Source organism: Bufo bufo, chromosome 5, assembly GCF_905171765.1.
Source record: "Bufo bufo chromosome 5, aBufBuf1.1, whole genome shotgun sequence".
NCBI classification, from domain to species: Eukaryota; Metazoa; Chordata; class Amphibia; order Anura; family Bufonidae; genus Bufo; species Bufo bufo.
The window spans coordinates 488,284,749-489,438,181 of NC_053393.1; the positions used below are offsets into that span (position 1 = coordinate 488,284,749).

At 42.8% G+C, this 1,153,433-nt stretch overlaps 1 protein-coding gene and 1 long non-coding RNA gene across 2 annotated transcripts; one reads left to right on the plus strand and one right to left on the minus strand.

Annotated features, from left to right (window-relative positions):
- Positions 1-186,798: 186,798 nt before the first annotated feature.
- Positions 186,799-948,126, minus strand: ADARB2 (adenosine deaminase RNA specific B2 (inactive)). Its single transcript, XM_040434228.1, has 11 exons — positions 948,089-948,126; positions 764,755-764,790; positions 575,544-575,630; positions 523,777-524,687; positions 385,873-385,984; positions 312,346-312,514; positions 304,334-304,485; positions 285,373-285,541; positions 255,034-255,215; positions 208,893-209,071; positions 186,799-187,117 (listed from the first exon to the last, which is right to left on the minus strand). The coding sequence occupies exons 3-11, from the start codon at positions 575,617-575,619 to the stop codon at positions 186,941-186,943; spliced, it is 2,127 nt and encodes a 708-aa protein (XP_040290162.1). The 5' UTR covers positions 575,620-575,630; positions 764,755-764,790; positions 948,089-948,126; the 3' UTR covers positions 186,799-186,940.
- A 152,033-nt stretch (positions 948,127-1,100,159) lies between these two features.
- Positions 1,100,160-1,101,517, plus strand: LOC121001681. The gene is made up of 3 exons (XR_005779108.1): positions 1,100,160-1,100,307; positions 1,100,935-1,101,117; positions 1,101,203-1,101,517. It is a non-coding gene; the product is annotated as an uncharacterized LOC121001681 (long non-coding RNA).
- The last annotated feature ends 51,916 nt before the right edge of the window (positions 1,101,518-1,153,433 follow it).

The following is a 1,153,433-nucleotide window of genomic DNA, read 5'->3' on the forward strand; positions in this document are numbered from 1 at the left end:
GCCTGTGGAGGGGCCATAGAAGAGAAACTGCCCGGGTAAAGGGGCTGACCCACTTGTTGCATGGGGCCGTGGTGAGGTCCATACTGGGGTTGAGGGTGATATGAAGGCCCTTGAAATGTTTGGCCCGCACCCTCAAAGGCTCCTGCCCTTTGCTGCTGGCCAGCATTTTCTATTTCCACCTTCATGGCATTAATCTTTGCCAGAATGTCCCCATGGTTGGGGAGGGCAAACATCTTGATTACGACCGCTAATGAAGCAAGGCACTCATGATGCTCCAAAGGAGTGACGTGCTTCATTAGCGGCCCTAATCCACGGATGATTTTGTCCTCCACACCATCACTCCTCCTCTGGGCAAGAAACTCGATGAGCCGGGCGTTAATCAGTTCACGACTCTCTTGCCCAGAGGTAGAGGGAGGGACTTGTCGCCGACGTCTTGGCTGTGGCTGTCCAATCCGGGGTGAACTGGCCAGTGGTAGGGGGGCCTCGGCCTGTGTGGAGTCCTCTGGGTCCTCAGCCGGCGGTGGAGCAGGACTTCTTTGTGGGGTGAAAACCGCAGGGGTTTCACTCCCCGACGTGTCCGAATCGGGGGACGGATCCAGACTGTCCACAGTACTGTATTTGAAAGAAAAACAATGAACCATTATTTAATTTGATTGTAACATTTTTAAAAATACATCAAGTATATCATTGTAATAAAACAGCTGCGTGAATTAAATATATATACGGTGTGGCAGCATACATCATAGATTTGCTTTTACACAAAGAATACCAGCTTCTATGGGAAAATGGGAAATCACATTTGGATTGCCTTAAAAAACTATTGATGGGCTAAGTCTTGGAAAGGCAGAATGTTACTGTAATGGCAAAACAGTGTTTGCGCTTTGGAGCTGTCCAGCCCCAGAAGAGGATTCCTCATTCAAGGACCAAACCCAGTGCTGAAATTCAGTCCTGGTCGTCTGTATGTGTCCCGCTACCACCATCCAAAGTTTCACGTTGTAATTTGTACGTAGTATCACAACTTCCAATGAAAAACAACATGTACCAGGACACACTTGACCAGGGTGAGAGTAGTAGTTTGATTCCTGCTGGTCAAGCGTCGTTTGAACTACATTATTTACCTTTTTCCAAGGAGCTGGTTTGGGACATTTTATATGACCAATGTAAGTAATCCATGAAGGGGTTTGGTGCACTAACATTTAAGCTATATAACTAACATTGGAAATCCCTATAGGGAAACCATTTCTTAAACATGCCCAAGTTAGATAATAGGTCTCAATGGTCCAAATCTCACGTTGGCCCACGAATTACATCCAAAAAACACTAGTCATGGCTCCCAGTAAAAAGTGTGGGTTTCGGAAAGCTTTACAAACTATTGCTGTGTGACAGGGAGCCGCAAAACCCAATGATCTACAGTATGAGGAAATAATGCGTGCAGTGCGCAAGTGTCATCTCCATTCTCTCTTCTGGTTTGAATTGCAAACATCTATGTTCCACGAGGGCCAATAAATGGCTTCGACACATCCACAAACAGAGAGGGGAGGCGACATCTGCACACTTCACGTGTCGTCGCATCATACACAGCTCAAAAGCGGTCGCCCCTGGTTTGACTCCACCACCAAAATGAGGTTGCCATCCAACACCAGGCATGTCCAAACTGTTGCCCACCAGCTGATGGCCAACTCCAACTCCATGCAGGACTGGGTAGCTTCTAGCTATTCGGCCATGCTGGGAGTTTCAGAACACCACTGTATCCATTAGTTTATTGGCCACTTTTGCTAGTCCAAATTGAAAGGAAAGTGTGAAAATTGTAAACATTTTAAAGAATACATTAATAATACTTACGTCCTCAATTCCATTACTGGCCGCAGAAACTGCAACTGGGCAGTATAAATGTAGGGCCGTTTCCGGGAGCTTCCCTCACCACTCCGGCCTTTGTTGGCCATCTCCCTCCGGAATTGGTCCCGGCAACTCGCCCAGCGTGTTTTGGTTTGTTTGACTGTTTTGAAATGACATAATACACATTTGTGAGCACCAAAAAGTAGAAAGGGGAAAAAAAGATGTCGGGTTGAAAAGCCATGTACAGGCCATTATGCCCAACGAGTCTGGACCACCAAATAAATACTATTTCACCGCAGGGAAATTAAAACTACATCTTTTGGCCACACAGGGGGCAAGGACAGGCCAACTACATTACTATCACTTACCTAATTGGGCCCGCTCTCGACTATCCGCTTTGGACCATTCGCTTCGGCGCATGGTCCGTGCCACTTGCTCCCATGAAGCATCCTTTTTTATGCGGTCACTATATGCGTCTTGCCTGCTGTCCCATAACTCTGGCCTCTCCTGTACCAGGGTTATTAGTTTATCCACATTCCAGCGTGGCATGGCGGATGAATTTTGGAGCAGATGAAATGCCACCCTCACCACACACAACCTGTTTACCACAGATTGCAGGAAATTAGCATATCCTGTGACCTTCAACTTCCTGATTTTTTTATTTTTTTTATTTATTGCCACAAGTTTTGCCAGACAATTTGGCCATGCCAGAAGATTAAATAAAACGGGCGCGGACGCGGCCGCGGCCGCGGATGTCAAACGGGTGTGCAACCGCGTTTTTCACGGCCCCATTGACTTGAATGGGGCCGCGAACCGTTAGCCGTGAAAAAAATAGGACAGGTTATATTTTTTGACGGCCTGGAAAGACGGGTCACGGGCGCGGGTGACAAAACGGTGCAGTAGCCGAGTTTTCGACGGACCCATTGAAAGTCAATGGGATCGCAGAAAAACACGTTCAACGGGCCAACGGCCAAGGGTGCACACAACGTTCGTGTGCAGGAGGCCTTAATGTGTAAATTTGCTAAAAGTATGAGCCCAAGATTAAGAATAACAATAACGTACAAAAAGTTCAGCATTCCCACACAAAATGTAATCTACAGTAAACCAGGTATACATGGGTAAATGCCGACTGTAGCAAGCATATCGAAATGTAAGATATGTCACAAGGGTACAACAAGAGAGCAACGGGGTATAATAGGATAAAAAAGTGGTATTAGAGAGACAAAGATGTCCCAACGCATTTCCTTGGCTTGCGCCAAATCATCAGGGGACCAATATATCAAATGATGTTACAAGGTTGAAATCAATGATACTATAATCGATATAAAGCAGTGATCAATCGCTTAACAAAATTACTTAGCTGTCCAATAAGTTCCAAAGTATAGGTTAGCCATAGAGCTTTAACACAGGTCCTGCATATGGCAGTCCATGAAATGGACTTCCGCGTGTCGGCAGCAGCAATTTGAGCGCTGGACATGGTCGCTATTAAATACCGCGCCGGTCCGCTCCTTATCCGCCCCCTTTTACATGACCGGTCACGTGTGCAGTCACCTGACACTATATCTCACGTGATTGGAGGAGCGCGTCAGTGACAAAGAGACATGCCCACTGCAGTGGCGTCCCGCGTGATCAGAGGAGCACGTGACTAGCACAGAGGCACGACCCACTGTAGTGATGTAAACAGATGGGCGGATACACTGGGCGGAGATGTGGGAAGCGATTGAGCTCTACTCACTCCCTCTAACATCCCGCCCTATTTTTTACAAATGCATTTCGTGCCGAACAGAAGCCAGTGACTTCTCAAGGCACAAAGGTTTCAGGAGGCGATAGGCAGATACTAGATTCAAGCACAGATACAGAGTAAATCTTTAAAAAATGTAGCACTAAGCGACTCAAATAGCTCAAATGCTGCAAAAGAATGTAAATATACAAAATAAATGCAACATTGTACAAGATTGTGTGGAACACAGATATACAAAAGACAAGTGTCAAAGTTTACTCTAAATACATATAGAATGTGTCGGCAGATAAGAACCATTTGGCCCATCTAGTCTGCCCAATAGTCATATGCCCTATCAGATGTATACAGATGCATCAGTAGATGCATATTTTATTCTAGGGCACGTGATGCAAGAAATACAGATTGAGAGAATATATAGATAAAATATATGGATAAAAGAGACCCCACGGTGTATATTCCAGATAGAGGGGACTTGAAAGGGGGAGAATGGATTAAATGAAACAACCAAATAGTGGGCGTGCCTCTGTGCTCCTTTGATCACGCGGGACGCCACTGCAGTGGGCATGTCTCTTTGTCACTGACGCGCTCATCCGATCACGTGGGATATAGTGTCAGGTGACTGCACACGTGATCGGTCATGTAAAAGGGGGCGGATAAGGAGCGGACCGGCGAGGTATTTAAAAGCGACCATGTCCAGCGCTCAAATTGCTGCTGCCACACGCGGAAGGCCATTTCATGGACTGCCATATGCAGGACCTGTGTTAAAGCTCTACGGCTGACCTATACTTTGGAACTTATTGGACAGCTAAGGGTGGGTTCACACTAGCGTTATGGAGTCCTTTATGGCTTTCCGTTATAACAGGGTTATAACGGAACATAACGGAATCCATAAGACGGAAGGACGGATCCGTTTTGCTGCCCATAGACTTGCATTATGATGGAATGCAAAACGGATGCCTTTAAAAGGCATTCCGTTTGCTCTCTGCCCTAATAGAAGTCTATGGGAATCAAAACGGATCCGTCTGGTTCCCATTATGCAAGACGGAAAACAAAGTCCTGTCGACAGGACTTTGTTTTCCGTCTTGCATAACGGGACCCAGACGGATCTATTATGTTTCCCCATAGATTTCTATTAGGACGAAGCAAAACTGAATGCCTCTTAAAGGCTTCCGTTTTGCATTCCATCCTATGGATTCCGTTATGTTCTGTTATAACCCTGTTATAACGGAAAGCTATAATGGACTCCATAACGCAAGTGTGAACCCACCCTAAGTAATTTTGTTAAATGATTAATCACCGCTTTATATTGATTATAACAGGGGTCGGCAACCCCCGGCACGTGTGCCCGGCATGGCACGCGAGTCTGTCTCTGTGAGCGGCTGTCAATTTCGCCCCATAAGACGCACTTTTTCTTCCCCCAAAATGGGGGAGAAATGCCCCTGCGTCTTATGGGGCGAATGCTTGCCGTTTTACATCGCAAGCTGCGATGTAGGAGCGAGCGGGGACTCGGGGAGGGACTGGGAGGAGGATCTGGGGGCTGGCAATAGCGGCGGGGCGGTGCAGTCAGTGTAGTATAGCCCCACCCCGCCGCTCCGGTATACTAATATAAGATGTCATATTCATTTATTGGTTATTAAACATGCCCCCTCAGTCCTATTACTACCTTACATCCTAATCGCATCTGTAGAATTCAGGCAGGCCAGGCGGGCGGCAGCGTAACTCTTGTCATGTGCCTGAAGCAGGCCTGAATTCTACAGAAGCGATTAGGTCCTAATTAGGATGTAAGGTAGTAATAGGACTGAGGGGGCATGTTTAATAACCAATAAATGAATATAACATCTTATATTTGTATACTGGCGACGGGGGGGGGGGGGGAGGCGGGGGCGATCTGTGGATGGCACAGTTATGGGCTGGGGGGGGTCTGTGGATGTCACTGTTATGGGCTGGGGGGGTCTGTGGATGTCACTGTTATGGGCTGGGGGGGGTCTGTGGATGGCACTGTTATGGGCTGGGAGGGGGTCTGTGGATGGCACTGTTATGGGCTGGGGGGTCTGTGGATGGCACATATATAACAGTGCCACCCACAGATCCCACAGATCCCCCCAGCCCATAACAGTGCCATCCGCAGATCCCCCCCTGTAACAGTGCCAGCCACAGATCCCCCCCCTGTAACAGTGCCAGCCACAGATCCCCCTGTAACAGTGTCCGTCATCCACAGATCCCCCCCATAACAGTGTCCGTCATCCACAGATCCCCCCATAACAGTGTCCGTCATCCACAGATCCCCCCCATAACAGTGACCGTCATCCACAGATCCCCCCATAACAGTGTCTGTCATCCACAGATCCCCCCCATAACAGTGTCCGTCATCCAGATCCCCCCATAACAGTGTCTGTCATCCACAGATCCCCCCATAACAGTGACCGTCATCCACAGATCCCCCCATAACAGTGTCTGTCATCCACAGATCCCCCCCATAACAGTGTCCGTCATCCACAGATCCCCCCATAACAGTGTCCGTCATCCACAGATTCCCCCATAACAGTGTCTGTCATCCACAGATCCCCCCATAACAGTGACCGTCATCCACAGATCCCCCCATAACAGTGTCTGTCATCCACAGATCCCCCCCATAACAGTGTCCGTCATCCACAGATCCCCCCATAACAGTGTCTGTCATCCACAGATCCCCCATAACAGTGACCGTCATCCACAGATCCCCCCATAACAGTGTCTGTCATCCACAGATCCCCCCCATAACAGTGTCCGTCATCCACAGATCCCCCCATAACAGTGTCCGTCATCCACAGATCCCCCCATAACAGTGACCGTCATCCACAGATCCCCCCATAACAGTGTCCGTCATCCACAAATCCCCCCATAACAGTGTCCGTCATCCACAGATCCCCCCCATAACAGTGTCTGTCATCCACAGATCCCCCCCATAACAGTGACCGTCATCCACTGATCCCCCCATAACAGTGTCTGTCATCCACAGATCCCCCCCATAACAGTGTCCGTCATCCACAGATCCCCCCATAACAGTGTCTGTCATCCACAGATCCCCCCCATAACAGTGTCCGTCATCCACAGATCCCCCCCATAACAGTGTCCGTCATCCACAGATCCCCCCATAACAGTGTCTGTCATCCACAGATCCCCCCATAACAGTGACCGTCATCCACAGATCCCCCCATAACAGTGTTAGCCATCCACAGACCACCATTAGTTCCAAACCCACCAAACACACAGCACACCTTTTGGTTAAAAATATTTTTTCTTATTTTCCTCAGCGGTCTTCCCGATCTCCCGCCTGCAGTGCCTGGCGGTTCCCTCGTACAGCAGCAGAAATTGTTCCCTGCCCAGTTTCATCAGGAGCCAGAGCGCAGTGGAGAGAGCTGAAGGATCACCCTGCAGGTTTACGGTATGTGCCCCATGCTTTCTGCCTGCTGTCTGTATGCTGCCCAATTTTACTTTATGTGTTCCATGCTGTATGTATGTTGCCAAGTTTTACTTTATGTGCCCCATGCTGTGTGTATGCTGCCCAGGATTACCCAATGTGCCCCATGCTGTCTGTATGCTGCCCAGGATTACCCAATGTGCCCCATGCGGTCTGTATGCTGCCCAGGATTACTTAATGTGGCCCATGCTCTCCGTATACTGCTCAGGAATACTGTATGTGGCCCATGCTCTCTGTATACAGCCAATGTTGGTCCTCAAACCTGCACACACGCAGATCCCCACAAATGCACTGCAGTATCTTGATCCACAAATAGCTTTGATTTTATTCCTGTCCTAATATATAGGACCGGAATAAAATCAATGCTATTTGTGGCTGATACAGCTGTGCACTTGTATGAGTCTGCATGCCAGGGGAGACTTCTGCTACAATACTTGTTTTCTTTTTCATTTCAAAATTGGGGCTGTTGCAGCCTGAAGTATGTGGATTGGTGTTGGTCTGCCACTCATTGCTGCTAATCTGAGGTCTGCTGTGCATTGGTGGTGTTCTGAGGTCTCCTGTGTATTGCTGCTGGTCTGAGGTCTGGTAAAAGGTTTGAGGCTGACGTGAGGTCTTTTGGTGATGCTGTAGGCCTGTTAGAAATTATTTTCTGTAAGTAATAATTATTTTGTATTTCTTCCAGTCTACCAGAAGAAAATACCTGCCAGTAACCTACAGTCAGAAGTTTACAGCTTGAACGCCTACAGCCCACACGCCTCCGGTCTTTTGTCTCAGCTCTCCATCAGGTAAGTAAAAACCCTGTGTTTTATGAAGGTGCAGTGTTTAGGGCTGATCTGAGGTCTTTTTGTAATGTGGAATAGAATTTCTCACTGCCTTAAAGGAGAACTATGAGGTGAGTGCTTTTCACTCACCTCATAGTTCTAGCCGACCTGTGACAATGAGACTGTCACAGGTCGGCTCAGTAGATCGGGAGGTGAGCTAACACATGCACATAGCTGTAGCTCGCGTTAAACTGAGCTTAGGGTGACAGGAGGAAGTCTCCCCTGGCATGCAGACTCATACAAGTGCACAGCTGTATCAGCCACAAATAGCATTGATTTTATTCCGGTCCTATATATTAGGACAGGAATAAAATCAAAGCTATTTGTGCATCAAGATACTGCAGTGCATTTGTGGGGATCTGCGTGTGTGCAGGTTTGAGGACCAACATTGGCTGTATACAGAGAGCATGGGCCACATAAAGCAATTCCTAATCTTTTCCTAACTCTTTCAGGCTCCGGAAGTCCTGACATAACCAGCTAGCCAGAACCTTAATACAGTACAAAAATGGCAGCCAAGTGCAGCTGCAGCATACGGGTAGGTTACCCGACACTGCTAGTTTGTACTGTGTATTTCCCTTTAAGCCAGTTAGGCCTGGTGCAGGCAATCTTTATTCCAGCCAGCAGAGGGAGCCCCCAGTTCAATAGAAAATAGGCTAGGGCCTAGCCTAGGAAGTTCAGAAGTTTCTAGAGTCAGTGCTGAGAGAGACAGAGGCAAGTCCAGAAAAGCAAGAGGTACTAAAGACAACAGAGGAGGTACTTGATAATTATAAAACCAAGGATATACGCCAGAGCTAGGGCATCGGGCCTTGGAGAAGAGTTTCTATGTTCCAGGATCAGTCAGGAATAGAGTGCAAGCCGCCTGTACTGCAAGTCCTGTGTTTAACACTCTGAAGTCACCTTGCTATATATCTATTGCCTGCATCAAATGTACTGCAACCAACTGTCTGCAAAGGAACTGCGCTTCCATCTATGTCCATGTATGATGACTACTAAAGTTTGAGTTCTGTTTTAACATCACGTGGTTCCTCAGTTATTCCTGCTATCAGCAAACGGCGTGCCACCGTTTAATTGGCACTGGCGTCACGAACATTACTTATCATCACCTGCCCTTGCAGAGAGTCAGCTGTCTCAGGTTAGTGTCACAATTGCACTACAACACCCAGGGACATTTCTACACCTAACTTGAGTACGCTGCACCTCTCTTTTGGCGTCACGAACAGGATGCGCACGCTTTCTAGTGCAAGAAGCGTGAACTTTGTGCCTTATACAGTTGCCCTGTGACCAAAGTGACATATTGCCTGTTTTATTAAAGTGGACTTTGGGGACTGAAAAACATACCAAAAGTGTCCCTAAAACCTCCAAAAAGCGCTGTGCAGTGTTGCGCTATCAAGAGGAAAGAAATCGCCACATCGGAGTGTGATTTTATGGACTTTTTACAACCCTGCTTGCTGTCAGGGAATGGTGACCAAGATGGCCACCGGCCGCCTGGAGTAAAGTTTCCCGCGCTGCTGAGGACCTTCGTGGGTGGATCCCTTCAAAGACACAGAAAATCCCGCCCCTCGTCATCATCGCACCGCCGCGGCCCGTTTTCTTCTACGTCACCGCGTACTCAAGACGTCCGGGATCTCTCGAGACTTGGCCTGCGCAAGCCCGGCGATACCGGTAAGAACTTATAACCGGAGGGAAGGGGATTGTTCCGGCCCCTTTAGTCACCAGCGGCCACATCTCAATAGACTAACATGTCAGAACCGGGAGAGCTTGCAGCTCCTAATCATCCCATTGCCCCCAGCATGATGCCCTTTACCATGCCTTACTATTTCGGGGCCCCATGGTTTCCCCGCTACAGAGGAGAGACCCATACCCTGAGAGACTTTAAAGAAAAGTTGCTGGCATTATTCAAACTGTACCCCATAAATGCCGAGCAGCAAATGGAAATCCTGCTAGTGCAGCTGGAGGGAGCTGCCCGCAGGGAGGTATTATCCTGGCCTGCTACTGAGCGGAGTACTCTAGAACAGATATTCACCCGCCTCAGGGCCACTTTTGAAACCAGGACTGCCTCAGAGATAAAGATGCACTTCTTTGGCAAGAAACAGAAGCCCGGTGAGTCCCTCCGTGACTATGCCCTATCACTTCAGGAGGCTTTAGGGGCTGTAATTCAGATAGATCCCAAAGAGGCTGATAATCAGGACCAGACCTTGAGGGAACAATTTATCAACGGGGTGTCTAGTGAGCAAATAAGGACCCAGTTAAAGATGCTGTCCGCCCAGCACCCTAACAGTACCTTTCTGGACTTTAAAGAACTGGCTATAAAAATTCTGGGGTCAGCAGTATCTCCGGAGTTGAGCACCCTACCTGAATCACCAGCCTGCAGGCCAAAACCGCTTATCACTAACCAAGCTCAGGCCGGTCAAGCTGTTCAAGCTTCAGCTACCGATACTATCGCCATGCTGACAGAGCAAGTAAAGCACCTCACTAAAAGTCTAGAGAGAGTGTGCAGAAAAATAGAGGAATGGGAAAAACCCATAATGTCAGAAGAAGAGTTCCTGTCACCTCTTAGGCCGTTCCCACCTCCATACCAAGAGACTCACCCCAGGGATCCTGGGAGGCGTAATAGAGGTCGCAAGAGGCCCGTGTGTACATACTGCAAAAAGCTGGGACACACAGAATCCACGTGCTGGCAGTTAAACGGGCAACCCCTGAGGCTGAGGACCACCCCTCGGGAGGTAGAACACTAGGTCCAGAGGATCCAAATTGGATGCCACGGTATGTAGGATCCCATCCTAAAATCAACATAGAGATCAACGGGGTCTCCTTTGAAGCCCTATTAGATACTGGGTCTCAGGTCACTACCATTCAGCTGCCTGCATTTGAAAAGTTCTGGGACACCGACCAATTAACCCAGCCGCCTGAATCCTGGGTAGAGATTATCGCCAGCAATGGCAAACCAGTAAAGATTCACGGATACTGGGAACCCACCCTGCAGGTGGGAGAAGTAACCTTGCCTCAACAGGGGGTGATAGTAGTACAGGCCGGCGACAGAGGAGGACATCCTGTCATTCTAGGCACTAATGTCTTCAAAAACTATTATTCAGAAATACTTGCCGTATTACATCAGACTTTGACCACTGCTTCCTCTGCATCCAAGAGGGTAATTCAAAAGACTATTACTGTGTTAAGTGCCCAGCAGAGGTTTGCTAATGGGAAAGGAGAAATTTGTACTGCCAGGATTAGTGATATTAAGCCTGTGACTTTGCCTCCTAATTCTCAAACTCTTTTATGGTGTCGTGCTGTCCTGGGAGTCCAAGGCCGAGATTATCCAGCCCTGGTGGAACCAATCCAGATGGAGGATTACCCTTATGTGAGAGCTGCCAAGTGCCTGGTGAACGTCTCCCAAGGTAAAGTACCTGTCCGTCTGATTAACCTGAGTGATCATCCTGTTGCGCTTACTAAGCATTGCCGTGTTGCCCAGCTGTCCCAGGTGTCCTTCCAAGACATCATTCGTCTTCCAGTGACAGAAAAGCCGCCAGCTGCAGTCAGCGGATGTTCGCCGGTGACCCAGCCACAAGTGCCCTGGTGGGAAGAGCTCCATGTAGGGGACGAGACTACCCTCCAATATCAACAAGAAGGGATTCTACAGCTTGTCAAGGAGCACCACCAGGCCTTCAGTAAGCATGCTACTGACTATGGAGAGGTTAGTGCCATACAACACACCATACCTACTGGCTCTCACCCTCCTATCAAGGAGAGATACAGACCCTTACCGCCTACTTCATATCAGACTGTAAAAGAAATGATCCAAGAGATGAAAGACTCTAATGTAATCCGGGACAGCCGTAGTCCGTGGGCTGCACCCCTGGTCCTTGTAAAGAAAAAGGATGGTGGTATCCGTTTCTGTGTGGATTATAGAAAAATTAACCAAATAACCCACAAGGATGCATACCCACTGCCCCGCATTGAGGAGTCACTAACTGCTCTGGGCTCCTCTGCCTATTTCTCCACCTTGGACTTGACCAGTGGCTACTGGCAAGTACCCATGGCCCCTGCAGATAGGGAAAAGACTGCTTTCACCACTCCCATGGGCCTGTATGAATTCAATTGTATGCCGTTCGGGCTATGTAATGCCCCAGGAACTTTCCAGAGACTAATGGAGCGGTGTTTGGGTCACAAAAACTTCGAAACAGTGCTGCTGTATCTAGATGACGTCATTGTGTACTCAAAAACATATGAAGACCATCTGAAACATTTGGCAGAAGTATTTGAAATCCTTATCAAATATGGCTTGAAGGTAAAGCCATCCAAGTGTCACCTGCTCAAACCTGCAGTAAGATACCTGGGGCATGTGATAAGCGGAGAGGGCGTGCAACCTGACCCTGATAAGTTAGCGGCTGTCCGTAATTGGCCGGTTCCTACTACTGTCAAGGAAGTGAGGGGTTTCCTTGGTTTTGCAGGCTACTATAGACGGTTTATCCCCCATTTTGCTCAAATAGCTGATCCTATCCAGGAACTCTTGAGGGGGCAACCCAAGAAAAGTCCTAGAACTCCTGTGCCCATTGAGTGGAATGAGGAAAGAGAGATAGCGTTCCAATTGCTAAAAAGGAAACTGACCGAGCCTCCTGTGTTAGGTTATCCAGATTATAGCAAGCCTTTCCATCTTTATACCGATGCTAGCAAGCGAGGCCTGGGAGCTGTGTTAGCCCAAATCCAAGAGGGAAAAGAAAGAGTGATAGCTTATGCAAGCCGCTCCCTGAAAGGAGCTGAGAAAAATGACCAGAATTATAGTTCCTTCAAACTAGAGTTCCTGGCCTTAGTGTGGGCAGTGACGGAAAAATTCAAAGATTATCTAGCCGCCACCCCGTTCATTGCATTCACTGACAATAACCCTCTGGCACATCTAAATACAGCTAAATTAGGGACCTTGGAGCAGAGATGGGCCTCTCGCCTCGCCAACTATGATTTCTCTGTAAAATATCGTGCTGGACGTACTAATGATAATGCTGATGCTTTATCCAGGCTTCCCACAGAGACAGCTCCTGATGATGTGCGAGATGCTTGGGAAGATGTAGAGATGCCGGCTTTCTATAACAAATTTGCTCAACAGGATCAGGCTCGAGCTACCAATGACAGAGCTGCAGTTCCTTCACCCTCCAGTAGGCCTGATCCTAAAGAAGAAAGGTGGGTGAAACTACAGTCTGAAAGTAGAGTGCTGGGTGAGTTGTTGGACTTCATTACTAGTGGCAGAACCCCTGAGAGGATTCGGCGTAAGAGTGCAGATCCTGAGCTCATCAAACTGTGGAGACAGCGCCATCAACTCTTCATACAAAAGGGCCTATTGCTACGGAGAAGCCTAGACCCAGTGTCCAACGAGAGAGTACACCAGATTCTCATACCCCGACGAGATGCAGGTATGGTGTTGGAGATGTACCACAATCAATCCGGTCACTTTGGGGTCCAAAAGACTGAGGCTACTATCCGCCAGCGGTTTTACTGGGTGGGCATGAGAGAAGACATGAAGAAGTGGTGTCGGGAGTGTGTAGCCTGTGCCTTAAAACGAAGTGAGCACCATGATCAGAGGGCACCACTGAGACCCATTGTAAGTACTCGTCCTCTTGAACTTGTCGCCATCGACCATGTGAAACTGGAGCCTAGTCGCTCAGGGTATACTTATGCCATGACTATTATTGACCATTTCACTAAGTTTGTTGTAGCGGTGCCTGTGAGAGACCAGACAGCCAAGACTACAGCCGAACTGTTCTGGAAGCACTTCCTCCTGCCCTACGGATGTCCAGAAAAGATCCTCACCGATCAAGGACCTGCTTTTGAGTCCCATCTGTTCCATGAACTGTGCCGCTTACACAACTGTAAGAAGATCCGGACAACGGCCTACCATCCTCAAGGTAATGGATTATGTGAAAAAATGAATCAGACCTTGATAGAGATGCTGAGGGCCGTACCTCCTGAAACCAGAGGAGATTGGCCTAATCTGTTGCCACAGCTCATGTTCCCATACAATCATACCATACATTGTTCCACCGGGTATACCCCCTTTTATTTGATGTTTGGGCGCCAAGGGACATTGCCTGCTGATCATTCATTGGACATACACGTACCTGATTGCATTAACCCATTACCTAACACCGACTGGGTTGCTGAACATCAAAGGCGATTGAATACAGCCAAAGCCATTGTTCAGGAACGTATGGACTATGCTAGGGACCGACAGCAGAGAGACTATGATCAAGCAGCCCATGCAGAACCCTTGACAATAGGGGCTGTGGTATGGTTAAAAAATAACCGCCGTACCAGTAAACTGGACAGTAAATGGGAGCGAAGTCCCTATGTTGTCACTGCAATCCCAAATGTTGGAACTCACACTTATGAGATCACCCGGGAAGGCAAGGGATCCCAAATTGTACACCGAAACCGGTTAAAGCTCTGCCTGACACCAGAACCTAGTGCCGAGAGTTCTGGAGCTGAATCCCCTGTGTCAGAGTCATCAATACCGCCCGAGGATCCTATGCAGGCTGTCAGTAATCTGAGGTATGACGCTGATCCCATGCATTGGCTTCTGACACCATGGTTGAACTTGCTGGTGCCTGCTCCGGCACCTACTGTATCTTCACCTCCAGAAGAGCCGGTTCAAGATGCCCCGGATCCAGTTTCCCCTCTAGTGGATCTAGTTGTTCCTGTTGCTCCTCTCTCTTCTACCTCATTGCTAAGGGAGGAGGAGACCCCTGTGTTGAGAAGGTCCACCCGGATGACCAGGGGACGTCCGCCAGTCCGTTTAGGGGACTTTGACTATACTGGTGGTGTCTCCTCCCGAGCAGTTGCTACTGGTAATACCTTGCTTGACATTTGTGCACAAGAATGGACTCCCCCACGTGAGCCCTTGCCTGTGATACACCCACAGGAAACCCCTGGGTAGTGCCGTTATTATACTGCCACCAAAGAAAGATGGACTAACCTGGTTCACCCTAAGTCCGCTGTGCCAGGTCAGCGGCCGTGCCTAAGAAGCAAGAAGACGCCCCTTTCCCTTGCGTCATTTATTCATGAAGTTACCAATGTTATGTTTTTCTGTGTGAAACAATTATTTATTATATTTATAATGAATGCTTATGTTATGTACCATGTTATGCCGGTTCAGGAAGGTGTGTGTGAGTACGAGGCCTTACTCACGTTAAAGTCTGGGGGTGTGCAGCATACGGGTAGGTTACCCGACACTGCTAGTTTGTACTGTGTATTTCCCTTTAAGCCAGTTAGGCCTGGTGCAGGCAATCTTTATTCCAGCCAGCAGAGGGAGCCCCCAGTTCAATATAAATAGGCTAGGGCCTAGCCTAGGAAGTTCAGAAGTTTCTAGAGTCAGTGCTGAGAGAGACAGAGGCAAGTCCAGAAAAGCAAGAGGTACTAAAGACAACAGAGGAGGTACTTGATAATTATAAAACCAAGGATATACGCCAGAGCTAGGGCATCGGGCCTTGGAGAAGAGTTTCTATGTTCCAGGATCAGTCAGGAATAGAGTGCAAGCCGCCTGTACTGCAAGTCCTGTGTTTAACACTCTGAAGTCACCTTGCTATATATCTATTGCCGGCATCAAATGTACTGCAACCAACTGTCTGCAAAGGAACTGCGCTTCCATCTATGTCCATGTATGATGACTACTAAAGTTTGAGTTCTGTTTTAACATCACGTGGTTCCTCAGTTATTCCTGCTATCAGCAAACGGCGTGCCACCGTTTAATTGGCACTGGCGTCACGAACATTACTTATCATCACCTGCCCTTGCAGAGAGTCAGCTGTCTCAGGTTAGTGTCACAATTGCACTACAACACCCAGGGACATTTCTACACCTAACTTGAGTACGCTGCACAGCAGTCGTTCTTTTCAAACTGCGTGGACAAATGACTTTGGTTTTGTTAAGAGAGGAGATCGAGCCATATGTTCTCTATGTTTTGAACATGTTGTGTGCCGAACATCGAGTGTGCGGCGTCACTTTGAAACAAAGCATGAGAAAAAGTTCAAAGATGAAGCAGACAGAGCAGAAAGTATCAGGAGAGCTGTGGCAAAATATGAAAAGCAAAGTGTTTTGTTTAAAGGCCTAAGCAACACTAGAACTCTGGCTACACAAGCCAGCTTTAAACTTTCTGAATGTATTGCCAAACATGGAAAACCATTTACAGATGGAGAGTACTTGAAAGATACCTTCCTAAGCAGTGCAGACATTTTATTTGATGGGTTACCAAACAAAGAGACAATTATTTCAAGAATTAAAGATTTGCCAGCTTCAGCAAGAACTGTAGAACGAAGGATTTCACTAATGGCAGAAAATATCTGTTCCCAGCAATCTGATGGACTGACAGATGCACCGGTGTTCAGTGTGGCTGTGGATGAAAGTGTTGACATCAATGACATCCCACGGTTAGCTGTTGTTGCACGATACTGTGGTGGAAACAGAATGCGAGAGGAACTCTTCTGCCTTAGGCCCATGTATGACACTACAAGAGGAGAAGATGTGGCAAGAGCATTTACTGACCATTTTAACAAAAAAAATATAGACATGAAGAAAATCTTTGCCATCACAACAGATGATGCCCCTTCTATGGTGGGGAAGCAAAAGGGGTTTGTGAGTTTAATTGAAAGTCAGATCGGTCACCCAGTCATGAAATTTCATTGCATTATTCACCAAGAAAATTTATGTGCCAAAATATCTCATTCTGATTTGAGTGCTGTTATGAACACAGTAGTTAAAATTGTTAACTATCTTATTGCTCGCTCATCATTAATACACCGACAGTTTCGAACACTACTGGAGGAAATGGAGAGTGTTTATAAAGATTTGCCTCTACATTGCCCTGTAAGATGGCTCAGTGGCGGGAAGGTTTTGGAGCGGTTTGTGGAGTGTTTTGATGCGATCCACACATTTTTAAAAGAGAAGGGTTTGCACTACCCAGAGCTAGAGGATGAGCAATGGCTAGTAAAACTTATGTTTTTGACAGATATTACAAGACATCTCAACACACTCAATCGGCAATTACAAGGCGCAGGACAAACTGTGTTAGCTTTGTTTGATGCATGGAAGGCATTTCTGGAGAAAATTAAAGTATTCTCTCGTGATATTCAAACTGGAAGCTTTCGTTATTTCAGCCACTTAAAGAGTTTATCGTCACGACAAGCTGTCAATCCTGATGCCATCATTCAGTACGTTGAAGGACTTGAGCTTGAATTCTCCACCAGGTTTAGGGACTTTGAGCAAAATGGCCCATTGTTTTCATTTTTGATTCATCCTGAACATTTTGAAGAGAAAGACCTGTCTTTACCTCATTTTAAATGGATGGGGATTGATGAGTTTGAAATGCAGCATATTGAGTTTAAAACCTCTTTGCTGTGGACATGTAAATTCACAGAGCTCCGCAAAAAACTTGAAAACCCTGACACTGACCAAGCAGCATCCATTGTGGCTTGTTGGGAGAGTTTACCAGAAAAATTTGTATGTTTAAAAAAGGTGGCCTTTGCATTAATCTCTGCATTTGGATCCACATATATGTGCGAACAGATTTTTTCTCACATGAAGACAGTGTTAAGTCCATCTCGAAGCCGACTCACAACTGATAATTCGGAGGCGTGTGTGCAGCTGAAAGTAACATCCTACAGGCCAGACATAGCACAACTGAGCCGTGAAATACAAGCACAGGGATCACACTAAAACTGTAAGTCCTGATTACTTTTCAGCACATGTAAAAATGAACATGTTTTGTGTGTGCACCAGTTATTCAATTTTTTCACTTATAGCTGTGCTGCTAATGGCAAGGTAAACACCTTTAATTATTTAGTGAGTTTAACTTACTATTAGCAGTACAACTATGTACTTGTACTGTATAAAAAGTATAAAAATGAAAATCTAACTAACACTATGGAGCGCTGTTGTTCACTGGCACCCGGTTGTCTGATGGTTTCAAAAATGGCACTCGGTGTGTAAAAGGTTGCTGACCCCTGGATTATAATATCATTGATTTCAACCTTGTAACATCATTTGGTATATTGGTCCCCTGATGATTTGGCGCAAGCCAAGGAAACGCGTTTGGACATCTTTGTTACAGCTGTTTATATTTTCCTTCTTTCCCTTTCCTGATATACTGTATCTTGACGAAGCTGTGCAGTCACTGTCCTGTCTGGAGCAGAGAGAGATAGGGACATTGAGTGAGAGGAGTTTGAGGTTATTTATGGAAGAAGATATAGGGTCATAGACCCAGTACCTTGTCTCTCTAATACCACTTTTCTATCTTATTATACCCCGTTGCTCTCTTCTTGTATCCTTGTGACATATCTTACATTTTGATATGCTTGCTACAGTCGGCATTTTCCCATGTATACCTGGTTTACTGTAGGTTACATCTTGTGTGGGAAGGCTCAACTTTTGTAGGTTATTGTTATTCTTAATCTTGGGCTCATACTTTTAGCAAATTTATACATTAAATGTTAAGTTTTTATGTCGGTTACCTATCCTATGTGAACTGGACTGGGGGGGGGGGGTGCAGCGGAAAAGGTGGTAGCAGTGGAAAAGGAGGAGTTAGAGATCTCAGAGTAGGCAGCAACAGTGGGGACTACCCTACTTGGGCTGATCTGGGTACTGTCGTCAGACCGCTGGGTGGCGGCCGTTGCTACCTCCTCTTCCTCATCCGATGACAAGAATGGCTGCGCATCGGTAAGGTCTGGGAATGGATGGGAAAATAATTCCTCTGACTCGAGTGTGTGTTTGGGGGTGCACACAGCAGAAAGTGAGGAGGGTGCTGATACAGAGGATGAGGAGGGTGCAGAAGCGGAAGGCTGAGTGAGCCACTCAACCAACTCTGGTGCGTCCTTTGATAAAATCGCATGCACCTTCTCCAACTTCCCACTTAGGCTGCGGCCTGGTGCTCCTGCCCGACCCCTACCACCCCTGTGAAATGGCCTGCCTTTTCCTCTGCCTGTCATTTTCAAAATGACCCTTTGACAAAGTCCCTATAGAAGAGCAGTATTTGTGGAAGCAGGTATATAGAACCCCATAATGATTATTTAATGGAAGCAGGTATATCAAACACCTTAATCATTTTTTAGGGGGGCAACTGGTATATCACACCAGTTGCAATTAGTATTTCCAATAGTGTTTGACTCTCTGTATAGCTGCGGTATCACTGCAGAACCGCACACAACTGCTGCACAATACAAATTCACTATATAGAAATTATATTATAGGTATATCACACCCCTGCCTCAATCAGTTTTTTTGGCGTGCAACTGGTATATCACACCAGTTTCAATTAGTTGTTCCAATAGCGTTTGTCCCTCTGTATAGCTGCGCTATCTCAGCAGAACCGCACACAACTGCTGCACAATACAAATGCACTATATAGAAATTATATTATAGGCATATCACACCCCTGCCTCAATCAATTCTTTTTGGGGGTAACTGGTATATCACACTAGTTGCAATTAGTTATTCCAATAGCATTTGTCCCTCTATCTAGCTGCTGTATCGCAGCAGAACTGCACACAACTGCTGCACAATACAAATGCACTATAATATACTTTCTATGTTAGAAAGTATATTATAAGTATATCGCACCCCTCTGTGTATCACACCTATCGATAGCATACCTATAACAGTCCTTAAAAGGACTTTTGTGGCCCTATTAGCTAGCGTTTGGTGTCCCTAATAGTCTGTCCCTGCTCCACACAGCAACCTCTCCCTACACTGGCAAAAGACTGAATGTAAAATGGCGGCCAGATCTGGTTTATTTATAGGGTAGGGGGTGTGTCAATGTGCTGAAACGTCTTAATTGGCTGTCCTGTCCCACCTGATGGATGTGTCATGGGCCAAAGTTTGGCGCAATGCAAAATAATATGGCGCCGGCGGACATCGCTATATGTTTGCATGTTCGGCAAATCACGAATGAGCAAAGTTCGCCGCTAAACGACTGCCGGGCGAACCACAAGGACATCTCTAGTCAGCAGCACATCCCTGTTGACATAGGGTGATGTGCTGGCAAGAAATAAAATGTTGTGCCACATAAGTCATCGGATTACCTTCCCGTGTAAATGGACCTTAAAACCTATATTACACCTCAAGATTTTGTAGCGATGACGATAGACAATTGAATTGTTTGCGAGACATTAGCGATCATCACAATTGTCGTTAGATGTTACCGGAAAAAAAAATCGCTGTGTACTCGTTAGACGTTTACTTGCTAGGTCTAGAATGGAGGTGTGCTACACCTAAAAGTTTCAAACTGCATCTCCTATGAAGTCATCAACGAGCGGCAAACGTCTTATTAGAAATACAGATATGTGAGCGATTAGAGATATTTTTTTTAACATGCTGAAAGATCACGATCACCGAGAATCATTTAAAACTATTAGATTTAGCGATTATGGCTCGATTCCGAACAATATAAATAATGTAGTTTCAATATGGTGGCTCACTCCAAACGTTTTATGGAAACAGGTGCTACTAACCCAAATTAGAGGGACACCCACCCTTTAGTCAGATATATACAATTAAATAAAGTAATGGGTGAGCACACTAACCTGGACTTATGTTATGTAAAATTTTATTAAATCAATAAGTTTAACACGTGTATAGGTTTATAAAATGGATAAAACATTAAAATATTATAATCAATGAAGGTGCAATATCTGGTAGCGCTAGCAATGTATAACACAAAGTCCGGACACTACAGTGTGATAAATACTGCCACCGTAATAGTTGATAAACACAATGCTCAAGCTAGCATAGATGATGCCAGATTTCTAGTAGGTATAAATGTGGATTGCTGTCCCATATATAACAGTCCGTTGAGGAACAGGTGAATAGCCGGGATATCACTAAAACAGTGTTTGGATCATCAGTGGTGAAGGGAAGGCTAATTCCCGAAACGCGTCTGGTCGGGTCGGACACCTGTAAAGAGCACTTCCGCAATCATAAGCGTGGCCACGCTATGAAAATTGAAATTGCAAGATAAAGGAAACAATACTGGAATGAGAATTCACAGACTGAAATAAGAATTCACAGACCAAAGGACGTCTTCCTTTGTTTCACGCCGGAAGAGTAAAAGGTACGGACGAATCAAGTCCCGCTTCAATTCCCGCGATAGTTCGGGACAGCCAGCTAGAGGAGTACGGAGCGTGACGCCAGTATCACCTCGCGCCGCCCGACCCTCGTTTGGACACTAAGGAAGGTAAGAGCCATTCCTCCTTATAATATACTGATCATCCATGAGATTTGAAAATACCGTCAACGGCCACTAAAACTGTGACCTTTTTAGAGACTCAAACTCTGCTATATTTGTGTTACGTCGAAGGATCCAAACACTGTTTTAGTGATATCCCGGCTATTCACCTGTTCCTCAACGGACTGTTATATATGGGACAGCAATCCACATTTATACCTACTAGAAATCTGGCATCATCTATGCTAGCTTGAGCATTGTGTTTATCAACTATTACGGTGGCAGTATTTATCACACTGTAGTGTCCGGACTTTGTGTTATACATTACTAGCGCTACCAGATATTGCACCTTCATTGATTATAATATTTTAATGTTTTATCTATTTTATAAACCTATACAAGTGATTTAATAAAATTTTACATAACATAAGTCCAGGTTAGTGTGCTCACCCATTACTTTATTTAAATATAAATAATGTACTTACGGTTTTCGCGTGGTGTAATAGGGCCTTAAAGGCTATGTACACCTTTCAAAGGCAATTTTTGTTTCTGATTGCATTTTAACAAATTTTTAGCTAAAAATCTTATTTTTAATTGGCTTTTATTAACCACTTCACATCCGCTCATAGGATATAAGCGTCCTATGGCTGAATGTTTATCGCTGAATGGACGTTCTGGAAAGTCCAATTAGAGATGGCAGCTGCACGCTTATTGCTCAGCTGCCGAGTGTGGGGTCAGCTGTCAGTGGCAGCAGGGCAACCCAGAGAGCAGGCAGGGACAGTTCCCAGGTGTACCTGCCTTCTAGATCGCTGTATACACAGGTCATGTGACCGCCGGGGCCGGGGAATGCAGGAGCTGTCGGGTCTTCCATAGACCTCGATCAGCCCTGCACTGAGGCTGTACAGCATTGTATTCTGCTGTACAGCCTCTCTCGTGGCTGTATTTCCCCTTTAACTGGGTCTACTATGTCAGCCCGTTACAGGAGAAATCAATAGTGAAAAAAAAATAAAAAATGTGAAGTTAAATGTCCCCCAGAGACATTGTATGACCTTAAGGGGGATGCAAATTGTAAAATAAAAAAAATAAAAATAAAGTGTTTAAAAAAAAAAAAAAAGGTTTCACATGTAAAAAAAAAATTCCCCAATTAAGTAATTAAAAAACATTTTGAAAATAGAAAAAATATATAAATAAATTAGACATATTTGGTAATGCCGTGTCCGTAATGACCGGCTCTATAAATACATGACATGATCCACCCCGTCCGATAAACACCATAAAAAAATAAAATAAAAACTGTCAAAAAAGCCATTTTTGTCACCTTACGTCACAAAAAGTGCAACTCCAAAAATGCATGTGTCCCACAAAATGGTACCAGTAAAACCGTCACCTCATCTTACAAAAAATTAGCCCCTACATAAGAAAATCGCTCAAAAAAAAAATATATAGCTCTCAGAACATGGAGACATTAAAACATCATTTTTTTGTTTAAAAAATGCTATTATTGTGTTAAAGTAAAATAAATAAAAAAGTATACATGTTAGGTATCGCCGTGTCCGTAGAAACCTCTGAGGTACCCCTCAGGTGAACACAGTAAAAAATTAAAACTGTGCCAAAAAAGCAATTTTTTGTCACCTTGAATCGCAAAAATTGCAACACCAAGCGATCAAAAAGGCGTATGCCCCCCAAAATAGTACCAATCAAACCATCACCTCATTCCGCAAAATATGAAACCCTACCTAAGACAATTGGTAAAAAAAAAACAACTATGACTCTCAGACAATAGAGACACTAAAATAATTTAAAAAAAAGGCTTCAAAACTGCTATTACTGTGTTACAGTGAAATAAAATAAAAAAGTAGACATATTAGGTATCGCCGCATCCTTAACAACCAGCTCTATAAAAATATCACATAACCCAACCCCTCAGCTGAACACCGTAAAAAAATAAAAAAACTGGGCCAAAAAAGCCATTTTGTGTCACCTAACATCACATAAAGTGCAAGACCAAGCGATAAAAAAGGCCTATGCCCCCCAAAATAGTACCAATCAAACAGTCACCTCATCCTGCACAAAATGAGATCCTAAATAGGACAATTGGTCAAAAAACAAAAAAGCTATGGCTCTGGCTATGGTCCAAAAATGCTATTAATGTGTAAAACTTAAATAAATAATAAAAAGTATACATATTAGGTATTGCCACATGCGTAACGATCTGCTCTATACAAAATTTCACATGATCTAACCCCTCAGGTGAATGCTGTAAAAATAAATAAATAAAAACTTTGCTAAAACAACCAATTTTTTGGTCAACTTGCCCCATAAAGTGTAATAATGAATGAACAAAAAATCATATGTACCCAAAAATGGTACCAATAAAAATGTCAACTCTTCCTGCAAAAAATGAGCTCTGCACAATACAATTGGCAGAAAATAAATAAATATGGCGTTCAGAAAATGGAGACACAAAAACATAATTTGTTTTTCAAAAATGCTTTATTATGTAAAACTGAAACAAACAAACAAAGTAGACATATTTGATATCATTGCATCCGTAACAACCTGCTCTATAAAAATAGCACATGATCTACCCTGTCAGATGAATGTTGTAAAAAAATAAAAACAGTGCCAAGACAACTATTTTTTGGTTACCTTGCCTCACAAAAAACGTAATATAGAGCAATTAAAAATCATATGTACCTCAAAATAGTACCAATAAAACTGGCATCTTATCCCCTAGTTTCCAAAATGGGGTAACTTTTTGGGAGTTTCTACTGGAAGGGTGCATCAGGGGGGCTTCAAATGGGACATGGCATCTAAAAACCAGTTCAGCAAAATCTGCCTTCCAAAAACCATATGGCGCTTCTTTTCTTCTGCACCCTGCCGTGTGCCCTTACATGACAAAAGTCAACTTTTCCCATTTTTTCATACAAAGTTGTCATTTTAGAGAGATATTTCTCTCACCCAGCATGCGTATATGTAAAAAGACACCCCAAAACACATTGCCCAACTTCTCCTGAGTACGGCGATATCACATGTGTGACACTTTTTTGCAGCCTAGGTGTGCAAAGGGGCCCAAATTCTAAAGAGCACCTTTAGGATTTCACAGGGCATTTTTTACGCATTTGGATTCCAAATTACTTCTCACGCTTTAGGTCCCCTAAAATGCCAGGGCAGTATAAATACCCCACAAGTGACCCCATTTTGGAAAGAAGACACCCCAAGGTATTCTGTGAGGGGCATGGCAAGTTCCTAGAATTTTTTTTTTTTTGGCACAAGTTAGCGGAAAATGATTTTTTATTTTTATTTTTTCCTTACAAAGTCTCATATTCCACTAACTTGTGACAAAAAATAAAATTTTACATGAACTCACCATACCCCTCACGGAATACCTTGGGGTGTCTTCTTTCCAAAATGGGGTCACTTGTTGGGTATTTATACTGCCCTGGCATTTTAGGGGCCCTAAAGCGTGAGAAGAGGTCTGGAATCCAAATGTGTAAAAAATGCCCTGTGAAATCGTAAAGATACTTTTTGGAATTTGGGCCCCTTTACGCACCTAGGCTGCAAAAAAGTGTCACACATGTGGTATCGCCATACTTAGGAGAAGTAGGGCAATGTGTTTTGCAGTGTATTCTTACATATACCCATACTGTGTGAGATAAATATCTCTGTAAAAGACTTTTCCCATTTTTCTATACAAAGTTGTCATTTTACAGAGATATTTCTCTCACCCAGCATGGGTATATGTAAAAAGACACCCCAAAACACATTGCCCTACTTCTGCTAAGTACGGCGATACCACATGTGACACTTTTTTGCAGCCTAGGTGCACAAAGGGGCCCAAATTCCAATGAGAATCTTTTAGGAGGGCATTTGGATTCCAGACTTCTTCTCACGCTTTAGGGCCCCTAAAATGCCAGGGCAGTATAAATACCTTACATGTGACTCCATTTTGGAAAGAAGACACCCCAAGGTATTCCGTGAGGTGCATGGCGAGTTCATCTAAGTTTTTTTTTTTTGGCACAAGTTAGCGGAAATAGATTTTTTTTTTTCTCACAAAGTCTCCCTTTCCGCTAACTTGTGCCAAAAAGTTAAATCTTTCATGGACTCAATATGCCCCTCAGCAAATACCTTGGGGTGTCTACTTTCCGAAATGTGTTTACTGTTCTGGCATTTTGGGCGGGGCTAACTTGTGAGCAACCCTGTAAAGCCTAAAGGTACTCGTTGGACTTTTGGCCCCTTTACGCACCTAGGCTGCAAAAAAGTGTCACACATGTGGTATCACCGTACTCAGTAGAAGTAGGGCAATGTGTTTTGGGGTGTATTTTTACATATACCCATGCTGGGTGAGAGGAATATCTCTGTAAATTGACAACTTTGTATAAAAAAAATTAAAAAGTTGTCATTTACAGAGATATTTCTCACACACAGTATGGGTATATGTAAAAATACACCCCAAAACCCTACTTCTCCTGAGTACGGCGATACCACATGTGTGACACTTTTTTGCAGCCTAGGTGCGCAAAGGGGCCCAAATTCCAATGAGAATCTTTACGATTTCACAGGGCATTTTTTACGCATTTGGATTCCAAACTACTTCTCACGCTTTAGGTCCCCTAAAATGCCGGGGCAGTATAAATACCCCACAAGTGACCCCATTTTTGAAAGAAGACATCCCAAGGTATTCCGTGAGGGGCATGGAGAGTTCCTAGAATATTTTTTTTTTGGCACAAGTTAGCGGAAAATGATTTATTTATTTTTTATTTTATTTTTTTCTCTTACAAAGTCTCATATTCCACTAACTTGTGACAAAAAATAAAATTTTACATGAACTCGCCATGCCCCTCACGAAATACCTTGGGGTGTCTTCTTTCCAAAATGGGGTCACATGTGGGGTATTTATACTGCCCTGGCATTTTAGGGGCCCTAAAGCATGAGAAGAAGTCTGGAATATTAATGTCTAAAAAATTTTACGCATTTGGATTCCGTGAGGGGTATGGTGAGTTCATGTGAGATTTTATTTTTTGTCACAAGTTAGTGGAATATGAGACTTTGTAAGAAAAAACAAAAAAAACAAACAAAAAAATAAATCAATTTCCGCTAACTTGTGACAAAAAAAAAAAATCTTCTATGAACTCGCCATGCCTCTCAAAAGTGATCTTTTTATAGCGCCACAGCGATTTTACAGTGTTTTTGCAGTGATCAGAAAAAAAAATATTCTGTCACTGCGGTGGGGCGGACTGAACGCAAGTGTGCGCACAAGATCAGGCCTGATTGGACGAACACTGTGTTTTTTGTAGAGCCTATAGAACATGTCCTATTCTTGTCCGCAATTGCGGACAAGAAAAGGCATTTTCTATATAGTTCTGGCAATGTGCGGATCCGCAAAATGCGGAAAGCATATTGCCGGTGTCCGTGGATCCGCTGATCCGCAAAACACATACGGACGTCTGAATGGAGCCTTACAGGGGGGTGATCAATGACAGGGGGATGATCACCCCATATAGACTCCCTGATCACCCCCCTGTCATTGATCACCCCCCTGTAAGGCTCCATTCAGACATCCGAATGTGTTTTGCGGATCCGCGGATCCGATCTGTAATAAGGGGTTAATAAGTGACAGGGGGGAGTGTAGTGTAGTGGTGTTTGGTGCTACTTTACAGAGCTGCCTGTGTCCTCTGGTGGTCGATCCAAGCACAAGGGACCACCAGAGGACCAGGTAGCAGGTATATTAGATGCTGTTAACCAAACAGCGTCTAATATACCTTTCAGGGGTTAATAAAATCGCATCTACAGCCTGCCAGCGAATGATCGCCGCTGGCAGGCTGTAGATCAGCTCATTTACCTTCCGATCCTGTGAACGCGCGCTCCTGTGTGCGCGCGTTCACAGGAAATCTCGCATCTCGCGAGATGACGTGCCGACGCGTTAAGGAGGAATGAATCGACCGCCTCCGGAACGCAATCCTGCGTTAGGCGGTCCGGAGGCGGTTAAAAAGTGGGTTTTGGAAATTTTCTTAAAAATTTTAAAAATTGCTTCTAAAATTCTAAGCCTTTTAACGTCCTAAAAAAATCTAATGAAATTTTCAAAATGATGCCAACATAAAGCAGACATATGGGGAATGATGATTTTATGATGATGATGATGATGATTTTACTATCTGTCTTAAATGTAGAGAAAATCAAATTTAGAAAATTGTGAATTTTTCCAAATGTTTGCTAAATTTTTGATTATTTTATAAATAAAGGTGAAATATATCAACTCAAATTTACCACTGTCATGAAGTACAATGTGTCACGAGAAAACAATCTCAGAATGGCTTGGATAAGTAAAAGTGTTTCAAAGTTATTACCACATAAAGTGACAAATGTCAGATTTGCAAAATTAGGCTCTGTCAGGAAGGAGGTAAATGGCCCGGATGTGAAGTGGTTAAAAATATTGAGCCATTCTGTCGAAAAAGGGTTAACTGTGACTGGTACTTTCACTTTCACTTTGTGCTGGTAATCTAATAAATCTTATCTATAAACTACTGAGAGGTCATAAACACTTATTTATTTATTTATAAGGTAAGAACTGAGCTATAATGACTGGATGTAATGTCAGAGAGCAGAGATAAGGACCCCATCAGCTCCCCAACTGACAGTACAGATGGAAATTCCACAGGCTGCTACAGTATCTCAGCTATATACACAAAAAAGAATTCCATATTATTAATAAAGACCTATTGAAAAAATGATTTTTAGCTCAAAATAAGTACAATGCAATAATAAAAAAAATTGCCTGCAAAGATGTACGTAGCCTTTAAGACTGGTGCACATTATTATGCAATTAAGCTTTATTTTCTTTAGACTGGGCAACCACTTTAGCAAGAGAGACTCTGCATGCATTCTGCAACGTCAAAGCTTTGTGGCTATGTCATTTTCATTATGCATGAGCTATACCACTATCTTCATTAGCATTGCTATATACTGTCATTTATTTTACAAGAACTGAAGTACTCAATTTTTGCCTCATAATGGAAGGTGTTAAATGGTTAAAAAGTCACATGGACACAGATTCCAGCAGGACAAAAATAAAGCCCGTTTGATGAAATTAATTAGGTCACCATTTCAATATGCTAATGCATTTTTCACAATTACATGTAATTAGCTGGGTCTGCCTTATGGGTAATTGCGGAATCCAAGAGATATTTTTACTTTTTTTTAGGACAGAGCATTATTTGACAGGAAACCTAGGTTATCTTTCCCCTATATGAAAAGCGAAGAACCTTAAAGGGGTTGTGACGTATCAATAGGATATGACATGGCTGAGAGGTACGGGACCCACTGACACGGTATCGTAACCTCTTCTACCCAAGGTCAGTTTTCACCTTCCTGCCCAGGCAAATCTGACATATGTCACTTTATGTGGTAATAACTTTGGAAGAGTTTTACTTAACTAACCGATTCTGAGATGTTTTATGGTAACACATTATATTTCATGTTAGGGCTCTTTCACACTTGCGTTGTTGTGTTCCGGCATAGAGTTCCGTCGTCGGGGCTCTATGCCGGAAGAATCCTGATCAGGATTATCCCCATGCATTCTGAATGGAGACAAATCCGTTCAGGATGCATCAGGATGTCTTCAGTTCCGGAACGGAACGTTTTTTGGCCGGAGAAAATACCACAGCATGCTGCGCTTTTTGCTCCGGTCAAAAATCCTGAACACTTGCCGCAAGGCTAGATCCGGAATTAATGCCCATTGAAAGGCATTAATCCGGATTCGGCCTTAAGCTAAACGTCGTTTCGGCGCATTACCGGATCCGACGTTTAGATTTTTCTGAATGGTTACCATGGCTGCCGGGACGCTAAAGTCCTGGTTGCCATGGTAAAGTGTAGTGGGGAGCGGGGGAGCAGTATACTTACCGTCCGTGCGACTCCCGGGGCTCTTCAGAGTGACGTCAGGGCGCCCCACGCGCATGGATGACGTGTCGCATGGATCACGTCATCCATGCGCATGGGGCGCTCCGACGTCATTCTGGAGCGTCCCGGGAGCCGCACGGACGGTAAGTATACTGCTCCCCCGCTCCCCACTACTACTATGGCAGCCAGGACTTTAATAGCGTCCTGGGTGCCATAGTAACACTGAACGCATTTTGAAGACGGATCCGTCTTCAAATGCTTTCAGTTCACTTGCGGTGTTACGGATCCGGCGGGCACTTCCGGCAAATGGAGTGCACGACGGATCCGGACAACGCAAGTGTGAAAGAGCCCTAAGCTGTAAATTTGGGTCAATATTTTTTTCTTTATTTATAAATAAATTCAGAATTTAAAAATTTTAATCTCTCTACTTTTAAGACTGATAGTAGTACCTCATAAAATAGTTATAAATCAACATTTCCCATATGTCTACCTTATGTTGGCATCATTTTGCAAATATATATATGTGTTATGATCTTAGTCATTAATTCATAACAATATACCATACCTACAATAAAATAGAAATAGAAAGTATATAAAATGTAAAATACACAATATCTCTGTCTGTTGTGGAATATCGCGGTCTGTTAAAATTAATGATTTCAGATATATATCAAAAAATATCTCTAAAACATATCTAAAAATGTATCTAAAAATTCTCATATATCCATATAAACGCTGAAACTTTGTTCCTAACGCTTCAGAGTCTCAATCGTATATTATACTATTGGGAGGACAGTTCTCAGTCTTATGCGGTATATCCGTGAGTGTAAGTGTTCAATAGTACTCACTATTTGAAGTCCGGCTTGTACGTATCAGCCTGTGGTGGCGTCCCACCACAGGTCAGTACACTCACCCGGCTTCCTTGTGACAGTATGGAATATCTTCCGATGCTTGGTGTCCGCAGTATCGTTACGGTAGTTGAAAACCTGCTCACAACTTACTGCTGTGCGCCCGACGTGTAGCTGGCGTCCTGTGTCTTACTAGCGTTCCATGTGATCAGGGCGTCAGAGGAATCTTTACTTGTTAGTTAGTTCAAGGTTCCTGTGAGGAGTCAGGGGTGATATCAGTTACCGTCTATGCGGTTATGTCCGTAACTCTGCGTGTTGATCAGCTGATCTTTCCGATATGATGAGGTGTCTTTTTCAATATAAGGATCCCATCCGCTATACGCGTTTCAAGGTCTCTGACCTCTTCCTCAGTAGCTGGTTATGAGATCCTACATTGCTTCCTTATATACCCTGACGGGTTACACCTCTTTTACTTAATTAAGGCTCATTTCAAAATCTGGTTTGGAATGAGGTAATTTTGGAATCATTCCTTGTACTCTTAAACTGGGATATTCAGCATTTTTTCTCCTTAACTTTAAATATACTACTTATTCCTTTTACATCCTAATATCGACATTAAACAGACCTGATTGGGATGCATTGTATATTTCTATAATAAAAAAATATTTTATAATCCCAAAAATTTTTTCAACTAAAAATTTTTTTTCAATACATTTTTCGTAAGATTATTCCACACCAATAAACATTTCTATAAAATTATTGTAAGATTATTAAAAATCGATAAGAATTCTATACAATTTTTATAAGATCATTAATTTACGTCTCTCTTCTGTATATAGTACTAAAATCTACTAAAATAATAATTTAGTTAAAATTGGTCTGAATTCATCTGTAATTCATATTCATAGTGATGTATAGGAGGTGGGGGCCCCCAGCGAAGGAGAGATCGGGGTGCTGATATTACAGCTAAAACACCGATGTCTCATCCGCCAGGGGCACCCACCCCTTGATCTACAGGAAACCGAATATTTCAAAATCTGCATTAAGACCCTCAGGTAACAAGGTATTAAAATCATATATACGTCTCGCCTCCTGTCTTGACATATTGGAGATGTGATCACCTCCCCTCCAATGTATATCTATTTTTTCAAATGCCATAAACTTTAATAGGGAGGGGTCCTGATTGTGGTGATATTTAAAATGCTTGGACAATGAATGCTTCTCATATCCTGTTCTGATCTTAGTCATATGTTCTGCAATCCTGACTTTTAGTAACCTTTTCGTTCGCCCTATATATTGTTTTTTGCAGGGGCATTCGATTATGTACAGGACATTTGATGTGTTGCATGATAGGAATGTGTCAATTACATACGAAAATGAGTTAGATGTGGAAGAAATTATACTTGTCTTTTTCGGAAATTTAGTATTTTTGCAATTACTGCAAGTATTACACCTGTAAAATCCCTTTAGGTTGAAATAATTTTTTTCAGTATTGTTCTTTTTATTTTTTATAGTCGGTGCTACTTTAAGGGCCAGATTAGGTGCTTTTGTATATACTATTTGTGGACCATTAGTTAAATATGGTCCTATTAGTTTGTCATTTGTGATATGATGCCAGTGATTTTGAATAATGGCTTCAATCTTCCTATATTGTACACTATAGGGTAAGACAATCCTAATTGGATCCCCTATTTTGGGGTCAGTTTCTATTCTGGTCCCTGTCTTTTCTTCAAAGAATATTTTTCTATCCATGTTTTTCACTTCCACTAAGGCTTTCTCGACCTGTTGTAAGGGATATTTTTTTGTCAAGAACTGTTCCTTCATGGATATGGCTTCTTTAATGTAGTCCTCTTCCTTTGTACAGTTACGCCGTAACCTCCTAAATTGTCCCTTAGGGATATTCAGCAGCCATCTTGGTAGATGGCAGCTTGTGTAGAGAATATAGCTATTTTTAGCTATCTCTTTTTGATACGTTTGACAAATTAATTTTTCATCTTCTACCATAATAGTCAGATCCAAAAATTCTATTTGTTTTTTATGAACCTTTGAACTGAATTTTATATTATTTTCATTCTGGTTTATGTGGTCCAGAAATGACACTAGATGTTCCTCCGTTCCCTGCCAGATGAAGATCACATCATCAATGAACCTTCGCCAGAGCACCAGGTCCGTCCCCAGTGTGGGTGCTATATATTGTTCCTCCCATTGTGCCATAAACAAATTGGCATAACTGGGGGGCGAACCTGGTGCCCATGGCGGTGCCCATCATCTGGAGAAAGAAATCAGAATCATATACAAAATAATTATGGTTAAGAATGTGTTGTACCCCTTTCACTATGTATTCTACTTGGTCCGGTAGATATTCCCCATATGACGTCAATTGTTGTGTTAAAGCCTCTAATCCCTGATCATGTTTTATTATGGTGTATAGGGAATTGACATCAAGGGTTCCAAGAATCCAATTTGGTTCATATTTAAGATTTTCAATTATCTGAACTATCTGTGTAGTATCCCTAATGTAGGCAAATGTCTTCCTTACTACTGGTTGCAATAATCTATCTAGGTACTGGGACAAGTTTGATGTATATGATCCTATACCGGAGATGATGGGTCTCCCCGGAGGGTCCAGTGGGTTTTTGTGAACCTTTGGTATAGTGTAGAAAACAGGTGTACGTTTGGGCGTGCCCATAATAAATTTAGATTCTTGTACATTTAAGAATCCTTTCACTAGGCCTTGTTCTACATATACTTCCAAAGATTCCACAAATCCTATCATTGGATCTTTTTGTAATTTTAAATATGTTTCTTTATCTTCTAGTTGTCTTCTACATTCCGTATCATATTTGCATGTGTCTAAAATCACAATCCTTTATCAGCTGGGCGTATACTTATATTATCATTTTGTTGCAATTGTTTAATTGCATGAATTTCGTGGGGTTTACATTATTGAATCTTCTTGGTTCCTTTTTAATTTTCCTTATATCCGCCTCCACATTTTTCTTAAATGTGATGATATCCTGTCCCATTTCATATCTTGGGTATGCTTTACTTTTTGCTTTGAGATCCGTATGTACATATATCCCTTGTGTTGCCTCTGTTGTAATTATAGGGTTCTTCAAAAAATATTTTTTTAAACATAATTTACGTACAAACTTTTCTATCCCTATATAAGTGTCAAATTTACTTAATGGTGCCGTGGGTGCAAATTTCAATCCTTTATTTAACAGTGCGTGTTGTGCCTTAGTTAAAGTGACTGAACTTAAATTTATTATGGAGTTATCCTCCTGTACTAGTGTCTCCTGTAATTTGTCCTTTCCCTTCCTTCTCTTACCTCTTCGTGTCTTCTGATTTCTAAATTTTGATTGTGCTGGTGTTTGTGGTGATTCCCTACATAAGTCTCCCTGCTGTTGTGAGATGCATATTGATTTCTCGTTTGATGTGCTCTCTGGGGATATTGGTTCTGATTGTTCACCATGAATATGAATTACAGATGAATTCAGACCAATTTTAACTAAATTATTATTTTAGTAGATTTTAGTACTATATACAGAATAGAGACGTAAATTAATGATCTTATAACAATTGTATAGAATACTTATCGATTTTTAATAATCTTACAATCATTTTATAGAAATGTTTATTGGTGTGGAATAATCTTACGAAAAATGTATTGAAAATTTTTTTTTCGTTTAATTTTTTTTTTAGATTATTAAATATTTTTTTATTATAAAAATATACAATGCATCCCAATCAAGTCTGTTTAATGTCGATATTAGGATGTAAAAGGAATAAGTAGTATATTTAAAGTTAAGGAGAAAAAATGCTGAATATCCCAGTTTAAGAGTACAAGGAATGATTCCAAAATTACCTCAGATTTTGAAATGAGCCTTAATTAAGTAAAAGAGGTGTAACCCGTCAGGGTATATAAGGAAGCAATGGAGGATCTCATAACCAGCTACTGAGGAAGAGGTCAGAGACCTTGAAACGCGTATAGCGGATGGGATCCTTATATTGAAAAAGACACGTCATCATATCGGAAAGATCAGCTGATCAACACGCAGACTTACGGACATAACCGCATAGACGGTAACTGATATCACCCCTGACTGCTCACAGGAACCTTGAACTAACTAACAAGTAAAGATTCCTCTGACGCCCTGATCACATGGAACGCTAGTAAGACGCAGGACGCCAGCTACACGTCGGGCGCACTGCAGTAAGTTGTGAGCAGGTTTTCAACTACCGTAACGATACTGCGGACACCAAGCATCGGAAGATATTCCATACTGTCATAAGGAAGCCGGGTGAGTGTACTGACCTGTGGTGGGACGCCACCACAGGCTGATACGTACAAGCCGGACTTCAAATAGTGAGTACTATTGAACACTTACACTCACGGATATACCGCATAAGACTGAGAACTGTCCTCCCCAATAGTATAATATACGATTGAGACTCTGAAGCGTTAGGAACAAAGTTTCAGCGTTTATATGGATATATGAGAATTTTTAGATACATTTTTAGATATGTTTTAGAGATATTTTTTGATATATATCTGAAATCATTAATTTTAACAGACCGCGATATTCCACAACAGACAGAGATATTGTGTATTTTACATTTTATATACTGTCTATTTCTATTTTATTGTAGGTATGGTATATTGTTATGAATTAATGACTGTTTAATAAATGAGTTACAATAAACTAGACCTGATGTATAGCGACAGATATTGAGTGCCCACTATAACACATATATATATATTTCTAAATTCCCTATTGTGGTCAGGGTGAACCACACCTTAGTTAGAGCACCTGCCCTGGCAATCAGAAGGGTGAGCCACTATAAATTTATACTATTTATCATTTTGCAAATGTCATTTTTTTTCCAAAACCATTTTTTTTTTAAAGACTATTCACGGACAATTGATACTAAAGAGATGTAACGTCTGTCTGATGAATATAATCACGGATAGGGAAAAAAGACACTACAACTGCAACTTTATTAGGTATGCACTTAAACACTAAGAGAAGGGGGGGAATCAAATCCCTATTAAAAGACTCCCTACCAGCGATAGAGAAAACAGCCACTGTGTGCAGAGGACTTTGATAAATAGGTCTTGAACTACCAAGGTGGACACAGTGTAATAGTTGTGAGTAACTACTTATTGCTGCCGCATGTTTTTTTTTAAATGTGTATTGACCTGGTTATTGATTATAAGCACTGAGCACAGGGTGTATATTGTGAGTAAAACATCCACTACAAGTCCCAGTGACATCAAGACAACAACCAGGTAAACAGCGCACGAGGCAATAGTAGAAATCCACCAGGGACCCCAACATAAACTAGGGGATTTAACACGTTACCCTGTACGTGGAAAAAATGGAGAGAACCGAAAACATCTGTATAGTGATTGATCTACAGTGCAGACCAAAAGTTTGGACACACCTTCTCATTCAAAGAGTTTTCTTTATTTTCATGACTATGAAGGCATCAAAACTATGAATTAACACGTGTGGAATTATATACATAACAAACAAGTGTGAAACAACTGAAAATATGTCATATTCTAGGTTCTTCAAAATAGCCACCTTTTGCTTTGATTACTGCTTTGCACACTCTTGGCATTCTCTTGATGAGCTTCAAGAGGTAGTCCCCTGAAATGGTCTTCCAACAGTCTTGAAGGAGTTCCCAGAGATGTGTCACGGGGTTCCGAAGGTGCACTCGGTCCCCCATTGCCCGCAGAACTGTTGCTTAGCTTTTGGAATGAGTTTCTGTGTTTGACCTCATTCCCAGGGCGGCTTTACTAGCTGGGTGGCTCCTTGCTCCTAAGTCCTGCCTTGAGCGCCGAGCTGATCACTCGGTGCTCGACTGGTTGGTCTGTCGGTCATGTGACGCTGGCCACGTCACATGACCCTCACTCCCCACTATAAATACAGGCAGCCTGCTGGCTACAGGTTGCCTGTTAATTTCTAGGTTCCTGGTATTTGTTGGACTGCTGAATACTTACCTGATCCTGTTCCTTGACCATCCTTTTGCCTGATCCTCCTGTACTGCGCATCCGTCCTGGTATTGTGACCTCGGCTCCCACCTGACTACTCTCTTAGGACTCCTCTTGTACTTCTCTGCTCTCCTGGTATTTATGACCCCGGCTTCTCCTGACAATTCTCTGCTTGCTCCATTTGTACTTTGCAGCTTTCCTGGTATTGACTCGGTCCGTTCACGTCCTGTTGTTTGTCTGTCTGTCATCCCTGCACTTACTCCAAGTTAGGGATTGCCGTCCAGTTGTCCCCTGTCATTAGGACTCGCGAGGCAAGTAGGCAGGGCCAGGGGTAAGGGTGGAGCGCAGTGGTCACTTCCCTCCCCCCTGTGTGTGTGTGTACGCGACCGTTACAGATTAACAGGCCCAATAACCACTGTATTATGAATCCTCTGGTGACCCTGACTGACTATGTCTCTAATCTGACGCAGATGGTGCAGGAGTTAGGGGAAAAACTCAGCTCTTTTGAGTTAGGGCAAGGCTCTTCCACTCCTCAGGCCTCCAGTCCGCATTTTGAGCCCCAGATTAAGCTCCCAAAAACCTTTTCTGGAGACCGGAAGAAGTTTCTCTCTTTTAAGGAGAGTTGTAAACTTTACTTCCGTTTGCGCCCCGTGTCCTCTGGCCCCGAGAGTCAACGCGTGGGCATTATCATTTCCCGATTACAGGGTGATCCCCAGGACTGGGCGTTCTCTTTACCTGCTGGCGCCAGTTGTTTATATTCTGTGGAGGGGTTCTTTCAGGCCCAAGGTACCCTCTATGATGAACCAGACAGGGCTCTAGTAGCCGAGACGGCTCTAAAGGCACTGGTTCAGGGCAATTTACCAGCGGAGGATTATTGCACCCAATTCAGAAGGTGGTGTGTCCCCTCAGGATGGAACGAACCAGCCCTGAAGAGTCAGTTCAGGTCAGGTCTGTCTGATAAATTAAAGGATCTTCTGGTCAGTTATCAACTTCCAGAGACCTTAGAGGAGATGATGACCCTTGTTGTCCGACTTGACCGACGGGTTAGAGAGAGACGACAGGAACAACAGTTCTCTTCCCAGATGGTGGTCCAGCCAGAGGCCTATCCCAGAGACAATGCTGAGGTCTCCACCGAGGAACCCATGCAGGTTGGCATGACCCAAGGGAATCTTCGCCGCAGACGTGAAGAATGCTTTTACTGTGGAGATTCTGACCATTGGATCAACCAGTGTCCTAAGAAGGTCCTCTCTGTCAAGTCTCCTAAGGCAAGGCAACCTAAAGACCAGGTACACCCTGAATTTTCTAAATGTAAGCTTTCGGTACCCATTACGATTTCTCTGGGAGTAGATAAATGGGCGGGTAAGGCCTTTATTGATTCTGGCTCAGCGGCTAGCTTTATTGACTCTGAGTATGCTGTTAGATTGGGTATTCCTATGTTTGCCTTACCAACTCCTATCCATGTCATGGCTATTGATGCTACTCCTCTTATTGGTGGTACGGTGAGCTTATGTACCTCTGAGATTTCTCTAACCGTGGGTGTGTGCCACTCAGAGAGATGTTCGCTTCTAGTCCTGGAGAACCTACCTGCTAAGGTGGTATTAGGGTTGCCTTGGCTCCGACTACATAACCCCACTATAGATTGGTCCAATGGGGAGTTGGTGAGATGGGGGCCTAAGTGTGACTCGTGCCTGTCCGTGGTACAGGCTGGGGTCTCAGTAAAGTCTGATACTTTACCCTCTGTTGTTAGAGAATATTCTGATGTATTCTCATCACCAACCCCAGAGGTTCTACCCCCCCATAGACCTTATGATTGTACCATAGAGCTAGTAGAGGGGGCCAAGTTTCCTAAAGGACGAATTTATAATCTTTCTATGCCCGAACACAAGGCCATGGAAGATTATATTAAGGAGAGCCTTGGTAAAGGGCATATTAGACCTTCTGTCTCTCCTATGGGGGCGGGGTTTTTCTTCGTTAAGAAAAAAGATGGTGGTCTTAGGCCATGTATCGATTACCGGAGATTAAATAAAATCACTGTCCAGAATAGATACTCCCTCCCATTGATTCCGGATTTATTTAACCAGGTCCTGGAAGCAAACTGGTTTTCCAAAATTGACCTGAAAGGGGCATACAATCTAATCCGAATCAAGGAGGGAGACGAATGGAAGACGGCGTTCAATACTCCGGTAGGACACTTTGAATATCAGGTGATGCCTTTTGGACTCAGCAATGCCCCAGCTGTGTTCCAAAACTTCATGAATGACATTCTTAGGGAATTCTTGGGTAAATTTGTTATTGTCTATCTTGACGACATTTTGATATTCTCTCCTGACTTCGAATCCCCGTCAAGCCAGATGGGCTCTGTTTTTTACTCGTTTTGATTTTTCCATCACGTTCAGGCCGGGAAGTAAAAATGTGAAGGCGGACGCATTATCTCGGAGCTTCCAGGCTTTTCAACCTACTGAGGTACCACCTGAATCCATCCTACCAGCAAAAATCTTCTTAGCAGCTCTTACCCAGGATATCTCGGCTCGCATTAGGTCGGAACAACATCTGGCACCGGTATCCACCCCAACAGATAAGTTGTTTGTTCCCGTACAATTTCGTCTCCAGCTGTTGGGTGAGTGTCACAATTCTGCCTTTTGTGGACATCCGGGTGTTGAGGGCACTAAGGATCTGGTTTCTAGATCTTATTGGTGGCCCACTCTAACTAGGGATGTCAAGTCCTATGTGTCAGCCTGTGAGGTTTGTGCCAGGTCCAAGACACCTAGGACTCGCCCTGCTGGTAACCTACGACCCCTACCCATTCCCAGTAGACCCTGGTCCCATATCTCGATGGACTTTATAACTGACCTACCGCTGGCGGAGGGTAAGACTGTAGTGTGGGTAGTGGTGGATAGGTTTAGCAAGATGGTCCATTTCATTCCCCTGTCTAAACTCCCAAATGCCAAAACCCTGGCGTCTATTTTTGTGAAAGAAATTGTTCGATTGCATGGTATCCCGGAAAATATTGTTTCGGACAGGGGTGTGCAGTTTGTGTCCAAATTCTGGAGAGCCTTCTGTCAAAGATGTAAAATTTTGTTGTCTTTTTCTTCCGCCTACCATCCTGAGAGTAATGGGCAGACTGAACGCCTTAATCAGTCTGTGGAACAATTCCTGAGGTTGTATGTTGCTGATGACCAGCAATTATGGGTCAAATTCCTTCCATTGGCTGAATTTGCTCTGAATAACCGTGTCAATTCTTCTGCTGGGGTCTCCCCTTTCTTTTGTAACCATGGTTTTCATCCCCGTTTTCATTCTGGGTCGTCCGTCTCCTCCTCTAACCCTGAAGCTGATAAACTCTCCTCCGAACTGTGCACAGTTTGGGCCCGGGTTCAATCGAACCTAGAAAAGGCTCAATGTTCTCAAAAACTCAAGGCCGATAGGAGACGTTCAAGGGGGGTAAACTTTCAGGTTGGGGATAAAGTATGGTTGTCCTCCAAGAATCTATCTCTCAAGGTAACTTCTAAAAAATTTGCTCCTCGTTTTATTGGACCATATAAGATCACGGAAGTGATTAACCCGGTATCTTTTAGGTTGGAGCTGCCTGAGTCATTCCACATTCATAATGTGTTCCATAAATCTCTGCTTAAAAAATATTTTGAACCGGTAGTACCATCAAAAGCCTCGCCTCCGCCAGTTCTTGTTAATGATGCTGTCGAGTATGTGGTGTCTAAAATAGTGGATGTCAGGAAGGTGCGTAATTCCTTGCAGTACCTGATTCACTGGAAGGGGTATGGACCTGAAGAGAGATCTTGGGTACCTGCCAGGGAGGTTCATGCTCCTAGACTTGTTCGTAAATTTAATTTAGAACACCCTGAAAAGCCATCGCCTGAAGTCTTGGGTCATGTGGCCCCTCGTAAAAGGGGGGGTACTGTCACGGGGTTCCGAAGGTGCACTCGGTCCCCCATTGCCCGCAGAACTGTTGCTTAGCTTTTGGAATGAGGTTCTGTGTTTGACCTCATTCCCAGGGCGGCTTTACTAGCTGGGTGGCTCCTTGCTCCTAAGTCTGCCTTGAGCGCCGAGCTGATCACTCGATGCTCGACTGGTTGGTCTGTCGGTCATGTGACGCTGGCCACGTCACATGACCCTCACTCCCCACTATAAATGCAGGCAGCCTGCTGGCTACAGGTTGCCTGTTAATTTCTAGGTTCCTGGTATTTGTTGGACTGCTGAATACTTACCTGATCCTGTTCCTTGACCATCCTTTTGCCTGATCCTCCTGTACTGCGCATCCGTCCTGGTATTGTGACCTCGGCTCCCACCTGACTACTCTCTTAGGACTCCTCTTGTACTTCTCTGCTCTCCTGGTATTTATGACCCCGGCTTCTCCTGACAATTCTCTGCTTGCTCCATTTGTACTTTGCAGCTTTCCTGGTATTGACTCGGTCCGTTCACGTCCTGTTGTTTGTCTGTCTGTCATCCCTGCACTTACTCCAAGTTATGGATTGCCGTCCAGTTGTCCCCTGTCATTAGGACTCGCGAGGCAAGTAGGCAGGGCCAGGGGTAAGGGGGGAGCGCAGTGGTCACTTCCCTCCCCCCTGTGTGTGTGTGTACGCGACCGTTACAAAATGCTTAGCACTTGTTGGCCCTTTTGCCTTCACTCTGCGGTCCAGCTCACCCCAAACCATCTCGATTGGGTTCAGGTCCGGTGACTGTGGAGGCCAGGTCATCTGGCGCAGCACCCCATCACTCTCCTTCATGGTCAAATAGCCCTTACTTTCAAAATTTTCCCAATTTTTCGGCTGACTGACTGACCTTCATTTCTTAAAGTAATAATGGCCACTCATTTTTCTTTACTTAGCTGCTTTTTTCTTGCCATAATACAAATTCTAACAGTCTATTCAGTAGGACTATCAGCTGTGTATCCACCTGACTTCTCAACGCAACTGATGGTCCCAACCCCATTTATAAGGCAAGAAATCCCACTTATTAAACCTGACAGGGCACACCTGTGAAGTAAAAACCATTTCAGGGGACTACCTCTTGAAGCTCATCAAGAGAATGCCAAGAGTGTGCAAAGCAGTAATCAAAGCAAAAGGTGGCTACTTTGAAGAACCTAGAATATGACATATTTTCAGTTGTTTCACACTTGTTTGTTATGTATATAATTCCACATGTGTTAATTCATAGTTTTGATGCCTTCAGTGTGAATCTACAATTTTCATAGTCATGAAAATAAAGAAAACTCTTTGAATGAAAAGGTGTGTCCAAACTTTTGGTCTGAAGGGAAACTACTCCTCACTACTAATTGCACTCTGGAGCTATATCAATAGCTCAGCTTCAACATAAAGCAGGGCATGTACGCTCAACGCATTTCTTCTGATAAGAGTCATCAGGAGCTATTGAGACGGCATAAAAATACATTAATTCACTGAGCTTCAGCTGTCCCACCAGCGTGGTGACAGCCTCTGGTGCTAGTTTGACCATGAAGCGGCGGCCAAACATGCTTGATTATAAGTGAGAGGTTCCTCCCTCTAGATGACGTGGAATTAGCAAACGGATGAATCGCTGGCCGCCTATCAGCTCCTGCCAGCGCACTCGCAATAACAGGCATGACACGTGACTCAAACACAGGGGGACATAAACGGGATACTGGCTGTAGTAAAAAGGGGTGTACACTATATAGAACCATCCGATGGCACAGTTGGGAATGATGGTGTACACCAACCGTGTATAGATGAATCATGTGACTAATGATGTGGGAAAATAATGGCAGAGGAGGAAAAAAGATGCCTAAGGCATATATCATATTAAAGTCAGAGGGACCATAAGATGATATTTTATATTATGTAAGCTGTCCAGGGGGCACAATGTCACACGCATTACATGTGAATGGATCGTCTCTTCTGACCAGCATGTGACAAGTAAAAAGACGAGCTAATAGCTCATACGAAGAATGACAGGCCGCAAAAATAAGACAAGTGGGCACTCCAGTCAGTCAATAAAGCTGACATATGAAATGTGGTCATTGAGTCCATGAGGCCGCAATGTCCCCATTTTAAAGGTCCATTGGGCCTCCTTCTGTAGGACTCCTTGATCCTACCACCTAAATCCCCTTAAATTGCATGGCCCGTATGTCGCCTGAGTGTCGGATATTGACATGAGAGGCAACCGGAGTATCAGTATTTCTATGGATGTCGTTGAGGTGCTCCACTATACAACGTCGGAACTAGTGTATCGTCTTCCCTACATATTCGACACCGCAGGTACATGTGATCAAATGTACCAGCCCAGAAGATCTGCAATTGATAAAAGTACGGATATTGTATGATTTGGTAGTAACTGTAGTCACTGCAGAATGTAGACCCGGGCTTAATGGAGTCACACGCAATACAACTGCCACCGCAAAATGTCCCTTTAAGGGAATTATCCAACCAAGTCGATGGTGTGGATGTCTGGAAAAAACTGTGGCAGAGGCGATCCTTGAGGTTACGACCCCTACGGTATGTAATCGCGGGGGTAGAACTGACACAATTCCCGACGTCGGGATCCATCTGTAGAATCCCCCAGTGCTTGCGGAGGATCTCCCATATCGAACCATTTGCCACATCAAATATGTCAATCAGCTGAACCTGTCCCTGAGCACTCTCCCTCTCACGAGGATTAAGAACGAGGATTAAGAAGTGATTCACGGGCACAAAATAGTGAGTGTTGGTAGGCTAAGGAGTCTTCTACTAGGGATTAGATTTTTTCCACCCTCCTCTCAGTGTTTTAGTGCATATCTAATAAAGTTGCAGTTTTAGCGTCTTTTTTCCCTATCAGTGATTATATTCATCAGACAGATGTTACATCTCCTTAGTATCAATTGTCCGTAAATAGTCAATGCTTTATTTTTGTTCATTTGTGGCATGGCAGGGTTCCTTGCAGGCCCGATAAATAGGGATTCCTAGGACAGCGAAGCAAGCTTGGTGTTCTCTGAAGGCAATCTTCCCGCTACAGAATATACAGTGGCTATCAATGGGACCTTAAAAAATTTGACTCGGGCTTATAAAAAAAATATTAGGGGATGGTGGGAGATACAGACCCTCAATACATATCTGAAAAATAGGATTGTGCTGAAAGGTCTTAGGATCCTACTATTCCCTAATTACACGCCTGAGGCCCCCTGAATTCATTAAGAAGTGGGAAACAACATCCATAGAGTCGTCTCTCTGACTTATGGGTTTATTGATAGAGGAGGAGAAATCCCTCTTTGAAAAGAGTACTACAGTCCTGCAAGAGTTGATTGAGTCAGCAGAAAAGTTCTCAATTCATGCTGAGTTTCAACGAAAGGAACAGCGATTAGAACAGAAATATAGTATAACCAGAAGTATAACCACAACGACGGCACCAAACACCTATTTGTGATTTAGAGCAGTTAGAGGTAATAGTTTCACCTCCTCAATTACTTGTCAAGTGGGAACAAGAAATAACGAATAGTTCATTAAAACTAATGTCCCTCCTGTTGGAGGAGGTGCAGCCAGCCAGTAGCGCAGGGGCAACACGTGATGTGCACGGTGGACCGATGAGGGGCCAAGTAATAACACACAGTTCATCAGTTTACTCACGATTAGCAGAAAGCCTCCATGGGCTGGCAGCACAGTGTTGAGGTGGACAGCACGAAATCCTCCGGGGCACGCTCTGTGGTAGGGAAGCATCATCCAAGATGGTGGTTGAGGTGCCCTTGATGTTAGGGGTGCTTAGGGTGCTTGTTGCGGCTGAATCCCTTGATGGTATTTGTCGTGACGCCAGTACCGTTAATGGTGGTACAACCAATTGTGGTAATAATGATGAGGTAGACAGTGGTAAGGTACAACTCACAACTTTTTCTGAAGTTGAATTTGGTTACAGCAGTACAGAATACAGTCTCTTGTTGGTATAAGAGTTAATCTGCAAATCCACTGTTTATAGGCTTTCTTAGGCCTTGATTCAGGCTGAGGTTATGGAGTACCTTATTCCTGTTGATATGCTCAGTCCTATACCTTGTCCTTTCCCTGCAAGCTGAATATTGGGACAAGTAGCTAATCTGTTTCCCAGAATTATGGTGTGGCTGCCAGAAGCTATATGTCCTCCACCATGCGCAAAGGTGTCTGTGGCCCTAAATAATGGCTATTATCACCGATTAATCTTTCTGATGCTTGTTTCTCTTCCAGGGAGGCAAACTCTCTCCTACTGGTCAGGGATGAAAGTATACAGGGAGTGCAGAATTATTAGGCAAATGAGTATTTTGACCACATCATCCTCTTTATGCATGTCGTCTTACTCCAAGCTGTATAGGCTCGAAAGGCTACTACCAATTAAGCATATTAGGAGATGTGCATCTCTGTAATGAGAAGGGGTGTGGTCTAATGACATCAACACCCTATATTAGGTGTGCATAATTATTAGGCAACTTCCTTTCCTTTGGCAAAATGGGTCAAAAGAAGGACTTGACAGGCTCAGAAAAGTCAAAAATAGTGAGATATCTTGCAGAGGGATGCAGCACTCTTAAAATTGCAAAGCTTCTGAAGCGTGATCATCGAACAATCAAGCGTTTCATTCAAAATAGTCAACAGGGTCGCAAGAAGCGTGTGGAAAAACCAAGGCGCAAAATAACTGCCCATGAACTGAGAAAAGTCAAGCGTGCAGCTGCCAAGATGCCACTTGCCACCAGTTTGGCCATATTTCAGAGCTAAGAAGACAGGTTGGCATTAGCAGGAGGTGCTTCAAACCCACATGCAGTTGTGCATATATATAGGGGAGCAAATCCTGCACTTGTGGCCCGTTGCTAATGGCAATCCCCAGCAAAATGCATACAATGGAGGATGCCCGCGGCGAACCACAAGTACCACAATAGGCATCCTACACAAGGTAACAAGTGCGGATGTAATAATTAATATAACAATATAACAAAACAATAACAAACACAGGTGCACTCTGCAGTATCACTGAATCCTCAAACAGATTTTAAAATTGAGAGATTAGTCAACATGTCCTACGGTGTAGAACATGTCTAAGCCCGGACACCGCGACAAGGTTTCTCAAGTAGCCCGGGACCCTACACTGGGACCCTACACTCTCCTACCTGAGCCGTATGGGCGATACCAGGAGCCAGTGGGCAAATTACAGGAGCATAAGGCCGACTCACAAACAACTCACCAGTTACCTCCAGCATGTGGCCATGCTTGCAATGGGAGGAGGGAGGAGTCTGTGAGTCCCACTCAAGACTTGCTGATATGTCCCAGGCCTCACAGGTGCACCTAAATGTGACCTGTAGATGGAAAACAGGCACATTTAAATAGGAGTTTATACACCTCCAGGAATCTATTTATACAAACTAAGAAGACAGGTTGGCATTAGCAGGAGGTGCTTCAAACCCACATGCAGTTGTGCATATATATAGGGGAGCAAATCCTGCACTTGTGGCCCGTTGCTAATGGCAATCCCCAGCAAAATGCATACAATGGAGGATGCCCGCGGCGAACCACAAGTACCACAATAGACATCCTACACAAGGTAACAAGTGCGGATGTAATAATTAATATAACAATATAACAAAACAATAACAAACACAGGTGCACTCTGCAGTATCACTGAATCCTCAAACAGATTTTAAAATTGAGAGATTAGTCAACATGTCCTACGGTGTAGAACATGTCTAAGCCCGGACACCGCGACAAGGTTTCTCAAGTAGGTTTCTCCCCGGGCTACTTGAGAAACCTTGTCGCGGTGTCCGGGCTTAGACATGTTCTACACCGTAGGACATGTTGACTAATCTCTCAATTTTAAAATCTGTTTGAGGATTCAGTGATACTGCAGAGTGCACCTGTGTTTGTTATTGTTTTGTTATATTGTTATATTAATTATTACATCCGCACTTGTTACCTTGTGTAGGATGTCTATTGTGGTACTTGTGGTTCGCCGCGGGCATCCTCCATTGTATGCATTTTGCTGGGGATTGCCATTAGCAACGGGCCACAAGTGCAGGATTTGCTCCCCTATATATATGCACAACTGCATGTGGGTTTGAAGCACCTCCTGCTAATGCCAACCTGTCTTCTTAGTTTGTATATATAGATTCCTGGAGGTGTATAAACTCCTATTTAAATGTGCCTGTTTTCCATCTACAGGTCACATTTAGGTGCACCTGTGAGGCCTGGGACATATCAGCAAGTCTTGAGTGGGACTCACAGACTCCTCCCTCCTCCCATTGCAAGCATGGCCACATGCTGGAGGTAACTGGTGAGTTGTTTGTGAGTCGGCCTTATGCTCCTGTAATTTGCCCACTGGCTCCTGGTATCGCCCATACGGCTCAGGTAGGAGAGTGTAGGGTCCCGGGCTACTTGAGAAACCTTGTCGCGGTGTCCGGGCTTAGACATGTTCATATTTCAGAGCTGCAACATCACTGGAGTGCCCAAAAGCACAAGGTGTGCAATACTCAGAGACATGGCCAAGGTAAGAAAGGCTGAAAGACGACCACCACTGAACAAGACACACAAGCTGAAACGTCAAGACTGGGCCAAGAAATATCTCAAGACTGATTTTTCTAAGGTTTTATGGACTGATGAAATGAGAGTGAGTCTTGATGGGCCAGATGGATGGGCCCGTGGCTGGATTGGTAAAGGGCAGAGAGCTTCAGTCCGACTCAGACACCAGCAAGGTCGAGGTGGAGTACTGGTTTGGGCTGGTATCATCAAAGATGAGCTTGTGGGGCCTTTTCGGGTTGAGGATGGAGTCAAGCTCAACTCCCAGTCCTACTGCTAGTTTCTGGAAGACACCTTCTTCAAGCAGTGGTACAGGAAGAAGTCTGCATCCTTCAAGAAAAACATGATTTTCATGCAGGACAATGCTCCATCACACGCGTCCAAGTACTCCACAGCGTGGCTGGCAAGAAAGGGTATAAAAGAAGAAAATCTAATGACATGGCCTCCTTGTTCACCTGATCTGAACCCCATTGAGAACCTGTGGTCCATCATCAAATGTGAGATTTACAAGGAGGGAAAACAGTACACCTCTCTGAACAGTGTCTGGGAGGCTGTGGTTGCTGCTGCACGCAATGTTGATGGTGAACAGATCAAAACACTGACAGAATCCATGGATGGCAGGCTTTTGAGTGTCCTTGCAAAGAAAGGTGGCTATATTGGTCACTGATTTGTTTTTGTTTTGTTTTTGAATGTCAGAAATATATATTTGTGAATGTTGAGATGTTATATTGGTTTCACTGGTAAAAATAAATAATTTAAATGGATATATCTTTGTTTTTTGTTAAGTTGCCTAATAATTATGCACAGTAATAGTCACCTGCACACACAGATATCCCCCTAAAATAGCTAAAACTAAAAACAAACTAAAAACTACTTCCAAAAATATTCAGCTTTGATATTAATGAGTTTTTTGGGTTCATTAAGAACATGGTTGTTGTTCAATAATAAAATTAATCCTCAAAAATACAACTTGCCTAATAATTCTGCACTCCCTGTATAGTCCGGCCACAGAAGGAAAACGCTCTTCTGCGCCTCACACCTTGGTACTACCACATAGCAAAGTTGGCTCCACTCACTAATCTGTGGTGTGAAGTCTTCACTCTGCATTCTCATCTCCGTTTTCAATTTGAATCCTCTTCCCAATCTGCTAATCTATCTCACTAGGCCTGCCTTAGGTATTTATAGGACCTAAGTGTTATCCCCATCTAGTGGTGGGATGTATAAATTACACCTAATCTGCCTGGTAACAGGGATTTTGCAGATAAATTAGTACAAAGTCACATAATACAGCATAATACAATTTTTAGGGTAAAAAGTGCTTTTAAGCAGTGCCCACACACATGTAGTGGGACGCTGCATACCCCCATGGTAAAATATAAGTCGCCCTTGACGTTGGTAATGTCTGAAGCTGTGGATCTCTAAGCCGTGTTCTGAAATACACCAAATACACACCACCAAATATGCACATGTGAACATAGACATTGCAATGTATTATCATGACTCTTCAATAACCTCCTGTGAATAAAGGGTTATGCACAAAAATACATTCTAGGCAAATATATAAAATATATCACATACACTCTTTTATTTTTCATGGTAAATGTGTTACGGCCAAAAATGGTTATTAAAGAATGATCTCACATAAGGGGAGTAAAGTCCATGATATGGTTCAGAAGACAGAGTCCATACCTAAAATAGGGTATAAAACATGTATAAAACGATTTTTTTTTTAAAGTGCAAAAACTTTTGTAAAAAGTATAAGCACAGAAAAGTCTTTCTGGGTAGTATACTTTACTTGCATTAACCTAGTCCCTTGATAACCTGAAAATGGGGTAAAAAGGGTTTAAACAGGATAAAACACACGAGTAAAGTGCAAAACTTTCTGGATTCAGGTGGAGTCCTTGCAAATAGAACATAGAGAGGGGCTCAAAATTAAAACAATAAGAGAAGTCCTCTCAAACAAATGGCAGCTCCTGCTCCATGTAAGTGATTGTTGAACGGCCTACTTAATTGTAGGGATCAGAACACGATGACACATCTGTCGGAATTGGGCTTCCAGAATCCCATGAATCAGGGGAAGATCCTTCTTGCTGTCCCACCATCATTCTCTGTTTAGGTGTGGATGGAAAGTTAAGTTCCTGCTTCACTTTTTCAAAAATAGGGGGCTGTTCTTTTTTTATATTGCAAGCCAGCCCAACTGCAGGGTCACTCCTGGTCACAGAATTTAATTCCTCAGGTGGATTTTTCAGTGCTGAAGAGTCTGCTGATTCCTCTCCATAATGCGGGATAGCAAATCCCTGTTGCTGCTGTACAGCTAGTTGTTGGAATAGCATTTCACAGTCCTCTGTAGCTGTAGTTAGGTTTTGTGACTCGGGCCTTCTCCTTCTAACTAGGGATGAGCGAACCCGAACTGTATAGTTCGGGTTCGTACCGAATTTTGGGGTGTCCGTGACACGGACCCGAACCCGAACATTTTTGTAAAAGTCCGGGTTCGGTGTTCGGCGCTTTCTTGGCGCTTTTTGAAAGGCTGCAAAGCAGCCAATCAACAAGCGTCATACTACTTGCCCCAAGAGGCCATCACAGCCTTGCCTACTATTGGCATGGCTGTGATTGGCCAGTGCAGCATGTGACCCAGCCTCTATATAAGCTTGGGTCACGTAGCGCTGCACGTCACTCTGCTGATTCAAGCATAGGGAGAGGTTGCTGCTGCGACGTTAGGGCGAGATTAGGCAGATTAACTCCTCCAAAAGACTTCATTCTGTGATCGATCTCCAGCTGTGGATCATTGAAGTGCTAATATCGAATTGCTCACTTTTTTTTAGGCTGCCCAGAGCGTTTTTATCTCACTTTTTTCTGGGGTGATCGGCGGCCATTTTGTGGCTTGTGGTGCGCCAGCACAAGCTACCACCAAGTGCTTTTAACCATCAATAGTGTGGTTATTTTTTGCTATATCCTACATCAGCTGCAGGCTGAGCCTGTGTCACCGAAGTGCATTTAACCATCAACAGTGTGGTTATTTTTTGGCCATATATTACATCAGGTGCAGGCTGAGCCTGTGTCACCCAAGTGCATTTAACCATCAACAGTGTGGTTAATTTTTGGCCATATACTACATCAGGTGCAGGCTGAGCCTGTGTCACCCAAGTGCATTTAACCATCAACAGTGTGGTTAATTTTTGGCCATATACTACATCAGGTGAAGGCTGAGCCTGTGTCACCCAAGTGCATTTAACCATCAATAGTGTGGTTATTTTTTGGACATATACTACATCAGGGGCAAGTTGAGCCTGTCACCCAGCACCTAAAAAATAGACCTGACATTTATATTCCTCCAAATCAGTACTGTTTTAGCTGGTCAAGTTATTTGTAGTGACCGTAAAAGCACAGTTTTTGTTCTGGGTTGAAAAACTATTTCCAAATTTGCCATTCTCAAAAAAGGTAGTTTATGCTATATCAGGCCTACTTTAAATCTATCCCAAAAAGGATATCTTAGATTCAAGGTGCTGATAGTGTCATTCAGAAAAACTTAACACACACGCTACCGTGCAGATACAAGTCTAATTCTGTGATTAACGGTATATCTGTCACACAGCGCAAAAAAAATAGGCCTCACATTTCTATTCAACCAAATCTGTACTGTTTTAGCTGGTCAAATTATTTGTAGTGACCGTAAAAGCACAGTTTTTGTTCTGGGTTGAAAAACTATTCCCAAATTTGAAAAATACAAATGTGATAGCACTCTACATCCAGCAATTTGCCTCCATGCTGGATGAGGCATTGGTGTACATTTTGGCCAAAGCGTAGTAAGCCACTCACCACGTCAAGGTCGCCTCTATTTGAGTGGTCCCTAACTCTAGTTCCTACCTGTTCATGGGCCATGACAGCCACACAAAATCCAGGGAATGCAGGTCAGCGTGCACGCCAAGCACACTCTGCTTTTAACCCCGTCCGGTGCCATTACAGCTTTTATCGGATCCAGGGATGCAAGTACCAACATGCACGCTGAGCCCACCATATACTTCTCCTGGAGCCAAATGGCTACTGGTAGGTTCTATATAAGCAGACTCAGTTTTATACTGACTTTAAAACCAGCCTCCAGGACAGATTGACTGGTCAGATGTGCAATGACTCCAAGGAGATCGCCACGCCTCCAATATATACTGCAAAGAAAAAATGTGGGGAATTGGGTCAGCGCAACCTGTATGTGGTGCACATCACTATGGCGAAATACATATACAAACGAAAAATACAAATGTGATAGCACTCTACATCCCAAATTTGCCATTCTCAAAATAAATAGTTTATGCTATATCAGGCCTACTTTAAATCTATCCCAAAAAGGATATCTTAGATTCAAGGTGCTGATAGTGTCATTCAGAAAAACTTAACACACACGCTACCGTGCAGATACAAGTCTAATTCTGTGATTAAAGGTATATCTGTCACACAGCGCGAAAAAAATAGGCCTCACATTTCTATTCAACCAAATCTGTACTGTTTTAGCTGGTCAAATTATTTGTAGTGACCGTAAAAGCACAGTTTTTGTTCTGGGTTGAAAAACTATTCCCAAATTTGCCATTCTCAAAATAGGTAGTTTCTGCTATATCAGTCCTACTTTAAATCTATCCCAAAAAGGATATCTTAGATTCAAGGTGCTGATAGTGTCATTCAGAAAAACTTAACACACACGCTACTGTGCAGATACAAGTCTAATTCTGTGATTAAACGTATACCTGTCACACAGCGCAAAAAAAATAGGCCTCACATTTCTATTCAACCAAATCTGTACTGTTTTAGCTGGTCAAATTATTTGTAGTGACCGTAAAAGCACAGTTTTTGTTCTGGGTTGAAAAACTATTCCCAAATTTGCCATTTTCAAAATTGTGGTGAACGGGAACAATGAGGAAAACATCTAATAAGGGACGCGGACGTGGACGTGGACATGGTCGTGGTGGTGTTAGTGGACCCTCTGGTGCTGGGAGAGGACGTGGCCGTTCTGCCACAGCCACACGTCCTAGTGTACCAACTACCTCAGGTCCCAGTAGCCGCCAGAATTTACAGGGATATTTGGTGGGGCCCAATGCCGTTCTAAGGATGGTAAGGCCTGAGCAGGTACAGGCATTAGTCAATTTGGTGGCCGACAGTGCATCCAGCACGTTCACATTATCTCCCACCCAGTCTTCTGCAGAAAGCGCACAGATGGCGCATGAAAACCAAGCCCATCAGTCTGTCACATCACCCCCATGCATATCAGGGAAACTGTCTGAGCCTCAAGTTATGCAGCAGTCTCTTATGCTGTTTGAAGACTCTGCTGCCAGGGTTTCCCAAGGGCATCCACCTAGCCCTTCCCCAGGGGTGGAAGAGATAGAATGCACTAACGCACAACCACTTATGTTTCCTGATGATGAGGACATGGGAATACCACCTCAGCACGTCTCTGATGATGACGAAACACAGGTGCCAACTGCTGCGTCTTTCTGCAGTGTGCATACTGAACAGGAGGTCAGGGATAAAGACTGGGTGGAAGACGATGCAGGGGACGATGAGGTCCTAGACCCCACATGGAATGAAGGTCGTGCCACTGACTTTCAGAGTTCGGAGAAAGAGGCAGTGGTGAGACCGAGCCAACAGCGTAGCAAAAGAGGGAGCAGTGGGCAAAAGCAGAACACCCGCCGCCAAGAGACTCCGCCTGCTACTGACCGCTGCCATCTGGGACCGAGCACCCCAAAGGCAGCTTCAAGGAGTTCCCTGGCATGGCACTTCTTTAAACAATGTGCTGACGACAAGACCCGAGTGGTTTGCACGCTGTGCCATCAGAGCCTGAAGCGAGGCATTAACGTTCTGAACCTTAGCACAACCTGCATGACCAGGCACCTGCATGCAAAGCATGAACTGCAGTGGAGTAAACACCTTAAAAACAAAGAAGTCACTCAGGCTCCCCCTGCTACCTCTTCTGCTGCTGCCGCCTCGGCCTCTTCTGCTGCTGCCGCCGCCTCGGCCTCTTCCTCCGCCTCTGGAGGAACGTTGGCACCTGCCGCCCAGCAAACATGGGATGTACCACCAACACCACCACCTGCGTCACCAAGCATCTCAACCATGTCACACGGCAGCGTTCAGCTCTCCATCTCTCAAACATTTGAGAGAAAGCGTAAATTCCCACCTAGCCACCCTCGATCCCTGGCCCTGAATGCCAGCATTTCTAAACTACTGGCCTATGAAATGCTGTCATTTAGGCTGGTGGACACAGACAGCTTCAAACAGCTCATGTCGCTTGCTGTCCCACAGTATGTTGTTCCCAGCCGGCACTACTTCTCCAAGAGAGCCGTGCCTTCCCTGCACAACCAAGTGTCCGATAAAATCAAGTGTGCACTGCGCAACGCCATCTGTGGCAAGGTCCACCTAACCACAGATACGTGGACCAGTAAGCACGGCCAGGGACGCTATATCTCCCTAACTGCACACTGGGTAAATGTAGTGGCGGCTGGGCCCCAGGCGGAGAGCTGTTTGGCGCACGTCCTTCCGCCGCCAAGGATCGCAGGGCAACATTCTTTGCCTCCTGTTGCCTCCTCCTCCTACTCAGCTTCCTCCTCCTCTTCTTCCACCTGCTCATCCAGTCAGCCACACACCTTCACCACCAACTTCAGCACAGCCCGGGGTAAACGTCAGCAGGCCGTTCTGAAACTCATATGTTTGGGGGACAGGCCCCACACCGCACAGGAGTTTCTGGCGGGGTATAGAACAACAGACCGACGAGTGGTTGCTGCCGGTGAGCCTCAAGCCCGGCCTGGTAGTATGCGATAATGGGCGAAATCTCGTTGCAGCTCTGGGACTAGCCGGTTTGACGCACATCCCTTGCCTGGCGCATGTGCTGAATTTGGTGGTGCAGAAGTTCATTCGCAACTACCCCGACATGTCAGAGCTGCTGCATAAAGTGCGGGCCGTCTGTTCGCGCTTCCGGCGTTCACACCCTGCTGCTGCACGCCTGTCTGCGCTACAGCGTAACTTTGGCCTTCCCGCTCACCGCCTCATATGCGATGTGCCCACCAGGTGGAACTCCACCTTGCACATGCTGGACAGACTGTGCGAGCAGCAGCAGGCCATAGTTGAGTTTCAGCTGCTGCACGCACGGGTCAGTCGCACTGCGGAACAGCACCACTTCACCACCAATGACTGGGCCTCCATGCGAGACCTGTGTGCCCTGTTGCGCTGTTTCGAGTACTCCACCAACATGGCCAGTGGCGATGACGCCGTTATCAGCGTTACAATATCACTTCTATGTCTCCTTGAGAAAACTCTTAGGGCGATGATGGAAGAGGAGGTGGCCCAGGAGGAAGAGGAGGAAGAGGGATCATTTTTAGCACTTTCAGGCCAGTCTCTTCGAAGTGACTCAGAGGGAGGTTTTTTGCAACACCAGAGGCCAGGTACAAATGTGGCCAGACAGGGCCCACTACTGGAGGACGAGGAGGACGAGGATGAGGAGGATGAGGATGAAGCATGTTCATAGCGGGGTGGCACCCAAAGCAGCTCGGGACCATCACTGGTGCGTGGCTGGGGGGAAACACAGGACGATGACGATACGCCTCCCACAGAGGACAGCTTGGCACACATGAGCGACTACATGCTGCAGTGCCTGCGCAACGACAGCAGAGTTGCCCACATTTTAACGTGTGCGGACTACTGGGTTGCCACCCTGCTGGATCCCCGGTACAAAGACAATGTGCCCACCTTACTTCCTACACTGGAGCGTGATAGGAAGATGCGCGAGTACAAGCGCACGTTGGTAGACGCGCTACTGAGAGCATTCCCAAATGTCACAGGGGAACCAGTGGAAGCCCAAGGCGAAGGCAGAGGAGGAGCAAAAGGTCGCCAACGCAGCTGTGTCACGGCCAGCTCCTCTGAGGGCAGGGTTAGCATGGCAGAGATGTGGAAAAGTTTTGTCACCACGCCACAGCTAACTGCACCACCACCTGATACGGAACGTGTTAGCAGGAGGCAACATTTCACTAACATGGTGGAACAGTACCTGTGCACACCCCTCCACGTACTGACTGATGGTTCGGCCCCATTCAACTTCTGGGTCTCCAAATTGTCCACGTGGCCAGAGCTAGCCTTTTATGCCTTGGAGGTGCTGGCCTGCCCGGCGGCCAGCGTTTTGTCTGAACATGTATTCAGCACGGCAGGGGGCGTCATTACAGACAAACGCAGCCGCCTGTCTACAGCCAATGTGGACAAGCTGACGTTCATAAAAATGAACCAGGCATGGATCCTACAGGACCTGTCCATCCCTTGTGCAGATTAGACATTAATTACCTCCCCTTAACAATATATTATTGTACTCCAGGGCACTTCCTCATTCAATCCTATTTTTATTTTCATTTTACCATTATATCGCGGGGCAACCCAAAGTTGAATGAACCTCTCCTCTGTCTGGGTGCCGGGGCCTAAATATGTGACAGTGGCCTGTTCCAGTGGTGGGTGACGTGAAGCCTGATTCTCTGCTATGACATGAAGACTGATTCTCTGCTGACATGAAGCCTGAATCTCTGTTACGGGACCTCTCTCCCCTGCCTGGGTGCCTGGGCCTAAATATGTGACAGTGGCCTGTTCCAGTGGTGGGTGACGTGAAGCCTGATTCTCTGCTATGACATGAAGACTGATTCTGTGCTGACATGAAGCCTGAATCTCTGTTACGGGACCTCTCTCCTCTGCCTGGGTGCCTGGGCCTAAATATGTTACAGTGGCCTGTTCCAGTGGTGGGTGACGTTAAGCCTGATTCTCTGCTATGACATGAAGACTGATTCTCTGCTGACATGAAGCCAGATTCTCTGTTATGGGACCTCTCTCCTCTGTCTGGGTGCCGGGGCCTAAATATGTGACAGTGGCCTGTTCCAGTGGTGGGTGACGTGAAGCCTGATTCTCTGCTATGACATGAAGACTGATTCTGTGCTGACATGAAGCCTGAATCTCTGTTACGGGACCTCTCTCCTCTGTCTGGGTGCCGGGGCCTAAATATGTGACAGTGGCCTGTTCCAGTGGTGGGTGACGTGAAGCCTGATTCTCTGCTATGACATGAAGACTGATTCTCTGCTGACATGAAGCCAGATTCTCTGTTACGGGACCTCTCTCCTCTGTCTGGGTGCCGGGGCCTAAATATGTGACAGTGGCCTGTTCCAGTGGTGGGTGACGTGAAGCCTGATTCCCTGCTATGACATGAAGACTGATTCTGTGCTGACATGAAGCCAGATTCTCTGTTACGGGACCTCTCTCCTCTGTCTGGGTCCCGGGGCCTAAATATGTGACAGTGGCCTGTTCCAGTGGTGGGTGACGTGAAGCCTGATTCTCTGCTATGACATGAAGACTGATTCTGTGCTGACATGAAGCCTGAATCTCTGTTACGCGACCTCTCTCCTTTGTCTGGGTGCCGGGGCCTAAATATGTGACAGTGGCCTGTTCCTGTGGTGGGTGACGTGAAGCCTGATTCTCTGCTATGACATGAAGACTGATTCTGTGCTGACATGAAGCCTGAATCTTTGTTACGGGACCTCTCTCCTCTGCCTGGGTGCCTGGGCCTAAATATGTGACAGTGGCCTGTTCCAGTGGTGGGTGACGGGAAGCCTGATTCTCTGCTATGACATGAAGACTGATTCTGTGCTGACATGAAGCCTGAATCTCTGTTACGGGACCTCTCTCCTCTGCCTGGGTGCCTGGGCCTAAATGTGTGACAGTGGCCTGTTCCTGTGGTGGGTGACGTGAAGCCTGATTCTCTGCTATGACATGAAGACTGATTCTCTGCTGACATGAAGCCTGAATCTCTGTTACGGGACCTCTCTCCTCTGTCTGGGTGCCGGGGCCTAAATATGTGACAGTGGCCTGTTCCAGTGGTGGGTGACGTGAAGCCTGATTCTCTGCTATGACATGAAGACTGATTCTGTGCTGACATGAAGCCTGAATCTCTGTTACGGGACCTCTCTCCTCTGCCTGGGTGCCTGGGCCTAAATGTGGGACAGTGGCCTGTTCCAGTGGTTGGTGGGTGACGTGAAGCCTGATTCTCTGCTATGACATGAAGACTGATTCTGTGCTGACATGAAGCCTGAATCTCTGTTACGGGACCTCTCTCCTCTGCCTGGGTGCCGGGGCCTAAATATGTGACAGTGGCCTGTTCCAGTGGTGGGTGACGTGAAGCCTGATTCTCTGCTATGACATGAAGACTGATTCTCTGCTGACATGAAGCCTGAATCTCTGTTACGGGACCTCTCTCCTTTGCCTGGGTGCCGGGGCCTAAATGTGTGACAGTGGCCTCTTCCAGTGGTGGGTGACGTGAAGCCTGATTCTCTGCCATGACATGAAGACTGATTCTGTGCTGACATGAAGCCTGAATCTCTGTTACGGGACCTCTCTCCTCTGTCTGGGTGTCGGGGTCTAAATATGTGACAGTGGCCTGTTCCAGTGGTGGGTGACGTGAAGCCTGATTCTCTGCTATGACATGAAGACTGATTCTCTGCTGACATGAAGCCTGAATCTCTGTTACGGGACCTCTCTCCTCTGTCTGGGTGCCGGGGCCTAAATATGTGACAGTGGCCTGTTCCTGTGGTGGGTGACGTGAAGCCTGATTCTCTGCTATGACATGAAGACTGATTCTGTGCTGACATGAAGCCAGATTCTCTGTTACGGGACCTCTCTCCTCTGTCTGGGTCCCGGGGCCTAAATATGTGACAGTGGCTTGCACCAGTGGTGGGTGACGTGAAGCCTGATTCTCTGCTATGACATGAAGACTGATTCTCTGCTGACATGAAGCCAGATTCTCTGCTATGGCATGACGAGACTGATTCTCTGCTGACGTGAAGCCCGATTCTCTGCTATGGGACCTCTGTCCAATTGATATTGGTTAATTTTTTTAAATTTTTTATTTTTTTTAAATTAATTTCCCTATCCACATTTGTTTGCAGGGGATTTACCTACATGTTTCTGCCTTTTGCAGCCCTCTAGCTCTTTCCTGGGCTGTTTTACAGCCTTTTTAGTGCCGAAAAGTTCGGGTCCCCATTGACTTCAATGGGGTTCGGGACGAAGTTCGGGTCGGGTTCGGATCCCGAACCCGAACATTTCCGGGAAGTTCGGCCGAACTTCTCGAACCCGAACATCCAGGTGTTCGCTCAACTCTACTTCTAACCCTTTCCCTTTGAGGTTTAGGTTTAATGTCAGGATCTCTGGTAACAATAGTGGGTTGCCAGAGAATATTGGTACCTGAAAAACCAGTGGCGTATTGGTTCTGAGTAGTAGGTGGCACATATTTTGCAGCAGGCCGCACGGGGGAGGTAGAAAGTTCCTGTTCTGGATCTTCCTCAGACTCAGAGTCTTTATCAAGCTCCTGGGTCTCCGTGGGTTGTCCTGGCCGACGTACTGCTGTGGCATAGGGTCCACGTGTACCCTCTCCAGGGGTGAACTCGACCACCTCATTTACATATAGTCTGTGTAGCCAAGGGGGAAGCTCTTTTCTCTTCACAGATCGGCGATTAACATAGTAATCACGATTAGTCGCCATATCGCGGATGAATCCAAATCCCCGCTGTTTACAAAAGTCCAACACTCTGCCCAGTTTTCGTACTGGTATCGGGAAATCTTCTACCGGTGCCTCCAGTAACTTACGAGTTAGTCCCTCGTTATATTTTTTTGCAGGCATGGGTGCGCGGAAGTCGAGCAGACTTTATCTCTGCGGACAACTTAGCCCAAAGTGCTTTCTGTTCCGTGGTGTGCCACTCTATGGCGGGGGCATTATCAACCAGACCGGACCTTTCGGCAAACTCTGGGAGCTGGTGTCGCGGCATCGCGACTGCATGCTGACCTGCACTGCTTTCCACAGATTCAGGGCTGCGGTCCTCTCCACGTTCCATCCAGTGACGGTCCCATAACTCCTGCACACAAACCTGTAGTTCCGGAGTAATATGCGTAGGGGTCCAAGTCGGAGCGGCAACCGGGTTCCGTCCGGATTCAATCTCAAGTGCAAAGCTCTCTTGTTTTTCCGCCATGCTGCTCCGGCAATTCACTCCTCTCTCCATACAGCAATCAGCGTCTCTCCTTCTAACATGCGCATGCACGTCACGCTCTTCTTGAGTACTAGGCCCACCTCCCAGGTCTGTTTGAATGACAGGAGTGGCGCAACCATTATCCACCATACGAGGGGCGGTCTCAGCGAATCGGGTGTTCGGAACAACACTGGTTAGTACTTCAATTGGGTTTGGTGGTTTGATGACACACAATAATTGAGCAGTCTTTTGGGTATGAAGATATTCATAGGTGGCAGTGCTTTTGTCCCAACAACCAATAGGTGGGCACATCGATATTCCACACATAGTTCCACCCATTTTGTTTTTATGGTAGAACTCTTCATAAGGCAAAGGAGGAGGTGCTGCGTTTGCATACAGGGTTCAGCCTCTCAAAAACAACACAGTAAAGGTAGGATGGGCTTGACCAGACAGTTTGCATAAGTGGGCGGCACTACGTTTTCCTGCTCTTCAGGGGGTGTCGCTAATTTGTCCACAGTGATGGCGCAGTATATATTTTTTCAAACAAGAGCTCAGGTGGCCATCTTAAGTGCATAGACACAGTCTATTCAATGACAGCAAGACGTTTTAGTGACACACAAATGTCGGATTTTCTCACTTTTAACACTTAGATTTTTATGCTGGGGACTAGTATAGCACTTCCATACACTTTCCAAGCAATTTAAACAGTTCTGTAGCCCAAAACAGTGCACAACAAGCAAAAGTCTCTCAATAAAGCAAAGGGGTTTATTCACATGCGACAGTCTCTCAAATATGGCGCAGGGGTTAATATCCTGTTCGTGACGCCAAGAAAAGATATGCAGCCAGCCAGTAGCGCAGGGGCAACACATGAGGTGCACGGTGGACCGATGAGGGGCCAAGTAATAACACACAGTTCATCAGTTTACTCACAGTTAGCAGAAAGCCTCCCTGGGCTGGCAGCACAGTGTTGAGGTGGACAGCACAAAATCCTCCGGGGCACGCTCTGTGGTAGGGAAGCATCAGCCAAGATGGTGGTTGAGGTGCCCTTGATGTTAGGGGTGCTTAGGGTGCTTGTTGTGGCTGAGTCCCTTGATGGTATTTGTCTTGACACCAGTACCGTTAATGGTGGTACAACCAATTGTGGTAATAATGATGAGGTAGACATTAAAATTTGTCCCATTGCGAGTCAAAGCCCCTTAGAAGTTTTGAAACTGACAACACAATTGTAATTAAGTCATCGGACAAAGGCGGCAACCTAGTTATTCTAGACCATTTGCAATATCAGAGAATGTGTCTAGACTTATTGAAAGATAGAATAAGTTATAGGACCCTCCCTAGTGACCCCTCCACGTTGTTTCAGACACAATTAAAAGCTATCCTCCAGGAAGGTCTGGAGAAAAGTGTGATCAACAAGACCGAATTTTCATTCCTTCTGCCTAAATCTCCACAGCTGGGAACTTTTTATTGTCTCCCAAAAGTGCATAAGGGACTACATGCCCTTAAGGGTTGACTTATTGTATCAGGTGTAAATTCCCTTACACATCATTGCGGCGTGTATTTGGATAAAGTTTTGAGGGACTTTGTGATGTCTCTGCCGTCGTATACGAGAGACACTATGGACTTCTTACGGAAGATCGAGGCGATTTCCATAGACTCTAATTCTTTTCTCGCCAGCATAGATGTAGAGTCTCTCTATACATCTATACCCCATGATAGAGGCCTCGTAGCTACGGCACATTATTTAATGACCATAGGCACCCATTGTGAGAATCACAATCAATTCATTATACGTCTTTTAGAGTACACCCTCACTCATAACTTCTTTTTGTTTAATGGACTGTTTTACCACCAGCTCAGGGGGACAGCAATGGGGAGTCCCTGTGCTCTGACATATGCTAGCCTCCTCCTGGGCTGGTGGGAAGATAAGTACGTCTTTCCAGGTCATCAAGTCTGGTGGAGCGATAAGATCCCCTTTTGGACGCGCTACATTGATGACATCTTTCTCATCTGGGGGGGACCAAAGTAGAGTTTCACTACTTCATCACCTCACTTAATAGCAATGACATAGGCCTCAGTTTTATATATGAAATACAATCTAATGTGATCACTTTTCTGGATGTGGAAGAGAGACTTGCTTCTGGGAGTCTATCCACTTCGGTGTTTCGAAAAACCACAGCTACAAATAGTATATTACACTGGAGTAGTCATCATCCTGTTAAAAAAGGTATCCCGAAGGGACAATACCTTTGCGTACGTAGAAATTGCTCTAACAATGAGAGGTTCTATTGTGAATCAAAAAAACTTGAAAATAGACTTTCCCAAAGAGGCTGCCCTACTTCAACCTTAAGAGAAGCCTTTCATGTAGCAGAAAGAAGTAGAAGGAGTGATCTCCTTATACCCAGGATAAAAAAAACTGATGACCTGATTCGTCTGATTGGGACATTTGACGTTGCTAATAAAGAAGTCGTAAATATCTTAAAAAGTTACTGGCCGATCCTGTCGATGGATAAAGATCTTTCGAAAGTCATAGTTCCTTTTCCACAGATTACTTATCGAAAGGGCAGAAGCCTGAAAGACCGGTTAGTACACAAAAAAGGAAGGCACTTGGCTTGATAGAAAGCCGGTGGGAGTCTTCAGGTGTGGCACCTGTAAGGCCTGTAATTTCATAAAGACATCAAAAACCGTGACGTGTTCGGCCAAAAATTATATCCACACAATTAAAGATTTTATTAATTGCAAGACGAGGGGAGTCGTATACATATGCCAGTGTACTTGTCCGAGAGATTATATTGGGAAGACATTTAGAGAATTTAGACGTAGAATATGTGAACATGTCAATGATGTTGTGAAAAGTAAGGACACCCCGATTGCGAACCATGTTAACCAACACCATGGGGGAAACCTCAATTCCATTTCGTTTTCAGGCTTGGAGACTGTTCCATTGTCTAGAGGAGGTGACTGGGATCGGAAGATCCTTCAAAAGGAAAGTGAGTGGATTTATCGCTTCTGATCCCAGTCACCAATTGGTCTCAATGAGAGACTCACTTTCACGTGTTTCATTTGAGATGGCTCTCCTATTTCAATGGGCTTAGCTTTCAGTAATTTTTTGTCAGTGTCCGTCTTTTGGCCTAAATTGGTACGAGAAGTACCGCTTGTTATGGGTTGCTACCTCTTAGATCTGGGTCCTCATTATCGAATAATTGGCGACTGATTCTCTCCATTATAATTTGGAGCGTCCATCGCCAATTCAATATTACATCACCATTATCTCGTTAGTTTTCTCCCTCCCTTTCAATAAATCTTAGCTAATGACCTGTTATTTAGTCTGGGAATGTTTCATATGCCTGTTTCCATCATGGTCCACTGATGTATCTAGTAAATAGAAGCGCTGTGCCTGCATTTTTATTGTATATCCTCGTCAGGTCTCCAGCTTCTTTACTTCCGCATTTTCGGAGCGATGCGTTCCACATGTGCGCTCCAAATCCCGGAAGTCACAAGTGTGCACTCCATCTATGCATTCCACACACCGGAAGTGCGCCTCTTGGCATCTGGAAATGATACTTGGCGCCTGCGTTTAAATTTCAGAGCGCTGGCGCTGGTCACTAGCTAGCAGAGCTCCCCATATCATCAATGGGTCGGGTCATGTGAGATCGCTGCCTAGTAAGTATGGCTTTATAGACGTACTGAATATCAATTTATCAGAATATGTTGGTGATTGTTTGCCTGTCTCAATGTATCATTTTTCAGCTCTTCACATAGACTGGCACTTCCATCCTACCTCTCACATGACTTCAAAGAAGCTAAGTACCTTTCTTTTCTGTACATCTATGATATTATCCCTACTTGAATATTTAGCTAATTAATTACCCCCTGATGAACCGCGTGCTGCAGAAGAAACGCGTTGGAGTCGCTAAGAAATATCTTTTGGTAGCGTGAGCATTATATATCGCTATGCTGGGTATCCATTTGTACGTAGGGTTTTATAGGGTTTAGTCTAGGGCCTAGGCACGGGGACAGGGTGCCTCCACCATTATGAGGCATCCCTGGGCAGAGTCCTTTTAAGGGACGGGTAGGGACAGACTTTTTCAACCACCCAGCCCATTATAGAGTGTCTCCCCCAGAGAACATACCTATAGCCTTACTACCCGGTTTGCGTATCTGACATATTGTTATTGTTATTTTTAGGTGAGTGTAACACTATATATCAATAGGTATATCCTATTACCCCAATTTGACTATTAAAGGTAATTTTAGAAGCACGTAATTTTCTCCTTTCACTTATGCTAAATTAACTAGTACGTATCCAAAATCTGTGATATAAATTTTTTATTCTTAATAGTAGAAATACTATGAGGTCTAGCTGATAAATAACAGCTACTTCTTTTAGTCCACCAATATACCTACAAGTGGTATGTAAGTGTAATATTGGAAAATACGTCATAGGGTCATAAAGCCTAAAATCATCATAAAATCGTCAAAACATCCTTGAGGAGGGGGATGTAGATAACCATAATTGAATGAATTACGAGACCCAAAAAGAAGACTTACTTCACCAGGGAGGTGTTTTGCGGGATGAAGCTCAAGACACCCGCAAAAACTAACCTCCCTCGCCTGGATCGCCTGTAGAATCTTAGGAAGAAACGGCAGTTCCACAATGGGTGCTTCTTGTTAATCCCTTTAATAATAAATTCAGGTCTGGCTCAACGTGTTTCAGGGTCGTATTGGTCCCCCTTCATCAGGATCAAACATAGAGCAATAATATACAACAGACAATATATAGTATTGTGGGGATCCGCTCTGGTAGGCAGTGGTAGCGAGTGCAGTATAGAGGCATCACAGACCGGTCTTAGTGTAAAACACAATGCTTTGTTTATTCACACGGTGCATATTTGTGAAAGACGGTGCAGTTCACAGGGAGGGTGGTCACACACAGCAAAATAATAGTTCAAACACAGCAAGTCCCTGCTGCAGGCTGCTTGAGGCCTGTTTCAGTCACATAAAGCAAAGTCTATTTAAAGCCAGGAATAATGTCACCTTTTCTCCTTGGGGAAGTAAGTCCATGGGTCCGGCTCCTAGCCACAGGACATGGATCCCTCCTGGATTCAGCTGCGGGTCCCTGCACACTCCTTTACAGGCCTCAGCACGCAGCCCAGCTCACCTCCACTCCTCACTCTCACAGCCAGAGAACACAGAAGCTCCACACTGAGAACCACACCCTTGTTGCTGGTCAGGTTTTAACCCTTCCCTGCAAAACCTGGCCTGGACCGTGGGGAGACAGGCACCCGCCCGCATATCTGCCTGCTCCCAATAAGAGCCGGCCCGGATCCGTTGTTAACAGCGTAACCGCTGCAAAATGCACTTTTCCGGCTCTTACTCCAGCGGGGCCAGGACCCCCGCTGGCACGTACCTCCCGTTTACCACCACCCCAGGTACTCTCCTACATATCCCCCCCTTTGTTCAATCCTGAAGGGTTGCACACCCTGTTCAATCCTGAGCGGTTGGACACACGTACAACAGTGTGCCCGGGACAGGGCATCGGCATTCCCCTGTAAGCGGCCTGCCCTGTGTTCGACACTGAACTTAAAATTCTGGAGGGATAAGAACCACCTGGTGACCCGGGCACTCCCCTCCTTGGCCCGGCTCATCCACTGAAGAGGGGAATGGTCGGTCACCAGACGGAACCTTCTCCCTAACAGATAGTACCTAAGGGACTCGAGGGCCCACTTAATGGCCAGGCATTCTCTCTCTATCACGCTGTACCTGGTTTCCGCTGGGGTGAGTTTGCGACTCAGGAAGACAACAGGGTGTTCCTCCCCACTGATTTCCTGAGAGAGTACTGCCCCTAGGCCCACTCCAGAGGCGTCCGTCTGAACGACAAATTCCCGTGTGAAGTCTGATGTCACCAAAACCGAGGACCCACACAGAGCCGACTTCAAACGGGAGAACGCCTCTTCCGCCTGCTCATCCCAGCGGACCATCACAGTCTTCCTCCCCTTTAAAAGTCTTGTCAATGGGGCCGCTACTGTGGCAAAGTTGGGGATAAAGCGCCTGTAATATCCTATCATCCCTAGGAACGAACGTACTTGCTTGGTGGTAAGAGGTCTGGGCCAGCTCTTGATCGCCTCAACCTTGTCTACCTGGGGTTTGACAACTCCCCGCCCAATCACGTATCCCAGGTACCGGACCTCCTCGAACCCGATCAAACATTTTTTTGGGTTGGCCGTCAGTCCGGCTTTTCTAAGTGAATCGACTACGGCCTGTACCTTGGGCAGGTGACTCTCCCAGTCCTGGCTAAACACGATGATGTCATCTAGATAAGCCGAAGCATATGGATGATGGGGCCGTAGTATGACGTCCATCAATCGCTGGAAGGTGGCTGGAGCGCCATGCAGGCCAAAGGGCAAAACTTGGTACTGAAATAACCCCTCGGGGGTGACAAAGGCAGTCTTCTCCTTTGCCGCCTCCGTGAGAGGCACCTGCCAATATCCTTTTGTGAGGTTGAGGACCGAGAAATAGCGAGCTTTCCCTAGCCGTTCTATGAGCTCGTCTACCCGGGGCATGGGGTAGGCATCGAATTTCGACACTTCGTTGAGCTTTCTAAAGTCATTGCAGAAGCGCAGAGTACTGTCAGGTTTTGGGATGAGGACTATGGGGCTGGCCCACTCGCTCCTTGACTCCTCAATCACCCCTAACCTCAACATCGACCTTACTTCTTCTGAAATGGCCTGTCGCCGGGCCTCCGGTACACGATACGGCTTTAACCGTACCCTGACGTGGGGCTCGGTGACGATGTCATGTCGGACTACCGAAGTTCGACCAGGAAGCTCAGAGAACACGTCCCTATTTCGACTCACCAACTCTTTGGCTTCCTGAGCTTGTTTGGTCGACAGACCACCCGCTATCTTTACCGTGGAGGTGCCCTCCGGGACCTCGGGTGGAGCTGGGATCTTCCCCGCAGACAAGACAGTGCTTGGGCCGTCCCCAATGAGACACTCCCTATCTCTCCACGATTTCAGTAAATTTACATGATATACCTGTTCTGGCTTCCGCCGGCCTGGCTGGGATATCTTGTAATTCACTGGCCCTACCTTCTCTTTCACCTCGTAGGGACCTTGCCACCGTGCCAAAAACTTACTGTCAATGGTGGGGACTAGCACCAGTACCCGGTCACCCGGGTTAAATGTCCGGACCTGGGCACTCCGGTTGTATACCCGGCTCTGTGCCAGTTGGGCGGCCTCCATGTGTTCCCGGACGATTGGTAGGACTGTCTCGATACGGTCCTGCATCTTTTCTATATGCTCTATAATACTCTTGTGTGGGGTGGGCTGTTGCTCCCACGCCTCTTTAGCGATGTCCAGCAACCCTCTTGGCCGTCGACCGTACAATAGCTCGAAGGGCGAGAATCCCGTAGAGGCCTGGGGCACTTCTCGCACTGCGAACAATACGTACGGCAGCAACAAGTCCCAATCCTTTCCGTCTTTGGCTACGGTTCTTTTAAGCATAGTTTTTAGGGTTTTGTTAAAGCGCTCCACTAGTCCGTCGGTTTGAGGATGGTATACGGACGTGTGTAACCGTTTAACCCCTAAAAGCTTGCAGAGCTCCCTCGTCACCTTAGACATGAAGGGTGTCCCCTGGTCGGTCAGGATCTCTTTTGGAATCCCCACTCTTGCGAACATGCCCATGAGTTCTTTAGCTATGAGCTTAGCTGAAGTATGACGTAGTGGGATCGCTTCAGGATATCTGGTGGCATAGTCTAAGACCACCAAGATATGCTGGTGCCCTCTGGCCGACTTGTTTATGGGGCCTACCAGATCCATCCCTATTCTTTCGAAGGGGACCTCAATGATGGGCATGGGTACTAGGGGACTGCGATAGTGGGGTTGGGGGCTCGTCATCTGACACACTGGACAGGATTGGCAAAACCTTTTGACCTCCTCATAAACCCCGGGCCAATAGAACCTTTGCAGAATCCGCTCTTGGGTTTTTTTTACGCCCAAGTGTCCTCCCAGCACGTGGGAGTGGGCCAAGTCCAGTACCACACGGCGGTATGGCTGGGGTACCACCAGCTGCTCCACTACCTCGTGCTGCACTTTGTCCACCCTATACAGCAGGTCCTGGTTAAAAGCTAAATTGGGAAACACCGAGTCGGCCCCTGGGTGCTGAGCCACCCCATTTACCACTGTCACCCCTTCCCTCGCCCGCAATAATGTCGGATCCTGGAGCTGGGCGGTCCCGAACGTGTCACGGGATACCTCCAGGTCCGGGATGGACGGGGTTTCCACGGATTCGCCTGCCAACACCTCTAGGGGAAACCTATCGGGATGACACTCTACAGGTGATGTGGTGACCCCTACGGCTGGTATCCCCGCATCGGGACCCTCGGGCACTGGGCCAGATTGTCGTCTGTCCCTAAGGGAAGGCATATCGCTCTTCCATAGAGTCCAGAATAAAGGAAAATCCCTTCCCAGTATGGCGGCATAAGGGATTTGGCGTCCCACTCCGACGACATGCTGCACCTCTTTTCCCAACACGGACATGGTAACCCTGGCAGTGGGGTACTCCCGGCGATCCCCATGGATACAGACAATGGACAGGGTTTGCTTCTCTGGGAGTGTCTCAGACACTAAGGACTCATGCACTAGGGTTACCAGGCTCCAAGAGTCCAGCAAAGCATTAATCGGATGCCCATCGATCAAGACTTGGCACAGAGGTGGCATATCGGCGTCCGGCCAGGCATCTGCGGTACATACAGGCCGGGCAAAGAAAGAGGACCGGCGAGCGAACCCGCAGTCCATGGGTTCAGGTGTTTGAGGACAGTTCGCTGCCCTATGTCCCAGGCCGTGGCAGTGCCAACATTGAATCCCCGTGGTCCCTCCCCGGTCTCTCTTCCCTGGAGTAGGACTAGCCTTCCCCCCCCTTTGTGGTTGGGTCCCTTTTTCCGGATCCCTAGCCTGTGAGGGAGCCTGACGGGATTCCCGTGCCTGCGTTGAGTCCCGCACTAAGTCCTGGGTCGCCACATACCTCTCGACTAGGCTTACTACCTGATCCAGGTTGCCGGGGTCTCCCTGACCAACCCAGCGCTGTATGGCCCTTGGCAGGGTCCGCACCAAACGATCGACCACCACCCGTTCCACCATCTGCGAGGGGCTCAATGTCTCAGGCTGCAGCCATTTTTTTACTAGGTGTAACAGGTCATAGGCCTGGGACCGAGCAGGCCGGGACTCAGAGAAGGCCCACTGGTAGACTCGATGTGCACGCACATAGGTATTAACCCCAAGACGAGCCAACACCTCCCCCTTCAGCCTCTTATAGCTCTTGGCTTCCTCCTGACTGAGGTCGAAGTAGGCCTTTTGTGCGTCTCCCACTAAAAATGGTGCTACTACTTCGGCCCACTGTTCTGCAGGTAACCTTTCCTGTTCCGCAGTGCGTTCGAAGACCATCAGGAACGCCTCGATATCATCCTCGGGGCCCATCTTTCTTAACGCTGAGCGCACCTTATCCCGGGCAGCAGGTAGGACTGCGGTTCCCCCTGGGACGGCTTGGTGTTGTAACACACGCATGGATTCCTGCATAATCGCCAGTTGCTGGGCCAGAAGACTATTTAACTGCCGCTGGTCTCTCAGGGCTTCCTCATGTCTCCGAGTAGCCTCCTCATTACTTTGCACCAAGTGTCTAATGGCTTCCTCCATCTTATCTGGAGCCACAAAACTTGCCGGCTTAATATATGACGTACAGTTCAAACAACACAATTTTTCGGCCTCACTGCTGTTTGCCCGCTGAAGCCACCAATTGTGGGGATCCGCTCTGGTAGGCAGTGGTAGCGAGTGCAGTATAGAGGCATCACAGACCGGTCTTAGTGTAAAACACAATGCTTTGTTTATTCACACGGTGCATATTTGTGAAAGACGGTGCAGTTCACAGGGAGGGTGGTCACACACAGCAAAATAATAGTTCAAACACAGCAAGTCCCTGCTGCAGGCTGCTTGAGGCCTGTTTCAGTCACATAAAGCAAAGTCTATTTAAAGCCAGGAGTAATGTCACCTTTTCTCCTTGGGGAAGTAAGTCCATGGGTCCGGCTCCTAGCCACAGGACATGGATTCCTCCTGGATTCAGCTGCGGGTCCCTGCACACTCCTTTACAGGCCTCAGCACGCAGCCCAGCTCACCTCCACTCCTCACTCTCACAGCCAGAGAACACAGAAGCTCCACACTGAGAACCACACCCTTGTTGCTGGTCAGGTTTTAACCCTTCCCTGCAAAACCTGGCCTGGACCGTGGGGAGACAGGCACCCGCCCGCATATCTGCCTGCTCCCAATAAGAGCCGGCCCGGATCCGTTGTTAACAGCGTAACCGCTGCAAAATGCACTTTTCCGGCTCTTACTCCAGCGGGGCCAGGACCCCCGCTGGCACGTACCTCCCGTTTACCACCACCCCAGGTACTCTCCTACAGTATATATAGAAAAAGAGAAAATACGCCCAAACATGTGGCACATGACGTCACTTCCGGTTCCGGTCATACAGGAAGTGGTGCATTCCACTGTGGAACGCACTCATTTCATAAATGTATTGGCAAATAGTGTTGATCACGAATATTCGAATTGCAAATTTTAATCGCGAATATCGGCACTTCGAGAATTCGCAAATATTTAGAATATCGCTAAATATATTCGTAATTGCGAATATTTTATGCAAATTTTAATGCGAATTTTCGCAATCGAGAAAATAATGCCTGGAGATCATGAATTCACGAATTCTCAAAAATATGGCGAATATTCGCCCAAATATTTGCGAAATATTGCGAATACGAATATTGCCCCTGCCGCTCATCACTATTGGCAAAGTATTTCATTAGACAAACATACAAAAAGCATAAAAAATATATTCTATAATGAAAAGCCTCCATAGGGCCTATTTGATCCGGTTAGTGGGGGAAGGAGACTGAGATCGGCGCAGTTTCCCGGAATCTGCGGTACCAGAAGTGTCCGGACCCGGTGGAATGCATTGGTGGAACTCATAGAGTCCAGGAAGGACGCCAGGGTTCCAGTGCGCAGGTGTGGAGCGCATCAATGGAACGCAAGTGTGCTCCTGTCCATGCTGGTCTCGGAGATGGAGCGATTAACCCTTTAGTGTATGGAACAAGTTATTTTCTCACCATGTGTATGATGAAAAAAAGGGGAGCATAATGTAAAATAAACATATGGATCTTAACTTATCATAAAAAAGGCCAGAATATTAGCTTCTTATATTTGATTCTATAGAATATATAGATGAGAAAATAAAAATAAAAAATAATAATAATAATAATAATATATATATATATATATATATATATATATATATATATACATAGTTGTATGGCAGATGAAAGAAAATAAAAGCGTAAGGACATTTTTGCAATGAAAAAGGTATCAGTGATATAAAAAATAATCAGGAGTAAAATGGTATCAAAACATGCCAATAAATCAATAGATAAAGCAATAAAAAAGGGGGGGATTTTGAACCTTTTGTAGCGGCGCTGTAAACAGGAGAATGTGTGCCAGGTGATATTATTAAAAGAAGGATTTTTATTCTATGATCAACGCGTTTCGAGGACGTACAGCCCTCTTTATCAGGACAATAGTAGCATACGTGTTCAGTACTTGATAAATGTTGAACATTGGGCGTGGAAGAAAAGGGGACGTATTATATCCAGGTTTGGTGATATTATTCATATATAGGTGATTTAAATATTGGAACAAGTTGGAGCTGGAAAAAGCTGTTTTCTTGATTGTTAATATCTGCCTGATCATTGCATGTTTGGCATAGTATCTGCTAATGAGATGGAGTTGAGGGTCTTTTAAATTATCGGTTTCGATTGATTTCGGTTCCAGTGCCTCTTTGTGTTCCAATTTTATGGTTCTTTTTATGTACTCTATTTTATTCGGTCCACTGGCGCTGATCTTTATTGTGTGCTGCGGTATCACAAAATTACTGCAACACTTGCTGCTTCAAGGGAACTATAATCAAATAATGATATACACAATACTGCGCACTACCTCACCCGTACTGCGCACTACCTCCCTGGCTCTGCTAGGACGGGATAACCACTCAATATCAATGTTTTAAATCAAGATTACCTTGTTATTGATTTTCGTTCTGTGGCTTCCTCTTTATTCCTTTTGCAGATTTTCTTTACAGGATCTACTGTGGGTTCGGTGTCTGTTTGTTGGAGCATGCCCCGGCCGGTGGCGTAGCTCCGTTCTTGGGTTGCTCGTGCTCACATGGAGCTACCTAGTGATGTCACTTGTACAAGCTATGGATCACCGTGAGTAACAAAATCCAATGCGTTTCAAATAACGTTGTTCTTCATCAAGGAATCCCATTGGCACTACCGACACCCCTTCTTTTATAGACCTGTACTACTTTCTTGCATTAACTCTTACTCTGCCGCACTCCTTTTCACTGATGCATACTGTTAAATATGTTGCTCCCCGACTTTTCTTTATTCAAATGCAAACAGCTCTATCTCCACATTTAAGCCTTTTGGTACCATTTTATCCATATTAAAGATCCATTTTGTTTCAGCTTTAGACATGCTTTTAATGTAATCCCCCCTCGTGCATCCATTTTTACTATTTCTAATCTGCAAAACATAGATCCCTCAAATTTCCCTAGGTAGCCCCATGTGAGCACGAGCAACCGAAGAATGGAGCTACGCCACCGGCCGGGGCGTGCTCCAACTTACAGACACCGAACCCACAGTAGATCCTATAAAAAAAACTGCAATAGGAGTAAAGAGGAAGCTGGAGAACGAAAATCAATAACAAGGTAATCTTGATTTAAAACATTGATATGGAGTGATTATCCCGTTCATTGGGGTTATACTTGAGGCTGAAGGCTGGACCCCATTCGTTGGTATTGAGGTTTTCAATAAAGAATGTCAGTGCCTCCACATTACCCTCCCAGATGAATAAGATGTCGTCAATATAACAGCAAAATAATTATATATTCGGATGGGAGAGTTAAACCATGGTGTTCTTCGAAAAATTCCATGAAAAGATTAGCATATGATGGGGCGAATTTGGTACCCATTGCAGTACCCTTATTCTGAATGTAAAAAACCCTGTTAAATGTGAAGTAGTTGTGATGTAAGATAAAATCTATTGCACTCAAAATTAATTATTTCTGAGAGTCTGGCATGCTTGGATCGGTTCCAAGGAAGTGTTTGACAGCTAGAAGGCCCAATTCATGCTGGATGTTACTATACAGGGAAGTGACAGCTAGGGTGACCCAAATGTATTCACTGTGCCATTGAAATTAGTCTAATAGGTTAATTAGGTGGACGGTGTCATTCAGGTGGGATGGTATCAGTTGAACATACTTCTGAAGAAATCTGTTGACATAGGCCGAAAGATTTGATGTGAGGGAATCGATACCAGATATAATGGGTCACCCGGGAGGATTAGTGAGGGATTTATGTATTTTGGGTAGAAAGTAGAAGTGTGCTACTGAAGTGTGGAGAGGAATTGTTTTTCTTTTTTATTAATTACACCCGATGTAAAGCCAGAGTCTACCAGTCAGGGATTTTTTTTTAAAGTCCTGTAGGGTCATTGTCGAGGACCCTATAAAATTCAAGGTCTGATAAAATCCTATTGGATTCGGCTAGGTAATAGTCGTAGTCCATAATGACGATTCCACCGCCTTTATCTGCATTCTTTATGACTATTTTCTTGTTGTTTTTAAAATTATTAAGAGCCTTTTCCTCACAAGAACTGAGATTGCTGAATTTAGAGGAGGTTTTTCCACGATCTGAAGCGGGATGTGTCTTAAAATCATCAAGTAACATATTGTAGTAACTCTCAAGGTGTGGGCCCCTACTCTCTAGGGGACAAAATGTGGACCCTTTTTTTAGATTGGACAGTATGGGAATATGATTGTCTATAGGAAGAGTTGTGTTCATGTCATGGTCTTCCATAATTTCAGGTAGAATATTGGTTGCTCTTTTGAGCGTCTCGTTGTTAATGTGTATCAAGGAGATGCCTTCTTTATGTGGGTTGGCAGGGGTGAGTTCTTTTATGGTGAAATGTCATTTTAGGGTAAGTTTGCGGATGTACTGGTTCCGATCAACAAAAAGTTCGAAGGTATCAGGTTCATTGGTTGGGCAACAGGAAAGGCCTTTACTAAGTAGTATTATTTTATCTGGATTTAAATTGTATTTGGAAAGGTTGAATATACCCTTTTCCCTTTCTTCCTCAATGGAAGTTTTTGAAGAGATATTTTTATCTCTACTGTGCATATGGTTTAATTGGGTACAAGTTTGGGGGGGAGATGTCTGTTTCGATTGCTACTTTTTTAAGGGTTTTGGTTTTGTCTTTTTCTTCCCCCTCTACATCCTGTAAGTCGTTTTTTTGTCTTTTTCGTGAGGAGGATATGAGGGTGAAGAAGTGTGTAATTTTTAGATTCTGTTGGTTGGGAGGAGATTTCCCTAATGGTTAGCTTATCAGACTGAAGAAGCGACTGAGAAGTTGAATACTGGACAGAATTTTTCTGGTTGGGAGTGTGGGATTCTGAAGAGTGGTGGTGGGTGACAGTTTTCCTAAAAAAGGACTGTCTGACAGGTTTGGTGGTAAAGCGAAAAAAATCTGAATCTCTGAATGAGTAGTTGAAGAAGAATGGGTAGACAGATTGAGGGTGGAATTTAATTGGATGTTCTCAGGTTCAGTTGTGACAGTTGAGGGACTGGTACAGGAATTGTTGATGATGTGGGGTGTTAAAAATAACTGGTTCCTCGGGAAATTTCTCTTTTTGGATGGGGGGACTGGTCTATTGAGATCCAAGTGGAAATTTTAGGGTGTTCTCAGTTAGGGATGAGCTGGATTTCTTATTGTAGAATGTCCTGGTATAGGTGCCTCTTGGGGCAGGTGATGTATTTGAAACCCTAGGGGACAAGGAGAAGGATGATGGCAATGTACTGATCCTTTCGGATGTATTATGGGATTTTCTTTGGTTGAAAGTTGGTTCTGAAGGGTGAAAATACACTGCCCAGCATAAGGAAAGAAAACACGCACAATACCTACGAGACATCACCGACTTTAGGCAAGGGCGGTTATTTGATTACAGGGCCAGGCCTGTCAATGGCGTTGAAGCAGAAACTGAGCCCTCTTCATCAGAAGGGGATACCGATACGGAATTCTCACGCAGTAGTAGGGTACAATCACAGCCCCCGACCATCTAGGGGACAGAATAGAGGTAAGCTACGCAGAGGTAGAGGTGCTCAGTCTAGGGTGAATTTTTTAGGCCAGGACCTCCTCTATTGACATATCTGTTGCGAGAGAGGAAGGACCAGTAAATATGTGTTTGTCTAACCCCCTTCCCGGTGTGTCTACAGTAGATGAGTTGCAAGTGATTAATCTGTCACATAGGACATTATCTGATGGTGAGATTAGCCTTCTTCAGAAAGGCCTTTCATTTGTTCCTACTCATTCCTTTGACCTGTTCACATGGTGCAAGGATCTGAATCTGTTCATCAGGAACCTAAAATGGAAGAAATTCTTTGCTCACCATGAGAAACGTCAATGTGAAATATTGGCTGTTGACTTACCTGATCTGGAGGATGTGCGTAACCTTGTCGATCTCCTCTCTGAGGTTGAAAGGACCCCCGGTGAAGGCCCCTTTACTTCCATGAAGAAATGCTCCCACCTTAACCCCTCTATAAATGACATCACCCATCTAGATGTATTCTTGAGGGTAGTGACTGATGAATTAGTACAACTTGAGGGACAAAGGTGGGGTACTAACAAATTTACAGGGAGCGGGAGCTTGAGGGCCTTCTGTCTCTTGAGGGAGATGACACTATCATCATAAAACCTGCTGATAAGGGGAAGGGGGATATTGTTCTATTAGATCAGGAACAATATGTCAAGATGTGTACAGACATTCTTAACAACAAGGACTGTTACAATATTCTCCCCTCTAATCCAACAGAGCAGTATCTTAAAGATCTTAAGCGGATTTTGAGCTCAACCTTTGAGGTACATGTCATCAGTAAAGCTGAGTTCGAGATGCTTTTACCCAGTCTTCCCCAGATGGCATGCTTTTACAGTCTGCCCAAGGTGCATAAGGGCCAACATCCCCTGAAGGGCAAACCTATTGTATCAGACACCAACAGCCTCGCCCAACAAATTAGCACTTATGTCGGCATCATCCTGCGTCCTTTTGTGCTGGCTTTACCCTGGTACGTGAGGGATTCGATGGAAATTGTTAATAAAATGGATGGCCTCCACATCGATGACAGCACTCTTCTAGCTAGTCTCGATGTGGAGGCCCTCTATAGTTCCATACCCCACGTTGAAGGTTACAAGTCTGTACAGTATTTTTTACAAGAGCGAGGGAGTGAATTTTCCTTGCATAATGAATTTGTTGTCAGACTGCTTGATTTCATGTTACATCATAACGTCTACCTGTTCAATTGGCGCGTCTACCACGAGCTCAGGGGGATGGCATGGGTAGTCCATGTGCGCAGTCCTATGTCAACCTGTACCTGGGCTGGTGGGAGAGGGAGACAGTTTTTGGAGATGAGGTGATTGCCTGGTCAGATCACATCGCGATGTGGGTACGGTATATCGACGATGTGCTGATATTCTGGAATGGAACAGTACAAGAGTTCAATAAATTCGGGAAGTCCCTTAATATAAACAACTACGGCCTGTTCTTCACCTTGGAAATCAACCCTAGCAAGATCACGTTTCTTGATTTGACGATTATGAAAGCGGAAGATGGGACGATACATACAAGCTTGTACCGTAAGAATACGGCAACAAACACATTACTACACTGAGAGAGTTGCCACCCATATCCGCTGAAAAAGGGAATACTGAAGGGGCAATTCCTTTGGATGCGTGGGAACTGCTCATCCCTTTCAGACTTCCAGGCTAAAGCTGACTAGTAGATTTATTAAAAGGCTATCTATGTAAGGTACTTTCTTCAGCCTACCAACACTCGCTATTTTGTGCCCGTGAATCACTTCTTTATCCTCGTGAGAGGGAGAGTGATCAGGGACAGGTTCGGCTAATTGCCACATTTGATGTGGCAAATGGTCCGATACGGGAGATCCTCCGCAAGCACTGGGGGATTCTACAGATGGATCCAGACATCGGGAATTGTGTCAGTTCTACCCCCGCGATTACATATCGTAGGGGTCGCAACCACAAGGATCGCCTCTTGTTGTGCTTTTTCATAAGTGTAAACAGTTATATCTACTTATTTTAGTTATAATGGGTATTCATTGCCTTTAAGAGCAATGTTGATTTATATTCACTGTTTTGTATGGATTTTCATGTAGGCCAAAGTAGGTCCATGAGAAGATTACTGTGCTGTTCAAAAGCTAGTGTTATAGTAACAATATATTATACATTTAGAAAGTTAGAAGATACACCGCACCTGCAGATTCTGAGGCTTCATTGTTTTTCATATCTGAACATGAATTTCGCAGTGTGAGAATTGTCTAGATGTTCCTCAAAGTATACATTCATGTATCAAAGTTTGTTCCTCAGCCCTGAGACAAGGCCTCTAGACGTCAGAGGTGTAGTAGTGAAAATATCAGGCATGTATGAGTTAACCCTTAATGGTATGGTGCCTATTGCTTAGACAACAGTGCCACCTAGATATGAGCAGTTAATACTACATCAGTAGCAAAAGTGCATTCTGGGTAGTATTATGACGTCATGATCCTTATCAATGCACACACCCATCCAACAATGATTGGAAGTTCCAAACTCGGAGGGCGTGTTCATCTGATAAGTTTTGGGTTAAGAAACCAGTTACCAGAAGAAAAAAAAATAAAAAGAGGGGAGAAAACAAACAAACAAACAAAGAAACATTTGGATTATAGATCTCTGGAGAATCATTGGGATTATCGGGAAAAACTCTTGAGAGCTGGCTGCCCCAAGACTCTGCACATCACTTGACCCTTGGGTAATGTATATTTTTGTTTTATGTAGTATTGATCTAAATTAATTGGCTTGATACTTAATCAGATACCCGCTCATTTGCGGACGTGTAACATTTGTTGCCACATCAGTATTCTCTCTTGTTTCAGTTACGATGCATATAACTGAATAAAGGGGATAATATTGGAGAAACTCTCTGTTGGGAATCTTAATATTCTCTAGTTTGATATCAAGCCAATAATTTATAAGTTTTGTTGCAATACTACGATTATCTGAGTTTGGTCATCATCAATTTTTTTTTTGGCGGAGCAAGGGCTCGTATCTGTCATCTTCTTGATTGAGTTTTCCGCATAATCCATTGATTGTATTTTCTAACAAATTTAAAGCTGTATTGCATAATATTCTTGTGTTGGTTGAGTATTGTTTTGTTGGCATCATATAGTGGTGAATTCTGGGTACTGCATATCATTGTATATTATTGAAATTTGTTGATTCAGTTTTGATTGTATTGTAAACTATTGTATAATAAACCATTTATATTTTTGCATAGACGCTTGTACCCTGTTTTACTGATTGCACAAAATAATCAGGTTCTTGATCGAACTCGTTTTGAGATGATTATGTCCATCTCACGGATCAATATCGTTCTTTTGATCCGCTAATTTTTTTTTTCTTTACATAAAGCATTTGCTTTATATACCCGACATAAAATGGAGGCCCCAGCGAGATCGAGTTAATTCTTTGATTATTTGTGCTAATAGTAAACAGTTCCATACCTTTCTTGGCTAACCAGATTATTCATAAATCTGTGTATAACTTTATTGCAAGAAAATGAGTACAGCCGGTAGTGAAGCCGGTAGTGATGCTGCAACAGGAAATTGTCCATCTAGCCCGGAGCAGTTAATCCAGAACGTTGTTGAATATGTAAATTCACATTTAAATTTGGATCATGATGTGGCTGCATGGATAAATGAGTTGCAGGCAGAAGCCAAGAGAGAATGTGTGGATGTATGGACGCCACTTGGCACAGTCAGGAGACAACTAACTTATCTTAATGTGCTTAAAAATGCTGCAAGTAAAAACCAACACCTCTTAAAGATGTTGCCATCAATTTTGTATGCATTATTAGAGGTCAGCATTCTCTCAGAGAGTAGACATGTGCATATAACGAAAGTGCAAGCATATGTTTCCCATATGGAAGAAAGATTAGAATCTGCAAAGGCATTGATCGAGGATTTAAAATGCGAGCTCGATCACAGCCATGCTGCCTATCACAAATTAAAAAGTGAGGCAGAGGATCTACACATCCGTTATAGGAGTCTGCAGCAAACAAATGAACTAAGCCAAACTGTAGCTAATGTTCAAAGTGATCTGTCTGATCATGAGGGATCTCCAGACCCTCCAATTCTCACACCCCAAAATGTAGATATGTCATCATCACATGCTCTTAAAGCGCAATCCATCCAAGACCCTAAGCCACCCGAGGGTGATGGCATGATTAAACAGGAGGCCTTAAACCAATTAAATCAGGCGTTTCAAGCTGTAACCGCCTTACTAGGCGCTAGCGACGCAAAAGGGCACAGAAGTGCCCCTCCACGTCCTCCTTCAGAGAGGAATGTTAGGGTTAAGTCACCTGTGCCAAGAGGGTCTGATGGAAGTGAGCGGAGCGTGAGTGATTGTGACAGTGATGTGGGAAAGAGTGTGATCCATTCCCTACCACGCAGGCATAAGATTGCCCATCAGGGGGATGAGAGTTTCAGACGACCAACATATGCTGAGGTGGTCTCTAGAAAGAAAAACACTCAGTGTTCAGAAAAGGATCAGAACTCCTCGAGTATCATTAAGTTTCTAAATGTCACTGTGCCCAAATTCTCTGCTGAAATTGCCAATCACTTAGAACTGTACCAGTCGACCATGGATTCTTTAAAATTGTATTCTGATGCGGACAGGATCAGATTCCTACCATGGGCATTTGATGGTAAATATCGCCACTACTTTATTTCATTTAGGGAGAGGGGAATTCTGGATTGGCAGGATGTTTTGCATGAGGTCAAATTAGAATTTGGCCCTTACCGTACTGTAACTGCTGCAAAACGTGATATCTATAAACTCACATGTAGACCCAATCAGAGTCCCCGGGAATTCCTCCCCATCCTTAAAAATGCCTATGGGTTGGCGTATAGATCCCCAAACTGGGAGTCTGAGGAGTTCAAACAGCTGTTTTATGATGCAATGCCCATGCAAATTAAGCTTAGCTTGGCTAGAGATCTTGATCTCCAAGCCCCCTTGGACAAGTTGGTGACGGCTGCCACCTCACTGTATAACATCAGTGAATGCCATGCTACAGGTGAGAGGAGATATAAAAAGTCCCCAGAACAAAGCGTAGCAGAAGCTAAGGTAAACCCTGGTTTCAAATTTGAAACGCAGCCACGTAAGTACCCTCTGTCTACAGGACCTGTCCAACAAACCCAGCAACAACAGGTAGGACCCAAGCAAGCAAGACCTCAGAGCCCCAAGGGGCCAGAGGGGGATAACTCCAGTGCTGGGAGGTCTAACTACCGTGCCCAATATTACAATAGAGGTCCCCAAGGATACAGGCGCTGGAACAACAGGCCCAGACAACAGAAGGAAAATAGGCCTGAATCCCCTACCTCACCTAGAGGTCGGTCACCCACTTCTAATAAGGGAACACCAGAAGTCCAAATTGTGCGCAAACCAAACAATCGTTTGGATCATTTGGCAGATCAAGTAGCCAAATTACAGAATATCATTAGTAAAATGTCCCTGGTGTCAACTGGAAAACAGCCTGAGTCTTTTTTAGGGGTAACTGCAGGACCCAGCTCAGCCCCATAATGCAGGCAGGGCGGGGTCAGAGCCCAGGCCGGTGCAAGGCTACTGAGATGGTTGTAACAGAATCTAATGTGATTTCTAATCCTACTTTGCCTTGCAGTGTTCTTGACCCTAAAATTGAGGCCAAGGAGGAGATGTCTAACATGTTGTCTATATTACAGTCTAATCATGATGATTCCTGCACTAATGTGTCTTCTCCAGTGAGTGATCCTATCCTCTCAGCGTCAACCTGTGAGCTGCCGTCTGTAAGCTGTGATGTGATCCAGTGTTCCCCAAAGGTGGGGGCTGCTGCTGCCGCCGCGAGCAGCAGGAATTCCAAGAATTCACCAGAGGTCGCGACGCTGCAAAAAGGTCAAATCCTTAACAAATGTCAAATAAGTGATCACCCTAATTTTTTATGTGATTTGTTTCAGATCAAAGGCCAATATTTTCTTGATTCCTATCTCCAAGATGAACTTATTGGGCCAATCAGGGGTTTACTTGACACAGGATCACAAGCCACTATATTGTCATATAGTTATTTCCAACAGGTATTGGAGGTGACAGCAAAGAAGCCGAAACTGAAATCGTTTGATGGCTCTTTGATAAGTGTTGGCGGAGACGCTTTGCAGGTAAAAGGTACATCATGGTTAAAATTTAAAATTGGCAAGAAGATAATTAGACATCCCACACTGATTGTGGACCTTCCCTATGATCGGCTGATCATAGGAATCAACCTCCTGAGAAGATTGAGTTCCATAGTAGAATTCATCAATGAAGCCGTCTGGACTCAGGTGAAGGCACCCATTGCCTATGAGTACTCTTGCAATGCACAATCCCAACGTAATTGTCATGTGATTGAGGAAAGGTTTAACTCTGTTGAAGTGCATTTTAGGAACAATCAAACACCGGATGTCACGATCCTGAGAAATGGTGAGCCCGAGGAAGCCGTCAACGGTGCCGCACATACCATAACCATCCAGAAGGACAGAATTGAAAAGGTAACCCTGGATGGGGATGCATTAACTATTTCTCTTAAAGGGAGAAGTTACGAAGTCTCGGACCTGACCAGGCATACTCAATCCATGGTACGGATTGAGAAGGTTAATGATAACTTATTGATTCCCGTACAGGTAAACAATATGGCCCGGGTGAAATACGCCAAGTTGGATCTGAAATCCGAAGCCAGTTACATAAGCCTGAGTCTCTTGAAACAGATTGCTAATCCTAAAATGATTAAAGTTTCCTCTCCACAGGACCATTGGGTTCATGATCCGGATGGAGATTCACAGAGTCATAATGTGATTGCAAGATGTCTTTTGAATATTTCCATAGGAGATAAAACCACAGAACATTTATTCATTGTGTTGAATGAACCACGGTACCAGATGTACATAGGTAATGACCTTCTACACCGATTTTCCGTGCAGATTGATATAGTCAACAATACTCTATGGTCCAGATTACCTGGAAACCCGGAGGGATTCCAGAATGAAGACCAAGCCTTGAGATGGGGACAACAGATGCCCTATTTCGTGAGTATCGTGGTTGCAGATGAGGTTAAAATCCCTGAAGGATGTAAACCATTTCTTCTTCCCATTCAAATAAAGAAGGGACAAAGACTGAAGAATGCACATGCTTTGATCTGTTTGTCCAACCGGATGCAGCAACTCGGCCTGAAGGTAAAGCCGACTCCTATGGTAAACATTCATCAGGATCCATTGCATATGGTAATTCATAACATGGCTCCCCATAGTATATCTCTACAAAAAGACACTATAATTGGTCTGGCTATGGATTCGGAGTATTACACTTTTGGTTTCCAAAATGATGTCATTGGACTTATTCCTGATGAATACCTGACAGAAGAACAGGTAGTGGAACAACATTTTTCCTCAACACCTGAGGGGTTGTTTAATATCCATTCTGTTTATCCTTTCAGCTCTGAAGAAGGTACATGCCACATTGAAGAATCATCATTGATTTTCAACCATGAGATCGATGAAAAGGAGTACGAGTCGTGCCAACAAGGAAAGGATAAGGTACACAATACTCAAAACGATTTAACTAGTGAGCTTGAAGAAGCTTACGAGTTAAGTCAACCTGAAATCTTTCCAGAATTTCAGGAACGGGTGGAAGAGCAAATCTCTGTGGCTGACGCATGTTCCGAGGAGTCGGAGCATCAACAACTAAAGAGGCTGTTCGCCGAATTCCAGGACATGTTTGCTAAGGATTCTTACGACTGTGGGGAAACTGACCTACACGTTGCAAGAATCCAAACGGATCCCAATGCACCCCCTGTATATGTTAAACAGTACCGACTTCCGCTGGCGGCATATGAGTCACTATCGGAAATCGTCCAAAACTTGGAGAAGCGGGGGATCATCCGTCCAGTGCACAGCTCGTTCAACCATCCTGTGCTTGGGATTCTCAAACCCAATGGTCAATTCCGTCTCTGTTCGGACCTAAGGCAGTTAAACAAACGTGTATACATGTCCGGATGGCCCGTGCCGTATATTGACCAGAGTTTGGCGCAAATACAGGGATCCAAAATTTTCACTGCTCTGGATTGTGCGCAAGGATATTGGACAATTAAAGTGGACGAGAGGGATCAATACAAACTGGCCTTTACGTTTGGAAAGCAAAAATATGCATGGACCCGATTACCTTTCGGGTACATAAATGCGTGTCATGAGTTTGCTGTGTTCATGCATAAGGCAATGCCTGATGCCACTGAATGAGGTACCTTATCCTACGTGGATGACATCCTAATCAAAAGCACAACTTTTGAGGAACATATTGCGGAACTGAGGCATGTACTAACCCAACTAAGAAACGCTGGTGTAAAACTTTCTTTACAGAAGGCTCAATGGTGTCGTACCAAAGTAAATTTTTTAGGTCACGAAATCACTGCCGATGGAATTGACCCACAGAAGAAGAAAGTGGAAGCAGTGATCAACACAAAGTCACCTACAAATACCAAGGAGTTGAGATCCTTCCTGGGCATGATGAACTATTCACGTAAGTTCATAGATAACTATGCTGAGATTACAAAACCTCTTTTGCAGTTGCTGAAGAAAGGAGTAAAATAGGAGTGGAGTGAGCGTCAGGAGCAAGCTGTGAATGAACTCAAAACCAGACTTATCCAGGCCCCATGCCTTGCCTATCCAGAAGGTGGAAAACCCTTTTACATTGAAACAGGCTTCACCGACAAAAGCGTGAGTGCAGTCCTTTTCCAAAAACAGGACAACCTGAACAAGATCATCGCCTATGCCAGCAAGTCCTTGTCACCGGTTGAGGTAAAATTCAATGACTGTGAAAAAGCATTACTGTCGACTGTGTGGGCTTTGCAATATTTCAGGAGTTTTATCCAGGGCGAAAAGATCATTGTGGAAACTGCACACCAACCCCTGCAATATTTGCAGAGTAATAGAATCAAGGATGGGAATTTATCAAACAGCAGGATAACCGCCTGGACGATGTCCTTAATGGGATGGCCATTGGAAATCAGGTACAAACAAAATAATAAGAATCCAGTTGCTCAAGGATTAGCCGAACTGCATGATTGTTCCAATTCAGGACATAAAGGTGAACCGCCACAAAATGATTTCCTGGAAGAACAATCTGCATCTCCATACAAGTCTTATGAAGAAGAATACTGCAAATCCTTACCATGTGTATATGTTGATGGCTGTTCTTTCCATACCGATGTAGAAACTGAACGCAAATTGGTTGCAGGTATCGGAATCGTATGGAATAACACATTCCCAGACATGTCCGTCGGATATAAAATTGGTTCCAAAAGTAGCCAGTTCGCGGAGCTCACAGCTGTGTATAAAGCTATACAAATGGCTATTGATTCTGGTCTTAAAGAGTTTGTTATAATCACAGATTCTAATTATGTTCGCAGTAGCTTCGTGGAGTACTTCCCTGGATGGAAAAGGTCTAATATGGCAAGAAGTAACAATAAGCCTGTTAAGCATGGTAAAATGTTTTGTAAGATCGACGACATGGTTACCACCCATGGTCTCACCATTTACTGGAAGAAGGTAAGAGGTCACTCAAAATCTCCAGGTACAGATAGAAGAGGGAAATGATTTGGCAGATTCCCTCGCTAAACAAGCAGCCATTAATGGAGAAGTCTTGGACGTTGATAACCTCATGGGAACTATCCAAGTGGATGCAATGACAAGAAGACAGGCCCAAAAGGAAACCGAAGCCAATGTGGCACAATGGGGCCAAGATTCCCCTAGTGAGTATCTCATCGCGAGTCAAAAGGGGGATCCAGTCATTGGTATGTTTTACAAACACATTGAAGATCCGCAGAATTGTCCCGTAACTATGGAAGACTGTGCAGGCAAAGAAGAGTTACGAATTTTGATGAAGGGTAAGTCCCAATTCTAGTTACAGGATGGATTGTTGGTAAGAACCTCGAAGAATGGTATCTCACAATGGGTGGTACCCACAGCATACCGAGGTTTGATGTTACAACACGCCCATGACGCCCCAACGGCTGCGTTCCGGAGGTGGCAGCGCTGCGCACAGTCACGCATATACGCGTCATCTCGCGAGATGCGAGATTTCGCTCAAAGCCGGCCCGCGCATGCGCATCGCGGGCCGGCAAAAGTTAAAGAACAAGTTCGTCACCAGCCTGCCAGCAACGATCATTGGCTAGCAGGCTGGCGATTTTCAAAAAATCCAATCACAAGTCATATAACAGATCATATTAGTAAATATGATCTGTTATATGGCTTCTCTGCTCCTCTGCTGGTCCTTTTCGTCGGTTGGATCCAGCAGAGGAGCAGACTGAACTGTGAGGACACCAAACACTTCACTGTAGCCCCAGATCACCCCCCTGCACCCCAATTAACCCTTTGATCACCCCTTTGATCGCCCCTGTCAATCACTAGTGAAAGGAAAAAAAGTGATCAGTGTAAACTGTCACTTTTTTTTTTTCTTTCACTAGTATTGGCTGTTAGGTTTTAGGGATAGTTTAGGCCCCTTGGTTAGGTAGTTTAGCGTGAGTTAGCGCCCAGCCCACCGCACCGCAGTCACTTATTCGCTGTTCAGCGTATCGCTAATCAGCATTTGTACTTTTATAGTATCTGTAAGTGATCAAAACTGATCACGGTCAGATCTATAATAGTGTTAGTGTCACCTTAGCTCGCCCTCCACCCAAAACGCAGTGTTTGCCCGATCAGGCCTGATCGGTCGCCCACACGTGCGTTCACCCACGCCCGCCCCACCGCAGTGACAAAAAATATATATTTTTTTGATCGCTGCACATTCATTTTACACGCACTGCGGCGATAAAAAAATCAGTTTTGATATTTTTTATCAACCGCAGCGGCCTCCGGTACTTCGCTAGCCTCCCCTTTGTAAGACTGGCTTGCTTTTTTTCTTGGGTAGTCTCAGGGAATACCCCTAAATTTTGTAGTCCAAAATGTCAAACAGGGAGTATTCTTATGAAGAGGCCTACAGGATTCTGACCCAGTCGGATGAGGAGTGGGAACCCTCATCTGACGAATCTAGCGGGTCAGAATATGAACCTGTGGAAAGCAGTGGCTCTCTGACCCAAAGTTCGGACGAGGAGGTGGAGGTCCCTGATAGCACCAGGCGTACCAGGCCCCGTGTCGCTAGACCACAGGTTATGCAGGATCCGCTTCAAGAGCAGCAGAGTGGGGCTGTCGCTGCCGGATCACGTGGTGAGGCATACACCAGCAGCGCAGCCCTCCCTGGACCTAGTACCAGCACTGCCGTACAACATGGTGACGTGGCGAGCACCAGAAGGGCAGTTGAAGCTGGTACGGTGGCACGTGCAGTAGTTACGCCGTCGCAGCCACCGCACAGACAGGCCCGTAGAGCCCCTAGAATCCCTGAGGTGCTGGCAAACCCTGATTGGCAGTCACCAACTTCAGCCGCACCATTAGTTCCCCCTTTCACCGCCCAGTCTGGAGTTCGGGTTGAGACAGCTCAAATCGGTTCGGCCCTGGGATTTTTTGAGCTGTTCTTGACTGCGGAGCTCTTGGACTTAGTCGTGGCAGAGACAAACCGGTATGCCACACAATTTATATCCGCCAACCCGGGAAGCTTTTATGCCCAGCCTTTCCGGTGGAAACCAGTCCAAGTTTCCGAAATAAAAAATTTTTTGGGCCTTCTCCTCAACATGGGTCTAACTAAAAAGCATGAATTGCGGTCATATTGGTCCACGAACCCGATTCATCACATGCCCATGTTCTCTGCTGCTATGTCCAGGGCACGATTTGAGGCCATCCTCCGTTTCCTGCATTTTAGCGACAACACCACCTCCCGTCCCAGAGGCCACCCAGCTTTTGACCGGCTCCACAAAATTCGGCCCCTCATAGACCATTTCAACCAGAAATTTGCAGATTTGTATACCCCCGAGCAAAACATCTGCGTAGACGAGTCCCTAATACATTTTACCGGGCGCCTTGGCTTCAAACAATACATCCCAAGCAAGCGTGCCCGGTATGGGGTCAAATTGTATAAGCTCTGTGAAAGGGCCACAGGCTATACCCACAAATTTCGGATCTACGAGGGAAAAGATCAGACCCTGGAGCCGGTCGGTTGCCCTGACTACCTGGGGAGCAGTGGGAAGACAGTCTGGGACTTGGTGTCACCCTTATTCGGCAAGGGGTACCATCTTTATGTGGACAATTTTTACACAAGTGTGGCCCTCTTTAGGCATTTGTTTCTAGAACGGATTTGCGCCTGTGGCACCGGCGAACTAGTCGCGTGGGCTTCCCCCAACGGCTCGTTACCACCCGTCTTGCAAGGGGGGAGAGGGCTGCCTTGTGTAACGAAGAACTGCTCGCGGTGAAATGGAGAGACAAGCGTGACGTTTACATGCTCTCCTCCATTCACGCAGACACGACAATCCAAATTGAGCGAGCAACCCGTGTCATTGAAAAGCCCCTCTGTGTCCATGACTATAATGCGCTCATGGGAGGGGTGGACTTCAATGACCAGATGTTGTCTCCGTATTTAGTTTCCCGCAGAACCAGACGCTGGTATAAGAAGGTGTCTGTATATTTAATTCAATTGGCGCTGTATAATAGTTTTGTTCTCTACAGTAAGGCTGGGAGAACAGGATCCTTCCTCAAATTCCAGGAAGAGATCATCGAGAACCTCCTGTATCCAGGAGGTTCCGTGGCCCCATCCACCAGTGTAGTTAGCCGTCTACACGAGCGACATTTCCCCAGTGTCGTTCCTGGTACCTCAACCCAACCGTCACCCCGAAAAAGATGTCGTGTCTGTAGCAGGAGTGGAATAAGGCGTGACACCCGCTATTTCTGTCCTGACTGTCCTGACCACCCTGCCCTATGCTTTCGTGAGTGTTTCCGGAAGTACCACACACAGGTACACCTAGCATAGGGATTGCATCTCACAGGACAGGCACACAGGGCTATTAGGGCCCTTTTACTCACAGCTGCTGCAAACCTCTCCTTTCACCTGGGATAAAGTGCATAACGTACTTCGCCACATCTTTGGGCGATTTGCGCTTTGCACATTGTCCCATGGGGAAGGAGAGGTTTGTTCTATAAAGGTAAAAAAAACTAAACAAAAAAAAAAAATACCGGTAAGTAAAAAAGTTAACGTTCAGTTAAAAAAGTTAAAAAAAAGTTTAATATGTTCTGTTCAAAAGTTAATAAATTTATTGCGTTGCGGCCTGGTTTTTTCTTTTTTGTTTTGTTTTTTTTACCTTCCAGGTGGACCAACCGATCGACTAGCTGCAGCACTGATGTGCATTCGGACAGAAGCATTGCGCTGCTGTCAGATTACACGCAAGTCGGTGTATGCGGCGCTGCAAGACGAGATTTCTCCTCTGCAGTAAAAGATACGTTTGCCGAGGCATATGAGCTGAGGAGGTGGCGGTGTTCATATACTTTGGCAAACACTTTGTATATATAAAAAAAAAAAATCCCGGCAATGATTTATTCATCCACATCGATTGATGTAAATGGAGAAATCTGGTTTGCCAGGGCATACGAGCTAAGTGGGTATGGATGTTGGGCGGAGCTCCTATGTCCTGGCAGATGCCTTTCCCCTCCTTTTTCTTTTTTTGGCAGAGATTTTTTCATCCACATTGATCGATGCGAATGAAGAAATCTGTTCATTTTTTTCTTTCAGCCCAGAGGCTGAACGGAAAAAAAAAATCTCATTACCTGTATGCTCAATATAAGGAGAATAGCAGAAACTCCTAATGCTGGGCATACATGTAATGATTGCGGAGACCCTCAAATGCCAGGGCAGTACAAACACCCCACAAATAACACCATTTTGGAAAGAAGACACCCCAAGGTATTCGCTGAGGGGCATATTGAATCCATGAAAGATTGAAATTTTTGTCCCAAGTTAGCGGAAAGGGAGACTTTGTGAGAAAAATAAAAAAAAAATCTCCGTATTCAGGAGAAGTTGGGGAATGTGTTTTGGGGTGTCATTTTACATATACCTATGCTGGGTGAGAGAAATATCTTGGCAAAAGACAACTTTTCCCATTTTTTTATACAAAGTTGGCATTTGACCAAGATATTTATCTCACCCAGCATGGGTATATGTAAAAAGACACCCCAAAACACATTCCCCAACTTCTCCTGAATACAGAGATACCAGATGTGTGACACTTTTTTGCAGCCTAGGTGGGCAAAGGGGCCCATATTCCAAAGAGCACCTTTCGGATTTCACTGGTCATTTTTTACAGAATTTGATTTCAAACTCCTTACCACACATTTGGGCCCCTAGAATGCCAGGGCAGTATAACTACCCCACAAGTGACCCCATTTTGGAAAGAAGAGACCCCAAGGTATTTCGTGATGGGCATAGTGAGTTCATAGAACTTTTTATTTTTTGTCACAAGTTAGTGGAATATGAGACTTTGTAAGAAAAAAATAAAATAAAAAAATCATCATTTTCCGCTAACTTGTGACAAAAAATAAAAAGTTCGATGAACTCACTATGCCCATCAGCGAATACCTTAGGGTGTCTACTTTCCGAAATGGGGTCATTTGTGGGGTGTTTGTACTGTCTGGCCATTGTAGAATCTCAGGAAACATGACAGGTGCTCAGAAAGTCAGAGCTGCTTTTTTTTTATCAAAGACATGTAGAACAATAAATTTAGAGCAAAATTTATATATGGATCTCGTTTTTTTGCAAAATTTTACAACTGAAAGTGAAAAATGTCATTTTTTTGCAAAAAAAATCGTTTAAATTTCGATTAATAACAAAAAAAGTTAAAATGTCAGCAGCAATGAAATACCACCAAATGAAAGCTCTATTAGTGAGAAGAAAAGGAGGTAAAATTTATTTGGGTGTTAAGTTGCATGACCGAGCAATAAACGGTGAAAGTAGTGTAGGTCAGAAGTGTAAAAAGTGGCCTGGTCTTTCAGGGTGTTTAAGCCCTAGGGGCTGAGGTGGGTAAGATCGACGACATGGTTACCACCAATGGTCTCACCATTTACTGGAAGAAGGTAAGAGGTCACTCAAAATCTCCAGGTACAGATAGAAGAGGGGAATGATTTGGCAGATTCCCTCGCTAAACAAGCAGCCATTAATGGAGAAGTCTTGGACGTTGATAACCTCATGGGAACTATCCAAGTGGATGCAATGACAAGAAGACAGGCCCAAAAGGAAACCGAAGCCAATGTGGCACAATGGGGCCAAGATTCCCCTAGTCAGTATCTCATCGCGAGTCAAAAGGGGGATCCAGTCATTGGTATGTTTTACAAACACATTGAAGATCCGCAGAATTGTCCCGTAACTATGGAAGACTGTGCAGGCAAAGAAGAGTTACGAATTTTGATGAAGGGTAAGTCCCAATTCTAGTTACAGGATGGATTGTTGGTAAGAACCTCGAAGAATGGTATCTCACAATGGGTGGTACCCACAGCATACCGAGGTTTGATGTTACAACACGCCCATGACGCCCCAACGGCTGCGTTCCGGAGGTGGCAGCGCTGCGCACAGTCACGCATATACGCGTCATCTCGCGAGATGCGAGATTTCGCTCAAAGCCGGCCCGCGCATGCGCATCGCGGGCCGGCAAAAGTTAAAGAACAAGTTCGTCACCAGCCTGCCAGCAACGATCATTGGCTGGCAGGCTGGCGATTTTCAAAAAATCCAATCACAAGTCATATAACAGATCATATTAGTAAATATGATCTGTTATATGGCTTCTCTGCTCCTCTGCTGGTCCTTTTCGTCGGTTGGATCCAGCAGAGGAGCAGACTGAACTGTGAGGACACCAAACACTTCACTGTAGCCCCAGATCACCCCCCTGCACCCCAATTAACCCTTTGATCACCCCTTTGATCGCCCCTGTCAATCACTAGTGAAAGGAAAAAAAGTGATCAGTGTAAACTGTCACTTTTTTTTTTTCTTTCACTAGTATTGGCTGTTAGGTTTTAGGGATAGTTTAGGCCCCTTGGTTAGGTAGTTTAGCGTGAGTTAGCGCCCAGCCCACCGCACCGCAGTCACTTATTCGCTGTTCAGCGTATCGCTAATCAGCATTTGTACTTTTATAGTATCTGTAAGTGATCAAAACTGATCACGGTCAGATCTATAATAGTGTTAGTGTCACCTTAGCTCGCCCTCCACCCAAAATGCAGTGTTTGCCCGATCAGGCCTGATCGGTCGCCCACACGTGCGTTCACCCACGCCCGCCCCACCGCAGTGACAAAAAATATATATTTTTTTGATCGCTGCACATTCATTTTACACGCACTGCGGCGATAAAAAAATCAGTTTTGATATTTTTTATCAACCGCAGCGGCCTCCGGTACTTCGCTAGCCTCCCCTTTGTAAGACTGGCTTGCTTTTTTTCTTGGGTAGTCTCAGGGAATACCCCTAAATTTAGTAGTCCAAAATGTCAAACAGGGAGTATTCTTATGAAGAGGCCTACAGGATTCTGACCCAGTCGGATGAGGAGTGGGAACCCTCATCTGACGAATCTAGCGGGTCAGAATATGAACCTGTGGAAAGCAGTGGCTCTCTGACCCAAAGTTCGGACGAGGAGGTGGAGGTCCCTGATAGCACCAGGCGTACCAGGCCCCGTGTCGCTAGACCACAGGTTATGCAGGATCCGCTTCAAGAGCAGCAGAGTGGGGCTGTCGCTGCCGGATCACGTGGTGAGGCATACACCAGCAGCGCAGCCCTCCCTGGACCTAGTACCAGCACTGCCGTACAACATGGTGACGTGGCGAGCACCAGAAGGGCAGTTGAAGCTGGTACGGTGGCACGTGCACTAGTTACCCCGTCGCAGCCACCGCACAGACAGGCCCGTAGAGCCCCTAGAATCCCTGAGGTGCTGGCAAACCCTGATTGGCAGTCACCAACTTCAGCCGCACCATTAGTTCCCCCTTCACCGCCCAGTCTGGAGTTCGGGTGAGACGGCTCAAATCGGTTCGGCCCTGGGATTTTTTGAGCTGTTCTTGACTGCGGAGCTCTTGGACTTAGTCGTGGCAGAGACAAACCGGTATGCCACACAATTTATATCCGCCAACCCGGGAAGCTTTTATGCCCAGCCTTTCCGGTGGAAACCAGTCCAAGTTTCCGAAATAAAAAAATTTTTGGGCCTTCTCCTCAACATGGGTCTAACTAAAAAGCATGAATTGCGGTCATATTGGTCCACGAACCCGATTCATCACATGCCCATGTTCTCTGCTGCTATGTCCAGGGCACGATTTGAGGCCATCCTCCGTTTCCTGCATTTTAGCGACAACACCACCTCCCGTCCCAGAGGCCACCCAGCTTTGACCGGCTCCACAAAATTCGGCCCTCATAGACCATTTCAACCAGAAATTTGCAGATTGTATACCCCGAGCAAACATCTGCGTAGACGAGTCCCTAATACATTTTTACCCGGGCGCCTTGGCTTCAAACAATACATCCAAGCAAGCGTGCCCGGTATGGGGTCAAATTGTATAAGCTCTGTGATAGGGCCACAGGCTATACCCACAAATTTCGGGTCTACGAGGGGAAAAGATCAGACCCTGGAGCCGGTCGGTTGCCCTGACTACCTGGGGAGCAGTGGGAAGACAGTCTGGGACTTGGTGTCACCCTTATTCGGCAAGGGGTACCATCTTTATGTGGACAATTTTTACACAAGGCAGGCCCTCTTTAGGCATTTGTTTCTAGAACGGATTTGCGCCTGTGGCACCGGCGAACTAGTCGCGTGGGCTTCCCCCAACGGCTCGTTACCACCCGTCTTGCAAGGGGGGAGAGGGCTGCCTTGTGTAACGAAGAACTGCTCGCGGTGAAATGGAGAGACAAGCGTGACGTTTACATGCTCTCCTCCATTCACGCAGACACGACAACAGATTGAGCGAGCAACCCGTGTCATTGAAAAGCCCCTCTGTGTCCATGACTATAATGCGCTCATGGGAGGGGTGGACTTCAATGACCAGATGTTTGTCTCCGTATTTAGTTTCCCGCAGAACCAGACGCTGGTATAAGAAGGTGTCTGTATATTTAATTCAATTGGCGCTGTATAATAGTTTTGTTCTCTACAGTAAGGCTGGGAGAACAGGATCCTTCCTCAAATTCCAGGAAGAGATCATCGAGAACCTCCTGTATCCAGGAGGTTCCGTGGCCCCATCCACCAGTGTAGTTAGCCGTCTACACGAGCGACATTTCCCAGGTCGTTCCTGGTACCTCAACCCAACCGTCACCCCGAAAAAGATGTCGTGTCTGTAGCAGGAGTGGAATAAGGCGTGACACCCGCTATTTCTGTCCTGACTGTCCTGACCACCCTGCCTATGCTTTCGTGAGTGTTTCCGGAAGTACCACACACAGGTACACCTAGCATAGGGATTGCATCTCACAGGACAGGCACACAGGGCTATTAGGGCCCTTTTACTCACAGCTGCTGCAAACCTCTCCTTTCACCTGGGATAAAGTGCATAACGTACTTCGCCACATCTTTGGGCGATTTGCGCTTTGCACATTGTCCCATGGGGAAGGAGAGGTTTGTTCTATAAAGGTAAAAAAAACTAAACAAAAAAAAAAAAATACCGGTAAGTAAAAAAGTTAACGTTCAGTTAAAAAAGTTAAAAAAAAGTTTATATGTTCTGTTCAAAAGTTAATAAATTTATTGCGTTGCGGCCTGGTTTTTTCTTTTTTGTTTTGTTTTTTTTTACCTTCCAGGTGGACCAACCGATCGACTAGCTGCAGCACTGATGTGCATTCGGACAGAAGCATTGCGCTGCTGTCAGATTACACGCAAGTCGGTGTATGCGGCGCTGCAAGACGAGATTTCTCCTCTGCAGTAAAAGATACGTTTGCCGAGGCATATGAGCTGAGGAGGTGGCGGTGTTCATATACTTTGGCAAACACTTTGTATATATAAAAAAAAAAAATCCCGGCAATGATTTATTCATCCCATCGATTGATGTAAATGGAGAAATCTGGTTTGCCAGGGCATACGAGCTAAGTGGGTATGGATGTTGGGCGGAGCTCCTATGTCCTGGCAGATGCCTTTCCCTCCTTTTTCTTTTTTTGGCAGAGATTTTTTCATCCACATTGATCGATGCGAATGAAGAAATCTGTTCATTTTTTTCTTTCAGCCCAGAGGCTGAACGGAAAAAAAAAAATCTCATTACCTGTATCTCAATATAAGGAGAATAGCAGAAACTCCTAATGCTGGGCATACATGTAATGATTGCGGAGACCCTCAAATGCCAGGGCAGTACAAACACCCCACAAATAACACCATTTGGAAAGAAGACACCCCAAGGTATTCGCTGAGGGGCATATTGAATCCATGAAAGATTGAAATTTTTGTCCCAAGTTAGCGGAAAGGGAGACTTTGTGAGAAAAATAAAAAAAAAATCTCCGTATTCAGGAGAAGTTGGGGAATGTGTTTTGGGGTGTCATTTTACATATACCTATGCTGGGTGAGAGAAATATCTTGGCAAAAGACAACTTTTCCCATTTTTTTATACAAAGTTGGCATTTGACCAAGATATTTATCTCACCCAGCATGGGTATAGTAAAAAGACACCCCAAAACACATTCCCCAACTTCTCCTGAATACAGAGATACCAGATGTGTGACACTTTTTTGCAGCCTAGGTGGGCCAAAGGGGCCCATATTCCAAAGAGCACCTTTCGGATTTTCACTGGTCATTTTTTACAGAATTTGATTTCAAACTCCTTACCACACATTTGGGCCCCTAGAATGCCAGGGCAGTATAACTACCCCACAAGTGACCCCATTTGGAAAGAAGAGACCCAAGGTATTTCGTGATGGGCATAGTGAGTTCATAGAACTTTTTATTTTTTTGTCACAAGTTAGTGGAATATGAGACTTTGTAAGAAAAAAAATAAAATAAAAAAATCATCATTTCCGCTAACTTGTGACAAAAAATAAAAAGTTCGATGAACTCACTATGCCCATCAGCGAATACCTTAGGGTGTCTACTTTCCGAAATGGGGTCATTTGTGGGTGGTTTGTACTGTCTGGCCATTGTAGAATCTCAGGAAACATGACAGGTGCTCAGAAAGTCAGAGCTGCTTTTTTTTTATCAAAGACATGTAGAACAATAAATTTAGAGCAAAATTTATATATGGATCTCGTTTTTTTTGCAAAATTTTACAACTGAAAGTGAAAAATGTCATTTTTTTGCAAAAAAATCGTTAAATTTCGATTAATAACAAAAAAAGTAAAAATGTCAGCAGCAATGAAATACCACCAAATGAAAGCTCTATTAGTGAGAAGAAAAGGAGGTAAAATTTATTTGGGTGTTAAGTTGCATGACCGAGCAATAAACGGTGAAAGTAGTGTAGGTCAGAGTGTAAAAAGTGGGCCTGGTCTTTCAGGGTGTTTAAGCCCTAGGGGCTGAGGTGGGTAAGATCGACGACATGGTTACCACCAATGGTCTCACCATTTACTGGAAGAAGGTAAGAGGTCACTCAAAATCTCCAGGTACAGATAGAAGAGGGGAATGATTTGGCAGATTCCCTCGCTAAACAAGCAGCCATTAATGGAGAAGTCTTGGACGTTGATGACCTCATGGGAACTACCCAGTGGATGCAATGACAAGAAGACAGGCCCAAAAGGAAACCGAAGCCAATGTGGCACAATGGGGCCAAGATTCCCCTAGTGAGTATCTCATCGCGAGTCAAAAGGGGGATCCAGTCATTGGTATGTTTTACAAACACATTGAAGATCGCAGAATTGTCCCGTAACTATGGAAGACTGTGCAGGCAAAGAAGAGTTACGAATTTTGATGAAGGGTAAGTCCCAATTCTCGTTACAGGATGGATGTTGGTAAGAACCTCGAAGAATGGTATCTCACAATGGGGTGGTACCCACAGCATACCGAGGTTTGATGTTACAACACGCCCATGACGCCCCAACGGCTGGGCATCGAGGTGAGAAGTTAACGTATGAATTACTACGGGATTACGCTTATTGGCCTCATATGTTACAAGACGTTTCCCACATATTGTCAAGGATGTTTAATATGCCCTCAATTCCAGCGCAAGCACCCACTCATCGGGCACCGCTGATGAAAAGGGGGATGTCCATGCCATGGTCAGACATCCAGATTGACTTATTGGACCAGTAACAACTTCATCAAAAGGCAACAGATATATGTTTAACCGTGACTTGTCTATTCACAAAATGGGTAGAATGTTTGCCTTGCAAGACTTGCAGTTCAAGTGTGTGTGCGTCTCTACTCATTAAACCATGTGTTTTCCAGGTTCGGTCTTCCCCAACGCATAGAGTCCGATCGCGGAAGTCATTTCACTAGTGAGGTGATGACAAAAACGTGGAGATACTGGGAGGTAAAAAGGAAGCTACATATAGCTTACCGGCCAGCCCTAGTGGTGGAGTGGAACGCTGCAACCAAACAATTGTCAACATTCTAAAGAAATTTGTCAATGAATCGGTAAGGACTTTCGGATGTAAAGTTGCCTCTGGTTCTCATGGCATCAGAGCCATCCAAGCGCAGCAACCAAACTTCTCCCTTCGAATTATCACAGGGAAGGAAGATGGTGTTTACCCCAGCATTTACTCTACCGACAACAGACCAAAATTTGATAATGCTTCAACAGCCCATCAATACATAGAGAATCTACGGTAAGCACCTTCAGCATGCTTTTGCATTTGCCCAGAAGAATCTGGAGAAAGCAGCCGTAAGCGCCAAAACCTACTATGACTGAAGACTACTCAAAAGTAGTACCAAATTTCCGATCAGGTTTACCTCTATAACTTCGCCCGGGAATCAGGTGAAGGAAAAGAAGTTCCTGCCTTCCTGAAGTGACCCTATGTCGTCATTGACAAATTGTCACCTGTGGTCTACAAGATCAAAATTCCTAAGGGGGATGAATTTATAGAGAAATGGGTGCATATTAATCAATTACGTGTTTGTCATCCTAGGTCACACTTCGCCAGAATGGAAGGATTGCCGGATGATGAAGAGTAAAGAGATATTAAGGGTTCCAGCTAAAGACGGAAACCCAGGATTGGTATAGTATGAACATACAAATGTACTACCTATCCTCATGTATTTTCCTCTGTAACTAATTATCTCTTGACTCACTTTTGTATCGAGAACTTGCTCTGTCCAAGAAAAGAAACGATGCCAAATCAAAGATGTATGGTCATATTAACTCTTTTCTTGCAGGAGTGATAAAAAGTGGAAGATGTATGTACTTATATTTGTCATACAATATATTTCAGGCGCAGATGGCATCGAGTGTTGTTGCCGTTATCTACATCATCCTGATCTTGGGGAAGGAGTTCCAGGCTGAGCCGATTGCGGTACCAGGCCCTTCATCTGGATCATGCTACAGGATACCACGGGATTCCTCTTGACGAATAAGAGGATTCTATCCAAAAGATCTACGTCAGTTGGATCCACGTGTCTTCGTCGAAAGACAGTTCAACATTTCCGAGATTTCGTCTCCGGAGATAAAGATTTGGTATCAAATGCACATCGGCTATTCCCAAGAAAGGATTACAACAGATCCTGAACAGACAGAAAAACCATGACTAGAGAACAGTTTTCAACAAGTCGACGACCAAAGCGGTTCATTTCTGCGATTACAGCCGCCATAATCTTTGCCGTAGTGGGCACTGTCATTGCCACCGGTGTATCAGCTGTTAATTCCATCTCTATTAAGACATTGGAACTTGAGATTGGTTCACTGAAAAGGAACCTAATGAGTAATTCATGCAGAGATGGAGAATCAGAAAAAACATTTATCGGACTTATATTCCGTTGTAGAGGATACTGTCGTTACCATCAACTTACACTCAAAATTATTGACTCATTCAATAAATCTTCATGAGAGTCACGAACAGTTTAAACAAGAACTAATGTCTCTGAAGAATCCGAATGAAAAGCCCTTTGTGACATTCCAATGTAGTCCAACTTCTCTATTGGATTACATTGTAATGAACGGGGATTTGTTGTGCTTTTTCATAAGTGTAAACAGTTATATCTACTTATTTTAGTTATAATGGGTATTCATTGCCTTTAAGAGCAATGTTGATTTATATTCACTGTTTTGTATTGATTTTCATGTAGGCCAAAGTAAGTCCATGAGAAGATTACTGTGCTGTTCAAAAGCTAGTGTTATAGTAACAATATATTATACATTTAGAAAGTTAGAAGATACACCGCACCTGCAGATTCTGAGGCTTCATTGTTTTTCATATCTGAACATGAATTTCGCAGTGTGAGAATTGTCTAGATGTTCCTCAAAGTATACATTCATGTGGTATAAAAGTTATCCACGTACAAGTGGAGATATAGCTATAAATCATTAAAACTGCACAAAGCTCCAGGCCCAGATGGCTTTTCGGGGACTATTATAAATCCTTTAAAGTAGCTGTTACCATACATTACGCGGCTTTTTAATACATTTCTACTCCCGGGGTGCTATACCCAAAGAGATGTTATGTGCTATTATCACAACAACCCCTAAACCAGGGAAACCTCATGATACTCCAGCAAATTCCGACCCATATCTTTATTAAATAATGACTTAAAATATTCTCTAAACTACTGGCTCTGAGGTTACAGCCCCTTCTTCCTAAATTGGTGTCCACTGACCAAGTTGGTTTTATCCCTGGCCGCCAATGTAGGGATGGAACTCGTAGAGTAATTGATCTGCTCCAAATAGCGGATACCTCCGGTGCACCCACAATATTTATATCGCTTGACGCTGAAAAGCTTTCGTTAGGTGCACTAGGGTTTCTGACGGAGGTGTTAAATCATTTTGGGGTTCCGGGGACCTATTCTATCGCTATCTTAAATCTAATATTCCCTGCCATCAGCTCGAGTTTTAGCATCTGGCTTTTATTCCAAAAGCTTTGATATAACGAACGGTACCAGACAAGGCTGCCCGTTGTCACCGTTGGTTTTTGCGCTAGTGATGGAACCCCTGGCAGAAAGAATCCGGTTGGACCCAGGTATTTTGGGTATACATGTGGGTAATGCATCACATAAAATAGGATTGTACGCGGATGATGTCCTGTTATCACTTACGAATCCAGAGATATCTCTCCCAAACGTCATGGAAGTCTTAAAAGAATATGCACAAGCCTCTTTCTATAAACTTAATGTTACAAAATCGCATATTCTCCCATTTGCGATCCAAGAACCTCTCAAAAGGGAGCTTCTGGAGAGGGCTCCATTTCAGTGGGCAGAAGAGGGCATAGTTTACCTGGGCATATTACTAACACCTCGTATACTAAATTTGGTGAGGAGCAATTTTGATTCCCTGAGAAAAGAATTACTAACAGATTATGCTGAGTATTCTAAGTTGTTTATGTCATGGCTGGCCAGAATTAATGCGGTCAAAATGATGATTCTACCTAAGATCCTCTATAAACTTAGATGTATCCCTCTTATCATTCCTCAAAAAATATTAAAATTGTTGCAGTCGGATCTTATAAAATTTATATGGGGTAACAAAACATCTAGAGTGGACCGACGAGCCCTATACCCAAAACTGAGAGAAGGGGGTCTTGGAGTCCCGGACCTCATTCGTTATTACAAGGCGAACCTCATTGAGCAGACTAAAGAGTGGTGGGCGCCTTCCTCGCTACAGAGATGGCATGAATTAGAATCCACCTACACAAAACGGGGTTCTCTTCCAGGCTTTCTTGCCGCCCTTTCCCTGGAAGCGCCTAAATCTTCACCCCCTCTCTTGACTATGCAAGCGGCAGTTTGGACCTGGTCCAATTATATAGAGAAAGGGTTGCTTTTCTCACCTAAGAGATCTGAGATTCCACTGGTTGCGCTTACGTATGGGGTTCCCGATCTCTCCTTAGAGAAATGGGAGGAAGCAGGTATCATATATTTAGATCAGTTGTATGAAGGTGACATATGAAAACATTTGAGACCTTGCACCAAAATATGGTTATACCTAATACTTGTTTCTATCAATACCTACAAGTTAGGCATATGCTGCAAAGACCGAGACCTCCTATTGTTTCATTGAATAAAATTACCCCTTTTGGTAAATATTTTATTAGTACGACAGGTCAGGGGAAAGGTCTAGCTACTGCATATCATGCACTTGACCCTACTCTAGAAACAAAATTGAACTTTATGGTGAAATGGCAAGAAGAATTTGAGAGCTCTTGGTCGGTCGAGGAGTGGAGGGATGCTTTCCACTGGACGATAGCTACTGCCAAATGCATTAATCACATTGAACAAAATAGGAAAATACAACTTAGATGGTACTTGACTCCAGCCCGTATAGCACACATGGATCCTGAATATAGTTCAAACTGTTGGAGGAATTGTGGGGAGAAGGGAAGCTTATCACATATGTGGTGGTCGTGCCCTATTATTCTCCCTTTTTGGAGGAAGATCTTTGACCTTATCTCGACAGTGGCGGGCTTCCGGATCCCCCTTGACCCTCCATTAGCTGTGCTGTCCATCGGAATAGGAGTTTTACCTCACTACCATAGACCGGTTGTGATGGGCATTCTCTCGGCTGCAAGGAAGCTTATCGCGACCTCCTGGAAGATGCCCATTACTCCTCAGGTATCTGATGTGATCTCACTAGTTAACCAGTATATGCAACATGAATATATATATGCAGACTCTCACTCGGAACGCCTAAGGGCTCACAAAAGGTGGGAATTGTGGAACTCTTGCCCGTTCGCAGTTAAGATTCATTCTATAGCTCTGTAGTGACTGATGAGGTGGTATACATATATGGTGGGAGAGAGCGGTGGACGGAGGACGGCGGATGGATAAAGGTGTAAGGTAAACACATATGGGGGCACGCTAAAGTATAGAATAAATTATATCTTAGAAATGGATCACAAGTTCTGGATTCAATTTATTACTTTTGTTCTTGGAATGACTATGTTACAATCTGTTGTATATGTCACTATTATGCTTTGCATATATTATGTAGCATCACAATATGAATGCCAAAGTTGTACTATGCAAATCTTAACATTGTTCTGGCTTATGCAAGTGACATATTTACTGTCTGATTTTCTTATGCTGAAAAATCAATAAAACTTGAAAGTTTAAAAAAGTATACATTCATGTATCAAAGTTTGTTCCTCGGCCCTGAGACAAGGCCTCTAGACGTCAGAGGTGTAGTAGTGAAAATATCAGGCATGTATGAGTTAACCCTTAATGGTATGGTGCCTATTGCTTAGACAACAGTGCCACCTAGATATGAGCAGTTAATACTACATCAGTAGCAAAAGTGCATTCTGGGTAGTATTATGACGTCATGATCCTTATCAATGCACACACCCATCCAACAATGATTGGAAGTTCCAAACTCGGAGGCCGTGTTCATCTGATAAGTTTTGGGTTAAGAAACCAGTTACCAGAAGAAAAAAAAATAAAAAGAGCGGAGAAAACAAACAAACAAACAAAGAAACATTTGGATTATAGATCTCTGGAGAATCATTGGGATTATCGGGAAAAACTCTTGAGAGCTGGCTGCCCCAAGACTCTGCACATCACTTGACCCTGGAATCCTCCCTCCAGCACGGACGTGTGCGCTGGCAGGAACTGATAGGCTCCCCTGTCCAGCGATTCGTCCATTTGCTAATTCCATGTCATCTAGAGGGAGGAACTTCTCACTTATAATCAAGCATGTTCGGCTGCCACTGCATGGCCGAACTAGGGCCGGAGGCTGTCACCACGCTCGTGAGCGAATTAATGTATTTTTATGCCGTCTCAATAGCTCCTGATGACTCTTATCAGAAGAAATGCGTTGCGCGTACATGCCCTGCTTTATGTTCAAGCTGAGCTATTGATATAGCTCCAGAGTGCAATTAGTAGTGAGGAGTAGTTTCCCTTCATCTGTTATATAGATCAATCACAATACAGATGTTTTGGGTTCTCTCCATTTTTTCCACGTACAGGGTAAGGTGTTAAACCCCCTAGTTTATGTTGGGGTCCCTGGTGGATTTCAACTATTGCCTCGTGCGCTTACTACGTGAGTTCAGCCTCAGGTGTATGTAATCACTCACACACCTTTTACTTCTGCTTCCCCGTTACATAGGGGGGAATATGGGATGCCTGTAGTGAAGCTGGTCTGTTTACCTTCTTGTTGTCTTGTTGTCACTGCGACTTGTAGTTTCACTCACAATATACACCCTGTGCTCAGTGCTTATCATCAATAATCAGGTCAATACACATAAACCTCCCCCATGCGGCAGCAATAAGTGGGTAGTTACTCACAATTATTACACTGTGTCCACCTTGGTGGTTCAAGACCTAATTATCAAAGTCCTCTGCACACAGTGGCTGTTTTCTTTACCGCTGGTAGTGAGTCTTTTAAAAGGGATTTGTTTTTCCCCCCTCCTCTTAGCTTTTTTTTAAAGCACCAATTCAGTTATAAAGTCATTTTGAGGGATTTACGTAATAGAAGCCATCCATAAATGAGCCTATTTTAGGAACTACACCCCTAAAATTATTCAAAACTGATGTTACAAACTGTGTTAACCCTTGAAGTGTTCTACAAGAGTTAAAGGAAAATAGAGATGTAATTTATGTTTATTACCCTGATTATGAAGTTTACAGAAAAACTCCATATGTGGTCATAAACTGCTCTATGGGCACATGGCAATGGTCAGAAGGAAAGGAGCGCTATATGGTTTTTGGAGGGCAGATTTTGCTGAATTCTTTTTTGGGCCTGTGTTGTATTTGAGACTCTGAGGTACTTCTACAGTGGAAATATTTTGTATACTAAACCCTTCAAGTAAGGGGTGTACTGAGCACTTTGACCCCACTGGTGTTTTACGGAATTTAGAAACACTTGTGAAAATGAAAAATTTTATTTCTTCTAACAAAATGTTGCTTTAGCCCCAAATTTTTCCTTTTCACAAGCGGTAACAGGAGAAAAAGCACCCATTTGTTACCCATTTTCTCCTGAATATAGCAACATCCCATATGTAAAATAAAAGCACAAAGTTTCTGTATAGGAAATAGGTCCACTCAAGCGCTGCAGATCCCAAGACAATGTGGGTAAAAGTCTGTTAGTTAAAGTGATAGGAGAAAGGATTGCGCTGCAAGAGAGGATTCTTATAAATGTTCCTATTATTTTCTCTTTCTTACATTCGGAAAAATTTTCAGTTAGATGGACCACATTCAATCATAGATTTTCAACAGATGCATGGAAACCTAAAATGCAGTGAAAAAAACGCACTATGGTGTAGTATCTTCAGACACCTATCGCATCAGATGTATGCGATATACTCACAAGGATCACTTGTAATGCGCATAGAGAGAGACCGGTGTGTCTTCAGTCAAGGAGCTCAGGTTGTAGGGCAGGTCAGGACCAGAAGCCGTCAATTCAGAAGATCTTTGTCTGAACTAGGATCCTACCAGGAGAGCGTCACTCCAAGATATCACCCGTCTCACACTTCCATAAGGCTCAAAAAAAGAAGGAAGGCGCAAAGATGGTGAAGTACGTACCAGTGGTTGCAATTGAAAAGGGTTTATTGTACTTACAAAAAACACAGGAATAAAATCATATTAAAAACAATGTATGCTGCCCGACCCGGGTTTCGCCATAATGCTTCGTCTGGGGCGTTAATTGCTGAGTGGAGACAGCTGAATTTAAGTTCACACAAGGTACCTCCCTTCTGGTGTGCTGCACCGTGACGTCTCAACATATTTTAACATATTTTAAAACATTTCATTGTAATACATAAAAAGGGGGTGGGAAAAGGAAAAGAAAAAAGAAAAAAATTACCAGGTTCAAACTACACATATATAAAATCAGACTTCAACATAAGAACCCAATGACAGGAATATAGCAGTTGCAAAACCTATAATCCTATCTTTTTAGAATTTTTTTTTTCTTTGGTACTCAAACTATACAGGTATTAACATCACATTCTATATTCAACCCCTAAGGTTGAATTGTATTAAGCAGATACATCCACTCTACCTCCCTCCTATTTAAAATTGCGACAAAATCTCCTCCACGTACTGGATTGTGGACTATCTCGATCCCAGTAAAACGCAGACCCCTAGGATTTTTTTCATGATGGATTTTAGAATGCAAAGAGACACTGTGTGACTCGAGTCCCTTTTTTATATTGCAGATGTGTTCCTGAACTCGAGTCTTGAGACTCCGTGTGGTCCTACCCACGTATTGGAGGCCACAAGGGCACTCCAATAGATAGATAACACCCACATGGTTATAGGAGATGTTACCTTTTATTTTAAAGATAGCTCCATCTCTTTTATTAGATTGTATAGTTTCCACAGACAAAGCTCGATCTTTTTGGATGCGGTTTCTGCAGGGTATACAGAAACTTCACCAAGTGAATTTGCTCTTATTTGTTATCATGCGTTTTTTATTATTTAAAGGGTTTCTATCACTTTGTTTCACCTATTTAGCTTTCAGACACTAGCGATCCGCTAGTGTCTGCTTTATCTAACCATCCTAATATAAGAGCTTATTGTCCTGCCGTTTAGCTAAAAAAATAACTTATATAGATATGCAAATGAGCCTCTAGGTGCTATGGGGGCGTGATTAGCACCTAGAGGCTCCGTCTACCTTAACAAACTGCCGCCGCCCAGCGCGTCCCTCCAGCCCGCCCATCTCCAGCTGAAGCGATCCTCTCCGTGCGCGTCTCTGTTCTGCGCATGCGCAGTGAATGTCTGATCGCTTCCCTGCTCAGACATCTCCACTGCGCCTGTTCCTCGGAGCACTATGACGTCATCGGCGCAGGCGCAGTGGAGATGTCTGAGCAGGGAAGCGATCAGACATTCACTGCGCATGCGCCGAATACGAGGAGCATCGCATTCCGGAGGAGATGGGCGGGCTGGAGGGACGCGCTGGGCGGCGGCAGTTTGTTAAGGTAGACGGAGCCTCTAGGTGCTAATCACGCCCCCATAGCACCTAGAGGCTCATTTGCATATCTATATAAGTTATTTTTTTAGCTAAACGGCAGGACAATAAGCTCTTATATTAGGATGGTTAGATAAAGCAGACACTAGCGGATCGCTAGTGTCTGAAAGCTAAATAGGTGAAACGAAGTGATAGAAACCCTTTAAATTACTTGTAAATTGTGGACTGGTACTCTGTATGTGTGGCTTCAAATGAATACACAATAATTATAGTGATCACACTCAAATTTAATAAATGAAAAACAATCGTAATGACACTATAAAACTATTAAAAATTTTCAATTGCAACCACTGGTACGTACTTCACCATCTTTGCGCCTTCCTTCCTTTTTTGAGCCTTATGGAAATGTGAGACGGGTGATATCTTGGAGTGACGCTCTCCTGGTAGGATCCTAGTTCAGACAAAGATCTTCTGAATTGACAGCTTCTGGTCCTGACCTGCCCTACAACCTGAGCTCCTTGACTGAAGACACACCGGTCTCTCTCTATGCGCATTACTAGTGATCCTTGTGAGTATATCGCATACATCTGATGCGATAGGTGTCTGAAGATACTACACCATAGTGCGTTTTTTTCACTGCATTTTAGGTTTCCATGCATCTGTTGAAAATCTATGATTGAATGTGGTCCATCTAACTGAAGATTTTTCCGAATGTAAGAAAGAGAAAAAAATAGGAACATTTATAAGAATCCTCTCTTGCAGCGCAATCCTTTCTCCTATCACAACATCCCATATGTGTTTGTAAACTGCTGTAGGGGCACACCACAAAACTCAGAAGGGAAGGAGTGCAATATGGCTTTTGCAGCACAGATTTTGATGGATTGGTTTACTGGCACCATGTTGGTATTGAGCAGTATTTGGGGTACCAGAACAGCTATTTTCTGACAACCGTACATTTTTTGTCCATATGAGGACTTTTTTGCAAGATGAGTTTCCATAATCATTGGTTCTATTTTGGGGCACATACAACCTTTAGATCATTTTTTATTTCACTCTTTGGGTTTTGTTTTTGCAGCATACACTGTGCAGGAAGAATTACATTATGTTTATTTTGCTGGTCAGTACGATAACAGAGCTACCAAGTTGATATATTTTTCTTACATTTTCCCATTTTTACGCAAAGCATTTTTATAAAGAAAAATCATGTTTTTGCATTGATATTTTCTGAAAGCCATAATTTTTTTGTCTTTTTTGGACAATTGTCTTATGTTGGGGCTAATTTTTTGTGGGATGATGTGACATTTTCATTGATACCTTTTTGGGGTACATATGACTTTTTGATCACTTGATATTACGCATTTTGTAAGGTGAAAATTACCTTTCTGGCACTGTTTTTATTTTTTCATTTATTTTTACAGTTTTCACCTTACAAGGTAGATGTTTTTTTTTTTGCTTGGAACCTTTATTTTTTATGTAAAAAACTTTTTTTTTTACCTTTTTTTACTTTTTATTTTTGTTCCCATAATAGGACTTTAACTATTGGAGGTCTTATACATGTGCATCATAATGCATTGCCTGTCAGTGTATTACACTGACATCGTGCCTATGAGACCATTTCTGGGGTTGGATTTTATAGGCTTCCTGTTCCATGTAAAATGCCCTCAAAAGACAAGGGGGCACTGCCTCCGACTGGAGAAGAAAAAGTTCAGTCTCCAGAATCGTCAAAGCTTCTTTACTGTAAGATCTGTGAATCTGTGGAATAGATTTCCTCAGGACATGGTCACAGAAGGAACAGTGGACAGTTTTAAAAAAGGTTTAGATGAATTCTTAAAAGTAAACAACATTAATGCTTTTGAAAAGGTGTAGAAATCTGAGTCTCACTTTCTTCTGGGATTCGCGTCCCCACCTATCCCTTGGTTAAACTTGATGGACGTATGTCTTTTTTTAACCATATAAACTATGTAAGAGGACAAGCCCCGATGCCTGTGAAAGGCATTGGGCTATCTTCCCAGCCCTCGGGTCCCCCGACCCAATGTGGACTGAGAGGGTGCCGGTGCTCTCCGCAACCCCATACATGCCACAGACAGCGCTGACCACAGCATAGAAGGAGGTAATGCGCTGGCATCGATGTATTCACTGATGCCGGCGTATACAGCAGGGACCCCTGCTGCTGACCGAGTGGGCACAGCTCCTGCACCTGTTTGATCAGAAGGCCGCAAGTCATGTCTCGCAGCGCCGTACATGTACTGTGCTGGTTGGGAAGGGGTTAAAGGGTCACTGAGTTTTTAGAAATCTTTTGATATGTGAGTTTTGAGAGTGGGAGTCAAAGTTTATGGCCCTATTACAATTCCATTTCCTGCAGTGTGGGGAGAGAGAGAGATTAATATGTGAGTGCCTCACTCTCCTTGTTCTAGCAACTGGTGGCAGTCTCACGCTTCAGACCCTGCAGTGTCACGTGGTACTTGTCAGGTGTCCTGCGTGACACGCATAAATATCCCGCCTGTGGAAAGCAAAACTGCCGTCACCAAGATACCGGCCATAATGCAAGGCACTGCTAGCGCTCCACGGAGTCATGTGACACGTGACACGCATCAACTTCCTGTCCATGGAACGCAAGCTGCCGAGATGTGCATTCTTGATATTAGTACAGCCAAAAAGCAGATGATAGGCGCTTGTGCATTCCAGATATAACGGACGCCTATTTATCCCTATAAGAGAATATTAAGAGAAAAAGGATATTATAAAAAGGGGATATTATAAAATAGATATTATAGAAAAGACATGTGAATACTGGTACAGTAATAGTTGAGTGCTCCCTAGTTTGGGGTAACTAAGTAAGAAATTATATGCTGAACACCAGCACAACAATGGTAATATATTAACCCCATATGATGTATATCTGAGGGCTATCCTAGGACCATAGGGACCACCAGATACATGGTTAGTATTCCCCTGGGAGAAAATTAACAGTACCCACATGTGTAATATACAAACCGGATTCCAAAAAAGTTGGGACACTATACAAATCGTGAATAAAAACTGAATGCAATGATGTGGAGGTGCCAACTTCTAATATTTTATTCAGAATAGAACATAAATCATGTAACAAAAGTTTAAACTGAGAAAATTTACCATTTTAAGGGAAAAATATGTTGAATCAGAATTTCATGGTGTCAACAAATCCCCAAAAAGTTGGGACAAGGCCATTTTCATAACTGTGTGGCATCTCCCCTTCTTCTTACAACACTCAACAGACGTCTGGGGACCGAGGAGACCAGTTTCTCAAGTTTAGAAATAGGAATGCTCTCCCATTCTTGTCTAATACAGGCCTCTAACTGTTCAATCGTCTTGGGCCTTCTTTGTTGCACCTTCCTCTTTATGATGCGCCAAATGTTCTCTATAGGTGAAAGATCTGGACTGCAGACTGCCCATTTCAGTACCCAGATCCTTCTCCTACGCAGCCATGATGTTGTGATTGATGCAGAATGTGGTCTGGCATTATCTTGTTGAAAAAGGCAGGGTCTTCCCTGAAAGAGATGACGTCTGGATGGGAGCATATGTTGTTCTAGAACCTAAATATATTTTTCTGCATTGATGGTGCCTTTCCAGACATGCAAGCTGCCCATGCCACACGCACTCATGCAACCCCATACCATCAGAGATGCAGGCTTCTGAACTGAGCGTTGATAACAACTTGGGTTGTCCTTGTCCTCTTTGGTCCGGATGACATGGCGTCCCAGATTTCCAAAAAGAACTTCGAATCGTGACTCGTCTGACCACAGAACAGTCTTCCATTTTGCCACACTCCATTTTAAATGATCCCTGGCCCAGTGAAAACGCCTGAGCTTGTGGATCTTGCTTAGAAATGGCTTCTTCTTTGCACTGTAGAGTTTCAGCTGGCAACGGCGGATGGCATGGTGGATTGTGTTCACTGACAATGGTTTCTGGAAGTATTCCTGAGCCCATTCTGTGATTTCCTTTACAGTAGCATTCCTGTTTGTGGTGCAGTGTCGTTTAAGGGCCCGGAGATCACGGGCATCCAGTATGGTTTTACGGCCTTGACCCTTACGCACAGAGATTGTTCCAGATTCTCTGAATCTTCGGATGATGTTATGCACAGTTGATGATGATAGATGCAAAGTCTTTGCAATTTTTCGCTGGGTAACACCTTTCTGATATTGCTCCACTATCTTTCTGCGCAACATTGTGGGAATTGGTGATCCTCTACCCATCTTGGCTTCTGAGAGACACTGCCACTCTGAGAAGCTCTTTTTATACCCAATCATGTTGCCAATTGACCAAATTAGTGTTAATTGGTCTTCCAGCTCTTCGTTATGCTCAAATTTACTTTTTCCAGCCTCTTATTGCTACTTGTCCCAACTTTTTGGGGATTTGTTGACACCGTGAAATTTTGAATCAAAGTATTTTTCCTTTAAAATGATACATTTACTCAGATTAAACGTTTTATCTGTCATCTACATTCTATTACAAATAAAATATTGACATTTTCCATCTCCACATCATTGCATTCAGTTTTTATTCACAATTTGTTTAGTGTCCCGGTTTGTAATAAATCCCCAATCTGACTAGGGGCAAAACTATCCTGTCAAGGGAACCATGCATAACAACAGGGTATGAACTAGATATTTAAAAAATATCTAGTTACAAGGTGTTACATTGCTGTCACGGCGGACAGGATATAAGATACATAAATAAAGCTGGGGATAAGGTCACCTCCTAGCTAATCCCTAACTGCTCTCCCTATTCTGCTTTGCCCACATTCAGACCTTGAAGATAGGAATAATGTGTCCTCGTGCCTGGGCTGAGAATACCCTAGAATCCCTGAGATGGTGAAAGGGGAAAAAGGGACAGCCTGCTCCATCAGAACCAGGAGGGGACAGACAACACACAAAAGCCTAGACAGCAAACCAAAGAAATAAGAAACCAACTTATCTTATCTGAGCCGGAAAAGCCAATCCTTCACTCCTTACTTCCACAGACTGACTAAAGCTATAACCCACACGGCACCCTGGGAATGAAAGTAATTTAAGCCAATGTCCCCAACCAGAGCACCTGAAGGAAGGCGGATCTAGCACGACTCCAAAACAAAACAAATGATTAGACACGTGCTGACAGACCTCCGCACATCGTCTGAGCAGGGCATGACAGTACCCCCCCTTCTACGGGTGACCTCCGGACACCCCGGACCAACCTTATCCGGGTGGGATCTGTGAAAAGCCCTAACCAGTCGGCTGGCACTGACATCCGGCACCGGAACCCACATCCTCTCCTCAGGGCCGTATCCCCTCCAGTGTACCAGGTACTGAAGGGAACCCTGAAGAACTCTAGAGTCAAGAACCCTGGAGATCTCGAACTCTAAATTTTCATCGACCAGAACAGGAGGAGGGGGCAATGGCGATGGTTCCACCGGTCTCACATATTTTTTCAATAAAGACCTGTGGAATACATCATGGATCCTCCAAGTCTGCGGAAGATCCAGCCGAAACGCTACTGGATTGATCACCGCAGATATTTTGTACGGACCAATAAATCTTGGACCCAGTTTCCAAGATGGCACTCTCAGTTTAATATTTTTAGTGGACAACCACACCAGATCACCCACACACAGGTCCGGACCAGTCACACGTCTCTTGTCAGCCATTCGCTTATACCTCTCACCCATCGTCTCCAAATTCACTTGGATCCTCTGCCAGATAGAAGACAAGGCAGAAGAAAATCTCTCCTCCTCTGGCATCCCAGAGGAACTAGTCCCAGAAAAGGTACCAAACTGAGGATGAAAACCATATGCGCCAAAAAATGGCGACTTACCCGTGGACTCCTGCCTACGGTTATTCAAAGCAAACTCTGCTAGGGACAAGAATGATAACCAGTCCTCCTGATTCTCAGCCACAAAGCACCTCAAGTAGGTCTCCAGGTTTTGATTAGTACGCTCTGTCTGTCCATTCGACTGCGGATGAAAAGCCGAAGAGAACAAAAGTTGAATGCCAAGCTGAGAGCAGAACGCCCTCCAAAACCTGGAGACAAACTGCGTGCCCCTATCAGAAACCACATCCGAAGGAATACCATGCAATTTCACAATATTATCAACATAAATCTGCGCAAGAGTCTTGGCATTAGGCAGACTAGTTAACGATATAAAGTGAGCCATCTTGCTAAAACGATCAACTACCACCAAAATTACTGTTTTCCCGGAGGAACTCGGCAGATCCGTAATAAAGTCCATAGACAAGTGCGTCCAAGGACGAGACAGAATAGACAAAGGAAGGAGTGAACCAGCCGGTCGAGTATGAGCAACCTTAGATTGTGCACAGGTTTCACAAGCTGCCACGTAATCCTCAATGCTCTTACGTAACCCGGGCCGCCAGAACCTCCGGGACACAAGGTCACAGGTGGACTTACCACCAGGATGTCCAGCAAGGACAGTATCGTGATGTTCCTTGAATACCTTGTATCGCAATTCTTCAGGAACAAACAACCTCCCTGGGGGACAAGAACCAGGAGCCCCCTCCTGGGCTCCCAACACCTCCATCTCCAATTCGGGGTACAGAACGGAGACCACCACCCCATCAGCCAGAATCGGGAAGGATCCTCTGAATCACATCCCCCAGGAAAACTGCGAGACAACGCATCTGCCTTGATGTTTTTAACCCCCGGGCGAAAAGTAACCACAAAATTGAACCTGGTAAAAAACAGTGACCATCTGGCCTGTCTAGGGTTCAGACGCTTGGCAGATTGCAGGTAAGCCAAATTCTTATGATCCGTATATACAGTAACGGGGTGAGAGCCCCCTCCAACCAGTGACGCCATTCCTCAAAGGCCAACTTGATGGCCAGCAATTCTCTATCTCCCACATCATAATTCTTCTCGGCGACCGAGAGCTTCTTGGAAAAAAAAGCACACAGGACCCACTTGCCAGGAGATGAACCATGTGACAGCACCGCTTCAACCCCCACTTCTGACGCATCAACCTCCACCACGAATGGCTGAGACACATCGGGCTGCACCAGAATGGGAGCAGACGCAAAACACTCCTTAATAGTCGAAAAGGCCTGCAATGCCTCATCCGACCAGACAGAGACGTCGGCGCCCTTCTTTGTCATATCAGTCAGAGGTCTTACAATGGTAGAATAGTTTAAAAAAAAAATTCTATAATAATTTGTAAACATCAAAAACCGCATCAAAGCTTTCTGATTCTCTGGTCGGTTCCATTCCAGAACCGCCCGGACCTTTTCGGGGTCCATACGAAAACCAGAGTCAGAAAGCAGATATCCCAAAAACGGAAGCTCCTGCACAGAAAACACACATTTCTCCGATTTGGCATATAATTTATTCTCCCGAAGGATCGTCAAAACCTGTCTCACATGATCCTGATGGGTCTTTAGATCATGAGAGTAAATAAAAATGTCATCCAAGTAAACTACCACGAACCTCCCCACCAAATGATGAAAAATGTCATTGACGAATCGCTGAAATACCGCTGGCGCGTTCGTCAACCCAAAAGGCATAACCAGATTCTCAAAATGACCCTTGTGCGTATTGAAGGCCGTTTTCCACTCATCCCCTTCCTTGATTCTGATCAGATTGTAGGCCCCTCTCAAATCCAACTTGGAGAACACCTTGACACCAACAATCTGATCAAAAAGGTCGGAGATCAAAGGAAGGGGATACGAATCCCGGACCGTAACATGGTTCAATTCCCGGAAATCCAAACAAGGTCTCAGCGATCCATCCTTTTTCTTTACAAAGAAAAAAACCTACTGCCACCAGAGACTTAGATGGCCTAATATGACCTTTTGCCAAACTCTCGGCGATATACTTCCGCATGACCTCTCTTTCGGGTTGAGAAAGATTGTAAAGCCGAGACTTTGGCAACTTAGCCCCAGGGATGAGATTAACTGGACAATCATAGTCACGATGAGGGGGCAATTCATGAGCCCCACCCTCCGAAAAGACATCCTTAAAATCTGAGAGATACTGAGGTAGAACCGTAGTGGACACACCAGAGATAGATGTGCCAAGACAATTATCTGAACAAAATTCACTCCAACCTATGATTTGTCTTGCTTGCCAATCTATAATTGGGTTATGTTTTGTCAACCACGGTAACCCTAAGACTATAGGAGCGGGCAAATCCTTCATGACAAAAGAAGACATAATCTCAACATGTGAATCACCCACCCTTAACTGAATACCATGAGCAATATGAGTGAGACTCCTTTGAGAAAGAGGGGAAGAATCTATTGCAAACACCGGAATCTCTCTTTCTAAAGTGCAAGTACTTAGACCCAGATTTTGAAGAAAAAGAAAGTCAATAAGGTTTACCCCAGCACCACAGTCAATGAATACATCAACAAAAAATGTTCTTGAGTCTAGCGCCACCATAGCTGGAAGGAGAAAATGAGTATTACAGGGAGCTTGCATACCTGCTTGCTCCACCACTCTGTTCACGCTACCAACAGTCAGGACGGTTTTCTTTTTCTCTTTCTTATCATCATGCGGTTTAACAAAAGGACAAGCAAAAATAAAATGACCACTTTTCCCACAGTAGTAACATAGTTTATGCAATCTCCTAAAGTCTCTACTACCAGAACGGAAAGATATCTGACCCAGCTGCATGGGTTCCTCCCCTACCCCAGAGCTATACGTAATATCACCCTGGGAAGCAGGTGAGATGAAGCCACTCACAGAAGGGATCCCTTGCGCGGAGGGAGCCTTACACCTCTCTCTGATATGTCTATCTAACCGTACTGCCAAAGACATAGCATTCTCTAAAGTATCCGGGTACTCATGAAAAGCCAGGGCATCTTTCAACCTCTCAGATAACCCTTGACAAAACTGACTACGTAACGCGGGGTCATTCCTCTGTAGCCCATCTCCTAAACTCAACGCAGTAAACCTCTGCAGTATGTTCACCCTGTAATAAATTACGCAATTTTGATTCCGCCATCGAGATCTGATCTGGGTCAACGTAAATTAATCCCAGGGCTTTGAAAAATTCTTCCACCGACCGGAGGGCCAGAGAACCAGGCGGCAGAGAAAAGGCCCAGGATTGCGCTTCCCCTTTAAGCAGAGAAATGATTATACCAACCCTCTGACTTTCATCACCTGACGAAGATGGACGCAGCCGAAAATACAATTTGCATGACTCTTTAAAGCGGATAAAATCATCCGCACCCCCTGTAAATCTCTCAGGAAGAGCGACTTCAGGCTCCCCACAAATTTGACCTGCACCTGATGCCAGAGCATTCTGACACCGTGTGACCGAACTACGCAGATCCGCAACCTCTAGGGATAACCCCTGCATGCGGTCAACTAGCGCATTAATTGACGTCATCACAAAACCGCAGAGTAATGGCAGTCAAAGTATGGCGGGTTATAATGTCACGGCTGACAGGATATAAGATACATAAATAACAAAACAAGTTTTCTAGGGAGCTAATCCCTAACTGCTTTCCCTATTCTGCTTTGCCCATATTCAGACCTTGAAGATAGGAATAATGTGTCCTCGTGCCTGGGCCGAGAATACCCTAGAATCCCTGAGATGGTGAAAGGGGAAAAAGGGACAGCCTGCTCCCTCAGAACCAGGAGGGGACAGACGACACACAAAAGCCTAGACAGCAAACGAAAGAAATAAGAAACCAACTTATCTTATTTGAGCCGGAAAAGCCAATCCTTCACTCCTTACTTCCACAAACTGACTGAAGCTATAACCCGCACGGCACCCTGGGAATGAAAGTAATTTAAGCCAATGACCCCACCCAGAGCACCTGAAGGATCTAGCACGACTCCAAAACAAAACAAATGATTAGACCTCTGCACATCGTCTGAGCAGGGCATGACAATTGCCTTAGCGGGTGATCACACAGAGGCAAGGCGAAAAAAATCTAGGCGAGAAAGGCAGAATGTGTATCTCCATTTATGACAATTGGTCAAAACAAAAATAAAAAAGGAAAGAGGAAGAATAGCTTCCTCAATATAAGATAAACATATTTCGGATGCTTCCCACATCCAGGACACAGTGTAGGGGTATAAAGTCACTGAGGAGGGGCCTACCAGACAAAAGACTCCAAGGGTGATCAAGGATGGTCTCAGTCTTATAAGAAGCAGCCAAATGTAAGCCTCTCGTTCAAACCGAGAGGGGAAAACGATATATCAGTTCGCTTTCTTTTTGCAAAATTTTCCGATCCCAGTCCTCCCCCTCTCAGGGACAGAGGTACTACCTCAAGCACAGAAAACTTGAGGCATCTCGGTTGTCCATTATGGACTTCCAATACATGGGATGCCACCGGAGTGACGTTTTTCTTCAGAACATCATTGATGTGCTCACAAACCCTTCTACATAGCTCTCTAATAGTTTTCCCGATGTAGTCCATTGGGCACGGGCATTGGCAAATATATACAGCTCCCTTGCTTCTACAGTTGATGAAGTCCCTTATCACTATGACCTGCCCTGTGGCTGAACTCAAGATGGTCTTAGAAGAGGAGATAAACTCACAGGCTTTGCACGACTCACACCTGAACATACCGTTGGGCTTTCGATCTAACCATGTCTCTGATGTCTTGGGTGGTACTATGGACCAACCTGTCCCTCAGGCTTCTACCTTTTCGATATGTTATACTAGGATGGTCTGTTACAACTTCCGAGAGGTCTGAATCCATGGACAAGATTGGCCAATATCTCATAAGGATATCCCTTACCTGCAGATTTGCTGCATCAAACATGGAAATCAACCTAATTGGGGATTGGCCATTACTATCCCTCCGTCGCGGGACCAGTAGGTTGTCACGAGTTTGTTCTTGTGCATGTTTAAAGGCATCCGCCAGGACCGGTTTGGGGTAACCCCTATCGCGAAACCTTTTCATCAATTTATTGGCCTCCCAATAGAATGTCTCATTCTCTGAGCAATTCCTCTGTACCCGGAGGTATTGTCCTTTATGAATGCCCCTTTTCTGTGGTGTGGGGTAGTGAATATTCCAGTGAAGAATAGAGTTGGTAGCTGTTTCTTTGCGGAAAATAGTTGACTTAAGCCTGTCACCATATTTGTATATCCTCACATTCAAGAAAGTTATGGTCTCCTGTTGTAACTCAAAGGTGAATTTCATGCCTATTCTGTTGTCATTAAGTTCCTGGACAAGTTCAATAAACTCTTCTCTCCCTCATTTCCAGATAATGAACATGTCATCTATGTAACGTGTCCAAAACAATATTTTATCTTCCCACCAGACAGGGTGGTCCGGAAACACAATCGTATCCTCCCACCAGCCCAGGAAGAGATTGTCATAAGTGGGAGCACAGGGGCTCCCCATAGCTGTCCCCCTGAGCTGGTGGTAGAATCGTGCGTTAAAAAGGAAGAAATTATGGGTCAAGGTGAACCATGAAGGTATTATGTTTTCCACAGTGTACCCCTCTAGATAATGACTCTATGTCAATATCTGGCTAGGAGGCAGTGAGGATCTATACTGATGGTCTCTATTTTATTGAGTAGGTCCATGGTGTCTCTCGTATAAGATGGTAACAACGTCACAAATGGTTGGAGGACTCTATCGAGATATACACCACAGTTCTGAATAAGGGAACCCACCCCTGAGACAATCGGGCGCCCTTTCAAAGGAGATGTCCCCTTATGGACTTTGGGGATTCCATAAAAGGTTGCTATGCAGGGGTTTTTTGACCATAAAAAAATTATACTTGGCTGTGCTGATCACTCGATTATTAAGGCCTTCAATCAGAATGCTCTTAAGGTCTTAGAGAAAGTTGTCCGTAGGGTCTGATGGTAAAACCCTATAGCCATCTTTATCTTTCAATAAATCAAGACACATATGTTGATATTGTGCATGCTTCAGCACAACCAAATTAACACACTTGTCCACAGGCTTGATTATTATGCAGTCATCTGTCTCCAGTTTTTTCAGGGCATCCATTTCTTCTTTAGAGAGATTGAATTCCCAGGACGAATCTTTCCTAGGCCTTCCAACTCCCTTGTTACTAGCTGAAGGAGAATGTCAATCCCAGACTATACTTTGGATAGGCCATCGACATCAGATCAATGGGGTTCGAGTCTCGGCAACCCAGCTGATCAATGTTTACTTTGGTCTGCAGCAATGTTACATTCGCTTGACTCCCACCAAACTAATAATGATGACCTATCCGCCATCAAGATTGTGATCTCAAATGACCCTCGTAAATCCATATAATTTTAGAACACATCATATATATATATATATATATATATATATATAAACATCATATATGTACTGTATGTCATAATTACAGTAAAGCACAGCCTATAAATACACAAATATTGCGACATCATCACAAAAAGCCTAAGAATAAACATGCTATTGTGGCATTGAATGAATGCTCACACACACAAACACTGTAATATTATATCATCACAACAGAAGACTTCCTGTGGTGCACATCTGGTGGGTTTAGTCTGACATACTCATGCACATTAAGCTGGCCGTACATTTGGGATAAAGAATGATACCACCAACTTAACTGCATGACCAGTGAGTTCGTTTTTTTTTCTTCTAAAAACAGGATACCTGGTGTATGAGCACATAGGCAAGTAATTGGCTGAATTCAGTTGATTATGCCATCGACATGCACTTTCGGATGATGAACAGCCAAAGTTTTCCAGCACGTCAGATTGCATTTTCAGCAGACAAGAGTTTGTTGTTGAACGCTTCTTCGCACTAGTTTTTCAAACAACGGCTAGAAAGGCCAAAATCTGCCTTTCTGGCCGACTTTAATCTCGTGTTTGGCCATAACTCCATTACGGACCCTCAAAACTTAACTTTTAATATACATCAAATAAAAGAACGCCCTATAGACGAACAACAGAATATACACAGGCAATAACATAACCCTCGAACAAATGGGCATGTGACATCCACTAGGTACACCCAATAGTGGAATGTATTGATATCTGGATAAAGCTGCGATTGATTAGGGTAGTAACAGGGACACAGAAATATAATAGGTGGTCCAATAGGTGACTAGGGACAGGGAAGACTGCAATACTCTCCCTATGTCTGCCCTAGCTAGGCCTCTGCCCAGGGACAATCCCTGATGGTGGGATCTCCCTGTCCTCGTACCTGCCCTGTCTGGCACTAAATTAGCCCTGGATAGAGACAGATCCCCTGGAGGGTAATAAATAGATGAGTTAGTACAAGTAGGAAAGGAGGTAACAATGTACCTATCCCTTAGTCATCATAATTAATGTAATGACCCCAGTTGATATAAAAAAAATCCCAACGCGTTTCCCCCTTCAAGGGTTCCTCAGGGGGTTGGTAATAGCTGAATATATATCAAGAGAGTAGCTCAATACATAAATGGCTGGGTACATATAGAAGAAATCTGAGTACATGAGAGTCATAAAGACAGGGCGCTTAATCCACGGATAAAGGATAGTAGCTGAATACACATAGCTCATGACAATCACATACTTAATCTGGAAATCATAACTGAAAGAGTTCAGAACTGATACTATTCCAAAAGGATTATAAAATATAGGCAGACTTTATGATGAATGCTGGGTACATCAAGAGAGGGAGCTGGTTGCATTACATCTTTCCCATAATAATGGGAAGAAGATACAACCTATAAGATAAACAGACCCACCTCAATACACATGCTCACAATTGTATTAGACAGAATAGAGAGCCATAAAACAAGCCCTTTTACTCACAGGTACCGACTGCCTCCTGACAGATAGATACTGCAGCAGTAAGACATGTCGGTACTCGCACACTTTAAATATCGGCGCATTGGTGCACTAGCTGATTGCGAGGAGGCGCTTCCCGTCCTGGGATAGCACGCCGTGGTTTTACTTCCGGTCCCCTGGAACGCATGCGTCACTTCATGTACAGCTTATCGCATGCGCTCCGGGGCAGCCGGAGTACGCGCCGCCCTATACTAATCCCCCAGACAGGCGAGGGTAACAATGGATGGAGCCCCCCACACATGTAGAATGTGAAAGATAAATTCTGCTTGATAAACGGGGGGGAGAAGCGCAGTTGATGGGGGGCCCCTTGAGATGGGGCCAACCACCCACTGCGTCCTCCCCCCTCACAGTCTGACTCAGGCATAGTGAAGGGAGGATAGTGAGAATCATGATAACTATTGATAACTGCTCCCTTCAAAACGAGAACGAGGGGAGGGGGGCGCTTTTCACCCTCAAAAGAAAAAAAGAGCTTGACACCAAGCAAAGTCACTATAGTGGGAAAGGCACACGTGCCAGTTGTAGAATACCTGGAATTTGCACATAGATGAAGGCAATCAGGTTACAATTTAAGGGGGCCTCAGATGATTGACACCCTAAGATGAAAACCTATGAATGCTTCATGCATTTATGACCAGTCTAGATTGTCATTAATAAACAGAACTAGAGGTATTTTTTTCTCCCAAGAGAAAAGGATGACCCAAAACCGAAGTGAAAGCCTAGAACTAGGTAATAGACTATATGAAGCATGTGAAAGTAAGCCTTTCATTAAGGTCGGAGGGTGCCTGTGATTTACATCTATCTATCTATCCATTCGGCCTCTCTCTGGAGAATTTTCTTGTCCCAGTCTCCCTTTCTGGGGGAGACGGGGACAAGCTCCAGAGCTGAAAATTTTAAGGTTTGAGGATTTCCTCCATGACATTCATTGACATGCATAGCAACAGATGTAACATTTTTCTTCCTGACATCATTCACGTGCTCACAGATCCTTCTTCTAAATTACCTGAAGGTCTTCCCAATGTAGTCCTTGGGGCAGGGATACTGGCATATGTAAATGCTCCTACAATTAATAAAGTCACGGATGGTATAAGTAATATTGGTTACAGAGCAAGTAATGGTTTTGGACACAGAAATAAAAGGACAGGCTTTACAGGACCCACATCTAAATACCCCCAGAGGACGACGGTCTAGCCACATCCCAGATGGCGTCGGAGGGATGTAGTGGCTGTGTATCAGTCGGTCCCTGAGGCTCCTGCCCCTGCGGTATGTTACACTCGGAAAAGAAGAGACACTTCTTGCCACAGTAGGGTCCATCTGCAAAATTGGCCAATATTTTCCAAAAATCGTTTTTACTTCAACATTAGCCACATCGAAAGTTGATATGAGGCGAGTCAGCGATTGTTCGCCCTCAATTGATTTTTTGGGAGAAAGTAAGGTCTCTCTATTCGTGGCCAATGCCTGTTGGAACGTCTGTCTTAAGATGGTCTTCGGGTAGCCCCTATCCACTAATCGATTATATATATTTTTTGATTCCGTATGGAAATCATTCATGCTGGAGCAGTTCCTGCGTACCCATAGATACTGGCATCTCAGGATCCCTTTTTTTCTGTGGGACAGGGTGGCGGCTTTCCCAGTGCAGAATTGCATTAGCTGCTGTGGGTTTTCTAAAGATGGTAGTCATAAGTCTGTCCCCCTGTTTCTTGACCTTCACATCGAGGAAATTGATCTGTTCAGTATGAATCTCATACGTGAATTTCAGGCCAATTTCATTTTTATTCAGAGTATCCACAAACCTGATAAACTCGTCCTTGTTACCACTCCAAAGCACAAAAACATCATCAATATACCTTGTCCAGAAGGTTATCTTTTCATTCCACCATGTTCTGTGGCCCCCCCCTCTCGAACTATGACCACATAGACATCTTTCAACATTTGGTAACGTCAGAACTCGAGAATCTCAAAGTTCCCACTTCTCGCCGTAGAAATCTGTCTAGTCTTGAATTAAGAGCTCTGAGAACATTAGAAAATAATAGATCTATAGTTATTAAACCATCAGACAAAGGTGGAAACCTTGTCATTATGGATCATGAAAACTATTGTAAAATGTGCCTGGACCTACTGAAGGATCGAAATGGCTATCAGATACTACCACAAGATCCTACGGATCTCTTTCAGGGGGAACCTAGGTCTATACTGAAATCTGGTCTTGAGAAGAGGGTTATTAGTGAGGCAGAACATGAATTTATCCACTACACCGCTATCCACTACACGGTGTTTATACTTCCATTATAAGGACACCAGAACTATCTTTTTCTTTATTTGTACCCAGTGATTTATCATGTGTTTGGCCACCTTAAGGAACAGAAAAATAAAGATATGAAGGTAGGGCACTCATCTTGTAGCTGCAAAATCCAATGTATCATGTAATCCACTTATGTGATGTTTTGCCTTTTTGAATCTTTACCTCTCTAACTTTAACTAGTATTGTACATGGTGATGTTAGACTTGTGTGCAGCTCCTTGACCATAGAAACCCATTTTATGAAGCGTTGAATGCACAGTTCTTCTACTGACATAATTCCAGAGGTAGTTTTCTGTAATGAGTGAAGCTTTCTTTGCTCTGCTCTACTGTAGATTAGTCTGTCACTTTATGGCTGAACTGCTATCAAATGGGGCAGATCAGAAGATTGTGGCATCAGTGTAATTCCATTCCAGTGGCATGATTAAAGTCACTGAGCTCTTCACTAACACACTACTACTACTACCAATGTTTGTCTACGGAGATTGCACGGCTGTGGACTTGATTTTATGGGCCTGTTGGTTTTTCCTTTGTACTTGATTTCACACTGAGATGATATTCTTCATATCATACTTAAATATTTTGGACTGTGCGGGGACTCATGCCTGTAATTGCCTTTGAAAAGTGATTAGTATCTAGTGATTTACCGAAAATGCATACACAGGGGAACTGTGCAAGTCTCAGGATTGGAAAAGTCAGCTGGACAGGAGAACTTAATTAGATTTCCCCCTGCCTGCTATCAGCATAGAAGTGATCCATTATTTTGTGAGGTTACTTTATTATGTTAATATCCTCTCTCAATCATGATTTGTCTGAGCTTATTTGCACTTAATTGCTACGGTGCTGTTGTGAGTTTCAGCTTGTAACATGAGCACTAATTGCGTCAGTTAATCAGTCCAATTTAGCCCAATCAGACCAGACTCATCTTGATGTAGGTGTTGTGAGGCCAGTTAAGTAGCACAAAAAATTAAGTAAGCCCCTTGGAAAAGTGCAGAATTGGGTAAAAAAATAAATAAAACAAGCCTTACTCATCTCACCGATCCCCTGTCACTGCTTCCTGGGTCCCCTGGTGATCCCATGTTGCTGTTTCCCAGGTCTCAATGTCTCAATCCAATATGGCAATGAATGGCTGCATGTTGTTATAGCAGGTCTCTGCTATCTTCTAATGTGTTTATGCTGGATTTTTACATAGTTAGGGCTTATAGAGGCGTGGCTGCTTGTGGAAAAAAGAAGGATGGAGGGTTGTCGATCTTTGTAAATACAAACTGGTGTAAGATGGAAATTTTTAATGTGAAAAGTCGCCATCGTTGTGGAAATATCGAGATGTTGGCTGTGGGATTATGACCTTATTATTTACCAAGAGAAATTCATTTCGTCTGGTGTGACAATCAATAGTCCGGAGAACTGTTAGATGGTAGACTATGGACGTTGAGAAAAAATTGCAATTTTGTTGACTACGGATTGGGAGCGCTTAGTGGGGGGGGGAGGGGGGGGTTATACATAAGTCTGTTTGTTGATGTAGTTACCAAGTATACTATTTTCTGTGTTGAAAATATTGTTTCAACGAAGCTGGTGAAATGCTTTCCCAACAACAATCCCTGGATTACTAAGGATCTAAAGGTGGTTTAAAATAAAATTAAGCAGGTGCACGAGTTGAAGGTTCAGCTCAGGAAGAATAAGAAGGAGAATGGTAGAAAATTAAAGTCTAAGTTGTTGAAGTATATTACAGGAGCATACTCAGGATGAAGGATGAAGGATGTTACTGGTTTTAAAGTTAAGAAAGAAGTGGTGATCTAAGATTGGCAAATGTTTTCAATAACTATTTTAATTGATTTCATAATTTAGATGTGCATCAGAGGATTAGTTTCTGTCAGTGCAGTGGCCAGGTTTGGAATGGCACCAGCGCTGCGCTGGGTCCCCCGACAACATTAAGCTGAAACCATGTGTTGATGCCCTCTGGCAATGGCAAATAAGTCTAAAACATTAGGGTTTGCAGTAAACCAGTGTGCTTCTTTACTGGAGGAGCTCAAATGAAAAACAATACAGACAAGGCACTGAGCTGGCTTCTCCAGTCTCCTCCCAGGTAGAAGAAGGTTCTTTGCTGAGGAAAGGCCTGAGATAGCTGTCCTTCTCTCTCACTCAGAAGGCTGGTACCTTGGCTTCAGGGCTGGTGGTCCAGGGTCTGTGGCTCAGTCGTCTAGCTGGCTCCCTGGTTACTGGGCTGGGGTGACCCAGGATCTGTGGCACAGTATTCCTGTCTCAGCATCTTCTTCTAGTCATTCATACAGTGTGAAAGAATATCTTCTACTAAACACTATCCCTATCTGCAGACAACTAAAGGCTCTAACTGCTCTCATTTTATACAGTTTCTAACTGAATTAGAACCTTCTAGTGGGAGGGCTGGAGTGAAGAAGCACAGCCAAAACAGAAACAATGTTACAATTTTTAGTCTGTCATAGAGTTTCAATGTATCTATTCAGTGTATGTCTTTGGGAATGACTAAGCAGTTTTTCCAGACATAAACAAATCTTTAGACATAAATAACAACGATTATCCAGACAGTCAGAAGGTCAGTGTGTCTATTTTCCTTCCAAAACTTTGCATAGGTAGAAAGTCATAAAATGTCTCAGTATTAGCTGGCTGTGCATTAATCCTTTCAACAGTGCATTGCAGCTAAGGTATAATAACAGTGCAAATGAACAGGATAAATCACAGTGCAAGTTAACCCTTCAAAGTGCAATAAAGTAGTTAGTTAATGGCTCTCAACTTTTGAAAAGCACAAAGAAGGACAATATGTGCAGCATGCATAGCTCCTCTGAAAGCATAACTATACACACCCAATCCCACCCAGGCCCCTTACTGCCCTCAAATATTAATTGATCCACCTTTATGCCGCCACACAGTAGTCATGGCCACATTGTGCTCCTTTCATAGCAGTTATGCCATTGTGCCAGACTTCTCTTTTAACTCTAGGGGCTGTACAGATTACAGCCCATACGATTGAGGGTACATACCTGCCACTGATGATGCCATACAGTAAGTCTGATGGAATATGATGACAGATCATGAATGTATCTACATCTCACAGAGGCTTCACTAGATTGTAGACCAAGTTACACTTTTTAAACCTCAAGCTACAGGTTTCAAGAACTATTTCTGTTTGTATTGAAAGACAAAATTTGTTATATAGATCAGATATTGGGCACAAATTGCCATATGTTGTACTAATAATGCAAGGAAAACGACAGATTGAGGTTGGCTTCTACTTTTTCAGATATAGAAAGAATGACTTAAAAATTGTCTGCATTTATGTATTTATAGACTGTACTGTGATATGTGCTTATGCATACTGCTATTTATATATTTGTAGGCTATTTCAGTCTGAAATATATACACTTCATTCAAACAGACTTGTTAATGTACAGTGGATGTCAGGTTTCTGTGATGTAAAAAAATGAGACAAAGATAAATCATTTCAGAACTTTTTCCACCTTTAATGTGACCTATAAACTGTACAACTCAATTGAAAAACAAACTGAAATCTTTTAGGTGGAGGGAAGAAAAAATATAAAAATAAAATAATATGGTTGCATAAGTAGCACACCCTTAAACTAATACTTTGTTGAAGCACCTTTTGATTTTATTACAGCACTCAGTCTTTTTGGGTATGAGTCTATCAGCATGGCACATTTTGACTTGGCAAGATTTGCCCACTCTTCTTTGCAAAAACATTCCAAATCTGTCAGATTGCGAGAGCATCTCCTGTGCACAGCCCTCTTCAGATCACCCCACAGATTTTCAATCGGATTCAGGTCTGGGCTCTGGCTGGGCCATTCCAAAACTTTAATCTTCTTCTGGTGAAGCCATTCCTTTGTTGATTTGGATGCATGCTTTGGGTCGTTGTCATGCTGAAAGATGAAGTTCCTCTTTATGTTCAGCTTTCTAGCAGAAGCCTGAAGGTTTTGTGCCAATATTAACTGGCATTTGGAACTGTTCATAATTCCCTCTAGCTTAACTAAGGCCTCAGTTCCAGCTGAAGAAAAACAGCCCCTTGGCATGATGCTGCCACCACCATGCTTCACTGTGGGTATGGTGATCTTTTGGTGATGTGCAGTGTTGTTTTTGCACTAAACATATCTTTTGGAATTATGGCCAAAAAGTTTAACCTTGGTTTCATCAGACCATAACACCTTTTCCCACATGCTTTTGGGAGACTTCAGATTTGTTTTTGCAAAATGTAGCCTGGCTTGGATGTTTTTCTTCGTAAGAAAAGGCTTTCGTCTTGCCACTCTACCCCATAGCCCAGACATATGAAGAATATGGGAGATTGTTGTCACATGTACCACACAGCCAGTACTTGCGAGATATTCCTGCAGCTCCTTTAATGTTTCTATAGGCCTCTTGGTAGCCTCCCAGACCAGTTTTCTTCTCGTCTTTTCATCAATTTTGGAGAAACGTCCACTTCTTGGTAATGTCACTGTTGTGCCATATTTTCTCCACTTGATGATGACTGTCTTCACTGTGTTCCATGGTATATCTATTGCCTTAGAAATTCTTTTGTACCCTTCTCCTGACTGATTCCTTTTAACAATGAGATCCCTCTGATGCTTTGGAAACTCTCTGTGGACAATGGCTTTTGCTGTGGGATGTGACTAAGAAAATGTCAGGAAAGACCAACTAGAGCAGCTGAACTTTATTTGGGGTTAATCAGAGGCACTTTAAATCATGGCAAGTGTATGCTGACTCCTATTTAACATGATTTTGAATGTGATTGCTTAATTCTGAACACAGCTACATCCATAGTTATAAGAGGGTGTGCACGCTTATGCAACCACATTATTTTAGTTATTTTTTGTTTTCTTCCCTCCACCTAAAAGATTTCAGTTTGATTTTCAATTGAGTGGTACAGTTTATAGGTCACATTAAAGGTAAAAAAAGTTCTAAAATTATTTATCTTTGTCTCATTTTTTTACAGCACAGAAACCTGACATTTTAACAGGGGTGTGTAGACTTTTTATATCCACTGTACAGGGAGTGCAGAATTATTAGGCAAGTTGTATTTTTGAGGATTAATTTTATTATTGAACAACAACCATGTTCTCAATGAACCCAAAAAACTCATTAATATCAAAGCTGAATATTTTTGGAAGTAGTTTTTAGTTTGTTTTTAGTTTTAGCTATTTTAGGGGGATATCTGTGTGTGCAGGTGACTATTACTGTGCATAATTATTAGGCAACTTAACAAAAAACAAATATATACCCATTTCAATTATTTATTTTTACCAGTGAAACCAAAATAACATCTCAACATTCACAAATATACATTTCTGACATTCAAAAACAAAACAAAAACAAATCAGTGACCAATATAGCCACCTTTCTTTGCAAGGACACTCAAAAGCCTGCCATCCATGGATTCTGTCAGTGTTTTGATCTGTTCACCATCAACATTGCGTGCAGCAACAACCACAGCCTCCCAGACACTGTTCAGAGAGGTGTACTGTTTTCCCTCCTTGTAAATCTCACATTTGATGATGGACCACAGGTTCTCAATGGGGTTCAGATCAGGTGAACAAGGAGGCCATGTCATTAGATTTTCTTCTTTTATACCCTTTCTTGCCAGCCACGCTGTGGAGTACTTGGACGCGTGTGATGGAGCATTGTCCTGCATGAAAATCAGGTTTTTCTTGAAGGATGCAGACTTCTTCCTGTACCACTGCTTGAAGAAGGTGTCTTCCAGAAACTGGCAGTAGGACTGGGAGTTGAGCTTGACTCCATCCTCAACCCGAAAAGGCCCCACAAGCTCATCTTTGATGATACCAGCCCAAACCAGTACTCCACCTCCACCTTGCTGGCGTCTGAGTCGGACTGGAGCTCTCTGCCCTTTACCAATCCAGCCACGGGCCCATCCATCTGGCCCATCAAGACTCACTCTCATTTCATCAGTCCATAAAACCTTAGAAAAATCAGTCTTGACGTTTCAGCTTGTGTGTCCTGTTCAGTGGTGGTCGTCTTTCAGCCTTTCTTACCTTGGCCATGTCTCTGAGTATTGCACACCTTGTGCTTTTGGGCACTCCAGTGATGTTGCAGCTCTGAAATATGGCCAAACTGGTGGCAAGTGGCATCTTGGCAGCTGCACGCTTGACTTTTCTCAGTTCATGGGCAGTTATTTTGCGCCTTGGTTTTTCCACACGCTTCTTGCGACCCTGTTGACTATTTTGAATGAAACGCTTGATTGTTCGATGATCACGCTTCAGAAGCTTTGCAATTTTAAGAGTGCTGCATCCCTCTGCAAGATATCTCACTATTTTTGACTTTTCTGAGCCTGTCAAGTCCTTCTTTTGACCCATTTTGCCAAAGGAAAGGAAGTTGCCTAATAATTATGCACACCTAATATAGGGTGTTGATGTCATTAGACCACTCCCCTTCTCATTACAGAGATGCACATCACCTAATATGCTTAATTGGTAGTAGGCTTTCGAGCCTATACAGCTTGGAGTAAGACAACATGCATAAAGAGGATGATGTGGTCAAAATACTCATTTGCCTAATAATTCTGCACGCAGTGTATGTAGGCCAAGTTCACACTATCATCAGAATGCTATACCATATTTTTACCACTAGTGAATGGCGGTATGTTGGCTATGGGCTCCCTCTTGCCTTGCGTTAGCATCCGAATATTTGGCGTAACATTGAAAATCATACATCTTACTCTACTTGTCTATTGACCAGTTAGGAACATGTTTTGCTACTTCTCTTGCAGATATGGAACTGTTTTAAAGGGGTTGTCAAAGTAAATTTTATTGATGACTAGAGATGAGCGAATCGAAGTTGACAAATGGAATTCGATCCAAATTTCAGGAAAAATTCGATTCGCACCGAAGCCGAATTTCTTCGAGCTTCGTGGTAACCAATCGCATTTTTTCCTAAAATGGCTGCTGCATGTTTTAGGACATGAAGCAAATAACTCTGGGAACGAGGGATCACCCACAATGCCATGCATGCAGCCAATCAGCAACCAGACAGCCCTGTGATGTCACAGCCCTATAAATAGCCTCAGCTATCTTGGATTCTGCCATTTTCCAGTGTACTTAGTGCAGGGAGAGAAGTCAGCAGACGCAAGGGACAGTGCTAGGAAAGACTTCATTGTGCTGAAAAATTGATTTGGAAGTTCAGGTAAAGATTATTCAAGGTGTAGGGAAAGGATAGGGAGGCATCATCTACACTATAAAAGGAGAACAGGGTGCAATAGGAGAGTGTACAGCCTGGGTAATAGGAGCGATTCTATTACACCTTGATGCACTAATTGGGGATCCAAATTGCAGTTATACTGCTGCTTTTAGGTTGTTTGCACTATATGATACATCAGTAATTCCAGCAAACCTTGCTTGTTATTGGGGTGCAAGTTCTGTGTGATGCAGCCATTTACTGGGTGTATTAATAGGAAAGATACGTACGTCCTATTAGCCATTCTGGGATAAATTGTGATTGTTATATTTCTTTTTTGTTGGGTGTATTAATAGGAAAAAGAATACGTCTTAATTGCCGTTCTGCGGTGAAGTTACATTGTACTACAACCATTTACGGGGTCTATTGAAAGGAAATAAACGTACGTCCTATATATTAGGCCTTTATGCGGTGAATTGTGATTGTTATATTTTTTTTCTGGGGGGGGGGGGGGCGTTATTAAGCTGAAAAAACCTATGTCTTAATTGCCATTCTGCAGTGAAGTTAATTTGTACTACAGCCACTTATGTGGTGTATTAAAAGGAAATATATATACATCCTTTTAGCTGTTCTGCGGTGAATTGTGATTGCTATATTGATTTTTCTGTAGTGTATTAATAGGAAAAAGAATACGTTGAACTACAGCTTTTTTTGGTGTGTATTATTTTAATTAAATTCTTTTAATATACAGTATGTCAGACAGACAGGTGACAGGCCCTTCAAAGGGAACGGGCAGTGGCTAAAATGTTTCTGTCGCAGGCAGAAGTAGCAGCAGAAGAAGGGGGGTCGCAGCAGGAGTCGCAGAAAGAGGCCTGAGCTCCCGGTGTCATCTAGCAGTCGTGTCTTGACCAGCAAGTCAGCGGTGCTTGAATGGTTGACTCGGTCTTCAACTTTGTCGCAAGTGACATCAGACACCCCCAGCCAAGAGTCGGTGGGTTCCTCTGACATGATGCTTAGATGGCATGGCCCGGGAACAGGCCCTGTGCCCCCAAATAAACTCAACCTGCCTCTGTCATTTTCTGTTCCCTCAGCGCGAGAAGTATTATATGCCGTAGGCTCGGCTCCACTTTCAGCGAGGACGAGCTACTAGAGGACAGTCAGCAGCTTCTGTCCAGCCAAGATCTGGAGGAGACATCTGCCACTTACTCCAGTAGGTGGGCAAGTAGTGATTATAAGAATCGCGTGGGAGCAGGTGTTGTGAGTGATCAGAATCCTGGCCCTGAGACCGTTGAGAGGGACATCAGTGACGTGCAGATAGTAGCGGATGATGATAATGAAGCCAATCGCACTTGGGAGCCAGGTGAAGAAGGGGCTTCATCATCATCATCATCATCATCATAATCATCAGGAGAAGAGGGTGGCAGCTTGCGCACGAGGCAGTGGCTGAGCCAGCAGGGTGGTAGCATGGCAGGGTGGTAGCCTAACTGCCCGGAAAGTAGCGGTGCAGAGGTTCACAGAGGCAGCGGTAGCAGGCAGTCAGTGCAGAGTGTTGGAAAGAAAGCAGTCAGCGCACAGTGTTGGAAAGAAAATAGCATACTCGGCATAGGCCGCCAGAGGAGGTGACCATGACCATTTGCCGAATTTGTGGGTAGAAGGTAAAGCATGGCCAGTGTGCCAATGTTGGCACCACCGCCCTGCGTCAACAGATGCAGAGTCACCATAAAGTGGCCCGGGAGAACCGTGGCTCTGATGTGGTTGTCCAGCCTGCCGAAGAAATCGCTGCTTCACCCAGTGGCACGCATCCAAATTCATCCAGTCAAGGCTCCACCACCTCAGATGAAGAGAGCTGTCTGTCCTTCTCATCATCTGCTGGTCCTAAAACTCCTGGTCATCCTACTCTTTGTCAGTCATTTCATCAGCCATCAATCACCGAAGCGATTGCTAGAGATGGCCTTGCGGTTCGCCCTGCGGTTGTTTCGCTGCAAACTTTGCACGCATATGCGAACATATGGCGATGTCCACCGGCGTCATATTCTTTTGCATTGCGCCGAACTTTGACCCATGACAAATTCATCAGGTGGGACAGGACAGCCAATTGAGACGTTTCGGCACATGGACACCCCCACCCTATAACAGAACCCGATCTGGCAGCCATTTTACATTCTGTGTTTTGCCAGTGTAGGGAGAGGTTGCTTTGTGGAGCAGGGACAGGCTGTTAGGGACACCAAACGCTAGCTAATTGGGCCCAGAAGTCTTTTTAAGGACTGTTATAGGTGTGCTATCGATAGGTGTGATATACTGAGTGGTGTGTTATACTTATATCATACTTTCTAAAATAGAAAGTATATTATAGTGCATAATAGAGGGACAAGCGCTATTTGAACAACTATTTGCAACAGGTGTGATATAACTGTTGCTCCCAAAAAAACGGATTGATGGGTGTGATATACCTGCTTCCACAAAATACTGATTGACGGCTGCGATATACCTGTTGCCCCAAATAAACAGAGTGGTATGATATAACTGTTGTGGCAAAAAAAATAATTGAGTGGTGTGATATACCTGCTTCCACAAAATAGTGATTAAGGGGTTCGATATACCTGTTTCCATCAAATATTGATTGAGCACTGCGATATCCCTGCTTCTACAAAATACTGATTAAGGGGTTTTATATGCCTGCTACCACAAAATACTAATTGAGGGGTGCGATATACCTGCTTCTACAAAATACTGATTAAGGGGTTTGATATACCTGCTGCCACAAATTACAGATTGAGAGGTGCAATATACCTGCTGCCACCAAATATTGATTCAGGTGTTCTATATACCTGTTTCCACAAAATACTGATTGAGGGGTTCTATATACCTGCTTCCACAAAATACTGATTGAGGGGTGCAGTATAACTGCTTCCACAAAATACAGATTGAGGGGTGCGATATGCCTGCTTCCACAAAATACGGATTAAGAAGTTTGATATACCTGCACCCCACAAAATATAGATTGAGGGGTGCGATATACCTGCTTCCACCAAATATTGATTCAGGTGTTCTATATACCTGCTTCTACAAAATACTGATTAAGGGGTTCTATATACCTGCTTCCCCAAAATACTGATTGAGGGGTGCGATATACCTGCTTTCACCAAATATTGATTGAGGGGTTCTATATACCTGTTTCCACAAATTACTGATTGAGCGGTTCTATATACCTGCTTCTGCATAATACTGATTGAAGGGTGCGATATACCTGCTTCCACAAAATACTGATTAAGGGGTTTGATATACCTGCTACCACAATATACAGATTGAGGGGTGCGATATACCTGCTTCTTTAAATATTGATTCACGTGTTCTATATACCTTTTTACCAAAAATACTGATTGAGGGGTGCGATATACCTGTTTCCACAAAATACTGATTGAGGGATGTGATATACCTGCTTCTACAAAATACTGATTATGGGGTTCTATATACCTGCTTCCACAAAATACTGATTATGGGGTACGATTTAACTGCTTTCAGAATATACTGATTAAGGGGTTTGATATACCTGCTTCCAAAAAATACTGATTGAGGGGTGTGATATACCTGCTTCCACCAAATTTTGATTAAGGCCTGCGATACACCGGTTTCCACAAAATACTGATTGAGGGGTGCGATATATCAATATTTCACCAAATATTGATTCAGGGGTTCTATATACCTGTTTCCACAAATTACTGATTGAGGGGTGCGATATACCTGCTTCTACAAAATACTGATTGAGGGGTTCTATATACCTGCTTCCTCATAATACTGATTGAAGGGTGCGATATACCTGCTTCCACCAAATATTGAATCAGGTGTTCTATATACCTGTTTCCACAAAATATTGATTGAAGGGTGCGATATACCTGCTTCTACAAAATACTGATTAAGGGGTTCTATATACCTGCTTCCACAAAATGCTGATTGACGGGTGCAATATACCTGCACCCTCCAAATATTAAGGCCTGCGATACACCGACTTCCACAAAATACTGATTGAGGGGTGTGATATACCTGCTTTCACCAAATATTGATTCAGGGGTTCTATATACCTGTTTCCACAAAATACTGATTAAAGGGTTTGATATACCTGCTTCCACAAAATACAGATTGTGGGGTGCGATATACCTGCTTCCACAAAATGCTGATTAAGAGGTTTGATAAACCTGCTTCTACAAAATACTGATTGAGGGGTGCAATAAACCTTCTTCCACCAAATATTGATTCAGGGGTTCTATATACCTGTTTCCACAAAATATGATTGAGGGATGCAATATTTCTGCTTCCACAAAAATCTGATTAAGGGGTTTGATATACCAACTTCCACAATATACAGATTGAGGGGTGCGGTATACCTGCTTTCATAAAATACTGATTAAGGGGTTTGATATACCTGCTTCCACAAAATACTGATTGAGGGGTGCGATATACCTACTTCTACAAAATACTGATCATGGGGTTCTATATACCTGCTTCCACAAAATACTGATTGAGGGGTGCGATATAACTGCTTTCAGGAAATACTGATTAAGGGGTTTGATATACCTGCTTCCACAAAATACTGATTGTGGGGTGTGAAATACCTGCTTCCACCAAATATTGATTCAGGTGTTCTATAAACCTGTTTCCACAAAATATTGATTGAAGGGTGCGATAGTCCTGCTTCTACAAAATACTGATTAAGGGGTTCTATATTCCTGCTTCCACAAAATACTGATTGAGGGGTACGATATACCTGCTTTCACCAAATATTGATTGAGGGGTTCTATATACCTGTTTCCACAAATTACTGATTGAGGGGTGCAATATACCTGCTTCTCAGATTACTGATTGAGCGGTTCTATATACCTGCTTCTGCATAATACTGATTGAAGGGTGCGATATACCTGCTTCCACAAAATACAGATTAAGGGGTTTGATATACCTGCTACCACAAAATACAGATTGAGGGGTGTGATATACCTGCTTCCACCAAATATTGATTCACGTGTTCTATATACCTTTTTCCCCAAAATACTGATTGAGGGGTGCGATATACCTGTGTCCACAAAATACTGATTGAGGGGTGTAATATACCTGCTTCTACAAAATACTGATTATGGGGTTCTATATACCTGCTTCCACAAAATACTGATTGAGGGGTACGATTTAACTGCTTTCAGAATATACAGATTAAGGGTTTGCTATACCTGCTTCCACAAAATACAGATTGAGGTGTGCGATATACCTGCTTCCACCAAATATTAATTCAGATGTTCTATATACCTTTTTCCACAAAATACTGATTGAGGGGTGTGATATACCAGCTTCCACCAAATACTGATTGAGGCCTGCGATATAACTGCTTCCACAAATACTGCTACTCTCTAGGGATTTTGGCACAGGGTCATTTTGAAAATGACAGGCAGAGGAAGAGGCAGACAATTCCGCAGGGGTGGTAGGGGTCGGGTAGGTTCACCAGGCCGGAGCCTAAGTGGGAAGTTGGAGAAGGTGAGTGCGATTATGTTAAAGGACGCACCAGAGTTGGTTGAGTGGCTCACTCAGCCTTCCGCTTCTGCACCCTCCTTATCCTGTACATCTGCACCCTTCTCACTCTCTGCTGTGTGCACCCTCAAAGACACCACCACCACCACGATAGCCCCTCCATTCCCAGACCTTACCGATGCTCAGCCATTCTTGGCATCGGATGATGAAGAGGAGGTAGCAACGGCCGCCACCCAGCAGTCTGACGACAGTACCCAGATCAGCCCAAGGAGGGAGGTCCCCGCTGTTGCTGCCTACTCCGAGATCTCAAATGTCAGTGGTGGTGAAGGTGACGTGTCGATGTACGTCACATGGGTATCCACAAGAGAGGAAGAGAAGGGAAGTTCAGAGCGAGAGACGGAGCAGCAGATAGAGAGGAGAAGGAGGAACAGCAGGCAGAAATCGTAGTGCACAGGAGGCAAAAAGCAGACTGCAAATGTATATGGATCGAGCCATCCACCATGCACGGTCACATCTTGGGCTCCCAGGACGCCAGCACATGGCTCCGCAGTGTGGGCTTTTTTTATATTGTCAGCTACTGAAAATAGTGTTGCCATCTGCAGCCTGTGCTGTCAGCGCATAAGTCGTGGTAAGCCCAACACTCACCTATGGACGATCGCTTTAAGAAGGCACCTGGCCTCCCATCACCCAGCCCAGTGGAAGTAACGCCGTCAGAACCCACAAAGCCACACTCCCGGCGCTCCACGTCCTGCTTCTTCTCCTCTCCTCCCATTTGTCCTTCACTCCACCTTCCACCGTGCCGTTGTCGCGTTCATCTGGCAGAAGGCAGGCTTCTGTGGCCCAATTGTTCGAGCATAAAAAGTTGATGACGCCGGATAACCCTTTTGCCAAAGGCTAACCGCTAACTACTGCTATATAAACTCGTGTACTCGGATGCTTTTAGAAAATTTGTGGCCATTGGCACACCACAATGGAAGGTCCCCGGAAGGAAATATTTCTCCCAGAAAGGCATCCCAGAGCTATATGGCCATGTTCAGCTGCAATTGAATATATCTCTGGCACACAGTGTCGGTGCCAAGATACATCTGACCACAGACACATGGTCTAACAAACATAGGCAGGGAAGGTACATAACTTTTACTGCCCACTGGGTGAACCTTCTGACAGCCGTCAAGCAAGCAACCCGTGGCACCCATGTGGATTTGGTGTTACTGCCATGGATTGCATGCAGGCCTGCCTCTTCTTCTCTTCCTTCTACTCCTTCCTCCATCTCCTCTTCAGCCGATTCTTCCTTTTCCACGGCTACCGCCTCTTACGCTGCTGCACCCCCCAAGCTTCCTAGAATCTATTCGACGTGCCAGGTGAGACGTTGCCATGCTGTGCTGCTGCTGTTGTGCCTGGAAGCCAAGAGCCACACCGGTCCTGCACTTTGCGGTCACAGGCCGGTCAGTGGCTATCCCTGCTCAATTTGACAGTTGGTAAAATGGTGTGCAACAAGGGTGCCAATCTGCTGAGCACGCTGAAACAGGGCAAAATGACACACGTGCCGGGCATTGCACACTACCACGTCGTGCAGCGATTCATTGCCAAATACCCCAGGGTCCAGGACGTCTTGCGGCAGGCTAGGAAAATCTCTGGCTATTTTAGAAGATCTTACACGGCCATGGCTCGCCTTGCTGACGTTCAGTGGCGACAACGTCTGATTTGTGACAGCCCGACGTGCTGGAACTCCACCTTGTATATGCTTGATAGGCTGCTACAGCAGCAACGTGCTGTTAACGACTACCTGTACGAACTCTGCAGCAGGACAAGTTCTGGGGAGCTTGGTTTCTTTTCACTGCGCCAATGGCTACTTATGCGCGATGCATGCAGACTTCTGCAGCCATTTGATGAGATCATCAAACTGGTCAGTCGCAGCCAGGGCACCATTAGTGACATCGTACCTTACGCCTTCTTTCTGCAGCGTGCATTGCATCGTGTCATTGATCAAGCCGTCAAGGAGCAGGAACTGGAAGATGAGAAAGTCTCAATGCTGAATGAATTCCCATGAGGGTACTACTTCATCTGAGACAAGTCAGCAGGAGTCTGAAGAGGAATCAGAAGAAGATGGTGGCAGGGGGAATGAGGAGGAGCAAGAAGAGCAGGCTTTGAGGGGGACTTTAAACTTTTCGGGGATCCCTGGTGTTGTCCGTGGCTGGGGGCAGGAGACCTGGGCGATGAGCAGGAGCCAGTGCGCTCCACCGCTTCGCTTTTAATTTGGTGCAAATGGGGGCCTTCATGCTCCAGTGTTTGAAGAAGGACCCCCGTATAAAAAGCAAGGACAAGTACTGGGTGGCAACGTACTTAGACCCCCGATACAAACACAAAATGGCGGACATGTTACCAGAATCACAGAGGGCTGTCAGAATGCAGCATTTACAGGCCTTGCTGCGAGAGATGCAGCATTATGCTGTTGCGGGCGCTGGCAGAGGAATTTCCACCCACAGCGAAACAGGTGCGGGTACCAATCTTACTGCGTGCCATGGTCTTACCTGCTTGCTGCTCTCCTTCGTTTGACATGTGCTGGCGGCCATCTTGGGTCCTGGGTTTCTTGTAGCCTTCCACCCTGCGGCTCCTCCTTCCCCTGGGAGGAGCTGGATGCCTAGCTCATATATATAGGAGGTCTGTGGCTTCAGTTCCTTGCTTGGTCCTCTTGTGTTCACATGCTTCTAAGACTGCTGCTGCTTCTGGTTCCTGATCCTGGCTTCGTCTGACTACCCTGCTGGTTCCTGATCCTGGCTTCGTCTGACTACCCTGCTGGTTCCTGATCCTGGCTTCGTCTGACTACCCTGCTGGTTCCTGATCCTGGCTTCGTCTGACTACCCTTCTGGTTCCTGACCTCTGGCTTCGCAAAGACTCTGCTCGGTTTCACCATCCGTTTGGACTTTTGCTTTACAGCTTTATTTTCAATAAAGCCTTCTTATTTTCACTTATCTCTTGTTGTACGTCTGGTTCATGGTTCCGTGACATTAGGACCAAGCCATGAATTCTGACGGTACAGGGCCATCCTCGCTACCCACGCTGGTTGCCAGACTTGATCAGCAGGATCACCTGTTGGGTCGGTTCGCTGTGGCGTTGCAAACCCTGCTTGAACGCACGGCTCATTTCGCTCCCGTTGCCGATGGGTCGGTTGTCGCTCCTGGGCTCGCTCCTACTGCCGCTCCGGTTGTTGCGCCAGAGTCTACCCCGACACCTGTTGTTGCGCCTGCGGTGTTTCGGGGTATGACCGGTTCTGCCCCTCTTCCACAGCGCTTTGGGGGAGAGCCAACTCAGTGCCGAGGTTTCCTTAACCAGGTGGGCATTTATTTCGAGTTGCTGCCACATGCCTTTCCTACTGAGAGATCAAAGGTGGGCTTCTTGATCTCGCTGCTCTCGGACAAGGCCTTGGCCTGGGCCAGCCCTTTATGGGAGAACAACAATCCGGTGGTTGCCGAGTTTTCCGGTTTTGTTGCTTCTCTTCGGAAGGTATTCGATGTGCCGGCTCGTGCTGCCTCTGCTGCGAAGCTCCTTATGTCCATCAGACAGGGTTCACGATCCGTAGCTGAATACGCCATTGAGTTTCGTACCCTGGCAGCAGAGGTGGGCTGGAATAATGAGGCTCTGGTCGCTGCTTTCTCTCATGGTCTCTCGGATGCCTTGAAGGATGAGGTTGCAGCTAAGGACCTACCAGTTGAGCTCGAGTCTCTTATTTCTTTCCTGATTTTGATTGACACCAGACTCAGGGAGAGACCTTCCTTTAAGGAGAACCTGCGGAGGTCTTCTAACAGGTTGGTGCCTACGTTTGCTGTCCCACCCGTGCCTCCCTCTCCTCCCACGCCTCCTGGGGATGACTTGTCTGGGGGTGAACCCATGCAGCTGGGGTTTGCTCGCCTGTCCGAGGGGGAGAGGGCACTCCGGAGACGCGAGGGCCGATGCATGTACTGTGGTCTCGGTGGGCATTTTCGGTTGGCATGTCCGAACCGTCCGGGAAACGCTCGTACCCTGAGATCCTGTCGGGGGCAGATCTTGGGTGGAGTCTCCTCGTCCCCGGTTTCCCGTGTTGACAAACCACTGATCACTGTTGTCCTCTCCTGGGTCGGGGGCTCGGTGACGACCCAGGCGTTGGTGGACTCTGGTGCTGGTGGTTTGTTCATTGATAGTGTGTTCGCTGCCGCCAATTCCATTCCTCTGCAGGCTCGAGGTTCCCCACTGGCTCTTGAGGCGATAGACGGCAGACCCCTTCTGCCGCCACACGTGACTCATGAGACCCTTCCAGTGGGGATAGCCATTGGTGCCGTTCACAGAGAGTCGGTCTGCCTCCAGGTTATTTCGTCTCCACACTACTCGGTGGTCTTGGGGTACCCCTGGCTCCAGAAGCATAATCCGACTTTCGATTGGAGATCGGTCGAGATCCTCTCGTGGTCACCGCAGTGTGGGGCTAGTTGCATCCATGGGTCTGTCAAGTTGCTGTGTACTTCCTCGGACTCTCTATTGCCTCCTGAATACGAGGAGTACCGGGATGTATTCGATAAGGTGCGCGCGGTTGCCCTACCTCCGCACCGCCCATACGATTGTGCCATAGAGTTACAATCTGGTGCCGTTCCTCCTCGTGGCAAAGTCTATCCACTGTCGGTAGCGGAGAATGAGGCCATGGAGGAGTACGTGAGGGAGGCGCTTTCACGCGGACACATTCGCAAATCTTCGTCCCCGGCAGGGGCTGGATTTTTCTTTGTGAAAAAGAAGGGCGGTGAGTTGAGGCCTTGCATCGATTACAGGGGTCTCAATCGCATCACGATCAAGAACGCTTACCCGATACCCTTGATTTCCGAGCTGTTCGATCGCCTTAAAGGGGCCACGGTCTTTACCAAACTCGACCTGAGGGCGGCATATAACCTGGTAAGGATCAAGGCGGGCGATGAGTGGAAGACCGCGTTTAACACCAGGACCGGTCATTACGAATCCTTGGTTATGCCCTTTGGGTTGTGCAATGCGCCCGCAGTCTTTCAGGAATTCATCAACGATGTTTTCCGTGACCTGTTGCAGCAGTGTGTGGTAGTCTATTTGGATGACATCTTGGTATATTCTGAATCCATGGAGGCCCACATTCTGGATGTCAGACGAGTGTTGCAACGGTTACGAGAGAACAAGCTGTTCGGTAAGCTTGAGAAATGTGAATTTCACCGATCCCAGGTAACCTTCTTAGGTTACATCATTTCCGCTGAGGGGTTCTCCATGGATCCTGAGAGGTTTCGGCTGTCTTACAGTGGCCCCAGCCCAGTGGTCTTCGTTCCCTGCAGCGCTTTTTGGGCTTCGCCAATTATTATCGGAAGTTCATCAGGGACTTTTCCATGCTGGCCAAGCCTCTCACGGATCTGACCAGGAAGGGCAGTAATTCCCAGGTCTGGCCGCTCGAGGCCATCCGAGCTTTTGAGGCCCTAAAGTCCGCCTTTGTGTCGGCTCCGATTCTGTCGCATCCCAACCCTGGGTTGCCCTTTGTCCTCGAGGTGGACGCGTCTGAGACGCGTCCTTCTGTCTCAGCGTAGAACACCAGAGGGTCCTCTGCTTCCTTGTGGGTTTTACTCCCGGAAACTGTCTTCCGCGGAGTGCAACTATCAGATTGGTGACAGGGAGTTATTGGCCATCGTGCAGGCCCTTAAAGAATGGAGGCACTTGCTCGAGGGTTCGGTGGTTCCGGTTCTCATCCTGACGGACCACAAGAATCTGACCTACCTTTCTGAGGCCAAGAGATTGACACCACGTCAGGCCAGATGGGCTCTGTTCTTGTCACGTTTTAATTACGTGGTCTCCTACCTACCCGGTTCCAAGAACATCAGGGCGGATGCCTTATCACGGCAGTACTCCGAGCTGTCCAGGGAGGAGTCGATTCCGACTTCGGTCATACCTCCGAATCAGATCCTGGCCGCCATTCGCACCAGCCTGACCTCTCCCCTGGGTGAGCAGATTTTGGCGGCTCAATCTGGTGCTCCCTCTGGGAGACCCAACGGCAGATGTTTTGTGCCTGAGGAGTTGCGCACTCGGTTGTTGCGAACCTACCATAACTCCAAGACCGCGGGGCATCCTGGAAAGAATCAGCTGTCCTGGGCTGTTTCACGTCTGTTCTGGTGGCCTTCCCTACGTTCCGACATCGCCGCATATGTAGCGGCATGCTCCGTTTGTGCCCAGAGTAAGTCCCCTCGGCACCTTCCGTTGGGCCTTCTGCAACCCATAGCCACCGGGGAGCGCCCATGGTCACACCTGGGGATGGATTTCATTGTGGACCTCCCTGCATCCCGAGGCCATACGGTCATTCTCATGATTGTGGATCGGTTTTCCAAAATGTGCCACTGTGTTCCTCTCAAGAAGTTACCCTCTGCACAAGAGTTGGCCACGATTTTTGCCAGGGAGGTCTTCCGGTTGCACGGTTTGCCTAAGGAGATTGTGTCGGATCGGGGGAGTCAGTTTGTGTCCAGGTTCTGGCGCGCCTTTTGCTCCCAGTTGGGGATTCATCTCTCCTTCTCCTCGGCCTACCACCCTCAGTCCAATGGGGCCGCAGAACGATCCAATCAGGCCTTGGAGCAATTCCTTCGTTGCTATGTCTCCGATCACCAAGACAATTGGGTTGACCTCCTGCCTTGGGCTGAGTTTGCCAGGAACACGGCGGTGAACTCTTCCTCTGGGACGTCTCCCTTCATGGCCAATTATGGGTTCCAACCTGCCGTGTTACCGGAGGTATTCTCTCCCCAGGATATTCCGGCTGTGGAGGATCACCTTTCCGTCCTACGTGCTTCTTGGGTACAGATCCAGAAGTCCCTTGAGGTCTCTGCGCAGCGCCAGAGATTCCAGGCTGATCGCAGACGAGCGCCTGCTCCTTCCTACCAGGTCGGAGACCGTGTATGGTTGTCCACCCGCAACCTCAACCTTCGAGTGCCCACTCCCAAGCTGGCGCCTCGCTTTGTTGGTCCCTTCCGAGTGCTTCGCAGGGTAAACCCGGTAGCCTATGCCCTTGCGCTTCCTCCTGGCATGCGAATCTCCAACGTGTTTCATGTCTCCCTGTTGAAGCCACTGGTGTGTAATCGTTTCACTTCCTCGGTTCCTCGGCCTCGTCCGGTCCAAGTGGGCAATCGTGAGGAATATGAGGTGAGCAATATCCTGGACTCACGCCTGGTCCGCGGTCGGTTGCAGTTTTTGGTCCATTGGCGTGGTTATGGTCCAGAGGAGCGTTCCTGGGTTCCCTCCGCAGATGTCCATGCTCCTGCCTTGCTCCGAGCCTTCCACGCACGCTTCCCTCAGAAACCGTTTTGTGCTCCGCGGAGGAGGGGCCCTTGAGGGGGAGGTACTGTCATGGTCTTACCTGCTTGCTGCTCTCCTTCGTTTGACATGTGCTGGCGGCCATCTTGGGTCCTGGGTTTCTTGTAGCCTTCCACCCTGCGGCTCCTCCTTCCCCTGGGAGGAGCTGGATGCCTAGCTCATATATATAGGAGGTCTGTGGCTTCAGTTCCTTGCTTGGTCCTCTTGTGTTCACATGCTTCTAAGACTGCTGCTGCTTCTGGTTCCTGATCCTGGCTTCGTCTGACTACCCTGCTGGTTCCTGATCCTGGCTTCGTCTGACTACCCTGCTGGTTCCTGATCCTGGCTTCGTCTGACTACCCTGCTGGTTCCTGATCCTGGCTTCGTCTGACTACCCTTCTGGTTCCTGACCTCTGGCTTCGCAAAGACTCTGCTCGGTTTCACCATCCGTTTGGACTTTTGCTTTACAGCTTTATTTTCAATAAAGCCTTCTTATTTTCACTTATCTCTTGTTGTACGTCTGGTTCATGGTTCCGTGACATTGCGCCTGCAAGAAGAGGGCGGTTTGAAGATGTGTTGGTCACTTCGGATATGAGATCATTCTTGCAGCCAACCCATCAAGAGCCGTCCTCCGGATCCAGCCTCAGGGAATGCCTAGACCGACAGGCGTCCGACTTCATCGGGTTAAAGGCCGATGTGGACGCTCTGAGAAGCGAGGAACCTCTGGACTACTGGGTGTGCAGGCTTGACCTGTGGCTAGAGCTGGCACAATTTGCCATGGCACTCTTGGCTTGCCCCTCGTCGAGTGTCCTGTCCTAAAGGATCTTCAGCGCTACAGGGGGGATAGTGACCAATAAGTGCACTCGCCTAGCTCATGACAGTGTGGACTACCTCACATTTCAAAAAATGAATGAGGCATGGTTCTCTGAGGAGTTCAACACCTGTGACGACCACGAGTAATTGAATTTCCTCATGCCAGCCCACACATATCCGCCACCACCCAGAACAAAGAATGACCCTTGTCTTACTGTATGTATATACAGCGGCATAAAAGGCCTTTTCTGTTAGGTGAATGCCTAATTTTTGGAGCCTGTATTGGCCTACAGTAAAATTGTTATCCACTGACCGTCTAATATACCTCCAGCCACATAATCACCTGTTCTTTTCTGTCAGGTGAATGCCTAACTTTTGGGGCCTATACTCCACTGGCCTACAGTAAAAATTGTTATTCAGTGACCGCCTAATGTACCTCCAGCCACATAATCACTTGTTCTTTTCTGTCCGGTGAATGCCTAATGTTTGGGGCCTATACTCCACTGGCCTACAGTAAAATTGTTATCCACTGACTGCCTAATATACCTCCAGCCACATAATCACTTGTTCTTTTCTGTCAGATGAATGCCTAATGTTTGGGGCCTGTACTCCACTGGCCTGCAGTAAAATTGTTATCCACTGACCGCCTAATATACCTCCAGCCACATAATCACTTGTTCTTTTCTGTCAGGTGAATGCCTAATTTTTGGGGCCCTGTACTGGCCTACAGTAAAATTGTTATCCACTGACCGTCTAATATACCTTCAGCCACATAATCACTTGTTCTTTTCTGTCCGGTGAATGCCTAATGTTTGGGGCCTGTACTCCACTGGCCTACAGTAAAATTGTTATCCACTGTCCGCCTGATATACCTCCAGCCACATAATCACTTGTTCTTTTCTGTCAGGTGAATGCCTAATTTTTGAAGCCTGTACTCCCGTGGCCTAAAATAAAAATTTCTGGGCTTCAGCAGGGCACATTTTTGACAGTTTCCCTTTAAGATGCATAAAAATGGCCCCTGATTAAAATACATATTTTTGGGGGAATTTTTGCCATTGATCCCCCTCTTGTATGTCACTGTCCCTGTTGTGGGACTGTTTGTGCACTTCTAGTAAGTATTTGGTAGCTGCAAATATGACCTGAAGGTTTTTCAGGTTCGCCTGCCATTAAAATGAATGGGGCCAGCCGCGAACGCGCGGTTCGCGAACATTTGATCGCGACCGTGCGTTTGTGAAACGTCCCGGCCGATGCTCGTCCATCACAAATTCTATACAGCCATTTGGGCGCTGCCTATGTGCGCCATCACCCATCCTCACGCAGGTATGACTGTGGGGGCCCTCTGCGCTGCCATGGCTGCTGAAAGGGGAGTGGGGGGGCAGGAGCAGTACCAGCTACATCAGCAGCAACTTAAGTCTAGAGTCGCTGATGAGCAGTTTTCTTTTCTTGCCTACTTAAGAAACTACTCACCAGACGCAGTAGCAGCTAAACATAGAGCAGAACCTGAACCAGTAGGTTGCGGCATACTTGGAGTGTACCCTGCCACCCCACATCGAAGATGGACTACTGGGCAGCTAAACTCGATTTGTGGCCGCAACTGGCAGAGTTTTCCCTGGACAAGCTTTCCTGCCCGGCCAGCAGTGTGGCATCAGAGCAGGTGTTTAGTGCGGCGGGGGCCATTGTTCTCCCAAGGAGAACTTGCTTGTCCACCCAAAATGTGGAGAAACTGACCTTTGTGAACATGAATCAGGCGTGGATAAGCCAGGATTTTCAAACACCAGTGCCTGATGCATCAGACTAGATAAACCATGGTGCCACACCTAAATTTGTAAAAAAAAAACAGTTTCTTCTGGCTTCCTGCTTCAGCTACTCTTCTGATGCTGCCACCCACCTGATCCCACAACTGATGCCAGGTGCTCCCACTGCCACCCACCATCTTCAGCTGTACTGGTATTGTCTCCCACCTCCCCACTCTGTCGCTGGGCCACTCTGTGTTCTCCTCATGCTGCTGCCACCTCACCACTATGTCACTGTGTCACTCTGTGGTCTCCTCATGCTGCTGCCACCTCACCACTCTGTCACTGGGCCACTGTGTAGTCTTATCATGCTGCTGCCACCTCACCACTCTGTCACTGGGCCACTCTGTGGTCTTGTCATGCTGCTGCCACCTCACCACTATGTCACTTTGCCACTCTGTGGTCTCCTCATGCTGCTGCCACCTCACCACTCTGTCACTGGGCCACTCTGTGATCTCCTCATGCTGCTGACACCTCAACACTCCGTCATTGGGCCACTCTGTGGACTTCTCATGCTGTTACCATCCTCCCCACTTCATGACTGGGCTATTTTGCATTTTTGGCCTGGTTGACATAATCATTTATTTGACCCTTCTTTTGATCTGTCAGAAGGAAGGAAAAATTTGTTGCACAATGGATCCTGTTTATGTAGCAGCTATACGGCCTGTATGACATGGTCCCTATTTTGCATCAGAATTGGCTTAAGATTTTGTAGCCAAAAGCAGAAGTGGGTACAAAACACAGAAGACATGCAAATATTCCATTCACGTGTCATCTCTGTTTTGGATCCACTCCTGTTTTTTTTGGCTTTAGCAATACTGATGGATTACTGACCAAATACTGACCGCGTGAACGCGGATGCTCAACAGACGGGATCTGTTATATATATTTTTTTGTTCTGACGGATCAGAGGAAGGGCAAAATAATCAGTGACGTCAACACAAATGTACTGCTGACACCCTCTCCACCCTGTCAGGGGGGCTCTACTTGTATAAGCGTTTAATAGAACAGGTTCTGTAGAAATCTATGTGGAATCTGCTGATGACGGTGTAAAAGGAGTGCGCTCTTTCACGCTATAGTAGGATCTTGGGCCTCTGCACATTTTTTTATACCTGGCGCTAACTTTGACCTGTAAGGCTGAGTTCACACTTGAGTTATTTGGTCAGTTTTGGCCCCATAACTGCCCAAATAAGTGAAGTGTGCAGTGATTCTAAGAGACATGCCTGTCACCTGCGTGTCATACTGACTCACAGTATTGTTTCACTACCACAGCAGACTCCATATGTGTGTTTCTGCAAAGCACCGTGTTCTACACCACTATACAGGCTCTCTGCAGTCAGGAAACAGCTGTTTTTTTATACACAATTCCCCACCAATAAATTTGGATCGAATCGAATCTTTTTGGAAAATTTGGTGAACCAACCGAATCGAATGTTGGAGAAATTCGCTCATCTCTATTGATTACCTATCCTCAGGATAGGTCATCAATATCACTTGAATAGGAATGAGCCGCCACATTAGTGAATTGGATGACTTCTTGTAATTACCCCTCTCACCCACCCAGTTGGTTCCTCCACTGATCATAAAAAACAAGGGTCCTGAGCCCAGGCCATTCCTACTCACTGCATGGTTGCAGCAAGGAAGATTTTGAATGCAGTGGAAGTTGAGCATGCACACTTGTTGTACATCCAAAGTCTATAGGACTGACAATGACAGCCAGGCACTTCACTCATCTGTCTCTGCTAGTTGCATAGACTTTGAATGTAGCAGCAACATCCATGCTCGACCTCCATTACAGTCAATCTCACTGCAGTGGTTATGTGTGTTTCAGTGATAGTCCTATATTACCAGTATTTTATGAGCTAACTTGTGTTTTCAAGTTCGGCATACAAGGTTTAGGTTTGGGTTATTCCAGAATTTCTTATGGATTCCGTTACCATGGACCATAACTTATGATCAGCGGTAGTGGAATCCATAACATAATTCTCAGATAACCCGAACCCAAACCTTGTACGCCGAACTTGAAAACAGAAGTTCGCTCAACACTAATTACCAGTCCTGTGGATAGGTGAAATTTCAATTGTGGGAAAACCCTTTGAAGCATTTATACTGTTCTTTCATCTACTAGGCAGGAACTAACAGCTAACAGGAGTCTGTCAGTAGTTATGACCATGCTAAACTGCTGTCAGCACTAGGTTGTGCTTTGGGAATCCATTACATACATTCTTTTTTGGAGGTTTTATTATCAGAAAAAGTGTGAATATGAATTGTTATTCTGCCCGATTCTGCTCCAGAGGTGGAGCTTCACCATTAAGTGCTCTCTGCTCCCTGCATTAAGTTGCTTCACAGCCCCTCCTCTCTGCTATGAGTGACAGCTCTAGTTCTTTCCTGGTCGGGTGCTATAGCTGTCACTCAGAGCACAGGGGAGGGGCTGTTAAGCAGCTCAGTACAAAGAGCACTTTACGGTGACTCCCTGCTCTGGACACTTGCAGGAGCAGATTATAGCAGAATAAAACATTATAGTCTCACTACTGCTGATAATAAATGTTCCACAAAATGTATGTTTGTACTATTCTCTACAGCCTCTACCTGCAAAGCTGCTGACAGATTCTCTTTAAAAATTTCAATTTAAAATTGTTTTCTTATCAGATGAGGATATGTAGCTGCATAAAATCCCTTTTAAGTAGACTTGAATAACTGATAACTTAACTTCTTGTAAATGTGTTTTATGAATATTCACACTCCTTCTGAATAACGTAATAACTTTATATTGCAGAACCTTTCAATTTCACTCACACAGACATAAAATAAGGCAATATATGACATCTGTTGTAAACTGCGTGAGCAGTGAAATTGTCACATCTTACACCTTAGTTGCTTGCTTTTCTAGGCTGTAAGGATTGAACGATCTCACTAATTAAATACATCATATCTGCACTTTTTCCTTTTGCACCAATTTAGCTTCAATTTGTTTAAGATTCCTAATAAAAACAGATATCACAGTATCAGCTAATGAGTATCACAATATCAGCTTGTGTCTACTGAAACCTAGACATTGGCATACCTTTGAATCTCCTGGGGCCTGGAGTAACAACTATATCCATATGACATAAACTCTATAGAAAATAGTTTTTATATACATGATAACAATAAAATATTAAAATAAATTGCTGTTTTACCTACTTTTTGTGCCATTGGTTTTAAGTATGCCAGGAATGGTCTTTTAGTATTAATGTGAAAGAGGTTTAAAGAAATTGGAGTTTACAGTAGTTGCATGCTTGAAAATGGCGCAGTAACTTACCTGGACTTAGCAAGATTAGAGTGTACCTAAACTTTCAGGTAGCTTTTCAGAATAAGCTGCTATATGTGTATATATTAGCTGTGTCTGGCCATTATATGACTTGAATCTGTAATTTTTTAGCAGTTTTCCTATTTGCATTCTGTGTCTCTAATTCTCAGTTGTCCTTGAGCTGGTTGGTGGAGGTTAGCTGCCCCATATAGAAAAAACTTGGAAATTCTGTTTCATAATTTACTCACTCACAGAGAAGCATCATACATGATCTGATAGAGAAGTACTGAGCAGTATAGATGTGACTAAAGCACTTGGGTTAAGATATAACACATACTATTATCTGCTGAATAATTCCTTTGTTATATCTGTCTGTCTCTCTATGCATGATATACAGATGATGTCATCTGATCCTTCAGTGATCAGGCAGCCCATAATTTTAGAGAATTTAGAAAAGGAAGGGGGTGGCAGCTGATACGATATATAACAATTTTTTTTAATGTTCGCCTGTACTGTTGATTTATTCAAATTTGTGTTAAAGTACTAAGTATAGTACAAATAGTATTATTAGTATGGTATAGTACTAATAGTAAGAATTGACTATTTAAGCTTGAAAAACAGTTTACTCAGGTTGAGGCAACAAGCATTAGGCTAAAGTTTCTCAGAACGGGCATGAACTCTTTAATTACACACACATAGATGTGAGAGACAGAGCTTTGCTGTTATAAGTAGCAACAGAACAGTCTCTGTATACAATTTGGTAAATATATCTACAGGAGGTAGCCTACAGTAACAGAATAATCTCTATACTCCTCAGATGGTTGCCACTGGTGAGCTGGACAGTCTCATCATACTCTGGGTATTTGTACCCTGAAATTTCCCTTAGGAACAGAACAGACTCATTCCACTCTGTGCGTGTACTCACAACAGGCATACAGGCCATAGAAGTCTCTTTACTCAGGCATCTGTGCATCTCATAGTACACATAGGGACACTTTTCACAGTCCATATTACACAGTGAGGGTGGTTGCAGGGCCTAGCTGACTGGGTCACAATCTCTGGTCCCCACTGTCTCCAGCACATTTGGTTTGGGCCCACCATGTTACAATATTTAGGCTGGAAGTGGTCCGGAACCACTTATGTTATCCAAAAAGGTCTCTTCTCTAGGGCAAGAACTCATGCTCCGCCAATGGCAGCAGTCCACAGTAGGTCCATGGCATAGGCAGCAGTCTATTACCCACCTGTTGAATGCCAGAGTCTCTAAATCCTGTATTAGTAGAAATGGAAGGCCACAGCAGCATATCCAACGGGTTCTTCTTTATTGTCGAAAGTTTCACAGCATAGTGTACAGAAAAGTAGCAACGTTTCGGCTAAGTATAGCCTTTGTCAAGCATATGTTACAAATGTGACTACCAACATATAAATCAAAAAAATAGCTCCTCCCACAATCATGACTGCCCAATCAATAGTAAGATCGGTTGACACACCTACATAAAGTCAAATCACATTGAGGCTATATCTAACTAACCAGCTGTTTCAAATGGACATATGCGAGTAGAACACATTCACCTGTATGGAGGGATCAAGAGTAGGCATCGGCATGGCGTCTGGCGTTCCAATGTTGAAAGTGCGCATGTCCATGTACGTCATCAAACTGCGACCGGCTCACATCATTCGGCCGCGACCACATGTGACGTAGCCAAGTAACGCGAGGCTAAGGAGGCAACGTGGCAACCAATCGGATGTGCCCGCACCACCGACGTCACGCTTCGGCGTGCAGGGCATGTGATCGAGAAAAAATCCAATGGACCATCACATAGCCATAATGCTTTATATCGCGTCATGCAGCTTATACTGAAATACCGCCATGCCGATGTGTAGCCACGATCCTCCATTAGGCGATCTTAATCAAATCACAAAAAAAACGGGTATAGATATATAGCAAAATATATTGCGTACACTATCAAAAGTCATCATGTTGTGAATCATCTCATTTAAATGGGCAAATATATAGGTGTGCAATCACTACTGGACAGTTGCTATTAAAGTGATATATTCAAATTATAGTGATAAAATATAAAAACATATATTACATAACAGATGAGATTTTAGCTGATTCCTGCCACATTGAACTCAAGATTGAGTCCAAATGGTTGTAGGGACCTCAGCGTATAAATCCGTTAGAGCTCTTTTTTTTTCAGTATGGCATCCTTATCTCCCCCTCTACGTAGGAAACCCACGCTGTCTATCACCCTGAAGCGTAGTTGGTTCACAGAGTGTCCGGCTTCAACAAAATGCTTGGCTACAGGCTTATCCATGTTTTTCTTGCGAATCATGCTCTTATGTTTATTAATCCGTTCACAGATTTCCATGGTAGTCTCCCCTACATAAGTGAGGCTACAGGGGCACTGAATGGCATATATTACGTCACATGATCTACAGGTGTAATAGCCATTTATTTTATACTTTTTACCACTATAGGGGTGAAAGAAATGGTCCCCTTTGAGGACATTACCACAATTGCAGCAAGACAAACATGGATAAGTGCCATTCTTACGTGGAGCAAGCAATTTTTGTACAATCCTAGATTGGTCACCAACATCGTTTTTTACCAATCTATCACGTAGGCTAGGGTTCCTCCTGTATGCCATCATCGGCGGGGACTTGAATTCTTCTATCTCTGGCAACCCCCTTTGGAGTATATGCCATTCCTTCCTGAGGACGTGCGCTATGTCACCACTGTCCCGGCCGAAGATGGAGACAAAAGGAACCCTAGCCAAGGATCTAGCTTTAGTGGATTTCTGAAGCACAGAGCCTCTGTCAATCAATGTCACTCTATGTTTAGTCCTATTGAGTTGTGTCTTAGGGTAGCCACGTTCAATGAAGCGATTACACATGGCATCAACCCTCTGAGTACATATATGGTCATCAGAAACAATTCTTCTGACCCTTAATAGTTGACTCCAAGGTATGGAGTCAAGCATTTTACGGGGGTGATAGCTATCATGCATGAGAAGGGTATTTCTATCGGTGGGTTTCTGATAGAGGTCCGTAGCAATTTGACCCTCCATCACATACACCCGTACATCCAGGAATTGCAATTCACTAGTTGAGGATGTCACTGTGAACTGCAATCCTGGTACACCCGCATTCAAATGTGAGTGGAAATATTCCAACTCATTTATGGTACCAGTCCAAATCATGAAGATGTCGTCGATGTAGCGCCACCAATATAGGACCCTCCCATAAAATGGGGAATGGTACACCAGCCTGTCCTCGACCTCGGCCATGAAGATGTTAGCATAGGTCGGGGCCATATTAGACCCCATGGCCACACCCCGCTGTTGCTGATAGAAGGTGTCCCCGAAGAGGAAATAACTCCTCCTCAGGACCACCTCCAAGAGGCAGAGGACAAACCGGCACACCCCGGAGAGTCCCATGTCGGCCAGGGCCACATCGACGACACCAAGCCCATATGTATGATCAATAGATGTATATAGGGACACGACATCAAAGCCAACCAATAAAAATTGGGCAGGTAGTTGTAGCTCATGTAGCTTAGATAAGAAGTGTCCAGTGTCCTTGATATAGGATGGGGCAGAGGTTGCCCAGACCTGCAATAATCTTTCGAGAAAAATAGACAATGGGTTAAACACCGAGTCCCTACCAGAAACAATAGGTCGGCCCGGTGGATCCTTTAACCTTTTATGTATCTTGGGAAGTATGTATAGCATCGGGGTAAATCCTGTATTACACAGGCTGATTGAGCCAGCAAATATCGGAAGTGAAGCGTTCCCTCCTGGAAATCGCCTGCTAGCTAGTGGAGGAGACCTCTGCTATTACATGCAGCCGTCTCCTCCACAGCTCGTGGAGGATGATCGCAATGCCATCACTCGTCCCCACGCTGTCTAGCAGTTTGCCAGCAGCAGATCCTAATTAGACAGCATGATCTGCTGCCAGCTTAAAAATCGCGTTTGATTGTTCCTCACGCAATCGGTGGTAGTATTACCCTGCAAGATGATCACTAATGCCAAAAAATCGGCAGGTGTAATACAATCTTAGCACTCTCAGAAGACCCAGCTCCAACCATAGATCCTCATGCCTGATAACTAACTAGTGGCAGGTGCGCCTTGGCTCAGCAGACCTTTACCATATCCACAATAACTGACTACGACATAAAGTCTCCTTCTTACTGAGTATTAGCGGCAACCAGAGATGTACCCTTGAGGCTAGAAATGCCTCTACTACTTGGCCTTCCATTCATTTTAATCAAGAAGAATTCATGGACAATCATGTTGAGGCAAAAACAGTTACAAATTTAGTAAAAATGGGCAGTTTTACATACAAATTTAGAATTTACTAGAACAGCTGAGGCACCGTGTCGGTGGTACATCCGTGAAGAAGTCCGTAAAGGATCTGTTGTCCATGATTTACAATCCGTGTCTCCTTTGTGTATAACGGACAAAGTATTTTTTTCTGCTGCTTTTAATAATCATGTGTATGTAAATTAATTATAAAGGCCCTCCTTAATTGAATTGTTGACGAATCCCGTTATCGAATAATCGGCCGATTCGTTGCTATGTGGACGGGAGCGGGCGGTCAGGCACTATGCCTGCGGGTCCTTAACCGGCAGTATCTTTTACTTGAACTTTAAATCAGTGCATCTTTATTACCTTACAATGAAGCTCCGGTAACAGGCAGAGCGGGCGGCGGCATAACGTCCCTTACTCACGTGACGCGCCTGCTCCGCCTGCTTCATTCATAAAGTAGGCGGAGCAGGCACGTCACTTGAGAGTTGTGACACCGCCGCCCGCTCTGCCTGTTACTGGAGCTTCATTGTATTTGTAAGGTAATAAAGATCATAGCGCTGATTTCAAGTTCAAGTAAAAGTAACTGCCAGTTAAGTAATACTCTTTAGATATTATACTGCTGTGAGCGGCGGGGCCGGTGTATTGGCAGACACTGTTATGGGGGAGATCTGTGGAAGATACCTATAGCATAAGATGCTATATAGTGTCATCCATAGATCCCCCATAGCAGTGTCATCCACAGATCCCCCTCCCATAACAGTGCCAACCACAGATCCTCCTCCCCATAACAGTGCACAGATCCACCTCTCCCCTAAACAGTGCCATCTACAGATCACCCTCCCCATAACAGTGCCATCCACAGATCCCCCTCCATAACAGTGCCATCCACAGATCCCCTTCCCCATAATACAGTGACATTCACAGATCCCATCCCATAACAGTACCACTGTCATCCACAGATCCCCCTCCCCATAGCAGTGCACAGATCCCCCTCCCCATAACAGTGCCATCCACAGATCCCCTCCATTACAGTGCCATCCACAGATCCCCCATAACAGTGCCATCCACAGATCCCATAACAGCGCCATCCATAGATCCCCCCATAATAGTGTCATCCACAGATCCCCCATAACAAGTGTGTCATCCACAGGATCCCCCATAACAGCTCCATCCACAGATCCCCCATAACAGTGCCATCCACAGATCCCCCATAATAGTGTCATCCACAGATCCCCCATAACAGTGTCATCCACAGATCCCCCATAACAGTGTCATCCACAGATGCCCCATAACAGTGTGTCATCCACAGATCCCCTCCATAACAGTGTAATCCCCAGATCCCCCATAACAGTGTCATCCACTTTTGAACATAATTTTTCAAGTAATATCATATAAACCCCCTTTTTTGTAATTTTGGTGTTTTTCCCCAATTAATCGATTAATTGATGAAATTATCGACAACTAATCGATTATTCAAATAATCGTTAGCTGCAGACCTAGTGGAGTCCCGACCAAGTTTTTACCTCCAGTAGAAGAGGAGGTAATCCCAACTAAGACTGGGCCCCCTCTTGCCCTGGGCCCCATAGCAGTCACCTGGTCTGCCGCTATGGCAGTTACACCCCTGGCTTCAACACCTGTGTCCTCATCTGACATATTCTGATACTACTTTCCGACGGTGCATTAGTGGTGAGGAACGTCTACTTGTGACCTTGCGGTTAGTGTGAAATCATGTTTGTTTGTGTGTGTACCTGTGCTTTTCCATATTATTATTTTTTTATTGCCAAATGTTTATTTATATAGTTTGCCTACTCGTACATAAATGATTGGTTTTTAACATGGGTGGGATATATATATTATTTTAAAAAAAATATTCTTACAGAATATTTTCTTGTTGTTTTTTTCATTTATAGACTTTTGGCAACAGGAATTTCCTTTGCCTCACTTAATTTTGAATTGCTTGGCAAGTCAACTATTGAAGCAGTTATAGAGGAGACATGTCTACATATATGGGACAACATGAGGCGCAATTCCCCAACTGTATCGGTGCTTTGGACGGCAAGCGCCTTTGTGTGAAGAAGCCGCCAAACTCAGGGTCCCTGTACTACAAGTACAAGCAGTACTTTTTGGTTGTAGTTACATAGTTACATAGTTAATACAGTTGAAAAAAGACATAAGTCCTTCAAGTTCAACCAAGGGATAGGTGGGGATGTGAATGCCAGAAGGAAATGAAATTAAGATTTCTACACATTTTCATAAGCATTAATGTTGTTTACTTTTAAGAATTCATCTAAACCAGTGATGCCCAACCTACGGCCAGCGGGCCAAATGCGGCCCGCGAAGCCGTGTCATGCAGCCCGCGCAGTAACAGGACTTTATCAGCACAGGGCGCGCTGCGAACGGCACAGGCCTGTGCATGCACTCTCCCCACCCAGCGCCGCCTCCTAGCTAATTTATTCACTGCACTTGCCTCTGTGAAATTGAAGAGAAGCGCCGTAATCTCGCACAGGCGCACTGGCCTCTGCAAGTGCGCCTGTGCGAGATTACGGCACTTCTTTTCAATTATACAGAGGCAAGTGCAGTGAATAAATTAGCTAGGAAGCTGCACTGGGTGGGGAGGAGATCTGTGAAAGACACTGAGGGGGGGATATCTGTGGATGACACTGAGGGGGAGGGATATCTGTGGATGACACTGAGGGGGGGATATCTGTGGATGACACTGAGGGGGGATATCTGTGGATGACACTGAGTGGGGGATATCTGTGGATGACACTGAGGGGGGATATCTGTGGATGACACTGAGGGGGGGATATCTGTGGATGACACTGAGGGGGGATATCTGTGGATGACACTGAGGGAGGGATATCTGTGGATGACACTGAGTGGGGATATCTGTGGATGACACTGAGGGGGGATCTGTGGATGACACTGAGGGGGGGATCTGTGGATGACACTGAGGGAGGATCTGTGGATGACCACTGAGGGGGATCTGTGGATGACACTGAGGGGGGATCTGTGGATGACACTGAGGGGGATCTGTGGATGACACTGAGGGGGGATCTGTGGATGACACTGAGGGGGGATCTGTGGATGACACTTAGGGGGATCTAGGGAGGGGTGTGGGGATATTGGGTGGGAGGCCCAGTCATTTATAGCTACGCCCTTGATTGGTAAGATTGGGCGGGCACTGGAGCGATAGAGCGCCCTGCTGTAGGAGCAGCCGGTGGGAGATAAAAGGAGGAGGGGCCAGCTTCTGGTGGTGTCGGGCACACGGCGCAAGCATGGCGGTGGAGGATCTGACTGAAGCCTAAAGACCAGACAGACCTGCAGTAGAAGGTGACAGCGCAGTATGTGATGTATACATGTGTGTAATGTATGTAGTGCAGTGTGTGATCATCATCACATACTGCACTACATACATTACACACATGTATACATCACATGCCCCCTCACAGTAATAATGCCAAGATATGTGCCTTCTTCACAGTAGTAATGCTCACGCATGCCCCCCTCACAGTAGGTTATGCCAAGATATGTGCCCCCTCACAGTAATAATGCCAAGATATGTGCCCGCTTCACAGACGTAATGCTCACACATGCCCCTCACAGTAGTTATGCCCAGATATGTGCCCCCTCATAGTAATAATGCCAAGATATGTACCCTCTTCACAGATGTAATGCTCACACATGCCCCCTCACAGTAGTTATGGCCAGATATGTGCCCCCTCACAGTTATGCCCAGATATGTGCCCCCTCACAGTAGTTATGCCAGATATGTGCCCTCTTCACAGTAGTAATGCTCACTCGTGCCCCCTCACAGTAGTTATGCCCTGATATGTGCCCTCTTCACAGTAGTTATGCCCTGATATGTGCCCTCCTCACAGTAGTTATACCCTGATATGTGCCCCCTCACAGTAGTTATGCCCAGATATGTGCCCCCTCACAGTAGTTATCTAGATATGTGCCCTCTTCACAGTAGTTATGCCCTGATATGTGCCCTCCTCACAGTAATTATACCCTGATATGTGCCCCCTCACAGTAGTTATGCCCAGATATGTGCCCCCACACAGTAGTTATGCCAGATATGTGCCCTCTTCACAGTAGTAATGCTCACACGTGCCCCCTCACAGTGTTTGCATTTCTTTCTGGCAAAGCTACCTGGTTCCGGCCCGCAAAATTTATACCAAGTCTAGTGCGGCCCTCAGACGAAAAATGGTTTGGCACCACTGATCTAAACCCTTTTTAAAACTGTCCAGTTCCTGCTGTGACCACGTCCTGAGGAAGTCTATTCCACAGATTCACAGTTCTTACAGTAAAAAAGCTTTGACGCATCTGCAGACTGAACTTTTTCTTCTCCAGTCAGGGGCAGTGTCCCTTTGTCTTTTGAGGGCATTTTACATGGTACATCTTTACACCATATTTTTTGCATGGCCCATTTATATATTTGTATAGGTTAATCATGTCCCCCCTTAGACGTCTCTTCTCAAGACTAAATAAATTTAATTATTTTAATCTTTTTTTCATAACTAAGACCCTCCATGCCCCTTATCAGTTTAGTCGCTCTCCTCTGTACTTTTTTCCAGCTGCAGAGCATCCTTTCTATGGACTGGTGGCCAGAATTGAACTGCATATTCCAGATGAGGCCGCACCAATGCTTTGTAAAGCGGTAATATTACATCCCTGCCCCGCAAGTCCATGCCTTGTTTAATGCATGACAATATTCTGGTGGCATTAGAAGCAGTGGATTGACATTGTATGCTGTTATTCAATCTATGATCTACAAGGACACCCAAATCTTTCTCTATAAGTGACTCCCCCAGCTTGTAGTTTATGAGCATCTTCCATAGACTGTACAGTACTACACAGCTTAGTCTCATCTGCAAAAATAGAAATGATGCTATTAATCCTGTCCTCAATATCATTAATTAATAAATTAAATAATAGAGAACCCAGCACTGAAACTTGGGGTACACCACTTATAACCCGAACCATTCTGAATAGGAATAATTGACCACAACCTCAATCCAATTACAAACTATACTTTACTAGACCTTACTTTACCTATTAAACATCTTTGAGGGACAGTATCAAAAGCTTTAGCAAAATCCAGAAACACTATTGTACATCCACAGCCACCCCTCTGTCCAGGCTGCTACTCACCTCCTCATAAAAACAAATCAGGTTAGTTTGACATTTTCTGTCCTGACATTTAGTTTGACATTTACTCCTGTATATAGTCGGCATTTTTCCGACTACAGAAGTTAAACTGGCTGTAACCACTGTACGGGCACACGGTAGGGCATAGAGGGAAAGGAGCGCCGTGTGGTTTTTGGAAGGCAGATTTTGATGGGCATTTTTTTGGGCACCATGTCCCATTTGAAGCCCCTCTGATGCACCCCTAGAGTAGAAACTCCATAAAAGTGACCCCATCTAAGAAACTACACCCCTCAAAGTATTAAAAACTTTGTTAACCCTTTAGGGGGGTTTCAGAATTAAAAAATTTTGGCAAATTTTCCATTTTAATCCATTTTTTCCAGTAACAAAGCAAGGGTTAACAGCCAAACAAAACTCAATATTTATTACCCTGATTCTGTAGTTTGTAGAAACACCCCATATGTGGTCATAAACTACTGTACGGGCACACAGTAGGGCGTAGAGGGAAAGGTGTGCCGTGTGGTTTTTGGAAGGCAGATTTTGCTGGACTGGTTTATTTACACCATGTCCCATTTGAAGCCCGCCTGATGCACCCCTAGAGTAGAAACTCCATAAAAGTGACCCTATTATGGAAACTATGGAATAAGGTGGCAGTTTTGTTGGGACTATTTTTAGGGTACATATGATTTTTGGTTTCTAGAAATTCTGAAATTTCATCTCAATTTGCCCTAAACTGTTGAACACCTAAAGGGTTAATAAAGTTTGTAAAATAAGTTTTGAATACCTTGAAGGGTGTAGTTTCTTAGATGGGGTCACTTTTATGGAATTTCTTTTCTAGGGGTGCATCAGGGGTTCTTCAAATGGGACATGGTGCCCAAAAAAAAGGCCATCAAAATCTGCCTTCCAGAAACCATACGGCGTTCCTTTCCTCCTGCGCCCTGCCTTTTGGTCATACAGTAGTTTACAACCACATATGGGGTGTTTTTGTATACTGCAGAATCAGCATAATAAATGTTAAGTTTTGTTTGGCTGTTAACCCTTGCTTTGCTACAGGAAAAAAACGGATTGAAATTGAAAATTTGCCCAAAAATAGCTATTTTGGCACTGTTTTTTTTTTTTTGACTGTGTTCATCTGAGGGGTTAGGTTTTATAGAGCATATTCTTACAGACGCGGTGATACCTAATATGTCTACTTTTTATTTATTTATTTAGGTTTTATACTATATTATCCTTTTATAAACAAAAAATATTTTGTATCTCCATAGTCTGAGTCAGTTTTTTTTTTTTTTTTTGCCAATTATCTTAGGTAGAGGCTCATTTTTTGCGGGATGAGAGGACGGTTTTATTGGCACAATTTTGGCGGGCATATGACTTTTTGGTCGCTTGCTATTACACTTTTTGTGATGTAAGGTGACAAAAAAATACCTTTTTTGGCACGGTTTATATTTAATTTTTTTGACCGTGTTTATCTGAGGGGTTAGGGCATGGGGTATTTTTATAGAGCAGATTCTTATGGATGCGGCGATACCTAATATGTCAAATTTTTGTTTTAGTGTCTCAAGTCTGAGAACCATATTTTTTTTTCCGATTGTCAGTGGCTAAATTGGGGAATAGAAATTTAGTACTCCATGGAAGTGTGGTACTCCCTGAAGCAACCAATAATGCAGAGGCCCGGATGATCTGGGCACGTGTCACACTGAGTGGTGGTGTCCTTCAGTATCCCCCTCCTGTGACACACTCTGCACTTTTTTTGGGACCATCCCATCTTTCCAGTGTGGGGGACAACACCTGGAAAGTGTTGGCAGGGACAATCAGGGAGCCTCCAGTTCCAGAAGTACTCCGGCCTGCTCTTTCCCGGTCAGAAAAGATCAGGGGCTTGAGGACTGCCTCATAGAACTGCAGGAATTTCCCTGTGTTGCCAGCGCTCCGGGACAGCACAAAAGAGTTGTACAAGGCAACCTGTACCAAGTAGACCGCAACTTTTTTGTACCATGCCCGGGTTTTGCGCATGGCATTATATGGCTTGAGGACTTGATCAGAGAGATCAACTCCTCCCATATACCGATTGTAGTCGACGATACAATCGGGCTTGAGGACCGTTGCCGCGGTACATCGCACAGGGACAAGGGTGATGCCGTTACTGTTTATTGTGGACGGTACAAGGACATCCCTCTTGTCCTTATATCTGACCAGCAACAGGTTCCCACTGGTAAGGGCACGGGTCTCACCCCTGGGGATAGGGGGTGGGTAGGGAGGCCGGGTTGATTTTTACGCACGGTCGTGGATCTGGCTGTGAGGGACTGGAACAAGGGGATACTAGTATAAAAGTTATCCACGTACAGGTGGTAACCTTTATCTAGCAGTGGGTGCATAAGGTCCCACACAAGTTTCCCGCTAACACCCAGAGTGGGGGGACATTCTGGGGGTTGAATACGGGAATCTCGCCCCTCGTACACACGAAACTTGTAAGTGTACCCTAAGGTACTCTCACAAAGTTTTTACAGCTTCACGCCATACCTCGCCCACTTAGAGGGAACATACTGGAGGAAAAGGAGTCTCCCCTTGAAAGCAATGAGAGACTCATCAACCGCAACCTCCCTTCCAGGTACATAGGCCTCCAAAAATTTGGCCCCAAAGTTATCGATGACGGCCTGATTTTGTACAGGCAGTCATAGGCAGGATCACCTTTGGGGGGACATGCTGAATTATCTGCATAATGCAGGCATTTCCGGATGGCCTCAAACCGGGTGTGATGGCCGTACTGTAAAGTGGGGTCTGGTAGAGGACGTCCCCACTCCAGTAATGCCTGACACTAGGTTTTTTGACTAGGCCCATGTGCAGCACGAGGCCCCAAAACGTCCTCATCTCGGCTGCACTGACCGGAGTCCAGCCACTGGCCCTAGCCAAAAAGGAGCCCGGGTGTTGAGCAATGAACTGAAGGGTGTACAGGTTAGTTTGCTCCAACATCAGGTTCACAAAGTGGTCACTGAAAAAAATACTAAAATAGTCATATTCAGTGGCCAACAAAATCAGGAATCACAGGCTTAAAATGCTCTGGGGTACACCAGACAAGTTCACCGGTAGGGGGCTCAGATGGAAAAACTGGTGGGCCGGAAAACTAGTAGGAGCCCCAGAGCTTCTCGCACTAGTGTGGGCCACAGGGTCCCTAGCATGGCGGTCCCCTTGCTCCCCCTGGCGGCGTCTCCGCCGCCTTGGGGGCTCATCATCATCGCCAGATGATGATGAGGACACGGATGACAAAAGGAAAGTGGGGTCATTCTCGTCCTCACTGGGGCTCTCGGAGTCGGAGGCAAGCAGGGCGTATGCCTCCTCGGCTGAGAACGTCTGGCGGGCCATAGGGGAGTGTGTGTGCATGCATGGAAAACTTTATTTAGTGTGCGTGTGTGTGGGGGACGAGTGTTCACGGACTTTGCCCTACACCTAACATAAAAAAAGAAAATAACAAAAGAAAATTAGAAAATCCCAAAAAGTGTAAAAAAAAAAGATTTAAAAGCGCTGATCAGCGGTACAAAGCTGATCAGCGGTGGGGTGGGTGATGCGCTAACAGTGGCCGGACGCTAAGAGTGCCGGCCACAGTCAGCGTATGCCCAAAAAATGCAAAAAAAAAGCAAAAAAAAAACTTGCGCCCCAAGAAAAATTGTGTGTGGGGGGGGAGGGCAGGCAATCTGCAGCACCCCTGGGGGGTCTAGGGTCACAAATCTGAGTGCTGTGGACCCCAGACACCTGATCTGGTGCTACACCACAGTAAAAAAAACTTTTCTTTTTTCCCCTAACTCTCCCTCACTATCCCTGCCTTTGGCATTGACCCAAGGTGCCTGCTCAATGATTTGAGCAGGCACCTTGTTCCGATCACCGCCTGTATGCCCTGTGTCCATAACAGGTTAAACTCTGGTTCTTTAAACTCCACTTATTCAGAAGCCCACTTAGTACAGCAAGCCCAGTGAGAGTGAGCTCAGGATGAGTTCAGTGGTGCAATTAATAGTACCTGGGAGCACAAACCACTCCCCTTAACCAGGTAAACAGCAGAGAGAAAAAAAATGGGTTTAAATGTCAGTACCAAAATGCAAGCACTTAACTCACAAGGACCTTTGCTATAAACTATATGCAGCTATTTGCAATCACTCCCACAAAATCACACTTAGCACCAGCACTCCGGTTCTTTAAACTCCACTTATTCTAAAGCCCACTTAGTATAGCAAGCCCACTGAGAGCAGTACTGTTGGCTCTGGCTGGAACAAATTATTGCTTTGTAATTGTGGATATCGGGCCTATGGAAGCGCTGTGCATGTTCACATCTTTAGCGGCAACTACTGAGCAATGTCCTTGCCCTGCCTGAACCATGCCTACTCCGTGGATCTGCAGGTCCACCTGCCTCTTATATAATTGTAGCATATGGTCTTTCAAACCATGTGTTGCGTCCTTTTGCTTGGCATGGTTTGAATACAAAAAGACATGTTTTCAATTATCATGGATGAATACAATGAAAAGCTCACCTGTTTCAAAGTTGGATTGATAAAAATTTAAAAATATATAAAATAAATCTACAAAATATTGTTGAGCATCTGCACCTATCTGGTGCCTACAGATAAAAAGAGGTTATAATGAATAATAATGGACAGGTGCTCTAAACATATATTTCTAATATGTAATTTAATTAAAATAAAAACCCATTAATGTGTTTTGCGTTGTTTTTATTTTTCATTATTATTTTGCTTCACACATGCACGACGTTACGTTGAATGCACCTTTGGAATCCTATCTTCAAAATGAAGGATACTTTTGTCAGCTATGCAAATGACTCCAAGGAAAGTGCAGGATGTAATGAAAGCATGTGTAATTTTGCACAACTTCTCACGTCAGTCTGATGCATCCCTTGATGTGGAACCTACTTTGCTGCCTTCTTCAATTCCTTCAATCCGCTCTTTAGCTACAAGAGCTTCAACATCCAGAATAAGTATTTGTGAACAATTTGCAGACTATTTTGGTTCACCACTGGGAGCGGTTATTGGCAATACGAAAGTATCTCTATGGGCCGTTTAATTTTTTAGTTCTGTATTTGTAGCAGGCTGCCAGTATCTTTTTGTTCAACCTCTGTTGGCTCATTCTGAGTGGCTTGACCAATTTCCTCACAACTCTCTTCTTCTTCAGACTGTATCTTAGGTACACCACACCATGTAAAGTTAGGCAATATGACACACACCATTAGAAGGGTAAGGCTACTTTTACATTTGCGTTGTTGTTTTCTGGTATTGAGATCCGTCAGAGGATCTCAAAAGGAGAAAAACGTTTGATCTCTTTGATCCTCATGCATTTTGAATGGAAAGACATCATCATCAGGATGTCTTCCGTTCTGGTAGCATTCCGTTTTGTAACCAGACAGAAAACCGCTGCAAGCTGCAGTTTTGTATCCGGTCATAAAAACGAAAAACAACTGATCCGGCACCAAAAACAATGTAAGTTAAAGGTGACGGATCTGTCACCCGTTGACTTTCAATGTATTTAGTGCCGGATCCTTTTTTTTTTTTTTTTTTACACAACCGCATCCTAACGGGACAGATGCATCTTGATGTGCAAAATCTAAATGGATCAGTTTAATTCTAGTATAGAGATCCTCTGCCGGATCTCAATACAGGAATTAACAATGCAAGTGTGAAACTATACAGTGGTCTCCATATGTTTTTCAGAAAAAGAAGTTAGTTTGTGAATATACTGTTTATGGTGGTTTCTTAGAGGCACAAGAACCACTTCGCTGCAGATTCATTTCCCTTCGGAAAAATATCACGGCATGTGCGCCATCACGTTTTGACTTCTTCAACTGAAATTACAAAAAATAGACTCAAAAACACAAACAGTAAAGCGACATACAGTAACGTGTCCATTGATGTGTCTACCAAATTTCTAAACCAATAGGTTATATAGTAGATGTATAAGCAACACCAACATGCTCCAAAGTGTAAAAAAAAAAAACATGCGTACCATCACAGAACTCTGTGGGGAAAAACTGAACATCTGTTGAAAATCAGACAATTATTGAGAAAATGAGGTATAATTTATATTCAGAGCCACTGGACTGTAAGACACTACCCAGGTTGACATCACTGAATACATCATTACATCTTTCCCCAGGCTCTTTAGCTGACAATGTTTTTTTTATTGCTGTTGTAGTGAAGTAGAGAGGAAATGACCATCACACTGAGGGCGTAGCATAGGGTTCTACCATATTAAACATGTCATGTTACCCTGAATGTGTAATCAGTTGCCGATAATGAAAAAAAAAAAAAGAAAAATATCATTGTCAGAGCTCTGGACTTCTGCAACCTTAGGGCTCTTTCACACTTACGTTGTCCGGATCCGGCGTGTACTCCATTTGCCGGAATTACACGCCGGATCCGGAAAAACGCAAGTGAACTGAAAGCATTTGAAGACGGATCCGTCTTCAAAATGCGTTCAGTGTTACTATGGCAGCCAGGACGCTATTAAAGTCCTGGCTGCCATAGTAGTAGTGGGGAGCGGGGGAGCAGTATACTTACAGTCCGTGCGGCTCCCGGGGCGCTCCAGAATGACGTCAGAGCGCCCTATGTGCATGGATGACGTGATCCATGTGATCACGTCATCCATGCGCGTGGGGCGCCCTGACGTCACTCTGGAGCACCCGGGGAGCCGCACGGACGGTAAGTATACTGCTCCCCCGCTCCCCACTACACTTTACCATGGCTGCCAGGACTTTAGCGTCTTGGCAGCCATGGTAACCATTCAGAAACAGCTAAATGCGCCGAAACGACGTTTAGCTTAAGGCCGGATCCGGATTAATGCCTTTCAATGGGCATTAATTCCGGATCCGGCCTTGCGGCAAGTGTTCAGGATTTTTGGCCGGAGCAAAAAGCGCAGCATGCTGCAGTATTTTCTCCGGCCAAAAAACGTTCCGGTCCGGAACTGAAGACATCCTGATGCATCCTGAACGGATTTCTCTCCATTCAGAATGCATTAGGATAAAACTGATCAGGATTCTTCCGGCATAGAGCCCCGACGACAGAACTCTATGCTGGAAGAAAAGAACGCAAGTGTGAAAGAGCCCTTACTTATACACTCACCTAAAGAATTATTAGGAACACCTGTTCTATTTCTCAATAATGCAATTATCTAGTCAACCAATCACATGGCAGTTGCTTCAATGCATTTAGGGGTGTGCTCCTGCTCAAGACAATCTCCTGAACTCCAAACTGAATGTCAGAATGGGAAAGAAAGGTGATTTAAGCAATTTTGAGCGTGGCATGGTTGTTGGTGCCAGACGGGCCGGTCTGAGTATTTCACAATCTGCTCAGTTACTGGGATTTTCACGCACAACCATTTCTAGGGTTTACAAAGAATGGTGTGAAAAGGGAAAAGCATCCAGTATGCGGCAGTTCTATGGGCAAAAATGCCTTGTGGATGCTAGAGGTCAGAGGAGAATGGGCCGACTGATTCAAGCTGATAGAAGAGCAACGTTGACTGAAATAACCACTCGTTACAACCGAGGTATGCAGCAAAGCATTTGTGAAGCCACAACACGCACAACCTTGAGGCGGATGGGCTACAACAGCAGAAGACCCCACCGGTTACCACTCATCTCCACTACAAATAGGAAAAAGAGGCTACAATTTGCACGAGCTCACCAAAATTGGACTGTTGAAGACTGGAAAAATGTTGCCTGGTCTGATGAGTCTCGATTTCTGTTGAGACATTCAAATGGTCCGAATTTGGCGTAAACAGAATGAGAACATGTATCCATCCTCTGATGGCTACTTCCAGCAGGATAATGCATCATGTCACAAAGCTCGAATAATTTTAAATTGGTTACTTGAACATGACAATGAGTTCTCTGTACTAAAATGGCCCCCACAGTCACCAGATCTCAACCCAATACAGCATCTTTGGGATGTGGTGGAACGGGAGCTTCGTGCCCTGGATGTGCATCCCTCAAATCTCCATCAACTGCAAGATGCTATCCTATCAATATGGGCCAACATTTCTACAGGGAGTGCAGAATTATTAGGCAAGTTGTATTTTTGAGGATTAATTTTATTATTGAACAACAACCATGTTCTCAATGAACCCAAAAAACTCATTAATATCAAAGCTGAATATTTTTGGAAGTAGTTTTTAGTTTGTTTTTAGTTTTAGATATTTTAGGGGGATATCTGTGTGTGCAGGTGACTATTACTGTGCATAATTATTAGGCAACTTAACAAAAAACAAATATATACCCATTTCAATTATTTATTTTTACCAGTGAAACCAATATAACATCTCAACCCTCACAAATATACATTTCTGACATTCAAAAACAAAACAAAAACAGATCAGTGACCAATATAGCCACCTTTCTTTGCAAGGACACTCAAAAGCCTGCCATCCATGGATTCTGTCAGTGTTTTGATCTGTTCACCATCAACATTGCGTGCAGCAGCAACCACAGCCTCCCAGACACTGTTCAGAGAGGTGTACTGTTTTCCCTCCTTGTAAATCTCACATTTGATGATGGACCACAGGTTCTCAATGGGGTTCAGATCAGGTGAACAAGGAGGCCATGTCATTAGATTTTCTTCTTTTATACCCTTTCTTGCCAGCCACGCTGTGGAGTACTTGGACGCGTGTGATGGAGCATTGTCCTGCATGAAAATCATGTTTTTCTTGAAGGATGCAGACTTCTTTCTGTACCACTGCTTGAAGAAGGTGTCTTCCAGAAACTGGCAGTAGGACTGGGAGTTGAGCTTGACTCCCTCCTCAACCCGAAAAGGCCCCACAAGCTCATCTTTGATGATACCAGCCCAAACCAGTACTCCACCTCCACCTTGCTGGCGTCTGAGTCGGACTGGAGCTCTCTGCCCTTTACCAATCCAGCCACGGGCCCATCCATCTGGCCCATCAAGACTCACTCTCATTTCATCAGTCCATAAAACCTTAGAAAAATCAGTCTTGAGATATTTCTTGGCCCAGTCTTGACGTTTCAGCTTGTGTGTCTTGTTCAGTGGTGGTCGTCTTTCAGCCTTTCTTACCTTGGCCATGTCTCTGAGTATTGCACACCTTGTGCTTTTGGGCACTCCAGTGATGTTGCTGCTCTGGAATATGGCCAAACTGGTGGCAAGTGGCATCTTGGCAGCTGCACGCTTGACTTTTCTCAGTTCATGGGCAGTTATTTTGCGCCTTGGTTTTTCCACACGCTTCTTGCGACCCTGTTGACTATTTTGAATGAAACGCTTGATTGTTCGATGATCGCGCTTCAGAAGCTTTGCAATTTTAAGAGTGCTGCATCCCTCTGCAAGATATCTCACTATTTTTGACTTTTCTGAGCCTGTCAAGTCCTTCTTTTGACCCATTTTGCCAAAGGAAAGGAAGTTGCCTAATAATTATGCACACCTAATATAGGGTGTTGATGTCATTAGACCACACCCCTTCTCATTACAGAGATGCACATCACCTAATATGCTTAATTGGTAGTAGGCTTTCGAGCCTATACAGCTTGGAGTAAAACAACATGCATAAAGAGGATGATGTGGTCAAAATACTCATTTGCCTAATAATTCTGCACGCAGTGTAAAGAATGCTATCAGCACCTTGTTGAATCAATGCCACGTAGAATTAAGGCAGTTCTGAAGGCAAAAGGGGGTCCAACACCGTATTAGTATGGTGTTCCTAATAATTCTTTAGGTGAGTGTAAGTATTTGACAGTGACAAGAACACAGTTTTGGTACACACACAGCTCTGCTATAGACACACAAACAGCTTTAAAACAGACAGATACGGCTTGCAAAAACACATTTTGTTCCATTACATATACACAGATCTGCTAAACACATACGGTACATACCATACACACTCACAGACCTTCCAGGTGTCCCTCTTTTGGACCCAAGCCCCTCTGTCCCTCTTTTCTTCTTAAAGGTCCCTCTTTTTGATCTGAGGTATAGATTTGCATTGTTACATTTACAATATTCATCCAGAAAGTGTTGGTTTGATGCTTCTCTGTATATTAGAGCCCACATATATTATTTCATTACTTGTGCAATTTGGATTTTAGAAATTTCTATATTCAAATTAATTTAGTGTTATTGTGCGCCAAGAAAACTATTGAAGTGTATAAATATACAGGAAATATGAACTTTTTTCCTGTATATTTTTCTGTATAAGTGTCCCTCTCCGACTTTCCAAAAATATGGAAGGTATGCACTCACACACTTGGCTATGACTTTATACCTGCTCATATTGAGGACATTACCAAAGGTCCTTAAGCTGTCTCTGGTGGGATTATCTACATTCACTAATAAGTAGGACCTTCCAGCACCCATTCACATACCATTTCATTCTGACTGCTCTCCAGCCTGGTGGCTTTGTCAATTATCTAGCAAAGTGCAGTATACGCCCTGTGCTTGGTCATCACGGTCAGCATGGATGTCCCACAGCTCTGGGCGGTCTTCAACTAAAGAAATTAACATTTCCACATTGATCCTTGGCATGGTGACAGATGATCTTTGCAAATGAACAACAATGTTTGCATAGTTCCTAATCCAATAACACATGTGATCTGTTAGATCTAATAACACATGTAATCAACCCTCCGTTAAAAACGGACAGAAAGCGAATGACATTTGTATGGCGTACGTGATCTTCACAGGCCCATAGACTTACAAGGGCAGGTTTTGTCTGGGACACGGATCAAAGTAGGACATGCTTCCGTTTGCATGGAAGTTAAAATATCACAGAAATGTGAACACACCATAGATTTCTTATGTGTCAGCCACATAAAATGCTGACAGCATATGTTCGTAAAAAATGGAAATGTGAACGAGGCCTCAGTGGAATACAGTTATTTCAGCTGTATTTTTATCAGTTTATCAGTCTAACGCTATAAATATATTTCTTTCATTGTTTCCTTCTAAAACTCTTTGCCGTTGGAACTGAACTGATTATGAAAACACCTGTGGAATCTTGGACCATAAATTTCAGAAAAATGTGTAAGATTCACCACCGGAGTACTCTTTTAACACAGCAGGGTTGGAGTTTTAGCTCCCGTTTTGGTAGTAACCGTTTTATAAAGTGTAATTTAACCTAATAATCCACTTTGATTGAATCGCAGCACACTGTGCACAGACCGGAATATGCATTACTCTGCTTTTTGATGTCTTCTTTTCCTTTCCTAATCTTGTCCTAGTTAATATTATGTGGTTTAATGTAATTAAGTATTAAAAATAAATTTGTGTTTGGTCTTGAAATAGGAAAGCTCAATCCTCGCTGTTTTGTTCTCCCAAATCACAGAGCTCCTGCAATGTTCTGATAGGTAGATTCACATGTAAGTTACGCGGTTCGACGATACCTGGCTTTTATGTTTTGTCATGCTAAGCAGCAGATAACCTCATCTGAACTCATAGTACAAACTCCTTTACTTCAAGCAGGAAATGGATTTTCTGAGTTTGGATTCTTTGTAAATCATGTATTAAACTTCTAAGGAAAAAAGTGATTCTCCCCTTTAAAGGCTATGGACACCTTCGGGGGTAATTTTTTTCTATGATTGCATTTTGGACTAAACATTTAGTTTTTTATTAAAAATATTGAGCCGTTCTGTCAAAAAGGGTTAACTGTTTTTCTAACTGTGTGACTGGTACTTTCACTTTGTGCTGGTCATCTAATAAACCTTTTCTCTAAGGGCTATATTAGACCTGGGCCAGAAGACCATCACTAATGAGCATTTGTAGGAACGCTCGTTAGCGAGGACCTACCTGTGTAATACAGCCCTAAGTGCCTCTGATTAGCTAATACATTAGCCAATTATTAGCTGAGAAAACGCTTATTCGGGCAATCACAATTTTTATGCATGCAAAAAAATTATTGTTTGCCAACGGTGGATCATGCTGTCTAATCACACTCTAATGATTCTGTATGGGGACGAACTATGGCATTTGGGATTGCTTCTCCCCATACTGTGGAGCAGATCGCTGATTGTCATAGCTGACGAGCAAGCAATTTTCGGGAAGGAATGCATTTTTCCCAACAATCGTCAGTAACAGGTCAAAAACAGTAAGATAAGAATTCAGGTCAGAGATCAGAGATAAGGAGCCGTCAGATGAGTTGCATGATGGAACAGAGTGAAAATTCAGAGCCTGCTACTAGAGGAACTCAAGTCTGCACAGAGACAGGGGTTCAAAATATTTAATGAAGACCAACAGAAAAACTGATTGATGGCTCAAAATTATTACAATGAAATCTAAAAAAATAATATAGCCTTTACGTTTTCCTCCACCATGTCATTGACACCTAAAATATCATTGGCGGGAAACCCAATAATTCAGAACTTATTTTCAAGCTATTGATCCAGAAGAAGGCTAAAATCTTTTCTAAAAGGGATAAATAAAACTCCCCAACTCCATGTCAAGTGCAGATGGCAGATGCAGTGGGGGGAATTCATCATGAGGATAATATTTTAAGTCAGTTTTGCTTGAGTGTGCGTTGGGGTATGTTGAGTCAAATTTATCAAATGTCTCATGTTAAATTTGGCACATCATTCAACTTAGCACTTTTGTATACACATGGTACTCCATATTTTTACTCCACCCTCCTAGTTAAACAAGTTTGTGACTTTCTTTGCGACAAAGTTGCAGTGAAAATCTGGAGTGAATTCAATTAACATAGCTAACCACACCCACTTTCTGACCCACTTTTGAAAATTCAAGTGAATAGTTTAAGAATTGCAAATTATTTTTTGTATAAAAAAAGCCCAAAATGTGCAGGGTTTGATACATTGCCCCCTTTGTATTTGAATGGAGGAGGCTGAGTGATGTCCAGTCACATGACCCTCCATCAGCAGCCGTTTTATGGAGGGAACCTTCATGAAGGTAGCATAGAAGACTTGCCAAACATGAGGAAATGGCTAGAAAACAGCACTGAAAATTTATAAAGAGCAAACCTTCTTTTGGTGATCACAGTATTTATGTAGCATTAAAAATACTTGGTTATTGGACAGTACATCACTCTATATCAGGGGTGCACAACCTTTTCTGGTTGGGGGCCACATTGTCAACCTGAACCAATTCCAAGGGCCGAAAATAAACTTTAAAGGGGTATTACCAAGTGAAATACTATATTTAAGGCATATTGAACATACAGTATATATTATAAATGTCTAGTTACACTTCCAGGACTCCCATCTAATGGGACAATACATTAAAGATTCATTTGAGCAGCCACAAGACATAGACATACAGGTCTGCTACCAGGTGGTTGGGGGCCACATAGAATGGTATTGAGGGGGGCCGCAGATTGTGCACCCCTGCTCTATATAGTCGGCTGCACTTTCTATATACCCTGCAAAATAGTCTAGCGTAAACGATTTTTTAGTCCATGGAGAATGTATTTTACTTTCTAGTCCAAATCCAGTGACTCAGTGCTAAAGGTTAATTGTTTGAAAAAAGTTACATTTGATTTAATGCTAAAACCACATATATCTCTATGCATGTAATATTCTGATAGCCCACAGCAGATGTACAATAAGGATGCTGTTAAATTACAGTCTCTTGTAAGGCACCCAGAAATGATCTTGTTTGTGACGATAATTTTATGCCATATGCCTACAGGAGGGGAGAGGATAGGAGAGGTAGTAATAGCAAATAATGGAGGTTGTAGTTACTCTGACGATTGCAATGATGAGAAGGGCACCCCTTTTTTTCTTCAGGGCTGACTTACTCCCTAAATGCACATATAAGGTTAGTTTCACATCTGTGGCAAAAAGATCTGGCTGCCTGATCCGGCAGACATGCAGCATGCAGCTGTTTGTGTCCGGCCGATTCTCCGCATTTTTAATGGAATGAGCCCAGATCTCTGCTGGACCCCATTATACTTAAAGGGGTTGTCTCACTTCAGCAAGTGGCATTTATTATGTAGAGGAAGTTAATACAAGGCATTTACTAATGTATTGTTATTATCTACAGTGCCTTTTAAAAGTATTCATACCCCATTCCATATTTTTTCACGTTACACCCACAAACCTACATTCTGAACATCTGCCTGTGCATAATGTTCAGAATGATAGGCAGAGGCGCATAAAGGAGTTCAACATATGGCTTGGTAAATGGTGTCAAGAGCAAGGATTTGGCTTTGTTTATCATGATAGCTCTACTTGGAATAGAAAGGAACTGTACAAAAAAGATGGTTTGCATCTTTCTCTCAAAGGAACAAATGTACTTACTGAACAACTCCAAGAATTTGCGAAAGAGTATTTAAACTAGGAAGGGGGGGCAAAAGAGTGAAAATAAAAGAGTCCAATTGCCCCCCGAAACAATGCCAGAACAGGTCAGAAGCACAGAGGTTAAGAAATGATAAGCTCAGAGTCCTGTCTACAAATGCTCGCAGTTTAGGTAAAAAAATCAATGAACTTGGGTCAATAATGGCATCTGAGAATGTAGATTTAGTGGCTGTTACGGAGACATGGTTTAATAAAAGAAATGACTGGGACATAACCATACCAGGGTACTCTTTATACAGAAGAGACAGAGAAGGCAAGAAAGGAGGAGGAGTGGCCCTGTATGTGAAAGATAGCATTAAATCTAACCTAATACAAGTTGGTGAGGCCAACATAGAGTCAGTTTGGGTTACGTTGCAGTTTGCTAACCATGCAGTAACTCGTGTAGGTGTGATATATAGACCACCTGGTCAAGTTAAAGAACTAGATGATCTACTAGTTGAAGAAATAGCTAAAATGACAATGAAAGGAGAAGTTATCATTATGGGAGATTTCAATCTTCCAGATATAAACTGGAAAACCAAAATAGCAAGTTCTACCAGGAGTACAGATATTCTAAATTCCCTACTGGGGTTATCTCTACAACAAGTGGTTGAGGAGCCAACCCGGAGGGAGGTCATATTGGATTTGGTATTCACAAACGGGGATTCGGTATATGATGTCATTGTAGGCGAAACCTTGGGATCTAGTGATCACCAGTCAGTGTGGTTTAATATAAGAACTGTGAAAGAGTCCCACCACACAAAAACAAAAGTTTTAGATTTTAGAAAAACAGACTTTTCAAAAATGAAATTAGTCATAAATGAGTCCTTATCAGACTGGAACGGATTACATGGAGTCCAGGAGAAATGGGACTACTTAAAAGGTGCATTATTGAAGGCAACAGAAAATTGCATTAGACTTGTCAGTAAAAGCAAAAAAAGGAGGAGACCACTGTGGTACTCAGCAGAAGTGGCCCAAATCATTAAAAATAAAAAGCTAGCATTTTGTAATTATAAAAAAAACCAGAGCAATGAAGATAAGGAAATCTACAAGATTAGGCAGAGAGAGGCCAAGCAAGTTATAAGAACTTCTAAGGCGCAGGCAGAAGAAAAACTAGCTCAGTCTATGAAAAAAGGGGATAAGACATTCTTCAGATATATAAATGAAAAAAGGAAATTAAAACAAGGAATAACTAAATTAAAAACAAAGGACGGAAGGTATGTAGAAGAGAATAAAGGGCTAGCCGACTGCCTTAATGAATACTTCTGTTCAGTTTTTACAAAAGAAAAAGGAGAAGGACCTCCACTAAAAAGAATGACTAATAAATCGTTTGATGCATGTATCTTTACAGAGGAAGATGTTCTAAGTTTGCTGTCTAAGGTGAAGACAAATAAGTCACAGGGGCCTGATGAGATACACCCAAAATTATTAAAAGAGCTTAGTGGTGAGCTGGCAAAACCGTTAACAGATTTATTTAACCAATCATTAGTAACAGGAGTCGTCCCGGAAGATTGGAAATTGGCAAATGTCGTGCCCATTCACAAGAAAGGTAGTAGGGAGGAATCGAGCAACTATAGACCAGTGAGTCTGACATCAATAGTAGGCAAATTAATGGAAACCCTATTAAAGGATAGGATTGTGGAACATCTAAAATCCCATGGATTGCAAGATGAAAAACAACATGGGTTTACTTCAGGGAGATCATGTCAAACAAATCTTATAGATTTTTTTGACTGGGTGAATAAAATAATAGACGGTGGAGGTGCAGTAGACATCGCATATCTAGATTTTAGTAAGGCTTTTGACACTGTCCCACATAGAAGACTTATCAATAAACTGCAGTCATTGAGCATGGACTCCTATATTGTTGAGTGGATTAGGCAGTGGCTGAGTGACAGACAGCAGAGGGTTGTAGTCAATGGAGAACATTCAAAACAAGGTCATGTTACCAGTGGGGTTCCACAGGGATCTGTACTGGGACCGATTTTGTTTAATATCTTCATAAGTGATATTGCAAAAGGCCTCGCTGGTAAGGTTTGTCTTTTTGCTGATGACACAAAGATATGTAACAGGGTTGATGTTCCTGGAGGGAAACGCCAAATGGAAAAGGATTTAGGAAAACTTGAAGAATGGTCAGAACTCTGGAAACTGAAATTTAATGTGGATAAGTGCAAGATAATGCACCTGGGGCGTAAAAACCCAAGGGCAGAATATAGAATATTTGACACAGTCTTGACCTCAGTATCTGAGGAAAGGGATTTAGGAGTAATTATTTCAGAAGACTTAAAGGTGGGAAGACAATGTAATAGAGCAGCACGAAATGCCAGCAGAATGCTTGGATGTATAGGGAGAGGTATAAGCAGTAGAAAGAGTGAAGTGCTTATGCCGCTGTACAGAACACTGGTGAGACCTCACTTGGAGTATTGTGCTCAGTACTGGAGGCCATATCTCCAGAAGGATATAGATACTCTAGAGAGAGTTCAGAGAAGAGCTACTAAACTAATACATGGATTGCAGGATAAAACTTACCAGGAAAGGTTAAAGGACCTTAATATGTATAGCTTGGAAGAAAGAAGAGACAGAGGGGATATGATAGAAACTTTTAAATACATAAAGGGAATCAACTCGGTAAAGGAAGAGAGCATATTTAAAAGAAGAAAAACTACCACAAGAGGACACAGTTTTAAATTAGAGGGGCAAAGGTTTAAAAGTAATATAAGGAAGTATTACTTTACTGAGAGAGTAGTGGATGCATGGAATAGCCTTCCTGCAGAAGTGGTAGCTGCAAATACAGTGAAGGGGTTTAAGCATGCATGGGATAGGCATAAGGCCATCCTTCATATAAGATAGGGCCGGGGGCTATCCATAGTATTCAGTATATTGGGCAGACTAGATGGGCCAAATGGTTCTTATCTGCCGACACATTCTATGTTTCTATGTCTATGTTTCTATTTTATTGGGATTTTATGTGACCAACACAGAGTAGCAAAAATGTGTGGAGTGAAAAAAAAAGATACATAGTTTTGAAAATGTATAATAAATAAAAATCTGGAAAGTGTGATGTGCATTTGTATTCAGCCCACTGTACTCTGATACCGCTTCAGAAGTCACCTAAATAGTAAATCGAGTCCACCTGTGTGCAATTTATAACTACAGTTGTTCTGTGAAGGCCTCAGAGGTTTGTTACAGAACATTAATGATCAAACAGCATCATGAAAGCGAAGGAACATGCCAGATAGGTCAGAGATAAAGTTTTGGGGAAGTACAAAGCAGGGTTAGGTTATAAAAAAATATCCCAAGCTTTGAACATCTCATGGAGCACCGTGAAAATAGAAGGAAATCTGAAAATAGAAGGAGTATGGCTCAAATGCAAGCCTACCAAGACGTGGTCGTCCATCTATAATGACAGCCCAGGCAAGGAGAGCAACAATACCCATGGTCACTGTGGAGCAGCTGCAGAGATCCACAGCTCAGGTGGGAGAATCTGACAACTATTAGTCGTTTACTCCTCAAATCTGGCCTTTATGAAAGAAAGCAAGCCATAAGAAGTCCCATTTGCAGTTCGCTACAAGCCATGTAGGGGACACAGCAAAATGTCGAAGAAGGTGCTCTGGTCAGATGACACCAAAGTTAAACTTTTTGGCCAAAGTGCAAAACGCTATATGTGATAGAAAACTAACACTGCACATTACCCTGAACACACTATCTCCAACGTGAAACATGGTGATGGCAGCATCATGCTGTGGGAATGTTTTCTTTCAGCAGGGACAGGGAAGCTGGTTAGAGTTGATTGTAAGATGGATGGAGTTAAATACAGGGAAATCCTGGAGGAAAACCTGGTAGAGGCTGCAAAAGACTTGAGACTGGGGCGGAGGTTCACCTTCCAGCAGGACAACGATCCTAAACATCCAGCCACAGCTACAATGGAATGGTTTAGATCAAGGCATATGCATGTGCTAGAATGGCCCAGTCAAAGTCCAGACCTAAATCCCATTGAGAATCCGTGGAAAGACTTGAAAATTACTGTCACAGATGCTCTCCATCCAATCTGACTGAGCTTTAGTGTCAAGCTTCGGTGTGGGAGGGAAACACCACACTGAGCATAGGAGGGAAGGGGAAAACAGGGAATCAGGCGTGAGAACTAGGGAAGGAAGATGGACACCTTCTAGTGAAAACCTTAACCAAAATCCTCACTACCAGTATGAACAGACCCCAAAGGTAGGTGAGTTTATACGCAGGAATACCTAGAGTCCTATCTAGCCCTATAAGACCCTGGTACTAATGGCAGGGACCAGACTACCCGTTCCTCCAAAAGGAAGGACAAATAGGAGTCTACTTCAGGTCTAATATAAACAATAGGGAAATGCAACACACAGAACTCAAACAAAATACAAAAGGGAAAGGAAAGACTTAACTTCAACGAGGCTATGGAAGCACCAGGAACTCAGCTGATACCCAACCACAAACAATCCACAGGCACAGAAGCTATAAACCACACAGCATCGTGGGAGAAGCAACTATAAATAAATGAGGTTAAATAACCACATAAGCAACATCTGGAGGCAAGGGGTGTGGCCATTACCAGAAACAACACAGACATCTAGTGATCCACAAGGAAAACCTGTCATATCAAACCACGTGTTGCCAGTCTCACAGATCTCCTGCCACTCACTGTCGCCGGGACGTCCGTATGTCTCGGTACATCAGTGACATTTAGCTATTCAGCAAAGAAGAATGGGCAAACATTTCAGTCTCTAAATGTGCAGAGCTGTTAAGAGACATACCTCAAAAGACCTGCAGCTGGAATTGCAGCAAAAGGTGGTCCTACAAAGTATTGACTCAGGGGGGCTGAACTCAAATGCACCTCACACTTTCCATATTTTTATTTATTAAAATTTTGAAAAGCATATATAATTTTCTTTTCACTTCACACATACTGGCTACGTTGTGTTAGTCTATCACATCCCATAAAAACACATTTAGGTTTGTGGGTATAACATGAATAAATGTGGAAAAGGGGTATGAATACTTTTTCAAGGCACTGTAAATTTCTTCCTTTGCTGGTTTGATTAATTTTTCTATCACATTATACACGGCTCATTTCCAGGGGTTACGACTACCCTGCAGTCAGTCAGCACAGGCCATGCTTGCACACTACAGGAAAACGCACCAACACATGGGTGCTCCCATGGTCCTAACCACTAGACAGGCCGGCTATAGTGTGCAAGCACGACCACCACTGATGGATTTCAGAGTGATCAGAACCATGGAAACGAGCAGTGTATAGTGTGATAAAATTTTTTATCCAGGCAGCAAAGGAAGCAATATGGAGAATCACAATACATTAGTAAGTGCCTTGTATTAACTTCCTCTACATAATAAATGCTATTTGCTGAAGTGAGACAACCCCTTTAATGGGAACTGTTTTTAACACCTATTTCTCAGAAAGGCATAAGTGAAAAAACAGCTGACCGTCAGTGCTGTGTCAATGTAGCCTCAGTAAATTGAGGGCATTTAAGCTCTGCTGCATGAACAAACAAAACGGCCTAGGAAAGGTCACTTCAGGGTGGCACAGCTAATTAGGCGAAGTGAGGCGAGCACCTTAGGTGGCGCGACACCACAGACAAATGGGAGCAGTGGCAGGGCCATGGGATATGAGTGCTTCTATTGTGGAAGCTCTATTGTGGAAGCTCACATCTCTCTATATCCAACTGTATCACCGTCCTCAGTTGAATGCTGCGGCAGGGCACAGGAGAGATGTCTCCGTGCCCCGTTCCCTCGGAAGCCAGCACAGGTGGCACGATGATGTCATCATCATTGTGCTGTCTGGGCCAGGCAGCATACAGCGTTGTACACAGGCCGGAAGAGGCCTGCACTGCATCGCTGACTGCTGCATGGAAGTAAATATTTTTTATTTAATTTTTGCACCATGCTGTTGGGCCACTGTGGGGAGGGGGGGGAGCACATATCATGGGGGGTACTATGGGGACATTAGCTAAACTACTAAGAGGGGGTATGTTTTACTGGCATACAAGGCGGCATTGGGACACAATATAAGGGGGCATTAGGAGGAAGTATATTTTTTGTGCTAGCACACAGAAGGGGGGCATTTTTTGTACAGGTACGCATTATGGGGGCACTATGGGGACATCGGCTCTACTGGAGGCACTAAGAGATAGTATTTTTTGTACTGGCACACAATATAAGAGGTCTTTTTTTTACAGGCACACATTTTAAGGGGGTATTTTGTGAACTGACACACATTATAAGGGGGAATTTTTTGCATTGGCACACTTTATAAGTGGGTATTTTATGCACTCGCATTCATTATAAGGGAGCATTTTTGTATTGGCACACATAAGGGGACTTTTTTGTACTAATTTAGATTATAAGGGGGGCTTTTTTTTGTACTTGCCCACATTATAAGGGGGTATTTTTTGTACTGGTGCACATTAGGGGGCATTTTTCTATTGTCACACATTATAAGGAGAATTATTATTAATGGGGGGGGGGGCACTATACTGAGCTTTATTACTACTGTGGGACTAACGGGAACGTGATTACTAGTATGGGCACTATGGGGGAATTATTACTTCTAGGGCACAGTGGGGAACATATTACTATTGGGGACACTGTAGGGGCAATATTATTACTAAGTGCACTCTGCCAGAGAATTATTACTATTGGTGGGAGTTTTGGGAGCACTATTACTGTGATGGTACCTGGCACATTATCAACTTAGCACAATTATTTTTGGGGGACACTGTTTATAGTACTCTTACTTTTGGGGACATTATTTGCTGGGCACAGTTATTTTTTAGGTCACTGAGTGCAAATAATTATTGAAGGGGCACTATCTGTGTGGTACTTGTATTTTCAAGGGGACTGTCTCAGCAGTATTGTATTGGGGAGCACAGCAGACACAGTATTAGGGGTGACAGGATGGGGTGTTCAGAAGATAAAAGGATGATGGAAAAGTAGGAAACTAAGATGTGAAAAAAATCTGCAGAGACTAGACATGGCTGAAAGAAATCATCATCTCAGTCTGGACTGAACAGAGAAGTTGAGGAAAGAGAACACCTACTGTACATCAGAGGAGACATCACTGGATGTAAGAAGTACTGTATGTGGCACTGTATTACCGGGTATGTTTTATAGTGCTCTATGTAATCTAAGGCTACTTTCACACTCGCGTTTGGTGCGGATCCGTCATGGATCTGCACAAACGCATCTGTTCAGAACGGATCCGTTTGTATTATCTTTAACATAGCCAAAACGGATCCGTCTTGAACACCATGAAAGTCAAGGGGGAACGGATTTGTTTTCTATTGTGCCAGATTGTGTCAGTGAAAATGGATCCGTCCCCAATGACTTACATTGTGTGTCAGGACGGATCCGTTTGGCTCAGTTTTGTCAGACGTACACCAAAACGCTGCTAGGAGCGTTTTGGTGTCTGCCTCCAAAGCGGAATGGAGGCCGAAAGGAGCCAAACTGATGCATTCTGAGCGAATCCTTATCCATTCAGAATGCATTAAGGGCAAAACTGATCCATTTTGGACCGCTTGGGAGAGCCCTGAACGGATCTCAAAAACGGAAACCAAAACGCCAGTGTGAAAGTTGCCTTAGGAGGAAAGAGGATAGGCTGAGAATTTAGCATGGAGGGTCGCCGTTTTGAATTTCACCACAGGCAGCAGAAAGGTTAGACACACCCCTGGTTGGACCCATTTCTGGCGGGGACACTACAAATTTTTCTCTGAAAATTAGGGTTAATCCTTGGAAATTTGGGACTATTGGCAACTATAGTGGAAGATGTCATATAAAAATGCACATAAACAGAATTTAGCAATTTCTTCGTTCACCGTTATTTTTATTTACTGAACAGAAACATTCACTTACTGTATAAGAAACCAGAGTCATTTACTGGGACAAGCAGCAAATCTACCTTTCATAAATTCAATGTATTTATTTATTTTATACAAATCTTACAAATTTACATTAGATTATACAGTATTGCCATGAAATCATGCGTTCTTTTTGTACATATTTTGTGGTCAGTATGGACCTAAACTAATAATTGTACATAAGGCTCAAGTGACCCATATATCAAGCAGACAGACACTCTGGGAGTGGTAGTTTAAAAGAAAAACTTGCCTTTTTTTGCCCACAGCAACCAATGACAGCCCAGCTCTCTTTTCATACTCTGCTATTAAAACATGAAAGCCCTGCTGTGATTAATTACTATAGGCAACCCAGTTTGACTTTTAGACAGTTTTCATAAATCTTCCCCATTATGATTCCTAGAAATCCATAATCGAGGGTACAAATTTTACATGGGAATCTGAATGGATTTGTGTTTAGTTTTTCCATAGGCATAATATAAAATTCCTATAACGTAACCTGTAACAGTCCAAAAAGTTCAGAAAAAGTTACAATTGTCCATCTTTTACTGTCTTATCATCGGACAACTTGTAAGACTGGAAGGAGAAGATTCATTGAATATTGCCAACTATAGCACCAATCTTATTAAGTAGTGGAGACAGGATCCCACCACTTAACAATCTTCTGTTACCTTGCTATTTTTTTTTTTTTTGTCTGTATGTTTATTTCTGCTTATTGATATTTGACTTTGTTAAAGTGTAATATTTGTAATTTTGAAAATGAATATTGAAATAATAGACACTACTAAATGGAGGCTGGGTTACAAGTCTTTATTCCCTAGGTCATCATTTTCTATGCCACCAAACAATCCACATGTGCTTCGCTATTGGCCCATATTAATATATACTTGTCAACTTTTAGAAATAGATCATAGATCTCTGGGAGAAACAAAAATGAAGACAATTTTTTCCACATAGCTACACCCCATTTTGAAGTTCACAACCCTGGCACTTATTATTTGGTACTTACCAATGTATGTGTGATTGACTTTGGCAAAATTGATCTTTGGTGATTCAAGTATTAAAATAATCACTTGGAATCCAGAAAACTGCTCCATATGGTAGCTGCAGCAGCATGCAAAATAATACTATAGTAATGGGTCGGTCCTCATATACCATCTTGTAGACTATTCCTCGACAAGCTTTCCTTTCTTTCCAAGATAGATTGGGTGGAATCAGCCATATTTAACTCCTTGAAGACAGGACAATTTTCTGTTTTTGTGTTTTTGTTTTCTACTTCCTGTCTTTTAATTTTTCCATTCATATAGCTGTATTAGGGCTTGTTTTTTGCGTTTTTTGTACTGGGGGGGGGGGGGGTAAATTATGTTACTGGGGAAGGAATTGAAGGAGGGACTATAACAGTTCAGAAGGAAAGGTGTAGGGTAAAAAATATACATAAACCTCTTAAATGTATGTATACTAATGCCAGAAGCCTGACTAATAAAACTGGGGAACTGGAATTAGTGATGAGGAGGACTATGACATAGTGGGAATAACTGAGGCATGGCTGGATGATAGTTATGACTGGACAGTTAATGTACAAGGTTACAGTCTGTTTAGAAAGGAACAACAAAATCATAGAGGGGGAGCGGTGTGCCTTTATGTAAATTCCTGTCTAAAGCCCACAGTCTGAGAAGATAAAAGTGAGGGACATGAACATGTGGAGTCACTGTGGGTGAAAATACATGGAGGCTAAAACAATAATAAATTACTAATAGTTTATTATAAACCACCTAATATACCAGAGTCCACAGAAAATCTACTACTAAACGAGATAGACAAGGCGGCAAATCATAATGAGGTTGTTATTACAGGGGACTTCAACTACCCAGATATAGACTGGGAAACTGAAACCAGTACATCTAATAAAGGAAACAGGTTCTTGGCAATAACCAAAGACAATTACCTTTCCCAACTGGTTCAGGACCCGACTATAGGGACGGCCATACTAGACTTAGTATTGACCAATAGACCTGACAGAACAACAGATGTGCAGGTTGGGGGACACCTGGGAAATAGCGACCATAAAGTAATAACCTTCCAATTATCATTCAAAAGAGTGTTTCTTCAGGGAGGAACAAAAATACTAAACTTCAAAAAAGCTAAATTTAGTCAACTAATAGAGGCAATAGGCCTAACTAACTGGGACAAAGTCCTAAAAAATAAAAATACAGCCACAAAATGGGATATTTTAAAAGCATCCTAAAATCTAATTGTGAGAGGTACATACCTTATGGGAATAAAAGGTTAAGGAACAAGAAGAAACCAATGTGGATAAATAGAACTGTAAAGAAAGCAATAAATGACAAAAAGAAAGCATTTAAATCAATAAAACAGGAGGGTGGTGAGGAAGCATTGAAAAACTATAAGGAAAAAAATAGAATATGTAAAAAACTAATAAAAGCGGCCAAACTAGAGACTGGGACATTAATTGCCAAAGAGAGCAAAACTAACCCTAAAATGTTCTTCAATTATATAACTGGTAAAAAGTATAAATCTGAAGGTGTCGGCCCTCTACAGAGCAATGAGGGGGGAGTTGCAGAGAGCGACAAGGAGAAAGCAAAGCTATTAAATATTTTTACTCCACTGTATTCACTGAAGAAAATAAACTGTCAGATGAAATGCAGAAAGTAAAAGTAAATTCCCCATTAAAAGTGCCCTGTCTGACCCAAGAAGAAGTGCAGCGACATCTTAAAAAGATTGAAATAGACCAGGCATGCTCAACCTGCGGCCCTCCAGCTGTTGCAAAACTACAACTCCCAGCATGCCTGAACAGCCTACAGCTATCAGCTTACAGCAGGGCATTGTGGGAGTTGTAGTTTTACAACAGCTGGAGGGCAGCAGGTTGAGCATGCCTGAAATAGACAAATCGCCAGGACCAGATGGCATACACCCCCATATCCTAAGAGAATTAACTAATATCACAGCCAGACCCTTATTTTTTATATTTAAGGACTGGTGCATAGCATAATGTGATATCAATATTCAAAAAGGGTCCAAAAACAGAGCCTGGAAACTATAGGCTGGTAAGTTTAACATCCGTCGTTTTTCTAAGAGATGCTATCTTGGAGTACCTCAATGAAAATAAGCAAATAACACCATATCAGCATGGCTTTATGAGGGATAAGTCATGTCAAACTAATTTACTGAGGAAGTAAGTTCTAGACTTGACAGCGGTGAATCAATAGATGTCATATATCTGGACTTCTCCAAAGCATTTAACACTGTACCGCATACAAGGTTAGTATATAAAATGAGAATGCTCGGACTGGGAGAAAATGTCTGTATGTGGGTAAGTAACTGGCTCAGTAATAGAAAACAGAGGGTGGTTATTAATGGTACACACCCAGATTGGGTCACTGTCACTAGTGGAGTACCTCAGGGGTCAGTACTGGGCCCTATCCTCTTCAATATATTTATTAATCTTGTAGAAGGCTTGCACTGTAAAATATCAATTTTTTGCAGATGACATTAAACTGTGTAAAGTAATTGACACGGAAGAGTAGGGTATACTGCTATAGATGGATCTGGATAGATTGGAGGCTTGGGCAGAGAAGTGGCAGATGAGGTTCAACACTGACAAATGTAAGGTTATGCACATCGGTAGGAATAATGCAAGTAACCCGTACATACTAAATGGTAAAACACTGGGTAACACTGACAAGCTGTAAAAACCAGTGTCAGGCAGCTGCTGCCAAGGCCAATAAGATAATGGGTTGCATCAAAAGGGACATAGATGCCCGTGATGAGAATATAGTCCTACCACTTTACAAATCACTGGTCAGACCACACATGGAGTACTGTGTAAAGTTCTGGTCTCCTGTGAACAAGGCAGACATAGCAGAGCTGGAGAGGGTTCAGAGGAGGGCAACTAAAGTAATAACTGGAATGAGGAAACTACAGTACCCTGGATTCACTTTAGAAAAAAGACGACTGAGGGGAGATTTATTTACTATGAATAAACATATCAGGGGTCAGTACAGATATCTCTCCAATCATCTATTTACCCCCAGGACTATGACTGTGACAAGGAGACATCCTCTGCGCCTGGAGGAAAGAAGGTTTGTACACAAACATAGAAAAGGATTATTTACAGTAAGAGCAGTGAGACTATGGAACTCTCTGCCTGAGGAAGTGGTGATGGTGAGTTCCCTAAAAGAGTTCAAGCTGGGCCTGGATGTATTTCCGGAGTGTTATAATATTACAGGCTACAGCTACTAGAGATGGGTCGTTGATCCAGGGAGTGATTGCCTTATTGGAGTAGGGAAGGAATTTTTTTCCCCTTAAGTGGGGAAAATTGGCTTCTACCTCACAGGGATTTTTGTGCCTTCCTCTGGATCAACTTGCAGGATAACAGGCTGAACTGGTGGACAAATGTCTTTTTTTTGGCCTTATATACTATGTTACTATGTGAAAACTGGAAAAAAAATGCAATTCCGCCATAGTTGTATGTTTTTTGTTTTATGGCGTTCCCTATGCGGTAAAACTGGTGAGGACAATAACAGCTATACCACCTTTATATAATTTTTCTTGCGTTTTAATACTTAATACTTGAAGAGACGAAAAAGCAAGTTGGCCATTTTGATTTTTGTTTCTGTTATGGTACTGTTCATCGTATGGGATAAATACATTTATATTTTAATAGTATGGGCAATGTGGGTGATTAGAATTTTTATATTTTTTATATTTGTAAAGACTCTTAAATGTATTCTTTACACATATTTTACGTTCCCCTGGAGGACTTAAGCAAGTGATCGTTAGTTCGCTTGTCCCATAGACTGCAATGAAGTACCATTACGGCCTATGGGATATCCAATATGTTCCTATGAAACCCTGACATAGCACAGTGCTCCCAAGGAAAGCCACCTCAGATGCCATGGTTGCAACTGACTACAGAATCTGAAGGGTTTAATCTCTGTGTGATCGGTAATTTTAGACATTAGCCCTGGATGTCTGCAGTTTTAAACAGCAGAAAACTGGCGGCTATGCGTCCGCTGCGCTCTGGACTGGGTGCCATTTTTAAAGAACGGACTTCCACCATACATGTATGGCGGATGTTCTCAAAGGGGTAAAGGAATCCAAATTTGTAAAATTCTTAGAAGTCTAGAAAAGATTTGTCTTGTAGAATCCAGCACAGGCCAAAGGAATGTTAAAACTAGAGTTTGTTAAGCCATGTTAAAATACAGGTGTGCTCCCCTTAAAAGGTTATGACTAGGAACCAAACAATGTGTAAAGGAGAGACCAGCACTCGCACTGTAGATATATTGAGTGCAAATTAATTCTGTCACATATTACAGCATAGTTACGCGTTTCAGGTCTCTCCTTTACACATTGTCTATTGGGATTCCCGCCCGCTGACACGTGCACCACCAAATCGCTAAGGAGCAGTGGCGACCCTTTGGATATACGATAGGAACCAAACAAGTGTCTTTTTAAAAAAAACATTTTATCAATTGGTCTTCATTAACTCTTCAATACATCTTAAAGGCTATGGACACGTTTGGGCAAAAAAAAAATTCTGCAGTTTTTTTGATACATGCAGTTAAAAATCAGTCTATTTTCAGACAGTCCCTCCTGAGTACCGTCAGCTGAGGGCTGATGTGAAGCCTTATCTCCTGACCTCATAAACGCTAATTTAAGCCATATTCTTATCAGTTTGATAAGAGTTTAGTCATAGTGAGTGTTTATGAGGTCAGGAGGTTAAAGGTAAGGCTTCACAAGAGTGACAGTATTTAAATAGACTGATTTTAACCCCTTGTATAAAAAAAAAAAATGCGGAACATGTTTAATGAAGACCAACTGAAAAATGATTTTCAGCCCAAAATGAGTAAAATACAATTAAAAAAAACTGCCCGAAGTTGTCCATAGCATTTAAGATGTATTTGAAAAATAATTTCAGCCCAAAATGAGTAAATTGCAATCATACAAAAATTGCCCCAAAGGTGTTCACAGCCTTTCAATCCTAATGACCATTTAGATAAAAATCAAATTAAAAAAAGTTGTCCCTCTACAAGAAATATTATACCATATACTGGGTATAAATAAATGCACACAATTAGCTGAAGATATATTCAATCAATATGACTTAAGTGCTATATCAGCCAAGTACATGGAATCGGAAAAAAAAATTCAGTTGACTCTAATTTATTGCTATGATGTGTTTCATTGCCCCCTAGAAACGCTGAGCGGTGCAGCAATTTCCTTTAGAAATGCCTGCTTTGTTCTCCTGAAGGGGGAAGACAAATGCAGCCAGATCCTATCTGAGCAGAGAAGTAAGCACTGCGCTGTGAGACAGCAGAAATGGCCAATTTGTCTTGCAGGTAAATATGAAGTGCAATAGAAATTCCAAACAAGAATGGATGGGCAGATTAAAGGATTAATGTCGCCTTATCTTTTTCCCCCTGAGTAGCCTACTATTTTACAATGACCCTACTAATTTATAACTGGCAGTATAACAGCCATTCACACTGTCATCACAAAGCAGGGGTAAAGCCTTGTCCTACGTTAGGAAGAAGATATATTTGTATTCATCTTAATTCCACTTCTATTTATTGGGTAAGCTGATTTCTGGGTATAAACATGGTAATAAAGATCTATACAATATCCAAGTAAGCGATGAAAGAATAGCTGCTTGTGATAAGCACGAGGAAAGGCACGTATCACCTATTGTATCTTGTTGAAGTCAGTCAAATTGAGACCCTAATAGCTGGAAATTATTACTTGAACCAGTGACATCAGCAAATTAGTCAGAGGAATATTCATGAGCATGCAGCCCTGAACCAGTAATGTCACCGGCTTCTATATTTCTATATTCTACACTGGAATGTCAAGTAAGGTAACTTCAGAGGTCTTATAGCGGCTATGTAGCTCTCTTTGGTGACAACAACTAGTGATCCACTTTACTGATAAGGATTGTGAACTGCTGCTAATGATTAAATATGACTTATAATAGGGTTACAAACTAAGGTGTATGCTAATATTTAAACACCATTTTAATATATACATATTAAATAAGTCTGCTTAAAAAGGTCTGCTTAAATGAATCTGCTTAAAGCAAATGGATTGCTTTACTTAGCTTCTATTTTCCATAGTTACAGCCTGTATTATGCTCCAAAGCTGCAATCACAATTCTGCAAGCTTCAGAGTTAAAATCTTCCAGATTTTTTTTTTCTAGATCAATGTCTGCATTTGCAATCGGGAAGGGGTACAGTAGCTTTTATATCAGGTATGGTTCAGCAATCTGATACAAACATGAACTCTCTTCCTATATTAGTGCAGCTCAGCTAAGTTCTTAGAGTTTAATCTGTTGACAGACATGCTGTTTATAATGACAATCAGTAGAATTGTGAATGCAGCTCTGGATTATAATACAGGTTAAATCTATTTGCAAATTAAAGGTGGCCATGCGCTTTCAATAATCAGGGGACATCTGTTAGGGCAGCTGGCAATGGCCGCCACTGACCTGCTCTCCTCTGTGGACACGAATGCTACAGCCTCTATACTTCTGCATAGTGCTCCAGCTTTCTTCTCCATAGGACATACATGCTTACCTCCAGGGCCAGTGTGCATGCTTCCAAATCCTTCCCCAGCCAATGGCTAGAGGTCACTGGGTATTTAAGGCACCCTCTCCATGCAGAGGGTGCTTGAGGTTCCCTGGTGACCAGCAAGTGTGTTTGATAGTCTAGTGCTATTGTGATTTACCTGTATTTAAACTGTGTTATTTCCTGCCGTACTCCAAGTTTTTTTTCTATCCTACCTGTATGCTCCTAGGCTTCCAGTTTTAGTTCTGTTTGTGTTTAAGTTAACCCTGTCCATCTGCCTTATTCGTGTTCCTGTCAAGTACCCAGCCTGCCTGCCCTGTCTGTGTCTTCACTACCACCCAGCCTGCCGGTTCATCTTCTGCCTTCATTCATCTACACTACCAGTGTGTAGTCCAGATCTACTAAGCTAGATCTAAGCCTTAGTGACTCATCCTGTGGTTTTGGGGCATTTTCTGTATCCTGAGCTCACTGTGCCTGCACCGGAGTCCCTGACCACAATGAGTCAGCTGTTAACTACACCTGAGACCTCCTGGGACTGTTCCAGGAGGTAGCGGTCTGGTTGCTTTCCTGCAGCTAAGTCCAGATACCTGTGATCCCTATACAGGGGTAAACGGGTGAATAGCAGGGGACACTACACCCAACCGGTTAGTTGGCACAGTGGATCCACACTCACTGATCCGTAACAATAGCTATTTCTCCTGACCTCCTCAAACACATCCAAGATCGGTTCACTCTTGGGAGACTGGCGTAAGCCATAGCCAGACACCTCTGGTGGCAACTTATCTTCTTTGAGAACAACATGCCTGATCCTTTTTGTCCCTAATATATGTTGAAAAGATGTTGCCTGAACTCCCCAAACATGTTAGATCATTGACCAGTCCTACTGAAATCAGCAATTCTGCCCAATTTAAGTCTAATATGTACGGTCACCTTGGCTGTTATGTAGATCATTTTGATATGTATACAGTAAACGGGCATTTAAATGTGAACATACACATAAAAACAAAAATCCACAAAACTTCAGCAAAAAAAAACATGAATCTTAATAATTAGGTGTTTTGGGTTATGTCCATAATATCCCTTAGTATGAGCTGATATTATGGCTTCATTTTTGTCTACCTTCCCTCCTGTTTTAAGGTCAACTTCTGCGTTCCTCCCAGTCTTTGAATATTGATGGCTTACATTCTGTTCCAATCTAACCATTTTATAAGGAATGCAGGACAAACACTCACACAGAGATCATTACTGTTTATTGGGTATTAGATATGCTCACAAACACTGCTTAAGGAAAGGTTCCACTATTCCCCATCATCCTGGTAGAACCAGGTTCTGTAGAACCCGTAGGCCTCAGTACTTAATGAATGCCATTTTAATTTGTTCCTCCAGCAAGTCCCTCATTCTTAATCTAGAAAGTCCACATGGGTAGAAGACTTTACACTTATTTTCAATTTTGAGGTGTCATTATTTTCCAAAGTTACACATTAAAAAGTAATCTACTGGAAGGGCAGTGTGCACTAAGTTCTTTCAGGTTCTTCTATTTTATCTCATTCAATGTTGAATAAAGATAGGATGAGACAAAATGTATGGACTTCAAACACCTGATGATGTATGTTATATTGCGTATGGAATGCATGGAATGTAAATGACAGGTATAACTAGTATGCCAAAAAGATGGCAAATTTGGGACCATTATAGTTTATGTACATGTTCAGCATATACATCATTTCAGTTTCCCGGAGTATATGCAGATCATGTACCACTTCTGTGGATACACAATGGATATTTTTTTTAAAGTACTGTAGGAGGCTCTTGACCACAAAATAGAAGATAAATCCTCTCCATGAATGTTCTCCTGCTTTGACATGTGCTCATTATTTCCTACTAACAGTATTAACGCTGCTATTTAATCAGAGAAAAATAATTTGACATTATATCAAAATCTCTCTTTCAAACCTTGCCCAGTACTAGGAGAATATCTACTCTAGAAGACCTTGTATTTGATTGTGCTGAGGGACAGAGAGGGGTTTACTAATAACCATACAGTAGGGTTACCGGGATATAGGCATCTGAAGGAAGAGTGCCTCATCTACACAACCATCATTTATGCTCCTATTTTATATGGAAAATATTTTATTACCATTCAGGAAACATTCTTAATTACTTGTATTATATGGACAATAAATGTGGAAATCTCGTCTCGTTCTCATATCCCCTAGATGGAAAAAGTTGAAATCTGACACATTATTGTCTCTGCTAACCTTCAAACATGTAAAGTATGTTGTTCATTGATATTATGTATTAACTGCATTACAAAAATAATCTAATTATGTATATTGTTAACAAAGTTTGCACAAGAGGCATAAAAATTCTGCCAATTTGTATTATTCCAGAAGAATCATGGTAAAATGATAAAGTTCTATCCCGAATTTACAGAGTTAGTAAAAATCGATCTTGCTCAGGAGGCTTCTTCACCCATGTGCCAAGGCCTGATTTCTGAATGGCTTTAAAAAGCTGTTGCTTCACACATTGGTAAGTTGTATTTACCATCTTGGCTTCACAGTACACTGAAGGCATTTCTTCTTGACTCGGAGATCGTGAGCTCAGCTGTGAGATTAAACAAAAGAAAAAAAGGCATTTAAATATCTAATTTACTGTATTTTACATCAACTTTGTTGTGGTCATAAATTAGTTCAGAAGATCATTCGGGAGAGGAAAAAAGGGAATAGAGAGAGCCATTAGATAGCCAGTATGACTGATTTGGATTTCACTAGGAACAGCATTTTGCATTTTGTTATGTATTGTGAAACATAGAAGCTGCAGAAGCCAAAAAGCCAAATTGCTAATAAAAACCTATTAAAACCCTTTTTAACCCAAAATATCTACATCAATAAAATATGACTCCAAAGGTGTCCATAGACTTTCATTTTCTTTTCTTAGAAAGGTTACTTTTCATCCCTCTGACTTGAACTGTGATACCCGACACAGCCGATGGACTGTTCCTGTCCCTAAAGGTTTTTCTATGCTCAAAATAAGGGTGTACCCATCATGACAAAAGTAGATAGCAGCTGAAATTAAAAACTAAAAAGAATCAAGCTATTTGGTTGCTATTGGTGTCCTTAGGACAAGGCTACATAAATATCCCAAATTGTTTGTCAACATATATAATAATTCAGATTGATAGTTCTATAATTATAATAATGATTATTACAACTACTATTATTATTATTCATTGCCTATGCTATAACATTCTTCATCTTCTTTTATCAGATAATAATTATTGAAATTATGAAAATGTTTGATTCTTTAGAAGTGATACCACAACCTCATTTCATTTCATTATATTTAAAGAGCTATTCCAGTTTCAGCAAACAATGCTTATTCACTGCTAATTATACTTTCTGTATTCATTTCTCATGGTTTTCTGTTAGAACCTTTGTTGGAAAAAAATCACTCCTGATCATGTAAGGATCTCTCGGGTCTTACAAGACACAGCTGTGAACTGAAGTAAAAGGTGTGCAGCTTTATGATCATCACATGAATGGGGCAGATTGTAATACACTGGAAGTAAACAAACAATATTCACACTGAATGTCTACAAGAAGGAAACTTGAAATCCATGAGGAATTAATACAGAAGGTATAATATATTGTGTAAATGTAAAAGTGTAATGTATTGTGTGTAAATATATTTTATTAAATGACAGCTAATATCACTATTTAGGAGAGCAGAGTGAGGGCCTACAGAGATCACACTGAACAGGACAGAGCAGCTTACAATGCATGAGAATACATGCAGGTTGCAAAAGACAAACAGTTAAACAGTTTTCATAAAATTATTTACTAAAATTATTTTAACCAAACAAACACATTTCAGAAAAAAAATGGACCCAAGGTGCCTATGGCCTTTCCATCAAATAACACATCACTACTAAAGAATGAAGAATTTTCATCATCTCAAAATGTGATGTTTTAGTTTCTTCTAGATTAACCGCATAAGGACCCATTACGTACATGTACGTCATATCTGGCCGTGACTTAAGGACCAGTGACGTACATGTAGGCCATGCTGATCGGGCGGGTGCAGGAGCTGCGCCCGCCTGATCAGCTGCAGGGGTCCGGCAGTCACTGATAGCCGGACCCATGCTGTATGCGCTGGTATTGGTGAACACATTAACCCTCGCACTGCCGCAGTCAGCGCTGACCGCGGCACGTGCGGCATCCTGCCGGGTGGCCATCAGGTCCCCGCGCTGCTGTGACGAGGACCCGATAGCAGGGAAGGCAGCCCGATGCCTTAGGCATCATGGCTGCCTTCCGTGACACCCTGTGAGATCCAGCTCCCTGGATCTCACAGGCAGGAAGCTGTAAGTGTATTACACTGTATAATACACTTACAGCCAATGCATCACAATACAGAAGTATTGTAATGCATTGTAAAGGGGATCAGACCCCCAAAAGTTGAAGTCCCATAGTGGGACAATAAAATTGAGTAAAAAAAGAAGTAAAAAAAAAAAGTTTTACAAAAAAATTAGTTTCAATAAAAAAAAAAAAAAGCGTCCTTTTCCCAAAATAAAGTAAAAAAAAATTGTAAACTATAGGGAAAAAAAGAAAAGTAGACATATTAGGTATCGCCGCAGCCGTATCGACTGGCTCTATAAAAATATCAGATGACCTAACCCCTCAGGTGAACATCACCAAAAAAAAAAAAAAAACTGTGCAAAAAATTTTTTTTTTTGTCACCTTACATCACTAAAAGTGCAACACCAAGCGATCAAAATAGCATATGCCCCCCAAAATAGTGCCAATCTAACCGTTACCTCATCCCACCAAAAATTAGCCCCTACCTAAGACAATTGCCCAAAAAAAAAAAAAACTATGCCTCTCAGACTATGGAAACACTAAAACATGATTTTTTTTTTTGTTAGGTATCGCCGCGTCCATAACAACTTGCTCTATAAAAATACCACATAACCTTACCCCTCATATGAACACCGTAAAAAAAGAAAAAAGAAAAACGGTGTAAAAAAGCCATTTTTTGTCACCTTACCTCACAAAAAGTGTAATAGCAAGCGATCAAAAAGTCATATGCACCCCAAAATAGTGCCAATCAAACCGTCATCTCATCCCACAAAAAATGGGACCCTACCTAAGTAAATCACCCAAAATATAAAAAAAAAAATATGGCTCTCAGAATATGGAGACACTAAAACATGATTTTTTTTTGTTTCAAAAATACTGTTATTGTGTAAAATTAAATAAATTTAAAAAGTATACATGTTAGGTATCGCCGCATCCGTAAGAACCTGCTGTATAAAAATATCACATGAACTAACCCCTCAGGTGAACACCATAAAAAAAAAAAAGTGTTTGTCACTTTACATCACAAAAAGTGTAATACCAAGCGATCAAAAAGTCATATGCACCCTAAAATAGTACCAATCAAACCATCGTCTCATACCAAAAAAATGAGCCCCTACATAAGAGAGTCACCCAAAAAAAATAATAATATGGCTTTCAGAATATGGAGACACTAAAAAAATGTTTTTTTCAAAAATGCTTTATTATGTAAAACTAAAACAAACAAGCAAAAAAGTCATCATATTTGGTATTGTCGCGTCCGTAACAACCTGCTCTATAAAAATATCACATGATCATTGTAACATTGTAACATTCAACATTGTAAATAGCAAAAAATAAAAACGGTGTCAAAACAGCTATTTTTTGTTACCTTGCCTCACAAAAAGTGTAATATAGGGCAACCAAAAATCATATGTACCTTAAAATAGTTCCAACAAAACTGCCACCTTATCCTGTAGTTTCCAAAATAGGGTATTTTTTTGGAGTTTCTACTCTAGGGGTGCATAAGGGGGTCTTCAAATGTGACATGGCAACTTAAAATTATCCCAGTGAAATCTGCCCTCCAAAAACAATATGGCGTTCCTTTCCTTCTGGGCCCTGCCGTGTGCCCATACAGCAGTTTACGACCACATATGAGGTGTTTATGTAAACTACAGGGTAATAAATATTGAGTTTTGTTTGGCTGTTAATCCTTGCTCTGTTACTGGAAAAAATGGATTAAAATGGAAAATCTGACAAAAAAGTAAAATTCAGAAATTTCATCTACATTTTCCTTTAATTCTTGTGGAACAACTAAAGGGTTAACAAAGTTTGTAAAATCAGTTTTGAATACCTTGAGTGGTGTAGTTTCTAAAATGGGGCCATTTATGGGTGGTTTCTACACTGACCAAAAATTTAAACGCAACACTTTCGGTTTTGCTCCCATTTTGCATGAGCTGAACTCAAAGATCTTAAACATTTTCTACCTACACAAAAGACCCATTACTCTCAAATATTGTTCACAGTGGACAACGAACACAGGTGCATGTTATTGATGACATTTTGAATGCACAGAGATACCGTGATAAGATCCTGAGGCCCATTGTTGTGCCATTCATTTACGACCATCACCTCATGTTGCAGCATGATAATGCAAGGATCTGTTCACAATTCCTGGAAGTTGAAAACATCCCAGTTTTTGCATGGCCAGAATACTCACCGGAGCTGTCACCCATTGAGCATGTTTGGGATGCTCTGGATCGGCGTATAGAGTGTTCCAGTTCCTACCAATATTCTGCAACTTCGCACAGCTATTGAAGAGGAGTGAACGAACATTCCACATGCCACAATCAACAACCTGATCAACTCTATGCGACGGAGATGTGTTGCACTGCATGAGGCAAATGGTGGCCACACCAGATACTGACTGGTTTGCTAACCCCCTTTCCCCCAGTAAGCAAATTCTCTGAAATGCCTTTGGAGACGGCTTATGGTAGAGAAATGAACATTGATTGCACGGGCAACAGCTCTGGTAGACATTCCTGCAGTCAGCATGCCAATTGCACGCTCCCTCAAACGTTGCGACATCTGTGGCATTGTGCTCTGTGATCAAACTGCACATTTCAGAGTGGTCTTTTATTGTGGGCAGTCTAAGGCACACCTGTGCAATGTTCATGCTGTCTAATCAGCACCTTGATATGCCACACCTGTGAGGTGGGATGGATTATCTTGGCAAAGGAGAAGTGCTTACTAACACAGATTTAGACAGATTTGTGAACAATATTTGAGAGTAATGGGTCTTTTGTGTATGTAGAAAATGTTTCAGATCTTTGAGTTCAGCTCATGCAAAATGGGAGCAAAACCAAAAGTGTTGCGTTTATATTTTTGGTCAGTGTATCATGTAAGCCTCACAAAGTGACTTCAGACCTGAACATGTCCTTAAAAAGTGGGTTTTGGAAATTTTCAGAAAAATTTTAAGATTTGCTTCTAAACTTCTAAGCCTTCTTACGTCCCAAAAAAAGAAAATGTAATATACAAAATGATCCAAACATGAAGTAGACATATGGGAAATGTAAAGTAATAACTATTTTAGGAGGTATCACTATCTGTTTTAAAAGCAGAGAAATAGAAATTTAGAAAATTGTGAATTTTTCTAAATTTTGGGTAAATTTGGTATTTTTTTTTTAAATAAAAATGAAATATTTTGACTTTACCACTGTCATGAAGTACAATATGTGACGAAAACAATCTCAGAATGGTTTGGACAAGTAAAAGTTTAAAGTTAAAGTTATCACCACATAAAGTGACATGTCAGATTTGCAAAAATGGCCTGGTCCTTAAGGTGAAAAATGGCAGGGTCCTGAAGGGGTTAAAGAAAATTAAAATATTTATGACATTATATAATTAATAATATTGAATGACAGCAAGACGAGATCTTGAAATTGGAGACGAAATGATGCAGAAAGTACATTAGAAAATTGCATAACCTAAAGGGGTTTTCTGGGATTACCATGGGTTGTTAACAGATATGCTCATGTAGTTGCTTACCTCATGAACATCTTCCCAATGTTTTTTTTTATTTGGACTCTTCTGACCCGTTTTCATCATGAAAACCAATCACTCATCATCAATCACCATCCTGTTTGTAGCACTTTCTGTTGCTGTATTCAACCAAACCCATGATGCACTTCTCCTTTCACTGCCACAGCTCTAGCACCACCCCTAACAACTCCCAGCTAGTTTATAGCTCCTCCTACCAGCTAGTTACATAGACGCTCCCCTATCACTTCCTTTGTTGCTGCTTTGACACACCCATTGACATAACATCACAGGAAATATGAAAGTGCTGCATGGACATGTTATTTCAGCCCAAATTGAGAGAGCAATAAGGCTAATAGAAATACATTGCAAAATTACAGTTACCTTCATAAATGATTATTTTAAAAGATGTTAATGCAGACCAGAAAACTCCTTTAACCACCTCCGGACCGCTGTACACACAGACGCGTCCTGGAGGTGGTTGATTCATTCCTCCTGGACGCGCCGGCGCGTCCTCTCGTGAGACGCGAGATTTCCTGTGAACGCGCGCACACAGGCGCGCGCGCTCACAGGAACGGAAGGTAAGAGAGTTGATCTCCAGCCTGCCAGCGGCGATCGTTCGCTGGCAGGCTGGAGATGTGTTTTTTTTAACCCCTAACAGGTATATTAGACGCTGTTTTGATAACAGCGTCTAATATACCTGCTACCTGGTCCTCTGGTGGTCCCCTTTGTTTGGATCGACCACCAGAGGACACAGGTAGCTCAGTAAAGTAGCACCAAGCACCACTACACTACACTACACCCCCCCCCCGTCACTTATTAACCCCTTATTAGCCCCTGATCACCCCTGATCACCCCATATAGACTCCCTGATCACCCCCCTGTCATTGATCACCCCCCTGTCATTGATCACCCCCCTGTAAAGCTCCATTCAGACGTCCGCATGATTTTTACGGATCCACTGATAGATGGATCGGATCCGCAAAACGCATCCGGACGTCTGAATGAAGCCTTACAGGGGCGTGATCAATGACTGTGGTGATCACCCCATATAGACTCCCTGATCACCCCCCTGTCATTGATTACCCCCCTGTCATTGATTACCCCCCTGTAAAGCTCCATTCAGACGTCCGCATGATTTTTACGGATCCACTGATAGATGGATCGGATCCGCAAAACGCATCCGGACGTCTGAATGAAGCCTTACAGGGGCATGATCAATGACTGTGGTGATCACCCCATATAGACTCCCTGATCACCCCCCTGTAAAGCTCCATTCAGATGTCCGCATGATTTTTACGGATGCACTGATAGATGGATCGGATCCGCAAAACGCATCCGGACGTCTGAATGAAGCCTTACAGGGGCATGATCAATGACTGTGGTGATCACCCCATATAGACTCCCTGATCACCCCCCTGTCATTGATTACCCCCCTGTCATTGATCACCCCCCTGTAAAGCTCCATTCAGATGTCCGCATGATTTTTACGGATCCACTGATAGATGGATCGGATCCGCAAAACGCATCCGGACGTCTGAATGAAGCCTTACAGGGGCGTGATCAATGACTGTGGTGATCACCCCATATAGACTCCCTGACCACCCCCCTGTCATTGATTACACCCCTGTCATTGATCAACCCCCTGTAAAGCTCCATTCAGATGTCCGCATGATTTTTACGGATGCACTGATAGATGGATCGGATCCGCAAAACGCATCCGGACGTCTGAATGAAGCCTTACAGGGGCATGATCAATGACTGTGGTGATCACCCCATATAGACTCCCTGATCACCCCCCTGTCATTGATTACCCCCCTGTAAAGCTCCATTCAGATGTCTGCATGATTTTTACGGATGCACTGATAGATGGATCGGATCCGCAAAACGCATACGGACGTCTGAATGAAGCCTTTCAGGGGCATGATCAATGACTGTGGTTATCACCCCATATAGACTCCCTGATCACCCCCCTGTCATTGATTACACCCCTGTCATTGATCAACCCCCTGTAAAGCTCCATTCAGATGTCCGCATGATTTTTACGGATGCACTGATAGATGGATCGGATCCGCAAAACGCATCCGGACGTCTGAATGAAGCCTTACAGGGGCATGATCAATGACTGTGGTGATCACCCCATATAGACTCCCTGATCACCCCCCTGTCATTGATTACCCCCCTGTAGAGCTCCATTCAGATGTCCGCATGATTTTTACGGATGCACTGATAGATGGATCGGATCCGCAAAACGCATCCGGACGTCTGAATGAAGCCTTACACGGGCGTGATCAATGACTGTGGTTATCACCCCATATAGACTCCCTGATCACCCCCCTGTCATTGATCACCCCCCTGTCATTGATCACCCCCCTGTCATTGATCACCCCCCCTGTCATTGATCACCCCCCCTGTCATTGATCACCCCTCTGTAAGGCTCCATTCAGACATTTTTTTGGCCCAAGTTAGCGGAATTATTATTTTTTTTTCTTACAAAGTCTCATATTCCACTAACTTGTGTCAAAAAATAAAATCTCACATGAACTCACCATACCCCTCACGGAATCCAAATGCATTGGATATTCCAGACTTCTTCTCACGCTTTAGGGCCCCTAGAATGCCAGGGCAGTATAAATACCGCACATGTGACCCCATTTCGGAAAGAAGACACCCCCAGGTATTCCGTGAGGGGCATATTGAGTCCATGAAAGATTGAAATTTTTGTCCCAAGTTAGCGGAACGGGAGACTTTGTGAGAAAAAAATTAAAAATATCAATTTCCGCTAACTTGTGCCAAAAAAAAAAAAATTCTATGAACTCGCCATGCCCCTCATTGAATACCTTGGGGTGTCTTCTTTCCAAAATGGGGTCACATGTGGGGTATTTATACTGCCCTGGCATTCTAGGGGCCCCAAAGCGTGAGAAGAAGTCTGGTATCCAAATGTCTAAAAATGCCCTCCTAAAAGGAATTTGGGCACCTTTGCGCATCTAGGCTGCAAAAAAGTGTCACACATCTGGTATCTCCGTACTCAGGAGAAGTTGAGGAATGTGTTTTGGGGTGTCATTTTACATATACCCATGCTGGGTGAGAGAAATATCTTGGTCAAATGCCAACTTTGTATAAAAAAATGGGAAAAGTTGTCTTTTGTCAAGATATTTCTCTCACCCAGCAAGGGTATATGTAAAATGACACCCCAAAACACATTCCCCAACTTCTCCTGAATACGGAGATACCACATGTGTGACACTTTTTTGCAGCCTAGGTGGGCAAAGGGGCCCATATTCCAAAGAGCACCTTTAGGATTTCACAGGTCATTTACCTACTTACCACACATTAGGGCCCCTGGAAAATGCCAGGGCAGTATAACTACCCCACAAGTGACCCCATTTTGGAAAGAAGACACCCCAAGGTATTCCGTGAGGGGCATGGCGAGTTCCTAGAATTTTTTATTTTTTGTCACAAGTTAGTGGAAAATGCTGATTTTTTATTTTTTTTTCATACAAAGTCTCATATTCCACTAACTTGTGACAAAAAATAAAAACTTCCATGAACTCACTATGCCCATCAGCGAATACCTTGGGGTCTCTTCTTTCCAAAATGGGGTCACTTGTGGGGTAGTTATACTGCCCTGGCATTCTAGGGGCCCAAATGTGTGGTAAGGAGTTTGAAATCAAATTCTGTAAAAAATGACCTGTGAAATCCGAAAGGTGCTCTTTGGAATATGGGCCCCTTTGCCCACCTAGGCTGCAAAAAAGTGTCACACATCTGGTATCTCCGTACTCAGGAGAAGTTGGGGAATGTGTTTTGGGGTGTCATTTTACATATACCTATGCTGGGTGAGAGAAATATCTTGGCAAAAGACAACTTTTCCCATTTTTTTATACAAAGTTGGCATTTGACCAAGATATTTATCTCACCCAGCATGGGTATATGTAAAAAGACACCCCAAAACACATTCCTCAACTTCTCCTGAGTACGGAGATACCAGATGTGTGACACTTTTTTGCAGCCTAGGTGGGCAAAGGGGCCCATATTCCAAAGAGCACCTTTCGGATTTCACAGGTCATTTTTTACAGAATTTGATTTCAAACTCCTTACCACACATTTGGGCCCCTAGAATGCCAGGGCAGTATAACTACCCCACAAGTGACCCCATTTTGGAAAGAAGAGACCCCAAGGTATTCGCTGATGGGCATAGTGAGTTCATGGAAGTTTTTATTTTTTGTCACAAGTTAGTGGAATATGAGACTTTGTATGAAAAAAAAAAAAAAAAAATCATCATTTTCCACTAACTTGTGACAAAAAATAAAAAATTCTAGGAACTTGCCATGCCCCTCACGGAATACCTTGGGGTGTCTTCTTTCCAAAATGGGGTCACTTGTGGGGTAGTTATACTGCCCTGGCATTCTAGGGGCCCAAATGTGTGGTAAGGAGTTTGAAATCAAATTCTGTAAAAAAAGACCTGTGAAATCCGAAAGGTGCTCTTTGGAATATGGGCCCCTTTGCCCACCTAGGCTGCAAAAAAGTGTCACACATCTGGTATCTCCGTACTCAGGAGAAGTTGGGGAATGTGTTTTGGGGTGTCATTTTACATATACCCATGCTGGGTGAGAGAAATATCTTGGCAAAAGACAACTTTTCCCATTTTTTTATACAAAGTTGGCATTTGACCAAGATATTTATCTCACCCAGCATGGGTATATGTAAAAAGACACCCCAAAACACATTCCTCAACTTCTCCTGAGTACGGAGATACCAGATGTGTGACACTTTTTTGCAGCCTAGGTGGGCAAAGGGGCCCATATTCCAAAGAGCACCTTTCGGATTTCACAGGTCATTTTTTACAGAATTTGATTTCAAACTCCTTACCACACATTTGGGCCCCTAGAATGCCAGGGCAGTATAACTACCCCACAAGTGACCCCATTTTGGAAAGAAGAGACCCCAAGGTATTTCGTGATGGGATTAGTGAGTTCATAGAAGTTTTTATTTTTTGTCACAAGTTAGTGGAATATGAGACTTTGTAAGAAAAAAAAAAAATAAAAATCATCATTTTCCACTAACTTGTGACAAAAAATAAAAAGTTCTATGAACTCACTATGCCCATCAGCGAATACCTTAGGGTGTGTACTTTCCGAAATGGGGTCATTTGTGGGGTGTTTGTACTGTCTGGGCATTGTAGAACCTCAGGAAACATGACAGGTGCTCAGAAAGTCAGAGCTGCTTCAAAAAGCGGAAATTCACATTTTTGTACCATAGTTTGTAAACGCTATAACTTTTACCCAAACCATTTTTTTTTTACCCAAACATTTTTTTTTTATCAAAGACATGTAGAACAATAAATTTAGAGCAAAATTTATATATGGATGTCGTTTTTTTTTGCAAAATTTTACAACTGAAAGTGAAAAATGTCATTTTTTTGCAAAAAAATCGTTAAATTTCGATTAATAACAAAAGAAGTAAAAATGTCAGCAGCAATGAAATACCACCAAATGAAAGCTCTATTAGTGAGAAGAAAAGGAGGTAAAATTCATTTGGGTGGTAAGTTGCATGACCGAGCAATAAATGGTGAAAGTAGTGTAGGTCAGAAGTGTAAAAAGTGGCCTGGTCTTTCAGGGTGTTTAAGCACTGGGGGCTGAGGTGGTTAAAGGGTTTCTGTCACCCCACAAAAGTCATATTTTTTTTTTGGGATAGTTAGATTCCTTATAGGGCGATATAGGAGAATATAATGGTCTTACTTACTTTCATGCGGCCGATTCTTTATAAAACAAAGTTTTATAATATGTAAATGAGGGCTCTACCAGCAAGTAGGGCGTCTACTTGCTGGTAGCCGCAGCAGAAAACCGCCCCCTCGCCGTGTTGATTGACAGGGCCAGCCGGGATCTCCTCCTCCGGCCGGCCCTGTCAGTAATTCAAAAATCGTGCGCCTCTGGTCATTCGGCGCAGGCGCTCTGAGATGAGGAGGCTCGTCTCCTCAGCACTCCCTCAGTGCGCCTGCGCCGATGACGTCTTCTCTTTCGGTGATGTCATTGGCGCAGGCGCACTGAGGAGACGAGCCTCCTCATCTCAGAGCGCCTGCGCCGAATGACCAGAGGCGCGCGAATTTTGAATTACTGACAGGGCCGGCCGGAGGAGGAGATCACGGCTGGCCCTGTCAATCAACACGGCGAGGGGGCGGATTGCTGCTGCGGCTACCAGCAAGTAGACGCCCTACTTGCTGGTAGAGCCCTCATTTACATATTTTAAAACTTCGTTTTATAAAGAATCGGCCGCATGAAAGTAAGTAAGACTATTATATTCTCCTATATCGCCCTATAAGGAATCTAACTATCCAAAAAAAAAAAAATGAGTTTTGTGGGGTGACAGAAACCCTTTAAGTAACCTTTCTTAAAAACATAATGTCCATTTAATAGAAACACTCTAAACATACGCTGCTTTTCTATTTCTTTAACCATATAAGTTTTTTTTTCTTATAACGCTCCGAAGCCCCAATGCTCTTTACCTGACAAATATTGAGACCTTTAAAGGGGATAGAACAAACACACATCTCCAGGCAGAACGCAGCTGTTAAAAGGTTCATAAGCCAAACTTCATTAGGCCTTGATCCTTTGCACTGCAGGGGGATTGTGTGTTGCCGGCTGACGAATGTCTTAAATTGTTGAGAGAGCAGTACCGAAGATTGTGGCTTTATGAATTCTGTCCTTAGTGACAAAATAAAAATGCATTCTAGTGAATCTTAGTACCCAAGACATACCGGTGACTAATAACACAAAGGAGCAGGAAAAGTCTTGTGCGTAGAATTCCCAAAAGGTCTAATAAAGTGGTATTTTTTTTATTAAAACTCAAAGTGACAAATAAATAAATAAATAAATAAATAAACAAAGGTAAAGCAATAAAACACCATAATGTTCTGGAGGGTGATTTACATCCAGCGACAGAAGGGTTACATTTTCCCTTGTGTTTTACGGAAATCTTATCTATACGAGAATTTAATTGACTAGTACTTCAAATGATTTATTATATGAAGTAACAAGGGAGAGAATCTCAAGTGCCAATATATCCTTTGCAGCTTAAGTAAAATGAATTATTTTGTCAATATCAGGAGCAATAACGTAAGTCGTCGTGAGTAATGGAGAAAGCTTTTGTTTAGGAATTCAATTAGCTCATTCACTGACTGGTTTCTAATTGCCAGCCTTAAAATGCACATAAATATTGGAGAATAGGATTGTTAAATGTGGTCGGAGAGATTCTTGTAGTTAACGGACTATGTAAAATGTGTTTGTCAGTTATTTATCTCTGTCTGGGATAAGTACCTGAGAGCATTAGAGAACGGCAGGAAAAGAACTGAGATTACTGTTATGATGAGAGCGGTATAAATATCGGATTCCACATTCTGCTATCTGATCAACAGTCATCACAGTGCAATGGACCATGTAACGGGATCAGGATTATGATAGGATGCGTACATACGGTATGTGATCACTCTCTTGTCTTTCAAGCTTTCTTTGATTTATGTAAAATATAAGACCTGAAGGTTAAAGGGGTTGTGCAGTACAAAGATACTGATGACCTATCCACAGGATAAAGCCTCATGCTGACGTCCGTTGAACACGGTCCGTGAGATACCGGACTGGCATCCTGCTTAGTGCAGGAGCGCATGGCGTCATTGGTTGCTATGACGCTCTATGCTTTGTGCCGCCGCAGTACAGTAATACACTAGTATAGATCATACTATTGTATTACTGTACTTCGGCGGCGGCACAAAGCGCACAGCGTCATAGCAACCAATGACGCCGTGCGCTCCTGCACTACGCAGGATGCCAATGCGGTATCTCACGAACTGTGTTCCACGGACGTCGGCATGAGGCTTAAGTCATCAATATCAGATCGGTGGAGGTATGACTCCCGCCGATCAGCTGTATGAAGAGGTAGCGGCGGTCATGCAAGTGATGCTCCGGCTTCAAAAATACCTATGCGTCATCTCACTTGAATGGGATGATGAGTTGTAATTACTATTCGCAGCCTCTACAAGTGAGACGATGCACAGGTAAATCTGGAGAGGAAATCCGCTACGTCTTTAAACAGCTGATCGGCGGGGATCCTGGGAGTTGTACCCCCACCAATCTGATATAGATGACATGTACTGAAGATACAGTAACAGCACTTTAATCTGGGTGGACGACCAGGGTGATGAAGGGTCACAATGATGGAGCTATATGCTTTCTCTATATCCGCTATATGCTTTCTCTATATCCTCTGACAGTCTTAAAGGGCTTGTCCAGAATTAGAAAAACTTGTCTGCTTTCTTCCAAAAACAGCACCACACCTGTCCACAGGTTGTGTGCAGCAATGCAGCTCTGCCCCATTGACTCCAATGGAGATGAGCTGCAATACCAGACTCATGATAAGCCATCACTATCTGACTGGAGGGGATCCAACAACCAGCACTCTACCAATGAAGTGTTCTCGAGTTGCTCCGGAAGTCAGCACTGGAACTACACAGCTCTGTCCATTGTGTAGAGCATGGACATGTTTACTGCAGTGCTGCTCCCACTGGAGCAGAGGATGGCTCAGACATCTGGTACCAGAGCTACTCAGGACAACTGATAGACGGGAGTGTGAGTGTCGGAACCCCCACCGATAAGACATTGAAGTCTTATCCTAAGGATAGGCCAATAATAGTAAAATTAAGGAATTTTGTCAGCTTGAAAACACCTCCAAAACTACAGTAAGCAGTGAATAGTATGATGAACACTGATTTTGAATCTAAGTAATTCTTATTGGTATAGAACTATGCTGTATCCGGGGAACCATACAGCTTGCTGTACTACACTGTTTCTGTAGATCTCATGCACTGCAATGGGAGCTACTGAAACAGCAGAGTGCTGTCCCGCTCTGGTGTTTCCGGCCCAAAAGATGACTTTTCCGACTTTATCAGTCTTCGCATTAATATTATCAATCCAGGCATGATTACAATAACAGATATCACCTATACATAGATAACACAGGATCCACCATTCACAGTAGGAGATTGTCACAGCTTATCTACTCCCCATCCTTACACAATGACCCCTGCACAGGTCACAGAGCATGCCTAAAAAACTCTCCCATAGAAGTCAATGTGGTCCCTTCCTGTCCATTGTGTCTATGGAACATGGGGATTCCGGCAAGATGTCCGCCCCCATAATCATGTTCAGGAAATAGAATTAAAAAAAATCTGCAATCAGAAAATAAAAACAGATTAGAAAAAAGGAGATGAGCTGATATCTGGTTTTAACTGGCTGAAAAAAATATAGGTGAGCTTCCTTCACACATAGTAGATTTATAATTTTATTTTTACTTGCAAAACCTCCCATGAATGTGGGTTTTGCAAGCACGTGTTTTTTTTTAAATTAAAATTTTAAGTGGTATTGTTTTCAGGCAAGTCCTATAGAGAAGCCTAGGGAAAATGCCTACCTGGAGCATGCTGCTTTAAGGAAAAAAATGCCAAGGACCCAGAAACATATCTCAAAAATTTGTCCATCTGGTTGCAGCGTTTTTTTGGAACAGAAAAAAAAAGGAAAATGTAGCTGTATGAAACCATCCCCAAAAGGGCGGTTCCCTTTGGACAATCCCTTTTTGTAAGAAGAGTCCCCTGTCTCCCACTCTCATCTTTAAGACTTCTTTCAAGCTGCGCCAGTTCTCCGGAATGCTCTACCCTAGACAATCAAGTTAATTCCCAATATCTACAATTTTAGGCGTGCCCTAAAAACGTATCACTTTAGGCTGCCCTATCATATTCCCTAAGGCTAGTTTTACATCTGTGTGTTTAAATCCAGCAGGCTGCTTCAGCAGAGGCAGAAAAACACACAATAATAATACCAGCAAACATTTTTATTTCAGGCCACCATTGATCCATATTTTCTCGGGGGGAAAAAACTCTTGATGTGATAAATTTATCACACAGCAAATTAAATTTTTGTGGTCGGAATACCAGCCGTTTTTCAGTCAGGCAGCTAACAATCATGCAGAATCCTGCAGAATTAAGGTTTTACAGTCCATAAAATCCCACAAAATCCTTTTAAATATTAAAACTATTCACAATGCAAATGGCTTATGGCATCATTTGTAGACTCTTAATACACTCCATAGATTGTAAGCTCATACGGGCACAGGGTTTCTTTCCTAATATATGCAGCTCACTAGTTTTTTGTTTTTAGTTTGGCCAGTATGTGTTTGTAAAACATTTTATATATACTGCATAGGAATATAAAAGTGCTATTAAAAAATAAAAAATAAAAAATCCAGCACATAAAATTTAAAAGCATCTACATAGACAGGTATTTTAGTGGTTCTTTCCAATTTAATTTCTTATAATGTGTCACGGATGGTGTACAGGAAACAAGACAATACAATATAAACAATGACTCACTGGATCTACAACTAAGGAACAAAAGGGAGACCCCTGCATGAGACCTGCCGCTCTCCCTTATTGCTCAGCCTATGCGACCACCCCAAAGGTGGATGGGCGCATATCCACGTACCTCGACTATCTTACACCTGAAGACCCTACAATAGTGAGGGGATACGACCACCGGCTCCCTACACAGACACGGAGGGAGTCAGGGTCACCTGGATCCAGAAAACAGAAAATCATAAATACATAAACAGCACTTATCTTGCAGACGACTGGGGACTGTGGACTGAGAACTAGGAACAGCATGCACACACACTCCAGGAAGTTGTATAAGCCGCACACTACTGCATTCTGGGGAGGAACTTAAAGGGCAGCAATCAGTCCAACTGCATGACAGCTGAGATAGACTAACGAGATGAGGAACTCAACCAAAACAAAGAAATTCAAGGAGGAGGATCTGAAAGGCTCCTGTCAGAGTTTCTCAACTGTCTGGTTGTGACAGTACCCCTCCCTCTACGAGTGGACTCCGGACACTCAGGGCCCACCTTCTCAGGATGAGACCTATGGAAAGCCCTGATGAGACGAGTGGCCTTAATGTCCGTCACTGGGACCCACATCCTCTCCTCAGGACCATAACCCTCCCAATGAACGAGGTACTGGAGGGAACCGCGGACAAGACGAGAATCCACAATCCTAGAGACCTGAAATTCAAGATTTCCATCAACCATAATCGGAGGAGGAGGCAAAGGCGAGGGTACAATAGGTTGACCATAAGGTTTCAATAAGGACTTATGAAAAACATTATGGATCTTCCAAGTCTGAGGAAGATCAAGACGGTAGGCAACAGGATTGATGACAGACAGGATCTTGTAAGGCCCAATAAACCTAGGACCCAACTTCCAGGAGGGAACCTTTAATTTGATATTCTTGGTAGACAACCACACCAGATCACCAACATTCAGGTCCGGACCAGGCACACGTCTCTTATCTGCCACACGCTTATATCTCTCACTCATGCTCTTTAGATTATCCTGAATCTTTTGCCAAATAGATGACAAAGACGAGGAGAATCTGTCCTCATCAGGTAAACCAGAAGACCCCTCTCCCGAGAAAGTCCCAAACTGCGGATGAAACCCATATGCACCAAAAAATGGTGACTTATCAGAGGACTCCTGACGACGGTTATTTAAAGAAAACTCAGCAAGGGACAAAAAAGAACACCAATCCTCCTGATTCTCCGCCACAAAACAGCGCAGATATGTCTCCAGACTCTGATTGACGCGCTCTGTCTGGCCATTCGACTGCGGGTGGAAAGCAGAAGAGAATGACAACCGAACCCCCAAGCGAGAACAGAAAGCCTTCCAGAATCTGGAAACAAACTGCGTGCCCCTATCAGAGACTATGTCTGAAGGAATACCATGCAATTTGACAATGTGGTCAATAAATGCCTGCGCCAGCGTCTTAGCATTGGGCAAACCAGGAAAAGGGATGAAATGCACCATTTTGCTAAAACGGTCCACCACCACCAGAATCACAGTCTTCCCCGAGGAACGAGGCAAGTCCGTTATGAAGTCCATGGACAGATGTGTCCAAGGACGGGAAGGAATGGGTAAGGGAAGGAGAGGACCTGATGGCCGTGAATGAGGGACTTTGGCACGAGCGCAAGTCTCGCAAGCTGCCACAAAACCCTCAACCGACTTACGAAGCGCAGGCCACCAGAATCTCCGAGCGATGAGATCCAGTGTGGCTCTTGCCCCCGGGTGCCCAGCAAGGACCGTATCGTGGTGTTCCTTAAAAATCTTGTGTCTCAAAGCGAGAGGCACAAACAACCTCCCAGGAGGACAAAGATCAGGAGCCTCTGACTGGGCTGCCTGCACCTCTGCCTCCAATTCAGGAAAAAGAGCAGAGACCACCACATCTTCAGCCAAAATGGGACCCGGGTCTTCAAAATTCCCACCTCCCGGAAAACAACGTGACAGGGCATCTGCCTTCACATTCTTAACCCCAGGGCGGAACGTGACAACAAAATTAAACCTTGAAAAGAACAAAGACCATCTGGCCTGTCTCGGGTTCAGACGCTTGGCTGACTCTAAGTAGGCCAGATTTTTATGGTCAGTAAACACGGTAATAGGGTGTCTGGCTCCCTCTAGCCAATGGCGCCATTCCTCAAAAGCCAACTTGATGGCCAACAATTCCCTATCTCCCACATCATAATTTCTCTCTGCGGAGGAGAGTTTCTTCGAGAAAAAGGCACATGGTTGCCATTTGGCAGGAGAGGAACCCTGAGACAAGACCGCACCCACCCCTACCTCAGAAGCATCAACCTCAACTATGAAGGGTAACGAAATATCAGGTTGTACCAGGATGGGAGCGGAAGCAAAACTCTCCTTGATATTAGAAAAAGCCTTACGCGCCTCTACCGACCAGGAAGAAAAATCTACCCCCTTTCTGGTCATATTAGTGAGTGGTTTAACAACAGAGGAATAATTCAAAATAAATTTCCTGTAATAATTGGCAAAGCCCAAAAAACGCATCAGCGCCTTCTGATTCTCAGGAAGCTCCCACTCAAGCACAGCGCGGACCTTCTCGGGGTCCATGCGAAAACCAGAAGCGGAGAGAAGAAACCCCAGAAATTGAATTTCTGGAACCGCAAACACACATTTTTCCAGTTTCGCATATAATTTATTCTCCCGCAGGATGAGCAAGACCTGACGTAAGTGTTCCTTATGAGTCTTGAAATCAGGAGAAAAAATCAAAATGTCATCCAAATACACTAATACAAATTTTTCCATTAAATGATAAAAAATGCTGTTCACGAAATGCTGAAAAACGGCTGGGGCATTCATCAAACCAAAAGGCATAACCAAATTCTCAAAATGGCCCTCAGGGGTATTGAAAGCCGTCTTCCATTCGTCTCCTTCTCTGACCCTGACCAGGTTGTATGCCCCTCTTAGGTCTAATTTGGAAAAGATTTTAGCCCCAACAACCTGGTTAAACAGGTCTGGGATCAGAGGAAGCGGATAAGGGTCACGAATAGTGATACTGTTCAGCTCCCTGAAATCCAGACAAGGTCTTAAAGAACCATCTTTTTTCTTAACAAAGAAAAAACCAGCGGCAACAGGTGACTTCGAGGGTCGTATGTGTCCTTTTCTCAGACTCTCAGAGATATAAGCATGCATAGCGACCCTTTCAGGTTGGGAAAGATTGTATAAACGAGATTTAGGCAGTTTGGCGCCTGGGATGAGATTAATAGGGCAATCGTACTCCCTGTGTGGGGGCAAATCCTGAACTCCACTCTCAGAGAAGACATCCGAAAATTCAGAGAGGAAAGGTGGTACAGTCTTAGTAGAAACCTCAGAAACAGATGTCATGAGGCAATTCTCTCTGCAAAAGTCACTCCAACCATTTATTTGCCTCGCTTGCCAATCAATGGTGGGGTTATGTTTAGTGAGCCAGGGTAGCCCCAACACTAGAGGAGTAGGCAAACCGCTAAGGACAAAACATGACACATCCTCAACATGAGCATCACTCACAATTAAACGAATATTGTGAACTATGCCCTTTAATGATTTCTGAGAAAGTGGAGCGGAATCAATAGCAAAAACAGGAATATCCTTTCCCAAAGTGCATACCTGGAAACCATGAGTTATTGCAAATTGATTATCAATGAGATTGACAGCTGCTCCACTATCCACAAAAATCTCACAAAAAATGCTCTTGCTCTCTAGCGCCACCCTAGCAGGCAGGACAAAACGGGAACTACAAGCAAACGGAAAACCTTCAATTTCCGCCTCAACCCTGCCAATAGTAACAGACGGAACATTTTTAAAAGATTTTTTCCTTTTTGTTTCTTTATTACTCCCAGAAGACTGCCTGAATCTCCTAGAGGGACAAACATTTGCCAAATGATTTATACCTCCACAACAAAAACAAACCCTCCCATGCGGGCTGAATCTTCTATTGTCAGAGGCAATCAACCCCAGCTGCATGGGCTCCTGCTCAGAAGGGGCTGACAGCGACTGAGACCCCTGCGCACAGAAAGAGACCGCTGCACTGTCCCGGGACTGAGTATGACAGGAAGGAGAGATCTCTCCTCTCTCTCTAAGACGCCTGTCAATACGAACAGCCTGAGATATAGCAGAATCCAAGGAGGTAGGTCTCTCATAAAAGGCAAATGCATCTTTCAATCCCTCTGAAAGACCATGGCAAAATTGACTTCGGAGTGCAGCATCATTCCAACCAGTATCAGCTGCCCATCTCCGAAATTCTGAGCAGTATATCTCTGCGGATTGTTTACCCTGGCATAACAGACGTAGTCTAGACTCAGCCAGAGCAATACGATCCGGATCATCATATATCTGACCCAGGGCTAAAAAGAATTCATCCACTGAACGGAGGGGCCGTGCCCCCTCCGGCAGCGAAAAGGCCCAGGATTGAGCGTTACCCCTGAGCAGCGATATAATGATCCCCACCCTCCGTTCTTCATCACCAGAGGAATGGGGAAGAAGGCGAAAATGGAGTTTGCAAGCCTCTCTAAAACGCACAAAATACTCACTACGCCCGGAGAACGTATCCGGGAGCGAGATCTTAGGCTCAGAACAAACTCCATGAACGCAAGCTGAACCGGTCACTTGAAACTGAGAAAAAGTCTTACGGAGATCAGCTACCTCCAATGAAAGACCCTGGAAGCGCTCAGCCAAAAGTGAAACCGGATCCATGCTTGAGACGGTTTTGGCGGCTTATAATGTCACGGATGGTGTACAGGAAACAAGACAATACAATATAAACAATGACTCACTGGATCCACAACTAGGGAACAAAAGGGAGACCCCTGCATGAGACCTGCCGCTCTCCCTTATTGCTCAGCCTATGCGACCACCCCAAAGGTGGATGGGCGCATATCCACGTACCTCGACTATCTTACACCTGAAGACCCTACAATAGTGAGGGGATACGATCACCGGATCCCTACACAGACACGGAGGGAGTCAGGGTCACCTGGATCCAGAAAACAGAAAATCATAAATACATAAACAGCACTTATCTTGCAGACGACTGGGGACTGTGGACTGAGAACTAGGAACAGCATGCACACACACTCCAGGAAGTTGTATAAGCCGCACACTACTGCATTCTGGGGAGGAACTTAAAGGGCAGCAATCAGTCCAACTGCATGACAGCTGAGATAGACTAACGAGATGAGGAACTCAACCAAAACAAAGAAATTCAAGGAGGAGGATCTGAAAGGCTCCTGTCAGAGCTTCTCAACTGTCTGGTTGTGACATAATGTAGTTGGTTAGTGGTACCTGGTACCCACACATTTCTGAAGTCTGAAGTTACTGTACATATGTACTGCATGCTAAAGACCTTTAAGAGGGGCCAGGAGGCAAGGAAACATTAAGATATGTAACAAAGAGTTTGGGACTCCATTGAAGACATCATCAGGATAAGGCTGAGTTCACACTTCAGTTATCTGGTCAGTTATTTCAATCAGTTATTGTGAGCTAAAGCCAGTAGTGAAGCCTACTCAGATATAAGGTATAAGGGAAAGATATGCACCTGTTCTGTGGTTTTGACCCACACCTGGTTTTGGCTCACAATAACTGATGGAAATAACTGATCTTATAGCCAAAGTGTGAACTCAGCCTAAAATGTGTATTGCTACCACCACATCTCTTTGTATCATATGAGCGTTGGCAGGGTGCCACATTGGGCACTGGTCGATGGGATCTCGCTCAATTGTTCACGGCATTGTTGACTGTTACTTACTTAACTCTGTACAGTATGTTATATTTTGTACATATCTTTAATCATAGTTTAGTAAACTCTTTACACACCTAAAGGCTGTATTACAACAGCCAATTGTAGGGCAGATCATCGCTGACAAGCATTCGTAGGAACGCTCATTAGCGATGATCTGTCTGTGTTATACTGCAGCAAATGCTCGTTCATCGAACAATCGCAATCTTTCAGATGGTTTTAAAATCATCATTTACCGGCGGCAGATCATGCTGTCTAATCACAGTCTGCTACTGGCAAACAATTAATCAGTATGGGGAGGATACATTTTAATAGCTATATATTAAAGATGAACTGTGAACAGATACTGTACCTTTCCATAAAGCCTCGACCACCGAACATATAGTAAGTGCTTGCAGAGTCTGGATGAACTTCCACAGCTTCTTTTCCCTGTTGTTGCATTAATAACTTCCAGATCTGAACTTCCCATAATCCAGTTCATGCTAAAATCTAGCGATTTTCCTGGTTGACGAGCTTGAGCATTGCTTATACCTGCCCAAAAACAAAAAGAAGAACCATCAAAAACAAAAAGAAGAACTACTGTAATGACACTAGCCCACATCTATCATTGTGGCTGTACCTGAATTCTGGGGTAACATGTGCCAAACGTTGGCACATCTCATTTTAGACACATTTATGAAGCAAGTAAACCAAAAAGAAAATTCCACTGTGTCTCACCTGCCATGGAAGGGGGTGGCATAACGTAGCAAGAAAGCTGTGTAGTTTAATGGGAAAGGGTGCATGGCTTAAGATAATCCATTTTGTGCTAACTAATAGGTGGTATAAAGTAAACATGAGTTTTGCCTCCATGGTATGCCACTGCCTACGCGCTAATATTGACTATAAATATAAGTTACAAATTATTGCACACTTCATATTTGTGCCATAATTTGTGAATTTTTTTAGATTCTCGTCACTTTTCTAAAGTGGAAATAAAAGAGCCAAGGCTTAGTGGGAGCGGAAGGGCTTCACACAGCCTGCCAGATTTACTAGAACTTACTCCAGAAACTGGTGTAAGTTATAGCTGGATGGTGTAGACTTCACTTTCTGGTGCACAGACTGCCAGAGATGTGCCTAATTTATTAAGAGGCATCTGCCATGTAATAAATTAGGCATATCTCACTGGGAAGGCCAGTCTTGATAACTGTTCCTCATCAGTTGCAGCACTGGACTGGCCCACCAGAGTACCAGAGGATCCTCTGGTGGCCCCAGGTTGTGATGCCATATGTTGGCAGTTGGCTTTGGAGCCAATCACTTGCTACTAGAGTCTATTTCTTTGAATCAAAATCTATTAGACAATATTGATGACATAAGTGTTGTCCCCCGAGAATTGGTGAGCCCAGGGAAACCCAGTCTCACACCGTTCAGTTGGATTCACATGGCATTGTTCCTTACTGCATCATATGCCATGTTAGAGAAATATTCTCCCCTAGAAGCACTGCATCTAAATGAGAACTCCTCTAAAATGTGGTGACGGGTGGTGGCACCATGTGGTGGCACAAGAGGTGTCTACCGCTCTGGAACACGGGAGTGTAGACACTTTGTGTGCCGCTGCTCAGGAACTGTGCGCATGGTGCATAAGCCCTAAGGCTCAAGTAGCAGAGCACATGGGGTTTCCTCTGAAAAAAACAGCAGTAATTTTAAGGTGAGGTATTAAGTGTGAATATTACACCTTTACAATTTGGGTCAATGAGATGAAAATTTACTTACGCATGATACCAGGAAAATATCGAATTATTTATGTATTGCAATAAATGGTCACAGATGGATGAAACATCACATAAATTCTGTGATTTCATTATTCAGTATTGTGTGTATTGCTATTTTTTCCCATAGTATTCTATAAAACAGCCTATTATGCTCACTTGACTTAGAAAGCTAACTATTTGGAAATCATCCATCTCCAGAAATCCTTCTAATCATCTTAAACTTTCTATTAAACCTCCATTAAATACAGCACCATGGAAACACCATGGTGCCACCCTCGTGCGCAGCTGACGTCTTTTTGTAATATGTAGATAAGAACATTTGTCCTGCCATCATTAAATGGCATTTTTTATTAATATCCTACAAAATGCCAGCAAAACATGCAGTGTCTGTCGGCCAGGGCTGTTCATTAAGTAATGATGTGATCGAAAATGTCACCAAACCAGTGTGAATAAAGCTCTCGCCGTCACAATTCCCGATTCAGCTCAGATCATATCTGATTCAAGACAGGAAATTTGGCAGCAATTATTTAACTTACTAAAGATAAGTTCATATCTTCAGTTAAACAGTCCAAATGTAAAAAGAATGGATTCTAGTGCTTAGCATTTTAATTGCAAGGCTCTGTGTCGGTATGCACGACTGACTTTTTTTTTCGTTGTTAGTGGGTGAAGAGTTAAAGGATCACTCCTGTAAAAACTGATAAACTGAATTATGCCTAGTGCAGGAATTGAGGGAGCGATGCATAGCTTCTGCCTTCAGTAGCGTTTAAATCCTTGTGTAATGCTCCACCCCCTCAGACCGTGCACTAAGTATAACCCAATGTAGAGGTTTGCTCCTTTAAGATATGAAAGGCAGCGGTTTTTTTTTCATATTTTATGTTCATGTTGTTTTCCATATTTTATGTTTATTTTATGCTAACTTCCATGATACTGTATATACTGTAGCTCAAGTTTCTAGAGAAATGTTTTACCTATGACCTTACTACAATTGTACCTATTACCTATGACCCAGATAGTACATAACATAAAAAATTCACTCATCTGCTACCCTCCACTCCACTCCAGTGCAGAGGGTCTGGTCCTATTGCTTCAAATCTCCGGCATGTAAATTTCCAGATGGGATCACATGCATAACTGTGGCCAATCACTGCAGTTGCGTGTCTTCAATGGCATGTGACCCAGCAATAACATGCTGCTAAGGAATATGTAAGTGCTGAGATCAGTCATTGGTCACAGAGGTGTTGAAGTTCACACCCTGGGGACCAGAAGGAACAGGACTAAACCCTCGGCGAATGGAGCAGCTCGGAGCAGATGAGTAGATTTTTTTATGTTAAGCACAGTGTCATCTTGGAACCAGGTAAAATTTTTGTAGAAGCTGGACAAACTCTTTAAGGACAATATTCCCCTAGCTCCTTTATGTCATATTCGCAAGGTCCATGAGGTTTAGACATGAAGAGCTATTTATTGTGGGGTTGACTCATGTGTCTTTTTGATGTGATCAATTTCTTTCCATGCCTGTATTTTACAACCCATCCAGACAAGTGTGGCACCTGAGGGGTTAATTGTGTGGATCACAGCACCCTGTCAGAGGTCAGGTGCCGCCAGGCAGCAGGGCCCAGTATGTATGCGCCTGTTGGTAGACTCTAACTTCAAGCGTCCCCATCACCATGGGAATGCCTCTGTATTAGAATATACCATCGGATTTGAGTTTTCACGATCTAACTCAGATCCGATGGTATATTCTAACCACCAGGCGTTCCCATAGTGACGGGGACGCTTGTGGAGAGGAGTATGCCAAATAGGTTTAACTGTATTGTTTGAAGAGAAAAAAAAAGACGAATATTCTAAAAAATTTCAAAACGAATATATTCGCTATGGTGCTATATATTCGTTTTCTAGAATATTCATATTTTTTCAACATCTAAAGTCATGATTCCTCCCTGCTTCTTGCTTGTGGGCCAATGACTCTTTGACCACAAGCATTTTAAGCAGGAAGGAATAATTTGTTCAGATGTAAAAAATGACGAATATTCGATATAACAAATATATAGCAGTATATTCGTAATATTCGCGAATTATCGAAGTTGCGATATTCGCGATTAATATTCGCTATTCGAATATTCGTGCTCAACACTAATATATATATATATATATATATATACAGTCAGGTCCATAAATATTGGGACATCGACACAATTCAAAATTTTTGGGCTCTATACACCACCACAATGGATTTGAAATGAAACGAACAAGATGTGCTTTTAACTGCAGACTGTCAGCTTTAATTTGAGGGTATTTACATCCAAATCAGGTGAACGGTGTAGGAATTACAACAGTTTGCATATGTGCCTCCCACTTGATAAGGGATCAAAAGTAATGGGACAATTGGCTTCTCAGCTGTTCCGTGGCCAGGTGTGTGTTATTCCCTCCTTATCCCAATTACAATGAGCAGATAAAAGGTCCAGAGTTCATTTCAAGTGTGCTATTTGCATTTGGAATCTGTTGCTGTCAACTCTCAAGATGAGATCCAAAGAGCTGTCACTATCAATGAAGCAAGCCATCATTAGGCTGAAAAAACAAAACAAACCCATCAGAGAGATAGAAAAAACATTAGGCGTGGCCAAAACAACTGTTTAGTGGATAGGTATAAAAAATGAACCTTATAAAAAGCGGCGCTGCTGCAGAAGACAGGACTCAAATAGATAAAATAAAGTGGGTCTTTATTTATATTGGTCTACGCGTTTCAGGGGCGGACTGCCCCCTTCATCAGGACAATATGTCATTACATTGTGGGTGTGAACATTATGACTTTTTATTCTGTTTGTTTGGGCGCGATAATTCGGCCTCTGGGGGCGTGGGGGGGGAGGGGGGGCGGAGACATGAATGCACGTGTTTCTCTTGTTGATATGCCGCCCACAAGAGGTCTGCTGCGTGCCTTCTTTAGTGATGTGTGGAAGGACCTTGCTGACGTCTTTCTTGTGGGTGCGGTCTTCGTGACGTAATCTGTGGGCGGAGTTACGACTCTTCCAGTGGTGACATCCACCGATCACCTCTGATGTTTTGTGGGCGGTGTAAAAAATCCCCCACTCACACCTCACAGTAATAACGGACACACTCGTGAGCGTATATGTACGACGTGCGCAAAAATATTGGCTACTAGATAAATATATTTTTACCACCACAACTCGTTCTTCTCAGATCCCAAAAAATTCTCTTGCAAACCCGAATCTCTCTTTTTTTTTTTTTTTTTTTATATATAAAAAATACTTGTGCGTCTGGACCACCATAAATAGGCCATCGAGACCCACCCCTTTAGTCGCAAGGCCCTATGAGTAGACCTACCAGTGACTATATATATATATATAAATAAATGAATAAATAAAATCGATAAATATATTATCCTATAAATAAATAAATAAATAAATAAATAAATAAATATATTATCTTATATACACAGACTCATACGAGGTGATACAGCCCCCGTCTCCCACTCTTATTGGTAAAGGGTTATATCCCCGCCAGATGGCTGTCCACTACCACTATTATTATTTATTATCTATTATTGTTCATTATTATTATTTTTTAACATTATCATTTTTTTATTTTACACATTTTTTTATTTTATTTATTTTTATTTTTATATATATTTTTTTTTTTTTTTTTTTTTTTTTATCTATTTTATTATTTTTCATCAATTATTTTTCATCAATTTTTTATTTTTTTTTAATTTTAATTTTATTATTATTATTTTTTTTTAATCTAATTACCCAATTAATTGATTTGGTATTTTCCATCTTTTAAACCATTTTTTACCTTATGCTCACTCTCATTTATATGAACCTGTACGTGTGGGTTCTTTACCACACACATACACTTATATATACATACACATCCTTTTATTCATTCCCACATGTCCCGCATTCTGCATGCCCCGCACTTTTTTGTATCTATATACATAAATTCCTATTGTAGGCCATTGCACTCTCTTATATACTTCTGTGATCACACTGCCATGCCCGCATAAAAACACACTGTAGTGGCTGAACTAGCGCAACACTAACAATACACACCCTCCACAAGACATCGCAATTGAAACGTAATACTTATGGCTAGAAGTTCATAGCTCCGCCCCTGTATTACGTCATGAAGACCGCACCCACAAACGTGATGTCAGGAAGGTCCTCAAACGCTACACTAAAGCGGCACCTAACAGACCAGCTAGGGTCGGCATAGCAACCATACAAACTAAACCAAAAATACCATACCTAAAAAGAATATATCTGAGAGACCAAACCAGCGCTATACAAACAAAATACACCGCCCACAAAACATCAGAGGTGATCGGTGGATGTCACCACTGGAAGAGTCGTAACTCCGCCCACAGATTACGTCACGAAGACCGCACCCACAAGAAAGACGTCAGCAAGGTCCTTCCACACATCACTAAAGAAGGCACGCAGCAGACCTCTTGTGGGCGGCATATCAACAAGAGAAACACGTGCATTCATGTCTCCGCCCCCCCTCCCCCCCCACGCCCCCAGAGGCCGAATTATCGCGCCCAAACAAACAGAATAAAAAGTCATAATGTTCACACCCACAATGTAATGACATATTGTCCTGATGAAGGGGGCAGTCCGCCCCTGAAACGCGTAGACCAATATAAATAAAGACCCACTTTATTTTATCTATTTGAGTCCTGTCTTCTGCAGCAGCGCCGCTTTTTATAAGGTTCATTTTTTATACCTATCCACTATTCTCCATACCCCGGATATCGTGCTCCACGAAAACGGGTAAGAACCTGGGCAGCAGCAGCAGTCATCCCCGCAAGCTGGACGGGCTTTTACCAGCATAAGCGATTCATAGGAGTTGTGACTCATCACAACCCAATACGGTAAGCACAATCAGTGCATTGTTGTTTTTAATATTATCATACGGTTCTACACACGAGGCGCTGCCTCCTGTCTTTCTCCTTCTCTTACAAAACAACTGTTTGGAATATTCTTAAAAAGAAGAAACGCACCGGTAAGCTCAGCAACACCAAAAGACCCGGAAGACTACGGAAAACAACTGTGGTGGATGACCGAAGAATTCTTTCCCTGGTGAAGAAAACACCCTTCACAACAGTTGGCCAGATCAAGATTCAAGAACACTCTCCAGGAGGTAGGTGTATGTGTATCAAAGTCAACAATCAAGAGAAGACTTCACCAGAGTGAATACAGAGGGTTCACCACAAGATGTAAACCATTGGTGAGCCTCAAAAACAGGAAGGCCAGATTAGAGTTTGCCAAACGACATCTAAAAAAGCCTTCACAGTTCTGGAACAACATCATATGGACAGATGAGACCAAGATCAACTTGTACCTGAGTGATGGGAAGAGAAGAATGTAACGGATCACCTGGCACCCCGACTGGGTACCTCCGTTGACGAATACGCCTAGCGTTTCCTGAGGCTTCCAAGCACTCTGGCAGACACCACAATCACCGAACCGAAGAAGCCTATAAATCCTCTTTAAGCATATGAATGCTGTAGCCAGTGGAATAGGAAACCATACGAATAGGTTTACACTCCTAGCAGTCAAACTGGAACAGCATGTAATAAATCCTCCCCCAACAATGAGACGACACTTCACCTTGAGGGTTAAAACAGGAACTCACTTTATTTGGACACAGCACACTACTTTAAACTCAACAGCCTCATTTACATACAATAGGGCACCTAGAGGACTCTGGTACAAGGAAGGGTGGGAGCCAGACAATAGCACGAGCTGATGGGAGATTGAGAAGGGACAGAACAGCTGGTTTAAACTGGTGTCCCTGCGACAACACATTGCTGGAGAAACAATGGGACAGGAAAAAGGGGGAGGAGAAGAGGCACAGAACAACAATGCCTGTAAACTAGCAAACTTTACAGCCAGGGCAAGATATATACAGTCCACAACACACAGCAATACAAAATACCACATGCCCAAATTGCATTCCACGTACAAATTCACCAGGGGCCATAGTCAGTAGGTAGGAGGCGGGCAGCCAGGCCTCTCCAATGCCCAGTGGCGAGGCGGGTTCCGCCACAAAGAGTATGGAGAAGGAAAGGAACTGCTCATGATCCTAAGCATACCGCCATCAGTGAAGCATGGTGGTGGTAGTGTCATGGCGTGGGCATGTATGGCTGCCAATGGAACTGGTTCTCTTGTATTTATTGATGATGTGACTGCTGACAAAAGCAGCAGGATGAATTCTGAAGTGTTTCGGGCAATATTATCTGCTCATATTCAGCCAAATGCTTCAGAACTCATTGGACGGCGCTTCACAGTGCAGATGGACAATGACCCAAAGCATAATGCAAAAGCAACCAAACAATTTTTTAAGGGAAAGAAGTGGAATGTTATGCAATGGCCAAGTCAATCACCTGACCTGAATCTGATTGAGCATGCATTTCACTTGCTGAAGACAAAACTGAAGGGAAAATGCCCCAAGAACAAGCAGGGACTGAAGACAGTTGCAGTAGAAGCCTGGCAGAGCATCATCAGGGATGAAACCCAGCGTCTGGTGATGTCTATGCGTTCCAGACTTTAGACTGTAATTGACTGCAAAGGATTTGCAACCAAGTATTAAATAGTGAAAGTTTGATCTATGATTATTATTCTGTCCCATTACTTTTGGTCCCTTAACAAGTGGGAGGCACATATGCAAACTGTTGTAATTCCTACACCGTTCACCTGATTTGGATGTAAATACCCTCAAATTAAAGCTGACAGTCTGCGGTTAAAGCACATCTTGTTCGTGTCATTTCAAATCCATTGTGGTGGTGTATAGAGCCAAAAATGTTAGAATTGTGTCGATGTCCCAATATTTATGGACCTTACTGTATATATATATATATATATATACAGATCTTCCCGCTACAGGGGAAATGTAGAATAACATGCCAGCTGTTGAGATGAATGGCCGAATATGAAATGCATGGAAGGGATCCATTACAGTGGGAGCCACTCTTACATAGCTGCTCTCTACTCTGGCTCGTAGAGGTGTGTCACGAGTCGGGAAATAACTTTGATGATGTACATATGCCTCCCTCTCTGATGTCCATATGTCCTTATACGGCACATGGAATATGGTTATCCTATTGGGACAGCCCCTTTAATGAGTACTACACTGAACAAAAATATAAACGCAACACTTTCGGTTTTGCTCCCATTTAGCATGAGTTGAACTCAAAGATCTGAAAAATTTTCAACATAAACAAAAGACCCATTACTCTCAAATATTGTTCACAAATCTGTCTAAATCTGTGTTAGTAAGGACTTCTCCTTTGCCGAGATAATTCATCCCACCTGACAGATGTGGCATATCAAGTTGTTGATTAGACAGCATGAATATTGCACAGGTGTTCCTTAGACTGCCCACAATAAAAGGCCATTCTGATATGTGCAGTTTGATCACACAGCACAATGCCACAGATGTCACAACGTTTGAGGGAGCATGCTGACTGCAGAAATGTCTACCAGAGCTGTTGTCCATGCAATGGATGTTCATTTCTCTACCATAAGCCGTCTCCAAAGGCGTTTCAGAGAATTTGGCAGTACATCCAACAGGCCTTACAACTGCAGACCATGTGTAACCACACCAGCCCAGGACCTCCACATCCAGCATGTTCACCTCCATGATCGTCTTAGACCAGCCACCCGGTCATCTGCAGCAACAATCGGTTTGCATAACCAAAGAATTTCTGCACAAACTGTCAGAAACCATCTCAAGGAAGCTCATCTGCATGCTCGTCGTCCTCATCGGGGTCTGGACCTGACTGCAGTTAGTCGTCATAACCGACTTGAGTGGGCAAATGCTCACATTGGATGGCGTCTGGCACGTTAGGCGTTCTGTTCACGGATGAGTCCCGGTTTTCACTGTTCAGGGCAGATGGCAAACAGCGTGTGTGGCGTCGTGTGGGTGAGCACTTTTCTGACGTTAACGTTGTGGATCGAGTGGCCCATGGTGGCGGTGGGGTTATAGTATGGGCAGGCGTATGTTATGGACAACGAACACAGGTGCATTTTATTGATGGCATTTTGAATGCACAGATATATCGTGACGAGATCCTGAAGGGCCATTGTTGTACCATTCATCCACGACCATCACCTCATGTTGCAGCATGATAATGCACGGCCCCATATTGCAAGGATCTGTACACAATTCCTGGAAGCTGAAAACATCCCAGTTCTTGCATGGCCAGCATACTCACCCATTGAGCATGTTTGGGATGCTCTAGATCGGCGTATACGACAGCGTGTTCCATTTCCTGTCAATATTCTGCAACTTTGCACAGCTATTGAAGAGGAGTGGACAAACATTCCACTGGCCACAATCAACAACCTGATCAACTCTATGCGACGGAGATGTGTTGCACTGCATGAGGCAAATGGTGTCCACACCAGATACTGACTGGTTTTCTGACCTTCCCCCAGTAAGGCAAAACTGTGCACATTTCAGAGTGGCTTTTTATTGTGGGCAGTCTAAGGCACACCTGTGCAATATTCATGCTGTCTAATCAGCACCTTGATATGCCACACCTGTGAGGTGGGATGTATAATCTCGGCAAAGGAGAAGTGCTCACTAACAAGGGCAGCATGGTGGTTCAGTGGTTAGCGCTGGTGCCTTGCAGCACTGGGGTCCTAGGTTCAAATCCAACCAAGGGCAACATCTGCATGGAGTTTGTATGTTCTCCCTGTGTTTGTCTGGGTTTCCTCCAGGTACTCCGGCTCCCTCCCACACTCCAAAGACATAACAATAGGGACCTTAGATTGTGAGCCCCATTGGGGACAGTTAGATGCTAATGTCTGTAAAGCGCTGCGGAATATAGTAGCACTATATAAGTGCATGAAATAAATTACACAGATTTAGACAGATTTGTGAACAATATTTGAGAGTAATGGGTCTTTTGTGTATGTAGAAAATGTTTCAGTTCTTTGAGTTCAGCTCATGCAAAATGGGAGCAAAACCGAAAGTGTTGCGTCTATATTTTTGTTCAGTGTGTTTATGTGGCTAAATTCCAACCTTAAGTAAAAATTTGGACAAGTTGACCTTAATTGTTTGCTTTGATTGTGCATTTTTACAAAGGATAGGAAGTTTATAGATTGTGTAAGAACTGTCAAGTAATGTGATGATTATCATCAAGCACGGCAGTAAAAACAGGTCATATATTTACAAAACGTTCTTCAAAATGTCACTTACATTTCTAGAAATATTTCTTAATATAAAACCACGTTTTATAATTGACCCAATATGAGGAACTTAAAATATAAATGTAAGTAATAGAGGATGTCTGCTGCTGTCTCTAATTTATGCAGAACACATCTTGCAGGGGATTTATCAAAGCTTTACTCATGTTCTGCAAAATTAATCTAGTTTTGCAGTGACATTTTTAAGATGAAAATATTTTCACAGATAAATCCCTTGGACGCAGTTCTATATTTTTCATCTGTTGTCGTTCAGGTGAGCTTCAGGAACGCCATATGAGGCAGATGATTCAAGTCATAATCACTTGTCTTATATTCAAAAGGACCAAAGTCCTAAGTATTTTACTATAGAATATGCTGCCTGGTGTAGATATGTAGAATTGTAGCACTGTATTTAGCAATGATTGGCTTTAAAAAGAATTCTGGATAAAAACTGCAATCTGAACATTAATGACTGTACATGAAGGGATGATCTTATCTAAGACATTGGTGGCATATCATTGGGATTAATTTAATGATCAAATCCACCTATTGGATATCTCATGGTGGGTAATCAATGCCCGATAGATGGGTCTGAATAAGACTTTTATCTCCTGTTGGCTTTAGGTGGATTTTTTATTTTTAGCCGCATAAATGGTCATTGAGACATTGATAATATTCATGTGGGTGCCTGAAGAGTGTTGAGTGGAAATGGCAGGTGTTGAAGTGACAAAGCATCCTCTAAGATTTTCACTTTCTTCTAGTAAGCAGCAGAAGTGGGTTACGGTGATTGGATCCTACTCATACAATGGTGGCATCCAAGTATTTCAAGGGTTAGTAGTCCAAGCGTAGAGTGTTTCATAATCCAATATGTAACACGTATGAGGTTATATACCCCCCCTAATTGGGAGGTTTTCCAACATTTCATGTGATTTTTCTCAGCTTTTTATACCTGGTCAAGCAGTAAAACGTTACATATGTTCCTTGTATTAAATGAGTTATCACATGATTAACCGCTTAGTGACCACTCATATGCCTTTTTACGGCGGTCACTAAGGGGCCTTAGGCTGGGTCACCGCTTTTTTACGGCGGCCCAGTCTAAGAGCTGCACAGGTCCCATGAGAGCCGCGGCCCTGCTCTAACAGCCCAGACCGGCAGGAGTGCCGATCCGGGCTGTTTAACATTTTACATGCCGCGGGCAATGGCGCCTGCCGCATGTAAACTGCTGACAGAGGGAACGGACTCCCTCTGTCTCCCTACGGCACCCTGCAAATGCAATCGCGAGGTGCTGATGTGTGTGAAAGCTCGCAGGGGTCTGATGTAGGGCCCAGGCCCGCCTTGAGTAGTTTCCAGCAGGCTGTGCCTCTCTAACGCAGCCTGCTGGTCAATGTCAGAATAGCACTGACATTAAAATGCAATGCACTATAGGGATAATGCATTGCATTTTAAAATCAATCAAAAAGCTTTCTGTTATAGTTCCCTTGTGGGACTATTAAGTGGTTATAAAAAAAGTAAAAAAAACAAAACATTTATTCAATAAAAAAAATCCCATTAAAAAATTATACTTTTTTTTCACTGAAAATACGCTTTTCAATGAAAAATATTACAAAAAAGAAATCTCCCCCATATGTTTGATATTGCCACGTCCGTAATGACTACATTCTTAGTTTCCACCGAAAAAACGTAATAACAAGTGATCAAAAAGCGCCATTTACGCCAAATGCCAATGAAAAATACAAGGCGACCCGCAAAAATCAAGCCCTCACACAACTCCATAGAAAGAAAAATAAAAAAATTATGTGTCTTGGGAAGCGGCAATGCAAAAAAAAAAAAATCTTTTAAAAAGGGGTTTTATTGCAAAAAAGTTGTAATACGTAAAAATATATGTATTTGATATCACTGTAATTGTACTGACCCAGAGAATAAAGATATTATGTTATTTATATCAAAAAATTAACGCTGTAAATTTTTTTATGTAAAAACGCAGTGATAGTATTGCTGTTTTTCCCCATTTCCCTCCCAGAAAGAGTTAATGAAAGTTAATCAGAAAGTTATATGTAATTGTGCCATTAAAAACTAGAACTTGTCCCGCAAAAAACAAGCCCCCATGAAGCTATATAGATGGAAAAATAAAAAAATTATAGCTCTTGAAACGCGATGATGAAAAAAGGAAGGAAAACGCTTGGTCAGTAAGGCCCAAAACAGGCTGGTCACTAAGGGGTTAACGTAAAAAATTTATATCAGAAATCATATTGTACATGGCAATCTCTTTCTAACAAACCTAGAACCAGCCCTGTACCTCACATGGATCCAGAGATCTCCATGCGCCAACTGTTCTGCTCAATTTATTTCAAGCTGGTAGCTCAGGGTGCATGTCCTTTCTGGTGCAGTTCACTCCCTGTAACTGTCACAGCTTCTAACAGAAGATAAGGCTGATGGCAATTGAAGAATGAAATGTGCAACCATCTCAGCGATTTGGACTGAGACATAAGGAAAAGAACAAACAGCAGGTGGTGCTATACTGATAGATTTTATTGAATAACTCACTGGCTATACAAAATTTTTAACTACATGTAAGTACAAAAGTATTTAGATCCAGGTGCTGCTTTGAAAAATATAGAAACATAGAAACATAGAATGTGTCGGCAGATAAGAACCATTTGGCCCATCTAGTCTGCCCAATATACTGAATACTATGGATAGCCCCTGGCCCTATCTTATATAAAGGATGGCCTTATGCACTGTATTTGCAGCTACCACTTCTGCAGGAAGGCTATTCCATGCATCCACTACTCTCTCAGTAAAGTAATACTTCCTGATATTTCTTTTAAACCTTTGCCCCTCTAATTTTAAACGATGTCCTCTTGTAGCAGTTTTTCTTCTATTAAATATTCTCTCCTCTTTTACCTTGTTGATTCCCTTTATGTATTTAAAAGTTTCTATCATATCCCCTCTGTCTCGTCTTTCTTTCAAGCTATACATGTTAAGGTCCTTTAATCTTTCCTGGTAAGTTTTATCCTGCAATCCATGTACCAGTTTAGTAGCTCTTCTCTGAACTCTCTCCAAAGTATCAATATCCTTCTGGAGATATGGTCTCCAGTACTGCGCACAATACTCCGAATGAGGTCTCACTAGTGCTCTGTAGAGCGGCATGAGCACCTCCCTCTTTCTACTGGTAATTCCTCTCCCTATACACCCAAGCATTCTGCTAGTTTTTCCGCTGCTCTAAGACATTGTCTGCCTACCTTTAAGTCTTCTGAAATAATGACCCCCTAAATCCCTTTCCTCAGATACTGAGGTTAGGATTGTATCACTGATTTTATATTCTGCTCTTGGGTTTTTACGCCCCAGGTGCATTATCTTGCACTTGTCAACATTAAATTTTAGTTGCCAGATTTTTGACCATTCCTCTAGTTTTCCTAAATCCTTTTCCATTTGGTGTATCCCTCCAGGAACATCAACCCTGTTACAAATCTTTGTGTCATCAGCAAAAAGACACACCTTACCATCGAGGCCTTCTACAATTTCACTGATAAAGATATTAAACAATATGGGTCCCAGAACAGATCCCTGAGGTACCCCACTGGTAACAAGACCTTGGTCTGAATATACTCCATTGACTACAACCCTCTGTTGTCTGTCCCTCAGCCACTGCCTAATCCATTCAACAATATGGGAGTCCAATCTTATAAATTTGCCTGTCAGCCTCGTTTTTCTTTATTTTTATAATTCCTAAATGCTATCTTTTTGTTTTTAATGATTTTGGCCACTTCTGCTGAGTACCACAGTGGTCTCTTCCTTTTTTTGCTTTTACTGACAAGCCTAATGCAATTTTCTGTTGCCTTCAATAGTGCCACTTTTAAGTAGTCCCATTTCTCCTGGACTCCAATAAACTGTTCCAATCCGATAGGGACTCGTATACCACTAATCTAATTTTAGAAAAGTCAGTTTTTCTAAAATCTAAAACTTTTGTTTTTGTGTGGTGTGACTCAGTCACTGTACTTATAGTAAACCACACTGACTGGTGATCACTAGATCCCAAGCTTTCCCCTACAGTAATATCATATACCAAATTCCTATTTGTGAATACTAAATCTAAAATGGCCTCCTTCCGGGTTGACTCCTCAACTACTTGCTGTAGAGATAATCCCAGTAGGGAATTTAGAATATCTGTACTCCTGGCAGAACTAGCTATTTTGGTTTTCCAGTTTACATCTGGAAGATTGAAGTCTCCCATAATGATAACCTCCCCCTTCAATGTCATTTTAGCTATTTACTCAACTAGTAGATAATCTAATTCTTTGACTTGGCTAGGTGGTCTATATATCACACCTACACGAGTTACCTTATGATTATCAAGCTGCAAGGTAACCCAAACTGACTCTAAATTGTTCTCGCTAACTTGTATCAAATTAGATTTTATGCTATCTTTCACATACAGGGCCACCCCTCCCCCTTCTTGCCTTCTCTGTCTTTCCTGTATAGAGAGAACCCTGGTATTGATATATCCCAGTCATTACTCCCCTTGAACCACGTCTCAGTAACAGCCACTACATTTATATTCTCAGATGCTATTATAGCCTCAAGTTCATTGATCTTATTAGAATATATTTTAAAGTCTTTTTACCCCTTAGTGACCACCCATACGTGTTTTTACGGTGGTCACTAAGGGCTGTTGGGCTGGAGCGTCGCCTTTTTACGGCAGTAAACTTTCTCCCTCCTCTCATATAAGAGAGAAGGGAGAGCGTGTATAGAAGGATGCCCAGATCAGGTCCCCCAGCACCCTGATCGGGGCAATATGGCCCCTAATTAAGTTTAAAAAAAGTAGGGGAAGGAGCCCCTACCAATAAAAAAACTAAATGGCGCAGACATGCACACAGGTTACTGTGCTGAAGATCTGCCTTTAGCACAATAACCATCAGGGACCATTACTATTGGTCCGTGATAGTGTTGAGCGAGCATGCTTGGCCGAACTGCTGTTTGGCTCGAGCATCGCCATGCTCGGCAGATCCAAGTGCTCGGCCGAATAATTTGGGTGCTCGAATACAATTTAATACAATGGAAGTCAATGCTCAGAAGAGAAGAGGGTGTCTGGTTCATAAAAAAATGTTAAAAATTGATGGAAACCCCATCAAAATGGTTTGGCAACAGCATTAAGAGGATAGCTGGATGCATCTTAGACTCCTATTATGTACGACATACAATAGACAACCACACAAAGGCTATATGCCAAAAGCCAGGTATGTGCCCAATCTATCCATGAGACAGATAACAGCCAGCATACCTTACAATGGTAGCCTTGTGCACTATGAGATATTCCAAACCAGCTCTCATCTGACTGAGAACCAGTAAACCTCAACGTTATTTTGCATCTGTTGGATGGCTTGGGTGGACCTGCACACCTAGATCAATATCATAAGGGCAGCAAAAGTTTTCTGATTGTCCTAACATAATATTTAATAACCTTTCTATACAGTTTTGTCATGTAAAAACTAATTTGCATAAACATGGGCATATGGGAAAGACATGCAAATGAGCAGAATCTCTCATGAACAGCGCCCTCTATTAGTTGCATAGTGTTATGACAAGACAATTCACTCACAACAGCGAATAGTCTTGTCATAACACTATGCAACTAATATAGGGCGCTGTTCATGAGTCATTATTCATGACTCATGAATTATGACTCATGAACAGCGCCCTTTATTAGTTGCATAGTGTTATGACAAGACTATTCACTCACAACAGCTAATAGTCTTGTCATAACACTATGCAACTAATAGAGGGCGCTGTTCATGAGTCATAATTCATGACTCATGAACAGCGCTTTCTATTAGCTGCATAGTGTTATGACAAAACTATTCACCGAGATCATATTCGCTATATTGCTCTATATTCCTTTTTTAGAATATTTGTAATATTCTAAAAAATGAATATATAGCAATATAGCGAATATTATGTAATAATTATGTAGTAAGTCAGTGATAATATCTGACACTGGAAAAGCTAGGTAATAACTCAGTGTAGATCGCGAGTTATTACCCAGCTTTCCCAGTGTCAGATTTTATCACTGAGTTATTACCCAGCTTTCCCCGTGTCAGATATCATCCTAGTGTAGATCGTGAATATTCTAATCGCAAATTTTTATCGCAAATTTTCCATGCAAAAGGCTACACTAATAATCTTGTCATAAGACTCAATTTAATATTCTTGTCAGAAGACTATTATACCAATAGATGGCGCTATTGAGTTATGAACAGTGCCCTCTATTGGTTTCATAGTCTTCTGACAAGAATATTAGTCTTGTCATAAGACTGTGAAACCAATAAAGGGTGCTGTTCATAACTCAATAGCGCCATCTGTTGGTTTTCATAGTCTTATGACAGCTGAAAAACAAGGCAGATTATGCTCATTTGCATGTGTTTCCCATATTCCCATGTTTATGCAAATTCATTTTTATATGACCAAATTGTATAGAAAAGTTTTTGAATATTATGTTAGGACAATCAAAAAACTTTTTGTCGCACTAATGATATTGATCTAGGTGTGCAGGTCCACCCAAGCCATCCAACAGATGCAAAATAACTTTGAGGTTTACTGGTTCTCAGTCAGATGAGAGCTGGTTTGGAATATCTCATAGTGCACAAGGCTGCCATTGCAAGGTATGGTGGCTGTTATCTGTCTCCTGGATAGATTGATGGCTTGCACATACCTGGCTTTTGGCATATAGGCTTTGTGTGGTTGTCTATTGTATGTCGTACATATTATGAGTCTAAGATGCATCCAGCTATCAGCTAACACTTTTGTGTAAAAAATGGAAAAGAAATTTTTTTTTTTGCTTGCTTAGCATTAATTTCTGCAAAAAACTAGGGAGTCTAAAAGCTCACTAAACCCCTAGATGAATAACTTAGGGGTCTATTTTTCAAAATGGGGTCATTTATGGGGGTTTCTATAATTTTAGCAGCTCAATTTTAGCAGTGTGCAATGGGGCCTGAACCATTTTCAGCTTATTATCTGTGTCACGACATAAGATTAGGGCCACAATAGGGATATTTCTGAAGACAGGAGAAAAGGGGTGATACATTTTGGGGTGTTCTTCTTTATTTTCATGTGCTCTGTAGAAAAAAAACTGTCTTTAAATTGACACGTTTGTGTAAAAAGTAAAAAAAAATGTTTTTTTTCCTGCTTAGCATTTATTTCAACAAAAAACTAGGGGTCTAAAGGCTCACTACACCCTAGATGAATTCCTTAGGGGGTCTAGTTTTTAAAATTGGGTCATTTATGGGGGTTTTCTATTGTTTTGGCAGTTCAACGCTATTACAAGTGTGCAATGGGGCCTAAAACATTTTCAAGTAAATTTTGTGTTCTGAAAGCCACTGGGTGCTCCTTTATGTTTGGGCCCTGCCGTGTGTCAAGACATAAGATTAAGGCCACAATGAGGGTACTTCTGAAGACAGGATAAATGGGGTGATACATTTTGGGGTGTACTTCTTCACTTTCATGTGCTTTGTAGAAAAAAAATTTCTTTAAATTTACACTTTTGTGTAAAAAATGAAACATTTTTTTTCCCCTTCTTAGCATTAATTTCTTTGAAAAACGAGGGGGTCAAAAAACTCATTACACCCATAGATGTATACGTTAAGGGGTCTAGTTTTTAAAATTTTAGGTAAGTGTAAGTGCAGCCAAAATAAAGTAAAGATGTGGAAATATATTTCTGATAAAAATATTGAATAGTATTTATATATGTATGCGAAATATTGCAGTTGAAATTGGGAAAATATGCCAATTCTTTAAATAAAGATATGCATATTTTATTGGTAAAATTTTACCACCTAAGTAAAGTACAATATGTGAAGGGAAAACAAGTGTCAGAATTACTTTGATGTGCAAAACCTTTACGAAGTTATTTTCTGCTATAATGAGACATATCAGATTTCCAAAATCTGGCTGTCACGGACATTCCCGCTACAGGTGGCAGGAGATTGGTGAGACTGGCAACATGTGGTTTGATCTGACATGTTTTCCGTTTGGATCAAATGATGTCTATGTTGTTTATGGTGCTTGCCACACCTTCTTTCCCCAGGTGTGGCTATTAGGGTCATTTAGCCTTCTCTTTTTATTGTTGCTTCTCCCACAATCCTGTGCGGTTTATAGCTTCTGTTTGGACCTTTGGATACATTGTTGTTGGAACTTGACTGAGTTCCTGGTTCTTCCATTGCTCCTTCGAAGTTAAGTCTTTCCTTTCCCTTTTGTATTTTGTTTGGGTTCTGTGTGTTGCATTTCCCTATTGTTTGCATTAGGCCTGAAGTAGACTCCTGTTCGTCCTTCCTTTTGGAGGAACAGGTACTCTCGTCCCTGCCATTAGTACCAGGGTCCTATAGGGCTAGATAGGACTCTAGGCATTCCTGAGTATGAACTCACCTACCTTTGGGGTCTGTTCATACTGGTAGTCAGTCAGGATTTTGGTTAGGGTTTTCACTAGGAGGTGTCCATTTTCCTTCCCTAGTTCTCAGGCCTGATTCCCTGTCCCCCCTTCACTCCTATGCTCGGTGTGGTGTTTCCCTCCCACACCGAAGCGTGACACTGGCTTGGTCATTAAGGCCGAAACAGAACTGGTCACTAAGAGGTTAAAATGACAGATAACTTGAATCCAATGTGGTACAAACAATTGCTTCTCTGTAAATTGTGGTTGTGTTAGTGTCTCTGTGCAACTGTTACAAATATTACCCACAAGAAATCCTGACCACATGCTTGGCATTGGCAAAAACGAATAAAACCGTTCCATTAAAGGTGTTTTCCGAGACCTTTATATTGATGGCCTATCCTCTGGATAGGTCATCAATATGTGATCCGGGGGGGGGGGAACCGATACCCACGGCCCCCACCAATCAGCTGTTTGAGAAGGCACCTGCACTCTCCATAGAGCTGTGGCCTTCTCTCAGCTTTCACTAGGCCATGTGATGTGTCACGTTCATCGGTTACGTGGCCGTGGTGCAGCTCAGCCTCATCAAAGTGAAAGGGGCTGAGCTGCAATACCAAGCACAGACGCTATACCATGAACGGCACTGTGCTTGGTGAGCTGAGAGATGACTTTGGCACTACTGTGAGCACCGGTGCCTTCTCATTAGTGGGGGATCCTAGTGTCGGATATCAGAATAAAAGTCCCGGAAAATCCCTTTAAAGTTACATCCTTTTATACATTTTAACAGTGCAGTATACAATAGTACAAGGTGCTGAGTTTGTCTGGAGGGTACAACTTGAGGGTCCTTCATAGAACAGTCAGACAATCCAGGTGGAGCTCAACCATTATATTTATAATCCAATATAACAGTGATATCTCAGGGGATGTCCTACACATATCTCTCCGTCCACGAGATCATCGCTCATGGCCACAGGAACTGGCCTTAATAAAGATCCTGATCCCTCTAGTACACACAGCAACTACAACTACCACCCCCAACTTCCATTTTTTCATCATTCCCACTGGCGGATCAGCCTATGGGCAAATAGGGGTTTGAGTAATTACCATCCTCTAAACCACCCTTCTACTTCAGGGTCTTCTAAAGGGTCTATGAGCAAAAGGTGAAAAGTCCACGCTGTCTTCCCTCTTCCACCACATTCCAAGGGGTTCTGTCTCTGGACAGTCTGCACAATGCTTATTCAGTGAAGCCCCCAGCAAGAATAAAATCATACAATATTATATAGCTGACAGGGGACATAGAGGGCATTGACTCCCAGCATTTTACATTAAGTATTTTCAAAATCTCTTTAATAATAGATAAATTTAGCATCGTCACTTCTGGTTACAGGGTTTGCTGACATCTCCCGTGTATGTAAGTATTATTCAGTAGGGAGATCAAATAGAGTACTAAATGGCCCCATAATTTTATCTCCACATTGCAAACCATTCTAAAAAGGGGTCGTCCGCTCCATTTACTTTATAATGATGACCTATCCGCTGCATAATAATATCTGATCACAGGGGTTCGACACCATGCTGATAATCTGTTCAGGAGTAGCTTCAGAAGTAGGGACCGGAGCTACACCGCTCCATTCATTATGTAGTGGAAGGAGTTGCCTACTGCAGCACTGCTCCCATTGCAGTAACCAGCATCTTCCACTACACAATGACTTCGGGTGCTTAGGTGACAACCAATATACAGTAGCCACCATTATAGCCCCATAAGATTTTTCATTAGTCTAAAGGCAAAGTACAGTGAGCCCCTGAGGAATCGGAGCAGAGAATAGAATAGGTCATCAATATGTAAATCCTGGAGAACCCCCCTGTAAAGGGTACCTGTCAGCAGGACCAACCCTACGAACTAAACATACTACCTGGTAGGAATTATTCTGCTGATTAAACTGATATCTGTCTAGTAAAAATTGGTTGCGGCATTCCCGGAAAAAAAAGACTTTAATTCTTTATGCAAATGAGAGCTTTAATGCACCGAAGGGCAGGGTCTAGCCCCTAAGTGCACTACAGCTCCTCAATTTTCCAGTGCTGGCCATGCCCCTCAATGCACTGAAGCTCTCATTTACATAAAGAATAACAGTATTGTTCCTGAGAATGTCTCAAGACAGGTATTACTTTAAGGCTCCATTCAGACGTCCCATTCATTTTCAATGGGGCCGGAAAAGATGTGGACAGCACACAGTGTGCTGTCCGCATCCACACTTCTGTTGCGCGGCCCCAAACTTCCGGTCCTTGGCGCCGCAAAAAAATAGAACATGTCCTATTCTTGTCCACAATAGCAATCAAGAATAGGCATTTTCTATTATAGTGCCGGCCGGTGTCAGTGTTTTGCGGATCAGGATTTTGCGCATCCGCAAAACACTTACGGGCGTATCAATGGACCCTAATGAGCAGGATGAACTCTACCAGACAGAATACCTGGTTTATCAGGATTGATCCTGCTTACAGGTGCTCTTTACACTTTTCTTGAAAAGATAAAAAGAAGATATCTTGAAAAGAGCTCAGAGTTGAAAGATAGAATAAAAATAGAGATAAGTGAAGTAATGAAAAACTCGATTCAGCTGCTTTGACGAATTTTACAAAATAATTTGCTTTCTGACTAATTACTTCGTCATGAAGTGCATTTCTTTTTAAGTAGTGAGTTCAATGACGGAGCACTGATTGCGCTACTTCCCGTCATTCTACCCCTCAGAAGCCGCTTTCAGAGCTGATTGCGGCATCTGATAGCAATATTACAGTGTAAGATAAAACAAATTAGTATTTTATTATTTATTTTTTTTATCGCAAAGTGCCGGCCACCATCTTGATTGAAGATCTGCCGCGAAATCTCGCACGGCCTGTGATGATGTCATCCTGTCGACCGGCGTGGTGATATCATATGTAAACGTGCACGGGATTCCATGCAAGATCTTTGATCAAGATTGCGTCAGCCAGCTCCTCGCGCTCAAACAGATAAGATAAGTATGATTTTTTTTATATTTTTGACTGCCATTCAGGGAAAATCTATTTGCTACCACAAAGCACAACGAAATTCAGCATCGTGGTAAATAGAATTTTCCCTGAAATTTGGATTGAATTCCACTTTGTGGAGTTTGATTCGCTCAACACTAGTTATAAAATAAAGTTGCAAAATTAAAGGGACCCCGGCTCTAATTGCAGCTCCTACTTTACTAAAAATCCGCTCTCCACACACTGACTTCCTAGTGAGCCCACGATAGACTTACATTATATACAACAGCCAACCTGAAGAGGCAGAGTTCTAGGGGGAAGGGAGAGAGCATGAGCCTGAACCAATCATGAAACAGGAGGCGTGTCTCAGACTACCTCAGACTCCCTGTAGACTCTACAGCTAAGTTGTAGTCACAGATCACAGCTGTATTCTAATGAAGCTAGGCTAAAGCGCAGTAAATGGGCAAACACTGAGGAAAATAAATGCCAGGTAAACATCCCTTATTGTCACTGCCTGCCCTATGAGAGGTCTGAGAAGATCAGATAGACTTGCATCACGTGAGTCTATCTGACAGGTCTTTCTGTTTTTCCTTGCTGTCTGTTGTTGTGGGCAGGATCTCACCTCTCCACAGGTTCTGCTCATTTGCTGTTTAGTGGCTTTATTTTAGCCCGCCTCTCACTGCAGACCTTGCGGTTGTTATTTTCTTCTGGAGTTCCAAGCTGGTTGTTAGAGGTTCTCATATTCAGTGTCGTCGCCGGGGGGGGGGGGGGGGCAGAGGGGGCCAGGGCCCCCCCTACATCACGCTGTTCCCCCCCATGTGCCCCCACAACTAAAATGCCCCCTCAACTGAGCGGCTGCAGCCGGGCACAACAGGGAGATGAGCGCTTCCATTGTGCTCATCTCCATAGTCATCTGCCTGTGCTGCGGCAGGGGAGGGAGAGGCGCCTGGGCCATACAGCGCGAGACACAGGCCGGAAGAGGCCTGCATCGCATCGCTGACATGGAGGTAAGTATAAGTGTTTTTTTTGTTTTGTTTTTTTACAATAGTTTTACAGGCACATTAGGGGGGCTCTTGTTACTGGCACATTGGGGGGGCTTATTACTGGAACATGATGGGGGGCTTATTACAGGCACATTAGGGGGCTCTTGTTACTGGCACATGATTGGGGGCTTATTACTGGCACATGATTGGGGGCTAATTACTGGCACATGATGGGGGGGCTTATTACTGGCACATGATGGGGGGGCTTATTACTGGCACATGATGGGGGGCTTATTACTGGCACATTATGGGGGGCTTATTACTGGCACATGATGGGGGGCTTATTACTGGCACATGATGGGGGGCTTATTACTGGCACATAATGGGGGGATTATTACTGGCACATGATGGGGGCTTATTACTGGCACATGATGGGGGGCTTATTACTGGCACATGATGGGGGGCTTATTACTGGCACATGATGGGGGGCTTATTACTGGCACATGATGGGGGGCTCTTGTTACTGGCACATGATAGGGGGCTCTTGTTACTGGCACATGATGGGGGGCTCTTGTTACTGGAACATTGGGGGGGGGCTCTTATTACTGGCACGTTATTGGGGGCATATATTACTGGCACATTATTGGGGGCACTTATTACTGGCATGTTATTGGGGGCACTTATTACTGGCACATTCGTGGGGGCACTTATTACTGGCGACTGGGATAATAGGATTCTCCGCAAGGAAGCCCAGTGGATATACCGCCTCAAAACAGTGTGTCCAATGAGACTAAATGAACAGATTTCCTATGGGTGTTTTATTTAGTCTCCCTCACTTTATTCATGCAGTAGCCAGCACTATGGTTATCCTTTATAAATGTAAATCAGCCTTATATCGGACCGGAATTGGTCCAGTTATATATATATATATCAATATGGGGGGCCTGTTGCTTTGACATAACCTTATGTTAATACAGTTTATTATATCCAGCCTCTCTACATACCCCCTCTATATGCATGTGGGATGATCGCTTCAAAGATGCACAGTTTTATAACATATGGCTGGTTTATACAGTACAGACCAAAAGTTTGGACACAACTTCTCATTCAAAGAGTTTTCTTTATTTTCATGACTATGAAAATTGTAGATTCACACTGAAGGCATCAAAACTATGAATTAACACATGTGGAATTATATACATAACAAACAAGTGTGAAACAACTGAAAATATGTCATATTCTAGGTTCTTCAAAGTAGCCACCTTTTGCTTTGATTACTGCTTTGCACACTCTTGGCATTCTCTTGATGAGCTTCAAGAGGTAGTCCCCTGAAATGGTTTTCACTTCACAGGTGTGCCCTGTCAGGTTTAATAAGTGGGATTTCTTGCCTTATAAATGGGGTTGGGACCATCAGTTGCGTTGAGGAGAAGTCAGGTGGATACACAGCTGATAGTCCTACTGAATAGACTGTTTGAATTTGTATTATGGCAAGAAAAAAGCAGCTAAGTAAAGAAAAACGAGTGGCCATCATTACTTTAAGAAATGAAGGTCAGTCAGTCAGCCAAAAAAATTGGGAAAACGTTGAAAGTAAGGGCTATTTGACCATGAAGGAGAGTGATGGGGTGCTGCGCCAGATGACCTTTCCTCCACAGTCACCGGACCTGAACCCAATCGAGATGGTTTGGGGTGAGCTGGACCGCAGAGTGAAGGCAAAAGGGCCAACAAGTGCTAAGCATCTCTGGGAACTCCTTCAAGACTGTTGGAAGACCATTTCAGGGGACTACCTCTTGAAGCTCATCAAGAGAATGCCAAGAGCGTGCAAAGCAGTAATCAAAGCAAAAGGTGGCTACTTTGAAGAACCTAGAATATGACATATTTTCAGTTTTTTCACACTTGTTTGTTATGTATATAATTCCACATGTGTTAATTCATAGTTTTGATGCCTTCATAGTCATGAAAATAAAGAAAACTCTTTGAATGAGAAGGTGTGTCCAAACTTTTGGTCTGTACTGTATATCTATTATTACTCCCCTCCCCCTTTACAATCATGGTGGCAGTATCCTTATCTGCCGTCCTGATTCTCCCCCCACCTTCCTGCATGCGTTTCACAGGCAGGATATGACGATGCGAGTGAGTGCCGGCTCACTTCCGGTTTTGAAATCACATGTGCGTTCCACCTGGCGCTGCGTGCGTTCCAAACACCGGAAGTGGTGCTTTTTTCGATTCCAAGGCATTAATAGGGTTATCTAGGAGGCGGGGCTCAATTCTAGGCGCCAAAAACAGGTATTTAAATCACCTACCCAACAATACCACTGCACCTTACTACACCAGGAGGTCTGCTATGCAATTATCAGAGTTTTGCCCACCATTATCAGTTGGGCATTCATCTAATGAAACCTGCAAGAACCTATCAACTATCCTGAGTCCCCTGATGAACCAGCCTTTATTACGTCTGGGGAAACGCGTCGGGACAAACTGCTAAAGAAGGGACGAACATCATCGATCCTTACAGGCAGGGTAACATTAGGCGACAGCGAGGGCTTAGCCACCGAGAGGTGGGGTCGCCCCTTTTGGGGCGGGTGCTCCGCCTGTAGGCAGGGGTACATTGAGGGTTGTATTAGGGATATTGTTCCCTTATCCACCTCCTCTCTTTTCACCGTTTGGCCAGGTCCACAGTCATCTAACTGTAAGTTGCCGTAAATTTTTCTATATATCGGACTTCACTATCCTGATACGTCCAAGTAAGGCCTTGTCTATTTTGTTTGACGTAGCCTAACATACATACTAAGATAGGGTATTATTTTAACCAACAATAGTAAAAGTTATGCTTTATATGAAAAGTCATTTTTCTCTGTGATTGGCATATATTACTGGCACGTTATTGGGGGCACTTATTACTGGCATGTTATTGGGGGCACTTATTACTGGCACGTTATTGGGGGCACTTATTACTGGCACGTTATTGGGGGCACTTATTACTGGCACATTATTGGTGGGCACTATAGGGGCATCTATTGAGGCCACAAAGAAGGGGTATTTTATATGGGGGGCTCTGTACAGTAGCATTTTATACGGGGACACATTATGGTGGGTACTATGGGGAAGGGGGGAGAGGAGTACTATGGAGTCATCTACGGGGGGCACTAAGAAGGGGAATTTTATACTTGCAAATTATGGGGGACACTGAGGGCATCTACTGGGGCACGATATATGGGGCATTTTATACTGGTACATTATGAGGGGCACTAGGAGGAAGGGGGGAGAGGAGCACTATGGGGGCATTTACTGGGAGCACTATATAGGGGTATTTTATACTGGCACATTATGGGGACATTATCTTAACTGGAGGCATTACAAGGGGGTATTTTTTGCATTGTCACATTATAAGGATAATTATTTCTACTGGGGGGGCATTATGGTGGGCTTTATTACTCACCCATGGTATGACCCCCTAGTAGCAGCACCAGCCTCTCCCTGCTCTGCTATCCATCTGCCCCTTCTCCAAATCCTTATTATGAAATCTTTCTCATTAGGATAAAACACAACATCAGCTCAGCCGAGCCCCCTGGCCAAGTGTTGAAGTGGTGTCCGAGATCCCCAAGGGCCAAGCCAAGTAATTGTAAGCTTTCATGTGAAATATGTTTGTTATACACATATAGCATACACTGTGCCCCACAATATACAGTATACCTCTACACTGTGCCCCACAATATACAGTATACCTCTACACTGTGCCATACAATATACAGTATACCTCTACACTGTGCCACACAATATACAGTATACCTCTACACTGTGCCACACAATATACAGTATACCTCTACACTGTGCCACACAATATACAGTATACCTCTACACTGTGTAGTCTGCTCTATAAGCACCCTTGTTCTGTGGCGGCGGACAGAAAATAATCGGGAAGTGCCCCTCCCGAGACCAGGCTCTGGATCCGCCACCCTTCTGGATCGCTCACAGGAGTGTACATTTCTTCTAAACTGTAATCCGTATCCTCTGACCTACAGAAATCAGCACTCGCTCGGTAACAACTAACAGGCAGTGCCTGTAGGCTGTAGCCTGGCCCTGTTACCGAAGCTAGCCGAGTGGTGTAAGGTTAAGGTACTAGCAGAGAGGACCGGCCGCTGAATCCTGATTTAAAGTTAAAGTTACTGCAGGATATGGATTACAGTTTAGAAATGTCAAATGTACACTCCTGTGAGAGGCGGGGAGGGGTATCTGTGGCTGACACTGTTATAGGGGGGGGGGGGATCTGTGGATGACACTGTTATAGGAAGGGGGATCTGTGGATGACACTGTTATAGGGAGGGGGATCTGTGGATAACACTGTTATGGAGGGGGAAATAGGGATGACACTGTCATGGGGTGACTCTGTGGATGACACATATAGCATAAGATGCTATATACGGTATGTGTCATCCACAGATCCCCCCCATAGCAGTGTCATCCACAGATCCCCCTCCCTATAAAAGTGTCATCCACAGGCAACTAAGACATGTTGAAATCTGAGTGATTGTTTTTTTTTTTTTTAAAACCACAGACAGCAGGACTTTTCTTCCCTGTTGCGGTTTTAGGTATTGGGTAAAGTATCGCAGCATTTCTAAGCATACGTGTGTAAATGTATTGTTGTAATAGCTGCCCCCCCTACTTTTGTTCTGGCCCCCAGTGTGCCCCCCCAAAATTTAAAAGCTAGAAACGCCACTGCTCATACTTAATCATCAAGCTAAGTCCTCCTGTTTCTACTTTGTGTGTGTGTTGTGTCTAGGTCTCAGGGAGACGCTGTTCCCTTCACGGTGGAAGGTCCCGGCAGTCTCATCCCTGCTCCCTAATTTAGGGTTTGTGTCAGTTTCAGTAGGTCTTAAGTTCCGGTGTATGAGCTTTTCCACCTTTAGGATTTGCTCATACAGTTAGCAGTCCGGGAGAGGCTCTGGGATAACTAAGAGGTTACCTTCTCCCTCCTCACTAGCTTTGGGACTTAGTCTTAGTCTACTGTTGTAGTTTGTTTATTTGGTGTTCTTCCTTTCCCCACCTACCGTGACACTTATGGGTGCTGCCTCCACATCACTTCTGAGGTCATCAGTGGACAGTTGCCATAATCCACAGCATTGATTTAACTAAGCAGCTAAATAGATTTTAACCACTTCCCAGAAGTGGAGTTAAGGCTTTATGTTCACAGATGATTTTTATTTTATTTTAAAAGAAAATACTTTTCAAATGTTCACGTCTATCTGCTGAAAATCTCAACCATGGCAGAACAGCCGCTTATTAAATGCAATCACAAGCCAGGGGACGAGGTGACAATAGTAAATAACGTCCACGGCGATTTCTAAGCACATTCATGTAGATGACTGAAATCAAGTGTTTATGCAGATTTTAATCTTGTCTCTGGAGCTTGCTAATTATAAGGAAAGCTCGGCAAGTGACACGTTATTAAGCTTGTTATGATAGCAGCTTTCTTTATTTAACGGCCATGTTAGCGGCAAAATCAAGTAACGCTGAACATCGTTGTCAGGGCAAATAATTCAGATGAGGCCAAGAATGATAACGGTGACTTCCAAACAAATGTGATATTTATCTTGGTCAATATCGGCCTTCACAAAAAGCAAGTCTTTATTGAAGACATAATTAAACAGAGGGAGCGGTGCTCCTATCATATATTATTGCTATCTGTGCATATCTCATACATTTCTAATTTATTATATGTATTCCTGGATTCTTCCTGTCGTGACCTAAATTCTTCATATTATAATTTTGTAGGCAATTTAGGCAAGTGACCAGGGGAGCGGTTTAGCATGCAATGCGTAGCCAGATTTCCATCTATATTCTTTACTTTTTGCAGTATATACAGTAGCTCACTTTTAGGTTACAATTAGACTGGGCTTGTTGCAGATCTACGTAGGCTTTTGGGTGACAAAGTTACAGTGGACCAAGTCTACCCAAGGTATCTGTCCCCTCTCCTGACGTTTGTTTTAGTAACTTCTTTCATTCTCCATGCAATACCAACGTTGGAGCATCTATTTTTATGACTTTATGTTGTGTCATTCCTCTTTTATTCCTTCTAGAAGTTCTTTTTTTAATAATTTTTTTTATAGAAAATTTTCTAAATATACATACAATCAACAGAAACATGAGGTATTACTACCCAGTGAGATCTAAATGATCATCATACAAAATCCCTGATGAAGATCTTGAATCTTATGAAGGAATTACCAGCAGTTTGCAATAAAGGTCCATCTGGGTGTTAGCAGCTGGGGGCGTGTCCCTGTACAGCCTGATGTTGCCCAATCAGTGGTGCCAGTGGCAGACACCCCCTTCCCCAAACAAACTGTTAATACTCAGATGGACCTTCATTTCAGACTGCTAGAAATGTATTCATAAACTTCTAGTAGGAATAATAGAGGATTTGCACAACTTAGAGTCATATGAAAAGATCCCATATTAGCCATAGTAGGAGCTGCCCATATGGTACGTACTACACCGGTAAAGGCCATCTTAATGTGCTAAAGCTAAAAGAACTGGGCAGATCATTTCACTTTAATTTAGATGCACCACAAAGATCCTCAAATCACAGGTATTCTATACCCATTAAAGATACGGTCACACAGTCAGGTTTCTGGGTGCAGTTTTGGAAGCCAAAATCAGGAGTAGATAAAAAGAGAGAAAGTATAAAGGTCAGAAATGAATTCTTTTTCTTAAAGTTTTTTTGGGGGGGGTACTGTTTATCCTTCGGGAGAGCGCCTTAATCGGTGTGAGGAGGCTTACATGCTCCTCTGGAATTCTGGGAAGAAAGGGATGCTATTAAATATTTTTTTTCTCCACTGTATTCACGGAAGAAAAAAAAATGTCAGATGAAATGCAGAATGTAAAAGTAAATTCCCCATTAAAAGTGCCCTGTCTGACCCAGGAAGAAGTACAGCGGCGTCTTAAAAAGATTTAAATAGACAAATTGCCAGGACCAGATGGCATACACCCCCGTATCCTAAGAGAATTAAGTAATGTCATAGCCAGACCTTTATTTCTGATATTTAGGGACTCTATACTGACAGGGAGTGTTCCACAGGATTGGCGCATAGCAAATGTGGTGCCAATATTCAAAAAGGGTCCAAAAAACAGAGCCCGGAAACTATAGGCAGGTAAGTTTAACATCTGTCATGGGTATAGCTATAGCTAGTAGAGAGTGGTCGTTGATCCAGGAAGTTATTCTGATTGCCTGAATGGAGTCGGGAAGGAATTTTTTTCCCTTTAAGTGGGGAAAATTGGCTTCTACCTCACAGTTTTTTTTGCCTTCCTCTGCATCAACTTGCAGGATTACAGGTTGAACTGGATGTACAAATGTCTTTTTTCAGCCTTATACACTATGTTACTATGTTACTAAATGAGCTCTTAACAAGCTCTGCCTCTAATGCCACCAAATATAAGGCAGCTATCCTATAAGTCAATGTTCAACCCTCTAAATAAGCCTTGAGACATGACTTGGATAATAAGTAAGCCAGCATCTTATCTGCAGACAGCTGCAGATGAGATGCTGGCTTAGTTATATGCTGCCTTACATCTGGTGGCATTAGAGGCAGAGCTTGCTAAGTGCTTATTTGCATTCCCTTTTTTTTTTATTTACTCCTGGTTCTGGCTTCCAAAACTGCATCAGTAAACCTGACCGTGTGGCCCTACCCTAAGAATTTGCAGTCAGGTAAGAAGAGTTGCCTACCACATATCTCAGGAGTGTATCAGCTGCTTGGATGTGTTGGCCAGAATATTCTCTGGACTTTACACTATGACAGCCAGGAAGAACTTACCTTCTACACTGAGAGAACTGGAAGCCACAGGACACAGATGCAGGAAGATCAATCAGGAATAGAAAACGTAAATGTGATCTGAATTAACAGACACTTTACACACACGCAAGATAAACAGAATAAAACAGATTAGGCAACATCTTCTCCACATAGACCCTGTCATGCTGCATTCACGCTGAATAAAATGATGAAAATTCCCCGCAGACATGAAATCTCACATATGCACTATAGAAAAAATAAATGTATTCGCTAAAGTTTTACTCCACGAAACAAATTAAATTGCTAGAAATATTATTTCTTAAAGTATTTGGATGAAGCTACTCAGCCATACGACTGCCTATAGTATGAATGACTCAATAGAGTATGAAGACGTGGGCATAATCACAGCAGCTACGTCCCCAGTAATTACACCACATCACCTACTAATTCACCGGAAACTGCTTAAGCCTTAAATAGGATTGTTACAGCACGTCCAGTGTGATTTATAAATGGATATCTTTAGGCTCTGACCACGTCAATTATCAAGTGATCAGCAATTTATTCCCAGACATTAATAGGTTCCATTAACACAGTTGCACAGGTTAGATAAAGACAGGTGCCCATCACATTCACTTTACCAGGACGCAGCTATTTGGTCCAACAAAAGGCAGAACAAGTCAACGGTTAGATGGTTCTTGGATCGAATTTTTTTCATAATTTATTCTCGGCAATTACTGATGACAACCCGTCCCTACGGGAGTGAGTTTTGGACCTTGTTTGCAATTTTTTTTTAAAAACTTTCAGTGATAAATCTGGAGGGAAACTACTTGCCAGTAGAAAACATTCTCTCCTAAAAGTTTTTACTCTCTGACTATTAGATTCTATCAGTAAATCTGCCCCAGTGTACTAGTTTTACACAAGTGTTCGTTTAAAGGGAATCTGTCACCAATTTTATGCTGCAATATCTAAGGGCAGCCTAAACTGGTGACAGATACTCTGAGCAAGATGCTGGGTCACTTACTTGAATTGAACCAGTTGATTTGTTAAAATTTGTATTGAGCTAACTCCAGCGCAAACTGCTCGATGCTGCTCAATAATATTCATGAGCTCCTGCCTCTCCCTGCTGCCGATTAACGTGTTTCTTCCTATTGAAATTAGTGGTGTGGGCCAGAAGCTCATGACTTATGAGGACTTACACACTCTGCACAGTATTGAGCAGACCAAAGTGCTCAGCTTGCGTTGAAGTCCGCTCAACAAATTTTAGAAAATCAACGGGGTCAATTCAAGTACGTTAGCATACTAATGATGTGGTGCATGATTTTCACTTGTTCTTCACGTTATGCTTCTGATTGGTATTATATTCATTTCTACTGATTTGTAATCCGGAAGAAGGTTTTTCCCTATTTTTTCAGTTTTATGTTATTTTTTGTATTTTTATTTTATTCTTTTGGGTTTTGTTTTTTTCTTATTTGTGTTCATGTAAGCTCTTTTGTTTTTGATTTTTTTTGTTTTGTTACTTGTGTCCAGTATCTTTGGTTATCACTGTAAGCTTTTAATGCTTTCTTTAATTGACTAATGTTTGTAACTTTGCAGTCTTTGATGAGATTTCTTTCTGTAATTCATGACATTTGACACAATTGATTTGTAAGAAAAGTATGTTTCTTAAAAGTTCCAAAAAAGGTCATAAACTCACTCCAATAAGGGGTGGTGTAAAAAAGCTGGAGTAGCATTTTTAGACAAAAGTGTTAGGGTCAATTATGCACAAAGTACGTCAACACAGACTCAAGCAAAACTGACTTCAAATATTCCCTTACGATACAGTAGACAAGCTAAAGATGTGCCAAATTTATCACAGTGGCTGATGCTGGATGAGACATCTGGTGCAACTTTAGACTGTTTCGTCTAAGAAGGGAATTTATCATTAGGGAAATTTTTGAAGTCCATTTTTCGAGTACACGTTAACATAATTTGTGCCAAAGTTATCAAATGTCTCACATTGTTTAGTAAATTTGGCAAGCTTTTAAACATAACAGTTTTGTCTACTGGAGTAAGAGAGTACCTTTTTGTGACTTTTTTTTTAAAAGTCACCTGATGAACTACTTTCCCACAAACTAGGTGGTACTAGCAAGATGGTTCTCTTTCCTTGGGAGACACTTCATTGCATATTATTTTCCCATGGAGCATTGCCACTAAGTCTCCCTATACAGCTGTTCTTCTTAAAGGGGTTCTCCGGGAATTAGGAAAATTATAATACTTAAATATTACTTTATTATAAATATATTCCCAAATACCTTTTTATTAGTTATAATGGCTCATTTTGTCTGTGGAGCAATCATCAGGGGAAATAAAATGGCCGTTGTCCTATTAGTACACACAAAACCTGTCCTAATCACATGGGAGGACATGCTACTTCAGAGCAGTGATCCAAAGCGCTGCCTCATCTTCTTCTATGATCCTGAATAAAGTTTAATATAATCTTCAGCTGAATCTCTGTAGAAATAGAATTCATGAGGAGGCATGAAGTACAAAGAGGAGGGTGGGGGTGATGTGGATAATGTGCAGCAGCACTTGTATGCAGTCTCCATGACCACAGTCTGTCCTGTCCATCCTCTCTGTACTTCATGTCTCCTCATGAACTCCATTCCCTCAGTTAAAGTTCTTATAATCTGTATTCAGGATCATAATCCCTGACAAGTAGGAGAGGAGGATGAGTCAGCTCTTTACCTCAGTGCGAAGTGACATGTCCTCCTGTATGATTAGGACAGGTTTTGTGTGTATTAATAGGACGGTGGCCATTTTATTTCTCCTAATGATTGCTCCCTAAATAAAATGAGGCATTATAAATAATGAAAGGTATATGGGAATATATTTACAATAAAGTAATATTCAAGTATTTTCATTTTCTAAATTCCCGGAGAACCCCTTTAACCTCTTAAGGACATAGGGCGTACAGGTACGCCCTTGTGCCCTGGTACTTAAGGACACAGGGCGTACATGTACGCCCTGTGTATTTTCGATCACTGCCGTGTGGCTGGCAGTGATCGGAACCCGGTGCCTGCTCAAATCATTGAGCAGGCACCTAGGCTAAATGCGCGGGGGGGTCCCGTGACCCCCCCATGTCGGCGATCGCGGCAAACCGCAGGTCAATTCAGACCTGCGGTTTGCTGCGATTTCTGAAGTTTCTGGTCCCCGCAGTCCCTGACCGCGGGGATCAGAAACTTTATATGCCTAAAAAAAAAGTTTTATTCACCCCCCCCTGCACCCCCGAATGATTTTTATGGTGGCGGGAGGTGCAGGGGGAGGGTTGCGGGCGGTGTGGGCGGTGCGGGAGGCGGGCGGTGCGGCAGGCGGGATCGCGATCCCCCGCCCGCCTCCCCTTGTATAATCGTTGGTGTCTAGTGGGGATACCAGGGTGCCAGCACATTGCTGGCACCCTGGTATAAACGGCTGACATCTGCGATGCGATGTCAGCCGTTTAACCCTTTCCATACAGCGGTCCGTACGGACCGCTGTATGGAAAAGGTTAACAGCGCAGGGAGCTCCCTCCCTCTCCCATCGGGGGGCTGCTGTGCCTTTGCAGCCCCCCGATGGGGAGGGAGAGAGCCCCCAGAGAGCCCCCCGAGAGATCCCCTCCTTACCCTTCCCCGTCTGCGAAGTTCTGAGCAGAAGGGGAAGGTTCCCATGGCAACAGGACGCCTCTCAGGTGTCCTGCTGTCCATGGTGCTGAACAGATCTGTGCTGAAAGGCATAGATCTGTTCAGTGTAAGTAAAATACAGTACAGAACAATATATATTGTACTGTACTGTATTATTCAGACATCAGACCCACTGGATCTTCAAGAACCAAGTGGGTCTGGGTCAAAAAAAAGTGAATAAAAGTGAAAAAAAAGTAAAAATCAAAAAACACATTTATCACTGATAAAAAATGAAAAAAATAAAATTCCCTACACATGTTTGGTATCGCCGCGTCCGTAACGACCTGATCTATAAAACGGTCATGTTACTTTACCCGAACGGTGAACACCATAAAAATAAAAAATAAAAAACTATGATGAAATTGAAATTTTGCCCACCTTACTTCCCAAAAAAGGTAATAAAAGTGATCAAAAAAGTCGCATGTACGCCAAAATTGTAACAATCAAACCGTCATCTCATCCCGCAAAAATCATACCCTACCCAAGATAATCGCCCAAAAACTGAAAAAACTATGGCTCTTAGACTATGGAAACACTAAAACATGATTTTTTTTGTTTCAAAAATGAAATCATTGTGTAAAACTTACATAAATAAAAAAAAGTATACATATTAGGTATCGCCGCGTCCGTATCGCCCGGCTCTATAAAAATATCACATGATCTAACCCCTCAGATGACCATTGTAAAAAAATAAAAATAAAAACGGTGTAAAAAAATCCATTTTTTGTCATCTTACGTCACAAAAAGTGTAATAGCAAGCAATCAAAAAGTCATATGCACCCCAAAATAGATGCCAATCAAACCGTCATCTCATCCCGCAAAAAATGAGACCCTACTTAAGATAATCGCCCAAAAACTGAAAAAACTATGGCTCTTAGACTATGGAGACACTAAAACATTTTTTTGGTTTTAAAAATGAAATCATTGTGTAAAACTTACATAAATAAAAAAAATTGTATACATATTAGGTATCTCCGCGTCCGTGACAACCTGCTCTATAAAATTACCACATGATCTAACCTGTCAGATGAATGTTGTAAATAACAAAAAAAAAACTGTGCCAAAAAAGCTATTTCTTGTTACCTTGCCGCACAAAAAGTGTAATATAGAGCAACCAAAAATCATATGTACCCTAAACTAGTACCAACAAAACTGCCACCCTATCCCGTAGTTTCTAAAATGGGGTCACTTTTTTGGAGTTTCTACTCTAGGGGTGCATCAGGGGGGCTTCAAATGGGACATGGTGTCAAAAAAACCAGTCCAGCAAAATATGCCTTCCAAAAACCATATGGTGTTCCTTTCCTTCTGCGCCCTGCCGTGTGCCCGTACAGCTGTTTACGACCACATATGGGGTGTTTCTGTAAACTACAGAATTAGGGCCATAAATAATGAGTTTTGTTTGGCTGTTAACCCTTGCTTTGTAACTGGAAAAAAAATATTAAAATGGAAAATCTGCCAAAAAAGTGAAATTTTGAAATTGTATCTCTATTTTCCATTAAATCTTGTGCAACACCTAAAGGGTTAACAAAGTTTGTAAAATCAGTTTTGAATACCTTGAGGGGTGTAGTTTCTTAGATGGGGTCACTTTTATGGAGTTTATAATCTAGGGGTGCATCAGGGGGGCTTCAAATGGGACATGGTGCCAAAAAAACAGTCCAGCAAAATCAGCCCTCCAAAAACCAAACGGCGCACCTTTCACTCTACGCCCCGCTGTGTGCCCGTACAGTAGTTTACGGCCACATATGGGGTGTTTCTGTAAACAGCAGAGTCAGGGCAATAAAGATACAGTCTTGTTTGGCTGTTAACCCTTGCTTTGTTAGTGGAAAAAATGGGTTAAAATGGAAAATTAGGCAAAAAAATGAAATTCTCAAATTTCATCGCCATTTGCCAATAACTCTTGTGCAACACCTAAAGGGTTAACGACGTATGTAAAATCAGTTTTGAATACCTTGAGGGGTGTAGTTTCTTAGATGGGGTCACTTTTAGGGAGTTTCTCCTCTAGGGGTGCATCAGGGGGCTTCAAATGGGACATGGTGTAAATAAACCAGTCCATAAAAATCAGCCTTCCAAAAACCAAACGGCGCACCTTTCACTCTACGCCCCGCTGTGTGGCCGTACAGTAGTTTACGGCCACATATTGGGTGTTTCTGTAAATGGCAGAGTCAGGGCAATAAAGATACAGTCTTGTTTGGCTGTTAACCCTTGGTTTGTTAGTGGAAAAAATGGGTTAAAATGAAAAATTAAACAAAAAAATGAAATTCTCAAATTTCCTCCCTATTTGCCAATAACTCTTGTGCAACACCTAAAGGGTTAACAACGTATGCAAAATCAGTTTTGAATACCTTGAGGGGTGTAGTTTCTTAGATGGGGTCATTTTTGGGTGGTTTCTATAATGTAAGCCTCGCAAAGTGACTTGAGACCTGAACTGGTCCCTAGAAATTGAGTTTTTGTAAATTTCGGAAAAATTTCAAGATTTGCTTCTAAACTTCTAAGCCTTATAACATCCCCAAAAAATAAAATATCATTCCCAAAACAATTCAAACATGAAGTAGACATATGGGGAATGTAAAGTCATCACAATTTTTGGGGGTATTACTATGTATTACAGAAGTAGAGAAACTGAAACTTTGAAATTTGCAAATTTTTTTCAAATTTTTGTTAAATTAGGTATTTTTTGGTGCAAAAAAATTTTTTTTTTTGACTCCATTTTACCAGTGTCATGAAGTACAATATGTGACGAAAAAACAATCTCAGAACGGCCGGGATAAGTCAAACCGTTTTAAAGTTATCAGCACTTAAAGGGACTCTGGTCAGATTTTCAAAAAATGGCCTGGTCCTAAGGTGTAAAAAGGCTGTGTCCTTAAGGGGTTAAAGAGAGCCAGCCCCCCCTTAAGCTACATCAAAGGCATCTCACTCAGCCAGCCAGCATCCTACTCTGTACTGATGAGGAACAAACCCCTAGAAACAGCTGTCTATGAATGAATATCTTGCTTAGCTATTTTCCCTTGTCATGAACCAATGCTTGCTAAAAAGATGGACTCAGACTCATAGGGAGCCACTTCCAAAAAAGTAGCTCTAGCAAGGTAGTTCTCTTTCACTGTGAGATACCTCTTTACACCAACTTTTGAGCTTTCTTTTACAATAGTGGCTTGTGCCACAATTTGCTAATTTTTTCTACCAGAATTTAGGCACAAAGACAATGATAAATTCCTCCTCAGTTTATACCATCTATTAGTAGGCTTACTTCACTCTAGAATTAAAAAAAAAAAATGTTTGTGCATTGTTGGGGCACATTGGGGAGAACTTGTGAAAGCAGTGCTTTCACAGGGGTGCTATTCAGTGCTGTAACTTCTACTTTTAAAGCACTTACCTACTAGTGATCTATGAGTTTTTTGATTGCAGGTCTCTTCATCCCAGTGGCGCTACTTATTGAGCAAGTAAAGCGCCACAATGTGATCAGCTATTTTACAATGCTTTAATAGCCTCATTGGATTCAATTCACTGGCTAGAAGATGCGTGGTCTAGTGCTGTTTGGTTAGCTTATGTCATTTCCTTCAGAGGCTCGATTGCAGTGACCTCCACAGGGGCCCGCCCCTTAACAGTGACCTCTACAGCACCCGCCCCTTAACACTGACCATAGGTTTCAGTCCCCTTAACTGTGACCTCCACCATTCCCGGCCCCCTTAACAAAGACCTCCACAGCGACTGCCCCTTTAACAGTGACTGCCACAGTACCCCGCTGCCTTAACAGTGACCTCACAGTGCCCCGCTGCCCCTTTAACATTTAAGAAAGCCGGTCGGCACTCACTGGATGCACGCTGCGTGGGAAGGGAGTGAACTCCAATTTCAGCATAAACGAAATCCCAGCAGCTGTGTCTTTGAAGATATGATTTATTCCAATATTAGTTATTGTGTCCTACAACCAGAACGCGTTTCAGCAAGTATGCCTTTACCTTGATAAAGGAATGCTTGCCGAAATGCGTCCTGGTTGTAGGACACAATAACTAATATTGGAATAAATCATATCTTCAAAGACACAGCTGCTGGGATTTTGTTTATACCCCTTTAACATTGACCTCCACAGCCGCCTGCCCCCTTAACAGTAACATCCACAGCACCCTTACCTTTAACAGTGACCTTGACAGAGGCCGCCCCTTTATTAGTGACCTTCACAGTACCGTTTCCTTAACAGTGATTTACACAATAACCCACCCCCTTAACAGTGACCTCCACAGAGATCCATTCCCTTAATATGTAACCTTCACAACACCCCACCCCCTTAACAGTGACCTCTACAGCACCCCGCCCCTTAACACTGACCTCCAAAGCGGATCGTCCCCTTAACTTTGACTTTCACCGTTCCCTGCCCCCTTAACAGAGACCTCCACAGTGCCAGCCCCTTTAACAGTGACCTCCACAGCATCCTTCCCCCTTAACAGTGACCTTTACAGCCATCTGCCCCTTCAACAGTGACCTCCACAGCGGCCTCCCCTTTATTAGTGACCTCCACAGTACCCCGTCTCCTTAACAGTGATTTCCACAACACCCCGCCCCCTTAACAGTGGCCTCTACAGCAATCTGCCTCTTAACACTGACCTCTATAGTGGACCGTCCCCTTAATTGTGACCTCCACAGCAGCCTGCCCCTAGGATGGTCAGAGGTCCGGTTTTAGGAAGGACAGTCCGGCTTTCAGGCTCCCTGTCCTCCGTCCGGCGCAGGGCCTGGATGGACACAGGGATGTCCTTTTGAACAGCTCGCTCTCAAAAAGTCACCCTCCCTCCCACACCTGCAGCTGACAGAAGTTGATTTTTACCTTCATTTTTTTCAATCCCCGTGGGCTGCGGAGTGGGAGGGGTATGGCCTAACCAAGTCGGGGGTGCGTGGCCTTGTGGGACCTGGGGGCAGGGTTTTTAAGTCCGTCTTTTGAGGGTGGCCCGAGTAGCCATCCTACCTGCCCTCTGAACTGTGACCTCCACAGCACTCCGCTCCCTTAACAGTGTCATCCATAGTGCCCTGTTCCTTTAAAGGAAATCTGTCACCAGGATAATCGCTATTGAAGTAAAGACATGGCCTAATAGTACTTAGTACCTTATTTCCAGATGTGCCTTTGTTCCAGCAAAGGATGTTTGCTATCTTCTAAAAATCCTGTTTATTTGGTATGCAAATGAGGCAGTAAGGTGCCCAAAGGGGCGTCACTCTCGCAGGAAGGAGACCAGGCACGCCTCCTGCTAGTTCCCAAGCCTGCCCTCATGCTGGGAGCAGGGAAATGGGGGGCAGAGTTATGGCTTGAATGTGCTGTAGGAGGGGTGGGTGGACACATTTTTGCAGGAGGCGTGCCTAGGCTCCTTCCTGCAAGAATGACGCCCCTCTGTGCACCTTACTGGCTCATTTGGATACCAAATAAACTGGATTTTCAGAGGATAAAAAAACATCTATTGCTGGAACAAAGGCACATCTGGAAATAAGGTACTAAGTGCGATGGCTTTACTTCAATAGCGATTATCCTGGTGACAGATTTCCTTTAAAGCTGACCTACAGCAGTGAAGAAAAATGGCTGGGTTGTTATGGAAACCTGGTGTAAAACTGTGTGTATGTGGAGACTAAGGGCCTTCAAGCTTCTATTGGCTGATAAGGGTCATGTGACCAGGCTTCTAATGGCTAATGTGTTTTTTGGGGAATATCTCAGGAACGGTACGTGCTAGAGAGCTGAGACCTGATCTAAAACTTTCCCAAACACCTGACGTACCTGTGTGCCAAATTTCGTGATTGTAAATGCGACGGTGCAGATTCCTTTAGCGGACATACACACACATACGCACACTCAGCTTTATATATTAGATATTCTCAGTAGACGATTGTTAATGTGGGATTTGACTTCTGAATTACTGAAAAATAATTCCCCATGTTCAGTATTCAAATATAAGTCTTATTTTTGCTATTTCTGGAATGTTTTTACATGAGAAAATTGTACTCATCATAGGCCAAGATTTTTGTATGTATGGGTTTAACCTCATAGATTGTAAGCTCTTGAGAGCAGGGCCCTCACTCCTAGTGTTTCAGTTGTATATTAGCCAGTTACGTTGTAATGTCTCTTGTACATGAAACCCCTGAATTTGCAAAACACAGGAATATAGTGGCGCTATATAAATATAAATATTATTATTATTAAAGGGACATTTACTGTATCACACATTAACACAGCCTATATGTGAATACATTTTCAAATATATAAATGGGAGGAATGTTTTCTGAATATCACTTATTGAAGTCACTCAATGTATTTTAACTTAGCCTGTCAGCCTTGCTTAACTTTCTCAGTCAGACCATCACTGCGGCCAGAGAGAACACGCCCCCACGCCCCCTCTAGTGACTCAATTACAGTATCATACTAATTACTCCAATGCTCTTCTGTGGGCATTTTTATCTAGGTCTATCAAGAGAACAATACAGTTATCATACTATTATTCCAATTCTACACTAACTATCATAAGGAGGATTACCAGTCAGGTAACATATTCCCTTTATAGCAGCAGTAAACTGTATAGGAGGATTTATCATTTGTGCTGCCTTCTACAGAATGACAATACTTTATATTAAATGAAATTTAATTGCTGAAATAAATAAGAAATTAAAAAAAATTATTTCTAGGAGTAAAAAAAATTGTCTCTTAAATGTAGATTTAGTGGAAAATGTTATTATATTGAATAAATGCACGTGTAACGATTTAACTTGACACCATTTAATGTTTTAATGTAGTTTAGAGGATCTGGAAAATTCTAACAGAGGGAAACATACAAACCTCATTTATATGTGTGAAAGCTCATCTCAAGCCTCTGTTATTTCAAAGCAGTAACCCATGTATTTCATGCACACAGCTGTATTACGTGTCGGTACAACCATAGTAGCTGTCAGCTCCCATACATCTTTTTTTTTTGTTGTTTCTGCAGATTTTGCATGGGTTCTTTACAAACCTTTTCCGATGTAACATTTCTGCAACAGAAATCTGAGATGTCACATGCGTGTGGATTTGTGTATTTTTTTCTGAGAAACCCAGGTGTCATTTGTATGTATATAATATCACGCCATAGAGTATGGAATAATATGGGACATGCATCTCAGTCATTTATCTGAATTATTTTGAATGTGACTATACTTTCTACAGATTAGTTGAGAAAATCACCAGGGGGTTAATTGGTTTGAACAGAGCAAAGATGTGGTAATTATGGTCAAAAGGGCTCTAGAAGGAGTACCGTAATTATAATTTCATTGGAGAAGAAGCACTGATGCATTGGTAGTGCTCACCAAGAAATAGACATTTTATAGAAATTCTCTATTATTGTTCATGATATATATTTTTACCTACTGTATGTCCAAATCATAGCAACTGGAAGTATTACAAAAAATTTTTTTATTGACCATGTTTTCTCAAAGAAAAGCAAAATTACACCTAGAGACTAGAGGGGAGTAGTAAAAATTCTAATTTTAGAGAACCCTCCCCAGACCTTCCCCTCTCCAATCTATCCTTGATGCAGCAGTCAGACTAATATACCTGTCTAATCTATCTACTCCGATGCCTCTGCCCTCTGCCAGTCATTGCAGTGATTGCTCATACAGTATTGGATTGAATTTAAAGTCCTTATTTTCACCCACAAAGCTCTCCACAGTGCTGCACTCCTACATCTCCTCCCTCATGTCCGTCTACCACCCAACCCGTGCTCTCCGTTCAGCTAATGACTTACAACTAACATCCACCATAATACGAACCTCTCACTCCTGTCTTCAAGACTTCTCCTGAGCTGCACCAATTGTCTGGAATGCCCTACCCCAAGAAATTAGGCTAAATCACAGCATCCACAGATTTAGGCGGTCCCTAAAAACACATTGTGGCGAAACTAACCTCGCCACTGGGTTTTGGACGGGCCTGTTTGCCAGCCTCTTGCCTCAGGATTATGGTCCATATACTAACTTTGAAGGAGAAGACAGACCGGCCGCACAGCCTAAATCTGTGGAACTGTTTTGGGCAGGAAAGCCATGCTTGCGGTCGGCCAATTTGACTTCCATGGAATTCGGGAACCCCTGCTCGGATCTGGGTGATTTTTGCATATGTTGTTCACCCTGATCAGAGCTATCCATAAATTATGGGGATATGTGGGGTTTTGAGGTGTTTTCTGTGTTTTGGGAAAAATGTGTTTTCTGCCTGTGAGTGATTAAGTTAGCGTAATGCCCATTGTATTTTGTTGATTGCATTACAGACAGAGGGAAGGGGGTTTTGTGTACAATTGCTGGGAAGGTTTCAATACTGTAAATGCATGTGATTGGCTAATATATAAACTGTCACAGTCTTCTACAAGGTCCCCAGGGGGAGTGTCCCTTGCTAGGAGACCTGCATAAAAGGCTGAAAAATAACCTATTAAAGAGTTCCTGTTTTGCTTTCAACATAGAGCCTCGTCTTATGTGTGTGGGGAATGCTATTCACTGTATACTCCCCTGGCTATAACCCCTAGCTCTTGTAAGAGCTGTTCCTGTTCCTTGTTCCTGTGGTGGTTACGGTGTAGAGCGGAGTGCTTGGAGTCCTCGGGAAGCACTAGGAGCATCCATCAACGGAGGTACCCAGTCGGGGTGCCAGGAGATCCGTTACACACATCCTTTTAGGTTAGCCTATGGCAATGATGGCTAACCTTTGGCACTCCACCTGTGGTGAAACTACAACTCCCAGCATGCTCCATTAATTTCTATGGAGCTCTGAGAACAGCCAAGCAAGTGTACATCTTGGGAGTTGTAGTTTTACCACAGCTGGAGTGCAGGAGGTTAGCCATCACAGGCCTATGGCATCCCCTGATCTAACCCTTCACTATTCACCCTATCTCTTTCAGCATCATCCTTCTGAACCTGATCCATCATTAAATATCCACACCCCACGCACTCAGAAGCACTAGTGCATGAGTGGTGACCGGCTTTGAAAAAAACAAATATCACTTTTGAGTTACTCTGTTCAGTGTTTTGAGAACTGCTAAAGTTTTGTTTTTGTTTTTAACAAAGCTAGTCATCTTGCACCACTCATTTTCGGATATCTTGAGCCAAGAAAAAAGGAAAGGAAGGACTCATCTGTAAATATATAAAACATGGACACCTCTGTGCTACTGAATATTTGGCTCAGAGTAGATATTAAAGGGGTCATCAGTATCAGATCAGCGATAACCTATCCTGAGGATAGGTCATCAATAGTAAAAGCCCGGACAGCCCCTTTAACTAATTATTAGCCTGTTAGAAATCATGGTATCACTTATCCAGATAGGTTTCACATACAATTAGCTAATTAAAATAATTCTATCTAGGTCATTTGTGAGACTATCTTGGAGTAGCATAACTAATTTTGTTTAATTAGGACATGATAAGCTTCTGACTGATACGGCTCATGCAAACGCTCAGCCTCCATGCATTGCAGTAAAGACTCTGACAGACATGGTATTTATAGAGCAATGCTTCTAAGGTAGAATAACTCTGTACATAAAAGTGGTTTTCCATGTGTTTTTAACTGATGACCTATCTGGATAGGTCATCAGTATCTTATCTGGAGGGGTCCAATACCCAGGACCCCTGCTGATCAGCTGTTTGAGAAAGGACCGGTGCTGGTAGTAGTGCAGCATCCTTCTCTCTGCTCAACAAGCACAGCGCCGTACATTGTATAGTGGCTGTGTTTGGCATCCACTTCTATGGGGCTGAGCGCCTAGGCCATGTGACCAATCAACGTGAAGGAAAAGCTGCAAGCACCTGTGCCTTCTTAAACAGCTGATTGGCGGGGTCCTGGGTGTCTGATCCCCACCGATCAGGTACTGATAATAGGTCATCGGTAAAAAACACTTGGAAAACCCCTTTAATTCTAGTGGAACATGAATCTTCATATACCTACTGTATGCATGAAATCAGAGGTAAATGTAACTACATGGATTTCTCTATGCTGCAGAGGATTACTATAGTTTAAAACAGCGCCCATGCCTACACGTTACCTATTAATACTACAGTGAGCGGGGCCCGGTGTAATAGAATACAGTGACTGCACCGGTCCCCCGCTGCCATTACAACACCAGATGCCGGCCCCCACCCCCTGTATTGTGGGTCATTCACTATTTTACACAGGGACACTGTTATGGGGGGGGGGGGGGGGAATCTGTGGATGACACTGTTATGGGGGGGAGGGATCTGTGGATGACACATATATAGCATAAGATGCTATATAAGTGTCATCCACAGATCCCCCCATAGCAGTGTCATCCACAGATCTCCCCCCATAACAGTGCCATCCACAGATTCCCCATAACAGTGTCATCCACAGATCCCCCATAACAGTGCCATCCACAGATTCCCCATAACAGTGCCATCCACAGATCCCCCATAACAGCGTCATCCACAGATCCCCCATTACACTGCGTCATCCACAGATCCCCCATAATAGTGTCATCCACAGACCACCATTATTTCAAAACCCACCAAAAGCACACCTTTTGGTTCAGAACATTTATTTTCTTATTGTCCTCCTCTAAAACCTAGGTGCGTCTTATAGTGCGAAAAATACGGTACATTCTCAATGCCCCATTTTACAAGAACTTTCTTTGTAGAAATGGCACTTTAACTGGATGTCATAAACAATACGACTCAATTCCTGTGCACTGACTGATTCCAGAAGTTGGCAGAGCTCGCACCTGTACTAGATGGCAGCACTATTTCCTATGTCACTGATACAAATGGATTTTTATTTTCAGTAATCACCTTATGAACAGAGCTGAGGATCAGTAAAGAGTCATTTATTCTCACAAACTAAAATATATTTTGTTTCATACATGTCAATGAGTCTTAGTCAATGTGTCAGGGACCAGCAACGCTTTGTATATTCCTTAGAGCAGTTGTCCTGTGAAAAATATCGACAGTTTTCATACCAGCACCTTTCTCTGAATAATTTTATAATTGCATGTATGTAAAATTTTTGTATAGACACTGAGGTATTCCATGACATCTATCTGTATAGCGCCACCTGCTGTTTGTTCTATTTCTAGTTTCTCTGTCTACCTCACTGAGGTGGACGCACATGCTCAGTTCCATCCTTCAGCTGCAGCAGAAAGGACATGACACCTGAGAAAGGGCACACCTTCTGATCTGTCAACTTGAGATAAAACTGGCAGAGCAATTGGAGCAATGAATAGAGAGTGCTGTTGATCCATGTGAGACACGGGGCTGGTTCTGTGCACTAGAAAGAGACATGTCATGTACTATATGATGTTTGATTTTAATTTTTTACATTAATTATGGGATATCCCCTTTAAGGATCTTAATACAAATTACAATATGATCACATTGCATATTCTAGGAAGGTATAATTCTTCTCTGTAATGTATTTCAGCATATTATACGTGCAAATTATCTGTGTTAATTGAAAATACATGCTTGGAAAGAAGTACATATATCCAATTCAAAAGGCATTAACCTACAAGGAATGGAAGTCAAGGTGAGCGGGGTCTTCAGTAAATAACACATAATAAGGAAAGGCTTGTAGCTGCTTGACCTTGATTAACCTTCACGCAGGCTTCTTGCACAATTACTATGGTTTAGAAGAACGGAAGGGAACAATGTTATTTGTCTACAAGAAAGGCATTTGCTTACCGCTAAGGAGAGGATGATTATGCCGATACGGTGCTGGCAATTTACCAATCTCTTCTATTCTGTGGCGCATTACCCTGGACAGGTGGCCTGTGTGGTGTAGGCTGCCGACGATAATGCTGTGCACGTAAACAGGCTCGATGAAGTGACTAAGAAGAGCACCCTGTAACCCCAGGATATTCCATCTGGACAAAGAAATTGAAATTACGCAGGTCAGAAAATACAGGATCAAGTGATTACAAACTGCAGTTCCAGTAAAAGCACTCTAGTTACCTGCTGACAAAATCAGACACATATACGGTGTCCTTTACCATGGAGCTACAATTTCCAAGACGCATGAGTAAGCTGGTTTAACACTAGCTGGTGATACAGTAGGAAGTTATCCTCATGGTCTACAGGACGTTATTTCAGAACTAAGCCATAAAACTCGACCCAAAAACTCACCTCTTTTGGCAAGATCATAATCTGTCCAGTTCTAATTTCATGCTTAAAGGGGTTGTCTCACTTCAGCAAATATCATTTATCATGCAGAGGAAGTTAATACAAGGCACTTACTAATGTCTTGTGATTGTCCATATTGTCTCCTTTGCTGGCTGGATTAATTTTTCCATCACATTATACACTGCTCGTTTCCATGGCTACGGCCACCCTGTAATCCATCAGTGGTGGTCATGCTTGCACACTATAGAACAAAGGTTCCAGCCTATGTGAGCTCCCACGGCTCCGGCCAACAGAGAGGCAGGCACTTTTAAATATATATTGTGCAAGCACGACCACCACTGATGGATTGCTGGGTGGTCGTAAGTTAACCATGTGAATGAGCAGTGTATAATGTGATGGAAAAATGGGTCCAGCCAGCATAGGAAGCAATATGGACAATCACGATTAGAGATGAGCGAATCGAATCCCACGAAGTGGAATTCGATCAGAATTTCAGGATAAATTTGATTCGCCTTGAAGCAGAATTTCCTCGTGCTTTGTGTTAGAGAATCGATTTAACCTGAAAACCTCCATTTGATTGAAGATCTCGGCCGAAATCCCATGAGTGATGACGTAATCTCGCGCCGCACAAATTTTTACTCCAGATCTTCAAGCAAGGTGGCGGCGGCCAGCCCGTCTCGATCAAATGGAGGAGGTAAGTTTAAAAAAAAAATAAAAATTTTAATTTCACACAGTTTTTACATGCAGATGCCACGATCATGTATGAACATGGCATCTGTGGGGTACAATGATGGGGGGTGCCGCTCCCTGTCATTGCACCCGCTACTTACAAAAAATGCGCTTCGTGACAAAGTAATTCGCAACAACGCAAATTTTTTTGTAAAATTCGGCAAATCACCCGAATCAAACTTTTCATAAATTCGCTCATCTCTAATCATAATCATAATACATTAGTAAGTGTCTTGTATTAACTTTCTCTACATTATAAATGCCACTTGCTGAAGTGAGACAACCCCTTTAACATTGTTATCTTTGCACACAAGAGACATATCATCAATATATTCAGGGTCGGCGTTAGGGGGGGGGGTCAAACTGGGCAAGAAGGGGCCTCCTGCTTCAGTGCAGACAGCTGAACAGCTGCACTTTACAATGCAGTGTAAGGTCCCCTTCCTCACATAACACAAGTCATTACCACAGTTGCTGACAGGACCTGCAATAATGTCAGATGCAGGAGGGGCAGCTCAGCAGAGAAGAGGGGATGAAGGACCTGCGATGACCTCACCATCATGTGACGAGAACAGGAGGCGGAGCTCAACAGTGCAGTAAAATAATGAAGACCAGCCATGCATGTGAAGAAATATGGATTCAATGTAAGTGCCAGGGAAATGCTGGGAGCTGTAGTCCTCTCCTCTTATACCTCCTGTTATGTAATATCAGAGTACATTACAAGAGGAGGTATGAGGAGAGGACTACAACTCCCAGCATGTCCAGCTTGTTATGTAATATCATAGTACATTACAAGAGGAGGTATAAGAGGAGAGGACTACAACACTCAGAATGTCCAGGCCATTATTATATAATACCAGGGTACATTACAACACCCTGGATATGCTGGGAGTTGTATACCTCCTCTTATAATGTACTCTGATATTACATAATAACTGCTTGGGCATGCTGGGAGTTGTAGTCTTCTCTTATACCTCCTCTTGTAATGTAATCTGATATTACATAATAACGGCTTGGACATGCTGGGAGTTATAGTCCCATCCTCTTATACGTCCCCCTGTGATGTGCTCTGATATAAAATTATAGACATGCTGGGAGTTATAGTCCTCTCCTGCAGTAATGTGCTCTGAATTAGGGCCGGGATGATGTATAGGGGAGGGTAGTCATCTGCCTAGGGTGCCACTTTGCTACCCATAAAGGGGAACACACTCATGGTGGTCCAACTTCACAAGCCTCAGACCGATAGGCCTCAAGCCTGTGAGGCGTTAGAACAGAGCAAGAAGCCGAAATGACATCACTGCAACCTCCTGCTCTGGGTCTCGTATGATGATGTCATCACGTGAGACCCGGAGCAGGAGTGGTGATGTAATTGGGACCGCATGCATCAGGACGCAGCAACACAAGCCACAGATAAAACTGTGGTCTGCATCGGGAGGGAGGTGATTTTTTTTGTGTTTTGTTTTGTTATACAAGATGTCCACACTGCTGGGGGCACCAGGGATGGGGGGAAGGATATCATTATATACAGTACAGACCAAAAGTTTGGACACACCTTCTCATTCAAAAAGTTTTCTTTATTTTCATGACTATAAAGGCATCAAAACTATGAATTAACACATGTGGAATTATATACATAACAAACAAGTGTGAAACAACTGAAAATATGTCATATTCTAGGTTCTTCAAAGTAGCCACCTTTTGCTTTGATTACTGCTTTGCACACTCTTGGCATTCTCTTGATGAGCTTTAAGAGGTAGTCCCCTGAAATGGTCTTCCAACAGTCTTGAAGGAGTTCCCAGAGATGCTTAGCACTTGTTTGCCCTTTTGCCTTCACTCCGCGGTCCAGCTCACCCCAAACCATCTCGATTGGGTTCAGGTCCGGTGACTGTGGAGGCCAGGTCATCTGGCGCAGCACCCCATCACTCTCCTTCATGGTCAAATAGCCCTTACTTTCAAAGTTTTCCCAATTTTTCGGCTGACTGACTGACCTCAATTTCTTAAAGTAATGATGGTCATTCGTTTTTCTTTACTTAGCTGCTTTTTTCTTGCCATAATACAAATTCAAACAGTCTATTCAGTAGGACTATCAGCTGTGTATCCACCTGACTTCTCCTCAACGCAACTGATGGTCCCAACCCCATTTATAAGGCAAGAAATCCCACTTATTAAACCTGACAGGGCACACCTATGAAGTGAAAACCATTTCAGGGGACTACCTCTTGAAGCTCATCAAGAGAATGCCAAGAGTGTGCAAAGCAGTAATCAAAGCAAAAGGTGGCTACTTTGAAGAACCTAGAATATGGCATATTTTCAGTTGTTTCACACTTGTTTGTTATGTATATAATTCCACATGTGTTAATTCATAGTTTTGATGCCTTCAGTGTGAATCTACAATTTTCATAGTCATGAAAATAAAGAAAACTCTTTGAATGAGAAGGTGTGTCCAAACTTTTGGTCTGTACTGTATATACTTGGCAGGCACTGATAGGGAGGAATGGAGGAGCATTATATACATACTGGCACTACGGCAGAACATTATATATATAGTGGCACTATGGGGGAAGCATTATATATTGGAACTAGTGGGGGGCACTACAGGAGGACATTAGAGCCACTGGGAGCATTATGGTTATATTATTACTACTAGAGTACTGTAGGGGCATTATTATTATTTGATGCAGTATGGAGGGCATAGCCACTAAAGGGGGTTATCTTGGGGAGTATTATCACTATTTGGGGCACCAGTACTAATGAGGGCAGTGTGGGTGTATAGTATAGTAAAGTGTTTGTGGACATGGGGGGGAGCACAACAGGCACAGTATTAGGGGGTAGCTTCAAGAATTTCTCTGGGTTTTTTCATATTGATGACCTATCCTTAGGATACGTCATCAATATTAGATTGGCGGGGGTCTGACACCCGACACTCTCGACGATCAGCTGTGCGAGGAGACAGCGTGCGCTGTGCGCACGTGCCGTCTCCCTTCTCTCTTCCTGCTCTGCTGCTGTAGGTCTATGGGACAGCAGATCTGTTTAAATGTGTTTTAGTGAGCACTTCTCCTTTGCCGAGATAATACATCCCACCTCACAGGTGTGGCATATCAAGGTGCTGATTAGACAGCATGAATATTGCACAGGTGTGCCTTAGACTGCCCACAATAAAAGGCCACTCTGAAATGTGCAGTTTGATCACTCAGCACAATGCCACAGATATCGCAAAGTTTGAGGGAGCGTGCAATTGGCATGCTGACTGCAGGAATGTCTACCAGAGCTGTCGCCCATGCAATGAATGTTCATTTCTCTACCATAAGCCGTTTCCAACACATCTCTGTCGCATAGAGTTGATCAGGTTGTTGATTGTGGCCTGTGGAATGTTGGTCCACTCCTCTTCAATAGTTGTGCGAAGTTGCAGAATATTGGCAGGAACTGGAACACACTGTCGTATATATGCTGATCCAGAGCATCCCAAACATGCTCAATGGGTGACATGTCCGGTGAGTATGCTGGCCATGCAAGAACTGGGATGTTTTCAGCTTCCATGAATTGTGTACAGATCCTTGCAATATGGGGCATGATGGCATATGATCATGCTGCAACATGAGGTGATGGTCGTGGATGAATGGGCCTCAGGATCTCATCACGGTATCTCTGTGCATTCAAAATGCCATCAATAAAATACACCTGTGTTCGCTGTCCATAACATACTCCTGCCCATACCATAACCCCACCGCCACCATGGGCCACTCGATCCACAACGTTGACGTCAGCAAACCGCTCACTCACACAACGCCACACACGCTGTATGCCATCTGCCCTGAACAGTGAAAACCGGGACTCATCCGTGAACAGAATGCCTCCCCAACATGCCAGATGCCATCGAATGTGAGCATTTGCCCACTCAAGTCGGTTAAGACGACGAACTGCTGTCAGGTCCAGACCCCGATGAGGATGACAAGCATGCAGATGAGCTTCCCTGAGACGGTTTCCGACAGTTTGTGCAGAAATTCTTTGGTTATGCAAGCCGATTGTTGCTGCAGCTGTCCGGGTGGCTGGTCTCAGACGATCATGGAGGTGAACATGCTGGATGTGGAGGTCCTGGGCTGGTGTGGTTACACGTGGTCTGCGGGTGTGAGGCCGGTTGGATGTACTGCCAAATTCTCTGAAACGCCTTTGGAGACGGCTTATGGTAGAGAAATGAACATTCATTGCACGGGCGACAGCTCTGGTAGACATTCCTGCAGTCAGCATGCCAATTGCACGCTCCCTCAAACTTTGCGATATCTGTAGCATTGTGCTGTGTGATCAAACTGCACATTTCAGAGTGGCCTTTTATTGTGGTCAGTCTAAGGCACACCTGTGCAATATTCATGCTGTCTAATCAGCACCTTGATATGCCACACCTGTGAGGTTGGATGGATTATATGACAGCGTTTTTCAGTTCCTGCCAATATTCTGCAACTTCGCACACCTATTGACAGGGCTGCCATCAGAAATTTAGGGGCCCCTTACACAGCTGATGGCCTGGCCCCCCCCCCCCCACCAGACGAAAGCCAATTTTGCAGCCCCCCTTGACTCAGCCCATTGACCACACCCTTTAAACCACCGCTTTAAGTTGGCCACCTATTTAATGATTGTTTCATTCAACATTTTACTTGAATGGGGAGATCTGTGGATGAGACTGTTATGGGGGGATCTGTGGATGACACTGTTATGGGGGATCTGTGGATGACACACTGTTATGGGGGATCTGTGGATGATACACTGTTATGGGGGATCTGTGGATGATACACTGTTATGGGGGATCTGTGGATGACACACTGTTATGGGGGAACTGTGGATGACACACGGTTATGGGTGATCTGTGGATGACACACGGATATGGGTGATCTGTGGATGACACACTGTTATGGGGGATCTGTGGATGACACTGTTATGGGGGATCTGTGGATGGCACTGTTATGGAGGGGGATCTGTGGATGGCACTGTTATGGAGGGGGATCTGTGGATGGCACTGTTATGGAGGGGGATCTGTGGATGGCACTGTTATGGATGGGGATCTGTGGATGGCACTGTTCTGGAGGGGGATCTGTGGGTGGCACTGTTACGGAGGGGGATCTGTGGATGGCACTGTTATGGAGGGGGATCTGTGGATGGCACTGTTATGGAGGGGAATCTGTGGATGGCACTGTTATGGAGGGGGATCTGTGGATGGCACTGTTATGGAGGGGGATCTGTGGATGGCACTGTTATGGAGGGGGATCTGTGGATGGCACTGTTATGGAGGGGGATCTGTGGATGGCACTGTTATAGAGGGGGGTCTGTGGATGGCACTGTTATGGAGGGGGATCTGTGGATGACACTGTTATGGAGGGGGATCTGTGGATGGCACTGTTATGGAGGGGGATCTGTGGATGGCACCATTATGGAGGGGGATCTGTGGATGGCACTGTTATGGGGGATCTGTGGATGATACATATATAGCATCTTATGCTATATGTGTCATCCACAGATCCACCCCATGACAATGTCATCCACAGATCCCCCTCCATAACAGTGTTCTGTGGATGACACTATTATGGGGGGGATCTGTGTATGACACTATTATGGGGGTCTGATCTGTGGATGACACTTATGGGGGGGATCTGTGGATGACACTTATGGGGGGATATGTGGATGACACTTATGGAGGGGATCTGTGGATGGCACTGTTATGGAGGAGATCTGTGATTGGCACTGTTATGGAGGGGATCTGTGGATGGCACTGTTATGGAGGGGATCTGTGAATGGCACTGTTATGGAGGGGATCTGTGAATGGCACTGTTATGGGGGGATCTGTGGATGACACTGTTATGGAGGGGGATCTGTGGATGACACTGTTATGGAGGGGGATCTGTGGATGGCACTGTTATGGAGGGGGATCTGTGGATGGCACCATTATGGAGGGGGATCTGTGGATGGCACTGTTATGGGGGATCTGTGGATGATACATATATAGCATCTTATGCTATATGTGTCATCCACAGATCCACCCCATGACAATGTCATCCACAGATCCCCCTCCATAACAGTGTTCTGTGGATGACACTATTATGGGGGGGATCTGTGTATGACACTATTATGGGGGTCTGATCTGTGGATGACACTTATGGGGGGGATCTGTGGATGACACTTATGGGGGGATATGTGGATGACACTTATGGAGGGGATCTGTGGATGGCACTGTTATGGAGGAGATCTGTGAATGGCACTGTTATGGAGGGGATCTGTGGATGGCACTGTTATGGAGGGGATCTGTGAATGGCACTGTTATGGAGGGGATCTGTGAATGGCACTGTTATGGGGGGATCTGTGGATGGCACTGTTATGGAGGGGGATCTGTGGATGACACATACCGTATATAGCATCTTATGCTATGTGTCATCCACAGATCCCCCTCCATAAAAGTGTCATCCACAGATCCCCCTCCATAACAGTGTCATCCACATATCCCCCCCATAAGTGTCATCAACAGACCCCCCCCCCATAACAGTGTCATCCACGGATCCCCCTCCCTATAACAGTGCCGTCATCCATAGATCCCCCTCCCCGCCACTCACAGTAGTATACATTTATAAACTGTAATTGGTATCCTGCAGGCTGCAAACAGTAACTTTAATTTTAAATCAGCGCTCATCTCTTTACTACCTTACATTCAGCTCCCTCCAGTAACAGCCAGTGCGGGCGGCAGCGCTCACTCACTGACGTCACGCACCTGCGCCGCCTAGTGGGAGGAGCAGGCGCGTGACGTCAGTGAGTGAACGCTGCCTGCTGTTACCGGAGCTGAGTCAGTGTAAGATAGTAAAGAGATGAGCGCTGATTTTAGAGTTAACACACTGACACAAAAAATATATATATAGCTCGGGACTGGCTGGGCCCCCCCCCCCCCCCCAGTAAGGCAAAACTGTGCACATTTCAGAGTGTCCTTTTATTGTGGGCAGTCTAAGGCACACCTGTGCAATATTCATGCTGTCTAATCAGCACCTTGATATGCCACACCTATGAGGTTGGATGGATTATCTCGGCAATGGAGAAGTGCTTACTAACACAGATTTAGACAGATTTGTGAACAATATTTGAGAGTAATGGGTCTTTTGTGTATGTAGAAAATGTTTCAGATCTTTGAGTTCAGCCTAACTGTTATCTTAGCTGTTTTCAGGAGCAAATAAAGACAGAGAAGGCCTGTTCCTCATTATAAACTAAAATTTCAAAGACCAGTGTAAAATAGCGATCTCTAATAAATCTCCCCCTATGAGTCTGTACACCAAGGATGGCCAAACAGAACCAAAGGGGCACAGAACTGAGCTGAGTGCTTTGGCTAGGGTGGCCACTTGCTTCACCCCAGAAAGCCGGACCTCACTGGCCACGCCCCCAAACTTCTAAAGCATGCCCCGTCCTTGACCGTACTCTGTTAAGCCACGCCCCCGCTCCGTTAAGCTATGCCCCATCTCCGGCAAAAAAAAGCGGGGAAACTTTCAGACCTGAAGGTGAGCTGCGGGTAGCCGGGGGTGCTTTTCTCACCCTCAGTCAGCCACAGAGAGCCGTGTCTGCAGGCTCTAGTGACTGACTGGAAGTGAGAGAAGCCTGTTAGTGAGTCAAGTTTGTGCTGGCAGCTCACGCTCAGACAGCGCTGTGCTGCTGTCTGAGCGTAAGCTTCTGAAAAGGAGAACATTACTGCGTCCTTCCAGGCCCTGCGCCGGACGGAGGGCAGGGAGTCTGAAAACCAGACTGTCTGGCCTAAAACCGGACGTCTGGCCACCCTAGCTTTGTCCCCTTTGTTTTAGCAAAATAAAAGTTAAACTTTATATAAGAGGATGGCAGCAAGCTAAAGGAATGTCTTTAAAGGAGTTTTCCGGGCTTTTAATATTGATGTACTATCCTCGGGATAGGTCATCAATGTCAAATCGGCACTCCTGCCGATCAGATGTTTGGAGAGAAGGCCTCACTCCATGCGAGCGTAGCCTTCTCTTCATTGTTTACCTGCTCGCCCTCGACATTATTCCTATTCAAGTGTATACTACAGAGCCATCCCATAGAAGTGAATGAGACAGTTTGTAATTACACCAATGAAGGGAAGGCTGCGCCCGCACAGAACATGGCCTTCTCTTCAACCAGCTGCTGGCTGGAGAAATGGACATACGGATGAGGACAGCACATGTTGTGCTGTCTGCATTATTTTTTTAAGTCCAGTTAAAATTAATGGGTCCACATCTGATCTGCGAAAAATACATTAGGCCTAACAAGAAGCTTCCAAAAGCAGATATTGTGATTAGTGTTGAGTGAATTGAAATATCCGAAGTGGACTTTGATCCAAATTTTAGGAAAAATTAGATTCGCCACAAAGCTCTTCGAAGTTACTAATCAATTTTTCCAAAAAACTTGCCTAAAAGTTAAAAAAATTATACTCACCACATCCACTTGATCATGGAGAGACTCTCTCCGCTCCTGTCTTGGTTGAAGAAAACCCATCAGAGGACCTTAGGCAAGCGGGATGACCTCACTCAAGTAGCGAATGAGGTGAGTATAATTTTTTTTTAACCCCTGATTAACCCCTGAGCAGCTGAATGTGAGTCACAGATGCTGTGATCAGAGTTGACAGCAGCATCTGAGGGGTTAAATGACGGAGGCCTGCGCAACCGCCATTCCCTGTCATTACGTCTGTTCCATACAATGGAAATCGATTTGCGATGAAGTAATTTGTGACAAATCAAATTTCTTGTCAAAATTCGGTGAAGCTGCCAAATCAAATTTTTCAAAACTTCTCTCATCTCTAATTGTGATGCTGAGTAATGTACCATTGGTGGAAGATGCCAGGAGGAGTTTGATATGAAAGTCTATATTTTGACTGTCTTGTTTCTGCCAAGTCATGGGGTGAATCCTTTCTACTGCGTGTGTCTTTAAAGGGAAACTATCACCACGAAAATGCAATGTAAACAACAGACTGAACGTTATAGAGCAGGAGGAGCTGAGCAGATTGATATATAGATTTATGTGAAAATATTAAGTAAAACTTGTAATTTATTGATTTTAATCCCTGCTCATTCTGGACTTTGAAGTCAAGAAGGTGGTCCTACCAGTGTATACAGAGACATCTGTCAATCACTGATAGGACTGCCTCCTTGACTTCAAAGTCCAGAGTGAGCAGGAATTTAAATCATTACAAGTCTTCCTGAATCTTTTCCGATCAAACTATATATCAATTTGCTCAGCTCCTCTTGCTCTATAATATGGTGCCCGAATCTCAGACATCATGTTCAACATGACAGGTTCCCTTTAAGGGCTTGTCAGATCTAGAAGACCAAGAGAGTTGAAAGGAAAATCTAAAGCAAGGAGCAGGCAGCTCTTTCAATTGAGGCCTATTGGGTATGTTGTGCAGACTTTATCCCCTGTGTGTCCTCTGCCTAGGGACTACAGAAGACAGAAGTCATAGTCAAGACCCAATTAGCAAAAAAATAGGGATGGACAGCACTCCTTGGTAACAGTGTGGTGGGTGCACATCCATAGGGGGTTGGTAAAAATACCCCAAATCCAGCGTATATAACAAGAGATGATAAAAAAAAAAACAGGAGACAGCACGTCCAAAGTGATGGAATTTAATCCGGATTAAATTCCATCACTTTGGACATGCTTTCTCCTGTTTTTTCTTTTTGTTTTTTCTTTTTTTATCTCTTGTTATAGTCAAGACCCATTCAGGAAAGAAAGATATAGGAAAAGTCAGATCAGAAGGTACTTTGTGGTATTGTATGGCAAAAAGAATATGGTCACTACAGCCTGAGGGGCACAAAAGGCAAAGTACAGAATACAAGCACCTTTATCTAAGTCTGGCAGCCAAAAGGGTCCAGGAGCTATGGAAGGACAAACGGCCTTTGACCACAGTGTGATGTAACCTGTTGCTTGAAGAAATTGAACTTCTGCGATTTGTACTGAGCAGAAGACTAAACGCGAAGCTTGAACTGTCCTCTGAAAACCGGTAGTGTATTGCTAAGTTTGAGATGTAAAGAACAGCTATGAGTTTACATCTTGATCCCGTGTCAGGGTTTATTTCTCCTCTTCTGCCTCTCTAGGATACTTTACTAACAGAGGGCTGCACACCACAGCATCTACACCAAGATACAATAATACAGTAGGTGCAGAGCCTCCATCATACTTCTCATGTGGCAAAGGAGAAGAACAGAACCAGCCACCATGAGGGGTGTAACCGTGACCACAGTTCCACCCCATCACCACCTTCCACCCGATCCCGCTCACCACACTACTACTTATTACTATTATTCTAGTCATCATCATCATAATTATAGCTGTCTAGGGAAACACTTTAAAGGGAGTCTTTCAGGGAGTCTTTCACCTAATCTGAGCTTTTTAGGCCGCTCAGATCAGGTTATAGATTCTTTGACCCTCATTACAATGGTACCTTTCTTTTCTGTGTCCCTCGTCCAGATCATGAAAAAAAACACTTTTTAAACTTATGCAAATGAGCTTCTGAAGATGCCCAGGTGCGGTGTTACTGGGCGATATGCCCAGAAAAACACACCTCTTTCAGCCCTCTGGCCCTCCCTTCTGTCCTATTACCTCCTCCGCCTCCAGGCAGCGAAAGTCACGAGCGGCACCAGAGGGACGGATCTCCGGAAAAACGGATCTGGTATTTTTTTTTTTTTTTTTGCATTTTTACCAAGGATGGTACTGTTCTATTAGGGGCCAGCTGTTCCATTCCGCAAAATACGGAATGCACACGGACGTTATCCGTATTTTTTGCGGATCCGTTTTGCCGGAACCCTTTATGCCGGATCTGGCACTAATACATTTCAATGGCAATTAATGGCGGATCCGGCATTCCGGCAAGTGTTCAGGATTTTTGGCTGTAGAGAAAACTGCACCATGCTGCGGTATTTTCTCCAGCCAAAAAACGTAAGAGGGACTGAACTGATGCATCCTGATGCATCCTGAACGGAATGCTCTCTATTCAGAATGCATTAGGATAAAACTGATCAGTTTTTTTTACAGTATTGAGCCCCTGTGACGGAACTCAACACCGGAAAAGAAAAAACGCTAGTGTGAAAGTACCCTAATGCCTCTTGCACACGAACGTAGTTTATTTCCGTGACCGTTCTGTTTTTTTTTGCAGACCATATACGGAACCATTCATTTTAATGGGTCTGCCAAAAAAAAAAGGAAGTGTCACGGCTGCGGATGGGGAAAACCCTCAGCCGTGCAGTATCAGCAGATGGAATAAGGGAGAAGGTCACCTCCTACACATCCCTAATTCTGACCCTGTCTCCTATCCATATGAGCCAACCCTGAAGGTAGGAGGGCACATACTCCGGAACCTGATATTCCTGCTCACCCTCAGGGTGGCCCTGGACTAGGAGCAGGGTAAGACGACCCGTTCCTCCTAGACACGGAGGAACAGGAGTCTCACTGGCCAAGCTACATAGAAAGGGGAACATAAACAGACATATGGTAATGACAGGTAAGTGAGACTAGTTCCACACTTACCTGCCACAGACACACAACCTGGAACCCACGTGCAAGTGCTGCTATCCACAACCAACATAAAGGACACAGCACACAACAGACATCACACGGGAACCCAGTAAACCATATGCTGCAATAACAGATAAACCATAAACTAAACCAGACATAACGTTTATGACAACCAGGGTGGCCCTCACTGGCAGATGGTAAATAAGCAGGAGGATGTCTCCAGCAAGCATGGCTGAAGCACCCTCTCTGACTACTGCCTTCCACTGAGGCTTTATAGGGCCAAGTAGCCACACCCACAGTCAGACACACCCAGTGCACACACACACTAGGAAGGAAGTTAACCCTTCCAACACCAGGGAAGGGAAGACAACAACTTAAAGGGGAAGTGCACACAACACATATAACACCCCGTGCACACCGATAAAAGGCACACCTATAAAGAGAGGTTGCCAGGTGCAACCGCATGCCTACGGCAGCAAGCTGCCTAGCACCGCTCAGGCTGCTCTGCTGCCACATACACAATGTTACCAGCGGCAACCACAGGTGAGGCAACATACTAAAGCCCTCACCTGTGATTGACAACAACACCAAGACCGCAGGCAACTGCATGCGGTTACAGGAGTCACAACCATGACCATGGCCGTGACAGGAAGGTACTCCGTATGTCCGTATTTCCGTTCCGCAAAATCATAGAACATGTCCTATTATTGTTCGCATTACGGACAAGGATGGTACTGTTCTATTAGGGGCCAGCTGTTCCGTTCCGCAAAATATGGAATGCACACAGACGTCATCCGTATTTTTTGCGGATCCGTTTTTTTTGTGGACCGCAAAATACATACGGTCGTGTGCAAGAGGCCTAAGAAGTAATATAACTGATAAAATGCATCAAGATAGTTTCTAACAAAATGTCCCCATAGCAACAAATTGTATCATTATTATTTTCAACCTTACTCAAAACAATGTACAATGACCACCTATTGTGCATCTCCTTGATGTTGCAGTAGAACATCCATGGATTTTTGGATGCACATAATCAATATACTAGGATATAGCTATAGGGAGTGCAGCGGTAGTAGTCACATTCGGGCTTGACACCTGAGGGACGATAAATGACATGATAATTGGGAGTATGTTGCAAATTCTGCATTAGGGTGTAGAGGCTTCAATTTACACCTTTGTCAATACATGACAGAAAATATAAGGTAGACTTTCCTCCAGAAGAAATAAAAATGTCTCCCTAGTGCCACCTATAATTTTCTACCCTGTATGCCAATTTGTGCACGATTAAAGAGCCTTGAAACAGGACTAATGCAGAACAAGAGAAAAAAGGAAGAGAGAGAGGACAGCGCCTCATGTGTGGTATTGCTAACAATATTATTATATATGCTTAAAAGATTTGCTTACCAGATGCTGTTGTGAGGTAGTCACAACAGCTGTATAGGCTCCTGCTGGTGTATATCCCGACCAGCAAACGGGTTCTTGCCTGCGCCCAAAAAAACGTACGGGTGCCGGAGTAGAAGTCGGACGTGGATAAGATAAAAACAGATGAACCTCTTCTGCGGGCGCTGCCAAGGATACCATTCAAATGAAGCGTATGGTTTAAATGGCTTTTATTTGTCTACGCGTTTCAAGGGTGAATAACCCCCTTCATCAGGACATTAAAACAAAACTTTTTTTGTTTTAATGTCCTGATGAAGGGGGTTATTCACCCTTGAAACGCGTAGACAAATAAAAGCCATTTAAACTATACGCTTCATTTGAATGGTATCCTTGGCAGCACCCGTAGAAGAGGTTCATCTGTTTTTATCTTATCCACGTCCGACTTGAAACAGGACTAGGTATTTTAGCCTAACCAGATGCTCCAAATGAAAAGGGCACTCATGTGAAGAAAGCTGTTTTGGGGTTCTTGCACCTCATCAGTAAAGAGCAGGGTACTAGTTGAGAAGCCTTTGGTGTAGTTCTGGGGGATACTGTTTTTTCCTTGTGGAGACCTACAGTTGTATAGAAAGTCTTACAGGCAAAGCTCCCTGGGAAAAGATACCCCTCTGAGAGCTACAGTAACACCTTAGTGACCAGTCTGTTTTGGGCCTTAGTGACCAAGTGACTTTTTCAAGGCCCCTTTCACGAGGACGAGTATTCCGCGCGGGTGCAATGTGTGACGTGAACGCATTGCACCCGCACTGAATCCTGACCCATTCATTTCAATAGGGCCGTGTACATGAGCGTTGTTTTTCACGCAGCACTTGTGCGCTGCGTGAAAATCGCAGCATGTTCTATATTCTGTGTTTTTCACGCAACGCTGGCCCCATAGAAGTGAATGGGGCTGTGTGAAAATCGCATAGCTTCTGCAAGCAAGTGCGTATGCGGTGCGATTTTTACGCATGGTTGCTAGGAGATGATGTTAGTAAATAGGGATGAGCAACCCCGGACCCCATTAAAGTCAGTTCACTGTATTATTTTCCCCTCCAACATGGTTATAAGGGAAAATAATAGCATTCCTAATACAGAATGCTAACTAAAATGTTCGTTGAGGGGTTAAAAAAATATAATAATTAACTCACCTAATCCATTTGTTCACGCAGCTGGCATTGTCTTCTTTCTTCTTCTTTCAGGACCTGCAAAATGACCTTTGATGACGTCAGCGCAGGTCCTTTTGCAGGTCCTGCAGGAAGAAGAAAGAAGACAATACCGTCTGCGCGATCAAGTGGATGAGGTGAGTTTATTGTTTTTATTTTTTAACCCCTCAATGGACATTTTAGGAAGCATTCTGTATTAGAATGCCATTATTTTCCCTTATAACCATGTTAGAAGGGAAAATGATAAAATCAACAGAACACCTAACCCAAACCCGAACTTCAGTGAAGAAGTCCGGGTTCGGGTCTGGGTACCACATTCCGTTTTTTATCATGCGTGTACAAAATGTATTGCACTTGCGCGGAAAAAACAACGGAACACAGTCGCAGACAAAACTGACTGAAATTGCATGCCTACTTGCGCGGGTTTGCCGTAATGCACCCTGAACACATCCGGATAAAATCCGTGACACTCGTGTGAAAGAGGCCTAATTTTTTGATCATCTCATTCCAATGGCTATAACTTTGTTTTATTTTTCCATTGATATAGACATGTTTTTTGCAGAGCAAGTTTTAGCTTTTAATGGCACATTTTTGGAGTACGTATAGCTTATTGATTACACTTTAATAACTTTCTGGGGGTATTCGAAAGAACAGCAATACCACCATTGAGTTTTTCCACTATAAATTTTGTGGTGTTAATTTTTACTACTAAAATAGACAATAAAAATCCTCTTTTTAAAAAAATAAAATGCTTGTGCATTGTTGCATTCCAAGCCCATAACTTTTTTTTATTTTTCATTCTACGGAGCAGTGTGAGGGCTTGATTTTTTTGGGATGAGTTGTACTTTTTATTAGTATCATTTTGTCGTACATAACAATTTTTGATTGCTTTTTATTTTTTTGGTCGCAAATAAACAAAAAACTGTTCTTTTTTAACGCTGTTCACTGTACGGGATATATTACTTGATAATTGTATAGTGGGAGTCATAACAGAAGTGACAATACCAAATATGTGGAGGGGACTTTATTTATGCATTTACATATGTTCTGGTATTAAAAAAGGATATATACGTGAGTCTAAATAAAAAAAAAATCCTTAATCCACAAAAATTATATACTGTATAAGACCTTTAAAACTGCAATGTTTAATATATCAATCTAAAACCTATTACCCAAACTATGATTGGATTGCGGTGCCAATCAGTCACCCTGATAATACAAAGATACAAAAAATAAAGGTAGAAATGAGATATACATACAGAAAGGAACAGGCCGGGGTCCAGGGGGAGGGAAATAATCTTACCCTATATCACCCAACTGTACCCCTCAGCCCAGAGACAAATCCCAATAGTGGAGACTCTCTGTCCGCGTTCCTCGGCTAGATAGCCCTAAATTACCCTAAAGGTGTTTGGATGGTGAAACCCCCAAGACTGTGACGCCTTTCCCCCAACAAAGTGGGTTCCTCAGGGGGTCAAGATGGAGGGTATAATCATATAATTAACACATGATAACCAAAAAATAAAGAATAAATAAAGATAAAGAAATAATAAACAGTACTAGGTGGGTGGCAAAAATAGACAAAAAAATGATGTACAAAAAAAAAAAGAGATTTCAATATCTGTCTCACTGTTTGGAAGTCGACCAGAAGGATACTGGCTGCCTGATACCTGTAAAAAGAAGGTTTCTATGAAAGATCCAATCATGGTAACTTAATGTCTTCAAAAATCTTTTTTTTTGTACATTTTTCTGTCTATTTTTGCCACCCACCTAGTACTGTTTATTATTTCTTTATCTTTATTTATTCTTTATTTTTTGGTTATCATGTGTTAATTATCTGATTATACCCTGCATCTTTACCCTGTGAGGAACCCACTTTGTTGGGGGAAACGCGTTGAGGTCTTGGGGGTTTCACCCCCCAAACACCTTTAGGGTAATTTAGGGCTATCTAGCCGAGGAACGCGGACAGAGAGTCTCCACCATTGGGATCTTCTCTGGGCTGAGGGGTACAGTAGGGTGATATAGGGTAAGTTTATTTCCCTCCCCGGGACCCCGGCCTGTTCCTTTCTGTATGTATATCTCATTTCTACCTTTATTTTTTGTATCTTTGAATTATCAGGGTGATTGATTGGCACCGCAATCCAATCATAGTTTGGGTAATAGGTTTTAGATTGATATATTAAACATTGCAGTTTTAAAGGTCTTATACAGTATATCATTTTTGTGGATTAAGGATTTTATTTATGCAATTTTTTCCATTGAAAAGCTTTTTGTTTTTAAATTGAAAAAAGCTTTTTTTTTTAACTTGGAATGTTTTTTATTTAATAAAACTTATTTTTTAACTTAAAAAAAAAACTATTTACTAGTCCCACAAGGCGGACTTTAATACAAGATCTTTTGATTACTTCTATAATACATTGCAACTGTTTATGCAATGCAATGTATAGGAATACCCTGAAGGCAAGTCTGGACTAGGAAGGAGACATGGCAGGCAGGGCTTGGGCCTTCATTAGGTTCCAACCTGCCATACACAGACAGCAGCACCCCACAATCTAATTTGTTTTGTTCTGATTGGATACACAGAGGGTCCGCTCTGTAACCGCTTAAATGCCATGGTCGCTATTTAAAGTGGTCCTGGTGGAATGGGGCCCAACTCCAAGTTTTGCTTGATGCCCCTGACCCTAAATGGAAACACCCAGGTAAAAATGTATATTGGTATATGCCTCTGGTCCATGGCAGTGACCCCAGTCACCAACAGATAAGGGCTGCCCTGTAGACATGAGAGGTCATCTGCTATTATGGGTTTTAGCCACTTGATTATTTTCATAAATGGCAAAGAATTTATCTTGACACAAGAAAACATAATCCTTTTTTTTTTTTTTTTACGAAAATAGGCATTTTGCTGCTAATTTCTAACATCCTCGTCCTGTTCATTAATTAGCATTTCTCGATCGTTAGGGCAATTATTGTTCTGCCTCTATGCAATGAATCTCCTTTCATGATTAATCAGGAGTCATTATATTTTCCCTTCCCCAAAGCAGTCAATTACCACGGAATACTTCCCATTAATTACCAAATGTTTAAACAGCCACATTGTACCTGAGGAGCAATCTGCTTAAGGAACCTGTGACACAAAGCTCTTAAAATAAAAAAAAGGGTCCCTTTAAATTTTATTCCAAAACACAGGCAATTTAGCTTGCTATATTAATTTGCCTCAGAAGCAGAGCTGTGAATTAGAAACATCTTTTAATCTCATGCTAGAAAAGGCAGCCATCTGGCTGCCGAGAATTTTTACAGAATCTTCTTCTCTCACTCTGCAAATACAGGTCATTAAAGTAATGTGTTCATCTACATAAAACTCAAATGGAATATAAAAGGTAATATTTATATACAAACAATTTAGTCCCACAATTTAAACAGTCATTGATTTTATGAAACATTTACTTTAGACTATCAGATTTGCATATCTCTGTTCGGCAATTCCTCCAAGTAATGTAATATTTGGAAAGAAAGGAATATCATTAAATACTCACCTTTTCAAAATGCTAAACGAACAATTACGGCAGCAGACGGATAATCTATGTTCTGTGCTCGCCAATATCTTTTTAGGTGGGATTAATATGAATCGCGTCTTTATTTTATTGCTCTCTAATAAATTATATTGGAGGTGTAAGCAGTGTTTATGTTCTTGAGGAATGAATGCAAGCTTCCTGCTGGTCTGGACGAGTGTAATTCTTCTAAATGCAGTGGAGACTAGCAGTTGGCGGTGTGGAGCGATATTCGGAGAACGTGCTTTAGTCTCCTTGGCATGATGGCAATAGTTTGGGCATTCACATTTATTTTACCTTTCCTTCCACTCTCTGCTCTCATGCTGCAGCCTTTGCACAAACTTTTCTCAAACTGCATGTCTCCAGCTCCCTCTGGGCTACGAAGGCCCCAATATTATCTTTGGCCTTCTCTAAATGTGTACCCCCCAACAGAGGAATGCAATTTGACTCTCAATACTTCTGTGCTGTCTCTGAAGTGCACACATATGGGAGGGAGACTCACCCTCTCTGGCTGCCGTCCATTGTCCCCTGCTGCAGCAGGGCTTTACTGTGTCTTGCATGCCCACCATGCGGGCTTGCATCCACACTCCCGAAGATAATGTGGTCCGGCTCTTATTATGGCTGCTCCTCCTACTATTCTCCATGAGTAGGGAACATGCTAGCTGCTTTACCACTGGGTGATGAGTAGCTCACCGCTCTTTTTACATTTGGGGTGTGGCGCTTTCATCTTCTTCAGAGTGGCACTCATGTTGCTCAAGAAAGCCGCCCTCCTCTTAACATGGGCTCTGCTCTGACCGCTCTTTACAGGATGACTTGAATGGGTTTAACCTTTTAACAAAATTAGAAAAATATGTGGTAGGTGACTACCCCTCAGAGGATGAACCAGCCAATTAAAGGGGTTATCCAGTTTAACAGACCTCTTCAGAGTGGCTGGACCCACGGTGAGGTTCATACTTCCCTGATCCTCACTGCTTAGTTCCAGCTGCATCTTTCACCGGCTGTCTCGGCAGTTTCCTGTTCTCTAGGAATAAACATCCTGTTGAAAGGTGTCACGTGACTGCTGCAGCCAATCACTGGCCACAGTGTCACCTGTCACCCATGTGGTATGTCACTTACAGGTCACCACTGCCGCCAGTGATTGGCTGCAGCAGTCATGTGACACCCGTCAAGAGGATGTGGATTCCCAGAAACTCAAAACCTGCCGACGTGGTCGTGAAGCTATGCAGCTGGAATCCAGTGGCAAGGGCCAGGTAGGTATGAAGTTAAACCACACCACAGGTCCAGCTACTCTGAAGAGGTCTGTTAAAAATGTTTAGTCCTGGATAACCCCTTTAAGACAAAAGGGTCTGATTTATTTTCCACTCTTGTCCATGAACTTTATCTGGTATCGCATACAACACAGCCCCATTCACTTGAATAGTGATGAGCTGCAATCCCAGACACAGCCTATGGACACGATTGGAACCGTTTCTGGAGAAGAGTAGATTCTATTTTCTAAAATCCTTTTTCTTCAGCATTACATAGGTGTATACGGTAAATAGTTCTGTGGTTTTGGGCTACCACCTAGCGGTCAATTGCATTACTAATATTACATAATATGTTATGTGCACAGGACCTTTTTGGTCAGATGTTCTAATTATGCAGTTCCTCAAGCCAAAGGGATGGCATGTGCAGCCAACATAGCAGCAAGGAAGCTTCTACCCGACACAAAAGCCAACAATAGTCCTGTGATTTATTCACCTAGAAAGCAGGGTGTGAGACACTAGTCAAGATAGGGCCACAGAGCACCTGAAAAACCCTTTTGCCTATTTAAACAGTCAGTCCAAAGCATGTACAGTGTCTTGAGCTGTGAAGAAGGAGATACCACAACCTCAAAGAGCCTGTGCAGAGTGAGTGTTAGGCTTCTTTCACACTAGCGTTTTTTTGCGGATCCATCATGGATCTGCAAAAACACTTCCGTTACAATAATACAACCGCATGCATCCGTCATGAACGGATCCGGTTGTATAATGTCTTTTATAGTCAAAACGGATCGGTCATGAACTCCATTGAAAGTCAATGGGAGATGGATCAGTTTTCTATTGTCCCAGATTGTGTCAGAGAAAACGGATCTGTCCCCATTGACTTACATTTTGTGTCAGGACAGATCCTTCTCACTCCGCATCCCAGGATGGACAGAAAAACGCTGCAGGCAGTTTTTGGTGTCCGCCTCCAGAGCGGAATGGTGACTGAACGGAGGCAAACTGACGCTTTCTGGGCGGATCCTTTTCCAGTCAGAATGCATTAGGGCAAAACTGATCCGTTTTGGACCGCTTGACGGAGCTCCGAAACGTAAAGCCAAAACGCGAGTGTGAAAGTAGCCTGTGTGTTGTGAGAAGACTGTGAGATACTGCAACCTGAAGAGACAATAGTGCAAATGTGTGAGGTGTACCATGAAGAAATTATCGTTGACTGTAAAGACAAAAAAGCCATTATCATTCAGGGAAGTTAGGTCCGCAGAGCTTGAGGGGAGATTAAGTTGTTAACACTTAGGCCTAGTTCACACAATCGTTTTTTTTGCGAGTGTACGGGCCGTTTTTTTGTGTTCCGTATACGGTCCGTATATGGAACCATTCATTTCAATGGTTCTGCATTAAAAACAGAATGTGTTCCGTAAGCATTCCGTTTCCGTATTTCCGTTTTTCCGTTCCATTGAAAGATAGAACATGTCCTATTATTGCCCGCAAATCACGTTCCGTGGCTCCATTCAAGTCAATGGGTCCGCAAAAAAAACGTCCGTTCCGTTTTTGCTGAACCATCTATTGAAAATGTTATGGCCAGCCCAATTTTTTCTATGTAATTACTGTATACTGTATGTGGCATACGGAAAAACGGAACGGAAAAATTGAAAGGAAACGGAAACACAACGGAAACAAAAAACGGAACAACTGATCTGTGAAAAACGGACCGCAAAAAACTATAAAAGCCATACGTTCATGTGAACTAGGCCTTACAGAAACAAACTTATTAGCACTGACTGAGCCCATACTCTCATTGAGAGACTGTAACAACTAAGCCAGTTGCCTCTTGTAAGACTGCTGTAACCACCAAGCTTGTAACCTCAAGTGTGATCAGTAAGAACCATTGTTCCTGTTGACTTGTGTCCTTTTGCCACCCTTTCATCGCGGAGCCATGTATACTACTCACTGGCAAAAAAAAATAAAAAATTTTTGTAAGGGCCCCAAGTCCCCTTTACTTTCATGTTCTTAAGCAGCAAATTACGCAGACAATGCATTCATGAGTCATAAACTCTTCCGTTATTTATCTTCTGAATATCATCTATGAATCCATCACACCAAACATCCATTGAAAAAGCTTTTAAGACAAAACTTTCTCATGTGATAATCAGTACAACAACACCTTAAAAAAGTCAACCACCTGCCGACTGCTGGAGCACAAATCCAATAGCTTATTTCTAATCAGAATCAATGTTAACGGGGAAATCTCCACGGCCAGAAAGGAACGAGAAATTCCTCTCTCATTTGTTCAAACACTTGATATTGCAGCACTGTTTACAAAGACAAAATTCCTTGTCCGGTCTTCAATATAGTTAAACCTTAAGTAAATATTTTGTCCCCCCATTTGTCAATCATAGAAATGCCATAGATGGAATAGGTGAAATGCTCATAAACACCTTCAAGAATAAGTGACAAATACGCCTCTTCAGTAAGAGAAAATCAAGCCACGGGGCACAAATACGTATTATTAGATTGCTGAATTATATAGGTTTAGTACAAAACTGAGGCGAGGAAACAGCTTCTCGGAGATGAACGCACATAGGATTATAATGATTGACATGGGGGACATTTTATGGTACATGGTGTTTGGCGATAATGTTCTCTGCAGTTTAAAGCTAATAATTGTCCATCTTGCAGTCATGTAAGCTACTGTATATTCCGATACTGCTGCATTCAATCTATGTGTAATAATCAACATTTATTTACACAGCATTATTATTTGATATTCAGTTAATGATTATTGTAAAGGCTATGGACATGTAGAACTTTGCAACCATGTTATTGCTCCAATTCCTTTTAAAATAACATCTGCATTTTTGCTGGATCCGTCATGGATCAGCAAAAACGCTTCAGTCATGATAATACAACCGCCTGCATCCGTTATGAACGGATCTGGTTTTATTACTGTATGTCTAAATTAGCCATGACGGTTCCGGCACTAAAACCATTTGAAGTCAATGGGTGCTGGATCTGTTTTCTTTTGTGTTCAAGAAAATTGATCTGGGACCATTGACTTACAGTCAGGTCCATAAATATTGGGACGTCAATACAATTATAACATTTTTGGCTCTATACGCCACCACAATGGATTTGAAATGAAACAAACAAGATGTGCTTTAACTGCAGACGGTCAGCTTTAATTTGAGGGTATTTACATCCAAATCAGGTAAACGGTGTAGGAATTACAACAGTTTGCATCTGTGCCCCCCACTTGTTAAGTGACCAAAAGTAATGGGACATAATAATAATCATAAATCAAACTTACACTTTTTAATACTTGGTTGCAAATCCTTTGCAGTCAATTACAGCCTGAAGTCTGGAACGCATAGACATCACCAGACGCTGTGTTTCATCCCTGGTGATGCTCTGCCAGGCCTCTACTGCAACTGTCTTCAGTTCCTGCTTGTTCTTGGGGCATTTTCCCTTCAGTTTTGTCTTCAGCAAGTGAAATGTATGCTCAATCAGATTCAGGTCAGGTGATTGACTTGGCCATTGTATAACATTCCACTTCTTTCCCTTAAAAAAACTTTGGTTGCTTTTGCAGTATGCTTTGTGTCATTGTCCATCTGCACTGTGAAGCACCGTTCAATGAGTTCTGAAGCATTGGCTAAATATGAGCAGATAATATTGCCCGAAACACTTCAGAATTCATCCTGCTTCTTTTGTCAGCAGTCACATCATTAATAAATACAAGAGAACCAGTTCCATTGGCAGCCATACATGCCCACCCAATGACACTGCCACCACCATGCTTCACTGATGAGGTGGTATGCTTAGGATCATGAGCAGTTCCTTTCCGTCTCCATACTCTTCTCTTCCCATGTCTCTGGTACAAGTTGATCTCAGTCTGATCTGTCCATAGAATGTTGTTCCAGAACTGTGAAGGCTTTTTTAGATGTCGTTTGGCAAACTCTAATCTGGCCTTCCTGGTTTTGAGGCTCACCAATGGTTCACATCTTGTGGTGAACCCTCTGTATTCACCCTGGTGAAGTCTTCTCTTGATTGTTGACTTTGACACACATACACCTACCTCCTGGAGAGTGTTCTTGATCTGGCCAACTGTTGTGAAGGGCGTTTTCTTCCCCGGGGAAATAATTCTTCGGTCATCCACCACAGTTGTTTTCCGGGGTCTTCTGGGTCTTTTGGTGTTGCTGAGCTCACCGCTGCATTCCTTCTTTTTAAGAATGTTCAAAACAAGTGTTTTGGCCACACCTAATGTTTTTGCTATCTCTCTGATGGGTTTGTTGTGTTTTTTCAGCCTAATGATGGCTTGCTTCACTGATAGTGACAGCTCTTTGGATCTCATCTTGAGAGTTGACAGCAACAAATTCCAAAAGCAAATAGCACACTTGAAATGAACTCTGGACCTTTTATCTGCTCATTGTAATTGGGATAATGAGGGAATAACACACACCTGGCCATGGAACAGCTGAGAAGCCAATTGTCCTATTACTTTTGGTTCTTTAACAAGTGGGAGGCACATATGCAAACTGTTGTAATTCCTACACCATTCACCTGATTTGGATTTAAATACCCTCAAATTAAAGCTGACAGTCTGCAGTTAAAGCACATCTTGTTCGTTTCATTTCAAATCCATTGTGGTGATGTATAGAGCCAAAAATTTTACAATTGTGTCGATGTCCCAATATTTATGGACCTGACTGTACATTGTGTTTCATGCCGGATCTGTCTTGCTCCGCATCCTAGGACGCACTGAAAAATGCTGTTTGCAGCGTTTTTCTATCTGGCCTGGGGACACAACCAAAGGGAACGGAATGCATTCTGGTGCACTCTGTTCCGTTCAGTTCAGTTCATTGACAATGAATGGGGACAAAACTGAAGTGTTTTCCTCTGGTATTGAGATCCTACTGTATGACAGATCTCAATACCGGAAAGGTATGCTGATGTGAAAGTAACCTAACATTTGCATGGCTTTCACAAAAAAAATGTGTGTTTTGTGTCTACAGGTCCAATGAAGACCTATATGTCTCCATACAAACCAACCAGTCATAATGCCCTCCGTCTGTCTCCTACTTCTTGTTAAAGAGGAACTGTCGCCATTTCTGAAATACCTGCACCAAATTACAATTACACATACAGAATAATAAAAGATAAAATCTCCATGTACCCATCATAAAAGAAAGGCAGCAAATGTCAACATGTTCTTAAAAAATAAGAGACCGGTGAAAATTCAACCCAGACTGCTCTATATGTAAACAGCTAAAAGCAACAGAACAGTTTGATACGATGCTCTGCAATGTGGGACGGATGGGCTACAGGCAATGTACTCATCTACTAGTGTCCATCAGACTTTAACCAGAATGACATGGAGTTGGTGGAAGTCACTGAGAGGGGAAAAAAACAGCCTATGTTCCACATCTGATTTCTCTGGTTTGATCAAATGTCTAAAACAATCAGAAAGGGCTAAAAACATACAAAGCCTGGAAGGACTGTTCTCTGGCTGTCAATGAAGCTTTTCCATGAAGGATTATTTCTCTCTAGCAACTGGATTATAAGAGAAAACTACTTATGATTTGCATAAAGCCTTTCATAAATAAGATTTGTTGAGGAAGGAGTAGGACAGCCAAAAGCAAAAAAGACACAGTAACCTTACATGCTTGCCTCATTACCTGCCCCTTAGCTATTAAGAAATTACAAAAACGACTGTATATTCTCATTACAGCCATGGACACATCTACCAGAGGCGTAGCTTGGCTTTCCGTAACCGGGGAGTTTGGTTGTGACCCTTGTAAGCCGGAACCTGGACCAATGCTACGCCAGCCCTGTGCCCCCAGTTACCCCTGTAACTACTATGGTAGCGGGAAGAATAGATGTGGGGCCATGCAGCTAAATGGGCAAATGGCAGGAAGGTAGTAATGACAAAGCATGATGGAAGGGAAGAGTGAAAACTTTAAAGGGAATCTGTCAGCTCTCGACCCCCCCCCCCCCCCAACTAGAGTAAGGGTTATATAGTGTAAGTGGTTCCGAATCCGTTATTTTTATCTTCATACTCTCTTGCATGCTGTGCTCCCACAAACCAGCAGTAAAATGCATTGAGAGGACTCTCGAGCTCACACACATAATGGAGAGGACTCAAAGAGGAGTGCGCTCAATGCATTTAAAGGCTGGTTTGTGGGAATGCAATTGGGTATGAAGATAAAATGACATAACTAGACTCAGCATCACTTAGGGTACTTTCTCACTAGCGTTTTTGTTTTCTGGTAAGGAGTTCCGTCACAGGCGCTCAATACTGGAAAAAAACTGATCAGTTTTATCCTAATGCATTCTGAATGGAGAGCATTCCGTTCAGGATGCATCAGTTCAGTCCCTCTTACGTTTTTTGGATGGAGAAAATACCGCAGCATGCTGCAGTTTTCTCTCCGGCCAAAAATACTGATCACTTGGAGGAATGCCGGATCCGGCATTAAGTGTTCCTTTAACCCCTTAGGGACGCATTACGTACCGGTACGGCATGTTTCCCGAGTCCTTAAGGACCCATGACGTACCGGTCAGTCATGTGTTGTTCCGATCACCACCGCCCGACGGGCAGTGATCGGAACACGGTGCCTGCTCAAATCATTGAGCAGGCACCACGGCTAAATGCGCGGGGGGGGTCCCATGCCCCCCCCCCCCCCCCGTGTCGGCAGTCGCCGAAAACCGCAGGTCAATTCAGACCTGCGGTTTGCGGCTTTTTATTGTGCGAGAGGCGGTAGTCGGCGGTGCCATCGGGTCCCCATGGGGCTGTGGGGGGGGACCCGATGGCATGGAAGGCAGCGCGATGCCTAAGGAAGGCATCGCACTGCCTTCCGGTGAAGAGCCTGTGAGATCCAGCCCCCTGGATCTCACAGGCCGGAAGCTGTATGAGTAATACACACAGTATTACTCATACAGCCAATGCATTCCAATACAGAAGTATTGGAACGCATTGTAAAGGATTAGACTCCCAAAAGTTCAAGTCCCTAAGTGGGACAATAAATAAAGTGGAAAAAAAAGTTGAAAAAATAAAGTAATAATAAAGTAAAATTGGTAAAAAATAGGGGGAAAAAAAAAGTATACATATTAGGTATCGCCGCGTCCGTATCGACCGGCTCTATAAACATATCACATGAGCTAACCCCTCAGATGAACACCGTAAAAAATAAAAAATAAAAACTGTGCTAAATAAACAATTTATTTGTCACCTTACATCACAAAAAGTACAACAGCAAGCGATCAAAAAGGCGTTTGCCCACCAAAATAGTACCAATCTAACAGTCACCTCATCCCGCAAAAAATGAGCCACTACCTAAGATAATCGCCCAAAAACTGAAAAAACTATGGTTTTCAGAATATGGAGACACTAAAACATGATTTTTTTTTTGTTTCAAAAATGATATTATTGTGTAAAACTTACATAAATAAAAAAAAAAGTATACATATTAGGTATTGCCGCGTCCGTATCGACCGGCTCTATAAAAATATCACATGACCTAACCCCTCAGATGAACACCGTAAAAAATTTAAAATAAAAACTGTGCTAAATAAACCATTTTTTGTCACCTTACATCACTAAAAGAGTAATAGCAAGCGATCAAAAAGTCACACGCACCCCAAAATAGTGCCAATAAAACCGTCATCTCATCCCGCAAAAATCATACCCTACCCAAGGTAATCGCTCAAAAACTGAAAAAAATATGGCTCTCAGACTATGGAAACAGTAAAACATGATTTTTTTTTTGCTTCATTAGGTATCGCTGCATCCGTGACAACCTGGTCTATAAAAATACCACATGATCTAACCTGTCAGATGAATGTTGTAAATAACAAAAAATAAAAACGGTGCCAAAACAGCTATTTCTTGTTATCTTGCCTCACAAAAAGTGTAATATAGAGCAACCAAAAATCATATGTACCCTAAACTAGTACCAACAATACTGCCACCCTATCCCGTAGTTTCTAAAATGGGGCCTTTTTTTGGAGTTTCTACTCTAGGGGTGCATCAGGGGGCTTCAAATGGGATATGGTGTAAAAAAAAACAGTCCAGCAAAATCTGCCTTCCAAAAACCGTATGGCATTCCTTTCCTTCTGCGCCCTGCCATGTGCCCGTACAGCTGTTTACGACCAGATATGGGGTGTTTCTCTGAATTACAGAATCAGGGCCATAAATATTAAGTTTGGTTTGGCTGTTAACCCTTGCTTTGTAACTGGAAAAAAATTATTAAAATGGAAAATCTGCCAAAAAAGTTACATTTTGAAATTGTATCTCTATTTTCCATTAATTCTTGTGGAACACCTAAAGGGTTAACAAAGTTTGTAAAATCAGTTTTGAATACCCTGAGGGGTGTAGTTTATACAATGGGGTCATTTTTGGGTGGTTTCTATTATGTAAGCCTCGCAAAGTGACTTCAGACCTGAACTGGTCCCTAAAAATTGGGTTTTTGATTTGCTTCTAAACTTCTAAGCCTTGTAACATCCCCAAAAAATAAAATATCATTCCCAAAATGATCCAAACATGAAGTAGACATATGGGGAATGTAAAGTAATAACTATTTTTGGAGGTATTACTATGTATTATAGAAGTAGAGAAATTGAAACTTGGAAATTTCCAAATTTTTCCAGATTTTTCCACATTTTGTATTTTTTTATGCAAAAAAAATAACTTTTTTGACCCAATTTTAGCAATGTCATGAAGTACAATATGTGACGAAAAAACAATCTCAGAACAGCCTGGGTAAGTAAAAGCGTTTTAAAGTTATCAGCACTTAAAGTGACACTGGTCAGATTTGCAAAAAATGGCCAAGTCCTTAAGGTGAAATTGGGCTGAGTCCTTAAGGGGTTAAAAGACCTTTAAAAATGCCCAAAAAAATAATAATACCGTGTCTTTTTTTCTGGATGACACCGGAGAGATTGATCCGGTATTTCAATGCATTTGTCAGACGGATCCGCATCCGTCTGACAAATGCCATCAGTTTGCGTCCGGATTGCCAGATCCAGCAGGCAGTTCCGGCGACGGAACTGCCTGCTGGAATCCTTGGAAGCAAGTGTGAAAGTACCCTTATACTATACACAACTTACTCTAGTTTGGAGGGTGTTTTGGAGCTAACAGATTCCCTTTAAAGAGAACCTGTCACCATGAAAATGCAGTGCAATCTGCAGGCAGCATGTTATAGAGCAGGAGGAGCTGAGCAGATGGATATATAGTTTTATGGGAAAAGATTCAGTATAATTTGTAATTTAATCATTTAAATCTCTAGGCTTGTGAGCAGTTCTAGTTAGTAAATGACAGTCTTCCCTATACGTGTATACACAGATAACAATCACTGATAGAAACACCCACAGGGCACTAGGATTTGGTATGGGGAGCCATGATTACACCCCTGGTTACAGGTCTACAGCTGGGAATGCTCCTCAACCAATCACTGGATGGGGTGGGTCTTGGCTACAGCCAGTGATTGGCTGTGAACCATTAACAGTCATTTCCTGGCATATTGGGACGTCAGCGCTGTTGGGACCTGGATACAGTTGTAACAGCATTGACAGGGTATCAGTGAGATGAATATAAAATGTATTGAGCTATCATATCATGAGATGTCTACTTTTTTAAACCATTTGCATTCCACAACAAACCTTTATTTTTATTAGGCTGGAATACCTCTTTACTATGATTCACATACCTATATAGTATCTAGGACAATTAAAAGTAACTGGTGGTTTGCCATGCAGTAGTAGTATTGCCTGATGCTCCTTCATAAGATATTGGTGTCAGCATGGCGTCATGTATCACTTAAACATCTAACAATGTACCATATCTATGCTGCACACAAACAATTCCAAATAAATGAAATCACAGATGACTTATAATATGAGATCCTTCAGAGATCACACAAGGAAGCAAGAGAAGAAACAATCGTTCATGATTGAATGGAACCTGTTGCAAGATGTGACTTGTCTCAACAAGGTCATCTTTGAGCTACATTCTATGGGGAGATCCTGTAAAAGATGGAGTTTCTTGTTACAAATATAAGAATAACATAAAGATTGTGCAATCTTGTGAAGATCCAGTATGGTCATTGCTATGGAAGTTCTGGTAGCAATCCTGGTGTCCAGAGAAAATAGTCCTGGGATAGAGTACTGATCAGATCTTCTGAGATCTTCGATATTTGTTAGAACATGACATTGGTGATATTCATGATCTTAGACTATCACTGGTTTCCAACTTGCCATAGATACTAATGATTAAAAAAAATCAAGCTAAAAAAGCAGTTAATCACTTGTAATTACCTGGTCAGTTTGTCTGTACAAGACATTGTGACTAGCTGCTCTCCCGATAATACACCGTCCCATGTCTGTACTGCAGGCCGAGTCCTCACTGGAATCGTTCCTTCTCCAGACTCTATCTTTGTACGAAGATGACCTCGAAATTTCCTCACTATGTGCTTGCACTTGTTCACTGATAAGAAAAGAAAATATATTCATGATTTAAGAAAGATGGGGTGCTTCCTTTGAGGCTGCTCTTTCCTTGTACGCTGCTTAATCCCTTTGAGACCAGGACAATATTAATTTCTTCTTTTATGTTTTTCCTCCCAGTCTTCAATGAGATGTAATGATTTAACTTTTCCATTTGCATAGCTATGTGACAGCTTGTTTTTGCAGGAAAAGTAGTATTTTTTTAATAGCACCATTTCATTTACCATATCTTGCACTGAAACATTTTTTTTATTTTGTTGTGAAATTGGAAAAAAAATGTGGCAATTCTGCAGCTGTTTCTCTGGTTTTGATTTTAGGCATTCAATGTGCAATAAAATTTACATGAAGACCTTATTCTGCCGGTCGGTGCGATTACATCTATGCCAATTTATATCATTTTTATTATGTTTTAATACTTAAAAAAAATAACAACCTTTGAAAAAAATATCAATTTTTTTTGTCACCCATAACCTTTTTATATTTCTGTTTACAAGGCGGTGGAGGGTTTTGGGGTACATACTGTATGACTTTTTTATCTTTTTTTTCCAATTTTTTTGATCACCCCCACTAGCCTTTCTCACATTCACAGCCACAACTTTTTTTTTTTTTGCATCATTCCATGTTTCCATATCATACATAATTTCTATAAACTTTTATTATGGGTTAAATGAAAGAAAAACAAACAAACAGATGCATAATTATTTATTAACACTTATTACGATCACCATAAATAATGTGGGGTAGGTTATTATGATTACAGGGATACCAAATACTGTTTTCTGATATTCAATAGTAAGTATGTTACTTACAGAAACACATTTTTTTGTAATTGGTTTTTGCTCCATTATCTCTTAAGAGTTGAATCCCAGACCTTCTGCATGACAGGCATAATGTTTACCACTACACTATATAACTACAGTATATTACTGTGAGGGTTGGATTTTCTGTGCTTAAAGCTGCTAAACATTTCTTACTATTTAATATACCTGCGCAGAAAACAGTAATATTATTTAGTTTACCACTACACTATAGAACCAAATTATTAAATAAATAGTACGTCTGTGCAGTAGCTTTTAGGCACAGAAGATCGCCACATAGTAATGGAAAAGATCTGGGGGACAATTTGCAATAGAGACCTGTATAATAATTTCTTTAGTAAATGCGTTAAACAGGAAAATTAAACTTTTAGCTTTTCTGCCTAAAAAGCTACTAAGCAGTAATAATATTTATTTAATATTATGCCTGTAAAGAAAATAGTAACACTGTATAATCTAAAAATGAAGGTCTATAATGTAGCAGTAAACTTACTGCCTGCCATTCAGCAGGTATGAGGTTCAGTTTCCATTGGACGCTGGTAAAATAATTTAGTAAATGTCTTTGTACGTAGAGAGGGCCCCGCCCCTCCCCTCCCCATATTGAATGGAAGGTTCATTAAGTTTTATTTTTATTTTTTATTAAATATTTATTTTCTTTTTTTTAAAAACACAGAGAAAAACAGTACATTATTGTAAGCAAAACAATCAACACAGGATAGCCATTATAGGCAACAATCAGCTACCCTATAAAGAGAGGCAAGATACTGCCTAAATTATAAATATCACTATAGATTCATATACTCCCCCCCCCCAATTGGCTGTCGTCAGAACAGCTCTATCAAATATACCCATAATTACAGTATTAATTATAGCTAAACAGTCATACGTGCCGCTCTCCGTTTCCTTTCCATATCCTCAAACATTCAAATTTGTTGAAGGTACAGGACCCATTCATTTAGAGAGGGCGGGGAGACAGAACCCCAGTGTTTAATTAGAATAACTTTTGCCGCCATCAAACCCCTCATCCAGATCTGTCTGACCCGGACCAGGATTACCATTTCTGGAGCAAAGTATCCCAATATCACTGTCAACATCCCAGGATTATATGTCGAAGAGGACTCCTTTTGTAGGGTTACAAAGACCTGTTCCCAGTACTTTTTTCATTTACTACAATTCCAAAGTAAGTGGCCGTAATCCGCATTCACATATCCACATTTAGGGCAGCAGCAATCTTGGCCTTTATTTTGGGGGAATTTCGCTTGCATTTTTGGCGTATAATACAATTGGTGCAAGATCTTAAATTGAATTAATCTGTGAGCATTGGAAATTGTAGCCTTTCTTACATTTCTGTAAATGCTGGTCCACTGTAGTGGAGGGCAATGTAACTCTTGCTCCCACTTACTTGGGCTTTTAAAAAGTGTTACAGTTGCCAATGCCATTCGGAGTTTGCAGTATAATCTAGATATCTTAACCTTCTCATCTTTCTGGGCATAACAATAATCAAAAGATATATTCTCTCGAGGGAAAATGTAGCCTTTATTCCTAGAGGCATCATATATGTGTTTTAAACGTGAGTACATGAACAAATCTAATGATGAACTATCAGTGAAATTCAATTCCAAAAACAATTTAAAATGTCCCGAAGAAAAAAAGTGACACACATTGACAACCCCCTTACATAACCAGTAAACAAAATCTGTGATTTTGAAGAATTCCACCAGACTCCTGTTCTCCCACAGAGGAGTGAAAGCAAAAGGACAGGAAACTTTTAGAATCTCCTTAGGCTTATTCCAAACCCTCTGTAGGGTCCAAGGGATCAATAGGGACTTCCTCAATCCCATATACCCAGACTCCACACATGTGAAGATATTCTCTATTGGTTTATCCATAACCTTAGTCAAATATCGTGCAAGTGAACTCTCTTTAAAGTTACAACATCGCTGAATCTGTGCACATAAATAATATCCTTGAAAAAAAGGAAATGATAACCCGCCCTCTGACTCCGACAGCCATAAATATCTTTGTTTTATACGCACCCTCTTCCTTCCCCAAATTAGATCGTTAATAAGAGTCTCCAATCTATGGAAAAAGATATCATCGATCCAAACAGGGGAAGCACACATCGGGTACATCACAATAGGCAAGATAATCATTTTAACCAATGCAATTCGATCTGTCTGTGCCAATATCAATTTCTGCCAAGCGCGTATTTTAGACTTAACTTTATTCAAAACCGGGGCCAAATTAAGCTCATAAAACCTATTTATAGGAACCCCAATCTTAACCCCCAAATAGTCCAAAGTATCATTAGGAGCAAGAACGCGGACTCCACTCCCTTCATCTGCGGCCTTACGGTTCAGCGGGAGGAGCGATGACTTAGTCCAGTTAATCAAATAACCCGATAATTTACCCAAATCCTCTATTGCTTCTATCACATAAGGAAGGATTTTCCATCCCTGATCCAGAAACAGAATCACATCATCAGCATAGAGGCTTATTTTATCGCTCACTCCCGCCACCCCGAAGCCGTCTATACGGTTATCTAAACGGATCTTACAGGCCAACGGTTCAATAAATAGGGCAAAAAGAAGAGGAGAAAGGGGGCATCCCTGTCTCATCCCTCGCTGCATCCTAACGGGAGAAGAACTAATACCATTGATATTAATACATGCTAATGGCTGTTCATATAGCATTTGAGTCATTTCCATAAATATGTTCCCCAAACCAAATTGAGACATAGTAGCCCACAAAAAAGACCACTCCATCCTGTCAAACGCCTTTGCGGCATCTAAGGACAGGATGGGGTGGTCTATACTACCCCCAACAGAAAGATTCAAATACACCCTATAAAGACTCATCTGTATTTGCCGGCCCGGAATAAAACCCGTCTGATTGGGATGTACCAGAGAGGCTATGACCCTCTTGAAGCGATTAGCCAGAATTTTAGCAAAAATTTTGTAGTCCGTATTTGAAAGCGATATGGGTCTATATGACCCCATATCTCATATATCTTTATCCTTTTTCAACACCAAGATGATCACTGCCTCTCTAAATGATCGAGGTAAAGAGTCAAATAAACAGGATTCATTTAAGACCCGCACAAGAATAGGAAAGAGCGATTTAGCGTGGTACCTATAAAGTTCAAACGGCAAGCCATCTGGACCAGGGGATGAATTATACTTTAGCGATGGGAGTATCGCCTGCAACTCCTCCAACAGAATAGGGCGATCCAGCATCTCTCTGTCCTTTGAATCTAACTGGGGAAGCTCCAATTGTTGTAAATATTGGTCCATATCATTCCGACTAAACATAGAATCAGACTGATAAGAGTAGAATAGTATTTCACAAATTCCTCCCTAATCTCCTCTGAGGACCTCACCCTATTACCTTTTGAGATCCTAATCTCCCTTATACTAGTAGCCTCTCTCTGATTAGCCACTAATCGTGCAAGAAACTTGCCCGTTTTACCCGATTCACAAAAGCGATTTTGACCTTGGAAAATAAGCTTATGCTGTGCTTTACTGTACAGAAGTGTCTTAAGCTGTAGATTGGCCTCCTTTAACTGAGTTAGATATTGCTCATTATGATGAGCAATTACGGTAATAAAGCCCGTAGGCTCCTAATTGCCTCTGTCAGCTGTTGTTACCTTCGACGAAGTTCAGATCTATACCTATTGATTTTAGTAAAGTATAAGCCCCTTATATGGGCCTTCAATGCATCCCACACATAGTGTATATGTGTTGAGCCTACATTAAAGCCCCAGAATTCCTGTATATCCAGATCAATTCGGCATTGCTCCCCTATCACATCAAACCAATGCGAATTCAGTTTAAAAGTTCTACCCGAGGCTGGAGCATCCGCCTCTCTGAACATAATCAGAACTGGGGAGTGATCTGAAATTCCATGAGGTTCATACTTCATTTTCACAATTTGATGACTCAAATCACGACTTGCAAAAGCCAGGTCAATACAGGACATTGACCCATAGGACTGGCTGAAGCAGGAAAAGATTTTCTTATTGCCATAGAGGTGGCGCCAGATATCAACCAGCGCCAGCTCCTGGCAAATAGTACTCAGAGGCGATCCAGTCCGACCTTGCACCAGAAGAGGTGGAGAAACGATCCAACTCAGGATCAAGAACTGAGTTAAAATCTCCAGCTACTAATAATGCACATAGATTTTTTGTGGCTATGTATTTAGCTAATAGAGAAAAGACAGTTGATTTGTATGGTGGAGGAATATAAATAAACGCCAATATAATCTCCTGCCCTTTCCAAAAGCCATGGAGGAATACAAATCTCCCTTCTTTATCTATCATATTATCTACAGGTTGAAACTCCATCCCGCGGTGAATATATACGCTGACCCCTCTTGCATACGAAGAGAAGTAAGCGTGATATTCAAAAGAAGCCCATTTCCTTTTCAATGTATAAAGCCTATCTACTATTGCATGTGTTTCTAATAATACCACAATAGCCGGCAGATGACGTGCCACAAGATCAAATACCACCGTCCTCTTAGTTCTGTCTCCCAACCCTCTCACATTACAAAATAGAATATTACATGGCATAGACAATATATAAATCAGAATCCCAGTCCCCTATCTAGGAGAGAGACACGTAGACCAAAAGCCAGTGACGACAGCCAATCCCTCCCTCAAACCCACCCCCAAAGAACCCGCTACATGGTTAATAAGGTATATAACCTTACCCATCAACCTCTTCCAATCCACCAAACCTCCCCCCCGCCCATTTCCCCCCTTTAACCTCCCTTCTTCCCACATTTATATTCTCATTATAACCCTTTAGAGTCCAGCCATTGAACCGCGTCCACCTGTGTAGAGAAAAACCGGACAGCATCATTGTGTACCACCCTTAATTTTGCTGGGAATGACATCGAGTACTTAATATTGGCTGCAGCCAATCTTTTTTTTACATCAGCGAAAGATCTTCTTTTAAGTTGGGTCTCTCGTGAAAAATCTGGGTATATAGATATCAGGTTTCCATTGAAATATGTGTCTAGTACTTCTCTTTTACGTCTGAGTACCCAGTCCCGATCCTTCGAACTAACCAGTTTCACCAAAATTGACCTAGGGGAAGCCCCTGGAGGAGGTTTTTTAAAGGGAATTCTGTGGGCCCTTTCCACAGAAAAGGTAGATGAATCCTGGTCTGGCCCTAAATTTTCGACCAGCCATTTTTGAATGAATTTGGCAGGATTATCCTGTTCTACCCCTTCTGGGAAACCCACCAGTCGCAAGTTGTATCTACGGGACCTATCCTCCAGGTCTATCACTTTCCTTCTGAGCCAAAAACAATCTTGATCTACCTCTTCTAATCTCTTTTTTAATACAATGTTCTCTGAGGTGACAGAGCTAACTGCTACTTCCAATTCCTTCACCTTCAGTCTCAGTTTTGTAATTTCATCTCTAATTATCGTAACATCTCCTTGTACTACTGAGAGGGAAGAAGCCAACTCTGCAACGGAGGTGCTGGTGGAATTTACTACTCCCAATATGTCAGAGAGTTTTTTTTATTAATACTATCCAACCCTTCGCTCTGGGGCGTACTAGATATTGTAGTGGCCAGTTCTAGTCGATCCGTATTAACCTCTCCCAACTCAGCCTGTGGAACAGATCTTTGAGCACCCCCCCTAGTTTTAGATGGTGGGGATTTCAAAAATGTGTCTAGTCGAGCCTGGCTCCCCCCCGAACCGCCTTTCGGCGAGGGGACCCCTCCAGATTTACGATACTTAGGCGGCATGTCTAAAAGACCTAATAGGTAATCTCTAGATAAACACTTCACATAGAGAAAGAACTAATGTAGGGTCCAGACTATATGAAATACAGAGGAACTTCCAACAACAGATCCGCTATAGATCCGAAACCGGCTTGAAAAATGCCCCGTATTAACTATAGGACCTAGACAATCTATTCCGTGCTCACAAAGACATAAGCATCCAATACAGAGATATAGCACATGTACATACACAGCGCGAAAAATAGAAAAAAAGGAGCATAAATACTGGATACATATAGGCTGAGAACATAAATCAAAGCATATTCAGCTGGATACATAAACAATCCGACGATACAAGTTACAGCTTGCAGAATCAAGGCGGAAGTCTCTGAATACGCAGCGGAGCAGCCGGAAGAGTCAAATTTTTTATTAATTATCCCCTCTCAAACAACCCTGGAGTAGAACTAACATCAGAATCCAATTTTACAAAGAAAGGGGATCTGATTCTATCAGAAGCCAGAATCTAGGATAGGACTTGCCCTTTATCCCCACTTGGAAATGACGATCAGATTCGGCTTAGATACAAGAATCATATAACCAGAAGCCGCTGTATGTCCAGGTGACTTTCTAGATGAGATTTTAACCTATGACAGTACATAGGGTACAAGCCTCCCTCAAAGGTCACGGTCTTGGCCTCAAAACAATAATCGCACAGACGCCCTTTCCACCCAGGGATAGGAATGGATTTAACAAAGCGCCCAGCTGTATGCCCCCCAGCGCAATATATTTTCCTGGGCACAGATCTGACCAACTCAACAAATAGAGCGGGCACCCGGCAATCAACGGCCGGCAATAGAGGCCTCAGCAAACGATCAGCTAAGGTCTCACCCCCTCTCAGGCGTTAAACAGAAGTCGGCAGGACCAGGACCAGGACACCAGATTCGGGATCCACACCATGCGCCACCAAGAGCCACAGCTATACCCCGTGGTCCCAGGGAGAAAGGCACAGCATCACCTGAGTCTCCTGCCGCACACCGGAGGTGAGTATCCGTAACAAGGCACCAGCTCTGCCGCACACAAGACTCAGACACGCATCACGATCCAGCCAGACGGAATACAAGCCGTAATGGTGAGGGCGGCATCACAGGGCGTCAGAGCCGACTACTCCGGACATCAGATCAGCGATTTTGCACTCCACAAGTCACGGCTGGGCTCGGTGTTCAACATCAAACCTGGTGGCAAGTAGAGAGGAGGGAGGGAAGGACGGCAGGAGGAGGAACGCGGCATGCACCCCTACGTCATGTTGCCTTCTCCTGGCATTTCTCAGTATAACCTATCTAATAATACTTACTGCCTGCCATTCATCAGGTATGAGGTTCAGTTTCCACTGGACTCCGGTAAAATAATTTAGTAAATGTCTTTGTACTTAGAGAGGGCCCCTCCCCTCCCCATATTGAATGGAAGGTTCATTAAGGTTGATTCACATGAGCATGTTCAGTCTGGGAAACTGAGTCTGTGTGTCGGCCGCATTTTCTGGACTGACCCCAGCTCGCCTGACTAACGGACTGTATCATAGTGTTTTATGATACAGTCAGTGCCTATCTGATTGAGGGTCTATTGTACTGTACCTCATCATTGGAGTACAGTACAATAGATACATAATCATATAGGAACCAACTGACTATCGTGAAAAGATATGATGCAGTTGGTTTGGATCAGGGGAGAGGATGTCAGTCTGAGAGATGCAGCCAATAGATGGACCATGTTTTCCACATGGTCGTGTGAATCAGCCCTTATAGTCACTGCACTGAAGGGAATACTAATAAGGCTGAGCCTATGGAGCTCCTGACTACAGTTCTGTCTGTACTGCCCCAATGGCAGCCCTATTCTATGTTGTTGTTATGTGGATGTCTTTTTTCTTTCTTTTCATGCATAAGTGCAAGTTTAGTTTGTATAATCTTGTTGATTTTGGTGCTTGTAGAAAAAACAGTTACAGATGAAACAAGAAGACATGTTGTGGACACTGGAGTCAACTTTTAGATAGATCCTATTCCCAACCAATATTGCAATTGATCCAATGAAAAAAATACAAGATAAACTACAGTATATCAAGAGTAAAACTTTTGTATCCCTGGGGCCTCAACTGGTTATTATTCTTTTTAGTATACAAACTGGCAGGACAAGAGTCCCCCATTCTCCACATAGGTGAAGAATGATTCTAAGATTAGTGTACACACACTAGTCGATTTGTACTCTGTAACCATGGAAACATAAAGGTCTACAGAAGAGCTGTAGACTGAAAATGTCAGGTGGTTATTTTTTTCTAAACAGTATTAGTTGGCCCATCTCACACCTTGGTGGCATATCTCAAGGATATGCCACCAATAATAGATAGGTGCAGGCAGGGCCGGTTTTAGACAAAATGTGGCCCTGGGCGGAATTAAAGCGGGCCCCAAATTCTGAAGTACTGTCACATTTATTCACTTGATGCAAGGGGAGAAGTCACCGCCGTGGCCCACGATTGGTTGCAGGCAGCGTCAAAATGGATGATGACATCCAGGGACCTGAGCAGAGGTCGGAGAGCACGGGAGCCGAGAGCCAGTGTCAGGAAGCAGGTAAGGCCCAGTTCACACTTCAGTTGTTTGGTCAGTTATTTCCATCAGTTATTGTGAGCCCAAACCAGTAGTGAAGCCTACACAGAGATAAGGTATAATGGAAGGATTTCCTCCTGTTCTGTGTTTTTGACCCACACCTGGTTTTGGCTCACTATAACTAATGTAAACTAGAAAAGCTAAAATTTCTGGGGAAATTGTGTGAAGTGTTCTTGCCTCCACCAGTAGTCTACAACTGGAGTGGGCGGAGTAACTGGGTGGAGTGGCTTGAGTAACTGTTGTGTGGTTGGAGTGGCTGGAGTAACTGTGGAAAGGTTGGACTGGGCAGATTAAATTTATGGAGTGGGCAGAGTAACTGTGTGGAGTGTTTGGAGTGAGTAAAGAAAGTAAACATTACACTAACCAATTGATTGATCAAATTTAAGCCCTTCCCGACATATGACAAACTATTACGTCATGGAAGCCACTGCGTTCCCGCAATTTGACGTAATAGTACGTCATTGTGATCGGGCGGGCACCGGAGCGGTGCGCGCGCGATCACTGCAGGGGCCCGGCAGTCCCTGGTAGCCGGGCCCCTGCTGTATCCGCCGGCATTGCTGTAAAAGCCGATGCCGGAAGATTAACCCCTTATATTCCGCGGTCCTCGCTGACCGCGACATAGAAGGGATTTTGTCCGGTGAGGGAGCGCATCGAGTCCCCGTGCTGCTGTGGCAGGGAATCAATGTGTCAGAAGGCAGCCCGAGGCTGCCAAATGCCTTACACGGCATCGGGAAATGTCTTCTACGGGTGCCCAGGAGATCCAGCCTCAGGCTGGGTCTCCTAGGAAACCTGTTTGTGTACTACTCACTGTTGTACACGAACAGGCAATGCATTACAATACAGATGTATTATTGCAGAGGAGATCAGACCCCTAAAAGCGAACATCAGAAATAAAGCAAAGAAAAAAAGGTAAAAAAAATGTTTTTAATAAAATTATTAAAGTAATAAAATTAATAAAGTAAAAAAAGAAAAAAAAAACACTCCTTTCTCCTTATTTTATAATAAAAAACAGAAAAAAAACATAACACACACATATTAGGTATCGCCGCGTCCGTAATGACCGGCTCTATAAATATATCACATGATCCATCCTGTCTGATAAACACCATAAAAAAATTAAAACAAAAACGGTGTAAAAAAAAAGGCATTTTTGTCACCTTACATCACACAAAGTGCAACACCAAGCGATTAAAAAGGCATATGTCCCAGAAAATGGTATAAATAAAACCGTCACCTCATCCCGCAAAAAATGAGCCCCTACATGAGACAATCGCCCAAAAAATAAAAAAACTATAGCTCTCTGAACATAGAGACTCTAAAACATAATTTTTTTGTTTCAAAACTGCTATTATTGTGCTAAAGTGAAATACATTAAAAAAATATACATATTAGGTATCGCCACGTCCGTAACAACGAGATCTATAAAAATATCACATGACCTAACCCCTCAGGTGAACACCGTAAAAAAATAAAAATAAAAACTGTGTAAAAAAAAAAGGAGCCATTTTTGTCACATTACATCACAAAAATTGCAACAGCAAGTGATCAAAAAGGCGTATGCCCCCCAAAATAGTACCAATCAAACTGTCTCCTCATCCCGAAAAAAATTAGACCCTACCTAAGAGAATCGGTCAAAAATTAAAACAGCTATCACTCTCAGACAATGGAGACACAAAAATGATTATTTTTTGTGATGTCAACTTACATCACAAAAATTGCAACAGAAAGCCATCAAAAAGGCATAACTCCCCCCCAAAATATTTCGAATCAAACCATCACCTCATCCTGCAAAAAATTAGACCTTACCTAAGACAATCAGTAAAAAAAATTTAAATCTATGACTCTCAGACTATAGATACACTAAAATATCATTATTTCGGTTTCAAAAATGCCATTATTCTTTAAAACTGAAATAAATAAGAAAAATTAGACATATTAGGTATTGCCACATCCGTAACGATCTGCTCTATAAAAAAGTCACATGACCTAATCCCTTAGGTAAACGCTGTAAAAATAAATTAAATAAAAACTGCGCCAAAACAACCAATTTTTTGGTCACCTTGCCCCATAAAGTGTAATAATGAATGATCCAAAAATCATATGTACCCAAAAATGGTGCCAATAAAAATGTCAACTCTTCCTTCAAAAAACGAGCTCCTGCACAAGACGATCGGCAGAAAAATTAAAAAAAATAGGGCGTTCAGAAAATGGAGATACAAAAACCAAATTTTTGTTTTCAAAAATTCTTTATTATGTAAAACGGAAACAAACATCATAGAAAGTAGACATATTTGATATCATTGCATCCGAAACAACCTGCTCTATAAAAATAGAGCATGATCTAACCTGTCAAAAAAATTAAAACGGTGCCAAAACATAAATTTTTGGGTTACCTTGCCTCACAAAAAACGTAATATAGAGCAATTAAAAATCATATGTACCCCAAAATAGTACCAACAAAACTGTCACCTTATCCAGTAGTTTCCCAAATGTGGTCACTCTTTTGAGTTTCTACTGTAGGGGTGCATCACGGGGGCTTCAACTGGGACATGGCATTTAAAAACCAGTTCAGCTAAATCTGCCTTCCACAAACCATATGGCGTTCCTTTCCTACTGCGCCCTGCCGTGTGGCCATACAGCAGTTTACAACCACATGTGGGGTGTTTCTGTAAACCGCAGAATATGAGTAATAAATATTGAGTTTTGTTTGGCTGTTAACCCTTGCTACTGGAAAAAATGGATTAAAATGTAAAATCAGCCAAAAAAGTGAAATTCTGAAATTTCATCTCCATTTTCCATTAAGGCTGGGTTCACACGGGCGTTGCGGGAAAATGTGCGGGTGCGTTGCGGGAACACCCGCGATTTTTCCGCGCGAGTGCAAAACATTGTAATGCGTTTTGCACTCGTGTGAGAAAAATCGCGCATGTTTGGTACCCAAACCCGAACTTTTTCACAGAAGTTCGGCCTTGGGATCGGTGTTCTGTAGATTGTATTATTTCCCCTTATAACATAGTTATAAGGGAAAATAATAGCATTCTGAATACAGACTGCATAGTAAACTAGCGCTGGAGGGGTTAAAAAAATAAATTTAACTCACCTTAGTCCACTTGATCGCGTAGCCCGGCATCTCCTTCTGTCTCCTTTGCTGAACAGGACCTGTGGTGAGCATTAATTACAGGTAAAGGACCTTTGGTGACGTCACTCCGGTCATCACATGATCCATCACCATGGTAAAAGATCATGTGATGGATCATGTGATGACCGGAGTGACGTCACCAAAGGTCCTTTACCTGTAATTAATGCTCACCACAGGTCCTGTTCAGCAAAGGAGACAGAAGGAGATGCCGGGCCGCGATCAAGAGGACTAAGGTGAGTTATATATTTTTTTATTTTTTTTTAACCCCTCTAGCGCTAGTTTACTATGCATTCTGTATTCAGAATGCTATTATTTTCTCTTATAACCATGTTATAAGGGAAAATAATAATGATCGGGTCTCCATCCCGATCGTCTCCTAGCAACTGTGCGTGAAAATCGCACTGCATCCGCACTTGCTTGCGGATGCTTGCGATTTTCACGCAACCCCATTCACTTCTATGGGGCCTGCGTTGCGTGAAAAACGCAGAATATAGAGCATGCTGCGATTTTCACGCAACGCACAAGTGATGCGTGAAAATCACAGCTCATGTTCACAGCCCCATAGAAATGAATAGGTCGGGATTCAGTGCGGGTGCAATACGTTCACCTACCGCATTGCACCCGCGCGGAAATCTCGCCCGTGTGAACACAGCCTAATTCTTGTGGAACACCTAATGGGTTAATAAAGTTTGTAAAATCAGTTTTGTATACCTTGAGGGGTGTAGTTTCTAAAATGGGGTCATTTTTGGGTGGTTTTTATTATGTAAGCCTCACAAAGTGAGTTCCAACCTGAACTGGTCCTTAAAAAGTGGGTTTTGGAAATTTTCCGAAACATTTCAAGATTTGCTTCCAAACTTCTAAGCCTTCTAACGTCCCCAAAAAATAAAATGTCATTTTCAAAATGATCCAAACATGAATTAGACATATGGGAAGTGTAAAGTAATAATTATTATATGAGGTATCACTATCTATTATAAAAGTAGAGAAATAGAAATTAGAAAATTTGGGAATTTTTTCTAAATTTTTGGTAAATTTGGGATTTAAAAAAAATAAAGGTGAAATATATTGACTCAAATTTATGACTATCATGAAGTACAATTTGTCACGAGAAAACAAACTCAGAAGGGCTTGGATAAGTAAAAGTGTTCCAAAGCTATTACCACATAAAGTGACATGTCAGATTTGCAAAAAATGGCCTGGGCAGAAGAGCGAACACTGGCCGGGGGTAGAAGGGGTTAAAAAGTGCACATGGCAAGCTTGATAGAGTAAGAAATGCTTTTCAACTTTTATTTATTTATATAGCACATTTAATTGCAATGTTGTTGCCCAAAGTGCTTCACAGTTACATTAAAACATACATTTAGAAAAACACTAGCAGCCGATTTGTGTAGGTGGGCTTAAAAATGAGGGAGTGGTGGCAGTTTAGAAATCATGTCCGTTTTTTTCAGCTCACTCTCTAGCTTTTGTCACTCTGCTGGCTGCTCACACACCTGGGTTTCTATAGCACTCTCACACTACGGCAAGGGCAGAGAAGAGTGGTTAAAAACACTGTAACGTTTCATTCAATGTGTCACGTTTCATTCAATGCGAACTCATCAGGGGAGATGTACAAAAACAATGTCAGGCTGATGATAGAGCCTGCATTGGAAAAAAACAAAAAAGTGGGGGAAAGAGGAATAAGCATACGGTGGTTGGAGCTGGTATTATTCCAGCAAATATCGAGCGGTCGAGGCCAGTGGAGCCAAGCCCACCACAAACCACAGGTAGCTAAAGTACAGGCTCACCAGTGGGTGACGCCCGTAGAGGTCCAGATATGACCCAGGATATAGATTATCCAAAGAGCGGCTGAGCTACCTGTGGTTTGTGGTGGGCTTGGCTCCACTGGCCTCGCCCGCTCAATATTTGCTGGAATAACCGTATACCAGTTCCAACCACCGTATGCTCATTCCTCTTTCCCCCACTTTTTTGTTTTTTTCCAATGCAGGCTCTATCATCAGCCTGACATTGTTTTTGTACATCTCCCCTGATGAGTTCGCATTGAATGAAACGTGACACGTCGGGAGTCTACCGCTATAGGGTGTACTAGGTATCCGGACAGGGACACTCCTTGCGGGGCAAGTACCTCGTATAGCTAGGTAGGGTGAATTAGCCCCCATCCCATCACCAGGGCTGACTAGGGACCTTTTGCTCCCGTTGCCTGCCTTGCTGAGGTCTTTATGATTGGAATCATCTCTGCCGGTAACACATATATGCAAATCCATCGCATGGGAGGCCGTACGCATTCAAGTGACTCCACCACCAACGTCTACAGCACCTGGCACCTGATGGGTGAGAACATTCCTTTTTTTTGCTTGCTTTCCCTCAGTGTTACCTATTTGTTTTTGTATGTTCTGGCCCCATTGGGCTGTCTTCATGTTAGTCTGTTTAGAGGCCCTCCAGGCCGATGCTTTATGTTAGTGCTCAATTCTTTTAGACATAGGAATAAATGCTAAGTTTTACCCCTTTGTCCCCTAGGGGATCAGTACATTTATTTTTTATTTGTTTTTTTTATACACGCGTATAAATCATACCAGTGTATTACTGTACTGCGGTGGCGGCACGAAGCGCACGGCGTCATAGCAACCAATGTGTTCCATGGACGTCTGCATGAGGCTAAACCCTGTTAAATAATCAGAAAACACCTAACAACAGTCACTGTTACCAGTGCTCTGTATATAGAGACAGCAGAGACATGTAGATAATTTGTTCTCTGCATTCGAAGTAAAAAAGTAAATAACGAATAGAAAGAAATCTGAAAAAAATATATAAAAAATGCAAGTAAAAAAAAAAGAAAAAAAAGAAAAGGATTTCTTTATTTACCCAAACACTCAATGGCATTGAGTGTTGGGTGAATAAAGGAATCCACTTGTTTCGCTGAAGTCAGAATGCTGCCTTTCTTCCATAATTTTAGATAGATAGACAGACAGAGACAGATAGATAGACAGACAGAGACAGGCTTTCTCCCCTCCTGTTAGTCCAGGGTCTGGACTGTCCTGCTGTCAGGGCACATCAGCTAACAAGCAGCCCTTGTAATGTATTGCAGCACAGAGAGGAGAGAGCAGCAAATATGTCAGGTCATTAGAGGGTGACATTCTGAACTCACCACCAGTACACCTCAGGAGCAGGCTAGGGGACTAGGGGAGGCCATTACATTTACAGTGCAGGGCCTCCATGAGAGAGAGAGAAGTAGTGGGCGGGGCCAAGGTCTGCCTGACTGCTGTGGAGCCGGTGCTATGGATGCAGCACTCAGCTCCTCACTACAGCATAAGGACCCTGCGGGCCACAGTGGGCGGGAGACCAGGGACCAGCGCTCCTTGCTGTGCTGTCTGTGCTCTTCTCAGGTGCCGCCACCAGCTCTCTTACACATCTGTCTGGGCAGCTCAGCAGGAGGCCCCATTTAGGGATGGGGGCCCTGGGCAATTGCCCTGTTTGTCACCCCCCCTAATGCCGGCCCTGGGTGCAGGTCCCATCTCTTGAACGGGGCCCCTAAAGTAAATTAGAGCGCACATTTCATGTGCAGAGTTCTCTCTATTCAGTTCTATAGGGGTTCTGAAAAGAGCTGAGCGCTCATGCTCTACAATTTTCAGAACTCCCATAAAGGGAATTAAGAGCAAACTGCACAAGAGTTGCCACCTCTCTATTCACTTCTATGGGAGTTTTAGAATATTACCATAGATATGAAGGAATGGTGGCCATGCTTGTGCTGTGCCCTCTTGTTAACTTTGGGGGGCTTCATTCTGGAGATAGGTGCGTGTCCCACATCTGGGACCCGCGCTATCTGACACTGATGGCATATCCTAGTGGTATGGCACCAATGTGTGAGATAGGCCAACCCCTATATTAGGACCGTCTGGTTTAGAAAACCCATTTTCATATATTTTATTCGAGTAATTTGAATTAATAGATGGGGTTTCCACATTTAGGACCAGCACCTATTTATCAAAGCTGAGAGTGTCTCTCATATGTCCTATCTGAACTTAACATGCATTATACAGACGTTTCAGTGGGCACTATAATACTTCCTGTGGTGGTGCTGCAGGGGACTAAAGCATTTTTAGGTTCCCACTAAGGATTACAGCTGATCATGATTAGTTAATCGGTGAGGGACCATTTAACACAATGGAATTAAGGCAATCAGCTAATCGGGAAAAACGGCATGTAACAGCGGCTGCTGTGCGCCGCTGTTCCCCTGCTTACCGCCGCGGTCCCGGGCGCCGTGCTCAGAGGTGATCTGCGGCCGGTGCTTCCCATTCACCGCTGCAGTCCTAGGCTCTGTCTGTGTGGGTGCTGTTGGTCATGGATCCGCTCCACAGCCCTGGCCACAGCATGCTTGCTGTTTGTTTCCTGCAGCACTTCCTGAAGGGCAGGCGAGCATCACTTTCTGGGCCTTATGGGTTAGGTTTATGTGACCTCGCTGACCTATCCTAGCCCTCCTGCACATATATAAGTGGTTCAGCCCCCTTCCCAGATGCCTCAATGTGAAGGTCCTTGTGCCCTGCTAAGGTTCCTGGTTTCAGCTTGTGCTCTTGTGTTCCTGACTCGTATCTGTATTCCTGGATTCTGCTACCTGTTATATCCCTACCTGTTTGCCTTGACTCTCCTGTTGCGTATCCAGATTGCCTGACCTGTACCTATGTCACCTGCCCTGACCTTTTGCCTGTTTGACTATGCCTCTGCCTCATCCTTCGGTCCCGGACCTCTGTTACATTTCTCAGGTACCTGCTGGTCCGCCTGGACCAGCTGCCTCGTGTGCCTATCCTCCTCAAGAGGTAGCGACCTGGTGTTCCCTTCAGGAAAGTCTATCCCCACCATCAGGGGTACTGTGAAGATCCATGGGTTCACTTAGACAACGCCCTTAGAGGAGGTAGGACACATGGCACAGTGGGTTCACACCCACTGGTTTGTGACAAGGCAATTTATAGCCAGTCTAAGCCTTAGGCCTGTATTACACCAGCAGATTATCTGACCAATTTCTGTCCAATCAGACCAATAGTTGGTGTGTATAACAAAAAGATCTATGTGTGTAAACAGCCATCTGACCATTGGTTAGACAATCTGTCAGATAATCTGTTGGTGTAATACAGCCCTAAATGCACTTATATTCAGAGAATTGGATAATTAGTGAAGCTCTATGTGCACATTAATACTATATACACAGGCTGGCCATATGTTGAGAAATTTAGAAATGTTGAATTTTTCAGTAATAAAATCAGCTGGATGGCCGAAATAGCTCTCAGGGGCCGGAGGCGACTGATATTGTGCATGTAAATGGTAATCAGTGAAGCGCTTCTTTCACTGCACATGTGGATTCAGAGTAAAGGTACAGATAAGGCAAAGGAAAATGCAATCAAAAGAAAATCTGTTTGCCTGGAAAAAGCATATGAAGAACAATTAGGTGTATGGGAAGGCAAACATTTCCGTTTGTTTCAGTGGTCTGACTTATGTAAGAAATATGCAAATATCAGAGATTTCAGGGTGTATGCACACGGCAGTGTAGTCTATGCAGATTTTCTAGGCGGATTGTTGTGTTGTTTTCGCTGCATTTCCATACCATATACATAAGAGTTCAAAATTTTCCATAATATGCACCGTTTACATGTATCGGTATAGTATCACATCATTGCTGTTTGTTTCTTAAACTTCTTAAAGGGGGTTTCTGGGATTTTTAACTGATAAACTATTTGACTGGTTGAGAAGGCACTGGCACTCACAATAGCGTTGCGGCCTTCTCTCAGCTTTGCCTAGATCATGTGACGTCACATTAATTGGTCACATTGCCTAGGCACATTAATTGGTCACATTGCCTAGGCACAGCTCAGCCACATTGAATTGAATGGGTACTGGGTGTCCCCGATCTGATACCAATCAACTATCCAGAGGATAGTTCATCAGTTAAAAAATCCCAGAAAACACCTTTAACGTGTGTAGGCAAAACTAGCATTGTTTGGTTTCATTAAACAAAAAATTATGAAAAAATTTCATATAAAACTGAAAATATGCAAATGTAACTCTGTGTCAAAGACTTCTCACCTAGCCAACCAGACACCCTCTGTACTAACGGGCACTATAACCCAAAACAGCTGGCAACCGATGGCTCTCTTTTTTCTTTCGGAGAAGAAGGTTTTTAGTCTGGCTAATATCCTTAGACATGTTGATAGGCCTGCTAAAGGGTCAGACATTGACTATAGTGTAGCTAGCCCAAGTAGACGGCACTAGGGAGAAGGCTTTCTTTCTTTTTGGAAGAAAGCAAATGTGCTCATTGTTTTTTCTAGGAGCATTGTATGACCTATAAGACTCCGAATGCCATTTCTAGCCATCTCCAGAAGGACAAATAGCACCTCCAAGACCTACTGACCAAAAAAATTAGAAAATTTATGTATGTTGGAAACCAAAACTTACAATCAGATGTTATCTCATAGGGAGAGTTGATCCGAGCATCTCCACATGGCGATGTGCTAACATACAGATGGAATAAGACGCTGTCCTTCAGTCGGAAGCCTCCTTCTTTTAACCGGATGAAAACAGATCTCTCCCAGTCACTTCTGTGCTTGCTGTATAGAGACAGGACATCTTTTATTACAGTGAAAGGAGGACATGATTCCTGTCATTACTGTAGATAATGCTCTGGGTGGCAGCAGGTGACTATGTCATAAAAATAGAATAAATCTGTTAAAAATATAACTCTGCAAACAGTTCATTATTGGGATTATAATATATTCCTTTATTGTGACATCCAATAATCCCGAAATGATGATAATCTGTCACAAAACTATTGGACAATATTACATTTCACAAGGGCAGAGGAAGGACCACGGGCAGTCAATAGAGCATTTATCTGGTAATTAGGCTACATTCACTTCTCTGTTCGGTAAATCCAGCAGGGGATCATAGTACAGGAGTTACCGTATCTGGCATAGCCAGACATCACTGGATCCCCATTGACTATAATGGGATCCAGTGACCACTGCATGCAGCAGTATTATTCTGGCACCTGTTGGATCCCTGCTGGATCCCATTATAGTAAATAAGGATCTGGCGGTGCCTGGTGGTGTCCAGCTATGCTGAATATGGTAACTCTGTACCCGTAGCCTTAGGCCAGGTTCACATCACCGTTTAGTTTTTCGTTCTTCTGATCCATCAGGACAATAGAACCCCCCCCCCCAAAAAAAAATAAAAAAAAATAAAATAAACCAGATCCTTTATTTTGAGCATCCGTTGTGCAAATTTTGCATCCCTTTTTGTCAGTTTTATTATTTTAAATGGGAGAAAAAGTCCTGGCAGGAGGAATCAACAGAACGGAAAACTAAATAGTGTTGTGACCCCGACCTTAGTTGTACAGATATGAAATTTTAAAATAACTACCCTTAAGTGAATGGGACTATGCTTCAATTCCTTCCAGTTGGTGGCCAGGAGTGCATTGTGGTCCTCTTCAATCTTAGGAAGATTGGATACTAACAGTCAAACTCAGGAAGTGATGGCGTACCCTAGTGCAGTAATTTCCAAATGGAGTGCCCTGTGGTTATTTGAGTGCCTACAAAGGATGCCAAGAAACTCCTGGACTGACATGGGTGCTTTACCCAGCTGGTGGTTGCATCCTCTGGTGTTTCTTTCTCTGGGCTTCTCAAATGTCCTGCACTATAGCACAACAGAATACCAATGCATGGGGTGACAATAGACCTCTGCAGAGGCAACAGCAGCAGTGGTCCAGATGTCACATTCAGCATTGACATGAGCTGCCCTTAAGGGCTTTAGGCTAAAGAGCATCATCATTGCCCTGTTGAGGGGGCCAAGAGATGGCAACAACTGGGCAGTGCTACAATCAATGATATGGTTGAACTGGTTTGGAGGGTGTTCATTTGCTTAGGGGTCTGGAGTCGGAATTAATTGTGGGGTTTGACAGAACTTTGTTTTCCGTCCAGCATAACGAAAACCAGATTGATCCGTTATGCTTGCCCATATACTTCTATTATGACGGATCAAAACGGAATGCCTCTAAAGGTTTCCGTTTTGATTTCCATCGTATGGATTCCGTTATTTTCCGCTATAACCATGTTATAACGGAAAGCCATAACGGAATACATAACAATGATGTGAACAAGCCCTTAACTGTGAGGGCCTGTCACGGAACCATGAACCAGACGTACAACAAGAGATAAGAGAAAATAAGAAGGCTTTATTGAAAATAAAGCTGTAAAGCAAAAGTCCAAAACGGATGGTGAAACCGAGCAGAGTCTTTGCGAAGCCAGAGGTCAGGAACCAGAGGGGTAGTCAGACGAAGCCAGGATCAGGAACCAGCAGGGTAGTCAGACGAAGCCAGGATCAGGAACCAGAAGGGTAGTCAGACGAAGCCAGGATCAGGAACCAGAAGGGTAGTCAGACGAAGCCAGGATCAGGAACCAGCAGGGTAGTCAGACGAAGCCAGGATCAGGAACCAGAAGGGTAGTCAGACGAAGCCAGGATCAGGAACCAGAAGGATAGTCAGACGAAGCCAGGATCAGGAACCAGAAGCAGCAGCAGTCTTAGAAGCATGTGAACACAAGAGGACCAAGCAAGGAACTGAAGCCACAGACCTCCTATATATATGAGCTAGGCATCCAGCTCCTCCCAGTGGGAAGGAGGAGCCGCAGGGTGGAAGGCTACAAGAAACCCAGAAACCAAGATGGCCGCCAGCACATGTCAAACGAAGGAGAACAGCAAGAAGGTAAGACCATGACAGTACCTCCCCCTCAAGGGCCCCTCCTCCGCGGAGCACAAAACGGTTTCTGAGGGAAGCGTGCGTGGAAGGCTCGGAGCAAGGCAGGAGCATGGACATCTGCGGAGGGAACCCAGGAACGCTCCTCTGGACCATAACCACGCCAATGGACCAAAAACTGCAACCGACCGCGGACCAGGCGTGAGTCCAGGATATTGCTCACCTCATATTCCTCACGATTGCCCACTTGGACCGGACGAGGCCGAGGAACCGAGGAAGTGAAACGATTACACACCAGTGGCTTCAACAGGGAGACATGAAACACGTTGGAGATCCGCATGCCAGGAGGAAGCGCAAGGGCATAGGCTACCGGGTTTACCCTGCGAAGCACTCGGAAGGGACCAACAAAGCGAGGCGCCAGCTTGGGAGTGGGCACTCGAAGGTTGAGGTTGCGGGTGGACAACCATACACGGTCTCCGACCTGGTAGGAAGGAGCAGGCGCTCGTCTGCGATCAGCCTGGAGTCTCTGGCGCTGCGCAGAGACCTCAAGGGACTTCTGGATCTGTACCCAAGAAGCACGTAGGACGGAAAGGTGATCCTCCACAGCCGGAATATCCTGGGGAGAGAATACCTCCGGTAACACGGCAGGTTGGAACCCATAATTGGCCATGAAGGGAGACGTCCCAGAGGAAGAGTTCACCGCCGTGTTCCTGGCAAACTCAGCCCAAGGCAGGAGGTCAACCCAATTGTCTTGGTGATCGGAGACATAGCAACGAAGGAATTGCTCCAAGGCCTGATTGGATCGTTCTGCGGCCCCATTGGACTGAGGGTGGTAGGCCGAGGAGAAGGAGAGATGAATCCCCAACTGGGAGCAAAAGGCGCGCCAGAACCTGGACACAAACTGACTCCCCCGATCCGACACAATCTCCTTGGGCAAACCGTGCAACCGGAAGACCTCCCTGGCAAAAATCGTGGCCAACTCTTGTGCAGAGGGTAACTTCTTGAGAGGAACACAGTGGCACATTTTGGAAAACCGATCCACAATCATGAGAATGACCGTATGGCCTCGGGATGCAGGGAGGTCCACAATGAAATCCATCCCCAGGTGTGACCATGGGCGCTCCCCGGTGGCTATGGGTTGCAGAAGGCCCAACGGAAGGTGCCGAGGGGACTTACTCTGGGCACAAACGGAGCATGCCGCTACATATGCGGCGATGTCGGAACGTAGGGAAGTCCACCAGAACAGACGTGAAACAGCCCAGGACAGCTGATTCTTTCCAGGATGCCCCGCGGTCTTGGAGTTATGGTAGGTACGCAACAACCGAGTGCGCAACTCCTCAGGCACAAAACATCTGCCGTTGGGTCTCCCAGAGGGAGCACCAGATTGAGCCGCCAAAATCTGCTCACCCAGGGGAGAGGTCAGGCTGGTGCGAATGGCGGCCAGGATCTGATTCGGAGGTATGACCGAAGTCGGAATCGACTCCTCCCTGGACAGCTCGGAGTACTGCCGTGATAAGGCATCCGCCCTGATGTTCTTGGAACCGGGTAGGTAGGAGACCACGTAATTAAAACGTGACAAGAACAGAGCCCATCTGGCCTGACGTGGTGTCAATCTCTTGGCCTCAGAAAGGTAGGTCAGATTCTTATGGTCCGTCAGGATGAGAACCGGAACCACCGAACCCTCGAGCAAGTGCCTCCATTCTTTAAGGGCCTGCACGATGGCCAATAACTCCCTGTCACCAATCTGATAGTTGCACTCCGCGGAAGACAGTTTCCGGGAGTAAAACCCACAAGGAAGCAGAGGACCCTCTGGTGTTCTACGCTGAAACAGAAGGGCGCCTACTCCCGTCTCAGACGCGTCCACCTCGAGGACAAAGGGCAACCCAGGGTTGGGATGCGACAGAATCGGAGCCGACACAAAGGCGGACTTTAGGGCCTCAAAAGCTCGGATGGCCTCGAGCGGCCAGACCTGGGAATTACTGCCCTTCCTGGTCAGATCCGTGAGAGGCTTGGCCAGCATGGAAAAGTCCCTGATGAACTTCCGATAATAATTGGCGAAGCCCAAAAAGCGCTGCAGGGAACGAAGACCATTGGGCTGGGGCCACTGTAAGACAGCCGAAACCTTCTCAGGATCCATGGAGAACCCCTCAGCGGAAATGATGTAACCTAAGAAGGTTACCTGGGATCGGTGAAATTCGCATTTCTCAAGCTTACCGAACAGCTTGTTCTCTCGTAACCGTTGCAACACTCGTCTGACATCCAGAATGTGGGCCTCCATGGATTCAGAATATACCAAGATGTCATCCAAATAGACCACCACACACTGCTGCAACAGGTCACGGAAAACATCGTTGATGAATTCCTGAAAGACTGCGGGCGCATTGCACAACCCAAAGGGCATAACCAAGGATTCATAATGACCGGTCCTGGTGTTAAACGCGGTCTTCCACTCATCGCCCGCCTTGATCCTTACCAGGTTATATGCCGCCCTCAGGTCGAGTTTGGTAAAGACCGTGGCCCCTTTAAGGCGATCGAACAGCTCGGAAATCAAGGGTATCGGGTAAGCGTTCTTGATCGTGATGCGATTGAGACCCCTGTAATCGATGCAAGGCCTCAACTCACCGCCCTTCTTTTTCACAAAGAAAAATCCAGCCCCTGCCGGGGACGAAGATTTGCGAATGTGTCCGCGTGAAAGCGCCTCCCTCACGTACTCCTCCATGGCCTCATTCTCCGCTACCGACAGTGGATAGACTTTGCCACGAGGAGGAACGGCACCAGATTGTAACTCTATGGCACAATCGTATGGGCGGTGCGGAGGTAGGGCAACCGCGCGCACCTTATCGAATACATCCCGGTACTCCTCGTATTCAGGAGGCAACAGAGAGTCCGAGGAAGTACACAGCAACTTGACAGACCCATGGATGCAACTAGCCCCACACTGCGGTGACCACGAGAGGATCTCGACCGATCTCCAATCGAAAGTCGGATTATGCTTCTGGAGCCAGGGGTACCCCAAGACCACCGAGTAGTGTGGAGACGAAATAACCTGGAGGCAGACCGACTCTCTGTGAACGGCACCAATGGCTATCCCCACTGGAAGGGTCTCATGAGTCACGTGTGGCGGCAGAAGGGGTCTGCCGTCTATCGCCTCAAGAGCCAGTGGGGAACCTCGAGCCTGCAGAGGAATGGAATTGGCGGCAGCGAACACACTATCAATGAACAAACCACCAGCACCAGAGTCCACCAACGCCTGGGTCGTCACCGAGCCCCCGACCCAGGAGAGGACAACAGTGATCAGTGGTTTGTCAACACGGGAAACCGGGGACGAGGAGACTCCACCCAAGATCTGCCCCCGACAGGATCTCAGGTACGAGCGTTCTCCCGGACGGTTCGGACATGCCAACCGAAAATGCCCACCGAGACCACAGTACATGCATCGGCCCTCGCGTCTCCGGAGTGCCCTCTCCCCCTTGGACAGGCGAGCAAACCCCAGCTGCATGGGTTCACCCCCAGACAAGTCATCCCCAGGAGGCGTGGGAGGAGAGGGAGGCACGGGTGGGACAGCAAACGTAGGCACCAATCTGTTAGAAGACCTCCGCAGGTTCTCCTTAAAGGAAGGTCTCTCCCTGAGTCTGGTGTCAATCAAAATCAGGAAAGAAATAAGAGACTCGAGCTCAACTGGTAGGTCCTTAGCTGCAACCTCATCCTTCAAGGCATCCGAGAGACCATGAGAGAAAGCAGCGACCAGAGCCTCATTATTCCAGCCCACCTCTGCTGCCAGGGTACGAAACTCAATGGCGTATTCAGCTACGGATCGTGAACCCTGTCTGATGGACATAAGGAGCTTCGCAGCAGAGGCAGCACGAGCCGGCACATCGAATACCTTCCGAAGAGAAGCAACAAAACCGGAAAACTCGGCAACCACCGGATTGTTGTTCTCCCATAAAGGGCTGGCCCAGGCCAAGGCCTTGTCCGAGAGCAGCGAGATCAAGAAGCCCACCTTTGATCTCTCAGTAGGAAAGGCATGTGGCAGCAACTCGAAATAAATGCCCACCTGGTTAAGGAAACCTCGGCACTGAGTTGGCTCTCCCCCAAAGCGCCGTGGAAGAGGGGCAGAACCGGTCATACCCCGAAACACCGCAGGCGCAACAACAGGTGTCGGGGTAGACTCTGGCGCAACAACCGGAGCGGCAGTAGGAGCGAGCCCAGGAGCGACAACCGACCCATCGGCAACGGGAGCGAAATGAGCCGTGCGTTCAAGCAGGGTTTGCAACGCCACAGCGAACCGACCCAACAGGTGATCCTGCTGATCAAGTCTGGCAACCAGCGTGGGTAGCGAGGATGGCCCTGTACCGTCAGAAGTCATGGCTTGGTCCTAATGTCACGGAACCATGAACCAGACGTACAACAAGAGATAAGAGAAAATAAGAAGGCTTTATTGAAAATAAAGCTGTAAAGCAAAAGTCCAAAACGGATGGTGAAACCGAGCAGAGTCTTTGCGAAGCCAGAGGTCAGGAACCAGAGGGGTAGTCAGACGAAGCCAGGATCAGGAACCAGCAGGGTAGTCAGACGAAGCCAGGATCAGGAACCAGAAGGGTAGTCAGACGAAGCCAGGATCAGGAACCAGAAGGGTAGTCAGACGAAGCCAGGATCAGGAACCAGAAGCAGCAGCAGTCTTAGAAGCATGTGAACACAAGAGGACCAAGCAAGGAACTGAAGCCACAGACCTCCTATATATATGAGCTAGGCATCCAGCTCCTCCCAGTGGGAAGGAGGAGCCGCAGGGTGGAAGGCTACAAGAAACCCAGAAACCAAGATGGCCGCCAGCACATGTCAAACGAAGGAGAACAGCAAGAAGGTAAGACCATGACAGGGCCAGACAGCTGAATTAATTGTGGAGTATGATGGCTGAATGCATTATGGGGGCTGACCACTGAATTAATTGTAGAGTCTGACTACTGACTTAATTGTGGGGTCTGACCGTTGTGTCTGGCCTAAATTAATAGTGGTTCCCCAAGATAATTTTTTTTTTCTAGTGGTTCCCCAATGCCAAAAATGTTGGGAACCATTTTGCTAGAGGTGTGCCATCACTTTCTGTAATGGGAACAACCAATTAATTGTCTCTGGACAAATAACTCATTGATCTATATTATTTCCACAAGGCTAATCTGTACCATAAGCTGCAGTGATGTTAGCTTATTTAAAAAAGAAACATAATAAAATACAAGAAATTCAACAAAATTGTCTACACAACTGTTTCCAGTGAGTACCCTGTAAATTATCGGGATTTTATATGTTTTGTAATAGCTTCACTTCATCTGAAACACAAGGACATTTAGAATACAGGAGAAAAGCAAATAGGCTAAATCTGAGCACAACAGGAGACGGCAAATCTGGGTTTCCATCATGCCTTTTGCTTGAGTCGGTTTAGTTCTGTTCAGTTTCTTCATGAAATATGTAAACAAATATCTGAAAGTATCCCTTGACTTCCGCAAATCTAATTCTTCATGAAAGAAAATCTGCTTTCATAGACCAGACACTGAAAGATGAAAGTTATATTAAATTGCTTTGCTTATTTTCTTCAAATGCTGGTCACTCAGAATCGCAGAATAAATAGACGTCTTCTTCATGAAAGGAGCGATGATCAGTCATCTAGAGGACAGATTTGCCCCACAGCAGATCACATAGCATGTCGTGTCGTCAGCACATTTCAATTTACCTTAAATGTAGCTCCAGCTGAGTATAAAGGAAATGGATGAAAGCTCTTCGCACAACAACCTCCGCATGGCAGTCATTGACCACCAGCCCTTGGTCATTAAGATATTCTCCATTGATGCATTTGGTGCCAGAAGACAGGGCAATGACCTGTGCCTGCCTCAGGTCTAAACCTGGAAAATAAAAAGATGCAATAATGTAAAAAACAATGTTTAAAAACATATTTGTATAATATATTTCTTGTCATTTTTCCTTTTTTTAATACCTTGATACATAATTACTTTCATTAAAGGGGTTCTCTGGGATTTACATATTAATGGCCTATGCTCAGGATAGGTCATCAATATCAGAGCCCGACTCCTGGGACCCCCAGCAATCAGCTGTATAAAGAGGCCGGGGCGCTCCATGAGCACTTAGGCCCCTTCCTACACCATGTGATGTCATGTTCATCGTTCACATGGCCTAGGAGCAGCTCAGTCCCATTCAAGTCAATGGGTCTGAGCTGTGATACCAAGTACAGCCGATATAAAATGTAATGTGCTGTGCTTGGTGAGCTGGTCAGCGGGGGTGTCGGGAGTCGGACCCCCGCTAATCTCATTTTGATGTCCCATCCTGAGGATAGGTTATCAATATGTAAATCTTGGAGAATCCCTTTAAAGTGTACCTGTAGTGTCAGCATTGATCGATGGCGGTCCATGTGCTGAGATTGCCACCGATTATTGAAACATAAGGGCTGAAGAACTACTGGTTTTCCTCAGAGATAGAATCAGGCATGGAGTGCATAACTATGTGCCTGTACACTACTAGTCCCACCTCTCCTAGGATCAGCTATTGCATATGAAGTAATGGGAAGCTGTAATTTCTAAATGAGATGGAATTGTAAAATTGGAATTGGAAGAAAATACAATTCTGCCATGGTTTTATGGATTTTGTTTTTACGGCATTCCCTGTGTAGTAAAAATGGCCTGTTAACTTCATTCTGAGGGTCAATACGATTACAGTAATACCACATTTTTAACGTTTTACTTGTGTTTTAATGCTTTAAAAAAAAAACTTTAAAAGAAATATTTTTTTTCTTTGCATCAATATATTACACCACCTATTTATTTATTTTTTATATTTTCATCTACAGAGCTATGTGAGAGCTCATTTTTTTGCAGGGAGATCTGTCGTTTTTATTGATATCATTTTGGGGTGTGCCTGTGCTACTTACTGTATGGGATAAATACCTTTATACACTGCTTGTCCAATGGGGTTAAGGTCTGGACTGTGGTCTTGTACAGTGGGCATTAGGCATGATGGGTGCATCACTTCATCTGCCTCTCTTCTTACCCTGATGCGCCCATCACTCTGGAACAGGGTAAATCTGGACTCAGACCACATGACCTTCTTCCATTGCTCCAGAGGCCAATCTTTATGCTCCCTAGCAAATTTAAGCCTTTTTTTCTGGTTTGCCTCACTGATTAGTTGTTTTCTTATGGCTACACAGCTGTTCAGCCCCAATCCCTTGAGTTCCCTTTGCATTGTGCGTGTGGAAATGCTCTTACTTTCACTATTAAACATAGCCCTGAGTTCTACTGTTGTTTTTCTTCAATTTGATTTCACCAAACGTTTAGGTGATCGCCGATCACGATCATTCAGGATTTTTTATCCCTCCACATTTCTTCCTCGAATATGATGGGTCCCCACTATCCTTCCAGTTTTTAATAATGCGTTGGACAGTTTTTAACCCAATTTTAGTAGTTTCTACAATCTCCTTAGATGTTTTCTGTGCTTGATGCATGCCAATGATTTGACCCTTCTCAAACAGACTAACATTTTTTCCACGACCACAAGATGTGTCTTTGACATGGTTGCTTAAGAAATGAGAAGCAACTCATTGCACCAGTTGGGGTTAAATAACTTGTTGCCAGATGAAAGATAGTTGCCCATGCAGTAATTATCCAAGAGGAGGCTCATTCCTATTTGCTTAGTTAAATCCAAGTGGCAACTTTTTTTTTTTGGACAGGCAGTGTATTTTAATAATATGGGCATTTTCAGACACAGCGATGCCTATGATCTTTATTTTGTTATTGTTTATTTTTATGTGTAAAATAGGGAAAGGGCGATCATTCAAATTTTTATATCTTTTTGTTTTATATTTTTATAAACTTTTTAATAAAATGTTTTACATTTATTTTTAGTCCCACTATAGGACTTTAACATGCAATTGTCTAATCACTTTTCGCATATACTGCAATGATTTGCCATTGCTGCCTATGGGAGAACCACTAAGTTCATATCAAGCCCAGCCTGTGGCATTCAGAAGGCCTGAAGCTGCCACAGCAATTGAATGGCTTCTACAGTCTTGTGGAGAGCCATTCGGTCACCAGGAGCACCGTGCTCCCAGTAAATGACCTCTCTCAGATGTCATGATTGCAATTAACTATGGCATCTGAGGGGTTAAAAGTCCATGATCTGCACTGTCACTCCCCTTCTCCCTGACAGATTACAGAGAATCCCAGGTGTCAGAAATCACATGATTCACTCAGGAGATCCCTTGTGATAAAAAGTAAATGTCCAGAGCAGATAACCCTCATAATCTATGTCCACACTGAAATACAAATTTTTGCAGTAATCTAAATAGACTTATTTCTACATATACGGCTTTGTTTTTACTGATCCAGATCTCCAAATCCCCTGCAAGGACATAGGTTTAAAAAACAATATACTGTATCTACACCCTAAAGCTGCGACTAATTACCAAGTAGTGGTAGACACTGTGCAGTAAGCTCCGATGTGCCTTCTAGTGGTGGCTACTGCCTGAATGTAATCTTTCAAATATGTTTCTATACAGGGCATTTAGAGATCTGTATAAGAAAAACAAAGCTCCGTCTACTATCAAGATATTTTAAGAACTTAGCACAGATTTTTTGGGCCTAAAATGACATAATCCTATAAGGTGTATCTCACAGGAGAGGTTTTTTTCTAATGCGTCTTCCATGAAGACCATATTTGTGCAGGTGTGGCTGAACAGTAGAACAAAGTACCACAACTCCAGAGTCTGCAAAATCTTCCTGAAGATCTTTTGCAGTCAAGCAGGGGTTCTGATTTGCCTTTCTAGCAATCCTATGAGCAGCTGTCTCTGAAATTATTCTTGGTCTTTCAGATCTTCTCTTGACCTCCACTGTTCTTGATAACTGGCATTTCTTAATTACATTTCAAACAGAGGACATGGCGAACCGAAACTACCTCAAAAGGCGCAAGCTGAAGGTTTTACCATGGCACCGTTTTTTAGGCCGGTCACAAAACAGAATGCTGCTGGAACAGGAGACATCCCGATGCATCCTGAACTGATCTCTTTCCATTCAGAATGCATAAGGACCAAACGGAAACGTTTTTTTCCGGTATTGAGATCCTCTGCTGGATCTCGATACCGGAAAACAACAACGCAAACTTATACAGTTTGGAATGCACCGCTATAATATATATACTAAATATAAGTGTATATATAGGTCTAATTTTCCTCTCTTATAGCCTCGAACCAAGTGCTGGTCATGATTTATCGGAAGTTTCTATGCCAACTAAAGTGGAAAAGAACTCAGACTGATTTCTAGGTTTTATTTAGTACTTGCAGTGATAGGTACATTTATAAGGACTCTGTAACCATCAGCAATTGCTTTAGCAGCCCATAAACAACCCAGCCGTTTTTCCCCTCAGTGGGAGATGTTTATTACCTCATATAGAATGTGTGCTCCAAGGATGTAGTTATTGATTGAACAAGAAAACTTTGTCAGAGGCCTTTTATCTAACAAGCGGAGGATGTGTGCGCAGGTTTTACAGGCATGGGATTGTTATGGAAATGCCCGGCTTTAGCTTACAGTAATGATGTCTGCTTACAAGCGTGGTCCTGCAGGGCATGGATCCAGCATTCCCGTGTTGTCAGCTCATTGCTGAAAGAGCTATAAGTTCATGATTGTTCTCGCTGTAGACTATTTTTTTTTTTTCCGCAATGTCGTGTCATGATTGTTCATTAGGTGATTTCTTAATAGAGCAAAAGATGAGAAAATGAGGGCGTCAGACAGGGTCAATAAGGAAAGGACATTTTACAAGGAACCTTGTCTGTCATTTAAAAAGCAGATTTTAGTAAAACGAGTTTGTACCTGAGAGCCCTTAAAGGGATTCTCCTATTTATTTAAAGGGAATTAATTAGAAAGTGACCTATGGTTTAAATCAAGTTTTGATACTTTAAAAATATCTGTAAGAAATTTGGTGTTTTATTTTTACTTCTCCATGTCACTGTTTACATTAAAGGAAATTTTAAAGGAAATAACATAGTTTATAAGGCAGAAAAAAGACATCTGTCCATCCAGTTCAGCCTCTTATCCTGCAAGTTGATCCAGAGAATCACTTTGGCTATTCTGTTCTGAACAAGCCACTTTTCAGCAGTCATCTCATTATCATCACAAGCAGGAGTACAATAAAATATATCACCTCTCTATAGTGTCGGTCTGGCCCAGAAGAGTACCAGAGGTTCCTCCAGTTGGTCCTGGCTCCCATACCATAGTGAGTCCCAAAGGTCCATGAGAAAATAAAAACTTTTGGAGCTGCCTTTGGAGCCGGACACTTGCAACTAGGGTCTATTTCTTGGAATCAAAACCTATTACACTTTACTGATGATATGGGGGTTGAGCACTGAGAATAATTTCCCCTGTTAGGCCTAAGGAACCCCAATCTGACACCGACTCTGTAGGATCCTCCATGTACAAAAGGTGATTTTCATAGCTCACCTTATCCCCCTCTCTGCACAATAACCTCTGCACAGGTCACAGAGCATGCTCACAAAACTCTCCCTTAAAAGTCAATGAGCATCTCCAGTCTACGGGTTCTTAGGTCCATGCGGCTACATAACAAATATCTCTGAATGCTGTTAACAGAGCAGAGAAACTAGAATAAAAAATAAAGTCTACAATTGGAAAATTAATCTAGTAAATCTGATTAATAGTAAAACAAAAATCTAGGTTATAAATTCACTTTAAAGCCATCCCTTCACAATAAGCTGTCCGTCTGCTAAGTCCTCCAGTGATCTTCTGTCGTGTGTGGGGAAACCTGGTAGTAATTGTCCAATTACTCTATGAGTCCACCACAGGGAAAAAGCTTTGCATAGAGCCGGCACTGCCGGGTGAAATCACTAAGTTTTCTATGTAATACAGGACAGGACAGGTCCTCTGACCAAGAAATGAGAATCCTCAGACTGAAGATTGAAAGATTGAGTATACAAAAATAGAATTTCTAAACTGAACAGCCCCTTCAAAGCATCATGCACACACCACAGGCACAGAGCCTGCGCAGCGGTATATAGAGTCCCTGTGGCTCTGCACTACACTCTGTGTGCCGGGGACATCCTAAAACATTTCATGTGAAAATGGCTTAATGTAGCTTAATGTACCAGAATGTGCCTAAACCTCAATCGATTGCCTTGAAACATCGCACAACCTAAGATCTCAGCTTCCCAAACCTGTCCTGGAAGTTTCATGGATTTTGGTTACCCACAAGGCAAATGAGTGACATTGTTTTTTTGGGAGCTTAATGTGGCTTAATGCACAAAAAATAACACAGATGCTAACCAATTTCCCCCAAACTTCCAATCCTACTAGATTCTCTCTATGCCAACATATTCTGAAGATTTTGGGTCATTTGATAAAACATACCGAAAGTTATTCACATTGAACTATTTTATTCCTTTTCGAAAACATTTAGCTTAATGTAAAAAGAGCTTAATGTACCAGAATGTGCCTAAACCTCAATCCATTGCCTTGAAACGTTGCACAACGTAAGATCTAAGCTTCCCAAACCTATCCTGGAAGTTTCATGGATTTTGGCTACCCACAAGACAAATGAGTGACATTAAGCTTGTTTTTTGGGGAGCTTAATGTGGCTTAATGTACAAAAAACAACTCAGATGTGAACCGATTTGCCCCAAACTTCCTATACTACAAGACTCTCTAATATACCCCTACTTGATTTGTCCTGAAATGTCACCTCCATTTTACTCTGTGAGTGCGATCTCACATTCCAGCCCACTAACAAAGTCGGATAGAGGTGACATTTCAGAACCGAACAGCTGTTCCAGGGCAGATCAGTTCTCCTGCACATACGATTTGCAATAGCGATCTGCCCTGGAACAGTTGACAAAGCGTTGGAATGCTTGACCTAGTGGTGGTCACACATTCCACCGCCCAAAAAATGGGCGGGATTACATTAAAATGTGTGACCACGTCCATTCACACATTCCAAACTTTGACAGAACAGCGGCCCTGTCTAATCATTTAATCAGACAATTTGATTGTAATAGGCAACATGACAGATCAATGTTCCCCATTATAATCAATTTTCTAATTAAATGAAATAACAGCACAAAGTGTGCAGTTTCACCTGAAGACCCCCTCCCCCCCCACCCGCTCCTTATTCAAACTCACCTGCCAAGCCTCACAGCCAGCATTCCATCCAGTTTTAGGATTGGGATAAAATAGTTTAATGTGAATATGTTTTCTCAAATGACCTAAAATCTTCAGTTTATGTCGGCATAGAGAGAGTCTTGTAGTACGGGAAATTTTTGGGGAAATCGGTTAACATCTGAGTTGTTTTTTGTACGTTAAGCCACATTAAGTTCCACAAAAAACAAGCTTAACCACCTCCCGACCGCCTAACGCACGGATGCGTCCGGAAGGTGGTTGATTCATTCCTCCTGGACGCATCCGTGCGTCATCTCGCGAGACGCGAGATTTCCTGTGAACGCGCGCACACAGGCGCGCGCGTTCACAGGATCGGAAGGTAACCGAGTGGATCTCCAGCCTGCCAGCGGCGATCGTTCGCTGGCAGGCTGGAGATGCGATTTTTTTAACCCCTAACAGGTATATTAGACGCTGTTTTGATAACAGCGTCTAATATACCTACTACCTGGTCCTCTGGTGGTCCCTTTTGTTTGGATCGACCACCAAAGGACACAGGCAGCTCAGTAATATGTAGCACCAAGCACCACTACACTACACTACACCCCCCCCGTCACTTATTAACCCCTTATTCACCCCTGATCACCCCTGATCACCCCATATAGACTCCCTGATCACCCCCCTGTCATTGATCACCCCCCTGTCATTGATCACCCCCCTGTAAGGCTCCATTTAGACGTCCGTATGATTTTTACAGATACACTGATACATGGATCGGATCCGCAAAACGCATACGGACATCTGAATGCAGCCTTACAGGGGGGTGATCAATGACGGGGGTGATCACCCCATATAGACTCCCTGATCACCCCCCTGTCATTGATCACCCCCCTGTAAGGCTGCATTCAGATGTCCGTATGATTTTTACGGATCCACTGATACATGGATCGGATCCGCAAAACGCATACGGACATCTGAATGCAGCCTTACAGGGGGGTGATCAATGACGGGGGTGATCACCCCATATAGACTCCCTGATCACCCCCCTGTCATTGATCACCCCCCTGTAAGGCTGCATTCAGATGTCCGTATGATTTTTACGGATGCACTGATACATGGATCGGATCCGCAAAACGCATACGGACATCTGAATGCAGCCTTACAGGGGGGTGATCAATGACAGGGGGGTGATCACCCCATATAGACTCCCTGATCACCCCCCTGTCATTGATCATCCCCCTGTAAGGCTGCATTCAGATGTCCGTATGATTTTTACGGATCCACAGATACATGGATCGGATCCGCAAAACGCATACGGACATCTGAATGCAGCCTTACAGGGGGGTGATCAATGACGGGGGTGATCACCCCATATAGACTCCCTGATCACCCCCCTGTCATTGATCACCCCCCTGTAAGGCTGCATTCAGATGTCCGTATGATTTTTACGGATCCACTGATACATGGATCGGATCCGCAAAACACATACGGACGTCTGAATGGAGCCTTACAGGGGGGTGATCAATGACAGGGGGTGATCACCCCATATAGACTCCCTGATCACCCCCCTGTCATTGATCACCCCCCTGTCCTTGATCACCCCCCTGTCATTGATCACCCCCCTGTAAGGCTGCATTCAGATGTCCGTATGATTTTTACGGATCCACTGATACATGGATCGGATCCGCAAAACACATACGGACATCTGAATGGAGCCTTATAGGGGGGTGATCAATGACAGGGGGGTGATCACCCCATATAGACTCCCTGATCACCCCCCTGTCATTGATCACCCCCCTGTCATTGATCACCCCCCTGTAAGGCTCCATTCAGACATTTTTTTGGCCCAAGTTAGCGGAAATATTATTTTTTTTTCTTACAAAGTCTCATATTCCACTAACTTGTGTCAAAAAATAAAATCTCACATGAACTCACCATACCCCTCACGGAATCCAAATGCGTAAAAATTTTTAGACATTTATATTCCAGACTTCTTCTCACGCTTTAGGGCCCCTAGAATGCCAGGGCAGTATAAATACCCCACATGTGACCTCATTTCGGAAAGAAGACACCCCAAGGTATTCCGTGAGGGGCATATTGAGTCCATGAAAGATTGAAATTTTTGTCCCAAGTTAGCGGAAAGGGAGACTTTGTGAGAAAAAAAATAAAAATATAAATTTCCGCTAACTTGTGCCAAAAAAAAAAATTTCTATGAACTCGCCATGCCCCTCATCGAATACCTTGGGGTGTCTTCTTTCCAAAATGGGGTCACATGTGGGGTATTTATACTGCCCTGGCATTCTAGGGGCCCTAAAGCGTGAGAAGAAGTCTGGGATCCAAATGTCTAAAAATGCCCTCATAAAAGGAATGTGGGCCCCTTTGCGCATCTAGGCTGCAAAAAAGTGTCACACATCTGGTATCGCCGTACTCAGGAGAAGTTGGGCAATGTGTTTTGGGGTGTCATTTTACATATACCCATGCTGGGTGAGATAAATATCTTGGTCAAATGCCAACTTTGTATAAAAAATGGGAAAAGTTGTCTTTTGCCGAGATATTTCTTTCACCCAGCATGAGTATATGTAAAAAGACACCCCAAAACACATTGCCCAACTTCTCCTGAATACGGCGATACCACATGTGTGACACTTTTTTGCAGCCTAGGTGGGCAAAGGGGCCCACATTCCAAAGAGCACCTTTCGGATTTCACAGGTCATTTACCTACTTACCACACATTAGGGCCCCTAGAATGCCAGGGCAGTATAACTACCCCACAAGTGACCCCATTTTGGAAAGAAGACACCCTAAGGTATTCCGTGAGGGGCATGGCGAGTCCCTAGAATTTTTTATTTTTTGTCACAAGTTAGCGGAAAATGATGATTTATTTTTTTTCTTACAAAGTCTCATATTCCACTAACTTGTGACAAAAAATAAAAACTTCCATGAACTCACAATGACCATCAGGAAATACCTTGGGGTGTCTTCTTTCCAAAATAGGGTCACTTGTGGGGTAGTTATACTGCCCTGGCATTTTAGGGGCCGAATGCGTGAGAAGTGGTTTGAAATCAAAATCTGTAAAAAATGGCCGGTGAAATCCGAAAGGTGCTCTTTGGAATGTGGGCCCCTTTGCCCACCTAGGCTGCAAAAAAGTGTCACACATCTGGTATCTCCGTACTCAGGAGAAGTTGGGCAATGTGTTTTGGGGTGTCATTTTACATATACCCATGCTGGGTGAGAGAAATATCTTGGCAAAAGACAACTTTTCCCATTTTTTTTATACAAAGTTGGCATTTGACCAAGATATTTATCTCACCCAGCATGGGTATATGTAAAATGACACCCCAAAACACATTGCCCAACTTCTCCTGAGTACGGAGATACCAGATGTGTGACACTTTTTTGCAGCCTAGGTGGGCAAGGGGCCCACATTCCAAAGAGCACCTTTCGGATTTCACCGGCCATTTTTTACACATTTTGATTTTAAACTACTTACCACACATTTGGGCCCCTAGAATGCCAGGGCAGTATAACTACCCCACAAGTGACCCCATTTTGGAAAGAAGACACCCCAAGGTATTCGCTGATGGGCATAGTGAGTTCATCGAAGTTTTTATTTTTTGTCACAAGTTAGTGGAATATGAGACTTTGTAAGAAAAAAAAATAAAAATCATCATTTTCCACTAACTTGTGACAAAAAATAAAAAGTTCTATGAACTCACTATGCCCATCAGCGAATATCTTAGGGTGTCTACTTTCCAAAATGGGGTCATTTGTGGGGTGTTTGTACTGTCTGGGCATTGTAGAACCTCAGGAAACATGACAGGTGCTCAGAAAGTCAGAGCTGCTTCAAAAAGCGGAAATTCACATTTTTGTACCAAAGTTTGTAAACGCTATAACTTTTACCCAAACCATTTTTTTTTTTACCGAAACATTTTTTTTTTATCAAAGACATGTAGAACAATAAATTTAGAGAAAAATGTATATATGGATCTCGTTTTTTTTGCTAAATTTTACAACTGAAAGTGAAAAATGTCATTTTTTTTCAAAAAAATCGTTAAATTTCGATTAATAACAAAAAAAGTAAAAATGTCAGCAGCAATGAAATACCACCAAATGAAAGCTCTATTAGTGAGAAGAAAAGGAGGTAAAATTCATTTGGGTGGTAAGTTACATGACCGAGCAATAAACGGTCAAAGTAGTGTAGGTCAGAAGTGTAAAAAGTGGCCTGGTCATTAAGGGTGTTTAAGCTATAGGGGCTGAGGTGGTTAATGTTCACTCATTTGCCTTGTGGGTAGCCAAAATCCATGAAACTTCCAGGATAGGTTTGGGAAGCTGAGATCTTAGGTTGTACAAAGTTTCAAGGCAATTGATTGAGGTTTAGGCACATTATGGTACATTAAGCTACATTAAGCCTTTTTTTTGGGATGTCCCATGTGCCGCTGTATGGAGCCGCAGTACGGCATTATAAATGACTCGTTATTTAATAATTTTTATTAAGTTCCAAGTTATAAGAGAACAAAAAAAAATCTTGCCTGATCCATTTGCTTGTGACGGGCGGGCCTTCACCATCTTGCATCAAGATCTAGCGCGAGATCTTGCGCGGCCCATGATGGTGTCATCACGCTGGCCGGCATGGTGACCTCATACTTTACTGCGCACGGGAATTCGTGCAAGATACTCAAGCAAGATGGAGGCTGCTGGCCCGTCGCAAGCAAATGGATCAGGTAAGGGTACTTTCACACTTGCGTTAAAGTTTTCCGGTATTGAGTTCTGTCACAGGGGCTCAATACCGGAAAAAAAGCTTCAGTTTTATCCTAATGCATTCTGAATGAAGAGCAATCCGTTCAGTATGCATCAGGAATCGGATGTCTTTAGGTCAGTCACTCTTACGGTATTTGGCCGGAGAAAATACAGCAGCATGCACCAGTATTTTCTCCGGACAAAATTCCGGAACATTTGCCAAAATGCCGGATCTGTCATTATTTTCTATTAAAATGTGTTAATGCCGGATCCGGTACCAAGTGTTCCGAAAAAATCGGATCCGGTTTCCCAATTTGCGCATGCGCAGGCCTTTCAAAATGTGAAAAAAATAAATACCGGATCTATGTTTCCGGATGACAATGGAGAGACGGACCCGGTGTTTCAATGCATTTGTCAGTCGGATCCGGAAACAAATGCTATTCATTTGCATATGGATTTCCGGATCCGGCAGGCAGTTTCGGCGCCTGCCGGAATCCAAAGTGTGAAAGTACCCGAAGTATGATTTTTTTTTTGTTTTTACACATTTGCTACTACGAAGCACGGATAAACCAGAAAATGTATCCGTGCATTTCCATTCACTCAACACTAGTTATTATCCAAATCGCTTCCTTTGCTGGCTTGATTCATTTTTCTATCACATTATACACTGCTTCTATCCCTGAGTTACGACCTCAATGCAATCCAGCAGCGGTGGCCGTGTTTGCACGCTATAAGAAAAAGTGCCGGCCTCTCTGGTGGCCAGGACTGTGGGAGTGCGCGTGCACAGCAGTTCCTATCCTCGCCACCTCGTACCTGCGCTGCAGAAGTGGCCAGACAAGCAGCGAAAAATGCAATGCAAAATGAAATGAAGCCAGCACCTATTTTTAGGACCCCATATTGATGTCCTGTCCTCACTGATCAGCTGTTTGAAGGGAACACAGGTCTTCTGTTTACCTGCGTTCAAGTGAATGGGGACGGAGGAGCTGCTATTACACTTCTCACCGCTGCAGTGTTGATGGCGAGCAGTAAGGGTCCATTAAGACGTCCGTAGTGTATTGCAGACCGCAAAACACTGACACCGCACATAGCCGGCACTTAGGATAGAGGATTCCTAATCTTGTCCACAGCTGCGGAAAAGAATAGGACATGCTCTATTTTTTTCCGGAGCTGCGGACACTGTGTGCTGTCCGCATCTTTTCCGGCCCCATTGAAAATAAATGGGTCCGCAGCCGTTCCGCATAATTGCGGAACGGATCCGGACCCATTCTATGGACGTCTGAATGGACCCTTAAACAGAGAAGAGAACACATCGCTCGTATGAGCGCTGCATTCTCTTCAGGCAGCTGATCGGCGGTGGTGCAAGGAGTCGGACTGATATTGATCAGATTATTTTTTTTATTCAAAAAATATAAAACAAACCAATATCAAACAAATATATATATATATATATATATATATACACACACAGCCAGGTCCATAAATATTGGGACATCAACACAATTCTAACATTTTTGGCTCTATACACCAACACAATGGATTTGAAATGAAACAAACAAGATGTGCTTTAACTGCAGACTGTCTGCTTTAATTTGAGGGTATTTACATCCAAATCAGGTGAACGGTGTAGGAATTACAACAGTTTGCATATGTGCCTCCCACGTGTTAAGGGACCAAAAGTAATGGGACAATTGGCTTCTCAGCTGTTCCATGGCCAGGTGTGTGTTATTTCCTCATTATCCCAATTACAATGAGCAGATAAAAGGTCCAGAGTTCATTTCAAGCATGCTATTTGCATTTGGAATCTGTTACTGTCAACTCTCAAGATGAGATTCAAAGAGCTGCCACTATCAGTGAAACAAGCCATCATTAGGCTGAAAAAAACAAAACAAACACATCAGAGAGATAGCAAAAACATTAAGCGTGGTCAAAACAACTGTTTGGAACATTCTTAAAAAGAAGGAACGCACCGGTGAGCTCAGCAACACCAAAAGACACGGAAGACCACGGAAAACAACTGTGGTGGATGACCAAATAATTCTTTCCCTGGTCAAGAAAACACCCTTCACAACAGAAGGCCAGATCAAGAACACTCTCCAGGAGGTAGGTGTATGTGTGTCAAAGTCAACAATCAAGAGAAGACTTCACCAGAGTGAATACAGAGGGTTCACCACAAGATGTAAACCATTGGTGAGCCTCAAAAACAGGAAGGCCAGATTAGAGTTTGCCAAACGACATCTAAAAAAGCCTTCACAGTTCTGGAACAACATCCTATGGACAGATGAGACCAACATCAACTTGTAACTGAGTGATGGGAAGAGAAGGGTATGGAGAAGGAAAGAAACTGCTCATAATCCTAAGCATACCACCTCATCAGTGAAGCATGGTGGTGGTAGTGTCATGGCGTGGGCATGTATGGCTGCCAATGGAACTGGTTCTCTTGAATTTATTGATGATGTGACTGCTGACAAAAGCAGCAGGATGAATTCTGAAGTGTTTTTGGCAATATTATCTGCTCATATTTAGCCAAATGCTTTATAACTCATTGGACGGCGCTTCACAGTACAGATGGACAATGACCCAAAGCATACTGCAAAAGCAACCAAAGAGTTTTTTAAGGGAAAGAAGTAGAATGTTATGCAATGGCCAAGTCAATCACCTGACCTGAATCCGATTGAGCATGCATTTCACTTGCTGAAGACAAAACTGAAGGGAAAATGCCCCAAGAACAAGCAGGAACTGAAGACAGTTGCAGTAGAAGCCTGGCAGAGCATCACCAGGGATGAAACCCAGCGTCTGCTGATGTCTATGCGTTCCAGACTTCAGGCTGTAATTGACTGCAAAGGATTTGCAACCAAGTATTAAAAAGTGAAAGTTTGATTTATGATTATTATTCTGTCCCATTACTTTTGGTCCCTTAACAAGGGGGAGGCACATATGCAAACTGTTGTAATTCCTACACCGTTCACCTGATTTGGATGTAAATACCCTCAAATTAAAGCTGACAGTCTGCAGTTAAAGCACATCTTGTTCGTTTCATTTCAAATCCATTGTGGTGGTGTATAGAGCAAAAAATGTTAGAATTGTGTCCATGTCCCAATATTTATGGACCTGACTGTATATATATTTTCCTTTTTCTTATTTACCCACATATATAAAATAAATACGTATAATATCTGATATTGATGATCTATGATTCTAGCTGTACAGGTTAGAGTCCTCTGAAGTTGTAAATTAATCTGCTGTCTTACTTTGGATAATATCAGAGGCTAAGGGCTCTCACGCATTGATGCAGGGTCCATGCAACTCCATATAGGCTCCGTGTGAATGGAAGTATTCTCTCCAGAAATTTTTAATACATTTTTTAAAATCAGAAATATATGAAGGTACAGTAGATGGCAGGTGCACCTCTTTGGCAGCACTATTATGCCACAACTAGGACAATGTGCATCTACCCTAAGAATGTTGCTCCCTTCCTTAACATGCAGCTCTGCTTTTTTTAATCATTATTTTTAATGCAACCATTTTATTAGGCTAGGAATTTTTTTTGTTCAGTCCCTGCCACGCATATACTGGGGCAACAGAGCTGCAATAAGGTTCTTCCTAATACCCCCAAATTTATCACATGATCGAGGCATCTCTCTATTTTCTAAATCTAAATTAGTTTTTAAGCAGATTATTTACCATCTCTTCATTTTACGCTGATATAAAGTGAAACCCTAAATAAAATAAAAATAGGAAACCTGGTTACAGTACAAGGTAAATATATCCACCAAAGGGCGAGCAGCAATTTCACAGCACTGTGGATAACACTGGAGCCTCGGGTCAAGATTTATTTGTGTTCTAAATTCAGTCTGACTTTGAGCAATCGCCGATGCGCTCAAAATATGTAGCAATGAATGGCGTATTATATGGCCTCTTACATCTGCTAACATATTGTTGATTTTACAGTTCTGTCTCTAATACGCAATAACCTATTTATCATATAACCTGACACGTGATTTGTTATAAGGATCTATGGTGGTTTATTTTTTGTCTAGGGACCACAGTCTTGTTGAAAAACAGCTGAGTGAATTTAAGCAGATAGTTGAAAAGTAAACAAATGCAAAATATACAAGACACGGAGTACTTTTATCTACGCCGGTATTTTTTAGCAGATGCGTTCATTTCATATAGTTAGCGTAAGCATAGGCTCTATAGGAACATAGTGAATCTCCCATACACTGCAATGGTAATTCATTGCAGTCTAAGGGAGAAGCGCTCAAATGATAGCCTGCCGGGGAGTGTTGCGAGGAGGATGGGAGTGGTAGTAGTAGGTGTAGTGGTGGCTGTCCTCACTCCAACGCTCCCTGGGGCATGCAGTGAATGGAGGGCACACTCTTACTTCCCTCAGGGCACTCTTTGAGTTCTGGGGCTCCTGCCTGGAGGGGTTTAGAGAGGCAAGATTTAGAGGTTGGTGGGGTTTACAGGTGCAAGGCAGGGCTCCCTCATGATGAAGGCCATGCACGGTTAACAGATCCAGTGTTCTTTACTGAGGTTGTTTAAGCAGTTCATAAACCAAGACACTGGTATCATTCAGTTCAGACTCTCCAGAGTACATACACAATACTTCCAAGGCTGAAAACTGGCATAATGTGCAGTAAGATGGCTGAATCTGAGTCTCTCTCTATCAGATCCAAACTGCTTTCCACATTGACCAAAGGGGTTAACATTCACAGTATTGTAATACAGTTCCCACAGAGGGGTGTAGATCCTGTGTAGATCCTCCATCCTCTGTAGATCCTCTGTAGATCCTCCATTGGGTCGCTAATCCCTGGTAAAAAGGTGCTGGGCGCCTGAATGGAAGGGAATGAACCCTTTCCCCTAGTAGTAAGGACTGTTTCTGTATAAAAGCGATTGCACTTACTGTCTGTCCTGTGCATCAGTCCTTTAAAATGACCCTCAACATTCTGTGTATCCTGTACGTCTTTCCTTCTGAGAGGATGGTGGTAGTTGATGTCATGCAAAGATGAAAAGTCCTTGTAACAGGTCTCACTTTGGCACAAAGCACATGCAGATGCTTCCACTCTCTTAAGCTGTTTGAGCTACACTACCAAGCTGCTGACCCAGAAGAGAAGGACCCGCCACCTCCCACTGCACAGGGTAACATAACTAATAAGTGTTCCCATTTCAGCTCTTGGATTACAAATCAAAAATTAACATTGACAATTGACATTAACCCATTAAATTAACCAGATGGACTGCAGAGGCTACATTTTTTTTTTTATATAAAAATTCAAATAATTTTATAAACAATAAAAAATAAAGATCATAGGCATCGGCAAGTCCCAAAATGGCTGAACTATTAAAATATAAATGTACTCAATTCATCCTGTATGGAGAAATCCGTAAAAGTTAAAAACAAATCAAAATGGCCGATTAGCTGTTTTTTTTCATCACTTCACCAACAAAAGAAATGATTAAAAAGTGATCAAAAAGTCAAACACACCCCAAAATGGTATCCATGAAAAACCACAGATTGCTGAGCAAAAAAATAGCCCCTTTATACAACTCAATACACATAAATATGAAAAAATTTTGGGCCAGTATATTGTCATACAAAGAAAATGTATTTTTTTCAAAGTTTTTATTTTTTTTGTTAAAACACAATAAAAACTATAAAAAACTGGTAGCGCTGTAATTGTACTGAACAAAGGAATAAAGGTCACTATTACCACATAGGGAACGTAAAAAAAACAAAAGCCAAAAAACTGGTGGTATTGCCTTTTTTCAGATTACACAATTACAATGACACATTTGGAATTTTTTCCCTCCGTTTTCCTTTATGTTCAATATTAAATGGTTCCATTAGGAAGTACAATACATCCCGCAAAAAAACAAAACTCTCATATGGCTATATGAACGGAAAGATAAAAAAGTTATGGCTCCAGAAAGGCTGGAAATAGAAAACAAAAATAAATAAACAAAAATTGTTCAGTCTTTGAAGTAGAAATTAAGTCTTCCAGTGACTGCCCCTATATAAGAAATACACTTTAGTTCAGCACATGGCTTTTAGGCACGGTGAGAACAAGTGCGTATTCCTTAATGCGGGGTTTGTACTGCACTGTCTGTTGGTCAGACTTTGGCTTTCAGCTGACATAGATAAATGCTAGAGGCACTTCATGTGTCATCTTAACCTTGCCTGTAATGGTCTATCATCAACAGTGAATTGGAGAGTCAATGTGGCAGAGGACAGATGAGAACTCAGATAAATTGTAAGAGAAAAAAAGCTGAGTACACAATGACCATTTCGAGAGTATTGTGGAGGAGCAGAGAGCAACCGATGACCTAAAAACAGGAAAGTGGCACAATTTGCCGACTTTAAAGACCCACAGCCTAGACTTCCTTCTCCTCTCCTCGATTACTTGCTAACTTCACATTTGGAAGGTACCTAGCTCAAAATGATATTGTTTTGTGCACAGGAGTATACACAGATCCAGGGGTGTAGCTATAGCGGGTGCAGAGGTACCAGGAGCCTGAGGGGGCCCAAAGAACCTTGTGCCACATAAGGAGACACCAGTATTATAGACAGTGCATGCTGCTCAAGTTACACCTCTTGCTTCAGGTAGGACGAAGGCTATGTGCTTCCCTGCCCCTGACCACAAAGCATTGAGGGAAGGGGGCCCAAGCTGAACTCTTGCACCAGCGCCCATAAGCCTTTAGCTATGCCCCTGCACAGATCTCATTGGCGCACCATAGCAGAACTTAGTATGGGTTCCTTCTTCACCATCCAGTATCCCCGGACGCGAGTGTCAAACACTCCAGGGCAACACGGAACATAAAGTGTGACTCTCTAGATTTAAGATTTGTTTTATTAAGTAGAAGAAATTTTATATAAAAAAATAAATAACATTGTAATAAAAAAGTTGCCCTCTGCCTCACCCACTTTATTTGATGCTGTATCTATGTCAAAAACATAGGTGCTTCATAGAGATGGTCTTCATTCCGAACTCTATATTTCTCAACATATTTACACCAGACAATTGGCATACTTTAATAAATCTCCTACTTACAGCTTTAACCCCCCAAAGAAGTTTACGCATATCAAACACTGCGGGACATTTATCACAACCGGTGTTCCTATTTGCCAGTCTTGACCTCCCTATGCTGGATGCCTCTTAATAAATTAGTCACATCTATGGCTGTCCATGCGCCACAAACTTAAGTTTATGCCAGCTAGTGACTGGCGCACACGTCTGCTATCATTTATGGCATTTCTGGAGTAAGTTTGACTAAATCTGTCGGGCCGGGTGAAGCCCCACCCCATGCAGCTAAGCCTTGCTCCTTTTCTCACCAATTTAGAAGAGTGGTGAGAAGCTCAAAAAGTTGCAAATTATGGTGCAAATATGTGTGTGCACCATAATTTGCAACTTTTCTAATCGTGTACAACCTCTTTAAGTTCTGCCAAACTTTCTTGTCCTTTCTGTGTCTAAAGTTCAAAGGCAATTCCATGAACCACAGCTTTCTCTGGATGCTACATTATCAACAGTTTTGTATAGCTGAAATTAAAGGAAAAATTTGTTGTTAAAAAAACCAACCGAGCAACAAAAAGATTTTAAATAATGGCATCAATATAAATTCCATAACACAGTTTAACTACTGGGTACTAATAGCTCCACATTTCACAGAATCAGCCATTGGGGACCATATTCTATGCTAGGTGTCCAGGTGAAAAGGACATTTGGGTGTTACGGTGACCCCAGGGTCAATAACGTCATATGCATGTGATGATGCTCAATAAAGCATCAGCGTGTTCTTCTTAAGGAAATGCTTGAAAAAGACTCAGTAAAGTCGAAATATCGCATGGTGAATAAACCATATGTGACTGAAGACAGAGAGTGCTGTGGTAATTATTTTCTTTTATGGATTACTGGGGGCCCGTCGGGCTTGGACCTAATACTGCTGGCACCGCCACCATTGGGACAGATTTTTGAATACATCCAGTGGGTACTGCTGTTTTCTTCTCTAAATAACCTCTTAAGGATCTGCTGTCATTTGCCAGCATACAACTTTGGGTAGTATCATTTAAACATACATTGCAATTAGGGTTGCCACCCGGCCGGTAACTCACCAGCCAAGCCGGTAATTTAGTGCCCCTGCAGGTGGCGGTTAGTTTTTTTCTACCAGCAATAATAGTTTCCAGTATTTTCCTATATGGACTGTTACTTCCATTGTGGAGTGCCCGTTGAGTACTGCCTTTAACTCCAGCTCCCCCCTCACTTGTGTTAAGAAAAAAAACGAACTCATCTAATTCATTTGACCAGGCCGCAGTGAACACTCGCTGATCACTGGAAACTCAGGACAGTGCAGGTCCTGTCCTGAGCTTCCAGTCAGCAGCAAGTGTTCACTGTGGTGCAATGAAATGGATGAGGTGAGTTCCTTTTTTTTTTTTGCACAAGCAGAGAAGGGTGCATTCATTCTGGGGGGTACTAATGGGGAATTATTAATTCTGGGGGTACTAATGGGGGCATTATTAATTCTTGGGGGTACTAATGGGGGCATTACTATTACTGGGTGCACTATTAATTTCTCTGGGGCACTAATGGGGGCATTATTCATTATGAGAGTCACTAATTGGTAATTGGGGCATTAATATTTCTGAGAGGAGCTAATGGGGGCAATATTAATTCTGGGTGGCACTAATGGGGGCATTATTTATTATGAGAGTCACTAATTGGTAATTGGGGCATTAATATTTCTGAGAGGAGCTAATGGGGGCAATATTAATTCTGGGTGGCACTAATTGGGGCATTAATATTACCAAGGGTCACTAATGGGGGCACTAAGGGGTTTTCCAAGATTGGAAAGATTGGAGTATGTGTACAACAATTCCCTAAATGTTACAATCGTGCCTGTCCTACCTTTACCCGACATTTCTAATGCCCAGTTTTCAAATCTCCAACTCTCAGCCGGAAGCGCTGTGTTTCCAAGACTCGGGGTCCCTTTATGCCGAGCGAAGCCTCTTCTTCCGCTTCGCAGGGAGCCCGGTGACGTCACCCTCAGCCACTTGAATTATTCAAAGTGCCTGGATGGGCGTAACAAGGCGGCAACCAACTGCGCTAAGCCACGCCCATCTGGTCCGGTGACGTCACCGGGCAGGGCGCTTTATTATGAATGAGGGAGACAGAGAACGGAATATTAATGAGGGGGCGGAGTCACGGCGGAGATGATAGTCATTTGAAACCACGTGATACCGTGCTGCGCTGGGAACCACAGTGCGGTAGGAAGGTAGGAAAAAATAAACATAGATGTAAACAACGCATGGGGGACCGTCGGAGCCATGTAGAAATGGTGAAAATTCCTAAAAACATATAGGGGACCTTCATTCAGCTGTTAATAGGGAGTACACTTAAAAAAATAAAAATTTTGATCCCGGACAACCCCTCTGGGGGTCACTAATTGGGGTATTAATATTACTGAGGCGAGCTAATGGGGGCATTATTAGCGAGTGTTCACTGCAGTGCAATCAAATGGATGAGGTGAGTTCTTTTTTTTTCTTTTGCACAAGCAGAGAAGGGGACATTGATTCTGGGGGTACTAATGGGGGCATTATTAATTCTGGGGATACTAATGGGGGCATTACTATTATTGGGGGCAGTATTAATTCTGGGGGGCACTAATGGGGGCATTATTAATTCTGGGAACTCTAATGGGGGCATTATTAATTATGAGGTTCACTAATTGGGGCATTAATATTACTGAGAGGAGCTAATGGGGGCATTATTAATTCTGTGGGACACTAATTGGGGCATTAATATTACTGAGGGGCACTAATGGGGGCATTATTAATTATGGGGGTCTCTAATTGGGGCATTAATATTACTGAGGGGAGCTAATGGGGGCATTATTAGTGATAGCGAGTGCTCACTGCAGTGCAATCAAATGGATGAGGTGAGTTATTTTTTTTTTCTTTTGCACAAGCAGAGAAGGGGACATTAATTCTGGGGGTACTAATGGGGACATTACTATTACTGGGATTAGTATTAATTTTGGGGGGCACTAATGGGGGCATTATTAATTCTGGGAACTCTAATGGGGGCATTATTAATTATAAGGGTCACTAATTGGGGCATTAATATTACTGAGAGGAACTAATGGGGGCATTATTAATTCTGGGGGGCACTAATTGGGGCATTAATATTACTGAGGGGCACTAATGGGGGCATTATTAATTCTGGGGGCACTAATTGGGGCAATAATATTACTGAGTGGCACTAATGGGGGCATTATTAATTCTGAGGGCACTAATTTGGGCATTAATATTACTGAGGGGCACTAATGGGGGGCATTAGTAATTCTGGGGTCACTAATTGGGGCATTAATATTGCTGAGGGGTGCTAAAGGGGGCATTATTAATTCTGGGGGGCACTAATTGGGACATTAATATTACTGAGGGGCATTAATGAGGGCATTGCTAATTCTGAGGGGCACTAATTAGGGCATTAATATTACTGGGTGGCACTAATGGGGGCATTATTAATACTGGGAGTCACATTATGACATAGTGACTTAACACCCTTTGTTAGGCCATGTCCCCACAACCCCCCTTTGTGGTGTGGCTTAACTTGACTAGTATTTTTTGTTGGGTAAGGTGGCAACCCTAATTGCAATACAGTTTGAAACTACTGTATGAACAAACCTTAAACAGTTCCACCCTGGTTATGCCTTCAGATTTTGCTGTATATAGATCATTTTCTTGTCAGACCTCATGTTACCTATTTAAATAAAGTAATTCTGGCGGAAATAGCAATGACAGGTTAACAATAGCTAAGCAATCTCAATTTAAATAAGCATTTGTCTGGACAGGACTGATGGAATGAACAAGCTAAAAGCCACATTAACCATTTCATTGCAGAGCGGAGTATTACTCTTGAGTGTGACTATACATACTTAGCAGGACCATGATTAAGTTTAGAGTGGTCCTTTGGGACTCATAATAACTACCACTTTGACTAGTTGATCTCCCCAGGTCCAGCTTCATCTCCTTTTGGTCTAATACACACAACCGTATTTTCGGTCTGCATCTGCATTTTTTGTGGATCGAAAGCGGACCCATTCATTTCTATGGAGCCGCAAAAAAATGCAGACAGCACACGGATCTCATCCGAGCAGCCATGCTGCAAAAGCGAGAATAGGGCCTGCGAAAAGCGCGGGATGCACGCAGACCGCATCTGTATTTTGCGGCTTTGTGATTTGCAGACCGCCAAATCGATTAACCTCTTAAAGGGAACCTGCTGCTTTGGAGCAACTAACCCACCACCATTTACTGATGGAGAATGGATTTAAAGGGGTTGTGTCACTTCAGCAAAAGGCATTACTCATGTAGAAGAAGTTAATACAAGGCACTTACTAATGTATTGTGATTGTCCATATTGCCTCCTTTGCTGGCTGGATTCATTTTTCCATCACATTATACACGGCTCGTTTCCATGGTTACGACCACCCAGTAATCCATAGTGGTAACCGTGCTTGCACACTATAGGAAAAAGTGCCAGTCGCAGCTGTGGCTGTGGCCGTGGTAGTGCACATAGGCTGGTGCTATTTCATATGGTGTGTAAGCACGACCACCTCTGATGGATTGCAGGGTGGTCATAACCCCTGGATACGACAAGTGTATAATGTGATGGAAAAATGAATCAAGCCAGCAAAAGAAATATTATGGATGATAACTAGTGTCGAGCGAATCGAGCTTTGGATCATAGATCTGAAGTCGATTCGTTCAAACACTTCATTTTAATGCTGTCCGCAGACCTGTCTCTGTACAGCACTAATGGCTCTTTCACACTTGCGTTCTTGTCTTCCGGCATAGAGTTCCGTCGTCGGGGCTCTATGCCGGAAGAATCCCGATCAGGATTATCCCAATGCATTCTGAATGGAGTGAAATCCGTTCAGGATGCATCAGGATGTCTTCAGTTCCGGAACGGATCCGTCTTCAAATGCTTTCAGTACACTTGCGTTTTTCCGGATCCGGCGTGTAATTCCGGCAAGTGGAGTACACGCCGGATCCGGACAACGCAAGTGTGAAAGAGGCCTAAAATGTGTTGCTTCTGTAGAGGCAACATTTGTTTCAGACTTCGGTGAATTAATTGGGTAATCGGAATGTCTTTAAAAACATTTTAAAATAGCAATCCGAAGTTGGGTTTGGTGCCGAGGTACCATACCCGACTTCAGATTGCTAATTTCAGCAGCAACACCCCTGCTCCCCTCTCCATTCTATGAGCAGCATATAACTCTACCCCCCAGTGAGCCAATGACCCATCTAGTCTCTTAATACATATTTAATGTGTGACCTGAGGGTGAATGATCACTACGGGAAGCAAGAAGGAGTGGCTCTTAAAAGGTGTTTTTTTTTCTTATAAAGTTACTTATAGTCACTAATACACTGAAATACTTCTGTATAAAACGGACAGTCAGCCTATTAGGTCCTTCCGTCTACCATGGAATTCATTGGAGGGGTCCCTATTTCTGTTTAACTGCTTAGATGCCATCGTTTAGATGTTCATTGACGAGTGGTGTATGGAGATTTTTTTTGTCAGGCAATGCTCCATGGGAAAAAGAATGCAAATAAACCATACCAGAGAGCCATCTGTAGACAACTGTTTTGGGGTTCTTGCCCCTCATCAGTACAGACAAGGGTTCTACCTGGTTAAATAAGATTCCTTAAAGGGGTTGTCTGATCATTGACAATGGGGGCATATCACTAGGATATGCCACCATAGTCTTATAGGCGTGGGTCCCACCGCTGGGACCTGCACCTTTATCGAGAACGGAGCCCCTCAAGGTGGTGGTTGGGGGACTCCGCTCCGGCCACCACCAAGACGGCTCCCCATAGAAGTGAATGGGAGCATACCGAGCATGCGCGGCCCATGCTCCCATTCATTTCTATGGGGCCAATGGAAATAGCCAAGCCAGCACTCGCCTATTTTTGCCGGCCCCATAGAAAATGAATGGAGGGTGGCTGCGCATGCGCAGTGCGCCCTCCTTCACTTGCAGGGCTCTGTTCTTGATATAGGTGCGGGACACGCACCTATAAGATAATGGGGGCATATCCTAGCGATATGCCACCACTGTCCATGATGAGACAACCCCTTTAAGGCCATTTTACATGGGCCAAGGATGGGGCAATTAACAGGAACCAGTGTTCCTGATATTTACCCTGTGTCAATATGCCACGGATCACTCAATGACCGTATCTTTGTGGGTACTGGCTCTCATTGAAGAGACTCAGCTGTGTATGGAGAATTATTTCAGGCAATGGTTGCACACAGGCCAGAATTTCTACATGTCAGTGTTAATTGCGTAACTTTTTGACTTCTTAAAAAAAAAACTGTTTGAGAGACGTCAGTGTCAAATATGTCAAAACATAAGTATCAGAACATTTGGACCTTTTCTCACCTATGACCAGATGATTCACATTTCCCACCAGCCGTGCGTGTGTGCAAAATGTGCAGCTTGTTTGAACTATCTGGAGCAAGAGAATATTCTCACACAATCTGACATCTGTTCTCAGGCCGTGCCCAAGGAGGTGCAAACACAGTGTGAACATGCAAATTGCAGAATTGTTCACTTTCAGTTTGCCCTTCTCAGTATGACATTTAACATTCACTAAATGTAAGTTTTAGTGATATATACAGTTGTGTTCAAAATTATTCAACCCCCACTGAAATTGAGTGTTTTGGCCAGTTTGACATTGATTTTGATCATTTCAGTCATCTTGTTTACAATTAAATCAAAGAGGCACTTGTAAGTCAGAAAAATATAACATAACATTTATAATGAAATAACCACAAATGTCTTTTCTGTGCTCACATCATTATCAGTTTTATTCAACCCCCAAGTGACATTCAATCTTAGTACTTAGTACAACATCCTTTTCCAGTTATAACAGCTTTTAAACGTGAAGCATAGCTTGACACAAGTGTCTTGCAGCGATCTACGGGTATCTTCGCCCATTCTTCATGGGCAAAAGCCTCCAGTTCAGTCACATTCTTAGGCTTGCGCGCTGCAACTGCTTTCTTTAAGTCCCACCAGAGGTTCTCAATCGGATTTAAGTCTGGTGACTGCGATGGCCACTTCAAAATGTTCCAGCCTTTAATCTGCAACCATGCTCTAGTGGACTTGGAGGTATGCTTGGGATCATTGTCCTGTTGAAAGGTCCAACGTCTCTCAAGCCTCAGGTTTGTGACGGACTGCATCACATTTTCATCCAATATCTCCTGGTACTGAAGAGAATTCATGGTACCTTGCACACGCTGAAGCTTCCCTGTACCTGTAGAAGCAAAACAGCCCCAAAGCATGATTGACCCCCCGCCATGCTTCACAGTAGGCAAGGTGTTCTTTTCTTCATAGGCCTTGTTCTTCCTCCTCCAAACATAGCGTTGATCCATGGGCCCAAACAGTTCTAATTTTGTTTCATCAGTCCACAGAGCACTATCCCAAAACTTTTGTGGTTTGTCCACATGACTTTTGGCATACTGCAGTCGACTCTCCTTATTCTTTGGAGACAGCAAGGGGGTGCGCCTGGGAGTTCTGGCATGGAGGCCTTCATTACGCAGTGTGCGCCTTATTGTCTGAGCTGAAACTTCAGTACCCACATCTGACAAATCTTTTTTCAGTTCCTCAGCAGTCACACGGGGACTTTTCTCCACTTTGCGCTTCAGGTAGCGCACAGCAGTCGAAGTCAGCATCTTCTTTCTGCCACGACCAGGTAGCGTTTCAACAGTGCCCTTTGCCTTGAATTTGCGAATGATGCTTCCTATGGTGTCTCTTGGTATGTTTAACATCTTTGCAATCTTCTTATAGCCATTGCCCTTCCTGTGAAGAGAAATCACCTCTTCTCTTGTCTTCCTGGACCATTCTCTTGACTTCACCATGTTTGTAAACACACCAGTAAGGCTGCGTTCACACGGGCGAGATTTCCGCGCGGGTGCAATGCGGTAGGTGAACGCATTGCACCCGCACTGAATCCGGACCCATTCATTTCAATGGGGCTGTTCAGATGAGCGATGATTTTCACGCATCACTTATGCGTTGCGTGAAAATCGCAGCATGCTCTATATTCTGCGTTTTTCACGCAACACAGGCCCCATAGAAGTGAATGGGGTTGCGTGAAAATCGCATGCATCCGCAAGCAAGTGCGGATGCGGTGCGATTTTCACGCACGGTTGCTAGGTGACTGTCTATACACTGTATTATTTTCCCTTATAACATGGTTATAAGGGAAAATAATAGTATTCTGAATACAGAATGCTTAGTAGGTGATCAATTGAGGGTTAAAAAATAAAAAAAATTAACTCACCTTGTCCTCTTGTTCGCGTAGTTCTCCCGGTCTTTAGTTCTTTAAAAAGATGAACTATGGGCTAAAGGACCTTTGGTGACGTCAGATCACATGCTCCAATCACAGGGTCCATCACCGCGGTGATGTACCATGTGATTGGAGCATGTGATCTGACGCCACCAAAGGTCCTTTAGCCCATAGTTCATCTTTTTAAAGAACTAAAGACCGGGAGAACTACGCGAACAAGAGGACAAGGTGAGTTAATTTTTTTTATTTTTTAACCCTCAATTGATCACCTACTAAGCATTCTGTATTCAGAATGCTATTATTTTCCCCATATAACCATGTTAAAAGGGAAAATAATAACATCTACACAACACCGAACCCAAACCTGAACTTCAGTGAAGAAGTTCGGGTCTGGGTACCACAGTCGTTTTTTTATCACGCGCGTGCAAAACACATTGCACCCGCGCGATAAAAACTGAACATCGGAACGCAATCGCAGTCAAAACTGACTGCAATTGCATTCCTACTCGCGCGGGTTTGCCGCAACACACCGGGACGCATCCGGAACTAATCCGGACACGCTCGTGTGAACGCAGCCTAAATGTCTAGAAGGAGCTGAGTATCACAGTCCTTTTAAATCTGCCTAATTGGTGCTTATTATGCTTGATTGCTGCTCCTTGACATCCACAGGTGTTTTCAATACCTGATCGAAAACACTTGAATGAACCTCTGTTCTTAAGAGTGGTAGTCTTTAAGGGGTTGAATAATTGTGTCAATGAAGAAATCACAAAAAAAACATTTAATACTGTATTACAAAAACAATTGATGTCATTTTAGTTGCATTTGGTTCTTTAAAAAGTCCTTGTAAGATTTTATTCTGAACACAATTACAAATGTACACTAAATTCCCTAAAACCCTTTACAGCATTGGGGGTTGAATAATTTTGAACAAAACTGTAGGTTTAATTGGTTCAGTGGAGCAAATCCTGTACTGTATTTACAGTAGTCACTTAACTTACTGGATCGGGTTCTCGACATTGCTTTAAAGGGTTTCTCTGGCCATTTATATTTATGAGTTATCGTTAGGATTTGGGTATAGAGCTGAGGACATGGGCTGCTAGATCACCGCTAGCACATCGGCAAAACCCATTCCCCATAGCTCTGTGTGCTTTTATTGTGTAAAAAAAAAGATTTGATACATATGCAAGTTTACCTGAGATGAGTCCTGTTCTTGAGATGAGTCAGGGACAGGACTCATCTCAGGTTAATTTGCATATGTATCAAATCATTTTTTTTTACACAATAAAAGCACACAGAGCTATGGGGAATGGATAATCACGGTGACAGGTTCCCTTTAAGTGTTTGGACACACTGACACTCCACTCCTGCATGAACTGTATATATGCATCATGATTGGACTGCCTAAGAGACTGGAAGTATCTCTAGACACACAAATGTACAGTATTCCCATCTCTTAGGACTCTACTTATTCTCATTCATTTTTTGACACTAAGCCTGAAATAGGCTAAAAATCCATCATTTTGAGCAGTCGTTTCATTATCCTCACAAGAAGGATTACAGTGACAGATAACACCTGTATATATGCAGTGACTCACTCTGTAATAGTAGTGGGGTCCTGTATTTACAGAATGTATTCATATTGCTGTAATTCCTTCTAACAGGCTGATTACACCTTGCATGTAGACACACCCAGTAACTTCTACACATATATCCACTCACCTAAAGAATTATTAGGAACACCATACTAATACGGTGTTGGACCCCTTTTTGCCTTCAGAACTGCCTTAATTCTACGTGGCATTGATTCAACAAGGTGCTGATAGCATTCTTTAGAAATGTTGGCCCATATTGATAGGATAGCATCTTGCAGTTGATGGAGATTTGAGGGATGCACATCCAGGGCATGAAGCTCCCGTTCCACCATATCCCAAAGATGCTCTATTGGGTTGAGATCTGGTGACTGTGGGGGCCATTTTAGTACAGTGAACTCATTGTCATGTTCAAGAAACCAATTTGAAATGATTCGAGCTTTGTGATATGGTGCATTATCCTGCTGGAAGTATCCATCAGAGGATGGATACATGTTCTCATTCTGTTTACGCCAAATTCGGACTCTACCATTTGAATGTCTCAACAGAAATCGAGACTCATCAGACCAGGCAACATTTTTCCAGTCTTCAACAGTCCAATTTTGGTGAGCTCGTGCAAATTGTAGCCTCTTTTTCCTATTTGTAGTGGAGATGAGTGGTACCCGGTGGGGTCTTCTGCTGTTGTAGCCCATCCGCCTCAAGGTTGTGCGTATTGTGGCTTCACAAATGCTTTGCTGCATACCTCGGTTGTAACGAGTGGTTATTTCAGTCAACGTTGCTCTTCTATCAGCTTGAATCAGTCGGCCCATTCTCCTCTGACCTCTAGCATCCACAAGGCATTTTTGCCCACAGGACTGCCGCATACTGGATGTTTTTCCCTTTTCACACCATTCTTTGTAAACCCTAGAAATGGTTGTGCGTGAGAATCCCAGTAACTGAGCAGATTGTGAAATACTCAGAGCGGCCCGTCTGGCACCAACAACCATGCCACGCTCAAAATTGCTTAAATCACCTTTCTTTCCCATTCTGACATTCAGTTTGGAGTTCAGGAGATTGTCTTGACCAGGACCACACCCCTAAATGCATTGAAGCAACTGCCATGTGATTGGTTGACTAGATAATTGCATTACTGAGAAATAGAACAGGTGTTCCTAATAATTCTTTAGGTGAGTGTATATATATATATATATATATATATATATATATATATATAAGGTGCAAGGCAGAGTAAGCAACAAGTAAGTGGTCAGAGCAAGTGAGATGAAGTCAGTTAGTGAAGTGCAGAAGTTGAGAGCAGTGCAGTGCAGTCAGGTCAGCATAGGTTTAGTCTAAAACCAATGAAAACAAACTCCATATTCAGACACAAAAGTCAGACGCCACAGCCAGACTACAGAGTCAGACAAAAGGAGCTGGCTAACTAAAGCTAGGGCTGGATCTGCTGAACCCAGAAGAGAAGTAAGCTGTCAAGTAGCTACCCCTCTGAGTTGTGCGCAGACCAAGGGTAGGCCACAAGAGAATAATACAAGTGACCCAGAGTCTTGCAAGAGTGTAAGGAAAGACTAGTGGGGGCAAGAGTGTTACCTCAGCCTATAGACTCTATTTTGAGGAAGGGACCGTTCCAGCCCAGAAACACGTAATCTGTGGAAGCTATGAATAAATAAAAGCTATAAACTTACCTTCAAGCCTGGACCTTCCTGGTGACCCGAATTTTCTTCTACGTTGTTCTGATGGAGCAGGTTTGGTGTGCTTGGTTAGAGGTATGGCTTAACAAATCTGTCTCAGTATACTGCATGCGCCACATATTGTGTCCCTTTTTCTGTTCATTAAAAATATGGAGATACAACTATGCTCTAATTAGTGCAATCATTTTGTGGGCACTATCCACTGATTGACTGCAGTATCAAGAAGCTTTAAAGAGGACCTGTCACCACTCCTGACACACCTGTTTTAATAACTTCATGCGTTCTCCATGTAATAGTTCTGGAGCATCTATTCTTATGTCTCTATGTTGTACCAATCCTTTATTATTTCATCTAGAAGTTATGAGTGAATTGCTAGCAGTCTGCAGTAAGGGTAGAGAGGGATGGTAACCAGTTGGGGGGGGGGGGGGGGGGTCATTCTATCCAATCATTGCTGCCATTGTCAGACTGTGCAGGAACACCCCCTTCCCCCAACTGGTTACCACCCCTCTGTACCCTTACTGCAGACTTCTAGCAATTCACTCATAACTTCTAGATGAAATAATAAAGGAATGGCATAAAATAGAGCCATAAGTAGATGCTCCAGAATTGTTATTACATGGGGAATGCATGAACAGACAAATCAGGAGTGGTGACAGGTCCTCTTTAAAGGCGATCTAGCAAGAATGGGAAAGATGAAGAATTAGGAGTGGAGATTTATCAAAACTGGTGTAAAGGAATACTGACTTAGTTGCCAATAGTAACCAATAAGATTTTACCTCTCATTTTCCAGAGGAGCTTTTAAAAATGAAAAGCTGCTGTTTTTTCTCTTTCTAATTTCTCTGTCCATGTTGCTGAAGTGGACGCACATGCTCAGTTCCACCCTTTAACTGCTACCAGCCATACCGTTTGTTAGAAGCTGTGACAGTTACAGGGAGAAAGCTGCAGCAATCGGACATACTCCTGAGAAAGGACACACCCCTGAGCTTCCAGCTTATACTAAATCTAGAGCACTTGGAGAAATGAATGGGGGGCTCTCTGGATCCATGTGAGGTACAGGGCTAGAAAGAGACTGTCATGTTCTACTGTATGGTGTCTGATTTACATTTTTTACATTACTCATGGGATAACCCCTTTAAGTATCGCAGAAAGAACGCAACCCCCTTCACAAGGTGATAACTGATGTTGTCCTGGCCACGTAATCATGGTATCAGGATGACAGAGAAGTCCCTCTACTTAAACATCGGGCACTGATCCGTATATTCTTCCTCAGCATTCAGCTTCAATCGAAGATTTCCATCAGCCGTGTATGTCCCTGCCCTCCCCTAATATTAACCATATGCTTTCTACTCCAGGGTGATTGTCAGCTCCACAAAGAAACTGCCGAAATAATCGAATGCAAAGCAAAGAAAAATATCTGCTCAGATGTCTCCCCCGCCCTGCAATGATTACAGCGGGCATTTCAATGCCACACTTTGTAAAGGAGGCAAGGTGATAAAGACTAGATGGACGCATTTATACTGTCAAGATCGATCAAGTGCAGATAGGAAAATAGTGTTTAAATGTCTGCCTCCTCTTGTTCACAATGGTAATGTGATGCCGCCACGAGAGAGGGATTTTGGCAATGCAACGTGCGTAGTAAGTGGTCTACTGGCATTGTCTATTGTGTCTTGTAATTCTGCAGCCCAGCAAATGCATTCTTAATAAGAGGCTAATTGTGAAGAGCTGTAATGCACTGAAAGCCTATTAATATTTCCAACAAAGAAGAGACAATTAGTGGTAAATAAGTAAAAGGAAAGTAATAAGTAATTCCAGGCACTTGAATGAATTGGAATGGATTTAGGTTGGATGTACTGTATGTGCAGTGGATAATACAGAGGGGTTTACTTCTTGTAGAATAGATGAAGTCTCTCCTCCGTAGTAATTATATAGGTGCCAGATATATGTCAGCTTGTGCACACTGGTCTTCATGTAGTCTTATTGCAGTTACAGGACTTGGACATTACAATTACACCATGGTAGTGAAAAATCACCCTCAGCATTTGCACTTTAAGTAAATGTCCACCTTCTCACTTTCATATAATTTTAGCTCCTGCATTTGCAGTTCTCATGAAGACCACTACAAAGGGTTAATTTAATATTATTTCTTTGTGTACTATGTATACCTAATGCCAATGGACAACAAATGATTAACTAACTGGCAGAATGGGTTAGGTTACCAGAGTGATGGACTTGGTCTGCCTCTCTGGTTTGTTAGAGAGTGTTAGCTGGCAGAAGCTGCAGGCAAGACATATGTGTGAGAGCACCTGCAGGTCCTGTGAAGCCTCATTCAGGAGACTCCACTCCTGAGATTGAAAAACTGCCAGAAAATGACTTAACTGGGAGGAAACCATTGAGGCAAAGAAAGCAGACATTTTAGAAGATCTAGATCCACCAAGGATGTGCACTGGATTCAAATAGTAAGTACCAGATGTTTATGGCATAAAGACTTAAGTGCTTATAGAAAGGGTTAATAGCTTCAGTCACCCTTCACCCTTTGAGATGGACTGGCCACCCAGATCTAAGATCTGCACTCCTTCACATGGGAACTGCAGAAAGACTAAATAAGACTGGGAAGATTGCAAAGTGTGTTTACAGAGATAGACTCGGGGACTACTACTACCATCATTGCTGTTACCTATACACAACCACTTGGAAGAAGTCATGTGTATGATATACCACTGGACAGTACCAATTGATTATATTTCTACTGCAACTGTCATCATCTACCCAGTAAAGAGAGACTTTATTTATTGTAATTAAACTGATCCCTTTTATTGCCTTCATCATCCACCCCATGCTTCTGTTCACCATCAAGAGCACACCGACTACCACCAGGCAGGAACCCCAGAAAGTCAGGGAGTTCCCCAAGGGAAGAAAAGGGTACACCTTCTATTCACTGTACACAGCCCAGGCAGAGTTAGGGTGAAGATTTCCACTGTGAACTGCGAGTACTACTACCACCATCATAGCCACTATCATGACACCCATCCTTGACTCCCCCTGGGTCACTGCACATTCTGTGCTCATGAATTTCTTATTATATTTTTATAACAGCTGGAGATCTGTATTTTAATATACAGATCTCCAAATTCCTAACGTAGACATTTGCCTGGCCGCAGTTTCCAATAGGAGGAGTTTAGGAGTACTGCATACTGTACTAAAGTGGTTGTCCGGCCGAGGTGCCGGCAACCCCAAACGGTCCTAACCTGCGACCAATAAAAAAAATAAAAAAATCTGCTGCTAGTGAATTGCCAGTGACCTGCCATTCTAGCATATGGGACCACTGTGGCCCATGACTGGCTGTGGCGGCTATGGGGTGAAGACATTTCTGGTCCAGTTGGGACCAAAACTGGGCTGAAACTGGGCAACAGAGGGGGGAAAGTAATTTTTTTTATTGGACACAGGTTAGGTCCTTTGGGGTTGTCATCTCCTAGGCCACACAAACCCTTTAATACAGTATGCAATAGGCTCCCTCTAGTGGCATTTTCAAGCAACCAGAATCTTATTATTTAACTCTATGGTAGCGAGGAAATTTATTGTGAGAGGGATTTTTGAAGTCCGTCTTGTGAGTGTCCGTGGACATAAATGCGCCAACTTTATCAAACAAAGCACATTGTTTGATGAATCTTCCGCATCTTTACAAAGAACACTTGTGTCTAGAGATGTTTTTTATTCCAGCCCACAGGAGTACGTTTGCACCTATTTTTGTACAGTTCATAAATCTGACATACACTGAGCGCGCTATTTTCGAGTCACTCTTGAAGTCAATCGGGCAGCGGCCTCCTTGCTTCAGCGGCCTCCTTGCTTCAAGGGGGCGCGGTTACCTTGACTTGAAGCAAGTTGGCCGCTGCCCGCTTGACTTCAAGAGTGACTCGAAAATAGCGCGCTCAGGGGATAAAAGATAGTTTTTTCCTGCTTTTACCACATCTGACTGCAGGAAGAAAATCATCATTAGAAACACACTGCCGGCTACTTGAAGGTACTGCTGGCGTAATGGGGTTGTTTTTGCCGCTGACAGGTTCCCTTTAACTAGCACAGCTGACCACACCTACCCTTCAAATGTTCTGAGAGGGGTGTAAAAACACACTTTGACCTACACAATATTAGGGCAGCTGGTTTTGCTTTGACCAGTTTCGGTGGACCGGTGGAGCCTCACTTGTAGATATCAGATATCTATGTGATTTAATACAACATTTCTTTCGACCTCTAGAAGGCAAGACTAAATTCTCTAGAAGGCAAGACTTGAATCTCAAGAAAGTTCCATCGCAACTTCAAAAATAGGACATCTGCTTTCCAGCTCTGGCGACTGTATTTTTCTTTTCCTTTTTTACAAAGGACACATCAAAAAATGCAAAGCCAATGGCTTACATTTACTTCTGTAGGGTAAATTGCACCAATATGTGGCCCAATTTGGCAAAACTTGGCTCATCTTGTTTTTGAAAAGTTGCCTGCCTCGAGCTGAAAAGGGAGGTGGCTTTCAAGAAAAGGAGTATCACCTAATATGCAACATTTTGTGTCAGAATTGTTCCACAATTCTGGCTAAAAATTCTGTTTGAAAGTAAGCCAACTAATAGTTTATATAAAGTTAGAGAAAAGTATCCATCCCTGCACCACATTTATCATCCAGCCTTAGCCCCTGTGATAAAGTTGGTGCATGTCTTGGCATTTTGTCTAAAGGACCCTTTACACAGGTAGAATATCAGGTCAAGTATCAGAAGTGAACGTTTGTACACATGCTCATTCCTGATATTTGCCCTATGTAAAGATACCACCGATCATTCATCAGGTGAGAGCATAGTAAACATGCAAAATCATTGTGCTATGTAAACAGGGAACTGCTACCCAGGAACAATGGGGGGGGGGGGCATTTATGAACCCTTTTATGCCACAAAAGTAGCTCTAAAAACTTGCAAATTATAGCTCACACCATGTTTGTACCAGTGGGGCTTAGCGAGAGGGGGCATAGCCTCCCACAGACCGCTGGATTTACCAGAAACTGGCGTAAATTATAGCTCAAGTCTACACTAGGTGTCTCTAGCTGGTGTTAATTTGAGTTTATGGCACACAGAGGGCTAGAAGTGTGCCTAATTTATTTTTTAAGAAGCATCTGCATAGTTGCTAACTGTCCCAAATTTGCAGGGACTGTCCCTAATTTTCAGAAACAGGCCAAAAATAGTTGAGGCTAAAGATAACTCAACATTTCCTGGTGGAGTCAGGGCATGCCCAAGGGTTGGGTTTGGGATGTCCCGATTTTAAAAACCTAAACATTGGTAAGTATGCATCTGCCCCTTTATAAATTAGGGGGATCCCATTCCAGAGCACAGAAGATCTAGAGTGGCACATGGGAATGCCAGTCTTGATAAATCTCCCTCAATGAATCTGTATGGGAATGAACGATCGCAGTTAGTGATCACTCATCCCCAAACAGCAGAGACAGAGGTGATTGCTGCATGCAAAGGCAGCTCTCACTTCAGCTGACCATCAGGCAGTTTTTGGGAATAAACCGTGGTATATTTAGGCTACTTTCACACTAGCGTTTTTGCTGGATCCGGCAGGGATCAGCAAATACGCTTCCGTTACTGATAATACAACCATCTGCATCCGTTATGAACAGATTCAGTTGTATTATCTTTAACATAGCCAAGACGGATCCTTCATGAACACCATTGAAAGTCAAGGGGGGACAGATCAGTTTTCTATTGTGTCAGAGAAAACGGATCCGTCCCCATTGACTTGCATTGTGGGTCATGCCAGATCCGTTTTGCTCCGCATCCCATGACGGAAATGCTCTCTGTATGGGAACGCAACCAAACGGAACGGAATGCATTTTGGAGCATTCCGTTATGTTCAGTTACGTTTTGTCCCCATTGACAATGAATGGGGACAAAACTAAAGCGTTTTTCTTTGGTATTTAGATCCTATGAGGGATCTCAATACCGCAAAATAGAAACGCTAGTGTAAAAGTACGGTAGCCTAAGTCGGACTGCAGAAAGACGCCTTATAGGAATAGTAAATCTGCCCCAATATACTGCATGTAAATATCATTAGATTATAATTAGTACTGATAGATCATGGATTTATTATTGTATTTCTATTTCAGCACAGGCCAGTTATTCGAGTTATATAAACTATTAAACAATGCTAACACATAGTGCCAGATACAGCCAAACTGGCTTCCTAGTGCTGAGATTGGATGGGTTTGGTTTGCAGCACCTCTTGCAGCTCTGAAGACAGATGTGAAAAGATTACATTAAAACCTTCCCCATGCTGAAATAATGTGCAACTTACAATCCTGTAGCCTACAAGCGCTCTATCGGCAGCGAACATATTGTGACCGCTGTTGAAAGTTCACATCTAAGTGCCAGGCCTTGTCTTACAGGTGCTCCTAGTGTGCAATTTCCTTTGCCCTCACGAGCCTAAGTGCGCAGACTTGTGTAATTTACTAGTGAAGTGCAGCTGTATTTTTATTGTAGCCATTTAGTAGAAAATTTTCCAACATGCTGGTTCATATGATTAAAAGAATATTTCGGATCTGAGTAAACTTTAAAAATTTAATTTGTTGATATATTTAACCACTTAATGACTGCCGATAACTGCCGTTTTAACAGCTTTATTCTAGGCTGCCGTGTTTTACAGTGGCCTAGAATAAGCCCTGCACAGGTATCCCATGGAGTGGTGAACATGAGAGCTGGGCTCCTCCTCTAAAGACCCAGACTGGCAGAAGAACCGATCCAGGCCGTTTACCCGCTTAAATTCTGCAGTCAATAGTGACCACAGATTCTAAGTGGTTTAAAAGGAAGGAGCTCCCTCTATCGCCCACTGGCACCCTGCTTATGAGATTGGGGGGTGTCGATGTCTTCGCATGGTATCCTGAGGCCTAATGAAGGCCCCAGGCCTGCTTGCAATGTATTCCTAGCAGACTGCACCTCTATGGCACAAGCTTGCTGGTGTCTGTCAGTATAGCACTGACAGTAAAAGGCTACTTTCACACTAGCATTAATATTATCCAGTATTGAGAAAAAAATGCATTCTGTTCAATTCTCATACCGGAGAGCAAACCGCAGCATGCTGCGGTTTGCTTTCCATCCTGGGATGCGGAGCAAGATGGATCCATCATGAGATGAGAGATAAGCGAATTTCTCAAAAATTCGATTTCGGCTGGTTTGCCGAATTTTTCGAAAAGGGTCGACAGGGTCCGTTGTGCATCTAATTTTTCCTTCCTTCTGACAGATCAGAAGAAAGGTCAAATCAATAATGATGTCAGCCAGGCCGAAAGACAAAATAGTGGCCCAGTCATGAAGTGGGGAGGGTGGGAACAGCATGAGAAGTCCACAGAGTGGCCCTATGACATAGTGGTGAGGTGGAAGCAGCATGAAGAAACCACAGAGTGGCCCAATGACAGAGTTTGGAGGTGGCGGCATCATCAGGAGGCCACATGATGGCTCAATGACAGTGTCTGGAGGTGGTGGCAGCATGAGGTGACCACAGAGTAGCACAATTACAGAGTCAGAAGGTGGTGGCAGCATGAGGAGGCCACAGAGAGGCACAATGACAGAATCAGCAGGTGGTGGCAGCATGAGGAGACCACAGAGCAGCACAATGACAGAGTCAGGAGGTGGTGGCAGCATGAGGAGGCCACAGAGTGGCACAAAGACAAAGTCAGGAGGTGGCAGCAGCAGCATCATAAGGAGGAGGCCACAGAGTGGCAAGATGACAGAGTCATGAGGTGGCGGCAGCATGAGGAGACCACAGAGCGGCACAATGAAAGAGTCAGGAGGTGGTGGCAGCATGAGGAGGCCACAGAGCGGCACAATGACAGAGTCAGGAGATAGTGGCAGCATGAGGAGACCACAGAGCGCCACAATGAAAGAGTCAGGAGGTGGTGGCAGCATGAGAAGACCACAGAGCGGCACAATGACAGAGTCAGGAGGTGGTAGCAGCATAAGGAGGCCACAGAGCGGCACAATGACAGAGTCAGGAGGTGGTGGCAGCATGAGGAGACCACAGAGCGGCACATGACAGAGTCAGGAGGTGGTGGCAGCATAAGAAGGCCACAGAGCGGCACAATGACAGAGTCAGGAGGTGGTGGCAGCATGAGGAGACCACAGAGCGGCACATGACAGAGTCAGGAGGTGGTGGCAGCATAAGAAGGCCACAGAGTGGCACAATGACAGAGTCAGGAGGTGGTGGCAGCATAAGGAGGTCACAGAGCAGCACAATGACAAAGTCAGAAGGTGGTGGCAGCAGCAGCATCAGGAGGAGGCCACAGAGTGGCACAATGACAGAGTCAGGAGGTGGCGGCAGCATGAGGGGGCCACCAAGTGGCACAATTACAGAGTCTGGAGGTGGCAGCAGTATGAGGAGGCCAGAAAGTGGCAGAAAGACAGTTCTCCCGATGATTATGAAGCCCCTTCTGCACCCAGCTCCCAAGTGCGATCGGCTTCATCATCATTGAGTAGTGTCTGCGCATCACTGATCTCCTCCTCAACGGTCTCTGGGTCAGGAGCCTGACCGCTCGCAACACCACCTCCCAGGCCACTCTCCTAATCACTACTTGCCCGCCTAGCGGAGGAAGAGGCGGATGTCTCCTCCAGATTTTGGCTGGGCAGTAGCTGCTGACCGCCATCTAGTAGCTCTTCCTCACTGAAAAGTGGAACTGAGCCTACAGCATATATTTATCACGGTAGGGGAACAGAAAAGGAAAGAGGCAGGTGAAGGACAGGTGAGGGCACAGGGCCTGCTCCTGGCCATGCCAACTAAGGGTTGTGTCTGACGAACCCACCGACTGTTGGCTGGTGGTGTCTGATGTCACTTGGGATGAAGTGGATGACCGAGTTAAACAATCAAGAAACGCTGGGTTGCTGGTCAAGAAACGACCGCTAGATGAAATCGGGAGCTCAGGACTCCTGCTGCCACGCCCACTTACTCTACTGCGACCTCTGCCTGCGCCAGAAACATTTAGGCCTCTGCCATTCCTCTGTGCATAACCTGGCACTTCTCTGTCTGACATACTTTTAGCTGAACTAAATAAATTAAAAGCAAATAAAAACAAGACTAAAATAGTCCACTAAGTGCTTTCACCACAAATAACTGCAACAGTGAAGTGCGTATATATTTTTCTTTCTGTACTGAAATAGGCCACTAAACGCTTTCACCACAAATAACTGCAACAGTGAAGTGCATATATATTTTTATTTTTCTAATGAAATAGGCCACTAAACGCTTTCACCACAAATAATTGCAACAGTGAAGTGCGTATATTTTTTTCTTTTTGTACTGAAATAGGCCACTAAACGCATTCACCCCAAATAACTGCAACAGTAAAGTGCGTATATATTTTTCTTTCTGTACTGAAATAGGCCACTAAACGCTTTCACCACAAATAACTGCAACAGTGAAGTGTGGATATATTTTTCTTTCTGTACTGAAATAGGCCACTAAACGCTTTCAACACATATAACCTCAGAAGTGAACTGAGAATATATTTTTCTTTTTGAACTGAAATAGCCCACTAAACGCTTTCACGGCAAATAACTGCAACAGTGAAGTGCATATATATTTTTCTCTCTGTATTGAAATAGGCCACTAAACGCTTTCAACACATATAACTGCAGAAGTGAACTTAGAATATATTTTTCTTTCTGTACTGAAATATCCCAATAAAATTGCTTTTACCGCAAATAACTGCAACAGTGAAGTGCGAATATATTTTTCTTTCTGTACTGAAATAGGCAACTAAACGCTTTCACCACAAATAACTGCAACAATTAAATGCGTATATATATATCTTTTTGTACTGAAATAGACCACTAAACGCTTTCAACACATATAACTGCAGAAGTAAAATGAGAATATATTTTTCTTTTTGTACTGAAATAGACCACTAAACGGTTTCACCACAAATAACTGCAACAGTGAAATGCGTATATATTTTTCTTTTTGTACTGAAATAGGCCACTAAACGCTTTCACCACAAATAACTGCAACAGTGAAGGGGGTATATATTTTTGTTTCTGTACTGAAATAGGCCACTAAACACCTTCACCACAAATAACTTCAACAGTGAAATGCGTGTATATTTTTATTTTTGTACTGAAATACGCCACTAAACGCTTTCACCACGAATAACTGCAACAGTGAAGTGGGTATATATATTTTTTTCTGTACTGAAATAGGCCACTAAATGATTTTACCACAAATAACTGCAAAAGCGAAGTGCGTATATATTTTAATTTTTGTACTGAAATGGACCACTAAACGCTTTCAACACATATAACTGCAGAAGTGAACTGAGAATATATTTTTCTTCTTGTACTGAAATAAGCCACTAAACGCTTACACCACAAATAACTGCAACAGTGAAATGCAGATATATTTTTATTTTTGCACTGAAGTACTCCACTAAATGCTTTCACCACAAATAACTGCAACAGTGAAGGGGGTATAAATTTTTGTTTCTTTTCTGAAATAGGCCACTAAACTCTTTTACCACAAATAACTGCAACAGTGAAATGCGTATATATTTTTCTTTCTGTAATGAAATAGGCCACTAAACGCTTTCAACACATATAACCTCAGAAGTGAACTGAGAATATATTTTTCTCTCTGTACTGAAATAGGCCACTAAACACTTTCACCACAAATAACTTCAACAGTAAAGTGTGTATATATTTTTCTTTCTGTAATGAAATAGGCCACTAAACGCTTTCAACACATATAACCTCAGAAGTGAACTGAGAATATATTTTTCTTTTTGTACTGAAATAGCCCACTTAACGCTTTCACCTCAAATAACTGCAACAGTGAAGTGCGTATATATTTTTCTTTCTATACTGAAATAGGCCACTTAACGCTTTTAACACATATAACTGCAGAAGTGAACTGAGAATATATTTTTCTTTTTGTACTGAAATAGGCCACTAAACTCTTTCACCACAAATAACTACAACAGTGAAATGCGTATATAATTTTAATTTTCTACTGAAATAGCCCATTAAACACTTTTACCATGAATAACTGCAACAGTGAATTGGGTAAATATTTTTCTTTCTGTACTGAAATAGGCCACTAAACGCTTTCACCACAAAAAAATGCAACAATGAAATGAGTATATATATTTCTTTTTGTACTGAAATATGCCACTAAACGATTTCACCACAAATAACTGCAACGGTGAAGGGGGTATATATTTTTCTTTCTGTACTGAAAGAGGCCACTAAATGCTTTCACCACAAATTACTGCAACAGTAAAATGCGTATATATATTTTTGTACTGAAATAGGCCACTAAACACTTTCACCACGATTAATTGCAACAGTGAAGTGGGTATATATTTTTCTTTCTGTACTTAAATATGCCATTAAACGCTTTCACCACAAATAACTGCAACAATGAAATGCGTATATATTTTTATTTTTGTACTGAAATGGACCACTAAATGCTTTCACCACAAATAACTGCAAAAGTTAAGTGCGTATATATTTTTATTTTTGTACTGAAATGGACCACTAAACACTTTCAACACATATAACTGCAGAAGTGAACTGAGAATATATTTTTCTTCTTGTACTGAAATAAAGCACTAAACTCTTTCACCACAAATAACTACAACAGTTAAATGCATATATATTTTTATTTTTGTACTGAAATAAGCCACTAAACACTTTCACCACGAATAACTGCAACAGTTAATTGGGTAAATATTATTTTTTCTGTACTGAAATAGGCCACTAAACTCTTTCACCACAAATAAGTGCAACAGTAAAATGCGTATATATTTTTTTGTACTGAAATAGGCCACTAAATGCTTTTACCACAAATAACTGCAACAGTGAAATGTGTATATATTTTTATTTTTGTCCTGAAATAGGCCACTAAATTCTTTTACCACGAATAACTGCAACAGTGAAGTGGGTATATATTTTTCTTTCTGTACTTAGATAGGCCACTAAATGCTTTCACCACAAATAACTGCAAAAGTGAAGTGCGTATATATTTTTATTTTTGTACTGAAATGGACCACTAAACGCTTTCAACACATATATAACTGCAGAAGTAAACTTTGAATATATTTTTCTTCTTGTACTGAAATAGGCCACTAAACGCTTTCACCACAAATAACTGAAACAGTGAAATGCATATATATTTTTATTTTTGTTCTGAAATAGGCCACTAAATTCTTTCACCACAAATAACTGCAAAAGTAAAGTGGGTATATATTTTTCTTTCTGTACTGAAATACACCACTAAACGCTTTCACCACAAATAACTGCAGAAGTGAACTGAGAATATATTTTACTTCTTGTACTGAAAAAAGCCACTAAACGCTTTCACCACAAATAACTGCAACAGTAAAATGCATATATATTTTAATTTTTGTACTGAAATAGGACACTAAATGCTTTCAACACGAATAACTGCAACAGTGAATTGGGTATATATTTTTAATTTTCTACTGAAATAGCCCATTAAACACTTTTACCATGAATAACTGCAACAGTGAATTGGGTAAATATTTTTCTTTCTGTACTGAAATAGGCCACTAAACGCTTTCACCACAAAAAAATGCAACAATGAAATGAGTATATATATTTCTTTTTGTACTGAAATATGCCACTAAACGATTTCACCACAAATAACTGCAACGGTGAAGGGGGTATATATTTTTCTTTCTGTACTGAAAGAGGCCACTAAATGCTTTCACCACAAATTACTGCAACAGTAAAATGCGTATATATATTTTTGTACTGAAATAGGCCACTAAACACTTTCACCACGATTAATTGCAACAGTGAAGTGGGTATATATTTTTCTTTCTGTACTTAAATATGCCATTAAACGCTTTCACCACAAATAACTGCAACAATGAAATGCGTATATATTTTTATTTTTGTACTGAAATGGACCACTAAATGCTTTCACCACAAATAACTGCAAAAGTTAAGTGCGTATATATTTTTATTTTTGTACTGAAATGGACCACTAAACACTTTCAACACATATAACTGCAGAAGTGAACTGAGAATATATTTTTCTTCTTGTACTGAAATAAAGCACTAAACTCTTTCACCACAAATAACTACAACAGTTAAATGCATATATATTTTTATTTTTGTACTGAAATAAGCCACTAAACACTTTCACCACGAATAACTGCAACAGTTAATTGGGTAAATATTATTTTTTCTGTACTGAAATAGGCCACTAAACTCTTTCACCACAAATAAGTGCAACAGTAAAATGCGTATATATTTTTTTGTACTGAAATAGGCCACTAAATGCTTTTACCACAAATAACTGCAACAGTGAAATGTGTATATATTTTTATTTTTGTCCTGAAATAGGCCACTAAATTCTTTTACCACGAATAACTGCAACAGTGAAGTGGGTATATATTTTTCTTTCTGTACTTAGATAGGCCACTAAATGCTTTCACCACAAATAACTGCAAAAGTGAAGTGCGTATATATTTTTATTTTTGTACTGAAATGGACCACTAAACGCTTTCAACACATATATAACTGCAGAAGTAAACTTTGAATATATTTTTCTTCTTGTACTGAAATAGGCCACTAAACGCTTTCACCACAAATAACTGAAACAGTGAAATGCATATATATTTTTATTTTTGTTCTGAAATAGGCCACTAAATTCTTTCACCACAAATAACTGCAAAAGTAAAGTGGGTATATATTTTTCTTTCTGTACTGAAATACACCACTAAACGCTTTCACCACAAATAACTGCAGAAGTGAACTGAGAATATATTTTACTTCTTGTACTGAAAAAAGCCACTAAACGCTTTCACCACAAATAACTGCAACAGTAAAATGCATATATATTTTAATTTTTGTACTGAAATAGGACACTAAATGCTTTCAACACGAATAACTGCAACAGTGAATTGGGTATATATTTTTCTTTCTGTACTTATATAGGCCACTAAATGCTTTCACCACAAATAACTGCAACAATGAAATGCGTATATATATTTCTTTTTGTACTGAAATAAACCACTAAACGCTTTCAACACATATAACTGCAGAAGTGAACTGAGAATATATTTTTATTTTAGTACTTAAATAGACCACTAAGCGCCTTGACCACAAATAACTGCAACAGTGAAATGCATATATATTTTTCTTTTTGTACTGAAATACGCCACTAAACGCTTTCACCACAAATAACTGCAACAGTGAAGGAGGTATATATTTTTGTTTCTGTACTGAAATAGGCCACTAAACTCTTTTACCACAAATGACTGCAACAGTGAAATGCGTATATATTTTTCTTTTTGTACTGAAATTGGCCACTAAACGCTTTCATCACAAATAAGTGCAACAGTAAAATACGTATATATTGTTTTTGTACTGAAATAGGCCATTAAACACTTTTACCACAAATAACTGCAACAGTGAAATTTGTATATATTTTTCTTTCTGTACTGAGATAGGCCACTAAATGCTTTCACTTCAAATAACTGCAAAAGTGAAGTGCGTAAATATTTTTATTTTTGTACTGAAATGGACCACTAAACCCTTTTTAACACATATAACTGCTGAAGTGAACTGAGAATATATTTTTCTTCTTGTACTGAAATAGGCCATTAAACGCTTTCACCACAAATAACTGAACCTGTGAAATGCATTTATATTTTTATTTTTGTTCTGGAATATGCCACTAAACACTTTCACCATGAATAACTGCGACAGTGAATTGGGTATATATTTTTCTTTCCGCACTGAAATAGGCCACTAAATGCTTTCACCACAAATAACAGCAACAGTAAAATGCGTATATATTTTTTTGTACTGAAATAGTCCACTAAACACTTTCACCACGATTAACTGCAACTGTGAAAGGGGTATATATTTTTGTTTCTGTACTGAAATAGGCCACTAAACTCTTTCACCACAAATAACTGCAACAATGAAATACGCATATATTTTTATTTTCGTACTGAAATGGACAACTAAATGCTTTCAACACATATAACTGCAAAAGTAAACTGAGAATATATTTTTCATCTTGTACTAAAATAAGCCACTAAACGCTTTCACCACAAATAACTGCAACAGTTAAATGTATATATATTTTTATTTTTGTTCTGAAATAGGCCACTAAATTCTTTCACCACAAATAACTGCAAAAGTAAAGTGGGTATATATTTTTCTTTCTGTACTTATATAGGCCACTAAATGCTTTAACCACAAATATCTGCAACAATGAAATCCGTATATATTTCTTTCTGTACTGAAATAGACCACTAAACGCTTTCAACACATATAACTGCAGAAGTTAACTGAGAGTATATTTTTCTTTTTGTACATGAAATACTCCACTAAATGCTTTCACCACAAATAACTGAAACAGTTAAATGCATATATATATATTTTTTTTTCTGATATAGGCCACTAAATTCTTTCATTACAAAAAACTACAAAAGTAAAGTGGGTATATATTTTTGTTTCTGTACTGAAATAGGCCACTAAACTCTTTTACCACAAATAACTGCAACAGTGAAATGCGTATATATTTTTCTTTTTGTACTGAAATAGGCCACTAAACGCTTTCACCACAAATAACTGCAACAGTGAAGTGCTAATATATTTTTCTCTCTGTACTGAAATAGGCAACTAAACACTTTCATTACAAATAACTGCAACAGTGAAGTGCGCATATATTTTTCTTTCTGTAATGAAATAGGCCACTAAACGCTTTCAACACATATAACCTCAGACGTGAACTGAGAATATATTTTTCTTTTTGTACTGAAATAGCCCACTAAACGCTTTCACCACAAATAACTGCAACAGTGAAGTGTGTATATATTTTTCTTTCTATACTGAAATAGGCCAATAAACGGTTTCAACACAGATAACTGCAAAAGTGAACTGAGAATATATTTTTATTTTTGTACTGAAATAGCACACTAAATGCTTTCACCACAAATAACTGCAACAGTGAAGTGCATATATATTTTTCTTTTTGTAATAAAATAGGCCACTAAACGCTTTCAACACATATAACTGCAGAAGTGAAGTGAGAATATATTTTTCTTTCTGTACTGAAATAGGCCACTAAATGCTTTCAACATATATAACTGCAGAAGTGAACTGAGAATATATATATTTTTTGTACTAAAATAGGCCACTAAACCATTTCACCACAAAAAACGACAACAGTGAAATGCATATATATTTTTATTTTTGTACTGAAATAGGCCATTAAACGCTTTCACCATGATTAACTGCAACAGTGAAGTGGGTATATATTTTTCTTTCTGTACTGAAATAGGCTACTAAACGCTTTCACCACAAAAAATGCAACAATGAAATACTTATATATAATTCTTTTTGTACTGAAATACGCCACTAAACGCTTTCGCCACAAATAACTGCAACAGTGAACGGGGTATATATTTTTGTTTCTGTACTGAAATAGGCCACTAAATGCTTTTACCACAAATAACTGCAACAGTAAAATGCTATTATATTTTTTTGTACTTAAATAATCCACTAAACACTTTCACCACGATTAACTGCAACAGTGAAGTGGGTATATATTCTGTACTGAAATAGGCCACTAAATGCTTTCCCCACAAATAACTGCAAAAGTGAAGTGCGTATATATTTTTATTTTTGTACTGAAAGCAAACCTTTCAACAGGATTTCACTTAATAAACTATTACCAGTACCTTATAGATTATCCTCATTGTGTTTCAATGCATTCTTGTGCCGCTTTCCTGGGGTGGATATTCATGAAAAAAACGACTTATAAAGTCCTCATCTCCAGCTCCTGAAGTCACGCTAGAAGTCAAGGGGGTAGCCCTTCCCTCACTCCGGGCTGTAACTCCCCTGTCCTAACCCCTCCTCTAAGTAGTGTAACTGACACCCGGCTCAGTCGCCGGGACGGCGCTTGTACAGGCGGCGCATGCGCCGTCGGACTCAAGCGCGATCCTGTAACTGAATCGCGCATGCGCCGTCCCCGATGCCTGCCTGTCTTCTCTTCCTCATGCGCGATTCAGTTACAGGATCGCGATTGAGTCCGACGGCGCATGCGCCGCCTGTACAAGCGCGTTCCCGGCGACTGAGCCAGGTGTCAGTTACACTACTTAGAGGAGGGGTTAGGGCAGGGGAGTTACAGCCCAGAGTGAGGGAAGGGCTACCCCCTTGACTTCTAGCTTGACTTCAGGAGCTGTAGACGAGGATTTTATAAGTTGTTTTTTTCATGAATATCCACCCCAGGAAAGTGGCACAAGAATGCATTGAAACACAATGAGGATAATCTATAAGGTACTGGTAATAGTTTATTACGTGAAAATCCTGGTGAAAGGTTCGCTTGAAATGGACCACTAAATGCTTTCAACAGATATAACTGCAAAAGTGAACTGAGAATATATTTTTCTTCTTGTACTGAAATAGGCCATTAAATGCTTTCACCACAAATAACTGCATCAGTGAAATGTATATATATTTTTATTTTTGTACTGAAATAGGCCACTAAACGCTTTCACCACAAATAACTGCAACAGTGAAGTTGGTTTCTATTTTTCTTTCTGTACTCATATAGGCCACTAAATGCTTTCACCACAAATAACTGCAACAATTAAATGCGTATATATATTTTTTGTACTGAAATAGACCACTAAACGCTTTTACCACAAATAACTGCAACAGTGAAATGTGTATATATTTTTATTTTTGTTCTGAAATAGGCCACTAAATGTTTTCACCACGAATAACTGCAACAGTGAAATGGGTATATATTTTTCTTTCAGTACTGAAATAGGCCACTAAATGCATTCGCCACAAATAACTGCAAAAGTGAAGTGCGTATATATATATATTTTTTGTACTGAAATGGACCACTAAACGCTTTCAACACATATAACTGCAGAAGTTAACTGAGAATATATTTTTCTTATTGTACTGAAATAAGCCACTTAACGCTTTCACCACAAATAACTGCAACAGTGAAATGTATATATATTTTTATTTTTGTACTGAAATAGGCCACTAAACACTTTCACCACAAATAACTGCAACAGTGAAGTGGGTTTCTATTTTTCTTTCTGTACTCATATAGGCCACTAAATGCTTTCACCACAAATAACTGCAACAATTAAATGCGTATATATATTTATTTTTGTACTGAAATAGACCACTAAATGCTTTCAACACATATAACTGCAGAAGTGAACTGAGAATATATTTTTCTTTTTGTACTGAAATTGACCACTAAACACTTTCAGTACAAATAACTGCAACAGTGAAATGTGTATATATTTTTCTATTTGTACTGAAATACTCCACTAAACGCTTTCACCACAAATAACTGCAACAGTGATAGGGGTATATATTTTTGTTTCAGTACTGATATAGGCCACTAAACTCTCTTACCACAAATAACTGCAACAGTTAAATGCGTGTATATTTTTCTTTTTGTACTGAAATAGGCCACTAAACACTTTTACCACAAATAACTCCAACAGTGAAGTGTGTATATATTTTTCTTTCTGTAATGAAATAGGCCACTAAACGCTTTCAACACATATAACCTCAGAAGTAAACTGAGAATATATTTTTCTTTTTGTACTGAAAAAGCCCACTAAACGCTTTAACCACAAAAACCTGCAACAGTGAAGTGCATATATATTTTTCTTTCTGTACTTAAATAGGCCACTTAACGCTTTCAACACATATAACTGCAGAAGTGAATTGAGAATATATTTTTATTTTTGTACTGAAATAGGCCACTAAACGCTTTCAACACAAAAAAATACAACAATGAAATGCGTATATATATTTCTTTTTGTACTGGAATACACCACTAAACGCTTTCACCACAAATAACTGCAACGGTGAAGGGGGTATATATTTTTATTTCTGTACTGAAATGGGCCTCTAAATGCTTTCACCACAAAAAACTGCAACAGTAAAATGCGTATATATATTTTTGTACTGAAATAGTCCACTAAACACTTTAACCACGATTAACTGCAACAGTGAAGTGGGTATATATTTTTCATTCTGTACTTATATAGGCCACTAAACGCTTTCACCACAGATAACTGCAACAATGAAATGCGCATATATTTTTATTTTTGTACTGAAATGGACCACTAAATGCTTTCAACACATATAACTGCAGAAGTGAACTGAGAATATATTTTTCTTCTTGTACTGAAATAAGCCACTTAACGCTTTCACCACAAATAACTGCAACAGTGAAATGTATATATATTTTTATTTTTGTACTGAAATAGGCCACTAAACACTTTCACCACAAATAACTGCAACAGTGAAGTGGGTTTCTATTTTTCTTTCTGTACTCATATAGGCCACTAAATGCTTTCACCACAAATAACTGCAACAATTAAATGCGTATATATATTTATTTTTGTACTGAAATAGACCACTAAATGCTTTAAACACATATAACTGCAGAAGTGAACTGAGAATATATTTTTCTTTTTGTACTGAAATTGACCACTAAACACTTTCAGTACAAATAACTGCAACAGTGAAATGTGTATATATTTTTCTATTTGTACTGAAATACTCCACTAAACGCTTTCACCACAAATAACTGCAACAGTGATAGGGGTATATATTTTTGTTTCAGTACTGATATAGGCCACTAAACTCTCTTACCACAAATAACTGCAACAGTTAAATGCGTGTATATTTTTCTTTTTGTACTGAAATAGGCCACTAAACACTTTTACCACAAATAACTCCAACAGTGAAGTGTGTATATATTTTTCTTTCTGTAATGAAATAGGCCACTAAACGCTTTCAACACATATAACCTCAGAAGTAAACTGAGAATATATTTTTCTTTTTGTACTGAAAAAGCCCACTAAACGCTTTAACCACAAAAACCTGCAACAGTGAAGTGCATATATATTTTTCTTTCTGTACTTAAATAGGCCACTTAACGCTTTCAACACATATAACTGCAGAAGTGAATTGAGAATATATTTTTATTTTTGTACTGAAATAGGCCACTAAACGCTTTCAACACAAAAAAATACAACAATGAAATGCGTATATATATTTCTTTTTGTACTGGAATACACCACTAAACGCTTTCACCACAAATAACTGCAACGGTGAAGGGGGTATATATTTTTATTTCTGTACTGAATGGGCCTCTAAATGCTTTCACCACAAAAAACTGCAACAGTAAAATGCGTATATATATTTTTGTACTGAAATAGTCCACTAAACACTTTAACCACGATTCACTGCAACAGTGAAGTGGGTATATATTTTTCATTCTGTACTTATATAGGCCACTAAACGCTTTCACCACAGATAACTGCAACAATGAAATGCGCATATATTTTTATTTTTGTACTGAAATGGACCACTAAATGCTTTCAACACATATAACTGCAGAATTGAACTGAGAATATATTTTTCTTCTTGTACTGAAATAAGCCACTAAACGCTTTCACCACAAATAACTGCAACAGTGAAATGCATATATATTTTTGTTTCTGTACTGAAATAGGCCACCAAACTCTTTCACCACAAAAAACTGCAACAATGAAATGCGCATATATTTATATATTTGTACTGAAATGGACCACTAAATGCTTTCAACAAATGTAACTGCAGAAGTGAACTAAGAATATATTTTTCTTCTTGTACTAAAATAAGCCACTAAACGCTTTCACCACAAATAACTGCAACAGTGAACTGCATATATATTTTTATTTTTGTACTAAAATAGGCCACTAAACACTTTCACCACGAATAACTGCAACATATATTTTTCTTTCTGTACTTATATAGGCCACTAAATGCTTTCACCACAAATACCTGAAACAATGAAATGCGTATATAAATTTCTTTTTGGACTGAAATAAACCACTAAACGCTTTCAACACAAATAAATGCAACAGTGAAGGGGGTATATATTTTTGTTTCTGTACTGAAATAGGCCACTAAACGCTTTCACCACAAATAACTGAAACAATGAAATGAGCATATATATATTTTTTGTACTGAAATGGACCACTAAATGTTTTCACCACATATAACTGCAGAAGTGAACTGAGAATATATTTTTCTTCTTGTACTGAAATAAGCCACTAAACGCTTTCACCACAAGTAACAGCAACAGTGAAATGCATATATATTTTTATTTTTGTACTGAAATAGGCCACTAAATGCTTTCACCACAAATAACTGCAACAATGAAATGCTTATATATATTTATTTTTCTACTGAAATAAACCACTAAACGCTTTCAACTCAAATAACTGCAAAAGTGAAGGGGGTATATATTTTTGTTTCTGTACTGAAATAGGCCACTAAACTCTTTCACCACAAATAACTGCAACAGTGAAATGCGTTTATATTTCTCTTTTTGTACTGAAATAGGCCACTAAACGCTTTCACCATAAATAACTGCAACAGTGAAGTGCCTATATATTTTTCTCTCTGTACTGAAATAGGCCACTAAACACTTTCACCACAAAAAAAACTGCAACAGTGAAGTGCCTATATATTTTTCTTTCTGTACTGAAATAGCCACTAAACGCTTTCAACACATATAACTGCAAAAGTGAACTGAGAATATATTTTTATTTTTGTACTGAAATAGGACACTAAATGCTTTTACCACAATTAAATGCAACAGTGAAGTGCATATATATTTTTCTTTCGGTATTGAAATAGGCCACTAATTTCTTTCAACACATATAACTGCAGAAGTGAACTGAGAATATATTTTTCTTTCTGTACTGAAATAGGCCACTAAACGCTTTCACCACTAATAACTGCAAAAATGAAGTGCGTATATATTTTTCTTTTTGTACTGAAATAGGCTACTAAATGCTTTCACCACAAATAACTGCAACAGTTAAGTGCGCATATATTTTTCTCTCTGTACTGAAATAGGCCACTAAACACTTTAACCACAAATAACTCCAACAGTAAAGTGCATATATATTTTTCTTTCTGTACTGAAATAGACCACTAAACGCTTTCAACACATATAACCTCAGAAGTGAACTGAGAATATAATTTTCTTTCTATACTGAAATAGGACACTAAACGTTTTCACCACAAATAACTGCAACAGTGAAGTGCATATATATTTTTCTTTCCGTATTGAAATAGGCCACTAAACGCTTTTAACATATATAACTGCAGAAGTGAACTGAGAATATATTTTTCTTTCTGTACTGAAATAGCCCACTAAATGCTTTCACCATAAATAACTGCAATAGTGAAGTGCATATACATTTTTCTTTCTGTACTGAAATAGGCCACTAAACGCTTTCAACACATATAACTGCAGAAGTGAACTGAGAATATATTTTTCTTTTTGTACTGAAGTAGGCCACTAAATGCTTTTACCACAATTAAATGCAACAGTGAAGTGCATATATATTTTTCTTTCGGTATTGAAATAGGCCACTAATTGCTTTCAACACATATAACTGCAGAAGTGAACTGAGAATATATTTTTCTTTCTGTACTGAAATAGGCCACTAAACGCTTTCACCATTAATAACTGCAAAAATGAAGTGCGTATATATTTTTCTTTTTGTACTGAAATAGGCTACTAAATGCTTTCACCACAAATAACTGCAACAGTTAAGTGCGCATATATTTTTCTCTCTGTACTGAAATAGGCCACTAAACACTTTAACCACAAATAACTCCAACAGTAAAGTGCATATATATTTTTCTTTCTGTACTGAAATAGACCACTAAACGCTTTCAACACATATAACCTCAGAAGTGAACTGAGAATATAATTTTCTTTCTATACTGAAATAGAACACTAAACGTTTTCACCACAAATAACTGCAACAGTGAAGTGCATATATATTTTTCTTTCCGTATTGAAATAGGCCACTAAACGCTTTTAACATATATAACTGCAGAAGTGAACTGAGAATATATTTTTCTTTCTGTACTGAAATAGCCCACTAAATGCTTTCACCATAAATAACTGCAATAGTGAAGTGCATATACATTTTTCTTTCTGTACTGAAATAGGCCACTAAACGCTTTCAACACATATAACTGCAGAAGTGAACTGAGAATATATTTTTCTTTTTGTACGGAAGTAGGCCACTAAACTCTTTCACCACAAATAACTACAACAGTGAAGTGGGTATATAGTTTTCTTTCTGTACTGAAATAGGCCACTAAACGCTTTCACCACAAAAAACTGCAACAGTGAAGTGAGTATATATTTTTCTTTCTGTACTGAAATAGCCACTAAACGCTTTCAACACATATAACTGCAGAAGTGAACTGAGAATATATTATTATTTTTGTACTTAAATAGGACACTAAATGCTTTTACCACAAATAAATTCAACAGTGAAGTGCATATATTTTTTTCTTTCGGTATTGAAATAGGCCACTAAACGTTTTCAACACATATAACTGCAGAAGTGAACTGAGAATATATTTTTCTTTTTGTACTGAAATAGACCACTAAACGCTTTCACTACAAATAACTGCAACAGTGAAATGCGTATATATATTTCTTTTTGTACGGAAATACTCCACTAAATGCTTTCACCACAAATAACTGCAACAGTGAAGGGGGTATTTATTTTTGTTTCTGTAATGAAATTCGCCACTAAATGCTTTCACCACAAATAACTGCAATAGTAAAATGCGTATATATTTTTTTGTACTGAAATAGGCCACTAAACACTTTCACCATGAATAACTGTAACAGTTAAGTGGGTACATATTTTTCTTTCTGTACTTATATAAGCCACTAAATGCTTTCACCACAAATAACTGCAAAAGTGAAGTGCGTATATATTTTTATTTTTGTACTGAAATGGACCACTAAATGCTTTCAACACATTTAACTGCAGAAGTGAACTGTGAATATATTTTTCTTCTTATACTGAAATAAGCCACTAAACTCTTTCACTACAAATAACTGCAACAGTAAAAAGCATATATATTTTTATTTTTGTACTGAAATAGGCCACTAAACACTTTCACCATGAATAACTGCAACATATATTTTTCTTTCTGTACTTGTATAGGCCACTATATGCTTTCACCACAAATAACAGCAACAATGAAATACGTATATATATATTTTTTTGTACTGAAATAGACCACTAAACGCTTTCAACACAAATAACTGCTACAGTAAAGGGGGTATATATTTTTGTTTTTGTACTGAAATAGGCCACTAAACTCTTTCACCACAAATAACTGCAACAGTGAAATGCGTATATATTTTTCTTTTTGTACTGAAATAGGCCACTAAACACTTTCACCATAAATAACTGCAACAGTGAAGTGCATATATTTTTTTTCTCTCTGTACTGAAATAGGCCACTAAACACTTTCACCACAAATAGCTCCAACAGTGAAGTGCGTATATATTTTTCTTTCTGTACTGAAATAGGCCACTAAATGCTTTCAACACATATAACCTCAGAAGTGAACTGAGAATATATTTTTCTTTCTGTACTGAAATAGCCCACTAAATGCTTTCACCACAAATAACTGCAACAGTGAAGTGTGTATATATTTTTCTTTCTGTACTGAAATAGCCACTAAACGCTTTCAACACATAACTGCAGAAGTGAACTGAGAATATATTTTTATTTTTGTACTGAAATAGGACACTAAACGCTTTTACCACAAATAAATGCAGCAGTGAAGAGCATATATTTTTTTATTTCGGTATTGAAATAGGCCACTAAACGTTTTCAACACATATAACTGCAGAAGTGAACTGAGAATATATTTTTCTTTTTGTACTGAAATACGCCACTAAACGCTTTCACCACAAATAACTGCAACAGTGAAGGGGGTATATATTTTAGTTTCTGTACTGAAATAGGCCCCTAAGGCTTTCACCACAAATAACTGCAACAGTGAAATGCCTAAATATCCTTTTTTTTTACTGAAATAGGCCACTAAACGCTTTCACCACAAATAACTGCAACAGTGAAATGCGTATATATTTTTATTTTTGTTCTGAAATAGGCCACTAAACGCTTTCACCACAAATAACTGCAACAGTGAAGTGCGTATATATATATTTTTTTGTATCGAAATAGGCCACTAAACGCTTTCACCACAAATATCTGCAATGGTGAAATGCGTATATATTTTTATTTTTGTACTGAAATACACCACTAAACGCTTTCACCACAAATAACTGCAACAGTGAAGGGGGTATATATTTTAGTTTCTGTACTGAAATAGGCCCCTAAGGCTTTCACCACAAATAACTGCAACAGTGAAATGCATATATATTTTTATTTTTGTACTGAAATAGGCCACTAAACGCTTTCTCCACTAATAACTGCAAAAGTGATGTGCGTATATATTTTTCTTTTTGTACTGAAATGGACCACTTAACACTTTAAACACATTAACTGCAGAAATTAACTGAGAATATATTTTTCTTCTTGTACTGAAATAAGCCACTAAACGCTTTCACCACGAATAACTGCAACAGTGAAGTGGGTATATATTTTTCTTTCTGTACTGAAATAGGCCACTAAACGCTTTCACCACAAATAACTGCAACAGTGAAATGCGTATATATTTATATTTTTGTACTGAAATAGGCCACTAAACGCTTTCACCACAAATAACTGCAACAATGAAATGCGTATTTACAGTCAGGTCCATAAATATTGGGACATCGACACAATTCAAAGATTTGTGGCTCTATACACCACCACAATGGATTTGAAATGAAACTAACTAGATGTGCTTTAACTGAAGACTGTCAGCTTTAATATGAGGGTATTTACATCCAAATTAAGTGAACGGTGTAGGAATTACAACAGTTTTTACATGTGCTTTCCACTTGTTAAGGGACCAAATGTAATGGGACAATTGGCTTCTCAGCTGTTCCATGGCCAGGTGTGTGTTATTCCCTCATTATCCCAATTACAATAAGCAGATAAAAGGTCCGGAGTTCATTTCAAGTGTGCTATTTGCATTTGGAATCTGTTGCTGGCAACTCTCAAGATCAGATCCAAAGAGCTGTCACTATCAGTGAAACAAGCCATCAGTAAACTGAAAAAACAAAACAAACCCATCTGAGAGATATCAAAAACATTAGACGTGGCCAAAATAACTGTTTGGAACATTCTTAAAAACAAGGAACGCATCAGTGAGCTCAGCAACACCAAAAGACCTGGAAGACCATGGAAAACAACTGTGGTTAATGTCCAAAGAATTATTTCCCTGGTGAAGAAAACACCCTTCACAACAGTTGGCCAGATCAAGAACACTCTCCAGGACGTAGGTGTATGTGTGTCAAAGTCAACATTCAAGAGAAGACTTCACCAGAATGAATACAGAGGGTTCACCACAAGATGTAAACCATTGGTGAGCCTCAAAAACAGGAAGGCCAGATAAGAGTTTGCCAAACGACATCTAAAAAAGCCTTCACAGTTCTTGAACAACATCCTACTGACAGATGAGACCAAGATCAACTTGTACCAGAGTGATGGGAAGAGAAGAGTATGGAGAAGGAAAGGAACTGATCATGATCCTAAGCATGCCACCTCATCAGTGAAGCATAGTGGTGATAGAGTCATGGCGTGGGCATGTATGGCTGCCAATTGAACTGGTTCTCTTGTATTTATTGACGATATGACTGCTGACAAAAGCAGCAGGATGAATTCTGAAGTGTTTCAGGAAATATTATCTGCTCATATTCAACCAAATGCTTCAGAACTCATTGGAAGGCCCTTCACAGTGTAGATGGACAATGACCCAAAGCATACTGCAAAAGCAACCAAAGAGTTTTTTAAGGGAAAGAAGTGGAATTTTATGCAATGGCCAAGTCAACAACCTGACCTGAATCCAATTGAGCATGCATTTTACTTGCTGAAGACAAAACTGAAGAAAAAATGCCCAAAGAACAAGCAGCAACTGAAGACAGTTGCAGTAGAGGCCTGGCAGAGCATTACCAGGGATGAAACCCAGCATCTGGTGATGTCTATGCATTCCAGATTTCAGGCTGTAATTGACTGCTAAGGATTTGCAACCAAGTATTAAAAAGTGAAAGTTTGATTTATGATTAGTATTCTGTCCCATTACTTTTAGTCCCTTAACAAGTGGGGGGCACATATGCAAACTGTTGTAATTCCTACACCGTTCACCTAATTTTGATGTAAATACCCTCAAAATAAAGCTGACAGTCTGCAGTTAAAGCACATCTTGTTTGTTTCATTTCAAATCCATTGTGGTGGTGTATAGAGCCAAAAATCTTTGAATTGTGTTGATGTCCCAATATTTATGGACCTGACTGTATATTTATTTTTGTACTGAAATAGACCACTAAACGCTTTTACCACAAATAACTGCAACAGTGAAATGCGTATATATTTTTCTTTTTTTACTGAAATAGGCCACTTAATGCTTTCACCAAAAATAACTGCAACAGTGAAATTCGTATATATATTTCTTTTTGTTCTGAAATACACCACTAAACGCTTTTACCACAAATAACTGCAACAGTGAAGGGGGTATATATATTTTTTCTGTACTGAAATAGGCCACTAAATGCTTTCACCAAAAATAACTGCAACCGTAAAATGCGTATATATTCTTTTTGTACTGAAATAGGCCACTAAACGCTTTCACCACAAATAACTGCAACAGTGAAATGCGTATATATTTTTATTCTGAAATAGACCACTAAACGCTTTCACTACAAATAACTTCAACAGTGAAGTGCGTATATTTTTTTCTTTTTGTACTGAAATAGGCCACTAAACGCTTTCACCAAAAATAACTGAAACCGCAAAATGCGTATATATTCTTTTTGTACTGAAATACGCCACTAAACGCTTTCACCACAAATAACTGCAACAGTGAAATGCGTATATATTTTTATTCTGAAATAGACCACTAAACGCTTTCACTACAAATAACTTCAACAGTGAAGTGCGTATATTTTTTTCTTTTTGTACTGAAATAGGCCACTAAACGCTTTTACCACGAATAACTGCAACAGTGAAGTTGGTATATATTTTTCTTTCTGTACTGAAATAGGCCACTAAACGCTTTCACCACAAATAACTGCAAAAGTGAAGTGCGTATTTATTTTTATTTTTGTACTGAAATAGACCACTAAACGCTTTCAACACATATAACTGCAGAAGTGAACTGAGAATATATTTTTCTTCTTGTACTGAAACAAGCCACTAAACGCTTTCACCACAAATAATTGCAACAGTGAAGGGGTATATATTTTTCTTTCTGTACTGAAATAAGCCACTAAATGCTTTTTACCACAAATAACTGAAACAGTGAAATGCGTATATATTATTATTTTTGTACTAAAATAGGCCACTAAACACTTTCACCACAAATAACTGCAACAGTGAAGTGCGTAAATATTTTTCTTTTTGTATTGAAATATTTATAGGGCTGTGACATTCATTGCGAATCGAAGTTTTCCTGAAATTCGGATCGAATTCCAATTCGTCAGCTTTAGAGTTGAGCGAACAACTGGATGTTCGGGTTCGAGAAGTTAGGCCGAACTTCCCGGAAATGTTCGGGTTCGGGATCCGAACCCGACCCGAACTTCGTCCCGAACCCGAACCCCATTGAAGTCAATGGGGACCCGAACTTTTCGGCACTAAAAAGGCTGTAAAACAGCCCAGGATAGAGCTAGAGGGCTGCAAAGGGCAGCAACATGTAGGTAAATCCCCTGCAAACAAATGTGGATAGGGAAATGAATTAAAATAAAAATAAAATATATAAAAATAAACCAATATCAATTGGAGAGAGGTCCCATAGCAGAGAATCTGGCTTCACGTCAGCAGAGAATCAGTCTTCATGCCATAGCAGAGAATCTGGCTTCACGTCACCCACCACTGTAACAGTCCATTGTCATATATTTAGGCCCCGGCACCCAGGCAGAGGAGAGAGGTCCCGTAACAGAGAATCTGGCTTCATGTCAGCAGAGAATCAGTCTGCATGTCATAGCAGAGAATCAGGCTTCGCGTCACCCACCACTGGAACAGGCCACTGTCACATATTTAGGCCCAGGCACCCAGGCAGAGGAGAGAGGTCCCATAACAAAGATTCAGGCTTCATGTCAGCAGAGAATCAGTCTTCATGTCATAGCAGAGAATCAAGCTTCACGTCACCCACCACTGGAACAGGCCACTGTCACATATTTAGGCCCAGGCACCCAGACAGAGGAGAGAGGTCCCGTAACAGAGAATCTGGCTTCATGTCAGCAGAGAATCAGTCTTCATGTCATAGCAGAGAATCAAGCTTCACGTAACCCACCACTGGAACAGGCCACTGTCACATATTTAGGCCCAGGCACCCAGGCAGAGGAGAGAGGTCCCATAACAGAGAATCTGGCTTCATGTCAGCACAGAATCAGTCTTCATGTCATAGCAGAGAATCAGGCTTCACGTCATCCACCACTGGAACAGGCCACTGTCACACATTTAGGCCCCGACACCCAGACAGAGGAGAGGTTCATTCAACTTTGGGTTGCCCCGCAATATAATGGTAAAATGAAAATAAAAATAGGATTGAATGAGGAAGTGCCCTGGAGTAGAATAATATATTGTTAAGGGGAGGTAGTTAATGTCTAATCTGCACAAGGGATGGACAGGTCCTGTGGGATCCATGCCTGGTTCATTTTTATGAACGTCAGCTTGTCCACATTGGCTGTAGACAGGCGGCTGCGTTTGTCTGTAATGACGCCCCCTGCCGTGCTGAATACACGTTCAGACAAAATGCTGGCCGCCGGGCAGGCCAGCACCTCCAAGGCATAAAAGGCTAGCTCTGGCCACGTGGACAATTTGGAGACCCAGAAGTTGAATGGGGCCGAACCATCAGTCAGTACGTGGAGGGGTGTGCACAGGTACTGTTCCACCATGTTAGTGAAATGTTGCCTCCTGCTAACACGTTCCGTATCAGGTGGTGGTGCACTTAGCTGTGGCGTGGTGACAAAACTTTTCCACATCTCTGCCATGCTAACCCTGCCCTCAGAGGAGCTGGCCGTGACACAGCTGCGTTGGCGACCTCTTGCTCCTCCTCTGCCTTCGCCTTGGGCTTCCACTGGTTCCCCTGTGACATTTGGGAATGCTCTCAGTAGCGCGTCTACCAACGTGCGCTTGTACTCGCGCATCTTCCTATCACGCTCCAGTGTAAGAAGTAAGGTGGGCACATTGTCTTTGTACCGGGGATCCAGCAGGGTGGCAACCCAGTAGTCCACACACGTTAAAATGTGGGCAACTCTGCTGTCGTTGCGCAGGCACTGCAGCATGTAGTCGCTCATGTGTGCCAGGCTGCCCAGAGGTAAGGACAAGCTGTCCTCTGTGGGAGGCGTATCGTCATCGTCCTGTGTTTCCCCCCAGCCACGCACCAGTGATGGGCCCGAGCTGCTTTGGGTGCCACCCCGCTGTGAACATGCTTCATCCTCATCCTCCTCCACCTCCTCCTCATCCTCGTCCTCCTCGTCCTCCAGTAGTGGGCCCTGTCTGGCCACATTTGTACCTGGCCTCTGCTGTTGCAAAAAACCTCCCTCTGAGTCACTTCGAAGACTGGCCTAAAAGTGCTAAAAATGACCCCTCTTCCTCCTCTTCCTCCTGGGCCACCTCCTCTTCCATCATCGCCCTAAGTGTTTTCTCAAGGAGACATAGAAGTGGTATTGTAACGCTGATAACGGCGTCATCGCCACTGGCCATGTTGGTGGAGTACTCGAAACAGCGCAACAGGGCACACAGGTCTCGCATGGAGGCCCAGTCATTGGTGGTGAAGTGGGGCTGATCCGCAGTGCGACTGACCCGTGCGTGCTGCAGCTGAAACTCCACTATGGCCTGCTGCTGCTCGCACAGTCTGTCCAGCATGTGCAAGGTGGAGTTCCACCTGGTGGGCACGTCTTATATGAGGCGGTGAGCGGGAAGGCCGAAGTTACGCTGTAGCGCAGACAGGCGAGCAGCGGCAGGGTGTGAACGCCGGAAGCGCGAACAGACGGCCCGCACTTTATGCAGCAGCTCTGACATGCCGGGGTAGTTGCGAATAAACTTCTGCACCACCAAATTCAGCACATGCGCCAGGCAAGGGATGTGCGTCAAACCGGCTAGTCCCAGAGCTGCAATGAGATTTCGCCCATTATCGCACACCACCAGGCCGGGCTTGAGGCTCACCGGCAGCAACCACTCGTCGGTCTGTTGTTCTATACCCCGCCACAACTCCTGTGCGGTGTGGGGCCTGTCCCCCAAACATATGAGTTTCAGAACGGCCTGCTGACGTTTACCCCGGGCTGTGCTGAAGTTGGTGGTGAAGGTGTGTGGCTGACTGGATGAGCAGGTGGAAGAAGAGGAGGAGGAAGCTGAGTAGGAGGAGGAGGAGACAGGAGGCAAAGAATGTTGCCCTGCGATCCTTGGCGGCTGAAGGACGTGCACCAAACAGCTCTCCGCCTGGGGCCCAGCCGCCACTACATTTACCCAGTGTGCAGTTAGGGAGATATAGCGTCCCTGGCCGTGCTTACTGGTCCACGTATCTGTGGTTAGGTGGACCTTGCCACAGATGGCGTTGCGCAGTGCACACTTGATTTTATCGGACACTTGGTTGTGCAGGGAAGGCACGGCTCTCTTGGAGAAGTAGTGGCGGCTGGGAACAACATACTGTGGGACAGCAAGCGACATGAGCTGTTTGAAGCTGTCTGTGTCCACCAGCCTAAATGACAGCATTTCATAGGCCAGTAGTTTAGAAATGCTGGCATTCAGGGCCAGGGATCGAGGGTGGCTAGGTGGGAATTTTCGCTTTCTCTCAAATGTTTGTGAGATGGAGAGCTGAACGCTGCCGTGTGACATGGTTGAGATGCTTGGTGACGCAGGTGGTGGTGGTACATCCCATGTTTGCTGGGCGGCAGGTGTCAACGTTCCTCCAGAGGCAGAGGAAGAGGCCGAGGCTGCAGCAGCAGAAGAGGCCGAGGCGGCAGCAGCAGAAGAGGTATCAGGGGGAGCCTGAGTGACTTCTTTGTTTTTAAGGTGTTTACTCCACTGCAGTTCATGCTTTGCATGCAGGTGCCTGGTCATGCAGGTTGTGCTAAGGTTCAGAACGTTAATGCCTCGCTTCAGGCTCTGATGGCACAGCGTGCAAACCACTCGGGTCTTGTCGTCAGCACATTGTTTAAAGAAGTGCCATGCCAGGGAACTCCTTGAAGCTGCCTTTGGGGTGCTCGGTCCCAGATGGCGGCGGTCAGTAGCAGGCGGAGTCTCTTGGCGGCGGGAGTTCTGATTTTGCCCACTGCTCCCTCTTTGTCTTTTGCTACGCTGTTGGCTCGGTCTCACCACTGCCTCTTCCTCCAAACTGTGAAAGTCAGTGGCACGACCTTCATTCCATGTGGGGTCTAGGACCTCATCGTCCCCTGCATCGTCTTCCACCCAGTCTTGATCCCTGACCTCCTGTTCAGTCTGCACACTGCAGAAAGACGCAGCAGTTGGCACCTGTGTTTCGTCATCATCAGAGACGTGCTGAGGTGGTATTCCCATGTCCTCATCATCAGGAAACATAAGTGGTTGTGCGTTAGTGCATTCTATCTCTTCCACCCCTGGGGAAGGGCTAGGTGGATGCCCTTGGGAAACCCTGGCAGCAGAGTCTTCAAACAGCATAAGAGACTGCTGCATAACTTGAGGCTCAGACAGTTTCCCTGATATGCATGGGGGTGATGTGACAGACTGATGGGCTTGGTTTTCATGTGCCATCTGTGCGCTTTCTGCAGAAGACTGGGTGGGAGATAATGTGAACGTGCTGGATGCATTGTCGGACACCCAATTGACTAATGCCTGTACCTGCTCAGGCCTTACCATCCTTAGAACGGCATTGGGCCCCACCAAATATCCCTGTAAATTCTGGCGGCTACTGGGACCTGAGGTAGTTGGCACACTAGGACGTATGGCTGTGGCAGAACGGCCACGTCCTCTCCCAGCACCAGAGGGTCCACTAACACCACCACGACCATGTCCACGTCTGCGTCCCTTACTAGTTGTTTTCCTCATTGTTACCGTTCACCACAATAAGAAAAATATTATTCGGGCCAATGTATTGAATTAAAATTCAGGCCTTTTTTTACAGACACCTAACACTGTCTGGCTATCTATTTAGGTACTGTATTACACTAATACAGGCACACAAGTAATGATAGATTTGGTTGAATATAAATGTGAGGCCTATTTTTTACGCGCTGTGTGACAGATATACCTTTAATCACAGAATTAGACGTGTATCTGCACGGTAGCGTGTGTGTTAAGTTTTTCAGAATGACACTATCAGCACCTTGAATCTAATATATCCTTTTTGGGATAGATTTAAAGTAGGCCTGATATAGCAGAAACTACTAATTTTGAGAATGGCAAATTTGGGAATAGTTTTTCAACCCAGAACAAAAACTTTGCTTTTACGGTCACTAAATATAACTTGACCAGCTAAAACTGTACTGATTTGGAGGAATAGAAATGTCAGGCCTATTTTTTAGGCGCTGGGTGACAGGCTCAACTTGCCCCTGATGTAGTATATGGCCAAAAAATAACCACACTGTTGATGGTTAAATGCACTTGGGTGACACAGGCTCAGCCTGCACCTGATGTAGTATATGGCCAAAAAATAACCACACTGTTGATGGTTAAATGCACTTGGGTGACACAGGCTCAGCCTGCACCTGATGTAGTATATGGCCAAAAAATAACCACACTGTTGATGGTTAAATGCACTTGGGTGACACAGGCTCAGCCTGCACCTGATGTAGGATATAGCAAAAAATAACCACACTATTGATGGTTAAATGCACTTGGTGGTAGCTTGTGCTGGCGCACCACAAGCCACAAAATGGCCGCCGATCACCCCAGAAAAAAGTGATATAAAAACGCTCTGGGCAGCCTAAAAAAAGTGAGCAATTCAATATCAGCACTTCAATGATCCACAGCTGGAGATCGATCACTGAATTAAGTCTTTTGGAGGAGTTAATCTGCCTAATCTCGCCCTAACGTCGCAGCAGCAACCTCTCCCTATGCTTGAATCAGCAGAGTGACGTGCAGCGCTACGTGACCCAAGCTTATATAGAGGCTGGGTCACATGCTGCACTGGCCAATCACAGCCATGCCAATAGTAGGCAAGGCTGTGATGGCCTCTTGGGGCAAGTAGTATGACGCTTGTTGATTGGCTGCTTTGCAGCCTTTCAAAAAGCGCCAAGAAAGCGCCGAACACCGAACCCGGACTTTTACGAAAATGTTCGGGTTCGGGTCCGTGTCACGGACACCCCAAAATTCGGTACGAACCCGAACTATACAGTTCGGGTTCGCTCATCCCTAGTCAGCTTCGATTCACTCATCTCTAGTCATGACCTCCAATGCAAGTCAATGGGGACGGATCCATTTTCTCAGACACAATTTGACATAATAGAAAACCGATCCCCAATTGACTTTCAACGGAGTTCATGACGGATCTGTCATTGCTATGTTACAGATAATACAACCGGATCGGTTCATAACGTATGCAGATGGTTGTATTATGAGTAAAGGAAGAGTTTTTGCTGAACCCTGCCGGAACCAGCAAAAACGCTAGTGTGAAAGTAGCCTAATATAAACTGCTCAAAAAAATAAAGGGAACACAAAAATAACACATCCTAGATCTGAATTAATTAAATATTCTTCTGAAATACTTTGTTGTTTACATAGTTGAATGTGCTGACAACAAAATCACACAAAAATAAAAAAATGAAAATCAAATTTTTTAACCCATGGAGGTCTGGATTTGGAGTCACACTCAAAATTAAAGTGGAAAAACACACTACAGGCTGATCCAACTTTGATGTAATGTCCTTAAAACAAGTCAAAATGAGGCTCAGTAGTGTGTGGGGCCTCCACGTGGCTGTATGACCTCCCTACAACGCCTGTGCATGCTCCTGATGAGGTGGCGGACGGTCTCCTGAGGGATCTCCTCCCAGACCTGGACTAAAGCATCTGCCAACTCCTGGACAGTCTGTGGTACAACTTGACGTTGGTGGATAGAGCGAGACATGATGTCCCAGATGTGCTCAATTGGATTCAGGTCTGGGGAACGGGCGGGCCAGTCCATAGCATCAATGCCTTCGTCTTGCAGGAACTGCTGACACACTCCAGCCACATGAGGTCTTGCATTGTCTTGCATTAGGAGGAACCCAGGGCCAACCGCACCAGTATATGGTCTCACAAGGGGTCTGAGGATCTAATCTCGGTACCTAATGGCAGTCAGGCTACCTCTGGAGAGCACATGGAGGGCTGTGCGGCCCTCCAAAGAAATGCCACCCCACACCATTACTGACCCAATGCCAAACCGGTCATGCTGGAGGATGTTGCAGGCAGCAGAACGTTCTCCACGGCGTCTCCAGACTCTGTCACGTCTGTCACATGTGCTCAGTGTGAACCTGCTTTCATCTGTGAAGAGCACAGGGCGCCAGTGGCGAATTTGCCAATCTTGGTGTTCTCTGGCAAATGCCAAACGTCCTGCACGGTGTTGGGCTGTAAGCACAACCCCCACCTGTGGACGTCGGACCCTCATATCACCCTCATGGAGTCTGTTTCTGACCGTTTGAGCAGACACATGCACATTTGTGGCCTGCTGGAGGTCATTTTGCAGGGCTCTGGCAGTGCTCCTCCTGTTCCTCCTTGCACAAAGGCGGAGGTAGCGGTCCTGCTGCTGGGTTGTTGCCCTCCTACAGCCTCCTCCACGTCTCCTGATGTACTGGCCTGTCTCCTGGTAGCACCTCCATGCTCTGGACACTACGCTGACAGACACAGCAAACCTTCTTGCCACAGCTCGCATTGATGTGCCATCCTGGATAAGCTGCACTACCTGAGCCACTTGTGTGGGTTGTAGACTCCGTCTCATGCTACCACTAGAGTGATAGCACCGCCAGCATTCAAAAGTGACCAAAACATCAGCCAGGAAGCATTGGAACTGAGGAGTTGTCTGTGGTCACCACCTGCAGAACCACTGCTTTATTGGGGGTGTCTTGCTAATTGCCTATAATTTCCACCTGTTGTCTATCCCATTTGCACAACAGCATGTGAAATTGATTGTCACTCAGTGTTGCTTCCTAAGTGGACAGTTTGATTTCACAGAAGTGTGATTGACTTGGAGTTACATTGTGTTGTTTAAGTGTTCCCTTTATTTTTTTGAGCAGTGTACTATACTGCATAAAGAGTACTAGTGTAGCAGGCAGGAGGGTGGGCGGGCGGGCGGCAGCGTAACTCACTATGTCAGACACTTGCTCCTCCCACTTTATGAATGAAGCAGGCAGCGCAGGCGCATGATGTAGTCAGGTACTCTGCCTCCTGCCTGCTACGGTAGATTGTAGTAAGTACTACATGTAAGTACTACATGCTGGATTGCACATGATTTCTATAGTTTAACATTGCCTACATGATTACAACAGTGAGCGGGGCCTGCACCAGGCTCTTCTGCCATTACAAAACCAGATGCCGACGCTCACCCCCTGTATTGGGGGTCATGCACTACACAGGGACACTATTATGGAGGGATCTGTGGATGACACTTAGCATAAGATGCTATATATGTGTCATCCACAGATCCCCCCCCATAGCAGTGTCATGCCAACCACAGGTGCCCCCATAACAGTGCCATCCACAGATGCCTTCATAACAGTGCCATCCACAGATGCCCCCATAACAGTGCCATCCACAGATGCCCACATAACAGTGCCATCAACAGATGCCCCATAACAGTGCCATCCACAGATGAACCCATAACAGTGTCATCCACAGATCCCCCATAACAGTGTCAGCCACAGATCCCCCATAACAGTGCCATCCACAGATCCCCATAACAGCGTCATCCACAGATCCCCCATAACAGTGTCAGCCACAGACCCCCAAAACATTGCGTTATCCTGTTATAGTACACGGGATTGCGCTCCAGCCTGGTTCGCAGCGGCTCCCTGTGACGATACGCTGGCTTGCGCTCCAGCGTGGAACGCACCGGCCGTCTGCGATGATACGTTGTCTTGCGTTCCAGCGTGGAACGCAGCGACCGCCTGTGTAGTTACGCTGGCTTGCGCTCCAGCGTGGAACGCAGTGGCCGCCGGGACGTCCTGTGACTCCGCCCACTTACCGTCCGGCTCTTAAATAGAAGACAGGTGCTAAGCAGGGTGTTCCACTAATGGAGTGCGCACCCTGCTAGCTCCATTGCATCTGAGGACTCCGTCCCCATATCCAGACCAGGATCCCTAACAACCTCGTGAAGGACTGCTTACCTTTTGCAACTGGCTTCCCACGGCTGGCTTCCTAGCCAGGAACAACTAACCGCAAGTATATGCCTGATACCTGTTTAATATCCTGGAACTCAGAGTGGGGTGGCTCCCTGCTGGTGAGAGGCGGTATTCCCAAACCAACTCTGAACTCAGGACATGCTATATTAACTCTGAACCTAAGGCATACTATATACTGAACTCAGGACATGCTATATTAACTCTGAACCTAAGGCAAACTATATACTAAACTGAGGACATGCTATATACTAACTCTGAACCTGTGGCATACTATATACTAAACTGAGGAGATGCTATATACTAACTCTGAACCTAAGGCATACTATATACTAAACTGAGGACATGCTATATACTAACTTTTAACCTATCGCATACTAGATACTAACTCTGAACTGTGCACAAGCTTATACTAACTTGTGACTCCTGTATACTGGGAGATCTTCCTCTCCACCAGTAAAACTAACTAGATGGATAGCGGTAGATGATTTTGTTACCCCAAACTCTCCGCCCAAGACTGAGAGAGACGCCTGGGGTACATACTGAGTAACTGCGAATCCCACACCTAAAAACAAGGGCGGTGGGATAATAGTGGATGTCTATTGCTTCCGCAGTTGAGATCCTAACTGATCAACTAGGTGCGTTACACATCCACAGATCCCCCATAATAGTGTCATCCACAGACCTCCATTAGTTCAAAACCCACCAAAAGCACACCTTTTGGTTAAAACATTTTTTTTTCTTATTTTCCTCCTCAAAAAACTAGCTGCGTCTTATGGGCCGGTGCGTCTTATAGGGCGAAAAATACGGTAAATGGTTAAAAAAAACTAATGGTTAAATAAAACTAAATCTCCAAGTTTAAGAAAAACAAATTTTTCCATAAAAAGGCTTTTCAATGGAAAAATTTGGAAAAATAAAAACCCCTCCCCATATTTGGTATTGCCGCTTTCATAACGATCTGCACTACACAATTACCATGCAGTTTATCCTGCACAGTGAATGCCGTTAAAAAAAAAAAAAGCCAGAATTGCTGTCTTTTGCTTATTTACGACCAAAAAAAGGAATAAAATTTTAAAAAAAAGTTATGTTACCCAAAATGATACAAAAAATCTAGTCGCACAAATCAAGCTCTCACACAGCTCTGTAGAGATATAAAATAAATAAAAAATTATGGGTCTTGGGATGTGATGCAAAAAAATATATTTTTTAATAAAAAAGGGTTTTTATTGCATAAAAATGATAAAACTTAAAAAAATCCCGTATATGTATTTGGTATTGCTGTAATCATGCTGGCACAGAGAGTAATGTTATCATGTTCTTTATGCTGAACAGTGAATCCTGCAAAATTTCGGACGAGGATAGGAAATTTCTGAAGAATTAAAAAAAAATGGCAGGCTCTCGGGCAGTATCCGTATTTTGCGGATCTGGGATTTGCGGACAGCAAAAATGGATACGGTCGTGTGCAGGTGCCCTTAGGGTCCATTCACACGTCGGCATAATGGGTCCGCATCCGTTTTGCAGTTTTGCAGAACAGGTGCGGATCCATTCATTTTCAATGGGGCCGCAAATGATGCGGACAGCAGACCGTGTGCTGTCCGCATCCGCACTTCTGTTCCGCGGTCCCCCAAAAAAATAGAACATGTCCTATTCTTGTCCGCAAGAACGGACAAGAAAAGACATTTCTATTATAGTGCCGGCCATGTGCGGTCCGCAAAATGCAGAATGCACATGGCCGGTGTCCGTATTTTGCGGATGTAATTTGCGGACCACAAAACAGTTGGGGATGTGTGAATGGACCCTTAATCAGTAAATTATATGTACCCCAAAATGGCAGCATTAAAACAACTTGTCCCACAAAAACAAGCCTACATACGGCTACAATGACAGAAAAATAAAAAGTTATAGCTCTTGGAATGCGACAATCAAAAAATGAAAAAACTTTGTTTGTCACTAAGCTCTAAAATGCAGACAGGGGATAGAGCCTAACGATTTGAAAAAATGTCTACATTTTAGGCTACTTTCACACTAGCGTTCGGGTGTCCGCTCGTGCGCACCGTTTGAAGGGGCTCACGAGCGGCCCCGAACGCATCCGTCTGGCCCCAATGCATTCTCAGTGGAGGCGGATCCACTGAGAATGCATCCGCCTGCCAGCGTTCAGCCTCCGCTCCGCTCAGTGAGCGGACACCTGAACGCTGCTTGCAGCGTTCGGGTGTCCGCCTGGCCGTGCGGAGGCGAGCGGATCCGTCCAGACTTATAATGTAAGTCAATGGGGACGGATCCGCTTGAAGATGACACTATATGGCTCAATCTTCAAGCGGATCCGTTCCCCATTGACTTTCAATGTAAAGTCTGAACGGATCCGCTCAGACAACTTTCACACTTAGAAAATTTTCTAAGTTTTAATGCAGACGCATCCGTTCTGAACGGATGCGAACGTCTGCATTATCGGAGCGGATCCGTCTGATGAAACATCAGACGGATCCGCTCCTAACGCTAGTGTGAAAGTAGCCTTAATAATGTACAGTACATTAATATGTACCATGAATGGATTGTGACAGGCGCCATTCTGAATAAGGCCTCATGCACACGACCGTTGTGTGCATCCGCGGCCGTTGTTCCGTTTTCCGTTTTTTTTTCGCTGACCCATTGACTTTCAATGGGTCAGTGGAAAAATCGGAAAATGCACCGTTTGGCTTCCGCGTCCGTGATCCGTTTTTCCAGTCCGTGAAAAAAATATGACCTGTCCTATTTTTTTCACGGACAACGGTTCACGGACCCATTCAAGTCAATGGGTCAGTGAAAAATCACGGATGCACACAAGATATTCATCCGCGTCCGTGATCCGTGTCCGTTTTTCCTATCATTTTCAATGCAAACTTGACTTAGTTTTTTTTTTTACTTTTCATGTCCGTGGATCCTCCAAAAATCAAGGAAGACCCACGGAAGAAAAAATGGTCACGGATCACGGAACAACGGAAATCCGTTTTGCGGACCGCAAAAAAAACCTGTCGTGTGCATGAGGCCTTACTAGAAGTTCTGAGCATGCCTACAGACACATGAAACAATGCAGTCAACAGGATGAGCACTCAGATGCTTTATTAAATATTATGTTGAAGGGTTTGTCCAAGGTTATAAAAACATGGCTGATTTATTTTTTCTGAAATAGCACCACACCTAGGGGCATTGTTAGGGTATTAAAAGATCCAGGGCCCAAGCCCCAATGCATATGTGCCGAATTCCTGAACCAGTCATACCAAATTATTTTTGCATTACTTTTTGCACTATAAAAACATAAAAAACCTTGCTCCTGTGTCTCCAAATTCTTAGACCCATAAAATCTTTATTTTTCCAATGACAGAGATGTTTGAGGGCTAGGTATTTGTGGAATGAGTTGAAATTTTCATTTGCACCATTTTAGAGTACATGTTACTTTTTGATCACTTTTTATTTCACTTTTTAGAAGGCAGGATAAACAGAAAAACAGCAATTTTGACATTTAAATAATGTAGTCATATTATGATTTGGGTTATTTTGTTCCCAGCGAATTATGTGCTCTTTTTTTCATTTATTTTTAAATAATAAAGCATTTTAATAAGGAGAAATGTTTTATGATATTTCTTGCTTAATTTATTAATATTTTTAATATTTATCTATTTTTTTAACTTTTTTATATTTTAACTAGGGCATTTTAACATGTATGCGCCTAACCACTCAGATAATATCCTTCTGTATTGCAGTGTATTATGCCTGTCAGAGTGAGTCTGGCACACCCTTACAGGTTTATTAAGATGACAGACCCAGGGGCCCATTGTTAGGCCCCTGGCTGCCATGATAAACCATCAGCATCCTGCAACTGCATCATGGAAAGGGGAGTGGGGGGTGGGGTGATGAGGTGACAGAGGATACCCCCTCCCTTGATCTAACCACTTAGATTGCACAATTTGTATTGACTGTGCCATCTAAAGGGTTAAAAGGCCATTGCAGCAGGGGCATGGGTGTATTAGAGCTGACTCCAACTACAGATGTCACGACTCCAAAGCCCATGCCATCTACGCAACAGAACTGAACAATGAAATGTGGGAAATTACTCAAAATGTTAATATACACTAAAATCATTTTCCAGGAAGGGGTTAACTATTAGGCACTGTAATAACCAGCATGAAGAACGCTCCTGAGCTCCCTCAAGTGGTGGCTAAAAATGATCATTTACTAAGCTCCAACTGCTACAAATATGTGTTGGACAGGGGCGTAGCTCTAGGGGGTGCAGAGGTAGCAGTCGCTACCGGGCCCAGGAGCCTGAGGGGCCCAAAGACCCTTGTGCCACATAAGAAGACACTAGTATTATAGAAAGTGTATGCAAGTTACACCTCTGGCTGGACAGAAGGGGTTAGGGTAAGAATTTGGTATGGAGGAGGGGGAGGTGCAGTTTAAATTTTTGCCTCATGCAGCATGAAGGTTTGAGGGAATGGGGGCCCAAGCTGAACTCTTGCACCAGGGCCCATGAGCCTTTAGCTACGCCCCTGGTGTTGGACTTATTTATATATGAAAAAAATAAAATGGTGTTCAAGTGGACATGCAGATTAAGGATAGTCAGTGTGAAGGTATTGAGATGATGAGAATGCTCTTTGAGAAAAAAATATGCAGGGACTTACAATGGCATAAAAATATCCAAAGACCTAGGGGGTCATTTACTATCAGAAATACACTTGTATTAGGCAAAAGATATCTGCCCTGCAATTTCCGACTTACCCCGCTCACAGAAGGTCTAAAAGAGTGGGTGTGGCATGGGCAGGGAAGGGGACTGTTTTAAGCATAGAAAATGGTCTAAATGTAAGATAGCTAGAAAATTTAGACTGGCGCTGAATATGCCGAAGTTATATAGAGGCCGGGCCCTCTTCATACCTCCGGCAGATCCACCACCAGCTATAGGGGTTATTAAGACTGGCGTCTAAAACAGCGGTCTTAATAAATGACCCCCTTAATTTTCACAGATTTTTTGTTATTTTACATCATAACAAGGCTCTTTCTCTGCAGAAACAGAGTCTATGTTGTGTGCACGTATTACAGCCTTATCCAGATGAAAGGTGATGATATACAATAGGGGACTTGGCCCATGAAAAAGAGCAGAACTGCTTCTAAAAAAAGAGCCCTTTTCTCGAATCCCAGAAAAACCACTGAAGCGTTTCAGCCCTGCATGAGACATGTTAGTCTTTCCTTTGTGTATTTCGACAGAACAGTGACACTACGGAGCTGAGATTCACTGACATACCCTGGACCTTCATTACACTTCTCTTCCAATCATATTATCGACCACATAAATCCAGACGGCATCTTATAAATCACCAATCCTCCCCATAATTAATATTCATTACTTTTACTTTACCCACCAAACATTTTTTACAATACACTGTATCACCGACACGACTAGCTGTACTGAGGAGTATTTTATGGTTGTTAAAGGGAGAAACATTGTAAATCAACATTAAGTGGAAATGGATGGCATTTATTATTTTCCCCTGCCCTGAAAAATTCAATTCTGATATTGTCAGGGTATTCTGATGGCAATGGTAAATCATACTTAGAAATTGAAGCCAAATAAAATAAAATGAAATAAAATAGAACGCTCATCTATTTCTTTCTGAAAACATGAAAACCTATCTTTCATCTATCCATCTATCTATATATACTGCATCTAATATCTATCTATCTATCTATCTATCTATCTATCTATCTATCTATCTATCTATCTATCTATCTATCTATCTATCAAACAACAGAAAGAAGCAGCAGCACAGTCAGACCAGGGTGAAGGTAGGGTGCAACACTCCATTTTTTGGAGATATCTATCTATCTATCTATCTCTATCATGACTATTTTAAAGAAAATAGGTCCTCAGGCAAACAGGTAAGTAGGGCCCCCATCAAGCCAGTTTATATAAATACTTATACATATGCAGTTGTTACCAGAATATGCATGCCCCCAGTGTATATTGTAAAGGGGTAATTGAGGTCTAGAATTGCTAAAGGCTATGGACACCTTCTCAACATTTTGTTTATTGACCATTTGCTTTGAACATAAAAAAATGAAGAAACTTTTTTAAATAGCCTTATTAAATATTACCTACTTTTCTGTTGCTGTAGAGTCTGTGCATAGCTCACTGTGCTGTTCCTTCTGACATAGATTCAGCTTAATCAACTGAGACCTTAGTAGGCCACCATATGACCACACTCTGTTACATATTAAGACTTGTATGTATAAAACATACACTTTTGCAACTAGATATACAGAAAACGTAAAGTTGGTAAAGATGATTCAATATGTTGACAAGACACTTCTTGGTGGCAATCCTCTTTCGATAAACTGCCTTGAAGATGTGATAATGATATCACTCCTCAGTAAAACACAGCAAGATCTTCTGTAAAACAACCTTACCTTTGGTCATGACAATGGCTGCTAGGGCTTTGTGACGTGTGCATACTGAGGAGTTTTCTGTGAGGTCCTGGAATTTTTGTATTACCAGCTGATATATGGAGTCTGCAAATTCCTACAAAGCAAAAAAAATAAAATAAAAAATGAATTACAGCTCTTGCTATCTCCAAAAGCTGATGTGTGAGGTGTCTGCTTCCAAAGAACAATAGACTACATTCAGCTGCACAACAAATATATGAAGTTTTGGTCTTTTAGTGTCCCCTTTTCAGTTACTGCTTTTCATAAGTATTTGGAAGGAATGAAAAGCATCTACAGTATGTCCTTCAGTGTGGGAAGATGTATATGTGCAACCTGTGGAAAGAGGGGCAAATGCCACTTTAAAGAGGCTCTGCAAAAACCTCTTTCCTTCTCCTCCCAGCCTGCGATGCCCTCCTGTGCTCCCTCGTTGAAAACATCCGGTCTGATGCTGCCTGAGGCCAATCACTGGCCATGGTTGTAACCAGATGCCCTTGCATTATGTGACCCTTTGCCATAATGTACAACCCCTTTTAGGTGCCCAAACTAAAGTTATGACAATTACTGAAAATGGGTGAAAGCTGAGAGGGCGGAATTTAACAACAAATGATTGTTTTTGTCATCACCTTAATAGTTGGCCATGTTTACATTTTTTTGTCTAGTAGTTTAAAAAACATTTTTCATTTTTTAGAAAGATCCTTTCATCCATGATAAATCTTTCCTTGAAAGGATATCCACAGAAATATTGCCCAGGAGTAATTATACAATACATGTATCAGCAGTTTGAATGACTGTAACTGCCAATATGGATTAAAATGTGCATGGTTACAGCTGCAAAATTATCGTTCACCAGACAATCATTTGCTCAACCTCAACCGCTGTCGAAACAACCAACCTGCTTCATAATGTGTATGGCCACCTATAAAAGCAGCCTTTACTATCTATTAGATATAAGGGACTCATATAATGTATTCCATGGATTACCAATGACTAGTGAATTGGTCAAGATACATAAAGGAGGTGATCAATAGTGAGGTAGATTTGTACCCAGTTTTTGAAGGAATTCGGCAGGCAAATTGTTCCAAACATCTTGGAGACCTATGTGATTAAGAACTATATTCAGCGTAAAAAAGAACAAGGAGCCCTGATCTCAACATCATCCAGCCTGTTGGATTACACAAAGAGACAGAAGGATTTAAGCAAGCCTATACCCACAGAAGATCAGTGGTTAGTTCTCCAAGATGTTTGGAACAACCTCCCTGCCGAGTTCCTTCAAAAACTGTGTCCAAGTGTACCTATAAACCACATAAAGGGGAAGTGTTACGGATGTGCCGAGACATACTGATATCCCCGCGACAGTGAGTGGCGTGAGATCTTTGAGACTGGCAACACGTGGTTTGGTTTGACATGTTTACCTTGTGGATCAATAGGCGTCTGTGTTGTTTCTGGTACTAGCCACACCCTTAACCTCCAGGTGTTGCTATTGTGCTCATTTAACTTTCCCTATTTATAGTTGTCTCTCCCACAATGCTGTGCGGTTTATAGCTTTAGTTGGACCTGTGGATAGCTGGTGTTTGGATCTTGGCTGAGTTCCTGGTGCTGCCATAGTTTCTTAGAAGTTAAGTGTTACCTTTCCCTTTGTATTTTGGCTTTTTTTGTATGTTGCATTCCTTTGTTGTTTTGTATTAGGCCTTAGGGAGACTCCTGTTCATCCTTTCTTTTGGAGGAACAGGATGTCTCATTCCTGTCATTAGTACCAGGGTCCTTTAGGGTTAGATAGGACTTTAGGTATTCCTGTGTATGAACTCACCTACCCGTGGGGTCTGTTCATACTGGTAGTCAGTCAGGGCTTTGATTAGGGTTTTCACTAGGCGGTGTCCATCTTCCTTCCCTAGTTTTCAGGACTTATTTCCTTTTCCCTTTCCCTCCTATGTTTGGTTTGGGGGTTTCCCTCCCACACTAGAGCTTGACAGGAAGCTACCACAATTGACTATGTGTAGTGGTCATACTTACCTTACTAAGTGTTTAAGGCTACTTTTACACTTGCATCAGAGAATTCCAGCAGCCAATCCGCAAACGGATGCATTTGTCAGACGGATCCGGATGCAGATCCATCTGACAAATGCATTGAAATACCGGATCCGTATCTCCGGTGTCATCCGGAAAAACGGATCCGGTATTTATTTTTTTCACAGATTTAAAGGTCTTCGCATGATTCAATAAATCACAGTATGTAAATATTGGGAAAAGTATGGTATTATTTACGTATCACAGTTAGTTAAGAATGGGGAAATAAGAGCACTAAAAGAATTATGCCCTGGAACAAATTTAGATTTAATGAGTCGGTTTCGGTATCACCAATTAAAACACGCATTTGAAGCTACACAAAACAGGGAATATTTTATCAGAATAAAACATGAATTTATAATTTCTGTTATCAACACATGACAACCAGGGTGACTATCTCTCAAGTGTATAGGATAATAAGGAAGGGGTTGGGTAAAATAGTAAAGTTTAATAGTGAGGAAAAATGGGCAAAGGATATAGGATTAAACACATTAGAATGGGGGAATATATATATATATATATATATATATATATATATATAAAAATATAAAAAAGACAATGATTTCTAGCAACTTTAGGATAATCTACTTTAATATTATCCATAGAATATACATGACTCCATTATTGCTAAGTAAGATTTATAAAGAATGAGAATCAAACTGTTGGAAATGTAGAGAAGAGGCTGCCGACTATATGCATATGATATGGAGTTGTTTAAGTGTGCAATCCTATTGGTGTTTTAAGTGCAGAGTCCTTAGTATCCCTTCCACATAAACCGGAAGTGGCTGTCCTGGGCAGTATCCCATTATCAATTAGGGAAAAATGGAAGAAAAGGGTCTGGATAAGAGGCCTCATGGTGGCAAGAGTTATAATCGCAAGAGAGTGGGGTTCCAAAAGACACCCAGTATTATGGAGTGGAAAAATTTATTGGCAAAGATTGAGAGGTTTGAGGAATATGCAATAAGTATTACAACCAGTTGCTGATGAGCGGTGCTGTCGCCTGGGCGGGGGGTGGGTAGGTAGGGGAGAAGAGAGAGAGACGAAAATAATATATACCCCTTAGGGGGACCATCAGTGGTGCCCACCGAGATAACCATCACGGGGGGAGGGGGGGGTATTTAAGATGGGGGGATAAGCAAATTTGGATAGACAGTGAGAGGTCTGAGCTAAATGTAATGTGGAGTTGAACGGGGAGTTTCGCATGCACGGACCAGAAGAACAGATCCGTCAATGCGGCAATTTTAATGCCGGATCCGGTACTAATAAATTTCAATGGAAATTAATGCAGAATCCTGAATTCTGGCAAGTGTTCAGGATTTTGGGCCGGAGAGAAAAATGCAGCATGCTGCGGTATTTTCTCCCGTCAAAAAACGTAAGAGGGACTGAACTGATGCATCCTGATGCATACTGAATGGAATGCTCTCCATTCAGAATGCATTAAGATAAAACTGATCAGTTTTTTTCCGGTATTGAGCTCCTGTGACAGAACTCAATACCGGAAAACAAAAACGCTAGTGTGAAAGTACCCTTAAGTGTGTGGCTATAGACATTATTGTATAAGAGGTATCTGGGTAGACTATTCTGCATCTTGTACCCCAATTACTACAGTAAGCATCTGTATGGATGGTTCTTTTGTCCCCTGATGAACTGTGGAAGACACCACAGGGAAACCCATTGGAACACATGATTTGGGAGCTGGACAATACTTTAATCTGTCTAGCTCATTTGGTTTTTAGGAAACCATATCATTGGATATCTATTTGTGGGGCTTATCTACCACTATAGGAAGTATTTAAGTTATAGTTACTTTATCTATTTAGTGCTAAACAGTTTTTACTGAATGTGTGAGTGATACTTAAGGTCCCTTTACATGGGAGGATATTACAGCAGATTGTAGCGAAGGAAGTGTTCCTTCCTCGTTCATCAGAAAATTGGCGGTACATTTACACTGCCAGATCATCGCTTAGGAGTGTACCGATGAACACTCTTTACCGATGATCTATGCAATTCTCGTCCCATGTAAAGGGCCCTTTATTCACAGCACAGTAATTACAGTGTGTACCTTTGGTTATCAGGGCTACTGTTGTTACTTGTGCCTGGTGAATGAAATATTGTGTACACCCTTACCGTCACATTTAGTGTTGGCTTCTCCTCCGATCAGGGAATTATAGGAGGTTCTTGATACGATATCGCTCTTTATCAGGGCGGCCATTATGTCTTTGGTAGGCAGGGCTAGTCCTGTTCGTTCTGTTGTTTTTTATGGATCTTGAACAATAGGAGACTCTATTTTAAATTGACATATACGGTAATAAAGGTTACGTTTTAATGTGGCCATTCTGTGATGAATTTGCAAGTATATGTACTTAGAGGAACTGATGATGTTTTGAAAGCAAAGGGTGGTCAATATTGATTTAAATTTTTTAGATTTCTGTTTTGTTCATTCACTTTGCATTTTAATTGATATAAATAAACTATTATCACATCTTACTTTGCAGCATTTTTTCCCCACCACACCTGCCTAAAACGTTTACACAGTACTGAGAATCCCTATAAAATATTATATGCATTTAACACTGGGGCCCTCAAAATTTGCACCAGGATGCTCTAGTTTGATGAATATTTTTTTGTCACTAAATCATTTGAGCCCATCAAAAGTTAAGGGAATGTGTAATCAAAAAACGACTATGATTATTGTTTAAATACCATTTTTATGTTTAACATATTTTTGAAGAATTTTTGATTATGTTATTTTTAATTTTCCATTTTAATATCAATATTTAAATAAAAACCATAAATTCCTGCAGTTTTCACACTGACCACTAAGAGTAATAATAGGCGTCACTTCTCGTTTTGTACAGATCGCTTTAGTGCAGTTATATATTATTTTAAACCTGCCTGTTATGATAAGGAGATACCACCTTTGTGTACAGATAAGACAGGACCGACCATCCACAATAGATGATTGTCAGAGCTTATCTATTCTTTCCTTGTACAATGACCTCTCCACAGGTCACAGAGCATGCCTAGAAAACTCTACCATAGAAGTCACTGAGGTCCCCTCCTGTCCATTGGGTTTATGGCCCATGGGGCTGCCATAAAGCAATTTTCTAAATGCTTTCTAAATGCTGTCAAGAACAGCTCAGGCAAGATGGCTGCCCCCATAATCATGTTCAGGAAATAGATTTAAAAAATCTATAATCAGAAAATAAAATCAGATTAGAAAAAAATGATATGTGCTGCTATCTGTTTTTTAACTGATAGATAACATTTTTGGTGACAGATTTCCTTTAAGCAGTTTGCATCGATCACGCCGCATCCTTACAAAAGAAATAATGTAACAGGCGCACAAAGCAGAAAAGGTCAGCGGGGGAGATAAATAAGCAGGAGAAGAAATTTTCCTCCAAGTCTTTATTATTTCAACATTGTTTTATCTAAATGTTTTACAGAGGGAAGAGAAAGAAGCGATTCATCAATGGCAGTTTACTGACCGCCAGGAGCACTTGTAGCTGCCAAAAGACTGCTGTGTCCATTGAGTGAATTGTCAGAGCTTGCAGGCTTGTGGGGTATACAAATTAATGGAATAATATCAAAGACAGACCAAAGCTGTACATAACATCTACTGTATCATGAAAGCAGTGACATATGATCTTGTCTGACATGTGACAAATCTTCATGCTTGTGATGAAGGAGAGGAAATCTGTCTTATGGGTCAAAGTACTGTAAATTGTCTAAATTACTAAAAGCACCTTCTACGGCTAACAATTAACACTCCCAAGAGTGTCTAGAATGAAGGGCTAAAGCAGTAAAACTCAATATCCCTTTATCTTTTTTTTAATAAAAAATACTCTCTAAGCTCTGTTAACACTGTAAATAGACTTTGTACATCTGTATACCATACAGTTGAAGCTGTCTGCGATTGATTTCCATTAAAACCTATACCGCACTGTGTAATATGTTGTCACTATACAAGTGCACTACCTCAAAACGGGGTACCTGCAAATGATTTGTTATGTAATTGAATGTGATATATTGCTATGCCTTATGCCCATGGATGGCACATCCAGGGTTAATAATCCTGGTTCAGCCTTTTGTAGGGCTCCACCCCAGCTCAGTTAGTGAGTTTTAGGGGAGATTTCAGAGAGGAGGGAAGCTGTTGCCTCATTTTCCTTCTCCTTAGGCCCAGAAGACTTCAGACACTAAAAGATCTCTATGTAAATTACTACAAGATAAATAAAATGAGAGAAAGAGAAGGAGAAAGACAAAGGAAAGAATGGGATAACTTTGAATCTGCATGTCTGAGCACTGGAGTCAGCAAGGTAACCTGCTGCTACAGCCATTCAAACTTTGCTGCTGTGGGGCGGTGGGGAACACTGTTAAGACACTCGAACATGTCTTGGCCTAATGTGCCTTCAAAACCCAGGACAGTACAGCCATTATCGTCAGTGCACTATTGCCTGCTATAGATTCTACAAAGAGAGTGAAGGCCATGACTATCATCCTTGCCTAAATCCATACACCTCTTTTTGGGAGAGAACTGGAACTGTGTTTGCTATAACTTGATGTCCTACAACTCCAATTTGCACTACAGTAAAGAGAAACATTTATCCTTCTACCTCTGGCCTGGTTTTCTGACTCCTACACCCTACACTGGACATTGCACTCTACACCTCCTGCCTTGCACCCATCCAAACACCTAACATCAAGGGCACTCCAGATACCATCAAACGGGAGCCCTAGAGGGAAGAAAGGGTGCCCCATCCTTTTATTGGATGGATCCTTTCATTGGATTGACTTGACAGCCAAGGCCACTATCATTCCCATCCTCTGCCTCCTCCCGGGTAGCTGCACAAGCAATTGGAAATAAAATGTAGTTCACTAACTAGTCCACATTCACACAATTTAAGATTTAAAAAAAAAAATCTTCTACAATTTTCTAAAAACATGAGAATGCGGGTGAGAAATATTAGCGAAAAGTGCCTACTGAGTAAATAGTTCCAGCACCAACATGCAGGAGATTATCAGCAATTATAAACCCGACATATGTTGCATTTTGCCCATTGTCTGTGACTTTGTGCTAAATAATATATAGAAAACAAATGTGGTGAGATTTTCATCAGTAGCCTTCAGGGTAATACTGGCATTCCACTCTTGTCTAAAAGATATTAAATCAATAGATTATACAAAAGAAAGCCTTTTAGTAAACATTTTTATTCAGCTACGGCCTCTGGGTTTATTGGGTAAAGTATCTGAAAGGTTAGATTTGCATATCGGTGGGAGCATACACTACAGGAAAGATACAAATAAATGCGATTTTGCTACAGTGTGATATTTGAATGCATTTACTATTCTAATAGTCACATGTATTATTCAGTAATGACGCTGTGTTTGTATTACGGGGCAGATTCATTTTATGTAAAGGAACAGGACGCATCATTTGTATGGGAAAGCAGAGGCTTTTGCAAATTGGACATATTGCCAGAAGACCCAAATAAATATGGTATACGGTGACAAGACTCGTACATGCAGACACGCACATCTTATTTCAGCCTCCTTCAGGTCTTCGGCCAATGAAATGGACAATGATTACAAATAAAAATTCTAAAGTATTGCAATTTGCAGCTCTTAAATAAAAGTCCCATCAGTAGACTCAGACATTGGGAAATGAAAAATAACATAAACCTCCTCACACTGTCAGGCCAAATTCACATGAGAGCCTTTCTTTGCAGAAGTACAGTATGATGCTGCACTAATTAATTTCCTAATGTTTTCTTATGGCGGTTGGAACTACCAACTGCTATAAGAAGACCTACCAATCTCTTCCATATACATACAGTGAATAAATAAAATTCTGGCTGGCTATGGCTGCCACTAGTGGGAGCTTATGAGCTTACTGCATGCTGTTCACAGGGATATTTCAATTTCTATCTACCCACAAGATATTATATGATTTCTATAGATGCAAACCTCACCTCTGGGACACAGGGGCCAGCTGCAGTATATGAAGAGCTGGCCATAACATTAAAATTTTGTGGGAGTTCGGAGGAAAGTTAAACAACTATGCCCGACTGCTCTTGGATTTCGGAATGGCATAAGCACCTTCTACTGGTGGGTATATAAAGTTCTGTTATTAGACTCAATGGCCCACATTTATTATTATGGCTGCACCAGAATTCGGACGTAATTTGCGTCAAAATTTGGCAAATATTTGGCACGATTTGGCACATCTCATTTTAGACGTGATTATGAAGCGTGGCTCAGTGGAAAATGGACAGGGCTTAAAAATTCTGTGGCAAAGTTAACCTACCAATACCATAGGTGCTATACAGTTAGACAAAAGTGTCTAGCCCTGCAACAAATGTATCATCCAGCCTGAGCCCCTGTGATAAATTTGGAAGCTCCGTAGACTGCCTAACTCTAAGGGAAATGTATCAATATTTTCGGTAATTTTTTTGGCACCACTTCTAACAAATTCATGGTTGCTTCACTTTTTAGATGCATTTAAGGCAGTGCTTCTCAAATAGTGGGGCTCCGTAAAAGGGGGCTCGTTCAGGGCCTGGAGCTGGGGGCCGGCAATAGCGGTGGGGCGGTGCGGTCACTGTACTATAGCCCCGCCCCACCGCTCCCTCCAGCCATGCTCCAGCATCGCAGGCTGCGATGTATCAGCGGAGAGGGACTGGGAGGAGGAGCTGGGGGCCGGTGCGTTCACTGTGCTCCGGCCCCCAGCTCCAGTACAGTTATAGAATGTGTAAAATTAATAATGATTCTATTCATGAGGCCCCCTCTGTAGTAGAACATTCAATATATCCATCCTACTCACAGGGCTGTTATCATAATCCAGGCCGGCCGGGCAGACGAGCGGCAGCGTCACTGACTGACGTCACGTGCCTGCCCGGCATACTTTATGAATGAAGCAGGCGGCGCAGGCAGGTGACGTCAGTCAGTGACGCTGCCGCTCGTCTGCCCGGCCGGCCTGGATTACGATAACAGGTATGGATGGATATATTGAATGTTCTACTACAGAGGGGGCCTAATGAATAGAATCATTATTAATTTTACACATTCTGTAACTGTACTGGAACGGCAATGGGGGGGTCTGTGGATGGCACTGTTTTGGGGTGGGGGGTCTGTGGATGGCACATATAACAGTGCCAGCTACAGATCCCCCCATAAGTGTCCGTCATCCACAGATCCCCCCATAAGTGTGTGTCCGTCATCCACAGATCCCCCCATAAGTGTGTGTCCGTCATCCACAGATCCCCCCCATAAGTGTCCGTCATCCACAGATCCCCCCCATAAGTGTCCGTCATCCACAGATCCCCCCCATAAGTGTCCGTCATCCACAGATCCCCCCATAAGTGTCCGTCATCCACAGATCCCCCCATAAGTGTCCGTCATCCACAGATCCCCCCCATAAGTGTCCGTCATCCACAGATCCCCCATAAGTGTCCGTCATCCACAGATCCCCCCATTAGTGTCCGTCATCCACAGATCCCCCCATAACAGTGTCTGTCATCCACAGATCCCCCCATAAGTGTCTTTCATCCACAGATCCCCCCATAAGTGTCCGTCATCCACAGATCCCCCCATAAGTGTCCGTCATCCACAGATCCCCCCATAAGTGTGTGTCCGTCATCCACAGATCCCCCCATAAGTGTGTGTCCGTCATCCACAGATCCCCCCATAAGTGTCCGTCATCCACAGATCCCCCCCATAAGTGTCCGTCATCCACAGATCCCCCCATAAGTGTCTGTCATCCACAGATCCCCCCATAAGTGTCCGTTATCCACAGATCCCCCCATAAGTGTCCGTCATCCACAGATCCCCCCATAAGTGTCCGTCATCCACAGATCCCCCCCATAAGTGTCCGTCATCCACAGATCCCCCATAAGTGTCCGTCATCCACAGATCCCCCCATTAGTGTCCGTCATCCACAGATCCCCCCATAACAGTGTCCGTCATCCACAGATCCCCCCCATAAGTGTCAGTCATCCACAGATCCCCCCCATAAGTGTCCATCATCCACAGATCCCCCCATAAGTGTGTGTCCGTCATCCACCGATCCCCCCCATAAGTGTCCGTCATCCACAGATCCCCCCCATAAGTGTCCGTCATCCACAGATCTCCAATAAGTGTCCGTCATCCACAGATCCCCCCCATAAGTGTCCGTCATCCACAGATCCCCCCATAAGTGTCCGTTATCTACAGATCCCCCCATAAGTGTCCGTCATCCACAGATCCCCCCATAAGTGTCCGTCATCCACAAGCGGCGTCCCACGTGGCGTCTGTTGCCTAGCAGAGAGAGGGAGCCCCCGGCCCCCGACAAATGATACTATTTACAGTCGCGCGGGGGGCGCGAAATGTTTTCTTCTTCCTAGGGGGGGCATGACAGAAAATAATTGAGAAGAACTGATTTAAGGGCTCAGGCACACAACCATTGCCCGGCTGTGGCTGCATTGCGGGCCACATACATGGGGTCAACAATACACAGGCAATAGTCATGTGCACCCCGCATCCATGGATCGCGGACCCATTCACTTGAATGGGTCCGCAATCATGGAGATGCGGAACGGAGGCACGGATCGGAAGCTAACGGAAGCACTACAGAGTGCTTCCGGGGGTTTACTGTCCGTGCCTCCGCACCGCAAAAAAGTAGTGCATGCACTACTTTTTTGCGGTGTGGACTGCCGGATGCGGATTGCATACCCCATTCAAGTGAATAGGTCCGCGATCCGCATGCGGCTGCCCCACGGTCGGTGCCCGTGCATTGTGGACTGCAGCACGGGTCCGGACAGCATGCGGTCGTGTACATGAGCCCTAACAATACTTTTAGCCTAATTAACTGGTCTATTAGCCATGCTAATAAGTTTTCAGGAAAGTGCAAAGTTTTGTAGGTGCGGATAGATTGATCTCGGGAGCCTCCATTAGTAATGAACGGACTTGCTGTATCGTCACACACACCTCTCACGTTTTTTTTTGCGGATCGTATGCGGAACCATTCATTTCAATGGGTCCGCAAGAAAATGTAAGTTGCTCCATGTGCATTCCGCTTCCATATGTCCGTATGTCCGTTCCGCAACATGATGCCCTTTTATTGTCTGAATTACGGACAAGGATAGGACTGTTTAATTAGGGGCTGTTTCGTTCTGCAAAATACGGAATGCACACGGACGTCATCTGTATTTTTTGCACACCTGCAAAATACATACAGTCGTGTGCATGAGCCCTTTGTCTGACCTTCTATAATGCAGAGAGTAACATCATGTTACTGTACAGGTGTAAAGACTACACTGATATCATAGGACCCCATAGCAAATCCAGTAAGATTGCTGACAAATTTATTTATTTATTTTATTCGTGGAGTAATCTTTTAGTAAAAAAAAAAAAGTCATGCTTTTGCTCAATTTGGAAAAAAGTGGAACTCGTGCTTTACAAATACCAAATTTCTCAATCTATTTACACCAGACAACCGGCATAATTGCGATGATAAATCTCCTCATAAAGCTATAAATCTTCTGCTTCCCTTGAAACAGCATGTCATAAAACTGGCTGCCTACCACTAGAGGAAGCTCAGTTTAATGTAACGTATATGGTTACCATTGAACTCAATGTCAGCTGTAAAATTTATTTGCATTGAGCTGTGCCTAGTGGCAGCTGGAGGAAATTGCAGATGATTTATGTCAGGAGCAGAAATAGAAGTTCACCTCTGGGCTTACCCTCACCACGGGCCCCATAGCAGTGTCTCCATGATAAGTAGGCCACCAACTACACTTTCTGTAAAGCAGATAACCAGAATAAGCTCTGCATGGATCGTCAACCATGGTTGCAAACTGTCCATGATTTTTTTTGAAGCTGATGGTTCTTGACTAGAATATTTTGGTGGTGATTGCCCTTCATTTTACAGCTTTATTATCAGTATAGTGATCTATAAACATGGATTACTAATAAGCGTTCTTATTCATTATGGTTTTCCAATTTGTCCGTAAAAATGTTGGCTGTCCTTGATTTTTGAAAAAAGAAAAAATCGGGTTGGCAACCCTTTCTTCAACCAGTTAGAAATCCTGAGAAAGTTCACCTTTGAAGCCTCGAGAACTGTTCAAGCTGGAGACTGTATTACAAGCAGTGTCTAGATGTCCTGGTTCCGGCACCAACTCTTTGTACTAGTTTTCCTTGCTATCTTTTGGCATAAACCAAAGAATTAACAATTGGAGAGACCGGTCTAAGAGGAGACAATGCTTAGCACTTGGCAGCATTTTCATATCAATATTGTAGGGTCAATACTGCATCTGACAATAAGTAACCAGATGGCCGTTTTCCTACTAAACTCTAACCCACAAGCTTATCCCAACAGGGACGTATGTAAGATTGGCCGCAGTCCTGAATAATTCAATACAGCAAAACTGCATGTTCAGTTCACAGCATTGTAACTGCTCTAGGAAAAGCCTCAGGTGTCAAGCTGTTGTACTAGAACAGATATTAAATTAGTGCAAATTGGTTTTTTGTTTAGGCTTTAACTACATAAAAGCTTCTAAGAAGTCACCTGCACTAGGGGGAAAAATGCTGAAAAATATTGTGTTGTCCACATGGCTACAAAACATGAAATCCTCCTCATACACACGACAGTGTTCATATTTTAGTCCTCAAAAATATGGATCCGAAAAGTACAGATAGCTTAAGTGTGCAATCCCTAACCTTTTCACTTCCATCAATAATGAGAGATATCCGCGATACGGACAAGAAGAGGACATGTTCTATAATGTGCGGAACAAAAAATGTATCCTCAAAAAACCACTGGTGTGTGCATAGCTCTATAGAAATGAATGGACCAGAGTGCTATCTGCAAAACATGCAAAAAGCAAAAGCACAAGGATGAAAAGTACGTCATGTGAATGAAGCATCATAGATAGCTTGACTGATATATTTAGTTGGACATTTACTAACCTATTTAAGGCACTTTGGTAATAAGTGGCGAGAAAAGGGGGCCTGCCATGGCCGGCGAGCAGGCAGTGCTGTTGACCCAAAAAATGGCGTGAAGAAAGACTTAAATTTACGGCAGCTAGGAGGCTGCCGGAGATTTAAGTTTGTCGCACGGCATGGCCGGAAGATGCGCCAAATATATCAGAGGTGTCCGCCTTTGCATAAATATGGACCATCCTCCAGCAGCACAGGGGGAATCAAGATTGGAGTACAATATGCCGGGCTTGATAAATATCCCTTTAGTCTTATATAATATACTTTCTGGTATTCTAGAAGAGGAGCATTTAAATTAAAAATGGGCTATATTTGTGATCTTAACTCTGTACTTAGGTTTCAGTTTTGCATGGTGAGAAATAACTTTGTAAATGTAATGCATTGCTGATCTTATATATTTCATGAGTTCTAAGGAATATACACTGCTCAAAAAAATAAAGGGAACACAAAAATAACACATCCTAGATCTGAATTAATTAAATATTCTTCTGAAATACTTTGTTCTTTACATAGTTGAATGTGCTGACAACAAAATCACACAAAAATTAAAAAATGGAAATCAAATTTTTCAACCCATGGAGTTCTGGATTTGGAGTCACACTCAAAATTAAAGTGGAAAAACACACTACAGGCTGATCCAACTTTGATGTAATGTCCTTAAAACAAGTCAAAATGAGGCTCAGTAGTGTGTGTGGCCTCTACGTGCCTGTATGACCTCCCTACAACGCCTGTGCATGCTCCTGATGAGGTGGCGGATGGTCTCCTGAGGGATCTCCTCCCAGACCTGGACTAAAGCATCTGCCAACTCCTGGACAGTCTGTGGTGCAATGTGACGTTGGTGGATAGAGCGAGACATGATGTCCCAGATGTGCTCAATTGGATTCAGGTCTGGGGAACGGGCGGGCCAGTCCATAGCATCAATGCCTTCGTCTTGCAGGAACTGCTGACACACTTCAGCCACATGAGGTCTAGCATTGTCTTGCATTAGGAGGAACCCAGGGCCAACCGCACCAGCATATGGTCCCACAAGGGGTCTGAGGAGCTCATCTCGGTACCTAATGGCAGTCAGGCTACCCCTGGCGAGCACATGGAGGGCTGTGCGGCCCTCCAAAGAAATGCCACCCCAGACCATTACTGACCCAATGCCAATCCGGTCATGCTGGAGGATGTTGCAGGCAGCAGAACGTTCTCCACGGCGTCTCCAGACTCTGTCACGTCTGTCACATGTGCTCAGTGTGAACACAGGGCGCCAGTGGCGAATTTGACAATCTTGGTGTTCTCTGGCAAATGCCAAATGTCCTGCACGGTGTTGGGCTGTAAGCACAACCCCCACCTGTGGACGTCGGGCCCTCATATCACCCTCATGTTTCTGACCGTTTGAGCAGACACATGCACATTTGTGGCCTGCTGGAGGTCATTTTGCAGGGCTCTGGCAGTGCTCCTCCTGTTCCTCCTTGCACAAAGGCAGAGGTAGCGGTCCTGCTGCTGGGTTGTTGCCCTCCTACGGCCTCCTCCACGTCTCCTCATGTACTGGCCTGTCCCCTGGTAGCGCCTCCATGCTCTGGACACTACGCTGACAGACACAGCAAACCTTCTTGCCACAGCTCGCATTGATGTGCCATCCTGGATAAGCTGCACTACCTGAGCCACCTGTGTGGGTTGTAGACTCCGTCTCATGCTACCACTAGAGTGAAAGCACCGCCAGCATTCAAAAGTGACCAAAACATCAGCCAGGAAGCATAGGAACTGAGAAGTGGTCTGTGGTCACCACCTGCAGAACCACTCCTTTATTGGGGGTGTCTTGCTAATTGCCTATAATTTCCACCTGTTGTCTATCCCATTTGCACACCAGCATATGAAATTGATTGTCACTCAGTGTTGCTTCCTAAGTGGACAGTTTGATTTCACAGAAGTGTGATTGACAAAAAGTGTGTTGTTTAAGTGTTCCCTTTATTTTTTTGAGCAGTGTATATTCCAGAGCTGAATTCACAGTTCTGCTCTTATTACTGGAAACATACTACAATTTCCAGAATGCGAATCACCATAGCAAGCTATGCGCAGATTCCGAGCCAGCTAGGAATGCTAGAATATTTCTGCTGCGAATCCTGCAGAACCATTGAAGAAGTTGTTTAAGACTTTGATGGCCTGTTCTCAGGATAGGCCATCAATATCAGATCAGTGGAAGGTCGACTCCTGGCACACCCACCAATCAGCTGTTCTAAGAAACTCTGGTGGTTCAGTGAATAATGTGACTTCTTCCTAGGTCAGAGATGTCACATTCATTAGTCACATGGCCTACGTGCAGCTCAGTCCCATTCAAGTGAATGCAATACCAAGCACATCTACTATCCAATGGATGTCACTGTGCTTGGTTGGCTGCAAGGAGGTCACAGCACTCACTGGAGTGCCTCAGCTTCCTCAGACAGCTGATCGGCAGAGGGGCCGGGAGTGGGATCCTCGCCGATCTGATATTGACGACCTATGGTATTCTGAGGCCATTAATATAGAACTCCTGGAAAAAGCCCTTTAATACAGTTTTGGGCTATAATATAGGCTGTAACTTAGGATAAGTACAGGATAATTATGCTGTAGCCCGGGAGGAGCAGGAGCGGATTATGGGAGCAGTAGTGACTTTGGATGTTACAGTCAATCACAGTGACTTTTCTCACACTGTTGCTCCCTAGGGCCATGTAGTGAAAGGAGGGTGCCCCCTTTCTTCTCCCAGCTCACACCCTAGTTTTGGGACTCCTGCCTGATGGCAGTTGGGGTGCCTGTGATGTTGAGTGCATGGGTGAAAGGCAGAGCATGTAGAAGTCTGCAATGGCCAGTGTGTGGTGCAGGAATCAATAACCAGGCCAGATGTAGCAGATTAAACATCTCTTTACTAAAGTGCAAAATAGGAGCTGTAGTTCACTGCTCATACCCCTGAAGACGCCAAAGCTGTTGGCGAAACATGTCGGGGAGCAGAAAGTGCTATTAGGGTGTTTTTAAGCAGCGGATGCCTAGCCATAATAGGTCTGGTTGATACAGCACTAAGGAGTGTATCCACAAGAGGGGACAAAATCGCTAGGGATTAGTGCACTGTGAAAGCAACAATGTGCACTAACTGAATGCAGATGATAAATAAATAGAGATCCCAATAGCTAATAGGGGAGAGTGCCCCCTAGTGGATACACCTAATAACTAGACCCTGAGTGACGATTAAATACATAAGGCAGGCAGAGCTGACATTTTTAAACTAAGATGTTCTAAATGTTTATAAAAATAATTAATAAATGTTAAGTTTTACGTTTAGTAACACGTGTTAACCAAGGGACAATAATGGTCTATTGACCAATTGGAAATAAAAAGTATAGAAAGTCCCAACACGAGTTAGGGAGGTATATATAACTGTAGGTAGTTCCAATTGTACTCAGTGCAATTCTTCCCAGATAATGATGTATGGATTTAGGCCAGGATAGGAGTTATGGCCCTATTCCCTCTCCGTCACAATTCTCTTCCTGCAGAATCGATAGCAGGGAATCGTACTATTGCAATGGTGGCTGTAATGTCCACTGAGGGATACAGGGTTTTAGAGATACGAATGTACAGGCTGTGTCCAGGTATGAATGGTGTCTTAACAGTGTCTCTTTCTGCAGTAAAGTCTTAACAGCTTTTGGAAGCGGGTTACCTTACTGACTCCAATGCTCAACCATGTAGACTCTAGGTTCTCTAGTTATTTCCTTTGCCTTACTCCTTCTCACTTTCAGTAGATCATGCAGAGATTGGTGAGTCTCTGTCGTTTTTTGGGGCCTAAGAAGAGGGAGCACAAGTCACAGCTTCCTCTCCCTTCTAAGCTCCAGTCTAGATTAGAGCTAGGGGTGGAACCAGTCCACACCTAACCTCCTACAAGGGCTGAGCCAGGGTTGTTAAACCTGGCAGTGCCATCTATACATGGTTATATTGGTTGCAATACATAGCATGACATGACATCCAATTACATGGCATAAATACATTTTCAGATATCCTGTTGCTCTAGTGTATTGCAATAACTGTAATGAGTTTAAATCATACCTGAGTTTTCAAAAAAACATTTGCATAATGGCTGTGCATCTTTGTACAATCATAACTGTGAACTGATGTTTTTTTTTTGGCTTCCCTAAAGTCTCTTTCCGGCATATTATTGTCTGTTTCAGCTACACAGCTAGATGCATTTCTCTCAGAAGCAGTGGGTGTCTTCCTTCTGCCTGTACTCTATGCAGTTACCTCACTTCCCTTACTTTCCAATATGTTTGCTTTCTTCTAGGGAGCTCAGGAATCTGATAAGGATGGATAAATGAGACTTACAGAAAAGCAGGAGGCTCCTGTAATCTTCAGAAGCAGTTGTTTTATCAGGCTTAGGATCTCAGATAGCTCTGACACACCCCACTTCCTCTCAGCTGTCTTCTGAGGCAGTGGACTGCAAGTTAGATGGAAGTGAGACCCCTAGTGGCTATGACTTTACAGCTTTTTTTTCCTGTGGATGCATTGCAGGCATATTTTTTTTATTTAAGGGATTTAGAAATATGTTAGTTACTTCATTCTCTACTAAAGGGGTTATCCCATGAGTAATGTAAAAAATGTAAATCAGGCATCATAAAGTGCATGGCAGTCTCTTAATAACAAATCTAGAAACAGCCCTGTACCTCAGAGATCCAGAGATCTTTTCCTTATTGTCTTCTTCTACATCCTAAACATATATTGGATTGTGTATCGCATATTAACTATTCATTGGACTGAATGAAATATCTGTGGGGCTGTTTATTATCTCCAGTAGTGATGAGCAATATTTCACAAATATTTGGGCAAATATTCGCCATATTTTCTTGATTGCGAAAAATCGGCAATGTAATATTTGCGTAATGCGCGCGAAATACAGGCGTGGTCACTTTTGCTACATTTTTCAAGCTGCTAGAAGTTTCCTGAGACTGGAGAAAATGGTTGGCACGGCAGAACATTAAAAATGGCTTTATATGCAGTTAGAGTGCTCCAATATATTCTCGATGGCGCTAATCGGCACTAATGATGCGAATATCACAATACGTGAAACTTTACATTTTAGCAGGTCTGCATGTATGTATGGACAGCAGAACCTATCACACTACCTAACACCCTGCACTGGAACAGCTACACTATATCAGGATATAACCTACACTGACTATCTCCCACTAACTATCTGTATTATATATATATAAGCTATCTAACTATCTAATATAATTAAACAGTGAAGCACAGAGCGCAGCAATGACACTGCTATCTCTCTCAGAACTCCATAAAACTGTAGAAAATGGCTGCTGGGGAGGTTCTAATATAGTAAGGGGTAGGCAGCTTTCCTATTGGTTGCTAGGGATGTTGCTAAGCTCAGACAAAGACATTGCAGCCTTCTCATTGGCCCACAAGCAAGAAGGGAGGTTTACTGATGAAAAAAAATCTAGAATATTCAAAATTACGAATATATATCACTATATTCTAAATATTTGGGAATTCTCAAAGTGCTGATATTTGCGATTCGCGCCTAATACTAATCTCCAGGAGGAATTCTGCAGAGCAGTGCTGTTTGGATGGTAGGGACACGATTTAAGCAGTCATTGCAAGCATATTGGATTTCTTTTTTCATTCCTGTCAAGGTTCATGCTGTCTTTTATCCTAATAGTTGTGGATTTCCCACTGTAGCAATGCTAATGGCCTGATACTTGATTTGTAGGGACATATGGCAATCTGCTTTTCATACAATTCAAGTGTTGGGTCTCTCCTCAGGTTTCAAATTATCTGGCAAGACTTTGTAAAGTTGGGGAAGAAATGAGAAAACTCCTTTTTAGCCGAAGGAACAAATTTTCTCTTTTTCTTCAAGGCAATGCAATATTTCTATTCTAAAGTTTGCAATAGAAAGACAAAGCTTGTGGATAATGTAATACCTGATGTAATATTCAGGAAAGGAACATTCCTGGAAACAGGTACGGTACTGTTATGTGCAGGGTCTTGACTTCTCTCATATACCCCGCTTCAGGACCCCTCGCTAGACATCACACAGTGTCTCAGAGTTCTATTAAATCCATAATGGTGAATGACAAATATATTCATCATGATCAGGTTCCTGGGTCATGATGGATATATCCATTGTGGTGATTTTGTGGGCACTGTCCCATGTTCCCACAAGATCACACAGCTGAGGTCCCACCACATCTGCCAAGATCAGAGCTACCTTCGACCTCAGCAGTTTAACCCATGGCAGTAGATAGGATTAGGTTGCCTGTCAGTGTGATACTGACAAGCTATAATTAGAGATGTCGTGAACATAAATTTTCCGTTCGCGAATGGCGAACGCAAACTTCCGCGAATGTTCGCGAACGGGTGAACCGGGCGAACCGCCATAGACTTCAATAGACAGGCGAATTTTAAAACCCACAGGGACTCTTTCTGGCCACAATAGTGATGGAGAAGTTGTTTCAAGGGGACTCACACCTGGACTGTGGCATGCCGGAGGGGGATCCATGGCAAAACTCCCATGGAAAATTACGTAGTTGATGCAGAGTGTGGTAAGTTGAATTCGCAATGCGATTAATATAACCTGCATTAATCGCATTGCGAATTCAAATTAGTCAAATTTGTGACACTGCAGCTTCAGAATGAATCTAAGATGGATGCTGTCCTTGCTTTTTGATAGGAGGTGGGAGGGTCTAGGAGGGAGGGTATGCTGATTGACTGGAATGTGTCTGCTGACTGTGAGGTACAAGGTCAAAATTTGCTCAATGATGATGTATAGGGGGCGGACCGAACATTGCATATGTGGACTGTCCTCACAGTATTCATAATGTCCCCCATATTGACCCTGGACATCTGTATGATTAATTGCCCCCTTATAGCCCCCCCAGTAGGATTAATGCCCCCATTAGTGCCCCCAGTATGATTAATGATTCCTATTAGTGCCCTCCAGTATGATCTTTGTGCTGCCAAGTAGGACTAATGCCTCCTTTTTCTTGTGTCAAAACAAACCCAAAACATCATCTACTTACACATGTGGGGTCAATAGGTCCTCACTGCAGGCAGCAGGACCTGACATATCCAGCATGATCATGTGACGTCACCACATTGGAGGCATCAGGTCCTGCTGCCTCTAGTGAGAAGCAAGTTTCCCTGTATGTACAAGTGGATGACATGAGTATTATTTTTTTGTTTTAACTCCTGAAAGGTCCTTAACAGTGTACACTTTTTTAATGGTCGTTAGATGGGTGCACACCTGTCTAAACGACAATACAAAAATAGTCCCATTGATTTCAATGGAGTCCGTTAGGCCAGGAAAAGGGTCAAAAATAGGATATATCCTTTTTTTAACAGCTGCTATTCACTGGCTCTTAAAAAAAAAAAACAGCCATGTGAATAGCCTTATAGACTTTAATTGGTTCTGAAAATGGCTGTGTGACATATCTGCTATATCTGCAGTGATCCGCTGGTTCACGTCTAAAGTATCAAATGGTTCACTGCTAAAGGGTTAATGCTATGGTTCACTGCTAAATGGTTAAGGCCCCTTTCACACGGGCGAGTATTCCGCGCGGATGCGATGCGTGAGGTGAACGCATTGCACCCGCACTGAATACCGACCCATTCATTTCTATGGGCACATGAGCAGTGATGTTCACATGAGCAGTGATTTTCACGAATCACTTGTGCGTTGCGTGAAAATCGCAGCATGCTCTATATTCTGCGTTTTTCACGCAACGCAGGCCCCATAGAAGTGAACGGGGTTGCGTGAAAATCGCAAGCATCCGCAAGCAAGTGCGGATGCGGTGCGATTTTCACGCATGGTTGCTAGGTGACAGTCTATTCACTGTATTATTTTCCCTTATAACATGGTTATAAGGGAAAATAATAGCATTCTGAATACAGAATGCTTAGTAGGTGATCAATTGAGGGTTAAAAAAAAATAAAAAAAATTAACTCACCTTCTCCTCTTGTTCGCGTAGGTCCCGGTCTCTTCTTTACTTCTCAAAAGCTGAACTATCGGCTAGGACCTGTGGTGACGTCAGATCACATGCTCCAATCACATGGTCCATCACCACGGTGATGGACCATGTGATTGGAGCATGTGATCTGACGTCACCAAAGGTCCTTTAGCCCACAGCTCATCATTAAAGAAGTAAAGAAGAGACCGGGACCTACGCGAACAAGAGGAGAAGGTGAGTTCATTTTTATTTATTTTTTTAACCCTCAATTGATCACCTACTAAGCATTCTGTATTCAGAATGCTATTATTTTCCCTTATAACCATGTTAGAAGTTCGGATTTGGGTACCAAACATGCGTGATTTTTCTCACGCGAGTGCAAAACGCATTACAATGTTTTGCACTCGTGCGGAAAAATCGCGGGTATTCCCGCAACGCACCCGCACATTTTCCCGCAACGCCCGTGTAAAAAAAGGCCTAATGCTATGGTTCACTACTAAAGCTGCTAAAATGTTTAATGTGATGCTATTAATCCAAACAGGCTAAGTATGGGTAGGAAACAATTAACTAGAAGTTGTTAGTTGCTGAGTAGTGGGCTGGTCCCATTTCTCCTGGTTAGTGAGTCTTCTGATGAACAAGCAAGAGAGAGAACATGTTTTAATTGTGCTGATGAAAAGTAAGGCAAAAGAGAAGCCTGTGTGTGGATCCAGGGACACCATCCCTGTGTGAATTAAAGCTGCCAGAAAAGCCACTCTGCTGAGAACTAGCCTCTGAGGGAAAGAAGCATTGCATATCTATAAATGGATAAGGACCATAAGTGCTTTACAGAGACAGTAGGGTTAACGCACACATATGGCTGTAGACTTTGCTGAAAGTGGTTCGGGTTGATTGCTTCTGGTGCCTACCACACTGCTGGCCACCTAGAAAATAATGAGGGTTTGTCCACCATTAGTCTTTTGGGAAAATTGTATGGTATATCTTGAGAGAGACTTAGAGGGGACTATCATATTGCCTATCCCCTATACAAAGCCTTGCGGGAAATATCTATCTTGTGCAATACTTGTGAACTGTATCTACTACTTGTATTTGCACTGTGACACCCATCATCTTTTCAGTAAAAGAAAGATGTTTTTATACTATTATCAAGATGGCCTGGTCATTGGTCCATACAGATGTAGTACAGTTAACACTCAAACTCTTAACTCAAATTTCCTAACTCATTGTGATATCCTGTAAAAAAAAAAAGCTATTGAAAAGCAATTGAAGGTGTTGGCTTAGCACTAGATTAGTTAATGCATCTAGCTAAGCATGTGTGTTAACTCTACTACATCTGTACATGAACTGAGTCCTCTTTCCTGGTCTCCTGCCATGCATCCTGCTACCCATTCATCTAACATCAAGGGCGTCCCAGCCACAATGCCCCAAGGGGAAGAAGGATTGCACCCCTCCCATCACTGCACACACAGTCTGGGAGAGCACTGGAACAGGGATTAGCCACTGTGAGGACTATGACCCCCCCCACTGCCTCCGCCACCACTCCTATCCTCCTCTGCACCCCCAACTCCTCCCCTAGGAGCCAGTGCACTGCGTATTTCTCTCTAGACAGCGGAGAAGGCAATTACATTGCATACTATAGTGCTATTTATTAGTGAAATTAATTTGGCTGTGTATAAGACACTATTTTCTACGTAGGAGAGGAAGGGGAGGATGAACTAATACCTTCCTGGGAGGCGCAAGTTCTTGATAAACTGCTGCCCACTAGTGTTGGGCGCGAATATTCGAATCGTGAATTTTAATCGCGAATATCACCACCTCGAGAATTCTCAAAGATTTCGAATATAGTGCTATATATTCGCATTTGTGAATATTCTTGATTTTTTTTTCCATCTGAACCCATGATCCATCCCTGCTTCTTGCTTGTGGGCCAATGAGAAGGCTGCAATGTCTTTGTCTGAGCTTAGAAACATCCCTAGCAACCAATAGGAAAGTTGCCTACCCCTTACTATATAAGAACCTCCCCAGCAGCCATTTTCTGCAGTTTTTTGCAGTTCTGAGAGAGATAGCAGTGTTATTGCTGCGCTCTGTGCTTTGCTGTGTCATTACATTAGATAGTTAGTTAGTTAATTAGTTAGTAAGTTAGATAGCTTATATACTGTATTTACAGGGAGTGCAGAATTATTAGGCAAGTTGTATTTTTGAGGATTAATTTTATTATTGAACAACAACCATGTTCTCAATGAACCCACAAAACTCATTAATATCAAAGCTGAATGTTTTTGGAAGTAGTTTTTAGATTGTTTTTAGTTTTAGCTATTTTAGGGGGATATCTGTGTGTGCAGGTGACTATTACTGTGCATAATTATTAGGCAACTTAACAAAAAACAAATATATACCCATTTCAATTATTTATTTTTACCAGTGAAACCAATATAACATCTCAACATTCACAAATATACATTTCTGACATTCAAAAACAAAACAAAAACAAATCAGTGACCAATATAGCCACCTTTCTTTGCAAGGACACTCAAAAGCCTGCCATCCATGGATTCTGTCAGTGTTTTGATCTGTTCACCATCAACATTGCGTGCAGCAGCAACCACAGCCTCCCAGACACTGTTCAGAGAGGTGTACTGTTTTCCCTCCTTGTAAATCTCACATTTGATGATGGACCACAGGTTCTCAATGGGGTTCAGATCAGGTGAACAAGGAGGCCATGTCATTAGATTTTCTTCTTTTATACCCTTTCTTGCCAGCCACGCTGTGGAGTACTTGGACGCGTGTGATGGAGCATTGTCCTGCATGAAAATCATGTTTTTCTTGAAGGATGCAGACTTCTTCCTGTACCACTGCTTGAAGAAGGTGTCTTCCAGAAACTGGCAGTAGGACTGGGAGTTGAGCTTGACTCCATCCTCAACCCGAAAAGGCCCCACAAGCTCATCTTTGATGATACCAGCCCAAACCAGTACTCCACCTCCACCTTGCTGGCGTCTGAGTCGGACTGGAGCTCTCTGCCCTTTACCAATCCAGCCACGGGCCCATCCATCTGGCCCATTAAGACTCACTCTCATTTCATCAGTCCATAAAACCTTAGAAAAATCAGTCTTGAGATATTTCTTGGCCCAGTCTTGACGTTTCAGCTTGTGTGTCTTGTTCAGTGGTGGTCGTCTTTCAGCCTTTCTTACCTTGGCCATGTCTCTGAGTATTGCACACCTTGTGCTTTTGGGCACTCCAGTGATGTTGCAGCTCTGAAATATGGCCAAACTGGTGGCAAGTGGCATCTTGGCAGCTGCACGATTGACTTTTCTCAGTTCATGGGCAGTTATTTTGCGCCTTGGTTTTTCCACACGCTTCTTGCGACCCTGTTGACTATTTTGAATGAAACGCTTGATTGTTCGATGATCACGCTTCAGAAGCTTTGCAATTTTAAGAGTGCTGCATCCCTCTGCAAGATATCTCACTATTTTTGACTTTTCTGAGCCTGTCAAGTCCTTCTTTTGACCCATTTTGCCAAAGGAAAGGAAGTTGCCTGATAATTATGCACACGTAATATAGGGTGTTGATGTCATTAGACCACACCCCTTCTCATTACAGAGATGCACATCACCTAATATGCTTAATTGGTAGTAGGCTTTCGAGCCTATACAGCTTGGAGTAAGACAACATGCATAAAGAGGATGATGTGGTCAAAATACTAATTTGCCTAATAATTCTGCACGCAGTGTAGAATACAGATAGTTAGTGGGAGATAGTCAGTGTAGGTTATATCCTGATATAGTGTAGCTGTTCCAGTGCAGGGTGTTAGGTAGTGTGATAGGTTCTGCTGTCCATACATACATGCTACAGACATAGTGCTGTGATGTCACAACAATACTTAGTGCACCAATCAGTAATATGTATTCAGATCTGCTAAAATGTGAAGTTGCACGTATTGCACCAAAATATGTGCATCATTAATTGCTGATTTGCCCAATCACGAATATATTGGAGCACTCTATCTGCATATAGAGCTATTGTAATGTTCTGCCGTGCCAACTATTTTCACCAGCACCAGTCTCAGGAAACTTCTAGCAGCTTGAAAAATGTAGCAAAAGTGACCCATGTCAGTATTGCGCACGAAATACGTGCATATTACATTGCAGATTTTCACAATCAAGAAAATAATCACGAATTCTCGACGAATATTCGCGAAATATCGCAAATTCGAATATTGCCCAAGCCTCTCATCACTACTGTCCACCCACAGATAGTAAAGAGACAAAAAAGCTGCAGATAACACAAAAAAATAGTAAAAGTCCAAGCCGTGTAATGGCGTATCTAAAACATGAAAAACTTTTGAAAGAGAAGGGGGCCATTATGTTTTCTGTCCTACTTTACAAGTAATCTACTTTTTGGATATTGTTAGTAGTGTATGTGTATCGCGTAACAAACAACTGCACTAGATTCCACTGTGTACTACATAGTAGAATATAATAAAACTGAAAACACCAAAATAAACCCTGATAGTAAAGTGTGAATTATAGTCGTCCTTCTCTTGGCTGAAACACAAAAACTATGGCATTTCCTCCAAGCAATCAACTGTACCAATGAGGATTTATGAGTGTGCTGAGAAGGAAAAATGATAATGGATAAGAAGGGGTCAGTTTTTTGGAAAGCTGCAGCAAAGTCATCTATCTGAGCTAATAATTCTGCTTGAGATTACATTACAAGGTCATCATCTAAAGCCAGGTTAGGGATTCTGCAACTATGTAGCTTTTTAAAACTAGAGGACACTATGGAATAACACTAGTTACACTGAAATTGGTATTACTAGACATGAGATAGAATTAGAATCCAACCCAATTTTTGGGAAAGAAAGAGAGAAAGAGTTATTACATACCCTATCAACAGGGCACGACTGCCCTTCTGGCAATTGTGGCAAAAGACAAAAGCTAGACAAAACAGTGTAGCATGTGTACCACTTACTGTTATCTCACATATATATTCTTATTATTATAGCCAAATTTACCACCTTAACTCCTCCCACAGTTTTTACACTACATAGACAGTAATATACCAAAACGTGCAGATTGTTCCTGATTGGTGTGCTATTACTTTGTGGAACGTTTCGTTGAATGGTTCACGAAATATCAGCTTTTTTGTGGCGAAATTGGTCCCATAGGAATGAATGGCGGAATGTTCAAAACTAGAGTGGGAGCTGACAAAAGCTACAGTGGGAGCTGAAAAATCAGAAAATTATTTCTAAACGGCCACCACTCCCTCATTTTTAAGCCCACCTACACAAATCAATATCAAAACGTTCAGCTATCCCTGCTGCCACTAAAAATGTCCACGGCTAAGGCTACTTTCACACCTGCGTTTAGGTCGGATCCGTCTGGTATGTGCCCAGACGGATCCGCACCTATAATGCAAACGCTTAGATCCGTTCAGAACGGATCCGTTTGCATTACCATGAACAAAAAAAAAAAAAAAAAAAAAAAATTTTTTTTTTTGTCCATGATAATGCAAACGGATCCGTTTTGACTTTACATTGAAAGTCAATGGGAGACGGATCCGTTTGAAAATTGAGCCATACTGTGTCAACTTCAAACGGATCCGTCCCCATTGACTTACATTGTAAGTCTGGACGGATCCGTTTGCCTCCGCACGGCCAGGCGGACACCTGAACGCTGCAAGCTGCGTTCAGGGGTCCGCCTGCTGAGCGGAGCGGAGGACAAACGCTGCCAGACTGATGCATTCTGAGCGGATCCGCATCCATTCAGAATGCATTAGGGCTGGACGGATCCGTTCGGGGCCGCTTGTGAGCCCCTTCAAACGGAACTCACAAGCGGAGCCCCGAACGCTAGTGTGATAGTAGCCTAAGCCATAGTCCTGATAGTTTTCACAATATGACCATTTGTTTGCAACTCATGCCGCCCATTGACATTTATTGAAACTCCACTCTAGCCACCTCAAATTTAAAGGGCAATTTCTAAACTGTGACTGTGCCTTCATTTTTAATATTTCAGAGACATACTATGCATCAAAATGTAGGTCTGGGTCTTGTTATTCTCACAATATAAAGCTCTTTGCTGTATGATTTTTAAACTACAACCGTTTGAAGATGGCAACTGCCAGTGAATTGAGCAAGTTGGAGCAGTTTGTTTTTGACCGTTCTTCTCTGCCCTTGTGTAGAGTGAGTTGCCATAGGAACCCAGGTGTGTGAGCAGCCAGCAGAGTGACAAAAGCTAGAGTGTGAGCTGAAAAATCAGGACATGATTTCTAAGCTGCCACCACTCCCTCATTTTCAAGCCCACCTACACAAATCGGCTGGTAATGTTTTTATAAATGTATGTTTTAATGGAACTGTGAAGGACTTTGGGCAACAACATTGCAATTAAATGTGCTATATAAATAAATAAAAGTTGAAATCTGTTCTGTCCCCACATGAAGGCGATTGAAGGTGTAACTGATAATGACTTTGTGACTGGCCTACCTTCGTATCCAAGCAGTGGAGCAGACCGGACCGGCAGATGCTCAGGTTAGATGGATCCAGACGTAGACATGAGGATGCAATCAAACGTGGGTTTATTTGATCCAGAGCAGTGTCATACAGTGGTGTAATACAGGAATACAGTAGATGCTGTGATGTGGATGTCTTTTCTGAGGCTAACTGCTGAGGCAACTGCTGAGGCAACTGCTGGTCAAAAACTGATGCCTTCACAAGCCGAGGTGTGTGTCTCCAGTCACAAAGGATGCAGCACTGAAAAACGCTACAGGAAGTGACCAGGCCCAAGGCTGCTAAAACCACGCCCAGACATAAAACTTTATAGACAACGAACGAAGCGTGCAGCATACAAATTCCGGCCAGCAGATGGCAGCAGAGAACAATAGATTTAAACAACATAGGTAAAAACAAGAAATAATACAGTGCAGAAATTCAATATGAAAGGAACAGCACACTCCCCGTCTGAAATTCACTTTGGGGATTTCACTATGACGAATGTCCATAAAATATAAACAACCTGTAAAAGAAAACATGTTAGAATGCAAACATAGATAGTCCTGTTTTCCAACTTGGAATGGAGAAGATCTGCGAAGCTAGATACAGTCCTGTTCACCCATCAGGGACGTTCTCGATGGGTCTCATCCAACTGGAGAAACGTTCAAAGCGCTGACAACTGAAGCTGGCGGTTTGCTTTGTTCCAGTGACTAATGCACTAACTTCAGCGCGGATTTCTGGATCATTATCCGGATCCTGGATGCTGAAAACTTCCTGTACACATTCGTCCGCCTCTCCAAGCAGAAACTCTGGACGAAAGACGAATCCAACGTGATTTTGGTTGTTGGGTTCTGTGACCTTCAGATAGGCAACCGCTGCGATGGCCTCCGTGGAGGCGTCCGAGAACACGTGGAGTTCTTTCTTTATGCTAGAGGAAAGTGAAGTTTTAATATAGCATCTCGGGATGTGGATCTCATCCAAGGCACTCAAGGATCGCTTCCAGGCTTCCCATTTTTGCTCTTTCTCGGAGGGAAGTGGGGTATCCCAATCCTTGACTGTTTCAGAAAACTGTCTCAGTAGAGATTTACCTTGTATGGTGATGGGCGCTACAAATCCCAGCGGATCAAATAGGCTGTTTACCACTGATAGGACGCCTCGCTTTGTGAATGGCTTGTCTGCACAACTTATCTGAAAACCGAAGGAGTCAGCCGAGAGATCCCATCTGAGGCCCAAGCTCCTCTGCACAGGTGGACTGTCCAGTCCCAAGTTAATGTCCTTGAATCCTGGTGCATGATCGCCTGATTCGAAGGCCCTCATAACGGCCAGGCTGTTTGAAGCAATTTTGTGTAGTCTAAGTTTAGCTTGGTACAACATACTTTGAGTCCTTTTGAGCAGATCGATAGCCGCTTCTTCAGTGGGTAGTGATTTGAGTCCATCGTCTACGTAGAAGTCCTTTTCTACAAAGTCTCTGGCGTCTTTACCGTACTCGAATTCTCCCTCTAATGCAGTGCGCCGAAGGCCGTAAGTTGCCACGGCAGGTGAAGGGCTGTTTCCAAATACGTGTACCCTCATACGATATTCTGCCATCTCTGCGTTGGTGTCGTTATTCTTGTACCACAGAAACCTGAGGAAATCCCGGTGGTCCTCTCTGACTACAAAACAGTGGAACATCTGTTCAATGTCGGCGGTGATGGCAACAAGCTCTTTTCTGAACCTCATCAGCACTCCAACTAGGTTATTCGTCAGGTTAGGACCTGTGAGAAGGACATCATTAAGCGATACACCTTGATGTTTGGCACTTGAGTCGAAAACAACCCTAATTTGATTAGGTTTCCGTGGGTGATACACTCCAAATGAAGGCAAGTACCAGCACTCGTCGTTCTTCCCTAAGGATGGAGCTGGTTCTGCATGGTTGTTGCGGAATATTTTGTCGATAAAGGCAACGATGTGTTCTCTCATCTCAGGCTTACTGTTCATGGTACGCTGAAGAGAGTTAAATCTAGACAGAGCTTGTTCCCTATTGTTCGGGAGTCTCACCCTGGTAGCTCGGAAGGGTAATGGAGAAACCCAGTGATTGGTTTCGTCTTTAAGGAACTCATTGTCCATTATCTTGATAAATTCTCTGTCCTCTACCGACAAAGCTACTTTATCATCGTCCTTGCTTGTGTGAAAGACTAATCTTCCCAAGTTGTCAGCAAAGGGAGGAATGTCGTCAGGTGGTTGTATGAGGTCTGGAGGCTTCTCTTTCACCTGATAGTGATGAGGGCAAGGCTTAATGCAAGTTGTGCGTCCATCTCCACGCACGTACGTTTTGAATGAGTGGATTTTTGGCTGATCCAAACATACATTTCCTATGACTACCCATCCCAAGTCCAGTCTCTGGGCGTATGGTGCATAGTCGGGACCATTACACTGTTGACGCACCTTGTGTACCCTTAGATTGTCTCTGCCAAGCAGGAGTAGAATCTCGGCGTTGTTGTCCATAGGTGGGATAACGTTGGCAAGGTGCCTTAGGTGTGGATGGTGAAATGCAGCTTCCGGGGTAGGAATTTCATCCCTATGGTTGGGTATTTGATCGCATTCGATCAGCGTCGGTAGAGGTATTTCCGTATTTCCACTGACGGAACAAGCGATGAATCCTTGTGCCCTCCTGCCGCTAGTCTCTATGCGACCCGAGCAGGTGTTTAAGATGTAGGGTTCTGATGGTCCCTTTATTCCAAAGGCTTCAAAGAATTTAGGTCCTGCTAGGGAACGGTTGCTTTGGTCGTCAATGATGGCATACATTTTTACTGCCTTTTCTGGTAGCCCCTCCGGGTAGACCTTGATTAGGCATATGCGGGCACAACATTTCTCACTCTGGCCCTCCCCACATACGTCCAAGCATGAGCAGGAAACAGCAGTGGCTGTGTTAGCGTGGTTCTGGGGCTCCCCGCCATGACTTTGAGCAGGACTGGTGGTGACAGCAGCAGGTGAGTCCCTTGTGAGTGTAGTTGGGTGCATAGCTGAGGCATGTCTTTCACTATGACACTCCTCACACTTGATAATGGATTTACAGTCCTTAGCCATGTGCTCCAATGAGGCGCAGCACCTGAAACATACCCCAAGCTCGGTGAGGACTTTCTTGCGCTCCTGTATGGTTTTGGATCTAAATCCTCTGCATTTGTTCAGTGAGTGTGGTTTTTTATGAATGGGACATTCACGATTGAAGGCCTTGTCTCCTGATGAGGTAGTGTACTGTCTACCAGTGAGTACTGCAGATGATGGTAGGTTAGTCTTTCTAACATTCACGCTGCTCTTAAAGTCTCTGTGTTTATGTACAATACTTTCATACCTTGATGATGGTGTCACTGAGGCTGTAGTATTGAACTCCAGGAAGTCGAGGCTGGGGTCATTCCTCATCTGGGACTGTTCATCGATGAATCTGCAGAAATGAATAAATGGGGGAAAAGTGACGTCATGCACTCTTTTGTACCTTGAGACTGATGCCGCCCACTTCTCTTGCAGGCTGTATGGTAACTTCACGACAATTGGGTTCACCCCATGGGCTGTATCCAGGTAGCACAGCCCGGACAGACGAGGGTCTCTTTTGGCAAGCTCCAGTTCCATGAGCAAATCACTTAAATCCTGAAGCTTATGGACATCCTTGAGACTGATCTTGGGGACGTTCTGCAGTCTCCTGAATAGTGCCTTCTCTATTGCTTCTGCGCTGCCAAAGGTGCGTTCGAGTCTCTGCCAGGCTGCAGCGAGACCTGCTTCTGCTTGTCCCACATAGACAGTTCTAAGGCTCTTGATGCGATTTGTGGAGCCTGGGCCCAGCCAGTTGATCAAGAGGTCGAGCTCCTGCTCTGCAGTTAGGTTGAGGTTGGCGATGGCGGCTATGAAAGTTGCCTTCCAGGCTCTATAGCTCTCCGCACGGTCATCAAATTTTGAGAGACTGGTGTTAATTAGCTCTCTGCTCACCATAAACCTGGCAAACTCAGACATATCTGATTTCTCACTGCTTGTTGCCATGACAACTTGTGATGCCCCTGGGGCGTATAGGCTGTGTGGCGTGAAAGGGTGAGATGCTTCCGGGTAGAATGATGTTGCTGCAGGGTTGAGCTGTGGTCTAGCCTCTGTAGATTCTGATGACTGTTGCTTGAGCTGTGGAGGTAGGCCAGGAAACACCTGGTAGCCATCTTGCTGTAATAACTGCCCTTGAGAGAGCACGTCTGGGCGACTGTTATTGGATTGCTCGGGTGCTGTGGGTGTCACTGGCACTGCAGGTAGAGCTGACTTGGGGGTTTCAGTGTTGTTGGCTTGGACAGTACTGCACACTGGGGGTGGTGCAGATAACTGTTTCAGTATGTAGTCGCTGGTGCGATCAACTGGATCGTCTATCTCCTCTGGCGGTAAGCAGACTGAATCAAGGCCTTGGCTCAATGCTTGCTCAAGTAGTCTTACTCTTGCTAATGCGATTTCCTCTTCCCTCTCTGATTCGAGGATCTTTATTCGAGCCTCTGCTTCTGCTTCTGCCCTCTTGGCTTCTGCCTCCGCTTCTGCCCTCTTGGCTTCTACCTCCGCTTCTGCCCTCTTGGCTTCTGCCTCCGCTTCTGCCCTCTTGGCTTCTACCTCCGCTTCTGCCCTCTTGGCTTCTGCCTCCGCTTCTGCCCTCTTGGCTTCTGCCTCCGCTTCTGCCCTCTTGGCTTCTGCCTCCGCTTCTGCCCTCTTGGCCGCCGCCGTCTGTGCTTCTGTTCTCGCAAGGACTTCTTTTTCGGTGAAGGAACGCCTTACTTTGGATAGCTCTGCATTTATGCGGGCCTCTAGTAGTCTGTCGCTCAGGTTGGAGCTTCTAGAGCATGATGATCTGTAGGACCGTGAGGAATGTTTGGACGAATGCGATCTGTGTGATCTAGTTTCTTGCAAATGAGAGATGCGGAGTTCCACTTTATCTTTAGCATCCAGCACCATGGCGTCTCTTTGTCTGTCTATTGATTCTGCCTTGCACAATTCTGACGGGGCTTCTTCAATATTAGAGTCTTTTAGAAAGGTTATATACCTTGTGGACAGTCTCTTGTATCTTTCATGGGCTGCGCTCAGCCGCCCGACGGCAACTTGTAAACTGGTGGCATCACCTGAGGAGGACTTAAGTCCTGATATGAGGGAGGAAACTCGTTCCCATAGCTCTTCCAGGTTGTCACATAGCTCATCTTTCCTGGTGTGATAGTTTTCCGTGATCTTTATAGTTGGTTTGAGAGAGCGCCTTGGTCGCGTGACTTGGTCTGCTGGAAGTGTGGTTTCTACCTCCAGCTCTTCATAATGATCAGTATCAGGTTGCATTTGCTTTGTTTCATCACTGGGGAACTGTACAAGGTCCTTTTCGGACATTTTGATTTAAGGTGCGCTGTCTCTTTAAGAAATCGAACTTTTGAATTGGGGGCTGAAAATTGCAGTGCGGCTCAGATGAGGCACCCCGATGAGTTTCCCAAAGTCCTTTTAGTGAATTGCGGGGTTTTGGTATGAGGGAGGCCCCGCGTGCGCGAACAGTTCTTATATCATGCGAGCAAGGGATAATATAGGATGTAGAAAGTGGCTTGGCGAGTAGTGGAGGACTTCCAGGCGAGAGTATATCTACTGCAGACAGGCCGTGCTTCCCCTTAGGCTTATGGGACATGCACTGTTGCCGGGCAGATTTGCTGGGAGTGGGCCTGTTGCAGGGGAGGTTCCTGAGTGTGGCACTGGGCTCTGAGGGAACCTGTAGCCGGGCATTGGACGTTCAGACAGATATTGACTGGGGTATAAGGCTTTAAGGCAGTTTTTGACTGTTCTGTCCCCACATGAAGGCGATTGAAGGTGTAACTGATAATGACTTTGTGACTGGCCTACCTTCGTATCCAAGCAGTGGAGCAGACCGGACCGGCAGATGCTCAGGTTAGATGGATCCAGACGTAGACATGAGGATGCAATCAAACGTGGGTTTATTTGATCCAGAGCAGTGTCATACAGTGGTGTAATACAGGAATACAGTAGATGCTGTGATGTGGATGTCTTTTCTGAGGCTAACTGCTGAGGCAACTGCTGAGGCAACTGCTGGTCAAAAACTGATGCCTTCACAAGCCGAGGTGTGTGTCTCCAGTCACAAAGGATGCAGCACTGAAAAACGCTACAGGAAGTGACCAGGCCCAAGGCTGCTAAAACCACGCCCAGACATAAAACTTTATAGACAACGAACGAAGCGTGCAGCATACAAATTCCGGCCAGCAGATGGCAGCAGAGAACAATAGATTTAAACAACATAGGTAAAAACAAGAAATAATACAGTGCAGAAATTCAATATGAAAGGAACAGCACAAAATCCATTTCTCACTCTGTCAAGCTTGCCATGTGCACTTTTTAAATTTGATCAATCAATTGGTTAGTGTAATGTTTACTATCTTTACTCACTCCAAACACTCCACACAGTTACTCTGCCCACTCCATAAAGTTACTCTGCCCAGTCCAACCTTTCCACAGTTACTCCAGCCACTCCAACCACACAACAGTTACTCAAGCCACTCCACTCAGGTACTCCACCCACTCCAGTTGTAGACTACTGGTGGAGGCAAGAACACTAGCTTTTCCAGTTTTTTATTGTTCTGTTGCAAATACGGGAAATATTTAACTCAGGTGTGAATGAAGCCCTAAAGGGGGTTATCCCATGATTAATATAAAAAATGAAAATCAGACATCATATAATACATGGAAATCTCTTTCTAACAAAGCTAGGTACAGCTCTATACCTCATGTGGATCCAAAGATATCCCCATTCATTGCTCCAATTGCTCTGCTAGACATATGAAGCCAGCAGCTCAAGGGGAGTGCTCTTTCTGCTACAGCTGAGGGTTGTGTCCTTTCTGCTGTTCTCCCTATCACAGCTCAAGAGGCAGTTTAAAGATGAAACTGAGCATGTGCGGCCATCTGTGTAAGGCGGACAAAGAAGTAAGGAAAAAACAAACAGCAGGTGGTGCTATACAGATACACAGCTCACTGGCTATACAAAATTTTTATTTATATCCAAATACAAAAGTATTCAGATCCAGGTGCTGGTTTGAAAACTGTAGAATATTTTTCATGGGACTACAACTTTAAAGAGTTATATACATCTAAGACAATGATAGCATATTGCTAGGATATTTCATTAGATAGGTGCAGATCCCACTTCTGGAACCTGCTCTTATCTCCCGAATGGTGCCCCAAAAGTGAGGAAGAGTACACAGCACGTGCACAGTATGCTGTCCATTCACTGCTATGGGAGTTACGAAATTAGTCGAGCAAGTGGACTTGGCTATTTTTAGAACTCCATTAGTGGTGAATGAAGAGCACACCGCAAATGCACGCCCTCTTTTTCATTCACTGCTGTGGGACTACTGAAAATAGTCGAACCACAGCTGGGCTATTTTCGGTACTTCCATAGCAGTGAACGGAGGGGGGCTGCACATTTCAGTGACAGCAGGGTTTTCCATAGAGAAGGCAGATACATTTTTCTACTGTCACTGCCTTCCCAACAAAATAGTCTGCAAGAGCTGCTGGGTCTTAGCAGACCCAGATCAGCTCTGCAGTGTGGTTGTAGAGCAATGGACAACCTCTCTAGGTGCTGTCTTTCTTTTACACCGTTGTCAGCCCCAGGTATAGGAGGAATCAAGTTTAATATCCCCAAAGAGTCTTGTATGACCTTATGGGGGGCACAAAGTGTAAGATAAAAATAATAAGATAAAAAAATTAAAACTGCCATTGCACTCCAAACTGCAGCTTCTAGCACCACTGCCAGCGCCCATAACACATATGTCCTTTATATGAAAAAGGACAGTTATGGAAAGGGGATATCATAAAAAAAAAATTGTAAGTAGAAAAACAATGGAAAAAAAAAGCATGAAAAACATTTTAATATTTTAACTGGTCATAAAAAATAATAATATTTCAACAAAAATGATATAAAGGCCCACTTATTACAAAGGGCTCAAAAAATAGTTATGGCTTTCAAAGATGCATGTACTGAAAAACAATGGAAGATGTGCCTGGGAAGTGGTTAAAGAGCATTCAATCTTTATTTTCATTGCCCTTATATAATAATAGATCAAACTTAGACAATCCTATCCAGAACGCTTACTCTCATGTTGTCTTCATGTCAGCATATAATAATAGCAACAACAACAATATACTAATATTAATGATCATAATATAATACATTACATTCATTTCTTGTTAAAAACCAAGCATTATATACTATTCTATTACACGGACTGATCTATGCAGCACAAAGGTCTGTCCACTGGTTTCTGATTAAACTAGAAGTCATTTATTTTTTGTTTGTTTGGCTATTACTGCCCGAGTCTTCACCTTAGATATATATCTCGATTCTTGCTGCTTTTCCATCACTTGTAATTTTTTTTTTGCGGGAGCAAAACAGAAAGTACAAAATATACTAATCCCGCTGTCAACCTTGGAAGACATAAGCAGTGTGCAAAGTTTTTTTTTTTTTTTTTTAAATGTGATAAAATCTTGCCTATAACCATGTCCAACCTTTTCAGCAATAAGTCCAGATGGCTTTGCTGCCCATATAACAGACTTTATGCACTGAAGCCTTTCTAAAGTGACATAGCATCTTTGTTTCTTAGTTGTGGCAAATGCACAAAGAAAGAGGGAAAATGGCTCCTATTTAAAGTCCTCAGGAGCAAACACTCAAGAAAAAAAGCAAATTATACCTGTTGGTCTGATGCTTTTCACAGCATAAGAAGCATTAAGGGAGAATTTTTCAAACCCAGGAGTTTTCGAGTTTCAGCGTAAGGAACAAACAGTTCATGGCATTAAGGACAGATTTGAAAAAGTTCTAAGTTATTTTAAGATTGTCGTATAGTAAGTGGCTGCGCTCAGTTAAATTACTGGACAAGACATTTCTTTATGCTATCAAAGGTCCATTCTTATCCCGTCTTAAGAAATATCTGTAGAGCCAAAATCCATTCTGCAAATAACCCCTGCAGCCTGATGTTTTAGGCAAAAGAAGAAAAGGTAGAACTCAGCATTGTCAATAAAGGACATTTATCACCCATCCACCCCTGGGACCCAAGATTGGAGGTCCTGTGCCCATTTCTCCTGACTGCACAACCAAAACGAGGACGGGTTTTACTCAAGTGACGGTCTGTGCTGTAATTAAGCATGCCCAATTCTTCTTAGGCACAACCCCATACAAATGACCTAGGCATACCCCCAAACACATAACCTAGGCATACACCCATAGATGTAACCTAGGCACACCCCCATACACGTAAACTAGGTACAACTCCATACACATAATCTATGCACACCCCCAAACACATAACCTAGGCATACCCCCATACACTTAACCTATGCACAATCCCATGCACATAACCTAGGTACAACCCCATACACATAACCTAGGCACAACCCCATAGACATAACCTAGGCACACCCCCATAGACATAACCTAGGCACACCCCCATACACATAACTTAGGCACAGCCCCATACACATAACTTAGGCACAACCCCATACACACACCTAGGCACAACCCTATACATGTAATCTAGGCACAATCGCATACACATACCGTAGGCACACTCTCATACAAATAACCTATGAACAACCCTATACACGTTACCTAGGCACACCCCCATACACATAACCTAGGCACAATCCCATACATATAACTTAGGCACAATCCCATACATATAACTTAGGCACACCCCCATACACATAACCTAGGCACACCCTCATACACATAACCTAGGCACACCCCCATATACATTACCTATGCACACCCCCATACACAAAACCTGGGCACAACCCCATACTCGTAACCTAGGCACACCCTCATACACATAACCTAGGCACACCCCCATATACATTACCTATGCACACCCCCATACACAAAACCTGGGCACAACCCCATACTCGTAACCTAGGCACACCCTCATACACATAACCTAGGCACAACCCCATAAACATAACCTAGGCACACACCCATACACATAACCTAGGCACAACCCCATACACGTTACCTAGGCATACACATAACCTAGGCACACCCCCATACACATTACCTAGGCACACCCCCATACACATTACCTAGGCACACCCCCATACACAAAACCTGGGCACAACCCCATACTCGTAACCTAGGCACACCCTCATACACATAACCTAGGCACAACCCCATAAACGTTACCTAGGCACACACCCATACACATAACCTAGGCACAACCCCATACACGTTACCTAGGCATACACATAACCTAGGCACACCCCCATACACATTACCTAGGCACACCCCCATACACATTACCTAGGCACACCCCCATACACAAAACCTGGGCACAACCCCATACTCGTAACCTAGGCACACCCTCATACACATAACCTAGGCACAACCCCATAAACGTTACCTAGGCACACACCCATACACATAATCTAGGCACCCCTATACACTTAAACTAGACACACCCTACACATAACCTAGGCACAACCCCATGCACGTAACCTAGGCACACACCCATACACATAGCCTAGGCACAACCCCATAGACATAACCTAGGCACACCCCTATAGACATAACCTAGGCACACACCCATACACATAACCTAGGCACCCCCTATACACATAACCTAGACACACCCTACACATAACCTAGGCACAACCCCATGCATGTAACCTAGGCAGACACCCATACACATAAGCTAGGCACACCCAATACACTTAACCTAGGCACACCCCCATACACATAACCTAGACACACCCCTAACACATAACCTAAGCACAACCCCATAACCATAACCTAGGAAAAATCCCATGCACACGCCTCTCTCCTCTCGCTCTAGAGATCAGTGGGGGTTTCAGCACTCACCTCCCTCCCGATCAAAACTTTTGATATGTCTGTGTGTGTGTGTGGGGGGGGGGGGGGGGTAGATAAGCTGTAACCATCACCTACTGTTCATGGTGGATCCAGTAGGATTTTCTGTATAGGTGTTCTCATTCATTGTAATACTTCCTATCATGATAATGAGATGTTTACAGAACAGGGAGTGTCAGTCTATTACTAGGCTTAGTGAACAGTGTCAAAAAGTGCAGGATTTTTTGTTTGTTTTTTTACATATAGTAACATATAGTAACATAGTATATAAGGCCGAAAAAAGACATTTGTCCAACCAGTTCGGCCTGTTAACCTGCAAGTTGATCCAGAGGAAGGCAAAAAAAAAAAAAACCCTGTGAGGTAGAAGCCAATTTTCCCCACTTTAGGGGAATAAAAAATTCCTTCCCGACTCCAATCAGGCAATCAGAATAACTCCCTGGATCAACGACCCCTCTCTAGTAGCTATAGCCTGTAATATTATTACACTCCAGAAATACATCCAGGCCCCTCTTGAATTCCTTTATTGTACTCACCATCACCACCTCCTCAGGCAGTGAGACATGGATAGTGACATGGAAAATTTAAAATAATATGAACAAAAAGTCTAAAAATGATGATTAACATAAAAATGTGATTTAGACAATAGGTCTTTTTTTGCGGTCCCCAATGCACAGAACGGCCGCACAACGGCAGTGTGCATGAGGCCTTAAGCAGATTAAATTGCATGATTTGATTTGTGATCTAAAATAGCTTGGCTCCATATTTTGTAGACAAATGGACAGGACCCCTTGAGTTGTCCAACATATCTTAAAGGGGGTTGTTTCATCTGAGACACTGGTGGCATATCGCTAGCATATCTCCAACAACGGGACTTTCAAAGTGAGTGAAGAGCAGCCACACATGCGAGCGCTGGCTTGGCTATCTCAATTCCATAGAAGTGAATGGAGCAGTGTCCATGATTGCGTTTTTGTCCAATCCATTCGTTTTTATGGGACTTCCAAAAATAACCGAGCGAGCTCACTCGACTATTTTCGAAACTTTTTTAGGAATGAATGGAGAGCTTGTCACTCATGCCCCGTGGTCTATTTCACTTTTGGGTGCCCATTCTGATGATAGGTGTAGGTCCTAGAGGTGGGTGCATCAGATGAGACAACCCTTTTGAACTCCATCCTGTACCCCATTTCATTTTGTAGAGGGTAGGGTCTATGATCATAATGCAGTATAAACATTTTATTTCCATGTTCCCCTAGTAGTAGAGCATGCTGTAATATGACCATAATGCACTGTTTCAAGCTCAGGCCAATAAATAGGGACCCATGTTTGCACATTTCTCCCCATTAGGTGGAGCTAATTTCCTCCAAGTGTAATCATGCTAGTGCCATGTCTTGACTACTGGAAGGTTGGGGGCAACCAACCGTGGACCCCTTCTATAAGTCATTAGCTTGGGTCCCAGACTACAGTACCATTTGTACTAACCCTGATGGTGGTCCTGCTTGTACTCGTGTAAAATGCTTGTGAAAAATACAGTATATTTCAATAACTGTCCTATTATAATGTGCCATCAAAAGGTCAATGTTTTTGAAAAATGTAAATGAGCAAACAGCAGCCGCGGAAAATTACATTCAAGTAACGGAGGTGCCATCCTGAATGCAGTCTCAAAGGTCTACTAATAATACTTTTGCAAATGTACACACTGTCTTCATCTATTTTCTGCTGCTCTAGGCTGACATCATGGTTGAGTAAGCGCAAAGCATACTTGCTGTCATTTTTGGCACGGTCACTGTTTCTAAAACCTCCGAGCAAGCCATACATCATGAAATATTGATATGGTTCCACTACACTGCCGCACATGACATTTGATGTATGGCTTTAGGTGATTCTTTTTTCTTTCTTTTTGCTTTAGTCTAAACAGTCAGCAAAGGATCAAAAAAAAACAAAATGTCATTTTTACACTTGCAGAGTGATGTGGTGACATATTCCCAAAATACCAGCTGTGTGCCAACCAAAACCGGCATTCTGTAATCTTATTGAGCGCAGAGGGCCTGTATAATTAGTCATCTCATAACGATTTCTACCGACATTACAAATATTTATCGCATTAAATATCACCATCCAGAATATTGCATTCATTTGGACTTTTCACGTCCCAATGATTTTGCATTATTCCCATCGACTCAAATAAATGAAGAAAATGTTTTAGACTACACATGAAAGCATGTAAAAATCAATAACTGGATTCTAAAAAGGATTTATAATATGCCTTGAATACATTCATTTCAAACAGTTTCCTTAAATAGCTTTTTCTCCCGACATAACATATTTTTTAAAAGTCAAATATAGAGCATTAAGGCTATAATTACCATTTTAATTATACCTCAATCATCAAATCTATTTTGCATAGAAATTAAAGCTTTTTATGTTTTTTTTTTTGGAGCCATGAGTAAAAAAAAAAATATTACGGAGCAATTAAGAAGAAAGTTTCCAGTCTTTGAAATATTTCTATGTGTAATCAGAAAGGCAGATATTATATTGACAGCCCATAATGACCGATATTCAGTCATCATCCACTAGCTTTAATGAAGTTCAACTTGCTCATCAGAAGATGGCATTCATTTAACAAGATCCAGTTTTAAAACTTAGAAGCTATAGACACCTTTGTGGGCTTTTTTTTTCTTTTTTATTGGAACACATTTTTTCCTAAAAATCATTTTTTTTATATAATTTTATTACAAATAGTTGTTTTTTTTTGGCCTCTGCTGCTTCTATGAATCACAGTACATAGCAAGCTAAAACCTCATGCACAACGTCTCAACATGGATATGTACAACCCATGAGTGCTACAAAGCCATAATATGGCACATATAGCACTTTCTGGGGTCATACTGTACCCTCACATGGTCTGCCCCTTCACCCCCCTAGACAGCTCTGCTAGTGGTGGCATCCAGTCGTGCTCGCATTCAAGGACAGGTCACTGGTGGGCATTTAAAATCATTCCAGGAGAATCCCTTTAAGCAGGAAAGTTAATGTTTGCAAAAGGGAAATTAACTACTGAAGACTACTGAAAAGTAAATTATCATCAGACATAGAAACATAGAATGTGTCGGCAGATAAGAACCATTTGGCCCATCTAGTCTGCCCAATATACTGAATACTATGAATAGCCCCTGGCCCTATCTTATATGAAGGATGGCCTTATGCCTATCCCATGCATGCTTAAACTCCTCCATTGTATTTGCAGCTACCACTTCTGCAGGAAGGCTATTCCATGCATCCACTACTCTCTCAGTAAAGTAATACTTCCTGATATTACTTTTAAACCTTTGCCCCTCTAATTTTAAACTATGTCCTCTTGTGGCAGTTTTTCTTCTTTTAAATATTCTCTCCTCTTTTACCTTGTTGATTCCCTTTGTGTATTTAAAAGTTTCTATCATATCCCCTCTGTCTCGTCTTTCTTCCAAGCTATACATGTTAAGGTCCTTTAATCTTTCCTGGTAAGTTTTATCCTGCAATCCATGTACTAGTTTAGTAGCTCTTCTCTGAACTCTCTCCAAAGTATCACTATCCTTCTGGAGATATGGTCTCCAGTACTGAGCACAATACTCCAAATGAGGTCTCACTAGTGCTCTGTAGAGCGGCATGAGCACCTCCCTCTTTCTACTGGTAATGCCTCTCCCTATACACCCAAGCATTCTGCTAGCATTTCCTGCTGCTCTATGACATTGTCTGCCTACCTTTAAGTCTTCTGAAATAATGATCCCTAAATCCCTTTCCTCAGATACTGAGGTTAGGACTGTATCACTGATTTTATATTCTGCTCTTGGGTTTTTACGCTCCAGGTGCATTATCTTGCACTTATCAACATTAAATTTTAGTTGCCAGATTTTTGACCATTCCTCTAGTTTTCCTAAATCCTTTTCCATTTGGTGTATTCCTCCAGGAACATCAACCCTGATACAAATCTTTGTGTCATCAGCAAAAAGACACACATATGACTGAATATTATTTAAATCTCGTGTCTTATAAACATATATTTTTAAAAGATGTTTGGTCCTGTTTTCTTTTTATTTGACCAAGTATGCATATTCAAAAAACTTATATTATTAGCATTAGAAGGTGATCTAGTCTATCATTGCTCTATTGTACTTCTAGGGGTATAGACAGGGCAGAGATAAGGCTCTGTATGTTTCTCCCATGTCTCTCTCTGGGAAGGGTGGGTTTGGGGGCAGTGGGGTTGTGTATCACTTTCAGAAGACATTGGTGGTCATTTATCAAACTGGTGTAAAGTAGAACTGGTTTAGTTTCCCATAACAAGCAATCAGATTCCTCCTTTCATTTTCCAAAGGAGCTGTCCAAAATGAAAGGAGGGATCTGATTGGTTGCTATGGGCTAACTAAGCCAGTTCTCCTTTTCACCAGTTTGATAAATGACCCCATTGACTCCCATTCATTTCTACTGCAATAAAGCGTACACAACTTGCCACACTGTCTCTACAGACAATGCAAAGAAGTATACAGTACATCTCCACATTGGCCAGCCCAGAAAAGTTTTTGAAAATAAATAGCTACAGCTGCTACAACATTAAAAAAATCCAATAATTTCTTTTCTATATGTTTATATCTAATTCATGGAAGTGAATTGAAATTGACATTAAATGAAAGTATAAATGATTCATTATTAATTATAAATAGTGGTTAATGAATGCTGATGCCATACATCAGGGATGGCCAACCTGAGGCTCTCCGGATGTTGCAAAACTACAACTCCCAGCATTCCCAGACCGCCTACAGCTATCAGCCTACAGCAGGGCATGGTGGGAATTGTAGTTTTACAACAGCTGGAGAGCCACATATTGGCCATGCCATACATCATTGGTTCCCAACCTGTGGTCCTCCAGCTGTTGTGAACCTCCAGCTCACGGCCTTTGGTGGAGCCACAGATTTCAGATCTCCACTGTACATATTTATTTTCAGTTTTTTGGCCAAGTGTCAGTTGTAGTGTCATTAAATGATGCTATCCCTAAGGCCTCATGCCGTTGCCTGGCCGTGGACGTATTGCGGCCCACAAACAGAGGGTCCACACTATGCGGGCACCGGCCGTGTGCTCTCCGCACCATGGATGCAGACCCATTCACTTGAACGAGCAGAACAGAGGCACGGAACCCCATGGACGCACTACAGAGTACTTCTGTTGCTTCCGTGGGGTTTCTGTCCGTGCCTCCGCACCGCAGAAAAATAGAAAATTTTCGACATCTGGTTTAGGCGTAGAAAATGGTCTAAATGTAAGACAGCTCGGAAGCTGGCTTACATTTTGAAGCGACGGTGGATGCGCAGAAGTTATAGAGAGGCCGGCGCTTCTTCATAACTTCAGCGGATCCACTGCCAGATGTAGGGGTTATCAAGACAAAAAAGGGGGAGGTCAGCACATCCCAATGCGCAGGTGCACGTCACTATGGCTGAAAATACATAGGGGTTATCAAGAGCGGCGTCTAAAACCCCCTAAGTCTTCAGCATTTGCCATAAACGGACAGATTTTAATGATTAAGAAAGGAAAATATATTAAAATCTGCACTGTGCCTCATTTGATAAGATGAACCTTCCATACTTGGATCTTATCAGCCATCACAACTTGGGCTCTGCCAGCATGACTTGAAAGTGGAAAGTAATATTCATGAAGGAATATAATTGATTTTCCGCACGTTACAATGCAGAGATGGACTTGGACGCCAGTATTAATAGGTAATGTCTCTTTGACATGTTTCCCCGGTTTATCTGCCTCAGAAAATGTTTTCCTTCTTTAGCATGTCAGGATTATTTCCTATGCACATCATATAACTGTCCAGCTACATATAAATTCACATACAATCGATTAACGGAAACATACGATCGATTTCTGGTTTGCATCGTCATCCTTTAAAAAAATTATTTATGAAGGTTGTAATTTTTTATGTATTTCTTCTACCTTTATTGCTCCTATGGTCTGTTCTGGGCTGTGGTCACATGACCATGTCCATATGGCTCTTTCTCATTTCCTGTGATGTTATATCCATGGGAGGTATTCCCAGCGAGCGCTTGCAATCTTCAAATCATATACTCTTTATTTCATTAATCCATCAACAATACGGTAATGGACGAGTTTCGGCCCGTCCATCTTTCATCAGCTGATGAAGGCTGGACGGGCCAAAACACGTCCATTACCGCATTGTTAAAGGATTAATAAAATAAAGAGTATATGATTTGAAGATTGCAAGCGCTCACTGGGAATTTCTTCATTATACTGTGGATGTTTTTCCTTCCCATGCCGGCGCGCATTGGGTCTGAGTGCCGACTGTTCTTCTGGATATCCATGGGAGGGGCAGTGATAGGGGAGTGTCTATGTAACTAGCTGGGTGGGAGGAGCTATAAACTAGCTGGGCGTTGTTAGGGGCGGAGCTGGAGCTGTGGCAGGGAAAGGAGAAGTGCATCATGGGTTTGGATGGATACAGCAACAGGAAGTGCTACATTCAGGATGAAAACAAACTGGAGTGAATTATTTACATGATGACAATGGGTCAGGAGAGACCAAACTGAAAACAGCATGGGGAAGATGTACATGTGGTAAGCTACTACACGAGCATATCTGTTAAAGACAATAGTAATCTCGGAAAACCTCTTTAACAACAGAATATTAACAACTTGTGCATACAGCCTGCATGATGACATACAGAGTCCCTACAGCTCCATACTATAGAGACATATACACTCCACATGACACCATATGGTGCCATATTACAATAATATTCTCCTTATTGGCACAGCATGCAATGGACACTTTCTTTTTCTGAATCATATGCATTGTAAATGAGCTTGCAGTTCCTATAATTTCCTCTGGAGGCATCTACGCACAATTTTTTATTTGCTTGTTTATGGGAATATTTTTGACTTTTCAGTTCCATTGGAGACCTCCAGGGGGAGTTTGTGATTTTGTGGACCTCTTGCTATTTTTTATTGACAAGCATCAATTTTAGATCCTCAGGTGTGTAAAAAGGTTAATTTCCGCACAAGTAGAGGAAAAACGCACAATCACACATCTATACATACCAGGCTGAGCAAAGAAATAATAATCATAGGGTTAACCCCTTTGCAACCCCTGAAGTAATTGTACAGGAGGTTATAGAGAGGGGCCATCAGCTGATTCAGCTCCAGGTTCTAGGATTGGCAATAACTCTGATCTAGGTAATTTAATCCTTCAGATGTCGCTGTCATCTGAGCAGTTACTTCCTCTGTCCTCCAATCAGACCCCCCACTGCACTATTTTGGGGCTCCGATCAGTTGTTATGACAGCCTGGGGCCTTGTGAAAGCTTTCAAGGTTGCCATAATGAGCTGCCTGAAAAGGTGTAAAAATCCCTTGGACTGCAATAGTATTCCACTGCAGTTTATGGTACAAGTAATTAGAATATTGCATGCTCAAAAGGGACTAAAATTGACAGTAAAAAAAGTAAATAAAAAATAATGCTAACATTTCAAAAATTAAAATACCCCCTTTCCCAATTTTACACTTAAATATAATTTAAAAAAATAAACATAATAGGTATTGCTGTGTGCCAAAAATGTGATTTGCCATATTTTGGTCACCTTGCCCCTTCCAATAAAAAAAAAAAAATATATTAATACAAGATTGATATAAATGGTGCTATTAAAAAATACAGCTTGACCCGCAAAAAAATAAGCCCTAATAAGAAAAAAACTAAAAATGCAAAAATGAAATTTGGCCCAGTTCTTAGGCCTCTTTCACACTTGCGTTGTTGGGATCCGGCATGCACTTCCGTTGCCGGAGGTGCCTGCCGGATCCGGAAAAACGCAAGTGTACTGAAAGCATTTGAAGACGGAACCGTCTTCCAAATGCTTTCAGTGTTACTATGGCACCCAGGACGCTATTAAAGTCCTGGTTGCCATAGTAGGAGCGGGGAGCGGGGGAGCGGTATACTTACAGTCCGTGCGGCTCCCGGGGCGCTCCAGAATGACGTCAGAGCGCCCCATGCGCATGGATGACGTGATCACATGGATCACGTGATCCATGCGCTTGGGGCGCCCTGACGTCACTCTGGAGCGCCCGGGGAGCCGCACGGACGGTAAGTACACTGCTCCCCCGCTCCCCACTACACTTACCATGGCTGTCAGGACTTTAGCGTCCCGGCAGCCATGGTAACCACTCTGAAAAAGCTAAATGTCGGCTCCGGCAATGCGCCGAAACGACGTTTAGCTTAAGGCCGGATCCGGATCAATGCCTTCCAATGGGCATTAATTCCGGATCCGGCCTTGCGGCAAGTGTTCCGGATTTTTGGCCGGAGCAAAAAGCGCAGCATGCTGCGGTATTTTCTCCGGCCAACAAACGTTCCGTACCGGAACTGAAGACATCCTGATGCATCCTGAACGGATTACTCTCCATTCAGAATGCATTAGGATAATCCTGATCAGGATTCTTCCGGCATAGAGCCCCGACGACGGAACTCTATGCCGGAAGACAAGAACGCAGGTGTGAAAGAGCCCTTAAGGGGTTAAATAAATACAGCTCTGAAAATGTAGACTTCTAACTGTAGTGATTCAAGCCCATTATTGCCTGGATTTACATCTCATTGTAGTTCCTTAAGTATGTTTTGCGTGTCCAACCTGTGTGAAATCAGCCATTTCCATACGATTGGTTGAGATGATGAAATTCAATGCGATCAGCATTTTCAGACTGAGATTTAGGTTTTCAATTTAATGCAGTGCACATCGAGTTTTTCCTCGGTATCTAATATTACTGTCTGTTCCAGCTGAGTACTGCAGCTCATCAGGTCAAAGGGACATTTTAAACTGGATCTCGCTGAGGATTCTTTGGTGAAACTTATTGAAAACGATTTATGGTGCATCAGGAAACGTAAAGTTCTGAAGGACTCATAGACAGGAGGCAGAAGAGAAGATCTTAATGAGTAAATTATTATAATATACCCAAGTGCATTATATCACTTAAAGGCACAATTACTGGTTCCAGCTGTTCTTGGGAGGACCTCACTATTCTGCTGCTATGATAAACTGGTGCCGCTTGGTTCTTCTACGTGATCAATAACATTTAATAAAGCGTCATGCATAGTCTGATGCTGAACAGATGGAGCTAATATTGGATTAGATTCAGTAGAAAATGCTCACGTTTGGAAATAAATTGTATTTATCAAGAGTAATGATGAGGTGCGTATGCCCAAAATATTGTTTTCACACTTATTTACAATAGAAGTGTTACATCCGAGTTAGGGCTCTTTCACACGAGCGGATGCTGTGCGTGGAATCCACTGGAATCATGATCTCAGAAAACCTCTTTAAGGGCTCTTTCACACGAGCGGATGCTGTGCGGGTAATCCACTGCGTGAAAGAGAGCCAAGCCCCGTTCCGGACAGCAGAGACGCGGAGCATTAACATGATTGATAATGCTCTGTGCCTCTCTGTGACCTTTTTACTACAAAATCACGGTGACAGCTTTATCTCACAGTGCTTTTGTAGCAAAAAGATCACAGAGAGGCAAAGAGCATTATCAATCATGTTACTGCTCCGCGTCTCTGCTGTCCGGAACGGGGCTTGGCTCTCTTTCACGCAGTGGATTACCCGCACAGCATCCGCTCGTGTGAAAGAGCCCTTAAAGAGGTTTTCTGAGATCATGATTAAAGATGAGCGAATCGAAGCTGATGAAGTGGAATTTGTTACGAATTCCAGGAAAAATTTGAGTCGCACCGAATGCGAATTTCCTCGCGCTTTGTGGTAACGAATCGCATTTTTCCTAAAAAATGGCTGCTGCACGTGTAAGGACATGGAGAAAGGAACTCTGGTAAGGCAGGATCACCCATTATTGACATGCTTGCAGCCCTATAAATATGGCAGCCATCTTAGATTCTGCCATTCACCAGTGTACTTAGTGCAGGGAGAGACGTGTCAGCCGGCGCTAGGGACAGTGATAGAAAAATCGCCATTGTGCCCAAAAAAAAAAAACAATCTACAAGTGCAGGGAAAGATTATTCAAGGTGTAGGGAAAGGATAGGGAGGAATCATTCCACTGCATCTCTGTTGAACAGGGTTCATTCGGGGAGGTGACAGCCTAGTTCAGGGATGGCCAACCTGAGGCTCTCCAGCTGTTGCAAAACTACAACTCCCAGCATGCCCAGACTGTCTACAACTATCAGCCTACAGCAGGGCATAGTGGGAATTGTAGTTTTACAACAGCTGGAGAGCCTCAGGTTGGCCAGCCCTGGCCTAGTTAATAGGAACAATCCTATTACACCTTGCAGCACTGCCTGGTGATACAAATTACCATTATACAGCTCTGTAATTCCAGCAAACGGTTCTTATTAGGGTCCAAGTGCTGTTTGATACAGGCATTAACAGGGGTTATTACAAGGAAATATTTATACGTTTTATTTACACTTGTACGGAGCAGTTATATGTTCTAAAGCATTTTTTGGCTTGTATTAGTGGGAAATAAATGGCTTATTAGTCGTTGTGTGGTGAAGTGCAAAAATTGCAGCCCTTTTTGTCGTGTATTAGTGACAAAAGTAAAATATCGTTGCCGCTCAGCGGTGCAGTTATCTGTTTTAAAGCCCTTGTTTACATGTATTAGTGGAAAAAGGAAAAATGTCTTTGCCGCTCTGCGGTGCAGAAATCTGGTTTAAAGCCCTTTTTTGCATGTATTAGTGGAAAAAGAAAAAATATATTTGCCGCTCAGCAGTGCAGTTATCTTTTTAAAGCCCTTTTTTGCGTGTATTAGGGTACTTTCACACTTGCATTGTGAGGATCCGGAAATCCGTGCGCAAACAGATAGCATTTGTAGACAGATCCGAATGTGGATCTGTCTCACAAATGCATTGCAATACTGGATCCGTCTCTCTGGTGTCATCTGGAAAAACGGATCCAGTATTTATTTTTTTCACATTTTTAAAGGTCTGCTCATGCGCAGACCGGGAAACCGGATCCGTTTTGCCGGAACACTTGGTGCCGGATCCGGCATTAATGCATTTCAATGGAAAATAATGCCGGATCCAGCATTCCGGCAAGTGTTCCATAAGAGTGACTGAACTGAAGACATCCTGATGCATACTGAACAGATTGCTCTCAATTCAGAATGCATTAGGATAAAACTGAAGTGTTTTTTTTTCTGGTATTGAGCCCCTAGGATGGAACTCAATACCGGAAAAGAATAACGCTAGTGTGAAAGTACCCTAAGTGGAAAAAGGAAAAATATCTTTGCCGCCTAGTGGTGCAGTTATCTGTTTTAAAGCCCTTTTTTGCGTGTATTAGTTTAAAAAGGAAAAATATATTTGCCGCCTAGCGGTGCAGTGAGATATTTTACAGCCCAGTTTGCCGTGTATTACTGGCGAAATACAAATATATTCGCCGTCCTGCATTGCACTTATCTGTTTTGGGCCTAATTGCCGTTCTGTGGTGCATTAAGATATATTACAGCCCAGTTTGCTGTGTATTACTGGCAAAATACAACTATATTCGCCTTTCAACGTTGGACTTATCTGTTGAAAAGCCTTTGAAAAGCCTTTTGTGTAAAAATAGGGAAAAAACTGGCTCTAATTGCCATTCTGCGGTGCAGTCACTATTGTCACTGCCTCCTCTGTGAGAGAGCTGAGAAGATCGGATAGACTTGCGGCACGTGAGTCTATCTGACAGGTCTTTCTGTGTTTCCTTTCTGTTTGTTGTTGCTGGCAGGATCCCACCTCTCCACAGGTTCTGCTCATTATCTGTGAAGAGGCTCTATTTACGTCCGCCTCTTACTGCTGACTTTGCGGTTGATATTTTCCTTCTGCAGTTCTATGCTGGTTGTTTGTGGATCATCTGCTTCAATCTCGTCTCAAGCTAAGTTCTCCTGTTTCTCCTTGGTGTGTGTGTTGTTTCTAGGTCTCAGGGAGACGCTGGTCCCTTCACGGTGAAAGGTACTGGCTGTCTCATTCCCCGCTCCCTAAGTTAGGGTTTGCAACAGTATCAGCAGGGCATAGGTTCCAGCTAGAGATGAACGAACTTCTGTTTTAAGTTCGGCGTCTAAAGTTCGGCTTCCGGTTAGCGGAGGACCCCGATATGGATTCCGAATTCCGTTGTGGTCCGTGGTAGCGGAATCAATAATGGCCATTATTGATTCCGCTACCACGGACCACAACGGAATTCGGAATCCATGTCGGGATCCTCCGCTAACCGGAAGCCGAACTTTAGACGCCGAACTTAAAACAGAAGTTCGCTCATCTCTAGTTCCAGCGTATGAGTTTGTTCACCATCAGGACTTGCTCATACTGTCAGCAGTCAGGGAGAGGCTCAGGGATTGTTAGGAGGTTACCATTCCCTCTTCCCTAGCTTTGAGGCCTAGTCTGTTTTCCTGTCGCTGTTTGTTTATTTGGTGTACCTCTTATCCCCACTTACCGTGACAGATATTTTACAGCCCAGTTTGCCGTGTATTACTGGTGAAATACAGCTATATTCGCCTTTCATCGTTTCACTTATCTGTTGAAAAGCCTTTTGTGTAAAAATAGAAAAAAATTTGGGCCTATTTGCCATTTAGCGGTATAGTAATACATTCTAAAGTCCTGTTTGCTGTGTATTAGTGGCAAAATAAAAAATATTACATCTAACATTTGGTTATTTGATCTAACAGTATGTCAGGCAGAGAAGTGCCAGGCCCTGCACAGGGGAGTGGCAGGGGCCTAAATGTTTCTGGCAGGCAGAGGTTGCAGCAGAGTAAGGGGCCATGGCAGCAGGGGTAACTTCGAGAGGCCTGAGCTCCCAGTGTCAGCCAGCGGTTGTGTCGTGACCAGCAACCCAGCGGTTCTTGAATTGTTGACTCGATCTTCAACTTACATCAGACAAGAGTCAGTGGGTTCATCAGACAGAACCCTTAGTTGGCATGGCCCAGGAGCAGGCCCTGTGCCTTCACATGTCCTCATCCTGCCTCTGTCCATTTCTGTTTCCTCACCATGAGAAGTATTATAGGCTCAGCTCCACTTTTAAGTGAGGAAGAGCTACTAGAGGGCGGTCAGCAGCTGCCCAGCCAAGATCTGGAGGAGACATCCGTCACTTCCCCTGCTAGGCGGGCAAGTAGTGATGAGGGGAGTGGCGTGGGAGCTGGTGTTGCGAGCGGTCAGGCTCTGACCCAGAGATGGTTGAGGAGGACATCAGTGATGTGCAGACATTACTCGATGATGATGATGTAGCTGATTGCACTTGGGAGCCAGGTGGCAAAGGGGCTTCATCATCATCGAGAGAAGAGGTTGGCAGCTTGCCCGTGAGCCAGCGGCGGAGCCAGCAAGTCGCTAGCATGGTCGGGAGTCAGCAGTGTGGCAGCAGTGGGAGGTCGGGATCCAAACGTGCCTGGGGTAGACCACCCACTTCGCGGGAGACTAACTGCCCGGTAAGTAGCGGTGCAGGGGCTCAAGGAGGCAGCGTTATTAGCAGTCAGTCAGTGCGTAGTGTTGGGGGTAAAATCATCTACTCGGCGGTGTGGCAGTTTTTTTAAGCTGCCGGAGGAGGTGAACGTGGCCGTATGTAGAATCTGTGGGCAGAGGGTGAAGTGTGGCCAGGGTGCATGTTGGCACTATGCCCCTGTGTCAACATATGCAGCGTCACCATATAGTGGCCTGGGAGAACCGTACAGCAGTAACCGCTGAATCACCCACTGGCATGCACCCGGTTTCTTGCAGTCAAGGCCTCCACCACCTCAGCCGAAGGGAGCTGTCTGTCCTTCCCATCATCTACTGGTCCTGATGCTCCTGCTCCTCCTCCAAGTAACACATTCCATCAGCAATCGAACACAGAAGCGATTGCCAAGAGACAACAGTATGCGTGCAAGTTGTCCAAGTTGCTGGTGTTGCAGTCCCTCCCTTTCCAAGTGCTGGACTCTGCTCCTTTCAGAGAACTGATGGCTTGTGCTAAGCTGAGGTGGAGTGTCCCAATCTGTCATTTCTTTGCCAAAAAGGTAGTACCAGCCCTGCACAAATATGTAGAACAGAAGGTGGGCCAGTCCTTCAGCCTGTCGGTGTCTGCCAAAGTGCACGGCAGCACCGACGTGTGGAGCTGTAACTACAGTCAGGGACAATACATGTCCTTTACGGCCCACTGGGTGAATGTGGTTCCTGCGCAGCCACACCAGCAACTTGGCCAGGTGACGACGCTTCCGCCTCCACGTTGCCATGCCGTTGGTCCAGCGACATTGTCCACCTCTGTCTCCTCATCCTCCACCGTGTCCTCAGCCTCCACTGCAGGGACAATTCACAGTGCCCCTACACGATGCCACAAGTGCAGGACACGGCGGTGTCACGCTGTTCTGCACCTCGTTTTCCTAGGCGAACGGAGTCACACAGGGGAGGAACTGCTCCGTGTCCTTCAGCAAGAAATCAAATCCTGGCTTTTTCCGGACAACTGAAAATCGGAACCATGGTGACCAACAACGGGAAAAATATTGTGTCAGCACTGCATCAAGGAGGGCTGAGCCATGCGCCCTGCATGGCACACGTATTCAATCTGGTTGTCAAGCGGTTCCTGAAGTCTTCCACCCATCTGCAAGACATCCTAAAAATGGCTAGGAAACTTTGCATGCACTTCAGCCACTCATACACTGCAAAGCACGGTATGGGCATCCCCCAACATAGGCTGATATGCGACGTTTCCACCTGTTGGAATTCCACCCTCCATATGTTGGACCGACTGTACGAATAGAGAAAGACCATCAACGATTTCCTGATGATCCAAGCGGACAGGAGTACTCCCCTGTGTAACTTCGATGTCAGCCAGTGGCAGCTCATGTGTGACACCTGCTTTTTGTTCAGGCCCTTTGAGGAGGCCATGTTATTTGTCAGTCTCCAGGACTACGGGATGAACAATGTCATTCCACTACTTCATGTCCTGGAACAGATGGTGGTAAATATGGCTGGTCAGGGGACTGGAGACGTGGCACCTAGATCTCATGGCCACATGAGCCCTGTGGGGACTGAACTGGAGGAGGAGGAGGAGGATGACATTGGAGCATAAGCAATGTCTAGCAAAATTGGTGGTTTTTCTACACGGGTGACAGGAGAGGAGGAGCAGGAGCAGCCAGAGAAGCTACAGGGCGATGAGGAAGATGAGGCAGAGGACCCAAACACACCGTGGCAGTATGCAGTGGAGATGGAGGCAGGGAGTTTCTCCGAGTCACTTGCGCAAATGGCCCGCTGCATGCTCACTTGCTTGGGTAGTGACAGCCGAATTCAGTCACCATTCGGCAGAGGGATGACTTTTGGCTCTCCATCTTGTTGGATCCTCGCTACTGGTCCAAAATGGGTTGGGAGGGAGGACAAACTGAACTACTATAGAGACATCCTATGTAGTCAGTTGGCCGCTGCCTATCTGTGCCATCGTCCATCATCTTGCAGGGCTGACTGGGGTGGCCCTCTGCACTAATGTTACACTGCCATGGCTGCTGGGAGGGGTGGTAGGAGCAGTACCAGCTCCATCAGCAGCAGCCTGAGTCTACAGTCACTGATGAGCAGCTTTCTTTGCCCACACTACTGGGCAGTCAAACTGGATTTGTAGTCACAACTGGCCGAGTTTGTCCTGGAAAAGTTGTCCTGCCCGGCCAGTAGTGTGGCATCAGAGCAGGTGTTTAGTGCGGCGGGGGCCATAGTTACCCCAAGAAGAACTCGCCTATCCACCCAAAATGTGGAGAGATTGACCTTTGTCAAGATGAATCAGGCATGATCAGCCAGAATTTCCACCCACCAATTCCTGATGCATCTGACTAGATCATCAATGGTGCCACACCAATACTTTGACAAAAGAGACTGGTTTCTTCTGGCTACCTGCCTCAGCTACTATTCTGATGCTGACACCTGCTTGATGCCACACATCTGATGCCAAGTGCTCCTTCTTTCACCCACCATCTTCAGCGGGTACTGGTATTGCCACCCATCTCCACACTATGTCACCTTGCCACTTTGTGGCCTCCTAAAGCTGCTGCCACCTACACACTATGTCACCTTGCCACTCTTCGGTCTCCTCATGCTGCTTCCACCTCAACACTATGTCACCTTGCCACTCTGTGGTCTCCTCATGCTGCTGACACCTCCACACTATGTCATCTTACCACTCTGTGGCCTCCTGATGCTGCCGCCACCTCCACACTCTGTCATTGTGCCACTCTGCGGCTTCCTGATGCTTCTGCCACCTACACACTCTGATTTTGCCACTCTGTGGTCTCCTCATGCTGCTTCCACCTCACCACTATGTCACCTTGCCACTCTGTGGTCTCCTCATGCTGCTTCCACCTCACCAATATGTTACCTTGCCACTCTGTGGTCTCATCATGCTGCTGACACCTCCACACAATGTCACCTTGCCACTCTGTGGCCTTCTGATGCTGCCGCCACCTCCAGACTCTGTGATTTGGCTACTCTGTGGCCTTCTGATGCTGCTTCCACCTCAACACTATGTCACCTTGCCACTCTGTGGTCTCCTCATGCTGCTGACACCTCCACACTATGTCATTGTGCCACTCTGTAGCCTCATGAGGCTGCCGCCACCTCCGCAATATGTCACCTTGCCACTCTGTGGCCTCCTGATGCTGCCGCCACCTACAGACTCTGTGATTGGGCCACTCTGTGGTCTCCTCATGCTGCTTCCACCTCAACACTATGTCACCTTGCCACTCTGTGGCCTCCTGATGCTGCCGCCACTTACAGACTGTGATTGGGCCACTCTGTGGTATTCTCATGCTGCTTTCACCTCACCACTATGTCACAGGGCCACTCTGTGGACTTCTCGTACTGTTCCAACCATTCCTACTTCGTGACTGGGGCACTATTTAGCCTTTTTGGCTTGGCTGACATCATCATTTTTTTTACCCTTCCTCTGATCTGTCAGAAGGAAGGTAAAATGAGACGCACAACGGATCCTGTCTGTGTAGCAGCTGTAAGGCCTGTATGATCCCATCAGAATTGGCTTGTGATTTGGTAGCCAAAAGCAGGAGTGGGTACAAAATACAGAAGACTTTCAAATATTCCGTTCACGTGTCATCTCTGTTTAGAATCCACTCCTGTTTTTTTGGGCATTAGCAATACTGATGGATTAGTGACCAAATGCTGACCGAGTGAAGGCGGATGCTCCACAGACAAGATCCGTTTTTTGTGCGCTATTGTTCTTATGGATCAGAGCATAAGCATTTAATAGAACAGGGTCTGTAGAAATCTATGTGGAATCAGCAGATGACGGTGTAAAAGAAGTCAGCTTCTTCTTGGCACTAACATTAACCTTTAAGGCTGAGTTCATACTGGAGTTATTTGGTCAGTTTTGGCCCCGTGACTGTCCAAATAGGTGAAGTGTGCAGTGATTCTAAGAGCGATGCCTGTCATCTGCATGTCATATGGACTCACAGTATTATTTCACTACCAAAGCAGACTCCCTATGCGTGTTACTGCAAGGCACAGTGTTCTACACCACTATAAAGGCTCTCTGCAGCCAGGAAATAGCAGTTTTTTTTAACATAATTCGCTGCAAATAAATTCGGATCGAAGAAAATTTTTCCCCAAAAATTTGGCGAACCGTTGAATCAAATTTTTGTAAAATTCACTCATCTCTAATCTTGATATTGCTGACCTATCCTCAGGATAGGTCATTAATATCAGATTGGTAGGGGTCCAACACCTAGCAACCATGCTGGTCAGTTGTTTGAGAAGACCGTGGTGCTCTGGTGAGCTTTACAGACTCCTCACGGCTTACCAAGCACAGTGCCATCCATTGGATAGCAGCTGCACCTGGTATTGTAGCTCAAAAGGTTAAAGGGTGAATACCAGGTGACTGTCAGGAAAATGCCCTTAGGTTTAGACCAAAGTCAAACTGGTTAGTTGGCACACCCACTGTCTGTCACACACTTGAATAGGACTGAGCTGCATTTTGGCCAGATGATCGATGAACGCAGGGGCGTAGCTAAAGGCTCATGGGCCCTGGTGCAAGAGTTCAGCTTGGTCCCCCTTCGCTCAGTGCTTCGTGGCCAGGGGGCAGGGAAGCACATAGCCTTTGTACTGCCTGAGGCAAAAATTGAAACAAACCCCCCCAACCCGGACATGCCAAATTCTTCCGTCCAGCCAGAGGTGTAACTTGACCTGGCTGCACTATTCTATAATATCAGTGTCTTCTTATGTGGCACAAGGGTCTTTGGGCCCCCTAAGTCTCCTGGGCCCTGTAGTGACTGCTACATCTGCACCCCCTATAGCTACGCCCCTGGATGAACGTGACATCACTGGCCTAGGAAGGATCATTGCAGCCTCTTCAAATAACTAAGGATTGGTCATCAATATCAAAATCTCAGACAGCCCCTTTAATATTTTAGTTTCTTGCTGTATAATTGGCACACAAAAATAATGTGCCATTAACAGAAGTAATTAAAGAATACAGCAGGTTCATCGTTTAGGCCGTGTTCCATATGTACTGGACAGCCAACTTTAACATACTTGCTGAAAAAAATGTAAAAAAAATAAAACAGAAAACACAATATTTTTTTTGTTAATAATGAGAACCATGTAGCAATCATTCATAGACCTCCCTAGAACTATACAGGCCAGTCTTAACATATCGGCAGCCGTCTCCGGATATGTTTTCATATAATTGTCTAATAGCTCACTTCCATGTCTCGTCACTCTGTTCTCCACTGCAATCCCTTCGACAATGGCTGTCATTTTGTTTTCATTTCCAGGTGCGCAGAAAACTAACCTGAGCATCAGAGTCACCATCATTACAAAAATTCTATGTGAAATGTGTATTACCGACACATGTATGGATTGGTTTGGTGTTAGATTCATCCTGTCTTACACCGGCCCAGGAGAATTTTGTTTTGCCGGGGTCACTAGCAGTTTGTTAAGACGTTTCTTCTCTTGTCAAAATAATTACAAGAGGATTTCACAGTTTTCATCTGCGCGGTGGCACCTTGGGACATAGACTTGGCTACTTCCTCGTTCCTGTGTCAGATATTCCCAGAAAGGTTGTTTTTGAAATACCACTTGAAAGAAATCATTGCCAGAGCACAGCAGGGAACAGAGCGAGTGCAGCTTTGTCAAATTATTCTCCTTGGCTTAGTGGTAAAGGCGAGTGACATCTAAAATATATCATAATGTTCATTCATATGCAACATGTTGTTAGGAAGGGGGTTGCTGTAATCCCCTGTCATTTCGTTGTTTTTGTAGAAAAGGTATTGGAAAATATTCAGAATCCAACGTGACACTAGTAAATGGTGCTTAAGCAATTGTGTCTGTGTGTGTTTTAAGTTTAAGCATTGGCTCTTTAGACACCTTAAGAATAATCCACTATATATTTATAGTAAAAAAAAGTTTAACCCCTTAAGGACTCGGCCCTATTTCACCTTCTGGACTTGGCCATTTTTTGCAAATCTGACCAGTGTCACTTTAAGTGCTGATAACTTTAAAACGCTTTGACTTATCCAGGCCATTCTGAGATTGTTTTTTCGTCACATATTGTACTTCATGACACTGGTAAAATGAAGTTAAAAAAATTCATTTTTATTTATAAAAAAATACCAAATTTGCCAAAAATTTGTAAAAAATTGCAAATTTCCAAGTTTAAATTTCTCTACTTCTATAATACATAGTAATACCTCCAAAAATAGTTATTACTTTACATTCCCCATATGTCTACTTCATGTTTGGATCATTTTGGGAAGGATATTTTATTTTTTGGGGCTTAGAAGTTTAGAAGCAAATCTTAAAATTTTTCAGAAATTTTCAAAAACCCAATTTTTAGGGACCAGTTCAGGTCGGAAGTCACTTTGCGAGGCTTAAATAATAGAAACCACCCAAAAATGACCCCATTCTATAAACTACACCCCTCAAGGTATTCAAAACTGATTTTACAAACTTTGTTAACCCTTTAGGTGTTCCACAAGAATTAATGGAAAATAGAGATACAATTTCAAAATTTCACATTTTTGGCAGATTTTCCATTTTAATAAAAAAATTTCAGTTACAAAGCAAGGGTAAACAGCCAAACCAAACTCAATATTTATGGCCCTGATTCTGTAGTTTTCAGAAACACCCCATATGTGGTCGTAAACCGCTGTACGGGCACACGGCAGGGCGCAGAAGGAAAGGAATGCCATACGGTTTTTGGAAGGCAGGTTTTGCTGAACTGTGTTTTTTTACACCATGTCCCATTTGAAGCCCCCCTGATGCACCCCTAGAAACTCCAAATAAGTGACCCCATACAACCTTGCTGTTGTACTTTTTGTGATGGAAGGTGACAAAAAAAGGTTTGTTTAGCACAGTTTTTATTTTTTATTTTTTACGGTGTTCATCTGAGGGGTTAGGTCATGTGATATGTTTATAGAGCCGGTCGATACGGACACGGCGATACCTAATATGTATACCTTTTTTTCCCCCTATATTTTACAAATTTTTTTTTTACTTTGGGGAAAATTAAATTTTTACTTGAAACTTCAACTTTTTTTTCACTTTATTTTTTGTCCCACTTTGGGAACTTTTGGGGGTCTAATCCCCTTTACAATGCATTCCAATACTTCTGTATTGGAATGCATTGGCTGTATGAGTAATACTGTGTGTATTACTCATACAGCTTCCGTCCTGTGAGATCCAGGGGGCTGGATCTCACAGGTTCGTCACCGGAAGGCAGCTCGTCGCCTTTTTTAGACATCGCGCTGCCTTCCATGCCATTGGGTCTCCCTACAGCCGCATGGGGACCCGATGGCACCGCAGCCCGCCGCTGCCGCATCAGGTAAATGCCGCAAACCGCAGGTCTGAATTGACCTGCGGTTTGCGGCGATCGCGGACACGGGGGTTCAAGGGACCCCCCTCGGCATTGTGACAGGATGCCCGCTGATTTCAGCGGACATCCTGTTCCGATTAACCCCCGCCGCGTGAGCAATCGCGTTTTAAATTTAGAACGTACCAGTACGCCCTGGGTCCTTAAGGACTCGTGAAACAGGGCGTACCGGTACCCCCTTAGTCCCTAAGGGGTTAATGGTAATGATAAAATGAATTACTGTGTATAAAAATTTTAAAAAATTGAACAAAAATTGTTAAAAACATCTTCCCATGATTATTATTTTTTTTATTATACTGTACATTGTTTTCATTTTTTTAATGAGTTTTATGATATTTTTTTATATAATTTAAGGGATTTTCCTAGACCTCGATCCTCAAAACATCTTTTTATGTTACCTTCCATAATTGTATATATGTTGTAAATCTTACTTTATTTCTTGTCCTGGGTCTGTTTCTGAACCCCTGCAGCACCCTTTGCAGTGTATTTGTATACATCCCGCACTTCCAGTTCTGCTTTTATTCGGAACCGTTACTGTTCTCCTGTTATTTGAACTCATTGTTAGGCTGAATTACCAGGTCAATTTCCAGCTCATGGAGATAATTAGGGATGAGCGACTCGACTTCGGATGAGACATCTGAAGTCAATTCGCATAAAACTTTGTTCTAATACTGTAGGGAGCAGGAGCTCCATACAGTATTAGAATATATTGGCTCCGATGAGCCAAAGTTATTGTCTCGCGAAGTCTTGCGAAACTTCGCGTAATAACTTCATAAATTAATTTGCACTATAAAAATAATTTCCCTAATTCGGGTTCAGTTCCAAGTGGTACCTTGGAACCGAACCCGAGTTCGGGAAATGGTTTTGTACAGTAAAAATAATTTATGAAATTATTATGTGAGACGTCGCAAACCAATAACTTTGGCTCTTCGGAGCCAATACATTCGAATACTGTACAGAGCTCCTGCTCCCTACAGTATTAGAATGAAGTTTTGTGCAAATCAACTTCGGATGTTTCATCCGAAGTTGATTCGCTCATCCCTAGAGATAATCTCCAGGAAGAGATGAGCCCTAACCCCTGGACTTGACTCCTTACAGTTAAGTGAATTAGAGAGAGCTGTTTAAAGTGTGAGCAGCTTCCAGGTATCTGAAGTCCTGTGGCATACACAGTTGGCATTTTGGGACCCAGGGAGGACTCAAGGGAACCCATGAGACTGAGAGTAGAAAAGAACTACTGAGAAGATTGAGCAGCCAAAAAAGAGGGTGCCTTGAAGTAGTCTGTGACAGTAATACATGTTTATGGCTTCTGGACTTCACAGCCCTTGGCTGGGCATAAAGGATTCTGGCTCCCAGTCATGCCAGATTGTGTTTCTGTCTTAGGGTCTACATCCCACAGTAGGGATATATTTTGTGAGGAATTGCACTCCTAGGCTGGATTAGTATGTACAGTAATAAGGTGCATTTTAAAAGGGACCTGAAAATAACCCTTTTGAGTCAGCCCAAAACTATTTAAGAACAGTGCATCCATTTTCATGTGGATCATTGTTTAGAACTTGCTGTTCAGTAAAAACTTGAGCTAAATATTAACCTTTGACCCTAACCATTTTGACACCATGTGCACCCCACTTTACACCAGGAAGGAGGCCACAACCTGGGTGTGCCCGGGGGAGAAAACCGCAGGATGTTCTGTTTTTCTGGTCCACATCTGGGTTTGGCTCACAATCACTGATCAAACTCTGACCAAACACTGACTGTATGAAAGCAGCCCAACTTTGTCTTTTATTTTAGCAGTATTTTGATTCTGTACTCCTAACAAACCCACAGGTTGTTTTCGATTTAGTGCAGTTTATAACTAAAGCTTTTTGTTCCTGAATACATTTGAGACCTATTGGCACAGGGAGAGGTTAGGTATCATATAGAGAAGGTTCAGTATATATGTGAAGCCCGTTCTCCCTCATTCGTTTGAGGCCTGTTGGCAGGAGTAGTATTTAGAGCAGATTCCCATCCAAAAGAGGTCAACTTGCCATAGTGAATGGGCGCAAATGATTTTGATCTAAATATATTGTATTTGCTAAGTACCTCATTTTTATTTTATGTAGTGAATATAGTATTAGTTCATATAGTCCATGTTTGCTGAGTGCTGTTGCATTGTGTATTTATTTTAATAATGGACCTGCAGCATAGCAGAAGTATAATTGTCCTGTTGGTTGAGAACAATGGTTGTGGAACCAGTGTATGAACTAACTGGCTTGACTTTGGGCTATTCTTGAGGGCATTGTCCGAGTGGTCCTCTTTATACCCTATACAGAGATCTGGCTTTTGTTGCAGGTGAGCCACCAGGCTCTTTGAATTCTCCCTGTGTAATTGGCAGCTGACCCACTGGGATCAGACACAGTGATGCAAAGCACCAAGGGATCAGGTAAAGCACATAGTCAGAACTAGCCTGAGGTAAGACAGACAAAGTACATGCAAATTCAAGAAATAGTCCCAGGATCAGGACAGGAGGCACAAAGTCAGTATCCAGACAACAGGCAGAAGACAGAGCACAAGAAGTCAAGCAGATTTGGGTAACAGGTACAGGTCAGTTCGGATGGCAGACAAACAGACTCAGAAGTCAGGCAGAACATGGTTCAGACAGACAGGATTATAGATTATAACTAGAAAGAACAGACAGAACCTATAGCCCAGGCAAGGGGTGGGGCACACAACACATAAAATATAGCAGGGCTGATTAGCCCTTTTGTCAAACGGGTGCACATAGAAATGAAGGAGGATTAACCCTTGCTGTGCTACAGAAGGAGGAGAGATACAATGCACAATCGTCCTAGCTCACACACTGTGCGCTCTGGACAACGGCAGCAATGAACCACCATAGTAAAACTGTTGCTGTCCTGCTCTGTTATTGGATTGCTTTTGTTTGTTGTATAGTAATGCAAAAAAGTGGTTTCACCAAAGCACATCTGTATGTGTCTCCATGGTTACAGACAACAAACAAACCGTAAGTAGTCTGATCCTGCCATCATATTCCTTTCCAATAATCAATGCTAATTGAATTTTTTTTATTTAGTTAATTTTTATAAAATTGATTGTAAAACTCTACATACCCTTTAATCCTGCTGGTTAGACAATTAACAACAGTAAAATGAGAAGTTAATTTCATGTAAATTTGCACAACCAATGTTACAAATGAAAATGATTGTACAATCAATGAACGCACAGTTATACAGACATCCACAACAAGCTAAATAGCAGACGTCTGCTTAGCGATTCACTTCATTTCCATTGCTTGTTTCTGGAGGGAGGATTGTCCTCCTATTTCTTAGTAATGAGTTAACCGTTTAAAGGAAGGGAATAAAATCACATAAACCTCTGCACACAGCCAGGATGCTCAATTCACAATATATATATATTGGCTTCAGTACAAATGCAACAAAGAGGTTGAACAATTTAATCCGGGACTGGTCATTAATCTGTCAACACTAAGTATTCATTTTATAATGACGGCTGAGATGTCCTTTGAGCAATGCATTATGCAAAAATGATTTGTCCTGAACTCCCTGCATTTCACTCTATCAATCTGTCTAAATCATTTACTTTAGCGGAAATAAAAAAGCTTCTTTTTTTTCAAACCCGTAGCTGTTTTTAATACACTGCAATACACTGTAATATAATATCAATTTCACTGCATTACAGAAAATATGATTTTGCCTGCTTTTATGCTTTTTCTAAGGCTTCATGACACTAATTTATATCAGTGGAAATATACTAACTTCAATGCTATCATTATAATCCGATCCAGCGATAACTTAAATAGGGCCCTAGGTAAAGTAATCACAATTCTGATCATTATTGGCTTATTCATTACAATGTTATCACTTTAAGGCCTCTTTCACACTACCGTATGGCTATTTCAGTGTTTTGCGGTCCGTTTTTCACGGATCCGTTGTTCCATTTTTTTGTTTCCGTTGTGTTTCCGTTTCCATTCCGTTTTTCCGTTCCGTTTTTCCGTATGGCATATACAGTATACAGTAATTATTTTTTTTTTTATTAATTATCTTTATTAATTGATATATCAAAACAAATTGCAATACAGAGAGGATTAAATAAATAATCCCTAGCTTCAATGTATTTTTTTTTCCCCCTTATCCCCATTCCCTACACCCACCCCCCTCCCCATGCCAGTATACAGTAATTACATAGAAAAAATTGGGCTTGGCATAACATTTTCAATAGATGGTTCCGCAAAAATGGAACGGATACGGAAGACATACGGATGCATTTCCGTATGTGTTCCATTTTTTTTGCGGACCCATTGACTTGAATGGAGCCACAGAATGTGATTTGCGGGCAATAATAGGACATGTTCTATCTTTCAACGGAACCGATAAACGGAAATACGGAAACGGAATGCATACATTCAGTTTTTTTTGCGGAACCATTAAAATGAATGGCTCCGTATATGGACCGTATACGGACCGCAAAAAACGGCCCGCAAAACGGAAATAAAAAACAGTAGTGTGAAAGAGGCCTAAAAGGGTCGTCCTCAGGATAGGCCATTGCTTTCAATTCACTGGGGGTCTGACACCCAACATCCCTGGGAAATAGGTGTTCTTCAGCTCCATCCACTGTGTAGTGGAGGGAGTCGGTAACTGCAGCTCTGCTCCAATTAAAGTAAATGTGAAAATAAAATGCTGGAAAACCCCTTTAACACTCATTCAATAAATTTACAGAAAATATTGTTTGATTAGGTTCAGAAAATCTAATATGCACATAGTATGCTTGGGTTATTCAGCACCATTAAAAAATCTAAGTACCACATGTGAATGTCTAGATGGAAAGAGGAAACCAGATTTAACATATGCATTATCATGTCGTTGAATCATGGTAATTTCTGAGGGCAAGAGTAAATAAAAATCTGTGTGCTAGATTCTATAATAAAACTTCACTAATAATATTATGATTAAGGGGCGCAGAACGGGTGCGGACCTATTCATTTCCATGGGGCCGCAAAGGCGTGTGCTGTCTGCATCGGTTGCACTAGTCCATGGCCCCGCAAAAAAACAATAGAGCCCATCCTATTCTTGTCCGCAATAGGCATTTTCTTTAGTAGCGTCGGCCATGTGTGGTCCGCAAATTGCAGAACACACACGGGCAGGTATCCGTGTTTTGCGGATTCGCAATTTGTGAATGCGCCCTAAAGGGGTGGTCTCAAACATTTCTGGTATATTGCTAGGATATGCCACCAATGTCAGATAGGCGTGAGTCCCACCTCTGGGACCCGCACCTATCTCTAGAATGGGGCTCCTAAAGTGAACAAGAACGCACCTGTTTCCCCTGCCGCCCTCCGTTCATTTTTATCAAAGTGCTGAAAATAGTCGAGTGCAGCCATTGCTATTTCCTCAGTTCCATAGACTTGAAATGAGCTGGATTGGTGACCGCGCTTGCTCGGTGCTCTCTCCATTCATTTCTATGGGGCTTCCGAAGATAGCCGAGCGCAGTGCTCAGTTATTTTTGGCACTCCCGTAGAAAAGAATAGAGGGCTGCTGCACATGCGCCACACTCCATTCTAAAGATAGGTGCGGGTCCCATCTATGGGATATAGTCACACCTATGCGGTAAAACAACCCCTTTAAACACTGAACTTTGAGAATGTTGGCCCTAATTTATCATGACCAGAGTGTGACCCGCCCTATTTGTTGGGTCCTGTGCTGCCGGGGCAGGCATTTAATTTATGACGAGCCACAGCTTGTAGCTGGGGTAGATTTCGATCATCATTTATGTCGGTTTTTAGTGTAAATGATGACAAATGAGTCGGGACTGATGGCCCTGCCCACACCCCGTCCTGGTGACACCTCCTTTTTGGAAACTGGTGTAAAAAGCCAGCTGTGACTAAATCTAGCTGCAATGGTGTTTAAAATGTCTAAAACTTTTTTTTGCCAAGTCCATGGGATTTTAAATCTCCCGCTTTATCTAAAAAGTTATGGAATTTTCCATATTATGTGACAGGACTACCAGACATTGGACACTGTATAGGACTAGTATTTATGAACTGGGCGGCACTGTTATTTTGGCACGGTATATTGTTATTATTTGAGGATCTTATAGGATTATTATTCGACACTGCATAGGACTGTAATTATGATGTGACTTATAGAAATACTGGTCTTAAATGATTATAAGCTAATGAAGGATAAAATAACTCTCATATATGATTTAGAGATCCTCTGAAATGTGATCAACTTAAAGAGTTCAAAAACCAAAGTCATTTCCTCAGAGTTTATGAGAATATTACATAAATAAATAGGCTTTGAATGCCTGCCTTATTTAATATAATCGACTAATGGAATTGCTTTCTAAATTCATGAAGCTTATCATACGTATTATGAAAATCCTGCTGCAATAAAGTCAAGGCTTAGATCTCAGTTGAAATATAGCATGCCCGTATACAGAAAATGTTAGTCATGGAAAAATATAAATACTACCAAAAAATGACATAAACAGTACAAAAAGCGGACAGGATAGTAGGAGGCCTGAGAATAATAGAGCACTGTAAGTAATAACATTGATTCCCTCTTCAAGCTAAAAAAGGAAAAATGAAGGGGGTCATTTACTATACTGAAATACTACTCCCCGCTCACACTAAGTCTAAAATTGTCGACGTGGCGTGGGTCGGGAAGGGCCGGCAGGCCCATGTCATTCATCATTTTCTATGCCTGTTTTAGGTGTAGAAAATGGTCTAAACGTAAGGCAGCTCGGAAGCTGTCTTACATTTAGAACTGGCTCTAGATGCACCAAAGTTATGGAGAGTCCTGAGCCTCTTCATAACGTCGGTGCTTAGGGCTTTATTAAGACCGGTGTCTAAAACGCCGGTCTTAAAAAATATGCCCCTAAATGTACGGTACACCAAAAATTAAGTTGTTTGAAAAAGGCAAAAGTGGGTTAATTGGAAGATTCATAGAGGCTTTGACTGATAATAAGGTCATAAGAGACGTTTTCACAATGGGGATCGTGAGCAATCAGATGTTGGGGTGTTTTCAATTTTCCTGCAGTGCCTCCAGAGGAGTAACGAAGAATTACTCAGTGTCCATTAAAATCAATAGGCTGTTTGTGTAATACACTGATGTGGTCCTCCAAAGTGCGCAATGCTTTCTGTAACTACTTTCCTTTCTGACATATATCTTAAAGGGGTTGGCCCATCTGGGACACTGATTGCTAGCTTATGCCATCAATGTCAGGTAGTTGCAGGTCCCAGCTATGGAACTCACTCCTATCTCCAAAACAGGGCCCCCAAAGTAAAGGAGAGCATGCCTATTCATAGCTATGGGAGTCCTGAAAATAGCCGAGCGAGCGCACTCAGCTATTTTTGAAAGTCCCATGGAGGTGAATGGAGAGAGCACAGCACATGCACGACCGCCTCTCCATTCACCACTATAGGAAATTCCCTACCAGAAATAGCCAAGCCGGCAATCAGCTTGGTAAACGGAAGGTGGCATGGTTGGCTGCTCTCTGTTCACTTAAGGGGCCACGTTCTAGATAGGTGCGAGTCACAGATCTGACATTGATGGCATATTTTAGCAATCAATGTCCCAGATGAGCCATATTCAGAATGTTGTCTGGACACCGTTGACATTAAGAATTTAGGGAAAATGTTAAGAATCAAAGATAAAAGGTAAAAAAATTCCCTTTCTTTATCCGATTTGTCAGATGATTTTGATTTATGTCATTATGCAGTCAGAGCTGCAGGACTTTACACTTGGTTTGGGAATACATTGGCAGGGCTCCCAATTGTGTGATAAGGCTTCATGTAACACCTCACTGCTGTTTACTGTTAGTGATCTCTGAACCAAGTCAAAAATAAGTGTTTTGTGACGGCCGCAGATTGCTCTCTGAGAGCAAAGAGCACAGACCACTGCTCTTAACTAGGAGCATGAGCAGCATGGTATTTTAACTCCTTACTTATCTCAAAATTTGACAAATGTGCAAATATCGAGCCTATGTTGTCTGTTCTTGTTCTTTGGGCATACTGCAGTAAAAAACTGCGACATACGTAGGTGGCATTAATTGCTGCAGTAGTTAACCACATAGTTGTCGCTAGGATTCCTCCAGCCAGGACAAAGGTACATTTTGCTGCTCTAGCCCTGTATTAATATACAAAGGCTAGGTGACTTGTTGGTGCCCCCTGGCACCTGAGGCACATGCTCCCCACCCAAACGTCTTTGCCACACATTGGCCACCTCTGTACAACAAAATGGAGCCTGTGGGAGTATTTTGGGTAATATTAGTTTCATAGAAGGGTTGAGCCTTCTCCATTGACGCTGATTATGACAAAATTATGTGGTTTTAAAAAATTGTTCTAAACATTTTTTAAATTTAATAAAAGTGATGATTCAGTCGGGCTGTGATTTCCTTAGGAGCAGGCTACTCACAGTAGGGTATACTGACTCCGTGGCAATCTGTAAATAGCAAATGTTAGCAAGACTGAGCGTCATACAACAGAGGTGGGCAACACCAAATTAATCGTAGGGTGGTGCCCTGTGTAAAAGAATAGTATCCACACAAAAAACTAAGTACACAGGTAATGAAAGCTACATACAAAATTACAATAGTTTATTAAAGGGAACCTGTCATCAACTTTATGCTGACCTCACTGAGGGCAGCATAAAATAGTGACAGAAATGCTGATGTCAGCGGTGTGTCACTCATCAGCTAAAAGTAAGTGGTTGCCGAGAACCAGCATCATAATCATTGCAGCCCAGGCCTTGAAAAGAGTCAAATCTACTTGAGAAGAGTCATGGTTATTCATAATCTCCTGCTCTCCCCGCCCATCTGCTGATGATTGGCAGTTCTCTTCTAGAGAGAAAGCGAGAAAACTAGGTAGAAGACTGTCAGCCATCAGCAGGGTGGCAGGGAGAGCAGGAATTCATGAATAACCAGGACTCTTCTCAGGTGGCTGGGACTCTTTTCCAGGCCCAGAAAATGATTGTGATGTTGGTTCTCGACAACCATTTACTTTTAACTTCTAAATGACAGACCGCTGAAATCAACTCACCTGTCTCTGATTTATGTTGCCGTTAGTACGGTGTCACGGATGGTGTACAGGAAACAAGACAATACCATATAAACAATGTCTCTCTGGATCCACAACTAAGGAACAAAGGGAGACCCCTGCAATAGACCTGCCGCTCTCCCTCACTGCTCAGCCTATGCGAACACCCCAAAGGTGGATGGCCGCATATCCACGTTCCTCGGCTATCTATTACCTGAAGACCCTACAATAGTGAAGGGACACGACCACCGGCTCCCTACACTGACACGGAGGGAGCCAGGGTCACCTGGATCCAGAAAAGACAAAATCATAAATACATAAACAGCACTTATCTTGCAGACGAATGACGACTGACGACTGGGAACAGGGAACTGGGAACTGGGAACAGCATGCACACACACTCCAGGAAGTTGTATCAGCCGCACACTACTGCATTATGGGGAGGAACTTAAAGGGTAGCGATCAGTCTAACTGCATGACAGCTGAGATAGACTAACGAGATGAGAAACTAAACCAAAACAAAGAAATTCAAGGAGGAGGATCTGAGAAGCTCCTGTGAGCGCTTCTCAGCTGTCTGGCTGTGACAGTACCCCTCCCTCTAGGAGTGGACTCCGGACACTCAGGGCCCACCTTCTCAGGATGGGACCTATGGAAAGCCCTGATGAGACGAGAGGCCTTAATGTCCGTCACTGGGACCCACATCCTCTCCTCAGGACCATAACCCTCCCAATGAACGAGGTACTGAAGGGAACCGCGGACAAGACGAGAATCCACAATCCTAGAGACCTGAAATTCAAGATTTCCATCAACCATAATCGGAGGAGGAGGCAAAGGCGAGGGTACAATAGGTTGAACATAAGGTTTCAATAAGGACTTATGAAAAACATTATGGATCTTCCAAGTCTGAGGAAGATCAAGACGGTAGGCAACAGGATTGATGACAGACAGGATCTTGTAAGGCCCAATAAACCTAGGACCCAACTTCCAGGAGGGAGCCTTCAATTTGATATTCTTGGTAGACAACCACACCAGATCACCATCTGTCTGGCCATTCGACTGCGGATGGAAAGCAGAAGAGAATGACAACCGAACCCCCAAGCGAGAACAGAAAGCCTTCCAGAATCTGGAAACAAACTGCGTGCCCTTATCAGAGACTATGTCTGAAGGAATCCCATGCAATTTGACAATGTGGTCAATAAATGCCTGCGCCAGCGTCTTAGCATTGGGCAAACCAGGAAAAGGGATAAAATGCACCATTTTGCTAAAACGGTCCACCACCACCAGAATCATAGACTTCCCCGAGGAACGAGGCAAGTCCGTTATGAAGTCCATGGACAGATGTGTCCAAGGACGGGAAGGAATGGGCAAAGGAAGGAGAGGACCTGATGGCCGTGAATGAGGGACCTTGGCACGAGCGCAAGTCTCGCAAGCTGCCACAAAACCCTCAACCGACTTACGAAGCGCAGGCCACCAGAATCTCCGAGCGATGAGATCCAGTGTGGCTCTTGCCCCCGGGTGCCCAGCAAGGACCGTGTCGTGGTGTTCTTTAGAAATCTTGTGTCTCAAAGCGAGAGGCACAAACAACCTCCCAGGAGGACAAAGATCAGGAGCTTCTGACTGGGCTGCCTGCACCTCTGCCTCCAATTCAGGAAAAAGAGCAGAGACCACCACACCTTCAGCCAAAATGGGACCCGGGTCTTCAAAATTCCCACCTCCCGGAAAACAACGTGACAGGGCATCTGCCTTCACATTCTTAACCCCAGGGCGGAACGTAACAACAAAATTAAACCTTGAAAAGAACAAAGACCATCTGGCCTGTATCGGGTTCAGACGCTTGGCTGACTCCAAGTAGGCCAGATTTTTATGGTCAGTAAACACGGTAATAGGGTGTCTGGCTCCCTCTAGCCAATGGCGCCATTCCTCAAAAGCCAACTTGATGGCCAACAATTCCCTATCTCCCACATCATAATTTCTCTCTGCGGAGGAGAGTTTCTTTGAGAAAAAGGCACACGGTTGCCATTTGGCAGGAGAGGAACCCTGAGACAAGACCGCACCCACCCCTACCTCAGAAGCATCAACCTCAACTATGAAGGGTAACGAAATATCAGGTTGTACTAGGATGGGAGCGGAAGCAAAACTCTCCTTGATATTAGAAAAGGCCTTACGCGCCTCTACCGACCAGGAAGAAAAATCTACCCCCTTTCTGGTCATATCAGTGAGTGGTTTAACAACAGAGGAATAATTCAAAATAAATTTCCTGTAATAATTGGCAAAGCCCAAAAAACGCATCAGCGCCTTTTGATTCTCAGGAAGCTCCCACTCAAGCACAGCGCGGACCTTCTCGGGGTCCATGCGAAAACCAGAAGCGGAGACAAGAAACCCCATTGGATTTCTGGAACCGCAAACACACATTTTTCCAGTTTCGCGTATAATTTATTCTCCCGCAGGATGAGCAAGACCTGACGTAAGTGTTCCTTATGAGTCTTGAAATCAGGAGAAAAAATCTAAATGTCATCCAAATACACTAATACAAATTTTACCATTAAATGATAAAAAATGCTGTTGACGAAATGCTGAAAAACGGCTGGGGCATTCATCAAACCAAAAGGCATAACCAAATTCTCAAAATGGCCCTCAGGGGTATTAAAAGCCGTCTTCCATTCGTCTCCTTCTCTGACCCTAACCAGGTTGTATGCCCCTCTTAGGTCTAATTTGGAAAAGACTTTAGCCCCAACAACCTGGTTAAACAGGTCCGGGATCAGAGGAAGCGGATAAGGATCACGAATAGTGATACTGTTCAGCTCCCTGAAATCCAGACAAGGTCTTAAAGAACCATCTTTTTTCTTAACAAAGAAAAAAACAGCGGCAACAGGTGACTTCGAGGGTCGTATGTGTCCTTTTCTCAGACTCTCAGAGATATAAGCCCGCATAGCGACCCTCTCAGGTTGGGAGAGATTGTATAAACGAGATTTAGGCAGCTTGGCGCCTGGGATGAGATTAATAGGGCAATCATACTCCCTGTGCGGAGGCAAACCCTGAACTTCACTCTCAGAGAAGATATCCAAAAATTCTGAGAGGAAAGGTGGTACAGTCTTAGTAGAAACCTCAGAAACAGATGTTATGAGGCAATTCTCTCTGCAAAAGTTACTCCAACCATTTATTTGCCTCGCTTGCCAATCAATGGTGGGGTTATTTTTAGTGAGCCAGGGTAGCCCCAACACTAGAGGAGTAGGCAAACCGCTAAGGACGAAACATGACACATCCTCAACATGAGCATCACTCACAATTAAACGGATATTGTGAACTATACCCTTTAATGATTTCTGAGAAAGTGGAGCTGAATCAATAGCAAAAACAGGAATATCCTTTCCCAAAGTGCATACCTGGAAACCATGAGTTATTGCAAATTGATTATCAATGAGGTTGACAGCTGCTCCACTATCCACAAAAATCTCACAAAAAATGCTCTTGCTCTCTAGCGCCACCCAGCAGGCAGGACAAAACGGGAACTACAAGCAAACGGAAAACCTTCAATTTCCGCCTCAACCCTGCCAATAGTAACAGACGGAACATTTTTAAAAGATTTTTTCCTTTTTGTCTCTTTATTACTCCCAGAAAACTGCCTGAATCTCCTAGAGGGACAAACATTTGCCAGATGATTTATACCTCCACAACAAAAACAAACCCTCCCCTGCGGGCTGAATCTTCTATTGTCAGAGGCAATCAACCCCAGCTGCATGGACTCCTGCTCAGAAGTGGCTGACAGCGACTGAGACCCCTGTGCACAGAATGAGACCGCTGCACTGTCCTGGGACAGAGTATGACAGGAAGGAGAGATCTCTCCTCTCTCTCTAAGACGCCTGTCAATACGAACAGCCTGAGACATAGCAGAATCCAAGGAGGTAGGTCTTTCATGAAAGGCAAATGCATCTTTCAATCCCTCTGAAAGACCATAGCAAAATTGACTTCGGAGTGCAGCATCATTCCAACCCGTATCTGCTGCCCATCTCCGAAATTCTGAACAGTATATCTCTGCGGATTGTTTACCCTGGCATAACAGACGTAGTCTAGACTCAGCCAGAGCAATACGATCCGGATCATCATATATCTGACCCAGGGCTAAAAAGAATTCATCCACTGAACGAAGGGGCCGTGCCCCCTCCGGCAGCAAAAAGGCCCAGGACTGAGCGTTACCCCTGAGCAGCGATATAATGATCCCCACCCTCCGTTCTTCATCACCAGAAGAATGGGGAAGAAGGCGAAAATTGAGTTTGCAAGCCTCTCTAAAACGCACAAAATTCTCACTACCCCCGGAGAACGTATCCGGGAGCGAGATCTTAGGCTCAGCACAAACTCCATGAACGCAAGCTGAACCGGTCACTTGAAACTGAGAAAAAGTCTTACGGAGATCAGCTACCTCCAAAGAAAGACCCTGAAAGCGTTCAGCCAAAAATGAAACCAGATCCATGCTTGAGACGGTTTTGGCGGCTGATAATGTCACGGATGGTGTACAGGAAACAAGACAATACAATATAAACAATGTCTCTCTGGATCCACAACTAAGGAACAAAGGGAGACCCCTGCAATAGACCTGCCGCTCTCCCTCACTGCTCAGCCTATGCGAACACCCCAAAGGTGGATGGCCGCATATCCACGTTCCTCGGCTATCTATTACCTGAAGACCCTACAATAGTGAAGGGACACGACCACCGGCTCCCTACACTGACACGGAGGGAGTCAGGGTCACCTGGATCCAGAAAAGACAAAATCATAAATACATAAACAGCACTTATCTTGCAGACGAATGACGACTGACGACTGGGAACAGGGAACTGGGAACTGGGAACAGCATGCACACACACTCCAGGAAGTTGTATCAGCCGCACACTACTGCATTATGGGGAGGAACTTAAAGGGTAGCGATCAGTCTAACTGCATGACAGCTGAGATAGACTAACGAGATGAGAAACTAAACCAAAACAAAGAAATTCAAGGAGCAGGATCTGAGAAGCTCCTGTGAGCGCTTCTCAGCTGTCTGGCTGTGACATACGGGCAGCATAAAGTTGATAACAGGTTCCCTTTAAGGATGCAAAGAAAAATGCAAACAAAAATGAAAAACTATTTAAAACCATCCACAGCAGGATGCACTAATCCCCCACAATGAACAGCACGAGCCCAGGGCAAAAGTGCTCAGAAAAATCCATTATATAAATAACGTAATGATAATGTGAAAATCACATGAAAGTGCAGGACATAGCAAAAAACACCCAAAAAATGATAAATAAAGTCTCACAGAACATGTGCTGTGGGGATGGGAGCCACCCATGCGTATCGCCATCTAGCAGCTTCTTCAGGGGTGGAAGACTGAACATAATCTGTCAGAGAGAAGATCGTATTGCCACAACCAAACGAATGCTCTACCAACCACAGTCAAAGCCAACAGATGTAGCCACAGACAAGACCAATGTCAAAGAAGTAGCCTGATCTGATACTGCTGCGGTCAAATCCAGTTTTTGGGACCAACATAAATTCCCATGACCAATCAGCTGTTATCGGCAGCTGCAAGTTCCGATGTAAACAATGTACGGAGCTAGGACACCACAGCTCCAAACACCCTGTAGTGGCCACTCCTGGGAACTGCAGCTAATGCTTATATTCAGTTGAATGAAACTCACAGCATCAGAGATCACTTTGATGCAGTGAGTTCATGTTCGGGATGCTGCTGCGGTCAGTCTGGGAATGCAGTTAACAAATGTCTGTTTTTTCCCAGACTGTCTTAAACCGACCTTACTTTCTGTGAATTTTGCTATGAGCTACAATTTGTTGTGATAGAAATTCAATACATTAGCTGTCATTACATTATAAAAACACAATAGATAGATTTGCTGTGGTACGTCATGGGGTGTATTTTTAAGCATAATACGTTGATAGCAATGTGACAACCAGATGTCACAGTCACCATCAAACCTCAACAAGCATTGGGCCCGACAATGATATTTGACTGCATTGAAAATAGCAGGATTACATTTTTACTTGTCTGTATTGATTTGGCATCATTGCCTGTGTAAGGTTATTGTGTCGAACACAGCAGTAAGTCTCTGCTAGTAAAGTCTCTTCTTCTTTTCACTCAAAAGGAAACATTTAGAACAAATAATGGGCAGAAAGCTGTTATGCTGCAATTGCAGGAATCCTAGCAGTTTCTGGCTCACTGAGGCATCAGCAGGGCTGTTTTTAACACGGGGCAAAAGGGGCAGCTGCCCCGGGCCCAGTTGCTCCTGGGGGGCCCAAGGCAGCTGCGTCTTGAGCCCCGCTGGCCACTGCCCACAGTGCTGTGAATGGTGGAGCAGGAAGACTTCTCCCCGCTCCACCATTCAGCCTGCAGACATGGATCTTGCTGCCGGCATGTGTGGGCGGAGCCGTTAGCTCGGTAATCTGCATAAGCTCCGCCCACACATTGCTGCAGAGGGGAGAGAGGACTGTGAGCTTCAGGAGTGGGACAAGGTGAGTAGTTACTGTATATTTTAGTTTTTATTACAGAGGGGTCACAGAGGACTTTATTACTATGGAGGGAGCACAGAGGACTTTGTTACTATGGAGGGGGCACAGAGGACTTTATTACTATAGAGGGGGCACAGAAGGCTTTATTACTATGGAGGGGGCACAGAGGACTTTATTACTATGGAGGGAGCACAGAGGACTTTATTACCATAGAGGGGGCACAGAAGGATTTATTACTATGGAGGGGGCACAGAGGACTTTATTACTATGGAGGGAGCACAGAGGACTTTGTTACTATGGAGGGGGCACAGAGGACTTTATTACTATAGAGGGGGCACAGAAGGCTTTATTACTATGGAGGGGGCACAGAGAACTTTATTACTATGGAGGGAGCACAGAGGACTTTGTTACTATGGAGGGGCACAGAGGACTTTATTACTATAGAGGGGGCACAGAAGGCTTTATTACTATGGAGGGGGCACAGAGGACTTTATTACTATGGAGGGGGCACAGAGGGCATTACTAATGTGGAGGGGGCACAGATGGCATTTCTACTATAGAGAGGCCATAGGCCAGAGGGCATTACTACAATGAAGGGGGCACAGAGGGCATTATTACTGTGAAGGGGCACAGTGGGCATTATTACTGTAAGGGGGCACAGTGGGCATTAAAACTGTGAAGGGGCACAGCGGGCATTATTATGTGAAGGGGACACAATGGGTATTTCTACTATGGAGGGGGAACAGAGGGCATTACTAGCGCAGTGGGCATTAGAACTATTAAGGGGGCACAATGGGCATTATTACTATGAAGGGGACAAAATGGGGATTATTACTGTGAAGGGGGCACAAAGAGGGCATTACAACTGTGAAAGGGGCACAGAGGGCATAACTACTGTGAGAGGACACAATGTTGGCATAATTACTGTGAGGGGGCACACATCTGTACAAAACTACTGTGAAGGTTGTACAATAAGGGCAATACTACTTTGAGGGGGTACAATTTTCTTTTGAGTATTGGGGGGGGGGAGTGCCAGCTCAGATAAGACCCCCAAATTCTCATCAGACCCACAAAATAAGCCCCCTAGTGCTCACATAAGACACCTAAAATCAGACACCCCATGCTCACATCTTCGCTATGTCAAATCACCCCCACAAACATGATCTCAGAATGGGGGTGAGAGGATCATTCGAGCATGAGGGTGTCATCTGTGCATGGGGCGGACTGAATACAAGCGAGATTTGAAACACATTGTGAAAAACAAAGATTGCCAGAAGTCTCACTAAAGCTGTCTACATTACAGGTAGGAAAGGTGGTGTACATGCACTTTTAAATGTTTGAAAACTCAATTGCAGTAATACTGTCGTGTGCACGCATATTTGTGTAAATGTATAGCTTGTGGATCCTGGCAGTCTTACGTTTTTTTTTTCTGGCTCTTTTTGTCTGTAAGGTTGGCCACCCCTGTCTTAGGAGAAAGCACCTTAGATGACATCATCACCATGTGACCAGTAACATAGCGATATTACTGGTCACATGGCGATGAGGTAATCAAAGGTCCTTTCTTTCTACCAGGAGTGTTGCTGGAGGAGAAGTTTGCCATAATTGTGGAGCTTTTTGTGTGAAAATTACACCAGGAAAAGGTGACAGGGGCTGTTATGCCAATATACTGTAAGCTACTGTATAATGGGGTGCTGTATAGTTTGGGGGGTTATACGGCTCTACTGTATACTGTGGGGTGCTGTATACTGTGGGGTACTATACTGCTCTACTGTATACTGTGGGGTGCTGTACTCTGTACTATTTACTGTGGGGTGCTGTACACTGTATAGTGTGGGGTACTGTATACTGTGGGGTGCTATACTGCTCTATTGTTTACTGTGGGGTGCTGTATAGCGTGGGGTGCTGTACACTGTATAGTGTGGGGTACTGTATACTGTGGGGTACTGTATACTGTGGGGTGATATACTGCTCTACTGTATACTGTGGGGTGCTGTATAGTATGGGGTGCTGTATACTGTATAGTGTGGGGTGCTGTATACTGTATAGTGTTGGGTGCTGTATACTGTGAGGTGTATACTGTGGGGTGCTCTACTGTATACTGTGGGGTGCTGTATAGTGTGGGGTGCTGTATACTGTATAGAGTGGGGTGCTGTATAGTGTGGGGTGCTGTATACTGTATAGTGTGGGGTGCTGTATACTGTGGAGTACTGTATACTGTGAGGTGCTATACTGTATACTATAGGGTGCTATACTGCATACTGTGGGGTGCTGTATATTATAGGGTGCTATACTGCAAACTGTGGGGTGCTGTATACTATAGGGTTCTATATACTGCATACTGTGGGGTGCTGTATACTATAGGGTGCTATACTGCATACTGTGGATTGCTGGGGTGCACGGCAACGCTAGGGTGAGCTGAACCCCGGTCTCCTTCCTGAACTGCAGAGCAGTGCCCACTTTCAGCCCTGAGCCCAGCCGCCCATAGCACTGACCCTGAGCCTGCTGGAGTCTACAGAACTGTAAGTATTTACACAAATTCACTGTACAGTGGATTTTTTTTTTTTTTGTGTGTGTGTTGTGGTGAAGGGCGCAATTGCATGCTAGGGTGTGGGAAGGCAGAATCCAGGGGGCCCAAGTGAATTATTGCCCAGAGTCCAATCAATATTAAAGACGGCCCTGGGCATCAGCTTATATAACAACATCCTTATGTTAAAGACATTCCAAAATATCACTTTGGTAAAGTTCATCAGATCCGACCTCTGGATTATCTCCAAATTTGGAATTTGTCCAAAACTTTGGTTCTGTACTACCCTAAACAAAGGGTCATTTAAACCACTGGAGCCCCACTTAAAATGGTGTGAGAGAGATCTATGGTGAGGACTATACATAGGAAAGAATGAAACACCTTATTTGCTAATGTGATCCAGTGAAGGATGAGAGAACTTGTTTTGGAGCTCCTTTCTTTATAAACTGCATTCACTGCCTCAGAATTTTCACCAATGTGGAATACTCAAATGTATGCAAAGTAGAAGATAATGTTTGCTTGAATTTCTCCATTAAAGAGTTTCTCCGACAGCAAAGCTGGATGAGAGCAGAACTGACAACAGAAACAGGAAAAAGTACCTTAGCAGTACACAAATCCCACAATTACCTATAGTCAGCCCCGCAAGTGCTTTTTTTAAGTGCGGCGGCGGACCCTCCCTATATGTTAAGTGCGGCTGCGCTGCGCTCAATGTCAGCAAACCTACTTAACTACCTCTAACTACTTCTTCAGCTCCGTACTTGCTGGCTGCCCAGGTGTGAGTTCGTTGCACAATCCCGCGAGACCCGTGAACTCCTTCGGCGGGTCTCGCGGGAGCACGCGCAGGCGGGATTGCGCAACAAACTCACTCCTGGGCAGCCCGCAAGTACAGAAGAAGTAGTTAGAGGTAGTTAAGTAGTTTTTTTTTGTCAATGTATGCACGCACCGGCTTCACCTCGATGGGGGGTGGGGGGGGCAATGATTGGATGATCTGTTGTGCGGTCGGCACTAATGTCTGAATTCAGAAAGAGCACAACGGGGTGGCACTGCCCAAAACTTTCTCCCAAGACACAAAAAACCTCCGATGCCGGGTTTTCCTCACTACAGATGGTGCTCTGCCTCCAAATCACAACTTATGTCACGAAGGAGAAAACAAATGTGGGCGGTACATGCCAAAAAAGTAGCTTCTTTATTCAGACATCATTATTGCAGACATCAAACATTATTGCTGCAGACATGGGGCGGACTTGGCATAGCGCAGGCAACAGGGATTGTGGCGACGGCTGTTTCGCGCCTCAGCGCATTGCATGCTAGGGTGTGGGAAGGCGGGATCCAGGGGGCCCAAGTAAATTCTTCCCCAGGGTCCAATCAATATTAAAGACGGCCCTGGCTGTGTCTGGAGGTTTATAGTGACTGGGAACTAATTATTTCAGTTTCCTGTAACAGTGTGACAGCCCGATCCTGCTGATGATAATTAAAGGGGTTCTCCAATGATGAATGTATAAAATTAAAATCAGACATCAAACATATATTACATGACCTAGGGCAGTGATGTTGAACCTTTTACAGACCGAGTGCCCAAACTGCAACACAAAACCCACTTATTTATCGCAAAGTGCCAACACGGCAATTTAACCTGAATACCAATATGGTTTATCTTCCTTGTACTTTATCATTTAGCTATAATATCCTGCCTGCATTCACTGCACTGATGAATAGCAGGAAAAGTCTAAGGCATATTGGTACACCATAGAGTTTTTCCAGCGTGTGGGTGCCCACAGAGAGGGCTCTGAGTGCCGCCTCCGGCACCCGTGCTATAGGTTTGCCACCACTGACCTAGGGTGTCGCTAGGCATGTAGATGAGGGCCTGGGCCCCGGACTACAAGCATATTATACTGAACTTCTAGCAGGCACCCATGGTTCTCTGCTCTCCAGCCGTGTGGGGCTGTAGTGCAGCTCCCTTGTGCGCCTGGCTGAAGTATAACGAAACCAGCCAGCAAGCCCGCGCTGGTGGCTCAGTATGAGAGAGCGGGAAGCAGGTCTTGTACTTAGCTCCGCCCCTCAGTCAGGTCTAGCAGCTGAGGATCATATACTAGACAGGATAAGCAGATTCCAGAGCTGCTGATGCCTCCGCTCCTGTCTCATTCCCCAGTGCTGCTGTGTAAAAGGCCTTGGGTAAATGGCCTCTGCCAGCCCAGCAATTGCCAGTGCCAGTCCATGGAGCAGAGAGAAGTACTAGCAGTGAATAAGAGCTTCATGTGTGTCATCCATGTATGTTTATGGGATTTGTCTGTGTGTTGCAAAGTATATTCTCATCAAGGAGCTGTGTATATACTGTGAGCGGAGGAGATGTGTATATACTGTGAGCGGAGGAGATGTGTATATACTGTGAGCGGAGGAGATGTGTATATACTGTGAGCGGAGGAGATGTGTATATACTGTGAGCGAAGGAGATGTGTATATACTGTGAGCGGAGGAGCTGTGTATATACTGTGAGCGGAGGAGATGTGTATATACTGTGAGTGGAGGAGATGTGTATACACTGTGAGCGGAGGACATGTGTATATACTGTGAGCGGAGGAGATGTGTATATACTGTGAGCGGAGGAGATGTGTATATACTGTGAGAAGAGGAGATGTGTATACACTGTGAGCGGAGGACATGTGTATATACTGTGAGCGGAGGAGCTGTGTATATACTGTGAGCGGAGGAGATGTGTATATACTGTGAGCGGAGGAGCTGTGTATATACTGTGAGCGGAGGAGATGTGTATACACTGTGAGCGGAGGAGCTGTGTATATACTGTGAGCGGAGGAGATGTGTATATACTGTGAGAAGAGGAGATGTGTATATACTGTGAGAAGAGGAGATGTGTATATACTGTGAGCGGAGGCGATGTGTATATACTGTGAGCGGAGGAGCTGTGTATATACTGTGAGCGGAGGAGATGTGTATATACTGTGAGCGGAGGAGATGTGTATATACTGTGAGCGGAGGAGATGTGTATATACTGTGAGCGGAGGAGCTGTGTATATACTGTGAGCGGAGGAGATGTGTGTATATACTGTGAGCGGAGGAGCTGTGTATATACTGTGAGCGGAGGAGATGTGTATATACTGTGAGAAGAGGAGATGTGTATACACTGTGAGCGGAGGACATGTGTATATACTGTGAGCGGAGGAGATGTGTATATACTGTGAGCGGAGGAGATGTGTATATACTGTGAGCGGAGGAGATGTGTATACACTGTGAGCGGAGGACATGTGTATATACTGTGAGCGGAGGAGATGTGTATATACTGTGAGCGGAGGTCGATGTGTATATACTGTGAGTGGAGGAGCTGTGTATATACTGTGAGCGGAGGACATGTGTATATACTGTGAGCGGAGGAGCTGTGTATATACTGTGAGCGGAGGACATGTGTATACACTGTGAGCGGAGGAGATGTGTATATACTGTGAGCGGAGGAGCTGTGTATACACTGTGAGCGGAGGAGATGTGTATATATACTGTGAGTGGAGGAGATGTGTATATACTGTGAGCGGAGGACATGTGTATATACTGTGAGCGGAGGTCGATGTGTATATACTGTGAGCGGAGGAGATGTGTATATACTGTGAGCGGAGGTCGATGTGTATATACTGTGAGCGGAGGACATGTGTATATACTGTGAGCGGAGGACATGTGTATATACTGTGAGCGGAGGAGCTGTGTATATACTGTGAGCGGAGGACATGTGTATACACTGTGAGCGGAGGAGATGTGTATATACTGTGAGCGGAGGAGCTGTGTATATACTGTGAGCGGAGGAGATGTGTATACACTGTGAGCGGAGGAGATGTGTATACACTGTGAGCAGAGGAGATGTGTATATACTGTGAGCGGAGGAGCTGTGTATATACTGTAAGCGGAGGAGATGTGTATACACTGTGAGCGGAGGACATGTGTATATACTGTGAGCGGAGGAGATGTGTATATACTGTGAGCGGAGGCGATGTGTATATACTGTGAGCGGAGGCGATGTGTATACACTGTGAGCGGAGGACATGTGTATATACTGTGAGCGGAGGAGATGTGTATATACTGTGAGCGGAGGCGATGTGTATATACTGTGAGCGGAGGCGATGTGCATATACTGTGAGCGGAGGAGATGTGTATACACTGTGAGCGGAGGACATGTGTATATACTGTGAGCGGAGGAGATGTGTATATACTGTGAGCGGAGGCGATGTGTATATACTGTGAGCGGAGGCGATGTGCGTATACTGTGAGCGGAGGAGATGTGTATATACTGTGAGAAGAGGAGATGTGTATATACTGTGAGAAGAGGAGATGTGTATATACTGTGAGCGGAGGCGATGTGTATATACTGTGAGCGGAGGAGATGTGTATATACTGTGAGCGGAGGAGATGTGTATATACTGTGAGCGGAGGAGCTGTGTATATACTGTGAGCGGAGGAGATGTGTATATACTGTGAGCGGAGGAGATGTGTATATACTGTGAGCGGAGGAGATGTGTATATACTGTGAGCGGAGGAGCTGTGTATATACTGTGAGCGGAGGAGATGTGTGTATATACTGTGAGCGGAGGAGCTGTGTATATACTGTGAGCGGAGGAGATGTGTATATACTGTGAGAAGAGGAGATGTGTATACACTGTGAGCGGAGGACATGTGTATATACTGTGAGCGGAGGAGATGTGTATATACTGTGAGCGGAGGAGATGTGTATATACTGTGAGCGGAGGAGATGTGTATACACTGTGAGCGGAGGACATGTGTATATACTGTGAGCGGAGGAGATGTGTATATACTGTGAGCGGAGGTCGATGTGTATATACTGTGAGTGGAGGAGCTGTGTATATACTGTGAGCGGAGGACATGTGTATATACTGTGAGCGGAGGAGATGTGTATATACTGTGAGAAGAGGAGATGTGTATACACTGTGAGCGGAGGAGCTGTGTATATACTGTGAGCGGAGGACATGTGTATATACTGTGAGCGGAGGAGCTGTGTATATACTGTGAGCGGAGGACATGTGTATACACTGTGAGCGGAGGAGATGTGTATATACTGTGAGCGGAGGAGATGTGTATATACTGTGAGCGGAGGAGATGTGTATATACTGTGAGCGGAGGAGCTGTGTATATACTGTGAACGGAGGAGATGTGTATATACTGTGAGCGGAGGACATGTGTATACACTGTGAGCGGAGGAGATGTGTATATACTGTGAGCGGAGGAGCTGTGTATACACTGTGAGCGGAGGAGATGTGTATATATACTGTGAGTGGAGGAGATGTGTATATACTGTGAGCGGAGGACATGTGTATATACTGTGAGCGGAGGTCGATGTGTATATACTGTGAGCGGAGGAGATGTGTATATACTGTGAGCGGAGGTCGATGTGTATATACTGTGAGCGGAGGACATGTGTATATACTGTGAGCGGAGGACATGTGTATATACTGTGAGCGGAGGAGCTGTGTATATACTGTGAGCGGAGGACATGTGTATACACTGTGAGCGGAGGAGATGTGTATATACTGTGAGCGGAGGAGCTGTGTATATACTGTGAGCGGAGGAGATGTGTATACACTGTGAGCGGAGGAGATGTGTATACACTGTGAGCAGAGGAGATGTGTATATACTGTGAGCGGAGGAGCTGTGTATATACTGTAAGCGGAGGAGATGTGTATACACTGTGAGCGGAGGACATGTGTATATACTGTGAGCGGAGGAGATGTGTATATACTGTGAGCGGAGGCGATGTGTATATACTGTGAGCGGAGGCGATGTGTATACACTGTGAGCGGAGGACATGTGTATATACTGTGAGCGGAGGAGATGTGTATATACTGTGAGCGGAGGCGATGTGTATATACTGTGAGCGGAGGCGATGTGCATATACTGTGAGCGGAGGAGATGTGTATACACTGTGAGCGGAGGACATGTGTATATACTGTGAGCGGAGGAGATGTGTATATACTGTGAGCGGAGGCGATGTGTATATACTGTGAGCGGAGGCGATGTGCGTATACTGTGAGCGGAGGAGATGTGTATACACTGTGAGCGGAGGACATGTGTATACACTGTGAGCGGAGGCGATGTGTATATACTGTGAGCGGAGGCTCTGTATATATACTGTGAGCGGAGGAGCTGTGTATATACTGTGAGCGGAGGAGCTGTGTATATACTGTGAGCGGAGGCGATGTGTATATACTGTGAGCGGAGGCGATGTGTATGTACTGTGAGCGGAGGAGATGTGTATATACTGTGAGCGGAGGCGATGTGTATATACTGTGAGCGGAGGCGATGTGTATATACTGTGAGCGGAGGCGATGTGTATGTACTGTGAGCGGAGGAGATGTGTATACACTGTGAGCGGAGGAGATGTGTACAGTCTTGTGAAAAAATTAGGACACCCTTTGAAAGCATGTGGTTTTTTGTAACATTTTTAATAAATGGTTATTTCATCTCCGTTTCAACAATACAGAGAGATTAAAGTAATCCGACTAAACAAAGAAAACTGAAGAAAAGTCTTTTCAAGATCTTCTGTAAATGTCATTCTACAAAAATGCCTATTCTAACTGAGGAAAAAGATAGGACACCCTTGCCCCTAATAGCGAGTGTTACCTCCTTTGGCTGAAATAACTGCAGTGAGACGGTTCTTGTAGCCATCTACCAGTCTTCGACATCGGTCTGAGGAAATTTTACCCCACTCCTCAATGCAGAACTTTTTCAGCTGTGAGATGTTTGAGGGGTTTCTTGCACGTACAGCCCTTTTCAAGTCACCCCACAGCATCTCAATGGGATTCAAATCTGGACTTTGACTTGGCCATTCCAGGACTCTCCATTTCTTCTTTTTCAGCCAATCTTTGGTTGATTTACTAGTATGTTTTGGGTCATTGTCATGTTGCATGGTCCAGTTCCGCTTCAGCTTTAATTTTCTAACTGATGGTCTCACATGTTCTTCAAGCACCTTCTGATACACAGTAGAATTCATCGTGGATTCTATGATGGTGAGCTGACCAGGTCCTGCTGCAGCAAAGCAGCCCCAAACCATGACACTTCCACCTCCATGCTTCACAGTTGGTATGAGGTTCTTTTCTTGGAATGCTGTGTTTGGTTTACGCCAAACATGTCCTCTGCTGTTGTGTCCAAATAATTCAATTTTGGACTCATCTGTCCAAAGAACATTATTCCAGAAGTCCTGGTCTTTGTCAACTTTATCGCTGGCAAATGTCAGTCTGGCCTCGATGTTTCTCTTGGAAAGCAAAGGTTTCCTCCTTGCACACCTCCCATGCAAGTTAAACTTGTACAGTCTCTTTCTGATTGTAGAGGCATGTACTTCTACATCAACAGTAGCCAGAGCCTGCTGTAGTTCTCGAGATGACACTTTAGGGTTTTTGGATACCTCTTTTAGCATCTTGCGGTCTGCTCTTGGGGTGAACTTGCTGGGGCGACCAGTCCTGGGCATGTTGGCAGTTGTTTTGAAAGCCCTCCACTTGTAGACTATCTTCCGGACAGTGGAATGGCTGATTTCAAAATCTTTTGAGATCTTTTTAAATCCCTTCCCAGGCTCATAGGCTGCTACAATCTTTTTTCTGAAGTCCTCTGACAGCTCTTTTGCTCTCACCATGGTGCTCACTCTCACTTCAACAGTCAGGAGCACACCAAACTAAATGTCTGAGGTTTAAATAGGGCAAGCCTCATTCAACATGCAGAGTAACGATCTACTAATTATGTGCACCTGGTGTGATATACCTGTGTGAGATCTGAGCCAATTTAAGAGGGAATACATGTGAGGGTGTCCTATCTTTTTCCTCAGTTAGAATAGGCATTTTTGTAGAATGACATTTACAGAAGATCTTGAAAAGACTTTTCTTCAGTTTTCTTTGTTTAGTTGGATTACTTTAATCTCTCTGTATTGTTGAAACGGAGATGAAATAACCATTTATTAAAAATGTTACAAAAAACCACATGCTTTCAAAGGGTGTCCTAATTTTTTCACATGACTGTATATACTGTGAGCGGAGGAGATGTGTATATACTGTGAGCGGAGGAGATGTGTATATACTGTGAGCGGTGGAGATGTGTATACAGCGGGACAGTCACTGAAATCCGGGACGGTTGGGCGGTATGCTAAGGTGTGTATGGAGCCGATATTTGGTCACTGTATGTTGGTATTATTTGAGCACTCTATGGTATTTACTTTGGCACTGTATAGTTTAGGTAGCTGTAAATGTATGAAACTGTTGGACATCATACTGGACAATGTTTATAACTGGGTAATTTACTAAGGGGGCATTAACATGACTGTATGTATTTTGTAGTCAGCAAAACACAGATCCGCTAAATACAGAATATGTCCGTTTGCATCAGGTTTTGTTTTTTTTGCGGACCCATTTTTGCAGCCAAGAATAGGATTTGTTCTATCTTCTGCATAACAGAGATACGGATGTGGAAAGAACACTGAAGACATACGCGTCCTTTCCGCAGCTTTATGTCTGTTCTGCAAAAAAAGTGTCCTATGCTAGGCCTCAAAATGTGGTTCACAAACCCATTGAAGCCAATGGCTCCGCAAAAAAGCCAGATGCAAAACGGACATCATCCGTATTTTGCGGATCTGACTGTAAATTACATACGGTCATGTGAATGTACCCTAAATGGAAAATTTCCTATTGACAAATGATATTTCCCCCAATGGAGGTTGCAAGTTTAGAGATGAGCTGATTTTGAAAATTGGATTCGAGTTCAAATTGGTCGTCCGATTTTATTTGGATTTGAATAAATTGAGCAATTGTCCCAATTGCTTGGAAAAATCTCTTTCTCTCTCTTGCACTCCCCCCCCTTTCTCTCTCTCTATCCCCCCCTACCCCCCCCCCCCCCAAAAAAAAAAAAAATCTAATTTTTTCCCAACCCTTGCTTTCTAAGTCTGGACAAATTTGAGAATTTTAGAATTGATCCACAAAATGAAACTAAATTTTAGCCTGCATTGATACAACATACAAGAAAAAGATAAATGGAATCAATGAATTGTGTATAAAAAAAAAACCAGGCTCTTCACTCATCCATCCAAAATAAACCTGGTTCATTGAGAATCTCAAATCTGACGGAGAGCTTGATTTATTTATTTATTTTTTCATTTCAAATTTGGAGACAAATGATGTAGTTATGGCTCTGAAATTAAAATGCGTGAGTCAAAGGATCTAAGATCACATTGCATGGATTCATTCCTCTGCGTCTTCAATGTCTGCACAGTGACGACTATTCATTTTTGACACCTGTCACATCCTTATTGTACAAGGTTTCATATGTAAATTTTAACTTGGAATTACAAAAGAAGACTGGAAGGTCCAATCTACAGCAATAGCATCAGAACTATGCTCAGCCATAGCTGTGCCTTATACGCGCACTAGAGGGCGCTGTTGGTTACAGACGGCCAGCTATTGCATTGCTTTGTTAGGCTTCAGACAGGGGCTCTGTGTTCTTTCAGCAGAAAGGCTATTTTAATAATTTCTGGCTTCATAAGGAGATGAATACTGGTATCGAATGGAGAAATGCAACTCCAGTGAATGTGCACAGTATGTTTCATGTAGAGATGTATGCGAGGGTTCACAGAAAGGCAAATATACAGCAGACCTTGTCTCTGTAACACATCCACTGCTGACTACTGGCAGACTCCTCATTTTTCTCCCTCTTGCCCTCTGTACTCAGCCGAGCAAGATTATTATACGTGGTGTTAAGCAGATAATTATAAAACATCATTCAGCGTAATGACACAACAGAGGTTCAGGAAGGAGTGCAAGCTCCTGAGACATGACATCGACTGCAGGCTGTACATCTGTCACAGAATATTATCTCCCGAACCGCTCTGTACAACATGTGTCATATAGTGAGGATCAAGTCATAGGGAACATGGACTTACTGAAAGGAAAAATGTACAAAATCTATCTGTCTATTATCTGTCTATCTATCATATATCTATCTATCATCTATCTATCTATCTATCTATCTATCTATCTATCTATCTATCTATCTATCTATCTATTATCTATCTATTATCTATCTATTATCTATCTATCTATCTATCTATTATCTGTCTATCTATCTATTATCTATCTATTATCTATCTATTATCTATCTATTATCTATCTGTCTATCTATATATGTCATATTTATCTATCTATCTATCTATCTATCTATCTATCTATCTATCTATCTATTATCTGTCTATCTATCTCATATCTATCTATTATCTATCTATCTATCTATCTATCTATCTATCTATCTATCTATCTATCTATCTATCTATCTATCTATCTATCTATCTATCTATTTCTATAAATGATCTATCTATCTATCTATGTAAACGAACTCCACGGCAGTTCCAAAGAAAAGCGTACGTTTATTCACCGAGCAGTGACCGAGAAAGGTTCCATTGTGTGGACCGAAACGTCGCAATTATTTGGTGAATAAAGGTAGGTTTTTCTTTGGAAGTGCCGCGGAGTTGGTTTGCCTATATCGCTCAGTAGGTGGATCGCCTCCGTTTCACTCACTGCTGTGCTGCCTGCCATTTATTGTTTTGCTATCTATCTATTTCTATAATTTATCTATATTCTGTCACCTATCTATCCATCTATCCAGGGAGTAACTACTATCCACGAAAAAGTAGCCCACCTCCAATATCTCCAAATCAAACTGCCTAATAGTAAATCAGGGCTCTGTAAAAAATGAAAGCTGAGCTCTGATTGGCTGCTATGGACAACTAAGACAGATTTACTCTTAGGCAGTTTGATTTGGAGATATTGGAGATATGTTTGCTTTTTTCTATTTTTTCCAGTGTTTTAATTTTACCAAATGTATAATTATTATTTGCATATTTAAAGATATACAAAATGGGACGATGAGATGATGATACCCAGCCTTTATGTCCGATGCATCTGGTGCTTCACTTAGGCCAATGGTTATTTTGGTGGGTAACTCGTAACTCATGCATTGGGAAGACAAATTGGCCTCTTAGCTAGATTTCTATGATTTTTGTTAATTTTCGACATGTCCCAAATAGTTCATCCTGCAGAAAAGAGGGGATTCATGTCCTTAACAATGAGGCCACCAGAAGCCCTTTTTAGAAAGGAATAATCAGATCCTGCGTGCTTCATTGGCCATGTGTTGTATATGCATCTGTTACAGCCATACAATTGTACAGAATAATTAATGGCACCATTATGTGCTGTTACAATGTAATTCAAGTGGGATCTGTGTCAGTGTGACAAAACCTCAGCTACAGAATGCTTCATTGCCTTATACAATACATCGGTCAAGATTTATGGTGGCCACCAACCAACACCACACCTATAATGGAGAGTGCGACTATATAGAGTTACTTAAGCAGATGCCCATGCCGTTATGTTTTCACTGAAGCCATAGAAAAGATATATATATATATATATATATATATATTGTGGCGAAACCAACCTCGCCACTGGGTTTTGGAGAGGACTGGCTGCTGGCCTCTTGCCCCTGGATTATGGGCCATATACTAACTTTTAAACCCCTGAACCTATTCAAGTGAATTTTGGATAGGTTTGTCCCCAAGTTATACTGTTTAAATTTATGTAAGTTATATGTATGGCCAATGTAAACTCACAAAGTTGTAACAATTTATAATAAGTGTAACTTGTCAGCTTGGGAGGAATATGCTGGGTGTGTTTCTATTGTGCCATTGTCCCATTGTGTGTTTAAATGGTGATGTCTGTCCTGTTGTCTGCACATGTGTATTGGCGATTTCCCTTTGTCCTCAGAGATAATTGGATTGCTCCTCAGGTTGTCTCCGGGACAGAGAGGAGGAGACCATGATGCATTGTGGGGATATGTTGTATTTGTCCTATGTCACAGTCTTCATTCTGGTCCTCTGGGGGCGTGAATGATTGGTTGCTGTAGTTACATTGTATGTGTTGTAAATTACTGATTGGTTGTATTTCAAACCCCTGTGGGCAGTACTATGTTTGTGGTTTATGAATAAAAGAGGCTGTACGTGAAGTACAGTCAGACCACTGCTTGACCCTCAACACGGAGCCTTGTCTCGTTATTGGGGGGATTCACTGTATGCTGTTAGAAGACCGATTGCCAGAAGTGTAAGCTGATTCCTGTTCGTCTGCTAGCAGCTATTCGTGAGGTTCCAGTTTGGAGTGCTACTTTGTATCCAGTTCGGGGGTTTGGTGTATCCTGCAGTAGCTGTGCCTGTCTCTCAGAAAGGGGCATATCGCCTAAACGGATTTTAACCCCTTGTCTGCTGAAACGGTGCCGTTACATATATATATATATATATATATATATATATATATATATATATATACAGTGCTGCCCATAATTATTCATACTTTAACTTTAAGTCAAAATTTGCCAGGGGTATGAATAATTATGGGCAGCACTGTATGTGTATATATATATATATATATATATATATATATATATATATATATATAGTCTAATCATAATAGACAACGGCCAGGCACAAATCATGAGGATGTAGACCCTAGTTATATTGAGCCTAGCCTCTTGTGGCCCATAAGAGTCTATGAATAGCCACAATTTATTGTAGATGAAAATATTTATATATTTTCATACTTATGTACAGTACAGACCAAAAGTTTGGACACACCTTCTCATTCAAAGTGTTTTCTTTATTTTCATGACTATGAAAATTGTAGATTCACACTGAAGGCATCAAAACTATGAATTAACACATGTGGAATTATATACACAACAAACAAGTGTGAAACAACTGAAAATATGTCATATTCTAGGTTCTTCAAAGTAGCCACCTTTTGCTTTGATTACTGCTTTGCACACTCTTGGCATTCTCTTGATGAGCTTCTAGAGGTAGTCCCCTGAAATGGTTTTCACTTCACAGGTGTGCCCTGTCAGGTTTAATAAGTGGGATTTCTTGCCTTATAAATGGGGTTGGGACCATCAGTTGTGTTGAGGAGAAGTCAGGTGGATACACAGCTGATAGTCCTACTGAATAGACTGTTCGAATTTGTATTATGGCAAGAAAAAAGCAGCTAAGTAAAGAAAAACGAGTGGCGATCATTACTTTAAGAAATGAAGGTCAGTCAGTCAGCCGAAAAATTGGGAAAACTTTGAAAGTAAGGGCTATTTGACCATGAAGGAGAGTGATGGGGTGCTGCGCCAGATGACCTGGCCTCCACAGTCACCGGACCTGAACCCAATCGAGATGATTTGGGGTGAGCTGGACCGCAGAGTGAAGGCAAAAGGGCCAACAAGTGCTAAGCATCTCTGGGAACTCCTTCAAGACTGTTGGAAGACCATTTCAGGTGAATACCTCTTGAAGCTCATCAAGAGAATGCCAAGAGTGTGCAAAGCAGTAATCAAAGCAAAAGGTGGCTACTTTGAAGAACCTAGAATATGACATATTTTCAGTTGTTTCACACTTGTTTGTTATGTATATAATTCCACATGTGTTAATTCATAGTTTTGATGCTTTCATAGTCATGAAAATAAAGAAAACTCTTTGAATAAGAAGGTGTGTCCAAACTTTTGGTCTGTACTGTATGTATGTAGTTACATATCATTTCCTCATAGATGGAAACAAGTAAAGAGTCCACACTTCACAGGCTATTCTACTGCTGAGAACCCCAGTGATCAGCTGTAATCTGTTTGGAAGCTAGTTGATAGTTTAGATAGTTTTTAATTCCCCTGCAGATCCCCCACAGGTGAATGAAGCATTACACTGCTACTATTAAAACCAAAATTTATATGGGAATATAAGAGTGAAATATTATGTAATGTGTGTGTGTGTATATATATATATATATATATATATATATACACACACACACACACACACACACACACACACACACACACAAAGCAATCTACAGACTGTCCTCCATTTTCACCCCGGCAGCCCCCCTGACTTGAGCATCGGAGCAGTTCATGCTCCGATGCTTTCTTTTGCCCTGCGCTAAATCGCGATGTACCGGGCTCTCCATGGGGCTGACAGGAAGCCCGGTGACAACACCAGCACTGATGGGCGGGATTTAGCGCGGCCCTAGGCAGTAAAACAGCTAGGGCAGCGCTACAGCCTGCCTATCAGAGCTGGTGACATTACCAAACACACTGCTGGGCGGAAGTTTCCGCCCGGCGGTGTGTTATGATAAACAAAAGAGCCCATGCCCTGCGCGATTTAGCCTCAGGGGGGCTTCCTGGGTGAAATTAAGGGGATGTCCGGGGTCAGCTCTGAACCCGGACAACCCCTTTAATAGTGTTGTCAGAGATAATCCTAATATCCTAAAATAAAAAGCAATGGTATTCTCATCCCTTTCTCTGCGGTGCTGGTCGGGTTCTCCTGCTTGTTTGCAGTGGTGATATACTGGAATACGGCACACAATCATTGTAGCCAATAACAGTCCTCAGCAGTCTAATGCTGAGAACAGTGATTCTCAGTAGTGATCACATGCTGTACACAATGTCAGTGACATGTCCCCCATACAGCAGAATGATCCCATGGTGCCCCCCGCACAGTATGATGCCTCATTGAATGCAATGTACACAGCCCTCTGCACAGTGTGATGTCACCTTATGTACCATCCCCCACACAGTATGATGTCCCCATGAGTGCTCCCATACAATATGAGGGTCCCTTAACAGCATTTACACAGCAGTAAGAAAATTGCTTTACGGCCGCCACATGGTCCATAGACACAATGGCCAGGAGGAGACCCCATTGACTTCTATGGGAGAATTTTCTAGGCATGCTTTGTGACCTGTGCAGAGGACATTGTACAAGGAAGGACTAGATAAGCTCTGACAATCATCTATTGTGGATGGTGGATCCTGTCTTATCTATGATATCATTACAGGCAGGATTAGAATGACAGATAAGCAGATAACTGCAGTAAAGTGATTTGTACAGACCAAGAATTGACGCCTATTATTAGGTTTAGTGCCCAGTGCGAAAACTGAAGGAATTTATGTTTTTTGTTTCTAATGTAGATAGTGACATGGAAAATAAAAACTAACGTCATCAAAAAAATCATTAAAAATATGTTAAACATAAAAAAGTGATTTAAACAATAGGTCATTTGCTGATGACACATTCCCTTTAAGAATGGCTCAGGCAAGATGACAGACCCCATAATCATGTTCAGAAAATAGAATAAAAAAATCTGTAATCAGAAAATAAAGTCAGATTAGAAAAAAAGGAGATGTGTTGCTATTTGGTTTAAACTGGCAGATAAAATCGTTGGTGACACATTTCCTTTAAACGCTATGTACACCTTCAGGGGCAATATTTTATATATTTTACTCATTTTGGGCTAAAAATTATTGACTCAAAACATTAAGTCGTTCTGTCACAAAAGGTTAACTGTTTGTCTACCTGTGTGAATGGTACTTTCACTCTTATTTTGTGCCGCTCACATCTTATCTCTAAATTACTAAAAGGTCTTAAACACTTATGTAAGCCACATTCTTATCAGTAAGATAAGAATTGAGCTATAATGAGTGTTTAGGAGGTCAGAGATAAGGAGCTCGTTAACTGAGCTGATTGATGGAACAGAGTGAAAATTCAGATCCTGCTACTAGAGAAACTGGTCTGTGCCGTCAGTGGCTCTGGTGGCAGAAAGTGCGATGATGTCACTGAATCTCTTCTGTGTGTACTGAACCACTGGTGTATAGGGAATGGAGAAGCAGGGAGGCCATGGCTCCCTTCTTTACCATTGTGTTCAACTGTATCTGAGGGATCTGGGGCATCATGTCACTGAAAGTATGATATCCTGTCAGCCAGAGATCCAAAACAAACTCTATGATAGGCTTATTGAAGATAGAGGAAGTTGGGACATGCAGCAGTACAGAGGCTGAAATTATTATTTATTATTATTATTTTTACTATTATTCATTTTTAAGCACCATAAATTCTATGAATCGGGAATGGTTGGAAGGCATGTTGATGGGCTTCACATCGGCAAATAGAAGATTGTCTGCAGTCAGGAATGTAACTATAGGGGATGCAAAGGTTGCTGTTGTATCAATGCAATTGGAACTTAAGGAGGCTCAAGAGTTCCCTCTTTCCCATATGAGGACACCATAACTATTACGGTTATATAGTTGATCAGGTTGAAAAAAGACCAAAAAGTCCAACATTTAAGTCTACTGTGTTGATCCAGAAGAAGGCAGCAATTCCTTTCCAACTCCAAATAAAGCAATCAGAATAACCCCCTGGATCAGCGACCCATTTCCAGATATCTAGTACATATAATTTGGAATATTTTAACTTTGAAGTAAGGCACCTAGACCCCTCTTGAATTTGTTCAATCAATTGACCATCACAATATTGCTGACAGTTCCCTCCCCATCTCTGAGGTTGGTGAAACCTTTTCTCTAGACAGCGAGGAAGCCCTTTGTTAATATTTTTCGCACTGGAACTCAGGTAGGGGTGTATTGGCCATAGACCTTAGATGGAAATTTACCAGTGGGCTGATCCCTAGGAGGGCCACTCAAGCCCTCCTCATGGTCGCCAGCTGGGTACTTAATGATTCTCTCCTATTCACCTGTCCAGCAGCCGCAGGTGTCCTCCTGCTTCAACTGTAGCGATACAGTTCAATACTGTGGCGCAGGTGGCAGTATTTTGTGCTGCACTGTGGTATTTGGTTCAGCTGTTGCGGTATATTGCTCTGCACTATGGTATTGCTGGCCCTGCCTACATATGTTGGCCCTGCCTAATTATGTTGCCTTGCCTCATGTCAATTCAGACCCACTTCAACATTGGACCACCATTTCTAGGGCTACTTTTAATTCCCAATCCGCCCCTGGACTCAGGAACTTCATTCTAGCCTCTGTCTATAGCACTGATGGCGAACCTTTTACAGACTGAGTGCCAAAACTGTAACAAAAAACTCACATATTTATCGCAAAGTGTCCACACAGCAATTTAACTTGAATACTACAGTCCAATACAGTAAATCAACAAAAGCGAACTGGTACCACAAAAATACCCAAATATCAAAGTTTATTAATAAAATATAAAAGACATATATGACATAAATACACATGTACAAACATGTGGAAACCAATAAAGTGCCTATACCGGCAGCTCATAAAATCTCATAAGATCACATATAGCATACAAGTGAATTTCCTAGAACTCAGCAACACATATAAAGGGGATATAGGTATCTATCATAAGATCCCCAATATGTGAAGCGAGTCTAGCGGGAAACCAAGACTTGCATGGGTCCAACTATCAATAGTCAGATGTGCGCCAACATTCCAGAGGGACACGCCAGATAGCGACAGCTCTTTCACACAGCTCATCAGGGTAAGATAGATCCAGACTTGTTCAGCACGCTCTTTTATGATATGTTTGGGAATGTTGGCGCACATCTGACTATTTATAGTTGGACCCATGCAAGCCTTGGTTGCCCGCTAGACTCGCTTCACATATTGGGGATCTTATGATAGATACATATATCCCCTTTATATGTGTTGCTGAGTTCTAGGAAATTCACTTGTATGCTATATGTGATCTTATGAGATTTTATGAGCTGCCGGTATAGGCACTTTATTGGTTTCCACATGTTTGTACATGTGTATTTATGTCATATATGTCTTTTTATATTTTATTAATAAACTTTGATATTTGGGTATTTTTGTGGTACCAGTTCGCTTTTGTTAATTTATATATAGGAGGTACACCCGTGTATACACTGGTGGTGTCGATCCAGTTGAATAGTCCAATACAGTGTATCTTCCATGTACTTTATCACTTAGCTATAACAGCCTGCCTACATTCAGTGCCCTGCGCTGATGAATGGCAGGAAAAATCTAAGGCATATTGGTTCACCATAGACTTTTTCAAGGGTGCGGGTGCCCACAGAGAGGGCACTGAGTGCCACCTCTGTCACCCGTGCCATAGGTTCGCCACCATTGGCCTATAGCCTCTATATACATTATATTACATAATACTCGATAGAATAATTAGAGCAGTCACTTTATATGTTAGAAAGTTGGTGTCTATCTAGTTAGTTCAGCCATCATTTTTGTCCATTTTTATTCTGGACTCTCTAAACAGCTCCATTTTGCCCAGGAGTATTAATTAATGGGGTTTTTTTTCTGCAGCCATTGAAATGCTGTTTGTGTTGAGTGAGATGGATTAATATTAGAAGGAGATTAGAGAAACAATCTGTAAGCTGGTCAAAGCCAGCGAAGGTCACCTTCATGTTTCCAAAATGAAAAACTGCCCGTCAGAATGATATCAATATTCTTCATTGAGGGATAATAACGAGCCTTGGGTCTTATTTATCAAGTGCGGTGACTGACTATAAAGGTTTTCTTTTAGCCAGCTGGCTAGCGGCACACTCCTGTTTGGCACTGGCCACCTGAGATTGTGCAGGGAAGAATGATATCTCATTGATTCCACTTCTTAATAAAACAATTGGGAACTACAAGTCCAAAATCAGGATCCAGAAGGCCATAATCCACTGTATCAGGGACACGATTGATAGAGGGTATTCAATGTGACTGCCATGGAGGCTGAAAGGGAAATTATAATTATAATGCAAGCAGAATTTACATGAAAGAAAGAAGAACATGTGAGTGTTTCTGTAACTTCCTTTACAAAGTAAATCATTTATCCCATTCATCTTAATTAGATGCAATCACTTTCTAATTGAAATATGGTAAAAAATAAAGATACCAATGACCTACTTTACACATCAGAAACACCTTTCCTTCCCAAATGCTATTTCATGCCCATTTATCAACCTATTATATGACAGTCAGGACAAGATCAAGCTGAAGCGCAACGCCACCAAAAACGATTCATTCTGGTTTGCTTAGGCTTAAAGTGCCATTGTCAAAAGCGAGGAACTTTAAACAAGACCATCTATAAGAAGCACAGATAGGAAGAATTTGTGAAGACCTCTTTACCAGCATATTGGTGTATGCTAAAGATGAGCGAATTTTTTTAAAGTTCGATTCGGGCGATTCGCTGAATAAAATAAAAAAAATTAGCTTTGTGACGAATTACTTCATCACGAAGCGCTTTTTTTGTAAGTAGCGGGTGCAATGACAGGGAGCTGCGACAGCTCCGCCCCAGTCATTGTACCCCTCAGATACCGCGTTCATACATGATTGCGGCATCTGAGTGTAAAATTAACAATAATTTTTTTTTAAAATTAAACTTACAGCCTCTATTTGCTCGTGACGGGCTGGCCGCTGCCATCCTGCTTGAAGATCTTGTCTGAAATCCTGTGCGGCGCGAGAATTATGTCATCATGCCACGCCGGCCGGCGTGATGATGTAATCTTGCGCCGCACGGAATTTCAGCTGAGATCTTCAAGCAAGATGGAGGCTGGCGGCCTGTCGCGTGCAAATGGAGGAGGTAAGTTTGAATTTTTTGTTTTTTATGTTGTTTCTGGCTGACACGAAGTATGAGGAAATTCGACTTCTAGGCGAATCAAATTTTTCCTGAAATTCAGATCGAATTCCACTTCAAAATTTTTGCTCAAGCCCTCTTTTGAACAAAAATATGCTGTGCTTACCACTTGTCTAAAAATAGATGGGGTGTGGGTTTGAGGGGATGTGGCTATGTGGCTCAACATACTAAAGATTACTTACACTGGGATAAATTTCAGTTTCTCGTGCATGGATCTCCCTAGAGACGCCAAAATTATAAACAGGTGTGCACCGCTTCATTAATTTGACATCTTACAGATATCAATTGTAGGTCACCTTTGCAGCTGAATGCCCAATGCAGGTGCAGTGAAACACATGGGGAGCCGGAGGAGAGGATAGGAGTAGTAGTGGCCCCGACTAGAGGATATGTCACAGTGGTCTCCCCCAGGCTGTTGCTCCCTAGGGTTGGTGCAGTGGAAAAGGAGGGCACTCCCTTTCTTCCCTCGGGACACTCCCTTTAGTTGGGGTACCTGCCTGATGGTAGTGTGGGGGCCCCTTGATGTTGATGGTTGTATGAGTGCCTGGCAAGAGGTATAGTAGTGCAATTCAACACAATGGCTAGCTTATGGCGTGGTAGGAGTCAGTAACCAGCAAATCCTTTCCCCAGATGCATGAGTTGAAAGATGCGTGGCAATGTTGAAAGTGATGGCACTGTGGTTACACTAAACTCTGGCTGGTGACTGTATTCTATCAATTGCACCTGCAATTAGCATGGTGGCATGCCGGTTCAATGATACGAGCGGCCAAGTTGTTCCTGAGGTGTGTAGGGTGTCTTAACTTGTTATCTATCCACAGTAACAGGGTCCGAAAAGCTTTCAGATTCCCAACTTCTTTTTATTCTCTTACTCTCTGTAGCAGAAAAATAGTTCCCATGGAGATCTGTTAGTCTCCGAAAGCTTGAAGCTGAAGGCCTGAGAAGAGGAGCACATCATGTCTGCTCCCTACCCCCTACAGGCTCTACCTCAGACTCCCAAGAACTTTCTAGAACTAGGGTTGGGGCCTAGCCATGCCCTAAGCTCCCTCCTTAGAGGGCTGAACCAGGATGGTTACCTCTGGCCATGCCGGTGTCATGCTTAGAAATACTAGGTGTACAGTGCATTAACAATACATTGCATAACATCAGTGCAAACCAATTGCAGGTACCCCTTATATTGGGGTACTACACAGCAACAATATTTTCCCGCTCCTAAACTCTGGTTCTGTGAATTTCTTAGCACTAAACAGGTTACTACTTTAAGAATATTTTACACATGTTACTGTTAATACTGTGTCATGTGTTTTACATGCAGTCTTTAAAGGGGTTTTAATCCTCAGCATAGGTCATCAATATCAGATTGGCGTGGGTATGACACCCAGCACCCCCGCCGGTCAGCTGTTTGGAGAGAAGGCCGCACTCCTTGCGAGCACAGCCTTCCCTTAATTGTTTACCTGCTCACTGTCGACATCGCAACAGTGAGCAAGTGTAATTACAAGCTGTCCCATTCACTTCTATGGGATGGCTCGTTCATATACACTTCAACCAGTTGATTGGCAGCGGTGCTGGGTGTTGGACCTCCACCAATCTGATATTGATGGCTATTGATCAATCTTAAAATTCTGGAAAACCCCTTTAACTCTCCTATTGCTCCCAAAATCATAAAGATTCGGGAAGCTGGGATCTGTGGTGCTGTTTACAGGTTCATCTTACTTACATCCTACTGTATATCTATAGTGTTTAAAGCAACAATCCAGTTCAAGATGTCTTCATTTTCATCTTTTTAGTTGCAGATTCGCTAAATCCCAGGTTTCTTTTCTTTCATTCAAGATGAAAAATAGTCTGCTTCTCAGACTATGTTGTGCACTCTGAGCATCGGTAGCCCAAGATGCTTCCTGCTTGTACAGTTCTGCTCTTGGGTTGGTCAGGACAAGCAGGAAGCATCTTGGGTGGTATGACCATCTTGGATGACAGAAGAGGAACCTAAGAACTGGTCCTTCCATAGTTAATGTGATTATTTTTTTTTTCTTGAACTGGAGGGTTCCTTTAATAAGTTCCAAGTCACAATTTTTGGTGAAATGCATTCTAAAACCATCGAAATTTTGTTCCATGGAGGCTAGATATTCATGTGTGTCAATAGAATATGATAACATTTCCCCATTTAGTGGTAGTGCTACATTTTTTAGGATCTCTAAAACCACTTCATGCCTTATTCATAGTAAATGGTGGTACTTTTTTTTTTACCTATTGAGAAAAAAGGACCAAGAAAAACTGCATGTAAAAATACCTTTTGAAAGTGGATAGCGATTTACAAAAATGTAAGAAAATGAACCTGTGTTCTAATAACCTAAGTGTCATGGTAGGGAACAGTGACCCCTGAACCCCTGCCTTGCACTGTCCCTACCTACAGTACTTGCACTTTCCACCCTAAACAGCAGCCCACAACTGGATGGGTGTCCCTTCCTAAATAAGTGCATGGTCCAAATCAGGAACAGGAAAGCAGGGAGACAAATATCAGGGGTCAATACCAGGAGAGTCCAAACCAAATCTAAACAGAACCAGAGAGGGGAAACCAGGGGTCAAACCCAGGAATTCTCATCACATCCAAAGGATCAGTCAGGAGTATGAGCCAGGTCAAAAATACAGAAATCAGTAAGACAATATAGGGCTAGTGAGGCAAACTAACAAAATAAAACCAATTACAGGCAACCTGTGGCCAGCAGGCTGCCAGTTTAAATATGCTACACTTCCTGGTCACATGATTTCACATGATGCCATGCAACCCGATACGTTAGCGAGCCTAACGTGCGAGCGCTGGCTCTGATTGGCCCTAACCCAACCTGCCTCTCTAGCAACCAGATGCTGGAGGCGCTGCAGGGTTGCATGCCTGCTAGGCTAGGAACATGACACTAATCCAGGGAATATGGAGGTAGAGTATGACCCAGGAGAGTGCTATGAGTTCAGTGTTACAGATATGTTCATTTGAAAGCTTGAACAGAATCTTGACGTGACTGTGTGCATGATCCCCTATAGAAAAAAAATGACATTCCAGAGTGTTAAGTACTAAATACATTTTGTATATGTTGCTGGTGAAAGTGACAAAGTAAAGAGCCAGACACATTTTATTTTATTCTCCTTCCTCAAAACCTCAGTAATAGTATTAATCGCCTACAGTTTTTAATATTGGAAAACAAGATTATAGGAATTTCAAGGGATTAGCTGAACTTCTAAATATTCAGAATACAATCTAAGGAGGGAATAAATTAATGGAAGCCAGTGCTTACCAGCTTTAAAATTAATGCATCCAGACATCACGGTCTCATGACATTTTCATTGTTTTGTCCCATTGTGATGTACTGACTTTCTTATGGGCAAAACAAGGGAAAATGTTTACTCCAGTCAATACAAAAAAAATCCGGTTCAGAGCATATTGGAGTTTCCACATCACTTCTAAAATATTAATTTTTCTCTAGCATTTTTGATTTGTTAGTCATTATGTGGTATTAACTTTATGCTTGGGTGACTCTAAAGAAAACAGGAGATTCCAAGTAACCTGGTGACAATCACATAACTTATATAACATGGCAAACGGTATAGTCAAGCTGGCCTAGACTTTAGATATTCATCAGCAGTTCCCACCACATTCAGCTGGATTTAACAATAGTATAATGTAGTGGTGGTCAATCAAAATATTGTAGAAGCCTCAAATGCAGCCCTTGATTCCATCAAAAAGCCAAACCTACATACAGATGAATAAACAGATCACAACTCATGTTGGTTGGGCAGTGCTCTCAGCTTAAGGTTCTCTCAAGCCTGTCCATATGAGACTGGCTTTTCTTGGGGACTGCACATTAGGTACATGCGGCATGAGTCTCAAGAGCTGACCGAGTGAGCACCACTGGTTTAATGTGTACGGGGACTGTCAATGTCTAGGGGCCAGAGCAGAGGATGGGAGTGGTAGTGGCCCCAAATAGAAGCTGTGTGACGATGGTCTCCCCCAGGCCGTTGCTCCCTAGGTCTGGTGCAGTTAAAAAGGAAGGTGCACTTACTTCTCTCGGGGCTCTCATATACAGTTTGATTTTATGAAAACGTTAACAAGACATACAGTTCATACAGTTGGAGTCTGGTGTCTCTTACTAATTTTTGGGCAGCATAGAACCAGTAACAGATTCTTGTGGAAGGAATTTTCCATGAATGTAATACTGATGGTCAATAGTGTAAACCTGATTGATAATTGTACCATACAGTACATCTAAAGTATGTAATTAAAATTCGAGTTTACTTTACAAGACTAACATCTCTCGAGCATGAGGGAGATTTACAAAGCAAGATCTCCAGGATATTGCCATAAAAAGTACTCAAAAATGTAGTAAATAGCATTTCCAAAATATATAATCATATTCTTGAATTATTTTCCTATGGACTATCACAAATAATCTGTCCATATTGGATTGTTGCAATGATTCCCAGATCTCCAGCAAATTATTTCCCTCAGTGAAACGCCGTAATAACATGTAGGTCACACCGGGAAACCCTAACTCTTAATGCAGCAGGTTTGAAAAGTGTCTAGGAAATGGGGAATTGATAAGTGAGTTGGTAAGTGTGCACTATTTTTTTTTGTTACATTGCATTAGAAAGGAAAAAAAATGTCTAACGGTGTTTGTGCAAAATGTATAATTTCATAGGCATAATTTTTTTTAATATCAAGCAGTTTAGGCCATGTTCGCTTGCTTGTAAATGCATGCTGAAGTAGTATACAGTATACGGAAGTAGCATAAGGCATCTTCCCTCCAGGCTTCGGTACTGATGTCCAACGATAGTCCTTGCTCGAAAAGACCTTGAATACATACTGTACCTTATGGTTAAAATGACCCTGGTCTCAGCAGCTGTTACATTTTGTAACGTGATCTGGAGGATCACCTCAGTTCTAGCATGTACGGGAACCTTTTTTTTTTCTCCAGCAAACAGCTGTACAATCAGTAAAAATGAGTATCCCCTTCTCTTTGATGTTATGTTTGCCTAATCATTGCTGCCTTTCCTATTTAATGAGAGTGATAAAAGAGTATTTAACAAGCTCTATCCTAGCTGAGAGGAAAACGCCACTTTCTGACTCTGGCAGCAGCATTTTTGAAAATTTGCTAATAAAAATCAAAAGCTGGCTCTCATCAAAAAGATATAGTGGGCTGAGAGTCCATAGTTCATCATTTAATGTAAAGTTAATGAATCCTTATGCTTGTATTTGCTTGCATTTACTGTCACTATAAAGGACATTTTATATTTTCAGAATAAGCTATTCTGTGTGTACATGAAGATTGCTGTTATATCTCTCCATTTTATGACATATTCTGCATTTGTCCATTACCAGTTTTTTCTGTAAGCTCTAGCTCTAATTGTCAGATTCCTCCAAGATAGTAGATCGAGATTAGCTGCTATGCTGTCTCCCATACATAGCAAACACAAGGGAGGAAAGATCCTGCTATGATGTTTCTCTGCAGCACATACTAATCAGCATCCATGGAAGACATTACAGAGAAATACTGAGCAGCGTAGCTGTGAATCCATCACTGGGATGAGAAAAAAATAATTCTAATTTCAGCAACAGCTTCTTTCTTTCTTTTCTTTTTTTTTTTAAATCTTTAACTCCAGTCTCAAAAGATTTTGATAACTTTCTTTTTTTTAAGAAATACGTTCTCTTTATTTAAAATCACATTATACAAATCAAGTAAAAATATCAAAAATAGTGTGAACCCAGCAAAAGGGGGGGGGGGGGGGGTTTGGGGGGATGGGGGAGTAAACTTAGTGTAGAGTTACTAGAGGTATCTCATTGTGTCTGTGCCTCTGTCTCTCTCCAGCAGCTCACTACTTTGCCCCTTTTCCCTCTCCAAATACTATTATGAGCAGCATGTAATATGATCCCTCAGTGAGGTGGTAGTCTGTCTTATCTCTAAAGATATTTTAGCAGTGAATTGAGAGTGAATGGCCACTTCAGGGTGGAGCAGAAGAAGTGGCTCATAAGTGATAAAAAATGTATTTTTCTCTAATGAAATGCTTTACAAACTTTGCTTGTACTATTTATTTATGCAAGGTTTAATGAATTGGCAGTGCTTATCTGAAGGGGTATTTTGGTAACTAAATGCTATATCCTATCCACTAAATTGTAGATAACTGTTAGATCAGTAGGGGTCAAACCACCAGATCCTCCACTGGTCATAAAAATGCCCGTTTTAATGGAGTGATAGCCAGGCATGTGCACCCCCATTTCATTAAAACACTAGAAGACTACTGAAAATATCTGATATTACTATACTTGGCCATCTAGCAGTCCCATAAACTTTGACTTATATGGGTCTAACAGTTATCTACTCTCCAGTGTCTGGGGAATAACTTCTTGTTACCATGGTACCCATTGAAGAGAGTTGAGCGAACACCTGGATGTTCGGGTTCGAGAAGTTCGGCCGAACTTCCCGTAAATGTTCGGGTTCGGGATCCGAACCCGATCCGAACTTCGTCCCGAACCCGAACCCCATTGAAGTCAATAGGGACCCGAACTTTTGGGCACTAAAAAGGCTGTAAAACAGCCCAGGAAAGAGCTAGAGGGCTGCAAAAGGCAGCAACATGTAGGTAAATCCCCTGCAAACAAATGTGGATAGGGAAATGAATTAAAATTAAAAAAATAAAAATGAACCAATATCAATTGGACAGAGGTCCCATAGCAGAGAATCTGGCTTCACGTCAGCAGAGAATCAGTCTCTTCATGCCATAGCAAAGAATCTGGCTTCATGTCAGCAGAGAATCAGTCTCTTCATGCCATAGCAGAGAATCTGGCTTCATGTCAGCGCAGAATCAGTCTTCATGTCATAGCAGAGAATCAGGCTTCACGTCACCCACCACTGGAACAGGCCACTGTTACACATTTAGGCCCCGGCACCCAGACAGAGGAGAGCGGTCCCGTAACAGAGAATCTGGCCTTATGTCAGCGCAGAATCTGTCTTCATGTCATAGCAGAGAATCAGGCTTCACGTAACCCACCACTGGAACAGGCCACTGTCACACATTTAGGCCCAGGCACCCAGGCAGAGGAGAGAGGTCCCGTAACAGAGAATCTGGCCTTATGTCAGCGCAGAATCTGTATTCATGTCATAGCAGAGAATCAGGCTTCACGTCACCCACCACTGGAACAGGCCACTGTCACACATTTAGGCCCCGGCACCCAGACAGAGGAGAGCGGTCCCGTAACAGAGAATCTGGCCTTATGTCAGCGCAGAATCTGTATTCATGTCATAGCAGAGAATCAGGCTTCACGTCACCCACCACTGGAACAGGCCACTGTCACACATTTAGGCCCCGGCACCCAGACAGAGGAGAGCGGTCCCGTAACAGAGAATCTGGCCTTATGTCAGCGCAGAATCTGTATTCATGTCATAGCAGAGAATCAGGCTTCACGTCAGCCACCACTGGAACAGGCCACTGTCACACATTTAGGCCCAGGCACCCAGGCAGAGGAGAGCGGTCCCGTAACAGAGAATCTGGCCTTATGTCAGCGCAGAATCTGTCTTCATGTCATAGCAGAGAATCAGGCTTCACGTCACCCACCACTGGAACAGGCCACTGTCACACATTTAGGCCCAGGCGCCCAGGCAGAGGAGAGAGGTCCCGTAACAGAGAATCTGGCCTTATGTCAGCGCAGAATCTGTCTTCATGTCATAGCAGAGAATCAGGCTTCACGTCAGCCACCACTGGAACAGGCCACTGTCACACATTTAGGCCCAGGCACCCAGGCAGAGGAGAGCGGTCCCGTAACAGAGAATCTGGCCTTATGTCAGCGCAGAATCTGTCTTCATGTCATAGCAGAGAATCAGGCTTCACGTCACCCACCACTGGAACAGGCCACTGTCACACATTTAGGCCCCGGCACCCAGACAGAGGAGAGCGGTCCCGTAACAGAGAATCTGGCCTTATGTCAGCGCAGAATCTGTCTTTATGTCATAGCAGAGAATCAGGCTTCACGTCACCCACCACTGGAACAGGCCACTGTCACACATTTAGGCCCAGGCACCCAGGCAGAGGCAGAGGAGAGAGGTCCCGTAACAGAGAATCTGGCCTTATGTCAGCGTAGAATCTGTCTTCATGTCATAGCAGAGAATCAGGCTTCACGTCACCCACCACTGGAACAGGCCACTGTCACACATTTAGGCCCAGGCACCCAGGCAGAGGAGAGAGGTCCCGTAACAGAGAATCTGGCCTTATGTCAGTGCAGAATCTGTATTCATGTCATAGCAGAGAATCAGGCTTCACGTCACCCACCACTGGAACAGGCCACTGTCACACATTTAGGCCCCGGCACCCAGACAGAGGAGAGCGGTCCCGTAACAGAGAATCTGGCCTTATGTCAGCGCAGAATCTGTATTCATGTCATAGCAGAGAATCAGGCTTCACGTCACCCACCACTGGAACAGGCCACTGTCACACATTTAGGCCCCGGCACCCAGGCAGAGGAGAGCGGTCCCGTAACAGAGAATCTGGCCTTATGTCAGCGCAGAATCTGTATTCATGTCATAGCAGAGAATCAGGCTTCACGTCAGCCACCACTGGAACAGGCCACTGTCACACATTTAGGCCCAGGCACCCAGGCAGAGGAGAGCGGTCCCGTAACAGAGAATCTGGCCTTATGTCAGCGCAGAATCTGTCTTCATGTCATAGCAGAGAATCAGGCTTCACGTCACCCACCACTGGAACAGGCCACTGTCACACATTTAGGCCCAGGCACCCAGGCAGAGGAGAGAGGTCCCGTAACAGAGAATCTGGCCTTATGTCAGCGCAGAATCTGTCTTCATGTCATAGCAGAGAATCAGGCTTCACGTCAGCCACCACTGGAACAGGCCACTGTCACACATTTAGGCCCAGGCACCCAGGCAGAGGAGAGCGGTCCCGTAACAGAGAATCTGGCCTTATGTCAGCGCAGAATCTGTCTTCATGTCATAGCAGAGAATCAGGCTTCACGTCACCCACCACTGGAACAGGCCACTGTCACACATTTAGGCCCAGGCACCCAGGCAGAGGCAGAGGAGAGAGGTCCCGTAACAGAGAATCTGGCCTTATGTCAGCGCAGAATCTGTCTTCATGTCATAGCAGAGAATCAGGCTTCACGTCACCCACCACTGGAACAGGCCACTGTCACACATTTAGGCCCCGGCACCCAGACAGAGGAGAGCGGTCCCGTAACAGAGAATCTGGCCTTATGTCAGCGCAGAATCTGTATTCATGTCATAGCAGAGAATCAGGCTTCACGTCACCCACCACTGGAACAGGCCACTGTCACACATTTAGGCCCCGGCACCCAGACAGAGGAGAGAGGTCCCGTAACAGAGAATCTGGCCTTATGTCAGCGCAGAATCTGTATTCATGTCATAGCAGAGAATCAGGCTTCACGTCACCCACCACTGGAACAGGCCACTGTCACACATTTAGGCCCCGGCACCCAGACAGAGGAGAGGTTCATTCAACTTTGGGTTGCCCCGCAATATAATGGTAAAATGAAATTAAAAATAATATTGAATGAGGAAGTGCCCTGGAGTAGAATAATATATTGTTAAGGGGAGGTAGTTAATATCTAATCTGCACAAGGGATGGACAGGTCCTGTGGGATCCATGCCTGGTTCATTTTTATGAACGTCAGCTTGTCCACATTGGCTGTAGACAGGCGGCTGCGTTTGTCTGTAATGACGCCCCCTGCCGTGCTGAATACACGTTCAGACAAAACGCTGGCCGCCGGGCAGGCCAGCACCTCCAAGGCATAAAAGGCTAGCTCTGGCCACGTGGACAATTTGGAGACCCAGAAGTTGAATGGGGCCGAACCATCAGTCAGTACGTGGAGGGGTGTGCACAGGTACTGTTCCACCATGTTAGTGAAATGTTGCCTCCTGCTAACACGTTCCGTATTAGGTTGTGGTGCACTTAGCTGTGGCGTGTTGACAAAACTTTTCCACATCTCTGCCATGCTAACCCTGCCCTCAGAGGAGCTGGGCGTGACACAGCTGCATTGGTGACCTCTTGCTCCTCCTCTGCCTTCGCCTTGGGCTTCCACTGGTTCCCCTGTGACATTTGGGAATGCTCTCAGTAGCGCGTCTACCAACGTGCGCTTGTACTCGCGCATCTTCCTATCACGCTCCAGTGTAGGAAGTAAGGTGGGCACATTGTCTTTGTACCGGGTATCCAGCAGGGTGGCAACCCAGTAGTCCGCACACGTTAAAATGTGGGCAACTCTGCTGTCGTTGCGCAGGCACTGCAGCATGTAGTCGCTCATGTGTGCCAGGCTGCCCAGAGGTAAGGACAAGCTGTCCTCTGTGGGAGGCGTATCGTCATCGTCCTGTGTTTCCCCCCAGCCACGCACCAGTGATGGGCCCGAGCTGCTTTGGGTGCCACCCCGCTGTGAACATGCTTCATCCTCATCCTCCTCCACCTCCTCCTCATCCTCGTCCTCCTCGTCCTCCAGTAGTGGGCCCTGTCTGGCCACATTTGTACCTGGCCTCTGGTGTTGCAAAAAACCTCCCTCTGAGTCACTTCGAAGAGACTGGCCTGAAAGTGCTAAAAATGACCCCTCTTCCTCCTCTTCCTCCTGGGCCACCTCCTCTTCCATCATCGCCCTAAGTGTTTTCTCAAGGAGACATAGAAGTGGTATTGTAACGCTGATAACGGTGTCATCGCCACTGGCCATGTTGGTGGAGTACTCGAAACAGCACAACAGGGCACACAGGTCTCGCATGGAGGCCCAGTCATTGGTGGTGAAGTGGGTCTGATCCGCAGTGCGACTGACCCGTGCGTGCTGCAGCTGAAACTCCACTATGGCCTGCTGCTGCTCGCACAGTCTGTCCAGCATATGCAAGGTGGAGTTCCACCTGGTGGGCACGTCGCATATGAGGCGGTGAGCGGGAAGGCCGAAGTTACGCTGTAGCGCAGACAGGCGAGCAGCGGCAGGGTGTGAATGCCGGAAGCGCGAACAGACGGCCCGCACTTTATGCAGCAGCTCTGACATGTCGGGGTAGTTGCGAATGAACTTCTGCACCACCAAATTCAGCACATGCGCCAGGCAAGGGATGTGCGTCAAACCGGCTAGTCCCAGAGCTGCAACGAGATTTCGCCCATTATCGCACACCACCAGGCCGGGCTTGAGGCTCACCGGCAGCAACCACTCGTCGGTCTGTTGTTCTATACCCCGCCACAACTCCTGTGCGGTGTGGGGCCTGTCCCCCAAACATATGAGTTTCAGAATGGCCTGCTGACGTTTACCCCGTGCTGTGCTGAAGTTGGTGGTGAAGGTGTGTGGCTGACTGGATGAGCAGATGGAAGAAGAGGAGGAGGAAGCTGAGTAGGAGGAGGAGGAGACAGGAGGCAAAGAATGTTGCCCTGCGATCCTTGGCGGCGGAAGGACGTGCGCCAAACAGCTCTCCGCCTGGGGCCCAGCCGCCACTACATTTACCCAGTGTGCAGTTAGGGAGATATAGCGTCCCTGGCCGTGCTTACTGGTCCACGTATCTGTGGTTAGGTGGACCTTGCCACAGATGGCGTTGCGCAGTGCACACTTGATTTTATCGGACACTTGTTTGTGCAGGGAAGGCACGGCTCTCTTGGAGAAGTAGTGGCGGCTGGGAACAACATACTGTGGGACAGCAAGTGACATGAGCTGTTTGAAGCTGTGTGTGTCCACCAGCCTAAATGACAGCATTTCATAGGCCAGTAGTTTAGAAATGCTGGCATTCAGGGCCAGGGATCGAGGGTGGCTAGGTGAGAATTTACGCTTTCTCTCAAATGTTTGTGAGATGGAGAGCTGAACGCTGCCGTGTGACATGGTTGAGATGCTTGGTGACGCAGGTGGTGGTGTTGGTGGTACATCCCATGTTTGCTGGGCGGCAGGTGCCAACGTTCCTCCAGAGGCGGAGGAAGAGGCCGAGGCGGCGGCAGCAGCAGCAGAAGAGGCCGAGGCGGCAGCAGCAGAAGAGGTAGCAGGGGGAGCCTGAGTGACTTCCTTGTTTTTAAGGTGTTTACTCCACTGCAGTTCATGCTTTGCATGCAGGTGCCTGGTCATGCAGGTTGTGCTAAGGTTCAGAACGTTAATGCCTCGCTTCAGGCTCTGATGGCACAGCGTGCAAACCACTCGGGTCTTGTCGTCAGCACATTGTTTGAAGAAGTGCCATGCCAGGGAACTCCTTGAAGCTGCCTTTGGGGTGCTCGGTCCCAGATGGCGGCGGTCAGTAGCAGGCGGAGTCTCTTAGCGGCGGGTGTTCTGATTTTGCCCACTGCTCCCTCTTTTGCTACGCTGTTGGCTCGGTCTCACCACTGCCTCTTCCTCCGAACTGTGAAAGTCAGTGGCACGACCTTCATTCCATGTGGGGTCTAGGACCTCATCGTCCCCTGCATCGTCTTCCACCCAGTCTTGATCCCTGACCTCCTGTTCAGTCTGCACACTGCAGAAAGACGCAGCAGTTGGCACCTGTGTTTCGTCATCATCAGAGACGTGCTGAGGTGGTATTCCCATGTCCTCATCATCAGGAAAAATAAGTGGTTGTGCGTTAGTGAATTCTATCTCTTCCACCCCTGGGGAAGGGCTAGGTGGATGCCCTTGGGAAACCCTGGCAGCAGAGTCTTCAAACAGCATAAGAGACTGCTGCATAACTTGAGGCTCAGACAGTTTCCCTGATATGTATGGGGGTGATGTGACAGACCGATGGGCTTGGTTTTCATGCGCCATCTGTGCGCTTTCTGCAGAAGACTGGGTGGGAGATAATGTGAACGTGCTGGATCCACTGTCGGCCACCCAATTGACTAATGCCTGTACCTGCTCAGGCCTTACCATCCTTAGAACGGCATTGGGCCCCACCAAATATCGCTGTAAATTCTGCTGGCTACTGGGACCTGAGGTAGTTGGTTCACTAGGACGTGTGGCTGTGGCAGAACGGCCACGTCCTCTCCCAGCACCAGAGGGTCCACTAACACCACCACGACCATGTCCACGTCCGTGTCCCTTATTAGATGTTTTCCTCATTGTTCCCGTTCACCACAATTTTGAGAATGGCAAATTTGGGAATGCTTTTTCAACCCAGAACAAAAAGTCTGCTTTTACGGTCACTACAAATAACTTGACCAGCTAAAACTGTGCAGATTTGGTTGAATAGAGATGTGAGACCTGTTTTTTTTTTGCGCTGTGTGACAGTTATAGGTTTAATCACAGAATGACACTTCTATCAGCACGCTAGCGTGTGTCTTAGGTTTTTCTGAATGACACTATCAATAACTTCAATGTAAGATTTTCTTTTTGGGATAGATTTCAAGTAGGCCTCAAATACCACAAACTAGTTATTTTCAGAATGGCAAATTTGGGAATGCTTTTTCAACCCAGAACAAAAAGTCTGCTTTTACGGTCACTACAAATAACTTGACCAGCTAAAACTGTGCAGATTTGGTTGAATAGAGATGTGAGACCTGTTTTTTTTTGCGCTGTGTGACAGTTATAGGTTTAATCACAGAATGACACTTCTATCAGCACGCTAGCGTGTGTCTTAGGTTTTTCTGAATGACACTATCAATAACTTCAATGTAAGATTTTCTTTTTGGGATAGATTTCAAGTAGGCCTCAAATATCACAAACTAGTTATTTTCAGAATGGCAAATTTGGGAATGCTTTTTCAACCCAGAACAAAAAGTCTGCTTTTACGGTCACTACAAATAACTTGACCAGCTAAAACTGTGCAGATTTGGTTGAATAGAGATGTGAGACCTGTTTTTTTTTGCGCTGTGTGACAGTTATAGGTTTAATCACAGAATGACACTTCTATCAGCACGCTAGCGTGTGTCTTAGGTTTTTCTGAATGACACTATCAATAACTTCAATGTAAGATTTTCTTTTTGGGATAGATTTCAAGTAGGCCTCAAATACCACAAACTAGTTATTTTCAGAATGGCAAATTTGGGAATGCTTTTTCAACCCAGAACAAAAAGTCTGCTTTTACGGTCACTACAAATAACTTGACCAGCTAAAACTGTGCAGATTTGGTTGAATAGAGATGTGAGACCTGTTTTTTTTTGCGCTGTGTGACAGTTATAGGTTTAATCACAGAATGACACTTCTATCAGCACGCTAGCGTGTGTCTTAGGTTTTTCTGAATGACACTATCAATAACTTCAATGTAAGATTTTCTTTTTGGGATAGATTTTAAGTAGGCCTCAAATACCACAAACTAGTTATTTTCAGAATGGCAAATTTGGGAATGCTTTTTCAACCCAGAACAAAAAGTCTGCTTTTACGGTCACTACAAATAACTTGACCAGCTAAAACTGTGCAGATTTGGTTGAATAGAGATGTGAGACCTGTTTTTTTTTGCGCTGTGTGACAGTTATAGGTTTAATCACAGAATGACACTTCTATCAGCACGCTAGCGTGTGTCTTAGGTTTTTCTGAATGACACTATCAATAACTTCAATGTAAGATTTTCTTTTTGGGATAGATTTCAAGTAGGCCTCAAATACCACAAACTAGTTATTTTCAGAATGGCAAATTTGGGAATGCTTTTTCAACCCAGAACAAAAAGTCTGCTTTTACGGTCACTACAAATAACTTGACCAGCTAAAACTGTGCAGATTTGGTTGAATAGAGATGTGAGACCTGTTTTTTTTTGCGCTGTGTGACAGTTTTAGGTTTAATCACAGAATGACACTTCTATCAGCACGCTAGCGTGTGTCTTAGGTTTTTCTGAATGACACTATCAATAACTTCAATGTAAGATTTTCTTTTTGGGATAGATTTCAAGTAGGCCTCAAATACCACAAACTAGTTATTTTCAGAATGGCAAATTTGGGAATGCTTTTTCAACCCAGAACAAAAAGTCTGCTTTTACGGTCACTACAAATAACTTGACCAGCTAAAACTGTGCAGATTTGGTTGAATAGAGATGTGAGACCTGTTTTTTTTTGCGCTGTGTGACAGTTATAGGTTTAATCACAGAATGACACTTCTATCAGCACGCTAGCGTGTGTCTTAGGTTTTTCTGAATGACACTATCAATAACTTCAATGTAAGATTTTATTTTTGGGATAGATTTCAAGTAGGCCTCAAATACCACAAACTAGTTATTTTCAGAATGGCAAATTTGGGAATGCTTTTTCAACCCAGAACAAAAAGTCTGCTTTTACGGTCACTACAAATAACTTGACCAGCTAAAACTGTGCAAAAAATAACCAGACTGTTGATGGTTAAATGCACTTCGGTGACACAGGCTCAGCCTGCAGCTGATGTAGGATATAGCATAAAATAACCACACTATCGATGGTTAAATACACTTGGTGATAGCTCGTGCTAGCGCACCACAAGTCACAAAATGGCCGCCGGTCACCCCAGAAAAAAAGTGATCTAAAAACGCTCTGGGCAGCCTCAAAAAAGTGAGCAAGTCAATAATAGCACTTCAATGATCCACAGCTGCAGATCGATCACAGAATGAAGTCTTTTGGAGGAGTTAATCTGCCTAATCTCGCCCTAACGTCGCAGCTGCAACCTCTCCCTATACTGATCATAGCAGAGTGACGTGCGGCGCTACGTGACTCCAGCTTAAATAGAGGCTGGGTCACATGGTGCACTGGCCAATCACAGCCATGCCAATAGTAGGCATGGCTGTGATGGCCTCTTGGGCCAAGTAGTATGACGCTTGTTGATTGGCTGCTTTGCAGCCTTTCAAAAAGCGCCAAGAAAGCGCCGAACACCGAACACGGACTTTTACGAAAATGTTCGGGTTCGGGTCCGTGTCACGGACACCCCAAAATTCGGTACGAACCCGAACTATACAGTTCGGGTTCGCTCATCCCTACCATTGAAGCTTACAAATCTTTGGATCCTCTCACCTGATGGCTGAGGAAACTCAATATAACGATATTGGCTACACTCAAAGAAAAAAGTGCAAATTAATTTTATAGACACAACCACAAACAACTCAGTAAAAAGTATTATTAAAGAGTACATGAGGTCTCAGAAATACCTAACCTTAAAGGACTATAAAACTTTTTTAATCTAACGCTTTGATATTTCCTTTCATTATAGGGGTTAGAGTGGAGTTTTTATCATATAAATCCCAGAATACACATTAAGCTACCTGCAGCTATCACTAGAGGGAGCGTACTGCATAATGATATACTTTGAATGTAATACTAACAAAACAGTATGCAATAAGCTCCTAAGCATCCCCTAGTGGTGACTGTGTGTAACCAGAATTCTATCATTTTTTTAAGTAAGAAGTTCTTCATCACAAAAAACACTCCACAACTACTATAAAGAAATTTTATAAAACGAATCAGCACAAAATTGAGAATTAATAAATTACATTGAATGAATAGGTGACTATTCCTTTAATGTTCCAACTTGTGAAAGGAGGAGGGGGCTAATTTATTTAAATAATCAAGACACTTAGAGGGCATCTGTCAGCAGATTTATACCTATGAAACTGTCTGACCTGTTGCATGTACACTTGTCAATTGAAGGCATCTGTGTTTGTCCCATGTTCATATGTGCCACTAGGTTCAGCTGTCTCTGTAACTGCTGCACCCTCTGCACTTTGACTTTAGGAGAAGTCAGGGCCAGGCGTTATCACCTTTTCACTGCCTGACCGTGTCATTCAAAGTGGGCGCGTCGATTGCAGAGAGAGAGAGAGCTGAGGTTCTAGGAGTAATGGCAACGCTCCTGTTGCACCTAGAAGCTCATTTGCATATATGAAAACATTATTTTTCTCGGCAATACAGGCACATATGAACATGGCACCAACACAGATGCCTTCCGCCACCAAGCACAGGTCAGCTGGTTTCATAGGTACAAATCTGCGTTTAAGGGGCTTTTAAAGTAGAAATAGGTAAACTCAAACAGCTTCAACTGATAAATCAGTGCTACCAAACTGCATATGGAAAAAGCCTTTTAACAAAAGAAGTAGTAAAGATCAGTTGTCAATTTATTCATACATTTCTTGGAGGCGGAAAAGAGAAACGGCAAAATTCAGAGTTTCCAAATTGGTACTGTATTTTTTGCACTTTTTAAACCCAAAAGTGAGGGAAAAGTGGCAGTGTGTCTTATAATCTAAATGCTAATGAAAGATTCCATTATGGAAGCTGTCATTACCATGCAGGAGGAGCTGGGAGCGGTCAGAGAAGCACTGCGCAGCTGTACTTACCCTCCCTGCTCTTCTTCTGGGCGCTGCTCTGCGTTGTGTTCTGGCTGCGTACAGCATCACGACGTAGTGCACGTAGGCACGCATTATGACATGGCACTGTGTAACGTCAGGTCACAGTGCAGCGTGGGCTGGAAGATGACCAGGGAGGAAGTGTGAGTCGTAGTGTCATCTGGAGCAAGCGAGGTAAGTTTATTAATTTTTTTTAACGTCTGATTTGAAGTCTGATGGGGGTCTAATCTGAGGTCTGATGGGGGTTAGATCTGAGGTTGGTGGGGGTCTAATCTGAGGCTAGTGGGGAGTCTGAGCTGAGGCTGATGGAGGTCTGATCAGAGGGGGGGAATCTGATGGGGGCTGGTCTGAGGATGATGGAGGTTGGGGGTCTTATCTGAGGCTGATGTAGCTTTGGGGGTCTGATCTGAGGCTGATGGAGTTTGAGGGTTTAATCTGACGTTTGATGGAACTTGGGGCTCTGATTTTGGGGTCTGATCTGAGGTCTGATAAAGAATTGGGGTCTGATTTGGGGGTCTGATGAAAATTATTTTTTTTTTCTTATTTTCCACCTCTAAATCCTAGGTGTGTCTTATAGTCCGAAAAATACTATACATGGGGATTAAAATCAGTTGCATGTCAGGAGAGACGACCATTTTTTTTATGAGTCGGGATTTTATTTTTTATACAGCAAACACTTTTTAAAATTAGGTTCGACTAGAAAAGATTGAAGTATTTTCGATTCAGGTAGAATAGATTCGGATCTGAGTTGAATAGATTGACCGATTTGGCTGAATGAGACCCAAATAGAATTTTGAGCAATTTATGATTATACGAATTTATGATTTTTATTTAAAATTCTAATAATAAATTAAATATATTTCCATGCATCCATCTAAATCACATTCAACACAACTTTCACATTCTTTAATCTTGTGTATGTAAAATTACAAACATTATTTATATGATGAAGCGCCTTGGCTCTGGTGAACTTTTTAATAGGGACAAAAATAGATAGCAAAATCTTTCATCATGCTGTTTAAGCAATGACAAAGCCGCAACTTATGCCCAAAGCTGAGAAGTCTCTATGTTTACCACACATCCTCTCTGTCTTTTCTCAGACACGACATGACACAGTAACAGTTAAATCTAAATTTAAAAATCCAAATGGGCTCCTCTGGCACAGTGGGCTCTTCCGCCATCTTTTGCACTCACTTTCTTAATTAAAAACTGCTTGTAAATCAAACTCTAAATCACCTCTGCATATTATCAGCTGATGAAATGAGATCTTATGCCCTCTTTTAACTCATCAACATTCATTAGCATTTAGCAATCTCACATTTACACTGACACACCAGTAAATACTTAGTACAGTGATAATTTCTTATGAGTGATTTTTATGAACTTTAAATATGGCATTAAAGAGATGAAAATCTGCTGCCCTAGGACAAAGACTGACACGAAACTAATCTCTGCAAATGTGTTTGTATAAGGAGGACTGTATATACACAGCTAGAGATGAGCGAATCAAAGTTGACAAAGTGGAATTCGATCCGCATTTCAGGAAAAATTTGGTTCGCATCAAATCTGAATTTCCTCACAAGAAGCGCATTAATGAATCACATTTTTTCCTAAAATGACTGCTGCACGTGTTAGGACGTGGAGCAAGGAACTCTGGGAATGAGAAATCACCCACAATGCCATACATGCAGCCAATCAGCATCCAGCCAGCCCTGTGATGTCACAACCCTATAAATAGCCTCAGCCATCTTGGATTCAGCCATTTTCCAGTGTACTTAGTGCAGAGAGAGACGTCAGCAGGCGCTAGGGACAGTGCTAGGAAAAACTTTAAAACTTTTATTTTGCTGTATACAAGTTCAGGGAAAGGATAGGGAGAAATCATTCCACAGTATTGAAACAGAACAGGGTTCAGTAGGGTAGTTTACAGCGTGGGTAATAGGAACAATCCTATTATACCTTGCTGCACTGACTGCGGATCCAAATTGCCATTATACAGCTCTATAATTCCAGCAAACCGTTCTTGTTATTGGGGTGCATGTGCTCTTTAATTCAGCCATTAACAGGGTTTATTAGAAGGAAATATTTCTACGTCTTATTTGTCCTTGTGCGGTGCAGTTATATGTTCTAAAACATTTTTTGGCTTGTATTAGTGGGAAAGAAGGGCTTATTAGCCGTTGTGTGGTGAAGTGAGAAAATTATAGCAATTTTTGGCGTGTATTGGTGGCAAAAAATTATATATTTGCCGTTCAGCAGTGCAGTTATATGTTCTAAAGCCCTTTTTGGGGTGCATTAGTGGCACAAAGAAAGTATTTGCCGTTTTGTGGTGAAGTGAGAAAATTACAGCCATTTTTGGCGTGTATTAGAGGCAAAAAAATATATATTTGCGGTTTAACGGTGCAGTTATATGTTCTAAAGCCCCTTTTGGCATGTATTAGTGGCAAAAAATATATATATTATTTGCCGATCAGCAGTGCATTTACATGTTCTAAAGCCCTTTTTGGTGTGTATTAGTGGCAAAACAATATATATTATTTGCCGTTCAGCGGTGCAGTTATATGTTCTAAAGCCTTTTGTGGCGTGTATTCGTGGGAAAAAAAGGGCTTATTAGCCGTTGTGTGGTGAAGTGAGAAAATTACAGACTTTTTTTAGGTGTTTTAATTTACTTTTTATTTATTTATTTGATCTAACAGTATGTCAGACAGAGAAGTGCCAGGCCCTGCACAGGGGAGTGGCAGAGGTCTAAATGTTTCTGGTGCTAGCATAGGTCGCAGCAGAGTAAGGGGTCGTTGCAGCTGGAGTCGCAGCGAGAGGCCTGAGCTCCCAGTGTCATCTAGAGGTCGTGTCTTGACCAGCAACCCAGCGATTCTTGAATGGTTGACTCGGTCATACACTTTGTCCCAAGTGACATCAGACACCCCCAGCCAAGAGTCGGTGGGTTCGTCAGACCCAACTCTTAGTTGGCATGGTCCGGGAGCAGGTCCTGTGCCCTCACCTGTCCTCAACCAACCTCTGTCCTTTTCTGTTCCCTCAGCCAGACAAGTATTATATGCTATGGGCTCAGCTCCACTATACAGCGAGGACGAGCTACTAGAGGACAGTCAGCAGCTACTGGCCAGCCAAGATGTGGAGTAGAGATCCGTGCAGACAGTACTCGATGATGATGATGTTGCTGATCGCACATGGTAGCCGGGTGAATTAGGGGCTTCATCATCATCAGGAGAAGAGGGTGGCAGCTTGCCCGTGAGGCAGCGGTGGAGCCAGCAAGTTCCTAGTGTGGCCTGTAGTCATCAGGGTGGCAGCAGTGGGAGGTCAGTAGCCAAATGTTCCTGGGGTAGACCACCTGCTTCGCAGGAGCCTACCTGCCCGGAAAGTAGTGGTGCAGAGGTTCACGGAAGCAGCGGTGGTAGCAGTCAGTGTGGAGTGTTGGGGTTAAAATCACCTGCTCGATGTTGTGGCAGTTTTTTGTTAAGCCGCCAGAGGAGGTGAACATGGCCATTTGTAGAATCTGTGGGCAGAAGGTGAAGTGTGGCCAGGGTGCCAATGTTGGCACCACGGCCCTGCATCAACATATGCAGCGTCACCATAAAGTGGCCTGGGAGAACCGTGGCTCCGATGTGGTGGTCCAGCCTGACGCAGCAACCGCTACATCACCCAGTGGCATATACCCGATTTCAGGCAGCAAAGGCTCCACCACCTCAGCCGAAGGGAGTCGTCTGTCCTTCCCATCATCTGCTGGTCCTTATGCTCCTACTCCTACTCCTCGTCAGTCATTGTGTCACCGAAGCGATTGCCAAGAGACAACAATATGTGTGCACTCATCCAACGGCACAAGCTGAATATGCTCTTGGCCAAGTTGCTGGTGCTGCAGTCCCTCCCTTTCCAAGTGGTGGGCTCTGCACCTTTCAGAGAACTGATGGCTTGTGCCGAGCCAAGGTGGAGAGTCCCAAGCCGTTATTTCTTTGCCAAAAAGGCAGTACCAGCCCTGCACACACATGTAGAACAGAAGGTGGGCCAGTCCTTGAGCCTGTCGGTGTCTGCCAAAGTGCATGGCAGTGTCGACATGTGGAGCTGTAACTACGGTCAGGGACAATGCATGTCCTCTATGGCCCACTGTGTGAATATGGTTCCTGCACAGCCACACCAGCAACTTGGCCAGGTGACGCCGCTTCCGCCTCCACATTCTCACGCCGTTGGTCCTGCGACAATGTCCTCCTCTGCCTCCTCATCCTCCACCGTGTCCTCTGCCTCCACTGCAGGGACAATTCACAGTGTCCCTCCAGCACACCACATGTGCAGGGCATGGTGGTGTGTTCCTGTTCTGCACCAGTTACACAGTGGAGGAACTGCTCCTTGTCCTTCAACAAGAAATCAAATCCTGGCTTTCTCTGTGACAACTGAAAATCGGAACCATGGTGACTGACAACATGATGAACATGGTGTCGGCGCTGCATCAAGGAGGGCTGAGACATGCGCCCTGCATGGCACATGTGTTCATTCTGGCTGCCAAGCGGTTTCTGAAGTTTTCGACCCATCTGCAAGACATCCTAAAATGTGTAGCGAAATGGGTGGTTTTTCTAAACAGGTAACAAGAGAGGAGGAGCAGGAGCAGCCAGAGGAGCTACAGGGCAATGAGGAAGACTAGGCAGAGGACCCAGGCACACTGTGGCAGTATACAGTGGAGATGGAGGCAGGGAGTCCCTCTGAGTCACTTGCGCAAATGGCCCGATGCATGCTCACTTGCTTTCGTAGTGACAGACGAATTGTCACCATTCGGCAGAGGGAGGAATTCTGGCTCTCCACCTTGTTGGACCCTCGCTACCGGTCAAAAATGGGGGCCTTTTTTACACCCGCTGAGAGGGAGGACAAACTGATCTACCATAGAGACATCCTATGTAGTCAGTTGGCCTCTGCCAATCTGCGCCATCTTCCATCCTCTCGCAGGTCTGACCGGGGGGCCCTCTGCACTCACGTTCCACTGCCATGGCTACTGTGGCAGGGTGGGGGGGTTGGAGTAGTTCCAGCTCCATCAGCAGCATCTTGAGTCTAAAGACGCTGATGAGCAGCTTTCTTGACCCGCCTAGTAAAGAAACTACTCACCAGCAGCAGCAGCTAGACCTGGAGCAGGACCTGAACCAGCAGGTAGTGGCATACTTGGACAGCACCCTGCCACCCCACATTGAAGATCCTCTGGACTACTGGGCAGCTAAACTGGATTTGTGGCAGCAACTGGAAGGGTTTGCCCTGGAAAAGCTGTCCTGCCCAGCCAGTAGTGTGGCATCAGAGCGGGTGTTTAGTGCAGTGGGGGCCATAGTTACCCCAAGAAGAACTCGCCTATCCACCCAAAATGTGGAGAGACTGACCTTTGTCAAGATGAATCAAGCGTGGATCAGCCAGGATTTCCAACCACCAATGCCTGATGCATCAGACTAGATCATCCATGGTGCCACACCAAAAGAGACCGGTTTCTTCTGGCTACATGCCTCAGCTACAATTCTGATGCTGCCACCTGCCTAATGCCACACATCTGATGCCAAGTGCTCCTTCTTTCACCCACCATCTTCAGCTGTTACTGGTATTGCCACCCATCTCCCCACTCTGTCACTGGGTCACTCTGCGGTCTCCTGATGCTGCTGCCACCTCCACACTATGTCACCTTAGTAACATAGTAACATAGTAACATAGTACATAAGGCCGAAAACAGACATTTGTCCATCCAGTTCGGCCTGTTATCCTGCAAGTTGATCCAGAGGAAGGCAAAAAAACCCTGTGAGCTAAAAGCCAATTTTCCTCACTTTAGTTTAGGGGAATAAAAAATTCCTTCCCGACTCCAATCAGGCAATCAGAATAACTCCCTGGATCAACGACCCCTCTCTAGTAGCTATAGCCTGTAATATTATTACACTCCAGAAATACATCCAGGCCCCTCTTGAATTCCTTTATTGTACTCACCATCACCACCTCCTCAGGCAGCGAATTCCATAGTCTCACTGCTCTTACCGTAAAGAATCCTTTTCTATGTTTGTGTACAAACCTTCTTTCCTCCAAACGCAGAGGATGTCCCCTCGTCACAGTCCTGGGGATAAATAGATGATGGAATAGATCTCTGTACTGACCCCTGATATATTTATACATAGTAATTAGATCTCCCCTCAGTCGTCTTTTTTCTAACGTGAATAACCCTAATTTTGATAATCTTTCAGGGTACTGTAGTTGCCCCATTCCAGTTATTACTTTAGTTGCCCTCCTCTGGACCCTCTCCAGCTCTGCTATGTCTGCCTTGTTCACTGGAGCCCAGAACTGTACACAGTACTCCATGTGTGGTCTGACTAATGATTTGTAAAGTAGTAGGACTATGTTCTCATCACGGGAATCTATGCCCCTTTTGATGCAACCCATTATCTTATTGGCCTTGGCAGCAGCTGCCTGACACTGTTTTTTGCAGCTTAGTTTGCTGTTTATTAAAATTCCTAGATCCTTTTCCATGTCAGTGTTACCAAGTGTTTTACCATTTAGTATGTACGGGTGACTTGCATTATTTCTTCCCATGTGCATAACCTTACATTTGTCAGTGTTAAACGTCATCTGCCACTTATCTGCCCAAGCCTCAAATCTATCCAGATCCCAGATACCTTGCCACTCTGTGGTCTCCTGATGCTGCTGCCACCTCCACACTATGTCACCTTGCCACTCTGTGGTCTCCTGATGCTGTTGCCACCTCCACACTGTCACCTTGCCACTCTGTGGTCTTCTGATGCTGCTGCCACCTCCACACTATGTCACCTTGCCACTCTGTGGTCTCCTGATGCTGCTGCTACCTCAGCACTATGTCAACTTTCCACTCTGTGACCATTCTGATGCTGCTGTTGCCACCTCCCCACTGTCATTGTTCCACCCTGTGGCCTCCTCCTGATGCTGCTGCTGCCGCCACCTCCACGCTCTGTCATTGTGCCACTCTGTGGCCTCCTGATGCTACCGCCACCTCCACACTGTCATTGTGCCTCTCTGTGGCCTCCTCCTGATGCTGCTGCCACCTCCAAACTCTGTCATTGGGCCACTCTGTGGTCTCTTCATGCTGCTTCCATCTTACCACTATGTCATAGGGCCACTCTGTGGACTTCTCATGCTGTTCCCACCCTCCCTACTTCATGATTGGGCCACTATTTTGTCTTTCGGCCTGGCTGACATCATCATCCTGTAACGCTGTAAGGCCTGCATGACATGGTCCCTATTTTACATCAGAAAAATTCTGAATTGGCTTGGGTACAAAACACAGAAGACATGCAAATATTCCATTCATGTGTCATCTCTGTTTTGGATCCACTCCTGTTTTTTATTGGCATTAACAATACTGATGGATTACTGACCAAATGCTGACAGAGTGAAGGTGGATGCTCCACAGACAGAATCAGTTTTTTAGGGGTTATTGTTCTGATGGATCAGAGGAAGGGCAAAATAATCAGTGATGTCAGCACAAACATACTACTGACACACACTCCACTCTGTCAGGGGGGGCTTTACTTGTATAAGCTTTTAATAGAGCAGGTTCTGTAGAAATCTATGTGGAATCAGTGAATTGGTGTAAAAGGAGTGCGCTCTTTCACGCTATAGTAGGATCTTGAGCCTGTGCATGGTTCTTTATACCTGGCGCTAACATTGAACTGTAAGGCTGAGTTCACACTTGAGTTATTTGGTCAGTTTTGGCCCCGTAACTGCCCAAATAAGTGAAGTGTGCAGTGATTCTAAGAACGACGACTGTCATCTACATGTCATACTGACTCACAGTATTGTTTCACTACCACAGCAGACTCCCTATGGGTGTTACTGCAAGGCACAGTGTTCTACAAAACTCTAAAGGCGCTCTGCAGCCAGGTAATAGACGTTTTTTTAATGTGATTTGCCACAAATAAATTTGAACGCCGCTCTTGTAAATGTGTCCAAATTATAAATGTGTCTGATTTATTGCCTGCAACATTTTCAGTTGTGGTGTGGCATGACATGATTTTTAAATGGGAAATTCCAAAACGTTACATACATGATCATACCCTGAAACCTCGTTCACAGTTCCATTGCCCATTTGACATTTGTGGAAAATCTGTACTTCGGAATTGTGAAGAATCTTTGTTTGTTCCATGTGTCCGTTTTTAGTCCTTTGTGTGACATCTGTACATACGTTTAGGTTGGTAAAATCTGGGCATATAAAATCCCACTCCTCGAAACGCCACAACTCCACTCAGAAATTCCCACTTATGGGCGGGGTTATCCTTAGCACCACTGGTTTTCAGTTTGTGATAGCCTAAATTTGCCGTAACTGTCTTAGAAAATCAAGGACAGTCCCTGCAAATTGGCAGCTATGTCTATGTCTATGACAGTTGGCAGCTATGTCTGTATTGCACGGACAATGCTTAGATGAATATTAATTTCCACAGCATCTCCTACCAAGAGTCTGTGAAAAACCATTGACACAACACAGTTGTCATCTGTGTTGTGTCACAGACCCATAGACTTAAATGGACATGCTTGGTCCGAATCACGGGCCAAGGTGGTACATGTCTCCGTGATTTTTCCACTGAACCATGGTCAGTGATGTGTGAACAAACACATTAAAAGTCAATGGGTATGTTTGCTGTCCATGGAGAACATGATTCACTGAAGTGTGAAAGAGACCTAAGGGGCTTGAAAAGTGATGGTTACTAAAGTTGAGCGGACACCTGGATGTTCAGGTTCGGCCAAACTTTAAAAAAAATTTGGGTTCGTACCCGAACTTGACCCCGAACCCCATTGAAGTCAATGGGGACCCGAACTCTTGAGCACTAAAATGGCTGTAAAAATGTCATGGAAAGGGCTGCAAAGGGCAGCAAAATGTGCTTAAGAGCATGGTAAATGCTCTGCAAACAAATGTGGATAGGGAAATGAATTAAAAAAACATAAAAGACCTTAAAAAAATAAAAATTAGGAATGATGTAGGAGGAAGAGGTTGAGGAGGCGGTGAATGGGTGGATGTGGCCGTGTAGGCTCACGTGGCGGTCTAGGTGGAAGCGGCGGCGAAGGAGGAATAGCATTTTTACATAGGGGTATCCCCCAAAATATTGGGACATATAAAAAAATAAAAAAAGAATAAGTGCACTTGAGTACAAGGATGGATGATTGAGGCTGTTAAAACTGTCTATTCTGCACAAGGTACAGACAAGTCTTGTGGGATCCAGGCCTGGTTCATTTTAATGAACGTGAGCTTGTCGACGTTGGCTGTGGACAGGCGGCTGCGTCTGTCTGTAATGACGCCTCCTGCCGTGCTATATACACGTTCAGAGAGTACACTGGCTGCAGGGCAGGCCAGCACCTTCAAGGCATACAGGGCAAGCTCTGGCCATGTGGATAATTAGTTTTAGAGATGACCCCTCTTCCTCGTGCTGGGCCACATCCTCTTCCATCATCGCCCTAAGTGTTTTCTCATGGAGACATAGAAGTGGTATTGTAACGCTGATAACGGCGCCATCGCCACTGGCCATGTTGGTGGAGTACTCGAAACAGCGCAACAGGGCACACAGGTCTCGCATGGAGGCCCAGTCATTGGTGGTGAAGTGGTGCTGTTCCGCAGTACGACTCACCCGTGCGTGCTGCAGCTGAAACTCCACTATGGCCTGCTGCTGCTCGCACAGTCTTTCCAGCATGTGCAAGGTGGAGTTCCACCTAGTGGGCACGTCGCATATGAGGCGGTGAGCAGGAAGGCCGAAGTTATGCTGTAGAGCAGCCACCGAGCGGCGGCAGGATGAGAACGCCAGAAGCGCGCACAGACGGCCCGCACTTTACGCAGCAGCTCTGACATGTCGGGGTAGTTGTGAATGAATTTCTGCACCACCAAATTCAGCACATGCGCCAGGCAAGGGATGTGCGTCAAGCCGGCTAGTCCCAGAGCTGCAACGAGATTTCGCCCATTATCGCACACCACCAGGCCGGGCTTGAGGCTCACTGGCAGCAACCACTCGTCGGTCTGTTGTTCTATACCCCGCCACAACTCCTGCGCGGTGTGGGGCCTGTCCCCCAAACACATCAGTTTCAGAACGGCCTGCTGACATTTACCCCTGGCTGTGCTGAAGTTGGTGGTGTAGTTTTGTCGCTGACCAGATGAGGAGGTGGTAGAAGAGGAGAAGGAAGCCGAGTAGGAAGAGGAGGCAACAGGAGGCAAAGAATGATGCCCTGTGATCCTTGGCGGCGGAAGGACGTGCGCCAAACAGCTCTCCGCCTCGGGCCCAGCCGCCACTACATTTACCCAGTGTGCAGTTAGGGAGATATAGCGTCCCTGGCCGTGCGTACTGGTCCACGTATCTGTGGTTAGGTGGACCTTGCCACAGATGGCGTTGCGCAGTGCACACTTGATTTTTACTTGGTTGTGCAGGGAGGGCACGGCTCTCCTGGAGAAGTAGTGGGCGGCTGGGAATGACATACTGTGGGACAGCAAGCGACATGAGCTGTTTGAAGCTGTCCGTCTCCACCAGCCTGAATGACAGCATTTCAAAGGCCAGCAGTTTAGAAATGCTGGCATTCAGGGCCAGGGATCGAGGGTGGCTAGGTGGGAATTTACGCTTTCTCTCCAAGGTTTGTGAGATGGAGAGCTGAACGTTTCCGTGTGTCATGGTGGAGATGCTTGGTGACGGAGGTGGTGGTGTTGGTGGCACATCCTCTGTTTGCTGGGCGGCAGGTGCCAACGTTCCTCCAGAGGCGGAGGAAGAGACCGAGGCAGCAGAAGAAGAGGGAGCAGGAGGGGCCTGAGCCCTTTCTTGGTTTTGAAGGTGCTTACTCCACTGTACCCCGTGTCTCGCATGTAGATGCCTGGTCATGCAGGTTGTGCTAAGGTTCAGAACGTTAATGCCTCGCTTCAGGCTCTGATGGCACAGTGTGCAAACCACTCGCGTCTTGTCGTCAGCACATTGTGTGAAGAAGTCCCATGCCAGGGAACTCCTTGAAGCTGCCTTTGGTGTGCTCGGTCCCTGGTGACGGTGGCAAGTAGCAGGCAAACTGTTTTGGCGACGGCTGCTCTGCTTTTGCACCCTGCTCCCTCTTTTGCTACGCTGTTGGCTCAGTCTCACCACTGCCTCTCCCTCCGAATTCTGAAAGTCAGTGGCATGACCTTCATTCCATGTGGGGTCTAGGACCTCATCGTCCCCTGCATCGTCTTTCACCCAGTCTTCCTCCCTGACCTCCTTTTCGGTCTACACACTGTATAAAGATGCAGCAGAGACGTGCTGAGGTGGTATTCCCATGTCCTCATCAGGAAACATAAGTGGTTGTGCGTCAGTGCATTCTATGTCTTCCACCCCTGGGGAAGGGCTAGGTGGATGCCCTTGGGAAACCCTGCCAGCAGAGTCTTCAAACAGCATAAGAGACTGCTGCATGAATTGAGGCTCAGACAGGTTCCTCGATATGCACGGGGGTGATGTGACAGACTGATGGGCTTGGATTTCAGGCGCCACCTGTGCGCTTTCTGCAGAAGACTGGGTGGAAGATAATGTGAACGTGCTGGATCCACTGTCGGCCACCCAATTGACTAGCGCCTATACTTGCTCAGGCCTTACCATCCTTAGAACAGCATTAGGCCTGACCAAATATCGCTGTAGATTCTGGAGGCTACTGGGACCTTAGGTAGTAGGTTCAGTAGGACATGTAGCTGTGGCAGAATGGCCAAGTCCTCTCCCTGCACCAGAGGCTCCACCACCACCATGACCGCGTCCCTTATGAGATGTTTGCCTCATAGTTAGCGTTCACAAAGCAAAGTAAAAAGTGGTTAAGTCTGTTAAAAATAATTAACCGCCAATAAAAACCCTGATGTAGGGTATTGCACTCTAAAAAAATTTTTTTAACTCTATATGACAGCGGTATTTGTGGCCTAAATTTCACAATAACTTATACACGTCTAATCCCAAATGTGCAGTATATCAGAGGTTTTTTTCACCCCAGTAAGCACAAAGCCGTATTTGTGGCCTAAATGTGACACTCACCTTTGCACGTCTAATCCCAGATGTGCAGTATATCAGAAGGTTTTTTCACCCCAGTAACCAAAAAGCCGTATTTGTGGCCTAAATGTGACAGTCACTTATGCACGTCTAATCCCAGATGTGCAGTATATCAGAGGGATTTTTCACCCCAGTAACCAAAAAGCCGTATTTATGGCCTAAATGTGACAGTCACTTATGCACGTCTAATCCCAGATGTGCAGTATATTAGAGGGTTTTTTCACCCCAGTAAGCACAAAGCCGTATTTGTGGCCTAAATGTGAAAGTCACTTATGCACGTCTAATCCCAGATGTGCAGTATATTAGAGGGTTTTTTCACCCCAGTAAGCACAAAGCCGTATTTCTGGCCTAAATGTGACACTCACTTATGCACGTCTAATCCCAGATGTACAGTATATCAGAGGGTTTTTTCACCCCAGTAAGCACAAAGCCATATTTGTGGCCTAAATGTGACACTCACTTATGCACGTCTAATTCCAGATGTGCACTATATGAAACAGATGTATTTTTTTCACCCCAGTAAGCAAAAAGCTGTATTTCTGGCCTAAATGTGACACTCACTTATGCACGTCTAATCCCAGATGTGCACTATATGAACCAGAGGCTCCACCACCACCATGACCGCGTCCCTTATGAGATGTTTGCCTCATAGTTAGCGTTCACAAAGCAAAGTAAAAAGTGGTTAAGTCTGTTAAAAATAATTAACCGCCAATAAAAACCCTGATGTAGGGTATTGCACTCTAAAAAAAATTTTTTAACTCTATATGACAGCGGTATTTGTGGCCTAAATTTCACAATAACTTATACACGTCTAATCCCAAATGTGCAGTATATCAGAGGTTTTTTTCACCCCAGTAAGCACAAAGCCGTATTTGTGGCCTAAATGTGACACTCACCTTTGCACGTCTAATCCCAGATGTGCAGTATATCAGAAGGTTTTTTCACCCCAGTAACCAAAAAGCCGTATTTGTGGCCTAAATGTGACAGTCACTTATGCACGTCTAATCCCAGATGTGCAGTATATCAGAGGGATTTTTCACCCCAGTAACCAAAAAGCCGTATTTATGGCCTAAATGTGACAGTCACTTATGCACGTCTAATCCCAGATGTGCAGTATATTAGAGGGTTTTTTCACCCCAGTAAGCACAAAGCCGTATTTGTGGCCTAAATGTGAAAGTCACTTATGCACGTCTAATCCCAGATGTGCAGTATATTAGAGGGTTTTTTCACCCCAGTAAGCACAAAGCCGTATTTCTGGCCTAAATGTGACACTCACTTATGCACGTCTAATCCCAGATGTGCAGTATATCAGAGGGTTTTTTCACCCCAGTAAGCACAAAGCCATATTTGTGGCCTAAATGTGACACTCACTTATGCACGTCTAATTCCAGATGTGCACTATATGAAACAGATGTATTTTTTTCACCCCAGTAAGCAAAAAGCTGTATTTCTGGCCTAAATGTGACACTCACTTATGCACGTCTAATCCCAGATGTGCACTATATGAAACAGATGTTTTTTTTTTCACCCCAGTAACCAAAAAGCTGTATTTCTGGCCTAAATGTGACACTCACTTATGCACGTCTAATCCCAGATGTGCACTATTTAAAAATGAAGTATTTTTTTCACCCCACTAAACAAAAAGCTGTATTTCTGGCCTAAATGTGACAATCACTTATGCACGTCTAATCCCAGATGTGCACTATATGAAACTGATTTATTTTTTTCACCCCAGTAAGCAAAAAGCTGTATTTCTGGACTTGCAGACATGCAGATAGCCTGTGCTGGTGCACAATCGTTGCATAAAATGGCTGCCGATTATGTATTGATATTGACTAACTGAAGGAAAAAAAGTTTGTTTTCAGTAGTAGTTGGCTGAGGGCAGGCTTAAAAAAATTGTGCACTGCACCCACAAAACACATTTGCTCTAGATCGCTGAGTAAAGAAGCAGTTATGAATCTTCATAAGTTTCCTCCCTGATCTATCCCTCACAGCAGCTGCAGCCTCTCCCTACACTAATCCGAGCAGAGTGACGGGCGGCGCTACGTGACTCCAGCTTAAATAGAGGCTGGGTCACATGCTGCAGTTGGCCAATCACAGCCATGCCAATAGTAGGCATGGCTGTGATGGCCTTTTGGGGCAAGTAGTATGACGCTTGTTGATTGGCTGCTTTGCAGCCTTTCAAAAAGCGCCATAAAAATCGCCGAACACCGAACCCGAAGCCGAACTTCGGGTTCGCTCAACTCTAATGGTTACAATATAGACATTGATGTGGATGCTGCATTGGATCTACTGTACATGAGCTGAGGAGCTGTAGGCTTTAGACCTCTAGAATCACTGATATCACCATGCAGAAGTGAGGTAATGAATGACATCATTTATAATATTCAGCAGTGGCATCAAGACATTTATTACAATAGGGAACTGCTTTGCTTCGAGAGGACAGCTCTCTCTTCTTTTTTTTTTTATGCAACATGAAAATACAAAATTACACATACAAAGAAAAAAAAAAGTTACTCCCCTCTTCCCTCTCCAATTTCCTACCCCTGTTTACTCCTACTACACCTACCAGACAATAAAAAAATATACATACAGAATAAAATGGGACATTAAAGAGAAAACGTCATCCATGTAATTTTTTCTTAAAGAAGTTGAGTCGGGGGATTATCTTTGTAAGAAATATTATTTTCCAAAGGCTCTAGGCCCTCTCATATTCTAAATACTATGGGAGTCATTTATTATTCTGAAATACGCCCATATTAGGCATATTTCAGGCAGAGATCCTGCGACTTTTCCCCGCTCACACCAGGTCTAATTAAGTGGGTGTGGCGTGGGCGGGAAGGGGACGGGCACGTAGGCCCATCTCATTTACCATTTTTAATGCCTGTTTTATGCGCAGAAAAAGGTCTAAATGTAATACAGCAAGGAAGCCGTCTTACATTTAGAACTGACTGAGAATCCGCTGAAATTATGAAGAGGCCGGAGCCTCTACATAACCTCAGCAGATCCACCCCCAGAGATGGGGTTTATTAAAATGCTGGTCTTAATAAATGTGCATCTATCTATCTATTTATCTATCTATCTCTCTATCTATCTTTCTATCAGTCTATCTATCTACTGTATGTATCTATTTTGTCTATTTCTGTCTGTCTGTTATTCTGTATCTATCTATCTATCTATCTATCTATCTATCTATCTATCTATCTATCTATCTATCTATCTATCTATCCCAAATTACAAGCAGCACTGTAGTATCAAGAAGAAGCAGTGTGTCAGCAGCTGATAACTGATCTATCCATGTTTCTCCAGTTTCTCCTATGCAAAAATAATTCTCCTCAGAAAGAGAACCATCTCCCCAGCGCCACCTATTGGAAGTGGCTCCCTATGAACCGAAATCCAACTTTTTAACAAGTCTCGGAATTTGACAAGTGGATATAGCCTAGCCACATATCCATCCGCAGACAGTTGTTTCGGGTGCTTTACCCTCATCAATACAGAGTAGGATTCTGGCTGGCTTAGTGCAATACCTTTAATGCTGTTACGGCACGGCGCTAGATCTCCATAAAGAGACCAGTCCTGTATGGAGAGGGAGGGAGATACCTCTTTGTTTTTCTATGGAGCATTGCGAATAAGTCTCCATATCCTGGATTGCTTTCAGTAAGTCTTCATATAGAATTGGTCTCTTTAAGGAGATTCAGCACGCTGCCTAAGATCCAAGTTCTCATTAAAGTAATGTTAGGTGCTGTCTGCATTAATGAAGATGTTTGCATGTTCAGAGGGGTTGTATTCTGTACATTTGCTTGCTATTCTTTGAAATTAATTAAGACAGCTAAAGCAGCTAACACAAGATAAGAGTGTACAAATTCCCAGTTATTTACACCTTGTCATCACATAAGTGGAAATTAATATAAGACTAGGACAGAACATGTTTTTGTGGTATAAATGTTGCTACAATTTTGTCTGATCAGCCGTCAAGGTCACAATGTATTTCCCCAAGATGTGGTAGATGCCTTTCTAAAAGTCCCTATACACATTAGATAAATGTTGGGGGGAATTTATCATGAAGGTAATATTTGAAGTGAGTTTTAACTTGAGTCTGCATCAGCAGAAATTGTGTAACATTTATCAAACAGCACACATTGCTAGTAAAATTTGACTCATCTTTAACCCCTTAAGGACTCAGCCCTATTTCACCTTAAGGCCATTTTTTGCAAATCTGACCAGTGTTACTTTAAGCGCTGATAACTTTAAAACGCTTTGCCTTATCCAGGCCATTCTGAGATTGTTTTTTTGTCACATATTGTACTTTATGAAATTTACCAAAAATTTGTAAAAAAATAGAAAATTTCCAAGTTTCAATTTCTCTTCTTCTATAATACATAGTAATACCTCCAAAAATAGTTATTACTTTACCTTCCACATATGTCTACTTCATGTTTGGATCATTTTGGGAATGATATTTTATTTTTTGGAGATGTTACAAGGCTTAGAAGTTTAGAAGCAAATCTTGAAATTTTTCAGAAATTTTCAAAAACCCAATTTTTAGGGACCAGTTTAGGTCTGAAGTCACTTTGCGAGGCTTACATAATAGAAACCACCCAAAAATGACCCCATTCTATAAACTAAACCCCTCAAGGTATTCAAAACTGATTTTAAAAACTTTGTTAACCCTTTAGGTGTTCCACAAGAATTAATGGAAAATAGAGATACAATTTCAAAATTTCACTTTTTAGGCAGATTTTCCATTTTAATAATTTTTTCCAGCTGCAAAGCAAGGGTTAACAGCCAAACCAAACTCAATATTTATGGCCCTGATTCTGTAGTTTACAGAAACACCCCATATGTGGTCGTAAACCGCTGTACGGGCACACGGCAGGGCGCAGAAGGAAAGGAATGCCATACGGTTTTTGGAAGGCAGGTTTTGCTGGACTGTTTTTTTTTGACACCATGTCCCATTTGAAGCCCCCCTGATTCACCCCTAGAGTAGAAACTCCATAAAAGTGACACCATCTAAGAAACTACACCCCTCAAGGTATTCAAAACTGATTTTACAAACATCGTTAACCCTTTAGGTGTTCCACAAGAGTTATTGGCAAATGGAGATTAAATTTCAGAATTTAAATCTTTTGGCAAATTTTCCATTTTTATCCATTTTTCCCAGTAACAAAGCAAGGGTTAACAGCAAAACAAAACTAAATATTTATGGCCCTGATTCTGTAGTTTACAGAAACACCCCATATGTGGTCGTAAACTGCTGTACGGGCACACGGCAGGACGCAGAAGGAAAGGAATGCCATACGTTTTTTGGAAGGAAGATTTTGCTGGACTGTTTTTTTTTACACTATGTCCCATTTGAAGCCCCCCTGATGCACCCCTAGAGTAGAAACACCCAAAAATTTACCCCATTTTAGAAACTACGGGATAGGGTGGCATTTTTGTTGGTACTAGTTTAGGGTACATAGGATTTTTGGTTGCTCTATATTACACTTTTTGTGAGTTTTTATTTTTTGTTATTTACAACATTCATCTGACAGGTTAGATCATGTGATATTTTTATAGACCAGGTTATCGCGGATGCGGCGATATCTATTATGTATACCTTTTTTTTATTTATGTAAGTTTTACACAATGATTTCTTTTTTTAAACAAAAAAAATCCTGTTTTAGTGTCTCCATATTCTGAGAGCCATAGTTTTTTCAGTTTTTGAGCGATTGTCTTAGGTAGGGTCTCATTTTTTGAGGAATGAGATGACGGTTTGATTGGTACTATTTTGGTGGGCAAACGCCTTTTTTATCGCTTGCTGTTGTACTTTTTGTGATGTAAGGTGACAAAAAAATTGTTTATTTAGCACAGTTTTTATTTTTTATTTTTTACGGTGTTCATCTGAGGGGTTAGGTCATGTGATATGTTTATAGAGTCGGTGATACCTAATATGTCTACTTCCCCCCCCCCTATTTTTTACCAATTTTTTTTAACTTTATTTGGGGAAAATAACATTTTTGTTTATTTTTACTTGAAAATTTTGTTGAGGGGAAAACTATATTTTTTCAACTTTTATTTTACTTTATTTTTTGTCCCACTTTGGGACTTCAACTTTTGGGGGTCTAATTCCTTTTACAATGCATTCCAATACTTCTGTATTGGAATGCATTGGCTGTATGAGTAATACAGTGTGTATTACTCATACAGCTAACGGCCTGTGAGATCCAGGGGGCTGGATCTCACAGGCTCGTCACCGGAAGGCAGCGCAGATGCCTAAGGAAGGCATTGCGCTGCCTTCTATGCCATCGGGTCCCCCCTACAGCCGCATGGGGACCCGATGGCACCTCCGATCACCGCCGCCGCATAAGGTAAAAGCCGCAAACCGCAGGTCTGAATTGACCTGCGGTTTGACCTGCGGTCACGGGACCCCCCCCGGCGTTGTGACAGGATGCCCGCTGAATGATTTCAGCAGACATCCTGTTCCGATCACCGCCCACAGCACCGGAATCTAGTTTTAAATTTAGGATGTACCGGTACGCCCTGGGTCCTTAAGGACTCGGAAAACATGGCATATCGGTACTTCCAAAGTCCTTAAGGGGTTAAAACTAACACCATTGACTAGAAATGTTACTCCAGTTTTCCGCACCACCCTCCTACTGGGGTGACTTTGGGACTTTTTTTCTGCAACTTTCTAAAAAAGTCCCAGTCATAAATCTGGAGTGAAACTTTCCCACCATCTTTTTAAAACTGGAATGAGTGATATAAAAATGCAAAAAGTTGCATGATTGGTGAAATGGGTGCATCTAAGGCCTCTGGGACAAGATGGTCAATCGTTCATAAATGAAGATTTTCGTGAAGAATCAATGTTTGGGCCGTCTGTTTTTTGTCCTTTGTGGTCTTCCGTGTTCCACAGACACTGCTAGGCTGAAAGTTAATTTCCAGAACATCTTCTACCAGTGGTCTGTAATAACCACAGCATGGCATCCATGTCGTGTCCGTGATTTTCATGGACCTATAGACGTAATCATGTACAATATAGGGGGTTTCCATGGTGTCATCACGGACCCATGGTCCATGGAAAACCATTGATGTGGAAATGTACACATAAAAGTCAATGGGTACATGTCGTCGGAGACCACGTCTGTGATTCACTGATGTGTTAAAGAGGCCGAATACATCTTTCTTGAGATGTTACTACACTTTCTATGCCAACAATTTAATGTTGAGTTAATTTTTGAAATTTTTTAAAAGTCTCAGTTTATAAATCTGGCTTAAATCAGCTTGACAGACTGACAACAATCGCTTTCCTAAATGCAAAATCTCTCTAAATGTTTGAGCACCAAAAAATTTCAAAACTCTATTTTGAGACTTTTTGAATCCAGAGTTTTTTTGATGAATTTTCCCTAGAATTTCTGGGAGTTTCAAGACTTTCCTTGACAGTAGGTATTTGGGGAAAAATGATTTCAATATACCAGTTTGTTTGTACCCACAGGAGCTGTCATTGCCAGAGGAATCTGGCATGCTTCTGCTTCTGGAGCAGCGTCTGTGCAAATGGACAGTCGCTGCTCCCAAAGCGGAAGTAGATCCTCATGCTCCACTGCTAGGAGGAACAGCACAGGCATTGTCATAGATTGTCAGGAACAGATGATATACCGTACAGTACAGACCAAAGGTTTGGACACACCTTCTCATTCAAAGAGTTTTCTTTATTTTCATGACTATGAAAATTGTAGATTCACACTGAAGGCATCAAAACTATGAATTAACACATGTGGAATTATATACATAGCAAACAAGTGTGAAACAACTGAAAATATGTCATATTCTTGGTTCTTCAAAGTAGCCACCTTTTGCTTTGATTACTGCTTTGCACACTCTTGGCATTCTCTTGATGAGCTTCAAGAGGTAGACCCTGAAATGGTTTTCACTTCACAGGTGTGCCCTGTCAGGTTTAATAAGTGGGATTTCTTGCCTTATAAATGGGGTTGGGACCATCAGTGGCGTTGAGGAGAATTCAGGTGGATACACAGCTGATAGTCCTACTGAATAGACTGTTAGAATTTGTATTATGGCAAGAAAAAAGCAGCTAAGTAAAGAAAAACGAGTGGCCATCATTACTTTAAGAAATTAAGGTCAGTCAGTCAGCCAAAAAATTGGGAAAAACTTTGAAAGTAAGGGCTATTTGACCATGAAGGAGAGTGATGGGGTGCTGCGCCAGATGACCTGGCCTCCACAGTCACCGGACCTGAACCCAATCGAGATGGTTTGAGGTGAGCTGGACCGCAGAGTGAAGACAAAAGGGCCAACAAGTGCTAAGCATCTCTGGGAACTCCTTCAAAACTGTTGGAAGACCATTTCAGGGGGCTACCTCTTGAAGCTCATCAAGAGAATGCCAAGAGTGTGTAAAGCAGTAATCAAAGCAAAAGGTGGCTACTTTGAAGAACCTAGAATATGACATATTTTCAGTTGTTTCACACTTGTTTGTTATGTATATAATTCCACATGTGTTAATTCATAGTTTTGATGCCTTCATAGTCATGAAAATAAAGAAAACTCTTTGAATGAGAAGGTGTGTCCAAACTTTTGGTCTGTACTGTATGTCCAGTCCTGTCGATCAAAAGGCAAGTGGGCAGTTCTTCACTTGTAGGGACAGCCCCTCACAGGTAAAGAACTCAAGCTAATGAGACAAATCGATTTGTTACAATCGATTCCCTCATCTCTATATAAGACTTGGACAGGACATATTTTTGTGGTATAAATGTTGCTACAAATGACACAATGTGTTTTTCCTTGATGTGGTAGATGACTTTCTAAGGCTACTTTCACACCTGCGTTCGGGTGTCCGCTCGTGAGCTCCGTTTGAAGGGGCTCACAAGCGGCCCCGAACGCATCTGTCCAACCCTAATGCATTCTGAGTGGACGCGGATCCGCTCAGAATGCATCAGTCTGGCGGCGTTCAGCCTCCGCTCCGCTCAGCAAGCGGACACATGAACGCTGCTTGCAGCGTTCGGGTGTCCGCCTGGCCGTGCGGAGGCAAGCGGATTCGTCCAGACTTACAATGTAAGTCAATGGGGACGGATCCATTTGAAGATGACACAATATGGCTCAATCTTCAAACGAATCCGCCCCCATTGACTTTCAATGTAAAGTCTGGACGGATCCGTTCAGGCTACTTTCACACTTAGAATTTTTTCTAAGTTATAATGCAGACGGATCCGTTCTGAACGGATACAAACGTCTGCATTATAGGAGCGGATCCGTCTGAGCAGACATCAGACGGACCCGCTCTGAACGCTAGTGTGAAAGTAGCCTAAGGCTACATGCACACGACAGTGAAAAATGGACATGTGGTGTTCATTTTTTTTTAACAGCCATCATACGTCCATTTTAAGACCAATGAATGTCTATGGGTTTATTCACATGGCAGTTTTTTTTAACGATCAGTGAAAACCGTATGTAAAAAAATAGAACATGTTCTATCTTGTCCGTTTTTCACTGACCGACTGCCACCATACAATTGAATGGGTCCGTTTTTAACGTCCATTTCTCTGTACAGTTTATCCGTTTTTAACAGACTTTTTTTTGTGTGCATGTAGCCAAAAAGGTTCCTATACACATTAGGTAAATGTTAGCTAAACGCTCAGATTTTTAGTGAGATTGCCCTAACACATAGAAGGGACTTTTTCTTGAGGGAAGGTTTAGCTTTGCAGGAGTCTGCATTGCTGTAAGTTGCACTAGAATTTATCAAATGTTGCATGATATTTGGTAAATTTGGTGCATCTTTAAGCCTAACACCTTGAAAGAATGAGAAGATTTTTGGGACCTTAAAGGTATCATATTGTTGTCAGCCTGTTGAGCTGATTTAAGCCAGATTTATCAACCGTTGAAAAATGGATGAATTTGACCCACCCTTCTGAGAACACCCACAGGATGGTAGGCTCCCAGCTAAAATAATGTCCCCCATACTGTAGGAATTTTTTTTTTTGCTGCCACCAGCTAAAATAATGCCCCCATGTAGGCCCCCAGCTAAATAAATGTCCCCCACAGTGTATATAATTTTTTTTAACTGCCCCTAGCTTTAATAATGCCCTCAATGTAGGGCCCCATCTTAAATAATGTCCCCCATAGTGTGTTTCTTTTTTGCTTTATAATGTCCCCAATGGTTTATATAATGCCCCCATAGTGTCCCGCAGCCCCCCCCAAAAAAAACAACAAGCCCTCACCTTATCCACTTGCTAGCACTGTAGTAGTCTATTTTCTCTTCACAGAACAGGACCTGCCGAAGGTGCGCGATGACGTCACTGCGCGCTCCCACGTGGTTATGTCACCACGCAGATCGCAGGTTCTTTTGGCAGGTCCTGCTCAATGAAGAGAGAAGAGACTGCCGCACCGCGAGCAAGTGGATGAGGTGAGGTTTTTTTAACCCCTAAATGGCCTGTGTACCCATTTTTAACGGCCGTTAGACGGGTGCACTCCTGTCAATCGGCTGTTAAAAATGGTCCTATTGATTTCAATGGGGTCCGTCCAGCCATGAAAACGGCCAAAAATAGGACATGTTCTATTTTTGGATGGATGCTATTCACTGGCCGTTGAAAGAACAGCCATGTGAATAGCCCCATAGACTTTCACTGGTGCTAAAAATGGCCGTGTGACGGCCGTTACTTAGATGGCCTAAGATAGTTCTATTAACTGAGCACCTAACAAACATAAGAGAGTACAAATTCACAGTTATTTACACCTTATCAGAGCAGTGGAAAATAATATAAGACTTTGAAAGGAGCAGCCAATTTTTTGAAGAAACACAAATGAAAACTTGGAGATCACAATTAAATTATTTTACTATATATTTGTATTATATCCTTCCAATATTATTTGTGAAATATATAAAACATAAAGGGGCAGATTTACTAATACTGTCTAAAAGTAAGACAGTGTAAACCTGGACTAGACAATCTTAAAGGTCGTCTGTCACACCTTTATCAGCATTAATCCAGCTGACATACGCACATCTCGCATGTAATGCTGTTGGTCCCATTTCCTAAGTTGGCTGCAATCTGTAGAAAATCACTGTTTGATAATATATAAATGAGCCCCTTGGTCTCTTGCCCTGCAGTCTTGTGGGAGCGCGTTCGGCACATATGCTGTACAGGGATGGGGCACATGGCAACAGGGACGTTTCGGCAAGGGAGCGACAAAGGATTATTAAGGTTTGTATTACCCCTTTTGTTATTTCATACAATTGGAAGTAGTTTCATGAAGATAATATTTTTAAAGGGCATGCCCACCTTTAATATCAATTTATAGTTTAGCTATAGATGTAATTGAAACCACATTTAATTACTTAAATTACTCCAAGTAAGCCATAAAGGAATTGCGGGGATAAAATATAAAAAATAAATATATATATATACTGTATATACAAATGAACTAAACGTGTACTGTATCATAATGTAGATACAAAAGAGAGAAAATGTGACCTGCACTGAAACACATTTGCATGAGACATGGTTTTGTGTATTGTTAATTGATACTATATTGGTGTGATGTATTGCTGGTTTGTATTACTTTGGTGTTGTGTATTGTTGTTTGGTGTTATGTATTGCTGGTTTATATGATTTTGTTGTTGTGTATTTCTAATTGGCAATATTACTGGTTTGTATTATTTTGCTACTGTGTATTACTAGTTATTATTTTGTTGCTGAGTAATGCTGGTTTGTTTTATTTTTTTCTGCTGAGTACTGCTGGTTTGTATTATTTTGCCGTTGTGTCTTGCTGATTTGTAGGATTTCGGTGTTGTGTGTTGCTGGTTTCTGTTATTTTAGTGTTGCTTTGCTGTCTTTTTTTAATTACAGTATATTAGTGTTGTATACCAATTCCACAATTTTAGAGCACCAACACTAAGCATATAAGACATTTAGCAGCTTATCACTGAAGACACTTAGTCAACTTAAGTATTTAATCACATATTTCACTTGTCCTCACAGTCTAGACCATGATCTCTTACCTGTGATAAGTGGTTACATTTACTCCTGTTGGGTATGTGGCTGGTCAGCTGAATATTGAAGAGTGCCTGTAGTGCAGCTTGCGCAGCTTGGGCTTTGGCCAACTTCTTGCTCCGTCCTGAACCTTCAAATGTCCTCCCATCCACTCTCATTGCCATCACAAAACATTTTATATGCTGCTTCTCCACAGTTTCTGAAAGGCAGACATACCTCAGCCCAGGTCTCAGCTCATTTAACATCACCACTGGGTTCTTCTCACTCTCAGCTGCGGATGCCATCTTGTGCTTGCTTTGTTTGGTATGGCCCATTAAATCCAACGTGTGACAGAGTAATCTCCCATGTCGAGATACATATGCACTGGAAAGCAATTCATTATTAACTGGGCTATAGCCTGGGAAGTGCTCGCTGTGTGTAGATGGTTCAAACTCTTTGAACAGAGTATCTGGGAAGTCTGCCTGGTCAGATGTGAAGTCAGTTGATGGGCTGATGCAGTTTCCCATTGCAAAATGTGCTTGGCAAGCATTTGGAAACTGAACAAATGATTTTAAAGCCAACTCAGCTGCCCTCATTTTTGCTTTCTTTTTTGTAGGTCCACTGCCCTCAAAAGTGAGTCCATTTACTTCCACTGCTACAGAAAACTCCGGGGCGTGTACCGGGCCAGTCTGTGAAACTATTCTGTATTGCAGATCAGGTTTTAATTCATGAAGCTGAACAAGAGCATTTTTTGGTGTCACTGACCATGATAGTTTCTTTAGTATTATCTGTAGTTTGCAGAAATGCCCACCATTACCTTCCTCCAATGGCCTCTTTCGTTTGAGACTGGTTGGTCCAACCTTCGGTCTGTCAGTAGATAAGGCCAGGTCCTCTCGGTTCCTAACATTTCGGTTTTCCTTTACCTCTGCACTGCTGGTACCTATTTATAAGGAAAACATTTGGTGTCATTATAAAAGAGATCATTTAAATGTAAAATTATGAAATATCACCAGTTTATGGACTGTCATCAGATCTTTTTTACATGAGTATTTGAAAGTAAATCTATTTTTATTAAATAAAGTTTGTTTTTAGAGTCATTTTGCTGTTCCTTTTTACATTTTCATTGTTATGTTTATTGAAAATATAAAAATTTTGCAGTTTTCACACTGACCCCTGAGCTCTAACAATAAACTGACTTACTATTTTATGAAAATCACTTGTGCTGTGTACACTGGGGTCGGGTCAGCAGTCATCTTATTATCATCAGCATGCAAGACTGCATTTAATGGTAACTTCTCTATTATAAGGATGGAGATTGACAACATAAGGTAACACAATTGGCAATAATTGATGCAGTCAGCTCAGTTGCAACCCTCCTACACCATGACCGTTACAGATGTCATAGAGCATGCCCACAACAAACTAGAATTGTCATAAACCTTTGCTCCCATTCCAACTGCAACAAATTTAGAAGTTTTAAAAAATAAGTTGCAGACATCACTGCATTTGGAGGATTTATAACAAAAACTGGAGATGAGAACCTGAGATTTTGAGTGATACAACTCAGAATGTGTATCCTTTGCAAAGACTTTTTACACTATACAGATATGAGTCAGGGTTAGGATTTCATCAAATAACTCAGTTGAAATCCATTTCCAAACACAAGCCATCTAAGACCAATGTGCAGATTAAATATCCAAGGGTGTTTTATTTATTTTTTTAACTGTTAAAATCCTCCTACTTCATCTTGCAGTTTTCTTCGCCTGTAAAAATATAAGGAAAACATGAAGGTGTGAATTAGAAAGTTTTTTTTCTGGCTTTGAAAGAGAAGCAGAAAATTGGAGTCGAGATGAGTGAAACAGCCTGCACGCTTCAGTTGATTCAGGATTCAAAAGATTTTCACAGTATCAAGGTCCAAATTCACCTTGTGAAATAGAAAAATAAGGTTGATGATAAATAATCCCTGTTACAACCCACAAAGAAATAATGCAGTTTTAAATACTAAAAATATTGGGGATATTTATTAAGACTGGAATTTCAAATGCCAGTCTTAAAAGGGTTTTCCGGGACTAACTAATTGATGACTTATCCTTAGGATTTTGTCATCAATATCAGATCAGCAGGGGCCCTAGGCATAACATTCTGTAGTTCTGTTCGCCTTCCGACCAGACTGATCATTAGTGGATCCTATTGACTTGTAAAAAGGCAAATGAGAAAATGATACTCTTTTCCATTTTCCATCCTATTTTGCTGTTCCTTAGATATGTGATTGCAGTTTGCTGGTGGCCCACTGCATAAGGGGTTAATGTGCTGTCATATTTCATTGTGTATCCCAAAGTCTGTGAACAGGGAGGAAAGAGTTAAGTGGCCAGCCTCCTGGCTAAGTTGAAATGTAGTTGCTAGGTGTGGGCTGGCCCCACCCTAGTTTTTCAGAAGCTGCTGTGTACTTAGTCAGTGAGTAGTGTGTGTAAGTGGAGCCTGGTGTGGAGACAGAAGTACAGAGAGAGAGAGATCACCTCAGAAAACAAGCAACTGTGAGCAGGGAGCAGTGAGTAGAACAAAAAAGGTCTGAATAGACAGGAACCAAGCAAGAGCCTCTGAGAGAGAAACTTAACTTAAGAGAAAGTAGAGCAGACAATACAAAGGGTGAGTGCTGGAAAATACAAGCCAGTGACATTTAACACATGCATATTGGTTGTAGACTTCACTGCATTGTGGATGGGAAGAGAAGTTGCAGGCACCCTACCACACTTAAGCGTCAGATTGGCGATCTGCTAAAAGGACTACACCCTGCTGGAAGTATTGTAAAGATACATTGAATTAAGAGAATATTAAGAGAGAAAGATTGCACTACTTGGCCGAATTTTGGAAGATTGTGCAGAATATCTAGAAAGAGACTCAGAGGAGATCTCTATATTGTTTATCCTCTTGGCTCAATGTATCTCTGAGAATACTAGGTTATAAAAAAAATAATAATAATTTTGCTATATTCTCTCACGAGATGTGTATCCTATATGTGCCTATATGATGTCTCCTAATGGTTGTGTTGTGAATTTCAGCCTGTCATAGATTTTACTAGCATGTTGCCATATTGTATTGAATTTGTTTCATAAGAAACTGGACTCCTTAACAAAATAAAAGAATTGGTAAGGATGGATACGTCTATAAGTTGAAAGATCACAAATTTTTTGCAAAGCTTAGTCTCTGTATGCACGGTTGGGGTGATTTCTGGTGTGCATGTTTGAAGATGTATTCTCCCAGAAATTTGCAACCATATGCCCGCACAGTTGCCTAACTCTTCCATTGACTGCTAAAAATTGAGGTAAAAACTGGGGTAAAATAGAAAACCATATAAATCACAGAAAAAAATGCACCAAACGGATATGCCACTGACTATACTGGCTAGTCAAAAATGCAGATATTAAAAGCTGAGACTTTTGCCAATATATTCCTGTCAGGAAAATATCGGAGCCCATCATGCACCACGTCACGGTCACTCAGCATGGCAAGGGGTCCTACCACTACGCTAACTATGGTGTGAACAAGGTCTGAAGGTGATGTAATCCAGCTCACAGCCAAGCTTCCACACAACCGCATAGCAGGACAACTAGTGCAATGTGAACAAAGCAAGACTGTAAGCCACACCCATATCAGACCATGTGATGGAGGTTACCAGATGCAAAGGATTGTTTAAATGCCAGGTAAAGGCACATACACTACATATAAAATAAAACAAAATCACAGAAATATCGTGTCAAATATGGGGGAACTGATCAAACCCCAAACACTGTAGCGTGTTTTTCATTGGGGGAGCAGTTCCACCGCATGTGGACCGCCTATGCGGTGGGACTGCGGTCCACATGCGGTGGGACTGCTCCCCCAATGAAAAACACGCTACAGTGTTTGGGGTTTGAGCAGTTCCCCCATATTTGCCACAATATTTCTGTGATTTTGTTTTAAAATAGAAAACAACCCACAATTCTGCCAGTTTTTTTGGGGTTTTAATATCATGTTTACCGTGAACAAAAAAAGACACAACATCCTTATTCTGCAGCTCAATATGATTACAGCCATACCAAACTTGTATAGTTTTTATTTTGTTTCATTGCTTTTTAAAAAAAAATAATTTTTTTTTAAATAAACTTTTTCTTTGCATCACCATTTTCTGACAGCCATAACTTTTTTATATTTTGGTCTACAGAACTGTATGAGGGCTCGCTTTTTTCAGAACGAACTGTAGTTTTTATTGGTACCATTTTTGTGGTAGGTGTGACTTTTTGCTTACTGTTATTCAATTTTTTTGGGGGAAAAAGGTGATTAAAAAAATGCCAATTTTTTTTTCTGTTATGGCATTTGATTTAATTTTGATCCCTTGTCCTATTCACCCTAATAGAGATATATTAGGGTGAATATGATTTTGATGCACTCCCTGCTAAGCTGTGTACAGCGCAGCAGGGAGGTTACTATGACAGTCCTGGGAAGCCTCAGCAGGCCCTACACTGTCATGGTAACTGATTGGCGCCCGGCTATTTCACTGTGGGTGCTCTCAACGGTAGACAGAGGGAGCTGCATCCCTTACCTCACAGGTGCCGCGATCATGGCATCTGACGGTTAAATGATGGGGTTCAGTGCGATAGTCATTCCCCGTCATTGTGGCCGTGTGCCTACAGTATTATACAGCTGACACCCGCTGCATATGGAGCTCGCTCGCTACAGCAGCCTGATGCATACAAATCCAGGTGCATAATGCTGCACATGTATGGCATTATGCCTTAAAGCATAAAATGGTCTGAAAAAAAATATTTTTGGTAGCAAATGCCTGCCGGCACAAAGATTGCCTGGGGTCATGTGATACTTCTTCATCTTTACAGTCTTCTGATCTGAAAAAATAGCAGATGCCATTTTGAGAAAGTCATCTGAATTGAATTGCCAAAAATTAGAATTTGACCCGAATCTTTGGAAAATTTGGGCTGACTTCTATTTGTTTAGCACCAGTTCACTCATCTTTACATACTGGTAAATATACAGTTACAACAAGCAATTCTCCAATGGCCGTCTCCTTTTCTGGATGCAGGTTTGCTTTTGTACATTTTGAGCTGTTTTTTGTGCTAGAATAATAAATCTCCCGGTCTAAATAAATATGTGCCTTACTCCAAACAATTATACGTTTAGTTCTGGTTTTCCACCAAAAATTGATTTACTCCGTGAAATGGTTTCAGGCATGCCTGAGACTTGGAGTGGAATTTCAACAACTGTAGAAAAAAAACCTGATTATGTTCATTTGTTGTGTGTTTACATTTTCTTATATGAATTTTCTGATAATTAGAATTCTGTTCCCGTGCCGCCACATAATTACGTTTAACACAAAATTGCGGATTTCAGCTAATAGAAGACAGTTTCACTAGGGCAAAAATGTGACAGCCAACTGATTAGCGTTCACATGATATTAGACGCTCGTTATTTCTATTTTGCTTTTTTCAATTTACTAATAACAGTAGCAGCAATGGAATGCAATATTCACTTCCCAAGATTAACATGCGGCACGATATGATATACTATAATACGTACTAACGAGGTAGCATTTATATGTCGTGTTAATTACTGCCAGAGTCATTTAAAACCTACATTGTTTTTTTTTTACTGTGAACCTGTCACAGTACAGGGCCATTAAGACGCCAGGGCATCATTTAGGTCAGGGATGCTCAACCTGCAGCCCTCCAGCTATTAAAAAACTACAAATCCCAGCATGCCCTTATGGCTGTAGGCTATCCAGGCATGCTGGGAATTGTAGTTTTGCAACAGCTGGAAGGCCACAGGTTGGGCATACCTGATTTAGATGTTATAAAAGTAGCTGCCACCAAATGCACCCAGCAAACTGTTGTTCAAGAGGCCCAAACCTCATTTGCCACATGTACAGTGGGGTACATGAATCGCTCCTTGTCATTCATTAACCACCTCAGCTCCCCTAGCTTAAACACCCTTAATGACCAGAACACTTTTTACAATTCTGCACTACACTACTTTCACGGTTTATTGCTCGGTCATACAACTTACCACCCAAATTAATTTTACCTCCTTTTCTTCTCACTAATAGAGATTTCATTTGGTGGTATTTCATTGCTGCTGACATTTTAACTTTTTTTGTTATTAATCGAAATTTACCGAAATTTTTGCAAAAAAATTTCATTTTTCACTTTCAGTTGTAATTTTTTTTTTTTAAAACTACATTTCTATATAAATTTTTCTCGAAATTTATTGTTCTACATGACTTTGATAAAAAAAAAATGCAATAAGTGTATATTTATTGGTTTGGGTAAAAGTTATAGCGTTTACAAACTATGGTACAAAAATGTGAATTTCCGCATTTTGAAGCAGCTCTGACTTTCTGAGCACCTGTCATGTTTCCTGAGGTTCTACAATGCCCAGACAGTAGAAACACCCCACAAATGACCTCATTTCGGAAAGTAGACACCCTAAGGTATTCGCTGATCGGCATAGTGAGGTCATGGAAGTTTTTATTTGTCACAAGTTAGCGGAAAATGATGATTTTTTTTTTTCTTACAAAGTCTCATATTCCACTAACTTGTGACAAAAAATAAAAACTTCCATGAACTCACTATGCCCATCACAAAATACCTTGGGGTGTCTTCTTTCCAAAATGGGGTCACTTGTGGGGTAGTTATACTGCCCTGGCATTTTAGGGGACCTAATGCGTGAGAAGTAGTTTGAATTCCAAATGTGTAAAAAATGCCCTGTGAAATCCTAAAGGTGCTCTTTAGAATTTGGGCCCCTTTGCCCACCTAGGCTGCAAAAAAGTGTCACACATGTGGTATCGCCGTACTCAGGAGAAGTTGGGCAATGTGTTTTGGGGTGTCTTTTTACATATACCCATGCTGGGTGAGAGAAATATCTCTCTAAAAGACAACTTTTCCCATTTTTTTATACAAAGTTGTCATTTGACAGAGATATTTATCTCACCCAGCATGGGTATATGTAAAAAGACACCCCAAAACACATAGCCCTACTTCTCCTGAGTACGGCGTATACCACATGTGTGACACTTTTTTGCAGCCTAGGTGGGCAAAGAGGCCCAAATTCTAAAGAGCACCTTTCGGATTTCACAGGGCATTTTTAACACATTTGGATTTCAAACTACTTCTCACGTATTAGGGCCCCTAAAATGCCAGGGCAGTATAAATACCCTACAAGTGACCCCATTTTGGAAAGAAGACACCCCAAGGTATTCCGTGAGGGGCATGGCGAGTTCCTCGAATTTTTTTTTTTTGGCACAAGTTAGCGGAAAATTATGATTTATTTTTTATTTTTTTTTCCTTACAAAGTCTCATATTGTCATGGTCTTACCTGCTTGCTGCTCTCCTTCGTTTGACATGTGCTGGCGGCCATCTTGGTTTCTGGGTTTCTTGTAGCCTTCCACCCTGCGGCTCCTCCTTCCCCTGGGAGGAGCTGGATGCCTAGCTCATATATATAGGAGGTCTGTGGCTTCAGTTCCTTGCTTGGTCCTCTTGTGTTCACATGCTTCTAAGACTGCTGCTGCTTCTGGTTCCTGATCCTGGCTTCGTCTGACTACCCTGCTGGTTCCTGATCCTGGCTTCGTCTGACTACCCTGCTGGTTCCTGATCCTGGCTTCGCCTGACTACCCTGCTGGTTCCTGATCCTGGCTTCGTCTGACTACCCTTCTGGTTCCTGACCTCTGGCTTCGCAAAGACTCTGCTCGGTTTCACCATCCGTTTGGACTTTTGCTTTACAGCTTTATTTTCAATAAAGCCTTCTATTTTCACTTATCTCTTGTTGTACGTCTGGTTCATGGTTCCGTGACATTAGGACCAAGCCATGAATTCTGACGGTACAGGGCAACGCTGGTTGCCAGACTTGATCAGCAGGATCACCTGTTGGGTCGGTTCGCTGTGGCGTTGCAAACCCTGCTTGAACGCACGGCTCATTTCGCTCCCGTTGCCGATGGGTCGGTTGTCGCTCCTGGGCCCGCTCCTACTGCCGCTCCGGTTGTTGCGCCAGAGTCTACCCCGACACCTGTTGTTGCACCTGCGGTGTTTCGGGGTATGACCGGTTCTGCCCCTCTTCCACAGCGCTTTGGGGGAGAGCCAACTCAGTGCCGAGGTTTCCTTAACCAGGTGGGCATTTATTTTGAGTTGCTGCCACATGCCTTTCCCACTGAGAGATCAAAGGTGGGCTTCTTGATCTCGCTGCTCTCGGACAAGGCCTTGGCCTGGGCCAGCCCTTTATGGGAGAACAACAATCCGGTGGTTGCCGAGTTTTCCGGTTTTGTTGCTTCTCTTCGGAAGGTATTCGATGTGCCGGCTCGTGCTGCCTCTGCTGCGAAGCTCCTTATGTCCATCAGACAGGGTTCACGATCCGTAGCTGAATACGCCATTGAGTTTCGTACCCTGGCAGCAGAGGTGGGCTGGAATAATGAGGCTCTGGTCGCTGCTTTCTCTCATGGTCTCTCGGATGCCTTGAAGGATGAGGTTGCAGCTAAGGACCTACCAGTGGAGCTCGAGTCTCTTATTTCTTTCCTGATTTTGATTGACACCAGACTCAGGGAGAGACCTTCCTTTAAGGAGAGCCTGCGGAGGTTTTCTAACAGATTGGCGCCTACGTTTGTTGTCCCACCCGTGCCTCCCTCTCCTCCCACGCCTCCTGGGGATGACTTGTCTGGGGGTGAACCCATGCAGCTGGGGTTTGCTCGCCTGTCCGAGGGGGAGAGGGTACTCCGGAGACGCGAGGGCCGATGCATGTACTGTGGTCTCGGTGGGCATTTTCGGTTGGCATGTCCGAACCGTCCGGGAAACGCTCGCACCTGAGATCCTGTCGGGGGCAGATCTTGGGTGGAGTCTCCTCGTCCCTGGTTTCCCGTGTTGACAAACCACTGATCACTGTTGTCCTCTCCTGGGTCGGGGGCTCGGTGACGACCCAGGCGTTGGTGGACTCTGGTGCCGGTGGTTTGTTCATTGATAATGTGTTCGCTGCCGCCAATTCCATTCCTCTGCAGGCTCGAGGTTCCTCACTGGCTCTTGAGGCGATAGACGGCAGACCCCTTCTGCCGCCACACGTGACTCATGAGACCCTTCCAGTGGGGTTAGCCATTGGTGCCGTTCACAGAGAGTCGGTCTGCCTCCAGGTTATTTCGTCTCCACACTACTCGGTGGTCTTGGGGTACCCCTGGCTCCGGAAGCATAATCCGACTTTCGATTAGAGATCGGCCGAGATCCTCTCGTGGTCACCGCAGTGTGGGGCTAGTTGCATCCATGGGTCTGTCAAGTTGCTGTGTACTTCCTCGGACTCTCTGTTGCCTCCTGAATACGAGGAGTACCGGGATGTATTCGATAAGGTGCGCGCGGTTGCCCTACCTCCGCACCGTCCATACGATTGTGCCATAGAGTTACAATCTGGTGCCGTTCCTCCTCGTGGCAAAGTCTATCCACTGTCGGTAGCGGAGAATGAGGCCATGGAGGAGTACGTGAGGGAGGCGCTTTCACGCGGACACATTCGCAAATCCTCGTCCCCGGCAGGGGCTGGATTTTTCTTTGTGAAAAAGAAGGGCGGTGAGTTGAGGCCTTGCATCGATTACAGGGGTCTCAATCGCATCACGATCAAGAACGCTTACCCGATACCCTTGATTTCCGAGCTGTTCGATCGCCTTAAAGGGGCCACGGTCTTTACCAAACTCGACCTGAGGGCGGCATATAACCTGGTAAGGATCAAGGCGGGTGATGAGTGGAAGACCGCGTTTAACACCAGGACCGGTCATTATGAATCCTTGGTTATGCCCTATGGGTTGTGCAATGCGCCCGCAGTCTTTCAGGAATTCATCAACGATGTTTTCCGTGACCTGTTGCAGCAGTGTGTGGTGGTCTATTTGGATGACATCTTGGTATATTCTGAATCCATGGAGGCCCACATTCTGGATGTCAGACGAGTGTTGCAACGGTTACGAGAGAACAAGCTGTTCGGTAAGCTTGAGAAATGCGAATTTCACCGATCCCAGGTAACCTTCTTAGGTTACATCATTTCCGCTGAGGGGTTCTCCATGGATCCTGAGAAGGTTTCGGCTGTCTTACAGTGGCCCCAGCCCAGTGGTCTTCGTTCCCTGCAGCGCTTTTTGGGCTTCGCCAATTATTATCGGAAGTTCATCAGGGACTTTTCCATGCTAGCCAAGCCTCTCACGGATCTGACCAGGAAGGGCAGTAATTCCCAGGTCTGGCCGCTCGAGGCCATCCGAGCTTTTGAGGCTCTAAAGTCCGCCTTTGTGTCGGCTCCGATTCTGTCGCATCCCAACCCTGGGTTGCCCTTTGTCCTCGAGGTGGACGCGTCTGAGACGGGAGTAGGCGCCCTTCTGTCTCAGCGTAGAACACCAGAGGGTCCTCTGCTTCCTTGTGGGTTTTACTCCCGGAAACTGTCTTCCGCGGAGTGCAACTATCAGATTGGTGACAGGGAGTTATTGGCCATCGTGCAGGCCCTTAAAGAATGGAGGCACTTGCTCGAGGGTTCGGTGGTTCCGGTCCTCATCCTGACGGACCACAAGAATCTGACCTAGCTTTCTGAGGCCAAGAGATTGACACCACGTCAGGCCAGATGGGCTCTGTTCTTGTCACGTTTTAATTACGTGGTCTCCTACCTACCCGGTTCCAAGAACATCAGGGCGGATGCCTTATCACGGCAGTACTCCGAGCTGTCCAGGGAGGAGTCGATTCCGACTTCGGTCATACCTCCGAATCAGATCTTGGCCGCCATTCGCACCAGCCTGACCTCTCCCCTGGGTGAGCAGATTTTGGCGGCTCAATCTGGTGCTCCCTCTGGGAGACCCAACGGCAGATGTTTTGTGCCTGAGGAGTTGCGCACTCGGTTGTTGCGAACCTACCATAACTCCAAGACCGCGGGGCATCCTGGAAAGAATCAGCTGTCCTGGGCTGTTTCACGTCTGTTCTGGTGGCCTTCCCTACGTTCCGACATCGCCGCATATGTAGCGGCATGCTCCGTTTGTGCCCAGAGTAAGTCCCCTCGGCACCTTCCGTTGGGCCTTCTGCAACCCATAGCCACCGGGGAGCGCCCATGGTCACACCTGGGGATAGATTTCATTGTGGACCTCCCTGCATCCCGAGGCCATACGGTCATTCTCATGATTGTGGATCGGTTTTCCAAAATGTGCCACTGTGTTCCTCTCAAGAAGTTACCCTCTGCACAAGAGTTGGCCACGATTTTTGCCAGGGAGGTCTTCCGGTTGCACGGTTTGCCCAAGGAGATTGTGTCGAATCGGGGGAGTCAGTTTGTGTCCAGGTTCTGGTGCGCCTTTTGCTCCCAGTTGGGGATTCATCTCTCCTTCTCCTCGGCCTACCACCCTCAGTCCAATGGGGCCGCAGAACGATCCAATCAGGCCTTGGAGCAATTCCTTCGTTGCTATGTCTCCGATCACCAAGACAATTGGGTTGACCTCCTGCCTTGGGCTGAGTTTGCCAGGAACACGGCGGTGAACTCTTCCTCTGGGACGTCTCCCTTCATGGCCAATTATGGGTTCCAACCTGCCGTGTTACCGGAGGTATTCTCTCCCCAGGATATTCCGGCTGTGGAGGATCACCTTTCCGTCCTACGTGCTTCTTGGGTACTGATCCAGAAGTCCCTTGAGGTCTCTGCGCAGCGCCAGAGACTCCAGGCTGATCGCAGACGAGCGCCTGCTCCTTCCTACCAGGTCGGAGACCGTGTATGGTTGTCCACCCGCAACCTCAACCTTCGAGTGCCCACTCCCAAGCTGGCGCCTCGCTTTGTTGGTCCCTTCCGAGTGCTTCGCAGGGTAAACCCGGTAGCCTATGCCCTTGCGCTTCCTCCTGGCATGCGGATCTCCAACGTGTTTCATGTCTCCCTGTTGAAGCCACTGGTGTGTAATCGTTTCACTTCCTCGGTTCCTCGGCCTCGTCCAAGTGGGTAATCGTGAGGAGTATGAGGTGAGCAATATCCTGGACTCACGCCTGGTCCGCGGTCGGGTGCAGTTTTTGGTCCATTGGCGTGGTTATGGTCCAGAGGAGCGTTCCTGGGTTCCCTCCGCAGATGTCCATGCTCCTGCCTTGCTCCGAGCCTTCCACGCACGCTTCCCTCAGAAACCGTTTTGTGCTCCGCGGAGGAGAGCCCTTGAGGGGGAGGTACTGTCATGGTCTTACCTTCTTGCTGTTCTCCTTCGTTTGACATGTGCTGGCGGCCATCTTGGTTTCTGGGTTTCTTGTAGCCTCCCACCCTGCGGCTCCTCCTTCCCACCGGGAGGAGCTGGATGCCTAGCTCATATATATAGGAGGTCTGTGGCTTCAGTTCCTTGCTTGGTCCTCCTGTGTTCACATGCTTCTAGACTGCTGCTGCTTCTGGTTCCTGATCCTGGTTTCGTCCGACTACCCTGCTGGTTCCTGATCCTGGTTTCGTCCGACTACCCTGCTGGTTCCTGATCCTGGCTTCGTCTGACTACCCTGCTGGTTCCTGATCCTGGCTTCGTCTGACTACCCTTCTGGTTCCTGACCTCTGGCTTCGCAAAGACTCTGCTTCGGTTTCGCCATCCGTTTGGACTTTTGCTTTACAGCTTTATTTTCAATAAAGCCTTCTTATTTTTGCTTATCCCTTGTTGTACGTCTGGTTCATGGTTCCGTGACAGAATGGAGCCTTACAGGGGGGTGATCAATGACAGGGGGTGATCAGGGAGTCTATATGGGGTGATCAGGGGTTAATAAGGGGTTAATAAGTGACAGGGGGGTGTAGTGTAGTGGTGTTTGGTGCTACTTTACAGAGCTGCCTGTGTCCTCTGGTGGTCGATCCAAGCAAAAGGGACCACCAGAGGACCAGGTAGCAGGTATATTAGATGCTGTTATCAAAACAGCGTCTAATATACCCTTCAGGGGTTAAAAAAAATCGTATCTACAGCCTGCCAGCGAACGATTGCCGCTGGCAGGCTGCAGATCCACTCGTTTACCTTCGGTCCCTGTGAACGCACGCCCCTGTGTGCGCGCGTCCACAGGAAATCTCGCCTGTCGCGAGAGGGCGCGCCAGCGCGTCCAGGAGGAATAACAGGGCCGCCGCCAGGACGCAATCCTGCGTACGGCGGTCCTCTAGTGGTTAAACGGATTGTCCCACGAGAAATATTTACAGTTTTCAAACCAGCACCTGAATCTGAATACTTTTGCAATTGCATGTAATTAAAAATGAATTATAGCTACTGAGTTATTCAATAAAATCTATCTGTATAGCGCCACCTGCTGTTTGCTCTTTTTCTAATTTCTTTGTCTGTCTCACTGAGATGGAAGCACATACTCAGTTCCATCCTTCAACTGCCACCAGCTGCAACAGAAATGAGACACCCTCTGGGACACGACACGCCCTTTAAGCTGCCAACTTGAAATAAATCTACAGAGCAATTGCAACAATAAATGTGTGTTACAGGGCTGTTTCTAGCTTTGTTAGAAAGAGGTTGTCATGTACTAGATCATTTTTATTTTTTACATTCATAGGATAACCTCTTTAAAATCAATATTTTATTACACTGGTATCGAAGCTTGGATAAAAGTTACTTCGGTACTGGCCAAAAATTCATTAAAAGCACTTCTTAATGGAATGTCTACTAAAAATACAAGTTGTGCACAGCCCATAAAAACGTATCTTATGCGTTTCAAAATTATACTGGTTTCTTAGTTATAGCTCAAAAAATCCTACACTGAATGAATTCTCCCTGTTAACCCTTTGTGTATTATTCGCAGAGGTAATGCATGTTACACCTATAGCGAAAAAGCAAGTGAATTTACCTGTAGACATGCAGAAACGGTATGTGTGGTGGTACTTGGAGAAAAGAACCATGCGTTGGGATATGTTTACAAAGACTCAAAACTGACCAAGTATTCCTCTTATGAAACATTCCCTCATAATGTTTAGACTAGAAAATTGCTATCACAATGGGAGAGCTTAAGAAAATAAAATTCCGGCTTATTGTCTATTTACCTCTTCACGTTGACCAATACAGTGTGCTAAGCAGAATAAAAGCAGCATTGTTCTACGTTCCAGTTCTGCATACCTAAGCTATTTTAGTACACCAGGTGGACCATAAAGGTCCTCCAGAGACAGAATATCCATTAATCTCTATCAAAGTTTCAGAGCAGGTGACCAAAGGACAAACAGTTTTCCTTGCTAACTCTTCAGAGCACCATTCACAACTGGGCAACGGTTGGCTTTGAGAAGCTCTTGCTTTCTCAAGTATTCCTGCAAGTTACAGCAGAGGTGGAGGACTGAAGGAGAGCCGCGTGCCTTTGGGGCTGGTGATTAGGAACCCATAGTAGTGTGTTATTAAGCCATTATAGGCCCATTAATCTTTTCTGTAACGTAACAAGTCAAGAAGAGGGAAGTGAGAGTTGATTATAAGAGGGATGTGGGTTGATTAAACAGGATCTCCTTGGAACAAGAACATCTTGATTTTCGAAGAGAGGAGTAGAAGAGGTTATAATATGTACATATGTCATATTAACTGACGGCAAAGAAGTAGAAATGGAAAGGATTTTATCTTAGTATTTCTGATTCTGTCGAATTTTATTATAGGACCTAATTTTCTATTACAAATAAACAAAAATGTTAAGTTTTAGAAGTAAACAGATTTTTTTATTGAAAAAAATGTTACTAGTTTAGCAGAAATTGATTCTAACCTTTGTTTGAACTTGTTTGCACTTAGGGCATATCCACACAGCCATATTATGTGGTATCATGTTCATAGACTATACTGCCGTGTGGTTTAGACTTCAGTACTGTGCCCATTTTTGTTTTTTTCGCATTTTCATTTTTTCCTACCCACATTCCAAAAGCCATAACATTTTTAGGGTACTTTCACACTTGCGTTTTTCTTTTCCGGCATAGAGTTCCGTCACAGAGGCTCTATACCGGAAAAGAACTGATCAGTTTTATCCCCATGCATTCTGAATGGAGAGTAATCCGTTCAGGATGCATCAGGATGTCTTCAGTTCAGTCGTTTTGACTGATCAGGCAAAAGAGAAAACCGCAGCATGCTACGGTTTTATCTCCAGCGAAAAAAACTGAAGACTTGCCTGAATGCTGGATCCGGCATTTTTTCCCATAGGAATGTATTAGTGCCGGATCTGGCATTCAGAATACCGGAATGCCGGATCTGTCCTTCCGGTCTGCGCATGCGCAGACTGAAAAAAAGGTAAAAAAAATAAATGCCGGATCTGTTTTTGCCGGATGACACCGGAAAGACGGATCCGGCATTTCAATGCATTTTTTCGACTGATCAGGCATTTTTAAGACTGATCAGGATCCTGATCAGTCTTACTAATGCCATCAGTTGGCATACGTTTTGCCTGATCCGGCAGGCAGTTCCGGCGACGGAACTGCTTGCCGGATCTCTCTGCCGCAAGTGTGAAAGTACCCTTAGTTTTCCATTCATATAGCAATTTGAGGGCTTATTTTTTGTAGGATAAGTTGTATTTTTTTATGGCACCAGTTAATTTACAATGTCTTCTATTGGAAAACACTAAACAAATTCTTTGTGGAGTTAAATTGAAAAAAAATCCATAATAGCGACAAGCACAATTTTAGACAGCACACCACAGCCAACCCTCACAGACAAGACCTGCTTGAGAAAGGGCTCCCCACTAGAAGGGCCTGAAACATTGACATTCTCATACTTACGGCTGAATGAAATGAATTAATAAACAATCATATTTGAAAATCACGTTAGTGTGCCGTCTAAAATTGTGCTATATTGGAAAACAGATCCTTGGGTGAAGAATGGTCAACCATTGATGTCACCCAACAAAAGCCATAAAGACGAGTGCTGTGTCCACTATATAATTGATCACAATTCTGACAAGGTTTTATGGGTTTTGATATTGCAGACTGTAAAAAATGTCCAGAACACTGTGCATGCACTTCAGCCACTGGTACCGTGCAAAACACACCCTTCCTTGAGCTGCAAAGGCAAAATGCTCTTCCCCAACATCATCTGATATGTGATATTTCCACCCATTGGAACGCCACACTCCATATGTTAGTCTGCCTGTACTAGATTAGGAGCGAGCAGTCAACAATTTCTTAATGCAGGAGTGTCACGGCTGTCATGGTCCGGTGGTAGTGGACCGTGACACTTTTGCTGTGCATGCTTGTTGCTGTTGGCAACGTGTTGCTAGCATGATTTTACATTTCCCCTTTAAGGCTGTTGTTCATTCCCATTTTGGTATGTTTAGGGTTAAAGGAGTGTGCAAGGTGAAGCTCGGTGTGCCCTCATGACTCTTCTTATACTGGAGTTGTGAGCAGGGGTTAGTTGTATGTCTGCCTTTGTATGAGTAGGAGCTTTGCTCCTCTCTGGATGTGTCACCTGTCCATGAGGGCCTCCTTGTGGAACAACAAGGTCTTTGGCAATGTCATCCCGATGTTTCCCCGTGTCCCCTTACCCTTCCTCACCTGTTTATGTAGAGGGTGTTTGTTGTATGTCATTTGGTGTTCCATGTCTATTTAGTGTTTGTAGTCCAGCATGGTTGTTTGACATTTCCCCTGTCTGTCTGTGCCTGTGGAAGTGGGCTCCATGGTTTCCCGAAGGGGTGAACCACAAGTCAGCAAGCTGAAGTTGTTCCACCCAGTCGTTGTGGCAGGTAAGTGGTGGTTGTTCCAGTGCGTGTAGTTTGCGCTGGTCTCTTACCTGCCATCATGTGTTTATGCTTTTTCTCTGCTCCTTCATTGTTGCTAGGCCTGTGCTAGACTCCGGTTTTTCTGTGTCTTGGAGGAACCAGTTGTCTCTTTCTCCTTACAATACCATCAGGGACCATCAGGGTGAATTAGGGTCCAAGGTTCTGGGTATGAGCCCTCCCACCATCAGGTTGGCTCATACAGTCAAGAGGTCAGGGATTGTATTTCGGGATTCATAGGAGGTGACGTGCTCACTTATACTGGCATCCATGCCTAGTGGCGTGGTCTTATATAGATATTGTATGGTGGGGGGGTTTCCTCACTCCCCACTGTGACAAGGAGATGGACAGGTTTACTACCCGGTGTAATTTCCATCTTAGCTAGTGGCAGCTCATGTGTGACACGTGTCGTTTGCTCAGGCCGTTTGAAGAGGCCACTTTATTTGTCAGTTGGCAGAACTATGGTATGAATGATGTCATTCCACTTCTTCACATCCTGGAGGGGATGCTGAGAAATATGATTGGCAAGAGGACAGAAGACATGGTGCCTACATCTCACGGACACTTGAGCCCTGAGGAGGATGAACTGGCAGAGGTGGAGGAGATGATGATGATAAGGAGGAGGACATAAATGCCCAGAAATTTTTTACACACCTACCATAGGTAGTTTATCTGCCCAAGCGACAGGAGAGGAGCAGGAGGGTGACAACAAAGATGACGCAGATGTCCCCGACAGACAGTGGCAGTATGCAGTGGAGATGGAGGCAAGAAGGCCTTCCGATTCTCTTGTACAAATGGTCAGATGCATGTTGTCATGTTTTCGTAGTGACAGCCGCATTGTCAGGATTCCGCAGAGGGATGACTATTGGCTATCCACATTGTTAGACCCTCGATCCAGGTCAAAAATGGGTGCATTTTTTAGCCCTTCTGAGAGGGATGCAAAAATGGACTACTATAGAGACATGCTGAGGCATGTAGTTGGTCGCTTCCTATGGGCGCCTGCTGTCCTCAGGAAGGTCTGACCCTCTGCACTCACACTCCGTTGCCATAACTGCTGGAAAAGGGGGAAGGAGCAGCACCAGCTCAGTAAGCAGCAAGTTAAGTCTGGAGTCTCTGATGAGCAGTTTTCTTCAGCCGCCTTCTGAAGAAACCACCCAGCAGCAGCATCAGCAGTGGGACATCCAGCAAAACCTCAACCAGCAGATGGTGGCATACTTCAACGGCACCCTGTCCCCCATGATCCAATGTCCCCTGGAGTAATGGGAATGCAAACTTAAAGTTTGGAAGCAACGGCCGAGTTTGCCATGGGCACGTTTTCCTGCCCAGTCAGTAGTGTAGCATCAGAGCGGATGTTTAGTGCGGCGCCTTTCCTCCCCAAATGTTGAGAGACTAACCTTCATAAAGATGAATCAGGGGTGGATCAACCAGGATTTCCAGGCACCAGTGCCTGATGCAACAGAATAGATCATTCTGCCACTAATAATCATACTGTAGTATGCTGCCACACCAGAATATTGTGTAAAATGAGCCGTTACTTCTGGCCATGTGCTGCTGCCACTATTCTGATGCTTCCACCCGCCTGCTGCCTCTACTGCCACTCCTACAATGGGGCTTCTTGACCTACTGATATGTACATGTTAAATTTTTAAAAGGATATGCGTGGTTCTGTGCCTTGCTATCATACTGTTGTTGTTGGGTTCTTTTACTACTGTGATCTGCCACAATCTTGTGCTGTATGCCACTGCTTCTGCCCTCCTTCCCCACTCTGTCATGGGGCCACTATTGTCACTGTTGCTGCCACTGCTGCTACATTGTATTGATATCCTTTTGCTCCAATTCTGTCTGAAAACCATTTTAATGCCAGATTTGAAAATGCTGCATTTAGGCAGATGGGCCTGGGTATACCTGATTTATAGCGATTCAAATCAAATAGCTCAGACATTTTCAGACATATCTGTTATGTTTTATTTTATTGGTTAAAATGATACCTATGAAAATCAGTTATTGCATTCTAGAGAAAAAAAGACTAATTATTTATGCAAATGAAGCAAGGAGAGTGGCCAGGACTGTGGAGCAGAGGTGCTAGGCTCCACCCTTCTGTGCACTGAAGCTCTCACATGCATTAAGAATAACAGTCTTTTTGTCGGGAATGCCGCAAATGATTTTCACAACACAGGTATTAAGTTAATCAGTAGGACCAACCCCACCGGGCTGTATGCCTGGTTTAATAGGGCTGATCCTGATGACAGGGCCTCTTTAATAAATAAATATACTGAAGTGTAAATTTGAATTAAAATTGCATTACAATGGAATAGGTGGACAAGATTTGTACAATGTTTTCCTATTAAATTGGAATGATACTAATATACCATCCTTTTCTTGCATCCTTAAGATGGCTGTCAATCACTAAATAAGACCACCTCCTCATAGAGGTAAGGCTGCCACTCACTGATAGGACCTCCTCCTCATAGAGGGAAGGCTGTCACTCACTGATAGGACCTCCTCCTCATAGAGGGAAGGCTGTCAAGCACTGATAGGACCTCCTCCTCATAGATAGAAGGCTGTCAGTCACTGATAGGACCGTCCCCTCATAGAGGTAAGGCTGCCACTCACTGATAGGACCTCCTCCTCATAGAGGGAAGGCTGTCACTCACTGATAGGACCTCCTCCTCATAGAGGGAAGGCTGTCAAGCACTGATAGGATCACCTCCTCATAGAGGGAAGGCTGTCAGTCACTGATAGGACCTCCTCCTCATAGAGGGAATGCTGTCAAGCCCTGAGTGGACCACCTCCTCATTGAGGGAGGGCTGTCAATCACTAATAGGACCTCCTCCTCATAGAGGGAAGGCTGTCAATCAATGATAGGACCATCTCCTCATTGAGAGAAGTCTGGCACTCACTGATAGGACCGCCTCCTGGACTTCAAAGCTCACAATGAGCAGGAATTATATATCAATCTGCTCAGTTTGTCCTGCTCTATAACATGCTTCCTGTAGCTTACATCTCATTTTCATGGTGGCAGGTTCCTTTTAAGATAGAGAACACATGTTAAATATCTTAATGTGCCTGTGCTATGAATTAGAAAACCACTACTATGGTCTTTCCTGAGCCATCATAAGTTAAAACTAGATTCAACCTAAAATGCTTCAAAGTCAGATCCAACCAATCAATATGGCAATGTTCTGGTAAAATACATGTATCAGTTGTATTGTAGCTCCTCTTTACAGTACAGTGAAGTACATTATGTTCTATACTGCCCCCTGTCTGTGTCTGGTACACTGTGGGTCACACAGGACCTTGAAGAAGCTTCTGCTCTCATCATAGAAGGTGATTTACAGCTTACAGCATCTATTACTGACTGTTATATGAAAGTACTTGCTTATCTATCTTAGTTATCTGCTTATTTTTCATAAATCTTCATTTTCTCTTATATTGAGATGACATTTTAGGGCTTTGGAACCATAGAGTTATGGACTCAAAATGGTTTCAACATACAATAGTCATCTAGGAACCAAATAATATTGTAACCTGAGGGACCGCCTCTGTACACAAAATAATAAATAAATTATCAACATATTGTATATGGTCTCTGAGGGATGCTCTCCACATTACAGTTTGGAAATTTTCATGTTGCCCACTAAAATGTTGAGAAATATTGTTCTTTTTATATGTGACTTCCATCATCTTGTATTCTCCAGTACAATGAAAATAAACAGAACCAGCGCTTACCTCTGGTTGTGACCTACAACCCACAACTAGTGGTACTGAGGAAAACTGCCCAAAAATTACATCATGTCCGACATAAGGATGACCGACTAAAAACAATCTTCCCGCCTCACTAGCTTACCGACAACCTCGAAATCTAAGGAATATTTTGATGAGATCAAGTTCAAGGCCATATACCACAGAAAAAGGAACCAATCCCTGTAATATAAGAAGATGCAAAACCTGTTCAGATAAGATAACAGATAAGATCCGGATCCCCAGCACACAGCAGGACTATAAGATCCCTAGGACATTCACATGTGCTATATCTAATGTTGTTTATCTGATTCTTTGCACTAAATGTCCTGTTGGGGGCCTCTACGTTAGAGAAACAGGACAGGAAACTCAATGCAAGGATGAGGTCCCACCGCCACACAATTAAGGAGAAGAAGCTACACTTTCCTGTGGCTAAGCATTTCTGTAGCCCAGTTCTCATATTAAAAGGTAACTTCAAATTCCAAAGAACTAGAAGAATTTGGGAATACAAATTTATAGCACTGCTTGACACTTTTAATACTGGACTGAATTTGTCCCCGGGATTTTTGACACACTACAAGATCTAAAGAGTCTTCTATAGACACAGTCGGAGCACCAGGTCTCTGAGATAACATCAATTTAGAGACCATAAAACTTTCACACCTCTTATCTGCAAGATATGTAACATCATTACTTCTATTTTTGTTAGCCATTAAAAGGTATCAAACCTGCAATGCTCTTATTTTGTTTCTCTTAATGATAGCACTAAACTAATCTCCCATCATCTTATCATCAGCCAAGCTGTGTTGTGTAGTCCCATTCATAATATAATATTCCATTATCACCATTTCTAGAAAATGCTAAATAGCTTATACCTTTAAGGTTAAAATACTTAATTCTCTACCTCCCATCACTGCATACGATTAGCATTATGGTATTAGTGAAAATATAAAAGCTAAGACATCTATGAAAAATGCATTTTCTATTACAACCCTCTTTATGCACAAGGCATCAGCTCCTAAGTGTACTTTACATACCTAGTGCCCTGCAATATATTCCATTTTTCATTATCTTTCAAACTCTTAGAGCATAGCTTATTTCCTACAATATGGTGATGCGTTATCATGCACGGAAGAGTTAAATGGGCTTGTGTGATCATCATGCTCCCCGTCCTCAGAACGATAATGCATCACTAATAATGACAATGCCTGTGTCTCTAGGTCGAAAGGGCTCAGAAAAACCAGTCATCCAATTCTCCATGCTACATTTGAAGAGATAATATTGTTTTTCCTGAAGGTTATTCTACTTTCAAAATTTGAAACTTTTCTTGATACAACATACTTAGTAAAAAAATGTCTGCTTTATAACTATGATTGATCGAGTGAATATTATATGTTTTAATAAAGCATACTTTGATCAGCCATAACATTAAAGGCTAATATTGGGTAGGTCTCTTTTCCAGCAATTTGCTCTAAAATAGTTCTCGAGACAAACTAACCTTCACTTCCCAGTCTTGGATGCCCATGAAATTGTGGCTGGTTTGACCAGTTGTTCTTTCTTGGACCACTTTTGGTACTGCATGTACTAAATAGAGATGAGAGAACTGATTCTTTACTATCTACAATTTTTGAAATTCGATTTGGGAGAAATTTTCCACAGAGATGAGTGAGAGAGAGAGAAAGAGAGAGACAGAAAAAAAGAAAGAAAGAGATTGATTTCCAAGCATTCAACATACATTCGATTTGGGTAGAATCAATTCTTACCGGGTTCGGATGAATCGGACCCAAAATGAATTTTAAGAAATGTGCTCACCTCTAGTTTAAAAACTGCCTACCTAGAAGACTTGTCCTTTTGGAAATGCTGGGACCCAGTTGTCTAGCTATAAATAAAAGCACAAACAAAACACATTTTTGAAATCAAAATATACAAAAAAGGAATAGTCAGGAGTGCTCCCCTGGAGTTTCCCTACTCGCTACCTACAGCAGAGCCCTGGGCACAGTTGAGTCGGGAGACTGCATGGGGATCACTCCTGACAGGACGGCTACTCTGCCCACCTGGACAACCAGATCAGGTGTAGGTGTCACGAGGGTATCAAGAGCCACGTCTGACTCCGTTATACCCGGGGTCAGGAGGTCGCAGCGGGTGGCTGCGGTCTCTATATCTAAAGATCACGTTGTTTCTTAGTGATTGTTTTCTGTGTTTGCCTTGCTATCCTTTTTGTCTCAATCAGGGATCCGTAGCTTCCCCTCCTCAGCTGTTTCTTGTCTGCCACTCCCAACCTCCTTATATTCTCCCCTCACACTTCTCTAGTTGCCAGTTATAGAGCTTCCTGCCTGGACATCTATACTGACCCACTGGAGTTGTGAATCCTGGTTGTCGTTCCAGAGTGCTACCCTCCGGATCCCTGTTGGGCTTCTTGTTGTCTCCTGTTGTCGCCCACCTGGGATTATATGTTAAGTTTGTATTGTCTGTCCTTCCCTTGGTGTTTTCCTTTAGAGCTAGTGGTGCGGACTAGTGTTCCCACCGCCCTGTTCACTATCTAGGGCTCAGCTTAGGGAAAGCCAGGGCTTTAGGCACGTGATCGGCGTACGGGTGAGGAACCCGTCTAGGGACGTCAGGGCAGCCAGGTGCCAGCCGCTAGGCGAGTCAGGGGTCACCACCTTCCCTCTCACTTGGGCAGGGCCTTCCTTGTTCCCTCCCTCTGCGTCACGTATGTGATAGTCACGCCGACCGTGATATTATAACTGGCCCTTACTTTTTGAGAAAAAGAAAAGAAAAAAAATAATAATTTTTTTTGTTGTTTTTTTTTCTTTTCTCTACTTAGAATCCAATATGGATCCTATTGCTGCCTTGGCAAAACAGCTTCATGGCCTGTCTTTGGAGGTGGCAGGATTGAAATCGTCTGTCCTCCAACAACAGCAGCAAATGCAGCTGACCGCACCCCCAGCGGTTGCTATGGGTAACCAGGTAGTTACAGAACCCAAGGTTGTTCTTCCTGACAGATTTTCTGGGGGAAGGGACAAATTTGCGACGTTCCGTGAGGCCTGCAAATTATACTTTAAGTTGCGCCCTTACTCCTCAGGTAATGAAGAACAGCGGGTAGGGATTGTCATTTCCCTGCTTCAGGGGGACCCACAATCCTGGGCGTTCTCGTTACCCCCTGGTTCCCAGGCTCTCCGGTCAGTGGAGGGATTTTTTGGGGCTTTGGGTCTCATATATGATGACCCTGACCGAGTCGCCCTGGCTGAGTCGAAGTTACGGAGACTCCTACAGGGAGATCGGTCAGCAGAGGAATATTGCTCAGAGTTCCGTAGGTGGGCTACGGATACTCAGTGGAACGACCCGGCTCTCAGGAGTCAGTTCTGCTCTGGGTTATCTGAAAGGGTTAAGGATGCACTGGCGCTGTATGAGACCCCCCTTTCCCTTGATGCTGTTATGTCCCTCTCTATCAGAATAGATAGGCGTCTTAGGGAGAGATCGAAAATTCCTGAGCAATTGGTTACCTCTCCCAAGCAACAATTAGTCTGTACTGACTTAGATGAGCCTATGCAGCTAGGCGGAACTTCTCGTCAGGTCCGTCCTCCTGAGGTTCGCCGCAGGGGGGGGGGCTTGTTTTTTCTGTGGGGGGAAGGGTCATTTCATTAATGTCTGTCCCTCTTTTCTCAAAAACAAAAGACCGTCGGAAAACTACTAACCCCAGGCTGTGCGGAGGATGTCAGCCGGGGGGTATACATTTCCTCCATACGAACATCTCAATTTGTGTTACCAGCGGTTATTGTTTTTGGTGTTAAGACGGAGTCTATTTCTTTTTTTCTAGACAGTGGAGCAGGGGTAAATTTGATAGATGCCCATTTTGCCCGCACTATGGGTTTGTCTCTCTGTACGCTGTAGAGACCTATTCCCGTATTCGCTATAGATTCGGCTCCTCTGTCTCAGAGAAACCTCACCCACATTGTTCATAATTTACACCTTCGGGTAGGGGACCACCATAATGAGTGTCTTTCATGTTACGTTCTTGAGGGCCTTCCCTCTCCTGTGGTATTGGGTCTCCCCTGGTTGGTAGCGCACAATCCAGTGGTGGATTGGCAGGCCAGGGAGATATTGGAGTGGAGTGAGCATTGCAGAGAGAATTGCTTAAATAACAATTGCTTAATCGCCTCCATAGCTTCCCTACCTACATTTATTTCGGACTTTGAGGACGTTTTTTCTGAAAAGGGTTGTCAGAAGCTACCACCTGATCGTCCTTATGATTGCCCGGTTAACCTGATTCCCGGTGCAAAATTACCCAAGTCCAGGTTATATAATCTTTCGGATGCCGAGAGACAAGCCATGAAAGATTATATCTCCGAGAGTCTGGCTAAGGGACACATCAGACCCTCTTCTTCACCCGTGGCTGCAGGGTTTTTCTTTGTTAAAAAGAAAGATGGGTGCCTGCGTCCTTGCCTAGATTTCCGTGAGCTAAACCAGATAACCATCCGAGACCCATACCCTCTTCCTCTCATTCCTGACCTTTTTAATCAGATTGCGGGTGCTAGGTGGTTCTCCAAACTTGATCTTAGGGGGGCCTACAATCTGATTCGTATCAGGGAAGGGGATGAGTGGAAGACAGCTTTTAACACCCCTGAGGGGCATTATGAAAATCTAGTTATGCCTTTCGGTCTGATCAATGCCCCCGCTGTCTTCCAACATTTCGTTAATGATATTTTTAGTCATCTCATCGGCAGGTTTGTAGTCATATACCTAGATGATATCTTAATTTATTCGGCTGATCTGAAAACACATGAGGTGCATGTCAGGCAAGTACTGCAGGTCCTACGGACGAATAAATTATATGCGAAAATTGAAAAATGTGTCTTCACCGTTCAGGAAATACAGCTCCTGGGATATCTATTATCTGCTTCAGGTTTCCGTATGGATCCTGGGAAGGTCCAGGCAATTTTAGATTGGGATCTTCCTGAGAACCTCAAAGCCCTACAACGGTTTTTGGGTTTTGCAAATTTCTATAGAAAGTTCATTAAAAATTATTCAGTGATCGTTAAACCCCTTACCGACATGACTAGGAAGGGGACAGATTTTTCCAAATGGTCTGACGCCGCTAAAAATGCATTTTCCTCTCTAAAAGAGAGGTTTACCTCGGCACCTGTTCTAATTCAACCTGATGTCTCCCAGCCTTTTATTGTTGAGGTAGATGCGTCAGAGGTGGGAGTGGGGGCTGTATTGTCTCAGGGTCCGTCTCCTGGCAAATGGCGCCCTTGCGCTTTCTTTTCCAAAAAATTATCTTCTGCAGAGAAGAACTATGATGTTGGAAATAGGGAACTGTTGGCGATTAAACTGGCGCTTGAAGAGTGGCGTCACTTCTTAGAGGGAGCAATCCACCCCGTCACGGTGATTACTGATCACAAAAACCTTCTGTACCTAGAATCGGCTAAGCGTCTCACCCCTAGACAAGCTAGGTGGTCGCTATTCTTTACCAGATTTAACTTTGTAATCACCTATCGTCCTGGGGCAAAAAATACCAAGGCAGACGCGTTATCTCGTAGTTTCCCTGGAGGGGGTAATGCTAGTGATCCGGTACCTATTTTACAAAGAGGAGTGGTTGTCTCTGCTGTACACTCTGTTCTAGAGGGAAAGGTGTTAGAGGCCCAGGGGGACGCCCCGGCCTCTTGCCCCTCAGAGAAATTGTTTGTACCGTTAAACCTGCGTCTTGAATTATTAAAAGAACATCATAATTCGGCACTTGCTGGGCACCTGTGGTTGTCTACTAGGAATATTAAGTTGAAGGTTCCCTCTTGGAAACTGGGCCCTAGGTTCATTGGTCCTTATAAAATAGTAGCCGTTATTAACCCTGTGGCTTTTCGCCTGGAGCTACCTCAGACTTTTAAGATCCATAACGTCTTCCATAAATCGTTACTCAAGGAGTATGTTCCACCTCTAGAACCATCACCACTGCCACCTCCTCCTGTTATTGTGGATGGTAATCTGGAGTTTCAAATAGCCAGAATTGTTGATTCTCGTCGGGTCCGCCGCTCTCTTCAGTATTTGGTGCATTGGAGGGGTTACGGTCCCGAGGAAAGAATGTGGGTTCCAGCGTCAGAGGTAAACGCCAACAGGTTAATTCAGGCTTTCCATACCTCTCATCCGGAGAGACCTGGTCCTGAGTGTCCGGAGGCCCCTCGTGAAAGGGGGGGTACTGTCACGAGGGTATCAAGAGCCACGTCTGACTCCGTTATACCCGGGGTCAGGAGGTCGCAGCGGGTGGCTGCGGTCTCTATATCTAAAGATCACGTTGTTTCTTAGTGATTGTTTTCTGTGTTTGCCTTGCTATCCTTTTTGTCTCAATCAGGGATCCGTAGCTTCCCCTCCTCAGCTGTTTCTTGTCTGCCACTCCCAACCTCCTTATATTCTCCCCTCACACTTCTCTAGTTGCCAGTTATAGAGCTTCCTGCCTGGACATCTATACTGACCCACTGCAGTTGTGAATCCTGGTTGTCGTTCCAGAGTGCTACCCTCCGGATCCCTGTTGGGCTTCTTGTTGTCTCCTGTTGTCGCCCACCTGGGATTATATGTTAAATTTGTATTGTCTGTCCTTCCCTTGGTGTTTTCCTTTAGAGCTAGTGGTGCGGACTAGTGTTCCCACCGCCCTGTTCACTATCTAGGGCTCAGCTTAGGGAAAGCCAGGGCTTTAGGCACGTAATCGGCGTACGGGTGAGGAATCCGTCTAGGGACGTCAGGGCAGCCAGGTGCCAGCCGCTAGGCGAGTCAGGGGTCACCACCTTCCCTCTCACTTGGGCAGGGCCTTCCTTGTTCCCTCCCTCTGCGTCACGTATGTCATAGTCACGCCGACCGTGATAGTAGGTTACTTAGGGACTACAAGGTGCAGTCAGGTTTTTCCTTCCTAATCCCACCAGGAGCATTTATTTTACACGCTGACCAGATTCTACAAGATCCAGTAGGACCATTCCTTTTTTGTATATTTTGATTTAAACAAGTGTTTAGTTTGTTTTAGTTTTCGGCCTTTTATATTATCTACACTGATTAAAAGCTAAGTCATAAATATTGTCTTTACTAGCTGAGGCATGCTCTTGGTCATAGACCCAGTTGTCTAGCCAAATAATAACTTAACCGAGTTGTTACCAGTCATAACAGTAATTATAATATGGCACACATACGTATTGGAAATATAACTGATTTGTAGGGTCACCTTAAAAAGTAACTTTTAATAGTCAATGTTAAAATAATAGGCCCAAAAATGATCAGACTAGAAACTACATACATCAGTAGTCATACACCACCAAATGATATGAAATGGTAGAGAGTAGAAGCAAGTGTGAGGTGTAAACGCTTGCTATGAGGGTGAGTTTTTGAAACATAGGGATACAAATAAAGAGGGAGACAGATGCTAGGTCTCTTCCCCTAACTCATCCTTAGGTTCTAACTCAAAAAATATAAAACCCTCACTGTATGTCCCATGGTGTCCCTTTGCAAGCAGTGACAGTGACTGCCCAGCTTCGTCGGAATTCAAAGGTAACACTCACCAGGGAACATACAAACCATTAGCTCTCCATGTGTACAGATTCATGGTCCGCTCCTCTCCTGCATATGGCAGTGATGGCAGCGAATGCTCGTGCTAGCGTTCATTTAGAGCAGCACGGGCTTAAATAGGTCCGCCCCTTGGATCACATGATCCGTCACGCGGGTCGTTAAGTAAATGGTCACAGGTTCCCTGCGTCACAGAAGGAGGTCACATGATCGGGACTTGCACTGAAGGTGTGTCCATGCTGCCCATTATCCTTCCCCATTGCAATTTGGAAAGGAGATAGGTCAGATAGTGTAAAGGGGAGGAGATATGGAAGTAGGGAGTTATAGAGATGGGCTAACTCAAACACCCTAAATCAACCATACATATTGGCATTAATAGCCAAGCAGAGTGCGTCACTTCTATAGAATCCACTAAGGCACTACCAAGGTATTTCATCAGCAGGTTCAAAGGACAACATAAAACAGTTAGAAGAATAGGTGAATAGATATGATGCTACTTATTCAAGCCTAAAAGGATCAAAAATATGAATCCAAAGCGGCAGATGGACCCTTGTAAACGATCCAAACACAAGGAACTTATCAACAGGAGGTTAGAACAGTATAATTCAGTTTAGCCTGCAGGATTTAAGCAAACGGACCCACAGCGGCAATTTAACCCTATTGCATGTACAGAACACACAGAACAGTAGCCCTTATGTGTATTATGGACATGCCAAATAATAGTAAAATAGAGTGTACTCATTACTCTCAGAGGAGGCTACTGAGCAGGGGGATACGGATAGTCAGCAGGACGACCTTGTTTCCTCAATGTAGCAACCAAAAGAAAGTTGCTCATTGAGGCCATTTGGTTGTGAGGTCCTCAATTCGAATATCCACCATGTCTCCCTTTGTAGTATTTTCCTGTCCCAGTCTCCTCCTCTCTTCAAGGGAGGGATAAGTTTAATGGCCATGAATGTCATACCCACAAAATTACCGTTATGGCTCAGTTCTACATGTTTGGCTAAGGGGGTGTCTCTACCATGTCTAATGTCACCAGGATATTCAGTTGTCTAGCCATCATAATTTAGTCCTTGCTGAAGGGGCTTAGGTTCTTAGCTTGTCCGTTTTTCCTGCTTCCAAGACTTCAACCTCAATAAATAACTGTTCTCTTGCTAATTAAGGGTGTGTTCACATCTGCATTGGAGGTGCCACTAAAAGAGTTGGACAAAATGGAGTGCTGCTCTTTTTTGTCTGGTAAAATGATGGATACTCAATGGAGTCACTTGGGCACCTTGTCATCCATCATATCACGCATCATTTTCATTATAGGGCTCCTATGACGGAGCAGAATGACGGAAATAATTAGTGGAGGCGTGGTGACAATGTGAGCGCGCCCTAACATATATTATCAATGTTATTTACTTCATCTGCAGCTGTTTTAATGTTCTGGCTGAAAAGGTAAAAAGGTCAACAAAATCATTTTTGTAATTGATAATGGATTTAAAGAGAAATTTAAGTTACAATTTATAATGACATGAACTGCAATATTGATTAAAGGGGTTGGCCCATTGGAGACATTGATGGCATATTGCTAGGATATTTGCTGGTTTCATGTCTCGAAACCGCTTCTATTTAGAGAAGGATGCCCCTGAAGTAAAGAAGAGCACACCTTGCATGTGCGGCATGCTCTTCATCCATCACTGTGGTCAGCTATTTTAAGTAGTCCAATGGCGGGACTCTCCATTCACCTCTCTGGGACTGTCAGAAATAGCCGAACCAGCACTGAGCTATTTTCAGAACTCCCATAGCAGTGAACTGAGGGTGGCTGCACATGCGCAGTTGTTATCGCTTCACTACAGGGGCCCGGTTCTGGAGATAGGAGTGGGTCCCAGAAGTGGGACCCACACATATCTGACAATTATGGCATATCCTAGCAATATGGCATCAATGTCCCAGATGGGAATACCCCTTTAAATTATTTCTTGTTTAAAGGGCATCTGTCAGCAGATTTGTATCTATGACACTGGCTGACCTGTTACATGTTCACTTGGCAGCTGAAGACATCTGTGTTGGTCCCATGTTCATATGTGCCCGCATTGCTGAGAAAAATAATGTTTTAAAGTGTTTGCCAAAGTAGTGGTTGCGTTTTCGTTACACCTAGATGCTCTGCTCTGACGTTTTACTGCCTGATCCTGTCAATTTAAAAGGCAGTGGAGCGGCAGTTGTATAGAGAGCAGAGCCTCTAGGTGTAACCGCAACGCCCCCGTTGCTCCTAGAGGCTCATTTGCATATATTAACATTTAATTTTTCTCAGCAATGCGGCCACATATGAACATGGGACCAACACAGATGCCTTCAGCTGCCAAGTGCACATGTAACAGGTCAGCCAGTTTCATAGGTACAAAACTGCTGACAGATTCCGTTTAATGCTTCTTTAATAATGAATTTGACTCCCATCATAGCCCAGCCCAGAGATTTCAAATTCTTGGTTGCAGCTTTCTGTTGCAGTTATCATCGCTGGGAATTGGGTGCCATTGGGTTACTACTTTGGCAAACACTAGCCCTGCCACTGGAACAGATTATGAGTATACATTAGTGTTTCATAAACGTGGTTCAAAGTTGCACTTTCACGCCCCCTGCATATGTGGCTCCTCAATTGTCTATGACACCAAACACGAGGGTGCACTGCTGGCATCAGTAACTTTACATAGACATGATCAAAGGTCTCTTTATTTAATTATACTGCTTTCTCAGTACTTGCTGATCCACTGTTTTTGGTGAAAAAAATGTTAACATAGAGCACTGTCCAATCCAAAATACATATCGGTATTTTCTGTGCCACCGTTTTATCTAAGAGTGTCCATGAATTAAAACACAGTACTTTTTTGCCCGGTCAACAAAGCAGCAAGCCGGCACGTAGGCAATAACGTTTGCACAAGGAAGAAACAGAAAAATTGAGTGCAGGTACAATAAGTTTGATGTTGCCTTTATGATTTCTTTATCTGTTTGCTATAATAGTCTATTGAAGTGCTGGAGCTCATGTGATTATATGGCCGGCAACTGAAAACATGGACGTGACGGAATTACATCACATGTAACCATGGCATGATTTATATGCAACTCTCATTAATACATAGATACATAGGTTGAAAGAAAGAAGCAGGCCCTTGAAGTAATCATAATTAAAGAAGCATTGAAGGGCATCTGTCAGCAGATTTATCCCTATGACACTGGCTGACCTGTTACATGGGCGCTTGGCAGCTGAAGACATCTGTGTTGGTCCAAGTTCATATGTGCCCGCCTTGCTGAGAAACATTATGTTTTAATATATTTGGTGTATTTCAGGCACAGATTGTGGCCCAATACTTAGTTGTGCCGCTATCTGCGACTTCTCCCCGCTCACACAAGGTTTAAATAATTCGGCGTGGCATAGGAGGGGAAGTGGACTGGCCGGCAATCCCGTCTCAGTCATCATTTTATACGCCTGTTTCAGGTCTAGCTTGGAAGCTGTCTTACATTTAGAACTGTTGCCTCTTCAAAACTTCGGTGGCTCCTCCGCCAGCTATGAGCCTTAATTAAAACTGACGTCTAACACACCTGTCTTAATAAATGTGCCCCTGTGTCATGTAGCCATAGCATAGGACGTTTCTCCTTTAAAACAGCCGTCTCTGTCTTTAGATGTCTCAGCGGGCTTTTCATTATCAGGTGGGTAATATTGCACCTCTAACATAATTACATGTTTGAAATACATAAAGGAACAATTCGCTCTGATTACGTTTTCAAATAAACCCGTTCACGTGAATTTTATGTGAATGTTCTACCTGGAATGAAATGACACATTCTAAGCTACGTTAGGTATTGTACCAGCTTAGACCTGACACATGATGTCATTTGAGATGCCTGACGCGCCTGTCATTATGGCAGGAAAGAATGAATCACTTAATAAAAAAAAATATTAAAAATAATAATAAAAAATCTAAACTAAGCCGCTGAAGAGATTGCAGCAGCCGTCGGTTCTAGGCCATTAATAGCGCGCTACACCAACCAGATCAGGGAGAGGGATTACCAGACCAATGTTCTACTGTCTGGGGCCTGATATGAAATGCTTGCTGGGATCTCAATTCCGAGTCTTACTGTCGCATTTCGGTAAAATAATATAAAGAGATTTCATAAAATAAGAAATTATTTGACAGCTCTAATAAATCACTTCAAACTGACTGCAAAACCCAGCTAGGGAAATCTATCAGCATATAGCGAGTGATTTTATTCTTTTTACAGGATTTAGAATAAAGGAAACCATTAGCGCCTTCATAACGATATAGTTATATGAATTGTTTTATTTATAAATAGAGATGGCCTTGCGGTTCACCGGAAGTTTGCTCGTTCAGGTGAATATATGGCGATGTCCACCGGTGCCATATTCTTTGCATTGTGCAGAACTTTGACCCATGATACATCCATCAGGTGGGACAGGACAGCCAATTGAGACATTTCAGCACATGGACACACCCCCTACCCTATCAATAAACTCGATCTGGCCGCCATTTTACATTATGTTTTTTGTCGGTTGAGGGAGAGGTTGCTGTGTGGAGCAGGGACAGACTAGAGAGTATAGAGACACCAATCGCTAGCTAATAGGGCCAAAACAGTCCTTTTAAGGACTGGTATAGGTGTGCTATCGATAGGTGTGACATACTGAGGGGTGTAATATACTTATAATATATTTTCTAACATAGAAAATATATTATAGTGCATTTGTATTGTGCAGCATTTGTGTGCGGTTCTGCTGCGATACTGCAGCTATACAGGGGGACAAACGCCATTGGAGCAACTAATTGCAACTGGTGTGATATAACAGTTGCCTTCCAAAAAATCTGATTGAGGCAGGGGTGCGATATATCTAGAATATCATTTCTATGTAGTGCATTTGTATTGTGCAGCATTTGTGTGCGGTTCTGCTGAGATACCGCAGCTATACAGGGGGACAAACGCCATTGGAACAACTAATTGCAACTGGTGTGATATAACAGTTGCCTTCCAAAAAATCTGATTGAGGCAGGGGTGCGATATATCTAGAATATCATTTCTATGTAGTGCATTTGTATTGTGCAGCATTTGTGTGCGGTTCTGCTGAGATACCGCAGCTATACAGAGGGACAAACGCCATTGGAACAACTAATTGCAACTGGTGTGATATAACAGTTGCCCCTAAAAAATCTGATTGAGGCAGGAGTGTGATATACCTATAATATAATTTCTATATAGTGCATTTGTATAGTGCATCATTAGTGGGAGCAAAGCCACCAGAACCCACAAAGCCACACTCCTGTTGCTCCACGTCCTGCCTCTTCTCCTTCTCCTCTCTTCTCCCATTTGTCCTCCACTCCACCTTCCACTGTGCCGTCGTCACGTTCATCTAGCACAAGGCATGCTTCCGTGGCTGACCGCCGGCTTGTCGGAACTGCTAGCCCACCAACTACTGCCATATAAATTGGTGGACTCGGAGGCCTTTAGAAAATTTGTGGCCATTGGGACACCACAATGGAAGGTCCTCGGAAGGAAATATTTCTCCCAGAAGGGCATCCCTGAACTATATGGACATGTTCAGCAGCAAGTTAATATATCTCTGGCACACAGTGTCGGTGCCAAGATACATCTGACCACAGACACGTGGTTTAGCAAATACGGGCAAGGAAGGTACATAACTTTTACTTCCCACTGGGTGAACCTTCTGACGGCGGTCAAGCATATAGCCCGTGGCACCCTTGTGGATTTGGTGTTACCACCACGGATTGCATGCAGGCCTGCCTCTTCTTCTCCTCCTCCTCCTCCTACTCCATCCTTCGTCTCCTCCAAGGCTGACTCCTTCTTTTCCACTGCTACCGCCTCTTCCACTGCACCCCCAAGCTCCCCAGAACCTAATCGACGTGCCAGGTGAGACATTACCATGCTGTGCTGCGGCTGTTGTGCCAGGAAGCCAAGAGCCACACCGGTTCTGCACTCCTTTCAGCTCTGCAGTCACAGGCCGATCATTGGCTAACCCCACTCAATTTGGCAGTTGGTAAAGTGGTGTGCAACGCTGCCAATCTGCTGAGCGCGCTGAAACAGGGCAAAATGACACACGTCCTGACCTTAGTCATGCAGCGATTCATTGCCAAATACCCGGGGTCCAGGACGTTTTGCCGCAGGCCAGGAAAATCTCTGCCCATTTTAGAAGATCTTACATAGCCATGGCTCGCCTTGCTGACACCACTTGCCCTTCAGACGTCTGATTTGTGACTGCCGGACGCGATGGAACTCCACCTTGTATATGCTTGATAGGCTGCTCCAGCAGAAACGTGCCGTTAACGACTACCTGTACGAACTCTGTGGCAGGACAAGTTCTGGGAGCTTTGTTTTTTTCACCACGCCAGTGGCTGCTCATGCGCGACGCATGCAGACTTCTGCGGCAATTTGATGAGATCACCAAACTAGTCAGGGAGCCATCAGTGACATCGTACCTTACGCCTTCTTTCTGGAGCGTGCATTGCGTCGTGTCATTGATCAAGCTGTCGAGGAGCAGGAAGATGAGGAAGTGGCAATGCTGATTGAATTCCTAGGGGGGCTACTCCATCTGAGACAAGTCAGCAGGAGTCTGAAGAGAAGTCAGAGGAGTATGGTGCCTGGGGAAAGGAGGAGGAGGAGGAGCAAGGGGAGCAGGCTTTAAACTTTTCTGGGATCCCTGGTGTTGTCCGTGGATGGGGGAGGAGACCGAGGACGACATTCTCCTGGGCGATGAACAGGAGCAAGGCCGCTCCACCGCTTCCAATTTAGTGCAAATGAGGGCCTTCATGCTCCAGTGTTTGAAGAGGGTCACCTGTATAAATAGCATAAAGGGCAAGGACCAGTACTGGGTGGCAACGTACTTAGACCCCCTGTACAAACACAAAATGGCAGACATGTTACCGGCATCACAGAGGGCTGTCAGAATGGAGCATTTCCAGGCCTTGCAGCGAGAGATGCTGCATTCTGCTGTTGCGGGCGCTGGCAGAGGAATTTCTACCCACAGGGAAACAGTTGCGAATACCAATTCTACAGCGCATGCAAAAAGAGGGCGGTTTGAAGATGTGTTGGTCACTTCGGATATGACATTATTCTTGCAGCCAACCCATCGACAGCCGCTCTCTGGATCCAGCCTCAGGGAACGCCTGCACCAACAGGTGTCTGACTACATCTGGGTAATGGCCGATGTGGACGCTCTGAGAAGCGAGGAACCCCTTGACTACCAGGCGTGCAGGTTTAACCTGTGGCCAGAGCTTGCACAATTTGCTTGCCCCTCGTCGAGTGTCCTGTCCGAAAGGACGTTCAGCGCAGCAGGGGGTATCGTGACCGATAAATGCACTCGCCTAGCTCACGACAGTGTGGACTACCTCACATTTCTAAAATTGAATGAGGCATGGATCATGGAGGATTTCAACACCTGTGATGACCACGTTTAATTGAATTTCCTCATGACAGCCCACAAATATCTGTCACCACCCAGAAGAAATAATGGTGTTACTACATGTTATCGAATTTCAACTATTATCATTTGGGGATTTTTCAAGAGGGGGGATTTCGTTAGTCATGTTTTTAATCTATTTTATATTTTTTGTTCTTTTGACATCTATTTGTACTGACCTGCAGTAAAATTGATATCCAATGACAGTCTAATATACCTCCAGCCACATAATTACTTGTTCTTTTCTGTCCAGTGCATGTCTAATATTTGGGGCCTATACTACACTGGCCTGCAGTGAAATTGATAATGAATGGCCGTCTAATATACCGTATTTTTTGCCCTATAAGACCTATAATAGCAGTGCGTCTTATGGGGCGAATGCTGCGACCGTCAGGTGTATCGGCTTAGAGAGAGGAGGGGCTGGGGGCCGGCATCTGGTTCTGTAATGGCAGCGGGGCCCGGTACAGTCATTCTATTCTACTACACCGGGCCCCGCTCACTGTAGTATAATCATATCTAACTTGTGGGTATGAGCCTGCTCCGCCCACTTTATGAATGAAGCAGGCGGCGCAGGTGCATGACGCCCGCCCGGCCTCCTGACTGCCAAGAAGTTAGTAGTAAGTAGTACAGAGCTGTATTTAAGATGATTTGAATACTTTAACAATACCCACAAGTTAGATATGATTATACTACAGTGAGCGGGGCCCGGTGTAGTAGAAAACAGTGACTGCACCCGGCCCCGCTGCCATTACAGAACCAGATGCCGGCCCCCATTCACTACACAAGGACACTATTATGGGGGATCTGTGGATGACACATTAGATAAGATGTTATATATGTGTCATCCACAGATGCCCCCATAACAGTGCAATCCACAGATGCCCCCACATTGCTCCCCCATAACAGTGCCATCCACATATGCCCCCATAACAGTGCCATCCACAGATGTCCCCATAACAGTGCCATTCACAGATGCCCCCATAACAGTGCCATCCACAGATGCCCCCATAACAGTGCCATGCACAGATCCCCCATAATAGTGTCATCCACAGACCACCATTAGTTCAAAGCCCACCAAAAGCACACCTTTTGGTTAAAAATATTTTTTTTCTTATTTTCCTCCTCAAAAACCTAGGTGCGTCTTATGGGCCGGTGCGTCTTATAGGGCGAAAAATACAGGTACCTCCAGCCACATAATCACTTGATCATTTATGTACGGTGAATGCATAATTTTTGGGGCCTGTAATCTAACTGGCCAACAGTAAAATTGTTATATGGTGACCGTCTAATGTACCTCCATCTACATTATCAATTGTTCTTTTCTGTACGGTGAATGAATAATTTTTGGGGCCTGTACTCCACTGGCCTGCAATAAAATTGATATCTGTTGACTGTCTAATATACCTCCAACCACATAATCACTTGATATTTTATGTACGGTAAATGCATAATTTTTGGGGCCTGTAATCTAACTGACCAACAGTAAAATTGTTATACGGTGACCGCCTAATGTACCTTCAGCTACATTATCAATTGTTATTTTCTGTCCGGTGAATGCCTAATGTTTGGGGCCTGTACTCTATTGGCCTGCAGTAAAATTGATATCCAATGACCATCTAATATACCTCCAGCCACATAATTACTTGTTCTTTTCTGTCCAGTGAATGCCTAATGTTTGGGGCCTGTACTCCAGTGGCCTACATTAAAAATTGTATCCATCGACTGCATAATGTAACCTCGAGCCACATAATCACAATTTATTTTATGTCAGGTGAATGCCTAATTTTTAAGGACCGTACTCCCATGGCCTAAATTAAAATCTTTCTAGGCTCCAGCAGGGCACCTTTCTGAGAATTTCCCTTTAAGAAGCATAAAAATGGCCCCTGATTAAAATACATATTTTTGGGGGAAATTTTTGCCATTGATCCCCCTCTGGTATGTCACTGTTCATGTTGTGGGACGATTTGTGCACTTCTTGCTAGTATTTATGGTTATTTATGGGGTTATGTCATAATAATAATTGATGTAAAAAATGTAGACCAGACACCATATAGTACTGACGATCTCTTTCTAACAAAGCTAGAACCAGCGCTGTATCTTATATGGATCCAGAGATCTCCCCATTTATTGCTCCAATTACACTGCTAGATTCTCTCCAGGCTGTCAGATCAGTGGGCGTGTCCTTTCTGCAGCAGCTTTGTCCCTGTAAGGCCGCCTGCACACTAATGTAAGTGAACACACATAAGATCTGCACAAATTTCTGTGTGCATTCAAGTGCGTTTCTGCACCATATCCGCACCAAAATGCACTATTTCTAACAGCGGTTTTTGGCGCAGATCTCACCCTTCACTGGAAAAAAACTGCAAATATAATTGACATACTGCAGATATGGAAATCTGCAAAGTGTACATGACATTTGTGTAATCTCATATACTTTGCTGGTACTATATTACAGTTTTCCCGCATGGGAATCCGCACGGAAAAAACACACGCATTCTGCAACGTGTGCAGGTGGCCTTACTATGACAGCTTTTAATAGAACCTATGGCTGGTGGCAGTTAAAGATTTAAACTGAGCGTGTGCGACCAGCTCAGGGAGAGGGACAAAAAATAAAGGAAAGAACAAACAGCAGGTGGCGCTATACATATACATTTTATTGAATATATCAGTGGCTATACAAAATTTTTAATTATATGTTAATTACTAAATTATTCAGATGCAGGTGCTGGTTTTAAAAATGTAGAATATGTTTTATGGCACAATCCCTTCAACTTTTATTAAGGCCTCTTTTACACTGGCGTGTGCGGCCCATTGCCGTATTGCGGCCCGCAAAATGCGGGCCGCAATACACGGGCCCCGTTCCGTGGGCATTCCGCATCACGGATGCGGACCCATTCACTTGAATGGGTCCGTAAATCCGGAGATGCGGAATGGTGCGTAACGGAACCACGGAACGGAACCCTACGGAAGCACTACGGAGTGCTGCCGTGGGGTTTCGTCCCGTACTTCCATTCCGCAAAAAGATAGAACATGTCCTATCTTTTTGCGCAACGGCCGGAACGCGGACCCATTCAAGTGAATGGTTCCACGATCCGCTGCGGCTGCCCCACGGACTGTGCTCGTGAATTGCGGCCCGCATTTAGCACAGCAACGGGCCGCACACGCCAGTGTGAAAGAGGTCTAAAGGGGTTGTCTCACTTCAGCAAATAGAATTTGTAATATATTGCCAGTTAATACAAACCACTTACTAATGTATTGTGATTGTCCATATTGCTTCCTTTGCTGGCTGGATACATTTTTCCATCACATTTAGAGACGAGCGAATCGAATCCCACGAAGTGGAATTCGATCCGAATTTCAGGATAAATTCGATTCCCCTCGAAGCCAATTTTCTTCATGCTTCGTGTCAGCGAATCGATTTAACCTGAAATAGTGTAAAAAGCTAGAAAATTCAAACTTACCTCCTCCATTTGCTCGCGACGGGCTGCCACCCTCCATCTTGATAGAAGATCTCAGCCGAAATCCCGTCGCCGAGCAATTCGTCGCCGAGATTTCCCTCCAGATCTTCAAGCAAGGTGGCGGCGGCCAGCCCGTCGTGAGAAAATGTAGGTGGTAAGTTTGACTTAATTATTTTTTATTGTTCATTTTACACAGTTTTTACACTCAGATACCGTGATCATGTATGAACGCAGCACCTGAGGGGTACAATGATGGGGCGGCGCTATCGCAGCTCCCTGTCATTGCACCCGCTACTTCCAAAAAATGCGCTTCGTGACGAATTTATTTGTCACAAAGCAACTTTTTTTTTTATGGGGAAAACTTATGCAAACACCAAAACTTCACACTTGGTGATATTTGAAATCAGGACCCCAGCACTTGAAGGCAATAGTGCTAACCACACACAAAAAAAACTTTTACAAACATATTTTGTGTCACCATATTCTGAGAATTGAGAACCCAGAGCTGTTTTTTGACAGACCTGTGTGAGGGATTAATTTTATTGTAATGACCTGTTTTCTTTGGTACCACTTTGGGGTATATTTTTTTTATAATTTTTTATTTAGTTTTTTGGAAGGAAGGATGAACAAAAACCTATAGATATTTTTTTTAACTGACAAGCTTAGTTTATTCAGTGGGTGGATATGATTATAAGAATACTAAAATTATGCTTTTTTTTATATTTTTGTATCAATAGTGACCTGTTTAAAAAAAAAAATTTTTTTGTCTTGCTAGATTCTAAAACGATAACATTTTATTTTTCAATCGCCTGTGTGTAGTCTTTTTTGCAGTGTTTTTTTTACAGAGCCTTTATTTTTTATTGGTGCCGTTTCAGATATATATATTTAAATATATATACACGCACACTAATATATATACAGTCATGTGAAAAAATTAGGACACCCTTTGAAAGCATGTGGTTTTTTGTAACATTTTTAATAAATGGTTATTTCATCTCCGTTTCAACAATACAGAGAGATTAAAGTAATCCAACTAAACAAAGAAAACTGAAGAAAAGTCTTTTCAAGATCTTCTGTAAATGTCATTCTACAAAAATGCCTATTCTAACTGAGGAAAAAGATAGGACACCCTCACATGTATTCCCTCTTAAATTGGCTCAGATCTCACACAGGTATATCACACCAGGTGCACATAATTAGTAGATCGTTACTCTGCATGTTGAATGAGGCTTGCCCTATTTAAACCTCAGACATTTAGTTTGGTGTGCTCCTGACTGTTGAAGTGAGAGTGAGCACCATGGTGAGAGCAAAAGAGCTGTCAGAGGACTTCAGAAAAAAGATTGTAGCAGCCTATGAGTCTGGGAAGGGATTTAAAAAGATCTCAAAAGATTTTGAAATCAGCCATTCCACTGTCCGGAAGATAGTCTACAAGTGGAGGGCTTTCAAAACAACTGCCAACATGCCCAGGACTGGTCGCCCCAGCAAGTTCACCCCAAGAGCAGACCGCAAGATGCTAAAAGAGGTCTCCAAAAACCCTAAAGTGTCATCTCGAGAACTACAGCAGGCTCTGGCTACTGTTGATGTAGAAGTACATGCCTCTACAATCAGAAAGAGACTGTACAAGTTTAACTTGCATGGGAGGTGTGCAAGGAGGAAACCTTTGCTTTCCAAGAGAAACATCGAGGCCAGACTGACATTTGCCAGAGATAAAGTTGACAAAGACCAGGACTTCTGGAATAATGTTCTTTGGACAGATGAGTCCAAAATTGAATTATTTGGACACAACAGCAGAGGACATGTTTGGCGTAAACCAAACACAGCATTCCAAGAAAAGAACCTCATACCAACTGTGAAGCATGGAGGTGGAAGTGTCATGGTTTGGGGCTGCTTTGCTGCAGCAGGACCTGGTCAGCTCACCATCATAGAATCCACGATGAATTCTACTGTGTATCAGAAGGTGCTTGAAGAACATGTGAGACCATCAGTTAGAAAATTAAAGCTGAAGCGGAACTGGACCATGCAACATGACAATGACCCAAAACATACTAGTAAATCAACCAAAGATTGGCTGAAAAAGAAGAAATGGAGAGTCCTGGAATGGCCAAGTCAAAGTCCAGATTTGAATCCCATTGAGATGCTGTGGGGTGACTTGAAAAGGGCTGTACGTGCAAGAAACCCCTCAAACATCTCACAGCTGAAAAAGTTCTGCATTGAGGAGTGGGGTAAAATTTCCTCAGACCGATGTCGAAGACTGGTAGATGGCTACAAGAACCGTCTCACTGCAGTTATTTCAGCCAAAGGAGGTAACACTCGCTATTAGGGGCAAGGGTGTCCTATCTTTTTCCTCAGTTAGAATAGGCATTTTTGTAGAATGACATTTACAGAAGATCTTGAAAAGACTTTTCTTCAGTTTTCTTTGTTTAGTCGGATTACTTTAATCTCTCTGTATTGTTGAAACGGAGATGAAATAACCATTTATTAAAAATGTTACAAAAAAACACATGCTTTCAAAGGGTGTCCTAATTTTTTCACATGACTGTATATATATATATATATATATATACAGTGTTGCCCATAATTATTCATACCCCTGGCAAATTTTGACTTAAAGTTACTTTTATTCAACCAGCAAGTAATTTTTTGACGGGAAATCACATAGGTGTCTCCCAAAAGATAATAAGACAATGTACAAGAGGCATTATTGTGGAGAAAAAAAACATTTCTCAGCTTTTATTTACATTTGAGCAAAAAGTGTCCCTTTGTCTAAAAATTTATATGCCATGGTCACTATTGGCTGCGGCATCTAAGGAGTTAAGCAGCTGGGATTAGCATTATCTCATATCTTGACCATTGCACATGGAGCCCAGTTGTATATTATAGCTGACTCAAGCTACCGATGGCAGGGACATAAGTGCAGTTCCTGGTCCACCCCAGTGACATAACGAGATGCACAATAAATGCCTCCCCTAGAATTACAGCTACGTCACAGTGCAAAAAAAAAGGTTAAAGGAAACCTGTTACATTAAACATACAGTCTGTTCTGTAAACAGTCTGTTATAGAGCAGGAAAAAACTGATCAGATTAAGGGCTCATACACGACCAGTATGTATTTTGCGGTCCGCAAAAAATATGGATGACATCTGTGTGCATTCTGTAAGCTAGCCCCTAATAAAACAATCCTATCCTTGTCTGTGATGCGGACAATAATAGGACAAGTTCTATTTTTTAGCGAAAAGGACATACGGAAATAGAATGCACATGCAGTAAAAAATGCCCAGAAAACTGAACGGACATGGAAAGAGAATACGTTTGTGTGCATGAGCCCTAAAACGTGTTTTTGTAGGGAAAAAAAATCTGTATAACTTGTAATGCGTTAATTTACATGTCTGCTCTCTCTGGGCTTAGGAGTCATGTGGGCGGTCCTATCTGTGATAGACAGCTTTCTCTGTATGCACATATACAAGGAAGATTGTCAATCACTGATAGGACCGCCCGACTTCTAAGTCCAGAATGAGCAGAGATTTAGAATAGATTACAAGTTATACTACCAAAAAAGTTATACTCCATTTTTGTATTTTTAGTGGAAATGATAGTCTTGGTGAGACCAAACAAGTTATACATACCTTCGAAAAAAGATATCACCACGCACCTACTTGCAATTGCTAGATCGTCAATACCATTACACTGGCTAGATACGAGACCCCCTTCGATTCGGGAGTGGAAGGGGAAGGTGGACCTAATATGCTAATTTGAAGAAATGTCCAGCTTGATCAGCAGAACACATGACAAGTTCCTATAAATCTGGCAGCCATGGCGAGACATAGCAAACTCTATATGACTTAGAGAAGATCTGGTCCTTCTTTCTCCTTCAGTTTGTGATAAGCAATTCATAGGATTGTACCAATAACAGTTAACTCAGAGAGTCAGTATGATAGAAGCAATATCAACATATACTCCCCCCCCCCACCGTCCCTTAATGGCCCATCCTCTTCTCCCCACCCTCTTGTCCTTCCACCCAACCTTTTTTCAATATATACAGATACTCTAAATTTGCTTTGTTACCCATTTATTTGGTATCGCTAGCAATGACCTGCGAAATTCGATGTCATTTCTCTGAAGTCTTTGCGATGTCTGCTCATTATTCTGTTCAGATGTATTATTTGTAAATTGAAAATAAAGAATATTTTTTAAAAAGCACCGTAATACCCAAAAACTATACATCAATCTGCTCAGCTCCTCCTGCTCTATAACATGATGATTACAGACCAGGGAGTATGTCTATCACGACACATTCCCTTCAAGGTGGAATTTTGTAAAATTATACAAAAAAACTGTTCAAGGCCTCATGCACACGAGCATTCCGTTTTTTGCGGTCCGCAAACCGCGGATCTGCAAAAAACTGAAGCCGCCCGTGTGCCTTCCACACTTTGCGGGACGGAACGGGCAGCCCATTGTAGAAATGCCTATTCTTGTCCGCAAAACGGACAATAATAGGACATGTTCTATTTTTTTTTTAGCGGGGCCACGGAACGGAGCAACGGATGCAGACAGCACACAGAGTGCTGTCCGCATCTTTTGCGGCCCTATTGAAGTGCATGGGTCAGCATCCGATCCGCCAAAACGGCGGCTCGGATGCGGACCCAAACAACGGCCGTGTGCATGAGGCCTAACTGTTACAGTATGTTCTCATAACAAGCTTCAATTTTAAGTAAACTAATACATGACACCTAGGGGTATAGCAAGGGGGTTGGCTGGGGAGGCATGTGCCTTGGGGACAAGATACCGGATAAGGGTGCAAGCAAGCCTTGGCCAGGATATTTAGACACAGGACTTGGTGAAGGAAATTATAGCTGTGACATGGACGCATCTTACCATAAAATAATTTTCAGCTGCCAAGTGTATTATATTATCATTATTATAATGCCAGAAATGTAACCTGCATTTTACGCTCTTCCTATTATGAATACGCTTTTGACTTTACCAGAATGCATACAATGCAAAAGACAACTAGAGAACGATACACTAAGCTACTAAGTAAGAAACCGACATAAGCTTCGATAGATAAACCCTTCTCTCCTCAGTTCTTTGCGCTAAAAGCATGGCACCAGGTGGTCTAATGGTAGACTTTTACGGACAATAAATAGCAAGTATATTAGAGGAGTACGTTCTGTAACCTCTTATTCTCACACTTAATGCTATCTACTACAGTCAAAGATGCTCCTTTTAACGCAGCAAGCTCACTTCAGTCTCAGAAATGATGTTGATTGATGTTATTTGGGAGTCGTTCCAGGAACAGAATACAGCGAGTGAAGAATATTTGAGCTGGAAATACAATACAGTTGCTCAACTTGTTTCACAAAGGATCTGGCGGAGGCGGCATTAGAAGTAGGAGGTAAAGTTAGATTAGCATATCTTTCAGATTGGACTAGTGCCATTCATTGCGTCCATTGCATGCTCTAGAAGGAAGGGGTGAATTCTGGCAACATTTGGAGTAACCTGTTCATTCATAGGACCCAATGAAATTTAGTAAGGGCACAAAATGAAAGTACAAAATAATAAAGCTACTTACTTATATACATTAAATCCTGCATGCAGGACTTTTTTCCCTGTCTCAAAAACGGACCTCAGATGAAAATGGCTCAAACGGATGACAACTAATGCAACAGGATCAGTTTTTTTTACCGGATCCTACAAAAAAAAAAACTGATCCTATGCAAAAGGGCTCATGCAAACGAACGTATTTTCTTTCCGTGTCCGACCCATTTTTTTTGCGGACCGTATGAGGATCCATTCACTTTAACGGGTCTGTAAAAAAAACTGAAGTTACTCCATGTGCATTCCGCTTCCGCAAGTCCGTATTTCCATTCCGCAAAAAAATAGAACATGTCCTATTATTGTCTGCATTACGGACAAGGATAGGACTGTTCTATTAGGGGCCAGCTGTTCCATTCAGCAAAATACGGAATGCACGCGGATGTCATCCGTATTTTATGCGGATCCGTTTTTTGCGGACAAAGCCCTGTGCACAAGCCCTAACTGATGCAACAGGATCCATTTTTTTTTTACAGAATCCTGATCTTTTTTTTCCTCTCTCTCTCGATCAGAAGAACGGAAAGATAATGGTGATGTGAACTCAGCCATATATCCTTATGCATGCAGGACCTCAGATGAAAATGGCTCGAACGGATGACAACTGACGCAACAGGATCAGTTTTTTTTACAGGATCCTTTTTTTTTCTCGCTCTCTTCTTTTGACGGATCAGAAGAACAGAAAGCTAAACAGTGGTGTGAATGCACCCTAAGATAGATGGCTTTAACTAAAAACAGTGGCAAAAAAATAAAAATAAAAAATAAATGAAAAACTACCAGACAGCAGGATTGGTCTCCTAAAGGGGAGCAATGGAATTACTTAAAGAGGACCTGTCGCCACTCCTGACACACCTGTTTTAATAGCTTCATGCATTCCCCATGTAATAACAATTCTGTAATATCTATTCCTATGGCTCTATGTTGTACCATTCCTTTATTATTTCTACTAGACTTTATGAATGAATTGCTAACAGTCTGCAGTAAGGGTACAGAGGGATGGTAACCAGTTGTGGGTGTGTCCCTGCACAGACTGACTCTATCCAATCAGTGCTTCCATTTTCAGACTGTGCAGGTACACGCCCCCAACTGGTTACCTCCCCTCTGTACCATTACTGCAGACTGCTAGCAATTCATTCATAACTTCTAGTAGAAATAATAAAGGAATGGCACATCAGAAGAGCAGATGCTCCAGAATTGTTATTACATGGGGAATGCATGAAGCTATTAACCCCTTAAGGACCTTGCCATTTTTCACCTTAAAGACCAGGCCATTTTTTGAAAATCTGACATGTGTCACTTTTTGTGGTGATAACTTTAAAACGCGTTTACTTATCCAAGCCATCCTGAGATTGTTTTCTCATAACATATTGTACTTAATGACAGTGGTAAATTTGAGTCATAATATTTCTTTTTTATTTATAAAAAAATACCAAATTTACCAAAAAGTTTGAAAAATTCACAATTTAAAAAATGTAATTTTATCTGCTTTTAAAACAGATAGCGATATCTCCTAAAATACCATATTTTTTTTCGCCCTATAAGACCCACAAGACGGTTTTAGAGGAGAACAATAATAAAAAAATATTTTTAATTAGACCTCAGGTCAGACCACCAATCAGACCCCCAGTGTTAATTAGAACTCAGCTGACAGCCCCAATCAGACCCCCAATGTTAATAAGACCCCAATAAAACCTTAGTTCAGACCCCAATCTGAATGGCCCCCAATCAGACCTCAGATAAGAGCCCCAATCTAAATAAAAACAGCATTCAGACCTCAGATTAGCCCCCATGCCTCTTATCATCAGCCCCCATGCCTCCTATAAGACCCCATGCCTCCTATCAGCCCTCATACCTCTTCTCAGCCCCCAGCCTCTTATCAGCTTCCATGCCACTCAGCTTCTAGGGCACATACACAGGAGCAGGCATGTGTGACAGGAAAGCTTGCTTCGCCCCTCATCTGCCTGCTCCCACGCTCCCATCAATGTCTCCCTGCAAATCTGCCGGCCGACCGGTCCCTGTCAACCACCACCAGACGGGGCCGGCCGTTCTCTATCACCCCGCACCAGTCACACCGCCTGACTTTGCCACCCAGCGGCCATCCCTATCAACAAGCACGCGCTGTGGTCGCTGGGCTCTCCCTCTTCCAGTAACACATATGTTTGTTACATCGCAGGCTACTGTTTCTATGCAGTGCAGCCTGCGATGTACCGTGCACAAGCAATGGGCCACACATTTTATATTTTTTGCCCTGTATTCACCCCATAAGACGCACTAGCGTTTCCCCCCCCATTTTGGGGGGGGGGGGGGAGTGTGTCTTATGGGGCGAAAAATATAGTAGTTATTACTTTACATTTCCCATATGTCTACTTCATGTTTGGATCATTTTGTAAATGACATTTTCTTTTTTTAGGAAGTTTTGAAGCAAATCTTGAAATTTTTCAGAAAATTTCCAAAACACACTTTTTAAGGACCAGTTCAGATCTGAAGTCATTTTGTGGGGCTTACATAATAGAAACCACCCATAAATGGCCCCATTTTAGAAACTACACCCCTCAAAATATTCAAAACTGATTTTACAAACTTTGTTAACCCTTTAGGTATTCCACAAGAATTAAAGGAAAATGGAGAAGAAATTTCTGAATTTCACTTTTTTGGCAGATTTTCCATTTTAATCAATTTTTTCCAGTAACCAAGCAAGTATTAACAGCCAAACAAAACTCAATATTTATTACCTTGATTCGGCGGTTTACAGAAACACCCCATATGTGGTCGTAAACTGCTGTACGGGCACACGGCAGGGCGCAGAAGGAAAGGAATGCCATTTGGTTTTTGGAAGGCAGATTTCACTGGGATAATTGTAAGTTGCCATGTCACATTTGAAGACCCCCTAAAGTGGAAACTCCAAAAAAATGACCCCATTTTGGAAACTACAGGATAAGGAGGCAATTTTGTTGATACTATTTTAGGGTACATATGATTTTAAGTTGCTCTATATTACACTTCTTGTGAGGCAAGGTAACAAAAAAAACTGTTTTGGCACCGTTTTTATTTTTTGTTATTTACATTACTCATCTGACAGGTTAGATCATGTGGTATTTTTTGTATAGCAGGTTGTAACGGACGCAACAATACCAAATATTACAACTTTTTATGGTTGTTTTTTTTAGTTTTACATATAAAGCATTTAAAAAAAAAAAAAAAAGATTTTTTGGTGTCTCCATATTCTGAAAGCCATAGTTTTTTTTAGTTTTTTTTGGGTGATTGTCTTAGGTAGGGTCTCATTTTTTATGGGATGAGATGACGGTTTGATTGGTATGATTTTGGGGTGCGTATGACTATTTGATCGCTTGGTATTACACTTTTTGTGATGTAAGGTGACAAAAAATGGCTTTTTTTAGCACCGTTTTTATAAATTGTTTTGGACGGTGTTGATCAGATAATGTGATATTTTTATAGAGCAGGTTGTTACGTACGCGGTGATATCTAATATGCCTGTTTTTTTAGTTTTTTTTCTATTTTTTACAATTTTATTTGTCTCTTTTTATGGGAAAGGGACTTTTTTTTTAATTGAAACTTTAATTTTTCTTTTATTCTTTAAAACACTTTTTTCACTTTTATTATTTTTTATTTTTTTCCCACTATGGGACTTCAACATTACAGGGTCTGATCCCTGTTTTAATGCAGCACAATACATCTGTATTGTTCTGCATTGACTATCAGTGTATTAAACAGTGTAAGGCCTCATGCACACGACCGTTGTTTGGGTCCGCAACCGAGCCGCCGTTTTAGGGCCACAAAAGATGCGGACAGCACTTCGTGTGCTGTCCGCATCCGTGGATCCGTTCCGCGGCCCTGCTAAAAAAAACAATATGTCCTATTCTTGTCCGCGCTTTGAGGACAAGAATAGGCATTTATATTGCTGGCGCCTGTTCCGCAAATTGCGGAAGGCAACACGGGCGACTTCCGTTTTTTGCGGATTGGCGGTTTGCGGACCGCAAAAAAACGGCACGGCCATGTGCATGAGGCCTTATACACTGATAGTTTGCCTATGAGACCTAGCCTGGGGGCTGGGCCTCATAGGCATCCGTACATGCCGGGCCCCAAGGCCTTGGAATGGCTTGGGGCTGCCATGGCAACCATTGGGTCACCGCCACCGCAGCACGGGGACGGAATGGCTTCGGAGAGGGAGAGCAAACTTCCCATATGCCGCGGTCAGCGCTGAACGCGGCATATGAGGGGTTAATTCATCGGCGTTATCACCGATGCTGGTGGATGCAGCAGGGATTCAGCTGTCAGTAACAGCCGGATCCGTGCTGCTGATTGCCTGACCGCACATGGGGGGGAGGAAGGACCACAGGACGAGAATGCTCGACCTGGCGCGCAAAGTACCGGCCAATTAGGGCGAGCATTCTCGTCTTGGGTCCTTAAGGTGTTAAAACAGATATGTCAGGAGTGGTGACAGGTCCTCTTTAAGACTTGAAGGGATGTTTGATATTTCGAAAAGTGAATAAGGTCCAGATTCAATTGTAAAAAGAGTCACCACTCTCATACCATAGTCCCCTGGCTGGTTGTAACAATGGACATCATAATGTGTCCATTTATTGGCTACCGCAATCATGCGTCACACACATAAAGTCCATAATGACAACACCACTACAGTCAGAGACTGTCTGCTCCAGTGGAAAAAGAACTGTATATCATAGCGTAAAGTGACCCCTTTAGATTAGATCAGTAAAAAAGGTACATATATATACTGTATATTTTTGATCAATAATATGCGCTAAGAGCTTCTTCACTGCTTTGCAGTAAATAATGGCGTCATGTATTTGACCCTGTTCACACATTCACCTGTTCGCTCAGTCTTAGCGCATTTAGTGGCGTGCTGCTGCTACTTTATTTGTTTGCTGTATTATTGCCGGGTAGCTTGCACCCGCGATTTGTCTCAGGAGGTGCTGTTCTGTTTTTTGTTATATGTATATATATATATATATATATATATATATATATATATTGCAATGCGGTTGTAGATAAGTAGCCACTGTTATTTAGTAACCCGCCATGAATGCTTTTCCTTCTCTGATTGCCCTCTTACTGTTTCACAAAAAAAATTCTGTAAATTAGACTGAGGTTTCTGGTTGCATGTGATTGGTGCTTTATATTGATATTCTGATTTATTTCTGATCTATATAAGCAAAAGTGACATGAGCGTTCGGTCCATGAAAAATACTGTAACCTCCAAAAACCTCCAAAAATATTGTAACCTCCACTATATTTTTTCTTTTCTTTTTTCTATCTCTGCATAAATCTACCTTTCACTCCATAAGATGAAAGTTGGCATTTTAAGTAAATCCAACGATCCAAATGTGCAAATACCAAGTGAGAAAAGCAAATGCCAGCTTTTGATTTTACGTAAACGTATATTATGAGTAAGATAACCTGCAAATCAAATTCAATTCTTGGATCTACAGCATTCACAGTTAATATCGTTCTCTGCTGCTGTCAGTTACCATCTAGAGCAGGGATGCCCAGTCAGCAGCCCTCCAGCTGTTGCAAAACTACAACTCCCACCATGCCCTGCTGTAGGCTGATAGCTGTAAGCTGCCCGGGCATGCTGGGAGTTGTAGTTTTTCAACAGCTGGAGAGCTGCAGGTTGGCCATCACTGATCTAGAGCAATTCTAGTTACAACTCATGTTAGCATCAAGGGGGCAGTAAACCCCTAATAATAATTTTATTATTATTATTTTTTTTTACTGTTTTTACATTTTGAGTTTTTTTTCTATCGTTACTCTGTGCTCCTTGACACCCCCTGTTGAGTAATGTGCTTTATATAACTTTCCAGGAGGAAAGGGGGAAGGCAGCTGCTACATAGGTGTACATCCTTACCTTGGCTTGGATTTGGTTGAGGATTCCAATTTCTCATAGAATAATATCATGACATGCTAGCAAAACCCTTGACAGACTGCAATTCAGAACACAATCACTGGCTAAACCAGGGGTAGGCACCCTCCGGCAATCCAGCTGTTGTGAAACTACAACTCTCAGCATGTATACTTGCTCTGCTCTTCTTAGAACTCACATAGCAATGAATAGAGCATTCTGGGAATTGTAGTTTCACAACAGCTGAAATCCGAAGGTTGCTGATCCCTGGGCTAGACACATAGACAGATAAAGGAAAGACATCTTGTGGCACAGTATAAAAAAAAAATCAAGATTTAAAAAAATTTATAATTTTGCATCATACATCTCAGATAAGTTGAACTGAGAGAAAAGTTGAAGAAGTGCACATCTGGATGAGTCCAATTTTTTTTTGGAAAATAAATAGTTATTAAGCATAAGACTGCTGTCTACAGACAAGTCAATGGGTATTAACATGTATGAGAGTATTCATATTTAACTGGAACTGATCATTACACCTTAGTTGTGTCTGACATTTTTGATTAGTCGATGAAGATTAATTAGTTGCGTCCACTCTTTAAATGAAGTCCATCTGTGTAGGTACCCGTGAAATGGGTTGTCCCACCACAAACACATTTTTTATTTTAGTGCCAGTGAAGGCTATGCTTCTGAGACCCCACACGGTGCGGCTGACTTTGGAAGAAGCAGACACTGACTGATGGCCATCACATGAACAAGATAGATTTTAAACCCCTGAAAGCCAATAAAATAAAAGCTCCTAGTGAATCCCTGCAAGCAGAGGTCTCGAAAACTGTGAGGCATTAATACAGAAAGTTATACAGAAAAGGAAAAAACATTGATCTACTGAAAGCAGAGTGCCACTTTAAGGGCTCATGCACACAAACATATGTATTTTGCAGCCCGCAAAAAACGGATCTGCAAAAAACACGGATGGCGTCCGTGTGCATTCTGTATTTTACGGAACGGAACAGCTGGCCCCTAATAGAACAGTACAGACACGAAAAGAAAATATGTTTGTGTGCATGAGCCCTAAGGCCTCATGCATACGGCCGTATGTATTTTGCGGTCTTCAAAAATAGGATCCGAAAAAAATACCAGTGATGTCCGTGTTCATTCCATATTTTGCAGAACGAAACAGCAAACCCCTAATAGAACAGTCCTATCCTTGTCCGTAATGCAGACAAGAATAGGATATGTTCTATTTTTTTGCGGAACGGCAATACGGACATACGGAAATGGAATGCACACAGAATAACTTTTTTTGCGGACCAATTCAAATGAATGGTTCGGTATACGAACGGACACGGAAACAAAATACGTTCGTGTGCAAGAGGCCTAAAAGAAATAAACCAAGAAAGAATAACCGTATTATAAAGCTATCTGTAAGCTATGAATAAGCACTTACTTAAATTGTCTTCATCATCCATGCTGCTTGCCCCAGGGTTGATAAACTTAAATGGTACGATGAAGGTGGACAGCATGCTAATTTTTTCTGTAAAAACATAAAGAACTTGTCTTAGAACATTAGACAGACAGGTTTAAGAGGTCACTAACCCCAGAATACAAGTGAATAAGTTAAACCTTCAAAGCTAAGGGCTTATACACACTTCTGTATTATAGACATATAATCATTCAATTATTTTCATTGAAAAAACAGTGGCAATACATTTTCAGCAAATGTTTTTTCCACATTTAAGTTTTGTTTATAGATGTGTTTTTTATGTGAACTGTGTTTTTTTTTGGCGGGGGTGGGTTGGTATTTTAGGTAGCCCATAGAAGTCAATGGATTGTATTTAAAAATCGGTTTCTGTATTTGCACAGCTCACATGTGTGTAACAACACTTTGTTACATATGAATTTAAAAAACATTACAAATGCAGATGAAAAATAGACACACACCCAATACTAAAAGCAAAACCCCCGATGTAAAGCAAAAGCAAAGCAAAAGAAAACAGAACAGCAATTGTATAATACAAGGATAACAAACTTTATTAGACGTATAGTTTAAAATAGAGTTTGATATACGTTAAAAATACAAAAGCAAAACAACCAAAAGGGATCCTCATGCCCAAGCTAAAATTAGCATTGTGACGAAACCAACCTCGCCACTGGGTGGAGGAGAGGCCTGGCTACCAGCCTCTTGCCCCAAGATTATGGGCCCTTTCATCAGCCATGTTTCCTTTGTTCACAAAGGACTTTTACTAACTTTTGAACCCCTGGTCTAATTCGTGCCATTTTGGGATATGTTAAATGTCTATGTGTACTGTAAAGGGTGGGACATTGTATATTTGAGTAGTGATGTCTGTCCTATTGTCTCCACGTGTGTATTGGTGATTTACCTTTGTCCTGAGAGATAATTGACTTACTCCTCGGTTGTCTCCAGGACAGAAGACACTGTGTATTCTCCTGCCTGTGATACAATTGCATCAACCCATTGTGTAAGGTAATTGTATCACAGGCAAAGGGGAGGATTTTGTGTGGGAGTGTCTGAGTGTATTGTACATGTTTATTGGTTGTTTTTACAAAACCCTGTGGGTGGTAACCTTGTTGGAAAATGTGTATAAGTCAATGCTTGTGTGTTCAATAAAGAGTTCCTGTTTTACCCTTCATCATGTTGAGGCTGGTGTTTGGGTAACTGATCGACACTGGGGATTGCTATACGCTGAAGATTTGCTATACACCCCTGGCTATAATATTAGCTCTTGTAAGAGCTGTTCCTGCTCTCTGGATTTAGGAGAGCTTCACCCACTGGAGCCTGGTCGTAGGTCCAGGGTGGGTAGGAGACGGCGAGACCTCAACCAAGCTTCGGCGGTTCGTGGGGTCTGCAGCGCTTTCGGTGTCAAGTGGAGTGCTTGGAGTCCTCGGGAAGCACTAGGAGCATCATTCGATGGAGGTACCCGGTCGGTGTGCCAGGATATCCATTACAAGCATATACAATCCATATTGCGGCAATAGTACGAGGATCAACCTGTAAATAATCATGAGTACCAGCTCCCATGAAATATGCAAAACCTATAAAAGAAATGAAGCTGACTACGTACTATTATCAAATATCATAAATACTTTATTAATTACAAAACAAGATATATTACGGACATAATCATTAAAAGCCAAGTGGGCAGAGAAAGCACCATCCTGAAGGGACACAGGCTACAGGCAACATTATCATAAATTGATGTATAAGTGAGTAATGAATAAATTAATATGTAAATAAATAATAAGTAATAAATATCCCAGAGGTAGGTCATAAATCATACCACACTGTATGTTATGGGGAGCCACAGGTGAAGAGAATAATAACTACCAGTCCAGAGAGAGGATCCAAAAATAATCACCCACCTCTACCCATACAACCTGAACAGCATAAAGAAAAAGTAAGGACAAGTGCCGTGTGTCAACCAACAAGGATGGCGTTACCCCAACGCGCGTTTCGGCATGCCTTCGTCAGGGGGTGATATTTATATCTGTGATATTTATTACTTATTATTTATTTACATATTAATTTATTCATTACTCACTTATACATCAATTTATGATAATGTTGCCTGTAGCCTGTGTCCCTTCAGGATGGGTTTTTTTCTGCCCACTTGGCTATTAATGATTATGTCCGTGATATATATCATGTTTTGTAATTAATAAAGTATTTATGATATTTGATAATAGTATGTAGTCAGCTTAGTTTCTTTTATAGGTTTTTCATATACGTTAGCAGCATTACATTCACAGGAAAAATACCCACAGGGATATCACTTGAGAAAGCGACCGCGAAACACGTGTCACGATTCAGGACTATTCTGGTCTGTATATTCTACATAATTGTCTTCTGTATGTATTGATCCATTTTGTGGCACTTTGCACTTTACTTATGGTTGGGGTTTATTGATATCCTCTATCTATGGGAGAAATACCTGTATGTATCATGAATAGTGGTCCTGTGGGTATTTTTCCTGTGAATGTAATGCTGCTAACGTATATGAAACTCTATTTTAAACTATATGTCTAATAAAGTTTGTTATCCTTGTATTATACAATTGCTGTTCTGTTTTCTTTTGCTTTGGGGTATATGAAAAATAGACAACATCGCAAAATATGAAAACCAAAAACAGAACAAATTACAAAAAATCTGATTACTGTTTTCATAGGCAAGTGTAAAAGAGACCTTACTGTGGACCTTAGTTTTAAAGAGATTGTGTAGTGCAAAGATACTAAAGACTTATCCTCAGGATAGGTCATCAATATCAGATTGGCAGAGGTCCTACTTCCAGCACCCCTGGCGATCAGCTGTTTGAAGGGGTAGTGGTTTTGCTTCCACTTCAAAATTACCTGTGCGCGGTTGTCTCTGCAGCAGTGGCACAGTGTATTACAACTGCTTGTGCCATTCACTTGAATTGAATGAACAGTTGTAATTATACTGCTTCCCCTCTACAAAGGAGACGACACACAGATAATTTCGAAGCAGAAGCAGCACTAGCAGAGCATTGCTACCCCTTCAAACAGCTGATCGGCGGGGGTTCCGGTAGTTAGACCCTTGCAGATCTAATATTGATGACCTATCTTGAGGATAGGTGATCAATATCTTTGCACCACACAACCCCTATGTACATGGTCAAGACATTTCCACATGTTACTATGGGTTTGCTCCAGGTACTCCTGTTACTCCTGTACTCCCATTCATTGACCTCATATGAACTGACCCTAGGAAGGGCAGACTAACCTCGCAGGTATTAGAACAGTGTCTGAGAGCCGATAGCTAGACGAAGCCCACTGTTTTAGGCCCTCCTTGCACCTCAAAGACAAGCCAAGTGCACTCATACCAATTGGTTGGTAAGGGGTCCAAGTCTTTGGCTACTAATCAATTTAGACCCTGCCCTAGTGGGTAAACAAGAAATGGGTAATAATGATATAATACTAATGCTGTAGATCACTACTGAACATGTGGCCACCATTTAAATAGTAAAAATATTTTTAAAAAAAATGAAATTAACTAGTGATGTTTCATGGTACTGAAATGCCCTGTTTTATCCATTAACAAAATTTACAATGTTCATTTACAGAATATGCTCAATGTATTTCATTAAGACATTAGTTGAAAGGAAGTCACAAAGAAAAGACATGTGAATGATACTGGCTGCTGGAAACTGCTGTCCAAAGCACTTAACGAAGCAGAAAGCAGAGGAAAAAGAGGAACTGCATGCCACGGCTACCAGGGGAGATTCATTTAGGACACTCCATTTATATCAGGGATTGGGTAAGGTCAAGGAATGAATAATGGGACTTTATGATGGGCTGAATTAGGTGCTAGACTCTGCTATTTTTGGTATCTAGGTGATGTTTGCTGGGTAAGGTGGCACCTTCATAATTCACCATTTTATGGCAATTAAGCCCTTCAACCACAATGAGATACCTGTACGTCATTGTGGCTGAGGGGATGTGGGGAGCGGGACACACATGGCGGGTGCTGGCAGTGTAGTTTCAATAGATATTTATTGGAATTTTATGAGATACACCAAAAAAATATACAAACAACATTGCAAATGTGATATCAAGATAAGGGTATCAAAAAGACAACCAATGCAGGGCTTTATGTCTCAAATCATGAACAATACAACCCCTAATATCATAAAGAAATAGCAACCAAACAGAGAAAAAACATGGACATGGTAAGTGATTTTGGACAGTAATTAGGACTGACTCATGTAAGCTTGATAACGAGGTAGTTACTTTATGGTTGAAGGAATCTCAGAGCTAGATACTGTATCTCTAGTGTAAGGCGTGTAGATATCAGTGAGTGCATATAAGGACCCCTTTGAGATGTAAATTTCTTTTCCTTAGAAGATCTCAATGCAAAAAGGTGCTCTATACTAAAATTCTGATGCAGAAATTCCAAAAATTCCCATAAGGTGAGATCTCGTGTCTACTACACCTAAAATACAAGTTAGGGTGGGTTCACATCAGCGTTATGTATTCCGTTATGCCTTTCCGTTATAACATGGTTATAACGGAAAATAACGGAATCCATAAGACGGAAGTCAAAATGGAAGCCTTTAAGAGGCATTCCGTTTTGATCTGTCATAATAGAAGTCTATGGGAATCATAACGGATCCGTTTGGTTCCCGTTATGCAAGACAGAAAACAAAGTCCTGTCGACAGGACTTTTTTTTCCGTTCTGCATAACGGAAACCAGACGGATCTGTTATGATTCCCATAGACTTCTATTAGGACAGAAAGCAAAACGGAATGCCTTTTAAAGGCTTCTGTTTTGCATTCCGTCATAATACAAGTCTATGGGCAGCATAACGGATCTGTCCTGGTTTCCGTTATGCAGGACTGGACTCCTGCATAATGGAAACCAGAACAAAACCGTTCTGCTGCAATAGACTTGTATTATGAAGGATCAAAACGGAATGCCTCTTAAAGGCTTCCGTTTTGACTTTTTCGTCTTATGGATTCCGTTATTTTCCATTATAACCATGTTATAACGGAAAACAAAAACGGAATCCATAATGCTGATGTGAACCCGCCCTTAAGCGACTATTGTGATATACAACTCGGGTCCTGAGGTGTACATAAAAATGGGCGCCTTAATCTTGCTGTTTTATGTCCTACCATCCTGGGACTAAAGTGCCTACTGGTTACAGCCAGTCCCCTTGTTCTTGACTCTAGAGAAGGAGGGCTGCCCTGTTGTCTGGGCCCTTCACCTATTTGCTATTAGAGTTGTGATTGGGGAGAAAAAGGAACCCAACTTATATGAAGAAGGATATTTCTGACTGATCTCTTCTTCTCATAGAATGTGTCGGCAGATAAGAACCATTTGGCCCATCTAGTCTGCCCAATACACTGAATATTATGAATAGCCCCTGGCCCTATCTTATATAAAGGATGGCCTTATGCCTATCCCATGCATGCTTAAACTCCTTCACTGTATTTGCAGCTACCACTTCTGCAGGAAAGCTATTCCATGCATCCACTACTCTCTCAGTAAAGTAATACTTCCTGATATTACTTTTAAACCTTTGCCCCCTCTAATTAAAAACTATGTCCTCTTGTAGCAGTTTTTCTTCTTTTAAATATTCTCTCCTCTTTTACCTTGTTGATTCCCTTTATGTATTTAAAAGTTTTTATCATATCCCCTCTGTCTCTTCTTTCTTCCAAGCTATACATGTTAAGGTCCTTTAATCTTTCCTGGTAAGTTTTATCCTGCAATCCATGTACTAGTTTAATAGCTCTTCTCTGAACTCTCTCCAAAGTATCAATATCCTTCTGGAGATATGGTCTCCAGTACTGCGCACAATATTCCAAATTAGGTCTCACTAGTGCTCTGTAGAGCGGCATGAGCACCTCCCTCTTTCTACTGGTAATGCCTCTCCCTATACACCCAAGCATTCTGCTAGCATTTCCTGCTGCTCTATGATATTGTCTGCCTACCTTTAAGTCTTCTGAAATAATGACTCCTAAATCCCTTTCCTCAGATACTGAGGTTAGGACTGTATCACTGATTTTATATTCTGCTCTTGGGTTTTTATGCCCCAGGTGCATTATCTTGCACTTATCAACATTAAATTTTAGTTGCCAGATTTTTGACCATTCGTTTTAATAAATCCTTTTCCATTTGGTGTATCCCTCCAGGAACATCAACCCTGTTACAAATATTTGTGTCATCAGCAAAAAAACACACCTTACCATCGAGGCCTTCTGCAATTTCGCTGATAAAGATATTAAACAATATGGGTCCCAGAACAGATCCCTGAGGTACCCCACTGGTAACAAGACCATTGTCTGAATATACTCCATTGACTACAACCCTCTGTTGTCTGTCCCTCAGCCACTGCCTAATCCATTCAACAATATGGGAGTCCAAGGACAAAGACTGCAATTTATTGATAAGCCTTCTATGTGGGACAGTATCAAAAGCCTTGGTGTCTACTGCACCTCCTCCATCTATTATTTTAGTCACCCAATCAAAAAATGTCAAGCTTACTGGCCTATAGTTGCCCGATTCCTCCCTACTACCTTTTTTGTGAATGGGCACAACATTTGCTAATTTCCAATCTTTTGGGATGACTCCTGTTACCAGTGATTGGTTAAATAAATCTGTTAATGGTTTTGCTAGTACACCGCTAAGCTCTGTTAATAGCTTTGGGTGTATCCCATCAGGCCCCTGTGACTTATTTGTATTAATTTTAGACAGCTGACTTAGAACCTCTTCCTCTGTAAAGACACATGCATCAAAAGATTCATTAGTCTTTCTTCCTAACTGAGGTCCTTTTCCTTCATTTTTCTTTGTAAAAATAGTATTCATTGAGGCAGTCAGCTAATTCTTTATCTTCTTTCATATACCTTCCTTCTTTTGTTTTTAATTTGGTAATTCTTTGTTTTAGTTTCCTTTTTTCATTTATGTATCTGAAGAATGTCTTATTGACTTTTTTCACTGACTGAGCTAATTTCTCTTCTGCCTGTGCTTTAGAAGCTCTTATAACTTGCTTGGCCTCTCTCTGCCTAATCTTAGATATTTGCCTGTCATCCTCGTTTTTTTATATTTTTTTTATAATTACTAAATGCTATCTTTTTGTTTTTAAAGATTTTGGCCACTTCTGCTGAGTACCACAGTGGTCTCTTCCTTTTTTTGCTTTTACTGACAAGCCTAATGCAATTATCTTTTGCCTTCAATAGTGCCACTTTTAAGTAGTCCCATTTCTCCTGGACTCCATTGAAACTGTTCCAATCTGATAGGGACTTGTATACCACTAATCTAATTTTAGAAAAGTCAGTTTTTCTAAAATCTAAAACTTTTGTTTTTGTGTGGTGTGACTCAGTCACTGCACTTATAGTAAACCACACTGAATGGTGATCACTAGATCCCAAGCTTTCCCCTACAGTAATATCAGATATCAAATTCCCATTTGTGAATACTAAATCTAAAATGGCCTCCTTCCGGGTTGGCTCCTCCACTACTTGCTGTAGAGATAATCCCAGTAGGGAATTTAAAATATCTGTACTCCTGGCAGATCTAGCTATTTTGGTTTTCCAGTTTACATCAGGAAGATTAAAGACTCCCATAATGATAACTTCCCCTTTCAATGTCATTTTAGCTATTTCCTCAACTAGTAGATCATCTAATTCTTTGACTTGGCTAGGTGGTCTATATATCACACCTACACGAGTTACCTTATGATTATCAAGCTGCAACATAACCCAAACTGACTCTAAATTGGTCTCGCTAATTTGTATTAAATTAGATTTTATGCTATCTTTCACATACAGGGCCACCCCTCCCCCTTTCTTGCCTTCTCTGTCTTTCCTATATAGAGAGAACCCTGGTATTGTTATATCCCAGTCATTACTCCCATTGAACCATGTCTCAGTAACAGCCACTAAATCTATATACTCAGATGCCATTATAGACTCAAATTAATTGATCTTATTCCCTAAACTGCATAGACAAGACTCTGAGCTTGTCATTTCTTAACCTATGTGCTACTGGCATCTTCTGGCATTGTTCCGGGGGGCAGTCAGACTTCTGGATTATCACTCTTTTGCCACCCTTTCCTAGTTTAAATGCTCCTTGGCAAATACTTTGAACTGTTCACTGAGGTCATTCATTCCCTTGAGAGAAAGATGCAAACCATCTTTCTTGTACAATTCTATTCCATTCCAACGAGAGCTAACATGAGACACAAAGTCAAACCCTTGGTTCAGACACCATTCACCAAGCCATACATTGAATTCTTTAATGCACATCTTCCTGTCATGCTGAAGGTTATGCACAGGCAAAACTGCAGAGAATGAAACAGTCGATGCAACCTCCCGTATATCATTACCAAGTGTGTGAAAAGCTACCTTCACCTTTGAAACCTCATTGCAAGCCAGATCATTTGTCCCAAGATGGACAATAACATCTACCTCCCTTTCCTGCTTTGCTTGCCTAACAATATTAAGGATACGTCGTCTGTCCCTGCTAGCGGTAGCACCAGGGAGACATCTCACAAAACCATTTTCCTCAAACTTCACACCTCTTATGATAGAATCGCCCACCAACAGCTGCTTACTATCAGTCCTCACCTTCTCCTTTTTGTCTTTGGCTGCAGTCTTGCATACTTGACCTCACAGCAATTTACGTATATGTATGACCTCACAGCAATTTACGTATGTGTATGACTACTTGTATGACAATGTATATATGTACATGAACCCTTGCTAGGTATGCTGCATAAAGTAAATTTTAGAACATACTTGCCAACTTTGGAAGCAGCTGATACATGAGGGAAGAGGTTGCGGTGCATGCAGTGCACTGCCAAAATTTTCTTGGCTCGCAGCCATGCCCCTTCGCCCATGCCACTCCCTTTTTACTGTATACCTCCCCAACTTTACTGTAGCAAGCTATCAAGCATGTCCCCTTATCCTGTATCCATCCCCCCCCCCCCGTGTGTTTTTGGGCACTGGGACTGCATCACAGTTAGAACTGTTCTTCGGGAGATGCTAGGAGACATTGCCAGCACCTGGAATATTTTCCAACTCTTTTAGGAGACTAGGAGGTCTCATCCAGGAGATTCGGCAAGTATGGTTTATGGTTGGTTTACATGACCCGATATTGGGGCCAATTATTGACAACAAATGCTCGTACAAACTCTGGTTCCAGATAATTGGCCTGTGTAATGGTGCCGCAGATAACCCGATGAACAAGCAAAGCACTCGTTCATCCAGTGAATTCATCTTTTATGTGGACAACTCAATTAATATTTTTACACAGCACGATCTGCTGCCCAGACACAACAAAGATGATGAGCGAGAGTAGTAGCCAAGGCTCATCCCATACAATGGAGGTGATTGCTGCATGTAAATGCAGCTCTTCACCTCCACTGATTAGCAGGGAACGCAACCTTCCCGATAATTTTCTGCTCACCGGCGCCGTGTAAATGAACTAAAGGTCTTTCACAGCAGCAGGACAATGCCAAGCACCAGGCTACATTAGTGTCACTAAGATCTACGTGGATGCTTTGTGCTAGAGGATTCTCTATTACATTGCATCAGGGAAAGATATCCTATCATTTTGTATTGTCCACAGTATCTTTTGTCTCTGTATGTTACATAGTATGATGTCACATGGCAGATTTCTGTGTGGCATTTAGTTGTCCGTAATTTTAGATCATCTAGGAATCTACTTTTTTTGGGCAATGTGCAGTACCCCATAAAAGGGTACTTGCATACTGTTCTTGTTATATAATAGTATGCGCAGTTATTTAATGCTATTTTATATGTTCATACCTTGTAACATGCTCAGCTTTTATATGGATAAGATGAGGTAATTACCCTAACTCAGCCCTTGCAGGAAGTTGGGTATGGATCTTGGATCCGACCGTAGCTCAGGCTAGTTAGATGGTAGTCTAGCATAGGAAGAGAGAGGAAGCTCCTACATGTGCTCCTCTCCTCACAGGACTAGGCCAAAGTTACAGATAATCACTTTCTCAGATTATCTGCTTAAGAAAAATACCTCACAAAGAGTAAAAGAGAAAGGAAAGAACCAAGAAGGTCCAGAATCTGCATCACCGAGCATTGGAGTCAGCCAGTAAGGTATTTGCTGATCAAAGCTGCTGACTTTACTGCTGTGAGAGGGATATTGCTATCACACTGTTCACACTTGGAGGTGATCTGGCCAGTTGTCTCTTAAACCTGTATCTCTCAGATGGACATTACAGCCACCGTTATGAGAGTAATATTGCCAACCATGGATTCTGCAGAAAGAGACTTTGGAAAGATAGAGAGGAAAGAGTACTATAATTCTTTCTTACTCAAATCCATACAATTGCACTGTGATTTTTTTGGAATTCTGTATTTAAAACGTTGGATGTACTACAACTTCCATTGTTCACTTAGGTAAAGAGATGTTTATTTTCCTACAACTGGCTTGGCTACTGACTCCTGCACCATACGTTTGCTGTTGCACCCTACACCTCCTGCCTTGCACCTGCACCAATCCTACAACATCAAAGACACCCCAACTACCATCACGCAGGAGCCTAAACCTTAGGGTGCGCCGTCCTACCACTACCAAGCCCTAGGAAGCATTTGTGTGAGGATTGTCACTGTTATTGACTGTTACAGCCAGAACCACTACCACTCCCATCCTTCACTCCGCTCCTCCTGGGCTTGTGGCACATGTGAATTTTAAGGTTTGTTTATATTCGGTTAAAACGCCAGCAGAAGCACCCTTCCTCCATAAATGTACGCTGTGATTACAATCCTGATAACTCATTATGCATTGTATACCAACAAATGATTTAGATTTCCCCTCCAGGACACAAAGCTGCAGGTTCATGATTTCACAAACCATATATATATATTGAATATTAAGTTAACGCCATCATTCATTTTTTCAGGACTGGCTTTTATATATTTTACATTGTGATAGATAACAAGAAAACTAACTCATAATAAGCTTCGTCTTACATCTTCCAATTTTTGCAAATGTATAACCTTATTACAGAGCTTCATTTGTGCATAATATATCGATTGAATGATAAACTTTAAGTGGAACTTCCCCTTGGCTCCAGACTGTAAAAATGTAGAGGAAAAACATTTCAACAGAAAAAATAAGAATATAAAATGTCTTGTATAATGGCTCGTCTCTATTCAAACAATTGAATAATTGCCTTTGTCCTGATCTCCAGGTTAGCAAACCATTTATTTGCTTCAGTCTCTTGAATGAGACTCTTCATGCCTGTGACATAATATAAATATATTTTGGGTGGAGGAGGTATTCAGCAACCTCCTTTTAAATGTTAAGTTAACAGAAAAGGGTTCTCCTTACAGCTAAAGCTAAAGGCTTCATCCTGAACTGGAGGGTTGGAAGGTACAGCTTGGTGACTACCTTGCCATATGAGTGATGGGGCTTGAAGCAATGAGACCCCCTTCTCTGTTCTCATGTTTAGCGGCTGCATGACACATTACAGCACTTTGAATACTGGACAACGGTCAACCAGGGATGGACTGGCCCACTAGAGAACCAGAAGATCCTCCGGTGGCCCAAGTTCTGACAATCATGGACCCCTAAGAAAACAGTCCACTTAAAATCCTATATACATTGAGGATCAGCCCTCAGAATCATTTCCTCTGGTGGGCCGAAGCGACTTCATTCCGATGCACCTCTAATATATTTAAGCAACTAAGAAAGGAATGAATGTAACTACAGTTTTATAGCCATAAATAATTAAATAAAGAATTTAGTACAGGATATATCTATTTTATGTGGAGTTACCTTTTGAACAGTAAACATCGTTAAAAAACTAATATCATGATTCCCCCCACCCACCTTAGAGAGCTGTAGCTTTGTATTATGTGCAGCTAGAAGTGCTGTCCCTGAACTGTATACAGTATTTCACGTATTTTCATTCCCTGTATATTATATTTGTAAATATTAATTTTCTATTTCCATGCTTTCTGAGTGGTTGAGCTGGGTTGAGTGGTTGTCAGAAATGCAATATGTTCTGTGATGTAGTCAAAGGCCTCCTTCCTTTCAGTCTCAAGGTGCCCATACACATAAAGGCAATCGTGGCTAAATCTGCTATCTTATGTGTATGAGGATATGCTGACTCTCTCTATATAATAGCATTTGTAATGGTTCTCTTTCATCTAGGTAATGGTATATCAGTAGTACTGATTCAGAGTAACAGGACTTGTTGCATTTTCTCTTGAAGACATTTTGCTAGCCAACTGCCTGGCTTTCTCTTTAGGATGACTTGTAAAAGGAATCTCTGAAACTAAATACTGGTGAAGAGGGGTGCCACTTACAATGCTGTTCTAATACCTCTCCTGAGGCAGTTTAATCACACCTAACAGCTTCAGTCATGCAAATGAAATAAAAATACAATACAAGTCTATCTGCTCTGACTTATTGATACTGATAAACCTAGGTACGCGATACTCCATCTGGCACTTTACATGCAAATAAAAACAACAGCGTTGTCACGGGGCGCCGGGGATGCGCTTACTCTCCGCAGCACCGACGGCACCCCAGCTCTGTACAGGAGAGAGGATGCGTGCAACGTCATCGTCTCCTAGGTGATGGGGGTGATGGGGGGTGGGACAGACCCGGCCGCGCAAGTCTCCTCAGCGAGGGTGGCGTCCTCGGTTCCCCCAGCAACCAGATTAAGCCTGAGCACCTAGCTGGGCACTTGGTGCTCAGCCATTTGCAGCAGGATGAGTCATGTGACGCTGGCCACGTCACATGATCCCTGCTAGTCAGTATTTAAACAGGCAGCCTGCTGGCCACAGGTTGCCTGTTATTTAGGTTCCATCTGTGATTTTGTATGACCTGCGTACTTACCTTCTGCTGATTTCCTGATGATCCTCTGCCTGCTTCTTGTGTACTTTGCTGCTCTCCTGGTATTCTGACCCCGGCTTCCTCCTGACGATCCTCTGCTGACTCCTTTGGTACTTCAGGACTCTCCTGGTATTTATGACCCCGGCTTCTCTTGACTATTATCTGCTTGCTCCATTTGTACTTTGTTGATCTCCTGGTATTGACTCGGTCCGTTCACGTTCTGTTGTTTGTCTGGTCTGTCCTCCCTGCACTTATTCCAAGCTAGGGATTGCTGTCTAGTTGTCCCCTGTCATTAGGACTTGCGAGGCAAGTCGGCAGGGTCAGGGGTGAGGGTGGAGTGCAGTGGTCACTTCCCTCCCCCCTGTGTGTGTGTGTACGCGACCGTTACAAGCGTACTGTATGTCAAGTACTTCAAATTGCAGTCAGTAATGGTTCATACTGCTTTTGCTCAGCAATGTAATTATTATAAGTTATTGAACTTACAGAACAATATAAGAATGGGAAAGACAATGAAAATGCGTGTTATTATGACCGGATAGGAAGTAATCCAACGTGAGACACATCTGCTATTCTCTAAATAATTACCCCTGACTCCTGGTATTCCCATCGTGCATGCTTTAATATATAGTTTGGCTGTTTTTATGCAATAGATGTGTTGTCGTTAGGATGAATTCTATTTGACGCAGAATGATTTCGGGCTTGAAGTGCAGGTAGACATTGGCAGCCATAACTCCTTCACTCACACTATCATGAGACGAGGGTTGACTGATTAATCAGATAAAACCGTCTGCGCGATGAAGGATTAGCTGCTGGGAGAGGATGAGCAGGAGGAAAATAGAAAGGAGCCTCTTGTTGCACTAGAACGTGAAGCTGCAATAAAATGTATCAAGCACTTCAGGAGCGCCTCATTTCTAGAATTATTATTCTACCGTCCTTGTATAGGCTTTGATTTAAACTAATGTATATCTGTAACTGAAGGCAAAACTCAGTTATTGAACTTTCCCTGTTGATTTTGTGCATGCATTTATTGCAATGAACTTAATCTAAATGGTTACTAACTTGTATATTTACAGTAGTGCTTGAAAGTTTGTGAACCCTTCTGTAACAGGGAACCGGCGGTGCACTCCCTCCGTGCAGCAACGCCAGCGTCCCGCTGATAAAGGGGGAGAAGGAGCCGGCGTCAGGACGCAGCCAGCGTCCTCATCTCCCTGGTAACAAGGGGGTGGGAGGCCCGGCGGCGCACGCTTCCTCAGTGCGGCCGGCATCCTCCATACCCGAGGCAACGAGCAGGGGCAGGAACGAGCGATAATGGATATGAGTTGGTGCTCAGGGTTTTGGCTGGGGGTGACGCAGGGTCACGTGACACTGGCCACGTCACTTGACCATTCAGTCTGGCCTATTTAACAGGCAACCTGCTGAAATTGCCTGTGATTGGTCTTACTACACCACTAGCATTTTCCTGCATGTGTGATTTCGTGTATTTGACCTCAGCTTGTATTTGGCTCTTGATCCTGTGGAATCCCTTTGCACACTGATGTGACCTTGTGGCTCCTGACCTCGGCTTGTATTTGACCTTGATCCTGTGTTATTCCTTTGTACTGACTTGACCTCCTGGCTCTTGACCTTGGCTTCCATTTTGTTTTGGTTTTTGCTTATAGCTGATTATTGCTTGTTTGGTTTCTGACCCAGCCTGGTAGTTTACGTTTCTGTGCTTGCTGTCTTTGTCTGTTGTTTTCTCCCACCTTGTTCCCTCCCTGTAGGCCCCTGCACGTACATAAGCTAGGGACTGCCGTCCAGTTGCGCACCGCCGGTTAGGACGGACCGTGAAAGTAGGTAGTGATAGTGGTGTGGGTAGAGCTTAGGGCTGCACTATCCCTATCGATTCGTGACACCTTTAGAAATTTTTATATTTGTGCATATATTTGCAAAAATTAGATAACGGAAACCACATCAAACCGATGAGTCAAAAATATTAGACTTGGTCATTTATTTTGAGGAAAATGATCCAATATCACAAGTCTGTTTTATTAGCAGAAAATTTGAAGGTGAAATTAGAGTCAGGTGTGTTCAATCAGTGGGATGATAATCAGGCGTGCATAATGGCAAACAGAAGTAGCAACACAGTATATGTGTGGGTTCTGCTCTACTGAATTTCGATGCCCACTGGCATAGAGATAGGTATTGAACAGAGCAGATTCCTGCCTGGAATGAGGTCACCTTGCTGTGGTGGGTCGGCACAGATATATTTTTTTAATCATAATATATTTGCTAAGAACCTCATATTTATTTATCATATCAAATGTGGTATTAGTTTCTACATAGATTTTGCATGTAGTGCCTTACGAGTGCATTTATCATATCGTGCAAGATGTCTTTATCATTTTCGTGCCTGTTTTTTAGTTTTTATAATACATACTTGGAGGTGCCTATGTCCAGGGAAAATAGTGAAGAGGGCGCAGAGCTACCCCAACCCCTTTTAGGATTCTTGAGGGTAGTACACTGCTGGCCAGGAACTGGCAATAGAAGTGGCTATGAATGGGGCATGGGGGCTCAATTTAGATTCTTGCTATGAGGCCCAGTGACTTCTATGTACGCCCCTGCTTGAACTCCACTCTGAATGTCAGACACGGGCTCCTTGTTCTTATACCCTCACAGATATCACAGGGATCAGATGTTGTAACTGGAACACCCTTTGAACTCGACTTTTCCAATAAATTGTTGGAAAATTGGTTGTCTAAAAACAATCATTACCTTATTACTCCAACGTCTTAAAAATCCCCATCTTGAATGTAACATCAACTATTTGAAACTAAAAAGAGGTTGTGTTCTTTTCTTTGGAAGTCTTGGAATTAGAATTATGTTTTTAAACTTGCATCTGACATACAGGAAAAAATAGCTAATATTAGATGATTGGTCTATACCACAGGAAAAAATTTTTTGGGAAAAACAATTTCTAGAGAAATGAGAAAAAACAGACTTTTAGCAAGTTTTGCTGTAATAAAAACCCTTATAATATCTTTACTTGATAGGGCAATAGCGTAACTTTGAAAATTGAGTTGCATGTTCTACAATAAAATATACTGTCAAAGTGGTGTTAGAGGGGAAGTTGCATAACTCTATGCGATGTGATACCCCATTATAGCCTTAACCCCTTAAGGACTCAGCCCTATTTCACCTTAAGGACTTGGTCATTTTTTGAAAATCTGACCAGTGTCACTTTAAGTGCTGATAACTTTAAAACGCTTTGACTTATCCAGGCCATTCTGAGATAGTTTTTTCGTCACATATTGTACTTCATGACACTGGCAGAATGAAGTAAAAAAATTCATTTTTATTTTTTTAAAAATACCAAATTTACCCAATTTTTTTTAAAAATTGCAAATTCCCAAGTTTCTATTTCTCTACTTCTATAATACATAGTAATACCTCAAAAAATAGTTATCACTTTACATTAACCATATGTCTACTTCATGTTTGGATAATTTTGGGAATGATATTTTATTTTTTGGGGATGTTACAAGGCTTAGAAGTTTAGAAGCAAATCTTGAAATTTTTCAGAAATGTTCAAAAACCCAATTTTTAGGGACCAGTTCAGGTCTGAAAATGACCTCATTCTATAAACTACACCCCTCAAGGTATTCAAAACTGATTTTGCTAACTTTTGTAACACTTTAGGTGTTCCACAAGAATTAATGGAAAATAGAGATACAATTTCAAAATTTCACTTTTTTGGCAGATTTTCCATTTTAATAATTTTTTTCCAGGTACAAAGCAAGGGTTAACAGCCAAACCAAACTCAATATATATGGCCCTGATTCTGTAATTTACAGAAACACCCCATATGTGGTCGTAAACTGCTGTATGAGCACACGGCAGGGCGCAGAAGGAAAGGAATGCCATTTGGTTTTTGGAAGGCAGGTTTTGCTTGGCTGGTTTTTTTGACACCATGTCCCATTTGAAGCCCCCCTGATGCACCCCTAGAGTAGAAACTCCATAAAAGTGACCCCATCTAAGAAACTACACCCCTCAAGGTGTTCAAAACAGATTTTAACGTCGTTTTTTTTAACGTCGTTAACCCTTTAGGTGTTCCACAAGAGTTATTAGCAAATGGAGATGAAATTTCAGAATTTCAATTTTTGGGCAAATTTTCCATTTTAATATTTTTTTTCCCGGTTACAAAGCAAGGGTTAACAGCCAAACAAAACTCAATATTTATGGCCCTGATTCTGTAGTTTACAGAAACACCCCATATGTGGTTGTAAACAGCTGTACGGGCACATGGCAGAACGCAGAAGGAAAGGAATGCCATACGGTTTTTGGAAGGCAGATTTTGCTGGACTGGTTTTTTTGACACCATGTCCCATTTGAAGCCCCCCTGATGCACCCCGTGAGTAGAATCTCCAAAAAAGTGGCCCCATTTTAGAAACTACGGGATAGGGTGGCAGTATTGTTGGTACTAGTTTAGGGTACATATGATTTTTGGTTGCTCTATATTACACTTTTTGTGAGGCAAGATAATAAGAAATAGCTGTTTTGGCACCGTTTTTTTATTTTTTTATTTACAACATTCATCTGACAGGTTAGATCATGTGATATTTTTATAGACCAGGTTGTCACGGATGCGGCGATACCTAATATGTATACTTTTTTTTATTTATGTAAGTTTTACACACTGATTTCATTTTTGAAGCAAAAAAAAAATCATGTTTTACTGTTTCCATAGTCTGAGAGCCATATTTTTTTCAGTTTTTGCGCGATTACCTTGGGTAGGGTATGATTTTTGCAGGATGAGATGACGGTTTTATTGGCACTATTTTGGGGTGCGTGTGACTTTTTGATCGCTTGCTATTACACTTTTTTTTTAACACTTTAGGTGTTCCACAAGAATTTATGGAAAATAGAGATACAATTTCAAAATTTCACTTTTTGGGCAGATTTTCCATTTTAATAATTTTTTTCCAGGTACAAAGCAAGGGTTAACAGCCAACCCAAACTCAATATATATGGCCCTGATTCTGTAATTTACAGAAACACCCCATATGTGGTCGTAAACCGCTGTACGAGCACACGGCAGGGCGCAGAAGGAAAGGAATGCCATACAGTTTTTGGAAGGCAGGTTTTGCTTGGCTGGTTTTTTTGACACCATGTCCCATTTGAAGCCCCCCTGATGCACCCCTAGGGTAGAAACTCCATAAAAGTGACCCCATCTAAGAAACTACACCCCTCAAGGTGTTCAAAACAGATTTTACAAACGTCGTTAACCCTTTAGGTGTTCCACAAGAGTTATTAGCAAATGGAGATGAAATTTCTGAATTTCAATTTTTTGGCAAATTTTCCATTTTAATATTTTTTTTCCCAGTTACAAAGCAAGGGTTAACAGCCAAACAAAACTCAATATTTATGGCCCTGATTCTGTAGTTTACAGAAACACCCCATATGTGGTCGTAAACAGCTGTACGGGCACATGGCAGGACGCAGAAGGAAAGGAATGCCATACGGTTTTTGGAAGGCAGATTTTGCTGGACTGTTTTTTTTGACACCATGTCCCATTTGAAGCCCCCCTGATGCACCCGTGAGTAGAATCTCCAAAAAAGTGGCCCCATTTTAGAAACTACGGGATAGGGTGGCAGTATTGTTGGTACTAGTTTAGGGTACATATGATTTTTGGTTGCTCTATATTACACTTTTTGTGAGGCAAGATAATAAGAAATAGCTGTTTTGGCACCGTTTTTTTATTTTTTTATTTACAACATTCATCTGACAGGTTAGATCATGTGATATTTTTATAGACCAGGTTGTCACGGATGCGGCGATACCTAATATGTATACTTTTTTTTTATTAAGTAAGTTTTACACACTGATTTCATTTTTGAAGCAAAAAAAAAATCATGTTTTACTGTTTCCATAGTCTGAGAGCCATATTTTTTTCAGTTTTTGGGCGATTACTTTGGGTAGGTTATGATTTTTGCCGGATGAGATGACGGTTTTATTGGCACTATTTTGGGGTGCGTGTGACTTTTTGATCGCTTGCTATTACACTTTTTGTGATGTAAGGTGACAAAAAATGGTTTATTTAGCACAGTTTTTATTTTTTTTATTTACGGTGTTCATCTGAGGGGTTAGGTTATGTGATATTTTTATAGAGCCGGTCGATACGGAAGCGACGATACCTAATATGTATACTTTTTTTTTATTTATGTAAGTTTTACACAATAATATAATTTTTGAAACAAAAAAAAAATCATGTTTTAGTGTCTCCATATTCTGAGAGCAATAGTTTTTTTCAGTTTTTGGGCGATTATCTTAGCTAGGATCTCATTTTTTGCGGGATGAGATGATGGTTTTATTGCCACTATTTTGGGGTGCATATGACTTTTTGATTGCTTGCTATTATACTTTTTGTAATGTAAGGTGACAAAAAATGGTTTATTTAGCACAGTTTTTATTTTTAATTTTTTACAGTGTTCATCTGACAGGTTAGGTCATGTGATATTTTTATAGAGCCGGTCGATACGGACGCGGCGATACCTAATATGTATACTTTTTTTCCCCCTATTTTTTACTAAAAATTTTTCACTTTATTTGGGGAAAATTACATTTTTGTTTATTTTTACGTGAAACTTTTAATTTTTTGGGGGGAAAACGTTATTTTTGAAACTTTTTTTTTCACTTTATTTTTTGGCCCACTTTGGTGGGTATATTCCTTTACAATGCATTCCAATACTTCTGTATTGGAATGCATTGGCTGTATGAGTAATACTGTGTGTATTACTCATACAGCTTCCGGGGCCTGTGACATTTAGGGGGCTTAATCTCACAGGCTCTTCACCGGAAGGCAGTGCGATGCCTTCCTTAGACATCAAGCTGCCTTTCATGCCATCGGGTCCCCCCCACAGCCGCATGGGGACCCGATGGCACCGCCGCACAGCCGCCGCAACTGCAGGTAAAGCCGCAAACCGCAGGTCTGAATTGACCTGCGGTTTGCGGCGATCGCCAATACGGGGGGGTCACATGACCCCCCCCGGGGTTGTGACAGGATGCCTTAAGGACTCGGGAAACATGCCGTACCGGTACGTCATGCGTCCCTAAGGGGTTAAAGGGCATTTGTCAGTAGATTTTTACCCATGAACTGGCTGAACTGTTACATGTGCACTTGGCAGCTGAAGGCATCTGTGTTGGTCCCATGTTCATATGTGCCCGCATTGTTGAGAAAAATGATGTTTAAAAATATGAAAATAAGCCTCTAGGAGCAACGGGGCGTTGCCGTTACACCTACAGTTTCTTCTCTCTCTGCAACTGCCGTTTCCTCTCCAATTTAATTGACAGATCGCACACATCATCATGCCTGGCCCTGTCAATCAAAGTGGAGAGGATGCGGCAGTTGCAGGGAGCGCTGAACCTCTAGGTATAACGGCAACGCCCCCATTGCTCCTAGAGGCTCATTTGCATGTATTCTCAGCAATGCAGACACATATGAACATGGGACCAACACAGATGTCTTCAGCTGCCAAGTGTACATGTAACAGGTCAGCCAGTGTCATATGGACAAATGTACTGACAGATGCCCTTTAAGCTTATGTATTGCACTGTATCCTTTAGCTAATGGGGTATTTTCATATTAGGAATGTAAGGCACACACAGTATATGCCATAAATTCCAGATCCTCTGGGATGCTCACTTATTGTCCGATGACCCTGTTCACTGATTTCTGCCCACCACCTTCTCCATGCTCTTTAATGGAGAGGTGGCCACTCTTTCATGCAGCCCTGTCCATTGAGGTTTATAGGAGTTACAGAAAGAGTCAAGCAAGTAGGAGACAGTCGCATAGGTGAGAATCTCAAAGGTGGGCCTGCATCTATCAGGTATTTATGGCATGTCCTGTGGTCATATAGGTGAATACAGCCATGAAGAAAACAGCCATGAAGCTGAAAACAAGTATAGAACATTGTTACAGATGCCGTTTAGCACCACAAAGGAAAAAAAAAAAAGATGGAAAAATCTTTTTATCACACGGATGTCCCAGTTTCATGGAAACTGGAGAGCCTCCATACACCATGCCCTATACTGACAACATGCATATGGGCCTAAAATAATCCAACAAAGAAAACATGCGGTACTTAACATTGACAGGCACTGATATCATTTCAAACAATAGCTGTTTTGCATTTCTCTTAATGTGCGCCATTACTAATTCTGTCGGAAATAGATCATTTTAAATGAACAACAACAATTAGGCAGATGGCCACTGACGATTTGCCAAAATGGAATTAGTTATGTTTAACAGAATCTCTTTACATCTTAAATTCTAATTGCTATTCACAAGCTTCTTGGTGTCCCTTGGAATTGTTGAAAATTAATCTATTGCCGGTTACACAATAGAATAGTGATAATTGCTCATCACAGTTGACACTTTGCAAGAAATGTATTGAATGGAAATCAGGCTGCTGCGTAGTTATAAGGAAATCTTGCACTTTGTTCGAAATGCAGAATGGGATGCAATTGAAACTTTTCAATTAATATTCTGCTATGAAGGCTTGTGGATTAAAGGGCCAATGAACATGAAATTGCTCGGTGTAAAATTGTTTTGAAGATGTTTGAAATTATAGTTCAGGGTACTTTACAGCTAGTTTGAAAATATTAGGCTGTGTTCACCCAGTGTAGTTAAGATGCAGGTCAGGGATAGATGATAGGAAAGGCAAAAGGGGCAATCTTCAAGAGGCCTCCATCATCTGGGAACCTCCAACACCCTTTTGTCTATAACAGTTCCCAGGCTCCTAAGCAGCAAGACATTGTAGAGTTGGGGGTCCTCATTAAATCCCCTTCTGTACGTGTGATCTCCACCCCCTTATCTATCCTTTGAGCTCAGGAGCTGAAAACAAACATAATGGGAAGTAAAGGAAAGGATATCACAACAGTACAGTGTTCAGTGGCGGATTGGCCAAAGACCTTGCAGGAAAATTTCCTGGTGGGCCGATGCCTCACGTAGCTACCCAAGTTATTTTCTCTGTTGCTAGCTGGGTACATAATAAGCTATCAGTGGCAATTAACACTGTGAGAATCAGGTACTCGTGTATCTGGCAGGCGACCGCACATGCCCCACTGAATTCAACTGCTGTGACCCGCATCTCACCTCCTAAGCCCCCTGCACCATATTTTAATCAGAGACAACTGAAGAACAAGGACAGAAAATGGCATCTATTGATGGCCACCACAGATTTTGGGGCAGAGGGACAATTTTTGGTATATTGAGCTACGGTATTGCTGACCCTGCCTACTTTTGTTGCCCCTCTACAACATGGGGCCACTTTTTTTTTTTTTTTACAGAGCCACTTTAAGTTCCCAGTCCCCTGACAGTGTTGGTAGATTCCACAGAAGGGAGACACCCCCTTACTTTTGTTCCGTTTCTATGACGAGACAAAAAAACGGCATCTTGTAGCGGTTTTGTGTCTGGTCACAAAACGGAATGCTCATGGAACGGCAGACATCCTGATGAATCCTGAACTTTCTATTCTATTCAGAATGCATGAGGACTCAACAGAAACCTTTTTTTTTCCACTTTTGAGATACTGCTGGATCTCAATACCGGAAAACAACAACTAAAGTGTGAAACGGGTCTAAAATGTAAAATAAATCTTATAAAAACAAAAATATCAAAATTAGTAAAACAATCCAAATCCAATACACAATATAAACTTCAGTAATGGTCCAATATATATTTATGAATGTTACAAAATGATCTTTCCTATCAGAGGTCTGTATATCTCAACTGTCATTTTCCTTTTTTTTTTTTTTCTTTAATAGCCGGGAAATGGAATTGGTGTTTCGCTCTTCTAACATGAAATGAAACAAGTGCTTCGACAGATGTGTAAATGAAAGTAAATTATAATAGCTGAATAAAGAGCCATAGGCAATTCGCATCATTGTTTTCTTTTCTATTTTTTTTTCTCCCGATCCGTTGTATTATGTGGCGGCGCGGAAGGAAAGATGATGGAATTTTATTACTTGCTTAACAATATAAATGTAAACAGGCATTTATAATGGCGCGGCTTAGCAGCTGTACTTCCTACTTATAACAATAATGGCCCACTCAGCATCTTTCAGATAAAAGGCCATTTCCAAAATGAAAACCCATTACATTTGTGGAGAATTATTATTATTATTTTTTTTGATTATTTTATCTTCAGAACAGCAAAAAAATGAGTAATAAGGTGCAATGCGCTGACTGGCTGCTTTGTGCTCTATGAGACAATCCTCTATGCATGCTCTTCTCTATTAGGTCTTACAAAAAAAATCAATCCAAAATCTTGTTGAGCCTAGTCAAATTAGATCAAAGACGACTTAATTTAGTTTGCACAGTATTCTCTACTCTACGCTCAGCCCTCAGACAAGTAAAAAATACAATACAGCGACTTATTAAGGGTTTATATGAACCTTTTTCTCAGGGTAACTGTATAAAATGAATTTTTCTAGTCATCTGTTTCTGTTCTGTGTTGAAAACACCCATTACGAAAATTTCATTTTATGAGTCTCCTCTGTTTTCCAGCTCATAAGGATGACTGCTGTATAATCCCATCAAATGGCACATTTTTTCTTTGTGCCTGCGCGTTTCAACGAATACGTCCATGAGTAGTGATAATACAATTCACTATTCCCTCCTGTTGCTGTCGAAATAATATTTATTGTACATTTATTGTTTTGCAATCTCATCAGCGGGCTCCGATATTGTCTGACTTGGCAAAAATTGCCTGCATGCTGCTTTTTGTAAAGGAGAAAATTAAGTTTGGTGGGCAGACGTGTTTGGGCATTCAGGTATTTTTCTTTTGAAAACGAGATACGTAGAGTAAATGCACAAAAATACTATGCAGGCTCTGGTTTCTGTAATATTTGTGATACCGAGTTTTACAAGAATAGAGAACAGCTCTAAATAAAAAAAAATGTTTCAAATCTCACATTCAATCAGATGGATATTTTTGGAAATATTGCTTTACACCACTGGTTTTCTGGATTGTAATTTAAATTGCTTCTGAAGGTATCCTAACTTGAGCTCCTCACACAAACCAAAATCACACAGGTAGGCTCACTTCCTTACTTACCAATTTGGGGCAAATTCGCCTCAGCATTTATATCAGAGATAGGATATCTAAATAGTTAATGTACGTGCCCCAAGCTGATTTTTGGTCTGGTGTCTTGGGTTTGGACCCACCCTAAATCTACCCAGAAAATCCAACCTCCAAGAAGGTTCCAGTCCACCACCAAATGAACAGTAATGTTTAGGCACGCAGGCCTTTCTCATGCTGGAAAATGGCGCGTATGCCAAAATGTTTACGTCTCTAACAAAAATCAGCTTATTCTTGATGCTCCAGTGACTTGAATTCTTCTTGCAAGTTGTATCTGAGATAAGGGAAATAAGATTAGGAGCCTCGTTGGGCACAAGGAATTATTATGGATGATGAGAATCTATGTCAGCCTTTCTAAGTATGGTAGTATTATATGAGCAACGGCATATATTAGCCTACATCTATCTAGCTAAAAGAAGTATCTGCAGATAGTGACAACTATTCTGACTCCAAAATACACGCAGATCAGTTGTCATTTCCATTCCACAACTTTACCTAGCGGGTCATGTGAAGATCAGTGTTGAAGAAGGCTACAATGAGCACAAGGGAAAACATCTATAGGGTTAAATGAGTTGTCTGGTTTCAGGAAGAAAGCGGACAACGTACGGGATGTGCCTGAAATAAAAAAAACACACCATTACTTGCCTGGCAGATCACCCACCTTCATTGGGCTCTGTTAGTAGGTGTATGTGACCTGCACACAAATAGTCAGTTGTGGGTGCTCATAGGGGACTCTGGAGTCAAGCATCAGATGTGAAGAATCTAGGGCACTCCGAATGTTTTTTTTTTTATGCTTTATTAAATGCAATGTATTATGCACGTACAAGGTAATTCATATCCAGGTGAATATTAGTGTTGAGCACGAATATTCGAATAGCGGATTTTTATCGCGAATATCGCCACTTCGAGAATTTGTGAATATTTCGAATATAGTGCTATATATTCGTTATATCGAATATAAAAATTTTTTTTCCATCTGAACACATGATTCCTCTCTGCTTCTTATAAGATAAGATGCCTTTATTGTCACTGTACAATACAATTCTTGCTTGTGGGCCAATGAGAAGGAAGCAATGTCAAGTTCACAACAATACTTAGTACGCCAATCAGTAATCTGTAGTCAGACCTGCTAAAATGGGAAGTTGTGAAAAAATATTCTAATCACTGCCGATTTAGCGCAATCGCGAATATATTGGAGCACTTGACTCTATCTGCATATAAAGCTATTGTAATGTTCCAACCATTTTCTCCAGTCTCAGGAAACTTATACCAGCTTAAAAAATGGAGCCAAAGTGACCCATGCCGGTATTTTGCGTTACAAATTCGCATTACGCAATTTTTACATTGCCAATTTATCGCATTCAATAAAATAATCTCGAATTCTCGAAATTCGCGAATATATGATGAATATTTTACAAAATATTTGTCAAATATTGCAAAATCGAATATAGCCCCTGCCGCTCATCACTAGTGAATATACATATTTTTCATAGCACACTTATAAATCCCCAAATGTTTCGGTCACGTGTGACCTTTGTCAATGGTATCCGTGGCTATAGGATATCGGACTCGGGCCAATGATTGGCTGCAGACGTTACATGTTGTTAGCCTGATGTTACCGCTGCAGCCAGCTTGACAGAGCCCGGTCAGGAGAACAGGAGTGACAGCGCAAGATCTGCTAGGTAAGTCATGGTCTATTTTTCATTTCAGGCACTCCCTGAGTGTTGTCCGGTTTCTTCCTGATATGATATGAAGCACTGGGAGACATAATGGAAAGATAATAAAAAATTAAAATAAAAAATAATGAAATTAATAAAATGCAATTAGTACTTCTTCAGTCTACAAATATTTACTGTATCATTGATAATATCAAGGAGATGTTAAAGAGCACCTGTAACACTAAGGAACTAGGGATACTGCCTGTTGGGGTTGATACTGCTGATTAAAATACACCTGTCTTGTGAGAAAAAGACTTTGATTCTTTATGCAAATGAGAGCTTCAGTGCACTGGGGGCAAGGTCTGCATGGAAAAACTGAGCTGGGGTGCACCAAGGGGCTAGACATGTCCCATGATGCACTGAAGCCCTTATTTGCATGAACAATGAACGCAGCAACTGATTTTCACAAGACAGATATTATTTTAATCAGCAGGATCAACCCTACCATGCATCTGCTGTGTGCAGTAATATGCCTCAATGAAACTATAGTCTATAAATTCTATTTCTCTCTTTTTCCTGTTACTTTGTGAATTGTATCTGGTGTAAAATCCCTTTTCATGTAAATGATGGGATTAAGATATTCTTCTACTCAAGTAATTGTGTGTGCAGTTAGGTACCATATAATCACCATTAGTGTCATGTTATGACGTCTAGAATAGCTTCTTGTCGACAAGGGTAAGCATATATCTCTATCATGATTATAGACATTTGTCGCGTATCGCTCTATATCGTCAGGTGAGATTTCAGTCTTGTAATGTACTTACTATATAGTAGGACAATAGGAAAGCCATACATTGCAAGTGATATGGGTCCCCTCCCGTAATAAGAGCAGCTTGATATGTGAGAAGCTCAATCAAGAAACCAGAGGGTAGCAAATCCCAACGTATTTACTGTTATAATGGTACACCAGTACATGATTGTTGCATTGGGATCTTACAAGTATACTTAGGGTACAGCTGCTATGACTTGGATACGTTGCAGATTTTCTATAGTTGAATAGTGTACAGAAAATCTGCAGCATATATAATAGTCAAAGTGGATAAGATTTAAAAAATACTCATCTACGAGCTGCAGAAAATGTCTGCAATGGAATCCACACATAATGACCTGTGGTCAGGGTCAGACTGGGAACTTAAAGTGGCCCTAGAAAAAAAACGAAAACTGGCCCCATGTTGTAGGCGGGTCCAAATTGACTGAAGACGGGGCAACAGAAGTAGGCATTGATAACAGAAGTAGGCAGGGTCGGCAATACCGTAGTGCGGCAGAAAATACCGTCCCAGCAGAACCAAATATCACAGTGCAGCACAATATACTGGTCAGCATAACCAAATACCACAGTGCAGCACAATATACCACCCCAACATAACCAAATACCACAATGCAGCACAAGTCAAGGAGTGATCCATCATCTCCTTGACGGCGAGATGCGCTGCGAGTGTGAGCATGAGTTTGTTCAGTCACTTCGGGCACAGTGAGCGGCACGCAGCTGACACACAGCTACAAGACCCTGGTGTATTTAAATCTCATTTAGGCTGTCTTTCAGAAAAGTTTCTCATGGGATTCAAACTCGCAACCTTTCACATCAGAGGCAAGGCATTTACCCACACAGCTATGAAAGCTGTATAGCAATTATAAAAAAAATAAAACTAAAAAAAAAAAAATATATATATATATATATTGATACCTAGTGTACATCCATACACATGACAGCTGCCCCAACACACCCAGCTCTGCTACATCCATACACAGTGTACTGGGGCAGCTGTCATGTGTATGGATGTACACTAAGTATCAAAGTTATCTACAGTAGAAGTCTTATTATTATTTTTTTTAAGTAACTGGATATACAGCTCTCATAGCTGTGTGGGTAAATGCCTTGCCTCTGATGTGAAAGGTTGTGAGTTTGAATCCCAGCAGAAACTTTTCTGAAAGTGTTTTTTGTTTTTTTTAAAATACCGGACTGTTAATTTACTGCCACGGGGGAGGGGGGGCTATTGGCGCCATGATACTGGCACATGGAGGGGTGAGGAGAGAGGCACTTGATACTGGCACATTAGGGGGCAGGGGGAGAGGATGGCACTATGATATTAGCACATGGGGGGGCAAGAAATGGACATGAATCATGAGGGACAGAAATGTGAAATGATGGGGGGGGGGCAAGAAATGGACATGAATCATGAGGGGCAGAAATGTGAAATGATGGGTGGGGGGGCACCAAAATGTAGATTTGCTTGTGTTGGCAAAAATCCTTGCACCGGCCCTGACTTCGGGCGCGCAATCCCGCGAGACCAGTGACCTCCAGAGGTGGGTCTCGTGGGATCACGCGCCGAAGAAACATGATCTTGGCAAGAGCCAAGGCAATGTGGACCTGAAGCACAGCGAGGAGCAGAACCTGATGAGCACCCCTGGCAACCGCACTCTGACAACCTGCACTAGGGTGTCAGAGGCTGCAGGACAGTGACTGGCAGCAGGGTGGCACACACTTGTGTACAGGGGTCAGGGCACACCTGCTGCTTGACTAGGAACCATAGATTCTGACTGGCACAGGGTGCCCAGCAGTGGCACATGGAGCCTAATAGGTGGCACAGACTGTCTAAAGGGCTATGAATGGTACAGGGTGCAGGACAGTGCCAGACTGGCAGAGGGCACAAGGCAGCATACTGTTTTATGTTGCCCTGGTTGCACAGGATTTCAGACAGTGGCTGAATGGTGCCTGGCAGTGAATAGGTGGCACTGCTCGTGTTTGGTGTGCCAACCTGCTGAACAGCGCAGAGTGATTGGTATCACTGGGATGGTACTAAGTGGCAGACAATGGCTGGATATTATATATACATGACCATAGTCAGACTGGCACAGGGTACGCGACCATAGTCAGACTGGCACAGGGTACATGACCATAGACTGACACAGGGTACACGACCATAGTTAAATGTTGCATGCAATAGGTGGCTGAAAAAGGGGCGGGTAAAGGGGTGTGGTCAATGGGTGGAGTCAAGGGGGCGGAAAAATTAGCTTTTGCCTAGGGTGGCAAAAATCCTTGCACCAGCCCTGCATACAGCAGGAGCGGTGAATAAAGATGATTTTCACTGCAGCCAGAAGACCATCGGAGACAACATGAGCTAACTGTTAAGGTTCTCCAAGCAGTTTGGAGGATGATTTTACTGACTGGTTCCCTTTAATACTGCTGACAGCAAAGCCAAAAAGAGGGGAAAAACAACAACAAAGCAAACATTTAAAAAACTACAAAAGTAAGTGCATTTAGAAGTACTGACAACCAGCTAGCTATAGCATTTACTTTCAATACAGTTTTTTTTAGCTTTTCTAGATCGAACAGAAAGTAGAAATACAGAAACCATATTATTTTATTTATCTGATTTTTCAGTAAGATTCAGAAGTGTTGATCTTTAATTAAGAGAGGAGATTATAGGTTCAGATCCCACTGAGGAGACGAGCTAGCATTCACTTAAGAAATTATGAACATGAAAAATGACAGTGAAATATAATGGCCTCTGTATCATCATACATAATGCAATTTATTGTTACTGTACATTGGAGCGCTGCCAGTACTAAGAGGACAATTTGTCACAGGGGCATTGGTAAGTATGTCTTGATTTAATGTACATACCGCCTTGAATATGTGTGGAGATTAAGAGAAGATGTTATAGATGCAAATAATATATCAATGCGAGTAATGTATATGAGGTAGTAAGTAGATCCAAGATACTAACGGGGTTCTGGTGCTTTAAAGGTTAGGCTGTTTGAAGAGGAAGCGGCTCTCCTTGTGATCCACCGATCAGATATTGATGACCTATCCTGAGTCCTTACAAACAGGCTGCACAACCCCTTTAATATGACCCATCCCAGTTATATAACTGTTGGGGTGCCAATAAGAGTACAGCCCTACACCTGAAATTCATTTTCTTAAGCTGACACAGTGTTTGCGGAGCTCCTATACCTCTGCTCCACCATGTGCTTATATTATATGTAAAAATCATGGCGGCCAGCAGCTAAGGGCGTTATGATCCAAGTATAGCTGTCTACACCTTCCAAAGAGGGTAATAATGGCAACCCAGAGGATCCAATATCCAGGTAGTCCCTGTGACGCCTTTTACGTCAAGATCACGGTAAGAAAACTGTCTTAGACTTTGGGACATTACAAATCCATTTAATGAAGCAAAAAATATATTTACTATAAACATTGTACTACATAAATAGTAGTGTTGGGCGCGAATATTCGAATCGCGAATATCGGCACTTCGGGAATTCGTGAATATTTAGAATGTAGTGATATATATTCGTAATTTCGAATATTCTATTTTTTTTATTTTATCAGTAACCTCTCTTCTTGCTTGTGGGCCAATGAGAAGGCTGCAATGTCTTTGTCTGAGCTTAGCAACATCCCTAGCAACCAATAGGAAAGCTGCCTACCCCTTACTATATCAGAACCTGAGAGAGACAGCAGTGTCATTGCTGCGCTCTGTGCTTTCCACACTACATTAGATAGATAGATAGATAGATAGATAGATAGATAGATAGATAGCTTATATACTGTATATAATACAGATAGTTAGTGGGAGATAGTCAGTGTAGGTTATATCCTGATATAGTGTAGCTGTTGCAGTGCAGGGTGTTAGGTAGTGTGATAGGTTCTGCTGTCTATACATACATACAGACCAGCTAAATTGTGAAGTTGCACGTATTGGAGCACTCTATCTACATATAAAGCTATTGTAATGTTCTGCCGTGCCAACCATTTTCTCCAGTCTCAGGAAACTCCTAGAAGCTTGGAAAATGTAGCAAAAGTGACCCACGCCTGTATTTCGCGCGCATTACGCGAATATTACATTGCCGATTTTCAAGAAAATTATCTCGAATTCGCAAACATATGACGAATATTCGCCCAAATATTCGTGAAATATCGCTAATTCGAATATAGCCTATGACGCTCATCACTAATAAATATACAAATAAATTCGGACCAGCTCCACACAGCTTAGAATGCAGTCTATTCCATACAATTACATGTATCCTTTCATGTTGTAATATCAGGAATCAAACACTGTCTTTATTTTTTTCAACTTCCCCCGAAGGCTGGATCACTTAGAAATTTGACATTGATTGTGCATGGTAATTTAAACAAGGCCACTAAATATTGCACACCCGTGTCTTTCCTCATTAGCAGCTGCCACAATGGTAAGCTCACGGACAAGCTCCTGGGTAACTTAGCAAACTGATTTACATCTGGCACTGTCACTGTTCTTATCACAGCCCTGATTACTGTGGCAGGAACATTTTGTCTACTATTTTATTCATATTGCTTCTCAAACTCCTCATGTCCCCTCCTTTAATCTCCAGAAGACGTCTTCAGTCAGCAGAGTGTAAACATCCTGCTCAACACATGCATCGACTGTGTTCTTTTCAAGTTCAAGATGCACGGTAATTGATTTAAAATGTTGTGAAAAGAACACCTTTTAAGTAACAATGTTTACTGAGAGAAAAAGGTGTATTCTTAAGAAAGATGAAATCACAATTCTCTCACACTTTTTTTTTTTTGCTTAACTTGAAATGTGGTAATCAGCACTAGCAACCCATAATTCAGTTAGAGGAGTCTTCAGGCAAATCTCGGTCACACAGGCTTCTAGCTGATCATTACCACAGCACATTTGTTGATATCACTATGCTAAATAACACAAGTAAACTCAGCACAAATAGGATGTGACCTAAAAATATACAACTTCAATTCCAAAAAAGTTTGGGACCCTGTGTAAAATGTAAATAAATGAAAATAAAAACAGAATGCAATGATTTTCAATTCTCGTAGACCCATAGTTTCTTCACAATTGATTATAGAGATGTTTCACCAATGAGACATTTCACCATTTTATTTTAAAAAATGAACTCATTAAGAATAGAAAAATAAACAAAAAAAAGAATCCTGTATTTTAAGCATCTGTTTATGCTCATGTAGGCACATTTTGCACCTGTTTTAGGGATTTCTGAATCATTGACCTGTGCCTGTTTCTTTGACATTGCATCTGGCTACTGATTTTTGCCTCTGACGTGACCTTCTGGTATTTGACTCCACTTGTTGTGACCTCACCTTGGCCCGTGACTTTGTCACTGATATTATCTCCTGGTTTCACTTTGCTTTGTATTTGATACAGATCTGGTCCTGGTTTTGCCTGTCTGTTTTTCACTTCCTTTTGACTACTATTTTTACTGGTTTGGCATTTGAGATCAGAGCTAAACAGGATCAGGGCCCTGGGAATCTGAAAAAATCCCACCATATACAAAAAAAGAGGATGGTTAAAGCACACCTCAGGGTTCAGGTTGGAAACCTCCTGCTCCTGTTGAGGTCTCCAAAATATTGCATTCTAGGAGGGTGTAAGGTGCGGTGCGGTGTCTTGAGGGTCCAGTAGCCCCTTGTAGAAGGGTGGGTACTGTCACGCATTTATCTATCTGCGCTGAGTCCGGCCACAATGTGGTGACGAAGGCATCACTCTGTTATTAGGGCAACTAACCCCTCAACCTATCAGGACACTAGGCCAAATCAGGCTCGGTGACAGCGTCACATGCCTCCTGAGGTGGGCTACTTAAACAGGCAGTTGCTGGCCACAGGTGCCTGTGATTGGTTTTCTAAGCCTCACTAGCTAGCTGTGTGTTTGCTACTCTGGATCATGGACCTTTGCTTGTTTCTTTGACATTGCCTCTGATTACTGATTTTGCCTCTGAAGTGATCTCCTGGTATTTGCTTGCTGTGACCTTACCTTGGCCTGCTGACTTTGTCTCCGACATTATCTCCTGGTTTCACTTTGCTGTGTATTTGTATCTAATTTTGGATCCAGATCTAGAACTGGTTTTGCCTGTCTGGTTGTCACCTCTTTATGTCTGACTATTCTTTTCCCATTTGATTTAGGCCCCTGCACTTACCTAGGAAGGGGCTGCCATCCAGTTGCGGGCAGGCACTTAGGACGGATTGTGCAAGTAGAAAGGGACAATGGTGCAGGTGGAGCACAGGGCTGCACTGTTCTCTATCCATACAGGACAATGAGAGGCCTTTAATGCAAGCCAGCTGGTGTAAGGAGATTTCCAGGCAAAAAGTATGTATGTACTCTATGTGTGTATGTAAGTAAGTTGTGTACTAACTAGTGGCATGAACCCTGAAACAGCTGTCTACAGATGGGTGTCTGGTTTTACTAATCTGAGGTCGTTTTTCTGGAGGAGAGCTAATTTGCATACCTTTTCTCATTTACTTACAGCTGCCGAATCTGGATTATAAACCATACATCATCCAGAGCTGCATCAAAGGCATCGCATCCAGCCAAGTAGTACCCTGAAAAGGGGTAAGAACTCTAATACAGCTGTCTACAGATGGGTGTCTGGTTTTACTAATATGAGGTAGATTTCTTCTTTCTGGAGGAAAGCTAATTTGCATACTTCTTCTTATTTCCTTATATCTGCTGAATCTGGATTATAACCTGTACCCCGTCCAGAGCTGCATGAAAGGCATCACATCCAGCCAAGTAGTACCCCAAAAAGGAGTAAGAACTCTGCAAAAAATGATGGGTGTCTAGTTTGGCCAATATGAGGTCGTTTTCCTCCTTCTGGGTGAGAGCTAATATGCATAATGTTAGGAGAACTATATCATTAAGTAGAAAGTGGAACTGCTCAGCCCCGTCAGAAATTTTTTAAAAGGAGAGAAGCCTTTAATGGAGAAGAAATCATTTTGCCATGTTTCTGGACATTTGCAGAATCATTGGTCATGTTTTATTAGTCCGCGCTGCCCATTACCAATGTATATAGAGCACGGCTCTTTACTCCGTTGCCCCCATTTTAATTAATCGCTTGAACCTTCCCCATCTTTTCCTCCAGACCAATGTCACTTATCTCTGACTAAACTGCTAAGCTTAGTTCTAAGAGCCGTGTCCTCAAATCCTGCCACTTTTAATTCCAAATAAAGTCATATTTGGAGCTGACTGTGTAATTTAATATTCTCTTAGAAAGATAATTATCTGCTCCTTTATTCACACTGACCTTCACTAGTGTATGAAAGTACTGTGTGCACTGAATGTGGAAAAGTCATCAATAATCCCAGTACACTGAATTAAAAGGAATCTAGATAACGCTGTGTCTTTATCAGCAAGTGCCATGAATTATTTAAAGTCACCTTTAGAATAGATAATTTTTTCATATTCGACAACAGGTGGCCTGGGGGGCAAATACTTGCTACTAGCCAAAATAAACTTGCTGGTGGAAATGTGTGCTGGCCATATGTTTAACCCCTACAATCAATCCTACTGCAAACTTCACTATGACTATAGTGAATAGTCTGGAGCGGGATTTGCTACTACGGACAAGTATACAACAGTAAGTGACTATGACAGCCCTGGCAACCACCAACACAAGTCCACATGGGAAATTGATCAATTTCTTAAAGGGAATGTTCAGGTACAGAAGAACATGTCTCCTTTCTTAAAGAAATAGCACCACACCTGTCCATGTTCTGTATCTAGTAGTGATGGCCAGTTCGCACTGTTCGCCCGTGAACATATGCGGGCTGCCATCTTTTTTCACAAGTCCGGCGAGGCACAGGTAAGCCCTTACCTGTGCCTGTGCCGCGAGCTGGTCTGAAAACAAATGCGGTCACCGGGAGCAGGCAGTTCCGAGAACAGCCCGATGAAGGCCCCGGTGGCTGTTCTCAGAACTGCCTGCTCCCGCTGACCGCACTTGTTTTCAGACTGACTCGCGCACAGGCACAGGTAAGGGCTTACCTCTGCCTTGCCGGACTTGTGAAAAAAGATGCCAGCCCGCGGGCGAACAATGCGAACTGGCCATCACTGGTATCTAGTATTGCAGCTCAGCAACATTAAAATGAATCGGGCTGAGCTGCAGTGCCAGACACAACCTGCGGATGGGTGTGGCACTGTTATGGGAAGAAAGCAAATGTTTTTCTTATTGTGGACAATCCCCTTAATGCACACTGGCTTCCACTGTATTCAACAGTACTGAGTAGTGTTGAGCGAATCAAAGTTCACAAAGTGGACTTTGATCCGAATTTTAGGAAAAACTAGATTCGCTGAACTTCCTCGTGCTTCGTGGTAACAAAACAATTTTCCCTAAAATGGCGGTTAAAAAAAATCTGACTCGCCTCATCCATTTGTGTGGGAAGATTCCACTGCGGCCATCTTGATTGAAGATCCCACATGAAATCTCATGCACGGTGACGTATGACGGCCAGCGTGATGATGTTGTCACACACCACGTGAGATTTCGCTCTACATCAGCAATCAAGATGGCCGCGGCGGACTCTTCGTGATCAAATGGATAAGGCGAGTATTTTTTTTTAGCAGATTAACCCCTGAAAGTCCGCAATCGTCATCTCAGATGCCATAATCAGCAATGAACCTCTGAGGAATTCAATGACGGGGGGCGGCGCAATCGCCGTTCCCCATCATTGCGCCCGCTAATCACAAAGAAATGTTCTTCATGACAAAGTAATTTGTCACAAAGAGAATTTCTTTGTGAAATTTGGTGAAACAGCCAAATCGAATTTTAAAGTATGTGGGGATTCGCTCTGGTAGACAGGGTGTGCGGACACAGTACAGAGGCATATTGCCAGGTCTTAAATCAAACTTCCGTGTTTATTCACACATAAAGCAAAAACTAAATGTCACTTTGCAGTCTTGGTGGTTTTCCAGAATATACTGTCTTCTGTTTGGGTACACAAATAGGGGCAGACTGGGAACTGGAAAATAACCTAAAAGTGCCCCCCATGTTGTAGGCAGCTGTTGTAGGCTGGTCAAAATTGACAAAAGATGGGACCAACACAAGTCGATGGTGTCAGCAATACCATAGTGTAGCACAAAATATGAAACCAGGAGCTGCCCTTCTGTGCAGGCCACCACCAGATGCCATATTCTGTCCTCCTCCTCCTCCTTCAGTTGTCTATAATCAAGATATGGAGCAGGGGGCTTAGGAGGTAAAATTCTGCAAGAAGCCAACCCCACCTTCAACATGCAGCCTAGATTTCCCCTACTGATGACCCCTATTGTGCTTCCTGCAGTATGCTTCCTAAGTGGCCATGGAAAGAAAAAAAAACTGAGTCTACTTCTAAGATGCAGTTTGTATTACCTCTCCTATCCTGTGACCTGAGACAGCTGCATCCCTGCGCCATCTGTGCACTGCCTCGTATAGTGGCCTGTGACCTATGAGGGCGAACAGCAAGGCAGTGCACCAGGAAATGTATCAGTCGGGTCTATGGCCAGTCTGCCCCTATACACATAAATGTCAATTGCTAATTTATGATGTCATTTCATCTACTGTATGAGTACATTTTGGAAAATCAATGACTCCTCTCCAATCTTTCTTACTGCCGCTCACCTTTTCCTCTTACCCTTCAAACATTATCAATAAACTAAGTTAGTGTCAAACTGGGATTTTTTGGGCCCATCAGGTCATTTTTTAATTTATCTAAAAGAATAGGACCTAAGTGGAAAGTGACTGGCTCCAAAAAAAACTCCAGATGGTGTTTTCTAGTAGATATTTAGTGCAATTATTGGGTCTTAGCCAAAGCCTGCAATTGGATCCTATGGCACTTTGATGGGCTTGTCTTACTCGAAATTGGGTCTTCAAGTAATATGTTTAATATGCCTTTTTTTGTTAAAAAATAAATTTCCACTGATATTCAATTGTCTTATTGCCCCTCAACTTTTCTTCTTATCAATGAACTAAGTTAGTGTCACACTGGGATTTCTTGGGCCCGCATAATTATTTGAAAATCTAATTTAAAGAATGAAACTTTTGCGGCAAAGTGATTAATGGGGTTATCCAGTAATTAGTATTGAATGATGACCTATCCTCTGGATAGGTAATCAAAATCAGATGGGTGGGGGTCTGACATCTTGGACCCCTGTCAATCAGTTGTTAGAAGAGGTTGGCACTCCGTGAGTGCCGTGGCCTCTTCCTAGGCCATGTGATTTCACCGTACATTGGTCACATGGCCTAGTTGCATTGAAGTGAATGGGGAAAAACTGCAATATTATTATTATTATTATTTCAAAGCGACATTAATTCCATGGCGCTGTACTTCCAGCTGGGCTTACACAGAAATAAAAAGCACAGTAAACAAGAAACTATTAACAGACTGGTACAGAGGGGTAGATGACCCTGCCTGCAAGAGCTTACAATCTGTGTTTCGGAGAGATACAGAGCTCCGATGAGTGTGGCAGCTTCCTGTAACAGCTGATCGACAGGGGTGCAGGGACTTGGATAATGATGACTAGAGATGAGAGAAGTTTTCTAAGATGAGTGAAGTTTTACAAAAAAAAATCACTTTGTGATGAATTACTTTGTCACGAAGCGCATATCTTGGTAAATAGTGGGTGCAATGACAGGGAATGGCGATTGCGCTCCTCCCCCGTCATTGAACCCGTCAGATATCCATATTAAAGCATTTTAGTGTTTGCAATTAAAAAAAATATATTAAATTATACTTACCCCATCCATTTGATCGCGAAGAGGCCGCTGCTGTCATCTTGTTTGAAGATCCAGCATGAAATCTCGCACGGGGCGTGATGAAGTCATCACGTCGGCTAGCGTGGTGACATCATACGTCACCGCGCAAGAGATTTTGTGCGGAATCTTCAAGCAAGATGGTTGCCATGGCCTCTTTGCAATGAAATGGATCAGGTAAGTATTTTTCTTTATTATTTACCACCATTTCAGGGAAAATTGATTCGTTACCAAGAAGCACAAGGAAATTCGGCTTTGCGGCAATTCGAATTTTTCCTGAATTCAGATCTTCGATTCGCTCAACACTAATGATGACCTATCCTATCATCATTATATTTACTAGGATAACCCCTTTAACTCCAAAGTCAAATCTAGATGGCTTTGGTACTTTGGTGGTCCTCTTTAAACCGAATCTGAGTCTACAATCAACACATACAATATGATTTTCTTTGGTTACAAAAAATACAATAATACTTTATATAATAGAAATACATCTTTCTATAATTGAAAACATGTACTTGTTCTAAGCCCAAAGCTAAAATAAATCCTCATATACTGCTCATGTTACTTTGAACCATATCTAGGCATGCTGCACATACTGAAGTACTGTGCAAAATGTCCCATGATTAAAGATGATTTTCTCTCACACTTTACATGTGACTCGACAAAAGAAACATCATTTTAATTCTCATTGGGTTTGAATAAAATTGATGTAACTTCATGTAATCATCTTTACTGGGTGTTTTACTACACCCCATAACACTGCTTGTTAATGGCTTCAAAAATGACTAGAGCCTGGTGGAGATGCATGTACTGTCTGTTGAAGGCTTCTTTTCATCATGTAAGTTAAAATGTTAAGCAAGTGCTTGTTAGTTTAAAGCATTACACTTGAGACAGTCATTAGGTTCTGAATTTTAGAATACACAATGATACACGTCTTCAGATCAGAGTTTATGAAAGCTCTGCTCTTTGGCCCAAAGGGAGGATTTTCTCGGCAAAACCGAACATCAAGCAAACGCTGTAAAAACATGTTTGCGGACATAAAATTCCTTCAAGGCCAAATCATCTCCATGCAACAGAACAAAAACATAAAACAGCATGAACCGTTACTTTGTATATACAGTATACTGTATAAGTACTCTTTATTATATTTGAGAAAAACAACATCTGAGATAAAAAAAATACTTAAATGCTATGTACACCTTTGGGGGCATTTTTTTTTTATTATTGCATTATACTAATTTTAAGCTAAAAGTAAATTTTAAAATTGGTCTTTATTAGAAATATTACGTCTTTTTCATGCTCTAGTAGCACCCGTTGTCTTTTCTGTCATCTGGGGAACAGACAGACTCCTTATCTCTGCTCTCTGACATTATAAAAACTCGTGGCTCAAATAAGTGTTTGGGACCTCTCAGTAGGTTAGAGATGAGGTCTATTAGATGACCGGCACAAAGTGAAAGTCAAAGTACCAGTCAAACAGCTAGAAAAACTGTAAACCCTTTGTGACAGAACAGCTCAATCTTTTTAAAGACCAATTGAAAAAATAAAATATTTTTAGCCAAAAATTTGTGAAATGCAATCCTAAAAACAAATTGCCTCTGATGGTGAATATAGCCTTTTAAGTAGTTATGCCATGATTGATGCAAAAAATTTAAATCAGACATCATATAGTACTTGGAAATACCTTCCTAACAAATCTCGAACCAGCCCTGTATTGCACATGGGTCTCCACACTCACTCAACACTCCACACTCAATTGCTCTGCTAGATTATCTTCAGCCTGGCAGGCAAGAGGGTGTGTCCTTTCACTCCCTGTAACTGCCACAGCTTCTAACGGAAAATATGACTGGTGGGCGTTAAAATTTTTAACTGAGCACTTTTGAGCATCTCAGTGAGCAGGCCGAAAAAATAAAGAAAACAATAAACAGCAGGTGGCGCTATACAGATACATTTTATTGTATAGCTCACTGGCTGTACAAAATTTTTAATTACATGCAATTACAAAAATTTTCAGATCCAGGTGCTGGTTTGAAAAATTTAGAATTTGTTTCATGACACAACCCTTTAAAAAGTTATTTCTATCCACTCCTTTCATTTGTTTTGTTCTCAAATCAGATTTCTATTAAAAATTAAACAGGTTTCGCCAGTCCATGATCATTTTTCCCCCACTATTTCTCCATGTTTTCAGTGCTTGGTCCTGCTTGTTATTCCTTGGCTTTGGAGATCCAGTGGTTGGTACTAAGCAGCTGCATTATCCAGACTTCACAGTACCACCTACCTCTGCATGCACAATCCTGATGCAGCAATGTAAAGTATAATGCTGCAGCATCGGGAATATCTTGGCAATGTTTCCCTTCCCCACACCTTACCCTCCTGTAGCTGTGGGATTTTGTGCTCAATCAGGTTGAAATTAATGCATTTTACCCCTCTCAAGTCACAATCAGAGCCACTGTGAGCCTCTCCAGCCTGACTGGGGTTTTATGCATGGGGTATGGCTTGTTTAAGGGGGTGAGGCTTAACATTCCCAGTCTCCTATAGCAGATAGAGCAGAGGCATGGACGTTTCTGCTGCAGCCAGTTACCTTACTGCCAGAAACCAGTGTTGTCTGATGTGTATATGAAAATGAAGGGTCAATCATCTTTGCAACTCTCCCACAGTTTTTTCTGAAATATGAGAGAGGGTAGAATGAAATAAAAGGAGGATATTAAGGGGATAAATGCTGGTGTTATACTCTTAGGCTTGGCGGTGCCCTGTGCAGTACCTCCTATGGTTGTGTATCCAGTGCAGTTGCCATTCTATAGGTTGTGGCACCAGATGTGTGATGTTGGGGTGGAAGCTGTAGATGCTCAGGCCAGTGTTGCCCCCTATAATACTGACAGGTCACTCACCCCAAGAGCAGGCCAGAGTAGCACACAATACACCAGCCTTGCTTTGAATGATATTAGTTGACATGCAGAGCATTTTTATATTATAAGGCGATGAGTTTGCGAGGAACCCTGTACGTTCACACCATCTAGACGGTCTTCATTTATTAAGACGCCTTCTGTGTTCAGAAAAGCATGACTTTAGAGAACATACGCACCATATTGTGGCTATACTTCAAAGTAAAAAATCTTCTCTTCAAATGATATTGGAAGCAAAGTAGTTCATAATGGGAGCATATGGCAAACTGCTAACTGCAATCAATTTACATTAGGGTTCGGAAAATGCCGAAGCATATAGTGCGATGATGTCTTTATAACTACACGTGGGGACGGCAAGAAATGCATGAAGCTTTATGATAAATCAACATTTTTGAACAATGCTAGAATTCATTGTCGCTTCCACTTACAGTGGCGATAAAACAAGGAGGCTTAGCACGTCGTAAAGAGTTATAAAGCTGACCCAGCGATCCAGCTGCCATCAGAGAGAAATCTCAAAACTTCAAGCTCATGTTTCCCAGGCCAGTACATAAACTAGCGGCCCCATATGCAATTATGTCACATTGTTCAGTAGCTATCTATTATCGATCTATCTAATAAATATCTATCTAATAAATATCTATCTATCTATTATCTATCTATTATCTATCTAATAAATATCAATCTAATAAATATCTATCTAATAAATATATATCTAATAAATATCTATCAATCTATCTAGCTGATATCTATCTATTATCTATCTATCTATCTATCTATCTATCTATCTATCTATCTATCTATCTATCTATCTAATAAGTATCTATCTACTATCGTTCTGATATCTGTCTATCTATTATCTATCTATCTATCTATTATCTATATATCTATCTATCTATCTATCTGATATTTATCTATCTAATATCTATCTATGTATCTATCTATCTATCTATCTATCTATCTATCTATCTATCTATCTATCTATCAATATTGATAGATAGCTAGATAATAGATATATAGATATGAACAATAATACATTTTACAGCTGTGATAAACTAAGGACATTTATTAAGGAGGACCTATCACGTCTCTTGACATATCTGTTTTAGTAATAACTCCCCCATTCACAGTTCTGGAACATCTATTCATATTACTCTATGTTGTGCCATTCCTCTGTTATTCCTACTAGGAGCTTATAAGACAACTTATGGTTCTGAACGTTGTCTCATGAGCAATGCAAGCAGTTACTAAAGCAGAGATGTCGGGAAAGGTGATAGGAGATGCCATCAAGACTTTTTTTTTTAATACCCAGAGTTAGTGAGCTCATCGATTCGTTACTAATTTTTCAAAGACATTTTGAAACACTTGCAATTAGTTGCAGATGAATAGTTCAAAATGGCGACCACCATTTTATAGATCAGAACACAGAGAGGAAGGCATCGCTAGCAAAAAGGGCAACATTTTGGACAGTTTTTAATTAAAGGAGTTGTCCCATCTTGGATTGCTAGGATATGCCCCCAATGACTGATAGGTGCAGGTCCCACCTCTGGGACCTGCACCTATCCTTTGAATGGAGCTCGCAAAGTGCAGGAGGGAGCATGCACATGCACGGCCGGACTTCATTCATTTCTATAAGACTGCTGAAAATAACTGAGTAGCGCGCTTGCCTAATTTCGTGAGTCCTATTAAAATGAATAGGAAGCGAACCATGCAAATGCGGCCACCGCTCCATTCCCTTGTAAGCGGCTTAAGGAAATAGTCAGCGATAGGCTATATTCAGCAGTTCCGTAAAAATGAATGGAGGGTAGCCGCGCATGTGCAGTGCGCCTTCCTGAACTTTGTGGGCTCCATTCTAAGGATAGGTGTGGGTTCCAGAGGTGAACATTGTGGTATATCCTAGTGATATGACCCCAATGTCCAAGATAAGACAACCTTCTTTAAAAAAAAACGACAGTGCGTGAGTTATTAAAGAGACTGTTTGTTACCGCCGCCTACCATCCATTTACCTATAGCCATGTATGTTTCTCTCACGTTGACATTACTAATGATGTCTTGGCATAAAAGACTGTTGGATATAGTCCTAAGAAACCACAGAACATCCTACACGACTTTTCAAGGCAATTGAAAAGCTTCTCCTTCTATTTGGGTCGAATTCATTTAGACTGGAATCAAATCTGAGAATCAGGTTGACCAAATCAGTAGTGTTGAGCGAATAGAATTATGTGAAGCGGACTTTGATCCAAATGTCCGAAAACAAATTTGATGTGTCACGAAGCCGGATTTCCTCACGCTTTGTCGTAACGAATACATTTTTCCCAAAATAGTGGCTGAAAAAAAAATAATGCTCACTTCATTCACTTGCTCACTGAGAGGCTCCCATCTTGATTGAAGAAAAGCCGCCAAAGGACCTGCGGTGAGCATGATAACATCACCATGTGATCACGCTGGGAGCGCGCGGTGACGTAATCAGTGATGCTGGGATTGCAATTCCCTGTCATTGAGCCCACTCCATGCAATGGAAATCAATTTGTGATGAAGCAATTTGTAACAAATTGTATTTCTTGTTGAAGTTCTGCGAAGCAGCCAAATCGAAATTTTCAATACTTTCTACAAATGAAGCCTGAAACTAATTTTTTTATAAATCTGCTCATCTCCATCCTGAAATATTTGAACAAATAAAAACGCAACATCTCTACTGCTGTTCCCATTGTGGTGCTGGCAGGGACCAGGGAATACAGAGACCAATAGAAGACCGGGGAGGCATTGGAACGGAGGCAGAGAAGGATCAGAGAGGTATCACTTTTAGTGGCTAGACTACAGCTTTAAAGGGGTTATCCAACCCCTATAATGACCACCCCAATACCTGGGCCCTTTGCATACATCATACTTACCAACTCCCCTATAATGCAGGGTGGGGTGGGTTATTATAGGGTTTGATAACGCCTTTTACAAGTTGGCACCACTGTGGAGGCATCAGGAGTGGAGATCACAACCAGCGTGGGCTTGAAAGTATAGACTTCTAGCCTATAGACTTCTAGCCCTTCAAAATGCTTTTTCTTCTGAGTCATCTTTTTCCTTTGTAGCGTTGTATGAAGTCTAACCTAATGTGACTGGGAGAAGTTTAAAGCTTTAGCACAAGCTCTTCTAAATGCGCGCTCAGCATGTGAAAACCTCGGCAGTGGTGAATTATTGTGTCAGGATTTTCATACTGTAAAGTTTGATACTGGAGGCAAGTTTAGTTCCCTGGCCTGTGCATCACGAATACTAGGTAGGTAGTAGGATACTGTAGTTATTTCCCTTCCAGCCTGAAGCTTTTCACATTTTTCTTATGTCTGGAACACATTTTTATTCCATCCCCCTACACAAAAATTCATAAAGTACAATAAATAAAAAGTATATTTCTCCTTTGAGGTTATACAGTAGGTGATGTTGCCTGGTTACTAAAAAATAGAAAAAAATATTATTCTCCTACAATGAAAGTCCAAATTTGAAATGTTTCAAGTTTGTTTTTGAAGATTATTTTTTCCAAGTTTTCCACTGATTATTAAAATGATCTCATTACTATTTTAAGTAGTGCTGAGCAAACGGAAGTATCCGAAGTGGACGTCAGGAAAAAAATTAGATTTGCCGCAAAGCCAAATTTCCTCGTGCTTCGTGATAGCGAATCGATTTTCCTTAAAATGGCGGTAAAAAAAACATACTCACCTCGTCCATTTGCCATCCGCGGGCATCTTGATTGAATATATCATATCACCGTGCGAGATTGTCGTTACCAAATGGATAAGGTGAGGTTTTTTTTACTGATTAACAGCTGAAAGCCCTATGTTTTAATCTCAGATGCTGCGATCAGCGATGAATGCGGCATCTGAGGGGTTCACTGACGTGGGCAGTGGCGTAAACGCTATTCACGGTTATTGCACCCATGACATACAAAGAAAAGTGCCTCGTGATGAAATAATTCATCACAAAACAAATTTCTTTGTGAAATTTGGCAAAGCAGCAAAATCGAATTTTCGATAACTTCGCTCATCTCTAATTTTAGGTATGCGCAAGTTTTTTCACTAATTGTTTTAAAGCAGGCATGCTCAACCTGCTGCCCTCCAGCTGTTGTAGAACTACAACTCCCACAATGCCCTGCTGTAGGCTGATAGCTGTAGGCTGTTTGGGCATGCTGGGAGTTGTAGTTTTGCAACAGCTGCTGGGCCGCAGGTTGAGCATGCCTGTTTTAAAGCATTGGAAATAATACGTATAATGCTGACACGATCTCACAATGACACTGTAACTCAACAGTGAGTGCGTTACTGGTGTCGGAAAAGTGAAAAAGGGTGCAAGTGAGGGCGACATGGGGCTTGCTTGGACGTTCATCTGGATCATCAATACACTCCCTCACTCGCTGCATCAAGTGTGTCTTTCTCCTACAACTGGATCTTCTGGATCATATCCAACCAGGCAAACATCTGCATAGATTCAGGCCCCCAAACCACCACCACTGCCTTATTGTGGTTCCTCTATGTATAATCAGTACCCACATTCTTGAAAACATTGACTTTGGACACTGTGTGCAAATGTGGTTCATGGAGTATTGAAAGTGGAGCAACTCTACTGAACAGTTATGGTGGCCATTCCCTAGTAATGCCCGTACTGGTGTGACTGAAGTCTCTAGCGCAGGGATAGGCCATCTCAAGATATTGTAAATCTTGCATATGTGCCACTGTCTTCTGCATATGTGCCACTGTTTCAGCACATGCGCAGTAAAGCTGGATCTACTTGCCCCAGCTTCTGGTAAAAGCTTCACTTTACTGTTCACCAGCATCGAGCTGATCCTACCGAACTGCAGCCAGTCCTGACTTGTAGGGGTCTATGTTGCATATCCCCACTGTTTACAAAGTGATGGCATATGTCATCACTTAATGACATAGTAATGCCAGTTTAAATATTTCTTCACCTCAATGTGGTTAAGGCTACTTTCACACTAGTGTTTTTCTTTTCCGTCACAGGGGCTCAATAGTGGAACATAACTGATCAGTTTTATCCTAATGCATTCTGAATGGAGAGCATTCCGTTCAGGATGCATCAGGATGGATCAGTTCAGTCCCCCTTACGTTTTTTGGCCGGAGAAAATATCGCAGCATGCGGCAAAATGGATCCGTTCTTCCGGTCCGCACATGTGCAGACCTTTAAATCTGTGAAAAAAATAAATAACGAATCCGTTTTTCCAGATGACACCGGAGAGACGGATCAGGTATTTCAATGCATTTGTCAGACGGATGCCGGATCCGGCAGTTCCAGCAACGAAACTGCCTGCCGGAATCCTCTGCCGCAAGTGTTAAAGTACCCTAAAGGGCACATGTCAGCAGGGTCAACCCTATCAAACTAGGCATCCTGTCTGGTAGAGTTGATCCTTCTGATTGCATCGATACCTGACTTGTAAAAATCAGTTGTGACATTCCCAAGAAAAAACTACTTTTATTATTTCTGGAAGTGAGGGCTTTGTTGCTAGCGTTGATCGCAAATATTCTAATGGCGAATTTTAATCGTGAATATCGGCACTTCGAGAATTCACGAAGATGTAGAATATAGTGCTATATATTCGTAATCGCCAATATTCTAGATTTTTTTTATCAGTACCACCCCTGCTTCTTGCTTGTGGGCCAATGAGAAGGCTGCAATGTCTTTGTCTGAGTTTAGCAACATCCCTAGCAACCAATAGGAAAGTTGCCTACCCCTTACTATATAAGAAACTCCCCATTTTCTGCATTTTTTTTTTTTCAGTTCTGAGAGAGACAGCAGTGTCATTGCTGTGCTCTGTGCTTTGCTGTGTCATTACATTAGATAGTTAGTTAGCTCATATATATATAATACAGATAGTTAGTGGGAGATAGTCAGTGTAGGTTAGATAGTGATAGGTTCCAGTGCAGGGTGTTAGGTAGTGTGATAGGAATTACTGTTTCTCTGCTGTCCATACATACATGCTACAGACATAGTGCTGTGATGTCACAACAATAGTTAATGCACCAATCAGTATTATCTACTCAGACCTGATAAAATGTGAAGTTGCATGCATTGCGCAAAAAATATGCGCATCAGTAGTGCCGATTTGCGCGATCGCAAAAATAATGACTGGAGATCACGAATTCTAGAATTGGCAAATTTATTGCAAATATTATGCAAAAAAATCACAAAATATTGCGAAAACAAATATTGACTATGTCGCTCATCACTATTTGGTGCGCCAAGGGATGGGGCCTAGCCCCTCAAGTGCCTCAGTTGCTTCACGCCCCTTGGTACACTAAAGCTTTACATTAGCCCAAAGAATATACGTTTTTTTTTGCTCAGGAACAACGCAACCGATTTTCACAAGCTAGGTATGATTTTAGTCAGAGGTGGTCCCCTGGGCATGTGCCCACCGGGAAATTTCCCGGCAAGGTCTATGACAATTCTGCCCCTGATGACATGACATACAGTATATAAGTGTAGGAATCTGAGGGAGCGGCTGCCGAGCCTTGTCTGAGAGAGCCATCTTGACTAGCCACAGGAGTGAAAGTTGCATGGTTGCAAAGAAGTTTCTGAGGGGAGGGGGCCCATACAAGAATTTGCTATAGGGCCCAGTCATTTCTAGTTACGTCGCTGATTTATCTATACCTCCAGTGCTTTATAGTTAGATCTAAATACAGTAAAAAGTGGCATGTTCTTCTGTTTAATTAGATAGCCCTGTTTGGATTCATTTTAATATACAATTATAATCCTCCAAAAGCACTTCTCCTATAAGGCAGAGGTCCCGATAGGCCCCTACAGAGATGAGGACCTGCCTACAGTTACACCACTCACAAAATATTTTAGTAACATGTAATATACAGTTTGGATACCATCAAACCATCAATTTAAAATCACTTTTTACAGTATATTTCAGCAGTTCAATTTTTACTGACCACCGATTATACAGAAATCTATAATTCAGAAGACAGTAATTATAATGTACAAGCCATTTCTGTTTTATGATTCTACTTTTATAGAAGTGGGAAATAAGCAGACAATTTGGGCATAAAATTATACCTTTTCTTGCACATCAAATAGGGTGAAAATCAGCTTCTTCTTCTTCTATTAAAGGACATCTGTCAGCAGTTTTGTACCTATGACACTGGCTGACCTGTTACATGTGCGCTTGGCAGCTGAAGTCATCTGTGTTGGTCCCATGTTCATATGCATAGTTGCCAATTGTCACGAATTTTCAGGGACTGTCCCTGATTTTCAGAGATAGTCCCGGCAAATTTGGGCTGCCCCGGGCCAAAATGGGCGTGAATAACCCCATCCATAAGTGGGAGGTCCCAGGTGAAGTCAGGGCATTCTCAGGGATGGGGTTTTGGATACCGTGATTTTACCAATCTAAACATTGGTAAGTATGCGTATGTGTAGAGATGTCCCAAATAGTTCGCCGGCGAATAGTTCCCGGCGAACATAGCTTGTTCGCGTTCGCCGCGGCGGGCGAACATATGCGATGTTCGGTCCGCTCCCTATTCGTCATCATTGAGTAAACTTTGACCCTGTACCTCACAGTCAGCAGACACATTCCAGCCAATCAGCAGCATACTCTCCCTCCCAGACCCTCCCACCTCCTGGACAGCATCCATTTTAGAGTCATTCGGAAGCTGCAGTCTTAGTGAGAGGATGGACAGTGTAGCTGCTGCTGATTTAATAGGGAAATCGATAGCTAGGCCAGTGTATTCAGTGTCCACTCCAGTCCTGAAAGACTCATCTGATCTCTGCTGTAAGGACAGCCCCCCAAAAAGCCATTTTTAGGGCTAGAACATCAGTCTGCTTTTTTTTTTTTTTTCCTGTGTAATCTAATTGCAGTTGCCTGCCAGTGTGTGTGTCAGGCTCACAGCGTATACTGTGCCCACTTGCCCAGTGCCACCACTCATATCTGGTGTCACAGTAGCTTGCATTTAGAAGAAAAAAAAAACTTTTTTGACTGTGAAATAATATCAGTCAGTTTCCTTCACACGTGTGCGTTTCAGGGCCTGCAAGGGCACAGTGTCACACCAGTGCAACTCCTATCTGGTGTAACAGTGGTGCACATTTAAAAAAAATATACAATTTTGACTGTAATAGATTGAATAGCAGTTAGATGTCTGCAAGCATGTGTGTCAGGCTCACAGCGTATACTGTGCCCACTTGCCCAGTGCCACCACTCATATCTGGTGTCACAGTAGCTTGCATTTAAAAAAATAAAAAAAAATTTGGACTAAAATAATAGCAGTCAGTTGCCTGTACGCGTGTGTGTTGCAGGCCCTGCAAGTGCATAGTGTCATCAGCGCAACTCCTATCTGGTGTCACAGTAGATTACATTTAAAAAAATAAAATAAAAAATTGACTGTAATAGATTGAATAGCAGTTAGTTGTCTGCAAGCGTGTGTGTGAGGCCTACAGCGTCTACTCTGCCAACTTCTGCCAGTGCACAGTGCCACTCATATCTGGTGTCACAGTAGCTTGCACGCATAGTACAACTTAACTAATGGAAAAAAAATGACAGGCAGAGGCAGGCCTGGAGAGGTCTGGGGGGCAGAGGTCTAATGGGGGTCTGGAGGTCTGACTGGGGGGTCTGGAGGTCTGATGGAGTCTGGAGTTCTGACTGGGGATCTGAAGTGGTCTAATGGGGGTGTCTGGAGAGGTTTGACTGGGGATCTGGAGGTCTAATAGGGGTCTGATTGGGGTCTAGAAGTCTAATGGGGGTCTGAAGGGGGACTGGAGGTCTAATGGGGGACTGATTGGGGTCTACAGGTCTAATGGGGGTCTGATTTGGGGTCTGGAGGTCTGATTGAGGGTCTGGAGGTTTAATGCGGTCAGATATGGGGGTCTGGAGGTCTGTTATGGGTCTTATATGGGGGTCTGGAGGTCTAATGGGGGTCTTATTTGAGGTCTAATATTGGGTCGGGGTCTTACATGGAGGTCTAATGGGGGTCTGATCTGAGGTCTAAAACTGGGGTCTTATATGGGTCTGACATAGTGGTCTAAAGGGGGTTTGGTCTGAGATGGGGGGTTCTCATTTAAGGTTTTATATGGGGGTTTGATCTGAAAGGAAGGGGAGATTTTTTTGTACTAGCGCACAATATAAAGGGGTGTTTTTGTACTGGCGCACTATCTGTGTGGTACCAGTATTTTCAGGGGGACTGTTTCTGCAGGATAACATTAGGGGCACAGTGGGTACAGTATTGGGTGTGGCAGGATGGGGTGTTGAGAAGGTGAGGAGGAGGATGGAAAAGTAGGAAAGTAAGATGTCTGTTTGTTAAACTCTGCAAAGACGAGGCACGGCTGAAAGAAGTCACCATGGCGGTCTTGTCTAACAGGAGAAGAAGAGGAAAGAGAATATCTACATCAGAGAGGAGACACCACTGGTTGTAAGAGTTACATATGTGGTGCTGTATGACCCTGTATGTTCTGTAGTGCTGTATGTAATGTTTTCAAAGTATGTCTTTAAAGGAGTTGTCCGCTTTTTTTTTTTTGTATGAGCGCTGCCTTCTCTGCGCTGTTTACCTGCTCATCACTGCAAATGCTACGGCGAGCAGGTGAACAGAGCAGAGAAAGCATCTCTCATATAAGCTCTGCACTCTCTTCAAATCTGATCGTTAGGGGTGCCGGATAGCCTTTAGCTACGCCCCTGCGCATATCCCATAATTTGTAAAGCAGAAAGTCGCATTTGCACAAAGTGAAATCTGATCACCCCAATACACAATAGGGCTCCCAAAATTGATTGCACTCTGTAGTTAATTCTAATAACAACACCTACAATAAGCATTACGCAGTGCTACATAAATACACAAATATATCATCTTTATTAATTCAAATAGTTTAAAAGTAATAGATAATACATAACGGTGGCAGACATATACAGACGGATAAAACACACTGTCGACGATTAAATATCATAACCTCCTGGACTACTTCTCCCATTAGCTATACACTGAGAATAATGTGTCACATATAGAATGATAAAGTGCATAGTGCAAAACATACCGCCATATTAATATACAAAAAATCTGAAAAAAATAACACAGAAATACACCAATGAATCCAATATAGATAAGTAAAATAATACCGACCAGTGTGATCATATACCCCAACGCGCGTTTCGCATATCGCTTCTTCAAGGGATAGTGTGCAAGCGAACATCTCACATATTTATACCCTGGTGCTCAGTACAATTGCAGTCAGATGGATAACCACATGAGAAGTCAGGAATATGGCCAGGATCGTATTTAGCAGCGTGCGTTCCTCGCTGGAACGCATGAGGTCACTTCCTGTGCCAGGTGGAAGTGCCCAAATTCAACTAACTATTCCTGCGTCAATGCAATCAAATAAATCCTGCCCAAAGATATACTCTGCACTAGTCAGAGTATGGCTGAGTACATCCTAAATACAGAAAATATATAAAAAAGTGAAATCTGAGTGCGGTGAACGATTCCTGTTTACACATATGAAATCGTTAACGTCCAACAAAGATTTTTGTTCCCACACAATCAAACCAATTGTCGGCTGTCGCTCTATCATTCTTGTCTTTTACACTGCTCGATAATCTTGCAGATTCGCCGTAATTAACGATCATTTTTGTGCAAAGGTACCTTAAACCAGTGGCGACAACTGCAGGAGGCATACATCTGGAAATACTCCTCACATATATCCTTGGCATAGTATAATTAGACCCTTGGGATGATTGTCAACTAAATAAATGTTCATCCAATGATTAGTACCATGTAACTAACAACAAACTAAGGGCTCATGCACCTGACCGCGCCATGTTTTGCGGTCTGCAAATTGCGGATCTGCAAAACATTGATGCCGGCCGTGTGCATTTAGCAATTTGCAGAACGGAACAGGCGGCCCATGATGGAAATGCCTATTCTTGTCCGCAAAACGGACAGGAATAGGACATGTTCTGTTTTTTTTTTGCGGAGCCACAGAACGGAGCAACTGAACGAAATGCAACTCGTAGGCGGACCCAAGCAACAGTCGTGTGCATGAGCCCTAAGGCACACATGCAGCACAGTAATCTGGCAGGTTGTTCCAGCAGAGAACAGCCCACCGGGGTTCTCTGGATCCGGCATAGCCGGATAGTGCCGCTTGCTTGCTGGATCCCATTGACTATAATGAGAACCAGCGGGGATCCGCCTCCATCCTGGCATGAATGCCGGGATTCAGATGGGCAAAAATCGCTGTTCGCAACGGTTTTTGTCCAGTGAAATCCCTCAATTTTTGCCGGGGAGCGGGCAGGTACCCGCTGTTTCCCATTATAGTCAATAGGGTCTGACGGGCAAGCGGCACTACCCGGTTATGCCTGATCCCAAGAACTCTAAATCTATTAGGGCTCTTTCACACCTGCGTTCTTTTCTTCCGGCATAGAGTTCCGTCGTCGGGGCTCTATGCCGGAAGAATCCTGATCAGTTTTATCCTAATGCATTCTGAATGGAGTGAAATCCGTTCAGGATGCATCAGGATGTCTTCAGTTCCGGAACGGAACGTTTTTTGGCCGGAGAAAATACCGCAGCATGCTGCGCTTTTTGCTCCGGCCAAAAATCCTGAACACTTGCCGCAAGGCCGGAACCGGAATTAATGCCCATTGAAAGGCATTGATCTGGATCCGGCCTTAAGCTAAACGTCGTTTCGGCGCATTGCCGGAGCCGACATTTAGCTTTTTCTGAATGGTTACCATGGCTGCCGGGATGCTAAAGTCCTGGCAGCCATGGTAAAGTGTAGCGGGGAGCGGGGGAGCAGCATACTTACCGTCCGTGCGGCTCCCCGGGCGCTCCAGAGTGACGTCAGGGCGCCCCACGCGCATGGATCACGTGATCGCATGGCACGTCATCCATGCGCATGGGGCGCTCTGACGTCATTCTGGAGCGCCCCGGGAGCCGCACGGACTGTAAGTATACTGCTCCCCCGCTCCCCGTTCCTACTATGGCAACCAGGACTTTAATAGCGTCCTGGCTGCCATAGTAACACGGCTCCGTCTTCAAATGCTTTCAGTACACTTGCGTTTTTCCGGATCCGGCGTGTAATTCCGGCAAGTGGAGTACACGCCGGATCCGGACAACGCAAGTGTGAAAGAGGCCTTAGGCTACTTTCACACATGTGGCACAGAAATCCGCAATCACCAATATACTGTATATGTTTAGATAATATACCAACTACAGGAGACATACTGGATATAATTCTTGGATATAATAGGGCGTTATATGTATCAGCCACTGTTTTCACAGATGACTTGCAGGATAACAGGCCGAACTGGATGGACAAATGTCTTTTTTCGGCCTTATGTACTATGTTATGATGTAACTCCTACATTACCTGCTTTGCCCGATACGGAGCTTAACTGGTGCAGGAATATTCTGTGTATGGCTAATTACACATTTGCTGCTATGATAACATCGAAAAGTCAAAGTGTTGCTAAATTGAAGCAGGTCACGACCCAAGACTGTTCATTTGTTGCACATGTAAATCCAGAGAAAATATTTGCCGTGCCTGCGGTCACACGACTAGCGCATCAGTGATTACAAACCGCACAGATGGGACCCGGACAGTTTTTTCATTGCCTGTTCCATATGATAGAACTCAACACATCTGGTATGCTAGCAAACGCATCATCCCACTAATTTGTTTGTCAGTATCTATTGAGGGGACTATCTGTCATCCTGTCGCGTTTTGGTTGCCCTGAAATGTTAGAAGACAAGGCTACTTTCAAATTGCGACTGTGAGCCACAAGGGAGCAAAACTACCAGCTGTTCCGAGGAATGGAAGTGGTAGGCTTCCTTCACATGCTGACATCCAAGAGACTGAGTTCTGAGACTGAGAAAATTCTTAGGATGTTAAAAAAAAAAAAAAAATCACACAGGCTCCTTACGTTGGTAGACCGCCGTACATGGCGTATCTGCCCAGTGCATTCCTGTATTATGTAACAGGGGTCTTAAATTTCAATTCAATGTGGTTGACCCTCTCACCAAGGCAATGCGATCTTCTCTAGAAACAACCCAAGACCTCTAGATGAGCTAACGCACGATTGATTACGGATACAAATGCTATGCACATATAATTATGTAAGGCTGAGTTCACATCTCCGTTAGAGATGATCCGGCAGCCTGATCTGGCATAAATTCTGGCTGTTGGCCGGACGAAAACCGCTGCATGGTGTGGTATCTGTCTGACTGAAATCCGGCATTTATGCTGGAAAATAGCTAGATCACCGCCAAAAACACTATAGTCAATAGAGATCCAGTGGTTATCTGTTGAATCCGGATCTGGTGAATGCCAGCAGGCTGTTCTCTACCGGAAACGTTCACCGAAGATGCGAACGTAGCCTTCATCGCTCTGGAGTTCTTAATGCTCCTTATAATGCATCTAATGCTCAATAATAATACAATTATAAAAAATTATGCTCAGAAATTGACATATTAGGACTTTAAGGAATTGTCTCAACATAAGAACTTATGCAGAGGATAGGTGAGAAGTATCTGATCAGTGAAAGCCTGTCCGGGGGGCCACCACGATCACAACAAAGGAGAACCGGAGTTCCAGGACTTAATGGAGCATGCACGTCGCCACAGATGGAGATGGCTAAGCACTGTACTCTGCTTATCTTCCACAAAGTTTGGCGCTGTGCGACTGTTGGTCTATTCACTCCTGAGACTCCAGTTCTTATGATAGTGGGGTTACTAGTGGTCAGACCCTCACCAATCAGATACTTATTAACTATACTGTGAAAAGGTCATAATTTATTATGGTGGGACAACCCCTTTAAAGGAACATTATAACACATTGAAACTCTGCTCCCTCTCCAAGAGATGCTTAGTATTGTTGTCAACCCTATCCACCTAAACATTACCCAGCTGCAATACCAGACATAACCTATGGAAAAGAGTGGCAGTGTTTCCAGGGAAAACATCCATTTTTTCCTGATCCTTTTAAGCATTTAGTAAAGTCTATAAATTCTTCTGCTTTCCGATTCCAGTGAATGTTCGAAAATAATGAAACTTGGAGTATTTTCTTAAATTTCTAACAAGCCGACAAAAATTCTTCTAGGCAACATGATGTGTCACCCACCTAAGGGTACTTTCGCATCAGCATTTTGGATCTCAAAACCGTCGGAAAACGCTTCATTTTTGTCCCCATTCATTGTCAATGGGGACCGAACCGAACTGTAGGGAACGCAATGCACCAGAATGCATTCCGTTCCATTTGGTTGCGTTCCCATGCCGGACAGAAAAGAAAATGGACCCGGGCCCTTGACTTACAATGGTTTTAGTGCCGGATCCATTTTGGTAATTTGAGAGATAATATAACCGGGTCTGTTATGAACGGATGCCGATGGTTATATTATCCTAATTGCGGACCATAACGCAATTCTATGACGGAATGCATAATGGAATGCCTTTAGAAGTATTACGTTATTCATTCCGTCATAATAGAAGTCTATGGCCTGCATAACGGATCCGTCCCGTTTCCATTATGCAGAAGAGGACCCCCCTGCATAATGGAAACGGGATGGATCCGTTTTGCAGCCCATAGACTTCTATTATGACGGAATGAATAACGCAATGCCTCTAAAGGCATTCCATTATGCATTCCGTCATAGAATTGCATTATGGTCCGTGGTAACTAAATCCATAGCGCAATTCTGCTTTTACCACCAAACGAAGCGTGAACGAATTTCAAAATATGAAATTCGCTCATCTCTAATCCTAATGGAGTGGATTTTGCTGATTCTTGCCAGATCCAGCAGATGTGAAAGTAGCCTAAGATGTAATTTCCCTTCCCCTTGACATTTCCATAAATGTATATGAGTGATCTACCTGGCAAAAGCAAAAATGGACTTGTCAGCAGTAATCAGTTACTTTGTAAAAAATAAAAATAAATAAAAATATATATAAATAAATTAAATTGTGACTTTGGTATCCAATTTGTAGTGATTTTGTGATAGTTTATTTTAGTTGTTTTCATTAAAAGGGTCATCCAGTACTTTATCCTTGGTATAGGCCATTAATATCTACATCCCTGCAGGTCAGCTGTTCTGCAGTAGCTCCAGTGCTAAGAGCTGGCACCAGAACTTCAATCTCCATCCATAGAAGTGAACAGGAGCAGCACTGCTGTAACAGCTCCGTCCACTACACAATGGACATAGCTGTGTAGTTTCGGCGTCAACTTCCAACACTGGATGTGCAGCGTACTCAAGTTGTGTGTAGTAGGTGTTTCTGGGTGATGTAGTGCAATATACACTAACCTGGTACAGCTGACTCTCTGCAAGGGCAGGTATAGGTAAGGAATAGTTCGTGACGCCAGTGCCAAGTAAACGGTGGCACGCCGTTTGCGGATGCAGGAATAAATCGAGGAAACGTAGTCTTAAAACAGAACTCCAACTTTAGTAGTTTTCCAAGCAGAGACAATATAGGAAATGCAGTTCCTAAGCATACAGTTGATTTAGCAATTCGGTCGATGCAGGCAATTCAGTTATAGCAAGGTAATTACAGAGTGTTGAACACAGGACTTGCAGCACAGGAGCTTGCACTCTAATTCTGTCTGATCCTGGAATACAGCAATTCTTCACCAAGGCCCATTAACCTAGTTCTGGCTTTATATCCTTGGCTATAGCTTTAATAAGTACCTCCTCTGTATTTCTGAGTACCTCTTGCTTTCCTGATCTTTGCCTCTGTCTCTCTCAGCTTCTGGAAACTTCCTCAGGCTCTAGAAACTTCTGAGCTGTGGTCTAGACTGACTTCTGCACTCCACACTAGATCAGGTTACTCTGACCTTCCCTTCCTTGTCTGGCCCTTATATAAACTAGGGCTCCCTAGCTCCCTCTAATGCCTAAGAGCTGGAATGACACCCCTAGCCGGCCTGTACTGGCAAGTTTCATAGCAACAGGGAAATACATGTATTACATTACATGACATTTTATAAAACTGACATATACCAACTTCCCCATAATTAAGGAGGGACGACAGCACACAAGTGACACTTTGGTAGTGACGGGTATTACAGTTCCCGTACACTACATACCCCACTGCTTTAAGCTGAGTACGACCTCGTACTCCATCATGGGTCGCCCAACTGGAATCTCTTCCTTAAATAGAAAATAGAGACATGCAGGCATACATACATGTAATTCATCTGCATTTACATTTACATCAGGTCCAATTGGCAAAGGTGAAGGGTAGTGACAAGGGGCGTCGTTCTCTTCTCTCAGGATAGTGAATGGAACGGGGGCGCTGACCTGGCACAGCGTAACATTAGAACCAGGATAGTCCATGACAATGAATAAGTCCATGATAAAACAGTAGAAAACGGTATAAAAGTTCTTGGAGGCTCAAATAACAAACATGAGTCCGTACCCAGGTTATTTCTCATTAAATCACAGAGGCTCTCATGCGGTGGAGTCCATCTCTGGGCACAATACTTTTAAAAGAATAAGAATCTCAGAGGCTCAGGTACTTTTGAGTCTGTCTCCGGGCACGGTTCCTTGGTAACAGGTTGCACAATAAAATGGACAGCAAAGACAAGTGTTGTAACACCCCTGATCAACCTGAAAAGGGGGTGAAGGGTAAAAGGTGCAACAAAGGAACAGGCACAACTTGGCGCGGGTAACAAAAGCAGGCAGGAGGTCCTGGAAACAAACGTGGCCTTGCTGACTTTGTGATTTCAGTGGTCAACACCTACCACTGAGCCGTGGACAAACTGGCAGCTGCAACAAAGGACCAGCAACATAGGACTCCTGTCCTGGAAGGGTTAACATCACCTTCTGAAGAAATAAATCACAGGCCTAGCAGGCTGATCACAGTGGCATATTGTAGCTACTTGGCTCTGCTGGGAGGTATCTTCTGTAGTATTCCTCTACAGGAGGATGGGCCCACATGACTGTATCAGGGGGTAGCTGCAGGGTAAAGGGGCCCCTAATAGGTATTGGCCCCATAGGCCTAGGGGTGAACCCTCTGGTGGGCCGTGCCGGCCCTGGCATAATCACTGCAGGGTGTGACATACTTGGTACCGCCGCAGCAAGCGGTCCGGTGCTCTGGGTGCAGCAATTCACAGCAATCGCGGGTCCGGTCTGGGGCACTGACGGAGCGGTGGCAACAGAAGGCGGTCGGCGGGTGGTGACAGGCACCCTTACCTCATCCTTCCTCGGCGGCGTCTGGATCCTGGCGGTGTAGGTCTTACGCAACTCCCGCAACTTCTCCTCCAGCCGGACGATCTGCTCACCGATACTCTCGGTGTCGGAGTCGCTGTTCTCTGCTGGCTCCGCCGGCGCAGGTACAGTCACCGCTGATGCAGACTCGGCCTCTTCAGGTTCTGGACTTGCCTCTGGTCTCCGTCCCATCCGGATGTTCTGGAAGGTAGCACTCAATCCTCTTTGCTGCTCCAGCTCAGATAGTGTCTTCTCCCGACGTGGCAGCTCGGGGGAAGGGTAGGGGCTCACCCATTTCTCCAACACGGTTGGCTGCCAGAAGACGTTCGGCCCGATGAAGGAGCTCCGCTCCTGAAAGGCGTGATGGGCCGGCTCTGGAGAGCGTTCCGGTTCTCGCTCGCAGCCAGAGTAGTCTTCTCCTTCTTCTGCCTCCCAATCCTCAGGTCCTCGCTTCGGACGGGTCACAGCAGTCGCATAGGGGCCTCGTAGGCTCTCGGCAGGGGTGTACTCCACTTCCTCTCCCTCGCGGAGGCTGTGCTGGTACGAAGGGAGGTAGTCTCTCTTGACAGACCTTCGATTGACATAGAGGTCTCTGCCAGTAAGATAGTCCTGAATAAACCCGTAGCCACGGGATTTGTCAAACGACAGCACCACTCCCTTTCTCCTCTCCAGGCGGGGTTGGGTGTGCGTATGTCTTTCATGTATGGTCTTAGTTAGCTCCTCATACACGATCTTTGTCTGGGTATTTCGCTTGATAGCGGCCTCCCGAATCTCCGCCATCAGGGAAGACCATTGGAACGTTGGCTGAAAAAAGTCCCTCCATGAGCCATAGTAGGGCTCGGGTCCTTTCTCCCTGGTGCGGCAGGCAGGTTGCTCCGGTCCCGGAGCGTAGGCCGGTGGAGCCTCCTCTGGCTCTACACCGGTGTCAGTCATTTTTCCAATCATAGGTGCGGACGCTGCAGCAACACTCTGCTCACAATCCAACATGCTCGATCCTACTGAGGAGAGCGATAGGGTCGCGTCAATTAGAGTAGCCAGCTCCTCCCATTGCACTGGGGAGCCGCCCCCCAGGTATTCCAGTATATGGAGGGCGGTGTCCATGCTGGCAGACATGCAAATGTCCAGATAAGCCGTGGCGCCTGCCCTTGACCTTCTTCCCGCTTTTTCTTCAGAAAGGCGCCAACTTTTCCCGCCTTTTCGGGATGAAGGTGACGCAGCAGTAAATTCAGCAAGCCCAGCGGCCATCTTTAGGTACAAACGCTGTCTATTCACTGACGGCAAGCAAGAATGTTTAAAGTCCACAAAACCACACTCCAATGCGGCGATTTTCTTCCTCTGTGCAGCGCAATACTGTACAGCGCGTTTTAGAAGTTTTTGACACACTTTGGGTATGATTTTTAATCCACAAAGTCCACTTGAATAAAACAGGAAAATTGTCACTTTGGTCACAGGGCAACGGTATAAGGCACAAAGTTCACGCTTCTTGCACTAGAAAGCGTGCGTATCCTGTTCGTGACGCCAAAAGAGAAGGTGCAGTGTACTCAAGTTGTGCAGTAGGTGTTTCTGGGTGTAGTAGTGCAATATACACTAACCTGGTACAGCTGACTCTCTGCAAGGGCAGGTATAGGTAAGGAATAGTTCGTGACGCCAGTGCCAAGTAAACGGTGGCACGCCGTTTGCGGATGCAGGAATAAATCGAGGAAACGTAGTCTTAAAACAGAACTCCAACTTTAGTAGTTTTCCAAGCAGAGACAATATAGGAAATGCAGTTCCTAAGCATACAGTTGATTTTGCAATTCGGTCGATGCAGGCAATTCAGTTATAGCAAGGTAATTACAGAGTGTTGAACACAGGACTTGCAGCACAGGAGCTTGCACTCTAATTCTGTCTGATCCTGGAATACAGCAATTCTTCACCAAGGCCCATTAACCTAGTTCTGGCTTTATATCCTTGGCTATAGCTTTAATAAGTACCTCCTCTGTATTTCTGAGTACCTCTTGCTTTCCTGATCTTTGCCTCTGTCTCTCTCAGCTTCTGGAAACTTCCTCAGGCTCTAGAAACTTCTGAGCTGTGGTCTAGACTGACTTCTGCACTCCACACTAGATCAGGTTACTCTGACCTTCCCTTCCTTGTCTGGCCCTTATATAAACTAGGGCTCCCTAGCTCCCTCTAATGCCTAAGAGCTGGAATGACACCCCTAGCCGGCCTGTACTGGCAAGTTTCATAGCAACAGGGAAATACATGTATTACATTACATGACATTTTATAAAACTGACATATACCAACTTCCCCATAATTAAGGAGGGACGACAGCACACAAGTGACACTTTGGTAGTGACGGGTATTACAGTTCCCGTACACTACAGATCTACTGCTGAACAGCTGATTGGTGGGGTGTTAAACCCCCACCCATTAGATATTGATGACCTGTTCTAGGATTAGCCCATGAATATAAAAGTACTGGACAACCCCTTTAATTACATCCAATCCATGGTACACATCGGAGCAATGGAGCACATTCACGGAACGCTGTGCAAATGAAAAACAAAGTCGTTACTCATGGCGAACAATCATGTGGGAAAGTTGGGAGATGGAATGCAATTAGGTTTCTTTTGGCGCCATCTCTAATATTTAGCTGTCACTGTACACGGCGGTATGATATTCAGTCCCCCCAAATTTCCTCACTTTCTAGGTAATCCCATATTCCATGTAATGTCAAATGAGGGTCAGAGTAGAAAAGTAATTTCTTTCTTATCAGACACAGTAACCGTTGTAATCTCAGCGATCAATATGCATCATATGTGGCCTTGGTCTCAGGCACAGATGTTCGATAGGATTTGATATACATGTTTGTAATGCTTCACAAGCCTACATTTTAGTGTCAGGTAAAAGACATTCTGTCAGGGTCAGCTAAACAAAGCCTCCTCGAAAATGTTACTTCTTGTCTAGAGCTGTTTGGCTTACTGTAAACTTGATGTGACAGACATTTTGTAAAGCTTTCTTTCCCTCAGGGGTATATTTTTTTGCAGTATAAATCAGAGGCTGGTGTCTTACATTATCTAGTGGAAAAGCAAACAAAATGTATAAGGATTAGTGTTGGGCGAGCATGCTCGGCCGAACACTTTTTTACTCGAGCATTGTTATGCTCGAGTCTCCTCCCCGCACGCTTGTTGGCTGCACAGCCAATAAATGTGCGCAGAGGTACTAGCACTCTCTGTAATACCGTAGCCATGTTGGTTACTGGCATTACAGTGAACGCGTCATTGTGTGCTATTAAGCACCCGATGACACGTGGTTCGGCTCAGTCTTAGTCAGGGACAGCTGCAGCAGAAGGGACAGATAGTGTAGGGACAGGAATTGTTTTTTTAGGCAGGGTTTGCTGATGAAAGGTGTTAGAGACCCAAAAGTCCTTTTAAGAACTATTGTTTTATCTGGCCACCATATATTATTGGTGCAACCTGCGCTAAATTGCGTGCAATTGTTTGGTCGCTGCTGACAGTGACACAACCTCTGCTACATCTGTTATGTTACATTTGCGCTGTGAAATTCAGCATAATTATTTGGCTGCTGGTGTCAGCGACATTACCTGCGCTATATCTCCAGTATAACATTTGCGCATCCTAAATATCTGTGACATTCAGTTTAATTTATTTACGCATACACTTACAAAACCTGCGCTACTGCATGTGTAACATACTTGCAAGCATATATACCATTTAATATGCTCAAGGTGAGCAGTAAGGGATGGGGAAGTGGCCGTGCTGCTGATGGTGCACGCAGAGGTCGTAGCCCTGGGCGCGGTGAAACTATGCCTGCTGCCAGAGCACAAGAAACACACTCATCCACGATACCTAGCTTCATGTCCCAGTTTGCAGGGCGGCGCAGGACACCACTCTCGAAGTCACACCAGTGCGATCAGGTGGTCAGTTGGATTGCAGCAGATAATGCTTCCAGTCAGTTAAGCACCACCCTGTCTTCCACAAAGTCCAGTCTCAGTAGCCAAGAGTCTGGTGAACAGAATCCTCACCCTGATCCTCTTTCCTCCCACCATGGAAAGTCTTTGCAAACAAGTGATCCCACACTCAGATATTCGGAGGAGCTCTTTTCATCGCCATTCCTTGATTTGGCCCTCTTGCCAAGCCCACTTGAAGAGGGACATGAGGAGATCTTGTGCACTGATTCCCACCACTCAGGGCTCGGGCCTACGCGGTCCAACTCTTGAGTATCCACAGTCAGAAAAAGATGATGGTGGGGAAAGGCAATTAGTGTTTCACAAGGTGGATGATGATGATGAGACACAGTTGCTAATTAGCCAACCGCAATTAGTGTCTCAAGAGGTTCATGATGAGGATGAGACACAGGTGTCAATAAGTGAGGTTGTTGTTAGGTCAACAAGTCAGGAGGATGACCAGAGTGAGGAAGTGGAAGATGAGGTGGTGGACAATGAAATCACTGACCCAACCTGGGAAGGTGGCAAGCCGAGCGATAACAGCAGTACAGAGGGGGAGGGATCCGCAGCACCGCAACAGGCTGGAAGAGGCAGTGGGGTGGCAAAAGGGAGAAGGTGGGCAACACCAAACAGGACCACAACTGTTCCCCGGAGCACCCGCTTGCGGCAATCTCCCTTGCCAAGGGGTAGGTGTTCCGCAGTCTGGCGCTTTTTTGAAGAAAGTGCGGACGATAAAAAATTGTCATTTGCAACGTCTGCCATACTAAAATGAGCAGGGACGCGAACACTAGCAACCTCACCCACACCAGCATGATCCGCCACATGACATCAAAGTTCCCTAATAGTTGGGCCGATTGCTTGGGTCCACAAATAGTGTCTGCGGGACACACCTCTTCCCCTGTGTTACATGCTGGCCAATCCCCTGTCCAAGACGCAGGCCTGGATGCCTCCCGCCTGCACCTGGACCTTCGCAAGCACCATCAGCTAGCACATCCACTTCTGTGTCCCAGCGCAGCATACAGATATCCATACCCCAGGCCTTTGAACGAAAGCACAAATACCCAGCCACCCACCCACAGGCCATAGCACTAAATGCACATCTTTCCAAATTGCTGGCCCTGGAAATTTTGCCATTTAGGCTTGTGGACACTGAGGCTTTCCGCAGCCTGATGGCGGCGGCCGTCCCTCGTTACTCAGTCCCCAGCTGCCAATATTTTTCCCAGTATGCTGACCCTGCCTTACACCAGCATGTGTCCCATAACATCACCCGTGCCCTGACCAATGCAGTTATTGGGAAGGTCCACTTAACGACTGACACATGGACAAGTGCATTTGGCCAGGGACGCATAATTTCCCTTGCGGCACACTGGGTGAACGTTGTGGAGGCCAGGAGAGAGTCGTACCCTGGGATGGCACAGGTGCTACCGACACCAAGGATTGCGGGGCCTACTTCCATAAGGATTTCCGCCACCACCATTAGTGGCTGCAACCCCTTGTTCTCCTCCTCCACCTATTCCTCCACTTCCACCTCTGAATTCTCATCTTGCAGCACCATTCAGCCATCAGTCAGTAGCTGGAAGCAGTGTAGCACTGCAGTGGGGAAGCGGCAACAGGCCGTGCTTAAACTGATCTGCTTAGGTGACAAACAGCACACCGCCGCAGAGCTGTGGCAGGGGATAAGGGGCCAGACTGAGCTGTGGCTCTCGCCACTCAGCCTACAACCAGGCATGGTTGTGTCTGATAATGGCCGCAACTTGGTCGCAGCTTTGGAGCTCGGCAAGCTCACACACATACCATGCCTAGCCCACGTGTTCAACTTAGTGGTCCAGTGGTTTCTCAAAACCTACCCCAATTTGCCTGCGGTACTGGTGAAGGTGCGACGCTTGTGTGCCCATTTCCGAAAGTCATCTAAGCTGCCGCCGGTCTGGCAACGCTGCAGCAAGGCTTGCATTTGCCAGCTCACCAACTGTTGTGCGACGTGAGCACGTGCTGGAACTCCACGTTCCACATGTTGGCCAGGCTTTGTGAGCAGCAGAGGGCAGTAGTGAAATACCAGCTGCAACATGGTCATCGCCTTTCCAGTCAGCTTCCACTCTTCACAAGCGACGAGTGGGCATGGATGTCTGACCTCTGAAAGGTTTTATGCAACTTTGAGGACTCAACACAGATGGTGAGCGGTGATGCCGCTATCATCAGCATAACCATACCACTTCTGTGTCTACTGAAACACTCGCTGCTCACAATGAAGGCGGATGCTTTGCATGTGGAAGAGGTGGAAATGGGGAAGACAGTACACAAAGTGATAGCCAGACCACCCTCAGTTCATCTTCTCAGCGTGAATTGGATGATGATGAGGAGGAGGAGCTTGAGACAGTTGCCTCTGCTATAGAGGGTAGTACCCATAGCATGTTTATTCCATCTGCTCAGCGTGGTTAGGCCAAAGAGGAGGAAAAGGATGAGGAGATTGAGAGTCATCCTCCTGATGAGGACAGCGAAGTCTTGTCTGTTGGGACTCTGGCACACATGGCTGACTTGGTTATGCTGCCTTTCCCGTGAACCTCGTGTTATATGCATTTTGGCCAACACCGATTACTGGTTGTTCATCCTTCTCGACCCCCGCTACAAAGAGATCTTCTCATCTCTTATTCCTGTGGTGGAGAGGACTAGCAAAATGGTGCAATACCAAAGGTCTTTGTGGAAAAATTGCTCCAAAAATTTCCAGCTGTTAACGCTGGCAGCAGAGTACGTAGTTCCTTGGGCAACCGAGGAGGGGAGCCCAGAGGAACACACAGCAGTTCCAATAGAGGCAGGGCAACGCTCTCCAAGGCCTGGGACAGTTTCATGACACCCCGCCAGCACCCTCACCCTGATGCGTAGCCTATTGTCAAAAGGAGGGAAAAGTTTTGGAAGATGGTGAACGAGTACGTAGCAGACCATGTCAGCATCCTCAGTGATCCCTCTGTGCCTTACAACTATTGGGTGTCCAGGCTGGACACCTGGCACAAACTGGTGCTCTACGCCTTGGAGGTGCTGGCCTGCCCTGCCGCCAGCGTTTTGTCAGAGCGGGTATTTAGTGCTGCTTGGGTCATAATAAATGAAAAGCGCATTCGCCTGTCAACTGAAAATGCTGACAGGTTGACTCTTATCAAAATGAACAAGGCCTGGATTGCCTATGACTTCTCTACTCCACCAGAGGAAAACGGCTGAACATAAATGCACTTTAAATGTGGCTTTTATGGTGTATTGAATACACTGTATTCCCATGCACCCCTTCCACCACAAAAAAGCGTATATAGTTCAATCTTCCTTTCCTCCTCCATCATATCAACATGCTTATTAGGCTGCCCTCGTTCCTAATGTTTTAGAGCAGGCATCCTCAAACTGCGGCCCTCCAGCTGTTGAAAAACTATAACTCCCAGCATGCCCGAAAAGCCTAGAGGTATCAGCCTACAGCAGGGCATTGTGGGAGTTGTAGTTTTACAACAGCTAGAGGGCCGCAGTTTGAGGATGCCTGTTTTTGAGGGTCAGCTCAGCAGCAGACCCTCACCCCCAATGTTTTAGAGGGTCACCAGCAGGCCCTCGTCCATAATGTTTTAGAGGGTCAGATCAGCAGCAGGCCCTCGCCCCAAATGTTTTAGAGGGTCAGCTCAGCAGCAGACCCTCACCACAAATTTTTTAGATGGTCAGATCAGCAGCAGGTCCTCGCCCCTAATGTTTTAGATGGTCAGCTGAGCCACAGACCCTCACCCCTAATGTTTTAGATGGTCAGATCAGCAGCAGGCCCTCACTCCTAATGTTTTAGATGGTCAGCTCAGCAGCAGACGCTTTTATGTGTAATAAAGGGTGCATTGTAGTGCCGGTTCCTTGTAATTTTTGGCGGCCCTTTCACTTAGTGCATAGGCTTTATGAGTGTGGGAGTCCCACTACCTGAACAATTGTACCACAATGTGAATGAGGCCCTGTTGTATCAGAGTGCTTCTTCCTTGTAATTTTTGGCAGCACTTGCACTTTATATACAAGTAAATATACAGGAAAGAATGTTTCCTAACAATTTTTCCTCTAAAATCGATTTTATCTTCGATTTGGTGTGTATTATTGTCAGTCTGTAAAAATGGCATACTACTCGCACAACATCGTTCCCAGCAATGACCTGGGAGTCCAAGGTGCATCCAGACATCCTTCCCACACTGTTCCTGAACCATTTCAGTGGTGTTTACATCAATTTCTGACTTTTTCCTATGAACAAGACACCCTCCCCTCTTCAGAGCAGGGTGTGCATGGTTTAATGCTCGGGTTCTCCCTTTGACTTCCATTGTGCTCGGGTGCTCTGCAGAGCACCCGAGCATCCCAAAGTGTTCTACTCGAGCACCCGAGCACTTTGGTGCTCAATGAACACTAATAAAGATGAAATGTAGTAAGGATATGGCAACTCAGGAATAATCTAACTTATCATGTACACTTTTTGCAGAGTTATGTTCGTGTCCATGATTAAAGTTGTAGGCCAAAAATGTAGGAAGTATGTGTGCCTTGTTTGATTTATTATGGTGCGTAAATTTTTTTACCCAAACGCATCAAGTTTCTATCATGGCATAACCCCTTTAATGCCAGTCAAATTGCAGCAGGGTTGTTGATTATGACATGGGTATGGGGCTCTTTAGGGGATCGAAGAAGGAACAGACATGTTGAATTTTACATGTCTATTCCTTTTGTTCTCAGGGGAGATAATCCTCACCTGGTTTAAAAAAAAACACATGTTGGGCAGAACTGAGTGCACATGTGCATGGGGAGAGGTCAACAGGAAAATCATGAATGTATGGCCACCTTAATGCCCCTACAAAATTTCCCATGTACTCTTGATGATCACCACAGGTCTTTGCTTTGTGGAGGAGTTGTTGAGGAGGAGTTTTCCAGGTACTCCCATCACAGCCATTCCTGGTTGAGATCAGAATATCTGCTGTATGTGATGGCCAGAGGTGGATGCGGTAACAAAAACAGTCAAGAGTGCTGTGCTGCACTGTTTCCTTAAGTCCTATAGAATGGAATGGCAGCCCCGGAAACAGCATAAGAAAGGAAGCTAGGCTATTTCATTAACTTGGTCACCTTTGGCCTCCGCACATGATGGGTATTTCAAGATGGGAATACCTCTATAAGACAAACTGGATTTACCTTATGTGAATAGCTAGTTAAAGGGGTTGTATCATCTGGGAATTTGATGGCATACCACTAGAATATGCCATCAAAGTCAGATAGGTGCAGGTCCCACATCTGAGACCTGCTCCTATCTCCAGAACAGGCCTTGAAAAGTGAAGGAGAGTGGCATGCTCTCCTTTCATTTCTATGAAAGAAGAGCACGTCTCAGATGAGACAACCCCTTTAAAAATGAACTAACTTTATCAAATTATGGATGATGAAATCAAGAATAAAGAGTTTAAATTAATTTAATTTTAATTAAAAAGAAAAAAAAATAATATATATAAGCTCCTATTCCACACAATTTTTTTGACATTTATGTAACCTAGTGCCAAAAGTTCTAGTGATCCGTGAAGGGTGTTGTTTCTGGAAACTGAAGATAATGATCTCATGATGCTTCTATAATACCTACACTACACACAGGTAGAGATCTGTTATTTGGTCATTGTATGCTGCTATTATTTTAACATTGTATACTGGTATTAACTTTGGTTAGTGTCTAACTCCTGCTAGGCTACTTTCACATATGCGGTAAAGGTATCGGGTTGATTGTTCTGGAGTTCATTGTATCCGGCCTAACCACATAGGACCATGCACCGCTGGAGCCCATTGAATATAATGAGATGTTGGGGATTGGCTGGACAAGAACTGAAACCCGGTACTCATGTCGGGAACTGGCCAGATCCCCTCCGATTCCCACTGTAGTCTATGGGCACCGGTGGTTAAAGGCAGTATCCGGCTAGGCTGAATTCGGTGAACTCCAGGGGGCTGTTCCTCTGCTGGATACCTTTATCACAGATATGAAGCTAGCCACTGTACAGTATAATATTTTTACAGAGTATAGTGGAGTTGGCAGAACTTTCTAGCATATTGTAACCATATTGGACTAACATTTAGCTCTGTTACTTGGGCACTACACTGTAGGACACTTAAGTACAACTTGGTGTGTTTTTTGTATACCCTATGTCAGTCTGCTGTATGGAAGGAAGTGGTTACCAAAACAAGATACCACACATGGCACCATCCAACATAAATCTAACCCTACCCCCATACTACAGTGGAGGCATACACAAGTAAATCATGGCCCCATATATGTTCACACTTAAAGGTGTTGACCCATCTGGCATTTATGACATATTGACATATTGTTCCATAAATGTCTAATAATTGAGGGCCCTACTTCTGGGACCCACTCCTATCTCAAGATGGGCCCCTGCGTGAATGTGCATGTGCAGTGTCCTCTCTTCTTTCACAGAGGCACCACTTTTCCAGGGGTGGGACCCACACCTATCAGACATTTATGGCATGCCCTATCGATGCACCATAAAGGTCCAGAAGGGGCACTCCCTTTAATATTTTGTTACTGTATTCATGAAGGCAGAATTGTGGTGACTCTTTATAGAGTGTCTTACATTAGTTATTTCTCCACAGTAGAATGCTGAAAAGACTTCATTAATGACTTTTAATATTTTATCAGGTAGAACAGATACAGTAAAAGTGAACGTGTGGCTGTTGAGTCCCTGCTAAGGCTGGAAATAAAATTCATTGATTGAGCAGGCCTCAGCAGGATCCTTGTTGATGAAGTCAAAATGTAAATGTCCCCGGAGCCTCTTATTGTATATAAAATCTGAAAGTGTACACCAACCTCAGAGTAACAGCTACCTACTCTCATGGCGCTAAATGAAAAATGCAGCTAAGTCAGATGACCTTCCCCTAGAATTCAAAGTGTCTAATGCTATCTGACAAGCAATGTTTTAGGATCTCTGTGTCATTGGAAACTCGCAGCCAAGTGAAGATGCCAGGTCTATCAGATGTATTCTTCATAACATGTACTTTCAGCCTTACTCCATGAACAATACTCCAGCTCAGGATCTCAATAACACCTTGATATGTAGATTATAACCTGCTGCAAATTTACAGGAACCTTCGATAAATGTAAATACAAATTTACAAAGCCAATTAGCTAGTAGATGTGCACCACAATTACTCGTTTTCATCCTGTGGATCTTCTCAGACCCCTTGGTGGAACACTGGAGTTTCAAGAAACCAAGTTAGAGAAACAAGTTATGTAAAATTATAAAGCACTATCTTAGCATATTCCCTCGAAAGTCACAGGGACAGATTTATCATGATGGGAAGTCCGTTTTGCTTTGGTTGGCATTGCTGTAATTTGCACCAAATTTAGCAAATGGTAAATTTGGCACATCTTTAAAAATAAATATTTTGTCTAGAGATGTTACTCCTGTATTTTTGCCGTCCCCCCCATCCCCTGAATGAGATTGCACATTTTTGTGACTTTTTAAGTCTTATAATCCGGGGCACACTTTCTTTTCTAGTTAAAAGGAACCTGTCATCAACTTTATGCTGCCCATTCTAAAGGCAGCATAAAGTAGAGACAGGTGAGTTGATTTCAGCGGTCTGTCATTTAAAAGTTAAATTAGCCTATCATGCTTTTTGTTGGAGTTCCTGTGAGCTTCAGAACAGGTGAGCCTTGACAACTGTTCACATGGTGCGGTGCTGCTTGGGGGCCGCTGTGCTGTTTTCCTGACTGGTTGGTGGGACCCAGAGCTAGGTATGGCATGGTCAAGCAGCAGGGGTGCCACAGCGCTGGCGGTCGCCGTGCAGCGCCGCGCAAATTTTAGGTTAGGACCCACTCATAGAGGCAACCTTGGCGTGGTGAGTGGGCTTATTGCCTTTTGATCAAAATGTACACAAATGCCTCATTTAGCATGTAGCATAGAGGTAGTACACACGCGCTATTCAGTGCTGTCTCCTGCAGAAATGCAGGGATGAGATCATAGCATTAGCAGTGGATGTGCGATTCATTTCTTCTTCTCTCTCATTATTTTGTCATCAACTTTATGCTGCCCATTCTAAAGGCAGCATAAAGTAGAGACAGGTGAGTTGATTTCAGCGGTCTGTCATTTAAAAGTTAAAAGTAAGTGGTTGTCGAGAACCAACATCACAATCATTGCAGACTGGGCCTGGAAAAGAGTCCCGGCCACCTGAGAAGAGTCCTGGTTATTCATGAATTCCTGCTCTCCTGCTGATGACTGACCGTCTTCTACCTAGTTTTCTCCCTTTCTCTCTAGGAGAGAACTGCCAATCATCAGCAGATGGGGGAGAGAGCAGGAGATTATGAATAACCAGGACTCTTCTCAGGTAGATTTGACTCTTTTCAAGGTCTGGGCTGTAATAATTATAAAGCTGGTTCTTGGCAACCAATTACTATTAGATCAAGAGTGACACACCGCTGAAATCAGCACTTTCATCAAATCACTTTTTTATTTTTTATTTGTTGGGTTACTAAAATGTTATATATATATTTTTTTTTGATGCATAGGCAGCATCAGACCACCAGAGGAAATGATTCTTAGGGCCTACACTTTGCGTATATAGGACCTTAAGGGACATGTTTTACTGGAGGTCCATTATTGTCAGTGTTTGGGCCCACCGGAGGATCCTCTGGTGCCCTGATAGAGCTAATCTTCCATATGCTTTTTATAGCACTATCTTTCTCTTTTAGTGTACAAAAAGTAACAAAAAAATAATAATGTAAACTTTAAATAGATTATTTTGCAAATTCACATTAATTTATTGTCTCAAGTGAATTGGCCTATGGGAATGGTTTATTTATGATTAAGTTTAGGGTGTTTTTTTAAGTGTTTAAAAATATTTTGTTTAAAATTTTTGTAGATTTATTTATTTATCTATCTACATATTTGTTTATAGTTATTTATTGTTTTATATTAGATAGCATGTCTGCCAAGAGGTCAGAAAAAGTTTCTGACTTCTTACTGTCCAGTTTTCCTATTTTACAGATGCAGAATATGCGTTAATCACATCCTATCAGCGCCAGATTAAAGTAATTTAACTGCTTATACTACGATTAGTAATGCTACCACCGCCAACAATAATAATAGCGTATTGATAAAGACTAGTGTTGAGCGAGCATGCTGGACCAAACACCACGTGAGCTCGAGTCAGTGTATTTAAATGTAATTTAGCATCTTTTTCTGAAAAGTTTCTGCCGGGATTTGAACTCACAAACCCCTTGTACATTAAAGGCAAGGACCTTATCCACTCAGCTGTAAAGCTGAATGCTAAACTGTATCAGAAAAACCTCATAGTTGTTTCTGATTTAGTGAGTATTCCTATTCAGCAGAAGACTTATTTTATATTTCTGTGCAGGTTAGCATATACAGTATCTGTATAGTGTAGTGGGTAACGTCCTTGCCTCTAATGTACAACGTTGGGAGTTCAAATCCTGGCGGGAATGTTTAAGAAATTAGATCTAAATACACTGGGTGTCCCCAAGCACTGACTCCATTTATGGATATAGCTATATGTGGAGTCAGAGCAGGGAGTCCTAAGCCAAACTAGAGTCCCAACACCCTCCCCTCTTTAGAGCAGGGGGTGCCTGGAGTTCTCTAATTGTGCTCGGGTGCTTGGTAGAACACCCGAGCATCACAAAGTGTTGCACGCAAGCACTTTGGTGCCCACTCAATACTATTAAAGACCCATGCAGAGTCTATTTTCCATGTTTCCTCACTTCATAGGATTTTTCATTCCCATTAATTATGCTCAGGTTATTAGTTCGTTTGACAGTCGCTCAAATGAACCACTATTTGACATGAAATGACAAAACTGAGAAAAACATAAAATTGTGTTAATGTTCACACATACAAGATGAACTTGTTACCTTTTGAATAATTAGCTGCTATTTGCTATTAACAGGAGGGTAAACTGAAAAACCCTGTGAATATGACCTACGCGATATGACCTATGTCATGCAGAGCAACATATTCTTTTTGTTTTGATATTTTTTCTCCAGACATATCCCACCATTAGTGTTGAGCGAACCCGAACTGCAATTTAATAACGGGCATTTAATAAAGCTTGTTGAAAGGCTGCAGGGCAGCCAATCAACAAGCTTTTAAGCTAACTGTGGGCACTTAGAAGCCATCACAGCCATGTCTACTAATGGCATGGCTGTGATTGGCCGGTGCATCATGTGACCCAGCCTCTATAAAAGCTGGATCACGTGTAGCACCGCCCATCAGCTCTGAGTAGTGCAGGGACAGGAAGCAGGCAGCTGAAGTGAGGGAAAGTGTTAGGAATCTCATCTGGCAATTTATTTTCTGTTGGTGACCTATAGTAATTTTTTTGTGGATGCAATATACCAGCTTTGCACCCCTGACACAGAAATATAATAATTAATCTGGCTGTTAATTATGTGGGTGACCTATAGTGATTTTTTTTGTGGGTGCAATGCCTTATCTTTGCACCCCTGACACAAAAATATAATAGTTAATCTGTCTGTTAGTTCGGTGGGTGACATATATACATTTTTTGTTTGAGGTACACCTGCACTGCATCCGTGACAGGGAAATAAATATAGTTAATACATTTGTTAGTTTGGTGGGTGACATATACCCATTTTTGGTGTGAGGTACACCTGCACTGTATACGTGACAGGGAAATAAATATAGTTAATCCGGCTGTTAGTTCGGTGGGTGACATATACCCATTGTTTATGTGAGGTACACCTGCACTGCATACGTGACAGGGAAATAAATCTAGTTAATCTGGGTGTTAGTTTGTGGGTGACATATACCCATTGTTTGTGTGAGGAACACCTGCACTGCATACGTGACAGGGAAATTAATATAGTTCATCTATTTGTTAGTTCGGTGGGTGACCTATATCCATTTTTTGTGTGGGGTACACCTGCACTGCATCCGTGACAGGGAAATAAATCTAGTTAATCCATCTGTTATTTCAGTGGGTGACATATACTATTATTATTTATTATTAAAGCACCATTCATTCCATAGCGCTGTACATATGAGAAGAGGTATACATACATAATACAGACAATTGCGCTAATCATAAACAAGACGAGTTACAGACGAGTTACAGAAGGAGAGAGGGCCCTGCCCGTGAGGGTTTACAATCTACATGGTATGGGAGAAGGACACAGTAGGTGAGGGGGAAGTTGGTCATGGCGGTATGGAGGCAGCAGGGTCACTGGTTGTAGGCTTGTCTGAAGAGGTGGGTTTTTAGGTTTCTTTTGAAGGATTCCACAGTAGGTGAGAGTCTGATATGTTGGGGTAGCGAGTTCCAGAGTGTGGGGGATGCACGGGAGAAATCTTGGAGTCGATTATGGGAAGAGGCGATAAGAGGAGAGTGCAGGTACACCTGCACTGCATACGTGACAGGGAAATAAATCTAGTTAATCCATCTGTTATTTCGGTGGGTGACATATACCTATTGTTTGTGTGAGGTACACCTGCACTGTATACATGACAGGGAAATAAATATAGTTAATCCGGGTGTTAGTTCAGTGGGTGACATATACCCATTGTTTGCGTGAGGTATACCTGCACTGCATACATTACAGGGAAATGAATATAGTTAATACATCTGTTAGTTCGGTGAGTGACATATACCCATTTTTTGTGTGAGGTACACTTGCACTGCATACGTGACATGGTAATTAATATAGTTAATCCTGCTGTTACATCGGTGGGTGACCTCAAAGAATGAGGAGAGCATCAAATAAGGGACGTGGTCCCGGTCGTGGTGCTGCTGGGGTTGGTGGAGCTCCTACTCCAGAGAGAGGATGTGGTCGATCTTTGCCAGCTACACACCCAAATGAAACACCTTCTTAAGGTGCACGTAGGCGACAGAACATTCAGCGTTATTTTGTGGGCCCGAATACCAGTTAACGAATGGTGAGGCCAGAACAAGTAGGGACGGTAGTAGATTGGGTGGCTGACAGTGCCTCCAGTTCTTTCCCATTGTCTCCCACCCGGTCCCCTGCTGAAAGCGCAGAATTGACACCTGTAGCCCATGGCATCTGTCTTTCACCTCACAGTCATGCAGCAGTCTTATATGCATTTTGATGTCTCTGCTGGCAGGGTTTCCATCGGCCATCCACCTAGCCCTGCCCCAGAAGTGGAAGAGATTGAGTGCTCTGAATGCCCAACCACTTATGTTTCAGGATGTGGACATGGGAATTACACCGCAGCACGTCTTGGATGATGACAAAACACAGGTGTCAACTGCTGCGGCCTTCTGCAGTGTGCAGACCGGCAAGGAGGGCAGGGGTGAGGAGTGGCTGTAAGATGATGTGGAGGATGATGAGGTCCTAGACCCCATATGGAATCAAGTTCATGCGAGTGACGTGTGCAGTTCGGAGGAAGAGGTGTTGATCACACAGCACCAGCCGTACAGCAAAAGAGGGAGCAGGGTGCAAAAGCAGAGTGGCCGTCCCCTAGACAGTACGCCTGCTACTGCCCACCGCAACCAGGGACTGAGCACACCAAAGCCAGCTCCAAGGAGTTCCCTGGCGTGGTAGTTCTTCAGACAATGTGCTGATGACAAAACGCAAGTGGTTTGCACGCTGTGCAATCAGAGCCTGAAGCAAGGCATAAATGTTCTAAACCTGAGCACCACCTGCATGACCAGGCATCTAAATGCAAAGCACGAGCTGCAGTTGAGTACACACCTCAAAAACCACAAAAGATCTCAGGCTCCTCCTGCTACCTCTTCTGCTGCAGTCTCGGCCTATACCTCCCCCTCTGGAGTGACAGTGGCACCTGCCACCCCGCAAACAGAGGATGTGGCAGCAACACCACCACCTCCACCACGTCACCCAGCATGCCCACACTGTCCCATTGAAGCGTTCAGCTGTCCATCCCCCAAACACTGGAGAGAAACAGGAAGTCATCCCCCGCCCCACCCACCCGCGTTTCCTGGCATTGAATGCCAGCATTTCAAAATTCCTGGCCTTTGAAATGCTGTCCATTCAGTCTGGTGGAGACAGAAACTTTTAAAAACCTTATGGTGGTGGCTGTCCCACAGTGCGTGGTTCCCAGCCGCCACTACTTTTCCAGGCGAGCCATCCCTGCCCTGCACAGCCAAGTGGTAGACAAAATCAGGTGTGCACTGTGCAACGCCATCTGTGGCAAGGTCCACATAACCACCGATACGTGGACCAGTAAGCACGGGCAGGGACGTTATATCTCCCTAACTGCACACTAGGTAAATGCAGTGGTGGCTGGGCCTGAGGCGGATAGCAGTTTGGGGCATGTCCTACCGCCACGAGGATTGCAGGATGTTTCTCATTGCCTCCTGTTGCCTACTCCTACTCTGCTTCCTCCTCTACCGCCTCCTCATCCGGTCAGCGTAACACCTGCAACACTTTAGCAAAGCCAGGGGAAAACGACAGCAGGCTGTTTTGAAACTCATCTGTTTAGGGGAAAAACCCCACACCGCGCAGGAGCTGTGGACGGCATGGAACAACAGACCGATTAGTGGTTGGTGCCACTTAGCCTCAAGCCCAGGCTGGTGGTGTGCGATAACGAGGGAAATCTCGTAGCAGCTCTGGGCATAGCCGTTTTGACCCACATGCCTTGTTTGGCATATATGCTGAATTTGGTGGTGCAGAGGTTCCTGAAAAATTACCCCGATATATCAGAGCTGCTGCAGAAAGTGCGGGCAATATCTGCACGCTTTCAGCATTCTCACCCTGCTGCTGCTCGCCTGTCTGCGCTCCGGCACTTTGGCCTTCCCGCTCACCGCCTCATATGCGACATACTCACCTTGAACTCCCCCTTGCACATGCTGGAGAGACTGTAAGAGCAGCAGCAGGCGATAGTGGAGTTTCAGCTGCAGCATGCATGAGTGAGTCACTCTGCGGAACAGCACCACAGAGGACACAGACAATACACCTCCCACAGAGGACAGCTTGTTGTTGCCTCTGGGCAGCCTGGCACACATGAGCGACTACATCCTGAAGTGCCTGCGCAATGACCGCCGAGTTGCCCACATGCTAACCAGTGCAGATTACTGAGTGGCCACCCTGCTGGATTACCGCTACAAGGACAACGTACCGTCCTTAATTCCGTCACTGGAGCGTGATCTGAAGATGCGCGAGTACAAGCGCACGCTGGTAGATGCGCTGCTGATGGCATTCCCACCTGACAGCGGGGGCTCAGTGGAAGCACAAGGCAAAGGCAGAGGAGGAGGAAGAAGTCGCCAATGCATATTATTTTGTTATTATTTTGCTATTGTTTGCAGGGCAATTCCCCTTCTCTTATCCCATTTTGTTTCCTTTTGCAGCCCTCTAGCCCTCATTATGACTATTTTACAGCCATTTTAGTGCACCAAAGTTCGGGTTCTTATTGACTTTAATGGGGTTTGGGTTAGAGTTCGGGTACCGAACCCGAACTTAGACCCGAAGTTCGGTCGAACCCAACAAACCTGAACATCCACGGGTCAGCTCAAGCCTACCCACCATGTCTTAACCACCAAAGTCTTCAGAAGGAAAACTGCAATAATCAATGAGGTTTGAAAGCGAGGTATCTGCAAAATCCGATTGGAGATGTGGTCAGCAAAAGCATCCAATTTTTACATTCAGCAATGGGTGGAAGCTCAGGACATGAAAGTGAGAGAGAAAAGGCTAGTCGCCAGGGATAGTTTTAGCTACTGTACTGTGTTTTGTCCCAACCTGATATATACTGTACTACAGTATATATCCCGAAGTAAAGTGAGGCCAGACTAGAGGCATAGCCTTGGGCAGAGGCCGACATGACGGTGGGTGGTTCAGGGAAGCAGGGTTGTTCAGGGATTGGGCAATTTGAGTGGGTGGAGGTGGGGTTAGTGATTCAGGGGAGGTTGGGGCTTTAAAAGTGGGAAGAAGGGGAGGAAAGGGCACCATTTTGCTAGGGGAAGGCAACAAACCCCCGCCCACCCTACCTTATTTTAGTGGTTGGCATGATGTTGTCTCGGGTTGCATGGAGCGATGGCATGGGGAATTGGGAATTGTGTTGTCGCGGAAGCTGTGGAGATGGGAGGTCCTCGAAGTTGCCAGGTTGCTGAGAAGGAGGGCCCCACGGTTGGGGCTGGACTCGCTTGGTTGGTGGTTGGTGGCGGATTTAAGGGGTTCATCAGTTGGTGCCTCCGAGCTGGTGATTAACGGCTGGAGGCAAGGTAAAGTTCCCAGTATGGGAATTTAATTATTTTAGGCTTTGAGGATCTTCCTTCATCGTTAGTGTTCATATTTTCTGTATGTTTGTAATAAAACAGCTGTTGTGGCCGATTAAAATCCACCACTGTGTCAGTCTTTATTCGGGGTAGAAAATCATACATTTTAGGATGGAGAGCTAGCGGACCGGTAACCAATACCAGCGTCATGGAGCTCAGTTTGTTAAACAAAGCAAAATACATACGGTTGAGTACATGAGCCCTTAGGCCTCCTGCACACGATCATATCCATTTTGCAGTCCACAAACCTTGGATCCACAAAACATGAATATCGGCCATGTGCAATATGCATTTTCTCTTCCGAAGACAAGAATAGGACATGTGCTAGGTTTTTTGTGGGGCCACGGACATGTGGATGAGGACAACATGCAGTGGGCTGTTCGCATCTTTTTCAGCCCCATTGAAATGAATTTTTCCACATTAAATGAGCAAAAAAAGCAGATCACATGCGGACAGAAACTACTGTTATATGCATGATGCACCAAATTTATCACAGTGTCTGATGCTGGATGATAAATCTTGCTCATCTTTAGACTGTCTAGTATAGTGTATACCCCCTATTTGGCCACTTAGCTTACATCAAAAATGTGTCCACATGCTCCTGAAAATGTATCTGACCCAATACACAAAAATCTGTTCACCAAAACCCTCACACCAACGTTAAATTAATGTCATTTGCGCCACTTTTTTTTGCATTCGAAATGTGGAGTTCTGCTTAATAAATGTATCTAAAAGCTAAACAAAATCTGGTCATGCCCAAGTTCTAGTTTAAAAAGATAGGATGTGTTGAGGAAGTCTAAAAAAGCCATTTTTGGCACATCTGAATAATGTGTCTAAAATGAGGTGCACCCAAATGTTGGTGCAACCAATGTCAAGACAGTGATGTGCTTCCCTGAAAGTCCAATCTGTGAATAGAATGAGAAGGATTTGGTGAATTTATCTATATGGCTATTTATTTTTCTGCCTGGAAATTCCAAACCCGCAGAGACACAAATAGTCAACAGCTGCTTGTTAGCGATGAGATGCAGGTGAAAAGCATCCTATTTGTTAAGGTGCATATGTTTCCATATTCTTTTTGCCAGGCATATAAAAGACAACACCTGGTAGGAATTACAGCCTGTTTTATCGCTCAACCTCTTCGGTACCAGAGACTCGCAAGCCACAGTTTTTAGTAAGCAGAGTCCATACTTTCTAAATAGGCTGCTACAGAATTAAACATAACCATGTTCTGTCACTAGGCACATCTAATATATATTGGATGCTAAGTTTTCCCCAATGACGTTACTAACTTTGGGCACCAGGAAAACATACAGTATACTTATGTTTTGGTGGAGTCCTAAATCTCCTGGTGCCAGTGATTTTCACATCCAATTATTTAGTATATAGTATCTGCATCCTTCCTCTTAACTGTTCCATGGGGCACCCCAAGTATCTTCAGAGCCCACAAATACCCCTAAAAAGATTATTAAAATATCTATATTTATTTTGCAGTTGGCCTATTGAGTTTTTATTGAAATATTTACCCCATTACTTATTTTTTATAGCGCTAATAATATTAAAGTGTAACTGTCATTTCCGGTTTAAAGAGTCTCATTAGCAACTCTCTGAGTATTGCTAAGAAGAGCCTGTCTTCAGGGTCTGCTGAGCACTGAAGACTAATATTTGAACATAAGGAGACAGGTCTCTCAGCCTTCCTCTTACCTCACTAACCCAGCCCTTGTCTCACTATACAGTAAAAAAATAAAAGTATACCCTTTATCACACATCAGTGCATTAAAAAAATCTGGTTCTTAAAATTAGGCAAACACAACATTGGATGAAGAACAACACATGACGCCTGAAACATTATGTATACCTTTACTGCCTCCATAGGAATTAAGAGGGTAAGTAGCTGCGAGGTACTGCTAATCAAATGCCCTTGATTAATTGATCATCAGAAATATAATGGAAGTCAATGGGAGAACCCAAGCATTAAACCAGACACCCCCTGCTCTGAAGAGGGGAGGGTGCCTGGTTCATAGGAAAAGGTCAGAAAATGATGAAACACCACCTAAATGGTTCGGGAACAGCATGGGGAGGATGTCTGGATGCATCTTGGACTCCCAGGTCGCTGCTGGGAACGATGTTGTCTGAGTAGTACGCCACTTTTACAGACTAACAATAATACGCACAAAACCGAAGATAAAATAGATTTATTCGGATGTCTGCTCTATGAACTTTTGATGTTATTTTCAGCCGAAACCATGTAGACCATGGGTAAAGGGGGAATCATGGTTCAATTTCGGAGAGGGAGCCTGAGAAACAGCTACGGCTACCACATCCAAGCAAGGCAGCATGTGCGCAAATTACCTATTAGGTATAATTCGGTGAGCGCCTGCAGGTGAGCTGACCCTGTAAAAGATTGTAGGTGAAGGCCTGCTGGTGACCCTCAAAAACATTTAGAGCAAGGGCCTGCTGATCTGACCATCTAAAACATTATGGGCGAGAGCCTGCTGCCGCTTTGGTGACTCTAGATAACCTGGGGCCGATTGCATGTCCCTGTGACGGCGATGATCCATTTGGATGTCTGCCCTATCAACTTTCGATGTTATTTTCAGCCCAAACAATGTAGACCATGGGTAACGGGGGAATCATGGTTTGATTCCAGAGAGGGAGCCTGAGAAACAGCTACGGCTACCACATCCAAGCAAAGCAGCATGCACGCAAATTACCTATTAGGTATAATTAGGTGAGGGCCTGCAGGTGAGCTGACCCTGTAAAAGATTGTAGGTGAAGGCCTGCTGGTGAGCTGACCCTGAAAAAAATTATATGCGAGGGCCTGCCGGTGACCCTCAAAAACATTTGGAGCAAGGGCCTGCTGATCTAACCATCTAAAACATTATGGGCGAGGGCCTGCTGCCGCTTTGGTGAATTTAGATAACCTGGGGCCAATCGCACGTCCCCGTGACGGCGACGATCCATTCGGATGTCTGCCCTATCAACTTTCAATGTTATTTTCAGCCCAAACCATGTAGACCAAGGGTAATAGGGTAATAATGGTTCGATTCCAGAGAGGGAGCCTGAGAAACAGCTACGGCTACCACATCAAAACAAGGCAGCATGTGCACAAATTACCTATTAGGTATAATTAGCTAAGGGCCTGCAGGTGAGCTGACCCTATAAAAGATTTTAGGTGTGGGCCTGCTGGTGAGCTGACCCTGTAAAAGATTGTAGATGAAGGACTGCTGGTGAGCTGACCCTGTAAAAAATTATATGCGAGGGCCTGAAGGTGAGCTGACCCTGTGAAAGGTTGTAGATGAGGGCCTGCAGGTGAGATGACCCTGTAAAACATTATATGCGAGGGCCTGTTGGTGAGCTGACCCTTTAAAACATTATATGTGAGGGCCTGCTGATGAGCTGACTCTGTAAAACATTGTAGATGAGGGCCTGCTGGTGAGCTGACCTTGTAAAACATTATACGCGAAGGGCGTATATGCGAGGGCATTATATGCGATGAATAAGCATGTGTTTATATGATGGAAGAACGGAAGGAGGATGAGAAAAGCAAGATTCAACCATATACCATTGTTTGTGGTCGAAGGGGTGCATGGGAATACAGTGTATTCAGTACATTATAAACAACACATTTAAAGTACCTTTATGTTCATTAGCTTTCCTCTGGTGGAGTCGAGAAGTGATGGTCAATCCAGGTCAACCTGTCAGCATTTTCATTTCACAGGCGGATGCGCTTATCTGTTACAATGCCACCAGCAGGCACTAAATACCCGCTCAGACAAAACTCTGGCGGCAGGGCAGGCCAGCACCTCCAAGGTGTAGAGCGCCAGTAGTTGTAAGGCAATGAGGGATCATTGAGGCTGCTGACACCGTCTGCTATGTACTCCTTCACCATCTTCCAAAAATTTTACCGCATCAGGGTAAGGGTGGAGTGTCATGAAACTGTCCCAGGCTTTGGAGAGTGTTGCCCTACCTCTGTTGGAACTGCTGTGTGTTCCCTTGTCTCCCCTCCTCAGTTGGCCAAGGAACTACGGACTCTGCCACCAGCGTTGTCAGATGGAACTTTTTGTAGAGATTTTTCAACAAGGATCTTCTGGTATTGCACCATTTTGCTCGTCATCTCCACCAGAGGAATGAGAGATGAGAAGTTATTTTTGTAGCGGGGGTCGAGAAGGGTGAACAACCAGTAATCCTTGTTGTCTAAAAAGCATATAATGCGCGGGTCGCGGAAAAGGCAGCCTAACAAGAAGTCAGGCATGTGTGCCAGAGTACCAACAGGCAAGACTTCACTGTCGTCATCAGGAGGATCACTCCACATCCTCTTCTTCTGCCCACCCATGCTGAACAGATGGAATTAAACTTCCATAGGTACTTCCCTCTGTAGCAGAGGCAACTGTCTCCTCCTCCAACTTCCTCTCCCGCCTCTTTATCGTCCAATTCTCGCTGAGAAGACGAACTGACGGTGGTCTGGCTATCACCCTATGTAATGTCTTCTCCCATTTCCCCCTCTTCCACATGCAAAGCGTCATCCTTAATTGTGAGCAGAGAGCGTTTGGGTAGACATAGAAGTGGGATGGTTACGCTGATAATAGCGTTATCGCCGCTCACCATCTGTGTTGATTCCTCAAAGTTTTTTAAAACCTCACAGATGTCAGACATCCATGCCCACTCCTCGCTTGTGAATAGCGGAAGCTGACTGGAAAGGTGATGACCATGTTGCAGCTGGTATTCCACTACTGCCCTCTGCTGCTCACAAAACCTGGCCAACATGTGGAACGTGGAGTTCCAGCGCATGCTCACGTCGCACAACAGTCGTGAGCTGGCAATTTCAAGCGCTGCTTCACCAGTAGCTCAGGCAAATTGGGGTAGGTTTTGAGAAACCGCTGAACCACAAGGATGAACACTTGGGCTAGGCATGGGATGTGTCTGAGCTTGCCGAGCTCCAAAGCTACCACCAAAAAGTTACGGCCATTATCATACACAGCCATGCCTGGTTGTAGGTTGAGTGGCGAGAGCCACAGCTCAGTCTGGTCTCTTATCCCCTGCCACAGCTCTGCGGCAGTGTGCTCTTTGTCCCCTAAGCATATCAGCTTCAGCACGGCCTGTTGCCGCTTCCCCACTGCAGTGCTACACTGCTTTTAGTTACTGACTGATGACTGACTGGTGCTGCACGCTAATAATTCGGAGGTTGAAGTGGAGGAGGAGAAGAAGTGGGGTTTGGAGCCACTAACGTAGGTGCTGGCAGAAACCCTTATTGACGTAAGGCCCGCAATCCTTGGCGTCAGTAGCACGTGTGCCATCCCAGGGTACGACTCGCTCCCGGCCTCCACAACATTCACCCAGTGTGCCGTCAGCCACATATAGCCTCCCTGCCGAATGCACTTGTCCATGTGTCCATGGTTAAGTGGACCTTCCCAGTAACTGCGTTGGTCAGGGCACGTGTGATGTTACAGGACACATGTTGGTGTAAAGCGGGCATGGCACACTTTGAAAAATAGTAGCAGCTGGGGACTGCGTAACGCGGGACGGCCGCCGACATCAGGCTGCGGAAGACCTCAGTGTGCACAAACCTAAACATTTCCAGGGCCAGTAATTTGGAAAGCTGCACATTTAGTGCTATGGCCTGTAGGTGGGTGGCTGGGTATTTTTGCTTGCGTTCAAAGGCCTGGGGTATGGACATTTGGACGCTGCGCTGGCACACGGAAGTGGATGTGGTCGCTGATGGTGCGTGCGAAGGTGCAGGTGCAGGGCGGGAGGCATCCGGGCCTGCGCCTTTGACAGGGGATTGGCCAGCACATAACATAGGGGAAGAGGAGGCAGTGGTGTGACCTACAGACACAGGCGTTCGTCCCACTTATTATGGTGCTTGGATGACATGTGGCAGATCATGCTGGTGGTAATGAGGTTGCTAGTGTTCACGGAACGGCTCATTTTCATATGGCACAGGTTGCAAACTAAAAAATTTTTAGCACCCGCACTTTCCTCATAAAAGCGCCATACTGCGGAACATCTCCCCCTTGGCAAGGGAGATTTCCGCAAGGGGGTGCTCCGTAGAACAGTTGCCGGCCTGTTTGGTGTGGCCCGTCTTTTCTTTTTTGGCACCCCACTGCCTCTTCTAGCCTGTTGCGGTGCTGCAGATCCTTCCCCCTCTGTACTGCTGTCCTCGCTCAGCTTTCCACCTTCCCAGGTTGGGTCAGTGACCTAATCATCCACCACCCCCTCTTCCACTTCCTCACTCTGATCATCCTTCTGATTTGTTGACCTAACCACAACCTCAGTGATTGACAACTGTGTCTCATTCTCTTCAGCAACCTCTTGAGTAGTGTTGAGCGCGAATATTCGAATTGCGAATTTTTTTCTCGAATATCGCAATTTCGAGATTTCGCGAATATTTAGAATATCGTTCTATATATTCGCGAAATTGAATATTCGTTTTTTTTCTTTTTTTTTTATTATATTTTTTTCTTTCCCACTTCCCTAAAGTTGTTCTTACCTGTCCTTTGGATTCCTGGCTTCCTGGCTGCTCCAGTCAGTGGCGTTTTCAACTTACTGCTATATTCCATATTAGCTAAATTACAATCTAATCTATATGTGTATTTTACGAAATTTCGCAATAGTCGCAATTGCGATGCGAGTAATATAACACGAAATATTCGCATGAAGATTTCAACTTAGCACTGCTATACTCCATATTCTAGCCTAATATGGAATAGCACTGCTATATTCCATATTAGGCTAGAATATGGAGTATAGCAGTGCTAAGTTGAAATCTTCATGCGAATATTTTGTGTTATATTAGTCGCATCGCAATTTCGACTTTTTCAAATGTTCTTAATATTGCTCTAACTTCGTCTTTTAGAAATTTCGTAATATTGCTCTAACTTCGTCTCTTAGAATATTACGAATATTCTAAAAGACGAAGTTAGAGCAATATTACGAAATTTCGTAAAATACACATATAGATTGTAATTTAGCTAATATAGTGCTATAATCCCTTTTTTTTCCTGTAATTTTTTTTTGCCTCTTCTGAACTTAAGTTTTGTAAAATATGTACACTATTAAAAAATATTACTATAGCAGTATATTAGCTTAAATACAATCTATGTGTATTTTACGAAATTTCGTAATATTGCTCTAACTTCGTCTTTTAGAATATTACGAATATTCTAAAAGACGAAGTTAGAGCAATATTAAGAACATTTGCAAAAGTCGAAATTGCGATGCGAGTAATATAACACGAAATAGTCGCATGAAGATTTCAACTTAGCACAGCTATATTCCATATTCTAGCCTAATATGGAATATAGCAGTGCTAACTTAGCACAGCTATATTCCATATTAGGCTAGAATATGGAATATAGCAGTGCTAAGTTTAAATCTTCATGCGACTATTTCGTGTTATATTACTCGCATCGCAATTTCGACTTTTGCAAATGTTCTTAATATTGCTCTAACTTCGTCTTTTAGAATATTCGTAATATTCTAAGAGACGAAGTTAGAGCAATATTACGAAATTTCGTAAAATACACATATTAGCCTAGCCATAGTCATTAGCATAGGAACGTTGCCTTATACTATCAAGATAAATTTTCGCAATATGCGAAAAAATAATTTCGCGATAATTGGAATAATTGCGAATATTCGATTTCGACGAATATAACACGAATATTCATGCGAATATTCGCGAAATATCGCGAAATCGAATATGACACCTCCCGCTCATCACTACTCTTGAGACAATAATTGCGGTTGACTCATTGGCAACTGTGTCTCATCATCATCCACCTCATTAAACACTAATTGCCGTTCCCCACCGTCATGTTCTTGTGACTGTGGATGCTCAAGAGGTTGGGAATCAGGGCACAAGATCTCATGTCCCTCTTCAAGCGTGCTTGGCGAGAGGGCCAAATTCAGTAATGGCGATGAAAAGAGATCCTCGGAATATCCGAGTGTGGGATCACTTGTTTGGCCAGACTGTACATGGTGGGAGGAAGGAGGATCAGGGTGAGGATTATGTTGGCCAGACTCCTGGCTACTGAGACTGGACTTGGTGAAAGACAAGGTGGTGCTTAACCGACTGGAAGCTTTATCTGCTGCAATCCAACCGACCACCTCTCGCACTGGGCTGACTTCGCAAGGGTTGTCCTGCGCTGCCCTGCAAACGAGGACATGAAGCTAGGTATCGCGGCGGATGATTGTTTTTCTTGTGCTCTGGCAGCAGGCACGGCCTCTGCGTGCACCATCAGCATCACGGCCACTTCCCCGTCCCTTACTGCTCTCCTTCTTCATTTTAAATGTGATATATGCTTGAAAGTATGTCACACGTAGTAGGATTTGGAAGTGTATGTGCAAAAAATATAAAAAAAGGTGTGATAAGGAAACGTTATACAGGACAGGTACCACCCGTAATGTCAATGTTCGCAGTGTCTACGGAAAAAGTACACTGGATGTCACTGGTATTTTAGGGATGTGCACACTTTAAACAGGTGATGTGGTGCGAATAATTTAACTGTCCGCAGCAGACGCAGTCTACCGAAAAAGTACACTGGATGTCACTGATATTTTAGGGATGCGCGCACTTTACACAGGAGATGTTGCTCAAATAATTTAACTGTTTGCAGCGGCCTATTACACGGTATTTAGCACAGGATGCGCAAAAAATATATATTGCTGCTGTCACACACAATAATGAGCATATTACAGGCACATATTTGTGTCCCTATTACTGACCTGAATGATGCTGCGTTCCGCTCAACAGACCGGTGGTCAGGCAGTTATATGGGCACAAAAATTCACCCGTAATATGGATGTCTGAAACTGGACTATGAACATATTAATCTGAGTTGTTTCTTTAGACAGTTATTGTTATATTTTTATGTAGCAATTTTTATAATGACAGCAAAACTGTGTCATCTTCTATAGAAATCTCGCAGTTATGGCAAAAATATCAAAATTGCTGGAAAGAACATGATATATATTGTGGGAAAACGATGCCTCATACATTCTAAGATGCCTGCTCAGAAAAACATTTCTTCCTTTGGTTCCTTTGGATGCTGCAGTACAATGGCGTACATAGAGAATTAAGGTCCCCATAGCAAGGATGAAACCAGTCCTCCCACACAGGACAGAAGGGTTTCCACCTAAACCCCTTTCAGGTGACCCTAGGGCCTTTTTTTTTTTACTGCTAACAGTTGTTTCTTTAGAGGATAGAGTCCTGACCAAGTTTTCACCCCAAGTAGAAGAGGAGAGGATCCCAACTGGGCTTCCGCTTGCCCTGGGCCCCATAGCAGTCGCATGGTCTGCCGCTATGGTAGTTACTTCCCTGATGCAGTATAATATGGGTATGGCCACATGTAGCATGTCCGCTGAAAATCTGGTGAATTTTGCTGCAATTTTCAGTGCAGATTTCCTGTGGATATCACCTTCTGCATTACCCAACACCACAGGTCAAGGTATGTGCTGATTCTGGTGGTGCAACTGAAAATGCTGCAGATATTCTGTAGGCAATTCCACTATGTGTGGTTGTTCTCAACAGCACTGTGTGTACTGCAAAATGGAGCCTTCACCTTATACATTCAAGTATATTTTGGATCTGAGTCTCTGCATTCAGCAGGGCCATCCATACTACTGTGGTCGTAAACACATGAGGAGCTGGAAAAATAAATGCAGCCTGCTCCATTGCATAGCTTTTACTGTATAAAGAAAAATCCTCCTAGAATTACTAAATTCAGTGCTACAGGATAACCCAATGACAGAAAAAAGAACCTTACTTGGCCCTAATTGGACCACAATACAGTGAGAAATATGCTACCATACGATTGACAAAAATGCACATCCTCAGATGCACAGGGTTTAGTTTCTACTTTAATTAAGGGTTATCCCCCAAACTTAAAGGCTATAGATACCTTTGGCGGCTTTTTTTTATTATTGCATTGTACTCATTTTGAGCTATGAATCGTTTTTTCGATTAGTCTTTATTAAAAATGTTGAGCCCCTTTCTCCGTACAGCCTTGAGATTCTCTAGTAGCATGCTTTGTGTTTTTAGTGTGTTCCATCAGGTAGCTTAGTTGATGGCCCCTTATCTCTGACCTTAAAACCATTTATTATAGCTCAGTTACAATCTTACTGATTAGTAATTTAGAGATAAGGGTTATTAGATGATTGGCACAACGTAAAAGTGAAAATACGATTCTCACAGTTGGGCATAAGTTAACCCTTGACGACAAAGCTGCTGAATATTTTTAATAAAGACCAATTGAAAAAAAATGATTTTAAGCCCGAAATGCAGTCATAAAAAAAATGACCCCAAAGGTGTACATAGCCTTCAAGCCTCCTTTTTCACTTACTTATCTGCTTATCTGGATGACTTTCTTCCCTTTCTGTGGGCAGGCAGCAGCTTGTCAAGCACCTGCCTCTCCCAGGATGTCTTGCAATGAGTTCTTCTTAGTCCCTCAACATATAGCCCCAGAGATACATATAGTATGTAATGACCCCACAATATCCTTCTCCACTGACTTTAGAAGCAGGGACATAGGGATGCATGGTGTCTGGATCACGTCACTATAAGAAACTACTTAGTATGTTAGTCCACCACTAAATGTAGGAGAAGGTGCACCAAAAGGATAGACAGCAGGGGGCGCTGTCAAAGAGAAAAATGTACATTAAAGAAAAACTTTTTTTTTTTTGCATGTATATTTCAATAATACTTCATTTGATATGCCCTTTTCATGGCATGGTAATACTTTAATATCGCCTTTAATGCATTGAGTGAAACAACATTTTCTATAGTGAAAGCCACATGCAAGTTAATGCTATGCTGGAATTGTTTTTCATGGCGTTTATTATATTAATTGGCGAGCTATTAACACTAGGGCTAATAACTGCTATGAATACAATGTATTAATTCTTGCTGGGGTGCGTTATTTCAGGGTAGAGTGGATTTGTTTATGAGGATGCGACGCCCGCTGTTCATTCCACACGTAAAGTAGCATACACACTGCGGTAAATTATATTACTTATTACAGATTACATTGGGCTGCATGGAAAGATATTTATCCAAATTGTTAGTTTAAAAAAAAAAGAACAAAATGCATTATATACAATTACATGGTACATAATATATGGTATTAACTCTTTAAACTCTCACACACTGTACACCCGCCAATATACTGTAACATGAGTATAACTGCATGGGAATACATTTGGGATCTTGGTGTATGGTAAAGCTTGAACTTATCCATCACAACCTGAAGGCTTTCATCTATCTGACCAAAAGATGAATGATCCTATTGAGACAACACAGGAAGATATTTATCAACTGAACGTAAATTATCTTCTCACATTGACTAAATTTCAGATTTGTGTATTCATTGATGTAAAATATTAAAATCTACTATAGTACACATTAAAAGAAAAATCACCATAAAATAAAAATATTAGTAAATAGAATTCCTTAAACTCTCTCTTAGTTGTCATTTTAGAAGGGAAATCTTCTAGTTTTTTGTGCTTTTGCATTCGTACGATTGCATAATAAGCAGGGTCATCTTTAATATTGATTGGACCCTGGGCAGAAATTTACTTGGGCCCCCTGGAACCCGCCTTCCCCCACCTTAGCAGGCAATCACGCCCTCCACCACAACACACACACAAAAAATCCACACACCTGGTAGAGTACAGTGAATGACTGTAAATACTTCCAGTTCTGAAGACTCCAGCGGCGTAGGATCAGTGCTCTGGGCAGCTGGGCTCAGGCTGGAAGTGGGCACCGCTCTGCAGGAAGAAGACCAGGGCTCGGCTCACCCTAGTGTTACAGTGCACCCCAGCACCCCACAGTATGCAGTATAGCACCCTATAGTATACAGCAAACCACAGTATGCAGTATAGCACCCTATAGTATACAGCACCACACCGTATGCAGTATAGCACCCCACACTATACAGTACCCCACAGTATATAGTAGAGCAGTATAGCAGCCCACAGTATACAACACCTCACAGTATACAGTAGAGCAGTATCGAACCTCACCGTATACAGCACCCCAAACTATACACGATACAGCACCCCACACTATACAGCCCCCCACTCTATACAGTACAGCAGTATAGCACTCCACAATATACAGCACCCACAGTATACAGTATACAGCCCCTCACAGTATACAGCACAGCAGTATAGCACTCCACAATATACAGCACCCACAGTATACAGTGTACAGCCCCCACACTAAACAGTACAGCAGTATAGCACTCCACAATATACAGCACCCACAGTATACAGTATACAGCCCCCCACACTATACAGTACAGCAGTATAGCACTCCACAATATACAGCAACCACAGTATACAGTGTAGAGCCCCCCACACTATACAGTACAGCAGTATAGCACTCCACAATATACAGCACCCACAGTATACAGTATACAGCCCCCCACACTATATAGTACAGCAGTATAGCACTCCACAATATACAGCACCCACAGTATACAGTGTAGAGCCCCCCCACACTATACAGTACAGCAGTATAGCACTCCACAATATACAGCACCCACAGTATACAGTATACAGCCCCCCACACTATACAGCCCCCCACAGTATACAGGCCCCCACAGTATACAGGCCCCCACACTATACAGCACCCCACTATACAGTAGTTTACAGTATATTAGCATAACAGCCCCTGTCACCTTTTTCTGATGTAATCTTCACACAAAAAAAGCTCCACAGTTAAGGCAAACTTCTACAGCAACACTCCTGGTAGGACCTTGATGACCTCATAGCCATGTGACCAGTAATATTGCTAGGTTACTGGTCACATGGTGATGATGTCATCTAAGGTCCTAGAGAATCACAGCTCTCACAGTACGCTGCCTGGAGTGCCGGCAGGCATGGCAGCACCCCCTGTGTAGCTGACAGCCTGACACCCAGGGCAGTGGCTAGCAGGGCTCAAGAGGCAGCTGCCTTGGGCCCCCCAGGAGCAACTGGGCCCGGGGAAGCTGCCCCTTTTGCCCCTTGTTAAAGACGGCCCTGATAATAAACTTGCTGTCAATACTATTGTAATAAAGCTGAAACAGAATACAAGTAAAAGTCAATTTATATAGCTATATTTTGCCTCTGCTGTTCTTTAAATCAGAAGTGCATGCCCTTACTTTCTGGTGATCCTATGACAGACTATTGTTTATATGCAGCATCCAATCAAATGAGGCAGAGCTGCAGGGGGAGGGACAGAAAAACACGCTGATCCAATGAAAAGACAGTGTCACGGGACGCCGACGAGACGCTCGCTCTCCTCAGCGCCGTCGGTGTCCACAGTTTCCCCGGCAACCAGGGGAGGTCTGAGTACGGAGCTGGGCACTATGTGCTTAGCTGTATTCAGCAGCGTGGGTCATGTGATGCTGGCCACGTCACATGACCCCAGCTAGTCAGTATTTAACAGGCAGGCTGCTGGCCACAGGTTGCCTGTTAATTAGGTTCATTTGCGATTCTGTTACCTGGCATACTTACCTGTTCCTGTGTTCCCTGACGATCCTCTGCCTGCTCCTCGTGTACTGCGCTGCTCTCCTGGTATTTGACTCCGGCTTCTCCTGACTATTCTCTGCTTACTCCATTTGTACTTCGTTGCTCTCTTGGTATTGACCTGGTCCATTCACTATCCGTTGTTTGTCTTGTCTGTCCTTCCAGCATGTAATCTAAGCTAGGAACTGCCGTCCAGTTGTCCTCTGTCATCAGGACTTGCCAGGCAAGTAGGCAGGGCCAGGTGTGAGGGTGGAGCGCAGTGGTCACTATCCTCCCCCCTGAGTGTGTGTGTACGTGACCGTTACAGATTAACAGACCCTACCTAATCACTGTATCATGAATCCTCTGGTTCAGCTCATGCCGACCTGCATGGGTTCTTCGGAAAAGACCTCAGGCTGGACCACCATCTGAGAAGAGAACTGTCGTTCCTGTCTTCTCTTTCTAACCCGTCGGTCAAGTCGAACAACTAGGGTCATCATCTCCTCTAGAGTCTCAGGAAGACTGGCATCCTCCGCATTTGTGAGACATAAAATGGCGGCTGTCATGTGACTGGTCCACTTTGGTGTAGGCTGAATATAACGGGCCGTGACCAGCACATGTGCAGCAGAATCCCTTTTATCTACACATGCAGTGAACATATCTGATTACCTTCAGCCCCTGAATGGCATTGGTGGACCAGAACAGACTGAGGAAGTGGTCAAGTGTACAACCACAAGAACGCCACCATACAGTGTCCTATATATGTGCAGTATGGCCGCCTTCAATGTTTACATGGCAGATACTAGGGCAGACAGGGGTCTTCACTGTGAAAACGTGGGTATGAATCAAGCATTACTGTTTATGGACGTCTTGAAAATTTATGTATAAGTTTGCCAAACTGCTTTAAATATCATTTTGAGCAAACTTTTCTTCGGATGCTTTCACAATTTTACAATCAATGTCTATGAACTGGGCTAGAAAAATTATGTCCAATATTCCCTGATTAGTCTAATTGGCTCCTAACTTCTACAGCTGTTTTTCCAACCTGGTTTTACTCCGCATCTGTAGAACTGCTTGATATGGCAATCATTTACAAAAAAGCCTCCAACTGAAAGGTCTCCCCTGCAATACAGAGGAAGGATGCAAAATTACTGTTTGTTGACGTCCTCTGAAAAGCAGAACAAACGGCTTGATGAAGAAATTCAGCTATGTATAAACATATCAATTATTTAAAATTAAGGCATAGAGCTTAATGGAAATATAAACTGAACGACTTGTACTTTAAATGTGCATCTTCCATTTTACAACATAAAGCATTTAATTTTTTTTTTTTTACAGAAAGTAAGTTTTAAATAATTTCCTTCTATGCAGCAATACGATTAGGTTTTACACACAATTAATGCTAGTCTGTGGGCAGGGGCATAGCTAAAGGCTCATGGGCCCTGGTGCAAGAGTTCAGCTTGGGCCCCCCTTCCCTCAGTGCTTTCTGGCCAGGGGCAGGAAAGCACATAGCCTTTGTGCTGCCCAAGGTAAAAATTGAAATGGCACCTAACACCTTGACCTAACCCCTTCTTTACAGCCAGAGGTGTAACTTGAGCAGAATGCACTTCCTATAATACTGATGTCTTCTAATGCGGTACAAGGGTCTTTGGGCCCCTGTAGCGACTGCTACCTCTGCATCCCCTATAGCTACGCCCCTGGGCTTACATACACCACTGCATATTTACATATATGCACATATTTTATAAAATTAGCATATCATGCTACCATGGAAGCCATATCCAAGCTGGAGTTGCTCCTACAAGTCAATGTAGACAGTAATGGGGATTTCAAGATTGATGCCAAGCCACCTTTACCATTGCACTCTGTTGGGGTACCCCTAAGTGCTCTATTATGGCTCTGTAGAACATAAAGCTGTAATACGACCGTTGGCATGAAGCCTTTTTACAATGTGCATTGTCCCCACATGTTTGCATGTTCAAACCCTAAATTTACAGTTCCTTTATAGAGTGAAGTGGCAGGATGGCGTGTACATCGGGTTTCCTAGAACCATGAAATTTCTTGTGAGCAGGTCAGAGAAATAAATCTAGATAAAGGCTGTAATTTTTTTCTGATACCACATCTTATGAATTCATAATTAGGTTCAATTTGAGCTATAAAGAGCCCTATGAAATGAGCTCCCTCTAGTGGTTGCTGCAGGAACACGGAATTTTAACAAACAGCACTTTAGAACCGAATTCTAGACTCATTTATTAAATGCAATTAAATTATAGCTACACTTCCATGCCTGAGACCACCACTAAATCCTGCACCATATATAATTACTCAGTGATAAGATGGCCCTGTGTACAACTGAATTCAGAAAGAGAAAATACTTAAATGTATACATTTTAAGTTTTACTGAATCTTTTCCCACAAACCTATATAAATCAATGTGATCAACTCCTTGTGCTCTATAACATGCTGCCTGGAGATTGCATTGCACTTTGTGGAGACAGGTTCTCTTTAATTTCAAGGGGTGCATCGGGAGTGGTAAATTTATTTACAGGAATATTCACATGGGGCAGATTCAGTTTGACCCATGTATCTGCTGCCAAAACAAAGCCGTTCAAATGAAAGGAAAGACTCTTCTGTTTAAGAAATTTCAAAAAATCTGCAGTGTGTGAATAGACGCTAAAGTAGCTAAAAGGAAGCGTTAAATCTGTCTGCCTTTCTCTTTGTAATATATATGTTTGATAGACGGTTTGCCGTGTAACAGTATTGATATCATATCTACATCAGATATTTATACACTGAAGCTTTTGAAGATTTTGACACAGCGAGAATATTAAGTCAAAGTGCATTTAATTAAAATCCTGTCATATTGTTTGTGTTTGCCGCATTAATTACATGAACAGATTGGATTTTGTAACATTGCATGTTCCATTGCGTTAATTTAACAGTAATTGTGACCAGCAGTGGCGGTTGTGGTTGTTCATACAGCTTCACGTTCCTACCTGTTCCTTGCGGACTTAAAAAAAAAATAATATTTGAAACGAATATGGAGCTAAAGTGGTTGTCCAGCTCCTTGACTATTTTACCAAAAGCTTATAACTGCCCACTGTACCAATCCCCCACCACTCATGTACCAACACTTCCCAAGTCCACTGCCGGTCTCTCTATCCGGCCTCTGATGATGTTTCCACATGGATATATGACTGCAGCAGCCAATCACTGGCCGCAGCAGACACCAGTAAGGTCAGTGCTCTAGCCAAAGACTAATTGGAAGGGTCACATGTCAAAATGTTTTGACTGGAGGCCAGGATACAAGAATTGCAATCATTGCAAGGTATTGTTAAAAAAAAATAATTACGGTTCCAGGCTCTAAAATTGGACAAAGCCAAACTGTACCTCCATCCTTGCCTTAAATTTCACATGGAGACATGCAGATTTTTCTGTTGGAGTCAGTACAAATTTTACCAGGGTCAGACTGGCCCACCAAAGGATCCTCCAGTGGGCCCAAGTTCAGACAATAATGTAGCCCTAATAAAACAGGGCCCTTAAAGGGGTTATCAAATAGTACAAATATCCCCCACAATGCCTGGGCCTTACCTTTAGACAATACTTACCCAGTCCCTGGCACCCGCGTCACTCCACATTCCTGGCCAATCCAAGTTCAAAAAAAGCACCAGGTTATACAATTGTGTTGGAAGCACATGCCAATGTAGTGCACTGCTTAAAAAGCGAACCTTTATAATTGCCATTGTTTTGAGAAAAATGAATAATGAATTAAAATTAATATTTTTTTCTTTGGTTTACGTCAGAAAGACACATTGGATGGTACCATGTAATCCACCATATTCATCAGATGTGGAATAGATTATTACTTCCACTGAAAACCGGGAGTTTTCTAACATAATCTTATGGGCTCCTTCACACAGTTTTATTTCCTGACATTTAAACTTTTTTAATGGCTTCATTGATCAGCTGTTATCTCTGGGGAAGAAAGAGGCCAGCCAAACATTGGAGGAGAAATGTAGTATTACATTAAGTATGTTCATTGAAATGTGTAGGTGATCATGTAATACCATTGAAGTCCACCAAAGTGTGTCCTAATAGAGCATATGGAAATTGGTTTTCCAAATGGAACAGACTCTTTAAAGGAGTATAAAATGCAGAAAATGCACAAAAACATGCAGAAATGATCCCTGTGCTTTTTTCAATCATATCCTTATTTTCATGGTTCCTACTTTTTCATCTTACAGTTAAAGCTGGGAAATATATAAAGACATCTCTCTATGTCCCAGGGGCTCATCCAGGTCCCCTTCATAGTCATTTGACAAGCTGTAAGACAAGTGGCTGGAGCAGGAGCCTCCCTGCTGTGTACAGGAGCATGCATACATCCCGTAGAGCAAACCTGTATTCTCCACAGCAAGATTTCTGACAAATTTACAATTGTATTATTTTTAAGAAATTGCACTCTGCCTCACCCACTTTACCCAACTTCTATGTCATTATATGGCACTCATTCTGAACACCATATTTCTAAAATTATTTACAGCAGGAAACTGGTAAAATACACTGGTAAATCTCCCCTCTAAGTCCCCTGCTTCCCTTCACAGAGTATAATACATAGTTAATACGGTAGAAAAAAGACAAACATCCATCAAGTTCAACCAAGGGATAGGTGGGGATGTGAATCCCAGAAGGAAGTGAGACTCAGATTTTTACACGTTTTCATAAGCATTTATGTTTTTTACTTTTAAGAATTCGTCTAAACCCTTTTTGAAACTGTCCACTGTTCCTGCTGTGACCACGTCCTGAGGAAGTCTATTCCACAGATTCACAGTTCTTACAGTAAAGAAGCTTTGACGCTTCTGGAGACTGAACTTTTTCTTCTTCAGTCGGAGGCAGTGCCCCCTTGTCTTTTGAGCACATTTTACATGGAACAGCTTGTCGCTGTATTTTTTGTATGGCTCATTCATATATCTGTAAACTAAACCACAAACAAATTAGCAACGCCACACTTCATTAAGAAAGTGGTATATGCAACCTTTATTAAATGTAAAATATTACAATACAATACATAGATAATTATTTAAGACAGCAGCCATAACAAAATGGAGGACACAAAACCAAGGAGAAGGCTGAGGGGTCAGCACATGAGGGACACTGCGAACAGCATGAACAGAGCAGGCATCCACATTCACCTGTCAGTAAGGTGCATAAGCTCCCGGACAAAACCAAGGAATAAAGAAAACGCACAAGTGACATGTGGAGAAACATAAAAGTAGTAAATACCCGCCGTGTTCTGGCTCCTCAGCCGCCGCCTCCCAACGCCGTTTCGCCAGACCTGCTGGCTTCTTCCAGGGATGGTGTGTAGGTGGTACTGTGGTCTTTTTATAGTGATCTTAATAAGAGGATAACAGATTGGTGTGCTAAAGGAACACCCACAATGGGCGGACCAATAGACCATGTTGCCAGAAAATCACTCGTAAATAGTTAAGATATACTGTTCAATCAGATATGCAATCCAGATACAAATAGAATAAAACTCAATAATTAATGGTCTATGGTATAAAAACGGAGGCACACTACAAGAACACTGCAAAAATTGTGCAAAAACAGCATATGAGTTCAGAGTACAAGGACCTTCTGACATAAGATAGTGGGTATGGCCAGGCCCCACATGACACAGATCATGTGAGGAGGCTTGTAGTTTCATATTGGTAGAACCTTATGACACACGGTTTTGTGGGCGTGGCCAAACCTCACATGACATGGTTTGCAGGCATAGCCAAGCCTCGCATCACATGATCTGTGTCATGTGGGGCCTGGCCATACCCACTATCTTATGTCAGAAGGTCCTTGTACTCTGAACTCATATGCTGTTTTCACACAATTTTTGCAGTGTTCTTGTAGCGTTCCTCCGTTTTTATACCATAGACCATTAATTATGGAATTTTATTCTATTTGTATCTTGATTGCATATCTGATTGAACAGTATATCTTAACTATTTACGAGTGATTTTCTGGCAACATGGTCTATTGGTCCGCCCATTGTGGGTGTTCCTTTAGCACACCAATCTGTTATCCTCCTATTAAGATCACTATAAAAAGACCACAGTACCACCTACACACCATCCCTGGAAGAAGCCAGCAGGTCTGGCGAAACGGCGTTGTGAGGCGGCTGAGGCTGAGGAGCCAGAACACGGCGGGTATTTATTACTTTTATGTTTCTCCACATGTCACTTGTGCTTTTTCCTTATTCCTTGGTTTTGTCCGGGAGCTTATGCACCTTACTGACAGGTGAATGTGGATGCCTGCTCTGTTCATGCTGTTCGCAGTGTCCCTCATGTGCTGACCCCTCAGCCTCCTTCTTGGTTTTGTGTCCTCCATTTTGTTATGGCTGCTGTCTTAAATAATTATCTATGTATTGTATTGTAATATTTTACATTTAATAAAGGTTGTATTTACCACTTTCTTATCGAAGTGTGCTAATTTGTTTGTGGTTTAGTTTACATGTTGTTGCCCTCTTCATAGTATTAAAATCATTGATCCGGTTATTATATTGGTGGCATATATTTGCATAGGTTAATCATGTCCCCCCCTTAGACATCTCTTCTCAAGACAAAATACAGTAAATTCTTTTAATATTTCTTCATAACTAAGACCCTCCATGCCCCTTATCATTTTAGTCGCTCTATGTACTTTTTCCAGCTGCAGCGCATCCTTTCTATGGAATGGTGCCCAGAACTGAGCTGCATATTCCAGATGAGGCCGCACCAACGCTTTGTAAAGTGGTAATATTACATCCCTGCCCCGTGAGTCCATGCCTCGTTTAATACATGACAATATCCTGGTGGCCTTAAAAGCAGCTGATTGACATTGTATACTATAATTTAATCTACCATCCACAAGGACACCCAAATCCTTCTCTATAAGTGACTCTCCCAGTGTTACATCCCCTAGGACATATGACGCACAGAGATTATTACTACCAAGATGCATAACTTTACATTTGTCCACATTGAACCTCATTTGCCAAGTTGATGCCCAATTACTCAGAGTGTTCAAGTCAGCTTGTAGTATATGGACATCTTCCATAGACTGTATAGTTCTACACAGCTTAGTGTCATCTGCAAAAATAGATATGGTGCTATTAATCCTGTCCTCAATATCATTATTAAATAAATTAAATAATAAAGGGCCCAGCACTGAACCTTGGGATACACAAAGCTGGCTGCATAGGAATTTATACAGTTACCGCTGAAACCAGTGGAAGCAGTAAAATATATTTGTCCTGGTGGTGACTGCTGAAAAAGACCATGGATTTCTACTGTAGGAAGAAAAAAGGAGTACCGCTCCATTGCAGTCACATGGTCTGCCTCTATGGTAAGTATACCACTGGCTGCGTCCTGTCTGCAGTAGCACAATATAATTGTTAAACACTGCATCCTTGTCTACCTTGTCTAACTCCTACCCTCACTGTCTTTCTTGAGCTAAAGATGGAGTAAATCAGCAGCAGATTAACTTTTGTGTTCTCTGCAGCACTAGTTTTTGGGGAATGCAAGCAACTATGATTGTATTGGGTCAAAGGGAAGGTCATAGGGGCATGAGTATCTGTGATATCACTATTATCACAGCTGCCAGCAGGTTTGTTCCTTGAAGAGCATGCAATCAGAAGATGTGGTTGCAAGAGTTGCCAGGCTGGCCAGTTACAAAACATATATCAGATTGAAAAAGTAGCATAATTATCTGATCTCCATGTTTTTTATTGCATTAAAAAAATCCACTGTCCCACTGGCTTTGAGTAGGAAATATATTAATGTATGGTTAGATATATCTATACATTGTATCTTTGCATTTTCAAAATGTAATAAGAAAATAGAATATGTGAACATATTAAACAATATCAACAATTTGCCCCCTTGTCTTGAATTTGATAGAGTAGTAGCCAATTCAGTGTAGTGGTACTGTATAGACCATCTCTCGGGGGAGTGAAGGAGCCGGAAGGAGAGCAGGTAAGTATGCTTCCCCCCGTAAGAGCAACCACACAGAAAGGGGCATCCGAAAGGCCCCCAGAGGTGGCCAACCCCTGTAAAGAAACACTTCAACCAAAATGTTTATTCTCTGGCCCAGGTAATGGTAGAAATTGTATCGAAGATAATCTTCTTACCAGAGGTTATATTTATGAGTTTTCTTCTTTGTTCTGGTCTTCAGCTGCATGTGACTGACACTCTGACTCCATTCAGTCCTATGAGACTGACAACGAGGCTATTGCAGGAATGACTACAGAAACTTCCTGTCCACACCTAAGAGGCTGTGTCAGTTGGAGAGTCGGTCACGTGACACAGCTGAGGATCAGAACTGAGGTTATAACTCAGAACTACTGCCCTTGGTAAAAAGATAATCTACACTAGAATTTATATCACGTACCTTTCTTATGGGCCAGAGAATTAAAGATTTTGTGGTTTTTGCATCTATCAGACTGTTCCACTGGCCTATATGGATTGCATACATTAGTTTAGATTTTGAACCCGTCTATACGTAGAATTATTAAACCAGCTCCAAACATTATGTAAATAGGTCTTGCGAAACCCATACTCACCGGTAAAAGAATATATATAAAAATATGGATTTTGTTTCACGATTCCAGCGAAATGTTTGCTTAATCAAGCTAACGGTTGCTAGGATACAAATGGAATTTTCACTTGTGCATCTATTATGTGATAGTTGGCTAATCTCATCACGAATATCCAAGTGGAAACAAGCTCATATTACTAACATCTTAAAGCTGTATAATTAAAGGTGTGTGATTTGTTTCAATTGTTACAGATTTAAACATTGTCTACTTTATGGTAGGAACTGTAATCCAATATAAGAAGTGCTATTCCACTGATTAAATCAGTCTGGATAGCACAATCTTTGACATATATATTTGGAATTTTTTTTAAATCTTAGGATCTAAATAAGGAATTGATTGAAACCATTTTGTTGATAACAGTGTAAGATAAACTCCTCATGGAAGTCTACTTCTCACATTGTTACTTAGGTATAATATATTTATGGCCATATACTGTAGTTCTTGGCGTTGTTCTCTTCTATCAAATAGTCTAGTTTGAGCATCTCTTTTTACATTGTGGATCCTCCAATAGGAAGCTGGTCATAGGGGAAAAGATATCCATATAGAAGTTTAACAACTTGATAGAAGATTACAACTTAAGGGCATGGGGCTATGTGAAAATGTAATAAGGCCTGCACTCCAAAATTCTAGCTTCAAATATTTGCAACTTTTTAGGGTCGATTGCACAAACTTTTTTGTGAATTTTTGAGCAAGGTGCCTTCCAACGCCACCTACAGATGTGGAATGAAAATTTGGCCAGGATTTCAGAGTAGATCACTTTTATGTGACATTTATGAAGTTGTACCTTGCAAATTGTCGCAAAAAAGTTGCAACTCCACACCAGGCATCCCCCAGGTGTGCTTTCACAGAAATAGGTGCAACTACATTTATACATGCACATAGCAACTCCAATCTAAAAACTAACCTTAACTACACCTATTGTATCTCCACTTGAATACAGTCTATGACTGAACTCCACCTGCCTCGATCCATGCACTGTCTATGATTCCAGCCTGCTTCTTTGGTACCAAATTCTGGTGTCAACTTCTCATCCAGCTATAGACTACTCTGGGACTTAGCGCCCTTAGGATCCTGTGGGACAATCCATGCATCCTTGCAGGAGACTTAGCGTCTATCGGATCCTGTGGGACAGTCCATGCATCCTTGCATGGGTTAAGGATAAAAAACCCACAATCCCTTAGGCCCCTTGCGTTCAGTGAAAAATGTGCGATTTCGCAGGCAAAGTCATTTAATTTTGCCTGCAATCGCATTCAGTTGTTCAGTTTTTATCACGCGGGTGCAATGCGTTTTGATGCGTTTTGCACGCGCGTGATAAAAAACATCCTAGGAAAAACGTGCTTGTGGATGCGATGCGATTTTCACGCAGCTCCATTCACTTCTATGGGGCCAGTGTTCCGTGAAAATTGCAGAATATAGAACATGTTGCGATTTTCACGCAACACACAAGTGAAGCGTGAAAACCAACGCACATGTACACAGCCCCATTGAAATGAATGGGTTTGGATTCCGTGCGGGCGCAATGCGTTCACATCACGCATTGAACCCACGCGGAATACTCGCTCGTGTAAAAGGGGCCTTCACTTCACTCCCTAGCCCTACATGAAATTCATCAGTGACCCAATGGGTCCATATTTCCAATAGTCTATTACAACTTAACGTAGCTTCCCTTAATATTCTCTTCTTATTTTATCTGTGTCATACTACAATAAAACTGACAATTTTTATTACGAATTCCTCAACCATAGAAAATGTGAATCGGATATTATTTAATGGTATGGACTTTTAAGAACTTGATTCTCAAACTGGATTATGTTCAAATAGATTATCCTCAAATTAAAGTAATTTTCCGGTAATTAAGATTTTTAGGCAAGTGCCAGCAGCCTGCCCCCTGAAACCAAAGATTCATACTTACCTGTTCCACACTGCTCTGGTCCTCTTTGCTGCCTCCTCTATCTACATATTCTGTTCTTTTGGTAGTGCAAGGACATGGTCACACACACCGCTCCAGTCAGTGGGTGGCTTCACCAGTGATGTGGCCACAAACAGTATGTCATCGCTGAAGCCAGTCATTGGCTGGAGCTGTCAATGTGAACAGTGCAAGGACTGGAAGATGGAGAAAGCGGAGGTAGTTTGGAGGACCAGAGCGGCGTGGAGCAGGTAAGTATGAATCTTCTGTTTCAGGGGCCAGGCTGAGGGTACTTGCGTAAAAATCATTATCACCAGAAAACCATTTAAAAGGGCACAACTTGATAGAAATGTTATACATTTTTTTTCAAACTTTGGTTTAATGCGTTAGACCAATATTTTGTGCCAAAATTTTAGCTCAATACTCTGTCAGATACCTATGAAATTGGTTGACCTGTTGCATGTGCACTTGGCAGCTGAAGGCATCTGTGTTGGTCCCATGTTCAAATGTGCTCACATTGCTGATAAAAATGATGTTCTGAAATTTGTAAATGAGCCTCTAGGAGCAACAGGGGCGTTGCCATAACTCCTAAAGGCTCAGCTCTCTCTGCAACTGTTGCGTCCTGTCCACTTTGATCACCTTTAGGAGAAGTCAGGGCCAGGTGTGATCACGGTTACACTACCTGGCCCTGTTAATCAAATTGGAGTTGCAGAGAGGGCAGAGTCTCTAGGAGTAAGAGCAATGTCCCAGTTGCTCCTAAAAGCTCATTTGCATATCTTAAAACATTATTTTTCTCAGCAATGCGGACACATATGAACATGGGGCCAACACAGATGCCTTCAGCTGCCAAGTGCACATGTAACAGGTCGGCCAGTGTGATAGGTACAAATCTTCTGACAAATGCCCTTTAAGCCATTACACATTAACTTGAAACTTTTCAAAACTGTCTAGTAAGGCACAAAAACTGTCTAACATAATAAGTCTGGCACAAAGCATGTAAGACAGTTTTTGGTCCAAATAAGGCCACAATTCTGGGTTATTTAGCAATATAAATCTCCCCCATAGTTCTAGATTCACAGGTTATTGCACTAGATAGTTCAAAAGTATACAGTAAAACCTCTCTAAATAAACTCCTCTGGGAGAAGAACTCCCCTGCTCTAGACCATATGTTTCTGTGACAGACTTTGAATTCCCTTATATCCTATATATATTTGTCCTCTACACTTTGGGAAAACCTATCTGGAAGACCATTTTTGGGTGGTTGTTGTCTCAAAGAGTTTTCACTTTCTAAATAAGTACAGTATATAGCATTTGAAACTTGACGTTATGAGATCTAATAAATCAACAGGATTAGAATACCAATCTATACGTACATTATATGTATAAGGATAGTGGACAGTAAACGTAATACATTAACGTAATTGAATGTGCGATAGGTGAAATAGGATTAGCCTCAAATGTTCAAATTTCTGAATCAACGCTGACTCAATGCTACTATGTGTAATATTGATCTCTCGTGAACAATACAAAGCAGCATGTCCTATACATCGCCATTAATTTAAACACTGAGCGCTAACACAACATCCATTTCTCCCCATGATTCACAGGCGGATAATATCTTGCAGACAGAGATTTAATGAAGGATGGATCTGTCACTGAGCATTTAAACTCTCATTCTCTGCAGCCTGGGCGTGTCGCCAGTGATTACAAACTGTGATTCCATCCCAGGTATAATATGTTTTTATGGATTTATCTCTGCACATGAATATTTCAAACAGTGTGCCAAATTCTGGGGTCTATGTAAAACAGGATTGATTTCCTTTCTAAACTGATGAGTCAGAAGATTTTCTCTTACGAGAAAATCTATTCTTTTCATGAAATTATAAATTTCTGGTAAGATTGCATCCTTCTAACTAAGCTTGCCTAATATCTCCATATTATGGGATGCTGGAGCAGTTGTTACAGAGGTTATCCTATGAAAACAGGATAGGTGATAAATGTGTGAGTGTTGGGGGCCTCATTGTTGGGAACTCTTTATATCATGGAGTAGTAGTACAGATGTGTTACCTCTACTCTATTCAAGCTCCTCTGGAATGGGTTACCAAGACCTCCACTCTAGACATGGTTGGGGGGATCGGCGATTGGGCCACCAGCAATTATACATTTACCATATATCCTGTGGTAAATATTTACATGGTATTGCCCCTTTTAATGGCTGTGGTAGAGGGTCAGTTTGATGTTTCAGGCCAAAATATTGCCTGTGACTTGTCCAAAATGTAAAATTTACCTAGAAGAAACATTTTACTGATCCCCTACTATTACAAGATTATATTTGTCCCATTTGGTGGTGTCGAAATGAGAGATGTATTTGGGACACCACTTGTATATTATATATCACCTCCTTGGCATACATCGGATGCTGGTCAGACACAGCATTGACCTGGTACCCGGTAAGTGCTTATTTGCCTTGTGGGGATACATGACGGTCCAGTGGAATATATGCCCTTTGCTTTTTCTGCATACTTTTTCTATATTGCCCTTTCTCTTTATATTTTATATATAATAAAGTGATATGAATTTGGATATATTATCTCCACTGGCTTTTTTGTTATGACATGGTATTAATTAGTGTTGATCGCGAATATTCTAATATCGACACCGAGAATTTGCAAAGATTTAGAATATAGTGCTATATCTTCGTAATTGCGAATATTCTAGATTTTTTTTCATCAGTACCCTCACTAATTCTTGCTTGGGGGCCAATGAGAAAATGACTACTTTTTTACTGCAATCCACACATTTATGGCAGCGGCAGTTGATCACCAGAGATTTCTGAAGCCAGAATTGTGGGGATCTTTAAAGAATGAAAGTGATAACATCATCCTAGTGCACAATCGCTTTTTTTGGCCAAGTCATACAGAAAAGGCAGCAATGTTTTGACCACAGTGTGTAGTTGGGTCTTTGCCAATCCTTTACAGAGATCTAGCTATACACTGAGGTGAATACCTAACTATACATTGAGGCGGACACATGTTGCCATTTCTGCCTTGGACAAAATAAAAGAGGCTATTTTGCACTAGGATGCCATTTGTTAAAAATGAGTACCTATGATCTATGTTATAGTAACTACTTGCCTTCCTCACGTAATAACAATCTTGGAGCATCTATTCTTATGAATCTATTTATGACATCATCTAATATTCCTACTTGAAGTTTATGTACGAATTGCCAGCAGTTTGTAATAAAGGTCCCTACGGGTGTTACCAGTTCATTAAGTGTCCCTGCACAGTCTGACACCATCCAATCAGTGCTGCTAGTGGCAGACTGTTTAGGAGGACACCCCCACCCCCAACTGGTAACACCCAGATGGATCTCCATTGTGGACTGCTGGCAATTCATTTACAAACTTCAAGTAGGAATAATAGGGACATGGCACAACATAGAGTCACAAGAAAAGATGCCTCAGATTGTGATTACACGGGGAACGCAAGTAGTTACTAAAACAGACATGTCTGGAGAGTTGACTGGTCCTCTTTAAGGAGTCTTTTTGGGATCAGGTATAATCCTAAGAACAGTGTACTTGCATCCAGGATATATAAAGTGACTGGTGCTGCTCTGGTAATATACAATAGTATAATAACTGTATGGATCAGTTGATAACGGGCTGATCTGGATCTTAAAGAGTATTTCTCTTTAAAAGAGAAATAATGTATTTTAGGTTGAAACTAGTGTTGATCGGCTGAACATCCGTTCGGCTCGAGCATCGCGATGGTCGGCACATCGCGGTGTTCGGCCGAATACCGCTTGTGATCTAGCTCGATGCTCGAGTCTCTTCCCTGCACGTTTGTTGGCTGCTACGCAGGTAGTTGCTGCCACTCACTGTAATGCCGTAGCCATGTTGGTTACTGGCATTACAGTGATTTGCTGGCCGGAACGCGTCATCGGGTGCTATAACATGACACGTGGTTCGGCTTAGTGTTAGTCAGTGAGAGCTGTGCTGTAGAAGGGAGAGATAGTGTAGGGAATTAATTAAATTCAATTACATTTTTTTGTTAGACAGAGTTGGTGTTAGAGACCCAAAAGTTCTTTTAAGGACTATTGTTGTATCTGGCAGCAATATATATTTGCTGCCAGATACCTGCGATATATTGCGTGCAATTGTTTGGCCGCTGCATTACCGCCGCGACATTACCTGCGCTACATCTCCAGCATAACGTTAGCACATCTGAAATATCAGTGACATTCGGTGTAATTTTTTTCGGCACTGATGGCAGCGACATTACCTGCGCTACTGTACATCTCCAGTATAACGTTAGCGCATTCGAAATATCACTGACATTCAGTCAAATTTTTTCGCTGGTGGTGACAGCGACATTACCTGCGCTACATCTCCTGTATAACGTTTGTCCATCCTAAATATCAGTGACATTCAGTCTAATTTATTTGCACATACACTTACAAAACCTGCGCTACTGTACGTGTGACATACTTGCAAGCATATATACCATGAAGGCGAGCAGTAAGGGACAGGGAAGTGGCCATGCTGCTGATGGTGCACGCAGAGGCCGTGGCCCTGTGCGCGGTGAAACTGTGCCGAGCATCCCGAGGTGTTCTACTCGAGCACCCGAGCACTTTGGTGCTCGATCAACACTAGTTGAAACACAACTTTAAGCGCTCAGGGCACTTGTATGGGACGAGCAGTTGTAATTACATGGTGCTGCCTCTACATAGGAGATGACACACAGGTAATTCTGAAGTGGTGGCAGCGCTTGCCTAAGCTCAGCTATCCCTCCAAACAACTAATTGGCGGGGATCTGATATTGATGACCTATCCTGAGAATAGGTCATAAATATCTTTGCATTGCACAACCCCTTTAACAATCTTAATATTTTTACAATGAGGATCTGTGTAAAAATAAGAAATTTTGAGATGAAAACTTTTTTTTTTACCAATGTAGAAAATATTTACAGCCAGGAAGAAATATCACCTCAGATGAATCTTCTTAAAACCAAGATAACATCTGTCAATAAAATCCCAGCACCCCCTTCCCCTCCATGTATAACCTTAAAACTCATCTCAGCAGAACCACTGGGCGACTTAATCCCTGATAAATAGATTGTCCGTGTCAACTAGAAAGTTTCACTTTATTGATGTCTGGTTGAAATAATTCTTTCTGTTGAATTTTTAAGTGCAGAGATAGAGCAGAGTTATTTGGAGCATTTATGTTAGATTTTTTTGTATTTTTTGTATTGCGCTCTTTATTTGTTACTTTACAAGTCACTCTTAACATGACGTAAGCGCAGTAAGCTCACAAGCGCAAAGTGAAACACAATTTTCTGCTGGCTTCAGAAGAAATACATTAATCCACTGGATATTTTCCACAACAATATTATCTCTCCTGTGCAGGCTATATTTCTTGCATTCGGTTGAAAAGGAATAAAATCCCAAGAAATTTGTTTGAAAAGTATCACACTGAGAAGTGATAGGTAAACTGTCTGATATTCCAATCAAGACTTGCTTTCAAAATGCTTTTCATCACTGATGCAATAATTTCGACAGTATGAAGTGAGGACACACTTCCAATGCTCGTTTCGCTGCTTGAAGATTGCACATGTTGCCATTCTCAATGCCTTCATTTAAATAAGGACAAACATCTCCATTGACTGGCTTATTAAACGGAAAATGCTCACTCGGAAATTATTGGCAGACAGGATCGCAACTTATCATTTTCCAGACCTAAAGAACAAGTCCACTTATTTGTTACAATAATGTTTTCAACATATAATAGCTACAGATATTTGATATATTTTTAAATTCACGAAAAATTCAAGAGCATTTCTACCCAAATAATAAGAAATATATTTCATTTTCCCTCTTCTGGATGAAATATTTGGAGTGACAATGTAGTGAACACACTATTACAATGTCTATAGGGGTTAGCATCCTGATTTTCCATTACTTTAACAAGGAAATTCAAGGTAAAACCAGGAACAATGGTGGCCATTTATCTTAGAGTGGGTTCACATCATGTTTTTGCCATCCATTTAACGTATACAAAAAGCGTATATATTGACTGATGACATACACTGGCATCCGTTCACCATAGTTCCATTGTAAGAAAAAGTATACTTTAATGTATACGTTTTTTTACCGGACTCTGCAGGATAGAAAAGCATTGTGTGCTACGCTTTTGTATCCTTTAAAACGTATACGTTAAACGGATGGCGAAATCCCCACTCTAAGACCAGTGTTTTTAACCTGTCTTTGATAGCCCCTACACTACAGGAGGATGCAACTAATTTATGATGAGGCACAGACCTTGTCATAATTTAGCCTCATCCTCCACCATCATTTATGCTAGTATTTTATGACTAAAACTGGCAAAGGGGGTCTTAATAAATTACCTCCAATGTCTTGCAGGGCTAGCTAAGCTGAATGTAATAATACCTTTCACTTAATGATGCATCCTTTAGAAAAAGCAGTTAAAGGGGTTTTCCAGGATTTTTATACTGACGACCTATCCTCAGTATAGGTCATCAGTATCTGATTGGTGGAGGTCCGACACCTGGAACCTCCTCCGATCAGCTGTTTTGAGAAGGCACCTGCGCTGCTGTGAGCCCCATGGCCTGCTCCGTGATTACCAAGCACATTGGATAGTGGCTCTGCTAGACATGAATGGGGCTGAGTGCGATACCAAGCACAGCCACTATACAATGTATGGCACTGTGTTTGGTAAGGAGGGAAAAAGCCTGTGGCGCTCACAGGAGCACCAATTCCTTCTCAAAGCAGCTGGTCATCAGTATAAAAATCCTGGAAAACCCCTTTAAGTGCACTAAGGGCAGGCCAAAGCCGCACTGTGCACCCTTGCTCCCTTTGCTTCCTCTGGCAGCCCCTTCCTCACCTTCTGTATTGACAAGGCTGGATAGTCCCTGCCTGTTATTTCAGAAAGAGAGGGAGAAGCTGGCAGAGGTTGCAGAAGGAGCAAGGATGCACAGAATGGTTTGGATCTGCCATCAGTGCACTTAAATTTCCAATTTACTTATGGATTATCAAAACATTTATCTCTAGAATATAGCACCATCTTTCTGTATTCTGTATCTTTGGGCATATTGGAACACACACAGAATATGATGTCTGATTGGATCTATAATGTGAATCTGTAAGGTCGTCATTAGTGTTGAGCAAAGTTATGAAAACTTCGATTGGGTTGCTTTGCTGAATTTCACCGAGAAATTTGCTTAGTTGAATTACTCTGTCACGAAGCGCATTTCTTTGTAAGTAGCGGGCGCAATGAGGGGAAATGGTGATTGCACCACCCTCCGTTATTGAACCTCTCAGATGCCGCATTCATCGCTGAAGGCCTTTCAAGGGTTACAAAAAAAAAATCACCTTATCTATTTCAGTGCGAAGAGGCCACCGCAGCCATCTTGAGTAAAGATCCCATGCAAAATCTCATCACGCTGGCCGGGTGGTGACTGCATATACAGTCAGGTCCATAAATATTGGGACATGGACACAATTCTAAATTTTTTGGCTCTATACACCACCACAATGGATTTGAAATGAAACAAACAAGATGTGCTTTAACTGCAGACTGTCAGCTTTAATTTGAGGGTATTTACATCCAAATCAGGTGAACGGTGCAGGAATTACAACAGTTTGCATATGTGCCTCCCACTTGTTAAGGGACCAAAAGTAATGGGACAGAATAATAATCATAAATCAAATTTTCACTTTTTAATACTTAGCTGCAAATCCTTTGCAGTCAATTACAGCCTGAAGTCTGGAATGCATAGCCATCAGCAGACACTAGGTTTCATCCCCGGTGATGCTCTGCCAGGCCTCTACTGCAACTGTCTTCAGTTCCTGCTTGTTCTTGGGGCATTTTCCCTTCAGTTTTGTCTTCAGCAAGTGAAATGCATGCTCAATCGGATTCAGGTCAGGTGATTGACTTGGCCATTGCATAACATTCCACTTCTTTCCCTTAAAAAAACTCTTTGGTTGCTTTTGCAGTATGCTTTCGGTCATTGTCCATCTGCACTGTGAAGCGCCGTCCAATGAGTTCTGAAGCAATTGGCTGAATATGAGCAGATAATATTGCCCGAAACATTTCAGAATTCACCCTGCTGCTTTTGTCAGCAGTAACATCATCAATAAATACAAGAGAACATGACACTACCACCACCATGCTTCACTGATGAGGTGGTATGCTTAGGATCATGAGCAGTTCCTTTCCTTCTCCACACTCATCTCTTCCCATCACTCTGGTACAAGTTGATCTTGATCTCATCTGTCCATAGGATGTTGTTCCAGAACTGTGAAGGCTTTTTTTAGATGTTGTTTGGCAAACTCTAATCTGGCCTTCCTGTTTTTGAGGCTCACCAATGGTTTACATCTTGTGGTGAACCCTCTGTATTCACTCTGGTGATGTCTTCTCTTGATTGTTGACTTTGACACACATACACCTACCTCCTGGAGAAAGTTCTTGATCCGTCTAACTGTTGTGAAGGGTATTTTCTTCACCAGGGAAAGAATTATTCGGTCATCCACCACAGTTGTTTTCCATGGTCTTCCGGGTCTTTTGGTGTTGCTGAGCTCACCGATGCGTTCCTTCTTTTTAAGAATGTTCCAAACAGTTGTTTTGGCCACGCCTAATGTTTTTGCTATCTCTCTGATGGGTTTGTTTTGTTTTTTCAGCCTAATGATGGCTTGCTTTAAAGATAGTAACAGCTCTTTGGATCTCATCTTGAGAGTTGACAGCAACAGATTCCAAATGTAAATAGCACACTTGAAATGAACTCTGGGCCTTTTATCTGCTCATTGTAATTGGGATAATGATGGAATAACACACACCTGGCCATGGAACAGCTAAGAAGCCAATTGTCCCATAACTTTTGGTCCCTTAACAAGTGGGAGGCACATATGCAAATTGTTGTAATTCGTACACCATTCACCTGATTTCGATGTAAATACCCTCAAATTAAAGCTGACAGTCTGCAGCTAAAGCACATCTTGTTCGTTTCATTTCAAATCCATTGTGGTGGTGTATAGAGCCAAAAATGTTAGAATTGTGTCGATGTCCCAATATTTATGGACCTGACTGTATCACCGCAAACAAGATTTTGATTCGGTACCACGAAGCATGATGAAATTCGGCATGATGAAATTCATTTTTCCTGAAATTCAGATCGAAGTTCACTCTGGATACTTTGATTCGCTCAACCCTAGTCTCCATGTGGTTATGTGGGTTATGCCAAAGTGACTGTAATCCAATTCAACACAACCGTGTATATGGTCTCTGTGGGGCTTGCCCTACCAATTTGCCACTCCCAGGGGTGCGTCAGTCACTTTGAAGAGATACACATTGCGCCTGTGTGGGTAATCTTGCTAGCTACACCCCTACTTTTCATAGACTCCATCCTCCCATGACTGCGTAATGTGCCCACTGTGTGGTCTCTATACAGCAAAGAGGATTAAACTCTCAGGGCGTTGTCCTCGTGCCTCACCAGCCTGGCCCTGGAGGGTAACCTTACAGTTATTTCCCCAGACATGTCTTCTCCATCTTATAGTCAAAGCTTAGGAGTCCCTGGTTCCTCTTACTCCTTATTCTAGAATCTGCTCCTGTTTTGGGTGAAAACCGGCTTTCAGATCTTTCGAATGTTAATGAGAATTGTCAACGGGCATATTACTATATAGGGACATTTGTAATTCTGCTGTCATGGGGACTTTGGCTCACATGGCTATGGGGATATTATGAGGATACACCATGGTTATGGAATGTTATTACTGTTGGACACTCTTTATGAAGTGGGGGGTCTTTAATGTTGAACTTACTCTTGGTCTGCTTCAGGAGGTAGCCTAGTAATCTGGAAAATCAGACAGACATTCTGGTGACCTGCTGGTTTCATGACTACTGTATGGTATATGCTGCATATAGACATACACCTAACATTGTCTATCTGAACACTATTAATGCTTTTTCCTCCATCTCATGGAATCAGGGGCATAACTACCATAGTGTCCTTTCCCCCCGGGGCAAGAGGGGGCCCAGTCTTAGTTGGGAGTATCTCCTCTTCTACTGGGGGTGAAAACTTGGTCAGGACTTTACGCCATAAAGGAACAACTCTTAGCAAATGAGGCAGTGGAAAAAATGTCCCAAGGGTCATCGAAAGGTGTTTAGGTGGGGGAGTGGCATGGTCGGCAATGTGAGGATAAGTGCAGCGCGGAGCTCCTGAGCCGCACCTACCATAATCCTGCTCCATCCTACGGCTAGAGACTCCGGACTGCAGGTGCATGGGCTGTGGCAAGTGGCTAAGTGCCCCAGAAGCAAATTTTAATATGACCCGCACCAACAAGAAGAAGCGGGAAAGTCTGGTGAAAACTCCGGCTAAGCAATATGGCGCCGCCGTGTCCACGAGGTCGGCAGACGTGGCAACTCGCCTAGAGTAGTTCGCCAGGGTTCCCCACACAAAGGGATGCCTTGAGGACAAGAAAGATCCACCGGAGAAGATGGAGGGAACAGAGACAAATCCCCTTATGACTGGCATCATGAGAGGGAGCGAGGGTCAAGATGGCGGACCCCACGCAGAGGAGACAGAAGCTGGGGAAGGAGAAGCCCCTAAAGCCCTATCAGCACAACCCATGACACAGCCACAGGTACCTATCCCTACTCTGTCACCAGATATAGAGCCTACAATTAAAGATATATTCCTGGCGGTACAGAATTGCAGCTCTACTCTAGCCACCCTAAATACATCCATAGGGTCCCTTCAAGAAAGTGTCTCTTTTATCCAACAAGATATCAGAAAAGTCAACGAACGAGTTGCTTAGGTGGAGGAAAGAGTTGGCCTTTTAGAACATCAGATACCCCTGTAAAACGTGACCTAGCAAAGGCTATTCACAGTATTACCCTCCATAACAATAAAACAGAGGCCTGATTACAGGGCCCAATCAGGTTGAAGTGAACTGTCATTGACACTGATGACATTGCAGTGGTCGTCTCAGTAACACGATGAGTATTCTACCATCTCTATACCTCGCTCTGACTGTTATTATATATATTGCTTCCATAGTTTACTTTCTAGTAGCCAGATATAATACATAGGAAAGTTTATATTAGTCTCTACTCTTGTTAGAATATTTATATGCCTTTCTATAATGTCTCTATACCGTATGAATACGAAGCCGCTTGTTGTATTAGAATTGTTGCTGCTAGGGGTTTCTATGTCTTAGAAACTATCCTTATACCACATTTGTTCTACTGTACCGTACTATTAGGTGTGGGAAACTGGCAACGTCTCTCCACAACTGCTGGCTCCAGGAAATTTTTGTGCCTCGTGTCCCCGTTTTGAGACGAAAGGAGAGAGTTTTTTTGGGGTTCTCATTTGTTATATTGTTTGTATTGGGAGGGTATTTGCAAAGAGATGACCTAACTCTTTATCCAGCCACTTATTGGCTACAGGGTGGTTCGTATGTACATATATATCCTATACATTTCAGCACTCTTCTAAAATATGGCGGGTAAAACACAGGTTCTAGTTTGGAATGTCAGGGGCCTGGGGGATGCTGCTAAATGTCAGGCAGTCTTTGAGGCCATGCAAAAATACCAACCGGCCATATTGTGTCTCTTAGAAACACATCTGTATAGGCATACTCAGAGACTGTTACGTAAGCGATGGATCTCACATGCCTACCATTCTACCTATTCTACACATGCTAGAGGGGTTAGCATCCTTGTACACAGGGCCTTACCCTTTGAATGTTCCTCCTCAGAGATTGACCCTGAAGGCAGATATGTTTGTCTTCACTGCTCCATATACAAGGTACAGTTTTTCCTCATTGCCATGTACGTCCCTCCTCCTTACTCCTGTAATATGATTAGGCAGGTTATGACAGTCGTGCTACGAGGCCCACCAGTCCCAATACTTATGTTGGGAGACTTTAATAAATATTTAAACCCTTCCCTGGATAAATTCCATCAAGGCCCCACACTGACGGGTGCCCCGGAGACCTCATTGGCAAAACTACTGTGTGAATTAGACCTTCATGATCTGTGGAGAATTTTGTATCCTGATGCACGAGAATACTCCTGCTTTTCACCATCTTATAATTCTCTCTCCAGGATAGACTTGCCGGTTGGGTCCCTGGAGGCGTCGTCTTACATTTCTTGTATAGAATATCTCCCACGTAGTCTCTCAGACCACTCGCCCATTCGATTGGAAATGCAACTAGGGAGTAGTGATGAGCGGCATGGGCAATATTCGAATTCGCGATATTTCGCGAATATTTAGGCGAATATTCGCCATATATTCGAGAATTTGCGAATTCATGATCTCCAGGCATTATTTTCTTGATTGCGAAAATTTGCATAAAATTTGCCTAATATACGCGCATAAAAAATTCGCAATAACTGGTATTTTAAAAAAAATCGAATATTCGCAATTCCGAATATATTTAGCGATATTCTAAATATTCGCAAATTCTCGAAGTGCTGATATTCGCGATTAAAATTCGCAATTCGAATATTCGTGATCAACACTACTAGGGAGCACACTGGACCCCCTATCTGGATGCTTAACCCATTCTGGATCCAACTATTCGACGAGGGAGATCCAATTACAGAGCAAATTGGGGAGTTTTTCACTTCTAACATAGGTTCAGCGGCCATGGGAATTGTATGGGATACCATGAAAGCGTATGTACGGAGTTAATATATCCCAAAAATTAAAAGGCGGAAAAACAAGACTAGGAGGCTAACAGACTCCTTGCAGAGGGAGGTGAAAGACTCAGAGGCTTTATATATCCAGAATCCATCTTTGCAGACTGAGTCGACATGGAGGGAGGCACAGTAGAAACTAAAGGACCATCTAACTCCTACTGCAGATAACAGTGTTTCTTTTTGAGGCAGAAATATTTAGAAACAGGGGAGAATGCGGGCAGTTTGCTGGCCAGAATAGTCCCCTCGCAGGAAGGCCCATCCAGAATAATAGCTATTAGAACTAGAGACGGAATCCACTCCACAGAGAATTTGACTATCCTTAATAAATTCTATAGCTACTACAAAGAATTATATACTACCAAACTAAACCTAAGCGCTAGTGATATTCAGTCATATTTGGCTGATATTCCCATACCAGAAATGTCATTGGAATCGGCCCAATACCTGGATGAACCCTTAGAGCTGGAAGAACTTAGAGCGGCCCTGGGTTCTTTCCCAAATGAGAAGGCCCCAGGTCTTGATGGTTTACCGGCAGAGTTTTTTAAACGGTATCAGGAAACCCTTCTCCCTCATCTCTTAGATACATTTAAAGATTCTTTGCGTCTGGGGAAACTGCCGGCATCTATGCGAGAGGCTGTGGGTGGTGGTGCTGCCCAAACCTGGAAAAGACCCAACTATGCCTGACTCTTATAGGTCTATATCCCTTCTGCCCACTGATGTGAAGATATTGGCAAAGGTGCTAGTTAACTGCCTGAATAAAGTTATCGATTCCCTTATACACGAGGACCAGTCGGGATTTATGCCTGACAAAAGCACCTCCATTAATCTTCAGAGAATTTTTCTTAATCTCCAAAGACCAATGGATACTGGGGGTTGTCGTGCAGTGGTATCCCTCGATGCTGCCAAAGCTTTTGACAGGCTTTTCCCCATGGGAAGAGAAGGGTTTCTTCTTTCTTCATCAAATTCAAAAGGATAGAGTTATGAAATCATTTGCACAGATACAACAGGAATTTGGTCTCCCTCACAATATGCTTATCAATTACTGCAGCTTAGGCATGCATACCAGGCGCAGTTTAAAGAGGGCAAGTCACTGTCGGCTTCCCCTCTGATAGTTCAACAGGTGCTGCGTAGTGGCCGTTCTAAAGGACTTATTTCTATCCTCTACAGACATCTATTTGATAAGTCTATATCTCCAAGCTGTCTACCATTTAAGGGTAGGTGGGAACGTGATGTCGGAGCTATCACACAGGAGCAGTGGGATGGAATTCTAGCTTTAACTCCTAGCTTGACGCTTAGTGAAGCCCAACGCCTATCTCAACTATATTTAATACACAGAGTGTAAAGAAATTTCTGTTTTCCTACACAGGATAGGTATTCGGCCAAACTCATGCTGCCCTAGGTGTGGGGTGGAGGAGGCCTCCTTAATGTACATGTTTTGGGATTGCCCTGAGTTAGGAACATACTGGAAAGAATTGCTGCAAATAATTACAAAGGTGACTCAGATACAGGTAGTGTGTGATCCCAGATTGTGTATATTAGGTATCACAGATATGCTAAGAGGGGATAGCGGAACATCTTTAAGCATACAAAAAATGATATTTCAGGCTAGAATTCTAATAGCCAATACTGGATGGGAGTTTATAAGCAGAATTAATAATATACTAAGATACGAAAGAGGAATATATCTAAAAAGAAGATGCCCGAAAAAGTTCATGTCCATTTGAGCAGGTTGAAGTCCCTGGATTGGCGTCGCAGGCAATGGCGGGAGACTGCCTGCGGGGTCAACTCTCTGCAATAACACATCTACTCTAAACGGTGGGGAACTCCAGTATATCTTAGATAGAGGTAGATATGTGGTTTTGCTACCCCAGCCTGGGAAAGTCAAAAGTGTAACATGATAATACATTGAACCAATCATAAGCCAATGCAAATGTACCTGATTAAAAAAAAAAGATAGGAGTTTAGGTAGAAACCCTTCTGTCCTGTGTGGGGAGCCTGGTTTGATCCTTGCTATGGGGCCCTCTTTTCTCTATATACGCCACTGTGTGGAATCCATTATCATTCATGACTGTTGGTTATCAGACAACAGCGAGGATTAATCACACTTATGTACGTTGTAACTGTTAAAAGAGTTTTCACACGTTCAATTCTCTCCATCAGCTTATCGTTCCTATAAAGACATATTAATTATACATGCATATAGCTATACTTTGAACTAGAACCTGACGATTATAATCTACCTGCGAGTAAATTGAAAACCACCATTGGAAAACTTATTACATTGTTCAGAGTTGAGACAAATTAACAGTCATTGTGAAGACAGAATATCATATTCCGATCTGCCTTTCTGAAGCAGAATAATAAATCTTCATCAGTGGTCCATAACACATCCAAAACACTAAGCAGTAATCACCATGCTTTATAATGGGATCATGTGGTACAGCGTCCCCTCAATGTCTAGGCAGTAAAAAGACCTAAAGAGAACGTATTGGAAAATACCTGAAAAAAGTCACACCTAGAGCATGCGACCTTGAAAAAAAACCAAATGCTATGAACCCCAAAAATGCTCATAATCTCTATTGCCTTTCAGCAAACATCTGGCCATAGTTTTTTCAGCAAAACAAAAACACTGGGAAATGATCAGAAAAATACTGGAAAAAAGAACGTTGTGTGGAAACACCCTTGCAAGGGAATGGAGCCGAAAGGAAAGAGTATAAAGAAAAAATGTACAGTCAATCCTGGTTTTAAATCCGAAACTGCACTGTAAGTAAGCACTGGAAATTCTCCCCTACAGCCCTTATAATTTACATTCTCTTGTAGCATATTATAATATGCATACAGGTGAAACTCGAAAAATTAGAATATCGTGCAAAGTTCATTTATTTCAGTAATGCAACTTAAAAGGTGAAACTAATATATGAGACTCATTACATGCAAAGCGAGATATTTTCAAGCCTTTATTTGTTATCATTTGGATGATTATGGCTTACAGCTTATGAAACCCCAAAGTCACAATTTTGAGGTACCCTTTGCTCAGGGGATATGGATTAATTAGCTGACTAGAGTGTGACACTTTGAGCCTAGAATATAGATCTTTTCACAAAATTCTAATTTTAAGCTGCATTAATGCAATTCCTTTTAATTTAAATTACTGAAATAAATGGACTTTTGCACGATATTGTAATTTTTCAAGTTTCACCTGTATATATAAAATATATAGAAAAATATGGGGTTTCTTACAATCAAGGTTATTTGTAATATAGAATATACTATTCAGGACCTGTGTGTGTTTAACCACCTCCGGACCGCTGTACGCACAGACGCGTCCTGGAGGTGGTTGATTCATTCCTCCTGGACGCGCCGGCGCGTCCTCTCGCGAGACGCGAGATTTCCTGTGAACGCGCGCACACAGGCGCGCGCGTTCACAGGAACGGAAGGTAAGAGAGTTGATCTCCAGCCTGCCAGCGGCGATCGTTCGCTGGCAGGCTGGAGATGTGTTTTTTTTAACCCCTAACAGGTATATTAGACGCTGTTTTGATAACAGCGTCTAATATACCTGCTACCTGGTCCTCTGGTGGTCCCATTTGTTTGGATCGACCACCAGAGGACACAGGTAGCTCAGTAAAGTCCCACCAAGCACCACTACACTACACTACACCCCCCCCCCCCCGTCACTTATTAACCCCTTATTAGCCCCTGATCACCCCTAATCACCCCTGATCACCCCATATAGACTCCCTGATCACCCCCCTGTCATTGATTACCCCCCTGTCATTGATCAACCCCCTGTAAAGCTCCATTCAGATGTCCGCATGATTTTTACGGATCCACTGATAGATGGATCGGATCCGCAAAACGCATCCGGACGTCTGAATGAAGCCTTACAGGGGCATGATCAATGACTGTGGTGATCACCCCATATAGACTCCCTGATCACCCCCCTGTCATTGATTACCCCCCTGTCATTGATCACCCCCCTGTAAAGCTCCATTCAGACGTCCGCATGATTTTTACGGATCCACTGATAGATGGATCGGATCCGCAAAACGCATCCGGACGTCTGAATAAAGCCTTACAGGGGCGTGATCAATGACTGTGGTTATCACCCCATATAGACTCCCTGATCACCCCCCTGTCATTGATCACCCCCCCTGTCATTGATCACCCCCCCTGTCATTGATCACCCCCCTGTCATTGATCACCCCCCTGTCATTGATCACCCCCCTGTCATTGATCACCCCCCTGTCATTGATTACCCCCCTGTCATTGATCACCCCCCTGTCATTGATCAACCCCCTGTCATTGATCAACCCCCCTGTCATTGATCACCCCCCTGTAAGGCTCCATTCAGACATTTTTTTGGCCCAAGTTAGCGGAATTATTATTTTTTTTTCTTACAAAGTCTCATATTCCACTAACTTGTGACAAAAAATTAAATCTCACATGAACTCACCATACCCCTCACGGAATCCAAATGCGTAAAATTTTTTAGACATTTATATTCCAGACTTCTTCTCACGCTTTAGGGCCCCTAGAATGCCAGGGCAGTATAAATACCCCACATGTGACCCCATTTCGGAAAGAAGACACCCCCAGGTATTCCGTGAGGGGCATATTGAGTCCATGAAAGATTGAAATTTTTGTCCCAAGTTAGCGGAACGGGAGACTTTGTGAGAAAAAAATAAAAAATATCAATTTCCGCTAACTTGTGCCAAAAAAAAAAAATTTCTATGAACTCGCCATGCCCCTCATTGAATACCTTGGGGTGTCTTCTTTCCAAAATGGGGTCACATGTGGGGTATTTATACTGCCCTGGCATTCTAGGGGCCCCAAAGCGTGAGAAGAAGTCTGGTATCCAAATGTCTAAAAATGCCCTCCTAAAAGGAATTTGGGCCCCTTTGCGCATCTAGGCTGCAAAAAAGTGTCACACATCTGGTATCGCCGTACTCAGGAGAAGTTGGGGAATGTGTTTTGGGGTGTCATTTTACATATACCCATGCTGGGTGAGATAAATATCTTGGTCAAATGCCAACTTTGTATAAAAAAATGGGAAAAGTTGTCTTTTGCCAAGATATTTCTCTCACCCAGCATGGGTATATGTAAAAAGACACCCCAAAACACATTCCCCAACTTCTCCTGAGTACGGAGATACCACATGTGTGGCACTTTTTTGCAGCCTAGGTGGGCAAAGGGGCCCATATTCCAAAGAGCACCTTTTGGATTTCACTGGTCATTTACCTACTTACCACACATTAGGGCCCCTGGAAAATGCCAGGGCAGTATAACTACCCCACAAGTGACCCCATTTTGGAAAGAAGACACCCCAAGGTATTCCGTGAGGGGCATGGCGAGTTCCTAGAATTTTTTATTTTTTGTCACAAGTTAGTGGAAAATGATGATTTTTTTTATATATTTTTTTTTTCATACAAAGTCTCATATTCCACTAACTTGTGACAAAAAATAAAAACTTCCATGAACTCACTATGCCCATCAGTGAATACCTTGGGGTCTCTTCTTTCCAAAATGGGGTCACTTGTGGGGTAGTTATACTGCCCTGGCATTCTAGGGGCCCAAATGTGTGGTAAGGAGTTTGAAATCAAATTCTGTAAAAAATGACGAGTGAAATCCGAAAGGTGCTCTTTGGAATATGGGCCCCTTTGCCCACCTAGGCTGCAAAAAAGTGTCACACATCTGGTATCTCCGTATTCAGGAGAAGTTGGGGAATGTGTTTTGGGGTATCTTTTTACATATACCCATGCTGGGTGAGAGAAATATCTTGGCAAAAGACAACTTTTCCCATTTTTTTATACAAAGTTGGCATTTGACCAAGATATTTATCTCACCCAGCATGGGTATATGTAAAATGACACCCCAAAACACATTCCCCAACTTCTACTGAATACGGAGATACCAGATGTGTGACACTTTTTTGCAGCCTAGGTGGGCAAAGGGGCCCACATTCCAAAGAGCACCTTTCGGATTTCACTGGTCAGTTTTTACAGAATTTGATTTCAAACTCCTTACTAGTGATGTCGCGAACATAAAATTTTCAGTTCGCGAACAGCGAACGCGAACTTCCGCAAATGTTCGCGAACTGGCGAACCGGGCGAACCGCCATAGACTTCAATAGACAGGCGAATTTTAAAACCCACAGGGACTCTTTCTGGCCACAATAGTGATGAGAAAGTTGTTTCAAGGGGTCTAACACCTGGACTGTGGCATGCCGGAGGGGGATCTATGGCAAAACTCCCATGGAAAATTACGTAGTGGACGCAGAGTCGGGTTTTAATCCATAAAGGGCATAAATCAACTAACATTCCTAAATTGTTTGGAATAACGTGCTTTAAAACATCCAGTGTGTGTATACGATCAGGTATGATGTTGTATCGATCAGGTAGTGTAAGGGTTACGCCCGCATCACAGACATTGACAGACCAAACTCCCCTTTTAATGCACCGCAAACAGTTCATTTGCACAACCGCAAACTCCCCATTTGCACAAGGTTGGATACCAAGCTAGCCACGTCCCGGTGATGTCATTGAAGGTTTCTTCCTCCACCCAGCCACGTACAACACCAAGGGTCCCCGAAAGGTCAATTGAATTGATTTTTCGAACGGGGAGATGGTTAAAAAAACGCTGGCTCCCTCCCCTTTGTTTTTATCCACGGTGACTGCGTCTGCGCCGTGCAATTTACTGTCACACCCGATATGAGTGGTATTTTCTGTAGTACTATTCTCATCAGTTTAATCCCTCTAACGTCCCCAATCTGGGTGCCATTTATTGAATAGATTTTTCGAACGGGGAGATGGTTAAAAAAAACCTGGCTCCCTCCACTCTGTTTTAAACCACGGTGACTGCGTCTGCGCCGTGCAATTTACTGTCACACCCGATATGAGTGGTATTTTCTGTAGTACTATTCTCATCAGTTTAATCCCTCTAACGTCCCCAATCTGGGTGCCATTTATTGAATAGATTTTTCGAACGGGGAGATGGTTAAAAAAACGCTGGCTCCCTCCACTCTGTTTTAAACCACGGTGACTGCATCTGCGCCGTGCAATTTACTGTCACACCCGATATGAGTGGTATTTTCTGTAGTACTATTCTCATCAGTTTAATCCCTCTAACATCCCCAATCTGGGGGCCATTTATTAAATAGATTTTTTGAACGGGGAGATGGTTAAAAAAACGCTGGCTCCCTGCACCGATATGAGTGGTATTTTCTGTAGTATTATTCTCATCAGTTTAATCCCTGTTACGTCCCATATCAGGAATTGCCTTTTATGAAAAAAAATTTAGGCCGGGTACCTTCGACTGCCTTCACAGTGACAGACCAAACTCTCATACACTAAACTGAATTGATTTCAGGAACCGGGAGATGGAAAAAGCAGCTTGGTCGGTCCTCTTACTCCCAAATTGGGGCACTGCGCGTGCACAGAGCAATGTGCTGTGACACCCTATATGAGTGGTGTCTTAACTAGTACTATTGCTATCAGTTTAATCCCTGTTACGGACCCTATCCGGTCGAATTGATTAACCATTGTCGAATCCCCCATTGACATCCCCCTTATAAGCTGTGTAAAGCATATTTTTTAGTTTGGTTTTGAACTGCTGCATCCTTTCCGACTTTTGGTAATTTGGTAACATTTCTGCCACTTTCTGCTTATACCGGGGGTCTAGTAGCGTGGCCACCCGATCGCTTTTGGTCTGACCATAATGAAGCAACGGCCTTATCATCTGGGGTGTGGCAACATTGCCAACACACTTTTATAGAGGTGATGATGATTGCTTCATTGTGATACGCAAGCCCCTTCACCACAACAAGGTAACGATCACGAAGGGGAATTGACACTTGTATGTGCCTTTTTTTTTTGGTTTGTTTTTGCAGCCACAGTGCTGCACCATAGGACAGAAAAATTAGGCATGTACACATGCCTGAAAAATAATGGCACTGTTGCAGACGCTATTGTAGCAGCGGCCGGAAAAATTTATGTTTTCCAGGCAGAAAAGTGACTAAAACATTACGGCTTGAACCCTAGTTGGTGGTGGAGAATTCACGAAAGTCATCCGGTATGCAGACATTAAATACAGCAGCGTGGGGACCATTTTGAGGCCAAGGCATGTAATCAGGCCTTTTGTTAGTCAAACGTATCCCCCACTGTCAGTCCCTTCGGGATCCATGCCTCATTCATCTTTATGAAGGTGAGGTAATCAACACTTTTTTGACCGAGGCGACTTCTCTTGTCAGTGACAATGCCTCCTGCTGCACTGAAGCTCCTTTCTGACAGGACACTTGAAGCAGGGCAGGCCAGAAGTTCTATCGCAAACTGGGATAGCTCAGGCCACAGGTCAAGCCTGCACACCCAGTAGTGAAGGGGTTCATTGCTCCTCAGAGTGTCGATATCTGCTGTTAAGGCGAGGTAGTCTGCTACCTGTCGGTCGAGTCGTTCTCTAAGGCTGGATCCCGAAGGGCTGTGGCGATGAGTAGGACTGAAAAAGCTCCGCATGTCCTCCATCAACAACACATCTGTAAATCGTCCAGTCCTTGCCGCCGTGGTAGGAGGAGGATTACACTCACCTCTTCCCCTGTTAGATTCCCGTTGTGCTGTGACATCTCCCTTATAAGCTGTGTAAAGCATATTTTTTAGTTTGGTTTTGAACTGCTGCATCCTTTCCGACTTTCGGTAATTTGGTAACATTTCTGCCACTTTCTGCTTATACCGGGGGTCTAGTAGCGTGGTCACCCAGTACAGATCGTTCTCCTTTATCCTTTTTATACGTGGGTCCCTCAACAGACATGACAGCATGAAAGACCCCATTTGAACAAGGTTGGATGCAGAGCTTCTCATTTCCCGTTCCTCGTCCTCACTGATGTCATTGACGGTCTGTTCTTCCCCCCAGCCACGTACAACACCATGGGTCCCAGATAGGTGACAACAACGAGCACCCTGGGGTGCCTGCTGTGGTTGGTCTTCCTCCTCCTCAAAGCCGCCACATTCCTCCTCTGACTCCTCTTCCTCATACTCCTCTTCCAGCGTTGCTGCAGGTCCGGCAAGCGATGATGACAAGGCTGTTTCTGGTGGTGATGGTGACCACAACTCTTCCTCTTCCTCTTCACGCTCATCTACAGCCTGATCCAGAACTCTTCGCAGGGCACGCTCCAGGAAGAAAACAAATGGGATGAGGTCGCTGATGGTGCCTTCGGTGCGACTGACTAGGTTTGTCACCTCCTCAAAAGGACGCATAAGCCTACAGGCATTGCGCATGAGTGTCCAGTAACGTGGCAAAAAGATTCCCAGCTCCGCAGAGGCTGTCCTAGCACCCCGGTCATACAAATACTCGTTGACGGCTTTTTCTTGTTGGAGCAGGCGGTCGAACATTAGGAGTGTTGAATTCCAACGTGTCGGGCTGTCGCATATCAAGCGCCTCACTGGCATGTTGTTTCGCCGCTGAATATCGGAAAAGTGCGCCATGGCCGTGTAGGAACGCCTGAAATGGCCACACACCTTCCTGGCCTGCTTGAGGACGTCCTGTAAGCCTGGGTACTTAGACACAAAACGTTGTACGATGAGATTCAACACATGTGCCATGCACGGCACATGTGACAACTTGCCCAAATTTAATGCCGCCAACAGATTGCTTCCATTGTCACACACCACTTTGCCGATCTCCAGTTGGTGCGGGGTCAGCCACTGATCCACCTGTGCGTTCAGGGCGGACAGGAGTGCTGGTCCTGTGTGGCTCTCTGCTTTCAGGCAAGTCAACCCCAAGATAGCGTTACACTGTCGTATCCGGGATGTGGAATAGCCCCTGGGGAGCTGGGGGGAATCAGTTGATGTGCAGCCAGACGCCGCAGCAGAAGAGGACTCAGCCGAGGAGGAAATTAAAGAGGATGGAGTAGGAGTAGAGGAGGTGGCAGTAGGTCTGCCTGCAAGTCGTGGTGGTGTCACCAACTCCGCTGCAGAGCCACGCATTCCATGCTTGTCAGCCGTCAGCAGGTTGACCCAATGCGCAGTATACGTGATATACCTGCCCTGACCGTGCTTTGCAGACCAGGTATCAGTGGTCAGATGGACCCTTGCCCCAACACTGTATGCCAGAGATGCCATGACTTCCTTTTCAATGACATGGTAGAGGTTTGGGATTGCCTTTTTTGAAAAAAAATTTCGTCCGGGTACCTTCCACTGTGGTGTCCCAATAGCGACAAATTTTTTGAAGGCCTCAGACTCTACCAGCTGGTATGGTAAAAGCTGGCGGGCTAAGAGTTCCGTCAAGCCAGCTGTCAGTCGCCGGGCAAGGGGGTGACTTTGTGACATTGGCTTCTTATGCTCAAACATGTCCTTGACAGACACCTGACTGTGGGCAGATGAGCAGGAACTGCTGAAGGTGAGAGATGGAGTGGCGGGTGGTTGAGAGGGGGCAGGGAGGACAGCAGTGGTTGACGTGGCTGAAGATGCAGGACCAGGAGGAGCATGGTGGCTTTGAGTTTGTGTGCTGCTTGTACTCATGTGTTGATCCCATAGGCGTTTGTGATGTGAGATCATGTGCCTTCGCAAAGCAGTTGTACCAAGGTGGGTGTTGGACTTCCCACGACTCAGTTTCTTTTGGCACAGGTTGCAAATGGCATTGCTTTTATCAGAGGCAGACACACAAAAAAAATGCCACACTGCTGAGCTTTGCAATGACGGCATTCTAGTGGTGGCAACAGCATGCGTTGACTGGCGTGCTGTCTGGCTGACCCCAGGTGCCGATACATGCTGTCTGACTGTGCCACTAACTCCTTGCGACGACCTCCCCCTGCTTCCAACTCGTCTCCTCATTCTCTCTGTCTCCCCTTCAGAACTTTCCCCCTCTTCTTCTCTTCGAGCAGGCACCCACGTGGCATCCGTGGACACATCGTCATCATCAACCGCTTCACTTGTATCTGACACCTCAGCAAAGGAAGCAGCAGCGGGTACAACATCATCATCATCACACTGTACGTCCATGTGTGTAATCCTGCCTGACTGAGACATATCCCCGTAATCTACATCATCTGGCAATAATGGTTGCGCATCACTAATTGCATCCAACTGATGTGTAAATAACTCCTCTGACGGATCAAGTGAAGCGGCTGTGGTGGCTGTGGTGGTAGTGGCGACGGGCGGGTGCGTGGTAACTTGAGAGCAGGTGACCGAAGCTGAGTTGGAGGAGGATGGTGCGTCAAGGTTCTTAGCGGAAGCTGTTGAAGATTGGGTGTCCTGTCTAAGCCAGTCAACTACGTCCTCTGAATTTTTCGGGTTCAGGGTACGTGGCCTCTGAAAACTGGGCATTATTCCAGGGACAGTGGAAATCACAGCACCACGACCACGACGGCCCCTGCGGGGTGGCCTGCCTCTGCCTGTCATTTTTTTTTTAGATAAGTGGTACTACGCGTGCTAGGTACTGTGCCACCCGGTATGAGTGGTTGGCACTGGCAGTGGGCACACTACAGTCTGTGGAAGTGGGCCTGACACACACTGGCAGCAGGCAAGCAACTGAATTTAGACTACTGTCTAAAAATTAAATGCCTTATTTATCGGCAAGCTACTGTGCCACCCGGTATCAGTGGTTGGCACTGGCAGTGGGCACACTACAGTCAGTGGAAGAGGGCCTGACACACACTGGCAGCAGGCAAGCAACTGAAATTACACTAAAGTGTAAAAATTAAATGCCTTATTTATCGGCAAGCTACTGTGCCACCCGGTATGAATGGTTGGCACTGGCAGTGGGCACACTACAGTCAGTGGAAGAGGGCCTGACACACACTGGCAGCAGGCAAGCAACTGAATTTAGACTACTGTCTAAAAATTAAATGCCTTATTTATCGGCAAGCTACTGTGCCACCCGGTATCAGTGGTTGGCACTGGCAGTGGGCACACTACAGTCAGTGGAAGCGGGCCTGACACACACTGGCAGCAGGCAAGCAACTGAAATTACACTAAAGTGTAAAAATTAAATGCCTTATTTATCGACAAGCTACTGTGCCACCCGGTATCAGTGGTTGGCACTGGCAGTGGGCACACTACAGTCAGTGGAAGCGGGCCTGACACACACTGGCAGCAGGCAAGCAACTGAATTTAGACTACTGTCTAAAAATTAAATGCCTTATTTATCGGCAAGCTACTGTGCCACCCGGTATCAGTGGTTGGCACTGGCAGTGGGCACACTACAGTCAGTAGAAGCGGGCCTGACACACACTGGCAGCAGGCAAGCAACTGAAATTACACTAAAGTGTAAAAATTAAATGCCTTATTTATCGGCAAGCTACTGTGCCACCCGGTATGAGTGGTTGGCACTGGCAGTGGGCACACTACAGTCAGTGGAAGAGGGCCTGACACACTGACTGGCAGCAGGCAAGCAACTGAATTTAGACTACTGTCTAAAAATTAAATGCCTTATTTATCGGCAAGCTACTGTGCCACCCGGTATCAGTGGTTGGCACTGGCAGTGGGCACACTACAGTCAGTGGAAGAGGGCCTGACACACACTGGCAGCAGGCAAGCAACTGAATTTAGACTACTGTCTAAAAATTAAATGCCTTATTTATCGGCAAGCTACTGTGCCACCCGGTATCAGTGGTTGGCACTGGCAGTGGGCACACTACAGTCAGTGGAAGCGGGCCTGACACACACTGGCAGCAGGCAAGCAACTGAAATTACACTAAAGTGTAAAAATTAAATGCCTTATTTATCGACAAGCTACTGTGCCACCCGGTATCAGTGGTTGGCACTGGCAGTGGGCACACTACAGTCAGTGGAAGCGGGCCTGACACACACTGGCAGCAGGCAAGCAACTGAATTTAGACTACTGTCTAAAAATTAAATGCCTTATTTATCGGCAAGCTACTGTGCCACCCGGTATCAGTGGTTGGCACTGGCAGTGGGCACACTACAGTCAGTAGAAGCGGGCCTGACACACACTGGCAGCAGGCAAGCAACTGAAATTACACTAAAGTGTAAAAATTAAATGCCTTATTTATCGGCAAGCTACTGTGCCACCCGGTATGAGTGGTTGGCACTGGCAGTGGGCACACTACAGTCAGTGGAAGAGGGCCTGACACACTGACTGGCAGCAGGCAAGCAACTGAATTTAGACTACTGTCTAAAAATTAAATGCCTTATTTATCGGCAAGCTACTGTGCCACCCGGTATCAGTGGTTGGCACTGGCAGTGGGCACACTACAGTCAGTGGAAGCGGGCCTGACACACACTGGCAGCAGGCAAGCAACTGAAATTACACTAAAGTGTAAAAATTAAATGCCTTATTTATCGGCAAGCTACTGTGCCACCCGGTATCAGTGGTTGGCACTGGCAGTGGGCACACTACAGTCAGTAGAAGCGGGCCTGACACACACTGGCAGCAGGCAAGCAACTGAAATTACACTAAAGTGTAAAAATTAAATGCCTTATTTATCGGCAAGCTACTGTGCCACCCGGTATGAGTGGTTGGCACTGGCAGTGGGCACACTACAGTCAGTGGAAGAGGGCCTGACACACTGACTGGCAGCAGGCAAGCAACTGAATTTAGACTACTGTCTAAAAATTAAATGCCTTATTTATCGGCAAGCTACTGTGCCACCCGGTATCAGTGGTTGGCACTGGCAGTGGGCACACTACAGTCAGTGGAAGCGGGCCTGACACACACTGGCAGCAGGCAAGCAACTGAAATTACACTAAAGTGTAAAAATTAAATGCCTTATTTATCGGCAAGCTACTGTGCCACCCGGTATCAGTGGTTGGCACTGGCAGTGGGCACACTACAGTCAGTAGAAGCGGGCCTGACACACACTGGCAGCAGGCAAGCAACTGAAATTACACTAAAGTGTAAAAATTAAATGCCTTATTTATCGGCAAGCTACTGTGCCACCCGGTATGAGTGGTTGGCACTGGCAGTGGGCACACTACAGTCAGTGGAAGAGGGCCTGACACACTGACTGGCAGCAGGCAAGCAACTGAATTTAGACTACTGTCTAAAAATTAAATGCCTTATTTATCGGCAAGCTACTGTGCCACCCGGTATCAGTGGTTGGCACTGGCAGTGGGCACACTACAGTCAGTGGAAGCGGGCCTGACACACACTGGCAGCAGGCAAGCAACTGAAATTACACTAAAGTGTAAAAATTAAATGCCTTATTTATCGGCAAGCTACTGTGCCACCCGGTATCAGTGGTTGGCACTGGCAGTGGGCACACTACAGTCAGTAGAAGCGGGCCTGACACACACTGGCAGCAGGCAAGCAACTGAAATTACACTAAAGTGTAAAAATTAAATGCCTTATTTATCGGCAAGCTACTGTGCCACCCGGTATGAGTGGTTGGCACTGGCAGTGGGCACACTACAGTCAGTGGAAGAGGGCCTGACACACTGACTGGCAGCAGGCAAGCAACTGAATTTAGACTACTGTCTAAAAATTAAATGCCTTATTTATCGGCAAGCTACTGTGCCACCCGGTATCAGTGGTTGGCACTGGCAGTGGGCACACTACAGTCAGTGGAAGCGGGCCTGACACACACGGGCAGCAGGCAAGCAACTGAAATTACACTAAAGTGTAAAAATTAAATGCCTTATTTATCGGCAAGCTACTGTGCCACCCGGTATGAGTGGTTGGCACTGGCAGTGGGCACACTACAGTCAGTGGAAGAGGGCCTGACACACACTGGCAGCAGGCAAGCAACTGAATTTAGACTACTGTCTAAAAATTAAATGCCTTATTTATCGGCAAGCTACTGTGCCACCCGGTATCAGTGGTTGGCACTGGCAGTGGGCACACTACAGTCAGTGGAAGCGGGCCTGACACACACTGGCAGCAGGCAAGCAACTGAATTTAGACTACTGTCTAAAAATTAAATGCCTTATTTATCGGCAAGCTACTGTGCCACCCGGTATCAGTGGTTGGCACTGGCAGTGGGCACACTACAGTCAGTTGAAGTCGGCCTGACACACACTAGCAGCAGGCAAGCAGCTGAAATTACACTAAAGTGTAAAAATTAAATGCCTTTTTTATGCAAAGTCCTGTGCCAGCCGGTATGAGTGGTGGGCACTGGCAGTGGGCACACTACAGTCAGTGGAAGTCAGCCTGACACACACTGGCAGGCAACTAACCTTAGATTAAAGTGTAAAAATTAAGTGCCTATTTTTTAAGCAAAGTCCTGTGCCACTCGGTATGACAGGGGTGGGCACTGGCAGTGGGCACACTACAGTCAGTTGAAGTCGGCCTGACACACACTAGCAGCAGGCAAGCAGCTGAAATTACATTAAAGTGTAAAAATTAAATGCCTTTTTTAAGCAAAGTCCTGTGCCAGCCGGTATGAGTGGTGGGCACTGGCAGTGGGCACACTACAGTCAGTGGAAGTCAGCCTGACACACACTGGCAGGCAACTAACCTTAGATTAAAGTGTAAAAATTAAGTGCCTATTTTTTAAGCAAAGTCCTGTGCCACTCGGTATGACAGGGGTGGGCACTGGCAGTGGGCACACTACAGTCAGTTGAAGTCGGCCTGACACACACTAGCAGCAGGCAAGCAGCTGAAATTACATTAAAGTGTAAAAATTAAATGCCTTTTTTAAGCAAAGTCCTGTGCCAGCCGGTATGAGTGGTGGGCACTGGCAGTGGGCACACTACAGTCAGTGGAAGTCAGCCTGACACACACTGGCAGGCAACTAACCTTAGATTAAAGTGTAAAAATTAAGTGCCTATTTTTTAAGCAAAGTACTGTGCCACTTGGGATGACAGGGGTGGGCACTGGCAGTGGGCACACTACAGTCAGTTGAAGTCGGCCTGACACACACTGGCAGGCAACTAACCTTAGATTAAAGTGTAAAAATGAAGTGCCTTTTTTTTAAGCAAAGTCCTGTGCCACACGGGATGACAGGGGTGGGCACTGGCAGTGGGCACACTACAGTCAGTTGAAGTCGGCCTGACACACACTAGCAGCAGTCAAGCAGCTGAAATTACACTAAAGTGTAAAAATTAAATGCCTTTTTTATGCAAAGTCCTGTGCCAGCCGGTATGAGTGGTGGGCACTGGCAGTGGGCACACTACAGTCAGTGGAAGTCAGCCTGACACACACTGGCAGGCAACTAACCTTAGATTAAAGTGTAAAAATTAAGTGCCTTTTTTTAAGCAAAGTCCTGTGCCACACGGAATGACAGGGGTGAGCACTGGCAGTGGGCACACTACAGTCTGTGGGCCTGCAGCTCCTCACACACAGGCAGGCCAGGCAACTGCAATATGTATATAAAGGAAAAAAAAAAAGCAGACTAATGTTGCAGCCCTAAAAAGGGCTTTTTGGGGTGCTGTCAGGACGCTGTCCTTACAGCAGAGATCAGATGAGTCTTTCAGGACTGGAGTGGACACTGAATTCACTAGCCTAGCTATCGATTTCCCAATTAAATCAGCAGCAGTTACAGTCTCCCTCCTCTCACTAAGACTGCAGCTTCAGAATGAATCTAAAATGGATGCTGTGCAGGAGGTGGGAGGGTCTGGGAGGGAGGGTATGCTGCTGATTGGCTGGAATGTGTCTGCTGACTGTGAGGTACAGGGTCAAAGTTTGCTCAATGATGATGTATAGGGGGCGGACCGAACATCGCATGTGTTCGCCCGGCAGAGGCGAACGCGAACAAGCTATGTTCGCCGGGAACTGTTCGCCGTCGGATAGTTCGGGCCATCTCTACTCCTTACCACACATTTGGGCCCCTAGAATGCCAGGGCAGTATAACTACCCCACAAGTGACCCCATTTTGGAAAGAAGAGACCCCAAGGTATTTCGTGATGGGCATAGTGAGTTCATGGAAGTTTTTATTTTTTGTCACAAGTTAGTGGAATATGAGACTTTGTAAGAAAAAAAATAAAAATAAAAAAAAATCATCATTTTCCGCTAACTTGTGACAAAAAATAAAAAGTTCTATGAACTCACTATGCCCATCAGCGAATACCTTAGGGTGTGTACTTTCAGAAATGGGGTCATTTGTGGGGTGTTTGTACTGTCTGGGCATTGTAGAACCTCAGGAAACATGACAGGTGCTCAGAAAGTCAGAGCTGCTTCAAAAAGCGGAAATTCACATTTTTGTACCATAGTTTGTAAACGCTATAACTTTTACCCAAACCATTTTTTTTTTACCCAAACATTTTTTTTTTATCAAAGACATGTAGAACAATAAATTTAGAGCAAAATTTATATATGGATGTCATTTTTTTTGCAAAATTTTACAACTGAAAGTGAAAAATGTCATTTTTTTGCAAAAAAAATCGTTAAATTTCGATTAATAACAAAAAAAGTAAAAATGTCAGCAGCAATGAAATACCACCAAATGAAAGCTCTATTAGTGAGAAGAAAAGGAGGTAAAATTCATTTGGGTGGTAAGTTGCATGACCGAGCAATAAACGGTGAAAGTAGGGTAGGTCAGAAGTGTAAAAAGTGGCCTGGTCTTTCAGGGTGTTTAAGCCATGGGGGCTGAGGTGGTTAAGCAGATTAACCTGGAAAGAATGAAGGCAATTGACTGAAATGAAGACATCTTAAAGCAAATTGAAAATCACTTATAATTAGAAAACCCAGGATAGAACCTTTCCTTCCTGTGAATATTTGCACAGACAATGAGAATTATTTACACAGGACTCCTGGGGACACACCTGGGAAATCAGCAGATGTCAGGAAGTTGCTATATTATAGACTATTTCGCATTTTACAGCATTATATATAGAAATACTTAGAGCAGGTATGCTAAATTGCGGCCCTCCAGCTGTTCCAAAACTACAACTCCCAGCATGTCTGAACAGCCTACAGCTATCAGCCAACAGCAGGGCATTGTGGGAGTTGTAGTTTTACAACAGCTGGAGGGACGCAGGTTGAGCATGCCTGACTTAGAACTTAGGACTTTGCAAGCACAGCAATTTTCTAATATATATCTATAATCTGCCAATGAAACATTTATGATGTACTGATAGGTGGAATATGACACGCCGTCACCTGTCCGATCGGTAGAGGTTTGATCCCTCTCAGCTATGGTTATTGTGACAGTGTTACTATGAAGGCATCATGCTGCTTTGTCTCTTAATAGGACTTCTTGCCTATTCCTGTTTAAGACTGCATGAGTGGCTATTAAAGGGGCTTTCCGATACTTTTATACTGATGACCTGTCCTCTGGATTGGTCAACAGTATCTGATTGGTGGGGTTCCGAGACCCGGGAACCCCGTCGATCAGCTGTTTGAGAAGGCAACAGCTGTGCTTATTATTGCAGCTCTGACCCATTCACATCAATATGGCTGAGCTGGGTCTAGGTCAAGTGACTAGGGTTGAGTGAATCAAAATATCTGAACTGGACTCTGATCCAAACTTCAGGGAAAATTTGATTTGCTTCAAAGCCGAGTTTCCTCGTGCTTCACGATAACTAATCAATTTTCCCTCAAAAAGCGGTAAAAAAAAAACATACTTACCTCATCCATTTCAGCACGAATAGGCCGCCACGGCCATCTTAATTGAAGATCTTGCACGAACTCTTGTACGCGGTAGCATCTTCGTGCTCAAAAGGATAAGGTGAGTATTATTTATTTATTTTTAATGGATTAACCCCTGAAAGCCCTCACTAGTAGGGCTGATTCAGACGGTGGTAGTGTTTTGCGGTCCGCACATGGCCAGCACTATCATAGAAATTACTATTCTTGTCTGCGATTGTGGACAAGAATAGGACTTGCTCTATATTTCTTTCGGGGCCGCAGAACAGAACTACAGTGTGCTGTCCGCATCTTTTGCAGGCCCGATGAAATGAACAGGTCTGCACCCATTCGGCAAAATTGTGGAACAGATGCGGACTCGTTCATACTGTCATCTGAATGAGACTCTCAGCGATGAACATGGCATCTGGGGGGATTAATGATGGGGGGTGGTGCTTTCGCCATTTCCTGCGATTGAGCCCACTACTTACAAAGAAATGCCCTTCATGACAAAGCATATAATGACAAAGCAAATTTCTTTGTGAAATTCGGTGAAGCAGCCGAATCGAATCTTTCAATAATTCACTCAACACTACATGTGACTAATGAATGTGATATCACATGGCCTAGGGAAACCTCCGAGAAGGCCGAGACACTACTGCAAGGTGCCTTCTAAAACAGCGAATTGGCGGGGTCCCAGGTGTTAGACCTCCACGATCAGATACTGATAAACTATCTGGTGAAGAATCTTGTGGAAATAAGCAGATCACAAAGTGTCCCCATGCTGAGACCCCCCTGAGGGTCAGCTGTAAACTGTGGGGAAACCTTGAAGTAAGTGTTTAATTTTCCTGCAGCGCCACCACAGGGGAAAGTGAGCATTACTCATCAATGCATTGATTTGAATGAACACTGTGTAATTCTCACTTTCCCTTGTGGTGGCAGGATGGGTTCTCCAGAGCGAAAAATGATCTTTGTAACCAGTCTCCAATCTGGCCAAGAGATAAGGCTCCAAAGGGACTCCCTGTACTAACTCAAAATTCACCAATAGGATATGCAAATGTTTTTTCCTAATCCGGACAACCTCTTTAAGTGAAGCAGTTACCTAGTGCCACTGCCTGTTAGTGATCAGAGCTGTAGAACCCCCACCTATCATACATTACCATATGCTATCCATCTCTACACTGTAATGAAGACTGTTATAAAGTATATTCTCGGTGTGAACACAGGCGAAACAACTCTCTGCAGTGAAATCACATGCACGTTTGCAGCCAAACATCCAGTCGCTGATTCAATTTGTGTGCCATGTTTTGCATCTGAAACAGATTTTTATCCAACTCCATAAATCTCTATTATCTGACTGCGTTGAAGAGAAATGCTGGGTATTTGCTGAAGAGTTTCTGTAATCTGCCGTATTAAGCACCTGTTTACACTGCCTCTATAAATGTTTACCTTTAACGGACATGATAATTGATGTAGCCACGTCTGATTGCTAATAGCATGGCGATGATGCTACCAGAACCTCGCGTGTAAGTGGATATAACCCCTCTTTTTCACTGTTATTATGGTAGGACTGTAACAGCTCTCCAGGGGACTATAACCTGTACAATAGATTAAAACCTAGTTAAATGATTTTTTTTTCAGCTTGGCAAAACACCAAACGCTGAGGCTATGTGCTCTGTGAATTATAGGGCACTCGCAAGCCGTGTGTGACAAGAAAAGTGTGCAGTGTGCCTGGTGATTTAGGAAGTTTGCATAGAACATCAAGTACTTAAGTCCTGATCCTGTGGGAGTACATTGCAAGGAGTATTCACCACTAAATACGAGTCCATCATAAATATTTAAAGCCTAATACCTGTCGTTTCAGGTGTCTTTTCAGAATAAATTCTGTGTGCACACGAAGGATAACACTACGCTTGGTCATTATATGATTTGTATACTTCAGGTTTCAATTGGTTTACCACTCTGAAGCCTCCATCTCTAATCCTCTAAACCAGTGTTCCCAACTCCGGTTCTCAGGGCTCATCTACCAGTCATGTTTTCAGGATTTCCTTAGTATTCAGCAGGTGATATATTTAGTGTCAATGCATCAGGATTTACTACAGGTATTCATTCTGTGGGATATTCTCAAATCATGACCGGCAGGTGGGCCCTGAAGACTGGAGTTGGGGAGCACTGCTTTAAACTACTTGCCTTAGCGATTACCTGGAGTAGTTGGGCATGTCAGCACCTTTTCTGGGACAGCAAGGAAATACCAGATTACCTATTTTGACGTGGCTGCAGTGAGTGGCTGCAGCAATTATGTGGAGTAGTGGGTGATATCGTCCCTGCAGTGCTATAAACAAAAACCACCAAGACCACCAGAGTGGTGGGACCGAAATGACAGGACATTGAGCAGTTAAAGAGTAACTGTCATCAAGATGTTTCTTTGTACTAGAAAACAGGGTGTAAAGAGTCAACTTAGCAAAGCTCTGAGCATTGCTAAGGAAAATCAGTCTTCAGTCTTCAGCGTCCTACTGAGAGCTGAAGAAGTCAGTATGTAACAAGTCATAGGCAGGGTCATAGCTACTGACAGTTAGGGCACATACACATAGTCAGGGACTAGGGTAGTGACAAGAAGCAGGCTGAAAGTCTTCAGGCGTCTTCAGTAGTGTTGATCGAGCACCAAAGTGCTCGGGTGCTCGAGTAGAACACCTTGGGATGCTTGAGTGCTTTACTGAGCACCCGAGCACAATGGAAGTCAATGGGAGAACCCAAGCATTAAACCAGGCACCCCCTGCTCTGAAGAGGGGAGGGAGTCTGGTTCACATGAAAAGGTCAGAAATTTATGGAAACACCACAGAAATGGTTAGGAAACAGCATGGGGAGGATGTCTGGATGTATCTTGGACTCCCAGGTCATTGCTGGGAACGATGTTGTGCGAGTAGTACGCCACTTTTACAGACTGACAATAATACGGACAAAACCGATTATAAAATCGATTTTAGAGGAAAAATTGTTAGGAAACATTCTTCCCTGTATATTTACTTGTATATAAAGTGCAAGTGCTGTCAAAAATTACAAGGAAGAGGCACTCCGATACAACCTGTATATCACATAAAGGAAGAGGCCTCATTCACATAGTGGTACAATGGTTCAGATAGTGGGACTCCTACACTCATAAAGCCTATGCGAGGGCCTGCAGGTGAGCTGACCCTCTAAAACATTAGCGGCGATGGTCTGCTGCTGAGCTCACCCTCTAAAACATCCTAATAAGCATGTTGATATGATGGAGGAGGAGGACGAGAAAAGTAAGATAGAACCATATACCCTTTTTTGTGCTGGAAGGGGTGCATGGGAATGCAGTGTATTCAATACACCATAAAAGCCACATTTAAAGTGCTCATGTCGCACAACAGTCGGTGAGCTGGCAATTGCAAGAGCTGCTGCAGCGTTGCAAGACCGGCGGCAGCTGTAGAAGACTTTCGGAAATGGGCACACACGTGGCGCACCTTCACCAGTAGCTCAGGAAAATTGGGGTAGGTTTTGAGAAACCACTGAACCACTAAGTTGAACACATGGGCTAGGCATGGTATGTGTGTGAGCTTGCCGAGCTCCAAAGCCACCAAAAAGTTACGGCCATTATAAGACAAAACCATGCCTGGTTGTAGGTTGAGTGGCGAGAGCCACGGCTCAGTCTGGTTTCTTATACCCTGCAACAGCTCTGCGGCGGTGTGCTGTTTGTCACCTAAGCAAATTAGTTTCAGCACGGCCTGTTGCCGCTTCCCCACTGCAGTGCTACACTGCTTCCAGCTACTGACTGATGACTGACTGGTGCTGCAAGATGAGAATTCAGAGTTGGAAGTGGAGGAATAGGTGGAGGAGGAGAAGGGGGGTTACAGCCTCTAATGTAGGAGGTGGTGGAAATCCTGATGGAAGTAGGGCCTGCAATCCATGACGTCGGTAGAACCTGCACCATCCTAGGGTGCGACTCGCTTCCGGCCTCAACAATGTTCACACAGTGTGCCATAAGGGAAATGTAGCATCCCTGGCTAAAAGCACTTGCCCATGTGTCAGTCGCTAAGTGGACCTTCCCAATAACTGCGTTGGTCAGGGCACAGGTGATGTTACGGGACACATGCTGGTGTAAGATGGGGACGGTGCACTGGGAAAAATAGTGGCGGCTGGGGACTGAGTAACGAGGGACCGCCACCACCTGATGGCGGCGGAAAGCCTCAGTGTCCACAAACCTACATGGCAACATTTCCAGGGCCAGCAATTTGGAAAGGGACGCATTTAGTGCTATGGCCTGTGGGTGGGTGGCTGTGTATTTGCACTTTCGTTCAAAGGCCTGGGGTATGGACATCTGTACGCTGCGCTGGGACACAGAAGTGGATGTGCTAGCTGATGGTGCTTGCGAACGTCAAGGTGCAGGGCGGGAGGCATCCGGGCCTGTGTCTTGGACAGGGGATTGGCCAGCACCTAACACAGGGAAAGAGGAGGCAGTGGTGTGACCTGCAGACACTGATTGTGGACCCAGGATTGTGGACCCTGTCAGCAGCGGCCAAACAATTGCGCTGAATGTCACAGATATTTAGGATGCGCAAATGTAACACAACAGATGCAGCAGAGGTTGTGTCACTGTCAGCAGCGGCCAAAGAATTGCATGCAATTTAGCACAGGTTACGCTAATAAATATATTGCAGCCAGAGAAAACAATAGTCCTTGAAAGGACTTTTGGATCTCTAACACCTTTCAACACTAAACCCTGCCTAAAAAAAAAAATCCTGTCCCTACACTATCTGTCCCTTCTGCTGTGGCTTGTCCTGACTAAGATTGATCCGAACCACGTCTCATCGGGTGCTATATAGCACCCGATGACGCGTTTCGGCCAGCCAATCACTGTAATGCCAGTAACCAACATGGCTACGGCATTACAGTGAGTGCCAGTACTTCCCCACATGTTTATTGACTGCGTAGTAGCCAACAAACATGCGGGGAGGAGACTCGAGCATCACTCTTGAGCACACGCAGTGTTCGGCCAAACACCGCGATGTGCCGTCAAAATGGTGTTTGGCAGTGCTTGCTTGCCCAACACTAGTCTTCAGTGCTCAGCAGAACTAAAGACTGAAGATAGATTCTCTTTACGTTCAGTTAGAGCTCTTCTAGGAAGACTACTTACATCCAGTTTTATAGTACAAACAAATATCTTTCCCTATTAAAATACAAGTATATTACAAAAATGTTTAACATCCCTGTCCCTACACTATATAGGGCTTTTGCAATTTTTTTGCACTCAAATGCGCAGAATTTAAGCGCTTGCACAATTTTCTTTTACTTTTTACACTCATTTGCAAAAAAATTGTGCGACTTTTTGCATTTTTTACCCCACTCACTCCAGTTTTGTAATTTTTATCATTGTGACTTTTTTAAAAAGTTGCAAAAAAGTCGCAATCTCACTCCAGGAGGAGGGGGGAGTAGAAAAACTGAAGGAGCTTCTCTAGACAGAAGTGTTAGGTTTAAGAAAAAGCCAAATTTGTCAAACATCCTGTGAGATTTGATAAATGTTTCATAAGGTACTCTAACACAGACTCAAGCAAAAGTGACTTCAAATATTCTCCTCATGATAAACTCCTATTTGTAGTTAAAGGGGCTATCCAGGAATTAATATTGATGACCTGTCCTCTGGATATCTCATCAATATCAGATCGGCAGGAGTCCTACAGCCTGGACCCTGCCAATCATCTGTTAGAATAGGCCGGGCACTCTGTGGTTGTCACAGCCTCTTCCTAGACCATGTGATGTCACCATACTTCAGTCACATAGCAAAGTTGAAGCTCAGTGCCATTGAAGTCAATGGGGCTGAGCTGCAATACCAAGCATAGCCACTATATGATGTACAGTGCTGTGCTTGGTAAGCGCTCAGAGGCTAGCACGCTCACCAGAGCTCTGATGGGCACTGCAGCTTCCTGTAACAGCTGATTGGAGGAAGGTGTTGGGACTCGGTCCACTGCTGATGTGATACTGATTACCTATGCTGATTATCCACAGGTCTAAAAAAAATAAACCACCCATACTGTCATAATAAATTCGCAAGCAGACCAGTTATAGTCATTTAGTGGTTGCTCTCTGGTATTAACAGTAGCGGTTTCCTTGGTCACGGCCTTAGATGGAGTGTGAACTACGCCACTTGCTACAATGTTTAAGGAGACTCAGCCCCTTTCTCAAGCATGCTTAATGAACCCTTTACATATCTTAAATACTAATCAATTAAAATATCACATGACCATATAAATCACTTTCCAAAGGTTACAAAGAAATATAGATGTATATCTTAGAAAGATTACATAATCTTCAAATAATGATCATGTGATCTAATGAATATATAATCTGAATGTGCTCAACTATCACATATACCCTAATCAGCACAGATGATGAATAGCCTAAGCACACAATTCAACATGTATTCGCCCTCCACAGGATACATTAAATCCTTGGAGATTCAACTGCTGGAAACCTCACCTAACGATAGGAAAAGGAGACTTGTTTTCCTTATTTCTTTAACTCACAGGAGTCAGGACACATGCATGGGATACTCCATTGTAGTCTGTATGAGCTAAAGAGAGAACCCTTTTTGTAATACTTGAGATTAAGGGGGTCACCTTTAAAGGGGGGTGGTCTCATCTCAAAAATCCCTTTATATGTAGAATTTAATTTAGTCCCTGCCACCCAAGGAAACCACCACCCTCCCCCTTTTACATATTCTCTAATTCTAAAGTTTTGATATCCCAGCCATGGGCCTTTGATTGCACTTTCTTACAAGATATTTTTACTTTTCTAGTCCTTTTGATCAAATTAGTTAAACTAATTGTCGCTATGTATGTACACGGTGATCCAAAGTATAGAGACACCTGAATGAATGTAAAACAGTGGTTGGGATCACCATCCTGTGTGTGGCATTTTGCTAAGGGGAAGGGGGGAAATCTGTGAGCGGTGGTGCACAACATGGCCGCCATTTTGAAAGCCACCATCGATATTTTCAAATGGGAAGGGGCCGATGTGACATATGTATCTGAAAGGGAACTCATATATGTGCTTAATGTGACATACCTTTATTCCTGCCGAAGTTATTAACAATTTTCTCTTTGTTACAGACACAGATTTGGCTTGCCAGTTGCTTGCCAAATTTTGCATTTCCATTTGAAAATATTGACTTGTTTCCAAAATAGCAGCTTTCAAAATGGTTACCATCTTGGACAACGCCCCTTGCAGATGTGATCCCCTTCTCCTTAGCAACATGCTGCACACAGGATGGTGCTCCCAACCACCGTTTTCCATTTATTCAGGTGTCTCCGCACTTTTGGACCACCCTGTACTATCCATGGTTTAAATGATTCCTGTACTGTTTTTTCCATTATATGCACTTATGCTATAAAAATCCTCAAAAGCCTTCCGGAAAAAAAATGAAGTCAATACATTTATGTGCCCTCTTAGGTTTTTGATTATTTTACTAACTAATCCCATGGGTACACTCTGTACATAAAGAATAGGAGTCTGTTGCTATCCATTTTGGCTGACACCATTCAAGTCAATGGGATTCATTAGCTGTCTAAGATTAGAAAAATATGGCTTAATTATTTTTCTAGTAATAGTGTCCCTTTTTTCCATGGGTTGTGTGTGGTAGTGCAGCTCAGTCCCATTGAAGAAAATAAAGTTTACAGTAGATGCTATACCGGACAGAGAGAATGGGCAAGTGTGGTGCTGTTTCTCTAAGAAAGTAGCTAGGTTCTTCTAATCTTATAGAACCGTTCTACTTTAAGCGTTGTTCTCCAATGCATTATTCTGTCATCCATTAGCATGTGTCCCTGAGCGTCATGAACGCTTACGGCAGCTATCTAGACACAGGCGTCCTTATCTTGCTGTTTTGTAACCGTGTTTTCTGGAATACCATGTGTTATTCTTATTATGTTTGTCCCTTCCTCTTGGTTCCAACCTTTTGCATGATTTCCTAGCAGTGTATTAATCTTCCTCAATCTACATACACATCTCGGGTACTTGCTCTCGGTGTCTGCCGCAGAGACAGCTTTGGTCACTCTGAGTATTTATCACAGATTGAGAAAATTTCATCACCATCTATTGTCTTGAGAGAAAAAATGCTCGACGGGTTGACAGCCGAGTCTCTTTAACCTGAGATCCATTTACCCTTATCTGGCTCACTGTGCTTCTCCACTCTGACTGAACAAGTTCCAAATCAATGATTCATTTATTTTGTGGTTCACTGTGTCCCTTTTCTTGCTCAAATTCATTTACTATCTTCAGCTGGTGACTGGTGCTGTTTAGTTCTTGTAATGTATTAGAATAGTCGCTGACCTCTGTCATCTACAAGTCAAGATCGACTGTGGAAAGGCGGAGGCGCCATGGCTATGTGGCTGCTGAAGAACTGTACAGGCTGCATTTTATTTCCTGTTTATTTTGTTAAAGCAAAGGTGACAATATTTATTCAGAAGCATCAGGAGTGCCAGAAAAATTCCTTTAAGGATATGATTATATTACTGTTTAAATTAGCAGTTTTTTTGGACAATTTAATAAAATGTTGATAGAGACCAAAATCAAGACACAAAATAATAAAGCAATATCCGGCCAGGTAGTAATATCACACATGACCATATAACAGAACATATTGCTATAATATTTCAGAAATGCAGCCATTAATAGGATACTGCCGTAGACATAGCATGATGGGAATTTCACACAAAGAGAAATTTTAAGTCACTTTTTCTTGGTCTGTGTTGCCATAATTTGTGCCACACTATCAATCACCGCACACTGGGGGAGATCTACTAAGCCGGTCGATGGCTTAGGGTCCATTCAGACGTCCATAAGTGTTTTGCGGTCCGCAAATTGCAAAACACGGATACCCTGCCTTTGATAGAAATGCCTATTCTTGTCTGTGATTGCAGACAAGAATAGGACATGCTCTATCTTTTTTGCAGGTCTGCGGAATGGAACTACGGATGTGGCCCCCCAAAAAAGATAGAACATGTCCTATTATTTTGCGGCCCCATTGAAAGGAATAGGTCTGCCCCTGTTCTGCAAAATTGCGGTACGAAAGCAGAGCCAGAATTATGGACGTGTGAATGGACCCTTAAAGTGTAACTGCCACTTTTTCACTAAAGGATCAATTTTCACAAATAATGTTGCTGCTGTGTTGATAAACCATAATCAATAATTATTTTCTCGACATACTACTTTTCATCATATTTCTTCCCTAACAACTGCTCCTCACAAGCTTGCAATCTTGGCGTTATCTCAAAATGGCCACTGATGCCCTTTCCCTGAGGCTAAGACCGCCCTGTCTAACGTCCCAGAATTACTTTCTGTCATCTCGAGAGGGCGGCGGCTTCCCCACAACCGATCTGCTTCCACCTTCCAGAAGACGCCTTCTTCCTCCGCAGAGCCCATACAATCTCTGCAGAGGCTGCCTCATTGCGCCGCTTATATCCACTTTCCTCCTCTGACTCCAGGACCTTCCGAATACATCATGATTGCGTAGGCAGCATTGCTTGGCACCACCCATTACATTCTCCGTCTCCTGTTAAGGAGTATCGGAAGATTGAGAGGACTTGACAACTTGGTTTACAGAAGTCTGGCCTGCATACCTGCAGCGGACTGGATGGATGGATATGGGAGGGTAAATATGCAATATTTATATGTAAAACACAGAATATAGGGTGTAAAGAAGCAATATGCGCAAAAAATAAATAAAATGGTGGTTACACTTTAAACTAAAACAGGCTGTCTAGACCTGTACCAGACTGGATGATAAATGTGGTGCAGGAATGGACACTATCTGACTCTATATCAATTATTGGTTGGCTTACTTTGAGACAGAATTTTATGGTGCAGACACTTTCCTTAAACCTAGATGTGAAAATGTGCCACCTTTTTGGTAGATCTTTAGCCTTTTCCTTAGATGCCTTAGACTTGTGTCTCTGGTCCCTGACGGTCAGCTGTCAACCAGGAGGTAGCAGTCTGGTGGTTCCCTGCAGTGAAGTACAGATCCCTGTATAGGTGTTAAAGGCTGAATGCCAAGGTGCCGTCAGGATAATGCCCTTAGATTTAGCCCAAAGTGAAACTAGTTGGTTGGCACAGTGTTTCCACACCTCTGCCATAGCACATATATACTAGACAAGGCCTACAAAAACTCAGTAAGCTAAACAATTTATATCATAGAAATAATAAAGAGCTTACTTTCTGTAATAAAAGGGACACAAATTGTGCTCTTCTCTCTTATGTTGGCCTACAGGCAATAAAAGAGATAGAACCTAAAATAAAATGATACAGGTAAGTGATAAAAAGCTAAAAAGTTACCTACAGCAAACAGAATGAGACGGGAAATGCTATCAAGGAATGAGAGCAAAGGATTTATTGTATCCATTAAAGGTATTCTTCAGCTGTATCAACACAATGAGGTTTTAATGACTGAGCAGTGGGTATTGTTAAGACAGAAGGGGTTTTAATTGTAGTCAGTGTATCTTACCTGCTCCGGCCAAGTTAAAGTTGTCCAGAATCTGAACACTTGGTTGAAGTTCTAAGATGGAATGATCAATCTTTTTGACTTTCCCGGTAAACATGTTACACCGGGGGGTCACAATATACTTTTATTACCTCACTGTCAGGGATTATGCCATTACCAGAATGATAAAGTATTCTTCTGGGCTTTTCTTTAATTTTATTTTTCAGATGATCACAGGAGCTCATAACCAGTAAATTTAGTTCAATGTGGTGTCGCTATTAACTAATTTGGTTTAAATCCTCCAGGGCTACCCAGACGCAAAGACTTCAAAGGATTTTTACAGTATATTGAAAATGATATTCACCCTGGGACGGAGGGTTAAGCAGTGATCTGCCACTGTTTTCTTTATGATTAGAGCTACAACACAGCTAAATGGTATTTAGTCGAAACACTGTGTTCCGATGGATTTGTAAAACGAGTCGACTGTTTGCCTTTAATAAAATCCCTTTATGCTGTCAAGTAAATGCTGTTATTTTTACACAGACAAGAAGAGGTTGTTTGATATTACTGCTAATTACATCGCTGAAGGAATTAAAACGATCACAGTCGTCTTCTCCCATAAAATTGACAATGGAAATTTTGATGCATAAATACAAAGACTAATAAAAATATAAAACTTTCATTAAAACAAGACTGGCTCGAAACAATAACCACAATTTCTTCCATCTCGTTAGAAAATTGTGCAAACCTTAGGCCTCATGCACACGACCGTTGTTTCGTTCTGCATCCGAGCCGCAGTTTTTGCGGCTCGGATGCGGACCCATTCACTTCAATGGGGCCGCAAAACATCCGGACAGCACTCCGTGTGCTGTCCGCATCCATTCCTCCTTTCCGTGGCCCCGCAAAAAAAAATAACATGTCCTATTCTTGTCCGTTTTGCCGACAAGAATAGGCATTTCTACAATGGGCCACCCGTTCTATATATGTAAGGCCTGGTTCATACTTGAGCGTATTTGATAAGCGCCTTTTATGCGCGTTTTTGTCGGACGTTTTCGGGGCATATTACAGCGCATTTTTGAAAATAGGAAACGCGGGTCGTACGCGCGTTCTTTCGATTGACCACAGAGGCGTCCAATGAAAAACAACCATGTCTACAATGAGGTTTCCAATGAAAGAGACTTCGTTGAAGTCTATGGGCGCGAACGCGCGACAATACGCCCCAAAGAAGCTCCTGTACTTCTTTGGGCGTAGGGCGCTTTACAGCGCGTTCGTACGCGCTGTAAAACGCGCAGGTGAGAACCATGCCCATAGGGAAACATGGGTTTTCTCCTGTTGAGCGTTTTACAGCGCGTAGGAACGCGCTGTAAAACGCTCACGTGTGAACCAGGCCTTACTGAGTTAGACATAGGAATAAGGAAAATAACAAATCATAGGTGGCGCTATACATATGTATTTCATTGAAGAACCCTGTGGCCATGCTAAATTTTTAATTACATGCAATTACAGAAATATTTTCTGGTAGGCGCTGGTTTAAAAAATTTAGAATATTTTATGTGGAACAGCACCACATAAAGGAATAGTACTCATGGGTTACATTTTTTTGTTAATCTTCTTAATAAAGTGGCTTCCTACAATCTATACAGAGGAGTCTAATAGTAGCTCTAGCTTTACATTAAAGCAGAGACCCTTATTAAATTAGCGTATAGGTCCACATATTACACAATTCATTGCACATCACAGAATAAATCACTAACTATGACCAAGCAAGCAACACAAGAGTTTTTACCTTCTTTATCCTATGTATTATAATGATTTACCCTTTGGGTTATTGGATGTTACTATGATTTTAATGACACGTGATGGTGTGTGAACCCGTGAACCTTAGGTTACAGAGAGGATGAAGACAGGAATTTACTGTACAGAGATCAGGGAACTATTTGTAGAACCTTTTTATATTGGCTCCTTCCAAAAGTTAGGAAAAGCTCATTATTGTTGTTATTAGAGTGCTCATTACGGAGCCACTAGATTTCCAGGTAGTAGGAGTTCAAGTAAAGGGAAAGGGGCAATGGGAAATGTTACCGTAATCGATAGAAGATTCACATTCCTCTAAGCTCCGCTGACCTAATAGAGCAGGTTTTCATCAATTCCATAAACTGGATGTGAAGTGACATCAATCTCTTTTGCTCAGCATCAAATGTGAGTACCTCAAATAGCAAGTAACATATAGAACAGGGAACAAAATGGCATAACTGAACGTTACACGTCGCGAAATATTGAGATATAAAATGCTAGTAAAATGTCACAAAGCATATGCTGATATCTGTGCAGTAACTATATTACTCAAGCAATTACTTCATTTATGTTGTTACTGCTTCCTTTGCTATCTTAAATTACTTGTATTCATGGTGTTTTATTGTTGTATTTTTACGCTTGCCTAACACTGGCCATCCATAGTATAGCAGCACACTTAAGATAGCTAGGAGGAAAGCTGGCAGAGCTTAAGTCTACCCCCTCCAACTAATTGGACAGATACAGTAACTGTATCTTTGCCGACTGAAGGCAAATCTAGCTAGGACCCTGCAGAGCAAGACGGTTTGTGGGGCATCTTCAGTTTCTCAGGTACCCAACTGCTCTGCTGGCACAGGAAGAGGGCCATGAAAAGTATCTATTGTGCACTCACGTCAGAAGTGAAACCCCATATACACATATGTCCATCCTTATCTTCAATTTCTCATGAAACCAGTTCAATCAAATTTTTATAAATGAAAGCAAACACTTGATAAGCTGCAATCCACAACACAACCACTAAGTGTCCCCACATAGATACACCTAGGATAGACATCCTGTGACACAGTATCACAAAATCATGTTTGTTTTTTAAACAAAAAACGCAATGTGAAACTTCTCTGCTCTTCAACTCCAGGAATAATCTGGGTCACAGTTGGTCCAAAAGCAATTACTTGATGTAATCAATCACTGATGCAATAGGCAGATTTCGCCCTCCTCTCTAATAAGAATGGCTCCCAGTTTAGGATTGAAGGTGAGGTGACATGTGAAAACTTGGGGGTCGTCTACATGCTGGAGTGCCTATATGGACACCAGTATGTGGGACGAACCATGAGAAAATTGAAGACTAGAATACAGGAGCATATTCGGAACATAAAAAAGGGACTAGAGACCCACATTGTCTCTCTAGACTTCAAAAAGAGACCATGGAAAAGATCCAACTGACTTGACGTTTACTGGTGTTGAACGGGTTAATTATAGATGGCGGGGGGAAGATCCGGTAGCGAAAATGAACGGACGTGAGGTTGAATGGATTTATAAAATGGGGACCCTGCAACCACATGGTTTAAACATTAAATTTGATCTGAAACCCTTTTTAGTTTAGACCCTTTGAGAGTTAATCAGCCTGTCGGCCTATATACGGTTTTGATTTGTATAGTCAGCACTTACCTATGAACGAGTTTAGCGAATCTTAAGAGTATCCCCGAATATGTGGCCTGAATTGAAGGATACACAGGCTAACTATGAACTTGAGTTCTATGAATAAAACGCCAATAATAACATCCCATTGGCTTTTTTTAAACACGTGATCGGCGAAAGAGTTGAATGAAATACTAGTAGCTATCTGTAATTGGTTGGCTTATATCACATGATCGGGAAAATAATGAATGGTGGGTTAGTAGTAAGATTCTATTGGTGGAACCAAAAGGTGTAGGGCAAAGGTGGGTTCTGATTGTTTTTAGGCTAATATGAGTCTAGGAAAGTAAACTTTGCCACCAATTAGTAAATTGATTATGTTGGTGATTTTAGATGAGGTTATCAAACTAAAGTGAAGATTGATTATATGAAATGTGTCTTATATATGTTTGTATTCACGCTTGTGATTGACGATGTGTGGGCTTGGGAATATGTTTGTAAAACTGTTTGTTTTAAAATGTGTAAATGATTGATGGGGAGGAGTTTTTCCCTCCAGGGGGGTAACTACCATAGCGGTGGACCATGCGAATGCTATGGGGCCCAGTTAGGATCATCTCCTCTTCTACTGGAGGTGACTTGGTCAGGACTCTTCCCTCTAAAGGAACATTTTTTGCAAATCAGGCAGTGGAAAAATGGCCCACGGGTCAATGAAAAGGGTTTAGGCAGAAACCCTTCTGTCCTGTGTGGGGGGGGGGGGGGGCTGGCTTGATCCTTGCTATGGGCCCTTACTTCTCTATGTACGCCACTGTTACCCTCCCAACCTGCATAAAATCAAGGCCCTAAACAGGGTGGGACACATGATCCTGAAGAAGCGAAGGCGAAACCTAGGTTGGGTGAAATACGGGAGACTGTTTTTATAGCCATGATATGCTGTTGATTTTTAAGGATCCTGCAAGGATAATAAATGCTGGAGGTTTGTTTTTTATCTGCGGTGCTTCACTATTTGCGCTCCTTCTTTCCGGACGTTTATAGGGCGTGAACACAGAGAGGAGGGTGAAATCTGCCTATTGCATCAGTGATTGGTTACATCAGGTAATTGCTTTTGGCCCAGCTGTGACCAAGATTCTTCCTGGAGTTGAAGAGCAGCGCGGTTTCACATTGCGCTTTTTGTCTGACATTTGGTGTGAATTGGACCCACCTCACCCTGAGACCTGCAGAGCACACAGTAGGAACTACAATTGGGATTCTGACTGTGTTTTTTTATGTTTGTTTTTTAGTTAGTCATTTTGCAGCACATATCTTAAATATGTTGATCCAAGAGGAATGGCAAGGGAGGACTTATCTGTACTACACAATTCTGCCCACTTGTGTTTTACATGTGTACCAATGTCAAAAATGCATGCTAAACTCAATTGTGCTAAGTGTTAAGTTTCACAAATTAAGTTATTAAGGTGAGTCTGTCAGCAGGAACGCAGATATGTAACCAAGCCCACTGACGAATAGACTTATCTCACCTGAATAAACTGCAGTGCTTCTTTATAGAAATCTGTGACTTCTTTGTGCAGATAGTCCACTTGTAATTATTAGGCTAATTAGTAGTTCTGTGCATCAGGGGTGTTCCTGCTGCCCTTGGTGCATACAAGTTCCACTTCTTCACCTTCCCAGTCCCTGCCTCTGACTGGTGATTGACAGGGACAGGCATTAGATACATAATCTCGCCGTTTGATTTATCGTGCATTCGCAGTAGACTTGCATTTGTTGCGGCAGAGACTTGTGGCTGTACATGCGCCGAAGATAAATCGGCAGGCGTTTATATGAGGATACAGGCCCAGGCAAAATGACGTATCTAATGCCTGGTGTACAGAACTACTAATTTACATATTATTTCAAAATGGATTTTCTGCGCAAGAAAGGCACAGATTTCCAAAGGAATTGCAGCAATTTATTGTCATGGGATTGGTTACATATCAATGTTCGTGATTTGGCCAGAAAAGAGACATATCAGCATTACAATTACACTAGCATTGCAGCCTATGTAGCCATTTATATATTGTTTTGCATCAGGTACACCAACTATGTGGGTGTTGATGATTTATCTCTCAATATATAGATTGCATCATAAAAGAGATGTTTAAAAATTTCCACATTTGCTTCAAAGTAAACATCAGAAATGAAATTGTCTTGAATGGCAAAAAAATCATGCATGATATTCACGATTTTCTTGGTGTATATTTCTTGCCAATTAAGGGTTAATGAAGCGTTACCCGGCATTCCGCCTCAGCCACAGTAAAAATATTTTATGGAGTTAACTATTTGTACTATATTAGCGCATGTATATATAAGTTGTCAGACGGTAAACATAAAGCTTTTTTTCATTGTACTGTGTTATGTGAATACACAGCAAACCTAGAGGGACAATATTATGATAATCAGTGGGAATTCCAGCTTTTATGATGATATCTGACACTGCTGTAGTCTTTTGAAGGTTTCAAATAATACACTATTACGGTTCACGCACAAGTAGTTTTGGTCCACATCCAATTCGCAAAAAATGCCCCCCCATTCATTTCTAGGAGGATGCAAAAGATGCGGACAACACACCGTGTGCTGTCCATATCCATATGTCCATTCCCTGCCAAAATTTTTTAACATGTCCTATCCTTGTCTGCAAAACGGAGGAGTTTAAAAAATATGGTGGCATGCCCCCAGCCAGGATCTGTGATTTGCGGACCACAAAATGGATAGGGTTGTGTGCATGAGGCCTTAAACAGAATGTGATGAGTTGATTGCCTAGGGCATGCTCACACAGATTTTAGTGTGTTTTTTACATTGAAATCCACATGAAATTCACTTGCATTTTATCTCCTATTGTTTTTGATAGGAATTCCATACTTTAGTTCATTTGAAATCTTTGTCATGGAAAACAAAATCAATTGACATGTGCTTTGCAGAACCTGTGGGAGGTAGCCATATGCATACTAGTTCTAAGGGCCATGCCCCCTTTAGTGGACTGCTATTTTCACACTGCATGCGACATGCATGCTGCTGCGCAGGCACAGTGCACTGCCTCTCATGTGTACTTTCTATCTACAGTATATCTGTGGCTCTCCAGCATCCTGATCATAATATGAAATAATGTAGCTAGTGCTGATGTTTGGGTCATGAGGTTCCCACAGATGTTGCCTAGAGACAGATTTTTACAATGTAGAAGGTGGACAGTCGCTGGAAAATTCTCTTTTCAAAAGCAAGTAATAGGTGGCTTGAGGGGAAAAAGTACACTGTAGTAACGTGACCTACTTTAGAAGGTTCTGAATATGATTTGATGTGCCTGCTAGAGTTTCTGTCTATAAGATATACCCTAGTAGAGCATATGGACATCACAGAGGGGACCTTCTGCTCTCCTCTGTGGCTTTTGCTCTAGCTGACTCGAGCCACCCATGTACTACATGGATAACTATTCATGGTCACTGCAGAGGAAAAGCCTATACTGTATGGCTGGTCTTGGGAGCTGGATCTGTGGCTTTGAAATTAAAGAAGTTGTCTGTGACGAGAGAAGCTACTATAAGGATATGTTCAAATGGGTGGAAATGCTGTAGATTTTTATGAATTTTGGGCAGAGAATCATTTAACAATAACAGCAAAATGGATTCGATTTTACCAAATATCATGGTTCAACAATTTATGCAGTGGATTTTCATCTGGAAGTCATCCGGAAAATTAATTTAGGACATGCAAACAAATTTTAAATCCAAGTAGCCTACATGTTTTGAGCAGATAACCCGCTGTTAGTCATGTTGCCATGTGGCAACTTGGATTTAAAAAATATTTCTAAACTTTTTTAAGAAAGTTTTGGGGATTTTACTCCTGAGCACTGGATGTCTTTTGCAAGTGACTTTGTACCAACCCTCCACGTACTTAATAATTCTTTTCTCACTCTAAAGAGAAATAGGTGACTAGATAAAAAAAAAAAATTCTTATCTTGTTATTGACTGTGTATTTCACCCTTTGCGATTCACAGGGTGAATCCATTCCATATGTTTCTCATGAGGATTTTGCTGTGGATTTGTCACGGTTTTGCTGCACATTCACGGCAAAATCCATGGCTGATTTCTGTCTGCTGAAATTATGTCCCAAGTGGCCGTACCGTAATGCTTCAAGTACTAGTGAGATGCTACAGTACATCATATTGACTGGTGATTGATGGAAATAGGTGGTTAATAAAAAGAAAAACGTAGTGTAGAAAGCAAAATAAAAAAGTAATACTTAAAAGAGCAGAAATACTGAAATTACGTTGTTTTGGCTCCAATTGTGTTGCCCTATGCATTTTTTTTTTTTAATCAATTAGATGCAACTATGAATATATTTTATACAATAAGATGATGGGCCTCCTTGTGCTCCTATTGTTTAGATAAGTAAAATCAGCCTGGGCAGGATGATTCCGTGGCTGGATGTCCTAAAAAGGAGCTGTTGTCCTCCTCAAGATAAAAAATATATAATTTACTAGTGTATCACCCGTAGGTAATGCAGGGCATCAGCGCTGGAGTAACAGACTAAACGACTATTTTCCTCTAAGTTTGTAGGATAAATAGGTAGATGGCACTTAGAAAGAAAAGGGGAATGGTACAAAGAGCTGTGTGATGTCGCGGTATATCAACCAGAAGGAAAGAAGGTTTGTACACAAACATAGAAAAGGATTCTTTATGGTAAGAGCAGTGAGACTATGGAACTCTCTGCCTGAGGAGGTGGTGATGGTGAGTACAATAAAGGAATTCAAGAGGGGCCTGGATGTATTTCTGGAGCGTAATAATATTACAGGCTATAGCTACTAGAGAGGGGTCGTTGATCCAGGGAGTTATTCTGATTGCCTGGATAGAGTCGGGAAGGAATTTTTTATTCCCCTAAAGTGAGGAAAATTGGCTTCTACCTCACAGGTTTTTTTTTGCCTTCCTCTGGATTAACTTGCAGGATAACAGGCTGAACTGGATGGACAAATGTCTTTTTTCGGCCTTATGTACTATGCTACTATGTTACTATGTAACCATCTGTGTTAGAAGGATATATATATACGTAGAGTGATGGCAAGCATAAATGGTAAATGTTTAGTAGTAGCAATGCAACCTGTACCTGATATGTATCTGCTTTGCTTTCTTTATTAGTTCTGTGGCATTCCCCTTCCTTTCTTCTCACTTCTTTTTTCCTTCTTTTTCTTTATTCCTTTGTGTGTATTTGAAAAAGAGTGTCCTCCTGGCTCACCTACTGGCACAAACGCTGCCCCGGCCGGAAGCACGTGTGGTGGGAGCTTGTTGTTTCAGTTGCCCGGGAAACCGCTTCGGTGACATCACCTCTGAAGATACCGTAGCCTCCGTGGGACAAAAAACTACCTACGCGTTTCGGGGCCTGTCGGGCTCCTTCGTCAGGGATCACCCGCGACATCACACAGCTCTTTGTACCATTCCCCTTTTCTTTCTAAGTGCCATCTACCTATTTATCCTACAAACTTATAGAGGGAAATAGTCGTTTAGTCTGTTACTCCAGCGCTGATGCCCTGCATTACCTACGGGTGATACACTAGTAAATTATGAATATATTTTAACTTAACATTCTACAGTCATATGTATAATTTATCTTAGCATATTGTATAGGGTTAAATAATCAAAGAAGTGAAATAATAGGGAGGTTGCACTAACATAACGATTTCTTGGCCTCCTATGAGGAGTGATACACATTTGCTCACTCACTGCAGTCTAATGGTTATACTTACATTAATGCCAATTAGCGATGACCCAAATTTCAGGATAAATTCGATTTGCCACGAAGCTGAATTTCCTCGTGCTTTGCGGTAACGAATCGATTTAAACTGAAATAGCCTAAAATACCAAAAAAATTATACGTACCCAATCAAATTGTTTGTGACAGGCCAGCCGCCACCATCTTGCTTGAAGATCTTGGCCGAAATGTGCGTGGTGACGTATGACGGCCACTTGAGATTTTGTTCCAGACATTCAAGCAAGATTGTGGCGGCCGGCCCGTTGTGAGCAAATGTGTTATTTGTATTTTTTTTATTTTACACTATTATTTATGTTGGATGCCACAATCATATATGAACGCGACATCTGAGGGGGAAAATGATGGGGAGCGGCGCAATTGCGGCTCCCTGTCATTGTACCCACTACTTACAAAGAAATATGCTTTGTGACGAATCTAATTTTTTTTATACTTCGCTCATCACCAATGCCAATGATTGGTTTTGCATCCAATTTATACTGCTAGTATGCATCTAGTATTCAGAAGTTTGCACTTTTTTTATTGACCCTGTGATCTTGATATTTTTCCTTCCATATATTGCAATAAATGTCTTGATTATGAATTATTATTCTTTAACATCATAAAAGAACAGTTACACCAGATGTTCATTAATATCTGCCAGTTCTCTATTCATCAGAATCCACAGTATAAATTCCACTCGGTGACTATTAATTGGCTGCCGAGACAATACAACTAGTGTGAGGTTTACATCGTAGACATTGATGCAAGGCCAATAAAGGGACACTTACTGTAATTTTTTATTTTTTCGAACTAATTAGCCTACAGTGTGAAGTGGTTGGATAATTCAAGCTGATTCTGAAATCAATATAACAACAGTTGCTCAAAGTTAACCTGCCAAGAGCTTTCTAATGACTCTCTGCGGCAGACAATAAAAAGAATTTCCAGCGCCTGTTAAACGGGGTAAGGTTTTTATGTTTTTAGGATTTACTGAAATATAACTCTGTATTTACACTTACGATGTTGCAAATATGTTTTGGGAATTTGACTGGCATTGAATGCATTATAAAGGCATTGAAAATACTGCTGATTAACATTTTTGCACATTAAAACCTGGAATATTTCAATACAGTTGACACTCTCTATGTTTTTTTTTTTATATTTTAGTTTTTTTTTCTTGAATACTACGCTACATTTCTTATGTGTCAAACTGTCATCTAAAACTTTATGGCACTTTATGAAAATACATAATTACTTGTCACTGATATTTTAAGATGAGAAAATATCTGCTATTGCACAGAATATTTTTGCTAATACATGGTATTCTTAGAATACTATATTGTATGTGTCTGAATAGAAGTACTCAAAGACAAATTTCCTCTTAAGAGCATGCCATGTGGGTAGATGTGGTACAGCAAGTGCAGAGTTTTCTAGGCATGCTCTGCGACCTGTTCAGAGGTCAGAACTGAGCTGATAAGCTGTGATATCACCCGTTGTAAATGGTGGATTCTGTGTTATCTATGCAAAGGTGTTACTTATCATTGTAATCCTGACTGTGGTGATAATGATAATGGCTACTGAAATGTTACCTGTACAGAACGGAAAATCATGACCTACAGGTGTCGTTGAGCTAAAATTGACTCTGATAGCACGTGTCACAGTGTTATCTTGGTTATCTGGTGACAAAAGCCATTGAAATCCATTAAAAAGTCAGTTCACATTTTCTTGCCATTCTTAATGCGTTAACCATCAAGTTTGTATGATTAGGCCTCATGGCCAGTGTGAATTTTTTTTATTTTATTTGAATATATACATTTCAAAAATATAAGTGACATGGAAAAACTATTAAAAATTTGATTTCAACAATACTTCATTTTCTGATGACACATTCCCTTTAAAGGGACACTGAACCTAGAAATGAACGATATACATTTCTGAATGTGCCCCTAGATTCTGGAGTAATTTGTTCCAAAATGCGGTACAATTTGACACCATTTTACGCATCTAGGTTTAGAGGAATTATCTGTGCCTAACCCAGAAAGGGGCATGGCTTAGTAGGGAAGATGTATCGAATTTTTCATTCAGCCATAGCCACTATGATAAATTCGACACATGTCTAAGCTGCCATTTCTAGGTTTAGTAAATCTGCCCCATTGTTTTTTAGTCTACATTCCTAAAACAGTCTTGAAAAATCTTGCAGAGTAAACAGGTGTTTCATTTTTGCCTTGTGGACCATGAGATGAGGGTTAGACAAGGGGTGGCACTTGACAATCTTTGGGTCCTACTGTAGGCAGGGCAAAGAAGGGAGCCTCCTCATTCTCCTGTTGTCTTACAGTTAGTTATAGGTTGTGAGGAGTAGGAGAGGGAAATGGCTGATTTCCTGGGACAGAGAGAACAAATTCCATGATATATTTTGCAGTTTTAATTGCAATAGAAAAAAAAAATAAGATCAACAGAGAGGAGGCTGAAGCAGGAATTGCTATATTTTTGTAAGTTTTTTAAAAAATTTGTGGTGAATGTTGATCCCTTCAATAGTTTCAGTGCAAAACATTAAAGGCACACTCAAAGCAAAACTGATCTACTGTGTTTTGCTCAGTGCAGGGCCTAGGGAAAATGACAGAGGGACTCAACACCAACAAGAGAATCCATGTGTAACTTACCAACCCCCAGGCTCTGAGTACTCCTTTAAATTGAATTCATCAAGACAAAATGCTTGCTTGTGTCCCATGGACACGAGCAGATCTTCATTTTTGAGGCAAAGAAAAAGAGTTGAATAAAGGGATTTGATTGACTTCCATGAACCTTTACAATAGGATTGAACGGCTCAAGCGCTAGAGACTAAAGTGGCACAAAGAGGCCATTTGAGATCTTTTTCCATGAACCAAATTGAACAGCTGCTAAAAAGACCTCCAGAGGACCAGTAAATAGGTGCTGTATAACACAACGATTACGGGAAAACTGTTTCCCCTACAAAACCAGCCCACAATCATAAAATCATACACATTACTGTAAAATTATGCAGCAATTCATTATAATTCAGCCACAATATAGCGGTCTACGAAAAAAGGAACATTAAAACTAACCCAAAGTTGAGGCTTTACATAAAAAAAGCATTAGAAATGAAAAGTCTGTGCTGAAGCCGTAATTCTAAGTACAGATGGCTAAAAGTATAAGTTTGTAGTAGATTAAGCTTCCCCTTAAGAAAACATGCATTTACTGATAATGACTTTAATGACTTTTTATCAATAGATAATTATACCTTCAATTACATAATATATTTAATGTATGAAAGCATCACTTCATCCAGGTTTAGAAGAGCATTAAAGAGGACATGTGCTGAAAAATGTGAACAATTTATATCAGCTAAATAGTGTTGCTTCCCTGTGCATGGTCACCTCTCCCCTTTCCACTCTTGACATACAGTACTGTGCAAAAGCTTTAGATGGGTGTGGAAAAATATTGTGCAAATTAAGAATGCTTTCAAAATTAGAAGTGTTAGTAGTTTATTTTTATTGAAAACTCAAAGTTAATGAACAAAAGAGAAGTCTATTGATATTTGGTGTGACCATCCTTTGACTTCAAAACAGCATAAGTTCTAGGTACTTGCACACAGGTTTGAAAGGAACTCAGGAGGGAGGTTGTTCCAAACATCTTGGAGAACTAAACACAGAGATTCTGTGAATGTAGGCCTGCTCAAATCCTTCTTTCTCTTCATGTAATCCTAGACTTGATGATGTTGAGCTCAGGGCTCTGTGGGGACTGTATCATCACTTTGACGACCATTTGGTCTTCTTCACACAGAAGATAGTTCTTAATGGCATTGGCTGTATGTTTGGGGTTGTTGTCCTGCTGCAGAATATATTTACATTACTATTACTTCTATTTTTAAAAGAATTCTTACTTTGCAGCATTTTTCCACAGATGTCTAAGTCTTTTGCTCAGTACGGTATGCCCCCTAAACTTTCAGTGTCCAATATATAAACTTGAAGTAGTTAGCCATGGACGGGGCAATCACGCTTCTCTGCAAAGGTAAGTTTCTTCAATGCTCTGACACTATCTTATCATCGCGGATCTTGTGAGTTATAGCAAATTTCCTGAGACCACGCTGTATACTACCTTCACCCGGGACATCTTCTCATTCATTTATATACCACTGGCCATGATAGGTGTGGGGCTCGGATAAATCCACATTTAAATAATAGCCATCAGCTGAACAACTATCTAAGGGAGGGCAGAAGAGTGAAGTTTAGACAGCAGGCACATAAATACCAGGGTAGCAGTTGTGCACTCTGTTCCCAGTGACTTGCAAGTACAGGTGGACAATTCTGAAAACCAAGAAAATTAATATCAGCTGGGTTTTTAAATGCACTATTTAAGTTCTTAGAGATAAAATAAAGTTTGGCAGTTTTATTTGAGCTCCAAGAAAAGGATAAGTGTGTAGTTATTTAGCCAATGGCTATTATTTGAATTTAGATCTACCCATCCAGGCTCCTTAGTGTTGCAGTGGCGAGGTCTCCCTCCGATCTGAATGAGAAGATGTATCAGTTGAAGTTAGTATATAAAGTAGTCTTGTGAGCTTTGCTATATCTTGTGAGTGGAGGAACCTCCCTTTTACAAAGAAGCAAAGTAGCCGCCACCTTTATGGCTAACCACTTAAAATTTGCACATCGGGTGCTGTAAGTTGAGAAGGACATATTTCAAGAATGAGGGGAAAAGGGGGTGCACATAGATGAAATAAAAAATGACATGCTCAGGGAAGCAATTCTATTCAGCCCATATAAACTGCTCTCATTTTTTCATATGGTGACATTGCAATGTCACACTATGTGCTATGTGTAGGCACTTTAAATTGTTTCTAAATGTCATATTTAATGTATCTAATATATTATATTTCCTAATATCAGGCTGGCATTGTCATTACATCTATTCGCCCCTAGGTGGTGGTGGCGCCACATAATATATATAGCTTGGGGTGTGCTAGAACAGGAAGTGAAGTAGTTAGTTCAGAGTGTAGCAGGAGAGGAGAAGAAGAAAGTTAATGGAGGAGGAGGAGAACAGGCAAGTTCCACAATGTAGCTGAATTCTTTCCTCTGGGTCCTGATCAAGCCTGGAGATGACAGACCAAGGAGTCACAGCAGCCCAGCACAAGACAGTAATTCTATGTATGGATATAAAGCAAGTCTAGTGAATATTAGAGCTGAGTCTAGCCAAGGGACTTCACAAGCCCCAGTGACCAGGAGGAATTTAAAGGTACCTGGACACAATTGGATAATTAGTGCTCAGAATTGTCCTTTTTTTTTTACTAAATGTCTTCTGGGAACATAGTGAACCTGAATATTTCAGGAGAGCATCCTGCATCAAATAATGTAGCAGAGAGTTTGCCTGCCATGAAGGAGAATGACTTTATTGGATTGCTCAAGATAAATAGGAATTATATTCAGTACCTGAGTGCTAGAAAGTGGACTTAGTGCAAAACTACTTAAGCAAGAATTGTCATTCTGCCTGGTAAAGCCAAAGTATTAAGAGAACTCCTCAACTGACAATTGCCAGACCTGTATTAAGGAATTACAGCTAAAGTAACATCTGGATTATTACCATGAACTGTACCAACTGCCCTGAGAAGATTGATTCAACTGACTCCTCATCCTTTCTACTACTCTCAACATTTGCACCTAACGGTGCTGGCGTCACGAACACAGGGGCTCAGCCGCCAAAGCACCCTAAACACCTATACCATCAAGGACACCTCAACTTCCATCTGGCTGGTGTTCCCTGCAATAGAGAGTACCCCAGAAGATTTAGTGCTGTCTTCCCAATCACTGCACGCCGATACAGGAAGGCTCTGCTAACTGTGAGTAAATTAACTACTACCCCCATCGGCCCACAGTAGCCTCACGTCTTGCCCCTGCGGTCCGGATCGCTGCAACATCCTCACTCAGTAAAGAAGTTATGGTCTAAAAATGTGTGTTTTTGTGAGTGTGAGTCCTCCCCTGCATAACGGAAACGGGGCAGATCCGTTTTGCAGCCCATAGATTTCTATTATGACGGAATGAACAACGAAATGCCTCTAAAGGCAGTCAGTTATGCATTCCGTCATAGAATTGTGTTATGGTCCGTGGTAACGGAATCCATAACGCAATTCACCTTTAACCAACAAACAAAGTGTGAATGAATTTCATAAGCGGAAATTCGCTCATCTCTAGTAATAACAGTTGCATAATAATATTATTAAGGCACAGTATAAGAAGACCAGGAATTAAATACACAGAGAGACAGTAGCTAGGAGTAAGAATGATAGTGCCTCCTGGGGTATTACAGACCCATGTACGGATTTTGCATTAGGGACCAAAAGCTTCAAGTTACACCTCTGACCATATCTTTGTTTGTTTGCTCTACTTGAGGCTACAGCCATTACCTGCACGTTTCCTTGTATTGATCCTCTCCTATTAGAAGGTCTTCGTAGGGACAGGTCACTGACAGTTCACTGTGCTTGACAAATATGCCCTCTCATGTGCTTCCTCAATGTGATTAATGTAGTCAAAGCCATATTTTTAGCCACAGGATGGAAACACATAATGCAAGGAATAAGTTACAGTGTCCATGCTGTCACTGGCGGAATTCATTATTACTACCAAAGACCTTGACACGCTGCCGTGTTTTATAACCTTTACAAATCAATAGGAATTTGTCCATGAGTTGAATGCCTTGTTGATACAATTCACGGTTAATGCTAAGCACAGCACAGGTCGAGTATGAACAAAATTCCGTTCATCAGTATCAGATACTTCTCAAACTACACTATGTACCTGTACAACAATGACAAGGACAACTAATGTATAGATCAAACTTCAGCATGACAGTGTCCTAAAAGTCACAGGCAGTACATGTAAAAATTGGAATGTTCACTTTTCTAAGTGACGACTTACAGTATATTATATGTGGCTTAAAGGGGCCTTTCATCCATCCTGACATGTCTGTTTTGGTAAATACTTGTATTCCACATAAAATACCAATTCTGGAGCATCTATTCTTATAATTCTTTGTGCCATTCTCTGTTATTCGTCCTAGAAATTTATGAACAAATTAACAACTGAGTGTTACCAAACACTTGTCAGCACTGATTGGACAGAGCTGGACTTTGAAGGGGCACACCCCTAACTGGTAACATCCAGGTGGCACCCGATTGCCAATGTATTCATAAACATTTAGGACGAATAACAGAGAAACAGCACAACATAGATTTAAACATTATTATCTCGGTAACCCCTGGAAACACAATCACAATACATTAGTACGTGCCTTGTATTAACTTTCTCTGCCTGATAAATGTCATTTGCTGAAGTAAGAAAATCCCTTTAAATATGACAATCAAATTGAAAATTTTATTGAATACAACGAAGCAGAGGAAAATATTGAATTTGCTCTATGCCAGGAAATAATAGAGGAGTGAAGGCTGCCTTTTAAAGAGTTAAATTGTAATTTTTCATTACTTTGAGTCAGTGTAACTGAACCTTGAAAACAAATATCTGGTTTTGGTCCAAAGTAAAGTTGTTTCGAGCCAAGACCTCCTGTCACTGATGTAAACATGCAGTTACCTCTTATGGTGTCACACTGAAGCACAAGGGGGTAACAATGTAGCACTGTCTTGTATAACCACCTCCTACAACCACAAACTTCCTAAGACAGACTCTAGAAGCACTGTCTGACTACCAGATGGTTACATCTCTGCGTCATCGAGGTATCTGATGTGTTCCGGATACGTGTGAACTGATCGTTACATTGCACACCCATAACTAGTCGCTTTGTAAACGTGAAATACTGATATGATATTGCGCAGTTTCTTCAGATTAAATATATCTCATCCTTCGATTTATACAGGCACTTTAGAGCTTCCGAAAATGACTGTCTCCGTTCTGAAAAGTAATTCCACCCTGTCATATTTGTCTTTGGAAATTTTACAAATTACGGTGATTTACAACATCAAACTTGAGTCTTCCATTTTTTTCCCCCAGAAGGGAATGTCGCTGATGGCAAGATTCTAGGCCATCCATTTATTCTATGTGGAAGGTGACAGTGAAAAACAAGCTTCATCTCTACAGCATGCTGAATGACACCCTCTTTTCCTTTGAGGATACGCTGTCAACATAACTCAAGCTGTCAAAGGACCTTTATAAAGGGCCTGGAACAAATCTAAAATGCCACTACCTGCAAGCCTGCTAATGAGCTGTGACTGCCTCTTCAATGGCTGGCTTCACCAAGAGTACTTGCCTCTGACCCTTTATGGTCTTTTTCCAGTCAATATACCTTACAGTATCATCTGTCAGTCCGTAAGGACGGGTCAAGATGTGTCAGACATTTTAAAATAACAGCTTGGCTCAGTTAAAGAGCATTTTTACCCTCACTGTGCCACTGCGTTGCGAAAGGGCACTGCAGACGAGTATCATTTTCTTAGACTGAAAAAGTAATTGATGCCACTTTTAAATACACAGTCATGGAAATGGTAGATCAGCAGATAGTGGTGGATTACACCTTGGGGGATACTTTGATATTCCCTGTATGGTTTAAAGACAATACCTTTATTCTGTGGGTCAGTATGCTCATTATGATTTCAAATTTACAGTCTATAGTTTTTATTATAGTACTTGCAGAATAAAAACACTTGTTTTTGCAAAATAATCTGTTTTTGTGTTACTGCATTCCAAGATCCATAACATTTTAACTCTCCTGACGGCATACCGTGTAACTGTGTGAGGGCTAATAGATTAAATTCCTCTCAAGTGGTAATCATTTTCATGAGAGAGAATACATTTCCTCTCCTATACTGCAATCTGTTAGCTCCTACACTGCCCCCCCCCCTCCTCCTCCAGGCTGGCTGAGATCATAGCCAGCTGAAGGGGGAGCATCTGATTTAAGCCTTAATATCTTGGGCTCTGTGGTATGCAGATATGGGCCTGGTCTTGTTCGAAAGTTGGTAATTTAAACTTTGTAACAAACACGGACGTAGCTATAGGGGGTGCAGAGGTAGCAGTCGCTACCGGGCCCAGGAGCCGGAGGGGGCCCCAAAGACCCTTGTGCCACATAAGAAGACACCAGTATTATATAAAGCGCATGCTGGTCAAGTTACACCTCTGGCTGGAGGAAATGGGTTAGGTCAAGAATTTGGCATGGGGAGGGTTGCCGTTTCAATTTTTGCCTCAGGCAGCAGGAAGGCTATGTGCTTCTCTGCCCCCGGCCACAAAGCACCGAGGGAAGGGGGCCCAGGATGAACTGTTGCACCAGGGCCCATGACCTTTTAGCTACGCCCCTGGTAACAAAGACCAGAATCATAACATTATCTCTTCTATTTCGGGAATTATAGCCTTTAGAAGTTTGGTTAGGAGTGAAAGCAGCTGAAAGTGAAAGCAGGTTTCAGTTGCTTTCACTCCTGACCCACTTTCTAAAGGCTATATCTACTGATGTAGAAGAGATAATGCTTTGATTTCCATCTTGTGTTAAAGCTTTAAAACAAGACCAGGTTCATATCTCTGAGATATGAAGGCTTAAAGCAGACCTCCACCCTCTTTCTGCTGCCCGAGCTCTGTTGGGGCTGAACTGTTCTCATCTCAAAACTGTTAGGTGGTTAAATTCTATTTACTGATTATTTGATTGACACCGACAAGCTCAAAAATCCCTAGAAAAAACAAGCTTCCTGTATCTTTTTGGTAAATCTTCATGAAAACTGCTAGTAGTTGAAAAATCGATGGATTCAAGAAAATCATAACATTTGAAATAATAATGCTTACTTTGATACTTTTTGTGGGTTATAAATAATCATAAATTGTGAATCACTGGTGCAAATATGTGTTATTTTCATTATGTTAGCGAATTGCTATTATAAGTATAATGTTATTATAAGAACCACTTGAAAAGAGTCAGCAATATGATAACCACCTGCAAACAACTGCAGCCACCACATTAATGGTTCAAGGAGTTCTTTATTTCTGACAATCACTTCTTGTCAGAAGGATCCCCTAATTATCAGATGATCACAGTGCATCTCAATGTTTGGAACCACAATACTGTGATCTGTAATGGAACCTTGTACAAGAGTCCAATGCCCATGGAACACCGCCATATTGGAAATTAAAAAGCATAAGTAATGCGTAATAAACCAAATAAACTGGTAACTTCATCAGTCTCGTAATTCAAACTTTATCCCCCTGCAAATAAGTGCCTCTGTTTCTGAGAAATTAACCCTTATGTATTATGCAAATGATCTGTTTGGTATAAAGAGGGCGTCACCATTGAACCTTCTGTATCATGCTCACCCCCAAGTTCTGAGTAACAGGGCCAGCCAGTGGAGATGTGCCCTGCGTTTTAGCTCGTGCTTTGACAATACAGCCCTGATGCTTGCTAGGGCTGCACAGTACTGACTTCAGCCTTGGCAAATGTTAGGGCTATTCTGCACAAGCGCCGATTCCTGAAGCACCAGCACATGGGCAAGAACGCAAGGTCAGGCGAGATTATATTGCCACTGCCTGGCCCTGTCACTCAGAGCTGGGGGGCATAGCCAAACACGATAGGGAAAAGGGAACTGTTGGTGCAACGAGGCACCAAACAGCTCATTTGCATGATACAAAAGGAGAAACTGATCTGCATGGGGACAACAACGTTTGAATCAGGAGATCGTGATGAAACTAACAGTTTATTTGGTTTATTATTCAGGTACATGGTGACAGATGCTTTTTAAGCATTACATGGTACCCAGATAATAACCAGTCATATTGGGTTTTCCAAACTAAGCGATTTCCCAAAAGAAACTCCTATCTATTGACTTAGAGTGCTCTTATGCGGTGTGTAATTGGTTTCCAAACTGGACAAGACTGTAAACAACCTATCAGGGGTCTAGAATAAACAGGAATGATGCACCCAAATTCGATCCAAATTTCAGGTGCTTTGCCGTGAAACCAAATTTCCTGTTGCTTCATGGAAGCGAATCGATGGCAGTAAAAAAAAAAAAAAAATCTTACTTACCTCATGCGTTTGAGCGCAAAGAGCCGTCCGCCGCCATCTTAATTGAAGATCTCGCACGAAATGCCATGTGCGGTGATGTATGACATCACCACGCTGGCCGACGTGATGATGTCAGCATAGGCTGCATGGGAATTTGCGCTAGATCTTCAATCAAGATGGCGGATGGCTCTTTGCGATCAAATTGATGAGGTAAGTATGATAAAATTTTTTTATTTATGTTACATTGTAATTAGAGATGAGCGAATCGAATCCCATGAAGTGCAATTCAAACCGAATTGCAGAATAAATTCGATTCACCTCAAAGCCGAATTTCCTTGTGTTTCGTTTTAGCGAATCGATTTAACCTGAAATAGTGTAAAAAACAAAAAAAATCATTCTTACCGCCTCAATTTGCTCGTGACGGGCCGCCAGCCTCCATCTTGATTAGAGATCTCAGCCGAAATCCCATGCGCAGTGACGTATGACATCACCACGAAGCTCTGCGCGAGATCTTCAAGCAAGATGGCAGCAGATGGCCCGTCACGGGCAAATGGAGGTAGTAAGTTTGATTTAAAAAATATATATATGTTAATTTTACACAGTTTTTACACTCAGATGCCGCGATCATGTATGAACGCGGCATCTAAGGGGTACAATGACGGGGGCAGTGCTATCTCAGCTCCCTGTCATTGCACCCGCTACTTTAAAAAAAAAATGCGGTTCGTGATGAAGTAATTCATCACAAAGCAATTTTTTTTTCTAATATTCGGCGAATCAGTCGAATCGAACTTTTAAAAAATTCGCTCATCTCTATTTGTAATATCAATGTCAGATGCCGCGATCAGCTATGAACGCGGCATCTGAAGGTTACAATGATGGAATCGCCGCTCCCTGTCATTGAATCCACTACTTACAAAGAAATGCATTTTGTGAGGAAGTAATTCGTTGCAAAGCGAATTTTTGGGAAAAATTCGGTGAAGCAGCCGAATCGAATTCTTCAATACTTCGCTCATCATTAGTGAGAATGCTCACAGTTCTATAAAACAACCTATTCCATCAGTCCAATCTGAACTTTGAGGCATCATTTCATGGCCCCTATTGCAGCAGTACCGTGTAATTCAATGGCGATATTCACCTTAGTAACATCTTTATTTGAATACAGCTTTTTTCCCCCAATCAATTAATTTTTTGAGTAATTTTTGTATAAATACATTGAATATACAGACTTGTAATGAGAGAACAACAGAGAGATTTTAACTAAATTGCCTAATACAAATAACTGCATTATATATGATTTGCATTCGCTGTAGCACTATGCGTTTCTGTCTCTCGGCAAAACGGTATTAGGTCTACAGTTACTGCATTTAGAAAGCAATTTGCAGGATTGTGGTTCCTTTTGCTGGTTTGAAAAAGCAGTGATAATTAATATGTTTTTTTTTTTGCCGCTGACAGGCGAACAAAAAACAATAATTGAACGGTACCATTTTACCCACAAGGCAAGATGATAATTAGAGGTTTAACAGACAGTTCAGATTTAATCTGAACAGTAGAAGCTGCTGTGCTTTTCAATGCTGAGGAACCTACAAGCAGAAATATGAAGGCAGAACAATTACCGAGAGCGTCCATGTTTACAGTGACTGCATCCATTTGCTTTCTGCAATAAAAAGTGACAAACTTTGGAGATAATTTGGATTTTTCTTGAAGATGGGCTAAGGTATTGGTGGTCTGCAACATACAAGGTTAGTGTTTTGTGCGAATTGAACTATCCAAAGTGGACTTTGATCCGAATTTCAGGAAAAAATTGATTTTCCGCAAAGCTGAATTTCCACGGACTTCCTGAAATGGCAGTAAAAAAAAAAAAAAAAACATACTCACCTCATCCATTTGATCATGGAGAGGCAGTTTCGGCCATCTTAATTGAAGACACTGGCTGATGTGTGCGCCATTACGCTGGCCAAGCGCGGTGACATGATCAGTGATGACGTCATTGCAACCAGCCAGCGTGATGACATCATCACGTCAACGCGCAAGATTTTGTGTGGTGTCTTCAATCAAGATGATCTCCGTGATCAAATGGATGAGGTGAGTATGTTTTTTTAAACCGGATTAGCCCCTGAAAGGCCTTAATTTTAATCTCAGGGATGAACGTGGCATCTGAGGGGTTCAAAGACGAAGGGGGGGGGGCACAATCGCCGTTCCTTGTCATTTACCAGTAGGAAGAGCTCCCGGCCGGTCACAGACAGCGCAGCAGGTAAGTATGATGCTTCTAATATTGCTAAGTAACCATGGCAACTAGGACTGGAGTAGCGTCCTGGTTGCCATGGTTACCGATCGGAGCCCCAGCGATTAAACTGGGACTCCGATCGGAACTCTCCGCTGCCACCAATGATCGGGGGGGGAGAGGGGAGGCTGCACACTGGCCACCAATGATATTAATACAATAGAGGGGGGCCAGGGGGGCGCACACTGGCCACCAATGATAATACAATAGAGGGAGGGAGGGGGGGCCGGGGGGCCCGCACACTGGCTACCAATGATAATACAATAAAGGGAGCGTGGGGGGGGGGGGGACGGGGGGGCCCCACTGGCCACCAATGATATTAATACAATAGAGGGAGGGGGGGGGGGGCCGCACTGGCCACCAATGAAATTAAAACTGGGGAGGGAGGGGGGTCTGCCCCCTGCTGCCTGGCAGCCCCTGATCTCTTACAGGGGGCTATGATACGCACAATTAACCCCTTCAGGTGCGGCACCTGAGGGGTTAATTGTGCGGATCACAGCCCCCTGTAAAAGATCGGGTGCTGCCAGGCAGCAGGGGGCAGTCATGTACACAGTTCGTAGTATATTCTGACTAGAAGCGTCCCCATCACTATGGGAACGCCTCTGTGTTAGAATATACTGTCAGATTTGAGTTTTCACGAAGTGAAAACTCATCTCTGAAAAAGCTTTTATGCAGACGGATCTTCGGATCCGTCTGTATGAAAGTAGACTACGGACACAGATCACGGACATGGATGCCAATCTTGTGTGCATCCGTGCTTTTTCACGGACCCATTGACTTGAATGGGTCCGTGAACCGTTGTCCGTCAAAAAAATAGGACAGGTCATATTTTTTTGACGGACAGGATACACAGATCACGGAGGCGGATGACAAACGGTGCATTTTCCGAGTTTTCAACTGACCTATTGAAAGTCAATGGGTCCGCAGAAAATCACGGAAAACGGAACAACGGCCACGGGTGCACACAATGGTCGTGTGCATGAGGCCTAAATAAGACTTTTTTAGACCTGGCGTGAGCGGGGAGAAGTTGCCGATTACGACGCATAGGACCTTTGAGCCACAACCTGCGCCAGAAATACATCGAATATAGGCGTATTTCTGTTTAATAAATGACCCCCTATGTGTTATACTTCACGTGAAAAAGTGATGACATTGTTGCAAGAAGAACATAAGAATCACCAGTTTTAAAGAGCAGCTGTCACCTTTTCTGGAATAACAGTTTTAGGAACTACTTGCATTCCCCATGATATAACAATTTTGGTCTGGAGCATCTGTTCTTATGACTCTTATTATTCCTGCTCGAAGTTATGAATGATTTCCTAGCAGTTTACAGGGAAGATAGTCTGACACTATCCAATCAGTTCTACCAGTGTCAGACTATGCAGGGACATTCTCCCAACTGGTGACACTCTGCAGGACCGTCATAGAAAACTGCTAGTAATTAATTTATAACTTTTAGCAGGAATAATAACGGAATGGCGTATAATAGTCATAAAAATAGACGCTCTGGAGTTGTTATTTTATGGGGTATGAAGTAGTTACTAACACAGACATGTCAGGAAGGGGGACAGCTCCTAGTTATTTACTTAAAAGTTATAAGTGATAGATTACAGTCAAGGGGGTTATACAATTCTCACTCTCCCAATCTGCTGCCCATGGATGCTGCATCTAAACAGATCTTCGTGCCTATTGCAGCTAAGATGGCGGAAATCACACGTGAATGGATATGTTTTCTCTACTACACAGGCACAGAGTTCAACGTAGGCGCAGATCAAAAAGATTCTGCCGTCTGTATCTGTGCTTGCACTGAATGCTGCTAGAGAGATGGTCACATAGGTAAATCCTTGTAGATCCTGTGGAAGGCTGAGGTCTGTTTGCATACAGCGCCCGTGGACAGCAGGGAGCGGGGAGGGTTTCTAGCTTTCCATTTGGCATTAGAGTAAGGGCTCATTCAGACATCCGTAAGTGTTTTGTGGTCCGGATACCGGCCGTATGCAATCCGCACAAGGCCAGCTGTATGGTAGAAATGACTATTTTTGTCCGTGGACAAGAAATGGACTTGCTCTATCTTTCTTGGCCACGGAACGGAAATACGGATGCATCTTTTTCTGCCCTATTGAAATCAATGGGTCTGCACCCATTCCAAAATTGCGGAACAGATGCGGACCCATTCATACAGTTGTCTGAATGCATATATAGCATTATACAGATGTAATCAGAAAGCGGTCAATGATATAGTTGTTTATGCGGTTTCTGACATTTGAATCACCTTGTATAGAGATGAGCCAAGTTATGAAAAATTTGATTCAGCTGCTTCGCTAAATTTTACAATGAAATCTGAAGCGTTTTCCTTTGTATGTAGCGGGTGCAATGACAAGGAACGGCGATTGTGCCCCCCCCTTCGTCTGGCCACCAATGATATTAATACAATAGAGGGGGGGCCGGGGGGGGGCGCACACTGGCCACCAATGATAATACAATAGAGGGAGGGAGGGGGGCCGCACACTGGCCACCAATGATAATACAATAGAGGGAGGGAGGGGGGGCCGGGGGGGCCGCACACTGGCCACCAATGATAATACAATAGAGGGAGGGGGGGCCGCGCACTGGCCACCAATGATAATACAATAGAGGGAGGGGGGGCCGCGCACTGGCCACCAATGATATTCAAACTGGGGAGGGAGGGGGGTCTGCCCCTGCTGCCTGGCAGCCCCTGATCTCTTACAGGGGGCTATGATACGCACAATTAACCCCTCCAGGTGCGGCACCTGAGGGGTTAATTGTGCTGATCACAGCCTCCTGTAAGAGATCAGGTGCTGCCAGGCAGCAGGGGGCAGTCATGTACACAGTTCGTAGTATATTCTAACTTGAAGCATCCCCATCACCATGGGAACGCCTCTGTGTTACAATATACTGTCGGATATGAGTTTTCATGATGTAACTCAAATCCGATGGTATATTCTAACATAGAGGCATTCCCATGGTGATGGGGACGCTTCAAGTTAAAATATACCATCGGATTGGAGAAAACTCAGATCCTATGGTATATTAACTCCTGACTTTACATTGAAAGTCAATGGGGGACGGATCCGTTTGCAATTGCACCATATTGTGTCAACGTCAAACGGATCCGTCTACATTGACTTGCATTGTAATTCAGGACGGATCCGTTTGGCTCCGCACGGCCATGCGGACACCAAAACAAATTTTTTTTCATGTCCATGGATCCTCCAAAAATCAAGGAAGACCCACGGACGAAAAAACGGTAACGGATCACGGACCAACGGAACCCCGTTTTGCGGACCGTGAAAAAATACTGTCGTGTGCATGAGGCCTCACTTGAATGGACAAGCTCTGCACAAAAAAAAAAAAATAAATATGGAACATGCTACAGAGCAATGCTGAATGAAAAGAACATAAATCACAAAAACCTGTAAACAGGAGAAGTTCTGTGACTTCTATAAAAGAGTGTTGTGGGCACGCCCTTTGACCTGTTCAGAGGTCATTGTGCATGGAGAGGGAGGAGGTGTCCTGTGACAACCACGTATTGTGGTTGGTGTGATCTACTATGTATACAAGTGTTATCCTTCATTGCAAGTAGTTTAACTTATTGGATGATGGCCAGAATGCTAAATCTATTGAAATTATGTTTTGTTTTTGTTTTTTTGCAGAAAATAAAACAAAAATAAATATTCACCTCTGATTTGGGTGCATGGGATCCCTTTTCCTTGTTTATAAAACTCAAGACAATTGAACCTCACAGTTGAGCGAAGTTTACTAAAATTCGATTCAGCTGCTTCCCCGAATTTCACAAAGAAATTTGCCTAATGACGAATTACTTTGTACTTTCTTTGTAAGTAGCGGTTGCAGTAAAGGGGAAACGATGATTGCACCGACCCCCCGTCATTGAATCCCTCAGATGCCGTCTTCGTCACTGCTTGAGGCATCAGAGATTAAAAAATTAGGGCTTTCAGGGGTTAACCAGTAAAAAAATAAAATACTCACCTCATCCATTTGAGAGCGAAGAGTCCTCCGCGGCCATCTTGATTGACGATCCCACGTGAAATCTTGCGCGTTGCGACGCCATCACTCTGGCCGGCGTTGTGACGTGATACATCGCTGCGCACAAGATTTAATGTGGGATCTTCAATCAAGATGGCTGTGGCTGCCTCTCCCCACTGAAATTGATGAGGTGAGTGTGTACTTTTTTTTTAGCGCCATTTCAGGGAAAATTTATTTGTTAACATGAAACACGAGGAAATTTGGCTTTGCAGCAAATCGAATTTTCCCTGAAATTCGGATTGCAGTCCACTTTGTATACAGTACTTCAATTCACTCAATCCTACCTAGAACGTAAGGTTGAACTTCTATAAAATGAGGGCTCAGGATTTTCCAGTGTTTAATCTTTTGGCACATATGGAAAATGACAAAATATTTTATAGTATTTAAAGGTCCAATAAATTTTGTTCAAGATCTTTTTCATTTTCGGAAAGGTTAAAGTTTAACTTTCTTAGCAGATTATTATCAATTTACCCTGCAGTGATATTAAAACAGAGACCCAACATCACGAGACGGTTGCTGAAGCAACAGCTTTTCACGCTCCACATGGGATTAGTTAACACTGCTGTAGGCCAAATTCTTAGGTACGAACAGAAAGAAATCCTTCGGTAATATTGGATCAATTAGAGGATACAATCGGGAAATATAATTAAACCGATAGTATAAATATAGTAGCAATGGATGCACTTCAAAAAGTTACAAATTGTAGCCTGTTCATTGACTACTAAATATAGAATAGCTCATCTTTAAAAAATGTCATCCACTATATTACTTCTATACCTGAATGAATTCTACCATATCTACTCATTGCTTCTCATTATTGTTGCAAATAATCAAGAATATGTTTGTCATCACTGCTTTGCCCTTACAGCATTTTCTGCATGTTCTTGATGCACACGGTCTTGTAGAAATCCTGCAATAAACAAAGGAATTAATCTCATGCTGGTCTCCTCCATCTTGGGCCTGTGGCCAGTGGTGGGGTGGAGTTTAGCAAAGAGGCAGTGCTTAACAATCCTATTGTATATATATTGTGAGGGATTAGCTCTATCTCCGGGGTCTTAGTCACAATATTCTCGCTGACAACTGTGTTGAATGTATTTATTTTGATACCAGCACCAGCAAACGGGATACAAAATGAAAACCTTCCCGTCTGGGCTCTACCTAAACATATAACATGATCCCTGACTCATCTATACAGAGCGCTGTTCACACATGGAACATAAATGCTGCTTTCTCCAGCCATACAGTCCAGCAGCTTCCGGGCTGTGACCCTTCAACACATTCTGGGGGGTTGTCGCCTAGTAGTCCTTCCGACTCTGGCCTTGTGACCCTTGTTCCCAGGCGTCTCAGCGTTCCCCAAAGTTCCGGCTAGCGCCTAGCCACGTGGCCCCTCAGTCTTGCCCTGCTGAGACCACACTGACAGCGCCTCACCAGGCCTCTGTCTTTACATTCCCCACTAACTGACAACCTGAGAGGATCTTTATCCAAGTCTGATTATCGCCTGTGATCCTCTCTGGTCCAAGGGAACACCCGTGCTGGAAGGGTATGGATTGGCAGATCCCACTTCCAATCCTATCTGCCAATCCAACCAATATCCGGCCCATACTACATCAACAAGAACCTTGTCTCAGAAACCTACATGCTGCTGAGACTATTACCTGCCGTATTTTAGCTATCCCACCCAGTTCAGGTATCTGAGTGGGATATACACCTCTTCCCGCACTGTCCACCTTATCACACTTATCATATATATATATATATATATATATACCAAGGGAAAGCAGGAGATGAAGAAAGGAAGTGATGTGGTGTATTTTTTTATTTTGTGCTCTAATACTCTGGTACTCTAGTACTCTGTACTCTATACAGCTAGAACACAAGGCATTTACTCATATTTTCCTTGCACATATCCCGTGTATATATAGAGTTACCTGTTAAAGTGATCCATCAGTTACAGCATGAAACAAAGCACATAAATGCATTTATTGGTCTATGCGGAACAATTGTCAAGATGTTTTATAAGCTCTTACTAGAGATGAGCGAAGTATTTAAAAATTTGATTCGGCTGCTTTGCCGAATTTTACAAAACGCATGATGAAGCACATTTTTTTGTAAGTAGTGGGTGCAATGTCAGGGAACGGTGATTGCGCTGCTTCCCGTCATTGTACCCCTCAGATGCCAGGTTCATGCATGATAGCAGCATCTCTTATTAAGAACAGAGTATAAAATAAAATAAATGAATAAATAATACCTCCCTGATCCATTTACTTGCCACAGGCTAACCATCTTGGTTGAAGGATTTGCTCTAAATCTTGCGTGGCCTGAGGTGACGTCATCACGCTGGCCATCGGTCATTTGTCACCATGCACAGGATTTCGCCCAAGATCTTCAATCAAAATGGCAGTGGCTGGCCCATCGCAAGGAAATGGATCAGGTAAGTATTCTTTTGTTTTGTTTTTACACTATTTCAGGTAAATTCAACTTGCTACTGCGAAGCACAAGGAAAGTCGGTTTCGTGGCGAATCATATTTATCCTGAAATTCGGATTGAAGTCCACTGCTTTCTTCCTAAAAACAGCACCAACTTAGTTCACTTACTGTATCAGAGTGGACAAATGAAACTGTAAAAGTATTCCCACGAAGAACATCTATCACCTATGCACATGGTAGCTGATAAACTTCTGATTTATTGGAGCCCTAAAGCTGGAACCCACACAGATCACTAGAAAGAAGGTCCTGAGCCCTCCGTGCCCTGCACAACCACAGTGAGGAGCGGTTCGGAGACGGTGGTAGTTGAGCATAAGCCCTGCCACTCCATTCAATGTCTACGGGGCTGATGAATAGGTTCTAAAGCCTTTGCCTGGCATAGCACTGCGCATGCTCAGTTTATGCTCTATTCAACTTCTCACTGAGGTCATGCAGTGAGGAGGAATGAATTGCTTGGGTCCCCCATTCTAGGGATTACTTAGAGTCTCAGTGGTGTGGCCCTAGTGATCAGATCTTTAACTTATGTGAATAGGCGATAGTTGTACATTGTAGGAAACCCCCTTTAATTGACCATTTCAACTTTGCTACATTTTGTTAGAGATGAGTGAATAGATTAATTATAATCAAAAATTGACCCCATTTTTTGAAAAAAATAAATTCTGATTCTTTAGAATCAGAATTTTTTCAGGTTTTTTAGGAGAGAAATTTTCCAGTCAATTAAAGTATTTTCGATTCAGGTACAGTCGATTCCTAGCAGAATCAAATTTCTTGGACGATTTAGACCGAAAAGAATGTTAGGAAATTTATCCATCTCTATTCTATTTCTTACGTCTGACAAGTGCTAGATCCATTTGACTGGTCATTTGATGTAATATCCCATATATAATTTATTCTTCTTGAAAATGAAATAAAGCAACAAAATCAAACAAGTTCTGCTAATAATAAAAGTAATCTCAGCAACTTGCATCCGATTAATTACACCACCTAATATTCATTTTTCTTCAGGGACCTGATACTTCAAGCTATTACGGTCTCAGGTTGTACAGAGGGGCTATTTGTCAAAAAAGCATCAGGTTGATCTACAAAAATAATTTAAGCTGCATTTTTCATTTGGTGATAAATTTGCTTCTCTGTTAATGTTCCTTTTTTCCCACTTTTGCAGATAAAACGTAAAATTAAGACATAAAATTGTGCTTATCATTCTATGACGCGTTCTTCTGAGGGGGTGATCTTTTCCAAAAACATAACATATAGTGGAACCTGGTCTTCTCAAAGAGGAGGTCTTCAGAATAGGCTTCACTGTATCTCATAGATATCTTTTCTCTGAGATGTGATAGAAAGCCACAGTGAATGGAAATATTCCTGCTTGCTTTCAATATTTAGCAGTTTGCTACAATTGTAGCCGTTCTAGATTATATTTTTTACCTTTATTCAATACGGTCTCCTCAATATCAATGGCTTTTCTAAGATAACTTCATGTCAAGGTCAGGTGTGGCATAAATGGGAACGGGGAGTCTGTGTTCTAGCATTGTACTAGTTGTGGGTATTAGGCCTCTTTCACACGGCCGTTTTTTTTTCCCGTTTACTGGCCGTTTTTTGCTGTCCGTATACGGAACCATTGATTTCAATGGGTCCGCAAAAAAAACGGAATGTACTCCGTATGCATTCCGTTTCCGTTTTTCCGTTCCGATTTAACATAGAACATGTCCTATATTTGGCCGCAAATCACGTTCCGTGGCTCCATTAAAGTCTATGGGTCCGCAAAAAAACGGAATGCATACGGAAGTGCATCCGTATGTCTTCCGTATCCGTTCCGTTTTTTGCGGATCCATCTATTGAAAATGTTATGCCCAGCCCAATTTTTTCTATGAAATTACTGTATACTGTATTTGCCATACGGAAAAACGGAACGGAAACGGAAACACAACGGAAACAAAAAACGGAACAACGGATCCGTTTAAAACGGACCGCAAAACACTGAAAAAGACATACGGTCGTGTGCAATAGGCCTTACCGTTACTATTTATTTGCTGAAAATATTAACGAATTTTAGAATGCCTCTGTCAAATTCAGCATTTTTAAGAACGGTATCCTGCCCGGACCATACGGTACTGTTCTCTACCAGTTGTCATAGTAACTTTTCATATAGAAGAGCATTAAATGGATATAACCTAGCATGAGAACAGGTGAGTCTATAATTAGCAGAGGTGAAATGGTCACACTGACTCATGCATGATTTCACCTGATTGTTAGAAACTGCACCTAAATCCTGCTTAGACCTGAAAGTCTGGAGGAGAAAAAAGGAGACAGATCGATATACTAATACCTGAGAGTAAGAAATCCATGCTAATCAGCATCCAACAAAATGCAGAATTCTCAGAATAACTCCCGTCCTTCAACATTCATAGGTTTAGGCTAGGTCTACACAACGACATTTGTCGCGCAACATTTTGTTGCACCAATGTCGCGCGGCAATTTTTATAAGGGTAGTCTATGGTGTCACACTGCAACATGCTGCGACTGCAATGCGACAGTCGCAAAAAATCCATTCGAGATGGATTTTTCTGCGACTGTCGCGTCGCAGTCGCAGCATGTCGCATGTTGCAGTGCGACACCATAGACTACCATTATAAAAATTGTCGCGCGACATTGGTGCAAAAAAATGTCGCACAACAAATGTTGCAGTGTAGATCTGCCCTATCTGTCGCGCGACAAATCTCGTCGTGTAGACCAAGCCTTATTGTCTTGGGCTATTGAATTCAAAAATTAAAGGGATTCTACAGTTTCAGGAACTAAAACAGCCCAATAGAAAACCTGATTGTGGAATGTGCAATATTGTTAGAATTTCTATAGACATGAAACCCACCTGCCTAAGAACTCATGGACACGACCATATGCATTTTGCAGTCCTCAAATTACGGATCCGTAAAATACGTGCCATCCGCGTTGCATCAGCATTTTTTGTATACCCATTAACTTCAATGGTCTTGTAGTCCACATTTTATGGCCAAGTATAGGACTTGCTGTATCTTTTTGTGGAACAGACATATGGCTGCGGATGGATCCGTGTGCGGGCAGCATCCATATGTCCGTTCCGCAAAATGGCAGAATATGTCCATGATATGTCTGCAAAATGTGGAGCCATTGAAGTCAATGGGTCCACAAAAAAAATACAGACAGCAAAATACATAAGGTTGTGTGCATGGGACCTAATATTGTGTAATATGTAGCTATACAAGTTGCAATGCACTGTGTGTTGTGATTAGTGTTGAGCGAATCGAGCTTCGGACCCGAGATCCAAAGTCGATTCATTCAAAACTTCGTTTTAATGCTTTACGGAGACCCGTCTCCATACAGCATTAAAATGTATTGGCGTTCAATTTTTAAACTTGAAAACCATTTTAAAACTGGAATCCGAAGTCGGCTTTGGTTCTGGCTGGTACCTCAGTACAGTGGCCGTCTTTGAATCCAAGTTTTGAAATGGTTTTCAAGTTCTAAAATCGTAGTCCGAAGAAGTCCGCGAGACTTCAGTGATAACGAATTTCCCTCGCCAGAGCCCATACATTTGAATGCTGTATGGAGACAAATCTCCATACAGCATTCAAATGAAGTTTTGAGCGAATCGACTTTGGATCTATGATCTGAAGCTGGATTCGCTCAACACTAGTTGTGAAACCTGAAATTTGTGCTACAGATGCTCTTGAGTGGCATTGGACAAGATGAGCTAAATTTTGCTCTCCACATCAATGACTCTTGCTGATGACCATGACCCTGTTGCTGGCTCACTGGTTGTTCTTTGCTTAGACCACTTTTGATAGGTAGTAACCACTGTATGATGTGAATGATACCGTCCTGCTATTTTGGAGATGTACTGACTAGTCATCTAGCCATCACAACTTGGCTCTTATCGAGGTGACTCAGATCCTTACGCTTGCTTACAAATCCATCAACCTTAAGAATTGACTATTTACTTGCTTCCTAATATATACTACACCCTGACAGTGGTCATTGTCACAAGATAATAAATGCTGTTCAGTTCACCTCTCAGTGGTTTTAATTTTAATAGCTGATCAATGTCTGAGAATTTATTCACCATTATATCAGAATACTTTCCAAGTCTTCAAGCAGCACATACCTACTGCAGTGTTGGGAGTGGGGTGGGGAGTTGTGATTGTTGACACAGGTCTTTAAAAACACTAAAGTGAGATCCCAGTGCTTCACCTCCTCTAGTAGAAGAAGAACTGTAGTGGGCACAGAGCATGGTTGCACCTGAACTTTGGAGTCTGAGGAGCCCCATATGGTCTCTCTTCCCTATATGAAGAGACCAGTACTATAAATGAAGCATGATAGGTGGGGGCTCTGTTGATGATTTTACATTGGGACCCAGGAGATACAAGTTAGGCCACACAGTGGACAGTGTTTGACCAGTGATTATCCAGTGATTTAGTGATTGTTAGCTAAAACCAGAAGTGGAGCCCCCACAGAGATAAGGTACTGTATAATTGGAAAGATTTCTTTCTGTTCTGAGTTTATGACCTAAAACTGGTTTTGGTTCACAATCACTGATGGAAATCACTAACCAAGCACTGACTGTGTGAATAAGGCCTCACTCTTCTGTCCTCAGGCCCTGCAGTAGGCATAACACTGTGCATTAGTTTTACCTAGAGTGGGACATTCATCGAGACCAGCATATTCTTTATCCATCTTGATTTCCCCTGCGCAGCCAAAGGGTGAGCCAAATGTATGCTGAGGTACAGGCCTCGTCATAGATTCCAGCAGGTCTTGCGCCAAATCTACGGCAGCCTCCTAGCTCTGGTGTGAATGAAGATAAATGTGTCAGGAATGCTAGCAAAAAGTTGTCCTGGTGGCATGAAAAAAGTCACAAACACGGGGTCTGTGACTTTTTTATGCTCAAAAACTGTCATGTGGGGAATAATAAATTACTTCTGCTTTGAACTGGCATCATCGAAACAGTTCTTACAACTTGGTAAGTAAAGGAAAGCTTTCTGTTTCTAAGCATATTGGAACCTGTATAGTATAATAAATCATTGGTAATAATCTAAATAGGCAGAATAGAAGGGGCAGCTGGTCTTTACCTGGCATCGATAGGGAATATTTGTATGTGAGGGCTGAAGCCCATCCTTATGATGCAATCTGCATTCAGTGTGTGCGCGGTTAGTTTACCCGTCACCAAGCATCAGCAGAGTAACTCCTAATTACCGTAAATATTGGCTTCAGGGCTCGAGTTACAGCAATAATATGGTCCAGATGATCTTAATTCCAATTTCAGTGTATTCTGCATGTTTAAAGCACAAGGTCACCCTTCCAATAATTTGCCACATGCAAATAAGCGTAGACCTTAAAGCAGGGACATTTTTTGTATTCAGAAGGCAATTTGTTATGTGTTTTGTGACTTTGCGCTGAATTTTGCTGGTTGCTAAATGACCTGTCGTCCTGTCCAAATGTGCCTGCAGTTGCCCGCGCGGTGACAAATCACTTGTATTTATTGCTCTTTATAATGAGCATTATTCTCCACTGGGGGAGGGAGGGCTCTCTTTAAATGTTTGCATCAAGTCGCGGTGGTTTGCTAGACATTGATGATATATGTCAAGTCATCAGCGAGGGATTTGCCTAAGGCAGTATGGAAAATTGCTGCAAATACAAAATACACATGCTGCAACATATGAAATACTCATGATATACAGCACAAGCATACATCAACCACATAGACAGGATGCACATGGCCACCAGGAATAGGCCTGTATAACATTCATTCACAATGGAGAGGTTTCATCATTTCACCCAGTATCCCCATATCACGGATAAAACAAATGGAATAGTGTGTAGAAATGGAGGCTCTCTTCCAGTGATTTTTCCGGGCCAAATTACAGCTTTTCAGTTTTAACATTTTTGACTTAAAGGGCTTGTCTCACTTCAGCAAATGGCATTTTTTTAAGTTAATACAAGGCACTTACTAATGTATTGTGATTGTACATATTGCTTCCTTTTCTGGCTGGATTCATTTTTTCCATCGCATTATACACTGCTCATATCCAGGTGTTATGGCCACTGCTGCAGCGCAGATACAAGGTGGCCGGAATGAGAGCTGCTGCGCATGTGTGCCTATGTGCGCTCCCCCCCTCCCTGCTACCAGAGAGGCCTTTTCCTATAGTGGGCAAGTACAGCGCAGATAATTTTGGAAATTGTAACTTTGCAATGCACATTTTACTGATATCATAAGACTGTGAAGGTTCTCATTTATCCAGGTCATGGTATATCTGTAAAGAATAAATCAAGGCAACTGGACTTACTGTAGATTTCTTGAAAACGTTTCACTCGTTCTTCCAACGAGCTTTCTTAATTCTGAGTGACTGTACAAGAATTCTCTGGGAATAAATATGTAACTGAATCAACATCTAATAATTATACCTAGCATGGGGTCAGAGGTCATTAATGACCAAACACTAATACGTGGACAGAGGGCACCTACCATTAAGGTGTTCCTTGGGGCTGAGCCAGAAAAATAGGTATTGATCAGAGATAGATTCCCCCGGTACCCGTACTCTGGTCAATTATCATTTCCCCTGCCCCCACTTTAATTTGTGCATCTATCAGCAGCAATATTTTGGGGTATTTAATATCAGCTCAGTGTGGGCTTTTTTATATTAATAATCCATTAAAAGTTTTGTTTTAATGGTATATGCTTTCTATGAATTAGTATTAAGATCCAACTTTGGATCCAGTCAATATGATGTCTGAACAAATGTAAAGTATAGTTTTTGAAGGCGGATATTTGATCTGTCTGACCAATCACAGCCTGGCTGTTTTTACCTTTGCTGACAACAAAAAAAAATATATATATTTTCATGGAAAATCACCACAATTAGTTTTTTTCTTCTACAACTTTTTCAGATTAATTTCAATAATGTTAACAGTAAAGGCGGGTTTACATCAATGTTATGTTTCCTTTTTTCTAATCCATCAGAAGAACAGAAAAGAACACATCGTGTAAAAATCAAACGGATCCTGTGCATCCGTTATGCACATTTGCCGTCCGTTTTCACCATTTCCGTCACAGATCTGATATTTGAAACGGAAAAAACGGTCCTTTAGACAAGACTTTTGTTTCCGTTATAAATAACAGTTTCGTGACGGAAAGGGCTAAAACTGAAACAAACGGTCACTTTTTCGCCACCATTGAAAAAAATAAATAAATAGTATTTGAGACAGATCCGTTCTTTTTCGTTATTTTGAAAAAAAATAAAAATGTGTAACGGACCACAAAACAGTGATGTGAACCGCCCTTTAAAAATTCTTTTAGGTCATAGGACTATAAAGATTATGGATGCATGTAATTGGATTCATTTGATCGCATACAAAATCGTAGCTATAAATCGACCTACCTATTTGCCCTGCTGACTAGCAGGAGGTGTACACCACAAGCCCGATGGTCGATAGTAATCTGAAATGGGTCATTGGAATGAACTACCCCATCTGCCCACACCCCTGGTGCTCCTCTGCATCTACAGTAGATGTCAACCTTAAAGGGAGTCTGTCACCACATTTGAGCATATTAGACTGATCAAATAGCGTTATATGTGCCACCCAGAACTTAAAAACGGTACCTTTGTTGTATCTAATGGAGTTTTCTTTCAGCCAAAAATGAACTTTTAAGATTCTGTAAATGCGCCCTCTCAAGTGCCCAGGGCGGCGTCTCAATCGTCCGAGCCCCAGGCAGCACCTCCTCAACGGCTCATAACCCCGCCCTCCGTGTGCCTCTGCCCGCCCGTTTACTCTCCTCCTCTCTCCTTTTCCACTGCGGCTGTGCGGTCAAATTCATAGCGCAGTGGAAAAGGAGAGAGGAGGAGAGTAAACGGGCGGGCAGAGGCACACGGAGGGCGGGGTTATGAGCCGTTGAGGAGGTGCTGCCTGGGGCTCGGACGATTGAGACGCCGCCCTGGGCACTTGAGAGGGCTCATTTACAGAATCTTAAAAGTTCATTTTTGGCTGAAAGAAAACTCCATTAGATACAACAAAGGTACCGTTTTTAAGTTCTGGGTGGCACATATAACGCTATTTGATCAGTCTAATATGCTCAAATGTGGTGACAGACTCCCTTTAAGGAAGGAAATTAAGGTCCCTTATGCCTCGGACGGTCCAGTTGAGACCTGTACATGATTGCCATGGATAATTGCCTCTGCTTATATTACATGGGCTAAAGACTTGTCTGATTGACATGCTTTATGTGAATTTATGACATTATATTTTTTTATGGAACTCTAAATGTTATTTTGTCATCTTTTGTCATGGCTGGAATAAGATGAAAATTGGAAAATCAAAATTCTGCTCAAGAACAAGCCTTGGGTACATTAGTAGAAAATGAATTAATCATGATTAATGTTATTACAATGAACACCAAATGAATCTGTAATGACTGGGCACCTGTTTTAAAATGTGTTCATTTTTCTAAGTCTTTCAAGTAGCTAATGACATTTATGTCTTGATTCCTAATGAAAAAGACACACAAACGGAGACGCACGCCCCCCTAAAGTCAATAGGATGCAATATACAGCATATGAACAAATTCATTTAAAGGCATCTAAACTGTTGCATTGTGAAACCCAAAAAGTCATGTTCTAAAAGCCCTGTGAACACTTTCCATATGTGCTGTAACAGGTCTCCTACACAGGGGTGTAACAACCATAGTGGCGGACCATGTGACCGCTATGGGGCCCAGGGCAAGAGGGGCCCCAGTTGGCTTCATCCCCTCTTCTACTGTGGGAATGGAAACTTGGCCAGGACTCTACCCTCTAAAGCAGGCATCCTCAAACTGCAGCCCTCCAGCTGTTGTAAAACTACAACTCCCACAATGCCCTGCTGTAGGCTGATACCTGTAGGCTGTTCGGGCATGCTGGGAGTTGTAGTTTTGCAACAGCTGGAGGGCCGCAGTTTGAGGATGCCTGCTCTAAAGGAACAACGTTTAGCAATGAGGCAGTGGAAAAAATGGCCCAATGGTCATGGAAAGGGGTTTAGGCAGAAACCCTTCTGTCCTGTGTGGGGGGCCTGGTTTGATCCTTGCTATGGGGCCCTTATTTCTCTATGTACGCCACTGCCCCTACAGTTATATTTTTAGGCCACAAATACGGAAAATATGTGTTCAAATCATCTGCAATACTTATCACTGATGTTTCACTGCTTGTTAAAAGGTGTTTGTCAGCGGTTTAGATCATGCTAAACTTCTGACAGCACTAGCTAGGGTCTGGGGAGAGCAGGACAAACATACTTTTTATCATTAGGAGCAGTAGGAATATAAACTTTTATTCTGACAGGTTCTGCTCCTGCAAGTGTAATACCCCAGCGTGGTATAGTTTAACCATTTCTGCACTCCCCTACTGTCTCTAATGGTTAACATAAATGTCATCTTTGCATTTATTTCAAGGTCCTCCACCATTTTGCATTGATATTAATGTTATGAAACTATTATGTTCATGTAATGTGCAAGTGGCAGCATATATGGAAGAGAGATCCTTAGATAGAATGGAACTCATCATTTAATTCTCCACCCTTTAAGCAGAAGTGGGACAGTCCTGTTTCCTAACCAAAGGGAGGGGTTACAGTACTAGTTTATTCCAGCTTAGACTCGATAGTGGAGCTGAAAAGACATGGAAGATGTAGCAGCAAGGGGGGAAAATGTTCTCCAGCTGTGGCAGGAGTCTCTCCAGATGGAAGTAGCTCATAGAACCCCCTGACTCCTTGTTAATTTACTTACTGAGTGTCAGGAGGGGGACAACAGCCACAGGCACCCCAATCCAGGGATACCAGAAACGACCGAAAGTCCAGTAACCAGACCGAAGCTGAGTTTAGCACATTAGAGAGAGAGAAAGCAGAGTTATCAAGTGTGCCTGCTAGTTTATGCCAAAGCCTGCTGGAACTAAAAGAAAGCCGGAATATTGTCTGGATTCAAGTTGATGCAAGTAAAGCTGTTGAACTTGATTTATTCTTCATCTCCACCATTATTCTTCCCCTTTATTGCTTCGGAGCCTAACCCTAGGGATCGACTGTATCCATGTATGAGCACCGTGACACACACAGAGACTATTAAGGCCACACCACTCGACATTCCTATAGACCAGGTACATGATCGGCCCTGGGAAAGGTGGCTCATCGCACAAGTACATTGGAGGCAGAGCTTCACTGTGAAGTGATCTCTGTATTAAGCTACTCACAGTGACCGCTGTAGTGGGCGGCGGGACCCAGGAGTCAAAACAGCAACCCTGCTGTCCGACAATGCCAACCATGGCACTGGGTCCCACCAACCCACCAGAACAGCGCCACAAAAACAAAGGCCACCACGCAGTACTGAACCATGTGAACAGTTGTCTAACACAACATGTCAACTACTATAAGGAGCTGCAGGTCAATGACCACTTTGTGCGAACTGCTGTGCATGCAGTATGGGGGGCTGTACACTTTAACCGCGTCCGGACCGCCTAACGCAGGATCGCGTTCCGGAGGCGGCAGCTCCAGGCAGAGTCACGCATATACGCGTCATCTCACGAGACGCGAGATTTCGCTCAAAGCCGCCCGCGCATGCGCATCGCGGGCCGGCAAAAGTTACAGGACAAGTTCGTCATCAACCTGCCAACCAATGATCGTCGCTGGCAGGTTGATGATTTTCAAAAAATCGAATCACAAGCCATCTAACACCTTATATTTATAAATATAAAGTGTTAAATGGCTTATCTGCTCCTCTGCTGGTCCTCTTGGTCGGTTGGTTCCAGCAGAGGAGCAGAGCAGACATCACAGTGAGTAGCCAACAAACACTACACTTAGCCCCAGATCACCCCCCATCACCCCAATTAACCCCTTGATCACCCCTTGATCACCCCTGTCAATCACTAGTGAAAGGGAAAAAAGTGATCAGTGTAAACTGTCACTTTTTTTTTTCACTGGTATTGACTGTTAGGTTCTAGGATAGTTTAGGCCCCTTGGTTAGGTAGTTAGCGATCGTTTAGCGCCCAGCCCACCGCACCGCAGTCACTGATTCACTGATTAGCGAGGTGATGATTGTGTAATATGCGAATTTTCGTAATTCGAATTTTCTAATTTTTCAACTTACAACTATTAGACAAAGAAGATTATAGCACTATATTAGCTAAATTGCTCTATATTCGATTTTTTTCGAATATTCACTATATTGCTATAACTTCGTTTTTTCGAATATTCGTAATATTCTAAAACAAGAATATATAGCAATATAGCGAATATTCGAAAAAAACAAATATAGAGCAAAATTCGCAAACACTACTACTCCTAAAGTCAAGTATATTGTAGCCTTCTTATTGGCCCACAAGCTAGAAGCAGGGAGGGATCATGTGTACTGATTAAAAAAAAAAAAATCTAATAAAAAAAAAAAAGGAAAAAAAAAATTTGAATATTCGAAATTTTGAATATATAACTATATTCGAAATATTCGCGAATTTTCGAAGTACCTATATTCGCGATAAAAATTGGAAATTTTAATATTCGTGATCAACACTAGCGTAGACGAGTCCCTTATACATTTTACCCGGCGCCTTGGCTACCTGGGGAGCAGTGGGAAGACAGTCTGGGACTTGGTGTCACCCTTATTTGGCAAGGGGTATGATCTTTATGTGGACAATTTTTACACAAGTGTGCCCCTCTTCAGGCATTTGTTCTTAGAACAGATTGGCTGCTGTGGCACCGTGCGACCTAGTCGCCGGGGCTTCCCCCAACGGCTCGTTACCACCCGTCTTGCAAGTGGGGAGAGGGCTGCCTTGTGTAACGAAGAACTGCTCGCGGTGAAATGGAGAGACAAGCGTGACGTTTACATGCTCTCCTCCATTCACGCAGACACGACAATACAAATAGAATGGGCAACCAGTGTCATTGAAAAGCCCCTCTCAGTCCACGACTATAATTCGCTCATGGGTGGGGTGGACTTCAATGACCAGATGTTGGCTCCTTATTTAGTTTCCCGACGCACCAGACGCTGGTATAAGAAGGTGTCTGTGTATTTGATTCAATTTGCTGCCTATAATAGTTTTGTTCTCTAGAGTAAGGCTGGGAGAACAGGATCCTTCCTCAAATTTCAGGAAGAGATCATCGAGAACCTCCTGTATCCAGAAGGTTCCGTGGCCCCATCCACCAGTGTAGTGAGCCGTCTACACGAGCGACATTTCCCCAGTGTCGTTTCTGGTACCTCAACCCAAGCGCCACCCCGAAAAAGATGTCGTGTCTGTAGCAGGAGTGGAATAAGGCGTGACACCCGCTATTTCTGTCCTGACTGCCCTGATCACCCTGCCCTATGCTTTGGGGAGTGTTTCCGGAAGTACCACACACAGGTACACTTAGCATAGGGATTGCATCTCACAGGACAGGCACACAGGGCAATTAGGGCCCTTTCACTCACAGCTGCTGCAAACCTCTCCTTTCACCTGGGACAAAGTGCATAATGTACTTCACCACATCTTTGGGCGATTTGCGCTTTGCACATTGTCCCATGGGGAAGGAGAGGTTTGTCCTATAAAGGTAAAAAAAAAAAAAAAAACACCGGTAAGCAAAAAAGTTAACGTTCTGTTCAAAAAGTTAAATAAAGTTTATATGTTCCGTTCAAATGCTTTTATAAAGTTAATAAATTTATTGCGTTGCAGCCTGGTTTTTTCTTTTTTGTTTTGTTTTTTTTACCTTCCAGGTGGACTAGCTGCAGCACTAATGTGCATTCTGACAGAAGCATTGCGCTGCTGTCAGATTACACAAAAGTCGGTGTATGCGGCGCTGCAAGATGAGATTTCTCCTCTGCAGTAAAAGATACGTTTGCCGAGGCTTTTGAGCTGAGTTCATATGCTTTGGCAAACACTTTGTATATAAAAAATACAAAAAAATCCCGGCAATGATTTATTCATCCACATCGATTGATGTGAATAGAGAAAGCGGGTTTGCCAGGGCATACGGGCTAAGTGGGTTTGGATGTTGGGCGGAGCTCCTATGTCCTGGATGACGCCTTTCCCCTCTTTTTTTTTTTTTGGCAGAGATTTTTTCATCCACATTGATCGATGCGAATGAAGAAATCTGTGCCGTTCATTTTTTCTTTCAGCCCAGAGGCTGAACGAAAAAAAAAAAATCTCGTATGCTCAATATAAGGAGAATAGCAGAAACTCCTAATGCTGGCCATACATGTAATGATTGCGGAGACCCTCAAATGCCAGGGCAGTACAAACACCCCACAAATGACCCCATTTTGGAAAGAAGACACCCCAAGGTATTCCGTGAGGGGCATGGCGAGTTCCTAGAATTTTTTATTTTTTGTCACAAGTTAGCGGAAAATTATAATTTTATTTTTTTTCTTACAAAGTCTCATATTCCACTTGTGGGAAGTAGTTTGAAATCAAAATGTGTAAAAAATGCCCTGTGAAATCCTAAAGGTGCTCTTTGGAATGTGGGCCCCTTTGCCCACCTAGGCTGCAAAAAAGTGTCACACATCTGGTATCGCCATACTCAGGAGAAGTTGGGCAATGTGTTTTGGGGTGTCATTTTACATATACCCATGCTGGGTGAGATAAATATCTCGGTCAAATGCCAACTTTGTATAAAGATATTTCAAATGCCAACTTTGTATAAAGATATTTTGATTTCAAACTACTTCCCACACATTAGGGCCCCTAAAATGCCAGGGCAGTATAACTACCACACAAATGACCCCATTTTGGAAAGAAGACACCCCAAGGTATTTTGTGATGGGCATAGTGAGTTCATGGAAGTTTTTATTTTTTGTCACAAATTAGTGGAATATGAGACTTTGTAAGGGAAAAAAAAAATCATAATTTTCCGCTAACTTGTGACAAAAAATAAAAAGTTCTATGAACTCACTATGCCCATCAGCGAATACCTTAGGGTGTCTACTTTCTGAAATGGTGTCATTTGTGGGGTTTTTCTACTGTCTGGGCATTGTAGAACCTCAGGAAACATGACAGGTGCTCAGAAAAAATGTCATTTTTTTGCAAAAAAATCGTTAAATTTCGATTAATAACAAAAAAAGTAAAAATGTCAGCAGCAATGAAATACCACCAAATGAAAGCTCTATTAGTGAGAAGAAAAGTAGGTAAAATTCATTTGGGTGGTAAGTTGCATGACCGAGCAATAAACGGTGAAAGTAGTGTAGTGCAGAAGTGTAAAAAGTGGCCTGGTCATTAAGGGTGTTTAAGCTAGGGGAGCTGAGGTGGTTAAAATGGCGCTGAGAAGCGAGTTCAGATCAAAGCATAGCACTGTGGATGTGCGATCCAGTTCTGTTTTTCTCCCCATGATAATTGTTATTTGACTTTTTCTTCTTTATTACTGGTATCAGCACTCCTCCCATTCGGCACAGGTGGTTTTAATCACAACTCTCGTCGGCGAACACTGCGAACTGGCCATCACTGTTGGCAAACAAGTAATCCCACACTCGGATATTCCAAGGAGCTTTTTTCTTCGCCATTCCTTGATTTGGCCCTTTCGCCAAGTCAGCTTGAAGAGGGACATGAGGAGATCTTGTGCACTGATTCCCAAACTCTTAAGCATCCACAGTCAGAAAAAGATGACGGTGGGGAATGGCAATTAGTTTTTTACGAGGTGGAGGATGATGATGAGACAGTTGCCAATAAGTCAACCGCAATTAGTGTCTCAAAAGGTTCATGATGAGGATGAGACAGAATTGTCAATAAGTGAGGTTCTTGTTAGGTCAGCAAGTCAGGAGTATGACCAGAGTGAGGAAGTGGAAGAGGAGGTGGTGGACGATGAAATCACTGACCCAACCTGGGAAGGTGGCAAGCTGAGCGAGGACAGCAGTACAGAGGGGATATATCCGCAGCACCGCAACAGGCTGGAAGAGGCAGTGGGGTGGCAAAAGGGAGAAGGCGGGCCACACCACACAGGCCCGCAACTGTTCCCCGGAGCACCACCTTGCGACAATCTCTCTTGCCAAGTGTTAGGTGTTCCGCAGTCTGGCGCTTTTTTGAGGAAAGTGCGGACAATATAAGAATTGTCATTTGCAACCTGTGCCGTACCAAAATAAGCAGAGGCATGAACACTAGCAACCTCACCACCACCAGCATGATCCGCCACATGGCATCAAAGCACCCTAATAGGTGGGCTAAACGCCTGGGTCCACAATCAGTGTCTGCGGGTCACATCACTGCCTCCTCTTTCCTTGTGTTACATGCTGGCCAATCCCCTGTCCAAGATTTATTATTCATTTAATTGTTTTAATCCATTCACATAATTAATTACTGGCCAACGTTTCAGTCCTACACGGACCTTGTTCACGGCCTTAGTATCTTGGACATCATGAATGGTGCATCCGCCATTTATGATGTCCAAGATACTAAGGCTGTGAACAAGGTCCGTGTGAGACCGAAACATTGGCCAGTAAGAAATTATGCGGATAGATTAAAACAATGAAATAAAAATTATGAAATAAATAAGAAACCATTACAAAACATTTCTTTAGAGTGCCGTGGTTTCTACCATTACTGTTAGTGTCCTTTACCACTGAGCACCGCCTATCTCCAAGGGGAGTGCCGTTCAACTCTCTTGTTTAAAATCCCCTGTCCAAGACGCAGGCCCGGATTCCTCCCACCCTGCACCTGGACCTTCGCAAGCACACTTCCACGTCTGTGTCCCAGCGCAGCGTACAGATGTACATACCCCAGGCCTTTGAATGAAAGCGCAAATACACAGCCACCCACCCACAGGCCATTGCAGCAAATGCGCACCTTTCCAAATTGCTGGCCCTGGAAATGTTGCCATTTAGGCTTGTGGACACTGAGGCTTTCCGCAGCCTGATGGAAGTGGCAGTCCCTCATTACTTAGTCCCCAGCCGCCACTATTTTTCCCAGTGTGCCTCCCCCCCCTTACACCAGCATGTGTCCCGTAACATCACCCGTGCCCTGACCAACTCAGTTATTGGGAAGGTCCACTTAATGACTGACACATGGACAAGTGCTTGTGGCCAGGGACGCTACATTTCCCTGAAGGCACACTGGGTGAACGTTGTGCAGGCCTGGAGCGAGTCGTAACCTGGGATAGCACAGGTGCTACTGACGCCAAAGATTGTGGGCCCTACTTCAATCAGGATTTCCGACACCACCTACATTAGTGTCTGCAACCCCCCCTTCTCCTCCTCCACCTCCTCTTCCACCTCTGAATTCTCATCTTGCAGCACCAGTCAGTAGCTGGAAGTAGTGTAGCACTAAAATGGGGAAGCAGCAACAGGCGGTGCTGACACTAATTTGCTTAGGTGACAAACAGCACACTGCCACAGAGCGGTGGCAGGGTATAAGGGACCAGACTGAGCTGTGGCTCTCGCCACTCAACCTACAACCAGGCATTGTTGTGTCTAGTAATGGCCGCAACTTGCTGCCAGCGTTTTGCCAGAGCGGGTATTTAGTGCTGCTGGGGGCAAAATAACTGATAAGCACATCCGCCTGTCAACTGAAAATGGTGACAGGTTGACTTTTATCAAAATGAACAAGGCCTGGATTGCCCCTGAATTCTCTAGTCCACCAGAGGAAAGCGGCTGAACATAAAGGCACTTTAAATGTGGCTTTTTATGGTGTATTGAATACACTGTATTCCCATGCACCCCTTCCACCACAAAAAAGGGCATATAGTTTAATCTTCTTTTTCTCATCCTCCTCTTCCTCTTCCATCATATCAACATGCTTATTAGGCTGCCCTCGCTCCTAATGTTTTAGAAGGCCAGCTCAGAAGCAGGCCCTCAGCCCTAATTTTTTAGATGTTCAGCTCGATGCTCAGCCGAATACCTCGTGTGCGATGCTCGAGTCAGTGTATTTGAATCCAATTTAGCCTCTATTTCTGAAACGTTTCTGCTGGGATTTGAACTCACAACCTTCTACATTAGAGGCAAGGATTTTAACCACTCAGCTATAAAGCTGAATGATAAACCTCATAGTAGTTTGTCATGTAGTAAGTATTCCAATACAGCAGAAGTATCATTTCCTATTTCACTGTAGGTTAGCATGTAGCTGTATCCTCCTCTTCCTCGTAGTGGTTAAGGTTCTTGCCTCTAATGTAGAAGGTTTTGAGTACAAATCTCAGAAGAAACTTTTCAGAAATAGAGACTAAATTTGATTTAAATACACTGAGTGTCCCCAAGCACTGACTCCATATATGGACATAGCTATATATAGAGTCAGAGCAGGGACTCCTAAGCCATGGACTCACACTGGGGGATTCCCTCACTGTACAGTGATCTTCTGCATAGACCTCAGTGGAACCCAGCACTCTCCCCTCTTCAGAGCAGGGGGTGCCTGGTTTAATGCTTGGGTGCTCTGTGGAGCACCTGAGCATCCCAAAGTGTTCTACCCAAGCACTTTGGTGCTTGATCAACACTAGAACCAGTCTCTAAGTAATCACAATATTGTGACTGTTAATGAGCCCATTCAAGTTTCCAAAGCTGGACAGGTTTTACCAGTGACTGGAGAACAAGGAGGTATATGAAAGTAAATAATGGGCAAATGAATTTGCACAATGTATTCAATGGGCTGGCATATCTGTAAATGTGCAAATCGTGAATCAAGCAAACTGGTTGAAATATTTGTAATCGCCCATATAGTTATGTATAGTTAGTATCTTTTGCAGGCTTATTGTAATCGAACATGTCGATATAAGCTGAAAAAATATATTCTGCATACTATCATAAAAATGCTCTTACCTCGTAGCATTAGAGAATGAGGCCCTCAAAATACTGTATCCATCCATACAGTCATCCATACTAGCTTTTTTTTTCTTTTTTTAATCTAATAATTTGTTCTAAAATATAAGGATCCTGAATTTCCGGGCATATAGTGAGCAAGTGACAAACATATTGTTCAAGTACTTTGGAGGAAATGAAGGTGTGGGGTACAGTATATGCAATTATGTAATGATAAGTAATGAACAGTCCCAAATGGAAAGCTGGACTAAAAGTGTTAAAAACTTTCTTTTTATCACAGAACGTACCCTTTTGCGTACAACTCCCATTTTCATTTCTGTATCCTGTAAATGAAACAGAGACCGTTGTTAATAATCTTTATATAGGAAATCTTACTACTATGCTAGGTCTTATATCGAGGATACATAGGATGCAGTGGACTGTCAGCAAATACATTTTTAAGTAGATGACTGAAAGCTTTGCCCCGGTCAATAAAAATGTCTCTAAATATTTCACCATGGCATACTATTGCCCCTGTTTGAGTAGTGGGAAAGGTATGTAGAGTAGATTCATCAGGAACTCTAGGGCACTGTCCACACATCCATCCACATAAAAAGGTTTTATTTATTTATTTATGCAAGTCTGTTATTTTTTTTTTTTTTTTTTTGTGCATCCCAGTGAATATTCTTTACACTCCTTATCCACAGAACCTCTGGTTTTCAATTGAAAAGGAGCTGCAGTCCTAATACGCAAGAAATAGTCACCTCCACAAAGTGCTGAGGTGTACCAGGATTCTGCACAACTCTGCTTGGTCAATGTATCATCACTAGTGTTGAGCGAATTGAAGTCCAATCTGAATTTCAGGATAAATTTGATTCTCTGCGAAGCCGAATATCTTCGTGCTTCGTGGCAGCAAATCAATTTTACCTGAAATAGTATAAAAAACTAAAAATAAATCATACTTACCTCATCCATTTGCTTGCGACAGGCTGGCTGCCGTTACCTATCTCGCACAAAATCCTGCGCGCGGTGACATATGGAGTCACCACACCAGCCAACGCGAAGACTTTGCGGCAGATCTTCAATGAAGATGGTGGCGGCCGGCTTGTCGCTAGCAAGCAAATGGATGAGGTAAGTGTTTTTTTATTTTTATTATACACTCTGTTATTACTATCAGATGTCACAATCAGTCATGAACATGGTATCTGAGGGGTACAATTACAGTGAGCGGCGCGATCGCTGTTCCCAGGTATTGCACTTAACAACTTACAAAGAAATGAGCTTTGTAACAAAGTAAGTCGACACAAAGCGATTTTTTTTACGAAATTTGGCGAAGCAGCCAAATCGAATTTTCCAATACTTTGCTTATCTATCACCAACCCTCTACTGTGTATATAATATCTGAAAAGGTTTACACTATGAAGCGCCTTTTGTTTCTTTTTTTTATATAGTGTGTAGTGGAAAGAAGGACTGTATTTTATTAGGGACTATCCTCAGCGTCAGAGACTTAATTTGGTCAGGCTATGCTCACATCACCAATGTGTACTATGGTGGTCTGTTGGAGCAGAAATCCAGCATGCAGTGGTATTTGTCTGGCAGAAAACCTGTATTTATACCACAAGTCCACCGGATCCAATTATAGTCAATAGGGTTCTGGCGGTGTGCAGCAGTGTCCAGCTATGCCGGATATGGTGTACTCCAGTAGTCTGTTCTTTAGCAGTACTATACCATTGCAAATTAAAAACAAAATACTATCCTTCTGTAGCAGACAGCAGAGAGGTAAAACACCTATATAGATAGTTAACCCACTGTCATTTTACTTCTGCTGTAAGGGAAAGATGTTATCGAAAGGGCAATCCTTGAAATAATAGTAGGTATAGAAATGGATAACAGTATGACAGAGTTTATTTTCTCTTCACAGGCCTAGATAAAAAATGCACACAGAAGAGCACTGCATTAATTAGTATAATGTGTGCTAAAAGATTTTTCATAGTAATGTCCCTTTAAGGCTACTTTCACACCTGTGCTAGGTGCAGATCCGTCTGGTATCTGCACAGACGGATCCGCACGTATAAATGCAAACGATGGTATCCGTTCAGTGCGGATCCGTCTGCATAACAGCTTTTTCAGATCTGAGTTTTCACGATTGTGAAAACTCAGATCCGACAGTATATTCTAACACAGAGGCGTTCCCATGGTGATGGGGACGCTTCAAGTTAGAATATACTAAGAACTGTGTACATAACTGCCCCCTGCTGCCTGGCAGCACCCGATCTCTTACAGGGGGCTGTGATCCGCACAATTAACCCTTCAGGTGCTGCCAGACCCCCCCTCCTTCCCCAGTATTAAAAGCATTGGTGGCTAGTGCGGCCCCCCCCCCTCCCTCCCCAGTATTAAAAGCATTGGGGGCCAGTGTGCAATCCCCCCTCCCTCCCCAGTATTAAAAACATTGGTGGCAGTGTCCACGGGCTAACAAACCCCCCCCCATCATTGGTGGCAGCAGAGCGGCATTTCTGATCGGAGTCCCAGTTTAATCGCTGGGGCTCCGATCGGTTACCATGGCAGCCAGGACGCTACTGCAGTCCTGGCTGCCATGGTTACTTAGCTTATACTTACATGCGCTGTCTGTGGCCGGCCGGCGCTCCTCCTACTGGTAAGTGACAGGTCTGTGCATGTAAGTAACAAATGTTATATGAACAGCCGACAGCTCGTATTAATATTAATGGTATTAATTCTTCTCCTGTGATGATGCGTCGAGGGATGAGACAGGGGTGTCCCCTTTTCCCCCTCCTTTTTGCTTTATTTATTGAACCGCTAGCCTGTAAGATTCGCTTGGATAACCGCATAGACAGCTTTGGGGTGGCGGAAGTGAGCGACAAAATAAGCCTTTACGCCGATGACGTTATTATGTTTTTGGATCAGGGATGGAAAATCCTCCCTTATGTGATGGAAGTAATAGAGGAATTCGGCAAATTTTCGGGTTATCTGATTAACTGGACGAAGTCATCTCTCATCTCGCTAAACCGTAAGGCCGTAGATGAGGTTATTGAAGTTCGGGTTCTCTCTCCCAATGAAACCTTGGACTATCTGGGGGTTAGGATTGGTGTCCCTATAGATAGGTTTTATGAGCTTAATTTGGCCCCGGTTTTGATTAAAGTTAAGTCTAAAATTAGTGCCTGGCAGAAACTGATATTGGCACAGGCTGATCGAATAGCATTAGTTAAAATGATCATTTTGCCTATTGTGATGCACCCGATGTGTGCTTCCCCTGTTTGGATCGACAATATCTTTTTCCATAGATTGGAGACTCTTATTAATGATCTAATATGGGGAAGGAAGGGGGTGCGAATAAAACAAAGATATCTATGGTTGTCAGAGTCGGAGGGTGGGTTATCATTTCCTTTTTTTCAAGGATATTTTTTATGTGCACAAAGAGTTTACTAGCACAATATTTGACACAGGTTATGGATAAACCATTAGAAAATATTTTTACTTGCTTGGAATCTGGTTATTTGGGTTTGAGGAAGTCCCTATTGATACCATGGACCCTACAGAGGGTCTGGAACAAGCTTAAGATTATACTTAAAGTTTCCCACACTTTTGCTTTCACGCCTCTGTGGGAGAATAGGAATCTGGTGGAATTCTTTAAAATCACAGATTATACTTACTGGCTCCAGAAGGGGGTATTTAACGTGAGTCACCTTTTTATTTCAGGACATTTTAAGTCCTTTCTGGAATTTAACTTCACTGATAGTACATTACTAGATTTGTTTATGTATTCACATCTAAAACACGCATATGAGGCCTCCAGCAACAAAGGTTATTTTTTGTCACGGGAGAATTTATTTTTTGATTACTGTTTTGCTCAGGTAGATGAGAGGGTTAAGATAGCCACACTGTATTGTAAACTCCGAACGTCATTGACAACTGTAACTGTATTTAAGAGTCCAAGTAAATGGGAGCAAGAGTTGCATTGTTCTCCATTGCAATGGACTAGTATTTATAGGAATGTTACAAAAGGCCACAATCTCTAATGCTCATAGACTAATTCAATTTAAGATCTTACATCGATTGTACTATACTCCAAAAGTCCAAGGAAAATTCCCTCAAAATAAAGGCCGAGATTGCTGCTGTCCGAAATGTGGATGTCTGAATGCGGACTTCGGCCACCTACTTTGGGATTGTAGCAAATTGAAACGGTACTGGGAACAGGTCTTTTCAGCCCTACAAAGAGTCCTCTTCTTCTTATAACAATGGAGCTTTGACGGTGATGTTGGGATATTTTGCCCAAGATATTGTACTTCCTGTCCGGATCAGACAGATCTGGATGAGGGGTCTGATGGTGGCTAAAGTTATCTTAATTAAACATTGGGGATCTGTCTCCCCGCCCTCTCTAAATGAATGGATTCAGTATATGCGACAAATTAAGATTTATGAAGATATGGAAAGGGAACGGAGGGCGGCACGCGAGACCGCTTAGACACAATCTAAACCGTATTTATAGCTGTGGTTGATAGAGCTGCAGTGACGACAGCCAATAGGGGTGGAGGGGGGTGGTCATAGTTATGTTTCTATTTATTAATTTAGAATTTATAGGGATATATATAATTTATGCAGGATACTGACCTTTTTTATATGGTAGTTGATCATTGCCCATAAGGGGTATCCTGTATCAGATGTGTTTGCTATTGTAATGTTTATTCATTTCATCGTGTATTTAAAAAAAAGGAAAATAAATAAATATTTTAAAAAATAAAAATAAAAAATACTGGGGAGGGAGGGAGGGGGCGCACTGGCCACCAATGCTTTTAATACTGGGGAGGGAGGGAGGGGGGCCGCACTGGCCACCAATGCTTTTAATATTGGGGAGGGAGGGGGGTCTGGCCCCTGCTGCCTGGCAGCACCAGATCAGGGGGCTGAGATCCGCACAATTAACCCCTTAGGTGCGGCACCTGAGGGGATTATTGTGCGGATCACAGCCCCCTGTAAGAGATCGGGTGCTGCCAGGCAGCAGTGGGCAGTTATGTACACAGTATATGTACTCAGTATATTCTAACTTGAAGCGTCCCCATCACTATGGGAACGCCTCTGAGTTAGAATATAGTGTCGGATAGGAGTTTTCCCGATCTAACTCAAATCCGATGGTATATTCTAACATAGAGGCGTTCCCATGGTGATGGGGACGCTTCAAGTTAGAATATACCATCGGATTGGAGAAAACTCTGATCTGATGGTATATTAATAGGGACTCCTGACTTTACATTGAAAGTCAATGGGGGACGGATCTGTTTACAATTGCACCAATATTGTGTCAATGTAAACAGATCTGTCCCCATTGACTTACATTGTAAGTCAGGACGGATCCGTTCAGCTCCGCACCGCCATGCGGACTGGTGTCCGCCTCCAGAGCGGAATGGAGGCGGTACGGAGCCAAACTGATGCATTCTGAATGGATCCGCATTCATTCAGAATGCATTGGGGCTAAACTGATCCGTTTGGGGCCGCTAGTGAGAGCCTTGAAACGGATCTCACAGGCGGACCCTGAAACGCCAGTGTGAAAGTAGCCTAAGGCTAAGGCTATGTGTTTTGCGGTCCGCAAATTGCAGATCCGCAAAAGCAATCGGATAACATCTATTTTTTTGTTTTTGCGGATCTATTCTAACAATGCCTAAAACGAATAGGACATGTTCTATTTTTTTTGAAGGGCTACAGAACGGACACGGTGTGCTGTCGGCATTTTTTGCGGACCCATTGAAATGAATGGGTCCGCATCCTATCCGCCAAAAAAACGGACACGGAAACAAACAACGTTCCTTTACATGTAGCCTAAAGGAAATGTGGCACTTATTTTAGATTTTTTTAACTTATTTTTTACTAATTGAAGATATATTGTGATACAGAATATATTATTTTCTTCGATTCATAGTTGTTTTCTGATTTCAGGTTTATTTACAGGATTATGAGGGCGGTCACCTCCAGGGGTTACGACCACCTTGCAATCCAGCAACAGTGTCTGAGCTGCACACTGTAGGAAAAAGTGCCGGCCTGTGCACACTCCCTATGTTCTGGCCGGAGACTTTTCCTGTTGTGCGCAAGCACGGCCACCACTGCTGGATTACAGGGTGGTCATAACCCCTGGAAATGAGCAGTGTAATGGAAAATCTATCAAGCCAGTAAAGGAGACAATATGGACAATCACAACACATTAGTAAGTGCCTTGTATTAACTTTCTCTACATGATGAATGCCATGTGCTGAAGTGAGAATCCCTTTATCTGCATTTAAAGATATGCTTTGCAGCAGCCACATGAACCATAGAAAATTGTAGACTGAGGATATTCATTGATGTATGTGAAAGAGTGAGCATGCTCTGTGACCTCTACAGAGGTCATTGTGCAGGAAGGGGGAGGAGGTGTGCTGGGTGCATTACAGGGTAAAAGTTATCAGCCAGCAGTGCTGGGGGTCCTGGGCACTTGCCATCCTCATTAGAATATACCTTCAAAGTTCTATATATATATATATATATATATACTGTATATATACTGTATATGTGTGTGTGTGTCTCCCATTAAAAACATACTCTTCTCTTTAAATGTGCAGTATAAAAATGATTCTGACCCTTTAACATTGCACTTTGCAAAGTGCAAAGAACTTGCAACAAGCAGAGTGAAGTTGATGATTTTTTATTTTTTTTGTCCAGACAGACACTTTTTAGAATAAAATTCCCCACTAGACAGATTAAGGTTCGGTGTGAGAAGGGGTGACATTCACAGCGCTCTGCAGAGTTTATGAAGGGCAAACGCCATCATTCTCCTGGATGGCAGCTTTACAATAGCCTCTGAGCCATGCAGCATCCCCGAGGATAATCTTGGCCCTCCTGTTACAATAGACGCTTTGTAGAAGTGCGGCGCAGCTGCTAATGTCTGCGTAGGCTCATTATAATATAGATTATCTCCTAATAAATGGGAGAACTGCAGTAGGACAAAATATGCAAAACTAATAATTTGCCCTTCGGCAAAAATCTGTAAAATGATCGGCAATTTATGTGACTATCCAGATTGGGGAAGTAGTTCTATTCAGATCTGCTACCCTGCTAAGGGTCATTCCTGGTTTTAATGAACCCTGTGAACCCTTTGTGTATTTATTGTCTTGTGTGACCCTGACGGTGTGTGAGTCCTAGTATCAGTGACAGATGTCCTTGTGACTTTCCCAGGAGGGCTTGCCAAAAATGCCATTGAGAGATGTACTGATTCTCGGTACCTGTCAAGCTACTGAGTAGTGAAATATGGACCATGCAATTAAATAAGTGCTTCTCGTCTGCACCCCTAGCCCAGAAGATGAAAAGGGAACAGATTCAATTAAGAACCTGTTTGTCACAACTCCCGTTGTAAAGCTGTGATACTTATTTAGAGTTATGGTCGCTGCTCCGCTCAGACCCTGCTCGCCACATAGCGATAGATTTTTAGAAAGTTGCAGAGTATTTTTCAGCTTTCTGGGCTGGGTTTGTACTGGGTAGCAGTTAGGCTACTTTCACATCTGCGTTTTTGCTGGATCCGTCATGGATCAGCAAAAACGCTTCCATCATGATAATACAACCGCCTGTATCCGTTATAAACTGATCCGGTTGTATTATATCTAAAATAGCCAAGACGGATCCGTCACTAAAACCATTGTAAGTCAATGGGGGACGGATCCGTTTTTCTTTTGTGTCAGAGGAAACGGATCTGTCTCCACTGACTTACATTGTGAGTCATGACGGATCTGTCTTGTTCCGCTTCCCAGGACGTACTCATAAACGCTGCTTGCAGCGCTTTTGTGTGCGTCATGGGAACGCAATAAAACGGAACTGAAGGCATTCTGGTGACTCCGTTCCAATTAGTTCAGTTCTGTCCCCATTGACAATGAATGGGGACAAAACGTAAGTGTTTTCCTCCGCTATTGAGATCTCAATAGCGGAAAGGGAAAGCGCAGCTGTGAAAGTAGCTTAATGCACTGCTAGTAAAAAAAATCCCCAAAACTAAAAAAAAATGTGTTTTTGACTTATCATTCAGCGCAGAGTACAGTACATCACACTTCCTATTTCACATACACATACCAGATCTGACTCCATAGGAAGCTAATTGGACTAAAGGCTTTATTTATCTAGCCGGAGAACCCCTTTAAGAAGTAATTACATTTCTCTACAGCCCTGCAAGTGCTTCAACTATAGATATTCTTAAAAAAAAAAAAAAAGCAGCGTCTGGGGCTTTGAAATGGTTCATAATTGTACTGTCCAAAACGTAATTAAGTTTAATTAAAACATAATCGCTGCCCTTGATTCAATGGTAGGAAGAGAATGGCAGAGTTTCTGGAAGTATGAAATGCATTAAGTATAATTTCACTGATTACTGAGTTATACATAATATTGTATAGTGGCAATGGTTGTATTGCGGTATAATGTGAGGACTTATTATATAGCAGAGTTTTTAAGAAGAATACGCCCCATGGCTCTAATTGTGGGGGAACGAGACATTAACATATAACACAAAATAGACCCACATTGCATGTTCATCTACATTCATTGCCTTCCCTAGATGTTTTTCTTACCGCACAGCATAAATACCCCCTAAGGTCATAATTCCAAGTGTACAAGGATATACTGAAATTAATGCAGAAGTAATGACTTTCAAAAAACTGAAATAACACCCCATAATGGCTCTACACTTCAAAAATATTTGCCAGCCTATGGAAATGGCTATATAGCAGATATTTTCTACTTTCTCTTACCGAAGTGCTGGCGCCTTAGTGCCCCCCTTACAGTAGTTATGCCCCTGTAGTGTTAATAAAATCCTCACCTGCCAGCGCACACATGGTAATTATCACTGTGTGTGTGTATGTGTACTGGCAGACGAGGCCTAGGCCTGACGGCCCGGGTCTCCATGTCCCTGCGGACCTCGTAGAAGCTTCTAGAGACTAGTCAGCAACTGAGGGGTGATCTATTTTGGTTGAAAAACCTTTGCGCTCTCCTACGAAGTCCAGTAGGTGCGATAATATCACTGGATGGAGAGCACGGCCTGGAAAAGAGGACTAGGCCCTCATGGATGATAGACACAACAGTTGTAGTCTGGCCAGCGCGTCTGTCAACTATTAGAGCCCAGGGTTCACCTGTAATGATAACAGTGTGTGTATTGGCAAACGAGACCCAGGCCTAATGGCCCGTGTCGGGCCCCGCAGCAATCACTATTAACTAGTCAACATTGATATGGGAACTGCAGGGTGATTTCTTTTGGTTGGAAAACCCGTGTGCTCGCCTACGAAGTCCAGTAGGTGTGATGATATCACTGCATGGAGAGCACGGCCTGGAAATGAGGACTCGGCCCTCATGGATGATCCAGGGCTCAGACCTTGCCTGCCAGTACACACAGTAATTATTACAGTGTGTGTATTGGCAGAAGAGACTCAGGCCTGATGGCCTGTGCCCGCGCCGACACTACGGGCCCCGTAGCAGGCACTAGGCACTAGTCAACATTGATAAGGAAACTGCAGGGTGATTTCCTTTGGTCAGAAAACCCCTTCAAGCCTTCTATAATATACAGTAAGTGTGGTATGTACACACCCTAATAGAATTATAGAGGTTGTCGTTTTAAGCTTTTCTTCGCTTTAAGATCCACTAGTAATTTAATCACATAAATAAAACTACAGTATGTGAATCAGGCCTTAACTTGCTCTTGTGGAAAAATTCATTATAATAACACATATATAACAAACCAAGATCCATAGATAATTATACAGGGGAGAATATTTTTTCAAATGAGAAAAAAACAACCCTAAAACATAAAACTATTCTGGCTGCCTGTAGTCACCACTAGGGGGCTTTTAATTCATGTTTATTCGGCTCCCCTTGAATTCAATAATCAGTATGCCGCCCTACAGGTAACCATAAAGTTACCATTTATCTCTATGGCTATGTGAACTGAACCAGGGTATTTATTGCTCTCTATCAGCCTCTATAAAGATATGTTATGAGTCGAACCAGGACAAACTATCAGAAGCACCGTACAGCATCAGTGAATTAAATGGGGGAGATTTATCAAAAAGTGGTGTAAAGGAAAACAGCTCATAGCAACCAATCAGATTCCACCTTTCATTTTCCAAATGAGTTCTGATAAATGAAAGGTGGAATCTGATTGGTTGCTATAGGCAACTAAGTCTGATCTCCTTTACACCACTTTTGATAAATCTCCACCAATGTCTCTTCCATCAAAATACTTTTAGGCCTCTTTCACACGAGCGTGTCCGGATAAGGTCCAGATGTGTTGCGGCAAACCCGGGCGAGTAGGTACTCAATTGCAGTCAGTTTTGACTGCGATTGCGTTCCGTTGTTCAGTTTTTATCGCGCGGGTGCAATGTGTTTTGTACGCGCGTGATAAAAAAATGACTGTGGTACCCAGACCCGAACTTCTTCACAGAAGTTCAGGTTTGAGTTCAAGGTTGTGTAGATTGTATTATTTTCCCTTATAACATGGTTATAAGGGAAAATAATAGCATTCTGAATACAGAATGCTAAGTAAAATAGGGCTGGAGGGGTTAAAAAAATAATAATAATTTAACTCACCTTAATCCACTTGTTCGCGCAGCCGGCATCTCTTCTGTCTTCATCTGTGAGGAATAGGACCTTTGATGACGTCACTGCGTTCATCACATGGTCCATCACATGGTCTTTTACCGTGGTGATGGATCATGTGATGGACCATGTGATGAGCGTAGTGACGTCATCAAAGGTCCTATTCCTCACAGATGAAGACAGAAGAGATGCCGGCTGCGTGAACAAGTGGATTAAGGTGAGTTAAATTATTATTTATTTATTTTTAACCCCTCCAGCCCTATTTTACTATGCATTCTGTATTCAGAATGCTATTATTTTCCCTTATAACCATGTTATAAGGGAAAATAATAACGATCGGCTCCCCATCCCGATCGTCTCCTAGCAACCGTGCGTGAAAATTGCACCACATCCGCACTTGCTTGCGGATGCTTGCGATTTTCACGCAGCCCTATTCACTTCTATGGGGCCTGCGTTGCGTGAAAAACGCACAAAATAGAGCTTGCTGCGATTTTCACGCAACGCACAAGTGATGCGTGAAAATCACCGCTCATGTGCACAGCCCTATAGAAATGAATGGGTCCAGATTCAGTGCGGGTGCAATGCGTTCACCTCACACATTGGACCCGCGCGGAAAACTCGCCCGTGTGAAAGGGGCCTTAGGGGATCCAGTGCTCCCTAAACAAAGAGAAAAGTTTATAATGCTTGTCAGAGTACATTGGGTTACTTTAATCTGGTGACATGTAGGAGCTATAGCCCCTACCAATACTACAGATGTGTCCTTCCTCACCTTGGCTCTTGGCCGGACATGTCCTGATATGCGTCTCACGAGATGATCAGCTTTTCAAAACAACATGATTTTGTGGTATTTTGTCAAGAGATGTTTATCTTATGTGCGTCTATGTGTGGCCACCTAGTGGTTGTACTGTGAATTGCAGCCTGCCCCAGCTTTATCTGGCATCTGATATTGTATTGAATTGAGATATTGGATTCTTTTAAGGGGTTGTGTCACGAGACAGATTCTAAATTTTTCAAACCAGCAGCTGGATCTGAATAGTTTTGTTATTGCATGTAATTAACAATTTAGTATAGCCAGTGAGCTATTCAATAAAATGTATCTGTATAGCGCCACCTACTGTTTGTTTTTTTCCCAATTTTTTGTCCGTCTCACTGAGCTGGTCGAATATACTCGAATATACCAGCCATACGTTCTGTTAGAATCTGTGGCAGTTACAGAGAGAGAGCTGCAGCAGAAAGGGCATGCCGCCTTAACCTCCAGGCTGAAGATAGTCTAGCAGAACAATTAGAGCAGTAATTTGGAGTTTCCATGAGAGGTACAGGGCTGGTTCTAGCTTTGTTAGAAAGAGATTGAAATGTACTATATGATGTCTGATTATAATCATGGGATAACCGCTTCAACCAAATGACAGCTAAAGTAAAGGGCAAAAATCCTGATGTGTATATATATATATATATATATATATATATATATACCGTATATATTTACATATGTACAGTATATATGTATATGATAGATAGATAGATAGGTGTGTGTGTGAGATGAGATGACCAGCTTTTTCAAACATGATTTTGTGATATTGTGTCACGAGATATCTATCATGTGTGCCTATGTATGGCCATCCAGTGGTTGTGTTGTGAACTGCAGTCTGTCAAGGTTTGCGCAAGCAAGTCCCAATATTGTATTGAATTGATTTCATAAGAACTTGAAGTCATTAACCAAATTAGAGGTAAAGAAAGCCTGGGTAGTGGGTGCATTTGTAACTTCTGGCGCCTCTCATCGGCATGTCATATAAAACCACATCACACCTTCACTTGAAGCTGTGTGTTCCTTATTCATTTTGGAAATTCACAGAATAAAACCCAGGGCTACAGCCCAATATCTAGAGAGATCCTATATTTGTGTATCTTTAATTAATCTCACATTTGTAGGCTACGGCTCCGAGATGTACAGATGACTCATTATGATCAGGATGATTTACCATGTCTAATTCTAATAGCTCTTGTTATATCAAGAGATAAAACTGAGAGAGGGAACTAATTATAGCTTATTGCTCGGAGGTATTGTTTCTTATGCTAATATTTTGTTACATGTAATGTATGGTGGAGATTAGTTACCATGCGCTGTGCTTTCCTTTGATTCAGCTACTATTAATTCTATATCAAAAAGTGGTGCAGAGTGATTTATGGAATATGGGAACATGCTCTTGGATTCAGTAAAGCCATATGTCAAAACTAGTGCAGAAATGTACTCTGTAGTACGGCCTTGCTTATTTTTTTATATCTGCTACTAAAAATAATTACACATGTTGAAAAAGAGAAATATAGGCCAATGCATGGCGGCATGGAAATAATATATCAGTGCTCGCTGGCTTCCCCGAGCACCATGCTCTGCCTAAAATATGACAGTTTTGGGGAAAGATATTAAGAAGTGATATAAAACAGAACATACTGTACATACATTGTGTAAAGTGGGACAAAGAACAATTTTTAGGTGGGTGACTTGGTTTGTTAATCTGTAGGGAAACTCAATCAATCTTTATTCTGTTCTCCTGGTTCCCCACTGATCCTGAGAATGAAAGGCCTGCAGCATTTATCCCTTCACATCAGTGCCTTGGTCACCGGTTAGGTATGCGTCTACAGTACTGCACGGCCACAAAACATGAAGGGCACTCATTGCTAAATCAGCACTGTGACCCTTTCATTTTCAGGATTAGTCAGGGTCCCTTAAAGGTGACCCCCCCTAATGCCTGGGCCCCTCAAATATTTTATACTTAACCCGCTCTTGGTACCTGCATCGCTCCTGCTCCCTGCATGGCCGCCACTGCATCTCCCTGTCGCGCGGATAAAAACATCTTGTGACCGGCCGTTGCAGCCAATAGCAGGCTGCAACGGGGACGAGCCTCCATAGCAGCGCGGGTGACGCTAGGAAGGCTTGTCCCTGTCACGGACTGCCATTGGCTGCAATACATCCCCTCTCCTCGCCGGATGTTATGATCTGCACGACGGGGAGATGCAGTGGCGGCCATGCAGGGAGAAAGAGCGACGTGGGTGTCGGGGAGAAGCTGTCTGTCAGCAGTTATGATCATGCTTAACAGTTGTACTGGACTAGGTAGGGTCTGGGGTGAGCAGTACAAAAATATCTTTTGTGGAGCTATTATTAATGGGGGTAATGTGAATATGAAAATATATTCTGCTAGATTCTGCTCCTGCCAGTGTCCAGGGTTAGGCTTCACTGTGAAGAGCTCTCTGTTTTTGCATTGAGCTGCTTCACAGCCCCACCCTTCTGCTCTGACAGCTGTAGGGTTTCCCTGTTGGATGCTATAGATGCCACTCAGAGCAGAGGGGAGGCGCTGTGAAGCAGCTTAATGCAGTGAGCACTTGCAGGAGCAGAATCTGGCAGAATAAAACTTCATAGTATTCTACTCTTGATATATATGCTGCTGTCCCCAGCTCCCACATAGTGCTGTCAGCAGTTTAGTATTATCAAAAGTGTTGGCAGACTCCCTTTAAAGGGATTGTGTCATGAATCTTATTCTACATTTTTTACAACAGCAGCTGGATCTGAATGTTTTTGTAATTGCAAGTAATTGAAAATGTAGTATAGCCAGTGAGTTATTCAGTAAAATGTATCTGTATAGCGCCACCTACTGTTTGTTCTTTTAATTAGATTTTTTCCATCTCCCTGAGTCGGTCGAATGTGCTCAGGTTAAATCTTCAACAGCCACCAGCCATATGTTCTGTTCTGTTTTAGGAAAAATTCGATTCGCAACGAATGCAAATTTCCTCACGCTTCTTGGTAACAAATCACAATTTTTCCTAAAATGGCAGCTGGCTACACGTGTGAGGACTGAGGACAACTCTGGGAAGGCGGGATCACCCAGATTGATATGCTTGCATGCAGCCAATCAGCAGCCAGCCAGCCCTGTGATGTCACAGCCCTATAAATACGGCAGCCATTTTAGATTCTGCCATTTTCCAGCGTTCTGAGTGCAGGGACAGACGTGAGAAGGCGGTAGGGACAGCAATAGGAAAAACCTCATTACGAACAAAGAAACAACAAAAAAAAAAGATTTATAAGAGCAGGGAAAGGATAGGGAGGAATTATTTCACAGCATCTTAGTGCAGGGAGAGACGTCAGAAGGCGCTAGGGACAGTGCCAGAAAAGCAATTTACAAGTACAGGGAAAGATTATTTGGGGATCCAAATAGCCATTATACAGCTCTGTCATTCCAGCAATTTGTTCTTGGCGTGCAAGTGCTATGTTGAAAAGCCTTTAGTAGCTTATATCTGTGGAAAAAGAAAAAATATATATGCAGTACACTTCTGCAGTTATATGTGGTGAAAGTGTCTAGTAGCATATTTCCGTACAAAAATAAAAATATACTCTCAGTTCACTTCTGCAGTTATATGTGTTGAAAGCGTTTAATAGCCTATTTCAGTACAGAAAGAAAATTATATACGCAGTTCACTGTTGCAGTTATTTGTGTTGAAAGCGTTTGGTGGCCTATTTCAGTACAAAAAGAAAAATGTATACGTATTCAACTGTTGCAGTTATTTGTGGTGAAAGCGTTTAATTTGCTTCAGCTAAAAGTTTGTCAGACAGAGAAATGCCAGGCCATGCACAGAGGAGTGGCAGAGGCATAAATGTTTCTGGCGCAGGCAGAGGTCGCAGCAGAGTAGGGGGGCGTGGCAGCAGGAGCTGCAGCGAGAGTCCTGAGCTCCCGGTATCATCTAGTGGTTGTGTCTTGACCAGCAACCCAGCGGTTCTTGGTTGGTTAACTCGTTCATCCACTTCAATCAAAGGGACATCAGACACCCCCAGCCAATAGTCGGTGGGTATGTCAGACATAACCCTTAGTTGGCATGGCCCGGGAGCAGGCCCTTTGCCCTCCCCTGTCCTCAACCTGCCTCTGTCCTTTTCTGTTCCCTCACCCAGAGAAGTATTATATGCTGTGGGCTCGGCTCCACTTTTCAGCGAGGATGAGCTACTAGAGGACAGTCAGCAGCTACTGCCCAGCCAAGATCTGGAGGAGACATCCGCTGTTTCCTCCGCTAGGCGGGCAAGTAGTGATAAGGAGAGTGACGCAGGAGGTGGTGTTGCGAACGGTCAGGCTCCTGACCCAGAGACCGTTAAGGAGGACATCAGTGATGTGCAGACACTACTCGATGATGATGAAGCCGATCGCACTTGGGAGCCGGGTGCAGAAGGGACTTCACCATCATCAGGAGAAGAGGGTGGCCCGTGAGCCAGCGGCAAAGCCAGCAAGTCGTTAGGGTGGCTGGGAGTCAGCAGGGTGGCAGCAGTGGGAGGTCGGGAGGCAAATGTGCCTGGGTAGACCATCCTAACTGCCCAGGAAGTAGCGGTGCAGGGTTTCACGGAGGCAGCGGCAGTAGCAGTCAGTCAGTGCGGACTGTTGGGGGGAAAATCACCTACTCTACGGTGTGGCAGTTTTTTGTTAAGCTGCCGGAGGAGTTGAACGTGGCCATATGTAGAATATGTGGACAGAAGGTGAAGCGTGGCCAGGGTGCCAATGTTGGCACTACGGCCCTGCGTCAACATATGCAGCGTCGCCATACAGTGGCCTGGGAGATCCGTGGCTCCGATGTGGTGGTCCAGCCTGCCGCAGCAACCGCTGCATCACCCAGTGGCACACACCCAGTTTTAGCCAGTCAAGGCTCCACCAACTCAGCCAAAGGGAGCTGTCTGTCATTCCCATCTTCTGCTGGTCAAGATGCTCCTGCTCCTCCCCCTCCTACTTCTCGTCAGTCATTCCGTCATCAATCGATCACTGAAGCGATTGCCAAGAGACAGCTGTATGCGTGCACGCATCCAACGGGGAATAAGTTTAATGTGCTCCTGTCCAAGTTGCTGGTGCTGCAGTCCCTCCCTTTTCAAGTGGTGGACTCTGAACCTTTCAGAGAACTGATGGCTTGTGCTGAGCCGAGGTGGAGAGTCCCGTCGTCATTTCTATGCGAAAAAGGCAGTACCAGCCCTGCACAAATATGTAGAACAGAAGGTGGGCCAGTCCTTGAGCCTGACGGTGTCTGCAAAAGTGCATGGCAGCGCCGATGTGTGGAGCTGTAACTACGGTCAAGGACAGTACATGTCATTTACGGCCCATTGAGTGAATGTGGTTCCTGCACAGACACACCAGCCACTTGGCCAGGTCACGCCGCTTCCACCTCCACGTTGTCACGCCATGGGTCCTGTGACAATTTTCGCCTCTGCCTCCTCATCCTCCACCATGTCCTCAGCCTCCACTGCAGGGACAAGTCACAGTGCCCCTCCAGTATACCACATGTGCAGGGCAAGGCGGTGTCACGCTGTTCTGCACCTCGTTTCCCTGGGCGAACGGAGTCACACAGGGAGGCGGAACTGCTCTGTGTCCTTCGTAAAGAAATCGAATCCTGGCTTTCTCCCCGACAACTTAAAATCGGAACCATGGTCACTGACAACAGGAAGAACATTGTGTCGGCACTGCGTCAAGGAAGGAGGACTGAGCCATGCGCCCTGCATGGCACACGTGTTCAATCTGGCTGTCAGGCGGTTCCTGAAGTCTTCCACCCATCTCCAAGACATCCTAAAAATGGGCAGGAAACGTTGCATGCACTTCAGCCTCGTACACCGCAAAGCACACCCTCCTTGAGCTTCAGCGGCAGAACGTCATCCCTCAACATAGGCTAATATGCGACGTTTCCACCCGTTGGAATTCCACCCTCCATATGTTGGACTGTCTATACGAACAGAGAAAGGCCATCAACGATTTCTTGATGATGCAAGCGGATAGGAGTATTCCCCTGCGTAACTTTGATGTTAGTCAGTGGCAGCTCATGCGTGACACCTGCCATTTGCTCCGGCCTTTTGAGGATGCAACGTTATTTGTCAGTCGACAGGACTACGGGATGAATGATGTCATTCCACTGCTTCATGTCCTGGAAAAGATGGTGGTAACAATGGCTGGTCAGGGGACTGTAGACGTGCCACCTTGATCTCACAGACACATGAGCCCTGTGGGGGCTGAACTGGAAGAGGAGGAGGAGGTGGAGGAGGACATTGGAGCACAGGCAATGTGGAGCGAAATGGGTGGTTTTTCTACTCAGATGACAGGAGAGGAGGAGCAGGAGCAGCTAGAGGAGCTACAGGGTGATGAGGAAGACGAGACAGATGACTCAGACACACCGCAGCAGTATGCAGTGGAGATGGAGGCAGGCAGTCCCTTCGAGTGACTTGCACAAATGGCCCGATGCATGCTCACTTGCTTGCGTAGTGACAGCCGAATTGTCACCATTCAGCAGAGGGATGACTTCTGGCTCTCCATCTTGATGGACCCTCGTTACCGGCCCAGAATGGGGGCCTTTTTTACACCCACTGAGAGGGAGGACAAACTGAACTACTATAGAGACATCCTATGTAGTCAGTTTGCCGCTGCCTAACTGCGCCATCGTCTATCCTCTCGCAGGTATGACTGGGGGCCCTCTGTGTTCACATTCCACTGCCATGGCTGCTGGGAAGGGGCGGGGTGGCAGGAGCAGTACCAGCTCCATCAGCAGCAGCCTACAGTCTACAGTTGCTGATGAGTATTTTTCTTTACCCGCATAGTGAAGAAACTACTCACAAGCAGCAGGTAGACCTGGAGCAGGACCTGAACCAGCAGGTGGTGGCATACTTGGACAGCACCCTGCCAACCCACATTGAAGATCTGCTGGACTACTGGGCAGCCAAATTGGATTTGTGGGCGTCACCAGCAGAGTTTGCCCTGGAAAAGCTGTCCTGCCTGGCCAGTAGTGTTGCATCAGAGCGGGTGTTTAGTGCGGCGGGGGCCATAGTTACCCCAATGTGGAGAGACTGACCTTTGTCAAGATGAATCAGATGTGGATCAGCCAGGATTTACAACCACCAATTCCTGATGCATCAGACTAGATCATCCATGGTGCCACACAAACACTTTGTCAAAACAGACCGGTTTCTTCTGGCTACCTGCCTCAGCTACCATTTTGATGCTGCCACCCGCCTGATGCCACACATCTGATGACAAGTGCTCCTTCTTTCACCCACCTTCGTCAGGAGGTACTGGTATTGCCACCCACCGCCCCACTCTGTCACCTGGTCACTTTGTGGTCTCCTGATGCTGCTGCTGTCATCTCCACACTATGTCATCTTGCTACTCTGTGGTATCCTGATGCTGCTGCCATCTCCACACTATGTCACCTTGCCACTCTGGTATCCTGATGCTGCTGCTGCCATCTCCACACTATGTCGCTTTGCCACTCTGTGGTATCCTGATGCTGCTGCTACCATATCCACACCATGTCACCTTGCTACTCTGTGGTATCCTGATGCTGCTTCTGCTGCCATATCCACCCTATTTAACCTTGCGATTCTGCAGTATCCTGATGCTGCTGCCATCTCGACACTATGTCACCTTGCCACTCTGTGGTCTCCTGATGCTGCTGCTGCCATCTCCACACTATGTCACTTTGCCACTGTGTGGTATCCTGATGCTGCTACTAGCATCTCCACACTATGTCACCTTGCCACTCTGTGGAATCCTGATGCTGCTGCTGCCATCTCCACAATATGTCACCTTGCCACTCTGTGGAATCCTGATGCTGCTGCTGCCATCTCCACACTATGTCACCTTGCCACTCTGTGGTATTCTGATGCTGCTGCTGCCATATCCATACTATGTCACCTTGCCACTCTGTAGTATCCTGATGCTGCTGCTGTCATATCCACACTATGTAACCTTGTCACTCTGGTATCCTGATGCTGCTGCCATCTCCACACTATGTAACCTTGCTACTCTGTGGTATCCTGATGCTGCTTCTGCTGCCATATCCACACTATTTAACCTTGCGACTCCGCGGTATCCTGATGCTACTGCCATCTCCACACTATGTCACCTTGCCACTCTGTGGTATCCTGCTGCTGCTGCCATCTCCACACTATTTCACCTTGCCACTCTGTGGTATCCTGATGCTGCTGCAATCTCCACACTATGTCACCTTGCCACTCTTTGGTCTCCTGATGCTGCTGCCATTTCCACACTATGTCTACTTGCCACTCTGTGGTATCCTTCTGATGCTGCTACTGTCGCCACCTCCAGACTCTGTCATTGTGCCACTCTGTGGCCCCCTACTTATGCTGCCGCCACCTTCACACTCTGTCATTGGGCCACTCTGTGGTCTCCTCATTCTGCTGCCACCTCCAGACTCTGTCATTGTGCCACTCGGTGGCCTCCTCATACTGCTGCCGCCTCCAGACTCTGTCATTGTGCTACTCGGTGGCCTCCTCCTGATGCTACTGCTGCCGCCACCTCCACACTCTGTCATTGGGCCACTCTGTGGTCTCCTCATGCTGCCGCCACTTCCAGACTCAGTCATTGTGCCACTCGGCGGCCTCCTCATACTCCTGCCACCTCCAAACTCTGTCATTGTGCCATTCTGTGGCCTCCTCCTGATGCTGCCAACTCCAGACTCTGTCATTGTGTCACTCGGTGGCCTCCTCATACTGCTGTCAACTCCAGACTCTGTCATTGTGCCACTCGGTGGCCTCCTCCTGATGCTGCTGCCACCTCCATAATCTCTCGTCGTCGTGCTACTCTGGCCTCCTCATGCTGCTGACACCTCCACACTTTGTATTCGTGCCACTCTGTGACCTCCTCATGCTCCTGCCACCTCCACAATCTTTCGTCGTCATGCCACTCTGTGGCCTCCTCATTCTGCTGCCACCTCCACAATCTCTCATTGTTGTGCCACTCTGTGGCCTCCTCATGCTGCTGCCAACTCCACAATCTCTTGTCGTTGTGCTACTCTGTGTCCTTCTCATGCTGCTGCCACCTCCACAATATCTCGTCGTTGTGCTACTCTGTGGCCTCTTCATGCTGCTGCCACCTCCACAATCTCTCATTGTTATGCTACTCTGTGGCCTCCTCATGCTGCAGACACCTCCACACTTTTTTTTCGTTGTGCCACTCTGTGGCCTCTTCATGCTGCTGACACCTCCACAATCTCTCGTTGTTGTGCTACTGTGGTCTCCTCGTGCTGCTGCCACCTCCAAAATTTCTCATTGCTGTGCTACTCTGTGGCCTCTTCATGCTGCTGACACCTCCACACTTTGTCGTTGTGCCACTCTGTCACCTCTTCATGCTGCTGACACCTCCACAATCTCTCGTTGTTGTGCTACTGTGGTCTCCTCGTGCTGCTGCCACCTCCAAAATTTCTCATTGTTGTGCTACTCTGTGGCCTCCTCATGCTGCTGCCAACTCCACAATCTCTTGTCGTTGTTCTACTCTGCGACCTCCTCATGCTGCTGCCACCTTCACAATCTCTCGTCGTGCTACTCTGTGGCCTCCTCATGCTGCTGCCACCTCCACAATCTCTTGTTGTTGTGCCACTCTGTGGCCTCCTCATGCTGCTGCCACATCCACAATCTCTCATTGTTTTGCTACTATGTGGCCTCCTCATGCTGCTGACACCTCCACACTTTGTCGTTGTGCCACTCTGTGGCCTCTTCATGCTGCTGCCACCCCCAAAATCTCTCGTCGTCGTGCTACTCTGTGGCCTCCTCATGCTGCTGCCACCTCCAGACTCTGTCATTGGGCCACTCTGTGGTCTCCTCATGCTGCTACCACCTCACCACTATGTCATAGGTACACTCTGTGGATTTCGTATGCTGTTCCTACCCTCCCCACTTCATGACTGGGCCACTATTTTGCCTTTCAGCCTGGCTGACATCATAATTTATTTGACCTTTCTTCTGATCTGTTAGAAGGAAGGAAAAATGAGACACACAACGGATCCTGTCTGTGTAGCAGCTGTAAGGCCTGTATGGTCCCATCAGAATTGGCTTATGATTTGGTAGCCAAAAGCAAGAATGGGTACAAAACATAAAAGACTTGCAAATAGTCAGTTCACGTGTCATCTCTGTTTTAGATCCACTCCTGTTTTTTTTGGCATTAGCAATACTGATGGATTATTGAGCAAATGCTGACAGAGTGAAGGCGTATGCTCCACAGACAGGATCCGTCTTTTGTGGGTTATTGTTCTGATGGATCAGAGGAAGGGCAAATTAATCAGTGACGTCAACACAGACTCACTGCTGACACCCTCTCTGCTCTGTCCGCGGAGGTCTCTACTTGTATACGCATTTAATAGATCAGGTTCTGTAGACATCTATCTGGAATCAGCTGGCGACGGTGTAAAGGGAGTGCGTTTCTTTTTGGCGCTAACATCGACCTATAATGCTATCATTTTGTCCCTGTGACTGCCCAAATAAGTGAAGTGTGCAGTGATTCTAAGAGCGACGCCTGTCATCTGCATGTCATACGGACTCACAGTATTATTTCAATAGCAAAGCAGACTCCTTATGCGTGTTACTGCAAGGCACCGTGTTCTACACTAGTGTTGGGCGCGAATATTCGAATCATGAATATAAATCGCGAATATCGGCACTTCGAGAATTTGCAAATATTTAGAATATTGTGATATATATTTGTCATTTTGAATATTCTAGATTTTTTTTTCAGCAGTAACCTCCCTTCTTGCTTGTAGGCCAATGAGAAGGCTGCAATATCTTTGTCTGAGCTTAGCAACATCCCTAGCAACCACTGGAAACGTTGCCTACCCCTTTACTATATAGGAAACTCCCCAGCAGCCATTTTCTGTAGTTTTATGGAGTTCTGAGAGAGACAGCAGTGTCATTGTTGCGCTCTGTGCTTTCCACACTACATTAGATAGTTAGTTAGCTTATATATACAGTCATGTGAAAAAATTAGGACACCCTTTGAAAGCATGTGGTTTTTTGTAACATTTTTAATAAATGGTTATTTCATCTCCGTTTCAACAATACAGAGAGATTAAAGTAATCCAACTAAACAAAGAAAACTGAAGAAAAGTCTTTTCAAGATCTTCTGTAAATGTCATTCTACAAAAATGCCTATTCTAACTGAGGAAAAAGATAGGACACCCTCACATGTATTCCCTCTTAAATTGGCTCAGATCTCACACAGGTATATCACACCAGGTGCACATAATTAGTAGATCGTTACTCTGCATGTTGAATGAGGCTTGCCCTATTTAAACCTCAGACATTTAGTTTGGTGTGCTCCTGACTGTTGAAGTGAGAGTGAGCACCATGGTGAGAGCAAAAGAGCTGTCAGAGGACTTCAGAAAAAAGATTGTAGCAGCCTATGAGTCTGGGAGGGGATTTAAAAAGATCTCAAAAGATTTTGAAATCAGCCATTCCACTGTCCGGAAGATAGTCTACAAGTGGAGGGCTTTCAAAACAACTGCCAACATGCCCAGGACTGGTCGCCCCAGCAAGTTCACCCCAAGAGCAGACCGCAAGATGCTAAAAGAGGTATTCAAAAACCCTAAAGTGTCATCTCGAGAACTACAGCAGGCTCTGGCTACTGTTGATGTAGAAGTACATGCCTCTACAATCAGAAAGAGACTGTACAAGTTTAACTTGCATGGGAGGTGTGCAAGGAGGAAACCTTTGCTTTCCAAGAGAAACATCGAGGCCAGACTGACATTTGCCAGCGATAAAGTTGACAAAGACCAGGACTTCTGGAATAATGTTCTTTGGACAGATGAGTCCAAAATTGAATTATTTGGACACAACAGCAGAGGACATGTTTGGCGTAAACCAAACACAGCATTCCAAGAAAAGAACCTCATACCAACTGTGAAGCATGGAGGTGGAAGTGTCATGGTTTGGGGCTGCTTTGCTGCAGCAGGACCTGGTCAGCTCACCATCATAGAATCCACGATGAATTCTACTGTGTATCAGAAGGTGCTTGAAGAACATGTGAGACCATCAGTTAGAAAATTAAAGCTGAAGCGGAACTGGACCATGCAACATGACAATGACCCAAAACATACTAGTAAATCAACCAAAGATTGGCTGAAAAAGAAGAAATGGAGAGTCCTGGAATGGCCAAGTCAAAGTCCAGATTTGAATCCCATTGAGATGCTGTGGGGTGACTTGAAAAGGGCTGTACGTGCAAGAAACCCCTCAAACATCTCACAGCTGAAAAAGTTCTGCATTGAGGAGTGGGGTAAAATTTCCTCAGACCGATGTCGAAGACTGGTAGATGGCTACAAGAACCGTCTCACTGCAGTTATTTCAGCCAAAGGAGGTAACACTCGCTATTAGGGGCAAGGGTGTCCTATCTTTTTCCTCAGTTAGAATAGGCATTTTTGTAGAATGACATTTACAGAAGATCTTGAAAAGACTTTTCTTCAGTTTTCTTTGTTTAGTCGGATTACTTTAATCTCTCTGTATTGTTGAAACGGAGATGAAATAACCATTTATTAAAAATGTTACAAAAAATCACATGCTTTCAAAGGGTGTCCTTATTTTTTCACATGACTGTATATATATAATACAGATAGTTAGTGGGAGATAGTCAGTGTAGGTTATATCCTGATATAGTGTAGCTGTTGCAGTGCAGGGTGTTAGGTAGTGTGATAGGTTCTGCTGTCTATACATACATGCAGACCTGCTAAAATGTGAAGATGCACGTATTGCGCCAAAATATTCACATCATTTATGCCGATTAGCGTAATTGCGAATATATTGGAGCACTCTAACTGCATATAAAGACATTTTTAATGTTCTGCCATGCCAACCATTTTCTCCAGTCTCAGGAAACTTCTAGCAGCTTGGAAAATGTATCAAAAGTGACCCACGCCTGTATTTCGCGCACATTACACGAATATTATATCGACGATTTTTCACAATCAAGAAAATAATCTCAAATTTGTGAATATATGATGAATATTCTCCCAAATATTCGTGAAATATCTCGAATTCAAATATAGCCCCTTCCGCTCATCACTATTCTACACCACTATAAAGGCTCTATGCAGCCAGGAAATAGCCGTTTTTTAACATAATTCACCGCGAACCGGCGAACCAAATTTTTGAAAAATTTGCTCATCTCTATATATGATAGATAGATAGATAATATATGATAGATAGATAGATAGATAGAATCATCCAGCTACTTCTTCATCCAGAGACTGTAGTTTGGCTGTAGTCGGTATTTCTTATCTCGTGGTTACACCAGGCAGAGGAGCTAAGTGTTTTTAGTAACTAATAGGATCACTGATGGAGAAGATGAGAATGTCATAAGCTGAAAATGATGATGACACTCAGAGGATTTAAGCTGTCTACACAGCACATTTGTTCCCGCAATTTGCAAAATTACATTTTTCTTTTTTTAATTATATTAACACAAACACACAGAGCAAAGCTGAGATAAATCTTATTACGTTTCATTGCTGGAAACTTTTACTCCTCGTTATTGCAGCTATTTATGTCTGTGAGCTGTGGGGCTTGGGGTCAGTTCTGTCTTGTGCCTTTCTGGGTGTAAACCCTTGCTGCTGATCCAGAAGGTCAGTATGGCCTGTGCCTTGCTGGATGTAGCCCCTTGCTGCTGACCCAGTGGGTTTTGCCATCTACCCTTCTGTGTGGTGTCGCCTGGTAAAGCATTGATGTTGTATCCTGTCTGTTTGATGTTTTGCCTGGCAGTGTAATGCTTCTGATTCTGTCTGTTCCATGTATAGCCTGGCAGTGCCCAACTGCTTCTGATCTTGTCTGTTCCATGTATAGCCTGGCAGTGCCTAAGGGTCCATTCACACATCTGTGTGTGTTTTGCGGATCCGCAAAACACGGAAACCGGCAATGTGCGTTCTGCATTTTGCGGAACGCACATCGCCGGCACGAATAGAATATGCCTATATGCCTATTCTTGTCCACTATTGCGGACAAGAATAGGACATGTTCTATTTTTTTTCGGGATCGGAATTGCAGACCCGGAAGTGCGGGTCCGCAATTCCGGATCCGGGCCGCACATCTTGCGGCCCCATAGAAATGATTGGGTCCGCAATTCCGTTCCGCAAAATGCGGAACGGAATTACGGATGTGTGAATGGAGCCTAACTGTTTCTGATCCTGTCTGTTCCATGTCTAGCCCGGCAGTGCCTAACTGCTTCTGATCCAGTCTGTTCCATGTCTTGCCTGCAGTGCCTAACTGCTTCTGTTCCTGTCCTGTGTATGTCATGCCTTCATGAGAGGGCTCCTGGGTTTTTCAGAGGGAGAACTGTAGTGTCCCACTAGGTGAATGTGGGCACTACACAAGGGTCAATTGGGCCACGTGGTACTCCTACTCCTGAGGGACAGTGGCAGTATATTTATCCATCCATTTTAATGTATTTTCTATATGCTTATGTATGTATTGTTTCCCCTGTGACATGCACAGCAGGCCTATTGGGTGTAGTGTGGCATCCTAGACACTAGAGGGAGATAGGGAGCCCCTAGTATAAATGTTCAGGCCCAGACAGGGAGGAGTTAGATCATAGTCAGGAGTCTGTGGAGACAGAAGTGAGAAGGCACCAGCCAGAGATATGCTGAGGGCCTCCTCCTGACATGCAGCTAGATAGTCGAGGCTGCTAGTTGCTACCAGGAGGCTAGTGAAGGATTATAGCCTGCCTGAAGAACATGAGCCATAGTTAGCTCAGAAGAGTCACCCCATGAGAAGAGTTTGCCTCCTGGGAGAAACCTGCAGTACCCACAAGCCAAGCAGAGCCAGTGTATCCAGCTAAGACAAGTAAGCTGAAGGGCAGAAGAATCATTAAGTAAATGCAAGGATAAATACGGGAGGAAGATTGTTACCAAGGATAAAAGCCAGCATTGGGGTATCCGGGCCTTGGGATAAAAACCAGACAGGAGTTCTAGGGAACAGTGTACACTATTTCTGAGGAGAAGGTACAGCCTGATTCTGAGTGTGTTGTTGTTTACCCTCTGAGTATCTTGCAAGGAACAGTATACCTGCCATAATTATGAAAGCCTGCTTGTGAAGTGTATCTATACAGTATGTGGAACTGAGTTGTCACCTGAACTGTACAAAGTTGAACTGTTGTTAGTAAAGGAAAAGTTTGGTTCACCATACCATCGTGTTCCTCCATTACTTTAACTATAAATCGGTGTGCCCCCGTTACAGGCACTGGCGTCACGATTCTTAAAGGGACCTTGCCCCAGGCACATAAAACACCTGCAACATCCAGGGCACCTCATCCACCACCAGGCCTGGTCCCTAAATACAGAGTGTGCCCCAGAGGACTCCTGTGCCAGCCTCTCCTTCACTGCTGTGCGCGGCCCAGGGTCATCCTACAGAACGGTGAGTAACCCTCGCTTGCCCATTAACCGTGAACTCACAATCGCAATCCCCTGCGGGTCTGGCGTGCTGCAGAACATCTAGTCTGTGTGCAGCTCTGCCTGTGACCTCCATGCTTCCTTTCCACATGGGGTCCAGACATCTGCTTTAGTGCTGGCTCCGTTTGTCTTGTCGTCTGATCCATGTCCTGAGTTTCTTTGGGTTCCAGTACTTCTGTTGTCTGTTCCGCTGGTGCTTGCCCCAAAGTGGTTCTTTGCAGGCAGGGGCCAAGTATACCGGGACAATGCTGGAGGTGCGACCAGTGAGGGCTCACTGACTCTTTGCCCCCTGGGGTTTTCCTCTGGTCTGCTGGTGCACTTGGTTTAGTGGTAGTGCTACCACTATACCCTTGCCTGCTGTTCCTGTTACTGTCATGTTCATTTATTGCATGTGTAATAAAGTGTTTTGTTGGTCCCTGGTCTGTATCTGCCTGTATCCAGTTTTCAAGACGTTCCAGAAGTCTGCCCTGTCCTTCGGAACGTGACACTTGCTGAGATCCTGAGCCTGATAAAGCAACTGCTTCTACACTGCTTATAACATCACATGAGCCTCCAGCATTTCTGTAAGTGTAATATATCCCTCCTTATCAGCTTTCTGAGCTCCCTTAGAAAAAACTAACATAGTGAGAAGTAAGGTAAAGGATGTCCAACAGTACAGCGCTGCCACAAGGGAGATTCCCCCTGCTTCTGAGAGAAATGCATCTAGCTATGCAACTGAAACAGGGAATAATATGGCTGGAAAAAAAAGAAATCCAAACAAAACTGTTCCTTCACAGTTATGATTGTACATAAAACTCAAGTATGCTTTAAAAGTAATCTGTATTACAGATCTGTACAAATTATATATTTTTTCCATAAAAAAATGGTGCACATGCATTTAAATGTTTTCTTAATTTTTTTTTTCTATACGGTTGGGAATTGTTAATTCTTTAAAGGGGTTTAAATATGAAAAACAACCTATAGCGAAATACGGAACCAAAAATTGAGCAAATTGTGAATAAATTAATCCTTAGTGTGCACGCTTATCAATCAACTGCTGCATAATTTTGCAGTAACATTTTGTGGCAATTTGTCTCCGCGGGTGCATATGGCTTGGCCATATGAATACAGCTGCACTGTTGGGTCACTTACCTTCACCTCTCTCCGTCTCTATATATACACTCACCTAAAGAATTATTAGGAAAACCTGTTCTATTTCTCATTAATGAAATTATCTAGTCAACCAATCACATGGCAGTTGCTTCAATGCATTTAGGGGTGTGGTCCTGGTCAAGACAATCTCCTGAACTCCAAACTGAATGTCAGAATGGGAAAGAAAGGTGATTTAAGCATTTTTGAGCGTGGCATGGTTGTTGGTGCCAGACGGGCCGGTCTGAGTATTTCACAATCTGCTCAGTTACTGGGATTTTCACGCACAACCATTTCTAGGGTTTACAAAGAATGGTGTGAAAAGGGAAAAACATCCAGTATGCGGCAGTCCTGTGGGCAAAAATGCCTTGTGGATGCTAGAGGTCAGAGGAGAATGGGCCGACTGATTCAAGCTGATAGAAGAGCAACGTTGACTGAAATAACCACTCGTTACAACCGAGGTATGCAGCAAAGCATTTGTGAAGCCACAACACGCACAACCTTGAGGCGGATGGGCTACAACAGTAGAAGACCCCACCGGGTACCACTCATCTCCACTGCAAATAGAAAAAAGAGGCTACAATTTGCACGAGCTCACCAAAATTGGACTGTTGAAGACTGGAAAAATGTTGCCTGGTCTGATGAGTCTCGATTTCTGTTGAGACATTCAAATGGTAGAGTCCGAATTTGGCGTAAACAGAATGTGAACATGTATCCATTCTCTGATGGCTACTTCCAGCAGGATAATGCACCATGTCACAAAGCTCGAATCATTTCAAATTGGTTTCTTGAACATGACAATGAGTTCACTGTACTAAAATGGCCCCCACAGTCACCAGATCTCAACCCAATAGAGCATCTTTGGGATGTGGTGGAACGGGAGCTTCGTGCCCTGGATGTGCATCCCTCAAATCTCCATCAACTGCAAGATGCTATCCTATCAATATGGGCCAACATTTCTAAAGAATGCTATCAGCACCTTGTTGAATCAATGCCATGTAGAATTAAGGCAGTTCTGAAGGCAAAAGGGGGAACACCGTATTAGTATGGTGTTCCTAATAATTCTTTAGGGGAGTGTATATACAGTATATACGGGACATAGATAGATAGATAGATAGATAGATATGAGATAGATAGATAGATAGATATCAGATAGATAGATAGATAGATAGATATCAGATAGATAGATAGATAGATATCAGATAGATAAACACACACATTAATGACATCAGTATATTGAGTCCTATTGTCTTAGAGCAGTAGTACACTAATCACTAAGTGTTCTTGATGCGTTTTCTTCCACCTCCACTTAATGAAAGACAATACGTCTGGGAAGGTCCTTGTAGGGACAAGCTGTAATTTTTCTTGTCATTTAAAGTTTAGCAGCTCCTTTTCAGTGATAATTCTGTAGCAGCCATTCCATTCCCTCTTTAGTCAATGTACAAAAGCAGACTATATAAAGCAATATCAGAGTAGCATTGTATGTATAAGTACAGTACACAGATATGAGGAATGTGTTGGATTTATAAAATAACCCTCTGCAAAGAGAATTCTATCACAGCTCCAGACATTACCTGCAAGTTGTGATGGCAAAATGTAAACTGTCATTATTTTAGCATTTCATGAAATGTAATATGAAATAACATAAATTATATGTGATATACCTTTCCAAAGAACAAATGCAGTTCAATACAGGGAACATGTCATACAACAGTAAGTACCCTAGTCTGCATAGAAATGTAGCAATGCTGAGCTTTTCATTAGGCACCACAAAGCATCTATCCGGCCCTTAGTAAATGTAAACTCCCTGGCATGGTACGAACCACACTAAAAATGGTGCTAATGTGTCATAAGCAGTGTCGAGCTTGTGGATTTCGATCCGAATTTCAGGATAAATTTAATTCGCCACCAAGCCGAATTTCCTCGTGCTTCGTGGTAGCGAATCGAGTTAACCTGAAATAGTGTAAAAACTAAAAAAATGTATAAATCATACTTAACTTATCCATTTGCTGCTGACGGAACGGCTGCCGCCATCTTGTTTGAAGATCTTGCATGAAATTGTGTGCGCTGTGACGTATGACATCATCACGGCTGAACAAGATTTCGTGCCAGATCTTCAAGCAAGATGGCGGCAGCCGGCCTGTCGTGAGCAAATGGATCAGGTAAGTATTATTTTAAATACTGTTATTGATATCAGATGCCACAATCAGCTATTAACACAGCATCCGAGGGGTACAATGATGGGGGGGGGGGGCGCAGTGCAATCGCCGCTCCCTGTCATTACATCCACAACTTAAAAAGAAATGTGCTTTGGTGACAAAGTAGTTCGTCACAATGCAAATTTTTTTGTAAAAATTCGCTCATCTCTAGTCATAAGTTTGGGGCAAATGCCTACTCCACAACATATCAGGCAAAATCCACCCACTTTCTGGCGCAGTGCGTTTGGTATATTACCCTCTTGGGCAGTCTGACGATGCCCCAAACTTATCACATTGGCTAATGCTGTTTTATAAATTTTGGTTTATCTTGCCAGACACTTTTGTATATCACCTAACCTATTTGCTCTATTTTCTGGCTTATTTTGTGCCAATATATTGCCTACATGTTAAAGGGAATCTGTGAGCAGTTTTAACCTTACTAAACTATGGAGAGACTAGGGAGAGCAGTACAAATCCACCTTTAGTGGAGATTTTATTATCAGGGGTATAGTGAATTTGAGCTTTTTTTCTCTTGCAAAAGCCCTATGCAAAAGCACTGTGAAGTGCTCCCTGCATTAAGCTGCTTCACAGCCCCTTCCATCTGAGTGACAGCTGTAGCATCCAAGAAGGAGATCACATGAGCTGTCATTCGCAGCAGAGGGGAGGAGCCGTGAAGCAGCTCAATGGAGAAAGCACTTCACAGTGAAGATCCGTCTTCAGTGCATTTGCAAAAGCAGAACCTGGCAGAATAAAACTTCCTATTCAAGCTACTCCTGATAAAGCAAACTCCACAAAAGGGATGTATGCACTGGTATCCCTAGCTTCTACCTAGTGCCATCAGCAGTTTAGCATGCAGCAAACTACTGACAGACTCCTTTTAAGTCATGTCCTGTCTAACCAAACATTTTTCTGATAAGCCATTGTCTAATAAGCCACAAGTACTGTCTAAAACATGTAACAAATATGGTGCTCTGCATGTACGCTAGTATTTTGGTGAAAATTGATCAAGAATTTTGGTGCATTTAAAGACATTAAGATATTGCTAGGATATGCCACAAATGTGACAAAGGTGCTGGTCCCACCTCTGGGACCCGCAACTATCTCCATAACGGGTCCCCAAAGATGAAGGAGAGCATCATACATGAGCAGTGTGCTCTCCATTCATTTCTGGGGGAATTCCAAAAATAGCTGAGCAAGCGTTGGTTCTGCTATTTTCAGATGTCCTATAGAAATGAATGGAGAGTGCACCGCACAACAGCAGCCACCACTGCATTCACTTCTATGGTATTGTTATCTAATATAAAGGCTGCAAAATCAAATCACTGTGCATGCGCTGTGCCAGGAGACCCATTTAAATACTGCTATGGCTGCTGCATTAGCATTCAGTACACTGCCATATCACAGATATGTTTTTCACACTTTGTAATACCGCACCCACAACTTGCTATGTGAAGATTCTGCTCCTTCAGTAAAGAATAGGAGGACTGGTGATGCTACATTCACATTTGAGCGGTAGATAAGTTATACTGTATGTCTACAGAGAGTAGTCCAACTCTACTAAAAGTTCTTAAAATCAATATAGTCTGGGACGCAGAGCGGAAAGTTTAGTAAAAGTGAATATAAAACAAGTCACTGTCCTTGTGGCTGAGATTATAGATTTTCAACAGTTGGTTGTAGATCTTTTTTTAATGACTTGATTTTATCTAGACATCGAGGGAGACTGAAACAAGCAGAGGTGCGGCTAGGCCTTTTTTCACCTTGGTAATGATTCAGTTGAGGCCCAAGTCCTGTACTTCACTACCCTCAGCAAGGCACAATGGCTTGTTGGTGCTCTCCGACACTGAACTTGAGAAACATCATCATCCCCCTCCAGCTACACATCTATAAAAAGGCTTTTGTACTTTTAATTGTCATAAACGTGGCTGAGCTTAGATAACACATCTGGTACCAGCAAAAATCACTAGAGTGATGTGAACCTGTCATGTATAGAATCAGACTGGCCCAGCAGAATGCCAGCGGTTGCCCAATGGCCGTAGGCTTTTAAAAAATAATTGTTCTAGCAGAAGAGCTTGCCATTAGGGAGTTATTCTCATGAGTTTTACCTATTTGATCTTACTGATTATTCTGTATGTCTTGCATGTACAATGATAACAACAAAGTTTCCAATGTCATTGAAATTAAATCGTCATAGGTGGGCCCCCAGAACTATTTGGTCTGGTAGGCCCAAAGAAGCAAACAACTTGTTCATCCAATGGTCTAACCTGGCTTAAAATGTGTGACACCTTCCTCTAGGTTTATTGTTGCAACATTTTTGATTTTCGAATTCCAACCGCCAATTTAGGCTTTTATAGAGCTACCGATCGTGGTTAGGCCTATAAAATATGTGACATTTGGGAGCCCTCTGTCATTTCCTGGGTGTCATCTTATGGTGTATTGCAAGCACGTAAAATATTTCATAAATTGAAAATGTTCTCATTCATTCCTGATCAGTCCGTCGTTTACAATACAGAAATATGTCAGGTAGACTTCACTGTTACTTGTTTTTTATCTGCTAGATTCTTGAGGAGATCAATACTGCTGGTATTTTCCCATGTGGGGTGACCTGAGCTAGTAAGGGAACTCCATAAAAACCAGTAATAGTAGTGTTCATTTAATTTCAAGAGGAAACACAACATTAAAAGCCTGGCTGGCAGATTTATTGATTATCCCTCAGACATGACCAACAAGCACTGAGAAAATCCCCAAAGGGGATCATTATTAGTATGGTGTAAGTGTGTCACTAAACATTAGCAGCAGCATAGAGAATGAAAAAAGCCTCCACACACTAGTCTGGCCTGTCGCTCTATATGCTGTACAGATCTTTAATAAATAATAAAAAAGGTAGTTTAATTATGCCAAAAATAGATTTTTTTAGGTGTGAAAAAAGATCTATGAGCTTAAATACCCTATATCATAATGAATTGTACTTAAAGAGATATGTGAAGTTATCTCCTATCCACAGGATAAGGAATAACTTCTAGATCAGTGGGGGTCCTACCACTGGGACTCCCACCAATCATGAGAACAGGGACCCTGTACTCCATTGAGCACTCCCAAAATGAATGGAGCGGTCATTCTGGCATGCGTGCAGCTGCTCCATTGCAGTTCTGAAGATAGCCGAATACCAGGGAAATGGAGCATTTGTCTGTATGCTCGACTGGCCGTTCCATATAACCCCCACCAATCTAATAGATAATCCCTATCCTGTAGATAGGAGATAACTTTACATAACCAGAATAACCTTTTAAACTTTTGCAGCCATTTGTTCTATCTTTGCTATTTTGTGTTGTTTGTATAACTTTCAGAAAATGGGGCATCAGTAAAAAAGAAACTTAATAAGAGTATCAGAGATGAGAAAACTTCTTGAAATTCATTTTGTGCCAGATTCAGTTCTACATGAATCAAATACAGTGCGCTCCAGTTGGCCTGAAAATTGGTAAATCACACTCTGAGGTGTCCTACGACTCAGATTCTTTAAAGTATCTTTTCAATATCTCTTTTTAATTTTTTACGAGTTTTTTTTCTGCAGCAATAATGGCACCAGCAGTAGTAGCAGAGCATGGAACAGACAAGGCAGCAAATACAGTAGATGTGTGCATGGATGTGTTGGGGTTGTAGTCATAGTAGTGGTGGCTGTGTAGGGCTAATGGTAGTAGAGCGTAATGGAAGTGGCAGTAGGGAGATTGGCAGCTGCGGAGGTGGCGGCACAAGCAGCCATAAGGTACAGAACATGATTGTAGGCAGGCAGATAGTAGCAGTGATGTCATGGGGCCGGCAATCAATAGTCATCATCGGCAATGGTAGGTCTAGTCATTAGCCTCAGACAGAGGCGTATGAAAATCCTCAAAGATCCATGCCTGATTCATTTTGTCAAAAGTGTTGTTTTGTACACTGGTGGAGAACAAGTTTATCTGTTTGGTTTTTGACAACAACACCTGCCGATCTAAAAACTCTCTCTGAGATGACTCTGTAGGCTAGACAAAACAGTATAGCAAACTGAGCCATTTCTGGCCACTGTTCGAATCTGTCTGCCCATAAGTCCATAGGGTCAGGAAACTGTGTGCTGGGGAAAGTCCACAGTCATTTAGACAATTTGAAACCATTTTTTTGAAAAAAGAAAAATGAATAGCTGGGCAGAAGTGCGAATATCATATAGCAGAATTAAACTTCCATAATGACAAGACAATTTTTATGCACCTCTGCCTGGCAAAAATAACAATATAGAAGAATATATATTTTTTTTTTAAGAATTACATTTTGTTGAAGGTGCAGAACTGCACCACTATGTACACCTGAACAAAAGTCCAATGGATGGGATATGGCAAGAACTGAAGCTGATGGCATAGAGAAGAATTTTAGAGACAAATCGCATTTTGGCGAAGGTGCAGAATTGTGCCACAACTACTACTACTAAGTGGTACAGCGGCAACTCTACCAACAGCACTTGGCCAGGTGGGAGTTCAGCTAGCACACAAGCTAACTGCTGGACATGAATGGCTTTCTCATGGTCACACATTCCATTATGGCTGTCTCATGATGGGGTGAAGGTCGAGGAGGAGTCTGAGCAGGAGAAGAAGCAGACTATGATGACAAAGACATTGTACTGCTTGGAGATGCAACCTGGCTGCAACAAAGAAGACCAAAAGAAGGAGAACAGACTTGTTCTGAATTTGAAATGCTGGCCAGTTCTATTTTCTCACAGGATTTGGTGATGCTGCCTCATAGCTGCAATAGAGCCCTGGCACCTATGTTTGTGTTTGAACACCCATGGTTTATTTTAATCTTGCAGATGTTGCAGACGGCTGTGGTTTTGTGTGCTGGACATGTGGAGAAGTAAGGCCATAAAAAAGTTGTTTACACAGAGCTAAAGGCAACCAAGCTTAGCCTAGGTCTGGCACATTTTTAGCCTGTGCCAAAAGAATCAGCGGCATCTTCAGTTCGTGAGCTGACCACACTAGAAGCAGAATTGGCCCTGCTAGTTCTTTTGGATATTTTGGTCATATGTTGCCTCTAATTTATTGTTGCCATGGCACCACCCATCTCCTCTAATGTCTCCTTCTCTTCCTCAGCCTTCCTGTCCAACACATACATAATCATTATCATAGTCCTTACTCTCCCCACCACTTTTATTAGACTGGGATATGTCATCGTGAGCTCCTTGGCCCCCCACCTAATTCTCTCATCTGTTGTTGCCCTGAGTGCCACTGTCTCTACCAATGTCCCTACTTTCACCACTATGGCTACAAGTGCCACCACTACTACCACCAACACAGCTATGCATGGGATACCCCTCCTGCACCTGAATCTAGTGATCATGGCAGTCCAAATGCCGACTGCTTTCACACAACTCATCAACAGGGAGACTATCTTGAGTATTTTCCATAGCACATAGGATTTTTTGCTTCTTCATAGGAAAAAAGAAGGTGCCCCACTAGGAGGGAGCAGTAAAGACAGAGATGATGCCACTTAAAGGCTTCTCTGGGGTTGCCAAGAGGGGGAACAGGAGGAATGCTGTGACCCCTGGCTCCAAGGCACGATGTAAGAGGTGAAATCCACATAATTTTGCTGTGACTGAAAGGAGGAGTGAGCCATCCAGTCCACAAATTCATCCTCTTTGTCCTCAATAATAATGTGGTGTTGATCGAAGCCAAAGAGAACTACTACTATTACTACTACTACTACTACTGGTTGGACGGCTGGTACTGCTACTGCTATTTGCACTGCTACCCACATCCTTAATCTCGGATGATAAGGCATGGGTCTTTCATTTGACACTCTGCCATTTACCAGACATTTTATTATGAGGTCTGGAAATGAAAACTCACAGGTTTGGTACACACAATATTAAACAGTACTAACAAATAGTGATGAGCGGCAGGGGTCATATTCGAATTCGCAATATTTCGCGAATATTTTGTAGAATATTCATCGAATATTCGTAAATTCAAATGTTCGTTATATTCTACGATTTTTTTACTCGAAAAATCAGCAAGGTAATGATTGTGTAATATGCGAATTTTCGTAATGTGAATTTTTATTGCGAATTTTTCAACTTAAAACTATTAGACGAAGATTATAGCACTATATTAGCTAAATTGCTCTATATTCTTTTTTTTTTTCGAATATTCGCTATATTGCTATAACTTAGTTTTTTCGAATATTCGTAATATTCTAAAACAAGAATATATAGCAATATAGAGAATATTAAAAAAAAAAACTAATATAGAGCAATTTAGCTAATATAGTGCTATAATCTTTTTTTTTATAGTTGTAATTTTTTTCCAAACTGAACTTCAGATGAGAAAAAAATTGCAACTATTAGACAAAGAAGATTATAGCACTATATTAGCTAAATTGCTCTATATTCGTTTTTTTTCGAATATTCGCTATATTGCTATATATTCTTGTTTTAGAATTTTACGAATATTCGAAAAAACAAAGTTATAGCAATATAGCGAATATTCGAAAAAAAACGAATATAGAGCAATTTAGCTAATATAGTGCTATAATCTTCTTTGTCTAATAGTTGTAAGTCGAAAAATTCGCATTACGAAAATTTGCAAACACTACTCCTAAAGTCAAATATACTGCAGCCTTCTCATTGGCCCACAAGCTAGAAGCAGGGAAGGATCATGTGTACTGATTTAAAAAAAAATTGAATATTCGAAATTACAAATATATATCACTATATTCGAAATATTTGCGAATTTTCGAAGTACCTATATTCGCAATAAAAAGTCGAAATTCGAATATTCGTGATCAACACTACCAACAAAATGTTTTCTGTCATTTAAAGACAAAGACGCAATTGGAAATAAGATAGTTTTACAGTACATTACGTTCACTGTAACTGAATGTTATTTTGCAGTAATACTTGTTCACTAAAACAAAATAAAATGTGTTTAACACTGAATTGTATCTTGCAGTAATATACGATATGTTACATGACATGTGTAGTATTAATGGCGTTATTACAGTTAAATGTGTTTGACCAGTCCCTCACTCACTCTCTATGCTAAGTTTTCCCTGCTAAAACTCTAAAATCTACCTAATTGTATCTCCATTTCTCTCCCTATAGTATTCCTATGCTTGGCTCGTGTCTGCAATTTTTTTTTGGCAGACACTACAACAGCACATCCTTTCACAAGCCTAGCTGAAAACAAAATGTCATTTCTTCCTTCTGAGCAGAAGGACCTGCTTGCATACTGTCCCCTAAATGGCTAATCATGCTGTCTGTCAGCCTCTGAGCCAACCAGGGTAAGCCCTGACCCCCACTTCCTCCCAGTGTCATGTGATCCTTCATCTTCTTCCTCCCTCCTGTTTTCCTCCAAATTTTCTATGGAAACTGTCGATTCATTTAGCAGATAATTTTTTTGTGAAATTTTTACCAAATCCAATTTGTTTAGAATCAATTCGCTCATCTCTATAAAGCAGGCATGCTCAACCTGCGGCCCTCCAGCTGTTGCAAAACTACAACTCCCAGCATTCCTGAACAGCCTTAAGCTATCAGCCTACAGCATGGCATTGTGGGAGTTGTAGTTTTAAAACAGCTGGAGGGCCACAGGTTGAGCATGACTGCTATAAAGCATCTGTCTGACATTTTTTTTTTTTGCAGATTTTTCTCTACCACAATTTCCAGTTGTATGGTCAGTGTGTTTTAGCAAATGTGTAAAGCATGTGGCAAATGCCTTACTTTCTATGGTCAGAACAGTTATACAGTGTGCATTACTTGCGAACAATGTACACACATGTATGTGTAATTTTTGTGGACTTGTATACAGTCATTCTAATGACACTAAATCACATCAATGTATGTTTTTTAGGGGTTATGCCACAAATTTAAACATTTTTACTCACACATCTGGAGTGCTTTGCTCCCTTTCTGTGGGTGGGCAGCAGCTCACTTGAGACAACTGAGCACCAGTGTCTCCCAAAATGCTTTGCAAGAGGATCTTGTTAACTTATTCTTCCCATGCTTAGGAGATAGTCCCTGACATATAGCCCTAGAGGTAATTTCATCACAGTTTACTTTTCCGCTGTCTAGAGCAGGGATGGCCAACTTGAGGCTCTCCAGCTGTTGCTAAACTACAACTCCCATCATGCCCGGACAGTCTACAGCTATCAGCCTACAGCGGGGCATGGTGGGGGTTGCAGTTTTACAACAGCTGGAAAGCCGCAGGTTGGCCATGCCTGGTCTAGAGAGAGGTAGCGATTCATTTCTATAGATTTAGAAGCAGGGATGCATGAATTGAAGGTGTCTAGACGGCTTCACCTGCTTCACTTTGAGATCGCTCCAGCACTAAAAGGATAAAGGGAACAGGCAAGCTACTGAGCAAGTGAGTCCATCTCTGAAAGCAGGAGAAGGTGGACCTGAAGGATAAACAGCAGGGGGCGCTACCAGAGAGGAAAATGTAATGCCCATAAAAATACTGTATTTTTATTGCATATATATTTTAGTAATACTTTATTTGAGATGCTCTATTCAGTGTATAGTAACTTTGTTAAAGACAGATAGGACCATTGACTTGTATTTTCCTGCTGGGCCTGCAAGCAATCAGTCATAATCTGAAGAAAAATGAAGAAAGTGTTTAATTTATCTGCAGTGCCACCCCAGGTGAAATAAAGGATTACATAATGGCCATTAGAAAAAAATAAACATTTCATGTAATACTCAAACATAACAGGTCCCCCAGAGTGAAAATTACTCTACCCTGTCTAATAGATGGCAGGGACGGACTGGCCAGACCCTACAGGGAAATTTCCTGATGCCCAGGGGGCTGTCTGAACCCTCCTTAAAGCTGCAGGCTGGGTAGGTAACGATCTAATCATCCTAGCATTAATTATTGTAGGAGCATCAGGTACTTATACACTTGGCCAGTGGCTGTAGATACCCTACTGAATTCAAGCATATCACTATCCTAAGGAACAGTATTTTGTGCTGCTCTGAGATGTTTGATTCTGCTGGAGCAGTATTTTATGCTGCACTATGGTATTGCTGGCCCCGCCTACTTGTGTTGGCCCCGCCTACTTGTGCTGCTCCGCTTTCTCAACATTTTTCACACCTAGAACATCAGACCACTTTTAGTTTTTTACCAGGGCTTCTTTAAGTTCCCAGTTAGCCCTTGAAAGATGAAGATCCTGGGCGAGAGACTGGACTCCCATTTATAAGCTCAGTGTTCTTTAATATTGCATTTGAAAATAGAAAATGGCCCATATTTATGTGAGTATGCCTAGATTTTGGCATAAATTGCTCCAAAATTTGGTGCATCATGGATGAGAGAAATACTCTGCTGATAGTTTGACATGGGGGTTTGGCTCAACAAGAAAGGAGCGTGGCTTTGTGGGAAAGAGCCCTGTGTTTATTAAAAAGACATTTTGTGCTAAAATTCTGCCATAAAATTCTGTCTCAAACTATGTTGCCCAATAGTTGATATAGAGTCAGAGAGAAGCAGGGGCAGATTGGCCATAGACCTTACAGGAAAATATCCCGGGGCCTTCTGAACCCTCCTCACAGCCGGCCGGTGGACATTTTTGGAGATGTAATTTGTGCTGCTGGCGGCAGTGTTTTGTAATGGACTGTGGTATTTGGCTCTGTTGGGGTAACATAATGTGCCACAATATGGTATTGCTGGCCCTGCCTACTTGTGTTGGCCCTGACTTCCATCAATTTGGACCCGAATACAAAATGGGGCCACTTTTAGTATTGTTTCCAGGGCCACTTTAAGTTCCCAGTCTGCCCCTGAAGAGAAGTGTCTATCCCTTCACCACATTTATCCTCCAGTCTGAGCCCTTCTGATAAATCTGATGCAAGTCTAGACAAAAAAATACAAAAAATTCACAGCTCACCCTCAATTGTGTAATCCAGACACTCCCGTAATATGAAGAAAAAGGCAGCACGGATGAATCCCCCGGATATGGGGTCATGAGAGACTTCAGTGACAAATTTTCAATAGATCCAGCGCCTTGGAATTTAAAATAAAACGCAACTTTTATTAAATTCCAAGGCACTGGATCTATTGAAAATTTGTTACGCAAGTCTAGACAGCCTGCCTAAGTTTAAGCCTCAATGCTTTTAAATCCTATAAAGGGAATTAATACTTAGTTAATTTTGAAAACATTGAGGATTGAAACTTCGGTGAGTATACATGATATACAGGATATGTCATATGAAGTGCAAAGTGTCGAAAAAGAACAAGATTAGCATAAGTAAAGTATATAAAGAATATGAAAATGTGATTCTCAGCTCTTGCAATGATGATTTAATTGCACCTTTATAACCTAATCTATCACCACTAATGCTTTCACGAAGGCAAACAAAAATATATCTCATGGTGGGTTTTGAATATCTGTATGGCCTACTGCACACATCATGGCTGAATTACACAGGGCTCTGTATGCTCAGCTCTTCAGCTCACAGCTCCAGCTGCAACAAGATCATAGCATAAAACGGTCCAGAGCTAACACTGAGGGTTTGTTATCGGAGGAAGGCCAAACCTACATAGACAAATGCCGGCACTGCAGATTCTATAATGATCCATGTGTTAAAATGTTGGATATTGACTCACAGACACTAGATAAACAGTTATCTTCCTTCTACAGAAAAGGCACTTTGCATACTTTTTACAAGATAGTATTACTTTAAAGAAAAATAAAACATAAAAATAAATAAAGAATAGGAAACAAAATCCCGGCTCTTCCTCCTTTCACCTTCTATTTTCCTTTTGGCCTATGTTGTATAGTATAATTAAAACTGAGAAATGTACTGAATAATGAAAAATCCTCCACCTCCTTCTCCTCACAATCCTGTGACTGTCTGTAAGACAACTGGCTGGAGAAAGATCCTCCTCCCTCTGTCCTGACAGACAAAATAAAGATTGTTAAGCTCTGTCCTCTCAGCCAGCCTCCAGCCCAATATGGAACAGATCAGGGGGAGACTAACAAGTGTGTTCTCTGCAGGACTTCTACAAAACTGTATGTGTCAGGATTATATTTCTTGTTGACTTTTGTCATTTATTTCTAAGTTTAGTATTCCTATAAGTTTGATATCTCTATGATGGCTTATTTATAAATCCTGGATAACACCAGTAAGCTTTCTATAGAGACCTTTCATTTATTATTTATGCTATGCACTTATATAGCGCTACTATATTCCACAACGTTTTATATCACGCTGTCCCCAATGGGGTTCACAATCTAAGTTCCCTATCAGTATGTCTTTGGAGTGTGGGAGGAAACCGGAGTACCCGGAGGAAACCCACGCAAACATGGGGAGAACATACAAACTCCATGCAGATGTTTTCCTTGGTCGGATTCAAACCCAGAACCCCAGCGGCAGTACTAACCACAGAGCCACCGTGCTGCTCCAGCATTGGGAAGCAGTGGTGGACCAAGTTCACAAACATTAGCACTGTATCTATGATCAGTTTCACTCGATCTCCTTTCTAAAATCTAAAAAACAATCCACCTTTGGAAGCTCCATACTACACTATTATAATCCTACCATTAAACATAATGAATGAGCTTAAACGGCGCCTGCGAACAGGAAAATCGTTGTTAAACCAGGCACACGGTCTTGTAGGGCTAGCTCAGCTGAAGGTAATGATTCCTTTCACTTAGCAATCAGTTACTTCTTTCTATAGAAAACGTACTTTTAATCCGTATGCCAATGAGCAGTTACATGCACTGAGGATGGGCCCAAACCACTCTGTACACCTTTGCTCCTCCTGTGTCCTCTTCCAGCCCCTCCCTCTCCTTCATGATTGACAGGGTTAGGTTCCTGCATAATCATCTCACCTGGCCATGTCAATCAAGATGGAGAGGCAGAGGCTAACAGAGAAAGCAAGAGGAACATGGGTGCACAAAGTGGCTTGGCCCCCGTGGCCATATTGCAGCCCGCAATGCACGGCCACAGTTCCGTGTGCATTCCGCATCATGGATGCGGACCCATTCACTTCAATTGGTCCGCAAATCCGGAATCGCGGAACGGTTAACACATTGGTGGCCAGTGTGGCCGCCCCCCCCTCCCTCCCCTGTAGTTAACTCTTTGGTGGCCAGTGCAGCCGCCCCCCCCTCCCCTGTAGTTAACTCATTGGTGGCCAGTGGGCCCCCCCCTCCCCTGTAGTTAACTCATTGGTGGCCAGTGCGGCCGGCCCCCCTCCCTCTCCTGTAGTTAACTCGTTGGTCGCCAGTGGGCCCCCCCTCCCCTGTAGTTAACTCATTGGTGGCCAGTGCGGCCGGCCCCCCTCCCTCCCCTGTAGTTAACTCGTTGGTAGCCAGTGGCCCCCCTCCCTCCCCTGTAGTTAACTCGTTGGTGGCCAGTGGGCCTTCTCCCCTCCCTCCCCCTCCTAATTAAAATCTCCCCCCTATCATTGGTGGCAGCGGAGTGTACCGATCGGAGTCCCAATTTAATCGCTGGGGCTCCGATCGGTAACCATGGCAACCAGGACGCTACTGCAGTCCCGGTTGCCATGGTTACTTAGCAATTTGTAGAACCATTATACTTACCTGCGAGCTGCGATGTCTGCGTCCGGTCGGGAGCTCCTCCTACTGGTAAGTGACAGGTCCGGCCGGGAGCTCCTCCTACTGGTAAGTGACATGACCATCGGATTGGAGAAAACTCCGATCCGATGGTATATTAACTCCTGACTTTACATTGAAAGTCAATGGGGGACGGATCCATTTGAAATTGCACCATATTGTGTCAACTTCAAACGGATCCGTCCCCATTGACTTGCATTGTAATTCAGGACGGATCCGTTTGGCTCCGCACGGCCAGGCGGACACCAAAACGACTTTTTTTTTCATGTCCGTGGATCCTCCAAAAATCAAGGAAGACCCACGGACGAAAAAACGGTCACGGATCACGGAAAAACGGAACCCCGATTTGCGGACTGCAAAAAAATATGGTCGTGTGCATGAGGCCTAAGAATGAAGCAATGGATGGCTCAGTGAAAAAGGTATCATTACTTACAGCTGAGCTAGCTCTACAAGGCATTGAGCCTGGTTTAACAGTTAATTTCATAGTGATCGATTCGATTTAATGAATTAAGATTTTTGGCTTGCAATGGGCTCATTCCACTATGTTGTGTGCACAGTATTTTTCCAAAAGGACCCGAAGGACATTAGGATTTGTTTCCTCTAGTCTTTGCTTAGCATTCTGCATTTGCTGAATTCTGAACTTCTCCATTAATCCTCTTTGATTTTTGACAATTGAAGCTGAAGCCCTGGAATAAATATTTTCCTATTGACTTTTAATAATTTTATTTGTTCCTGTCGCATTTCACAGCCCATTTCAGCTCTGAAATCCCTGCACGGAGGATTCTTAATTTAAAAAGCTTTCACTGAATCTTTATATTTGGATAGTAAACCAAAATTGGCCAACAAAAAAGTACAATATTGAAGCAAGTAAAATGAATCTCAGCATCTCAAGTGCCCATATCCTGTGCAGGTATCGTACGGTTTTATTCTCATAAATTGGATTGACTGTAAAGTTTTGGATTTTTTTTTTCCATTTGTGTTATTTGAAGTTTGCTCAAAAGCTGTAAAAGCGCAATTCTTCTTTACTTCATAAGCGTAAGAGCAAATATAAGCTGTACTGTAGTTGAACCCTTTTCACTATTCAGCTGGTACATGGCAGTCTTTTAAATTTGTATAACTAGGGATGAGCGAACCCAAACTGCAAAGTTCAGGTCCATATCGAACTTTGCGAGTTCGGGTACCCGATGTCCAGGTTCGGTGTTTTTCGGTGATTTTATAATTTTCCATTATAACATGGTTATATCGGAAAACAATAGCATTCTTAAGACAGAATGCAAAACAATATGACTATTTAGGGGTAAAAAAACAACAACTCACCTCATCCACTTGATCGTGCTGCAACAGCTTCTTCTATCTTCACTGAACAGGACCTGCCAAAGGACCTGCGATGTGCGCGATGACCTCACTGCGCTCTCCCACGGGGTGACGTCATCACGCATATCGAAGGTACTTTGGCAGGTCCTGTTCAGTGAAGATAGAAGAAGCAAGATCAAGTGGATGAGGTGAGTTGTTTTTTGTTTGTTTTCAACCCCTAATTATCGTTTTGCATTCTGTCTTAAGAATGTTATTATTTTCCGATATATAACCATGTTATAACGGAAAATAATAAAGTGAAGTTCAGGTCCTCATTGACTTCAATGGGGTTCATGTTCGGGGTCAAGTTCGGGTCAAGTTCAGGTACCGAACCCGAACTTTGACCTGAAGTTCAGGCGAATCTGAACTTCCATAGGTTCGCTCATCCCTAGTTCTAACCTTTCTATTTGTACAAGCTGTTCTTTCTATGGACAGCTTTTTTACAGAAAAAAAGTAGTACAACCTGTATGTCATTTATCCCTGTTCGTTCAATTTTATTGAGTCCAGTAGGCAGTCCTACTCATTGACAGCTTTTCTTGTATAAATGTGGACGCAAAGATAGCTGTCAATCAATTATTAGGACTGCCCACTGGACTTCTAAGCACACTAGCTGTGGCTTATGGTATTTCAACACCACAGGTCTTACAGTAGGAGTGAATTGCACACCAACCAGAAGATCATAAAAAACATAAACAAATCATATTTCAGTGCTGGCTAAAAACAAGATGCTTGAATGAGCTCACCCGTAGATGACAGGAACTAAATGCTGAGGTTCATGGAAGGAGATAATCCAGCAATGGAGTGGATGGCAGATGTATGGCATGGAGGTAGATAGATGATGAATAACAATGAACAGAAATGGTGTTGTGTATGTCTCTGCCCCACTATTTCTATTAGGAATATTATTCTTTGAACTACGAATGCTCCCATTTTTGGCATCATCACCATTTGCCTCGAATCCTTGCTCTGTGTGCGGTTGCACGACCGCTTCTAATTGTTAGTCAACTTCTGCTATAACTTCTAGGCTGCTCTATCACTTCTTGCCTGAACTTAGTTCCTAGTTTACTAGTTTAACCAGTGAAGGTGTGCTATGTTATCTGCTTGTGTAACAAACTTTTGTTTGTTTATTGACTCTTATACTCCACTGCCTGCCACTGCCCTGACCAGCTGCCAACTACATCAGGACTATTCCAAGAGGTAGCAGCCTGGAGAGTCCCCTGCAGTGAAGGCCAGATCACTGTATAGGATTTAAAGGGAACCTGTCATCAACATTATGCTGACCTCACTGAGGGCAGCATAAAATACTGACAGAAATGCTGATTTCAGCAGTGTGTCACTCATGAGCTAAACGTCAGTGGTTGCTGAGAACCAGCATCGTAATCATTGTAGCACAGGCCTTGAAAAAGGTCAAATCTACCTGAGAAGAGTCATGGTTATTTATAATCTCCTGCTCTCTCTGCCAATCTGCTGATGTGCTGATGATTGACAGTTCTCTCCTAGAGAAAAAAGGAGAAAACTAGGTAGGGCAGGTGGGCAGGGAGAGCAAGAATTCGTGTATAACCATGACTCTTCTCAGGTGGCCGTGACTCTTTTCCAGGCCTAGTCTGCAGGGATTGTGATGTTGGTTCTCGGCAACCACTGACTTTTAACTTATAAATGACAGACCGCTGAAATCAACTCACCGGTCTCTACCTTATTCTGCCGTTAGAATGGGCAGCATAAAGTTGATGACAGGTTCCCTTTAAAGGGTGAAAATCCAGGGGATATCCAAGATAACACCCCTAGCACTAGCCCAAAATCAAACCGGTTAGTTGGTACAGTGAGTCCACACCCACTGCTCATAATGGAGCAATACTGAACAGCAATATCTGAATTAGACCCAGTAATTTTACCAAGCCAATGCAACACCACAGCAACAGAGAAGAAAAAAAGAGAAAGAAAACGGCAACGCACACAACTTTGTGGAACTTCAGAATCAGAGTCATTCTAGGAGGACATGCACATGGCAAAAATTATACAGTACCTTACAACTAGAATGAAGTGAGTCCTGGATCTACGGTAAATAGACTTTATAATCAGCACTCAATAACTTCACAGTTTTCTCTCTGCACGCTACATCTCTATTTGTCAGATCTTCCTAATCTAGTGGGTGGAGACAAGCTGTTATAATGGCTTCTACAGAATTCACATGGAGAAAACAGGAGATTCTGCTCCCTAACTCTCTCTTTCTCTCATTAAAGGCTATGGACACCTTTGGTGCAATTTTTTACATTATTGCAATGTACTAATTTTGAGCTAAAAATCAATTGGTCTTTAATAAAAATGTTTAATCCCTGTTTCTGTGCAGCCTTGATTTTCTCTTGTAGCAGACTCTGAATTTTCACTCTGTTCCATAAGGTGCAATGGGTGCCTCCCCCCAGTCCCCTCCTATATCGCCAGTCCAGGTTTGGTAGGAATGTCGAGTGGTGTAGTGCGGCATATATGTATTTTTATGTGTGTCACGGTGCTCCTACCTGGATACAGCTGGACCCCAGGCTTTGGCTTCGAAGCAATAAATAGGAAAATTATTGAGGAATTTGAAAGAATAACTTAAGTCCAGACCTTGAGATGAAGTTCAATGGCAGCTTTACTAGAATAAACATTTCTTCAAACAGTTTTCAGGCTTTGTCTTGGTTCCAGCAGACTTTAGCATTAAACTGGCAGGCAAACTCAACTCTGCTATATCTTTCTCTCACTTTGCTGCACTGACAGGCTGGCTGTATAACTCAGCTTCTTCTGTATGATGCATTTCTTCTCTGTAATCTGACTCTAGGTTATGCCAGGGAACTTTCCTCCTGGCTCCTGAGGCTTTAAGCTTTGGCCCCCATGGCCAGCAGAGCTTAAGGTGCTCTGGCTGACATGGGCACGTCCAGCAGAGACTTGCCCCTGCACACCCTTCCCCTAGCTGGGGGTCAACTAAACTGGAACTAACTGGTCCTCACCATTCCTGCAGGAAGTAGAATTTGCTCACTTCACTCTAGAGGAGGTTAGAATGGAATGGAAAGCTCTATTCTACCTAAGTATAGCTATGCTGTGTTTGCTGCCACCTGCTGATGAACCAGGCATATTACATGAACATAACAGTTGCAAACAGATTAGGAATGCACAATGTATAGGACCTGGACAACAATATATAAGATGACATTTTGTTAAACCAATAATGACAGTAGCACGGCGCAGGAGTGGTAACACCACTATGGGGTGTTACAAAGGCAGGTCAGCTGACAACTCCCTTTCTCTGATATCTGACCTCCTAAACACTCATTATAGCTCAGTTCTTATCTTACTGATAAGAATGTGGCTTAAATAAATGTTTATGACCTATTAGTAATTTATATAAGGTTTATTAGATGACCAGCACAAAATGAAAGTGAAAGCACCATAGACACAGCTAGACACAAACAGTTAACCCTTTGTGATAGAACAACTCAATATTTTTAATAAAGACCAATTGAAAAAAATATTTTTACGACAAAATGATTAAAAAGCAACCCTTAAAAAAATTGCCTACAAAAGTTGTATATAGCCCTTAAAAATCACTCTATAGACGTCTAGCAGAGTGTTAGCTAGGCTTTCCTTCTCCCAGTGCAAAAGGTCAATTGACAGCCCTTACACTTTGTATAAAAATCCTATGCCATGCACAGCAGCTTCTTGGTGTACCTCCTGGCAACCAACACCTGAGGCACATGCCTGTGTTGTTCTACCCTATAACTCTGCCATATAGGATATTATAGAGAATTAAAGGGGTTATCCGAGTTAATAAAAAAAAAAAAAAACCACTTAAAATCCATCAGGATATACATATAATTTGGTTAAGCTTGATTTCATCAAGTTAAAACCCATATTTTCACCTTTTCATGGTCCTGTCATTGCTTTGTTTACATGCTGAAGTACATGCTGAGGGGGCGTGTAACAACAAAGCCTGAGCTCTGCCTCATGAATATTTCTGGGCGTGAACAACCTGACCTTCCCCTCACCCTGCTCTGCACTTTGCATAAAAATAAATAAATACACACACAGGGCAGAAGACCTCCCTGTCACATTGCAGCTGTACAGTGTAAGTTATGTTATTTTACATACATTTCTTTCATGTTTGGTTTTGTTTCTAGTCTAAAAATTTTCTTTGTTATTACAGTATATCAAGGAGGACGTATTTGCACTAATTCCAAATTCTGTCACCATAGAAAATGAATGGGTCCGCACCCGTTCCGCAAAATTGCAGAACAAATGCGGACCCATTTGCGGATGTGTGAATGGAGCCTAAGGGTACTTTCACACTAGAGGCAGCATCGATCCAACAGGCTGTTCACCCTGTCGGATCCGGCCAGCCGCTATTTTGCCGTGCCGCTGGACTGCCGCTCTGTCCCCATTGACTATAAAGGGGACGGTGGTGGAGCTATGGCGCAGCACGGCAGTGCACAGCGAGCGGCCACTTGACTAAAAGTCCTGGATTTTCGACTTTTTATGGTACTTTCACACTAGCGTTAGTGTGATCCGGCAGGCAGTTCCATCGTCGGAGCTGCCCGCCAGATCCGCCAATCAGTGTGACAACTGACAGCATTTGTAGACGGATCCAGGTGCGGATCCCTCTAGAAATGCATTGCAATAACGGATCCGTCTATCCGCTTGCCATGTCGATGGACGGATCCCTCTTGCAGTCTTTTTCACAGTTTTCATGTTCTGCGCATGCGCAGACCGGAAGGACGGATCCGTCCTTCAGTTGTTTTGCAACGCCGGATCCGCAAGGCAGCTCCGTCGTCGGAGCTGCGTGCCTGCTGGATGCGCCGATCAGTGTGACAAGTGACAGCATTTGTAGATGGATCCAGGTGCGGATCCGTCCAGAAATGCATTGCAATAACGGATCCGTTTATCCGCTTGTCATGCGGATGGACGGATCCCTCTTTCAGTCTTTTTCACAATTTTCATGTTCTGTGCATGCGTAGACCGGAAGGACGGATCAGTCTATCCGCTTGTCATGTGGATGGACGGATCCCTCTGTCAGTCTTTTTCACATTTTTCATGTTCTGCGCATGCGCAGACCGGAAGGGTGGATCCGTCCTTCAGTTGTTTTGCAACGCCGGATCCGCATGGCAGCTCCGTCGTCGGAGCTGCGTGCCTGCTGGATCCGCCGATCAGTGTGACAACTGACAGCATTTGTAGACGGATCCAGGTGCGGATTCGTCTAGAAATGAATTGCAATAACGGATCCGTCCAGCGGCACCGTCAAATAGCGGCAGGGCGGATCCGACAGGGTGAACAGCCTGTCGGATACGTCCTGCCGCTAGTGTGAAAATATCATTAGCATTATCTGTTTCTAAGCAATATCTATATTATTAAAATATATATTTAATATGGATATTGCTTAGATAAATCCATATATTGGTGGCAGATAAGGATTTTATATAGCTGAATAATGATGATGATGATCATAATAATGATGGCCAATAATTTATTTATATTTCCCAGGGGGTGTTGAATGTGTACTAGTGTGAGGGGGGGGGGGGGGGAGAAACAAGGCTGTAATAACGATCCCCAGATGCAGAGGGGAACGTTTACAAACTGCCACCTCTAGCCCCAGTGAATGCAGGAGGGACAAACATACCCTGTGCTGCTGGAGAAGAGATCACCTCGGCTTTGGTTTGTACTGCACATGAGCGATCGCATAGCAGAGCCGAGGCAGTGAGGAGAGCTGGAGGGGGGAGGGCACCAGAGGCTCTGACGTTTCGTTTACAGAGCCTGGACACTCCCTCAAGCAGAGAGAAGCTTGTAAACGAGACATCAGCAGCAGAGCAGAGCCGGGCAGTGTGAGGAGAGCTGGAGGGGGGAGGGGGGAGGGTACCAGAGGCTCTGACGTTTCGTTTACAGAGCCTGGACACTCCCTCAAGCAGAGAGAAGCTTGTAAACGAGACGTCAGTGCCTGAGCAGGCTTACTGACGTCAGGTGTAACATGACCCTGAACTGAACTGGCCAAACAGTGATAGATAGGTGATGAAAGTGATTTTAAGAATCTTTCACTGGTCTACAATAAATGCAATTAGAATAGATTTATTTAAGTCGGATAACCCCTTTAATGAATTCTATTAATGTGATAAAGCAATAAAGCACTTGGGGTGAGATATAACACTTACACTTACTATTGTAATTGTGGTCTCACAAGGTGTACCCAGCAGAGAATTCTGAGAGAATGTTAGGGCCTTCTCAAATGGCTAATACCAATGGATGGTATAGAAATCAATAAGTGCTTGTTTAAAGTGCCTTTCACATGGTCTGATGCCACGTGAAAGGAAACAAATAATCACTATCATGAACATTCATCTCATTCATTTTGCATATCGAAGGCTGCACATCTTAAAGGATGATGGGCTGCCCACAAATGATCATTTTATGTGTTTTGCTAGTTTGTTGGGTGATCGTCAGCACCTTTACTAGGCAAATTATAGGGAACAAGTCCTAGAATGAACATTGACTCCTGTTAATTGGTGGAGGGGGGAAGGAAAATGCAGATAAGAGGAAAAAGAGACATTTTTCTCTGATAACATACAAACCGGATAAACAAATTGTGAATAAAAACTGAATGCAATGATGTGGAGATGGCAAATGTCAATATTTTATTTGTAATAGAACGTAGATGACAGATCAAACGTTTAATCCGAGTAAATGTATCATTTTAAAGGAAAAATACGTTGATTCCAATTTTCATGGTGTCAACAAATCCCCAAAAAGTTGGGACAAGTAGCAATAAGAGGCTGGAAAAAGTAAATTTGAGCATAACGAAGAGCTGGAAGACCAATTAACATTAATTAGGTCAATTGGCAACATGATTGGGTATAAAAAGAGCTTCTCAGAGTGGCAGTGTCTCTCAGAAGCCAAGATGGGTAGAGGATCACCAATTCCCACAATGTTGTGCAGAAAGATAGTGGAGCAATATCAGAAAGGTGTTACCCAGCGAAAAATTGCAAAGACTTTGCATCTATCATCATCAACTGTGCATAACATCATCCGAAGATTCAGAGAATCTGGAACAATCTCTGTGCGTAAGGGTCAAGGCCGTAAAACCATACTGGATGCCCGTGATCTCCGGGCCCTTAAACGACACTGCACCACAAACAGGAATGCTACTGTAAAGGAAATCACAGAATAGGCTCAGGAATACTTCCAGAAACCATTGTCAGTGAACACAATCCACCGTGCCATCCCCCGTTGCCAGCTGAAACTCTACAGTGCAAAGAAGAAGCCATTTCTAAGCAAGATCCACAAGCTTAGGCGTTTTCACTGGGCCAGGGATCATTTAAAATGGAGTGTGGCAAAATGGAAGACTATTCTGTGGCCAGACGAGTCACGATTCGAAGTTCTTTTTGGAAATCTGTGACGCCATGTCATCCGGACCAAAGAGGACAAGGACAACCCAAGTTGTTATCAACGCTCAGTTCAGAAGCCTGCATCTCTGATGGTATGGGGTTGCATGAGTGCGTGTGGCATGGGCAGCTTGCATGTCTGGAAAGGCACCATCAATGCAGAAAAATATATTCAGGTTCTAGAACAACATATGCTCTCATCCAGACGTCATCTCTTTCAGGGAAGACCCTGCCTTTTTCAACAAGATAATGCCAGACCACATTCTGCATCAATCACAACATCATGGCTGCGTAGGAGAAGGATCCGGGTACTGAAATGGCCAGTCTGCAGTCCAGATCTTTCACCTATAGAGAACATTTGGCGCATCATAAAGAGGAAGGTGCAACAAAGAAAGCCCAAGACGATTGAACAGTTAGAGGCCTGTATTAGACAAGAATAGGAGAGCATTCCTATTTCTAAACTTGAGAAACTGGTCTCCTCGGTCCCCAGACGTCTGTTGAGTGTTGTAAGAAGAAGGGGAGATGTCACATAGTGGTGAAAATGGCCTTGTCCCAACTTTTTGGGGATTTGTTGACACCATGAAATTCTGATTCAACATATTTTTCCCTTAAAATGGTACATTTTCTCAGTTTAAACTTTTGTTCCGTGGTTTATGTTCTATTCTGAATAAAATATTAGAAGTTGGCACCTCCACATCATTGCATTCAGTTTTTTTTCACGATTTGTATAGTGTCCCAACTTTTTTGGAATCCGGTTTGTATAATACAAAGTTTCTTATATTCTCTTGTACTATTGAATTATGTACAGTCGTGTAAAAATGTAGTGACCATTTAATACCATTTATACTATGATATGGAGCTCTGATGCAGAAATATGGAGCCCAGATGACTAGAATGCTATATTGCGAAACTGATCGGCTCAGAATGTAAGCTTCAAAAGTGTTAAAAGGTGAACATTCGATTTAAGGTTAATTGCAGGACTTTTAATATAACTTGTCACATGGAAATCTATTGTACAGCATACTAAGATATGGAAGAAAAAATGAATTTGAACTATGGGTGTAAATTAAAGTCCTCTGACACCCCATTTAATTATTTTTCTGTGATGTAGAAGATAATTGTGCAGATTATAGGGTGATGTATTGAGCTGCCAATATTTGTGCTGTGGTGCAAAATAAAACAGCCATAAAGGATGCATTTGTCCTGTGTATGGTGCTAATCATGTTCATTTGCTGTCTGCCTATATTGATCAGTCAGAACCTTTAATACATCCCATTATAATATTGACCTGTGTAACTTCTTAGCGATCTGATGACTCACGTAACACTAAGAAAAGGTTAAAAAGTTTATGAAACAAATTGCCTGTGTTCAGCATCTTTATTTGGAAGAGCATCTCAAATGTCCACACTTCATTTTGAGACATCAATAGTGGAAGGAGGTTAGTTCTCCAGTAAGACCACAACCCATAACAAAAAAGCCAGTGGAAATAATATATCCAAATTCATATCACTTTATTATATATAACATATGGAGAGAAAGGGCAAGATGGAAAAAGTTATACAAAGAAGCAAAGGGCATATATACCACTGGACTATCGTGTATCCCCACAAGGCTGATAAGCACTTATCGGGTACCAGGTTCGTACTGTGACACGCAAACATCCAATATACACCAAAGAGGTGTGTAGCATACCATATCCACACCCCGATGGGGAATTACATAATACACTGCAATTACCTCAAAAGAAATCCATGGATGTTAATACGGTCCACAGCCAACGTCCATGGCAACCATCAGCAACATGAATATATATATAGTGCCTGGTACCAAAATATCCACAGCCTATTTTACACACAGGCACACAGTTATGTGTCTGTATCGCCTAATCAATAGCATAGGCCCAATATGGAAGCTGTATATGGCAGTGTCTAAATTGATGTCTCAATATACACTTAAAACCTGGGACGTACCTGAAGACATGACCAAGCCCAGATGGATATACAAGCCCTAAGTGCAAGACCTCGACGCGCGTTTCACCTCATCGGCTTCGTCAGGAGGTGACCACAACCCATCACAGAACCATCAATCTAATTATCACAAATGTCTTTCTATTTGAAATGAAGTTCATCCACTCATTATTTTGACAGGCAACGTAACTTATGCAGCACATGGCACCAATAACGATGATACATCAAGTATGTAAAACAAGGGAATATTCAATTATGAGAAATTCATAATTAAAAATACAGTTCTATGACAAATAGTCTATCTGTCATTCATGAGGCCTCAGTAATGGAAGCACAGAAGGACATATCACAGCCAGTTTTTCAGCTTTTATGCCAGATGTAGCCTCAACCTTTATTCATCAGGCCACATTTCAAACTTGGTTGTACTTTCTTCACCTGAGTTACAAGACTTTGCTCGAATTCTTCCAAACTGAACTACAAGATTTTCCAGAATGTATGTACAAAGTGGTTCCACCATCCTGGTATTCTCTACTGAAGTGCCTATATAGTATTTTAGGGTTCTTATTAGTGTTGAGTGAAGTTTAGAAAAATTTGATTTGGCTGCAAATTACTTCATGACGGAGCACATTTCTTTGCAAGTAGCGGACGCAATGATGAGGAGAGTCGATCATCGCTGATCTCGGCATCTGAGAATAATAGTGAGGGCTTTCAAGGGTTAATCCGGTAAAAAAAAAAAATCCTAATACTCACCTTATCCATTTGATCACAAAGAGGCTGCTGCGGCCATCTTGATTGAAGACACCAGGCGAAATCTCGCATGGTGCGTGATGATGTCATCACGCTGACCAGAATGGTCATGTCATATGTCACTGCGCAAGAGATTTCGCACAGGATATTCAATCCAGATGACCGCGGAGACCTCTTCATGGTCTGATGGATAAGATGAGTATTTTTTTTTTTTTTTACTGCGATTTCAGGGAAATTGATTCGTTACCACGAAGCAAGAGGAAATTTGGTTTCACGGGAATTAAATTTTTCATGAAATTTGGATCGAAGTCCACTTCGGATACTTGGATTCACTCGACACTAGTTCTTATATTCATAGTGGAGTAAAAACATATTTATGGATTTGCCAATTCCATTGTACTAACATTGTAATTGTGCCAGCCATGTAGTAGTGACAATAAAATAATCACTTTATAGTGCAGTAAAATTGATGATGCTCCTAAAATCACTTAAACAACGTATTGGACTTCTTGGACCCACACCACTGTTCGCTACAAAAGAAACTTAGGGGCACATTTATTAAGACCAGAATTTTAGACGCCGGTCTTAATAAACCCCTAACTGAAGTTATGAAGAGGTGTCGGTCTCTTTACAACTTCAGCGTATCCAGCACCACTTCTAAATGTAAGACAGCTTCCACGTTTTATGGACCAGAAAAGGACACGTTCTATAATTTGCTGAAAGGACATACTGTACGGATCTGGACAGCAGTTTGCGGACTGCAAAATACATACGGTTATGTGCATGATGCCTCCGTTTTGAAAGATCTTATATTTAAAAAAAAGCTTTTTTTTTTTCTTTTTAATTATGGCCCCAAAATCTCCTATATTTTTCCAGGCTTTCCAGCAATGACAAACAAGTTGAGTACATATGGCACAAGTCAATGGCGTTGTGTTTGTCACACCATTCTGCTCACAGGAATGAGCATACGGCAGGGACTTGTAACACTTATGACATTCTGAGAAAACTCAATCTGGGATTGTCCTGAGCGCTGGTGATACGGATACGTTCATGCATACTCCCGGGAATGCCATCGTTGACACAATCCATTATTTATAGGAAAAGCGCACGGTTCCTCTATAAAACACGTGCTGCACAAGCCCAGGTCACTCCATTAATACTCCCCTAAGGCACAGATAATCTTACTCTACGGCTGTTGGGCAATAAATAAATGGGACAATGCTATGTTCGCTATGAGAAGAGCTTGTCCTCCTTTGGCGAATCCTTCGTGTGCTTCTCCGTATTTCAGCAATCATCAAACACACAGCCAAGCCGGAGTCTGATACAAAAGTCACACAAGCGATTAGCAGCTAGTTAAGGCTCCGATACAAAGATGCTTTAATTAGGATAAGCCACTGACATTGGGGAAAGTGAGAACGTGTAAACTGTTTTTATATATAAAGATTATGAGTTTCTAGGGGCAACGGGCAGTTCAAGGTCATTAGTGTCTGTTGCCATGGGAACCAATAGCAGGTTTAGCCTATCAAGAATCCCATTTCATGCACACGCTAACACACATGCCCGGCATAGGAGATAGAAAATCCTGAAAATCACTTATAATAGCAGAGCATTTAGCTCTGTGACTTAATGTCACTGCCGTTTTACTCTGCACGCTACTTTATTCTTTATTGGTTATGTTATGTACTTTATACTTTATGTGTTCCTCAAAATCTCCTTTTAACTTAAGGGGTTTCCGGTTACACAAAAAAAAAAAAAAACGCCGGCATTGAACGTTACTGCATTTTATAAATCAGATGATGAGGTTCTGAAGGTATTTTGACTCCTCCGACGTAATTGCCACCTGTGACCCGCACCCTGCGTTTACATCCCTGGTGCAAGACTCACGGGGAGGGACTCTGTAGCAATAGGTCTCTGCCTCTCCTTCTCCTCAATACCAACTAAAAATGTTGTACCTCCATATTATGTGTATAAAGGGACTACATAGCTACCAAAATCCATATCACCAACAATGACATAGTAGTCCAAAGTAAACAAAAATAACCACAAGGTAGTAAGTACCACCACAAAACTTTTTTTTTATTGCAAAAGTCAATCAAATATAGAAAGCCATCACAATAAAAACACTATAAGCTGTAAAAAAAAGACCAACATTGCAATGGTCCACAGTGCTGCACAAATATCATAGCCTCTAGAATAAAGGGGTAGAATATCCCCAGATATCATCCAAGTCTCAGGGAAATGTACATTTAAAAGGGTTCTCCGGGCTTTTACTATTGTTGACCTATCCTCAGGATAGGTCATCAATATCAGATTGGCAGGGGTCCGACACCCGACGATCAGCTGTATGAGGAGACATTGCGCACAGTGCACACGTGCCGTCTCCCTTCTCTCTTCCTGTCCGCTGCTGTATGTCTATGGCAAAGCAACAGCGAACAGGAAGAGAGGCGAGAGATAGCACGTACACACTGCTCGCGCAGTCTTCTCATACAGCTGATGGTCGGGTGTCGGACCCCTGCCAATCTGATATTGATGACCTATCCTGAGGATAAGTCATGAATAGTAAAAGCCTGGACAATCCTTTTAACACATACCCATGTTACCTATAATGCATGAAAACAAAATAATCATGCATATAAAAATGAATTTGCATAAAAATAACGCATGGCATAGTAAATGATTATTAATAAACATGAATAAAATGATTATGCATGAAAAATATTAGGTATGCAAAAAAGATAATACATCAAAATGATAAAGAAATGAGTAGCACCAGAACAGGTGCCTAAATAGGCACCAATACTTAAATGTACTTAAAAGTAGTGTAAACCAAAATAGAAAATGTACAGACCCATAAAGGACAATAAAGTCACTGCAGCCTTGGACCACTAACAAGAAATACCCCATTTTACGGTCAGCTTCTTCAGGGGGGTATAAGAAAATGAAGGTACCATAGGTATATACAGTATATACACATATAATATGGGCCAATAGGTGGGCATAGCAACGTCTCTAAGGCTGAAAGTAAACTATAATCAGGAGTAAAGTGCAGTGCAGTGAAAACAACATAGCTGTGCTGGATATGGGCTGGGATTAGGGGCCCTCTTCCAGCACATAGACTTTTACTAAAGAAATGATTTAATAGGTTTTTATCAGGATTTGAAACCCAGCCCTTCTATGTGAGAAGACAAAAGCGTTACCATTACACTACAGACCTGCGTTGCTAGCAGGGTTGAATTTTATGTGCTTAAAATACAATTTTCTTCACAGGCATTACACTAAATAAATAGTAAGTTATTGACATGAAGGAAAAAATAGTGCCACCTCCCAACCACTATAAATAATGGGTTCACTATATTGTACAGCTTATTATGATTACGGTGATTCCAAATACTGTTTTGTGACATTTCATACAAAGTATGTTGGAAAAACTTTAATAGTTTTTGCTTCGTTATTGTTTATATTTTTTTTGTAAGAATAACTTTGTAGAAATTGTAACTTTTGCCATAAAAGCTGGAAAGTAGTCGGGGTCAGGGGGAACTAACTCTCCTTAGGGAGAGAGCACCTTAATCAGTGTGAGGAGACTTATAGGCCATACATGCTCCTCTGGAATTCTGGGAGAATGCCACCAGATGTATCCCTTCCCTCCCAGAATTCCAGAGGAGCATGTATGGCCTATAAGTCTCCTCACACTGATTAAGGTGCTCTCTCCCTAAGGAGAGTTAGTTCCCCCTGACCCCGACTACTTTCCAGCTTTTATGGCAAAAGTTACAATTTCTACAAAGTTATTCTTACAAAAAAAATATAAAAAATCTGTACCCTTACTGCAGACTGCTAGCAATTCATTCATAACTTCTAGTAGAAATTATAAAGGCATGGCACATCATAGAGTCATAAGAATAGATGCTCCAGAATCATTATTACATGGGGAATGCATGAAGCTAATAAAACAGGCATGTCAGGAGTGGTGACGGGTCTTCTTTAATAAAAAATGTTGATAGAAATTAAAATCTTACTTACAGTGGATATAAAAAGTCTACACACCCCGGTTAAAATGTCAGGTTTCTGTGATGTAAAATAAATAAATTCAGAACTTTTTCCACCTTTAATGTGACCTATAAACTGTACCACTCAATTGAAAAACAAACTGAAATCTTTTAGGTGGAGGGAAGAAAACAAAAAAAAACTAAAATAATGTGGTTGCATAAGTGTGCACACCCTCTTATAACTGTAAAGCAATCACATTCAAAACCATGTTAAATAGGAGTCAGCATACACTGGCCATAATTTAAAGTGCCTCTGATTAACCCCAAATAAAGTTCAGCTGCTCCAGTTGGTCTTTCCTGAAATTTTCTTAGTTGCATCCAACAGCAAAAGCCATGGTCCACAGAGAGCTTCCAAAGCATCAGAGGGATCTCATTGTTCAAAGGTATCAGTCAGGAGAGGGGTACAAAAGAATTTCCAAGGCATTAGATATATCATGGAACACAGTGAACACAGTCATCATCAAGTGGAGAAAATATGGCACAACAGTGACATTATCAAGAACTGGACATCCCTCCAAAGACGAGAAAAAAACTGGTCTGGGAGGCGACCAAGAGGCCTACAGAAACATTAAAGAAGCTGCAGGAATATCTGGCAAGTACTGGCTGTGTGGTACATGTGACAACAATCTCCCGTATTCTTCATATGTCTGGGCTATGGGGTAGAGTGGCAAGAGGAAAGCCTTTTCTTACGAAGAAAAACATCCAAGCCAGGCTACATTTTGCAAAAACACATCTGAAGTTTCCCAAAAGCATGTGGGAAAAGGTGTTATGGTCTCATGAAACCAAGGTTGAACTTTTTGACCATAATTCCAAAAGATATGTTTGGCGTAAAAACAACACTGCACATCACCAAAAGAACACCATACCCACAGTGAAGCATGGTGGTGGCAGCATCATGCTTTGGGGCTGTTTTTCTTCAGCTGGAACTGGGGCCTTAGTTAAGCTAGAGGGAATTATGAACAGTTCCAAATACCAGTCAATATTGGCACAAAACCTTCAGGCTTCTGCTAGAAAGCTGAACATGAAGAGGAACTTCATCTTTCAGCATGACAACGACCCAAAGCATACATCCAAATCAACAAAGGAATGGCTTCACCAGAAGAAGATTAAAGTTTTGGAATGGCCCAGCCAGAGCCCAGACCTGAATCCGATTAAAAATCTGTGGGGTGATCTGAAGAGGGCTGTGCACAGGAGATGCCCTCGCAATCTGACTCATACCCCAAAAGATTGAGTGCTGTAATAAAATCAAAAGGTGCTTCAACAAAGTATTAGTTTGAGGGTGTGCACACTTATGCAACCACATTATTTTATTTTTATATTTTTTCTTCCCTCTACCTAAAAGATATCAGTTTGTTTTTCAATTGAGTTGTACAGTTTATAGGTCACATTAAAGGTGGAAAAAGTTCTGAAATTATTTATTTTACATCAGGGGTGTGTAGACTTTTTATATCCACTGTATGTGTATGAAAAAGTTGCCTGATGCAAATAAAAAGTTATGCCGGTGAATAGGGCCTGGAAGGGGAACACAGTTTGACTGTATAGAGCCCTTAAATTAGTGTTGGCAGCCCTGAATAAAAATTTTCTGCCTGAAGCCCTGCTGGAAAAAACAGTCCACAATGCACGGGCACTGCACGTGTGGCTGCTGTTTGTGGACCAATTCACTTGAATGGGTCTTCAATCCACAAGATTCAATCCGCACCGGAAAAATATAGAACATGTTCTATTATTTTGCGGTGTGGAAACACGGACCGAAATCCCATGGAAGTGCTCCGTAGTGCTTCTGTGGGCTTCCGCTCCATGCCGCTATGTATCTTGCGGATTGGGGACCCATTCAAGTGAATGTGTCCGCATCCGAAAATAGCGGCCACACAGCTAGTCCCTGTATATTGCGGATCCGCAGTTTTTGGGCCACTATACGGGCACAGGCCGCATGCGTTCCTGTGCATAAGGCCTAAGACACAGCAATATTACTGACATCATGTCTACAGGGCAGGGTCCAGGAGAATGAGCAGAACACTGTCCTGAGAGGCAGGGTCACTAATGATGTGTCTACGAGCAGAGCCTTACAAGCCTTGCCGTTTCTCAGATGTAGACAGAATGTCATCGGTATAAGAAATTAACAAAATGGAAAATGTCACGTGACCACAGTGGAGCGCAGGAAAAAGGGGGCATTACAGATAAACAATCACTATTAGCAAGAAATAAGGTGTTGTTTTCTGTCAGTTGATGCTGAAAATGGCAAATCTGGAAGCCTGATTTAATTCATTATACGTGAAAAATAAATATGTTCCGCCATGTAACATAGGAGCTGTGTACGTTACCAGAGAGCTGAATTTGTTATGTATTAAAGATTGTGATAATGCTGCCAATAATATATACATTTATCATGTAGATGTGGTGACCGCATTTGGAGATCAGTGGGGTGCCACCCCTAGGACCACCATGATCAACAGAATAGTTAGGAAGTAGTGCATTCTGGATCGTGGCAGCCTCCTTATCAGCCATTATGTGATAACCACTAAAGACCCCCATAGCTATCTGCCAAATGTGTAGGTGTATTTAATAGGGAGAAAGCCACTGCCAGACATTTCCTGTGAGAACATAAAGGCAGGTGAAAATATTTATTTTGACATAAAGGGTTGTCCAGTCTAGGAGTAGAAAACCCAATGGTCATAACCTGTAGCCAAATAATAAAAAAAAAATTATCCATGGTCCCGCCATTCCCGCACTATTGCCCCATTCCAGACTGCTTCCAGTCCCTGGCTTCAGTGGTCACATGTGCTTGAACAGCATGTCACTAGCACCTCACCATCAGCCATGTGCTGTTCTAGCACATGTGACCACTCAGGCCAGGGATTGGTCATATTAAAGGGGATACACCATAATTGATATTAGAAATGAAAATCAAACATGACAATATCTTTTTAACAAAGCTAGAACCAGCCCCATAGCTCATGTGGAACCAGAGATCTCCCCATTTATTTCTCCAATTGTTCTTTTAGATTCTCTTCAGGCTGACAGCTCAGGGGCATGTCCATTCTAAGGAGGTATGTCCTTTCTGCTGCAGCTCTCTCCCTACAACTGCCACAGCTTCTAACAAAAGATAAGGCTGGTGGCAGTTGAAGATTTCATTTGAGCATGTGTGACCACCCCATGTGGATGGAGAAAGAAGGAAAAGGACCAACAGCAGGTAGCGCTATACAGATACAATTTATCGAATAGCTCAGTGGTTATGCTAAATATTTAATTACGTGCAATTACAAAATTATTCTGATCCAGGTGCTGGTTTGAGAAATGTAGAATCTTTTTTTGGGCAAAATCCCTTTATTACAAGGACACATCTGCATGGAGTTTGTATGTTCTCCCCGTGTTTGCGTCAGTTTCCTCCAGGCTCTCCGGTTTCCTCCCACACTCCAAAGACATACTGATAGGAAACTTAGATTGTGAGCTCCATTGGGGACAGTTGGATGCAAATGTCTGTAAAGCGCTGCTGAATATAGTAGCGCTATACATACGTAAGTGCATAAAATAAATAAATAAATCACAGAACCGAGCCAATTATGGTCTGCTGGGGACTAGAAGTGGACGGGAATGAAAAAGCAGTATGGGAATGGTAGGAGCACAGACACAATGGTTGTTTTTTTGGTCACAACTGGAGACTTTGTTTTTTCATCCTGCATAACGAAAACCAGACGTATCCGTTATGCTGCCCATAGACTTCTATTATGATGGAATGCCTCTTAAAGGCTTCCGTTTTCCATTCTGTCATAGAATTCTGTTATATTCCATTATAACGGAATCCATAACGTGAATCCTCCACTGCCCGAACGCAGAACCTGAACCTGTAAAGTTCCCCGAACCTGTAAACCATTGGGGTAGTCCCAAGCTTGCTGCCTACAGACAGGAGGAGATACGTCTCAGGGAAGTTCTTTGTTACCAAGCAAATTAAATACAGCCGTAGCCCAAAGTACATGACACTTCCGATTTGGATGTAGGAGACTGTGAGACAGGGATATGTTAAAGGTCGGGACCACAGGGAATACAAAAAAACCTGTTCTGTGGTTTACTGGAGTCAATGTCTCGCTGAGTATTATCCATTACAAGGAGCAGCCTCATAGAAGGAGCAGGTTTTACACCTCACTGCTAGATTTCACATTGTTGGCTCGTTGGATTGGATTAAAATTACCCATTTAGAACATTAATCAATAACAGATCATATAACCATGCCCGAATCGTCAGTCTGCCCCTGAAGTCGGCTCTCCTGCGATACTTGAACAAAGCTCCCATGACTACACTTTACATATAAACGAGCCCCCTTGGCTCACTTTACATATAAAGACTACTGTGAGTGGGGCCCGGTGTAATAGAGTACAGTGAATGCACCTCGCCACGGTTCCAACACCAGTTGCCAGCCTCCACCCCCTGTATTGGGGGTCACTATTTACACAGGGACACTGTTATGGGGGGATCTGTGAATGACACATATATAGCATAAGATGCCATATATGTGTTATCCACAGATCCCCCCCATAACAGTGTCATCCACAGATCCCCCATAGCAGTGTCATCCACAGATCCCCCATAGCAGTGTCATCCACAGATCCCCCCATAACAGAGTCATCCACAGATCTCCCATAGCAGTGTCATCCACAGATCCCCCCATAACAGTGTCATCCATAGATCCTCCATAACAGTGTCATCCACAGATCCCCATAGCAGTGTCATCCACAGATCCCTCGATAACAGTATCATCCACAGATCCCCAATAACAGTGTCATCCACAGTTCCCCCCCCCATAACAGTGTCATCCACAGATCCCCATAACAGTGCGTCATCCACAGATCCCCATAACAGTGTCATCCACAGATCCCCATAACAGTGTCATCCACATATCCCCATAACAGTGTGTCATCCACAGATCCCCCCATAAGTGTCATCTACAGATTCCCATAACTGTGTCATCCACAGATCCCCTATTACAGTGTGTCATCGACAGATCCTCCCATCCACAGATGCCCATAACAGTGTCATCAACAATTCCCCTGTAACAGTGCGTCATCCACAGATCCCCCATAACAGTGTCATCCACAGATCCCCCATAACAGTGTCATCCACAGATCCCCATAACAGTGTCATCCACAGATCCCCATAACAGTGTCATCCACAGATCCCCATAACAGTGTCATCCACAGATCCCCATAACAGTGTCATCCACAGATCCCCATAACAGTGTCATCCACTGATCCACATAACAGTATCATCCACAGATCCCCATAACAGTGTCATACACAGATCCCCCATAACAGTGCGTCATCCACAGATGCCCCCATAACAGTGCGTCATCCACAGATCCCCATAACAATGTGTCATCCACAGATCCCCTCCATAACAGTGTCATCCACAGATCCCCCATATTAGTGTCATCCACAGACCACCATTAGTTTAAAACCCACCAAAAGCACACCTTTTGGTTCAAAATATTTTTTTTCTTATTTTCCTCCTCAAAAACCTAGTTGAGTCTTATCATCAGGTGCATCTTATAAAGCGATAAATACGGTATATATATATATATATATATATATATATATATATATTCTATTTCTTTCCTCTTTGAAAGTCCAGATATATACATTATATGTGTCTATCAGAATACGTTTTTCATCTTTAGAGATGAGAAATAAAAGAGTCTTCAGATAAATTGATATACCAGTATAGCTCTATTAAAAATTTATAAAAGCCATGGTATTCTAGACACTGAAAGACTCAAACAAAAGGGACTTCCCATTCCCATTGCAAAATAAATGAGAAAAACGCCCTATCAGTAAAACTGCAAGCTTGCTGCCTACAGAAAGGAGGAGATACGTCTCATGGAAGTTCTTTGTTACCAAGCAAATTAAATACAGCCGTAGCCCAAAGTACATGACACTTCCGATTTGGATTTAGGAGACTGTGAGACAGGGATAGGTTAAAGGTCGGGACCACAGGGAATACAAAAAACCTGTTCTGTGGTTTACTGGAGTCAATGTCTCGCTGAGTATTATCCATTACAGGGAGCAGCCTCATAGAAGGAGCAGGTTTTACACCTCACTGACTCGTTCTGCTAGATTTCACATTGTTGGCTCGTTGGATTGGATTAAAATTACCCATTTAGAACATTAATCAATAACAGATCATATAACCATTACCAGTAAAATTACATTTTGTGGGTTCATTGCAGCTCTTTAATGTATATCAATCATTGTAAGGGCTTTGTAAGCAACTCGTGTGGTTCTTTACATCCTCGGCTCTATACATACACGGTACGTTTCCATCAGGCGTAGATCATTGGGTAATTCTGTTTGTTTAGACGAGAACAATTAAGAAGCCACTTTTGCTGCAGGCAAAACAAATTGCTGCTTTGGCAGTTCCATTAAAATGCAATAAGCGGGAAAGTTATTTTTTTTTATATATTTTTTTTCTAAATCAGAGGAGAGTAAGTCCAAAACATGTTTCATGGAAAGCGTAGCCTTTTCAAGCAATGAAAAACTGATGTAGCCAGTGGCAATACATTACAGGAATTCTGGGGAGAGGCGAGATTAAAGAAGTCATTGAATGGAAGTCATGTATGACTACAGATAAGCAAATGTGTGTAATAATGATCACAAGAATCCTTATTGAACTGTGTAATGTGGTAAAGCTAACATGGTCTGTGTATATAGTTCTATTTGTGTGTATATTTTGCACGAGAATATTTTTAACGGTAGAGCTCAACCCTATTGTATGGTAACATATTGTATATTACAACATCTCATCTGGAATATGCAGTTCAGTTCTGGGCACAAGTCCATAGAAAGGACTTGCTGGAGCTGGAGAGAGTACAAAGGAGAGCGACTAAACTGATAAGGGGCATGGAGGGTCTTAGTTATGAAGAAAGATTAAAAGAATTACATTTATTTAGTTTTGGGAAGAGACGTCTAAGGGGGGACATGATTATCCTATAAAAATATATAAATGGGCCATACAAAAAATACGGTGAAAAACTGTTCCATGTAAAATGCCCTCAAAAGACCAGGGGGCACTGCCTCCGAATGGAGAAGAAAAAGTTCAGTCTCCAGAAGCGTCAAAGCTTCTTTATTGAATCTGTGGAATAGACTTCCTCAGGATGTGCTCACAGCAAGAACAGTGGACAGTTTTAAAAAAGGGTTTAGATGAATTCTTAAAAGTAAATGACATTAATGCTTATGAAAATGGGTAAAAATCGGAGTCTCACTTCCTTCTGGGATTCACGTCCCCACGTATCCCTTGGTTGAACTTGATGGACTGATGTATTTTTTCAACCGTGTAACTATGTAACTATATAACATCTTACTTATTCAGGGGGTACTATTTCTCCTTATGGAGAGTGCCTAGTAGGCATAAGAAGTCTTGCAGGCCAGGCAATGCTCCTCGGGGATAAAGGTATGTAAATTAGCTCTCTTTTTAAAACGAAAACTGAGCCACTAATGCCAACGGATGTAAGATAGCTATCCTATAAGTCAACGTTCAACCTTTTAAACGGCCCTTGAGACATAACTTTGATTATAGCTAAGCCAGTACCTCATCTGCAGACAGCTGTTTTAGGGTGATTCTACTTAGTGAAGGTCGAGAAAGAACCAAACTAATATCTAGATTCAACATTCTTAAAGGGCTTTTTCCAGGTTCAAGGTAAGGATCTGATTGACCTCTACTGTGCAGTCTCTTCATTGCTTACATGAGTCTGTCCACATGGGGCCATTTTGAATGGGACAAAGCTCAAATATACTGTAGCTCTACTAGTGCTAGTCAGTAGACACTAGTGTTGGTCGAGCACCAAAGTGCTCTGGTGCTTGAGTAGAACACTTCTCGATGCTCGGGTGCTCTACATAGCACCCGAGCACAATGGAAGTCAATGGGAGAACCCAAGCATTAAACCAGGCAACCCCTGCTCTGAAGAGGGGAGGTAGTCAGGACTCTTAGGAGTTCGGCTTAGGAGTCCCTGCTCTGACTCCATATAAAGCTATGTCCATATATGGAGTCAGTGCTTGGGGACACCCAGTGTATTTAAATCTAATTTAGCCTCTATTTCTAAAAAGTTTCTGGCAGGATTCAAACTCACAACCTTTTACATTACAGCCAAGAATCTTAACCACTACCCTATATAAAGCTGCACGGCCAGTTACAGTTAAAAAAGTAGTAAGTATTCCTATACAGATGAAGTCTCATATTTATTTTATTATTATTATTATTATTTTTTATAGTTACTGGCCATGCAGCTGTATAGTGTAGTGGTTAAGATTCTTGCCTGTAATCTAGAAGGTTGTAAGTTCAAATCCCATCCGAAACTTTTCAGAATTAGAGGCTAAATTTAATTAAGACAAATATATACATTTTTAGCTATAATATATTTACATATATTATTATATATTTTGAATATATAATATATTATAATATATGTAAATATATTATGGCTAAAACATCAGTAGTAGTTTCCCACATGTTATCTATTCATATACTGTATATCAGAAGTATGATTTTATATATATATATATATATATATATATATTAGTAATTACACATTTTTTTTACAATTACTAAAAATATATAAAATATATAAATTTAATTTAGCCTCTATTTCTGACAGGATTCAAACTCACAACGTTCTACATTACAGCCAAGAATCTTAACCACTAAACTATACAGCTGCATGTCCTGTTATTAAAAAAAATAAAATAAAAAAATGAGACTTCTGCTGTTACTAGTAGTAAGTATTCCTATGCAGCAGAAGTCTCATATATTTTTTAATTTTTTTAATTTTTATTTTAGTAACTGGCCATGCAGCTGTATAGTGTAGTGGTTAACATTCTTGGCTGTTAATGTAGAAGGTTGTGAGTTAAATACACTGGCTCGAGCACATGCGATATTCGGCCGAGCATAGTGATGCTTGAGCCCAACACTTTTAGACACCATTGCAGGTATGTGAGCTGAGATAAATAATGAAGAGGACACAGTGCTCGTGTCCTACCCCTACAAACTTATGGGCAAAGGTGCTAAGAGTCTGACCAACACCAATTAGATAGTAGTGCTGGCCTATCAACGCTTTAATAAACCCAGCAAACAATCAGAAAATACAGTTAGAGCAGTATATAACTATGAGTGCTCACGGTATGTATTGATATGGTGAGCATTCTAGAATAAAATACCTTAATTGGCTGTAGAAAAGTAAGAATTAACCATTTAAGATTTCAATTACTGTTTAAAAGGAGTAGTGAGGTTACCATGATCCAAAAACAATAATATTATCCAATAAAATGATAAAAATAAAATTCAGATAAACAATGTAAACATAAATTATATTCACATTTATTATTTGAATTTTATTTTTACCGTGAGGGCCCCACGGGAGGATATTGAAATAAGTGTGTACACATTGGAGAAAAAAACTGTATTAGGCTACTTTCACACTAGCGTTTTGGCTTCCTAAATATTAGTGACATTCAGTTACATTTTTTTGCCGCTGGTAACAGCGACATTACCTGCGCTATATCTCCTGTATAACGTTTGCGCATCCTAAATATCAGTGACATTCCGTAAAAAAAAAATTGCCGCTGGTGACAGTGACATTACCTGCGCTACATCTCCTGTATAACGTTTGCACATCCTAAATATCAGTGACATTAAGTTTAATTTTTTCGCCGCTGGTGACAGCGACATTACCTGCGCTACATCTCCTGTATAATGTTTGAGCATCCTAAATATCAGTGACATTCAGTGTCATTTTTTCGCCACTGGTGACAGCGACATGACCTGAACTACATCTCCTGTATAATGTTTGCACATCCTAAATATCAGTGACATTCAGTTACATTTTTTTGCCACAGGTGACAGCGACATTACCTGTGCTACATTTTCTGTATAAAGATTGCTCATCCTAAATATCAGTGTCATTAATTTAATTTTCTCGCCGCTAGTGACAGCGACATTACCTGTGCTACATCAAAAAATAACTTTTGCGCATCCTAAATATCAGTGACACTCAGTTTAATTTGTGGCCGTGCTGATGGTGCACTCAGAGGCCGTCGCCCTGGGCACAGTGAAAATGTGCCTTCTGCCAGAGCACAAGAAACACACTCATCCACGATACCTAGCTTCATGTCCAAGTTTGCAGGGAGGCACAAGACACCACTCTCGAAGTCACACCAGTGTGACCAGGTGGTCGGTTGGATTGCAGCAGATAATACTTCCAGTTGGTTAAGCACCACCATGTCTTCCACAAATTCCAGTCTCAGTAGCCAAGAGTCTGGTCAACAGAATCCTCGCCCTGATCCTCCTTCCTCCCACCATGGAGAGTCTTGGCAAACAAGTGATCCCACACTCGGATATTCCGAGGAGCTCTTTTCATTGCCATTCCTCGATTTGGCCCTCTTGCCAAGCCCGCTTTAAGAGGGACATAAGGAGATTTTGTGCACTGATTCCCAAACTCTTGATCATCCACAGTCAGAAAAATATGACGATGGGGAATGGCAATTAGTGTTTCACGAGGTGGATGATGATGATGAGACACAGTTGCCAATAAGTCAGCGGCAATTAGTTTCTCAAGAGGGTTCATGATGAGGATGAGACACAGTTGTCAATAACTGAGGTTCTTGTTGGGTCAACAAGTGGAAAAGGAGGTGGTGGACGATGAAATCACTGACCCAACCTGGGAAGGTGGCAAGCCGAGCGAGGACAGCAGTACAGAGGGGGAGGGATACACAGAACCAGGCTGGAAGAGGCAGTGGGGTGGCAAAAAGGAGAAGGCGGGCCACGCCAAACAGGCCCGCAGCTGCTCCCCAGAGCAACCCCTTGCGGTCATCTCCCTTGCCAAGGGATAGGTGTTCCGCAGTCTGGTGCTTTTTTGAGGAAAGTGCAGATGATAAAAGAATTGTCATTTGCAACCTATGCCGTACCAAAATAAGCAGGGGCGCGAACACTAGCAACCTTACCACCACCAGCATGATCTGCCACATGGCATCAAAGCACCCTAATAGGTGGGCCGAATGCCTGGGTCCACAATCAATGTCTGTGGGTCACACCACTGCCTCCTCTTCCCCTGTGTTACGTGCTCGCCAATCCCCTGTCCAAGATGCAGGCCAGGATGCCTCCTGCCTTGCACCTGGACCTTCGCAAGCACCATCAGCTAGCACATCCACTTCTGTGTCCCAGCGCAGGGTACAGATGTCCATACCCCAGGCCGTTGAACGAAACCGCAAATACCCAGCCATAACACTAAATGCACAACTTTCCAAATTACTGTCCCTGGAAATGTTGCAATTTAGGCTTTCAGCAGCTTGATGCCGGTGGCTGTCCCTCGTTACTCAGTCCCCAGCCGCCACTATTTGTCCTGGTGTGCCGTCCCCGCCTTACACCAGCATGTGTCCCGTAACATCACCCATGCCATGACCAACGCAGTTATTGGGAAGGTCCACTTAACGACTGACATATGGACAAGTGCTTTTGGCCAGGGATGCTACATTTTTCTGACGGCACACTGGGTGAGCGTTGTGGAGGCCGGGAGCGAGTCGTACCATGGATTGGCTATCCACGCCAAGGATTGCGGGCTCTTCTTCCATCAGGATTTTTGCCACCACCAGGATTTTTGCCATTAGTGGCTGCAGCCCCCCCTTCTCCTCCTCCTCCACTTCCACTTCCGAATTCTCATCTTGCAGCACCAGTCAGCCTTCAGTCAGTAGCTGGAAACAGTGTAGCACTGCAGTGGGGAAGCAGCAACAGGCCGTGCTAAAACTTATTTGCTTAGGTGACAAACAGCACACCACCGCAGAGCAGTGGCAGGGTATAAGGGACCAGACTGAGCTGTGGCTCTCGCCATTCAACCTACAACCAGGCATGGTTGTGTCTGATAATAGCCGTAACTTGGTGGCAGCTACCATGTGTTCAACTTAGTGGTTCAGCGGTTTCTCAAAACCTACCACAATTTTCCTGTGCTACTGGTGAAGGTGGTTCGCGTGTGCGTCCATTTCTGAAAGTCATCTACAGGTGCCGCCAGTCCGGAAACGCTGCAGCAGTGTTTGCAATTGTCAGCTCACCAACTGTTGTGCTATGTGAGCACGCGCTGGAACTCCACGTTTCACAGGCTTTTTGAGCAGCTATTATCAATGTAACCATCCCTCTTCTGTGTGTACTGAAACGCTCGCTGCTCACAATGAAGGCGGACGCTTTGCATGTGGAAGAGGTGGAAATGGGGGAAGACAGTACAGAGGGTGATAGCCAGACCACCCTCAGTTGGATGATGATGAGGAGGAGGAGCAGGATACGTCACCTCCACTAAAGAGGGTAGTACCAATAGCAGGTTTATTCCATCTGTTCAGCATGGATGTGCCGAAGAGAATGAGGAGATTGAGAGTCATCCTCCTGATGAGGACCGCAAAGTCTTGTCTGTTGGGACTCTGGCACACATGGCTGACTTTATGATATGCTGCCTTTCCCGTGACCCTCGCGTTATACGCATTTTGGCCTACACCGATTACTGGTTGTTGACCCTTCTTGACCCCGGCTACAAAAAGAGAACTTCTCATCTCTCATTCATGTGGTGGAGAGAACTAGCAAAATGGTGCAATACCAGAAGGTCCTTGTGGAAAAATTGCGGCAGAGTACTTAGTTCCTTGGGGAACCGATGAGGGGAGATGAGGGGAACACACAGCAGTTACAACAGAGGCAGGGCAACACTCTCCAAGGCCTGGGACAGTTTCATGACACCCCACCAGCACCCTCACCCTGATGCGCGGTCTAGTGTCACAAGTAGGGAAAAGTTTTGGAAGATGGTCAAGGAGTACGTAGCAGACCATGTCAGCGTATTCAGTGATCCCTCTGTGCCTTATAACTATTGGATGTCCAAGCTGGACACGTGGCACGAACTGGCGCTCTACCCCTTGGAGGTGCTGGCCTGCCCTGCCGCCAGCGTTTTGTCACAGTAGGTATTTAGTGCTGCTGGGGGCATAATAACAGATAAGGTTGACTCTTATCAAAATGAACAAGGCATGAATTTCCCTTGACTTCTCTTCTCCACCAGAGGAAAGCGGCTGAACATAAAGGCACTTTAAATGTAGATTTGATGGTGTATTGAATACATTGTATTCCCCTTCCACCACTAAAAAGGGTATATGGTTCAATCCTCCTTTTAATGTCCTCCTCCTTCTCCTCCATCATATTAACATGCTTATTAGGCTGCCCTCACTCCTAATGTTTTAAAAGATCAGCTCAGCAGCAGGCCCTCACCCCTAATGTTTTAGTGGGTCAACAGCAGGCTCTCGCCCATAATGTTTTAGAACGGTCAGATCAGCAGCAGGCCATCGCCCCTAATGTTTTAGAGGGTTAGCTCAGCAGCAGACCCGCACCCCCTAATGTTTTAAAGGGTCACCAGCAGGCCCTCACCCCTAATGTTTTAGATGGTCAGCTCAGCAGCAGGCCCTCGCCCCTAATGTTTTAGAGGGTCAGCTCAGCAGCAGACCCTCACTCATAATGTTTTAGATGGTCAGAGAAGCAGCAGGCCCTCGCCCGTAATGTTTTAAAAGGTCAGCTCAGCAGCAGACCCTCACCCTGAAATTTTTTAGATGGTCAGATCAGCAGCACGCCCTCGCCCCTAATGTTTTAGAGGGTCACCAGCAGGCCATCAATCATAATTTTTCAAGGGTGTGTATGATGTTCTCCTTTATGTGTAATAAAGTGTGTATTGGAGTGCCGGTTCCTTGTAATTTTTGGCAGCCCTTTCACTTGCATAGGCTTTATGATTGTAGAAGTCCCACTACCTGACCAATTGTAGCACAATGTGAATGTGGCACTAGTCAGGCCCTCGCCCCTAATGTTTTAGAGGGTCACCAGCAGGCCATCAATCATAATTTTTCAAGGGTGTGTATGATGTTCTCCTTTATGTGATATACAGTTTGTATCTTAGTGCCTCTTCCTTGTAATTTTTGGCAGCACTTTCACTTTATATACAAGTAATTATACAGGAAAGAATGTTTCCTAACAATTTTTCCTCTAAAATCGATTTTATCTTTGGTTTTGTGTGCGTATTATTGTCAGTCTGTAAAAGTGGCGTACTTCTAGGACAACATTGTTCCCAGCAGCTACCTGAGAGTCCAAGATGCATCTAGACATCCTCCCCATGCTGTTCCAGAACCATTTCAGTGGTGTTTCCATCAATTTCTGATCTTTTCATTTGAACCAGACACCCTCCCCTCATCAGAGCAGGGGGTGCCTGGTTTAATGCTCGGGTTCTCCCATTGACTTCCAGTGTGCACCCGAGCATCCCAAAGTGTTCTTCTCGAGCACCTGAGCACTTTGGTGCTCGATCAACACTAGTGATTATGTTGTGAATTTCAGCCTGACAAAATTTGTGAGAGTTTGTCATCATAGTGTATTGAATTGGTTTTATTAGAAATTGTAGACCTATTTGGAACTATGGTAAGGGAGGACAAATCTGTAGTTCATAAGGAAATTAAACATATAAAGAACAAATGAACACACAGTTACCAACCGAAAGCCATGATTGTTTTACAGCCACATAAATTCTGTTTCATCAGATAACAATCTTGGGGCAAAAAGAAATGCCTCATGGAGGTTAAATTTTGTGTGACATATGGTGAACATGAGTTTGTAACATGGACCCTAAGTCCAATTTTGTACAGTACCCATGCACACAGTATTGTGTGACACTTTCAAGTCATAGGCAATTATTGCATAGCATCACATATATATATCCACTCATAACATTTTACTTCCACCTAAATAATCCTCCCACCACCACCACTACTCAACTAATATATAGTAAAATAACAGAGAAGGGATATCCAGGATTATTGTCTAAACCACTGTGCAGTATATAAAGAAAAATGTGATATTTTCTCATCATGCTTTCATCACTTTAATAACAGCCGACTCAACATTATGGCACCTTTCCTATCGTTCTATTGCTTTTCAGTGTTTGTTATGTTATTATGGTGTAGCATGTTGGTATCCTCTTCTCTTCCTGAAACTCGCTTCTCTATTTATAATCCATAGCCAGCAGCAAGCAATATGAACTGGCTGGATCTCCAACTTGAGGAAGCAAAAGCCTTTTGTATCTTGCATACCTAGAGGAACAGCAGATTTATGCTGTAGCATTCAATTGTACAATTTGTTTCTGAAAAATAATTGCAAATATGCCCTCGGTGGAACAACAGTGGGATGACACGAGCTTTAATATTTCCTTACACTTGGACCTTATTAAAGCTGATCTGTATGAGAAACATCTACAGAACATTTTCTGGCAGATTTTGTGAACTTTATTAAACATTTACAACTCTGGATACAATCCCAGTTATACAAAGGAGTGAATGGAACTGGCATATATGACAGCTAGACATCGTTTAGTACTTCAGTGGTAGGCAAACACACGATTCATCAGTGACTGAACTGTTCCTCCAAGCAGGGAGCATGTGGCTTTTGGGCTCCTAGCATCAGACGCATACCAAGAAGAAGATTTGCTCTACTTTCAATAATTTAGCACCAGCTGCTAAGAAATGATTGCAATTTGAAAAAATATAAAATAGTAAAAAAAAATAATAACAGGTTTAGCACGGTTAAAATAATAGGAAATAATGTAAAACTTTGTTATAGGGATGGATATATTTTATTGTGAGCAGAATCACATAGTTTGGAGCATTTAAAAAAATTTAAAAGAATAAAAAAGAAACACAAATAAATAAATCCTGGGAGTAAGGGTAATTTCACACCAGCGTTTTTATTTTCCGGCTCAATACCGGAAAAAAAATCAGTTTTATTCTAATTCATTCTGAATGGAGAGCATTACGTTCAGTATGCATCAGGATGCATCAGTTCAGCATGCTGTATTTTTCTCTCCGGCCCAAAATCCTGAGCACTTGCCGGAATGCCGGATCCGGCATTAATTTTCATTGAAATGTATGAGTGCTGGATCCGGCATTAAAATTGCCGCATTGATGGATCCGTTATTCAGGTCCGCACATGCACAGATCTTTAACTATCAGCCCCCTGTCAGCGCAGCATGGGGGGCCGATGGAATTAGAGGGAGCTACCTCCCTCTGTAAACCCTGCACGTGCCGCGGTCAGCTCTGACCATGGCATGTAAAAGGGTTAATTCACCAACAACCGGGCCTGTGCTGCGAATCGGGGAGGTGCAGCTCCTGCCCGATCACATCACGTACATGCTCATGAGGATGCGGCAAGAAGCCGCACTTCCTCACGTACATGTTTGTGACAATGCGTGAAGGCGTTAAAGTGACCCTATGATTCAAGAAGAAAAATAAATTTACATTAGTGGGGTAAGAAACGGAAAACTTACCTGGGTCCCTCCTTTTCATTTTTTCAGCTTTAGATTTACCAATTCCCAGGCTCCTCTTCTGACATCCAAGTTGCCTGCACTGCTTCTCAGACTACTGATGATATTGTCCATGAGTAGTCCAAGATGCTTCTTGCTTGTCCAGCCTTGCTCTTGGAATGGCCAGCACTGAGTTCACGGGGGCAGTGCTGACCAACCAGAGGGCAGCAGGAAGGAAGTAGAGCTGGTTTTTCATGGGAAGTCTGATTTAAAAAAAAAAAATCTTCTGTCCGACTAACAAAAAATTTAGTCACAGGTGGCTTCTTTCCAGATGATCACCCAATGAATGATTTTTGCTCAGACTGCCCTATTTTATAATTTATAGACTAATGTTTTGAACATTAGTTCAAAGTTGATCAAATGGGTGTCTCCGTTTGTTCTCTCCTGTCACAAAGACACCATCTGTCCATATGCTCTATCAGGGCATATGAATGTCATAGAGGAGGACACCTCTAACTACTACCTCTAGCATACTAGTGCCAAACATATACAACCACTTATTTGAATGGTTACGGGTAATGGTCACCCTGTAGTAACTGTATGTATATGTATATGCAGTGTCTCACCAGACACTGCTAGTGACTTTCTAAATGTTTATCAATGAATTGTATTATTTTGCTATTGCTACTATAGTAATGTGGTATTGTAATTTAAATCTCTATGGCTGGTTGAATCACAGACTTAGCAGGTTCCTCTGATTTGCGTTGTAGAAGGAGGGTAAGACTACAGTTAAACTGGCTCCTCGTTTGTCTTTTAGCATTAGAGTGTGTAAAGGGCAGGCTTTTGAGGGAGTAAGACCTGTTTTTGCCACTCAATCCAGCGAGTTCAATTCCCAAGGACTCCAGTGGACTCCTGCTACTGTATGCAGCTGTGGATATGGTAAAGTGTATCATCTTTGAGGGTAACGCACCAGCTATAGACCTCAGAGAATTTGTTCAAGTGTAAAGGCTTCTGGTCCCTGGTCACACCAATTTTCATAATTTGTCCAGGTATAAAGGCTTCTGGCCCCTGTTCATAGCCCTGCTGCTTGTCAGTCTGCACTGCAAAAGGAATTTCAGATAAAACTGTATTTGTTGTGCAACCCCCCAGCTGGAGTCATAAGGAGGTTGTGTGTAAAAAGTCCCATCTCATAAATCTCAAAAGACCTTGGAGCTGGAGCTGCATTTCAGCCAGAACCCTACTGGAATTGTTTTGTCACGTTTTTGTATCTCCATTACATGTGGAAGTGAATTGCACCACTCGGCTCAGTAAAGACTGTAAGTTCTCTATGACAACGTTATTTGAGTCTCCTGTATTTTGCACTGCACCACTGCAACACCAAGAACGCCCCATGATCAGACAGGGGATCCTAACCAGAGAGTGCCCCAGGAAAAAAAAACACAACCAGGTGTACCTCCTGTGTAGTAAATTTTTGCTACACATTCACAGAAGGTCTTAAAAAACATTCGCCCAATTTTGACCAGTAGCAAGTGTTGACAACCAGCAGTCATCCCTCTGCTGAATCCTGACAATGCGGCTGTCACTACACAAACATGACAGCATGCATGTGGCCATTTGCGCAAGTGACTTGAAGGGCCTCCCTGTCTCCATATTCACTGCATATTGCCACGGTCTGTCGGCGTCATCTGCATCGTCTTCATTGTCGCCCTCCAGCTCCTCCTGCTCCTCTACTGTTGCTTGGACAGATAAACCACCTAGTTGTGTACAAATCCTGGGTGTTCATGTCCTCCTCCTTTGCCAGTTCATCCTCAGGGCTCAGGTGGCCATGAAATGGAGGTGCCACATCCTCTGTCATCTCTCCAATCAGATTTGTCAGCATCCCCCCCAGGATGTGAATGAGTGGAATGACATGATTCATCCCGTAGTTCTTCCGACTGACAAATAAAGTGACCTCCTGAAAAGGCCTGAGCAAACGTCACGTGTCATGCATAAGCTGCCACTGGCTAATGTGGAAGTTACACAAGTCTTCAGCATTAAGAAATCGTTGACCCCCTTCCTCTGCTCATATTGGCTGTCTAGCATAAGGAGCGTGGAGTTCCAATGGGGGGAAACAATGGGGGGAAAGGTTGCATATCAGGCCATGTTGGGGAAGAGCATTTTGCCATTGCAGCTCTAGGAGGGTGTGTTTTGCATGGTAAGAGTGTCTAAAGTGCATGCACAGTTTCATAGACATTTTAAAAGCTCTTGCAGTTCAGTGAAAGACTTGAGGAAACAGGTGACAACGAGATTGAAGATGTGCACCATGCAGGACGCATGGGTCAGCCCTCCCTGACACAGTGCAGACAAAATGTTCTTCCTGTTAAGAGTAACCATGGTTTCTATCTCCAGTTGGTGAGGAGACAGCCAGTGTTCGATTTCTTTATTAATAACACCGAGCGGTTCCTCCTGTGTGACAATGCCTAGATTTGCATAGGTGATATGCTGGAGGACCACTGTGAACTGTGCTTAGAGGGGAGGGTGAGGACAAGGTGTAGGATGAGGAGGCAGAGGAGTACATTGGTGCAGAAATCCCAGCATTGCAATGTCAAGGCGGCATTGCCATCACCTGGCCAAGTTGCTGGTGTTCTTGGGCCGGAACCATATTTACCCAGTGGGCTGTGAATTATATATATTGTCTTTCACCATAGTTATGAATCCAAACATCGGTGCTGGCGTGAACTCTGCCAGACACCGAGAGGCCCAAGGATTGTCCCACCTACTGCTCAGTGCTCAACCCATATAGTTACATAATTAATACATAGTTAAAAGACATAAGTCCATTAAGTTCAACCAAGGGATAGGTGGGGACGAGAATTCCAGAAGGAAGTGAGATTAAGACTTCTATATATTTTTATAAGCATTATTGTCATTTACTTTTAAGAATTCATCTAAACCCTTTTTAAAACTGTCCACTGCTCCTGCTATGACCACGTCCTGAGGAAGTTTATTCCACAGATTCACAGTTCTTACAGTAAAGGAGTTTTGACGCTTCTGGAGAATGAACTTATTCTTCTCCAGCTGGAGGCAGTGCCCCTTGTCTTTTGAGGGCATTTTACATGAAACCGTTTTTCACCGTATTTTTTGTATGGCTCATTCATATATTTGTATAAGTGTGGCTTATGGTGTCCATAACTTAACTGCATATTCCAGATGAAGCCGCACCAACGCTTTGTGAAGTGGTAATATTACATCCCTGACCCGCGAGTACATGCCTCGTTTAATGCATGACAATATCCTGGTAGCCTTAGAAGCAGCTATAAGTGACTCTCCCAGTGTTATATCCCCTGGGACAGTGGTCGGCAAGCCGCGGCTCGCGAGCCAAATGCGGCTCTTTTGATCCTTCACTGCGGCTCTTTGATTCGGGCTGGAGGGTGGGCGGCCGTGCAGCCATATCGCGCCGCTCAAGCTGCATGTAAATTGTCCGTCATGCGCCTGCTGCCCCGTCTGTCTGCTCCTTCCACTTTATGAATGAAGCAGGCAGGCGGGGCAGGAGGCGCATGACGGAGGGAGAGATGTCACTGTCATGGTCTTACCTTCTTGCTGCTCTCCTTCGTTTGACATGTGCTGGCGGCCATCTTGGTTTCTGGGTTTCTTGTAGCCTTCCACCCTGCGGCTCCTCCTTCCCCTGGGAGGAGCTGGATGCCTAGCTCATATATATAGGAGGTCTGTGGCTTCAGTTCCTTGCTTGGTCCTCTTGTGTTCACATGCTTCTAAGACTGCTGCTGCTTCTGGTTCCTGATCCTGGCTTCGTCTGACTACCCTGCTGGTTCCTGATCCTGGCTTCGTCTGACTACCCTGCTGGTTCCTGATCCTGGCTTCGTCTGACTACCCTTCTGGTTCCTGACCTCTGGCTTCGCAAAGACTCTGCTCGGTTTCACCATCCGTTTGGACTTTTGCTTTACAGCTTTATTTTCAATAAAGCCTTCTTATTTTCACTTATCTCTTGTTGTACGTCTGGTTCATGGTTCCGTGACATTAGGACCAAGCCATGAATTCTGACGGTACAGGGCCATCCTCGCTACCCACGCTGGTTGCCAGACTTGATCAGCAGGATCACCTGTTGGGTCGGTTCGCTGTGGCGTTGCAAACCCTGCTTGAACGCACGGCTCATTTCGCTCCCGTTGCCGATGGGTCGGTTGTCGCTCCTGGGCTCGCTCCTACTGCCGCCCCGGTTGTTGCGCCAGAGTCTACCCCGACACCTGTTGTTGCGCCTGCGGTGTTTCGGGGTATGACCGGTTCTGCCCCTCTTCCACAGCGCTTTGGGGGAGAGCCAACTCAGTGCCGAGGTTTCCTTAACCAGGTGGGCATTTATTTCGAGTTGCTGCCACATGCCTTTCCTACTGAGAGATCAAAGGGGGGCTTCTTGATCTCGCTGCTCTCGGACAAGGCCTTGGCCTGGGCCAGCCCTTTATGGGAGAACAACAATCCGGTGGTTGCCGAGTTTTCCGGTTTTGTTGCTTCTCTTCGGAAGGTATTCGATGTGCCGGCTCGTGCTGCCTCTGCTGCGAAGCTCCTTATGTCCATCAGACAGGGTTCACGATCCGTAGCTGAATACGCCATTGAGTTTCGTACCCTGGCAGCAGAGGTGGGCTGGAATAATGAGGCTCTGGTCGCTGCTTTCTCTCATGGTCTCTCGGATGCCTTGAAGGATGAGGTTGCAGCTAAGGACCTACCAGTTGAGCTCGAGTCTCTTATTTCTTTCCTGATTTTGATTGACACCAGACTCAGGGAGAGACCTTCCTTTAAGGAGAACCTGCGGAGGTCTTCTAACAGATTGGTGCCTACGTTTGCTGTCCCACCCGTGCCTCCCTCTCCTCCCACGCCTCCTGGGGATGACTTGTCTGGGGGTGAACCCATGCAGCTGGGGTTTGCTCGCCTGTCCGAGGGGGAGAGGGCACTCCGGAGACGCGAGGGCCGATGCATGTACTGTGGTCTCGGTGGGCATTTTCGGTTGGCATGTCCGAACCGTCCGGGAAACGCTCGTACCCTGAGATCCTGTCGGGGGCAGATCTTGGGTGGAGTCTCCTCGTCCCCGGTTTCCCGTGTTGACAAACCACTGATCACTGTTGTCCTCTCCTGGGTCGGGGGCTCGGTGACGACCCAGGCGTTGGTGGACTCTGGTGCTGGTGGTTTGTTCATTGATAGTGTGTTCGCTGCCGCCAATTCCATTCCTCTGCAGGCTCGAGGTTCCCCACTGGCTCTTGAGGCGATAGACGGCAGACCCCTTCTGCCGCCACACGTGACTCATGAGACCCTTCCAGTGGGGATAGCCATTGATGCCGTTCACAGAGAGTCGGTCTGCCTCCAGGTTATTTCGTCTCCACACTACTCGGTGGTCTTGGGGTACCCCTGGCTCCAGAAGCATAATCCGACTTTCGATTGGAGATCGGTCGAGATCCTCTCGTGGTCACCGCAGTGTGGGGCTAGTTGCATCCATGGGTCTGTCAAGTTGCTGTGTACTTCCTCGGACTCTCTGTTGCCTCCTGAATACGAGGAGTACCGGGATGTATTCGATAAGGTGCGCGCGGTTGCCCTACCTCCGCACCGCCCATACGATTGTGCCATAGAGTTACAATCTGGTGCCGTTCCTCCTCTTGGCAAAGTCTATCCACTGTCGGTAGCGGAGAATGAGGCCATGGAGGAGTACGTGAGGGAGGCGCTTTCACGCGGACACATTCGCAAATCTTCGTCCCCGGCAGGGGCTGGATTTTTCTTTGTGAAAAAGAAGGGCGGTGAGTTGAGGCCTTGCATCGATTACAGGGGGCTCAATCGCATCACGATCAAGAACGCTTACCCGATACCCTTGATTTCCGAGCTGTTCGATCGCCTTAAAGGGGCCACGGTCTTTACCAAACTCGACCTGAGGGCGGCATATAACCTGGTAAGGATCAAGGCGGGCGATGAGTGGAAGACCGCGTTTAACACCAGGACCGGTCATTACGAATCCTTGGTTATGCCCTTTGGGTTGTGCAATGCGCCCGCAGTCTTTCAGGAATTCATCAACGATGTTTTCCGTGACCTGTTGCAGCAGTGTGTGGTAGTCTATTTGGATGACATCTTGGTATATTCTGAATCCATGGAGGCCCACATTCTGGATGTCAGACGAGTGTTGCAACGGTTACGAGAGAACAAGCTGTTCGGTAAGCTTGAGAAATGTGAATTTCACCGATCCCAGGTAACCTTCTTAGGTTACATCATTTCCGCTGAGGGGTTCTCCATGGATCCTGAGAAGGTTTCGGCTGTCTTACAGTGGCCCCAGCCCAGTGGTCTTCGTTCCCTGCAGCGCTTTTTGGGCTTCGCCAATTATTATCGGAAGTTCATCAGGGACTTTTCCATGCTGGCCAAGCCTCTCACGGATCTGACCAGGAAGGGCAGTAATTCCCAGGTCTGGCCGCTCGAGGCCATCCGAGCTTTTGAGGCCCTAAAGTCCGCCTTTGTGTCGGCTCCGATTCTGTCGCATCCCAACCCTGGGTTGCCCTTTGTTCTCGAGGTGGACGCGTCTGAGACGGGAGTAGGCGCCCTTCTGTCTCAGCGTAGAACACCAGAGGGTCCTCTGCTTCCTTGTGGGTTTTACTCCCGGAAACTGTCTTCCGCGGAGTGCAACTATCAGATTGGTGACAGGGAGTTATTGGCCATCGTGCAGGCCCTTAAAGAATGGAGGCACTTGCTCGAGGGTTCGGTGGTTCCGGTTCTCATCCTGACGGACCACAAGAATCTGACCTACCTTTCTGAGGCCAAGAGATTGACACCACGTCAGGCCAGATGGGCTCTGTTCTTGTCACGTTTTAATTACGTGGTCTCCTACCTACCCGGTTCCAAGAACATCAGGGCGGATGCCTTATCACGGCAGTACTCCGAGCTGTCCAGGGAGGAGTCGATTCCGACTTCGGTCATACCTCCGAATCAGATCCTGGCCGCCATTCGCACCAGCCTGACCTCTCCCCTGGGTGAGCAGATTTTGGCGGCTCAATCTGGTGCTCCCTCTGGGAGACCCAACGGCAGATGTTTTGTGCCTGAGGAGTTGCGCACTCGGTTGTTGCGAACTTACCATAACTCCAAGACCGCGGGGCATCCTGGAAAGAATCAGCTGTCCTGGGCTGTTTCACGTCTGTTCTGGTGGCCTTCCCTACGTTCCGACATCGCCGCATATGTAGCGGCATGCTCCGTTTGTGCCCAGAGTAAGTCCCCTCGGCACCTTCCGTTGGGCCTTCTGCAACCCATAGCCACCGGGGAGCGCCCATGGTCACACCTGGGGATGGATTTCATTGTGGACCTCCCTGCATCCCGAGGCCATACGGTCATTCTCATGATTGTGGATCGGTTTTCCAAAATGTGCCACTGTGTTCCTCTCAAGAAGTTACCCTCTGCACAAGAGTTGGCCACGATTTTTGCCAGGGAGGTCTTCCGGTTGCACGGTTTGCCTAAGGAGATTGTGTCGGATCGGGGGAGTCAGTTTGTGTCCAGGTTCTGGCGCGCCTTTTGCTCCCAGTTGGGGATTCATCTCTCCTTCTCCTCGGCCTACCACCCTCAGTCCAATGGGGCCGCAGAACGATCCAATCAGGCCTTGGAGCAATTCCTTCGTTGCTATGTCTCCGACCACCAAGACAATTGGGTTGACCTCCTGCCTTGGGCTGAGTTTGCCAGGAACACGGCGGTGAACTCTTCCTCTGGGACGTCTCCCTTCATGGCCAATTATGGGTTCCAACCTGCCGTGTTACCGGAGGTATTCTCTCCCCAGGATATTCCGGCTGTGGAGGATCACCTTTCCGTCCTACGTGCTTCTTGGGTACAGATCCAGAAGTCCCTTGAGGTCTCTGCGCAGAGCCAGAGACTCCAGGCTGATCGCAGACGAGCGCCTGCTCCTTCCTACCAGGTCGGAGACCGTGTATGGTTGTCCACCCGCAACCTCAACCTTCGAGTGCCCACTCCCAAGCTGGCGCCTCGCTTTGTTGGTCCCTTCCGAGTGCTTCGCAGGGTAAACCCGGTAGCCTATGCCCTTGCGCTTCCTCCTGGCATGCGGATCTCCAACGTGTTTCATGTCTCTCTGTTGAAGCCACTGGTGTGTAATCGTTTCACTTCCTCGGTTCCTCGGCCTCGTCCGGTCCAAGTGGGCAATCGTGAGGAATATGAGGTGAGCAATATCCTGGACTCACGCCTGGTCCGCGGTCGGTTGCAGTTTTTGGTCCATTGGCGTGGTTATGGTCCAGAGGAGCGTTCCTGGGTTCCCTCCGCAGATGTCCATGCTCCTGCCTTGCTCCGAGCCTTCCACGCACGCTTCCCTCAGAAACCGTTTTGTGCTCCGCGGAGGAGGGGCCCTTGAGGGGGAGGTACTGTCATGGTCTTACCTTCTTGCTGCTCTCCTTCGTTTGACATGTGCTGGCGGCCATCTTGGTTTCTGGGTTTCTTGTAGCCTTCCACCCTGCGGCTCCTCCTTCCCCTGGGAGGAGCTGGATGCCTAGCTCATATATATAGGAGGTCTGTGGCTTCAGTTCCTTGCTTGGTCCTCTTGTGTTCACATGCTTCTAAGACTGCTGCTGCTTCTGGTTCCTGATCCTGGCTTCGTCTGACTACCCTGCTGGTTCCTGATCCTGGCTTCGTCTGACTACCCTGCTGGTTCCTGATCCTGGCTTCGTCTGACTACCCTTCTGGTTCCTGACCTCTGGCTTCGCAAAGACTCTGCTCGGTTTCACCATCCGTTTGGACTTTTGCTTTACAGCTTTATTTTCAATAAAGCCTTCTTATTTTCACTTATCTCTTGTTGTACGTCTGGTTCATGGTTCCGTGACAGTCACGCTGCGCACAGCAGCAGAAGGGCGGGTAGCGCGGCTCTAGTTCGGCTGCCCACTGTGAGGAGGGGGGGAGTGGTGAAGAGGCCGCAGCTCAGGAGGAACGAAATGTTCTGCAGCAGAAAGGTAGGAGCTGCCCCCGGTGTGTGCACTGCACCGGCCCCGCCTCAAGTGTCCCTGCCCCCTTCCTTCCCCCCACTAATACATTACTTACTGGAAGGCACTTATGGGGGATATCTGTGGATGGCTCACTTATGGGGGATATCTGTGGAGGGCACTTATGGGGGATATCTGTGGAGGGCACTTATGGGGGATATCTGTGGAGGGCACTTATGGGGGATATCTGTGGATGACACATATATAGCATCTTATGCTATATATGTGTCATCCACAGATATCCCCCATAAGTGTGTCATCCACAGATATCCCCCATAAGTGCGTCATCCACAGACATCCCCCATAAGTGCGTCATCCACATTACATCCACATCTGCAGACAAGTTTAAGAAAAGTAAAAAATTATAAAGATAAAATGAAATAATAATCAAGATCCAAATAAAAGAAAGTACATACAGGGAGTGCAGAATTATTAGGCAAGTTGTATTTTTGAGGATTAATTTTATTATTGAACAACAACCATGTTCTCAATGAACCCAAAAAACTCATTAATATCAAAGCTGAATATTTTTGGAAGTAGTTTTTAGTTTGTTTTTAGTTTTAGCTATTTTAGGGGGATATCTGTGTGTGCAGGTGACTATTACTGTGCATAATTATTAGGCAACTTAACAAAAAACAAATATATACCCATTTCAATTATTTATTTTTACCAGTGAAACCAATATAACATCTCAACATTCACAAATATACATTTCTGACATTCAAAAACAAAACAAAAACAAATCAGTGACCAATATAGCCACCTTTCTTTGCAAGGACACTCAAAAGCCTGCCATCCATGGATTCTGTCAGTGTTTTGATCTGTTCACCATCAACATTGCGTGCAGCAGCAACCACAGCCTCCCAGACACTGTTCAGAGAGGTGTACTGTTTTCCCTCCTTGTAAATCTCACATTTGATGATGGACCACAGGTTCTCAATGGGGTTCAGATCAGGTGAACAAGGAGGCCATGTCATTAGATTTTCTTCTTTTATACCCTTTCTTGCCAGCCACGCTGTGGAGTACTTGGACGCGTGTGATGGAGCATTGTCCTGCATGAAAATCATGTTTTTCTTGAAGGATGCAGACTTCTTCCTGTACCACTGCTTGAAGAAGGTGTCTTCCAGAAACTGGCAGTAGGACTGGGAGTTGAGCTTGACTCCATCCTCAACCCGAAAAGGCCCCACAAGCTCATCTTTGATGATACCAGCCCAAACCAGTACTCCACCTCCACCTTGCTGGCGTCTGAGTCGGACAGGAGCTCTCTGCCCTTTACCAATCCAGCCACGGGCCCATCCATCTGGCCCATCAAGACTCACTCTCATTTCATCAGTCCATAAAACCTTAGAAAAATCAGTCTTGAGATATTTCTTGGCCCAGTCTTGACGTTTCAGCTTGTGTGTCTTGTTCAGTGGTGGTCGTCTTTCAGCCTTTCTTACCTTGGCCATGTCTCTGAGTATTGCACACCTTGTGCTTTTGGGCACTCCAGTGATGTTGCAGCTCTGAAATATGGCCAAACTGGTGGCAAGTGGCATCTTGGCAGCTGCACGCTTGACTTTTCTCAGTTCATGGGCAGTTATTTTGCGCCTTGGTTTTCCCACACGCTTCTTGCGACCCTGTTGACTATTTTGAATGAAACGCTTGATTGTTCGATGATCACGCTTCAGAAGCTTTGCAATTTTAAGAGTGCTGCATCCCTCTGCAAGATATCTCACTATTTTAGACTTTTCTGAGCCTGTCAAGTCCTTCTTTTGACCCATTTTGCCAAAGGAAAGGAAGTTGCCAAATAATTATGCACACCTGATATAGGGTGTTGATGTCATTAGACCACACCCCTTCTCATTACAGAGATGCACATCACCTAATATGCTTAATTGGTAGTAGGCTTTCGAGCCTATACAGCTTGGAGTAAGACAACATGCATAAAGAGGATGATGTGGTCAAAATATTCATTTGCCTAATAATTCTGCACACAGTGTATAAAAGTATTCAAAAACACACTCTGGGCTCATGCCCACAAATGTAAGGGCGCCGTGCCTGTGCTGCGGACCGCAAATAGCGGTCCGCAATGCACGGACACAGACCATGGGGCAGCTGCATGAGGATCGGGGACCCATTCACTTGAAGCACAGAGATTATTACTACCAAGATGCAAAACTTTACATTTACCCACATTGAACCTCATTTGCCAAGTTGATGCCCAATCACTCAGAGTGTTCAAGTCAGCTTGTATTTTATGGATATCTTCCATAGACTGCACAGTACTACATAGCTTGGTGTCATCTGCAAAAATAGAAATTGTTCTATTAATTCTGTCCTCAATATCATTAATGAATAAATTAAATAATAGAGGACCTAGCACTGAACCTTGGGGTACACCACTTATAACCCCGGACTATTCTGAATAGGAATCATTGACCACAACTCTCTGGACACGGTCCTTCAACCAGTTTTCAATCCAATTACAAATTATACTTTCCAAGCCTATAGACCTTACTTTACCTATTAAACGTCTATAATGGACAATATCAAAAGCCTTTCCAAAATCCAGAAACACTACATCCACAGCCGCCCCTCTGTCCAGGCTTCTACTCACCTCCTCATAAAAACAAATCAGGTTAGTCTGACAACTTCTGTGCTTGGTAAACCCATGTTGGTTATCACTTATAATATTATTTACAGTCACATACTCCTGTATATAGTCCCTTAAGAGTCCTTCAAACATTTTTACAAAAGCAGAAGTTAAACTAACGTCTATAATTACCCGTAGATGACCTAGATCCTTTTTTGAATATGGACACCACATTTGCCTTGCACCAATCACTTGGCACTGTGCCAATACCTAGAGAATCTTTAAAAACTATAAACAGGGGCACAGCAATGATTGAACTGAGCTCTTTAAGAACTCTTGGGTGTAATCCATCTGGACCCGGAGCCATGTTCACATTTACCTTATTTAACTTCTCTTGGACCATATCTACAGTTAGCCAATTAAGTATATTACTGGATGTACTAACAGCCCCAGCACCACAGATATCAGCCCCTTTCTCTTCTTTTGTATATACAGAGCTAAAGAACCCATTTAGTAACTCTGCCTTTTCCTTATCTACAGTGACTACCCCCCTTTACCATTATTTAGGGGATTGACCTGCTCAGACCTAGATTTTTTTTAGCATTTATATATTTAAATAATGTTTTGGTATTTGTTTTGCTCTCTTTTGCCTCCTGCTGTTCGTTTTGTATTTTTGCTAATTTTATCTCCATTTTACAGATTTTGTTAGGGCCTTTGTGATCTTCAAAGGCTACATCTGACCCCTCAGATTTGTATTTTTTAAATGCCCTTCTTTGTCATTTATTGCCCTTTTTACAGTAGCTGTAAGCCAATGAGGGAGGTTTAATTTTAGCCGTTTATACTTGCCTAAAGGAATACATTTTTAGTGCAATTACTCAATGTGGATTTAAAGCTCTCCCATTTATCCTCAGTATTAATATGTGACAGTAGCTGCTCCCAGTCTATGCCCTGAAATGCTGCCCTCAACCGAGGGATATTAGCCTTTTTAAAATTCTGAATTTTTTGCTCTGCCTGACAGAGTTTTCTTCTTATAGAGTAGGGGGAATATAATTATATTGTGGTCACTATTACCTAGTGTTTCTCGAACAGTAGCATTTCCAACAAGCTCTGCATCATTAGAAATTACCAGATCCAACAGAGCATTGCCCCAAACTAGCCCATAAAGTGGTCCTGCAGCAAGTTGAGGAATCTTCTCCCCTTTGCAGTTGAGCCAGAACCATGACCCTAATCAATGTCTGGGAAGTTAAAATCTCCCATTATGACCACTGTACCAGCCTGTGCAGTCCGCTCTATTTGGTTATACAGTTGAGCTTCTATCTCCTCTGTGATGTTAGGGGGTCTATAGATTACTCCAAGTATTATTTTTTCAGTGTTTATATCCCTTTGAACTTCCACCCATAAGGTTTCCACATTCTCACCATCCGCACCTACAATTGCCTCTTTCACACTTGTCTTCAGATCACTCCTCACATACAGACACATGCTAGACTTCTGGCATTTGTGAAAATATATTTTTAATTACTATTACCTGTAAAGTGAATATCCAGGATTTTTTGATTACCTTGGTTGATGTTTGTGTGTAACAGGTTCTTGATACCAGCAGCTCTATTTTTCATTGGTGTACAGTTCTGCCCAGTCTTCTCCCCACTTTCCTCACTAACCCCAGCCCCCACTAAATCCCCACTGTCCCCTCCTATATCCAACTCTCTATCTACACTATCTACCCTCTTATTAGTATGACCCCCCCACCCTCTCCCCCAGATCCTAGTTGAAAAGCTCCACCAGCCATCTAACCATTTTTTCTCCCAGAGCAGTTGCACCCTCCCCATTAAGGTGCAGCCTGTCCCTACTGTAGAGCCTGTAACAAACAGAGAAGTCGTCCCAGTTCTCCATGAACCCAAACCATTCCTTCCTGCACCAGCTTCTGAGCCACTAATTTAACTCCCTAAGCTCCCGTTGTCTCTCTGGTGACGCTCGTGGCACTGGTAGTATTTCTGAAAACACTTGGAGTCCTGGACACGAGTTTCTCTCCTAGTTCCCTAAAATCATTTTTAAAGACCTTCCATCTTCCCTTGACTTTGTCATTGGTGCCAATGTGTACCATGACCGCCGGGTCTTCCCCAGCCCCACCCAGCAATCTGTCAATCCGGAAGAAAAACACTGTTCGGCATTCACGGTCTCGGCGACAGATGACTGTCCTCCTAATAATAGAGTCCCCTAACACCAGCATCTGTCTAATCTTTGCTGCACTCCTTTTGGAGAAACGCCCTGCTGCAGTGTTGCTGGCCCTTGGCTTTCATCCCTAATATCAGCCAAACAGGCATATTTACTAGGGCATTCCAGCTCAGGACTAGCCTCCCTGGCACTTTTCCCACTACCCCTTCTTCCTACAGTAACCCAACTGCTGACCTGATAGTCCTAATCTTGCCTTCCTCCTCCTACCTCCATTTCACGGACTCCAGTCAGTGCCTGCACAGTGAGGTCTAAGCCTCTCTCTCCCGGTTTGCAAAGCCCCTAAGTATTTCAAGCTGGCTATTTAGATCCAAGATCTAGGCTTCCAAATATGCAACGTGATTGCATCTAGTGCAAATGTATTCACCTTCGAATGGCTCTTCAAGGCACGCATACATTGCACAGGACACACACTTAGTGGCATTGTCCATGAAGCACATGTTTAAATGGGGATGAACAGTAAAGAAGGAAAACAGTAAATATGAGTTAGATTTAGACCCTGTCTGCTGTAGTTAGAGAACTTTCTAGAATAAAGCCAACAACACACAAGGAAAATCTATCAAACCTTAGGTTCTTGCCCCTTGTCTTAAACTCCTGTTCTTTAAACTCCATATTTGCATATGTGCAAGGCTGGTACAGCTTTTTGGGAAAAGTAATGTTAGCTTGGGAATTCTCCATTGTGGGTGGAGACAAGCCATCAGTTCTCTGAAATGTTGTCTGAAATGTGCAGAGTCAGTAACACTGTAGTACAAGCAACTTGGCCAGGTGCACATTCAGCTTCTGCGCCGTTGTATGAGTGCACGCATACTGTTGTCTTTTTGCAATTGCCTCAGTGATCGATTACTGTTGAAATAAGTGATGAGGAGTAGGAGAATGAGGAGCATCATGAGCAATAGACGACATTGTAGTCAATGGGAAGGAACGATAGCTTCCTTCTGCTGACGTTATCGAGCCCTGTTTGCTGGAGAGAGAGTGCGGGCTGGTAGGAAATACAGTGGTGTAATGGTTTTCTCACTCCGCTTTATGGTGATGCTCCATGTGTAGACACAGGGCTGTTGTGCCAACATTAGCACCCTGACTGCACCTCATGTTCTGCCCACACATCCTGCATACCACCACGCTAACGTCTTCCAGCGACTTGGTGAAAAATGGTGAAAAATTCCCACAATGGCAAGTATGGCATTTTCCCTCTAACATTGCTTGATGACTGCCTGCCACTGCTTTTTTGAACCCTACCTTTGTGTTCCTCACAGGTAGTCTCCAGAGTAGCAGATGGTGTACCACTCCTGCATTTGGCTGCAGATCTCCCACTGCTTTCACCCTGCTGTCTCACGGGCACGTTTCCACTCTGCTATCACAGGCATTCTGCCACCCTCTATCCCTGATGATGACGATAGCCCCTCTTCGCCAGCTCCCACATGTGATCATCTCCATCTGTTTGGTCGTCACTTGCGTCACCAACACCTGTCTCATGCACACATCCCTGACATCTTGCAACATGTGCTCCCACCTGACTGTCATCATCGGTAGTTGCACGCCTAGAGGAGTCAGCAGCAGACCTCTCCTCCAAGTCTGAGCTGGCCTGTTATTGCTGACTGTCCTCACAAAACTCATCCTCGCTGAAAATCAGAGCAGAGCTAGTAGCTATCATTACTTGGCTACCAAAAGGAGCAGCAAAAGCAAGAGGCAGGTTCAGGACAAATGAGGGCACAGAGGCAGTTCCTGGGCCATGCTAGCTGAGCGTGATGCCAGATGAACCCACCAATTTCTGGCTGTGTTTATCATTTGTCACTTGAGATGATGTTGAAGAGCGAGTCAACCATTCAAGTACAGCTGGCTTGTTGGTAAAAACACGATGGCTGGATGACAGTGGCAGCTCTGGCCTGTTGCTGTGGCTGCTTCCAATCCCCCTTCTTCTGCTGCTACTTGTGCTGGCTAAAGCAACATTTTTGCACTGCCTGTTCCTTTGGAGGGCCCAGGCAACTATCTGTTGGGCGTAGTGTAACAGTATCAGTAATGTAAAAGATTAACTAACAATGTGGCAGCAGTTCAACAAAATGCACACAATGATATATTACACCACCCTTTAATACTAAGGCACAGTATTTCTATGTATAAACTAACAAATTAATTGGGAATGTGGCAGCAGTTGAACAGGATCCACACAGTGATATATTACACCGCCCTTAAATATTGAGGCACAGTAAATCTATGTATAAACTAACAAATTAACTAGGAATGTGGCAGCAGTTTAACAAGATGAGCACAACTATAAATTACACCATCCTTTAATACTGAGGCACAGTAATTCTATGCATAAACTAACAAAATAACTGGTAATGTGGCAGCAGTTCAACAAGATGCACATGGCACTTATACTTAACCTACACTGTACCGGCAGTCTCCCTATGCTCACCCTACAGTCTATAAAAACTATGATCTCCCTGCACTGTCCCTGCACTCTCTCCATCCAATATTCCTCTATTCATACCTTCTGCAACACTGTCCCTAGCATATAAGTGCTTGTCCCATCTCTCCCTCACAGTGAAATGCTGGAGACCGTGTAGGATGAAGCTTTTAAAGGGCTGTGACATCACAGGGGATGGCTACCTGTGGATTGACTGGCTGCATGGCATTATGGGTCATATCGCATTCCTGGGATTCTTACTTTCACTTTGTAAAATGTACAGCAGCCATTTTAGAAAAAAAGATGATTCGTTACCACAAAGCGTGAGGATATATGGATTTATGGAGGATCACATTTTTCCTAAACTTCGGATAGAATTCCACTTTGGATGTTTCAGTTCCCTCAACTCTACTGCTGATGTTTCTAAGAAATAATCTGTTTACACATGCCTTATAGTGTTGATCGAGCAAGCTCGGCCGAACACCAGTTCAGCTCGAGCATCGCGATGCTCGGCACATCGCGGTGTTAGGCCGAATACCGTGTGTGCTTGAGCGCAATGCTCGAGGCTCCTCCCTGCAGCCAATAAACGTGCAGGTAGTTACTGCCACTCACTGTAATATCGTAACCATATTGGTTACTGGCATTACAGTGATTGGCTGGCCGGAACGCGTCATTGGATGTTATAAAGCACCCGATGACACGTGGTTCGGCTCAGTGTTAGTCAGGGAGAGCTGTGCTGTAGAAGGGACAGATAGTGTAGGGAATTGATTCGATTGAATTTTTTTTGTTAGGCAGGGTTGGTGTTAGAGATCCAAAAGTCCTTTTAAGGACTATGGTTGTGTTTGGCAGCAATATACATTTGTAGCGCAACATGCGCTAAATTAAATGCTATTGTAGAGACCCAAAAGTCCTTTTAAGGACTATTGTTGTATCTGGCAGCAATATATATTTTTAGCACAACCTGCGCTAAATTGCGTGCAATTGTTTGGCCTCTGCATTACTGCTGCAATATTACCTGCGCTACATCTCCAGTATAACTTTAGCGCATCTGAAATATCAGTGACATTCAGTGTCATTTTTTCTGCCGTTGGTGGACGCGACATTACCTGCGCTACAGCTCCAGTATAACTTTAGCACATCCGAAATATCAGTGACATTCAGTGTAATTTTTTCGCTGCTGGTGAAAGCGACATTACCTGCGCTACATCTCCAGTATAACGTTAGCGCATCCAAAATATTAATGACATTCAGTGTAATTTTTTCGCTGCTGGTGAAAGCGACATTACCTGCGCTACATCTCCAGTATAACGTTAGCGCATCCAAAATATTAATGACATTCAGTGTAATTTTTTCGCTGCTGTGGCAGCGACATTAACTGTGCTACATCTCCTGTATAATGTTTGCCCATCCTAAATATCAGTGACATTCAGTAAAATGTTTTTGCTGCTGATGGCAGCAACATTACCTGCGCTACATCTCCAGTGAAAAGTTAGCGCATCTGAAATATCAGTGACATTCAGTCTAATTTTTTCACTGCCGGTGTCAGCGACATTACCTGCGCTACATCTCCTGTATAACGTTTGCCCAACCTAAATATCAGTGACATTCAGTGTAATTTTTTCGCTGCTGGTGGCAGCGACATTACCTGTGCTACATCTCCTGTATAACGTTTGCCCATCCTAAATATCAGTGACATTCAGTCTAATTTACTTGTGCATACACTTACAAAACCTGCGCAACTGTACGTGTGACATATTTGCAAGCATATATACCATTTAATATGCTCAAGGCGAGCAGTAAGGCACGGGGAAGTAGCCGTGCTGCTGATGGTGCACGCAGTGGCCCTGGGCGTGGTGAAACTGTGCCTGCTGCCAGAGCACAAGAAACACACTCATCCACGATACCAAGCTTCATGTCCCAGTTTGCAGGGCGGCGCAGGACACCACTCTCGATGTCTCACCAGTGCAACCAGGTGGTCGGTTGGATTGCAGCAGATAATGAATCCAGTCGGTTAAGCACCACCCTGTCTTCCACAAAGTCCAGTCTCAGTAGCCAAGAGTCTGGTCCACTGAATCCTCACCCTGATCCTCCTTCCTTCCACCATGGAGAGTCTTTGCAAACAAGTGATCCCACGCTCGGATATTCCAAGGAGCTTTTTTCATCGCCATTCCTTAACTTGGGCCTCTCGCCAAGCCCGCTTGAAGAGGGACATGAGGAGATCTTGTGCCCTGATCCTCAAACTCTTGAGCATCCACAGTCAGAAGAAGATGGTGGTGGGGAACGGCAATTAGTGTTTCACGAGGTGGATGATGATGATGAGACACAGTTGCCAATAAGTCATCCGCAATTAGAGTCTCAAGAGGTTGATGATGAGACACAGCTGTCAATAAGTGAGGTTGTTGTTATGTCAACAAGTCAGGAGGATGACCAGAGTGAGGAAGTGGAAGAGAAGGTGGTGGACGATGAAATCACTGACCCAACCTGTGAAGGCAGTAAGCCGAGCGAGGACAGCAGTACAGAGGTGGAGGGATCCGCAGCACCACAAAAGGCTGGAGGAGGCGGTGGGGTGGCAAAAGGGAGAAGGTGGGCCACACCAAACAGCACCACAACTGTTCCCCGGAGTATCCCCTTGCGGAAATCTCCCTTTCCAAAGGGTAGGTGTTCCACAGTCTTGCGCTTTTTGAGGAAAGTGCAGACAATAAAAGAATTGTTATTTGCAACCTGTGCCGTACCAAAATGAGCAGGGGCGTGAACACTAACATCCTCACCATCACCATCATAATCCGCCACATGGCATCAAAGCACCCTAATAGGTGGGCCAAACGCCTGGGTCCACAACAAGTGTCTGCGGGTCACACCACTGCCTCCTCTTCCCCTGTGTTACGTGCTGGCCAATGCCCTGTCCAAGATGCAGGCCCGTATGCCTCCCGCCCTACACCTGGACTTTTGCAAGCACCATCATCTAGCACATCCACTTCTGTGTCCCAGCGCAGTGTACAGATGTCCATACCCTAGGCCTTTGAATGAAAGCGCAAATACCCAGCCACCCACCCACAGGCCATAACACTAAATGCGCACCTTTCCAAATTACTGGCCCTGGAAATGTTGAAATTTAGGCTTGTGGACACTGAGGCTTCAGCAGCCTGATGGTGGCGGTCGTCCCTCGTTACTCAGTCCCCAACCGCCACTATTTTGCCCGGTGTGCCATCCCCGCCTTACACCAACATGTGTCTTGTAACATCACCCGTGCCCTGACCAACACAGTTATTGGAAAGGTCCACTTAACGACTGACACATGGACAAGTGCTTGTGGCCAGAGACTCCACATTTCCCTGACGGCACACTGGGTGAACGTTGTGGAGGCCTGGATCAAGTCGTACCCTGGGATGGCACAGGTGCTACCGACGCCAAGGATTGCGGGCCCTACTTCCATCAGGATTTTTGCCACCACCTTCATTAGTGGCTGAGATCCCCCCTTCTCCTCCTCCACCTCCTCCTCCACTTCCACCTCTGAATTATCATCTTGCAGCACCAGTCAGCCATCAGTCAGTAGCTGGAAGCAGTGGGGAAGCGACAACAGACCGTGCTGAAACTTATTTGCTTAGGTGACAAACAGAACACCGCCGCAGAGCTGTGTCAGGGTATAAGGGACCAGACTGAGCTGTGGCTCTCGCCACTCAACCTACAACCAGGCTTTGGAGCTCGGCAAGCTCACACACATACCATACCTAGCCCACGTGTTAAAATTTGTGGTTCAGCGGTTTCTCAAAACCTACCCCAATTTGCCTGAGCTACTGGTGAAGGTGTGCCACGTGTGTGCCCATTTCCCAAAGTCATCTACAGCTGCCGCCGGTCTGGCAGCTCTACAGCAGTGCTTGCAATTGCCAGCTCACTGACTGTTGTGCGATGTGAGCATACACTGGAACTCCATGTTCCACATGTTGGCCAGGCTTTGTGAGCAGCAGAAGGCAGTAGTGGAATACCAGCTGCAACATGGTCGTCGCCTTTCCAGTCAGCTGCCGCTCTTCACAAGCGACAATTGGGCATGGATGTCTGACCTCTGTGAGGTTTTACACAACTTTGAGGAATCAACACAGATGGTGAGCGGCGATGCCGCTATTATTAGCGCAACCATTCCACTTCTGTGTCTACTGAAAGCTCGCTGCTCACAATGAAGGCAGATGCTTTGCATGAGGAAGAGGTGAAATGGGGGAAAGACAGTATACAAGGTGATAGCCAGACCACCCTCAGTTCGTCTTCTCAGCGCAAATTGGATAAGTATGAGGAGGAGGAGCAGGATACGGTTGCCTCCACTACAGAGGGTAGTACCCATAGCAGGTTTATTCCATTGGTTCAGCGTGGATGGGCAGAAGAGGAGGAAGAGGATGAGGAGATTGAGAGTCATCCTCCTGATGAGGACAGCAAAGTCTTGTCTGTTGGGACTCTGGCACACATGGCTGGCTTTATGTTATACTGCCTTTCCCGTGCCCCTTGCGTTATACGCATTTTGGCCAACACCGATTACTGGTTGTTTACCCTTCTTAACCTCCGCTACAGAGAACTTCTCATCTCTCATTCCTGTGGTGGAGAGGACGAGAAAAATGGTGCAATACCAGTAGGTCCTTGTGGAAAAATTGCTCCCAAAATTACCAGCTGACAATGCTGGTAGCAGAGATTGTAGTTCCTTGGGCAACCGAGGAGGGGAGATGAGGGGAACACACAGCAATTACATCAGAGGCAGGGCAACACTCTCCAAGGCCTGGGACAGTGTCATGACACCCCGCCAGCACCCTCACCCTGATGCGTGGCCTAATGTCACAAGGAGGGAAATATTTTGGAAGATGGTGAAGGAGTACGTAGCAGACCGTGTTTGCATCCTCAATGATCCCTCTGTGCCTTACAACTATTGGGTGTCTAAGGAGGACACGTGGCACAAACTGGCGTTTTGTCAGAGCGGGTATTTAGTGCTGCTGGGGGCAAAAGAAATGAGAAGCGCATCTGACTGTCAACTGAAAATGCTGACAGGTTTACTCTTATCAAAATGAACAAGGCCTGGATTGCCCCTTACTTCTCTACTCCACCAGAGGAAAGCGGCTGAACATAAATGCACTTTTAATGTTTTAGATGGTCAGCTCAGCAGCAGGCCCTTGCCCATAATTTTTTCCATGGTCAGATCAGCAGCAGGCACTCGCCCCTAATGTTTTAGAAGGTCAGATCAGCAGCAGACCCTCACCCCTAATGTTTTAGATGGTCAGATCAGCAGCAGACCCTCACCCCTATTGTTTTATAAGGTCAGATCAGCAGCAGACCCTCACCACAATTTTTTTAGATGGTCAGAGCAGCAACAGATCCTCACCCCTAATTTTTTAGATGGTCAGCTCAGCATCAGACCCTCACCCCTAATTTTTTAGATGCTTAGCTCAGCAGCAGACCCTCACCCCTAATGTTTTAGAAGGTCAGATCAGCAGCAGACCCTCACCCCTAATTTTTTTTAGATAGTCAGCTCAACAGCAGACCCTCACCCCTAATGTTTTAGATGGTCAGATCAGCAGCAGGCCCTCACCCCGAATGTTTTAGAGGGTCACCAGCAGGCCCTTGCTCTAATGTTTTTGAGGGTCACCAGCAGGCCATCAATCATAATTTTTCAAGGGTGTGTATGATGCCCTCCTTTATGTGTAATAAAGGGTGAATTGGAGTGCCGGTTCCTTGTAATTTGTGGCAGCCCTTTTACTTAGTGCATAGGCTTTATGAGTGTAGGAGTCCCACTACCTGAACAATTTTACCACAATGTGAATGAGGCCCTTCTTTTATGTGATTTACAGATTGTATCGCAGTGCCTCTTCCTTGTAATTTTTGTCAGAACTCACGAGCGGTCCCGAACGCAGCCGTCCAGCCCTGATGCATTCTCAATGGAGGCGGATCCACTGAGAATGCATCCGCCTGCCAGCGCTCAGCCTCCGCTCCGCTCAGTGAGCGGACACCTGAACGCCTGGCCGTGCGGAGGCGAACGGATCCGTCCAGACTTATAATGGAAGTCAATGGGGACGGATCCGTTTGAAGATGACACAGTATGGCTCAATTTTCAAACGGATCCGTCCCCCATTGACTTTCAATGTAAAGTCAAAACGGATCCGTTTGCATCATCATGACCAAAAAAAAAAAAAAAAAAATTTTTTTTTTTTTTTTTTTTTTGTTCATGGTTATGCAAACGGATCCGTTCTGAACGGATGCAAGCGTTTGCATTATAGGAGCGGATCCGTCTGTGCAGATACCAGACAGATCCGCTCCTAACGCAAGTGTGAAAGTAGCCTAAATATACAGGAAAGAATGTTTTTCTAACAATTTTTCATCTAAAATCGATTTTATCTTCGGTTTGGTGCGTATTATTGTCAGTCTGTAAAGTGGCATAATACTTGGACAACATCATTCCCAGCAGCGACCTGGGAGTCCAAGCTGCATCCAGACATCCTCCCCATGCTGTTCCCGAACCATTTCAGTGGTGTTTCCATAAATTTCTGACCTTTTCATGTGAACCAGACACCCTCCCCTCTTCAGAGCAGGGGGTGCCTGGTTTAGTGCTCGGGTTCTCCTATTGACTTCCATTGTACTGGGGTGCTCGATTGAGCACTTGAGCATTCCGAGGTGTTATACTCGAGCACCCAAGCACTTTGGTGCTCAATCAACACTAATGCCTTGTTTAACCATGCTAATAATTCTTTTTACTGACACTGGCCTCATTGATAAATCCCTCTGGCCGGCTTCTTGTTCAGGATTCTAGGAAAACTAGTTGACAATCCTTGTTGGAGTGGAAGGGTCTTCTTCATGGTCAACAATTTTTTTTATGTTCTGCTAAGCGTAGCACAAGACTAACCAAGTAAGCAACGCATTTTTTATTTTAGAACATTTGCTGAGTTTTTTTAAATTTATTTTACACTTAGTGACTCGTTGCTTAATCCATATGCAAATGATCAGTTCAGTCCAACAAGGGTGCCCTGAACCATGCTGTGCAACCTTGCTCCTCGTGCTTACTCTGCCAGCCCCCCTCTCATTCTCAAGAAAGAAGCAACGGATCTTTACGTGAAAGGTGTCATTATATGCAGCTGAGCTAACCCTACAAAGCATTGTGTCTAGTTTAGCAGTGAATTTCCTGGTGACAGACTTCCTTTTAACAGTATTAGCTGAATACTAAAACCATTGTATACATTTCAAACTAATGTCTTGTGTGTTTGCTATCTCTAATGCATCCTGCTCAGTGCATTGGCATCCTTACAGATACTTCATAGCCTGCTGTGTGGGACACCACTAGTCATACCATTGGCATATGTTGCCATCTGTTACCATTACTAGTCATACTACTGGCATATGCTACTCATGTCTAACTGATTTGACATTCTGCTTCCACTAATGCTGATTTTAGCAGCTTGTAACTCTGCCTTTCTAAAAATGGTTTTCTTGTATAAAAATATGTTTTCTAAAGTGGGTGAAAACTCATTCATACAGACAAATGTTACAAGTTTATAATTAACATCATGGTCGCCCATGAAACTGATTGAGAAGACATGTAAACGACAGTGTTTTGATTTCTCCCACATCTTCCGGACTAACATTCGTCATTGTAGCTTGTAAGATGAATTCAAATCAATAGTTCACAGATGCTGAGAGGTACTTCAAATGGAATGATATCAGGCTGTCTCAGAGGCACGTCGTATTTAGAATGGGCCGGCAAGTTCTCTTGATTGACTTCCTGTTCAACTACTTGATAAAGAAACTATGTATGTCTCTTCTGCCAGATATAAGCCTCTTTTTACATCTGCAATGTGGCTTTTGTCATAAATGAAATCCACAACACAGTACCAGATCTGTTGCACGATGGATCTCATTGACTTATAATAGGGGCAGTCGGGATTCCACATGTTCCAGTCAGAAATGAAGGAATCTACAAATGAGGTTCCAACGTAGATGTGAACATGACCTAAATAGTTTCTTATGCTGTTTACTGACAACCTATTATGGAAGTCATCTATTATTTCCAGTATATGTTTAAACTGACGCACAATTTCATACTGTCTACCCTCTTCCCAAGATGCTCTTATCTGGTCAAAGCCAATCTTGAGTACATCCACCATTTTCAGTTTGCTACTAAACAGTGGTTATCCTATGTGTGATGTCGGCAGCCCTTGACAGTCGCCATCCAGCTACCTTGGATGGACACGGGAGGTGCTGCTGGAATTTCATGTGATGTTCTCTTTCAGGCTATAGCCTGCTCCTTGCCAGTAGTGGCCACTTCCTGTTGTCTATAGGGCATGTGTGTGCTCCCTCTGGCTTTTATAGGGCCAGCGCACGCATCCTAGTTTACCCTAGCCTATAAATGGCCACATTAGGGTACTTGATGCACCTTCCCATAGGAGAAAGAGGGTGTCTTGTTCCAGAAATGGTGTGCTTTATTTGTTCATCTGCCCATGTATCAACTTCTGCCTGATTTCTGGATATTGACCTCTGCCTTCTGACCTGACCTGTGGCTGACCTCTGTATTGACCCCCTGATCTTGGACTGTATACTAGAAAGTACAACTTGTCCTGCAAAAAAAACAGCCCTAATATGGCTATGTGAATGGAAAAATAAAAAAGTTATGGCTCCAGCAAGGCAGGGAAAGAAAAATGAAAATGTAAACATGGAAAATCACCAGGCCTGGAATGGTGAAAGTAATAAGTAAACAGAAACTTGAATTGTACCCAATCATGAAAATGTTTGACTATAACAGTATAAAAGTCAGGAGGTTGCACACAAAATGCCTGGTGTGGTGCTGGACAGTCGGGTGCAATGCTCTAAAGTTCTTAAATATAACATATTGTATGAACCTTTTTCCTGGTGGGATTCTCACACCAATGACTGTGTGACCCCATTCCCTGGTCATGTGTACATCTGCCGTTTTACTCCGTGACACTGCAGCAAATCCGGTTTCTTTGCATGTCTGACAATTCAGTTAAGATATATAAAATGTATAACTACATTTGGGTATTTTTATATGCAGATAGAACGCGCCAGGCTGCACGTAATGAGAGTATGTTTCATTGAAGGATAAGGGAGATTTCTTTCAGAACGTGTTGGACATACTGAGCAGATTTTGTTTTGTGAAATAGACGTAACAAAGTTATTGCTGTTTTGTTTTTCATTAACATTTTAATCAGTGATAAAATGTAATAAAAAAAAGCAGAAGCAGCCAGTTGAGTGTCGCCTCCTAGACTTTAATTAGTATGGTTAAATCAAATTAATATATTCACTTGGCTACGAATAGGATTCTTAATAAAAATGAATCAGAGGAGCATTTTTTTTTTACAGATGATTATGTCCTATATGTGGTAGTGATCATTATTTAATGTTAGAATGAAACATTGCAGCTAACGACTTTGTCTCCATAGAGGATTGGAAAAATGTATTTCCTCTATACTTACAAGTCCCTATTCTCCAGGTACAACCTAATGCACAGAGATATGGTTTTCTACATTCCTAAAGTACCTATAATGTATTGTTGGCTGAATTTATAACATTGTACACAGAACAAATGACAAACTTTACCCATCTTTTGTAGCTATAAGGCATATTTTGCTACCAGCACATAGGGGAACATTGAGTTAACACATGCTCCAGACCTTTAGAAATGTCGACACAACGTCAGGGGTTGTTTCCAAAATCTTAGTGTACATAGTACCGACTACTTCTGCCCAGCAAGCATCAGGCCTTCACTGTGCATGTGCTGATAAACAAGGCAAATGCTTAGGTGAAGGAGTTCAGGTAAAGATGTGATTATGTTGCCACAGCCTGGTCCTGTCACTCCAAGCTTGTGTACAGGTGTCTATAATCAATGCGATGACAATTAGATGTAAGTGGTTGACCTATTTTATTTAATGAACAGGGATTTCTCAAAGTCTGATCTTCACAACACTTGTTTGAGGAAGTATCATGGAACAAACAAAGGAGATTTTTGAGGATCTCAGAGGAAGAGTTCTTGATGCTCATTAGGCTGGAAAATGTTACAAAACCATCTATAAAGAGTTTGGACTCCACCAATCCACAGTAAGACAGACCACATGAGATCACAAAGGAAGCCAAGGTAACCTCCAAGTAAGTAAAGTTATTTCTTACATTAGCCAATATTAAAGGGCATGTATTATCAGATAATGACTTGTATTAATGTAAGGGTCCATTCACACGTCTGTAATTTGAGTCCGTATTCGTTCTGCAATTTGCGGACCCATTCACTTTCAATGGGGCTGGAACGGATGCGAATCCGCATTTTCGGGATTCGCATCCGCATTTTCGGGATCCGCATCAGTTTTTTCGGGATCAGTTTTTTTGGGATCCGCAATTCCATTCCTGAAAAAAATAGAACATGTCCTATTCTTGTCCGCAATTGTGGACTAGAAAATACATTTTATATTATAGTGTGTGTGATGTGAGGTCCGCAAATTGCGGATCGCACATTGCAGGTGTCCGTGTTTTGCGGATCCGCAAAACACTTACGGACGTATGAATGGACCCTTAGGCTCCATTCACACATCCGCAATTCCAGTCTGCAATTCCGATCCTGAAAAAAATAGAACATGTCCTATTCTTGTCCGCAATAGCGGACAAGAATAGACATATTCTCTTAGTGCCGGCAATGTGCGGTCTGCAAAATGCGGAACGCACATTGCCGCTGTCCGTGTTTTGCGGATCCGTGGATCCGCAAAACACACACGGATGTGTTAATGGACCCTTAAGCATATTTTTTAACAGATTTTTATGTGTAAAAAAATTCATGCCGCTATCTATATTAAAATATTGTATATAATCCTGCAATTTTCACACTGGCCACTGGACCTAAAATATTGTCACCGCCAGTTCTGTGAGAAGGTCTGACAGACGTTCTTTTCTACCTCTTGTATGACGTTCTTTGTTTTGGTTTCACTTTGTCATCTCCTTTCCTTCTGCCGGGTGTCACTTATCTAGACTAATCATCTTCCTTTATATTCCCTCCCATACTGCCTCACTTTGCGGTTTATACTACTTCCTGGATGAACTGTTCACTGCTGGAGGCTGCTGCTGCTGTTTGCTCAGAAAAGTCTTTTCCTTTATTGTGTTTCCTTGCTGGCTTGATTCTAGGTGACCCTGACTCCGTCCGTATTAAGTGCAGGGAGTCGGTGGTCATGTCCCCTCACTATTATAGGGTTTTCAGGTGTCACACAGTCTTAGGTACGTGGGCATGCAATCGTCTACCATTGAGACCATTGCATGTGCATAGCAGTCAGTGAGAGCTCTTAGGGTTTTAAAGGGCTCATCTATATGCTCCTTAGTTTGGGATCAAGCCAGTCGGTCGTTTATTTATAAGGTCCAGCTATCTGCAACTTCACCCGTGACAAATATGTTAAGACTTCCTGTCTTTTATGTAGCTACATGGGCCATAGACACAATGGACAGGAGAGGACACCATTGACATCTATAAGACAGTCTTCTAGGTGTGCATATCACCTATTGTGAATAGTGGATCCTTTGTTATCTATTCAGAGGTGTCATTGTAAGGCCTCTTGCACGCAAACGATACGGATTAGGTCTAGATGCGTTCAGGGTGCGTTCAGAAAAACTCACACCATTTTGCAAGCAAGTTCAGTCAGTTTTGTCTGTGATTACGTTCAGTTGTTCAGTTTTTTTCGCACGGGTGCAATGCGCATTGATGTGTTTTTCACACGCGTGATAAAAAAACTGAAGGTTTACAAACAACATCTCTGAGCAACCATCAGTGAAAACTGCATTGCATTGTTTGCGCATGCGATGCATTTTTCACGCAGCCCCATTCACTTCTATGGGACAGGGCTGCCTGAAAAACGCAGAATATAGAATATGCTGCGATTTTCACGCAACACACAAGTGATGCGTGAAAAACAACACTCATGTACACAGACCCATTGAAATGAATCACGCATTGCACCCGTGCGGACAACTAGCTCGTCTGAAAGGGGCCTAATTCTGCCTGTAGTGATAATGATAATGCCTACTAAAAAGTTACCTGCACAGAACAGGATCTATTATTAATCCTAAAGGCCAGTGTGAAAATTGCAGGAGTATATACATTGTTTTTTAAATATAGATATTGATATGGAAAAGAATTACCAAAGAGTCTAAAAAATATGATTTAAGGAAAGGGAACAAATATGGTGTACATGGCAGGATTATAAGGAAAAAGATGCTGCTCTCCTAAAAGAAAATTGCGGCCTGTCTGCAGTTTGCTAATGGAAAAGCCAGTAGACAGTATGCCTAAATTAGGCATATTTCAGGTGCAGATTGCATCGCAACAGCTAGTTGCATGGTTTGCACCACAATCTTTTACTTCGTCCCTCTCATGCCAGGTCTAAATAAGTGGGCTTAGTGTGGACAGGGATGGGCCAGAAGGTCTGTTTCAGGCGTAGAAAATTGTATAAATGTAAGACAGCTCGGAAGATGTCTTACAATTAGAACTGGCGCTGGATGCGCTGAGGTTATGTAGAGGCCTGCGCCGCTTTATAACTCCGGTGGAACCACCGCCAGCTTAGGGCTTAAATGCCGGGTCTTAATAATTGTGCTCCAATGTTTTGTGGACAGATGATGCCAAAATAGAACTTTTCGCAGAAAATTAAAAGCATACATTTTGAGAAAGGAAAACACTGCATTCCAGCATGAAAACCTTATCCCATCTGTGAAACATAGTGGTGGTAGTATAATAATTTAGGCTGGTTTTGCTGTATCTGGGCCAGGACAACTGGCCATCAGTGATGGAACAATGAATTCTGAATTACACCAGCAAATTCTGAAGGAAATTATCAGAAGATAATTCTACCAAAGAATGGTTAAAGAACACTAAAGTCAAAGTCCTGACCTCAAAGGCTCATGGACACGGCTGTTGCTTGGCCGTTCCGTGCATGGGGGACGAAATTTGTGGTCCCCAATGCACGGTCAACATCCCTGCAAATTCCACAGACGGATCCAGACCCATTCAAATTAAATGGGTCTCTGATCCGTTTGCACCGAAAAAAAATAGAACAGCCGTTTGTGGTGCGGAGGCATGGAGTCAAACCCCAAGGAAGCACTCCGTAGTGCTTCCGTGGGGTCCTGTACCTCTGTTCCACACTGCACCTTTTGGGTTGTGGAACCATTCCGTGATGTGGTGAGCACATGGTCGGTGTCCTCATATTGCGGACCCACTGTTTGCAGGCCTCAGTATGGGCACGGCTGGGCAACGACTATGTGCATGAGCCCTAATTGAAATGTTTTGGAAGGACCACAAGCAAGCAGTTCATGGAAGGAAATCCACCAACATAACAGAGTTAAAGCTGATTGTACAAAGGATTGGTCTGCAATTCCTCAATGCTGATGTGCAGGACTAAGGGTACTTTCACACTAGCGTTATTCTTTTTCGGCATAGAGTTCCGTCCTCGGGGCTCAATACTGGAAAAGAACTGATCAGTTTTAACTTAATGCATTCTGAATGGAGAGCGACGGATCAGGATGCATCAGGATGTCTTCAGTTCAGTCTTTTTGCCTTTTCAGGACGGAGATAATACTGCAGCATGCTGCGGTTTTATTTCCGTCCAAAATTCTGGAACACTTGCCAGAATTTTCCCATTGACATGCCCCGAGTGCTCCGGCAAAACAGATCAGTTTTTGCGGTCTGCGCATGCTCAGACCGCAAAAAATGTGAAAAAAATAAATGCCGGATCTGTTTTTTCCAGATGACACCAGAGAGACGGATCCGGCATTTCAATGCATTTGTCAGACGGATCAGGATCCTGATCAGTCTGACAAATGCCATCAGTTTGCATACATTTTGACGGATCCGGCAGGCAGTTCCGGCGCCAGAACTGCCTGCTGGAATCCTGCTGCAAGTGTGAAAGCACCCTAACAACATTAACTGGAAAACTTAATTTTCAGTTATTGCTGCACAAGGGGGTCACACTGGATACGGAAAGCAAAGGTTCACATACTTTTGCCACTCACAGACGTGTGATATTAATAAATAAGTCTAATATTTGTGACTCCTTTGCTTGATATTTATCTGATTTATCTACAGTACTTTTAGGACCTGAGTAAAAATCTGGTGTAGATCTAAGTCAAGTTTGTACAGAAATATAGAAAATTCTGATGGGTTCACAAACTTTCAAGCTCTGTCATTGTGTGCCACGCACCTCAGGACATGTCAAACATACAGAAAAGTTAAAGAAGAACACATCTGTATACAGTATGTTGGGAGAATTCCGTGGTTTGTATGCTGAACCTTCCAACACAGTGTGAATCTAGCAATAGTGATCTCTAAAAGCCCATCCTTCCTTTCTTCTTTCTAAAATTTGTCAACTGTTTTTTGTTTCAATAATTTTATGCAAACTTTAATTATGAACAGCTTTGTTTACTATGTAGCAAAATAAAAAATAAATAAATATTGCCTATTAATGGATTTTTTTTTGGCAGTGGAATGATGTACTTTGGTAATCTACTATCTTTACAGAAATACATTTCCTACTATGTCTGAATTTTTGTGTAAGTTTCCCAGGCAGCAGCTCTGAATTATCATCTTGCCTCAGCAAGTCTTGTCTCAAGGTCAGGGTGGGAGTGATGCCAGCACTTAATTAATGTCACATTGTTATTTATTTGTTTGTAGGAATGTAGTGTTGTGTTAATGTAAAGTGACGTTTGCCTTATGCTCAATTACAGTCATTGTTTTTGAGAAGTTGCTTATTGAATAATGGGTTCCACTGGGAAAATAATAGTTGTTCCTAATTTAGATTATGCTTGGCTACTTGCCCTACATTAGATAGCAAATCTACATTAACTACAACTTGATACAGTGACAACAGTTTTATTGTCAAAAAGCTGTTTCAGAAAAAATAAATAGAAATAGCATTTACCAAAAAGTTTTAGAGGCTTGAAAAATATTTGAGTTAAAGGGGAACACCAGCTTTAACTGAAAAAATAGCAGTCCCTGTGTGAAATTCAGACTCCATCAATCCGATAGCGGGAACTGTATAAATAAGAAATTTGTGATAATTTAGAGAAAGGAGTCCGAAAAACACAGTTAATTTTTACAGGGTAAGGCCTCATGCACACGACTATAGTGTTTTGTGGATTCACAAATTGCGGATCCAGAAAACATGGATACTGGCCAGTGTGCGTTCCGCAATTTGCAGACTGCACATGCCGCCACTATCATACAAAAATGCCTATTCTTGTCCTCAATTGCTGGGCCGCGGAACGGAACTACGGATGCGGACAGCACATCTTTTGCGGCCCCATTGAAATCAATGGGTCCAACCCCGTTCCGCAAAATTGCGGAACGGATGCGGACTCATTCATACAGTCGCGTGAATGTAGCCTAAACCAGGGATCCACAACTTCTGATACTCCAGATATTCTGAAACTACAACTCCCAGAATCCTTCTTTCACATCTATAAAAGTTACAAGAACAGCCAAGTACGTGTGCATGCATGGAGTGGTAGTTTCATAGCAGCTGGAGTGCTGAAGGCTGCTGATCCCTGGTGTAAAAGAGGACACATTTTATAAACAGATTTTTGGGTGGATGTTAGAGCTGCTATTGATTGTGCTGAGCCTTCTTGGTGGGCAGGGCTGGTTTTAGACAAAATGTGGCCCGGGGCAAAATCAAAAGTGGGGCCCCAAATCTTGTAATAATGTACTAGCAGCACAGTTACATTCTGGCCCTCCCTCACAGATTCACACCCCATAAGGCTCCTCACACAGTTCTTCACCCTCATGGCCCCAGAATACGCCACATGCCCCCTCCCCTCACAACAATGAGTTCCCCTCATTTACGGCATCTGAGAGTGTTAAAAACTGGAGTCTTGGGATTCCTCTTCAGGTGCACTTTCCCCCAGCGGAGATTGTGGAAAGCGCCCTGTTCTATAAATAAGCCGCAGCCTGTACTAGGCTTCCAGGCTCATTGTTAGTATATCCCAGTTCAGGTCACTAGATGGCAGCACTGAACTGTGATATAGTGATTTCTATACAGACTAATGGAGCAATTTACATCTGATGATTGTCAGGAGAGATGAGCGAATTTCAGGTTATGAAATTTGTTCATGCTTCATTTACAGGAGAATGGTGAATTGCGTTATGGATTCTGTTACCATGGACTATAACGCAATTCTATGATGGAATGCATAACGGAATGCCTTTAGAGGCATTCTGTTATTCATTCCGTTATAATAGAAGTCTATGGGCTGCAAAACGGATCCGTTCCTTTTCAGTTATGCAGGGGATCCTCTCCTGCATAACGGAAACAGAACGGATGCGTTTTGCAGCCCCTAAACTTCTATTATGACAGAATGAATAACAGAAAGCCTCTGAAGGCATTCCGTTATGCATTCCGTCATAGAATTCCGTTATGGTTCGTGGTAATGGAATCCATAACGCAATTCACCTTTTACCAGTAAACGACACATAAACAAATTTTAAAATATGAAATTCGCTCATCTATAATTGTAAGTTGTGGTCCACTTGAGGAACTTAACAAAAAGTAAAAAAAATATATAAAAAAAGTTTGGAAATATAAAAAAACGTAAAAAATAAAATCACCACCATTCCCCAAAATAAAAAGAAACAAAAAAAAATAATATATAGAATTATGGGCCTCGCCGCATGGGAAAACACCCATACTATTAAAATATTTTAAAAAGTTAGCCCATATGGTGAACGGCATAGCAGGAAAAAAAAAAGTCTGATTCCCTTTTTTTCATCACTTTATCTCCCAAGAAAATTTTATAAAAAGTGATCAAGTCATACACACCCCAATATGGTATTGTCAAAAACGACAGATCATTCCGCAAAGAAATTAGCCCCATACATCTCTGTAGACATAACTATAAAAAAGTTATGAAGGTCAGAATATCGCGTGGAAAGGAAAACAAATATTTTTTTTTAAAGTGAGTCCTGTGTATTTAAGTTTTATTTAGACTCTATATGTTTCTGTGGGGATTCGAACTCACAACCATCTACATTAAAGGCAAAAACCTTAACTGTTGGGCTATAGAGCTCAGTGCTAAGTCAATTGTTGAAAAACCTCATTGAAGTTTCTCTTGTATTAAAAACCTCAGGTATAAGGTTTTTTAGCACTGACTTAGCACTGAATTAGCACTGAATTAGCACTGAATTAGCACTGAATTAGCACTGACTTAGCACTGACCTCTATAGCCCAGTGGTTAAGGTTCTTGTCTTTAATGTAGATGGTTGTGAGTTTGAATCCCCACAGAAACATTTAAAAAATATTATAGCAATTAGATTTGTATACACAGGGTGTCCTCAAGCATGCTTGGGAATACCCCTTTCACCTGTTCATAACAATGACTCCATATATGGAGTCAGAACATGGACTCCAAAGCTGAGAAATTCCCCACTCTGGAGTCCTGATTGTGCAACTATCAGTATCTGCCAGACTGAAGAAGGGGGCTCCTTGGAGGATTGGGGCCCTAGGCAATTGCCCAGTTTGCCCCCCCCCCCCCCCCCAACGCCAGCCCTGTTGCTGGCAGAGGGTCAGAGGTAACTGCTCCATTCACAACTTGAGCACAGAACTGTGAGATAGATGTGCTAGTTGGCCACACACTTTTGAATGCTGGTAAAATAAAAATTAACATTAACATAGCATTTTTTTTTTTATTCAAACAACTTTTCTGTGTTTTGTCCAATAGTTTTCAGTTTTAAGTGACAATACATGCATGCTTCCAACTACATCAGACATACATCATAGAAGGGTTTTTGCAGATATTATATTACACTTATTGCAACCTGTTGGGAAAATTTGTCAGGGTTTCCTAAGCATGCTCCAACAAATAGTACTTACACCACCCCTTTAACAGTGACTTTCACAGTGACCGCCCCTTTAACAGTGACTTTCACAGTGACCGCCCCTTTGACAGTGACTTTCACAGTGACTGCCCCTTTAACAATAACTGCCCCTTTAACAGTGACTTTCACAGTGACCACCCCTTTAACAGTGACTTTCACAGTGACCTCCCCCAGTGAACTCCCCTTTAACAGTGACTTTCACAGTGACCGCCCCTTTAACAGTGACCGTCTCTTTAACAGTGACTTTCACAGTGGCCGCCCCTTTAACAGTGACCGCACCTTTAACAGTGACTTTCGCAGTGGCCGCCCCTTTAACAGTGACTTTCACAGTGACCGCCCCTTCAACAGTGACTTACACAGTGACCGCTCTTTTAACAGTGACTTTCACACTGACCACCCCTTTAACAGTGACTTTCACACTGACCGCCCCTTTAACAGTGACTTTCACAATGACTGCCCCTTTAACAGTGACTTTCACAGTGACTGCCCCTTTAACAGTAATCACCCCTTTAACAGCGACTTTCACAGTGACTGCCCCTTCAACAGTGACTTTCACAGTGCCCACCCCTTTAACAGGGACCTTCATAGCACCCTCCCCTTTAATAACAGTGACCTCCACAGTGCCCGCCCATTTAATAACAGTGATCTCCACAGTGCCCGCCCCTTTAATAATAGTGACCTCCACTGTGCCTGCCCCTTTAAAAACAGTGACCTCCACAGTGCCCGCCCCCTTAAGCAATAAAGAAAAATGTCTGGGTTGTTATGGAAACCTGGCATAAAACTGTGTTTATGGCAGTTGGGATTTGAAGAGAAAGACTTGCAAACTTGTATTGGCTAATGTGGGTTATTTTTTGGGAATATCACAGAAACGGTATGTCCTAGAGAGCTGAGACCCGGTCTAAAACCTTCCTGGACACCTGATGTACTTGTGTGCCAAATTTGGTGAAGATCGGTCCAGTCGTTTGGTCGCGCATACAGAACAGACAGACAGACAGAAACTCATTGTTATATATATATACGAGATGTATTTGATGTTTTCGTTCATGCACGTTCCCCTGTACAGTATGTCTTTACATCCCCGCTATTTATCACTAGGAAGGTTGTTGTTCAGGCTGCTGAAACTGGCTAACCGGTGTGACTTGGACGTATGAAATGTAAATAGAATGTATACAGCATTAAAGGGGTTATCCTCAGTAAAGTTCATTAATACTTGGTCACCAAGGGTCTGACACTCTGCATCCCTGCCAATCATGTGTTTTAGAGTAAAGGGTATATTAAACGGGCAGATTTTCTGCTCGATGATCGCTAACAAGCATTCATTGTAACACTCGTTAAGCGATCATCTGTCTGTCTAATACTGCCGCCAATTGCAGGAAGAACAATGCACATTCATCAGGTAATCCAGATCTTACAGCATGCTGAAAGATCAGGATTTGCCGGCAGCAGATTGTGCTGTCTAATTACCATCTGCCGTCGGCAAATCTTTGTAGAGCATGAGGACTAGCATAGTGATCACTTCTCCCCATGTTGCTGAGGAGATCGCTGCATGTAATAGCAGTGGTCTCCTCCACAAGCGAGCAGGTGATTGCCGGCAGGAAACGCTTCCCTCCTGACAGTCGTCTGTGTGATCGGAGTGTCTAATACACCTTTAGACACTGTGAAATCAATGCCACAACTACATAGCTCCATCCACTGTGTTGTGGACAGAACTGGTTACTGCACTGTAGTCCCAGTGCCGATATCTGGCACCAGAGCTACTCTGAAATAGCTGATCAGGGGGGAACCAGCCAGCCATTAACAAAGAATAGCTCTTGCTATGGTGCACACGGCTCATCCATGCATTACATGGTCATCCATTTTCCAGTTGCTGCAAAGGAAATGTAAGACCAGCCATAGCTGATCTTTACGCTGGGTTCACACCTGAGCGTACTCTGTATGCGCTCTGTATGTGCGATTTTATCGGGCATTTACATACGCGGGAGGGAAACAAGCAAACGCCCATTGTCGCGCTTCCCCGGAAGTCTATGTGCGGGAACACGCGACAATACGCCCCAAAGAAGCTCCTGTACTTCTTGGGGCGTAGGGCGTTTTACAGCGCGTTCCTACGCGCTGTAAAATGCTCAGGTGAGAACCATGCCTATATGGGATCATTGGTTTTTGCCTGTTGAGCATTTACAGCGCATGGGAACGCGCTGTAAAACGCTCAGGTGTGAACCCAGCCTAAGGGTCCCTGAAGCCAATCAACAGCTGATGACTGAACCAGAATAAATTAAAAAAGGAGTTGTGATCAGACAAACATAACTTGAATGTGGTGAATCTGGGAGTGCTCCATCCATGAAGGAAAGTGAGAACTTCATCTCAGGGAACACTTATTCTCCCACTTTACATCACATTACCAACTGTAATTTGAAAAAGGAGGGGCACCATACCATATTTTGCCCTAGGCAGCTTAATGGCACAATAGAAAACGGATCCATCTCTAAAACCATTGTAAGTCAAAGGGGAACGGATCCGTTTTCTATTGTGTCCATCTTGGCTATTTTAAAGATAATACAACCGGATCAGTTCAAAATGGATGCAGACGGTTGTATTATCGTGACGGAAGCGTTTTTACGGATCCAGCAAAAACGCTGGGGTGAAAGTAGCCTTACATGTGCACGTGGCAGCTGAAGGCATCTATGTTGGTCCCATGTCATAGGACCAGGAGTGATAACGCCCCTGTTGCTCCTAGAGGATCATTTGCATATAATAAAACATCATTTTTCTCAGTAATGCGGGCACATATGAACATGGGACCAACACAGATGTCTTCAGCTGCCAAGTGCACATGTAACAGGTCAGCCAGTGTCATAGGTACAAATCTGCTGACAGATGCCCTTTTAATTAACATCATTACAAGAATAACTTCCTTTAAAAAATTTGTGCCAGCAGGCTCAACCCTACTAACTGGGCCAGCTTTTATTTCTGTTTTTTACTATCCTGCCTTCCCAAAGCAATAAGTTTTTTCTTAACTTTTTTCTATGTTTCCATTAACATAGCCATATGAGGGCTTGTTTTTGAGGGACAAGTTCTACTTTCTAATATTAGCATATTATATTGCATATGATATAGTATAGGCTGAAATAAAAATTACTTCAGTCAGTACAATTACAACAATACCACATTTTTTTTAATAGTTTTTCTTGTGTTTTAATACTTAAAAAAGAAAAGTTACGCTTAAAAAAATAAAAGCTTTGAAAAACTTTTCTTTGAATTGCCATATTCTGACTCCTATAACATTTTTTTTAGATTTACGTCTACAGAGCAGTGTGAGGGCTCATTTTTCACGAGTTAATTAGTAGTTTTTATTAATACCATTTTGGAGTGTATATGACTTTTTTGATAACTTTTTCTAAAAAAAATTTTTAAGGTGATTTGACAAAAAAGGCAAATCAGGCATTTAGATTTTTTCTTTCGTCACGGGGTTCACTGTGTAGGATAAATTTCTTTATATTTTAATAGTTCACGCATCTTGGGATGTGGAGATGCCGATGATCTTAAACTTAAACTTTTTATTGTTTATTTTTATTTTTAATTTGAGCAAAGGGGGATGTTTTGGAATAAAAAAAATCTATATTTTGAAAACATTTTTTTTTTTACACTTATTTTAAGAACTCATAAGAGATTTTAAACTGTGATTATCTGATTGCTTCTCTCATAGACTGCAATGATTTAACATGCACTGTATTCTGATGAAGCCCTGCCACAGTCAGGGCTCCATAGGAACTGCACTGTGTCAGGCCTTGGAGCTTTCAGAAAACCCAAGACTGCCATAGCAACCTTACAGCTTCATCAATCTCTGCAAGACTGAGCTGTTTGCAACCTGGGAGCACAGTGCTTCCAAGATTCCACTGCTCAAATGCCATAGTCACAATATTTGTGACCAGAGTTATCGTAATCATGGACATTGCCTCTAGGTGCTGTGTAAAAATGCAGCCTTTTTGGAGTCTACGGCACCTGTCCAGCACCTGAGCATGAGCCATCTTTAAAGTCTGGACAGCTGCCATACATGTACAATGGATTTCCTGAAGAGGTTAAACCAGGCCTACTGCCTGGTGTGGTTGATCCTGCAAATTAAAGTGATACCTGTCTTGTGAAAATGAGTTGTGGTGCTCCCTAGAACAAAGACTTTTACACTTCATGGAAATGAGGGCTTAACTTCACTGAAGGGCAGGACCTAGCCCCTTGGTAAACCTCATCTCCTCAGCATTTCAGTGTTGGCCATGCCCCTTGGTACATTGAAGCCATCATTTGTATAAAGAATTAAAGTCTCTTTTCTTAGGAATGCCACAACCGATTTTAACAAAACAGGTATCATTTTAATCAGCAGGATATACCCTGCCTTTAGTGTTTCTTGATCTGTGAGGTTCATCCTGCTGACAGATGCTATTTAAGCAGCAGTAACATTCCAAAGATGGAAGATAAGGTTGTAGGACATTTCAGATCCTCTACATTGTCCTGATATCGGTCAGCAGACTACAACACTACCGACAGTTAATGAAACATAGGCTAAAGTCCTAGAGGTCTCCAATTATTCAAGAAATGAAAAGGATATTTTCTCCTTTAAGAAAAATAATTTGCATATGCAAATCTAAAAAGCCTATAGCTGCAGGAGGAGAAAGAATATTTTGATGAAATAAAAGCCAGACTTGATTATACTCTGTAATCAGCATGTTAGCGTTCCTCATGATAAGCTACTTGCAAGTCAAATCGCCTTATTTATAAGAGTGGCCAACATAACCGTAGCTTTGTATTTCATTTTCATTATGCAGTAACCAAGTGCATAAAAAAGTGATAAACTGAGTAGATTATATGACCCAGAAGTCATAGAGCAGTCACACAAATGCCGTATGCAGTAGTCATTTCCTTTACAAAGTGCCTTTTATCACAACAGGGTGGCTTTACTATAATCATAAAACGCAATCGTAAAATGTCTCATTGTGAAATAATAAAAACACTTACGAATAAGCATATCCCATCCTACCATTCATATGAATTAAGGAAGAAGGAAAATAAACAAGTGGTCAAGAAACAAATCAATAGAAGTGCTACGGAGATCTACTTCAGAGGTTACTTATAAGACATAAAATAACCTACTACATGGTGACAGGCAAGACCAAGCACAGGAAGGGCTCACCATAGACATTTTGTGTGAGAAGTCATAACTATTGAGGTCTCAAGAGATAATTTTTTTTAGTTTATTTTAGTTTAGTTTATTTTTACTTGCCCATATCACACCAACATATTCCTTGGCATCCAGTGAAGCACATAATCTAATACCCATCTCTCAGACAAATGCCCACAAGGGCCGGTTAACCTAGAAATATATTTTGGGATGTGGGATGAACTCTGTGAACTCTAATCATAGCAAACACCAGCAGGGGCAGACTGGCCATAAACCCTACAGGAAAATTTCCTGGTGGGTTGATGCCTAAGGGCCACCCATACCCTCATTACTGCCTCTGGTCAAGTATATGATGATCTGATGCTCTCAGCAGCAATTAACACTGGGATCGATCATCAAGTACTTATGTACTGGATGGTGGTTGACCCCGCCTGCTGCCTTCCATAAATTTGGACCATCCGAGAACATGGGGGCCACGTTTATTTTTTTTTTCCAGGGCCACTTTAAGTTTCCAGTTCACCCCTAAACACCAGGGGAACATATAAACTCCAAACTCTTCTTCTTGGTGGAAATTAAAACCCAGGAGACCAATGAAATGTTATAAGGCAACAATGCTAATCACTAAGCCACCATGCTTAATTCTATGAGAGAGGAAGAACTCATGTTCAGAGGGCTGGGTAGGGGCGGGTGCCAGGCACCCAACTACTCTGAACTCTGCTGGCTTACAAGTGGGACAAGCCGTTGATATGCACATCACCGTTGCTGTCCAATCAATGGTCTCAGCAATAACCTGTGCAGAAACAGCATGCGACCCCTGCATGAGTCACTGTTGAGGCCATTAACTAACCGGCAGCGGTGACATGCATGTCAACGACATATCACACTTCATGTCCACGTGGCCCAGAAGCAGCAGAGCCTGGCATTGAACCCCGAGTAAAATAAAGTTGATGCTGGAAAGTGTGCCTTAAAGAGGTTGTCTCACTTCAGCAAGTGTCATTTATCATGTAGAGAAAGTTACTACAAGGCACTTACTAATGTATTGTGATTGTCCATATTGTCTCCTTGGCTAGCTGGATTCATTCTTCAATTACATTATACCCTGCTTGTTTCCAGGGATTATGACCACCCTGCAATCCATCAGTGGTGGCCATGCTTGCACACTATAGGAAAAAGATCTGGCCTCTCTAGTGAGCAGGACCATGGGAGCGCACATACAGTTGCAAGAAAAATTATGTGAACCCTTTGGAATGATATGGATTTCTGCACAAATTGGTCATAAAATATGATCTGATCTTCATCTAAGTCACAACAATAGACAATCACAGTCTGCTTAAACTAATAACACACAAAGAATTAAATGTTACCATGTTTATATTGAACACACCATGTAAACATTCACAGTGCAGGTGGAAAAAGTTGCTGAACCATTGGATTTATTAACTGATTGAACCTCTTTTGGCAGCAATAACTTCAACCAAACGTTTCCTGTAGAAGCAGATCAGATGTGCACAACGGTCAGGAGTAATTCTTGACCATTCCTCTTTACAGAACTGTTTCAGTTCAGCAATATTCTTTGGATGTCTGGTGTGAATCGCTTTCTTGAGGTCATGCCACAGCATCTCAATCGGGTTTGGGTCAGGACTCTGACTGGGCCACTCCAGAAGGCGTATATTCTTCTGTTTAAGCCATTCTGTTGTTGATTTACTTCTATGCTTTGGGTCGTTGTCCTGTTGCAACACCCATCTTCTGTTGAGCTTCAGCTGGTGGACAGATGGCCTTAAGTTCTCCTGCAAAATGTCTTGATAAACTTGGGAATTCATTTTTCCTTCGAGGATAGCAATCTTTCCAGGCCCTGACACAGCAAAGCAGCCCCAAACCATGATGCCCCCACCACCATACTTCACAGTTGGGATGAGGTTTTGATGTTGGTGTGCTGTGCCTCTTTTTCTCCACACATAGTGTTGTGTGTTTCTTCCAAACAACTCAACTTTGGTTTCATCTGTCCACAGAATATTTTGCCAGTACTGCTGTGGAACATCCAGGTGCTCTTGTGCAAACTGTAAAAGTGCAGCAATGTTTTTTTTGGACAGCAGTGGCTTTCTCTGTGGTATCCTCCCATTAAATCCATTCTTGTTTATTGTTTTACATATCGTAGATTCGCTAACAGGGATGTTAGCATATGCCAGAGACTTTTGTAAGTCTTTAGGTGACACTCTAGGATTTTTCTTCACCTCATTGAGCAGTCTGCGCTGTGCTCTTGCAGTCATCTTTACAGGACGGCCACTCCTAGGGAGAGTAGCAGCAGTGCTGAAATTTCTCCATTTATAGACAATTTGTCTTACCGTGGACTGATGAACAGCAAGGCTTTTGGAGATACTTTTATAACTCTTTCCAGCTTTATGCAAGTCAACAATTCTTAATCGTAGGTCTTCTGAGAGCTCTTTTGTGTGAGGCATCATTCACATCAGGCAATGCTTCTTGTGAAAGGAAAGCAAACCCAGAACTGGTGTGTGTTTTTTATAGGGCAGGGCAGCTGTAACCAACACCTCCAATCTCATGTCATTGATTGGACTCCAGTTGGCTGACACCTCACTCCAATTAGCTCTTGGAGATGTCATTAGTCTAGGGGTTCACATACTTTTTTCACCTGCACTGTGAATGTTTACATGGTGTGTTCAATAAAAACATGGTAACATTCAATTATTTGTGTGTTATTAGTTTAAGCAGACTGTGATTGTCTATCGTTGTGACTTAGATGAAGATCAGATCACATTTTATGACCAATTTGTACAGAAATCCATATCATTCCAAAGGGTTCACATACTTTTTCCTGCAACTGTATGCTGGTGCTTTTTTCTATAGTGTGCAAGCACGGCCACCACTGATGGATTGCAGGGTGGTCGTAATCATGGAAACGTGATGTGATGAAAAAATTAATCCAGCCAGCAAAGGAGGCAATATTTACAATCATAATACATTAGTAAGTGCCTTATATTAACTTCCTCTACATAATAAATTTTATTTGCTGAAGTGAGAAAACTCATTTAATGGTAACATTATGAGAGGAGAAGTAGTACTTCTACAAATATATAGGCTTTTATTAGAAATGCATATAGTGGGCAATATCAACAGAATGTTCAACAAACAGATGTAGCTTATTCATTGTGCATTGTGAACAATTATCTGTTAAAATCTCTGGAAATAAACTTTAACTTTAAATATTTTTGAGGCAGTTGAGGCACACCACATGATTGCTATGGGGCCAGTTATAAAGAGGGTGAAAAGCACACTAAACTACCTAAATTACAGAATTGTCCTGCAGCCACCACTAGGGGGAGTTCAATGCAAAGAGATGTTAAAGCTACCATTGAGTTCAGTGGTAACTGTATAAATTACAATGCATTGCTTTCCCCTAAGGGGTGGCTGCAGGCATCTAGTTTTATAATGTGTAAACGGATCTAGAAAATATAGATCTGTATGAAGGAGATATAGCGGTGTATTTATGTCACTTGTCAATAGAGAAATCTTGAGAAATATGGTGTTCAAAATGAGAGCCATATACACTAAGCAAATGTGGCAGAACTCTTAATGGAGAAGGGGGCCGTACTAAGTTTTGCTATGGGCCCCTATGATATCTTTGTAGTTGGTTTTGAAGTTACAGTCCCTTTCACCTCCGGTTTTCAGGGGGATTTGATATTTATTGCTGCACATTAAATGAGCATTTATTTTTTTACACACTGTCCCAGCAAATAATTAGCAATAAGTTAAAAGAATGATAACGGCAGATGCTACTAAGACTCTGACAAAGTTGATGCTTGTTAGAGAATTTCTGGTTCTTAGAGGATGTTGTGAAACCACAACGTGAATGATTGTCTTTAGAATTCATTGAGCATTCGTTTAAGTGGAGGAATGCAACAAAAAAAAAAATTTATACAATCGCAGATCCTAGTGCGGGAGGGTGTCGAAGAATGACACGTCTGTAACAGACAGCAACACATTGGGTGAACCGTCCTCAAAAGCATGAAATCCTAACATATGTTTCCAGACAATATGCTTATTATTTATTTAAAAGTGATCCAATAGACTCAGAATTCACGTTTGCGGCCAACAAAATTGTTGATGACAGTTACAGGGAATGGTAATTAGATTTTTGTGTGGGAATTTCCTCCATGATTATGCAGCTGTCAAGTGATGCACAGACAAGATTAGATGTGGCAAAAAAACAACGACTTCTTAAAGGAACAGTGTATCTGTTATCTTGTGATTTTCTCCGATTGTTACTATGTGATTGACATTTCTACATTTGGAATGCTTCTTCCTCCGCACTATGATTACACTTAAAACCATCTGAAGGGACGGATTTTGAAGCATGTTGGTGCTAAGACACCATCCACACTTAGACATGACCTGGCCAGTCATAGCTTAAACCTGCACGCCGCAGTTGAGAACTACAGTTATCATTTTATGAGTTTTATCAGATATTGCTTGCATCAGATTCTGGAGAGAATGAGATAAGTACTACATTCTCAAACCTAGTCTATACTGAGACTGTTGGATGTACTACAACCCTCATGTTACACTTCAGTAAAAAGACTTCTGCACCATACACCCGCTTTTGGACCCCACACCTTTTGCCTTGCACCTGCACCAAACCTAGATCAAGAGCACCCCAACTACCATCAGCCAAGAGCCCTGACATAAGAGTGTGCCCCAAGAAACAGTGCGCCCTCTTTCACTGCTCTGGCCCTAGGGGGCAATGATGTGAGGAGAGCCACTGTGATAGGCTTTTGCAACTAGATCCACTATCACTTCAATCCTCCACTCTGGTTCTTTAGGGTCTTGTGGCATTTGTCTCACTGCCTGAGCAATAGGTTTAATAGCTTGCTAGATCCTGTAAAGGTGCTATAATCTTGTCATGTCTGCCTATGTACCAACTTCTGCCTGACTACTGGATTCTGACACTCTGCCACCTGACCTGAGCCATGCCTGTTCACTGTACTGACTCTGTGCTGCCTGCCATGACCTTTGGACTTTCTTGGATTCGCATGAACTCTGCTAACTTGACTTCAGCCAGTTACTGACTACAAATTTTTAGATATGATTAATTGTGTATAGTAGGCATTCTATCATCCAGAACTGTACCCATGTATTGTATACACCAAAGTATAGTCCAAGGATATATATTCTCCAAAAGCCAATTGGTTGGATATTTTGGCCACTGGAATATATTTGATAGTATCTGATTTATTAAAAATGGCATACAAAAAGTTGCTAAAAAGTATATATAATTTATTAGAGTAGTTATATAAAGAAATGTAAAACATTTTTTTTAAATATATAAAAACGAGTATATTCCGGATCAGTCAATTAATAATTATGATACGCTAAGTCCACGTACAAGGATTCAGTTCTGTAATTATGAAATATACAAATAAAAAATGTAAAAAATATAAAAAATGATATAAAAAAATGAAATAAAAAACTATAGGATGAAAAAATATGTTGAGTCCAGTGCTATTAGTGATAATGATAATGGTACAAAGTCCAGTGATTATAATAAATTAATTGTGATACTTCAAACGTGATGGTAAAATGTATAAAGACATGATTTAAATCTATAAATATAGTCTGTGGGTAAAGAACTTGATTTGAATATATAAATCTCATCCGTGAGTAGAAAATACTGTCATAGTGATAGTTGATATTCCAGTAGTGATATAAACATACGTATACTCAAACTGTTCCACTGTATCAAGTGATAGTGTTTTATGATATTTGAAGTATTTAGATATAGCCACTACTATGTAGTTAGATTACTGCACAGTTGCTGTCATGTGAGCCTCTTCTTTCTGCGCTGAATCGGGATTGGCGTCCTACGTGGCGTCCCACGTGTTGGTGCACTTTTACTCCCGGTTATGACGGTGGACTGTATCGCTTGCCAGGTAGTTAAGTTACTGCAGGTTGTGGCAATGTATTGGGGGTTGTAGGGATCTCACCCCTTCGGGGATTGTAGTAATCTCGCCCCCAATTACTTTGCCAAACTATTCTCTGCAGCCGGCAATTTACTGTGACTTTTCCTGAAAGGAGAGGCAGCCTTTTCACAGTATGAGATTCTTCTATTGGACTTGCGTTCACGTATTCCCAGTATTCTATCAGATTCAGGACTTAACTGACTGCTTTTCACACACAGTAACCCATGGATCTTGTAATATTTGGGGTCCAAACCAAATAGTTGGTAGATCTATGAGGAATGGGATGGGGGTTTCTTCAGTTTCAGTTGCATGAAATAAATTAGCACAATTGTTGCGCACTAATGCCTATTAAATAAGGTCTTTATGCTTAATGTAGAGGTTCTTGTGCAAGTCCCATGGGGTGACTACTGAGCAGAAGGTTGGGTGCCTCTTTGGTCTGGACCCTTATACCATCTGCACTGTCCTGATAGTCGCCCTGGATGGGACACCTTACAATCAGCTGTAAACTGTGGTAGAACCCTGCAACATGTGTTGAATTCCCCTGCGGCGTCACCAAAGGCAATATGAAGTGTTGCTGGGATGCAAAAAAAATAATATAGACAAAACAGACTACTGAGATATTATATAGTCTGTTGAATTAAAAAGTGAGCAATGGTAGATGGAAAAATTCCTAGTGTCTTGGAAAGAGAAAATTAACAGTGATTAGATTAATCTCATTAAAATTCCCTTTATGAATAATCTATTCCAGAAGAGCATATGGTGCAGAACTCGGCACAAACAATCTTTGATTTAAAACAGGCTTTTCAAGGAACACAGAAAAGACTAACTGATCTGTATTGAGCACTTCACATATCATTTGATGTAGAAATTAAAAACCCAATGCCATAAATACACAATCTGCATTTTGTGTCTCCATCTCCACAAGGACTGTCACCATTCACATCAGCTTTAACGTTTTAATCTCTATGAAAGAAAACTAGGCAAAGTTCACATCTAAGCTCATATTTTTATTTTCCATTACAGAGACAGCATTGGGACTTTTTATTTATAGCGTTAACCTTGTGGGATAAATAACGCGTTCATTTTATAGTACAAGTAATTATGGCTACAGTGATACCTGTTCACAGTCACATCACAGGGCACCTATGGGGTGACAGAGGGAGACTTCTCCTTTTGTCTAAATGCTTATGTGAGATGGTTAGTGTTGATCATGGTGCCTGAGGAGTTAAATGGTTGGGAACTGCATAGCACCAATACCATATCTATAGAGAGAGTAGAAGGTGTCTAGGGGTTAAAATGTATCCATTTGTTTGAGCTGGTGACCTGTTTGACAGTCATTTTGGGTGTTCGGGTGAACCTGTATTTGGGGTATCCCTGTAGATGGAGAGTACCACAATTGTGGGGGAGTTAGGGTTGCACAGGCAGAGTCATTCATTCAGCCCCCCTTCTTAATAGACTACAGTGATATTATTATTATCTGGGACCTCAAAGAAAATGTATATGATCTATGTATTAGAGTAGAGCCAATACAGATATAATATAAAGTTGCTTTCTGGTCTCATATTATTCCAAGATCACTCTAATCTCATATAGAGGGTGCCCTCACTCATCCCTCTCCCACAACTCTTGCTTGTCTCCTGACTGTGCTCTCAGTCTCCCAATTCACCCTTCCCCTGTAAAAACAGCAGCAGAGGCTTTGAAAAGAAAAAAAGTTCCCCTAAGTGATGGCCCTCTTTGCTGGTGCCTCCCTAGGCACCTGCCCTCCAATGCCTAGTGGCAAATACAAGTCTCTTGATGCTCCAGTTCCAGCACTGAGCTCCTCTCTTCTCTTCTACCAGTCTCTAGTGGATGGGAGCTGTGATGTGTAGTCTACAAACATCGGCGCTGCTGACCAATCAATTGCCTCCACAGTGGCAGTGGTTAAATGTTGTGCCTGAACTCATTAATACTAAGGCCACTGATTGGCCCATAGCAGTGACGTGTATTTGTAGACAGCACATCATACTTTTGGTCCAGTGGGTACAAATATTTACTCCGTGAATGCATATTAGCTATATATTTGTAGCAAAACAGATGATTAGCCGGCTGAGGCCAGTGTGCACACTGGGGTGGGAGGAAGGATCAAGGATAGAAGAGTAAACATGAGGCGATGCTTACACTTTGGTTGTGAAACTTTGATGGGGGTACTGTCAAGATTTCAGCTTTTTGCTATGGCAAGAATACTGTAGTCTGCAGAACTATTCTTACCGTAAAAATGGGGGGTGATTTGAACATATATATATATATTTATTTATAATTTCTTTTACTTTTTTTAAGTCACCATGGGTGACTATAACTGCCATCATTGAACACTTCATTTACAAAATACCAATACAGTGCGGCCATCTGGTGGCCTGTATTAGCATATTCTAGTAATAGCTGTCGGACCCTGCTTGAGGCTTCTGGCTATTACAGTAATGTAACAGAGTCCCCAATCTCAGCAGGGGAATGCTGTTTTAATGTGTATGAAAAGGAAGACATTACAGCGCATGAGATTTTGTGCGGGATCTTCAGTCAAGATGACGGTGGCCGGCTCGTCGTGATCAAATGGATGAGGTAATTCGGTTTTGCGGCGAATCAAATTCACTCAACTTCGATTTGCTCAACACTAATGGCCATGCATCATCAGTATCCTCTCACCTGGCCCTACACTTGCACCACACAGTATAATATAGACGCACGCGCAGTAGTCATCTGTGCTGTTGGGTAAGCAGAAGTAGATGTACTGCCTACCTTCATGTGATGTCTTTTTACAAGGCAGGTTATCTCGTGGCACATATCTCCGGATATGTTTAACCAAGAGCAAAGCCAAGGAAGGACACTTAAAACACTTTACATGAGGATCTCCAAACCATCAAACCAAGCACGTTACCAGGGAGTGGAGGTCTTAAGACTTAACCCACATGTATAAATATAAGGGGAGCTTTAAGGTGTTGTATTATGAGCTCCTAGATTGCAGATCAAGAGAATCCAAGTAGATTGCGCTTGGTTAAATTATGTAGGTAATGCCTTTAGTGTCTGTTCTAGGGGCTCGGAGCAATCTGTCAGCTGTATCACTGTGTAAAATATCATCCAATCCACAGAGCAGAACTCAGGAAAGGCTCCGGAGGGATCAGTGTGCCAGCCTTTCCAGCTGCAAGAGATATATTAAAAAAGCAGCTCTATAAAGATGGGAGATGGAACAAGATGAGACTGAAACAAAATTATTATGAGCCAAACAGCCAATGATGCCATTCACTTTTATCAATCTGTATTCTGTCACCACTGATTTATGCTGCAGTAGCTGTGAATCAGAAGAAGACTTTATCATACATGACAATGATGTGAAAAAATGGAAGTTAAAAAATCCCTATACGTAATATCTGCACGCTGTGCACACGTGCTGCAACTCATACATTCAAGAAAGTTCCCAGAAACCCTATAGTCTGGAATTCCTGCTAATCCCTATATCACATTGCAAGAAAATGTTTGAAGGTGCAGCATTGTATGACACAGGCTGACCTGTTACATGGGCGCTTGGCAGCTGAAGGCATCTGTGTTGGTCCCATCTTCATATGTGCCGGCATTGCTGAGAAAATGTTTTAATATATGCAAATTAGCCTCTAGGAGCAACGGGGGCGTTGTCGTTACACCTAGAGGATTAGCTATCTCTGCAACTGCCGCGTCCTCTGCACTTTGAGTGACTGGGATCACGTTTACACTGCCTGACCCTATCAATTAAAAACTGCAGTTGCAGAGAGAGCAGAGCCTCTAGGTGTAAAGGCGACGACCACGTTGCTTCTAGAGGCTCATTTGCATGTATTAAAACTTTATCTTTCTCAGCAAAGCGGACACATATGAACATGGAACCAACACAGATGCTTTCAGCTGCCAAGCGCACATGTAACAGGTCAGCCAGTGTCATAGGTACAAAACTGCTGACAGATGTCCTGTATATTCACAAGCGGCACATTTGCTGCAGAAGTGTCTGCTATTGTCCCATCCAACTGAATGGGGCTTGCAAAAATCCACTTGCTGCAGAAATAACCCCATTGATGGAATGTTCTGCCACATGTGAATATACTCAAAGGCAATCACTGGCCTAAAGGATTAAAGACAAATCATAGGGGCCCTAAAGAAGTATTTTAATGCACTAATATTTTCCCTGGCAAAGATTTCTTATATTCTAGCCTTTTCTGCTTCTTAACATCTATAATGTCTTTCTCCACAAATTGCTTTAATCGACTGAAAAAGCTAAGAAAAAAGTTTAGAAGTCGTTGGAGGGTTGTATAAATATTGAGGGTCATTTATCAAACTGGTGTAAGGGAGAACTGGCTTAGTTGCCCTTAGAAACCAATCAGATTCCTCCTTTCATTTTGGATAGCTCCTCTGGAAAATGAAAGCAGGAATCTGATTGGTTGCTATGGGCAACAAAGCAAGTTCTACTTTACACCAGTTTGATAAATGACCCCCATGGTCTAAATAAGAAAGGATAAGTAAATGAAAGGATTAGTAGTGTTGTGGAAATTTTATTATGCGGACATTTTATCTTCGGATGTGTGTGTGTTTTTATAGATTGTCATCTGTCTCCCTGTGTCGGATTTAACCGAAGAACGCTCTAGCAGAGGGTACTTGGGTTGAATCGGGACCAGTGGTAAAACCGTCAGTATGAAAACCTTCTCATGGGCTTGGAGACGTGTTCTCAGTGTGTACGGGGGCGTTTGCCGGTTTGTGAGCACTAAGTGAAATGCACTGCGCTTCTTCCCTTCAAACGTCTATACACATTAGAGAAGTGAAGTCTGCATAACGAGAGATACATATTATACCTCTGCTGCGGCTTCGCTATCCCTTTCTGGATACATATCTGCTTTTAAGACATGCATATCTGCCTTGTCGGTATACTCGTACTGTATACTGACAATAGCCGTAGCAATGTCTCGCAGATAATCTCAAACCTATAAGAACCAGTAGAATGATCTTCATTAGATACCGGTCACTTTTGAGCAGTATTGAATGAGGTCCATGCTGACAGTGATGGGGGGTGGGCTGCCACCTGGCTGGTCAGACAATGGACATGACTCATCCTTCCTTATACAGGGATGGGTTGTGTGCATTGTCTGTCCAGCCACATTGATTGCTCTTCCCTGTCCTTTGACATGTCATCACTTCCTGTTTGTCATCACTTCCTGTATCCTTGTCTTGGGCCAGCCCCTTTTACACCTTTTGTGAGTAAATAAAAGAGTCAGACTGGGCAGGGAGGAGGAGGAGTTGCTCAGAATTTCAATCAACATGGTAGCACCTGGGTCTGTCTCTGACTGCGGCTGAGGGAAGAGGAATTTACCTTTTTCCTTACACAAACTTTGATGCGAGCTGATTACAACTAATCATTTTTCTACAACAGTAGTGATCTAGAAAGTGAGAGTGGATCCAAGTTGTCACTAATTGGATATGGCCTAGTGATAAACTGGGGCATGTTTACCTTAAAGGGGTTGTCCAGTTTTTCTAAGAATCACTAGCTGATCGTCCGGCTTCCAACACCTGTATTTCCAAAAATCAGCTGTTCGTGTATAACTGCAATGCCAGAACTACACAGCTCCATCTACTCATCATTTTATTATATTATTATATTATCTTCAGCCTGGTATCTCAGAGGGAGTGTCCTTTCCGCTGCAGCTCTCTCCCTGTAACTACCACAGCTTCTAATAGAACCTATGGCTGGTGGAAGTTGAAGATTTTAACTGAGCACATTCGACCAGCTCAGTGAGACGGACAAAAAATAAGGTAAAGAACAAACAGCAGGTGGCGCTGTACAGATACATTTTATTGAATGACTCAGTAGCTATACTACATTTTTAATTACATGCAATTACAAAAGTGTTCAGATCCAGGTGCTGGTTTGAAAAATGTAGAATATGTTTTGTGACACAATCCCTTTAAGTAAGTGCACACTTGCTAATCATCATGACAGCTCTAGAAGGAAATAACTAGTGATGAGTGAAGTATTGAAAAATTCTATTTGGCTGCTGCGCCGAGTTTACCCAAAAAATTTGCTTCATGACGAATTACTTTGTGACGAAATGCATTTCTTTGTAAGTATCGAGTGCAATAACAGGGAGCAGCGAGTGCGCTGTCCCTGTCATTATACCCCTCAGATGCCGGGTTCATAGCTGATCGCGGCATCTGGCATTGATATTACAGTGTACCATAAAAATAAATTAATAAAATCATACTTACGTCGTCCGTTTGATCGCGAAGAGCCAGCCGCCATCTTGAATGAAGATCTAGTGCGAAATATCGCACGTCACCGCACACGGGATTTCAAACGGGATATTCAGTCAAAATGGCAGCCGCCGAATATCTCTCGGAGTATGTAAATGAATAAATCGCCAATTATAATTTGTGTTCATGTCACATTTTAGATGTGAAATTTCTGCTTGAGAACAGAATCTGCTATTACGTATCTCATCCTGTAAACTTCATACTATATTGGCCGATGAATATTTCGTTCCAACTGTTAAATGTGATGACATATAGGATTTGGCATGTGACAACAAACCTGTCAAACTCAACTCCTGCCAGGCTCCTTATTCAGAATCAGTACCTCCTAGGGCCACAACTACATCAGCAACCGGGAGTCTAAAATAATAATGTCTCTAAAATTAGAAACTCTGAAGCCTAGAAGTCTGCGCATAAACTTTATGTCAAGCATGCCAAGAGCGGGCATTGTATGGGATTAGGAAAAAATAACACTCTGTAATATCAGGAAATATAGATCAAATGTGGAAACCTGTAAATTTAAAGGGAAACCTATATAAGTGAACAGCATGAACAGTATTAACCTTACATATACTTACATGACTCACATACGAAACAAGTGACTGATAAGTCACCGGACTGCTAAGAGAAAAGACCATGCTTGTGGAAAAGCTTGCACGACATTTAAAGGGGTTTTCCGAGATTTTAATATTGATGACCTATCCTGAGAGCAGGACTAGCTATGTACAGTGGTTCCTCATTGTACATGCCTACAATATATTCTATATATACTGTATAGTTCATTGGTCTTTCCTGGCGTATTTTGCTTAGTAAATTTACACTCATTGCCCCAAAAAAATATATATAAAAATAAATGTTGGATTGCTGCAAAACTCATCATGCAGTTATGTAAATGATTACAAGTTTAATATCTGATTAGATACTGGATCTTGCCACAAGAGTGCATGAAAGTGCTTTGCCCTTTACCCTATAGAAAGTCTCTCATAGGTTACTTTTGGGTAGTGTACCTCTTGGTGGGAAATTGTTGACTGTTAGGCATGCCTCTATGACTTGCCCAGTTGACAGATTTTAAGAATAGACACATCATTGGAGTGAGAGAAGCAGAATGGTTGTTTTGATGAATTGCCTGCCATCTAAGCCACTGTGACCTCGCCATTAGGTTGTGTTAGGAGCAGTGGTTAGGTCGGGGCATGCACACATGGCGAACAGACTCCGGACATCCCAGACAGACCACCAGTAAAGAAGATTATTTGACTCACTGACAAGCGAGAGTAGCTCCCACAGTTTCATTGCCGACCGTACAGACACAGGTGGCCCCTTCATCACACAACCCTATCTCTGCCCGAACCATTTCCAGAGACTTAACAGATGGAAATTTTACACATTTTGATAACCAGCCACCGCTTTCTTTGTTTGCAGAAGTGTCACTGACAAGAAATTAACAAGGACTGCTACCGAATGGAACCGTTTCATCTTTAGAGACAAATGAAAGTTCTGTTTGGGATCACATGACAGTCGTGTTCGAGTATGGAGGCCTCATGGTGGGCGCTTCAATCGTGCCTTTGCTGTGGAGCGACACACTGCCCCAACTGCTGATGCAATGATCTGAGGAGCCATCACATACAACAGTCGGTCACCCCTAGTATTGATATGAAGGACACTAACAGCTCAGTGATATGTGCACGACATCGTGCGGCCTTGTGTTCCTCTCATAACAGGGCTTCCAAGTGGCATATTTCAGCAGGATAATGCTCACCCACACACAGCAAGGGTTTCCCATTAATGTCTCCTCCCGATTACACCGCTTTCTTCGCTGCCCGGTCGCCAGATTTATTGCCAATCAAGCATTTATGGGACCAGCTGGGACGCCAGCTTCGGCAACCTAGGATACCAGACAGAACCTGTATCCTCCATGCCCAACCGTATCTCAGCTGGTATCCAGGCGACAGACAGCTCAACAGGGTACAATTTTCCCCAATAAACCCCTCATTTCACTCTAATGTAAGCACACATACAGTTGCAAGAAAAAGTATGTGAACCCTTTCGAATGATATGGATTTCTGCACAAATTGGTCATAAAATGTGATCTGATCTTCATCTAAGTCACAACAATAGACAATCACAGTCTGCTTAAACTAATAACACACAAAGAATTAAATGTTACCATGTTTTTATTGAACACACCATGTAAACATTCATAGTGCAGGTGGAAAAAGTATGTGAACCCCTAGACTAATGACATCTCCAAGAGCTAATTGGAGTGAGGTGTCAGCCAACTGGAGTCCAATCAATGAGATGAGATTGGAGGTGTTGGTTACAGCTGCCCTGCTCTATAAAAATCACACACCAGTTCTGGGTTTGCTTTTCACAAGAAGCATTGCCTGATGTGAATGATGTCTCGCACAAAAGACCTACGATTAAGAATTGTTGACTTGCATAAAGCTGGAAAGGGTTATAAAATTATCTCCAAAAGCCTTGCTGTTCATCAGTCCACGGTAAGACAAATTGTCTATAAATGGAGAAAGTTCAGCACTGCTGCTACTCTCTCTAGGAGTGACCATCCTGTAAAGATGACTGCAAGAGCACAGCGAAGACTGCTCAATGAGGTGAAGAAGAATCCTAGAGTGTCAGCTAAAGACTTATAAAAGTCTCTGGCATATGCTAACATCCCTATTAGCGAATCTACGATACGTAAAACACTAAACAAGAATGGATTTCATGGGAGGATACCACAGAGGAAGCCACTGCTGTTCAAAAAAACATTGCTGCACGTTTACAGTTTGCACAAGAGGACCTGGATGTTCCACAGCAGTACTGGCAAAATATTCTGTGGACAGATGAAACCGAAGTTGAGTTGTTTGGAAGAAAAACACAACACTATGTGTGGAGAAAAAGAGGCACAGCACACCAACATCAAAACCTCATCCCAACTGTGAAGTATTGTGGTGAGGGCATCATGGATTGGGGCTGCTTTGCTGCATCAGGGCCTGGACGGATTGCTATCATCGAAGGAAAAATGAATTTCCAAATTTATCAAGACATTTTGCAGGAGAACTTAAGGCCATCTGTTCACCAGCTGAAGCTCAACAGAAGATGGGTGTTGCAACAGGACAACGACCCAAAGCTTAAAAGTAAATCAACAACAGAATGGCTTAAATAGAAGAAAATACGCCTTCTGGAGTGGCCCAGTCAGAGTCCTGACCTCAACCCGATTGAGATGCTGTGGCATGACCTCAAGAAAGTGATTCACACCAGACATCCCAAGAATATTGCTGAACGGAAACAGTTCTATAAAGAGGAATGGTCAAGAATTACTCCTGACCGTTGTGCACGTCTGATCTGCAACTACAGGAAACGTTTGGTTGAAGTTATTGCTGCCAAAGGAGGTTCAACCAGTTATCAAATCCAAGGGTTCACATACTTTTTCCACCTGCACTGTGAATGTTTACATGGTGTGTTCAATAAAAACATGGTAACATTTAATTATTTGTGTGTTATTAGTTTAAGCAGACTGTGATTGTCTATTGTTGTGACTTAGATGAAGATCAGATCACATTTTATGACCAATTTGTGCAGAAATCCATATCATTCCAAAGGGTTCACATACTTTTTCTTGCAACTGTATATTATCATTACATTTACACATTTTAAGTTTCATTCGATCCTAACAACTCCTTCTTGATGCTTTATTTTTTGTCATTGAGTTTATGTTGTATAGACAGTTGTGTAACTTTTCATTTATACAAAGATTTAACTCTGCTGACATTAAAAACGAAATTCATGTAACTTCCCAGCCCTATTTTTTTTAATGCTGTTCTGCAATTATCTCAGTGTATGTATCAATGATCCACAGATATTCCTTATCTACAGTAAGTAAATTTACACAAGCCTGGGATAAACACACATCTATCCTAAGGCCTTATGCTCACAACCGTTGTTTTATTCCGTGTCCGTTGTTCCGTTTTTCGTGATTTTCTGCGGACCCATTGACTTTCAATGGGTCAGTTGAAAACTCGGCTAATGCACCGTTTGTCATCAGCGTCCGTGATCCGTGGTTCCAGTCCGTCAAAAAAATATAACCCCATTTTGCGGAACGGAACACAACGGTCGTGTGCATGAGACCTAAGGCAAATAAGAAATAATACAAGGACAGACTAGCTGGACCATGTGGTCTTCTGCTGTCAATCTTCCATATTTCTATGTTTCCAAATACAAATTTAGGGTCCATTCACATGACTGTATCCATTTTTGTGGACCGCAAATTGCGGATCCGGAAAACACGGATACCGGCCGTGTGCATTCTGCATTTTGTGGATCAGAACATCCTTCCCTATGATAGAAATGCCTATTCTTGTCTGCAAAAATGGATAAGAATAGGGCATGTACTATTTTTGTGGCAGGGCCGCATTGACATGAATGGGTGTGCATCTGATCTGCAAAATTGCAAAACAGAAGCGGATAGAAAGATATGGTCTTGTAAATGGGCCCTTAAACAAATGACTTTTGCACTTGACTTTTGTTGAACCAAACTTAGGTTCAATGATGATCAAATTGAGGACAGTAGAACTATGAGGGATCCGGGTGTTGTGAACATGGTACAAAACCTGTGAAACTGGCCTTACAGATCTACAGTTTTTATTTTCCTAATCATCATTGTTTTTTATAAATGCTCCTTTATGCAAAAAAATGATGTTTCTGTGCAGTTCCCTGAATCTGAAGAATTATTACAGCCTGGTGTGATTTGTGATTGTGAGAGGCTCTATAAAAATGTCCTCCCCTCACGAAGGTCTGCCAGTCCTGCACCTCTGTATCTCCATTGTTCCATACACATAATCCATACGGACTTAGAATGAGTAGGGAGGAACTGTGTGTCAGGTAGTTATTATACTCTAACAGTACTGACGCAGCGGTCTGGTCCAGCCATGACATTCTGCCTGCTCGTTTAACTCTCAGATGGGCACAAATGTTTGTTTTAAACACATTGTATATTTTTTGGCAGCAAATCACTGATCTAAAACCAGTGCAGAAATATGAGATGTTACCTATAGACTGGTTTACAAGGGTAGATACCACAGAGGCGTGGACTTCTTACCCACCTGTTGCAAAAAAAATAAAATTAAAAATTAAAATTAAAAAAAATTCTTTCAGTAGCTTATTTAGGTATTTTTTAAGTCAGTATTCAGTGGTGCTGTTTTGCTTTTTTTTGTTTTTTTGTTCCAAGGGTACCCACCGTAATTTTCAGTTTCACTTTAATTTATTTGTCAAGCAGCACACTGAACCCACATGTTTGGAACATATACTATATTAACATGGCCACATATACTATATTAACATGACACACCATGTAAACATTCACAGTGCAGGTGGAAAAAGTATGTGAACCCCCAGACTAATGACATCTCCAAGAGCTAATTGGAGTGAGGTGTCAGCCAACTGGAGTCCAAACAATGAAATGAGATTGGAGGTGTTGGTTACAGCTGCCCTGCCCTATAAAAAACACACACCAGTTCTGGGTTTGCTTTTCACAAGAAGCATTGCCTGATGTGAATGATGCCTCACACAAAAGAGCTCTCAGAAGACCTATGATTAAGAATTGTTGACTTGCATAAAGCTGGAAAGGGTAATAAAATTATCTCCAAAAGCCTTGCTGTTCATCAGTCCACGGTACGACAAATTGTCTATAAATGGAGAAAGTTCAGCATTGCTGCTACTCTCCCTAGGAGTGGCTGTCCTGTAAAGATGACTGCAAGAGCACAGCGCAGACTGCTCAATGAGGTGAAGAAGAATCCTAGAGTGTCAGCTAAAGACTTACAAAAGTCTCTGGCATATGCTAACATCCCTGTTAGCGAATCTCCGATACGTAAAACACTAAACAAGATTGGATTTCATGGGAGGATACCACAGAGGAAGCCACTGCTGTCCAAAAAAAACATTGCTGCACGATTACAGTTTGCACAAGAGCACCTGGATGTTCCACAGCAGTACTGGCAAAATATTCTGTGGACAGGTGAAACCAAAGTTGAGTTGTTTGGAAGAAACACACAACACTATGTTTGAAGAAAAAGAGGCACAGCACACCAACATCAAAGCCTCATCTCAACTGTGAAGTATGGTCCTGGGGGCATCATGGTTTGGGGCTGCTTTGCTGCGTCAGGGCCTGGACAGATTGCTATCATCGAAGGAAAAATGAATTCCCAAGTTTATCAAGACATTTTGCAGGAGAACTTAAGACCATCTGTCCACCAGCTGAAGCTCAACAGAAGATGGGTGTTGCAACAGGACAACGACCCAAAGCAACAACAGAATGGCTTAAACAGAAGAATATACGCCTTCTGGAGTGGCCCAGTCAGAGTCCTGACCTCAACCCGATTGAGATGCTGTGGCATGACCTCAAGAAAGTGATTCACACCAGACATCCCAAGAATATTGCTGAACTGAAGCAGTTCTGTAAAGAGGAATGGTCAAGAATTACTCCTGACCGTTGTGCGCGTCTGATCTGCAACTACAGGGAACGTTTTGTTGAAGTTATTGCTGCCAAAGGAGGTTCAACCAGTTATTAAATCCAAGGGTTCACATACTTTTTCCACCTGCACTGTGAATGTTTACATGGTGTGTTCATTAAAAACATGGTAACATTTAATTCTTCGTGTGTTATTAGTTTAAGCAGACTGTGATTGTCTATTGTTGTGACTTAGATGAAGATCAGATCACATTTTATGACCAATTTGTGCAGAAATCCATATCATTCCAAAGGGTTCACATACTTTTTCTTGCAACTGTATATTATTTTTCAAATATGAATTTGTATGCACATATTGACAGCCCTATCGTTCAATTTCAGGAGATGGCAGAAATCAACACATTTAGTTGATATCTTGGAGCCCTATCAAACAAGCCATATATCTAAATAAAGGGTTTGTGACAACCGTAGATCACCTGAATGAAAGTCATTATCACGGTCTGATAGAAAATGGGAGTTTCTCCAGTCATGTATTTATTAGTCCTATCTGGGAGATATTAATATTTGGCTGGCAGTTTATCACTGAGTGATGTATGAATTTCTTTCAGATTGAAGGCCTGGCATGAGGTGGATTATTGTACATGCCAGATACAGTCTCGGTGATTTCCTGAAACCATATGTGTGAACGTAACGATACGAGATTTACATTTCCATGAGGCTGACTTTCTCTGTCAAACACTGATTTTAACAGCTGGAGATGGAGCTGATCCTATCGGCATAAAACCTGTTTCTATGAATCTCAGGACACTAAGTACGCCGCAGAAGATATAAAATATCAGGTTTAATACCAGTGAAACCATTTCATAAGCACAATGTGGATCTAGCGTTATTACAATAAGAGAAGAATACGAAAGAATTTTAATGTTTTTTTTTCTGTTTTCAAGTAAATAAAACTTAAAGGGGTTGTCCAGGATTTTGATATTGATGAGATTTTCTCAGGACAGCTGACAACCAGGTGTTTGATTACAGATGTAGAGCTAGAAGCCGCTCCGGTTTTACATAGTGGACGGAGCTGGTAACTGGGGCAGTGCAGTTACCAGCTCTATCCAATACATAATGGATGGGCTGTGTAGTTCTCTACAGCTAAACAGTTGATCATCATGTGTGCAGGATATCAGACCCTCACCAATCTACTATCTATGGCCAAGCCCGAAGATAGGTCATCAATATCTTGTTGGACAACCTTTTAAAATTTAAATAAACCATTCTAAAAGTTTCTAATAGACTATGTTTCAACTCCTTATATAGTTCCCAGTTCCACCATATGTGGCTTTGGTTACCTAAACATTGTCATGATCTGTCAACTTTTTGTCTGTTTATGAAGCTTTCCTGCATTCCACTGATGATGCCAGTGGTTTAACTGGTGGAAACAAGCTGGGAAAAATCTCTATAGTGATAGAAATTATAATATAATTATATATCATCATTATACTGTAGAGTTCATTAGGGTCATTTTTTAAGGGTCTGCCCTTTCGGGGTGGGGAACGATAGAGAGGAGAATGCGCTCATAGGGTAAGTGTGTACAGGTGCAAGAACCCTGTTGCGGTATCTAGTCTGCTCACCTTTATTTGTTGTGCGTTGGTACAACTCCAGTAAAGGCTCTGTAGCGGTGGAGGGTCGATGTACCTGATGCTATCTGGAACCCCAGCAGTAGTGGCCAAGTGGGGAGAAGAATTACAAAGAAATGAGCAGCAGTATGGCGTCTGCAGCGTATCTTGTTAGATAGTCGTAGGCGCGAAACATGACCCGAGGCACAGATGAAATATTGATCTTTTATTGACAACGTGTTTTGGGGGGCATGGCCCCTTTCTCAAGTCAATAGACCTGTCTTTCACGACTTTGGCTGAAACTAATTTTGCCTCCATGGAGCCAATACATTTTAATGCTGTACGGAGACAGCATTAAAATCAAAGTGTTTGACCGAATTGACTTTGGATCCATGATCCAAAGCTCGATTCGCTCAACACGCTCAATGCTAATGAGACAAAAAGTGATGCATGTTGCGTCAAACAGAGGACATGCAATGATAAATGTCCAAACTTATGTAAAAAAAAAATCTCCTGGCCTTTAATTTTGCCTAAAATGATGCCACTTTTGCTAAATATTGCCCTATGTCTAATGGGAATTTGTATTACTTTAACTTATACATTGATTAAAGGCGTTGTGTTACCATTAAACTGTTATTTTAATTTAAATCAGCATCAAAAAGGAGTTAATTTTATCATTTACTTTCTGTTACAAAAGTGCTCAGCTTGTGAGATATTCTGTTTTCTTCCATATAAAGGCTCCCCTGGTATAGTTCTGTGCAAATCCACCTATTGAGTCACCTGCACGTGGCCTAGGCAAAAATGCGAGAAGGCCGTCGCACTACTTTGAGGGTGGGTGCCTTCTCAAAACAGCTCATCAGCAGGGGTCCCAGGTGTCGGACCCCCACCGATCAGCTACTGATGACCTATCCAGAAAATAGGTCATCGAAATAAAAGTCTCGCAAAACCTCTTTAACATGTGGATATTTCTTAGTTATACTTTGAGACGGAGATCCGTCTCGGTATAATTTTCCCTTTCTTTTCTCACTGTGCTTGTAGGACTTATGTTCTTTTCATTTTCAATAAATCAAAAACTTGATTTATATCTAAAAAAATATATAATATTTCCCAACTTTCAGAAATGTTTCCCATATACAGTAGACACGGAGCCTGAGCAGGCTATGAATTATGCTGTATTTTTTGTAGAATAATAGTTGACATTTCGAAACAGACTGGTTTGCTTTAATCTAGCTGGACTGGCTTCGCCACGAGGCTAGTCTGTTTTGCTACTGGCGTCTCGAGTACACTGCATACGTGAATGCAGGATGACAGCTTCCTACTGAAAGCACTAGGTGACCACATTCCCTTCCTATAAAATGCATATGTGAACTAAATTTTAGAAGGCAGTGCTACCAGCATGGAAGTATTTCTCTGCTTTATGTCTGCACTATTTTACAGGAAAGGTTCACTATAAGAAGACACATAAAAACCACATGAATTACGGTGCAAGGGGCAGGGGCTGCAATGGTTGCTTTAATGACCCTAGAACCTTTCATCAGTAGCGACACACTAGGGCGTTAAGTAGGTTGCAATGGACGGCTATTTGTCTCATGTACATCATTATTCATAAATGCAGTCATAGTTGTTTATATGGTGCTTACATATTCCACAGCAGTGTACAACTGTCGTAATCCTTTACCAGCCCCTGCCCCCACTGAAGAACACCTCCTCCCATATTGTGCATGCTCGCACCCTTGACAAGACAGCTAAAGGAAACCATTTGCTCACATGCCCCTGAAATATCATATTCTCACTACTCCTGATTAGAGATGGCATTGCGGTTTCGCCCGGCGGTCGTTTTGCGGCAAACTTTGCGTGTTCGCGATTCGCCGAACATGCGAACATATGGAGATATTCGCGCCCGCCATAATCTTTTACATTGTGAAGAACTTTCCATCAGGCACATCCATCAGGTGGTATAGGACAGGCAATTGAGACGTTTCAGCACATGGACATACCCCCTACCTTATAAATAAACCTGATCTGGCCGCCATTTTACATTCAGTGTTTTGCCAGTGTAGGGAGAGGTGGCTGTGTGGAGCAGGGACAGACTATTAGGGACACCAAACGCTAGCAAATAGGGCCACAAAAGTCTTTTTAAGGACTGGTATAGGTGTACTATTGATAGGTGTGATACACAAAGGGGTGCGATATACTTACGGTATAATATACTTTTATAATGAGTCCAAAACACATAGATCTATATAGTGATCACCTGGAAGTCAGGGGCCTAGGGGCTAGGGGCTTGCTAGGGCCATTTTTATATAGGGTAAGGTTCCGGACAGGGTCGCTCTTATCAGGGCTGGTTAGGCTATCAGGGCCAGAATAGCCATGAGCCATTTTTCTGCTGCTGATTGACTGAGACCCTACCTATTTGCCCATTAATACAGTACAGGGCTGTTTAGTGGATCTAAAGGTGTTTCCCTCGGTGAAATAAAAATAAAACCTCTGTAAGGGCTCATTTAGACGGCCGTAGGCTGTCCGACAAAATGAGGATCCATTTTTTTGTGGACAGTTCAGCATGTCCACAAAAAACGGATTGTATTACGCATTTTTTGTGGACCCGTAGACTTCAATGGGGCTATGTCTTGATTTACACTGACAAGTACAGGACATGTTTTATTTGTTTTGCGAAGCCATAGAACGGAAGAAAAGTGCCCCATAAGAAGTCAATGAATATGTCTGCATTTAATCCTCAAATAAACGGATCCACATTTTTGCAAACACCTCAGTGCATAGCACCCAGTGAGCACTGAGCGCACTGATCACTGTGTTCGGTCATCACCAGGTGTCTTGGGCAAAGTAGAGCTACAGGTTCTTAGCAGACCCCGATCAGCTCTCTGCATGTATACAATGCCCCCACTGGGAGCTGTTTTCTCCTGTAACAGGCTCCTTTAGATGCCCCTGTTTTCTTGGCGGATTTCATCCTTTGCACTAAGTCCAATCCATCTGGCGATACGGTGTGCATCATGATTCGGCTTTACATACTTTAACGTACAGTCCTATGAGCACATAGTGATTGTCTTTTTCTGCACTAGTTTATACATGCCTTTATGTGTGCGGCCAGGGATACATGGCAGCCTTAGCTTTGCAGACCTCAAGAAATAAATAAAAAATTGGAACTACCACATGCACTAAATCATGAAAAAAAAGAGTCTGGTTGTTGAGACCTTTAAAAAGCCGGGTCATTAAAGGGTTAAATGTAGAGTGACTTAAGACAAAAGCCATATGAAACACCAGAACCAACCTAAGTGGCTGCCTGCCATCCCACCTCTCGACCTCTTGAATTGGACATGATCCTTAGGTAATGGATTGTGCAGAGGGTCATTGTACATGAACACCGCCCCTTATAAATCAATGTCTTGTGGGTTTTCTTCTCGTGTCCAATAGAAAAAAGCTAATTTATCATATTAATATCAATGAGAAATGAAGTAATTCTTTTATTACACAATGGGATGTGAGATATGGAGTTTACAGCGATATAACACTATATATATATATATATAATATCAGTGATAGGAACACTACTAAACTCTACATCAGAAAACAGCTATAAATGTACACTGCTCCATAAAGGGTCGGATCAGTAGCTAAAGCGTTGTTCAGGATAAGAATCCTGAAGAAAGAGAATTCAGTACAATTGGGGTTCATTTAAAAGGCTAATATCTTTCATAAACAGTGCCACGTCTGTTAACAGGTTGTGTGTGGTACTGCAGCTCAGCCCTACTCACTAAAAGGGGTTGTCTCATTTCAGCAAATGGCATTTATCATGTAGATAAAGTTAATACAAGGCCCTTACTAATGTATTGTGATTGTCCAAATTGTCTCCTTGGCTGGCTGGATTCATTTTTCCATCATATTATACCCTGCTTGTCTCCAGGGGTTACGATCACTCTGCAATCCATCAGCGATGACCGTGCTTGTACAGCATAGGAAAACGCACTCGCCTCTCTGGTGATCGGGACCGCGGGAGTGCGCATAGGTTGCTGCCTATATCATGCAAGCATGACCACCACTGCTGGATTGCAGGGTGGTCGTGCGGATTTCATCCTTTGAACTCAGTCTAATATAAGGCACAGCTATCAGAACTACTGTATAATACGGTGCACAGTATGATTCGTACATTAACGTACAGTACTCTATGAGAGCATCAGCTAATAACGGTCTTTCTCCGCACTATTTTATACATGCTTTCATGTGTATGGCCAGGGATACATGGCAGCTAGTGGTGAGAAAATTACCGAAAAATTTGATTTGGTTGCTTTGCCAAATTTTACAAAAAAATTCGCTTTGTGATGAATTACTTTATCACAAAGCGCATTTCTTTGTACGTAGTGGGTGCAATGACAGGGAGCGCTCTTTGTCGTTATACCCCTCAGATGCCAAGTTAATAACTGGGATCTTCAATCAAGATGGTGAAGGACGGCTCTTCGTGCTCAAACAGATGAGGAAGGTATGACTTTTTTTTATTTTTTACCGCCATTCAGGGAAAATCTATTTGCTACCACGAAGCACGAGGAAATTTTGCTTCGTGGCGAATCGAATTTTCCCTGAAGTCGTTCGATTTGCTCAGCAACAATGGCGGCGTTAGCTTTGCAGACCTCATCATGTGATTCTGTTTGGTCCTGTTCACGTCTACTGGACATAATGGGACCTAGTGCTGCACCCACATTTCTAAAGGCCCCTTTCACACGAGCGAGTATTCCGCACGCGGGTGCAATGCCTGATGTGAACGGCATTGATCCCGCACGGAATCCGGACCCATTCACTTCAATGGGGCTGTGCACATGAGCGTTGGTTTTCACCCATCACTTGTGCGTTGCGTGAAAATCGCAGCATGTTCTATATTCTGCAATTTTCACGCAACCCTGGCCCCATAGAAGTGAATGGGGCTGCGTGAAAATCGCATCCACAAACAAGTGCGGAGGCGATGCATTTTTTCACAAATGGTTGCTAAGAGATGTCTGTATACCTTCAGTTTTTTATCACGCGAGTGAAAAATGCATTAAATCGCATTGCACCCGCGCGATAAAAAAAGAACGCGATCACCTACAAAACTGAATGCCCTTGCTTGCAAAATCACGCATTTTTCCACTGAACGCATTTGCAACCCATCCGGACCTAATCCGCCCACGCTCATCTGCAAGGGGCCTTACAGAGAGGGAGTCCTAAAAGTATGGACAGTATTAGGCCTCCTGCACACGACCGTATGGCTTTTTCAGTGTTTTGCGCTCCATTTTTCACGGATCCGTTGTTCCGTTTTTTGTTTCCGTTGTGTTTCTGTTCCGTTTTTCCGTTCCGTTTTTTTGTATGGCATATACAGTATACAGTAATTACATAGATAAAATTGGGCTGGGCATAACATTTTCAATAGATGGTTCCGCAAAAAAAAAAAAACGGAACGGAAACGGAAGACATACGGATGCATTCCGTATGTGTTCCGTTTTTTGGCGGAGCCATTGACTTGAATGGAGCCACGGAATGTGATTTGCGGGCAATAATAGGACATGTTCTATCTTTAAACGGAACGGAAAAACGGAAATACGGAAACGGAATGCATACAGAGTACATTCCGTTTTTTTTTGCGGAACCATTGAAATGAATGGTTCCGTATACGGAACGCAAAAAACGGCCAGTAAACTGGGGAAAAAAACGGTCGTGTGCAGGAGGCCTTACACATGAGCATGAATATATACAAATCACCAGCTAAAGCTAAATAGAAATGATTTTCATCTGTATCATGTACGAAACTAACAGGAAAATAACAGTTTACGTTTCACATGGAGAATCTGTCTCTTTTCAGTCAAGTCTGACCTGGTTCCTTGAAAAGCATTTCTGTGATTTGTTCAGGTCACAAGTGGGATGGAAATGAGTCTGAATCCTGCTCCTTCACACATCCGGATTTAATAGACTTTTTTTCCACTGATAAAAGACCACTAATGAGTTCATTTTCAAGCTATCAAATTGGCTATAATAGCTAGTTCCACTGATGATTGCACAGGGACCTGCTGGTCGCAGTGGGTATTGTCTTTTTCTGGTGTTAACTCTTTGCTGAGGCGTCAGTGAATGACATATTCTGCTCATCATTGTCTATTTTTACAGTTTATTTCTTATTTTAAAGTACCGTATATATAACCTGAGAAGTCAGCTCTTCCGTAATCCGACTAAAACGACTAAATGAACTTTAACATCTTCACTACAGGATAGCGTAGTCAAGACCATCAATGCCAAATGAATGTGAGCAATTACGCAGATACATAAATAGCTCCAGAGATGAGGCTGAAAAAGCTGAATAGGATGAGTATGAAGAAAAGATTTCTTAAGATTTCAGGTGAGACAGAAAAGGTCTGGATAATAGTATGCAAAGTAGAAAAGCAAATTATGAGATGGACTGTATAGTGCATATATTTGTAAGACAGACTTAAAAGAAGAAAAGATATGTAAAGAAGACATATGCAGTACCCCAGAACAGGTGGAAATAGTTTTTTTGTTCATTTTATGCTTTATATCCCCAGTATGGTAATGTATGGTAGTGACAGAGTTAACCATGGCCCTAGGAAAGCTGAGGTGTGGACTTTAAGCTCCACCCCTAGCTCAGGCTAGTCGAGAGTTTAGAGTTTGCGGAGGAAGTGAGTGGTTGTGTTTTGCCTCACTCCTCAGTACTAGGCCTCTAAGCTACACAGACTAATGATCTCTGCATGATCTACCAAGAGAGAACCATCTTTACAATGGAATACTCCTAGAGAGAGAGAGAAATTCAAGAGTCTGTAATGCCTCAGAAAACTGAGTCAATAAGGTACTCTGCTAACCAAGGTTATAGACATTACTTCTGTGAGTGTAAGGCCTCTTTCACACGGCCGTTTTTTTTTTTCGTTTACGGGCCGTTTTTTGCGTTTCGTATACGGTCCGTATACGGAACCATTTATTTCAATGGTTCCGCAAAAAAAACGGAATGTACTCTGTATGCATTCCGTTTCCGTATTTCCGTTTTTCCGTTCCGTTGAAAGATAAAACATGTCCTATTATTGCCCGCAAATCACGTTCTGTGTCTCGAGTCAATGGGTCCGCAAAAAAAAGCAGAACACATACGGAAATGCATCCGTATGTTTTCCGTATCCGTTCCGTTTTTCGCGGAATAATCTATTGAAAATGTTATGCCCAGCCCAATTTTTTCTATGTAATTACTGTATACTGTATATGCCATACGGAAAAACGGAACCAAAACGGAAACACAACGGAAACAAAAAATGGAACAATGGATCTGGATAAAACGTCCCGAAAAACACTGAAAAAGCTATACAGTCGTGTGAAAGAGGCCTAATACTGCGAAGACACCATCCACACTTAGACATGACCTGGTCTGTCATTCCCCTAAATCTGTACACCGCAGTCGCGTATTATTGCTATTTTGCCCAAAATATTATAGTCAGACGCCGGCCATTGCACACTCTACACACCCTACCTCTAACACCAAGAGCACCCCAAACTACCATCACGCAGGAGCTCCCCAAGGGAAGAAATGGTGCACCCTACATTCATTGCACTGGCCTAAGGGAGCAAAAGTGCAAGAAAAGCCACTGTGATAAACTTTCTGCATCCAAAGCCACCACCACTCTCATCTTCTACTATGACTCCTCAGGAGATTTCTGCACATATCTTTTAACTGTCCTGTGTTTTCAAGAATGTTCTGAGAAATAGGCCCCAAAGTAGGAAATAAACATAAAAGTGGACATTCAAGGGAGGTTTTGAGGACGTTGGATGTTGATTTCAGTCCAGCAGGGAGATGAAGAGCCAGTTTTGGATTGATTAACACTGAACCCAGTGGCAGGGACCAGGACCACTGAGGTTCAGCCACTCTGTGAGGTCTTTTATAGTCTTGGATAGTGTTAAGCGAGCGTGCTCTGCCGAACACCAGTTCACCTCGAGCATCGCTATGCTCGGTCGAACATCGTGTGTGCTTGAGTGTGATGCTCAAGTCAGTGTATTTGAATCTAATTTAGCCTCTATTTCTGAAAGTTTCTGGCAGGATTTGAACTCACAACCTTCTAAATTACAGCCAAGAACCTTAACAGCTACACTATATAGCTGCATGGGCAGTTACAAAAAAAATTAAAAATATGAGACTTCTGCTTTGTAGGAATACTTACTACTAGTATGCATTCCTATACAGCAGAAGTCGCATATATATTTTTTTAAAATGGCCATGCAGCTCTATAGTGTAGTAGTTAAGGTTCTTGGCTGTAATGTAGAAGGTTGTGAGTTCAAATCCCGCCAGAAACTTTTCAGAAATAGAGGCTAAATTAGAGCATCGCGAAGTGTTCTACTCAAGCACACAAGCACTTTGGTGCTCGATCAACACTAGTCTTGGATAACCCCTTTAAATAGTAAACAATACCAGAATATTTTAGATTTTTCAAACTAGCGCCTTTTACTTTCATGACAGCTTTGTACACTCTTGACATTCAATCAGCCTTATGAGCTAATCACTTGGAATGGTTTTCCAACAGTCTTGAAGGAGTTTCCACAGATGCTGAGCACTTTTTGGCTGCTTTTCCTTTACTCTTATCCCAAACCATCTCAATTGGGTAAAGGTCGGGTGATTGTGGAGGCCATGTCATCTGACACAGCACTCCATTATTCTCCTTCTTGGTCTTGTTAGCCCTTACATAGCCAAGATGTGTGTTTGGGTTACTGTCCTGTTAAAAGGGTTGTCCGGGATTTGTGACATTTGCTTAAGTGCACTGTAGTCACCTTAATTATACATACATGCCTGCATTACCTTTATTTTCCTTTTCTGATGCCCTGGTTTCTCTACAAGTTAGTGACAAACCGGGCCCCTTTGTGGAGACCGAAGACTCTTCTTCCTCTTTGCAAGGAGCCCGTTGACGTCACCAGCACCCACGGACATTATTGGGGATGGCGGGTAGTAGGCGGCAACAGGCTGCGCTAAGTAACACCCCTCTGGTCCAGTGACATCACTGGCACACAAGAATATTATACAGGTGATAGTGTATGGGATCCGTATGGGTCTATATACACGAACAACTTTGATTTGTTTGTATCTGCTATTAATTCTGGAAACTAATTCTGGAAATTGATTTGCTTTTGATTTTATTTGATGCACTTTATTTAATCATTGATAATATTTTACGAATGATCACTATATAGTGGGTATCCGATAACCATATAATAAGAGGCACCGCCTACCAGTCTAATTGTATAACCTGGGAATTCTAAGGTTTTCTCTCTATCACTTGGGATCCCCCCCTTTTTTTTTTTTGACTGTTCCAATCTATACAGCTTTTATTTCTCCAACTTACCTTTGGCGCTCCACCACTCTTCCTTTCTCTTCCTCACAAACCTCAAGTAGGAAGGTGGTGGTGTAGGAAATGTAGAGTAATATTTCAAGATGTTTAAAGATCCACCAAATTTAACAAACATTGTACAACTTTTCATAAACTTGGTGCAACATTTGCCAACTTAAAACCAAAGCAAAACTAACTTCTAAAAAGCCCCATCTTGATAACTTCCCTGCATACAGGGAGTGCAGAATTATTAGGCAAGTTGTATTTTTGAGGATTAATTTTATTATTGAACAACAACCATGTTCTCAATGAACCCAAAAAACTCATTAATATCAAAGCTGAATATTTTTGGAAGTAGTTTTTAGATTGTTTTTAGTTTTAGCTATTTTAGGGGGATATCTGTGTGTGCAGGTGACTATTACTGTGCATAATTATTAGGCAACTTAACAAAAAACAAATATATACCCATTTCAATTATTTATTTTTACCAGTGAAACCAATATAACATCTCAACATTCACAAATATATATTTCTGACATTCAAAAACAAAACAAAAACAAATTAGTGACCAATATAGCCACCTTTCTTTGCAAGGACACTCAAAAGCCTGCCATCCATGGATTCTGTCAGTGTTTTGATCTGTTCACCATCAACATTGCGTGCAGCAGCAACCACAGCCTCCCAGACACTGTTCAGAGAGGTGTACTGTTTTCCCTCCTTGTAAATCTCACATTTGATGATGGACCACAGGTTCTCAATGGGGTTCAGATCAGGTGAACAAGGAGGCCATGTCATTATATTTTCTTCTTTTATACCCTTTCTTGCCAGCCACACTGTGGAGTACTTGGACGCGTGTGATGGAGCATTGTCCTGCATGAAAATCATGTTTTTCTTGAAGGATGCAGACTTCTTCCTGTACCACTGCTTGAAGAAGGTGTCTTCCAGAAACTGGCAGTAGGACTGGGAGTTGAGCTTGACTCCATCCTCAACCCGAAAAGGCCCCACAAGCTCATCTTTGATGATACCAGCCCAAACCAGTACTCCACCTCCACCTTGCTGGCGTCTGAGTCGGAATGGAGCTCTCTGCCCTTTACCAATCCAGCCACGGGCCCATCCATCTGGCCCATCAAGACTCACTCTCATTTCATCAGTCCATAAAACCTTAGAAAAATCAGTCTTGAGATATTTCTTGGCCCAGTTTTGACGTTTCAGCTTGTGTGTCTTGTTCAGTGGTGGTCGTCTTTCAGCCTTTCTTACCTTGGCCATGTCTCTGAGTATTGCACACCTTGTGCTTTTGGGCACTCCAGTGATGTTGCAGCTCTGAAATATGGTCAAACTGGTGGCAAGTGGCATCTTGGCAGCTGCACGCTTGACTTTTCTCAGTTCATGGGCAGTTATTTTGCGCCTTGGTTTTTCCACACGCTTCTTGCGACCCTGTTGACTATTTTGAATGAAACGCTTGATTGTTCGATGATCACGCTTCAGAAGCTTTGCAATTTTAAGAGTGCTGCATCCCTCTGCAAGATATCTCACTATTTTTGACTTTTCTGAGCCTGTCAAGTCCTTCTTTTGACCCATTTTGCCAAAGGAAAGGAAGTTGCCTAATAATTATGCACACCTAATATAGGGTGTTGATGTCATTAGACCACACCCCTTCTCGTTACAGAGATGCACATCACCTAATATGCTTAATTGGTAGTAGGCTTTCGAGCCTATACAGCTTGGAGTAAGACAACATGCATAAAGAGGATGATGTGGTCAAAATACTCATTTGCCTAATAATTCTGCACGCAGTGTAGTGTGAAACTACCCTTGGGTAGACAGGGTACACTACACATCTAGACAGGGGGTCTTGAAATGCCCAAAAAGTTGTCTAGCACTCGGAAAATCACTTCTTTATTCCAAATAATTAAAATTCACTCATGTGTCTTACTAAATAACTGTCGGTGTCATGACATGAGTCTTAAAATGCACCAAGATTATTTATTTTACTCACTTATATAGCGCTTTCCACAGTGCTGTAAAGAAATTATCATCACTCGCTGTCCCCAGTGGGGCTCACAATCACAATGGAGTGTGGGAGGAAACTGGAGTACACCAAGGCAAACACAGGGAGAACATACGAACTCCATGCTAATGTCCTTGGTCAGATTTGAACCCCGGCGCTGCAAGGCACCAGTGCTAAACACCTTGAACCCTAGTGCTCACAAAGCCCCACAATGTAAGCTCTGTGACCTGTGCTGAGGTCACTGTACAAGGAAAGAATAGATAAGCTCTGACAATCATCTATTGTGAATTGTGGATCCTGTCTTCTCTACACAGACAGGTGATATCATTACAGGCAGGATTAGAATAACAGATAAGCAGATAACTGCAGTAAAGTGATCTGTACAGACCAAGAAGTGGCACCAATTATTAGGCTTAGTGGCCAGTGCGAAAACGGCCTTTTGTTTAAATATAGATAGTGACATGGAAACGTAAAATAACATCAAAAATTATTTTTTAAACATAAAAACGTGATTTAAACAATAGGTAATTTTTGATGACACATTTCCTATAAGATTTTAATGGCCAAAATTGTGGTACAAAAAGTCACCTTTTAGGGAACACCTCCTTTCCCGCTAAGCCACGATCTCTTGTTGACCACAGTGGGGAAAAAAACAGTCTAAGCACAAGATGTAACATGTTCCATTTTATGACATGCCATAAATCCATTGCAGTGGCGTAGGGATCGCCATAGCAACCATAGCAGTGGCTATGGGGCCCTACGCCACTAGGGGGCCCGTCCGACCGCATTCAAATTATTTTTGGCCATGAATAAGTTAAAACCTGCCGTCACAAAAAGTTTCGTAAAATGCTTAATATTTGTATGCAAAAATCAGAATTTATAGTCGCAGCACAGAACCCGCTGCTGCTTTAATATTATTAACCAGAAAGAAAACTCTTTTTTAAAGGCCAAGATAAATAAAAAAAATCATTTCACACTGATGTCAAAAAACTGTAGCTTCAATCAACTGATAACTTCGAAAGGATTTGGAAATCTGTGCGGCAGCAAAATGACCTCACGAACGTACTGTGTTACCATCGAGCAAGTAAACCCATTATAGATTCAAGTAGTTTATTTTCCAGAGCTTATCAAATTGATTATTATGGAATCTGAAACTATTAGAAATATGACCTTTTACATACCGTACAGCATGGGAGGAAAGCACGGTGCCGCAGCTCCCCGACTGTTATTACTGCGAGGTGCTTATTCAGCTGGAAATAAAATTACTTTTCCTAACTGAAAATTATATCCATATGACTAAATGTCCATCATGGCTATGTATGTGATGAGACTTTAATTGAAACTGTTGTGGTCACTGCTTATTGAGGTAAATGTGAGTATGAAGTGATGTGAAGTGCATTATTCCTGCTAAATGGGAACAAAATATTCGATATTTTTTTTCTTTTAATAGTGTACTTTTTGAATTATTATTGGTATTATTATTATTATTATTAGTCATTACAATGATATATATTTTAAGGCCTTGTTTACACATGGAGATTATGTGACATTTTGTATACGCAACTAGAAGAACAAAAAATTTGCAGTTCTAGACAACACTTTTCTGAATTATATACATTGAGAGAGGGGGCAAAAAATGAAATATATAAATTGAGAGAGGGGGCAAAAAATGAAATAAATCCATTGAGAGATGGGGCAAAAAATGAAATATATACATTAAGAGAGGGGGCAAAATGGAATTAATACAGAGAGGGGCAAAAATGAAATATATACATTGAGAGAGGGGCCAAAATGGAATATATACAGTGAGAGAGGGGGCAAAGTGAATTATATACATTGAGAGAGGGGGAAAAATAGAATAAATACAGAGAGGGGCAAAAATGAAATATATACATTGAGAGAGGGGCCAAAATGGAATATATACAGTGAGAGAGGGGGCAAAGTGAATTACATACATTGAGAGAGGGGGCAAAATAGAATAAATACAGAGAGGGGCAAAAATTAAATATATACAGTGAGAGAGGAGGCAAAATTGAATATATACAGTGAGAGAGGGGGCAAAATGGAATATTTACAGTGAGAGAGGGGGCAAAATTGAATATATACAGTGAGAGAGGGGGCGAAATGGAATATATACAGTGAGAGAGGGGGCAAAATGGAATATATACAGTGAGAGAGGGGGCAAAATTGAATATATACAGTGAGAGAGGGGGCAAAATGGAATATATACAGTGAGAGAGGGGGCAAAATAGAATATATACAGTGAGAGAGGGGGCAAAATGGAATATATACAGTGAGAGAGGGGGCAAAATGGAATATATACAGTGAGAGAGGGGGCAAAATAGAATATATACTGTGAGAGAGGGGGCAAAATGGAATATATACAGTGAGAGAGGGGGCAAAGTGAATTATATACATTGAGAGAGGAGGCAAAATGGAATATATACAGTGAGAGAGGGGGCAAAATGAAATATATATTTTATATGGTAACAATAAAAAATTAAACACCTACATCTTTTATTTAATATTTTACTACAACTCATTCAAACCTATATGGGGGTTGGGGGCCCAATTCAAAGTTTGCCCTTGGGCCATAGAACTCTAGTTACGCCACTGGGACTCGCAGTGTGAGTATGCGGCAGCTCCCGTCCTGACCTCCAAGCACTGCCAGGGTCACATAGCATTATATTGATTTATAATACTATGTAACCCTTACAGTTCTGGAATGTATTGGATGACAGTGACAGCATTATGTCAGTGTTATCCAATACATTCTAGAACTGTAAGGGTTACATAGTATCATAAATCAATATAATGCTATGCGACCCCTTCAGTGCTGGGAGGTCAGGACTAGGGATGAGCGAATGTTCCACGTAATAACTTCATAAATTGATTTCTACTGTAAAAAAAAACATTTCCTAAGCTCGAGTTCGGTTCCACGGTACCACTTTATAATAACTTCGGCTCATCGGAGCCAATACATTCTAATACTGTACGGAGCCCTCGCTCCGTACACTATTGAAAAAAGTTTTATGCAAATCGACATCGGATGAGAGCTGCTGCATACTCTTGCTGTGAGTCCGCAGTATGCAACTCGCTCTTCTGAAAGTGGCCTTACTCAATACTTGTATTCCCCATGATATAACAATTCTTGAGTATTGTTTTTTTTTTTTTAAAGAACTCTGCATTGTGCTATTCCTCTGTTCCTCCTCCTATAAATATACAAATAAATTTACAGCGGGGTGTCCACCCATGGAGTTCCCCTGGGACCCCTATGATTCTAAGGCACTTTGCTCTCTGCAAATGGGAATCTGCAAAAAATACGGATGACGTCTGTGAGATGTTCCGTGTTGCATTTGTTGCGTTTTTTTTGTGGATCCATGGTAACAATACCTATTCTTGTCTGCAAAACAGACAAGAATAGGACATGTTCTATCTTTTGTGCAGGGCTGTAGAACAGACATACGGATGCGGACAGCACGCACCGCAAAAAAATAGAACATGTTCTATTTTTGCGGTTCGGACGGATCACAGACCCATGCAAGTTGAATGGGTCTTGATCCGTCCTGGCCGCCTCAAGGATGTTGCTCGTGCATTGGGGACCACAAATTGCGGAGACACATAGCATTATAAATCATGATAATGCCGTGCGCTCCTGCAAGTCCAGAGCGGAGGATCACACTCACACACGGAGCGTGATTCCCGCAATGGACTCGCTCGCGTGAAACAGCCCTAAGATTGTGAGCCTCATTGGGACAGTGAGATGCTAATGTCTGTAAAGCGCTGCGGAATATGTCAGCGCCATATAAATAAATATAGGAGGCCTTCTACGGCTACGCCAGATGAGTGCATGGGCCCTTAGTCCGAGCCACATGTAAATAAGTAATTTAAAAAAAAAGCTATAGAATAGGAATCTCGGCCTCTCGCAGCTGAAGTCATGCTTCAAATCATTGCTGGCTGTGAATCTGAGGACGAATTGATATGTGTGTGAAACGCTTTCTGTTCATTTTTCATTACAGGAAGACTGGCAGGCAGCTCGCAGGCAGCTCGCAGGCGCTCGTTCAAAAGGCTGGACATTACCCCAACCGTGCCAAATTCTGTAATAAAACTCTACGCTGAGCCATACTGTACCACGTGGAGACTAATAAACCGAATATCCACTTCATGCAATAGCACCGATCACACGGAGAACGTGTTTAAATGCCTATTTGCTGTCTTCATTTAGAAGAATAGATTTTTTTAAATGCAATTTTTTTATTTATTTTTACCGCCAAGTAAACCTCACTACCGCCATATGATTTCTATGTAGAAATCCTTAACTCAGTGGGTAGAACTCATGATTAATTGCATTCAGTCACTGCTGGCCCGCGCTATTATCAGCGGCTTGCTGCTAGGCTGTGGCTCCGCTGTTAATTATTGTTGTGTGACTCTCAGGGATGTATTCAAAATATTTTCAATTGATATTTCGAGTATTTTCTTTTACCTCTAAGAAAGCCACATAATTTGTAGCAGCGAGAAATAAATAAAGTAACAAAAAGCAACACTGTTTAGCTTTGTTGGCACTAAATTCACGCTAACGATTGGAGTGGTGATATTTAGTAACACTTCCAAAAGCAACCTCCCGTGTTATGTTAAATAAGGTTGCGTTCACCGTTTCATTTTCCATTCTTCTGAGCCGTCAGAAGAAGAGAAAAATAATTGGAAAAAAAAACCGGATCATTTATTTTGAGCATCCGTTGTGCTCATTTTGCATCCGTTTTTGTCTGTTCCGCCTGAGATCCGTTATTTTAGACAGAGAAAAAGTCATGGGAGGAGGTGAGGACTTTTCTCTCGTTAAAAATAACGGATCTTTGACAGAACTGACAAAAACACATTAAAAATAAGCACAACGGATGGCCGAAATAAAGGATTAAAAGAACGGAAAACTAAACGGTGATGTGAACTCGGCCTAAGAGAGTATAGCAGGTAACTGCAGAGTCTTATGGGTTAAGGGCAGTGATGGCCAGTTCGTATTGTTCGCCCTCTGCCATCTTTTTTCACAAGTCCAGCGAGGCACAGGTAAGCCCTTACCTATGCCGCGAGCCGGTCTGAAAACAAATGCGGTCACCGGCAGTTCCGAGAACAGCCCGATGAAGACCCCCGGTGGCTGTTCTCAAAACTGCCTGCTCCCGCTGACCGCACTTGTTTTCAGACCGCCTCGCGCACAGGCACAGGTAAGGGCTTACCTGTGCCTTGCCAGACTTGTGAGAAAAGATGGCAGCTCGCAAATGTTCGCAGGCGAACAATGCGAACTGGCCATCACTGGATTTTCGTGAGGAAAAACTGCAGTGTATGAGAGTTGACAAATTTCATGTATACTTTGCTTTTTTCTTCTGTGTGGACATTGACCTGCTGTGCGGACTGTGAAATCTGCAGCATGTTTTTGTCACCGCCAGTTCTGTGAGAAGGTCTGGCAGACGTTCTTCTCTCTACCTCTTGTATGATGTTCTTTGTTTTGGTTTTTCTCATCTCCTTTCCTTCTGCCAGGTTTCACTTATTTAGACTAATCGTCTTCCTTTATATTCCCTCCCATACTGCCTCACTTTGCGGTTTATACTACTTCCTGGATGAAGTGTTCACTGCTGGAGGCTGCTTCTGCTGTTTGCTCAGATAAGTCCTTTACTTTATTGTGTTTCCTTGCTGGCTTGATTCTAGGTGACCCTGACTCCGTCCGTATTAAGTGCAGGGAGCCGGTGGTCGTGTCCCCTCACTATTATAGGGTTTTCAGGTGTCACACAGACTTAAGTACGTGGGCATGCAATCGTCTACCATCGAGACCCTTGCATGTGCATAGCAGTCAGGGAGAGCTCTTAGGGTTTTATAGGGCTCACCTATAAGCTCCTTAGTTTGGGATCAAGCCAGTCGCTCGTTTATTCATAAGTTCCAGCTATCTGCAAACTTCACCCGTGACAGTTTTTTGTCTTTGTGTGAATTTCATCATTTGAAATGCAGTGGGTGAATCTGAGGCAAAACCGAGTTAAATCCACAAAAAAAACACGCAAGTAAGTTTTTTTTTTGTTTGTGTGTGTGCAGATTTAGTGCAGAAAAGCACAAGAAGTCTGTGTGGATAAACCTGTACCCATGTGTAGGTATCCTAAAGGCAGGGGTGTAGCTAAAGGCTCATGGGCCCTGGTGCAAGAGTTCAGCTTGGGGCCTTCCTCCCCTCAGTGCTTTGTGGCCAGGGGCAGCGAAGCACATAGCCTTAGTGCTGCCTGAGGCAAAAACTGAAAGGGAACCCCCCCCCACATGCCCATGCCTAATTCTTTACCTAACCCCTTCCCTCCAGTCAGAGGTGTAACTTGACCAGCATGCACTTTCTATAATGCTAATGTCTTCTTATGTGGCACAAGGGTCTTTGGGCCCCCTAAGGCTCCTGGGCCCCCTCTGCCCCCTATAGCTGCCTAAAGGAGTTTTCCGCTACTTAGATATTGATGGTCCATCCTCCAGATAGGTCATTAATATCAGATGAGTGGGGGTCCAACAGCCGTTTCATGCAGCCAACTGCTGTTTCATGCAGCCAACAGAAACTATACATTGGACCAGAAGCTTCCATCTACTGTGTAGTGGCCATGCCAGAGTACTGCAGATCAAGTAAGTGGGAACTGAGCTGCCGTACATTGGAGATGTAAAGCACACAGTGGATGGAGCCTTTCATCAACCCTATAGTTTCTGGTGCAGGTGGCTGCCTGAAACAGCTGATCGATGGAGGTGCCTGGTTCTAGACCCTAACCAATCTGATATTGATGACCTATCCTCAGGTCACCTATAGGCCACCAATATCCAAGTCCTGAAAAACCTGTTTAACGAAGCTTGAATGACAAATTCAATTTTTACACTGAACAAAAATATAAACGCAACACTTTCGGTTTTGTTCCCATTTTGCATGAGCTGAACTCAAAGATCTGAAACATTTTCTACATACACAAAAGACCCATTACTCTCAAGTATTGTTCACAAATCTGTCTAAATCTGTGTTGGCGAGCACTTCTCCTCTGCCGAAATAATCTATCTCACCTTACAAGTGTGGCATATCAAGGTGCTGATTAGAATCATGAATATTGCACAGGTGTGCATTAGACTGACCACAATAAAAGGCTACTCTGAAATGTGCACAGTTTTGCCTTAATGGGGGGGGGGGGGGGGGTAAGAAAACCAGTCAGTATCTGGTGTGGCCACCATTTGCCTCACGCAGTGCAACACATCTCCGTCGCATAGAGTTGATCAGGTTGCTGATTGTGGCCTGTGGAATGTTGGTCCACTCCTCTTCAATAGCTGTACGAAGTTGCAGAATATTGGCAGGAACTAGAACACGCTGTTGTATACGCCGATCCAGAGCATCCCAAACATGCTCAATGGGTGACATGTCCGTTGAGTATGCTGGCCATGCAAGAACTGGGATGTTTTCAGCTTCCAGGAATTGTGTACAGATCCTTGCAATATGGGGCCGAGCATTATCATGCTGCAACATGAGGTAATGGTCGTGGATGAATGGCACAACAATGGGCCTCAGGATCTCGTCACTGTATCTGTGCATTCAAAATGCCATCAATAAAATTCACCTGTGTTCGCTGTCCATAACATACGCTTGCCCATAACATAACCCCACGCCACCGCGGGCCACTCGATCCACAATGTTGACGTCAGCAAACCGCTCACCCACACAACGCCACACACGCTGTCTGCCATCTGCCCTGAACAGTGAAAACCAGGACTCATTCGTGAACAGAACGCCTCTCCAACGTGCCAGACGCCATCGAATGTGAGCATTTGCCCACTCAAGACGAACTGCAGTCAGTTCCAGACCCAGATGAGGACAACGAGCATGCAGATGAGCTTCCCTGAGACGGTTTCTGACAGTTTGTGCAGAAATTCTTTGGTTATGCAAACCGATTGTTGCTGCAGCTGTCCGGGTGGCTGGTCTCAGACGATCATGGAGGTGAACATGCTGGATGTGGAGGTCCTGGGCTGGTGTGGTTACACGTGGTCTGCGGTTGTGAGGCCGGTTGGATGTACTGCCAAATTCTCTGAAACGCCTTTAGAGATGGCTTATGGTAGAGAAATGAACATTCATTGCATGGACAACAGCTCTGGTAGACATTCCTGCAGTCAGCAGGCCAATTGCACGCTCCCTCAAACGTTGCGACATCTGTGGCATTATGCTGTGTTTTCAAACTGCACATTTCAGAGTGGACTTTTATTGTGGGAAGTCTAAGGCACACCTGTGCAATATTCATGCTGTCTAATCAGCACCTTGATATGCCACATCTGTGAGGTGGGATGTATTATCTTGGCAAAGGAGAAGTGCTCACTAACACAGATTTAGACAGATTTGTGAACAATATTTGAGAATAATGGGTCTTTTGTGTATGTAGAAAATGTTTCAGATCTTTGAGGTAAGCTCATGCAAAATGGGAACTAAACTGAAAGTGTTTATATTTTTGGTCAGTGCATGATATACGGTACATAAATATTTGCAAATCAATTTGTAATTCTTAAAGGGAAACTCAAGACAAAAACAAAATGTGTTGCTGCCCTCTCTGCCTGCCTCCCGCTGAGCATGGGACTATCACTGCCTGTATGGAATAGCAGCTTGATTGGCCTTGTACCCTGTATATTTAAACCCTCCTTGTGCTTGAAATTCTGCAATCCCCTGCATCAGAGGCCGCTTTTTGTCACATTTCATAAACAAATAGCAGCACTATTTTTTCTGACAACGAACACCATGACATTACTTGACAGTCTCCTTTATGAGTCAGTAAGTAGAGTTGAGCGGACACCTGGATGTTCGGGTTCGGCAGGTTCGGCCGAACTTGAAAAAAAGGTTCGGGTTTGGGACCCGAACTTGACCCGAACTTGAACCCGAACCCCATTGAAGTCAATGGGGACCCGAACTTTTGGCCACTAAAATGGCTCTAAAATAGCCCTGGAAAGAGCTAGAGGGCTGCAGAAGGCAGCAAAATGTGCTTAATGCAAACTTATACACCTATAATCACAGATGTGCAGTATATAAAACACAGTGTTTTTTCCACCCCAGTATGCGAAAGCCGTATTTCTGGCCTAAAATGAACAGTCCCTTGTGCACCTATAATCCTAGATGTGCACTATATGAAACAGAGGGGGTTTGTTTCACCCAGTATACCCCAGTATGCCAAAGCTGTATTTCTGGCCTAAATGTGACACTCACTTATGCACCAATAATCACAGATGTGCACTATATGAAACAGAGTTTTTTTTTCACCCCAGTATGCCCCAGTATAAGAAAGCCGTATTTCTGGCCTAAATGTGACACTCACTTATGCACCTATAATCACAGATGTGCACTATATGAAACAGAGGGGTTTGTTTCACCCAGTATGCCCCAGTATGTCAAAGCTGTATTTCTGGCCTAAATGTGACACTCACTTATGCACCTATAATCCTAGATGTGCACTATATGAAACAGAGGTGTTTTTTTCACTCCCATATGCCCTAGTATGAGAAAGCCGTATTTCTGGCCTAAATTGAACAGTCACTTATGCACCTCTAATCCCAGATGTGCAGTATATCAGAGTTTTTTTTTAACCCCAGTAAGCAAAAGCCGTATTTGTGGCCTAAATTTCACAGTAACTTATGCACCTCTAATCACAGATGTGCAGTATATAAAACACAGTGTTTTTTCCACCCCGGTATGCGAAAGCCGTATTTCTGGCCTAAATGTGACACTCACTTATGCACCTATAATCACAGATGTGCACTATATGAAACAGAGGGGTTTGTTTCACCCAGTATGCCCCAGTATGCCAAAGCCGTATTTCTGGCTTAAATGTGACACTCACTTATGCACCTATAAATTTAATCACAGATGTGCACTATATGAAACAGAGGGGTTTGTTTCACCCAGTATGCCCCAGTATATTAAAGCCGTATTTCTGGCCTAAATGTAACACTCACTTATGCACCTATAATCCTAGATGTGCACTATATGAAACAGAGTTTTTTTTTTTCACCCAGTATGCCCCAGTATGCCAAAGCAATATTTCTGGCCTAAATTGAACAGTCACTTATGCAGCGATAATCCTAGATGTGCAGTATATGAAACAGAGGGTTTTTTTTAACCCCAGTGTCTCAAAGCAGTATTTCTGGACTTGCAGATATCGTTGAATAAAATGGCTGCCGATTATGTATTGACTAACTGAAGGAAAAAAAGTTTGTTTTCAGTAGTAGTTGGCTCAGGGCAGGCTTAAAACAATTGAGTAAAGAAGCAGTTCTTCATAATATTCCTCCCTGATCTCTCCCTCACAGCAGCTGCAGCCTCTCCCTACACTAATCCGAGCAGAGTGACGGGCGGCGCTTTGTAACTCCAGCTTAAATAGAGGCTGGGTCACATGCTGCAGTTGGCCAATCACAGCCATGCCAATAGTAGGCATGGCTGTGATGGCCTCTTGGGGCATGTAGTATGATGCTTGTTTATTGGCTGCTTTGCAGCCTTTCAAAAAGCGCCATAGAAATCGCCGAACACCGAACCCGAACCCGAACTTTTACGTAAATGTTCGGGTTCGGGTCCGGGTACCGAAAAACCTAAAGTTCGGTATGAACCCGAACTTTACAGTTCAGGTTCGCTCAACTCTATCAGTAAGTTCTGTCTGGAAACTTTTCGGTCTGTTGGACCGGCATTGCGTCATGGTTTTAATTTTTTTACACACAGTAATGCAGATGTGAACAGCTCATTCACACCTGTGTATGAAAATACAGGTCAAATACCAATGCACAATATGGATAATTTTTTACCATTTGTTATATTGTACCATATTAGTTTATGTTTTGTTCTATATTTTGCTATAAATCGTCAGTTTGCCGTCCGTACTTTAATTTTTTTTAATTTAAAGGATTACGTTTTTTTTTTTTCTGTTTTTGTAATGCTGTTGAAATACAGATGCAAAAAATGGAACAAATAAGCATATTGACTTCTACGGGCTAAAAACAGTAGCAGTGTGGATCTGTTGGAACAAGCTGCAAAAAATGTCATATACATAAAAAGCCATGCACATAGCAAACAGAAATGTGAATGTAAATGTATTGGCACTGTGTTTCAATGTAAAGAAAATTGATTTTATATGAAAGTGTGAATAAGCCTTTGCCGGCTATACAAATCAGATAGCTGTCGGCTGAAAGCTTGCTGGGTGGACACCTATCTCTCAAGACCCATCATAAACACACATATATGATTTGGCCGAGCTTGCATGTGAGAGGAGAAAGCTTCTGCCAGACACCTCTTATCTCTCTGAAAACAAAAGGATCAGGCAGTTGAAACCCAGCTGTCCAATCCTCACCTTCCCTGACAACCGCTTCAAAAAAGAGTTGGAAGTCCACTATACACATGAGATGGTTGGCCAGTCCTGACTTGCTCGGCCAATGTTTCTGTAAGCTGCTTTATACATGCAGAAGAATGCCAGATTACTACAGCACTCCATGATGCTATCATGATCCAATCAAGAAAAATTGGAAGAAAATCCCTGGTTTCGTAGGTACAGTAGCTTTTTGGAGTTGAAAAAAAAAGCTGAACTGGGTAAAAGTCTTTAAATTCAGATCCAATTTAACAGAGTTGTCCAGGATTTCACTATGGATAGCCTGTCATCAGGATAGGCCATCAATATCTGAGCAGCAACAATCTGACACCCTGCACCCCAACCGATCAGCTAATTTGGGGTAGCTCCATCCATTGTGTACTTTACAGAGGTGATTACTGCAGTGCTACTCCCATTCACATCAATGAGAGGAAGCAGCACTGCAGTAACAAGCTCCGTCCACTAGTTACCCTAATACAGCTGATCGGCAGGGGTGTGGGGTGTCAGACCCCTGCCGCTCAGATACTGATAGCCTCTCCTGAGAATAGGAAATTAGTAGTAATATCTTGGACAACCCCTTTAATATCATGTTCCTCCCTCTTTGGCATCATGCAATAGGTGTTTTTTTTTTTTTACATATGAATCTGTGTGTAAAAAAATCATTGTTTATCCCATTGTATGTCATTTTCTGCAAACATTCCACCTCAGAAGCATCATTTCTAGGGGGGAATGCCATACTATATGGTAGCACCATGCATTGGCACTCAAAGTGCCTAAGGCTCCGTAATACCTAACTGTAGCGAATGGGACTTCATGTGCCAAAGTACAAGCTTAACCTCTATTCTTTTCAGAGTGCCAAATAACTGTAGTATTTTGTACAGTGAGATGTCATTGGTGTCACACAGAGTTGCCCCTCACCCTACCCAAGAGGACCAACAGTCCATAAACTTCTTGCATCTAACGTTTTCGTTTCTGCAGTGAGGTTGAACCCAACAGGGCTTCCAACCAAGTATTGGTGAAGGAGATGGGGCCAAACTGTGCAGTGGCCCAACCTCCCCAGGGTCTCATGTAGATATTGTCACGGCTGTATGTGAGCAACAAGAGCATGCACAGAAAATAGAGCTACTGACCGGACCCAAACTAGGGAGGATAAAGGGTGACCCCTGTGAGACCCTCAAAAGCTCTCCCTATGCTGCTAAGCCCATGCCCGGATCCAAATGGTGGAAGGAGGCATGCCCGCGTACCTAAGACTGATGACCACTGTAACCCCTACAATAGTGGAAGGGGCACGGCCACCGGTGCCCTGCTCAGTATATGGAGGGAACCGTGGTCGCCTCGGATCCAGTCAGAAAACACACAGATACACAGCAATGTCTGCACACTTAGCTGAAGGGCTGCAGCCGCAGTGAAGACGGATCCAAAGACAGGCTGGCAATATCCGGAGTACTTGCTGCAGCAGAACACAGGTCCAGTGAAAGGATAGCATACAAGGGAAGATACTCAAGCAAGAGCTACAACCCAAATTAGAAATATAATCCACACCTACAATAGGAGGAGGGGGAATATAAAGGCAGGGAAATCAAACGGAGGAGAAACAGCTGGGAGGAAGGAAACAGAAAACTCCTCCCAGCTCTAGTAGTGACATCATCACAGGGGTGGAGAAACAGAGCTGTGAGAACGTCCTAAAGCTCTGGTAGTGACAGATATGAGCAAATCTATTCACAGATTCTGAGATTCATTACTAATCTCAGATTTTTTTAGGCATTAAATCGAACCCAGATCTTTTCGGATAATTCTTGCAAAACGGCATGCCACCCTTTCTTTGTTCGTACAGTTAGCACTGCGACTGCGAGCATCTGGCCAAGTAGAGGTTACATTTTTTGGAGGTGCACCCACTCACCCTTTCTTTCTTCTAACAGATATCACTGCGACTGCGAGCATCTGGCCACATAAAGGTCTCATTTTTTGGAGGTGCATCCACTCACCCTTTCTTTCTCCTGACAGTTAGCACTGCGACTGCAAGCATCTGGCCACGTAAAGGTCTAATTTTTTGGGAGGTGCATCCACCCACCCTTTCTTTCTTCTGACAGCACTGTGACTGCGAGCATCTGGCCACATAAAAGTTAAATTTTTTGAACGTGCATCCAGCCACCCTTTCTTCATTCTGAAAGTTAGCTCTGCACCCTTTCTTCATTCTGAAAGTTAGCTCTGCGACTGTGAGCATCTGGCCACGAAAAGGTCAAATTTTTTGAGGCTTGGATCTCATAATTTTTTTTCAAATAACCCTGTTTGTGTTTAAACTCTATCTGCCTCTGATGAGGGACAATTTTTGGAGGCTTTGAAATAGAAAAAAGCCAAAAAGGTGCCATGGCACCTTGTGTTTTTCCACACGCCACTTATTAACGCCTTCATACATGCCTTGATCCAAAGCTATGTGTGTCAGTGTCACTCTCACTCATTTCCTTCTGCTCTCATTCATCCCAGACCTTAGGGAGGGGGATAAAATGAAAAAAATAGCAAAAAATTTATGAAACGAGAAAGTAGCTTTCCATTAAAAAAATCTCAGTTTTAGAGGACTAGAGCGGGTTATATACCAATTTCAAGGACAATTGGAGCAACTTTGGCTCGGAACGAATAGATTAAGACCTGAACCAAGCTTTTTAAAAAATTCTGTGAATCTGAAACGAACCAAATCTTGGAAGATTCGCTCATCTCTAGTTCCATGAGCCACAGCACACGCTGCATATATGGTCTATATTCCTAAAACTTGTAGAAAGAAACACATTTATTCTGATTGCTATTATTAAGGGGCAGCTTTTCGTTTTATCCCATATAATACAGTAGAACAGCATCGTTTTTAAAAACAATTGATCACCCATTTATAAAATGTCTTATTTTAGTTATAACTAAGACTAAGACTAAGAATGTGCAACTAGTGAGGCGTGCTTCCATCTGTTAATGTGCCGCTGTGTGCTGTTACTGTTTTTATTAGAAATGGTAATTTACGATTAAATCATGAGTAATATAGGTGGGAGCTGTTAATATTGAACATAAGAAAGGTTACATCGCTGCTGAACAGAACTCTCAATTCTAATGAGGGAGAAATAAACACATATAAGAAGTGTAAGCCTACTTAGTCACTGCAGGGACACTGAGCCAAATACTACAGCATGCCGAAGCCCGAAATACCACATATATTAGATCATTGTTTACTGTCAAGAATCATTTTGAAGAAACCTGCTAGGGTGTCTTCTCACAAGAGGAAGTAACTCGGTCATTTATCTGTATTTCAAAATTGGTTTCCAATGACACTCACCATGATAAATGACTGATAAATCAAAGATCAGCACTAAATGGCTGCTTAGGCCCGGCCTTACTCTAGTACAAGGATATTGTGTGACTTTGGTCAAGTTGTGTGTCTTGTGCAACACCATGCATTTGTAGGCCATCTCTTTGCACATTTCTTTTTAGGTAAATTCTCGTATTCCCCATGCAATAACCATTCTGGAGCATCTTTTCTCATAACTCTGTAATGTGCCATTCCTCTGTTCTTCTTTCTAGATACTTATGAATATATTGACAACTGGGTGACCCAATCACTTTGTGAAAGGAGTGTCCTTGCAATGTCAGCACTGATTAGACAGTGTAGGGACACACCACCAACACTCAGATATCAAGTTATTCATATATATATATATATATATATATATATAAAGAAGGAAAAAATCCAAGGCAGCACACAAGTAATTCGTGAAAAAAGAGGGTGTTTATTGACCCATATGTGGACAGCAACTTTTCAGCTCTCTCAATGGAGCCTTTGTCAAGCCTGGCTTGACAAAGGCTCCATTGAGAGAGCTGAAACGTTGCTGTCCACATATGGGTCAATAAACACCCTCTTTTTTCACGGATTACTTGTGTGCTGCCTTGGATTTTTTCCTTCTTTATACCTCATTTGGACCAGGTCCGTGGCCCTCTTCAAGGTATTGCACCTACTCATATATTGTGTGCTGCTCTTCTATTTTTTACTTTATATATATATATATATATATATATATATATATTGTAAGAAGGTACAAGGAGTCATCGTGGATGATAGGTATGTGTCACCAAGGTTCCTGGCCTCGGTGGAGTAAGAGGCAGTTTTTATGTGTCAGCAGCAGTTGCTGTTTGACACCTTGGTACTTAGCATGGCTGTAATAGCTGATCCGGGATGGCTCTTACTGGGAGTAGTCAAAGTGTTGGGTGGGTGACTACTTCCCACGTTCCAGCCTGGGTTTTGCCAGGCATAAAAACCAGCCAGCACTGCCAGGTGGAGAGGATTACCTCCGTCTGACAGTGGAGCTCAGGAGGTCTGTGTGATGGGAACTGAGGCTTGTGCTGGGCTGGACAGCGGAGACCCGTGTGTCAGGGAAACAGGCCGCCTAAAGTCTGTATTTGAACTTTCTGAGGCAGAACTGCCACCAAGGTGACTTTTGTTTTATTAACTTGCCATTGGGTGTGAAGTAACACCAACACTGCAAAAGTGACGTTTTGTTTTTGGCATCATGTGTGAATAAACACTGAAGTTTGAATTACGATTTACGAACTTGTCGGACGATCAAGCGGCCGACTACAAAAAAGTGAATGTGTTGATCCGGGCCCAGCGGGTGCATCAGTGGGGGTTTAAGCTGGCTGAGCCTGCAAGACCCCAGTATTATGATCTACTCCACCTTTTGCAAAAGTGGCTACAGCCTGAGGTGCTGAGTCCCATGGCTATGCAGGATAGACTATTGGCTGATATGTTCTGGAGGGCTTTGCCACCCCCTTTCCAGCAATGGATCGGACCGCTCACTCCAGGTAATGTCCTTGAGATGGTCGAACTGGTGGAATGCTATGAGGCTACCCTGAAATCTACAGGGTTTTTTTTTGGTAGGGGAGCAGTCAAATCCCATAAATCTCCACCCCAGACCCGACGACTTGTGTCAACCAAACTTGATGTACCCACTATGGATCCGGCTCCGATAGTCTGCTGGCGGTGTCGGGAGTCTGGCCATGTACGAGCTGACTGTCCACATCAGGTGGAACCCATGGATACGAAGTATGGCTTCCATCAGTCGTTATATGCCAGGAAGGCTGCTGGACTCAGGGAGTTTGGTGTCCCAAGTAAGGGCTCCCCTGGTACGGTCCACTGAGTATACTGGTCAGAAAGTCGGCGTCATGTGAATTCATGGGGACTTAAAAGACTATCCCACCGCCCTTGTTTCTCTAACCACGTGGGCTGGCGGGTGGACTGACGAAGTGGCAGTTGCCACCAACTTACACTACTAACTTATAATAGGGAGAGACTTCCCTGGTTTCCCGGCACTGTGGCCTGCTACAAAACTGACTGATACCCATGAGACAGGGGTAACCCCAGCAGAGTGGCCTTGCTCCGGGGGAAGGCCAGACCCCTGGGAACCCGAGGCCAAAGGGCCAGCGGTAGGGGTGACTGCCACTTCGATGGAAGAGGGAGAGACAACCCAACTGAGTGTAATGGTGGGAGACGTGGAGGACTTGCCGCCGGGGCATGAGCTGGCAGACCTCAATGTCTCTGGGGAAAATTTTGGTACTGCACAACACCGGAACCCCACCCTATACCGAGCCTGTAAAAATGTATTAATAGTAGATGGTGAACCACAACAAGTGTTTTCCCGTTTTGTGGTTCAGCAGGATACCTAGCTTCATGTCCTAGTTTGCAGGGCGGCGCAGGGCAACACTCTTGATGTCAGACCAGTGCGACCAGGTGGTCAGTTGGATTGCAGCAGATAATGCTTCCAGTCGGTTAAGCACCACCCTGTCTTCCACCAAGTCCAGTCTCAGTAGCCAGGAGTAATGTACTGAATACACAAACAAGGGTATATGGTTGAATCATCCTTTTCTCATCCTCCTCCTCCTCTTCCATCATATCAACATGCTTATTTGTCACATATAATGCCCTCGCATATATGCCCTTCGCATATAATGTTTTACAGGGTAAGCTCACCTTCAGGCCCTCGCATATAATTTTTTAGAGGGTCAGCTCACCAGCAGGCCCGCATCTCAAATCTTTTACATGGTCAGCTCACCAGCAGGCCCGCACCTCAAATCTTTTACAGGGTCAGCTCACCTGCATGCCCTCGCATATGTTTTATAGGGTCAGCTCACCTGAAGGCCCTGGCATATTATGTTTTAGAGGGTCAGCTCACCAGCAGGCCCGCACCTAAAATCTTTTACATGGTCAGCTCACCAGCAGGCCCGCACCTAAAATCTTTTACAGGGTTAGCTCACCTGCAGGCCCGCACCTAAAATCTTTTACAGGGTCAGCTCACCTGCAGCCCTTCACCTAATTATACCTAATAGATAATTTGCGTGCATGCTGCCTTGCTTGGATGTGGTAGCCGTAGCTGTTTCTCAGGCTCCCTTTCCGGAATCGAACCGGAATTGTCTACATGGTTTGGCCTGAAAATAACATCGAAAGTTGATAGGGCAGACATCCAAATGGATTGTCACCGTCACGGTTATCTGGAGTCAACAAAGCGGCAGCAGGCCCTCGCCCATAATGTTTTAGATGGTCAGATCAGCAGGCCCTTGCTCCAAATGTTTTTGAGGATCACCAGCAGGCCATCAATCATAATTTTTCAAGGCTGTGTATGATGCCCTCCTTTATGTGTAACAAAGGGTGTATTTGAGTGCCGGTTCCTTGTAATGTTTGGCATCCCTTTCACTTAATGCATAGGCTTTATGAGTGTAGGAGTCACACTACCTGAACAATTGTACCACAATGTGAATGAGGCCCATCTTTATGTGATATACAGGTTGTATCGTAGTGCCTCTTCCTTGTCATTTTTGCACTTTATATACAAGTAAATATACAGGAAAGAATGTTTCCTATCAATTGTTCCTTTAAAATAAAATTAAATTCTTTGGTTTTGTGTGTATTATTGTCAGTCTGTAAAAGTGGTGTACTCGGACAACATCATTCCCAGCAGCGACCTGGGAGTCCAAGATACATCCAGACATCCTCCACATGCTGTTCCCGAACCATTTCAGTGATGTTTCCATCAATTTCTGACCTTTTTCATGTGAACCAGACACCCTCCCCTCTTCAGAGCAGGCGGTGCCTGGTTTAATGCTCGGGTTCTCCCATTGACTTCCATTATACTCGGGTGCTCCTTCGAGCACCCGAACATCCCAATGTGTTCGGCCCGAGCCCCTGAGCACCCGAGCACTACGGTGCTCGATAAACACTAGATAAGATAAGATGCCTTTATTATATGTCACTGTACAATACAATAAATACAATGCACAATACAATGAAATGTTGTTTGGAGCAATCCTAGATGCCATGGACAGAGGAACAACTGACATTTAAATTAAAGTATTATAATAGAAAAAAGAAACACATTGCACTAGAAAGCATTACTATTCACAGTCCACAGCATATATATAGCAAGAGGTAAGTAGAAAGTGCTTATGAATATATATACAAACTAATTCAGACACCACTGAAGACAAGAGATCATCATAGGGTCACGAATGCAGCAGTCACTTTCAGTCTGTGGTAGTTTCTATCCTAGGAAGGGGCAATAGTCTCTGAGCATTTAGGAGACTGATTGCTTTGGGGTAAAAATTGTTCTTCAGCCTAGTGGTGCGGGCATGTAGAGCTCTAAGACGCCTACCGGAGGGTAGGGGAGGGAGAAGGATGTGGCCGGGGTGAGTTGGATCCCCGCAGATAATCTTTGCCCTGTTGCTGCAACGAGCAGTGAAGATGTCATCCAGTGATGGTAACTGAGTACCAGTGATTCTTCCAGCCATTCTGATGATGCGCTTGAGGGTCTTCTTGTTCTCAGAAGAGCAGCCAGAGTACCACACTGTAATGCAGAATGTGATAACAGATTATATGGGGCACCTGTAAAAATTGACTAGCAGCTGTTTTGGGAGTTGTGTTTTCTTCAGACTCCTCAGAAAATGAAGCCTCTGAAGGCCTTTTTTGGTAATTTATGTTGTGTTTTTTTTTTTTATTCATGAAAGGTCCTGACTAATATGAACCTCCAAGAATCTGAAACTTTGAACTATCTCAACGTTTCTACCATTTATGCTAAGGTGTGACAGTGCGGTGTGAAGGGCAAGTGAAACAGCATCCTCAGTTGACCTATGTGCTCTGTAAGCAAACTGGTATTGGTCCATGGAGATGCAGATCTTGCTCTTTATGTGCCTGAGGACAAGTTGTTTAAAGCCCTTCATAACAATAGGAATGAGAGCCACCGGGCTGTTTAGCACAGTTTTTAGGACCTTTCCAGGGCCAGCTGCTTTGTGGGGATTAATGTGGCTTAAAGCCCATTCTACCTCATGTGCTCTCAGCATCAGGGAACATGATGGAGCCTCTTGCTGGGCTAGTTTGATGATAGGCAGCTCATTGTCTTTGTCAAATCGTGCAAAAAAATTATTTAGGTCATCAAGAGAGAAATAATTTCCAGTGTTGATAGAACAGGTGTTGCTCTTATAATTCGTAATGGACTTGATACCCTGCCACATGCGTTGGGAATCAGAGCTTGTAAAATGATGTTCTATTTTAGTTTTGTAGCAGTGCTTTGCCTCCTTAATGCCCCTCTTCAGTTTGGACCTGGCTGTTTTGTACTCCTCTGGGTCCAATGTGCCTTCAAAAGGTTTTGGACATTTCTGTTTATCCATGGTTTCCTATTTGGGAAGGTCCGGATGATTTTGGTATCAGTGACATTGTCCATGCAAAATTTAATATAGGATAGGACAGAGGAGGCATATATCTTTAGGTCTGTGTGATTTTCCTTTGTAAGCTGCCTGTTTAGACAAATCCAAATCTGTGTCCTCAAAACAATCCTGGAGTCTCATTGTGGCTTCTTCAGCCCAAACTCTGATTGTATGCAAAGTAAACTTAATCCTGGTGATAAGAGGTTTGTATGCTGGAGCCAAAAACAAAGAAATGTGATCCGACGTGCCAAGATGGGGGGCAGGTGATGCTGTATAAGCATTTGCTATGTTGCAATAAACATGGTCTAATGTATTTCTCCCCCTAGTTGGGAATTTAACAAACTGGTAAAATTTGGGGAGCACAGTTTTGAGATTGGTTTGGTTAAAATCACCCGTTAGGATGAACACTCCATCTGGATGGATATTTTGCAGACTGTTCGTAATGTCATGCAATTTGGACAGCTTAATATTAGCTTGTGGAGAAATATAGACTACGGTGAGATACACGACTGTGATTCCCTCGGTAAGTAGAACGGTCTACACTTAAGTGTCATAAGTTCTAAATCAGCAGAGCAATATTGTTCAGCAATGACTGTGGAGGTACACCATGCATTATTGACATAAATGCACACTCCACCTCCCTTCTTCTTACCGGACTCAGCAGTTTGATCCATTCGGTAAACAGTCCGATCCGCAAGTTCAATAGCCTCGTCCAGGATGTTAGTATTTAGCCAGGTTTCAGTGAAAAATGAAGCATAAGTGTTCATCCGATCAGACGAGATCCTCAGTCTCAGCTCATCGATCTTGTTTACTGTAGACTGGGTATTTCCGACGAACAGGCTGGGTAGTGCTTGCTTGTTTGGTGGGTTCTTTAATTGAGTATTGATGCCGCCCCTCTTGCCCCACTTTTGCTTCCTCTCCTGTCTCCTCCTATGCTGTCGCTTTGACGGTATAATCATCCACTTGGGCACCGCTGTCCTTAGAATCTCATCCGGTATCTACGGGATCTTAGAATCTCATCCGGGATATTAGGGGGTGGTGGTGGAACAGGACCTTTCATCCCAATGTCCAGTAGCTCTTGCACACTATATGCTATGTGTGCTGTAGCAAACTGAATACAGTTGCTCGTTGTGCTTAAAATTAAGGTAATAACTATGTAAAAAATAAGAAATTGACATCTAAATGGAGAGCTTATACCTTGTGATCAGTTGATTTTTAGGGGACCCTTCTACCAAAAAAGCAGTTGTCCAATGGGTTGCAATGTTTTCTCTCATTTTATACATTTTCCACAAAGAATATCACTCTCTGGTAGACTCTTTACATGAACAGTCATTGTTTGCAATCATCCCCCTGTAAACCTTAGATAGATAGATAGATAGATAGATAGATAGATAGATAGATAGATAGATAGATAGATAGATGGATAGATATTTAGATAGATAGATAGATAGATAGATAGATAGATATAAACAGACAGATAGAAATGAGACAGATATGAGATAGGTAGGTAGGTAGATAGATATGTGATAGATAGTTAGATACCTGTAGATAGCTAGATAGATATAGATAGTAAATAGATAGATAGAGATATATATTTTTGGTACATTCTGTGCCTGCTATGGGAAAAATGGGAGCCATTTGAACAAGAAACCCCTAATTCCAATCATTACCACCACTAGTTTTGAAATGTTCATACATACAAAGGCTTTTCAGTTATCAAAGCAAATATTTATGAGATTCAGAATAGAAAAATGGATGTAAATGCAGAGAACAAGTGTTACATAGGAAGCTGTGAGTCTAGAGTGTTCGGATTAATTGCCTGGAAGAAGCACATTTTATAATGTAGAAACAGATTATTATATTCCTGCCACTTATATTTATTGCATAGTATTCTCTGTTATAGCTAAGAGTTCACCTGAGGGGGATACACATTTAGCCCTAATTAGATTAGAGCAGAGGATTTGTACAAATCTAAGAAGAGTAGTGCAACCACGTATACATTGTAACCTTAATTTGGAAGAAACACTTCGCTATGCAAATTAATTTTAAAGTAATACTTTAGAGAGCAATTGCTGCTTTAAATTAATAACCGGAGGTTAAGCTGGCATTTAAAGTGTATAACACAACTGAGATAAAATGCTGTTATTGTTAAGAGGAATAAATGAATTCTAAATGACATAAACCATGTAAATGAAGTAATAAATTACCAAGCATTACAAGAACAAAACAAGCTTTTACCAACAAGATGGGTTCATTGTACAACAGTGTTTTAGTCCTAAGTGTTTGCAGTGCCTTTCAGGAGAAACACGTGGAGGACCAAAAATGAGTTTTGCTTCACACCACACAAAATAAAATTTTCTGAAAGACCATATCAATCGTGGCATGTAATTCTCACTTATTATTCATTGTAAAACTCATTGAGAACTTTCATCCATCAAGTACCCTCTAGTGTCTTTATGCAAGACTCCTTGTAATCTGTGAAGTCTTACAGGTCTATGATTTCCTTCTTAGACAACCAGATCAGAATGTGGATCTCCTTACAGCACACTGTTCATTGAGGTATACCGTTCATGGAACCTCTGTGTAAATGTTGAAACATAAACATAAAAGAAGTGTTTTCAATAGATGTTTTGAGAATCTATGAAATATAGAGTTTAATTGTTGGGATGTTGGTTTAAGGTAAAGAAAAAAAATGATTAAAACAGGCACTCCTTCATAAAGGGCTTGTCTTAAAGATTAGTGAATTTGTTGAAATTAATTTCGGATCCTATTCACCAAATTTTCTAACAAATTTGATTAGGGTACGAATCAAATATACTCTAATTGCCTTTAAAGCTGGTATATGGTATAACACTCTCTGGTCTCCTAGGACTTATATTTTTCTGGAAAGACTCTGGGATGAGAAAGAGAGAGAGAGAGAGAGAGAGACAAAGGAGAGCCTAGTGTGCTACTCTGGGTTTCTGGGCAATGTACATGCATTCCTCTGAGGGAGAGGAAATTCTCTTTCACTTTATAGAGAGCACCTATTATGCATAAACAATTTTTTTTCTAGAAAGACTCTCGGAAGAGAGAGAGAGAGAGAAAGAAAGAGAGAAAGACAGTGAGAGCAACTAGTGTGCTATTCTGGGTTTCTGTGCAATATATGTATTCTCTGGGGGGTAGTCTTTCTCATTACGGAGAGTGCCTATTATGGTGCATGCTAGGCACTCTCTCTCTCTCTCTTTCCAATTCGACCAAATCATTAAAAATTCTGGTTCATTTGGTTGATTAATTTTTTTGAAATTTGTAACAAATCTGGTTCAGCATGAATTGATTCGCTCATCCACAGGTTATCCTATGAAAAATATTTTAAAAAATTCAAAGCAGTACCTGCATTTGGATTTAATTAAAATTTATCAAGGCCAGTGATAATAATAAACCCTTGCTGTCTGTTCTTTACATTATTTCTTCGTCCACCTCACTGAGGCGGACGCACATGCTCAGTTCCATCCTTCAATTGCCACCAGCCAGATCTTCTGTTAGAAGCTGTAACAGTTACAGGGAGAGAGCTATAGCAGAAAGGACACATCCCCTAAACTGCCACAGGGAGAGCTACGGCATAAAGGACACACCTCATGAGAAAGAACAAGTCCCTTGTGCTGCCAGCCTGAAGAAAATCTAGCAATTGGAGCAATGAATGGGGAGATCTCTTGATCCACAAGACTGGTCCTAGCTTTGTTATAAAGAGATTGTCATATACTACATGATGTCTGATTTTCATGTTTACATTAATCATGGGATAACCCCTTTAATTATCTTGACATGACTTAAAACGGCAAGGGCCTATCAAGAACAGACAGAAAAGAACACTCTAAAGATCCCTAATACATGGGACAACCTTAAAACGACCAATTTGTGGTTTAAAACCTGTATAACAGGAAATTGGTGGACATCTCCATCAGGATTTTTTGGAGTTTTATTGAGAGTGTCATTGTTAGAGTCACTGTTGCCTATGACTCTTGCAAAAGCCCTGCATTAGACAATGCTTTCTGCTGACTTTCATACATATTAATATTCAATCAGTGTAAATGTGTCTTAGGATCACACAAATGTGTTAAACAACAAGAGGTATATGTATTTGTAAAATTCTAGATATATACTAACACGTTGCGCTGAAACTTTCCAATCTTTGGAAAAACATACACAGATTGGGTTAAGTTGGCAGAGATATCATCAAGGGTAGAGATGGAACCCCTGGTCCATGAAACCAACTAATATTGTAGATTCTAATGCTCTGTTCATAATGGAAACCACTATGTTGTACTGGACTTTCATACAACAGATCCCAGCGATGCCTGAAGAACCTCACTGATGTATAATGGAATTTGACGTAATTCCAATGTGGTTTCTCTTTGATGCCAATATTAGGGCTGCAGGCTGAAGTCTATCTAGAAATGCATCACAATATAGCTAAATGAAACTTCAATATGGCCATTACAACCTATAAATGTAGCCCGTCTTATCCACCAATTTTTCCGTATGTCTGCCACATATAGTACATGTAGTCTTGTTGCTTAGGATCTGAAAATAACTTTTTTGAGTTTTTAGGGAGCTACCATTAAAAATACATCTGACAACTTAAAGTTCCCCTCCACATTAATTTGGAGAATGTGTTATATGAATGGCTGGATCATTGAGGGAATTAACCATAGTAGTTTCGAGAAGAAATCATAACTTAAAGATTACTGTGCTCAAATACCAAGCCAGAACCATGGCATTAACTTATTACTTTTTCTAGAAAGTTTACCGATTGTAGATGAAATGGACAGTAAAAAAAAATTCAGAGCAAAGCCTATCATGAAATGCAGCTGGTCTATTGAAAGCCAAGATCAATGAGACCCGCCAAGCCTCTGATGGACCATTTCACTATCTACAACACTTTGTTGCTGTATCTGCTGGGATCATTTTTTACTGAGGGCGTTACAACATGTCTGCCAGGATTGAGATGCATCTGCATGTCTATGAATACACTGTATATAAAGCCGAAGAACAATGTAGTGGTCAGATATAAGCCCTTTAAATATGTATCCATGAAAATCTGTAAGTCATAAGCAAAAAGGGATCTGAAGAGGATAGAAAGACATTACATGAATGTGTCAAATACATACATTGTCGCAGAGTTGTTTGAAACGTTCTTTTGTCTTTATGCTGCCATTTTTGTTTGGTTGATCGGCAATTTGACCTTCCACATACTATAAACACAACTGGGCGATTTTATCATGAGGGGATTTCAGTTTTGATTGTGTGTGTGCTGCCATACTTAGTGGATCTCTAGGGCATCTTTAAATATTTCTAGAGATGTTACTCAATTTTTACTACATCCCATACTGAAGTGAAATTGCAACATTTTTTTGTGACTTTTTGATAAGCAATTATTAAAGCTGGTGAATACCTACCCACTTAGCCAACCATGACCCCATTTCCACCCGCTTACATTTTTTATGCCAAATAGCTAGCCTCAATTTACAATGAACAAATTCAAAACTAAAAATCTCCAGCACTCTGTAAAAACGTCACTTCTTTATTGGATAATCTTTAAAAACAATAGTTGTACAATAATTAAAAACCATACCTACGCGTTTCAGACATAGTATGACTTGTCCTTAATCATGGTAAGGACAAGTAATACTATGTCAGAAACATGTAGGTATGTTTTTTAAGGGTACTTTCACACTAGCGTTTTTCTTTTCCGGCACTGAGTTATGTCAAAAGGGCTCAATGCCGGAAAATAACTGATCGGGCATATCCCCATTCATTCTGAATGGAGAGTAATCCGTTCAGGATGTATAAGGATGTCTTCCGTTCAGTCATTTTGACTGATCAGGCAAAACAGAAAACCGTAGCATGCTACGGTTTTATCTCCGGAGAAAAAAACTGAAGACTTGCCATTTTTTTTCCATAGAATTAGTGCCGGCATTCAAAATACAGAAAAAATCCGCAGACGAAAAAAAGGTGAAAAAAATAAATGCCGGATCCGTTTTGCCGGATGACACTGGAAATTTTTTTGCAAATTTACTTTTTTTTCCCCATTGATTCTGATGGCAAACAACACTTAACACAACAAATCGCTATGAAAGCCAAAGATGGTAGCACACACAAATTGATTCCAAAGATCATAGCTTTGCGATGCAACTGTTCAGAACACTGGGAGCATAATGAACGTGCATGGAGTCAACAGTCACAAAAAATCCAGCAGGTTTAGATTTCATGTAAATATCGGGTCATGGTCGAGGCAACTTACAGTTCCCATTGCAGCCTCATTCACTTTCATTATGTTGCGATTTGTCACAACGAAAGTCGCTGTGTAGCCAAAGCCTAATGGAGTCATGCTTCTTTTCATTACTACTAGTGTATATGTTTTTCCTCCAAGAGCATAAGCAGTATGAATATATGACAAAAAGGGTTTGAAGAAGCTACATTGCCTTCTTACTTGCAAACACATAAATATATATAAAAATATATATATTTTTTGCAGACTAAGGCTGAGTTCACACGGGCGTTGCGGGAAAATGTGCGGGTGCGTTGCGGGAACACGCGCGATTTTTCCGCGCAAGTGCAAAACATTGTAATGCGTTTTGCACTCGCGTGAAAAAAATCGCGCATGTTTGGTACCCAAACCCGAACTTCTTCACAGAAGTTCGGGCTTGGGATCGGTGTTCTGTAGATTGTATTATTTTCCCTTATAACATGGTTATAAGGGAAAATAACAGCATTCTGAATACAGAATGCATAGTAAAATAGCGCTGGAGAGGTTAAAAAAAATAAAAAATAATTTAACTCACCTTAATCCACTTGATCGCGGAGCCGGCTTCTCCTTCTGTCTTCATCTTAGCTGTGTGGAGCAACAGGACCTGTGGTGACGTCACTCCGGTCATCACATGATCCATCACATGATCTTTTACCATGGTGATGGATCATGTGATGATCATGTGATGACCAGAGGGACGTCAACACAGGTCCTGTTGCTCCACACAGCTAAGATGAAGACAGAAGGAGATGCCGGCTCCGCGATCAAGTAGATTAAGGTGAGTTAAATTATTATTATTTTTTTTTAACCCCTTCAGCGCTATTTTACTATGCATTCTGTATTCAGAATGCTATTATTTTCCCTTATAACCATGTTATAAGGGAAAATAATAATGATCGGGTCTCCATCCCAATCGTCTCCTAGCAACCGTGCGTGAAAATCACACCGCATCCTTACTTGCTTGCGGATGCTTGCGATTTTCACGCAACCCCATTCACTTCTATGGGGCCTGCGTTGAGTGAAAAACGCAGAACATAGAGCATGCTGCGATTTTCACGCAACGCACAAGTGATGCGTGAAAATCACTGCTCATGTGAACAGCCCCATAGAAATGAATGGGTCGGTATTCAGTGCGGGTACAATGAGTTCAACTCACGCATGGCATCCGTGCAGAATACTCGCCCGTGTGAACTCAGCCTAAGACTCATTAAATAAATTGCACAGGATTTATAGTGTTTGTCTGGTGTCAGACAATACAGGGGATATGCCTACAACTGAGAAGTGATCATTACTTACCTGCAGATCCCATGCTGCTGTTCTGGTTCTCCCGACCAGGCTCTGTTTACCCATATAGCAGTGATGACACATAGACAACATATGACTTCAAAGTCAAAAAGATAAGCCGACACTCCCCATGTTACCGCCCGTGAAGGGACCCGGTCTAGTCCTTAGTCAATCCAGGAAAACAACGAAAAATGTCCAGCACTGAGATTAATAAAAGTCTTCAATCTTTATTCCATAAATAAAAAAATATACATTTATTCACATGGAAAGAGGTAAAACTACCAACGCGTTGCGATCTATACGATCTTGATCATGGTATGGGTCAAATGCAGGTATGGTACTCTTATATACCTTGGATAATATGGTTCCACCAACAAAGTTGGCACTATCCCACAGGTGATTGTAATATCAGCCATTCCCTGCATTTAATCCCTACTGTTCACAATTGCACATAAAAACAGTATAAGTAAGATAAAATAAATATAAATACAACAAAACATCGGACATCCAAATACATATATTATTTTGCTTTAATAAAGCAGATCTGGGCACCCACAGCTCAGTATAGATTCAAAATCATCCTTCATATACAAGGATATCATAGCAGCATATATAGGCATACATGGAATCGAAGGTAACAAACCGTTCCTGAACCTAGTAAAGCCAAATAAAGCATATAAATAGATCAATATATCGGGGCCACTATGTTGCATTATATATTATTATTTAAACTCAACTACAAAAGTTCACCTATATCCCATGCGTCTTTTACAACATACGTTCCCAGATTATTATTTGGTTATTGACGCATGTTCGGGAGTTAATTGGCGGTACTGGAACGTTAATGCAGCACCAACCACACTTATGGTGGAGGATGCAGGCAATCGCAGTGAGGCTGGCGTAAAAGCTGAAATATATATATATGTTTTTCTCTGGGCACAGATGTATGTCCTGGATTAAACCAGCTAAATTTCAACCCGTGTTACTTGGCAAAATGTTAGCTGTAATGAAGGCCCTCTTGGAGGCTAACCTGCAACAGCGGGAGGCTAATAAACAGCAGCAAGAAACAAACCAGCTGATGCTGCAACATGTGATGGCTCTACAGATGGCAGGAGCATCACCGAGCGTTCACGATGCCTGGAAAGCGGTTCGTACGGCGATCCCTAAGATGGCACCCATGGATGACGTCAAAACCTACCTGGCGGTATTCGAGAAAGTGGCTGTGAGGGAGAATCTACCCTGAGATCAGTGGGCTGAGGTCGTCGCTCTGTTCCTGGCATCCGAGTCCCAGCAGGTGTATTTCGACTTACCAGACGAGCAAGCGACCGATTACCAGAAAGTAAAGGGTGAGATCTTGGCGAGGCTGGGGGTGAATGTGTTAGTCCAGGCCCAGAGGGTGCACCAGTGTGAGTTTAACCCGGCTAAGCCCGCAAGACCCCAGTATTATGCTTTATTCCACCTTTTGCAAAAATTGCTACAACCGGACGTACTGAGTCCCACTTCTATGCTGGACCGTATTTTAGCTGATATGTTCTGAAGGCCGTTGCCATACCCTCTTCAGCATTGGATTGGCCAGGCATCTCCTGTTAATGCCCTTGAGATGGTGGACCTGGTTGAACGATATGAGGCTACCAGGAAACTAAAAGGGGGCTCTTTCGGGAAGAGGGCAGTTAAACCTGACAATCCCCACCCCAGACCCTGAGACAGGAACCGAAAAAGCCCACCCGGGTGGTACCCATTGCAGACCTGGCTCCGGTGATTTGTTGGCAGTGTCATGAGCCTGGTCTCGTAAGTGCCGACTGTCCCCATAGGGTTGAGCCCATGGACACTAACTATGGCTACCATCGGTCGCTATATTCCAGGACGCTGTGTGCAACAGGTACCAGGGAGTCTCTAGATAATAATCACCTATGCCAGGTGGAAGTGGGAGACACTGCAGAGGTGGCTCTGCTGGACGGGGAGTCTGGTGATCCTGGTAAGGGCTACCTTGGTGCGACCTGCTGAGTTTACTGGCCGGAAAGTCGAGATAATGCGCATACATGGTGACTTAAAAGACTATATTTTGTTAGACTTTACCCCAAAATAACAGATGCTTGACCCCTTTTTTACCATGTTTTCCAAGCAAAAAAGAAATTACACATTCAACAATTTGTGTATTATCAGATGCTATTAAAATAATAACAGTCAGTTTTACCCTAACTTACCTCTAAATACATCTGATTTTTGCAGTAATTGCAGACAAATGTATCAGGCAATTTTATATTCACACAATTTTACTAATGATGTATCGGATTCTTCTGCCAGACATTGAAATTTAATTAACTTTTGTATACTATGAGACAGTAAATTGAGAACGGAAAAACAGTTGCTAACCCATCGCTTTTGGACAGTGACCTTTAGTAGAAATAATGCATGTTTACTGGTATACAGTATTTACTGGTAATTCCAGGACACAGGGCATTGATAAAGTCATTATATTGCATTGTACAGGCAGTCCCAGGTACAAACCGGTAATCTCATCATATAAAGTTATGGCATATGCAAGGATCTACCATAACATCATAATCAGTGGGTATCCAACCTGCGAGACCGCCACTGAACTGGAGAACAAAGGAACTAAGTTTCATTCAACTTTTCTCCTGTTATGCTGGGAACCTTAACCTGTAGTGTCACTGTGCAGGAAAGCATTATGGCCTTTCATTTTACAGTATGTCTGGTGGGAGTCCTGGCAGTTCGGCACTTATCATTTATTAAAGGAGGTGTTTGGGAACATAAATAGTTCTTTGGTTTTTTAGCAAAAGGAAATAAAAAAAATTGCTATTATAGTCTAATTGTGAAGACTTCATGATGGCCCGATTTGATTGCTGGACCTAATGTCCCAAAAGCTCCACTTCCACATGAAGCTCAGTTAATCAGCTAAGCCAACCATGTTTTCTGTCTCAGAATCAGCCATGATAGAAAAGGGGCTTCTTAACTAATGAATTGAGCCAGACATCCAACCCCTCCTATAAGAATGTCACTAGAAATAAGGAGGAAGGTCCATCCTGTGCCAAAAGGAAAGTAAGAAGTAGGGCTTCCAGGAGCATGAGTAACTTTGGACCACAGGTGCAGTTTTCAAGATTAAACTATATTAGTACGTTTTATTAATTTACATTTGCTAAACAACTAAAGAACTTTTTATGTCCCAGACAAACCCTTAGCATAGCGGGACAACAATTTTTTTCTGGATTAAAGGAATCACACTGTACTAAACCATTATAACTTGTTTTTGCTGTTCTAAATACTTTCCAAGTGGATTTACATGCAAAATAAATTAAATCAATATTACAAAAGATCGTATTTAAAGTGGCGATTGGTTTTCCACCAAATTTGCAAACGCATCATAGAAGGTTTCAGTATGTTTCCTGGAAAAATAAGGAAGACATGATTTTTTATGACACTAAAATACCTAAAATCATTCAGTTTTCACACTGGCTACTAGGCCTAATAATATGTTGAGACTTCCTGTTCTGCACAGGAAACTTTTCAGTGGCCATCTCATTATCATTAGTGTTGAGCGAATCTTCGATTTGCCGCAAAGATGAATTTCCTCGTGCTTCGTTGTAGTGAATCGATTTAACCTGAAATACAGTGTAGTGTAAAAAAAACCTCATACTTACCTGATCCATTTGCTCGCGATGGGCTGACTGCCGCCATCTTGCTTGAAGATCTCGCACGAAATCCCGTGCGCGGTGACATATATCAACGTTTATCACCAGATCTTCAAGCAAAATGGTGGTGGCCGGCCTTGGCAACCAAATGGATCACATAAGTATGATTTTTTTTGTTTTCAACTGCATCTGAGGGGCACAATGATGGGAGCGGCAAAATCCCTGTCATTGCACCCACTACTTACAAAGAAAGTTGCTTCTTGACAAAGTAATAGCACATTTTTGGGTAAAATTCGGTGAAGCAACCGAATCAAATTTTTTAATAATTCGCTCATCACTAATTATCATTCCAGCTAGAATTACAGCATCAGATGTCGCCTCTGTATAGATACCACAGGATCTACCATTCACAATGGGTGATATCACAGCTTATCTACTGCCCCTTGACCCCCTGACAGGTCACAGAACATACCTAGAAAACTCTCCCATAGAAGTCAATGGGGCTCCTTTCTGTCCATTGTGTCTATGGCATATATGGCTGCTTTCAATGCAGAGGAAGTCTTGACAATTGACATACATGTATATAGCATCATATATCATAAAACCCACATTAATGTTATTAATAATTAATATCCTTGCACCTGATAAGGCCCCACCAACCTCTGGACCCCATAGCAAGTAATATGGCTGAAATGGCTATAGTTACGCTCATGGGCCATTGTGAAATATGCATGATTTTACAATTTAAAAAATATATATTTTTAGTCATGGACAAAAATCACCAAAAATTCTGAAAAATATGTAACATAAAAATGTAATTTAAACAATAGTTAATTTTTTGATGACACATTCCAATTACTAATGGAAACTCCCAAGTCTTACACCACATTTATCAAGGATTTATATATATATGTATATATATATATATATACACTCACCTAAAGAATTATTAGGAACACCTGTTCTATTTCTTATTAATGCAATTATCTAGTCAACCAATCACATGGCAGTTGCTTCAATGCATTTAGGGGTGTGGTCCTGGTCAAGACAATCTCCTGAACTCCAAACTGAATGTCAGAATGGGAAAGAAAGGTGATTTAAGCAATTTTGAGCGTGGCATGGTTGTTGGTGCCAGACGGGCCGTTCTGAGTATTTCACAATCTGCTCAGTTACTGGGATTTTCACGCACAACCATTTCTAGGGTTTACAAAGAATGGTGTGAAAAGGGAAAAACATCCAGTATGCGGCAGTCCTGTGGGCAAAAATGCCTTGTGGATGCTAGAGATCAGAGGAGAATGGGCCGACTGATTCAAGCTGATAGAAGAGCAACGTTGACTGAAATAACCACTCGTTACAACTGAGGTATGCAGCAAAGCATTTGTGAAGCCACAACACGCACAACCTTGAGGCGGATGGGCTACAACAGCAGAAGACCCCACCGGGTACCACTCATCTCCACTACAAATAGGAAAAAGAGGCTACAATTTGCACGAGCTCACCAAAATTGGACTGTTGAAGACTGGAAAAATGTTGCCTGGTCTGATGAGTCTCGATTTCTGAGACATTCGAATGGTAGAGTCCGAATTTGGCGTAAACAGAATGAGAACATGTATCCATCCTCTGATGGCTACTTCCAGCAGGATAATGCACCATGTCACAAAGCTCGAATCATTTCAAATTGGTTTCTTGAACATGACAATGAGTTCACTGTACTAAAATGCCCCCCACAGTCACCAGATCTCAACCCAATAGAGCATCTTTGGGATGTGGTGGAACGGGAGCTTCGTGCCCTGGATGTGCATCCCTCAAATCTCCATCAACTGCAAGACGCTATCCTATCAATATGGGCCAACATTTCTAAAGAATGCTATCAGCACCTTGTTGAATCAATGCCACGTAGAATTAAGGCAGTTCAGAAGGCAAAAGGGGGTCCAACACCGTATTAGTATGGTGTTCCTAATAATTCTTTAGGTGAGTGTATATATATATATATAGTGGGTATTCGCCGCTCTGGTAGTTAGGACTAGCGGATGCAGTATAGAGGCAATATACACAGTTCTTGAATCAAACAGCGGTGTTTATTCGCACATTGGTGTATAACTAAATGCAGATAAGGTGTATCACAAAACGCAGGTGGCTTGGTGTTTGTTCACACACAAGGAAAGTCCATAAACAATAAAAGTCACACCCTGTTAGCCGTTCAGCCTCATGAAGTCCATAGGCAGCCTGATCGCCTTTAGAGAGGCCTGAGTCCTCCAGCCCGGCTCAAACCTCAAATCCCAGCACAGCCCTCAGTTCACAGCACACAGACTCCTGAGCTCCACTGTCAGAGGGAGGTAAATCCACACACCAGGCAGTGCTGGCTGGTTTTTATGCCTGGCAAAATCCGGCCTGGAACATGGGGAGTAGTTACCCACCCAGCACTTTGACTACTCCCAGTAAGAGCTGCCCCGGATCAGCTATAACAGCCATGCTAAATCTTTAGATGTCAATTAGCAATAGCTGCTGCTGACACATAAAATACCGGCTCTTACTTCACCAAGGCCAGGAACCTCGGTGACACATACCTTCCATCCACGATAATTCCAGGTACCTTCTTACAATATACCGTATATATAGCCAGTATTTAATATAGTAGTTGTCTTTTTCATATACAGTACATAAAGATATTTTCAATGGCATCATGTAGTATGTATACACCTGTTTTGTTTCCCCGGCTGAAATCACATTAGCAGCAATGGCAAGCATCTCAGCATTTGATTTACTGCGCTGGAAGCGGTACTCTGTCATTGTACCACAGCTACTATTACCATACGGTTCCTACTGTCCCTTGGCATTCTGCTTACAACACAAAATTATTCACTTGCTTGTACCATATACAGAATAAAAAAAGAACGCACCACTATTTTTAACCACCTGCATCTATCCACATAACATCCGACTAATGCCCTGGGCAGAGAAAGAAAAAAAATCGCCACACGCTTATGGTGCCATAGGATATCACGGGCAGAGACACATAAATGTGCTGCTGCTCGTAAAGCTGTCAGTTTAGGTTTGTCTTGTACAGTAGAGGATCAGCACGGAGTGGACAGATGACGATTATAGTTGTAGAAATTGAATCTTTCTTCAATGGAAATTTGTTCAGGCCCGGAGGAATGGCGGAAGTTAGAACTATGTTGTGGAAAAGAAAACTTAGACAGTAATGGGCACCTGGTATACAAAGACGGGAACCTCAAAATAAAATATTCTGTGTGTACTACACAGGTAGAGTTTGATCTCTCTGATGGGTTCATGGTTTCAATTTCTTGCATTTTATTTTATTTTATATTATTTTATAAACCATACAAAAAGAAATGAAGAACATCATAATCCGTATAGCAATATTTCTCAGAAAGTAGCTGTTACCAGGATATAAAGCAAGGATTACAATCAACTTCGTTAACTATAATCTTAAAACCCATTTAAACCCTTACCCTCCCAGAAAGAAGAGAACCCATACCCACCCCCATTGTCTCGGGAGCCAGTGGAACGGCCACAAGCGCTTAAAACACAAAGCCCAACTGGGACTGAGAACCCAGTGAAGAACCTCCCAATTCGAATTACCCAGTTTCCACATCTAGATTCCCGCTAGTGCGTATTTTTTATATTTCTTGACTTTATTAATTAGGTTTTTCCATTCCAGGACATCCGGCTGTCTATCAGTTCCCCCAGTTTCTCACAATAATCACCCTAGCGGGCATCAACTCTTTCACCCAGATCGTTTTTTATCTTTTTCCCTATTTCAGGGGCGAAAAATCTCCTAATACAGCTGTCACGATTTCCGGTGAAAGGCTTAAAGTCGTTATGAGGCTAAGTTCATTGAAAATTCCTGTATATGGTCCTCCAATCCAAGACATTTTCAGTGTCCATCTCCTGTGCCGATTTATTCTCACTCTTGTACTTGATTACCTTACCTAATCCCTTCATAATTCTTTTATAGATTTGTGCGATGGACAACCTGGTTGTCCTAAAATTATAGCAAAAATCTGTAAAATCCTCATCTTTAGTTATAAAATATTGCTTATTCTTAGTGCAGACAAAAACACGTTTTAATTGGTGATATCTAAAATTAATAAGTGGATCTAATTCTATTTCAGGACACAAGTCCACTAAAGGACTAATATTCCCATCTAATATTTCTTGCAGTTTAGATACAGCATCAATCAATTAGTTTTTCACTAAAAAGGGGTTTTATCAGCCTTAAAGGGGTTTTCAGAGATTTTAATACTGATGACCTACCCTGGATAGGTCATCAGTATCTGATCAATGGGGGTCTTCTCACAGCTTTTCCTAGGCTACTGACGACACTTTGACGACACTTTCATCGGTCACTCAGCCTAGGTACATTTCAGCCTCAAAGAAGTGAATTGGGCTTGGCACAACACCAAGCACAGCCGCTATACAATCTACAGCGTTGTGCTTGGTGAGCTGCGAGAAGGCCGTGGCACTCACAGGAGCCCAGGTGCCTTCTCAAAACAGCTGATCGGCAGGGGTCCCGGGTGTCAGATCAGATACAGATGACCTATTCTAAGGAATTTTATTTTTAAAGTTTAAAATCAAGATCAAATGAATTTTCTCTGAATTTAAAGGGATTGTGTCAAGTTTAAAAGTGACTCCCTATCTGCAGAATAGGTGATAACTACTTGATCAGTGGGGGTCTGACCACTGGGACCCTTTCAATCCTGAGAAAGGGGGTCCCGTTCGCTCATCTGAATGGAGCTGCATTCAGGCGGGGAAAATGGGATCACTTGTTGTTGCTTTGGTGGGGATCCCAGCAGTCAGACCAGCACCGATCACAAAGTTATCCCTATATAGTGGATAGGGGGTACCTTTTAAACTTGTTACAACCCCTTTAAAAGAATATTAGTCAAATCAATTACCCTGCTGTATTCTATAGAGTGCTGAATCAGGCATATACAGAATGATGACCCTCGGGCTGATTTCTAACCCTCTTGTTGGCTAACAATGCAATCTTCTGTAGAGAAAAGTGAAGCGCAGGTTCTCACATATAGTTAGGGGACTTGGCTTTCTCTCCAGGAGCCCCATAGCATCTATAGGTCCTATTTCTGCTTACGAACACCCTTGCAAATAGGTTATAATAAATGGTTGTCTAAAGCAAATAAACGATATTTATTGTAAATGTAATGTACATCTAAAATAGGGGAAATTACAATCAGCTTGCAACTGGTAACATAGTATGGTGGTGTATTCAAGCACATGTAATAAAGCCCCTTTCTTGATGTTCTCCCAGTTTACCTTTGATAAAAATACGTTATTTCCCCCCAGAAGCAAATTATTACGCAGGCAGAGCACTGTCCCCCGCCTATTACGTTGCTGTTATTTTTCATACACAACATTTAATGTGAAGAAATGACATTCTGCACCGGCACAGTCATCAATCTAGCTGTCCAAACAGATGAACAAAAAGCCAATGAGTTCAATTATAATGATAGAAAAGTATACAAAGGTGAGTAATGCCCGAGGGCTGCTTTAGCTTATTACCTCATTAATAATAAGTGCTGTGCTATAAATTTCAGATTTGAGGCAGTTTCTGAAGAGCAGGAAAAGCATTTTCAAGGCTTGAACATTACCCATGGTGAAGTCAAACGGGAATTCCACTGAGAGCGATCTGTGCGGAAGTAACACTAACATTCTGCTTCTAATCTTATATCAGTTGAAAGACCATAAAAATGCAAATTCACGAAAAAGATGAAGTGTATTCTGTAATTCTTAGCCACTTACAAGAGACAGACTAAAAAAAGAACAGGAGCACATATGCTGTAAGAAATGGGAAAGGTTTTTTCTCTGTATCTGAAATATAAGGTTTTAAGTCAAATATATTTTGCTGTTTTTATTTTTTTAGAATATCGGATATGGCGCAGCCAACCCAATGTCATCGCATCACCCAGCAGACCAAAATTCATCTGCACAATAAAAGTGAAACGTTAGCAATTTGACCCGCTCCAAGCAGACTGGAACTGTATGACTATTTAGACAAGTGTGCTTAAATTTGTCATTGCTATTTGTTTATTGGTGACCCACGAATCCAAGATTGGCCTAAAGTTGTCCATACACACTGCATGTATATTGGCTGAAGAAGCGGATTTCAATGGAACAGGCCAATGTAATGTAGTGTTCCTCAACTCCAGTCCTCAGGGCCCACCTACCGGTCAAGTTTTCAGGATTACCTTAGCATTGAGCAGGTGATATAATTAGTGTCAATGCACAGGTGTTCATTCTGTGGGATATTCTCAAATCATAACCAGCAGGTGGGCCCTGAGGACTAGAGTTGAGGAACACTGATGTAATGTGTATGGAGGCCTCCCAACTCTCCCCTGAATGTAGATGTCAGGGGAGGTAAAGATCAGATAAGACTGTTAGATTTCAACATGCCCAATCCTTTGGCAGTAATAAGCCACATGAGAGGAGAGCTTACTCCCCTCTTCCCAGTTATAACTGAAGAACAGTACCACTTCTCTTGTCTTCTCTATATACTGGGTGTATACTGGGGGATCGCCATCTGTTTTCTACTTTTAGTCAACATACATTTTGCAGTTTACTAGGCAGCAGATGGAAAGAGTATGATTGAAGGATCAGACTACCCAGCATGTGTTTGTAGTCTGTTACCATGGTGACACATAGATGTGAATAGGAGTTGTAGACAGAAATCAACAACAAACATTTGCAAAAAAAAATTCATTTTAGATGTATTAGGAAATTGGTTGTGAAAGTGGACATAGCTTTTAAGTTCTGGCTATAGTACCAGTAATACAATTTCTAGCGCAAGAAATGGTGTCCATTTCAACCATACTGTTTTATAATAATGAACATCATACCTCCCAGCAGTCGTGTTGTTCTTAATTCCAGTGGGTTGTGGCCTGTTAGAGAGAAAAATAGAAGGCAATATTTTAGATGTTGTGATGTATTAAAAATAAACAGAAAAATCGAGGGGCTTTCTAGAGAAGAATTTTTTTTATTTAAAAGGCCAGAAAGGGTTGGCTATGAGAAAGAATCATTGCTCATGTCACCTATTCCCTGCAGCTACTTTTCTGGTCCCTGCAACTCTCTATATCTTGGTCCTATCAACATTCAGGAAAACGCTGGAAATGCTCACACAGTGGGCTGAAAAAGTCAACGATGTGGCTAGTGATTGGCTGAGCAGACATTTCAAACCATTTCTTGTGTGTCTAACTGGAACTAGGAGGTGGAGAGAAGTAGGGACCAGAACAGTGTTGGAATATCAGTGGCGGCAGATTGGTAAGGTTAGTAATAATTTATTTTTAATCTTTTACCTATTCTGGTGCTTTAAAAAATACATTGAAGGGCTTTTCCCAAGAAAAATATTGTACACTTTTCAAACTAGCACCTAGATCTTATTTCTTTTGTGACTGCATGTAATTACAAATTTAGCATAGCTGCTGAGTTATTCAATCAAATGTATCTGTATAGCGCCACCTGCTGTTTTTCTTCTCATTTCTTTGTCCTGCTCACTGAGAAGGCCGCACATGCTCAGTTTCATCCTTCATCTGCCTCCTGAGCTGTGATAGGCAGAGCATGGACACGCCCCCTGAGCTGTGATAGGCAGAGCATGGACACTCCCCCTGAGCTGTGATAGGCAGAGCATGGACACACCCCCTGAGCTGCAGCAGAAAAGAAACTCCCCTTGAGCGGTCAGCTTGATATAAATCTAGCAGAGCAATGAATGGGGAGATCTCTGGATCCATGTGAGGTACAGGGCTGGTTCTAGCTTTGTTATAAAGAGATTATCATGTACTGTACGATGTCTGGTTTTCATTTTTTACATTAATCATGGGATAAACCCTTTAGTTCTATACAGAATATGCTAATTCCATGCATTAACCTATGGCTTCATGGGTTGGCCTGAGACTCCAGAATGCTATGCAGCCTGTATCATAAGATTACTGTATAAATGCTGATTGATGGCTTGTACCAATAAGAAATCAATTGCATTTAGAGTGGAACTGTCCTTCAGAGGAACTTCATATAATAATAGGTTATTCCTTGACCTCAGTAAAGGCTGACGTCTGGAGATTTGCACCATGCTCTTATAAGATTTTAGTGATTTGCCACACAAGAGCAAGAGTACCAAAGCAACAGTATAAGACATCAAGTCAGTTGAATACAGTACATGGGTTGGAGTCATCAGGTGACTGCTCATTTCCAAGCCTATTGTATTGTGCACTGAATGAATGAGCTTAGTTAACGGCCTAGTTATCCCATTGTTTGAATCACAGCCAGCGGGTTTGAATGGTACTCCAGGCTTATGGGTCTACATGTAATTCTCTGATATTAACTCAGGCTGTAAAAGGTTAAATCAGAAAACGAATATAATCTTAGGAACATATATTTTCTGTGCATACCATGTCAGCTCACACAGATCCATTTTTTTTTCCATCATGATTTCCATCATGTTAATTACCATGTTACAAAGAGAGCAAGGAACCTCAATGACATTTTCCTTGGTTGATGTGTACAAAGAACACTTCTAATAAAATTCCTTATCTCCCCATTGCAGCTTGTTCTAATCCACTCATCTGTGCCCTTATTTATTATTTTTGCATCCATCAAAAGTTTAATAAGCAAACATCATATTGTGACCGTTTCACTTAGGCAGCAGCATGTCTCAGCCTGTAGCACAGAAAAGTCCAATTTTTAAATGATTTAAATGTGTAAAATTAATATTTCTAGCTTTTATAAATGTTGCTTACATACATCTATACAATGATAAATAGTGGGGAACAACACCCCAACTATATAGTTTTTGGGTATTTTTAATATAGGGATCCATGGCCGAGCTCAAGGTCCATGGCTGAATCCAATTCTGTCAACAACAGCATTCCTTGGCTGGCCACACAGGCTGTATTCCTCCCGATATTCCTTTCGATCCCCCATAACTACAGTATGTACACCCAGTCTGGACAAGCTTGTATGTGCACCTAATGGGAAAAGAGGAAAAAGCCACCGCCAGGCACATCAGGCAACAGTTCTCCCTGAGAACAAAAGTGTGATGTACATTCAAATTCAACAAAACCACAAGGCGGCGCTAGTGAGATGGTACTCTTTCCTTTGGAGATACCTCTTTGCATATCAATCATTTAAAAGGCAAGCAGACAACACTCCCAAAATGTACTATATTTCCTTATAGGGCATTCAGACAGAGGGTGTTTGATCAAATAACCCTTTAAAATACATTTAGAGGAGTTGTCTGGGTGAAGGCAGTGACAATTCTTTTTTTTTTCAAAAAAGGGCCAAGATGGGTAAAAAAATAAATAATAATAATTATTAGTCACCTCACCAATCTGGCCATTTCTATGCTGCTCCGTTCCCTTTTATTTTCTACTTCCTGGTCTTAATTTGATGATGCACACAGGAAATACTTTAATCCTCCTATGGGCCCTAGTTCGGGCACAGTCATGGGGCCCTAGTAAAACATGGCCCAAAGGTCAACTTGAGCTGAATGGATATACCATATGTGCAGTCTGTGCAGCTGCACAGGGGCCCAGTAGAAAATTGAGCCACTTTCTGACCCCACCACCCTCATGCCAGGTCTAAAATTGTGGGCAGGGAAGGGGACTGGCCCGCAGGCCCATCTCATTCACCATTTCTTACTCCTGTTTTAGGCATAGAAAAAGGTCTAAATGTAAGACCGCTCAGAAGCTGTTTTACATTTAGAACTGGCGCTGGAGGCACCGAAGTTATGGAGAGGACAGTGCCTCTTTATAACTCCGATGGATCTACCGCCAGTTTAGGGCTTTATTTAGACCGGCATATAAAATGCTGGTCTTAATAAATGTGCCCCAAAGCTTCTGAATGTCTGCATTTTATCATATGTAAAGTACTGTCAACTACATAGGTTTTGCTGCTATATAACAAGGGGCCCCAATAGTTTTTTTTTGTAAAGGGGCACTTTGCAGGGAAAACTGGTGAGGTAAGTACTGTAACAATTATTTTAAATCCCATTCAGGGTCTTTTTACATAAATTCTGTTCCAGTGGAAAACCCCTTTAAACAGTTTCCCAAAGTATGGTTGGTTATACATAGAGTCAGTTGTTCCATTTAACTCTTCATCTTTAGTAAAATTGAGAAAGAAAAATTTAATATTTTGGCAAATCTAATTACTTTTTCCATATAAGCAACCAATAAACTCAACTCACTATGATAATGTTCAATATCTGAAGTACATAGACCAAAATACCTATATAAATAAAAATCATCTATAATTATCTGTGTTACTTGCAGGAATTTTGTGCTCATTGTGGCTTGAAGACTGATAGCAGCAAATAAATTCCATCAGTAATGAAAGTTTCAAACACCCTCAACAGCAGAAAGCAGAACATTACTTTTGCCGCCTCTCAGCCTGTCAGGCTATTTCAGTTTTATTTCCGTGTGCTACAATATAAAATGTACTAACCATCCAAGAGGATCAATATACACCTTCCTCAACACCATGGAATTATGTTCTAAAATTGATTCCACCTCTACGCATGAGATCTTACAAACTGCATTCTCAGTTAATTATATATAATATTGTCTTACTATGAATGAATGGGGACTGGAGCCTGCTTCTCGCCCAGCGTCTAGCAAACTGCTGACATACAATGTTCTCTCTGAAGCAGATAATGAATTGCATCCCATACATACATTGTACACGTTCACACTAAGGAAATCTACGCATCATTTGAAATAAATAACTACAAATGAGATCTTTAGCGGAATTTTTGGTGGCATTTTTAACGTCTAGTGAAGTATGACAATAGTCATCTATGGCTCTGTACTACATGCCTTGTGCTTTTCTCATTTTATAAATAGTATTAGAAGCCATCCTTGGCCTATGTACTACAGAGGCAGCTTTTTCATTACTTCCTAAGTAATGCAGTTTACTGATTCTATTATGTGACCGTATGAAGCCCTTTCTCTAAATATCTTTCAAACAGCTGATTATATTAATATGAGAACATTTAATAGGAGCACCACTTCCTGGCATGGTTTATGTGTGTTTCCTACTGACACTGTTAATAAGGGTATTCATTGTCTAACACTGTTGGACTTGGACTATTCTCAAGCTTGAGATTGTTTGAGAAGCATTCTCAGAGTGACACACTTTAAGCGAACCTGGCAGCTGGATATACAGTAGTCCCAGAATCCGCCCGGAGTCCCTGACCATTATGCTACTCATCTTCCAGATGATATCCTTAGTTGCCTCAACAAATGGCAAATTTCCCCAAAAACAACCAACATTGTGCTGTTAGATGCAAGGAGGTTGAGACCAAGAAACTTGAAGTTAGACTTGCCATACACAAATACCGCTCCATCAGTTTTTAATGATGTCCCTGAGAACAGGGAATGTCATCTGAAGCCTTCCCTAGATCTCATGCATATCAAAATGTGTTGTGTTGCAGATGACATTTTGTATACTTTAGGGACATCAATCAAGATTAATAGAGTGAGATTCGGATGCCTCAAAACTCAAGGTGTTCTCTTCCTTGACTACAAACCCCTCTGTCACAAAGTGTACATGGATCCATCATGTCAAGTGAACAGATTTGACTTGGGGTTACTCCTAAGGGCATTATTTAAGTGGCCCCTGGTCTTCACCCTTTAACCCCGACACCTCTCAGAGTAGTATCTGTTTAAATGATGGCCAACCCACAGGGTTCAAGAGACACTGATGTGGAGCACCAAGGGATCAGGCAAAACCGTAGTCAAGGACAGGGCGAGGTCAGGACAGGATGAGTTTGTCCGATCTGATGAACAGTCTGAGGTAAAGGCGGGCAGCTCGGGGTCAGAATGGAGGCAGAAGTTCAGGTCAGGCAACAAAGGATGAAATCGGGGAAACAGGCAGAGATTGGTACAGGAGCAGACAAATATAGAAAGAGCACACTTTTGCAAAACACTGGCAAACTAGAACCTATTGCTCAGGCACCTTCATGCAGGGGAAGGTGTCTTAAGCACCCCAAGGTGAGCAGCCAATGGGTGGTGAAGATTAGGGTGCATGTGCACTTGTTCATTTTACAGGGGGGGGGGGGGTTGCATGCACTCCCTATGGGAAAAACAGGGTCAGGCTTTATCCTGCATGAAGAAGAGGAAAGCTAGCAAGAAGTAGGCTGTAGCCTGTGAAAAGGAGCAGAGCTATTCCTGTGCCGGTCCCGGGAGTGAGGGAGCAGGTGAGGCAGTAGAAGCAAAGCAGTGAAGGCCACAGGCTGCAGCATAACATAACCCAAAATTAGCAGGTTTAGATGACACTGTTCTAATGTGTATGGCCAGCCTAATGTGCAGGGATTTGATCTCCAAGCAAATTCTGACAACATTGCCTATGGACTTATACATACATGGTTCAAGACATCCAAGCAAAACAATTACATTATGTGGATATTTTATCCAGTACAGCGTATCTACAGGTGCAAAAACTACAAAACAAAATAACCAAAAGCAAATATGTGCTCCTTATGTTTACCCTGGTGTCATTTGTTCTATTCCCATTTTCCTCTTAAAGCATAATTAGACAAGATTAATAAGGCAACAGTCCCTTACAAAGACAAATTGATGATTTCAGGCTCCTCAGAACGGCATTTGTCTAAAATATCAGAGGACAAATTGGCCTACATCCCAGACTGCAAAAAAAGCCAAAGGGATGTATATACGGAACAACCAAAAAATTGTTATATTAATTTGCTTCCTTCAAATCCCAGCTCCCTTGTAATACAAACGTGTCTTACACTAAAACGATCCTGCTTCTTGGAACTGCTCCAGACTAGAAGGAATGCTTAGAAAATATTAATGTTTCAATGAACAAACAAAATGCAGTTTCCAATAATTCCTCTTTTTAGGGATTGTTAAAAAAAAAAAAAAAAAAAACTTTTTCTTTTACAGTTAATCACATAATGATGGCATGGATTTACAAGAATGGATGAGAGAGCACAGTGCTAGTAAAAGCTCTTCAGATTTTAAAGAACAGCTAAAGAATAAGGACTTTAAACCACAAAACTAACTAAATAAATACATAAAAAGTACACAAAAAGAATTGAGAAATAGCAAAGGCTATACTGGAATAAATCAGCTCTTAGTAAGCTTTGTAAGATTTTGTGTATAGCATATCTTCACATTACTGCAAGACAGTTTCGTGCCTTCAGTCAACAAAAATAAATTGTAATGATAGTATAGCAACAGTTGCATGACTTTAGCAATTTCGGCTGTAACTGAGAAAAAAAAGTGCTTGCATTGCATGAAAAGAAACAGGCTTAAACTGGTTAAAAGTGTCTCATACACATGTGGCCATATAGCCTGTTATAGCGGCAACTCTTGCCTGCCACCGCTCCGCTTTCCCTGGTGGGTGCGGCAAGAGCTCTGTTCATTGGCTCCCTCACTCCTGTCTCCTCCTCAGCCGGCTGCCAGAGTAACTGGCTGTCTATTCTTACAGGTTGCTGTCTGCTTGCCTCCAGCATTGCTTTTTGCTGCCCTTACGGCAGGTGCATGCTCCATCCAGCTCTTAAAGGGACAGTGCGCAAGTACCTTCATTTTCACCAGCCAAAGGCTGGTCACCCGGGAGAGCTTAAAAGACCACTTAACCCAGAAGCAAAACAAAGAATAAAGAACAACCAACAAAACGTAACATAATCTGCTTATGTGTCTTTGTTATTTGTTCTTGTTTCATCAGATATCACAATTGCAGACCATTAAAAATAAACTAGAAAAGCATTGTAGTGTTACCTCAAGCTGCAGTCATGTTTCTCCCACTCTCTCTTCTCTGCACAGAGCCAGGAAGTTAAGGAGCAGGGGGCTAAGTTTTCCTGGATAAATAGTGATAAATCCTGCTATTGGCTGCCCCCGACACTGGATGTTTTCATCCTCGCGATGGGGATATGCAGCAGAGGCCGTGCAGGCTTCAGAAGCGACGTGGGTGCCGGGAAGCAAGGCAAGTACATTGTGTGTGAGGGGCCTGGGCATATGGAGGGGAGCATTTCAAGGGTCGGATAACCCCTTTAAGTAGTAAATATGGTTATTGCATTGATCTATAAAGGCTGTAAAATGCAGGGCAGTCCAAATCCTACTAAAACTAGCACATGAAAAAGAAGCACTGCAGAAGTCATATCATATACAGTCAGGTCCATAAATATTGGGACATCGACACAATTCTAACATTTTTGGCTCTATACACCACCACAATGGATTTTAAATGAAACAAACAAGATGTGCTTTAACTGCAGACTGTCAGCTTTAATTTGAAGGTAGTTACATCTAAATCAGGTGAACGGTGTAGGAATTACAACAGTTTGCATATGTGCCTCCCACTTGTTAAGGAACCAAAATTAATGGGACAGAATAATAATCATAAATCAAACTTTCACTTTTTAATACTTGGTTGCAAATCCTTTGCAGTCAATTACAGCCTGAAGTCTGGAACGCATAGACATCACCAGACGCTGGGTTTCATCCCTGGTGATGCTCTGCCAGGCCTCTACTGCAACCGTCTTCAGTTCCTGCTTGTTCTTGGGGAATTATCCCTTCAGTTTTGTCTTCAGCAAGTGAAATGCATGCTCAATCGGATTCAGGTCAGGTGATTGACTTGGCCATTGCATAACATTCCACTTATTTCCCTTAAAAAAACTCTTTGCTTGCTTTTGCAGTATGATTTGGGTCATTGTCCATCTGCACTGTGAAGTGCCGTCCAATGAGTTCTGAAGCAATTGGCTGAATATGAGCAGATAATATTGCCCGAAACACTTCAGAATTCATCCTGCTGCTTTTGTCAGCAGTCACATCATCAATAAATACAAGAGAACCAGTTCCATTGGCAGCCATACATGCCTACGCCATGACACTACCACCACCATGCTTCACTGATGAGGTGGTATGCTTAGGATCATGAGCAGTTCCTTTCCTTCTCCATACTCTTCTCTTCCCATCACTCTGGTACAAGTTGATCTTGGTCTCATCTGTCCATAGGATGTTGTTCCAGAACTGTGAAGTCTTTTTTAGATGTCGTTTGGCAAACTCTAATCTGGCCTTCCTGTTTTTGAGCCTCACCAATGGTTTACATCTTGTGGTTAACCCTCTGTATTCACTCTGGTGAAGTCTTCTCTTGAATGTTGACTTTGACACACATACACCTACGTCCTGGAGAGTGTTCTTGATCTGACCAACTGTTGTAAAGAGTGTTTTCTTCACCATGTAAAGAATTATTCGCCGTTCTTTGGTCATCCACCACAGTTGTTTTCCGTGGTCTTCCAGGTCTTTTGGTGTTGCTGAGCTCACCGGTGCGTTCCTTCTTTTTAAGAATGTTCCAAACAGTTATTTTGGCCATGCCTAATGTTTTAGCTATCTCTCTGATGGGTTTGTTTTGTTTTATTAAGCCTAATGATGGCTTGCTTCACTGATAGTGACAACTCTTTGGATCTCATCTTGAGAGTTGACAGCAACAGATTCCAAATGCAAATAGCACACTTGAAATGAACTCTGGACCTTTTATCTGCTCATTGTAGTTGGGATAATGAGGGAATAACACATATGCAAACTATTGTAATTCCTACACCGTTCACCTGATTTGGATGTAAATACCTTCAAATTAAAGCTGACAGTCTGCAGTTAAAGCACATCTTGTTCGTTTAATTTCAAATCCATTGTGGTGGTGTATAGATCCGACAATTGTGTCGATGTCCCAATATTTATGGACCTGACTGTATAACAGTCATTTTTAAACATCTACTTTTTCCCTTAAAGGTGTTATTTGTTCAGTCAAATAAAATAATGTCCTACATGTAATGTGTATTGGTATTACTTTAGAACCATGGAAATTATCTGATTTTTCTTTCTTTTTTATCAGCATTTCATAGCATGTGGTCTTTGAACAGCTCAGGGGGCAGATTGTGATTAAAGGAATCCCCCTCTCACCCAGCAGGAAGTCCAAGCAAGAGCTCATGCACCAATCAACAGATAAATTAGATAGCCGCATTTTAACAAACTTTTGTCTCTCGTATTTGAAGCTCAGAAAGCAAGCGCTCTATTTATACTGTATATCGAACACTAAGCTAAACTCCCATTGAAAAAGACATGAGGATGTGTAAGTGAACGCTGGAGTTACCTGGATTTCTGCATTGATTACTTATAAAATGTGGTTATGCAAGTCACAGTTATGGACACAATCTAGTTAAACTAACATCACACAGTTGAAATTGGAGGAAATGGGTCATTCCAGACATTGTTCAGAAGAACAGTGTACCTTGATTAAAAAGTTAATTGGAGAGGGGAAAACATATAAAGAAAATTGATTGCAAATGCTTTTAAATGGCAACCAAAACCTGAAAGATGTGGAAGAAAGCAAAAAACTACCATTCAAATGGATAGAAGAATAGCCAAAATGGCAAGGACTCAGCCAACAATAAGCTCCAGGAAGATCAAAGAAGGTCTAAAGTTACCTGTGAGTACTGTTGCAATTAGAAGACGCCTATGTGAAGCCAAGCTATCTGCAAGAAGCCCCTGCAAAGCCCCACTGTTGAAAAAAAGACATGTGCTGAAGAGGTTACAATTTGCCAAAGAGCACATTGACTGGCCTAAAGAGACATTTTGTGGACTGATGAAAGTAAGATTGTTCTTTTTGGGTCTAGTGCCCGGAGACAGTTTGTCAGATGACCCTCAAACACTGAATTCAAGCCACAGTAGACTGTGAAGACAGTGAAGCATGGTGGTGCAAGTATCATGATATGGGGATGTTTCTCCTACTAAGGTGTTGGGCCTATTTATCTCATACCAGGGATCATGGATCATTTTGAATACATCAGAATACTTGAAGAGGTCATGCTGCCTTATGCTGAAGAGGAAATGCCCTTGAAATTGGTGTTCCAACAAGACAACGACCCCAAACACACCAGTAAACGTGCAACATCTTGGTTCCAGACCAACAAGATTGACGTTATGGAGTGGCCAGCCCAATCCCCGGATCTTAATACAATGGAAAACTTGTGGGGTGACATCAAAAATGCAGTTTCTGAGGCAAAACCAAGAAATAGAGAAGAACTGTGGAATGTAGTCCAATCATCCTGGGCTGGAATACCTGTTCACAGGGGCCAGAAGTTGGTTGACTCCAAGCAACACAGATGTACAGCATTTCTCAGAAACAGCGGTTATACAACTAAATATTAGTTAAGTGATTCAATGGAAAGCAAAATCTTCAAACATTTTTCAGTTTATATAGTGATTGAGAATACAAATACTGCAAATTTTTTTAACAGTCTAATATTTACTTTTCTTTAATTTTTTAAGAGGATCAACACAAATTTGATATATTTTTCTTCATGTTTTGATTTGGTATAGAATGTGTAGTGTTCCCAATGCATTTGTGTGTATGGAAATAGAATCTATTATAAGGATTTTGAGCTTTATTCACTTTTTTTAAACACACTGCTATTATTTTGAACACAACTGTACATGTTGAAATTCATTGATTGCAAAGAATCCAGGCATTGAGGCAGCAAAGAGGCCCAAAATCATGATAATTCCTCAACCAGGCTCCACAGCTTTAATGAGGTATTGGTTTTGGTGTGCAATGTTCTTTTTTCTCTAGACATAGCATTGTGCATTTATGCTAAAAAGTTCCACTTTTGTCTCATCCCTACATAGAGCATTTTCCTAGAAGCATTGTGGAATATCAAGCTAGTCTTGGGGACACTTTTGAGATATTTCTTTTTGGTGAACAGCAGCAACTTCCTTTATGGTGTCCTTTCATGAGCATTATTCTTGCCGAGTATTTTTCTAATAGTAGACTCATGAACAGAGGTTATTGTAGTTTGTAAAGTCTTCTGTAGGTCTTTTGCACTTACTCTTGGGTTCTTTCTTACTTCTTCCAAGACTGACTGTTGTCCTCTTGGGGTGACCTCTACAGGACATCTACTCCTAGGAAAATTTGCAACAGTCTTGCGTTTTCTCTATTTGTACTTTACCCAAGGCTGAGTTCACATCACCCTTTAGCTTTCTGTTCTTCTGATCCGTCAGAAGAACAGAAAAAACAAAACAAAGCGGATCTCTTATTTTAAACATAGAAACATAGAATGTGTCGGCAGATAAGAACCATTTGGCCCATCTAGTCTGCCCAATATACTGAATACTATGGATAGCCCCCGGCCCTATCTTATATGAAGGATGGCCTTATGCCTATCCCATGCATGCTTAAACCCCTTCACTGTATTTGCAGCTACCACTTCTGCAGAAAGGCTATTCCATGCATCCACTACTCTCTCAGTAAAGTAATACTTCCTTATATTACTTTTAAACCTTTGCCCCTCTAATTTAAAACTGTGTCCTCTTGTGGTAGTTTTTCTTCTTTTAAATATGCTCTCTTCCTTTACCGAGTTGATTCCCTTTATGTATTTAAAAGTTTCTATCATATCCCCTCTGTCTCTTCTTTCTTCCAAGCTATACATATTAAGGTCCTTTAACCTTTCCTGGTAAGTTTTATCCTGCAATCCATGTACTAGTTTAGTAGCTCTTCTCTGAACTCTCTCTAGAGTATCTATATCCTTCTGGAGATATGGCCTCCAGTACTGCGCACAATACTCCAAGTGAGGTCTCACCAGTGTTCTGTACAGCGGCATAAGCACTTCACTCTTTCTACTGCTTATACCTCTCCCTATACATCCAAGCATTCTGCTGGCATTTCGTGCTGCTCTATTACATTGTCTTCCCACCTTTAAGTCTTCTGAAATAATTACTCCTAAATCCCTTTCCTCAGATACTGAGGTCAGGACTGTGTCAAATATTCTATATTCTGCCCTTGGGTTTTTACGCCCCAGGTGCATTATCTTGCACTTATCCACATTAAATTTCAGTTTCCAGAGTTCTGACCATTCTTCTAGTTTTCCTAAATCCTTTTCCATTGGCGTTTCCCTCCAGGAACATCAACCCTGTTACATATCTTTGTGTCATCAGCAAAAAGACAAACCTTACCAGCGAGGCCTTTTGCAATATCACTTATGAAGATATTAAACAAAATCGGTCCCAGTACAGATCCCTGTGGAACCCCACTGGTAACATTACCTTGTTTTGAATGTTCTCCATTGACTACAACCCTCTGTTGTCTGTCACTCAGCCACTGCCTAATCCACTCAACAATATGGGAGTCCATGCTCAATGACTGCAGTTTATTGATAAGTCTTCTATGTGGGACAGTGTCAAAAGCCTTACTAAAATCTAGATATGCGATGTCTACTGCACCTCCACCGTCTATTATTTTATTCACCCAGTCAAAAAAATCTATAAGATTTGTTTGACATGATCTCCCTGAAGTAAACCCATGTTGTTTTTCATCTTGCAATCCATGGGATTTTAGATGTTCCACAATCCTATCCTTTAATAGGGTTTCCATTAATTTGCCTACTATTGATGTCAGACTCACTGGTCTATAGTTGCTCGATTCCTCCCTACTACCTTTCTTGTGAATGGGCACGACATTTGCCAATTTCCAATCTTCCGGGACGACTCCTGTTACTAATGATTGGTTAAATAAATCTGTTAACGGTTTTGCCAGCTCACCACTAAGCTCTTTTAATAATTTTGGGTGTATCTCATCAGGCCCCTGTGATTTAAGTATCAGTTATGCTCAGTTAGCATCATTTTGCACAAAAAATACTGATCTGTCTTTTTGAGCATCAGTTATGATTAGTTTGCCTCAGTTTGTGTCACTTCCATCAGAGATCAGTATTTTTTTTATTTTGTATGCAGGACTTTTTCTACCATCAAAAATAACTGATCTCTGATGGAAGTGACACAAACTGATGCAAACTGATGCAAACTGATGCAAACTGATGCTCAAAATAATCAATCCCTCTTTTTTCTCTGTTCTTCTGATGGATCAGAAGATCAGAACGCTAAATGGTGATGTGAACTCAAGCTAACTGTGGACTGAGGTAAATTAGGTAGTTAATAGTGATGAGCGGCAGGAGCAATATTCGAATTCGCGATATTTCGCGAATATTTGGGCGAATATTCGCCATATATTCGAGAATTCGTGAATTCATGATCTCTAGGCATTATTTTCTTGATTGCGCCTAAAGAATTCGCATAAAAATTCGCATGAACTGGTATTTAAAAAAAATGCGAATATTCACAAATAGATTTTGCGATATTCTAAATATTCGCGAATTCTCGAAGTGCCGATATTCGCAATTAAAATTCGCAATTCGAATATTCGTGATCAACACTAGTATTTAATAATGGTTTTGTAGCCATTTCCAGCTTCAAGCATTTCTATATCATATCTCCCCAAGTCTTCTGAAAGTTTTGTGCATTGCTCACACTAACCATTCTTTCCTGAGAGGAATATATTTGTCACTAACCAGGCTTTGCCTTTATTTAATGGGCAAACCACCTCTGAAACCCACAATTCAATCTTGTTTCCCTAATTAAAACACCTTTCTCCAATTAGCTCTTGGAGACATCATTAACAAGAAGATTCACTTCTTTTTTCTCTCTGCACTGTGGATATTTACTGAATGGGGGAGACTTATCGGGGCTGGTGTTCCCATATGCCAGCCTTGATTCCCCTGCATTGGAGTAAGAAGTGTCTAATTAAGAGGCAAATGCCTTTTATTAAATTAGGCGCATCTCCGGAACACTGTACTCCAGAAACACAAATCTATGTCAGCCAGGGAAAGCTCAAAAAGTCGCAAATTATAGTACAAATATGCTATAATAGTGTATACCATAATAGTGGCATAATAGCCTTGATAAATGGTGCTCAATGTGTTTAATAAAAAAACATGAACGGTATAACTGTGTGTTCTTGTTTAGGTATATATTATGTTTGTCTATAACTGTGACTTACATTACAATCTGACCACAGTTTATTAGTAGGCAGAAATTTCTAACAGTTTTATTGCAACTACAAATTTTTTTTGACTAGAACCTTCAGAAATCACAGGTGCACATCCATCAAGCAAACATGATTGACATAAAAGAAAATGGCTGCACACCTTTATACATACAAACAATAGAGCTAAGAAATGGGAATCATTCTAAATAAAAGTGGTATTATACCTACTATAAATGAGTTATTGGACGCTCTTATCGCACATATTTGATCAAACATGTGTTGGGCCCATCTACCAGGCGTCAAGGTGGCTTCCGCAGATGGGTCCCTAACACTAATATACCGCCTCTCTTGGACTTTCCTAAGCCTACAATATTCAGGGCAGTGTAGGAACCAGCTACATACGTACTCTGCTCAGAAGTCCCAGGTAGATGGGCGTGTTCAGTCTAAAAGAGGCGCTACCCTCAATTAACCACCTCAGCCCCCAGTGCTTAAACACCCTGAAAGACCAGGCCACTTTTTACACTTCTGACCTACACTACTTTCACCGTTTATTGCTCGGTCATGCAACTTACCACCCAAATGAATTTTACCTCCTTTTCTTCTCACTAATAGAGCTTTCATTTGGTGGTATTTCATTGCTGCTGACATTTTTACTTTTTTTGTTATTAATCGAAATTTAACGATTTTTTTGCAAAAAAATGACATTTTTCACTTTCAGTTGTAAAATTTTGCAAAAAAAACGACATCCATATAGAAATTTTGCTCTAAATTTATAGTTCTACATGTCTTTGATAAAAAAAAATGTTTGGGTAAAAAAAAAATGGTTTGGGTAAAAGTTATAGCGTTTACAAACTATGGTACAAAAATGTGAATTTCCGCTTTTTGAAGCAGCTCTGACTTTCTGAGCACCTGTCATGTTTCCTGAGGTTCTACAATGCCCAGACAGTACAAACACCCCACAAATGACCCCATTTCTGAAAGTACACACCCTAAGGTATTCGCTGATGGGCATAGTGAGTTCATAGAACTTTTTATTTTTTGTCACAAGTTAGCGGAAAATGATGATTTTTTTTTTTTTTCTTACAAAGTCTCATATTCCACTAACTTGTGACAAAAAATAAAAAGTTCTATGAACTCACTATGCCCATCAGTGAATACCTTGGGGTCTCTTCTTTCCAAAATGGGGTCACTTGTGGGGTAGTTATACTACCATGGCATTCTAGGGGCCCAAATGTGTGGTAAAGAGTTTGAAATCAAATTCAGTAAAAAATGACCTGTGAAATCCGAAAGGTGCTCTTTGGAATATGGGCCGCTTTGCCCACCTAGGCTGCAAAAAAGTGTCACACATCTGGTATCCCCGTACTCAGGAGAAGTTGAGGAATGTGTTTTGGGGTGTCTTTTTACATATACCCATGCTGGGTGAGATAAATATCTTGGTCAAATGACAACTTTGTATAAAAAAATGGGAAAAGTTGTCTTTTGCCAAGATATTTCTCTCACCCAGCATGGGTATATATAAAATGACACCCCAAAACACATTCCCCACCTTCTCCTGAGTACGGAGATACCAGATGTGTGACACTTTTTTGCAGCCTAGGTGGGCAAAGGGGCCCATATTCCAAAGAGCACCTTTCGGATTTCACTCATCATTTTTTACAGAATTTGATTTCTAACTCCTTACCACACATTTGGGCCCCTAGAATGCCAGGGCAGTATAACTACCCCACAAGTGACCCCATTTTGGAAAGAAGACACCCCAAGCTATTCCGTGAGGGGCATGGCGAGTTCCTAGAATTTTTTTTTTTTTGTCACAAGTTAGTGGAAAATGATGATTTTATTTTTTTCTTTTTTTTCATACAAAGTCTCATATTCCACTAACTTGTGACAAAAAATAAAAACTTCCATGAACTCACTATGCCCATCAGCGAATACCTTGGGGTCTCTTCTTTCCAAAATGGGGTCACTTGTGGGGTAGTTATACTGCCCTGGCATTCTAGGGGCCCAAATGTGTGGTAAGGAGTTTGAAATCAAATTCTGTAAAAAATGACGAGTGAAATCCGAAAGGTGCTCTTTGGAATATGGGCCCCTTTGCCCACCTAGGCTGCAAAAAAGTGTCACACATCTGGTATCCCCGTACTCAGGAGAAGTTGAGGAATGTGTTTTGGGGTGTCTTTTTACATATACCCATGCTGGGTGAGATAAATATCTTGGTCAAATGACAACTTTGTATAAAAAAATGGGAAAAGTTGTCTTTTGCCAAGATATTTCTCTCACCCAGCATGGGTATATGTAAAATGACACCCCAAAACACATTCCCCACCTTCTCCTGAGTACGGAGATACCAGATGTGTGACACTTTTTTGCAGCCTAGGTGGGCAAAGGGGCCCATATTCCAAAGAGCACCTTTCGGATTTCACTCGTCATTTTTTACAGAATTTGATTTCAAACTCCTTACCACACATTTGGGCCCCTAGAATGCCAGGGCAGTATAACTACCCCACAAGTGACCCCATTTTGGAAAGAAGACACCCCAAGCTATTCCGTGAGGGGCATGGCGAGTTCCTAGAATTTTTTATTTTTTGTCACAAGTTAGTGGAAAATGATGATTTTTTTTTTTTTTTTCATACAAAGTCTCATATTCCACTAACTTGTGACAAAAAATAAAAACTTCCATGAACTCACTATGCCCATCAGCGAATACCTTGGGGTCTCTTCTTTCCAAAATGGGGTCACTTGTGGGGTAGTTATACTGCCCTGGCATTCTAGGGGCCCAAATGTGTGGTAAGGAGTTTGAAATCAAATTCTGTAAAAAATGACGAGTGAAATCCGAAAGGTGCTCTTTGGAATATGGGCCCCTTTGCCCACCTAGGCTGCAAAAAAGTGTCACACATGTGGTATTGCCGTACTCAGGAGAAGTTGAGGAATGTGTTTTGGGGTGTCTTTTTACATATACCCATGCTGGGTGAGATAAATATCTTGGTCAAATGACAACTTTGTATAAAAAAATGGGAAAAGTTGTCTTTTGCCAAGATATTTCTCTCACCCAGCATGGGTATATATAAAATGACACCCCAAAACACATTCCCCACCTTCTCCTGAGTACGGAGATACCAGATGTGTGACACTTTTTTGCAGCCTAGGTGGGCAAAGGGGCCCATATTCCAAAGAGCACCTTTCGGATTTCACAGGTCATTTTTTGCTGAATTTGATTTCAAACTCCTTACCACACATTTGGGCCCCTAGAATGCCAGGGCAGCATAACTACCCCACAAGTGACCCCATTTTGGAAAGAAGAGACCCCAAGGTATTCGCTGATGGGCATAGTGAGTTCATGGAAAAAAAAATTTTTTGTCACAAGTTAGTGGAATAGGAGACTTTGTATGAAAAAAAAAAAAAAAAAAAAAATCATCATTTTCCACTAACTTGTGACAAAAAATAAAAAATTCTAGGAACTTGCCATGCCCCTCACGGAATACCTTGGGGTGTCTTCTTTCCAAAATGGGGTCACTTGTGGGGCAGTTATGGCATTTTCCAGGGGCCCTAATGTCTGGTAAGTAGGTAAATGACCTGTGAAATCTGAAAGGTGCTCTTTGGAATGTGGGCCCCTTTGCCCAGCTAGGCTGCAAAAAAGTGTCACACATCTGGTATCTCCGTACTCAGGAGAAGGTAAGGAATGTGTTTTGGGGTGTCATTTTACATATACCCATGCTGGGTGAGAGAAATATCTTGGCAAAAGACAACTTTTCCCATTTTTTTTATACAAAGTTGGCATTTGACCAAGATATTTATCTCACCCAGCATGGGTATATGTAAAATGACACCCCAAAACATATTCCCCAACTTCTGCTGAATACGGAGATACCACATGTGTGACACTTTTTTGCAGCCTAGGTGGGCAAAGGGGCCCAAATTCCTTTTAGGAGGGCATTTTTAGACATTTGGATACCAGACTTCTTCTCACGCTTTGGGGCCCCTAAAATGCCAGGGCAGTATAAATACCCCACATGTGACCCCATTTTGGAAAGAAGACACCCCAAGGTATTCAATGAGGGGCATGGCGAGTTCATTGAAAAAAAAAATTTTGGCACAAGTTAGCGGAAATTGATTTTTTGGATTTTGTTCTCACAAAGTCTCCCTTTCCGCTAACTTGGGACAAAAATTTCAATCTTTCATGGACTCAATATGCCCCTCAGCGAATACCTTGGGGTGTCTTCTTTCCAAAATGGTGTTATTTGTGGGGTGTTTGTACTGCCCTGGCATTTGAGGGTCTCCGCAATCATTACATGTATGCCCAGCATTAGGAGTTTCTGCTATTCTCCTTATATTGAGCATACGGGTAATGAGATTTTTTTTTTCCGTTCAGCCTCTGGGCTGAAAGAAAAAAATGAACGGCACAGATTTCTTCATTCGCATCGATCAATGTGGATGAAAAAATCTCTGCCAAAAAAAGAAAAAGGAGGGGAAAGGCGTCTGCCAGGACATAGGAGCTCCGCCCAACATCCATACCCACTTCAGCTCGTATGCCCTGGCAAACCAGATTTCTCCATTCACATCAATCGATGTGGATGAATAAATCATTGCCGGGATTTTTTTTTTTATATACACAAAGTGTTTGCCAAAGTATATGAACACCGCCACCTCCTCAGCTCATATGCCTCGGCAAACATATCTTTTACTGCAGAGGAGAAATCTCGTCTTGCAGCGCCGCATACACCGACTTGCGTGTAATCTGACAGCAGCACAATGCTTCTGTCCGAATGCACATCAGTGCTGCAGCTAGTCGATCGGTTGGTCCACCTGAAAGGTAAAAAAAACAAAACAAAAAAGAAAAAACCAGGCCGCAAAGCAATAACTTTATTAACTTTAGAACAGAACATATTAACTTTTTTAAACTTTTTTAACTTTTTTACTTACCGGTAATTTTTTTTTTGTTTAGTTTTTTTTACCTTTATAGAACAAACCTCTCCTTCCCCATGGGACAATGTGCAAAGCGCAAATCGCCCAAAGATGTGGCGAAGTACGTTATGCACTTTATCCCAGGTGAAAGGAGAGGTTTGCAGCAGCTGAGAGTAAAAGGGCCCTAATAGCCCTGTGTGCCTGTCCTGTGAGATGCAATCCCTATGCTAGGTGTACCTGTGTGTGGTACTTCCGGAAACACTCTCCATAGCATAGGGCAGGGTGGTCAGCACAGTCAGGACAGAAATAGCGGGTGTCACGCCTTATTCCACTCCTGCTACAGACACGACATCTTTTTCGGGGTGACGGTTGGGTTGAGGTACCAGGAACGACACTGGGGAAATGTCGCTCGTGTAGACGGCTAACTACACTGGGGGATGGGGCCACGGAACCTCCTGGGTAAAGGAGGTTCTCGATGATCTCTTCCTGGAATTTGAGGAAAGATCGTGTTCTCCCAGCCTTACTGTAGAGAACAAAACTATTGTACAGCGCCAATTGAATTAAATATACAGACACCTTCTTATACCAGCGTCTGGTTCTGCGGGAAACTAAATACGGAGACAACATCTGGTCATTGAAGTCCACCCCTCCCATGAGCGCATTATAGTCGTGGACACAGAGGGGCTTTTCAATGACACGGGTTGCTCGCTCAATTTGGATTGTCGTGTCTGCGTGAATGGAGGAGAGCATGTAAACGTCACGCTTGTCTCTCCATTTCACCGCGAGCAGTTCTTCGTTACACAAGGCAGCCCTCTCCCCCCTTGCAAGACGGGTGGTTACAAGCCGTTGGGGGAAGCCCATGCGACTAGTTCGCGCGGTGCCACAGGCGCAAATCCGTTCTAGAAACAAATGCCTAAAGAGGGCCACACTTGTGTAAAAATTGTCCACATAAAGATGGTACCCCTTGCCGAATAAGGGTGACACCAAGTCCCAGACTGTCTTCCCACTGCTCCCCAGGTAGTCAGGGCAACCGACCGGCTCCAGGGTCTGATCTTTTCCCTCATAGACACGAAATTTGTGGGTATAGCCTGTGGCCCTTTCACAGAGCTTATACAATTTGACCCCATACCGGGCACGCTTGCTTGGGATGTACTGTTTGAAGCCAAGGCGCCCGGTAAAATGTATTAGGGACTCGTCTACGCAGATGTTTTGCTCGGGGGTATACAAATCTGCAAATTTCTGGTTGAAATGGTCTATGAGGGGCCGAATTTTGTGGAGCCGGTCAAAAGCTGGGTGGCCTCTGGGACGGGAGGTGGTGTTGTCGCTAAAATGCAGGAAACGGAGGATGGCCTCAAATCGTGCCCTGGACATAGCAGCAGAGAACATGGGCATGTGATGAATCGGGTGCGTTGACCAATATGACCGCAATTCATGCTTTTTTGTCAGGCCCATGTTGAGGAGAAGGCCCAAAAAAATTTTAATTTCGGAAACTTGGACTGGTTTCCACCGGAAAGGCTGGGCATAAAAGCTTCCCGGGTTGGCGGATATAAATTGTGTGGCATACTGGTTGGTCTCTGCCACGACTAAGTCCAAGAGCTCCGCAGTCAAGAACAGCTCAAAAAATCCCAGGGCCGAACCGATTTGAGCCGTCTCAACCCGAACTCCAGACTGGGCGGTGAAAGGGGGAACTACAGGTGCGGCTGAAGTTGGTGACTGCCAATCAGGGTTTGCCAGCACCTCAGGGATTCTAGGGGCTCTACGGGCCTGTCTTTGCGGTGGCTGCGACGGGGTAACTAGTGCACGTGCCACCGTACCAGCTTCAACTGCCCTTCTGGTGCTCGCCACGTCACCATGTTGTACGGCAGTGCTGGTACTAGGTCCAGGGAGGGCTGCGCTGCTGGTGTATGCCTCACCACGTGATCCGGCAGCGACAGCCCCACTCTGCTGCTCTTGAAGCGGATCCTGCATAACCTGTGGTCTAGCGACATGGGGCCGGGTACGCCTGGTGCTGCCAGGGACCTCCACCTCCTCGTCCGAACTTTGGGTCAGAGAGCCACTGCTTTCCACAGGTTCATATTCTGACCCGCTAGATTCATCAGATGAGGGTTCCCACTCCTCATCCGACTGGGTCAGAATCCTGTAGGCCTCTTCAGAAGAATACCCCCTGTTTGACATTTTGGACTACTAAATTTAGGGGTATTCCCTGAGACTACCCAAGAAAAAAAGCAAACCTGTCTTACAAAGGGGAGGCTAGCGAAGTACCGGAGGCCGCTGCGGTTGATAAAAAATATCAAAACAGATTTTTTTATCGCCGCAGTGCGTGTAAAATGAATGTGCAGTGATCAAAAAATATATTTTTTTTGTCACTGCGGTGGGGCGGGCGTGGGTGAACGCACGTGTGGGCGACCGATCAGGCCTGATCGGGCAAACACTGCGTTTTGGGTGGAGGGCGAACTAAAGTGACACTAATACTATTATAGATCTGACCGTGATCAGTTTTGATCACTTACAGATACTATAAAAGTACAAATGCTGATTAGCGATACGCTATTCAGCGAATAAAAGTGACTGCGGTGCGGTGGGGTGGGCGCTAACTGACGCTAACTACCTAACCAAGGGGCCTAAACTATCCCTAAAACCTAACAGCCAATACTAGTGAAAAAAAAAAAGTGACAGTTTACACTGATCACTTTTTTTCCTTTCACTGGTGATTGACAGGGGCGATCAAAGGGGTGATCAAAGGGTTAATTGGGGTGCAGGGGGGTGATCTGGGGCTAAGGTGTAGTGTTGGTGCTACTCACAGTTCAGTCTGCTCCTGTGCTGGATCCAACCGACGAAAAGGACCAGCACAGGAGCAGAGAAGCCATATAACAGATCATATTTACTAATATGATCTGTTATATGGCTTGTGATTGGATTTTTTAAAAATCGCCAGCCTGCCAGCCAATGATCGTTGCTGGCAGGCTGGTGACGAACTTGTTCTTTAACTTTTGCCGGCCCGCGATGCGCATGCGCGGGCCGGCTTGGAGCGAAATCTCGCGTCTCGCGAGATGACGCGTATATGCGTGACTGTGCGCAGCGCTGCCACCTCCGGAACGCGAATCTGCGTTAGGCGGTCCGGAGGTGGTTAATACTACAAGAAAATTTTGACTAGAACATTCTGAATCACAGGTGCATATCCATCAAGCAAACATGATTGATAAAAAAGAAAATGGCTGCACACCATTATACATACAAACAAACAATAGAGCTAAGAAATGGGGATCATTGAAAATAAAGTTTTATTGCAACTGTAACTTTAGTAGTCAGTGTTAGTCAGCTGCTGACAAGGCAAATAGAATCATGGGGGGGGGGGCATCAAAAGAGGCATATATGCTCATGCTAATATTAATTGTGATATACACTCACCTAAAGAATTATTAGGAACACCATAATAATACTGTGTTGGACCCCCTTTTGCCTTCAGAACTGCCTTAATTCTACGTGGTGATAGCATTCTTTAGAAATGTTGGCCCATATTGATAGGATAGCATCTTGCAGTTGATGGAGATTTGAGGGATGCACATCCAGGGCACGAAGCTCCCGTTCCACCACATCCCAAAGATGCTCTATTGGGTTGAGATCTGGTGACTGGGGGCCATTTTAGTACAGTGAACTCATTGTCATGTTCAAGAAACCAATTTGAAATGATTTGAGCTTTGTGACATGGTGCATTATCCTGCTGGAAGTAGCCATCAGAGGATGGGTACATGGTGGTCATGAAGGGATGGACATGGTCAGAAACAATGCTCAGGTAGCCCGTGGCATTTAAACGATGCCCAATTGGCACTAAGGGGCCTAAAGTGTGTCCAGAAAACATCCCCCACACCATTACACCACCACCACCAGCCTGCACAGTGGTAACAAGGCATGATGGATACATGTTCTCATTCTGTTTACGCCAAATTCGGACTCTACCATTTGAATGTCTCAACAGAAATCGAGACTCATCAGACCAGGCAACATTTTTCCAGTCTTCAACAGTCCAATTTTAGTGAGCTCGTGCAAATTGTAGCCTCTTTTTCCTATTTGTAGTGGAGATGAGTGGTACCCGGTGGGGTCTTCTGCTGTTGTAGCCCATCCGCCTCAAGGTTGTGTGTGTTGTGGCTTCACAAATGCTTTGCTGCATACCTCAGTTGTAACGAGTGGTTATTTTAGTCAACGTTGCTCTTCTATCAGCTTGAATCAGTCGGCCCATTCTCCTCTGACCTCTAGCATCAACAAGGCATTTTCACCCACAGGACTGCCGCATACTGGATGTTTTTCCCTTTTCACACCATTCTTTGTAAACCCTAGAAATGGTTGTGCGTGAAAATCCCAGTAACTGAGCAGATTGTGAAATCTAGCACCAACAACCATGCCACGCTCAAAATTGCTTAAATCACCTTTCTTTACCATTCTGACATTCAGTTTGGAGTTCAGGAAATTGTCTTGACCAGGACCACCCCCCTAAATGCATTGAAGCAACTGCCATGTGATTGGTTGACTAGATAATTGCATTAATGAGAAATAGAACAGGTGTTCCTAATAATTCTTTAGGTGAGTGTATATTGTGAGGCAGTGACAGGCCTCATATATGAAGGAAGGTATGTATCTCCCAGAATGGTGCAGGAAACCTATTAAGGAGATACATATTGTGGTGCACCTGAGACGTGCCACCAAAATACCCGGTCTTGGTGGAGTGGAAGCCAGAAGCTAGAGTGTCCACTAAGATAGATAGTGGACACTGTTGTTATCTAGTATAGCTGGTAACACCTAATCAGGGCCTGGCTTTTACTGGAAGTAAGTAAATTGCTGGGTGGGTGTTTACTCCCCACGATCCACTCCGGGGTTTATACGTGGCCCATGTCCACGATTGCTTTTAAAAGTCAGCAGCATGAGGCAGGGGGTGTCTGTTGTGAGAGAGGCTGCAGATCTCACACTGCAAGGCACGTGTGAAGCAAACACTGGCCTGTGGACGCTTCTAAAGGAGCCCCGAGACTGCTTGACTTTATTGTGGATGACATGAACTGATTACTTGTCCCGGCTGCAAATCGACTGAACTGTAAGTTGGCTGGAACAAGCAATAAACTGTATTGAAGTGACTTTGTTGTGTCCCTCCCTGTCTTTAAAACTGGTCATAGGAGCCCACGGCATTACAATATATATATATATATATATATATATAGAAAGGAAAAACAAGTATGGCAGCACCGTCTTCGATGAAAACAGATGAAGGGTGCACCGGCCCAATATGGATATAAGCCAATCCAAATAAACAAAAAATTTAAAAACGGGCAGCACTCCAAAGGATAAAAATAGAAAAATACTTTATTTACCCACAAAGATCATGCAATGTTTCGGCTCTATACAGGAGCCTTCCTCAAGGCTTGAGGAAGGCTCCTGTATAGAGCCGAAACGTCGCATGATCTTTGTGGGTAAATAAACTATTTTTCTATTTTTATCCTTTGGAGTGCTGCCCGTTTTAACATTTATTTTTATTTTTTATTTTATATATATATATATATATATATATATATATACACTTTTTTTTTCTTTACCTTTTTATGTGCTCCTATGTTTATTATAATATAATGAAAAGTACATGCTTATTGAACAGCATAGCATCATTTGTTATATATAATAACCTTTAGCTTTAGCTTATACAGCATTGTTGCACTAAATCTATTTCTGACCAGATCAACATCTTGAACAGAGGGTGTAAAACAAAAGTCCAACCTACGTTATTTGCTGCACACCTGCATATAGTATTACAGCTGCAGAAGACGTTTGATTTTCCTAGCCTTTAACTTTTTTTCTAGTTTCGAATCAATTAATATACTGAGAGTTGGCAACACTGCCCCTGTAGACAACTAGGAAAGCAGAATGCATCTATTAGTCATACAATGCTGCACATCTGGAAGGCAGTATGAAGGGATAATTCAACTTTTGATTCTGCATAAACAGGAGATGCTGAGCATTAAAACGCCTTGGACCACCAACTCTACTCTATAAAGATTTATTGGGCATGAGGAATGCAGAACTTGGAGCAAAATGACTCCACATAATGGGACTGCAATGAAGGGAGAGCAGTGACCTGTTTTATTCATATCTAAACTAACACAGGCTTGAAAATATTTCCTCACTTCTTAAAATCTAGTGTTAATGGAAAGCCCTAGGGAGAGGAGGTCAAAGCTTCATTGGATTGGGATGTTCAATATTTCACAGCCTTGAATGCTTACAATGAAGTTCAGTAGTAGATTGGACGGCATGAACAATTTTTAGATGTTTCACTTCATTTGCAACAGAAAGTAAACTATAGGGCAGCACAGCATGGTGGCTCAGTGGTTAGTACAGGTGCCTTGAAGCACTCAGGTCATGGGTTCGAGTCTGACCGAGGACATCACCTGCCTGAAGTTTTTATGTGCTCCCCTTGTTTGTGTGGAATATGTCAGCACTATATAAGTGTGTTTAATAAATAATGACTTTTTTTGCTGAATTATATTAAAATATCGTTTAATGGTGGCCAAACCATTTAATGAGATTCAGTAAAAAAAAATAAAAGAAATCCAAACAAGTCATAAGGTCATTGACTTTGAAACAATTATCTTCGGATCATGAGCAGCATTACAAAATTCATGGAGAGGGCATGAAAGTCTGGCACTTGTTCATTGTGATCATCACTTCCATATTTAAAGGGTCACTATTTTTCAGAAAACTTATGTATGTCAAAAGGACAGACATATCCCAACAACGACCGTAGAGAAGTGCGTGCATAGTGTGCTCTCTCACCTCACTGCATGAGGCAGGCTTCAGAAGTCTATGGGTCTGTTTGACTGTTTACTCCAAAATGACATGTTTAAGGCTACTTTCACACTAGCGACAGCCATCTCCAGCAGGCTGTTCCAACGGGTGAACAGCCTGCCGGATTTGTGCTGCTGCTAGTGCACGTGTGCCGCTGGAGGTCCGCTCCGGCCCCATGCCAAGAGGCTGCCGGAATAAAACGACAACTTTTCCCACAAAAACAAGTCCTCGTACAGCTACATACAGTACAGACCAAAAGTTTGGACACACCTTCTCATTCAAAGAGTTTTCTTTATTTTCATAAAGGCATCATATGAAGGCATCAAAACTATGAATTAACACATGTGGAATTATATACATAACAAACAAGTGTGAAACAACTGAAAATATGTCATATTCTAGGTTCTTCAAAGTAGCCACCTTTTGCTTTGATTATTGCTTTGCACACTCTTGGCATTCTCTTGATGAGCTTCAAGAGGTAGTCCCCTGAAATGGTCTTCCAACAGTCTTGAAGGAGTTCCCAGAGATGCTTAGCACTTGTTGGCCCTTTTGCCTTCACTCTGCGGTCCAGCTCACCCCAAACCATCTCGATTGGGTTCAGGTCCGGTGACTGTGGAGGCCAGGTCATCTGGCGCAGCACCCTATCACTCTCCTTCATGGTCAAATAGCCCTTACTTTCAAAGTTTTCCCAATTTTTCGGCTGACTGACTGACCTTCATTCCTTAAAGTAATGATGGCCACTCGTTTTTCTTTACTTAGAATTTGTATTATGGCAAGAAAAAAGCAGCTAACAGTTTATTTAGTAGGACTATCAGCTGTGTATCCACCTGACTTCTCTTCAACTCAACTGATGGTCCCAACCCCATTTATAAGGCAAGAAATCCCACTTATTAAACCTGACAGGGCACACCTGTGAAGTGAAAACCATTTCAGGGGACTACCTCTTGAAGCTCATCAAGAGAATACCAAGAGTGTGCAAAGCAGTAATCAAAGCAAAAGGTGGCTACTTTGAAGAACCTAGAATATGACATATTTTCAGTTGTTTCACACTTGTTTGTTATGTATATAATTCCACATGTGTTAATTCATAGTTTTGATGCCTTCAGTGTGAATCTACAATTTTCATAGTCATGAAAATAAAGAAAACTCTTTGAATGAGAAGGTGTGTCCAAACTTTTGGTCTGTACTGTAGATGAAAAAATAAGAAAAGTTATAGCTCTTAGAAGACGACAATGAAAAAATTTAAAAAAATCTCAGCATTTTGACAATAAAATGCATTGTACTAATGCAAAATATGCAATGAGAACTGAATATTATCCCTCTGCTCCATTGCAATATATAGTTTTGAATATAAACTTCTATAGCTGTTGGTTGAGTGCTTTTTCATCTGTCAGATTTACTTGACGATCTATGTCATTCACACAGAAATGAATGGATAGGTGGTCACATATACATACTACAGCGTACTACTGCACTTTTCACAAAGGGGACTCATGGATACCCGTTATTGTGATTCTGGGGGTCCCAGCAGTCAGACACCCAGTGAATGGGAACGTCGCTGCAGCAACCAAGCATGACTACTGTGTAGTGTACGAGCTGTATAGTTCTTGCCCCTGGTTCTAACACCATAACAAGCAAAAACAACTGATGGGTAGAGGTGCCGGGAGTCGGACCTTCACAAATCTGATATTGATGAAATATACTAAGGTCCTGGAAAAAACTCTTCTAGGTAAAGAAATGTATATCTACAATATCACATAACAGATGTAAGTAGAATAGTAATGTCACAGGGCCACATATAAGTCACAGCATAGGGACAATAAATAGTATCATAATACAAGGTAAATGCATAGCACAGAGGCAATAGTGAAGTCACAGTACAGAGGTAATTGAGTCAGTGACATCATAGAACAAATGTTCTAAACATGACAATAAAGCTTAAAAAGGCTGTACATGTCACAGTACAGAAACAAATGCTGGTGTTCTCTTGTGTGGTACAGTGTCAGTTAAAGCCCCTTAAAGGAAACTTGTCAGCACGAAATGCAGCACAATCTGCAGGCAGCATGTTATAGAGCAGGAAAAGCTGTGTAGAATGATATATAGTTTTGCAGGAAAAGATTCAATAAAACTTGTAATTTATACATTTAAACCTCCGGTCTTTTTATGCATAGAAGTCCTGTGGGCAGTCCTACTCAGTGATTGACAGCCTGTCCTGTATGCTTAGTCTTGAATGTCGGCTGTCAATCGCTGAGTGGCCCCACCCTTATGACTCCTAAGCATAAAAGAGCAGAAGCTTAAAAGCTATGTACACCTTTGGGGGCATTTTTTGTATTGTTGGATTGTACTCATTTTGAGCTAAAAATCTTTTTCTCAATTAGTCTTTATTAAAAATTTGAGCGCCTGTCTCTGTGCAGCCTTGAGATTCTCCAGTAGCAGGCTCTGAATTTTTACTTTGTTCCATCAGGCAGCTCAAACCTCTGACCTTCTAAACACTCATTATAGCTCAATTATTATCTTACTGATAAGAATGTGGCTTAAATAAGTGTTTATGACCTTTTAGTAATTTAGAGATAAGGTTTATTAGATGACCGGCACAAAGTAAAAATAAAAAATACCAGTCACACAGTTAGAAAAACAGTTAACCCTTTGTGAAAGAAGAGCGCAATATTTTTCATAAAGACCAATTGAAAAAAAGATTTTTAGCCCAAAATGAGTAAAAATAGAATCACATAAAAAAATTAAATACCCTCAAGGTGTACATAGCCTTCAAATACAAAAATTGCATGTTTTGCTGAATCCCTTCCTACAAAACTATATATCAATCTGCTCAGCTCCTCCTGATCTACAACAATGCAGCATGCATAATGCACTGAATTTTGTGGTGACAATAGTGATGTGTGAAGTTTTCAAAAATTAGATTCGGCTGCTTTGCCGAATTTTACTAAACAATTTAATTTGTGATTAATTACTTTGTGGGTGCAATGACAGGGAATGGTGATTGCGCCGCCCTCTGTCATTAAACCCCTCAGATGCCGCGTTCATCGTTGATCGCGGCATCTGAGATGAATATTAAATCATTTAAGGGGTTACTCAGTTAAAAAAATACCTCATTATTTGAAGAGGCCGCCGAGGCCATTTTTCTTGAAGACATAGCATGAAATCTCACGCGGCACGTGATGACATCATCACGTTGCCTGGCCTGGTAACTTCATACATCGGCGTGCACAAAATTCCACACTGAATCTTCAAACAAGATGGCCACGGCGGCTCTTAGTGCTCAAACGGATGAGGTAAGCACGATATTTTTTTTTTAAGAAAAATTGATTCGCTACCACAAAGCACAAGGAAATTTGGCCTTGCGGCAAATAATTTTTTTCCTGAAACTCGGATCAAATTCCACTTTGTCAGCTTCAATTCGCTCAACACTAGTGACAGGCTCTCTTTAAGTCTAGGGCAACCTATGCATCCTCTGTAATTAGGCTCCTACTTTTGCCAGCAGCTTATGTACCAGTAAAACAAAAGTTTCATGCATGCTAAAAGCTAGCATGTTTTGGGGGAGCTATCAACAAACCACCGTACACATTAGACAACCAGTGGACCATTAATCTAATGTTTATGGGAAGCCTATGTCTAGGGTAAGGAAGTTGGGTTGTTAGAACTGTAGGTAATGTGAGTGCATTCACTATACTGTGGAATGTGTTGATACAATGTAGATATGACAAGGTAAATAAAATATATTATGATAAAGGTAGGTACTAGTGTTAGGGACCACTCATAGAGGCGACCTTGACTTATTACGCTTTGGCCAAAATGTACACCAATCCCTCATTCAACATCCAGCATAGAGGCAGGGCAGAGTGCTGGTTGCAGAGTGCTATTGCATTTGTGTTTTTGCGCTTCTATATTATGATATATCATTTTGCCGTCATGTGATCCACAGATAGTGTGATTCAATGGGCCTATTGTAGTGTCCACCTCCCCATCTATTGCTATGCCACTGTTTACCGCAACATATTCTCAAGTCTCTTTTCTTTCCTCTGCACTAAATATACTGCAGAAATGAGTTCAAGGTTGCAGTGCAGCAATAATCTCTTGATATTTTGACTTCAGAGTTCTAAAGAAGATGTGATACTGATAAATTAGAATTCATTTTCTGATTAGTCAGAGTTAAGCAGCGATTAAGAACCGCTTTCTTTGGACTTAAATGGTGACAGCTCTTGAAGTGTTTGATTTATTGATTGATTGCCTTATTTTTTCCCCGTTAAACTGCGATATGTCCTCCGAGGATATGAACAGTCATTCATGGATAAAAATACGCCACATTTGCTAAATAAATTCTTTTTTTTCCTTCCTTTTCTTGAGCTTCAGTTTAGTCAGCATGTGCGTCGTTAGAAACCGTGCTGATAAACTGGAAGCTATTGGGAATTGCATAAAGCAGGTTACACATCTGTTACTATATATACGACATTAAAAAGGAACGGTAGAGAGAAGTGAGATGAGACATGGATTCTGATATTAAAGTCCAGTTTTATGCAAATAAATCGTAATCAATATACAAATATGCTCACATGTGATATGTGATGTTTTGCAGAAATTTGTACAACTGACAATCAAATCAATGCATCTGAACGAGAGTGTAATTACGTAACTGGGAAAGAATTTTCTGCCATGTTCGAATTTACCTTTTAAATAAAACATTACACCATCCTGTAATATAGTTTGGGGGAGATTTATGTTCCTCATATGGCAGTTTTTCGGTGTAAAAAAATTGCAAACCCTGGGCTTTCAATTTTTCAAACACCACTGCGAATAAAATCAGTAGCTATTGGCATTTCTATGCCACCCTTGACACTTTCCAAAAAGGGAGCGTGGCAAGGGCGGAGTCAACAGCCTTGGAACATTTATCATCATTTACATCAGAAAACTGGCATAGATGGATTGCCAGAGGATGAATATAGTTTATGACAAGGCACAGGCCTTGTAATACATTAAGTTCATCCTCTGGAACACATGGGATATCAAGACTAGCTAAACAAATTCCAATCTTGAAGGATCTCCCCTTTGTGTTTAAGTCCCTCAACTCTTTCAAAGAGTTTACTTGCTGTTTGTGAATGTACAGATTCTTTACATGCAGGGGTAGCAAGCTTTCTCGACATCCCCTAAAAAAAACAGGCCAAATAGAGATTTGTATGAAATTCACTCAAAAATCAGCCACTGGCCCTGCTGCCCAAGGGACTCCTCCTTCATTGACAAGGCCAGATGTACCCAGACGTCAGCTCCACATGCAAAGTCCATATCTGACTCCACTAGTAGGAGCAGACCGTCTGCACTTGCACCGCTAAGTAGACTGATTTTTGAACGTGTGTTCACAGTCAGGACAGGGGAATGATCCATCTCTAGCGTGGCTTATCTTCCCTGAAAACAAAAGAATCAGAAATATAAAATTCAATATGCTTGATCATTCTTTCCCAAGACATCTGTGGATGAGAGTCAGGATACCCTCAAACACAGAAAGTCAAATGGTCTTCCGAAGATGATGGGTTCAACTGATGGTAATCTAATGTGTATGGGACTGGGCATCTCTAGAGTTCCTCTCAGTTGAGAAGAGGATACACTTGAATTTAGTCTAGACTCTGCTCTGTGAGATAAATACACCAGCAGTACAACTTACATTGATAGTTTGCTACCGTGTATCGGTCCAAAGTCCAAGATGTTTAGCTTCAAGAGCATTGTGAGCCTGGAGTGGCCCCCAAGTGATTGTTGGTGACTAATGGACTTCAATTCTTTGATACATTAAGGCATATCCTAGAGAAGTAACTATGCAAAAATACACACTACGAACAATAAGATGCAAAACATTTAAGAAGCTTACAGCTCTTCAATAGAGAGCTCTATCTTTCACCAGAAAGACTTAGCTTAGGCTACTTTCACACTGCCGTTTCTGGGTCCGCCTGTGAGATCTATTTCAAGGCTCTCACAAGTGGCCCAAAACGGATCAGTTCAGCCCCAATGCATTCTGAATGGATAAGGGTCCGTTCAGAATGCATCAGTTTGCCTCCATTCCATTCTGGAGGCGGACACCAAAACGCTGCTTGCAGGGTTTTGATGTCCGTCTGACGAAACTGAGCCAAATGGATCCGTCCTGACTTACAATGTAAGTCAATGGGGATGGATCCGTTTTCACTGACACAATATGGTGCAATTGAAGACGGATCCGCCTCCCATTGACTTTCAATGTAAGTCAAAACGCAATGCAAAATAATGTTTGCATTATCATGAACAAAAAAAAAACGCAGGTGTGAAAGTAGCCTAAGCTGCTTGTTGACGGTTTCCAGTTAACATCAAATTATTTGTGTGCTGCACAGCCTGAAAACAAATAGGCAAAGAAGTCAATAGAGCTGAAATTGTAATGCAAAATAAATTACAGACTGGCTGAAGAAATCCAAAGCCAGTATGGTGGCACACTTCAGATCCAGATGATACACTTCAGATCCGGATGGTGCCTCTGTACATTGCTACATACAAATCCTTTTTGCAAAGTCTCTGATTTCTCATGATACAAATTCAATACAGTACTGTAACGTGCAAAATCTTTAGCAGGTTGCAATGAATGGCACAACTACTGGGTAGCCTTATGTCAAAACATATAGCATACACATCTCTTGACAGAGTTTCACTACACCTTTTTTTTTTTAAAGCTGATCATCTCGCCCAAATCATTGTAGGATACGTCAAGTGAAAAGGAAAGATAAGGAAAGAATCCCTTGTTCCTCGCTATAAAACTGAAATTGTTTAATATGGTACATAGCAGTATACATGCACTTTATTAAGGCTGTGTGCATGAACCCTTAGATTCACCAAAGGTAAGCCTACACTTTTTGTTCTCATATACAGGGGTCTCTTGAAATTAATAAAGTAAAATTACGGAAAACATCTAAATATTTATTATAAATAAATTCCCAAATACTTTTCCTTAGCTATATTGTCATGTTTTGTATTGGGAGCAATGATTAGGAGAAAAAAAAAATGGCCACCGTCCTATTAGTACACACAAAACATGTCTTAACCGCACAGATGGACAAGTTACTTCAGAACACTGAGCTAAAGAGTTGCCTCATTCTCATCTCTGCTCTGCTTGTAAGGGATTATGATCCTGAATACAGCTGATAAAATCTTCAGCTGAATATTTATGGGAATAGAGTTCATGAGGAGACATGAAGTACAGAGAGAACAGACAGGACAGACTGTGGTAATGAAGACTACATACAAGTGCTGCTATTAATTACCCGCATCCCCACCTCCTCTCTGTACTTCATATCTCCTCATAAATTCCATTCCTACAGAGATTCAGCTGAAGATCTTATCAGTAGTGATGAGCGACATAGGCAATATTCGAATTTGCGATATTTCTCAAATTTTGGGCCAAATATTCGCCATAAATATGCAAATTCGAGAATTCGGGATCTCCAGTCATTATATACTCGATTGCGAAAATCGGCAATGTAATATATTTGCGATAAAAAATTGCGATTAGAATATTCACGATCAACACTAAGGGGTAGGCAACTTTCCTATTGGTTGCTAGGGATGTTGCTAAGTGCTGATATTCGCGATAAATTTGCAATAAATTCACGATTAGAATATTCGCGATCAACACTATTCACGAATACGAATATATAGCACTAAATTCAAAATATTAGCGAATTCTCAAAGTGACGATATTCACGATTAAAATTCGCAATTCGAATATTCGCCCTCAATACTACTTATCAGCTGTATTCAGGATCATAATCTGACAAGCAGAGCAGAGATAAGGATGAGGCAACGCTTTAGCTCAGTGTTGTGAAGTAACTTGTTCTGCTGTGTGATTAGGAGAGTTTTTTTTCTGAACTAATAGGACATAACCATTTTATTTCTCCTGATGATTGCTCCCTAGACAAAATAAGTCATTATAACCAATGAAAGGTATTTGGGAATAAATTTATAATAAATCAATATTTAAGTATTTTCAGTAATTTTATTTTATTAATTTCCTCTGGAGAGCACCAAAATGCTACCAGTAGTAGGATGTTTTAAAAGCTCTCCTGACTGATCTGGGGCCAATGACACAATAATTTAACAAAAAATAAAAACTCCATTGAAGTGCTTCATCAAAGTAACATGGCGGAAGCCTTTTATTTTCGCTGTATAAACACAGTGGAACATCCAAACCAAGCATCAGAGGCAAAATGTGCAAAGCTAGCAAATCTTCCGAATATACTTTACTGTGACGAATGGCTCCCTCGATACCAGAGCTGAATTTTTATAAGCAATCCAGATATATGAAGCATATTTAACCTTCATTTATGTAAAAGATATTGCAATTTGCTTAGCCAGAAATATATTTCTCTGTGAAATAGACTTTCAACGTTAAGGTTTTCTTTCTTAAACCGGAACATATTTTTTTAAATAGTCGTGTTCCCTATCAGTCTCCAATAGAACATATTATTACCATTTAAATAGTTTTTGGGGGAAAGCGTTTCATTTTATTAGCCTTGGCTGGCTAAAGCAAGATTTACTTCACTTTCAGAAATCTGTCTAAAGATTTCTCTTGGTGAGGTCATGTGGAGGAGATTATTGAATAGGCCCTTTTCTCCTTGATATGCCAAGGTGAATGACACAGCAGTCTTCACTCGCTTCTAGCTATTCTCTGGTGAAACAGATTGCTAAGCTTCTGCTTAGCTTTACATGATTTTGCATGCCAGTCTCTGGGCCAAGGGATGAAAAATTACCTTTCTGCCAATATCAGAGCTGGGACACTTTTGTCCACAGCCTCCACCAGATGGGCCTAATTACACTATTAGCCAATGAACGACGGCTGATAGCTCCATTAGGAATCCTCCTGTGCTTAAATAAACAGCTCAGAATAAATAGATTTCCCAATTAGAGTGCGACGCACGTGTTTTATCTGTCCGCTGCTACGAGTTCAACATTTCTTAGCAACAGACTTGCTGTAACTAGAGCTATGAGGAGGTTTCCCAACTAAAGCCTGTATTACACTGCCAGATTTTTCGGCAGATCACTCACTCGTTAGCTATCACCTGGCAATGTAATACTGCTGCCGACTGCCCGATGAACCAGCAAACACTCGATGATCGGGCAATGCACATCTTTTGACGAAAAATTATCGTTTACAGGTGGCAGATCGTTGTATCTAATAAAGATCTGCTGCCGGCAAACCACTATACAGCATAAGGACGAGTGATGGCACAGCCATCGCTCCTCCCCATACTGCAGAGGAGATCGCTTCGCTGCATGTACTAGCAGCAGTCTCCTCCACTACCGAGCAGGTGATTGCCAGGAGGGAACGTTTCCCTCCCAACAATCTTCTGCCACATCGGGCTGTATAATACAGCCGTGAGTTTCTATACAAGAGCTCATAATGTTGCAGTGTGATATTACAGACATTTACGCATGATATTATTTTGATGCACATCTATTGCACAGTGACTTAACTTAAAGGTTCTCTATGCAAAGAGATATTGAAAGAGATCTGCTTCTGTATGCACCCTGATTCCTCCTTCATCTCCAAAGACAGGCGCCTGGAGAGCTAGATCAATGACACACACACTATGGTCTCTGAAACAGCTCTGAGTTTATTCGGAGAATACAGCCTCCTATACATACATCCATACATACAGGAAACAGATGTTCACATTACAATGGTAATAAGGCTAATGTAAATACATTCACCCTCTAGTATGATGTCACCCAACATCCTGTCATTCATACAGATCATATAGCTTATTCTATTTAACCCTTCAGATATCTCCCAAGAAAGAAAACCATCTCCAGCGCTACCTACTGGAAGTGGTTCCCTACATGTCAAGACTTATTGGCAATGCTCCATGAGAAAACAAATAGGCAAAGCGGTATCTCCCTTATCAAATCCCAAGGGTTGTTGGAAAGTCAGATCTTGACTCGTAAGGAGCTACTTCCGATAGGTGGTGCTGGTGATAGGGTTCTCTTTCTTGGGAGATACCTCTTTCTATATGTGTTTTCCCATGGAGTACACTCAGTAAGTTTCTAAACAAGAATGGTCTTTTTAGGGAGATTGAAGGTTCAAGACATTGCTTTGAAGGTTCAAGACATTGTTGCACAATCTGCAGCAGTGCACCAAACTATCAAATATCTTAAGTGTACGGGAAGTCCCAAAGGTTCTAGGGCCCAGGTCCAGTTTTAACTTCTGCACCCTCCTATTAGTTACACCTCTGACCCAATTCACACTCCCTCTTTGTTTTTTCATGTGATGTGTGAGCCAAAAGGTCCCTCAGGCTTTACGGCCTAAGTGCGACAGCAAATGCTGCACCATTATAATTACTACTCTGCACCTAGGGGTCTGTCCATGATAAACATAAGGCAAGCCATGGATCTCAGTTGAAAAGTCGACACTAGAGATAGGAAAATCAATTCATTAGAATAGAAAGTTCAACCCAAATCAGAAAAAAATTCTGATTCAAGAGACAGAGTGAGAAAGATTATCCAGGCATTTAAGGCATTTATAGGCATTAGATCAAATCTAATTTCTTGACCCATTCAAATGAATCGGACCAAATTTTTTTTAGAAAATTTGCTAATCTCTTTTCAGCACCAATAAGGTTCCAGATTTAGACTGACTTTCCATATTTTATTATGCAGCCCAGAGATAATGATGATAATAATAGTAGACCAGTGGTTGTTTCTGACACTGAGCTAAAAGAAATGGAAAACCAAGCAGATGAATATCTCTTCACTTGACCTAAAGGGGTTGTCTCACTTCAGCAAGTGACATTTATCATGTAGAGAAAGTTAACACAAGGCATTTACTAATGTATTGTGATTGTCCAGATTGCTTCCTTTGCTGTCTAGAACTTTTTTCCCATCACATTACCACCCTGAAATCCAGCATCAGTGGCTGTTCTTGCACTATATAGAAAAAAGCACTGGCCTCTCTGGTGGCTGGGACCATAGGAGCACACATAGACTGGGGCTTTTGCCTACAGTGTGCAAGTATGGCCACCCCTGCTGGATTGAAGGGTGGTCATAACCATGGAAACGAGCAGTGTATAATGTGATGGAAAAATGAGTCCAGCCAGCCTAGGAAGCAATATGGGCAATATCACAATACTTTAGTAAAGTGGCTTGTAGTAACTTTCTCTACAACATAAATGCCACTGGCTTAAGTGAGACAACCCCTTTAGTGTTTCTTGACTTTAAAGGTTAAGGGCTCATATATAGTGCTTTTACTGCCCCATGTTGTATCAATCGGAAACATGGTGCCCATAGAATACAAATCCCATAAACACAGCCCTGGGGACTTGTATACACTGCCACATTATTGCTAAGTTGAGGTGTATAACATCTGTAGTTTACCTCTGCATGCCTCTGATTTTATTTGCAGGCATATAAAGGCTTTTTTAGTTGTATTCAGAGGTAATTCCCAATAAAATGGGCTCTATTATATTCCGTATGTACGGAGATACATCTCTTTGGATGAGAACAAGGGTCTGTACAGTACTGCTCGGCGACTGTATGGTTACGTGCACTCTAGTTCAGGCTAGTGTGCATTAATTCTAATGGCTTAGTATTGCAGGATACACATGGCCAAATTACTGTGCTGCTCCATGCAACCTCAGAGTTGTATTGATCTGTAATACAAGACCCTTAGATTACGATGGGGGCGTTACTGTACCTTCATATGCCTATGATTTCTTATGGAGATAATCAAAGGTTTCGTCTGTCAAGTTCAAAAAGTAGGTCATGTTCCATTAAATGGCTTATCACAGAGCACTGCTTCTAGGGGGAAATAATTCTGTCGCAGCAGAGAACAGAGAAGCCATGAACTCCACCTTCACTACTGTCCCTACCTACTTGCACAATCTGTTCTAAAGAACGGTCCGCAAATGGACAACAATCTCTACTTGACTAAATGCTAGGGTCTTTGCGGGAAGAATGAAAGGACAAAATAACAAGTGTAGTGAAAGACAGGAGCAAGGAAAATACACCAGAAATGGAAGAAAAAACAGTAACAAACGGACAATCAGAGCTAAAATCAGAAGCCAAGAGCAATACAATACCAAAGCCAGGTCAATACCAATAAGTCACATCGGGGTTCCAATCATCAGGCAGATGCAGAATCAGAAATCCAGGCAAGAGGTCAGCAGAAATCAGAATAAATTCTAATAACACCAAAATACCTAATTCACAAGCAGCTGTGGCCAGCAGGATCACGTGGGACGCCCGAAGTCACGTGACCTGCGTGACATGATCACGCCGGACGTGCCGGCATTCTCTGTGATTGGCCGGCGTTCTTGCACTCGAAGCCCAGCCTAGTGATCATAGAGATAGGATGCAGGCGGCGCTGCCTGCCTGAAATCACAACCCCCCGTGTCCCAAGTATAACAGATTCCGAAATATGGCACCATACGGAGCACTATATGGGGGCACCAAGAGTGTAAGGAGTCACAGGGAGTCCGTGTGTCATCTCTACCATGTGAATTGGGCTTAAAGTTTATACCGTCGATAAACCAAGCTCTGCGGTCTAAGAAATAGTTGTAAAAATGCAAATTTTTCAGAAACAATTTTTTCGGCCAGTTTCTATTTAAAATATTCACCTAGTCATTACATTATGGAAATGATGTTAGATTTATTCTCCTGTAAAACAGAAAACACATATTTTTGACACACATAGCAACACAGCAAGGTAAGCCTACAGTACTTCTCATTTAATTAACACTATTATTGTTTTGCTCTTTCTGCCTGTAAATTTTCATTGACACGTGGAGCTTGTGTTACTGTTTCTTCCATAGTTTTAATGTGTCAATTAAATAAAACAAGGCATTTCTCTTATCACAGCCCACGTTAGCCACCAGAATGCTACACGAGAATCTATTACATTAATTACAATTGTCAGCTCTATTGGCTCGGTGCTGTTGACTAACCTGCATAATTATAATAGATTTGCAGAGTGATACTGCAGAGAGTAACTGTATCTGACTCAATATATATTTATATGTCTTAAGTTGAACTAATCAGTTTAGTGCCAATGAAGAATGACCCTTTTTTTGCCATGCGCTCTCGGCTAAACCTCTTAAATGTCTCCAATCAATGTGTTATTCTTCCAGGTACTCAAACTATCATTGTTATTTCTGTTCCCGAATGCTAGGATTGTATGCATTACTCCAGGAGCTCACACTATTAATTGGTTTCTATCTGCATTGAGAAAAAAAAAATGTGACCTGAGGATATAGGACATGTAAAACAAGGTCTGAGATATTATCCGTGGCCCTCTGGGGAGCAATATCATTCCACTTCTAATTATTGGATGTCCCAAGAATACAATTGACATGATAGCTTGTAAGAATTTCATGATGTTGAGAGCCGCTGGTAAGAAACTGGGGCAGGTTCAAGTATCGTTGTGATATGTGAGGCAAGTACAGAGTATTTTAATAAATGACATTTATACTATGAATTTTGTTCAAGTTTCTATCAGTTGAACACAAAGTCCTATGAAATGCATACTTATTTTATTTCACAGCATGCCTACATATTCTGTTAATGGAAACCTGGCAGGAGCTTCCTGAACCATGGGCAGCATTGAATAACCACAGACTTCTTGGTCACAAAGAACTATGCTTTACTCTTATATGTAAAATATAGGTAGAGGCCTGTCAATCAACCAGTCAACCCAAGCCAGGTGGGGAGAATCGGAAGTGACCGTACTTTCACACTTGCGGCAGCAGGGTCTGGCAGACTGTTTCGGTGGTCTGTGCTAACGCTAGCCCACCGTGTTGCTGGAAGTCTGCTCCGGCCCCATTCACTATAATGGGGCAGGTCGGAGGTCTGGCCGCAGCACGAGAGGTGCTGTTTGCCGTGCTGCAGCCAGACCTCCGGACCACCTCCATTATAGTGAATGGGGCCGGAGCAGACTTCCGGTGGCACGGTGGGCTGTTGTTAGCACGCATCCGACAGGCTGTTCCCCCACCGGAACAGCCTGCCGAACCCTGCTGCCGCAAGTGTGAAAGTAGCCTAACACATAACTGTCTGTAACTGGGGAGATTGTCCGTAGTTCATGTTACTCATGGTTTGGTCAGCATGAAGTTACTGAGATGTTTCCTCTAAGTTAAAGCATTATTACAACCATAATCCAGTATCTAAATAGGAGACCACACCAACCATCCCTTAGATTGTTCATGGTTTTGTGGCCAGGTTTAAACTGTAATATGCAAGGACTTGTGTTAAGTGAATTTCCATTTTTTTCTGTTTATATATGTATTTATCTTTATATTCCTTTTTTCTGATAGAGAGCTCCAAATTCCCTAATAAAAGTCTGCCTACTGCAGCCACCACTAGAGGGAGTTTAGGAGCTCACTGCATACATCTTGTATAATGGACTCAATAACATAGCAGTCTGCAGTAGGTTTTTGAGCTCCCTTTAGTGGTGACTGAGGGTACTCAGAATGCTATAATTAATGTCTGGGCAAAGGATTTAGGATTAGTATACTAGATTTTAAAACAGACCTTTTTGATATGAGCCATTTCCAATCATCTTGAATGTACACTCTTGTGACCTAGTATTATCTTTTAGAAGGAATTCATTTTAACTTTTATTATTATGAATTTATGATCATACATGGGACACTGATGATAAGGTTGTAGGGTGAATCCTTGAAGCTAGTGGAACAATGCTAGTGCTTGCGTTAAGGCCCTATTACACAGGCAGATTATTGAACACTCATTAGCGATCATCTGGCAGTGAAATACTGCTGCCGATTACCCGATGAACAAGCAAACTCATTAATCGGGTGATCAGGATCTTTTAACGTATTAAAAATGTCTGGTTTTCCAGTGACAGATCGCACCGTGTAATAGGCTCTCTGCTGTCGCCAAATAATGAGACTGTTTAGGGACGAGCCATGCATTAGCGATCGCACGTCCCTATACTGAGGAGGAGATCGCTGCACATAATGGCAACGGTCTCCTCCTCTAGCAAGCAGGCGATTGCAGGGAGGGAACACTTCCGTCTTGACAATCGTCTGCTCTATCTACCCATGTAATAGGGCCTTTAGTCTAATACAACAAAAATACAGTGTGTTATCTTGAATATCAGATAAATGTAATGTTACCTTTCACTTAGAGATCCGTTGCAACATTCTGGAGAAAAAGTGGCCCGAATCACTCTGTGCACCCTTGCTCCTCCTGCTTCCTCTGCCAGACTCACTCTCTACTTCTTGACTTACAGAACCAGGGGAGATGATTATGTCAATCAAGAAGAAGGAGAAAAAGCAGGAGGAGAAACTGGTCATAGACAGGCTTGGGCCCACCTTTGGTGCACTTAAGGGGAATCAGTCACCCTAACCCTAATATGTACAGAAATTCATGTACAGAACACCTACTGCTGACTCTGGATCAGTAATTTGTATGTCAACGTGCATCCCCATCCCTCTACTGGGAACCCACAAACCAGCCATGGAATGTATTGAGAGGACTCCAGGAGCAGCCTTCTCTATGCATTTTACTGCTGTTTTTTGGGTGCATAGTAGGGGAATAGGGGTGAGTATTGACATACAAATTACCGATATGGAGTCAACAATAGGTGTACTATACATGCATTACTGTACTTAATAGGGCTTATCAGAGGCGACAGATTCCCTTTAACTGCTCATTTGTTAATGAAAAGTACTATTCTCCAGAATGAAACAAAGAATCACAGAAGCAAAGTGCCATCACATTCATCTGAGCTAGCCCTACAAGGCGTTGTGCCTGATTTAAGAGTGAATTTCCTGGTGACAGACCCCCTTTAAGCAATGTTTGATCAGACATTTACTCTATGATATTTACAAACATTACACATCTAACACCTCCAGTAGATACCATGAAATATACACCTAGTGCATGAGGTGTTAAATGCTATAGACATCTTTGGGAACATGTCATTCTCTCTTGAGCTAAAATTAATGTTTTCATTTGTTCCTGTGTGTCCCTGCCTTCTAGATCGCTGTATACACAGCACTGAATGAGTGCTGTGTATACAGCAAGGAGGCAATGTGCTGCTTCCTGTCCTGGCCCGGTGATCATGTGACCTTTGGGGCTGGGAGAGTGCAGGAGCTGTCGGGTCTTCCACAGACCTCAACCATCCCTGCAGTTACAGGAGAAATCAATAGTGAAAAAAAAAAAGTGAAGCTAAATGTCCCCCCCAGAGGTCTTGTACAGTCCTGATCAAAAGCTTAAGACCACTTGAAAAATGGCAAAAAATCATATTTAGCATGGCTGGATCTTAACAAGGTTCCAAGTAGAGCTTCAACATGCAACAAGAAGAAATGGTAGTGAGACAAAACATTTTTTGAGCATTCAATTTAATGAAAACAACGAATAAACTGAAACAGGCTGTTTTTCAGCTGATCAAAAGTTTAGGACCACACCTCCAAAAAAAAATAAACCCCCCCAAAACAGAAATCCAACTTCCAAACATGAACTCAGTAATGAGTAGCTCCGCCGTTATTGTTTATCACTTCCAAAATTGCTTGATGCAAGCGTTTCCATGAGGTGAGTGGAAACATTTCTCCAAGTGGTGAAGACGGCCGCACGAAGGCCATCTACTGTCTGGAACTGTTGTCCATTTTTGTAAACTTCCCTTGCCATCCATCCCCAAAGGTTCTCAATTGGATTTAGATCAGGGGAACACGCAGGATGAGCCAAAAGAGTGATGTTATTCTCCTGGAAGAAGTCCCTTGTCCTGCGGGCATTGTGTACTGCAGCATTTTCCTGTTGAAAAACCCAGTCGTTACCACACAGACGAGGGCCCTCAGTCATGAGGAATGCTCTCTGCAACATCTGGACATAGCCAGTGGCCGTTTGACGCCCCTGCACTTCCTGAAGCTCCATTGTTCCACTGAAGGAAAAAGCACCCCAGACCATTATTGTGCCCCCTCCGCTGTGGCGCGTCACCATCAGGACCATCAAGGTTACATTTTTTCTCATCAGAGAATAAAACTTTCTTCCACCTTGAATGTCCCATGTTTGGTGCTCTCTTGCAAAGTCCAAACGAGCAGTTCTGTGGCGTTCAAAAAGACGAGGTCTTTGAAGAAGTTTTTTGTTTTTGAAGCCCTTCAGTCTCAGATGCTGTCAGGCCCGTCGCTAACAGACAGGCAAAACAAGCAATTGCTTGGGGCCCCGAGCTGGCCCGGGGCCAAGCAGAGCCGGTGCTTGTTTTGCTTCCTTTAAGGCTGCAGCCGCCTGAGCGCTCTATAGAGAGCCTCAGGCGGCTGCAGCACTCCTGGTTACCTCCCGAGTTCCTCCTCTGCTGACTGCTGCTCTGTAGCGTGGCCGAGCTCTCCTCCTCTACCTCCTGGCTGTCACTCAGTCCGGCCGGGTACCACGTGGTACAGGAACAGGGGATTCAGTTTCCCTCCATGTCTATTTTGCTTGGGGCCCCCAAATTCCTTCAAACGGCCCTGGATGCTGTCTGATGGTTATGGGGCTGCAGTCAGCACCAGTAAGGGCCTTAATTTGGGTCGAGGATCGTCCAGTGTCTTGACGGACAGCCAATTGGATCCTCCGGCTCAGTGCTGATGAAATCTTTTTGGGTCTTCCACTTGACTTTTTTGTTCCATAACCCTCAGGATCATTTAAGAAATTCCAAATGACTGTCTTACTGCGTCCCACCTCAGCAGCGATGGCGCGCTGTGAGAGACCCTGCTTATGCAGTTCAACACCCCGACCACGTTCAAAAAGGGAGAGTTTTTTTGCCTTTGCCATCACAACGTGTGACTACCTGACAGAAAATGGCAATGAATCCACATCTTTGCACAGATTTGGCCTTTTAAAGGCATGTGGTCCTAAAATTTGGATCAGCTGAAAAACAGCCTGTTTCAGTTTAATTATTATTTTCAATTAATTGAATGCTCAAAAAATGTTTTGTCTCACTCTTATTTCTCTCACTCTCATGTTTTGTCTCACTCTCATTTCTTCTTGTTGCATGTTGAAGCTCTACTTGGAACCTTGTTAAGATCAAACAATGTAAAATATGATTTTTTGCAATTTTTCAAGTGGTCTTAAACTTTTGATCAGGACTGTATGACCTTAAGGGGGACACAAAGTGTAAAATAAAAAATAATAATGTGTTTTATTAAAAAAATGTAAATTAAAATTGACATGTAAAAAAAAATAAAAATTTCCCCAATTAACTCAATAAAAAAATGTTAAAAATAGAAAATAAAATAGACATATTTTGTATTGCCGCGTCCGTCACGGCCGACTATAAAAATATCACATGATCTACCCCATCAGGTGAACGCCGTGTTGTTATTGTGTAAAACATAAAAAATGTTTTTTTATATATATTTGGTATCTTTGTGTCCGTAACAACCAGATCTACAAAAATATCACATGATCTACCCTACCAAGTGAATGGTGTAAAAAAATATATAGAAAATTGACACCAAACTGCTTTTCACCTCCCAAAAAATTAGATAAAAAGCAACCAGAAAGCCAAATGTACCCCAAAATGGTGCCAATAAAAACTAAAGCTTGTCCTCACGCGGTTCAGTCAACAGAAAAATAAAACAGTTATCGTTCTTAAAAACCATGACAGAAAATTCCATGTTAGAAAATCCAGATGATGCTACCTCCCTTCTGAACCCTGGCGTATCCCCAAATAACAGTTTAAGACCACAATTGGGGTGTTACTGTATTCAGGAGAAAATGGGTAGCAAATTGTCTGGGGATATTCTCCTGTTATCTTTTGTGAAAAAGAAAGTTTAGGCCTAAAGCACCATTTTCTTGTAAAAAAAAATAAAAATCATTTTTTCATTTTCACAGCCAAATGTTATAAATTCTAGGAAACGCCTGTTGGGTCAAAGTGCTCGCTACACCCCTTAAAAATTCCTTGGATGATGTAGTTTACAAAATTTGTTCACTTTTTGGAGTTGTTTACTGTGGGGGTACCTGGGGGTCTCTTTAAATGCAACATGGCACCCCAAGACCATTCCAGCAAAATCTGCCCTCCAAAAATCATATGGCGCTCCTTACTCTCCTATGCCCATACAGCGGTTTACGACCACATATGGGGTGTTTCTGTAAACTGCAGAATCCGGGTAATAAATATTGAGGTTTGTTTTGTTGTTAACCGTTGATGTGTTACAGGAAAAAAATTATTAAAATGGGAAATCTGAAAAAAAAGTGAAATTTTTTAATTTCACCTCTATATTGCTTTCATTCCTGTGGAATAGTTAAAGGTTTAACAACATTTCTAAAACCAGTTTTGAATAGTTTGAGGGATGTAGTTTCTAAAATGGGGTATTTATTGGTGGTTTCTATTACCAAGCTCCTCAAAATGACTTCAGAATTGAACTGGTCCTTAAAAGAATTGATTTTGGGAAATTTTCCTAAAAATTTAAAAAATTGCTTCTAAAATTCTAAACCTTCTAACGTCCTAAAAAATAAAATTACATTACCAAAATGATACCAATATAAAGTAGACATATGGTGAATGTTAATTAATGAGTATTTTATGAGGTATCACTATCTGTATTAAAAGCAGAGAGATTCAAATTTAGAAAACACTGCATTTTTTTCAACATTTTCGTTAACCTTTGTTTTTTTTAATAAGTAAAGGTGAAATATATTGACTCAAATTTACTATTAACATGATGTACAATGTGTCACGAGAAAACAATCTCTGAATGGCTTGGATAAGTAAAAGAGTTCCAAAGTTATTACCACATAAAGTGACATATGTCAGATTTGCAAAATTACTAGGCCTGATCAGGAAGGGGGCAAATGGCCCGGTCTGGAAGTGGTTAAAAACCCACATAAAAATGGCAACTGTACTATGGTTTGTAAGGACAATGTAGTTGTTGACATACTTTGCGCCAAATTAATCAAATGTTGGACTTTTCAGAACTAAAGTCAGTCTAAAAATACAAGTTTTTGTACAAATAAACCAAAAAGGGTGTACATGTCCTATTTTGCACCAGAATTCTGATGTGCAGGGCTTGATAAATTCAGATTTATCAGTTAGGGTTGACCGAAGCAAAGCATTCGAAGCGGAATTCGGTCCGAAGTTTGCGGTAATGAATCAGGTTTTCCTCAAATGGCAGCTGCACATGTTACAAAGCGAAACTAAGTGTAGAGGAGACAAGCCGGGGAACGCAAGATCATCCATAATGCCATACAGCCAGCCAAATCCACAGATGGCCATCCCCTGTGATGTCACAGCCCTATAAAACCTTCATCCCGTGCGGTCTCTGCCATTGTCCTGTGAGTTGAGCATGTAACTCAATACTAATAAGATGGAAGCCTTTATTATTCCACTACTAGAGTGCCAACCAATAACAACAGTCTGCACTCCTTAGGGGAGCCAGGTCTTAATGATGACCATCTGTAATGACCGGCGTCACACACAGGGAGGGAAAAGGGAAAGCCCTGCCCAAGGGAGAGGGAAAGGTGGTGACCCCTGACTCACCTTGCGGCTGGCACCTGACTGCCCTGACGTCCCTAGACGGGTTCCTCACCCGTGCGGCGATCACGTGCCTAAATCCTGGCTTTCCCTTAAATGAGCCCTAGATAGTGAACGGGCCGGTGGGATCGCTAGTCCGCACCACTGACACTAAGAGGGAAACACCAGGGAGAGGACAGACAATACAGACAAACACATACACCCAGGTGGGCGACCACGGCAGACCACAAAGGTCCAACAGGGATCCGGAGGGTAGCGTTCTGGACCAACAACCAGAGAACGCAGCAACACAGTTCCAGAGGGTCAGAATACATGTCCAGGCAGGAAGCTCTATATCTGGCAACCAGAGAAGTGTGAGAGGGGAATATAAGGAGGTTGGGAGTGCTGGACAAGGAACAGCTGAGGAGAAGGAGCTACGGATCCCTGAGTGAGCCAAAAAGGGTTGCAAAGCAAACCCAGAAAGCTACCATAAGGAAACAGCCCTATCTTACATAGAGCACGCAGCCAACCGCTGCGACTTCCTGACCCCGGGTATAACGGAGTCAGGCGTGGTTCTTGACACCCTCGTGACACCATCCCCATGTTTTGCTGGCTGTACTTCTTCCAAATCATCCTTCAAAATCTCCATGTCCGAGAAAAGTCAGCAAGATGCAAAGAGAGGAGGAGCTGGATGTTCCTGATGACATATTCTCATTAATGATGTGGAAAAGGAGGAAAAGCAGATGGCAAAGGAAGGGCTCCCACCTGTAGGACAGGAGAGCGTTGGGGTTGGAGAAGTGGGTACAGCCCCTGTTTAAAGACGCATTAAAGGTGCCGCACGGCCATTAACAATGAAGACCGACTATACAGTGCGGTCTTCATTATTAAATGAAAGCAAGCAGCGGGCAAATTGGCAGCGCGGTTCTTTACTGCAACATGGCTGCAACCCACCCACAGCACGGCATCTACATGTGGCCGTACCCTAAGGTACAGTAGCCTAGGTATACCTGATTTATAGTGATTCATGACAAATTAATTAGTAACAAATCGATTTCTTGTGAAACTTCAGCGAAGCTGCCGAACCAAAGTTTTCAGCACTTCACTCATCTGATGCTGATGCTGGATGATAAATTGGGTGCATCTTTAGACTCTCTCTTCTAAATTTACACCACCAATTAGTTGGCTTGTATTTTACACTAAAATCATTTGTCAAAATGTTGATGCATTTTTGGGGTAAATAAACCACACACCCTTTATAGCAGGAAACATACATTTTCCCTAAACCACAACCCTTGTTATACGAGTCAGAAAATTTACTCTGAAAAAAAAAAGCACGTACACCCGTTTTTGGTCTAAATTGCACCTAAATTCTGGCACATTTTGATTAGCAAATCTACCAATCTCTCTAAACAATATTCCTAATTCCTATACACAGTATTTACTGGCATCTAAACTGTTGTTCGGGAGCTTTAACCTCGAGTGCTTTGCAGTCATCATATTACAGATGAAGTGTAGTCTCAATTGTCAGCTTAATATGTCATCATGGTAGACAAGTGGGCCAAACATGATCTTCTGAGATTCCCTCTGCAGGCACTATGGTTCTGTTCAATTGAATTCACTCAAGTATTGGTTAACATAAACAGTGTAGAGAGTATGACATGTCAAATTAGCGGCTTTGGAAATCTCTTGTTAATTGTCAGCCTAATTAAAAAATTGCTAATTATTATGTTTATAACTTCAAATAACTGCTCAGCTATAAAACACTGGCTGTCAGGTATAAACAGGGGGACTGAAGGAAAAAAAAAATCAATCGACATCTGTTAATTTATCAGAGGCAGTAGACTAAATTGAAAAATGGATTGCCTAATGCACTTTAAATCTGCGTTACGATAAAAGGCCAATTCATTAGAACACCTGCTTTATAAATTGTAATGGGCAGTTTTACTGAATTGCCCCGGGGTTTCTTCCGCTGGATTTAACCAATTGTGTCTTGATCCTTCTACCCACATTAAAGGGACTCATGTAGCATATTTTGTAAAAAATAAAATAAAATTGGTACTACAATCAATTTTAGCATATGTTACTGCTGCTGCAGCATTATGCATAAAGCAATCTTTAGTTTCTTCATATACCACTGTTTTCCTTCAGTTTTTCCCTTAGTTACAGCTGTTTTAATCTCTACAATATGAGGATCTTCTCAAGATGGCTCCTCTGCCTGTTCTCCAAAGCCAAAACTGCCTTCCCTCACTTCGTATACACACTTGCTGTAGCCAGCAGCTCCCTGCCAGCCAATCAGATTGGATTACTGAGAGACACACCTCCTCACTCTGAAGTCTAATGCAGGCATGAAGTGTGAAGGACCGCCCCTCTGTCTTCTGTTTATACTAAAGGGAAGACAGATAACCCATAGCAATGGTCTTTTAAGGGAGCAGTGGAAAGAGACAGGGGACATTAATGAAAGCTGTTATTATAAGGTAATTACAGAACTTTTGGCAATCATTGACAGAGTAGCTCAAGTATACATGCCTAGCTCTAATAAAATAGCAAATAAAACAAATATGACAGTTACACTTGAAATGATTCTTAGATCACTGACATTTTGCAGTGATTCAGTGTTAAAGGCTGAGATGATGCTCAATTGACACTGAGCACTGGGGAATGCCCAACCAACAATTCACTGCTGTCAGGCACCAGGACTAACAGTACAAATAGCTGCCAAATAGGAAACACTGCAAGAAAAAGAAAAACCTGTTGATTTCAGTAAAACTGGCCAACCATCTATTGAAAGGTGGAGTTCCAACTCTCCCTTATTGTCAGATGCGACAAAAAGGGTCCATTTTGTTAAAGCTGCATACAGAGGTGTCTGGCAGTGATTTATAATCTGTTTACATGGCCCAATATTCGGGCCAATTATCAGTAAGGAACATTGTTACAAACAATTGTTTCCAATAATCTGCCTGTGTAAAATTGATGCAGATACCCGGATGAACAAGCAAAAAATACTCATCCATCGGGTGAAATGATCTTTGGCGCAAACACCCCATTATTACCCCAAAGATTGTTCTGTGTAACCAGCACTCTACTGCTCAGAAACAATGAATTTGTATAGGGACGAGTGACAGCAGTAGCCATTGCTTGTCTCTATATAGTGCAGATGAATGCTGCATATAAATGCAGCTCTTGACCTCCACTGACGAGCAGGCAGTTATCAGGAACAAACTCTTCTTTCCCGATAAATGTCTTCTTATTGGCACAATGTTAATCCTCCTTTACTTCCCTCTACTCATTGTAAACACATGCACACTAGGCCGAGCCTACATGTGAGAGGAATAGCTACCAGCTAAGGGAACGTTTGGATGACAGCTATATTAAGTGTATGGCAGGTTTAGAATTGTGGCAGTATGTTGCCTGGAGTGTAAGCCACTTTTGTAACTATATCATTTTATAGGCAAACTTTCAATATAATAATATATTTTATTTTCATGTTTAAAAAGTTTCAGGACAGGGCATTAAGTTGTTATATCAACAAACTGAGCTGGAAAGATTTATTCTTATTTTATAGTAAAACATTCAGAATAACTTCCTGTTTGCTCTTGGCTTAGGAGTCCAGTGGGCGGTCCTAAGCAGTGCCTGACACCTACCTATGTACGCACACTCACAAAGGAAATTGTTATGGGGTAGGTTTGACCACCGGAACCCAGGGGAGCAGGGCTTTATCATCAATAAAATATACATTTTGCTGAATCATTTCACATCATTTTACTTGATATCATACACCAATCTGCTCAGTTCCTCCTGCTCTATATTTGACATGTTGCATAGCATGTTCGATGTGACTGTTTCCTTATAAATGGCCATTACAGTAGTATAAAGATGACAGTGAATAGTATTATATACTGATCTGTATTTAGAACTGCACTGTAACTAAAGTCCCCAACTGGTAACATAGCAAAGTAACAGGCAGAGATATCATAAAAGTTGTCCTATAGTTTGCTGTAGTGTTTCTTTACTTTAGTTTCTAGGCAAAAAAATGTATCATCTAACTACTTAAATGGAACCACATTTCTAAAAAGATCTAGGGGTCCTTTATGACCAGATATACGCCACTTTTGTCGTGCATATCTGGCGCAGATTCTGTTGCACGCCATGGTGCAGTAGAATCTGCAACTTCTTCCCCGCTCACTTCAGGTCTAAAAAAATGGACATGGCGTGGGTGGGAAAGGGGACGGGTCGGCAGGCCGATCTCATTCATCATTTTCTACTTCTGGTTTAGGAGTAGAAAATGGTCTAAATGTAAGACAGAAAGGAAATTGTCTTACATTTAAAATCGGTCGGCACCTCTACATAACATCGACGATCCACCGCCAGCTATACTGCTTATTAAGACCGGCGTCTAAAACTCCAGTCTTAATAAATGTGCCCCTTAATAAATAGTGTTATGGTAGAGAAGCACAGAAATGATAAATGATGTGTGGCAGTAAAATATATCTCTTACATTACAATGCACAGTTGTTGACAGAAATAATTGCGGGGAAAATGAATGATATGTGAAAGTGACAAACTGATTTCAATCATGAATTAGGAATACAACCAGGGTCATTTGCAATGGCACGTACAGACGATAATGCTCCCTCAGCTGTCGTTGTAATACAGGGCTTTATGTGAGTGGACGATTGTCTGCAGATACTTAATGATAGACTATGAACCCTAATCTGAAGTACTGTATTGTGTGCCACAAGCAATAAAATGTTCAAGATGAGATGGATGCAACATATTATTCCTCTATTGTAAACTAAAGAACTTATCACTTTTTTGTCGTACTCATATTGAAAGGGGTTACCCAGATATAAGAAATTATCTGTATAGATATTTAAAATAGAATATCCTGCATATAAGTTCCTTATATGCAGTACTTGATTTAACTAAAGTGTCCTGATCTCTCTCTGTCCGCTCAAGTTCTGGCACCTCCATTTCCCGCTTGTGCTCATCTGTGTGTGAACGGTCCTGGGTGACTGGCTCTTCTTTGTCATGCTATGGCTGATGCATAGACATAGAAGAGGCTGGCTTAGCTATAAAAAGTTAGGCCCCTTTTACATATAGAACTGGTCACATAGCAACACAGGAATCTCTCTCCTATGCTGAGCACAAGCTGGAAATGGAGGTTCTGCAACCTGGCAGCAGAAGATCAAGGCATCTTTGGTAATTAAACATATTAGTAAGTATTGTATCTTGTATTTACAGCATATTTAAATGGTCACTAACGTATCACACATATTTGCATAAATCAATAGTATGAACGACCACAAGAGACTTTGTAATATGTTTTATTAGTGAGAAAAGTCTAGTTCTCATGTTATCAGCTGTTGATATCCACGTCCTTGCTAATTGTTTTCACTTTGAAAAAATGCTTTCAATCTGTCTTGAGATACTTCAGCAGAGTTGGTCTATCATATTATGCATGCTAATACAAATCTATGGAGAGAGGAGGGGAGGGGAGTGAGCAGCAGCAGCAGGAGTGAGATTGGACTCAAGAGAGACACTAAAGAGACTGCACAGCTACATACAAAGTTTCTATCACAAAATTCACAAACATACATGTCAATGCTCCTCCATGATTCTACAGCTGGTTCTAAATGAGTACGAGAAGGTTATGAAGCAGATTCTCTTCTACTTTCTGCGTGTGTAGTGGATGGCAACTAGTTTTCACCCACCATGTCCGAGAGAACTGAAAACTACACATTCACTATGCACAGAGGAAAACTGCTAATAAATGCCAGATAGAAGTGATCTAATATCCAGAACTAGTATTATTCCTCATGTACACACAATGCACTATTGATTAAAGGAAAGTTAAAGGAAAGTTTGTTTAGAAGTTAGTAATACTTTAAAGATTTCTTTTATTTTTTTAGACTGCCCCTTTAACTCCAATCCTGTTTATATATATTTTTTTCATACCACAGAACCGTAAAGGGAATGAAGGTCATTTTGTTATACAGTAATATAAATGGCTGCTGATAAATGTTATATTTAGATTATAGCAGTTTTTCGGATACAGAGCTCCAAGTCCCCTGCATAGAAACAGTTTAGTAACATTCTGGCTACCTACTGCCATGACTAGAGGGAGCATCAGTTGTCATGTTAGCTTCGCTACAATGTATTCCACAGTAAGAAATGTTAGTAAATATAGTGTTTTATTAGAAACAAAAAAATAAACAAAGAGATGGTAAATATATACACCATATAGCTTAAGTGACATAGTCAGATCCAGTACATATAAACATGGAAAACTAACAGCGGAAGCATTTACTATTCATATAAATAGCTGCGTTCGATCACACAGGTCTCCATTTCCACTTCCCTGGGGATCCTCTCTTATGCTCCTTCACATTCAGTAAACAATACTTTATGTCTTTTGCACAGATAGCAGATAATTACCGTCGACTTCCAAACACGCTTGTTTCAGTCACTCTCTTACAGTAAACTTCCTTCATTATGACAGCCGAGGACCATCTAGGGAACTGAAGTTTATCATCCAGCTCCTCCTGGGCTCAGTGACTTGAAAAGGTCATTTTCTTTTACAATATGACTGAGAGAAAAACAGTACAGAGATAGCAGCATAGACCATGCCTTAAGATTGAAAATACCACTTGCGTGCCAAGGAAAATAATGCCATCAGGGGCGTAACTATAGGGGAAGCAGGGGAAGCGGCTGCTTTGGGGCCCTGACCCAGAAGGGGCCCATCCAGGAGGAGGAGGACTAAAAGATTTGGTCAGGGCCCCCTCAACAGTATTGCACAATTAAATGATATACAGTGACAGTATAGACAGTGTATAAAACTGAAGGAACAGCTGCCGGGCCTGGTCTGAAAGAGCGATTTGTACTAGCCACAGGAATGGGGGCGGCATGAAAGGAAGGGGTTGCTAAAAAATTGCTGGGGGAGGGGGTCCCATTCAAAAATTTGCTGTGGGGCCCAGTCATTTCTAGTTACGCCACTGAATGCCATTGTGCTTGCCAGTGGACCAATATTTTGTCAGCTATCATGTTATAATTTACATGCACTCCATATACCTACAAAATATTCAGAATAAACTCTCAAGTCTCCTCCCTGCACATTTGTTGGCTATGTAGCCAATAAATGTGAGGGGAAGTAGTGCCACTCACTGTAATGCCGTAGCCATGTTGGTTACTGGCATTACAGTGATTTGCTGGCCAAACTCGTTATTGGGTGCTATATAGCACCTGATGACACGAGGTTCAGCTCAGACTTAGTCAGGGCGAGCTGCAGCAGAAGGGACAGATAGTGTAGGGAGAGGAATTGTGTTTTTTTTAAGGGAGTTTTGAGTGTTTAAAGGTGTTAGAGACCCAAGAGTCCTTTTAAGGACTATTGTTTTATCTGGCTGCGAAATATATTAGCGCAACGTGCGCTAAATTGTGTGCAATTGTTTGGCTGCTGGTGACAGCAGCAACATTACCTGCGCTACATCTCCTGTATAACGTTTGAGCATCCTAAATATCTGTGACATTCAGTTTAATTTATTTGCGCATACACTTACAAAACCTGTGCTACTGTACGTGTGACATACTTGCAAGCATATATACTATTTAATATGCTCAAGGCGAGCAGTAAATGACGGGGAAGTGGCCGTGCTGCTGATGGTGCACGCATTGGCCGTGGCCCTGGGTGCAGATAAACTGTGCCTGCTGCCAGAGCACAAGAAACACACTAATCCACGATACCGAGCTTCATGTCCCAGTTAGCAGGGCGGCACAGGACACCACTCTCGAAGTCACACCAGTGCAACCAGGTGGTCGGTTGGATTGCAGCAGATAATGCTTCCAGTCGGTTAAGCACCACCCTGTCTTCCACAAAGTCCAGTCTCAGTAGCCAAGAGTCTGGTCAACAGAATCCTCACCCTGATCCCACTTCCTCCCACCATGGAGAGTCTTGGCAAACAAGTGATCCCACACTCGGATATTCCAAAGAGCTCTTTTCATCGCCATTCCTTTATTTGGGCCTGTCGCCAAGCCCGCTTGAAGAGTAACATGAGGCGATCTTGTGCACTGATTCCCAAACTCTTGAGCATCCACAGTCAGAAACGATGACGGTGGGGAACGGCAATTAGTGTTTCACGAGGTGGATGATGATGATGAGACACAGTTGCCAATAAGTCAACCGCAATTAGTGTCTCAAGAGGTTTATGATGAGGGTGAGACACAGGTGTCAATAAGTGAGGTTCCTGTTAGGTCAACAAGTCAAGAGTATGACCAGAGTGAGGAAGTGGAAGAGGAGGTGGTGGACGATGAAACCACTGACCCAACCTGGGAATGTGGCAAGCAGGCCCTTGCTCCTAATGTTTTTGAGGGTCACCAGCAGGCCTTGCTCCTAATGTTTTTGAGGGTCACCAGTAGGCCATCAATCATAATTTTTCAACGGTGTGTATGATGCCCTCCTTTATGTATAATAAAGGGTGTATTGTAGTGCCAGTTCCTTGTAATTTTTGGCAGCCCTTTCAATTGCATAGGCTTTGAGTGTAGGAGTCCTACTACGTAAAACAATTGTACCACAATGTGAATGAGGCCCTCCTTTATGTGATATACAGGTTGTATCGTAGTGCCTCTTGCTTGTAATTTTTGGCAAAACTTGCACTTTATATACAAGTAAATATACAGGAAATAATGTTTCTTAACAATTTTTCCTCTAAAATCGATTTTATCTTCGATATGCGTATTATTGTCATTATTGTTAGACTGTGGCGTACTACTCAGACAACATCGCTCCCAGCAGCGACCTGGGAGTCCAAGATGCATCCAGACATCCTTCCCATGCTGTTCCCAAACAATTTCAGTGGTGTTTCCATCAATTTCTGACCTTTTCCTATAAACCAGACACCCTCCCCTCTTCAGAGCAGGGGGTGCCTGGTTTAATGCTCGGGTTCTCTCATTGAGTTCCATTGTGCTCGAGTGCTTTGTAGAGCACCTGAGCATCCCAAAGTGTTCTACTCGAGCACCTGAGCACTTTGGTGCTCTATTGACACTACTATCAACCTATGCAAAGTTTTGGAGGGAAAAAAACAGACACACTGCCTCTATGACTCTCTGGTTTAGCTCTATTGTTTATGTCTAAAGACTTGTCTATGTCTGGAAAAACTGCTTATTCATTCCCATAGACTTGCACTGAAGCTCTCTACAAGTCTATGATAGACAGAAAACAATTTATAGTTTAGGCTGTTTTTTTCCACTTCATTCCTCCCTATATAAGTTTCTAGTTCAGCTAGAAACTGTATATAAGGAGAGCAGTCAGAGCCCCTAGCTGTCTGCAGATAGGGACAGTGCTTAGTAGGAGAGACTCTGCCAGACTGCATGAGGGAAGAAGACACTGAGATGGGGATACTCTTCTGCAGATCCTGCGTCACCAGCCTGTGACCGAAAGCCAACAGGACCACAGACCCTGAGATGGCAGCCTTTCCCCGGGGAGCCTTCTGAGAGAGAGAGAGCACAAAAACTTCTGCTAGGGAGAAGACTGGAGAAAGCAACTCAGTTCCTTGCCTATATTGTTTTGCACTTAGAAACATAGAATGTGTCGGCAGATAAGAACCATTTGGCCCATCTAGTCTGCCCATTATACTGAATACTATGAATAGCCCTTGGCCCTATCTTATATGAAGGATGGCCTTATGCCTATCCCATGCATGCTTAAACTCCTTTACTGTATTTGCAGCTACTACTTCTGCAGGAAGGCTATTCCATGCATCCACTACTCTCTCAGTAAAGTAATACTATAGAATTACTATGTTTCTATGTTTCTATGCACTTGATTTCTTTCAGTAAAGAAGATCACTGGTTAACTGCAGACCCTGAATCTCTGGACTTATTGGTGTGCACCATGCCTTACCATCCCTTCCAAAGAATAGCAGCACATGGTCCCACCTCGACAGTGGCCGGAGGACCTAATGTAGTGTTGGAGCCACCTCAAACTGAGTGACTGCTTTTTCAGTATGCAGTGGTTAGTACCTACCATAAGTGGTCAAAAGAAGGACAACCAGTTAACCAGCGACAGGGTCATAGGCTCCCAAGTTTCATTAATGCATGTGGTGAGTAAAGGCTAGTTCATCTGATCCTATAATAGAAAGGTGTCAGAACACACAAAGCATCGCTGCTTGTTGTGTATGAGGCTGCATAGGCCATGCTCACCTCTGTGCACTTGCCAAAAGTGACTATAATGGGACCGTCAGAACTGGACCATGGAGCAATGGTCCTGGTCTAATGGGTCACATTTTCTCTAACATCATGTGGACGGCCATGTGTGTAGGCAACATTTACAAGCAGAAGAGATATCACCAGGATGGGAAAAAAGCAATCCAGCAGCGGCAGTGCCATACTCTGGGCAGTGTCCTGTTGGAAACCTTGGGTCCTGGCATTCATGTGAATATTACTCTAGCATATACATAAACAATGTTGTAGACCAAGTGCATCCCTTCACGGCAGTGGTCTATGTCAGCAGGAAAACATGAGCTGCCACATAGTGATGTATGAGGAACTAAACAGACATTGGTAAACCCCAATAGACATCTTATACCAGAGTATTTTCTTCTTTCTACACGGACACATACATTTTATCAGAAATCTAAACTGGGTCCAAAATATGAAATTAGTTTTGTTATTCTCTGTACACGCCGAAAGCACCGCTAACATGAAAGACACAAAATTTCATTTATGAAAAGATTGAAAGATTTTTTATATTTCCATGTAATGTTCCTGACATAAAGTGGCAGCCGGCAGAGGTTAACAGCTGAATACCTTACAATCATGTCACACGCACAGGCTGAAAGATAATTGGCCAGTAAGAAAATCCCCTTGTTGCCTCTACAACCCAGACAATTACTGATTTTTCAGTCTTCATTACCTGCATCAAGTATGATACATCTGAAGAAGCACTTACTGCTATTTCTAGGCCTGTCATCTATGACCTCGCATTTTTATACTGAAAAAGTAGAGATGCGGATGGAAGAAAACACTGTAATAACCTACTTATCAGGACCTATGTAGCATGCAGAGTAAATGAGCACATAAGTACCTAAACATAATGTAGCAATAAAGTAGCAATCACTCTATAATTACATAGATGCCATTTAACACTAGAGATACCAGAGAAGCCAGAATATTCTCAATAAATTTATCCAAAGTATTTGATGTAAATGAAATACTATCCATTCCATCAACCATACTCAATAATTACCACCATTTGGTAACATAAAAAGCAATTCCGGAATACACTGGGGCAAACTTACCAATCCTGTTTGATATTTAGACAGTGTAAACTTAAGCCTCTTTCACGTGAGCTGTCCGTGGTCTCCTTTCAGGTAGGATCACATGCTCAGGTTTCCTGATACAGTATTAAAAACCACAATCAGTAGTGAATTCAAGAAAGAGAATCAGTATCTGTTCTCTATACTTTCTCTCCTTTTGTGATTTACTTGTGATTTTGTTTTCCAAAACTGTACTAGCGCTACTTACCATGAGACCCAACCCTCAGGATAGGTCATCAATATGAGAATGGCAGGGCTCCGACTACCAATACCTCTGCCGATCAGCTGTTTGAGAAGGCCGCGTTGCTCTTGTGAGTGCTTCAGCCTTCTTGCAGCTTCCCAAGCACAACGCCGTACATTAATAGTGGGTGTACTTGGTATTGCTGCTCAGCCCCATTCACTTGAATGAACCTGAGATAGATGTACGTAGGCCACGAGACCCATGAACATGAAGTCACATGGCCTAGGGGAGTTTAAGAGGGGAGTGGGGTTTCCTTAGGCACTAGAAGCCCATAGCAGCTGCCACCTAGGCTAGGCTTTGTGGCCACTGAATGTCTATTTATTTTCATCTATTTTTCATTATATCTGACAGCTAGGGCAAAATTGTCCAGAACTATGGCCTAGGTTACCATTGTTACTCAAACGATACACAACTGTATCTGTCCTTCAAGCCTGGGACTCAAGACTGATCAGCATCCATCAATGCCTGTCTAGTGGAATTACAAAACTGGATGAAAACCAGCTGGCTGAGGCTGAACTCGGACAAAACAGAGGTGGATAAAGTCCAAAAGTCCTCACACTTCAAACTAGCAATTGGGGGAGATACTGTGCAATATAAAGACTCTGTGCGAAACCTGGGGGTGATCCTGGATGGAAAGCTAATATTCAGACAGCAGGCATCAGCGGTCGTCAAATCCTCTTTCTTCCATGTGAGAAATATAGCGAGAATTAAACACCTTATCACAGCAGAAGACCTGCCTACACTAATTCATGCATTTGTATCCTCCCGCCTGGACTACTGCAATGCCCTATTCATCGGATCCCCGGATAAAGTTCTGCGCCCATTACAACTAGTACAGAATGCAGCAGCCAGACTCCTAGTGCCCCACGTGGCTCACACATCTCCCCAGTACTGAAAACTCTTCACTGGTTGCCAGTAAAATGGAGAATCCATTTTAAGATCTGCCTGATGACATTCAAGGCACTAAACCACAGGGGATCCAAGTACATAGCGGATCTATTGGAACTTTATGCCCCTACACGGCCCCTCCACTCCACCAATAAGTAGAATTTGGTTATTCCCAGGATCCACATTAAATAATTTGGTGCACGGGCATTTTCCTTGTGGGAGTGGAACTCACTCCCACAATCAGTGCGAGAGGCCCCTGCAATACATAGGGTCCACATAGGAGGGGTTCATCACAAGGTGTTCTTATATGCTGATGACTTTATATTATATGTTTCACAACCCCGAATATTATTTTCTATCAATACTGGCGTTATTGAGCAATATGGACATGTAAGCAACACTAAGTCAGAAGTTTTTAACATTTCCATCCCCCCAGACACTTTCAACATGGCCTCCTTTCCTTTTAAATGTCAGACCCGTGCTCACTGGCGTAACTATAGGGGTCGCAGTTGCGACCGGGCCCCTAAGCTCTCACTAGTCTGCAGGAGGAGGGGGAGAGAGGTGCTGTAATCGCTGTACAGTACTTACCCCTCCTCCTGCTTGCTCTTCCCAGGGCCGGTGCTGCTGTGTCCTGGCTGCCTGCAGCGTCAGGACGTACATAGCGCACTCAGACCTGATGCTGCAGGAGGTCAGGTGTCTGCAGCGCGGGACCTGAGAAAAGATGAAAGCCCAGGAGACAGACTGACCTGAAGAGGAGCGGCACAGCAGGAGAGGTGAGTTTGTTTATTTATTTTATAGTCTTATCTGAGATCTGATTGGGGGTCTGAAGATTCTGATTGGTTCTGATTAGTAATTTGAAGGGTCTGATTAGGGGCCTGAAGGGTCTGATTGGGGGTCTGAAGGATCTGATTGGGGGTCTGAAGGATCTGATTGGGGGTCTGATTAGGGGCCTGAAGGGTCTTATTAGGGGCCTGAAGGGTCTGATTAGGGGGCTGGAGGGTCTGATTGGGGGTCTAAAGGGTCTGATTGGGAGTCTAAAGGGTCTGATTGGGAGTCTAAAGGGTCTGATTGGGTGTCTGAAGGGTCTGATTGGGGGTCTAAAGGGTCTGATTGGGGGTCTAAAGAGTCTGATTGGGGGTCTAAAGGGTCTGATTAGGGGATTGAAGGGTCTGATTAGGAGCCTAAAGGGTCTGATTGGGCGTCTGAAGGGTCTGATTGGGGGTCTTAAGGGTCTGACTGGGGGTCTAGAGAAGTCTATTGGGGGTCTGAAGGTCTAAAGAAGGTCTGAATGGGTGTCTAGAAGTCTAAGGCTACATGCACACGACCGTTCCGTTTTTTGCAGTCCGCAAACCTCGGATCCTTAAAAAACGGAAGCCGCCGGTGTGCCTTTGGCAATTTGCGGAACGGAACGTGCGGCCCATTGTAGAAATGCCTATTCTTGTCCGCAAAACGGACAAGAATAGGACATGCTATATTTTTTTGCGGGGCCACGGAACGGAGCAAAGGATGCAAAGGATCTTTTGCAGCCCCATTAAAGTGAATAGGTCCGCCTAATTGGTGTCTGATTGGGGATCTAGAGGTCTAATAGGGGTCAGATAGGGGAGTTTGGAGGTTAAATGGGGGTCTGGAGGTCTGGTCTGAGGTCTAATGGGGGTCTGGAGGTCTAATGGGGGTCTTATGTGAGGTCTGATATTAAGGCAGGGTCTGATATTGAGGTCTAATGGGGGTCTGATATGGGGTCTGACAGAGGTCTAAAGGGGGGTCTGGTCTGAGATAAGGGGCTCTCATCTGGCATTGATATGGGGGTCTGATCTGAAAGGTAATAAGGTATTTTTTGTACTTGCACACTATCTGTGTGGTACCAGTATTTTCAGGGGGACTGTTTCTATAGTATAGTGTTGGGGATTGGGGGGGCAGAATGGGGTGTTGAAAAGGTGAGGAGGGTGATGGAAAAGTAGGAAAGCAAGATGTCTGTTTGTTAAACTCTGCAGAGACGAGACGTAGCTGAAAGAAGTCACTATGGTGGTCTCGTCTGAAGGAGAAGATGAGGAAAGAGAATATGTACATCAGAGGAGACATCACTGGATGGAAGAGGTACATATGTGGGGCTGTATTACCCTGTATGTTCTGTAGCGCTGTATGTAATGTTTTCCAAGTATGTCTTTAAAGAGGTTGTCCACTTTATTTTTCGTACCAGCGCTGCCTTCTCTGCTCAGTTTACCTGCTCACCACTGCAATTGCTGCAGTGAGCAGGTGAACAGAGCAGAGAAAGCAGCTCTCATATCAGCACTGCCCTCTCTTCAAACAGCTGATCTCCCAGCACCCCTGCCGGTCTGATATTAATGGCCTATCTTTAGGATAGGTCATCAGTAGTAAAAAGAGGACTGGAGGGAATGGGTTAGGTTGAGAATTTGGCATGGGGGGATATTTAAATTTTTGCCTCAGGCACCAGAAAGGCTAGGTGCACCCCTGCCCCTTGCCATAAAGCACTGAGGGAAGGTGGGGGGGAGGGATGGCCCAAGCTGAACTCCTGCACCAGGGCTCATGAGCCTTTAGCTACGCCCCTGCCCGTGCTATAAAATATCTGGGGATAAATATCCCGGCTGATGCGGAACAGTTATTCACTTTAAACTTTCTGATCCTACTAGATCGAACACAGAGATCTTAAATCATTTAATAAACAGGGGCAGTCCTGGTTTGGACATGTCAATGTGCTCAAAATGGACAGTTATTATACATGTTCCAAGCTACTTGCTCACTTCCTTCTTCCAAAAACTGAAAACAATGACAATCTATTTCATATGGGGACATCTTAGGCCACGGATTGGCATATCTACTTGTTAGGCCCAAGTTTCTAGGGGGAATAGGTCTCCCAGATTTTAAGCTATGCCATATGGCAGCCATATTGACTAGACTTTTGGACTGGCATTATCATGGGACAGCCAAACAGTGGGTGTGGCTAGAGCAGGTTTATTACCCTCTTCCTTTTCAGCAGTCCCCCTGTATACACCCTAACTCCATACCTTCATTAACTAAGACCCTCTTTCTCTTCAGCAGTCCCCCTGGATATACCCTGACTCCATACCTTCATTAACTAAGACCCTCTTTCTTATCAGCAGTCCCCCTGGATACACCCTGACTCCATACCTTCGTTGACTAGGACCCTCTTCCTCTTCAGCAGTCCCCCTGGATACACCCTGACTCCATACCTTCGTTAACTAAGACCCTCTTTCTCATCAGCAGTCCCCCTGGATACACCCTGACTCCATACCTTCGTTGACTAGGACCCTCTTCCTCTTCAGCAGTCCCCCTGGATACAGCCTGACTCTATACCTTTGTTGATTAGGCATAGTGCCGTACTAAAGCAAATCATTGACACTCAAAAGCATATGTTCCAGGAGAAACAGTCCACTTACTCCCATTTTCACAACCCAGCAGATGGGACTATTTTTGGTCTTAAAGAAAGAGATCATCCCCGCTTCCACCATCTTTTGTCAGGTTCTCCTCTACCTTCACACTCTACTGAATGCACCCCACAAGAATTATCCTGGCTAGAATATGTGCAATTGAAATAATGAATCTTGGCGCAGGGGGAGCAGTGTACTTTCAGTTCATCCCTATCTGAGACAGGGGAATTATTTGTAATGTCCTCTCTACCAACACACACTTTCTTCTGTATTGGAACTTGTTTGCAGGTTTTTATAAAGATCCCCCATGCTTCATATCAGCATGGGAAAGGGACCTGGGTAATCCTATAGACCATAAGGACTGGCAATAGGCATATGTTTTCTCTCACATACTATCAATGGCTTGCAGGCAGGATAATACTGTATCTTCCTTAATAGGAAATTCTGAGTTACTATAGGAGATTCTCCTTATCTCTTGGCCAGAGAAGAAAACGGTACAAACAGCATTTGTTTCTCTGGAGGACCTGTCCTGTACTGCATTACCTAGATCAGGGATCAGCAACCTTTGGCACTCCAGCTTTTGTGAAACTACAACTCCCAGCATGCTCCTTTCACTTCTGTGGGAGTTCAGAGAACAGCCTGGAGTTCTGGACGTTGCCTACTCCTGACCTAGATAATATCCTGAATTGAATAGGCACTGTGTAATGCTGTGGTGGCGCTGCCGTTTTTTTCACAGATTATATCCGATTGCTGGGGACAGTTTGTGATCAGCTTGTTTCTAATGAGTAGGAGGTCTAAATTAATACCGGTCCTGTAAAGGCATATTTGACATCTTGTTAGCTTAATCAATCTCTTACATTACGATGAACGACATCAAGGATGTCCCTATTCATGAGACTGTAAATATTCTAATCTGCTTTAGATATCTTCTGCAAACTATATAAATACCTGGTTAAATCTCAGTATAATAAAAGAAACTATGAAGATTCAGGAAACAAATTACACTGGTTTTCATGATGTGCCTGAACAATGCATTTAAAAAATCCTCCGACTATGTATCAATCACATTATGTCCTTCACAAAACTTTATGGAGCATTGCAGTACACCATTCTGCAATTACACACATACCAGGAATCAATGTTTAAAAGAGCCAAGTATATAAAACATTTCGACAGAAAGTGATAACAGTGCGAGACTAATTCAGACATACCTCTATCTTGAGCAGCTAAAGTTTTTCTGAACAGCATTTTAAGACATTATACTGTATAGCGAATTATGTTTTAAAGGAGATCTCATGAGTAGCTGTTTGGAGCTGGTATTAGCACTAGGGACTAAAGTTGATTGTATAAATTAAATGAAGCCCCCCCAACCATTTTCATCAGAAGCAGCTAAACAGCCAATGTGTCTGGGGGTGTCCACTGATGTCAGATGTCATAGAAAAGGTCACCATTCCCCAAGGGACTGATAGAGATAGCCGCACATGCACACTATAAGGCTACATTCACACGTCAGTATTTTTCTATATCCCGATTTTCGGTCTTTTTTTTTGCGGATCCGTTGTTCCTGAAAATGGTTTTCGTATGTCATCTGTATGTCATCCGTTTTTTGCGGATCCGCAAAAAACGGAAACATATATAAATTTCAATAAGCAAATAAAGTTGTTTGGATTTCTTTGAAAAAAAATTGAAAAAAAAAAGTGAATAAAAGTTTATAAAATAAAAATTTTATTTCCAGGAACGGAATCCGCATAAAACGGATGACATACGTAATGACATACGAATGTCTTCCGTTTTTTGCGGATCCATTGACTTTGTATTGTACCAGGATCCGATTTTTGCGGAAAAGAATAGGACAAGTTTTATATTTTTTCGGACATGCGGAACGGAACAACGGAAACGGACAGCACACATTGTGCTGTCCGATTTTTTCCAGGACCCATTGAAAATGAATGGGTACAGATCTGGTCCAGATCTGTTCCGCATAAAACGGAACAGATGAGGAAAGAAAAAATGGACGTGTGAATGGACCCTAACTCCTATCACATAGGAGACTTGGGGACCCTCCTTCTTGTGACTGCTGGACCCTCAGTGAATCATACACCTATTCCCTAATCAGTGGATAGAGAATAAATGTTGTTAATGACTAACACCCCACATTTTAAAATGCTGTTACATGTTCTCTCTCAGTGATTAGCGCTATTGACTTGCAGAACTGATATGACAAGATAGGTCTTTTCTCTGCTTACATGTTTCCTCCCATATGCCAGTTAATTGGCTTCATACAGTTTGTAAAAAAAAGTTTAAAAAATTTCTTTATTGCATTAGTCCTCTTGAGCACAGATACTGACAATCTCTGTACAGCACTGTGGAATATGTTGGTGTCTGAAAAGCAACAGGAAATAGTTTTTATTAATTCATATGTAAATTTTATTTATTACCAAAAACATTCTAAAATATGATTTCAGAATAATTAAAAAATACATCAGCTGCCACTCACAACCACGACTGAATCCTCAAACCCATCCCAGGCAGAGAGGAGAGAGAAAAAACCTAAACAATCTCTTATCACCTTTCCTTCCAGTTTCTCCAAATAGATAACCATTTATGATATAGATCTATGCTCTGATAATACAGATATATCTTCTCATAACGGCATACTATCTTAACCAAATTCCCTCCGGCTGAAATAGTAGGAGTATCTGTAGAGATCCATTTTCTGACCACAGTCAGTCTGGCAAAGAAGAGCTTTCTGAGAACTAATGTCATTGGAATTTCCTGTAAATTTTTATTAAGAATCACGGTTTTAATATTATAAGAGATTGTTGCGACTATATTGTGCTGAATAGTTTGAATAACTTCTCCCCCAAAATAAATGTACCTCATCACAACCCCATAAAATATGAATTAAATACGCCACTGGATAAGACCATCGAGGGCAATAACCATTATCCTTATTTTATACCAAATAAAAACACTGAAGAGAAATAAAGCTTCACTATCCTGTGATTAGTGTTGATGGAAACTCTTTTAATATTTCTATAAATGTGTGCCTATTTCTCCTCATTAAGTGAATTTGAAACTTTCCCACCTTTTTTTACTTTTTTGACAAAAAAAAGTATTTTCAATTAATTTCCCTAACAAGCCCTTATAGAAAAGAATAGTGTCCTATCGCTGTTCCCACCTGGGAATTACTCCAGAGTTTCAATAACATTATAATTATTTACCCTAAAAACTGATTTATCTAAAGTGTGCATATAGGCATGACAAATAATATAATATCTTGTGATTAGGGATGAGCGAACTTCAAGTTTTGAAGTTTGAGTTCGGGTATATGCTGAATTGCGTTATAGATTCCGTTACTCCGGACCATAATGCAATCCCATGACAGAATGCATAATGGAATGCCTTTAGAGGCATTCCGTTATTCATTCCGTCATATTAGAAGTCTATGGCCAACACAACTGATCCATCCGGTTTGCGTTATGCAGGAGTCCTTTAGAGGCATTCCATTATGCATTTTGTCATGGAATTGCATTATGATTTGTGGTAACGTAATGCATAACATTCAGCATATACCCGAACCCGAACTTCAAAACGTGAAGTTCGCTCATCCCTACTTGTGATATCAAAAGTTATATCAACTCCGCAAATCTCTCTACATATGTCTATGGATAATAATTGGCCCCCATTAAATAACTGATACTAACCCTAATCCCTAGTTTCTCCAAAATATTACATCCAGAATTGACAAAAAATCCTTGAAAACTGTTGTCTCTTCAGCAAAAGTCATTTATCGTGTGTACAAAGTAAATACAAGGCACTTACTAATGATTTGTGATTGTCCATATTACCTCCTTTGATGGCTAGATTTATTTTTTGATCACATTATACACTGTTCATATCCAGAGGTGTCGGCCGATGCTGCAGCGCGGATACGAGGTGGTGAGTATGGGAACTCCTGTGTATGCATGCCTATGTGTGATCCTATGGTCCTGGTCACCAGAGAGACCAGTAACCATGGAAATGAGCAGTGTATAATGCAATCAAGAAATTAATCCAGCCAGCAAAGGAGGAAATATGGAGAATCACAATACATTAGTAAGTGCCTTGTATTTACTTTCTCTACATGATAAATGCCATTTGCTGAAGTGAAACTTTAAGTGCACATTATTTCACAATGAAGTATAAATAAGTGTCCCTCTAATGCCCCAAATCTTCAAAATTTTCAACCAGCTTTCATTTAGTAATTTACTAATGGGCAATCTTTTGAACTCTCCATGACCTAAATATCCAGATTCTAATAATTCATAAAATTCTAGAATTTACCGTTAGTCCTAACCAACAAGAACATTACAATATCCAATTCCTTGCATGAAATGAAACCTTGCAGCTAAGATGCTAAAAAATATCTCTTAAAGGGGTTGTCCTCTTTATTTATATAGATGGCCTATCCTCAGACTAGGTCGTTAATGTCAGATCAAGGGGGATGCGACACTCGGCACCCCCGCCGATCAGCTGTTTGATAAGAAAGCCGCGCTTTTGCAAATGTGCCCTTCTCTTCATTGTTTACCTGCTACCTGTCACAACCGCAGCAGTGAGCAGGTGTAATTAGACCTAGGCCATTCCATTCACTTCAATGCGATGGCTCCTTCTCATTCAAGTGTATAGGAAGGAGCCATCCCATTGAAGTGAATGGGACTGCTTACTTATAATTACACCTGCTCACCGCTGTGGTTGCGACGGCAAGCAGGTAAATAATGAAGAGAAGGCTCACAGGAATGCAGCTTCTTAATAAAGAGTTGAGGATAGGTCATCAATATAAACATAGTGGAACACCCCTATATCATTGTTTCATGCAAACACACTTCCTGCCCCAGATTAAATAGTTAATAATCGCTCAGATTAGATTGAAGTACTTGTCAACCCAGACTGGAGATGCCGTAAGCACTAAAATTATTTGAGGAAGTATAATCATCTTAGACAAAGGTAACCAAGATGAAATCCGAACTTTCTGCATGAGTTTCTTGAAGGATAACTGTCATATTTTCACTCAAAATTCAATTTTCATATATGTTGCTGCTGCTGTGGTGATAATCCATAATCACAAATTATTGTGCTCACATACCACTTGTTTAATAAGATTCCGTCCATAGCAACTGCTCCTCACAAGACTTCTTTCTGACTATCTTCTCAAGATGGCCGCCGATGCCCTTACCCTGAGGCTAAGACCTCCCTCCCTAACTACCCAGAATAAATTTGGCTCATCCCGGGAACGCGCAGCCTCACTCCAACCAATCGGCTTTCTCCAAACTTAAACACGTCCTCTTCCTCCTGAGTAGTTGATTGCAAATTTTTATTGCTAATTTTTATCGCGAGTATCGTCACTAAACCGGTCTGACCGGAGCACACACGCAGCGTTCGGGACTGCCCACTACTACGTCCTCCGTATTCTGTATATAGAAGATAGGAGACGGGGGACACCTAGCAACTCTGTTTTAGCCGCACCACTGAAATGTCTGGGGGAGGAAAGAACATGCTGCAATTACTCGGTAATTCAATACCTATACAAAAGAATTAACTAGGGAACTAAGGTAAACTTAGCCAGACCAATCCAATTACATTTAAAAAAAATATGACAGTTATCCTTTAACCATTAATATGACATTGTATTCCCTATACTCAGTTACATTACTTGAAATATTTATACCAAGATATAAAAATTTTTGACAGGATCCAAAATCTTAAACTCCCCCATCAGATCGCCACAATCCATTGGTGACAATACTGTTTTTTTTTTCTATTAATCTTTAAACCATAAACTTTTCCAACTTGTTACATTTTCCCAGTAACCTCTTCCTCAATAAATTCCTGGCATTACTCAAAGACAGCAAGATGTCATCTGCATAGATTGATATTTTAAGGGAAAAGTTTTATGAATAAAAGCATTTCTTTGGATAATAAATTGCGCTTGTTGCCACAACTACAGTAGACTGCAGCCTGACATCTTCTTGACATAGTCGTGTCTAGGTGTTGATGTGGCATTCAGATGACATTATTTTCTAGACTTCGTGCACAACATACAATACATGTTGTCAATCTTCATGACTTAACGTTACGTGGCATCACAAGTGCATCATGTTTATTACTTTCTTCTGCTATTTTGAGTCTAGAAAGTGGAGTTAAATTCCAATTACATAGCACCAGAATCCTGCTATTTCAATGCCTGAGAAACTTTATAACATTTTATGAAACTTTATATCTTGTAGATTGTGAACCCTCCCGGGCAGGGTCCTATCTCCTTCTGTACCAGTTTGTTAGTTGTCTTGTTCACGCTTATTGCAATTGTCGGTATTATGTATGTACACCCCTTTTCATATGTACAGCGCCATGGAATGATCGGTGCTTTATTAATAAATAACGTGACCATATCTTTATGGTCTTACATCTTTTTTTGACTAGATCATTTCTTCATTTATTATGGGTTGGTCTCATGAAATAGAACATTATGTTATATGGGTATTGGTAGAAAACACTTTCTGTAGACTTGGCAATTTATTTTTGCAATTTAACTGCTCTTTTTTTTTCCTCGTTGCTTTTTTGGATATTGTTCATTGCTGATGTTTAGCCAGCTCCTAGGTTCCATTAGTTGCAGCGAAATGAATGACACTAATATGAAAGCATAAAACGTTCACCTAGTTTTATTGGATAAAGAAAGCGGGACTTATAGGGTCTATTAGGTTTTCTAATTTATTTTGACTGTTAAAGAATGATATTTCATAGTTTGCAAAGAAATTATAGCTAATGTGTAATTTAGTGTGAAGGAAGAAAAAGAGAAATATGAGTCTTGCCAGATTCTTCACAGCTTCTTACAGCTCAGCCTATCTTTTTGCTCCACTAAAAAACAACATAATGACTTCAAAATCTAGCTTCAATTTAAAGCATTTCCCATAATTACCTCACTTTTCCGTGCTTAAGAAGGAATCAATTCATTACCTGTTCTTAGCTGAGTTAAAGTAGAATCATAGGTTAACTATACTACCTTGAAAGAAAAGAGCAATAATACTGAAGGAAAATCAGAGAAGTAAATGTTCAAAAAGAATAAAACTTTAGAAATATAAATGAAAAAGTACTGTCTCCTTCAAATGACCCTATCTGCTAATTCTACAACATACCTTTACTCTTCATTTACACTTAATTTTAATCCTCGAATGTGATAAGGCAGTGTTTTTCAAACTGTGAGTCTCCAGCTGTGGTGAAGCTACCAGGGATGTCAAAAAAGTTGAGCATTGGTGAGAGATGTTGAGAATTGTAGTATCACCACAACTTGAGAGCCATAGGTTGCAGATCCCTCTTGTAAGGACACTAATGAAAAGTCATCTCGAAGTGCAGTGAAATGACAGGAAGCGGCGCTGCCTCCTCTTCAAACACCTGATCAAGAGGGGTGCCGGGGTTTAGACTCCCACAGATCAGATATTGATGACCTATACTGAGAATTGGTCATCAACATAGATCGCTGCACAACCCCTTTAAGACAGTACTCTCTGCTCTGCACTGATGTGGAGCAATCGCACTGAAACAGCTGCCTGCATATGAGGTGCTGGCTTAACTATTATCCAAGTCATGCCTCAAGGCCTGTTCAAAAGGTCGAACAATGACTTATAGGATAGCTACCTTACATCTGGTGGCATTAGAGACAGAGCTTTTTTGCAAACCCTCTTCCCAGAATTCCATAGGAGCACTGCCTGGCCTATAAGACTCCTCACGGCGATTAGGAGCTTTCCTTAAGGAGATATAGTACCCCCCAAATCAAAAGAACACACCCTCTCAAATGCCCATGCACACACACTAAAGCCAGTTTCATAGTTAGCCTTTCTACGTTTTAATAAATAATATTTAAAAAATCTAAAAATGACTTTTAAAAATCATTTAAGCAACGCATATGTTAAAGCTGTACTCCAAGAATTTACAATTCAGGAATGTCATATTACATATTGATTTGATATGTTATAAGTATGTGATCGAGTTCTGACCAATGCAGTAATACATTGTAATACAGCTGAGAATGATATATTACACTTATAGACAATGAAGTAGTACTCGTTCAAGAACAGGAGCACCCCCATTTTTGGAACTTGAGCGGTATGATCTAGGACACGTCGCACGCATCTCATCTCCCTTCATGATGAGGTATGCTGTGGAATAGCTCGTTTGATAAAAGAAGCTGGGAGAATATGGGTGGACATTTCACCAGGCGGATTTGTGGTGTGTGGGCGTAGTATTTGCAAAGCGAGGCCCAGCACTGATCTCATGAATTGGCTGACCTTACGTATACCACAAACTGACGTGTACATATATATTTCTTTATGGCACTGGATGGGTGAGGACCTGCTAAAAGTGGGAGCTTAAGTTGAACTTTCTGTTCAAATTAAGCTGCAAGCGCGGCCACCTCTGCTGGATTGCAGGTGGTCATAACCATGGAAATGAGCAGTGTATAATGAGATGGGAAAATTAATGAAACCAGCAAAGGCAATATGGACAATCACAATACATTAGTGAGTGGCTTGTATTAACCCTCTCTACATTATAAATGCCACTTGCTGAAGTGAAACAACCCCTTTAAGGGTCCATTCACAGGTCCGTATATTTTGCGGATCGTGCAAAACACGGACACCGGCAATGTGCGTTCCGCCTTTTGTGGACCTCACATCGCCAGCACTCTCATAGAAAATGCCTTTTCTTGTCCGCAATTGCGGACAAGAATAGGACATGTTCTATTTTTTAGTGGAACGGATCTGCGGATCCGGAAGTGCGGATCCGGACAGCAAATTCCGGCTCCATTAAAAATTAATGGGTCCGCACCTGTTCCGCAAAATTGCGTAACGGAAGCGGACCCATTTTGCGGAAGTGTGAATGGACTCTAAGTACAATCTTTATTGCTGGATTTTGCAAATATAATTGCATTGTATCTGGCAATGAACCCCTCTCTTGACCTCTGCTTGTAATAAAGTGGAAAAACTACAATCCCAGCCACAGCTTCCAGCATTAATGCTATGTAACAATTAGCATACTGCAAATTCTTTCTCTGCTTTCAGTGGAAGTGGTTGATCTTGTTAATATACTGAACCCTGCTCTGCTGGTGTTTGAAAGAGGCCACATTGCCTTAAGAAGCCTAGTACTCAGCCGCAATTAAGTCTGATAACCGACCACTAAGGGAATTTACTGCACGTTACTGGTCTTAAAAAATAGAGATGTTGACATTTAAATATATTTACCCTCAGGCACTTTAACATTTATATCAGTTTTCATTCATTCTTACATTACCCTTTATCCTTTCTCTAAAAGATTTACACTACCATTGTTAATTATTTTAATCCTCAACCATGTCAGGGTTTCTCTATGAAGAGAATTAATCTCAGCACAGCACAAAGCAGATCTGTGTCTTCCAATGCCTGCAAGAATTTTTTTTCTACGAGTTCTTGTTATAAAAGAACACTTGAATTCATTACTTTTTATAAAAAGAGAGAGACGGAGAGAGAGACTGAGCAGAAACCTATCAATCACCCTCAGGAAAAGGCTTGTCAAGGATTGTGGATTTCCCTCTAGTGGGCTAATTTTCAGCTGCTTATAACACATAAACTACCATGATACAATTTGCTAAACTGTGATAGGGAAAACTCAGCGTGGGAGCTGGAAGTGGCATAAAATTCACTTATTTATTATAGACACAATTTGTATCATGGTAGAGATTTTTTTCATTTTTCTTAAGACATAACATCTGGATATCACATAATAACCTAAGTAAGATAATAATGAAAAAAAGGTAATGTAGCAACATATTACTCAGCACTTTACAGAGGGTACATACACAGAAAAAAATCTGATAATAAATAGGAACAGGAGAAAATGATACCACAATATGTAAAAATTGTTTGTTTTGTATGTTATAATGGCGATTCACTTGTTGCCATTGTTCAGTGCTCGCAGGCGTCAGCTACTTGTGGGTTTTAATTTGTGCCGTTGTGTTCCATGGCTCTTCATACTGCCACTCTTCTGTGGGTCCAGGCCTCGGCTACTTGTGGGTGTGAATCAGGGCATTGCACTTTGTGTCTCGCCTTGGTTTTGTTCTTTAAGGCTTAATCTTCCTGTCTGTGTGTGTACCCATTTGACTAATGAGTTTCTTAAGTCTTTGATGTACAGTATGCAGTAGTTCTGTGTCCTGCTCTTGCTGTGAAATGTCAGATTCAGTTGAATATTTGCACACATTCTCTCTGTGTCTGGATTCTGTGAAATTTGTTGGCGTTTGACCTTATCTGTTGTTCTAGTGCTAGTTCTGTCTGCCATGCTCTTGAGTCTGTTCCAAGTGTGGTCTGAATTCTGTCCTAGTTCTGTTTGCCAATGAATTCTCAGGTTATTGTTCTTGTCTGATCTGCCTTGCCAAGTTCCTGCTTCTGGACCTGTTGTGTCTGTTGTGTCTGAACTGTTTCCTAGAGTCCTGTGCCTTTTCTATCTATGTATCTGCTATGTCTGAACTGTGTCCTTAAAGGGCGTTTGTTTCCAACTTAGTTCAGTGGGACACAGAGACATGACACAGATGTTACCTTTGTTTCGTTTTTCAGATCCTCCAAATTGACAAATAAGTCAAATAAGTAGTTCTACTGAGCCATAGAAAGTGCCCAGGGGTTGAGAGTTTGCTGCATTAGCCCAGGCTCCCCTGCCTTATTCATGTCTAGGTTCATGAAACGATGAACATGCTAGAATTCAAAACACAATCACAAGGGAACCACAAAAAGGCACAAACAGGATAGGCATCCCTTGACAGAATATCTCAAAATCATGTGAAACTGTGCCTGCTGCCAGAGCACAAGAAACACACTCATCCACGATACCTAGCTTCATGTCCCAGTTTGCAGGGTGGCGCAGGACACCACTCTCGAAGTCAGACCAGTGCGACCAGGTGGTCGGTTGGATTGCAGCAGATAATGCTTCCAGTCAGTTAAGCACCACCCTGTCTTCCACAAAGTCCAGTCTCAGTAGCCAAGAGTCTGGTCAACAGAATCCTCACCCTGATTCTCCGTCCACCCACCATGGAGAGTCTTGGCAAACAAGTGATCCCACACTCGGATATTCAGAGGAGTTGTTTTCATTGCCATTCCTTAATTTGGGCCTCTCGCCAAGCCCACTTGAAGAGGGACATGAGGAGATAATGTGCCCTGATCCCCAAACTCTAGAGCATCCACAGTTAGAAGAAGATGACGATGTGGAACGGCAATTAGTGTTTCATGAGGTGGAGGATGATGATGAGACACAGTTGCCAATAAGTCAACCCCAATTAGTGTCTCAAGAGGTTCATGATGAGGATGAGACACAGTTGTTAATAACTGAGGTTGTTGTTAGGTGACCCAACCTGGGAAGGTGGCAAGCTGAGTGAGGATAGCAGTACAGAGGGGATCCACAGCACTACAACAGACTGGAAGAGGCAGTGAAGTGGCAAAAAGGAGAAGGCGGGCCACTCCAAACAGGCCCGCAACTGTTCCCCGGATCACGCTCTTGTGGCATACTCCCTTGCCAAGGGGTAGGTGTTCCACAGTCTAGCGCTTTTTTGAGGACATTGCGGACGATAAAAGCATTGTCATTTGCAACCTGTGCCATACCAAATGAGCAAGGGCGTGAACACCACCACCAGCATGATCCGCCACATGGCATCAAAACACCCTACTAGGTGGGACGAATGCCTGGGTCCACAACCAGTGTCTGCGGGTCACACCACTGCCTCCTCTTCCCCTGTGTTACGTGCTGGCCAATCTCCTGTCCAAGACGCAGGCCCGGATGCCTCCGGCCATGCACCTGGACCTTCGCAAGCACCATCAGCTAGCACATCCACTTCTGTGTTACAGCACAGATGTCTATACCCCAGGCCTTTGAACGAAAGCGCAAATACCCAGCCACAGACCATAGCATTAAATGCGCACCTTTCCAAATTGCTGGCCCTGGAAATGTTGCCATTTAGGCTTGTGGACACTGAGGCTTTCCGCAGCCTGATGGTGGCAGCTTTCCCGCTGTACTCTGTCCCCAGCTGCCAATATTTTTCATGGTGTGCAGTATAGTGTTGAACAAGCACTAAAGTGCTCGTGTGCAACACTTTGCGATGCTCTACCGACTACCCGATCACAATGGGAGAGCCTCAGGCACCCCCTGCTCTGAAGAGGAGAAGGTCAACGTTTTGTCATAGCGTGTATTTAGTGCTGCTTGGGTCATAATAACTAATAAGCGCATCCGTCTGTCAACTGAAAATGCTGACAGGTTGACTCTTATCAAAATGAACAAGGCCTGGATTGCTCCTGACTTCTCTACTCCACCAGAAGAAAGCTGCTGAACATAAAGGCACTCTAAATGGGGCTTTTATGGTGTATTGAATACACTGTATTCCCATGCACCCCTTCCATCACTAAAAAGGGTATATGGTTCAATCTCCCTTTTCTCATCCTCCTCCTCCATTATATCAACATGCTTATTAGGTTGCCCTTGCTCCTAATGTTTTAGAGGGTCAGCTCAGCAGCGGGCCTTCACCCATAATGTTTTAGAGGGTCACCAGCAGGCACTCACCCATATTGTTTTTGAGGGTCACCAGCAGGCCCTCAACCATAATGTTTTAGAGGGTCAGCTCAGCAGCAGACCCTTACCCCTAAATTTTTAAATGGTCAGCTCGGCAGAAGGCCCTCGTCCCAAAAATTGTTTAGATGGTCAGCTTGGCAGCAGGTCCTCGCCCACAAAATTTTTGAGATGGTCAGCTCGGCAGCAGGCCCTCGCCCATAATGTTTTAGATGGTCAGCTCGGCACCAGGCCCTCGCCACAACATTTTTTAGATGGTCAGCTCGGCAGCATGCCCTCGCCCACAAAATTGTTTAGATGGTCAGCTCGGCAGTAGGCCCTCACCTCTATTGTTTTAGATGGTCAGATCAGCAGCAGACTCTCACCCCTAATGTTTTAGATGGTCAGATCAGCAGCAGGCCCTCGCCCCTAATGTTTTAGAGGGCCTCCCCGCAGGCCCTTGCTCCCTAATGTGTTCTACTCGAGCTCCCGAGCACTTTGGTGCTCGACCAACACTACTTATAAATCAGATCTTTCCTCAGCTCTGTTTGCATCCATTGTTATCCTCCCGTCTGTTCCATAAAACAGCCGTTTTATCTGCATATATTTTTCTGCCATTCATCCCTTTTGATCTGGCTTCTTCCCTGCGCTGGATCCACTTTCATAAGATTTTTGGAGTTTAACATGAATTGTATCTATTAATATAGGTATGAAAAGCATTCAGTTGCAAATTGCTCAATCACATTTCTCTTTAACCTTTCTCTGTTTCCCTATTCTATGGAATGAAAGAACCTACATGATAAGCTTATGGATTTAGATAGTTTTAACGGCAATTTGAAACCTTTGTCTACTTCCTTGCAAGAAAGTCCGTCTATATTCTAGGAACAATAGAGGAACATTTTTTTCTGATTGTCTCTACTCCTAAATTGAGAGAATTTGGAGAGGACTTTCAATAGAATCATGAATCAAATGTCTAAAGCCATGTTTGAAATGGTAAAGTCCCAATCAGCACTTTTTGTTATAAAATAACCTGTAGATGGCAGTGTGAGAAACACATAAAAGGGGGTAAGTAATGTTAGATAGCTCTAGATGCACATCCCTTCCTTACGCTATCATTCTTCATGGACCACAGATCCATGAAAAAAAATAAAACAATTAATGGAAAAACGCTCAGTCAGGAAGGGGTTAATATATCTGCCCCACTGTTTTTTGAGCATATCCATGTTACATCTTCAAACTGAAAGAGCATGTATTAATACGACTTACATATTAGTGTTCTCCTTTGTATAGTTCGATAATAATTTCCATAAAGAGTTCTAATTTTACCACTAAGAGCCATTGTGTTCATGCTTCTGCTTTATACTAAATATAAAAAGGTTTCATAGATCTTTAAGTGCTGATCTATTTCTGCTGAAACACGTCTACAACATAATCTATACATAAGTAGTGTATTAGGTATATTGCAAAATACTTACAGATGTATAGACATAGATACAAGAATGAGGTCCTTAATGTAGTTTTATAGGAAAAAGTATGCAAGAATAAAAGGACACAAAAAAAAGAATTTCTTGGCCACCGGGAAGAAAGGCTCGTGTGATAAAATTAGTTGCTGCATCTGGCGATGGAGTTCACCTTCCCCCAGGATGATGAAGAGTTTTTTTTTTCTTTGTATTTGTACATTTTAGATCAGTGTTTGTCTAACAGAGAAAGCCAAGACAGAATTTCAATGAAAAGTCTGATCAGAGAACACAAAGGAATGTAAATGTGATTTTCAGGAAGACTAGTTACAACATGTATGAGGATGTAGTAAATTACTTTTCTTGTATTAGAAACATAAGTAATACTGAACCAGGAGCAAAATAGATAAATTATAGCATATGTCAACAATATCTGGTCCATCAGTATTAAAACAGGACCGAAGAGCAACAATACACAGGATGTGATTAGGTAATGGTATACATTATGAGGATCATTATACGCCAGTTTTCTGTCTGCAACTTTTCCCTGCTCACGCCAGGTTAAAATAAGTGGGCTTGACATCAGGCCCATCTCATTTATCATTTTCTAAGCCTGTTTTAGGCATAGAAAGTGTTCTAAAGTTATGCCAGCAAGGGAGCTGGTGTAGATATAGACCTGTGGTGGATGCGCCAAAGTTATGTAGAGGCCGGCACCTCAACATAACTGGACACCTAATGTGTCACATACATATTTGAAACTGAATATAACAAAAGCCATAGAAAAAGTCAAGCTAAGGCTTGCTGCAACCTTGCATTTAATGTGTTAAGTCTCTAGTTAAACTTTTCTACATCTGTATATGCTTGAAACACAATCCAAATAGTGATTTTTATAAAATAAAAAAACTATTACAAATGTTTCTTAGCTTAAAATAAATTCTTCTAAATCAATAATAAAAAACGATTAAAAACATTTAGCTATATTTCCTTCCAAGTTTTCATGGCAAACAAGCAAATAATTAGCAATTTCAAGGGGGTTTCTTGGAGAACACTATTGATGATTTATCCTCATGGTAAGTCATCGATATTAGCTTGATGGGCATCTGATTCTCAGCACCCCCCACTGATCAGCTATTTGAATAGGTTGCAGCACTCGGAGAAGAACTGCAGCCTCTTCACAGCATACCAAGCACAAAGTCATATACTAAACAGTGGCTGTCCTTGGTAATGCTGGCAAGGCCTTTCACTTGCACTTTGGCCACCAGTGAACATCCCTGGCCTAAGAAGAGGACACAGCACTAGACAAAGCACTTTTTCCCCTTCATCGAGGGGGTGCCGGGAGTTGAACCCACATCAGTCTGATTTGATGATTTATCATCGCGATAGTCCATTAACAGGAAGGCAAGTCAAAGGGCAATGATTTCTCGATATAGTGGGCCAAATGATTACTACTCACGGTCCCTGAGGTACAAAACAGCACCTCCAATTCTTTATTTTCATCTAAGTAAGACATGCATATGACATCATCTATTGTAACCCAATGATAATGACAAATTATCACAACCAATTACAGTAATTCACGTAATTTATCAAGCTATATTGGATGTTAGAATTCTGTCTTTAAAAAGTCGCAAGTAGAGGCTTTTAGGGTGACTTGCCCCAACATGTAGCGACTTTTTGAGCACTGTGCCTTTCAGGGCCATCTACAGATTTGGAGAGAAAATCTGATAAGAATTTCAAATTAGATGAATTGTATATCACATTTATGAATTGTGACTTTTTAAAAAGTCGAAACTCCAAGCCAGGTGTACTGAAATAGGTGCAACCACATTGCACTGTTGTCAAATCTATTATTACTGTTTTCAGAAGTTTTGCAGCAGGTGCACATAGCAAATCCATTCTAAAAGATTATCTCAAAAATACCTACAATCAACCCCCCCCCCCAGTATCTAAACATTAAAAGGAAACAGAGAAACAGAGAATGTTCACAAAAAGACTCTAAAAGACTCTAAAATTGCGCAACTCACTTAAAGGGTTTTCTGAGACTGGATAGGTCATCAGAATCTGATCGGTGGGGGTCCGACACCTGGGACTCCTGCCAATCAGCTGTTTGAGAAAGCATCGGTGCTTCTCTAATCACTGTGGCCTTCTCAAAGCTTTCCCTAGGCCACTGACCTCACATTCATCAGTCACATAGCCTAGGTGTATATCAACGACATTCAAGTGATACCAAGCACAACCACTGTACAATGTACGGCGCGGTGCTTGGTAAGATGAAAAAAGGCTGCAGCACTTACAGGAGCGCCGGTGCCTTCTCAACCAGCTGATCGTTGGGAATCCCAGGTGTCAGACCCCCACTGATCAGATACTGATTACTTATCCAGAGGACAGGTTTATCAGTTAAAAAGTCTTTGAAAAACCCTTTAACCCTTTCGGTCCCACAGTGTCTATTATGTGTGTCCAGTGTCCATTATGACAATCCAATATGTGTCAATCTATTATAGCCGTCTCTTGTTCCCAATGTCGTTATGTGCATTTACACATTTCAATACAATTTAACTTAGATCACATATAATAAAAATATTTTGGCAACACAATTTCACAATAACGCTTATTTTTTACATCAACCACAAAACTACCCTTCAAATTTTTATTCTTAGGTCTTTGTATCTCTTAATATTTCATTTATGTTCATTGAATCAAATAAATTTTTCCTTTTTTGTTTCTCCGATGTACCACTTTCCACAAGGGCTCCCATCTCCTTGTGCCAGAAAAGTGGCATTAAAAAGTAGCAAGCTGTGTGCTTGCCACTTTTTAAATGCGACTTTGTGAAAAATATAAAAAAATACAAAGTGCCTCTTTTCTAAGCCACCCTCACTACTTTTTAAAAAGGGGTCATGGAAAGTGGCATGGCCAACGGCAGAGACAGATTTATCTTCATTTACGCCAGTTTTCTGGTGCAAATGAAGCCAGAAGTCTATGGATTGTTGTAAGGTTTCGCCTAATTTATGATGAGTCCTTCACCTTTCGAAATGTGATGCATCCTCCAGCAGTGCAGGGGATATCAAGACTGGTGCAGAAAGAGCCTGTCCTGATAAATCTTTCCCAACATTTTTGTATTGCAAATAGTGTACCTTCTTGTACAAGTTGTATAGCCCTGCATAGAATATATGTCACCTCTCCCTTAATAATTGCATTACAACTCTGACACCCCAAACAAGGGAGAGTTCCCCTCCTTCATGCAGGCAGAACTGTCTCGTCTTCGCAGCTATATATTACTGCTAATCAGCATATCACTTAAAGGGGTTATCCAAACCTGTAAACCCCCCCCCCCCACACACACACACACAATGCCCAGGCCCCTCATACAGAGAATACTTACCTGGTCTCCAACACACGTGTCATTCCAGATCCCTCCACGGCCATCGCTGCATCTCCCCATCGCGCAGATCACAACATCCAGAGGGGGTGCAGCCAATAGCAGGCTGCAACGATGACCTGTCCCCTTGCATAATGTGTGATGTCACTTGTGACGCAAGGAGTGTACAGTCGTGGCCAAAAGTTTTGAGAATGACACAAATATTAGTTTTCACAAAGTTTGCTGCTAAACTGCTTTTAGATCTTTGTTTCAGTTGTTTCTGTGATGTAGTGAAATAGAATTACACGCACTTCATACGTTTCAAAGGCTTTTATCAACAATTACATGACATTTATGCAAAGAGTCAGTATTTGCAGTGTTGGCCCTTCTTTTTCAGGACCTCTGCAATTCGACTGGTCATGCTCTCAATCAACTTCTGGGCCAATTCCTGACTGATAGCAACCCATTCTTTTATAATCACTTCTTGGAGTTTGTCAGAATTAGTGGGTTTTTGTTTGTCCACCCGCTTCTTGAGGATTGACCACAAGTTCTCAATGGGATTAAGATCTGGGGAGTTTCCAGGCCATGGACCTAAAATGTCAACGTTTTGGTCCCCGAGCCACTTAGTTATCACTTTTGCCTTATGGCACGGTGCTCCATCGTGCTGGAAAATGCATTGTTCTTCACCAAACTGTTGTTGGATTGTTGGAAGAAGTTTTGGTACCATTCTTTATTCATGGCTGTGTTTTGGGGCAAAATTGTGAGTGAGCCCACTCCCTTGGATGAGAAGCAACCCCACACATGAATGGTTTCAGGATGCTTTACTGTTGGCATGACACAGGACTGATGGTAGCGCTCACCTTTTCTTCTCCGGACAAGCCTTTTTCCAGATGCCCCAAACAATCGGAAAGAGGCTTCATCGGAGAATACGACTTTGCCCCAGTCCTCAGCAGTCCATTCACTATACTTTCTGCAGAAGATCAATCTGTCCCTGATGTTTTTTTTGGAGAGAAGTGGCTTCTTTGCTGGCCTTCTTGACACCAGGCCATCTTCCAAAAGTCTTCGCCTCACTGTGCGTGCAGATGCGCTCACACCTGCCTGCTGCCATTCCTGAGCAAGCTCTGCACTGGTGGCACTCCGATCCCGCAGCTGAATCCTCTTTAGGAGACGATCCTGGCGCTTGCTGGACTTTCTTGGACGCCCTGAAGCCTTCTTAACAAGAATTGAACCTCTTTCCTTGAAGTTCTTGATGATCCTATAAATTGTTGATTGAGGTGCAATCTTAGTAGCCACAATATCCTTGCCTGTGAAGCCATTTTTATGCAACGCAATGATGGCTGCACGCGTTTCTTTGCATGGTTAACAATGGAAGAACAATGATTTCAAGCATCACCCTCCTTTTAACATGTCAAGTCTGCCATTTTAACCCAATCAGCCTGACATAATGATCTCCAGCCTTGTCAACATTCTCACCTGAGTTAACAAGACGATTACTGAAATGATCTCAGCAGGTCCTTTAATGACAGCAATGAAATGCAGTGGAAAGTTTTTTTTGGGATTAAGTTAATTTTCATGGCAAAGAAGGACTATGCAATTCATCTGATCACTCTTCATAACATTCTGGAGTATATGCAAATTGCTATTATAAAAACTTAAGCAGCAACTTTTCCAATTTCCAATATTTATCTAATTCTCAAAACTTTTGGCCACGACTGTAGGTCACTGTCACAGTCTGCTTTTGGCTACACCCACCCATCGCCGGATGTTGTTATCTGCACGATGGGGAGATGCAGCGACGCTGTGGAGGGATACAGAAGGACACAGGCGTTGGGCACCATGTAAGTATTCTCTCTATGAGGGGCCTGGGCATAAGTCATTAATATTTTACTTCCAGAAAACCTCTTCAACATTTGCATGAACAGCAATGCAAGTCAAAGAGCCATAGGCTCTCATAATCAGTTTTGCTTGAGTCTGAGTCGGCAAACTTTATGTCACATTTATAAGAAAAACAAAGGTGCACAATTTTGCAAAAGCGAGAGCAAAAAAGTTGCAAAATTTTGCGCGTTCACTTACATTTTGCGCAAGGAAGTGCAAAAAGTCGCAAAATCCCATTTTTTTTTACTTTTTTAATGCCAGAATTCTGGAGTGAAGGTCTGATAAATCAGGGCCTATAATCTTTTTATATAGTGAGCCAAATGATTATTACTCAGGGTCTCTCAGGTATAAACAGCACTTCCGATTCTTTAGTTTCAACTAAATAATACATGCATCTATTGTTAGATAATGATACCAATTATCATAACTAATTATATTAATTTATATTCTGCATGCTAGAATTTTGGCTTCAAAAAGTACGTTAGGGCTTGTTCACATCTCGTTTTTGCTGTACGTCAGGCAGATACAGTACATTTAGACATACAGAAAAAAAGTACACAAATGTATGCAATTTTTTGGTTATCTATCCTTTATTTTAACATATAAGTTTGACGGATGTGCATGTTTTAAAACGGATATGCTTTTGTAAAACCTTTCTTTTTTAAAATAAAGATTTGAAGGCATTATCTGAAAAAAAAAAAGGATATGTTTAACGGAATGAAACATATTGTCTTACGTCTCCCATTCACTACAATGTAAAAAAAAATGTATACTTTGCTATACTTTTTTTTTGCAGGACAGAAAAGTGCGGTATGCTATGTTATCCTGTCTTGCAAAAAAAATAAAATGTACAGAAACATAAACAATGACAAACTGAGTCAAAAGTATGCACTTTTGAACCATATTTACACAGTTATAGTCTATGGGTATGTCAAGCTATACGCTTCTCTCAATACGTTTTTGTCAAGTGTATCTTGCTTGATGTACAATAACAACAATATGTGAACAGCCCTTAAAGATCCCTTTACACGGGACGATATTACAGCAGATTGTCAGGAAGGAGGCGTTCCTCCCTGACAACCTGCTGATCGCTAGCAGAGGAGACCGGTGCATTTACATGCAGCGATCTCCTCCAGAGTATGGGGAGGAGCGATCGCTAAAGCCAATGCTCTTCCCCATATGGACTCGTTGTTTGTAAACACGATCTCCTGCCGGTAATCAATCACTTTTACGTGTGCACAAATGATCAGATTACCCGATAAACGAGCTCGTTCATCGGGTAATCGGCGGTACATTTACGCTGCCCAATCATCGCTAATGAGCGTTACTATGAACGATCATTAGTGATAATCTGTGTGATTCTCGGCCCGTGTGTAGGGCCCTTTAGCTATGTTATGTTAACTGCTTTTAATTAGAAAAAAATAAATCAATAAAATACATGATTTTCTCAGTGACTCATTGTGTTTAGAGGAAGATGTTTAGACTAAGTTGCCCAGACATACCCACCTTCCCACTTAAGCCTGTATTGCACAGGTCGATTGAGTAAGCGATTGCCGGGAGGGAAGCCTTCCCTCCTGGAGGAGACAGCTATTATTATATGCAGCGTGGGGGAAAGCCATCATTATGCCACCACTATCCCCCATGCTGACTAGGGGTTCGTCAGCGGCACATCGTGATTAGCACGATCTGCTGCCGGCAAATTATGATTTTTAAGCATGCGTTTGCTCGTTCATCGGGTAATCGGCGGCAGTATTACACTGCCAGATGATCGCTAACAAGCATTCATATGAACACTCGTTAGCGATCATCTGCCGGAAAATCATCAGGTGTAATGCAGCTTTCAGCATTGACTAAACAGTTGGATGGGTTTTTAGATCGTATGTAAAGCCCAATATGCACGTAGATTGTCATGATTATGTGCGTGTAAACAGAGATCATGTTTATCCGTATGTCCATTTGCTTCTCTTTACCTAAATGAGGCTATTACCTCAGCACCTCAGCTGTGTTATTGAGACATTTCAGCGTGAAATTTGTTTTTCCTGACTGAACTTTAAGCGGAATTTCAAGAGCCAAGTCTCTAAAGCCAAGTGGGGCTATTAAGAGATAATTACTAATTATGCTAATTTGAGAAGTTGTGCTATTTCTTTCCTTGGTCATTTTATCTGCAACTCTCCCGGGAGAATGGGCTCCATTCAATGTTAATAACCTTTTCCCTGTGCACTGTTTGGTGGAGGACACTGCGTCCTAAACCTGAGAGACTGTTACACTTGATCAGGAGATAGAGCCACGAAGAACCAAGATCCTTTCACAAAACTAATGATTTTCATTAACTTCTCAATTGTCACACACATTTCATCTCCATTAAGTCATTCGAATCATATTCATATTGAACCATTTTCTACTCTTGAGACTTTCTAAGCTGGATACCACTCGGATGACAAATTCACACGTATTGTGAGGGCGAGCATTTACTGGTATATAGTGTAGTCATTTTCTACAGAAATTCTGTTAATGTCACTGCAGAATTTTCTGATAAACCTTATCTTAAATCATCCAAGGAGTTCATATTGGACCCCATGAGTAATGGATAGCACCTAATAACCAAGGAGGGGGGGGGGGGGGTGAGATAGTAGCTTGGTGTCTTTTATATGAGTAAACTAGAAGAAATTTACTGTTCTTATAAGCTGTTACCCTATTTCACCAATGACAATGCACCCATCAAATCTTGACCCCCATGGCATTGCATTATAATAATGCAGTGCCATCCAGCAGCTGAAAATGGGAAAGCACTGTTCAGGATTGGGCGGATTGGGAACCCACTTCAGCCCCCCTAGCTTAAACACCCTTAATGACCAGACCACTTTTTACAATTCTGCACTACACTACTTTCACCGTTTATTGCTCGGTCATGCAACTTTTTTTTGGCACAAGTTAGCGGAAATTGATTTAAATTTTTTTTTTCTCACAAAGTCTCCCTTTCCGCTAACTTGTGACAAAAAATAACATTTTACATAAACTCGCCATGCCCCTCACAAAATACCTTGAGGTGTCTTCTTTCCAAAATGGGGTCACATGTGGGGTATTTATACTGCCCTGGCATTTTAGGGGCCCTAAAGCGTGAGAAGAAGTCTGGAATATAAATGTCGAAATTTTTTTACGCATTTGGATTCTGTGAGGGGTATGGTGAGTTCATGTGAGATTTTATTTTTTGTCGCAAGTTAGTGGAATATGAGACTTTGTAAGAAAAAAGAAATAAATAAAAAAATATCAATTTCCGCTAACCAAAAAAATGTCTGAATGGAGCCTTACAGGGGGGTGATCAATGACAGAGGGGTGATCAGGGAGTCTATATGGGGTGATCACCACCCTGTCATTGATCACCCCCCTGTCATTGATCACCCCCCTGTAAGTCTCCATTCAGAGGTCTGTATGTGTTTTGCGGATCCACGGATCCATGGATCGGATCTGCAAAACACATACGGACGTCTGAATGGAGCCTAACAGGGGGCTGATCAATGACAGGTGGGTGATCAGGGAGTCTATATGGGGTGATCACCACCCTGTCATTGATCACCCCCCTGTCATTGATCACCCCCCTGTAAGGCTCCATTCAGAGGTCTGTATGTGTTTTGCGGATCCACGGATCCATGGATCGGATCCGCAAAACACATACGGACGTCTGAATGGAGCCTTACAGGGGGGTGATCAATGACAGGGGGGTGATCAGGGAGTCTATATGGGGTGATCACCCCCCTGTCATTGATCACCCCCCTGTAAGGCTCCATTCAGACGTCCGTATGTGTTTTGCGGATCCGATCCATGGATCCGTGGATCTGTAAAACACATACGGACGTCTGAATGGAGCCTTACAGGGGGGTGATCAATGACAGGGGGGTGATCAATGACAGAGGGGTGATCAGGGAGTCTATGTGGGGTGATCACCCCCCTGTCATTGATCACCCCCTGTAAGGCTCCATTCAGGCGTCCGTATAAGTTTTGCGGATCCGATCCATGGATCCGCGGATCCGCAAAACACATACGGACCTCTGAATGGAGCCAGCCTTACAGGGGGGTGATCAATGACAGGGGGGTGATCAGGGAGTCTATATGCCATTGATCACCCCCCTGTAAGGCTCCATTCAGACGTCCGTATGTGTTTTGCGGATACGCGGATCCATGGATTGGATCCGCAAAACACATACGGACGTCTGAATGGAGCCTTACATGGGGGTGATCAATGACAGGGGGGTGATCAATGACAGGGGGGTGATCAGGGAGTCTAATATGGGGTGATCAGGGGTTAATAAGGGGTTAATAAGTGTCAGGGGGGGGTGTAGTGTAGTGGTGTTTGGTGCTACTTATTACAGAGCTGCCTGTGTCCTCTGGTGGTCGATCCAAGCAAAAGGGACCACCAGAGGACCAGGTAGCAGGTATATTAGACGCTGTTATCAAAACAACGTCTAATATACCTTTTAGGGGTTAAAAAAATCGCATCTACAGCCTGCCAGCAAACGATCGCCGCTGGCAGGCTGCAGATCCACTCGCTTACCTTCGGTTCCTGTGAACGCGCGCGCCTGTGTGCTCGCGTTCACAGGAAATCTCGCCTCTCGTGAGAGGATGCTCCGGCGCGTCCACCCAGAATAACAGGGCCGCCGCCAGGACGCAATCCTGCGTACGGCGGTCCTGAGCTGGTTAAAGGGTTTATCCGATTTCTGAAATATCCCCCCCATGTGCCGAGCCCCTCTCAGGTAATATACTTACACTGCTCCCCGCACTGCTCCTGGTCCCCGCACCGCCACTGCTGCTTCTCCCTGCACACAGATGAAAACATCCGGTGTCGGGGAAGAGCAGCCAATGGCAGGCGGGGACGGGGACGAGCTTCCCTAGCGTCACCCGAGATGCTAATGAAGGGGAAGCAATACAATATTGTGGCACATGACACCATTCCAGCAGAGCCAAATACCACAGTACGGCACAAAATACCTCCCCAAAAATACCTGACCCTCTGGGGTAGCCAGCTCCAGCTGCCACATTTTGTCTTCCTGCTCCAGTTGCCTCAGGATGGCAATACAGTTGAGTTGTAGACCTATGTCAAACACCTAAGGCTTCATTTACACGTCAGTGAATCACAAACGTGTGCTATCCATCATCACCACAGGCAGCACAAGTATCCATTGATTTTAATGTGCTTCTTCACACACGTGAATCTGTGATGTGGACCAAACACATTGAATAGTTCCTCCCGCATTTGGTTCTGTGGATTATTGGCAGCACATCCCCGATTACACAGGGAGATGCGCTGCCGATAATATGATGAAAGATGACCATCATCCAAAAAACGAGCTGATTGGCAGCTTGATTATACAGGCCAATTTTCGGGAACATAATATAGATGTCATCAGTGCTCTGTCATAGGTAGGAGATGCTCTGCAAATATCTTTTCAGCCTAAGCAGCGCTCGTGGAATATGGATAAACCTACAAAGGCAAAAGATGAACATACAGTCCAAGCACAGACCCGGACATTGTCACAGATACGAGCGCGTGAATGAGGCCTAACTGCTAATAATGTGATACTTTATTATGCGAAGGCGTAATTGGGACATTGGGCGGCCATCATAAACTATAAAAAATAAAATAAATCTAACACCGTTGCTTAAAATATGACTGCGACAAAGCCACTTTAGTTCTTGAAGTGGGAATGAATTTGGTTTGTAAATGTTTTCTCCTACTAAAATCAATATACGTAGAAGACTTGGAACCTAGAAGTCTGACAACCTGGGCAGTTTTTCTTCTACTTGCATAAATGAGGGACGTCGGATCTGTTGCCCTTGTACCATAGAACCAGAACGTCAAATGGATGCTCTTGGCGCATGTGCAGAAACTGTCAGCAGCATCTCCTCTATCTGCGCACTCGCCAGACGCATCCGTTTGCTACTCGGCACCTGTGCAGAAGCAGCCAGAGGAAGCAAATGCCACCATCTTGCAGCCCATGTACGTGGAGGATGACAGGTGAGTATTTTTGGATTTATTGACTCAGGGGGCATCCGGGAGACTTTATTAGGACAACCGAGGAACAGTCTGTCTATGGCATTCTAACCAATTACATACATTTGAAATTGGCCAACCCATTTAAAGAGGCATTCACATAAAAATGCTTATTTTCTGACTTGTTTGAAAGGTAAAGGATGTAAACTGTAGTGAAGGTAATCTTCTTACCAGAGACTGCATTTGTGAGTTACAACCTCCATTCTGATCCTCAGCTGTGTCATGTGACACTAACCAAATAACACAGCATCTTATGTGTGGACAGGAAGCCATTTTTTTTATGTATTCCTATGCGAACCTCAATGTCAGTCTCATAAGATGGACCTGAGTCAGTTGGAGATCAGAGGGCTGGTCACATGACACAGCTGAGGATCAGAAGGGAGGTTATAACTCCCAAATACAGTCACTGGTAAAAATAAAATTACATTCACTACAGTTTGCATCATGTACCTTTCTAGGCCAGAGAATACCAAAAATGTGTGTGAGTTCTTCTTTAATAAATGTGACACATGAGATATATGTGCCAGGATTCTGCCTCAGGTTGATTAGTAAATCTCCCTCTGTTTGCCCACCAAGAATTAGACTATGATCACACTGCTGCCGTGTTATGTTTTTTGCTATGTTTCTCTATAATTGTAGCAAAAAAACATGAATACACACAACATTCCCCCAATGTGTTAATTAACGCTATGCCACGAAACAGAACATACAGATATAGCGGAGCTAAAATGTCAGTTAACTGTTTCTTTCCACAAGGATATCATCACTGTGCTAAAATAATTGGGTAGATTTATGTGTAGCAAACCATCAGACGACCGTGATGAAAACTGCCAAATGACAAAGTCAGCTCTGCTAAATCTATTTGTAATCTTCTCTGGTCTCTGCAGAAAAAAAGGCCTAAATCCTTTTGTTTTGAAGTATTTTCTAAATGCAGGCAGCAAGCTTGAACTTGTATTGACTGTGTCCTGTTGGCAAAGGAAAGTATTACAGATTTTGCTTTATCTAGTATTAACACATGAAGATTTTCTGCAAGGTTGGGTACGTTTTGGTCGCGGCCCTGAGGCTCTTGCTTGCATTTTCTGAAGGGTCACGGCCTAAATCAATGATTTCCTAATGAAGAAACAGGAAAGGGAATGAATGCAGAGCTTTCTTTTCGACTCACAAAGAAATTCATGTCTTAAGAACAAACATGGAGATTTATGAAACTAGAAGGAAAACTGTCTCTGTTACCCCGAGCAACCAATCACAGCACAGCTTTCCTTTCCTACAGGGCTATAGAAAAATGAAAGCTGCACTGCGATTGGTTGCTATGGACAACAGAAGCCATTTTGATTTTAGACAGTTTCCAAGATCTTCCCAATAGTGTTGGGCGCGAATATAGGAAAAATTCATCGTGAATATCGGCACTTAGAGAATTCGAGAATATTTAGAATATAGGGATATATTCGTAATTTCAAATATTCTAGATTTTGTTTTCATCAGTAACCTCCCTTCTTGCTTGTGGGCCAATGAGAAGGCTGCAATATCTTTGTCAGAGCTTAGCAACATCCCTAGCAACCAATAGGAAAGTTGCCTACCCCTTACTATATAAGAACCTCCCCAGCAGCCATTTTCTACAGTTTTTTAAAGTTCTGAGAGAGAGAGAGACAGCAGTGTCCGTGTTTTGCGGATCAACAATTTGCAGTCCGCAAAAAATGGATACGGTTGTGTGAATGAGGCCTTATAGGTTATTAAGGGGGATGGGCGCTGCGGAGGTCACTGTTAAGGGGGAGGGCTGCTGTGGAGGTCACTATTATGGAGGCAGGGTGCTGTGGAGGTCACTATTAGGCTACATTCACACGTATGAATGAGTCCGTACCAGTTCCGCAATTTTGCAGAACGGGTGCAGACCCATTCATTTCAATAGAGCCGCAAAAGATGCGGACAGCACACCGTATGCTGTCTGCATCCATAGATCCAGTCTGCGGCCCTGCTAAAAAAATAGAGCATGTCCTATTCTTGTCCACAATTTTTATGATAGCGGTGGCTTGTGTGGTCCCAGTATCCGAGTACGGTCGTCTGAAAGTAGCCTTATGGAGATGGGCTGCTGTGGAGGTCACTGTTAAGGGGATGGGCTGCTGTGGAGGTCACTGTTAAGGGGATGGGCTGCGGTGGAGGACACTGTTAAGGGGATGGGCCGCTGTGGAGGCCACTGTTAAGGGGATGGGGTGCTGTGGAGGCCACTGTTAAGGGGATGGGCTGCTGTGGAGGTCACTGTTAAGGGGATGGGCTGCGGTGGAGGACACTGTTAAGGGGATGGGCTGCTGTGGAGGCCACTGTTAAGGGGATGGGGTGCTGTGGAGGACACTGTTAAGGGGCTGGGGCACTGTGGAGGTAACAGTTATGGGGCAGGTTGCTGTGGAGGTCACTGTAATGGGGGTAGGGTGCTGTGGAGGTCACTACTAAGGGGAAGGATGCTGTGGAGGTCACTACTAAGGGGATGGAGTGCTGTTGAGGTCACTGTTATGGGGCAGGATGCTGTGGAGGTCACTTTTACAGGTACTGGCTGCTGTGGAGGGCACTGTTAAGGGGATGGGGTGCTGTGGAGGGCACTGTTAAGGGGATGGGGTGCTGTCGAGGGCACTGTTAAGGGGATGGGGTGCTGTGGAGGTAACAGTTGTGGGGGACACTGTAGATATCTATTAACCACACACAAGCATTACATGAAATAGACAAAATATATCCATGCAAAGCTGGGTCATCTTGCTAGTCTATATAAATTCTAGGAGAGGGAACCTTGCACAAAAATCATTTTGAGTCATTATTTTAATGAAACAGAAGCCCTTTACCTTGATCCAGAAAATCTGCTTAAATTCTCACTTTTATACATCACATAATCCATGTGTTTTGTGGATTATCATTTTTTTCGGCCAGTCAAATCCCCAAACAATCTCCACCTGCTGAAAAAAAATAAAAATCCAACCCTGTCTAAATAATTGTCTAGCTTTCCATCTGACAAATACGCATTAATGCAGCGTAAAGTGCATTATCATTCAATCTGCATTATTAGGCAAAGTAATTCAATCTGCATTATTGGGGACCGTCAATGGGTCAAGCCGGGCGATGATGTCTTATCCCTGTCGTCCTCTCGTCCACAGCCTCCTGCCAGAAATATGTTATGTTTAATCCTATAGTTTGTTTCGATTACAGATGTTTTTACATGCTGCTCAATCGAAAATCAGCTCAACCTGCTGGGCCATGGGTAACGTCTCTTTTCCTGCTTCCAATCAGTTTAATCCTCAGTGCAATCCGGTGGCAGATGTATTCCCAGTGTATTACAATTACCCTCTGTGTTCTTGTGCAAGAGCAAATGAAAGACCTTCAGGAAACACAATGGGCAGAGACACAACGAATTATCAGCGGACGCTGGTGACCCTTTGAAGAAGTCACTAAATACATTTCAGGCAAAGGTCTGCACTCTGCATTACTTATAGCAACGCTAAAATGTGCTGCCATACGGTATAATGTTCTATTACTGTTAGAGACAAGCACACACAGATTTAATGGGGTTGAGCTGCAGTACCAGATACAACCCATGAACGGGAGGGGCACAAAAAAAAGCTAACATTTATTTTCTACATTTTATACAAGCCCATATCATTATATATTATATATCATTTTATATATATATATATATATATATATATATATATATCATTACCTATACATTACAGGGAGTGCAGAATTATTAGGCAAATGAGTATTTTGACCACATCATCCTCTTTATGCATGTTGTCTTACTCCAAGCTGTATAGGCTCGAAAGCCTACTACCAATTAAGCATATTAGGTGATGTGCATCTCTGTAATGAGAAGGGGTGTGGTCTAATGACATCAACACCCTATATTAGGTGTGCATAATTATTAGGCATTATTTCCTTTGGCAAAATGGGTCAAAAGAAGGACTTGACAGGCTCAGAAAAGTCAAAAATAGTGAGATATCTTGCAGAGGGATGCAGCACTCTTAAAATTGCAAAGCTTCTGAAGCGTGATCATCGAACAATCAAGCGTTTCATTCAAAATAGTCAACAGGGTCGCAAGAAGCGTGTGGAAAAACCAAGGCGCAAAATAACTGCCCATGAACTGAGAAAAGTCAAGCGTGCAGCTGCCAAGATGCCACTTGCCACCAGTTTGGCCATATTTCAGAGCTGCAACATCACTGGAGTGCCCAAAAGCACAAGGTGTGCAATACTCAGAGACATGGCCAAGGTAAGAAAGGCTGAAAGACGACCACCACTGAACAAGACACACAAGCTGAAACGTCAAGACTGGGCCAAGAAATATCTCAAGACTGATTTTTCTAAGGTTTTATGGACTGATGAAATGAGAGTGAGTCTTGATGGGCCAGATGGATGGGCCCGTGGCTGGATTGGTAAAGGGCAGAGAGCTCCAGTCCGACTCAGACGCCAGCAAGGTGGAGGTGGAGTACTGGTTTGGGCTGGTATCATCAAAGATGAGCTTGTGGGGCCTTTTCGGGTTGAGGATGGAGTCAAGCTCAACTCCCAGTCCTACTGCCAGTTTCTGGAAGACACCTTCTTCAAGCAGTGGTACAGGAAGAAGTCTGCATCCTTCAAGAAAAACATGATTTTCATGCAGGACAATGCTCCATCACACGCGTCCAAGTACTCCACAGCGTGGCTGGCAAGAAAGGGTATAAAAGAAGAAAATCTAATGACATGGCCTCCTTGTTCACCTGATCTGAACCCCATTAAGAACCTGTGGTCCATCATCAAATGTGAGATTTACAAGGAGGGAAAACAGTACACCTCTCTGAACAGTGTCTGGGAGGCTGTGGTTGCTGCTGCACGCAATGTTGATGGTGAACAGATCAAAACACTGACAGAATCCATGGATGGCAGGCTTTTGAGTGTCCTTGCAAAGAAAGGTGGCTATATTGGTCACTGATTTGTTTTTGTTTTGTTTTTGAATGTCAGAAATGTATATTTGTGAATGTTGAGATGTTATATTGGTTTCACTGGTAAAAATAAATAATTGAAATGGGTATATATTTGTTTTTTGTTAAGTTGCCTAATAATTATGCACAGTAATAGTCTCCTGCACACACAGATATCCCCCTAAAATAGTTAAAACTAAAAACAAACTAAAAACTACTTCCAAAAATATTCAGCTTTGATATTAATGGGTTCATTGAGAACATGGTTGTTGTTCAATAATAAAATTAATCCTCAAAAATACAACTTGCCTAATAATTCTGCACTCCCTGTATATGAGCAGTCATTATATTTTCACCTATTCTTTTCACTGAGTTCAACAATAGGATAGATACTGTATTTATGGTTATGGCTGGCAACTAAAATGATCATATTCGTGTAATTGTGACATGTATTTGGCAACTGTAGGTCGATAATGGTAAATCACAGTAAGGCACAATTTGCTATAGTTAAAGAGGTTATCCCATGAATAATGTAAAAAAATGAAAATCAGTTATCATACAGTACACCCTCTTTCTAACAAAGCTACAACCAGCCCTGTACCTCACATGGATCCAGAGATCTCCCCATTCATCGCTCTGCTAGATTTATATCAAGCTGACAGTTCAAGGGGGAGTGTCTTCTCTGCTGCAGCTCAGGGGGCGTGTCCATGCTCTCCCTATCACAGCTCAGGGGGCGTGTCCATGTTCTCCCTATCACAGCTCAGGAGGCAGTTGGAAGAAAGAAACTGAGCATGTGCGGCCATGTCAGTGAGCAGGACAAAGAAATAGGAAAACAAACAAACAGCAGGTGGCACTAGACAGATAAATTATATTGAATAACTCAGCGTCTATGCTAAATTTCTAATCCAGGTGCTGGTTTTAAAACTGTAGAATATTTTTCATGGGACAATTTCTTTAATGGATTCATTAAAGGGTCACCGCCATAATGGTTCTCCAACCGTCCAGAGTGCCTCACAGCTCTGGTCATCATATTTTATGAGAATATGACCAGCATTCAGTGCATTGAACAATGATGTGCTCTAATAATGCACATTAATCACAATAAACAGTTTCCGATCTTTAAATAAAGTGCAAAATCCAACAACAATTCACCCTTGCCCCTTTGACGTAAAGAGGAGCTGTCCCCTCTCCTGACATGTCTGTTTTAGTAAATAGTTGCATTCGCCATGTAATAACAATTCTGGAGCATCTCTTCTCTTTACTCCCCATTGTACTGTTCCTCTGTTATTCCTCCTGAGTATTTGTGAATAAATTTACAACACTGATTGGATGGTGTGAGATTATGTGAGATAGTGTGGGATCGTTAAGTAGGAACACTCCCCAAAATGGTACTACTTAGTTGTAAATGTATTAATAAATGTCCAGGGGGAATAACAGAGGAATAGCACAATGCTGAGTAATAAGCATCGTTGTTCCAGAATTGTCATTTTATAAAGAATACAAACATTTACTAAACATCAGACATATTGGGAGAGCCGAAAGTTTGTCTTTTATCATTGGTTACATCAGTAATTGCTTGCTAATACTAAGGCCTCTTTCACACGGGCGTTGCGGGAAAATGTGCGGGTGCGTTACGGGAACACCCGCGATTTTTCAGCTCGAGTGCAAAACATTGTAATGCGTTGTGCACTCGCGTGAGAAAAATTGCGCATGTTTGGTACCCAAACCCGAACTTCTTCACAGAAGTTCGGGCTTGGTATCGGTGTTCTGTAGATTGTATTATTTTCCCTTATAACATGGTTATAAGGGAAAATAATAGCATTCTGAATACAGAATGCATAGTACAATAGGGCTGGAGGGGTTAAAAAAATAAAATAAAAATTTAACTCACCCTAATCCACTTGCTGGCGCTGCCGGCATCTCATCTGTCTCCTTCTTTGCTGAACAGGACCTGTGGTGACGTCACTCCGGTCATCACATGATCCATCACATGACCCATCACCATGGTAAAAGATCATGTGATGGATCGTGTGATGACCGGAGTGACGTCACCACAGGTCCTGTTCAGCAAAGAAGGAGACAGACGAGATGCCGGCAGCGCCAGCAAGTGGATTAAGGTGAGTTAAATTTTTATTTATTTATTTTTCAACCCCTCCAGCTCTGTTTTACTAAGCATTTTGTATTCAGAATGCTATTATTTTCCCTTATAACCATGTTATAAGGGAAAATAATAATGATCGGGTCTCAATCCCGATCGTCTCCTAGCAACCGTGCGTGAAAATCGCACCGCATCCGCAGTTGCTTGCGATTTTCACGCAACCCCATTCACTTCTATGGGGCCTGCGTTGCGTGAAAAATGCAGAATATAGAGCATGCTGCGATTTTCACGCAACTCACAAGTGATGCGTGAAAATCACCGCTCATGTGAACAGCCCCATAGAAATGAATGGGTCGGTATTCAGTGCGGGTGCAATGCGTTCAACTCACGCATCGCATCCGCGCGGAATACTCGCCCGTGTGAAAGGGGCCTAAGAGCATGCTCACACTAGTTTTTGACAAGGATTTCGAGACATATTCTGCATCAAAATCTGCATTAAAAAGCAAGCTTTTTTTTAAAATGGGAATATGTCATAATTCATACTATGCCAGATGGAAAAAAATAAAAATGAACATGTCATGATGTCAATTCTTGTTATTGTTTCTATGAGGAAACCATCAGCTTTCTGCATTTCATTAGCCCCATTCAAAATAGGATCGGACAGTTGAAATCCAACATGCCTGATCCTTATCTTCCCAGATATCAGCCATTGATGGAAAGTCACAGTCCCCCCATACACATTTTTTGGTATAGCGGAGCCCACCAAAATCGGCAAGTTCCGCAGATACACATCTAATACCTACAGCTAGCTTAAAGGGGTTGTCCCACTAAAAGTATTTTGGTTTTCAATTCAGCACATGGATCTGAATACTTAGTAATTTCATGTAATTAAAAATGTATTATAGCTACTGAGTTTTCCAATAAAACCCATATGTATAACGCCACCTACTGTTCGCTCTTTTTCTAATTTCTCTGTCCTGCTCACTAAAGCCTCATGCAGACGTCCATGGAACACGGTCCGTGAGATAGCGGGCTGGCATTGCAGGAGCGCACAGCGTCATAGCAACCAATGACACCGTGCGCTCCTGCAATGCCAGTCCGGTATCTCACGGACCGTGTTCCACGGACGTCTGCATGAGGCTTAAGATGGAAGCACATGCTCAGTTCCAGCTTTCAACTGCCAGTAGCTTCAGCAGACAGGACACACCCTTGGAGAAAGGACACGCCACCTAAGCTGCCAGCTTGAAAGAAATCTAGCAGAACAATTGGAGCAATGAATGGAGACATCACTGGATCCATGTGAGGTACAGGGCTGGTTCTATCTTTGTTAGAAAGAGACTGTCATGTACTATGTCCATGACAGCTTACATTAATCATGGAATAACCCCTTTAAGTTGGATCAGTCACATGCGGGCTGCCATCTTTTTGCACAAGTCCGGGGAGGCACAGCAGGTAAGCCCTTACCTGTGCGCGAGCCGGTCTGAAATCAAATGCGGTCAGCGGGAGCAGGCAGTTCCAGGAACAGCATGATGAAGGCCCCAAGCGGCTGTTCCCGGAACTGCCTGCTCCCGCTGACCGCATTTGATTTCAGACCGGCTCACGCACAGGTAAGGGCTTACCTGTGCCTCGCCGGACTTGTGAGAAACGATGGCAGCCCGCATGTGTTCGCGGGCGAACAATACGAACTGGCCATCACTGATCAGTCATTCATTAGAGTTGTTGGTGGTGATCCGGGGTCTACATTAAAGGCCTATCCTAAACATCAATGTATGCTCCAAGAAAACGTCTTTAAAACTGTAACACAGTATTAGGCCAATCAGACCCAAATTTGGGAGAGTTCACATATGCATCATATGTTCCGTTATACCGTTCTGTTATAACAGGGTTATAACAGAATAAAATGGAATTTAAAGGGAACCTGTCACCTGGAAAACACATATTAAACCAACCACAGTACCTTACAGTATCCCCCAGTGCGTTGCTAATCATGATTTTCTTTCCTCATTCTGTCTCCTCATATTTGTTAAAATCGCAGTTTTAATGTCTGTTGGCTCCTTCTCCAAGTCAGGCTTGAAGTCAAGGGGGAAGCGGCCTCCTTGCTTCAATGCACGATAAGCCCGCCCCTTACCCCTCCTCTCTGCATTGTGATGGACATCTTGCCGTGACCGCGCTCTTCTCGCACATGCGCAATGCGCTGCCTGTTACAGTGCGATCGCAGCTCCGGCTCCCTCACTCACCACCTTCATTTTGCAGACTGCGCATGCGCCGTTCAGTTCCATCACGCTGGCGCCCGGCTGTCGCTTCTCGTCTTTAACGTGAGCGTGATCACTGGCTTGCGTTCTCCAACGCCTGAAGCCAGTGATCACGCTCATGCTAAAGACGAAAAGCGCTGGCCGCGAGCGCGATGGAACTAAACGGGCAATGCGCGGTCTGCAAAATGAAAGCGGTGAGTGAGGGAGCCGGAGCCGGGATCGCGCTGTAACTGGCAGCGCATGGCGCATGTGCGAGAAGAGCGCGGTTCCGGTATCACGGCAAGATGTCCATCACAATGCAGAGAGGAGGGGTAAGGGGTGGGTTTATCATGCCTTGAAGCGAGGAGGCCGGAGCCAACAGACATTAAAACTGCGATTTTAACAAATATGAGGAGACAGATTGAGGAAAGAAAATCATGATTAGCAACGCACTGGGGGATACTTTAAGGTACTGTGGTTAGTTTAATATGTGTTTTCCAGGTGACAGGTTCCCTTTAAGGACGGAATGCAAAACTGAACTTTTTAGAGCAGAGATGCTCAGCCTGTGGCGCTCCAGCTGTTGAAAAACTACAACTCCCACCATGCCCTGCAGTAAGCTGATAACTGTAGGCTGTCCAAACATGCTGGGAGTTGTAGTTTTTCAGCAGCTGGAGGGCCGCAGGTTAGGCATCCCTGCTTTAAAGGCATTCCGTTTTGATCCATCCTAATAGAGTTCTATGGCCAGAAACAACGGTTTCGTCTTGTTCCGTTATGTAGGATGCAACTCTATTAGGACGGTTTAAAGCGGAATGACTCTAAAGGGTTCCATTTCGCATTCCATCCTTAAATTCCGTTATATTACATTATAACCTTGTTATAACGGAACAGTATAACGGAAAATATAGCGCATATCTGAACCTACCTTAAATAGGGCTATCTGGCTATTAGTACTTAATTGGGTATTCGCTCCGGAGAACAGAGAGGACTTCACCATAATCTCCAGTTACCCCAGCGTGCTTATCTGGAGTGATATATATTAGGCACGCGCCACATTGCCAGTTTTGGGGAAAAGGGAGGGGGAAATCACTGTATAGGCCGGTAAGATTGTAAGCTGCTGTGTCGCACCGCGGGCTAGCCTGTATCTCACACATACACGATTGTTCCTGTTCTTCAGGGTAATAACAGGTATGGTGAGGCAGAGTTAACTCTGCTCACAGTAGGTAAATTGCGCAAGTGTTTTCCGGCTACCATCGTAGGGCGCCGTGCTGTGCGACACAGGGGTCTCAGCCTCCGGGCTGAGTGTATGTAATCTGATTTTATGTTCACTGCATTTGGGAGTGCGTTTGATATCCAGTAACAGTAAAACAAAGTCTGTTCTACAAGAGCTGGTGTCAGAGTCGTTTCCCTTGTTCGTGACTTTGCTGTATCCTGGGGAGCCCCACCCCGGTACACGGCTTACAGGTCCCACCTATCAGACAATGGGGGCACATCCTAGCGATATGCCCCTACTGTCGGAGATGGGAATATCCCTTTAATGGGGGACAAGTCACAATAACAGACAAAGCAGCTTCAAAGTAAGTAATGAAGGGGACATTACTGCACTCCCTGAATTTTATGGTGGCCATGATGGCACATAACAGGTAGGATTTAGTGTTAGGTTCCCGTCTGATAGAGATCGCCGTTATGTTTGGCAGACAGGTCCAAATAATGTAGTACAAAATGTATTTGCCAAGAATTTCAAATTTGCTAAATAAGCGTAGCATTAGCACCAGAATGTTTTCTATAATTATGGCATTTGATTATTGTACTTTATTTGTGTTTGCAGATTGTCCTTTTTTTCCTGTATGTTTCTAACCATGGCAGCGTGGACCTGCACTTCGGGATGTGCTGACTGACTTTTTTGCAGTTGTACATTATCCCTACAAGGTACTACGTGTAAGCAATGACATACCGAAGTTATTATATATGAGCAGCTTAAACAAAATAATTGCACCCATTCCTGTGCTGAAATGTTTCACTTTCTATGTAGCTGCAAGACAGACAGATAATCAGCCAGAAGTACAACCTGCAGGCAGATAGCTCAGTAACAGGAGACAATTAGCTCACGACAAGCTTGTGTTCACAACTGACTCATATCTGGATTTCTTTCCATTCCACAGTCCCCGTCGTGTGTGATTTGACACATAAATAGTCTAGTCGAAAAATTGGAGCTGATGTGTTGCTGATATTGTACTTCACATATAAGGAAAAGAAAAATGTCAAAATGCAGTCATTTACACAGTATTCACTTTACATCCGAACTTCAATGCTCTTGTCAATGGGGATCTGCCGTTCCCCTTTATAAACTGAAGAAAGTGACAAAAAAATCCAGATCTCTGCACAAAGGTGCAGTCTCTGCCTAGGGAGAGTTGAAAAAGAGAAAATTGAAAGCCACTTACAGAACGATTGCAGTCTACGTGCTGGTTTAACTGGAAGGAAGGAAAGTTGAGTATCTGCTGTGCCCTGGTCATTCATGTGGCTTCCTTTTTGTGCTCACAGATTTAGGGCTCATGCACACAAACGTATTTTCTTTCCGCTTCCGTTCCGATTTTTTTGAGGACCGTATGCGGAACCATTCACTTTAATGGGGCTGTAGAAAATACGGAAGTTACATTCCGTTTCCGTTTGTCCGCATGGCTGTTCCACAAAAAAGTAGTGCATGTCCTATTATTGTCCGCAAATCACGGTCCGAGGCCACATTTAAGTCAATGGGTCTGCAAAAAATACGGAATGCACACGGAACACATCCGTATGCCATCCGTATTTCATCCGTATTTTGCGGGTCCATACTGTATAAATGCTATGGCCAGTCCATATTGCTCATGTGTTTGCTGATTAATAAATTACTATTTCCATTTCCGATCCGCAAAAAATCTATCAAATATGGAAACCATATGGATATGTTTTGTGCAAAATAAAAAATAAAAACCTCAGATACAGAACAACGGATCTGTGAAAAAACAGACCGAAAAACAACAATGGTCGTGTGCATGAGCCCTAACACTTGAATTTTAGTTGTGGTCTATACTATTATTTTGTCTAACTAGCTATATGCAAGGGACATCAAACTCTTTCTCCACTGATAACTATTGTGGGAATTCGCTCTGGTAGACAGGATAAACGGGTGCAGTATAGAGGCGAAGACACGTTTGTAACTCAAAAACTGCAGTGTTTTTTCACACTAGTTGCAGGTTCACAGTCCATTTTCAGTATTGGTGTTAGTTCACACCCAAAACAGTTCATACAGAAAACATTCACCTTTGATCCTGGGTGTTTTATCCACACCCGGCTGAATGCTCAGCCTCAGAAAGTCCACCTGCAGGCTTTAGGTGGCCTGCTCGTCTTCAGCTTTCAGCCGCCCACACACAGGCATTAGATCTCAGCAGAGTTTCACACAGCTCCAGTGTCAGAGAGGAGTAATCCACCCACCTGACACTGCTAACTGTTTTTTATAGGCCTGTCAAATTCCGGCCCGGACCGTGGGGAGTAGTCACTCACCCAGCACTTTGACTACTCCCAGTAAGAGCCGTCCCGGATCAGCTATTTACAGTCATACTAGATAGCAAGGTGTCACACAGCAACTGCTGCTGACACATGAAAACTGTCTATTACTCCACTGAGGCCAGGAACCTCGGTGACACATACCTATCATCCACCATGATTCCTTATACCTTCTTACACTACTCAGAACATGGCTTCTTCATGGGAGCCATATACCAGTGCATTATGTGTTGGTACCAGTTCTCAAGGGCAGAAGTGGTCCGATATTTCATTCTAAGAGAGTCTGCCACTCTGTACAAGCTCAGTACCACCAATGAATTTATTACTGTTATACTTCTTGGCTTTATGCAAGATGACGTCAGCAATGGTGACCACTAGTGATGATCGAGCATGCTTGGCCGAATACCTGTTTGGCTCAAGCATCTCGATGCTTGGCACATGCCGGTACTCGGCCGAGTACCGCATGTGCTCTAGCGCAATGCTCGAGTCTCCTCCCCGCACGTTTTTTGGCTGCTATGCAGCCAATAAACATGCAGGTAAGTACTGCCCTCACTGTAATGCCAGTAGCCATGTTGACTACTGGCATTACAGTGATTGGCTGGCCGGAACGCATCATCGGGTACTATGTAGCACCCGATGACGCATGTTCGGCTCATTCGCAGTCAGGGAGAGCTGAGCATAGGAAGGGACAGAGAGTGTAGGGAGTGTAATTGAATATTTATTTTGTACAAAAACGTTTTAGAGACCTAAAACTCCTTGTAAGGACTATTGTGTGTGACAGCAGCAATATATGTTTGTAGCACAACCTGCGCTAAATTGCTCAGTGTTAGGGAGAGCTGTGCTTAGGAAAAGAAAGATAGTGTAGGGAGTGTAATAGGAAGATTTTTATCCAAAAAGCTTTTCAGGGACCCAAAAGTCCTTTTAAAGACTATTGTGTGTGACAGCAGCAATATATATTTTTAGCGCATCATGCGCTAAATACCGTGTAATAGGCCGCTGCGGACAGTTAAATTATTTATGCCACATCTCCTGTGTAAAGTGTGCACATCCCTAAAATATCAGTGACATCCAGTGTATTTTTTCCGTAGGCGGTGTCCACTGCGGACAGTTAAATTATCCGTGCAACATCTCCAGTGTAAAGTGTGCGCATCCAAAAAATATCTGTGACATCCCCTGTACTTTTTCAATAGACGGTGTCTGCTGCAGGCAGTGAGTTTAGCTGCGCCACATCTCCTGAGTAAAGTGTGCGCTTCCCTAAAATATCAGTGACATCCAGTGTACTTTTTCCGTAGACATGGTCTGCTTCTGACAGGGACCTACCAGGGCCACATCTGCAGTGTAACATGTGCGATTCAAAAATTTATCTGTGACATACATTGTAATTTTTCCGTAGATGGTGTCCGCTTCTGACAGTGACCATACTAGAGCCACATCTGCAGTGTAACGTGTGCGCTTCAAAAATATATCTGTGACATACATTGTAATTTTTCCATAGACAGTGTCCGCTTCTGACAGGGACCTTACCAGGGCCACATCTGCAGTGTAACGTGTGCGCTTCAAAAATGTATCTGTGACATACAATGTAATTTTTCCATTTCCAATGTGTTCGGCCCAAGCACCCGAGCACTATGGTGCTCGATCAACACTAGTGACCACTAGTGTTGAGCGAATCGAAGTCCATAAAGTGGACTTCGATCCGTATTTCAGGGAAAATTCGATTTGCCGCGAAGCTGAGTTTCCTTCTGTTTCGTGGTGGCGAATCGATTTTCTCTGAATGGCTATAAAAAAAAATATATATATATCATACTTTCCTCATCCATTTGATCACGACTAGCTGGCCACTGCCATCTTGTTTGAAGATCTCACAAAAAAATCCCATGCACGGTGACGTATGATGTCACCAGGCCGGCGTGATGATGTCATCACGGTCGCGTGACATTTCATGCTAGATCTTCAATCAAGATGGCGTTGGATGAGGTAAGTATGATTTAAATTATTTTTTTGGTTTATTTTACACTCTTTTATTACTGTCAGATGCTGCGATCAGCTATGAACGCGGCATCTGAAGGGTACAATGACGGGGAGCGGCGCAATCGCACCCACTACTTACAAAGAAATGCACTTCGAGACAAAGTAATTAGTCAGGGAGCAAATATTTTTGGTAAAATTCGAAAAAGCAGCCAAATCGAATTTTACAATACTTCGCTCCTCACTAATGGCCACAGAGAGTTATTTCTGTTCTCAATTTAGTAAGCATTGCTTGCTCATAGAGAAAAGGATTAGTAGAGCTCAAAAATATTTTCCAAATGAAATAAATCCAATATTAATTGCTTCTGTTTGCTAAACCTCTCTCACACTAAAGCCAATTAATGGTACAAGTAGTTGTCACATATGTAGGGAACAGTGCACCCCCTAACCTCCCCCAAAATTGCTGTCCCTTCCTACTTGGACCAATCATTATAAATGGGTCCCAATAGGGCGACCATCTGTTTCCTAAGTGTACAGGACGTAAGAGGGGTAGTCGGACAAAACCAAGTCAGAACCAGAAGTAGACGACATGGACCAAATCAGCAGACAAACGCAGAACCAGAAACTATCCTGAGTTTAAACCAGACGGTCAACGTCAAGACTTAAGCAAGAGACAACACAAAGTTAGTTGTTAAGGTCTTGACATTACCTTCAGGGTCAGCACCAGGCGTTACCGGTACATCAAAGTAAAAAACGGTGGTCATAGACAAAGTTGAAAGGCAAATCTAATGTCAGAGTTACAGAATCCAAGAAATATAGCAAGTGATGTGTATGAGATAGTGAGAGCTACATCACTGCCCATATGTCAGCATGCAGAGGATGCTGGCGCTGACCCTGATTGGCTTGGCATCCCTGCATACTGAAAGGCTGACCAGCCCTGCTGGTTGCCATGATGCCAGCACAACGCCAGCGGCGCGGCAGAAGAGAGACCAGACTCGCCATGAGAGCATAGCCAGATACGTACATGACAGTAGCATGCATAGAGATATGCATCCATAGAAAATCATAAATGTATGCACGCACATTACAGTATAGGCCCATAGATTTTCATAAAACACAGCTCAGTAATACATAAAAAAAATTGTCTTGAAAAAAATTGATAAGAAAGGAAAAATAAAACTTTTCACAATTTTTTCTTAAATATTTGTTATAAATGTATTATACCTGTCCATCTAATGGCACAAAAGAAAGGTCTAAGGTGTCCCGTGAAAAATAATATCAAATGCATGTAGGTTGGCTCAGAAATGAATTAAACACTCTGGTTATGAAAATGTAGGTCAAAAGTATTTGGACTTACCTGCTAAATGGACAAGTGTATATTGGAACCTTATCAATTTGTAACCTTATAAAAAACTCCCCCTATGTATGAACAGACCTAGCCTGGGCAGATATGGTGAGATGTCACACTTACCCATGTGCACCTAGAAATTTCTCTGTGATACCTGTAGAAACCTGCTATGAGGAGATGGCTGCATCGCTGCAACAATTTCTAGATCTTCTGATTTCCTGATCCTCAGAAGTCTCAGCCAGAAATCACACTACATATGGCCAGCTTTCATTTGAAATTGGTCTTCTGTCTAAAAATACACTAGCCCTGGGGGCATTAGTTTTCATTGACGAGATCCAGCTGATGTGTGAAGTCTTATGGCCAAGGGAAAAGGTACACAAATATGCTCTGAAAGTTATTGTTCGAGGCTCTTTTATAAGTCAGACATTATATACTATAGGTCAAAACATCCAAGAGAATGACTTGAGTACTCAACAACAGTACTCAATATAAAGCAGCAGCTGCAAAAGCAAATAAGATTTTAGGCAGAGATAAAAATCTGTGAACCAAATGTTTTCCCCTTTAAAAACCCCTTGTAAGTACGGTTGAGCGAACCCGAACTGCAAAGTTCGGATTCGTACCGAACTTTGCGAGTTCGGGTACCCGGACCCGAACCAGAACCAGGACTTTTTCACTGAAGTTCGGGGGATTTCTATTATTTTCCATTATCACATGGTTATAACGGAAAATAATAGCATTCTTAAGACAGAATGGTAAATAAAATGGCCATGGAGGGGTTAAAAATAATAAAAAAAACTCACCTCATCCACTTGATCGCGCAGGTCTTCTTTCTTCAGGACCTGCGAAAGGACCTTCGATGACGTCACTGCGCTCACCACGTGGCAAGTGCGGTGATGTCACCGCAGGTCCTGCTGAATGAAGCTGGTCCTGAAGAAAGAAGACCTGCACGATCAAGGCTGCGCGATCAAGTGGATGAGGTGAGTTTTTTTAAAATTATTTTTAACCCCTGCATGGCCATTTTATTTAGCATTCTGTCTTAAGAATGCTAAAATATAGGAAAATCCAGCTGAAAAATGGTGGAAAAAATTCGTAGCTTTATTGCGGCATAAAATCTTCGACAGAAACAGGAATGTTCGGTTACGCGTTTCAGACCACAAATAAATATCGGTCCTTCCTCATGAAATATCGAACTAGTAATGAGATCGCACCATATGAACAGTTCACACAGCTGGCCATGCAATCAATCGATCACATGATCGTGAGGAGCTGCACACACGGTGCAATCACATATGTCCAATCATTTTTAACATACATAGAAAAAATTTAAATCACATGTGCTGACCAAGACATCTACACAAATATTTAGTTAATGCATATATAAAAGAATAATGGCAAATGCAAAATATATTATAATAGTGAAACATCTAAACACAAAAGGGGGAAAAGGAAGACTTCCCTAATAGTGTAGAATTAAATCATGTCTTTTATTAAGACCTTGAGGCTGTCTTGAACCCAGCTGAAAAATTCAGTAAGCCTCTCGATTCAAGAGTTGCACTTAAAATACATTTTCGCGATTCTGTGTCTGAATCTACTGTTGATATTGACAACTATGCTCTATGTACCAATGCCGATTCCCAGGGTCATGTCCAGATGTTATCTGGCATGAGCTTCCAGGAATTGATTCATGCAAATTTTTTACAGGAATCTCGAACTAGGCAAGCTGACCCCACCAGTACCAATAATTCATCATATAAAGTCTCTAATAAGGACTTCTATCAGGTACAGTCGAGGTCCCTTGCCCTAGATCGATATCAAGAATTAGTGGAAAATGATCTTTGTACATTATATGATTCCACTAAATATGTGATACATGATACTCCCCATCGCAAACATGAGAATTTGTCTCATAATGAAAGGGGGGCTCTCAAAAGTCTCAAAGAGATGCACAATATAGTAATCAAGGAGGCTGACAAGGGAGGAGCGGTTGTCATTTTAGACATCGGTGTCTATAAATCCCAGGTATTATCCATGTTAAATGATCCTGACACCTATAAACCTCTATCTGGCAACCCTCTCCTCCCTTTTCAGTCCAAAATGGTTACTATTCTAACTTTAGGGTTAGAGAAAGGTTTTTTCACCCAGAAGGAGTATGACTACATTTATGTCCAACATCCCATTGTGTCGATTTTCCATGCACTCCCGAAAGTGCACAAGGGAATTTTTCCTCCTCCCTTACGCCCCATTGTAGCAGGAATCGGTTCTTTCTCCGAGAGACTTTCGGAGTGGATCGATTCTCTGCTGCAACCGCTTATTTCGCATATTCCAGGTTACCTCAGGGATACTAGGTCTGTGTTGCAGGCATTCTCGGACTTCATATGGAGGTCTGAGTTTACCTGGATCACAGCAGATGTCACTGCTTTATACACCAGCATCCCACACGATTTAGCTGTGGTTTCTCTTCGCTGGTTCCTCAATAAATATAGTGATTATTCGGATGGGCTCCAAGAATTTATGGGGATAGTGGTGGAGTTCCTCCTCCAGCACAATTTCATGTTCGATTCTATCTTCTATCTTCAGGTTTCAGGGGTGTCGATGGGGGCCAAATTCTCTCCCTCCATAGCCAATATTTTTATGGCATGGTGGGAGGGGTGTTTTCTCCTCATCGACACCCACCCATTCAGTGGTCTGGTGCAGTGGTATGGTCGCTACATCGATTACCTGCTTCTTGTATGGTCCGGTGATGTGGCGGCCATACCACTGTTCCTCGACTATGTTAAATCATGTGTGGAGTCTATTTCCTTTAGTCTCCAACATCATAGCAGATGCATATGCTTTCTGGATTTGTGCTTGGTGGGGGACTGCACCACATCCGAAGAGTTATCACCACTACATACAGAAAGGAACTAGCAGTTAACACGATATTGCATGACAATTCGTGTCATCCACCTCATACAATACGGAGTATTCCCAAAGGTGAACTCATTCGAGCTCGACGCAATTGTTCGAATATCCATTTATTCGCACAAGAAGCTAGGAATATCACGGACAGGCTAACTGGTGGGGCTTATTCTCAAAAATCTGTTGTCTCCTCTGTCATTGAAGTTTCAGCCATGGATAGAGCTCTCCTTGTGTTTCCGAAAATAAAATCACTACCCCAGGTAAATGCCATACCAAAATGCAAACGCGATTTCACTCCCTTTGTGACACAATATAGCCTGGAATATGATCGCATATGTAAAATCATTAAGACATATCTCCCTTTATTGTCATGCGATAGTCAGTGGATGGATATTGTCGCAGAGGGAGTGAGATGTGTAGCAAGAAGGGCTCCAACCCTGGGCAATTCCTTAAGTCCCAGCTTGTTCTCTGAAAAGATTTGGAAGAGATCAACCTGGCTTAACAACAAGGGCAGCTATAAATGTGGTCATGCCAAATGCATTTGTTGCAATCATACCAGAGTCACAAAGAAGTTTAAATCTACTGCTAACAATAAGGAATTCACCATACAGTCCTATCTTAACTGCAACACAAAGTTCGCGGTTTATATGACAACGTGCAAACTTTGTCAGCTGCAATATGTGGGGTGTACTATAAATGAAATAAAAACTCGCATACGCAAGCATATTTCAGATATCCCACACTACGAAAACCGCAACGTGTCTGCTGTCAGCACACACTTTGCGATTTTGCATGCATGTGACACCTCCAATCTAGTGGTTCAAGGAATCAAGAGAGTTTTCCTTCCCACCAGAGGGGGCGACCATAGGAGGAAACTCTTTAACCCCTTAAGGACCTAGGACGTACCGGCACGCCCTATTTCCCGAGTCCTTAAGGACCCAGGACGTACCGGTACGTCCTGACTTAAAATCTGTATTCCGGCGCCCCAGGGGTTAATTGGAACGGGATTTCGGCTGAAATCATTCAGTCGGCATCCCGTAACAATGCAGGGGGGGGTCATTTGACCCCCCCGTATCGGCGATCGCAGCAAACCGCAGGTCAATTCAGACCTGCGGTTTGCTGCGCTTTTTGCAGTTTCTGATCGCCGCGGTCCCTGACCGCGGGGATCAGAAACTTTAGAGTGGCTAAAATAAATATTTTTGTGTCGCAGGCGGTGGGGGCGTTGCGGGAGGCGGGCGGTGCGGCAGGCGGGATCGCGATCCCCCGCCCGCCTCCCCATGAACGATCGTTGGCTTCTAGTGGTTGTACCAGGGTGCCAGCACATTGCTGGCACCCTGATATAAACGGCTGACATCTGTGAAGATGTCAGCCGTTTAACCCTTTCCATACCGCGGTCCGTACGGACCGCTGTATGGAAAAAGTTAACTGTCATCGGTCAGGGAGCTCCCTCCCTCTCCATCGGGGGGCTGCTGTGCCTTTGCAGCCCCCCGATGGAGAGGGAGAGAGCCCCCAGAGAGCCCCCCTCAGCCCCGTGCTTACCCTTCCCCGTCTGCGAAGTTCTGAGCAGACGGGGAGGGTTCCCATGGCAACAGGACGCCTGCTCAGGCGTCCTGCTGTCCATGGTGCTGAACAGATCTATGCTGAAAGCATAGATCTGTTCAGTGTAAGTAAAATACAGTACAGAACAATATATATTGTTCTGTACTGTATTATACAGACATCAGACCCACTGGATCTTCAAGAACCAAGTGGGTCTGGGTCACAAAAATGTAAAAAAAAGTGAAAAAAGTTAAGATAAAAAAAAAACATTTATCACTGAATAAAAATTAAAAAAATAAAATAAACTACACATATTAGGTATCGCCGCGTCCGTAACGACCTGATCTATAAAATGGTCATGTTACTTTCCCCGCACGGTGAACGCCATAAAAATAAAAAAATAAAAACTATGAGAAAATTGAAATTTTGCCCACCTTACTTCCCAAAAAAGGTAATAAAAGTGATCAAAAAAGTCGCATGTACGCCAAAATAGTACCAATCAAACCGTCATCTCATCCCGCAAAAAATGAGACCCTACTCAAGATAATCGCCCAAAAGCTGAAAAAACTATGGCTCTTAGACTATGGAGACACTAAAACATGATTTTTTTTTTTCAAAAATGAACTCATTCTGTAAAACTTATATAAATAAAAAAAAAGTATACATATTAGGTATCGCCGCGTCCGTATCGACCGGCTCTATAAAAATATCACATGACCTAACCCCTCAGATGACCACCGTAAAAAAATAAAAATAAAAACAGTGTAAAAAAAGCCATTTTTTGCCATCTTACGTCACAAAAAGTGTAATAGCAAGCGATCAAAAAGTCATATGCACCCCAAAATAGTGCCAATCAAACCGTCATCTCATCCCGCAAAAAATGAGACCCTACTCAAGATAATTGCCCAAAAACTGAAAAAACTATGGCTCTTAGAATATGGAGACACTAAAACATTTTTTTGGTTTTAAAAATGAAGTTATTGTATAAAACTTACATAAATAAAAAAAAATGTGTACATATTAGGTATCGCCGCGTCCGCGACAACCTGCTCTATAAAAATACCACATGATCTAACCTGTCAGATGAATGTTGTAAATAACAAAAAAAAAAAACGTGCCAAAAAAGCTATTTCTTGTTACCTTGCTGCACAAAAAGTGTAATATAGAGCAACCAAAAATCATATGTACCCTAAACTAGTACCAACAAAACTGCCACCCTATCCCGTAGTTTCTAAAATGGAGTCACTTTTTTTGAGTTTTTACTCTAGGGGTGCATCAGGGGGGCTTCAAATGGGACATGGTGTAAAAAAAAACAGTCCAGCAAAACCTGCCTTCCAAAAACCGTATGGAATTCCTTTCCTTCTGCACCCTGCCGTGTGCCCGTACAGCGGTTTACGACCACATATGGGGTGTTTCTGTAAACTACAGAATAAGGGCCATAAATATTGAGTTTTGTTTGGCTGTTAACCCTTGCTTTGTAACTGGAAAAAAAATATTAAAATGGAAAATCTGCCAAAAATGTGAAATTTTGAAATTGTGTCTCTATTTTCCATTAAATCTTGTGCAATACCTAAAGGGTTAACAAAGTTTGTAAAATCAGTTTTGAATAGCTTGATGGGTGTAGTTTCTTAGATGGGGTCACTTTTATGGAATTTCTAATCTAGGGGTGCATCAGGGGGGCTTCAAATGGGACATGGTGTCAAAAAACCAGTCCAGCAAAATCTGGCTTCCAAAAACCAAACCGCGCACCTTTCACTCTACGCCCTACTGTGTGCCCGTACAGTAGTTTACGACCACATATGGGGTGTTTCTGTAAACGGCAGAGTCAGGGCAATAAAGATACAATCTTGTTTGGCTGTTAACCCTTGCTTTGTTAGTGGAAAAAATGGGTTAAAATTGAAAATTAGGCAAAAAAATGAAATTCTCAAATTTCATCCCCATTTGCCAATAACTCTTGTGCAACACCTAAAGGGTTAACGACGTATGTAAAATCAGTTTTGAATACCTTGAGGGGTGTAGTTTCTTAGATGGGGTCACTTTTAGGGAGTTTCTCCTCTAGGGGTGCATCAGGGGGCTTCAAATGGGACATGGTGTCAAAAAACCAGTCCATAAAAATCAGCCTTCCAAAAACCAAACGGCGCACCTTTCCCTCTACGCCCCGCTGTGTGGCCGTACAGTAGTTTACGGCCACATATTGGGTGTTTCTGTAAACGGCAGAGTCAGGGCAATAAAGATATAATCTTGTTTGGCTGTTAACCCTTGCTTTGTTAGTGGAAAAAATGGGTTAAAATGAAAAATTTGACAAAAATATGAAATTCTCAAATTTCCTCCCCATTTGCCAATAACTCTTGTGCAACACCTAAAGGGTTAACAATGTATGCAAAATCAGTTTTTAATACCTTGAGGGGTGTAGTTTCTTAGATGGGGTCATTTTTGGGTGGTTTCTATTATGTAAGCCTCGCAAAGTGACTTCAGACCTGAACTGGTCGCTAAAAATTGAGTTTTTGTAAATTTCTGAAAAATTTCAAGATTTGCTTCTAAACTTCTAAGCCTTATAACATCCCCAAAAAATAAAATATCATTCCCAAAACAATTCAAACATGAAGTAGACATATGGGGAATGTAAAGTCATCACAATTTTTTGGGGTATTACTATGTATTACAGAAGTAGAGAAACTGAAACTTTGAAATTTGCTAATTTTTTTCAAATTTTTGGTAAATTAGGTATTTTTTTGTGCAAAAAAAATAATTTTTTTGACTTCATTTTACCAGTGTCATGAAGTACAATATGTGACGAAAAAACAATCTCAGAATGGCCTGGATAAGTCAAAGCGTTTTAAAGTTATGAGCACTTAAAGTGACACTGGTCAGATTTGCAAAAAATGGCCTGGTCCTTAAGGTGAAAATGAGCCCGGTCCTTAAGGGGTTAATCGAGAGGCATACTGGATTTTTCAGCTGGGTTCAAGACAGCCTCAAGGTCTTAATAAAAGACATGATTTAATTCTACACTATTAGGGGAGTCTTCCTTTTCCCCCTTTTGTGTTTCGATGTTTCACTATTATTATATATTTTTGCTTTGCCATGTTTCTTTTATATATGCATTAACTACATATTTGTGTAGATGTCTTGGTCAGCACAGGTGATTTAAATTTTTCTATGTATGTTAAAAATGATTGGACATATGTGATTGCACCGTGTGTGCAGCTCCTCACGATCATGTGATCGATTGATTGCAAGGCCAGTTGTGTGAGCTGTTCATATGGGGCGATCTCATTACTAGTTCGATATGTCATGAGGAAGGACCGATATTTGTTTGTGGTCTGAAACGCGTAACCGAACATTCCTGTTTCTGTCGAAGATTTTATGCCGCAATAAAGCTATGAATTTTTTCCACCATTTTTGAGCTGGATTTTCCTATATTTTTCGAATTTACTATTACGCATCCAGGTGCGTCATCCGTGCTTGACTGGTGAAGGGGAAGGTGAGAGCTGCTGTGTGCTTAATGTGTCTTAAGAATGCTATTATTTTCTGTTATAACCATGTTATAACAGAAAATAATAAAGTCAAGTTCGGGTCCCCATTGACTTTAATGGGGTCCGAGTTCGGGGTCAAGTTCGGGTCCCGAACACGAACTTTGACCTAAAGTTCGTCCAAACCCGGCGAACCCGAACTTCCACGGGTTTGCTCATCCCTACTCGTAACGTCACATCTTGAATAGGGCATTTAGTTTGGTCTCTACATGCTATAAATATAAAGGTGGGCATCCAGATTATTAAATGAGATGGAAAGTCTCATTCGAATAAGAGGCCTAATACATTGGGCTAGAAAGAAAATTTAAATAGCAATATAGGAAAGGGTTCTTCACAGAGTAGTCACACTATGGAAAGAGGTAGTAATGGCAGAAACTATGCCACAATTTAAAATAGAGCTAAATGTTTATATAATAGCAAATTACATTGAGGGTTATAACTACTCTAACACTTAATGACGTATAATTGTTTTTAAAAAAAAGATTAATTTGATGGACTTCTATCTCTTTTCAACCTATACACAGAAAAAGAAGGGAAAAGAAGGGAGATTTAATGTGTAGGATTACTGATTGAAGTAGGGATGAGCAAATTGACTCGAGCAAAGTCGATTTGCATAATACTTTGTTTGAATACTGTACGGAGCGAGCGCTCCGTACAGTATTAGAATGTATTGGCTCCTATGAGCCAAAGTTATTACTTTGCGAAGTCTCGCGAGACTTCACATAATAAGTTCATAAATCAATTTCTACTGTAAAAAAACATTTCCCGAACTCGGGTTCGGTTCCAAGGTACCGCTTCGTATGTTTCATCCCGACTGATAAGCAGTCACCATTTGAGTGCTCACTAGTGCTGAGCAGTGCAGTATAGTATAGTACTAAGTATAGTAAAATTTGATTCAGCTGCTAAGCTAAATTTACAAAATAATTTGCTTCATGACAAATGACTTTGTCACAAAGCACATTTCTTTGTAAGTAGTGGGTGCAATGATCGCGGCATCTGACAGTAATCACAGTGTAAAAAAAAAAATTCTATCATACTTATCTCATCCATTTGATTGCAATGAGCCTGCCGCCGTCATCTTGATTAAAGATCTAGCACAAAATCTTGCGTAGCCTGCGTGATGACATCAAGGGATTCCGCGCAAGATCATCATAAGAGCTGGCGGCGGCCGGCTCTTCGATCTCCAATGGAGGAGGTAAGTATGATTTTTTTTTATTTTTTACTGCCATTCAGGGAAAATCGATTTGCTACCACGAAGCACGAGGAAATTCGGCTTCGCGGCAAATCTAATTTTCTCAGAAATTTGGATCGAAATCCACTTTGTGGAGTTTGATTCGCTCAGCGTCACTGCTCACCTTTATTGAAGCGGTGCTATCAAGGATTCCTGATCCCAAGCTATAATCCAACTTATTAAAAAATATATACCATAAAACCATAATGAGAAAAATGGCAAATTTGTATAAAATAGTTGGGTCACTAGCTGTAAAAATTAACTACACTTTTCAGAGCTGCACTGACTCCTTCCTCGGGTCCAAATTACTGCGTGTACTGTCCTGCATCTTTTTAGCCTATGTAATTATAGAATGCGGACTAACAGAATAGCTACTTACAGGTGGCACTGGAGAGACAGAAGTCTACCTACAAGAGTGCAAATTGTATAAAAATACGTAAAACCCTAGTTCTGGCTCTATGTGACACATTACAACCAGTATAAATGTTTAACACCAAGCCAACTACAGTGCATTTTATACCTCGTGTTCGCGACTTTTTAAAGTTCACTGTGCCTAAATTTAGGTGCAAGTGTGGTTTCCACACGACTTTTGCTACTTTCCTGAGAAGCGGGGCATGGGAAGTGAGCATATTTGTCTTCTTTTGCTCCGGTTTTTGGCATAAAATAAATTTACGCTAGCTCTGAGCCGGCCTAGATTTCACTTTAGGTGCACAGACAGGATGTGCCTAATTTATGATGAGCCATGCGCATGGTCATAAATTAGACGCATCCTCCGGCAGCTCAAGGGATATCATAGATAGAGATCAGTGAATTTCAGGTTATGAAATTCGTTCACACTCCGTTTGCTTGTAAAAGGTGAATTGCGTTATGGATTCAGTTACCACGGACCATAACGCAGTTCTATGACTGAATGCATAACGGAATGCCTTTAGAGGCATTCTGTTATTCATTCCGTCATAATAGAAGTCTATGGCCTGCAAAACGGATCTGTCCCCTGCATAACGGAAACAGAACTGATCCGTTTTGCAGCCCATAGACTTCTATTATGACGGAATGAATAACAGAATGCCCCTTTGCATTCTGTCATAGAATTGCGTTATGGTCCGTGGTAGCAAAATCCCTAACGCAATTCCTCTTTTACAAGTAAACGAATCGCAAACGAATTTCAAAATATAAAATACGCTTATCTCTAATCATAGAGCAGCGTAAAATGCTGGTCTAGAATAAATCCAGCTCCCTCTTTGTTCTTAGTATAAAGACTAGAGATGAGCGAATCAAAGTTGACGAAGTGGAATTTGATCCGAATTTCAGGAAAAATTCGATTCGCACCGAATCCGAGTTTCCTTACGCTTCGTGGTAACGAATCGCAATGGCTGCTGCACGTGTTAGGACGTGGAGCAAGGAACTCTGGGAATGAGGGATCACCCACAATGCCATGCATGCAGCCAATCAGCAGCCAGCCCTGTGATGTCACAGCCCCATAAATAGCCTCAGTCATCTTGGATTCAGACATTTTCCAGTGTACTTAGTGCAGGGAGAGACGTTAGCAGCCGCTAGGGACAGTGCTAGGAAAGACTTGAAAACTTATATTTTGCTCAATATAAGTACAGGGAAAGAGCATTAGAAGTGTAGGGAAAGAATAGGGAGGAATTATTCCACAGTATTGAAGCAGAACAGGGTCCAATAGAGGAGGTTACAGCCTGGGTAAAAGGAACAATCCTATTACACCTTGCTGCACTGACTGGGGATCCAAATTACCATTAGACTGCTGCTCATTTCAGGTTTGCAATACCTCTGTAATTCCAGCCAACCGTTCTTGTTATTGGGGTCTTATTAGACCTTGTGCGGTGCAGTTATATATATATATTTTTTTTTTTGTCGTGTTTTATTGGGGGGGGGGGGGAAGGGGCTTATTACCCGCTGTGTGTTTTTAAGTGAGAAAATTACAGCCCTTTTTGGCGTGTATTAGTGGCAAAAAAATATATATTATTTGTCGTTCAGTGGTGCAGTTATATGTTCTAAAGCCCTTTTTTGTTGTGTATTAGTGGGGAAAAAGAAAAAGGGCTTATTATCCGTTGTGTGATGAAGTGAGAAAATTAAAGCCCTTTTTGGCATGTATTAATTTCCTTTTTATTTACTTACTTGATCTAACAGTATGTCAGACAAAGAAGTGCCAGGCCCTGCACAGGGGAGGGACACAGGCCTAAATATTTCTGGCTCAGGCAGAGTTTGCAGCAGAGTAAGGGGGCGTGGCAGCAGGGGTCACTTCGAGAGGCCTGAGCTCCCAGTTTCAGTCATGTCTTGACCAGTAACCCAGCTGTTCTTGAATGGCTGACTCGATCTTCGATTTCATCGCAGGTGACATCAGACACCCCCAGCCAAGAGTTGGTGGGTTTGTCAGACACAAACCTTAGTTTGCATGGCCCGGGAGAAGGCCCTGTTCCCTCACCTCTCCTCAACCTGTCTCTGTCCTTCTCTGATCCCTCAGCCTGAGAAGTAGTATATGCTGTCGGCTCAGCTCTACTATACAGTGAGGATGAGCTACTAGAGGACAGTCAGAAGCTACTGCCCAGCCAAGATCCAGAGGAGACATCCGCCGCTTCTTCCGGTAGGCGGGCAAATAGTGATGAGGAGAGTGGCGTGGGAGCTGGTGTTGCGAGAAATGAGGCTCCTGGCTCAGAGACCAGTGAGCAGGATATCAGTGAAGTTCAGACAGTACTCGATGATGATGTAGCCGATTGCAATTGGGAGCTGGGTGACGAAGAGACTTCATCATCGGGAGAAGAGGGTGGCAGCTTGTGCATGAGGCAGCAGAAGAGCCAGCAAGACGGTAGCGTGGCCGGGGTCAGCAGGGTGGCAGCAGTGGAAGGTCGGGAGCCAAATGTGCTCAGGTTAGACCACCCGCTTCGCAGGAGCCTACTGGCCCGGAAAGTAGTGGTGCAGGGGTTCATGGAGGCAGTGGCGATAGCAGTCAGTCAGTACGGAGTGTTGACGGTAAAATCACCTACTCAGCCTTGTGGCAGCTTTTTGTTAAGCCACCGGGGGGGGGGGGGGGGGGTGAACATGACCATTTGTCAAATCTGTGGGCAAAAGGTGGAGTGTGGCCAGGGTGCCAATGTTGGCACCACCTATTATAACAATTTTCATCTGGTCTTTGGACCACAAAACGTCTTTTTACATGCACTGCTAATTTAAACTTCACTTTTATTTTATTCTTATTACATGTAATACTCCTTTATAATTACACTTTAGACCAAAACTGTGAGGCTGTTTAAAATATTCAGTAGAGCTACAGCAGTCTGCCTGAATCACTTTTTCGATCAGAATGTATATAAAGTGTTACTGTTATATTTCACAGCAACACTCAACATTGTATCAGTGACATTGTAACATGGTATCAGTGATCAGCCAGTGCGCGCCTTGGCTGTCTGTATCTTGTTTCTCTATAACTCTGATAGTTTGTAACGCTATTTCTCCTGTCGGGCTGACTGCTTTCTACTGCTTTAAAAACACATACAGACGCACACCCTGCGTTCCGACATGTTTTGCCTGTGAATCGGCATCTTTAGGGGGTACCTGCAGTGAAAGTGGATGCTCAACAGACGGGATCCGTTTTTTGGGGGGTTATTGTTCTGACGGATCAGAGGAAGGGCAAAATAATCAGTGACGTCAACACAAACTTACTGCTGACACCCTCTCCACTCTGTCGGGGGCTCTACTTGTATAAGCGTTTAATAGAACAGGTTCTGTAGACATCTATGTGGAATCTACTGACGACGGTGTAAAAGAAGTCCGCTCTTTCACGCTATAGTAGGATCTTGGGCCTCTGCACGATTCTTTATACCTGACGCTAATATCGACCTGTAAGGTTGAGTTCACACTTGGGTTATTTGGTCAGTTTTGGCCCCATAACTGCCCAAAGAAGTGACGTGTGCAGTTATTCTAAGAGCCACAGTATTGTTTCACTACCACTGCAGACTCCCTATGCGTGTTACTGCAAGGCACAGTGTTCTACACCACTATACAGGCACTCTGCAGCCTGGAAATAGCAGTTTTTTAACGCGATTCGTCACAAATTAATTTGGGTCAAATCAAATTTTTTCGGATAATTCAGCCAACCGACCGAATCTAATTTTTTAGAAATTCGCTCCCCCTATTGAGCTGCAACGTTATGCAATTTCAAGTGAATGCAGCGAGTGCTCTTCATTGGGGCTCATTCACACAACGTATATTTTTTCTGTTTCTGTTCTGTTTTTTTTTTGTGGACCGTATTTGGAACCATTCATTTGAATGGTTCCACAAAAAAAACAAATGAAGGTACTCCGTGTGCATTCCGTTTCCATATGTCCGTATTTCCGTTCTGCAAAAAAAAATAGAACATGTCTTATTATTGTCTGCAATACGGATAAGGATATTACTGTTCTAGGAAGGTCCAGCTTTTCCGTTCCACAAAATACGGAATGCGCACGGATGTCATCCGTATTTTGCGGATCTGTTTTTTGTGGACTACAGAATACATATGGTCGTGTGAATGAGCCCTTACTCTGTAATGCTGAAATTTCCAAGATGACAGGAAATGTAGTGGACAGAAAGCAGGGCTCACATTGAGTGCTGCCTCCTCTTCAAACAGCTGATCGTAGGGGGTCAGGTGTTGGATTCCCTCCGATGAGATATTGATGATGTATTCTGAGGATAGGTTATCTATATATATTGCTGCACAACCCCTTCAAACATGTGTATCATGTAACTAGGCATTTACAAGAGATATGCAACCAAAATACGAAATATCGTACAAAAAACAAAACACATAATAATAACACAACTCGAATTTGCTTTCCTTCTGCCCTGGCCTACCAACAGAGCACACACGTAGATTCCCTGCTGCCTTGCAGACTAGCATGTTTTCAAAAACCACTGAGTTGAGCACAGTGCAGTCCTATAAAGGAGCATAAAATGTCAGTGTACAATGGGCTTTAGGTCTTACCGTGCAGCAGACAGCTGGTACCACAGATGAGAACGACTGCATCTAATGTTCCATGAAATTAATAGCAGTAATTGGGGAAAGGTGGAAACAGGAGTGACAGTAGTTCAGTAGTCTTTGTGCACAGAATCATTACACAAATATTTATCTAAAACGCAGCCAAAATGAGCCAATGTGCCACACGTCCCTGGAATGTTAATATCATAGCTAGGAGAGAACACAAGGGCTGATTTCATACTGTACTTCGAACAAAATATCTAAAGTTAATATCTGAATAGTGATATTATTTATTAATATCTAACTAGTGTTGATCGAGCACCAAAGTACTCGGGTAGAACACTTTGCGATGCTCAGGTGCTCTACAGAGCACCCGAGCACAATGGAAGCCAATGGGAGAAACCGAGCATTAACCCCTTAGGGACTTAGGACGTACCGGTACGCCATGTTTGCCGAGTCCTTAAGGACCCAGGACATACCGGTACGTCCTAAGTTTAAAAGTAGATTGCGGCGCGGCGGGGGTTAATTGTAACAGGATGCCCGCAAAAATCATTCAGCAGGCATCCTGTCACAATGCCGGGGGGGTGGGTCATGTGACCCCCCCGTATCATGCGATCGCCGCAAACCGCAGGTCAATTCAGACCTGCGGTTTGCGGCTTTTACCTGGTGCGGTGGTCGGCGGTGCCATCGGGTCCCTATGCGGCTGTGGGGGGGACCCGATGGCATGGAAGGCAGCGTGATGTCTAAGGAAGGCATCGCGCTGCCTTCCGGTCCTGACCTCAACTCGATTGAGATGCTGTGGCATGACCTCAAGAAAGTGATTCACACCAGACATCCCAAGAATATTGCTGAACTGAAACAGTTCTGTAAAGAGGAATGGTCAAGAATTACTCCTGACCGTTGTGCACGTCTGATCTGCAACTACAGGAAACGTTTGGTTGAAGTCATTGCTGCCAAAGGAGCTTCAATCAGTTATTAAATCCAAGGGTTCACATACTTTTTCCATCTGCACTGTGAATGTTTACATGGTGTGTTCAATAAAAACATGGTAACATTTAATTCTTTGTGTGTTATTAGTTTAAGCAGACTGTGATTGTCTATTGTTGTGACTTAGATGAAGATCAGATCACATTTTATGACCAATTTGTGCAGAAATCCATATCATTCCAAAGGGTTCACATACTTTTTCTTGCAACTATATATATATATATATATATATATATATATATTTAAATTAAATTTAACCTTTATTTCTGAAAAGTTTCTGCCGGGATTTTAACTGTCAACCTTCTACATTAGCACCAAGAACCTTAACCACTATGCTATACAGCTACATGTTAACCTGCCGTGAAATATGAAATTCTACTTCTGCTGTATAGGAATACTTACTACATGACAAACTACTATGAGGTTTTACTGACACAGTTTATCATTCAGCTTTATAGCTGAGTGGTTAAAGTCATTGCCTCAAAGGTTGTAAGTTCAAACCCCTGTAGAATCGTTTCAGAAATAGAGGCTAAAATGGATTTAAATACACTGACTAGAGCATTGCACACGAGGTATTCGGCTGAGCATCGCAATGCTCAACACTAGTGACAACCACTTGTATATCACTACAAAAATAACCATGTCTTAGCTTAAATTATTTTGTTACTGTACCACTTTGAACAGTTATTACACAGAGATAGAACTATGTATTATCTTTATTTCTTATCTATCTATTCATATCTATCTATCTATCTATCTATCTATCTATCTATCTATCTAGCTAGCTATCCTTGTTGGGCATGGGTGCACTCCACTCACCCTGTGTCTGTCATGGTTTCAACAGGCCACGGCGTCAGTGTACTGTTTGTTTTAGGACTTTATTCTTTGAACGTCAGTCAAGGGTTAATATTCTGCTCTGTGAGCTGCTGCATGGCTATAACCAACTTCTAATCAGCTGTTCTTATATACACTGCTCAAAAAAATAAAGGGAACACTTAAACAACACAATGAAACTCCAAGTCAATCACACTTCTGTGAAATCAAACTGTCCACTTAGGAAGCAACACTGAGTGACAATCAATTTCACATGCTGTTGTGCAAATGGGATAGACAACAGGTGGAAATTATAGGCAATTAGCAAGACACCCCCAATAAAGGAGTGGTTCTGCAGGTGGTGACCACAGACAACTTCTCAGTTCTTATGCTTCCTGGCTGATGTTTTGGTCACTTTTGAATGCTGGCGGTGCTTTCACTCTAGTGGTAGCATGAGACGGAGTCTACAACCCACACAAGTGGCTCAGGTAGTGCAGCTTATCCAAGATGGCACATCAATGCGAGCTGTGGCAAGACGGTTTGCTGTGTCTGTCAGCGTAGTGTCCAGAGCATGGAGGCGCTACCAGGAGACAGGCCAGTACATCAGGAGACGTGGAGGAGGCCGTAGGAGGTCAACAACCCAGCAGCAGGACCGCTACCTCCGCCTTTGTGCAAGGAGGAACAGGAGGAGCACTGCCAGAGCCCTGCAAAATGACCTCCAGCAGGCCACAAATGTGCATGTGTCTGCTCAAACGGTCATAAACAGACTCCATGAGGGTGATATGAGGGCCCGACGTCCACAGGTGGGGGTTGTGCTTACAGCCCAACACCGTGCAGGACGTTTGGCATTTGCCAGAGAACACCAAGATTGGCAAATTCGCCACTGGCGCCCTGTGCTCTTCACAGATGAAAGCAGGTTCACACTGAGCACATGTGACAGACGTGACAGAGTCTGGAGACGCCGTGGAGAATGTTCTGCTGCCTGCAACATCCTCCAGCATGACTGGTTTGGCATTGGGTCAGTAATGGTGTGGGGTGGCATTTCTTTGGAGGGCCGCACAGCCCTCCATGTGCTCGCCAGAGGTAGCCTGACTGCCATTAGGTACCGAGATGAGATCCTCAGACCCCTTATGAGACCATATTCTGGTGCGGTTGGCCCTGGGTTCCTCCTAATGCAAGACAATGCTAGACCTCATGTGGCTGAAGTGTGTCAGCAGTTCCTGCAAGACGAAGGCATTGATGCTATGGACTGGCCCGCCCGTTCCCCAGAACTGAATCCAATTGAGCACATCTGGGACATCATGTCTCGCTCTATCCACCAACGTCACGTTGCACCACAGACTGTCCAGGAGTTGGCAGATGCTTTAGTGCAGGTCTGGGAGGAGATCCCTCAGGAGACCGTTCGCCACCTCATCAGGAGCATGCACAGGCGTTGTAGGGAGGTCATACAGGCACGTGGAGGCCACACACACTGCTGAGCCTCATTTTGACTTGTTTTAAGGACATTACATCAAAGTTGGATCAGCCTGTAGTGTGTTTTTCCACTTTAATTTTGAGTGTGACTCCAAATCCAGACCTCCATGGGTTGAAAAATTTGATTTCCATTTTTTTATTTTTGTGTGATTTTGTTGTCAGCACATTCAACTATGTAAAGAACAAAGTATTTCAGAAGAATATTTAATTAATTTAGATCTAGGATGTGTTATTTTTGTGTTCCCTTTATTTTTTTGAGCAGTGTATATACCCTGCTGTTTACTTCAGTTGTTGCCAGGGCAATAGGTCTCTACAAATTCTGCCAGGTCCCCTGGTCTGCTTGAACCTGTAAAAGAGCTATATCCATTTGTTTGCTTTTGTACCAATGTCTGCCTGTCTCCTGGACTATGATTTTCTGCCGCCTCACCTGACCCGTGCCGTGCCTGTTCACCATACTTAATTTGAGCCACCTGACCTGACCTCTGGATTATAAAACAGCTATATCCATTTGTTTGCTTGTGTACCGATGTCTGCCTGACTTAACCTGTACCTGTTGACTATGCTGACCCTGAGCCACATGCCCTGACCTCTGGACTGTATTCAGAGTTGCATATCTTCTGTCTGTCCTGACCTTGGCCTGTTTCCTGACTGTGAAGATAATCTGTTCCCTTGAAGTTCTTCACCAGTTTCTCTGACTCCTGTGGGTCAGCTACAGAGAGACTATTCTGAAAAGTAGTGGCCCAGTGGCTCTCCTGCAGTAAAAAACAGATCCCTGTATAGGGGTTAAAGGGTGAAAACCAAGGGACTTGCAGGATAATACCCTGAATAATAGCCCAAAATCAAACCAGTTAGTTGGCTCAGTGGGCTGACACCCATTGTCTATAACTCTATCTATCTATTGATTAGGAAAAATAAATGTCATAGAGGGGGGTTTCCACTCAGATGGACTTGTATTACATGGATGGACATTCACCTGACTAGCTGCCATGTAGGTTGCCCTGCAACAACAGCAGCAGGGGAAATGTCTGGTTACCAGAGGTATCAGCTGACAGCCAGGGATGTTATGAGCTAGATCCAATCTGAAAGGAATTCCCCATAATGAGGTAAACAATTTAAAAAGGAGCTATCAGCTCTTCAAAGTGATGTCTGACTCTACTGGTAAATACTTGTATTTTCTGTAAAATAACAATCCGGGAGTATTTTTCCTCATAATTGTGCCATACCTCTGTTATTCATCCTAGATGTCCAAATTGGACAAGTGAATGTTAAGAGTTGGGAGCATGTCTCTACACTGTCACTTTCTAATAGTTCTGCCAGTGTGACACTATGTTGGGACGCAACTCTTAAGGAGAATGGTAACAAATGGTTGTCAATCTATTCATGAATTTGTAGTAGGAATAACATAGGAACGGCACAACACAGTTAGGATCATTCCCAGAAAACATAAGGGCCCTGTGCTCATGCTGTGGACAGCAAATAGCAGTTCGCAATGCACGGACACCAGCCGTGTGCACTCCGTATCACCCATTGACTTGAATGGGTCTGCGATCCGCAAGATACGGCAAAATATAGGACAAGTCTTATCTTTTGCAATGCGAAGGCATGGACCCAAAAGACTACAGAATTGCTTCGTAGTGCTTCTGTGGGCTTCCGATTTGTGCCTCCACTCTATCTTTGGCCATACATTGCGGATAGCGGACCCATTCAAATCAAGTCAGAGTGCACATGGCCAGTGCCCATATTTTGCGGACCTGCCGTTTACGGTCTGTAACACCCACACATTTGTAGGCATAAGTCTTTATGAAAAAAGATCCTCTAGGATTATTATTTTATGGGGAATACACGTATTTTCTTAAACAGACATATCAAGAGAGATGACAGGTAAAGAAAGACCCATATATAGTACAACCTTTATTTCATACTACATAACTGTGCACTTTCAACCGATATTCAGTTTTCTCGTCTTTTAAGATCCCCCACAGACAGCAGTATGAACACAATCTAACTCAAAGGAGCTGCCATACTTGACTGTGTGGGAGGGAAACAGTTACAACGTTCCTGTTTATTTCTCTTTCTTCTTCTTCCTCTCATTACATTTCACAGATTTGAGGCTGGTCCATGACTTACAAGATTTTCATTTTGTGATTAAGAGCTATTATTAACGGCTTAGCTCGGAAGTCTGGTTCTCACTAGTAATACTCTAAACGACTGCTCTATACAAGCAAAATATCTGCATTATCTTTAGGGATTTAAAATAGTACTTGAGAGTTAACTGGAGATTGCCTCTAATATTATTACTTGGGATGTTGCATACAGTGCATACTCCTCACTTAGAAAATGGAGCACCCATTAAATAATTACTGAAGGATAATACTAGCATCTAAAGAGCATTGCCAGTCACATCAGAAAGCATTATGCTGTCATTCTCCATTTAAAGGGGTTTCTTATATATTTTTTTAACTAATGTTCTATCCTTTGCATAGGTCATTAGTATCTGAAGGGTGGGGTCCGACATTCAAGACCTTGTCTCAGCTCCCAATGCACAGTGCCGTACATTGTATAGAGGCTGTGCTTGGTATAGCAGCTAAGCCTCATTCACTTCAATGAGGCTGAGTTGTGCCCAGGCCAAGTGACTGATGAACGTGACACATAGCCTAGAGAAAGCTGTCAGAAGGCCGCAGCACTACTGCGAGGGCCGAGGCCTTTTCAAACAGCTGATTGACAGAGGTTCTGGGTGTCGGGCCCCCACCGAACAGATAATGATGACCCATAAAGAAAAGAAAATTGGGAGTTAGTCAGCACACCCCAGTACGCTGGTGCACGTCACTATGGCTGGAATCACAAAAGCAACAATCAAACAATGCAACAGCACTCTGCAAACACACATAACAAAGTAAATACAACAGTGCCACACTCACTGTAGGACATATAAAATGCTAATGCTGTGTTCTAAAAGCGAGATTCTTGGCAAATGCATTTTGTACAAAATTATTTGTGCCTGTCGGCCATTGTCAAGGTGATCTCTTTAGGACAGGAACCTAACACTATATACTACATTCACTAGGTGCCGTACTGTCCTCCATTAAATTCGGGGAATGCAGGTTCCAAATGCATGCTGAGCCCACACTATATTATACCCCTTGTGGTGCCACAATGGCCTCTATTAAATTCAGTCAAAAAAAATCTTGGACAACCCCTTTAAGAATGTGTTCTTCACAGAATTTTCTTTACAACGTTGATCATGTGCAATGATGAATTAGGGATGGGACTACTTGAAGTCACCTCCAGTCATACAGCTATAGGTTGAGCCAATTCACAATTCATACAAAGTTTATTTATGAGCCATAGGTCCTATGGGGTACTTCTAGTAAATCCTTGACTGGATGCTAAGTGGTGCTGTAGTGTGAATAATAGGAAGCCCTGGCCCTAATCCAGATTATAGGATAGGCTAATTCCTCCTGTATCTGCTCCTATACCACACTGCATTTCTCAGAATTTTTAAATACCACTTGTGCAAAAATGTTTGCGCAAGTGGCATTACCTTGCCACTTTCCCAAAAACTTTTCTGGCGCAGAAGAACTCTGAAATCTACACTAGAAAGGGCTTGGTATAGACTTCATTTGAGAGGCAAGGGCTGCCGGATGCTAAACCTAAGCCTTGTCATAAATTAAGTGCAGCATCCAGCAACGGGTCTGGTTATCATAGCACGGCGCTATGATACATCTTCCTCTGTAAATCACTGTCATTTTGCAGTAAACTGCACTTTTATTTCAGTCCTCATAATTATTCAGCAATACTCTGGTTTCTATTCCAGGCTCCCTTTAAATAGGTGCTGTCTAACTAAGCATATTGCTATATTTTGCAGTTGTCAAGTTAATCTTCACAATTTCTTAAGTAGAACTAGCCACAGCACCTATATGCCTGGTCTGTTAGCCCTATTAGTAATTACGTCCTGATAGTTAGGGAGCCATAGAGATGTTAACACTGAAGAAAACAGTTTTTGACAGCTTACTAGTATTTATTAGTATCTATGGTGTCTGTGGATATTTTAGTTTTCATGTATTATGCTGGAAGCACTGCTTTAAATAAATTTGTGATAATTGTTTTTAAAATTGTGTTTGTACTGAGGCAAGTGTTAGTTATCAGGTAGCAAAAAGAACATCACATGCTGCATTACAAATGTAGCCTTAGGCAGATAAATTGAAAAGGTCTTTATGTATAATTTTTGTTAAGTCTTTGCAAATTATGTGCAAATGGTTTACATGCAGTGAGATTAGTCACTTATTAATGTAGTATCTGTAGCTGGGATGCCTCTGAAAGCCTGACATGCCTATGTTCCCCTGCTTGTGTGACATCTTGTACACTGAACACATGGCAATCTCCTCTCTCGCCCTCTATGTATAGGAGTTACACATCTCTAGTCTATTTACAATGCTTTCTATCCCCCTCCCTTACAAGCTCTGGAAGAATAGGGTTTCTCATGCTGGGCAGCTAAATAATGCAGTTAGTAAGAAAAAGAATAGAACATCAAAAAGTGAGCACACAAGACATTACCATATATATTTCAATAGAGGGGCATTCAGACAACTGTAAGTAGAAACAATTCTGTGAGACAGGAGAGGAATCCTGGGAACTATAGTTTTTCACCTAGGTAATACTGCCCACAGCAAGCCCAAGCGGCATCAAAACAAAGGTGCTACAAAGAGCTATGGTGGCACAACATTATTCAATACAGTATTCAAACACATCTACATACTGTTATGTATTTTTTTCTTTTTGAAAACCCCTTTAAAACAGTTATAGGTAACATTTGCAAATTCTTATGCACAAGCATCTGGTGGCTACTCAGAATTATCCAAATTGTTCTCTCGGATCAAGAGATTTATTCAGATAATATAAATATCACATAGTACCATAGCTATGGAAAATAGGAGCCTGCAGCTTCTATAATTACAGTATACCTCTAGTATAGTAGCAAATTGCTGGGAAAAGAATTCCTAATTTTTCAAGTCACTCAATGCATCGGAAAGTTTTAAAGTTTCACTCTTTGTTGAAGCTAAACTTGATTTAAGAAAAAGTAAAAGTCAGACTTGACACTTACCACTCGAAAACCTGTCTATTTATGCATCATCTAAAACACTGTAAGGCATACACAGGATGCAGCATGCAAAAAGCCAAGCAGAGGCTCATTTCGCATCTCTGCATTTCTTCAGGCCTGGTAGAATTTAAAGGGCTTGTCCAACTTTTCACAAGTGATGGCTTATCTTCAGGATAAGCCATCACTAATTGATAGGTGGGGGTCGGCTGTTCTGCAGTAGCCAGTAGTCGGCGCTGTAACTACACAGCTTCGTCCACTGTATAGTTGACAGAGCTTGTTACTGCAGGGCTGCTCCCATTTAAGTAAACGGGAGCAGCACTGCTGTAACCATGTCCACCCACTACAGAATGGATAGAGCTATATAGCTGCAGTGCTGACTTCCGGCTACTGAGGAATAACTAACTGGCTCAGTCCAGGGTGTTGGACCCCCACCCAAGCAGATACAGTAAAGCAGTTATTGGGAAGGGGTGCAGGGTGTTGAATCCCTAATGATCAGATCATGATAGCCTATCTTGAGGATAGGCCATCACATATAAAAAAAAAACAGATAACCCTTTACATTGATGGCATATCATTTGGAGGCATGTCGTTGGCTATTTCCAGCAGTCCCATAGAGGTGAATAGAGAGCTGCACAGTGCATGCTTGATGCACTCTTTATCCACTTCTATAGGAGTTCCAAAATTGCAGAGCGAACTCACTTTGGGGAGCCTGTTCTCACATTAGTGGCATATTCTAGTGATATGCCACCAATGTATGAGCTGGCGCAATCCCTTTAAAGAAGTTGTCCCGATTTTTACTTTTGATGATCTATCCTCAGGATAGGTCATCAATATCAGATTGGCGGGGGTACGACACCTGTATCGGCTGTATGAGGAGGCAGCGCTCGCAGTGTGCACGTGCCGTCCCCCGTCTACCTCCCTGTGTGCTGCTGCTTTGCCATAGACATACAGAAGTGGACAGGAAGAGAGAAGGGAGACAGTCTCCTCATACAGCTAATCGGCGGGGGAGCCGGATGTCGCACCCCTGCCGATCTGATTTTGATCAACTATCCTGAGGATTTGTTTGTTTTTTTGGGGAGGGCGATTTATACATATGTTTCAATATACTCAATATTAGGAAACACAACTTTTCCTATTCCTATATTCTGTTCAGTTTCTCAACATCATCTAAGCAGCTTTTCATGTTTTGCTGCTATACAGTTATACCTATGTTGATGCTATGTTATGTAGTGGTGATTGGCTGTCATTAACTTGTGATGAGATGTCATAGACGTCGAGTCATTACATAACTGACAAACATGAACTGGATATGCCACACAATACCTAAGATAAGTACTATACATTGCAATTTGTTTTTAAGCATATTAAAGCTTACATATACATTTTACAAAAAAAAACTTTACGGCTCTAATGCAATATAGTAGAAAGATGCAGAAATTGGCTAGTTTCTAAACTGATTTCTGCATAATAACATAAATATTAAAAGTACTAGAGTTATATTTAAGCCATGTTACTCAATCAGTCTGTAGTCAGTCACAAGCTTAAAATTCCCTTATCTGTGCCATTGCAGCTTAATGGATAACCTTGCTGGGGGGGTGGGAGGAAATGGATTAAGTATAGACTGAATCGGCTGATTGCACCACCATAATTGACTGAAAATACCCCACTGACTTGAATAGGAATTCTCAGTCTGTCTTGCGCTTCCACCTAAGTGCTTCATTAGCAGCTGATTTTTGTTAAAATGTGTCATTTTATGAAATCTTCACAGTGCTCTTGTCTACCAACTCTAGGCCATTGGGTGAAAAGAGAATTTTTTCCCCATCCTGCAATTTTCTTCAATGGATGGTATTATCTGATTGCCTACATATCTCATTTTACTAAATGTTATTTCAAGGCATTTTACTGCCAGCAATTAAACATTCATTTTAGGATCTCTACAGCCATAAAGTATACAGTAAATTATTGAGAAGGATAACAGGTAAAATTCTAGTTAGATCGGCAATGCTCCACACTACAATGAATGCTATATATATATATATATATATATATATATATAGTGGAAACCAGCAAAACACACATATGAAATCCAATAAAAGAATTACTATAAAAGAATTACTATAAAAATGCTATTCTCTGACCTGTTAGAAAGGTACATAATATAAACTGTATGAAGGTAATCTTCTTACAAGTGACTTTGAGTAATAACCTCCCTTCTGGTCCTCAGCTATATCATGTGACTAACACTCTGACTGTCCAAATAACATAGCATATTATGTGTGGACTGGAAGCCAGTTTCTCTATTTATTCCTATGGGAGTCTCAATGTCAGTCTCATAGGGAAAAGAGAAGTAACTGACTTCCTGTCCTGTGTCAGTTGGAGTTCAGAGTGTTGGTCATATGACACAGCTGAGGATCAGAAGGGAGGCTATAACTTGGTAATACTGTCACCAGTAAGAAAATCACCTTCACTGCAATTTAAAACATGTACCTGTCTAACAGGTCAGAAAATAAACTTTAGATATGAGCCAATCTATTCTTTTAAATCAAACTTTAATTTAATTTTTTTATTTTTTATTCTGATTTGTTAGAATCAGAATTTGTTGAGATTTGATTGGGGTGAATTTTTTCTGGAGATAGAGAGACTTTTCCAGGCATTCAAAGAATTTCAATTTGGGTAGAATTGATTTGTACTTTAATTGATACACAAGGTCAGTTTGGACCAGACTCTCATTTTAAGAAATGAGTGAAGGGGGAGAAGTCTCAGAATTTGGTATACAACAAAATTTGTGACTTTATTATGCGACAACAGTGACGTAAATAGAATAGTAAATGTCCTCATTAGTTTGCATCCATAGGGTTGTGCCCGACATTTCTAATTACCCTGGCCAAAGCAGAGCAGCTTTCTAGCACCCTTCTGGTGAGATCCCAGTACCCTTAGTTGTGTTTCTTCATATAAGTAGTTGAATAGTCAAATCATTTCTAATGTGTCCACAATCTGTAAGTTCACGATTAGGGATGAGCGGACCTGTGTATGTTCGGGTTTGCCGGGCTCAGCCGAACTTCGGGTCAAAGTTCAGGTTCGGGACCCGAACTTGACCTGAACTCGAACCCGAACCCCATTGAAGTCAATAGGGACCTTAACTTTGGTGCACTAAAATGGCTGTAAAATAGTTGTAGTAAGGGCTAGAGGGCTGCAAAAGGAACCAAAATGGGGGTAAGAGCAGGACAGTTGCCCTGCAAACAAATGTGGATAGGGAAATTACTTAAAATAACATACAATAGAAAAAATGTAAAACTAGGAGGCGGAGGGAAAAGTGGAGTAGGGGGTTGTGGAGGCAGTGGGTGTGTAGTTGGAAGCGGCGATGGAGGAGGTAGCCAACACTGCTTTTGTTGTTTTTTTCCTTTTTTCCTTAAGAAGACCCCAAAACATTGGGAAATAGAAAAGAGAATGCAAAGAGAAAGTGCGCTGGAGTATAACAATGGCTGGGTGCTACGGGTTTACTTGTCTACTCAGCACAAGGTACGGACAAGTCCTGTGGGATCCATGGCTATTTTATTTTAATGAACGTGAGCTTGTCCACGTTGGCTTTGGACAGGCGGCTGCGCTTGTCTGTGATTACCCCCCAAGAGGTAAGCTCAGGCCATGTGCCCAATTTGGAGACCCATCATTCAGTGCGTGTGCACACATACTGCTCCACCATGTTGCTGAAATGCTGCCTCCTGCTAAGACGTTCCATATCAGCTGGTGGTGCTGGTTGTTATGGCGTGCTGACAAAGCTTTTCCACATTTCGGCCATGCTAACACTCCCTTCTGAGGTGCTGGCGGTGCCCCAGCTGCATTGGCGACTTCTTCCTCCTCTGCCTTCGCCTTGTGCTTCCACTGTGCCCCCGCTGTCAGGTGGGAATGCCATCAGCAGCGCGTCTACCAGCGTGTGCTTGTACTCGCGCATCTTCCGATCACACTCCAGTCAGGGCCGTCTTTTAAGCGGGTCAAAAGGGGCAGCTGCCCCCGACCCAGTTGCTCCTGGGGGCCCGAGGCAGCTGCCTCTTGAGCCCCGCTGGCCACTGCCCACAAATTCAATGACATCGTTTAATAGCATTCTTTAATACAGAATGCTAAGTAAAATTTCCATTGAGGGTTACAAAATAATAAAATAATTTCTCACCTCATCCGCTTGATCGTGCAGCCGTTATCGTCTTCTTTCTTCTTCTTGCAGGACCTGCAAAAGGACCCTCTATTACGTCATCGCGCTCACCGCGAGGTGAGCGCTGTGATGTCAGCGCAGGTCCTGCTGAATGAAGATACAAGGATCTTGCTCATTCATATGCAATCGCTATTGTTTTATGTGCCAAATCTGACCACCAGCACCATACATTATTAGATCCCTGGTCACATCCTGGATGTATGGTGCTGGTGGCCAGATTTGGCACATAAAACAATTGCACTTACATATGAATGAGTGATCCTGGGACAACATCCCATTGTATCTTATAGACACCACTTTAAAGGGAAAGTGATACATTGTGTGTTGATATACACTGACACTGTAAATAAACAATATTAGCACACATCTCCCACAGTGGGCAACTATATACTAATATGTGAGAGATAACAGTGAAATGGTTGCTGTGTCCTTATAATTTGTGGACAAACACCGCCGTCTCACATTTAGCCTGTTTTTGTAAATCTAGTCAAGAGCCACAAGTTTTTAATAAGTAGTATTTAATAAAATGGTATTTTAAGCCTTCTATTTATTCAGGCAGTTAATCAATGGTATAGAATTTCATATAACGCAAATCTAGCCATCAAATATAAGTTAATCCTTATAATTTTTTAACTCTCAGTGGACATTTTACTTAGCATTCTGTATTAAAGAATGCTATTATTTTCCCTTATAACCATGTTATAATGGAAAATAATAAAATCTACAGAACACGGAACCCAAACCCGAACTTCAGTGAAGCTTTGCATTCACACAGAAAAAACTGAACAACGCAATGCAATCGCAGACAAAACTGACTGAAATTGCATGTGTGCGTGTGTGTGTTGAGGTGGAGGGTGTGATTGCATGCTAGGGTGTGGGAAAGCGGGATCCAGGGGGCTCAAGTAAATTCTTGCCCAGGGTGCAATCAATATTAAAGACGGCACTGGCTCCAGTGACAGAATTAAGGACAGCACGTTGTGCTTGTAGCGGAGATCCAGTAGGGTGGCCACCCAGTAATAAGCGCTGGTTATAATGTGGGCATTGCACTGGCACTGAAGCATATAGTCGCTCATGTGTGCCAGGCTGCCCAGAGTTAACAACAAGCTGTCCTCTGTTGGAGGTGTATCATCTGTGTCCTCTGTATCCCCCCAGCCACGCACCATTGATACTTATAAGCTGCTTTGGGTGCCACCCTGCTGTAAACACGGTTCCTCCTCATCATCCTCCTCCTCCTCATCCTGCAGGACTGTGCCCTCGCTGGACAGTTTTGTACCTGGCCTCTGTTAGTGCAGGAACCAACCCTCCAAGCCACTTGTGAATGACTGGCCTCATAACAGTGGAAATGATCCCTCTTTCTCCTCCTCTTCCTCCTGTGCCACATCCTATTCCATCATCGGCCGAAGTGTTTTGTAAAGGAAACATAGATGTGGGATGGTAACGCTCAGGACTGCTTCATCGCAACTGGCCATGCTGGTGGAGTACATGAAACAGCGCAACACGGCACACACTTCCCGCATGGAGGCCCACTCGTTGGTTGTGAAGTGGTGCTGTTCCTCAGAGCGACTCACCCGTGCATGCTGCAGCTGAAACTCCACTATCGCCTGCTGCTGCTCGCACAGTCTCTCCATCATGTGCAAGGGGGAGTTCCACCTTGTGGGTACGTCACATATGAGGCGGTGAAGGGAAGGCCGAAGTTACGCTGCTGCGCAGACAGGCGAACAGCAGAAGGGTGAGAATGCCGAAAGCGCACACAGACGGCCCGCACTTTCTGCAGCAGCTCTGACATATCGGGGTATTTTTTCAGGAAGCTCTGCACCACCAAATTCAGCACGTGTTCCAGGCAAGGGATGTGCTTCAAACTGTCTAGCCCCTGAGCTGCTTCGAGATTTTACCCATTATCACATACCCTAAGGCCAGGCTTGAGGCTCAGCGGCACCAACCACTCATCGGTCTGTTGTTCCATGCCCGTCCACAGCTCCTGTGCGGTGTGGGTTTTTCCCCCCAAACAGATGAGTTTTAAAACAGCCTGCTGTTGTTTCCCTCTGGCTGTGCTGAAGTTGATGGTGAAGGTGTTATGCTGACCAGATGAGGAGGTGGTAGAGGATGAAGGGAGTAGGGGGAGGAGGCAACAGGAGGCAACGAGAAATGTCCTGCAATCCTCGGTGGCAGTAGGACATGCGCAAAACTGCTATACGCCTCAGGCCCAGCCACCACTGCATCTACTCAGTGTGCAGTTAGGGAGATATAATTCAAATAGTCTAGTTACCTAGACTAATAGACTCCCGTTTCTGGTCAATATAAAATATAACATTTATTTATTTCACTATTAAAAATATAACATAAAACGGGAGAACAAAGGAAAAACTTTAAAATTCTAGGTTTGGCAGGATCACTATGCAGAGTGAAGGGTTAATTTCACCCGTATACTCTGCATTCCCTAACATATATCCATCCACCTTTGGTTCGGCGGTATATTTCCTTTTATGGAATTGGAGGGTCACCTAATGGTTATCACTCATTATTTTCTTGGTATGTCTCAAGTAAGTCTCTCCACCATTAGTGGTCACGGTCCAGAGAAGTCTGCAGATACTTCTCACCGCGGCAGGATCCCTGCCTAACCTAATCTAAAAATTTAAAGGCTAGAGCTCCCCCAACATGTTTCGCCACTGTAACGTGGCTTCATCAGGGGAAAGGAGCTACTGTCAGTTAGGGAGATATAACGTCCCTGGCCGTGCTTACTGGTCCATGTATTAGTAGTTATGTGGACCTTGCCACAGATGGCATTGCGCAGTGCACACCTGATTTTCTCCACCACTTGGCTCGCCTGGAAAAGTAGTGGTGGCTGTGAACAACGTACTGTGGGACAGCCACCGACATAAGGTTTTTAAAAGTCTCTGCGTCCACCAGATGGAATGACAGCATTTCAAAGGTCAGGAATTTTGAAATGCTAGCATTCAGGGCCAGGGATTGCGAGTGGGTAGGGGGGTTTACTTTCTCTTTTTCTCCAGTGTTTGGGGGGTGGACAGCTGAACGCTTCCATTGGACAGTGTGGACATGATGGATGACGGAGGTCGAGGTGGTGGTGGTGTTGCTGCCACATCCTCTGTTTGCCGGGTGGCAGGTGCCAGTGTCACTCCAGAGGGGTAGGAAGAGGCCGGGACTGCAGCAAAAGAGGGAGCAAGAGGAGCCTGAGATCTTTTGTGGCTTTTGAGGTGTCTACTCCACTGCAGCTCGTGCTTTGCATTTAGATGCCTGGTCATGCAGGTGGTGCTCAGGTTTAGAACATTTATGCCTCGCTTCAGGCTCTGATTGCACAGCACGCAAACCACTCTCGTTTTGTCGTCAGCACATTGTCTGAAGAACTGCCACGCCAGGGAACTCCTTGGAGCTGGCTTTGGTGTGCTCAGTCCCTTGATGCAGTGAGCAGTAGCAGACATAATGGCTAGGGGACAGCCACTTTGCTTTTGCACCCTGCTTCCTCTTTTGCTGTGCGGCTGGCTCTGTGTGACCACCACCTCTTCCTTCAAACTGCACACGTCACTCGCATGACCTTGAATTCCATGTGGGGTCTAGGACCTCAGCATCCTCCACATCATCTTCCACCCACTCTTTACCCCTGCCCTCCTTGCCGGTTTGCACACGACAGAAAGCCGCAACAGTTGGCACCTGTGTATCATCATCATCATCCGAGACATGCTGCGATGGTCCTCCCTTGTCCACATCCTGAAACATAAGTGGTTGGGCATCAGTGCACTCAATCTCTTACACTTCTGGGGCAGGGCTAGGTGGATGGGCCAAGGAAACCCCGCCAGCAGAGTCATCAAAAAGCATAAGAGACTGGTGAAAGACAGATGCCCATGGGCTGCAGGTGCCAACTCTGCGCTTTCAGCAGGGGACCTGGTGGGAGACAATGTGAAGGAACGGGAGGCACTGTTCTGGCCTCTCCATTCGCACACTGATATTCGGGTCTACAAAATGACGCTAAACATCCTGTACCCTATGTGCACCTGAGGAAGGTGCTTCATTTGGGCGTATAGCTGGCACAGATCGACCACGTCCACTCCCTGCAACAGGAGCTCCACCAGCAGCACCATGACCAGGGCCACGTCCCTTATTTGATGCTCTCCTCATTCTTTGAATTAACAGCTAGATTTATTATTATATTTCTGTGTCAGGGGTGCAAAGCTGGTGTATTGCACCCACAAAAAAATCATTATAGGTCCTCCACAAAACAAATAGCCAGATTCCTAACAGTTTCCCTCACTTTAGCTGCCTGCTTCCTGTCCCTGCACTACTCACAGCTGATGGGCGGTGCTACACGTGATCCAGCTTGTATAGAGGCTGGGTCACATGATGCACCGGCCAATCACAGCCATGCCATTACTAGGCATGGCTGTGATGGCTTCTAAGTGCCCACAGCTTAAAAGCTTAAAAGGCCCTGCAGCCTTTCAAAAGCTTCATTAAATGCCCGAACACCGAACTCGAACCCAAACTTTTCCGGCAAGGTTCGGTTCCAGGTACCCGAACTCGGAAAGTTCGGTACGGACCCGAACTTTACAGTTTGGGTTCGCTCAACACTATTCACAATTAATTTTTTCTTGAAATGACAGTAAAAATAAAAAAAAAATCATACTTACCTCCTCCACTGGAGATTGGCCATCTTGCTTGAAAATCCCGCGCAAAATCTTGTGCGCAGAGACGTATGACATCACCACGCCAGTCAACTTGATGACGTCACATCACGCCCCACACAAGATTTCACACTGGATCTTCAAGCAAGACGCTCCGGCCTCTTCGTGCTCCAATGGATGAGGTAAGTACAATTTAATATGCACTTCATGGCAAAATCTTTCATCACAATGCAAATTTTTTTTGTAAAATTCGGCAAAGCAGCCGATTCAAATTTTAGAGAATTTCGCTCATCTCTAAATACAATAACACAGTACATTTTGGTGAATACAATAATATAACCATGTTATAAAAATTTCATTCCACATTATTAACGCATCATTTACATCATTTATATTATTGGTGTCTTCTTACGTGGCAGTAGGGCCTTTTAACCTCCCTCAAGCAACAAGCCCTGGGTACAACTGCTACCCCGTGTGAATCAGACACCATTTTATTTATTTATGTTTATTAAATCTGGATTAGTAGACAAAGACATGGTTAATTAGGTATAGGTCCTCATGAATTATGCAGCACAACACAAAAAATAGTAAAAATAGTCCTTATCGCAGTCACTATATTATAGGAGTACATCTGTCATGCTGCTGTTGGATGGATATCCTATGGACACGTCATGATGGATTTTCTGGGATCATTCTGTGCTTTACAACCATGGAAAACTGTGAATTTCAAACTCTGTTCTTTTACAACCGCTGTAAAGAAAGGAAAGTCTTATTTTTTTTTCACCTGTGTAACAAAGAATGACCTCTGGAGTCACACATTTCTGGAGGCCTTTTTAACGGCAGCAGATGATGACTAGTGCTGCTGACACCGCTCCCTGCAATAGTCATGAACACCTATGTACTGTATAGCTACAGTGACAGCTGAACAATATACTACATCATATCTCTAAAATAATTCTATAATTTATACAATGATTAGGGTAACGAAGTATAGCAGGATAATTAATAGTAATTTTTGCCTTTACTATAGATTTCTTTGCCGTGTTTTACTATAATGGTTATGGTGCCGACAACTTCCACAGTGAAGCACGAAGGGATATAGAGAGCTGTATGCATCAAAATGCAATGGAAATATGTCTTCTCAACCTGAACCATATCAGGAAGGCTATGTGACATTTTCTGAATGTGACAGTCCTGAGTTTTTTCTTCCCACAAAGAAGCGGTGTCCAATTATACGTACTACGCATAGGAACATATCTGAAGTTGAATACAAAGTGATGTGTGTAAAATATGGTCTAGACCATGGATGAGAATTTTTGGTAAACCATTGTCAGTCTGCACGCCATAGTCTTTTAAATGTCAATTTTTTTTTTTTTAAAAAGAGTAGTAACCCATCTCTTCCATAGCGTTCCAATGTTTTCCAATCTGTATCCAGGGACTGAAAAAGCTTTCTTGGTCCCCAAAGCAGGATTTTCAGAACATTGTCCGTTCCTGTGACTGAGAATGATAGCTGATGGATGGAAAATCATATAGTTGCTCCCTTCTCCCTCTTCTTGCCAATCCCTAACATTTTTAACACATACGCCACATTTCTTCCACCCCATTTCACTCACACAGGCACAGTTCTCAATGTGGGGCCAGCTGACCTCCCTTACACATAAGGTATCTGCAGTAGGTTCCACTGGCTCTTGAAGCTCCTCTCCTAGGCTCCATACCTCACCTCTCTTAGGTTCTTTTTTCCTAAACGTATTAATTATGCTTCCCTTTAATGGCATCCTAGGTAGCTGCCTAATCCATATACCATTGTCTTGCTGATTTGGGTTAATCATTTAAGCTGCCTGACACACATTTTTTAAGGCATTTTGGGTGGTAAAAAACACCACGAAGTTTAAGCATTTCTTTTGTGACATTTTCATTCTTGCAGCTATTTTTTTTAGCTGTTTCTATTGTAACATTTTACACATCCATTTTTTCAGGCAATTTTCAATGCTTGAAAAACTCCATACCAGAGCATGCTGTAGAAAACACCACAAATGCTAAAATCGTACAGAACAAAACTCAAAACACTTTAAAGAGGACCTTTAATGGATTTTTTTTTAGTTTAATTAAATACTTTTCCTTACCGGGTACCCCCCAGCTAATGCTGCCACCCTGCCTGTTTTTTTCAAATATCGCTCGTACGCCCCGCTGTGCCACCTGCAGTTTTCCCGCTCAGTATGTTCATCCTCAGTATCAGTACAGGGAGGAGAAGACGCCAGGGTTCCTCAATGGGCGTCTCCTTCTCCCTGGCTGTGCCGCAATTCAATCACAGCGGAGAGCGTCACAGCCAGGGAGAAAAAAAAAGCTCACCTTTTCCCTGGCTGTGACGCTCTCCGCTGTGATTGGAAAACCTGGCATCTATCCCTCCCTGTGCCAATGCTGAGGATGAACATACTGAGCGGCAAAACTGCAGGGGGGCACAGTGGGGCGTACGAGCGATATTTGAAGAAAAAAAAAACAGGCAGGGTGGCAGCATCAACCCCCCGGCAAGGAAAGGTATTTAATTAAACTAAAAAAAATCCATGAAAGGTCCTCTTTAAAATAACATCCAGACACATAAAAAATGGGGGGGAAAAACACTACAAAATAATGAAGCGAAAAAATGTGTACAACCTGCCTAACAAAGATCTCTTCAGGGCTGTCCTCCAGATAAGTTAAGTCCTTTAAATGAATATTTTTTTGGAATCAATATTATTTTCTACTGACACGTCTTTACACGTGTACTAGCATTACATTCTGATATCTAAACCTGACAATGATACAAGAAAAAGCAGCACTAAATTGGTGCTGCTTATCTTTTCCTACAGAAGCAATCTCTTGGAGATCACTTTTGCAGAAAGTTTCTTCTCCTGTGCCAACCACTGATCGAATAGCATGAACCACTCCCTCTCTTTTAGAAACAGTTAATTCAGCGGCTGCACATGTGTATCATAGGGTTTTGTGCGCCAGCAAAAATAAAGATTATTATTAAGATTACTATTAGAACATCACAATACACACTTGAGCTTCTGCAGACATTTAAAAAAATCCTTTCTTATTGATGGTGGAGAAAAATGTATATTTCTCTACAATAAGAGGTTCTGAGGCAGCTTAGATGTGAATAATTTACTATAATTATTAGTCGTCTATCATATTACAGCTTTTATTGCAATTTTATTTACTGATGTGTCTAAAGAGCCCAGTATTATCAGTTGCTGCATACTGGGGTACTGAATGTTATACCATGTTGTGATGTTCCTGCCTTCATGAGAGAAAAGTGGAAGGGCTCCAGAAGCAAATATGTCATGATTAAGAACCACTAGAGTTATACATTATTGGTAGTCGTATTATTCACAGCTATTCATGCTCTACAGACTTCTGACTGCTTCCCAATGTACAGAACACTAACTGTACCACTGACCACCAGGAATTGGGCAATAATTGGTACATTAACCCCTAAAATTCACAGATCATAAAGTATCAGATAGTGACTGTACCATTGACCAACCTGAATTAGAGACAAATGTACCAGAAGTTGACTGTACCATTGACCACCTTGGACTACACACCGACTGTACCAAAAACTAACTGAACCAATGACCAACATGAACCAGGCACAGCTGTACCAGAAACTGACTGCACCACTGATCACCAGGGACCAGAACTTGACTGTACCACAGGCCAACATGAACCAAACACAACTGAATAAAACACTTACTATACCACTGATCTTCATGGACCAGACACTGATTTTACCACTGACCAACATGAGTCAGACACACCTGTACCAGAAGCTGACTGTGCCATTGACCAACCTGGACTAAACACTGACTGTGCTAAAAACGAACTGTACCATTGGACAACATGAACCAGACACAATTGACTGATCACCAGGGACCAGAAAATGAATGTACCACATAGACCAGACACCAACTGTATGAAGAGCTGATTAAACCACTGATCACACAATGGACCGGCACTAACTATTGACCATAGACTCAAAACTGTCTGCATCACTAAAGGCCAGGAGCGAAGCGATGACTGTAGACTTTCGGGCCAAATGCTGAACATTTCAAAAGTCCTAAAAATACACTGAAAGCAACTAACACTGTAAAATAACTATGGTAGCATCTGTTATGCTGCTGGTGCACTCTAGCTAGGCCAGATTATTTTATTTAATCAGTTCAGCACTCTTCTTCTTAGCAGCTCTTATAGTGTACATCATTTTTTCATAGCTCGTGATGGAATTTTAATTTGGGGTCATAAAATTGATGTTACATTGTCTGTTCCTGATATGTTCAAATAGATCCTTTTATTTCACACTGCTGCTGTTTGCATCTTTAATGGGTTTAATTGCCTTTAAAACAGTAAATTTTGTCACACTAATGCATTTTTATCTGTACGAAATTATAATGGAGTATTTTAACAATTTTAGTTTTTATATATATATATATATATATATATATATATACATACAGTACAGACCAAAAGTTTGGACACATCTTCTCATTCAAAGAGTTTTCTTTATTTTCATGACTATGAAAATTGTAGATTCACGCTGAAGGCATCAAAACTATGAATTAACACATGTGGAATTATATACATAACAAAGTGTGAAACAACTGAAAATGTCATATTCTAGGTTCTTCAAAGTAGCCACCTTTTGCTTTGATTACTGCTTTGCACACTCTTGGCATTCTCTTGATGAGCTTCAAGAGGTAGTCCCCTGAAATGGTTTTGACTTCACAAGTGTGCCCTGTCAGGTTTAATAAGTGGGATTTCTTGCCTTATAAATGGGGTTGGGACCATCAGTTGCGTTGAAGAGAAGTCAGGTGGATACACAGCTGATAGTCCTACTGAATAAACTGTTAGCTGCTTTTTTCTTGCCATAATACAAATTCTAAGTAAAGAAAAACGAGTGGCCATCATTACTTTAAGGAATGAAGGTCAGTCAGTCAGCCGAAAAATTGGGAAAACTTTGAAAGTAAGGGCTATTTGACCATGAAGGAGAGTGATGGGGTGCTGCGCCAGATGACCTGGCCTCCACAGTCATCGGACCTGAACCCAATCAAGATGGTTTGGGGTGAGCTGGACCGCAGAGTGAAGGCAAAAGGGCCAACAAGTGCTAAGCATCTCTGGGAACTCCTTCAAGACTGTTGGAAGACCATTTCAGGGGACTACCTCTTGAAGCTCATCAAGAGAATGCCAAGAGTGTGCAAAGCAGTAATCAAAGCAAAAGGTGGCTACTTTGAAGAACCTAGAATATGACATATTTTCAGTTGTTTCACACTTGTTTGTTATGTATATAATTCCACATGTGTTAATTCATAGTTTTGATGCCTTCATAGTCATGAAAATAAAGAAAACTCTTTGAATGAGAAGGTGTGTCCAAACTTTTGGTCTGTACTGTATATATAGTCACATTATTGTAGTGATGAGCGGCATAGGCAATATTCGAATTCACGATATTTCGGCCGAATATTTGCCATAAATTCGAGAATTCGTTATCTCCAGTCATTGTTTACTTGGTTGCGAAAATCGGCAATGCAATATATTTGATATAAATTTGCGATTAGAATATTCTACACTATTCACGAATACGAATATATAGCACTGTATTCTAAATATTCGCAAATTCTCGAAGTGGCGATATTCGAGATTAAAATTCGTGATTTGAATATTCGCCCTCAACACTAATGACTAGGGATGAGCAAATTGACTTTGGATGAAACATCCGGAGTCGATTCGCATAAAACTTTGTTTCAATACTGTACGGAGCGAGCACTTCGTACAGTATTAGAATGTATTGGCTCAGATGAGCCGAAGTTATTACTTCGCATAATAACTTCAGAAATTGATTTACACTGTAAAAAAACTTTTCCCAAACTCGGGTTCAGTTCCAAGTGGTACCTTGAAACAAAGCTTTATGCAGATCGACTTTGGGTATTTCATCCAAAGTCGATTCGCTCATCCCTAATTATGACCACTTTCTACTTTCCATGGCAGCGTGTAGCTCATGAAGGAAGTCATGTGCTGTAAGCCGGTTTGGTGGGTATATAAGGTGTGTTATAGGCTGTCTGCACACATATTACTTGTTGCTGTCATGGGTAAAAGAAGCGATTTATCAGAGTTACAAAAATGTAGCCTCCGAGAGTCTTTTTATAGGGCAGCAAAGCAGTCGCTTCTTGTGGCGAGATTCAGTATCTAATCAGACCACACCTGTAATCATTTACATATATGCCTGAAACATAACTGCATGCCAAGTTTTTCAACTATTCAACATATCTATCTAGGGCCGTTATCTTTTCATCTTTTGTATATATACAATTCATTCGGAAAGTCTTCCTTTCCAAAAGATCCTTTAACTTTTTACACATTTTGTTACGTTGCTGCCTTGTACTATAATAAAAAATAAAAATCAAGGTTTTCCCTAACATTCTGCACTTAATATCCCATAATGACAAAGTGAAAACAGAATGTTAGAAATCTTTTACTACTATTACTTGGAGGGGTGGCCAGATCTAGGAAGAGTCCTGGTTGTTCCAAACTACTACCATTTAAGAATTATGGAGGCCACTGTGCTTTTGGGGACTTTCAGTGCAGCAGAAATTTTGTTGTACCCTTCTTCAGATGTGTGCCTCCAAACAGTTCTACAGGCAGTCCTTTCCTCCTCATGACTTAGGTTTTGCTCAGATATCCTTTGGCAGATAGACAGACAGGGCTGTGTCTTTCTAAATCATATCCAATCAACTGAATTTACCTCAGGTGGACTCCAATCAAGGTGTGGAAACTTCTTAAAGAGGATCAAGAAAAATGGGAGGCCCCTAGAGCTATATTTTAAGGGTCGTAACAAAGGGTCTGAATACTTATGCCCATGTCAAATTTTATTTTTTCCTTTGTAATAAATTTGCAAACAATTCTAAAATTCTGATTTCTTTTAAGGGTGTATTAACTGCATATTTATTGGGAAAACTTTGATTGCGCAATGCAGTAACATAAAATTATTAATTATAAAAAAAGCGAAAAGACTTTCTGGTTACCAAAGAGGCTCCCCAAACAATTCTTATAACACTGTGTGGTGCTATATTGTGAGCACTGTATAGCAGTAGTATTTGAACAACTTATTCCCGTGTCCAGTTCAATTAAGCTACACCCACATTAGTTGCTGCACATGCTCATGTTAACTCTAGGATTCCTTCACACACAGGTGTTTTCTTTTTCTGTTGTAAAAAACATCACGTGAGAGAATTTTACAAAAGTCTATATTGTTTTTTGCACCAGATTTATCAAATGTCTCATGATATTTGATAAATTCGATGCATCTTTAATCTAACACTTCAATTTTCTACTCCATCCTTTTACCAGAGTGAGGCAGTGTTAAGTTTTGTGACTGTGTATAGCAGAAAAACAGCATACTGAGCATACCGAATTTTGTAAAAAGTGCAAAAAATGCTAAAAACACACAAAAGCAAAAAAATTAAAATAATTAAATACACGCTTTGTCTGTAATGCACTATAGGTTTTAATGTAAGTTTAAAAAAAAAACACACATGCAGGTGAAAAATTACTGCAAATTTAAAAAAAACTACTAAAAACAGCAAAAACACAAAAGAAAACACGTGAAATTACCCTGAGGCAGTTCTGCCAGGGCGAGAGAAATATTTCACAGATCTCTGCTTCCGAATATGGGAAACATAAGTATATTATAGGCTGTATGTACAGAATTTAGCCCAAAAGTCTGTTCTGGATTCAATCTCTTAATAGTTTCTTAGGCTGGATTTCCATATAGGGAGGCCGCGGCACAGCTGCCAAACCCTACTCACCCACGACGGGCAACTAACGCACAAATCTGTGGGTTAGGCTACTTTCACACTCGTTTTGTGCAGATCCGTCATTTAGATAATGCAACCGTCTGCATCCGTTCAGAACGGATCCATTTGTATTATCTTTAACATAGCCAAGACGGATCCGTCTTGAACACCATTGAAAGTCAACGGAGGACGGATCCGTTTTCTATTGTGCCAGATTGTGTCATAGAAAACGGATCTGTCCCTATTGACTTACCTTGTGTGCCAGGACGGATCCATTTGGCTCAGTTTCATCAGACGGACACCAAAACGCTGCAGACAGTGTTTTGGTGTCGTCCTCCAGAGCGAAATGGAGACTGATTGGAGGAAAACTGATGCATTCTGAGCGGATCCTTTTCCATTCAGAATGCATTAGAATGCAAACTGATCAGTTTTGGACCGCTGGTGAGATCCCAGAACGTATTTCACAAACGGAAAGCCAAAACGCGAGTGTGAAAGTAGCCTTAACAGAGGTATTACCTTCGAATTCATGCACAGAACAGAAGCATCACCTCATGGGAAACCTAGCTTTTTGCGGACGCCTTCAGATATAGAACAGCCGAATTTGACACAACTCATCATCATATGATTACATGCAGTGAATGATTTTCCATTGGACTGACTTATCTGAACTCCTTGGGTTATAATAGCAGATAAATTCACCTCTGCAACCTCACAATATCTTAAAGAGTGTGCAGTAAATCACTGGTTAAAAATATTGGATAACATCTCCCTCTGTCCTGAGGACCAGAAACTAGATTGTAAACTGAAATTGTAATTTGGTATAATGGAGAAAGAGACATAACCTAAGCAGTGTCTTATTACGACATTATTTTGTTAGAATGTCAGTGATGGCTCTGCCTGAACCCCACAGTCTGCCTACACCGTGCGATTCTGCATAATGATCTAAGTGGGAAAGGTTAAGCAGTCGAAAATTAAAAACTAACTGCGGTGTGGACTGAGAGGAGGCTTCGTCTGTTTTACATGGAAAGGCTTGTACTATTTAGTTTGGTATTCATGAATCCCCGCATTTTAATTCTAAATTTAAGCTCAACCATCATCGCTAATGCCCTTGATGCAATCTTAAATTGCTGTCATTACACGGATCACTAGAAATCGGATGGTGGATAAAGGATTAATCGATTTAATTTTATCACCAAATCCAGCCCCTGCCTCTTGAGCTGTCAGCGGACAAGATAAGAAGTGCACATCTCCAGACATGACACAAACCTGTCATAGGGAACAGTTTGGTCTAAAAAAAAATCACCGTTAGGATGAAACAAGCTCATTTATTGCTTTGGCAGAGTTGGAAGATGGAAAAACTAGACTGGTCCTTTTATCTCCAGCCCTTCTGTAATCTGTCTCAATGTATTTGATTTCATACTGAAATAATCTCACTTTTGCAGAGCACATAATCTACTCTTTTAACAGCTCTGGTAGTTTTTTCTTTTATAAAATATAAAATAATAATAATAAAAATAATAATAATAATAAAAATAATAATATATTTATATATATATATATATATATATATACTCACACATACATTCATATCTGTCTGTGTATTACCTTGTTTTACAATGTACATCTATTAAGAAGAATACTACACCTTCTTGTAAACAGTTTTCTTTTTCTTTTTTAAAATATAAATAACTAAAAAGAAATAATTCAGAATCCATAATTACTTGATATTTGTAAAAATCTGCACTGGATGCGTAGGCCAAGTCCCAATAGATTTCGGAGCTCCTGTGGACATCTGGCAGTGTCATTCACTGCAGAGCATGGTGGTGGTTTACTTGGCTAAATGGCTGTTCACGTCTCATTGTTACTGTACTTTTAACGTATACGTTTATACTTACATAAAAAAAACATCTACAAACGTATGCAATTTTTTAGTTATCTTTCTTTTTTTTTTTGACGGATGTGCATATGTTTCAATATATTTGTTTGTGCCCATTTTTTGAAGAAAAAAAAAAGTAAATGTTTTTTGCAATACCCCTTTTTTTTGCGGGACAGAAAAGTGTGGTATGCTACTCTATGCTGCCCTTCACAAAAACTGTACAGAAACAAGTGTAATACTGTGTCTAGTAGCTCTAGTGGATGGGGTGGAGTACTGGTTATCATTGAAGAGACCCAGCTGAGTCACGGAATCATACAGTGAATGCTGCTTGGGAAAACATGCAAATTAGTCCTTAAAAAAGAAGAAAGCCCTATCTATAGGTAGTAATTGTTTGACCCATAAAAGAGCCTTCAAACATGGCCAGACAGTATCTGGTTTGCCTAAAAACCCTTGTCATGTTTCACGGGTCAGACATTGACTAATTGGGTAGTTAGGTATAGGTAACACTAGACAGGCAGCTTTCATCCTTCTAGATAAAGAGTTTATTTGCAAGCTATACATTTGCCAAGGGCACTTGGTTCTTGTGGCTAGTGGGTGTCCCAGTGGTCATCATATATTCATGTCCTGTCTTAAGGATATGCCTCCAATTCTGAAAAGTAAATAACCCACTGAAACCACTTAGCATAAGATAGTAGAATTTGGCATAGTAGAAAAGGCAATGTCAAAATGTTTCCACATGCCTGAATTAGCATATATGTCTTAAATCTAGAGATGCCGTCTCAGACTAAGATGGAACCTGAGCATAAGGCAAGTTTGGGAAGATTTGATCACCATATGTTTCATATGATGTCTAGGAAAGGCCAGGTCCCCAGTTCCTTTGTCTAAAGAACAAAATAAACCTGCTGAGGTAAATAGCACCAACAGATCCTAGTGACGCTGAGAAGTCCTTCTTCTGCCAGGTGTTATGGTCATGTAAAATAAGTAAATAACCAAAAGCTTCTCATAGGTCAAAGCTGCTGTCACATGAAGTTATCGTAATCTACAATAGGACAATGGAAGATGGCCGGCACCATAGAATTCTCCATCTAACTGGTAGTTAGCAAAGGGCCTTTGAGAATTGCAGTGATGTATAAAACTAGGGAACCATAGCTGATAGACCTACATGGAACGAGCATTACAGTACATTAGAACTTCAAAAGACTGCACAAAATATCAGAACTCTGAAAATTTCAGAATTGCTGCACTTCACAACTACGCAACATGAATTAAAGTATAGAAGGTGATAGGTACACAACCTCTCAGTCTCCAATGTAATTATAGGAGCATATTCAATGTGTACTGTCCTGCAACTTTTACTTAAAATGTTTCTCATGCAAAGCATCTGAGTCAGCAAGAAAACGCTGACATTGTAATAATCATAACACGTGAATGAATAAAAATAGAAAAATACTCGCCAGATGTTGACTCAAAGAGACAAATAGACTTTACTGGACCTAACTTACAAATATGAGGGGAGTTTACAAAGGTTTAGCAAATACATTATCATAGCAAACAGTCTGATTAATACATTCAGTCTTTATCATGTGCTGGAAAAATGGAATCTGATGATTGGTTAATACCTGTATGTTTGAGAATAGTATCTATGTAGCTATCACTAAAATGTATTAGCACAAGGTTAGCCCAATAAAGCACTAAAGGAACCTCTAGTGGGCCCAGGCTCTAGCACAATAATAGGTCCAAAAGGTCCTGCTAAAGACACTCCCATTTGGATGTGACTTTGGTGTCATCACTAGGGTCTATTTATGAGAAGGTCATTCACAAGCAAACTATTAGATCTTACTTGACCTGTGCGTTCAAGACAACAAAGATTATAACTCAAATAGAAGTTGACATAGTCTGCAAGGATGTTGGCTGGCCCTCTGGTCGGCATAAAGAATCCCAGTATCATCTAGATACCAATGTAGCCTCATTGCATCGTAATCAGAAGTAAGATGGATTATATATAGTTGTCCTGGATACACACTATGCTGCGGTATTGGTGCAAAGAAGTAGAGCTCCATGTGTATAAGGACATTACCGGCCACATATATTTTCTTATGAAGGATTCATTGCATCTTAAATCATCAGTTAGGTCTCATAGTAATTAATAATGGCATAACAAGAAAAAGTTCCAGCATGGAGTAGATCATACATTACTGCATATTTATTCCAGTATTCACATGACAGGTAAATCGTAGTGAGCCTAACCTCCCTCCACCTCCCATCAGATCAACATGTTTCGAGCCTCCTGGTTTTTAATCATGATCACCAATAATGACCTGCTTCCTTTTTGTGAAGCCGGAGGTTATAATTAGTGTTGAAGTCGAACTAATTGATTTGGATCCGAATTTCTGGAAAAATTCCTGCAAAGCCAAATTTCCCTGCGCTTCACGGTAACTAATCAATTTTCCCTGAAATCGGGGTAAAAACAAAAAAAATACATACTCACCTCATCCACTTGTGCTCAAAGAAGCTGTAGCAGATATCTTGATTGAAGATAACGCGCAAAATATTTGGTGCAGTGACCTATGGCGCCACCACGCCAGACAACGTGATGATGTCATCATGTCACTGACGCAAGATTTTGCGCAATGTCTTCAATCAGGACGGTCGCGACGCCCTCTAAACGATACAATGCATAAGGTGGGTATTTATTTATTTATTGTTCCACCTTGATTAACCCCTGAAAGGCCTAAATGGTAGCCTCAGATGCTGCGATCAGCGCTCACTGCATACAAAGAAATGCACTTGGTGACATGAATTTCTTTGTGAAATTTGGCGAAGCAGCTAAATCGAATTTTCCATAGCCATGTTCATCTCTAGTTATAATGTTATACCCAAACCGCAGGGGACATTTTCAGTACCTAGGACAAAACTGGCGACTTTAATCATACAATCATATTATAATTTTTTGTAGGAATCATAGCTGTAATAAAATATTACAATTTGTTTTATTATTATTATTATTATTATTATTATTATTATTATTATTATTATTATGCCAAGACCTGTATTCATGTTCGTGCACCAAAAAAAGTGAGGGCTCACTTTAAGCAATAAGTTATCCTCTGGCAATATTTTAATTAAAATATGACCTCTTGCCAACACATAGTGCTCCCAGAAATCTACCTTGTACAAATCCTCTGATCTAGAGATTAGCTTAACTAGAATAACATTTCCTTTTAGTAACAAGCTAAGCTTTTTTATATAATGAAAAGAGCATCTTTCCTTCACTGGCTGCTGCCACAGATCACTTTTTTGTCTTTCTACCAAGTTTACCACAATTCCAGTGCAGTCATTTCTAGGCTCGTGTTACATTATGTCATTGAAAACATTTTTTTCCCATGGAAACCATAGGGATTCCTTTCAAGCAATTAGCACCTTTGTAGCTTTGTACAGTCTAGAACAGCGCCGTCTGCAGGCAGCAGGTATGCTTTCCTTCTGTCTTTTAATATTTGCTTACAGGTTTCTTCCCAATCGAAAACATGTCCAGGTTCATTTTTTTTTTCTAAATGAGATCGGCAAAATTTCTGCATTTGTATTTGAATGCTTATAAAGTATGTAAATTACTAGGAGCTTCATTTGGGCAATATTCTGAAAAAAAAAAACACCAACTAAAGTAGAGTATGGAAACAGATACATGACTATAAAAAATAGTCATACCAAAAATAGGAAAAAATATAATAGAGAAGAAATGGGCAAATTAATATAAATATTAGAAACCAGTTAAGCCACAGCAGGGGACAATTTTAACTTTCTTAGTTGCATATCAATAAGAAAAAAGGACAAAACCCAAAAAGTGAGGTACCAACAGCAAATTTTTGAACTGGCTACTTGGCTCCTGAAATTTGCCCACCCTCGAAAACCTCAATAATAATAGCAATTATAGCAACAGTAAGGGCTCAGGCGCAAGACCGTAATTTGTATCTGTGTCCAATCCACATTTTTTGAGGATTGCACACTGACCCATCCATTTCTATGGATCCACAAAAAAAATGATTAGCGTTCATATGTCCGTTCCGAAAATGATAGAGCATGCCGTAATCTTGTCTGTATTGCGGTCAAGAATAGTCATTACTATTGATGGGAGTGATAAAAAAAATAGGAGTGTGATTGTACATGGACGGTATCTGTATTTTGTGGATGTGTGGTTTGTGGACCGCAATATGGACACGGTCGTGTGCATGTGTCCTAATAATGAGAACAAGACTTGCTTCAAAGTATCAGTTCACAAAATTCTAAACACTGACTATATATAAGGCTTACATCAAGCACGTAGTCAGTATGAAATTACTTAAGCTATTATACTTATTAGAAGTATTAAAAGTTGATAGCAAATATTGAATTTGTCATTAGCATACCATATGTCAATGCAATGTGCTGTATCAGCTGTCAAATTTCTGTTGGCAAAATAATATGATCTTAAAACAAATTGCTAATAGAACAAGTAATATACAGCTGTCAATATAATGGAACTATCAAAGGTTTATAAAGGCAGCTTCAACATATTTGTTGCCATAGGTTTGGTTTCAGATTATGAATTTTAAGGTTTTCTATGGGTAAACAAGACTTGGCATACTAAGTCAGTCTTTCTGGAGTTGTAGTCTTCAGACATACGGTAGGTAGCCTATAGGAATGGTCTTAAAAAAGATTCTTAAGGCCACACAAAGGCTTCATTAGACAGATGGATCAGCTCTTTAGTAACTTAAATAATGGCCTGGCTAATTAACATGCTGGACTGGCTGGACGCTAAATACTGACCAGTCCGATGACACTCAATTCCGCATCACACTATTGATTTTGTAATAAAAGACATCTGACATTGTGCATAGCAGCCAATGAGAATTCGTGTCAATCTGTGGCTAGGTCAACCCCTTGATTATCCAGGGCTCTAGATCATAGCATGCTACCGCACTTCATTATGTGTCACTGATTGGGTTTACAGCAATACATGAACGTACAGAGATATTCAGGAAAAATCTTAGTATGGTAAATAAGTATATAGAACCAAGTATTGCTTGGGAAAATGGCATTCTTTTATTCTACCATAAAAGGGCACTTATTGCATCATATTTTGGTATGGTAGATGATAGATAGATAGATAGATAGATAGATAGATAGATAGATAATAGATAGATAGAAAGATACAATAGATAGATAGAATAGATAGAAAGATAGATAGATAGATAGATAGATAGATAGATAGATAGATAGATAGATAGATAGATATGATATAGGTAGATAGATACAGTAGATAGACAGATATTGATTGATTGATAGATAGATAGATAGATAGATAGATAATAGACAGGAGATAGATAGATAGATAGATATATAGATAGATAGATACAGTATATAGATAGATAGATACAGTATATAGATAGATAGATAGATAGATAGATACAGTATATAGATAGATAGATAGATAGATAGACAGACAGACAGACAGACAGACAGATAGATAGATAGATAGATAGATAGATAGATAGATAGATAGATAGTAACATAGTATATAAGGCCAGAAAAAGACATTTGTCCATCCAGTTCGGCCTGTTATCCTGCAAGTTGATCCATAGATAGATAAATAATAGATAGATAGATAGATAGATATATGATAGATAGATAGATAGATAGATAGATAATAGATAAGAGATAGATGGATAGATAGATAATAGATAGGAGATAGATAGATAGATAATAGATAGGAGATAGATGGATAGACAGATAATTTTCCCTGGTTTACAGTTATACATGTAATAAAATGTGCATACTCATTCATTTTACTAATCTCCCATGTAATGCTGCTACTTCTGACAGTAATAACAAGTATTTGAAGAATATTATCGGTCTTTCACACTATAACAATAACAACATCACTGTTTCCTCAAAATAAGGTATGTTACTACTAATACTACAGTGTATAGCGTGGGCCTAATACCACCGTACTAAGACAGCACCTCAGTACTACATGAACACTACAGATGACTCTTATCTACAAAATATAAAGTTCCAGGGTAGAACAAATAGCTAAGATCTGGCAGTGAGAGAACAATGCCTGGAACATTGTAAGCAGATTTTTATTGTTAGAGCTGTCAAGTCCCTGTAGTTGGTAAGATAGTGACATCCCTGCCGAGGATCACACCACATGCAGATGTTGACATTCTATAGGATAAGGTAAAATGTGCAAACCGGTAAGGGATGAACATTTCCCCATGATTATAATTTAGAAACATAAGGGCTTCCAAGAGAATGATATGACTGCAAGAAAGTGATACCAGGAAGTGTCATAATTACCAAGATCTGCATATCAGATCACACATGGGAAATTTAAATTCCAATATCTAAAGATTAAAAATAATAATAGTACTTGATACGGTTAGAATAAACGTACAGTATGTGTAAAAAGATTTCAAGTTCTTTATTTTTGGATTCTCATATATATCTGTTTACACAGAACATGTCAAATCATTGAATTGTATGCAACCTCTCTGTAAACATAATGCAAAATAAACTAATTCATAAAATAAAATAAAATAAATTAACAATAGGGAAATCTCTTTTTAAAAAATATTGTAAAAATTATAAAAAAATAAACTTGGACTGTATTTCATTTAGAACACAACATAGTAACAGAAACATTGAATCAGAAAATCAGACAAAATAGTAACGATAACAGACACTTATCAGTTGGACCTTTGATGAAATTGTTGGTACAAATAACGTAATCAATCGGACTATATACACTTTTTACATTTTATTTTATATATTTTTTTAATTCAGGTGATACCGAAGTCATACTTAGCTATACATAACCTTTCATTAGAGTCAGCTAAATCTATTATTTCCCTAAGGCTGTGACTTTCTAAATACTGTGCATGCACAATAAAAGCCTCCTCATGTGGGTCTGTCTATATTATGCTGTGTGTAATCTAGAAAAAATAATAAAGTTAACTATAGAATACTGTATTTTGGAAATACACATCTAACGGGAAGACCTCTGGAGGCTTCGAGACCTACAATGTTGGTAGCTCTCAATATCACCCTCCGTTAAAGACCATCAAAATCCGCAAGGTCACTTATTAGTCCTTATTGATGACCTCTGTCATTCACAGCTCCATTTCATTCATTTTCGACACGTTATTTATTTTTACTAATGCTGTTTCTTCGTTATATTTATTTCTTTTCATTTTTATGCATCTAAGAATTTTGTTTTTTGTGCATTTGTCCCCTCATTCAGCACATTCAAATCTCAATACTTCAAAGCAGAAGCGCAGGATGCTCTCTCTACCTTTTAAGCTTATCTGGCTTTATTGTTGGCGTGGAAACAAACAGAACAGCTAATTGGTGTGAAAAAAGAAAAACAATCAAATCACGCCAGCAGAAATAAATTATTTACCATTTTGGATTTAGATGAACTGAGGATGAAGTCGCGAAGTAAATGTTGACTTTGTTAGGATGGGTCACTTGAAGGGGCTGCGCTAAACAGTGGTGAAGTCTGTAATAGACTCCGTGATGTCGTTTGCCATTATTTTCCTTTCTCGTACCGCATAGCATTAGATGGAGAAGGTGCGTGATCCTTGCAGGAAGCAGAAGTTTGCACAAAAGTTGAAAAAGGAATTTTGACTTCCAACTGAGTTGCTATCGCTCAGGGGCCCAGGTGAGGGATGTATAATTTTCAGACACATACTCCTATTGAAAATAGCACCTTTTTTATTTTAAAAGGCGATGGAGCAGTCAAAGTGCTAAATTATACATTTTCACAGGTTGATTCTGTTTTTCAAATAGTTCCAAAAAAAAAGTACTGAACGGAATATCTTTTAACCCTTACACGAAAGACAATACCTCACTGAAGAACATATCCGCCTGCTTGGGGCCTCAAAGTTGAAACCCAGAAGATGCTAGTTTAGGAGGCTTGCCACCAGATTCTTTTTACTTTTATATTATGTACATTGTATCTTTCCCATCCAGTTTCTCTATGCACATGATACACCTCCTACTTTGTTTTGCTTACGGTGGAGTTGAGCTCTCCTCACCGGTCTTCCCTTTTCTTCAGTAACTTTAATGACCTCCTAATTCTCATCCATCTATTTCATTTATGATTTGCACCACGTTCTGCGCCTGCAATCACCTCCAGCAGCTCCAATAGGTCAAGAAGCTGACAATCCCATAAAACACACATGTACAACAACAACAACAACAACAACATTGCTGGAGAAAGACTTCTGCTGCTGCTGACTAGAGCCTGACTTTACTCTCTTAAAGCATGAGACATTTCTACCCTTAGACTTGCTGCTGTTAAGAACTGGCAGGGATCATGTGCTAAATGCCTGTGACAAGAGGAAACAAAGCTACAGACATGCTAATGATTCTCATTGGGGAGGAAATGAGGGCTGCTGAAGAACATGCAGTAGGACATTGATCTTTACAAATCACCCTGGGAAGAAACAACCAAGGCTCTTCTAATCAGGTACTGTACAATAATAATCATGCCCACACATCTATAAGATGCTGGATCTTACCTTTCCTCTTAGGTCTCCTTCTTCTTCTCTTAGACTTGAATTTGAGTTGACTACTTGAACAGGCTGAGGTCCTGCTGCTGCCCAAAACTGAAGCCATGGATGGAGTGCAACTGAGTACAATGTTTGGAGAATGGTCACCAATTTGCCTCAGTTCATGAGATTTAAGCGCTTGCTTGGTAAGATATACCTCTGTAGCTGCTGTTGTATCCTGCTGGATTTTGTTCTGGCATGTAGTCACTTGCTATTAGCTGTGTTAAGTGTCTTTTATCTTCTTTCCATGCTTGGGAAGCTGCTGGTGAAGCTGCTGGATCAGCTCTCAGTGTAAGGCTGTCTTCCTCTTAGCAGGGGCTGCAAATGCTCTGAATCTACTTTTTGCACCTCTGCTAGTCGTTTGGCACAAGCCACTTTGAAGCCAATCATGCAGGGAGCCTGTCTATTTGCTATAGGAAAGTCTAATTAGATCCAATCAGAACTGTCTCCTGGCTCTGACATCACACCATCATCAGTCCTCTCTCTCTCTCTCTCGCTGTATCCCCCCTTGTCAGATTGCAAATTCAGCTCCCATTTGGGCTGATGGATATGCTTAGGACCCGACAGAAAGGGAAAAGAAGAAGGAGAAGACGCACTGTAGGGGCTAGGAACATACTGCCTGTCTATCTGGAAGAAGCCTGGGGGGAGCATCTTAAAGAATGCATGCTGTAAAAGCATCTCTTTGCCTTTTGCATTAAGCCACATGGGCAGAACATTATGTTTGCGGACCCTGCCCGCAACTAGTTCTCAGGGCAAAGAGTTTTATTTATTTATTAACTAGTTAGTTCTCGGAATGGAATAGAAGTATGTGATTATGAGTGTTGAAGTATTATAGGTGGTGTCTGTTTCCAAGGAGGGGGAAGCTGTGATTGTAGAAAAGTATCTGATTATATATATAGATGGAAAAGGAAAAGAGAAGAGCAGATCACGGATGAAGTGTGTGAATCATATAGAGTGAGCGGAAGCCGAGGCTTTGTCTGCTGTGCAATAGGTGGGAGTTACAATGTGGTACATTTGTTCCTTTGTGTAGTTTATTACATATTTATAAACTATGTACGGTATGTAGCTTATTGGACAAGTGGGAAATTAAAGGGGTTGAATGTTGTGGTCTACCCAAAGGCATGATTGAAAGGTAACTCGCCATGGACCTGGTGCCTTTTACTGCATAATAAAAAAAAATGACCAATATACGGTGCTGACCTATACTGCAGAGGTGTACAATTATACAAAACGACACGTAATAAAAGCAAATACCGATCCCCACTCTAAAAAGTAAACTCTAAATGGAGGCCTCAACAATCTTAACATGTGGGCTAATGTCAAAATAAGTTTAAAAACCTACTGATTTTTGCTTTCGATTTTAAGATTGTGACTAGTATTGAGCAAATTGAACCCAAACGAATTGACTTTGATCTGAATTTCAGGAAGAATTTGATTCGCCGTGAAGCCAAATCTCCTCAGGTTACGTGGTAACAAATCTATTTGTCCTGAAATGGCGCTAAAAGTTAAAAATATATACTCAACTCAGCAAAGAGGCCGTCGCGGCCATCTTGATTGGCAGAAACCACCCCCAGACAGCATGATGATGTGATGACGTCATCTTGCGAGATTTTGCGCAGAGTCTTCAATTAAGTTGGCTGGGCCAGCCTCTACGCGAGCAAATGGATGAGGTGAGTGTTTATTTATTTATTTTTCCGTGATCAGTGATGAATGCAGCATCTGGGGGGGTTCAATGATGAGGGGGGCTTGATCGCTGTTCTCCATCATTGTGCCCACTACATACCAAGGAATTCAGTATATTGGGCAGACTAGATGGGCCAAATGGTTTTTATCTGCCGACACATTCTATGTTTCTATGAATGTGCATCATTAATAAGTAATTCATCACAAATTAAATTTCTTTGTGAAATTCGACAAAACAGCCAAATCAAATTTTTCATAACTTCGCTCATCTCTCGTTGTAACAGTGAGGTATCAATGCGTTTGTTATTCTATACATTTCAGAACATACATCAGGTCGGGGAGGAGAACTTCATGTCTGTGGACCTCTGCACCAGCTGCTTAGCTAGGATGTATAGGTGACTATATACTCTATGTTCATTCGCTTTGGTTTTGCTAAACTACATTTTGCAGCATACTTGACAGTTTGCACATTACCAGATGTAGCAGAGCTGTTTAACTTGTTGGGGCTGCATTACTAATAATTGAGGGAGATATAATAAAACTAATTCTTTACTTAGCGATATGGTGAAACATAAAACATACATCACAGTATAAGTAGTAATATTGCAAAGTGACCAATCCATTTCTGCTACATCTGCATGTTGTTTCGATCGTCTTCCATAATGATAATAGGTGTAAATCAGTGTATGAGTTTCATAGAAGTAAATGTTAACACATTTATGCCCAGAGATTGTGAGTAGAGATGAGCGAAGTTTAGTAAAATTTGATTCGGCAACTTCACCTAAGTCCGCCAAGAAATTCAATTTGTTACAAATAAATTAATCACGAATCGCTATAAATCATGTATACCCAGGCCACTCTGCCTTAGGGTACGGCCAAACGGAGCGGCCGTGCTGCAGGCGGATGAAGAACCGCGTAGTCAATTAGCCCACAGTTGCCTTTCATTTAATAATGAAGACCGCAATGTATAGTCTTTCTTCATTGGTAATGGTCGTGCGGCACCTTTAATCAGGGGCTGTTGCTGGTATGGGGTTTGGCTAGTTAGGTGGGGGGACAATATGCAAACTATTGCTGTTTTTGCTTGCAGTCTCCTGCAGGTTGATGGTAAACACAGAATGTTAATGAGCTCTGTCATAATTACTTCTCCGACCCCAGCGCTCTCCTGCCCTACAGGTAGCAGCTCTTCTTCTGCCATCTGCTTTTCCTCCTTTTCCGCATCATCTAACATCCATGAGAATATGTCATCAGGAACATCCAGCTCCTCTTCCCTCTGCATCTTGCTGAGATTTCTAAGACATGGAGACTTTGAAGGATGATTTGGAAGAAGTAATGCCAGCACTGTATGAGGTTGGTCCTCATTAAGACCTAGTGCCCTAAGGGGTGCAGACTGGATGGTTTTGGTTGGCACGCTAGCAGTGGAATAATAAAAGCTTTCATCTTATTGGTATTGAATTACATATCTCACTTTATGGCTGATGTTGGAATAACTAAATGTAGGAATAAATAAAACTGATGCAGAATAAGTCTCCCTGCACTCTCCCTCTCCAATACTCTTCTACTAATCGTTTTCAGCAACATTGTCCCTAGTGCATGAGCACTTGCCACACCTCTCCCTATGTTCAACTCACAAGCAAATGGTGGAGACCGCGAGGGATGAGGGTTTTATAGGGTTGTTAATGACCACTCCTAGTAGACGTCAGTGGGCACATAAAAACTAATAGGAGGCACTCCGTCCATTGTAGCAAAAATTTCAGAAAAGGACAGCTGAAAACACAATTTTACTCAATTAAAATATAAAAAAATAAAGGGGTTGTCCAACATAAATAAAAATTTCATTACGAGCAGGAAAGTGTGAAAAACAAATAATAAAAAAAAATCTCTTTTTGAAAGTCCCGCAGCCCTAGCGCCTCAGCTCTTGTTCCCAACAGATCCCCGCTGGACTGTTAGTGATGACATTATGTCCATGATTGGGTGACCACTGCAGCCGATTATTCTGCATGAACGGCACATCACTGCAGAGGCTCAGAGGCTGCTGTTCATACATGTGTCACCACTTTTAGCACTTTGGGGGCTACTTGGTGGGTGGGATTTTACCCACCAGTAACTCCATATTATGCTCGACCATACCGCTATCCTACTTTTATTAGGTCTTTCATAGTGACAGGTTCTCTTTATTATGTCACTGACCTGGAAAGAATTGATCAATGATGACAGCAGCAGTAGAGAACGTCGTTTCCTCCTCTTTAGGTTTCAATAGGACTCAATACATCTTGGACATTAAGGAAATAAAAGAAGAGTTATACATTGACAGAGGTGTAAGAGGTAAAAGTGAGCTCCGGGCTGAATAGCAACATTTGGAATTTGCCATCTCCACCATGGTACTATATGAGACTTAGACTAGGCTACTCATATAGGGGCACGGGCTATCTGGCAGAAATTCTGCGCAAATTTCCATGTGGATTTCTTTGCATTTCTGCGCTAAATCCACAGCAAAAATCGTATGTGTTACTTGCAGTTTTTGTGCGGATTTGAGGTGGTTTTTCCGCATATCTCTTTTCTCTACCACTGAAAAGGGTGAAATCTGCACCCAAAATCGCATACATAGTTGACAGGATGCGAATTTACAAATCGAAAAAGCAAAGTGTACATGACATTCGTCTAATTTCATACACTTTGTACTGTAATATGCTGTGATTTTTCTGCACAAGAATCCACATAGAAAAACCATAATCTACGTGCAGTTACCTCAAAAGATCTGTTCTGTTAACATTTCCACTATGGCTTCTGTCCCCATAACTCTGTGCTGCATGCATCATACTGTACAACTAATCCAAAGGCATGACCACATGGCGCGATTGTGATCCGGTCGGATTGGGCCAGCTACAGTCAAGAACCGTGTGGCTAATTAACAGTAGTCCACAGCTGCCTAATATTTAACTAATGAAAACCACACTGTATATAATTCATATCAGCTATACAGTGTGGTCTTCTTAACCACAGCTAGCCAAGACGCGACTGGATCATAAACGCGCTGCGTGGTCTTACTCTAAATAGCACCTGGTGCAGCCCATTCACTTTTAATGGGAAATCCTGATGTAGATTTAAGATTTAAACAGATCTAAACACTGTGGGGATTCGCTCTGGTAGGCAGATTAGTGGACGCAGTACAGAGGCAAAAACAAAGTCTTTAAAGGGGTTGTCCGAGTTATTTTTTTGTTCTTTCTATGTTCCTAACTAGGCAAATGTAACAGCTTTCCAATTAACTCACGTTATCTCCAGTGGCTGGTTTCTCAGATTTCACTGAGGGTCACATGACCTGTGATGTCAGCTTCTCTCCCTGCTCTGATAAAGGTCGTTTACAAGCCTGTAAACGAGACGTCACTGTGCTGGCCACGCCCCCTTCACTGCCGTCTACTCTCTGCTAGGATTCTTAACCCCTTCAGCTGCACAGCTCTGCAGGCAGTGAGGAGACAATGCTGATCACTGGAGCTGACATACTAGAGAGAGCATTGCACAAGAAGGTAGGGGGAAGATCCTGTGTGTATTAGCAGTGTCATTATACAGCTGGGACTTGTAGTTCTACACTTACAAGTTGCTGTTGATTCTCCCAGTACTCAGGGCAGCACTTGTATCCACTCCCTTAGCAGTGTCATTATACAGCTGGGACTTGTAGTCCTACACATTCAACATGCTGCAGAGTCTCCCAGCAGGCAGACATGTCGCTCAGGGCAGCTCTTGTATCCACTCCCTTAGTAGAGCAGGGGGAGGAGCAGAGATTGTTTTTATTGCATGTAAACAAAGGGCCAGAAAATAACCATGGAAATGAGGAAATATATATATTTTTTTTGCATACAACTTGCTTAGCTCAGTTATATATCAGATTTTCAGTGCTATATTATTTTTTTTCATAACTCGGACAACCCCTTTAACTTAAACAGTTCAGTGTTTATTCACACATAAACAAAATTACAGTTTGCCGTCTTGGTGTTCATTCACACTATAGCAAGGGCACAGAACAAAAAACATTCACCTTGTCAGCAGCAGTTCACAACAGGCTTTAGGGGCCTGCTTCCCAGCAATGCGGTTCTCAGCCCTTTAGCATGGCACACATCCTTAGATCTCAAAACACAGAGATTCCACAACTTCCGTGTCAGATGGAGGATAATCCACACCACCTAACATTGCTGCCTGTGCTTTTATAACCCAAACCAAGACCCGGCCTGGAGCGTGGGGAGAAGCCACCCACCCAGCACTTTGGCTACTCCCAGTAAGAGCCGTCCCGGATCGGCATTGCAGCCATTCTAAACAGCAAACAGTGTCAATCAGCACTAGCTGCCGCTGACACTTGAAACTACCGGCTCTTACCTCACCGAGGCCAGGAACCTCGGTGACACATACCTTCCGTCAATGACGGACCCTTGCGCCTTCCTACAACACACACACACATAAATAACACACACACAAAAAAAACATATACACAGATAAGCGCATATACATATAGTGCACATAAAGGTATTCATGCATAAATACACAAATGTACCGATACAGATATAAACACACTATTGTGCACATACATTCACATAAATACACAAATATACAGCAACATGTACACGTATATTTCCATATACATATGTATTATTTGCCCACAGTTAGGACTGAACCGGTGAGTATAGTCCCTTTTGTTATTGTATCACAAGGCCTAGTAATTTGTAAATTCTTGAATGACTCAGAAAACCCCTTTAATTTGTCATTACACATAAGAGTAAAGTCGGCCAAATGCACCGATTTAGGCAGGCCCTGCTGTGTTGTGCCTTTTCATAGGTATATGCATTAATATCCAATTATTCTAGTCAAGATGAATGTTCATTGCCTTTAAGAGCTATGCTCGACTATATTTACAATTTTGTATGTCTTGAGTAGGCCAAAGTAAGGTCGCACAAAGGTTTCCGTGTAAAAAGGTTTCTACTCTTCAGTGTTATTCTTCTCATTAATGTACCAGTCTGAGAAGAGGCCTCTCCTTGTCTACTTATAAATTTATGACGGGAGATAAAGATAAGCTTTATGCAGCTGGTGATAATTACCTATACAATTAGGAATTTATTAATGAAGCAAAATATATAATATGTATGTATTCATTTAATGAGCCTTAGTTAGTCCTTAGCATAAGACAATCAGTAGGACATATATATATTTGTTTATATTATCTTGTTATATGTTACAAAGACAACATGTATCCAGTATATTATATATTTTTTTTTATTAGGAGAATATTTGTCTCTAAAAGAGTGTCTGTAAAGATGTTTGTTTTGTAACAATTAATCATATCTTTGGTATGACAGGAGGTACTGATATCTCTGTGAGAAAACAAGGCCATTCATATAATTATGATCCATAAATCAACATTGTGAGAAACATTCAGAGAGACGCCTGGAGGTCTGTCTCTAATTGCTACAAAGTGTCAGAATTAATCCCTATAGCTTTGAATTAAAGCTTCTAAGGTCAAATGTATAAAATACATTTTATTCAGACTTACATAAGTCTGAATAAATACATTTTATTCAGACTTACCCTTTATACTATGATGCAAATAGCTTATACAGCAGTGCCACCTAGGTATCAGTAGGTGACATTACAACAGTAGCAAAAGTGCATTCTGGGTAAGGTTATGATGTCACATTTTTTATCAATGGTCACGCCCATCCGACAGTGATTGGAAAGTTCCAAACTAGGAAGGTGTATCTAACTGATAAGTTTGTGATCATAAACCATACACAGAGGGAGGAGAAAGAGGAAGAGAAGTTGAGCTCTCTAGAGGGGTCTATCAAGATGAAAGCCATGGTGAGATGCGCTATGATGGACCACCCAGCTTTCCTAGGAGCAGAAGTGAGATTCCTACTAGGACTTGGTAAGAGACACAGAAAATGATATTTCATTTTATTAAGACTAATTTGATAGTGTGGGTTAAATTATACCATCTAGATTGGCGAATAAATAAATAATTAAATTAATTGATCATCTCCATATTGAGATGTAGTCTTAGGATATTGTGAGGCTTCATTCGACCTGCAGAAAAATCTAGACTAATAATCTAGCAAAGCATTAAATGATTGCTTATATATATATATATATATATATATATATAAATATATATATATATATATACAGTATATATATATATAGATAGATAGAACATTCTTCGCCAAGCTAAGTGATGGATTCCCACAGGAAAGACTTATTTCAAGTCCTTCCCATTTAAGATATGGTCTAGCAAGAGCCTAAATCCCTGTTATTTGTTTTAATATTCTTACCAAAGTTTATGTGTGAAAATAGTCCAGGATGGGGTGGAAGGATACAGTTATCTCTTCTAAGTTATATCCTTGGATAGATTTGCCCATCTTGAAGTCATGTGATGTGTAGTTGGTTAGAGGGGGGTGGAATGTATTTAGCATTCTATATTGATGTCTAGGATTAGACATGCCCATCCTGATATCATGAGGTTTTCTCAGAACAAAAGAAATGTATATAACTTATGTTCATATTTTGATATCCTAACCTAATAATAGCTTGTGTATAATGTGACCAGTTATTTACACTCACCTGTATTGTTAAGCTTGTAATTCTTTATATTAACGCTATATACAGTACTGACCAAAAGTTTGGACACACCTTCTCATTGAAAGAGTTTTCTTTATTTTCATGACTATGAAGGCATCAAAACTATGAATTAACACATGTTTAATTATATACATAACAAACAAGTGTGAAAAAACTGAAAATATGTCATATTTCTTCAAAGTAGCCACCTTTTGCTTTAATTACTGCTTTGCACACTCTTGGCATTCTCTTGATGAGTTTCAAGAGGTAGTCCCCTGAAATGGTCTTCCAACAGTCTTGAAGGAGTTCCCAGAGATGCTTAGCACTTGTTGGCCCTTTTGCCTTCACTCTGCGGTCCAGCTCACCCCAAACCATCTCGATTGGGTTCAGGTGCGGTGACTGTGGAGGCCAGGTCATCTGGCGCAGCACCCCATCACTCTCCTTCATGGTCAAATAGCCCTAACTTTCAAAGTTTTCCCAATTTTTCGGCTGACTGACTGACCTTCATTTCTTAAAGTAATGATGGCCACTCGTTTTTCTTTACTTAGCTGCTTTTTTCTTGCCATAATACAAATTCTAACAGTCTATTCAGTAGGACTATCAGCTGTGTATTCACCTGACTTCTCCTCAACGCAACTGATGGTTCCAACCCCATTTATAAGGCAAGAAATCCCACTTATTAAACCTGACAGGGCACACCTGTGAAGTGAAAACCATTTCAGGGGTCTACCTCTTAAAGCTCATCAAGAGAATGCCAAGAGTGTGCAAAGCAGTAATCAAAGCAAAAGGTGGCTACTTTGAAGAACCTAGAATATGACATATTTTCAGTTGTTTCACACTTGTTTGTTATGTATATAATTCCACATGTGTTAATTCATAGTTTTGATGCCTTCAGTGTGAATCTACAATTTTCATAGTCATGAAAATAAAGAAAACTCTTTGAATGAGAAGGTGTGTCCAAACTTTTGGTCTGTACTGTAAATTCATTTGCATGTATCATTGTGTTTATTTTATTTACTTATATATGTTTATAACCTTGTAACCAATAAACCTGTGTATTATTGTATAATGCAGAACTACATGTTTATTATTAACGTCATCGTACGTCAAAATAACTTATTTATCTGAGGAAATAGTCGGCCTCAGATGTGAATTGTATCAATTAGGTTGACTACAATTCACCAGGTCATGATTTTAAGAATTTATAACAAATTTTATAAATTTTATTTTTTTATGGTTAATAATTTTTATGACCATAATTAATAATTCTTAATTAAATTATTACCCCCCAACAGCTGACCGTGCTGTGCAGACTCTTCACCTTTGGCAGATGAAGGAGAAAAGAAGAGTCAGTAACGGATTACTCGCCTTTCCCTATTGAGAACATACAGTCAGGTCCATAAATATTGGGACATGGACACAATTCTAACATTTTTGGCTCTATACACTACCACAATGGATTTGAAATTAAACGAACAAAATGTGCTTTAACTGCAAACTGTCAGCTTTAATTTGAGGGTATTTACATCCAAATCAGGTGAACGGTGTAGGAATTACAACAGTTTGCATATGTGCCTCCCACTTGTTAAGGAACCAAAAGTAATGGGACAATTGGCTGTTACCAGCTGTTCCATTGTGTGTTATTCTCTCATTATCCCAATTACAATGAGCAGATAAAAGGTCCAGAGTTCATTTCAAGTGTGCTATTTGCATTTGGATTCTGTTGCTGTCAACTCTCAAGATGAGATCCAAAGAGCTGTCTCTATCAGTGAAGCAAGCCATCATTAGGCTGAAGAAACAAAACAAACCCCTCAGACAGATAGCAAAAACAGGCTTGGCCAAAACAACTGTTTGGAACATTCTTAAAAAGAAGGAACGCACCGGTGAGCTCAGCAACTCCAAAAGACCCGGAAGACCACGGAAAACAACTGTGGTGGATGACCGAAGAATTCTTTCCCTGTTGAAGAAAACACCCTTCACAACAGTTGGCCAGATCAAGAACACTCTCCAAGAGGTAGGTGTATGTGTGTCAAAGTCAACAATTAAGAGAAGACTTCACCAGAGTGAATACAGAGGGATCACCACAAGATGTAAACCATTGGTGAGCCTCAAAAACAGGAAGGCCAGATTAGAGTTTGCCAAACGACATCAAAAAAGCCTTCACAGTTCTCGAACAACCAAATGGTTCTTATCTGCCGACACATTCTATGTTTCTATGGACAGATGAGACCAAGATCAACTTGTACCAGAGTGATGGGAAGAGAAGAGTATGGAGAAGGAAAGGAACTGCTCATGATCCTAAGCATACCACCTCATTAGTGAAGCATGGTGGTGGTAGTGTCATGGCATGGGCATGTATGGCTGCCAATGGAACTGGTTCTCTTGTATTTATTGATGATGTGACTGCTGACAAAAGCAGCAGGATGAATTCTGAAGTGTTTCGGGCAATATTATCTGCTCATATTCAGCCAAATGCTTCAGAACTCATTGGAAAGCGCTTCACAGTGCAGATGGACAATGACCTAAAGCATACTGCAAAAGCAACCAAACAGTTTTTTAAGGGAAAGAAGTGGAATGTTATGCAATGGCCAAGTCAATCACCTGACCTGAATCCCTTTGAGCATGCATTTCACTTGCTGAAGACAAAACTAAAGGGAAAATGCCTCAAGAAGAAGCAGGAACTGAAGACACTTGCAGTAGAGGCCTGGCAGAGCATCACCAGGGATGAAACCCAGTATCTGGTGATGTCTATGCATTCCAGACTTCAGGCTGTAATTGACTGCAAAGGATTTGCACCCAAGTAATAAAAAGTGAAAGTTTGATTTATGATTATTATTTTGTCCCATTACTTTTGGTTCCTTAACAAGTGGGAGGCACATATGCAAACTTTTGTAATTCCTACACCGTTCACCTGATTTGGATGTAAATACCCTCAAATTAAAGCTGAAAGTCTGCAGTGAAAGCACATCTTCTTCAATTTATTTCAAATCCATCGTGGTGGTGTATAGAGCCAAAATTTTTAGAATTGTGTCAATGTCCCAATATTTATGGACCTGACTGTATTGAAAGTGTTTGCGCACATTTAGTGCCTGCTCACACTAAGTATTTGGTGCTTATTTTGGCGTGTTTTCCACTTCAGAATCAGTGCCCAAAATGACTTTTTTACAGCAAAGTTCATACCACTCCAAAAAAAAAAAGGAGCAGCATTCTCTATTTTGGCATGGAATCTGCATTGAATCTCCTGAATCCATGCCAAAATCTGTGAGCAGAAAATGCAGTTTTAAAAAAAAGTATATGCTCCAACAAAACCTTGTAAAAACACCACAGTGTCAAAAACACACAAAAAGTGGCTATAAAAAAGAAACCTGTCAGGAATATGGATTAACATGTACTGTCAGCCATGTCCTCACACCCACAATTTGTTGAAAGATAGCAGAGGTAGTGAACTCCACAGGAGGGCCCTGCTTCAAAGCCACAGCCAGATAGCAGAAAACTCCTAGCAGGCCACATTTGGTTACATTTCCCACCTCCATTCAGACAGCACGGATCCTGCAGGAAAACCTCCCTGCAGGGGGTCCGAGCCATTTCCCAGTTCAATAAAATCTAGCAGACAGCATGGAATCGGCGATTTATAAGGAATTATGAATTGTCCGTCCATCCCAGGCATAATTCGGTTACCTTTTTGCGATCCTGGGGCAAAGCCAAACATCCTCGTTGTCCTTGCTTGATGCTAGGATGCCCGGGAGGGGAGATATACACTCACCTAAAGAATTATTAGGAACACCTGTTCTATTTCTCTTTAATGCGATTATCTAGTCAACCAATCACATGGCAGTTGCTTCAATGCATGTAGGGTTGTGGTCCTGGTCAAGACAATCTCCTGAACTCCAAACTGAATGTCAGAATGGGAAAGAAAGGTGATTTAAGCAATTTTGAGCGTGGCATGGTTGTTGGTGCCAGACGGGCCGGTCTGAGTATTTCACAATCTGCTCAGTTACTGGGATTTCCCCACACAACCATTTCTAGGGTTTACAAAGAATGGTGTGAAAATGGAAAAACATCCAGTATGCGGCAGTCCTGTGGGCGAAAATGCCTTGTTGATGCTAGAGGTCAGAGGCCAATGGGCTGACTGATTCAAGCTGATAGAAGAGCAACGTTGACTGAAATAACCACTCGTTACAACCGAGGTATGCAGCAAAGCATTTGTGAAGCCACAACACGCACAACCTTGAGGCGGATGGGCTACAACAGCAGAAGACCCCACCGGGTACCACTCATCTCCACTACAAATAGGAAAAAGAGGCTTTAATTTCCACAAGCTCACTAAAATTGGACTGTTGAAGACTAGAAAAATGGTTTCTTGAACATGACAATGAGTTCACTGTACTAAAATGGCTCCCACAGTCACCAGATCTCAACCCAATAGAGCATCTTTGGGATGTGGTGGAACGGGAGCTTCGTGCCCTGGATGTGCATCCCTCAAATCTCCATCAACTGCAAGATGCTATCCTATCAATATGGGCCAACATTTCTAAAGAATGCTATCAGCACCTTGTTGAATCAATGCCACGTAGAATTAAGGCAGTTCTGAAGGCAAAAGGAGGTCCAACACCGTATTAGTATGGTGTTCCTAATAATTCTTTAGGTGAGTGTACATATCTCCCCACAGAAAACAAATAACGGTACCATGTTTGGACTCTACTTGTAGCCGGAACCCAGGCAGATCTGTTGGTCCCAGAACCATCCCCCTATGACATTCTGGTCCGGAGCTATGAACCCTAAAGGGTTTTGTGGGTTATTGAGCTGCCAGGATTAGCAGGGAGGGGGGGACCACTCCCAGTGGCCGGGAGGGGAGGGTCACGCTACAGGTTAAAAGGATTGTGCCAGCAAGCGGGTGTGTCTTTTTCTGAAAGAGGGTCACATCGTGCCATGTGTTTGGAGAGACCTGGAAACAGCTGACATCACTGCCCCCCACTTGACCGCAGCCAAAGGAACATTCATCTACCCGGTAACTGACTTGTACTCTGTGTAATCCTGTGTATACCATATTATCTGGATTTGTAACCTCAGACCACTGTATATATTCTGTGTGTATAGTGTTATATCTAGTGTGCCCTTAAGATGATTAAATATATAATTTAATATTGTGCTGTCTTGTATCTCGATCACGAATCCCCACGTCCGTGTTTCGGCCTAGTTATTAGCTACCGCGGGTTGGTTTCTCACCTTATATAATCCTGTTAGCGGACCGGGCTTATATCAAAGAGAAGCTGGTGGCAGATTACCCGGGCTGAGAAGGTGCTGTTTCGCTGCGGCAGTGAAAAGGCCCTCTCAGCTTGTTGCCTCTCTGTGCCCGGGTGGACAGGAGGTGTCTGTGTAAACTGTACCAAGCTGACTTTACCTGCTCCTCCAGGAGGGCGAAATGTCACTCTTTGGTAACAAGTGACCATGCTGCGTCTCGTGAGCTCGACGTAGGTGACGTCAAGTAGGCACGAGGCATGGTATCTGTCACAAAACCTTTTCCTGATTTTGGTAGGCTTTTTTTTTTTAAATCAGTCGTGTGAATGTACCCTTAGACTACAGTGGTAGGTCTGCCTCTGGTCATGGAATTTCAACACACAAAGGTAGCCGAGACATATATTCTGAACAGATTTGTGGAAACTCCAGAAAAATTACAGTTTCTCATTGTAACATTTCATTACTACGTCTTTCAGGTTTTGTAATAAAGTAATTTGACTGTGGATTAAAGGGGAAGTGCCAGGAAAGGCTTTCTTGGCCTTAGCGGTAACCAACTCCAACCAGTGATTGACTGAGCTGGCCTTTCTGGTGTTGAGCTAGGACGGGATGTGGAGAACAGAGGGGACCAGAGTAGCTCCAAAATGTTGTGGTGAGGAACCCATTATGGTGAGTATCCATTCTTTTATGTACTTAAGCACCTCTGAGACCCGGGAAGCACGGGAATGGGAAGAGTAAGGGTTGGTGAGGTATAAAATTTGTTTAAACATTTTTTTATACCATTCTGAGGCTTTTCTAAATCATTTTTATTGCCCAGACAACCCCTTTAACATTACTTTCTAATGTATTCTGAATTCTTCTCCAGCCTTCTCCCCTGGTGGAGCATTCATTTAGATAACCTTCAAATCCTAATTGTCTATCTGTGTACTCCAGGATCCCACTTTCATAGATAAGGTTCCACTCATGGTTTGTAAACTAGCAAAATAATGCATTTCAGATTTTATTCCTACATATGCTTTCGACAAAACCATCTCATTGGCTGCCACCATCACAGTACCCAAAATAAATAATTCAGATGAAGAGACTAGCATGCTTGTTACTTGTGACTTATGACTCAGCTGCATGTTCAGAAAAGGCTGCCACTCTCTATTTACACTGCTAAGAAAAAAAAATCAGCCTCTGACAGGGAGTAAATACACAATGAGAACATTTTAAAAGACGTGCCTTAACATCGGGGTATCAAAGAATTTCCTCTCCACCAGCTTGAGGTTTTTAATAGGCAGTGAAGACTGTTAGAGCAAGAGTTGAGGAACACGTACGTTACAGCAGCATATGTAAAGCTATTGATCTAAGCCATCATCTCATCTTTTTTCTCTTTTCCTGCCATCAAGGAGTTCACGCGCTCCGTCAGACTGGTCAAATGTGTAGAATCTGACTAACAAGTTTATTATATCTGACACAGCCACGAGAAGAACAGAAAAATCTTTCATGAGTCTTTTCAGTATCTGTAGTGTACATCGATATCCTGGGGGAGTCTTTTCCTCGTGCCTCATCTTGAACATCCCATATACCTCAAATTAGCTTTCTTTATTTTTTTCTGAGTTTACATTTTTAACACAAAATATTTTTACATTTTTTAAATTCTAGTTGTAGAGATTCTATTTTTTGGGACTTGCTCTCACGCTTGTGTGTGGGAGGAAAACACCACACCGAGCATAGGAGGGAAAGGGGATACCGGAATAAGGCCTGGAAACTAGGGAAGGAAGATGGACACCTCCTAGAGAAAACCCTAACTCCAGTCCTGTCAGACTACTAGTATGAACAGGCCCCAAAGGTAGGCAAGTTCATACACTGGATACCTAGAATCCTATCTCACCCTATAGGACCCTGGAACTAATGTCAGGACTGAGTCTACCTGTTCCTCCAAAGGGAAGGACGAACAGGAGTTTCCCTCAGGCCTAATGACAAACAACAGGGAAAGGCAAAACACACACACACACATATATATATATATATATAAACAAAATACAAAAGGGAAAGGAAACACTTATCTTCAATGAAGCTTTGGTAGCACCAGGAACTCAGCCGAGAACCAAATAAAAGCTAACCACAAGTTTAACAGAAGCTATAAACCGCATAGCATTGTGGGAGAAACAGCAATAAATAGAGAAGGTTAAATGACCACAATAGTCACACCTGGGGAAAGAAGGTGTGACAAGAAAACAGAAACAACACAGACGTCATTTGATCCAAAATGAAAACATGTCAGATCAAACCATGTGTTGCCAGTCTCACAGATCTCCTGCCACCTGCCACGGGAACATCCGTATGTCTCGGTACATCTGTGACACTGATACAATTAAAGGGATATACCACTAAGTCATTAGTGCCATTGGCTCTCTATTGGCTACCTATAACAAGGGGCTTATAATGATGCTACTGCATGTGTACATGGGTTTAAAAAGAAAAAAGTAGAGAACCTCATTAATGCCCCTTTCACACGAGCATGACGGATTAGATCCAGATGCGTTCAGGGTGCAGGGTTCAGTGAAACTCGCACCATTTTGCAAGCACGTTCAGTCACTTTTGTCTGCGATTGTGTTTAGTTGTTCCGTTTTTTTCCGTGCGGGTGCAATGCGTTTTGATGCGTTTTTTCACGCGCATGATAAAAAACTGAAGGTTTACAAACAACATCTCTTAGCAACCATCAGTGAAAATCGCATCACATCCGCACTTGCTTGCGGATGTGATGCGATTTTCACGCAGCCCTATTCATTTCTATGGGGCCTGCGTTGCGTGAAATATAGAACATGCTGCGATTTTCACACAACGCAGAAGTGATACGTGAAAAACATCGCTCATGTACACAGCTCTATCGAAGTGAATGGGTCAGGATTCAGTGTAGGTGCATTGCACGCATTGCACCTGCGCAGAATACTCGCCCATGTGAAAGGGGCCTAAAGGTGCTATCCTGTAATCCAAGTAAAAAAAAAAAATTGACCATCATTTCGGACATGAAAATACCTTTCTAACAAAGCTAGAACCAGCTCTGTCCCCCATATGGATCCAGAGATCTCCACATTCACGCCAACATGTGCTCTGCAAGAGTATGTTTAGCCTGGCAGCACATGGGGCGTGTGCTTTCTGCTTCTGCTCTCTCCCTGAAACTGCCATAGAAAATATGGCTGATGGCATTTGAAGATTTGAACTGAACACACTTGACCAGCTCAGTGAGACGGACAGCCTGGATGCAGTAGCCAGAGGTGGTCAGGACTATGGGAAAATCTGAGCAGAATGTGCTCTACTGTTTCCATTACTTCCAGAGATGAGAACCACATATATCAAGCACTTATGACATATCCTGTAGAGATGCAATAAATGTTGGGAATGACAATAACCCTTTAAACCCCTTCCCCACCATAAATTTAAGTCAGGAGTCAAGTATTTAAATATGGCGCCTGCTTGTGAGAGCAACAGGTGCCATAGCCGCCAGGTGCCTGCTGTTTTAAACAGCAGACACCTGGGGCTAATGTATGGGATTGACGATAATGTCGATTGCACACATTTAACCCCTCACATCTCATGGTCAAATGTGACCACAGCATCTGGGAGCTCAAAAACCCAGGAGCACGCACTTCTGGGCATGCAAACTAGATGATTTGTGCGGCAACCTTGGTCCTCCTGAATGATCCAAGGCTGCTGCAGATGGGTTCTTGCAGAGATCCTGCCTTTGGCAGGGCCCCATAAGAACTCAGTGAAATTCTCATAGACCCCAATACACTGGAGTCTATGAGAGAATGATTTCTTCTCAACGTTCCTTGGGGAACTATTAAAAAGTGTAAAAAAGAAAAAAAAAGCTTTTAAAAATATAAAAAAAAATTAAAAAATTAAAATAAAAACAAAAAAAAATAAAAATAAACATCACAGGCATCGCTGTGTGTAAAAACATCCATACTATTAAAATACAAAAATATTTATTCCATATGGCGAATGGCATAGTGAAAAAACATCAAAATCGCTGATTCACCATTTTTTTTTCACTTCACCTGCCCAAAAATCATCATTATCATACAAACATAGAAACATAGAATGTGTCGGCAGATAAGAACCATTTGGCCCATCTAGTCTTCCCAATATACTGAGTACTATGAATAGCCCCTGGCTCTATCTTATATGAAGGATGGCCTTATGCCTATCCCATGCATGCTTAAACTCCTCCACTGTATTTGCAGCTACCACTTCTGCAGGAAGGCTATTCCATGCATCCACTACTCTATCAGTAAAGTAATACTTCCTGATATTACTTTTAAACCTTTGCCCCTCTAATTTAAAACTATGTCCTCTTGTAGCAGTTTTTATTCTTTTAAATATTCTCTCCTCTTTTACCTTGTTGATTCCCTTTATTTATTTAAATGTTTCTATCATATCCCCTCTGTCTCGTCTTTCTTCCAAGCTATACATGTTAAGGTCCTTTAATCTTTCCTGGTAAGTTTTATCCTGCAATCCATGTACTAGTTTAGTAGCTCTTCTCTGAACTCTCTCCAAAGTATCAATATCCTTGTGGAGATATGGTCTCCAGTACTGAGCACAATACTCCAAATTAGGTCTCACTAGTGCTCTGTAGAGCGGCATGAGCACCTCCCTCTTTCTACTGGTAATGCCTCTCCCTATACACCCCAGCATTCTGCTAGCATTTCCTGCTGCTCTATGATATTGTCTGCCTACCTTTAAGTCTTCTGAAATAATGACCCTTAAATCCCTTTCCTCAGATACTGAGGTTAGGACTGTATCACTGATTTTATATTCTGCTCTTGGGTTTTTACGCCCCAGGTGCATTATTTTGCACTTATCCACATTAAATTTTAGTTGCCAGATTTTTGACCATTCCTCTAGTTTTCCTAAATCCTTTTCCATTTGGTGTATCCCTCCAGGAACATCAACCCTGTTACAAATCTTTGTGTCATCAGCAAAAAGACACACCTTACCATCGAGGCCTTCTGCAATTTCGCTGATAAAGATATTAAACAATATGGGTCCCAGAACAGATCCCTGAGGTACCCCACTGGTAACAAGACCTTGGTCTGAATATACTGCAACCCTCTGCTGTCTGTCCCTCAGCCACTGCCTAATCCATTCAACAATATGGGAGTCCAAGCCCAAAGACTGCAATTTATTGATAAGCCTTCTGTGTGGGACAGTATCGAAAGCCTTACTGAAGTCTAGATAAGCGATGTCTACTGCACCTCCGCCATCTATTGTTTTAGTCACCCAATCAAAAAAATCAATAAGATTAGTTTGACATGATCTCCCTGAAGTAAACCCCATGCCGTTTTTCATCTTTCAATCCATGGGATTTTAGATGTTCCACAATCCTCTCCTTAAAGGGTTTCTATCACTTTGTATCACATATTTAGGTGTCAGACACTAGCGATCCGCTAGTGTCTGCTCTAACAAACCATCCTAATATGATAGGTTTTGGGGCAGCCGTTTTGCTAAAATAACAACTTATATCTATATGCTAATGAGCCTCTAGGTGCTATGGGGGCGTCATTAGCACCTAGAGGCTCCGTCTACCTTCCTAAACTGTCGCCGCCCAGCGCGTCCCTCCAGCCCGCCCATCTCCTGCCGATCTGCGATCCTCTCCGTGCGCGTCTCTGTTCTGCGCATGCGCAGTGAATGTCTGACCGCTTCCCTGCTCAGACATCTCCACTGCGCCTGCGCCGATGACATCATAGTGCTCCGAGGAACAGGCGCAGTGGAGATGTCTGAGCAGGGAAGCGGTCAGACATTCACTGCGCATGCGCAGAACAGAGAGGATCGCATTCAGCAGGAGATGGGCGGGCTGGAGGGACGCGCTGGGCGGCGGCAGTTTAGGAAGGTAGACGGAGCCTCTAGGTGCTAATGACGCCCCCATAGCACCTAGAGGCTCATTAGCATCTAGATATAAGTTGTTATTTTATCAAAACGGCTGCCCCAAAACCTATCATATTAGGATGGTTTGTTAGAGCAGACACTAGCGGATCGCTAGTGTCTGACACCTAAATATGTGATATGAAGTGATAGAAACCCTTTAAGTATGGTTTCCATTAATTTCCCCACTATTGATGTCAGGCTTACTGGCCTATAGTTGCCCGATTCCTCCCTACTACCTTTCTTGTGAATTGGCACAACATTTGCTAATTTCCAATCTTCTGGGACGACAACTGTTGCCAGTGATTGGTTAAATAAATCTGTTAATGGTTTTGCTAGTTCACCGCTGAGCTCTTTTAATAGCTTTGGGTGTATCCCATCAGGCCCCTGTGACTTATAAAGTCATGAACACTCCAAAATTGTATAAACAAAGCTATAGATCATCCCGCAAAAAATGAGCCCCCAAAAAGCTTCATGCACATAAAAATAAAAATTAGTTTTTTACAAAGTTTTTATTTATTTTTTGTATTAAAACGCAAGAAAAACTATATAAATGTGGTATCATTGTAATCTTACTGACCCGGAGAATAAAGAGAACAGGTCAGTTTTACCGAATAGGAAACGCTGTGAAAGCAAAACCCATAAAATCATGGCAAAATTTTTTTTTTTTTATAATTCCATGCCATTTGAAATTTTTTTCCAGCTTCCCACTATATCTTATGCAACAATAAATTGTGCCATTAGAAAGTACTTGTCCCACAAAAAAAGAAGCCCTCATGTGGCCATGTAAATGTAACCATAAAAAAAGATATGGCTTTGGAAAGGCTGGAAGTAAAAAAACGAAAACAATAAAAAACAAAACAGAAAATGGCCCAGTCCTGAAGTAGTTAACTACACTGCATTACATAGTCTGTATGGCATCTTTCAACTACTTTCACACTCAAGCGGTCCAAAACAGATCAGTTTTGCCCTAATGCATTCTGAATGGAAAAGGATCCGCTCAGAATGCATCAGTTTGCCTCCGTTCCATCTCCATTCCGCTATGGAGGTGGACACCAAAACGCTGCTTGCAGCGTTTTGGTGCCCGTCTGACAAAACTGAGCCAAACGGATCCGTTCTGTCACACAATGTAAGTCAATGTGGATGGATCCGTTTTCTATGACATAACAGAAAACAGATCCGTCCTCCATTGACTTTCAATGGGGTAAAGATAATGCAAACGGATCCATTCTGAACGGATGCAGACGTTTGTATTATCTGAACGGATCCGTCTGTGCAGATCCATGACGGATCCGCACCGAACGCGAGTGTGGAAGTAGCTATACTAACCATCATCTTTGATGCCTGTTTTTATCTCACTGATACGACTAGTAATATTGGATTTTAAGAATGAATTTCATATCTTTCAATATCAGCATAAACTGTCTCAACTAGACCACATCAATGAAATTATATATGTTGTCCTGGAAACATGATATGGGCACCTCAATTGTATGAAAAGATTTTCATGTCATAGCCAAGATATAAATAAATCACTGCAAAGGTGCACTACAATATATGCAAATGAAAATACAAGGCTAAACCCTCACGCTATATGTTAAAATGAGACTTTAGCCAATGACACTGTTATGGGGTGGGGGTCTGTGGATGACACTGTTATGGGGTGGGGGTCTGTGGATGGCACTGTTATGGGGTAGGGGGGTCTGTGGATGGGACTGTTATGGGGTGGGGGGGGTCTGTGGATGGCACTGTTATCGGGTGGAGGGGGGTCTGTGGATGGCACTGTTATGGGGTGGGGGGGTTTATGGATGGCACTGTTTTGGGGTGGGGGGGTTGTGGATGGCACTGTTATGGGGTGGGGGGGTCTGTGGGTGGCACTGTTATGGGGTGGGGGGGTTTGTGGAGGGCACTGTTATGGGGTGGGGGGGTCTATGGATGGCACTGTTATGGGATGGGGGGGTTTGTGGATGGCACTGTTATGGGGTGGGGGGGTCTGTGGGTGGCACTGTTATGGGGTGGGGGGTCTGTGGATGGCAATGTTATGGGGTGGGGAGGTCTGTGGATGACACTGTTATGGGGTGGGGGGGTCTGTGGATGGCACTGTTATAGGATGGGGGGGTCTGTGGATGGCACTGTTATAGGATGGGGGATCTGTGGATGCCATCCCCAGATCCTCCACCCCATAACAGTGCCATCCCCAGATCCCCCATTAACAGTGCCATCCCCAGATCCCCCATTAACAGTGCCATCCCCAGATCCCCCATTAACAGTGCCATCCCCAGATCCCCCATTAACAGTGCCATCCCCAGATCCCCCATTAACAGTGCCATCCCCATCTGGGGGGTTTCTTTGCTGGGCTGGATTTTTATAGCCCCCCCAAATTTTACTTGCATCCCTGTTCTCTAAAGGGGCGGTTTTAGGGGGCGGTCCTAGGGGTGGGTAGGGGGGGCGGTCCTAGGGGTGGGTAGGGGGGCGGTCCTAGGGGTGGGTAGGTGGGGCAGTCCTAGGGGTGGGTAGGGGGGCGGTCCTAGGGGGTGGGCGGTCTTAGGGGTGGGTAGAGGGGGGGTCCTAGGGTTGGGTAGGGGCGTGGCCAGGGGAGGGGTGGGGTGAGTTCCACCACCTTTTCTCTGAGAAAAAAAGCCCTGACTATGAGAATAAATAAATCACTGCAAAGGTGCACTACAATATATGCAAATAAAAATACAAGGCTAAACCCTCACTCTAGATGTTAAAATTAGATTTTATCCAATATATCCCGTTCAAGAACATATGAGATACCTTGAAGGGGTGCGCGGACTCTGATATGTTCTTGAACAGAATATATTGGCTAAAGTCTAATTTAACTAGTGACGGTACTTAGTTTTTTGTATTCAGCCTGTTTCTACTGTGCCATGCTGAAATGAGCTGTGGCATGATGTGCTTTACCTTGATTACATTTAATTTAATTGGTATTGTAGTGTTTACTCCAGACACTAGCAAATTATAGACGGACTTGCAGCAGGGAACACGCTGTAGTGTGTAGCTGAAGCCACATGGTGTGAGAGAGAAGGCTGCACAGTTTGTAGAGGCAATGTTACTATCTGGACAGGGTATAATCTGACAAAGAAAGGATGGAGGATTGTTGTATGATTCAGGAGGATTACAAGGAGAAATCTATAGTACCCCAGACCTGGGTGTGCTACTATTAAATAGTAACATAGTTTATAAGGCTGAAAAAAGACATCTGTCCATCTAGTTCAGCCTGTTATCCTGCAAGTTGATCCAGAGGAAGGCAAAGATTTCATTTGAGGTATAACCCAATTTTCCTCACTTTAGGGGAAAAAAATTCCTTCCCGACTCCAATCAGAATAACTCCCTGGATCAACGACCCTTCTCTAGTAGCTATAGTCTGTAATATTACTACATTCCAGAAATACATCCGGGCCCCTCTTGAACTCTTTTAGTGAATTCACCATCACCACTTCCTCAGGCAGAGAGTTCCATAGTCTCACTGCTCTTACTGTAAAGAATCCTACGTTTGTGTAGAAACCTTCTTTCCTCTAGACGCAGAGGATTCCCCCTCGTAACAATCACAGTCCGGGGGATAAATAGATGATGGGAGAGATCTCTGTACTGACTCCTGATATATTTATACATAGTTATTAGATCTTCCCTCAGTCGACTTTTTTCTAAAGTGAATAACCCTAATTTTGATAATCTTTCAGGGTACTGTAGTCCACCCATTCCAGTTATTACTTTAGTTGCCCTCCTCTGAACCCTCTCCAGCTCTGCTATGTCTGCCTTGTTCACAGGAGTCCAGAACTATACACAGTACTCCATGTGTGGTCTGACTAGTGATTTGTAAGGAGGCAGGATTCTGTTCTCATCACGGGCATCTATGCCCCTTTTGATGCAACCCATAATCTTATTGGCCTTGGAAACAGCTGCCTCACACTGGTTTCTACAGCTTAGTTTCTGTTCACTAAAATTCCTAGGTCCTTTTCCATGTCAGTGTTACCCAGTGTTTTACCATTTAGTATGTACTGGTGACTTGCATTATTCCTTCCCATATGCATTACCTTACATTTGTCAGTGTTAAACCTCATCTGCCACTTCTCTGCCCAAGCCTCTAATCTATCCAGATCCCTCTGTAGCAGTATACTGTCCTCTTCTGTGTTAATTACTTTACACAGTTTAGTGTCATCTGCAAAAATTTATATTTTACTGTGCAAGGCTTCTACAAGATGTTGTGCATTTTCATAAGTGTATAATGTATCTGATGATACTATATTCAATATGGATGATCATTGCCTTTAACAACATGTGATCAGCATGAACCTGAAAAAAAAACCAAGATGGGTTCATGGCAAGTTCAATGTGTTAAAAGTGAATATATAGAGAAGACTATACTTTTATTATTGTTTAGAGACATGGATTTATCTACAGTGGTTTCTCTAAACTTGTCTGTCTGAGGAACAATGGGTGTTTCATGGCTAAACCATGATCTGATAAGAGACGTCCATAAAACACATCTGGTGTGGAACAGATATCTATTCATATATTCGCATATAGATATATTCCTGTGTGCATTTATTTAGCGTTTGAACTTATTAATGATTCATATATACTATGCAATATTGATGTATTATAACCAAATATTATTAATGTATCTTTATATGTCTATATCTCACTGAGAGGGTATATTCTAGGGGATATAAAATGTGTTTAAGTGGAAATTTCTTAAATAGGGTTTATTTTAGAGGAGCTGATGTTATTTCAAACATCATTACTCAATAGCTGAAGACAGTTAAGGTACACAAACCAGAAAAACCATCATTACTCCTATCTGCCCCATAAATTCAGGGATTAGGGAAACTTCTGATACCGCCAGTCAGTCTGAGCAAAGTGTCAGAAAGAGCCCCTCCTAATTGATTTAAGCTGTGAAAGGGCAAAGTTTAAGTAGTAATAAAACAATCTGTATATATGTTAATTCTTAAAATATTCAAAATTGTTATATGATACAACAGTGCCATCAAGTGGTAGATGGGCAGAAGTTTCTGAGGAATGTCAGTTAAGTGACATCATCCCCATGTTTAACATATGTCACACCCACCTTATCTAATTGGTAATCCCTATTCCAAGAGGGGATGGGCATAGATAAGGATGGGGATATCTGATCCAGTTTTTGGGAGAGCAAACACTTCTTCAAACACTTCACAAACCTCACAAAAAGAAAAACTTCACAAGGACTTCACAACGGAACTCTTCACAAAGATTCATTCATCAGCATCACTCACACGTCAGGAACGTACTGCAGGACGGGACATATCAAAATCTTGGAAAGCTGGGTCCATTCTAAAAGTTCTTTATCCCAAAGCCAGGGGTAATGTATAATCTATTTCATTTGCAGTAATTATAAATCGCTCCAATTGGCATATAGTTGAGACCCCATTATTAGTGGGTCAATAGTGTTAAAACAATAATTTTATGGGAAATTTTAATGAACGTGCACATCATTAGAATTCCTGTAATATTGATATCAGAGTAGAATCTCTGGTCGGATATTATTATCCGTAGTTAGGCCAACGGGCGTATTTATAAGATGTCTCTTACTGCCATATTCTTTGATTGAGCATAAGGAATTTTCCACAGATTCATTTCTATTGTTTTGTTGTTATTGTTACATTATAATATTTTAATAATCGGTAATAATTTGATAATAATTTGAATAATATTGTATTGTACTTGGTGTACTAAATTAAGTAAGCCCGGCGTAAACGGCGGAGCATCATTTTGTGGTCAATTTTGATATTATCCTTGTATTCATTTGTATGCCATTTTTACTGCATGTATTTATTTGTAATAAATTATATTTTATATAATTAATTGCACCCTGTTTCATTATCTGCACAAATTAACTTTAGATCTCATCAATAAAAGAACTGGCGTTTATATGTCCGCCAATTAAATTTTTAATTTTTAATTTTTCATATTTCATAAAAATATGAAATCATAATTTTTATGATTTCATATCTTATATGAAATAAATACCCGACATATTTTGGAGGTCCCACCGAGATTGATTGAGATATTTCTATAACCAATTTGTGCAATTAGTGAAAATATTACTTAATCCTTATTGGCAAGTCAAATTGTTGTTGTTATTGATTATTGATCAAAATCATGAGTGTAACAGGCAGCGACCCAGGTAATGGCCAGGCTTTAGCAGATAGTCCATCTGACCCAGATAAGATAATCTCTAAGGTTATCAAATATGTTTATTCCCGTTTGAAGTTAGATAAAAATATAGATGAATGGACTAATGAGCTGCAGGCAAGAGCCTATGAAGAACGTGGAGATATATGGAAGTTAGGTGGCATGGTTGATAGATACCTGACATATATGGATTTGGCAACTGATAATACCAAAAGGGACCAACACCTCTTATGTGCATTGCCACCTGTTTTGTATGCATTGTTGGCAGTCAGTACTCTCTCAAAAGTTAGGTATGAGTCTATAATGGGTACAAAAATATATGTGTCCAAGATAGAATCAGAACTACAATCCGCAGAAGCGAAGATCAAAGACTTAGAGTACAACCTTAGTCACAGCCATGATGCATACCAAAAGGCAAAAAGTGATTTAGAGGATTTATATCTCCAGTATTCCAAAATTAAACAGACAGATGGATCAGCCCATAATATAGTCAATGATGAAAGGGATCCATCTAACGCTGTGGGATATCCTGACCCTCCATGTCTTACTCCCCACTATCCAGACATGCCATCACATGCTCTTAAAGCAGACCCAATCCAAGATACTCAGCAACCTGAAAGTGTTGGCATGGTTACACGGGAGGCATTCACCCAATTGAGTCGGGCATTCCAAACTGCAACCGCCTTACTAGATGCCAATAACATGGAAGCCCCTAGAAGTTCCTCTCCACATGTTCCCCTGAGAAGAGATGTTAGGGTTAAATCACCTGTGCCGTATAAGTCTCATGAAAGTTGTGAAAGTGCATGTGAGTTTGACAGTGGTGTGGGGAAGCATGTGACTTATTCCTTGCCACAGGATCATAGGCGACCAACATATGCTGAGGTGGTTTCTAGGAATAAAAATTCCCAATATTCAGATAAGGATCAGAGCATCTCCAGCATAATTAAGTTTTTGAATACTACAGTATCCAAATTTTCCAAGAAAGGTTCTTCTCAGATAGCCAATCACTTGGAACTGTATGAATCCACTATGGATTCTTTAAAATTATACTCTGATGCTGACAGGATCAGATTCCTTCCATGGGCATTTGATGATAAGTATCGTCATTACTTTACCTCATTTGGGGAGAGAGGCATTCAAGATTGGCCAAGTGTTTTGCATGAGGTTAAATTGGAATTCGGACCGTACCGAACCACCACCGCTGCAAAACGGGACATATATAGCCTTACGTGTAGACCCAATCAGAGTCCCCGTGAATTCCTCTCTGTCCTCAAAAATGCCTATGGGTTGGCATATAGATCCCCAAATTGGGAATCTGAAGAATTCAAACAGTTATTCTATGACGCTATGCCAACCCAGATCAAATTTAACTTAGCCAGAGATCTGGATATTGATGCCCCCCTGGATTGGTTGGTGACGGCTGCCACCACGCTGTATAATATCAGTGAGTGCCATGCAATAGAGGAGAGAAGGTTTAAAAAATCCCCAGAGCAAAAGGTAGCTGAAGCTAAGGTAAACCCTAGCTTGGGATTTGAAAGCCAGCCACGAAGGTTCCCTCAGTCTACAGGACCTGCTCAACAAGCCCAGCAACAACAGGTAGGACCGCCCAAACAGACCAAACCCCAAAATACTAATGGATCAGAGGGGAATAATTCAGGTAATGGGAGGTCTAACTATCGTCCCTATTACAATAGAGACCCCCAGGGATACGGGCCCTATAGGAATTATCAGGGTTACAGGCGCTGGGATAATAGACCCAGACAACAGAGGGAAGATAGGCAGGAATCCTCAAATTCACCCAGGAGTAGGTCACCTACCGATAACCAGGGTGCCCAGCAAAGCCAAAATGTGCCCAGACCAAACAGGTTTGATCAGCTGGCAGAACAAGTGGCCCAGTTGAGTGATATTGTGAGAAAGTTGTCCCAGGTATCTCCAGGAAAACAGCCTGAACCTTTTTTAGGGGCAACTCCAGGTCCCAGCTCAACATCATAAAGCAAATTGGGCCGGGTCAGAACCCAGGCCACTGTAAGGATCTTAAGTTGATTGTGGTAGAATCTGATGTGATTCCTAATTCAATATTTCCTTGCAGTACCTCTGACCCTGAAATTAGGGCCAGGGGGGAAATGTCTAATATGTCATTTGTCTTGCAGTCTAATGATGTCAATTCATATAACCAGATGTCTGTTCCAGTGTGTAATCCCATCGTTCCAGCATCTAGCCGTGAGCCAGCTGTGACTTGTGGTGTCACACAGCTTGTCCCAAAGGCGGGGGCTGACGCTGCTCCTCCAGCTTGTCCTGAGAGACTCAGGAATGCAGAGGTCACGGAGCTGCAAAGAGGTCAACCTCTCAGACAGCAGATGGGTAAACATCCTAACTTTCTCTGTGATTTGTTCCAGGTGGATGGCAGATACTTTATGGATATATATCTCCAAAATGAACTTATCGGACCAATCAAAGGATTAATAGACACTGGATCACAAGCCACCATTTTATCTATCAGTTATTTCCAAAAGATTTTTGAATTTACCATCAAAGAAGCCACGATTAAGGTCATTTGATGGATCTTTGATAAGTGTAGGTGGAGATGCCTTACAGGTAAAAGGAACATCCTTGTTGACATTTAAGATTGGCAAGAAAACAATTAGACATCCCACATTGATTGTGGATCTTCCATATGATCGGATGATCATAGGAATCGATTTATTAAAAGGATTGAGTCCCATAATTGATTTCATTAATGAAGCAGTATGGACTCAGGTGAAGGCACCCATTGCCTATGAATACTCTTGCAACACACAAGCACAACGCAGTTGTCATGTGATTGAAGAGAAACCTAGCTCTATTGAAGTGCATTTCAGGAACAATCAAACACCGGAGGTCACAATCCTGAAGAATGGTAAACCCGAGGAAGATGTCAATGGTGCCGCTCACATCATTACCATCCAGAGGGACGAAATCAAAAAGGTAACTCTGGATGATGATATTTTAACCATTTCTCTTGAAAGGGGGAATCACGAAGTCGCGGACCTGACAAGGCACATTCAATCGATGGTACGGATTAAAAAGGTCAATGACAATTTATTGATTCCCGTACAGGTAAACAATATAGCCCGGGTGAAATTTGCCAAGTTGGATTTGAAATCCGAAGCAAGTTACATAAGCCTAGGACTCTTGAAACAGATCACCAATCCTAAAATGATTAAAAGTTTCTCTCCACAGGATCAATGGGTTCATGATCTGGATGGAGATTCCCAAAGTCATAATGTGTTTGCAAGATGCGTTTTGTCTATCTCCATAGGAAATAAAACTACGGAGCACGTTTTCATCGTGATAAATGAACCACGGTATCAAATGTATATAGGTAATGACCTTCTGCACCGATTTGCCGTACAGATTGACCTGGTGAATAACACCTTATGGTCCAGATTGCCGGGAAACCCAGAGGGATTCCAGGATATAGAACAAGCCTTACGATGGGGACAACAGATGCCCTATGCCGTAAGTATCATGGTTGCTGAGAAAGTTGAAATTCCTGAAGGATGCAAACCATTTCTTCTACCCATTAAAGTAAAGAAGGGACAGAAGCTGAAGAACACAGACGCGTTGATCTGTTTATCCAACAGAATACAGCAACTTGGCCTAAAGGTAAAGCCTACTCCCCTGATCAATATCCATCAGGATCCGTTACATATGGTAATTCATAACATGGTTTCCCATAGCATATCCCTACAAAAGGACACCGTAATTGGTTTGGCTATGGATTCGGAATACTACACATTTGGATTCCAAAATGATGTTATTGGAATAATTCCTGATGAATACCTGACAGAGGAACAAACAGTGGAACAACATTTTTCCTCAACCCCTGAGGGGTTATTTAACATCCACTCTGTTTATCCTTTCAGCTCTGAAGAAGGTACATGCCACATCGAAGAATCATCATTGGTTTTCAACCATGAGGTCGATGAAAAAGAGTATGAATCGTACCAGCAAGGAAAGGATAAGGTATGCTACACCCAGAACGATTTAACTAGTGAGCTTGAAGAAGCTTACGAGTTAAGTCAGCCTGAGATTTTCCCAGAATTTCAGGAGCGGGTGGAAGAACAAATCTCCATGGCTGACGCATGCTCCGATGAGTCGAAGCGTCAACGGCTAAAGGAGCTCTTCGCAGAGTTCCAGGAGATGTTCGCCAAGGATTCTTATGACTGTGGGGAAACAGACCTACACGTTACAAGAATCCAGACAGATCCCGATGCACCCCCTGTTTTTGTCAAACAATACCGACTTCCGCTGGCGGCTTACGAGTCACTATCGGAAATCGTCAAAAACTTGGAGGAGAAAGGTATCATCCGTCCAGTACACAGTTCCTTCAATCATCCGATACTTGGAGTCCTCAAACCTAACGGTCAATTTCGTCTCTGCTCGGACCTAAGACAGTTGAACAAACGTGTTTACATGTCCGGATGGCCCGTGCCATATATTGACCAGTGTTTGGCACAAATACAAGGATCCAAAATCTTCACTGCCCTTGACTGTGCACAAGGATATTGGACGATTAAGGTAGATGAAAGGGATCAGTACAAACTGGCCTTTACATTTGGCAAACGACAGTATGCGTGGACCCGACTGCCCTTCGGGTACATAAATGCAGGCCATGAGTTTGCAGTGTTCATGCATAAGGCAATGCCTGATGCCACTGAACGAGGTACCTTATCCTATGTGGATGACATCCTGATAAAAAGTACAACTTTTGAGGAACATATTCAGGAGTTGAGGCATGTACTAACCCAGCTGAGGAAAGCAGGTGTAAAACTTTCTTTGCAAAAGGCTCAATGGTGCCGGAACAAGGTTAATTTCCTAGGTCATGAAGTCACTGCGGATGGGATTAACCCACAGAAAAAGAAGGTGGAAGCAGTGACCAATACAAAATCTCCTACAAATCTCAAAGAGTTGAGATCATTCCTGGGCATGATGAACTATTCACGTAAGTTCATAGATAATTATGCCGAAATTACAAAACCTCTTTTACAGTTGCTAAAGAAAGGAGTAAAATGGGAATGGAGTGAGCGTCATGAGCAAGCTGTAACCGAGCTCAAGGTCAAACTTATCCAGGCTCCATGCCTTGCTTATCCAGAAGGGGGAAAACCTTTCTTTGTGGAAACAGGTTTCACTGATAAAAGCATAAGTGCAGTTCTTTTCCAAAAACAGGAAAACCGAAACAAGATCATCGCCTATGCCAGCAAGTCCTTGTCACCGGTTGAGGTAAAATTCAATGATTGTGAGAAAGCATTGTTGTCAACTGTGTGGGCTTTGCAATATTTTAGGAGTTTCATCCAAGGCGAAAGGATCATTGTGGAGACCGCACATCAGCCACTGCAATACTTGCAGAGTGATCGTATAAGAGATGGAAACTTGTCAAACAGCAGGATAACCGCCTGGACAATGTCCTTAATGGGATGGCCATTGGAAATCAGGTACAAACAAAATAATAAAAACCCAGTTGCTCAAGGATTAGCAGAACTCCATGACTGTACCCATACGGAACATAAAAGTGAATCAACGGAAAATGATTTCCTGGATGAACAATCATCATCACCATATAAATCTTATGAAGAGGAGTATTGCAAATTGTTACCATGTGTGTACGTAGACGGCTGCTCCTTCCATGTCGATGAAGGATCCGAACGTACATTGGTTGCAGGTATTGGAGTCGTATGGAATAATACATTCCTGGATGTATCCGTTGGATACAAGATTGGTTCCAAAAGCAGCCAAGTTGCAGAACTTACTGCTGTGTACAAAGCCGTACAAATGGCTATCGAATATGATGTTAAGGAGTTTGTAATCATCACAGATTCTAACTATATTCGTAACAGCTTTGTGGAGTACTTTCCCGGATGGAAAAGGTCAGATTGGATGAGAAGTAATAACAAGCCAGTAAAGCATGGTAAGATGTTTTGTAAAATTGATGAGATGGTTACCGCCCACAGTCTTACTATTTATTGGAAGAAGGTAAGAGGTCATTCAAAATATCCAGGCATGGATAAAGAGGGAAATGACCTAGCGGATTCCCTTGCCAAGCAAGCAACCATTGATGGAGAAGTCTTTGACGTTGATGACCTCATGGGAACTATCCAAGTGGATGCTATGACAAGGAGTCAGGCCCAAAAGGGAGCTGAAGCCAATGTGGCGCAGTGGAGCCAAAATTCCCCTAGTGAGGATCTCATTGCAAGCCAAAAGGGGGATCCAATTATTGGTCTCTTTTATAAGCACATTGAGGATCCACATAACTATCCCATAACCACGGAAGACTGTGTGGGTAAGGAGGAGTTACGAATTTTGATGAAAGGTAAGTCCCAATTCTCATTACAGGATGAACTGCTGATAAGAACCTCTAAGAATGGTATCACGCAATGGATAGTACCTGCAGCATACCGAGGTCTGATGTTACAACATGCACATGATGCCCCAACAGCTGGTCATCGAGGTGAGAAAATAACGTACGAGTTACTACGGGACTACGCTTACTGGCCACATATGCTGCAAGATGTGCGAACATATTGTCAGGGATGTCTAATCTGCCCTCAATTCCAGCCACAAGGACCCACTCATCGGGCACCATTGATGAAAAGGGGGATGTCCATGCCATGGTCAGACATCCAAATTGACTTCATTGGACCAGTAACAACCTCATCAAGAGGCAACAAGTATATGTTAACCGTAACTTGTTTGTTCACCAAATGGGTGGAATGTTTGCCGTGCAAAACATGCAGTTCAAGCGCATGTGCATCTCTACTCATTAACCATGTATTTTCTAGATTTGGTCTTCCCCAGCGCATCGAATCCGATCGTGGAAGTCACTTCACCAGTGAGGTGATGACAAAGATGTGGGAAATCCTGGGGGTAAAGAGGAAGCTACATATAGCTTATCGACCAGCCTCTAGTGGTGGAGTAGAACGTTACAACCAGTCCATTGTGAACATCCTGAAAAAGTTTGTCATTGAATCTGGTAAGGATTGGGATGTCAAGTTGCCTTTGGTGCTTATGGCCATCAGAGCCACCCCAAGCGCAGCAACTAAACTTTCTCCCTTCGAGATGATCACGGGAAGGAAGATGGTGTTACCCCAGCATTTACTTTACAGGACAACAGACCATAACTTGATCAATGCTACAACGTCGCATCAGTATGTGGAAAATTTACGCAAGCACCTTTAACATGCTTTTGCGTTCGCCCAGAAAAATATAGAGAAAGCCGCAGTGAGTGCTAAGACATACTATGATCTGAAGACTACACAGAAGGAGTATCAAATTTCCGATCGGGTATATCTCTATAACTTCGCTCGGGATCAAGTGAAGGAGAGAAAATTCCTACCTTCCTGGAAAGGTCCCTATGTCATCACTGACAAATTATCTCCAGTGGTCTACAAGATCAAAATCCCTAAGGGGGATGAATTTATTGAAAAATGGGTGCACATTAATCAGCTACGTGTTTGTCATCCCAGTGCACGACTTCGAGAGATTGAAGGAGTTGGATGAAAAGAGGTGAAAAGACTTTATGGTTCCAGCTAAAGACGGAAATAAGGATTGGTATCGTATGAACGGAAAAACGTTATCTGTTATTCTACATCTTTAACGCATACTAACCCATCCTGATGTATGTTTCCTCTGTAACAAAATGTCTCCTAACTCACCTCTGAAACCAGAACTTACTCTGTTCAAGAAAAGAACTTATGCCAATCAGAGGTATATGGTATTAGTAACTCTTTTCTTGCAGGATAAAGTAAAAAAAAATGTATATACTCATATGTGTCATATAATATTTTATAGGCGTAAGATGTCATCAAAGATGATTGCCATTATCTACGTCGTCCTGATCTTGGGGAAGGAGTTCCATGCTGAACCGATTGCTGTGCCAGGTCCTTCATCGGGGATCATGCTACAAGATACAGCGGGGTTCATCTTGACGAACAAGAGGATATTATCCCAGAAGGTCTACATCAGCCTGGATCCACGCGTTTTCGTCGAAAGGCAATTCAACGTGTCCGAAATCCAGTCCCCGGAAATCCAAGCCTGGTACCAGATGCACATCGGATATTCCCAAGAACGGATTACGCAAATCCTGGAGCAAGCAAGGAAGACTTTGCCCAGAGAACAGTTTTCTACAAACCAAAGTGATTCATGTTTTTGCAGTCGTAGCCGCCATAATCTTTGGCATAGTGGGCACTGTTATTACTACCGGTATGACAGTTGCCGATTCCATCTCCATCAAGATATTGGAACTTGAAATTGGTTCATTGAAAAGGAACCTATTAAACATTCATGTGGAGATGGAGAATCAAAACGAACCTTTATCGAACTTATATCCTGTTTTGCAGGATCTATGGGATGGTTGAGTTTGTTGACCATCCAAGTCATGCGTTAGATAAGGTTCTCCAGAAGAACTTTAGTCAAGCTCTGGTTGGAACATTATAAGCCAAGTCTACGCATCGAAGAAGATATATGAAAAGCCCTTTTAAGCATTCCAAATACATTCACATTTTATGGAACATTTTGGAATGAAGGGGGATTTGTTGTGCATTTTCATAAGTGTATAATGTATCTGATGATACTATATTCAATATGGATGATCATTGCCTTTAACAACATGTGATCAGCATGAACCTGAAAAAAAAACCAAGATGGGTTCATGGCAAGTTCAATGTGTTAAAAGTGAATATATAGAGAAGACTATACTTTTATTATTGTTTAGAGACATGGATTTATCTACAGTGGTTTCTCTAAACTTGTCTGTCTGAGGAACAATGGGTGTTTCATGGCTAAACCATGATCTGATAAGAGACGTCCATAAAACACATCTGGTGTGGAACAGATATCTATTCATATATTCGCATATAGATATATTCCTGTGTGCATTTATTTAGCGTTTGAACTTATTAATGATTCATATATACTATGCAATATTGATGTATTATAACCAAATATTATTAATGTATCTTTATATGTCTATATCTCACTGAGAGGGTATATTCTAGGGGATATAAAATGTGTTTAAGTGGAAATTTCTTAAATAGGGTTTATTTTAGAGGAGCTGATGTTATTTCAAACATCATTACTCAATAGCTGAAGACAGTTAAGGTACACAAACCAGAAAAACCATCATTACTCCTATCTGCCCCATAAATTCAGGGATTAGGGAAACTTCTGATACCGCCAGTCAGTCTGAGCAAAGTGTCAGAAAGAGCCCCTCCTAATTGATTTAAGCTGTGAAAGGGCAAAGTTTAAGTAGTAATAAAACAATCTGTATATATGTTAATTCTTAAAATATTCAAAATTGTTATATGATACAACAGTGCCATCAAGTGGTAGATGGGCAGAAGTTTCTGAGGAATGTCAGTTAAGTGACATCATCCCCATGTTTAACATATGTCACACCCACCTTATCTAATTGGTAATCCCTATTCCAAGAGGGGATGGGCATAGATAAGGATGGGGATATCTGATCCAGTTTTTGGGAGAGCAAACACTTCTTCAAACACTTCACAAACCTCACAAAAAGAAAAACTTCACAAGGACTTCACAACGGAACTCTTCACAAAGATTCATTCATCAGCATCACTCACACGTCAGGAACGTACTGCAGGACGGGACATATCAAAATCTTGGAAAGCTGGGTCCATTCTAAAAGTTCTTTATCCCAAAGCCAGGGGTAATGTATAATCTATTTCATTTGCAGTAATTATAAATCGCTCCAATTGGCATATAGTTGAGACCCCATTATTAGTGGGTCAATAGTGTTAAAACAATAATTTTATGGGAAATTTTAATGAACGTGCACATCATTAGAATTCCTGTAATATTGATATCAGAGTAGAATCTCTGGTCGGATATTATTATCCGTAGTTAGGCCAACGGGCGTATTTATAAGATGTCTCTTACTGCCATATTCTTTGATTGAGCATAAGGAATTTTCCACAGATTCATTTCTATTGTTTTGTTGTTATTGTTACATTATAATATTTTAATAATCGGTAATAATTTGATAATAATTTGAATAATATTGTATTGTACTTGGTGTACTAAATTAAGTAAGCCCGGCGTAAACGGCGGAGCATCATTTTGTGGTCAATTTTGATATTATCCTTGTATTCATTTGTATGCCATTTTTACTGCATGTATTTATTTGTAATAAATTATATTTTATATAATTAATTGCACCCTGTTTCATTATCTGCACAAATTAACTTTAGATCTCATCAATAAAAGAACTGGCGTTTATATGTCCGCCAATTAAATTTTTAATTTTTAATTTTTCATATTTCATAAAAATATGAAATCATAATTTTTATGATTTCATATCTTATATGAAATAAATACCCGACAAAGATCATTAATAAATATATTGAAGAGAATAAAACCCAACACTTACCCCACTAGTGATAGTGACCCAATCTGAGTGTGTACCATTAATAACCACCCTCTGTTTTCTATAACTCAGCCAGTTACTTACCTACATACAGACATTTCCCCCAGTCCAAGCATTCTCATTTTAGATGCTAACCTTTTATGTGGTACAGTGTCAAATGCTTTGGAGAAGTCAAGATATACGACATCCATTGATTCGCCGCGGTCAAGTCTACAATTTACCTCTAAATTTGTTTGACATGACCGATCCCTAATAAAGCCATGCTGCTATAGCGTTATTTGCCTTTTTTCATTGTGGTACTCCAAGATAGCATTTCTTAGAAAAGCTTCAAACAATTTACCCACTAAAGATGTTAAACTTACCGACCTATAGTTTTCGGGCTCAGTTTTTAGACCCTTTTTGAATATTGGCACTACATTTGCTATGAGCCAATCCCGTGGAACACTCCCTGTCAGTATGCAGTCCCTAAATACAAACCGGATTCCAAAAAAGTTGGGACACTAAACAAATTGTGAATAAAAACTGAATGCAATGATGTGGAGATGGCAAATGTCAATATTTTATTTGTAATAGAGCGTAGATGACAGATCAAACGTTTAATCCGATTAAATGTATCATTTTAAAGGAAAAATACGTTGATTCCAATTTTCATGGTGTCAACAAATCCCCAAAAAGTTGGGACAAGTAGCAATAAGTAAAGTAAATTTGAGAATAACGAAGAGCTGGAAGACCAATTAACACTTATTAGGTCAATTGGCAACATGATTGGGTATGAAAAGAGCTTCTCAGAGTGGCAGTGTCTCTCAGAAGCCAAGATGGGTAGAGGATCACCAATTCCCACAATGTTGCGCAGAAAGATAGTGGAGCAATATCAGAAAGGTGTTACCCAGCGAAAAATTGCAAAGACTTTGCATCTATCATCATCAACTGTGCATAACATCATCCGAAGATTCAGAGAATCTGGAACAATCTCTGTGCGTAAGGGTCAAGGCCGTAAAACCATACTGGATGTCCGTGATCTCCGGGCCCTTAAACGACACTGCACCACAAACAGGAATGCTACTGTAAAGGAAATCACAGAATGGGCTCAGGAATACTTCCATAAACCATTGTCAGTGAACACAATCCACCGTGCCATCCGCCGTTGCCAGCTGAAACTCTACAGTGCAAAGAAGAAGCCATTTCTAAGCAAGATCCACAAGCTCAGGTGATTTCACTGGGCCAGGGATCATTTAACCACCTCAGCCCCTATGGCTTAAACACCCTGAAAGACCAGGCCACTTTTTACACTTCTGACCTACACTACTTTCACCGTTTATTGCTCGGTCATGCAACTTACCACCCAAATGAATTTTACCTCCTTTTCTTCTCACTAATAGAGCATTCATTTGGTGGTATTTCATTGCTGCTGACATTTTTACTTTTTTTGTTATTAATCGAAATTTAACGATTTTTTTGCAAAAAAATGACATTTTTCACTTTCAGTAGTAAAATTTTGCAAAAAAAACGACATCCATATATAAATTTTGCTCTAAATTTATTGTTATACATGTCTTTGATAAAAAAAAAATGTTTGGGTAAAAAAAAAATGGTTTGGGTAAAAGTTATAGCGTTTACAAACTATGGTACAAAAATGTGAATTTCCACTTTTTGAAGCAGCTCTGACTTTCTGAGCACCTGTCATGTTTCCTGAGGTTCTACAATGGCCAGACAGTACAAACACCCCACAAATGACCCAATTTCGGAAAGTAGACACCCTACTGATGGGCATAGTGAGTTCATAGAAATTTTTATTTTTTGTCACAAGTTAGCGGAAAATGATGATTTTTTTTTTTTCTTACAAAGTCTCATATTCCACTAACTTGTGACAAAAAATAAAAAGTTCTATGAACTCACTATGCCCATCAGTGAATACCTTTGGGTGTCTTCTTTCCAAAATGGGGTCACTTGTGGGGTAGTTATACTGCCCTGGCATTCTAGGGGCCCAAATGTATGGTAAGGAGTTTGAAATCAAATTCTGTAAAAAATGGCCGGTGAAATCCGAAAGGTGCTCTTTGGAATTTGGGCCCCTTTGCCCACCTAGGCTGCAAAAAAGTGTCACACATGTGGTATCTCCGTATTCAGGAGAAGTTGGGGAATGTGTTTTGGGGTGTCATTTTACATATACCCATGCTGGGTGAGATAAATATCTTGGTCAAATGCCAACTTTGTATAAAAAAATGGGAAAAGTTGTCTTTTGCCTAGAATGCCAGGGCAGTATAAATACCCCACATGTGACCCCATTTTGGAAAGAAGACACCCCAAGGTATTCAATGAGGGGCATGGCGAGTTCATAGAATTTTTTTTTTTTTGGCACAAGTTAGCGGAAATTGATTTTATTTTTTTCTTTCTCACAAAGTCTCCCTTTCCGCTAACTTGGGACAAAAATTTCAATCTTTCATGGACTCAATATGCCCCTCACGGAATACCTGGGTGTGTCTTCTTTCCAAAATGGGGTCACATGTGGGGTATTTATACTGCCCTGGCATTCTAGGGGCCCTAAAGCGTGAGAAGAAATCTGGAATATAAATGTCTAAAAAATTTTACGCATTTGGATTCCGTGAGGGGTATGGTGAGTTCATGTGAGATTTTATTTTTTGACACAAGTTAGTGGAATATGAGACTTTGTAAGAAAAAAATAATAATTTCCGCTAACTTGGGCCAAAAAAATGTCTGAATGGAGCCTTACAGAGGGGTGATCAATGACAGGGGGGTGATCAATGACAGGGGGGTAATCAATGACAGGGGGGTGATCAGGGAGTCTATATAGGGTGATTACCACAGTCATTGATCACGCCCCTGTAAGGCTCCATTCAGACGTCTGTATGCGTTTTGCGGATCCGATCCATCTATCAGTGGATCCGTAAAAATCATGCGGACATCTGAATGGAGCTTTACAGGGGGGTGATCAATGACAGGGGGGTAATCAATGACAGGGGGGTGATCAGGGAGTCTATATGGAGTGATAACCACAGTCATTGATCACGCCCCTGTAAGGCTCCATTCAGACGTCCGTATGCGTTTTGCGGATCCGATCCATCTATCAGTGGATCCGTAAAAATCATGCGGACATCTGAATGGAGCTTTACAGGGGGGTGATCAATGACAGGGGGGTAATCAATGACAGGGGGGTGATCAGGGAGTCTATATGGGGTGATCAGGGGTGATCAAGGGTGATCAAGGGTGAATAAGGGGTTAATAAGTGACAGGAGGGGGGTGTAGTGTAGTGGTGCTTGGTGCAACATATTACTGAGCTGCCTGTGTCCTCTGGTGGTCGATTAAAACAAAGGGGACCACCAGAGGACCAGGTAACAGGTATATTAGACGCTGTTATCAAAACAGCGTCTAATATACATGTTAGGGGTTAAAAAAATCACATCTCCAGCCTGCCAGCGAACGATCGCCGCTGGCAGGCTGGAGATCCACTCGCTTACCTTCCGATCCTGTGAACGCGCGCGCCTGTGTGCGCGCGTTCACAGGAAATATCGCGTCTCGCGAGATGACGCGTAGATGCGTGACTGTGCGCAGGGCTGCCGCCTCCAGAACGCGAATCTGCGTTAGGCGGTCCGGAGGCGGTTAAAATGGAGTGTGGCAAAATGGAAGACTGTTCTGTGGTCAGACGAGTCACGATTCGAAGTTCTTTTTGGAAATCTGGGACGCCATGTCATCCGGACCAAAGAGGACAAGGACAACCCAAGTTGTTATCAACGTTCAGTTCAGAAGCCTGCATCTCTGATGGTATGGGGTTGCATGAGTGCGTGTGGCATGGGCAGCTTGCATGTCTGGAAAGGCACCATCAATGCAGAAAAATATATTCAGGTTCTAGAACAACATATGCTCCCATCCAGACGTCATCTCTTTCAGGGAAGACCCTGCATTTTTCAACAAGATAATGCCAGACCACATTCTGCATCAATCACAACATCATGGCTGCGTAGGAGAAGGATCCGGGTACTGAAATGGCCAGTCTGCAGTCCAGATCTTTCACCTATAGAGAACATTTGGCGCATCATAAAGAGGAAGGTGCAACAAAGACGATTGAACAGTTAGAGGCCTGTATTAGACAAGAATGGGAGAGCATTCCTATTTCTAAACTTGAGAAACTGGTCTCCTAGGTCTCCAGACGTCTGTTGAGTGTTGTAAGAAGAAGGGGAGATGCCACACAGTGGTGAAAATGGCCTTGTCCCAACTTTTTGGGGATTTGTTGACACCATGAAATTCTGATTCAACATATTTTTCCCTTAAAATGGTACATTTTCTCAGTTTAAACTTTTGTTCCGTGATTTATGTTCTATTCTGAATAAAATATTAGAAGTTGGCACCTCCACATCATTGCATTCAGTTTTTATTCACGATTTGTATAGTGTCCCAACTTTTTTGGAATCCGGTTTGTATTAAAAATGAGGGTCTGGCAATGAAATTACTTAATTCTCCTAGGATACGGGGTGCATGCCATCTGGTTCCGGCAATTTGTCTATTTTAATCTTTTTAAGACGCCGCTGTACTTCTTCCTGGGTCACAGAGGTCACTTTTATGCCTCATGCACACATCTGTGGAACACGGACCGTGTGATACCGGACAGGATTTCTTCTGAGTGCAGGAGTTCACGGCATCATTGGTTGCTATGACGCCGTGCGCTTCCTGCTGCCGTCGCAGTACAGTAGTACACTGGTATGATCTATACCAGTGTATTATTGTACTGCGGTGGCAGCAGGAAGAACACGGCGTCATAGCAACCAATGACGCCGTGCGCTCCTGCACTCAGAAGAAATCCAGGCCGGTATCACACAGTCCGTGTTCCACAGACGTGTGCATGAGGCTTTAATGGGGAATTTACTTTTACATTCTGCATTTCATCTGACAGTTTATTTTCCTCAGTGAATACAGTGTAGAAAAAAAATATTTAATATCTTTGCTTTCTCCTCATTGCTCTCGGCAACTCCCCCCTCATTACGCTGTAGAGGGCAGACACCATCAGAGTTATCCTTTTTACCATTTACTGTATATAATTGAACAACATTTTAGGGTTAGTTTTGCTCTCTTTGGCAATTAATCTCTCGGTCTCTAGTTTGGCTGCTTTTATTTGTCTTTTACATATTCTATTTTTTTCCTTATCGTTTTTCAATGCTTCCTCGCTACCGTTCTGTTTTAGTGATTTAAATGCTTTCGTTTTGTCATTTATTGCTTTCTGTACATTTCTATTTATCTACATAGTTTTTTCTTGTTCCTCAACCTTTTATTCCCATAAGGTATTTACCTCTCACAATTAGATTTTAGGATGCTTTTAAAAATATCCTATTTTGTGGCTGTATTTTTATTTTTGAGGACTTTGTCCCAGTTAGTTAGGCCTATGGCCTCTCTGAGTTGGCTAAATTTAGCTTTTTTGATGTTTGCTATTTTTTTTTCCTCCCTGAGGAAACACTCTTTTGGAAGACAATTGGAAGGTTATTACTTTATGGTCACTATTTTCCATTTGTCCCCCAACCTGCACGTCTGTTGTTCTGTCAGGTCTATTGGTTAATATTAAGTCCAGTATGGCCGTCCCTCTAGTCGGGTCCTGAACCAGTTGGGAAAGTTAATTGTCTTTGTTTACTGTCAAGATTCTGTTTCCTTTATGAGATGTACAGGTTTCAGTTTCCCAGTCTATATCTGGGTAGTTGAAGTCCCCCATAATAATGACCTCATTATGATTTGCCGCCTCGTCTATTTTATTTAGAAGTAGATTTTCTGTGGACTCTGGTATATTAGGTGGCTTATAATAAACTCCTACTAGTATTTTATTATTGATTTTTCCTCCATGTATTTCTACCAACAGTGACTCCACATGTTCATGTCCCTCACTTATATCTTCCTGGAGTGTGGGCTTTAGACAGGACTTTACATAAAGGCAAACCCCTCCCCAGTTTTGATAATCCATTCTAAACAGACTGTTGTAAATGGTTTGTAATGTAATGTATGTACTTATGCCCTTAACCTGGTCTCCTCACAGCAATGGGAGGAGGTCAGCATGATCAGCCACTTTTGGTATTTGGTGCTGTACTACCAGTTAGGGACCACAAGCACAACCTGCTGACAGCCCACCTTTCATCAAGGGGGTGTGTAGTATCCCAGAACTGGGGGTACTACTATTGTAAATGGTTTGTAATGGAATGCAATGTAATATAATGTCATGCTATACACTTTGTTTACCAGCAGATGGGGTATGGTTGGCAGTGTTTGGCAACATGAATGAAATTTACCATTCCATTCCTCCCCTCTTGTTAGGAGTGGGCTGGTCTGACTTCTTGCCAAGGAAAGGACAGAGATAGTTAGAGTGAAAGAAGAGAGTGAGGAGTGAGGGAGCCTGAGATCCAGCTCCCACTCCTCCAGGCCATGAGGACCCCAGATGCAGCTTATCTAGAATGACCACTGCAGAGAGCTTGCAGGATCCGAGGCTACACAGGATCTGTAAACGATGGCATATTTGTGTCTGTAGAGTGATCAAGCAATCAAGCTATACAGACTCAGCTGCACCGTGAGGGGAAACATGTTCAGACACCACCACCACAGTTCAGGACAGGAATTGCTAGAAGTCTGCATCATACAGTAGACACCTACAGCCACATGTGTCAGAGTACAGCCATCTAACAGTTAAAATGCATGATGACTTTATGATGATATTCGTAATCATTTCAGGTACAAAAATATCTTTCCAATATCCTTTCTGTATCAATTTCTCCTGGTATTTAAGATTAGTGATGAGCGGCATAGGCAATATTCTTTTTCGCAATATTTTGCGAATTTTTCGCATAATATTTGCAATAAATTCACGAATTCTAGAATTCGTGATCTCCAGTCATTATTTTCACAATTGTGCAAATCGGCACTAATGATGTGCATATTTTTTGCGCAATACATGAAACTTTACATTTTATCAGGTCTGAGTAGATATTACTGATTGGTGCACTAAGTATTGTTGTGACATCATAGCACTATGTCTGTAGAATGTATGTATGGACAGCAGAGAAACAGTAATTCCTATCACACTACCTAACACCCTGCACTGGAACCTATCAGCTACATTATATCACTATCTAACCTACACTGACTATCTCCCACTAACTATCTGTATTATATATATGAGCTAACTAACTATCTATTGTAATTGGATAAAGAATAGGATCCAGATGAAAGCACAGAGCACAGCAATGACACTGCTGTCTCTCTCAGAACTGCAAAAAGAAACTACAGAAAATGCCTGCTGGGAAGGTTCTTATATAGTAAGGGGTAGGCAACTTTCCTATTGGTTGCTACGGATGTTACTAAGCTCTGACAAAGACATTGCATCCTTCTCATTGGCCCACAAGCAAGAAGGGAGGTTACTGTAAAAAAAAAAAATCTAGAATATTCGTGATTACGAATATATAGCACTATATTCTACATCTTCGCGATTTCTCGAAGTGCCGATATTTGCGATAAAAATTTGTGATTAGAATATTCGCAATCAACACTATTCAAGATGGACACACAGGTGGATGACTGGTACAGTATGTGTATCAGTATGTGCAGTGTACTTCATCTCCATGTCCATTAAGTGACCAGGACTGATTTTCATTCTCTGAAAGTAAACATTGAAGGTTCCTATTAAATGACTGCAAAGAGAGATCACAAACTATAAGGAATTTCATAGTCTTACTGCCCTTTACAGTAAAGACTCCTAGTCCATGCTGACGATGAAACCTTCTTTCCTCTGGACATAGCAGATGCCCTCTTGTCATGGATACAGGTCTAGGTATCATAGGCAAGAACTCTATATTGGCCATTCTAGATCTCTCCTAAAGGCTCTTTTACATGGGCAGACACAACAGACAATAACCGTTCACTCCCGATAATTACCTGCTTGTCAGAGGAGGTGAGAGATACACTTACATACAGCAATCATCTCCATTGTATGGCGATGACTGAGAGCTACAGTGATCGCTCATTTCCCTACATAATCGTTGCTTCTTGGCAGCAGATGGCCCGCATGATCTGCTGCCCAGAAATGATGATTTGGTTGACCAGCATCAGCAACACTTTCAGCTGATGAATGAGTATTTGCTCGTTCTTTGGGTGATCTGTGGCACAGTTACACAGTTATCTATTTGTTCCAAGGGATACTCCTTCCCAATAATTGCCCCAATCACTGGCCCATGTAAAGGGTCTTAAGCCAACTTTTGTTTTTGTTTTGTTTTTCAGATCAAAACAGACTAATTAAATTCAAGTTAACCTGTCATGTACAATTTTTGGTTGACCCAAATGCATACCTCCAGCTTCTCAGATCCAGATCTCTTAGTGGTATTATATTATCTTCCTCTGTGCTGATTACTTTGCAGAGCTGAGTATCATCTGCAAACATTGAAATTTTTAGTATAGAGGCCCTCTACAAGATCATTAATAAATATTTTAAAAAATATTAAAAAGCCCAATACTAAAGGTGTAATCCCATGGTTAATGTAAAAGTGAAAGTCAGACATCATATATTACATGACAATCACTTTCTATCCAGATCCAAACCTCCATGACTTGATTGCAATAAAACTGCATCAGGTATTGAAAACTAAATTGTATTTTTCTTATTTTTGTTGCCTCAATGAATATTTTTTTTTATATATTACCGCATATTATAAGATTTCTCTGGGTTCAAATAAAACGGTTAATTTATAGTGATATAGAAAAAGAAGACAAATGTATCACGGAGCAATAATAATCAAAATAGAGTTATCCCATTAGGAATTTCTTACCAATTGTTTGAGCCGTGCTTAGTCATGTGCTGTCCGTACACACATTTAGTAAGGTGGGTAAAGAGCTTTTCTTTATTTTATGCAGCCTACCACTCTGACTTTTTTTTTTGAAACATGGGTATCAGCTTCAAAGGTTTTTTAGTTACCAGTGCATGTAATGATCAGAACCATGCTGAAGAAAAAAATGGTACATAAAAGTAAATATTCATGCCATAAGAAATATACTGTGTTTATACATACCTGTACGTAATTTGTAATCTTGTATATTTCATTGTAGTAGAAAATCTTTATGCATGTGTACACAGACAGGACATTATTAATAGGCTTTTCACAATATATTATATTTGTAATATAGTAGGGATACAGATATATCAGGTACCAGTTTAGCAGATGACAGCATCTGTCTCTGTTGGCAACATGCCATAATGCATTATCAGATGGAGGTGCATTCAATTACTTCAACTCCATCTGGTGGTTAAAAACATGAACAATCTATGATAATACAGTATATGACTTTCTGTTTTACATTTCTTCTAGAGGAAGTGTTTTATTTTGTAAGTTAAAGGACTATTCAATTTTTATTTTATTTCATGTTCCCCCCTCTTGTCGAGACTAACATCTTTTGAATTGATATGTATAAAGCTGCGGCAAGCTGCATACACAGTGTATCCTGGTGATATAGCAATTTGGCCACCTATTCGGCAACAGGAAAGTATTCCCCCTTTTTGCTTTGATAACAAGTGTCTAAAAGCATGGCTATCCAGTAATCATCATTTTGCTTCATACTAACAATACTCCTATAAGTATGTAAGTAACTAACCATACAGTTTGCCATGTTTACCAGCGTGTCAGAGGACCCAGTACTTTTTGGCTTCACCCCCCACTGAGATAATTCATCATCATGGCCAGTGTTGATCTTATCATCATCTGCTTCGTCCTCCTGCACAAGCAACTACTCTTCCTGCTTCTCTGCCTCCAGTGGTAGCTCCTCATCTTAATCCTCTAATTCCTCCTCCAATTCTCCATGTGGGTCCCCAACAGCTAAAGGCGTTTGCAAGATGGTTAAGCTCACTGTTCATCTTCCGCTGTCTGTTGTTGCATCAGCTTGAGCGTCTGTTCTAAGATAAAGATCAGGCAGATAGCAATGTTCATGCTGCAGTTATCCTGCTGACAAATCTGGTGGTCTCTTTAAAGGGCCTGAGTATGCGAAAACGCTTCTCTGATGAGCTGCCACTGTCTGGTCTTTAAAAAAAACACATGCTTCCTGCTGAGGTGGTCTTGTACGTGACAAGATCCTTCACCACTTTATGCTGCTCGTACATACACTCTAGCATATGCATAGTGGAATTCCAATGAGTTGAACATTCTCAGATCAAATGGTACAATGGCAGCCCGTTCTGTTACTGCAAATCCAGGAGGGTATTCCTTGCCATATAAGAATGGCTGAAATGTAAGGACAGTCTCTTGGACATTGCCAGCACTTTCTGCAACCCAGAGTACTTTTTAAAAAAAGCGTTGCACAACTAGATTTTTTCATGTGTACCATGCTGTCACAGTGCGCTTCTCTGTACCTGAGTTGCCGTCTAGGCTGGCTGCATGCGCCCTTGCGTTCTGGCTGCAGGTCAAAATCCTGTAAAGGCTGGTTGCTAGGGGCTGCGTGCTGGCTGTGGTATCCGTGTTGAACCACCTGTGTATGTTTTCCCTCCCTGATTGTGTCTGCAGTTTCACGGGTTGTGGGTGTCAGCGTGTATGCCGGTTGCCAGGGGCAATGGCCTGTGCTGCAGTCTGTCTGTTATGGTCTGTTCTGGACTCAGGTTCTGTTGGGGTTAACTCCCCTGTTCTGTGGCTGGGTGGGGCTTCTCAGGTACCTCGTTATGAAGCTTTCAGTTCCTGTGAGCTGTGGGGCTTGAGGCAGTTTGTCCTGTTCCGTTCTAGGTGTAGCTCCTTGCTGCTGACCCAAGAATCTTACTATATGCCCTTTTGTATGGTTTCGCCTAGGTTTTCATTGTTGTATTCTGTATCTTGTATTGTGTTTATGTCATGTCCAGTTCTGTCTGTACCTGCCCTGTATTATGTCATGTGATGTTCCTGGTCTGTTCCCTGTTCGCCTAGCAGTGCATAACTGCGTCTGAGAGCCTGGCAGTGCTTAACTGCTTCTGATGTATCCTGTCCTATGTCTGTCTGGTAGTGCCTCTGTCCCTGTTCTGTTCATGTCAGTTGCTATGCCTTGCCTGTATCTGGATCTGGATCCGTATCTGTATCGCTGTCTGACTCTGATGGTACCATTGTTGGTATCTTCTGGTCTGCTGGACCAGCTGCCACTGTCTCGGTTTACGCTCTGGAGTCGCCCATGGCAACTACTGTGGCTCAAGTCTATCTTCACCACCAGAGGCGCTAGTGAAGACCTGATGTTGATTAGTTATGCCCCTCCAGAGTATTGCCAGTCAGTGGCACAGTGGGTACACACCCGCTGGTTCGTTACACATGCATTTGTTATTTCCTCCAGGTTGTGGCCATTAACGCTGACCACCTTGCCCAGTTAGAGTTGGCGGGGAGACGGCAAGTGGGATATTTGCTGCTTGATGCACTTTAGTAAGTAATCAGCTGTGTGGTTACTGTCGCCCAGGCCCATCAGATTTAGCACAACATGACAATGGTTCACTTTACTAAATAATAGGAGGAAGAGGGAGTTAGAGCAACAGTCTACCCTGCTTCTGTTGGGGACTAGAGGATGTCTATGAAGGAGGACCTGGAGGAAGTGGATAAGTACCTGGTGTGGGAACCAGACTGACACAAACATGGAGATGTCAATAGGACCTGGCCTAGTTGCTGCAGTGCCACGTAGCTTCTGCTTTAAAAAACTTTGACCAAGTTGGCGTGAAAGACATGTACTGTCCCTGCCCATAACAGCTGCTCCAGGTGTCCACTATGGTGTGCATCTTGCCTGACAGCAACAAATGCAAAGATCAGCGCAAATTCTCTATTACTTGACAATACGAGACAGAGATGGCTTTTTTTGAGAAATAATGGCAACTAGGTATCTTCCAGCAAGGCTGGGCGCATGTCATCAGTTCCCTAAATGCTGTAAAATCTACTAAGTGGTATGGTAGCGACTGCACCGCCAGCAACATGGCAAGGTGGGAGTTTTCACTGCATCAAATTGCTGGGTGCGTAGAGTTAAATAGTTACATAGTTAATATGTTTGAAAAAATACATACAGTCAGGTCCATAAATATTAGGACATCAACACAATTCTAACATTTTTGGCTCTATACACCACCATAATGGATTTGAAATGAAACGAACAAGATGTGCTTTAACTGCAGACTGTCAGCTTTAATTTGAGGGTATTTACATCCAAAATTAGGTGAACGGTGTAGTAATTACAACAGTTTGCATATGTGCCTCCCACTTGTTAAGGGACCAAAGGTAATGGGACAATTGGCTTATCAGCTGCTCCATGGCCAGGTGTGTGTTATTCCCTCATTATCCCAATTACAATGAGCAGATAAAAGGTCCAGAGTTCATTTCAATTGTGCTATTTGCATTTGGAGTCTGTTGCTGTCAACTCTCAAGATGAGATCCAAAGAGCTGTCACTATCAGTGAAGCAAGCCATCATTAGGCCGAAAAAAAAAAAAAAAAAAACATCAGAGAGATAGCAAAAACATTTGGCGTGGCCAAAACAACTGTTTGGAACATTCTCAAAAAGAAGGAATGCACCGGTGAGCTCAGCAACACCAAAAGACCCAGAAGACCACAGAAAAAAACTGTGGTGGATAACCAAATAATTATTTCCCTGGTGAAGAAAACACCCTTCACAACAGTTGGCCAGATCAAGAACACTCTCCAGGAGGTAGGTGTATGTGTGTCAAAGTCAACAATCAACAGAAGACTTTACCAGAGTGAATACAGAGGGTTCACCACAGGATGTAAACAATTGGTGAGCCTCAAAAACAGGAAGGCCAGATTAGAGTTTGTCAAACAACATCTAAAAAAGTCTTCACAGTTCTGGAACAACATCCTATGGACAGATGAAGATCAACTTGTACCAGAGGGAAGAGAATAGTATGGAGAAGGAAAGGAACTGCTCATGATCCTAAGCATACCACCTCATCAGTGAAGCATGGTGGTGGTAGTGTCACGGCATGGGCATGTATGGCTGCCAATGGAACTGGTTCTTTTGTATTTATTGATGATGTGACTGCTGACAAAAGCAGCAGGATGAATTCTGAAATGTTTCGGGCAATATTATCTGCTCATATTCAGCCAAATGCTTCAGAACTCATTGGACGGCGCTTCACAGTGCAGATGGACAATGACCCAAAGCATACTGCAAGAGCAACCAAAGAGTTTTTTAAGGAAAAGAAGTGGAATGTTATGCAATGGCCAAGTCAATCACCTGACCTGAATCCGATTGAGCATGCATTTCACTTGCTGAAGACAAAACTGAAGGGAAAATGCCCCAAGAACAAGCAAGAACTGAAGACAGTTGCAGTAGAGGCCTGGCAGAGCATCACTAGGGTTGAAACCCAGCGTCTGGTGATGTCTATGCGTTCCAGACTTCAGGCTGTAATTGACTGCAAAGGATTTGCAACCAAATATTAAAAAGTGAAAGTATGACTTATGATTATTATTCTGTCCCATTACTTTTGGTCCCTTAACAAGTGGGAGGCACATATGCAAACTGTTGTAATTCCTACACCGTTCACCTGATTTGGATGTAAATACCCTCAAATTAAAGCTGACAGTCTGCAGTTAAAGCACATCTTGTTAGTTTCATTTCAAATCCATTGTGGTGGTGTATAGAGCCAAAAAAATTAGAATTGTGTTGATGTCCCAATATTTACGGACCTGACTGTAAATCCATCAAGTTCAACCAAAGGATAGGTGGGGACGCGAATCCCAGAAAGGAAGTGAGATTCAGATTTCTACACATTTTCATAAGCATTAATGTCATTTATTTTTAAGAATTAATCTAAACCTTTTTTTAAAACGATCCATTGTCACTGTTGTGACCTTGTCCAGAGGTAGTTTATTCCACAGATTCACAGTTCTTACAGTAAAAAAGCTTTGATGCGCTCAATTGGATTAAGGTCTGGGGAACGGGCGGGCCAGTCCATAGCATCAATGCCTTCATCTTGCAGGAACTGCTGACACACTCCAGCCACATGAGGTCTAGCATTGTCTTGCATTAGGAGGAACCCAGGGCCAACCGCACCAGCATATGGTCTCACAAGGGGTCTGAGGATCTCATCTCGGTACCTAATGGCAGTCAGGCTACCTCTGGCGAGCACATGGAGGGCTGTGCGGCCCTCCAAAGAAATGCCACCCCACACCTATACTGACCCAATGCCAAACCGGTCATGCTGGAGGATGTTGCAGGCAGCAGAACGTTCTCCACGGCGTCTCCAGACTCTGTCACGTCTGTTACATGTGCTCAGTGTGAGCCTGCTTTCATCTGTGAAGAGCACAGGGCGCCAGTGGCGAATTTGCCAATCTTGATGTTCTCTGGCAAATGCCAAACGTCCTGCACGGTGTTGGGCTGTAAGCACAACCCCCACCTGTGGACGTCGGGCTCTCATATCACCCTCATGGAGTCTGTTTCTGACCGTTTGAGCAGACACATGCACATTTGTGCTCTGGCAGTGCTCCTCCTGTTCCTCCTTGTACAAAGGCGGAGGTAGCGGTCCTGGTGCTGGGTTGTTGCCCTCCTACAGCCTCCTCCACGTCTCGTGATGTACTGGCCTGTCCCCTGGTAGCGCCTCCATGCTCTGGACACTACGCTGACAGACACAGCAAACCTTCTTGCCACAGCTCGCATTGATGTGCCATCCTGGATAAGATGCACTACCTGAGCCACTTGTGTGGGTTGTAGACTCTATCTCATGCTACCACTAGAGTGAAAGCACCGCCAGCATTCAAAAGTGACCAAAACATCAGCCAGGAAGCATAGGAACTGAGAAGTGGTCTGGGGTCACCACCTGCAGAACCACTCCTTTATTGGGGGTGTCTTGCTAATTGCCTATAATTTCCATCTGTTGTCTATCCCATTTGCACAACAGCATGTGAAATTGATTGTCACTCAGTGTTGCTTCCTAAGTGGACAGTTTGATTTCACAGAAGTGTGATTGACTTGGAGTTACATTGTGTTGTTTAAGTGTTCCCTTTATTTTTTTGAGCAGTGTATATTTGTATAGGTTAATCATGTCTCCCCTTAGACGTCTCTTCTCAAGACTAAATAAATGTAATTATTTTAATCTTTCTTCAAAACTAAAACCTTCCATGCTCCTTATCAGTTTAGTTGCTCTCCTTGTTCCACAACTGAACTGCATATTCCAGATGAGGTCGCACCAAAGCTTTGTAAAGTGGTAATATTACATCCCTGCCCCGCGAGCCCATGCCTTGCTTAATACATGACAATATACTGGTAGCCTTCGAAGCAGCTGATTGACATTTTATGCTGTTATTTAATCTACAATCAAAAAGGACACCCAAATCCCTCTCCAAGTGACTCTCCCAGTGTTATTCCCTAGGACTGTGATGGCTAACCTCCAGCTGTAGTAAAACTATGACTCCCAAAATGCACACTTGCTTGGCTGTTCTCATGCTGGGAGTCATCATTGCCCTAGGACACATGATGCACAGAGATTATTGCTACCAAGGTGCATAACTTTACATTTATCCACATTGAACCTCATCTGCCAAGTTGATGCCCAATCATTTAGAGTATCCATGTCAGCTTGTATTTTATGGATCTTCCTTAGATTGCACAGTACTACTTAGCTTGGTGTCATCTGCAAAAATTCAAATAGTGATATTCATCCATCCTTGATATCCTTAATAAATAAATTAAATAAAAGAGAACCCAGCACTGAATCTTGCGGTACACCACTTATTACAAACGACCATTCTGAATAGAACTCACGACTCTCTGGACATGGTCCTTCAGCCAGTTTTCAATCCCATTACAAACTAGACTCTCCAAGCCTATAGACCTTATTTTACCTATTAAACGTCTATGAGGAATTGTATAAAAAGCCTTCGCAAAATCCAGAAACACTACACCCTTGAAGGCCAAGTTACTCTTCATCCACCTCCAGCAGGAAGGGGGACTTTGGCAGAGCCCTTTCCAGGTGTCAGTAGCAGGGTGGCTGGTGGCTGGGCACACCAGTCGCAGTTGGGCAAAAAACCCCAAAGTAAATACTGTGACACTACACAGTGGCAAAAATAGAGAAACACGAGAATTGTCAGTAAACGTAAGACAACCAAAACCAGAGCCAGAGTCAACCACCAGAGAAACCACTCACCAGATAGCTTCAGATCCAGAATCAGAAAAGCAATTGAATAATCAGCAGTGAGTGAGGGAAAAGACCAGGTTTAAATATCCCTCCA

Bases quoted from the DNA above. Each gene is read 5' to 3' on its own strand.
- ADARB2 (XM_040434228.1), bottom strand. From the start codon at position 575,619: ATGCTGTCCACCTTCATCGTACCATTTAAGTTTATCAACCCTGGGGCA. The intron at 209,072-255,033 runs GTAAGCAAATGC...GTTTTTGGGCAG, and splicing joins TAATCATCCTCTCCTTAGCG to GTATAAGCAATGCTCAAGCT. The intron at 187,118-208,892 runs GTACAGTATCTG...TTAATCTCACAG, and splicing joins GGTCGAGGCTTTATGGAAAG to CTGAGCTCACGATCTCCGAG.